General features: G+C 36.7%; 1 protein-coding gene, 2 non-coding genes and 4 pseudogenes across 16 annotated transcripts; 2 read left to right on the top strand and 5 right to left on the bottom strand.

The window, feature by feature from the left end:
- The first annotated feature begins 14,709 nt into the window (after positions 1-14,709).
- On the top strand, positions 14,710-123,111 carry LOC143666002 (60 kDa heat shock protein, mitochondrial pseudogene; annotated as a pseudogene).
- A 2,932-nt stretch (positions 123,112-126,043) lies between these two features.
- LOC143666001 (polypyrimidine tract-binding protein 3 pseudogene) lies at positions 126,044-127,522 on the bottom strand (annotated as a pseudogene).
- Positions 127,523-187,155: 59,633 nt separating this feature from the next.
- Positions 187,156-1,121,374, bottom strand: INPP4B (inositol polyphosphate-4-phosphatase type II B). Of its 14 annotated transcripts, none has more exons than XM_077139955.1 (29): positions 1,121,240-1,121,374; positions 1,003,361-1,003,455; positions 963,072-963,154; positions 897,815-897,934; positions 850,875-850,937; positions 638,972-639,038; positions 598,777-598,973; positions 596,839-596,883; positions 568,952-569,070; positions 566,754-566,870; positions 479,071-479,121; positions 470,198-470,277; positions 422,712-422,823; positions 410,765-410,837; positions 398,799-398,946; positions 373,124-373,254; positions 372,617-372,721; positions 360,692-360,800; positions 342,711-342,888; positions 330,651-330,854; positions 310,789-310,948; positions 292,913-293,085; positions 291,673-291,796; positions 290,119-290,236; positions 281,689-281,829; positions 277,887-277,984; positions 256,786-256,898; positions 253,208-253,362; positions 187,156-187,340 (listed from the first exon to the last, which is right to left on the bottom strand). In XM_077139955.1, the coding sequence occupies exons 7-29, from the start codon at positions 598,865-598,867 to the stop codon at positions 187,220-187,222; spliced, it is 2,766 nt and encodes a 921-aa protein (XP_076996070.1). In that variant the 5' UTR covers positions 598,868-598,973; positions 638,972-639,038; positions 850,875-850,937; positions 897,815-897,934; positions 963,072-963,154; positions 1,003,361-1,003,455; positions 1,121,240-1,121,374; the 3' UTR covers positions 187,156-187,219. The 14 variants fall into 14 exon arrangements, with proteins under 14 accessions (XP_076996070.1, XP_076996065.1, XP_076996056.1 ...); XM_077139941.1 differs by lacking the exon at positions 187,156-187,340 and adding an exon at positions 188,493-188,768; XM_077139945.1 differs by lacking the exons at positions 187,156-187,340; positions 897,815-897,934; positions 963,072-963,154 and adding an exon at positions 188,493-188,768.
- On the bottom strand, positions 664,282-664,472 carry LOC143666434 (U2 spliceosomal RNA). The gene has a single exon (XR_013167632.1). It is a non-coding gene; the product is annotated as a U2 spliceosomal RNA (small nuclear RNA).
- Positions 906,360-906,466, top strand: LOC143666396 (U6 spliceosomal RNA). Its single transcript, XR_013167597.1, has one exon. It is a non-coding gene; the product is annotated as a U6 spliceosomal RNA (small nuclear RNA).
- Positions 931,807-934,001, bottom strand: LOC143666000 (guanine nucleotide-binding protein-like 3-like protein pseudogene; annotated as a pseudogene).
- LOC143665999 (guanine nucleotide-binding protein-like 3-like protein) lies at positions 934,289-970,917 on the bottom strand (annotated as a pseudogene).
- Positions 1,121,375-1,153,433: the final 32,059 nt, after the last annotated feature.

The raw sequence follows: 1,153,433 nt of genomic DNA, 5'->3' as shown, positions 1-1,153,433 counted from the left end.
GGTGGGGGAGAGAAGGTTGAATATGTGAGGTACAAAGCATTTTATGACAGTGTAACGATTCTATAAGATACTATAATGGTGGATCAAAAACCCATAGAACTGATCACACAAAGAAAACATGAACCCTAATATAAACTATGAACTTTAGTTAATAAAAACATATATTGTTTCATCAATTGTAACAAATATATCACATTAATGTAATATATTGATAATAGGAAAACTAGGATAGACAGAGGGCACATATGGGACTGTGTGTTTTCAGTACAATGTATCTATAAGCCCAAAACTGCTCTAAAACTAAAAATTAGTAAATGGATAAAAAAATTACATGAAATTCACAAAAAATGGAAAATAAGAAAATATTACAAACCCTACAAATGTAAATTTTACCACATAGATGAAATAGACCAATTCTTTCAAAAACTCAAATTCCCACAATTCACCTACTATGAAACAAGATTATTTGAATAACCCTAAACTATTGAGAAAATCAAATTTATAATTTAAAAAACTCATAAGAAAGAAATCTTCAGATCTAGATGGTTTCAATAGAGATTTCTGCCAAGTGCTTAAAAAGAATTAACACCAATTTTGCACATGCCTTCTAGAAAATGAAAATCGTTTTATGAAGCTAATATCACCCTGACACTAAAACAAGACAAAGAGAGTACCATAAAAAAGAAAATTACAGATCAAATATTATTTATGAATTTAGATACAAAAAATACATAAATTATTAAAGAAAAGAATTCAGCAATATAAAAAATATACACCATAAATATGCTGGTTCAATATTTGCAGTTAATATAATCTATCAGGCTAAAGAAGAAAATCTCATGATCACACCAATGAGTGCAAAAAAAAAAAAAAGCATTTGACAGAGTAAACACTCATTCATGATAAAAAAAAAAACTCTCAGAAAAATAGGAATAAGAAGAATTTCCTCAACTTCATGATGTGTAGCTACAAAAAAAAGCGTACAGCTTACATTATACTTAGTGGTGAGAGAATGAATACTTACCCCTACAATGAGAACAAGGTCTGCTTTCACCACTCTTATTCAATATTTTCTTGAAAGTTCTAGGTAGTATAATATTACAAGTAAAGGAAAAAAAAAGACATTTAGATCAGCTTTGCAGATGGTATGATTTCATGTCTACAGAGAAAATTCCAAAGAATCTGCAGAATAAAATTGGAATTAATAAGTGATTTCAGCAAGATTGTAGTATATAAGATAAATAGGGACAATTCAATTATTTCTATAAACTAGAAATGAAAATTTTCAAGTCGCAAAATTAGAAATATAATACCACTAACAATTATCAGAAAAACTGAAATACTTAAGTATAAATTTAACAAAATGTATACCAGACCTGTATGCCCAAAACTATAAAATATTGATAACAGAAATCAAAGAAGGTAAAAGAAATTTAAGAAGAGAGGTATATTTTGTTCATGGGTTGAAAGACTCAGCACACTGAAGATGTCAATTCTCCCCAAATTGATAAACAGATTTAACGCAACTCCCTTCAAAATTGTAGCAAGAGTTCTTCTAAATATAGAAAAGATGACTCTAAAATTTGTATGGAAGAACAAAGGAACAAGAATAGCTAAAATCATTTTGAAAAAGATTTGATTTGAAAACATTATGTAGATGCAGTAATCAATAATGTGTATCAATGGGTGCGGGGTAGACCCATACAAATATGGCCAACTGATTTTGATAAAGGTGCAAAGTAATTCAACAAATTAGCAAATGCTGCTGGAGCAATTGAGTATACATACACCAAAAAAAAAAAAAAAAAGTTTTAACCTAAGTCTTGCACCTTAAACAAAAATTAATTCAGATAGACCATGGGCTTAAATGTAAAAGTATAAAAATGTTAAAAAAAAAAAAAACATAGGAGAAAATATTTGAGATCCAGAGGTAGGCAAAGAGCTCTTAGATGTGATATCAAAAGCATGATACACAACAGAAAAAAACTGATAAATTCCACTTTTCAAAACTAAAACATTTGTTCTGCAAGACTGCTAAAAAAATGAAAAGACAATTTATGGTCTGGAAGAAAATATCTGCAAATTATGTATCTGACAAAGGAATATTATCTAGATTATATATATTCTTAAAACTCTCAAAACTCAACAGTAAAATAAATCAAACCAATGAAAAAATAGGCAAAAGACATGAAGAAACATTTTACCAAAGAGCATAAATGTATAGTAAACAAGTAAATGTAGTTGTTCAACATCATTGGCTACTAGGAAAATGTAAATTAAAACTACAGTGCAATATCCAACATATCTATTAGCATGCTTAAAATAAAAAGGACTGACAACATCAAATGCCGGGATGGTATGGAAAAACTGAATCATTCATACATTGTTGGTGGGAATGTAAAATGGCACAATCACTCTGATTGTTTGGCAATTTCTTTAAAAAATCAACTTACAATTGCCATCTGTGCCAATCTGAACCTATTATGTACCCAAGAAAAGCTGTGTCCTTTGATCCTCATTCAATATTGCTGGATGGGATTTTTCTGATTGTTTCCATGGAAATGTGACCCACCCAATTGTAGGTGGTAACTTTTGATTAGATGGTTTCCATGCAGATATGTCTCCACCCATTCAAGGTGGGACTGCTCATTGGAGGCCTTTAAGAGGGAACCATTTTGGAAAAAGTTTTAGAGCCACCAGAACTGAGAGAGCCAACAGAACAGGCAGAGCCCCAGGGAAGCCACTGAAGAAGCCTGGCATGAAAGCTAGCAGATGTTGCCATGTGCCTTTCCAGCTGAGAGAGAAATTCCAAATGCAATTGGCCTTCTTGAACCAAGTTATTTTTCCCTGGATACTTCAGTTTGGACATTTTTGGACATTTTTATAGCCTTGCCATAATTTGGACATTTTCATGGCCTTAGAACTATTAACTTGCAACTTAATAAATGCCATTCCATTTCATGCCATTCCATTTCAGGTATATTTCATTCCAGCATTTAAGAAACTAATTTTTATTCCTGAGTGTTTATCCTAGAGGCATGAAAACTTACATTCACACAATAATCTGTATACAAATGCTCTATAGTAGTGTTCCAACCCAGCTCTTAAAGAGCTGGGGTCAGTGTAGCCCCAAAACCAAAGAACATTCTAGACAGAAAGTTAGGGATGGATTTTATTGGAACTAATGAAGAGAAGCTCTTTACAAAAGGAAAAGATCTTTCTGGGGGTGGGTAGCCATCCAGAAAATGGAAAACAAGAAAGCAATTAGTTTTGTTGGCATTTGCTGCATTTGCAGCATATGAAAACAGTGTACCTTATCAATTACAGCAGAAGGTATAGTTCATGTCTTACCAGACCATACAACATCCAAGAATTTGACAGAGTAGCCAGGGTCTCACAGCTTGTCCTGATTGACTGCCCATCTCCAACTTTTAAGGTGGGATGACAATGATCCTGAGGTTTCTTTTAATTCTGAAAGAGAGCTCCTGGTTAACATGGCATTATCAATATAGTGAAATAGAGTTAGACTTGCAGGATTTTTCCACTTAACCAAATCCTTTGCCACAAGACCACTGCAGATGGTCGAGCTATGAACATAACCTTGGAGAAAGCCTAGTAAAAGTCCACTGTTGGCCTTCCCAAGTGAAGATGAATCCAGGCTGGCTTGATTTTTCTAGGGAGATACTAAAGAAAGCATTAGCAAGATCCAATACAAAATGATATTGACACAATTGGAAACTAATCTCTTGTGGCAAACCAGTGAGGTTTGGGACTGTGATGTACAACATAACATCACTTTGTTTAACTCCCTATATCCTACTGTTTTAGGCCAATTCCATCCAGCTTTTGTACTGGCCCTTCAGGACTATTGAAAGGGTTATGGGTGGGTATTATTATCCCTCCTACTCCAACTCACTGATAGTGGCTTGCCCGATTAAGACTGTCATGCTCACACAGAGCGTTTCCCATGGCCCTTACTTCTGCCCTCTTTTTCTTTTTTCCACAGACTTTCTGACTCTTTGAGATTAGCTATAGCCTGAGCCACAAGGGAGATGGGCTGTCTTCTAGCAGAGTTAGGACAGACACAAGAGGAACATAATAATGGTTGGGAACAGTATGCAATACCCTGTGTCTTTCACTACTGCAGTAAAGCCTTCAGTGTCAGGACCTACAAAACCTGCAGCATAAATGGTGTGCGTCATTCCCAGCTCCCTTAAAATGTCTCGTAGCTCCTCCATATTTTGCCAATGGGGGTATTACATGGTCTATCCCCCTTTTTAGGCCACTGTAGCCTTACATGCATCAATCAGCCATACCAATGAAGAGATGGTTTTCACATCAGCTGAGGTAGCATAAAAGCATTGTTGTACTGAAGGGTGGATGGTGATAGATGCCTATTTACTCATCTCCACTCCAGAAAACATTACCCCCTCTGCTCTGGTGTCCCATAACCTCAGAAGTCAGTTGAGTAGGGACTCCCTAGTTTTTTGTTTATACCACCGCCCTAAATTGCCAACCTAGCAGCAGTATAATCTTTCATGGTAATGTGTAATTTCTGTCTGGGATGTTGGAGTTGTTGACTTTTGATGCCTTCCTTTTCTGTTGTATTATAGGGCACATCTCTCAGGGCCCTTCATCCTCCTCTACCTCCCATCCCTCCTCCCCTTCCCCTTCCAAGGAGGAGTCTATGGAATCCCATGCTTTGGAGTCCCATCTCAGAGTAGCTAAAATCCTCCAGACTCAAGCCCAAGGCGACTTATAGCCTCTGAATTGGGCATACCTGTATGCCAGAGTCTCTAACTGATTGTTGATCAGCACAGGTGATCAGTCAGAGTCCTTCATTTCCACCTGGGCAAGGTGCATGTCTCTTTCTAGTTTTAATTCCTCCTCTAGATGGTGGACTGTTGTTGTGACTACCTGTTCTGCCTCTGTGGCCATATGTAAGACTCCTAAAAGCAGCCAGGCTATGGCAACCACTACTTGGTGGTTTTTTTTTTTTTTTTTTTTTTTTTTGCTAAAATTCAGTTGTTCTGCTATCAGTTGCAAAACAGTTAGCAACCCCTTAGGTTTTCAGGGTCCTCATATTCTCACAGTGGTCCCCATTCATCCAAGAGGGCAGCCACCCCTCCCTACATGGATGACATAGGCCATGGGAGTTCCTTAATCGGATTCTCCCATCCCAGAACTCATGCCCATGATGGCCTCTGGCTCTTTGGTCTCCAGGCTGACTCAATTGTTCCAGCCCAGCTCTTGAAGAGCTGAGGTTGGTACAGCCCCAAGACCAAAGAACACACTAGGCAGATGTTTAGGCATGGATATCATTAGGACTTGCAAACATGAGAAGATCTCTATGAACAGAAGATCTTTCCTAGTGGCAGCCATCCAGAAAATGGAAGTCAGTGCACTGCAAAGGGCAAGGTGTGCAAGGGGTAGTTTGTAAGGTTTTAGCACAAAGACACCCCATAGCATATGAAAACACAGTTTTGGTGGGGTCTTGTGGCAGCGGGGTCTGGAGGTTTGTTATCAACAGTGATCAATGGAAGGGAGCTTAAATGCTTTGTTTACAATGCCATCAGTATATTTTTTCACCCCTGAGGAAGTCTGATGACCTTTAACTTCTGTCCCAGTCAATGTAGGCAGCTATGTGCAGTAACTTAATCTCCTTATGGAGGAGGGAGGTCCAGGCCCTTTGTTTCCACAAATAGTTTCATTTATAATAGCCTATCTTAGTTTCCTGGGACTGCTGAAACCAAGTACCACAAACAGAATGGCTTAAAATAACAGAAATTTAATGTCTCATAGTTCTGGAGCCTAGAAACCTGAAATCTGTAGGGAATAATCCTTCCTTGCCTCTTTCTAAGTTCTAGTAGTTTGCTGGCAATCACTGGGCTTCAACCTCTACATCAGTCATTACATGGAATTTTTCTCTGTGCCTGAGTCCTATTTTCTTCACCAGATCTATTAGATAAGAACCTTCCCTAATCCAGTTTGGATTACCTTACCTAGTTATACCTTCAAGTATTCTATTTCCAACTAAGGTTACAGTCATAAGACTGGGGATTAGTATTTGAACAGGTCCTTTGGGCAGTATAATTCAACTCTTAACATGACTAAGCCAAAAACTCAAAGCAAGTCAAAAGTGTTTCATTAGGTGAATGGTTTAAAAAAAAAGGCCATGGAATGGTACACAGCAATAAAAAGAATGAATTACTGAAACAGACAACAATCTGAATTAATCTCCTCAGAATTAGGTTAAGTGAAAAAGCCAATTTCCCAATGAATGATTCTGTTTATATAGCATTCTTTAAATGACAAAATTATAGAAATAGAAAAGAGATTAGTGGTAATCAGGGGTTAAGGAAGAAACAGGAATGAAGTGGGTGTGCTGTTAAAAAGGGAAACTTGAGGAATCCTCGTGTTGATGGAAATGCTCTGTATCTTATCTGTGTTGATATCACTACCCTGGTTGTGACACTGTGCTATAATTTTGCAAGAATATTAACATTAATGGAACTGAGCAAAGTGTACTTGGGATCTCTCTGTATTACATCTTCCAACTGCATATGAATCTCAAAATAGAAAATGTAATTAAAAAACTATGGAGAGAGATTCCATGGCACGGTCCAGGTTCTTACTAAAATATCAAACCAACAAGATGGCTGCTTTCTTCCCCAAGATCAATTCTTGAGCAACCATAGAGGCAAATATAAAAGGAATGCAGAAATCGATGGTTAAACTCTTAGTGGGACAGGGATTATTTTGAATCCTTGTGCAGAGATGTGACTTTTCCCTGAGGCAGTAAACAGCCAGGTAAATCTGAGGAATGACAAAATACAAAAGAACTGTCGGAGGTCTGGTTTTGCTTCTCCTGTGGCCTCACCTAGGGATAAATAGAGCCTGATATTCAAAGCTCTGATTCGGGTGTCATCATGTGAAGTCAGGTCACAGCAGAAGTCTGGTGGCTGAGGACCCCACTGAAAATAAGACAAAACAGAACTCCTTTCCGTCCCTTTATTGTACTTCTCCTTCCAAATTCTCCAAGAGCTGGTGAGTTACAAGTTAAGTGGTTCTCCTCCTAGTGTAACCAAGAAGTTAAGAATTAACAAATAATTATGATTATTGAATCATTATGCATCTGTTTTTTCTTTCTATATTACAAAATAGGTAGAAGTTAATACCTGAAATTACTGGAACTCTACTATTTACACTTACTATTGTAAAGGTTATTATAGACTAGTCTTAGCCCTACTTACAGCTACTATTGTCATGGTAACAACTCCATCCCACCTTGTTTGAATCCATAGAAACCCTGAGCTCCTTAAACTCCATGAGAAAGGTTTTGGGCTAAGAAGCCATCTGATCTCCTGCTTAACATGTAGCAATAAACTCTTTCTCTCTCTGAAACCCTGTTGTTATAGATTGGCTATTGTGTGCATCTGGGTAGAGAATCCTGCATTTGTTCAGTATTGCTAGTATGCGTCTCCCTGTATTTAAATAAAGGAATCATTTTGGTAGTAAAGGTGTTTTGTTTATTTGTCTGTCTGCTTAGTACCTGGAGCTCTCCACTTACCCCCACCTCCACCCAGAACTTATCGGGCTCACTATACTGAAAACAGCAACCCCCTACATGCACTGCCTAATGGAGCTGCCAAAACCTTCATGGGAAAATGAGCTCAAAGGCTAAAATAATAAGACTTTTGAAGAGCTTAAATATTTCAAAAGAATAACAACATGCTGCATTAAAGATTCACTACAGCAAAATTACTAAAACAAAAGAACCAATTGTTTAAAATGAGTCTAATAAATACCCAAAAAGAATTAAAGGAATATAATCAAGAAATTAGGATTCTAAGGGATAATTAAGATTACTGAATTATTATATGGGTATTCCTTTTTACTTTCAGGTGTATTGGAGGAGACAGAGGGAAATATTTGAAGTCTTTAAACTGTGATCCAGCTGTCTGGATGTCTGATAATAATTGTATAGCCTTTATCTGGTGCCCTTGTGATTTATAAAAATCTTGTAAATAATCTGCACTTGTATATCTAGTTTTTCAACTTTAGAGTCTTGTAATCACTAAAGACTTTAGAGTCTTGTAATCACTAAAGACAGTCCCTAATGTTTATTATTGAAGGGTCGTGGGTCAGCCCAGAACCAACCCACCTCAAGGTCAAAATTATCTTGACAACTGAAACTGGATTAACCAGAATGGGCCCATCTGACATGCACAGTAACTTAGCTTTAACCTGTAAGTCATCTGAACATAATACTAAAAATCATGCTCATCATCATCATAAGGCCTCCATTTTCTTACTGTCTTTCTTAGTTCTATGACTGAGCATGTAATCAATCTGCACATGCTCAGTAATTAAATCACCTCTAATTGCATCATCTGGGGTCACTGTGCTCATTATCTTCAAACATGTCCATCTTTTAATGTTACAAAACTATCAGAATTAGGGTGCATGGGTGGATGGTAGAATGTTCACCTTCCATGCAGAAGACTTGGGTTTGATTCCTGGACCATATACCCAAACATTAAAAAAAGAAAGAAGAAACAACACCTGAATTACGGCAGTTCAGGGAGACAGATTTTAGGTTGATAGATCATCTGATCTCCAGGTTCACACCTAGCAATAAACGTTTTCTCTTTGAAAGCCTAGTACCTTCGGAATTGGTCATTTGAGCACATGGGCAAAAGAATATACTGCCTTTGTCCAGGAACAAGAAGATATTAGCAGTTGCATTAGTTATGAAAAACAAAATAATTGAAATAGTCATAGAATTGAAAGCATATACAAGATCTCAGACAGAAAGGCCTATAAAAAGCCATAAGAAAGAGAATTAAGGAAGAGCCCATATCTAGACATACTGATATGATAGGATCAAATATCGAAGACAAAGACAAAACCTAAAGCTCCTACATAAAGAAATAAAAATTGAGTTGATAGTATTGTTCCAATAGCCCAACAAACTGAGAAGACAATAGAATATTCTTTCAAAGACAAAGAGGACATAGAGGCTAGAATGTTATATGTAGTCAACTCTTGATAGGTTTTTAATATCTAAGAAAATTCTATTTTATCCTGAAAGCAAACGTGAGGTCTCTGGACCAGAGATCAGAGTTGTTATTATTTAAAACAATTAAATCAAATTAAAAACAAAATCTAAGTTTTAGATTCCCATTCCACATGCCTAAAATCCCACAGGCTGTACAATGAAAGGTAGATGTCACCCTACACATAGAAGAGTTTGTGCTACAGGCAAGGAACCCTGAAATTATGAATTTGGGAGTTTGTATGGATCAACCTATCAGCTGCCACGTCACCTTCTTCAGAGAGGGAAGAAAACCAAATCTCCCAAGTATAAATAAATTCTCCTTGGAAAAATGAGGACAAGTCCCTGGGTTCTTACCCTTTGGAATGTAAATAAATCTCTCTAGGGGAAAGTATGTCAAGCATCTCATTTTGCAACCCTTGAAAGGTTTTTGTTGGGTTTTATCCCCCCTTTGAACTGTAAAGGAATATCTTTGGCAGGTAAATATCAACAGGGTTCTTTAGCACCAAGATTTGTCCTTTAACTTAGGTTTCTGTTTTCTTCACTCAGAAAATCATAACAGTTCAGAAACATAAAAATATTCACTACCTGACACTGTCATTCAAATATAGGGACATGATAAAAATATTCTCAGACATTCATTGACTCAAAAATTTGACATGCTAAAAAATCATTCTGAAAACACTTGTAGAAAAGTACGTGAAAAAGAAAAAAAGCAAATCCAGGCTATATGATGAAATATATGAAGAAAATATGATCAAACCTTGTTAAAATTTTATTGTCTTTAAGAATGCTAAAAACAAAGAAAAAGAGAAAATAGACTTGTAATAATCAAGAATTGAAAGACTGGAGAATACCAACAGAGTGAGGATGGGTAGAAGGTAGGACACAGGTCCCAAAGGATGTGAGTTTGGCAAAATTCTTACCAAATTAAAAAAGTAAAAGTCAAAAAGGAATAAAAATAAACTTAGAAAAATTGGAAAAGCTGGAATAAGAAATTTAAATAAAGGGAAAAAAATTAATAATTACAGTAAGTATAAATGGGTTAAACAATATATTGACAGAATGGATAAGGAAATAAAATTATAAATAAAGATGCATATAGTATAAGAACACTCAAAAAATGAGAGTAAAGATAAAAGTAAAAATACCAAAAAATATCAATCAAAGAAAGATTGTATATATTAAAATCAGATAAAATGTATTTTAAAATATAAAGTACTTGTAAAGGTGGAGTGTCCTTAATGTTAAAGAGTTCAATGTGCTAAGAAGATACATACATACATACAGAAAGAGAAACAACTTAAAGAGAAATAAAGGCTTCAATAATTATGTAATTATTAAAGAAATTTAAACAGTAGTTTAAAATCTTCACATATAAAACACCAAGCATGGATGGTTACTCATTGTTACCTGTATTTAAAGAAAGATGCCACACCTGTTTTATATGAATTCTTCCAGATAGTAGAAAATTAACTTATTTTATGAAGCCAGCATAACCTGATACCAAAATCAAAGATTTGATGAGAAGATAAAATGATAAAACCATTTTATTTTGAATATATAAGTAAAAATTCCAAACAAATTATTAGCAAATTGAATTCAACATTTTATTTAAAAAGATAATTGACTATAATCAAATACAATTATCTCAAGTATCAATGATGTTTTAATACTTAGGCAATCTATAAATGTAATTCATCTGCTTACAAGGTTAAAAGAGAAAAAAACATATGACACTTTTAGTAGATAAAGAAAAAGCATTTGACAAAACTATGTAATTCATGATAAAAACACTTAATAATTAGGAACTTCTTTAGAAAGAAAAGACTTTAAATTGATAAACAACATCTAGAAAATACCTAGAGCAAGCATCATCTTATGTGGGGAAATGTCAGTAGCATTCCATTTAAAACTGGGAAGGAGGCAAGGATCCTGACTCTTAGTACTTCTATACAGCATTGTATTAGAGGTCCTGTCTAATATGATAAAATAAGAAAAAGAAATCTGATGCATAGAAATAATGAAATGAAACTGTAATTTGGGATGATGGGATCATTTAAACAGAAAACCCAAAAATAACATGCAGTGAAGTTATTAGTAACTACAGGAAAGTTTACTTAGACAGCAGAATAAAGTTAATATATGAAGTTAAGCTGTATTTTTATGAACCTGCAGCAAACAAGTAGAGAGCATATAATTACAAAGATAACTGATTACCATAACATCAAATAATAAGAGTCAATGAATAAATCTATTAAATTGTATAGGATCTGTATGGAAAAGTTGAAAATTGCATGAATATGCATTAATCACTATATAAATGACTAAAGAGTATTGCATAAGTTGAAAGATATCTATGCTAATGAGTAAAAACTCACTATTATAAATTGTCACTCTCCTCTAAGTTTGTTCTACATAATCAATACATTTTCAATAAAAAAATTCCAACAGAGATTTTCATAGAATTTCATGATAAGGTTCTAATATTGATTCAGAATAGTAAAAAGTAAATTAAAAAAAATTCCATGAGACTTATTATAAAGTTATAATAATTATGAACATATAGTATTCATTCAGAAATAAACTGACCAACCTATTCTCTGTTCAGAGTTCTTAAATACCTTTCATCTTCCTTCAATGTGTGAGATAAAAACAATATTTTTTAAGCTAATAGATTTGTCTAAATGCATTCAATTCAATAAACTAACACTAAAATTACCTGAATGTATTCAAGTACTTACACCCTCAAACAAGTATCTTTATAGAGATCATAGCACAAACTTGCCCTCAATTTCCATAGGATCTCTCATATGCCCCTTTACAAATCATAGGCCCCTTTACAGATCAATTTACATACTCATGTTGGCCTTGCTGATAACACCTCTGAATCTCTGATCAACGGCCATTGTAAATAAGTCCAAAAATGCTATATGTTGGATACATGACATTAGAACATTCATCACAAAACCATAAAACTGTACACACACAGAGTGAACCCTAATGTAAATGATGGATGTAGGTACTGATATATCAGTATTGGTTTATCAGTTGCAATAAATATGTTACACTAATGCAAGATGCTAACAGGAGAAATGATATGTGGGGGGCTGGAGGTGTATATGGGAACTCTACTCTTTCTGTGTAATTTTTTTTTCTGTAAACCCAAATCTCTGCTAAAAATAAAATTGTTTTTGGAAAACCAAACCAAACAAAAACTTACCTAGGATTCAGTTTTCTCCTATATATAAAAAAAAAGATAAAAGTGAAATCTACCTCAAAGTGATGTTAGATAGGCACATAGAAACAAACAATAAATGCTATTTGGGTAAAATTCAGGGTTTAATTAGACTGTGATTATAAAGGAAATATATCAAATAGAAGGAAACAATCACCCAAAGACAGAAAAATGAAAGGGTTTTTCTCTCAGTCTTCTCTCACTCAGGAAAGCAACTCTATTTCCAAGGATCATATATACTCCCTCAACCCCCCACCCTTAGTGTCAGGAGACAAAGATCCAGACTCTTAGTACTTCTATACAGCATTGTATTAGAGGTCCTGTCTAATATGATAAAATAAGAAAAAGAAATTTGATGCGTAGAAATAATGACATGAAACTGTGATTTGGGATGATGGGATCATTTAAACAGAAAACCCAAAAATAACATGCAGGAAAGTTATTAGTAACAACAGAAAAGTTTAGTTAGATGGCAGAATAAAGTTAATATATGAAGTTAAGCTGCATTTTTATGAACCTGCAGCAAACAAGTAGAACATATAATTACAAAGATGACTAACTACCATAACATCAGATAATGAGTCAAATAATAAATCCATTAAATTGTATAGGATCTATATGGAAAAGTTAAACTTACATTAATATGTGTTGATAACAAGTTAAAGACCTTGCTTTAAACTGCAGGGTCTGCTGCTACATAGAAGGTGAGTGTGGTCCTGACAGAAAGGAAGTCATAGGTCAAAGGCACTCAACCACACAGCATCTGCAGGCATCCTGCTGGCAATCTCCCCTGGTGAGGGTGTTTTAATTTGCCCATGCAATTTGCTTCAGGCCAAGAAAAATGAAATTTGGAGAAATCAGAAGTTATTCAACAGAGGTACATACAAGAAAATGTGCTTGCGCTGAGCTGTCAAGGAAAGGAGATCAGACTGTACGTCATCCTTATGTGCTCAGCCAATATATTCTCATCAGACAAGTTTCTTAACCTACCTGAAGAGCAGACCATTTTTTGCAGCAAATGAAGAAAAGATTTTAGCTTGGATATCCAGTATCTGTAATTTCTGTTAAATCTAAACCTTAGCAGACTTCCTTATTTTCCACCCAATTAATGCATTATATGTTTCAGTAGCTCTTACTTCACCCTGAGTCCCTGACTATGGAAATGTGAATGTTGATTGTAACTGTTATGTTCTGTTTTGGATCCAAATGTCAGAAATGGTCTCAAATTGCTAGGAAGAAAACGCATATGTATATGTATATGTATATGTATATGTATATGTATATGTATATGTATATGTATATGTATATGTATACGTATATGTATATACATAATAAAAGGCAGCCCCTGACCCAGGAAGCATGGTGACTGGAGTACTAGGAGCTCAGCTGCATGTAAGTAGACCGTGGACACACTAGTGAAATCAGAGAGGGAAAATGTTTCCCTTTTTCAGACGGTCTGAGGCTATTTTGGATGGACACACTCTAGCTCGGTGTTTGCAAACTTGCTCTTCACAAAGAGATACCGACTTTCTAGTTAAAATACAGATTCCTGGATCTTTCTCTAGAGCTTCTAATTTGGAAGGTCTGGGGTAAGGTCAAGGTTTTCGTGTTTTTTGACTGTGCCCGAGGGTGACTTTATGATTAGACCATTTTGAAAATGCTGCTCTAGCTAATTCCAAGGTATAATAATCTTAAATGGTATGCACATACTGTATTTTGGAATTGTTTTGTTTTTTATAAGTCCTATCTGACTTCTCCAATCACTCCCACAGACGAAGGTAGTACTCATTATTCTTGCCTCTGTCGTATTCACTTAGTACACCTCTATTTCTTAAACTCTCTGAGCCTCAGTTTTTTCACCTGAAATATGAAGATAATTTTAATAATAATATCTACCTCAGAGGAAATCTTTAGAGAATGCAATAAGCTAATGTGTGCAAAAACATTTAGCATAAGTCTTAGGACAGAATAAGCCTACTCTGATGTTTACTACTTCGTGTAGCAAACAACTTCTGCCTATCTAATATGATGGATTATTTACAATTTACAAAAACATTGCAAGTATTCTCCCCTCCATTCCCCACCCTCCCATATCAGGCCTCCAGGCAATGTAGCTTATAACAACTTCCATTAGAGAATAGAGCATATTTCCTCTACACTAGAATCTGGCATGGTCTTATGAATTACTCTGATAAATAGAAAGCCAGGGCAGAAATGAAGTTGTGGTAGATATGAGCTTAGGCTTCAAGAAGACTTGAGCATCTACACTTTATTTCTTGGAACCAAACCCTATCTCTGTTCTATGAACAAAATCACTCTAGTTTTTCTGGGAGATGAGAGACCATGTGGACCAGCCAAGTTGTCCCAGAAATGTCCTTGGGCTTATGCAGTTGTCCCAGCCCAAGCCCCAGAGATGGAAGGAAGCCCAACCAAGATTAGCTCAAGAGCATTGGCTCCTCATCTCACTTGGGTTTATGCCAAAGATGTAAAATTCAGTGTAGATGCCAGAGTCTTAACGCTTCAAGGTATAGATGTTTTAGCCAATGCTGTAGCAGTCACTATGGGATGAAATTGAAGAACAGTGATTATTGAACAGAGTTTGGGAAGTCCCAAAGAGGAAAAAAAAAAAACAGATGATGTTACATTGCAAAGTCAATTGACTTGAAGGATAGATATAAAATTATTGGCCCTAAACTTGTCCAAGATGTTGCCAATAACACATATGAGGAGGCTGGGGATAGCACCACCATGGCTACTAAACTGGCACACTCTATTGCCAAGGAAGGCTTCCAGAAGATTAGCAAAGGTGATCATCCAGTGGAAATTGGGAGAGGTGTGATGTTAGCTGTTGATGCTGTAATTGCTGAAGTTAAGAAGCAATTGAAACCTGTGACAACCCCTGAAGAAATTGCTCAGGTTGCTACAATTTCTGCAAAAAGACAAAGAAATTGGCAACATCATTTCTGATGAAATGACAAAAAAGTTTGGAAAAAAGATGTCATCACGGCAAAGAGTAGAAAAACATTGAATGATGTAATAAAAATTATCAAAGAAATGGTTATATTTCTCCATTCTTTATTAATACATCAAAAAGTCAGAAATGTGAATTCCAGTATGCCTGTGTTCTTCTGAGTGAAAAGGAAATTTCTAGCATCCAATACATTCTACCTGCTCTTGAAATTACCAGTACTCACCATAAACTTTGGTCATAATTGCTGAAGATGTTGATGGAGAAGGTTTAAGTGCACTTGTTTTGAATAGGCTGAAAGTTGGTCTTCAGGTTGCAGCAGTCAAAGCTTCAAGTTTTGGTGACAATAGAAAGAGCTAGTTTAAAGACATGGCTAGTGCTAATGGTGCTGCAGTGTTTGGAGAAGAGGAGTTGACTTTAAATCTTTAAGATGCTTAGCCTCATGATTTGGGAAAAGTTGATGAGGTTACAGTGACCAAAAATGATGCCATACTCTTGAAAGGAAAAGGTGACAAGACTCAAATTGAAAAGCACATTCAAGAAATCATTAGACACCTGATGGTCTCTGTTACCAATGACATATTCCAAGCTTATTCTCTAATGTCGGTTCACATCAGTGGGACCATACAGTATGACAGTTAGATGTCACAACTAGTGAATATGAAAAGGAAAAACTAAATGAATATCTAGCAAAACTTTCAGATGGAACAAGGGAAGTGGAAGTGAATGAAAAGAAGAGAGTTTTGGATGCACTCAATGCCACACAAGCTGCTGTTGAACAAGGCACTGTTCTGGGAGGGTTGTCCTCTGCTTCAATGCATTTCAGCCTTGGACTCACTAACTCCAAATAATGAAGATGGAAAAATTGGTATAGAAATTATTAAAAAAGCACTCAAAATCCCTGCAATGACCATTGCTAAGAATGCAAGTGTTTAAGGATCATTGATGGTTGAGAAAATTTACAAAGTTCCTCAGAAGTTGGCCAGGATACTAGGATTGGGAATTTTGTGAATATGGTGTAAAAAGTAAGAATTGCTTTATCGGATGCTGTCAGGGTAGACTCTCTGTTATCCACAGCAGATGTTGTAGTCACAGAAATTCCTAAAGAAAGCAAGGACCAGGAGGGGCCAAGATGGCAGCTTAGCAATGTGTGTGTTTTAGTTCATCCTCCAGAACAACTACTAAATAACCAAAAACAGTACAGAACAGCTCCTGGAGCCATGTCAGTGAACAGGCACACAGCGTACCCCAGTCTGGACCAGCTGGACCGGCTGCGAGTCTCCAGAACAGTGAGTTCCCCAAGCCGTGGCGCCCGGCACCCAGCGCCCCTCCCCCACAGGTGGCTTCCCAGAGGGAAAGGAAAGACACTCTAACAGTAGCAGGGACTGAGTCCAACCAAACACCAATTGTGGCATTAATAAACAAATTCTGACTACTAAAAATAGGCCCCCAGCTCAGGTGAAACTGGTCAAGGCAGAGGTCACTTATTGGGCTAACTGAAAAAGAGGAAAGAGGATAAAGCAGGTTTTTGTGGCTGTTTCTATGGAGGCTTCGCTGCCTCTGGAGTCAACGGTGGGGCTACTCGGGCTGCAACTGCCCCAGGAATAGGCAGAAACAGACTGCTTTCAGGGCTATCTCCCATGTTTGCCTTCCCCAGGGGAGGGGTGAAGCCCAACTTCGGTGGAATCCCACTCTCAAGGAATTCAGATCCCAGGGCTTGGCAATTTGAAGCCATTAAAACCACCCTACAACCTCTCCTCTGTCTCCACCACACCCCCAGCAGGGAGAGCCTTCCAAAGTTAAAGGAGCCACAACATCTTTGGCTGGTGGGACCTGCAGACAGACAAGTGCCACATACTGGGCAGGATAAGAAAAACAGAGCCCAGAGACCTCACAGGAAAGTCTTTCAACCTGCTGGGTATCACCCTCAGGGAAAACTGATGCAGGTGACTCCTTTCCCCTGATAGGAGGCCAGTTTAGTCCGGGAAAAACCAGCTGGAGTCTGTAATACCTATGTAGACCCTCCCAAGGGTGGGGAGGGAAAAGGCACCTTACAAGCAGGACAAGAAACAAGAAAACAAGAACTGAAAAATTACCCTCTGTTAAATAAAACTTAAGATAGAGGCCCAGAAAAAGCTGAACTGAAGGTCAAAGAACAGATAGACAACAAACTCATCTAGCAAGAAAACCCTAGGTAAGATAAGTGAAAGCAATCTCCAGAATAAACTAATTAAGGTAATTAAATGTCTAGATGCCAGCAAAAAATAACAAATCACACCAGGAATATTGAAGATATGGCCCAGTCAAAGGAACAAACCAATAGTTCAAATGAGATACAGGAGCTGAAACAACTAATTCTGAATATATGAACAGAAATGGAAAACCTCATCAAAAACCAAATCAATGAATTGAGGGAGGACATGAAGCAGGCAAGGAATGAACAAAAAGAAGAAATGGAAAGTCTGAAAAAACAAATCACAGAACTTATGGGAATGAAAGATACAGTAGAAGAGATGAAAAAACAATGGAAACCTACAATGGTAGATTTCAAGAGACAGAGGTTAGAATTAGTGAACTGGAGGATGGAACATCTGAAATCCAAAAAGAAACAGAAACTATAGGGAAAAGAATGGAAAAATATGAGCAGAGACTCAGGGAATTGAATGATAATATGAAGCGCACAAAGATACATGCTGTGGGTGTCCCAGAAGGAGAAGAGAAAGGAAAAGGAGGAGAAAAACTAATGGAAGAAATTATCACTGGAAATTTCCCAAATCTTATGAAAGACCTAAAATTACAGATCCAAGAAGTTCAGCACACCCCAAAGAGAATAGATCCAAGTAGATGTTCTCCAAGATACTTACTAGTCAGAATGTCAGAGGTCAAAGAGAAAGAAAGGATCTTGAAAAGAGCAAGAGAAAAGCAACCCATCACATACAAGGGAAACCCAATAAGACTATGTGTAGATTTCTCAGCAGAAACCATGGAGGAGAGAAGACAGTGGGATGATATATTTAAATTACTAAAAGAGAGAACTGCCAACCAAGAATTCTATGTCCAGCAAACTTGTCCTTCAAAACTGAGGTGGAAATTAAAACATTTCCAGACAAAAAAAGTCACTGAGAGAATTTGTGACCAAGAGACCAGCTCTGCAAGAAATACTAAAGGGAGCACTAGAGACAGATACGAAAAGACAGAAGAGAGAAGTATGGAGAAGAGTGTAGAAAGAAGGAAAATTAGATATGACATATAAAATATAAAAGGCAAAATGTAGAGGAAAGTATTACCCAAACAGTAATAACACTAAATGTTAATGGATTGAACTCCCCAATCAAAAGACATAGACTGGCAGAATGGATTAAAAAACAGGATCCTTCAATATGCTGTCTACAGGAAACACATCTTAGACACAAAGATAAACATAGGTTGAAAGTGAAATGTTGGGAAAAGGTATTTCATGCAAATAACAACCAGAAAAGAGCAGAAGTAGCTATACTAATATCCAACAAATTAGACTTCAAATGTAAAACAGTTAAAAGAGACAAAGAAGGACACTATCTACTAATAAAAGGAACAATTCAACAAGAAGACATAACAATCATAAATATTTATGCACCGAACCAGAATGCCCCAAAATACGCGAGGCAAACACTGCAAATACTGAAAAGGGAAATAGATACATCTACCATAATAGTTGGAGACTTCAATTCCCCACTCTCATCAATGGACAGAACATCTAGACAGAGGATCAATAAAGAAACAGAGAATTTGAATATTACAATAAATGAGCTAGACTTAACAGACATTTATAGGACATTACACCCCACAACAGCAGGATACACCTTTTTCTCAAGTGCTCATGGATCATTCTCAAATATAGACCATATGCTGGGTCACAAAGCAAGTCTCAAAAAATTTAAAAAGATTGAAATCATAGAAAACACTTTCTCAGATCATAAGGGAATGAAGTTGGAAATCAATAATAGGCAGAGTGCCAGAAAATTCACAAATATGTGGAGGCTCAACAACACATTCTTAAACAGCCAGTGCGTCAAGGAAGAATTTACAAGAGAAATCAGTAAATATCTCAAGGCGAATGAAAATGAAAACACAACATATCAAAACTTATGGGATGCAGCAAAGGCAGTGCTAAGAGGGAAATTTATTGCTCTAAATGCCTATATCAAAAAAGAAGAAAGGGCAAAAATTCAGGAATTAACTGTCCATTTGGAAGAACTGGAGAAAGAACAGCAAACTAACCCCAAAGCATGCAAAAGGAAAGAAATAACAAAGATTAGAGCAGAAATAAATGAAATTGAGAACATGAAAACAATAGAGAAAATCAATAATACCAGAAGTTGGTTCTATGAGAAAATCAATAAGATTGATGGGCCCTTAGCAAGATTGACAAAAAGAAGAAGAGAGAGGATGCAAATAAATAAGATCAGAAATGGAAGAGGAGACATAACCACTGACCCCACAAAAATAAAGGAGGTAATAACAGGATATTATGAACAACTTTATGCTAATAAATACAACAATGTATATGAAATGGACAAGTTCCTAGAAAGGCATGAACAACCAACTTTGATTCAAGAAGAAATAGATGACCTCAACAAACCAATCACAAGTAAAGAAATTGAATCAGTCATTAAAAAGCTTCCCAAAAAGAAAAGTCCAGGACCAGATGACTTCACATGTGAATTCTACCAAACATTCCAGAAAGAATTAGTACCAACCGTTCTCAAACTCTTCAAAAAAATTGAAGTGGAGGGAAAGCTACCTAATTCATTCTATGAAGCCAACATCACCCTCATACCAAAACCAGGCAAAGATATTACAAAAAAAGAAAACTACAGACCAATCTCTCTAATGAATATAGATGCAAAAATCCTCAACAAAATTCTAGCAAATCGAATCCAGCAAAACATTAAAAGAATTATAATACATCATGACCAAGTAGGATTCATCCCAGGTATGCAAGGATGGTTCAACATAAGAAAATCAATTAATGTAATACACCATATCAACAAATCAAAAAGAAAAATCACATGATCATCTCAATTGATGCAGAGAAGGCATTTGACAAGATTCAACATCCTTTCCTGTTGAAAACACTTCAAAGGATAGGAATACAAGGGAACTTCCTTAAGATGATAAAGGGAATATATGAAAAAACCCACAGCTAATATCATCCTCAATAGGGAAAAATTGAAAGCTTTCCCCCTAAGATCAGGAACAAGACAAGGATGTCCACTATCACCACTGTTATTCAACATCATGTTGGAAGTTCTAGCCAGAGCAATTAGACAAGAAAAAGAAATACAAGGCATCAAAATTGGAAAAGAAGAAGTAAAACTCTCACTGTTTGCAGATGATATGATACTATACGTCGAAAACCTTGAAAAATCCACAGCAAAACTACTAGAGCTAATAAACAAGTACAGCAAAGTGGCAGGTTACAAGAGCAACATTCAAAAATCTGTAGTGTTTCTATACATTAGTAATGAACAAGCTGAGGGGGAAATCAAGAAATGAATTCCATTTACAATTGCAACTAAAAGAATAAAATATTTAGGAATAAATTTAACTAAAGAGACAAAAGACCTATACAAAGAAAACTACAAGAAACTGTTAAAAGAAATTACTGAAGACCTATATAGATGGAAGGGCATACCATGTTCATGGATTGGAAGACTAAATATAGTTAAGATGTCAATTCTACCTAAATTGATTTACAGATTCAACACAATACCAATCAAAATCCCAACAACTTGTTTTTCAGAAATAGAAAAACCAATAAGCAAATTTATCTGGAAGGGGAGGGTGCCCCGAATTGCTAAAAGTATCTTGAGGGGAAAAAATGAAGCTGGAAGTCTCATGCTGCCTAACTTTAAGACATATTATGAAACCACAGTGGTCAAAACACATGGTACTGGCATAAAGATAGATATATCGACCAATGGAATCGAATAGAGTGCTCAGATATAGACCCTCTCATCTATGGACATTTGATCTTTGATAAGGCAGTCAAGCCAACTCACCTGGGACAGAACAGTCTCTTCAATAAATGGTGCCTAGAGAACTGGATATCCTTATGCAAAAGAATGAAAGAGGACACGTATCTCACACCCTATACAAAAGTTAACTCCGAATGGATCAAAGATCTAAACGTTAGGTCTAAGACCATAAAACAGTTAGAGGAAAATGTAGGGAGGTATCTTATGAATCTTATAATTAGAGGCAGTTTTATGGACCTTACACCTAAAGCAAGAGCACTGAAGAAAGAAAGAAATAAATGGGAGCTCCTCAAAATTAAACACTTTTGTGTATCAAAGAACTTCATCAAGAAAGTAAAAAGACAGCCTACACAATGGGAGACAATATTTGGAAATGACATATCAGATAAGGGTCTAGTATCCCAGAATTTATACAGAGATTATTCAACTCAACAACAAAAAGACAGCCAATCCAATTACAAAATGGGAAAAAGACTTGAACAGACACTTCTCAGAAGAGGAAATACAAATGGCCAAAAGGCACACGAAGAGATGCTCAATGTCCCTGGCCATTAGAGAAATGCAAATCAAAACCACAATGAGATATCATCTCACACCCACCAGAATGGCCATTATCAACAAAACAGAAAATGACAAGTGCTGGAGAGGATGTGGAGAAAGATGCACACTTATTCACTGTTGGTGGTAATGTCAGATGGTGCAACCACTGTGGAAGGCAGTTTGGCGGTTCCTCAAAAAGCTGAACATAGAATTGCCATTTGACCCAGCAATACCATTGCTAGGTATCTACTCAGAGGACTTAAGGGCAAAGACACAAACGGGCACTTGCACACCAATGTTTATAGCAGAATTATTTACAATTGCAAGGAGATGGAAACAGCCAAAATGTCCATCAACAGACTAGTGGCTAAACAAATTGTGGTATATACATACGATGGAATATTATGCAGCTCTAAGACAGAATAAACTTATGAAGTATGTAACAACATGGATGGACCTTGAGACCATTATGCTGAGTGAGACTAGCCAAAAACTAAAGGACAAATACTGTATGGCACTGATATGAACTGACATTAGTGAATAAACTTGGAATATGTCGTTGGTAACAGAGATCATCAGGAGATAGAAATAGGGTAAGATAAGGGGTAATTGGAACTGAAGGGCTACAGACTGTGCTACAGGACTGGATAGCAAAACTCAGAAATGGACAGCACAATACTACCTAACTGTAATGTAATTATGTTAAAACACTGAATGAAGCTGCATGTGAGAATGATAGAGGGAGGAGGGCTGGGGACATAAATGAAATCAGAAAGAAAGATAGATGTAAAGATCAAGATGGTATAATCTAGGAATGCCTAGAGTATATAATAATAGTGAAATGTACAATGTACAAATTTTAAAAATGTTTTGGCATGAGGAAGAACAAAGGAATGTCATTATTGCAGGGTGCTGAAAATAGATGATAATTAATACTTTAAAATGTCAACATATGTATGAGACTAAAGGGAAAAATGTTTATTTGTTACAAAATTTAGATTTTGACTAGAGCATTTCCTAATATAACTCATGTAGATAGTTTGATTGAATGTCATAAGTATTTGAAATCTCAGGTAGCACATGAGATTTTGTTGGTTTGTCCAGAGTGATGCCCCATCGATGAATCCCAGAGTGATTTGCTCAGTGACTGGAAAAATGTTTGCATGTCCCCTTCGGGGAATGGTGAGAGCGGGGAGAAATTCAATTTCCCCAAGTTGAATTCTTGATATTCTCACAGGCAGTGTGGACAACCAAGGCTATGGGCTGAGCCCCTAGTCTTGGGGTTTGTTCATATGGAACTTGACCCCACAAAGGATAGGTCAAGTCTACTCAAAATTTCGGCCTGGGAGTCACCCCCAGGAGAGCCTCTTTTGTTGCTCAGATGTGGCCTCTCTCTCCAGCCAACACAGCGAGCAGTCTCACCACCCTCCCCCTCTCTCCATGGGACATGACTCCCAGGGGTGTGGACCTTCCTGGCAACATGGGACAGAGATCCTGGAATGAGCTGAGACTCAGCATCAAGGGACTAAGAAAAACCCTAGAATTAGCTGAGAATTAACATCAAGGGATTGAGAAAAACTTCTCGACCAAAAGGGGAAAGAGTAAAATGAGACAACGTGTCAATGGCTGAGAGATTCCAAACAGAGTCGAGAGGTTATCCTGGAGGTTATTCTTACACATTAAGTAGATATCACCTTGTTGTTCAAGATGTAGTGGAGAGGCTGGAGGGAACTGCCTGAAAATGTAGTGCCGTGTTCCAGTAGCCATGTTTCTTGATGATAATTGAACAATGATATAGCTTTCACAGTGAGACTCTGTGAATGTGAAAACCTTATGTCTGATGCTCCTTTTAGCTACTATATCAAGAGAAGACTAGAACATATGGAATAAAATAAATGATAGGGGGAACAAATGTTAAAATAAATTCAGTTTGAAATGCTAGTGGTAAATGAAAGTGAGGGGTAAGAGGTATGGTATGTATAGTCTTTTTTTGCTCTATTACCATTTTATTTCTTTTTCTGTTGTCTTTTTATTTCTTTTTCTAAATCGATGCAAATGTACTAAGAAATGATGAATATGCAACTATGTGATGCTATTATGAATTACTGATTGTATATGTAGAATGGAATGGCATCTTAATGTTTTGCTTGTTAATTTTTTTAATTAATAAAAAAAATTTTTTTTAATGAAAGCAAGGACCCTGCAATGAGCAGAATGGGTGGAGAGTGGAATGGGCAAAGTGAGCAGAATGGGGTATGGCAGGTGGCATGTTCTAATTCCTAGAACAATGCTCCACCATAATTACTGAACTGTGATGGGGAACTCAAGGCAATATTTCTCACCAATAACTTATGAAAGTCATTTGAAGAAAATGACAGAAGAAAAGGTTGGGTGATATAAGAAAATCACTATAACCATCAGTTACTGGTTTCAATTGACAATATATAATGGTTTACTGCTGCCTGTCATTGTCCATGCCTACAGGTAACTTATTTTATATTTTTGAATAAAAAGACATTTGTACATTCCTGATACTAGGTACAAGAACCGTGTAATGGTGTACTGCTTTCAACTTGATCACTGAAGCATTTTTACTGATTCTATTAAAATCAGGATTTTAGTGCTTGCCATCAGTAGATGAGAAGCTAAGAAGCAGCTTTTTTGCAGAGAGTAAGAATAACTGCATAATAAACTTTTGTTTAAAGTTTAAAAAAAGTTAAGGCATTTTTTAGCACGCTCTCTCTTTCTCTCTCTCCCTCTCTCTCTCTCTCTCTCTCACATGCACACACACACATGTCTTCATGAGGGAAACAGATGACTAAGCACAATGACAGGACACAATTATGTAAGGCTGAAATTACAGTCTTTTGTAGGCTTCATTCATTAAAAAGAAGTAATTTTGGGATGTCTTTTATGTGCCATGCACTGTTCCAGAATTTGAGATGTATCAATGAATAAAACAGACAAAATCCTTTCCCCAGAGACAATAATAAACAATAAGTCTAAATAAATATATTGAAAAGAGCTTTAGGAAATTATAAGCACTGTAAGATATTAAAAAAAAAAGGTAGCACTAGTAGGAAAGTCTAGAATATGGAGCAGAGTGGGTAGAAATCAGATTGCCCTAGTAGAGTGGTCTTATCGAGTCTCATTGAGAAGGAGAAGGGACATCAACAAGCTAGAGAAAGATCCTGAGTTGTGTAAGTATCTAGAATTTTTGAGTGAGAGAAGCTAGGCCAGTGTAGCTGATGCAGACTAAGAAAGAGGTTTGGAGTGCATTGCTACATGCTATGTTGTTGGGAACACAGGCTTAGGCACAACAGAAACTTTCATCCATTGACTACTTTATTACTCACACAGCATAAAGTATTCAAAAGAGCAGAGGAAGACATCCTTTCATTAGTCTCTTAGGGAATCCAAACTTCTCTGGTCAGTATTAGTGGATGGCAGCTCCACATACTCAACTTCACCTCAGAGAAGAGGAACCCTGTGCTGAGTGTTCAGTATTTATACAACCCAGGGGAGGGAGTCCCTGTCACTGAGAATTTCAGCCCTGTTAAGCATCTGAGGCTGTTTGTTCCCAGTTTAAAGGTTTAGTTGGACCTTTTCATAAGACCTGAGATCTCTCCAGGACTGTGGAATGGAAGCAGACTGAAACATGTGCACAATAGAAAGGGAAGCAGGGTAAGTAAAGGTTGAGTGATGGTTACTGAGCATGCATCTGTGACTCTCCCAAGAAGGGGAAGAGTAGTAGAAAAGAAGAGTAGATTTTTGAGTAAGTAGAATATAGGACAGATAAGTCCTCCTAAAAGGAAGTAAAAGCTTCCTAGCTTTTTCCTAGAGGAGGTGACATGATCTCAAGGTTAAAGCAAATATAGGAGTTAACCAGGATAGTGGACAGAGTCATTCAGAGTGTAAAGTGAGAGAGTTAGACACAAGGGAGTTAAGAAATGGTCCTGTTAAGAAATGGGGATAGAGAGGAGAGTGGGGATTCAAGCAATATACTTTTTAAAAAGTCACTGGATGTGGCAAATGAAGGACAGAAGGGATGGAGCAATTTCAGCATTTCAAATTTTAGATCATTGGAACAGCAGGACCATTGGGAAACTGGGAGGTTTTTTAATGGTTAATGCAAAGAATAACAGCATTCATTCATGCTTTAAATATTTAAATATTTAATGAACATCTAGGATATGCCCATGCACCACTTGGTCCTAGGAATATGAAGAAGAGTGAAGCAGTGTATGTCAGCAAAACTATACAGTCCGATAACCATTGACCACCATTCCCCAAATAACTAATACTTAGTGAGTGGTTAGCATGTGCTAAATAGGTTTTAAGTGCATTACAAGGATCATCTGAATAATTCTTTATAATGGCACTTTGAAGTAAGTTAGATTATTATCCCCATTTTACAGTTAAAAAAATGTGGACTTTGAGAAATTGACTTATCCAAAGTCAGACATATAATAAGTGGCATAACTTGGATCTGAACCCAAGACTCTGTGTCACAACCCCATACCACATTACACGGTCAGGTATACAAATCAGTAAGTATACAAAAAAGTATTTGTTTCTTCTTACTGAGTGGTACAAAAGGTTCCAGAGTGGTAAGTTTTAATTGAGCTTTGACAGGTGAGCAGGTTTTTTACAGGCGATCAGAGAGGAATAAGTCTAAGCAGTGCATCTGCACAAGAGCAACTGTGCTGTATGGGTTTTACTGTCCCTCAGATCCATGTCCTACCTTTCCCTACCTGGCTCTGTGCTCCAGGATACACTGTACCATCCCAGCTATTTCACCTTCTGGGAACAATTGAATTTACCAAGGGTGGACATGAGGAGATTGGGGTGTGGGAGGGGAGAGAATAAGGGTATGTTTTCTTCCGGCTCCCTCACTGTAGGGCCGTAGATTGACAATGGTTGCATTCATTCCTCTACCAAAGGCTGCATCTGTTGAGCAATCCTCTCTTCAATTTCAGTGTAAGTACATGTGCTAGTTTGAAGCTGTTCTGTACCCCAGAAAAGCCATGCTCTTTAATTCTCATTCGATGTTGTTGGGTGAGATCTTTTTCCATGAAGATGTGATACACCCAATTGTGAGTGGTAACTTTTGAATGGATGGTTTCCATGGAGACCCATTCAAGGTGTGGTTGCTTACTGGAGCCCTTTAAGAGGGAACCATTTTGGAAAAGGCTTTAGAGTCAACAGAGCCTACACAGTCAGAGACCTTTGGAGATGCAGAGGGAAAATGCCACAGGGGAAGCCTTATGAAATGGGGAGAGAAAGCTAAAAGATTTTGTCAATGCACCTTTCCAGCTGACAGAGGTGTTCTGGACATATTACCCTTTCTTGAATAAAGGTGTCTTTCCCTGAATGTCTTAGTTTGGACATTTTCAAGGCTTTAGAACAGCAAACTTGCAACTTAATAAAGTCCTCTTTTCAAAAGCTACTTCATTTCATTGAAATGGTATATTGCATTCTGGCAGCTTTTATAAACTAAAACAAGATAGTTCTCTCCCATAATTGCTGCATTCCGTGGGTGTAGTAAAGAATTTGGCTCTGCCTCTGTCCTTGATTCTGGGAGGTGATCTCAAGACCCATGGAGTGTTAAGCCTGATAGAAGTGCCTTTGTTGCTCAGGGGCCTTGGATCATACTGGATAGTCTAATAATATGATTTAGGGAAGGGGCTTGTCATACCCATATAGCTTTGTAGTTAGGGTTGGTCATGTAATAAGGGCCAACAGAGTGATGTAGGGCAGAGGCTTTGGGTCACATGGTATTAGTTGACCTGGAGACTGAGATCAGCCATGTGGACAACCAATCAATCAATCATGCCCATGTATTGAATACTCAATAAAGACTCTGAACATAGAGGCCTGTGTGAGCTTCCTCAGTTGGGAATACTCTGTGCATATAATCTCATATATATATATATCAGGAGAGTAAATATCCATGACTCCATGGGGATAGGACAACAGAAACTCTACATTTGGGCCCCTCCTGGATTTGGCCCTATGCACTTAGTCCCTGGGCTACTTTTCCTGCAATAACCTGTAATCATGAGTATAATAGCTCACTGGGGTTCTGTGAGTCCCTTCATGAATTACTGAAACTGACAGTGGTTTGGGGAATCCTCGAACTTGCAATTGGTGTCAGAAATAAGGACTGTCTTTGGGGACTGTTCCCTCTCACTGGGTTGTTCCTTCTCACCTAAAACTCTTCTCACTCTGCCCCTTAATAGCTGCTTAATGTTGCCAGTCCCTGTATGCTCAGCCATCCCTTGTTAGTTCCTTAACTCTGACCCCACATTTGAAAATAATGCTCTTCCCAATCTTTACCTTTTTTTAAAAAATAGCAGCTTTATTGAGATATAATTCACATGCTATACAATTCACCTATTTAAAGTACACAATTCAATGATTTTTAACATATGCAGAAGATGTGCAAACATCACCACAATCAATTTTAGAATATTTTCATCACTCTAAAATGAAACCCCATATACCCTTTAGCAATCATCTCTCCTATGAAATGCCCCACCCCCACCCCCAGCTCTAGGCAACTGCTAATATACTTTCTAGATTTATCTAATGTAGACATTTCATGTAAATGGAACCATACAATATATGGTCTTTTTATGGCTGGCTTCTTTCACTTAGTATAATGCATTTAATATACCCCACATTGTAGCATTTATTCATATCTTTTTACTTTTATTGCTGAAAAATGTTCTGTTTTATAGATATACTACATTTTAGTTATCCGTTCATTAGTTTATGAACATTTGGGTTGTTTCCACTTTTGATTATTGTGAATAATGTTGCTATGAAGATCTGTGTACAAGTTGTTATGTGGACATATATTTTTATTTCTCTTGAGTATTTATCTAGGAGTGTAATTTCTAGGTTATCTGGTAACTATAGATAACCTTTTGGGAAACTGTCATATTGTTTTACAAAGTGGCTGCACCATTGTACATTTCTACCAGCAATTTATGAGGGTTCAATTCCTACACACCTTTGCCAACACTTTTTATTGTCTGGCATTTTTATTTTAGCCATGTTAGTATGTGTGACACAGTATCATTTTGTGCCTTTGATTTGCATTTCCCTGATGACTAATGGGGTTGAACATCTTTTCATATGCTTATTGGCCATTTACATTGCTTCTTTGAAGAAATAGCTGTTAACGAATTTTGCTCATATTTTAACTTCTCACATACTTAAGAACACATCATTTGTGCCCTAAATTTCCAATAGAATTATTATGGACATGTATCACAAGGACCATCCAGATTTTTAGAACATGCCTTACTTTGAGATACATAAATTTAGTTAAAGATTAAGGGTGAACCACATGTTGTAGTTGTGCAAACAAAAAGAAAATAATTTCCATATTACTACATTGACCTCAGTGATTTCTTTTGAATTGAGTTCAGTATGGTCTCTTAACCACCTACTTTCATTTGAATCACAAGATAATAGGTACCTCTCAGTTCAGATTACAGGAAATGGAATTTTAGGGCTCTAACAGGGTCAGTACAACTTTCCCAGCAGTTGAAAACTTGAGTAAGAAAATGTAGAGATGATATTGATAATGGCCTCTCCTCCTTGTCAAAATAATTCAAACTGTGCTAAGACACTAGCTCCAATACAGTTGGGGTTTGTAGCCAAACAGCTCTGGGTTCTGAATTTGAATATGCACTCTACTATTTACTGCCTGCATGACTTTGGATAAGTTATTTGATCTCTTTTATCTTCAGTTTCCTTGTCTATAAAATTAGGATAAAAGTATTACTTTATAAAAAATAGTTGTGATATGTAAGTTTTTGCACTGCTTTCTCATATTAATTTGGTTCTGAAAGGCATCCTTTTCCTTCATAATGCATGACTTTACATAATGCTACGAGACACATTTTATCTTGGTGTAGGTGAATCAATTTAATTATATGTTTTATTGTAAAATAATTCTAAGACATATTGAATCACTCATTCCTTTTTTTTTTCAAAAGCAATATATCAGACAAAGTCTTAGCCATCATAGTTCTTACATGCTAGTTGTGACTACAGGCATTCTATCCGTAAAATCATAAACTTAAATACAAAATCATGCTTACTGATCTCTTTGCCAACCTGTGAGTCTTAAAAAATAGCCTTGTTATCTACGACTATGCATTAGATCATGATGGTGAGTGTGCCAGTTTGAAAAGATTTATGTACCTTAGAAAAAGCCATGTTTTAATCCTAATCCCATTTTGTAAAGGCAGCCATTTCTCTTAAACCCTGTTTAGCACTGTACCTTGGAAACTTGATTATATTATCTCCATGGAGATGTGACTCACTCAACAGTGGGTGTTAAACTGGATAAGGTGGAGATGTGTTCTAGTTTGCTAGCTGCCGGAATGCAACACACCAGAGATGGATTGGCTTTTAATAAAAGGGGATTTATTTTGTTGGTTCTTCAGAGGAAAGGCAGCTAACTTTCCACTGAAGGCACAGGGTGGTCTCTGCTGGTCTTCCTCCCAGGCCCCTGGGTTCCGACAACTTTCCCGGGGTGACTTCTTTCTGCATCTCCAAAGGCCTGGGCTGAGCTGCGAGTGCTGAGATGAGGAATGCCAAGCTGCTAGGCTGTGCTACATTGCACTCTCTCATTTAAGCACCAGCCAATTAAGTCAAACATCACTCATTGCAGCAGACACGCCTCCTAGCTAACTGCAGATGTAATTGGCAACAGATGAGGTTCACGTACCGTTGGCTTATGTCTGCAGCAACAAGATTAGGTATGCTCACCTGGCCAAGTTGACAACTGAATCTAACTAACACGAGATACATCTCCACCCATTCCAGGTGGGTCTTGATTGATTTTACTGGAATCTTTTAAGAGAAGAAGCACTTTGGGAAAAGCTAAAGAACAGCAAGAGAGAAAGTCAGAAGATTCGAAGAGAAGAGAATGTCACAGTACCACGAAGCAGAGTTCACCAGCCAGTGACTTTTGGAAATGAAGAAGGAAAACACCTCCTAGGGAGTTGGAGAGGAAGCTAGCAGATGATGCCATGTTCGCCATGTGTCCCTCCAGCTGAGAGAGAAACCCTGACTGTGATCACCATGTGCCTTTCTACTTGAGAGAGAAACCCTGAGTTTCATTGGCCTTCTTGAATCGAGGTATGTTTCCCTGGATGCCTTAGATTGGACATTTCTATAGACTTGCTTTAATTGGGACATTTTTCTCAGCCTTGGAACTGTGAACTAGCAACTTATTAAATTCCGCTTTTTAAAGCTATTCCATTTCTGGAGTTATTGCATTCCGGCAGCTAGCAAACTAGAACAGTGGGGAAAGTGGCATTATATTCTCTATTTCTTTATAATTTGGGCATGCTTGTATTTTTTGTATTGACAAAATGCTAAGTGAAACAATAATTCCCTTTTGAATTCATTGCAATGTGCTGATGAATTATGTATATGAAGGGAGGAGCCTTTCTCATGAAACTAAAGTATAACTCAAGAAAGCAAGAGAAAAAGTTCTGACTTTTTGGAACACAATGAATTTATAGAAAACCAGTCCTCCAAGCATCCACCCTGAAAAGTGCATGCTTATCTACAGAACACAGGGACAAATTATGCTCTTAACTCAAATGATTCATCCTGAAAATTGGGAAGCTATTCCCTGACTATAAAAGAACCCAATTGCAATAAGTGCTACAGATAGAGTTACAGAGGCATTTAGATTATACCTTGCAAATAGAGATTTATTTTTTTCTTAAGTACAAATGGTACATGAAACAAGGATATTTTTAGTATATAGAATGTTGGAAGTTATGGAATCTGGTTCTGGGTGCTCTTGTCCTTAAATTATATATGATCACTTTATTAAAGAGTGAGTTTGACCTCAAAAGGATACTTTAAGGATGCCTTATTCTTTCTTGCCAGTCCCCATTCAACTCACTCTGTGGACAAGTTTTTTCCTGAACCTGGGTTAAAATTTAAATAACGTTCCTCCTTTCCTGAACCTGGATTAAAAGTCAAGTTATTTCATAACTTTCTCAATCACTCTCAGATGATAAAGTAATGATCTCTTTCTTCTAGGTACTGAAAAGTTTAGTCTGGGTAACTACCACATCTGTCAAGTCTCTTCTCAAATGGTATCTTCTCATTGAGGACTTCGTTGACCATCTTGTTTGCAACTGCAAACCCCATTTCCATCTCAGCCTCCCCTAACCTCCATCCTACTGCATTCTTCTACCTGCCTTCCTTCTTCCTTCCTTCCTTTTTCCTCCCTTCCTTATTTCTTTCCTTCTTTCTTTTCCTCTCTCCCTCATCCCCTCCCTCTCTCTCCCTTCATCTTTTCCCTTTCTTTCCTTTTGACTAATTTATTCCTTGAACCTAAAAAGGTGGTCAGCACATTGTAGGCAGTCAGTAAATATTTGTTGAATGGAAGAGTGAATAAAAAAGTCTAAATTCTCATCTCCTTAAAAGCTTTGCTCCTCTTTCAGCTTAGGCTTACTTATGCAAAGCCGCTATAACGGAGAAGGAAGGTGTGCACGGCTCCCCTATTTTTCACTTCCTCTTCACTAATCAATTACAAGAGTCTGGTGCAGTGGCAGAATATGTGCTAAGATATACAAAAATATTTACGGCTGTAATCCAACATCAAGCCAATTTAATAAAATTGGGAAAGATGCACACTTTGCTTTGTGGTATGCCTTTGTGGGACTCCACATTGCTGAGATTTTCTCACTTCCTTGATGTAGGTCTTACCTTGACCTTATTTACAAGGCTGCTTATAAACGACTTACCTCCTACATTGAAAAGTTGTATTTACTAACTTTCAAATTAAAAGAATAATTTGAAATAATTTTCAAACATATTCGTTCTACCAAGGGAACTAGTTATATAACATAAACATTTATGAAGGTAAAACAAATCCCCTCCCTTTTCCCACATTCCAAATTCTGTCAGGAGTTAATGTAAATGAGATGTTCCCTTTCTTTCTGTTTGTATATATACTCGTAAGCATATTGTGGTAGTTAGGTTCAGGTGTCAGCTTGGCCAGCTGAAGGTGCCTAGTTCTGTTGCTGTGGACATGAGCCAATGGCATTTGATGTTCATCTGTTGCTGATTATACCTGCAGCCATTGTTTGTTTCTCATGTTTATATCTTTCCTTTTGCTTGGGATATCACTTCAAGTTCCTTTGTGTATCATGTATACTTTTATTGAAACCTGGATATTTTGATATTTTTGCTAATGGTAGAATTTAGATTCTGAAGTGTCTGTTCCCTAAGTGTGTATCTAGCTAATATTGTGACAGAGCTTTCCTTGAATGCCAAGACTTAATGAAACAAGTCTAATACTATGTTTTTACTATGTCCAATAGACTTTTGTTTAACCTTTCCTCCTTTTTATTGTTTTTTAGATAGTTTGTACTTAGGTTTAAATACCTCTTTAATTCATATACTAAATAAAAGTTAATTTGCTAATTTTTATGTAATGAAAGTGCCTCCCAAGCCTCATATATAGTTAAGATTAGAGAATTGGTTTGTAATAGTTATACCTTTTTGAATTTGACATATTTTTGAATCTCAGTTGGTTTTTTGGTTTGCTAATGCTTTCAGAATGCTATGTATCAGAAATAGAGTGCCTTTACAAAAGGGATTTATTAAGTCAAAAATTTACATTTCTAAAGCCATGGAAATATCCAGATTAAGGCATCAGCAAGAGGCTGGCTTCACTCAAGAAAGGCTGATCATGCTTGAGGTTTCTCTGTCACATAGTAAGGCACATGGCAATACCTGCTGGCTCTCTGCTCCCAGGTTTTGTTGCTTTCAGCTCCTGGATCCAGTGGGCTCCTTTCTGAGCTTTTCTGTCTATCTTCAAGCATCTCCAAACATCTGTCACTTGGTTTCATCTTTCTGCTCTGTGTTGGCTCTAGCTGTGTTTTCTACCTTTTATTCTCTTCATACAGAGCTCTAGTAAAAGGATTAAGACCCGTCTTGAATGGCTACTAGGGTCACATCTCCATGAAAACAACCTAATCAAAAAGTCTGAGCTAGCAATATGTCTGGCCCACCAAAATTGAAAAGCATGGCTTTTCTGGGGTATATAACAGTGCAAAACAGCACAGTTGATAAATAAAAGAAGCTCAATGAGCACACACAAAAATTTTTTTTCAAGTAATTTCAAGTTCTACATCTCATAAGAAAATTGAAATTTGTGTATCATCACTCATTTTTTATTCACAAAATTTCTTCTGTTTTTTACAGAAGTCTATTGAAATCTACTATGATTTCCAATAAATTCTCTTTGTTTCTAAAAGTTTTAATTTTATGCAGACAGAACACTCAGATTTATGATTTTTTTTCATTAATTATATGTGATGGTTCAAAGCTATATATATATCTCAGAAAAGTATGTTCTTAAACTTGTCACATTCCTGTGAATGTGGACCCATTATAAGTCAGCTCTTTTGGTGAGTAAGGTGTGAACTACTTCATTCAAGGTGGATTTTAATCCTTTTACTTGAGTCCTTTATAAGAAAATGAAATTCCGACAAAGAAAGAAAGTGACAGAAGCAGGAAGCTGAAAATAATAAATCCTGGGAGGGAAAGGAGAGACCAACAGACATCACTATGTGTCTTGCCATATGTTAGAGGAGCCCAGCAACCAGTCTTTGGGAAGACTGGAGGGAGGAATACTTGCAATGTTTTTGTAAATTGTAAATAATCAACCACATTAGACAAGCAAAAGTTGTTACATTAAGTAACAGGGCAGTACAACAGTGGCTCAGTGGCAGAACTTTCACCTGCCATTCCAGAGACCTGGGTTCGATTCCTGGTGCCTGTCCATACAGAAAGAAATAAAATAAAATAAAAACAGAACAGGCTTACTTTTCTAAGTCCTATGCTAAATGTTTTACCAACATTAATTTATTACATTCTCTAAAGATTTCCTTATTATTATTAATATTATCTTCATATTTCAGGTGAGAAAACTGAGACTCAGAGAATTTAAGGAACAGAGGTGTAATAAGTGAATACAGCAGAGGCAAGATTAGTGAATGAATACTATCTTCTCCTGTGGAAGTGACTGGAGAAGTCAGATAGGTTATACAGAAAACAACTCCAAAATATAGTGTGTGCATACCATTTATGATTATTAGACCTTAGAATTAGCTAAAGAAGCATTTTCAAAATTGTCTAATCATAAAGCCACCTTGAAGCACAGACAGAAATTCAAAAACTTGGACCTTCCCCCAGATCTCCTGAATTAGAAGCTCTAGAGAAAGATCCAGGATTCTGTACTTTTAACTAGAAAGTAGGTGACTCTTTGTGAAGAGAAGGTTTGCAAATACTTAGCTAGAGTATTTCCAACCTACATAGCCCCAGATTGCCTGAAAAAGGGAAGCATTTTCCCTGATGTTGCCTTGATTTGAACATTTTTCTCTGCCTTGAAACTGTTAAGTCTGTGAGCCAACAAATTCCCACTGTTAAATGCCAACCCATTTTATGGTATCTGCTTTTGGCAGCCTGGCAAACTAGAATATCACGCTTTCCTAATTACACAATGTTCCTCTTTATTCTGGTGGGTGATTTTTAAAAAATATTTTTACTGAGAAATCTTCACACACATACAGTCCACAAGTGGTATGCAGTCAAGGGTTTACCATATCATCACATAGCTGTGTGTTCATCACCATGATCATTTTTGGAAGATTTGCATAACTCCAGAAAAAGAAATAATAAGAAAAAAAAAGAGAGCCGAGCCGCCCGCCATCCTTCTCCCCTCTCTTTCTCCGCCGGCCCGCCGCGCGGCGCCCACGCCCCGCAGCAGCCGAGCCGCCCGCCATTCTTCTCCCCCCTCCTCCCCCTCCTGCTCCGGCTGCTCTCCAACCACCACTGTGCCCTCTTCCCCCGCCTTCACCATGCTCCTCCGCCACCAGCCTCCACAGCCTTGCCGCCCTCACCTTTCCTCCTCCAGAACAGCTACTGGGGGAGTGGAGATAATACAGAGCAGCTCCCGGAGCCATGAGGGAGATCAAAGGGACAGCGTACCCCATCCTGGAACGGCTGACTATCTGGGAGAACCAGCTCCAGTGAGATCACCAAGGGGCATGGGCTTTCCTGGGTGGGACGGCAAGCGACCGGAGTCCCTCCCTTCCACCTTCCCGGGCCAGCTGGTAGAATTGGACAGGCGGTCCCCTTAGGCCGCGGCGGCTGGTGCCCCCACCACACAAGGCCCCCCGGAACAACTGAGATAGTTGGGTCGGAAATCCCCAGACTGCGGAGAACAGTGACCAGGAGGATCCCTTCCAAACACGTGACTCCCCCGTCGGCTGGGAACAGTGCACTCTCCCGGGCTGCGACAGCTGGTGTCCTCCCACCACGCTTGGTGCCCCGGGCCGACTGGCTAATTTGGCCGGACGCTCTCCTGTGCTGCGACGGCCGGCGACCCTCCCCGCGTTTGGAACCCCGGGCCGGCTGGCATTCTTCCAAGACGCTTCGGCTGCCGAACCTCCCCTGCGGCGAGAGTTTTCCAGAGTTGAGGGACCCACAGCAACTTTCGCTGGTGGAACCCACAGACAGGCATGTGCCACGAGCGCCACCTACTGGGCAGGATAGGAAGAACAGAACCCAGAGATTGCACAGAAAAATCTTTCAACCTGTGGGGTCGAACACCCGGGGAAATCTGACTAAATGCCCAGACGCCAGCAGAAGATAATGGATCACGCTCAGAAAATTGAACATATGGCCCAGTCAAACGAAGAAACCAATAGTTCAAATGAGATACAGGAGCTGAAACAACTAATGCTGAATATACGAACAGAAATGGAAAACCTCTTCAAAAACGAAATCGATAAATTGAGGGAGGACATGAAGAAGACATGGGCTGAACATAAAGAAGAAATAGAAAAACTGAAAAAACAAATCACAGAACTTATGGAAGTGAAAGATAAAGTAGAAAAGATGGAAAAAACAATGGATACCTACAATGACAGATTTAAAGAAACAGAAGATAGAATTAGTGATTTGGAGGATGAAACATCTGAATTCCAAAAAGAAACAGAAACTATCCGGAAAAGAATGGAAAAATTTGAACAAGGTATCAGGGAACTCAAGGACAATGTGAACCGTACAAATATACGTGTAGTGGGTATCCCAGAAGGAGAAGAGAAGGGAAAAGGAGGAGAAAAACTAATGGAAGAAATTATCACTGAAAATTTCCCAACTCTTATGAAAGACCTAAAATTACAGATCCAAGAAGTGAAGCACACCCCAAAGAGATTAGACACGAATAGGCGTTCCCCAAGACACTTACTAGTTAGAATGTCAGAGGTCAAAGAGAAAGAGAGGATCTTGAAGGCAGTGAGAGAAAAACAATCCGTCACATACAAGGGAAACCCAATAAGACTATGTGTAGATTTCTCAGCAGAAACCATGGAAGCTAGAAGACAGTGGGATGATATATTTAAGTTACTAAAAGAGAAATACTGCCAGCCAAGACTCCTATATCCAGCAAAATTGTCCTTCAAAAATGAGGGAGAAATTAAAACATTCTCAGACAAAAAGTCACTAAGAGAATTTGTGACCAAGAGACCAGCTCTGAAAGAAATACTAAAGGAAGCACTAGAGTCAGATACAAAAAGACAGAAGAGAGAGACATGGAGAAAAGTGTAGAAAGAAGGAAAGTCAGATATGATATATATAATACAAAAGGCAAAATGGTAGAGGAAAATATTATCCAAACAGTAATAACTCTAAATGTCAATGGACTGAATTCCCCAATTAAAAGACATAGACTGGCAGAATGGATTAAAAAACAGGATCCTTCTATATGCTGTCTACAGGAAACACATCTTAGACCCAAAGATAAATATAGGTTGAAAGTGAAAGGTTGGGAAAAGATATTTCATGCAAACTACAACCAGAAAAGAGCAGGAGTGGCTATACTAATATCCAACAAATTAGACTTCAAATGTAAAACAGTTAAAAGAGACAAAGAAGGACACTATATACTATTAAAAGGAACAATTAAACAAGAAGACATAACAATCATAAATATTTACGCACCGAACCAGAATGCCCCAAAATACGTGAGGAATACACTGCAAACACTGAAGAGGGAAATAGACACATATACCATAATAGTTGGAGACTTCAATTCACCACTCTCATCAATGGACAGAACATCTACACAGAGGATCAATAAAGAAATAGAGAACCTGAATATTACTATAAATGAACTTGACTTAACAGACATTTATAGGACATTACATCCCACAACAGCAGGATACACCTTTTTTTCAAGTGCTCATGGATCATTCTCAAAGATAGACCATATGCTGGGTCACAAAGTAAGTCTTAACAAATTTAAAAATATTGAAATCATACACAACACTTTCTCGGATCATAAAGGAATGAAGTTGGAAATCAATAATAGGCGGAGTGCCAGAAAATTCATAAATACATGGAGGCTCAACAACACACTCTTAAACAACAAGTGGGTCAAAGAAGAAACTGCAAGAGAAATTAGTAAATACCTAGAGGCAAATGAAAATGAAGACACAACATATCAAAACTTATGGGACGCAGCAAAGGCAGTGTTAAGAGGGAAATTTATTGCCCTAAATGCCTTTATCAGAAAAGAAGAAAAGGCAAAAATGCAGGAATTAACTGTCCACTTGGAAGAACTGGAGAAAGAACAGCAAACTAATCCCAAAGCAAGCAAAAGGAAAGAAATAACAAAGATTAGAGCAGAAATAAATGAAATTGAAAACATGAAAACAATAGAGAAAATCAATAAGACCAGAAGTTGGTTCTATGAGAAAATCAACAAGATTGATGGGCCCTTAGCAAGATTGACAAAAAGAAGAAGAGAGAGGATGCAAATAAATAAGATTAGAAATGAAAGAGGAGACATAACTACTGACCTCACAGAAATAAAGGAGGTAATAACAGGATACTATGAACAACTTTACGCTAATAAATACAACAATTTAGAAGAAATGGACAGGTTCCTGGAAAGACATGAACAACCAACTTTGACTCAAGAAGAAATAGACGAACTCAACAAACCAATCACAAGTAAAGAGATTGAATTAGTTATTCAAAAGCTCCCTAAAAAGAAAACTCCAGGACCAGACGGCTTCACATGTGAATTCTATCAAACATTCCAGAAAGAATTACTACCTACTCTCCTCAAACTCTTCAACATAATCGAAGTGGAGGGAAAACTACCTAATTCATTCTATGAAGCCAACATCACCCTCATACCAAAACCAGGCAAAGATATTACAAAAAAAGAAAACTACAGACCAATCTCTCTAATGAATACAGATGCAAAAATCCTCAACAAAATTCTAGCAAATCGTATCCAACAACACATTAAAAGAATTATACATCATGACCAAGTAGTATTCATCCCAGGTATGCAAGGATGGTTCAACATAAGAAAATCAATTAATGTAATACACCAGATCAACAAATCAAAGCAGAAAAATCACATGATCATCTCAATTGATGCAGAGAAGGCATTTGACAAGATTCAACATCCTTTCCTGCTGAAAACACTTCAAAAGATAGGAATACAAGGGAACTTCCTTAAAATGATAGAGGGAATATATGAAAAACCCACAGCTAATATCATCCTCAATGGGGAAAAATTGAAAACTTTCCCCCTAAGATCAGGAACAAGACAAGGATGTCCACTATCACCACTATTATTCAACATTGTGTTGGAAGTTCTAGCCAGAGCAATTAGGCAAGAAAAAGAAATACAAGGCATCAAAATTGGATAGGAAGAAGTAAAACTATCACTGTTTGCAGACGATATGATACTATATGTAGAAAACCCAGAAAAATCCACAACAAAATTACTAGAGCTAATAAATGAGTACAGCAAAGTAGCAGGCTACAAGATCAACATTCAAAAATCTGTAGCTTTTCTATACACTAGTAATGAACAAGCTGAGGCGGAAATCAAGAAACGAATCCCATTTACAATTGCAACTAAAAGAATAAAATACCTAGGAATAAATTTAACCAAAGAGACAAAAAACCTATATAAAGAAAACTACAAAAAACTGTTAAAAGAAATCACAGAAGACCTAAATAGATGGAAGGGCATACCGTGTTCATGGATTGGAAGACTAAATATAGTTAAGATGTCAATCCTACCTAAATTGATTTACAGATTCAATGCAATACCAATCAAAATCCCAACAACTTATTTTTCAGAAATAGAAAAACCAATAAGCAAATTTATCTGGAAGGGCAGGGTACCCCGAATTGCTAAAAGCATCTTGGGGAAAAAAAACGAAGCTGGAGGTCTTGCGCTGCCTGACTTTAAGGCATATTATGAAGCCACAGTGGTCAAAACAGCATGGTATTGGCATAAAGATAGATATATCGACCAATGGAATCGAATAGAGTGCTCAGATATAGACCCTCTCATCTATGGACATCTGATCTTTGATAAGGCAGTCAAGCCAACTCACCTGGGACAGAACAGTCTCTTCAATAAATGGTGCCTAGAGAACTGGATATCCATATGCAAAAGAATGAAAGAAGACCCATCTCTCACACCCTATACAAAAATTAACTCAAAATGGATCAAAGATCTAAACATTAGGTCTAAGACCATAAAACAGTTAGAGGAAAATGTTGGGAGATATCTTATGGATCTTACAACTGGAGGTGGTTTTATGGACCTTAAACCTAAAGCAAGAACACTGAAGAAGGAAATAAATAAATGGGAGCTCCTCAAAATTAAACACTTTTGTGCATCAGAGAACTTCATCAAGAAAGTAGAAAGACAGCCTACACAATGGGAGACAATATTTGGAAACGACATATCAGATAAAGGTCTAGTATCCAGAATTTATAAAGAGATTATTCAACTCAACAACAAAAAGACAGCCAACCCAATTACAAAATGGGAAAAAGACTTAAACAGACACCTACCAGAAGAAGAAATACGGATGGCCAAGAGGCACATGAAGAGATGCTCAATGTCCCTGGCCATTAGAGAAATGCAAATCAAAACCACAATGAGATATCATCTCACACCCACCAGAATGGCCATTATCAACAAAACAGAAAATGACAAGTGCTGGAGAGGATGCGGAGAAAGAGGCACACTTATCCACTGTTGGTGGGAATGTCAAAGGGTGCAACCACTGTGGAAGGCAGTTTGGCGGTTCCTTAAAAGCTGAATGTAGAATTGTCATACGACCCAGCAATACCATTGCTAGGTATCTACTCAAAGGACTTAAGGGCAAAGACACAAACGGACATTTGCACACCAATGTTTATAGCAGCATTATTTACAATTGCAAAGAGATGGAAACAGCCAAAATCTCCATCAACAGAAGAGTGGCTAAACAAACTGTGGTATATACATACGATGGAATATTATGCAGCCTTAAGACAAGATAAACTTATGAACCATGTAATAACATGGATGGACCTAGAGAATATTATGCTGAGTGAATCCAGCCAAAAACTAAAGGACAAATACTGTATGGTCCCACTGATGTGAACGGACATTCGAGAATAAACTTGAAATATGTCATTGGTAACAGAGTTCAGCAGGAGTTAGAAACAGGGTAAGACAATGGGTAATTGAAGCTGAAGGGATACAGACTGTGCAACAGGACTAGATACAAAAACTCAAAAATGGACAGCACAATAATACCTAATTGTAAAGTAATCATGTTAAAATACTGAATGAAGCTGCATCTGAGCTATAGGGTTTTTTTTGTTTTTGTTTGCTTGTTGGTTTGTTTGTTGTTGTTGTTGTTTACTATTACTACTACTTTTATTTCTTTTCTTTATATTAACATTTTATATTTTTTTCTGTTGTGTTGCTAGTTCCTCTAAACCGATGCAAATGTGCTAAGAAACAATGATCATGCATCTATGTGATGATGTTAAGAATTACTGAGTGCATATGTAGAATGGTACGATTTCTAAATGTTGTGTTAATTTCTTTTTTTTTTTTCTTTTCTTTCCGTTAATAAAAAAAAAAAAAAAAAAAAAGAAAAGAAAAAAAGAAAAACTCATGCATCCCATACCCCTTATCCCTCCCTCTCATTGACCACTAGTATTTCAATCTACCCGATTTTTTACACTTTATCCATGTCTATTACTTATTTATTTTTATCCTTATGTTTTTGCTCATCAGTCCATACCCTGGATAAAAGGAGCATCAGGCACAAGGTTTTCACAATCACTGGTGGGTGATTTTAACCTTAAACTCTTTACTGTCTGATACTAGCTCCTACTTTTTGGTGGTTGCATCTGCATTTTAATAGAACCTGTTAATCATCTCTTTATTTTCAACACAGATTTAATACTTTGTTCTTTATGACAACATATAATTTTTTAAAATTCTTATTATTTCAGTCTATCTTTTAAGGGGAGAATTTAATTTAAGTACTTTCATTAATTTACTTGATTTTATTCCTCCCACTTTATTTTGTGTGTATTGTTCATTTTACTTTATTATTTTCTCTTATTTTTACTGGTTTCATCAATTTAATATTTCATTTAAACATCAATTACTCTTTATCTTTTTTTTCTCATTTATGTGAAAACTATACTGTTCTCTGTCATTCCATCAAAATTTGTTTCTTCATGTTCACAAAACTTTCTCTGTTATTATAGACAAAGAAAAACCTAATAATTGCGTATGGGATACTTTCAATTTCCTATTTTTCCTGTTCTCTCCTCCTTCTCCCATTTTCTTCTTTTCCTGCCCACTCTTTCCTCAACTTTAGGCTCTTGCTGAATTAGCTTTGTACTTTTAGATTCTGAATTTTGTTTTATTTTATTTTTTAAATCTTGTGCCAGTTTGAAAGGATTTATGTACCTTAGAAAAGCCATATTTTAATCTTAATCAGTCTTGAGGGAGCAACAGTTTCTTCTAATCCCTATTCAGTACTACATGTTGGAAACTCGATTACTTTATCTCCATGGAGATATGGCTCAATCAATTGTGGATATTAAACTTGAGTAGATGGAGACATGTCACCACCATTTTACATGGTTCTTGATTAGTTTACTGGGATCCTAAAAAAGGGGAAACATTTTAGTAAGAGTTCCTTTTGCGAATGACAAGAGAACCACAGAGTCTACCAGCCAGTGATTTTTGGAGATGAAGAAGGAGACCGCCTCCCAGGGAGCTTCATGAAGCAAAGAGCCTGGAGAGGAAGCTAGCAGACACTGTCATGTTCGCCACGTGCCTTTCCAGTGGAGAGAGAAACCCTGAACTTCATCAGTATTTCTTGAGTGAAGGTAACCTCTTGTGGGTGCCTTAATTTGGACTTTTTTATAGACTTGCTTTAATTGGGATATTTTCTCAGCCTTAGAACTGTTAACTAGCAACCGATTAAATTCCCCTTTTAAAAGCCATTCTGTTTCTGGTATATTACATCCTGGCAGATAGCAAACTAAAATAAATCTCTTGTAATTTCTCCCATCTATTTTAAGAATTGCTCTATAAACATTCATGTTTTGCATTTTATTGGGGAGATGTTTAAAGAGGAATGCACTATTTAATTTTTTTAAAGTCAAAGGCCAAAGTCTGAGGAAAGACATCAGTAAAAAAGTTAGGTCAAAAGCAGGTCAATCCTGGAGATTTCTCAGAATCTTTGAAGACCTGACTATGAAGCTAAGACAAAAGAGGTCCTCAAGTAAAGAAGTATGATAGAGTGAGTTGGAGCAGTCTTTAAGTAGAACACATTTTGTACATTTCAACTTTGCTCCTTAGGAATAGCTAGGTGGACTTTCTCACAAATCCTGACCATGAAGTAAAATTGTAGGAGCATTGGCTCTATAGCCACATTAACTAGGACTCAAATGACTCCTCCACCACTTTGTAGCTGGTGATATCACGAATCCACTAGATAGCAGAGCTTCAGTTTCCTGCCTGGGAAAAGGAAATAGTAATAACCATGCAGCAGGATTGCTATGAAGAATATATAAGATCACAGCCTTCTGAGGTGGGTAATATTAAGCACACAAGTAACTTTCAGGTCCCAGTCTTTTCCACTGGCCAGAGCTGTGCTGATATTTGCCTTAAGACAGTAAAACAAATTTGAAATTCAAACCTCACATCCCTCCTGCTGGGAAGAAGATCAAGTGGAAAATAACACCTGTCCTTGCCAGCCAAGCGTGTCTGTTCCATTTTTGTATTCACTGCCTGTCTCTGTCCAGACATAAATAGGTAGCTGGAAATATCTTAAACTGGCAGCTTTGTTTCTTACAAAAATATTCTTTTGGCTTTGATAGACAGATACTTTTGACTTACCTCTTCCTTAATGAGTGATACTTACAAATCACTTGAGTCTTTGATTTGACCCCAAGATTTAGTCAACTACAAAAGAAAAGATAAAAAGTCAAGATAGCTGAGGGACATAATTAAATTTTGATTAACCCAGTATCTTAGAGTGTTTCTAGGCAACTCTATCCTCCTTACAAAATGATTTATTGCCTAACATGTCGGCTTGAGAAATATATGTTATCAGCCAAAAGGGACTTTCATAGGGCAACAGGTCTACATTCTGCCTCCAGGCACAGAGCTTTCTAACATTGTCACCACAAAATCCCTCTACTTATTTCTCCTTCTTAGACCTGAGGTTTTGAATTTTTTTACTAAACATATTGTGCTGGTTTGAAATTGTTATGTACCCCAGAAAAGCCATCTTCTTTCCTAATCCAGTCTTGTGGGTGCAGATCTATTGTTTAGGGGGAAAACTTTGATTGGTTTGTTTCCATGGAGATTGGCCCACTCAATTATGGGTGTGACCTTTTGATTAGATGGAGATGAAACTCTGCTCATTCAAGGTGGTCTTGATTAGTTGCTAGAGTCCTTTAAAAGGGGGAACATTTCGGAAGAAGCTCAGATATCTATGGAACAGTTATTTGACAGCCAACATAAGACCCAGATATTCAGAGATGCAGAAAGAAAACACTCCCAGAGAAGCTGTTTGAAACTGGAAGCCAAAGACCCCAGCATATGACAGCTATGTGCCTTCCCAGGTGACAGAGGTGTTCTGGATCCATTCAGCCTTTCTTGAGTCAAGGCATCTTTCCCTGGATGGCTTAGTTCAGACATTTTTATAGCCTTAGAACTGCAAACTTGCAACTTAATAAATTCCCTTTTTAAAAGCCATTCTATTTCTGGTATATTGTATTCTGGCAGCTTTAACAAACAAAAATACATATATTAAATAAAAGCTTGTTTTCTCATTTGTAATTCATCAAACAACCTTTGATAAACATCATATAACCAGATATTGACTGAAAGACTCCCATTTTATTCTTATCAAAAGGAAAGAAATACAACATTCAAGAAATACTATATTGGGTAGCCCTAAATATAAATACTATATTGGGTAAACCTATAACATCTGAATTGTAGGTAAATATGCATTTTTTTTAAGCTTTGGGATCACACAGCCTTGAATTAGAATCACTTAACTCCAGTTATCAGCTGTGTGATCTTGGCCTAGGTATGTAATTTGGATAATTCTGTATAAAGATATAGTGGTCTACAAAGTATGGTCTGCAAAATGTGGTTCCCAGACAAGGATCATCAGCATTATCTGAAAGTTGTTAGAAATGTAGATTTTAGGGCTCCACCCAAACTGAGTTATAAACTATGAAAGGGGCCCAGAAGTCTATGTTTTGGAAAGCCCTCTAGATTATTCTAATGAAACTTGGATTAGAAGCCAAATTATCAAATTTCTTGGCTTTATCAAAGAGATTAAACAAGTATATATAAAACAACAAACACTTTACATGTCATGTGGTAGATAGTCCAAAATGTTAGATCGTGGCATTGTTATTGAAAATCACCTGGATACTCTTGTTTTTCCTTTTATCCATCACAGATTTGGAATCATTGTTCTGAGCCAGCAGGGTGGGAAACAGTGTTGGCCATCATTTCACAAATTAGATTTTTAAATGTCAATTGTACAGACTACAATAATTTGGGGATCTTTTCTCAGAAGAGAACAGGATCTGTGGTAGGAATTTCAATTGCTATCAGAATATTTTCAAATACTGACATCAAAGTCACCTGGCCTTTCTGTCTCAGTCATTTCTTTTGACAATCAGAATTCTGTCTCATTCCTTTCTTCTTAGGAAACTGCTGTTCCTACTGAAAATGTAGAAAATAATTAAAAAGTACATTTTGGTACAGTTCTGGAAATAAAAAAAACTCGTAGGGCTTTCTCAGATAGTGCTATATTTTGTTGAAGGCCAGAGAAGCATTAGTAAGTGGGCAGGAAATGCCTTTTTGTCACTGTACAGAGGGTGATTCATACTCCAGCACCTAGTTTAGAGGTTTGGAGAATTAACCATTATCTTCTAGATTCCTGAGCCTGGTGATTGGACAAAGTGTTGGCCCTTTGAACTCTTCACTTCCTGGCTTGCCTAATATCAGTAGCAGTGTGCCATTTAACTCTGTTTAGATCTTTTTTATGACATAGAATACCACATACAACATCAGATTTGACCAACAAAAGAAGCACACAGCCTGATAGACTTCATTAGTTTTCCTATCTCTGCTTCTTATTTTCATCTTCAAATGGGATATTTTTCCTTAGGAAACTATAAAGAAAAGGAAATTGAATGAATTGCTCTATTCTTAAAGTTTAGTCATCTTGAATAGTACTTGTGCTCTTATCTGTTTTTTCGCCATCTCTCTTCCACCTGTCTCCCTCTCTTCTCTCTCTCTCTTCTTCCTTCTTCTCTTTTTCTTTTTCATTCTCTCTTCTTTTCCTCATATTCTTTCTCCCAGAATGCCCTTGTCAGTTTTGAAGAGTTTGAGATATAGGAAGAAACTAGATAGTTTGTATCATTCAGAAATTCCTTCAATCTATAGAAGTATAAGAATGAGACTACTTTCATGACAAACCCCGGTAAGCAGGCAGCACAAATAAATGATAAGGAAAAAGAAAAGAAAAGGATGGGGGGGTGTCAGAAGCTTACCTTTTCTATAATTCAAAGTTAGACCATCTTTTCTTATGAAAATACCTCTGGAAAAGAAAGAAGTCCTTATTAACCAGCCTGTCTAGCATCAGAAGCCTCTTGCAGGAACCTCCCAGTGGGCCTTGCAGTCTTAGTAAGAATGATCTCTCAACTTTCTTATTGACTTTGAAGAGAAACCATGGGACCCATTCTTACATAAGCCTCTATAAGGGCTTAAAATAAGCAGGTCTTTTCGGAATCTTGCCATCATTTTTCTACTTGATGACTAGCCTTTATCACACCAAAATCTGAGACAAAACAAACAATTCACTAACACTGCCTGAGGCATCCCCTATAGCTTCAGACATAAAACTTGGTTGAGTTCAATTCTGATAACAGCAACTTGTTTCTTATGGAAATTAAAATCTTTGAGGCTCTACTATTTGTCAGGAGAGCTCAATTTCTCACATCTGAGCAGCTTCCCCCACCTAGCTGCATCTGACAGACTTCCAGGTAACAGGCAGGAGGCTCACCTGGTGGTGACCAGACTCTACTGGAGAAAAGGAGCAACTCTGAAGTGCTGCTGGGTTGGTGTGGTTCCTTTTTGGTATCATTTATGCTATTTTAGAAGTAAAGATATATATAGCTACTTCAGAAGTAGAGATATATATAGCCATAGTACTTCAAGCAACCCTATAGAGCTGGACATTTACTTTAATATAGACAGAGCTAAGAATTTGTTAATTCTTGGAGAGAACTCAGTATCTCTCCAATGTGATGTTTTCTCTACTTAGACATTGTTTTTATTCAGACTTCATCATTGCTTGCTTGGCTTAATGAACAGGTCTCCTACTGAATCTCAAGAACTCTTCCAGTGGTTCTCACACTCAAGTGCAGACAAAATCCATTTGGAAAGCAGATTCCTGGATCTTATTCCCTGAGACTGTGTTTTTAACAAACACCATGAGGATTGTGATATAGGGTTCCAAACCATACTTTGATAAACTCTACAAACTCGCTTCCCTCTATCCATGCTTTTTGTATTGCCAGAGCACTCATTCTATATGTAAGCTTGACCATGTCAGTCCCCACCAAAAAATTTTTGATAGCTTCCCAATTCCTTGAAGAATAAAGCCCAGACTTCTTAGCTAATAATAGTAAATGTCCATATATATATACATATATATATAAATGTATGTTCACCTTATTTTTTTTCCAGAAAGTACGGGAGGCAAATTGTAAAAGTCTACATACTGCAACAAAATAAAGAAAAAATAGATAGGGAAATCTTTACAAAGACAAATACAAATACGAAAAATAAGCTGAAGCAGAGTGAGTGCAATACCCAGAACGCGTGCAGCGAGACCCTGTCCTACTGCTTTGAGTGGGCCCCAACTTGCCCCTAAAGTGTCCAACAAAAAGAGACAGATGTGATTTACTAAGTAAATCACAGTTTCCAGATGAGAAACAAGTTGAGGAGTACCATGTTCCTAGACTAGAGAGAACATGCTCCTGCGGGACCTAAGTGAACACTTTGGAGCACAATGAACAATCACCTCATAATAGATGTAGCAATGGTCTTCCTGGGGCTTTATCTTATGTCCTTGTTTGTTGGTCAGTAGCATGACACCTGATGTGAACATTGTTCTGTAAATTCCTTGAAGGGATGGACTGTTAAAACAGTGGGGTACTGTAATGGAGAAATCAAGGTTTAAAGAATGATTTTGATTACTGAATAGTATATACATATCCCTTTCTGCTTTCTGGTATGTTGGAGTAGACAGAAGGAAATTCCTGAAGTCTTTAAATTGTAATCCAGCTGCTTTGATCTCTAATAATGATTGTACAGCCCTTATCTTCTGCCCCTATGATTGTAAAAACCACGTGAATAACCTTCATTTGTACCTAGTTATCCAGTTTTTCAACTTTAGAGTCTTGTCATCACTAGGGACAGCCCCTAATGTTTCTTAATGAAGGGTCTTGGGTCAGCCCAGAACTAACCCACTCCAAATGTAAAATTATCTTGATAATGGAGACTGGGACCTAGCCAAAGTGGACATGCCTGACACGTGCAGTAGCTTAAACTTTAACTTACAAGTCACCTATACCTCTCTTCCATTTTCTTTCATACATTCTGTGACTGAGTATATAATCAATCTGTACATGCTCAATAATCAGATCAGCTCTAATTACATCATCTGGGGCCACTGTGCTCATTATCCTAAACCCTGCCCATCTTTCCTCTAATAAAACTATCCAAATTACTGCACTAATTTCTTCTACCACATGCCTAGTAATAAATTCTTTTTCTCTGAAACGACAGTGTCTCAGGAACTGGTTATTGACTGTATCAGGCAATAGAATCCATGGCCTTTGTCTGGTAAGAGTAGGACCCTACAGCTCTCTGCTTCTCTAGCTCAATCCAGGGATAAATGTTAGTAAGTGCTTAAAGTAAGGCTGTACCCAATTTTCTAGGAGTGGGGAATGAGTTAAACCAAAATGTTATGAAATGCTAACCTAACAGCTATAAATGTCATCTTTTTTCACTGAGTTTTGTGTAAGTTATTGGGTAGTGAAATAATCAGGGTTCTCCAGAACCAATGGGTTATATAAATATCTATCTATCTATCTCTACATAAAAATCATGAGATATATTTTAGGAATGGGCTTACACGACTGTGGAAATTGGCAAATTTGAATTCCATAGGGCAGTCTGCAAGTTGGAAACTCCAGTGAGATTCTAATGAAATCCCCAGGAGATACAGAAATTCTTTTTTCTGATTGCTGAAATTGTCAATTCTCCCTTTAAGGCCTTCAACTGATTGGATGAGACTTTTCTCATTGCTGAAGGCAGTCTTCTATAGATGGCATCAACCACAAATGCAATCAAATGATTAATGACTTAAATCCACAAAATACCCTCATAGTAACAATCAGGCCAATGCTTACTTAACCAAACAATTAGACATCATAGCCTAGCCAAGTTGACACTGAACTTAACCATCACAGATAGCAATAAATTCCAGGTTGTACCCAGATAAATACCTAGAATACAAATCTAGTATGATGTTAATGAAATGTGTGTAGACATATTTTAATGACCCTGGTATGGGGTAGAGCTTGCTGTTCTATTATAAAAACTGAGGAGCATAACAACAAAGAAATGCAGTTGAAAGGCCCTCCCTGAGGGGGACCAAATCATTATCTCTGAGCATGGGAATAATTGTTTTTAAGAAGCAATATTTGTTCTTCCCCATTCTGTAGACCTGATAAGCCACCAGAACCATACAGTATTACCATAATTAACTTTGAACACTTGAAAAGTAAGGATGGTTTAACTCTCTGTAGAATATATAGTTAATCTCATACTATGATGACAAAATGAAGTTTAAGAAAAGTGAAGTAATTCAGCTGGTAAGAGACCAAATTGAAATTCAAACCCTGATCTAGTTGGCTGCCAAGCCCATCTTTTAAATTCAGACAATGTACTGCCTCATTTTCAAAAAGACCATTCCTACCAACCCCCATTCCCATAATTTGAAGGTACATCATTTTTTGATGCACCTTCAATAGGGGGGCTTCATATTGAACTTTTTTATCTAGTCTATAGGTAACTTCTCTCAGATACTTAGCACCATGTATGAATTCTTCACAGTTTAGTTAGTACACTCAATAATACCTCTTGTCAATGCCACACATTTACCTGGTCTCCAGATATACTTAACACTTGTTCCATGCTCTTCCTCTGCACTGTACCTCAGAGTGGTATTTACTCTCCAGAAAATGCTCTTTCCACCCTTGTGTTCCTGGCAGGTTCCTACTTATCATTTTAATCTCAACTCAAACATTTCTTCTACTTTGTTGCCTATGGAATAATATACTTTATATAAAAGTGAATTATATGTTTTTCCAAGTTGTCTTTAATAGGGATGGTTAGTTAGCATTGTTAAGTGTCCTACTAAATAAACTAGAGAGTAGTTATTTAATATTTCATGTATTGTTATTTGAATCTTTACCAGAGTGTTTAGGAAACAGCTTAAGTGGTAATAGAAATGTTTTATTGGTGAAATCAACACTATTCAAGATAGGTGATGAGTTAGTAAAATTTCTAAAGACCCCAAAAATGGTACACGTGTAGACTAAATCCCATTGGTGCAGCTCTCAAATTCTGAAGCCAAGTTGGTCTTATGTCCCTTTCAGCTGTTGGTTGATCCTGCCAACAGAATGTATTTGTATTTACCTTCAGAATGAAACTTCCCTGCAATAGTTTCATTGGAAATACCAAGAATAAAGTATGGGTCTTGCTGAAGCCCCAAGAACAAGCTATATCACTATTTTTGTCTACTTGCAAAAAATTGTTTCTATGTTGGACAGAATTTGATCTAAGATTTGCTTTTATCATAATATGCCACCTGGTAGGGAGGTGGTGGGAGAGGGGAGCTTGCACAGCAAGCAATACAGGAGACCCAGGTTCAATTCCTGGTCCAAGTACTTCTCAAACAAGCAAACAAAAAAAACAAACAAACAAACAAAAATTCAGTAAATGGTGCTGCAATAAGGGGATACTCGCATGAGAAAAGAAGGAAATATGACCCCCACCACACAACATACAAAAAAAGGCTATTTCTAGTCCATAGTCCTATAGTATTTTATTCCATTAATAACAATTAAATTATCTTTCATTGCATTTAAGTTACTTAGCTTTTTAATAACTATGACCTATCAATCTCATGCAGATTTTGCTGAACTTATTAAATTTTTAAATTTTTAAATTTTACACATATAATGCATTATAAAATTGCATGTTTTTACAAACCTCAACACATATTTGTTTTTCCTCCTACCATATTCTGTTATATACATTCTTTTAGATAGCATTTGTGTAACTTTAAAATCCCTGCTAAATTTACACACACATGCACATACACATACACGCCTCCATTTCCTGACAGATTTTGAGCTCATGCAGGAAATTTATTCATGCATGTCCAGCAAGTGGCTAGAAATGTGCCTCATATAGACAGTGTAAACAATAAATATCTTTTCAATGAATTAATGAAAAATGAATAAATTACAAAGAAAACACATGAAAATATATTTTGTGTCACTGAACTCTTCTAGCCATTATCAAGCCATAAAAAAATGATTCAAATCAGTGGCAATTTTGGAACTCAATGCATGAACTTGCCAGTGAGCAGTTTTTTTTTTCTTGGTTTGGTTTCCTTAGCAGCCAGTTGAGATCTTTGGCAAAATTGTTTCCATATTTCTTCTTAGCCATATTTCTGGTTGTGGGCATCTAGAATTTGCAATGATATTATTATGTGTTCTTTTTTTAAACTAAAACACTAGTTAGAGCTGAGTCTGAAATCCCATTGCAATTCTGTTCTACAGACTATTTATAAATAATAAATGCTTGCACAATCAGAAAGCAAACCTCATGACTTTCATTTAGGTCTAGTATAGACAATCAATAGGTAAGTATTATTGAATGTCACAGGCTTAGAATCTCTGGGGATGGTACCCAGACATTAGTATTTTTGTTTTTATTTATTTATTAGAGAACTTGTGGGTTTATAGAACAATCATGTATAAAATACAGTAGTCCTGTATACCACCCCACCACCAACACCTTGCATTGGTGGGGGATATTTGTTACAATACATGATAGCACATTTTTGTTAATTGTACTATTAATTGAAGTCCATAGTTTAACTTAGAGTTCATTGTTAGTGCAGTGTAGTTCCACGGATTTTTTTTTAATTTTATTCTGTTACTATATATATGATCTAACATTTCCCCTTTTAATTATATTGAGATATACATTACGACCAGCATGGTACTGGCACAAGGATATCATATATATCAATGGATTAGAATTGAGAGCTCAAAAATCAACCCTCACATTATGGCCAACTGATTTTTAACAAGGTGGCAAAGACCACTCAATTCGGAAAGAATTGTCTCTTTAACAAATGGTGTTGGGAAAATTGGATCTCTGTTTACAAAAAAAAAAAAAAAAAAAAGGACCCCTACCTCACACCTTACATACAAAAAAGTCAACTCAAAATGGACCAAGTGCTAGAGCTATCAACCTCCTAGAAGAAAAGATAGGGGCATATCTTCAGGACCTTGTGTTTGGCAATCATTTCTTAGACTTTGCACCAAGAGCACAAGCAATAAAAGAAAGCCAAATAAATAGATGTGACCTCATAAAATGGAAAAACTTTTGGTCCTGAAAGGACTTTATCATAAAAATAAAGTGGATGCATGAAGAACTCCAAAATTTCCTGGGGAGGGGATTAAGAAGGATACTAAGAGTCTCTCTGATGACTACCCAAAGGTGAGCTTTCCTGCCTATCTAGCAAAAAGAGCCCTTTATTTCATTGATCCATTGTTAGCTCTTCAGCTAACTGTACCCTATGGCCCTGAGGAAGCACCACCTCTTTAAGTGTCCTCTGCCACTGCCACTGCCCCTGCCCAAGGCAGGTTGAAACAATGGCTGCGGTCACCTTTGTCCAGCCCAGCTGAAACAATTGCTGCCCTTAGAGCAGGGCCCCTTGTGATCTGGATTTGCCAATCAAAGCTGTGTTCAGTTGATCAGAAATGCCCACCCCTGTCCTTGCAGAAGAGGATTTTTATGTCCCTTCCTGTAACCAGTGAGCTAGCTAGGAGCTGGGACCCCAAGGTGGTCTGCCATGAGAGTGGGGAGTGGGCCCCAGTAACCGGTGCCTAGAGACCTGTTTAGTGTTCTTTACTGTAACATATTAACCTCTTCCTCCTGCTCTTCCCTGCATGTTGTACAGTGTTCTTCTGGCCTCCATAGTTTCAAAACTGGTGTTTCATCAGCTCCTCCCTGTTTAATAATTTTTCTGGTGGAAGAGCTGAGTCCTGGATCCCCCTACTCTGACATCTTCCCACAGTCCTCTCCCAGGCATTAGCAAGTATAAACTCTCAAGATAACTCTGCTATAAGGAAACAAATCTAAATACAAAACCCTGGACTTGGAGAAAAGTACATAGGTGATGGGTAACAGCAATAGTATATAAGAGTGATTTTCATTTCTCATGATGGTGACATATCTCTTATAGTTCATTTAATGGGTATCACAGGAGGTATTTTTTTCTATGCTGCAAACATTTTAATGATCATTGTTGAGCATACATTTTGGAAATTTTTTACTTCAAATTATATCAGGTTGAATAAATGTTTATAATATACAAAAAAAATACAACCAAAAGTAAGACTTGCTTTAAGTATGTCTTGCACCTAGACCAGTGTTTTTTGTTTGTTTGCTTGTTTTGCTTTTTCTTAATACATATTTTTATTTTTGAGCTGTGCAAATACACTTAAAAATTTGGTGTTTCTATAGTTTGGCACTTAGATTTTAAAAATATATTCCTACCTCAAAGAAATAAAAAGGTTGTTGTTGATTATATGCCAAACAAAAGACAGAATGCTAGAATGCTCTGATAGTACAGGCATCATTAAAAAGGAAAAGAAAAAGCTTGAGATGCTCATTAATTCTCAATAGGTGAAGGAATCAAGATTTTTGGCCAAGTAGCTTAAAAATCAGCAAAACAGGGATCAGTGATGGCATCTGTAGTATATGAAATGTGAAATGACAAACTTTACACAAATACACTGTTAGAAATTTACCAGTGAACACTGGAGATCTGAGAAGCTGATAGGAACTAAATGTTTTAAACATCTTAATGGTAAACTCTCTAATAGAAATTTATCTAGTTTGGGATACAAAGAAGGAAAGCATAAAAGCAGAGTCAAACACAAAAAGGGCATGAGAACCCACTTACCTGGATGGTGGGGGCAGGGAGAATTTTCTTTCGGATAGCTAGGTTCAACAGAAAACACAACAGATGTACTTTGTATTGAATAAAGTTCACACGTCTTCCTTAATCACCACCTTTCCTTTCTATGGAGTAGGTGTGAATTATTGTCACTTTCACCATTTGTAATCAGAGGCTGAAACAGATGCTGAAGGTTTAGTTTAAAATGATATGTGTCTCTTATCACAACCTGCAATATGCTCTCCAAGGACTATTTACCTTCCACATGCCATAAACTCACTACAAGGGAGTTTTTTCTTAAAAGCATTTGAGGTAAATTAAGCACAATGAATGCAAATTGCTTTAGAGATAACATTTAGTGGAGTTATTATATGGTTTACCGTTTCCTTTGAGTGGGCATTTGCCTTAATGGTTTTGTTTGACAAGCTTTCATTTCCTTGCATATGTGATTTAACCTGCTCTTGCAACTATTTGTCCTTAGGAGTTTGGTATCAATGGGTGGCCAATACAATTAGACTTTTCTTTTTAACAAAATTAATATCCAAGAGAAAAATATTTATAGCTCCAAAATCAAGGGCCAGAGTAAAATTCTTGCTTGTAGTAGATGTTAATTTTTTTCTTTAGTTTAAAACTAGGAAGTACAGATAAGAAATAGGAAATCACAATGTGAAATCCCTCTGTCCACACACAGGTTGCTCACTTCAGGCAGGAGAACTGGGCAAGGTTTCCATATTGTAGGAGTTGATCCTCAAGAAACAGTGTAGAGTAAGTGAGGAAGACTACAAATGAAGCAGAGAAAAGCACATATTTGGAAAACTATATGGTGGGTCCCTTTAGTAAAAGGCAGCAAGTATAGAAATCAGGTTGGGAGATGAGAGAGGAATTTAGTATGATCCATAATGCTTTGGACTTTCATAAGAAGTCACTCATGTACTATCTGTGTAACTAAAAATGGGTTTTACAAGAAAGAAAAGGTTAGAGAGGAATAGCACAATAGAAATAAAAAAAGAGACAATACGAAACCACTAGAATCCACCTCTAAATGACAAATTTAAAGTCTTCAATAAAAGACCATGAGAATCAAGTGAATCTCAAGGACTAATTAACAAGAGGCAGAATTTAATAAAATAAACTAAAAGGAATTTTTAAAGGCCTAATTTAATTTTATTACAAAAAATTGAGCAAAATGCTCGATTCTGCTGTTATTTTAATTCAAATATCAACTTTATTTTTGTCTCTTTAATGCTGTACAATGGGGTGTACAATTCTGTACAGTGGGGAGAGTGTCTTCTAATCAGTCTGTGATACTTCAAGAATGGCTCATTGAGCTTCCAGTTCAAATGAAGTCCTAGTCTTAGGTTTTTTCCAGAAGCAGGGTAGAACTTTTCCTTATATTTTTTAATGTATGCTGCTCAGAATATTTGTTGAATTTTAAAATTAATTTCTCAAGTTCTATATATGCCTTTTTAGACATATATCATATATGTTCACCATATCTTTTGAGAAAATTGATTTCTGATGATCAAGAACAGATAACTATATCATTTAGTGTTGTGATTTTTTTCCTAAAGATATTTTATTCAAATGTATCCCATCATTAAAGAAAACAAGTGTTCTGTCTACTATCATAACAGATTTTATTTAATAAGGCAACATATATTGAGGAGAGATCACAATTCATTTATAGCAACTATGAAGGTTCTACTCTTTTTGCCACTAAGAAAAGGATTTATAAAATCTTTGTAATAACTCACCTCTCCCCTTGTGCTGGGTTGAATGGTGGTCCTCAAAAGTTATGTCCACATCTGAATTCCTGGAACTTGTGAATATTATCTTACCTAGCAAAAGAGTGACTATTACCTTAGGTTTAGCGGTTTGAATAGTATCTCCACAAATCTGCATTTATCCAGGAACACAGAGTGTGACCTTTTTTGGTAATAAGGTCTTTGCAGTTTAATTGGTTAAGATGGTGTTATACAGGATTAGGGTGTGTCTTAAATCCAATGAATGGTGTCTTTATAAAAAGGTCTTGTGAAGACACAGAGACACATACAGGGAAGCAGGCAGTATAATGATGGACACAGAAATTGGAGTGATGCAGCCACAGCCAAGAATGCCAAGCATTATTGTCAACCACAGAAGGTAGGAAAGGCTTAGAATGTATTTTCCTTCACAGTCTCCGGGAGGAACTGATTCTGCCTCCTATCCCTTAATTTCAAGCTTCTGACCTCAGAATTCTAAGACAGTAAACACATATCTGTTGTCCTAAGCTACCCTATTTATGCAATTTGTTACAGCAGGCAGAAGAAACCCATCATCAATTTGCTAATACATCTTTGGTGACCCACTGTCTCTCTTTATACGTGATATACAATTTCTTTAAGAATATTTTAAACTCTCAGGATAAATGATGTGTGTGTATGTGTGTATATGTGAGTGTGTATGTGAAGGGCACTGATACACATATATATAAAGAGAGATCTTAAAATATTCGTGACATCTTTGTCAAGTTTGCCTTCATTTAAAATTTAATCCTTACCAATCTAATGACATATTTTTGGAGATATTACCATTAAAATCAATAATAAGGCAAGGATTCCAGCCATAACCCCCTTATTTAATGTTATTCTACAAACCATCTGAAATATATGAAAATGAAATAAGAAACAGAAATAAGAAGCTTACATCTTAGGCAGGAGTGGGAAATATGTAAATGACACAATTTTCCACTTAGAAGTTGAAATAGAACTTACTGAAAATTATTGAATAGATACATTGAAAAAGTGATATTTAAGAATATATTGAAATGTAGCAACAGCTTTATATCAGCTGTAATAAATTAAAATAAAACAGCAAATCATAATAGAATGTTGACAAAATATGAAATACTCAGGATTAACCACTAAAACTTTATGGCATGCATATGAACATAAACTACAAAATTGTATTGAATAAATGAAGAAACAGATGCACCACATTTCTTGATGGCAAGACAGTATTTCAAATATATAAATTCCTCCCATGTAAATGTTTTAGCTTAATGCAATTCTAATCAAGATTTTCACTAAATTTAGAATTTAATGTGATGTCCAAGCACAAAAATAAATAAGCCAGAAATGCTAAGAAAATAAATGACTAATATTATAAAGACACCATAATCAAAACTGTGTAATACTCATTTAAAAAATTAACAAATCAATTGAATAAAATAGGTAGCCCTACCATTCACAATAATTTAGTTTATCATATGAGAAACAAACAAACGCTAGAAAATGATACTGCCCTTCCTCAAATGACTGAGGACAATTTGTACATTAGAAAATTTTGCTGAACAGAATGAAAAAGCAAACTTAGGACAATATTATGATAAATATGACAGATTATAATTTTAATCACTCATTTTATAATGAAGACTTCTCATCCTTCTTAATTTTTATTTCCAACTTATTACATTTCACCTGATGACTCATCCATGAATTTTGAAATCCTAGGAAGTAGAGGGGAGATATTCTATAGGGAAAAGATACTGCCCAAAGAATTATGTGGATGAAAAAGAAGAGACAAGTTGAGAAGAAAGGCAGACTTATGTATCATTGTTCTCCCATCCCATCCCTGTATCCCATAAGCCTATTTTCTGGAGAGTTGATTTAGAAATACGCAAAAAGTCATAAAGTAGCCCTTCTGGAGAGTATATTGTCTCCCCAAATACTGATAAGGGCAAGTTGCTGCAATACTTCAGAAGACTTAAAATCTGGCTGCTTCATCGTAATATTGGAATGATGGCTCAGAGACATCATTAGATGATGAGAGAGAGCCTCAGGAAGTGTTCCTGATCACTGCAAGCCTATTAACATCAAGCAAGGGACCCAGAAGTGCGTCTGTGCATGTTGAGGGAACAAGGAGGTACTTGGATCTGAGTGAGGAAACCACAGTGAACAAGGCTTTAGAAACCAGAGGCAAATGGCCAGGATCAGGGGCTCCAGTAAAGGGTGACAGCATATTACACTCAGACAGCTAAAGGGGACCCCATCACACTCAGCAATCACTGTTCCAGCAAATAAACAGTCCAACCGCTCCATAGTAGAGACTAGGGAAGATCCTGAGAAGTCAGCACCAAGGTGAATACTAGGTCCCTTTTGATGGAACTCACAGAAGGTAGAGGCCATAGAGAGTGTAAACGGGAAAGTGATTTCTGATGATCAGAGTATTTATAGATTAAATAAAAGGCTTACAATCTCTTCCTATATCTTTAATATGAACAAACTTCTGGTCTATTTAAATGTATTGCCTATTTATATATATCTAAAGACAGAAGCATTTTCCTCTTGGAAAGTGAACTACAGAGGGTTTGGCATGAAGGATATAATCCTTTGGATTACTTTTGTCCTTCTTTATTGGTCTGTCTCTCCTTCTCCAGAGATCCCTGGCCTTATAAAGGGCGGATTTTCCATCTTCCTATGCTATGGCTTCGAGCCTCCTGGATTAGCTCTCGTGTGTGTGTGGGTGGGGGGGTAAGCAGTTATCTCTCCAAACTCCGTGGACTAAACACTCGGCTCTGTCTCCTGCTGGAGCAGCTCTATCTGAGAGCTGTTGGATAACTCAGAACTGGATCTCTGAGAATGAAAATAATTCACTTTACAGGCCTCTAAATATTGTCTCCATTAAAAATACTATAAAGAGCTTATGCCAAGTGATAAGAATTCCCTCCTAAAGAAAAATCTGAAAGGGCATGAATAAGAAATCCTCAAAAGGAGAAATTTAAATAAGCTTATTAAATGATAGTTAATTTCACAGGTAATTAAAGACATGCCATTTAAAAACTAAAAGTCAATAAAATCGGTGATTAATAGAAGATAGTAAATGTCAGAGAGAGTACACTAAGAGTACCTTCATATAATGCTGATGACAATGTTAATTGGTTTAAAATTTCTATAAAGCACTTTTGCAAAATATTTTTGTATTCTCCAAATTATCTCCTTTGATCATGTATTATTTTATAATTAGAAGACAAAAATTTTTTTTTAAACAAAGATAAGCAACTCTTGTTGACCTCTCACTGTTGACTGCAGTTGCCCATGTGGGGTTGGTGACACTTCCACCTGACATTTCCCAGGGTCCTTATCTAGACCCACCAGAAATTTATATCAGTAACTGGTTGACAGATGATGAAGCTGACAGGAATATTGTGCTAGAAGTTGCAGTTTCTATTGCAATTCGATGAAGACTTTTTGCAAACATGTGCAAATAGTCAAATATAAATCAACCACCACATTAAAATAAGAATAGTAAAATTTTATTTCAAAAAAAGAAACTTAGCTGGTGACCAGCAACAAATTGGAAAATATTTTTTTTTTTTACACTAAACAATCTATTGCACACATCTAAAAGTTCGTGAAGCAAATTTAATGAAAGAACCTAACAATGAAAGCGACATGAAAAATTATCAAAGTGAAGATGAAATTCTAGGCTAAGGCGACAAATGTTCAAGTAAATCACTGTCTCCTCTGACAGGTGACTTCCTAGGGACTGCATTAGCATCTGAAAAAAGGAACCAGATATCACTTCCTTCTTTATTTCCATAATGATTTTTTCATGAGGGAATTGGTACAAAACTATCATCATTAGCATTATAAACACACACACACACACACACACACACACACACACACACAATGGTTCAGAGAGAGACTCAAAAGAGTCAGAAAGTACCATCATCATAGCTTTAAACTATTCCCTTTTATACATACCTAAACATTTTCAAATAGAATTGGAAAAAAGATATTTTCCCTGGGCTCCTATATGAAGTTGATGAAAGGAGCCCTCTGAAAAGAAGTTTAGGTTTATCTGCTTTATAAAATGTAACTAAGAAAATAGTTTCCAAAACTGCATTCCTCTAAAATGAATGAAGAACTACTCTTACTCTTTGATTCTATGTTTACCTTTAAACATTAAAATCTTTGATTCTCCAATATAAGTTTTTACTGAAATGGAGAGTGAGAATGAAAAATATACTGTATTGTCAAGCTTAGGAAATATTCTCCTTGAATTCCATAGAGGATTAGCCGCATAGAATGTTAGTGAGCATGTCAACATCTCCATTTCAAAGATGAGAACTCAGAGGTTCCAAAAACACAGGTCACTCTTTCGGGGTCACACTACTGTTCAGTACCAAGACAAGATCTTACCAGAACTTCCAACTTAAGCTCATTTAATTGCATATTCACCTAGTGATATCTACTGTGCAATACAATGGCTTTCCCTTTATTTTCCAGGTCATTGGGCAATGATGTGCAGGTTACACATGATGTTAAATTTAAGGTTGATCGAATGATGGGGAAGTTTAAAATGTAAATAAAGTGTTTCAGACCATGTGTGCATTGATGTTTTGTCCTCTGGGACTGCTGGAGTGCCAGTCCCACCCTTTTCAATCACTGGGACAGTTGTCACACTGTCCCCTATACACAGCAGCACAGGCCTCACCCTCTCTGAGCATCAGTGTGGTGGCTACCCTCTCCCTGAATGCTGAAGTGAAAATCCTACCCCCTCCAAACAAAAGGATCTTCCACAAATTCTGGATAATTGCATCTCCAATCCTGACTTCCTCTGAGATAATTGACTAGATTCTTGAGTCATAAACCTAATCTCCTTAGCAAAGGGTTATTTAGCTATACCCTTGCACAGGTCCCTATTCATCAATTATTAGTTCATTTGTCCTTACCAGTTCAATTCTCAGTTTATCTCTTTCTTCTTGCATTTTACTATAAGCAGCAAGGAGAAATCAAGCTGCATCTTCCACACTTTGCTTGGAACCAAGCTTGCCTTCCATCTTATATTGGAACACAATTTTTGCAAGTTCTCTGTCATCACCTTAAATCAAGGATCTCCTTTCTTCCAGTTTCCAGCAACACATTCATCATTTCCTTCTAAGCTCTCACTAGAAGCATCTCTAATGTCTATATTTCTATCAACATTCTATTCCTGATGATATATGTATCCTCTGAGATGACAGAAGTTTTCTTTACAGCTCTCTTCATAGCAATCTAGACTTTTTCTACCAAGTACCTCAAAATTCTTCCAGCCTCTAACAATTACCCAATTCCAAAGGCACTTTGACATTTTTAGGTATGTATAATAGCAACACTCCATTTTTGGTGCTGAAAACTGTTTTATTTTGCCAAGACTGCTATGATAAATAAACACCCATACTGGCTGGCTTAAACAACAGAATTTATTGACTTATAGTTTTGGATGCTAGGATTTCAAAATCAGAGTGTCAGCTATGCCATGTTTTCTCCCAGCATCCCACTGCAGTCTCTCTCTCTGGCTTCTCCTCATTCTGGCTTCTACTTCTGTGTTTGATTTCCTCTGCTTATAAGGACACCAGTCATATGAATTAAAATCCATGCTGATTCAATTTGGCTTCATCTAAATAGAACCTTTGAAGATCTTATTCACAAATGAGCCTACATGTTAACTGATCATGACATCTTCAAAGATTCTACTTACAAATGGGTTCACATCCACAAGACTGGGGGCTAGAAATTGAAAATATCCTTATTTAAACATGTAAAAAGGACTTATCTCGATAATACATGTAAACTCAGTGCTTGGCACACAGTAAACCATCAACAGATATAAATCCAGCTGATAATATTATCCATGTCTATGTATACGTTTTACAACTCTGATTCTTTTTCTAGTAGTCATGGCATTTTTGGAACCTTCCATTGTGTTTATAATCCTTACTATACAACTCTAAACATCAGAATAGTGGAGAGATTTTTGTTTTATTCTTTTACTTAGGTATCCTGAGATTCTTGACCAGCTCAAGGCACAGAAAAGGCACTCAAAACATAATTTTGAATAAACAAATATATACATGACAAAGGAATTATGTAATAACATTGGCAATGAGTCCAATTCTGGTCCTTGAAGATCAATCTCACAGATAAAGCAGCTGCCAAGTCTTAACGAAGAAACACAACTTGTGAAAGGTGTTTCCTTCCACAATGTTAGGGGAAGGTTGGAAGATGGAAAATGTCAGTAGGAACTTCTAGGATGTTCCTTCAATTATGGGAATTTTCAGATTAACTCCTATTTCAGTCAAGATGGATTGTCTTAATTTTAGGTTGAATTTTTCCATGGACACTATTCTAAGAAGAACTGAATAACATTGGCCTCAAGCCCATCACATTCAGTATGGGCTCACTGACATGAAACTTCTATGGAATTTGGAAAATTTCTCCATTGGCAGGCATTTTTTCTTTTCTTTTTTAGAGGAAATCCCCAAGTAACAGAGATAACATCTTTTTCAAATGGAATATAATTTACCAATGTGAATCGGATTATTTAGAAATGAACCTTAACGAGTAATAGTTCTTGATCCTGGTTTATGATAATTTAAAAAGTAATGACTAGATTTACATAATTAATTTGCATTTCCTGAGTTAATTAAAAGCCTGTTATTAACTGATATTACTCAGAGGACATTTCTAATTTCCATAAATGCTTTTAAGCACTAGTTTTGGTTTTTGGCCAAAACCTGAGTTTTTTATGGTGAGTTTATGATCTGTGTTATGGACCTTTATAAAAGGTAGTGTGGCATAGAGCAGTACTGCCCAAAGAAATATAATGGGAACCACAAATGAGAGTCACATATGCCTTTTGGAATTTTCTAGTAGTAATATTAAAACAAGGTGAAATTAATTTTAATAATATATTTTATTTAACCCAAATAAAATATTTATTATTTCAGCATGTAATCAACATGAAAATTATTAATGAGATATTTTGTATATTTTTTGGGACCAAAGCTTCAACTCTCACTTTGAACAAGTAACATTTCAGGTACTCAATAGCCATGTGTGGCTGGTGCCTACTGTTGTGGAAGTCTAAGGGTTGAAAGACTTTGGCGTTAGACAGCTCTGAATGTAAATTCTGGCTCAATCATTCACTAATTGTGAAACATTTAAGAAACTTAAGCAAAGTGCCAGTTCTAGTAACTGTGTGGGGAATAATTTATACCTTGAACTTTTTTGTGAAAATTAAAAATAATATATGCAGGGCTGGTGATGGCAGCGCAGTGGCAGAGTTCTTGCCTGCTGTGCTGGAGGCCCCGCTTCGATTCCCAGTGCCTGCCCATGCAAAAAAAAAAAAAAATACATAAATAATAAGATAATATATGCAAACTGTCCAATACAAGGTTGGGGACACAGAAGCTATCAGTTCCTGAGGAAACTCATTTCAGAGCTTGAATCATAATTTCCATTTAATGTAGCCACTTTTTTTTCTTTATTTTGGTTTGTTTAATGTAGCCACTTTTACCATCATCACTCTATACAGTTGAAACCACAGAAAACCTCCCTTGGCTTACCTTTCTGCACTGAGAAGCCAATATTTCATTAGCATGGGGAATGAAGCTCATGAGTATTGAACACCTAAAGGTGAACTCATTAGTGACCAAGAAAAATACTACTGTTTGTCATTGACCCTAAAATATGCATTTATCATGAGGCAACTCATCTTTTTTCATTATAGATCACAAGAAAAGTGTCAGGTGATGTATTCATTTTCTTGGGTAGGGGAATTATGATTATTAAAAGACACACAATGCCTTGGCAATAATATAATTCATTTGGGAATACATTGCAAACATATCTACGTACTCAAGAAATTCATTTCCTCTGGTTTCAATTCACATTCATTCCACAATCATTTCAGCCTAGATTTATAAGCTTGGTTTCTTCTGGGCACCGTTCCTGAGAATATCCTCAGTGAAACCAATTCTGGGTTCCTCTGGAAGAAAGGTTGTGTACTTAAACTTCTAGAAATGGTATAAACAGACCATGGAGGAAAAAAGACTGAAGATTTAGTTTGAAAACACAGTAACAAAAGAAATTACATTTTCTTTGTGTGCCTGAACACCAGTATTCCATTACTATAGAACTTAATAAATTCAACAACAACTGCAAATATTGCAGTAACTTCTGACAGCAACTGCAATACAATTCTGATTCTACACAGGGTTAGGCCAGACTCCACTTGTTAAGGGAAATCCTCCATAGAACTGCCTTTTGAACACCTGTCACAAACTAGGGGGCTGAGTCTGTCTGCACATCTGATCACATGTTACAAATTCCGGGGTTTCCACCACCCCCTTCAGTTTGATAATTCATTGAAGTCACTCACAGAATTCACCAAAATGCTGTACTTATGATTATTGTTTTATGATATTGGAAAGGATATAAATAACAGGAAATTGAAAGAGGAGATGCAAAGGGTAAAGTCTGAGGGGAGGAGATGTCTCAAATGTAAGCTTCTGTGTCTTCTCCACTTGGGGCCAGACCTCATCATCCTGCTGGCACACTGATGTACGCATCAATTATGGAAGGTCACTGGAGCTTCAATGCCCAAGTGTTACTATTGGGTTCTCATAACATAGACATGATTGATGGATTCAATGCCCACAGGTTTGAGCTCAACTCTCCAGCTTCTCTCCCTTCTCCTGAGTTCTGTGAGGTGGCAGTGATATGTCATGGCTCAAAGCCCCAACCCTGAGTCATCACATTAGCATAAACTATCCGGGTGTGCTCCAGGGCCCACTGTGAATAATAAGACACTCTTGTCATGAAAAATGCCAGATATTTAGGGGTTATCCCCAGGAGCAGGGGACAAAGGCCAGACCTCTTTGTGAAGGCCAAATTCACTACTATATTATGTTATAGAATGCTAAAACAGTGAATAAAAGTAAATATTCTATTATAGTATGGTGCTTTTTAAACCTTGCATGGTATAGTAATAATCTCGCTTAATCAGAAAAAAAAATATATAGGGATAAATATTACTGAATTATAGTAAAACTTGCTTGTCGTGGTCTGCATTACTTAGTCAACACTATACTGGCAAAAAATTCCTACAAATATGGAAAAACAGATGCCAGATTTTAGAAAAATCTGGAATTGTTAAATAATGATAATTCAAAGGAAAGTAGTTTTTCAAAAAATTAATTGTGATTCCGACTCTGCAGAAGGGCATTAAATATCAACAACCTGGGTATTAAAATGGAGACCTACATTCTGGATGTTTGCCTTGAACTTTATCCTGGGGAACTTTCTCTTTAATAAGATGAAACAGAATTATAGAAATCAGAATTAATAGGAAGGCCAGAATTTCCCCTCCTCTTCATTTCAGAGATGAGATCCAGAGAAATGGAGTGACTTTATCTATAAGCATAGTAATAGCTCAGGACAGAGCGACAGTGTGAACCTAAATATTTTTCTAAGGAAAAATATGCACAGGCTAGGGTAGGGGTGGTTGGATAGAACAAGGCAGGTATTTCTTGGCATTATTTGCTTTGGTTGAATGTAATCATACATTATGAAGTAAAGAAAAAAAAAGAAATTATACTCTATTCTCAAGTACTAGAAAGCTTCAAAACGAGCTATGAAAATTATAGATATATAGGAGAAGGAGAGGTGTGATTCATTTAAATAATTACTTCAAAGCAGTTTTTTACTTTGATTAAAGAAGCTGTTGTAATATTTTCAGGTTGACTTTCATTTTCAATTGTTTTGTTATTCATGGATCATGAGCAGAGGAAGACGAGTTGTTGCTACTGAAGCATCTCCAGGAAATTCTTCTGGGCGATTAAGCAACCATTTCCCCCTCATGGATTGCTGCAGAGCCTCAACGCCTAGGGAATGGATCAGAGGAACACTGGTTAAAAAAATAACCAGCTGGCATTTTGGATGTCTCATAAGGAATCTGTCCCCTCTGAATTGTTACTTCATTCTAGGGATTCACAGATTTATGAGGGCCTTGTAAAGGGTTGCAGAAGCAAGTTCTAATGCCCTGCCCTGAGATGTGAGGGTGACGCATGCTCCTGTTGACCGATTGCCTGTGGTCTCACTGCCCTTCCTTTACAGATGAGTCAGCATAAGTTTTCAATCCCTTTCTTGGCTGACACACCGCTCAGTGTTTTCTATCTTTTGTTATTTGGTTGCCTTGATGATTGTCTTAGTCGTATAAATAGTACAAGATTGAAAGATTGGCTCACAGCACTGTGGGGATTGGAAATTCTGAATTCCATAAGGCTAGCTGCAATTTGGAATCTCGATGAAGGTGACCTTGAATTCCCCTAGGAGAAGCTGGGGTCTGGAATAGAAACAGAGGCTCTTTTTTTTTTTTTTCTATTTCAAACATCTTTATTTGAAAGTGATATTGAGACAATACATTAAGATAAGCAGGATGTTAGAACAGCTAAGTTATTTCAATGTTTCTTAATTTACTTTATGGTAATAAGTGGAGTATTTAAAATAAACAGCCTATTTATTGAATTTGCTGTGTCTATTTCATCATCTTGCACCCTCTCTCATATGCATGCATAGGCCAGTAACAACACATTTTTACTCATGTTTCTCATGCTGTCACATACACATACTGTAACATGGTAAAAGTCCTGCAAAATAAGTTTTCTAAGGTAGAAAGGGATAATAACAGTAAAGGAATTTTTATCCAAATGATTATTTGTGAAAGGTTTAGGAGGCAAAAGGGTGAGAAAGAAGAAAGGCACACCAGGAAATTTAAAGTGTGGGGGGGTATTTCTGCGCTCCCGTGCAAAACTCACCAAACCCAAGATGGAGGGAGGTGAGTGTGCACGCGGGCTTCGTCTTGGGCAGCTTTTAAGGATGGAAGTCAGGTGATGTCTGGAAGGGCCAGTTCATTAGTTCCGGAAGTCAGGTTGGGAGGGGTGACACAGCCTCTGCAGCTCGAGTTGCAGTGCCCTTCCCCGTTCCCCCGACCTGACATTCCAGCCTTTTTGTGATATTAGGGCGCTGAGATCTTTCTGGCTACTTCCTGTTGTAACAGGGCAGCATGAGGTTATAGGCCGGAACCGTCATGGCCAGGGGAGTGGGGAGGCTGGCTGTAGGAATCTGGAGAGGAAGGCAGGTGATGATAATGATGCAGGAGCATTTGGTTGACTGCTACCCAGGATAGTTCCTTCATGCATCCCTGAAGGAAGTTGAGGAGGCAGGGAGCTAGGAGGAAAAAGAGACAGATTAGGATAACTGGTCCTGGGAGTGAGAGGAGCCATGTTGTCAGGGGAAAAGAAAACCAGTTTAAGGCAGAGTTGGTTCCTTGCTTTCTGTGGTAGAGTTCTTCCTTTAGTTTGTTTAAGCTTTGGATATTTTGTTTTACTAGACCCGACTTATTGACGTAATAGCAGCATTCCTCCTGAAGGAATATACACGTTCCTCTTTTTTCGGCTGTCAGCAGGTCTAAGGCCCGTCGATTTTGAAGAGTTACCTGGGTTAGTGAGGTGAGTTGGCATTGTAGAGAGGAGAGGGATTCTGATGTTGATTCCAGGGCTACATGTAGTCAAGTTTCAAAGTTTTGAGAGGTTAAAATATTGTGTCCCAGCACCCCTCCCGCTGTGGCTGAGGCTGTGACTGAAGCGGTCAGGCTGATGCCTACTAGGATAGGAAGAAAGGCGGCCCTTTTTGAGCGAGGAGAGGGCAGTAGCCAAGTTAGTTCAGACTCCCCATAGAGGGTCAGTTGAGGAACAACAGTTACCAGGAAGCATGGTCCTGGGGCAGTGGATAAGGCACTTGGTAAGAGTTCCATTACACCAGAAATATTGTCCTTTGGGGGCATGGGTGGTGTTGTGGGTAGTGACGTTAGTCTGGCACTTGCTATGAAGTTTTGTTTGAGGGTTTTTTATCCAGTGTAGTGAGGCTCCTAATTTGGCAGGAAGATCTTGCCCCATTGGCGGGCTTGGGCAAGAAGGCATTACTAAGAAAGAATGTATAATGCGGTACCCTTTTATTAAAGATGTAAGCTGCACAGTAGTTAAAGGGTGTGAAGGACAGCCATCTATGCCCATAACTGTGACCTGGGAAGGAAGGAGTTGACCTGAGTAAGAGGGGAGGACAGAAAAGGTAGCCCCTGTGTCCACTAAAAAGGAGGTGGACTTACCCATTACCTTGATTGTTACCCTGGGCTCGACGAGGGTGATTGGGTCGCTGAGGCCGGGCGTTGTCAGTTGTTGGTGGCCAGGCCCAGGACTGCCAGCGGTGGGTCAGGGGTTGGAAGGACGGCCCCTCCACGGCCAGGCACTGAGGGGCAGTCACTTTTCCAATGTCCCTTTGTACCACAGAGAGGGCAGGGTCCCTTCGGCAGTTGAGGATTGGGGCACTGACGGGACCAGTGTCCATCGAGGCCACATTTGAAGCACTTTCCTGGTGGTGGATTAGTCGTAGCCGGCTTCTTTTCCATTGAAGTGGGCCACAGAGACACAATCAGGGATTGGGTTTGTGAGTTTGCCTTTCAGTGGTCCTGGGTTTCCTTTTCTGCCCTCTCTATTTATCATGAGTATTAAAAATTTTAAAGGCCGTGTTTACCAGATCACGGATAGGGGTCTGAGGACCGTCCTCAATTTTTCTAAGTTAACGCCTTATATCTGGAGCCAATTGGGATATAAAGTGTGTGGCTACAACAGTTTTACCAGCCTCTGAGTTGGGGTCTAGGTGAGTATATTGGGAGAGGGCTTCTGTGAGCTGGTGTAGAAAAGCAGCCAGGTTTTCATCAGGACACTGGGTAATTTCCCTTAGCTTATGTAAGTTTACTACTTTACGTGAAGCTTTCTGCATGCCTACTATGAAGTATGTAAGCATTTTGTTCCATCTAGTCTGCCCATTCCACCCCGCTGAAGTATCAACCTGATATTCCCACCATGGCACTTGGTCTGGCACTGCCTCGGCCCCTAGTGGCATGGTGTGGTTGGTTATATGCACCTGGTTAGCATGAGCCCTGGCTCAGTGAAAATGTGGTCCATTTCATCTATAATGAGGGAAAAAGAGCAGATTACATGAATGTCATACCAGGTGAGGTCGTAAGCATTAGCTAGATACTGGAATTCTTTAGTATAGGTAGTTGGATAGTTGGAAAAGGAGGAAGAGAAAGGCAAGATGGCGGCTGGAGTGCCACCAGTGTGGAAGAGGAGAGAGGAGGGCAAGATGGCGGCTGGGACGCCATGGGAACAGGAGGAAGAGAAGGAGAAGATGGCGACTGAGATGTCGCCAAAGCAGAAATGGGGAGGGAAAGGCAAGATGGCAGCTGGAGCACCACTGGAGGGAGGGGAGGGTAGAGTGGGAGAGAGGAGGATACAAAGGGAGGGGCGGGAGCACAGAAAGAAAAAAGCCTGGACATAAGGAATTTCAGCCCATTTGTCGTTCCTCTGGCAAAAGTTGCGGAGGTTTGTAAGGATATTAAAATCGAAAGTCCCATCCTCAGGCCAATGAGAGAGGACCTATTGCCCATACTGATGGGCCTGAAAGGAGAAAGGACTGGTCCAGGGGGTGTCAGCATCCCAACACCCTGAGAGAGTCCTCAGAGCTCTTACAAGTGGGGGCTTGTCTCCTGAGGGGACGTCTCACCCTGATTTGAGGCCCTTTCAGGTCCTGGACCTTAATTTAGGAGGGAAACAAGAAGCGGGGCATCCCCACAACTTCTCAAATCCCAGAAAAGGGAGTAAGGCTTGCAGGCGTCCTCATTCACCTCAACCCTCGGAAGAGAATCTGACATGAATTCACGATTTTTGGAGAGTAATTAACGGACAGGCTCTCTCAGAACTGTGAGACTCGGCAGCAGGGCTAGGAGGGAAGGGACTTACCCAATCTGTGGTGGATGTAGCGGCGGGCTGAGGGATCCCTTGTCACTGGCTATGTGGATGAAGGAGGAGAGAGGAAACCTGGGGCACCTCTGGCCAGGAAGGCGGCACCCGTGCTCCTCTCCCAGGTTTCCAGCACCAGATGAAAGGTTTAGGAGGTGAAAGGGTGAGAAAGAAGAAAGGTACACCAGGAAATTTAAAGTTTGGGGGGGGTATTTCTGCATTCCTGGGCAGAACTCACCAAACCCAAGATGGAGGGAGGTGAGTCAGCCCAGAGGTTCTTTTTGACAGGTGAAGTCCTCAGCTCTCCCTTTGAAGACCTTAAAGTGATTGGATTAAGAAAACTTTCATATTGCTGAAGGCCATCTTCTTTATTGATTGCAGATGTAATCAGCTATAGATGCAAACAGCTAGAGGTTGAGGCTTATGTACCTCAGAAAACATATTGTTAAATCTAATCCATTCTGATGGACACAAACCCATTGCAAGTAGGACTTATTGATGAGGTTGCTTCAGTTGAGGTGTGTCCCAGTCCAATCAAGATTAATACTATTACTAGAGTCCTTTATAAGAGGAATGAAATTCAAACACAGAACAAAAGCCATACAAGCATGAAGCTGAAATTCAACAGAATCCAAAAGAGAGCAGAGAGGCTGGGAGAGGCTGTCATGTGCTCCTCCTGTGATGGAGAAGCCATGGATTGCTGGTGGCCCCAGAACACTAGTCTTCGGGAAGGAGCCATCACTTTGATGATGACTTGATTAGGATTTTCTTTTAGCCTCAAAACTATAGACAAATAAAATCCCACTGTTTAACCAGACGCACTTCATGATATTTGCCTTAGCCTCGTAAGAAACTAAAACACTGACTACTGATTTAAATCTATGGAATGCCCTCACCACTCCTTGGCAACCACTCCTTGTTTGACCAAACAACTGGACCCCATAACCTAGCCAAGTTGACACATGAAGTTAACCATCACAGCGATAAAAGCCCAGGATAGATATTTTCCTTTTAAGTTAGAAATATGAAGCATTTTGTGTGCTTCATTAGGTGTCTCTTTCAGTTCTGGCTACCAAGAATGCTGATTAATATTTAAAGCTTGAGTTCAGTAACCACTGCATCTTTTCATCTTGATAGAATCGTCTATCTTCTATTCTAATTTCCTTTTCTGAGCATATTTTTTCATCTTTTTCTATATTTGACTGTGTCATCAACATTTGTTTTTGTTTTTTTTTTTTCAAGTGCCTGTCTGTTGTTAGGTACTGGAAATGCACAGAAGTGAATAGGATATAATATTTGCCCTCAAAGAGCCCTTGTCCAGCAAACATATGTTTTATAGTAAGTCACTTAAAATTATTTTGGAACAGATCAGGAAATGAATGAGAAATAAATAGTGCTGAATTAATAAATTCTAAATCCCCTCCGTTGTTTTCAACTGGGCAATATTTCACATAGAATTATTTTATTCTAGCAACTGGGCAATATTTCACATAGAATTATTTTATTCTAGGCCATTTTAGAGCTTCTCTTTGTGAAGTAAAGTTTGCTGGGTTAGTTCTCAAGAGAATCCTGGTTATGCCCAATGTAAAGAGATGCTTATAATTAAGTAAAAATCTATAACAGTAAGAAAATGACTCATTTTCTAGTGGACTTATTTCCTTTTATGCTCAGAAGATATTTTAAATAATTACCTTTTGATTTATCTATAATGTTTTGAGTCTGTGCCTTTGTATAGCCTTTTACTGGTTGCTCTAGATATTTCTTTATGTATACATAATTTATCACAGCCTACTAGTGCTGACAATTTACCAGTTTGAGCAAAATATAGAAATCTTGTCCTCTTTTATAGCCATTTACCCCTCTTAATTTATAATATAATTGTCTTAAATATTTTCTCTACATATATTGAGGAAACCACTACACAGTGCTACAATTTTTATTTCAGTTGTCAAACCCAAATTAAAAAAAAAAAACATTTTTTGAGAAATCTTCACACATGCAGTTTTTACATGGTATACAATCAATGGCTCCCAATATCAACACATAGTTCTGTATTCATCACCGTGATCATTTTTAGAACATTTGCATCACTACAGAAAAAGAAATAAAAAGGAAAAAGAGAAGAACTCATACATCCCAAACCTCTTACCTCTCCCTCTCTTTGACTTCTGGTATTTCAATCTACCCATTTTTTTACACTTCATTTCACACTACTATTTGTTTATTTTTTTAACCTATTTTTAAACTCATATATCCATACCCTGGATAAAAGGAGCTACAGACATAAGATTTTAGCAATCACATGGTCACATTGTAAAAGGTCTATAGTTATATGATCATCTTCAAGAATCAAGGCTACTGGAACACCATTCAACAGTATCAGGTACTTCCCTCTAGTCATTCTACTATACCATAAACTAAAAACAGCATATTTATATAATGCATAAAAATAACCTCTAAGGTAACCTCTCAACTCCGTTTGAGATCTCTGAGCCACTGAAATGTTATTTTGTCTCATTTCTTTTTTCTCCTTTTGGTGAAGAAGGCTTTCTCAATCCCATGATGTGGGTCCTCATTCTTCCCAGGAGTCCTGTTCCGTGTTGCCAGGGAGATTTACACAGCTGGGAGTCATGGCCCACATAAGGGGATGTAAAACACAATTTTAAGAACACAAAGGAGAAATTAAGTCTGTTGTATTTACTCATATGTTTGCTCTTTCCATTGTTCTTTTTCCCCTATAATATTCCAACACTCCTTTTTTAATCACTTCTTTTTTGTTTAAAGAACTTCATTTAGCCATTTTTTTTAGGGTGGATACACTGGTGACAAATTCTTAGTTTTTCTTCATCTGAAAATGTTTATCCTTCGTTCCTGAAGAATATTTTGCCTGGATATAGGATTCTGGTTTAGTCCTTATCTTTCAGCACTGAAAAATCTTGTTAAACAATTGCCAAATTATGTAATCAGGTACTCATTCTTTGAGTAATTTGTAAGCCATATCTTCTTCTTCTGGGACTGTAATGATAAAAATATTAGATCTTTTGTCATAGTCCCACAGTTCCTGAGGTGCTGTTCATTTTTTTCTACAGTCTATTTTATACCTGCTTTTCAGATTTGGTAAGTTTTCTTGTTTTACCTCCAAGTTCACTGATTATTTGTTCTGTCCCTTGCATTGTGCTTTTAAGCCCATCCATTGAGATTTTATTTTAGTTATTGTACTTTTCAGTTGTAAAATTTCCATAGGGTTCTTCTTTATACCTTCTATTTCTTTACTGAGATTTGCTATTGTTTCTTTTGTTTCAAGTATGTTTGCAATTGCTTACTGAAATATTTTTATGATTACTGCTATAAAATCCTTGTTAGATAATTTTGAACATCTTTTTTATCTCAGTATTAGTATTTGTTGAATGTCTTTCTCATTCGTTGAGATTCTCCTGGTCCTTGGTAAGGAAGTGATTTCCAATTGAAATGTGACATTTTATATATTATATTATGAGACTCTTTATATTATTTATTTTTATTTTTTTATTTTTATTTTTTTAATTAATTAATGGAAAAAAAGAAATTAACCCAACATTTAGAAATCATACCATTCTACATATGCAATCAGTAATTCTCAACATCATCACATAGATGCATGATCATCGTTTCTTAGTACATTTGCATCAGTTTAGAAGAACTAGCAACACAACAGAAAAAGATATAGCACGTTAATATAGAGAAAAAAATAAAAGTAATAATAATATTTAAAAAAAAAACCTATAGCTCAGATGCAGCTTCATTCAGTGTTTTGACATGATTACTTTACAATTACCTATTATTGTGCTGTCCATTTTGAGTTTTTGTATCTAGTCCTGTTGCACAGTCTGTATCCCTTCAGCTCCAATTACCCATTATCTTACCCTGTTTCTAACTCCTGCTGGACTCTATTACCAATGACATATTCCAGGTTTATTCTCGAATGTTGGTTCACATCAGAGGGACCATACAGTATTTGTCCTTTAGTTTTTGGCTAGACTCACTCAGCATAATGTTCTCTAGGTCCATCCATGTTATCACATGCTTCATAAGTTTCTCCTGTCTTAAAGCTGCATAATATTGCATCGTATGTATATACCACAGTTTGTTTAGCCACTCGTCTGTTGATGGACATTTTGGCTGTTTCCATCTCTTTGCAATTGTAAATAACGCTGCTATAAACATTGCTGTGCAAATGTCCGTTTGTGTCTTTGCCCTTAAGTCCTTTGAGTAGATATCCAGCAATGGTATTGCTGGGTCATATGGCAATTCTATATTCAGCTTTTTGAGGAACTGCCAAGCTGCCTTCCACAGTGGTTGCATCATTTGACATTCCCACCAATAGTGGATAAGTGTGCCTCTTTCTCTGCATCCTCTCCAGCACTTGTCATTTTTTGTTTTGTTGATAATGGCCATTCTGGTGGGTGTGAGATGATATCTCATTGTGGTTTTGATTTGCATTTCTCTAATGGCCAGGGACATTGAGCATCTCTTCATGTGCCTTTTGGCCATTTGTATTTCCTCTTCTGAGAGGTGTCTGTTCAAGTCTTTTTCCCATTTTGTAATTGGGTTGGCTGTCTTTTTGTTGTTGTTGAGTTGAACAATCTCTTTATAAATTCTGGATACTAGACCTTTATCTGATATGTCATTTCCAAATATTGTCTCCCATTGTGTAGGCTGTCTTTCTACTTTCTTGATGAAGTTCTTTGATGCACAAAAGTGTTTAATTTTGAGAAGCTCCCATTTATTTATTTCCTTCTTCAGTGCTCTTGCTTTAGGTTTAAGGTCCATAAAACCGCCTCCAATTGTAAGTTTCATAAGATATCTCCCAACATTTTCCTCTAACTGTTTTATGGTCTTAGACCTGATGTTTAGATCTTTGATCCATTTTGAGTTAACTTTTCTACAGGGTGTGAGATATGGGTCTTCTTTCATTCTTTTGCATATGGATATCCAGTTCTCTAGGCACCATTTATTGAAGAGACTGTTCTGTCCCAGGTGAGTTGGCTTGACTGCCTTATCAAAGATCAAATGTCCATAGATGAGAGGGTCTATATCTGAGCACTCTATTCGATTCCATTGGTCGATATATCTATCTTTATGCTAATACCATGCTGTTTTGACCACTGTGGCTTCATAATGCGCCTTAAAGTCAGGCAGCGTGAGACCTCCAGCTTCATTTTTTTTCCTCAAGATGTTTTTAGCAATTTGGGGCACCCTGCCCTTCCAGATAAACTTGCTTATTGTTTTTTCTATTTCTGAAAAATAAGTTGTTGGGATTTTGATTGGTATTGCATTGAATCTGTAAATCAATTTAGGTAGGATTGACATCTTAACTATATTTAGTCTTCCAATCCATGAACATCATATGCCCTTCCATCTATTTAGGTCTTCTGTGATTTCTTTTAACAGTTTTCTGTAGTTTTCTTTGTATAGGTCTTTTGTCTCTTTAGTTAAATTTATTCCTAGGTATTTTATTCTTTTAGTTGCAATTGTAAATGGGATTCGTTTCTTGATTCCCCCCTCAGCTTGTTCATTGCTGGTGTATAGAAATGCTACAGATTTTTGAATGTTGATCTTGTAACCTGCTACTTTGCTGTACTCATTTATTAGCTCTAGCAGTTTTGTTGTGGATTTTTCCCGGTTTTCGACATATAGTATCATATCGTCTGCAAACAGTGATAGTTTTACTTCTTCCTTTCCAATTTTGATGCCTTGTATTTCTTTTTCTTGCGTAATTGCTCTGGCTAGAAACTCCAACACAATGTTGAATAATAGTGGTGATAATGGACATCCTTGTCTTTTTCCTGATCTTAGGGGGAAAGTTTTCAATTTTTCCCCATTGAGGATGATATTAGCTGTGGGTTTTTCATATATTCCCTCTATCATTTTAAGGAAGTTCCCTTGTATTCCTATCTTTTGAAGTGTTTTCAACAGGAAAGGATGTTGAATCTTGTCAAATGCCTTCTCTGCATCAATTGAGATGATCATGTGATTTTTCTGCTTTGATTTGTTGATATGGTGTATTACATTAATTGATTTTCTTATGTTGAACCATCCTTGCATACCTGGGATGAATCCTACTTGGTCATGATGTATAATTCTTTTAATGCATTGTTGGATACGATTTGCTAGAATTTTATTGAGGATTTTTGCATCTATATTCATTAGAGAGATTGGTCTGTAGTTTTCTTTTTTTGTAATATTTTTGCCTGGTTTTGGTATGAGGGTGATGGTGGCTTCATAGAATGAATTAGGTAGTTTTCCCTCCACTTCGATTTTTTTGAAGAGTTTGAGGAGAGTTGGTACTAATTCTTTCTGGAATGTTTGATAGAATTCACATGTGAAGCCGTCTGGTCCTGGACTTTTCTTTTTCGGAAGCGTTTTAATGACTAATTCAATCTCTTTACTTGTGATTGGTTTGTTGAGGTCATCTATTTCTTCTTGAGTCAAAGTTGGTTGTTCATGTCTTTCCAGGAACCCGTCCATTTCATCTAAATTGTTGTATTTATTAACGTAAAGTTGTTCATAGTATCCTGTTATTACCTCCTTTATTTCTGTGAGGTCAGTAGTTATGTCTCCTCTTCCATTTCTGATCTTATTTATTTGCATCCTCTCTCTTCTTCTTTTTGTCAATCTTGCTAAGGGCCCATCATCTTATTGATTTTCTCATAGAACCAACTTCTGGTCTTATTGATTTTCTCTATTGTTTTCATGTTTTCAATTTCATTTATTTGTGCTCTAATCTTTGTTATTTCTTTCCTTTTGCTTGCTTTGGGATTAATTTGCTGTTCTTTCTCCAGTTCTTCCAAGTGGACAGTTAATTCCTGCATTTTTGCCTTTTATTCTTTTCTGATATAGGCATTTAGGGCAATAAATTTCCCTCTTAGCACTGCCTTTGCTGTGTCCCATAAGTTTTGATATGTTGTGTTTTCATTTTCATTTGCCTCGAGGTATTTACTAATTTCTCTTGCAATTTCTTCTTTGACCCACTCATTGTTTAAGAGTGTGTTGTTGAGCCTCCATGTATTTGTGAATTTTCTGGCACTCTGCCTATTATTGATTTCCAACTTCATTCCTTTATGGTCCGAGAAAGTGTTGTGTATGATTTCAATCTTTTTAAATTTGTTAAGACTTGCTTTGTGACCCAGCATATGGTCTATCTTTGAGAATGATCCATGAGTACTTGAGAAAAAGGTGTATCCTGCTGTTGTGGGATGTAATGTCCTATAAATGTCTGTTAAGTCTAGCTCCTTTATAGTAATATTCAGATTCTCTATTTCTTTATTGATCCTCTGTCTAGATGTTCTGTCCATTGATGAGAGTGGGGAATTGAAGTCTCCAACTATTATGGTATATGTGTCTATTTCCCTTTTCAGTGTTTGCAGTGATTCCTCATGTATTTTGGGGCATTCTGGTTCGGTGCATAAATATTTATGATTGTGATGTCTTCTTGTTTAATTGTTCCTTTTATTAGTAGATAGTGTCCTTCTTTGTCTCTTTTAACTGTTTTACATTTGAAGTCTAATTTGTTGGATATTGTTATAGCTACTCCTGCTCTTTTGTGGTTGTTATTTGCATGAAATATCTTTTACCAACCTTTCACTTTCAACCTATGTTTATCTTTGTGTCTAAGAAGTGTTTCCTGTAGACAGCATATGGAAGGATCCTGTTTTTTAATCCATTCTGCCAGTCTATGTCTTTTGATTGGGGAATTCAGTCCATTAACATTTAGTGTTATTACTGTTTGGATAATATTTTCCTCTACCATTTTGCCTTTTGTATTTAATATATCATATCTGATTTTCCTTCTTTCTACACTCTTCTCCATACCTCTCTCTTCTCTCTTTTCGTATCTGACTCTAGTGCTCCCTTTAGTATTTCTTGCAGAGCTGGTCTCTTGGTCACAAATTCTCTCAGTCAGTTTTTGTCTGAGAATGTTTAATTTCTCCCTCATTTTTGAAGGACAGTTTTGCTGGATATAGAAGTCTTGGTTGGTAGTTTTTCTCTTTTAGTAATTTAAATATATTATCCCACTGTCTTCTAGCTTCCATGGTTTCTGCTGAGAAATCTACACATAGTCTTATTGGGTTTCCCTTGTATGTGATGGATTGTTTTTCTCTTGCTGCTTTCAAGATCCTCTCTTTCTCTTTGACCTCTGACATTCTAACTAGTAAGTGTCTTGGAGAACGCCTATTTGAGTCTAATCTCTTTGAGGTGTGCTGCACTTCTTGGATCTGTAATTTTAGGTCTTTCTAAGAGTTGGGAAATTTTCAGTGATAATTTCTTCCATTAGTTTTTCTCCTCCTTTTCCCTTCTCTTCTCCTTCTGCGACACCCACAACATGTGTATTTGTGCGGTTCATATTGTCCTTGAGTTCCCTGATACCCTGTTCAAATTTTTCCATTCTTTTCCCGATAGTTTCTGTTTGTTTTTGGAATTCAGATGTTCCATCCTCCAAATCACTAATTCTATCTTCTGTCTCTTTAAATCTATTATTGTAGGTATCCATTATTTTTTCTATGTTTGCTACTTTATCCTTCACTTCCATAAGTTCTGTGATTTGTTTTTTCAGTTTTTCTATTTCTTCTTTTTGTTCAGCCCATGTCTTCTTCATTTTCTCCCTCAATTTATCGATTTCGTTTTTGAAGAGGTTTTCCATTTCTGTTCGAATATTCAGCATTAGTTTCTCAGCTCCTGTATCTCATTTGAACTATTGGTTTGTTCCTTTGACTGGGCCATATTTTCAATTTTCCTAGCGTGATCCATTATCTTCTGCTGGCGTCTGGACATTTAGTCAGATTTCCCTGGGTGTTGGACCCCACAGGTTGAAAGATTTTTCTGTGAAATCTCTGGGTTCTGTTTTTCTTATCCTGCCCAGTAGGTGGCGCTCGTGGCACACATTTGTCTGCGGGTCCCACCAGTAAAAGGTGCTGTGGGTCCTTTAACTTTGGAAAACTCTCACTGTGGGGGAGATTCACCAGCCGAAGCGTCTTGGAAGAGTGTCAGCCGGCCCGGGGGTCCAAACGCGGGGAGGGTTGCCAACCGCTGCAGCCCGTGAGAGCACCCGTCCAAATTTCCTAGTCAGCCCGGGGTGCCAAGTGTGGCGGGAGGGCGCCAGCCGCCGCAGCCCGGGAGAGTGCACCGTTCCCAGCTAGACCAGGGAGTCACGTTTTGGAAGGGCCCCCCCGCCCCGGTCACCGTTCTCCGCGGCCTGGGGATTTCCGATCCAATTCTCTCAGTTGGTCCGGGGGGCCACGCATGGTGGTGCGCCAGTCACCGCGGCTTGAGGGGACCACCTGCCCAATTGTCCCAACTGGCCTGGGAAGGAGGAAGGGAGGGACTTCGGCCGCTTACTGCCCCGCCCGGGAAAGCCCGCGCCCCTCGGCGATCTCACCGGAGCGGGTTCTCTCAGCCAGTCAGCTGTTCCAGGATGGGGTACGCTGTCTTTTTGATCTCTGTCGTGGCTCTGGGAGCTGTTCTGTATCGTTTCTACTCCTCTGGTAGCTGTTCTGGAGGAGGAACTAAGATCCACGCGTTTTACTAAGCCACCATCCTCTCCAGAAGTCGAGACTCTTTATATTATTTAACACTTGTTTTCGCAGGCCTCCTCTATTTCCTCTGCCAATAGATAGGGGGCACTGTGTCTTCATTGCTAAGGGGTGAGAGGTGGAAGTCCAGGTTGCCCACTGGGCCTCCATTGACACACCTAAGGGGAAGGACCTTGTAACTGCTGGGCAGGGATGGAAGTTACAGCTCCCCACCAAGCCTCTGGTGGCACCAACCTGGTGGGATGCATCAGGTAAGTCTCATTCCTGTGTCTTAGTGGGGGGGGCGGTGTGGCTTTGTTACCACTGAGTTGTGATAAATGTTACTTAGCCTTCTATGGCACCAGCTGGGGAAGGGAAGTTGGGCACTTTGTTGCACCCTGTTGAGGCTGGAAGTCTAGCCTCCCTATGTGGCCTTTGCTGGCAGGCGTGGAATTGGGCTGCAATTTTTCCTGCAATGTTTGGCTGGAATAGAGTGGTTATTGTCTAATAGTTTTCTGTCTTTTTAGGCTACCCTTTTCTTATGCCTTTGAGTAAATAGAGCACCATTTGCTGGTGGGGACTTTTTTTTTTTTACTGTGCCAGTTGAAGTTTCTGGGTCATAAGCTTCTCTAGCACCCAGTCTGGGATAAATGAGGCAAAAAGAAAAACAATAAAACTCATCTACATGCCATTATTTTGGTCTTGAGTACTCTAGCTTGTCTTTTTCTCCCCCTTATCTTTCAGAGTTTTCTTACGTTTGTTTGATTTATAATATCCAGGATTTTTAGGTGTACTTGATGGCAGGAATGGAGAAAGGCATATCTATTCCATCTTTCCAGAAGTGGAACTCTCAAAAATCCCTTTTTAACAAAGTTGACCATGTTTTGGCTTCTAAAAAATTATTTTCCTGCTGTGTTCTCAGTTCTTTGAAACAAAGGAATTTTATAGTTTTCACCTTTGACACTTTGTCATAGCCATTGGTCTATAAGAATATAAAAATTATCTTCACTACATATATTTTTATGTATTTATATATATATACACACACATACAGAAAGTTAACTTCAGACACAACTCCACCTTCAGATCAAATATGGGGAAAAGATGTGACAAATTAGGGCATAAGAATAAAAAATCAGGAGAGGCAGGGAGTTTATTTTTCCAGACAAGTGGTGAGTGAATGTAGAAAAAGTTTCAGTGACTTAAAACTAAGAAATAGAGTAATTTTTAAACAAAAATTAAAAGGTGGACATGTTTAAAAGTACAAAAGGAGAAAAGCTATAGAGCAATTTATTTAACTATTAAGCTGACAAAATAAAATAGATTAAATCTGATATGAGTAGTGGATTTTTATTCTATTGATGGCAAAATCAAGACAGACATGAATACTCAAAGAAATAAATGCTCAGAAGTCTGTGAGAATTGTACATATTCAGTAGGAAATTAATGAAGTGAGAAATTTTTAGGTCTCAAAAGAAATTACTCCATAGTTTCCATAAGAGAGACAATACACACCAAATTACCATTTGTTTTAAATATGATACTGTCATTATAAACAACTATTTTATTTTAGTTGACGATATTTCTGAGTCTAAGCTCTCTATCATGCACTTCTTGTTATATGAAGCTTCAAAAGCAAGGTTATTTTGATCCCCTCTGTAGCTTCTCTACGTCAATGTCACTCACAACCATTTGATTAATATAGTTAGTTTTAATTAAAATAGATTTTGTAGATGCAACATCCTTTCATGGCCTATAAGCCTACTTAAAAATTATGCCTAAGAGTCATCCCCAGAGAACCTCTGTATATAGAACCCAACTATAAGGATGGGTCACTAAATTTCGTTGTTGACTTAGCCCTTCCTAAGATTTTGGGACTATTATTGTCTTGAGAGAAAGAGGGAACCTAAGGATCCAAAGTCAAGAAAAGTTCTTTAGAATCAGTATTGAACCTCTCTAATTCTTTTGCTAATTCTGGTTCCTGAGTTTCACGGAGACTGGCCAAACTCATGCTCACCTGGGCACATAACTGCACCACATTTCATATTATCTTTGGCAAATGTCTGATTTCCCAGTTACCCTTAGCCATGCCACTGAGTTCTGGCCAGTGGTCAAAGTTATCTGGGATACTTCCAGGCCTGGCCCATGCAAATCTTTCACTCAGGATCCCTCCATGCAATTTTACTTTCTCTTGGCTGTGTTGTGCAGATAAGTGTGGACCTTGTAATCCCTATGGTAAAATTGACAGAGTTTTAGGATGGAAAGAGTTTGGATCTCTGAATATTACTTGAAGGAGAGGTGCTCATAATCAGTAATGCTCATTTTAAATCTGAGTGAAGAACAAATCTATGACAAGCACAACTATTTGGTGCTTTATCTATGACAGTGGTTATAAATACCTTATGTAATATTGGGACCACAAACTCCTATAATAAATTCCAATTTTGATAACTAGGTCCCTGCCTTGTCCCTTATTCACTGACCCCAAAATCTCAGTTGCTTTATAGTTAGCTCTCTCAGTCTTTCTAGAAGTTTATCTACTCTGAAAACCTATTCTATCTAATGTAGTGTTTTAAACATTTTAGTGTTTGGACTATACTAGCGTTTGGTGTTGTTTTCTTTTCCAAAACTGCCTTCAAAGAGTTTATTCGCTTCCCTTCTCTCTAAAGATTCTACTATGCACTCTGTATTCCTGATTCTTTTCTCACATGCTTAACTCTAGAGAGTGTTATGCTTCCAGTTGCTACCATTTCCTTAGGGTCACACAAGCATTTTGAATTTTTAAGTTTTTCCTGCTGTAGAATAAGCAGCTTCTTTGTTGTGGTTTAAAATTAAACTGGTAGAAATTATTTGCAAAGTCCCCTTGGGAGGCTTGGGAGAAAGGAGGAACTATTAAATTTCTCCATCTGGCAAATTCTTGGTATTTTCACAGCCATCAATCTTGAGTTCCTATGAAACTTATTCCTGCAAAATAGAAGCTAAGCCTACTTATAATTATGCCTAAGAATCACCCCCAAAGAACCACTTTTGTTGCTTAGATGTGACCTCTCTCTCTAGGCCAACACACAGGTGAAATCACTACCCTCCCCCCTAAATGGAACATGACTCCCAGAGATGTAAATCTTCCAGGCAATATGGGACAGAACTCCTAGAATGAGCCAAATGTGGCATCATGGGATTTAGAAAACATTTTTCACTAAAAGGGAGGAAGAGAGAAGTGAGATGAAATTAAGTTTCAGTGGCTGAGAGATTTCAAACAGAGTCAAGAGGTTATCTTTGAGGTTATTCTTATGCTTTGTATAGATAATCTTTTTTTAGCTTATGGTATATTGGAATGGCTGCAGGGAAGTATCTGAAGATGTTGAACTGTGTTCCAGTAGCCTTGATTCTTGAAGATGAGTGTATAACTATATAGCTTTTATAACGTGGCCATGTGGTTGTGAAAACTTTGTGTTCTGGTGCTCCTTTTATCCAGGGTATGGATAGACAAATAAAAATAATAAGGATAATAAATAAATAAATAATAGGTGAGGATAAAGGGTAAGAAATTAGGTAGATTGAAATACTGGTGGCCAATGACAGAGAAGGGAAAAGGGTATGGGATATATGAGTTTTATCTTTTTTCTTTTTGTTTCTTTTTTTGGAGTGATGCAAATATTCTAAAAATGATCACGGTGATCAATACACAACTATAAGATGATATTGTGAGCTATTGATTGTATACCATAAATGGACTGTATGTGTGTGAAGATCTTTCAGTAAAAATACTTTAAAAAGTTAAACTGATAAAATTACTTTTTTTTTGGCAGGGGCAGGCACCAGGAAAATATCATGGTTCTCCGGCATGGCAGGTGCAAATTCTACCACTGAGCCACTGTCGCAGCACCCAGAATTACTTTTCTTTCATTTAAAAAAAAAAATGCAAAGAAGAAAGTGAGATACTTTTTAACATGAAGAAATCTAGTCTTTTAAACATGTTGAATTAAATATAAAAATTTCCATTAAATCATAATCAGCTTTTAAATATCAAAAGATTTGTGAGGAAATTTCACCTTCCCATGACAATAAAATTTCAGTGAATAAATACAATTCACTCAAATAAACATTCTAATAAAAATTTCTGTAAAAAAAATTGTTTTCTGTAGGCTGTGAAAAACCTCCTTTCTTCTCAATCTACCAAGACTTCTGGGACTTGTGTGCCCTTGCTAGTTCCTCCCACATTAAATATGAATTCACCCTTCATATTTAGTGTGCCAGTATGTATGAGGTTTCTCCAGAGAAGCAGAACTAACAGGGTATATACTTGTAAAGATTTATTATAAGGAACTGGGTCACACGACTATGGGTGTTGCCAAACTCAAACTCTATAAAGCATACTGCAAGCTGAAAACTCTAATAAAGGTATGGCTAACATCTTTAGTCTGAATTCTCCAGGGGAAGCTGACCGGTTGCAAATTCTGGCAAGAACTAGTGCTGAAGTTGAGTCCAACTTCTTCTTCTGACCTCTGAAATCCTCAGTTACAGCTTTTAAGACCTCAACTGGTTGACTGAGGAGATCCCCCACATTTCTGAGGGTGATCTCCTTTGTTGATCATAGATGCAATCAATTAACTGTTGATCCAAATCTCATTAATGAAATACGCTCACATCGACGAGCAGACCGGTGCTTGACCAATTAACTAGATACCATAATGTAGCTAAGTCAACACATGAGACTAACTGTTACAATACCTAAGAGAATATAGCAGATATGATGCTTCATGACTTCTAGGCCTAAATCAGAAGAAATTGTATAGCTTCTATCTTGCTCTCTTGGAACACATACACTGGGGAGGCTAGCCACCAGGGAGGAGTCCAACTACCATTTGTCCTTGATGGCAACATGTGATGTAATTTATGACACCAGTTCCTCTTGTGTGAGAAAGCCCTAGCCAATCATGTGGAAAGGCCGCATGGAGAAAGAAAGCTGTCTAACAAGTACCCAGCTATTCTAGCTATTCAAGCTGAGGTGCCAGACCTGTGAGTGAAGTAGTCATCTTAGATATTAGCCCCAAGCACAAGCAAACCAGTCCTAGCTATTCTGTCACTGCAACCCAATGAGATTTGCAAGGCAAGAACTGCCAAACTGAGCCCAAGCAATGCAAAGAATTATGACAGACAATAAATTGTTTTAAGCCATTCAATTGTGAGGTAGAATTTTATACAGAAATAGATAACTTGGTCATAGGCCAAGAGCTTTTTTAAAATATAAAATCAACCTATCTGTAACACAGAGTTCTTACCCCTTTCAGCAAATATTGGAGTGATTCCTTCTTTCTACCTGAGCTCTGAATTAATTGAAAAAATAAATGAGTAACAGATTGAGGTCAAAATGTCACCTTCATTATTAATAAAGATAAGTTGGAGGCTCTATAGGAGCCAAATGAGTTTTTATACTTAACAGCCAAATAGAATTATCCTCCCTGTCACAGGTGACTGGACCAGGGAAACCATCTCCTGGAGGGGATTTTCTGGCTAAGATTTAAGCTACAGGGGAACAGAAGAGAATTTGGGGGCCAATTTGCTTACAGTAGGAACAAAGAGCATTTTATTTTTCCCAAATTGCCAGTCAGAAAAGTCACTTACCTCATACACAGTGTGCGGGTTTGAAAGGATGTATGTCCCTTAGAAAAGCCATGTTTTAATCTAAATCCCATTTCATAAAGGCAGAATAATCCCTATTCAATACTGTATGCTTGAAACTTTAATCAGATCATCTCCCAGGAGATGTGATTTAATCATGGATGGTTGTTAAATTGGATTAGGTGATGACATGTCTCCACCCATTTGAGTGGGTCTTGATAAGTTTCTAAAGTCCTATAAAAGAGGAAACATTTTAGAGAGTAGAGATTTGGATAGAGCAGAGAATGCTGCAGCACCATGAAGCAGAGAGTTCATTAGCCAGCGCTTTGGAGATGAAGGAGGAAAATGCATGAGAGAGAAACCCTGAACTTCATCGGCCTTCTTGAACCAAGGTATCTTTCCCTGGTTGCATTTGATTGGACATTTCTATAGACTTGTTTTAATTGGGACATTTTCTTGACCTTAGAACTGTAAACTAGCAACTCATTAAATTCCTCTTTTTAAAAGCCATTCTGTTTCTGATATATTGCATTCTGGCAGCTAGCAAACGAGAACACACAGTGAGGTCAGTAAAAGGGCAAAGAGAACCCAGGAGTTACACCAAGTGATTTCCTCCACATGGAAGGAGATATTAGGCAGGAGGAAAAAGAGTTTTCCTCCAACAGTGAACAGACTTGACAATAACTGACTATGGTGACTTTCTAGATACAACAAATTTGGAAGAATATAAATATTTTCTAATTGTCTCCATTTTATTTTATGCAAAATTATGGCTATTCATTGCTTTACACTCTTGAAGTCACTTGTGACACTGTCTTAATTTTTTCATTAAATTCCATTGGAACTTGTGACCAAGGTTTCATTCATAATTTTATCCAATGCAATACCCAATATCTGGGATCCATTGCTAAACACCAAGTGCAAATGTGGTTTAACAAGAGCCAGGAATATTCTAAAATGATTACCTTCTTGGATTGTTTTATAATTCCTTATTCTATTTTGAAATAGTAACTAGAAATCCTCCAGATGTTTCAGTCCAATAAAAATGTACCCTCCCTCTGACATATATAAACTAAGGTCATGCTACCTTCACCAAGATCCCAGCTCTTCTGCCTTCTTATTGATTTTGTGCCTGGCTGATGCACCTCCTAATGCTAACTGTCTGCAAGTCCCCCAAGTGTATTTGAGAAAATATTTTCAAATATTCTGCAACAAGAAAGAGTGCCAATATAAGGTGAAGCTGCAATGATAGAGAGCAATACTGAGATATGGAGAGATTGATCTTTGATTACATTATCAGGCTGATGGAACAACGCAAGTTCAGTGTTCATCCTGCCTCTGTACTTTTCAGCTACATGAGATGATTTTTTTTCTGGGTTTTCTCTCTTTACAATGGCAAACATAGTGACAAATACAAATAGGTATAATTATTCCAATGCTTTATATTATAGATTTATATGTAGGTCCTCATTTAGTAAGTGATAAAAGAAGATGAAGCACATGTCTGCGTATCAGAAACACTATCTCAAAAAGTTCAGGGGAGAGGGTAAAATGGGAGATTCCAAAGCTGCATTTAAGCTAGAACAGAGACTACACCTTACTCTTTCCATAGTAATTGGAAAATAAAATAGCAGGAACAATTTTTATTGGAAAATGGGATTTTCTTAGAGCTAATGAGAATGTAAAATCGAACTGTATGGTCACTGGAAATGCTTGAGGTAGAGATGCTTTTCTGGGAACATTTAAGAAATTAAACCATGGTCTGTAATTGTTCCCTATACTATAACCTAAAAAAAGATAATAAAAATAGATGAAAATAAGAATTATATGTCATTAGGGTCATGATGCAAATTATACATTACTCAACCATAAGTACACATACTATGCTTGGAGAGAGAAAGTAAAGACAAGAAGGGCTGCAAGTATATATAGATATATAGGTTATGAAAATAGAACCAGGACAACTTCCATACTACATACGCCTATAATTAATATGTACTTAAAGGAAGGGTGCTGTATTTGCTTTCAAACCTTTCATATGCAACCCCGCCCTTGATTTTCTTCAGCTTCAGCATCATAGATTTGATTGGCCCATTGCACCAACAAGCAAACCTCCTTAAATCTATAACTTTATTTTACACACTCTGGGTTTGTGAATGTACTTCTAATAGCAGCATTTTACTCAACAATTGGACCTATTTCATCGCACAAATAACCGCTTTGATAGTTCTCTCATTCCTTTTTGTCCAACAGGAAATGTAACATTACTGACACAGTTTATAGTTAGAAAGGACAGTCAAGGCCCAACTATTTTCAGTTTGAGTATCACTTTTGCTGCTTCCAGACATAACATAAAAACTGATAAGTGAAGGGTTCTTCAGTAATACAAACAAACTAACTAAAACAAAACTAACATTGGGCGGTACAACAGTGGCTCAGTGGCAGAGTTCTTGCCTGACATGCCGGAGACCTGAGTTCAATTCCCGAAGACTGCCGATGCAAAAATTCAAAAGTATATATAAAAATAAATAAAAATAAAAAAATCCTCATGCTGTGGTGGCTTGGCTGAGTAGCTCTGGGATCTGGGGCTGTGATCAGGATGACCATCCAGCCCTTGCTACTGGGACCAGATTATATAATAATACATGATTTCCAAGTGGGGGAGATGGATAAATTAAACTTTAGTTCAGCCATGTGCTGGAGCCAAAGAACAATCACTCGAGTCTTAGGGCAAGAACCCCAGAAGATAGACAGAGTTGCTGGGATGGGTCAGTAAATTCTCATGTATGCCAAACATTTTTTATATGCTAAATAATTAGAACAGGGCATCCATGAGTTAGGTTTCCCAACAGATCTCATTGAGATTAATAAATACATTCACTCGGCAGTTTTTACAGTTTAAAAAATTAATGTTTTGATGTTATGCTCTTCCTCAATCGAGCAATTTTGAAATCCAGCTATTAAATGTGAGATATGAAACTGTTGGATATTAGAAAGGAAAAAAGGTGCCTCCATATTAAAAAACATATATTTTTTCTTACTAAACTTTTAGCCCATGGTTGTCCCCAGTCCTTTCCCAGCTATAGATCTGGTTAACACTCTGTAAGTAATAAAAAGCACACTTTTCTTGTGAGTAGTGATTTACAAAGTACCATTAAATTGGACTTAACTCTAGTTAACTTCTTAACACCTTAATACTCTGTGAAAAAGGATTTCCCTTTATAATTCCAAGCTGAGAAGGACCCAACCTGTGTGCACTGCTTCAGTCTCTACAGGATATAAGTATGACCATTTAGGACAACCCATAGTCAGAAAACAAGAATCCCCCAAAAGACCCTAAAGAAATGATTGCCAGCCTTAGCTGCTTATTAGAATCACCTCAAAAGTTTTTAAAACTAAACATGCCCAGGCTGCATATAGGCCAATTAAATCAGAATCATGGAGATGGAACTAGGCAGCAGGAGTTTGTAAAGCCTCCAGGTGATTCCAAAGTGCTCTGAAGGCTGAGGTCAGTTGTTCTGCGGGTCTTACACTGGGACAGCACATCACATTATGGAGTGCCTATGTGCTGCTCACTCTGAAATTTAGAGCTTTCACACTCATAACCTGTTACTCAAATAGTTTCTCAAGGGAAATGATAACAGAATTTTTTTGATTTGGCAAGAGGAGTTAAGGCTCTGAGGAAATGTTTCACATGCTTCACTTTATTTTAATAATTACATTGCCTAGCTTTGATTTCAGGCACCCTACTGTTATTTTTCCTTGAATCAGATATACCACACACCCCAGCTTGATCCTGCTCTAAATCTGCTGCTCTGTGGAAAACGGTCTTATTTTTAGGCTTTTGACAACAACTTATCGAATAGCCACATGACTATTGTGTGGCAAGAACTCACTGCATGTATCTGGGTGTGTTGTTTAGCAGTTTTGCAGTTTTCCAATGTGGTACGGCCCAGGTGGAGTGAACCTGGAAATAGGTTTTCATCTGGTAGAATCTTAATTTCAATCAATATTTAATCAGTGCCCACTATATGTAGGGCATGGTGTTATGTGTACACAGTAAAGAAAAACAAAAAACTGGAACTAAGCCGAATCTTTCAAGATACTCACACTGTCATGAGGATGATGAAGGGTAAAATAAATAAGTAAAATAAAATGAATTAAAACAAGTTCTCACTCGTTCTATGAAAGCATTCTGTGAAAGCAGAGAAAAGAGTAACACATGGGAAGAAGGAGGAGACAGGATGCAAGTAATGGGGACAACCAAACGTAATCTGCTTAACATGGTATATATTTTTTAAACTAATCAATATAAATAGTAAAAATTTTAGAAATATTTAAATATATGAAGATGATAAAAAAGATATCACCAGTAATCCCACCATCCAGAAAAAACAATGATATTACAGACAGATATAAATATATATATATATATATATATATATATATATATATGTTTCTATCTATTACTATGTTATATATATGTGTATATATCATAGATACAGGTATACGGATACACAGATTATCCATTCATATGTATATATATATGCATTTATATACCAAACACACACTTATTTGTTATCTATACACATATATACTCATTTGTTTATATAGGTACGTATATTAACACATTGCACATACACTATTGGGATAACTGAGAGGAGCTAAATTTTAATACCTCTTCTCTGTGCAGGGTCATAATCAACTAATAAGTAAAGCATAACAGATGGAGGCTCTAGCAATGGCTTTATTATTGATAAAGACTAAGTTGGAGAACACAGCTTGACATGGAAGCCCCATGGCCAGCTAACTGAACTACAGAATTATATAAACTCTGTCACCCAGCACAGGCAACTCTGAATGGGTGCAGCATGTTCCCCTAGGGTGTGCCTTGCTCCTGGAGGAGCAGAATGGACTTAAATTCTCTTTCAGTGGGCTGGCTCCCAAAGAGAAAAAGGTGTGTCTGTGAGTGTGTGTGTGCGAGAGAGAGAGAGAAAGAAAGAATCACTTTATTTCCTGGCACAACTGAGTAAAAGGAGAGGCCAAGAGATGCCAGAATTGTCTTATCAAGGGAGCTCACAGTACCAGGAAGGAAACATCAGGCATGGAAAAACCATCTTTAAAATCCTCCAAGTTTTTGCTTTTAACCCGTTGAGTTTAAAGCCTATGGTCAAACAAGGCCACAGAGTTGCCCAACTCCAGGGATCCCCATCCACCAACCCCCGAGATTGTGTGTGTGCAGGACACAACTAGTGCGACACACAGCAGCCTTGATGGCAAACCACAGTGTGGTTTTCTCCTCAAGAGAAGAGATCATCAGCTTAGGAGACCTTTCCCCAATACTGACCATGGCTTCCTTCCTTATTCCCCTGAGATTATGGAGGATAGTTTAATGTTTACCAATTTCATGATTCAGAGATCATGAAAATGGTCATAACTACATATGAATTAAAGCATGCCCAAGTACCTATTTACCTCTTTTTTTTTAGTTAGTTCATTATAGCTTGAAATTTAAGCCAGTTTTCTTGAATTCAAATACTGCCTCTATAGCTTTCCAGCTGTGTAAACTTGGGCAAATTACTCAACCCCTCTGTGACTGGTTTTCTTGTCTTTAGAAGGGGCACAACATATGAGACCAACTAATTGTACACCCCAAGGGTGCCAGTAATTTGTAGAATATAAATGGGACCCCTTGAAGTTACATAATGTCCTGTTAATATAGTTAATCTGGATCATGTTGAGGTTTTAGAAATTCAATTAGTTAATACATTGAGAATCTTGTATTAATCTAATACAGAATAAACTCATAATAAATTAGCCATTGTTATGCTAATTATCAACATAAATTTGTTCAGCCAGTTGCCCTATATGACATATGAAAGGTTTTGCAATGAGATTAAACAAAAAACAGTATCATACTTTGATAATAAAATGCATACACACTCTGTATTTGCAAAATTCTCACAAGAGGGATGCCTTAATTTAAAATAGAAACCCTCTCTCAGCATAAAATTTCTAGGGAGGAATTAAAGCTCAAAGAATAAAATAAATAGCCTTTCATGTTGAATACGAAGGGGAAAAGCCCCAAATCAAATCCTTGTAACATTTTCAAAGAAATTAGAGTCCCAAAGTCATCTTTCTCATGTTCTTTTTTTTCTGCTTAGCTCTAGTCAAGGGAATTTGTGACTGAATAGAGTCTCGGTTCCTTTACTTCTCTGGAATTGCAACCTATTGGCTTAATTGGTGGGACCTCCCAACAAATAATTTTGTCACTGTGATTTGACCATAGGATGTTGGAGGACATCCAGCAACCTCTGTCTTCTCCATTAGAGAGCAGCACTGAGATGATACTGTCATCTCATTGGCAAGGCAGCCGCCTGTTACTAGGCATTATTTGAGAATCCTTCCTTTCCCACCCAATTTATATTCCAAACCTCCCTTTGAGCACTTCCACCCTGTGTGTTCCTCGGTAGTACTGGCTCCACCTCAACCTGCGAGCAGGCACTTTTGCCTGTGCACAGGGGACCTTCCTTTGCCTGCTATTGAGGCTTTTGAGGCAGGTGCTTGTGAGGGTTTGGTAAGGGCCAGTGCCTCTACCCTCTGGTGCTCTAAAGTCTGGACAATCTCCTTCCTCTGGAACTTATTAGTCCCATAAACTCCTTGGACATAGTGATATCCACATGCCCAGCTGCAATAATCATGATTTTGATACTTGCACCCAACTTCTATAGCATTTTCTATTCTCAAACCTTTGGACCAGGCACATAATGTGAGGTCAAGTTCTCCACAGTTTCCACCTTGCTGAATGCAGATGGACTGCCACCCACTGCTGACCAAGGTGTGAGGGCTTCAGCCTTATCCACATGAGATACAGACATATTTTTGGCTTTAACAAATTTATCCCTTATCCCAAAATCTTTAATTTGAGGCCAAAATAAGACTCAAAACCATATTTTTGTCTATTAGATTCAGAAATCAAAGTACAGTTGAACCTTAAAAACCCTTTCTTATTGTTAAATGAATCGTATCACCAATGACCCTTTGTTTATTCTAAACAAGATTTTTTTTAATTAGAGAAGTTGTGGGTACAAGTAGAAATTAATTCTCCTTGTCACATCTTCTCATAAAATGCATATCGTACTGTTATGACCATAGAACATAAATCTGAAAAATATTGTCCATCTTTATCTACAGCTATTACGTTGAGCTGTATTATTCCTGATGCTTTATAAACCGTTTAATTACTTCTTATAGCAACACTGCAGGTGGGCATCAGCTCCATTTTACAGATAAACAGAATGAGGCACAGAAAGGTTAAAGTTAACTTTCCCACGGTTCTACAACGAACAAGATTAAAGCAAGAATTTAATTCCAGATTTGCTTTGCCTGAAACTATGCTTTCATCATTGTAGTATTGTCTGAAATTTTTAATCAGGAAGACATGAATTTACTTTCATTGAAGTATTTAAAAGTTTAACAGCGTGTCATTAGTCTCGCAAGGATTAAGTGTTAAGCTGCTTTATATGAGGGTGAGGTGGTAGGGTAGATATTGGGGAGAGAGGGAAGAAAACGTGATGACTTTCTAGAATCCCTTTAACACCTTGGTTTATCGCATTAAAATATGCCTCTGTTTAAACTGTTACTATCATGCAGCCAACCCTTATCCCAAAACAATGCACTTGAGTTTAATCTATCATAAAATGGATTAGAAATTCAAATCAAATATGTACAAATCAAGAAATATTCAGATTTTTTTATATAAAAGCAAAAATAGTATGTCAGACACCAAGCCACATGATATTTTAAAAATTTAAAGCTGAACGTTCCTGGTAGTCTGTGACTCACGTGTAATGTAGCTGTCTTGCTATGTACAAGCAGATGATAAGCCCACTTCAGCCTGGCTGGTGACACCATTCCAAGCTGTGCATTCACAGGGTAAGTAAGACACAGTAGCTACAGCCAGAAGCTTTAGCACCTGCCAAAGGCTCTGACCTTGCTGCAGTTCTTACTTTGCAAACACATTTTCTAGATGGATTTCAAGGTCAAACTGCAGCAATCTGCACGCAGATACTGCCTATGCTGGCCTTTGCCTTTGTCCCTGTGTCTACAGAAAGTCTCCTGGCAAAGTAAAATACACCAAGTGTCCTAAAAACTCTTGCTTAAACCCCAGCATTTAAAAGTTAGCTACACAAAGTAACACCTACCTGACCTAATATAATTTTTAAAAAATCACCAAATATCAAAATCCCATGTTCAGACTCTGAAGGCCAAGGTGGTACCAGAGGTTTCATTCATGAAATTTGCCTTCTAACACTTCTTGTCTCTCTTCTCAGTATTCTCAATCACTGCATTAACTATGGGAGTCAGTGAGGGGAAAATACATAGAAATAGATATAACTCATCTATAGATAGATGTGTCACGAATTATTTTAAATTGGGATCAAATATATGCAAAGTTTTGGATTCTGTGTTTTTAAATAAAATGTTAAAAATTCTCTATATCCTTATTGCAAATTTTTAAAAACATACATTTTAAATCAAAACAATGCTTGGCATTTCCAGAAATTGTCTAAAACAACCATTTGGAAACTCCAGAGGCCAGAGTAACACTGTATAGCATACAGTGAAGAGCTGGAGAAAGAAGCTGATTAATTACAGTCAAGAACAGTAAATTGCTCTCTCCACATAGTGGCAACCAATGTCCATTCCTCATTCTTGCAGTAGACTGCCTTGGGGTCCAGTTTTGCTAAGCACAGAAAAAGACACAAAAATCTTCTTCCCAAAGAACAAAGGTGGGCACAGCCGATCACTGATTATGGCTTTTGATTACTGAATTCAGATCACGGGGCATGGCTCTGAGGAAAGCTGTTATTTAACTCTCCACAAACAAAGGCAGAGGCAGCCATTGTTTCAATACTACTCAGACAAGGGCAGAGGTGTTGGAGATTTAAATGCACATTTTCTCAGGGCTATAGGAGACAGTTAGCTTTTGCTGGGCAGAGCAGGAAAACTCAGCTTTCAATAGCCATCAAAGAAGCTCTTGGAATTCTTTCTGAAGCCCTCTGCAGGGCACTTGGGGGCATCTGCTCCCTTTTTGTGAGTCACTGGCTGTGTTTTGGCTGGGAAAGACTGACTTGGAAAAGTCCTTCCATTGTGCCCTCCTCCCAGAATTTGCCCTCCATCCAGGTAGAAGCAGCCTGAGACAATAAAGGAGTGGGAAAAAACTATAGAGGTGAACAGCCTGGGACAAAGCCCTGCCATCTCAAACACCAAGAGATGGAGAATTGTCTTCAGGGAAAGAGAAGAATTAATGAAACTCCTGTAAACAACTAACAAGCAAAACCCAGGACAAGACAGAGATCCAGGATCCAGAAAGACAAGGAAAAATCTGCATGTTGCATTTGCCTTGGGCACTTTCCTGATAAGAAGGTTGAAGTCAAGAAAATCTGTCTTATCACCAGCTGGTTACAAAACCAAGAAACAAACATCTCAGCGATTAAACCCCAGAGTTAGCATTTTGAAATATTAAAATGCACAGTGTGTAACAAAAGAGTATCAGACAAACAGGAAATGATGGCCCATTCAAAGGAAGATAATAAAAATTCAGAAACACCACAAAAAAGAAAAGAATGTGCACATACTAAATAAAGCCTTTAAAATAATTTAAATGTTCAAGGAGATAAAGGAAAATACAGAGAATTAACAAAAGGATGGCAGTAAACAATGAAAGAGCAAGTTGAATATTTTAGTAAAGACATACAAATTTTAAACAGAACTACAGGAGCTGAAAACCACAGTAACTGAAGTACAAAATGTCCAGGAGGTTTTCAATAGCAGATTGAAGCTGGCAGGAGAAAGAATTAGTGAACTTGAAGATAAGACACTCAAAATGATTCAGTCTGAGGAACAGAAAGAAAAAAGAAATATTAAAAACTAAAATATTCTAAGATTTTTTTGGGACACATTCAAGCACACCAATATATGCATTATGGGAGTGTCAGATGGAGAAAAAAAAGACAGAAAGGGGCAGAAGAAATGGCCAAAGAAATAATGACAGAGAACTTCTCAGCTTTGTGAAAGATATGAATTTCCTCATCAAAAAAGCTCAGAGAACAGCATGAAGGATAAACATGAAGAAAAATATTCCCATTATATACTGGTCACTATTGAATGCAAAGAACAAAGAGAGGGTTTTGAAAGCAGCAAGAGAAAAGCAATGTATTGAATGCAAGGGAGGTCCAATTACAGTAAGTGCTGATTTCTCCTCAGAAATCATGGAGACTAAAAGCAGTGGGTTAATGTTCTAGTTTTCTAGCTGCTGGAATGCAATATACTAAAAACATAATGGCTTTTAAAAAGGGGAATTTAATCAGATGTTAGTTTACAGTTCTAAAGCCGAGAAAATGACCCAATTAAAATGTATCTATAGAACTGTCCAATCAAAGGTATCCAGGGAAAGATACTTTGGTTCAAGAAGGCCAATGAAGTTCAGAATTTCTCTCTCAAGTGAGAAGGCACATGGTGAACATGGTCAGGGTTCCTCTCTTATCTGGAAGGGCACATGGCAAACATGGTATCATCTGCTAGCTTCTTCTGGTTTCCTGTTCCATGAAGCTCCCTGGGAGACATTTTCCTTCTTCATCTTCAAAAGTTGCTGGCTAGTGCACTGTATTTCTTGTGGCTGTGTCATTCTGCTCTGCTCTCTGAATCTCTTTCATTCTCCAAAATGCTTCCTGTTTTATAGGACTCTAGAAACTTACCAAGACCGACCCAAATGGGTGGAGACATGTCATCACCTAATCCAGTTTAACAACCACTCTTGATTAAATCACATCTCCAGGGATCTGATCTGATTACAGTTTCAAACATACAGTATTGAATAGGGATTATTTTACCTTTATGAAATGGGATTTTGATTAAAACATGGCTTTTATACGATACATATGTCCTTGCAAACCAGCACAGTTGAAGTTCTTAAAGTGCTGAAGGAAAACAACTGCTAGCCAAGAATTTTATACTCAGTGAGACTATTTTTTCAAAAACAAGTGAGAGATTAAGACATTCTCAGATAAACAAAAGCTGAGGAAGATAAACACCAGTAGATCTGCTCTACAAATAACGCTAGAGGAAATGCTTATCAAACTACCTTCATACCTGGTAAAATGACTGCTATTAAAAAAATAAAGGAAAGTAGCAAGTATTAGAGATGATGTGGAGAAATAAGAACCATCATTAATTGCTGATAATAATATAAAATGATGCAGGCTCTGTAGAAGACATTTTGGTGACTCCTCTGAAAGCTAAGTGTGAAACTGCCATATGACCCAGAAATTCCACAAGTAGGAATATAGTCAAAAGAACTGAAAGCAGGGACTCAACAGATATCTGCACAACAATGTTCATAGTGGCATTATTCACAATTGCCAAAGACGGAAGCAACCCAAATGTCCATCAACCAATGAATGGATAGATAAAATGTGGTATATAGCAAAGATGGCTCATAATTTGTATTCTTCCATTTTAGTATTCCCAGTAGAAATATATTGTTTCTTACCAGGGGTTTCAGTAATAGACACTTGGCTAGAGGAAACAAAATTTGAAAGTTATTAACTTATTGCTGATGTAACAAGTTTCCACAAAATTAATGGCTTAAGACAACAAAGATTTAATATCTTAAAGTTCTGGAGGATTAAATCTGATGTATGTCTCACTGGACTAAAATCAAGCTATTAGCAAGGCTGAGTTCCTTCTGGAGGCTCTAGGAGAAGAAAAACTGTTTTTCCACCTTCTGTAAAATTCCTGAGTTCCTTGGCTCATGGCCCCTTCTTACATTTCCAAAGCCAGCATCATACCATCTTCAAATATCCCTCTGACTCCCTCATACACTTAAAAGAACTCTTAGGATTGCCTTGGGTCCAAGTGGATAGTCCAAGACAATCTCTTTCTCTTAAGGTCAGTTTAATTAGCAACCCTAATTATATTTGAAAACTTAATTCCTTCTTGCCATGTAATATATCTTATCCATGGCTTTTTTCATCAGGTACACTAAGTAAATAGATATGGAGACCTTTAGGGAGCCATTATTCTACATGCCACAAGAACTTTTAGAAAAATAATTATATTTTGTCAAAAGAGAAAATTAACATCTGAGAATAAAGGAACAGCCTGACAGAGAAAATGTAATGTTTATTTGAAATTCAGATTCCTAGATGTTTGTAGCACATATCTACTACCTTACATAAATGATTCAGAAATGCCCCAAAGTGCTCTCTGATAATTTTGGAACCCCCTTGCATGTTCCTGACCTGCATCATCTTTTATCCACTTTTTCTCCAGTTTCTAATTCATGATTTCTTACCTAATTTACAACACAGATATTGTCCTTTGGAGTTGCCCTGTCTAAATTCCATCTCTGGCCTGCTCCTTCGTACTTATCTTGGTTTCCCAATCCTTAATTTGGATCATCTTTGGGGGTATTTCTTATTTATACTGGTTCCTCAAGAAATAACACCCTTTCTAGAATAGGACCTAGTTGTTTTCATGACAAGTGGATTTGAAAAAAAATGGAGGAAATCCTAGAGTAGCTAAGCACAGTATATGAGAAGGAACTGGGGGGAAGATGAGGCAGGAAAGACAGTTTAAGATATGATTATGGAGGACATTGGAAGAAGGAGTCAAAAGTAAATATTTTGGATTTAAGGGTTTGCATTTTTTATTTTAAGTATAAAGCTGGAGATTTTAGAGAAGAAAGAAAAACAAAAATCATAATTTTAATTTTTTTCTTTTTTTGAAGTTTCATTGAAATATCATTTACATACCATAAAATTCAGTGCTTTTTAATAAATTTACAGATTTGTGCATCTATCACCCCAATGTTTCATAACATTTCCATCATCCTGAAAAGATCACTCATGTCCAATTGCTGTCATTCTCTCACTACCATTATCAACCTAGGCAACCATTCATCTACTTTTTTCTTTTTACATTTGTCTTTTCTGGACATTTAATATGAATGAAATCATATGCAACATATTCTGTTTCTGGATTCTTTCACTTTTCCACAGCTAATATTTAATAAAGGCTTACTATGTTTTGAGAATACAGATGATAGTTTACTCATATTAATTCATTTATTCCTCACAACAGCTTTGTGAAGTAGGTACTACAATTCATCCTCACTATCATGGATCCTGTATTTGCAAATTTGCCTACTCGATAAAATGTAATTGAAACCCCCAAATCAATACTTCTGGTACTTTCAGCTTCATTCACATTTATGCACAGAGTGGCAAAAATTTGAGTTGCTTGACACTCACCCTCCCAGCTGAAGTTGAACAAGCTGATATTCTGCCTCCTTGATTCAGCTCTCATATTGTAAACAATTGTCCTTTTCGTGGTATGTTTAGTGCCACATTTTTGCGTTCTTGTGCTGTTTGTCAGTGATTTAGCTATTTAAAATGGCCCCCAAGAGGAATGAAGTACTATATAGCGATGTTAAGCACAAGAAGACTGAGATGTGCCTTACAGAGAAAATGTGTGTTAGATAAGCTGAATTCAGGCAAGATAAATCATGCTGTAGGCTGTGAGTCCAATGTTAATGATCCAACATCCCATATTAAATAAGGTATTTTTAAACAGATGTACACATGAAACAAGGTTGTGCATTGATCAGTTGATGAAAATGTTGGGACCAGAGGCTCACAGGAAACTTGCCTTGTATTGCCTGTAGGAGAAATGCTTTGGTATAGGCAAATTCAGTATTCATGGCAACTTTATGGAATATAACTATGAATAATGAGACTCAACTGTCCTATTGTACCTATTTTATGGATGAGATGACTGGAGCTAAATGATTTATACAAGATCATAATACAACACAGCTCCATCTCCTTAGTGATTGAACCACAGTTTAAATCTAAGCTCTTCTACTACCTTACTGTCCTTCATTGCCTCTTGGTGTCATGATCCAATGTGTTTTAGAAAAATGATATGAAAAATGGATTGCAGATATGAAGGACTGATTGTGCAGAGAAGGATTGAAAGTCTATTTTAATTTTAAAAGAAAGAAATTTGGTATGGATTAGGTTATAGGCAATAGGAATGGACAGTAAAGTCAGATAAGCAGGCATCTAGAGTGTGGATTTATAGTAAGATAGATTTGAATTAGAAATCCAGTTCTTACATGGCATCTGATTGACCATCATCAAATAATGTAACCTCTCTATCTTCACTTCCTTCATCTCAAAATTGGAGATAATGCCTGCTTGATTTAAATGTTGTGAAATGAATGTACATAATATATTTAGTGCATTCCCCGAGGTGATCTTTTTTGTCTGCTATTGCCACTTACATCTAGAGTAAGTATTTGAAGGTAGAAGGAAGGGAAGAAACAAATATGATCTTCAGATTTGATTAAACAACTGATAATATACTGTTAACAAGGTAGGAAATGCAGTTTGAAGATTCGGATTAATGGGGTAGAGATGATAAGTCTGTTATAGGCCATACTGAAGATTTACTACTAAAAAGATCATCTTGACAAATAAAATTCTGGATGAAGACTTGAGAACAAAGTTAGAGTTTTGAAACCAAGCAATTGATTAAAAAATGTTGCATAGACTTGCAGCAAGAGTTGTAGCAAAGTCAAGTCATCCATTATATTTTGGTCTTCTGATGAATTTCTGTATCCAGTAACTAATCTTCTGAGGTGGGAAATGGCCATAGTCTGAAGCTTCCTGAAGAAGGGCACTGATGAGTTTGCTCAACCAGGATTCGGAATTACTGGGGATAGGAAAAGAGGAAGGTGGGAAGGAAGGGAGGATGGAAGAAAGGAAGAGAGGGCAGAAGAGAAGGAAAGGAGGGAGAGAGGGAGGGAAAAGATCTTTGAAAATTCATGAGAATAGTCAAAATAGTAACCCAAGTAACTTTGTCTCTTGGTCCAAAGCCTACTAAATAATAGCAATGTGGACCTGGGATCATATGATGTCAAAATTTTAATCTTATAAACCAATAGCAAAATAAGGTCCATTTAAGCAAGTGCCTTTTAGAGAGGCAATTAGGCTTCATTTAAAATATCCTTAGTGCAAGTATTAGACAGATTTTTAATTTATTTTTTCTTGAACATAATATAACAAAACCTCCCCCAGTTACACATTTGCTGTGTGATTTCTGTGACTATAAATTGCCTGGGTTGAATTACTACAAAAGATACATTAAAATAATGGACTTAAGGAATAATTTAGAACTAGTGAAAGAATCTAGGTCAATAAAAAAGAAACTGGAACTCATTATTAAACAAAATCCCTACTGTTTTTCAGAATGTGTGGATATTAGGGACAACAGGCAAGAAAGCACTTAGTGTTGCTATGATCACTTGGTGATTGTTGGAAGTCATTAAACAAGAGAGCAGAAAGAACTTTATCAGGTATGGCAAGGAAAGGGGCTTTCTAAAAAGGGTCCATGCAAACAAAAAGAAATTCAAAAGAATTTATTGTCAATTTATTTCTCATTATCCATCAAAAGTCAGATAAGTAAGGAAACAAAATTGTGTATGGAATTATCATTGACCTACAATATAATCGTTTTGGGGAATAAGATATCTTAAGGTAGAATAAAATTAATTTGTGACTGTTTAGAATACTATCTTTATCATATAAAACAAAGGAATAACAAGACTTTTACATTAATTCACTTCTCCCCAGAATTTTACATCACCAAATATTAAAAAAAAGTTTATATTTCAATATTCATTGGATACTCCCCAAAATACTTTTTTAAAGCTTCATAATATAAAAATTAGAATATGAAAATCTCTTTTTTCAAGACATTGGTTACCCAAGATATACTGGCCTACTATCAACAATTTGTAGGACCTAAGAAAATTTTAGTAAATACAGAAAGTGTAAAAATATTCTCTAAGAAATGAAGAGAATTTTCAGCCAGTTCATTCAGATGTAAATAAGTCACTGGGTATAAGGTGTTATAGACTGATTAATGTTCCCACAAAGACATGCTCAAGTCCTAACCCTCAGTGCTGTGGTACGAATTCACTTATAAATAATATCTTTGAAACTGTTTTTAGATAAGGTAAAGAAAACTGAATCGTATACTTCAATTCTTTATGAACAGTGTCTTTAGGAGCTGGGGAAATTTGGATATAGTTGTAGGAAAGAAGGACACAAGTGGCCACGAGACAGAGAATGAGTTACGGAATGCTGGCAAGCGTCACCAGAACCCTCCATGACTTCAGAGAAAGTATGACTCTGGTCATACCGTGATTCTGAACTGTCCAAACCATGAGATAAAAACATTACTATTGTCAAGCCAAATAGTCTTTGTGATAAGCAACCCTGGCAAACATAAGGTTTATGAGAAAATGCTAAAGTAGCACTTTTTTTAAAATTTTGTTTTTACAAACATCAAGATACTTGATTTTGAGTGAGTGTTTTCAAATTTAGGAGTGCTCACAATTTATTTTGTTAAGTGTGGTCCAAGAATATTCTATTTCTGCACGGAGTGTTCTTGTAATATTGTCAGAGTCTGCATAACATTGCCTTTTGGCTTCCATCTCAATGCAAATTATTCTATCCACTTAATGTTTGGAGGTACATAATAAAGACAAAGACAGTGATATTTGAAAGGATAAAGACATTTGTCTTGATCTCTGACATACTTTAATTTTCGTAAGTTACTTCTCAAAAATAGAAGCTAGTAAAATGAGCATTAGCATGCAAAATCAGGACAAATCTGAACATATAAAATTTCTTGTACTCATTGAGCATGGAACCTCATATTCTTTCCTTTCTAATAATAGCTTTAAGCAAGTAAATTCTATGCCACACCTATTTCATCTTTGAAATGAATAGAATTATTCTCAGAGACTTTCTAATTCTAAATGTCTAAAACAATGGATTATTTGTATACCTAAAATGTGTGACTTCATTTTACTATAATGAAAATTAAGTTTGTTTTCAAATTTTGGCTTCTTTTTTATAGATCAATAAGGCAGGAAGACTAGATTACCAAAAGCTCATTAATACAATTCTTTTTTAAAAAGAAATTTGAAACCCCAGAGCAAACTTATTTAGAAGATTTGTATTTGTTCAAGTAGCTATATAAAAATATTTTAAAGGCAAACATGATACGTTTACACATAAAACAAGTTTGTGTTTATGGGGGTGTTGATTATTTAAAATCTAATTTTTGATCAGGTACCAAGATAAAATAAAGTGACATTCCAAAGTGAGGTAACACATCACCATAAACAGATTTATGAAGAAAAATATTTTGAAGAACCAACTGTGTAATTCAGTATTTTTCAATCAAATCAAGGTCAGGAAAAGGGATCTGTGTTTAGGAAGGAAGAGGAATTTGTAATGTGCTAGTCTCTGGGGACTTTCAGGGGTTCCCATCCCTCCAGGTTTCTCTTTAACTTCAAATCTAACGATGAGGTTGAGGAGAGCTTCTGCAGAGCATTCTGGAATATGTAGAAGGATTGGGAATGACTTCAGCTGGGAAATCCTGAGGGTCAAGGACAGTAGGTAAAACCTCTTTGTCCCTTTGTTCTTTCTTTGTCCTTGCCAGGGCAAAGGACACAAACACATTTCCTATGGAGTGGACATGAGCCAAATAGGACAGAGAAAGAGAGCGAGAAAAAAAGAACACAAGAAGGCACTGGGTTAGAACCACTTTAAGTTCTTCTGTTCAAGAGGATTTCCTGGAAGACAGAAAGGATTCCAGGACTACTACACCTGAGTGACTATCAACGAGGCAGGGGCTGGAGAATCGAAAGCACCCAATCAAAACAAAATGGTTGCTTTGGAGGGTCCTTCAGGGAACTTCTAAGGAACTCACTAAAGTACATCAAAGAGCGAATGTCAGTTTTAAACATCTGCCAGACCCAGAGAGCTTGAAGCCAGCTTATTTGGATACCGGTCCGATTAAGGCTTTTCCTTATTTGTCCCTATGACGTTGAATATCAGAAACTGAGAAGTCATGGAAATTGGGAGAAGGGCAAGGTGAAAAAGCCAAGCTTAACCTCTTTTCTATCACAGGTTTTCAAAGAGTATGCCTTGAGCTTGGGAAGGTGAGAAGAATTTGACTTTAAATCAGTGTCTAGGACTGGACAATCTGCTTATTAGAATGAACTGTAGCTGTGATGTAAAATGACTGCAGACTGTCTATTATGTAATATGAGCAGACAAGCTTTGGCATCTGTTGCAGTTTTCATCTAAGGACAGAGATATATAAACGTGCTGAAGGAATTTTAAAGGGATGGTTGGAGATGAAAATGAAGGTGTGTTTAGATCCCATCCCACAGCTTCTGCATTCAACATACAGATTTTATTATTTAGTTTTTTAGCTTATTTAGAATTTTTTTTAACAACAATGGCAACAAAACCCTGAATTTATTCCATTCTTCATTATTACTGTCACTTCTCTCAAATGTGAAAATGATAGTCATTAAACTTCCATTTAAAAATGACATTTACATTTTCACATTTAAAAATTTTTTTCTTGGAGTTCTTTTTCTCTGACAACATTTTATTGCCAAGACAAATTTCAATTTATTTCCTCAAATATTAGCATGAGATACAAAAACAGCAGTAATAGCAAATTCTAACTTTCATTCATCGGGACAAAAAAGAAAAGAGAAAAAATGTCTGTGTACTGTTCACCATTTTTTACTTCATATCAAGTTAATTATATATTCTTCTGTTTTTTTATTTCATTATTCTTACAGTTTTGCTATATTTCTCTTATTTTTAAACCCGGAATTTTTTAGGTGTCCATGGCATTTCCTTATTTGAACTATTTATTCCAAACTGTATGTAGTTTCTTCATTTTATCCATTATGATAATAATAGCAATATAACATTTATTGAGTGCTATTGTATACAGGCTATTATATAAACATTAACTCATTTAGTGTTCAGAATGTCTGACTGAGATAGATATAATAAAGACTGTCTGACACTGGTTAGGACAGAGAGAGAAGTAGCTTGCCTGACATAGCAAGTAGGAATTTCAGGATTTAACTCCACATTTAACTCCAAAGCCAATCCACTTTCTATGATAAGACAGTAAGTTTACCTCCATCACAATTGCTGCTGCCAAAGTCTTAGACATAACTTCCTTTTAAGTAGCAATGGACAGACTAATGAAATATTTGAGCTTTGCATTTAACTGAAAATATGTGTGTGTGTGTATATATCATTCATTGAGCTTTGATTATTAATAAAAAAAACTGCAGTGTTTCTTTTAGAACAGAAAGTGGCATAACTATTTATATACCCACAGATTCTTACAATGTGAGGTTTAAATGAAAATACTTGGTTAATGAAGAAACTTAGGCTCACTTCATATATTTTTAAGGCCTCATACATAACCTATTCTACCATTATACTCTTATTTAAGGCCTATGCTTAAATTCAACACAATATCCATTCCTCCTAGCCAATGGGAACAGAGAATGAGAAATTAGAACTTTAACTGGGACATCATTTGGGACTCCCATTAAAATAAAAGACATGGAAATGCTTACATATGGTATAATTTCTACTAAACCCAGTTATTTTTACCTCCAACATAAGTCATGAGAATGTCAATACTTAGGACATTTTCAAAATTATCATGGTCTTTCATTTCCTTTTTTTTTTTAACTATCCCTTTATGAAAGACTGCCTTCCCAACTTTTAAATTCAAATGCTAACTTATGTAAGATAATTAAAATGTTCCCAAAGAGAAAGCCAGCTTGGTAGGTAAATCATGCTATTTTGCTTTTAAAATTCCAGAACAACATGCTTTGGAAATACCAGGTACAACATATTTATTCACTGAAGGGAAAGGGCATTTTCTGTCAAAAAAAGCTACAGTTCCCGGTTCCTACATGAATTCAGTTTCTTATCCTAAACTTTATCTGTGTGACTTAACATTTTGCCTTCTTAGCATATTTTGGAATGAACAGTAAAATATGATTTTTTCTAAAATGCTTTCATGAAAATGATTAAATCTAATTGGAAAGGAAAGGCACTGATCTATACTGTTGGGAAAAAAAAGGCTAAGGTTTCTTTTGTATGATCATATTATCTTAGCAGTTTAAATTGAGAGAACATTTGTCAAAAAGCCAACATTCAGCATGCTGAAATGTTTCTTATTGGGCATGGCAACGGTGGCTTAGTGGCAGAATTCTCACCTGTCATGCCGGAGACCCCGGTTCAATTCCTGGTGCCTGCCGATGCCAAAAAAAAAAACCCAAAACAACAAAAAAAAGCCCCACATTTCTTATTAACTCTGCCTAATCGTATTTACTACTTTAATAGAAATAAAAATAGGTATGCTTACATCAAGCCAGGAAAAATGAGACTTTGTTCTACATTGAAGGTCTTTCTAAGGCATTATTGTCTTAAACCTTTTCATATCACTGAAAATTAGGTCCATATGAAGTAGTCATTATCATAATAAAAATTTGAATGAAAATGAATGAAATAAAGTTGCGTAACTACTTGACATTTTTTATTTGATTAGTTGGTTCATCAAATTAATTGGAGATATAAAATTGACTTTAAAATTTTACTTTAACATACCTGGAACTTTTTCTTTAACAGTAAATTATGGTATTAAAGGAAAGATATGGTAAGTAGACAACTTATCCTTTAGAATATAGTTTGATTAGACAACAAAAACTTTGTGAACTAGAAATCAGTCAGTGATGAATAAATCCAGAGAGATTACCACATGGAAGACAATTCCCATTTCTAGATGGCTATTATTAAAAGCAAGCTGCAAGGATATATTTTAGCAAATAAATTATCTCATGCACTACATAGCAACTCCAGTGTGGGTGCTAAAGCTGAAAGCAGAATTGTCTTTAGTTTGAGCCCTAGAGCTGCCTAAAAAAAAAGAAATCGATGAATTGGAAGGTAAATTGAGGAAACTGGGCTAGAAATAGAGATGAAGGAACCAAAAACATCGTGGAGTGATTAGCTGAGCATAAGTACAATAAAGAAATCTTGGAGTCATTACAAGTTAAATCTCAGATATGCATAAGCAGTCTGATAATTTTAAAAGCAAGCAAAGCGCTAGACTGGATGTAGTGAAGTAAAGTCCATAGGAAGTTTTCCAGAATAATACAGAACAAGACCAACAAATAATGTAGAAGAAAGTATAGGATTGCATAATTGTCATTTTGGATAACTGATCCAAAGTCATCATTTTGGAACCCCTAAGGATATTACTGAACCCCTAATAACATTACAGTAAGGATTATGGCTGTTATGGTTTGCTAAAGCTGCCAGAATGCAATATACCAGAAATGGAATGATTTATTTAGAGAGAATTTATTAGGTTGCAAGTTTACATTCTAAGGTCATAAAATGTCCTAACTAAGGCATCCAAAGAAAGATACCTTGACTCAGGAAAGGGCTGTTGACATTTGGGGTTTTCTGTCAGCAGGGAAGGAACAGGGCTAGTTTTGTCTTCTAGCTTCTTCAAATGGCTTCCCAGGGGCATTTTCTTTCTGCATCTCCAAAGATCTCTGACTCTATGGGCTCTGAAGCTTTTTTCAATATGTTTCCCTCCAACAGACTCTGGTAAATCACCCACCTTGAATGGTTTCCATTTCCATGGAAACTACCTAATCAAAAGGGCCCACCCACAATTGGGTGGGTCACATCTTCATGGAAACAATTTAATCAAAAAGATCTCGCCCAGCAATTTTGAATCAGGATTAAAGAACATGGCTTTTCTGGTGTACACAGTAGTTTCAAACCAGCACAACCGCCTGAAACACTTAGGTTAATGGTTGATGGGTATTTGCAAATACTGCCTCTTTTTGAGTATCTTCTGACTGCAAAGGGGGAAAAATTACTCTACGGTGGAACAACCAGTTTATCTGCAGTTAGTTCAGTGTTTAATCTTTACAACATCAATGGCTGGTTAACCAGAAAATACTTTTCCTGATATGATGCAATGCAGTATCCAACATCACTTATCATGTATGTTCACAAAAAAGTAGGTTCAATTCTGGTTTATAGGAATAGCAGAAGATAGAGGAACAGACTAGATAACGAGAGAGTTTAAAAATCTCTCATTATTAAAGTTTGGGCAACTCACTGTGAAACTCTGGGTGAAGTGCCTTCACCTTTGCATCTGGGGAATGTAGACGGTGATGTTTTGAAGATAGTCAATACAACAGAATTATTTAAGTTGAAGTTGAAAGTTTCTTCACCATTCATCTTAACTCATCTCCTTCATTTTAGAGATAAAAAGGGAAAAGGAACATTCAAAGGCTACATAAGCTGGGAAGACCCAGTCTGTGTTTTGCACCTGATCTTTTGATTCTTAAGACCTAGTGCTCTTTGCAAGGCATTATGTCATTCTCCAGGGCATGATGTACCTCACCAAGTAGAATTTCCCTGTGACAAGAGGTATTCAGGAACAGTCTAGAGGATAATCTTAAAGGATGCTTGTGGCTATCCTAGGTGAATTTCTTTGAGGTCTTCCCTTGGCGCACAGACTCCTTTGAGAAATTCACAGCTGGAACTAGCAAGTTGTAGCTAAGCAATTTAGGAATCCCACCCCCACTGGTACAATCATCTTTGAGGATGTAATTATTGCACAGGCAGTAATTACCCAAAAAGACTGACAACTGTGGGCAATTTCATAAAGTAGCAAACTTTTTTTTAGCTCCCCAGGAAAGAATAATGAAAACATTATTGTTTATTTTTCATTACCTCCAAATAGCATTCTGCTGGTCAAATTCAATTGTGGAACCACTTTAGTTTTACTTCTTTTATGAAGTAAAATAAATATCACATACGAAACATTAGCAACCAATCTACAATACAGCAGCTTCATGGCCTGCTTAAGTAAAAGAGATTTTTTGTGAACTATAAATTGCAATACAGAGATAAGTAGTTATTCCATTTACTCTTACAATGGCATTCATAACTGTTTTGTACTTAAGTATGCTGGGTAGTTCTGATTTCCAAATGTGATTAAAACATTGGCCAGAATCAACACATTCCTCATTAAACTAACGAAAATCAGGAGCAAACGTGCTCTGCTTGGGGATACAAAAAAATTGTCTTAAAAATTAGGTCCTGAGCTTCCTCATGAGGTTATTATAGCCTTTTAAAGAAAACTGTTGTCATACATGGCCTTTTAAGCCCCGCTGGTAAATCAATAGCTAACAATTTTATTCTCTATCTTTCACTCCAAGTGAATTAAAGATCTGTCCTAAGGAAAGGACTCTCAGGGAGGTGGTTCTTCTACCCACAGAGCAAAAGAGTGTGATATTGATCTGTGTATTAAGAGAAGGAGTAGGACTTACACACCTTAAATATTAAGGTTTACATTTCATTTTCTATGCCCTGAGAAAAAAGGAACAAAACAGAATAAATGAAGCCATAGGTAACAACAACCAAGCCCTTGCTTTCTGTTAACTTTAGCCTCTCCTTTTTTGTTTGTTAATATAATCATATCACAGCTTTGATAGGTGAAATGTTAATGAAAAATTAGAGTAGTTTTAGACAGGTAGGGTTTGGGGTAAAAAGTCAAGAATGTGGATATTCTCCAGTTTGGGCTTGAATAGATTTTCTGTTTTCTTTTTACAAACCCAAGCCACTAAAACATTCTACACTCAGAATAAAGAACAGTATTGAAATGTTCAGCCTTTTGAACTGTCAGTAATATTCTACTGTGTATTTAAAATGAAAATATTAATTTTATGTTGATTTGCAAAATCCTTATGATAATAAAAATGGATAATTCCTATTTAATGAGTCTCTATATGCCAGACATATGTTTCATGTAATTCCATGATGCAAATACAGCAAATAGAGGTATTAATGTAAATATGATTATCCCCACTTAACAGATAAGAGAACTGAGACTTTGCTTCAGTAAGATCTTAAAATTCACACAGCAAGTAAATGGAAAAATTACAATTTAACTTCAAGTTCATATGATTCCAAAATCTATTTTCTTTTCTCTGTACCACAGTCTTATTCTCTAAGAAGTGAAATAAGATATAGAGAACAAATGCATTTGATTTTTACTCTATGTAACTGTTAAGAAGTATTAATATTGTTACTGAGAATATTAAAAATTCTTAGAGATATAATTAAGATGTTAGAGCATTTTAAAAATAAAACTAGAAAAAATTTACTGAACAGATTATATGGAATTTTGAATAAACAAAAAATTCTCCTCCAAATCATTGACATTCATTTATGCTATAAAAATATTTTCCCATTATGATAATGTTAGTTTAAATCTATCTGGTGCTCTAATCAGGAGTACATACTCCAGGAAAGGTTGGCTGGCATTTAATCCAAAAGGCAATTTTAGGAACTGAATCATGTTTCCCACATAACATGTTCACATCTTACCACTTCCCTGTAGCTGTGAATCATTCATAAATAAGACGAATTATCATCATGATTAGTTAAGGTGTAGCCAAACTGTGTCAAGGTGGGCCCTAACCTCTATGAATAGAGGCCTTACAAAGTAAGGAAATTCAAACACAGTCGGTCCAAAGAAGTCTAAGCTAGAAAAAGCCAGAAGTCAGTGAAAACCAGAAGAGCAGACACAGGGAGAAAGAGATCACCACAACGCAGAGAGTGCCCGAAGGCTCCAGCCTTTGGAGAAAGCAAGCCTGCCCCTATTTAGATGTTGGACTTCCAACCTCCAAAACTGTGAGACAATAAATCCATGTTGCTTAAGCCAACCCATTGTGTGGTATTGGTCATAGCAGGACAGACAAACTAACACAAGCATATTCCAGATTTGGCTATGAAAAGTTTCAGCTGTCATTGTCTATTCAACCCCAAAGGATTTTTTGTTGTTGTTTTAAATTTGTGTAGCAAATGTTAAAGATAATCTTTCTTTGGTCATATTAAAGGGGTTGAAAATGTGTGGGTGGGCTGAAACATGGCAGAGACTGTTGTATGAGCAGGGCTAAGAATCTAGACAGAGTTTTTCATCCCTAATGTTTAGGGTCGAGTGCATGGGCCTCTTTCCAAATGCCTTAGGTTTAGCCAATGACCCTCTCAGAGTTTTGGTCCCATAATTCAGATTAACATAGCTAGCAGAAATATTGTCACATTTGTCTTGAACTAAGACTTTCTTTTAAGGTTTTATTAGAGCACTTAAAAGACTGTTCCAGCATACAGTACCTGCTTTTTTACTAAATGCATGATGGAATTCAGTCTGAGAGGTGCTTTCATTTTACCTGGAGGGAGGGGGAGTGGTGTGGAGAGGCAGGTATATTTTTTCACTTATCTCTACAATTGGAGATCCCTAATATTTATCAAAAAGAATCTAACAGTTATATGTGGTCAAACTGGCTTAGAACAAACCAAAACAAATATTATTAATCTGCATACATTGTTCAAGCATCAACTCTACCATTACCTTGTGACAATTGTTTCTTCACTGTTACCGTCTTTCTACCACCTAAACAGATTGCTAGAGGCAGGGAAGTATGTGCACGTGTAGGTTTTGTTTTTTTTTTTGTATGCTGTATGACGGGGGTCACATTTCATTCTTTTCCCATGGAAGTATCCCGTTATTGCAGCACCATTTGTTTAATTTTTGTTTGTTTGTTTTGGGAAGTGCATGCACCAGGAATCGAATCAGGGTTTTCCACATGCTAGGCGAGAATTTTCTACCACTGAACCACCCTTGCACTACCATGGGTGGATCATTTTTGACACATTTGGACTTTCACTGGGTCACTGGAGAGATTGGCAGGCTACCAGGCTGCCTGAAGACACTTCCATGTGCATAACTAATTGAGCCAGGCTTCAAAAACATTGTCTTCTTAGACCAAGGGTCTGATCTAGATATATACACCAAAATAAATATACTAAAACTCAGGAGCTACCACTTCCAAGTATCCAACATAGGTGACCAGTATCTTAAAAGAGTTCACAGATATATCGTCTCAGCAAACCTTCGAACATGGCTCTTATGTTTTCCAAGAGAATGTCTGAGTAGTAAGTCCAGAAAAATATTCTCCCCATTCCCTCCCTCATGGTGATGGAGAAAGGACAAAAAGCACTGTGACCTCTTGTGACTGGAAAGAGCTTGGCCTCTGAGGCAGAGATTCTGGGCACCATGGAAATGTATAATGTGAGCAGTTTTATCATCATTAGGCTTCAAGCAGATCAAACCTAACCTTAAAGGAAATAGTATGTACACCAATTTTTTTCAGATGTGATGCTTATCTAAGATTTCCAGTCTGACTGATGCTTAAGGAAAAAACTAACCCAGGAGACATTTCTTTATTATAAGTAATACAAATTGTCTTTATTATTATTTTCAAATCTCTAAAATCAAATGCCTACTCTCCTAAAGGTAGATATTTCTTTAGTTGTGCAATGGTCAGGAAAGCACATTGTTCTTTCAAGTTAAGCCGTTTGTAATATTGAATTCCATGTTGAAGAAGAAATATATTTTAGTCCCTGCTTTAGAACTAACATAATCTCCTCTTATTAAATGTTGATCAAGAAATATTAGCTGATTCTCCCCATATAAAAATTACTTTTCTGGGTAGTAAGAAGGATGACATGTATTCCTTCTCATCTCTATGTAGCTCATTATTTTGCATACACTTGATATCTGTCAGCCAAGTCTTCAGAGACCTCATGTATAAAATATATTTCCAACTTTATTTGACGTGTAACCAACAAGCTGAGTCTGTGAGTTTACCTGATTGTTTTCTCACTGACATTTCTGAGATGCTATTCTGCACCTTACAAATTTGAAGATGGTAGTTTCTTTGTCAATGTCCAAGCAAATACAATGTTAAAAGCAAGTATCAGGAAAGTGAGGCAAGATAGCAGCATAGTGAGGAGGTGTGGAATTTAGTTTCTCCTCCAGGGAAGTTAGTAAGTAGCAAGGAACTATTTACTGTTGTAAATAATTCAACTGTTGGGGGACATCAGTGATGGGATACACATCATACACCAGTCTGAGATGAGAGGCACAGCTGAGATCCTACACAGTTTCCCAAGCTGTAGATGCTGTTGCCCACTCCTCACAAGCATGTCAGTTTGGTTCCCTGAGAAGTGAAGAGACAGACCCTACTAGGAGCAAGGACAGTAGCTCAACCAAGCTCCAATTGCAGAATTAATTAACAAATTCAGACTGAAAACAGGCCCTAAGCACAGATAAACCTGAATTAAGCACTAAAACCACTGGGAGATTTTGCCCCAGCAGAGAGGGGGCAGGGCTGAAAAGACAAAAAAAAAAAAAAAAAGAAAACAGAGACTTTTTGAGTTGGATAGCACAACATACTGGAAAAGGTCTGGGACCGGAGAACAGGGACACATAAATGCTGGGGACATGTAGAATGATGTACTGACTCTAGCACTTGATTGCAAACCCAGGGAGCTGGGGTTCAGCTGTGAAAATGCTTTTTATCTCTCTCTCTCTCCTTTCACTTCTTAACAGCTCATTAGATAAACATGCAAGCATTCTCAGGCTGAAGTGCTATCCCAGACAATGGCAGAATTAAGGCATACTTGAGAGGCAAAGTAACTAATCAGGTAAATGGGGATAGTTCCCTAAAGGGGGTATCTTTCCCAAGAAAAGGGGAGAAGGGCCCAGCTCAAGAGGTTGCCCTTCTTCAGGGACTTTAGGCTCCAGAGGCTGGAAAACAGAAGCAACCTAATCCTGCCTACTACCTCAGCCTCTGTCTCAGCATCACTGGCAGGGAGAAACAGCTGAGAATTAAAGGTACTGCATCAGGTTACATAGGTGGGAAGCTGTGGGTGAACAAGCACCATATGCTGGGCAGGATAGGAAAAGTACAGAATCCTTTTTCAAAGGGAAGTCTGACAAGCTTCTGGGACTCATCTTCAGGGAAACAATACTGCTTACACCCTCCTCCTGTCTGATCTGGGAAAAGCTGACTGGGGTCAATGTATCTGAAGACCCTCCTCAAAAATAGGCTCAGGTTAGGCAGGACAAGAACCAGAAAAACAAGATCTCAAAAATTCTTATCAAACAGAACCTAGGCTAGAGATCTAGAAAAGAACAAAGCCAACCAACAGGGAAACCCCAGGTAAAAGAGGAAAATGACCTACACATAATAAACTAATTAAGGAAATCAAGTGCCTAGACTTGAGCAAAAAATAATGAGTCATCTAGGAAAACCAAAGATATGGCCCAAAGGAACAAACCAACATTTCAAATGAGATACAGGAGTTGAAACAACTAATTTAGGATGTTCAAACAGACATGCAAAATCACGTGAAAAATCAGATCGATAAGTTGAGGGGTGATAGGGCAAAAGAGATGAAAGATATAAAGAAGACATTGGGCAACATAAAAAAGAACTCAAAAGTTTGAAGAAACAAAGGTCAGAACTTCTGGAAATGAAAGACACAATAGAAGAGATTTAAAAAAATGGAGACTTACAACAGCAGATTTGAAGAGGCAGAAGAAAAGATTGAAACTAGAGGACAGGACATCTGAAATCCAATATTCAAAAGAGATAGGGTAAAGAATGGAAAAATATGAGCAGAGTCCCCAAGCATTAAATAACAACATGAAGTGTACAAATATATGTGCTATGGGTGTCCCAGAAGAAGGAAAGAAGGAAAAGGGGACAGAAAGACCAATGGAGAAATAATCACTGAAAATTTGCCATCTCTTATGAAGTATAAATTTACAGATCCAAGAAGCACAGCATACCCCAAACAGAATAGATCCAAATAAAAATCCTCCAAGACACTTACTAAGCAGAATGTCAAATGTCAAAGACAAAGCAGAATTCTGAAAACAGTAAGAGAAACGCAATCCATCACATACAAGGGATGGAGCAATTATCAAGAAGATGTAATAATCATAAATATTTATGTATGAGCCAGAGTGCCCCAAAATACATGAGGCAAGCACTAACAACACTGAAAGAAGAAGTACACATTTGTATAATAATTGTTGCAGACTTAAATTCACCACTCTCTGATGCTCCGATAAATCCCAGAGTGATTTGAACAGTGAATAAAAAAGTATTTGCAAAGTTCCCTCCAGGGAATGGTGTGAAAGGGGGAAAATTCAACTTCCCCAAGTTGAATTCTTGATATTCTCACAAGCTGTGCAGACAATCAAAGCTATAGGCTAAGCCCCCAATCTTAGGGTTTGTTCATATGAAACTTAACCCCACAAAGGATAGGTCAAGCCTACTTAAAATTAGGCCTAAGATTCACCCCCAACAGAACCTCTTTGGTTGCTCAGATGTGGCCTCTGTCTCCAGCCAACACAACAAGCAAACTCATCACCCTCCCCTGTCTACATGGAGGTGTCGACTTTCCAGGCAACGTGGGAAAGAAATCCTGGAATAAGCTGAGACTCAGCATCAAGGGATTGAGAAAGCCTTCTTGACCAAAAGGGGGAAAAGTGAAATGAGACAAAATAAAGTGTCAATGGCTGAGAGATTCCAAACAGAGTCAAGAGGTTATCTTGGAGGTTATTCTTATGCATTAAATAGATATCACCTCTTTAGTCAAGATGTAGTGGAGAGGCTGGAGGGAACTGCCTGAAAATGTGGAGCTGTGTTCCAGTAGCCATGTTTATTGAAGATGATTGTATAATGATATAGCTTTCACAATGTAACTGTGTGATTGTGAAAACTTTGTCTGATGCTCCTTTTATCTGTCTTATCAACAGATGAGTAAAACATACGGAATAAAGGTGAATAATAGGGGGAACAAATGTTAAAATAAATTTAGAGTGAAATGCTGGTGATCGGTGAGGGTGAGGGGTGAGGGGTATGGTATGTATGAATTTTTTTTCTGTTTTCTTTTTATTTCTTTCTCTGAATAGATGCAAATGTTCCAAGAAATGGTCATGATGATGAATATGCAACTATGTGATGATATTGTGAATTACTGATTATATATGTAGAATGGAATGATCAAAAACTACGAATGTTTGCGTTTGTTTGGTGTTTTTTGGTATTAAAAAATAATTTAAAAATTAATAAAAAAATAAATTCACCACTCTCATCAATGGATAGAACATACATAGAGAGGATCAATAAGGAAACAGATTTGAATAATATGATAAAATAACTATATTTAATAGACATTTATAAAACATTACACCCCACAGCAGCAGAATGCATATTTTTCTCACGTGCTCATGAATCATTCTCAAGGATAGACCATATGTTGGGTCTCAGTAAATTTAAAAGGATTGAAGGTATGCAAAACACTGTCTCAGATCATAATCAAATGAAGCTGCAAATCAATAACAGTCAAAGAACCAGAAAATTCACAGAAATATGGAGACTAAACAACACACTCTTAAACAACCAGTGGGTCAAAGAAGAAATTATAAGAGAAATCAGTAAATATCTCAACAAAATGAAAATGAAAGCACAACATATCAATGCATATGGAATGCAGCAAAAGTGTGCTGAGAGGGAAATTTATTGCCTTAAATGCCTATATTAAAAAACAAGAAAGAGGGTGGTGCGATGGTGGCTCAGCAGGCAGAATTCTCGCCTCCTATGCTGGAGATGCAGGTTTGATTCTTGGTGACTGCCCATGTAAAAAAAAAAAAACACCAAGAAAGAGCAAACATCAAGAAATTAACTGTTCACTTGGAAGAACAGGAGAAAGAACAGCAAATCAACCCGAAAGCAAACAGAAGGAAAGAAATAACAAAAGGTAGAGCAGAAATAAATGAGACTGAGACTATGAAAACAATAAAGAAAAATCAACAAAACCAGAAATTGGTTAATTGAGAAAAAGCAGTAAAATTGATGTGCCCTTAGCTAGGCTGACAAAAAAAGAGGGAGGATGCAAATAGATAAAATCAGAAAAGGGAGAGAGGGATAATCACTGATCAGATAATCACTGATCCCACAGAAATAAAGGAGGTAATGACAGGGTACTGTGAGCAAATATATGCTAATAAAATAGAAAAAGTAGATGAAATTGACAGTTTCCTAGAAAAACATGAACAACTAACACGGACTCAAAACAAAATAGATGACCTCAACAAACTAATCACAGTAAAGAGATTGAATTGGCCATCAAGAAGCTCCCATAAAAGAAAAGTCCAAGACCAGATGACTTCACATATAAATTCTATAAGCATTCAAGAAAGAATTACTACCAATCCTGCTCAAGCTCATCAAAACAACTGAAGAGAAAGGAAGGCTACCTAACTCATTCTATTAAACCAACATCACCTTAATACCAAAGCCAGACAAACATACTACAAGAAAAGGAAATTACAGATTATCTCTTTAATGAATATAGATACAAAAATTTTCATCAAAATACTTGCAAATAAAATCCAGCAGCACACTAAAATAATTATACACCATAACCAAGTAGAATTTATTCCAGGTGTGTAAGGCAGGGTCAACACAAGAAAATCAAATAATGAAAAACATCATGTCAATAAATCAAAGCAGACAAAACATGTGATCCTCTCAATTGATGCAGAAAAGTCATTTGGCAAAATTCAATATCCTTTCTTGATGGAAACACTTCGAAGGGTCTAAATGAGTCAAAGGACATACTGTGTTCATAGACTGGAGACTAAATATAGTTAAGATGTCAATTCTACCCAAATTGATTCACAGATTCAATGCAATACCAATTAAAATCCCAACAACTTACTTTGGATAAATAAAAAAACAATAACCAAATTTATTTGGAAGGGTAGAGTGCCCCCAAATAGCTAAAAATATCCTGCAAAAAAAATGGATTTGGAGGTCTTGCACTACCTGACCCTAAAGCATATTATAAAGTCACAGTGGTCAAAATAGCATGGTACTAGTGTAATGCTATTACCATGTACTAGATTGACCAAAAGGAGTTGAACAGAGTGTTCAGAAATAGACTCGCTCATATTTGAACAATTGAACTTTGATAAGGCAATCAAGCTAACCCAACTGGGACAGAGAAGCCTCTTCAATAAATGGTGTTTGGGAACTGGATATCCATGTCCAAAAGAATGAAAGATGACCCCTATCTCACACTGTATACAAATTTAACTCACAATTGATCAAAGACCTAAATGTTAGTGCTAAGCCCATAAAATATTTAGGAGAAACTGTAGGGAGATATCTTAATAGATCTTTGATAGGAAGTGGTTTTCTAGACCTCATACCCACAACACAGCAATGAAAAATAAAATAGATAAATGGGATTCCTCAAAATTAAACACTTTTGTGCATCAAAGTACATTATCAGGAAAATAAAAAGGCAGCCTTCACAATCAGGGACCACATATTTGGAAACCACACATCAGATAAAGGTTTATTATCTAGAATATATAAAGAGATTTTACAACTCAAAACCAAAAAAACATACAATCCAATTAAAAAAATGGGCAAAGGACATGAACAGTCACTTTTCAGAAAAAGGAAAACAAATGGCTAAAAGGCATAGGAAAAGATGCTGAAGTTCACTGACTACTATGGAAATGCAACTCAAAGCCACAATGAGAGTTCACAAAATTGACCAAAAGAAGGAAGAGAGAAATGAGGCAAAATAAAGTTTCAGTGGCTGAGAGATTTCAAACAAAGTTGAAAGGGTATCCTGGAGGTTATTCCTATGCATTACATAGATATCCCTTTGTAGCTTTTAGTGATTGGAGTGGCTAGAGGGAAGTACCGAGACTGTTGAACTGTATTCCAGTAGCCTTGATTGTTGAAGATGGTTGTACAACTATATAGCTTTTGCAATGTGACCGTGTGATTGTGAAAACCTTGTGTCTGATACTTCCTTTATCCAGGGTATGGACAGATGAGTAAAAAAATAAGGACAATAAATAAATAAATAAATAATAGGTGGGATAAGGGGTTAAAAATGGAGGTATATTGCAATATTAATGGTCAATGAGAGGGAGGACTAAAGGGTATGGGATGTATAGATTCTTTCTTTTTTCCATTAATTTCTTTTTCTGAAATGATGTAAATGTTCTAAAAATGATCATGGTAATGAATGAATAACTATGTGATTAAAAAAGAAGAAGAAAATAACAATTCATGAGGATCATAAGAGTTAAAAAAAGTTCATGATTAAATAAATACAAATAGATTGTTTTCATTTTTTAAATCAGCTTTTTTTTCTGAAATGTAAATCCTAGCATAAACTAGCATATAAATGGGCAGATTTTTAAAATATGTCAAATTGGGGCATACCCAAAGACAGCTCATGATCACTATATTCTTCTCTGTAAAATAAGTATCTGATGTGGGATGTTTGTAGTCTGCTATCTGAAATGAAGTTTTTGGTTGTCTTTGGTGATGAAAAAGTCTGAATAATGAGAATATTTCAAAAGATTTCTTCAATAATCAGACAATTCTAGGACTGAATGATGTGGGATGTTTTTAGTGAGAATTGTCTGCTTAGTGTATTGTAAGAGACTTCATCTTGTTTACTTTTGTTAGCTTAAGAAACTCCATTTGTTACTAATCAATAGAACATTCAAACTCATAGTAAATCACTGAAGAGAGACCACCTGACCCCAGAAGGCCTTAGAAAGTAAGATAAAATAGATATTAACCAGGAATAATGAGTTCACATGATCTCTGCATAACTCCTCAGGGGAACTGGCCCCTTTCCCATGGCATCCTTGGAATGCATTATTTATTCACTTCTTGGGAGAACTGGCCCTTTTCCCAAGTACTAAAGTAAAATACCTGGCATTTTAAAATCATATTGTTCTAGTTTGCTAGCTGTCAGAATATGATATACCAAAAATGGAATGACTTTTAAAAAGGGAAATTTAATAAGTTGCAAGTTAACATTTTTTAGGCCATGTAAATGTCCCAATTAAAGCAAGTCTATAGAAATGTCCAATCTAAGGCATCCAGGAAAAGATATCTAGATTCAAGAAGGCTGATGAAGTTCAGGGTTTCTCTCTCATCTGGAAAGACATGTGGTGAGCACACATCATCTGCTAGCTTCCTCTCCGGCTCCCCAGGAGGCATTTTACTTCTCCAAAAGTTGCTGGCCCATGGACTCTCTGCTTCCTGGTTCTGCGGTGTTGTCTTCTCTCTCAGAATCTCCTCATTCTCCTGTCATTCTCAAAAGGAACTCTCTACTTCTTGGTTCTGGAGCAGTGTGCAATGGGTTGAGAAGTAGTAATGTAAAGTTACCTTCAGGCTACCGTTTGCCTGTGTCTGTGACTACTTTTGTAGGCATCTCCTGTTTTACAAAATAAAAATAATAACTACTACTTCCTTCTTCATAGTAAGGATCAAAACACTTACCCTGCCCAATCAGAAAGATAAAAGATGATTGATCAGAGCTCATTCTCTTCAAGACGGTACTTTCACTTTCTTAATGGTCTCAGTTATCAGCATAATAAATCTGCAATATAAAGATATAAATAATAGCTGATTATCTGAGCTGTGGTTTGATAAAAATTAGTGTAAAAGGGGTGGTTTAGAGAAGGGAGAAGAATGCTAGCATTGTGGAAAATACAATGGAAGTTCTGTATACAATAGGATTTTTTTTTTTTATTTAAGATGGTAGGCACTTAAAGACATTTTAATTACCTTGTAGAGCTAAGATAAGAAAATGCACTTTTATTGATTTCGTAAGAAGATTGAAAAATTAAAAAACAACTTTTTCTCACTCAAAGTGATATAGATATCATCTATCAAAAATGTCATGCAAAAAAAGAATTAGCCTTTCAACAAATAGAATTTTTATCCATAAGTAACATCCATGATCCAAGGTCTCCAGCTCTTTGAAAGTAATATATTGTTGTAAAGAAATTTATATATTTTTTCTGCGTGTTTTGGGTAGAAAGCACCATTTAAGTAAGGGGGAAATTAACCAAAAGAGACAGTACATTTTCTGACTTTGGAATCCTAGTAAGCAAATAGGGGAATTTAATCCATTTCAATTTGTACTACTTTTTTCTTCTGGTTTATGTCTTCTCTAACATGTTTATTTTTTAGTTATACTCTGAACAAAGAGCAGTTAAGGCAAGAAGGATTCTAAGGGACCATTAACATCTTCAGGAAACAATACTCGAATCATTTTAGGCAGATGATCATTCAAGACTTAAAAAAAAAAAAAAAAAGACCTAAAAGAAAATATTCTGTAAACTCCTTGTGATAGATGGAGTCATGTGCCCCTGTGGGTGTGAACCGCTGTAAATAGGACTTCTTGAAGATGTTAAGGTCTGGCCCAACCGAGTGAGATGGTTCTTAAGCCATATTACCTGAGGCCTTACAAAGAGCACTAATGCAAGAGGAGACCCGAATGAGGAGAAAACAACACCACATGAAGAGATGCAGTCATACAAGCTAAAGACCCCCCCGGGCTGCAGTAAGCCAGCACCACAATGCTGCAGACTTGGGACAAGTCTTGCTGAGATATCAAATTTTTTAAAAAACTCCTATTTTTAAACCAAAACCAGTTTTTGGTATTTCTGATAGCAACTCTGACAAACTAGGACATTCTTATATGGAAAATTATCTCACCATGGCAGACAATGGAAGTATTTATAAGGAAAAAAAAAATAGAAGCAATTTACCTTTTGTTCTCTTCTCCCTAATAATGATGAAGGCTACCCTGGTAAAGAAGAAGTATATTTTGGTCCCTGTTTTAGCATTAGCACAGCCTATTAGAATTAAAGGTCAATTCAACTCAAAAAGCCATCATTGAAAACCTATAATGTACTAAAAATTGCATTAAAGTTCACTTTGAACCTTCTAGTTGATTAAGATCATTTTACGTAAGTAAGTGGTCTGCCCCTGCTCATCGCCCTGCCTATGGGTTTTTTGAAAGTGGAAATCATCCTGCTATAGCAGCAAGTACCTTTTAGCTTTTTCTGTGATTTACTTTATCACCAGCAAATATGCTCTTCTAGTGCAGCATCTGTGAGCAAAGTCAATTGCACATTCTAGGAAGTTTCTTTACATCTTTCTTGAAAATTTGTTACACATCTTAATATCTTGAAAAGGTTTTTCCGTAGTCTTTTTGTAGGGCTCTGGTTCCAAGATATTAAGAGTCAGGTAACATGTTCACTTGCTTATATTTGTTTAAGTGTTTTCCACCCTTGTCCAGAATATTTTCAGTGTCTAGTCTAAGCTAATCTGAAGATTTTAAACTGTTAGACATGCACCATATGTGTAATTTGAATTAATTTATACAGAAATGCTTTTTAAAGTACTCTCAGTTATAAATCTTGAATGTTCACATTCTTCAAATGGAGAAAAATCAATGCTAAAAAAGATATTAGTGTAGGCACAATGTAAAGGCAGAGAAAAAATACACAATCTATGTCTGTGTATTTTAAACAAACAGAGTTTAAAAATAGTTTCCAGTGTCATCCCTCAGGTCTAGAGCCAAATTGTTTAATAGCAGTTTTCTTCCTTAGATGAATGTTATTAGAACTAATAATTTCAAGAAATGTCTGAAAATAAAAATGTTCCTCAGAAACCATATTGTTATTAGGATTTGAAAAGCATATTTAGGTATTTAAAATGCTAGCTAGCTTTCTCTAAGGTATTTGTATCTGCCCTCTTGCCTCAATCACTCTTTAAAGTAGCAAAGTTCAAAAATATGTTTGGACATTACTAAAGAGAGAAATAGTTCAAATTAAAATTTTATACGCAATCGAGCAGGCCATGGTGGCTCAGCAGGCAGAGTTTTCACCTGCCATGCCAGAGACCCAGGTTCTATTCCCGGTGCCTGCCCATGCAAAAAAAAAAAAAAAAATTTCATACACAATCTCTTAGCCTTTAATATACTCAAATTATTTAAATAAATCATGTATTTGGAAAACAATGTGTTATTCAGAATCATAAGCTCACCATATAAATAATAAAGGTGATGATTTGCAAAATGACTCTTCAGTTTAAAGTACAAAAAAAATTTCAAGATTTTAAAAGTAAATGGATAAGTTTAGGTGGACACTGAACTCCTACACCTCACTAAACAAAAGTTCTATTGGATAGATAATAAATAAAGTATCTATTTCAATTAATTAAAATTTTTAAAACAATAGTGCCAAGGGCAATTTTAAAAAGAGAGGTGATAAAGGTTCTAGAAAAATCAATTTAATTATCCATCATTACAACTAGTTTTAAACCAGTAAATCTTACATAATTATTTTTGGGGGGAGATTTTAGGGAATTAATCTACAGTATCTCCTTTTTCTGTCCAAATTCTGAACAAAGTAAGAGGTAGACAAGGAGTAAGGCTGTCAGATACAAAAATATGAACATTTAATTTTTTTGAGATAGTTTTTGACTTATGGAAGGGTTTTACAGATAGCATAGAGTCTGTAATACCTTCTATCTAACTTTGCTTAATCTTAGCATCTTACACAAACATGGTATAATTGATGCAGTATTATTTCATCTACAGAATTATTTGAATTTCCCCAGCTTTTCACTAAGGTTTTTGTTTTTTTCAGTATCAGGGTCCAATGCAGGATCTTATGTTGAAAATGTAGTTGCTGGGTCTCATTTGTGTCCTCCAATCTGTGACAGTTCCTCAGCCTTTGTTAGTCATGACATTGGCAATTATGAAAAGTATTGGTATTTTGTGAATTTCCTTCGATTTGATTTTGGCTGATTTTTTTTTTTTTCATTTTAGAGTGATATGATGGATTCGAGGGAACAACGCCAGAGAAGGAAGGTCCTGTCTCATTTCATTATAACTCAGGACACATGATAGCAAAATATTTTATTGCTAGTGCTTTCAACTTTTATCACTTGATAAAGGAAATTTCTGCCAGATTCCTCTACTGCAGTTTCTATTGTTCCTTTTCCATACTCTATTGATTAGAAGTGAGTCATTAAGTTCAGCCCAAGCTCAAGAGGAAGAGAATTAAGTTTCACCCTCTTCGAGGGAGGAGTACCAAATAATTAGCGGACATTCATTAAAACCACTATAGTAAATTTAAAAAATATTTGGGAGGATTATTCTGAGGGTATGCAAATATTGTGCTTCTCCTTAAAGTTCCACTTACTAACTTCAGTGTTCATCATTAGATATAGTCTACAGCTATTATTACCATAGTGTTTTAACAGTGGTTTTCTATATTTATTCCTTCTACATTTAACCGGAATTCTTCTGTAAGGGACTTTTCCAGGTGGGTTCTTGTGCTCTTTTCACATGTCCTTTCCTTTTAATTTTTTTTTGTATTTTGACTACTTTGATTTGAGTATGTATTTACTTTCTGAAACCTCAAGATGCTTCATATTCATCTTGTACTTTTCCTTCCCCTTCCATGGAATAAACCATTTATCAAAAGAACCTTGGTTCCTTTTATTGGAAGATGGTATGTAAACACCAGTATTTAGGTGCTAGGTTTGCTCATTGCTAATGGGGTGTCCCTGTTGCTAGGCCCTCTTAGCGGACACAACCAGTAAAGGTATGTATGCATGACACCCCCTTACTAACCTGTATTTTGCATCTATCTGCATGGGTACCGATATATTTTATATTATATTAACATAAATATGGGCTCACACTGTTATCTCTGACTCCAATCCAGAATTAGGGGGCTTATTCTAGTCTTCCCTTTTTCTTATCTGTAACTTCATTCTCTGAGAGTGAGAAATCTGCCTCTCATCATCTATAAAATAATTGCTTATTTGCAATTACTAACCTCTATTCATGTGAGAAACAATTTACACCATTTATGTACAGTTCTTTTCACTTTAGACTCACACTATCTAGTGTCTGTTTCTTTAAGTTACACAGGTTAGCACCTTTTTCCTGCCCTTTTCTATGTGATTATGTCATGCATTTGTAATACAAATAGATTCTTTGTCACAAGCTGCACTTCATCTTGGATTTTCCATACATTCTGGCTGATTTTTTAAAAATTTGCATATAATAAAATTTTCTTTTTGATGTTGAATAGAAATAATGAGAGAAGACATCCCGGACTATTCCCAGTCTTAGGGAGAAAGAGCTTGATCTCTCACGTTCAAGGATGATATCAAGTGTAGTTTTTAAATTTTAAAATTAAAATTATCTCTCCTTTTTCAGGGAAAGGACGTTTCTTTCTACCCCTAGTTCACTGACAGTTTATATCATAAATGGATGTTGAATTTTATCACATGCTTCTTCTGCATCTCTTCAGGTGATCATATCTTTGCTTGTTTGTTTTTAGACTATTATTATGCTGAATTAGATGGATTAATTTTTTAAACATTTTTTACCATGAAATATAATATAAATGTGGAAAAGTGATGAATTTCAAAATAGAATTAAACAAGAAGTAATACAGCAAATTTTGAAGTATAGTATGAGTTACAGTTCTACAGTTTCAGGTTTTTCCTTCTCACTTTTCTAGTACACTAGAAAAAGAAATGTCTATACAATGATTCAGTAGTCATAATCATTTGTTAAAACCTGTCTTCTCTGTTATAGCTACACCTTCTTGTTTGATCCTCACAATCTTCAGGGATATTTGGGCAGTGACCATTCCAACTTCTTCATGTTGAAAAGGGTTGTTGACATTATAGCGTAACGGGGTGCAACTGATTGATTTTCTTGGAGAAACTGACATCTCCGGGTTTCAGGGTTTTTCCAGCTTAGAATAAATCTGGAGGTTTCAAGCTTCTGAAAAATAAACCTGATAAGTGAAACTTTTATAAAGTCTCAGATAGAGCCCTGGGTATTCTTTTGGGTTTATGGAAAGACTGTTGGTTGGGGCTTGGCAGACCATGACAATTTACAATATCTTGCTGAAGCTTGCATAACAATAACCTCCAGAGTAACCTCTCAATGATATTTGAAATCTCTTAGCCACTTCGTTACTTTTCTTTTTCCCCTTTTGATCAGAAAGACACCATCAATCCCTTGATGCCAATGCCCTGGGAGTCATGTCCCACATAGTCAGGGAGACACGCTCCTGGAAGTCATGTCCCATTGGGGTAGGGGAGGGTAATAAGTTTATTTGTAGAGCTTTTTTGCCATTTATATTTGCTCTCCAGAAAAATATCTATTATATATATTTTGTCCATTTTGTAATTGGATTTTTTGTTTTTGAGTTGTATGATTTCTTTATGTATACTAGATATCAAACCCTTATCAGATATATAGTTTCCAAATATTTTTTCCCATTGAGTTGGCAGCTTTACCTTTTTTTACAAAGTCCTTTGAAGCACAGAAGCATTATTCATCCATTTGGTCTTTTCTTGCTTGTGCTTTGGGTGTAAAGTCTAAGAAGCTACCTACTATTACTAGTGAAGATGTTTCCCTATATTTTCTTCTAGGAGTTTTATGGTACTGGATCTTATATTTATTTTTTGATCCACTTTGAGTTAATTTTTGTATAGAGTGGGGTCCACTTTCATTTCTTTAAATATGTATGTCCAGTTCTTCCAGCCCCATTTGTTGAAGAGACCCAGATCAGTAGATTTCTGAGCCTTGTCAAAAATCAATTGACCATAGATTTGGGGGTCTATTTCCAAACTCTCAATTCAAGTCCAATGCCAAACTTTTTTTTTCCTTAAAGTTTATTTCCACAGAAACAATGGTGTAAATTCATAGTTTGCATTCATAATTTGTTAACCTACTAGCAAGGGGAAAACTGAAAAAGAACACCCTTTGATTTTTTGAATGTTTGAACATCAAATTCAGCAAGAGTTTAATAGTTATTTTTTGTGAAAGGGGAAGAATTAGTCTTGAGCTGTTTCAGGCTATGTCTGAAGGTTTTACTGAACTTAGGGTCCAGTCTTAGGAGAAAATTCCACAGAAAATTCAGATTATGGATTTTGAGATGGAGATTCAAGTGGTGATTTTCTCCAAGGAAATGATTATGAAGGGATCCTGGATTTCTTCTTCCATGGATCTCAATTGAATGTGTGCAATTTTGCAATCTTTCTGAAAGGATTTGAAAGCCTTCACTGGACAGACAATGTCTGTGAAGTAGTTCTTCAGATCATCCAGTTTAATGGAAAGGGAGACATTGGAAAGATGCATGGTGATTGATGGTTTCAAGATACTAAGGAAGATTTTTTAGAGGGTCTTCTTGTCCTTCTTGAGGAAGCTGAAATTTTTTATTCTTGGGCAGTGTATCAAAAAACAGTTTTTCCATAAAATTTCTGACCACTCAGAAGGTTCTTTGCTAATTGAGCTTGACTTGCATCTGCCACCTCAACCAAGGCATTTTCTTTCTAATTAAACATAATCTTCATACACTCCCTATGGGATAAAAAGTCCATGTGGTGTGATAAAATCAGGAATGAGACTGGTGATGAGGAGAACAAAACTTTCTGGCATCCCACTGGTCCCAGGAATGGTCATCCTTCCAGTGAGAGCAGAGGAGGTAACTGAAAGCACGAAGAGTTCCAGGAATAGCTGGGACCAAAGGACATGCAGCTTGAGGAAATACAATGGCTGGGCCAAATCCAGCAGCCCTTGCATATGGTGAGAAAACTATATTTTGTGCACAAAAAGCAGCAGTCATGGTGGATCAAGGGACGGCTGGCCATCAGCAGTAGGAACATCTAAGAAACTGAAGTCTGTACTTTTGTCCTTATTATATTTCACATTGGGGCTGGTGAGCTTGGAGATGTAACTGAGCAGAATACAGCATGCGGTATTGGTATTTTGGGCATCCAGAGTCATTTTGACATAGTTTGTATTCATTATCATCAGGATACTGAAGCAAAGCTTGAAAGTGATTATTTTTTGTAATGGTGATAAGCTTCCAGATTTATCTTCCAAATTTAGAAAATACCTGATGAAAAACTTCTAAAGTAAGAGGGCAAAAAAGGTTTTCAATAATTATTCAGAGCACAGGATTTTGCCCAAGCAGAACTGTCTTCATTTTCAGGAACTCCTGTAAGGGCCAGGCTTCCTAAGTGGACAGCACTGATCACCTGCAATGCAGGTTGGATTCTGGCTTGATTAGGCAAATTGTCAGTCTTGGGTTCTCTGTGATTGGAACAGTGAATATAAACAGTCTTGCTTCAAAGGTGAGGAGTAACAAGGTGTATCCTAATTCACCATGGTAATAACAGCTCCCTCAGAAGCCATTTCTAAAGCCTGAATATTTCAACAACAAAGGATTACTTACTCTGCATAATTGTAGATCTAATGATATGATTTATGCTTTTGTGTCATCACTGGTGCCAAGCTGTTTTAACCACCATCCTTTATAATAAGCTTTAAAGTCAGGAAGTGTAAGTCCTCCCACTTGTTTTTCTTCTTTAGGATTTTTGTTTTTTTGCAAGTCAAGGTTCTTTTCCCTTCCAAATGAATTTAAGAACTAGCTTTTTCAAGTCCACAAGTAGACTGTTGGAATTTTGACTAGTATTGCATTGAATTCGTAGATCAATTTGGATAGAATTGACATCTTAATGACATTTAGCCTTCCTATCGATGAACACAGAATGTCTTTCCACTTATTTAGATCTCTTTGATTTCTTTTAAAAAGTTTTGTAGTTTTCTGTGTGCAGGTCCTTTATATCCTTGGTTAAGTTTATTCCTATACATTTGATTATTTTAGTTGCTATTGTGAATGGGTTTTTTTTTTAATTGCCTCCTCTTTGGGTCATTACTGATGCCAAGACACATTACTGATTTTCGTACATTAATCTTGAAATCTTGTAACCTGCTACTTTGGTGAATTTGTTTATTAGCTCAGATAGATTTGTTGTAGATTTTTTCAAAAAAAGGATCATGTCATCTGCAAATAATGAGAGTTTTACTTTTTCCTTTCTGATTTGAATGCCTGATTGTTCTAGCTAGAAATTCTAGCACAATGTTGAATAATAGTAACGACAGTGGGCATGCTTGTCTCATTCCCAATCTTAGGGGGAAGGATTTCAGTCTCTCACCATTGAGCATGATGCTGCCTGTGGGTTTTTCATTTAGGTCCTTTGTCATATTGGAGAAGTTTCCTTCAATTCCTATCTTTTAAAGAGTTTTTATTGGAAAAGGGTGCTGAATTTTGTCAAATGCTTTTTCAGCATCAATCAAGACGATCATGTGATCTTTCCCTTTCTTTTGTTAGCATCTTGCCTTACAAGATATTAATAATTGATTTTCTTGTGTTAAACCACCCTTGCATGCATAGAATGAACCCCATTTGGTCATAATTTATAGTTCTTTTAATCTGCCTTTGGATTCAATTTGCAATTTTTTCTTGAGAATTTTTGTATCTATATTCATTGGGGAGATTGGCCTGTAGTTTTCCTTTCTTGTAGTATCTTTATCGGGTTTTCATTTTAGAGTGCTGTTGGCTTCAAAAAATGAGTTAGGTAGTGTTCCATTTTCTTCAAAATTTTTAAAGAGTTTGAGCAGAAATGGTGTTAGTTCCTTTTTTTGGAATGTTTGATAAAATTCCCCTGTGAAGTCATCTGGTCCTGGGCTTTATTTTCTAGGAAAGTTTTTGACAACAAATTGAATCTCCTTACTTATGATTGGCTTGTTGAAGTCTCCTGTTTCTTCTTGAATTAATATAGGCTGTTCATATGTTTCTAGGAAATTGACCAATTCCTCTAAGTTATCTAGTTTGTTGGCATACAGTTGTTCATAGTATCCTTTATGATTTTTTTTATTTCTTCAGAGTTCATGATAATGACCACCCCCCATTTCTGATTTTTGTTTATTTGCACCTTCTCTCTTTTTTACTTTATCAGTCTAGCTAAAGGTTTGTCAATCTTGTTGATATTCTCAAAGAATCAACTTTTGGTTTGAGAACTTTGAAAACCTTACCATATTATTTTGTTGTTGTTATTGCTCAATAGTTCATTTATTTCTGCTTTAATATTTGTTATTTTTTTTCTTTCACTTGCTTTGAGTTAGTTTGCTGTTCTTTCTCTAGCTTCCTTAGTTGTTCATTTAGGTCTTTGGTTTTAGCTCTTTCTTCCTTTTTCTTTCTTTCTTTCTTTTTTTGCATGGGCAGTCACCGGGAATCAAACTCGGTCTTCCTTTTAAATGTAGGCATTTAGAGCTACAAATTTCCCTCTCAGCACCACTTTTGTTACATTCCATATGTTTTGATATGTTGTGTTCTCATTTTCATTTGCCTCCAGATATTCACCAATTTATCTTATAATTTCTTCTTTTACCCACTGATTGTTTAAGAGTGTGTTGTTTATTCTCCATATATTTGGGAAAGTTCTGTTTCTTTGGTAGTTATTGATTTCCAGCTTCATCCCATTGTGTTCAGAGAAAGTGCTTTGAATAATTTCAATCTTTTTATATTTATCGAGACAGTTTTGTGCTCCAGCATATGATTGATCCTGGAGAATGTTCCATGAGTACTAGAGACATATGCATAGCCTGGTGTTTGGGGATGCAATGATCTATTTATGTCTGTTAGGTCTAATTCATTTTCACATTGTTTAGGTTCTCTAATTCCTTATCAGTCCTCTGTCTGGTTCTATCTATAGAAGAAAGTGTTATACTGAAGTCTCCCACTACTATTGTAGAAATGTCTATCGTCGCTTCAGTTTTGCCACTATTTGCCTCACATATTTTGGAGCTCCTTGATTGAGTGCATAAACATTAATGATTGTTATTTCTTCTTGATAAATTGTCCCTTTTGTTAATATATAGTACCCATCCTTGTCCCTTATGACACCTTTGCATTTAAAGTCTATTTTGTCTAATATTATTATAGCTATCCCTGCTTTATTTTGGTTACAGCTTACTAGAAATATTTTTTCCATCCTTTCACTTGCAATTTTATCCATAGGTCTAAAATGAGTCTGTTTTAAAGAGATTATATTTTAAATCATTCTGCCAATCTATATCTTTTAACTAGGAATTTAATCCATTAACATTCAAAGTTATTATTGTGGAGGCAGTTCTTGAATTAACCATCCTATTGATTGGTTTATTTGTCAGAACTATTTTTTTCCCTCTCTCCCTTTTTATCCTTTAAAGTTAGGGTAAAGTTACCCTTACTAATGCGCTTCAATTCTGTTCCCTCTTCCAGACCCTCTCTCTCCTGTCTTTACTTTTCAGCCAACAGTATTTCTTTCAGGGCAGATCTGTTAACAAAGTCTCTCAGTATTCATTTGTTTGTGAAAATTTTAGACTCTTCCTAACTTTTGACAGACAGCTTTTCTGGATAAATAATATTCTATTTTTCTATTTATTCTTTCAAATTTTTCTATATGCTTTTCCAGTGTCTTCTTGTTATCCTTTATGACTTTAGTCAACCCATTGAAGTTATTTGGGAGATTTGTATGCACATCTTTGATTATTTGTTCCAATTCTTTGTCTCCTCTAGTTTTTTTAATTTGCTCATTTGGTTTGGCGATATCTTCTTGCATCTTCATGTGCTTTGTATTTTTCTGTTGGTCTCTTAGCATTTCATTATCTTGATAAGATTATTTTGAAAGTTGATTTCTCTCATTTGCCTAACATTTTGCATTTGCTCGGGTTTGCATGGAAGGCTTCCTTTGGCACTTGGTTTATCAGTAATTCCCAGCCAGACCAACGTCAAGGACTCCCACGGGGGTACAAGTCTATTTGGAACTCTGTAGAAGACTTGGCAGAATAGCAGTTTGTCAGAATGCACTTCTCCTGTCTTCCCAACAGATGGCACTCTTGGGCACCTCTTCCCCTCAAGCATGCTGGAAACCACTAGCCCCAGGAGTAGGGGAGGGCACTGTTCACCTCTGATGAAAATCCACTTGAGAACACAGTAAGTCTGGTGATTCCCAGGCTTTTGAGTAGAGAAACCTCTGGCTGTGGGACTGAGATTTCATCTTCTCCAGCACTCAGTCAGCTCAGAAGTGCCCTATTTGCTGTCCCACAAGATTCTTTCCCACCATTTACCCACAGCCCTTTGGGTGGGGAGCAAGGAGGTCTTGATGCTGCTGTGTAGCTCCCTCTCTCGTCTTTGCCTCTCTACCCATGCATAATGTGTCTGCCACAGACCTCTGTGGAGAAAGGATTTAGGCAGAAGAACCCAGAGTGTCTCTCTTGCCAGCCAGTTGTGGGATCAGCTCTGTTCTGCCTACTTTGTCCTGCCGATGGGGGGTCTCCCCAGTCTTCCCCCAAACCACTCACCCACCGTGGCCTGTCTCAGGGATGGGGCGTAGGCACTGGGCACTGCAGCAAGGGCTTTGTGTGTGGATAAAACAAGCCTGTTGGTTCCCAGGTCCCCACATGGTAGCTCACATCTGTGGGATTGTGAGCAAGGATCCCCCCAGCTGCTTTCAAAACTGGGAGTGTGGGAGCACGCCACTCCTCCTGCCCTGCTCCAGCTTACACATGGCAGCCAGCCCCAGATGCATCATGATTCAATAAACTCACCTCATCCTTTCGGTCAGAGTTTCTCTACTTTTTCATCCCAGGTTGTTTTAGTTTGTTAAAGCTGTTGGAATGCAGTATACCAGAAATGGAACAGCTTTTAAAAAGGGGAATTTATTAAGTTGAAAGTTTACAGTTCTAAGGACATGAAAATCTCCAAACTAAGGGACCCAGAGAAAGTGGCCTTAATTCAAGAAAGACCGATAGTATCCACAATACCTCTGTATTGTGGAAAGGCACATGGCGATGTCTGCTAGCTTTCTTTCCTCATGTCAAAAGGCTTCCCCTGGTGTGTTTTCCTTCTGCATCTCCAAAGGTCTCTGGCTGCATGGGCTTCACTGATTCATGACCCCACCTTGAATGGGTGGAGACACATCTCCATGGAAACCAACTAATAAAAAATTACCGCTCACAATTGAGTCGGTCACATCTCCATGGAAAGAATAAAAAAGATCCCACCCAGAAATATTGAATGAGGATTAAAGAGCATGGCTTTTCTGGGGTGCATGACAGTTGCAAAGCAGCACACAGGTCATCCATTTAACATAGAAAGCCTTCTCTGGCTGCTTCTACCCTGGGACCACTGTCCTGGTCATTTTCTGCCTTTTCTGTTGTCTTTCCATGGTGGAGTAATTAACTTTGCCACTCTTATTCCATCTTCCCAGAAGTTCAATGGCTTGATTTTTGAATGCTGAAGCAGCCTATATTCCTCAGATGTTCCCCACTTGGTTGTGATACAGTGTCCTTTTTATATATTGTGGATCTGACTTGCTAAAATTTAGTTGAGTAATTTTGCTTATATGCTAATGAAGGAAATGAGTCTATAAGTTTATTTTTATGTAATGCCTTTTTATGGTTTCAATATCCAGGTAATGCTGCCTGCATTAAATTAGCTGGGAAGTGCCCCTTCCCCCATTTTATTTTCTGGGATAGGTTGAGTAGAATGGATATTATTTCTATATTAAATATTCAGAAGAATTAAGCAGTGAAACCATCTGGGCCTTGTTTCTTTGTTGGAAGCTTTTAACCTACAAATTAAAATTCTTTAATAGATACTGGAGTATCCAGGCTATTTCTTTTTGAGTGAGCTTTGGTAGTTTGTGTCTTTTAAGGAATCGGTCCATTTAACCTAAATTGTCAAATTAATGTTATTCATCGTATTCCCTTATTACTTTTCCACTTCTGCAGGATAAGCAGTGATGTTCCCTTTTATTATTACCAATGCTGGAAATGTACATTTTCTTTTCTTTTTGGTTAGCCTGGCTACTGGCTTGTCAATTTTATTGATATTTTCCAAAGACCACATTTTTAAAGTTGATTTATTTTATTGATCCTTGATGTTATTTATCTCTGCTTTAATCTGTATTATTTCCTTTTCTTCTACTTGTTCTGTGTTTAACTCTTTATTCATTATTTTCTTAAGCAAGTAGCTGATTTAAGACTTTTCTTCTTAAACCTGCAATAAATTTCCCACTAAACAGTGCTTTTAACTGCATCTTGCATACTTCGATATATTGAATTTTCATTCATTCTAAAATACATTCTCAAATTCCTTTGAGACTTCCTTTTCACCTACAGATTATTTAGAAAGCTGCTGATTATTCTTCAAATATTTCGGGTCTCCATAGATACTTTTTCTATTACTAATTTCCAGTTTAATTCCATTATTGTAAGATTATAATTGGTATGATTTTTTCCTTTTGCATTTTTAAAGTTTGGTTTATGGCCTAATGTAGAATGCAGTTGTCTGTGAATGCACCCCTTGCCCTTGCGTGCAGTGTGTGTGCTCTGATGTCAGGTGGCATCCTCTGTAAATGTCAATTAGGTCAATCAAACTGATAGTTCTTAGGTCATCTATAGTCTTACCAACTGTCTGCCTCCTCATTCTATCATGTACTAAAAGAGAAGTACTGCTGTCTCCAATTGTAATTGTGGATTTAATTTTCCTTTCTTTTTTATCCGTTGTTACCTCATATTGAAGCTCTGTTACATGCGTACACATTTAAGATTGTTCTGCATTTCAGAAGAATGGACCGTTCATCATTGAACAACATCCTTCTTTATTCTCGAAAATATTCCTTATTCTGATATATATATGTATATATCTTTTTGTATATATGTATATATATATTTATATATTTTTTGTATGTATGTATATATATATATATACAAAATATATATATATTATATTATATATAAAATATATATACATATATATATATATATATTTTTTTTTTTTTTTTGCATGGGCAGGCATCGGGAATCGAACCCGGGTCCTCTAGCATTGCAGGCAAGTGTTCTTGCCTGCTGAGCCACTGTGTGGTACCCTGAAATATATTTTTTATTAAATTAATATAACTGTTCCAGCTTTCTTTTCTTTACTGTTTATATGATATATATTCCTTATCCTTTTACTATTAATTTATCTATATCTTTATTTAAAGTTGTTTTATTTTACAGACAGTTTCTTTTTAGGTCTTGCTTTTTTATCCAATCTGACAATTTCTGTCTTTTAAATGGTTCCTTAGACCATTATCATTTAAAGTGACTGTTTATCATTTTGACTTGAAAAATCCCAGCTTGTTTGCTGATTTTTATTTACTCCATCCTTTCTTTGTTTCTCTATTCCCTCTTTCTCTACAATGTATTGCTTTATTTCCATTTTGTATAATTCAAATTTTTCTCCCTTAACTTCTGTTTATGCCTTTAAAAAAAAAACTCTATAGTGGTTTCCCTAGGATATACATTTTTAATTTGTATGCATGTACTTTCAAATAATATTACACTTCTGCATATGTTTTATAAAAATCTTATAAGCATATCCTCATAATCTCTCCCTCAACTTTTGTGCTATTGTTTTTCTATACTTTACTATTATATAGTCTATGGACACAAAATACATCGTTAAAATTTTTGCATTAGACAATTTTTATGAACAATTGAAAATAAGAAAATAATTGATTTTATTTTAAGTTCATGTTCCATTTCCAGTTGTTCTTCATTTCCTTGTTGTCATGGTTAGGGACACATGTCAACTTGGCCAAGTTGTGGTACCTGTTCATCTGATTGGGCAAGCGCTGGCCTGTCTGTTGCAATGAGGACATTTCATAGGATTAGGTCATGATCACGTCAGCTACATCCACAGCTGATTCCATTTGTAATCAGCCAAAGGGGACTGTCTTCTGCAATTAGTGATGCTAAATGCAATCATGGGAAGCCTTTTAAGGAGGACTCAGAGGAGACAGGTTCCATTCCTGCTTTGGCTGGTGAGCCTCTCCTGTGGAGTTCATCCAGGCCATCCATCGGAGTTGTCGGCTTCGCAGCCTGCCCTGTGGATTTTGGACTCTGTGTTCCTGCGGTCACGTGAGACACTTTTGTAAATTTTATATTTGCAAGTGTTCCCTGTTGATTCTGTTTATCTAGAGAACCCTAACTAATACACTTGTGTAGGTGCATGTTTCTGAGAATATCATATTTCATGTGTCAAAAGAATGGGCACTTTAGAGTCAGACTGTGTCCCCCTCATAGATCCTCAGCCCTGCTTTGGCTGGGAAAGACTGACTTTGTAAAGTCCTCTCTGGTGAATTCCCTTCCCTGAATTTGCACTCTAGGCAAAAAGCAGCTTGAAATAATGAAAATAAAGTAAAAGAAGAAAAATAAAAACTGTAGAGGTGGACAGTGTGGGTCAAATGCCTTCCAGCTTTCAACACTGGGGAGAGGAAGATCTTTCCCTGGGAAATAGAAGGGACAAACAAAATCCTATGAAGAGGATAATTCCAAAATAGCTAAGAAGCAAAAGTCCATTTTTTAGTCTGCCAGGCTGCTGAAAGCAATATACCACAAACGTGTTGGCTTTTAACAATGGGAATTTATTAGGTCACAAGTTTTTAGTTCTGAGGCCATGAAAACATCCAAAGTAAGGGATCATCAGGCTGTGCCTTCTCCCTGAAGACCAGCTGCCAATGATCCTGGATTCACCTGTCACATGGCATGGCACATGGAAACATCTGCTGATCTCTCCCTTTTTTTCTGGGTTTCAATGCTTTCTGTGCCTTTCTCTATCAGCTTCTGTCCTTCTATATTCAGCCCATTTATAAAAACTCCAGTAAGAAGATTAAGACCCACCCTATTCATGCCTTAATTAACAAAAAAAAACTGTGTTAATTAGGGTTCTCTAGAAAAACAGAACCAATTGGAAAGATGTGTAAATATGAGATTTATAGAGGTGTCTCATGCAACCATGGGAGTGGAAGAGTCCAAAAACCACAGGGCAGGCTGTGAAGCTGGTGGCTCAGATGAAGGGTCTGGAGGACTTCACAGAGGAGGCTTCCTGACTGAAGAAGCAATGAAAAAGTCTCTCTTCTTCCTGAAAAGCCTTCAACTGATTGAATTGTCTCATGTAGGAGCACGCCTTAGTTGATCACAGATGTAATCAGTCACCGATGCAATCAACTGACTGATGACTTAATGCACCAGCTTACAACAATGGCCAGGCCAGTACTTGCCTGGCCAGGCAACTGGGCTTAATCATTCAACCAAGTTGATATGAGAAACTAACAATCATAGTCCACCCCTTGTCAACTTGGCACCTATACATATCACCTAGGAACACACTTAATTTTCAAATAGAACCTAACAATACTCAACTGTCCCGCATACAACCAGAAATGTGCTAAATCTCTCCAGAATCAGGTGAAAGTCCTTAAGCAACATTCATTGTTTAACTTCACATCCTATGAGTGAAATACCATAACATGAACAATGCAACTTCTGTCATATGATAAGAAAACAAGATATTTGCTTATGTACAAATGCAAATATAGTCATAACAAAACAGGGAGGAAATATTCATACAATCACAGTTCTGTAACTGTGACCGTAGTTCACATGACCATAGTTCATAATTATCACTACCTTCTTAAACTACCTATTTCATGTTCTCTTTACCCTCAGCAAGCGCCTCAGCTGGCCATGGTTCTTTGCCAGGTGGGGTGACCCAGACATTCATTCCTGAAGTTTCTGGGTCAATGGTAGTCTTGCCTGGATAGGGTTGTTGCAGTTTTCCATTGACTTTAATCACAGGACATGGTAGTACTAAGAGTTGCCCAAGGAGTTCTCCTATATCCCAGGAAAACTCTTTATCTCCATTGCATAGTTACAGTCCTGTTTCCCCTTGACAGTCAGGCTCGATCACCCCAGACAGAACAGTAATCCCCTTTTGTACCAGCTGATTCAGTGGCATGAGAAGCCCAAAGTGGCCAGGTGACAGTCTTAATTTCCAGTTCAGTGGAATCATTGCTGTGCCTACTGGAATGAGCCTTCCTCCTTTTGGAACTAAGACCTGTAGACCAGTAGACCTTAAGGTTTCAGGGACAGGAGGCAAACATTTTCCCACTGGATCATTAGGATGATAAACAGTGGTGCCACTCACATTTCCATCTCTTGATTACTGGACCCGTGAATCCCAGCTATGGGAGAAACACAACCATACAGTGCATGCTAATTCAAAGCATGCACAGCTTCCTGGAGAATATTGCCCCAGTCCTACAAGGTATTGCCACTTAGCTGGCTCCATAACTGAGTCTTCAAAAGGCCATTCCATCATTCTATCATCCCACCTGCCTCTGCATGATGGGAAACAGGGTAAGACTAGAGAATTCCATGAGCATGTGCCTATTCCCATACTTCATTTGCTGTGAAGGGGTTTCCTTGATCAGAAGCAATGCTGTGTGGAATACCATGATGGTGGATAAGGCATTCTGTAAGTACATGGATGGTAGTTTTTGCAGAGGTATTGCATCCAGGAAATGCAAACCCATATCCAGAGTATGTGACTATTCCAGTTAGAACAAATTGCTGCCACTTTCAGGATGGAAGTGGCCCAATGTAATCAACCTGCCATCAAATATCAGGCTGATCACCTCAGGGAATGGTGCCATATCAAGCACTGAGTGTGGCTTTTTGCTGCTGGCTGATTGAGCACTCAGCGGTGGTCATAGCCGGGTCAGCCTAGAGAGTGGAAGTCCATGTTACTGAGCCCATGCATAACCTCCTCCTTCCCTACCACCATGCCCACTCTGTTCATGAGCCTATTGAGCAATGGCAGGAGTAGCTGAAGAAAGAGGATGACTTGTATCCACAGCATGGTATTTTTGTCCACTTGATTATTAAAACCTTTCTTTATTGAAATCACCTTCTGCTGAAGGTGAACATTTACACGGGACACAAATACTTTCAAGCTCTTTGCTCACTCAGAAACATGTATTAACATACCTCTTCTCCAGTTCACTTTGACACCAATTTTCCAATCATGTTCCTTCCAAGTCCCTGACCATCCAGTCAAACTATTAACTTGACTTGACGCCTAGAAATTTCACTGAGATAGAAGGTTGCTATATTTATCTTCCATCCCCTGACAAACAAATACCTATAAGTCTAGAATAGTTGCTACTTCTTGCTCACTAATTCCAAATATCAAATAGCCCATGAGTCAGTATACAAATACACTTCTGGCCAGTTCTTATTCTAAGCAAAATACATAACCAGGTACACTGCTTGAAGTTCTGCCCACTGGAAGGATTTTCCCTCACCGCTGTCATTTAAGGACATCCCGTAATGGGGTTGTAGTGTTGCAGCTGTCCACTTCTGTGTAGTCCCTAAATATCGTGCAGAACTATCTCTAAACCAGGCCTAAGTTTTCTCTTCCTCAGTCAACTGACTGTAAGGAACTCCCTAAGAGGACATATTTCTGGTCTGGGAAAGAGAATATAATGTGGCAGAAGTGTGGGCCATGGGCCTTTGGACCACTCCCTCATATAACTTACTTGTGCCTATCAGGAGCCACTTGAGCGCTATCTCTAATATACCATTTCCACTTTATGATAAGTGCTGCTGTGCACAGCCAACTTTATGACTTGGTGGGTCAGAAAACACCCAGCTCATGATAAGCAACTCAGGTCTCATGGTAACTTAGTGGCCCATGGTTAAGTGTTCAGTCTCTGCTAAGGCCCAGTAGCAGGCTAAAATCTATTTCTCAAAAGGAGATTATCTGATGTAGATGGTAAGGTTTTGTTCAAAAATCCTAAGGGACTGCATTGTGATTCTCCTATAGGAACCTGCCAAAGGCTCCAGACAGCATCCCTATTTGCTATTGTTACTTCCAGCACCATTGGATCTGCTGGATCATATGGCCCAAGTGGCAAAGCAGCTTGCACAACAGCCTGGACCTGTCACAGAGCCTCCTCTTGTTCTGGTCCCTGCTCAAAACTAGCAGGTTTTCTTGTCTCTCAGTAAATGGGCCAGAGTAACAAACCCAAATGAGGAATGTATTGTTTCCAAAATCCAAAGAGGCCAACTAGGCATTGTGCCTCTTTTTTGGTCATAGAAGGGGCCAGATGCAACAGCTTAGGCTACACCTTAGAAGGGTACCTCAACATGCCCCACACCACTTGATGCCTAGAGATTTCACTGAGATAGAAGGTTGCTATATTTATCTTCCATCCCCTGACAAACAAATACCAATAAGTCTAGAATAGTTGCTACTTCTTGCTCACTAATTCCAAACAGCAAAATGTCATCAATATAATGGATCTGTGTGATGTCTTGTGGAAGGGAAGCATGATGAAGTTTCCTGTGGACAAGATTATGACTTAGGGCTGCAGAGTTGATATACCCCTGAGGCAGGAAGTAAACTATACTGCTTCCCTTGCCAGGTCTAAATGAACTGTTTTCTGGTGGTCTTTACTGATAACTATGGTGAAAAAAGCATTTTCCAGATTAATAGCTGCTTACCGTGTCCCAGGGAATGTGTTGATTTGCTCAAACAAAGATACCACATCTGGGACAGTAGCTGCAATTGGAATCACCACTTGCTTAAGTTTATAATAATCCATTGTCATCCTCCAAGTTCCATCTATTTTCTGCACAGGCCAAATAGAAGAGTTGAATGGGGATGTTGTGGGAATCACCATGCTGCATCCTTCAATTCCTTCATAGTGGCACTAATCTCTGCCATCCCCCCAGGAATATGGTACTGCTTCTGATTCACAATTTTGCTAGGTATGGGCAGTTCTAGTGGCTTCCACTTGGCCTTTCCTACCTTAATAGCTCTCATTCCATTGGTCAGAAAACCAGTGTGGAAATTCTGCCAGTTGCTGAGTATGTTGATTCCAATAATGCATCCTGGAACTAGAGAAATTACCACAGAATAGGTCTGTGGACCCACTGGACCCATTGTGAGGTGGACCTGAGCTAAAACTCCATTGATCACCTGACCTCCATTAGGCCCGACTCTGACTGGTGGACCACGGTGACATTTTGGATCCCCTAGAATTAATGTCACTTCTGAGCCAGTGTCTAATAATCCCTGAAATATCTTATCATTTTCTTTTCCGCACTGCACAGCCACCTTGGCAAAAGGCTGTAGATATCCTTGGGAAAGGCTGGAAAGAAGGTTAACAATGTAAATTGTGGGCAGTGTAAAAGGGTCCTCCCCAGAATTACCTGGCCCTCACCTCATTCAAGGGGCTCTGGGTCTATAAACTATCTCAAGTCTGGGAATTGATTAATGGGCCATGATTCTCTGTTTTTGCAATTCAAGTTAGACTTCTGTTCATTCGACCTAGAATTCTTCTGCTTATATATCTCAAACAAGAATTAAGTAGACTGCCCATCCATTTTACTTCTGGGTATCCTATGTTCTACTAGCCAATACCATAAGTCTCTCTCAGTCAGATTATTATTTTTTCCTCATGCAAAAACATTTTTTAATTTGTGCATTTAGTCACTATCATTGTATACACTAGGCATTCCTAGATTGTACCATCTCAGTCTTTATCATCTATCTTTCCTTCTGATTTCATTTGTGCCCCAGCCCTTCTCCCTCTATCATTCTCACATTCAGCTTCATTCAGTGTAGTAACATTATTGTATTAGTTAGATAGTATTGTGCTATCCACTTCTGAATTTTTGCCATCAGTCTTGCTGCACAATCTTATCCCTTCAGCTCCATTTACCAAATACCTACCCTATTTCTATCAGTCAGATTATTTTGACAGCTGCTTTGAGTCTGCTGTCCATTGTAGTGGCCACTCCCACTTGTCTGTGGTGATTAATTGTTGTCACGTGGCTTCTGCCAACTCAGGATCTGATAATCCCCATTGTGCTAAAGGTTTCAGCTGAGTGACAGCAGTTCCCATAGTAATATCTGACTACAGAGAAGGGCAACTACAGAGCTCTTCAGGGATGATGGAGCCAGTCTCACAAATTTATTTCTTAGGTTCTTGTGAAAGACGTGTCCTCTGAACATTCATGAGGTATGTGAGCAGGTGTTCCATGATAAATCCACTGTGATAGTCCCATGTGTCTGATCCTCTGGATCTCTTGATTTCTGTCTATACATATTTGAACACTAATGCACTTCTTTTGGACTATAGCTTACCTCCTTTTGGCCCACACTTTGTACCTTACATTTCAGGGCCTGTTGTGACTTTAGTCTAGTAATAGGTCTTCAACAAAAGAGGGTGGTGGGGGTGGATCATGAAAAGTAATATAAGTGTCTTTCAAGCCAATTACCTTGAGGCATTCCATTGCAGTTTCATCTGGTGAAACAGGATTAGTCACTCCAGACAGAGAAGTGAGGGGGGTTTCCCTCGGAGAGGTTGTTACAGGGTAGCAGGCAATAAAAAGTTAATCTTGTTAGATGGAGGTTGGGTGGCAGACTCCTCTGAGGAGAGTAGAGGCTGGAATCTGTGTCCTCAAGGCAGGCTGGAGGTCAGGAAGCTCTTTCCTCAGGGCAATCCATTGCAGATCTATTCAACAAAGGCTCACTTGATTCCAGGGATTCCATCTCTCCATTGCCATTATTATCAAGCCACATAACACCATCCCACATTTCAGGATCCCATTCTTTCCCAATAAAAGCCCTTACTTTAACAGGGGACACTCTGCAACCTTAAGATTTTAGTTTATGTTGTAAATCTGCTGCTCACACAGTGAGGCTTTGTGTCTGGTTTTCAGAGATCTGGAGAATGCAACCACAGGAAATAAAATTTTCTTTCAGGGCACACGTGGAAATTTTCACAGCATTCATACAGTGATAAAGTTTCAAATTTGAAGTCTTCAGCTCATCCCTTTCCCTTATCACTGAATCCAGCCTATCTAACAACAACCAGCCAACATCTTTATACCTCTTAATTCCACAAAACTCCATAAAGGTGCAAAAACCCAGAGCCTTGCCTTGTATTCTTGCCTACAATTAGCAGAATCTGTTGGTGATATTTTTAGTATCTCTTTTGCCAAATCACTCCATGGACTGTCAGTGCCACCTTGATTATATGAAACAGAATCATTAGTCTTCTGAATCAAGTCAGAGTAGAAAACCAAATGTAAAAACCCATTTTTAAGATTCTGTTTCTCAGGAACCACTCCTCATACCAAGCTGTGTTAGTCAGGGTTCTGTACCAAAACAGAACCCAACAGGAGCTATCTGTAAATATTAGGTTTATCAAGGTGTCTCTTGCAACTGTGGGGATGGAGGAGTCCAAAATCGATCAGGCAGGCAGTGAAGCTGGCAGCACCAATAAAGGGTCTGGACAAACTCCACAAGAGAGGTTTGCTGGCTGAAGAAGCAGTGAAAGAATCTCTCCTCTTCCTTAAAATCCACCAACTGATTATCTCATTGTAGAGACATGCCTTGGTTGATTGCAGATGTACTCAGCCACAGAATACAATCAACTGGCTGATGACTTAATACACCAGCTTTATAGCTTATCAACAGCCAGGAAATATCCTTGCAGCAACAGGTCAGAGCTTGTCTGACCAGACAACTGGGTATAATCATTTCGCCAAGTTGACAGCAGAACCTAACCATCACAGTAACCCATCAAAAGATCTCATCCACAGTAGGTTCACAGCCACAGGAATGGGCCAGTTTTAAGAACATGATTTTCTGAGGCACACAGTCTCAGACCACCACAATCCAGAAAAAGACAGAGGCCCAGAAAGACAGGGAAATCTCTGCACATTGCACTCACCTTGGGAAGACCTTTTTCATAGGAAGAGTGTAGCTCGGGAAAATCTCTGTCTGAGTTGACTATAAGATCCAAGAAATAGACATCTCAGGGAATAAGTCCCAGAATTAACATAAAAAAATTTTTAAATGCACAGTGTGCACCAAAAGAGTACAAGAAAACAAACAATAAACAATTGCCCATCCCATGGAAGAAGATAAATATCTGGAAAGCACCAATGAAGAAGATGAGAATGTGAATATACTGAACAAAGTCTTTAAAAATATTATCTTAAAAATACTGAGTGAGATTAAGGAAAATATGGGGAAAAACTAAAGGATATCAGGATTACAATGAATGAGCAAAATAACCATTCTGGTAAAGAGAAATTTTAAAAAGGAACCAAATAAGTCTACTGGAGCTGAAGACCCCAATAACTGAAACAAACAAACAAAAGTGCCTAGGAAGGTTTCAAGTGCAGTTTGGGGCTGGCCAAAGAAATAATCAGTGAACTTGAAGTTAAGACACTTTAAATGAGTTAGGCTGAGGAGTGGGGAAAAGAAAAGACATATTAAAAGTGAAAATAGCCTAACACATCTCTGAGACACTAAAGGTACAGGGGGTGCAAGGGTGGTTCGATGGTAGAATTCTCACCTGCCATGCAGGAGACCTGGGCTCAATTTCTGGCCCATGTACTTCCCAAGCAAACAAAGAAACCAACAAAAACAAGCAAACAAACAAAAATTCAACAAATGGGGCTGCAATAACAGGATACTCAAATGGAAAAAGAATGAAATATGACCCTGCCAAACAGCATAGAAAAAGAAAAAAATTCAAAGGTGCAAGTAGGTTGAGGGTCAAAGGATGGAAAAATATAATCCATGTAAGTAAGTAAGCAAAAAAGAGCTGGGATGCCTATACTGTTCTATTTTATTTTACTTTACTAGTATATTTATTTTATTGGATAAAACAAACTTTAAGTCAAGAACAGTTACAAGGGACAAAGGTAGTACTTATATACTGATAAAGAAGACAATACAACAGGAAGATGTTGCAATTGTTTTTATATATGCACCTAAGAGCAGAGACATAAAATATATGAAGCAAAAACTGACAGACTGACAGGTTTTTGCTATTATATTAATATTATATTAATAGTAGGAGATTTTAATGCACAGCTCTCAATAATGGGTAGAACATCCTGTTAGAAGATCAATAAAGAAGTATAAGACTTGGATGATACTCTAAACCAACTAGATGTAACACACATATATAGAACACATCACCTGACGAAAATAGAATACACATTCTTCTCAAGTGCACACAGATCATTCTCCAGGACAGACCATATAACGGACCATAGAGCAAGTCTCAATAAATTCAAACATATTGAAATTATACTATATCTATTCTCCAACCACAAAGGAATCAAGCAAGAATATATTTGAGCAATAAGTTTTGGAAAAGCCTGAATCAGGGTCCATTTATTTTTTAAGAAAATTCGTTGAGATATAATTCACATACCATGCAATTCACCCGTTTCAAGCATACAATTCGGTGGTTTTTAGTATATTCATGTCATTGTGAAAACATCACCACAGTATAATTTTAGAACATTTTCAGCACCTTCAAAAGAAACCTCATGCCTATTAACAGTCATTCCAACAGCCCTCTTATTTTAGTTTGCTGAAGTTCCCAAAATGTGATATACCAGAAATGGATTGGTTTCTACAATGGCTTGCAAGCTTACATTTCTGAGGCAGTGAAAATATCCAAATCAAAGCTTATCAGTTCAATGCTTTTTCCCCAAAGATCCACTACCAGTGATCCTCAGAAACTCTTATCACATGGCAAGGCATATGGTGGCATCTGCTGATTTCTCCCTTCTTCCCCAGGTTTGGTTGCTTTCAGCTTCTGGCTTCTCCATCCATGGCTTTCTTTCTCAGCTTCTGTGTCTTTCTCAGCTTTTCTGTCCTCTCTCAGTTTTCATGTCTTTTTCTCTCTCAGCTTCTCTGCCTCATTCAGCTTTTCTGACTCCTCTCTCAGCTTTTATTTGTGTTTCTCTTATAAAGGGTTCCAGTAAGAGAATTATGACCCATCTGGGGTACACGTCCATTAGAAATAACCTAATTAAAAGGCCCCACCCACAACAGGTCTATGCCCCCAGGAATGGATTAGCTTTAAGAACATGATCTTTGCTGAGGTGTATACAGCTCCGTACTATCACACCCCTCATCTCCCAACCCCGGTCCTCTGCAATCACCAATCTTTATAGATTTGCCTATTATGAACATTACATATAAATGGAATAATATAACCAAGTTCTTTCATGACTGGCTTCTTTCATTTAGCATAATGTTTTCATTTTTGCCCACTTCATTCATTTGTTTTGTTTTGTTTTACTTTTTTTGTATGCCATATGGCTATGATGGGGGTCACGTTTCATTCTTTTTTCCATGTGAGCATCCCCTTTTTGCAGCACTATTTGCTGAATTTCTGTTTTTCTTTGGTTTTTCATTTGTTTGTTTGCTTGTTCATTTGTTTGGGGAGTGCATGGAACTGGACTTCATTCCTTTTTATTGCTGAATAACATTTTGATGCTTAGATATTGCACATATTATTTGTCCTTTTATCAATTGATGGACTATTTTGTTGTTCCACTTTTTGGCTATTATGGATAACTCTGTTATGTGCATTCATGTGAAGTTTTTGCAAGGATGCGTGTTTTCTTTTATCTTGGGTGTGCACAGGGGCAGAATTGCTGGGTTATATGGTAACTGATACGCATTTTGAAAAATTGCCAAACTATTTTTCAAAGTGACTGTGCCATGTTATATTCTCATTAGCAATGTTTAAGTGCTCCAATTTCAATAGTACTTGTTATTGTCTGTCTTTTTTACTATACCCATCCAAGTGGGTGTGTGGTATATCATTGTAGTTTTGATTTGTATTTCTCTAAAGCTAGTGCTGTTAACCATCTTTTCACGTGCTTGTTGGCTATTTATAGCTCTTTTTTGGAGAAATTTCTATTCATATAATTTCCATTTTTATCAAACTATTTTTCTTTTAGGTGGAGTTCTTTATATATACTGAATACTACACTCTGTTCCGATGCATAATTTGCAAACATTTTTTATTCTGTTCTATAGGGTTTGTTTCACTATCTTGATGACATAATTTGAAGCACAAAATTTTTTATTTTGATAAAATCTTGTCTATCTACTTTTCTCTTTTGTTGTTTGTGGTTTTGGTGTTGTATCTAAGAAAACATTGCCTAATCCACCATCATGAAGAATGCTCCTATGTTTCCTTTTAAAGTTTTATAGTTTCAGCTCTTACATTTAGATCTCTGAGACATTTTGAATTGACGTTTGTGTATAGTGTGGGGTGGAGTCCAACTTCATTCTTTTACATGTGGATGGCATGTTGTCCAAGAGTCATTTGTTGAAAAGATGACTCTTATCCTATTAATTGTTTTGACATCCTTGTTGAAAACTGATTGACCATAAATGTAAAGGAATAATTCTGGACTCTCAATTCTATACTATTAGCCTATATGTCTATCCTTATAAAAGTCCCACATCGTCATTATTATTGTAGCCTTGAAGTAAGTTTTGAAATCAGAAAGTGTAAATCCTCAAACTTTGTTCTTTTTAAAGACTGTTTTAGTAATTCTGAGTGTCTTGTACTTCCATATGAATTTTGAGATTAGCCAGTCATTTTTGCACAAAAATACAGCTGAGATTTTGAGAGGAGTGTGGTGAATTTGTAGAACAATTTGGAAATTATTTTCATCTTAACAATATTAAATCTTCCAATCCACATATATAGCATGTTTTTCCATTGACTTAGGTCTGCTTTAATTTCTTTTGACAATATTATTTGGTATTCAGTGTACAAGTTTTGCATTTACAGACAACTATTCCTAAGTTTTTAATTCTTTTTAATGGCATTAAAAAGAAAATTCTTTTTAATGGCATTAAAAAGAATAAAATTGTTGACTTAGTTTCTGTTCAAATTATTCATTGCCAGTGTATAGAAATATAATTGATTTTTGTATGCTGATATGTATCCTTAAAACTTGAAAAATGTATTTATTTTTTTAAAAAAAGTATTTGATGTGTGGACTCCTTGATATTTTTTGATACAAAATTATGCCATCTGTGAATAGAGATATTTCACTTCGTATTTTTCAATCTATCTGTGTTCTATTTCTTTTTCTTGCATAATTTCTACTAGTTTGAAACTTTAGTATAAATCTGAATGTTAGTGGCGTAAGGAGACGCCCTTGTCTTATTCCTGATCTTAGGGGGAAATCTTTCAGTCTTTCACCATTAAGTATAATATTAGTGGTGAGTTTTTTAAATGTCTTTTATTGGGTCAAGGAAATTCCCTTAAATTTCTAGTTTGTTGAGTATATTTGAGTGACAGCATGTTGAATTTTGTCCAATGCTTTTTCTGCTTCTGTTGTGATGATTATGTGCTTTTGCGCTTAACTCTTTTCTTTTAAATATTTGTACTGAGAAATCTTCACACACTTACAATTTATCCATAGTATACAATCAATGGTTCACAATATCATCACATAGTTGTGTATTCATCACCATGATCATTTCTAGAATATTTGCATCACTCCAGAAAAAGGAATAAAAAGAAAAAAAGAAGAAACTCATACATCCCATACCCCTTACCCCTTCCTCTCATTGACCGTTAGACTTTCAATCTACCCAATTATTTGCTCTCCCTCCCACATTATTTATTTTTATCCTATTTTTTCACTCATCTCTCCATACACTGGGGAAAAAAGAAGCATCAGACACAAAGTTTTACAATCACATGGTCACTTCATAAAAGCTCTATAATAATACAATCACCTTCAAGAGTCAAGGCTACTGGAACACAGCTCAACAGTTTTAGGTATTTCCCTCCAACCACTCCAATACACCATAAACTAGAAAGGGCTATCTATGTAATGCATAAGAATATCCTCCAGGATAACCTCTTGACTTTGTTTGAAATCTCTCAGCCACTGAAACTTTATTTTGTCTCATTTCTCTCTCTTTGCCCTTTTGGTCAAGAAGACCTTCTCAATCCCATGATTCTAGTTCACCTGCTGAGTTGGGTTAGAGAGAAAGGCCATATCTGAGCAACAAAAGAAGTTCTTGGGGTGACTCGTAGACATAATTATAGGTATTGCCCCAATTCTATTAATATGTTGTGCTGGTTTGACATTGTATCCAAGAAAAAACATGTTTTCCTTCCCACCCCAATCTAGTGAGGGTAGACCTATTACTTACGGTGGAAACTTTGGATTGTTTCCATGGAGCTATGGCACATCCAGTTGTGGTGTGACCTTTGGTTGGATTGTTTCAATGGAGATGCGACACACCTGATTGTGGGTGTGGCCTTTTGATTAGATGGAGTTGTGGCTCTGCCCATTCAAAGTGGGTCTTAATTAGTTTACTGGGGTCCTTTAAAAGAAGAAACATTTTGGTGGAAGCCAAATGCTTGAGGAACAGTTGCTTCAGAGCCAGCAGAAATGCAGATACTTGGAGATGCTTAGAGAACTGACAAAGAGAGCAGATGTCTAGACATGGGCAGAGCCCAGCACATATCACCATGTGCCTGCCTTCCCATGAGATGCTAAGCAATCCAGAACCCCAAGTTGGGTTCCAGTGGAGCTAAGTAAAGGCCCACAGGTGCTTAGAGGAAACCGCTGGCATCAGAAGCTAGAAGCAACATAATCATGAACAAGGACCAGCAGATGTCAGCCATATACCTTCCCATTTGACAGACATTGGCCTTTCTTGAGTCAAGGGATTTTTCTCTGGATGCCTTAGTCTGGATATTTTTATGACCTTAGAACTGTACACTTGTAACTTAATAAATGCCCTTTATAAAAGCTTTAAATTTCTGGTATATTGCATTCCAGCAGCATTTAACACACTAATACATATGGTGTACTGCATTTATTAATTTTCAGATATTAAACCAACTTTTCAATTCTGGAATAGATCCCATTTAGACATGGTATATAAGACTTTTTGTATGTTGCTTGATTCAGTTTTCTAATATTCTGTTGAGGATTTTCATAAGAGTTAGTTGTCTATATTTGTTTTGTTTTGTTTCTTCCCTTATGATGTCTTTGTTTTGTTTTGGTATAGGGGTAATGTAGGCTTCATAAAATGAGTTGGAATGTGTTCCCTCCTCAATTTTTTGCAAGAGTTTGCAAAGTCTTAGAATACTAAGATTAAAGAATTTAATCATTCTTTAAATTCATGGTAGAATTCACCGATGAGTTTATTTGGGGCTGGGATTATTTTTGTGGGAATTAAAAATTTGGTAAGCCAAGCTCTTTACTTGATATGGCTCTACTCAGATTTCATTTGTCATCTTGAGTTAGTTTTGGTAGTTTTTGTCTTTCTAGAAATTTTCCCATTTTCATTTAGGTTATCTAATTTGTTGGCATGCAATAGTTCAGAGTCTTTCCTTATTCTTTTTAATTTCTGTAAGGTCAGTATCGTTCTATTCTTTTTCTTTCCTTATTTTGGTAATTTGAGTCTTTTTTCTTTTTTCTTCTTTTCTGCCTCTATTGTTTTCAACAATGCCCTGGGGCATTGCTTCACAGTCTGAACCAATTAAATTTGAGTCCCTTTGCAGAAGCAGGTGATTGCCAATCCTTGAAGTATGCTTTGATCCCAAGAGAATTCTTTTTATCTATTTCTTCCCCTGGCTCACTGGGTTATATTTCCAGTTGATATTCCACTTCTCTTGCTCACCACCAAAATCTCCATTGTGTTTAGCAATGCCCTAGGCATGAACTTTCCATGCATTAGGTCTGGGGTAAAGATATAAGACCGATTTTCCAGGAGTGTCAACTCTGTTCTCTCACTGAGTCTCAGCTTCCATCTCCCAGCATGAAATATGCATTCTGTTTATGATTGGGGTCCTTCATTCGCAGTCTGATAATTTAGGTAGAACTTCTTTCCTATGGATGGGTGTGGGTGGGGAAGTGAACCCTTGTTGTCTTCTTTTCTTCTTGGAATAGTGCCTCAAGCAATATCATCTGTTGGGGATAAGAGATGCCAGCAGCTCACCCCTTACAGAATGAACTGTAGCTACAGAGTGGGAGCTGCACTAATTTGGATTAGAGCTTCCACAACTCAGAGCTGGGGTAAGGATGTGGGAGCAGTTTGTGGCTCAAATGTTGCAGAGACGTGCTGTTGTTACTGAGATATAATAGTTATTCTTCAATAGATGTTTCTTCCTTTTCTTGTGGCCTTAGAATAATTTTCAGAGGTTTCTAAATATTTTTAAAATAGTTTTACCAGTTAAATGGTGGTTTTATTGGTGAAATGATTCACTGAGCTGCTTATGCTATCATTCTGAAAGTCCCACGTCCTCCTTAATTTTTGACAGATATTTTCATTGGGTATAAAATTGTTTGATCTCTCCCCCCACCCCCTTCCTCCCTCCCTCTTTCTCTCTCTGTACCCAGCACAGTACTTTTAAAAAGCTGCTGCATTGTCTTCTTGTTTTAGTTGTTTTTGATGATAAGAGTTTTGTAATTTTTGTACATGTTCCATTTTACATGCTGTATTTTATTTCTCTAGCTATATTCAAAATGTATTCTTGATCATTGTTTTCAGCAGTTTGGATAGGATATGCCTGTGTTCACTTTTATTTTAATTGTTTATGTTATATAACCTTCTTGAATGTTTGGCTTTGTATTTACCATTAATTTTGGACAACTCTGTCATTATTTGTTCAACATTACTTCTCTTCTTTTTTCTTTTCATCCTCCTTTTAGGTTTCAAGTTATGCCTTATGCTAGTTTGAAACTGTTATGTGCCCCCAGAAAGTTATGCTCTTTATCCTAATCTAATCTTGTGTGGGAATTTTTTTTAACCTACCTTGCTTTTCTTTTCTTTTTGTTTTTTTACTTTTCAGATTGTGAAATAAAACATATATACAAAAAAGCAATACATTTCAAAGTGTATTGTAACAGGTAGTTATAAAACAAATTTCAGAGTTTGGTATGGGATACAGTTCCACAATTTTAAAATTTTCCTTCTAACTGAGGCAAGACACTGGAGACTGGAAGAAATATCACGATATTTGATTCAGCAGACATGCTTATTTGTTAAAACCTATCTTCCCTGTTATAACTCCTCTTTCTCCTTTGATCCTTCTCCTAATCATTAGTGGTTTATGCTCATTCTAACATTTCATAATGGAAAGGGCTATTGATACTATGGGGTAGGGGGATGGAGCTGGTTAATATTCTTGGAGAGCTTGACCCCTCTGATTTTCAGGACTCACTTAGCCTAGGAACCCATCTGTAGGTTGTAGGTATCTGGAAAGTAATCATAGGCATTAAACTTTTGTACAATCTCAGATAGAGCCCTAGTGGGTTCTTTAGGGTTGACAGGAATGGTTTGGTTGTAGCTTGGCAAACCACGGTAAATAGCAATATCTAGCTAAAGCTTGCATAAGAGTAACCTCCAGAATAACCTCTCGACTCTGTTTGAACTCTCTCAGCCACTAGATAGCTTATTTTGTTACATTTCTTTTCCCTGTTTTGGTCAGGAAGGCATTGTCAATCCCACAGTGCCAGGGAAGGCTCAGCCCTGGGATTTGTAACCCACATTGCCAGGGAGACTTTCACCTCTGGTTACCATGTTCTATGTAGGGAGGAGGGTAATGTTTTGACTTGCAGAGTTAGGCTTAGAGAGAGTGAAGCCACATATGAGAAACAAAAGAGGTCCTCCAGAAGTAACTTTTGGTCATAACTATAAGTAGTTCCAGCTTCTCCACTACATAAATAGGCGTCACAAGAGCAAGCCTCAAAATCAAGAGCTTGGCTTATTGGCTTGGGAGTACCTAATGTTTCAGACAATATCAGGGGGTTCCCTGGTGGTAAAGCTTAATAGTTCCATATTTTTTCTCCTGTCTCAAAGGACTTTGCCAATACTTTTCAATTATCTGCTCAACATAATTTTGGATGTATCCAGATATTACAGTAAGCTATACAGAATTGCAAACCCTCATTACCATTCTGGGCTCCATGTGTTTGGATTGTTTAAATGAGCTATCCAGACAGGTTGAGTTAGCTATTGTGCTGCAGAAAATTTAGGTTTTGGACAAAATAAACCTCTCTTCCTTCAGTCTCATACCTTAGGTGAAGTTCTAAAAGACAAAGACCTCCTTATCACTGTGCTCTAGTTTGCTAGCTGCTGGAATGGGCTATATCAGAATCAGAATGGCTTTTAAAAGAGGTAATTTATTAAATTCCAAGTTTACAGTTCTAAGGCCATGAAAATTTCCCAATTAAAAGAAGTCTATAAAAATGTCCAAATTAATGTACCACCAAGAGGTTACCTTCACTCAAGAAAGGCCAATGAGGTGCAGGGTTTCTCTCTCAACTGGAAAGGCACATGGTGAACATGGTGACATCTGCTGTCTTTCTCTCCAGGCTTTTTGTTTCATGAAACTCCCCTGAGGATGTTTTCCTTCTTTAGCTCCAAATGTCTCTGGCTGCATGGGCTCTCATCATTCTCATGGCTGTCCTGCCATCTGTAAGTTTTCTCCAAAATGCTCCCTCCTTTAAAGGATTCCAGCAAACTAATCAAGACACAACTGGAATGCACGGAGTCACATTTCCATCTAATCAGTGTTAATACCCACAATTGGGCGAGTCACTTCTCTGTGAAGATAATCTAATCAACTTTTCAACCTACATTGTTGAATAGGGATTAAAAGAAATGTTTGCTCCCACAAGATTGGTTAGGGTTAAAATATGCCTCTTCTAGGGTACATAAAGCCTTTCAAAGTGGCACAGTGTATTACATTAATTTTCTTGTGTTGAACTAGCCTTGTATACCTGGAATAAATTCCACTTGGTTATGGTGTATAATGCTTTTAATATGCTACTGGATTTGATTTACAAGTATTTTGTTGTGGATTTTGCATCTATATTCATTAAAGAGATTCTTCTGTAATTTTCTTTTCTTGTAGTGTCTTTGCCTGGCTTTGGTATTAGGGTGATTTTGACTTAATGGAATGAGTTAGGTAGCTTTCTGTCCTCTTCCCCTGTGAAGCTAACTGGTCCTGGGATTTTCTTTTATGGGAGCTTCTTGATGACTATTCATTCTCTTTATTTGTGATTGATTTGTTGAGGTCATCTCTCCTGGAGTCAATGTTGGTTGTTCATGCCTTTCTGGGATGAGCACATTTCATCTACACATTTAGTTTACTAGCATATAGGTGCTCATAATATCCAGTCATTACCTCCTATATTTTTGTGGGGTCAATTGTTATGTCCCCTCTTCCATTTCTGATTTTATTTATTTGCATCCTCCCTCTTTTTTTTTCAGCCTAGCTAAGGATCCATCAGTTGTATTTCTTTCTCAAAAGAACCAACTTCTGGTTTTGATGATTTTTCTCTATTGCTTTTATATTCTCAATTCTATTTATTTATGCTCTGACTTTTATTTCTTTCATCTTGTCTTCAGTTGGGGTTGGTTTGCTGTTTTTCCTCTGTTTCTTCCAAGTGAATAGTTAGTTCCTTGATTCTTACTCTTTCTTGTTTTTTAATATAGGCCTTTACCACAATAAATTTCCCTCTCAGCACCATCTTTGCTGTATCCCATGTTTTGATATGCTGTATTTTCATTTTCATTTGCCTTGAAGTGTTTGCTGATTTATCTTGAAATTTAAAGACCCACTGGCACTTTAAAAGTGTGTTGTTTAGCCTTCATATATTTGTGAATTTCCTGGCCCTCTGCTTATTATTGATTTCCAACTTCATTCCATTATGATCTGTAAAATTATTCTTTTATCATTACAATATTTTAAAAATTTGTTGAGACTTGCTCTGTGACCTAACATATAGTTTATCCTTGAGAATAATCTATGAGTGGTTGAGAAAAAAGTGCATCCTGTTGTTGAGGGGTGTAATGTTCCATAAATGTCTGCTAAGTCTAGTTTATTTATCATATTATTCAAAATCTCTATTTCCTCATTTATCTTCTGTCTAGATGTTCTTTCCATTAATGAAAGTGGAGAATTGACATCTCCAAGTATTATGGTAGAGTTTTCTACTTCTCCAATCAATGTTGTCAATGTTTGCCTCAGGTATGTTGGAGCACTCTGTCTCGGTGCATAAATATTTATGATTGTTATGTCTTCTTGTTGAATTGTTCTTTTTATTAATACATAGTGTCCTTTATCTTTTTTAATTGTTTTACATTTGAAGTCTAATTTGTCAGATATTCTTATAGAATGCTGTTGGATGTTGTTTGAATGAAATAACTTTTCTCAACCTTTCATTTTCAACTTATTGTTATCATTGGGTCTAAAGTGAATGTCTGGTAGGCAATATATGGATAGGTTCTGTTTTTTAATCCATTCTTCCAGTCTATGATTTTTTATTGTGAAGTTTAATCCATGAACATTTAATGTTATTATTGTAATGGAAGTACTTTCTTCTACCATTTTTTCTGTTTGATTTTATATGTCATATCTACTTCTTTTTCCCTTTTATAACTTTACTGATAGTCTTAATTTCTACACTCTTCTCCAGAGCTCTCTTCTGCCTTTTCTTATCTGCCTGTAGTGCTCCCTTTAGTACTTTTTGTAGTGCCAGTCTCTTAGTTACATATTATCTCAGCATTTGTCTGAAAATATTTTAATTTACTCCTGACTTTTGAAGGCAACTTGGCTGTGAGTATGGTTGCAGTTTTTCTCTTTCACAATCTTAAGTACATCATAACTCTGCCTTCTTAATTCCATGGCTTATGTTGAGAAATCTAATCAAAGTCTTATCAATCCTGCCTTGTATGTGATGGATTGCTTTTCTCTTGTTGCTTTCAAAATTCTCTCCTTGTCTTTGACATTTGACAATTTGATTAGTAAGTGTGTTGGAGTATGTCTGTTTGGATCTATTGTGTTTGGGGCACATTGCACTTCTTGGATCTATAATTTTATGTCTTCCTCAAGAGATGGAAAATTTTCAGTGATTATTTTCTCCATTAGACTTTTTGCTCCTTTTCCCTTCTCTTCCCCTTCTGGGACACCCACAAGATGTATATTCATGGGCTTCATATTGTCATTCAATTACTTGAGAACTTGATCATATTTTTCCATTCTTTTCCCTATATTTTCTTTTGTGCATCAGATTTCAGATTTTGCCCTCTAGTTCACTAATCCTTTCTTCTGCCTCTTAAAATCTATTGTTGTAGGTTTCCATTGTTTTTTCCTCATCTTTTCTACTGTTTTTCATTCCCATAGGTTCGTGATTTGCTTTTTCAGACTTTTGAGTTTTTTTTTTTATGTTTGCCCAATGTCTTCTTTATATCTTTCTTGAACTTGTTGCTTTGATATTTTATGAGATTTTGCATGACTGTTTGAACATCCTGGATTAGTTGTTTTGAGCTCCTGTGTCTCACTTGAAGTGTTGGTGTGTCTTTGATTGGGCCATATCTTCAATTTTTCTAGTATGACTGATTATTTTTTGCTGGCATCTAGGCATTTGATTTACTTAATTAGTTTATTCTGAAGGTTGTTTTCACTCTTTTATCTAGGGCTATCTTGCTAAATGGCTTAGTTCTGTCTGTTCTTTAACATTCAGTTCAACTTATTCTAAACCTCTAACATTGGTTCTGTTTAGCTGATTAGAATTTTTCAGCTCTTGTTTTTCTGTTTCTTCTCTTGTCTATATGGTATCTTTTTTTGAGGAGGGCCTCCTCAGATATATAGACCCCAGTCAGATTTTCCCAGATCAGACAGGCCCACATCTTAGAAGGATGGAGTAGTCAGCATTAGTTTTCCCTGATGGTGAGAACAAGCAGGTTGTCAGACTTTCCTATGCAGCCTCTAGACTCTGTGCTTTTCCTATCCTACCTAACATGTGGTGCTTGTCTGCCAGTGGTTTTAACCACTTAAAGTGAGGTAGTACCTTTAATTTCAGCATATTCTCCTTGCTAGTGGCATGGCTGAGACAGAGGTGAGGTAGTAGTTCAGCTCAGGTTGCTTCTCTTTTCCAGCCCTTGGGGCCTGAATTACTTGAAGGAAGGATTCCATCTGAGCTTGGCCCTACCTCCTTTTTCTTAAGGAAGATAAACCTTTTAGGGAATTAACACCTTTCACCTGAGTAGTTACTTTGTCTCTCAGACATGCCTTAGTTCCACCCTTGCCTGGGGCAGTGCTGGAGCCTGAGAGTGCTTGTAGTTCTATCTAATGAGCTATTAAGAAGTAAAATAAAAGGAAAAAGCCCTTTCAGAGACAGACTCCCTCTCCTCAGGTTTGCCAATCAGGAGTTTGTATAGGTAAGTGGCTGTATATGTTTCCAAGATCTCTATGCCCCCCTTTTCTTGGGGTCCAGCCCTTTTCCAGTATTTCATGCAGTCCAACTCATAAAACCTCTGGTTTTTGTTTTTCATTTTCTATAAGCCCTACCCCCTTTCTTCTAGGGCAAAACTCCTTGTTCCTACAGTATTTATTCCATGTTTATCTGTGCTGGGGGCCTATTTTCAGTAATCATAATTTGTTAATTAATTCCATGCCTGAAGCTTGGTAGAGCTAAACCATTGCTACTAGTAAAGTCTGTTTCCTTTCCTCTCAGGGAACCAGCCTACCATGCCTATGAAAGAGGGTTGCCAACTTCCATAGCTTAGGGAATTTATAGTTCCTTGTGAGATCTCTGCCATTCCACCATTTCCAGAATTGTGTATGCTGTTTCAGTCACTGATCTCACCCCAGTAGTTGTTCTGTTCTGTTTCTGGCTATTTATTAGCTGCTCTGGAGGATGATCTAAATTCCACTCCTCACTATGCCACCATCTTGACCAGTCTTCTAGTGTCTTCTTGATACCTTTTATGTGATTAGCCAACCCATTGAATTTATTTAGGAGAGTTTTATGAACATATTTGTGTAGTTGTTCCAAAGTCTGTATCTCCTCTGGTCTTTTAATTTGGTCATTTGGCTGGACTATATTTGCCTACATCTTCACTTCCCAACTGGAGTACAGATGGAGCCCACTCATCCAGTTCTCTGCATCTCAGTTCTTCAACTCTTTCATCCAGGACCTCCCTATATAATGTAGAAGACACTTTAAGGTCACTCACTGCCTGAAATTGCTATCCTGGTCATTTTTTTGTCACTTCTTTAGCTGTTATTTGGAGCAAGAGTGAACTCAGCCTATCCTATTCCTCCACTTTCCTGGAAGTTGTGTGGATCTTTCTAAAGTTGTTTCCATGGAGATGTGGTCCACTGAAGTGTGTGTGGGACCTTTTGATTAGATGGTTTCCATGGAGATGTACCTCCACCCTTTCAAGTTGAGCCTTAATTCGCTTCCTGAAGTCCTTAAGAGGACTTTTGGGAAATGCTCAGAGCTGACAAACAGAGACTTTGGAGATGCGAAAAGAAAACACCCTTGCAAAAGCTGTTTGAAATCAGAAGCCAAAGTGCCAGCAGACATTAGCCATGTGACTTCCTAGTTAGCAGAGGTGTTCCAGATGCCATTAGACTTTATTAAGTTGAGTCAAGGTATCTTTTTCTGGATGCCTTAATTTGGGCATTTTTATGATCTTAGCACTATAACGTTGTAACTTAAGATATTCCCTTTACAAATGCCAACCCATTTCTGCTGTATTGCATTCCAGCAGCATTAGCAAGCTAAAACACTCATGTATAGGCATTTTGATATTGTCCTGACACTATTGGGAAATATCTTCAAGTTCACCAATCATTTTGGCTATATCAAGTTTATCAATGAGACCTTTGGATATTTTTCCTATATTTCCTCTGTTTTTAATTTCAAAATTTCCCACTTGTTTCTCTCTTATAGTTTCCATATTGCTATTGTAATTACCATTCTGATGCTTCATTTAAGAATTATGCTTCATTTCACGTCACCCTTTGAGAGTTCTTGTATCCTTTTTGTATATGAATCTATTTCTGATTGCTTTGTCTTATGAAAATGTGTTTTATCTTGTCTTTTATATGCCTTGTAATTATTTATTAAATGCTGGGGTTTTTTTTCCAGACAGTATGTATTATGATTAATAAGTTATTCTTGGAACTAAGCAGTCATGTCCTCCTGCTAGGCTTTTGCATGGGAGTTGTGTTAAACCAATCCAGAGTAAGGCTAGATGTGACTGTTTGTTGTCACAGCTACCCCCCTCTGTATCCCACAGGCTTCAAATATCTTTAATGATTCCTTTGTTTATAGGGGGAGGTCTGCTTTGCCAGAGGTTATGTTCTGAATGTCTGCTTTATGCTAGCTCTGGGTCTTTTCTCTGTGCTGCATCTTTTCTGTTGCTTTTACCTTATGTTTCAGAGGCTGTGTTTGGGGTCAGGGTGTAGAGGGAGTGATTTGATGTTGTGATGAAGCTTCAGTCTTCAGCAGGCAGTGCCCTGGCTCTCAGGAAGTGACTTTAACAAGTGCTTCTGCCCCTCCTCCAGCAATAGGACTGGTCTTAGTATATATTCTTGACTCACCCTCAAATATAGAGTTTACTTTTTTCTTTCTTTCTCTTCCTTTTACCCAGTCACTGTGGGTTTCTACTGGTGCCCTAAAATGGCAATATTTCCTACACTTCTCCCTGCTGGTTAATGCTTTTGTTCCATATGAGAGGTGAGGGCTGAGGGTCTGGATGAAATTTCACTGCGGTTACCCACCCTGATCCAGCACCACGAGGAAAACTTTTTCCAGAATTGTCCTTAATCATCTAGGTGAGTCCCTGATGGGGTTCATGGAGGAAAATTTTGTAAAAGGTATGAATTCCTCTATATCTGTGGTCTACAAAGGCTTCCCACTCTTACACTAACCCTACAGCAATTCTTTGAAGTATTTTAGCTAATTCCTTTTTGGACTTTTAGGTCATGCTATGGGAACTGCTCCATCAAAGAATATACCAGAATACTCCCTCCCTGAAGGCCCCTGACCCTCTCTAGTTTTCAGATTAGTTCACTCTCCTACAAATTCAACTGTGTGATAGGGTAAAAAAATCATTAATTTTTCAGTTTGTCTAGTTTTAGCCCTGTTGTAAAGGTGAGAACAACATTCTTTCCAGCTCTCTACATCTCTGAGCCGAAACTGGAAGTCAATAAGAACATTTTTTTCCTAATAATTTTCAGATGCAATTGAAAATTATTACAGAAGTTGAAGGTTTACAGAAAAATCATGCATATTAGTACAGAGTTCCCATATACCACCCTATCATTAGCATCTTGCTTAGTGTGACACATTTGTTGTAATGAGAATTTGGCTCGGGTGTACGAAGACAATAGCCCCACTAATGGCAAATCTCAGGATTGAACAAACGTGCAAACCCTGTCCCTGGAAAACTGCAGTTCTCTTCAGTAAAGTCAGAGCCTTTACCAGTAAGCCTGTGTTATGGCTGGAAACAGACAGACCATGTTTTCTGCAGCTAGAAAACCCCAAAATAAAGATGAAAGGAGGAAAGAGTTTCCTGGTGAGTTTCATTAGTCAGTTGCATCACTCTTCCCGTCTGGGGTGGATAGGAAAGGAGAGTGGAGAGAGACCAGGACATGGTTCTAACGGGATCCCTCTATACCAACAGAAGAATAGATATGGGCCATCCACAGTAACGTTCCCAGCTCTTGTATTTGTCTACTCAGTTAATCAATACATCCATGGTCAACCTGGATGTGGAAATCTGCCACCTGTTTGAGTTATTCTGTTTCTCCCTTCCTGAGGCAGCTCCCCCTAAAATGACCAAAGCTGTTTTGTGAATACCTTAGGGACAATATATTCTCCTTGGCCATTCATGAGACAGCTCTTATATGAGTCAGGACAGTATATTAACCAATCGGAGATCCCTAAATTTCATTCTAAATTTTATTTCCCAAACCAAGTTAGGTCTATCCACGCTTTCCAAAATGGCATACTAAAGGTGCTGTCATTAAAAAAAAATGACGATGTAAAGGAGGTAATATAAAATGACAAAAAATACCCTAAATTTATTTCCATTGTTAAATTCCAGCAGAGCTTTAAAATTTTCAGAGTAAATCTCCTGGTAACTCATAGCCCTAAGTAGTCAAAATGCAAAATAATTTTAAAGTGTTCATTCGAATTATCTTCTCTTTATGAATTATGAGTCCAGGGGAATTTAAGACCTCACCAGTTACTTATTCTGTTTTGTTTTAGCCTGAGAGGTCCTCCATTTCTGGATAGAGTTGAGTTTTCTCCATTGATTGTAGCCTGAGCTGTCTCTGGGCAATGAGCATAGTTCTTTCATGCCCTGGACATTGTGGTACTTTAATGCCAAGTCTGTCATGTTCTCACTTTGAAAGCATCCAAAGAAAATGGGACATACATATAAAATTGTCAGTTGTCCACAACAGTTGGTGAAAACCAGCTACCTCCAGCCAACTAAATCAGAACCCAGTACTTAGAGTTGTCAAATACCACATCAGAAACTCAAATAACATTTAAAGGATGAAAGGATAGGAGGTAAAAATATTACTAATTTTAGTTCCACTAGGATGCCAGTCAGTGTCAGTTTTCTGAAGCTCAAGATCTGTAATGCCAGACACAATCAGTAGAAATCTTCTTTGAGAATTAATTACCATATCTGAAATCGCAATGATTAGATCAGAAAGGAAATTCACACTTTCTTCTCTCTCAGGGAGTGACACTGAGACAATAATATGTTTTTGCAAAGTGTAAAAATTGCAAGATTGGTAAGACTTATCATCCAGTCATATTTGAGAAGACCCCTTACCACATCAGCCTATTTTAAAGTTCTTTATTTCTCTTTTCTTTTCCTTTGGACATTGTGTTTTGTGTTTCTGACATGCTCTACAAACTGAGCCTGTTGTAGCCTCTACCCTGTTGCTCAGGTGTGCATTTTCAGTAGCACTCCAAGATGGTAGTCACTCCCCTTCTGCAGGTCCATTCCCCTGTCCTCTGTTTTAGATGAAAATCATCCCTAGAAGATCTCTTAACTGAAGCACCAGCAAATTATACTTAGAGAGGACATGCCTCTGCCATGAATTCCTGTTCAATTTCCCAGTGGAAGTCTTAATTGATGGTCACACCATACATAAAACCATCCAGACTTGAGACCACGTGATTGCGTATAACTTTTTTGTCCTTTCCTTTATAAAATAAATAACATATTTAAGAAAAGTACATAAATGATAAGGATAAAGTTTAATGAATCTTACCCCAAAGAGAATACATGGAAGTTATGACCATACAACACAAGAAATAGAATATTTTCACCTTACCAGAAGATTCATTTTTCCTCTGTTCAAATATGTATAAATTGAACTATGCACCAATGTGCATGTTTTGTATCTGGCTTCTTCCACACAAATTTATGCTTGAGAAAAATGGTATTATTTTAAAAGCAGTTTTATTTACATATATTCAAATACCATATATTCCATCCAAAGTGAACAAACCAGTGGCTTTTTGTGTAATCACAGATTTGTGCATTCATCACCACCATCAATTTTAGAACATTTTCATTGCTCTAAAAAGAAAAACCTCACACTCCTAAGCAATCACCCCTATATCTTTCCCCAGCCCAACACAACCCCTATTTTAATTATGTCTCTATAGATTTACTTATATTTATATTTTATATAAAAGGAATCATACAATATGTAGTACTTTGTGTCTGACTTCTTTTCTTTCACTTAGCATAATGTTTTTATTAATTATTACTATTTTTAATTAGAGAAGCTACAGGTTTACATAAAAGTCCTGTAAAAATACAATGTTCCCATATACCACCTTATTGTTGATACCTTCCATTAGTGTGGTACCTTTGTTGCAATTGATGAAAGAACATTAAAATATTACTGTTAACTATGGGCCATAGAACACATGAAGTACATTTTTCTCATACAACATCCTGTTATTAACATCTAGTAATAGTGTCGTACATTTGTTACAATTCATGAAAGAAAATTTTTATATTTGTATTATTATCCACAGTCCATCATCCACAATAGGTTTCCCTGTGTAATACAGACCCATGATTTATCTTCAAGCTTTCCTTCTAGTAACATACATGATCCCAAACTTCCCCTTTCAACCACATTTACAAACATAATTTAGCACTATTAATTATACTCGCGATAATATGTTACCATCACCACTACCCATTTCCAAACATTTATAATCAACCTAAATAAAAATTCTGTACAAACTAAGCACCAGCTCCCCAATGTCTATGCCCATCCTATCCTTTGGTAACCGTATTGGTTTACTAAACATGCTGGAATGCAATATACCAGAAATAGAATGGCTTTTCAAAAGGGAATTTATTAAGTCACAAATTTGCAGTTCTAAGGCCAGAAATGTCCACACTAAGTCCTCCAGAGAAAGATACCTTAACTCCAAAGAAGGTCAATGGCTGTTACATGGGAAGGAACATGGCTGGCATCTGCTGGTTCTTGTTACTGGATCCGTTGCATTCACCTTCTGATAACAATTGTTTCCTCTCTAAGCATCTACAGGACTTCTCTTAGCTCCTACAGGACACAACTCCGGGTTCTGGCTTTTGTTAGCATCTCTTGTGAAGACACCTGGTGATGTCTGCTGGACTCTGAAGCAACTGCTTTCCAAGAATCTCTTTCAGCTCCAAGCTTTCTCTGAAATGTTTCCTCTTTTAAAGGACTCCAGGAAACTAAACAAGACCCACCTGGAATGGGCAGAGTCACATCTCCATTTAATCAAAAGGCCACACCCACAGTTGGGTGTGTCCCATCTCTATGGATACAATCCAGTCAAAAGGTTTGTCCCTTAAACAATAGGTCTGGCCTCACCAGATTGGAACAAAATTAAAACATGGCTTTTCTGGGGTACATAATAATTTCAAACTGGTACAGTAACCTATATTCTAGATTCTAGCTCTATGAGCTTGCTTATTATAATTAGTTCATGACAGTGCAATCATAAGATATTTTTCCTTTTGTGCCTGGCTTATTTCACTCAGCATAATGTCCTCAAGGCTTATCTGTTTTGCTACATGCATCAGGACTTCATTCCTTCTTACTGCTGTATAATATTCCATCATATGTATATGCCACATTTGGTTTATCCATGTATCAGTTGGTGGACATTTGGATTGCTGCCATCTTTTGGCAAAGCTGAGTAATGCCACTATGAACATGAGTGTGCAAATGTCTGTCCAAGTCCCTGCTTTCAGGTCTCTTGGGTGTATACCTAGTAGCAGGATCATATGACTATTCTATATTTAACTTCCTGAAGAACTGCCAAATTGTCTTCCACCGTGGCTGTACCATTACATTCCCACCAACAGTAATGAGTCTCCTATTTCTCTCCATCATCTTCAGCACTTATAGATTTCTGTTTTTTAATAGTGGCCATTCTAGTAGGTATGAAATTGTATCTCATGGTGGTTTTGATTTGCATTTCTCTAATAGTGAGTGATGTTAAACATCTTTTCATGTGCTGTTTAGCTACTTTTTTGTATGCTGTATGGCAGGGTCACATCTCATTATTTTTCCATGTGAGTATTCTGTTATTGCAGGCCCATTTGTTGAATTTTTGTTTTGTTTTTTGTGCATTTGTTTTTTGTTTGTTTATTTGTTTTGGGGAAGTGCATGGTCCTGGAATTAACCTGGGTCTCCCACATGGCAGGTGATATCTACCACTGAACTACACTTGCACCCTTGTTTAGCTATTTTTATTTCCTATTTGGAAAAAATGTCTATTCAATTATTTTACCCAATTCTTAATTGGGTTGTTTATATTTTTACTGCTAAGTTGTAGGATTTCTTTATATGTTCTGGATACTAAACCTTTATTGGATATGTGGTTTTTGAATATTTTCTCCCATTGAGTAGGATGCTGTGCTGGTTTGAAAGTGTTTTGCACCTCAGAAAAGCCATGTCCTTTAACCCTGACTCAGTGTCATTTGGTTGATTAGACTATCACCACAGAGATGTAGCGCCCAGCTGTGGGTGTTGTCAATTGATGGGATTATCTCTAAGAGCATGTGGTGCGCCCAATTGGGGGCTTGGCCTTTTTTGTTAGATGGAGGTTTGGCACTGCCCGTTCAGGGTGGGTCTCAATTAGTTTACTGTGATCCTTTAAAAGAGGAACATTTTGGAGAAAAGTCCGAGCAGATGCAGAGGCCTGGAGAGCAGTTGCTTTAGAGCTGACAGAGCCATCACAAGCCCCAGACATTTGGAGATGCAGGGCCCAGCAGACCTCGCTATGTGCCTTCCCATGAGATGTTAAGCAAGCCAGAACCAGAGTTGTGCTCTGAAGGAGCTAAGACCCACAGACTCAAATAGAAACCAAGGCTGAAAAGCTATGTTTTAATCTTGATCCAATCTTGTGGGAGTGGCCATTTCTTTTAATCTCAATTCTGTTGGTTGGAAATTCTGATTAAATTATCTATCTCCATAGAGACGTGGCACACCCAATTGTAAATGTGACCTTTGATTTGATGGAGATGTAACTCCACCCATTTCAGATGGGGCTTGATTAGTTTACTGGAATCCTTTAAAAAGGGGAAACATTTTGGACACAGTCAGAAAAGATAGAAACCTAACAAAACAACAGAAGGCTCAGGGCTGACAGAAACTTCAGAGCAGAGCTGACAGGCAAAGAAAAGAGACACAGATGCTTAGAGATGCTCACAGCCCACAAGATGTTGACATAAGATATTAAGCAAGTCAGAACCTGAAAACAGTGGAGCCCAGAGCAAGGGATCAGCAGATGCCAGCCATGTGTCTACCCAGCAGACAGAGGTGTTCCTGACCCATTGGCCTTTCTTGAATTAGGGTAACCTCTTGTTGGTGCCTTAATTTTGACACTTTTGCTTCCTTAGAACTGTAAATTTGCAATTTATTAAATTCCCCTTTTTAAAAGCTGTTCTAGTTCTTGCGCATTGCATTCTGGCAGCTTACAAAGTAGAAGAAAGATTAAGGTGAGTCTCTTATAGACAGAAGGTAAATGGACCATACTTTTTTGTAGTTAACAGTAACAATGTAATATTCCTTTATTAATGTAACAAAGGCAGTATACCAAAGCCAAATGTCAATAAGAGGGGGATATAAGGGAGAGGTATGTGATTTTTGTTGTTTCTCCGTTTTTTCTTCGGTTTCTTTCCCTTTTTTTTTTTTGTCCTCTTCTTCTTTCTTTGCAGAAGAAATGGAAATGTTCTCACACAGATCATGGGGTTTGCATAACTATGTGATTGTTCCAGGAGCCATTGATTGTACACTTAGGATGGATTATTCGGTGTGCAAACAAACTTTTTAAAAAATGCAAAGACACAAGTGCCAGAGAAGATGTGGGGAGCAAGAGATACACCCACTCACTGTTGGCAGGGAATAGATTAGTGCAGTCCCTCTGGAGGACAGCATGATGGCTCCACAGGGGTCAAGTATAGGGTTGCCATTTGATCCTGCAACCCCCCCACCAGGTATACACTTGGAAGAACTGAGAGCAGGGACAAAAACACCCACACACTGGTGTTCATGGCAGCATTATTCATGATTGCCAATGGAAGGAGGCAGCTCAAGGACAGTTCGGTGAACAGAAGGGTGAACTATAGTAGACACACCTAATGGGATATTGAATGGCAACAAAAAGGAACTACATTGTGAGGCACGCCACTAGGTGAATGAATCCTGTGGACAGCATGATGAGTGAAAACAGTCAGAAACAAAAGGACAAATATGGTATGGTCTCACTAATATAAACTATAATGAGCAAACTCTGAGAGTTTAATTCAAGAACACAGGTCATCAGGGGATTAAAAAATGGGCAGAAATTGGGCAATCGATGATAAATGAGTATAGAATGTTCAATAATGCTCATTTAACAGCTCCTAAATGAGAAGCTCCCACAGCAGTCTCATCCATTCCTGAATTTTGACTGTCATTTCTACATTCTGAGATGCCGAACTCCCTGTGTACTACCTGGAAGCTTCCCAGAGCTTCCAGGACCTGTTTCGCACTTGAAACTCATAACCAGAGCCCTGAAGCTCTGAAAGACAGCATTACTCCATACGACAAGTGTCAAAAAAGCTATTTTCTGATTGAAAGTCTTGTCAAAGGACATATCTTTCCTGAAGATACTTCTGCATCACACTCCAGGTACTGGGCTCAGGAATGATGATCCTCTTGCTGGCTTGGGTGGCCAAGGTTGTCTTACTCTTCTCCATTGCCATTAGGTAGGTGACGTCAATCAGTATGGCCTACAGGTCTGCCATGTTGGACCATATGTTTTTATCCACTCTACCAATCTATGTCTTTTTACTGGGGAGTTTGATGCACTAACATTCAGTGTTTTTTCCTATAAAGCAGTACTTCTACCATTTTATCCTTTGGTTTTTATATGCTATAACTTATTTTTGTTTCTCTTATTAACCTTTTGGCTACCCTTACTGATAATCACCATTTCTAAATTGTGTTCCAAGCTTCTCTCTCCTGTCTTTTCCTTTCAGCCTGCATAACCCCTTTTAGTATTTCTTTTAGGGCATGCCTCTTTTTAATGAACTCTCTCAGTTTCTGTTCATAATGACTATTTTAGACTCTCCCTCATTTTGAAGGGTAGTTTTGCTGGATAAAGATTTTTTTGCCAGTCAGTTTTTCTTTTAAATATATCATATCACTGCCTCATGGCCTCCATGTTTTCTGTTTTTTTGTTTAATGAGACATCAGCTCTTAATCTTATTGCAATTCTCTTGTATGTGATGAATTTTGTTTTTCTCTTACAGCTTTCAGGATTCTCTCTTTATCTTTGGCATTTGACATTCTGATTAGTGTGTGTCCCAGAGTATGTGTATTTCGATTTATTCTGCTTGGAGTGTATCATGCTTCAAGTACATTTATGTCTTTCCTAAGAGTTGGGAAATTTTCAGCCATTATTTTCTCAAATATACTTTCTGCCCCTTTTCCCTTTTCTTCTGGGGCATGTGTGTTATGTATGTTTTGTGTACTTCTTGCTGGCATTCAAATTTCTGAGACTCTTTTCATTTTTTTCCATTCTTTTCTCTATATGTTCTTCTGTCAATGAGATTTTCATTGTTCTAGTTCACTGCTGTGCTTTTCTGCCTACTCAAATCTGTTGTTGTATGCCTCTAGTCTATTTTTAATCTCTTCTAGTGTGCATTTCATTCCCACAATTTCTGTTATGTTTCTTTTTATATTTTCATATTCTTCTTTATGCTCATTCAGTTTTTCTCAATATCCTTTAAATCTTTAACCATATTTTCCTTCATTTTCTTGAAGTGATTTAGGGGATTTGCTTGAACTTCTTTGATTAGTTATTCCAAATTCTGTGTCTTCCCCAAAGTTTTAGTTTGTTTCTTTGACTAGCGCATATTTTCCTATTTCTTAATATGGCTTGTAAACTTTTGCTGATGTCTAGTATCGGATTATCTTTTGATGTGTTTACTTTGAAGGTCAGTTTTTCTCTCTTGTCCAGGGTTTTATTGCTGATTAGATTTATGTTAAATCCATTTCTTATACTTGGTTCAACTTATTCTAGACCTTTAGAATTGCCCATCTTTAACTAATCTGATATTTTCAGCTCTTCATCTGTTTTTTCCTTAGGTACATGGTAAAATTTTAGATTCCACTATTTGTGTTATTGTTCCACCCTTGGGAGAAAACGTCCTTTCAACTGTTCCTTCACCAGGAAACTTGATTTATTTTTTTTGCTTTTCTTTACCTCTATAGGCTTCATTTGTGTGTTTGTTTTACACTCCTTTCTTTGCTTCTTGTTGCTTTTGCCTGGAGGAAAAATTATGGGGGAGGGTTCCCTTAGACAAGGTTTTCTAAGATCAGTATTTCCCCAGACAAAAAGGGCCAGGAACCCACGAAGAGGATGCAGACCAGTTCCAGGGGCTCTGGGGAGAGGGCCACGAAAGATACCTGAAGACTGCTTGATAGTTCCCTGAAGCTGCACTGTTCTGGCCTGCCCCACAGTTCCCTGCAGCCCTTGGGGACATTGCATCTTTAAATCTCCACCAGCATTGAACCTGTCATGGGTAGGTTTAAAACAATAGCTATAGTGTCCCTGTCTGGAGCAGGCTGAAACAGCAGCTCACAGCCAGGACCCAGATATCCAAATTCACTGATCAACAGATGTGATCAATGCTTTGCCATGACCCCACCACCCCCATCTCCTCATTCTTGGGAAGGAGGACTTCCACATCTTCTCTGTTTGCAGTGGGCAGTAGGGATTGCCTTGAGAGTGGGGTTTGGGTAAGCAGTTGCCAGGAAGCCAGCTACTCACAGTCCTTTACCATAGTTTCTTAGCCTCTTTCTCCTGCTCTTCCCTGGATGCTGACAAAGCTTTCCTGGCCTCCAGAGAACCAAACCAGTTTTATCAGGCAGCTTCTGCCTTTCCATAAGCTGGTATGGAGGAGGAATGAGTCCTGGGGCTCCCTTCTCTGCCATCTTCCCTGGGAGTTGATCCAAATATGCTTTTTATATGTAATATTAATTCATTCATTTTTATTGACTGAAATTTCACTAAATAAAATGTACCAATTCCACTTTTGTGGATATTTGGGTTGTTTATTGTTTTAAATGCTATGAATAAGGAATCTATATGCACTCTTAATAACTGTTTTGGGGCACATAATGTTGGAGTACGGTCACTTACCCCCAGCCATTAGCTAACCAGCCATCAGCTACCCAACACATAATGCATATATTATGCATTTCTATATGACACCCACACAACAAAATTAACTTTCAATCATAATCTGTGAATAATCAATAATACCTATTTTCTTTATTTACTCTTTAGTTCTAAAACTAGTAACAACTTAAAAACAGGAAATTTATATTTTAAAGATTTTTTTTAGTTTCATTAAAATATTTCATATGTGAAATAAAATTTATGCTTTTGAAACAAAATAGTATATCTCACAGTTTGCATTTTATTGTAAAATTTTACAAACAAAACTTAAAGTGGTTATATTGAATTATAGAATTGAGGTGACAAGTTTTATTTTGTCTTTATAATCACTGTGCAATCTTTGCTTATTTTGAATCTAAGGTTTATGCGCAGTAATACACAGTATCACAGGGATTGGAGAAATTAATTTTAGTGATTCTGAAATGTAAGGAATTTACTCTTAAAATGAATACATACGGCTGGGTCCACTTTGTTGGGGGCCAGTTATGTAATTGGGAGTTCTCTGAATGCTCTTCTGTGTGGAATACACAGTTTATTAAATACACAGTTTATTAAAAGACAAGTAATAAAAATATGCTTTAAGCTGACATAAATGTTATTAAAATTCAATATTAGCTGCATCAATTATTTAGAACACAGGCTCAGAAATGTTTAATGCAGACCCAGAAAAGACTTTTGTGTGGGAAAAGCATTTTTTCCAATGATGTTTAGAATTTCTGAGACCTGATGATAATAAAAATCGGAAGATCTTTCAGTCATTTTTAAAAAGTTGTTTTGTTTTAAAATTCTCTATAGACAATGCACATCCCAGTTCCTTTAATCCAAGCCAGATTGCTCTTACTAGCACCCCATAGTATGTTGCTGTTTAGGAGAATTGTAAGGTCATGGTTGATGTATGTGTTCAGTTTACTAGACACTGCTTGGTTTCAGTCATTTTATTTATTTATTTATGTACATTTATGCTAGCTGTACATGAGATTTCCAGTTGTGTGTGTGTGTTTGTTTGTGTGTGTGTGTGTGTGTGTGTGTGTGTGTGTGTTAACCAAACCGGGCCTCTTAGCTTTACAATGTTTGCTATTCTGGTAAAAGTATATAATGCTTCTTTCTCATTGTGGTTTGCATTTGCATTTGTGAGATGATAACAAGGCTCAACATGGTTTATATATTTGGATACTGCTTTTTGTGAAGTGCTGGCTCAAGTCTTTCAACCCCTAATTGGATTATCTCATTAAAATGTTTTTGAAGGAGTTACATATATATTCTGGATACTTTATTAGTTATATGCATTGCAATTACCAGCTTCCATTCAAATGTTGCTTTGTTTACGCTCTTTACATAATTGCAATTTATTGATGCTTTATTCTGTGCTTGTTTTGTATGTCAAAGTTTTATTTTGTGTTCTGTTATGAACAGAAGTTGTTGATTTTAATACAGACCAATTTATCATTTTTTTTTATTATGGTTAAAACTATTGTGCCTTGTTTGAGAAAACTTTGCTCACCTATGTCATAAAGGCAATCCTTATTATTCTGTAGCAGTGTAAACATTAACTTAACGTATATGGAATTAAAACCTACCTGGATATGTTTTCTCATATGGGGTAAGGCGGGAGTCAAGATTCATTTTTCCACCCATGGAAATTTCCCTAATACTACTTAATAAATATACCACCTTTCTCCACTGTTCCTCAGTGTCATCTTCGTCAAAAATCAGGTGACTGAATCTGTGTGGGCTGGCTTTTGGACTTTAAATTCTGTGCTGTTTTTCTCTCATTGTGCACTAATAACACAGTCTTAACTAACATACTTTTATATTAAATTTTTATATCTTGCTGTAGGACTGTGGCAGATTTGTTGGTCTTCAAGTTTGCTTTGATTTTTGGTACCTGGTTTGTAAGTTGTGAGCCCCAGGAAAGCCATGTTCATTAATCCTGATTCAGTATTGCTGAGTGGAAACATGTTTATCAAGTTGTTTCCATGGAGATGTGACCCATCCAATTGCGGGTAGGACCTTTTGATTAATGATTTCCATGAAGATGTGTCTCCACCCTTTCAAAGTGAGGTTGCTTACCGGAGCCCTTTAAGAAGGAGCCATTTTAGAAAAAGCTTTAGAGCCAACAGAGCCCACACAGCCAGAGACCTTTGGAGACACAGAAGGAATATGCCCCTGGGGAAGCTGTCTTGAAAAGAATAGCCCAAAGAGGAAGCAAGAAGACATCACCATGTGCTGCGCCACCTGACAGAGGTGTCAGAAGGTAAAAATCTAGCAGGTACCAGCCATGTGCCATGCCAACTGTCAGAGGTGTTCTGGATAGCATCAGCCACTCCTGAGTGATGTAACCTCCTTTTGATGCCTTAATTTGAACATTTTTATGGCCTTAGAACTGTAAATTGTAATGCCATAAGTTCCCTTTTTAAAAGTCATTCTGTTTCTTGTATACTGCATTCTGGAAGTTTTGTTTTTGTTTTTTTTTTTGGCATGGGCAGGCTCTGGGAATTGAACCCAGGTCTCTCGCATGGCAGGTAAGAATTCTGCCTCTGAGCCACCTTTGCACTGCCCCATTATGGCAATTTTAACAAACTAATACAGTACCTTTTTTCATTTCCACATAAATTTTAGAATCAGCTTGCTAATTTTCACCAAAGCACCTGCTGGAATTTTGCTTGGAATTACACTGATTCTATAAATCAATTTGGGATAATTGGTATCTTTAACAAATTGTTTCTTACAATTTATGATAATGGTATAGCCTCCTTTTTATTTAGTTATCTTTAATATTTCTCACTAATATTTTTTAACTTTCTACCTTGATGTTTTGAGCAATTTTTAAAAGATTTTTTTCTTATGCATTTGGTGGTTTTTATGCTACTTAAAATTAGATATATTTTAATAGTATTTTCTTATTTCTCAGCCTACTACTATATAGCAACCACTAATCTCTTCTATCCCATAGTTATCCTTTTCTGATATTTCATATAAATTGAATTTTATACAGTGTATAACCTTTTGGTTCTCACTTCTTTCACTTAGCAAATGCATTTGAGATTCATCACTATTTTTCTGCATATAAAGAGTTTCTTGTTGTTGTTGTTACGGAACAGTATTTCAGAGTTTGGACATACCATAGTTATTTATCCATTCAATGATTGAAGGACATTGAACTATCTCACAATTCTGGCAATTATGGATAAAGCTGTCATGAACATTCATGAACAAGTTTTTATGTGAACATAAATTTTTATGTTTCTTGGGTAAATATTTAAGAGTGAGATTATTGGGTGTGCCAGTTTGAATCTGTGGTATACTCCAGAAAACCCAAGTCTTTTAATCCTTATTTAATATTGCTGGATGGGACCTTTCTGATTTTTCCCATGGAGATGTGTCTCTACCCATTCAAGGTGGGATTGCTTACTGGAGCCCTTTAAGAGGGAACCATTTTTGAAAAAGCTTTAGAGCCCATGCAACCAGAGACCTTTGGAGATGAATAAGGAAAACACCCCTGGGGAAGCTTCATGAAACAAGAAGTCTGGAGAGAAAGCTAGTGGACACTATGTTCACCATGTGCCTTTCCAGTTCAGAGAGAAACCCTGACCATCATCGGTTTCTTGAACTAAGGCATCTTTCCCTGGATGCTTTAATTTGGACATTTTCACATCCTTAGAACTGTAAACTTGCAACTTATCAAATTCCCCTTTTTGAAAGCCATTCCTTTTCTGGTATATTGCATTCCAACAGCTTTTAAATTAGAACACTAGGCCATATGGTAAATATACGTTTAATTTTATAAAAGAAATTGTCAAGCTGTTTTTCAAAGACTGTTATTCTGTATTCCTCCCAGTAGTAATGTATGAGGACTCCAGATCTCATCAGCATCAACTATTTTAGTTTTTTATTGTTTACTTGCATTTTGTTTGTTTTTGCAGGTATGTAATGGTATCTCATTGTGGTTTTCATTTGCATTTCCTTAATAACTAATAATGTAGAGCATCTTTTCAAGTACTTATTTGCCAACTATATGTCTTCTTTAATAAATTTTCTATTCAAACTTTTGGCACATGAATTTTTGGGTAGTTTGTTTCTTATTGTTGAGTAATGAGAGTTACTTATATTTGTAGCCACAAGCCCTTTGTCAGATAATTTGAAAATATTTTCTTCTAGTCTTCACACTAGTTCTTCTAGTCTGTATGCTTTTCACTCTTTTAACAATATTAAACATAGAACAAAGGTTTCTAATTTCAATTACGTTGAATTTATTATTCTTTTATTAATAGGGTTCATGTTCCTGGTCTTATATCTAAGAACTCTTTGCTCAACACAAGGTCACAAATATGTTTTCATATGCTTTATGTGTTATGCTTCAACATTTATATTTTTGAGTCAGTTTTATATAGGGTTTGGATTATTGATGAAGGTTTACATTTTGCATTATTCTAGCACTGTTTGTCAAAAAGGCTACCTTTTTTCTGTGGACTTACCTTTGTACCTTTGTAAATGAACTTATTTAACTTTCAGTTGATTATAGTTAGTATATAGAAATACAATTGATTTTTGTATATTGATCTTGTATTCTGAAACCTTATTAGACTAATTTATTACTTATAGCTTGTATGTAGATTCCAATGTATTTTGACATAGTTGATCATGTCTATAAATACAGACACTTGAATATTTTCCTGTCCAATCTAGATATAAGTATTTTTCTTGCTTGGATAAACCCTTCATTGTAATTTTGAATGGAAGTAGTGAGAATGGGCATATTTGTCGTATTCCTGATCTGGAAAATAATTCTGTCTTTTACCATTAAGTAAAGTATTAGCTGTAGACATTTTGTAGATATCCCTTATCAGTTAAGGAAATTCCCTCTCACCCCTTGTTTTCTGATAGTTTTTATCAGGAATGAATTCTGAACTTTGTTAAGTGCTTTTTCTGCTTCTATAAAGATGATCGAATGTTTTTTCTTTTTTTTCTTTCCTTTTTTATATAGTGAATTACTTTGATTGATTTTCAAATGTTAAAAAATATTAATCATGTGATCAACCCTATTTATTGGGTTTGGTTTGCTAAAGTTTTGTTTTGAATGTTTGCCTGTCTTCAAGGACAATATTGGTCAGCAGTCTTCTTTCCTTTTAATGATGTTGTCCAGTTTTGATATCAGAATAATACTGGCCTCATGGAATGAGTTGGGAAATAGTCTCTTCTATTCAGTTTTCTAAAAGAAAATGTGCCTTTCATATCAGGCAAATCTCAGAAAGAAAGAAGAGAGGTCATGGCTAAACTATGCATGCCCAGTTTCTCTTCCTACATTTACCAGTTAGATAAGTTATTGAGTGAATAGCAGGATGGATAATGTGTAATGAAAGACTGTAAGTATTGCCCTAAATGATGCTTCTCATTTAAAAACATGAAACAATGGTGAAAGGATATTACACGTCTATTGTCTTTCTCTATAAATAAAATAAATTCGAGATCACGTTTCTCTCTGAGAGTGTCAAGGGTATCTAGAATCAAACATATTCCAGAGGCAAAGCATGTTTCATAGAATCCTTGCATCAAGTGAATTCACTGTTTGTTCATGAAGCTAGCAAGAGTCAGCCATCGAAAGGGTTATACCATCTTTAATTTTAATATGGGAAAATGGAAGATAACAGTGAAGCTGATTCAATTAGGGTTAATGCAAAACGAGATACGATTCAACCCTGTGCCTCTCACTGTGGTATGACAGTTGTTTCCTTAGTTACATATATTTCTCAGTGATTTTTCATGTTTACCATGCTAATAACTTTAAAATCTAACTCCAGGGTGGGCCACGGTGGCTCAGCAGGCAAGAATGCTTGCCTGCCATGACAGAGGACCTGGGTTTGATTCCTGGTGCCTGCTCATGTAAAAAAAAAAAAAAAAAAAAAAAAATCTAACTCCAAATAAAACACAATTTTGCAGTAAAGTATTTCCTACCAGAAGCAAGCTGTTTTTACTATAGAAACTTATTTTTTCCCAATTTCTTAATGTTTGAGCTCCTGAGGGCTTGATTTTGGGCTTTTTTTCTCCCTGCCTCAGTCCCCAAGTGAAGTGGATGTTTCTCATACCCCTTCCTTTTGGAAATTGCACCTTCCCAATATCATCTGATGTGGTGAAACTGTCAGTCAAGGTAGCCCATTTCACCTGCAGAGAGGTGTAGATGTGGCCCAAACTGATTCCTCAGAGTCTCCCTTTCCCAGGACATAGTATCTGAACAGTCTTGGGAGAGTGATGTGATTGCTGGTAGAGAAAAATATATATATCTTTTTTCTTGTTAGACATAAGCTGAAAGTACCATGAAGCCTGGAACTGGCAGGGACTTTCTGGAAAATCACACTAAGACAGAGGAAATCACAGCCAAGAAATATACATAAAGACGCAGAAAGAAAAATAACCGATATAATCATTTAAGCATTTGAGAACAGTTGTGACTAAAACTCAACCCTGCTCTTTTACAGTCTGTGAGTCAAGAAACTACCTATTTGTTTAAGGTAAGCTGCTTTTTATTTTTGTTTTGTTACTTTAAACTACCACATGCTGACTACTATTCTAAGAGTTCTTAGTCATTCATATATGCTGACAGCTTGCAATATTATATTCCCACTTTAGACTCTTTTCAGAATGTTAGACTCTTATCCATGAATGTACTTAACCTTTTGGCTTGGATGACTCAGAGGCAGCCGAATCCTACTATGTTCAAAAGCAAACACATGATTTTTTCCCCAAACCTATTTCTGCCTCAATCTTCTGCACCTCAGTAATTTGCAACACTTTTCAATTGCTCAAATGAGAGAGTTGAAACTCATCTTGATTTCTTGCTTTCCTCATTCTTCCCCATCTCCAATCCACCGGTAAGTCTTGACATTCTTATTCTCCAACTGTAACATGACTCTACTTCTCTTCATTTATATTGTTTCCACCCTGGGCCAAGATAATGCCATCTCCTCTCTATCACAATAACCTTGTAGTTGGCCTCATCACTTTTGGTCTTAATTCTCTGTAATCCATTCTTCACACAACAGTTGTCCTTCTAAAGATGGATCAAACCAGGTCACTTTAGTTCCGTACTGGGAACCTCTTAATTGATTCCAATCACTCATAAATAGCTAAAGTCTTTTAAGAGAACCTTAAAGAGAACTTTGTCAGACTCAATTCTCATCTCTTCTGCAGTTCCATGTTGCGTGTCATATGCCCTGACCCTGTGCACACTTCCCCTCTGTTTGGTCCTCCCTCTCTTTGGCTTGATGCCTCTTGCCCGTTACAGCACGGTATGAGTGACTTTCCTCAGAGAGATCCTTCCTGACCACTCTACCTTCCACCCATCCCCATGAGACGCCATCAAAATCCTTAGATTGGGCGGGCCACGGTGGCTTAGCAGGCAGAGTTCTCACCTGCCATGCTGGAGACCTGGGTTCAATTCCCAGTGCCTTATCATGCAAAAGAAAAAAAAAGAGAAAAAAATCCTTAGATCATTTCCTTCATATCCTGCATGATAATTAGTAATTGTTTGTTACTTAATGGTTGTTTTTTTTTTTTGTCTGTTTCCCTGACTAGACTGATTTGTAAACATCATGAAAGGGAGATCCATGCCTCTTTTCTACTACTAACCACCTTATGTCTAACTTTATGCCAGCTGCACAGACACTCATAATTATCTGCTGAATGAATGAAAGAATACAGATAGTGTACATGAATGGATGAATTAGAATATTAAAGAATCATTCCATTTAGAGTATATGGGAACATTAAGAGATATATGAGTTAAACTATGAGTTAAAGCATTGGGAATAGTTGGAAGAAAGGAGAAAATAGCCCCAGAGAAGAACTTGAAAAAAGAGTGTTTTGGGGAGCACATGTAGGGGAGATGCATGGTATGCGAAGACTCCTAATAAGTATGAGAGATAAAACTCCAGGAATGGAAAATAGGCCTTGATAGGGAAGATGAGGCTAAATCATGGATTTCATTGAATTCCAGACTTCCTTTAGTTTGGGTGGGACTATAGTTATGGGGATGACGATTATATTGCAATAATGCAAGTAAAGGGCACATGTTAAAGAAATAACTGTCAGTTGAAGGGAGAGGTAACAGGTATGTGGCAGTGGTAGAATTTATAGACTTTGGTAAAAAATGGAATAGTATATGTCAAAAAGAGGGAAGAGTCAAGGCTGATTCCGGTTTATGAGTCTGTATGACTAGGATACAGATTCCATTCACAGAGATAAGAAATATAGAAGGTTAGTGTGTGAATTGAGAAGAGGGCATGGAAATGATGAAGACCATAAAACATTCACAAATAGCTAACAGATGCTTAGAAAAATAATGCTGGAGCTCAGGTGAAAATTCGTTAGGTAGGTTAATTAGCAGCAACTACCAAAAAGGAATTTATTGAGCATGCATCACAGGCTGAGTATATGTCAGGCAGGGTTCAGCACAGGAAATTGAAATCAATCCAGTTATTTCAAGCAGACAATGATTTAGTATACTGAATACAGGAATTAGGTATTTATAAGCTCATTGGAAAAGTTGAGGGACCTGAATTCAGCAGGTGGGCTCAGAAGTGGGTGCCTATTAGGGTCCTGGCTTCAAGTCACTCCCATCCAGTTGTTAGGAATTCCTGTTGCCAGCCACAGGTCAGGAAAATGTTGCTGCTGTGGCTTAAATCACTGCTGACGTCACAGCCACCCCGTCCACAAGCTGGTGACGTGACAGTGGATATGGGAACCCAACCGCTGCTTACGTTCTGTCACAACAAGCTTGTCTGCCCACACTGGAATAGAAGAGACAAATGGCCTCTGCTTCCTTTCTGCCTTCCAAATATGATATAAATAGATCCCACTGGCAGAGCCTACAGAATGTCCTGGACTCTAATCAAAAGTGTGCTGAAGAAATGTAATTTTTAGTCTTCCACTCCTTATGGGTGGGAATGGGTGCTGAGTGCCAATAAATAGCATCCAGCACAATGGGCTTTGGGCAAAGGACTATTACATAACAGCTCATTTACTTTTTATTAAACAATATTGAGTATTGAGGATATTACTATCCTCATTTTACAGATAAGGATGTGGAGGCATATAGAAACACCAAATTGCTTGATGTAGTTCATCTAATAAGTAGGTGCAGAATGCATCCAGGTATCTGACTTGATAGCCAGAATTTCTGAACACTGTGCTGGGTTTCTCCACTTAGAAATCATAGTTGATGACCTCAAGGGGAAGCATGTCAAATGAGTAAAGAAGGATATTGAGGCTGGGTCTTTGGGCAATTTCTAAAGGTAGGAAATAAATAGAGAAAGCAGAAATGATAGTTGAGACCAAAGAATGTTCAGAAAGGCCCTGGAAGTGTGGAAGAATCCAACACACCCAAAGTCAACGAAAGTAAATGATCATGAAGGAGGTGGTGGTTTATGGTCAATTAGTTTAAGACACTGAGAAGTCATTAGACTGAGCAAAAGGCAGATGGTGATCATGGCTGCTGTTTAATTCTGAAACTAAGAGCTATAGTCAAAACGAATTTATATGGATTAGGAGATAGAAGATTGTTTTTAGATAGCTGATTATCAGATTCCTGGTAGTCTATTAAAGTGTGTTTTCCTCCACCTCTCCTCTTTCAGTTTAACGTTGATTAAAAGACTTGTGACATTTTTCATTTATTAGAAGTTTATTTGCAGACTTGTCACCTTTATTCATCAAGAGCATTGAGAGAACAGAGAAGGCAGATTTGTTATGTGATGGCTCCATGGAACCATGGCTAAGGATGGATGCTGGTGGCAGCCTTGCCATGGCAAATTCCAGCTATGTCCATGCATTTTCAGTTGTTCACAACCACAAATTATTAAAGCAGCCTTTGTGGCTGTATTTGCAGCAGGGTGATTTCAGTCATTAGAGCACATGGTCTATAATTGAAGTACTAACTAAATCACCCTCAGTAGCATCTTCTTCAACTCTGACAACATCTTCATCTGGTTTTATGGGGCCCAAAGCTGTGAATAGAAAGACAGTCATGCTGTCAGTATCTTGAGTTCACCTTTGTTTGGTGAAGGGAACAATCAGCTAATGTCATCATAGGCAAACCTAAGAAGACTTGCTTAGCAAAGTCTCATTACAAATGGTACCAAACAAATCATCTGGACATATTCTCCTTCACCTGATTCTGGGTTTGAGAGGACCAATTTTCAGGCTCAATAGAGCATGCTCGACACCCCAGTGAAAATTCTTGTTAAGGAACAAGCAATGACATGGCTTCCCAAGGCAGTGACTATGTGGAGGGTTCTCAATCAGGCACTTTGCCTCCATTTCTCTTTCTACAGGGGATAAACTGGCTTTTGACTGTGAGAAATTAGCCAAACACCCCAAATTAGTATGTGCTGGGCTTTTTTGAAGGAAACTATCATGATTTCAAGTCTCTGAACTTATATAATCACCTATTCTTCAACTCCATTGAGAACAAAAAGAGGAAGGACTTGTAAGGGATGTGAAACACAAAACAGATGCTCTTAGGAGGTTGCTTAATTTCCTTTTCTGAAAATCTTTCACTCTGTGTAGCTATTTTTTGAGAACATAACTCTTCTGTTCAACAGTATTCTAGTCCTGAAGCATCTAAAGGCAGACTGGTACATGGAAAAAGAAGGGCCCTGAAATTTGCAAAGATCTGGAAATCAAACTCAGATTTAAAAATAGTAGTGAACTGTACAGTTTCTATTGGGTTGACTGTAAAGTTTTGGTAATGGATGGTGGTAATGAAAGCACAACATTGTGAATGCAATTAACAGCACTGAATTATATATGTGAATATGATTAAAAGGAGAAACTTTAGGTCATATATGTTACTAGAATAAAAATTAAAAACAAAACAAAACATAGGACTGTACAGCACAGTGAACCCTATTAAACAATGGATTATAGTTAATAGTAAACTATAAAAATGTTCTTAAATTGTAACAAATGCACCACAATAATGCAAGGTGTTAGTAAGGTGGTATAGGGGAACTCTGTATTTTATGCATGATTTTTTTGTAAATCCACAACTTCCTTAATTAAAAAAAAGGCAGTGTAAAGAACCATTATTAAATTAGCCCTGCCCTATATTAGAGACAGATTCACAATAAACTACAATTTGAAGAGAAAGTGAGCAGAAAGGGCATGCAAATCCTGTTTATACTTGCTTCAGGGGCAGGCTGATTCAATTATGCCCAAATAGCTCTTGGTCAAGAGCTACCCTAATCTTAACAGCTGATCAGTTTCATATGAGTAGGGTTTCAGCTGGGTAGAGGATTGATGTTATTTTGTATTAATTAAAGCAAAAATAAAAAAAAAAAAACCTCACTTACATGAAAATAACATGATAGAATACATATAATAAAGAATGGATAGTCAAGAAATACATGAATATATGAACGTATGTAAATAAGAATGACATTTATGAGTGAGTCAAAGAGCTCTACTTAACTATTGCTTAATTTGGCTTTCTAAATTTGATGCAAAATATATCAGTTTTATGTAGGTTAATAAGTTCTACTGACTGTGGCCTAACCCTGTCTGGAATATTAATCAGATTATCAAGATCCCAGATGCTCATCCTTCATTTTCTGGGTTCTGTAAAGGGAAAAGCAGCAGCCTGATAAAGCAAAGAACTTGCAACACAGGAGATAGCATTGCAGAGGATTTCTGTCTAGAATTTCTGTCACAGCCATCACCCCTTGTTGAGAGAAGGAGATGAAAGTTTGCCATACTTCAATTAGGTGACCACGTTGCATAGCTTATAAATGATTGCTTCTGACTCCAAGAGAGCCAGACCTCCAAGGTGCTCTGATGTGGGATCTCAAGCAACAGAGGTGTTCCATGGAGATGTGCTCAATGAAAATATTTCATTTTTCAGTCAGATGCGATACTAGAAGAGTGCAGATGCAGAGGGTCATTAAACAGAATGCATTAAACAGCAGCTTTGGGGTAAATTCATAAATCATCAGAATCTGTGAACCTGAGAATCAGTTAGTTGAGAGCAACAGGGAAAAGGAAAAAGAAACAAGCATTCCCTGAATTCAACCCTGAGTTCTTACTGTTCATACTAAAGCAGCATTACTAAGATTTCCCTTGCAGAATATGTGAAGTAAGTTTTAAAACGCATTTCTGTGGCTAAATGATTTTATTATGAAAAACTATAAACATTAAATATGATTTGTAACCTCAAAGAAGTCCTTAAAATGTGGCAAAGCTCTAATTAGAAAAGCAAGTTATCTATTAGCAGTTTCCTGTCCAGAATTCTAACATTATCGGGAGAGATCTTTTCCACATATCTTCCTGCTGCTACCCTCTGGGAAAAAACAAAATAGAGCCCTTAAGCAAATTTTGAGTCTCTTGTTTTACTCTGACATACAGTGGAAGTGTCACTCCCTTGTAATGCTCAAAGAGCCTTTGTAGGGATGATTAATTTAACAGAGGACAACTATTTTGGCCAATCTACCCTTTTGGTAATTTGGTGGGCATCATCTTGCTGTGATTTACTAAGCGTTGTTTCAACCCTGGGCTACCTGTGGTCTCATTCCTGCTCAGAAGCAGAAAGGTTGTAAGAACATGGACTGATGATGTTGACATTACAGAAGAGGAATGGGTCTTGCTGCAGAACTGGGTAGGTTCTTGAAATCATCGAGGTGGCAAAACTCCATTCTTTCTTTACATTGCAAGCAGAGGCCTCGTTAGGATGAATTCCTTTCAAGGAGATCAAATCAAAACATGCTGAAACTTGCCATCTACTATAAACTGCCATGATGAATTATAAATGATCAACCCCCAAATAGGCTATCCGTAAGTTATGTGGGGTTTGCTAACAACTCTACATGTAATCTTGACAACAAAGATTAATGATTTACTCAATGTTGGAACATTGACACCTGGTTCTTTAAACTCTTTTTATTATTAAGGCAGAACTTGTCCTCATATGAAAGCAATCCTGAAAAGTGCACGCTGCTAGAGAAGATGAGACTAACCTAGTACCACAGTAAAATCTGCACTGTGATTTCGTTCCAGCAGAAAATTAACCTATCCTCTTTGAAATATTGTTGAGGCTACTATTTGGATGTTTAATTAATTTTTAGACATTGGTATGTTGATGAAAATGAAGAAAATGCATACAGAGAAAAAGATAGAAACATAAAAAATAAAAATCACATTTATTTAAACAAAAATATATACACAGTGTACAATGAATATGGTTTACACAGAACAATCAAACAAATATGATATTTTTTCAAATGTCAATATAAAATGATCTGATCTATGTATGCCTCATTTCCTAGGTATACACATTATTGGTTTTTCCATGATATATTTAACACAAAAAGAAAACAAATGTTAACCTTTCCAATAAGTACCACATGGATCTGAAAATTAGACCCTAGGTTGAAGAAAATGCTAAAATATCCACATCAGAACTAGTTATGTGCAAAGGATTGCACATGTGCTGCGAAATGACAGTGCCTATGAGGTTGTAGGCTTATGAATCCACCCTTGAAAAGTCTAAAAATTCCTTGACATCTAATATTTTAAAAAATTTAATAGTGATGAAAAAAGCATCACTTCATAAGTTTGGTATAAGAATTATGTAGATAATACAACAATTTTGCCAAAATCCAAGTTGATGCTGCATGCTAGTCAACAAAACTTCACAGGGTTACTGTGAAAGTGGTGCCGTTAGATCATGCTCTTTTATGGCCTCGGGGTAATTTAGATGCTTTTAGGCATACTAAGAATCTATTCAAAGTTTTATGAGTTTGAAAGGGCAAAAATTTCTTTCTATAAGAACTAGGAATAAGGGATACATTTTATTATCAAGTTGTGGTTTATCAGACAACATCACTTGTGTTAGGCCTTCTCTGCCTTGATTATTCACTCTCTCTAGGTTTAGTACTTAAATATGATCAAATTTTCTTTTTTAGTTTAAAATTCAAAATATGTATGCACTCTATGAAAATTCGAACTCACAAAGCTGATGGCGTCTGTATATGCTACCTTACAATTTTAGTCCAATTTCCTTTGTTACTAATAGCCACACATGATTTGTTTCTTTTAGAACAGAAGTGTCTTAAATTTTTTCTTACTTGTTCAGAAAGAAAATTCAAAGACAGCTAATGTGTATTATGACTCAAAGGGAAAAATACAATTTCCCATGCTCTAATTCAACAATTGATCTGCAATATTTTACCAAAACATTCATTTTATTTTGCATTCTTAAGGTTGCTTTTGCTGTTAGCAGCATCTGTTTGGATGCAAAATTTTAACTTAAAATTGCCAAAGAAACAGGAGTGTAATATATTGGGATTTTCTTTATAAAGCAAAGACAAATATGGAAAAAAAGGATAGCTTATGTAGATTGCAGCTGGGCTAAATGAATATGAATTTGCACTAAAATTGCCTATCAATTACACATCTCTGAACAAATCATTCTTTTCAATAGTGCATAATTTATAAGGCCTCCAGCTATTACAGATGCCTCTGTTCAATATGTTTGCTTCCCTCTGTAACTGCTGATCACAGTTTTCTCAGGCAAGTTCCTTAAATCTGTGATGAAAGTTAATTTATTTCCTAAGAAATTACAAAAGGTGCCCTGTATATTGAACTAAAAAATAATATACTACACTGCTTGGGAATCAAACACCTAAAACATCTGTGGTGATTTAGCAAACTGCCCCAGTTTAATTTGTTTAGTCTAACAGTTTGAGCTTCAATTGAGCTATATTTATAAGAATCTGGGCACAGTAATATGTTACTGTTTTTCCTACTTTTAGCTAATGCCAAAATCATAAACTTAAAAACTGATACAGACGCAGTTACAGTAATGCTCTAATTAGGCTTAAATTGCCCTGATTTTAACCTTGAGTTATTACTGCTTACACTAAAGCTGCATTACTAAGACTTCCTTTAGAAAACATCATAGAGAGATAGGCTTTTTAAACTCATCTCTATGGTTTAAGTAATTTAATTAGGTGTAAAATATCAACATAAAATACAATTTATAGCTTAACAGGAGTCTTTAAAAGAGGGCAAAAATGCAAACAATCTCTCTTTAAAGAGAGTTTGCATTTAATACCATTTTAGTAACATAATAATTTTATACTGCTTCAATAATTTACTGTTTTCTGGAGAAAATGTGATGGAGCCATACAGTATTATGCTGATAAGCAATTAACAACTGGCGCTCCAGGAATTATAAGCTGTCATTGGTAGCACTTCCTAAATTTTTTGGTGTAAATATTCCTACTGTGGCTAATTTCAAACTACGAAAGTGCAGCAAGTAAGAGATGCCCAGTAGCATACTCATATAATATTTTCACCTTGCATAGACAATAGACATAAATAATTTCAAGAGCGTAGATAACTGAACAATGTGTCAAGATAGGAAGTGGCATTTACCTTTGTTTTAAATACAATGTATTCAATTGTATTTTACAATGTAATATTTAATAATGGTTATGCTTAGCAACTGACTTACAAAATTCCTGGAAATTTAATGATTAACTCTTAGGTATCAACTGGAGCCAGTCCCAGCCCACCACCAATATCACTTCTCTTGGGACAGTATCAACCTTTATGTAGGGAGGGTTTAGATTTCCTTGGGAAGAAAAGCATTACTCTATACAAATCACTTTTTTCTTCTTTTCTACCTTGAGTCTTATTTTATGCAAAATACTATTCATAGTTGAGGATTAAAAGGTCAAATCCTCCATCCAAATGCTAGCTTTAAGGCTTCACAGTTTATCAGAAGAGGACTTAGCTTTATAATGTAAGGGCTAGCGGTTGGTTACATGGTGTACTGCTGTAAGTGGGTGATTGATCATTTTTTACAATTTGTCAATTAGATTAAACAGTTGTGCTGACCCATTGGATTATCAGACCAACTAAACTATTTGCATCCAAGGGTTGTTTTTCAGATTATGGGCAAAACCCAAAACAATATTTACAAGAAAAATATAACCCAAAATATTAATGAATGGGTGATTCTAAGTGTGAGTATGTTTCAACCAAATGCTTCAAGCTTTTTTGTTTAGCTTTCTTGTGAAACACATCCAGACTCTGGATCTTTTATTGTTGAGTCAAAGATATTCAAGTTTCCACCATCCGTTGCCTTTAAATATTTTTTCCTAGCGCCCTGTAAATAGCCAATCCAGAATTAATGTCTACATTTGATGATACTAGAGGGGAAACACATGCTTGAGCCCAAAATTTATGTTGTTTGAAATGTCATTTTCTTGTTCAGCTTTTTTTTTTTTTTTTTTTGCATGGGCAGGCACTGGGAATCGAACCCAGGTTTCCAGCATGGCAGACGGGAACTTTGCCTGCTGAACCACCGTGGCCCGTGCTCTTGGTTCAGTTTTTGGCTGAACATGATCCACTAAAATAAGTCTGCTGGTATAATTGACAAATGAAAATATAGATGGAAAAGCCTAATTGAGGCTGTGCTTATACAAAGCAGATTTTAGAAGTTATTGTTTAACATTTTCTCTTTGATCTCTTTGATTCTTACCAACTTAAGAATTAGTGAAGTAGTTTTCCAAGGGCGGTCTTAAAATATCTCTCAGCAAAGAAACAATATTGTTGTTGATATGAATCATGAATTTTCTTGATGAAATTCACTTTTAGGAGTATGCACAAATATAAGCTCCATAGAAGGAAATGCAAAAGACTAATAACAAAGAAAACTCATATAAATTTGTATTACAGTAAGTAATACAAATTATTATTCTGTTTCTTTTGCGACCTCTGAATTAGTATTTTAAAAAGGAAACAATTTTAAAATGGCTTCTAAAAATATAAAAACCTATAGCTGACTTTCTAGTTGATCAATATTTTTTCCATATTTGAATCAGGCTTAAAAAATACAAGCTGAATTATTGTTTGTAAGATTATTTACAGCATGATAAATCACTTAATGTCTCTTAGAGCTCAGACTACCTTTCAATATACTGAATGAAGCTACATGGGTGTTTAAGGAAATCCCTGTTGTCCCAATCTCTTTACCTTGAATCCAATGGGATAATGAAACTAAACTGAATCCTACCATGCTCAAATGGAATTAAACAATTCAAAGGTGATATTTAATTTCTAGAATGGAGAATGAGCTGTAAAGGAGAACACCAAGATAATTTTGCCCATGAATAGATTCAGAGGATGCAGCACTTTTTCATTAAAAGGCTGCAAGTAGTTTGGCAATTGCCTCAAGTATAATGGCCTCAGGTCGTTAAAGTAAAAAAATGACAAGTAATTCTAGTGTCAACACCCCCAAAGGTTTATCTAAAATCTGTAGCAAGTTAAAGACTTAGACACAGGACTAGAGGTCTGTTTGGAATCCATATTTTACCAGGCATCTTACACAAGAAGCTATAGCATTTGCTATAGAAAGTCCCAGAATAGTATCTATTAAATGTGTGACACCACCAAGAACGTCTATTAAGAAGTTTTTGCCATTTCCAAGGGATTCGGGCACTGGATACCATGCTCCTCTGATGAGAAAGGAAAATGAGTACATTCTTAACATTTAGAGAAAATAGGGTTTATTTGTTCAGACTTTTGAAAGCTAAGCTTCAATTCCAGCAATAAATTGAAATTTCTTTTTCACTAACTGGCATTCTCCCCTAAATTTCATGCCTAAATGTGGCAATTTGGAGAAGAGACAAGGCACAAACAAGGAAAGTAAGAGAAGCTCTAACAGTGGTTTTGCAATGATCTAGCTGGGTAATTGGGAGCATAGCGTCTTTCTGCCTTTATTTACCCAAGTTTTTAAATAATGGTGTTAGAACAGATGATTTCCAAAGCATCTTTTAATTCTGAATTCTGGGAAAACTAATGAATGGCATTATTTTACTAAGCAATGAAAAATCTGGAATTCAGGTTAACAGAAAATTGTTTTAGTTTATCATTAGTTATGACAGCATGTGTTTTCAAAGTTCAATGCACGTACACCAGCCTATGCCAGATGATGCATGCTCACATCACCCGTATTGCGTAACAGGGTGACTGCCAGAAAACATGTCAGAGATATCTTATAGATGGTCGTGTATCTAAGATAAATGAAAATCAGGCTGATGGGGATTTTCCTGTTGGGCACCCACATGCTGTCATCTCTAATTCCCTTGAAGTTTCAGGTTCTCACAGTGTTTTGCCTATCACACGGTTAAGCTTTTTATGCTGCCACTTCAACAGCTGGGGTCACACAACCCCAGAAAGAGTTTTGAAAAGATGCCATGGTTTTGAAAGGCATTTTACTGCTTTACTAATAAGCTAACATCAATCTACCTATTCAAAAAGAGCAACTACATCTTCACAGATGGCAAAGGTCTTTACCAACACATCTTTAAACCATTTCGGTAGTAAGGATCGTGAGTTAACTCTACCCAATTTCAACTCACTAGAAAAATATTCTTAAAAACCCTGACATAGGCTACAAGGTTAAATGTGAAAAAGGCTGGGAGATAATATCACACAGGTCTTTTCCCCCTTCACATTTTCCTTTCTTCATGTTGGAGGGAGAGCACTGCTCACTGGATCACTTCTAGGCTTTCACTGAAATGCTTCATGGCTTAACTGATCCCTTCCAGTGAGGGTCAACAGATAGAAGCTTAGAAGTAGAAATGGCAATATTATATAACATTTTCTAAAAATGTCTTCTTTCAAAGTAATAAGCTGATAGTGAATTCAAGTAATTCCTCGATTTGGGCACAACTTCCTTGAGTAACTCCTCCAACAAATTCATGACAGTGAACAAAACAAAAACAGAAACAAAACAAAACACCAAGGTGGGGATAATCCAACTGAAACATATTTGTGTTCCTGTTTATTTACATGTTGGTAAACTTAGGTGTCAGCTTTTCCGTAAGTCCCCTCTGGAGGTCTGTAGTACTTGGGGAAAGCCATCAGCTGTAGCATGTTGAAAGCGTACTTTCTGCATTTGATATTCTTCAGTACATTTTCTATGCGGCATCCTTCTCTGGTGAAAAGGGGAAAAAGGACAACTTCATGAAACACAGAATAAATAAATATGCTTTATTTGTTCAATGCAGAGTTGCAGCAACAGTCCAAGTAAAAATAACAAAGATTCAACTCTACATTTTTTTTTTTTTTCACAAGTGATGATACATCTTACAAAATTAAATCCTAGGCTAGGCCCAATACTGTTATTGCCCTCAGAAAGAGATGATTAAAGTCTCTTTGCTCTTAACAGATATTTAAGGTTTAATAAACTCTTTAAATAGAATTTGCTCCACAATACAGTTCACTTTAGCATCATAAATATATCTGCCTTTTGTATCTTTTCCATACATTAATTTCTCAGTTTCTTTAAAACACATTAAAATCTATATGTAGCCTTAAGGATACAGGGTCTAGGAATAAGGCATTTAATTTATGAAGTCTGGCCCTATAGATTTTTAAAGGAACATTTCATCTCTATGTTACTTCACTATTTTAGCTGTGCAATGAAGAGAGAAAATGGCTTTCTGAACAGCCTAGTTTAAGTCTCAGCTTTATAAAGGAAGAGGGCTTGTTCACAGACAGTACAAAAGTCACAGGTGCTGAAAATGGTGCATCAAGACACAGACAAGATCTGGTTAAAAAGAATAGAAAAGTGCTCTGAAAGCCAAATTAATCCAAACAATAGCTACAAACAGGTTAATTTAATTACAAAACATAATAGCTGTTCTCTCCATAAGTTTACTTGACAGAAAAGGGTTAATTGCAGCAAAGAAATAACATAACTAACAGGTTAAAAAAATAAAACAAGAGGCTCTATCAGCTGATGGCAACAATGATATTAGCACAGTGGAAATTAAATCTGCAACCTCCCACATCTCTAGGACTTTCTCTGGGGGTTTTAATGTGTTGTGCAAATTCAGTCTCAGTTTCGTTATTAAACATAATGAGAAGAGGAAAAGGAGGTTCAGACTTCAAGCTTTCAGGATTCTGTCCTTTGTCTTATTCCAAAGACAGTAATTTAAAAATTCTTGAAATAGTTAACAGTGGGAAACACTTTTCCATGAACCAAAAAGCAAAATAATTCACTTAATGCATAGTACTGTTTTTTTTTTTCTTTAGATTTTAGGAAAAACAAACAAAAACAGTTACAATTTAAACTTGTTTTTAATTCTTTGACTCTGAAAATGTAGAAATATTACAGCATTGTCCCCATAATTTAAAGTCCATTGCCATTTGTATAAAAGAAAGGAATACAACATAAAACTTATTGGTATTTGGCTAATAGTAATGCAAGACTTAAAATAAGCCACACAACTAGCAGGTGTGAGCTGACAAGCAGCAAGGCGACAGGATAGAAGTGTCGAGAAGTTGGCTTGTTATCTCTTAGACAGCCTGTTTCAGGATCATCGGAGTCATTCAGTGCTCCCTGGGTTTGTCTGCTGTTAAATGGAGGGGGTTGGGGGAGGGGAGTTAGGAGGGAGAAAAGAAAATAGTATAGCATTCACACAGTAATGAAATTCAACCTTAAATATTCTGAAATGCAAATAATCTTATAAATAATCTTGTACCATCCAGCAGTTTCAGATGAAGTTGAAATGCTAAATAGCTTCAAATGCATCCTATATACTCTTTTCTGACTGTATTACACTGATGAACATTTTTAAAAATTTTGCTTTTTGCTTTATGTATGAATAAGGAAGGGAGAATGCTATGATGATGTTTACATGGATTGAGTCTGTATGTACAAGGAAGACTCAAATAAGCATAATAACACTCATAAACAAGACTATATGAATAAAACAAAAATATGAATCAGCCTATAAAAATAATCTGATATACAGATCTGTGGAAATGGAAATGAGAAACACAGGATGTAGTGAAGCAAACGAATGTGTCTGGCACATTTAAGCACACCCTCTCCTGGTTTTGTACCTGTATATTGCATTTAAAGTTATAAAAAAGATTTATTGAAATGATTTGGTATTTAAAGTGAATGAAACATCGGACATGTCATACTTGCCAGCCAAAATACTAGTTTAACATATCCTGACTCAGTGCCCTTCTGTTAGTTCAGCTCATAAATTCTGTTGTCTCCTGCTCATCTAATGTGCATGGGGCCAAATGTATCTCCTATGGACCCCTTTTCTTAAAAGGAATCCCTATATGCAGAGCAACAATTTAGAAAATAAAATATTTTCAATTCTAAGATTGTGTATTTTCTGTGGAAGTAAAAATTAGGCACTTAGAATTCCGCTTAAAAGAAGTTCCAATTATAGCAAATCTGATGTACTTTGAAAGCAACAGTTCTTTCATATGGTGTATTTCATCAGTATTCAGAGCATTCAGAATTTCAACCATGCCCAGTATTCAAGAGATGGCTGGCTCCCCATCAGCTCCTTCACTTTTTGAGGCAGACACTGTCTGTTGCTTAGTCTTATAAAAAATGCCACGCAAAGCTGGCTTCTAAACAAGCCCCTTTAGCCACAACTTTCCTTCCAATCAGTTATAGCTCCCCAAAACCTCCGATAAAAAAATTCTTGACTAGGCATAGGCCAAACCAGTGTCCACAGCTGGACAAACAGTATTTAACATTATTTCAAACCAACTACATAGGAACCCTCATCAGTTTAAAAAACTTCACCAGCAATGCTACAATTTGGTGGTACCCTGTTGTTTGGTAACACCCGAGAACTATGCAGCCCGTAACAAGTGAAGTAAAAGCTTATCTGGAAAATAAATGGTTTATTAAGCAAAAGGAGGATTTTCTTTGGACCCGCACAATTTTCACTGACAATTGTATATGTAACTCGGTTACTTGTTCAACTTTTACTGCACATTAGACATTAAAGTATTGATACCTTTGAATATGACTAACTATAGCTCCCTTGCCTTGTATTATTTATCCTATCAACTTATCAGGGTATCTGAAATCACTACATCACTCATCTGAGAAAAATAGCTAGTTTATTTATTGTATCAACCAATTTTTATTGGGCCTACTAGGAGCCAGTCACTGCTGTAAGCATTGGAGATACAGGAGTGAATAGATCTGCCTTGAGGAAGTAAAACTTTTGAATGGGAAGAGGTAGGATAGATAAGAATACCAATACCTGATAAATACCATTTTATCAGAACTGCTATGGAGAAAAGTAAAGCAGAGGAGAATATGGGTGCCTGTGTGTGTGTGTGTGTGTGTGTGTGTGTGTGTGTGTACATGAATTTAAAATCAGGTAGTTAGGTACATTCTCACAAGAAAGTCTCTTTAGATCAAAGACCAATAATGAAAAGGGAAGGAATCATGTGAATACTCGAATTAATTTTTCTTTTGAGCTAGTGTATTATCTTGCAATTCCTTGCTGCAAGAATGATACTGGCAAATTTAGGCTGGAGGAAAAATGGATATAAGTGAATGCTAGGAGGAAAAGAACAGAAGCTGGGGCTTTCCCTAACCTGGCTGGGTGGCAATGGAAAGTCATTGCAGGTTCACAAGGACAGGAGGGAGGTGAGAGGGAAGTGGTCCAAACTAATGGATGGACAGACAAAACCCCACGGTCGTGGATCCCACCATCATCATTGACTCTTGAGATAGAAAAGTACAGGAAATCCATGTAAGGCAGTGCTCCAAAGGTGAGCACATGCATCTCGGAGGTGGTTCAAGACGATTCACTGGGGGCACAGGATGAAAATGAGGATAGCTGCTATTAATAATATGTATCTTCCTTTTAAAAATTCTATTTTTCATATATTCTACAATGTACATAACATATTAGGGAGCAGCACTTGTAGAAACAGCAGTGGTACAGTAGATAAAGGCATAAACTCAGAAGTCAGACACCTGGGTTCAAGCTCAGTGCCAACACTTGATAGTCATGTGACCTTAGACAAGTTATTTAACATTTCAGACCTTAATTTCCTTAATTATAAAATGCTGATGATAATAATACCTACATCAAGGAATTATAATGAAGTTACATCCATGAGTCAAAACTTAAAAAAAAACAGAGGGTGGCACAGGGCAAACAATCAATAACTATTATTATTATTATTATTATATATTCTGCATATTAATAAACATAATGGTTGTGTGGCTAGAACCACTTTAACCTGTAAAGATGTACAATCACAAAAGGTTGGTGCTACTTATCCACTGTAGGTGGGAATGTCAAATGGTGCAACCACTGTGGAAGGCAGTTTGGCGGTTCCTCAAAAAGCTGAATATAGAATTGCCATACGACCCAGCAATACCATTGCTAGGTATCTACTCAAAGGACTTAAGGGCAAAGACACAAACGGACATTTGCACACCAATGTTTATAGCAGTGTTATTTACAATTGCAAAGAGATGGAAACAGCCAAAATGTCCATCAACAGAAGAATGGCTAAACAAACTGTGGTATATACATACGATGGAATATTATGCAGCTTTATGACAGGATAAACTTATGAAGCATGTAATAACATGGATGGACCTAGAGAACATTATGCTGAGTGAGTCCAGCCAAAAACTAAAGGACAAAAACTGTATGGTCCCACTGATGTGAACGGACATTCGAGAATAAACTTGGAATATGTCATTGGTGACAGAGTCCAGCAGGAGTTAGAAACAGGGTAAGATAATGGGTAATTGGAGCTGAAGGGATACAGACTGTGCAACAGGACTAGATACAAAAACTCAAAAATGGACAGCACAATAACACCTAAGTGTAAAGTAATCATGTTAAAACACTGAATGAAGCTGCATCTGAGCTATAGGTTTTTCTTTGTTGCTTTGTTTTGTTTGTTTTTTTTACAATTATTATTACTTTTATTTCTTTTCTCTATATTTAACATTCTATATTTTTTTCTGTTGTGTTGCTAGTTCTTCTAAACCGATGCAAATGTACTAAGAAACGATGGTCATGCATCTATGTGATGATGTTAAGAATTACTGATTGCATATGTAGAATGGTATGATTTCTAAATGTTGGGTTAATTTCTTTTTTTCCGTTAATCAATTAAAAAAAAGAAAGTGAAAAAAAAAAAAAAGGTTGGTGCTCCCAAGCGACCCTGCTGTGGGGCAGCATGGGGTGGCACAGTGCCAATTAGGGCAGTTTGCTTTGATCAGAATAGTTTGCTATGCCTCTGCAGAATGATTTGTGCAAAAGGCTACACAAGTAAGAATAATTGAAAATTGCTGGCCTATCTCATGCTCAAATAATACTGGAGATGAGGGGAAAAACACTATTAAAAATAATTCATTCTACCCACAGACAGCTGTGGAGGGGGTTCAGCCATAGACGGTGCGTGCAGGCACGAGGAAGGTGGAGGCACTGGCATAAAGGGCCAAGGGAGGCTGGGAAGTCAACTTTCAGTCCTCTTGGATTTTCAGATGTGCAAAGTAAAGAGAGAGAGAGACTCTGAAAGAAATATTTACCTTGTTCAAAATTCAGCTCTAGCACCTACTAGATGCAAGAATTTTAGCAAATACTCAACCTCTTTACCTTCCGATTTTCCCACATACACAGGAATGGTAGTTTTGAAAAGAATTAATGAGATATGTGCAAATTACTCAGCACAGTACCACGCATCAAATAAGTTCTCTTATAATTATTATCACTAATATCACTTTCACTAACACTTCCTCATGGTCTTTACAGCTTTAAGGTGAGGTGTATCTGTAGAAAATCTTAACAACCTTATTGAAACCTTGGTTCCTCTCCAATGTTCCCTGTTAGGAGAGAAACACAGAGATATTTTTTCCATCTGTATAACATAGTGTAACTATTATGTGCTCACTACAAATTATGTTAAAATATCAGCCACAATTTATCAATATAAAATAGTGCAGAAATACTCCCTCTTTCTTAGTATACACATTCTGGCTGAGAAATAGACCACTCTGGCCAAAATATAAATTGAAAGTGTCTTGCAGCAGTCCTTATTTTAAGTACGCAGAACTAATTTTATACTGGGTTGCTTTTTCTTCACAACTGTCAGAGCACATTTAAAATTTTCCAGTCTGCATGTTATACATGCCTTCCAAGTGAGAGTTGCTAAATTAAAAGGATTATTTTGGAGGGGCAGTTTAATAATTGGATTAATTTGTTGTTTACTGATTTCTATCTCTGGAGATTAGAATAATACATTAAAATGCTTCAGATATAATCAACCTATAATTCAGTTGGAATTCAGAGCAGCATGACCTACACAGAACCAGTACTGGAAACACAGTAGTCATGGGTGCTCTTTGAACTCCTTTCTTGCCTCCTGCTAAGAATAGCACAAATGGTCATTTCCTCATCGCCACAAATGAGTTTTTAAGTACTCTGCAAGTGCAAAGTGCAAAGGATGTATTAAGTAATAATGTTAGTAATTTCCCCATCGGGAGACTATGACAAATAATTAATTAGTAGCGCTCTTGCATGGTACCCTGACAATTCAATGTCATTAGTTTTAACCATCACTGACTGGTAGATCACCATGGAAGCAAATCACAATGTTGCCTCCAACTGAAAGTATGACATGAGCAGATATTTAAGGGCAGCTACTAAATCTGCAGAATAAAAAAATGATCTTTTCTTCAAAGACCTGTCAAAGCAATCACTTAAAATAGACACAACTAAAAGAAAAAGTCTCACTTTTAAACACATCACTGCCCACATGAGGAGGCATTGCCTTAAATAAAACCCAGTGTGCTTAACTTGATATTTGCTTATTTTCCCCTCTTTTCTGTCAGTGATAATTGCTGTAACCTAGATAGCAAGTGACCCGCTGCAGATATCTTCTCAATTCATTCAGATCTCAAAAATAAAAGTTGCAGTCTTATCTTCCCCTGCTGGATGATTATTCATCAACAGTTTCGCTGTTTGCTATTTTATTCCTTTAACCATGGTAGTTCTTCAAGTTCCCCCCAAGGAAAATTACCGATTAAAATTGAATTGAAAATCTTCCCTTCTGACCAGCAAGCTGATTTCCTCCAATGTTAAAATGAGATCATTTCACATTTAATTATATGCTCCAAGTTTGGAACTGTGGCATACCATCTTGAAATTATAAGTCAAGATTTTGGGGCCAATGTCTTAAAGAGTTTTATTTGACTCAACATTCATCCGATGACTCAATGTTATTAAAGCATCATGGGTCAGTCACTGAGTAGTTGGATTATGTCAAATTTTAGCTTTGTGAAAATGAATGAATGAATGCAATTCAGCTCTAGTATCAATAGGAACTTTGAAAGTCATATAAGAAATCACGTAGATTCTGAGATGTGAAAATAACTCTCAAAGATCTTCAAGTTTAATGTATACATTCTATAGATGATGAAATAAGTGTAAAGGTCTTTCTTATGCTTCTCCAACAAGTGGCGGGGGAAGGGTGAGAATGCAGTTTCTCTGGTTCTCAGTACAACTTACATGATAATCTGATGAAATAAAGGGAAAAGGAATTTTATTTTTTCAGTCGAGATCAAAATTCATGGAAATTTAATGCATCAAGATACTTTGGTATGAAAAATTATCTATTAAAAATTCAAAACATTGAATTTATAATTAGAATATAAAATGTAGATTTCTAGGGCTTTACAGAAAGTCTGCAACTATGTAAACTTAGCAAAAGTGTAGTAAAAGAATATTAAGGGTGATATAATTTCCATTGGCCTAAGTGTAAGAATTGCCTCTGTAGCTACCACATCACCAGCCATATTAAAATGCCTTCTTTATTCTATCAGATTTCAGAATTTAATTAAGAATATATTATGTCAACCATGGGAAAAGCCTTAAAAAAAGAAATTACTCAAAAGGTATAAGACAATGCCGTTGTTTTGAAGGTCCAGGTCATAGAACATTTCCAATAATCACGGACAAAGTTGCAAGTGCAAAATGCAAGGGATGTATTAAGTAATAAGCGAAATACACACGCTTCCCACGGAGCACAGCCTGCATCTCTGGACCTGATATTCTAAGCAGAGGGGTTACTGTGACTTGGAGGAAAACAGAACAGTGTAGCCAGGAAGTTCATGCTGGTTTGGGAACTTTGTATTTTAAGAAAGATTGAAGATGCTGGATATGAGAAGAACTAATTGACTTGGAGAAGAGGCAAAGTTATGATTAAGTGGTGGTTGATTTCAAATATTCAAAGGCTGTTTAGTTTAAGGCCCATTGGAAAGCAGTGAAGTGTTTCAAACAGAGAAAGAGATCTCATATACTTTATATCCTAGCACATGATAGCTGCTTTATAGATAATATTGTATTTATTCCTTAGAAACTTTCAAACTGGTTGGTATTTTTATCTCTGCAGGTTCAAACTTGTTTAAAGCAACAAAGAAGGGATCCATTCCTAGTCTAATGAAAAAGTCATTTTCTGTTTTACTTTATGATTGGGATCCTAAAAGCACAGGCTTCCTGTTACCTTTCAGAAACAGGCAGATGTGATTATTTGCCAGTTGAGAGATTGGAATAAATGACCTCTAAAACTGCTTTCATCTTTATCTTCCTGTGATTCCTTGATTCAACTAAAACAGTATTCCAGAGGTGCATATTTTTTTCTACAAAAGAATAGGTGACAATTCAATAAGAAACAGTTGGGGGGTCAAAAATCAATGAATGGGTGCATGGGTGGTTCTGTGGTAGAATGCTTGCCTTCTGTGCAGGAGACCCTGGTTCAATTTCCAGACCATGCACCCCCACCACACACACAAAAACACAAATAAATAAATAAGAAAAGAAAAAAAAATCAATGAATACATAGCATGTCGTCAATGATTTAGTTTTTAAAGTTGTTCTGGTCCATTTTCATCTATTTTCATAGCTTATGTACAATCATTAAAAAAAAAAAGAAAAAAGATACTCCTCTGATGCATTTAACTGTTTTAATTTAATTTCTTCCTGGGTCACTTTTTTGCACTCTCTTCACATTTCAATGTTTTGGTTTATAAAGTACCTGGAAAATAGGAATATCTTCTTGTCAGAAGAAGCAAGGCTTTAAGTAGTGTCACCTTTAGATGGTATGTAAACACTGCTTTGAATGGAAAGAGAGTGCATTTTCCCAGAAAGGCAACTCAAGAATAGATAGGAAAGTGGCTTAGTATAAAATCTAAATGCACTAAAAAAAGAAAGAAAGGAAAAAAGAGAGAGACATAATGAGTTGAAAGTGTAATTGCTTCCATCAAATCATTATCAGAGAATTGATTCTGGGTTTGATGTTTGAATATTAAAGAGAAATATTATATTTGAAGCAGGTATGGAACGACATCATAAATGATTGAAGGACTGAAAAAATAGCTTAAAAGGAAGTGGTTAAAGATAGTTTTGCTTGGATGAAAAAAGGTTATTATGTGATATGATGACTATGGTTAAATATATGTAAGATATATTTATATGTCTTACATATATTTATGTCTTACATTTATATGTCTTAAATATATGTCTTACATTTATATGTCTTAAATATATGTCTTACATATATTTAATAACATATTAAGTCATGGCAAAATAATTTTTGAGACAGTAATTTGTGTTTTTCTTTCTGTTTCTTCCTTATTCCTCTTAGTTTTAGACTGTAGTTTAAATCTTATGCCCCAGGGATTTTAGCAGTGCTGAAAGCAAAAGCTGCCTGAACTAATTAGATTTACCCTTTAATCGCAGAGAAATTTTGAGATCCCCATGGTAGGGAAGAGAGAGAAAAAGGATATTTGAGGAGGGTAGGGGGAAGAGCAGAAAGAGAGAGTGAATGAGAGCAAGTGAGAGTGAGAGAGAGAACATGAATATATGTGTATATGTTCCCAATATTGTATACTCTCAAACATTCACATTGACTTATTATTTTCAATAGGTCCAGCCAATAGAATAAATTTAATATTTTCCCCTGGAACTTGCCTGTTAGAGTATTCATCTTTTCTAGAAAGAAAAGGTCTATTTCTCTTACCTTCTGATTTTTCCCATTTTCATCTAATTTCGCCCTTTAATCCCACTATCATGTACAAACAACAAGATGCTACAATTAGCTATCAACTCCTGGAAGTGAAGGCTGATACAAATGCTACGGAAAGATAGTAAGATGCTGTGGGACACTGAATCATGCCTCCCACAGAGCACATTCAATACCTAATGCCTGGCCGTGTGGATACAAAGTCATTTGTAAATGGGGCCTTTGAAAATCCTATTAAGATGAGGCCAAATTGAAGCAGGATAGGTCTTAATCCAATATGACTGGAATCCTTGTAAGCAAAGGAAATTTGGATATGGAAGCATCAGCCACAGGAGAAGCAGAAAGAGGCAGAGCCTGAGTGCCAGCAATCCAACGCCAGAACACTACCGACTTCGGAGAAGGCATGTCAGGTGCATTTGGGGAACCTTTGTTTTTGGATTTCTTCTAGCCTACATTATTCTGAGCCAATAAATTCCTATTCTTAAAGTCAACCACTTTGCAGTAATTTGTTATAAGAGCCCTGACAAACTAAGAGATATATTCAAGAATTTGAGAGTTTAAATGACTTAAAAAACCCAGTTCCACAATTGCAAAGAAGGTGGAATATAAAATGTAAAATACATCCGGGAGGAATAACTTCCAAGGTATATTTCAAAGTGGTTGATGAATATCACCACTGATCTCTGCTATAGGGATTCAGAGATCAGACAAGGCTCCTTAGGGAATTACACTTTTGTGAAAGACAGTGAATGCTGCCTGGAATCGCAAGAGTGAGAAATCTGGTGGGATTAGAGCACAATGCAAATAACATGGAAAGGCATGGAAACAGGAAAATGTCAGGTGTATTTGGGGAACAGCCCATCATCTGCTTTGGTTATAATAATGGAGCAACAAAGAAATCTATGATGGCAGGAAAATTAAATGCTAGAATTATTTTCTTCTTATTGCATATTATCTTATATGTTCCTAAAGTAAACAATAACATTTTTTCAAGTTTCAAAAATTTACTTAAAATTATTATCCTTTATGATTTTAAATCAATTAAAACATACACAAATAGAGAACAAGCACCTAATACCATTTGGCTGAAAGACAGAAAACGTTATCAGAATAGTTTAAATTCCCAAGGGACCCCTTTCCTATCAATGCTTTCTTTCTTCTCTCATCATTTGAAATAACTTCTATTCTATAAATTACATTTACAATTTTGCTACATATGTACAAGCTGTTAGTTTTATTAAATAAAGCATTTTCCTATTCTGTTCCTTTTTCGCATCTCCTTCTTGTCTCTCCTAAAGTTCCCCATTCCACTGGATCCCACCTGTGCCGATTTGAAAATGTTGTGTACCCCAGAAAAGCCACATTCCTAATCCTGATTCAATATAGTAGGGTAGGATCTTTTTGATTACGTTGTTTCTATGGAGATGTGACTCACCCAATTGCGGGTGGCACCTTTTGATTAGGCAGTTTCCATAGAGATTTGTCTCCATCCATTCAAGGTGGGGTTGCTTACTGGAGTCCTTTAAGAGGGAACCATTTTAGAGAAAGCTTCAGAGCCAGCAGGAGACCCAGAAATTTGCAGATGCAGAAAGAAAACACCCCCAGAGAAGCCTTTTGAATTGAGAAGCAGGGAGACAAAGCTAGCAGACATCACCATGTTCCTTCCCAGACCTTAAGATAAGGTCTCTGGATGCCTTAGTTTGGACATTTTTATAGCCTTAGAACTGTAAATGTGCGATTTAATAAATTCCCTTTTTAAAAGCTGTTCCATTTCTGGTATGCTACATTCCAGCAGCTTTAGCAAAGCAATACCCCACCTCTATGGCAAACCCCCATGATTCACATATAATTGTTCAATGACATTGTTGAAAATGATTGTGGTTGACAGCTAAAACTTTGACCTTATTCCAAAGATTATAGGTGGTAGGTGAGCAGTGGACTGATATGATAAGTTATGTCCTGTAGAACAGTACCTGACTTCAATAGATGGGATGGCATGAGCCAGAACCACAGTAAGGACAAGATTATCTAGAGAAATAGAGACAAATTAGGATGCTATTATAATATTCAGGCAAGATGTGATAAAATTTTGAACTCGGTATTGAAGCAAGATAAAATAGAACAACTGTAAGTCCCTAGCTTCCTGTTCAACTATGAAAGTGTTGACAACTGCAAGTATCTTGTTTCTTATCTAACTTCAAAGGAACTAATACAGAGCTGCAAACTTCAGTTGTAAATTTCCTAGGACAAAATTTCCCTAAAGCCCTAAACTTCCCCAAACCATTGCAACCTCCCCAAACCACATAAGTTTGTAAAATTCTGGGCCCAATGCAAACTCTTAGTTAATAATAGATTGTAAAGATTGTCACCATTTGCCCAAAGACAAATTTTAAGTATATGACACAAACCACCAATTCTGCTAGATATCTCTTGCTAGAAAAAAGACACTAGTATTCTCAGGTTACTATGGAAACCTGATACCAACAAAACTTTCTTACAGAACAAGTTGACCCACTCGCATGTACCTCCTTGGGCACATCTGCATTAACCTCTCTAAAATGCATTCTTTCTTTTTGATAAACTTCTCTTTTAATAAATTTTACTTCTTATTTGTACTGGCCCTCTCGTCTCTAAATTCTATTGGCTTCAAGACTATAAAACCTGCATCAGGGCTCAGCTGGCATCGTTGCCATCAGGGTACTGGTTACAATATGAAGGAGAAAAGTGGGGAATTTACAGATTATAAAGCAGAAATAAATTTAAAATTAGAGCATGTGTAAGAATTTAGATGGGGAAACAAGGAGAAAAAACGTCAAAAATTATTTTCAGGTTTTAGGGGAGAATACATTATATTTACCCATGCTAAGCTTGAGGCAGGACTTCAGGTAGAGATATATAGTAAAAGGTAGCTCTGGGACATTTCTATACCATAGATCTAAGCCTAAAATTTGGAAGTTACCTGCAAAGAGTGGGCTATTTAGATGAAATCACTCATGGAGAGAATATATGATGAAAAGAGATAAGGGCTAAGGACAAAACTTGGGAATGTCTGTATTTGTAAGGTGAGAGAAAAGAGAGGCATATGGTAAAAAGAGAGGTAGAAGAGAATGTCACAGATTCAAGGAAAGATGCTGTGAACTACATGTCAAAAGCTGTAGTTGAGGCAAGAAGAATGTAAATTAAGTAAAGATTACTGAACTTGATTACATTAATTGTTGGCTTTGATATTCAGTAGAATTTTAGGAGCTTAAGTTAGTTTACCAGCAGCTAATGATGGAAGAATGGGAGACAGCATTCTATCCTTTTCAAACTACTGTGTCAAGGGTATTGATGTAATAGAAAGAAGATAGCACCAAACCCCAAAGGGCTAATAAAATATATGTAACTGTTCTAGAATATGTGAGGTGAGTTTGCTTGTAAGCACAGGGAAAAGAGCAAATCAAGGGGAAAGAATCTAGAAGAATGTGGGATAGTTGGCCATCTTTTATTTTTTTCCTCCAAAATATATGATATTCATGGTTTAGAGATTAGTCATAAAAGAGGGAGCTTTCATAGTTTGCTGAAAAGTCCTTAGTAATTTGGACTCCAATACCCTACAAAGTATTTCCTGCTTCATCTGAATTTGAAACTGAAAATACAGGTGTTTAGGAGAGGGGAGGAAAAGATGTGGGAAACTAACCTCATTTACCTCTTTTCATTTTGTGACATAATCAGGAATTATTACTATATGTTCAGTAATTTAATTAGAAAATAAAGTGAATATTGAATTTTTTAAGCATCTAACCATTAATGTCAAAAATAAGCCAGAACATCTATGCTGTTAATAATGTGCTTGAAATAGCATTTTTGCATATAATTTTGAAGTCCAATGTTATGTAGGTCCCAAGAACTTACATTCGAATAAAATATCAGTACAATGTATATACTTCTGGAGTTTGTGCTCCTTGGACATTTGCACTGAAGCCTTCCAATGATCACATAAACATAAACATAATTAATTAGAAATGTTCTATTAATGCAAATGACCATCAAGACTGAAGCCGGACAGCCCCTGGAGCTCTTGGAGAAATCGAGACCTCAACCAAAGGCTGGTGTTGTGAGTTCTTGACTTAGTCTCTGGAAAGAATTCAAGGACTAGTAGATGTGTACAGACAAACAGTTAAATGAGCTCGATTCTGGACAGCCCCGGGAGTTCTAGGCTAGATGCTGGGGAGCTCCAGGAATTCTCTGCTGGATGTTGGAGAACCCCAGGAATTCTCGGAGAAGTCTAGACCCTAACCAGGGATTGACACTATGAAGGTTCTTGAATTAGCTGCAGGAAAGAACTCGAGGATTAGCCAGTTCCTACAGCTCAAAACTTTAATGTGTAGTGAAGGTACATGTTTGAAGATGAGCCTGGGCATTCTCCAAAGGAGGAGAAGCAGTCTGAGGCTTGGATTCTTGCATTATAAGGACTTGGAGGGGCCCTTCACCCCCTGGCTATGCTAACAAGGGATCCAAACCTGTACTTTGCATTGGTTCTTTTCAGGTGCTGACCTGAGTGAGGGCTAGGGGTGTAGGGTTTGGGTGTGTGTGCCCAAAGGCACTTTTTGTTATGTGGTTTAGGGTCACTTCCTCTTCCCTCCTTCCCTATCTAACCTGCCTCATTCCCCACTCAGAGGATTCAGGGGTGCTGAAGGAGGGAGTTCAGTCTTTTGTAACTGCTTCCTGCTGACAGAGGGGGCATTGAACCTACCTATACTGTGAGCAGAATTCATTGGCTATTATATCTACCAAGTCTTCTGGGAGGGTCTGGGGGCTTTGCATCTTTCTTGTTCTGGTGGGACCCCTTGGTTTTCTGCCAATGCCTTCAAGGGCACCTGATCTATACCATGACTCATGCTACTACTGTCAAGGAACAGCATTCTGAGAGAGAGAGAGAGAGAGAGAGAGAGAGAGAGAGTCAAATCAAACAGGAAGGAAGGAAGAGGAAGTGACCCTAAACCCCATAACAAAAAGTTCCTTTTGGGCACACACCCAGCACCCACACACCAAGCCGCACACACCTAGCCCTCACTCAGGTTAGCACCTGAAAAGAACCAATGAAAAGTACAGATCATCAATCCCTATTAGCATAGCCAGAGGGGGAAGAACTTGCCCCTTCAAGTCCTTATATGACCTCAGACTGCTTCTCCTCCTTTGGAGAATGCTTATGCTCATTTTCAAGCATCTACCTTCACTACACATTAAAGTTTTGAGCTGTACACACTGGATAGCCTTTGGATTCTTTGGCTGTATACACTGACTAGTTTTCCAGCTCTTACCTGCAGCTGAGTCAAGAACCTTCATGGTGTCAGCCCCTGGTCTAGACCTCTCTTAGAATTCCCAAGGCTCTGGGAATCTTTGTCAGCATATGACAAAGAACTCTCAGGGCTTTCCAGCACCTAGCTGAGAACTCCAAGGGCACTCCGGCATCCAGCCTAGAACTGGGACTCTCTGGATTTGAGTTTATTAAAATAAAGCTGGCTGTACACACTGACTGATCCTTGAATTCTTTCCTGAGACTTAGTCAAGAACCCTCACAACACCAGCGCTTGGTTGAGGTTTCGATTTCTCTGAGAACCCCCAGGGTTGTTCAGCTTCAAGATGACCATGCTATAATGTATTACTCTTCTTCCCTTTTAATTTCTAATAACTGATATGACCTTTAATTATTTTTATCCAACATAATGTTGTTGATCATGGGCACTCAGGAAGCCTTCCAACTAGCTTCTTAGATCTACAGCACCCACTCAGATGTCTATTTTCTACCAACTCAACTGCTACTTCTGCAGAGTTTACTGCTTAATATTCAGCATAATTTTCCCCTTTTTCAATTGGTACTTTAACACTATAAGTTACACTTGCTTGACCATAGCTCTTGATTAATTTTTTCCTCTTTTGTGATTTGCACTTGTCAGTCCTTTCAGAAGATACAGAATATAACCCCATCAAAATAACTTCCCAAGATAACTATGATTAAACAAGTTGAGGAATGCTGGGTCCAAAGCTCAAACAGGACTTTTTAAGTTACTCATTTATTCACAGAATATTTACTAAATACCTACTACTCTTTGTGCAGTTTTTTAAGTGGTATGAAAACAAAAGTAAAGAAGATAAATTTCCTCCCGTCATGAAACTTGTATTCTTGTCAAAGAGGCAGCAATAAGCAAATAATACTAAGTTTATTTGAGGGAATAATAGGAGCTCTGCAGAAAAATATCAAGGTCAAGGGCAAGAGAGCAGTGAGGGAAGAAGGGGTGTTTTAGGCAAAAGTGTCAGGGAAAGCCTGTTAGAGGAGGCGACCTTTGAGCAGACAAGAATGAGGTGAGGGAATGTGTTGAGAAGGCCTGGGGCAGAGCAAAGCAGGCAGAGGGAGTACAAATGCAAATGTCTCAAGATGAAAGAAGCTGGATGTGTTTGCTAAACATGGCTGGAGTAGGGGAAGCACAAGGAAGAGCTGGGTGGGAGAGGAAGGGAGGAGCATGCTCACATGGGTTCCCAAGTTAAAGATTCTCATAGACCCATTCACAGGTCAATACAGAAAAGGACACATTACAAAGGATTTCCAAAACTAACTTCATCCTACAACTTTTTTCCTTTTTTGGTAAAAAAAAAAAAATTCTATCAGAAAAATCACACTTTCAGGAGGCTTGAGCTGCTTACTGTGCTCCTCTTCCTTTCCAAACCTTGCTTCCAGTAAGAATTATTTTAAGAATAAAAAACGAGTGTTATGTTGTTTTGTAGAAACAAACTTTTAGCTGAAGCTTAAGAGCACAGTGCAAGATGACCTGGAATGTCATGATTTTTAAAGTTTAAAAATATTTGTTGAGCACATAGGATGATATAAGGCCTTATTAAAATTAACACAACTACAATTTGTGGTAGCTTGCAATGAGGGTACCACAGCCCTTAGAAGAAAGGGAATGCTTTAGCCCTGTGGATTCATGAACATCTGTATCGATTCTGTGGGATCCCAGCCGGGCCTGAAAGATATATGGAGATGGCAGAGTTCAAGGAGGGGGTTATTGAACTCGAAACAGGAAAAGAAGAAGATGGGAGAAGGCATTAAAAAAGGAAAATTAAAGGCATACACAAGTTTTGGGAATAGCCAATGAAATAAGGTGGGAAAAGTAGATCGAACCTAATCATACAGGCCCTGGAATACCAGGCTAAAGAATTTTAGCATGACATTGTCCGTAGAGGGGAATGACATCATCAGTGATGAACTTTAAGAAAATTTCTTTGGTTGGAATGTGTAAAAGAGAATTGAAGGCAAGGGACTAGAGAAAAGACAACAATCAAAAGACCACTATAATAATTCAGGTGAAAAGTAATAAAGGTCTGGAGTAGAACAAAATAAATAGGGATGAATAAGATTCTAAATATGAAAGATAGGGAGGGTGAATCAACAGCTTGGAGAATGTATCCTTTAAGACATACAGACAGAGGTAGCAATTATAAGCCATTGGACTCCAGAGAGTGTTTCATCTCAGATACACTTCTTTTTTCTTCTCTTTCCCCTCTTGTAACTATACTGAAACAGATAATCAGATTGAGAGTAACAGAGTCATCAGTTTTTACACTTATAACAATTCACTGTAATAATTCTTGAAATGACTATGCTCTCTGCCAGACAGATGGCTGTCAGGGAAGAGTACAAAGTGTCACTTGGAGCCAATCAGAGTAATTGCTTACTGTTAACTTTTTTGATTAAAATAAAAAGTGTTTCAGTAGCTTCATTCTAATAGAACCAAGAGAATTCTAAAGGCACTACAGTTTCTTTTTTCCATCCATCTGGTTTTTGCTTTGGCGCACATCAGTCAGAAATCACATTCCGTATCGACTCTTCCATTTACTTGAGTAAGACACAAAGACATAGAGCTTGAAAAAAGAAGTATTTTTTTTTCCAATTTTCTTCTTTATTTAGACTCCCCCTAAATTGCTTAAGAGCTTCTCTTCAAATTTAGACTGTTGGGAATAGATGGGACCCTTTTAGATGAGAAAACAGACATCCAGGGAGAGGCCAGGATCTCATTGGTTGTCCCTGGGGTGTAGAGTTAGGCTTGTGTGCAGAACAATTAGGTCAATGAAAAGTGATGCTCTCCTGTCACGTCCATCCTTAACAGAGAAGAAGGAGCCCCCTTCTCATTCCTCAGTCAAGGGAAACATACTCCAGCCCATTCTGGTGGGGGAACTGCTCAGGGGACTGGAAGGTAAAGGGCCTGGAGACCATGCTTGCATGACTCACCGTGATCTCTCTGTTCCTTAGCAATTCCCAGGACATTTGAGTGTTTATTCTGAGACAATTATGGGGTGAAATTAGTCTTTCTGAAACTGCCACTGTGGCTGCTGCTATAACAACTCATAAGCCACTGAGAATTTCAGGATATAGAATAAGTGAGCTAATGAATTCATACAGCACTCATGTATAAAGCATCAGCAAAGCTCAAATGAAGTGAATAATCAAAGTTACCATTTACTAAGCACTAGCTATGTCACAAAGGTTGACGACCTTACCCCAATAATCTCCTTAGCTTCCACTCCATATCTATGAAGAAGGTACAAAAGATCCATTTTGCAAATGGGAAAACTCAGAGAAAATAAGCAACATACCCATGCTTACATGGGTAGTATGAAACAGAGAATTTGAATTCAGTTACTTCTGACTTCAAAATCTGTGCTCTTAAAAATCAGGTTATACTTCCCTTTTGTACATTCAACATTGTGTAAGAATCTATATAGAATATGCACCTGCCCACATGGTCTTACAATCTACCTAGGACTTACAACATACCCAGAATGAACAGAAAAACATATGCAGTATTTGGCTTAAATGGAAAAAAAAAGTTTTGAATATAACGGGTTAGTGTAGACTTAGGTTTAAACTGATCACACATCTCAGCTTTCCTGGGAAGGCTCTGGTTTATGCCTTTTACCCCAGAAGGAGTTAGATGGAGGGAAGGGTGTAGCACATCTAAGTACAGCATTAAAACAGAAAGAAAAAAGGCAGAGACAGGTATTTATGGATTTTAGATGTTTGTGTGCATCATTGCTTATGATTCCATTGGCCCTGACCTATAGATGGGAAGTGAGAGAATAAGAGAAGTTGGCTTATTGCATTCATGAAGCTTTGGAGCCAAGTGACACCCAAATAAAATTATGGTATATGTTACCAAAAAGTTCTTATACTAGTTTAAAAAAAGTGATGAGAAATTTGTATCATCACATACCATAGAAAATATAGGCAAGCTCATCTGTTGTCAAATGCAATTTTTAATTTCAACAAAGCAAGATAACATCATATTAAGTGACTTTTTTAACTCAAATTTTGTTGGTTTTGGAATTTGGTTTTAAATAATTTGTACATTTGTTTTGGTTTTATAGTGGTATGAGAGTTAAAAACATAGGAAATTTATGCTTGATTTTATGTTTGGTCATATAAATAACACTATAATAAAATAGTTCAAATAAAAATGAAGGTCTGCAATCTTTTTTTCTTACAAGAGGTCTACAAATGACTCAAGTTTGATAAACAGTAATTTAATAAAAATAAGAATTTGGGGGCCATCACTGGCTTTCACAATGAGGCAGTTAGCTCTTCAACTGAACAGTTTAATTGAACCAGTGGATTGGAAATCAAGCTGCCAAACCATAGGAAGAAATTAAGGGATTAAAATGTTACAGAGGCAGCTGAAGCAGTATTAACAAGTGTGTATTGTGTATGCCAAGTTCTGAAGAAAGAATATAAAAAGAAGAAATAAAAATAATAAAACCAACCACATAAGCTATGATTGGCACTCAGGCCTTGGTACAAGAGCTGAATTAATCAAGATATGAGTTTGGGGGCGATATGGTGGACATTAACTACATTTCTTTTCCAAAAGGTAGATATATTACTAGGCAGGAGGTCACTTATGGCCAAATTAATAAATGGCACTTTTCAAGATACATTAAGACAAATGTCAAGATATATGAAAGACTATCCAGGCGCTTTACCCCAAGCCACACAAATCAATGAGCAAAAGCTACATGCGTCATGTGAAGTCCCACTGATATCAGAAGCTGAGTTTAAGACTTTCAGTCAGGTGATGGATTACACTGCTGAGCTCCAGAACCACATGGCTAAAATACTTCTTTTCATTCTTTCCCCTTTTGTAAATAAAACTGAACAATTCTTTGAAGTCTCACTGCCAAAAAACTGATTAAGGAGTCATGAATAATTGACTCTGTACAAGTAAGGCAGTGAAGTTAATCTAATCACGAACTATGACATCTTTATATATACATTTGAGGCTATAATTTATCAGGACTATTAACCTCTTGTTTGAAAGAAGTGTATCCTAATGGATGTCATTCCAGTGTAAGAGGAATTAGCTGTCTCTTACTTCATCTGAAAATACTTTCCACTGGAAAATGATTAATAAAAATGCAACAGCTGATCAAAACCCAAATATATTTTATTAGCCTATAGAAGTCCATGGTTCTAAAAATTAGGGTCTTTTCCTATTCCCAGTAGATAACACCAATACAGTACATAGCAAATGCTTTATACAACATGGTGTTCATATACTTGGGAGGCAAACCATCTTCTATCACTTGTTACCTGTGTTACCTGGTCAAGCTAAATAATTTCACTAAACTTTCATTTTGATATCTTTAAAATGGGGTTGATAATAGGATCATTTAACATATGTTAACATGAGAGTTAAATATGCACACATACACACACACATACAGACACACGCACAGTATGCTGAGCATGCCTACACAGTTAGTCTTGCTAAATAGTAGCTATAATTATTAGGCGCATTCTAAGCACTAATCATTTATTGAATGTGAGGCAATGAAATAATTTTCAAATTATCTTTGCTAATGTTCAAAAATATACAATGTAAATTAGAATTATCTTTATAAAAATGAAAGTTCAAGGTAATGATTTCAAGAAATATGACCTATACATAGGAACGATGCATACCACATCCTTTCTCTACATATTATTTTTGAATTTTATAAATCCAAATTTGATGCACTGTTGAATTGAGCTTGATCTTCTTCAGATAGGATTTTATTTGTCAAATATTTCTTATTTGCTTTTATTATTTCATATTATTCAATGCTTATTCCTCTTATGTGTCTCTTCCATGGCTAATTTAATCATATTTTTAGCAAAAAACTAAGTCATTCGATCTTAAAATTCATCTTTGTTTACGTGAAATAATCATGAAATTATGATTTTTGCTATAATACTTTAAATCAAACATCATCAAAATATTTATACCTTGAATAATTATAAGTATTAAATCTCTTATAACTGAGATAATAATTAGAGAAGTTGGATGCAGAATAAATTATTAATATACATAATGATTTCTAAAGAGAAATGATCTTGTTCTTTTATTTTTAAACTAGCTTCCTATTCCCTAGAAATTACTTATTTAAAATTTATTTACCTAGAAACTGCTAGCTGATTATTTAAGTGTAACCCATGTTTTACTATGTTGATAAACATAAACTAGAGCAATCATATGAAGGTATAAATTAAATCAAATACACAGGTTCTATCTCCTCCCTCTATTCTTCCATGAGTGGGAAAACATTTATATGTTTATAAAATAACATTAATCCTCAAAAAGATTCTGCAGCTCAAGAATTATTTTAAGTATTCTCATTAAACACTGTTTTAAACAGAAGGTATTTATTTTATCTATTGGCCAAAATGTATAGTGTTAAATTGCCTAGTTTCCTAAGAAGGAATTTCCCAAATTGGGTTCCCCAGATCACTACTATTCCATGAGGGCTAATGGGTGGGCAATGCTGGATTAATTGTTAGGCTGAGTTTTTTATGGTCAAGTTTTCCAAAGATGCTAATGTATAAATGTGTTGGGTGCTTTTGGGGGGAATATGCTATTTTTTTTACTTGGGTGGTCATTTCTCAGGTGTTTACTTTACAATTATCTGGTAAATGTGCATTTATATGTTTTATTCATTTTGATGCTAAAATTAATAACTTAAAAGTATTCTAATATATTGTGATGTTCTGAGGAGATACAGACTAGAGAATTTTTTCTCTTGGAGCCTTGTTCATCTCAGAAAGGTACCTTGCATTCAGAAGAACATGAATTCGGACATATCACCCTGTAAGAATTCAGAAAAAAAATTTAAAGCCACAGACTAATTACAAACCAAAATATTTACTTAAATTAGTATTCATATGCTAAGGTCATGATGGCTCAGAAAGGACAAACAATGCAATTACATAAATAATTTCTATCAGATTGCACTCTTCTCCTATACATATATTTAGGTTAGGTATCATTTTGTCTTGATTTTTAACCCAGATAAATATCAATTCTCTTGGTGTAGGATAAAATCAAGGACTGTCTTAAAACTGTGTAGGTCCGAGATTCTATAACTAAGGGAAAGCAATGTGGGTACTTTTTTATTACAAGTAAGTACTCTGGCTGTGCTGGTTTGGAGCTGTTACGTACTCCAGAAAAGGCTGTGTTCTGTCAACCCATCCCTGTAAGGACAGACCTATTGTGGGTGGGACCTTTTGGTTCAATTGTGATGTGACCCAGCCCTTTCAAGGTGGGTCTTAATCGTATACTGGAGCCCTTTATACAAAGCACAGAGGGAGAAACTCCCCGAGACATTTGGATAGAGCCACTGAAACCAGAACCCAGGAGAGAAGGACCAGCAGATGTTTCCATGCGCCCTTCCATGTGGCAGAGGCACACCAGATGCCTGCAGCCCTTCCTCAGACAGAGTATCTTCCTCATGATGCTTTAATTAGGACATTTTCATGGTCTTCAAACTATAATCCAAAAAAATCCCCATTGAAAAAGCCAGTCCATTTCTGGCATACGGCATTTTGGCAGCTTTAGCAAACTGAAACACTGGCAGATATTCATGAAAAGAGCAGTGTAAGAAGCATCATGAAAACAGGCTCTGGCTTCATGCTGTCACTAACCAGTGACAGACACTTAATTTCACAAAGTTTAACAACCATATTTGAAAGAATTGGCCTAGATATTCTCTAAGCCTAAAGCTTATTTTGCCTCAACATTTGTTTGACTTATCTATATATTTTTCACTGAATTTCTAACTCTCCATCATTCATCATGTACTAGGTACTGTGGCAGTTGCTGAAAACATGAAAAATTGGATTCCAGGGTTTCAGGATCAAAGACTAGATATTCAGAATCAAAGAAAAGATATCCAAATAAATGCTGATACCAAGATCTCAGGCTGATTGTCTATACAGTGACATTAAAGCACTGAAGAAGGAGCAAGGAACTATCACAGAAAAGTTTTTTATTTTTTTTAATCTAGGGTGGACTTCACAAATATGTGGTGTTTTATTTTAAGAAAACGGCAGGACACAGAAAAGACCAGTGGCTGGCCTGAAGGATCTGGAGGGTTGGTTGGGAGAAGTACTGTGGAGAGAGGGAAGGCCATGGGATGAGCATATGATAGGCCACTGACATGTTGTTAAGCAGGTGGAGAATTGATCAGATGATGGTGTTGAAACATCAGCTTGGGCAGCTCCCCCTAAGGTGGGCTCCAGGAAGAAGTAGTAAGGACAGGGGATCTGGTGAGAGATGCTAAGAGTCAGAACAGACACTAAGAGGATGCTGGCATTCTGTGTTATTAACAGGAGAGATCTGCATGTTTTTAGACACTAATGATATTGGTGCCAATGTTGGTATTTTATTGGGAAAAATTAGAGATCCTGACTTGTGTTCTTTGATACAGCAGCAGGTTGTCACATTCTCATACCAAGAGAAGTTAAAGTTGAACTTGTACGTATGGTCCAGCTTCTCAGAAATACTGCGGCTATGCTTGGGGGTTTAACTCAAGATCTACCTGAAGTCCCTAGCTTCTCTCTAAAGAAAGCATGGAAGAGAGCAGCCAGATTTCAAAAAGTGTGGGAGGGAAGCGAGTTACTAACTGCCAAGCTCTATCAAAGAACAAAAATGCTACAATAAGAACCCCAATTCATGCCTTTCCTGATGACTTGTGTTGACTTTTGCCTATGACAGAGACTCCAGAAGCCATCCTCGAATCCATTTGAGCCTTAAATTGTTTCCACTTGAATTCTGGTCTACAAAGTGTTTAAGTAAGTAGGCACAGTCATTCATTTATGTCCATGGAATATAATTTGATACTTCAGTAACAAATTACTAAACTATGCCTGGGAAAACCTAGGTGGTTTTAGGGAGTTGTTTGGACCCTGGGGAGATCTGCTCTGCTTCTTAGAAATTTTTTAAAATTCGAACAAACTCTTGCCTCCATGCATTTTGGGTAGATAGCATTGATGATGTTTTATGAATGCATTTAGAAACTCTGAAAGAAATGTTGTACAGATCATTTAAAAAATTCTTTGATAATATATGCTGGGTTGTCATTCTCTGTTAAACATAAAGTAAGATAAAACCTGGCTGGCTGCCCTACGCTCAGTATAGTAATATGCTGAGCCAAACCACTCTGTTATTCATCTGTTTCTGAAGAACTGGTTGCCTTTAGGTAGTGTCTGGGCACAGCACTACTGTATCTGGACACTTTTATATACACGTATGAAATAATTACTGCTGCATGTTCAAGTTGAGAATTAAACTTATACTGAGATCGAAATGGGTTTTGTTATCCCTATTGTGCTGCTTAGAGGAAGATGCTTCATGATAATAAGAAGAGTGATTGCCTCTAGGACTGAAAATAGACATTGAGATATTTCAGTAGACACACATCTCAAAATCACATAATTCCATAGATAGTCCAGAGAGTCCTTTTTTCCCCCCGTTTTCTTAATAACTGACATAATAGTGGGTGTCTATTTGCCTGGGTTGAAGATCTGCAACATTTATTTTAATATTTTATGATCTATTACCAAAATTAATGCTGCAATTATAAGAGGCTGGTTAGTCACAGAAGATTCCTAAATCATGCTTAAAAACATTTACGGACAGATAATGACATTATTAGGCCACAGGTATTTAGGAGATGTAGACAACAATGCATATAAGGGATATTTAATCTCTATTATGTACTGCCTGTAAAAGAGGAATAGAAGAAACTCTGTATACCTGTGATATCTTCTTCAGAATGATCTATCCTACTATGTCTGAATGGATACTTTAAAATTAGCCATTTTTAGCTACAATAATTAGCTGAAGATTACCTAATAAGGCATTTTATGATGCTAGTGATGGTTTGCATGTATGTGTATTTGTAAAAGACCTCATAAAGAAGTTTGAAACTTCTAGATTCTTAACTTCGGTTCATTAATTCAATACTTTTTTGTGGACCTAATTTGTGTATTTATAATTCCAGAGAACAAAAACTAGATTGCTAATTAATTACGCATGAAGGAGTAATCAAGAACACCATTTTCAGCAACTTAGTATGTTTAAGGTGGCTTGGTGGTGAAAGCACTATTTTCTTAATGCTGGCATCGCCAATTTCTAGAAACACCTAAAAAGGGATTCAACTTCTGCATTGGTTCTTGTTATTTATGAGGATACACATGATGCCGAGGTACAGAAGGATTCCAAACTTTTCATACAGAAATCACTGAAAATACAACCACTGACCCCAAAATTCATAAAGTAAGGTGCATCTTTGTCAAATAGGAACCATTTTCTATCCTTTACCTGCTTCTCATAGACACTTTCAGACTAGACAAGATAATGTCCATTAAATTCTTTAAAAATAACAAAAGGGAATCACAGTGATTTTTGAGTTAGCTCAAAGAATTTGTTCTACACATCATATCCTGAGCTATCAGGAGTAATAACCTTAAAGTGGTCATTTTATACCTTAAATGTTGTATATGCATTTGCTCAATATTGTATCAATCTTATTCAATTTCCTACAAGAAAATGTTTTCTTTCTTTTTTTTTAATGGAAAAGAATATGGGTCCTTAAACAAACCAACCATAGCAACAAAAATAAAGCGATTACTTCCGGAGAAGATGGCGGCTTAGTAAGACGCGCAGGTCTTAGTTCCTCCTCCAGAGCAGGTACTAAAGAAATAGAAACGGTACAGAACAGCTCCCGGAGCCATGACAGAGACCAAAAAGACAGCGTACCCCATTCTGGAATGGCTGAACTGGCTGGGAGAATCCGCTGTGGTGAGATCCCCAAGGGGCGCGTGCTTCCCCGGGCCAGGGCGGTTGGCGGCCGGAATCCCTCCCTCCCTCCTTCCCGGGCCAGCTGGGAGAATTGGACAGGCAGTCCCCTCAAGCCGCGGCAGCCAGCGCCCCCACCACGCGCGGCCTCCCAGGTCGGCTGAGAGAATTGGATTGGAGGTTCCCCAAGCCGATGAGGCCGGCGACCGGGGTCCCTTCCACACACGTGGCTTCCCGGTCTGGCTGGGAACATTGGATCGGCACTCCCCCAAGCCGTGGTGGCCGGTGCCCCCCGCCACGCTTGGCTTCCCAGGCCGCCTGGGAGATTTGCACCAGCACTTCCCCAAGCCGCGGAGGCTGGCACCCCCACCGATGCGCGGATTCCCGGGCCGGCTGGGAGATTTGGACCGGCACTCCCCCAAGCCGGGGCAGCTGGCGCCCCCCCACCCCCAACGCGCAGATTCCCGGGCCAGCTGGGAGATTGGGATCGGCACTCCCCTAAGCCGCTTCGGCTGGTGACCCTCCCCCACAGCGAGAGTTTTCCAAAGTTAAAGGGGCCACAGCATCTTTTACTGGTGGGACCCGCAGACAGACAAATGCCATGAGTGCCACATACTGGGCAGGATAAGAAAAACAGAGCCCAGAGATTTCACAGGAAAATCTTTCAACCTGCTGGGTCCCACACCCAGGGAAATCTGATTAAATGCCCAGACGCCAGCAGAAAATAACGGATCACGCTAGGAAAATTGAAGATATGGCCCAGTCAAAGGAACAAACCAATAGTTCAAATGAGATACAGGAGCGAAGACAACTAATTCTGCATATACGAACAGAAATGGAAAACCTCTTCAAAAACCAAATCAATAAATTGAGGGAGGACATGAAGAAGACATGGGCTGAACAAAAAGAAGAAATAGAAAGTCTGAAAAAGCAAATCACAGAACTTATGGGATTGAAGGACAAAGTAGAAAAGATGGAAAAAACAATGGATACCTACAATGGTAGATTTAAAGAGACAGAAGCTAGAATTAGTGAACTGGAGGATGGAACATCTGAATTCCAAAAAGAAACAGAAACTATAGGGAAAAGAATGGAAAAATTTGAGCAGGGGATCAGGGAACTGAATGATAATATGAAGCACACAAATATATGTGTTCTGGGTGTCTCAGAAGGAGAAGAGAAGGGAAAAGGAGGAGAAAAACTAATGGAAGAAATTATCACTGAAAATTTCCCAACTCTTATGAAAGACCTAAAATTACAGATCCAAGAAGTACAGCGCACCCCAAAGAAAATAGACCCAAATAGGCATTCTCCAAGACACTTACTAGTTAGAATGTCAGAGGTCAAAGAGAAAGAGAGGATCTTGAAAGCAGCAAGAGAAAAACAATCCATCACATACAAGAGAAACCCAATAAGATTATGTGTAGATTTCTCAGCAGAAACCATAGAAGCTAGAAGAGAGTGGGATGATATATTTAAGTTACTAAAAGAGAAAAACTGCCAACCAAGACTTCTTATCCAGCAAAATTGTCCTTCAAAAACGAGGGAGAAATTAAAATATTTTCAGACAAAAAGTCACTGAGAGAATTTGTGACCAAGAGACCAGCTCTGCAAGAAATACTAAAGGGAGCACTAGAGTCAGATACGAAAAGACAGAAGAGAGAGGTGTGGAGAAGAGTGTAGAAAGAAGGAAAATTAGATATGACATATAAAATATAAAAAGCAAAATGGTAGAGGAAAGTACTACCCAAACAGTAATAACAATAAATGTTAATGGACTGAACTCCCCAATCAAAAGACATAGACTGGTAGAATGGATTAAAAAACAGGATCCTTCTATATGCTGTCTATAGGAAACACATCTTATACACAAAGATGAACATAGGTTGAAAGTGAAAGGGTGGGAAAAGATATTCCATGCATATAACAACCAGAAAAGAGCAGGAGTAGCTATATTAATATCCAACAAATTAGACTTCAAATGTAAAACAGTTAAAAGAGACAAAAAAGGACACGATCTACTAATAAAAGGAACGATTAAACAAGAAGACATAACAATCATAAATATTTATGCACCGAACCAGAATGCCCCATAATATGTGAGGAATACACTGCAAACACTGAAAAGGGAAATAGACACATATACCATAATAGTTGCAGACTTCAATTCACCACTCTCATCAATGGACAGAACATCTAGACAGAGGATCAATAAAGATATAGAGAATTTGAATATTACAATAAATGACCTAGACTTAACAGACATTTATAGGACATTACATCCCACAACAGTAGGATCCCACTTTTTCTCAAGTGCTCATGGATCATTCTCAAAGATAGACCATATGCTGGGTCACAAAGCAAGTTTTAACAAATTTAAAAAGATTGAAATCATACACAACACTTTCTCGGCTCATAAAGGAATGAAGTTAGAAATCAATAATAGCGGAGTGCCAGAAAATACACAAATACGTGGAGGCTTAACAACACACTCTTAAACAACGAGTGGGTCAAGGAAGAAATTGCAAGAGAAATTAGTAAATATTTCGAGGTGAATGAAAACGAAAACACAACATATCAAAACCTATGGGACATAGCAAAGGCAGTGCTAAGAGGGAAATTTATTGCCCTAAATGCCTATATCAGAAAAGAAGAAAAGGCAAAAATTCAGGAATTCACTGTCCACTTGGAAGAACTGGAGAAAGAACAGAAAACTAACCCCAAAGCAAGCAAAAGGAAGGAAATAACAAAGATTAGAGCAGAAATAAATGAAATTGAAAACAATAGAGAAAATCAATGAGACCAGAAGTTGGTTCTATGAGAAAATCAATAAGATTGAAGGGCCCTTAGCAAGACCGACAAAAAGAAGAAGAGAGAGGACGCAAATAAATAAGATCAGAAATGGAAGAGGAGACATAACCACTGACCTCACAGAAATAAAGGAGGTAATAACAGGATACTATGAACAACTTTACGTTAATAAATACAACAATTTAGATGAAATGGACGGGTTTCTGGAAAGACATGAACAACCAACTTTGACTAAAGAAGAAATAGATGACCTCAACAAACCAATCACAAGTAAAGAAATTGAATCAGTCATTCAAAAGCTTCCTAAAAAGAAAAGTCCAGGACCAGACGGCTTCACATGTGAATTCTACCAAACATTCCAGAAAGAATTAGTACCAACTCTCCTCAAACTCTTCAAAAATTGAAGTGGAGGGAAAACTACCTAATTCATTCTATGAAGCCAACATCACCCTCATACCAAAACCAGGCAAAGATATTACAAAAAAAGAAAACTACAGACCAATCTCTCTAATGAATATAGATGCAAAAATCCTCAACAAAATTCTAGCAAATCGAATCCAGCAACACACTAAAAGAATTATACATCACAACCAAGTAGGACTCATCCCAGGTATGCAAGGATGGTTCAACATAAGAAAATCAATTAATGTAATACACCAGATCAACAAATCAAAGCAGAAAAATCACATGATCATCTCAATTGATGCAGAGAAAGCATTTGACAAGATTCAACATCCTTTCCTGCTGAAAACACTTCAAAAGATAGGAATACAAAGGAACTTCCTTAAAATGATAGAGGGAATATATGAAAAACCCACAGCTAATATCATCCTCAATGGGGAAAAATTGAAAACTTTCCCCCTAAGATCAGGAACAAGACAAGGATGTCCATTATCACCACTATTATTCAACATCGTGTTGGAGGTTCTAGCCAGAGCAATTAGACAAGAAAAAGAAATACAAGGCATCAAAATTAGAAAGGAAGAAGTAAAACTATCACTGTTTGCAGACGATATGATACTATACGTCAAAAACCCGGAAAAATCCACAACAAAACTACTAGAGCTAATAAATGAGTACAGCAAAGTAGCAGGTTACAAGATCAACATTCAAAAATCTGTAGCATTTCTATTCACCAGCAATGAACAAGCTGAGGGGGGAATCAAGAAACGAATCCCATTTACAATTGCAACTAAAAGAATAAAATACTTAGGAATAAATTTAACTAAAGATACAAAAAACCTATACAAAGAAAACTACAAAGAACTGCTAAAAGAAATCACAGAAGACCTAAATAGATGGAAGGGCATACCGTGTTCATGGATTGGAAGACTAAATATAGTTAAGATGTCAATCCTACCTAAATTGATTTACAGATTCAATGCAATACCAATCAAAATCCCAACAACTTATTTTTCAGAAATAGAAAAACCAATAAGCAAATTTATCTGGAAGGGCAGGGTGCCCCGAATTGCTAAAAGAATCTTGAGGAAAAAAAACAAAGCTGGAGGTCTCACACTGCCAGACTTTAAGGCATATTATGATGCCACAGTGGTCAAAACAGCCTGGTATTGGCATAAAGATAGATATATCGACCAATGGAATCGAATAGAGTGCTCAGATACAGACCCTCTCATCTATCGACATTTGATCTTTGATAAGGCAGTCAAGCCAACTCACCTGGGACAGAACAGTCTCTTCAATAAATGGTGCCTAGAGAACTGGATATTCACATGCAAAAGAATGAAAGAGGACATGTATCTCACACCCTATACTAAAGTTAACTCAAAATGGATCAAAGATTTAAACATTAGGTCTGAGACCATAAAACAGTTAGAGGAAAATGTAGGGAGATATCTTATGAAGCTTACAATTGGAGGTGGTTTTATGGACCTTAAAACTAAAGCAAGAGCACTGAAGAAATAAATAAATAAATGGGAGCTCCTCAAAATTAAACACTTTTGTGCATCAAAGAACTTCATCAAGAAAGTAGAAAGACAGCCTACACAATGGGAGACAATATTTGGAAGCAACATTTCAGATAAAGGTCTAGTATCCAGAATTTATAAAGAGATTGTCCAACTCAACAACAAAAAGACAGCCAACCCAATTACAAAATGGGAAAAAGACTTGAACAGACACCTCTCAGAAGAGGAAATACAAATGGCCAAAAGCACATGAAGAGATGCTCAATGTCCCTGGCCATCAGAGAAATTTAAATCAAAACCACAATGAGATATCATCTCACACCCACCAGAATGGCCATTATCAACAAAACAGAAAATGACAAGTGCTGGAGAGGATGTGGAGAAAGAGGCACACTTATCCACTGTTGGTGGGAATGTCAAAGGGTGCAACCACTGTGGAAGGCAGTTTGGCGGTTCCTCAAAAAGCTGAATATAGAATTGCCATACGACCCAGCAATACCATTGCTAGGTATCTACTCAAAGGACTTAAGGGCAAAGACACAAACGGACATTTGCACACCAATGTTTATAGCAGCGTTATTTACAATTGCAAAGAGATGGAAACAGCCAAAATGTCCATCAACAGACGAATGGCTAAACAAACTGTGGTATATACATACGATGGAATATTATGCAACTTTAAGACAGAATAAACTTATGAAGCATGTAATAACATGGATGGACCTAGAGAACATTATGCTGAGTGAGTCTAGCCAAAAACTAAAGGACAAATACTGTATGGTCCCACTGATGTGAACCGACATTCGAGAATAAACTTGGAATATTTCATTGGTAACAGAGACCAGCAGGAGTTTGAAACAGGGTAAGATAATGGGTAATTGAAGCTGAAGGAATACAGACTGTGCAACAGGACTAGATACAAAAACTCAAAAATGGACAGCACAATACTACCTAATTGTAATGTAATTATGTTAAAACACTGAATGAAGCTGCATCTGAGCTATAGTTTTTTGTTTGTTTGTTTGTGTTTTTTTTCTTCTTCCTTTTATATATATATATATTTATTTTTTATTATTATTATTATTTTTATTTTTTTCTCTATATTATCATTCTATATCTTTTTCTGTTGTTTTACTAGTTCTTTTCCTAAATCGATGCAAATGTACTAAGAAATGCTGATCATACATCTATGTGATGATATTAAGAATTACTGATTGCATATGTAGAATGGAATGATTTCTAAATGTTGTGTTAATTTTTTTAATTAAAAAATAATAATAAAGCGATTAGTATTTCAATGGTTTGTGAGTTGGAAATTCTTTCTTTTAAATAAGAGGGGTTTAAACAATAAATACTGTTACTATAAGTAAATTTGATATAAAAACAGTCAAGCTACAGAAGATAAAATGTTAAATGGTGTTTCACTTTTCCAAAATGGCAAACTTTCAAGGAAGCCTGTGTAATGAAAATTAGTCACAATGGTTTATGGAGCAAAGACTATAAAAACAAAACAAAACAAAGGAAGATGACGAAAGTCATATTTCAAGTACTTCTGATTCCCAGGACAATTTAAACTCTCTCATGGACCCAAGAAGTAGCCACTATTTGGGTGCTTTGGTCATTAACGAAGCACTGTCATGTCACTAGGAGCAACTTAACCTAAACTTGGACAAATATTTTACGGGGAAGTAGATAGCATCAAGTGTAAAACTGGTAAATCTAAATCTGCCAAGAAGTGATAACCTTAACATTTTATGTCTGTGTTTATAACAAGATATGTTGATAAAATTGGAAGTCTATTCTCCTCTAGCTACCTTTGGAAATCTTAACAACATTAGTGATAAGGAGAAGTTAAGGAGACAAGTCAAATTCTAGCTGCATTTTGCAACTCGAACACACTTTTTTCTTTTGCCTGGATCACTTGGGAATCCTGAAGGCTCTAAATTAGGGAATTTTTCACCCCTCACCCATGACCATGCCAATGATTGAGAGGTGAAAAATCCTAAGGAGACAAGTTTTTCTCTTAATTTGTATTATACACTTGATGATGGCAGGGTACCTATGGTTCAGCATCCCAGGCATGGAAATAGTAATTACATTGTGAGAAGATGGAAATCTATGAAAACATCATCATATATCAAGTCAACAACTGAGAAATGTGGCACATTTCACATGAGCCTTCATAATGATAAAAACATTACATTTTAACATGAGTATATTATAAAAATAATGAACTTTTTGCTCTGCATTATTTTATCTAACTTTTCCTAAAATGACAGAAACTTAGTCTATAATCAAATGCTTCATTAGCTGCTATTTATATAAAGATGAGCTAAGCAAAGTAGTTGAAACTGCTTTTTATAATCTATTTCTACTTAAGATCCAAAAAAGTTTTAATAGCCATTCCATGTGTAAAAGATAGTTTGACAGTTACATTTCTAGTGTTGGCCTTGAAATTAGGAGATCAGTTAGTACAGATATGAAAATTAGCAAAGACCCATAGGTGAACACCAGAAAAAAAATTGCCTTGCGTTTTATGATTATGGAAATTCTTATATAACCACAGGCAAATGATGAAGACATAAAATCCACAGCTGGCAGTGTTCTATTTCCTTTAGCTACTGATACTTAAATTATATTAAAACTTGCTTTCTATTTTCTAAAATTTTCTGCAAATCCACTCCTCTTTTTGTGGAATATTTTTTTTTCTTATAAAATATAATTAGAATCATCAGTGCCTAAGATTTAATAATTACTTTTACAAAAATCATTTAAATTTTATGAGCCCAATATTCTACTTTGGCCCAACTCAAATGCCCAGGCAGAGGGAGCCTCTCCTGTGAGCACTTTGAGAATTTTCTGGATATGACCAGATGGTCCTCACTATATGAAATGCCGCATGTTTTCGTGTTTCTTGTTTCTCCTACTGATTTAAGTTCTTTTAGGGTAAGGAATATATTTACCTAATGTGCTTATACCAAGAAATAGCATGAAAAAGCATTACTTGTATCAAGGTGTCTCAAGAATGCAGGAATAAAGCGCTGCTCTCTCCAGCACCTGTATATGCTAGCTGCTCAGTAAACAAACATATTTAATTAAAATTGATTGTGTCTTTGTAAATATCAGAAGCCCATTAGCACAATCCTGATATTTTAGAGTAATAGTTATTCGTATACTGACTTGATATTTTAATCAGTTTGTGCTGTTCAAAAGACTTGAAAATGAGGAATAATTCTGATTTTTTAGACCCACTCATATACAACAATCCCTCGTTTGCACAAATGCTTTTAAAATAAACAATGCTCTTTTACTGGGCTATTATTTTCAGATCATGCTTTTTGTCTGTTTGTTTCCTTAGAGCTTCTTTGAGGAAGCCATTTTAGGTTCAATTTCTTTTCTATTACAAAGCACATAACAATACAAGAGGTTAGATACTCTCCAGTTTAATATTATGTTTAAAACATTGCAAAATTTATATCACACTTTGGCTTGACAGTTATGAATGGAGTACTCAAAACCCTGAAAGTTTTGAGAATATTCAAAAACAAAATAGTTTTGTTTAAACAAAAAAATAAATTCTATCTATCCTGCAGTAGTATCTTTTTAAAAATTTAATACAATATCTAAACTGACAGGAGAGGGTTCTTAGTCAAAATACACTATGGTTATTTTGTATGACAAGGCAGATATCTTGTTCTAGCAAAGCTTTCCCTGATTCTAAGCATAAAGAGTTAAGATTAGTTTGAATTGAACAATAATCATGTTTACAAGTATTGAGAGAGCTCAACTAAAATTGAAACCAATAGGAAAGATAAGGATTTTTGCAGTTTTTTTCCCCACAGATTTCTAGCTTAAATGTGCTGTCTTAAAACCTCAGTCTGATGAAATCATTTATAAAGGAGAAAAATCATAAAGGGGCAGGTTGGAAATTACCTAGGAAACTGATTTATTTGTGGAGGGATAAGGGCTTTAAACCTGGCTAGTTATAGAATTCACTTTTCTTGTTTTTCTCTAAGGTCATTGTTTTCTGAGAGATCATAAATTGATAAAGCAATACAGTTTTATTATTTATTGCTAATATATTCCAATTTTAGGCCTCTAGCAAAACATGCTGAAACTTGTCAAGTATTCAATTGATTTTGCTTTTCATTAAGAAAAATCAAAGCTCTTGCAAGGAGGAATATAGCTTTTCTCAATGTACCCATCTGGTGGTAATACCAGCTGAAAGATCACCTTTTCTCTCTCTCTGGCTCCCCAAGAGTGTCCACACTTTTCTCACCTCCCCACTCTCTATGCTCAGGAAATGAATTGCTCCTAATCTCTGATCCCAAAAGCAGTTTATACATACTATCATTTAAGGCTTAACCTACTATTATTCATTTATATGGGTTTTGAGTTTCTTGGGGGCATCTTCAACATGAAGCCCAGTACACTCAAAAAGTCTTACTTCTTTGACATAAGGGAGTATTCACAACCATCTACTCCTTACAGTAAATGCCTTCAGCCATCCTGGAATAATGACAGACAATAAAAATAAGTACTTTATGTAGAAACAACTAAAAGGGTTGTGGCTGCCAGAGTCAAACTTATTTAAGCCCTATGTTTCAGAAAAACAATACAAAATTACATCACCATGGTACTACATAAGTTGTGCTATGTGATGGTAGGTAAACCCTTAGGATAGATATGGCTCCATGTCTACCAATGGCATAAAATAGAACTAGCTCAGGAGTCTGATTCTCTCTTCACTTTCCTACCCATCTAATCTGGGTAGACCTTCGTGAGAAACAGGCAGGTGGGGGGTAAATGCAACTATTCACTGACATCTTGTTCTTTTTGATGTCTTTGCACTACTTGTTTAGTGGGGAACTGAAATGAACCAAGTTCAAATCATCTATCTCACAAGGTTTTCAAACTAGGTCAAGACTTTGTGGTCTGGTTTAGCCCAATACTCAACCATGAATGGGTTTGGGAGTGGCTACCTGGCTAGGTACATATGAACAGTTTTTAGTTTTGCACCTTCTGTAATTTTCCATTGTAGGTATCCCTCCATGCCCAAAGAAACTATCCCACAGGATTTCTATTTTTAAATTCTTAGCCATTTATGTTTGTAAATGTTTGGTTGCAGAGTCATACCTATTAATTAAATGCCATCGAAGAGAAAGATGTTCTATCATGAAATTCATATTCATTTCTTAAAGCACAGAAAATATATAATGCTCATTCAAGCCACCATATTTATTTCAGGCCTAGAGCCTCTAGGAATAAAAAAAATATGTACATTTATATTTCATTGTAAAAACTAAAATACCACAGTAGAGCTTGGAAAAAACCTTTATAGATAGTAGTGTGTATGACGAAAGACTACATGTTTCAATTTATTTAGTCAGTGAGACAAAGTTCTTTTTAAAGGTCAAATGATTTATGAATCCAGGAATAACAAAGATAAACATAAATCAAGAGAGACTACCTAGGCATTTTGAAGCAAGAACTCAGTGTAAGACAGTCTAGATCCTATCATTTCCTAGTTGTGAGGTCTTCAGCAAGTTATTTCACCCCTCTGTGACTCAGTCTCCTCATTTTAAGATTAATCCATAGGGTTAAAATAGGTTTAGGGAAGACAATAATTGTAAAATGCTTACAAAATCACCTGGTACATAATAAACACTGTATGACTGGCAAAGAAGGAAAGCAGGAAGGAAAGAAAGAAGGAAGGAAGGAAAGAAAGGAGGAAGGGAGGAGACAGACCTTTTTTCCTATTTTACCTCGTGTTTGTTATATTTTATTTTGAGCTTGGTGTCCAATTTTGCTTGTCATTATTTATAAGGGGCATTTAAAATGAAGGCTACATTGAAAGATGGTGGCACTTTCTTCCAAGAAGAGAAGGAGGATTTGCACCTTAATTAAACAATTAAGCAGAACACAGCAATGTTCTCTAAATATTTGACAGGCTGACACAAGGAGAAGACTCTGACTTACTCTACATTGATCTAAGCAGATAAATGGACTAATTAGAAGTTATGGGGTGACACATTTCAGCTTATCATGAAGATAAGTTTTATAAAACATATAGCTGTCTAACCATGGAATGGGTTGATACACAAAGCAAGAAAAAAAAAAAAACCTGCCATTGGACATGTGCAAGTAAAGGTTAGCTGACAATCTGTCAGGGATGTTGTGTAAAGAAATGTCTTGGTGGCAGGGTCACTAAGTAATCTCTAAGGTCTTTTCCAAATGTTTCAGTCTTCAAGTACTGTTAGCATGAAAAGTTACAAATACATAGAAAAGGAAGCAGTTAGAAATCTGACTTTTAGGAGAATACCCATCAAGTTTTGAATAAATATTTTAATCTACTCTAAAAAGCTTAAAAATTCGTGAAAATAGTGATCAAATTACCTATTCGGCATATTTTGGGGACGTTCATGGGTCAATTAATGACTATTCTGCTTTTGTCAATTTATCTATTTTAATGAGATGCAAAGACATCATTATTTTTCAAATTAATAGTAGTGGCTAAAACAGTAGCATAAGGAAAAGTACCTATCTAAGAAATCATAATCATTGGTTCATTTTAACTAAATTGCAATTTGCGAACAAGACCAAGTTACGTCTAAGGAAAAGGACATCCAAAGAATGTTAATGCTTTTTTTCTCAATATCTACAACTTTGGCCTCTAAACGAAGTCAAAGAACAATATCAAAATAGGTTTATCACAATTCACTTTTCATTTTCAGTCTCTTTATTTGGATCATAAGTCTGGCAAGGCTGCCAAATTTATTTTGTCACAAAAATGCTTCTGCAAGAAAGTAGCTTTTGACTATTTCCTCAATTACAGAGCTCTAACCTTGTGCTAGTAATTCTGAGCAAATTCTCATTGTTGCTTAGAGAAGCATATCGTCTCACAGTGCAATCAGTTCAGACTCAAGCATGGAACATCCTATTCTACTCCAACATGCCTGTTTCTGCCCACCAAAACAATAGGGAGAACCACTGACCCTTTTACATCAGATTCAGGCTATGGAAGTTTCAATTGAAAAATCTACCAGGAAACATAATTTAAGGGCTAATGTGGATACAAGAACAATGTCCAGATATTTTTTTAATTACTTTATTAGACAACTATACTTGTTCACATAAGATGTTGTGAGGTATTGGACCAGAAGATAATTAGTTTTCCTTTCAACACTGATTCAACTGAAAAACACATTTATAGACCATGGGCACATATCGTGACAGAAATGGAAAATCTGGTCACTCCACTTGTTCAGATTCTTCACTAAAATCTTTCTCTTATATTGAAATAGTGTATCTTCCCTTTAGGTATCTTCATACTAATAGTGACACAGAATCATGCAGTGATAATGGAGCAATAGGCTTCTTTTTATGTGATAGGAGCACTGCTTTGCTAGTTTTTGCAGGGGCATGGAAGAGCATTAGAGTGCCAAGGATATCTCTTAGAGGAGAAATCAACATCTATAGGGAATGCTGACTACCTTCCCTGTAGCAACTCTGCCTTTTAACAGCTAGGGTATTTAGTAAGATGACCTGCCCAAGCAGAAGGTTTGTCTTTATAGGAAATAGAAAGCCTGCCTACCTGTAAGACCCACACCATCTACCTAAGGGGTCACAGCCATGAGAGTTAGAGATCACTGTTGATACATGTCTTTGCTTGTCAAACCCCAAATACATTAGACAGTTGCTTTTCTCCCTTATCGTCCATGCACATTGGTTGAAATTCTTCCAAGATTCTTTTACTTTTGTTTTTTCCCTGATCATGAAAAATTAGTTGAATTACAAAATTTGCCTTAATAACTAATCAAACTCCAGGAGGAAATTACTGGAGTTTACAGACATATTGCCAAAATGTGCTAACACCATTTTAACATTTAGTTGGACATAGGAGATTCAAAATGCAACTCCTAACTTTCAAATTAAGCTTGAAATTAAAAAAAAATACACAACATTCATTTTCATTCGCATTAATACACTAACATCCAAAAATGCTTAAAGTTTTTTAAACATTTGAATATTTTTCATTTTTCTTTTCATCCACAGCAACGAATCCAGGTTGTTAGTACATCCATCTTTTATTATTCAAGGAATGGTAGTCAAAGATGCATAATAAAGAAGCATAAGCAATTTATCACAGGACTATATCAACTAAACTGCAATGAGACATGACTTTATTAGGTCTTGACATAAATAGAAATGGAACGACAATGGTTTTCCATTATGATCTGAAACCATAATCTCTGTAATAAACAATTTTAACTTATAAAGAACATTAGCACTACATTTTGGGGTATACTCTAACTGAAACCCTTGATATTAGACTGTATTCTTTTCTGAAAATATATTTATTTAAGCCCTGTGACTTCAAATTAATTTCTAACTATGTATAGTATCTGTCTACTATAACAACGCAACTTTCAAAACTAAAGTCTTGCTACCAAGTTGTAAGGCACAGTTGTAAGGAATCTCAACATCTCTATTTCTAACACTTCACATATTTATTCATCACTAAGTTTATCAAAGAAAATCAGATCAATTCACCATTCTGAAAGCACGATGTATTAGCAACTTTTAAATTACTAACATGCACAATAAACTTGTATTTATGAAGTCAAACCACAGGTGAAAAAAATTAAGCTCAGCCAGCATTTGGTGGAGCTTGGGCTTTGCCTGGGCTCTCTCTTCCCACATTTCTCATGGAGGCCAGCAGAACCCATGGAAAGGCCCCACAGATGGCTTAGTTACATGTCACTTAGGATCATGTGCAATTTTAACTGTAGGAATCTTGCATGTATGCATGCAAGATTTTTATTCTTATGGGAAAAATGTTTTTCCTCTTTATATAGTGACTAGAGATACCAGGAGTTTTCAATAAATGTAACCATTTTAAGAGCAGCTGCTATAAAATCAGTTCATTCTTGTGAGAAGAAAGAAGGCATATTCCTCCTCTTTTTCTGGCAAAAATAATATCTCTTGACAGCTCTACTCTGCCTTTTTCTCACTTTCGTTCTAGTCTCTTCAAGAGAAAAAAATATCCTTATCACAAAATCAAATAAAACTATCTGCTATAAAGATTCTAACTTTGAATTTATGTTATAAAATTAAATTATGGAACAGAAACAGAACAAAAGATGGTATCTGGTATATTCCTATTTTCAAGAGCAAAAGAGCAGTCAAGGTGATTTGCAAACTCTAAAGCATATAAAAATACAGTGTCATTTTTTTCTCAAATAGTTGAGAAGACAGACATTTTGAAAACATCAATTCAGAGGTAAAAGACTAGATATTGTCTGCTGTAAGGAAAAAAATATAAATCAGTCTTGCTCAACTTGGACAGAAGAGTTCTGAGAAGATTTAGCAAGTCTTGAACGTAGGGTATAGGTAATGCTTTATGCGACTTTATTTTTATTTAAGTATTTACACCCCATCTTGTTCCAAAGAGAATTTAAGGCAGTTTAAAAAGATACATGAAATTTAATAAGATATCAAGAACGAAAAGTGAGAAATAGTAAATGCCAGGGTAACGTCATAAAATGGAAATAGTAATGAGGTCACTATATTAGAAAATAAAAGTCCATTAAATAACTCTATACATTTGAAGTAGATGGAACAAATTTGACTCTGAGTTTTTTAGTAGTCTCCATGAAAGGGAGCCTGCAAGCTTAAAACTCACATGCACACACAAACAATCCCACACAGACACACACACAACCCTCCTCCCCACACACAACATGAAAATGCCTATATAGCTCTTGAGAATCATAAATAAGCCTAATGTTAATGCTATAGAATGACTGCAAAAAATATTCGCAAAGATGGTGCTTTACCAGGTGATGGGAAATGCCTGATGACATAGATGACTCTTGAAAACACTATACTAAGTGAAAGATAGTCACAAAGGATCACATATTGTATGAGTCTTTTTATACGAAATGTCCAGAATAAGCAAAAGCAGACTAGTGGTTGCCTAGAGCTGGAGGTAGGGGCATATGGAGAGTGAATGCTAATGGTTATGGGGTTTCTCTTGGGGATGATAAAAAGGTTTTGAAGTTAGAACACTGGTGTCGGTTGTACAATTCTGTAAATATGCTAAAAGCCATTGCACTGCACACTTTAAATGGGTGATTTTTATGGTATGTAAATCATACCTCAATAAAAAAAGCTGTTTAAAAATGTCTGTAAATACATCCTTACAACAGACCAATAATTTCCAAACTTATTTCAGGGTTTGTTAAAATGCAGTTTGCTGGGCTGCACGCTCTTTGGTAAGGCTTGAGAATTTGCATTTCTAACTAGTTATTCGGTGGGCCCCCTATCAACTCTTTGAGAATCAGTGCGATAGGTGGTATGAATAGTTGAAAGAGCTGTTTCTGGTACTTTCCTCAAAATATTTTGAGGGCATAATTCCAATGCACGACTTATTAAAAGGAATCCTCTGGAAGCCAACATGACAGAGGAGGTGATAACAATCAGTAAAAAAACAACAATCACCACCATGAGAACGTCAACCACAGCTATAGTGACATTTAATATTTATTGATTCTTACCATGTAACAGATACTGTGCTAAGTGCTCCAATGATCATTATTTTCTTTAACCCTCACAATAATTCTATGAGATGATGGTGCTGGTGAAATTATGATAAGGATAGTAACAGTTGAACTTAACAAGTGCTTGCTATATACTAGATTTTCTTACCAATTCCTTTATATTGTTTCATTTTATAGGTGAAGAACTTAAGACCCTTAGAATTTCACTTCTAATGCTAATAAGTGGAGAAATCGGGTAGTCTAACTCCAAAGTCCTTCCCTTTAGTCACTGCCCTAAACCCACTTTATGCCATACTCAGGCATCCGCTGTCCACTGAGCTGGCTTAATTGTTAGATTTTAGAGTATTCAGAGCTGCATTTCCCCCAAAATCATGCTGTGATACTTGAGGAATATTATACATGACTTGTTACCAATAATAAACTACCAATTTTGCAAACGATATGCTTTATAAATTATACTTTTGATCCCTATAATAATGTCATTCACACCCATATGAATTCTGGTATGTTCAATGAATGGGAGAGAATGGGGTGTAATTATGCATAACACAGTTTGGCCAATAGGACGTTAGGACATTATCTCTTGGGCATAAATGTATTACGGTGGACATTTGAACTTCTCTGTCATCTGTGACCTTCAGTTGAGGAGAAATGTTCTGTCAATATTTTGACATAATCATGCTTCCCCCAGACCAGTTTTCATAGGGCATATCTTTCCTTTGCTAGACTTCATTTTTGTTCTCTTAGGCTGGAGCACTGTAACCAAAATTCAGGTTAGGGGCAGGGTTGAAATCCTTCTGTGAGTGTTTCCCAAAGTATAGTAGGCACTCTGATGGAAGGCAAGAATTTTTAGGCATTATACAACAATATATTAATTTTAATAATTTTGGATTATTCTCATGAGCATTAGTGAAAACTTATATATCAGGCACAACAAGTGCACGCTTTTGTGTATATTGCTGGTAGTAAATTATTGTCTAGAACAAGGCTAAAATAAATGGCATTTGCAGAAACAATTGTTACATGGTTAAATGAATGACTGAAATTTGGGAAACATTTCTATGAAGGAAATGAATGTCCTAATAAACTTTAAAACTTTAAAACTAAGCAAAGTCTGATATAGAACTAAGATCTTTGCTCCACATCCCATAAGTGTCTGATTTCATAGTATTTCCCTCTTTGAACATAACATTCAGTTTCTGCAAGATGAGGCTATATTCACTCACCTCCTTGCCACTTGTGTCTCAACATTCTAGGTTTTGCACAAATGCACTTAAAAATTATCCAGACCTGTTCTGCCTACATCTTGGGCTTCTTTCATGAGAGACAGCTCTTTCTGACTAGTTTCAGCTACACTTCATTCTGCAAGGGCAAGGGCCTATGGTTTTTTGTTTGCTTCTCAGCTGGAAGTATACTTCCCTTGTCTAAAATGACACTCTGGTATCTTCTCTGTTAAAAACCTTATATCAAGTGGCTGCTCCAGTCAAAAACCACCCAAACCCAAGGGACACATCTGTACCACTCCACAGTGCTTTCATTTAGAGCAAAACAAAACAAAAATATTTTTTAAAATGACCACTTCTGAAATCATATTTTCTAGAATATGCCTTAAACACAACACACCAGCTGCTTTTAAATGCTAAATATTTTCTTAACTTTCATATATATGAAAGCTTCCAGTATATGAAACATTAAAGAGGAGATACTGGAAACGGAAACCTGGATGGCCAATCAATGTTTAAACAGACATGTATTAGTTTGCTAACGTTGTTGGAAAGCAATATACCAGAAATGGAACAACTTTTAAAAAGGAAATACAATAAGTTGCAAGTTTACAGTTCTAAGGCCATAAATATGTCCTAACTAAGGCATCTGGAGAAAGATACCTTGACTCAAGTAAGGTTGATCCAGGAAGGCAAGTGGCTGGCATCTGCTGACCCTTGTTCCAGACTCTATCGCTTCTAGCTTCTGATGCCGCTGGTTTCCTCTCTAAGCATCTGCGGGCCTTCACTTATCTCCCCTTGGGACACAATTCTGGGTTCTGGCTTGCTTAGCATCTCATGGGAGGTACATGGCTGTGTCTACTGGGCTTTGCTTGCATCTGTGCTCTGTTCTCTCTGTTGGCACTCCAAACAAACATCTCCAAATATCTGTGTCTCTGTCAGCTCTGAAGCAGCTGTTCTCCGAGCTGCCGCATCTGGTGTTTCTTCAAAATGTTTCCCCTTTTAAAGGACTTCGGCAAACTAATCAAGACCCAGCTTGAATAGGTGGAGCCTCATCTCCATCTAATCAAAGGTCACACCCACAATTGGGCGTTCCACATCTCCATATTGAGATCCAATACTGAGCATTGGGGAACCTTCAGAGAAGATTTTGAAGCTCTTCAAAGCCCCTCCTAAAGGCACTTTGGAGCCAGCCAATATCCCCTTTTTGGATCTCTGGCTCTGTTTTGGCTAGGAAAGTCCTTCTCCAGGTTGACCCGCCTCCCTGAATTTGCCCACCAGGTAAAAGCAGTGTGAGGCCACGAAAGGCGTGTAAAATACTATAGAGGTGCACAGATTGGGACAAAGGCCTGCCAGCTTCAAATACCCAGGGGAGGGAGAGCTGTTCCTGGGAAGCAGAGGGGACAAGAAAAACCCTGTAAACAGGGGAACACCAAAGCAACTAACAAGCAAAAGCCTAGGACAAGACAGAGACCCAGAAAGGGAGAACCCTGCACACCGCGTTAGCCCAGGGCAGACCTTTCTGATAGGAGGGCTGGAGCTCAGGAAAAGCTCTGTCTTATTCACAGATGGCTTCAAAGTCAAGAAACAGACATCCCAGGGAGTGAATCCAAGTTAACATTTCAAAATATTAAAATTTACAGCGTGCAACAAGAGTAGACAAAGAAACAGGAAATGACGGTGTACTCAAAATGTATAAAGCAATCATAAAGAACACAAAAATGTGGACATGAAGAAATCCTTCAAAAATTATCTTAAAAATGCTGAATGAGATGAAGGAAAATACAGAAAAAGAACTAAAGGATATCAGGAAAGCAGTGAATGAACAATATGAGAGTCTTAGTAAAGAGAAATTTTAAAAAGGAACTAAACAGAAGTATAGGAGTTGAAAACCACAATAACTGATATGAAAAATGCCTAGGAGGGTTCCAAGAGCAGACTGGAGCCAGCAGAAGAAAGAACCAGCGAACCTGAAGACCCTTGAAATGAGTAAGGCTGAAAAACAAGAAAAGAAAAATTTTAAAACAAAAATAGCCTACGACACCTCTGGGACACCATTAAGCACATCAACATATACATTGTGGGGTCTTGGAAAGGCCAAAAGGGGAAGAAGGAATAGCTAAATAAATAATGATGGAAAACTTCCCAACTTAGCAAAGATGTGAATATGCATATCCAAGAGCCTGGAGAATAACAGACAAGATAAACATGAAGAAAAAAATATGCCCTGTCATATATAGATCACATTATGGAATACAAAAGACAAGGAAAGAGTTCTGAAAGCCTCAAGGAAAAGCAACATACTACATACAAGGAAGTCCCAGTTAGACTGAAGACCAGTTTTTCAACAGAAACCTTGGAGGAAAGACAGTGAGTTGAATTACTTAAAGTGTCTAAAGAAAACATCTGGGGCCAAAAAGTTTTCATCAGTGAGACTTTCTTTCAAAAATAAGGACAGATTGAAACAGTCTCAGATAAACAAAACCTAGGCATTTATCACTACTAGGTCTGCCTCACAAACAATGCTAAAGGGAGTCCAACCCTCACATTTCTGGCCAACTGATTTTTTACTAGGTGGGAAAGACCACTCAATTGGGAAAGAATAATCTCTTCAACAAATTGTGCCAGGAAAACTTGATATCCATTTGCAAAACAAAACAAAACAAAAACAGAGGACCCCTTCCTCACAACTTACACAAAAATCAACCCAAAATGGATTAAAAACCTAAATATAAGAGCTAGAACTATCAAACTCCTAGAAGAAAACATAGCATAGCAACTTCAGGACCTTTTGCTAGGCAATGATTTCTTAGATTTTACTACCAAAATATTAGCAACAGAATTGAAATTAGATAAATGGACCTCATCAAAATTAAAAACTTTTGCTCCTCAAAAGATTTTATCACGAATGTAAAATGACAACCTCTCCAATGGGAGAAAATATTTAGAAATCACATATGTGTAAGCAGTTTAATATGCAGAATATATAAAGAAATTCTTTAATTCAACAACAACAAAAAGCAGACAACCCAAGAAACAAATGGGCAAAAGATGTAAAGAGGCATCTCTCCAAAAAAGATATATAAATGGTCATAAAGCACATGGAAGGATGTGCACCATTACCTAATTGAGAAATTCAAATCAAAACCACATTTCTCACCCAATAAAATGGCTGCTATTAAAAAATAAAGTAACATGTGGTGGAGAGGTTGGAATAGGAACACGCATTCATTGTTGGCGGCAATTGTAAAATGATGGAGATGGTGTAGTAGATAGTTTTGTGGTTTCAGAAAGCTAAGAATAGAACTAACACATAACCTGGCAATCTCAATTCTAGGTATATACCCTAAACAATTGAAAGCAAGGACTCCAAAAGATATTGGAGTTCATAATGACATTATATACAATTTCCCTAAAATGAAAAGCAACCCGATGTCCATCAATCGATAGTTGGATAAATAAAATAAGGTATATACATATAATGGATTATTATTCAGCCTTAAAAAGGAATGAAGTGCAGATACCTGAATGACCCATGAAGACATTCAGTTGAACAAAATCAGACAGACAGAAAAGGACAAATATTGTATGATCTCACTGATTTGAAACAGAATAAGCAAATTCACTGAGTCAGAATTTAGAATATAAGTTACCAGGAGAAAAGCTGGGGATAGGGAAAGGGAAGTTAAGCCTTAAAATATATTACTCTCCTATTGGAATGATGGAAATGTTTTGGTAATGAATGGTTGTGACAGTAGTACAGTATTGTGGATGCAATTAACAGTGCTGAAATATATATCTAAAAAGATTAAAGTGGGACTTCCAGGAAGATGGTGGAATAGGATAGGTCAAGTTCACCCCTGTTCCAAAGAACAGGTAGAAAAGGGACAGAAAAAAGACTGGGAGAGTGATTGCAGGGTGTTAGTGACCTGGGAGGGTCTTCAATACCACACAGGGAGGCCCTGGTTGAAAAAGCAGAGAATTGAGATGCAGAGCTCTGGAGACCAGCCAGTTAGTGCAAACAGCCAAGTACACATCCATTTGTAGATGGAGGCCTGGAGCCCTCAGGAGTGCCCAAACAGGGAGACGGGGACTAGGAAGTAAGCCAAACTGCACTCTTTAAACATGCTGCCATCACGTGTGCTACTGCTACCCTGTGACCTGTGACTCCCCCAAACCCCCACACACCTGAACCTTATCACCCGCCCCTCTACCGTGCTCCAAGCACCTCCATCCAGGAACCCCTTCCCATGCATCCCCACCAGACACCCCTCTCCTGTGCATGTGCACAAGCCTGTCCCAGCCCAACCTACATCTTCTGCACAAGCACACAGATTAGTCCTGCCCCTCCTGAGACCTGCATACCTGGGGCCAGTCCCTCGACCCTCACCTCGACCCTCACCTGTACATCCTGGCTGCAGGCACACACCTTCATATACGGGCCACACCTGCACCCAGCCCATGCAGTCTCTCAACTTCACCTGAACCCCCTGAGCTCTGCACACATGCACATCAGGATCCAGCCCCGCAGAAGCATGCATGTTCATGCATCCATGAATTTGTCAATAAAAAGCAGCTCTACAAGAAATATTAAAGGGAATTCTGCCAGTTGAAAAAACAGAAAAAAAAAAAAAACACAGGAGAGGAAAGTCTGGAGGAGAGCACAGAACTGAAAAGTACCAGAAGGGTAGCCTAAAGGATAAAAAGAGAAACAGGGAAAAACATACAGATCTGACAAATAAACTCTAAAGGATAAGATGGTGGATTCAAGAAATGCCTTTAAGGTAATAACTTTGAATGTCCAAAGACTAAACTTACCAATTAAAAGATACAGATTGGAAGAATGGATTAAGAAATATAATCTGACTATATGATGCTTACAAGAGACTCATCTAAGACACAAGGATACAAATAGATTGAAAGTGAAAGGATGGAAAAAGATATCCCATGCAAGTTGTAACAAAAAAAAAAAAAAAAAAAAAAGCAAGAGTAGCTATACTAATATCAGCTAAAATAGATTTTAAATGTAAAGACATCATAAGAGACAAAGAAGGACACTATATATTAGTAAAAGCGACAACTAACCAAGAAGAAATAACAATCATAAAAGTCTGTGCTCCCAATCAAGGAGCTCCAAAGTACAAGAGACAGACATTGGCAAAACTGAAGGATTGGTAGACATTTCAACAATAATAGTAGGAGACTTCAATATACCACTCTCCTCTATAGAGAGAAACAGACAGAGGATCAACAAGGAAATGGAAAATTTAATTTGATAAATGAATTAGGCCTAACAGACATATACAGGTCATACACCTCAAAACACCAGAGTATACATTCATCTCTAGTGTTCATGGAACATTCTCTAGGATAGATCATATGCTTGAGCACAAAACATGTCTTTATAAATTTAAAAACGCTAAAATTATTCAAAGCACTTTCTCTGATCACAATGGAGTGAAGCTGGAGATCAATGACCACCAAAGAAAGAGAACTTTCACAAATATATGGAGATTAAATAACATCTTCCTAAACAAAGAGTGGGTCAAAGCAGAAATTGATAGAGAAATCAGTAACTATTTGGAGAAGTATGAAAACAAGAACACAACATATCAGAAGTTATGAGATGTAGCAAAGGCTGTGCTGAGAGAGAAATGTGTTGCCTTAAATGTCTATATTAAAAAAAGAAGAAAGAGCAAAAATTGAAGACTTAACTGCTCAGCTGAGGGAATTTGAGAAAGAATTTGAGACTAATCCCAAAGCAAGAGGAATAACAAAGACTAAAGCAGAATTAAATGAATGGGAGAACAAAAAGAACAACAGAAAGAATCAATAAAACCAAAAGTTGGTTCTTTGGAAAAGTCAACCAAATTGATGGGCCACCAGCAAGGCTGACAAAGAAAAAAAATGAGAAAGGATGCAAATAAACAGAATCAGAAATGAGATTGGTGTCATTACCACGGACTCTGAAAAAATAAAAAAAATCATAAGAGGATACTATAAATAACTATATGCCAACAAACTACACAACTTAGATGAGATAGACAAATTTCTGGAAACACATGAACAAGCTACACTGCCTCAAGAATAAATAGAAGATCTCAACAAACTAATCACAAGTAAAGAGATTCAAACAGTCAGCAACAATCTTTCTACAAAGAAAACCCCAGGGCCAGATGGCTTCACTGAGGAATTTTATCAAATATTTCAAAGAGAACTAGCACCAATCCTGCTCAAATTTTTCCAAAAAATTGAGGAAAAATGAATACCACCTAATTCATTTTATGAAGCTAACATCACTTTAGTAGCAAAACTGGGAAAAGATGCTACAAGAAAGGAAAACTACCAACAAAGCTCCCTGATGAACATAGAGGTAAAAATTCTCAACAAAATATTAGCAAATCAAAACCAACAGCACATTAAAAGAACTATACACCATGACCAAGTGGGGCTTATACTGGGAATGTAAGGACATTTCAACATAAGAAAATCAGTTAATGTGATATAGCACATTAACAAATCAAAAGGGAAAAGAAATCATACGATCATCTTGATCGATGCTTAAAAAGCATTCAATAAAATTCAACGTCCTTTTCTTATAAACACATTTCAAAAGGTAGAAATCAAAGGTAACTTTCTCAACAAGATCAAAGGCATATATGAAAAACCCATAACCAGCATCAAACTCAACGGTGAGAGGCTGAAAGTCTTTCCCCTAAAATTGGGAGTGAGACAAAGATGCCCTCTGTCACCACTATTATTCAACAATCTACTAGAAGTTCTAGCGAGAGCAACCAGGCAAGAAAAAGAAATAAATAAAAGGTATCCAAATTGGAAAGGAAGATGTAAACTTTCACTATTTGCAGTTTGGCATGATACAATACTTGGAAAATCCTGAGAAATCTACAACAAAGTTACTTGAGCTAATAAATTCAGCAAAGTGGCAGGTTATAAAATTAATGTGCAAAAATCAGTAATGTTTCTATATATAAGCAATAACCTAACCAAGGAATCAATTAAGGAAAAAAATACATTGAAAACAGCAACTAAAAGAATCAAGTATCTAGAACTGAATTTAATGAGGAATGTAAAGGACCTGCACACAGAAAACTACATAACATTGTTAAAAGAAATCAAAGAGGATCTAAATAGGTGGAAAGACATTTCATGCTCATGGATATGAAGGTTAAATGTAGTTACAATGTCAATTCTACCCAAGTAGTACTAATAAAAATTCCAACAACCTACTTGGAAGACTTGGAAAAGCTAGTTACGAAATTGATCTGGAAGGGAAAGAGACTCTGAATAGCTAAAAGTATCCTAAAAACGAAGAATGAAATGGGAGGATTAACATTCCCTGATTTTAAAACTTAATAATATAAGCCACAGAGCATACTACTGGCACAAAGATAGAAATATTGACCAATGGAACGAAATCGAGAGTGCAGAAATAGACGACTAATCTACAGTCAACTGATCTTTGATAAGGCCCCCAAATCCACTAAACTGGGGCAAAATAGTCCTTCCAATAAATGGTGTGGGAGAACTGGACATCAATAGCCAGGAGAATGAAAGAGGACCCTTACCTTACATCCTATACAAAAATTAACTCAAATTGGATCAGACACCTAAATTTAAGAACCAGTAACATAAAGCTTCCAGAAGAAAATGAAAGGAAACATCTTCAAGACCTAATAATAGGAAGTAGCTTCCTAAACTTTACATCCAAAACATGAGCAACAAAAGAAAAAAGACAATGGGAGCTCCTCAAAATTAAATGCTTTTGTGCCTCAAAAGATTTTGTCAAAAAGGTGAAGCAGCAGCCAACTCAATAGGAGAAAATATTTGGAAATCACACATTGGATAAAAGTTTGATATCCTAGATACATAAAGAAATCATATAACTCAACAACAAAAGAACAAACAATTCAATCATAAAATGGGCTAAAGATATGAACAGGCATTTTTCTGAAGAGCAAATACAGATGGCTAAAAAGCACATGAAGACATGCTAATTCTCATTAGCTATAAGGGAAATGCAGACCAAGACTATGGTGAGATACCACCTCACACCTATAAGAATGGCTGCTATCAAACAAACAGAAAAACCACAAATGTTGGAGAAGATGTGGAAAAACTGGGACACTTAGGCACTGCTGGTTGGAATGTATAATGGTACAGCCACTATGGAAGACAGTCTGGTGGTTCCTCAGAAAACTATCAAGTTGCCCTATAACCCAACAATATTCAGTATATACCCAGAAGAGCTGAAAGCAGTGACACAAACAGAGATTTGCATGCCAATGTTCATAGTAGCAGTATTCACAATTGCCAAAAGGTGGAAACAATCCAGGTATCCATCAACAGACAAGTGGATTAACAAAATGCGGTATATACATACGATGGAATATTATGCAGCAGTAAAGTGAAATGACGTCCTGAAGCACATGACAAGATGGATGAGCTTTGAGAACATAATACTGAGTGAAACAAGCCAGACACAAAAGTATAGATACTGTATAATTCCACTTTTATGACCATGGTAAAGGTAAAACCAGAGGCTTATAAACAGAATATAGGGGACCTAGAGACACACAGAAGCTTGAGATGAGAGAACAGTTTGCTAGTGACATTGAAATTAATTGTAAGGGGACAGAGCAAAGTGAAGGTGGTTCTCTAGTGGTTCTATAAGTAACATTACCATAGTGAAGGTGAATATGATTGAGAGAGGCTGTGTAGACTCGTATCCCACTGATTAACACTGTAAATATAAATAAGTTCTTGCATGAATTACTGCAACAGTACAAATTTTCTACAAAAAGTGTTCAATTTTGGGGTGTGGGGAGAAAAATGCTATTGCATACTATGGGTTATGTTTAACAGAAAACATCAACAGTACTGCAGCAATACCAGGGATGCATAATGGAGGAAGGGATAAGAGTTAAGGGGAAGTTTAGATTTTCTTTTTGGTGAGGATACGTTTATTGGCTAGCTTTCTCTTGGGTACTATGAAATAATCTAAAATTGAGAGTGCTGATGGACTGTTGACTTTGGACATTATACATGAGGCCCAGTAGATAGAGTTGGCTGAAATGTGCACCAGCCCTTACAGAACATCAACTAGTTCTATCCCCCATCCCATATTATTGGGAAACCCTTCCAACATGAAAAAATTAGAATGGACATAGCCCTAATACCCCCTAAGGAGTGAGAGACAGATCAAAGGTGATGGTGGAGTTATATAGAGAAGGTCAGGTTTAACAAATGAGTATGAGAGCTGAATCATTATACTGATATTTCTTTTAGCAACATTACAGCAGTTAGAAATAAAAGCCTAAAATTATGGAACTGTAAACCATTCTAAACTCTGAAATCTGACCTGCAAGTGATTGTTGTGACATACCTTGAAATGTATTGCTTATATGTATATATGTTATTTAAAGAGAAGGAGGAATATAATAGAGAAGATAGAATTTAACAAATGAATAAGACTGCTGAATCATTATATTGATATTTCCGTCAGTCTCTAGTGTCTTGGAGTAACTAGAAGAAAACACAATATATCGTGGAACTGTAAGCCATACTAAAATCTGCTCTATAACTACTTGATAAAATTTATGTGGAAATTTATTGCTTTTTTGCATATATGTTATATTTTACAATAAAAAAGTTATAAAAAGATTTAAATTGGAAATGTTAGATTGTATATATGGTAACAGAATAAAAAAATTTTTAAACCCCATGGAACTACACTATACTCAAACAGTGAACTCTAAATTAAGCCATGGACTTCAATTAATAGTACAATTATAAAAATGCACTATCATCACTTGTAACAAATTTTCCACATCAATGCAAGGCGTCGGTGGTGGGCTGGTATATGGGAATCCTATATTTTATGCTTGAATGTGCTATAAGCCCACAACTTTTCTAATAAAGAAAAAATGTTGACTGAAAAAAAAACATATTTGCAAGATAAGTAAAATTTATTTGTTTCAATTAGGTTCATCTGTATGTGTTTGATTTTATTAATTAAATGTTAAAACACTATATATTCCATACACTTATAGGTCTAGGCCATTAGTTAATACTTTTAAGATGTGAAAGAGGTGATTTATTTGTAAAGATGTTTGTCAATCTGGTAGCTGCTCTGGATGATTAGTGCCACACTCACAGGATTGCAAGTCATTAGTATCAGGAAACAAACATATTCAAAAAACAATTTAGTGATAAAAATAGACCTTTAAAGCCCTTAGTCTCCTAATAAAATAATATGACAATGAATCTTGCCATCAATGAATATACAAAGATATCTAACATTACCATACACATTTTGTTCAGGAAATTGAAAGTTCTTTGTAAGTCATTCTCTGATTTCTCTAGTAAGATTATTTTTCTATTGGTGGTTTATCTCAGATGTCTGGTTAAAAGATACTTCCTCTAACATGATTTCTAAGGAACTGAATTCTTTGCAGTTATCTTTTATCTTTCCCTGTATTGAAGACCTAATACCCTAAATAGAATCCGTTTGTATCTAATTATGGCAATCCTCAAATAAAGGTGACTCCACCCAGACTCATTAGTGTTATTTGTCACAGGAATAGATGGAAAAACTGTAGCAAATATAGCATGGGAATCCTCAAGGGAAGAGAGAACAGCCATAGTGGGAAAAAGAAAAAAAACTGTTTCACTTTATGCTGCTCTCCAGAAACAAACCCCTTTCAAGAAGTCAAGAGACAATGACCTATGTCTACACTGCTTATTTTTCTCTTTAATATTTGAAATAGGAGGTAATCTGAAATAATAGTGGCTTTTCTCTGACTAGCACAATCTAACAAAAGTAGAGAAAAATGAACCAAAGTGGGAAACAAGACTAAGGAACGAAGGATCTTTTTATCTCAACAACAAATGAACTAAATCCATCAAAAAGTGAACCCTACAAAGGAGTGGGCCATGCTAAATAAAACCTTTACTGTCACCAATTGCATAAGGTCACTTATTTACAAAGGGAAACATTTCCTAAGTTACATTGCCTCGACATATAAATTTCAGTTGCAACATGTTGAGCATATGACATTGAAGAAGATAATAAAATTCAATAATTTAATTTATTGGTGGACCTTTTAGTCTCTCTCCTATGAATGAAATATTTACTAAAATAGAATGACAGAATCTCATTATCAATAAGGATGATAAATAGGCTGTATACTGAAATTTGTCCTGACCTGTCTTACCAAAGGCATATCAACTATCTTAATTTTTAGGGGACATTATAGAATGACAGACTGACATAGTAATGCAGTATAAGGAAGATAAAAATTGCAAGCAACTAAGCAACATGGAATCACACTGTCACATTGTATATACACAAAAGCCAAGGGTCCTTATTAACAGAAAAACACTGCAACAGGGTTTTTGTTGCCATACAGTAGCATTTGAATTTTCCAACACAATTATTTCTTGCTAAAACATGATAATTTATAATCTAGCCAAATCTGTTGTGTTTTTTAGTTTAATTCTAATCATCGAGTAATCAAATATAAGTTTGAAAGTCCAGAGAAATACATTCTGCAAATGCATTGGGATAAGTTGGTTCTTAGGATTCAATGGAGAGTCTATAATGAAAAAAACTGAGAGCTGATTTTGCATGTTCCCTTTCTTAAAAAACAAATCCAGGCTGAGTTAGCCACCATTTTGTAAACTTCTCCTGCAGATGATCAAGGAGAATTTGGCAACACATACACATTTCAAAATTCAACCAATGGAAAAGATAGATTTACCCGACTTTAGCTTTATCATAAAGTCGTTAAAATAATTTATGGATATTGGTAGCTGGTTTTAATAAGGAAGACAAGTGGTTCCACACCCAGTTCCATCCATTCCCACAGGCTGATTTGGGATGGAAGTCCAACCATGTTTATTTTTTTCCCTAGGGTTTAAAATGGCCAGTAAGCTCTGAGAAACTATTGTTTTCATCTCATTGTCTTGGCCACCAGTTCAGTGTCCTTACAGGTTCAGATTTTTCCAGACTTCTTGCTAACTTTCTAATCTGGATGTGTTCTTTCGCGATGTTAATCAAACAAATTCTAACAAGAGGTACATGACATGAGGATGCAGTTGAAAACTCATCTTATATATGTAGGAAAGGAAGGATTATGAGATTTATGACAAGTGCACAAAAATGGGGACTCTGATTGTGGGCTAAGGCTATTTTGCTGGTTTGTTGTTTTGTTTATGATTTTAGATCATCGACTCTCAAAAAGTTTTAATTTTATCTTCTGGGAATTGCTTATAAAAATTTAAGCCACAACTGGGCCATAATTTCACATGCTTGTTTTTAAATATTTATGAATGTAGAGAATTGCATAATATGAAAGGTCTGGAAGTTTTAAAAACCTATATTATTCAGTCATTCAATGAATATTTACTGAAAACTAGCTATCAACAAACATTGTTCTAGGTACTAGGGATACAGTAGTGAACAAAACAAAACAAAATTCTCTACCCTCATGGGAGGCTTCTGAATAATCAGCTAGATGAAGCTTTATTTTTTTCATTGATAAGCTTCTGCTCATCCACAAATAATATTAAACTATTAAATATATAAGGACAACATAATAGATAAAATGTATGTAGATAGAGAAAAGAGAAAAGAAAAAACAGTACTGATATGATAACCTTGAACATTAGAAAACAACAGAGAAAATAGCCTGAAAGATGATTAGGAAAATGGAAAGGTAAAATAAATTTCAACTGCTGTTAACTAAAATTTAAAACTTAAAAAAATTCAAAAACATTAAAGTGAAATCCCTTTAAAACACTGATTTTTTTTGCCTAACTGAGCCCCAGAATATCTGCAAAGTTCTTAAAAATTTAGATCTCTGGATCCTCCTCAGATCTTCTCAATCAGAATCCACATGGGATCCAAAAGCATATGTAGTTTTAAAAAGATTCAGAAGTGGTTCAGATGTAGTTTAGACAGCACTGGCTGGAGGGCATGACTTCTGGGTTGGTAAAGGAAGGAGCTCAGTAAACACTCCCCTGCCCCCCCAAAAAAATAAAAAACACTATAAAACTGGAAAGTACTGTCAAAAACAACTATTTCAGGCCTTAGGTGGGTAATGCATCAAAGCAAGCAACAAGTAGAGAAGTGTTTATTCAGGAAAAACCATTGTATGTGGTGTTAGCATAGTGTCCCACCTCTGACCCTGTCAGTACATTTGGCCCTGTGTTCCACAAAATAAGGCAGGTGGTGGAAACCAGCAACTTTGCTAACAGAGGGCACTGACTTGATTTGAAGTGGAGAATGGAAAAGACCCATGCCCAGGCACTGGAAGAAACATTAACATTCTTAGTGGCAAACAAAGGGTGACCTCTACAGCTAGCTTTAGATTAAGGTCCCACCGGGGACATTCGCAGACCAATGGACTAGTCAGTAATTTAACAGCATATCCTGTAATTGAGATTGCTTCAGAGACGCTTAATAAACTGATGCATCCCTAACTGACCAGAAGGACTTGAGAAGGTCCGGCAGAAAATCAAAGCTAGGGAAACTTGCAAACTGTTGAATGAATGTGCTGCCCAACCCACACACATATAACTTCAACTGAGGAGGGGAGTCTAAAAGCTGGAATCATTGAGCGTAACACCTGTCCAATCATTGACTGACCACTAAGCTCTCCTGACACAGGGGTGACTCCAAAAGCAGGGTTTACACATACAGATAAAAACAAAAGCCACTGTTTCAGAACCTATTCAGAAAACATTTGTTTTAAAAAACAGATGAGGAAAATGGCAGAGCAGGGAGCTCCAAAACTCAATCCTCCCACCAAAACAACTATTAAAAAGGCAGAAACAGTCCAGAGGCCAGAAGAACTCTGTACAGAGTGGGAGCAAGAGGGATATAAATTACAGTAAAAAACTGTAAGCTGCTGTCTCTGTCCAGTGGTTAACTATGCCCATCTCCCACTCTTGCCCAGGGCTCCAGCCCCTGGCTAGCTTGTTGATGACAAAGTATGTAAAAATCCTCTTCCTTAAGAACAGGGGAGAGTGTAGATGACAGCTGATCATGGCTTTTGATTAGTGAATTCTGATCACTTGTTCTTGACTCTAAGGGCAGCTATTGTTTTGACCTGCCCTAGACCAAGACAAAGGCAGTCATTGTACCAACTCTCCCTGGACAGAGACAGAGGTGGTGGAGATTTAAAGATACAGTGCATCCTCAGGACTACAGGGGACAGTGACCTGAAGGCCTATATTTGCTAGGCAGGCCAGGAAATTCACCTTTGGGAAGGCTTTGGATCAGCCTTCCTGATCCAGCTTCAAAGGTATTTTGGAGTCGGTTATCACTTCCTACCCCTGTTTTGGCTGGGAAAATCTGACTTTGGAAAGTCCTCTCTGGTGTGACCACCCTCCCATAACATACCCTCCAGGCAAAAGCAATGTGATACCATAAAAGGAGTGTAAAAAAACATAAATATGGAGAGGCTGGGACAAAGTCTACCAGGGTCAAATATCTGGGATAAGGAGGTCTGTATACCGGGAAACAGAGAGAATAACCAAACTGCTGGAAACAACACCAAAACTACCAACAAGCAAAGGCCTGGGACAAGACAGAGGCCCTAGAGACAGAGAAAACCCTACACACAGCATTTGCCTTGGGCAGACTTCCCTGAAACTAAAAAAATCTCTGTCTAATCACCAGCTTGTTACAAAGTCAAGAAACAGACACCTCAGGAAACAAATCCCAGAGTTAACACTTTAAAATATTTAATTGTTCAATGTACAAAAAAAGAGTATAAGACAAAGAAAGAGGAAATGATGGCTCATCTAAAGGAGGAAAGGATAAAATGCAGAAAACACCAACGAAGAAGATGAGAATGAGGACATACCAAACAAGGCACTTATTAAATTATCTTAAAAATGCAGAATGAGATGAAGGAAAATACACAGAAAGAACTAAAGGATATCAGGAAAACAATGAACAAACAATATGAGAGTCTTAATAAAGAAGTAGAAATTTTAAGAAGGAACCAAAAAGTAATACAAACAACAGGAGCTAAAGACCACAATATCTGAAGTGAAAAATGCACAGGAGGGTTCCAAGAGTGGATTGGAGTTGGCAGAAGAAAGAACCAGTGAACCTGAAGACAAGATGCTTGAAATGAGTCAGGCTGAGGGGGAGAAAGCAAAAAGAAATATTAAAAGCACAAATAGCCTAAGACACCTGTGGGACACAGTTGAGTACATCAATATACGCATTGTGGGTGACCCAGAAATAGAAGAATGAAAGTAGCAGAAGGAATAGTCAAAGATATAATGACAGAGACCTGCTGAAACTTAGTAAAAGACATGAATATGAACATTTAAGAATCTCAGAGAACACGAAACAGGGAAAACATGAAGAAAAATACACCCCATCATATACTAATCACATTATCAAACACAAAGGACAAGGAGAGAGTTCTGAAAGCTAAAAGAAAAAAGTGATGTTACGTATAAGGAAGTCACAAGTAGATTGAGTGTCAATTTCTCACCAGAAACCTCGGAGGCAAGAAAGCACTGGGTTGAAAGAAAGTGCTGCAGGAAAACACTGCCTGCTAAGGATTTTATATCCAGCAAGACACTCTTTCAAAAATGAGGGAGAGATTAAAACATTATCAGATAAACAAATGCTGAGGGAGTTTATCACCATGAGACCTGCACTACACGCAATTAAAGAGAGTTCTTCAGACAGTAAGGAAAGGAGACAGTGGTTCAAAGGAGCCTAAAGAAATAAAGATCTGTGGTTAAGATGCCATTTGGATAATTGTAAATTCCAATATTATTGTCGTATATCGTTTGGTATGTAACTTTATTTCTTACTTCCTACAGATGCTAAAAGGAATTGCATTAAAAAGTAATGATAAACCTATGTTTCTAGAAATACAATGTACAAAGATATCAGGGGTAACAAGTACAAAGAAAAATGGTGGGAAAGAAGACAGATATAGGAGAAGTATATCTGTATGATACTGAAGTTGAATCATACCAACCCAGATATGATTTTTGTATATTTAGGATGTTCAATTTCAACCCCATAGGAATCACAAAGAAAATAGATAAAAAGTAAATTAAGATAGAAATAAGAAGGCACTCGATATGGTCTAACGCACACACACAAAAAAAGAACAAATAAATATAAAGTAGACTTTAAGGGAAGCAAGGGACAAAAAGGTACAAGATTTACAAAATCTAAAATAGCAAAATGGAGAAGAACATTCCGTATTATCAGTAGTAACTTTAAACATAAATGGATTAAACTACCCAGTAAAAAGGCAGACATTGGCAAAAAAAGAAAGCTGGGGAGGCTAAACTAATATAGACTAAATAGACCCTCAGTTAAAAACAGTTAAGAGGGAGAAAGATGGTCATTATATGTGGATAAAGGGAATAATTCAACAAAAAGATGTAACAACTGTAAATATATACGCACCTAACAGCAGAGACCTAAAATATATGGAGAAAATATTGACAGATTTGAAGGGAGAAATTGAGAGATTTACTTTAATAGTAGAAGGCTTAAATATATTACTCTCAAAAGTAGATAGGACATCTAGTTAGATGATCAATAAGAAAGTACTAAGCTTGCATAATACTCTAACAAACTAGACTAACCGACATATATAGAACACTGTACCAACAAAAACAGAATACACATCCTTCTCAAGAGCATGTGGATCATTCTACATAATAGAGCAAATATTGGGTCACCAAATGTCTCAATAAATTAAAAAATACTGAAACTATACAATTTTTATTCTTCAACAAATGAATTGAAGCTAAGAATCAATAACGGAGGGAGAAAAGGAACATTCATGAACATGTGGAAATTAAACAATATATTTTTAAACAATCAATGAGTTACAAAGGAAATCAGAACTAAACTTAGGAAATATCTTGAGGTGAATGAATATGAAAATTCAACATACCAAAATTTATGAGATGCAACAAAGGAAGAACTGAGGGAAACATAACTCTAAATGTTTACATCATAAAAGAACAAAGACTTCAAATCAAAGTCTATCCTCAAAACTGGAAGAATAAAAGAAGAAGAAACCAAACTCAAAGTGAGTAAAAGAAAGGAAATAACAAAGATTAAAGCAGAGATAGATGAAGCAAAAAAAAATTGAATTGTTGATTCTTTGAAAAGATCAATAAAACCAACAATTCATTACCTAGACTGATAAAGGAGAACAGAGAAGATACAAATAACAGAAACCAGAAATGATGAGGGAGACATTATTACTGACTTCACTGAAATAAAGAGGACTATAAGAGGATACCATAAACAACTGTATGCCAATAAATTACATAACCTAGGTGAAATGTACAAATTCTAAAAACAAACAAACTACATTGTCTCAAGAAGAAAGCTCTCAACAAAGCAATTACTAGGAAAGCGATTGAATGAGTAATCAAAAACCTTCCAACAAATCTTGCCTGCCATGCTGGATATACAGATTCGATTTCCTGTGCCTGCCCATGAAGAAAAATAAATACATAAATAAACCTCCTAACAAAGAAAATTTCAGGACTAGATGACTTCAGAGGGGAATTTTATGGACTATTTAAAGAGGACTTATCTCCACTGCTGCTCAAATTGTTCCAACAATTTGAAGAGGGAACATTCCCTAACTCATTCTATAACCCCAACATCATTGTCATAGCAAAGCCAGATGAAGATCCCATAACAAAAGAAAACTACAGGTCAATATCTCTTATGAATATAGAAGCAAAATTCCTCAACAGATTCAGCAAACTGAATCAAAAAGCATAGTAAAAGAATTATACAACACAATCAAGGGGGATTTTTCCCTGCCATACAAGGTTGGTTCAGCATAAGACAATCAATTAATGTAATACATCACATTAGCAAAATTAAGGGGGGGGGTAGTTACCATACAATTGTCTCAATTGATGTAGAAAAGACATTTAACAAAATATAGCACTTTTTCTTGATAAAAACACTAGGACTAAAAGGAACTTCCTTAATATGAAAAGTTCACAGCTAACATCCTACTTAATGGTGAAAGACTGATGCTTTCCATGGAGATGAGGAACAAGACAAGGACGTGCACTGGCACCACTGTTAGTCAACATTGACCTGGAAATTCTTGCCAGAGCAATTAGACAAAACCAAAAAAAATCAAAAATACAAAAAAATAAATAAATAAATGAAAGGCATCCAAGTTGGAAAGGAAGAAGTAAGCTTTTCTATTTGCAGATATGATCTTATGTACACGTAACCCTGAAAAATCCACAAGAAAACTCTTAGGGTTAGTTAGTGAATTCAACAAAGTAGCAGAGTATTAAATCAACACCTTCAAGTCCATAATGTTTCTATACACAAGCAACGAACAATTAGAAGACAAGTTCAAGAAAAAAATCCCTTTCACAATAGGAATGAAGAGAACCAGAGAATTTAAAGGATTTGTACATAGAAACTTATAAAACATTTCTAAAAGAAACTAAAGACTTTAGGAAGGGATGTTCTGCATTCATGAATTGGAAAACTAAATATCATTAAGATTTCAATAGTACCAAAGCAACTTATAGATTCAATGTAATTGCAATAAAATTCCTATATCCTCTTTGCAGAAATGGAAAAACCAATCATCAAATTTATATGGAAGGAAAAAGGGTCTCAGATAGCTAAAACCATCTTGAAAAAGAAGCATTAAGTTGGAGGACTCACATTTCCCAATTTTAAAGTCCATTACAAAGCCACAGTAATCAAAATAGCATGGTGCTGGCACAAGGGCAGAGATAATGGACAAATGGGATTGAACTGAGCTCAGAAATCAATCCTCTTATTTACGGCCAACTGATTTTTGACAAGGCAGCAAGGACACTCAATTGGGAAAGAATAGTCTTTTTAACAAGGGTGTTGAGAAAATTTGAAAATGGAGGACCCCTACTACACATCTTACACAAAGTCAACTCAAAATCATCAAGAACTAATTATAAGGGCTAGAAGTATCAAACTTTTAAAAACAATAAATGATAACATCTTTAGGACCTTGTGTTAGGCGATGATTTCCTAGACTTTACACGCAAAATATTAGCAACAAAACCTAAAATAGATAAATGGGGCCTCATCAAAATTTAAAACTTTTGTTTCCTCAAAGGACTTTATCATGAATGTAAAATGACAGCTTCTCCAATGGGCGAAAATATTTGAAAATCATATATTTGATAAGCATTTAATATCCAAAATATATAAAGAAATTCTTCTACTTAACAACAAAAAGACAAGAAAATCCAATTGAAAATGGGCAAAAGACTTGAAGAGACATCTCTCCAAAGAAGATACACAAAACACATGGAAAGATGTTCAACATCATTTACCATCAGGGAAATCCAAATAAAAAACACAACAAAATACCACTCCTCACCCATTAGAATGGTTGCCTTAAAAAAAAAAAAAACAGAAAATAAGTGTTGGAGAGGATACAGAAAAATAGGAACAATCATTCACTACTGATGGCAATGTAAAATGAAGGAGCTGCTGTGAAAGACAGTTTGGTGGCTCCTCAGAAAGCTAAGGCTAGAACTACCCCATAACCTACCAATCCAACTACATACCCAAAAGCCGCAAAAACAGGGACTCCAACAGATATTTGCACATTGAGACTCATAATGACATTATTGACAATTGCCATAAGATGGAAGCAACCCAAGTATCCATCAATATGACTGGATGAAGAAAACATGGTTTTCTTTCCATTCCATAATAAATGGAATATTATTCAGTCATAAAAAAGGAATGGAGTCCTGAAACATATGACAACTGGATCACCTTTGAAGACATCATATTGAGTGAAATTATCCAGATACAAAAGTACTAATATTTTATGATCTCACTGATTTAAAACAATTAAAATAAGCAAACGTAGAGTCAGAATCTAGGATATAGGTTACCAGGGAAAAGGGGGGGGGGGGTAGGAAATGGGAAGTTAAGGCTTAAAATTTACAGGGTTTCTATCTGGAATAATGGAAATTTTTGGTAATGGATGGTGGTGATGGTAGCACAATCTTGTGAATACAATTAAGAGGGCTGAAATAAGTATTTGAATATGATTAAATATGGAAATGTCTGATTGTATATGTGGTAACAGAATAACTATTTTTTTAAAAAAATCCATGGAACCACTACACAGTGAACCCTAAGTTAAAATATGGACTTCAATTAATAGTAGAATTATAAAAGTGTGCTATCACCAATTGTAACAAGTGTTCCACACCAGTGCAAGGTGCGGTGGTGAGGTGGTGTATGGGAATCTTATATCTTATGCATGGTTATTCTGTAAACCTATAACTTTACTAATTTAAAAAAGGATTAAAAGGACTAGATGAAAAAGTTGGTACCTTGTTCTGGAAAGCAGAAGGCAGCAGAATGAATTCTTATTTGGTCAGTTCTTGATTTATTCAATCAAAGTTTTCTTTATTTTACTGTGGACCAGACACTGCTAGATGCTTAGATACCATGGTGAACATGATAGCTATTGATGGACTTAATGACTTTATATTCCAGGCTAGAGTTTGCATTTCAGTGTCTCACGATATGGATATTCCACTCAGGTCTTACACACAGGCTCAAATTCCTAACACGTTTGAACTAGTCAAATGCACTGCCAAATAATCTAAGCACTAGCACTTTGTTTCATTTTGGGATAAAGAACATAATGTTAAACTATAACTGGGAGACCTAAGTTTTAGTACTGTCTTTAATAAGTTTCTATTTGAGCAGTTTTTGCCAAAATATTCTTGAGTGCTCAATTTCATTATTTATATGGTAAAAGGGGTTGACTAAATTTCTGCGGTGTCTTCTCTATCTCAAATTCTATGTGTATTTCTAAGTGCATGTAGAAACACATGTGCACATCTAAATAAATTTATAAGAAACCTGTTCAGGGTTACTTTAATGATCAAATAAAATCCATCCATAATTAGCTCAGATGTTCTCTAAAGAGCTTATTTTCTTAAATAGTAAATGTTGCATTTGAAACATTATTTACAAAAGTTGGCAGGAGCTTTTATTTAATAATTTCAATGTCTGGTATTAGGGTGAAAGCTCATGTCATAATATATTTACAAACATAAAATTACAGGGGTCATAATCAGCTAGATTTTATTGTACTTGGAAGGTTAGCATGTAAGCAGCATAACTCTCCAAATCGATTTTTTATTTGTTCAATGAAAATTATTTAGTGATTATTGTGTGCCAAATGGCACTCCTGTCACTTTATTCATATCAATTCATTTATATGAGAAACTCCTAAGAAACAGCTACTGTTACTATCATGTCTGTTTTTTAGATGAGGGCACTGAGGCACCAAGAGGTTAGCTAACTTGCCCCCCACATTAAGAGGCAATAAGAGATTAACTTGCTCACTGTTAATAAATGGCATAGAGTCTGGATTCAAATTCAGGTCCCCTGTTTCCCAAATCCATGCTCTTATCCACTGGTCAGTTTGCCTATGCTTATAAACCTGCAAGCTGGTATTGCAAGATGGAACACTCAAATTGGGAAACTAAACAAGTTATTAAGGAAAGAACACAATTTATTTTCTTTAAACACATATACAATTACACAGACAGACTCTCTCATTCTCGTGCAGCACTCACCCAAAACCCAAAGCACACATTTACAAATTTGAAATTTACCAAAAAAGAAGAATTTTACTGGAATAGGGAGACTATGGAAGTTGTTTTTAGCATTTTTAGATCAAATTTCTCATGATGTAACCTTAACAGTTTAAAAGTGAGTGCCTTAAATGTTATGCCATAAGCAAATATCTTGCACAAAGTGACATTGCTTCTGAATAACCTTTAGGCAACACTGAAGTATGCAATTTTATAGTTTAACAAGTATTTGACTCTTTATCTACAAGTTTATATGCATTATCTTTCTAATTTAAGGGTCCTCTCTTACCTCTACCTAAATATACAAGTAATAATTCCACCTTCCAGATCATTTATCATGACATAATTTTAGTCTCCTGGCTTCTATAATATGTGCTCCTGCTCTCCATCCCCGGCTCCTGTGCTCCATCCATAGTGACATTGGTATGCTTTCCATGCACATTAGAGGATTTCATACTTAGATTCTGAATTTTTCCTCTGTTCGTGCTGAGAGATTATTTTTGAAAGAACCTTTTTTATATCAACCAAATGTGTGTGATATGGCTGAGACATTCTTTTCAGGCCTCTAAAACATCCTCATACATTTATAAAAAAATTATGATCGAATTCCACTGAACAATGAAAATGTCAAGAGACGTGGGTATAATAGAGGACTATAGAAACCTCTCATTAGTGGGAAAAACAGACAGGGATAGAATGAGCGCAGGCAAGCATCAATGATTCTCCACTGAAAAACGGCAGCAGTTAAAAGAAATGTGGAGGCTAATGGCATGGTAGATAAGAAGCAGTGCTCTCCGTGCATCACCTGACATTTCTTCCTGGGAACAAGCTGCCTATCCAATGCCACCTGCTGAGCTTCTGACTCAGACTTTGCAGCAAAGAGACAGTTTCACTTAACTTTATAATTAACGTGTGTCCTTGCTGACAGACATTGTGAATGAGGCACTTTTTCCTTCCCATTATAGCTTATACTGTAGATTTAATTATTCTGGAAGTGAATCAAGAAGCATGACTTCAGGCATAGCACTTTAAATCTGCAGAGTAACAATATCAATTCTCTATTTCAAAGTATCAGTGTCATCCTGTCTTTATGATAAGGGATGTGTAAATAATTTTCCAAAGGAATTAAAGACTTTGCAGACCCTGCAGACCATTGTAAAATTGCCTAAAGTTTTGCTTTAATAACAACTTGGTTTTATTTTACACATATTCATAGTTACTTACATGTCAAGGAAATGTGCTTTTCAATTGCTATATAAAAAATGCTATCAAATCCTATTAAAAATTACTCAGTTTGTGCATGTGTATGTGTTCCTGTAGTATTGTTCCTGTATATATAGAAAATGCTGAGTCCTTTTTACTTAGGTCTAAATGAGCTAATGAAATACGTCTTCACGCATAAAGTCACAATACAGCCACATTTTCTTTTACTGCCTAAAATAAGTTAGGAGGAATACCTCCAATTATTTTATCTTTCATGTCATGAACTATTAGTCATGAAATCCAGTGAAGTTGCTAAATGTTTAGTCCTCCAGTAAAATATATATTTGAAAAATTTTTTAAAGAGACCTCAAAAATGGAAGTAAAAGTAAAAAAGTTGAAGACGTGTGGAATACCTTCTCATGCAATCCAGGGCCCGGATAAAGAAGTCCTTGTGCAACTGATGTTCATCTCTCAAGACTGAGCACTGTTCCAGGGTTACCGACATCGATGTCCTATCTTTGGCACTTTTACAACAGGTGAAACGCATACCGTTTAATTTGCGGCAAATCTGTAATGCACATGTAAAAAGTTAACTGTTCATCTGTAGATTACTGCTAAGTGTCAGCCTCCTCTACTAGTCGGCACCTGTGTGACTTTGGCTTTATGTGAATTCGTGAGTCAGTTACTCTAATTTGTCCTATGGAGGATAGAAACTTTACCTTCACCCTTAAAGCATCAGTGGAATAGGTTTCATTTATTTAGCTCTTTGTATGAGAGGTATGGGGATTATCAAAGGCAGATGAGATGTTCGGTATCCAGCAGAGGAGGCAATGCTACCCGAGTGGGTATCCAATCTGCAGTGGATGATGATAATGGTCACAGCTCAGGGGCAGCAGCATAATTATGAAGGGGGAAAAGTCTATGTTCCTGGGATTGGACACTTGATTTGGATTCTAGATAATAAATATCTCTTCTTATATTTGAGAACCCTTGGTTTTATGCTCCGATAATTTAAAGGTCCATATGGTGGCTGTGCTGCAGATAAGGAAACCCTCAACAATATCCAGGGTAAGAGAATATCCACTGTTCACTGTGTATTGCGGTAGCCCAGGTACAACGCTAGGAAATTTTTTAGAGATTTTTCTCTTAGACTTTATTTTGTATGAATCCTAGAGAAAGGTACACTTAATTTCATTTTGCCCCTGAGGAAACTGAGGTTTAGATAGGTTAAGTAACTTGCACACAACAAAGTGGAGCCAGGATTCAAATGTAAGTCTACCTAACTCCAATGACCAAGCCTTTAACTTCTGTTGCGTTTTACTTCTCTTTCTATTTTATTTTTGTTATTTTGATTTAAATCAGGAGAAGAATCTCTAAACATCAGCAATCTCTTGACTCCTTGTCTTATGGTTAATGGGTGAATAACACTACTCCTTTCTCCCATCTATCCTAAGTGGAGTTCTGATATGAGATATTAATAAGCAATTTTAGTATTAACAATGCTAATCAACATGCATTTGAAATAAAACTTGTACAATATAATAAAGCCCTGTTTTATTACCTGTCATCAAGGTCTTAGTAGTTGCCTGCTCGGAGGAAAGTATATAATAATAATATATTTTATCAAGGGTTTTTGCCATGTTTTAATTGCGGTTCTGATACTTAAACTATGATTAATAATTCCCTATTGGTTTAGTCCTTTGGTACTTTCTCATTATTTCCAATTTAAGTGACTAGAGAAATGTGAGAGCATTATTTTACCATATAATATTGTATCATCGAAAAAATTCTAATCCTTTAAAATAGTCTTTCAAATTTGCTAACATAAAATAAAAGCTTGCCTATATTCATAGAAGTAAGTTAGAGACTTCAATTGTTCTTTTGAGATGTGATTTAAAAAAATAAGTATTATCTTTAAAATTTATCTTCACTATTATATGCACCTATCCTAATAAAGTTATTTAATGTTTTAAATTTAAAAGAAGGGTCAGGGAGCAACTCCATTAAGATAAACAGTTTGGGTCTTGATTTCTGCAATTCTAGAACTATATAAACTTGAATATTGATTTAACATGGTCGATTGACATTTGCCACTTTAAATTCTCATTTTATTTTTTAAATGCAATCAAGATAAAACTAAATATCTTCATATTTTTCATTTAAAATGTAATAAATGGAAGCATATTTTATTAAATAAATTAAAAAGAGAGGAAAATGAAAGAGAATGAGATCAAAGCAAAGACTTTTGGGAAAATGTCAAAAGAAATCTCTTTATCTCTTCACTTAATGTTGTTAGGTCCTTGTATTTCAAAAAGGATATTGAAACTGAAGTATCAGCCTATTGAAACTTTTTTTATAATAAAATCAGTGTTCTACAGAATGCTGAATTTATACACCACGGGTGCATGTGTAAATAAAGGTAGGAAAATCATCCATTCAATGACTAAGTTGTGAGTAAGCGATAAATAGCTGGTATGTACATTTTAGAAAAAAAATATTTAAGAAATCAATGGGATTTATGGGGGACCTTTTTTTATGTGCTGAAATGGGGGAACTACACAGACTAAGAGAATACATGCATTTGTGCATGCACATGTGCACCCTTCATTTATCTACTTATATAGCTGAAAGATATTTGTATGCTCCTAACTTGTCAGACTTGATAAATGATCAAACTATTTTCATGCTATCACATTAGTAAAATAGCAAAAATAGCTTATGGCCTATCTTCGGGAATTTCTGTGAGAATTAACAACCATAGTCACCTGCGACGATGCAAAAACCAGCACACGTGTGGAAGAACTAGTAAAACAACCCCTGTACAATGTACTAAGGTGCTAAATGGGACTAGTGGGAAATTGTAAATGGAGAATTGTAAATCACAGTTTAAGCATTAAAATCACAATTAAAACATGTCAAAACCCTTGATAAAATATGTCATTATATGCTCTCTTCAAATCAGGCAACGGCTAAGGGTTTCATATTTTTTCCTTGGATAGCCTTCCCTTTAGGGGCTTTAAGAGGGCATGAAGGGAAAGTAAAGTAGATTTCTGCCTTCTTTTTGGTAAATTATTTTATGTAGTCTAATCATAAATTATCCATTTCTTGTCCTCAGAAGAGAGTACATTATTTTTGTTATTATAACTGAAGTGCTGGCAATAGGGGGAAGGTTCTGTTATGCTTTTGATAGAGTTGTTAACCTGGACTCTAAATTGTACAAGCCAAGCACTGTGCAGTAACTACAGACATGGCATCTATCATGGCCCTCATCTTCAATGTGTGCCTTTCCAATGAAAGGATTCTGGGGGCTGAGTGCTTAGCAAAATTCAAAGGTTTATGTGAGTTATGTCTGAACGGTTGCCAGACAAACGCTAAAGTCATGACAGATAAAATGCAATTGTCTCCCTCACTCTTGTGAAACCTGGGGTGGGAAAGCAGATGCTCCTTTACCTTGAGGACACAATAAAATGGGAAAGAACCATACAAAATATAGTTCATTTCTCCAAGAGCAATCCATGGGCAATAAATTCTATGTCAATATCTAACAAACTTATTCAAAAGTTCATCAATTGAACCATATGTCTAGGAGCTTTACTAGGGCTGTGAGTCAGAGATCTGATAACCAGATTCCGTTGAAACGATGACTCTAGAGTAGCAGTTCAAAGTCCTGTGTGATATGTGACATTGGCATAGTAACATGCAATTTCAAGAAGACCACAGACATCTCATTTTAATCTCACAGTGTCAAATCATCCATCTCACAAAAAGAGCCAGTGAGTAAGATTCTTTCTTGTTGATGGCATCTTCTTCCATGTCCTCTTCTAATGGATTGATAGAACTACCAAAGATAGTGAAAATGCCTAGTCTGCATAATGAAGGAAGATAACTAGTAACCTATAGGGTAGAAGTTGGACTCTGCATAGCACACACCTGATAATGTTTGCAGGTCATTGTGGTGATGGGGAATAAAATTTGACATTAGCATGCTTACCGTGGCAGCCAGCCACATGATTTCTACGTTCTTTCTTTTTTTGGCTTGGATACTTTGATGGAGATTTTCTAGTAATCCTTTTAAATCATTTTGTTCTTGAAAATGTGAAATGTCTGAAAAAGAAAAGAGAAAATACAAAGCCCACAGTGTTACTATTAAGCTGCCCATGGAGTCTTCCTCAATCCATTTGTAAATGCAACTTCGATAACAACAAATGCCACTTGTGGCAAAGAGTATCTGCAGATAATTATGCTCATTAATCCTCTGTTCTTTTCTTTACTTAAAAATATGCCTTTGTCTCCTTCATTCCTGACTCCTGCAACTGTGGTACTACCATCTGGTCACTTAATATTATTATATCAACAAGGGAAACACCTTTGATGAAACTAGTGGCTGCTATCTCACTTCAATCAAGGCAATACACATGGATGAGATATAAACAATCATCTTTCATTTCTGCTACTAAGAGGCTAGATTGAATCATGAAAATATAATAAATTGAACATTTCAGGGGTAGGAGAAAAGCTGAAATTCCAAATAAAAACATAGCAGGGTTCCTCAACCTGGGTTCAATTGACACTATGACAGGTAATCTTTTGTAGCAAATGTATATTTCAATATTTTAAAGTGTTCAGCCTGGGATTTCTCCCTGAGCAGTCTAGCCATTAAGTTTGTATTCAGCTAGTGATATGATAGAGATTTCCTTGAATGCTATGAACTGACAAAAACAAACAAACCAATGCAAAAAAACCTTTCACAGTCTTTGCAAATTGGTTCTGAACTGCCTGGTGTTCTCCTTCAGAGTTTAGCCTCCTACCAAGATCAGCCTGAGACAAACACAACGTGCAGGGTCCTCTCCATCTTTTCCGAGTCTGCATCTTGTTCTGGGCTTATGGCTGTTCTAGGCCTTCAAGAGTCCCCATTTATGGAAGGCAAACTCCCCCTCTACCCTCTATGAAACAGACTGTCTCCCCACCAGCGTGCTCTAGTGCATCACTTTGCCTTAAACCACTTGTCTTGTTTATTATACTGTTTTAGCTATCTGCAAGCTGCTTCTGCTTGCAGGGCAGGCAGACCAAGACAGTTTTTTTTTGGCCCAGTCTTTCAGGCTGAACCCCATAGATTGGCACCTTACAGGTACCCCAGTAGGCACATAGAGGTTACTCTGCTCCCTCGAAAACATGGCCAGGGACCCACAACAGGAGCACAGGCTGACTCCACACCAGTGCCAGGGTAAAATCTACTCTGGTGAGAACCACTACTATAAAAGAAAAAGGAACACTAGGTGGCAATAGTTCCTGATAATTGAGTAGGAAACAGAAAGTGATACTGAAGGTTCAGATCATTACAATACTAATAACCGGAATGTGGGTAATAAATGCCACAAATTTTATATTAAAACCTAAGGGAATACACATCATGGCAAATTATGCCTGAGATTTGGTGAGATGGAAGTCAAGGTTAGAATATGGTGATGGAAAAAAGTAGGCTTTCTAAGAGATTGGTTGGGTTAGTACTGTGTAGTATGAAAAAATATATTCTATTGTCAAGTCCACACGTTGAGAAACAAAGAGTTCCTGAGAGTTTTGACTGAGGCTAAAAGCAGAGGAGAAAATACATAACAATATGGTCTATACTCAGTTACATGATAAAAATAGATAACATATTTCTGAAAGATCACAAAAACTGATACAAATAACCTTTAATAGTAATGAGGCTTTGAATTTCCAAATTCCTTTAGATGTTTCATTTCAGAAAAAATAACACATCCGACTTTGGTTTCATATAATAGAGGAAGTTTCCTAATGAAGCACACTAGTGATCTATATCTATCCAAGAAATAGATATAGTGGTGGGAAAAGTAAAAATGTCCACTGAAATCAACTACGTATTAACTTGTATTCCATGACTGCAGAAGAGATAAAGATTGGGCACAATCCAGATGTTTTCCTTCATTTAAGGAAATGAGACTGAAAAGATTCATATAATATATATGCATGATTTCTCTTTATTAGTTTCATTTTCTAAAAGTGAAAGCTATCATAAGTCACATCTCTGCTTTGTAACGATATAGATGACTCATATAAGAAAGAGTAGGTTTGACTAAATGTATCATTGCTAGATAGAAGACTATCTGACATACAGGGATTTTAACAGGACATGCCCAAAGAGAAAGGAATAGAGGAGAATGTAGAGTGCCTTGAAGAGAGCTCCTGAGTCTTTGAGGAAGGATAATAATGGTGCTTTTAAATGAATACTTAATGAATAAAAGAAGTAAGAGGTCAGGTCTACCATCACTGCTTGTAATGTTGATAAATGGCAATCAAAATAAAAACCAGGGTTATCATAAATTAAAATTATAAGTAGCCTTTAAAAATGATGTATAGGTTTATTATTGATATAGAAAATGTCCATGCCACTGTTGAAAGGAAAAATTGGCTGGATTAATGTATGAATTTAATTGTGTAACATTTTGACTTGTGAGTATGTGTGTGTGTGTGTGATGTGTATGATCGTGTATGCACACACTTACCTCTTTATATATGCATAATAGGCTTAGAGAGGCATTCGTTTAGATACTAACAGTGAATATCTTTAAGTTGTAGTATTTAGGATGATTTTCAACTGCCCTCCTTTTCTATCCTTTGCAGTGACTATGTATTGTTTTAAAATAATAAAATTGTTTTCAGAGCAAGGGAGAACAAAAGTATATGCATAACTTCCGGAGAAGATGGCGGCTTAGTAAGACGCGCGGGTCTTAGTTCCTCCTCCAGAACAGCTACTAGGGAGGTAGAGGCGATACAGGGCAGCTCCTGGAGCCACGAGAGAGACCAAGAGCACAGCGTACCCCATTCTGGAGTGGCTGGCTGGCTGGGAGAACCCGCTCCGGTGAGATCGCCAAGGGGCACGGGCTTCCCTGGGCCGGGCGGAAGGCGGCCGGAGTCCCTCCCCTCCTCCTTCCCGGGCCAGCTGGGAGAATTGGACAGGCTGTCCCCTCAAGCCACGGCGGCTGGCGCCCCCCCCGCGCGCGACCCCCCGGACCAGCTGGGAGAATTGGATCGGAGATCCCCAAGCTGCAGAGAACGGTGACCAGGGTCCCTTCCAAACATGTGGCTTCCCGGTTCGGCTGGGAACGGTGGATAAGCACTCCCCCAAGTTGCGGCGGCTGGCGCCCCCCCGCCAAGCTTGGCACCCCGGGCCGGCTGGGAAATTTGGACAGGCGCTCCCCCAAGACATGGAGGCCGGTGCCCCCACACCACGCTTGGCGCCCCGGGCCGGCTGGGAAATTTGGACAGGCGCTCCCCCAAGCCGCGGAGGCCGCCGACCCTCCCCACGCACGGATCTCCAGGCCAGCTGGGAGATTCAGATTGGCACTCCTCCAAGCCGCTTCGGCTGGCGACCCCCCCCCGCTACAGCGAGAGTTTTCCAAAGTTAAAGGAGCCACAGCATCTTTTAATGGTGGGGCCCGCAGACAGATGAGCGCCACGAGCGCCACCTACTGGGCAGGATAAGAAAAACAGAGCCCAGAGATTTCACAGAAAAATCTTTCAACCTGCTGGGTTTCACACCCAGGGAAATCTGATTAAATGCCCAGACGCCAGCAGAAGATAACGGATCACGCTCAGAAAATTGAAGATATGGCCCAGTCAAAGGAACAAACCAATAGTTCTAATGAGATACAGGAGCTGAGACAACTAATGCTGAATATACGAACAGAAATGGAAAACCTCTTCAAAAACCAAATTGATAAATTGAGGGAGGACATGAAGAAGACATGGGCTGAACAAAAAGAAGAAATAGAAAACCTGAAAAAACAAATCAGAGAACTTATGGGAGTGAAGGACAAAGTAGAAAAGCTGGAAAAAACAATGGATACCTACAATGGTAGATTTAAAGAGACAGAAGCTAGAATTAGTGAATTGGAGGATGGAACATCTGAATTCCCAAAATAAACAGAAACTATAGGGAAAATAATGGAAAAATTTGAACAGGGGATCAGGGAACTGAATGACAATATGAAGCACACAAATATACGTGTTGTGGGTGTCCCAGAAGGAGAAGAGAAGGGAAAAGGAGGAGAAAAACTAATGGAAGAAATTATCACTGAAAATTTCCCAACTCTTATGAAAGACCTAAAATTACAGATACAAGAAGTACAGCGCACCCCAAAGAGAACAGATCCAAATAGGCATTCTCCAAGACACTTACTAGTTAGAATGTCAGAGGTCAAAGAGAAAGAGAGGATCTTGAAAGCAGCAAGAAAAAAACATTCCATCATATACAAGGGAAACCCAATAAGACTATGTGTAGATTTCTCAGTAGAAACCATAGAAGCTAGAAGACAGTGGGATGATATATTTAAATTAGTAGAAGAGAAAAACAGCCAACCAAGACTTCTATATCCAGCAAAATTGTCCTTCAAAAATGAGGGAGAAATTAAAACATTCTCAGACAAAAAGTCACTGAGAGAATTTGTGACCAAGAGACCAGCTCTACAAGAAATACTAAAGGGAGCACTAGAGTCAGATACGAAAAGAGAGAAGAGAGAGGTATGGAGAAGAGTGTAGAAAGAAGGAAAATCAGATATGATATATATAATACAAAAGGCAAAATGGTAGAGGAAAATATTATCCAAACAGTAATAACACTAAATGTTAATGGACTGAATTCCCCAATCAAAAGACATAGACTGGCAGAATGGATTAAAAAACAGGATTCTTCCATATGCTGTCTACAGGAAACACTTCTTAGACACAAAGATAAACATAGGTTGAAAGTGAAAGGTTGGGAAAAGGTATTTCATGCAAATAACAACCACAAAAGAGCAGGAGTAGCTATACTAATATCCAACAAATTAGACTTCAAATGTAAAACAGTTAAAAGAGACAAAGAAGGACACTATCTGCTAATAAAAGGAACAATTAAACAAGAAGACATAACAATCATAAATATTTATGCACCGAACCAGAATGCCCCAAATACATGAGGAATACACTGCAAACACTGAAAAGGGAAATAGACACATATATCATAATAGCTGGAGACTTCAATTCACCACTCTCATCAATGGACAGAACATCTAGACAGAGGATCAATAAAGAAACAGAGAATCTGAATATTACTATAAATGAGCTAGACTTAACAGACATTTATAGGACATTACATCCCACAACAGCAGGATACACCTTTTTCTCAAGTGCTCATGGATCATTCTCAAAGATAGACTACATGCTGGGTCACAAAGGAAGTCATAACAAATTTAAAAAGATTGAAATCATACACAACACTTTCTCAGGTCATAAAGGAATGAAGTTGGAAATCAATAATAGGCGGAGTGCCAGAAAATTCACAAATACGTGGAGGCTCAACAACACACTCTTAAACGAGTGGGTCAAAGAAGAAATTGCAAGAGAAATTAGTAAATACCTCGAGGAGAATGAAAATGAAAACACAGCATATCAAAACCTATGGGACGCAGCAAAGGCAGTGCTAAGAGGGAAATTTATTGCCCTAAATGCCTATATCAGAAAAGAAGAAAAGGCAAAAATGCAGGAATTAACTGTCTACTTGGAAGAACTGGAGAAAGAACAGCAAACTAACCCCAAAGCAAGCAAAAGGAAAGAAATAACAAAGATTAGAGCAGAAATAAATGAAATTGAAAACATGAAAACAATAGAGAAAATCAATAAGACCAGAAGTTGGTTCTATGAGAAAATCAATAAGATGATGGGCCCTTAGCAAGATTGAAAAAAGGAGAAGAGAGAGGATGCAAATAAATAAGATCAGAAATGGAAGAGGAGACATAACCACTGACCTCACAGAAATAAAGAAGGTAATAACAGGATACTATGAACAACTTTACGTTAATAAATACAACAATTTAGATGAAATGGACAGGTTCCTGGAAAGACATGAACAACCAACTTTGACTCAAGAAGAAATAGATGACCTCAACAAACCAATCACAAGTAAAGAAATTGAATCAGTCATTCAAAAGCTTCTTAAAAAGAAAAGTCCAGGACCAGACGGCTTCACATGTGAATTCTACCAAACATTCCAGAAAGAATTAGTACCAACTCTCCTCAAACTCTTCAAAAAAATCGAACTGGAGGGAAAGCTACCTAATTCATTCTATGAAGCAAACATCACCCTCATACCAAAACCAGGCAAAGATATTACAAAAAAGAAAACTACAGACCAATCTCTCTAATGAATATAGATGCAAAAATCCTCAACAAAATTCTAGCAAATCGAATCCAGCAACACACTAAAAGATTTATACATCACAACCAAGTAGGACTCATCCCAGGTATGCAAGGATGGTACAACATAAGAAAATCAATTAATGTAATACACCAGATCAACAAATCAAAGCAGAAAAATCACATGATCATCTCAATTGGTGCAGAGAAGGCATATGACAAGATTCAACATCCTTTCCTGTTGAAAACACTTCAAAAGATAGAAATACAAGGGAACTTCCTTAAAATGATAGAGGGAATATATGAAAAACCCACAGCTAATATCCTCCTCAATGGGGAAAAATTGAAAACTTTCCCCCTAAGATCAGGAACAAGACAAGGATGTCCATTATCACCACTATTATTCAACATCGTGTTGGAGGTTCTAGCCAGAGCGATTAGACAAGAAAAAGAAATATAAGGCATCAAAATTGGAAAGGAAGAAGTAAAACTATCACTGTTTGCAGACGATATGATACTATACGTCGAAAACCCGGAAAAATTCACAACAAAACTACTAGAGCAAATAAATGAGTACAGCAAAGTAGCAGGTTACAAGATCAACATTCAAAAATCTGTAGCATTTCTATACACTAGTAATGAACAAGCTGAGGGGGAAATCAAGAAACGAATTCCATTTACAATTGCAACTCAAAGAATAAAATACTTAGGAATAAATTTAACTAAAAAACAAAAGACCTATACAAAGAAAACTACAAAAAACTGTTAAAAGAAATCACAGAAGACCTAAATAGATGGAAGGGCATACCGTATTCATGGATTGGAAGACTAAATATAGTTAAGATGTCAATCCTACCTAAATTGATTTACAGATTCAATGCAATACCAATCAAAATCCCAAAAACCTATTTTTCAGAAATAGAAAAACCAATAAGCAAATTTATCTGGAAGGGCAGGGTACCCCGAATTGCTAAAAGTATCTTGAGGAAAAAAAACAAAGCTGGAGGTCTCACGCTGCCGGACTTTAAGGCATATTATGAAGCCACAGTGGTCAAAACAGCCTGGTATTGGCATAAAGATAGATATATCAACCAATGGAATCGAACAGAGTGCTCAGATATAGACCCTCTCATCTATGGACATTTGATCCTTGATAAGGCAGTCAAGCCAACTCACCTGGGACAGAACAGTCTCTTCAATAAATGGTGCCTAGAGAACTGGATATCCATATGCAAAAGAATGAAAGAGGACCCGTATCCCACACCCTATACAAAAGTTAACTCAAAATGGATCAAAGATCTAAACATTAGGTCTAAGACCATAAAACAGTTAGAGGAAAATGTAGGGATATATCTTATGAAACTTACAGTTGGAGGAGGTTTTATAGACCTTAAACCTAAAGCAAGAGCACTGAAGAAAGAAATAAATAAATGGGAGCTCCTCAAAATTAAACACTTTTGTGCATCAAAGAACTTCATCAAGAAAGTAGAAAGACAGCCTACACAATGGGAGACGATATTTGGAAATGACATATCAGATAAAGGTCTAGTATCCAGAATTTATAAAGAGATTGTCCAACTCAACAACAAAAAGACAGCCAACCCAATTACAAAATGGGAAAAAGACTTGAACAGACACCTATCAGAAGAGGAAATACAAATGACCAAAAGGCACATGAAGAGATGCTCAATGTCCCTGGCCATTAGAGAAATGCAAATCAAAACCACAATGAGATATCATCTCACACCCACCAGAATGGCCATTATCAACAAAACAGAAAATGACAAGTGCTGGAGAGGATGCAGAGAAAGAGGCACACTTATCCACTGTTGGTGGGAATGTCAAATGGTGCAACCACTGTGGAAGGCACTTTGGTGGTTCCTCAAAAAGCTGAATATAGAATTGCCATACGACCCAGCAATACCATTGCTAGGTATCTACTCAAAGGACTTAAGGGCAAAGACACAAATGGATATTTGCACACCAATGTTTATAGCAGCGTTATTTACAATTGCAAAGAGATGGAAACAGCCAAAATGTCCATCAACAGACGAGTGGCTAAACAAACTGCAGTATATACATATGATGGAATATTATGCAGCTTTAAGACAGAATAAACTTATGAGGCATGTATAGCATGCATGGACCTAGAGAACATTATGCTGAATGAGTCTAGCCAAAAACTAAAGGACAAATACTGTATGGTCCCACTGATGTGAACCGACATTCGAGAATAAACTTGGAATATGTCATTGGTAACAGAGACCAGCAGGAGTTAGAAACAGGGTAAGATAATGGGTAATTGGAGCTGAAGGGATACAGACTATGCAACAGGACTAGATACAAAAACTCAAAAATGGACAGCACAATAATACCTAATTGTAAAGTAATCATGTTAAAACACTGAATGAAGCTGCATCTGAGCTATAGGTTTTTTGTTTGTTTGTTCGTCTGTTTGTTTGTGTCTTTTTTTTCTTTTTCCTTTTTTGTTTTTTTTTTACCATTATTATTATTTTTATTTTTTTCTCTATATTAACATTCTATATCTTTTTCTCTTGTTTTGCTAGTTCTTTTCCTAAATCGATGCAAATGTACTAAGAAATGATGATCATGCATCTATGTGATGATGTTAAGAATTACTGATTGCATATGTAGAATGGAATGATTTCTAAATGTTGTGTTAATTTCTTTTTTTCTTTAATTAATAAAAAAATAAAAATAAATAAAAAAATAAAAAAAGTATATGCATAGGAAAAAGTATGAACCAAAATCTTATGATATGAAAACCTGACCTTAAAACCTGTGCAGGCTAGTAGAGTGAGAAAGATATTTAAACCACCATTAAAGTGTGGCAAAGTGTACTGTAGACTACGACATAAATCAGTTAAGGTAATAAGGATCCAAGAGAAGGAACAATCCACTCTATGAAGAATAGCTGAGCCTGGAAGAGTTTCCAGTGGAAGTAATGCTTGGTGGATATGGAAGGCGTTTAAAGCAGAGAGGAAAATGTCAAGCAGGGCACAGAAGGATGAATTAGTACTGAAGAAGCTGGAAATTAGCAGTCAACTGTGTTCCTGGAGCATGTGATACCAGGGCCAGGGACCATGAAGGGCCTGTTCAGCTATGTTGAGAAGTCTGGGTTTCATCCTAGATGATGGAAGGAACTGTAAGTTAAACTAGTTGCAGAACTACTTCTGAAAATTTCTTGAGATTCTTAACTGAAGACACCTGTATCATGGTTTTCACACATTTTTTAATGCAACTCATAATAATTCCATTTTACATAATGTCTCACAGTACTTCCACACACTCACTTCCCCCATATACACCCCTCTGTAAAAAAATTATGAAATATTTACCCTTAGTGCATACAATACACCCTGAGTATTTTTTATTCCATTCCATATCATTTAAAAAAATTGCTGTTCCCAACAAGTTGATCTAACCACCCATAAAGTCACTATACAAAATTTTCAAAACACTGATTAGGGCAACTCCATGTGTCCAGGATGATTAAGTTACTTGTTCATAAGGTTCATGCTCAAAGGAAGAGTCAAGCCTGAAACCTAGACCCCCAACTCCATTGCCAGTGATTTTCCCCACAGTCAGTGCCGGTGTTTTCACAATTTGCTGGTGGTACTGAAAAAAATAGCTCTAGTATTAGCACACTAGCCTAGCCTATCCTCTTCAGAGTGCTACCATTAATGCTGAAACAATTCTAGTATATGTGCCAGCAAGCAAACAAATGCACTTAGATGTAAGCCATTGAGATGTCTTAAAAATTGAAAATTAAGTTGTAAAATCTTGGAAACTATAAAAGACAAATTTCCTCTGAACCAGCTTTATTTAAATTGTATTTCCAATGTACAATTTATGAAAAAGGAAATAAAAGATATCAAATATCAAACTCCCAAACTGGTCAGACCTGAATAATGTTTTTGTCCTCTATTCTTTCATCTTTTCTGAACTAGAAGGCTGTATTACCCCTGGTGAAAGAAAATACAAACTTGAGAAGTAATTTTTAAATATATGGAAAAGCATGTATAAAAAATCTTTGAATTTCCTGAAAATATTGTACATTTGGTGTTATGGAGCTTGGTGTGTTGGAAGAAAAGAATTGTAAAATATTAATCTTTTTACCTATTTTTTCCATTCTTTTATAATTCATTCATGATTTGATTTTAGAATCTCCAAATAGTTTAAAGTCATATCAAAGGGTTGACAGATGGCTTATGGTTTTATGGCTCTCAAGCACCCCAATTCTGGTCTCCTCAAGATTCTTGAGATACTTTAAGCATAGAGAATAGAGATGAGTGAGTAAAGTAACCTTGAGTTCAAGAAGGAGCTTCGCAAAAATTCTTGGTTCATTCTTGTGAGTCAAATTGACCAGCATGGACAACTACTTTTGCTTTCTTCAAGTGGCCTGGGTTCTGAAATTGAAGAGACTGGGATGATCCCTTCTTTCTTCCCAAGCCATCTTATAAGTCACTGAACTTTATTTACCCTAACAATAGCAAGAAAAGACCTGTTGAAAGCACACTCTACATACATAAGTCTGATATCTAAAGCAGGAAGGGATTTCTCAAAGTTTGTCAGAGAAGGAAAGCAGCTTTTGAGGTGAGCTCAATGCCTCACCTCCCTGCCTGAGCAAGAACCAGCATGCCAGTGAAATATGCCAGTTCAAATGGTAGCCCAGAGAGGCAGATGCATAACAAGGCTTTAACCCAAAAGGGAAGACCTCTCTCCTCCCATTTACTCCCTCTTATTGACAGTGCGAAACAAATTGATTCAAAAACTTCCCAAATGATGGTCAAAGAAAAATGGAGATGGTTGATAAAACTGGAACTTTTCCCAGGAGTCATGACCTCAGCTCAGCTCTTTAGGCTCCTGGAGGCAAGAAAGAAGGAGATCCAGAATATTTCATGCTATATAGACTAAAAGAAGAACTCCTGACGTGTTAGGGAAGGCATAAACAAGGCAAAATAAGAGAAATTAGATGATAGAAATTAAGCTCCCCGGGAAGTCTTAATTCAAAATATTAAAGAAAGAGGCAATATGATTATAAGGCATTTATTTCATCCCTTTCACGTGGTTCCTTTTTTGGCCTGAAGTCATCTCTCCAGCCCACCCGATAAATTCATCTTTGAGTCTTCAATTTTATTTCCCCTTACTTAATTGCCATGGAGGGTTCTGCCTTCTTCTGGAGATTTGCCATATACAGTTATGAGAACAAAGAAATATAAGTGGAAGAAGAGGTTGAATGGAATGAAAAAAAAGAAGACCCTGAGGTTGCAGTTTTGGGAAAAACAGACTGATAAGTAAAGAGAAAATGTTTGGGAGAGTGATATGTTCAATAACTGGATGAATTGGAGTGAAAAAAAATAAAGGATTTAAAAAATGATACAGTAAGTTTTTAATTGTTACCTCTTTGATGCTTAATTAAAGGTTGGGACTTATTTTATTTGCCTTTAATTGTTGTTTTATTTATTGGATGTGATAATACTAAAACTGGGTCACCGGGAGCCCCAGTATTAATTCAGGTCATACACAGATATTAATTTCCAGGAGGGAAGATGACTCCTAAGATTTTTGCATCTACCTCACTCCTCACTGTGGGACCAACGGATTTGTCATTCTAATGGTGATGATTTCAGAAACTCATCTCTATTGAGATATTTTAAGAAGGAAATTATACTCTTTTGAAAGATTACCATACAAGCAATTCTTATATGGGAAAAATCCAGGAAAGTTAATAACAGATAGCTATTTACAGGATTATAGATAATACAGAAAAACAGAAAAAGCCATGGAGAAGAGAGACAGGTTGGTTGAAACTATAGTAAGAGCTCTGTGATCAAATTTAGTCAAATCAATAAGTTGACATGTTTGTACACAGAAGAAATATAACTCTCTTGAGAAACTCAAAGTGCACCACAATCAATTCTTCTATCCATCTCTCTAACATTTATAAATGCAATGTGACATCTTATTGTCACAGAAAGTGACACCAGAAACATTAACTTCCTTTCCCTGGTGAGATAATGGTAGAATATACTTTGAAGCACAAGGTATATATACAAACTAATTATTCTTATTAAGCTGACAATGAAATGGAAGCATTCAAAATGTTAAGTGACTCACTTAGGTGAGCTTTCAACTGAATTCACGTTTCTTGATTCCTTTCCATTATGTACTGACTCACCAGACTGGCATACTGGGAGGATAGCAAATCTTAGATGACTAGTGGAATTACCGACTGGCATACTGGGAGACCTTAGATGACTAGTGGAATTAGGAATGCAAGACATTCTAATTATAAGAGCATCTCAGTGAAAATGAAAGAATAGATAAAAATGAAAGGAAGACCAAAAGGCTCAGAGTCTAAGTTCACACCCACATATAATAGAGCAGAATAGAACTAACTAGAAGATTAGACGGATAATTTGTGAGAGCTCTCGTCAGTTGATTGCATCTCTAGTAGATTGCATCTACAATCATCAAAGGAGACCACCTCACAATGTGGGGAATCTCCTCATCCAATCAGTTGGAGGTCCTGAAAGCCAGAATTGAGGACTTCAGAAATCAGAAGAATTTATGCCTCAACCCCAGTCAGCTAGCTTCCCTTGCAGAATAAAGGCTTGCCAGACTTCAGCATCATCTTTATCAGAGTTTCCAGCTTTTCCTATGAAATTTGAACTTGCCAGCCTCCATGATCACATGAGGCTATTCCTCGTATCTTTTCTCTGTCTGTCTGTTTGTGTGTGTGTGTGTCTCTCTCTCTCTCTCTATCTCTGTTTCTCTTTCTCTCTTACCCTGTCCATTCTGTTTCTCTGGAGAATTCTGACTAATACAGAAGGCTTCACTGAGAAGGTGGTATTTGGGCAAAGGCTTAAAGGAGATGAGAGTTACCCATATGGAAGGGAAAGCATTTATAAAGCAGAGGGAACAGAACTGACAGAATGACAATAGCCCTGAGAAAGAGCAAGAGGTCAGTGTGGGAAGATTAAGCAAGTGAGACAGGCAGAGGTAGGAGGGAAAGTCAAAAAAGCAACAGGGGGCATATTGTGTGGGGTCTTACAGGTCATTATAAGAACTTAGGTTTTTACTTTGAAAAATGTATAGGACTATTAGAAGAGTTTGAGCAGAGGAGGTAATGACTAGACTTTCATTTAAAAATGGTCACTTTGACTATTGTGATAAGAATACCTGAATAAGGAGTGATAAAGGAAACCAGGAGACCTGGAGTAGTCATAATCTGGGAGATATAATGAGGGTTTCCACCAGGGTGGTAGCAATGTAGGTGGTGAGAACTTGGTGACATATGTTTTGAAATTAGAAGCAATGAGATTTACTGATGGACCAGAAGTGTGAAAGAGAAGAGTCAAGGGTGACTCCAATTTTTTTTTTTGTACAAAGCTACTAGAAATATGGGATCTATATAAACTGAGATGGAGAAGAGTATAAGAGGAGCAGGGTTTTAAGGACATATCAGGAACAAAGCTTTGGGAATGTTAATTTTGAAGTGCTGAGCATGGTATATGATGCCAGAAAAAAGGGATGGGCTGGAGATGTAGAAATAGGGTCAATCATTAATAGATGGTATTTGAAGCAATGAGACTGTGTTCAAAGAGGAAGCAGTAAATATCCATGGATTAAATCCTGTGACATTCCAACATTAAGAGGTCAGAAAGAAAGAGGAATTTTAATGGAGATTGAAAAGATAAAAACAGCCAGAGAGTAGATGCAAACACCAAAAAGCTCATGAGATGCCCTGCAAGCCAATGAGGGAAGAGGGGATAAATGACATGTCAAGTCTATCACTAAATCAAGTAAAATGAGGACAGGGAACTGACACTGGATTTGACAGTGTAGAAATCCTGACAAAAACAATTTTGGTGAAGTACTTTGGACTAAAGGTTGACTAGAGTGGACCTAGGAAATAAATGGATGGACAAAATTTGGAGACACCTAGTAATATTTGAATTCCCCTTATATCTGCTTCCTATAGGACATTTTCAACCTTACAACAGAATAACATTTTCTTCTCTACTACTATTCCCTTTTACTCATCTCTTGTCTGTCTATGCAATGCCAAACATATGGATACTATGTGAAAAATTCCCCAGCCATCTGAATGTTTCCAAATTTACATATGTTTGAAATAGAATAAGCAAAATATTGGAAGACTAACTGGATTTGTATTTGCATATTTTGATGGCTACACAGTAGCAAAGTTGAGATGTCTACTAAACAGACATGACATATACTATCAATTTATAGCTCTAGGTAGAGAGATAGTCATTATTTTAAGAATACCCTTATATCTTCAAGTGTCAGTATGTTAAAAATACAAAACAAAAAATCTGTGATACTCACTGTATTTAGGAAATCAAGCACATTAGTTTAGCTTGACAATCAACATTATCTCATATTGAACTGAATCATAATTACAGCTGAAGGTTTTATAATATATTTAACTTAGGTCACTCTACTATAAAGGCGTGTTAAACAGCAAATAAATAAAAGAGAAAGCAATTTTAATATATTAGACAACATATTACACTCATGTTTGGAGTAGAAATGAAATGCAAAAAAATAAAATTACAGTTTGATAGTTAACTCTGCAATATAGTACAAGCCTAAGCCAGTGGTTCTTAAAATTTACTGAGCATCAAAATTACCTACATATTGTTAAAATACAAATTGCTGATCCCTAGCCCCAGATTTGGATTTGCTTGAAATTACTCTAGTATGGATAAAAGTTAAGAACAGGTACTGAATAGCAAAGGGGTAAGACTGCATTGTTAACTATTAATTTGCTTCCCTATCTACATGCACCTTTCTTCACTCTTCTCCTTATCACAAGGAACCTCCTTTCCTGGGTACTTGACCTCTGGCTTAAAATTATGTTTGGGCAATGAGGAAACAAAAGTGAGTACATTTTCCTCATGTCTCTGTGTTTTACGGGTCTTTTGAAAGGACTGTGTCTACTCTACATTTTTAGCATTCATTGGATAACTTTTCCATCCATGGTCCCAGCTTCTGCTGGACAACACCCACCAAGATTCTAGATTCAGTGGGCGGGGGGGGAGGGGAGGCCCAGCTTTTATGCTCTGATCACATTCCCCCTAGCAGGAGAGTTGGTAGGAGTTACCTGCTATTGTAAAACTCTAGGTGGCTTTATCAACCCCTGTTTAATTTCTTTATTCTTCCTTCACTTCTATCACCAGTATTCTGTAGTAAATTCCTGAAACACTTGTTTTCCTGAACGGAGCTTGACTAATACTGTTACTGAGTATTGGTATGGTTTTCTTGATTTTGTCCCAGCTAGTTGTCTAGATTAGATACCCGTCTCTATTGGACCCTGTTTGCAGATTAATCCCTTCTTGCATAGCCTGACCTCATCCCAAAGTTTATAGATCGTTAAATGGAACCAGAGAAAAAAGAGATATTGGGAAAGAGACAAAAGTGATGAGGGGAAGTGTCTAATGCAGATGAATCCTCATTGACAAAACATGAGCCTCTGAGGCCACTGTTCTGTAAGTGTTGCTAGCTTTCCTAACATTCAGAATGGGTCTTTCTATATAAAGGTGAACTGTGTAAGGAAATCTAGTATTACCATGTGTGAGGGGGAAAGGAAAATAATTTAGAATTCTACTTTGGGACCTGGAAAATATTTACCTTGTTCAGACAACCTTTTGCCGATCAGAAACAGATTGTTACAAGACATTTTATGGTGTGTCTGTGTGTCTGTACACGTGTTTGTTCTTTTTCTTTGATATATTTGCTCACCTCATCTTCTCATTTGATACATTCAGGTCTGTTCCAGTGGCTGGTGGAGTCTGGAGGGCAAGGTTCAGGACAGATGGTAGTCTAAGGATAGAGGCTCTGAGAAGCAGGGTCAAGTAATACCCACCATAGTTTATTCTGAGAAACAGAACTTGTAGCAGCAGTGAGTCATGTTGTGAGTATCAACACAAGTGGGCTGCCAATTTGAGATAAATAGGCAGTAAGCGGATTGGTATTCAGGTGCAACCTATTTTGTTGATGGTGCACCATCCATCCATGCAGGACACAAAGCTGGAGCTGTGTCAGTATTGATTCCAATGTATATTTTCCAGTCTACAACAGAGCTCATAAAATAATTAACTGAATGAAACACTGATTTAAGTGGTTTTGATATTCAATGATAAATAGAGAAAATGCTATGGAACTCTTCTTTCTGATACGTGTACCAACTATATTCCAAGAGCTGATTTATACTCTGCTTCACAGTGATTTTATTAATTTGCCATGCAAGATATTTGCTGGCACAGGATAGTGACTGCTCTGCCAGGCTCTCTGGCAATGAACAGTATGAAAAGTGCAACAGCTAAAGAAGTTTTGCCAAGAGTTTATACTGATTGCTCCCAGGGCATATGATTTGTTAAAAATGTTGCAGCTAGTTTTCTGTTTCTTAGCAATAGTCTGACCTGTATTGATCTGTTTGTTTTACATAGAGGTCATTTCTGAAAGATACTTCTGTAGCTCTGTCCTCTTCATTGTTTTAGAAACAAATTCAATAATTTCATTCAGGAAAGTATCACTGCATACTTGTTATAGAGAAATTATCTTGATTTACTAGAGAGTTCTGTCTTATGTTTGAAAAGTTTGCTAAATTTTCAGGGGCCAAATGGCAATATTTTAAAAGATGAAGTAGTAGATATTCGGGATGAATGGATCCATTCTCTGATCTAACAAAATCTGATTTTAGATATTTAACATTATATTTCCAGTTAAGCTTTTCATTTTCTACTATTTCTGGGAATCTCTTTTGCAGATGTACTTATCCCAATGAAGCCTGCTACTTTTAATTCATGTGACATTATTTTGAGCTTTATTATTTATTATAACTTTCTCTCCAATTTTATCCTTAACTGAACCAACTTTACCTCATTGATCTATTTGGAAAATGACAGATAAGACAAAGCAAAACATTAAAAATTAAAAATGTTAACTGCACATATAAGTTAAATGACGCGCAAAAAAACTTAGATGTAAATTTTAGTGTTAATTAAATGTTACCTCAGTAAAATTAAACACCAGAATCCTTTATATACATGCACAATTTATAAGCATTGTATTTTAAAAGTTACATTTTTAAGATGTTAAAACAATTTAACAGGATATAAGGGAAAACCATGATTGACCTATCTTTTAAAATTAGTAAAGCAGATGGGAACAAAATCTTTTTCACAGCTCCTTCCTGCAGAGCCTCCAAAGGACTGTGGGAGACCTGACCCACAGAATTGGACTAGCAAGCTTGTCGGGACAAACCCTAACCTAGGCTTTGGATCTTTTTCAAGACCTGTAATCCTCAGGACATCAGTCTTAAAGATGAATTTTGTTGGAATTCTTCAGGTGTTAAAGGGACCTCAGCCAGAAGACAATTTTCTTCCTCTCAAGTAGGGTTCTATTTTTGCATCATATGGGAGTGCTAGTCTTTCTGGGTGAGGAGACAATTAGCTGCAGAGACTCTGCATTACTTCTTTCTCTAGAACTTCTCAACAGCACCACTAGTGCCGCCTGTAATTTCCATCTATCTTTAAACATATATCAACCTACCACCTTGGAAAACCAAACAAAGGAGAAAAAGAAGAAAAGCCATCTCACTAATTCTATTGCTTTCTGCCTAAGTTTTCATTTCTCTCTTTGGAGTTCACTGTTAATTTTCCTAGGGGGTGGCTTAGGAACATATGTCCTCTCCTGAACTGTCTACAATGTGCTCTCATTCTATATTTTTTAAACTACTCCATCAAGTGTCATTAATGACTCATAACCACCAAATTGAATAGCTTGTCTTTAATCCCATTCTACTTTCTTCATCAAAACATTTGATATCCATGCTCATCTTTCCATTGTTGATATTCTCATTTAGCTTCAATGATGCCTGATGACCTCCCAATTTCTAATCATTTTTCCCTTTTTGGGGGACAGGGAATGGCTCTTATTCATCCCTTGCTCCTACTTATGAATATTCTTCTCTGATAATATATGTTTTCTCATTTTTGATGTTTGGAAATACATAGGAAACTATTCAAATGATTCCTCTAAATTAATTATCCATCAGATAGTATTTCTTATTTTCCTACTTTTGTAAATGGAAAGAATGCATAGCATCTATTTTTTTCCTACAGTACAAGTGAAATCTGTGACATGGTATAACCACAAAATGAATGTTGAAAATGATCAAGTAGAAAGTAACACTTTGAGAACAACAACACTAAATTATTCACACATTTTAAAACATAACCTATTCTGGAAAGAGTTTGGTTACTGTAGATTATCCCTTGATTATGAACCATTAAATTGTAAGCTACTACAGGCATAAACAGTACTTCTTCATATTTCATCTGTAGTAATTGGCAGAATTTTACACATAATATGCTCTCCACCAATGTTTGCTAAATTTAATGTGAGGCTTCAAGCAAAAATTGTCAAAAAAATACAGGATGCAATATGATGATTTTCTACCCACTGCCATTACAAAACTAAGTTTTCATTCCCAAAAAGCATTTTATGTGCAATTCTTATTGCTGCTGTTGATGAAATACTACACATAACATAGGGCTATAAAATAATGAGGAGGTAGTTTATAGCAGCTTACAAATAAAAATAAAAATTAAAAAAAAACCCTGCTCATTTTTAGCTCCTGAGCTCCTAGTGCTAGCAACCCACCCTTATATTGCCAAGGTGGTGGTAACATTTCAATCGAACTGCATGGCAATATCCTTTTCCTTTGCTTTGGAAAAGGGGTAAGAAATATGGATATTATTATCATTAGTGTCTGAGAGAACAGAGTTTGTTGAAGTGATAGTTGGTATTTGGCCACTCCTTCACTGAATGGAAGAGAAAGACAGAAATGTTTCATCTGCTCCTTCCCTTGAAGTCAGGAGTCCTTGAATCATACATGAGATGTAGTTTTGACTATAAAACATAGAGTAATTTATGCTAGTGGTTTCAGAAGCATTTTGCTTTTTCTTTAACCATGCACAGATTTAAGTGTCTTGATGCTATAGATGGGTATGAAAGAGGACCTAAAAAGTTTTTGAGATTATCAAACCCAGTGGTTGGATACGAACTAAAGAACAGGGAGTTCTTGACCTACTGGCCCCCTTGGTTGATCAAAGGGGTTGGTGAATATCACAGGGAACTCCGAGGCAAAGTACCTTCTAAGATTTACTGTGCATTAGAGCCAGGGCAGGGAGAACAACTGCCTGAGAGCTGCATCATCTATACATAGAAAATCTCTACAAAGAAAAAGGAGGGAAAGTCTACAAATACTTTATCCAGATGGAGCAAACAGATCATCAACAGTTCTATCTATCTGATGACAGTTCCAGCTGTATATTACTAGCTTCAGATGAGCATTAGCAAAGATTTACTGGAAAGGAATTACCCACTCCTGGGGTTGGTATACTTGGCTTCCTTGTGTGTAACAAGTGGCCTCCCAGTCCCAACCCTGAAGAATCTTGCAGAAGAGAAAACGAGAGAAAGGTCAAAGCCCCACCAAGCTCTCGAAGGATCTTTCTGCAGCTACAAGGCAGACGGTGTTGGGGGATAACAATTCCCAAATTTGATTATTTATTTCAAAGGAAGTTGAGATTTACAAACAGAGCATTCTACAAACCACTAGACTTTGCCGAACATATTAAATGGGTACAGATGCTGTTAACTGCAACTTTAATTCCAGCCACTACTCTCCCCACTGACTAACTCTTAAGACGTGAGTGCTCAGTAAAGTTTAGAGCAGTTACTAAAATAAAACTAATCTATGTTTATATATTGCTGAATCTACTGATTGAATCTACTACTTTTGAGAACATTTTGGGAAGAATAAGTAAAATATCTTAGCCCATGAGGAGAGTAAACAAATGGGAACCATTTGATTTGGAGAGAATATATAGGCTGAAATGTAATTATTCATTAAATCCTAATAACCCAAAAGTCAGAGACACCCCTTAAGATTGGAGAAAAACCTGGGGGGGGGGGAAGGAAAATTTTTATTTCAAAAATATGTAGAATTCAACAATGTGAATCATAAATGCTTAAAAAATGGATTTAGGGAATTAGTGGACAGCACAACTGTAATGGATTAATAGGTGAAAGTGATATGTTTAGAGAAGTATTTTATTCCTTAATATGGGCACAAAGAATATCTTAATTTCACTGTGAAAAAATAATTAAAGATTGCTTGGATTAGTTGTAAAATTCATATGGTAATTCTCTCCTTCTTAGAAAATGACCTAACTTCTATTCATGCATGCAATTATGAAAGCTTTATAGTTTCTTACATGAATATCATGCAAACCAAATCATGCTTTGGAGTGAAATATTTTCACAGGAAAAGTAACCTCATATATATCAGTATAATTGCATATCAGGTTTGGAATTTTGTTAGGGAGAACAACTACAGTCATATCACAACTTTTTCTGTGCCTAAACTATGACAGTGCCATCTCAAAGATAGGTTGGCATAGTAGGAAATAAAATAACAGGAAAAATCCAGTATATTAAGACTACTATTGTAACTAATGAAATGCAATTGTTTTGATACAAAGGCCTACTTGAGATTTCCTACTCTAAATTTCTTATTTTAAAATTTTAGGCATGTTCCAGTGGCACTGAAATTAATATATTGGGCATGAACAGCAGGACCCATTCAAGAATGCAATCAAAATAATGATGCAGGTGTCTGCCAAACGCCCTTGGCAATCAGTCTTTTTTGGCTCAGATAATATCAAAATCATTCTCACATCCCTACTCCATGTATCTTTAGTCCATTGACCTCTAGGTCTGACCTCTCCTGAAGATTTTTAATCAAGAAACTTTGCTGTTTTCTGTAATTTGCCTACTTACAATCAGGAGGCATCTTTTCCATAAACATCTTATAATATTCTTTCAGAAGTTCATAATTTTCCTGATTAATACTTTCTTGCAAAGACACATCTCCAAACCTAAAAAAAGAAAATAGTTATGGGTTATAAGACAGCACTTGAAAACAATACCTTTTAACATTTTCCATTTAAATTGATGGGAGTAGTTTCCTAAGGAAGGACTCTCTCTCTTTCTTTTTCAAGATTTGTTGTACAATGGGAATTTCAAATATATTCCAGCCTCCACTGTCCTGTTATTCCCTACTGACACACCAAAATATGCTTCCAGTCATCAAATATGACTTTAAGTGAAATAGCATTTGTGAAACACCACCCCCCTGAGCATGCGCATAATTGAGACTCAGTTAAATTCACTTCTCCAACCCTTTCCTATGCCAGTCTCTGTAGGGATGCATCTATTTAAAGCAGCAACACTACCAACAAAATAAATGTCCCACTCTCTTTTCATTCTTCCAATCTGATGCTTAGCCTCTGACAGCTCCTTGAGCAGGGGTCCAAGAGACCAGAAATGAACACTGGGCTGCATGCAGTCTTGTATACACTGTCAAGTGATGCAGACACATGTGGGGTCCTACAACATGTCAGAGAGTAGTTGACCTTTGCTGATGTCTTTTCCTGTCCACACCATAAATGTAGGCAGCCTCTATACTGGTGCCTTTCTGACTTTTCTTAAAGACAAATCTGAGTGCTGTTGAACTTCATTTCTCCTTGAGTACTTCCCTAGGTTCAGAAAAAGTCCACCTTTTTTCTGTAAAATAATGCTAGGTAAATGGCTTCCAATATCTATCTCCACTTTTATCTCTTTTCCCAAGCTCCAAATCTGTATTTCTGGATGCCAACTGAAAATTTCAATGTGAATTGTCTCAACCCATTTCAAACGCAGCACAACTAAAACCTGAAACCACCTCCTCCTTTTGCCTATTTCAATATTCTGTCATTAACTCAGGTTCAAATTCTAGGCAGTATTTTGGATTTCCGCTTTTTCCCACCCTTATCCACTATTCTTTGATCTTTTCATATCTCTGGTCTCCATTTCTTCTTTTACTTTACCACTGTCATTATATCTTAGGCATTTAATTATACCCAGTCTGGAATTCAAAGTTTCCCAAATACCAGAGTGCTATTCCTCCAAGCTCCTTCCTGCCAATTTCTCCTTTATACCATAGACAGATCATTCTTTCATTTATTCAATCAACAAATATTTAACATCGACTATATGCCAGGTGTGCAATAAATGAAATACTTGATAAATTAATGTAACACCCATTTCACCATATCAGCTCTTGAAGCTTCAATGTTTCCCCTCTTTCTGTAAGGACAAACTTCAGTCTCCTTAGTTTAGCATCTAAACTTTCCAAAAGCCTTCCAAAGCCTCTTGTGGGAATGCACTTACATGCATCTCTTGTATCAGGACTACTTTAAAACCTTTGGGAATTTTTACATGCTATGCATCCTCTGGCTAGAAAGTGTTACCTCCCTTGTCAGCTTGATTAATTCCTTTTCATCCTTCAAAGCCTTGTGAGATGCTCACCTTCCCTGTAAGCCTTTCCTGATGAACTTCTTTTCAACCTGTGAAATACTTCCTTTCCTGTGTTATCTTGTACCTGTGTATACTTTAATTATGACTTCAACTATGATGTAATATTTGTTGACTTGACGTCCTTCCTGGATGATCAGTTCTTTCAGGATAGGAATCATATCCCATTTTCCTTGTTACCCCCTACTCTCTGTGTGTGCCACAACTTGGCAGATTAGTGCCTGGTACAAAGTCAATGTTCAATATCTATACCGAATTGGACTTGGAGGATATGAACATGAACCTAGGAAAATGTTCAGGAGAGTTTCCCTAGGCTTAGATGAAATGCACTCTTCTAAATTTTTTAGATTGGGATTTAAAAAAATAGCATTCTTGCTGGGGTAGCATTAGTATTTATTTATTTGAGAACAGCCACACACAACCCATTTGGGTTATGAGTAAATTTGTAGTAAAAAAAAATGCTATATCTAGATTATACAGCATACCTAATATTGATTGGTAAAGCTCAAAATGTAACCCTAGAAGAATGAGGTCTAGAGAACAAAGAGGACATGATTCGCTCAAATCATTAGTTAGAGCCAAAATACTATTAGAATCCAACCTTCCTGTTTCTCAGTGGTTTTCTCTATTTGGCCATTTTAGCTTCTTTTCAAATCTCGTGCATCTTATACAACTTCCAGATATGAAAAAAGTACACGTTTCATATGCAAGAGAGATGAGAGGAAGTGAAGGGGCACCTTTTTCAATAAAGTGATTGACAATTAAAACAGTAACAATAGCATGAAAGACTGAAATTTATCTAACCTGAAAGTTTTTTTTAAAAAGTGCTAACCCTTCTTTAAAAAGTCCTAAAAATTGAAAACCCTCACATCTCTCTCAAGATCAAACTCACAGGCTGTAATTTATTATGTCACACCCAAACCACTGTACTTTAGGGTTGAAAAGAAGAGAATATTGACATTGCTGGTTCCTTTTTTTGCAAGTTGTATAAATTCATGTTCAGGAATATCATTCATCTCAATGACTGAACTTGCTATAGATTAGATAGATAATTGGGATATAAACTGATCTTAGAGAAGGATATTTTTAAAAGTGCTTAATTATCGAAGAAAACTTCTTGTACAATATGCTGAATCAAATGATAATCTGATTTATGCACACTACAACAATGAAAAGAGATTAATATCTTCCATACAGTTTGAAATCAAAGAGCAATACCAAGTGTCAACTAATCTGTAGAAGGCAAGACAGAATTATGAAAACTTGTGTTGTCCAGGAAATATCTTTTGGGTCAGAGGAAGAGAAGGAGAAATAATTGGAAGATATAGATTAAAAACTGGTTTTTGATATCACTGAAATTCAAGAGGACTATAAATATAGTACTATTTTCAGTTTTGTAAATTATACCAGTAAAGTTTTAAAACTCACTTAAATCATGGCAGAGAACGTGTTAGGCACTTTTTTACTATTACCTATGGATGAAGGAGACAGCTGGAGAGTGAATTCTAGACAAGAAAATACTTTAATTACCAAAGACTATCAGAAACATTTCAAACGTTTTTCCTTTGGGGAACCTCTCCCACCAGGCCTTATAGCAAGATGGTAACTTCTTTCTCTAAAACCTTTGAAAAATGTTCTCTATGAACTTTAACTGTTCTCTACATTTTCTATAACTGTACATGAGAACCATGTGATACGCAAAAGTCTTTTGTGTTTTCAGAAAGCTCTTTTTGATTATAACTCAAAGGATCACATGACATTATTTGCTGTTTGAGTGAGCAAGTCATTTATGCAAAGATAGCTTAACATTACTCAATAACAACTATTTTAATAAATAGAAGGGAAAAATAGACTGCTTCAAATCCAGAAAATTTTCACCTAATTAATTAGCTTTATAAGGTCGACATTTATCTGCACATCGAAGATTATAAAATTTGATATATAATAAGTTTTTGGAAACCAAAAGCAACTTAATTCACATGAAAATTTTGGTATCGGCAGCAAGATATTCCCCAATGTTTTGTCACATTCAAACTTGGGGGGACAGGATTCCTTAAATATTAATATATGCCTTCTTAATTTGTCAAGTAAATTGATACTGTTAAAAGGGAAAATGCTATCCAGGATTCTATTTAAATTCTATTTGCAGCAATGTGTAGAATTGCTCAGCATATCCTAACAACTTAAGGAGAAACACCAAAGCACCAATCTTAGACCTGAAGCTTACCTCTCGGCAAGAGTTTGCTGTTCATTGATTCCAACATTGAAAAGTACTGGATGTACATGAAGCAACTGTCCTTCTTTAATCTGCAGAGGTAGTGATTCAAACATTCTAGATGGAAGCTTAACCTCCACCACATAATGTTCACTGAAGAAAGGGGAGGACAAAGAGAAGAAGCATTACTTATTTCATTTTTTAAATGTATTTCAGATTCATTGGAAAGAAACAAAGGAACTATTGGTGTACAGACTGATTTAGGTTTTTGGTTGTTATAAATTTATTTTCTATCATTCATTCACTAATACATTCAATAACTGCGGCACTTATTTTATTATCATATTAGCACAAAGAATTGTAAGGGTTCATTAACATATTTTATTTCTCTATGTGATGCTGAATTAAGAATGTTTTATTCATTTTTGTATATCCAGGACCATGGCAATAGAATGGCATGATATTTGTTTTCTTCATTTAGTTATTTTTATAACCAAACAAATCTCAAAAATAAGAAAAGTAATTTAATGTTTCAATATAGTGAAAACTAAGAAATCAAATAATTTAAAACATTTTTTGTCATGGCCCAATAGTTATTATTATTAATGAACCTCCCTGTATGCCATGGACTAATTGAAAAATAACAGTTCAATTATTCAAGAGGTAACCTTTGGAGGTTCCTGATCATTTTGCAGCATTAGCACATCAAAGAAGCATTGTTCATTGGAAATTTCCATTAAAAATTACCTTTAAAGTTCAGTTGCTGAAAATTTAAATTTAGGTTAATAAAATATAGTTAACAAATAATAGCTACTTGTGTAGTCTGAAACTTGACATCTTTTGATGTAATGTGCATTGAGTATAAAAGAGTAGAGTTTTACCCAAAATTTAGGAAAATCCATATGTTTCCAGAACTATATAGAATGGTAGTATTTTAATACATGTATTTCAGAAAAAAACCACAGGGCAAATAATGAATCTCTTTGTGAAAATCTTTTTAGTTTCTCCTAGTATAAGAATGTTGATAAATAGTCTATATCACATGATTCTGAGACTTGCTTCTTACCTGAGCTATGAACTAAAGGACTGGAAAACAGCAAAGGCAACTCATTTTAAATATACAATTCAAGGATCTTTAAGAAATGTATACAGATATGCAACTATGAACATAAGCCAGTTCTGGAACATTTCCTTCACCTTAAGACATCTCTCATGCTTGTTTGTAATCAATTCTCACTCCTTATCACCAGCCCCAGGTAACCACTGATCTATATTCTATCTCTACACATTTTAGTTCTCCGGATATTTCATACAAACAGAGTCATAAAACATGCAGTCTTTTGCGTATGGCTTTTTTCACTTAGCATAATGTTTTTGAAGTCTTCCATGTTATAGCATATATCGGTAGTTTTTTTTTTTTTGACAAATAGTATTCTATTGTATAGATATACCATATTTTGTTCATCCATTAACTAGTTGAGTACTTGGACTGTTCCAAATTTTGGCTATTATGAATAATGCCACTATGAATATTCATGTTCAAGAATTCATGTGAGTATTTTTTTCATTTTCTTTTGAGTAGATACGTAAGTCATATGGTAATTTTATATTTAATTTTTAAAGAAATTGCTCAACTCTTTATTTCCACAGAGTTGAATGGCTATGTCACTTTACATTCCTACCAGTAATGTGTAAGAGTTCCAAGTTTTTTACATCCTTGCCATTGCTTGTTAACTGTCTTACTAATTAGGATGATTCTAGTGGAAGTAAGGTGCTATGTTATTGTGGTTCTTAATAAGGAATGATGTTGAACACATTTTTATGTGCTTATTGGTCATTTCTATGTCTTATTTGGTTAAATATCAATTAAAGTATTTTGCCAATTTTGAATTAGGTTGTTTGTCTCATTATTATTGAGCTGTATGATTTCCCTATATAATCTGCAGGCAAGTCCTTTATCAGATATATATTTTACATATATTTCCTCCCAATTTGTGGCCTACCTTTTCACTTATTTATAATTTTGATATAATCCTATTTATCAATTTTTTCTTTTGTGGATAATGATTTTTGAGTCATATTTCAGAACTGCTCATCTCACCCAAGCTCACAAATATTTTTCCCTGATCTTTCATAGATTTAGCTCTCTGACTCACTGCAAATTAATGTCTACATATGCTATAAAGTGAGTGTTAAAATTCTTTTTGTATTTGGATACTGAATTGACCCATGATTATTTTTTGAAAGAATATCCATTCTCTATTGAATTTGCTTGGCATCTTTGTCAAAAATCAATTGACCATAAATGTAATATTTTTTTATTCTCAATTCTTTTGTATCAATCTATACATATACCTTTATGCCAGTTTTATATTGTATTGATTATTGTAGTTTTATAGTAAGACTTGAAATCAGAAAGTGTAAGTCATCCAACTTTATTCTTCTTTTACAAAATTGTTTGGATAGTCTAGATTTTTTGGATTTAGATATAAATTTTAGTATCACCTTGTCAATTTTTGTAAAATAACCTTCTTGGATTTGACTAGTGATGTATTGAGTTAATAGCTCAATTTGCAGATAATGGCCAGCTTTACAATATTAAGTTTTCCAATCGATGCATATAAACTGCCTCTCCATTTATGAGATCTTATTAATTTCTCTCAGCAACATTTTGTAGGTTCAATGCACAATTCTTTGGACTATTTTTGTTTCATTTACTGTATTTATTTATTTCAAATTTATTTAATTAATTTATTTGATGTTGCTGTGAATGCTCATTGCTAGTATACAGAATGTATTAATTTTTAAAATATTGATCTTGTTTCTTATTGGACTTGTTTTCTAATTTTTTAATTTTTCATTGCTAGCAGATAGAATTTTAATTGATTATTATATATTGATGTATCCTGCAATCTTGCTGAACTTGCTTATTTGTTATCATAGCTTTTTCTCGTGCATTTTCTTAAGAGTTTCCTACTCACAGAATCTTGTTATATGTGAATAAAGTAATTATACTCTACAATTTTCAATTTACATATCTTTAACTTTTTTACTATTATTAGTGCACTGTCTAGAACCTCTACCACAATGTAGAAAAGATTCATGATAGCCTTATCTTGTTCCCAACCAAAGGAAGAAAACATTCCTTTAATGGTTAAGATTTTAACGTTCAAGTATGATGTTAGCTGTAGGCTTTTATAGATGTTCTTTGTAGATAGAGGAAGTTTTCTTCTATCTATAGAGATTGTAGATAAGATTGTTGAAATTTTAATCAGGGACAAGTATGGATTTTATAAAATATTTTTTCTGACTTTTGAGATAAATGTGTTTTTCCCTTATATTCTATGCTGTATTCTCATCATTGCTTTTTAAATGTTTATCTAACTTGCTTTGTTGAGCTAAATTCTACTTGGTCATGATTCCACCAGATTCAGATGGTGATGTTTTGTTGGCAATTTTTGTGAATATATTCATGAGGAACATGGTCTGTAGTTTGTTTTAAGGTATTTTCTGGCTTTGGCATTTTTTGCCTCACAGAAGACGGTATGAGATATTCCCCCCCTTCTACTTTCTGGAAGGTTTAGTGAAGGACTGGTATTATTTCTTTAAGTGATAGATAGAATTCACCATCTTGGCCAGAGTTTTTCTTTATGGGAAGATACTAAGTTATTAATTAAATCTCTTTAGGTGTTAGAGGCCTAAAATGATCTTCTATTTCCTGGTCCACTTTTTGGTAATTTTTGTCTTTGTGGGACTTTGTCTATTTCATCTAACTTGTCTAATTTATTGGTTCATGGTATTCCCTTAGACTTATTCTAATTTCTGTAGGGTCAGGAATGATGAACTCTACTCCACGATTTGGGTAATTTGAGTCTTCTCTCTTATTGTCTTGATCAGTCTAGCTAAAGTTTGGTCAATTTTTATCATTTCAAATAATCAATTATGGTGTCATTGAATTTCTCATTTGTTTATGTTGTTTTTATTTAACTAATATATCTGCTAATCTTTATTATTTTCATCATTTTGTTTGCTTTGGTTTCATCCCTTCTGCTTTTTTCTAATCTTAAGGTGGTAACTGAAGTTATTAATTTGAGATCATTATTTCTAATATTGTTATTTAAGGTCATGAATTTCCCCCAAAAGCTCTGCTTTTAGTTGCATCCCATAAATGTGGATTTTGTTTTCATTTAGCTTAAAAAATTTCCCTTATAATTTAGTTTTGTTTTATTTGCGAACATTTGGGAATTTCCCAAAGTATGCCTGTTGATTTCTCATTTAATTCACTTGTGGCCAAAGAAAAAACTTTGCATAATTTCAATGTTTTCAAATTTATTGAGAGCTGTTTTATGGCCCATCATATACTTTATCCCAGAGAATATTATAGGTGTGCTTGAAAAGTGTGTATTCTGCTTTTATTTACTAAAATGTTTTATAGACTTCTGTTAGGGCAATTTGGTTGACAGTGTTTACCCAAATGCATTTGGTTAATACATTAATCAATGTATTTGCGTATTTTTTATATAATTATTTTGTAAATTATTGAGAGTAGGGTATTTAAATCTTTGACTATTATTGTTTGTCTTTTCTGTTTTTTAATTTCTGTCCGTTTTTGCTTCATGAATTTCAGAGATCTGGTATCAGATAGGTACACATTTATAATTGGTATACCTTTTATCATTAAGAGAAATATTTTTGGCTTAAACTTTGTTTCGTCTGATATTAGTTCTTTCATTGGTTCTGCTTGCATGTTATACCTTTTTCTGTCGTTTTGGTTTCAACCTATTTGTGTCGATGAATCTGAAGTATTTCTCTTATAGACAGCATAAAGTTGGATCTTTTATTATTATTAATTTTTGCTATCTACCAATCCTTTGATTTTGGATATTTAATCCATTCACATTTAAGGTAGTTGTTGATATGGTTAGATTTGCATGTGCTTTCTTAGATTTGCTTTCTATATGTCTGTGTCTTACTGTTTTTCTCCTCTCACCTTACTGCTTTTTATATCTTAAATAGATATTTTCTAGTGTACTATCATAAGCTTTTTGTTGATAATTTTTGTTCACTATTTTCAAAACTAGTTTCTTGGTCATTTGCTCTAAGGAATATAATATGCATCTTAATTATCACAGTCTACCTCAGATTAGTACTCACAATTCCTATATAATACAAAATCTCGGCTCCAATATATTGTTATGTATATTACATATTTTGTGTTTTAACTCTAATAACACAGTTTTAGAACAATTGTTTTAACCAAACTTATGTCTTTTAATGCAGTTAAGAAAAGAGAAGGTAAAAATATGTTCATACATTCTTTTTAATTTACATATATACTTACTTTTTCTGGCACTCTTTATTTATTTGGGTGGATTCAAGTAATCATCTGGTGTTATTTCCTTTCTGCCTAAAGACTTCCCTTAACCATTTCTTGTAAGGCAGGATTCTAGCAACAAATTCTTCCTATCTTGTTTACTTAGGAATATCTCAATTTCACTTTCACTTTTGAAAAGCAGTTTTGCTGTATATGATACTCTTGGTTGACAGTTTTTCTTTTAGCCCTTTGAATATAGAATCTTACTGCACTTTGGCCTCTGTTGTTTCTAATAAGAAGTTACTTAATAATTGTGGTGTTGCTTCCACGTTTCCTATTTTCTCCTGCAGCTCTCAAGATTTTCTCTCTGACTTTGATTTTTAGCAAAGCAGTTTGACTATCATGGGTTTTGACGTACAGCTCCTTCTGCTTTTCTCTTTTAATTCTATTTGAAATTTGTTGAATTTTTTTATTTTCAAAAATTGTTTTTCTTGAAATTTTGAACTTTTTGGCTATTATTTTCACCTTTTTATCTAAGTCCTTTTTCTATATCCTGTCCTTCTAGGTCTCACATTATGTTTATATACTTACTTAATAAGTAAGTAAGGCCTCTAAAGCTCTGTCCATTTTTTTCACATTTTTCCTTTCTCTTCCTCATATTAGATAATTTCTATTGATCTGTTTTCAAGTTCATGACTTTTCCTTCTGCTTTATCACTTCTGACTGTTAGTTAATTTCAGTTATTATACTTTCTACTTCTAAATTCTTGTGTAGTTCTTTTTATAATCTCTTTACTGAGATTCCCTATATGATCAGTCATTATTGTCATACTTTTTAAAATTCTTTAAATATGATCACCTTTATTTATTTTGAACATAATTCATATTACTTACTTTGAAGTCTTTGTTTTATAAGTTCAATGTCTGGACTCCTTTATAGAGTTTATATTGACTGATTTTTTTTCTCTTGAGTTTAGATCACAGTTTTCCTGTTTCTTTTCAACATTAAGCTTTATAGATAAAATACTGTGGTAAGAGTAGATTCTGATTCTCCCCCTCCCCTGGGAGATATTGTTAGTACTTGTTTACTTATTTAGTAACTTGCCTGAACAAATTTTCTGTAGATATTCTTCTGCATGTTGCACTGACACTGATGCTTCTGGTTAGTTTTTGTTTGTTTTTTTTTTAATTGTAAAACTTAGTTTCTTAGAGGTTGTCCTTGCATCAGCAGAGAGTAGCAGTCAGATAGTACAGCTGCCACCTTTTGCCATTGAACCTGTGTGTGGATTGGGAGTGCATCAAAGTTCAAGTATGATCCAGATTTTCTTTCTACTGGATCCTCTTTTATCACCTCTATATGAATTCAGTCTCACATTCAACCAGAGATGTGTGGATTTCCCAGACTCTTGCTGGACCATTCTGAGTATGTGAGCACCTCTGCACATGCACTCAACTTCTAAAACACTGCGGACATGTGGGAGCTTATTATAACTTAGTTCTCCTTGTTAAATATCTGGATAATCTCCCTGTACACTGCTTGACAGGATTGCAACCTCAGGCTACGCTGCAATGTTGGCTTACCCCATTTATCTGTTACCCAAATCACTACTGTTTTTGATAATTTTCAAGGGTATGGGTTTTCTCTGCTCCTCAATCCAAATCAAGTCAACATTCTTAGTAGTGGAACCATTGGTTTTCATGACTTGCTGTGCCCTAATAAAATTGTACTGACAGAGCTGGGGTTAACAGTACAGCCCCTGGCCAAAAAAAAAAAGCCATGGACTCCTCTCTAGTTTTTAATTAGTAAATACTTTCAAATTTGTTATTGGCAGTTTTTGATATTCTTAGTCCTTCAGTGGTCATTTTGGACAACTTTGTCTGGTTGCAAAGTTGCGTTTTGGACGAGGATTTGCCAAATTGCTCACTCCACCATTTTAGAAGTCCCATCCCACCTATATGATAACTTTCTGAATTTAGGTACATTCTGAAGAGCTCTCTCAGAAAAATCATCCTGTGCTCTTCCTCCACCAAATGTCACTGTCTAATAAAATATCAGTTTCTCACTTTTGATAACAATCTACCTAGTTAAATAGAGTTGTACTATGTTTGAATGAGTGTATGGTCAGTTTTATTTCTCTTTCTTCCAGCGAATGTCAAATTAAGCATTCGTTTCCAGATAAAATATTTAATTTTAAGAAGATGTGGTTTTCCTTTGAGTTGAAAGATTAGTCGCATTTCATTTAAACTTGCAGCTCCGGACATCCTTCTCACAAAAGTTAAAATATTCTGTTTACCATAGGAAAACAATTTCACCTTAACTTTTGTACTTATTCTCTTCTCCTACATAATAAGAGAAGGGCTCCTACATAACAACTCTTCTTCTCATACATTTGTATTTTTTTCCTTATTACCTGAGAATTTTCAAATTTTAAATATCTTCATGAAATATTTAAAAGAGCTACCACCAGAATGGCTGAAATTTGGAGGACTTATGATTGAAATGATTCACCATAGAATATAATTCTTCTGTTGAAGGTCTTTCTACATACCATCATTTTTCTTAATTATTTCTGATATTTTGCCCATCATGCACTGACCTTCAAAGCTATTTATTTAAAACCCTTCTCGGAAATCTTACAGTCTAAGAGTGAATTGTCAAAAATAATTAAGAAAAATGGTGGTATATGCCCTACCATAGAAATACATCTTTTCTAAAATGTTGCTGCTTTTAACTGAATTTAATTTAACCTCATCTCAAGAATTATGACACTATTAACCAAATGATTCCCGCAAAAGTAAGACCATCCAGAGCTTTAGACTGATAGTAATAAAGAGAAAAATGTTCTTTCTACAAAATCCATATTTTTTAATTCCTCATATTTTATGGGCGAACATCACCATTATTCACTTCACTACAGCATGATTTACAAACATTTATGAGAATTCTAGGATTTTTTCAGGATCGTCCCTGACTTGTTCCTTACATCTGTTTCTCACCAAAAGCAAATAGGAAAAAGAGAAAAAATGAAAAATTCCCAAACAAAATCTGAATTTCCCTTGGTTTCTTTGACAGGAGTTAATACAACATATCTAATATCACTTAGTCTTTGGTAAATGATCATTTCTTACCGCCTTCCTGTTATAACTGGCAAAACATCATTGGATTTGGCTTCAATTATTTTAAATGCCACTTTCCTCAAGTCTGAAATGCCAACAGCCATGTCCTCTAGCATTCCAATTTCATCACCTAAACAAGGGAAAAGGCACCTAGTTACAAATAAGTTATTTCAAGAAAATGTCACTAGCTACTACACCTCCATGCTGGAATAGGTTCTTGCATTTTAGTGAATGAGTTTCTGAATGCAATGAATCCATTCAGAAAGCTTTTCTTCAGAGCCCGAGGTTTTGATCTGTGAAATAAGAGCATTTCAATGGACTCCAGCAGTCAATGTACCCTTTGAGGGAAGGAAGGATGTACACATTATCTGGGAGACTAGAGAGTTTTAGCCAGGTTATGAAATAAAATGCCATGCAGATTCCTTTCCCTTGGGATAATTGATACTTGATTTCTAGAAATAATAGTGATAGTAGAATATATAATCAATGATTCAGGCTCATGTTGGTTTTGTATTCCAAAATGCTGACAAAGTCTGTAGAAGGAGGTAAGATTCTAGACCAGTGTTGTCCAATAATAATGCTGTATCATGAATTGTAGCAAATGTACCACACCAATGTAAGGGGTTAATAATAATAGGGTGGTACATGCTTTCTATTTTATTCTATTTTATGCATGCTTTCTCTGTAAACTTGCAACTTCCCTAATAAAAGCAAAGCAAAATATGGGTGGGAGGTGTTGCTAAGTAGAAGTATGAAAAGGGTCCTCAAGAAACCCAGGTGAACATATGCCTTGACTTTACTAGTATTTCAGATGACAGAAATTGAAAGCATTGTTCAGTATTAATATGTCTTTAAGTATCTTTAGTGAATCTTTGTTAAAGGAACTGAAAAATAAGTGAATTAAACAAGAAATATGCAAGCTGCAATATAATTTTAAATTTCCTAGCCACATTTTTAAAAGAGTAAAATAAAAAGGGTGAACTTAATTTAAATAATATATCTTAGTCCAGTATAATACATATTATATTAATATATATAATTATATATATTAATAATAATATAATATACAAACAATATACTTAGCCCAGCATAACTAAAATATCATTTCAACATGTAAATCGATATAAAAACCTTCATGAGATTTTTTTTTTTCACTAGTCATTGAAATATGGTTCATATGTATAGCACATCTTTTTGGCCTAGACACATTTCAGGTGTTCAATTGCCATTGCATAATGAACAGTGCAGTTTTAGACATGAGAAGGTTGGGACTTTAACAATCAAGTCATTAAAACTATGTTGGCAAAGAGCCTTTTATATTATAAAAGCCAGATGGCTCAGGACTCCACTATGAAATAATATGTAATTCCATTTTTAAAACATAATGGAGGTAAAAGAACAGTTACAAGGTGAATGAGTGCAAAGAACTGAAAGGATATATTATTTTTGTAATACTCGATGCAATAAAGGTTTACTTCTCATTTTCATTTTTAACTGAAAAATCTATAGATCAAATATCTCTGTGAATAGGAATATCATTTTAACATGTACTAAAGCAATACTCACTGTATGTGCTTAGCAATCCCTCATACTGCACTATCAACCCCACCGTGTGAAGCTGTTGCAGGAAGCCAGGGTCATGCAAACTTGTATGTAATTTGATGATAAAGCCACAAACCAATCCAGCAAGCTAAAAGAAAAAAAGAAAGAAAGAAAGAAAAATTTAAAAAATTTACTGGGGGTCAGCTAACACATTTGTTTAATTTTTAAATATTTTAAGGTTCTGAGGTATCACAGGTATTTGCAAATTTCAAGTACATAGAAAAAAACTACAATTGTTTACACACACATATTTAACATTTCTAACAGTGAGACCATAACACATTATTTAACCCTTCCAAATCATTTCCCCCCCCTAACATGTAGAACAGAGGTAACAGTGCTCATTTCACAGTCACTGAAAGGACACAAAGAAGAAATATGAATAAGATAGAGAAAGTAATGACTGACGCACTTTTGTGCACCAATGAAACGTACAAGGGAGAGTGAGGTGTGTGGGGTGGGGCCAGCAGAGACAATGTGGCTAAAATATTTCCTTTGCCTGGAAATGTTTAGAGAGGCTCTCCTTTTTCCTGCATGTCTCGTCTACAAAAATCAATCATAAGTGCAGAGGTGGGCAGGAAGAAGGGGAGCTGGCAGTGCAGCTGCTGCAACAGAGGTCAGCTTTGGCGTCACAAACGGAGTTGGGAGAAGGCAAGGGAAGCATTCCTGTCAAATTTCCAATTCAAGCCGTACTGCCCCGCCAACTTTTTTTATAATCAAGAGGCAAATATCATTGTTGAACTTTGTCCTGGGGTTCATAAGAGAACTGTGGAGAGGGCAAGGCAGCAGCTGTCTTCCTGACAATGTCTATAGACAAGAGGCCACAACACAAACACTCACTGGGTTAGACTTTCCTTCACAGACTCCAAGCCCTGTGATGGAGAACATACATTTCTGAGACTTAGCCATCGTTTCTCAGAAATGAATACTTAAAGTTTCATCTGGTTCCATGTGGTGTTCAACTCATATTCATTATGAACAAGAAAAATTGAGCACCAAAAGTTTAAACAAAGGACTCCATTACAAATAAAACTATCCAAAGAATTCTACTATCCTAAACCTGTCTTGGTTTCTCATTTCAGTATTTGTGCAGATGTTTCATCTTTTCTGAGAACATTCTTCCTCTACTTATTTTCATGACAAACATGTCATCCAGGGCCGTATGTGAACAAGTCAGCACATATTAATAGCAACAGGTACCTACTGCTTGACTGAAGACGATGTCTCTCCTTAGAGTCAGCATCAAACACTGGGGCAAGCTGTAGGCAAGTTCCTGAAGGAGCACAAACGTCAGAGACTGCTTGGCTCGGTTCACCACTTCTCCCATGCAGTCTTTCAGAGCAAGGATGAGGGGATACAACTGCTCATACCAGTCGTCTGGGGGAGGAGTGTAAGAATAGTGGTATAAATGAAGGGAGGTCTTGGAGTACAGAACCAAGTTATTTTCTTTTCACTGGAATCATATGTATTATCAGGCTTCACCAAGATTATATTTGAAGACCTCCAAACGGAATCCCTCTACTGAATTCCAGATGCCTATAACAGCCACCATTGGATCTCTCCACTTGGGTACATTTGACACATCCACAGTAGAACTCCTCAGCTCTCTGCTCACCTGTAATCTGAGCCATTGACTGGATTTTAGTGGATGATACCACAAGCTCTTAACATGCTGGTAACCTGAGTTTTCCTGGATTTCTTCTTATGTAGTAGTCATCATGTTTACTTGATCATAAAATTAGTTCTCTTACTGAAATACCTGATCAAATGGTCATCTTCCCCTTGCTTTCATTTGGATCCCGTACTAATCCCCTCCCTAACCGGCATTCCTTCCGCCAATCATTACCTACTCAAATGCCTTCTCAATAGTTTGGCTAGATTGAGCTTTCTAATGAATTTGAACCACATGACTCTCTCATGTCCTTATTTAAAGTACTTTAAAAATATACAAGGCATTGGGAATGAAGTTCAAACTCAAAAAAGAGCTTGCCATTATCCAATACTCACGTGCTCAGTCTCATCTCGCGGAACTTTCTCACTTGCAATGTTGAGTCCAAGATGAATTGAACAATGTATATTTTCCCAAACCTGCCCTGCTCGCTCATCTCAGTGCTTTTGCTAATCTTGTATCTTTTCCAAGAACACTCTTCCTCTACTTATTTTCATAACAAACCATGTCATCATTTCTGCACTCAGTTCAGGCTTTCTCTCTTCCAGGAAGCCTTCCCTGATTTTCCCCATTCTTCTCTCATCTATTCTTTGTACTTTGAGTCTACTTCCTGTTGTGCTTATTAACCTTGCTTTTATGGTTATGGCACCATCTACAAACTGCTTCCTTAACTAGCAAAGGAGTTCACCGAGGACAAGGAATTCATCATTTAATTACTGAATCTCCAGAACCTAGCACGGTGCCTAACATATAGCAGACACATATTAAATTTTAATTGAATGAGTAAAGTTACAATAATGATAATAAAAATCTTTTCAGATATAGACAAGAATGAGAAAATCCAGTTTTTGACAGTGTTTGGGATTCAAATAGCTTCGTCGTATCAGGATGCAAAACTGAAACCATCTGTGCAATTTATTTGTGTAGATTTTTAACACGCTTCAATTATATAATTATGACTTTAGCATACCATATAGGAACAAGTTATATTCTATTTTAGCTTATTTGGAAATCAAAAGCCCGATAAGTGTCAGATGTCATAAATTCTGAACTGTGTGACTTTCCATTAATAAACACAGACCTTAACAGTATGATGACAAATACAATTTAATGTGAATTAGTGTTTGCTGCAAAATTATGTATGAGGCAGGACCTGCAATGATAGGTGCTTGTCAGCCCAAAAGTGTAAGCATCAAAGTGGTTGATGTGAGTGATCAATAACCAAGTTAAGACCTTAAAAAGGTTATAGGGACTGAGTAAAAAGTATCATAATCAGTATTGTACCATGTCTACTGTCACTTACTTATTTTGCATTGTAGTGGAAAAGATTAAAGAAAATTAACCAAAATAGTTGAAAGGATAATTAATGACCCCGGCTGAATAAGAAGATATGCTCTTATTAAACCTCTGTGCAAATGTCTATGTGGTATTGTAATGTAAAATACATAGGAATATTCAGAGCTATTTTTTATAAAAACTATTGTAGAATTGAATGCTATGATAAGAATAAGAAACACTAGAGCAAGGAGAATTCAATGAAAAGCTAGTAAATCTGTAATCAGCTAATCACGGACCCACTTATAGGTATCATTGGATGAACTATGGGTAACGGTTCAATTCATACAAGCATTGGTTGATTACTGATTCTTAAGCAATGAATAAATGTAAAAATGAAATACGTTGGAGTTATTTTCAGAATATAAGACACACTAAAAGGCATCACAAAGAAATACCCCATATGCCTTTAATTCTTCATATTTACATTGTTTTCTCTCCTTTATCTTCCACTCTCTTTTGTACATTGCTCCTTTCCATATAACTATATAGACTCGTACACACTGGAAAAATAAATATTTCAATAAATAGATGCACATGTCGATCTTAAAGTATAACAGACTGTACACTGATTTTGTTTTTGCTAAGCACTACAGAGATCAGTTTCTGTTGAAAGATCCCCAAACAAAATGACACATGTGCACAGAAGGTGGCGCTGCTTTATCAGGCTGAAGTAGAACTAAGTCAGTCTCCATTCCATTCAGGTGGCTGATGTACATTTTTATACCATTGCAGTGTTCCCAAACCATGTGAATCATTGCTGAAGCATCTTGCATTGTGCTATCCTATGCCAGGTGGTCAATAACTTAGTCAGGAATAGGATATTGTCTTTCTCGTTGGAAAATGGAGAGTTAAGTGTCCACTTTTTTCCCTTAAAAGATGTCAAGTGACAGTTCAAATGAAATATTGGTTGTTTATTTCTGAGGACTTTTTTTTAAAAGAAAAGTCACAGATTTCTCCCATAAGCATGGGAATAATTTCCTTAATCACTTCTAAACATATCCTTAGCACTTATTTAACCAGTGGATTCTTAATAATAAATTGCAATCAGATAACTAACAACAACAAAGGAGAGAGAGAGAGAGAGAGAGAGAGAGAGAGAGAGAGAGAGAGAGAGAGAGAGAGAGAGAGAGAAAAGGGAATCTGATTTCCAGTCCTATTAGAATAGAAATGGGAATCTGGAAGAAATGGAACAGACACGGGCTAAGTTTTCCACTGATGCTTAAACCTAGCTCATTGTTAGAACACTTGTTTAATACTAACAATGTCCCAGTGTCTTCATTTACTATAATTACATGTACTTTTTGTTGTTAAAATTAAGGAAAATTACAATATAGGAAAACATTAATTACGAATGAGAAAATTACAAGTTTTGTGAACAAGGTAGTATGTCTTAAGGATAGTAGTAAACCTTTTATGAAGCAGCATAAATGAGAAAGACAAAAATAATTTTTTCTAGAAAAGAAACAATTAATTAAAGTTCAGAAGATAAAGGAAAATGGCACAGTACTGGCAAATGCAAATTGCAATGACTACAGTTTCTCTTCCCTGTTAATATTCACTCAGGGTAACTCTCAGGGCCTGAAATAAACACCGCAGGATGTGACAGCCCAAAGAAAGGTTGAAATCACTTCATAAATGGCCTTTTTGCTCCAATGAACAGTCCAAAATATTTTCACAAAGGAATAGCAAACGACTTTGATTTTTCCTTAAAAAGTGTTTTGGGAAAAAAAAAAAAAAGAGCTCCAGCGGGTAACAGTCTGGAGACCATTGTCATTTCTCTCTCACTGTGTTCCTGCATACCTCACCATTCACATGACATTTGTGTTGCCTCATGATAGAGTCATATCCTGGCAAGGGTGAAGATGGTGTTCTTTCTGCATTATCTAGGCTAAGAAATTATAAAACATACACACTTCCAAGTTTATTTTCTTCTTCAAATTTCTACCAGGAAATGTATGCATATTGTGGTGATACACCCACCGAAGCTGAGGCGGTAAGGACTTCCTGAAATGTAATCAGTGCACCAACATCTCTCACACAAGTTAACTGGCCTAGCAGGCACTTAAGTGCTCTGTGTGAATTCTATCCCCTGAGCTCTGTTCAGTGACAGAGGAAAATATGGAGAGGAGGCTTTAGTGTCTCTATCAAAACTCTCTGATACTCCTTAACCCTGAGACCAAAAAGCAGAGTCTTTCCTCAGGAAACATAAAATGTGTGTGGCTTAGCTGAGCTTTTCCTGAGCTTTGTGAAGTACGTTGGAAGCCATCCAAACAGAGGCTCTGTTTTCCAGCCCTTTACTTGCTTCTGTAAGGTATTCAAGTGAAGCTCTCTGAAAGATTCAAAGAACGACTGCCAGGTGCCCCCCTCACCTCCTCCACACACCATCTATTTCCTGTACAGGATGTTCAGGTTCTCTAAGCTTAGTGGCTCTTATGTTCCTCAGGAGAAAAATAAAAGAGCCAAATACCAACCAACTGTAGCAGAGCATAATGCTTTCTTTCCAATTTCTGAGCCATTTTCTTCTCAAGTGCTTGGTCTTGTTTGCTCATTTAAAATAACTAACTTCCATGGAAGCTTGTAGCCACTGTTATTTTTATCACAATTTTTCAGACATACAAAAAAAAAAAAGAAGACCTAAAAGGTTGCATGTCTGTTAAAATTTATGCAAAGAGATAAGAGAAGTAATGAGCCCAACTCTTAGGATTCATCTAAGTTAAACAGAAGATGAACTGTGGAGTCAAGAAATCAGAACGGCCTTAAAGAAGAATGATAAGATTCCCATGGTTATGAGGAGGGCATAGACTTTACGCCAGCCAACAGGGGATTTTATACCTAAACTTCAGGTAGCACAGAAGTGGCAACGGTTGGAAGAAGGGTACATGGCTGGGGAAGGTGTACTGTGGTCTGGATAGCCCTGGTCAAATAATGTCAGGCCTTAAAAAGAGCCTCAACTCAGAAATGACTACCTATGGGCTCTACTAAGTGAGGACCCTGTCTTTCAGGGATATTTTTATAATTGTAGCATCTTAACTCAGATGGGTTGAAACAAACAACCTATTAAGGATAAGGCTTCCTCTCCAAATATTTTCCAACTAAATTTCTTGGGATGAATATAATACATGTGATCAACATAGCTAGAAACACCTTTTGTGAACTTAGCACAAGCTCATGTAAGTCAGCAAGATATCTGGGCATATCAGGGATATGTGGCACAGAAACAAGCATAATTACACACAAAGAACGAGTAATTCAGGGAAAGAATGTCCCTACTGTAGCTTGGCTACCCAGAATGTCTTCCTTCCAGCCTTCCTGAGCCCATTCCTGTCCCTATGCTCCCTCTGCTGTTTCCAGTCCAGGAATTGAAAAATCACTCTGCATTTATTTTTCTTACTTTAACAAATGCTAACCTATTTCCCTTATTTTCTCCTTTTTCCACTGCCATCAGGAGCAATATACTCATTCTTTGGACAAACAGGACCTCTTGTATATCAGATCCTATGGGTGATGCCAATATCTACAATTCACTGCTCCTACCTTCAAGGAGCTTAAAATGTAGAGAAGAGAGGAAGAGGTATAAACAGTGGTTACAACATAAGGGGGTATATGAAAGTGCTATTGTGGTAGTGGTAAAACAAGTTTTAAAGAGTTAAGAGTCTAGAGGCAAGCAAGAGGTGAGTGGAAAGAGGATCACACTTGTTCATGGTTGTTGCATTTATTGACCATGGTAAGGAAGTCACATGTGGAAGGAATTCAGGAAAGGCCACATGGCAAGCAGGTAATGAGCACCCACAAAGTAAAATTTTTTCAGAATAAAGTTTGGGAGGAATGTCTGGTTTGGTAATGCGAAGACCCATACACAACGCCACACACTGTGTAAAACTGGAGAGAGTCAGAGGGGATACTGGAAGAGCAGAGGGAAAACACTGCACTGACTAAAGAGCTTAGAAAGAGCAGGAATAAAATGAAAGTGAATGTTGAGCTGGAAGTCATGGAATAAAACCAATAGAAAACTGGGGGAAGAGAGTCACCAGAATAGGGGGTAGAGAATGGGGGTAGGTAGGGGTAGGAAAATAGGCTGGTGCAGAGTCTGTGTGAACAGAGTCAGGAGCTAAGAAGAAGGACAAATCTAGAAACAATGGGGACTGGAAGGGCCAAGGGAAGCTGGTTTGTGGGAACCCTGGGAGGGAGGTAGCACATGAATGCTGTGCCTTCCATGGCCTACAATCACAGCAGACTTAAAGGCCCTGATGGGATTGAAACGAAAGACAAGTATGGATATGCATTTTAAAATATAATTATCCTAGTGTCCATGAACCTATGGCCAAGGTATGTGACCTGTCTGTACCCTCCAGCTGTACTAGAAATGAGGTACATTGCCAATTCAAGACAAACTTCCACGAGAACAAAAGCAGCCTTTCCTTAGGTCAAGGGAACCTTGTTTGTTTAAACCCTGCCAGCCTGAGAACACAGTGCCATAAAACTTTCCAGTCGTGCCCTTAGAAAAAGAGCAAAGGAAATGCATCAAAGATATCCTGGTTAAATTTCTCATTTCATAGCCCAAAGTTGAAAGCCTTAAGTAAATTCTGCTAAGACAGATTCCAGGAACTAAATCCATTAATCAAACAAGTCTTGTATTTATTGCCATGCAGAAATTTTGAATTTGGGTTATACTGAACTGGGAGGAGTTACACACTCACCAGTCATTGGACTTACTTTGTCTTTTGGCTTTAAATAAACTGTGGCTTCAGGATTCTGGGCCTACAAACAGGTTGGGTTTTTTAGAAGAAACTGAATAGGTAATTCAGCCCCCTGAAATTACCAGCATGAGTACATCAGAGAGTCCTTCTTATATAAACTTTGTCCCTCACCTAAAATTGAGCTTACTGGGTTATTTAAAGCCTGATTAGCATACAGGCGTCCAGAGGATGGAACTGGTGATATAGTTCTACCATGAACTGAACAAAGTGAGGTACTAGATTTCTGGTCATGTTCAAGGCCAGTGGAATACAGTTTGCTAGTTTTTGACTTCCACAAATGCAATAGAGCTTCATGTATGCAGATTAACTCAAAAGTGCTGAGTAAGCAGACAAGTAAACAAACATAATGTAAACTGTGTATTTCTCAGAAGGTTATGTCATTCAATAAAATCATATGTCCCAAAGTCTCTGGATAGGAGATTTGAATCTTCCTTTTCCTCTCTCTATCCTAGTTTTTCTGCAGTGTGGGTATCACCATATTTATAAGCAAGCTCAGCAAATTTGTAAGTGTAATTATGACTATGTGCAGTTCTTAAAGTTCTGCATAAGGTGGCACTTCACAGTAAACTTTCCATAGATGCAAATGGGATTGCTTCCATGAAGTTATCTCATACCATCACTAATTTGAACTTGAAAAAAATTTAACATTTTGCTAAATGGGTCATAGCAAAATGTTATCTGTACAGAGGAAGATTAGAGATGCTTTATCCTGGAAAGAACAGAGACTGTACAGCCTAGCTGGAAGGAGGACAGGCTCTGGAGCCAAATCACCATGGTGGCCAGTTTTAGCCACTGGAATATGCATGATAGCATTATTTCAATTCTATTTCTTCATCTACTAGCTCTGTACAATTACCTCCTATAAGCATTAGGAGAATTAAATGAGTTAATACAGACAATATGTTTAAAGCTGATTTTAGCACATATCAAGCAATCACTAACTGTGAGCTGCTACACCAAAGGAAAATTGAAACAATCGTAAAACAATTTCTACACGCCGCCACATCCATCCACCTACCGAGCATAATTTATGCCTTTACTTCTCTCCTATTTCCGGATATGAACTGTTGGTTATCTAGCTAAGGCCAGCTCCTCTATCTGCATATAAGGTCTCCCTCCCTGTTATATAAGAGGATCACTCCAGTAATCTTTCCCCCTTGCTCTTAAATTATCAGTATTTCCTTTTTATACTGGAGCATTCCCATCAGCTCATAGACATGCTGCTATCTCTCCATCTTTAACAAATAATCTCTCTTGACCCCATTTACCTCTACAGGTTCTATTTCTCTGCTTCCTTTTACAGTGACACTCCTCTAAAGAGTTGTTTATACAAGCTGTCTCCACTTCGAAACTTTTCTTCCTTTCCTCAACCCACTGTACTCACTTCTAACCTGCACCTACTTTAGTAAAGCTAAACTTGTCAGTGTCACCAATGACACTGACACTACTAAATCTAAAGTCACTTCTGGGTCCTCCTTTTACTTGATCAGTAGCATTAGGCAAGTGATTACTTCCTCCTTGAAACAGCCTCTAATCTTGGTTTTCAGGATATCATCTTGTCTTGGTATTCCCCCTACCCCAGTGACCACTCCTTATGCAACTTTGTTGCTGGTTCTTCCATTTCTTTTTGACCTACTAACATGGGAATGTGCCCACATATAATTTTGAGGCCATATTGTTTTCCCTGTACACTCAATCCCTTGCTGATGTTATTCAGTCTCATTGTTCTAAGTAACATCTATAGATGACAATTTCCAAATTGATGTCTTTAGTCTGACCACTCCTGAATCCCAGATTCTTATATACAAGTGCACACTTGACATTTTCATACTAAGCATATCAAACTTTGCATGTTTCAAATGTCTCCCATTCTTCTCCCCTAAACCCATTCGATCCAGAGTCTTCCTTGAATTAGTATATGGCCACCCCCATCCTTCCAGTTGCCTAGGCCAAAAATCTTTGAGTCATTCTTGCCTCTTCTTTTTCTCTCACTTTCCTATCCAAACCATCAGAAAACCCTGTTGGTACCACCTTCAAAATATAGCCAGAACCTGCCTACTTTCCATCACCTCCACTGTCACAGGTTGGCCCAAGCCACCATCACATCCTACCTACATAATTACATTGCCCTTCTAACTTGTCTGTTCCTGGCTATACCCTTTCCACCAACAGTCTAATGTCAACATAAGAACCCATGTATTAAAATCTAAGTCAAATTAGGTTAATCTTCTTCTCAAAACCCTCCAGTTGCACACCCATTTTGCTCAGAAGGAAAGTCAAAGTCACAAAAGAGCCCTATGTGATCCTTTCGCCAAATCCTCTCTCTAAATTCATCTTCTTCTCTCTTCCCTTCACATACCCTGAACCAAGCCAGGTGCCTGGCTATTTCCAGAACATGGCATGCATAATTCTATCTCAAACTCTTTGTACTAGTTGTTCTCTCTGCCTGGTATCTATTTAATATACATTAATTATTGAAATTCTATGTTTATAATTAAAATGCCTATGTATCTTTTCCATTATTTATTTGCCAGGTGTTAAAAACTAGTTAGCATGTATTAAAATTTGTTTCTCCTTCTGAACTGTTTGTTTTTGAAAGCCTGACTCATTGTTTTTCCAGTGAAATTCCAAACATTTATGAATAGAAATTAATGATTTCAGAAGTATTCGTATTTAAACCTTTTGCTGAAAACTGATGCTTTGTGCTTAAATCTTTGTATTTTAGAAAATAAAATGGCCTTGTTATATATTATAATACCACTGATAAGTATCTAATGTTGAGCATGTGTTCTGAGAACATTAGCGGCTTTATGTATGTGTATGTGAATTGCACACATGTTGAAGAAATTCACTGAATAATATGAAGAAAAACTGCCTAGGCGTTTCTTGTAGGGTGTTAGTTTTAGATCAGGTGATTAGGCATTTATCCCACTATATTAGACTCCTACTATTTGCCGAGAATTATGTTAGGCTCTGGTAACTCAAGTTTAAATCACAAAGCCTTGGTATATGTTTCTCACAGAGCCAAGTCTAGTAGGGGAGACAATATTTAAAGAACCATTTAAAATAATAGGAGAGATTAAATTGGTTTATGAAACTTACTGCCCAAATTCAGGTTTTATATTGATTATACGGATACTTTATTTAAATATGTCTACAGTTAAGCTAAGATATCCATGTTTTGGTGGTTCTAAGCATATTGTTTGTTTTCTTAAATAAAAATATTTTAAAATAATAATAATATGAAAGAGACATAGGATTCAAAATAGTGGGCATGGAGCAATCTTATTTGGCCTGCAAATGTTTTTTATTTAGCTTTCCTAGTGTTTTAACTATTTTTCAAAAGCTAATTTACCTTTAAAAATTGGAATATTTCATATAAAAATTTAGATTTATATGAAAAGCCAGAAGAATTGGTAACTTTAGGCCCATATTCCCTATGGAAATGATTGGCTGGAGCGCAAGTGGTGGCCCCTTTTGTTGGGAAATATGCCTCAGTTTCCATCCATTTCATCCTGTATAAGGGATGTGGGCCTTTGCATTGGCAATCTCTGCAAAAGTGTGATAATTCCAGGAGAGAGTTTGAATAGACTGTGGTAAGGACACACAAAGGACACAACTACTAGTGCATGGTAAGACCAGCTACATCATTTGATAATTGCAGAATTCTGTGAAAAATAAAAAGGAGGAGACCCATGTTTGAAAGGCAGTCAAATACTGTTTCCTTTCTTCTGTAGTATGTCTCTTGATCTGCAGTGGTGTATTTCATTCAGCATCTAATATCACACTCCCTTGGTCTCAGTAATACATGAAGGGAGACTTTCAAAAGCCACCCAGAATTCTGTCTTCCAACATGGTATGTGGGGTGCGGCACCTGATTGTCCCCACATAGGTGCCCAGGCCCCTGCGGGACAGAAGGAGAAAGGCAGTCACTGGGCTGGCAGTTCCAGAAAACGGTGGGGATAAGGGAGGTGGTGGAAGGCGCTCTGCTATCTGAATCTCTAAGATCAGGGCACATGCGTCAATGTCCCACTGGACTTAACTTACAAAATACAAACATAAAGGTAAAATAAAGAATTTCAAGATACAGGCTATTAGCCCAAGCCCCGGGGCCCTTCTGAGGGCAGGCCCCTGTGCACTGCACTAATCTCAGGTCCATATAGCAGTCTCTGGTCTGCGGGGTGAGGGAGAATTCAAGGATGTGAAGTTTGAGCAGGTGGAAGGCAGAGATGGGCAAACCTTTCAAGGCCCAGCAATGAAAAGCACAAGGTGAATTTTCAAATTCAAGTTCAAATGGCAGGATCACAAAGGAGTAACTTGGTAAGATGGGAGAAGATGTCAACAAGCAATGAAAAGGTAAGTGGAAATAGAGGAATTTAGGGCCTTGTAAAATAATGAGAAAATTTTCTAATTGTGAAGCATTAGATACACCTACCTGAGAAACTGCTAATTAAGATACTAGGGGCAAGTATAAGGCAAGTAAATCTATAAGCAAAACTTCTCTTAAAATTTAAGCATCCTAAGAGTCTACTCTGGAGGCCATTCCTATGCAAGCTTCAGTTAGACATTGTTACCTATCATAACTTGCCAAAAACCCAACCAAAACCATTCCGGTCAATCCTAAAGAACACATAGGGTAATATACAAGATTCTACAAAGATTCCATGCACTAGGGTAACTTTCCAGAAACCTATAACTTCAGGTAAGTCCTGAAATTTAGCCCAGCCTCTCCAGAACATCACTAGTTCCATCTCCCTACCCCATATTAGTGACAGATGCCTCCAACATGAAAAAATTAGAATGGGCATAGCCCAAAACTCCTAAAGAGAGGGATAGAAAGATCAAAGGTGAGGGTGGAGTTATACAGAGAAGGTAGGATTTAACAAAAATATGATTGCTGAATCATTAAATTGATATATTTTTTATTCTCCAGTATCTTAGGGCAGCTAGAAGTAAAAACCTAAAATTATGGAATTGTAACTCATACGAAACTCTAAAATCTGTTCTATAACAAATTGTCCTGAAACATACTTTTTTTTGTATATATGTCATTTTTCACAAAAAAGAAAAAAGTCGATTGTGATGATAAAAAAAATATTTCTTCCTTCTAGCCTCCTATATTCTGGAGCAGCTAGAAGGAAAAATCTGAGAGGATCTTTATGTAGCCCATGACAAACTCTGGAGTCTGTCCCGTAACTATTTGTTGAACAGTGCTCTGAAAATTACTGCTTTTTCCTTCCTTTGCTTTGTATATATGTTAATTATACAATAAAAAATTTAAGCATCCCTTTTTCCAACTGATATTCTAAGGACCACTGATTCTTTTCGACTAATTCAATGAGGAACTTCTCTGCCTGGATTCAAATCTGCTCAGCTGCTTAATAGTGCAGCTTCTTAGAGAAGTTGCTTAACTTCCTTGTCTATAAAATAGGGACAACAGAACTTCCCCCACAGGTTTGTTCTGAGAAGGAAGGGAGGCAACGCATGAACAGGCCTAGCAATTTGCTTGGCTCATGAGAGCATAGTAAGTGTTGGCTGTTGTGATTACTCCCTCTCTTTGGATACACGTCAGGTTTGTTTGATCTCACACTCTCCTTTCTTTTCTAAGATGTGATTTATTTCATCCGTTGATGCTTCCTATGCCTCTGCTAAGGACCATCCCTGTGTCTGAGTCTCTGTACTATGGATTTTGTTCATCTTTTCCTTTTCCTTCTCTCTAAATGTTATCTAGTTTTATCTATCCCTCTGCTGATGTCTACCAAACATATGCTTCCTTTCTAAGTCCTATCTATAACCTATATTGCCTTTGGAAAGTCTCTAACTGGATATCTCCTTTTGAATACAACATGCACACCTACCAGATTATAAGAACAAGACAGGAATGAATGTAATTCCAGATACAGTGCCTGGCATATGGTCAACACTCAACAAATATCTGCTGAATAAAAGAAAAGATCTTGCCTTTTTTCTTCCAGCCAACGCAAGTTTAGTGCTTTTCTTCCCTGGGGCTTAGTACCCAAACTATATTATATATAACTGCATTAATTAATTAATTAATGGTTCCAGTCCTTAATTCTTTCAATTGTATTCAGCAGAGAGCTAGTTTGGCAATAAAAAACAAAAGATGGGAAAGAGGAGAGATTTCCCAATACCTTAGATTTGTCCCTTTTGAGAGGTTGGGGTGAATTTTTCTTATACTAATCTTTGGCATTAGCAGGCTGTTGAGAACTGGTGAGAATTTGTTTGTATATCCCAGGTAATCATTAGATAATTGTATTAACTGGAGGCAGTTAGACATGAAGTAAAAGATGCCCTAAAAATAGTGAGTTCTCAAATCTTAGCAGGAAATTTGCCCTTCAAATTAAAGGGGAACTATAAAGGGGGAAATGACAGGAGTCCCAAGAAATTAGAAATAAATTCTAACCAATGTAAATGCTTAGAATTCCATGATTTGTGTGGATGTTTAACACTCGGAGGCTGTGATGACTTGAAGCCAGTGTGGGCTCATGAAGACAAATTATGTCACAGGAACTTCGTTTCCATTTTGACAGGGTTTATATAGAACAGGAACATAAATTCAGTGACATAGGATGTTTGACCTTTCATAGAGTAAGTGTATCATGATATGCTTGTGAAAGACGAAGAAATGCAGGACATGCAATAACATGAATGGGTGAATTGATAGTTGGTTAAACATATGTCCCAAAAGGGTAGTGATTAACAAATGTATTTCAAAGCATATAGTTCTATTTAGTGATGTGCCTTAAGCACTTACATTTAGCTCTGCTTTCCCATCATTTTTATTTGTATGCATGGGCAGGAAATGTTTATTAAATGTGAATGTAATAAACCTGTGCAGGACAGTAGATGTGATGGATGTAAGAAACAGGTATTTACTAGAGTGGACTCAAAAGTGCATTATAATGCAGTCATTGGTTTAAATATCCAGCTCCTCCTCTAGAATTGAGGTGAACTGTGCTTGAATCATCCTCATGCTCTTAATATTTTAAAATGTCTAGCATATAGCGGCACTTAAATGCATCTTAAATTTCTAGAAGTCTGATGCATAGGTTAAATTTAGCAAGGCTTACAGAGATCAATGGAGTTAATAAAATGTGGCTTTCAAAACAGCTAATGTGTTCCCGGTGCCTGCCCATGCAGAAAAAAAAAAAAAAAAAAAAAGTTAATGTGAGCTTAGACGTCATTAATAAAAGAATAGTGCCTAAAAGTAGGGAGGTGGTCCCCTTGTGTCACTCTGTCATTATGGAACTGCATTTGGATCAATGTGCCCAGTCCTGGGAGGCACCTAACAAAGAAGGTTCAAAGAAAAGCAACTGTTGGAATTGCTTGAAGTCATTCCTTGCAAAAATGACCAATAAGTGACAATTTCAAAAGAGCATGATGGTTGCTTTTCAGATATATAGTAAGATATAATGTGGGGGGAAAAGAAAGCTAACGGCTTCTGTTAGCTGCCAAGGATTAGACCTGGGCCAGTAGGTGAAATGAAAGACAATATATTTGGATCAACATCTGGAGTATGAAGCTCTAGAAAATTAAAATAGTTTTCTGTCACTGGAGATGTATCACAGGCTGGATGAAAACTGGCAGAGATGTTTTACACAGGGTTCCTAACATAATCTGGGAAGTTTAACTATGTAATCTTTAGTCACAGCAAAATTTAAGATTCTAAAATTCAGTGATTTTATTCTTAAAACCCAAATTTACTGTGAAATTAAAGGCTGGTGTTACTACACATACTATAGATATTACATAAATGTATTTAGCTATACTGAAAATGAAAGAACAGTCTGTTCATTAAAAAAACACATGAATATATGTATACGCTATAGAGGGTGGCATCATTATTCTATTTGTGTTTAGAACAGTTGAGAAAGTTTTGTTTCAGTTTTCTCAGAACTATTTGTATTATTCCTACAGAGAAATTTATAAAATCAACAAAAGATAGACTGTAAAACCCTGGATCTAAAAAAAAAAAAAAACCAACAAGGAAGCTTTCAAAATTGCAAATTAATAAATAATTACATGGTTAATTAAGATGGTGTAATTATCTGTAGATGATAGAGGAACCTAAAAGATTGGATAAGGTTAGTAACAATTCAAGTGATCATCTGTTTAACCATTAAAATATATACTAGTAAAATTAACATAAATTGTGGCTAAAATTTGAAAGTGAAGGACAGTGGTGAGGAAATAAAAACTGACTCTCCTAGGCTCGACTTAATCTATGAGATTTTAAAATGTGTCACAATATAAAACATAAATCAAAATCATGTGAAACAATAAAAATTCCAGAAACTTATTTAAAATATTTGTAGAACTTAATATATGAATATTAATGGAAATACTAGTGAAATCCAAATAAAGTCTGTAGTTTAGGATATCACTAGCACAGAGGTTAATTTCTTAGTTTTAATAATTGTTCTATGGTTATTTAAGATGATAACATTGGGGGAAACTGGATGAAGAATGTCTGAGAACTCTCTGTACTATCTTTGCAACTCTTCTGTAAGTCTAAAATTATTCAAAAATTAAAAATTAAAAAAATATATAAAATAAAGTATTCCTACCTCAGACCAAGCAATCCCGCTTTTAGCAATCTAACTTAGAAGAAAATAAATGACAGGTAGTTAAAAACATACATTCAAAGATGCTCATATATTAATTGCAGCATCACTTATAATAATTAGATATCTAAAATACTGTTTTCTCTTTGGATGGGTTAAATTATAGTAATATCTTACAATCTCAAAGGTCAAATATAAAAGGAGGATTTACAATATATATTGTATTTATAATATATGCTAATTTGGTTAAAATAAGTGTGTGCATGTGTATATGCATTAGAAATACTCAAAATGATTATGTCTGCTTGAAATAACAAATTAGAAATCATACACAATCCTATTTGCTTTATTCCACAAATTTTCTAAGTTATCATTTTGGTAAAAAAATCTATAAATACAGGTAAATTAGGTCACATATCATCAGTGAACTCATATCCCAAATCTCTTTATGAGAAATAGCTTAAGGAATATATAAATACACAGCTTTAGATGATTCATTTTCTTTAATATTAGTTCAAAAAGCCATTATGATTTCTTTACTGCATTGCTTTATAGGACAAAAGTCAACCTACAAACAGTGCTTTTTTCTAATCTTAAGAGGACTGTTATAAAAATAGTAAGTAGGACTAATCAATCTTCATCCAAACATGAGGCAACATCTATACTACATTTTAAGTATACCTGAGCACAGATTCATTTGCAAAACATCTATTTATGTTCTATGGTAAATATCTTCTTTCATGTACTAATATCCTTTTCAAAACATTTACTCAATACATAATTTTCTAACATGTAAAATTATAAAAGCCTTAACTTTAAATTACTTGGCAATATTTACCATATTAAATCATTTTCAGAACAAAGTAATATTTCATTTTATACATTTAAATAGTGTCTTATCTGCTAAAATAACTATAACACAAAAAACAATGGATGAAATAAAATGAACAATAAAATAAATAAAGTATAAAATTAACTTCAAAATTCAGTTAGAAGGCAATATGTTGCAATTTGACTCTAAGCATCCATGAAACTGACCCATTTGCAATAACTTCTATCTGGTTTTAAACTATGCCTAAACAATGTCTCATGTTCCTCTAATTTTACAGATGATTTATCTACCAAATATTTTTAGCTTTTAAAATGTATTTTTGATCATGCGGACACAATTTCCTGATAAAACACACCATATGAATAAAATATATAATTCTTCCAATAATTTTGGAATTTTATTCTCTTCAGTGAAAATTTTGGGGAGCATCAACACACAAATAATGTAATAAATTGTGGTATCTCTTAATCTTGTTTCTGCTAAAAAATATTGTATCTTCAAAACCCATCACCAGTCAGAATAAGTCATTAAAATGGATTCTGCTTACTTACCTCATTTTCCAAAGTCCATCACAGCTGATAGTTAAGAAATGTTCAATTATAGCAAATTGAAGTATATTATTTCTTTATGGCATAGTTACGATAGGCTTTCATTTTGATTTATGTAAAGTTATAGAACTGTACTCAATTCATTAACTAATAAAGCTGATAATATTAGGAAATAAAATCCCCATATACAATTAAACCAAGTTGGTGTGAGCATAAATATTAGTGTAAGCTTTTCACTTGTGTTTGTACTGTAAGGAAGATCTACAATGTCAGAAAACGTTAGAAAGCCATAGTTTAGAAATTTGATTTGGAACTTGTTCTACTGTTAATCAGGTGGTGAGAGATTGATGTTTCATATCATTAAAACTCTTGATGAAAATGTGAGTAATGAAAATCAGGAAAACAAATTGGGAAAACATAAATTTAATTTTATAAGTGTTCACATTTTCTTATGACACATTTGCGTAAAGTAAAAAGAAAGATTTCAGATGAAGAGGGTAGAACAAAACTCTCCAAACCCTTTTCAAATGCTTAAGATCCCTAGAAAAAGAGCTGAAGATCATACATCCATAAGGAAATACAGATACTTTTTGTGTTGTTTTTTTTTTAACATTAATTAAATTAACAACGACAAAATTATAACAAAAAAAGCCATTTTACTTTGGCACTTAGACAAAACTATGGTTAACATTTTATCTGTTTATCATATTTGCTCGCCAACCTCCTAATAAGTCATACATTCAAAAGTACCCAAAGTATCTATCTATAGACACACAAATAAACTCCCATGTGTATGTATGTGAACACGTCCATGAAAGCCTAACCTTATACACATCTTTAGAATAATGCATAAACATATTCCTTAGAATCAAGCCTTTCTATATGTGTTTGAGATAATTGACAAAACTATTTCTCAGAATAAGGCAAAAGCATTCTATTATATTGTAGTCTGTTCCGGAACCATTCTGAGATACAGCATTCCGATATATTGCAAGGTTGCTAAGAGTTAAAGGCAGATGCTTGTTTTTCTCTCTAACAAAGTTTTGGAGGAATGCGTAAATGTAGATTAAACACTGTCAGAGCCTTTAAAAGAAAACACTGTTCTTCCTTCAAGAAGGTTTTTATGGAGCAAGTGAAGAAGAAATATATAAAAGAGCATTGCAAGCTGTTCTGAAAGCGCAACTGAGAAGCAATTTGAAAAATAGCCCGCCATCATCTAAGCCAGAGCGGTGGAAAAGCAAGCTATCAGCACTTTCATCAAAGGCACTATTGACTCCCCTTTTTTCTCATTTTACCATGACTTTCTCATTTTGTTTACTCAGCCCATGATTGGGAAACAATGATTCCTTACCCCTTGGGTGAGATGTGATGGAGTCGTCTAGCGAAAGCTCTTTTTCTCCATCTTTGCTGCCGCCGCCACTGCATTCACTGCCACCATCTGTTTCAATCAGCCTGTCCACCATTGCGATAATGCAATTCAGACTCTTCCCCACATTGGCCCACACCCTGTCCTGAAAAGAGCATTAGTATCACTATACATTTTTATTGCAAACACAAAATAGGGAAAACTTGATCAATCCATTTTATAGAACCAGTAGAACACAGATTGAGTGACTAGCTATAGAATCCCATTAATTTGTTCAGACTGTGGATATAGAAGTCAAGTTTCTCTACGGCAAAAATTAAATGTTAATATCCTTTTATTTGGTACATTATTTTACTGTGACGTAAAAATGATGAACCATACAATATTAATTCATGATTAAGTACAAATTATGAACTTTTAAACTGGAGATACCTATTTTCTCTAGCAACACTCAACAAAAAAAGCAGAAGCATCAATGTTTTTAAAGCATGGCCAGCACATGCATTAGAAATTGTAAGCGTGGTCTTCAGATCACCTCTATCAGAATCACCTACGGTATTAACATGAGGTCCCTGAGTCCTCCCAGTTCATTCTCACTGCGGAGAACACTCTCTAAATTGAAATTTTGTCAGGCACTTCAGGTGCTTTTGACCATAAAAAGTCTGAAAACCTCTATCAATATTACATGCCACAGCTGACAGAAGAAGTCATGTTGGTTGATTTATTTCCTAGGAAGCAGCCCCTATCACCTAATGGTCTCTTTGTCACTAATATTCTCAGTTTGTTTTAGGGCAATGCATGGAACTGAATTCTTTGATTAATAAGAATTGCTAATAATTTTTTAAATAAACATTTGAAATATAGTTAGGATGGCAGTCTGGCATCTCTTGCTTTCCTTCTTGTTCCTCTGGCTTCCACCAATTATATGAAAGCACTGACAGCTCATCCCTTTCTCTATGCACAAGAACCAAAAGAATATATAGTGTTTTCTCTGCATCCTGCCATAAAGTAATCCTTCACCTGGTGTTTCCTCTTTAACAGAACTATTTCAGGCAGTTGAGTGCCACTTAGTGCAAAGATCATACTAAATTAGAATACTTTCTTAATGTTTTGTCTATTTTTCTCTGAAAGTTAATTTTGCTTGTTTCTAAATAGATATACTAATTAGTGGTAGGATAAAACTAAGGATTTTAGATTATTTCAAATTCAACTATAATTTGAATGATAAATTATATAATAATTTATATTATTATATAAATATTATTACTTATAATATAATATAATGGAGTAATTCTTTTGTAAAGACTTGGTTGAAATAATTCAGCCATATGAAAATGTAGCATGTACAGACATGGACATACTTTAGTTTCAGAGGTAACAGGGATTCGTAGAAAACCAATATATTCCAAATTAGAAAAGAAAGGGTGGAGGCAGGGCAAGATAGTGGCACAGTCGTGTGTGGAATTTAATTCGTCCTCCAGAGCAGCTGGAAAATAGCCAGGAGCAGTACAAAATAACTGTTGGGGGAACATCAGTGAGCAGACACACAGTGGACACCAGTCTGGACAAGCTGGACTGGCTGAGATCCCACATAGAACTGTAAGTCTCCTGAGCTGTGGATGCCAATGCCCAGCCCCACCATGGGCACTGCCGACTGCTTCTGCAAGGGGAAAGGAAACTGACCTTACTAGTAGCAAGGGCTTAGCTCAACCAAGCTCCAACTGTGGAATTAATTAACAAATGCTACTGAAAACAGGCACCCACCACAAATAAACCTGGAAGAAGCATTAAAGGAACCAGTAGTTTTTGCCCTGGCAGAAAGGGGGCAGAGCTGGCAGGAAAAAAATCAACAACCAGAGGCTTTTTCAATTGGACAACACAAAATACTGGAAAAGTGCCCCAAGAAAAGGGGGCACAGAGAACCTGAGGATACAGAGAGCCACCTACCAACTTAAGCTCTTGATTGGTAAACCCAGGGAGCGAGGGTCAGGCCCTAAGAAAGCTTTTGCTTTTTTATTTTATTATTATTACTGTTGTTGTTGTTGTTGTTACCTCTTAACAGCTCATTAGCTAGAACTGCAAGCACTCTCAGGTGCCAGCACTCTCCCAGGCAAGGGTGGACTAAAGCATGTCTGAGAGACAAAGTAACTAGACAAGTAAAAGCGTTAATTCCTCAAAGGGCTTATCTTCCCCCAAGAAAAGGAGAGTGGGGCCCAGCTCAAGTGGAAGCCTTCCTTCAGGGAATTCAGGCTCCAGGGGCTAGAAAACAGAAGCAATCAAAGTCCCCTTACTACTGCAGCCTCTATCCCAACCTTGTCCCTGGCAGGGAGAGTCTAATGAAATTTAAGGCACCATATTGCATCACTTTATGCTGGTGGGTAGCCACAGGCAGACAAGCACCACATGCTGGGCAGGATAGGAAAAGTTCAAAGCCTAGAGGCTTCATAGGAAAGTCTGACAACCTGCTGGTTCTCAAACTTAGGGAAAACTGATGCTGGCCGCTCTTTCCTCCTGAGACATGGGCCTGTCCAGTCTGAGAAAGGCTGACTGGCATTTATAATATCTGAGGAGACCCTCCTCAAAGAAAAAAAGACTCCTTATAGGTAGGGCAAGAAACAAAAAAATAGGAACTGAAAAATTTTGATCAGTTAAATATAATCTATGCTAGAAGTCTAGAATAAGTTCAAACAAATGTCAAGGAACAGATAGAGAACAAAGCCATCCAGCAAGAAAACCCTAGGTAAAAGAGTGAAAACAACCTCTAGAATAAACTAATTAAGGAAATCAAATGTCTAGAGACCAGGAAAAAATGAGTCATACTAGGAAAATCAAAGATATGTGCCAAAGGGACAAATCAACACTTCAAATGAGATACAGGAGTTGAAACAATTAGTTTGGGATGTTTGAACAGATATGCAAACTCTCACCAAAAATCAAATCAACAAGTTGAGGGAGGATATAAAGAAGACATTAGGTGAACATAAAGAGAAGCATGAAAGTCTGAAAAACCAAATCCCAGAACTTATGGAAATGAAAGTCACAATAAAAGAGATGAAAAAAACCAATGGAAACCTGCAACAATAGATTTGAAGAGGCAGAAGAAAGGATTAGTGAGCTACAGGACTGGGCATCTGAAATCTAGCACACAAAATAAAATATATGGAAAAATATGAGCAGGGTCTCAGGGACTTGAATGACAACATGAAGCACATGAAAATATATGTTGTGGGTGTCCCAGAAGGGGACGAGAAGGGAAAAGGAGCAGAAAGACTAATGGAGGAAATAATCACTGAAAATTTCCCATCTCTTATGAAAGACATAAAATTACAGATCCAAGAAGTGCAGTGTATCCCAAACAGAAAAGATCCAAGTAGACCTACTCCAAGACACTTACTAATCAGATTGCCACATGTCAAAGAGAAAGAGCCAATTTTGAAAGCAGCAAGAGAAAAGCAATCTATCACATACAGGGGAAGCCCAATAAGACTATGTGTGCATTTCCCAGCAGAAACCATGGAGACGAGAAAGCACTGGTATGACATATTTAAGAATCTGAAAGAGAACAACTGCCAAACAAGAATTCTGTATGTAGCAAAACTATCCTTCAAAAAATGAGGAGGAAATTAAATATTTTTACACTGACAATCACTGAGAGAATTTGTGACTAAGAGACGACCTCTACAAGAAATACTAAAGGGAGCACTACTAGGCAGATGGAAAAAGACAGGAGAGAGAGGTCCAAAGAAGAATGTAGAAATGAAGACCATTAGTAAAAGTAAAAAGAAAAAAAAATTAAATGTGACAAAATCAAAAAGACAAAATGGTAGAAGAGAGTACAGCCTTTACAGTAATAACAATAAGTGCTAACTTAGGAATGCCTAAAGTAGACAATGATGGTGATTAAGTGTACAAATATAAGAAACATTTTTACATAAGAGAGATCAAATAAATGTCAACATTACAAGGTGTTGAAAATGGGTGGTATACAGGAAAAAGTATAGTCAATCCAAGCTAGGGTCTATAGTCAACAGTAACATTGTATTATGCGTCCACAAAGCATTATGCCAAAACCGAATGTCAACAAATGGGAGGTATAGAGAAGGGGTATGGATTCTTTGTGAAAGAAATGGAGGAAATGTGATGTATACATACAACAGACTATTGAGCGGCCACTAGAAGAAATGAAGTTGTGAAGCATACAACTAGATACATTAACGTTAAGTACAGTATGTTGAATGAAATGTCAGAAGCAAAAAGACAAACATTATATGTCTCACTCATATAGACTACCTGTAATCTACAAACTTGGAGACTTGAAGTCGAGAGCATGGATTATCAGGTTGGGGCCTATTGTAAAGGGTCCTAGATTGTAAGCTCTTATAGCAGTCATATTCACTAGGTGTAACTATTATTTCTGAATTCTGAGATACTGAGATGTTTGTATATAACCTGGTCATTACCAGAAACTCTGAGTATTTATGTGACACCTGAAACTTAACAGTTAGGACTCTGAAGCTATAAAAGTCAGAATTACCTCATTCAGCAACTGTTAAAAAAAGTTGAAGTCTGAAGTGATCAGACTTCTACTTGAGATATGAATGAAGTTGATCTGGATAGGACTAAGGTAAATTAGAAGAACATAGGGTAAAGGATGATATGGTCTATATTTTAAAACTTCAACTTCTATGTGAGACCAAAGGGAGAGATGTTTATTTGGTGTAATATTTTTATTTTGGGGCAGCACATTACCTAATTTAACTTGTATGGTCAGTTTAGTTGAACACCATAAGTACATGAAGTCTTGAATAGGGCATGAGATCTTGTTGGTTTGTACAGGTTTGTGTGATGCCCCATTTTATCCCAGAGTAGTCTTGGCAGAGAATGAAAAAGTATTTGCAAAGTCCTCTTGGGGAATGGGGGAGAAAGAAGGAAATATTCAAATTCCCCATCTAGGGAATTCTTGATAATCTCACAACCAGTGGTGACAACCAATTCAATGGGCTGAGCCGTAAAACTTGGTATTTGTCCCTATGAAATTTATTCCTGCAAAGGAGAAGCTAAGCCCACTTATAACTATGCCTAAGAATCACCCCTAGAGAATCTCTTGTTGATCAGATTTGGCCAATCTCACTAAGCCAACTTGATTTAGACAGAGTGAATTCACTGCCCTCCCCCATACATGGGACATGACTCCTAGGGGTGTATATCTCCCTGATGATGTGGGACATGACTCCCAGCATGAGTCAAGACCTGGCATCACAAGATTGAGAAAGCCTTCTTGACCAAAAGGCAGAAGAGAGAAATGACACAAAATAAAGTTTCAGTGGGTGTGAGATTTCAAACAAAGTTGAGAGGTTATCCCAAAGATTATTCTTATGTATTATATAGATATCCATTTTTAGTTTAGAATGTTATGGAGTGGCTGGAGAGAAGTATCTGAAACTGCTGAGTTGTGTTCCAGTAGCCTTGATTCGTATAAATATACAGCTTTTACAACGTGACCATGTGATAGCAAAAACCTTGTGTCCGATGCTCCTTTTATCCAGAGTATGGACAAATGAGTAAAAAATAAATAAATAATAGGGGGGATAAAGAGTAAAAATTGCTTAAATTGAAATACTGTGGATCAATGAGCGGGAAGGGTAAGGGGTATAGGATGTATGATTTCTTAATTATTTTTCTTTTTATTTATTTTTCTGAAGTGATGCAAATGTTCTAAAAATGATCATGATGATGAATATACAACTATGGGATGATATTGTGAATGACTGGTTGTATAATATGGTTGAACTGTATGTCTGTGAAGATCTCACAATAAATATATATATTTTTAAATTGCAACTACCCCATGGTGCACACATATGAAAAAGTAAATAAATAAACATTGGATACAAAAATAAGAAAAGATAGCGTAGAGATCCAGTCGTGACATGCTACCTATGAGACCTTAGGAAAAGCATTTCATTTTGGGGATGGCACCATTGTTTCATACACAAATTGGAATGATACTCCTTGCCCTGCCTACCTTACCAAGCTGCAGTTAGAACCAAATGACATGATTTCTGTGAAAGGACTGGGTAAAATTATTACAATTTGGCCAAATCACATCCAATCCTTGCTAGCTTTCTAACGAATCAAGCTTACTTTTCATCACTCTATAATCTCAACATGAAGTATGCTATTAATCACAAATAGCCATCACAAGCTTTTCCTAAAGGCAGCTCTTTCCATCATGGTAGTACAAGCACTTCCCTTCTAAGGGAAATTAAGATACCAATTACATCCACAGATTGCATCATCCTCTGCCTTTTGCCTGAGAAAATGAGGTGGTGGCACCTCCAAGCCAGGACAGCTAAGGAAGCTCACATCTTCCAGATGGAAATGCTGGTCAATATCTTGACATCATTCATATTGAAATTCAGTGAGAAGCTTACATTTCAAACCACAATAACAGACTTAATGGCCTCCATTCTGAATATGCTTTAATTATCACCACCAACTGTGTCTTTAAGGCTATAAAATTGAAAAATGAAGGAACTCTCCAGCTACTACTGGCAATAAAAACTGCTACTGAGGATAAGAGGGAGGGAGTTCCTCTCAATTTCACAGATTAGCTGTGTTCATGATATGCCTTCAACTCTCTTCTGTTGCCCATGTTTAAGAGAACCTTTATATTTTGACCAAAGTTCAAGTAGTATTGCATGCTGCCTTTCCCATGTGAAGAACGATAAGGGATGAATGAACTGCTCTTAATCATGTGTCTGAAGAACCTGAACATAAGTGCATTTACAAGCATAATAAGATATTCACACACACACACACACACACACACACACACACATAACATTCTTCTTCCTTTTCCAATACCTCAGGTTACAGAATTCCACTGGTAGAAAAAGAACATTTTCAAGCCAACAGAGAGCTTTATTGGCTTGAGGAACACTGAGAAGTGAGTTCATTATCCAAGGCCAATGACCATATAGAAAACAGCCATGTGGTGAAGAGCAGAAAAACATCTAAGTGGCTAAATGTTTAAGGGGGACAAGAGCACATTGAGGATCTTTGTTAGGGATGGGTGGATGAGCAGAATTTCTGATGTAATAGTAATATTCTATTCATGGATGTTGTTCTAGTTTGCTAGCTGCTGGAATGCAATATACCAGAAATGGAATGGCTTTTGAAAGGGAGAATTTAATGAGTTGCTAATTTATAGTTCTAAGGCCGAGAAAATGCCCCAATTAAAACAAGTCTATAGAACTGTCCAATCAAAGGCATCCAGGGAAAGATACCTTGGTTCAAGAAGGCCGATGAAGTTCAGGGTTTCTCTTTCAAGTGAGAAGGCATGTGGTGAACACACTCAGGGCTTCTCTCTCAGCTGGAAGGGCACATGGCAAACATGGTGTCATCATCTGCTAGTTTTCTCTCCTGGCTTCTGGTTTCATGAAGCTCCCCAGGAGGCGTTTTCCTTCTTCATCTCCAAAGGTCACTGGCTGGTGGACTCTGCTTCATGGTGCTGCGCTCTCTGAATCTCTCATTCTCCAAAATATTTCCTTTTTTATAGGACTCCAATAAACCAATCAAGACCCACCCAAATGAGTGGAGACATGTCGTCCCTTAATCCAGTTTAACAACCACTCTTGACTAAATCACATCATCCAGGGAGATGATCTCATTACAGTTTCAAACATTAGCATTGAATAGAGATTATTCTACCTTTATGAAATGGGATTTATATTAAAACATGGCTTTTCTTAGGGGGCATACTTCCTTTCAAACCAGCACAGATATCAAATATTTTATTGAAGGCACACTCAGCAGCAGATGAGGAGCATTCTCGTGCTACTCTTTGTGATTTTGGAGAGGAGACCACGCTTAGCTTGCAGTGAGAGAACTCAATGCCTGGTCTCCTGACTCTTCTTAGCACTGCATAAGCATGTCTATTATGTCATTTATAGAGTCATGGTTTACACCTCTGTCTCCAGTACAAGATTGTAATTGCTTTGAGAGCTATATCCTTAGTACACAGCACAGGGACTGGCACTCAACAGCTTTTGTTAGGAGAAAGGGAGGAAGGAAGGCAGAGAGGGAGGGAAGGAGGAAGAGAGGGTAAATTCATCCAGAGATGGATTTGGGCTAGTATTTATATTCACCTTTAGCTCATTTATTCCTTTAAAAAAACATCATATCAGTTAATATTAGCGACCCAGTTTGTAGAGATGAGGCGACCTCATGTAAAAGTAGTCAAAATAACATTCAATACCAAAATAGTATAACTGGGCTAGATATTCAGGAGTGCTGACTTCAAAGGCTTGACCCTTCCTGTGACGTCCCATAGAATTGTGGTACACAGTAGGAATCACTGTTGGTGGCATTACTAGAACTCCAGAGACAAGCTAGACAGAAGGAGGAAGTTAGGAGAGGGAACTAAGGAAGGTTCAGGGAGAGGCCTATGACAACACAGAGGGGCAAGATTAGGTTTCAGTTATCTGAGATTTAAAAATGAGTACAAGGGCAGGTCCTAGACTAGAAGATGATTCTACAGGTCAATTGCAAATATTCCTAAGTCTGCGATCAGGAATGTCATCCACTGAGGGATGGAACAATCACTAGGCTAGCTGCTCAATCATCCTGGGACTAAGGACATAAGTGGACAATACTAATAACAGAGCATGCCAGGATAAAGACCCCAAATCCGTTCATGTGACCAGGATAAAAAGGAGTAAGTGAGTTACATGGAAGAAATATAAAAATCCAATTCTTAGTAGATTAGGGTGTAAGCAACTCAAATATTTTGAAACTGAGATGCTAAAGATGGGTAAGCAATACTCCTGAAGATGCTAGTTGACCCTTGATCAAATAGCATCTTGAACACCTGAGTTCCTAAACCAGCCACTTTCATTACATCTCTCTGAAAACATGCATGAGGAAAATGACCAGTAAAAAAACATTCTTATTTTCTGAGGTTTTTCATCCATCAGGCCCATTCAACTGGAAGTTCTTTTTGCTTAGATTGTCGGCATGGGTGGAGCCTACTCCACTTTCTTCTCTACGAAAATCCAGCAATTAGTTACAGACAGCTCTCATAATGAGGAGAGGCTCTTAGTGAGAAGACAATGGAAATACAAGGATGTGGTTGCAGGCATGGAACACCCTGTGCCTACCCTTCTTAGGTCAGGGAAATGTGAACAACTGAGAGACCCTATTTACCTTACCAGCCACATGCGGAGGATGGGTAAAAAAAAAAAAAAAAAGGAACCACCTATCAAAAAAACAAATTCACAACTGGTCCTTCTTCACAGAAACAGTTATTTTCTTGCTTTCTCTCCTGCTATATGAATAACACTTAATGAAAACTTTTTTGGTTAAAGCCTGGCCCTTATTAAATGGACACTAATTGATATCCTTGAACTTAATGGATCCTTAACAACCCCACTTCTTGGAGGGGAAGAGGCTTTGGACATTTTATGGTCAATGAGGGCACCAAGTCAGCAGGAAACTCAAAGCAATATTTCTTCCATAATTCCATCCTGAGTCAGGTGCTAATCTTGGGCATTATTTATTTCCAGGGTAGGACCCAAGCTAATGCAAAAGTCAGAGTCCGTGCCAGTCAATGCAAAGCTTTACTAGGGACAGCACTGAGTAGCCAGTAAGATATTCGACCTGACACTGTGAGCCATGAGAGTAGGGAAGCTGGTGCTTAGTCAGCATGCCACACATTTATGCGCTTGGTAGCATCGTACCCTGACTGATTTGAATGAACAGTTAGTATTTTTAAAAAATCAGCAAGTCTTAGCTGACCAACCTTTCTAAGGCCACCTTTTGATCAGTAAGAGCATGAAGACAAAACCAGAATGGTATGGGGGTCCAAACAGTCAGGACAGATCTATTTTCCTGTGTAAAATTTCTCATTGTCATTGCCATTACCAATTTCGGAAGACTTGGATTAGAATCAGTCAGTGAGTCCAATACTGTCATAAAAAGAAGCTTCAGTTTATCATTTTATCAATTGAAAGCAGTTCTCACTAGCCTGGCTGAGTTCCTCATCACTGTGAGTCTCTGGTCCTCCCATAGCTTGATAGCTCTCCTTCCTGAATCCTAACTTTCCTCAGGCTTCCTGGTGAAAGGAGTGGTTCTTCACATACTCTGCAACCCAAACCGACACGTTCATGGTTCCAGTTATATAACACCTGCACACATGTACACACTCACATGTCAGGCCCACTAAAAATAGCCAGGCATGTGATATCCATCAGAGCTAAGTGAGATTGACCAACCTGTGCTTCCCAGGGGCCCTCCTGCTTTAACTTCACCAACTCACCCATGAAAATATCCCCGACACTCATTTTCCAATAATTATATTCAATTTAAAGAATCGCCTAGTCCTGCAATTTGCCAAAGGCATACAAATGGACTCAGATTCTCAGACACTGCTTCTTTAGTATTGACCTCTTATCCCCTTGGTTTGGATCTTGCCCAGACCTATATATTAGTTATAACACAATCAGGTCTGCTCATAGTGCTACATTCATCTTCATTGACCACTGTGCTCATTTCATCACTCCTCTAATCAAAAGCAGACTTAGTACTACAGCAAGTATAAATTCTTCTCTGATACTGAAAGCACCTTCATAGTCAGGCCCATCTAGATAATTTTCCTTATTTCTCATTAGTTTTTCAAATGAAAGCTTCATCCAGGTCAGTCTTCTTGATATCTTAAAAACATGCTGTTAATTAGCTCAAAAAATATTTACTGCATGTCGATCACATGCCTGCTTAGTGCCAAGCAACCAAGATATGAAGGAAATCTTGGAGGAAGTGATATTTTTATCTTGACACATGCTGCATTTTATTCCTAAACCTCACCCTGCCAGTCTCAGCCTCTCCAAAAATGGTTCAAACTACTTCCTTTGCTTAACATATTTTTTATTTTTAATTGATAGTGGGTTCCATGAGGGAAATGACTATTATTTATTCATCCTCCTATTCTTGCATCCTAATACACACTAGGTGTTAGAAAGGGAGAGAAAAATATATGGCCCATAGAAAGGAGAGAGGGAGGAAGGAAGAGCAGGAGAAAGGAGGGGGTGGAATAAGGTTGATTCTCTTCTGTACTCTTCCGTATTGTACCTCCATACAATTCCTCTCTCTGAATCTTTTCAATCTCTTTGAAATTGTATCATACAACCTATACTCTGGGAATATCTTTCAATATGTCTGCTTGTTTCGTGAGTTCTAGTCATCTGTCTTGAACTAGATGATAAGGCTATTGGAGTCAGATTCCATATTTTATACTTAATTTATTTTTCCCCAAGTGGCTAAAACATTACTAAACACTCTTTGTGCAGTCAACATCTGCTGACTGACTTGTTGATTTGCTATTTAGGCGTCAAAAGAAATTATGATACCACTATTAGAAGTAACAATTACAGGTCTCTTCAAATTGAAGTTAGAACCAAGCTCATATTCTGAGTGGTTGAGTTCACTCCAATAAATGCTACATCATGCTAAATGAATGTATTAGATAAAGCATTTGCTTAATAACCAGCAGAAAAATCTCACTGATTGATTCAAGCTTTTAATTTGAAATTGGCTGACAGCATTTTATATATATACCATTACATAGTTGCACAACTGGTTGAACTATATGACAGTAGTAGCAGTTAGTGGACTGCATACAACCATTTTCAAGGATTCATAAGTTTTTCTTTTTTTTCTTTTCTTTTTTGCAGGGGCAGGCACTGGGAATCGAACCCGGGTCTCCGGCATGGCAGGCAAGAATTCTGCTGCTGAGCCATCATTGCACTGACCAGGATGGATTTTTTTTAACTGAGTGTATCCTGAAATGTCAAGTCAATAGTCTGCCTGTAATTGTCTCAGCACTTTCTTTAACTCTTCACTAAATAGTGGAGTTTCAAAAATTTCTACTAGGAAATAATGTCTCATTATTCACAATAGAATGTATTAAAGTTGGAGGATACCATTTGAATGTAATCTCCAACTTCTAAAGTGCATTGTACGCAGTTCATACATATACATACATAGGCATGCACATACATACATGGGCACATACATAGGCACATTCAAAATATCAATGCCTGGTTCAATGTCATTGAAGAGTCAGGAGAGTATCTGTGGGAGATGATAGTATCCCAATTCAACATCACAGGGAAATCATTGTTACACTAATAAACAAAAACAAAATGTCTCAGTTAAAAACACTGGTTTGAGTTAGAGGATGAACTACTGATTTAGCAAATTCATCCATAAACTTATTCCCACAGTGACTCTGAAAAATATTTTGAATATGCATATATGTGTTAGGAGCTTTAAAGCAAGGGAGAAAAGGTGAAAGTAGTAAATGCATGTGGGAAAATCTAGAAGATGGCAGGATTTCATGAATATGCATGTACATAAAAATCTCATTTGGGGTTCCTTTTCTTTCATATTACATTTATGCATTTTAATGGTCAGTCTTGAACTTTGCTTAATCACCTTTTGTGCACTTTAATACCAAATATTCAAAGCACAATTCTCCTGGGTAAAATGGGCTGGAGAAGTTCGGGAATGTTCCCCATCCATCAAGAAAACAGACGCTAGAAAGCTTTCGGTCAATGCATAAGGAACCAATGGGCCTAATTCTCCATCTTTGCCTGCTCTTTCTGTTGGGGAGAGGAAAGTTTTTGAATGTACCTCTATATTATACAATTAGCAAAACTAGACAATTTTATTATGTGCGGAGATGAAAATGAAAAATTTGGTACTACGTGAAAATAGTTGCTTCCAATTCATATTTTCCGGGAAACATCAAAAGAAATTATTTCTGTGTAACTAGGACACAAATCTCCCCCTTTATAATATGCCCATGAATAATCAAATCAAGTTAAAATGACCACCACTGGACTTCTGGAGGCTTCTGGAGGCCTTAACTTATTATATTCAGAGCTTTGGTCATCTCTAATATTCTGCATCCAATTTGAATTTTACCAGTTTCAATGTTTGAAAATATTGTGATGATTGAATAGTCACCTAAGAATTGATTATGTTGATTAAAATACTATCTAAGGAAAGGGGACATAAGTGAGTAATTTTGACTAGAAAAGAGAAAACAAAATCTTCACTTCATAAGATAGTGAAGGGGAAAGCACGGGAAATAGTGCAGAATTAATTAAATTTAAAAATTCTATGCTTCTATATAATAAAGCAAGGAATAACAAGTTGAGGTCAAATTGCAAAGTCACTAATTTATTCAGCAAATGCATATTGACTACCTCCTATGTATGGATGCTCTACTAAACAGTGAACGTGACATTTTCTTTGTCCTTTAGGAACTTATAGAGTTCATGAATACATGCAAGAAACAGACATATAAACCATTAATTTTAACTCGGTGTCCACCGAGCTGTGTGTTCATGAAAGGAAGTAGAATGCTGAAGTTGAATCTATCTTTTAGTACTATACAAATATACCAGAGTAAACTATAGGAATATGAGAAAAAAATGTTTAATATAATCTGGAGGGTAGTAGACTCACAAAAGGAAGTTACATGTCACTTTTGTCTTGTAGCAGGGGTTAGCAAGCTTTTTCTGTAATGGGCCATATAGTAATTATTTTAGGCTTTGTAAGCCATACAGTCTCTGTTTCAATGACTGAATTCTTCCTTTATAGAACAAAAGCAGTCTTTGATAATATACAAATGAAGGAGCATGGTTGTGTTCAATAAAACTTCATTTATACACAAAGTTGAATTTCTCATAATTTTTACATGATGAATTATTTTTCTTTTGGTCTTTTTAACCATTTCAATACATGAAAACCATTCGTAGCTTACAGGCTGTATAAGAAGAGGGGTGGTTTGGATTTGATCTGGGGCTGTGGTTTGCTGATGCCTGTCTTACTGTATCAGTAAGTATTTGCCAGATGTGCGAGGAATTGAGATTAACTCATGTTGTATACTGTAAACCTGAGAGGATGGAAATAAGTCGTTGAAAAAATAAAACAAGAAATAATGGATGTGTGGGGGAAAAAGCCAGGAGGAAAAGAGAGGAGATCAATGATTGAAGAAGAAGAATCTATTGGGCTTGGTGATGAGAGGATGAATCAATAGGATGCCTTAGAGGAGGAAATGTGTGTTGGGCCACTAGACAAATATTTGAAGGTGGAAATGAATTGTAAATTTATAAAGATATTAAGAACAGACAATATTGGAACATTCTTTCACGTAAACTTCGAAGAACATATCAGGGTTTGCTGGGTTTGTTTTCTTTTTTAAAGATATAATGTTTCACTGAAGCAGAAGTGATAAACTAGATAACCTCTGAAGATTCTGTCTAACCCTATCCTTGGGTAACTATTCAAAAGGTCTTTGCTTTCCACACACACACACACACACACACACACACACACACACACACACACAGTGTACATAAATCTTTCTACATGTAACTTACAAATATGAAAGAAAAATGGCCATATTTTAGGGGTCTTATTATTCATTTATGTAACTAAGTTATAAGGTGTTGCTTTGGAAAAGTTAAATGTCCAGCAGCCTATGAGAATTAATTAGCACCAAAGAATGAGAATGATTTATTTCTTTCTTTCGAAGAAGATGAGATCAGTGGTTTTACATAGCATGATCCTAGCCAGTTAGAGAATTGAACAACATTTCTTTTGAATGCCAATTTGCATATATATACCTCTCTGTTATGCATGGCACAAACCTCCCAACCTCTAAAATGTAGGATCTAAAATGGAGGCAAAATCTGGCAAAGAGAAGTTGAGAATTCAGATCACTTTACCATTTGCCTGTGTATGTACCTGATGACACATGCTTTGTCCTCAACAGTTAGCAATGTTTGCAACTCTTTATGCCCATTGCTACCAATTATGAACATATAAATACCTCTATCAATATTCCCATAAAGTTTAAGCATTTATATTAGACATAATTAGATAGAGATGTAGTACAAAATCAATTATGTGAGATTGGTAAAAATAAATATGAGAAAGTGGTCATGCAAACCTTATTTCAAAATGCAATTTTTGGTATTGAGGTACGGATAAAAGTAATATTCTTCTAGGTTATAAATGAACTACTAACAGGATGCCTGATATAAATATTACCATGAAAGTGCTATACTTTCTAAATCTTATGTAATTAATGTAAAATAATTACAGATTGATGCAGATCACTCATTGCATTTATGGGGCATAAATACATTTTACCATAATAAAGAACAGCAAATGTTTTCTTAACTTAAGAATAGAAACTAAAATTGAAAGTTTGATTTATGTTAGCAAAATGAGGAAGGGAATTAATTGGATAATTCATACATTGAAATGTTGCCTGAAATAGAAATTCAGTTCAATTTAAAAATGGGTTTGGAACATGGTTAAATAATCAGAAAAGTTTTCCTAGTTCTGCATTTTGCTGGAATGGATCAGAATTTAAAGGATCAGAAATTTCTCTTTTCTTTAAATGACTTTTTGAATAGGAGTAGGCAGATTTAGCCCAAATCCATCAGTACAGTAATGCTGAAATTAAACCACAGTGTTCTAGTGAATAATATAATTGCTGGAATCCACAAAACTGGGTCGACTTAATAGTTTGTTTTGGATTATATGCTTTCATATTTTGGACAAACTAATCTTGGAATCCCAGCTGCTGGAAGCATCTGCTGTAGAGATGAAGAGAATGAAAAGCAATATGTCATCTTTACCAGCTAAAAGCGAAGAATACTATAGTAGCTTATTTCTTGGCACAGATTGTCAAAAAAAATCTGAAATATTCTTTTGGGGTTTAACTTGGGGTTTACTAACTTTTCAGGAGAACAAACCTTAGAAGCATTCCCTCATTTAAAAAGTAAAATTCAGCAAATAAGAGGCATTTTATGATAAGAAATCACTTTCATTTCAATCTCTACCGTTTTGAGTAGGTAATTATGATATGTCCTCAATTTTGACAACAAAACAGGCTGAAAGAGAAAGAACAGTTTCACACTGATTTAGAATTAACAGGGATTCTCTCTCCTGACTTCAAAAAGAAAGGCAGTTACATGCATCACCAGAGTGGGACTAGGGAGTAATCTACTAATAAATTTTCCAAATACTTATTATAAGACACCAAATACAGTTGTTGAAGTTAGTTGATTGCTAAAATTACAATCACTATCAGAAATTAAGTAAAATGGGTTTTTTAAAATGGAGCTACTCATCTTAGGCAACGACTCAGTCAACCTAAAGTGATCAAGGATTATTTTCAAATCCTATCTCAGAAATCCAATTAAATTAGTTTAAAACGTTGAATTATTTCAGGAAGTTGAATAGACTTGTAATCAGTACTGAAACTTTTCTAACAACTAATTAACTAAGAAAAGCAGTTCAAAAACTTACGTTTCCAATTCATTTAATAGCAGAGTCTCCAAAGGCATTTTTAATTAGCTACGGTTTCCTTGGATTTGCTCAATTTTCAAGATTAGATAAAGCTTTGATAATAGTGTTACCATGTTATGATCCTGGTGAAAGTTCTTAAAATTATATTTAATGTTTAATTTTTTTCATAAGGGATTTTCATCCCTTGACCAAGATATTCTTAATAGAAAGCAGGTGCTAAAGAAAAATTTTCACAAATGTTGCATAAAACCAAACTTGGTTCTTGTTTGCAAATAAAATAAAATTATATTAGGAGGAGAGAGTTAGAGGTAACTGTTTTGAGTAGGAAGGGTTTTCCTTGGAGTTGTAATAATTTAGACCAAGCATTTATTATTTCTAGAAACAATGGGTTCCCAAGGAGACTATCAGAAATTATCTCAAAGGAGATGCTGAAAGAGATGCTGACCTTCATAATCGGCCTACTCTTTTGGCATTTTTAAAGAAAACCCCCAAAATAACATGGGTTATCAAAAAGGTGCCACTCTATCAACTGGAAAATAATCAAGTAGATTTTTTTCTGGTGTGGAAATCGCCAAAGCATTCCCAAAAGAATGATCAAGGGTGTGCCAACAACCATGTAGACTGATGCTGCAGCCTTGACTGGTCCTTCCCAAGATGGAATTCTTCCCAGCATCATCCAATGTCACCAGGAGACTCCTCTACCCATTTTCCTCAGTGCCTATTTGAAGCCTCGCCACAGTCTTTTCAGCCCCTCCTTTCCACCCTCTCTTAGGACAAGACCCTTTTCTATGGGTAAAGTCATTTCTTGGGAACTAGCTCCACTCAATGTGCAGCCCCACCCACCCTCTCAGAAGTCAAGTCCACCTTTACATCTTTCCCTGCAGTCTAGTAGAAAACGAGCACTTCTGTCTAGGACTCTCCTTCAACATGTGTATGAGACTTGATTTGCTTCCTTCTTGTAAGAGGACATGCCCCATTAGTTATCATCTCTGTTGCTTTTCAACTGGCTGCTCCCCTAGGATACATAAACATGCTTAATTGTTACCACTTTTCAAGCAAAACAAATAAACAAGAAATAATAATTCCACACATCAAACACTCTCTCCCTAAGTAACCTAGTGTGTTACTGTCCAAATGACCACTTCCTCTTCTTTTTGGACTGCTTAACTTGGACTACTACCATTGAAAACTCAAGAATTACTTCTGTAAGCTTCACTGAGGCCATCAGTCTTCTTCTGTAGCCTGTGCACACCTCCAAGGCAGCATTTCTAACATTGCACTGTAATTGCCATTGGTCTGAATAGGCTGTGGAGTCACTGAAGAACTGGGCTGTTTACCTCTCTATGCCCAGCAACTCAGCCCATGTACCAGGCACAACAGTTGATAGGTAACACCAATTAAACTGAATGCTTCACTCTATGCATCTTCAACTAAGGATACATTTCCCACAGTCTTCTTTCTCATTCTATCATAGGAAGGTTTAAAGATCTCATAAGAATTTGTGAGTTGAAGTTGTATTAGCAGAGGCCATCTCCCATACTCTTTGTCTCTCCAAAATCTTACCCCAACATGTTCTAACTACTGGCTAATCTATGTTCATCCACCTCTAGACTCTGAATTCCAAGAAGCAAGGATCTAATCTCACTTAAATTTTGCATTTGGAGCACCTACGACATAAATATCTCAGTAAATATCTAAATAAACAAATAGACAGGGATGGAGGGAGAGGGACAACTTTGAGGGGGAGAAAGAGGTGACGTATGGGGAAGGGTTTCTATAACACAATGAGGTAAAAATGATGAATATAAGACAGTGAATTCTAAAATTTTCACTTACTATAATATATAAATGGTAATAATTTATCAAAAAGTGATCACTGTATGTTTAATTAAATGAAATGTAACTTTTTTCCTATATCTACCCCCAAACTCTTTAAAATCTACAATCCACATTTTATGATATATCAGGGTCCCCTGCTTATCTCAAGGGGCATTATTGATGTACATAAGATTACACAAATTACATTTATTAAAAAAATATATAGGGCGGTGCAATGGTGACTCAGCAGGCAGAATTCTTGCCTGCCATGCCAGAGACTCAGGCTCAATTCTCAGTGCTTGCCTATGCAAAAAAAAAAAAAAAAGATCTATATAACAATAATACTAAAGTAAAACAATGCTTTTGCTTAGGCCTTTACAGGTAATGGAGCGTCATCACATGGGTAAATCATTTATCTCATGATGACTCCAAGAGCTAAGCAGAACAGGTGCTGTTATTTTCATTTTCCAGGTGAGAGAAATGAACGTCAGAGAGGCTAAGAGGTGTGCATGCCTTAGAGCCGTGAATAAATTGAGAAAGAAGTTAAAGGTAAAAGGGAGAAATATAAGACTTGCTCTTTTGAAAACGCTTCAGGGAATGCAGTCTTAATCAGCAACAAGAAACACTTATTCAGCATTTATCTCTAGGAGCTCAGGTCTGTCTTTCCTGACTTGGAAATTTTACCAAAAGAAAAAGCAGGCATCACTTCACGGTCCCTGAAGCAGCGATTTTTTATAGAGACCTGGGACGTTCAAATAATTTACTCTCTGATCATTTCAAATTAGAGGTGGCAAGAACTGGACTTATTAGCTAAGTGTTGAACATCCAGTACATTAGCATGCTGTTTTTTGGTTATACCTACCGACAACAGAATGAAGGGCTTCCTTTGGGGGTGGCTGATGTGCACATGCTTTGGAGGGTTCTTGGGTAATTAATATGCGTGGATTCGGTTTTAACACACTGCTCCCCCTCCACCTTCATGGTTCCCCCTTCTTATTCTGCCAAACTAGAGTTCCTATAACCATGTTTGCTTCTTTTTTTTTTGTTTAGTTGTCTCTACTAGCTATTTTTTTTCAGATGCTTTTATGTGGCCATCCTCCTGCAAATTTCTGAGTACCTGGAACAAGATCTTTTACTTGATCATACAACCATGAACAAGAGGGATTTTAAGAGATTTAAATGATTATTTTTTTAAGTGCACCGAGAAATAAAACCCTAGAAGAGAATACGCAGCAGTGAAAATATTTGTTTCATACAAGTAGTGGTATTATGGATATTTTTAATCCTTTTTTTTTTTTTTTACAAAATCACAATGTTAGTGCTTTATATTTTCTTGGTAATAAATAAGGAAAAGTACTACAGGGTCTTACAATTATGATGCTTCTGCTTTGATGATAGATTCTTGGTTTTACATATGATTTGTTTGATAGCAAAGAAATCTTCCTATCAAATAAATGTAATTGGGAATACAACTTCCAATTGTAATGTGCCCCTCAGGAAAAATGTAGTCTACTTAGCCACAATCAGCCCTATGACTGTTTTCCAAGTTACGATCTGATGACAAGCAGAGATTTCTTAGTATTCTTGCCATGTTTTTCAGGGCACAATTTTGGGAGGCTAGTGCCATGCACAAGACTTACCCACTCTTCTTCATCATAGTCCGAATGATGCGGGATGGAGTCCTGCCTTCTTATAGGTGGGGGTGGGTCCTGGGGACAGCTTTCCTCTGTGTTGCTTTTTGGAGAGGGTGTTGTTTTAGGGACACCACCTGGCCTGGCAGTATAGAGTGCTAAGAGAGCACTCCTGACAAGCTGATCCTTGAAGGTGTGTACAAAAAGCTCTGTCTGGAACGAAACCAAGAAGGATTAGAAATGGTAAGCATTGCAGCATAGAGCTATAACAAGGTCATTTGCAGATTTGTTGGTCCTTTAGTGGTATGTATGGTAGAAGAGGCACACACAGGAGGGAGAAATAACTTTTCATACCAATCAGTGGAAAATAGTTTGGTTTGGGGATGCTGCCAAGCCCTTGAATCATTTTGTTCCAAAAGTTAATGCTGAGGTTCTGTGTGCAATATAATCATCATCTGTCTCCTTGCCTGCCCCTCACTCCCCACACACTTTTAGCTCCAAGTCCTGTCTTTGAAGATGAATTTCACAAGGGATAATAGTTTCAACAACATCTACCTGGCACACCTTTCCAAGTAATTCCAAACACACCTTAAAAGCAAATGCAATCAGATTATTGTGTATATTTTAAATTTTAAACACATTTGAGGGTTAAAGAAACAAAGGCATAACTTAAAAAAAAAAAAGCAGGAGACTTTTCTTTTTAGCATCATGGACAGATCTTGAGAAAAGAAATGAAATAGGCAGGTGTCCATGTGAAAACATTTGGCTTTTATTCCTTATTATCACTCCCTAAACTGTTTCAGAGCTGCTCAGTGTTAACAAGGTTACTGTGAAATGTGGCATGGTAGATTTTACAAGCTGGTGGTAAATACTAGTAAGTACTACAGTAATGACTGGCTTCTCAACAATAAAGAACTTTACAGCTGTACTTTGCCATTTCCTGATGAAATGTTTAATAGCTTCACCCTATAATATACTGGAGGGTGCAGTAATTGATTTTCTGTATTACAATGTGCTTAACATGCATGTAGGCTAACAATCTGTTCAGTCAAAGAGTACAAAGAAGTAACTTAAGCGTTGACCCGTATTGCTAATATATTCATACTTTGCAATCTGTTAGAAAGGGGGCCTTTAATTCACCGGGTTATTTTGATAATGTCTCCATTTATTGAGACACCCTTGGATAGAATGCTGACTTTTGTTGCCCTGACTCAAGGTAATTCTTTTTCTGCATACTTTCAACATACAGTCCACATTGTCATGCCCTACTGGACACTCCTGCTGTGAGTGTCAGCAATAAAAGAAATCCAGTGAAACCATGTACAACACAAGTGCACTTATGTCAAATCTGCTTAGTTACTTCCTTGCACTAGATCAGAAAATTCTAGAACAAGAAAGAACATTAAAGCTCAACCTCTCCATTAACCAGATAAGGAAACTAAGAAAGAAGTACATCTACATCTTGGCTGATTGGTAGCACAAATGCAGCAGAACCCAACTTTTCTAGCACACAATTCAATGTCTTTTTTATGCCATCACCCTAGATGGTTTCTGCCTTTCTTCCTCACCTTCCCTGATGTTCAATTTTTTTGAACACCTACCAGCTCCATCACTAACTGTGGCCACAATTGCCGGTCTGACTATCTTCACTGCTAAATTTTATTGATTGCTTTAAACACTTTGTTATTAGTTGTGGTGAAGCCTTTTTTTTTTTTTTTGCATGGCAGGCTCCGGGAACTGAACCCGGGTCTCCGGATGTCAGGTGAGAACTCTGCCTGCTGAGCCACTGTGGCCCACCTGGTGAAGCCATTTTGCAGGTCAGAAAAACAAACAAAAAATTATGGATGAAAGAATATACAAGAGTAAAAGGTTGAAAAATGTTTTGGTGATAAATTAGAGAAACAAAATTGAAAGGCAGATTATATAAGAAAGGAACAGAAAGAAACATTAATTAATGTTCACAATGAAGTGTTAAAATGAAAACAGAAGATACTTTTTAAAATGATGAAAAAGTTGGCTAAACAAATCAGCACAGTTCTACCAAAATGGGGAAACGATATTTACATAATTTTCCATATGGCATGGATGTGTCCATCAATGTGAATTTAAATATTAAAACTGTGTAAATGGAAGTAAATTCACTGCCATTCAGCTTAAGTAAACTATTTCTCTGTTGGTGATTTCAATAAACTCTTTTGAATTATTTTTAGAGCAAAACAGCTTGCCTTCTTTCAATTCTTGCTACTACAGCTCTAGTCCCCACAATGCTCCTATAATTACTATGTAGCTGAGTATCTATTCACACCCAATGAAATTTTCTACAAGGCTTATAATTGCCATCATTTTCTTCCCATCGCATACACACACAGAGATTCCACTTCATTTATTCAAATCTCATTTAAGTTGATTTACCACCCAAGGCAAGGAACACAATGCAGTAGATTCTTGCAGTTACACAGCCCAGCATTTCCTTTGGCCAGCTGAATACAATGCACAAATTCTTAAACAAACACAACACAATAATAGATGATATTTTACTTTGCATACTGACACTTTTATCTGATTTTCTTGGAAACTCCTGATCACTAGAATTCTGCACATAGAATGGATTTTGCTAGAAAACTAGCTAAGTATTCTATAACGATGTCCATGTGATCTGAAACAAATATGAATTCTCTTGACCAGCACTTCTTAGTCAACATAGACAAGTGTGGACCCTGGATGTCTTACAATGAAAATAAATAAATTGAAGAGATCAATGTAGTGGCTCAATCCCACACACCTGTATGCGACATCACTGCTGAAACTAGGGAAGTTAAAAATCACGGGAAGGATGAGACCATGTCTCCAATTTGCCTTCTATTCTTCTGACTCAACTCTCATTAATGTAAGAAGAAAGATTCTAAATGTTATCATGGGGGCAAGAAAACCATTTGTTTAAAGTAGTTTAATAATATAGTGAAAAAGCATAAATTCTGAACACAAGGCAGATCTAGTTCATTTGTTTGATATAACGAGAGGAGGAATGCTATTTTAAAGATGAACTGTTTTCCAGACTTACTGAAATCCTTCCAATTTATAGTCCCACACAATGATTCTTCAAAGCAATACACAGAACTACCTGCAAGCATAAAACTCTAAAAATTACTTCTGCTGGGGATGGATGGTGAGAATTTCCTAATTCATTGAATATTAATGGCAGAGGAGTAGATAGGAAATGCTCATTTAAAATCACCCTTTTTCACTACAGATCTCCCCAAATTAAGCAAAGTCCTATTCTGTTGAGAATCTCCTTAATTGAAAAAAAAAAAAAATCAAAGCATTGCCTAAATATATCTGTAATACAGAAGTAGCCAAAGGTATCAACATGTGATTATTACCTTAGTAGATAAGTGAGTGGCAACAAAGAATTCTGTTCACTAATTTTTTATGTTTTTTTCATAGAGAAGTATGCATTTATATAACAATTATATGCATAAAATGCAAAATTCCCATATATCACCATATTATCAATACCTTGCATTGGTATAATCAAATTCTGTTTACTTTCTTTTTATTAATCTGATTCATTTTAATTATTTTATTGGGCAATAGTGCCAGACTCTGTCATTAGTGTATTAATATGTGTTCAACATGTACTGAAGGAAAGAACATTGGACTAGCATCCAAGAAAGTTAGTTGACATCTCGGCAGATCATATAATTTGTCCACTTGACTTTGAGCATATCATGTAACCACTATTTCACAGTTTTTACAAAATTATAATGTCCATACTATTATGGAAGTTCTTTGTAAACTGTAAACTCTTCTATTTATAGACTGCCCTTGTCAATTTCCTTTGCTGACTTATCCCCTGTTCACCTAGAATACAGTAGGCAGACAGCAAGGGACATTAGACTTTTTTCCCCAAAGCTTTTGTTTCATTAGTGATGTAAGCCATTCTTTAATACTTTCAACTACCATCTCTATGCAGAAGTTTCTAAAATCCATCTCTGCACCCCTTTCTCTCAATTCTTTCCACCTGAAGTTTCTCCAATTTCAGAAGCCTAGCCTGAACTCAACATTCTTTAACAAATGTGTTCTTCCCGGTAGTTTTATCTGAGTGATATCATTACTATTTGGAGTCCAAACTTTCAGACTTTCCTTAGCAATACCTAACTTCTGGACTAATTATCAATTTCTACTAGTTCTATTTTTTCAGGATTGAGCCTTACATTACATTCATTACATTCCATAGCTACTTAGTCATGAACATTTCTTTACATTTCACACAGATACTTTCCATAGTTTTCTTATTGGTTGATTTATTTTTCTTAGGCTAACTTATTTTTCAGGATATAATCCAAAGGCTAACAACATTAAAGTCTAGATTCCTGTTTCCTATCCCAGAACTACTGAATTTGTGTTTTTAACAAACTCCCCAGGTAACTGTGATGCCCAATAATGTTTCAAATCCACTGTCCTAACTCAGTCTATTTTTATGAGGATAATTTTCATAAAGCATGCATCTAGTCCCTCCTCACTCAAGAGCCTTCTCAATGGATACAGAAGAACTCTCTCTTGGCTTAATCACTAGGAATGGGCTGGCTAGATTATATGAAGTTTTTTAACTTTATGAGACACTGCTTAACTGTGTTCCAAGTTGTTCAAGCAATTTTGTACACATCAGTGATGATGGATAGATGCTAGTGGGAGTCTGAATTTGTATTTTCCTAATGAAATTATATTGAACATCTTTGCTTGTGCTTACTTTACATCCATATATCTTCTTTGATGAAGTGCCTGTTCAGTCCTTTTTCCAATTTCTAATGGGGCTCTTCATCTTGTTGTTGAGTTGTAAGAGTACTTTATATATTCTGATGCAAGTCCTTTGTCAGATACATATTTTATGAATATGTTCTCCTAGTCTATGGCTTGCTTCTTCATTTCCTTAACAGTGTCTTTTGAAGGATAAAAGTTTATCATTCTGATGAAGTCTAACATGTCTTCTTATTTTGGTTCATGTTTTCTTGTGTTCTAAGAAAATGTTACATAATCCCAAAATAACAAACATTTTCTTCTATTTTGTCATCTTAGTTTTCCTGGGCTGTTATAACATGTAACACAGCATGGATGGCCTAAACAACAGGCATTTATTGTCTCATTTGTTTTGGGTCTAGAAGTACCAACAAGCCATGCTTTCTTCAAATTCTGTACATTCTGGTGGTGGCTTGCCAACAGTCCATAACGCAATGTCTCCCTCTGTCTGATAGTGATCCGTCTCCTTCTGTCTCTCTACCACTGCATCCACATTTCTCTGCTTAGAAGGTCTCCAGATGTATTGGATTAAGGTCTACACTGATAAAGTTTGGCTACATCTTAACAAGAACTTCAAAGATCCTATTTATAAATGAGCTCATCTCCATAGGACCAGGGGGTAGGACTTGATCATACCTTTGTTGGGAACATGGTTCAATCCACAGCATGAAGTTTGTTTACTTTTTTAAATGCTTTATATTAAGTTTCATGATCCATTTTGAGTTAAGTTTTATATGTATGTGAGTTTTAGATAGAGGTCAGTTTTTACATGTGGATATCCAATTGTGCCAGTATCAATTTTTGAAAAGATATCCTTCCCCCAATGAATTTCCTTGGCACATTTGTCTGAAGTCCATTAAACACATATATGTGGCCTATTTCTAGAGTCTCTATTCTATTCCATTGATAAAAGTGTCTATGCTTTGCACTAATATTTTGTAAACCACAAAGTACATTGTGACTAGTTTTGTTTTACAGAGGCAGATATGATTGAGAAAATTAAACATTTGAATTTTTTATATTCATTCATATATTCACCATTTGGGGCATTCTTTATTTCTTTGTGTAGACCCAACTTTCCCCTGGTATCATTTCTTTCCTATTGAGGATTTTCCTGTATCATTTCCCATAGTGCAAGGCTTCTATGAAATATCAGGTTGTGTTTGTCCCAAATGCTTTTTATTTATTTTTGAGATATTTTCTCTAGGCATGGAATTGTAAGTTAATTTCTTTTTTTTTTTTTTTTTTTGGTCATTACTTAGTAGATGTTACACCATTGTTTTTTTGCTTCTATAGCATCTAATTTGAAATCCATTGTCATTTTCATCTTTGTTCCTCTTATATAATGTTTTTTGTGTGTTCTGACTGCCTTCAAGATTTTTTTCTTTATTTGTGTCTCACCAATTTGATTATGATACACTTGTTTTTTAACTTTATTCTGCTTAGAGTATGTTGGCCTTCTTGGATCTGTGGTTTCATAAGTTTTATCAAATTTTGAAGTAAAACTGGCCATGACTTTTTCTCTGCCCATCTCTCTTCTCTTCTTTTGGGACTCCAATTACACATATATTAGACTGCTTGGTATTGTCCTAGAAGTCACTAATATTCTCTTCATATTTTTCAGACTTTTTAAGTTTATGATTCCTTTGCATAGTTTCTAATGATTGTTTTAAAAATTGTTTGCAAACTCATTGTTTATTCTTCTGCAGTGGCCAATATGCTGTCAATTCAATCCAGTATATTTTTTTATTTCAGAAAATATATTTTACATTTCCCTAAGTTTTCTTTGAATATTTTTAAAAATCTTACATTTTTCTCCTTAACCTGTTCATGTGTTTCTCTACCTTCCTGACCACTTAGAGCATATTTATAATGGTTATTTTAAGGTTGTTATCTGCTAATTTCATCATCTCTGTCATTTCTTTCTTGATTTTGGTTGACTGATTTTTCTTGTGGTTATGATTCATATTTTCTTGCTTCACTGCTTGCTTGGTACATGTTTATTGCATTGTCAAGCATTTTTTAATTTTACCTTCTTGGTTGCTGATTGTTATTGTAATCTTCTAAATAACGTAGTTTTTTTTTTTTTTTTTCCTATTGTGTGTGCTGTTGAGTTTCTTGGAATCAATGGGATCCTGCCAAACCTTGTTTTTAATTCTTGTTAGGGTTGACCAACCACAGCCTTTAATCTACAGCTGATTTAGACCAACTATTGTGCTGCACTTTTCTGAGGGTTCCACTCTGTGTCTAGTATATTATAAGGTCTTCCTATTCTGCAGATAGAGATAAACTATTCTCAGTCCTATGTGAGCACCAGGAATAGCTTTGTATACTTTCTGGTATTTATCTCCCTGGATTTGTGTAGTTTATTCTTATGCATGTGCAGATCTTTTCTGAGCAAAGATTTAGAGGGACCCATCAGCAGATCTCTGAGGCTCTTTCAGGGAGTAGTTCACCTTCTGACACATTGCTGAGAATTCCAGCCGTCTTAGCTTTCCCAAACTCCAATTTCCGTCTCTTCCATTTGAGGAACTATTCTTTGAGTTCCTCCTCCCTGTACTCTAGCACCATTGTACGTTGGGCAATTGTAGGGATCATTTAATTTATTTCTTTCACAGTCCTGCACTGACTATTTTCCAATGTCTATAAACAGTTGTTTTATAATTTTGTTCAGTTCTCTTGCTGTTGAAAGTGGAAGGGTCCATTCAATTCCATCATTTCCAGAAACAGAAGTTCTGATTCTACACATTTTATTTACTAGTTTCCCCTAACATTATATTACTTTTATATTTGTATTTTCTCTATTCTTCAAATTTCTAATGGGCACAGATTTTGTTTTTCTATGGTATTAGTCACTCCACTACTTAAATATTTATCATTTGAAGGTGAGTGTGAAAAAAAGAATCCTAAATTCTAATCCTTAAATTTCATTTTCATCTGTACCAGTTATTCTCAGATTCCCCCTTAGACTCCTTATATAGACTTCCACCAAAGATGAAAAAACAAAATAAAACAAAACAAAACCAAAAACCTCTACTGATTAAGTTCTTCCCTTCAATTTGGGATTGAGATAAACTAAGAATGGTTGAAGTGAATAAGCCATAAGATACTCTTTCTCAGTACCTAAGTAATCAACACCATCAGCATTCTTCAGTGTATTTTGTGTGTCTTAAACATCTTAGCACACTAGCTTGCTGGCATGGCTCTTAAGGAAAACAGGGAGAACATTTCTTTAGAAAATTCTGAGTTATGTTTTACAATGATGTCCTTCTAATTTTCATTGGATATAATAGCATGGCTTTATATATTATGTTGGAGATGGAAAGAGGCAGAAAGTAGGAAGAAATAAAGCCTTCTCAAAAAATTTTGGGCATAGCTGCTAATATTTGAAAAATGGTACCATTTCCAAATCTTTAACAATTTAACAATTGTAATATTGTGAAACATCCTTATTTAAAAAAAATTCCTAGATAGTGAGAGTTAGGGCGATGTCTGTGCAGTTTTTTTTCATATAGTACCCAGTATAGTACCACAGACAATTAGGTGCTCAATAATGCTTTTTGATGAGCAGGATAATAATGACTTTCTAAACGAGGCTCATCAGTCCCTGTGGATGAGCATTTGAAAGCTACCATCACACATATTTCTGAGCTAGAAGGATATCTGTACAGTGCTTACCATTTAGGCCTTTATATATTCCATATGAATCTCTTCAAGTAACTATTTTTCTCTTATTTCTTTCATTGTAGTGCATGCTTTAACTCTTGGGAGAAGGAAAATGCATTTTTATTTCACTCTATTAATTATCTTTCATACCATATGTTAAAATTTCATCTATTCTTTCTCCTTTCTGTTCGAATTATTCAGTTAAACTTACACATTGACTTTTATTATAATCCCATATCATAAAAATGTTTCTTTAATATTTTTATGAACTATTATGCAGAAGACAAGCCCAACTATCCATTTGAAGTTATGTTGTGAATTTAAAAATTCGAATAAAGCTGAGTTGCTGCACATGAGGACATATAAAATTTGGGGGAAACATCCATGGTAAAAATCTCTGATATGCGTCTTCCCACAACGTACCTGCATGCTCCCACAGAGCCCTATACAAGCTGCATCAAAGCATTTATGGCATGTTTGGCACTGCAGTATGGCAGCTAAGCTCAAAGACTCTGGAGCCAGACCCAGAAGGCATATTATTTAAAAGTTCTATGCTTCAGTTTCCACAACTAGGTAAAATGAAGATATTAACAGTAACTTCCACATAAGATTATGAAGATTAAATGTGAAAAATAAAATTACCTACTCTGGGAATTGTGAAAATTGAACGTTTTTAAACGGTATCTCCCCATTATCAAGTCTCCAGTAAATGTGAGCTATTTTTGTCATCATTATGGCCATCACGACCATCACCATGGGGCATTATGAACTTCTTGGGAAGAACAGACCTGCAGAGTATTCAGTCCTTAGTCTCAGGACAATGTTTGCAAAATAAGATGAACTTGGTAAATGTTTTTAAGTTTTATAAATTGTTTTTGTTTATTAGTTGCACCAATGAATATTTAGAGGAGTGGAGTCTTGCTGGGGAGCTGAGCCCTGTGATTTGGTTCTCAGGAAAACTGGAGATAATTGTAAATTGCTTTTGAAATCTGCAAATACTGCCTGCTTTGAAACTTCCCGGATATGCCTCACTAGGAAGTTGGATTTCTCTATTGTCCCTGACTTTTCCCCCAAACTCTGGGTGTATATTGAACTGCCACTTGCTTCCATTACTATAATCTCCAGATCAATGCCTTACCTGAGAGGAGAAATGCCATCCCATAACAAAATAGCTGAATGTCTCCCTCCACCGTACCCATGGGCTACCCCCAGCCTTCTTCTACTTCCCCTTTCTACTGCAGTGAACTCTCCCATGCTCACCTGCTCAAAGGCTAGAGAACTTTCAGGGTTTTCTTATAAGTATGAATATAGACCACCTCTATTATGTCTTAAATATACCATCAGAATGAGTGCATAAAAAAGCAACTCACTTCCCAAACATGCAGCTCAGATTCAGTAAAAGAAATAAGGGAACTAACAATGAAGAGAGGATTTTTATTCTAATCTACAGATTGGATTTTATTAAAATCTTAATATTAAATTATATTACAATTTTAACATGCCACTAAAACTATTTTCTTGCATGCTAAATTCATGGATCATACTCTATTTTAAACCATGAACTATTAAAAGTCTTCATAGACTTTGCAAATGTCTATTATCTTAAATAATTCTTTAAAATTCCAGGCATGAATTCTTAAAAAACAAATGCATGATGTGCAAATCCAACTTTAAAAAGATCCTCCTAGCTTCAAGGGCTGACAGATTTATTAGTAGACAAAGCTTGTCTACTCAGTAGGAAAACATATGGGAAAAAGTTAGAGCAAAGCTGAATTAAAGGGGGAGAAAATAGCCACCCCCCAGCACATCACTGCAGCAAGTTGTAAATGATGTATGAAATGACAAATCCCTGCCCAATGCAGAGGAAGAATATAAATACTGTGCTGTAACCACTGCAGTGATATCCTATTTGTTAAAATTTTCAGCTTAGGTGAATCCAGAAAGGCTCCACGTCATTTACAAATCCAAAATGGAAAGTAGCCAAAAATAAATTACATTATTTTACTCTGCAACAATCTCCTTTTTTTTTCCTTTCTCTCTAGTCAGTAAGACATATTTATTGACTATTAGATATTAAAAAGTGTTCCTGAGGTGTTTGTCTACCAAAAATAAATTCTAAAGAACAAAATATGAGAAAAAAAGCCTACGTTATATAGGGAATACCAAACAGAACTTACACTCCAGTGTCAACTAGACTTGTGTTTGAATCCTGGTTATGTTTGATTCCTGGACTTGAATCCAGGTGCATGACCTTTTATGTTTATTTTTAACATCTCTGAGCTTCAGTCTTTTCCTTTGTGAAATTATGATAATATATACTCTGTGATTATGCAGATCAAATGAAATAACAAAAGACACGAAGCCCCTAACATTCCATTTGACACAAAGCAGGTACTCGTAAAATGACAGTCAATATTTTCCTCCCTTTTCATGATGGAGGCACCTGCCTGACAAGGAAGGAATGTCACATTTGAATAGGAAGATTTCAGTTTTGATTTTGTGCTTTTCAATTTATTAGACAATTTGCTTGACCTTTCCAGATAGACATTAGTTAATTTTCATGAGAAAAGATATTACTTTCCTTCCATGAGAAAAAACATGTGAAAGTATGCTTTAAATTAAAAATTAAATAAGTACAAGGTGATATTAGAAATTAATATATCTGAATCAAAATTATATACTGCATAATATTTAGGTTACTATGAATCTGTTCTTGGGGAGGTGAAAAACTATTTAAGGAGATTATTCTAGAATTATTGCAATTGCATGTGAAATTTCTTTGGTCAGTCTCTTCAAGGGCATATTCACTGGGTGTATCTTATAATAAATAGCAAGGCGTTCTCTGAAAGCAGAGGTGAAGGATGAGCACATGAGGTTCAGATTCCAGGATATCTGACTTCACACGTAAGATCAAGCTGTAATTTTTTTTTTTTTTTTTTTTTGCTATCTTGGTCTTCTCTATACCATACAGCTGCCCTAACTGGTTGTTGAGGTTGATGCTGAATAACTACTAAGGACCCCATGCAGGTGACTTTTTGCTTTGGCAAATGCAAATGTAAGACTCCATTGGAAAAACAAAGGTTTTGGCCCCATTATATTTTAAACAATAATTAGTACTCCTAGAAATGTTCATATAATGTCAAAAGCAAACTGAGGCAGAGGAATAACCCCCTGCCCACAAAATTCTGCTTTCAAATGGAGTGACATTCTTATTCAAATGTATTCAAATGTATAGCTTCATATGAGAAGTTAAGTAATCACTAGAGGAAAAGAGGAAACTAAATAATTTTCAAAATCTAATTGAATTCATTTAATAAGACCACAGACAAAAGAGAGTGAGAGATGTCAAGGAAAAGAGAAAAATCTTCTCCAACCACTAACATGTTTCATTTCCTAACAGGGAAAAAAAAAAGTAATACTCAGTAAGATTTGAAAAGAGAATGAAGCCAATTCATTTTGATCCAGTGGCAATACTTTGAAGCCTACTTTTTAACCTAGTCTATTTTACATTTCCAGATGCTATGAAAGGCAATGTATGCGGAAAGCAGCTCTGATGGGAATTTGACTATTTCATTTTCCCCACTGTAGCAATGATTTGGATCTTACTTTTTCTGAAAGCATCTTTAAAGAGTTCTTCAAGCTGTCTGGAGAATGCTGGCTTGCTGAATTAAGTAGTAGGTCTGCATGGGTTGCTATAAGAGGTTGTAGTTGATTGATGTTGCTGAGAACTTCTTTTGCTTTGGCTGTGTTTTCAGGTGAATAGTAAATAAACTGGTATCCAGTACTGCAACAACAAAGATAAAGGCAAATTACACAAAAGCAGAAAGAATTTGCAGCTCTTAATCCCAAAAGGCAAACGATAAAGAGAAACTCCAAACACTATCACTTCTTACTGAACAGATAAGACCTGTTTTAAGAGTTTTTTTTTTTTTTTTTTACAATATTCTAGAGTTTTTAAGAAATTTGACAAGGATACTTTTAAAACTCAGTAATGAAGCCTAGTCCTTGCTCAAACATGAAGAAAAGACTTTATGATTATGTATGTCAGGTATGAGTATTCAAATAAATTATAATTAACACTAAGTTCTAATTAATTTTAGGCCATGGAAAGGGAAAAGCAAGAAAGTTTTATATTCAGGCCAATCTGAATATACATCTTGGCTTATTAACTGGGTGACTTTGGGAAGCCTTCAGCTTCCTCATCTGGAAAGTGGGAATAATTATCCAAACAATTCTATGTGGTGGGTAAGACTGAAGCTCATTCAAGTTAAGTACCTAAAATAGAGGTTGGTGCTGACCAAGTATTCAATAAACACTGTTATATTTTTTCCCATAATACTTGGGGAGGGGAGGCTTGTTAAATTTTAAATAGTCAAGAAATGGGGTGAAATAAATTAATGCAAGTGGACATACGGAAAATTTTATTGGAAAGGAAAAGATTTTTGGCAAAAAAAAAATCCATTATACTATTTTATCACCACCCGTTTGTCCCTTGTGGTTTCCCATTTAATTTGCAAAAAGATTTAAAATTGATTATTAATTGATGGATTACTGGCTTTTATAATCATCACCTATGAACTGATCAAATAATGGTAGTAGGGAGTCTATGGAGTGAAGAAAACTGAACAATTTCATTAGAAAAGACAAAGGCAACATTCCAGAAGGGAAAAGAGTAAAACAAGGGAGGGAGAGGGAAGTCATGGCTAATGCCTTCACAGAACACTCACTTACATCCTTTACATCAGCTGTAAAAGCCTGGTCCACAATAGCTTGCAGCCTGTGTTGAGTAGTTATTGAATATTTCCCTACATTTACTAGGCAAATTATTTAAATTCTCATAAGTCCATTTCTCATTTTGAAAAATTAGAAGCCATTAAGAAAAATGAACATCTAGGACATACTCTCTCTCTTCCCTTTCTTTCACACTAATGATTTTCAGGGAAAATATCAGAATCTTCAAGGGGACGATGCTCTTTTGCAAAAGGATATTGAATATTCCTACTAATGTTTTTTGCAAAATTATTAAAAGAAATGTCCTTTGTTGCTTGGGCTATTCAAAGGATAGGACAAGAAATCAATGAAGGAATACAGGTTTATCAGGGCTAAGAAACACATTGCTGGTCTCTGATACTCTCAGAAGGAGTTTTGTTCCCAATGTCTGGCTCCTAGATTTTTAAATGCCGGAAGCAGGAGCTTAAAATAAAACATATTTTAACTACTTGTTATATATTTTTAATGAAAATTAAAGTAATTGACAATTGCCAGAAGGAGAAAGAAACAGTCTATCAATTACTTATATCTCTTTCTGGCTCGTTGCCTGGTTGAGACTGAAAATCTCATGCGGGCATATAAAAGACTTTTAAAAAAAACATGCAATGGGATATTTTCCTGGTCATTTGCACTCAGAGTGGATACAAAGTTTAATCCACCAAAGACTCTAGTAAGTCAAACAACCCGGTGTTATTTTTTGCAAAGAAATTATTGTCTAAAGATATTGTTGCAACATCAGGGTGGGAATGAGGTTTGATATCCAGCAGCTCTGACTGCAGAGTAGCATCTACTACAGACTGAGGTAGGTTGAATTATGTACTCCGGAAGAAAAATATATTCTTAATCTATTCCTGTGGTTGTTAACCCCCTGTAAATATGATCTTTTAAAGATGCTATTTTTTAGTTAAGTTGTGGCAAAGTGAATAAGGTTGGGCTTTAATCCAAATTACTGGAGTCTTTTATAAGCAGAATGAAATTCAGACATAGAGAAGACACGTTAGAAGTCAACTGAAGCCGGAAGTTGGAAGTCAATTGAACCCAGAAGGAAAAGGAGAGGACATGGCTATAGGACAGAAAATCCAAAGACCCAAGGCTCCCTGGCAGCCAGGTCCAGACCACCACAGTCTTCAGGAAGAAGACACTGCCTTGCTGATGCCTCAGTTTGGGGCTTTTCCTAGCCTCAAAACTATGGGCCCATAAATTTCTGTTGCTTAGGTTAGCCCATTTTGTGGTATTCATGATTGCAGCTGGGTTCTTCTGTTATTTGGGTTTGCTTTCCGGTGTCATCTTTTAGATGCTATATTAGTCAAGACACTCTAGAATAACAGTACCCATGGGAGACATCTGTAAATATAATACTCATAAAAGTGTCTCATGTGCCCACAGGAATGCAAGCATCCCCAATCTGTAGGGCAGGCTGCAAGCTGGCAACTCCAGTGAAGGGTCTTAACACACTGCACAGAAGAGGTTTGCTGGCTGAAGAAGCAGCAAAAATTCACTCTTCTCCCTTAAAAGTCTTCAATCAATTGGATCAAATCCAGCTGATTGGATTATATTGTTTGTGGGAGATGTGCCCTTAGTTGATTAAAGATGTTATCAGCTACAAATGCAATCAGCTGATGATCTAATAAAACAGCCTTTGATTTATCAAGCAGTCATGAATTATCCTTGCAGTAACAGTTAGGCCAGTGCTTGCCTGACCAGACAACTGGACACCATCTCCTGGCCAAATTGACACAGGAACCAAATTAACACAGATACTGTCAGGGCACCTACAGCTTAGCTCTTGGAAAGCCAGAGTGTCAACAACATCGTATGGCCCTCCCTCTTTCTCTTCTCATGGCTGTGCTCTTTTTGAGCATGTCGTATCTGGCCTCTCACACGCTCCCTCCCATGCATTGTTTTTGATTCCTGTCACCACTGCCTTCTTTCTTTCTTAATAGCATTCTTTCCTGGCAATTCCCTGTTACTTAACCCCTGAACCTTAATTACTGTCATTATTTTTTCTACACATGTTTTCCTCTTCAAATTCCCTTAGAGGGCGGGCCACGGTGGCTCAGCAGGCAAGAATGCTTGTCTGCCAGTCCAGAGGACCTGGGTTTGATTCCCAGTGCCTGCCCATGTAAAAAAAAAAAGTAATTCCCTTAGCGTTCCCTGTCTATTTCATTCCAACACACCCATGTTCAAGATTTATTTCTCACATGTTCGTTCTTTATATCCCATCCAGGTTGGCGCTCACATTTTAGCAGGCAAATGATTCATTTGGGGATGAAGACAGGCTTAGGGTGTTCGTAAAAAAAAAAAAAAAAAAAAAAAAAAAAAAAAAAAAAACCTGATTCCTTGGCAAACCCAAGAGATCCTGATTCAGTAGTTTGCAAGATCTGTAACAAACACATCAAGAAAGGCAGATGCAGGTAGACCGTGAGCGCCATTAGAGAAACCTGATCCCATTGCTTTGATTCTATGATATCCCTCCAAATCCTCAGTCTTCCTGTACAATGACTCTGCTAAAAGTTCTCCTTAACTTACTTAATTTTTTAGTAACTTTTACAAAACTGCTTTTACTCTCCATCCTTACATTCAGGTCAAACTGCTTTGGGTCCCTTCTCATATGTTGTCACTCCCTGTGCTCTTTTTTTCCCACAATCAAGAAGCTGTTTTATTTTAAAAATGGATGCATTTATTTGGTACAAAACAGCAACATTTCTTCCTCTCCTCTGCCCTCCTGTGAAGGCCACCACTCCAGAACCTCACATTCATATAAACACACTTTTCAACAGCAGTCATGAAAAGAGGCTGATGGATAGCACAATTCTGGTAACTCCACATAACAGAAATTGGAACAAAAACAGTCAGAGGTTGGCAGTTCTCTTGGTTAACTCTCTGCTGACAGGCCCTACTCCTGCTCGTCTTATCTTAACAAGAAACACTTTAAGAACAGAAGCTCTTCAGCATTTATTTAAGTCATATGCCCAACCGTCTTGGTAGTGCTTCTTTCAATTCCATCTAGTCTAATGGTGCAACTAGCTTATTTGTAACTTCTTCAAGAATTTGAGCCCTGGTTTACATCCCTGTTAACATATTAATTACCCATCTTCCAGTCCTTTCAATCATCCTTTCTTCCTTTCTCTCCCAATATGCTTTCCCTCCTCTCTCATTCCATGTCCCCATATCCACCCAACACAGTCTTTAATCATCATCATAGGACATCAGCTCAACTCTGGCCTCCTTCTGCTAAGTCAATCTCCTTTGGAGCTTGAGTTATGTATCAAACATTAGAGCTTCCGATGAAGTATTTTAATAATGAACATTTTACCTAGTGGGGCTGAAACAATAATTTTCCACAATAAAAAACAATTTTGGTGTCCAGGATGAAATAGTATGATATGGAAAAAATTGTCACCATCCAAAAAACAATTTTAGTATACATAAATTTCATCTACCTGTTCAGTGTCTTATTTTTCAAACATGTCATATAGTTTAATAGTTATAGCTTCTTAAATGGAAAATTATGAGTATAATTTAATTATCTACATAAAAGGAATATAGCTAAATTTTATTTTATAGTGGCCTGAAATTTAAACTGAATCCAAACACTTTAACCAACTATCAATCAGACATAACCAGAAGATAAAATATTTGCAGGATAAAAAATATTTTATAGGATATAAATAATACAGCAAATTATGGATAATGAAAATTGAAATTATTTCTATAACAAATTTTTTATTGATTTCATGGAGTCCATAAACATGTGTATATATGTATGTATGTTGTTACTGTGGGTATCAGATCATTTTGGAGATGGAAATAAACACATAGTGAAATAATATTCATATTCAAATATTCTGTTAGACAAACCACAATTAAAGCAAGGATCCATATATATTGGAGAGTATCTTCCATCTCAGTCCGTGTTGCTGATCCTCCTTATTTCCCCATCCTCTAATGTTGGCGTGTTTCAGGGCTTAGAAATCTTTCCTTTTTTTTTTTTATCTACATGTCCTTTCTAAGTGATCTCATTTAGTCTCGCAGCGAAAAGAACTCAGCTGTGCCAATGATTCTCAAATTTACAAGTTTAGACGAAAACTTTCCAGGAACCACAATTGAAAAAAAAAAATGATGTCCTCTTGACAGCTCCACTTCAAACTTAACATATCCCTAATTGAGCTCCTGATCTGCTACCCATGCTCAACAACCAGCTCCTTCTGCATTCATGTCTATCTTGGTTATAGCAACTCCGTTTCTCCAGTTGCTCAACAAAATCCTTGGTGTGGCCAATGACTTTTCTCTCTACCTTGCATCCAACTTTTCATGTAATTCTGCCTTTTCCTTCAAAATATATGTACAATCTGAGCACTTGACTGGTCTCAGACTCACAACCACCACCCTAGAATATGCCAGAATTACTGCAATAGTCTACAAACTCGTCCCCCACCTTGTCTTTATCATTACCATCTTTTTTGAGAGAAAAAGTACTCTAAGACAGTGAAATGCCTTTCTTATGCTTAGGATCTAAAGAACATAGAAAGACAAGGAAAGAGAACTAAAGTAGTTTCTCTGACCACAACTACCACATCCTGAACTCACTCTGTTTCTTATCTTACTATCTCCACTCCTTACCCCATTCACTCACCCAAGCTCTTGATTTAGCCGTGGGTTTATAACAAAAAGTAGATGAAAGAGAATAAGTAGGCAACAAAGAAAGAAGGAAATGAGAAAGAAGGGAGAAGAGGAAAGGGTCAACAAGGTTAGGAAAAATGCTTTCCTGGCAGTTGTGGAATCATGTGCTGCTGCACCTACAGCAGAATTAAATCTCCAGAGAACAATATAAGAAGGATTCCCAGGTATGTTTCCCATATCAAGCACTACTTGTAAAAACATCATCTTTTGACTTGAGATGGGAGAATAGACATGCTGTCAGTTCTAACTAGGAAGAAAACCATGTGGATAAGAAATAAAAATTTGCTCCTTAGTGCAAATATACTTTTCTAGTGTCTCAGGGTTTAACAATTTGCTACATGAAATTGTAGAAGAAAAACAAAACAAAACATATCTCAGCTTTACCCAATGCATTCTTTTCAAGAAAAAGAAGTAGAAACTAGATAACATTTGTTTTATTTACCACCTATGGATTTCACTTAGATAATTAAATGTGCTATGTAATCTAAGTTTAAATTGATGCTTATTTTTAAAGCAATTCTTGTTTTAAAAAGTCAGTCTTGGTTTCAAGGCAATTTTGGAATCAGGAGACTATTTTGATCAAATCTTGATTCTGCCATTTTTAGCTCTATGACAAGTGATATTAAGTAAGAGGGAAATAAACTAAAATTCATTTCTGCTCAAATGTCCCCTCAAAGGAAATTTGTCTATTGGCTTTGATTGCAGTGGCTCCTACTATACCAGCGTGCAAGTTTTTAACTGCAATTTCTTGGCCATTAAAACCCATCTTTTATATACATTCTTTCTTTACCCTCATTCTTGTCCTAATAAAAATTTTTCAGGCACTATTATACACCCTTTAAATAAACAATTATACTTAATTAAAATTATCTCATATAATCCTGTGAGATAGGAATTATTGTTGCCATTCAATTGATAGATCTTGTAACACAAGTCTGAAGCATTGGATTTGGGATTCCAATCTCGGATGATCCAAAGTCCAATGTATTTTTACTTCATTCCATGGCCTATTCCTACTTTTTCCTGAGTTCATTCATCCTGGATTTCCTTGCTCATTTTCAACTATCTGGTCAGTTTCGTTTCTTTCTAGTTCGACTTCTGGTATTTTTATGATTATTCCTCTACCAAGGTTTGATGGAGTGATGCTCAAACAAGGTCCCAGCCATGTGATTCCATCTGACACGAAAAACTTTCCAGTTCCATTCTGGACCTTATCCACTTATACACCTACAGAATGTACAGAGTAAGATAATGAACAAAAAACAAAAACCATTCCCAGGTACTCTACAAATGTAAGTGTTCCCTTGACTGCAAATGCACATGAGGGATCTTTTTTGGGTGACAATTTTTGGATTGTAATTTAGCAAAAATTACTGAACTGTACCCTCAACATGGGTAAATTTGATTGTATGCAAATTATAGCATAATAAAGCTCTTTTTTTAAAAAAGCAAATGATCCCAGCATATGATATTTATATTGTTGGTGGTTATGATTTTAAGTTAAGAATACAGGAAAACAGGAGGTACATTTATGAGGCCTTTCATTTTTTCCCTGTTAAAACTGATAATACATTTTCATAGAATCTCTAATAAAGCAATTAAGTTTTATTTTATAACTTATACTATATAATTTATATTAATAACCCAAATCACTCACTCTTTCTGACTATCTATCTACCTATCTATCTCCATCTCTTATTTATTGTTTTAATAAATAATAATTATTGGATGTACATTATGGCCCTAGCACTCTGCTAAATGGTTTTTAGGAATTATCTCATTTAATCCTGACAGCAACTCTTTGAAGAATAAATATAATTCCATTATACAGATGTGGAAACTGAAGGCTGGAAGTTAAATAACTTGGCCTGGATTACACAGTAGTAAGTGTACAGCCAGGGTTCAAATCCAGATCTTTTTTATTATACATTTTGAACTCTTAATTGTGTTTTATGACCTCTTGAACAATAAAGAGCATAGCTCTTTAAAACTTACTATAAAGCCACAGTGGTCAAAACAGCATGGTACTAGCACAGAGACAGAAGTATTTACTAATGGAATCAAATTGAAAGCACAGAAATAGACCACCAAATCCACGGTAATCTGATCTTCAACAAGGCTCCCAAATTCACTGAACTGGGACAAAACAGTCTTTTCAATAAATGGGCATGGGAGAACTGATATCAATAGCCAAATGAATGAAAGAGGACACATACTTTATACTTTATTCAAAAATTAAATTCAAAGTGGATCAGACACCTAAATATAAGAACTAGTATCATAAAGCTCCTTAAAGAGAATGTAGGGAAACACCCTCAAGACCTAGTAATAGGAGGTAGCTTCCTAAATTTTATACCCAAAGCACAAGAAAAAATAGATAAATGGGAACTCCTCAAAATCAGATGCTTCTATGCTTCAAAAGACTGTCAAAAAGATGAAGAATTAGTTCCACTCTAGAATAGGAAATGAGAAATTATTATCCTATACAAGTTAATGTAATACCTGGACATATTCCAGAGTATTTTGGGCAGAAAATTTAAGAAGTATCTGCAAAATTCTCTTGACAGCCTGGGGAAAAATGTGGAATTAATTAAATGTCCCCACCTTGGGAATTCCTGATAATTTCTCAGGCATTCGGGACTCCCAAAGTAACAAGTCAAGCCCTTGATCTTGAGGCTTGCCCTTAGGAAGCTTATTTCTGCAATGGCAAAGCTAGGCCTACAAGTAATTATATCTAAGAGTCACTCTCAGAGAGCCTTTTTTGTTGCTCAGATGTGGCCTCTCTCTTTAAGCCAACTCTGCAAATAAACACACTATCCTCCCCCATACATGGGACACTACTCCCAGGGATGAGCCTTGCCCTTGCTTTGTGGGATTGTGAATGTCTTCTTGACCAAAAAGGGGAAAAATAAATGTAAGAAAGTAAAGTTTCAGTGACTAAAAGATTTCAAATAGAGTCGAGAGGTCATTCTGGAAGTTATTCTTATGCAAGTTTTAGCCAGACGCTGCAGACTACCAGGGTATGCCAAACCCCAACCAACAATATTCTTGAAAACCCTAGGGAGTGCCCTCATCTCCACCTAGTCTTTATAAAAGTTCCTCTTAGTAAGTTTATTTTCTTAGTTTGATCCTACGCAAGTTAAGCCCTGAAACCAAGAGGTACCAGTCTCTCCAAGAACATCAACCAGATTTATTCCTCTATCTCATAAGGTCAACACTCCTTTCCAGCAGGAAGAAGTTAAACAGTCCTTGTCCAGATATTCCTGAAGACTGCAAGAAAGATTAAAAGAGAGGGAGAAGTGTAACTGAGAAATTAGGTTATAATAAATGACAGTGACTACTGATTCATAGAAATATTTCTTTTTAGTGTCTAGAATTTTACAAGAGCCAGGAGGAAATACCTGAAGTTGTTGAACTGTAAGTACTATTATGATCGTGTAAATATATTTTAAAAAATGGTTCTAGAGTTTGTATGGATCTATTTCTGGATGTTATGTTCTGTTCCACTGATATATATATATCTGACAATGCTACACAGTCTTACTCAACCTACCACTATTGTAAGCCTTAAAATTTCATAGAGTGTAACACTAGGGATAAGGGGTATGAGATGTTTGGGATTTTCTCTTCTCTTTTTATTTCCTTTTCTAGAGTAATGCATATGTTTTAAGATGATCATGGTGATGAACACACAACTATGTGCTGATAATGTGAATCACTAATCTGCTTGTATACTTTAGATGGATTGCAAGGTGTGTGAATATATCTGAAAGAAATTACATTAGAAACAATAACATCCCAAGGGCAATGAATGGCACCAGAATACTCCGGGTATGCTGCACAGAAACTTGATGTCTTCCTTGATACTGCTAGTTTCTTATTTCCCTTTCCAAACATATGCATGTAATCCAAGCAATTACCAAGTTCTGCTAAATCTCTCTAATCAATCTCCTTCTCTCTATCTATGCCTACACCATGCTAGCTCACACCACCTTTCTCCTCTGACTGGGTCACTGCAATCACTTCTTATGAGGCCAGCGTGATGTCAGGGAGGACAGCATTGGAATTATTCAGGCAAGATCCCATTTATTAAAGATTCTGCAATAATACTATCTTTATCATAATAGAAAAACCACTGTATGATTTTTCTATGATATAAATTCCAGGCGTACAATTTTTAAAACTTTTTTTTACTGTAAAATATAACATATGTACAAAGCAAAGAAAGAAAAAAGCAATAATTTCAAAGCATACTTCAACAAGAAGTTACAGAACAGACCTCAGAGTTTGTCATGGGCTACCATTCCACCATATTAGATTCTTCCTTCTAACTACTTCAAAACACTGGAGGTTAGAAGAAATATTAATATAGTGATTCAACAACCACATTCATTTTTCTTTGTTTGTTTTTGTTTGTTTTTCACATGCAGGCACCAGGAATCAAACCGGGTCTACAGCACAGCAGGCAAGAACTCTGCCACTGAGCCGACATGGCCCACCTCGTTTTTTTTTTTTTTTTTTTAAGTTAATAGTTTTACTATAATCTTGCAAAGAATGAGGTACTATATAGTATAGCTTTTAAATCTCTAGTAACACATTATTTTTCTTTTCTCTAGCAATTAATCTGCAGTCAACTTCCTTTTTGGTGGCTTTCTGCATTTGGGGTGAAGGATATTATATATCGATATATACACAGCTTATAAAAATTTTTGGAAATCACTGGGTTTAAAGATCTTCCTTTAATTAAATGCAAATGAACTGAGACAATATAACTGTTCCATGGTTTAAAATAAATACATATATATATATATATATATATTTAGTTTCTATTCTAGCGGAATACTACTCCTGATTTATAGAAATAAGTCTTCAAGCCATATTCTGTTTTTGTATTGCGTTTTTAGTTTGTCTGTAATTTGCTTATGAGATTTAACATTTTTAGTTCTTTTATGCCCTGATATTCCTATTGATTTACGTTTTAAATGCCAGAAATCATATCTTAATAGTTACATGAAATTAAAAAGTTCAATTGCAAAGCCAAATTATTTTCCTAAGAAATAGTGATAATTTACTTAGTAAGTTCTTCCTCAAATATCTCAATATTTTAACCCCTCTTTCCAACAATCTGGGAAATCAAGACAAATCAATCACATCGATAGTGCAAATAAGAAATCTGAAGGGTGAGAAATTTAATGGCTTTCTGAACTCCAACAATCAGGACTGTTGATGTTTCTTGTCATTCTCAGACACTGCTTTCTCCATCAAATTTATTGTCATTACATATTCTGGAATCAATACCAAGCATTTTTATTACAATTAAACAAGTCATTTTCTTTAAAGGAAAGATAAATTTAAAAAAATTCTTAACTGTTACATCATACATAGTACATTTTGCCTAAGCTTTAGTCTATAATTTGCTTCATAAGTTTTGTGTAGGTTATTGTTATGCCACCACTTATCAGATGTTAACGTTACTACTGCATTACTAATATTGAATCAGATTTTAAGTTGGTTAGTTTTATAACAGTTGTCACCTTTTCCCATCAGAACACATAAAAGTGTATTTTCCTTTTTTAGTGAGGTGTAAGCAAACCTTACATCTGACAATCGGCTGTTTGTAGAGTTCAAGACACTTCCCATAAGGAAACGTTCTTTGTTTTTCTTTTACCTAATTCAGTCATACTGATCTTTTTGAGCAGAGCAATTTGTGCTTTCTTATACTCCCATGACAAGAAATACTTTCATTTCACTCATTCTTTCAACAACATTTATCAACTTAGTTCCTGGGGATTCTATAGCAAACCACAAAAGTCCCTAGGGAAATTTTTACACTGGAGCCTTAAAGCAGACCTAGCTTAGCGAAAGAGTCAGAGAAAGCTTCCAGACACTTTAAGCTGAGATCTGTGGTTGCAACTGAGGAAACGTGCAACGGTTCACCATAAAGGGCAGTGTGTGAAAGTGTGTGTGTGTGTGTGGGGGGGGTGATGATGTGAGTGATGACAAATGAAGTTAGAGAAGAAAGTAAGGCCATCTTACAAGGAAATGCATTATATACCTTCAATTTTATCCCCCAGGCAAAAGGCAGCTCAGAAGAGTTTAAAATGATGAAATCAAAGGATTCTATTTGCCTTTTAGAAATGTTATTCCAACAAAGTGAGGAAAATGGACTGGATGAAAGCTCCTTAACTGTGACCCATTAAGGCTACAAGGGAAGTAAAAATAAAATATTAGGAGGAAGAATTCAGGAGAGTTTGGAAAGTTGGAAAGCATGATTAAGAGGCTTGGCAGAACATTCAGTCTCTATGGGTAGTATTATCCTAACCCCTAATTTGTTATTGAAATGAATAATTATAGAGAAATAAGAGGGCAAAATTGATAAAACTGATCACTTTTTTTTTTTAATGAAAGCAAGGAAGGGAAAGAAGTCAAGCATTTCCAGGCTTCCAAATTGAAAAGCAACTCCCAGATAGAAGAAGCTTGAGAGAGTGAGGGAATGAAAGATGATTTAATATGTCAACCTTGAGGTGTCTGGAAGAAAACATTAAAGTGGAGATATCTGCTGGAGGGTTGGAAATACATGCCCGGATCTCCCAAGACATAAGTGGGCTTAACTCAGAGATGGTGTCTGAAGACCAGTGTTCAAAATTGTGTAGGAAATCAGATTTTTATACATTTTGATAAAACTGTTCTGGAGGGCAGCATGGCAGTATCTCTAAAATCTAACCATCTTTTAACTGAGAAATTCCACTCAAGGAATTTAGCAAGAAGCAACACAAGTTTGCAGAAACATGAATAATAACGTGTTATAACCTTGGTGGCTATAACAAAATTTAGAAACAATATCAGTGGTCATCACTGTGGAAGAGGACTCCCAGGGATGAATCCAGACCTGGCACCATGGGATCAACATTTCCCCTGACCAAATGGCGGAAAAGAAGCATAATTAATAAAGTATCGGTGGCAGAGAGAGTTCAAATAGAGTCGAGAGGCTACTCTGCAGGTTGCTTTTTATGCAAGCTTCAAGTGGACCTTGCTACCTATCATAACCTGCCAACCCCCAACCAGGACCATTCCAGTCAATCCTAAAGAACACTTAGGGCAATATATAAGATTCTACATGGGTTCCAGACACTAGAATAACTTCCCCGAAACCTACAACCTCCAGATGGGTCCCTGGTCCAGATAAGTCCTGAAACCTAGCCCAGCCTCTCCAGAACATCAGATAGTTCCATCTCCCTACCCCATATTAGTGACAGAACCTTCTAATATCAAAAATTTAGAATTGCCATCACCCAAAGAACCCCAAAGAGAGGGATGGAAAGATCAAAGGTCTTGGTGGAATTATACATAGAAGATAGGACTTAACAAATGAACATGAACGCTGAATCATTAAATTTATGTCTTTTAGTCTCCAGTATTTTAGTGCAGCTAGAAGTAAACACTTAAAATTGTGAAACTGTAACCCATGTCAAAGTCTGAAATATGTTCTACAACTAATTGTGGTGCTGTGCTTGGAAATTTATAGCTTTATATATATATGTTATTGTTCACAAAAAAAGAAGAAAAAAAATTGATTGCGATGATAAAAAGGTATTTAAACCTGCTACCTCCTATATTCTGGAGCAGCTAGAAGGAAATATCTGAGAGGACTGTATGGTAGCCCATGAGAAACTCTGGAATCTATCCTGTAACCACTTTTTGAAGAGTGCTTTGAAAATTATTGCATTTTTATTCCTTTGATTTGTATATATGTTATGCCATACAACAAAAAACATACATATCAGTGGTCATCAAAAGAGTATTGGCCAGATAATCATGCCATGGTCAATCAATAAAATCCTATTTAACTTTTAGAAAGATATTATCTATATGTACTGAAATAGAAAGTTGTAAAACATTTTTTTTTTAGCAAAAGTACACTTGTTTATATATTTTACATAAATAACAGCTAATATCTGCCACACGCTCAGGATGAATACCACAGAAACATTGTGCCCCTTCCCCACCAAAAGGGTGATTCTAGAAGGGGGGTCAGTGAGCAGAGCTCAGACTTCCACCCTCCACTGCAATAATGACAAGACATCCTTTTCCAGTAAAGCCAGTGAGCAGAATCCTGTCTTTTACTCCCTCCTTTCCCCTACAGGCTACACATTATTCATAGCTAATATACTTTTTATTTTTTTATTGTAAAATATAACATACACACAAAGAAAAAGAGAAAAAAAACAATTTCCAAAGCATATCTCAAAAAAGTAGATACAGAACAAATCCCAGAATTTGTCATGGGCTACTATTCCACCATCTCAGAATTTTCCTTCCAGCTGCTCCAAAACACTGGAGGCTAGAAGGAATATTAACATAGTGATTCAGCAGGCATACTTGTTTGTTAAATCCTATTTTCTCTGTCATACCTCCTCCTTCTCTTTTGATCTTTCTTCCAGTCTATAGGGATGCTTAGGCAATGCCTATTCTGTTCTATAAATATATATATAGTTTTTCCCTCCTTGGACCCTCAAGGGACCCTACCAACACTCAATACTTTTTAATTATCAGCCCACCATAATCTGAGATATATTCTGGTATTACATTAAGCTATACAAAATTACAAGGCTTCATTCCCATTTCAGAGTCCAAGACTTTGTGTTGTTTAAATGAGCCATCAAGACTGGTTAATTTAACCTAAATAAAAATGCAGGTTCTAGACATAATAAACCACTCTGCCTTTGGTCTCATATAGCAGGTGAAGGTCTAGAGTACGTACACCATCATCTTTTACACTGTACTCTGATTACCTTAGAGGAAGCCAGATTGACTTCGTTTTTAACTGTAATTGAGGCCTGATGTATTTCTTCAGTGACTTTGACTGCTATTATACAGCTATGTTCACTTTCAGGGCTGTAGCACTCCATCTCTGGGTCTTAGGTGTCCCAGAGTTATTCAAAGTCCCAGGGATATATAAATTGCTCAATGTCTCAGAATCTAGAAATAGATTTACAACTTCAGACTAAGAATGGCTGCTTAAAAACGTACAAATCTAGGCTCCAATTTTCTTATGAGTATTTTCTGAAAGAGACCATAGTTTCTTTTGTTTCTGGCTTATTTTGCAGAACACATCGTCCCTGAGGTTCACTCAATTCATTGTATGCCTCCTAACAGCCTTCCTTTTTGTAGCCACATCATATTTTATCATTTATATGTATCACAGTTTGCCATTCAGCTTCTCAGTCATTTTGCCCTTTGGCTCCCTCAATCTATTGGGCATTATGGATAATGTCCAAAATAAACTATGTCTAACAGTATCCTTACTTGGCTGTACAACCAGCAGCACTCTCAATTTTAGACAATTTTCATTCGTTTATAGCAACAAAAAAGAACCTATAAACATGTCATAAACCATCAAATCAAAACTATCCTCCCATTTGTTCCTCCCCCCCAATTAGTTGTCACTGGTATCTCTATGGTACTGTTGATGCCTTCCTGTGAACATCGGCTAGAGCACAGATATTTAGTTTTCCCCCAAACTCTACTACTATTGACTCTTTGTCAACCATCGAAGCTTTGCAATAATTCATATGAAAATTTATTTATAATTGTATATTAATCAGCGCAATACATGGCACTATAATCCCCTTTCAATCATATTCACTTCAATATGCTAATATACATAGCTTATATTAAACTTAATGATGAAAGAATCAATGTTTTCTTCCCAAGATTAAAAAAAAAAGGCAATATCTTCTTTCTGATCCCTATTCCACATACTATCAGGAGTTTTAGTAAGGGTGATAAGGTTAAAAATGGAAATAAATGGAATATAGATGGGACGGGAAGAAACGACAATGTCCCTATATGCATGCTGATCATTAGCTGCATTGGAAATCCTAAGAAATTTACAAAAATCCTCTTAGAACTAATAAGTGAATTTAACAAGGTCAAAGAATAACAGCTCAGCACTTAAAATCAATAGCATTTCTTTATGCTAGGAATGAATAATTGCTGCTTTAGCCAGCTGACATGATGGATTATATTGATTTATTTTCAAATACTGAACTAGTTTTGAAAATAACTGCAAATCATTATATAAGGAAAGATTCATATTTAGAATATACAAAAACTCTCAAAACTCAACATTAAAAAAATACAATACCATTAGAAAAGGATAAAAGACATGAAATGATATTTAACCAAAGAGGATACACAGATGGCAAATAAACACATGAAAAGTTGTTTAATACACTAACCATCAGGGAAGGATAAATAAAAGCTATGATGAAATACTAGCTAAAATAAATAAATGAAAGAATACACATATTACCAAAAGCTGATGGGGATATAAAGTGAATAAACTCTTGTACATTGCTGGTGGTACAGCCATTTAGGAAAAGAGTTTGTCAGTCTCTTATGAAACTAAACATACACTTAACTATGTGTATGTTACTTATATAGGCACTTATATATGTCATTTGCTATATGATCCACCAACTACAGTTCTAGAGACTTACTCTAGAGAAAGGAAGACTTATATTTACATGAAAAACCTAGAAACCTTTATTGCAGCCCCAAAGTGGAAACAATCAAAAATTGGAAACAACCACAATGTGTTTTAATGGGTGTCTAGATAAATAAATTGTGGTGTTTCCATAGAATGGAATACTACTCAGCTATAAAAAGGAATACGCTACAGATAATGCAACAATTCGCATGAATCTCAAAGGCATTATGATGAGTGAAAAAAGCCAATCTCAAGTGGTTACTGCATGAGTCCATTTAAATAGCATGTTTGAAGAGATAAAATTATAGAAGTAGAGAGTAGATCATGGTTGCTAGGGGTTCAGTTTAGGGGATATGTACAAGTGATAAGGTGCAATCTGAGGGAGTTTTCTGGTGGTGATATTACAATTTTATATGATGACTGTGGTGATAGTTTCTCTTATCTATATATGTGATACAATCTCATAGAATTATATACCCTCTCTACCATCAGAAAAAAAAGTAAATGAAGAAATCTGAATAAAAGCTGTAGCTAAGTTAATATTGTACCAAAGTTTAATTGCTTAAAAAATAGATATAATTCACACACACATTTGCACCACATAATAAATTGCTAAAACTTAAAAAAAATTTTTTTTTGCTTTACCTCTCAGAGAGATTTTTCTATACTACTATGAAACCAAATGTGTCTAAAGAATAACTATTTTTCTCTAACTTTCAAAATTGGAGTTCTGATTCCAAGAAAAGTAACTACTTGAAAGGAAAGTTATCCTTCATGCTTTGACAATACATTTTTTATGGTTTGCAACCAGAAGATCATGGGATAATCTCAACTGAATGAGATGTGGGGAGATGAGATAAACTACCGATATAGAAATTTTTTTATAAGACAATGTTTGAAAGTAGCTCAAAAGAAAATGGAAAAATTAACTATCAAAATTATAAATAACAGGGTGGGCCACAGTGACTCAGCAGGCAGAGCTCTCGCCTGCCATGCCGGAGACCCAGGTTCGATTCCCAGTAACTGCCCATGCAAAAACAAACACACAAACAAACAAATATTATAAAGAACAATGTTGATGCTTAGGTTTTTGTGTCATGTCCTTTCTTACAAATAGAAAAGCTTCCCAAATTAATCTCATCACCGAACTGAGAGAATTTGTATTGCTGTCTCTTCATCAAATGGCACAGTTAGATAGTAGTGCAGTTATGTATCAGACCTCAGGACACACTGGAAATCACTAATAGGGTCAGTGTAATAGATTAGGAATCATGCTCTTAATTAAGTATCTTTGGTTCTTAATTACACTGGGTTTTCAGGTAAATCTTTGTTAGAACACCATTCCATTGAGGGAACAATGGTGATACTAGAACATCTTCTCTTTCTCAGTAGCATGGCTTTCAGATTTTTTTTCTGCCAGCACAGTGCTACTATATAAGCAACACACTCAAACATTTCAATTAATTTCTGCTCAAGTAGTTTTGGCCAATGCAACAATCTGAAGCTATGAGCGGGTTGCAGATGTCAAGAGCTATTTGTTTCAGTGGACCAAGCTTCTTTATCCTAATCTTACATGCAGATTTTCCCAAAGGGAAGATAATATCATTAATGTAATATGTATCTCCTCTCTGACATTACTTACTTTCTTCTCTCTGTTTCAAATCTATGAAGCAGTTTCCGAAGACCACCATTCTTGAATCCCTGAAAATGGGCAGCTGGAGCTCCCACAGTGATGACATCGTAGAGAGCATCTGGAACAGGAAAGGACAAGGAGCTGAACACTTGGCAAACATATATCTCGGGCACACTGTTTGCACTGAAGCATGCACACTGTGGGAAGTCTGAGAAACTATTCTGCTTACTTTTTCTGGAATACCTATGAGCTTTTATCTCAAGGGGGCAAAAGAAGCTAATCAATCTTTCTAAAAGCCACCTGTGCACCTAAATAAGTTCTAAAATTTCTCTGATTTATGACTACATCTTAATTATGTGCTACTGTGTAGAACAGTATGTTCTTTCATTCTTTTTATACTTATTGAGATAACATGTTAATTGGCCTTTTGTGTATTTTATTTTACCGAGGCTTGCATCATTTAGTTTGCAATCACATTGAAATTCAAAAATAATGAATAATCTTTCAACCAAAAGTCAGAGAATAAAGACCAAAACATTAATTTATTTCTGCTCAAGGGCAGAATAGTACTAGTATATTAAAAAATAATTCTACACAGTAGTTTCCTGCTTGTGTACATTAAATCATAGATAATTTTGAATGCCTGGTTATACAATTTCCTTATGTGACAGAGAGAATACATAAAATATCTCCATCTATTTTCTAGCGGAATACTTTGTTGTTATAATTTAAAAATCCATACATTTAGATTGAAACTAAATCCTTTGATCTTGAAAGCCATAAAGTTTGGTATGTATTAAGTTTATGGCTCTACAACATGCCATCATTTTTAAATTCTAATGTAAAAGCATCCTCATAAGGAGAAAGAATGAATGCCCCCTTGTCAAACTACACTCATTTGAGAAGCCTAATTTCACAGTAGATTCTTTCAAGTTGAGTTCGGTATTGAGCTATTGGTTGTATTTCTGATCTAATTTACTGGGAAGACATAAGTTATTTTATCAGCTTCAGGTAAATTCCACAACTTTCTCAAAGTCAATGAATCCACATGCACCTGAAATATTTTTTTAATAAAAAATATCATCAAGTGAAAGACTTCTGCAGCATGCAGAGGTTGCAGAAAGAGAATGCAAGTGAGACATACATTGAATCATCACTCAGTTGATGGCTATAGTTATAACCTCTTGCCCTTTTAAAATGTCCTGATACAAACTAGAAGTCAGCTTTTCTTAAAATAACAGAATACTAGGTATAAAGGAAACATAAAGATTTTCTAGTTGAAGGCATTTTAACCAAGGGCAGAGGTAATAAGAGCTTTAGGTTGTCCAAGGTGGTATGTAAATTGTATAAGTGCAGCTGTCTTATTTCAAGGAAAGGTGTCAAAGTTTTCAGCATCTTCTTAAAGATTATGCGGCCACCCAAAAGTTAAGAACACTGAATTCTAGTCCACCTTCGGTTTTGGATGAGAAAACAGCACAAAGAAGTTAACCGCTTTGTCTAAGCTTTCAATCCAAGCTCCCTTACTGCCAGGGTCTTCTGACTTTCCACCCAGGAAGGGGCAGCCAGTATTATTCCCTGGTGGTTTAGGCCACTGAGTCCCTGATTCTGGATCCCAGCTCCACTACTTAAGTGGCACTGCAAAAATCACTTAACTCTATGCTTCAGTTTCTTCAGCTATAAAATGGAGTTGAAAGTAGTTAAAAATGACAAATAATTAGTAAATATTATCAAGGAGTACTATTTTCCTTATAAAAAACAATTCTACCAATAAAGCAAAGAAAGGTAGAATTTTAAGTTCTGTTTATTTCTCCATAAAAATAGAGATTTCTGTCTGAAAAGGAAAAGTGACACTGAGGTTCAGTGTTCTGAATAGAACCAGTTCTGGTATTCACTTAAATTAAATTCAAAAATAAAAACAATCATAGTCCTGCAGTACAATATGAGGTATATCTGCTAAAACCTGGATGACCAGTAATCACAACATATGTAGAAGTGACTAAAAACCACATGTAAATATGTTCCACTAAGCCCAAACTCAATGCATCCTTAACTCAACTTCCAAAAATTAACAATAAAAAGCATGTAGCCTTTCCATTGGATCCAAAAAACAAAAAAAAAAGGAAAAAGCTCTGGCCTCTCTTATACCACCAAATACAAGGAGAAGAACAAAGGAAGGAAAATATGAGCAGGGACAGCAGTCTTTACTGACAAAGGTTAAAATTTTTAAAAATTTGCAAAAACATTTGACCATAAACATGTTGCTAGGGTTCCTTCTAGGGCCTTGAAAGGGGCCCATACAAATGGGGAGCCTGAAACTTATAGCTTCTTGTGAATCTGCTTCTTCAGTTCATCCACAGTTTTTGCCTTTTTCAGAGCTGCTTTCTAGGACCAGAAAATTGCTCTCTCTTTTTCAATCCACCCTAGTGCTCATGAGAATCTAGAGATCCACAGTGGAACCAAGAAAGTTTGAAGAAGTAAGGAAGAACAGCAAGTCACCTACATATTATCTGCTCCTCACAATAAAGAAGTAATAATTTGTAAAGCTAAATGGAGTTTGTGTTCCTTGAATGCATCTATAGTATAGAACTCCCAATATTATTACCAAGATGCTTCATTTCCATAGTTAACTTTCACCTCTTTCCCTACTACTTTCTATTAATGAATTCATCCCTTTCAGAGCTTTAACACTGTGTTTTTCCTGAGGCCTATAAAATCTCCACTGCGGGCTAGTTCTGACCTCTTCCAAGCTAAATAATTCAATTCCTATCTGCTTTCTTTGCAGCTCCAAGTAAGTGTCAATCAGTTTATTAAGCTTAATTTGTTCTAACTTCTGACCCCTGTTCCCTCCCCGTTTTCTTGCAACCACTATAGACACCACAACTCTTTCCCTTCAAACTTCTTGAGTCCTCAAGATCACTTTCAATTCAGGTCTTTCCCAGTTCTAATAATCCTACTGCAAAGTCTTAACTCTCTTTCCCATGTTAAGTATGTTTAGCTTAGCATGGACTTTCACAGCAGGGTTCCAACTGCCTCTTCGTGTAGCCCTCCCTGCATATACAGCACTGGAATTTGCTTCTCCATGTGTGTGGCCACTGAGTCAGTCTGCCTATAACATGGGCTCCCACGCTTCCATTCCTCTGCATATTTTTGCGTATTTTCAGAAGAACATCCATTTGCTTCAACATCGTTGATTTGGCTCTACTTTTTCTTTGGTCACGTCTCCCAAAGTTTTGTAACTCCATGAACGTGGAAATTGGTGTAGCAGTATGCAGGGGCCTATCCCTAGTGACTGACATGTAGGAGGAATCCATCATTTATGATATCATTTGCTGTTGTCCAGTCACAACAATAATTTTATGTTCCTTGGATACTGTATATATTTTGTAGTCTTTACATCTTTGTCCTTGTGTTCTCTAGCTTGGAAGCCTCTTTCCTTCCCCAACCCCATTTCTTTATAGGTCACTGAATTTTCACTCCTCTTTTTATAATAAATTCTATTACTACGTTCTCTGTGATATCTTCCTGATTCTATCAGTAAGAAATAACCGTATTTCCATACTTTTTATCTATATTTCCACATTGTTTTGCTTTTTATCTTTAAGATTTATTTTATTCTTTCTTATGATACTTAGTTCCTAAATGTAAATGAAATAATGAATAAGGCCAAAAATATCTGGGCCATAATTGTTTGAGACCTATTTTCTCCACATTCTTTGTGGCTAAAAGCTATGTTTCCTTAATAAAGGATAACAATGTTAATAAAATTGATGCCTGGCACATAGTAGGAGCACAGTAAAAATTATTAAATGGATGATAACTGTCAACATTTTTTCGAATGTCCTCATGTGCCATTATATCATATCAGGCACTCTGCATTCACAACCTCATTTAGTTTTCACAACCTTCCTATAAAGTCAATATTATTTCCCCCAATTTACAGATAATAAGAACATTCTCTATGAGATTAAAGTCACTTGTCTAAAGTTTTTGATTTGATATATATATTCCAAAGTTAGTTTCACTAAAAGGAAAACAAAGCAAAGCACAAAGACCTTTGATTAATTATATTAACACGCTCTTCAATGCCTTAGTCATGGTTTTAGTCTCCACGAGCTACAGCTCATCATATACTGGATGTTCCATGACTCGCTGGCATTGAAATTCTAGATAGTTGCTTCCAAAATAGAGGCTTTTGTTTCATGAAGACATCAAAAGGAAGGCTAAACACTTAGTGCTAATTGTGGTCTCAGAGATGAAACAAAGCTTGTAATCCACAAAACTCAAGAAGATGATTAAACTGGACTGACTGGTATTGTCCCAAGCTGCATCCATTCACAGAACAGACACCCATGGAACGTAGGTCATTTTCAGGGGCTACCCTAACTTCCAGGGCAGATTTAAAATTGAAGCAGACAATTGATATTAGAATTGCTCTAATTCTTATATGACAGGCCTAAAGATGCTTCAGTGTGATTTGCTGCAGCATCACTCAAAAAGGCACACACAACTGTAAATAATATTCATTTTGAATTATCATCTCAATTACGTTTTCTCCTTGGCATCACTTATATTTTTATGCAGTTATTTTTTCTTTTCTTTTATCCTTAAATTCTTTCTCTTTTCTTCCACTTTCCTTTTCCATCTTTCTTTTACCTTATTACTCTTTCATCTCTATCCCACAATACTCTTGTCACAGCCACAATTCCCATATCTTGCCATTCTACTCACAGTTTTTCCTGTCGATACCCTAGGCTCCTTTCTCTCTGTTCCTCTGATTCAGAGAACCAACATTCTTATTTATAATCCCTGCAAGTACTCTTTTCTTTTTTCCTTTTTTTACTTTTTCCTAAGTCTTCATATACTTCTTAATATGCCCACTGTTTTTCTACTATTAATTTATAATGTAGACAAACACAATATGTGGCAATAGGATGAAGAAATTTTAAACATCTGAGGGATAGGGAATGTTTCTCATCTCAGTCATGGTTACAATTCATATTCCTTGCTCAATTTAATTTGATAGATATTCTACGCAGTCTACCCAAGTATCAGAAAAGAAAAAAATATCATAACTAATTAAATGTCTGTTCTTTAATTCTGTTCTAATACTCAGAGTCTCCATAGGCTCCTCCCATTACCTAAATTGCCCTTTCCCCTTTCACTTTCCTCTTCTCAACACTTTGACAATTTTGCATTTAGACTCAGCTTATGAGGCATTTCCTACTTAGAGTCCCTTCTGCAATCTATCCAACAAAAACACTTTCTCTTTCTCGGCTATTGTAGCCCTAGATCTCTGGCTTTGTTATAGCATTAATGACTTTCTATATCACATAAAATAATTTTGCTAATTATTGTAGTTTCTCCTTTAGACTTATATTATGTATTTAATGCCTCTTTTTTCCCCAAAACACAAATCATAGTAATATGCATATTGTAGGCATTCAATAAATGTCAAAAAATATCTAAGTGGATAAATATTCTAAGGTTTAATTCATTTAATCTTAAGATCAACTGGTAATGTACAATTTTAAATTGAAGACTAAAAATTTCAATACATCATACAGATGAAGTATATTATGGTCTGACTTTAAAATACATATATTCTCCTGGATCCTATCGTTCTATAAAGAACAAAGAGCTTATGACTAAATTGTTCACACTGTTTCTGCAGGATTTAATTACATCTTACTATGCTGTATAAAATGGGAAGAAAGATCGAAAACTTGCTTTAAATTTTATTATTATTTTTTTAGGGCCAGTAGTCAAGGAGGAATGAGTTGCTGGAAGCTGCGGGAGCCACTGTGTACACAAGACACCCTCTGGGAAACATGGGGAATGGAAGAGGCTTCGGAGGTTTCCAGTCAAGTAACAGAACCAGGTCGGGACTCAGAGCCAGTTAACGTCATGGTCAACCCCCAAGGACAGCATGGCTTTGGTTCTCATAAAAACAGAGAGAGAAGCCCTGGATGCTGTCAGATTAGGCTTATGGCAACTGTGAGTGAGCAGCCTGCTGGTGTCCGCAGTCCTGTGTGCACCAGGGAGGCCGGGGAGGTGGAGAGAGAGCTGGGAGGGAGAGTAGCATGCTCATGAACTCACTGGAGACCGAGCACATGCTTAGCCTCCGGGGACTCCTTGTGACATACAGGCCGAGTGAGGGGCTGGCTGGGAGTGGCTTGGGCTGGCCTTGATTCTGGGAAGGACTTCAAAGGAGGGATTGGTGTCCCAGGAGGTGGTCCTTGGCTTTGCACTTCTCAGAACTAGATGAGAACGGGACATCTCTATTGTTGATTGAATATTGCATTTATTTTATTTTTCAGATAATTTTAGACTTCCAGAAGAATTGAAATATTAGAATCTCCAGCTTCCTTAATGTTAGTATCTAACATGACCATAGAATAATTACCAAAGTTTGGAAATTAACCTTGGTAAAATATTCTTAAATAAAATAGAGAATTTATAGGATTCAGTTTTCCACTCTGAAGAAAACCACTGGAAAATAGCTGCTGAATGCTATTCTCGGAATCGACATGGATTTAAGCCAAAGGAAAGAGCTTTGCTCTTCAGTCATAGGTATGTTTACTCTGTCATATGATCTGAAATAAGAACATATATGCAGTTGTGTAATCCCTACTTAGAGAGAGTTTCTGTTACACTTATAACTGATCAATTAAGTTTAAAATATGACTACTTTAATGAAAATCACAAATATATTTTCTTGGGGACTCTTAATATTTTGCAATTGTCATTTAGTAATTATCAATTATCAATATCCCAATGTTGGAACAGCTATGTTGATCTCTTTTTTGTCCCCTTAACCTTGAATTTCACTTACAATTACTGCAAAAATAAGCAACAGACCAATGTATACCAGAGTTCTCATTTCCTGTTCACAATTTAACTTATAAAGGATGATATACTTTTTAAAGTACAAAGTTCATTCCTAGCTGGTGCACATGTATTCCTAAATTTCAAAGTAACTTCAATTTATTTTTCCATCTAGGACAGAGCAAATATACAAAAAAGAGTTAATAAGAAGAAATTAAAAATCTAAGATAAAAATCTGATCAGCATTTTCTACTCATTTCTCTCATTTAAATTCTACTATTTAAATTATATATCTTCATCATTTGACTAGCCTTTAGTGGTCTATAATAAAAACCTCAGATTCTTGGCACTAAAAGACAATTATAAATATCCAGATGGGTATATTTTAAGAAAACAGGCAAAAAAAATAAAATTCTGGGTTTTCTTACTTTGACATTTTATAGTATGTCAAAAATTGGTTTTGGCTACTTGAAAACGGCATAGTATATGACATGATAGGAAAGAGGAATTTAAGCTGTTGAGTCTCATCAACCTAAAAATATCAGATTGGTTTGAGATTTAATAATTGGACTGCCCTTGTGGCTATTTAAAAGTCATTTAATAATAGAAATGACATAATAACTCTGATTTGTTGTTTGTTTCCCAGAAGATCTCTTTAAAACTCCTACAACTATAAAAATAGTGCTAATGAAAAAAAAAATGTAGCCATGCTGATCTCATTTCAAGAAACTATTTAAAACATAATCTCCGACTTCAAAATGACATGCAATATTATTCTGACATGAATTATGAGGCCTTAAGGAATTTTAAGGGAAATCTATTTCAAAATACTCCAAGCAATCTGGCAATTAAGCTTAAACATATCTAAAGGCAATTAAGATTTGTTAATGAGGGGAAACACCCCAGCTCTAGAGATACAGAAATCTGGGAGCTCTACTTGTTTGCTCCTTCCTTCAGGATAGATAGAAAACAAAAGAAAGGCCAAAGATGTCAGCTGGGTTCACCCACAGTTATACAGTAAATTCTGGCCAGTGTTGTACCTGATTCCAACTACAACTTTGCAATATAGATAGTAGTGCTTTTTTTTTTTTCTTGGCAATTACAGAAACTCAAAAATTAAGTCCTTTTTATGGCAATTTAAAGAAACCTATTTGAGACATCTGGAAAAAACTGGTGGGGGGTAGGGATGCGGCTGGCCGCTGTGCCTCACTCATGCAGGCCTGTCCCCTATGAGTGCAAATCAGAAACTGAAAAGACATCAGAGAGTCTCTTTGGTTCTCATCTTTTTTGTGGTTTCCTTCAATTATCGTATCTCTCTGATTTTCCCAGTCTAAGGGAAAAATGGCCAGTTTTTGATTCCCAGGAACACAAGCTATAATTAAATTCGTAAGTGGAGATTGTATCTGATTGCCAAACTGAATCCAGGAGAATTACTTGACAGCTTTGGTCAAGTGTCCACACTAATCTCTGTTTTTGAACACCTACTATGTGCCAAGCTCTGTGATGATTCAATCAGTTACATCTAATGGGAAGACTCACAGAGCACACTCAGGGAAAAATGTCTGTTATTTTAAAAGCACTCATATTTAAAGTCAGTCATATGTTAATAATGGCAACGAGCCCTATAAATTAAAACTGTTACAAAGTACAACTGGTCTGACAAAAAAAGAAATAATTGCTTTAATTTCAGTTTGTTACATTTCTAGCAAAATATAGTCATTAATGTATACAATAATGTGCAATTATATATCTATAACATATAAAATGATTACAGCATAGAGTACTATAAAGTACTATAATATCACAAGAATATATATTACAATGTGCACAACTGATGCTCTATGAAAAATAAAAAAAGTATTCAGGTATATTGGAGTGAGAACTTCTATTTTTCATTTGGGGGATCTCTGCTGTTTCAGATCTCTACTGTTGGTTGGTATTCTATTTGGTATATGTAACTAATGAACAAGAATAAAAAATTATCTTAATGGGTCTGGGGGCACTCGAAGTTAACTGGAAGTTACTTATTTGTCAGTGAGAGACATGATGACATTACTTCTACTCAATTATATGTTTCCAGAGATAGACAGTAGCGTTATATTTGTTGAATCTGTCTGCTATTGTTTGCAAAGCTGCCTCTCCAACTATAGCAGGTATATTAATCAAATGTGAATAGACATAATTTATTAATGGTAAACGTGAGAAAAAATAACTCAACAGTAAAATACCAAGGCTTGGCCAAACTTACTTGCATAATTACCTTGTAAAATGTTTTCTATAATTCAGTTAAACATTCAAGTCAGTAGCCACAGGTCTTAAATAAATGTAACTGCAATTCAAAATCTGCAAAAAATGGATTGACTAACATCTATTTCAACTTTTTAATCGTTTTACTTTTCAAATAAGAAAACAGGAGTTCAGAGAGATTAAATAACTTTGTCAAAGTCAGAGAAGTAAGGAGTAGGGTCTCCAAATCTCAGTTTAGTTTTCAATTTCTATTATACAATATAGCTGTGATCTTATCTATAAAGCACCTACTTCGTTTGAGCTCCAATTTCAAATAAATTTTAGTCATTATTAAAATGTAAAGATTTATTAAAATAGATAAAGTTGATATTTTAACATGTTATTCATACGCATATGAATAGCCTTGGGGGGGAATCTTATGGCATAAAATTTCATACCTTTTGCAATAATTCTTGCTCTTAGGATAGGTAGTTCTTTCCCACATTGTCTCTTCAAGTCTCTAAAAAAAGGAACCAGTCTTTCTGCTAACTGCTACGTCAAAATCCTTTGGTTAATGACTTGCTCTCTAGTTCTGCACTATAAAATTCTTACTTTTCTCTGTATTTCTTGATATTTGTCATCACAAACAAAAGATTCCTTTATATAACCCAAGCCAAAATGAATAGAAAGAACAATTTTGGTTGCTTTGTTTCTTTTTGTTGCCAGTTTCCTTTTTTTCAAATTGGTTAAACAGAAACCACATGTATTGTCTTCCTCCTAATTTGCTCTACAATTTATTTTAGATAGCACCTTGGAAAACAGCAGAGTGAAGATATTTCTTTGGTCTTCAAGAAACATGTATGAAGAAAAAGGCCACCTAGATACTAATTTCTCTTTGTTGGTCTCATGGAATTATTTTAAGGATCATAGCCAAATATTTGAATTCTTAATTAAATATGAATTCAGGTCAATTTGGCCTGAAAGAAACTTTCCAGTCTGATGATTCTGTCATGCAATCATGGCCAAAGCCTAAATCGTCCCTTTCTCCCATGTCCTCATTCCATCAGTATTAAATATTAGCATGTGATGTTATCTCCAGAATGGCTCCCTAAATTCTCTTCTCTCTAAACCAGGGTATTCCTTTAATTCAAGACTTCATAATCTCTTAATAGGCTCCTTACTAATTACCTTTCTTCATTTTTCAACAACCCTGATAAGGCAGAAAAATCCATTTCTTTCAGTGATAGCAAATGTCATGTGTATAACAAAACTATTATTATATAATTCTAAGTGTTCTATATACTTTAACTCACTTTGGAATGAGAACAGCATAGCCTAGACAGATTAAATAACAGACATACAAAATGTGGTAAGGCTGCAACTCAAACCCAGGTCTGTTTCACTCCAAAATATATACACTTTTTACAATATCATAAAAATCTTTTCATGTCGGCAATTAGAAAAATTTTATTTTGGGCATCAGATAGCTCCTAGTTATTTTAGCTTCTTTATAACTTATTGATACTTTTTTATGATTTTCAAACCATTACATATCATTATGATCAAACTACTGACAAGCACTTAGTATTGAAGGAAGGTGCCTTGGACAATCCATTCATATTTTTTTTCCTCCTCTTTCATTTGATATAATTTGTGGTGAAAGCACTTAAGCTAAATGTGAGATATTGAAAACAATTCCCAGAGATAATAAGATCATACATCAGCATGATTATAACCATACTTTCACTTGCACATCAGCTGATTGTACCTATATGAAGAGTAAGCACAAACAATTATAAATATTTATTAATTTTTCTCATTATGAAACTTCAGAACAGAGAGGTCCATTTAACTTTTCCAGTCCCATAACCACTATTTTATGACAATGGCTACAAAATTGTCAGAATTCATCTTTAGACGTATCTGTATATATATGTTTGTGGTGGGGGAGGTGTCTACACTTATGAAGTATTTGATGATCTAACATAATTTCGACCCCTTAGAAAAATGGGTATTAGTGGAGTGACTACAGTATTGGTCATTCAAACAGGGAGCTGTGGGGACTTCTGGAAGAAAAAGGGAGGGGGGTACTACTGACAATCATGCTGGGCCAATAGGCATGATATGGGACTTTTGCTGGCAAACCTGGGCTTATAGTCACCTTGGATATGCATAAGCTACTGTTATAGTGAGAAGTTGAAGAAAAAGGAAGATGAGGATACTATTTAATGATTTATTTTATAGGTAAATGACAAGGAATTATACAGAATGGTAAAAATAAATGCCATACCCTTAACTCTGGACCCTGTTCTGGTTTGTTTATGAAGATCTACACATTTTGCTTTGAAGACTGTTTCTCATAACTAAATGCATCAAAATACTCCGCAGCTCCTACTTGAAAAACTCATTGCTGTCACTTGTCATGGGGAAGGTGCTGACTCTGTTGCTACTCATCACTAAGCCAGAGAAACAACATATTAGCTCACCTCTAAGCTTTAGTTTTTAATAGGAAGAAAATGAACAAGTCTTTTCTTTTTTTTTTGTTTTTTCTATTTTTCTAATTCAAACAGAGCACAATTGTTAACTATTGACCGTCAGTGTGAGTACTTAAGGAGTGGATATTCATTTTGAATTTTCACCTGTACCCCAATTCAGGTGCCATATTCACACAGTTTGCACAGACACAGAGCAACAAAAATTTAACAGTCCCCTTTATAGTGTGCAGGGTTGTTACCAGCTTCAGTTGTTTAATCTTCATCTTTTTATAACACCTAAATTTTTTCAATACTGGCAGTAGTCAGGTTTTAAAAGGAAGTATATACTGTAGCCATTTCTCTTCTAAAAAAAAAAATATATATATATACATACATACATATAAATTACCTTTCAAGTGAGGACTGTATACATGCATTCTTTGCAAATGTAGATTTACTGGAACAAATTCTAATGTTTTCTCTCCTTTGCTACTGCTTGATTTGAAAGAGGACCCTGAGTGGAAAAAAAAATGCATTGTTATTAATAAATTAATAAATAATCAACATGTTGGTGTGTGTGTGTGTGTTGAAAGGTACACTTGACATAGAAAACGTTATAAGAACTTCAGAAAGATAAACAGATCCTGTATTTATGAGTTGCTTTTCTTTTCAGAAATTCAACATTGTAAAATCATCTCAATTGTGCTCATAATAATACCACGAGGCGGAGTAGCGCAGCTTTTCCTTTCTTGTTTTAGATGCCAAGATGGTAGGGTTAGAAATAGAAGGATGGTGACTGTTGTTACTTTCATCTTTGGCTCTCCCATTTCCATAACAACTTCTATTATTCTTTCCCTATGACATAATTATATGAAAGGCAATCCAGTCTGAATAAGTAAAAACGTTGCTTTCACACCTGTCTCCTTGCTAAGTTCTGTGAGCGCGTCTTGGTACATGTTCACCATCCGACCACAGTGAGTTAGGACATTTTTCCTCAGATTGTCCCAATGTGGAGAAAGCTCCCCCAGGTCTTTAAGCTCCTGGTTTCTGTTAAGAAGGGAAAAGAAGAGAAACTTACTTTGATAGCAAAACCCATGAACACAGAAGCTTTAATCATTATTGCCAAACTAATGAGACGGTAGTTCATTGTACTTCTCAGGAAGGTCCTGTGAGTTGATTGGGGTGGGGGAGGGCAGGAGTCCTTTTAACACAAAGGAAAAATATCAGGAGTTTAGAACAAGCATTTTTTTTTTAATTCTGTACATCCAAAGAACAAATAAAATTACAAGTAAATTCATGGATAAAGTTTTCACAAATATGACAAAGACTATCCTTAATATAGAGAGCAATCATTCAGTTACAAAGAAAAAACACCACCATAATAGAAAGAAGGCTACATTTTAGCCTTTGACCATCCAAAACCAACTGAAGTGGAAAAAGTGTGATTTCACTATGTCAAAGGTAACCTGAGACACTCAGGTAATCCAATTTATACTTAATATAGCCACAGAATTAAGAAATTAATAAGTATAATTAATTAATAAATAGTATTGTTAAACATGATTTTGTCAGCATCAATATCCCCTATAAGGACAATTTCAACAGATGCATACTTCATGAATCTGTCTTACCCCTTCTTTACAAAGATAAAAACTAATCATAACATTTAAGTTTTAATTATTATCTCTTATCTAAATCTCTATCCTTTAACCAAGTGAATTTAAATAATCAGAATGCCTTTTTAAATCAAAGTGATGAATGTTCTAATACGCTGCTTGGTTAGCTCTCTTATTCATTTTGTAACCTTTTACCAACAACACTTTCATGAGGCTAATTTAACCAGCAATAATGAAACATCTTTCCTGTTTCGGCCATGAAACATGTTAAATACCAAGCTAATAAATTCAGAAGATGTAGAATCTTTAACATTCTGCTAAATGCAAGAATAATGGATGGTGTGCAAGAATGTGACCTGCTTTTCAATGTTTGTCACTGTCTTTGTTTTGCTTCAACGGGAATGCAATGTAGTACAGCTGCATCTTTCATCTGAGCTCTTCACAATTTTCGTGAATATTAATCTCACTCTTATCTTTTCCACAAATTAGTTTTCATCACACAACATTGGATGAGAGAATAAATGATTAGCCAGTAGACAATAACAGTAAAGGGAGTTTATGATCAAAGGGCACGAGAGAGGTAAATTCGGGGAGCTGGGGTCTCTGTCTGCATTCAGATGGATGGGTATTCAATCTGAGAAACAACAACAGCAGGAACAGCCACCACCAAACAGATTCAACAAAAACAGAGATTCCCAATCCTAAAAGAACTTGGCAATTAGGTTAAATCCAGGATAGAGAGAGAATGTGATACATAAACTTAGGAAATGCAAGGTTTCAGTCTCTGCTTTCTATAAGCAATTGTAGTGAACCTATTCCTGAAATATTCCTGTTTAATACTAATAAACACACCATGGGTTTGCAATTTCTGAATCTTTGTCAGAAAGAGTAAAATGGAGAGGATGAGTGAAGAGAGGAAGGGTGGCAGTGAAGCCCCTGACTACAATGTGGAATAACGGGGTGACACACTTCTCCCCACCTAAATAAGCTTGACAGGATGTGGTCAGAAATGTTTGGTGTTCTGCAACAAGAGACTTGAGATTTAGGCAGAGCCCATGAACTGTTGTTTAAAATTTATTCCAGTTTGCCAAAATGTCACAATTTATATGGAAGAATATGCAAATGAAAACCTGGATTTCATTGTTTGGCTTCTTCTCATGGATGGCCCTGAAAAACTGCACGTTCCGAAAAGGAAAAATAACCAACATATGGTTTCTTTGGATTGAGAAAAGTTAAAATGTAAAAAAAAATAGGGGAACTACCAAAGACGTAATAAGCCAGAGCAGAGTCATGGAGAAGTTGTAAAAACCTTTATGGCTGAATAAGAGAGAAGCTAGAAGTTATCTTTGGTTGTTTCTTTTTTTCTAAAGAAATTAATTATATTAATAAATTCTAATGGTTAAAAGAGAAGATAAATAGGTGCAATAAAATTATTAAAATTTCTCAGTCAGGAAGCCATGGGCTTCATTGGCTCTTTTTTAAACCTATTTTAAACCTATTTTAATTTGTCTCACAGTTACTTTAAAAAGTACCTAGTTTAAAGTGGTACAAGGTGGCTTGGTGCCAGAATTCTCGCCTACCATGCCGGCGACCTGGGTTTGATTCCTGGAGACTGCCCATGCCAAAAAAAAAAAAAAAAAAGAGATTATGAAAAAAGCATTCAGTTTGAATCCTTGCTGGCATTTTTAATCCTGGTTCTCTAGAAAACAAGGCCTGAGATCAGTTTATACACAATTCCAGGTCAGCAAGAGGAAGATTAAAAGAGAAGTGATGTAGAAATGCTTAGTTCTGAATCATTTCATTAGAATGACAGAAGCCACCAGGTGTGCTGTGCATGGTGGCCGAAAGTCTCTAAAATGCGCTCAGAGTTCATGGTGTACAGCACTAGGAGATCCAGAGACCCCAGGGTCTTTATGGTCTGGATTCTGGGTGTTGACATATTTAAATAAACAACAACCTGGCACCAATGTTATAGTTAAATAGTTGCAGATCTTTACTACTAAGCCTTGGAGTGAATGGGGAAGTAGTCTTAGTTGTGTAAGTTCATTTTTAATTCATTAAAAAAAAAAGTTCTTAAAAAACCTTGCTACCTGTCTGTAAACATTTTCATTTTACTCCCACTGACAACAATTTCTGGTTTCAAAACTCTCTCAATCCCTTCCTTACAATAATAACAACAAAAACATTCTTCCTGGTAAAACTGCACCCTCTCTATCCACATATATCCCCTATGAATTCACTCCTTTCCTCTCTCCAGAGCTCTATCTCAAAAATAAATCTTTTAGCCTGCCTGCCTCCAACTCCTGTTAATTCTCCACGAATTCAACAAGTAGACACAAGAAGTGGGGAAGAAAAGATTGAATATTCAAATATTAATAAGCTTAGTATTCTTACACATTAAGTACTTCTCTCACTTACTGCCATCCATTCCATTTCCCTTTGCTACCAATGAAAATAAAAGGCAAATAACACAGAATAAATCTACAAAGGAGACAGATGATTGCTAAGGCCTAATTGAGAGACATTAATCTCTCTATGGATCTTGGCACTCCAAAACACAATATGGCACTCTGTAACTCATGCGCTCTTTATTCTGATCTCAGGAAATAACTTCCTCAAGCACTTTTTTTCCACATGGCTAGTTTTGGCTTTTCTTGTTTAAATATTTCAAAATGATGCGCTTTTTCTTTTTAGACAGATTGCAAAGTAGGTGATTATGATCTTCCATAACACAGAACATGGTCCTATGCATGTAGCATGTTGGAAACAAACTTCTGAATGAAGAGAAAATGGGATAAAGACATTCTATGGAGAATAAAGAGAGAGAGGTGGTGAACCCGAAACAAATCATCGAAGCAGTAAAGTAGCCAAACCTACTTTAAAGTTTTTAGGAACAAGGCATAAAATATTGGCAAGAGTATTAAACAGATAAATTGCATCTAAATTTTGTTTCTTTTACCCCTGGGATTGTCATGGCTAGATGAATGGGGAAAAGAGTTGGGCAAAAGACGTCGTGTAGGTGTCAAGCACCAAGCCTCTTCTCTTCGCTTCTGCCACCCCCCTCCAGAGCAGCTCCAAACGCATCTCTTTCATTTATATCAGAATTGTGTACACAATTTTGTTTGGAAAACATGTTTCTGCTGCACAAACAAACAAAGGTTTACCACCATAAAAGAAAATTGTAAAAACATGAGCTATTTAGTTCTATTTAAATCTGCCATTTAAAACATAGTTTTAAAGCCTATTAATGATGTGTTCAGGAGGGGACTCTGATCCTGTGAGTGCTAGAGACTTCCCTTATTCTTTTTTTTTTTTTAGTCTCATCACTATCACTAGCCCTTGAGAAGTGTTCCATATAAACTTGCTGACAAATTGAAAGATTTGCTTGCATACCATTATTCCTGGATTTTCCTGAAATTTGGAATAGAGTTATAATAGGCTTATCTCAAAATAGACTACTGAGCTCTGCCCTGGTTCAAATGGATTGATACTATGAATAAATGAGACAGTGTTGAATCCTCTGACCTTTTATGATCTAGGTCTGTAACCATGGATTGGGAGATTTTACCTTATGGATAGAGAAAGATCTGAAGAATTTATCATCATAGGACAATTGTTACTATGCACGCTTCCACCACAAATTTTTTTCTCTATTTGGTGCATAAGAAAGAAAGGGGCAATGCAAACAATGAACTCTACTTAAAATATTTTAATATTATTTCCAAACAATGAACTATACATAAAATATTTTAATATTATTTGATATTAATATTGATGTGGTAATCAAAATACTAATATTCAATGCTAAGTGTTAGTAATAGGTATGGGGTTTTTCTCTTTGGAGCAATGAAAATGTTCTAAAACTGACTGATTGTGGTGATGAATGCCCAACTCTGTGATTATACTGACAGACACTGATTATAAACTTTGGAGGGATTGTATGGTATGTGAATAAAATAATAAAAAAAAGAAGTAGGGGGAAAGTACCTGGCACATACTCAGCTTTTCCCTGGCCTTTTATACTTCCTACCCCATCTCACAAATAATCTCCTGCTACTTCAAAGGACAAATGGCTACAGAGGTGCTCAAATGTCTAAGGGACCTCAAAAAGAGATCTCTCTATCTCTGCAGGCAAAGCTCAAGGTGACAGCACATATTGTATTAGAAATAAGTGCAAACACACAAGTATAATCTTTGAAAATCTGGGTTTAAAAATTTTAAAGTTCCTGAAATTCTGAAAAACAATCATTGTAATAAGGAGCATCTGAGAAGAATAACTCGCTTATTTGCGAGAATGTAATATGATTAAATAACCAGGTAAAGTTTATATGGCAAAGGATATAGCCTAGTAAGAAAGACATTAAAATGTCACTCGAGATTATTTAAATAAATAGAAATTATTTTCCCTTAATGAGCTCCATAGCACAATTTTGTAGAATACGTATAGTTGTGCAATTTAAATAGATCCTTTTGGTGGTTACCAAACACTAAAATTGCACATGGATGTACACAGGTACAAACTTTAATAGCCAAGCTACTTTCATTCATTAAGCTAAAATAGACTTTAAATCAAACCCAAAAGAAAGCCTTAAACATTTACCCAGTAGGAAAAAAAATTAAATGCTCAATAGCCAATGAAGAATAGACTGCATAAATGACTGATGCATGGCTTCAATTTCATAAAGTGGTTGGGTGATACCATAAAACTGAGCAAAGTTCAACTGTTAGATGTCAAGTTGCACAAAATGTTTAACTCACACAATTCAAAATGTGCTTTAACCCATACGGGAAAAAAAATTTATGAATAACAGGCTTTTAAAAAAAATGTGTTTTGTAAATGACAATGTGGTTAATGTTGCAATCCACAAGCCACAATTTCACTGAAAAATGACTGATGTTCTGAGTGGTCATTCATTCAATTATCAGAATATGGTTTTATTTTCCCTTGATGCTAAAGTAAGTGGTTATTCTACTATAAACTGAATAAAGTTCCAAATTACATGCAAAGACTAAGAATTGGAGCACAGTATTCAGAGGATTTAGACAATCACAGAATCTGTATTTGATCAACAGCAAGATTCTATAATCTAATTTTAGGTAACAATTTTCAAAAAATGAGGAATAATAAACACTTCTAGCAACAGTCTGAGAGTCTATTTGCTATTCTGAATAGAGGTAAATTGGTGTGCATTTACTTCTAAGTAATGTTTCATGTATCCTTGAAAGTTATATATTTTTAAGTTATCAAACATGGCCAATATTTATTTTTTTAATCTCTTAAGGCTCAGACCTCCATTTATGTTTAAAGTAGTGGCATATTGTGTGAAGGTTTCTTCCAAGTGCACTTACATTAACTACTGCTTCTGCATTTCAGGTAGACATAAAAATTAACTGAAAGGCTGATCAAGTAAGAATGTTAGCAGTCTAATTACCTGTCTATTATTACTGCTCACACTTTCAGAAATTTCAAACATTTTTGGGTATTACTCCTTCAAATTCCCACCCCTGAACCTGGAGTACAGGTGGCACTAATTAAGTTCCTTCAGTAGATGGAATTCAGGGGGGTTGATCAGATGTTCTACATAACACTTGGCACTGGGGTTCACTGGTGGATACGATAAGACTTTCCAGGTGCCAATTCTTATCTCTTCCCTTTGATAATCAGACTTACTTAAAAGTTTTATAGAACTTATCTCTTCATCTGATTCTTACAACAGTTCTCAGAGATAATTGTTCCAGAGCTGCATCAAATACAATGAAACATTCAGTTCCTCAGTCACATTAGCTATATTTCCAGTGCTCAGTAGCCACATGTGGCTGGTACCTATCTCATTGAACACTGCAGTCCAATTTCCACCAACATAGCAAGCTCTATAGGACAATACCACTCTAGAGAGATATAAGGAATATGATTGAGAGGTGAAGTGACTTGTTCAAGAACACATTATTAGTAAGTGGCAGTCAGAACTTATACCCATGTTTTGTGATTAAAAATCCTATTCTATTTTTTAATTTTAATTCCCAATGAGTATAGTTTCATCTGAATTGGACAAGACTGAAATCTTCTTCATAAGGAATTCATCTGAATGGAACTACCAAATGAGCTCAACAGAGAGCTGGTTCAAATACTTTTCTCAAGTGTGCACTTACCAGACAGCCTTTCTTGTCTATAGAAAGTACTAGAATATCAAAGACTAAAAGAAAAAATGGTATTTTCTAGTCACATAACATGTTCATGCAGCATTTATTTTTTAATGTAATTTTATTGAGATTTAGTCACATACCATATAATCATCAAAAGCATATAATCAATGGGTCAAAGTATCATTATATAGTTGTGCATTCATCACCAGAACCAATTCTTGAACATTTTCATTACTCAGAAAAATACATATAAGAATAAAATTAAAATTAAAATTAAAAAGAACACCCAAAACATCCAATACCCCTTACCCCCATGCTCCATTATTTATTTAGCTTTTGTCCTTATTTTTTTATTTGCCTGTCCATACACTGGTTATAAGGAAGGTCAGCCCCAAGATTTTCACAATCACACAGTCACACTGTAAAAGCTGTATTGTTACATGATGGTCTTCAACAATCAAAGCTACTGGAATACAGTGCAACAATTTCAGGTATTTCCTTCTAGTTATTCGAACTCACTAAAAACTAAAAAGGGATATCTAAATAATGCATAAGAATAACTTCCAGAATGACCTCACGATTCTATTTGAAATCTCTCAGCCAGTGAAACTTTTACTTTGTTTCATTTCATTTTCCCCTTTTGGTTAAGAAGGCTTTCTCACTTCACTACCATGATGACGGCCCCAGCTCATCCCAAGAAGTCATGTCTCACATTGCCAGAGAGACTTACACCGCTGGGAGTTATGTCCCATGTCATGGGGAGGGCAGGGAGTTTACCTAATGCAGTGTCTATTATATGCAGGTACTGTTCTAAGACTCCACAAATATTAACTCATTGAATGCTCATAACAGCCCTTTAAGGAAACCATTATTATACTTATTTTACAAATGAAGAAATTGAGGCTCAGAGAAGTCAAATAATTTAGCGAAGATCACCCAACTAGTGTATGACTGAGCTGAGATTAAACCCAACTGGTTGGACTTTGCAACCCATGCTCTGAACTACTCTATTAGAAGCACAATGCAATCTCTTTCCCACTAGAAATCATAGCACAAAAGAGGTATCTCCATTCTACACACCTGGAAAAAAATAATTCCACCTTTTGCCTACAAAGGCATAGTAGAGTGCTTGATGGCAGCTTTCTTATTCTCCACATTAAATACCAATGGGCCAGAGCCCACACAGAGACCTTTGGAAAGGCAGAAAGAAAACACCACTGGGGAAGCCATTTGAGTTGAGCAGCCTGGGCAGAAAGCTAGCAGATGTTGCCATGTGCCTTTCCAGCTGACAGAGAAACTGGGAACGTCATCGGCCTTTCCTCAGTCAAGGTATCTTTCTTAATGTATGCTTTAATTATGACATTTTTATGGCCTTAGGACTGTAGACTTGTAACTTAATAAATCCTTTATAAAAGCCCCTTCCCCCCAAAAAATTCCAATGGGACAGAAGAAAGGGGGGGCTTTGTTATGACAACTCTACTCTATAAAATTATAGATACCATTACTGGTTATCCTAGATCAGTATTGCCCAATAGAAGGTTCTGTGTTGATGGAAATACGTTGTATCTGTATTAACCAATATGATATTCGTGCCACATGGAATTACTAAGTAATTGAAATGTGGCTAGTTTGATGGAGCATTTGAATTTTAATTAGATTTAAGTTTAATAATTTAGTTTAAATAACCACATGTGGCCTGTGTATACCATAGTGGATAGCACAGTCCCAGATGGTTCTGCTAAAAGCCAAGGAGGTCTCCCTTTTCCTTCTAAACCTGGTTCTCTCCCACTATTTCTCACACCAATGAATTACACTAATACATTCAGTTATGCAGGACAGATGCTTAACTCATCCTTGAAATGCAGATGAAATTCATCACCATGTACTCTTGATTTTAGCTCTTAAAATTTTTCAAAGGTATGCACATTTCTCCATTTCCCCTATGACCACTATCATCATTACTAGCCTAGGCAATCACAAGTTTCCTTACATTGTTTTTCCCCTTCATACTTCCTCCCTTTCTCTAAGTGTAATCATGTTACCCTCTGCAAACAACCTGCAGATGGTTTTTCCATTGGTCTTAGGAAAAAAAACTATACTTTTGAGCATTTATTATATGCTAAGGATTGTGCTATATTCCAGAAATAGTTCACACAACATAACTAACAAGTTCTTTCTTTAATGTGTCCCAGCAGGCACTACCTGGTTAGCATTCCAAGATCACTGTCTGAGTTCCAAACACATCAGCTTTGTGGGGAGAAGCCAAGCTCCATTTTATTCCTGTCCACAGTGAACATATCTAAGGGATGTTCTAGCTTAATAAGCCAAAAGAGACTACAGATTGGGTTTTGTGTCTGAAACACTACAACATTCACTGAAACACAGAACAATAACTTTCTTTGATATTTTGGATGTCTATCGTGTACATGGGTCTTTAAATAAATGGTAAGAGTAGTTACAATCATATTAAAGGCCATAATGCATGTTTGTACCAGTCATTTTTCATTATTAATTCATATGCAGTTTTATTTAATACTTTTTTTACAATTGAGGAAGCTGAAGATAAGAGCAGTTAGGTAAATTGCCACATGTTACATGGCTATTTAGTAGGGTTGGGGGAGCCAGGCTTCAAACTCAAGACCACCCCAATGCACACCCCAAAGAAAAAAACCAAACAAAACTCTATAGTCAGTCATAAGTGCTAGAATCTCCTGATTGCTCATTTATTTCAGTAGTCCTTTAAGTGAAATTTCAAAAGTTAAAAAATAAAACAGGAAATTAAGACATTAAATGATTTTCTACAAATTATAAGTAAGCATCAATGGCTGATATAATTCTTGAACTCAGTTGTATAAGAAATTGACTCAGGTCTAAAAGCAAATTCTGTGCTTTTATCATTACAACACACTCCCCTATATTCCATTCATTTAAAATAAAGTGTCTTGACACAATAGAAAAAAATGTGCTCCAAAAAGATTTTACTTTATTCTTTCCTGTGGTGATGTTGTATTGCCCAAACAAGAAAATAAAGCACATTTTTCTAACATCAGCTTGGTGGTACTAAGAGCTCTACAGGACCTCTCATTAAATGATACCAAGAATCCATAACGATGAACTTAATGGCACACAGCATCTGCCCTCAGTACTGGCAGTTGGTTGGGCAAATGCATCTTAAATGATAAATAACATATTGTATGGTAATCCAACTGTGCATCAACATTGTGTGGGAAAAAATGAGCAGAAGAAATAACACTAATCAGGTATGAGTCAATAGTGGAGTCCTGATGTGATTTTTTAATGCATCTTTTTAGATACTTAGGATGGAATGATTCTTATAGCAAGCAAGAAATAGAGAAAAAGAAATACAAAGAGAAACAAAGAAGGGAAGAGAACTATAAAAACATCCAGGAGATTAATCAGTTTGAGGTTCAATGATGCATATGAGATCTAAACAGAGTAGCTGGCTCCCTATTGCTTTTCCCACTAATCAATGTTTCTTTATGGTCAGTAAAGATTTTAATTGTGCTTCTATTTTGTCTAAGTATGCAAGTGTAGATATACTTCCCAAGAAGCATGTGCTCCAGCCATGGCAAAAGAAACAAAGCATAAGACAAGACTGGAGAAGTAGGGAGGCATGAGATTATGCTTGCTTTGTAGGCTGTATTAAGAGTAAATCTTGTCTCATGATAAATGCTTTTTTGAAAAAAGATACATACATTATATTACAGAATATTAAATTACATATTAAGTTAACAGGCTGGGTTACTCTGTAATGAAATCTCACTGTGTGTTTGTTTGTATAGTGACAATGATTTTGAATATATCAGGTTATAATTTATTATTTTAATATATATTTTAACATTTAAAAAAACATTCTTGCAGTGCTATCAGTTAGAAATAACATTAACCTTTTTTTCTTTGTTATGATAGTCACAAAATGCTTCAAGATATGGTACAAGATCAGAAATCTAAATATCTTCTAACAGAATAGATTTTCTGTTGAGAAAACCAATTCAATAGTATATGAAGATATTAAAATGTATTTATCATGGTTCTATAGCACTAAAATATAGAATCTATAATATTTGAAATATATGATGAACAAAGACATAAGTGGTTGTCCTTATTGATGCAAAACATTTTGTCACCATGAGCTTGGATGATGTATATTTACAGATTTTAATACCTTAGGGAAAGCATATACATTCTCTCAGAGAAGGTGAATTAAAACTTTTTATTTTTAAAGCTTATCCCAACTTGCTTTATCGCAGTTTTCCATGCTTAAGTATTTTGGTTCAATTTGTTTATGTTGTTCACACAAAATGTTTCTTCTGAATGATAAACATGATATCTGTTATACATAAACTTCAGAAATTAAGTTCATTGTTTGAACTACTCACCCTTTCCTTGAATCTCCCAATACTATATATCAGAAAGTAGCTTTCCCTTTCCATTCCTGAAATCACTGGAGCACATGTGTATAGAGATGAAGGGAGGCAGTACAAAAGAGAAAATATGTAATATAAATCAAAGTAATTTTTCGTGGGGAGTTTTATTGGCCATGAATTTTATTTTCACTGAACTGTATTGAGGTATTTCTTTAAAACCTTTTATATCATGAGAGGTTTTCTGAACACAGTCTTATGGTATAGGGATATATACTCTTTTCATATAAAGTCAGACATTGGATTGTCTGCAGAGCTTCTCATTTGAACATGCATGTGTGTACACCATGATTTAATGCTACATTTGTAGCTAGTATCACATTTCAGCTGTACAAGCACCTTCATTTTATCTGGTATCCTAACATATTTCAATGTACACTGAAGCACAGCAAACCTTTGAAGTAGTACAAAATCTCAAGAAAATACTCAACACAAACAAAATATGTGGCAGCACTAAAAACAAACTATAAAAATTTTATTGGTGGTAGTTTGACAAGACCTATATAACTTGTCTGTACTTAAGCCAAGTTTGAAGGACTGTGAAGTCTGAAGCACTATAAATACAGGCAATAACACACTCACACACACACACACACTTGTGTGCGGGTACATACACACACCCCAAGTGTATTTAGGATCCCTGAGATGCCTTCAATATGTTCACTCTCCTTTTCTTCTGTTATAGTAACTCCATAATGAATCAGTTTGCATTTTCTCAAACAGAGAAAATGCCAGGTCAAAGAAGTGGTCTCCTTTACAATGCCAAATCTTATATGTATCACAATTATGGAAAAAGTTACTCAACTTCACTAGAAGGAAGGTTTATACTGAGTACCTCATAAACAAAACTTAATCCCTTATCCCTTCTCTACCCATAATTCCTGTAAATTCTCAAGAGATAAAACAACAGAACTGTCTCCAGAAAACTCCTACTAGAAATTTGCATTTTATAACATTGTCAATCAGATAATGTGACCCTGCAACATAAGGCATGGGTTTTAAAGAGGTGAGGCTGCTATAAGAAAAGCCTGCAGTGGACTGTTGTACTACCATAAGCAAGAAATAATGGCGGTCAGCCTCAGAGTATGGGAAGTTAGAATGAAATAAAGTAAATGAGTTTGAGAGAAATTTTGAAATTAGAATGAACATAAACTGACACCTGAATGTAGATACTGTAGCAAGACAAGCGAACGGAAATCTTCCATGTTTCTGCATTGAGCCGTGGAGAAGAAGGTATAATCACTTACTGAGACAGGAATTCATTGATGGGGAGAAATTTGAAAGGGAAAGAGATGAGTTAAGTCTTAAACTGTTGCATTTGAAGTGACTATAAGACATCTAAATAGAAATGTCTAGCAGGCAACTGGGTAGAGGTGATGGTACTCAGGAGATAAGTGCCAGTTGAATGACTGAAAAAACGACATCATGTAGATGGTAATGAAACATCTGAGAGTGGACATAACTGACCATGAAGAGCATGTTGTCAGAGGGCTAAGAGACTTAGAACCAAGCATGAAGCAAAACCAAGCTTTAAGAGATAGAAGGAGAATAGTCCACTATGGATTCAGAGAGCACATGGTAGAGAGGTCACTTGAACATCAGTGGATGGAAGACTGTTTCAAGTAGTTGAATTCTGCCAAGGCATCAAAAAGATGTAGGCTAAAGAGAGTTCTTGGATTTAATGACACAGACGTTATAAGGAAATTTTAATGTATAACTTTAAAACTTCAGTGGGTCAAGTAGCAATAAAAGATGGAGGAACACTCATTGAACACTCATTTATAAATATATAAATATAATATTTATATTTATTATTAAACCAACTTAATATTGGTTTTGCTTCATGCTTGGTTCTAAGTCTCTTAGCCCTCTGACAACATGCTCTTCATGGTCAGTTATGTCCACTCTCAGATGTTTCATTACCATCTACATGATGTCGTTTTTTCAGTCATTCAACTGGCACTTATCTCCTGAGTACCATCACCTCTACCCAGTTGCCTGCTAGACATTTCTATTTAGATGTCTTATAGTCACTTCAAATGCAACAGTTTAAGACTTAACTCATCTCTTTCCCTTTCAAATTTCTCCCCATCAATGAATTCCTGTCTCAGTAAGTGATTATACCTTCTTCTCCACGGCTCAATGCAGAAACATGGAAGATTTCCGTTCGCTTGTCTTGCTACAGTATCTACATTCAGGTGTCAGTTTATGTTCATTCTAATTTCAAAATTTCTCTCAAACTCATTTACTTTATTTCATTCTAACTTCCCATACTCTGAGGCTGACCGCCATTATTTCTTGCTTATGGTAGTACAACAGTCCACTGCAGGCTTTTCTTATAGCAGCCTCACCTCTTTAAAATGATGATAACAAAAATTTTAAATAGAAATTATTGCAACTTCAACATCTCAGACAGGGAATGCAATTTCCTTTTAGGTTTTCCAGAATTTTTGAAAAGCAAAATTATATACTGGGTTTCAAGGAAACCTAAAACATAAAAGCAGAAATTAATATAAATGTTTAAAACAAGGGAAAAATAAAACCGCTAACATCTTCAAAATATAACCTTTAACAATTTCAGAAGGAAATGCAATTTTTAAAATAACATTTGGTTAAAATTACAGACTTTCAAAATGACTAAAAATGGAATCATAATGTGAGGGTTTAATCTATGCGTTCTAAAATCTACTCATGATAAATTCACAGTTTTTAGTAATTTCATTGTTCAAAGACAGAGGGGAAAAGAAAGCAGCATGCAGTCAATGCAAGAAGAAGTCTGCTCAGAAAAAGGAAGAAGATAAAGCTGAAAACAAAAATAATTGAGTGAGACACATGAAGACCAGAACTGAGAAATAAGACCCTAAGGATTCTCTTATAAAAGTGTACCTCAAATCAAAGATATTAATCCTTATGATAAATACACAAAAACAACATGAATAAAATATAAAATTCTATTTATGTATAAAAGAGGGCTTCAGCAGAACATTTTCCTGAAAGGAAATAATTAATATTCCAAAGATCTCAATTATTTTTTTTTTATTTTTCACTATTTGATTTTTTTTTCCTCCTTTATCAGAGAAGTTGTGTGTTTGCAGAAAAAGCATGCATAAATGCAGGATCCTCATATATCACTCCACCACCAACACCCTACACTGGCATTGAAAATTTGTTATAATTGATGACAGCACATTTTTATAATTGTAATATTAACTAATGTCCATTGCTTAATGTAGTTCCATGGATATATATTTTTCATTTCTTTACCATATATACAATCTAACATTTCCCCTTTAAATCATATCCAGATATTTATTTCAGTGGTGTTCATTGTGATTAACAATGTTGTGCTACCATCACCACTATCCATTACCAAAATATTCACATCATTCCAAATAGAAACACTATATATTTTAAGCTTAAACTTCCTATTTCTTATTCCCACTCTGTCCCCTGGTAACCTATATTCTAGATTCTGACTAAGAACTTATGCATTCTAATTGTTTCAAATCAATGAGATCATACACATTTTTTCCTTTTGTATATGACTTATTTCACCCAAAGTGATGTCTTGAAGTTTCATCCATAGCGCCTCATGTATCAGGATGTCATTACTTTTCACATCTGAATAATAACCCATTATACACATATACCACATTTACCATTCCCTGGTGATGGACATTTGGGTTGCTTCCCTGTTTTAGCAATTGTCAATAATGCTGCTATGAACATCAGTGTACAAATATTTGTTCAAACCCATTTTCAATTATTTTGGGTATATACTAGTGATGGGATTGCCGAGTCATATGGTGGTTCTATACTTAATTTCTAAGTAACCATCAAATGGTCTTCCACAATGAGTAAATCATTTTTCATTGCCACCAGCAATGAATGAAAAAGGTTCCTATTTCTACACGTCCTCTCCAAACTAGTTATTTTCAGTTTTTTTAACAGCAACCATTCTAATGGGTGTGAAATGGTATCTCATTTTGGTTTTGATTTGCAGGTGCCTGATGGCTAATTTTATTAAGCATCTTTTCATGTGCTTTGTGGTCATTTGTGTATCTTCTTTGGAGAGACGGATGCTCAAATCTTTTGTTCATTTTTAAATGGGGCTGTTATCTTTTTATTATTAAATTAAAGAATTCCTTTAAATATATACTGGATATTAATCCTTTATTGGATTCATGTTTTCCAAAAATTTTCTTCTCCTTGTATGGGTTGTCTTTCTACTTTCATAATAAAGCCTTTTGAGGAACAATTTTTTCTTTATGTTGATGAGATCACATTTATCCATTTTTTCTTTTGTTGCTTGTTCTTTGGGTATACAGTTTGAGAAACCATTGCCTAACACAGGCCTAGAAAATATTTCCCTGTGCTGTCTTCTAGGAGTTTGATAGTTCTGGCTTTCATAGTTAGTTCTCTGATCCATTTTAAGTGATTTTTCTATATTGTGTGAGGCAGGGATCGTAATGTTTTTGTTTTTGTTTTCATTTTGTAAATGGAGATTCAATTTTCCCAGCACCATTTGTTGAAGAGAATATCCTTTCCCAATTGACAATCTTTGCCACTTTTTCAAAGGTACATTGGCCATAAATGTGAAGGTTGATTTCAGAGTTTTCAATTATATTCCATTGCTCTATATGTCTATCCTTGTGCCAGTACCACGCAGTTTTGTTACTGTGGATTTGTAGTAAGCTTTAAAATGGGGAATTGTGAGTTCTTCAATGTCATTCTTCATTTCCAAGATGACTTTAGCTATTTGGGGCTCTTCCATAGAAATTTGATGATAGACTTTTCTATTTCTGCAAAGAAGATTGCTAGATGTTGATTGGGATTGCATTGAATCTACGTATTGCTTTGGATAGTATTGATGTCTTAATGATATTTAGTCTTCCAATCCAAGATATCCTTACATTTATCTAGGTCTTCTTTAATTTCCTTTAGGAATGTTTTGTAGTTTTCTGTGTACAAGTTCTTTACATCCTTGGTTAGCTTTATGCCTAGAAATTTTACTTTTTAAATTATTATTTTGAATAGAATTTTCTTCTTGATTTCTTTTTCCAATTGTTTAGTGCTTGTGCATAGAAACACTACTGATTTTGGGGTGTTGATGATGTTCCCTGGTACTTTGCTGAATTTATTCATGAGCTCTAGGAGCTCTGTTGCCTAATTTTCTGGATTTTTGTAGAGAGGATCATATCGTCTGCAAATAGGAAACATTTACTTCTTCTTTTCTAATTTGGATGTTTATTGTTTCTTTTTCTTGCCTAATTGTGCTGGCAAGAACTTCCAGTGTAATCTTGAATAACAGTGGGCATTTATAATTCTTGTATCTTCCTCTTGAATTGTGCATTTATTAGTATATAATGACCATCTTTGTCCCTCTTAAGTATTTTTTACCTAAAGTCTATTTTATCTGATATTAAGATAACTACCCCAGCTTCCTTTTGGTTACCACATGCATGGCAGAGTTTTTCCAACCTTTCAATGTCAACTTATTTGTATCTTTGAATTGAAGTTGAATCTCTTGCTGATTGCATATAGTTAGGTCATGATTTTTTATCCATTCTGTCAATCTCTACATTTACACTGGAGAGTTTAGTTCATTTACATTTAAAGCCATTACTAATAATACCAGTCTTTCTAGTTGTACCATACTGAATGCCTTCTCATTTCTATCTGGATGTACTTTTGTCTGTCTTCCTTTTGGTTACTGTAGGGTTAAAATTTAACATCTTAAATATATAACAAATATGCTTGGTTTGAAACCAGCTTAACTTCAGGAGCATGCACATATCTTTTCCCATACCACTCTGACCCCCACCATTTTTTGTACTTGTTATCGCTTATATCTTTGTATATTGTATGTCCAAAAACCTAGATTATCATCACTTCTTACCTATTTGCATTTTAACATGTGTAGAAAGGAAGATGTCTAGTTACATACCAAACAATATAATAAAATAGTCCTGCCATTTACATTTACCCAAATGGTTATCTTTACCGCCAGTCTTTATTTCTTTATGCTGCTTCAAACCACTGTGTAGAGTCATTTCATTTCAGTCTGAAGAACTCCCTTTAGCATAGCTTTTGTGGCAGGACTAGTAGTGATGTACTCTCTCAGCTTTTGTTTACCTGAGAATGTTTTAATGTCTCCCTCATTTTTCAAAATGAGTCTTGCCGGATTTCCTCGGCTGGCAGTTGTTTTCTTTCAGTACTTTAGGTATGCCAATTCACTACCTTCTGGCATTCATGGTTCTTGATGAGAAATTGACAATCAATCTTACTGGGATTCTCTTGTATGTAATATGCTGCTTTTCTCTTAAACCTTTCAAAACACTCTCCTTGTCTTTTGTACTTGATAATGCAATCAGTATACAATGGGGTGTATCTTTCTTTGTTATCCTGTATGGTGTTCTTTGAGCTTCTTGGATGTGCATATTCATGTATTTTGTTAAGTTTGGGACATTTCTCTCTCATTATTTCTCTGACTAGTATTTCTGCCTCCTTCTCTTTTTCTTCTCCTTCTGGGATTCCCATAACATGCATATTCGTGTGCTTGAAGGTGTCCCACAGGTGTCTTAGGCTATTTTCACTTTAAATATTTCTTTTTCCTTTCTGCTCCTCAGCCTGACTCATTTCAAGCGTCTTGTCTTCAAGTTCATTATTTCTCTCTTGCCAGCTCCATTAGGCTCTTGACTCCCTCCTTGACATTTTTCATTTCAGTTATTGTGGCCTTCACCACCAGTAATTCTGTTGGATTCCTTTTAAAAATTGCTACTTCTTTACTTAGACTCTCAACTTGCTCATTCATGAAGTTACGTTCCTTCATCTCCTTCATCATGTTTCAGATTTTTTTTTACAGGCTTCGTTCATTCTGTCCACATTCTTGTCCTGTTCATTGGTATATTCTGTATTTGTATCCTCTTCCTTTTGATGACCCATCATTTCCTGTTTCTTTATTAGTCTTGTACTCTTTTGTTGCATACTGTACATTTTAATATTTTAAAATGTTAACTCCATGATTTAGTCCCTAGGGCATCTGTCTCCCGGTTTTATAACCATCTGGTGATGTCAGAGATTTTCGGGAACTTTATCCCTGCTATCAGGAAAGTCTGCCCAAAGCAAATGCACTTTTCCCCTATCTTTCTGGGTCTCAGTCTTGTCTTTGGCTATTATTTGTAAGTGTTTTGGTGTTTCCCTATTTACCGAGGAGAAACCTCACTCTCTGGTATCTGAAATGAACAGGGCTTTGTTCCAGACTCTCCACCTCTAGAGGTTTTCACACTTCTTTTATTGCCTCAAGCTCTTTTGCCTGGAGGGCGAGTTCTGGGAGAGTGTCACCCTGGAGAAGACTTTCCCCAGCCAAAACAGGGCCAGGGACCCATGCAGGGGGCTTAGACTGGGTCACAAGTGACCTGTGGATGGGGCCAGGAAGACACCAAAATCTCTGATGGCTCCCTAAGCCTGAGCTTTCCCCGCCTGCCCAGCAAATGCAGCCTTTCAGCTGTCTCCTGCACCCCACTGCATGCTGCGTGCTTAAATCTCCACCACCTCCAGCCCTGACCAGGGAGGACTGAAGCAATGGCTGCTGCCACCTTCGTCCAGGGCTTGACACAATAGATGCCTCGGGGCTAGGACCAGGGATACAAATTCACTAATCAAAAGTTGTGCCCACCCCCATTCATGTCTTTTGTTAAGTTTGTACTTCCCTGTTCTTGGGGAAGAGAACTTTTATTTCCCTTTCTGTCAGCAGCAGCTAGCCAAGGACTAGACCCTGTGGCAGCCTGCTGTAAGAGCTGGGATGGGTGCCAGTAGCCAGCACATGGGGAGAGAGAAATTTACAGTTCTTTACCATAATTTATCAGCCTTCTCCTCCCACGCTTCCCTGGATGGTGGACAGTGTTCTAGCATTTGGAGTTTTACAGTAGTTGTTTTAGGCAGTTTCTGCTTGTTTAATAGATTTGGAGGGGAAAGGCTGAGTCCTAGAGCTCCCTACTCTGCCATCTTTCCCACAAGACCCCCTAAATCTCAGTTCTTTTACAAGTAATTTTTGTTGTAATTCTTATTGCTGTTTAATTTTCTTAGTTACTTTGGTGATGATGGAGGGAAGGCATGGAAACTTGGCAAGTATCAAAAGCAGGTGAGAAAGAAATGGCATATTTTTTAAAAGATATTGAAGAAATCAGCTACATTTTCAGAAATATGAATAATTTAGAATCTGATTTTACAACACGCTATTAAGTAAATTTCATATTAATTTTGAACTGATCTCATAGTAAAGATGAACATTAAAAATTTAATGAAAAAAATCACAAAATATATGTAAGCTACTACATTTGAAAATAATTCATTCTTATATTAAAATAACTAATAAAATTTATAATAACAAATTAGGAATGATATTTTCAAAATATGTATGACATAACAAGGGTCATTTACTGAAGATATTGATAGATCTTGTCAATCAAAAGGAAAACACGAATCTCTTTTTATGCAGACATTTATATGTATACATGAGGCTATTTTTAATAAACATATAAATGTTCAACCATGCAGGTGACCAAAGAAATCCAAAACTTAAGTTTTGCCTTTGTAATTAATGGAAGTGCAAACTGATCCAAACTTTTTGGAGGCAAATCAGAAGTACCAAATAAAGGTCTTAAAATAAACCTGCAGTTTGTTTCACCAATTTCACTTTTCAGTATTTAAAAAGAATACTGCAGATGTAAGTAAATATGTATTTTAATATATTATTTATATTATACTAAGTATTTATATCATATAACATACAAATATATTTACATTAACAAGTAAGCAATAATTCATATGTTCCTTAGTGAGTAGTTCCATGGCAGAATATAATGCAATCATTAAAATTCATACTTAAGGAAAGTATTTATGAAGTTCTATAGGGAAAAATGAAGTTTAAAAAAGGTGTGTGGGTATGGTATATTTTTCAATAAAGCAATACAGATTATAGACACATAGTTAGGAGGATCATGAACTGATTTGAGAATGGTCCCTACTCAACATGGTAGCTAAGCTGTGTTGCTGAACTGGGCATAGAAAGATAGCAGATAGAGAAATAGCCCTCCCTTCCCCATGGCCGATGTGTGATGTACAAGAAATATAAAAAGACCCCATACGTCCCATCAAGGATTTGTGGAAGTGCTGAAAATATCAGTTGTCTGGTAGAGGCATAAGGACAGGATCAAGACACTGTCAAGGGTATGTACCTCAAGACAGATACAAGGGGACATCACTAGCAGATGCTAAGACCTCACCCAGTAGGCCAGATGGAGCCCTCTGTATCTCAACCATCTAGTCATTACCTAGGATAAACCAGAAAGTATTTAGTGAATAATTCAGAGAATCAATAATCTCTTTGTTCCTGCTGCCATAAGGACACAGTAAACTCCCTTTCATTTACCTACATATTTTCTTGGGGTAGGGAAGGAGGAAGAGTTAAATTTTAAATAGCTGGCAATGTTCTTCAAATGACAGAGTCAACCAAAATTTTTGAACCAGCCTGGAGGGGGAGCTAAATTCTGAAGAGACTTTAATGTTTAAATTGAAAGCAAACTTTCAACTAGAAGAAACCAAGATACTCTAAACTGGCAAGTCCAAGTATTCTCTACAACTTGTAAAGGTTAGCATATTAGTTTTCTAATGCTGTGCAACAAATCATTACAAACTAGGTGGCTTTGAACAGCACCCATTGGCCATCTCCCAGCTCTGTAAGTCAGAAGTATGACTAGCATGGCTGAGAATGCCTCGGTGTCTCACAAAGCCCAAAATCAAGGTATTTCAACTAGCCTGGGCTCTTCCATGGAGACTCTGGAGGAGAATCTGCCTCCAGGTTCATTCTGGTTGTCAGAAAAAATTCACGTCCATGTGATTTTAGGACCACAATACCCAAACCCTTGCTGCCTGTTGACAGAGAGCATTTTCAGTTTGTAGAGGCTGCATGCTTTCTTTCGCTTGCAGACCCCTCCATCTTCAAAGTCAGCTCACTGAATTCTTCTTGTACCTTGAATTTCTCTGCCTTCCCTTTCCCCTTCTGTCACATCCCTCTGGCTTCCTTTTCTGTCTCAGGCAGGAGAAAGCTATACTTTTTTTTTTTAAGGGCTCACCTGATTACATTGGGTCAACTGATTAGTAACCTTAATTACATTTGCAAAGTCCTTTTAGCCATGCAATATAACACATTCATGGGTGTGATCCTAGGGAGAGAACTACACTGGACCAAAAATTTGCCTACCACAATGAAGCTTGTAAAGACCTGAGTAGACGTATAAAATGAGTACACATTTTCCTTGCACATCTGTGTTGTATTGAGAATACACCTGTGATTCTAACTGTATAGCATTAAATACAAATGTAGACTAACAATCAGTAAAAAATACATCATCCTAATTTTGATTGACTCATAAAAAAGACTAGAAGGAAGTATACTGACATGTACTAGCAATGGTTATTTGTGGTGGTGGATTTACAGTGATTTTAATCTTTTTAATATTTTGCTGTTTTTTTTTTTACTATTTTCCACAGTGAGCATGTATTACATCTATGGGAAAATTCAATACCTATTTTATACATTTTTAAAATGTAGTGCCAGGAGCAAAGAATCAGAAAATTACTAAGCACAAATTGAACACTTCTTTACAACAGTAAGCATAGCTTGAGTGATGGCTAAGATTAGGATTTTGTTGGACCTAAACCAAAACATAAAATTCAAAGTGCAGTGTTGTGAAAGCCCTTGACTACTAATTCAAAAACTGTCGTGTATCTGAACTTGAACTCAGAATATGCTAATACTTGGCTCAAGGGGAAAGAGCCCACAAAGGTTTTAAACCTAAGATTTTGTGCATGTACAACTCAAATTGTACATATTGTGCACTTCTGCACACTGAGTCTAAATGTCGCACAGACTGAGACTAAGAGACTAATAGGAAGTTTGTTTAGATGACAGCTTCAGACAAGGATATATATATGCAATTCATATACAAAACCACTAATAATGCCTTGTCTTTAAGGTACAGTTTTGACTATTTATACCCAATATGTCCTTATTCTACTCTTTAACACTGTTACTTTCCTTCCACAGTCACACCTATAGGAAATCTCTGTCACTGAGTTTATGAGATTGATACCAACCATAACATTTTTTTAATTGTCTATTTTCCATTCAGTTGGACTGTTGCTAAGATACTCCCATAAAGACACGGCAACACATCAAATCAGAACTGTTGACAGTGTTCGATCACTAGCATATACATAAAAGCTCAAATGTGGAGTGAAAAAGGTGATTGAAAGAGTCAATTATCATGAAAGAAGGCGTACAATTTTCAAAAAAGTCAAGGACTGTCCATGTTTGCAAATTCAGTGTCTTAGTGATTAGAAGGAAAGGGAAAGCCATCATCTGTTTTTGTGACTAGCTTTGTTGAAACATAGCCACACTTATTCATTTATATATTGTCTGTAACTGCTTTTGTGCTACAGCATCAGAGCTAAGTATTAGGGACAGAGTCTCTATGGCTGCATGGTCCGCAAAGCCTAAAATATTTATTATGTTACCCCTATGATAAAGTTTGCTGTCACCTACTATAGGGTATGGCTAAATTCATACTGTGTTTATTGTCTGTCTGTTTTTAAAATATGTATATCCGCAGATCCTATGAGGAATAAGGTAACAACACGGACGTAGTGACTGCTTTTATCTGCTACTGATTGGCTTATTATTGTTTACTAACTACAATTTAATGATACCATTTTGATAATATTTATTTTGGAGATTCAGAAAAATAATAATTTAGGTTCCCTAGCAATGTAAATGACCCTAATTTAATCTTGCTTCAACTTTTTTTTTCCAAGAAAAAAAAAAAACAAGCTTTTTGCTTTATATCTCTTATGATGGATTTCCAGGCATGTTAATAAAGTACTTTGCAAGTACCAAGAGATAACAACATTATGGTACCAGTCATTTTCATCAAACAAGGTAAGAGAGTCAATCTTAATTGGAGTGTGGGGGTGGGGAGAAATCAGTGTTAGGAAAACGCTCTCTGGGGTTTGAGTAAAAGTAGTGTTAGAGCAGCTGAAAAAAAGAACCTTAGAATCAATCATTGTGGCAGGCTGGAGTTTTTATCCAATCAAGAAAAACATTTCAAGTCCTTTTGTAGGACTTCCCAATTCTTACATTCTTAAGTATTTTCTCAGTTGGATGACACCAGTAGGTTTTTCAAGAAAAATTGTTGGATGTCATGTTCTGAGCTTCTTCATATTTAAGAATGTCATTTCCATTGCCTTCAATTCATAAAAAAGTAATAACTTCTCCTTTATATAATAATCTGAGGTCACAGCCTTTTCCTTTCAAAAACAGCTTCTCCCATTTGTCCTACAGAGAAGTGAAAGGCCAGCCTGAATTTAGTGTGAAAAAAGGAAATACAGAACCACAGACTCTTCAGCTATCTTTTCACTATATACATTTTCTTCAAGCTTTTGTAAGAACACTTAAAATTATTTAGCAGTTTGAAGTTCTCTGCCCTATACATCTAACATCTTCCTCATCATTTTGATCTTTTTTTCACCTTTGTTTAGCACACAGCAAGAGCTTCTCGTGTCTGTGTTCCGCATTAGTGATAAGATTTCTCTGCGCCAAATCTGTTCTTTTCTGCTGGCTCTGTAGATTTAATTTGGCTGCTGCATTTTAAAATTCCATTATTTCACCCATTAGCCTTTTCATCTTGGCCTTTTACCCTTAGATGGGTTCTTTCCTTATGAGTTTCTGATTCTCTTTCAGATTAACTATCTCTTCTTATACTACTGAGACTGCTAGTCAATTCTCCTACAAATTTCTTAAATTTCCTGTTTGAGTTTTCAGAATGATTTTTTTTCTCCCTTTCTTTATAGAATTTTAAGGCTTACTGTTGCACTTTTTGAATGCATTCTAATGATGGGAGATTTGTACAGAAAAGATGCTAGAGAAAGGAAGAGGTATACAGAACGAGCTGTTCCTCGTAGTCCCCAGCAATTTTCAAAATCTATGAGGCTTTTATTGAGTTTAGAGGACTGAAATGGGATTTTCTTTTCGGAACAATTACCAAAGTACACTGACAACAGTCCCTAGTCCTGTTCCTCACAAGGGAGCTTTACGATCGGAGGGTCCGTTCCTTTGCCTCCAGCATAACTGCCCACCAACCCCTTTCCATGTGTTTGCTTCTTTGCTTATGTTATATGCTGGCTACTCTTGAATCCTCCACAAATAGTGTTTAACTTCTTCCTCCAACTGTCCTATCTGACTTTCTGAAAATTCAGGTCCTCTTTCCTTTTTGTTCTTTTTTTCCTAACTTGGATTTATAGTATTTGTGCAGTCATTCCTATCCTAACCCATTCTGTCAATACCTGCCAGGGCTGCCCGCCCTGTCCATGATGTTTTCTCTGGCTTAGATCAATATGGCATCCCTGGGGTTCTCAGAGTCTACCAAATACTATTAAGTAACTGTTAGTACTAATGTGAACATAAGGCAGAAGTCCAAATTTTGGCTCTTTTCATGTTCTGCTATATATTTTCACTATTACAAAATGTTAACTATTTAAAAATTGTGATAGATTTTGAGATATTATTTAGTATAATACAGTATATAGCATTTTTAAAGTCACTAGAGATTTATAAGGCAGAGAAACAAATTGATTAGTCTTGGCTCAGAGAATATTCTTAACAACAAAGACACTCAGAAACCCTCCTGTTTTATTATAGCAATTGATCTAATTGTGTGTACAACACTATGCCCATTAGCCCATTAGCATAGCATACTGTATTAATCATCTTATAGAGTTGTTACACCAACAAATATCTGAAAACCTTGTTATAGGTGAATACTCTGAAGAAGAGTCAAATGGGAATTTTTTATAAAAATGATAACCATAAGCAGATGAGGTAGACACTGAGAATTATTAGCAAAGTCAAAGCTCAGGTTATTGTCTAGATTCCAAGCTGTCTAATAAAAATATGTGAGCCATAAACGCAAGTCAAATGTATATCTTAAAACTTTCAGGAGCCGTATTTTAAAAGACTTTTACAAGATGAAATTAACTTTAATACTGCATTTTATTTAACCCAAACATATTTAAAATATTAGCATTTCCATAAGAAATCAGTCTTTTTTTTTAAATTAAGAACTCAAAATTTGGTGTGCATCTTACACTTACACACATCGCAGTTTGGGATAGTGACATTTCAAGTGGTCAATAACCACTCATGGCATGGCCACTGTACTGGACAAAGGAATTCAGATACTATGTCATTTGATCATTTTTAAGAAAAAATGCTTTTATAGGAAAAATAAATATATATGAGAGATAATCATAAATTATTTTCTCTTACCTACATAAGTCTTCTTTTATGTGAAGGGAGATCAATTCCTTAGGAATATGAAAAGAAAGTATGCTTTCTGACATCTGCTCCCGGATTCGCATCCACTTATTATCAGATGTAGGAAACCTATATAGTTTACACACTGGGTTCTTTAACACTGGGAAGGAAGGAAAGTACAAGGATAACAGTTAAATTATAAGACAATTCACATCTGATGAAGACCAATTAGCAAAATCATTAACCATGGTACCACTTCAGTTATTTGATCAAAACTTTGTTTTCTCTAAATTATAATCTTTCAGTGTACTTAAGCTTCTAAGAACTGATTTTTGTACATCCTTATTTTTTCAGTAGTTTCTGCAACAGACAGATTTATTAAATTAAAAAAGATTCATCAAACTCTAATTCATAAAGGTGGTAATTAGTTCTCTAATTTACTACCTATTAATTCCTTTCTCTTCTAATGTTATTATAAGGAGCCAATGTATCTATAACTATGGATGAAAATATATGTAAATACATACAATCCACACTTTGAGCAAATGCATTCCTCAATTTCTTCCTCTTTTCTTTAGTCAATTTTACTTACTTATATGGTATTTTACGACATATATGATGTTATTTCAGAGGTTTCAAAAGATGCTACTACTGAAAATGATTTCTTTCTAAGATGTCAGAAAGGCTCATTCCTTTGACTTAAGATCTATTAAAATTCAAATTGTGTCCATACTTTGACGCCAATGAGTCAATAACATACTTTCCTGAAACCCCATATTATCAAGAGCAAGGCAGGGAGACCCTAAAGAAACTGTAATGTGGTGGGTAAGCAGTGATTTGGGGAAAAGTAATAGGTCATGCAACCCAGGTTTCAAACAATTTAGGAAAAGAAGGTAGGGCCAAATGTTAAGATAAACTTTAATTCTTAATAGTTATTCATAAAGCCAGTACTCCCATTACACTTCCAAGCTATATGTTTCAGGGCAGGATTTTATTTCCATTGCTGTTAGGCAATGAATGCCATTGTTATACTTATATACCAAAGATAATGGGCAATAAAATATTAGGTCAATCACCAGGCGAGATTATATGATTATTTGGCTTCAGTTTACCAATAAAGCTATTTAAAAATGGAACTTGATACTGAAGTGGATGTAAGAATTATAAATAATACTGAACATGGTGAGCCAGGTCTCTTCAATGTATAGAAATAAAATGTTTTTCAAACCCTTAGGGTTCTATAAGCCTATATTTCATTCACTACTCAGGTAAACATAGATCTTTTTGAACATTAAAATTGGAATCTATCTATCCATTCTTTTGCACCCATCCATTCCTAGAGTTATGCCCTAGATCTTATCAGAATTGGTACAAAAGCAGAAATCTTGATTTCAAACATCCCATTCTTTAATCACCAGATTCAAATGTTCTAATACTCCAGAACACTTACTCAAGTGTGAGTTGTATCTTACTACCCCCACCCTCCACCAGGAATTCGACAAACTGATCATGTTCCGACATCAACAATGGAAGCCCTAGGATAGCAGGAGATTTCCAGTATGTTGAAAGAAAATATTTAAAAATCTAGAGTTGTATGCCCAATGAGATCATCTTTTTAAGAGTGAGGACAAAATGAAGACATTTTCAAACAAATCAAAAGAGTCTATCATTGCTTCACTAAAGGAAATTATAAAAGATTAAGTTCAGAAAAAGAATGGAAGTCCTTAATGTAAGAAGAAATGGGGAGCAACTGACTGGGAGATATGAATGTCAAGAACTATAGCTGAACAAATACTAAATGTTTAGAACAATAATGTCTTATCTCTTGAATTAAATATCTAACTTGAACTAATATATGAGAGGACAATAGTATGTGAATCTAAAGAGGTAATTGGAATTAATGTGTTCTAATTTCTTCAAATTTTAGGCTTTGCTACATATGCATATATATTTTTAAAATCTAGAATAACCTCCAAAGGACTGGATACATACCAGAGGGAAAAAATAAATGAATTAAACAAAAGCAAAAATCTTGTTCATTCCAAAGGAAGACAAATAAATGAGAAGGGAAATGAAACAAAAATCTGGACAACAGGAAGCACTAAATAAGATTTATAAATCTAATAGTGTTAATGATCACATTCAATGCAAATTGGACAGCATTTTCCAATTAAAAGACAAAGATGATCTGACTAAATAACCATATAGTCATAACTAACTAAATGTATGTATATGTTCTTATGAGAGACACATCTGTAACATGAAGATGTAGAAATTTTGAAAGTAAAAATGAAGGGTAGTACCTGATGTGAGATATTAAGAACTGATAAACAGAATTGAATTCATAATGATGCTTTATAACTATATAGGATGAGTATATTATTTGTCTCAAATTCTAGAGGTATCATTGCATTTTTTTAAGCTGTTGAAATAATTACAAGCCCAAATAGTCAAACTATGGATCGTTCAAATGTACATATTAAAGAATGATACTCACTTTACCGTGAGTACATGGTCTTTAGAAAAGAGTTGAAATCATTGAACTCAAAACTGATTTCAAAAGACTTGAACTCAATTAGTAATCTAAATAATTGAAATGTTCTATCTTGATAGACTTCCAGGGTGGACGGAGTTAAAGTAATGGGTCTGCAATCATTTGCTCTCCTTTACGGGGCAGGTGACCTGGTTTCATCGCATTACAAATATGTTGAAAACTGGAACTCTTGGTAAAGAGACTACTGATATTTTTCCAGTAGGTGGATTTTACCTATGGAATGCTCTTAGCTGGGTGTCTTTGGTTAAGGATTGCTTAAAGAAATTTGGAATCAATGCATTTAAGAGGCTTGGCTTTCTGTAAAATGTCACATAGCTGTGGTATAAATTGCAGATGATTTATACACTCATTTGCTGCATGAAATTCCATCTATTATTCTGCACCAGAGATGGCATGTTGGATAAGAGCAGAAAGGAGCTGGGGATACATGCAGAGTTCCTCAGACCTCTCTACTTCACTGAGACTTCCTGAATGTTTGCATCCTTGAAATTATTAATAAAGCTTGATACTGGTGTAAATCCACTTTATGTAAATCTGATTATACCATCCAGTCCTTTGTGTTAACTCAACTTTCTATACCAGAACACAAATAGCCTCAAAACTTTTATCTTTAAGCTTTCTCAATTATACTGCATTACACATAATTATATGACGTTGATTATATTTTCTTTCATTTGAAATGTAAGAACTTGTAGACAGTCAATGAAAGAAACCAAAAGCTTTCACTCATTTTTAAGGTGACAGTGTTTCAAAGATATAAGAATTTCACTATTGCCTCTACTGTCTTCTCTCTAGTGTTTGAGAAGGAATAAAAATACTGTATATTGAATTCAATATAATGTCAGTCAGGTTAAGCCACTTATGGGATCTCATGAATTCTAATATTTCTAACGTGATCAGAAATAAAAATGCATCCTTTCATAAAGGTGAGACAAAAAGCCACAAGAAGTCAATCTCTGAAATGTCCAAATTTTTCTTTCAAGATCTATGCAAATACTCAATTATTTGGTTTATCTGCACTCAATATACGTGCTGCTATAAAACCTCTATCTTCTCCAAGATTACAAAGAATCTTTGTAGCTCGCCAAACACTGGTTAAAACCCTTGGATTATTCTTGTCTTTAATAAAACAAAATTTTTTTGTTTATTTTTTGGAAAATTTGTATTTTAAATTATGTCACAATATATAAAATATTTCATTTTCTCTGTTGATCCCAAACATGCTGTTCATTTTTTATTTTACTGTTTCATTCAATGCTTTTCACTGTGTTCTAAAACACAGACTCTCATGGAATTAGCTTAAGCAGAAATCAATAGCAGTTTGATAAATTAGCTTCAGAATACGCCTCTGACCACCCATTACACATCATTCAACCAAGGACTCTGTGGCAATGCTACTGATTTTAAAGGAAATATGTGGAGCAGATAATCAAATAATTGGGCAGCCTAACCACAAAGAAGCAAAACAAACAAAACCCAATGATGTTCCCTATCTAACTTTTATATGATGGTTTCTTATCTTTAGAAACTTGTAGCACTCCAAACATTAGTCCTAAAATGCAATTATGGTGGGCTCCACTTTACAACCCAGTTTGGTCCACCAAGCAGCAATCCTTATTGAACATCTACTCTATATGAAGTGAGAATACTGACTGTGTGCCATAAACTACGACAGAACGGAGTATGACCAAAAAATGAAGCAAAACAGAACAGAGTATGACCAAAAAATGAAGCAAACTGTTCTCATCTTTAACTACCATGAAACTTTGTTACACTGTCTACAAAAACGAAAACAAAAACCAAAAAAAAAAAAAAAATAGATAAGATGTTCTCAACTCAAAATTGTGGCTGGGTTGACGGTGGGGAGGTTTTGTAATCCTCACTTTAAAGAACGACATAACATTCATGCATCAAATACTGAACAACGGGGCACAAATGACAAATGCTTTGTCAACTTTGTTTTAAATGCTTTTTCCCTTATAGAAGAGACGCACTTTCTACAATTCTTCACACATACTCCAGCTGTGTAAATGAATCCACCACTTTCAGCCCTGGCTTTCCACTCGTGCCAAGTGTTTTTTCCTATAGGGGATGCTTTTCTGACCACACAGTAGACTCATGCCAGCAGCAATAACTCCATAATAACTATTTTTAAGTTATTTTACAGAGAGCCCGGTATGTGTTCTTATCTTCATTTTTTAAAAAACTACTTTCACCAAAACAGTTCTTTAAAACAGATATTTTGGGTCACATCAAGTGGTCCAAAATTAACTTAAGAAGAGTTAATAAGGGTAAAGTTCTAAAGTGGTCCAGATCTTGATAAATTTTTCTTTGTGATCCAGCCTGTGAGATGAACATAAGGACAGAAAGTAAATGATGGAATTATTTTTTTCCTACAAAATTGCAGCGAACTCCAATTTCCATATTGTTTCTTTCACACGCTGAACAGGAATGTTTTAACAAGGTAAAGCGCCACCTGCTTTTCCATGGCATTCAGTAATTGTGGAAGCCAAGCTAATGCAAATCTAAATTATCCAAAGCAAAGGTGCCAAAGAGCACCAACACACAAACAACACACACAAGACTGCTTCACAAATAACCTGGAGCAGAAAAAATAAACCAGAGAGATATTATAACGATGGTTTGCCCTTCTTGGCTTCTGTAAACAAAGACTTATTAGGGATGTCAGTGGATTACACAATGAATTTTGGAAATTTGGATTCAAGGCTGAGGGATCACCAAAGAAAAAACTGAGAGAAAAAAGAAAAATGCTCATTTTTATTCAGTTGTCTTGTATATTTATCTCCAAAGGAGTTCCATTTCTAATTATGTTCATACACTTTCTTGCTTTCAGGATGTGGTAGAGGTTGCATATTTAAATGGAATCTGACTTTATTTGCTTCTAGCCTCACAAAATAATTATTTTTATGTTCTGCAGATTCTTGTAGGGAATCCATTCATTCTGTAGCTTTTAATTATTTAGTTGTTTAATAGTTTAATTATTCAGCTGAATGTACATGCATTGCCTATTCTCCAAATGCTACAATATACTTACTAAAGATAAGTCTTTGTAATCCAATTACACACTGACACTCCCTCATTTGTACTTGAAAATATCTTAGATTTATATACATCTTAAATATAGGTTGGCTGTTTTCAAGATTGAACAAGAACCAAAAATCCTGACTAGAAACCACAAAATGCTATCCTGAGTATGGCTATTAAAAAGAAAGAGAATAAGAAAAAAAAAAGTAAGGAACTCAAAAAACTACATCAAAGAGATATCTCTTTACATATAATAAAGATGAAACAAATTGTTTTAAAAAAAACCTCCCATGAGATTTGTAGTTCCTTTCCTCTAGGTATGTTATAAATAACGAATGGTGTTGTTAGCCTTAAAGCAAAAAAGAAAAGAAATAAAATATAAGCTGAGTTGGACAAAGTACTGCTTCCCTAGTCCAGCCAAACCCTGGCTATTCAAATCCAATTCAAGGCCAATAATAAGAAAACTATTACAGATGCCAGAATAAAGCATACAAGTACTATTTCTGGGCAGTCTTCATTTGTTGAGTTTTGCCTATAGAATTTGGACTTTGCATCTTGATTTATCAGGAAAAGGATTTGCTTCTGCTCTGTTTATTCTGGTACAGAATTGGCATGTGAAGGCAGAGTGAGATGCAAGCCAAGGAACCCCAAGGATTGTGGCAAACCAGCACCAAATTCTCCTGACCCTAGGAGAAAGCAAAGCCTTGCTGAAGCTTTAATTTGGGACTTCTGGCCTCTCAAACCATGAGATAAATTCCCATTGTGTTAGCTAATCCATTGTGTGGTATTTGTCACATTAACCTGGCAAACTAAGACAAACTGCCCTACAGTGGACTGTCTACTGGTCAGTGTCACCCTTTAGAGTATGTGCTTGTGATGGGAGGGTAAGGGCTGTGTTGTTTCCCTCATTTCACTTCCCTTACCTAATACAGAGCCCCGGATTCCAAAGCATGGCTTTCCCCATGAAGAGAACAGTAAGAGCACCAATAGCTTTGTAAAGAAAAGGGGAAAATGCAGGTAGAAGGACATAAGTAAATGCCCCACTGGAAAGGAGAGCACAGGCAGGAGAATGAGGGAAAGATCAGCCATAAATGAAAGGTCTCCTCGCATTCTTTTCTTCCACAACACATTAAGCTTTTTGACTATATTATATCTTGCCTTTATTCTTTTTTTTCTCATTCACCTGAGGTGAAAAGGGGAGGAGATAGGAAGATTCATAACATGAAGATAGCTAAAGCATTTAAAGGTATCAAAGAGATGGTTCCATTGATTAAGTCAGATATGATTATATAGTGAAATTCACTCTCTCATTTGAAGCTATTGTTTATCCTAAATATATTAGCATACAACAATGAAAATATTTGGGAATTCCAAAAGAGTAAGGGGAATGAACTGCATCACATTTGTTAAAACAGCAAAGAGTAAAGAATCTGGTAAGCAAAAACGATCGCAGACCAATGCTATAAGCCAAAAGACCTAAGTTCAAAACACAAGGGCAAAATCTATTTAATATGCAGAAAATAAAACAGAGGTTTCTTTTATATCATCTGACATTTGACAAAGTAGTATATAGTAACTTTTTCAGAAAAGAATTTTCTGGCTAGAATTTATAAGGGCTTGAAATGAGTATAAAATGCAATATTTTTTGCAATCTCTTAAAATATTAGAACCTTCCTCTGCTCTGGCTGGAGATGATGGGGAGAATGATGTTATCCCAGCACTTAGCTCTTATTTGTAATATTGTGAAAGGCATTTAAAATCCACAATGATATATAAGGCAGAAACAGTTTTAAAATGAAAATTTGGTAGTAGTTTTAAAGTAAAATAACAAATTATTTTATTACATACCTAATATTAAATTTGAATATCCTTCTAGTGGGGAAAATAACAGTACAATTTGCTATTGCCTGAAGCATAAATTCAAATGATAAGAAACACCTGCTATCAGCCATTTGACAAGCATCTATTGAATTTCTACTGTATTCTGTAACTGGAGATTCAAAAAATAAATAAGCAACATTCCTTCTTCTTAAGTAATTTACAATCTAACCTCTGCCAAGAAACAGTAGTAGGTGGTTTACTCTTATTTTGAGAGAAAAAAAAATCAAAGATACAGTGGCCTACTTTGAGAAAAGGTGTGTTTCATCTATAAAACACCAATAAAATCTCCAACCAAGATGGGAAACCACGTATTTAGTTTTGAGATTCTAACTTACACAGCCACGGATATGACAGCTGTCAGATACACCCTCAGTGGGTATGAAGGAAAGTAAACAGTAAATACACAGCATGAAAGTGGTCTTTAAAGAACGTAAAGGATAATTTCATGACTCAAGAAGTATAGAATTCAACCAAGGCAGATGCTGTAGCAGCCCTAATGCTTGCTGGCAGGGGAAGTCCACTTAATATATGAAGATAATAGGAAACAAGGTGGGCCCATTAGCCCCTCAGAGTTGGCACAGTGACATAAGAGCCCATGAACTAAAGTACTCCACAGAATTGTACTTTTGCAACAAAATTTGGGGCAGGGAGGAGGTTAAGAAATCTAGAAAGAGATCTCATCTTGACAAAAATTTTTTTAAGGTATAACTATATCTGGTCAAGCTTATTAAATAACTGCTGAGAAAGTAACCTGTAAACCACAAACAGTTTATTTGTGTTGCCATGCGAAATTGATTAGGGCAAATATTTTGATGAAGGTGTTTCTAAAAAGAAAGAAAGCATTTGAGAGCCAAAAGAGAAGTTAAAGATGGTCCGGATTAAATTGGTCATTTTAAGAGAACTGAGATCCAAAAAGGCTGAACTGTCAGAATCGCACTATGGGTGAGACCAGTTCTGGTAAATGAGCCACTGCTCTTATGCTAATGCCCCAACAGGCTGTTTGTTATTGTTCACTTGTAGACAAGGTGCCTCAGTGCGGTGACAGCAGGAATATCCAACTCTGTGACCTGGGAAAGACTCAACCGTCTACAGAGACATGTTCAAAATCAACTTCCCCCATTTCCCAACCCCTCCCCACAACAAATAGTTTTAAACTCTCTTACTGATTTTCACAGTTTGCTTAAGTGAATAAGCAAATAATTGAAGAGGTAAATCCTACTGCTTTAACCACTTTATTTTATAATCCAAAAATTGAATGAAACAAAAATTTTTATTTCTAGACTGTGTCTTCTAGGTATGGCTTGTTTCTGATAACATACAATCCAATAGGTATAAGGTATTTATTTTCCCATATAGCTAATATGCTTCCCCGTCCTAGGAGGTTGTAAATCCTTCTCTCTGTTCCTGGCCAGCATCCTTTCTCTCCTTCAGCCCCCAATTTCTGTGACCCCCAACATATACATTCAACTTGTAAGGCATGAAGGCCATGAAAAAGGTGAAACTTTAGGGGGAAAAGTTTTTCCTTTTAGTATTATAATAGATAAGCAAATTCCCTGAATTATGAATGAAACCTCAGGTGATATAAATAGAATAGTGGAGCTGATATGAGATAGGACATTTTCTTCTACTCAATAAGTAACTCACTCCAGACTGGCAATTTCCATTTAACGCATTTATACAAAGACTTGAGAAGAATTTTAATACTCACCCATGCCTATAGATTGAAAATAAAATACCACATGGGAATATAAGAGATTGATTCCGTGGTGGGAGTTTAGATAGATATATAGAACAAATAACAAAGGTACACAGAGAGCAAAGTCATATATGTTCTATCCCAGCACAGTGCACATTTATATTTTCAGCAATAACAATTCATGTATGGTGCTTAGTTATATTTTTTATATTTTTAAAACTCTGGCCTTTATAACACTTGATTTGATTTAGTCTGACTTTCTCCTAATATGAGAGGGCCCAAGGGAAATATTTGTGGCAAACATCCTAGGTTCACAGAGCTACTCTGGGTGGCCTGGACTGAGGACAATCCAAAATACCCAAAATACGTTGAAAACATATCACCACTAAACCTGTCACTTCCATAAAGAAGAAATGTGCAATCATCATTCACTCCACTAAGTAAATATATATAAATTGCATAAGGCAGCTGCTCTCATCAATTCCATGTAAGTTGTCTTTGTCTTATTACAATTTACAAATAAGAAATAGCTCTCTAGTAATCTGGAAGAGTTAGTATGGTTGCCAAGACTCATACCGTATAGGTTTTCTGGCCCAGGTATTAGGAGGTATGGATTTATTCCTCTCTGCCTTTTCTCCATCTCTCGTTAGGTGATACACCACCTACTCAAAGAGTTATTTCACCCTTTCTTTTTGAAACTTATACTAAGCCAATCATTACCTTAAAATGGCATTTATTTGTGTATGTATATAAAATCACAGGTCTCGTGTGAGTGAATCATTAAGAAGTTATCTTGTAATTACCGTGTAGATGATTATGGTGATAACTTGATACATTCAAACTGAATCTAATCTGATCTCAATAGCGAATGGAGTCAGCTTTATTTCTCAAAATGACATTTAAAAATGAAATATATTACCTGGATTTGTCAAAGTAAATAAGTAAATGGCCAACTTTCAAGTGGAAAGATAAATGCAAGGAAGAATTTCTTAGAACACTAAAAATATTTTATCCCCATTGATTCCACATAAGGTACTTTTATGGTACTAGCTTGGAATCACTATTGAATATTAGTAGAGCGTGTTGCTTAAATAAAGAACAATGATCATATTCTTTGAATGTCAAACCAAGGTGTCATCCCATGAGTTTTACCATCCATGATCACAACTGCATTCTACTTGAAATCTTAGAGAAACTCACAATTTAAAGCTTCCTTAAAGATCACTTTGATCATGGATGTAATGGTGAATTCCCCATAGAAAACCTAAAAGAGTAGTTGTTCAGTTGGAAATCTAAAGGACTGATTTTGGATGGAATTTCTAGAAGCCTTTTTGAAAAAGGGGCTATGGGTTGAGGGTGAACTTCTGCTGCAGGACAAGCATTCCTTAGACCACTGCCTTCCTCTTAGCCAGCCTGAGCTTGAGAAGTTATATAGTTTTGTGCATTCTTGAAGCTCTGGAAATTTCAAAAAGGTCTCTTCCAACAGGTGTCATGAAAAATAACAAGGGAATCTTGCAGTTACTGGCTTCTGGAGAGGAAGAATGTGTTGTTTATTGCAGACGGATGATATAATTTCAGAGAAGTAACATTTCTGAGTCTCTTAGGGGAGGGTCTGCTTTTGAGACTCAGATATTAAATGTAGCTATGGCTTCTGCCAACTATTCTGAAGTCCATCACGTTCCCTCTGAGAACATATTGGATTAAATTCCCCATATATGTTGATGCTAGGAGACTCTATTTGCCTCATTCACTAGGATGTGAGGGAGAATTTGTTGCCACCTCTCTCATTCCATTCTAACAGCAAGAATTCATGTGGTTGATATAACTGTCCCTCCCAATATTACAACTTTAATTAAAAAATGACATTTGATCACAGGTCAAAATACAGCTGCACTACTTTGGTATAACCCCTCATTCTGCATAAGACAGTGATTTTTTTTTTTTTACATTTTTCTCTGTTAAATTTTAGATAGATAGTCCAATGGCTTCCTTGGTGCAATTTTTCCTTTTTCCATTTTCTATTAATAGTGGACTCCCTCACAGGGAAAAATTATGAATAAGTTAGGGGTTATACATTACTGAGCCTTTGAAGTTTTGTATCATATAATAACATCATCATGCTATTCATGCCATTGCTTAAATGTTCAATAAGACAGGGCAAAGAAAAATACTAAAGTGGATTCTACTATGAATAAACTTGTTAATTAATGTCTTCTTAGTATTATTAACAACCTAGTATTCAAGAGTAAAAGCCTTGGGATTAAAGCTGGGTTTGAATTCTGGACCTGCCATTTAATATGTAGGTGATTTTAAACAATTTCCTCATCTGATAATGAACTTCAGAGGATTGGGTAAGGCATTTAGCACAGTGCCTGTCACTATAGCAGTCATTACTTACAATAAGAAAAATAATTATTAATATTAATATAATTTAAATTGTCAGTCACAAAATAATTATATAATTTTACATACACATATATATGCATACTATCATGCATTTTTAGCTACAACCGCTTGTCCCAGCTTTATCCCTGAAGTCATCATTCAGTATACTGTTCAGTGCTTTGTTGAAATTCAAGTATATTACTCTAAGTAACACAATTTACACATGACATGCAGGAATGTGCAAATGAGTTTATGGTTTTTTCTTACTGATGGTTACTGAACCATTTGTTGTCTAAGTGTACGCAACTTATTCTATGAGAAGGAAGCCAATGAACCAGGTTTAGTGTTGGGTTCACAGGAAATTAAAATTTACGTTCATGTGAAAGTAATGTGAGTTTCTAAAATTGAGGTACATACCTGTATTCAAAAATGGTAAGTTATCTTTTCCATTCACACTTTCTGGGGCTGTACATTCACAAACCGTTGCATACTAGGAAAGAAAAAAAAGAACACATATTTTGAAAGAAGCAAAATGAAAAATGACATTCTTTGAGTTTGTTTGAAAAACTATGAGGCTACGTAAATAGTTTTCTAAAATTTCAATCAAAACATTTTATAACACTATCTCTAGCCTTATCTTTAAAATGAAGATGGTTTAAGTTAGAATTATTTAATTGCATTACTTAGAGATAACATAATTGTATTATACAATCATAGACTACATTTCAGTTCTATTGAAAGACGACTTAGGAAAGAAGGCAAAGAGCAGACTGGACTGTTTGCAACATTCTATACATATATTTTTGATGTGGAAAATTACACTTAACATGATGAATGTTTTTTGTATTTCTTTCACCTGGGCTGATTTCAGATCAATAGTAAGCAGTATTTTTCTAGATTTTTAGAAAGACAGTTTTAAATAAAAGACAAAATACATTGCAGTAGGTATTTACATATAGTAAAAGAATCTCTTTGTCTCTGGCAGAACAATGGAAACATTTCCTCATAAAGCATATGGATAATTTATAAGTCAACTGATGTCTGGGATCAGATTAATTGATTATACTCATGAGCCTTTACATAAACGATACTTCTCTGTCCAAAAAGAGAGAAAAGAGATATAGAAAAGTAAAGCAGGATAGAACAGGACAATTGAAAGTCCCTAATTTCCTATCCAGCTATGAAAGAGTTTAATGGGCAGCTGCAAGTCCCGAGTTTCTTATCTAGCTCCAAAGTTATTAATGCAAAGCTGCAAACTTCAAAGGCAAATTTCAAGGGACAAACATTTCTCCTAAAGCCGTGAAACCTCCCAAAACCATGGAAACCTCCCCAAACCATAAAAGCTTATAAAATCCTGGGTTCAGAGTGAACTCTTAGTTAATAACAAGAGGCCTCAGACTTGTGAAGATTGTTAACCATCTGCCCAAACACAATTTTGGATATGTGATGAGTTGGTCACAAGCATCAATAGTTATCTCTTCCTGAAACAATACAAGCCGCGTAAGCACCTGGTTAATGCAAACCATGCACACCTCTAGTATTTGCAGGTTACTATGGAAACCTGCTTCTTATAAAACAAGCTAACTCACTCCACTCAGTGCATGTTTCTTCCTTGAACACATCAGTGTTAACTGCTTTAATGTATGCTATTTTTCTTTCTTTAATAAACTTTACTATTTATTTCTACGAGCTCTCTTGTTTCTCTAAATTCTTTTAGCAATGAGACCACAGAACCTGGAACAGAACTCAGCTAGCACTACTGCCAGCAAGGCACAAGTTACAAAAGGACAGTGTCATGTTCCTAGTGAATGAACTGTGAGTGAGAGAAAATGTTCTATGCAATCCATCGTAAAACATGGAGCTCTTGCTTGGCTTCCAGTAAAAAGGTATCTGACAGAGGAAACAAAACCTTATTCTGGCACAGGAAGTTGACAAGAGACCCATTTCACCAACAGGAAGACTCCAGCATTTGTCTTTTTAAATGAGTTCCCTTTGGTCTCTGGCCAGAAAATGAGAAAGCAAATAAGCCAGACAGTAAAAGCAAATAAAATAGAAAAAGAAAAAAAAATAGACAATAAACCCAGAAAATAATTTTGGTGAGAAGTTCTAAGGAGACCAGACATCTTTCTACAGATCCTGCAAGACCAGCTCAAAAGACAAAATGTGGTGTGTGTGTATATATATATATATATATGTGTATTATATTATATATATATATAATGGAATATTATCTAGCTGTAAAAAGGAATGAAGTTGTGATTCATGCAATTGTATCAGTTATTTCATGTTGAGTGAAGGAAGCTGGACACAAAAGGACAAACATTGTTTGATCTCACTGATATAAAACAATTAGAATAAACAAACTCATGGAGTGAAAACCTAGAATACTAGTTACCAGGGGCTGGGGTAGGGGAAGGGAATTGGAGATTGATGCTTAAGTTGTACAGAGTTTCTATTTGGGGTGAAGGAAAAGTTTTGGTAATGGCTGGTGGTAATAGTAGCACAGCATTGTTAGCATAATTAACAGCATTGAATTATATATTTGAATGTGGCTAAAAGAGGGAAATTTTAGGATAAATATAGTGAACCCGAAAGTAAACCATGGGCTATAGTTAATAGTATAATTATAATAATATTCTTTCCTCAATTGTAACAAATGTACCACACACTAGTGCAAGGTGATAATAGGGTGTGTTATGTGAACTCTGACTTCTCTGAATGATTTTTCTGTAAACCTACAACTTTTCTAATAAAAAAAAAAAATAGAGAGACTCCAAGGGTTTAAATCAGACCACCCTCTCCAAGACCTTATATCAAAGTTTTACTTGGGGCTATTTCTTCACTGTCATTATTATCAGTTCCAAAAGCCTCAACTGGGCTATCACTCACTCCATCCTGCCTCTCCTGGACACAGACTCCCTTTGAGAATATCAGCCCCTGAATTCACTGCTAATTGTGGGTGGTATATTTTGAGGAGGAAGAAAAATATGTAAAACCACTACCTCATCGATTTAAATATTGCATTCTGTATTCTTATGGTCTACTGCCTATTACTCTATCAGAGCTATCATCATATTATTCAACAAATTTCTTGATGGGGGAAAACAAAAACAAAATACTGTGCTTTGATAATTCCCTTAGTGGCTATATTGAGGCTCTGGTTTACTGACAGAATAAGTGACTCCAAACAGCTCTTGACGTTTAATGTTCTCTCAATTATTTTCTTGACCAACCAGAAGTCAGAGGTGATTCTTTCCATGAATCCACAGTTATTTCAGAAATGCATTTCCCATATCACCAGAACAATGTTCAACGATGCTTGGATGTACTTAAAATTTTTTATTTCTCCTATTTCCAATATTTCCTCTACCCTTTCCAGCCTATGTAGGACTGTTAAAATAATCTTTCTCAAATATCATATCCATCATATCACTGTTCTGCATTAGAATGTATAATGGTTATTTCTTGTCCTATCAATCAAATATTCTCACACTGATTTTCAAATCCTTACATGATTTGTCTCTGATATCCTTCAACATAATAACTAGGAATATAGATGTGTGCCATCCTCCTTTTCCAAAAGAGGCTCATTATCTCCAATATAACCTACAGGAATGGTTTAGACTGAACCATTTTGGTGAAGGAGTTCATAATACATAGAGATCAGGCTATTATGCTGAGATACTTTTCTCTTTATTTTGAGACAGACTTACCTCCTTGTAATAAAAAATAACTTTACATTTCCTAACAGACAGGGCTGTATTATTTTACCAAATGCATATAGAAATGTGGCTTTCGAATAGTCATGCCCTCCACTGAAACTGGAAGGCAGATATTTAGCACAATTTCAACCTAACAGCTTTCTTATTTTACAATTTGTAATCACTTTCACATCGTGCTAGAAGCTACAAAGAACGCAAAGGTAAAAATGACAGGAATCTAGGCTTAAGGACGCCAAAGCTATGTATACTATTCATTACTATCATTATGATAGATATATTTTAGCATTACTCATACACTTAAGTGGTGTATGCTTTCAATATAATGACTTCACATTTGTGGTTTTGAGCAAGAAACAAATGTCATGCGCTTGTTGTACAATGCATAGCACCATAAGCCAAGTGATATGGATGAATCCTTTCAAAGTGTATTAGTCAGGGTTCTCTAGAAAAACAGAACCAACAGGAGGTATTTGAAAAATATGAGATTTATAAAAGTGTCTCATGCAACCATGGGAATACAAGAGTCCAAAATCCATAGGGCAGGCTGTGAAGCTGGCAGTTCCAATGAAGGGTCTCAATGGGCTCCATGGGAGAAGCTCACTGGCTGAAGAAGCAGTAAAAATTCTCTCTTTCCCCTTAAAAGTCTTCAGGCAACTGGATCAAATCCAATTAATTAGACTTATCTTGTTTGTGAGAGACTTGGACTTAGTTTATTGTGGTTGTAATCAGTAGCAGATGCAATTCTGGTTTATCAACCAGCCATGAAATATCTTTGCAGTAACAGTTAGGCCAATGCTTGCCTGACCAGACAACTGGGCATCATCATGAGACCAAGTTGACACCAGAGCCCAACCATCACAGTCCATTCCTTGTCAATTTGGCAGCTATACATATCACCTTAAATATGCTTAATTTCTAAATAGAACACAATAACAGATTTAACAATACTCAACTGTCCTGTGTATAATTGGAAATGCACTAAATCCCTCCAGAATAGGGTGCAAGTCCTTAGGTAACATTCATTCTCAAACTTGATATCCTATAATATGAACAACACAATTTATGTCATATGAAAAAAAAAACACAATATTTACTTCATGTACAAATACACACACACTCATAGCAAAACAAGGAGGAAATACTCATGTCATCACAAAAAGAGTCATTCGATAGCTGTGGCCAAGGATAAGAAACATAAAAAATAAAAAAATCTCTTAGAGCATAATAATTTTGAAAATCAAATAAAATGCCAATTTGCCATGAATTTTCTTGAACCGCAGAGCCAGCCAAATTATAAGAACAATGATCATAAATCTTGATATGAATCAATTGAAGATCAATTCTTCCCTGAAAACATATGTATTTTATATCATATAATTTCTTAAGTTGGACCAGAGTCCCTTGGAAGTTCCTGATTACTTTAGACTTCACATTATCCATTTTATAATGGAGTGGAGGCAAAATTGTCTTCATAATAATGCTAAAACATTATTATATAAATTTTTTTCATTTTATTTTTCTGACAAGCATATAGTGGAATTTTCTAGAGGCTAGATGTCATATGATGACAGCGTCATTTGATGACTAATAGAAATTGTGCTTAGTACTCTTCTGTTTTAAAAACTTCTTGCTGCTTTAATTTATAAATATGATGAATGCATATAGGTATAATCTAAATAAGTTAAATCTCTAATATGGTAAATATCAATAGGTAAAATCCATATAAGTATAATTTTTAAGAGTGGAAATTATGAGAAGTGCTGTGCTTTTGTGATCTGAGTCTCATGACTTTAAATCCTGTCAAAATACCTTCTGATGATTCACAAATACATAATTCCAGTTTAGACAGAACAGCTTCCCTGAATTCCAGACCCATTCCTCCAATTACTTAAATAACATCTGTACTTGGATGTCTAATAGGCATTTCAAACTTAACATCGTAAAACCAAACTAATGATTTTGCATCCCTGCTTTCCTTCACCTACTTCTAGTTTTTCTTTACATAATAAACTTAAAAATAAACTCTAGTTTTTGGTTACTTTTTGAATCCAGAGTGTGACTGCATTTCACTTTCGCCCATCATACCACCCTGATTCAATGCGTCTTTTTATTTCTAGCCTGACTTTGTGCAATAACCTTGAAACAGGCTCTATTCATCTATCTTTACCTCCATTTGAGCCATACTTAACACAGTAGTCAGAGTGATCCTCTAAAACATAACAGACCTTTTCATTCTTATGCTTAAACGTCCTACAAAGGAGTACCTGACCTGCCTTCCCTACCTCCAAACCTTCTGTCACAGCTCTAACCTTCTCCTCTTTGACTCCTCAGCACTAGTTATTCTTACCTCCTTGCTATTCTCTCAACAACACAGCAAGGATATTGCCACCTCAGGGCCTTTGCTCTTTCTACTTTGCTCTACCTAGAATTCTTGTTCCCCTCATATATCCACTTGTCCTGCTTCCATATTTCCTGCATGTTTCACTTCAAATATCGCCCTATCAGTGAGCCTCTCCTTGACAATCCGGTATAAAATGGCCACGGCCCAGCATTCACCTTTCCCTTTACCTTATTTTTTTTTTCTGTTCTGTACAGTACCATCAGATCAACATATTACTTGTTTATTATTTATTTCCCCTAAAAACAGCATCTTTATTTGGTTCACTGATGACTCTCTAGACCTAGTAGAATATTCAACACATAGTCGGCAGTATTGTTTGATGAATGAATGAAGAATATAATATGCTTACAAGTATCCTATAAGGTAAGTAGGGCCAGTTATATTATTTTTTATTTTATATTTGGGAAAAATAGAGATTAGAACTTGTGACACTGGTCCTCAGCTACACAAGGACTCCACCTCTTTCCTGACCACTGCAGAGTCCACTTAAAACACAGCACACTCTGTGCAAGAACAAAGGGAGAGATGTTTATTCGGTGCAAAATTTATATTTTGAGTAGAACATTATCTATTTAAACTAGTATGGTCAGTTTATCAGAATTACATGGAATCTTGAGCAGGGCATGATATCTTGTTGGTTTGTATAGGTTAGTGGATGCCCCGATACATCCCAGAGGAATTTGGGCAGAGAATAAAAAAGTATTTGCAAAGTCCCCTTGGAGAAACTGGGGAGAAAGGAAGAAATATTAAACTTCCCCATCTGGGAAATTGCTGATATTCTCACAAAGAGTATGGACAACCAGTTCAATAGGCTAAGAGCTCAATCTTGGGGTTCACCCCCATGGAACTTATTCCTGCAAAAGAGAAGCTAAACTTCCTGATGATTGTGCTGAAGAGTCACTCCCAAAGAACCTCTTTGGTTTCTGACTTGGAGGATGAACTCATGCCCTCCTTCCCATGTGGGAAGTGACATCCAGGGGTGTAAATCTCCCCGGCAATGTGGGACCTGACTCCTGGGGATGAGCTTGGACCCAGCATCACGGGAATGAGAAAGCCTTCTTGACCAAAAGGGGGAAAAGAGAAATTAAACTCAAAGGGAGGACTGTGGCTGTTTCAGTCAGTCCTGTCGACTGTTACTTATGTGAGTTTTCTCATCTCTCATCTGATTAGATGATTTTAATGCTTTACTAGTAGAACTTTTCTTGATCACATTAAAGAATTTTTTAATCCCTTTTTTCCTTCATAATCCTATGTTCCTCATTACACAGCTGCCCCATCATTTATTGATTGATTCATTTTTTTGTTTGTTTGTTTTTTGTTTTCTGTTTTTACATGGGCAGGCAGCAGGAATCGAACCCGGGTCTCCAGTATGGCAGGCGAGAATTCTGCTGCTGAGCTACCATTGTGCTGCCCTGACTGATTAGCTTTGATAACATTATTTAGAAAATGGAAGCCAAATAATTTCTTTTGTGAGAAAATTTTAGATTTCATTTCTTCAAAGTAAAATTGAATTCATTCATTCATGCATTGATTTTTTTTTCCTATGTACCGGGCTTTGCTGTAGGCACTGAGGATAAAGGAAAGAACAAAATAACAAATATTTTTCTCACGATCAATTCTAATGGGGGAAATAGACAATAAAAAAGATAAATAAAATATATATGATGCTGGATAAAGATAAGTACTAGGGACAAAAATTAAAAATAAAGATGTGTGATGGAAAGTTTTGCATTAGCCATTGCAAATGGCTAATTTAGGTTGGGTAGGAGGCAAGGCTTCCCTGAGAAGGGAACATTTTGCATAAAAATCAGAAGCAAGTGAGGGAATGAGGCACACAATTCCTGGGGAAAATGCTTCAAAGGTACATTGAATAGCATAGTGCTATTATCAAATATTTGCTAATGTTGAATGTCAAAAGAGCCCTAAATTGGGAGTGTGCTGGTATGTTCAAGGAATAGCAATAGTCTTCAAATGAAGACAACATGCTTGCATGTAGTGAGGAAAAAGATAACGGGCCAAATCCTGCAAGAGTATAAGTTAGGTCACTGAAAGGATTTTGTTTATAATTTCAGTGAGTTGAGAAGCCATTGGAGGAATGGTATTCTGAGCTACATTTTAATAGGACCATTTCAGCTGCTCTGCTGAGAACTGGTGAGGGTGAGAGGATTGGAAGAGAGGGGAGGAAAGAATCAGGGAGATCACTCGGGAAACAACTACAAAAATCTTGGTAACAGACAATAGTGTTAGCAAGAAATGGGTCACAAGTCATGTGATTCTAGATTTATTTTGACGATTGAATCAACAGCTTTTACCAGCATACCATCAGTGAGCATGACAAAAAAAAAGGAGTCAAAAGTGATCTCCCCCCCAAAAAAGAAAGTTTGAACATCTAATGCATCTGTATTTCATTTAATATATTAGCTTTGTAAAGAGGCTATTTTAGTATTTTTCTCGTGACTTTTTCTTTCTACTGTTATGGGATTCAAACATTTTATCTTCTATTTGCACGTATGCTATACACCACATACAGCTTTTGAAATAGTCCAACATGGTGAACAACCCTCTGGACAATCTTCCCTTGAAAAGAAGTATCTACGAATAATATAATTAGGGGGAATAAGTGGGTAAAAGTATATGAGAGAAAAGAGTGCGGACTCTCACATATATTTTACTCTATTCTCTGGAATCTACATAAGAGTAGAGGATGAAATGTAGTCTTTTATACAAAATTTATAAATCTTTTATCTGGTCAACGTAGTTGAGAGAATGCATGTGTCACTCTCACCATACACAACAATGGCACCAACGGATTCAAATAAATGGGAGGGATATTATTTTAGGGATAAGTTTTATTTTGATTATTTTCTCTTTCCATATGTGCCAGTCATTCACTAACTTCAGGACCTAAGGCATCATTAGTAACAGATTATGTTTAATATTCATCATAGGGACTTTGATTTATCAGATCTCTGGAAGGGATCATTTGTGTAACTGAGAAATCAGGATTTAAGGGATGATTTTGATTAGTGAATTGCTACATAAATGTTCCTTTTTGCTTTCTGGAGTATTGGAGTAGACAGGGAAATACCTGAAAATTCCTGGAATCCAACTGCTGCCTTGGTCTCTGATAATGAATGTACAGCCCTTATCTTCTATCCCTAAGTTGTAAAACCCTTGTGACTAACCTTCATCTGTATCTAGTTATCCAGGTTTTCAACTTTAGAGTCTTGTAATTACTAAAAATAGCCCCTATTGGCTGTTAATGAAGGGTCTTGGGTCCGCCCAGAACTAACCACCCCATGTCCCAAATTATCTTGATGACAAAAACTGGATTTAACCTAAGTGGGCCCGCCTGACATGCACAGTAGCTTAGACTTTAACTTATAAGTCACTTATACCCATTTCACCATTTTCTTTCATATACTCGGTGACTAAGCAGTCTGTGCATGCTCAATAATTAGATCACCTGTAATTACATCATCTGGGGTTAATGTGCTCATTATACTAAACCCTGCCCACCTTTTCTCTAATAAAACTACCCAAATTACTGCAGTTCAGAGAGACAGATTTTGGGCCATTAGACCATCTGCTCTCCTACTATGCACATAGTAACAAACTCTTTCTCTCTTGAAACCCTGGTGTCTCAGGAATTGGTTATTAGCTCATGGAGCAGAAGAATCCATGACTTTTATCTGGTAATATTTGCATTTCTAACAAACCCTCGGATGACTCTAACCCCACACTGAAGAACACTGAAATAAAGGTTTTCACATCACTCCTCTAGATATCATGCATACTGGACCTTACTGCACTTACTACATTCATTCATGAGTATTCTTTGGGATCACAAAGACTCTCTCTTTTTTAAGATTGGCAAAAAGCCAAGGTTTACCAAGACTCCAAGCAGGACAGAGATGATCTAGTAATGTATGATGTGCATACTCTTTTCATCAGCTTACGACTCTTACACAATGTGTATTGACACTGTCACCTCCTATTTCTAAAACAACTAAGTCTTTTTTGCATTTACATTACTAAGCCAGGAAAATTATGTAGGATCTCAGAGGAGAGGCAACGTTAGGAGAGTTGGGGGTTATTGGCAAATTCATTTCATATTCCCAGGTATCAAGTTCTCCATTCATCAAATGAGCATGATTCAATTTCCTCTACTTCATAATAGCGACATAGTAAAGAAGTCAAGGATGGGCAAGCTTTGAAGAAATTGGAGAGGTGGCGAGTAATAGATCAAAGGCAGGGAAAGGAACCCTCCCTACTTTAAAATGGCAAGTATTCCTGCCATTGTTTCCTGGTACAGTGTTACAGGTACGGACATGATTATCTGCTTATTTCTGCTCTAGGTCCCCAACTGACCTTCCAAAGCCTCCTGCTTTGATCAAATGCAAGCACTTACATGGTGATACCAGAGAAGATTGTTTTGCCCCAGAAAACAAATCATCTCAAAGACTGAGTGAAGGGGACTAGCCCCAAGATACATACCCACAGAGGATCTGCTGGGAAACTTCACTCTAGCCCTAATATTTTCAAGCGACTTGATTCAACTTTGTATCTCCTTAGAATATTCTCATGAGCTGGGATACTCTTGGTGGGAAGTATAGATAAACAGAGAACAAGGTTTAGGGTGGCAGATAAGACCCCATTCTATTCTGGGGCAAAACAATGTTTCTTATAAAAGTCAATCTTGGAAGAAGATAGGATTTAACAAATGAATATGAACGCTGAATCATTAAATTGATATTTCTTTTAATCTCCAGTATTTTAGAGTAGCTAGAAGTAAAAACCTAAAATTGTGAAATTGTAACCCATGTCAAAGTCTGAAATATGTTCTACAACTAATTGTGGTGCTGTGCTTGGAAATTTATAGCTTTTTTGTATATATGTTATTGTTCACAAAAAAAGAAGGAAAAAAAAGTTGTTATGATATAAAAGCATTTAAGTCCTCTGGCCTCCTATATTCTGAAGCAGCTAGGAGGAAAAATCTGAGAGGATTATTTGGTAGCCCATGACAAACTCTGAGATCTGTCCTGTAACTACTTGTTGAAGAGTGCTTTGAAAACTATTGATTTTTTATTTCTTTGCTTTGTATACATGTCATACCATACAATAAAAAAAGTTTTAAAAAACAGTCTTGGATTTTTTTGTAAAGTTAATAATTTGTTAAGAATTGGATAAACGCCACCTCCTATGTATATGTTTCTTATGTACCAAGAATCAAGCATGCCCCCAGATAAAGCCACAATAGATCTCAGCATTAAAAAGAAAATGCTCACTGATGAAAAGACAGGAATCATAGAGTGGTGCATAAAAAAACTCATCTTTCTGAATAAAAACCATCAGCATTTTTTAAGTCTGTCCCAGGTGGCTTAATAAAATGGCAATTCCATTCCTAAAATAGGAAGTTAGGCTAATAGTTATATCAAAAAATAATTGGGAGGGCATAGGCAGGCACCAGGAATCAAATGTATCAATTTCCTTTTTATTAGAATAAAGGGAGTCAAAAAAAAAAAAAAGACTAAAAGCCCTGGACATCCATGATATGCATCAGGGCCATTACCCTGGGTTTCAAGGAAGCCACCTGGTCTGAGCTGGCATTGCTTTCCCTCCAGAGCGCTCTCTCATCAGCACACTGTTTCTTCTTTCTCACTCTACAATTTCACAGAGCACAACATTCTCCTTAAATCTGTTCTTCCTCACATAATAATGGGATTCAAATTTAAATGGCATCTCATTCCAAAGAGGGCTTTAGGAGTAGTGAGCAGTCTACTTTTGGCAACAGACCTCCCAGAATCTTCTGTGCATTTCATCAGGGTTAATTACGGCAGAATGCAACAGTGATCAATACTTTTGTTCTAACTGAGAAGAGGCAGTGGAAACAAGGGAGCACCAGGACAAGGAAGGTGTTATTGAATGGATGGTGGCTACGCAGAGTTCACGCAAATAGCTCTCCGGTCCAGAGCACACAACATACATTGGACTCCATCCAATTCAGAGTTGATTTCTCGTTTAGCTTTTGCACACAACATACATTGGACTCCAATTCAGAGTTGATTTCTCATTTAGCTTTTGCACACAATATACATTGGACTCTAATTCAGAGTTGATTTCTCATTTAGCTTTTGAATAATGATCATTTAAACTCCACAGAGGTGTCTGGTGATCCGGGCATCTGGTAAAGCTGATTATTTTTAATTCGATTTGTGCAGTGGGCTGAAGGGAAGCCTACCTTTTGTCCCTGCACATCTGTGGTGACGTGGTCGCCTTCTGCCTCCTCTATCTCCCCCATCTTCACCACACCAATTTCTATGGTGCCCACAACTTTGCCACCATCTGAAGTTCTGAAACCAAAAATAAATGAAATGGGAAGGTAAGAATCTTCTCTCTCCTTAAAGCATGTCTGGAGCAGGTTTGTGAAAATCATTAACATTATCATATTTTAATTGAACAAATCTCCTCACAGCACAGCAAAATAGGCAAATAGCGTGGAGGTTGCTTTTCGTTTGCAAAGAACATTAATGTGGATTGTTAAGGCACGAGCACAGACTGTTCAAAACTACCTCATAAAAGAGAAACCTCCTCAACACTCTCTCTGGGGTAGCCTCAAGAAAAGAACACGGCTAATGGATTGATGCCCTATTTTGCAATCCTCCAAATCTTCACAACCCCTCCATACTACCGCATGAGAGAATATGCATGGCTAACACAGAAACCGCAATTGAGCAAAATAGAAGATAAACATCCCTATGTACCTCTATAACCATGCCAACAGCTGTGAAATCTTACTCTGTGCCTTTTCCTAACATCATTTCTCTTTCTAAGGGACCAGGTAAAGATTCTGTCCTAGGAAACATAAGAACGTTTGTTGCAGGTAGCTCCTGTTTGTTAAAGCCACTTCCTGTTCCAGCAGGCAGGCCCCTGTTTACTCCGGCCATTCCTTGTTTAAAAAACCTCCCAGGCCCCAAGGATGGTCAATAGGCAGGATAAGAGAAGTCCCTGGGACGCCCCCTTCCCTATAACCGCTCATCCACTTCTGTAAACTCAGCTTCGCAATCCTTCCGGGTCTGATCGCCAGCTCACAGCCAATCACCTTCCTCGAGCATCACCAGTTACCATATTGGGAAAAATCTTGTCCCAAACAAGCCATTTTTGTCTAGAAAATCTTGTGTCAGCCGTGGTTTGGGGCTCAGACTTTCAGAGTCTACTCGGCTGAGCCCTATGGCCATAGATGAATAAAACCCACTTTAAGAAACTTGGGAGTCTAGATACCAGTTTGTTCTGTTTCAGCCTAATGTTTCTGGAGGCTTGTAGCCTTGCTCCTGGTTTCACGCAACACGTTAAGGTATGTACAGCTGAGTCTAACCTTAAAGATCATTTAGTCGCACCCATTACTTTTCAGATTAAAAAAGCTGAGATCAAAAACGTGAAAGACTTGTCCGAGTAACAAAGTGGCAAAATCAGAAAGCAAAATGTTCATTTTCAAATCAGCTGGTCATTGGAATACTCTTCTATATTTAATAGTGATGATGGTTTATATTTTTAAGATTTTCTTTGGCATTATTTTCGTAACTGAGAAATCAGGATTTAAGGGATGATTCTGATTAGTGAATCATTATATAAATATTCCTTTTTGCTTTCTGGAATTTTAGAGTAGACAGGGAAATACCAGAAATCTCTGAATTGTTATCCAGCTGCCTTGATTTCCGACAATGGTTGCATAGCCCTTATCTTCTGCCCTGTGATTGTAAAACCTTGTGACTAACCTTCATCTGTACCTAGGTATCCAGTTTTTCAACTTGAGAGTTTTGTAATCACTAAAGATAGCCCCTAATGGCTGTTAATGAAGGGTCTTGGGTCCACCTGGAACTAACCCACCCCATGTTTCAAATTATCTTGATGACCAAAACTGGATTTGACCTAAGTGAGCCCACCCACCTGACATCCACTGTAGCTTAGACTTTAACCTGCAAGTCACCTATACCCCATTCCACCATTTTTCTTCCATATACTCAGCCACTAAGCATGTTATCAATGTGCACATGCTCAATAATTAGCTCACCTCTAATTGCATCATCTGGGACCACTGTACTCAGTATCCTAACCCCTGCCCACCTTTTCTCTAATAAAACTATCCAAATAACTGCAGTTTGGGGAGACAGATATTGGGCCATTAGGCCATCTGCTCTCCCACTACATGTGTAATAATAAACTCTTTCTTTCTTTGAAACCCTGGTGTCTCAGGAATTGATTATTGAGTGTGTCACGTAGAAGAATCCACAGCCTTTGTCTGGTAACATTTTCATCAAAAATTTAATATTTGACAGAAGGATAAAAGCTAAAAATAAAATTAACAACCACACTTTAAGATTTTCTAATATTTTGGGGGGAGGCAAAAAGATTTTCTGAATAAATGGTTCCATCATAATATTTTTTCCACAAACCTTATTGTGAAAATACCTACCAAGCTACCCCAGAGGTATATTATGTGTTGCCGTTACCTTCTATCCCATTCTGATTGACTGAATAATAGTGGTCATGTAACATTGTGTCTTCTTCATTTAGTTATGCTCTTTTCTGAAATTTATATTTAATTTCAGTCTGGATATCTTGTGGTCTCTTGTTGAGGATTGAATCGTGTTCCCCACAAAAGACATGCTCAAGTTTTAAAGCGCATTCCTGTTAGTATTAACCCATTTGTAAATAAGATCTTTGGATATAAGATCTTTGAAATAAGATTGTTAGTTAAGGTGTGGGCTCATTTATGGAAGTAGATCTTCAATGATCTTATACAGATAAAGCCAAACTGAATTAGGTTGGGCTTTAATCCACAGGGCTGCAGGAAATATTTGGAAAGGAGATCTAGACAGAGACACAGATAACTGAGCAGGAGATGTAGAAGCCAGAAGGAGAAGCCATGTGACGGAGGGAGAGATGCAAGCCAAGGAACCCCCAGGATCACTGCAAACCAGCAGGAGAAGGTCACAGACTCTGGGAGAAAGCATGGCCTCTCAGGGATTTGATTTTGTACTTCTAGTCTCCAAAACCATGAGACAATAAATTCCTGTTGTTAAAGTCACCCCACTTGGTGGTATTTCTTATAGCAGCCCTGATAAACTAAGATAAATCTCTTTCAGTCATTCTGTTCTACATGCCACTATTTTATTATTAGAGGTCTTAGAAAGGAGGAATAGGAACATTAGTATAAGTAGTTTACTGCCTAAAATGAGGAATAATTTAAGTGAAAAGAAAATTCAATTATGTTACTAGATCATGATAAGCTTTTCTAAAAATATAAAAGGTAAATATTAAAATACATCTTTGCAATGATGCTTTAAAAGAAGCTGAGCTAGGAAAACCCTGTTGATGTAGAAACAGTTAATGCCATAGTGCATAAAGACTACATAAATAAAAAAAAGAAAATTAATTTAATGCTAAGTAGTATATTACAATTTCTTACTAAAAACATAAAATGCTTCTTGATGAATTTAAAACAAGTGGAAATCACAGCACTGAACTTCCAATATTTGAAATTAGTATAGAAAATAAACACTCAACATGACAAAAATATGTACACAGATGACAGTATGATCTCTGATTTTGGTGAAGCTTATAACCCCAATTCTGGAGTTTTCACAAATAATTCATTACAGCATTTTCTCACTTGAATGTGACACAATAACTTGCCACAAATTATGGTGTGACATGTCTGTACAATTCTTTGGTACCTGATACAGTGTTTAATAAGAACTCTCATGGCACTATTGAGAATATTTCCTAGAGATTTGTAGACTTCTTTTCCCCGAAAACCAGTCATCAATATAAATTACAGATACTCTTTCCATCTCATAGAAATTCTAGCTTAATTTCTAGAAAGAAAAGCAAATGTATAATGTTCCAAATATTTTCACTGACTTGATCCAAATAATGCACCCATTGATTTCAAAAAGAAAGGTGGACTTTTCAACAGCCTCTGCCAGGGCTTTGTGATAAACTGTCAGACATCATGAGATTAAAGCATAAACTCAGCAGTTTATAATATCCTTAGCTGTGTGATTTTGGACAAGTCACTCAACCACATAAACCTTCATTTTCTTCATTAATGAAATGGAGGTAATAATAACTTTATTTTAAAGATTAAGTCAGATGATTTATGCAAAATTTTTAGGATAATACCTTCTACAAGATAAGGGCTTTTGCTCCCCTACCCCCACCCCCACCCCACCACTTCATCCTAATAGCAATGGCAGTAACAGAACTGCCATTCTCACTGATGTATTACATTACATTTAATTTTATTCTCTCCAGAAATTTTACTGAAATAGATATCCTTAAAGGATCTCATGGTATATGCATTTCAGCAATGACTAAGTGCTCACTGGAGATATAAAGACTTAGTAAGTAACAGATGACGTTTTATGAAGCTTACATTTCTAGTAATGCAGACGACACAAGTTCGCAATTAATTGCAATGTGAGTCAACCTTTCAAAAGTACTAAAGGTTGATAAATACCCAATGTACTATGGGAGTACAGTCCTAAAATACAGCTCTATCTATTCTCTTTTTAAAAGTACCCACCTACTTTTTCAAATGATTTCTTGCCTTTTGGGTTCCCAACTCTTCTTGATCTCCTATGGTGTTCCTCGCAGTACCAGAGTGGACACAAAGCAAGGAACTTGCTTCAACTAATGGCACTTCAGGGATCCTAGGAACAATTTTATTTTTCTCAAAACCATTTTGGATAGGCAGTTATGAGCATCCTAAGCATGCCTCTTCACCTGAGATTTGTAGGAGATAAAACACTGAATACAGGTTATAAACTAAAGTACTGAACCCAAGACATTCCAAAGTATGGTTTGCACTGTCAAGGAACTGGAATGTAAAATGCAAAAGCAGTTTCCTATTCATTCTGTAATAACTCACCATATAAACAGCACAGATATGCAACACTTCTCTTCCATCAGGAGTCAAGAATGAAATACCTATTTCATTTTTCCAAAGGCTGTTTAGAAGATGACTTCATAGAGATTTAGAAACAAAAGCATTCTTGAATGTATAATTATGTTTTTAATTTGTTATATATGCAGTTTGGGAGGTTAGTAATTATAGTTTGACCATTATCCATCATCAAAATTCTGCTGAATTTTATCTCATGGAGATGTGTCAGATTCACATGGAAGGTATACTGAAGAGATTTCTGAGCAAGGAATCAAGAATACAAGTTCTACTTCCAACTCAACTACTGACTGGCTGTGTGACCAAGAACATAACACTTTATTTCACTGGATTTCAGTTTCCTTCAGTACAACACTAAGAGTTGCTTTGTAACACTGCTTCATAATAATAGCTCTCAACCTCCATGTTGTAATCATTCTGATTCCATCACAGCCTGATACATACCTGAGACAATCTCAAGCACTTTCTAGCCTCTCCCTACATTCCCTCCCTTGCATTCCACCTCTTCCCAAACCAAACCAAATGCACATCATACTTGGTTAAGTAACTTAACACTTACAGTCAAATAAAAAAGGGCTAGATTTTCCTGTAACACATATTTGCCTAATAATAATAATAATATATTGGCCATCACAACATGGCATCCTGGTATTTTAATGAGGATAAAAATTTCACTGAACTAAGAGATAGAAGAGCTCTTCATCCTTTTCCAGCATTGCATGTGCCAGTCAGACCAGATGCAATGATAATTCTATCTCAATCTATGGGGAGAAAAACTATGTCATTTCTGACAGCATATTACCAGGCCATTACCATTGTTGAATGAAGAGTGCTTGCTCTAAGAGAGGTAAAAGATTGCAGTTACAGTTGCTATAGTACTTTTATGAAAACATTAAGACCCTTTTTCTCTCACAAAATAGACTTAAATATTTAACTATGTCAAAAAGATTACAGAAGACAAAGGGGAGAAATTCAGCAATACAAATTTACACTCTCTTCCCACCTAGGTTTTCAGCATACATAATACATTAATGCTTAAGGTTCTTTAAAATCTGTCTTTAAAATAGCTCCCCTAATTCCTCCTAATGAAATATTCAACCTGACATGCAGAAATATACAAATATTTTTAGAAGACTGAAGGAAAAGTAATGTAAAACAGTCCTCTGGCAAAGGACAATCTGATGATACCTCTCTAAACTTTTTCCCCAGCTATTCTGCTATCCTCAATAAAGAGGGGGAAGAACTCTGAAAATGTTAAACAACATGTTAAGAACTTCTCTGTTTGGGAAACTCCACAGGAATACAAACCAACAAATGACTCTGTAAACATTCAGGGTAAAAACCATCTTTAACACGGTCTGTTTTTGTGAACATAAAGTATTTCTGGTGCTATGTTCAGGAATTTTTTTGTGAGCCATGCTTTGCATTTAAAGCTAGCTACATGTGTAACTAGGAGAAGAAACTTTTAGCAGAACAGGGAATAAACAAGGGATATTAATCAATGAATGAATGGGTTTACCCTAAAGAACTTTCTTGTGAAAAACATTTGTATAGCAACTCTAAATTTACTTAGGATTCAGAGAAGTGAAACCTCTATTCCGTCTGAAATTCACAACTGTCAGATGCCATATATGAAGTCTAAGGTCAATTGTTAACTTGGCTAAGATATGGTGTCCAGTTGCTTGTTCAAGTAAGCACTGATCTGATTGCTACTGCAAAGGTATTTCATAAATTTAAGCCATTTGTTAGTTGATTGCATCTATGGCTGATATCATTACGATCAATAATGAGAGGAATCTCTTCATCTGATCAACTCGAGTGCTTAAAAGAAGAACTGAGGATTTCATCAATTAGAAAGAAGAATTTCTATCCTTACTTCAGCCACCCAGTTTCCAATGGGAAATTCATCAAAACTTTCCTCTGAGTTTCCAATTTGCAGTTTGCACGATAGAATTCACACTTGCAAAGAGGCACAGTTGCATGAAACAATTTCTATAATAACCCCCTTAATAATTTGTGTGTGTGCATGCATATGTGTGTATGTGTGTGTTTAGCATTTAAGAGCTGTTCACCCACCCTAAGAATGTCCAGAGGACATATCTTTCATCACTACTGTGAAGAAAAAAATTTGTGAAGCAACTTCATTATCTGAAGAGCTCTGTAGTTGCCTTCCTTTGTAAATCAGATATTACTATGGGAACTAGCTGCCTCCAAATTCAGATCCTTAAACACAGTAGAATTGATCAAAACCCAGGTTGGCAGAAGCCAAGTGATGGCACTTAATCACCAAACACAAGGTGGACATGGCTACCAAATGGACAATAGAGTCAAGTAGTAATTCGAATTTCCTGCCATTCAGAGATCTATGTATGGTACTGGTGAGTTTATTCGAGGAGTAACTAGAAGTGAAATAGATTGACAGTCTACCAAATTATTAGTTTATCTGTATAAGCATAAGACTTCCAGATTAAGTGAACACAATAATAAAAAACAGAGAGTCACAGCCCCTCAATCAATTCCCAAACCTGAGACAGTTTACACATCCAGAACCCCATGAATGAAGAAAAAGCTGAATCACCTTGGGAAGGACCATCCTGCACTGCCAGGGATGGGTTGTCTTAAACAGTTAGATTTTACTGGCTCATGGTTTGAGGCTAGGAGAATTCCAAAACTGTGGTATCATCGAAGTGATGCTTTCTTCCCAAAACTGGCATTCTGGAACTGGCTGCCAATGATCCCTGGTCCTCGGCTCCTCTGTCACATGGCAGTACACATGGTAGACTTTCCTGGTCTTTCCATTCACTGCCAGGTTCTATGTTCAGCTTCGAACTGTTCCCTGTGTGGCTTTCTGATTATTTGCCTGAATTTAATTCTACTTATAAAAGACTCCAGTAATAAGATTAAACCCATCCTGATTGAGTTGGGTCACTCTATGTGAAGTAGTCTCATCAAAGTTCCTACTTACAATAGGCTCACACCCACAGGAATAGATTAAGTTTAAGAATATGTTTTTTTCTTGGGTACATTGCTCTAAACCACCATATGGACTAAGGACTATTAAGGAAGGAAAGGTCAAGTGGAACTATCTCTGCCTGACAAAATAGTAAATCAAAAGCAATACAGGGCAGTGCAACAGTAGCTTAGCAGACAGAATTCTCGCCTGCCATGCCGGAAACCCGGGTTCGATTACCAGTGCCTGCCCCATGCAAAAAAGGAAAAAAAAAAGCAATACCACATTCCTCAAGGAATGACAGAGATTAGTGATAGTGCCACCATTAAAGACTTGAAGGATGCAGGGGTAGTGATTCCTACCACATCTCCACTCAAACCTCCTATCCAGCCTGTGTAGAAAACAGATGGAACTTAGAGGATGAGAGTGAGTTATTGTAAACTTAAGCAAGTGATGACTCCAACTGCAGCTGCTGTTTCAGATGTAGTATCTTTGCTTGAGCAAATGAACACATCCCCTGGCATCTGGTATGTAGCTGTTGATCAGGTAAATTATTTTCTTTCTCGATACCTATTGGAAAAGATCATCATCAGGAGTTCGCTTTCAACTGGCAAAGCCAGAAATACAACTTCGCTGTCCTATCTCAGGAGTGTATCACCTCTCTGGTCCTGTGTCATAATCTCATCCTCAGGCATACTGAAAGGTGATCACCTTTCCCTTACACAAAACATTACATTCAAACATTACATTGATGGCAGTATGCTGATTGAATCTAGAAAGCAAGAACTGATAACTATTCTAAACTTACTGGAAAGAATCTGTGTGTCAGAGGGTGGGAGGTATCCAATAAAAATTCAGGGGCTTTCCACCTTACTGAAATTTCTAGGTGTCCAGTGGTTTGGGGCATGTCAAAATGTTTTCCAATAGCCATGTTTCTTGATGATGATTGCATAATGATACAGCTTTCACAATGTGACTTTGTGATTGTGAAAACCTTGTGTCTTATGCTCCTTTTATCTACCTTGTCAACAGATGAGTAGAACATATGGAATAAAAATAAAAAACAGGGGGAACAAATGTTAAAATAAATTTAGATTGAAATGCTAGTGATCAATGAAAGGGAGGGGTAAGGGGTATGGTATGCATAATTTTTTTATTTATTTAGTTTTCTGTTTTTGTTTTATTTCTTTTTCTGTTGTCTTTTTATTTTTCTTTTTTCTGAATTGGCACAAATGTTCTAAGAAATGATCATATGCTAAATATACAACTATATGATGATATTGTGAATTACTGATTATGTATGTAGAATGGAATGATCATATGTCAAAAAAAATTTTAAAAAATACAACCTTAAAAAAAAAAAGATATCCTTTCTAAGGTGGAGGCTAAACTGTTGCATCTGGCCCCTCCTATGATCAACAAAGAGGCAAACTGTCTAGTTGGCTTCTTTGGATTGTGGAGGCCATATATTCCTCATTTAGATGTGCTACTCTGAAGAAATGCTAGTCTTGTGTATGACCAGAATAAGAGGAGGCTCTGTAATAGGTCCAGGCTGCCTTGCAAACTGCTCTGCTATTTGAGCCATTTGATCCAGAGATCCAGCAATGATAGATGTTTCAATGGCAAATAGAGTTACTATTTGGAGGCTTTGGCAGGTCCCTAAAGGTAAGAATTGTAATACCGACCCTCAGGATTTTGGAACAAAACTCCACCATCTAGCCTCTGCATATGCTACTCTCCTTTTGAGAAACAGTTTTTGACCTGCTATGGGGCCTTAGTAAAGACTGAACCCTTAGTGATAGGCCACCAAGTTACCATTAGAACCAAGTGGCCCATTAGAAAGTGGGAATCATCAGACCCACCAAGCCATATATTTGGGTGTGCACAGCAGCACTCCATCATCAAATAGAAGTGGCACATATAAGATGAAGCTTGGGTAGGATCTGAAGGCACAAGTAAGTAACATTAGGCAGTGCCCAAAAGGGGTCCCTACTCCTGCCACCTTATCTTCTTTCTCTCAGCTGTAGCTGTAGCCTCTTGGGGAATTCCCTATGAGCAGTTGACTGAGGAAGGAAAAACTAAAGACCAGTTTATAGATTGTTCTGCAAAAGATATAGGTACCATCCAAAAGTGGATAGTTGAAACAGTACAAACCCTTTCTGAGACATCCCTGAAGAACGGTGATGTAGAAGAATCCTCTCAGCAGGCAGAACTTTGAGCAGTGCACTTGGTTGTTCATTGTGCATGGAAGGAGAAATGGCCAGAGGTGTGTTTGTATACTGATTCATGGGCTTGTGCCAATGGGTTTGGCTAACAAACAGGGGCTTGGATGGAACACAATTGGAAAATTGGTGACAAAGAAATCTGGGGGAGAGGTCTGTGGATAGATCTTTCTGAATGGGCAGCAAATATGAAGATATATGCATCCCATGTGAATTCTCAGCAGAGGATGTCCTCAACAGAAGAGGATTTTAATAATCAAGTAGATAACATGACCAGTTCTGGGGATTCCAGTTGGTCTCTTTCTCAAGCCACTCCTCTCATTATACAACAGCTCATGAAGAAAGTGGCCATGCTTGTAATGACAGAGATTATGCATAGGCTCACAAACATTATAACCTGGCTACAGCCACTGCTGAGTGCCCAATCTACCATCAGTATTCCTTGAGGTAATTTGCTTGCTACCTGGTAGCAGGTTAATTGCAATGAACAGACCACTTCCATCATGGAACAGGCAACGCTTTGGGGGCCTCTTACTACTACCATGTCTTGTGATTAAAGTTCTTGGAAAACTGCAACCTCCCACTCCAGGCAGGACTACAAACAGCCCAGAACTTTGTGAAATTGAGGTTTAGGTCATCCCACCAGGCAAAGAATCGTGACCAGCTGAAGGTAAAGGGAGTATGGAATGTATAGTGGAAGAAGGTACCTATAAATATGAACTATGATCATGTGATCAGTTACAGAAATCAGTTAGGACTCTAATGGTTATAAGTACTTTTTCTTTGTTTTGCTATGAATATGCTTACATGTACACAAATTACATATCTTTGTTTTCTTCCCTGTTTTTTTTTAATTAGAGAAGCTGGGGTTTACAGAACAATCATGCATAAAATACAGGATTCCCATCTCCCACCCACTACCAATTCCCTATATTGGTGTAGAACATTCGTTACAATTGATGATAGCACATTTTTATAAAAGTACTATTAAAATCCATGGCTTAATTTAGGATTCACTCTTTGTGTAGTGTGGCTCTACAGATTTTTTTTAAGTTTATTCTGTTACCATATATATAATAAAGACTTCCCCTTTTAATCATATTCTGGTATATATTTCAGAGCTATTAATTTCATTACCAATGTTGTGCTATCATCACGACCATCAGCTACAAAAATATTTCCATCATCCCAAATAGGAACCTTGTACATTTTAAGCCTTAACTTCCCATTTTCTATTTGCACCCCCCCCCCACTCAATCCTATCCCCTGTTAATATATATTCTAGGTTCCGATTCTGTGAGCTTGCCTATTCTGTTTCAAATCACTGAGATCATACAATATTTGTCCTGTTATGTCTGGCTTATTTCACTTAACATGTTGTCAAGGTTCACCCATGTTGTTGCACATATCAGCTCTTCATTCCTTTTTACGGATGATAATATTTCATTGTACATATATATCACTTTGTTTATCCATTCATGGTTGATGGCCACTTGAGTTTCTTCCATCTTTTGTCAGTTTGAATAATGACACTATGAACTTTGGTGTGTAAATATCTATTTGAGCCCCTGCTTTCAATTCTTTGGGGTACAAACCTCATAATGATTGCTAGTTTTATACTTAGCTTGCTGAGCAACCACCAAACTGTCTTCAACAGCAGCTGCACCATCTTATATTTGCTACCAGCAATGAATGAATATTCCTATTTCTCCACATCCTCTCCAACATTTGTTATTGTCCACTTTTTTAAATAGCAGCCATTCTATTGTGAAATAGTATATTATTGTGAGTTTTGATTTGCATTTCCCTGATGGCTAATTATGTTGAGCATCTTTTCATGTACCCTCTGATATATCATCTTTGGATATATTTCTCTTGAAGACTTTTGCCCATTTTTAAATTGGGTTGTTTCTCTTTTTGTTAGGTTGAAGGATTTTTGGTATATTCTGGATATTAAACTTTTATTGGATATGTTGTTTTCAAATATTTTCTCTCAATGTTGAGGTTGTCATTTTACTTTCATGATAAAGTTTTTTGAGGAGCAAAAATGTTTTATTTTGATGAGGTTCCACTCATCTATTTTTTCTTTTGTTGCCTGAGCTTTGGGTATAAAGTCTAAGAAACCATTGCCTGACTCATGGTCCTGAAGATGCTTTCCTATGCTTTCTTCTAGTAATTTGATATTTCTAACACTTATGGGTAGGTCATTGATCTGTTTTGAGTTGATTTTTATATATGGTTTGAGGTAGGGGTCCTCTTTTTTGTTGTTGAAAACTGAAATCCAGTTTTTCCCAGAACAATTCATTTAAGAGACCATTCTTTCACAATTGAGTGGTCTTTGCCATCTTGTCAAAATCAGTTTGCCATAAATGTGAGAGTTGATTTATGAGCTCTCAATTCTATTCCATTGGTTTATATATCTGTCCGTATGCCAGTACCATACTGTTTAGATTACTGTGGCTATGCTGTAAACTTTGATAAGGAATTGTGAGTCCTCCAACTTTGTCCTTCTTTTTCAGGATAGCTTTGGTTATTCAGGGCCTCTTACCCTTCCTTAGAAATTTGATGATTGGTTTCCATTCCTGCAAGGGCACTGTTTGAATTCTGATTGGGATTACATTGAATCTAAACTGTTTTGGGTAATATTGACATCTTAACGATATTTAGTCTTCCAATTAATGAACACAGACTAACCTTCCATTTATTTAGGTCTTCTTTAATTTCTTTTAATAATGTTTTGTAGTTTTTTGTGTGCAAGTCCTTTACTTCCTTGGTTAGATGTATTCCTAGATATTTGATTATTTTAAATTCTATTGTGAATGGAATTTTTTTCTTTATTTCTTCTTCTAATTGTTCATTGCTTGTATGTAACACACTATTGCCCCCTTTCATATAAGTTGTATTAACTTTACTCTCAGTATTTAACTTACATATAATCAATTTTAAGAGTGGATATTAGGTAAGGACTTGTATCCTTTTCTAGGAAAAGGATTAGTGTGTTTCCCATTGTATGAAGAATGGTTGAATTACGTTAGGCAATTAATATTATTGTTTTTATTTAGAGATCAGGTATGGCTTAAGGAGATGTGTAGCATAACAAGGTGACAAAGGGTAAACTGTGATGGTTAAGTTCACATGATAACTTGACTAGTTTATGGTGTCCAGTTGTTTGGTCGAACTATGAAAGTACAGATACTGTAAGGGTGTCTTATCGATTTAAATCACTAGTCAGCTGATTTAGTTGATTGCATCTTTGCCTGTTTACATCTAAATACAACAAAGGAGACTGCCTTCAGCCATGAGAGACCTTTCATTTAATTGGCTGAAGGTCTTAAAGGGAGAACTGATTATTTTAGCAATCAGAAAAAAGAATTTCTATCTCCACTTCAGCCAGCCAACATCCCATGGGGACTCCCTTGAAACCTTCACTGGGGTTCCCAACTTGTGAATGGCCCTATGGAATTTAGACTTGCTAATCCATACAGTTGAATGTGCCAATTCCTATCATGAATCTCTTTATATTTCCATATATTTCTGTTTCTCTGGAAAAGCCTGACATACCATATAATACCTTCAAACTAATAATCAAATAAAACTATTCAGTAGTTGTTACTGAATAACAATAAACTTCAGTTTATCCAGTACTAAACTTCTAGGTTTAGTATTTGGCATCTCTTCTTTCATTATAGGCTCAACTTCAGAAATCCCCATTATTTTTATGGGATTCAATTTACTCTCCTACAAGGACCTATCACAATTCTATATTCCCAATTCTGCTCATTATACTGATTTCTTGATCTAGAAGTCCAAATTCCTTTTGTACTAATATCATAATCTCACATGCTATAAGCTTAAAATTTAATTCCACACTTCCACATCCACATCACTAGCATGCCATTCTCCAGAGATCCAAACCAAATAACATTCCATCTCGAGATTCATCTTGCCATTAGCCTGTAATCTATCACTGAGCCCTAAAGATTCTTCATTCATAATGTCTGTTATATGTGACCCTCCCAATAGCAACATTCTAATTAGATTCATCACCTAACTTATGTTATAATAGAAGAATCTACTTCTTCTCCAATCTCTTCTCTTCCATCACATTTGTCAGCTTTTCTTTCCAAAGCCTGATTTAACTATTTTATTTTCTTTGCTTTCTTAAAAGTCTTTAATCACTGCCCCATTGCCTATCCAGAAAGCCTGAACTATAGCCTGTCTTTCCAGGCCTTATATAAGAACCTGTCATGGTTTATGGACAGCTCAGTAATTTGGGTCCAAACTGATCCCCCTCACCACACATCATTAAATAAAGGAGCATGGTTTATTGGAAAGCACACTGAATTTTAAGTAACAAAGTCCTTGGTTATGCTCCTGGCTCTCTGAAGTAAGCAGCTGGGTGACCATGAGCAACTCATCCTCTATAAAGATGTCTCAAATATAAAATATGAAGATAGTAAACCATCCTGTTTATCTCACAAGATTTATGTGACAACAAAATGAAAGATCCTAGGTTTAGATATAAAAATGCTTTAGTACATGGAAATGAGTTTCACAGCTACACCACCTGGACCACAATACTTTAAGTATACATCAAAATCTTGACCAACACTTTTTTTCAGACAAATTGGCTTGCCAATTCCTCTTTACTGCTAAATGTAGCACTGTTTAAATATGAGGAAATCTCCAACTATAAATAAGCTAAGGCAAAAATTGCCCTCCTCATGGCTCTACTAAAAATATATAAAATAAGTTATATTTGGAAAATTGTTGTTTCAATGCTAAATGCGAAATATAAACCATTTCCTTGAATACAAGAAATGTCCTGTCAAAAAAGTGAGAAAATATAGTTGGCATCTTGTAAATATCTTTGTCGAGATTCAGAACTACCATGATATGTTAAAATTAATAGAGCTTTCTGTATCTATGAAGATGGAAGAATAAGACGTTTCAGGGCTCCAACTCCCACAGAAGCATTGAGCAACCAGCAAAAACTGGCAGAAGCATCTGTCTCAAAGCACCAGAAAATAGTTAGATGACTGCAGTAATAGGGTGAGCACCAAATCAAGAAACTGACTACTAAAAAGAGTTAGGGTCTTGTGGCTATATAAAAAGCAATAGGATCTCATGGCTGATCCTCCAACCCTCACTTTTTCATTGTAGGGCCACTCTGCATTTCCACTGCAGAATCCTGGGCCTGGTTCCAGAGAGAGCAAAGTGACCCTCATTACACTGGAATCATGTGTATCTGGCCCAATCTTTTGGATAGTGGACTAGGGATTTGCCATCTCAGAAGTTGTCCTTCAGTGGCAGAAGTCAGTTCAGAGAGCTCTCCTATGGGGTGCTGTGGGAGAGTAATCAAGTTGTGCTGCCTAGAGCAGGGTATTGCTAGTTGTAGGGTGTACAGTGTAGTGCCTGGGACTGTGAGGGAACTGTTTCCTGGAAAGTGGGGACATTCAGAATTGCATAAACAGGGAAATTCCTAGATCCACACCGAATACAAGAAGCATGCACAGAAAAGATCAGCGAGGCCTCCAAGCTTTCACCTTAGGCTATTCTCTAAACTTATTGTATGGATAAGCTCTGAAGGACAGCCCTTGCACAGGTCAATCTGAAAATACTAGGAAAGCTGTAGTCCTTTACTCCTTCTTCTTTTTCCTAGCATTCAAAGAAAGCTCTGTCATAATTCTAGCTGAACATGAGTTTAAATAACACATGCCTCAGAGCCTAAACTCCAGTAATAACATATCAAAATACAAAATGTCCAGGTTTCAAAAAAGTATACAAAATATACAAAGAAACATAAAGCAATAGTACATACAAAGTAAAAGATTAAAGCATTGGAAATTCATCTACAAGGACCAGACCTGGGACGTATCAAGCAAAGACTTCAAAAATATGGACCTAAATATGTCCAAAGAGCTAAAGGAACACATGAACAAAGAATTAATGGAAACCAGGAAAGTGACAGATGAACACAAAGAGACAAATAGAGAGATCAAAATTATTAAAAGGAAGCAAACAGCTTAAATCCAACCACAGTAACAGAAATGAAAAATCCGAGAACATGAAGATAAGGCAATTGAAAGTCATTCAGTTTTTGATTGTTAAGATTATGTTCAACTTAGCTAGGGTTTTGTTTCAGTTATTTGATCAAGCAAACACTGGCCTGATTGTTACTATGAAGATATTTTGTGGATTTAAGTCATCAGTAAGTTGAATCCATCTATCCTGATTACATCAACAATCAACAAAAGAGATTGCCTACAAGAGCAAGAGAAGTCTCATCCAATCAGTTGAAGCCCTTAAAAGGAGAAATGATGACTTCAGCAGAAAAAAAGGAAGGCTTTCCATCTCTACTTCAGACAGCCAATTTCTCCTGGGGAATTCATCAAAAACCTTCATCAGGGTTCCCAGCTTGTGGCCTGCCTAACAGAATTCAGACTTGGCCATCCCCATAGGTGCATGAGCCAATTTCTATAATACATCTCATAAGAAAATATAATATTTACATGTACTTTATGTCAGTTCTGTTTCCTGGCAGAATACTGACTGATACACAATCTGAAGGGCAGAAAGAAGAATGAACTAAAAGTAAGCAGAGCTCAAGAAACCTGTGGGATACCATCAAGCCTACCAATACATACATTGTGGGTAGTCCTAGAAAGGGAAGAAAGAGAGAAAGGGGCAGAGAGAATATTCAAAGAAATACTCACTGAAAATATCCCCAATTTAACAAAATACATGAATACAATATACATCTAAGACACACAATGAACTTCAAACAAGATAAATCCAATAGACTCCATATTATAATTAAACGTTCAGATGCCAAAGATAGAGAATACTGAAAATCAAATCACAAGACAGCAGCAATGTTTCATGTGCCAGGGAGTCTCAATAACATTAGATATGTTTTTTCATTGGAAATCATGAAGGTAAGAAGGCAGTGGAAGAATATATTTAAATTTCTGACAACAAAAAATTGCCAACCCCAAATTTTATATCTATCAAAACTGTCTTTCAAAAATGAATTAGAGATTAAGACACTTCCCATACATAAAAGCTGAGGGAGTTCATCACTACTAGCTTGCCCCTAGAAGATATGCCAAAGAGAGTTCTGCAAGCTGAATGGAAAGAACAACAGACTATGAATTAATACCACATGAAGAAATAAATACCTCTGGTAAGGGTAATGACATGGGTAAATATAAATGCTAGTTCCACATATTTTTGCTTTGTAACTCCACTTTTTACTTCCTACAGGATCTAAAAGTGAATGCCTAATGTAATCACAAATACATGGTTCTGGACTTATTATGTATAAACATGTTATTTGTGACAAGAACTGCATAAAGGCAAGGGGACAGAGGGGCAAAGGAACATAGCATGTATTGAGGATAAGTTTGCTTGAAAGCAAATGAGATCATTTCAATTTTACACTGTTAAATTTAAGCCCAATGGTAACTACAAAGAAAACATGGGAGGACATACAAGTTGATAGAGACAGAAAGTAGCATATAGGTTACCAGGGATGAGGGGCAATGGGAATGGGGGGTTAATGCATAATGGGTATGTATGGGGTTTCTGTTTGGGGAGATGGGAAAGTTTTAGTACAGTAGATGAGAGGATACCACAACATTGTAAATATCAGAAATCCCACTGAATTTGGATACATGAGTTTTTTGATTTGCTAATGCTGCAGAATCATTAATACCAGAAATGGGTTGGTCTTTATAAAGGGAATTCATTAAATTACAAGTTTACAGTCCTAAGGCCATAAAAATCTCCAAACTAAAGCATCCAGATAAAGATATCTTGACTCAAGAACGGATGATGGCATCTGGAATTTCTCTATCAGCTGGAAGGGCATGTGGCCAGCATTTGCTGGTCCTTTCTTTGCTTCTCTGGAGCAAACACTATATTTCTTCACTTAGCTTCCCTTGGTTATCTCCAGGTTCTAGCCTGCTTAGCATCTCATGGAAAGGCACATGGCAACATCTGCTAGACTCTGGTCCCCAACTAGGTTTTGTTGGCTCCCTCAGCTCCTGGGTCTCCCAGGGCTTCTGCATTTCCCAGCATCTGCATCTGAGATCCCTCTAAAATGCTCACCTCTTAAAGGACTCCAGTAAGCTAACTAAGATTGACCTTGAACGGGCAAGGTCACACCTTGATGGAAATAATCTAACCAAAAGGAACTACCCACAGTTGAGTGGGCCACATCTGCATGTAAACAACCTAATCTAGAGATCCCACCCAAACAATAGGCCTGCCCTTATAAATTTGGATTAGGATTAAAAGAACATGGCTTTTCTGGGGTATATAACAGTTTCAAACTAGCACAATAAGTGAATATACTAGTCCTTAGGAAATGAACATGGCAGTATTAAGTGTCCAAGGAGCATAATACATACAATCTACACTCAAGTGTTTAGCAAATGGATTGAAAAAAAAAAAAAACAAATATGTAGATAGATATTGATAGACTGGTGAACAAAAAGATACAATGATATGGGAAATGTGGCAAAATTTCAAAACTGATGGATTTGGGTATTTGAACTATTAGAGGTATAGTTGGAGTTCTCCGTGTGGGGCTTGTACAATTTTTGCATTTGTCCTGGAAGTTTGAAGTTTGCAAATTTCAAAACAAATAGTTAAAAAAAAACACCTATTAATAGGGAAGGCACCATGATTTGCCTATTGGGTTCTATTTGTAGGTAATGTCCAATAAGCACCCCCAACTCTGTCTCTCCCACTGAATGAAACTATAAAATCTGGATAGAGTATATGGAACAGCCATTTGAGATGCCTGAAAGGAAAGAGCACCAGGCAGATTGGGAAGAAGATCGAATCTGAAATGTCACTGAATCAATTTTCCCCCTGCTTGTATGTATCCTAGACCCAACACAGCATAAAATCCTAGGATGGGCATTGGTACAGACAGGCAATTCAGGAAAGGCCTTCTACTCAGAAAGAGATCTCCCAACATTTCAAAGAATGGGGTAAATCTCTTTTGTTTTCTCCGTTCTCTCATGTTCCAATCCCCAAGTAATCCTGAAGTGGTGTTGGTGACAGTAGCAAAAGTGGCAGCAATGAGGGTCTGCAGGAGCCTAAAGTGAAGGAGGAAAAGCTTCCTCCTCTGTAATTGAAGGAACTGCCATCCCAAGAGTGGGACAAAAGCCCTTTACTATTTTTTAAAATATTTTTATTGAGAAATATCCACACACATACAGTTCAATCATAAAATCAATGGCTCACAATATCATCACATAGATGTATAAGCTTCACCTTGATAATTTTTAAAACATTTGCATCACTCCAGAAAAAAAGATAAAAAGAAGAAAAAACAACTCATACTTCCCATACCCATTACCCCTCCTCTCACTGACCCACAGAATTTCAATCTGCCGAATTTTTAGCCTTTATATACCCCTATTTATTTATATTTTATCCTTACTTTTTTTTTTTTTTACTCATCTGTACATATCCTGGATAAAAGGAGCATCAGACACAAGGTTTTCACAATCTCACAGTAACACTGTAAAAGCAATATAGTTATACAGTCTTTGTCAAGTTTCAAGGCTACTGGAACACAGTTCAAAAGATTCCAACCTACAGTATCGAATCAAGATTAAATGAAACGGCTGCTCCCACAGATCAGATCAGGATTAAAACATGACTTTTCTGGGGGCACATAATACTTTCAAACTGGCACAGCTATTTTGCCCATTTCTTATTTTAAAAAAAAGTGTGGTAAATACAATTGTCTAATTGTATCTATATAAAGGTAACTGTGTCAGTATGCCCTTCTCCCACAAAATACTGCATAGCTAGTGTGTTTGTAGTAGTTAACCTTCACCATCTTTGTAAGCTAATGAAATCATGAATTACCCATTCATATCTTAATTTTCAACCATGTCAGTTCTTGAATGGGTATTTCCTGAGCCTGCTGATTTCTTTTTCTTTCAAAAAAAAAGTGGGTGGAAAAATTAATTTAGACATTTGTTTGCAATAAAATGAATTCATTAAGAAAAACTCAATTGTGAAAAAACAACCTAATTAATCAATGGACAAAAAATTTGAGCAGACATGTCCCAAAGTGGATATATGAATGGCAGAGAAGTAAATGACAATATGTTCAACACCACTGGCCATGAAGGAAGTAAAAATAAATTAAAATCAAAATGAGATGTCACTGGGCAACAGTGGCTCAGTGGTAGAGTTCTCGCCTGCCATGATGGAGACCCAGGTTCGATTCCCAGTGCCTGTCCATGTAAAAAAAAAGAGAGATGTTACTATATACCTTAGAATGGTTGGTAAGGTTTCAGAGTGACTGAAATTCTCATTTGTTGCAGTGGGGAATGCCACTCTGGAAAACAGCTCAGCAGTTTCTCACAAAGTTAAACACAAACTTACCATGTAACTCAGCAATCTCAATCCTAAATATTCACCTTAGAAAAATTAAAACTTGTGGTCACATGACAAGCTATACTTGAAAATTTTACCTCCTCCATTCATAATTGCTCCAAAGTGGAAACAACCAAAACATTCTTTAATGCAAATGGTTGAACAAACTGTGATAAATGCATACCATGGAACACCATTCAATAATGAAATGAAATAAACTGTTGATACACACAACTTCGATGAATTCCAAAGGCATCAGACTGAATGAATGAAGCCAGCCTCAGAAGGTTACATACTGTTTGATTCAATTTATATGATGTTCTCAAAAAGATAAAACTATGGTAATGGAGAACAGATCGATGGTTTCCAGGGGTTGGGTAGGTGGAATATGATCAAAGCAGAAGCAGAAGCTTTTTTGAAGTGATACAATAGTTCTATATCCTGCTTGTGGTGAAGGTAAGAACCTATACATGTGTTAACATTCATAGAAGTACGTAACAATAAAAAGTCAATTTTGTTGCATGCTATAAGTTTAAAAATTAAATGAAAAATAGCACAATCATTTCCTCTGATAAAAATTAATAGCAAGCAAAACTAGTCAGTCTGAGAAGTACAGAAACCATATTATTAAGAGTTTATCTTCTCTCTTGTCAACCAAATCTTCTAATTTCTGACAACATTTACTTAGGATGCCAGAGCTAAAGTGTGCAATTTTATCCCATATTCTATGCATTCAAAACATCTGCTGACATTAAAAAATGGCCATATATCAAAGGGAAAATTTCCACTCCTAAAATGAAAAGCATTTTATCAGAGGTTGGAGGGGGACAAGTCTTATTTTGGGGGTGCAATACATTTCCGAAGCCAGTGACTTCCGTCTGTGGTATAAATGAACTGGCCACCTCCCACCTAAAATTATTCACTTTTAGACTTACAAAAAAGAAACTGCTGCTAAGACTTTTCATTGGGTTTATTTTATTACATTTATTTTTTTCATTTTTTTTTTTATTTTGAATGAGAGAAAGATCGAGAGAAAAAGAGTGCCACGCGTATTAAGCAGAGACCACTGAGAGAAATAATAGGAATAGCAGCAAAAGAGAAATTATAGGAGATTACGTATAGATAGCTGTGGAAACCTGATTTAATGTAGGAAATATGTTTAAAGCAATAGATACAGGTAAAGAAATACAGACAATTAATATACAGATGAAGACATATAGATATGCATATTTTAAGCCAGGCAGATAGCTAAGCGACGGTAGAGACTCATCAGATGAATGGTTTGCAAATATCACAAAACCAATCAAAATGCTATTAGGCATTTTTGACAATATTTCATAGATAGTAGGCATGGAGAATTGGAAGATACAATTATTAAGTAATCAGTATTAAATACGAATGGTGGGGTAATATTTAATAACCAAATTTTGAATTATATATTTTTTATTAGACTTTGTTGCTATGGGCCTTTATGCCAGTTTTTTAATAGCGGGAGGTAATGAATGCATAGAGACATCTCAAAAATAGCTAACAATAAAAGACCTAAATTAGACAATGAGATAATGTAATTTTAGAATATAATGCATTTCAAATCTTTGCAATAAGAAATTCACTGAGCTTTAAATTGCACAATGAAGTGTGTACTCTGAAGCTGAGCAATTCTTCTTGCTTAATTGCATTTGGATTTGTTTTAAATTCCTCTGTTACTAAACTATAACATCTTGTGGTTTTTAAAATTTTCTATTTATTTCCTTTAATCTGACAATGATTCATGAAAAAATGTTTCCAAAATATATAAAGTCCCATATAAAAATAAGGCCAAAATAACAGAAAATATTAATTCATTTGCAGACACATAATTAAGCACCTACTATGTTCTAAGCACTATGCCAGGCACAAGAATACAATAGAGACCAAAGCAAAAATCCTTGCCCTTGTGGAGCTTTCCCTGAAGTAGTAAACAAATAAAGCCATTTCAGAATATGATAAATGCCATGGACAAAAATTAAGCAGGGTAAGAAGGTGGGAATGCTGGCTTGGAACTGCTATTTTAGATTCAGCGGTTCGGAGAGAACGCCATAATAAGATGACATTTGAAGAAACACATTTTTCATTTTTTTTAAAGGAAGTAATGACATGGACCATACATCTTTATCTTGAGGCAAGATCTTTTCAGGAAAAAGTAGCAGAGGATCTGAAGGCCTAGAAGTGGAACATGCTAACTGTGCTGGTTTGAAAGGATGCATGTCCCCTAGAGAAGCCATGTTTTAATCAAAATCCCATTTTGTAAAGGCAGAATAATCCCTATTCAATACTATATGTTTGAAACTATAATCAGATCATCTCCCTGGAGATGTGATTTAATCAAGTATGGTTGTTAAACTGGATGAGGTGATGACATGTCTCTGCCCATTTGGGTGGGTCTTGATAAGTTTCTGGAGTCCTATAAAAGAGGAAACATTTTGGAGAATCAGAGCGATTCAGAGAGAGCAGAGTAGAATGATATAGCCACGAGAAGCAGAGAGTCCATCAGCCAATGCTTTGGAGACGAAGAAGGAAAATGCTTCCTGGGGAGCTTCATGAAACAGGAAGCCAGGAGAGAAAGCTAGCAGATGACACTGTGTTCATCATGTGCCCCTCCAGCTGAGACAGAAACCCTGACTGGGTACACCATGTGCTTTCTCACTTGAGAGAGAAACCCTCAACTTCATGGGCCTTCTTGAACGAAGGTATCCTTCCCTGGATGCCTTAGATTGGACATTTCTATAGACTTATTCTAACTGGGACATTTTCTCAGCTTTAGAACTGTGCACTAGCAACTTATTAAATTCCCTTTTTTAAAAGCCATTTTGGTTTTTGGCATATTGCACTCTAGCAGCTAGCAAACTAGAACGCTTACTATGTTCAAGAAAAAGTAAGAATGCCAATGTGGTAAAAGTTAGTTGGGTAGGGAAGAAAGGAGTAGAAAACCAAATCAGAGATGCATTTTGTTTTCTATTGGTATATAAATTATTACAAACTCAGTAACTTAAAACAGCACTCATTTATTATCTTACAGCTTCTGTAGGTGAAAAGTCCAGGCTGGGTGCTCTGCCCAGAGTCTCTTAAGGTTGAAATGAAGGTTGGACTATTTTTGCATATAGAGGCTCTGGGAAAGAATAACTTCCTAGCTTATTCAGGTTGCTGGCAAAATTTATTTCTTTGTGTCTACATAACTGAGGTCCTCATTTTCTTGCTAGCTCTCAGCTAGGGATAACTCTTTCCACTTAGGTTCTTGCCATGTGGCCTTCTCCAGAGGCAGTTTACAATATCACAGTTTGCTTCTTCAAGACCAGCAGAATCTCTCCCTCCAGTCTGCTAAGATGGTTCCTCTCTTTCTTTTTTTTATTTTTTGTATGCTGATGGTGGGGGTTGCATTTCATTCTTTTTCCATGTGAGTATCCCCTTACTGAGGCATCATTTGTTGAATTGTTGTTTGTTCGGATTTTTCTTTGTTTTTTGTGGGAGTGCATGGGTTAACCCATCAAACCTGGGTTAATTCTGCCACATGAGAGCTCAGTTTTACCACTAAACTACCCTTGTACTCCTAAGATGGTTTCTTGTACAAGAGTTCCTCAGCTATCCATATATAATCACAGGTGTGACTGTCCCATCACCTTTGGCATATAAAGTAATCCAATTGAGGGAGTAATTATTCCTTCATATTCAAGGCCCCCTCTCACCTCCACCCAAAGAGAGGAGATTCTACAGGGTCCATACATCAGGAAACGAGAATCCTGGAGACCGTATTAGCATTTTATCTACCAAAAGCAAGACAAATGAGATAATCAAGAGCTTTACAGGCCTCTGTCCAAATTTTACCTTTTATATGAGTGAGGTGGAAAACCACTGGTAAGTTTTGAACTGACATTAATTTTAAAAGGAGAACTGGGGCTGTGGGGTAGAGAATAGCCTGTAAAGAAGCAAAGAAATGAGGAGACGAGATAGATGAATGAGGAGGAATTACAGTGACCCCGGTGAAGGATGAAGTTGATGAGTATCAAATTCTAGCCTTATTTTGAAGGGTACATCTAACAAGATAGTGCAATTGGTTGACTACAGAGAATAAAACAATGAAGAATAAAAATACTGGAAATTTTTGCCTGAAAAATGGGAAGTGTGGAATTATAATTTCCTGAGATGGGAAGATTGTGAGAATAAGCAGAATTTTAGGGAAATGGATGTACAGCAGGCAGGAATGAGTTTAGTTTTGGACATTTTAAATTTGAGATGCCCATTTGATGTTAAAGCTGAGATATAGTTGGATGGTTGGATGTGAAAGTCTGGAGATCAAGAGATAGGTCTAAAGATACAACTATAGGAATCTTTGGAATAGATGATATTAAGTAAAAATAGTATTAAGTAAAATAGAATTCTACTACTTCATATTAGTAAAGATGATATTAAACAAATAAAGTTGGTACTTAATACCATTAAAGATGGCATTAAGTAAAAATAGATGGTATTAAGTAAAAGTTTTGAGACTGTAAGAGAGAATAAAGAAAGAAAGAGAACAGGTCTTAGACTGAGGCACAGGACTCCTCAACATTTAGAGGTCAAGGTGATAAGGAATAGTCAACAAAAGAAATGGATAAGAAGGGTCCATAGTGATATAAAAGAAATTCTGGTTTCCTAAGCACCAAGTGAAGAATATAATTTAAGGGGGAAACAATCAACTATGTAACTATGTCAAATAAGAGAACTATTTAGCAACATTAAGGCTAAATGCTGACCCTGATAACATTTGTTCAAATGGGGTGATGGGGATAAAAGCCTGAAGAGAATGGATTCAAAAGAGAATCAGAGGAGGCAAAGTCAAGGCAGATCTTTAAATAGTTCTGGGATAAAGAGGAGCAAGGAAATGAAGCATAAGTTAGAGAGAGCTGTAGGAAACTCGACTGCATTTCTCCAGGCTAATGGAAATGATCTAGTAGAGTGGGAATGGTCTAATAGAGATGATGCATGGGAAAAGGAAATAATTGGTAGAGCAATTATCTTGGATAGTTGAGGAGAGATGAAATCTAAAATCTAAGTGGAACACCTGTTGAGACAAAAAGGGGGTAAGGTGGTCATCTCTAATGCCAGGAAGGAAGGAAGGCAGTGTTGATGTACATAGGCTGGTAAATACAGTGTGGGAAATTGTAAAATTTTCTTTTCAGTTAAACAAAAGTCAGACAAATCAGCTGAAATTAAGGAAGAGGAGAGATATTTTGGAGGTTTTAGGCATGAAGAGGTACTAAATAATGGTCCAGGAGAATGGGAGAGTGAATGGACTGGGGAAATACACTAGGACTACAGAGGGGCAGTGAAAGCATTTGAGAAGTTAAGCGCATGTATCCAAAACAAAATGTTTTGTATTTTTTTTTTTAATAGATATGAGTCTCCCCCACAGCCCATTCAGCTGCAGGGATGCAAGTATGGAGTAAGTGAGCTAAATGTTGGCTTTAACCAGTTTTGTTTCTATTGCTGTTGTTGATTTATTTCTTTTACTTACTTGTTGTTTATTTGTCTATTTATTTATGTAAAATTTATTTATCAGGAAGTATAGCAAACAGAGAGAGGGGCACTGGATTTGAGGGTGTAGGCAAGGGAATTGTTTTGTGATTTCTCAGTGGCAGACCATAAAGCCTCAAATAGGTAAGAAAAAAACAAATATGGTATGAGAGATTATGAAAGGCAGAGACAGGAAAGTAAAATCAGGCTCAGTAGGCCAAAGAGTAATTAAAGTTTGTGTACTTGCACAGATAAGAGATGGAAACCAGAAAACAGGATGCTTAAGATTGAGATTCTGGGGCAGGGGGTGGGGATTATTGGCAAGACCATGGGGGTAGACTGCTGAGAAAAGGTAGATAAGAACCCGAGAGGTCAATAAATTGAAAAGGTCATCTCTGTAGCTACTGGAAGCCAGATATGTGAGAGAAGTAGTGCTGGAGAGAGATGCAATGAGTCACAAATTAAAACCCATGAAATGAGGAGAGGTGACCTCTGCAGATGATTGCAGTAATGCAGGGAATCAGATGATATATCCTAGGCCAAGAGCCTCAATCAAGGGGATTTTTGGAGGGATGCCTACCCTACACCAGGTATGAAAGGAGCCACTTAGGAAGGCTGCGGATAGAGAACCAGCTTCCAAAGGAATTACGGAGGATGGGTGGCTGTATGGATGACGGACATTGGGTATCACAGTGCATAGCAGTAGGACTGGGTAGCAGAGGGTGCAAAGGCTGGGGTTGGGGGTAGGCAGAGAAGTAAAAGGATGTGCAGTCATGTGGATGACAGATTTCCTGGGAATCCAGGGCACCTACATGGTGACAAATCACCTGAGAATGAGTAAAAGTGATTGCCACAGTAAGGAAATTCTGTTTAGCTAAGCAAAATATGCAAGAGCAGACAAAGCAGCCCTAATTTAAAAATATTGTAATGGCCTAAAATTTCCCACTTTCTAATTTTAACTTGTTCTGCTACATAACCTTAACTCTTCAATACTAAATCATCAGGTAATCATTTTAGAGGTGAAAATATGACTGTTCCACGGTGAAAGCAGTCTATATAGAACACTAAAGATTCTTACAGAATTGGGTTTTTTGTTGTTGTTGTTAAAAGGAAGACAAGTAATGAAAGTAAAGTTCATGACACTCTAATACATGGAAACTGTACACTGATTTTATTCATACTAAATAGATTCTAAGAATTAGCAGGAATAAATGACCTGTACCAGTTGTCCAACATAAAGCAGCTAGAAAGCTATCTACTTTTTTATCTAAATATCTTTCTTTTAATCATTATCTCAAGATTTATGATTATAAAAGAATATATTTATTAGTAATTAAAAGGCCTTTAGCACGCAGTGTGTACAACCAAAGCTATAGGCTGAGCCCCCAGTCTTGGGGTTTGTTCATATGAAACTTAGCTCCACAAAGGATAGGTCAAGCCTACTTAAAATTTAGGCCTAAGAGTCACCCCCAAGAGAACCTCTTTTGTTGCTCAGATGTGACCTCTCTCTCCTGCCAACACAACAAGCAAACTCACCACCCTCCGCCTGTCTACGAGGGACATGACTCCCAGGGGTGTGGATCTTCCTGGCAATGTGGGACAGAAATCCTAGAATGAGCTGAGACACAGCATCGAGGGATTGAGAAAACCTTCTCGACCAAAAGGGGCAAGAGTGAAATGAGACAAAGTGTCAATGGCTGAGAGATTCCAAACAGAGTCGAGAGGTTATCCTGGAGGTTATTCTTATGCATTAAGTAGATATCACCTTGTTATTTAAGATGTAATGGAGAGGCTGGAGGGAAGTGCCTGAAAATGTAAAGCTGTGTTCCAATAGCCATGTTTCTTGAGGATGATTGAATAATCATATAGCTTTCATAATGTGACTGTGTGACTGTGAAAACCTTGTGTCTGATGCTTTTTTTATCTACCTTGTCAACAGACGAGTAGAACATATGGAATAAAAATAAATAATAGGGGGAACAAATGTTAAAATAAATTTAGTTTGAAATGCTAGTGATCGATGAAAGGAAGGGTAACGGTTATGGTAAGTATAATTTTTTTTTCTGTTTTTGCTTTATTTCTTTTTCTGAATAGATGCAAATGTTCAAGAAATGATTATGATGATGAATACTCAACTATGTGATAATATTGTGAATTACTGATTATATATGTAGAACGGAATGTTCAAAATAGGAACGTTTGCATTTGCTTTGTGTTTTTTGGTATTTAAAAAAATAAAAAGATTCAAAAAATAAAAAATAAAAATAAATAAAATGGTTTTATTATAAAACCATTATAAAATTTATTTTTTATAACTAAATAAATAAAATAAAAATAAATAAATAAATTTGGTTTATTTAAAAATAAACCAAATAAAATGTGGTTTCATTTTAGCACACCTCTAAAAATGAATCCACATAAGAAAGAGAATACATTTTGGTATTTGGTAGGCTGCAATCCTAACAGGAAGCAGAGATACACCAAATACTGGAAGCCAAAGGGATTAAAATTTTCAATTCAAGTAGAATTCCTATATATCCTGTGACAAATTTTTTAGACTTGAAATGAAATTTGGGTTCCAAATAAAAATTTCACCAGCTTTCAATAGTCTTAAATGCAGTCATTTTCTTCTATTATTATGAGATAAAATCCTCATAACTCTTAGAATTAAAATCAAGTAAAATCAGAGAATGCCTAAGCAGAAAATAACCCTAAGTATCATCCAATCCATTTTGTAGAAACTAAGGCCCAAAGAGGTTAAGTGAAATGCTCAAGGCCACACCTGAAGCCATCAGCAGGGCTGGAAATTTCTCCAAGAATGGAGTACTCCAGATCACTGAGCAAATTTTTTAAAATTTACTTCCGAACACCAAAAGATTAAATGGTGGTAAATTTTATACTTTAATTCTTACTGATGCCAATAAGAAAACACAGACTAAGTCAGAATCTAGTAATTCTTAAACCTCAACTTTTAAAAATTCCCAGAATGTAAATTAATATTAGTCATTATGCATTAATTTTGCTGCTCTGAACATAGAAAATCCACTTGAATTATGTTTGAAGACTGCTGGAAAGTTTTATCTTAATGTGCCTTTGATTACTGAATCTGGCCCATCTTCCTTGAACTAAGCCTAGCATTACAACTTTATAAAATGTGCTTATGAATTATCTTCTCTCTCATCTCGTCCATCTATTTTTTTTTTTTCATTTCCTCTGCAACTTACTAGCCACACAATATTTGGTAATCTATTTCATACCTTTAAACTTAGTTTCCTCATCTATAAAATGAGGATAATAACATTACTAATTTTATAAAAAGCCTAAATTAGATAATCTGTGCAAGCACTCAGTAAATTATTACTATTTTGTTGATTGTGGTACAGGTGGTGGAGCTAGTAGAAGATTTGAATTGGTACAAATAATAATAGTATTTTGAATTCTGTAAATTGCTTGTTTACGCTCTGCTTCACTGAGTCAATTTTCTACAGTATTAAAGTACTACTTCTTATTTTAAATGTTTCTCTTTAAATCTTTATGTTTTCAACTTTATCGTCCTCTCGACTCTCCATCCTGTTATAGTTTAATAAATTAGTTACAGGACTTTATTGAGAGCACTGAACAGATACTCACTAAAATGTTCTTTTATTAATGCAATAAAAAGTTAGTGGTGACTTTTCTCTATTTACATATTCAGAAATTTACTTCTGTTGATTTTAATTTAAAATATTTTTCTAGTCTTCACTGCTGCTGCTATTTTTTTATTAGTTCATTAATTTATTCTTACAAACTTATCTGCGCTTAATAATGTTCAAAACTGAACCCCAATCTTCTCTTTAAAACCTGCTTTGTTGCAGGCTTTCCCTACTCAGCTAGAGGCAACTCTGTCATTCCCAAATTCCAGCCCCAAATACTTGGGATCAATTTTGGTCTCCTACCTTTCTCTCATATCCCACATCCACATTGTCACTAAAGGATATGGGTTCCATCTTCAAAGGGAATTAATATTGCATTACTTGGAGGACCAGATTAGTGACTTAGACAAGAAAAAGGCATTGGTTTACTGGTTGCATTCAGAAGGCAACCACTGTCACCACCTCCATCACAGCCGCCCTGGTGAAGCCATCATCCCTCCCCACCTGGATGATGGCAGTAGCATCCTAACTGGTCTCCCTGCTTCCATACTTCCACTCTTGCCCTTCTGCATCTACTTAAAATGTTTCCCTGGCCCTTGACTTTACTCTGAGTAGAGGATGAAGCAAGAGACACACTAACAGTCATTCTACATCACCTGGACCCTTGTCATCTCATTGTCCTCAGCTGTTTTGTTTGTTTGTTTGGGGGTGCATGGTCCGGGAATCTCGCCTGCATGGAAGGCGAGCATTCTACCACTGAATCACCTGTGCACCCTGGCCTCATTTTTTTTTTTGCATAGGCAAGCAGTGGGACATGAGCCCGGGTCACCAGCATGGCAGGTGAGAACTCTCCCTGCTGAGCCACAATGGCCCGCCCTGGCCTCATTTGTTTTTACATTCCTTCTTGCTCACCAATATAACCTCACAGGTTTCTTTACTGTTCTTGAACAAACCAGGCAATCTCCTTCTTTAGGGCCTTTGTATTGGTTATTCTTTACTTGAAATAGTCCACCCCCTCCACCCCTGCCCTGCACCTGATATCTAAAAGGTTATTTTTTTCCTTCAGGAGGAAATTTTGCTCAAATGTCACTTTCCCAATGAAACTGACAATGACCCCCCATTGGACAGGTTTGTGCATAGGTGGGGGAAGAGTACAATCAAAGACAGATGATGGTAAAACAGCCTGGAGCTGCTGCAAACCGATTCACTTATAAAAAACTAAAAATTTATTTAGTCTCTGTTATGAGACAAACAGTTGGAGGAGGAGAATGATCATGATGATGATGATGGAATGATAACCAACATTTACTGGGTGCTGTGCACCAGACACAATTCCAAGCACACTGCACATATTGTTTTGTTTTTTTTTAATCTCAGTATCAACTTTATGAGGGAGATACTATCCTTAACCCCAATTAACTGACAAAGATGTGTGAAATGACTTCAGAACTCCACTCAGTGTCTCTGTTTTTAAAGATTCCTCTAAATACGATTCTGAAAGGACTGTCTTACAGGAACTTAGAAGTTACCCAGGAAAAAAACAATACCTTTTCTTGAATAATTCACTAATCACGTCCTCCAACTAACGCAATATTGCTTCTCTCTCCTTGCCCCACTAGCCCCCAAACAAGACATAGAAGGGGGCAATCCTCAGGACCCCCAAACCAAGGAGCTTAGAACTCATTTAATCCAAATTCCTCACACTAGGGCTAATAAACTTGAGGTGCAAAATATCTCTTTCCTAAAGATCATGTGGCTAGTTGGTGGCAGAACCAGGACTGTGATCTGAGGAGTGATGGTGCCTGATTTCCAATCCCAGCTGACCCAACAGGTCCTTTACAAGACCTTCCTACATTCTACAGAAAAACCTCACGAATCAGCTTATGTGCTGATTATTAAAATGCAAGGCACAAAACTAGAAGGAGACACTTTTTCCTAGAACGAATTATTCATGTCATGTTACAAAATGTTGCTTGCTCGACACTTGCAGCCTCTCCTCCAGCTTCATAGTTGCTCAGGACCTCTTCTTAAAATTAATTCCTAAAGGAGCCCCTCCTTATCACTTGATGTCCTATTCACATAGCTGTTAAAACAAACACGCACAATGGTGTGATGGTTGGAACCTGTATGCACCCCAGAAAAAACATTCTTAAACCTAATCTAACCATTCCTGTGAGTGTGAACCCACTGTAAATAGGAACTTTTGCTGAGGTTACTTCAGTTAAGGTGCGGCCCATCTCAATTGGGATGGGTCTTAATCATGTTTCTGGAGTCCTTTATAAGCAGAATGAAATTCATATTGATGGAGAGAAAGCCTCAGAGGAAGTAGCTAGAAGATAAACATCAACAGAACCCAGAAGAGAAAGGAGAGGCCAGGAGACACTGCATGTCCCTTGCCACATGACAAGCTAAGGAGCAAGGATTGCTAGCAGCCAGTCCCAAAATACCAGTCTTCTGGAAGAAAGCATAACTTTCATGACAGCCTTGATTTGGGACTTTTTTTCCAGTCTCAAACCATGAGCAGTTAAATTTTCATTGTTTAACCTGACCCATTTCATGGTATTAGCTTGAGCAGCCCAGGCAACTAAAATAAATGGGTTGCACTAACGATGCGAATTTATTAGCTCACTGTTTCAGAGGCTAGAAGATTTGCTTCCTCCTGGTTGATGGCCATCAATCTTTGGGGTTCCTTGGCTTCTCTGTCACATGGCAATGCACGTGATGGCATCTTCTTTCTCTTCTGGGTTCTGTTAACTTCCACCATCACTCCTCCTTCTAGGCCCTTTGCTGATAAGAACTTCATCTTCATTCAGTCTAGGCATACTGTAAGTAATAACATCTTCAAAGATCCTCTTTAGAAATGGTTCACACCCATAGGGCTAGGGGTTGGGATCTGAACATGCCTTTTCTGGAGAAATGATGTAATCCCCAACATTTAGACATTCATTAACCTTTCTGATTTCATCTCCCTGTAAGGAAGCATTAGGTAGAAAGTTCGTAAAGCTCTCATTGAGGAATGACCCCTTAAGATGGAAAATGGAAAATGTTCACCAGTTTTATTCACCTTAGCCCTGAATTTCAGAGAAATATTTATGGCATGATTTCATGTCCATGAATTGCATCTTGGAACTCAATGAAAGAATTTAAAGGTACTGCGAAAACATACTCTGAAAAAATGATAAAATTTCATGACAAATATTATAACATCAGTAATATGTGTTTTATCATTTCTCCCTCCTTGGAGCCTTTGTATATTGTTTATTTTCTCAATATGTTTTTCAAACAATCCTTGCAAGAAAGATAAGATAACTCAAATAGTACTTCTTTCAAAGACTAATGGGGGACAGGGGTAAGCAGAAATAGCATGAAAGGAAGAGCAGATAGAAAACTGGTTTGTTTATTTTTAAAATCTCAGTGGTATTATTTTCTTTACTACTTAGATGGGGAAATTTAAGCAAAGTAATTAACTCCTGTTGACAATATTGGGACCTTGAAGTTCTTTACACGTTATAATCATTGGACTATCCTTAAAGTGCTTTAAAGACTGTATCACTTGGTCACAGAAACAATTCATTTTACTGCTACTGGAGGCAAGTCTCCATAGCCAAGTTTAGTGCTGGTTGGCAGAATGCCCAAGAAACAAGCAAACCCAAAAACCCTTAGAGACCATCTTTCCTATTTATTGTCTGAGACCTGGGAAAATCTTCAATTTGATTCTAGATAAGAGAAAAATAATCTCCACTAAACACCACTTCTATGTATAGGATTGAAACTTTTAGACTTGCGTTGAATGAGAGAGACTGCATCAGAGAAGTATTGGGAAAGATTAAAATATATATATATATATTTATATATATATATATAATTCAAGTTTTCTGTTCTGGTCTGAGATGAATGGGGATTAGGCCAAGTTTACTATGGTACCTTAATTTTTTTTCTTCATCAATTTTTATACTACATTCCAAACAACCTGTTTGCTTACTCTTCTACTTACATGTATGAACATCAGAAAGAAGTGGCATTCAGCCCTTATCTGCAGGTGAGTATAGTCAGTTTGATTTGCTGGTTTAATGTGAGATATACCCAGCAACACTTAGGTCCGGTCCAATTAAACCTGCACTCAACATTCGGATTATTTTTTAAATCTTACCTTCTATGCAAGATGGTAAAATGTTCCATAATATGACAAACTCATCAGTGAAATATACCATTACAAAGATGTATCCTTCATTACTTAATTTTTTCCATCCATTCTAATAAGCTTAAGTAAAAGAAAATGTACCCCAGGTGGTTCAGTGGTAGAATGCTTGCTTTCCATGTCAGAGAACCGGGTTCGATTCCTAGACCATGCACACACACCCCCAAAAAAAATAAAAATAAAGAAAATGTACCCCCAAAATCCCAGCCCTTACAGAGGTGCAGAACTAATCACCTATCAAAACCATGAAGTTAAGTTCTCTGCCAGAAGTAACCATCCCCCATTGTGGCATATCTTTAAGCAAAACAATTAGGTTATATCGTGAAGCAAATATAAGTGAAGCAAAACAAACTTGCCTAGTCTATATTCTCTTTGTGTCTCTTTTGTCCTGCAACTTTCTACTTTTTTATTTGGTCTAACATTTTCTGCTTTCTTATACTCTTATATATATATATATTATTTTCAGTTTTCCCTTTCCTTCTTCAATAAAATGGCATTCTTTTTTCTTTCCTTGATTCAATTCTTTATTCCACTGAAACCTCACTGCAAATACTTTCTCTCAACCATAGTATTATTATGAGACAGCCATACTATGCCAAAGAGCAACAGACGTCATTAATTACGATAGGGTAGAAAATCCTGAGGTAGAGTGTACTATTAGGAAGAACACTTATCAAGCAGCAGGTGACTTTCCAAATTCACTCAGGGATGGTAGCTCCAGCACAACTCACGTGTATATGTTAAGTAGAACTGACAATGAATACATGGAAAAATGAAGTCAAACCTCACTGAAAATGCCATTAAGAAATGGAGACCTTTCAGTGATCATTTGGCCTCTGTTCATTGGAGCAGGAATCATAAGCTCTTACCTGCCTCTTCGAATGCCTACTTAAAAACCTGAGGATAAGAAAATTGTGGTCATAGGGCGTATGAAATTAAGGAGCCAATGGTAAGTTGTGGTGGGGGTGACCAGAACTAGCACTAAATGGCTTGGGGACTGCTACTCCTCGGTTCCTGATGAGCAGAAACTTGGAGAACTCCAGGGTCTTCTGGATGGGTATAACACATCCCTGGGGCAAGGGATAGAAAAAGTGAAGGATAAGACATTGAGTAGGAGAAGATTCTAAGCAATGCCAAGTGTATGCACCAGCATGGCTGTGCTGACTCTCTGGCTGGCAGGAGTTGAAACTGAGCTCTGAAGAACACGAGAAAGGTTTCCTGAGAAACACAGCAACCCTGACTCCTACTTTTATAAAGCGTGTAAGAACGTATAAGCTGATATGAATGAGGGAGGAAGTAGTGATCCATGACAAGGATAATGGCGCATGGCTACAGATGAGGTTGAAAAGAGAGATTTACACTAGGCTTTGAATGCAGAACATCATATACTTTGGCTGAGGTTTTTGTGTACACATGTTCAAGTTAATATTTTTTTAGAGGGCAGGAGGACATTTACAGTTCTAAGCAGGAAAAGAACACATTTAGAAAGAACAAGTCAAAGAGGATGCTGAGATTTCTGGCTCTGGTCACATATAGGGAACCCTATGGCTCTCAGTTTAACCAAGAAAGGAAAAGAAACAAAAAGTGGAGCTTTCAGGGGAATAGCTAAATTCAGTTTGGGGTAGTTATACTAATAGGTAATTGTGAAAATAAGTATGTGTCCATTGAACCAAGCTTAAAAAGACTTCTGTCAGTGAATATAAAAGAACCATCATCTCTATCCCCACTTCTTTCCTCTATGTTTTGTATAGATTTCACACATCTGTGTGTGTACAGGCCATGGGCATGAACATAAAATGCCAAGGGTGTGGCAGCTGCTGTGGACTGGGGGAAACATAGCGGGTGGTGTCTGCACACGGATGGAGCATAAAGTGCAAGAGGGGCAATGCGCATGGGCGCCAGTGTTTATCCGAATGAGGACCACAAGCCTGCTTGCAGATTCACGGTGGGAAAAATGGATAAATAAAAACAGTGACATGTATTTTGCGTGTGCTCTTTCTCGTTCCCTAGAAAATACCTTGGTTTCGGTCTAAATCAGTATTTTCTAAATTACGTAGTGGTGTTTCTTGGAAGACAGTGTCTAATAAGCTCTTACTAGGTGCTCCACATAGAAAGCTTCTTGTGTTCAAATTGGTTTGAGAAAAGCTGCAGACGACATGAGTCCTCTTAGAATCCCAAAGGGTGTAATAGGGCTGATGAAGGCTCTGAGAAATCCTACAGTATGGAAAGCCACCACTCTCTTTTATTTTAATATAATATTTTCAAACTTATATGATCATAAAATTCCTTTATTCAAAGAACAGATACTAAAAACTGAAGAAATATCGGTGTTCCAAAACAGCTTGGAAAGTGCCGATATAAATGTGTCTAGAACAGCAGAAACACAGGGTGATAATGATGAAAGGGGCATTGGTAAATATGAGCAAATCCAATACAAATTTTCCAGATCAAATATAATTCCCTGCTGGCTTAATCATTCCTGCAAATTATCTTCAAAGCCAAATTAGCTCTCAAACTTCTAAGCAGGTAGATATTAACCTTGTGTGATTTGCATTGTAAAAGAGGAAAGATTTCAGGCCTTTCTATACAAACTGAGGAGCTATTGAAGTGTGCTCTAAGTATGTACTGTCCCTTCAATGACTGAAAACCCTAAACCAATTTGCAGTCTGATGAACAGGACATTTTTTGAATAATGCAGACTAAGGAGGTGCTAATTGGTTTCCATGGTCATACCTACAGCCTCATGAAAAGGGATTAGGGACATAAAGAAAAAGAAAGAGGGAGGCTCTATAACTCCAGAGTCATTTAAATCATAAATGAAAGACAGTCTAGTCGAATGGAATGAAAAATAATACTAGTAATAATAATAACTTTAATAAGAGATTGCACAGTGAGTGTCTGATTTGCCTCAGATACTGTTGCAGGCCTAATTCTCTCCTGCAAAAATAAATAAATAAAAGTACAGGCTAGAGAAATGGAGAAGCTAGTCAGTAAAGAAAAAACAAAGCAGTAGCTAACATTCACTGAACCCATAGCACCTGTCTGGATGGTAGCAGTTAGTTAGCAACTCGCAGGGTCCTCACAACAGACCCGTGAGTGGTGCCACTTTCAGCCTCATTTAAAAACTAAGAAAACTGAAGCTCAGGGTAATCAGCAACCTTGCTAGGCAACAGAAAAGGACTTGGGCTCAGGCATGCCTCTAAAACACGGACTCTTTCTCCTTCTCTATTTTCCTAATAGCATGATAACTGTATACTTTTCATCTCCCATTTTATAATAAATTGAAATGTTTCACAGTAATTACATAGTGGCTTGTGTTAGACCCTTTGGTAATTTTAGGCAATAGTGTCCCTACAGGACACATAATATTGCTCCAGAAAAGGACATAGTTTCATAAGCAAACAACCCTATTTCTGTATTTGATATCTACCTTCATTCTCACAGTCCTGCCTTGAGAAATGTCACCTGAATTTATTTCAATGGCAGGTTTTGAACTATCCAGCAATAAAATGCCTCAGTAAACTCTAAAAGCAGTTGACACCTTGTGTTAAATTTACAGATTCATGTCTGTAAATGAGTTATTTCAATGCTCTTTTGCTGAAGTTTCTAGTCAAAACAAGTTTTACTTTTTTCCCAATTCTATTGGAATGCTGCTCTCTTCAATCCAATGAACTTTCTCCATATGCCTCTTTCTGATACCTGCTACCACGTAATAAGCCAAATATGATGTCAACATGAATACAGACAGAATTTAGTTTTCAAGTTGGTGTCCATTCCTTGGATTATAGAAATAAAATGTCCATTATCAAGGGTTTAATTAACCACTTCTGTAATTAATCTGACCAAATATAGAGAATTCAGGATGTCCCACTTTAAGAAAGAACTTAAATAAACTAATAAAGCCCAGAAAAGATTAAAGGATGGTTGATGGAATTAGGGAGCTTAATGCAAGAAGCAAAGAAAGGAATATGTATAGAGTGCTTTTCTCTAATCCAAGGCAGTGCTGGGAATTCACCTGCATTTATTAATTACCCAGAACTACCCTATGAGGAAGGTAATCATTACATCCATTAACATATGTCAAAGAGAATAGACAATTGCCTGGAGTGAAAATCTGGTTCTTCGTAGTACCTTATATTTCCTCTCAGAGAAAAAGGAGAGGTGATTTAAAGGTGGACAGAAGAGCTGCTTTCAAATTGGTCTTAGACAAAAGGTCAAGACTTATTCCACTTGATTCCAGGCAGGAAAACTGGGACCACCATAAGAAGATAAAACCTGGGAAAGAATAGGAATAATTTTCCAACACTAGATCTGACTAAAGTTGGAAAAATGAGTGGCCTCCTAGAGTTTAGTTTCCTCTCACAAAAGGGGTTCAAGAAGAAGTCAGATGGCCAGCTTCATGGAATCTTCTGGTCTCTAAAATTCTTTAACTCTACTATTCTTAACAAAACACAAATTCACCTGGAAGTTCTTTCTATCAAAAGCCTGTCTTCCCTATCAAGATCATCTATCCCTTCCCATCTGTGTGACATTAGGAAGACAAACTTCTGTTCCTTAATTTTCTTATTTGAATAAAAGGAAATGATAACCATTTTCCAGGCAAGGCTATTGAAAGATTAAATAAGATAATACATTTATATCAAAAGCCTCAACTGGTGTTGGTTACCTTGCCTACATTTATGAGATCCGAGTCAGTGCACGACAGAACAGCCCAGGAGGATTTTCCTGTAGCCTTCATATGAATCATGCCAAAAGCACAGGGAAGGAAGAAACCCAGGGAGGTGAGTCTCTCCCTATGTATGTATATCTGGGTCAGTCACAAGTATGTATTTGCTAATGACTTCCGTGTTTCTTTGCTTATTGACTCCTGAGAGAAAAACACAGTGTTCTTATGCATTGTTTTCAGAGTTCATGCAGTAGACTTTTAGTTATTTCTATGTAATAGCATCAATCAAGTTAGATTTTTACATGCCACCTTCATTTCTAATTTTTCCACCAGTGCATTCAATAAAGTATAATTAATCAGAAAAAATGCTACTTCTCCCAAAGAGGGGTTTATTGGCTTCCAGTCAAGGTCTACTGAACTTAATTAATACAAAAAAATATTTTAGACACTGGCATAAGAATCAGTCCTGTGGAGACCAATAGAATTTTCTGTTGTTACCCTAGTTTCTAGCACCTAAATACACTGACTGGCAAGAATTTTGAAAGAGAATAAAATATATGCAAAATTTATATGATTGTTAAGATTCTATGATGTGATATTTTAAAATTAACTCTGAAATTCCAGTAGATGTTGATATGAAAATATGCCGTTATAGAAAGAGGTAGGAAATTAAAACTCTAAGAAAGTTTAATTCCATTTGAAATTTCTACTTTCAATTGACAGCCTAGATTGGTCTCAGGTCACCGTGGACACAGACACTCTTGTAGGAGTCCAGGAACAATATTATTATGATTCTACAGTCTATAGAACATGCTTGGCCTTTCAATTGCAAGGCACTAGTGAGAAGTTAATATTTTTTATTACCTTCATATGCTTGTATAGAGAACTGTACAATAAAGCCTAAGGAGCCTCTCCTATGAGACAGCAAAATAAAAACAGACCAGGCTTTAGAATCAGACCAAAATGAATTCTAATCCTACTTGTACAATCACCAGCTGTGGGATTTTGGACAATATGCTATAAAATGAAGATGGCAATGCTATATGGATTAAATAAGATAATGCATGAAAATTTTTACCATATTCCTCACAGGATAGTAGTTAGTTGCTCAATAGATGATAGTTTGTATTAATAATGTTATTAGAATAGAAATTGCAAAATATTAACTCTGCTGCCATCTTCTATATTTGCTGAAGAACCTTCACTGTACTTGGCAAATGAAGAACTCTTAGTACATGGTATTTTAAAGAATGAGCATGAATGAAATCCAACCTGAGAAGAGACACACAACAAAGCTCAGACAAGCATGAAACACTTCCATCTATCTCAATTCTTCTTAGAAGGATTTCTTAGGAAACAAGTTTTATTTTATTTTATTTTTTTCTCTTATGGGTGAATATTGTAAGAGCAATATTATTTCCCCCTGCCCTCTAACACCATTCCAAGAGACAGAGCCAACTTTTCCATTGTTTTATTACACCGTCGAGTGGTGCTAACTAGGATGTTTCACATTTCTGCTTGTAGGTCCCAAGAGATTCAGGTCAGGTTAGTAGAGCAAATGAATGTCAGACTCTTGAGCAGTAGACAAGTACCAAAACCTGATAACACCAGGGTTCGGGTCTTAGGACAGACTTCATAGCTTTCCCACTGCCTCCACTCTCCCCAGAAACTATCAGGCTGGTACCCAGTTTCTCCAATCATGGACAATATTCTTAAGTTCCCCATGGTATGTCGACACTCATTAGTCACCACTTAACCATAAGACCAAGCACTGTGGCAAAATTAAACACAGAAGAAACAATGAACAACTGGTTCTGGACCTGAGTCCTTAACTCTGCCATTAACAACTTGTGTGATGTGTGAAATAACTTTTAACTGGTTCTCAGTTTTCTCCTTTGTTAAAGGAAGCAAGAAGTGAGTCATTAAGAGCACAGGCTTTGCAGACAAAAATGTGAGGCATCACACCCTGCTGGGTGTCACCATCAGCTGCCTGCCCCACGCTGGGATCAGGTGTCACACTGCATGCCAGGACCAACCACAAGGCATTTCCAGGCTGGCCGTGGGCAGGGGCAGCTGAAATACCCAGACCCATAGCCCAAGGTCACCTCAAGCAGGATTATGCAGGCCACCAGACCCATTGGACATAACAGGAGTCTCTACTGAGGCGCACACTGTTCTACCCCCAGCCCCGGGGTTGGCAGCTGTCAGCATGCTCTGAGATCAGCAGTCCTGGCTGAAATTACATCAGGTCCCCATCTTGCTCAGGCAGCCCAGCAGTCAGGGAGAGGAAGGCCTGAGGGGAAGAGGTGGCTCAAGAGCACCATCTATTAAGAAATCTCAAGAAGATTTGCATCTCCTCCATGAGATCTGGGCTTTGGTTTGGTGGGGAATTACTGACAAACCAACTCAGAAGGGAACCTTCAACACAAACCCAAGCAAATATGAATCCTTAGACAAATGTAGGAAATCACCTTACAAAACCACCTTAACAAAATAATCAAATGCCCCAAAAGCAATAGAAAATTATATAACATGAAGATTCAGACACATATGGCCCAGTCAAACATCCAGATTTAAAACACTGGAGGGGACATGGAATTTGGAACTAATCAGGGATGTTCATAAGGACTTAAAGGATATCAAGAAGACATTGGAAGAGCATAAAGAAGAATTTGAAAGAATAAATAGAAAAAAATAGCAGATTTCATAGAGATGAAAGACACTACATACCAAATTAAAAATATTCTAGAGACACATAACAGCAGATTTGAAAAGCCAGAAGAAAGAATAAGTCAGCTACAAGACAGGACAATTGAACTCGGGTGCACAAAAGAACAACTGGCAAGAGAGATGGAAAAAATGGAATGGGATTTCAGAGAAATGATTGACAACATGAAAAACACAAATATAAGAATCATTGGTATACCAGAAGGAGAAAGGAAGAGTAAAGTGCTAGGAAGATTAGTAGAAAAGATCATGGGAGAAAAGTCCCAACTATTATAAAAGATCAGTATGCAAATAAAAGGAGCCCAATGAACCTCAAATAGAATAAATCTAAATAGACCTGCTCCAGAACACATACTAAACAGATCGTCAAATGTCAAAATGATACATGTGAGAACCCGAATGAGAAAAACTTCCAGTCAAGAACTCTTTATCCAACCCAGCTGTCCTTCAAAATTGAGGGAGAGGTGAAAATATTCTCATACAAACAAAGACTAAGAGAATGTATCAGCAAGAGGCTTGCCCTACAAGAAATACTACAGGAAGTTCTGTCAGCTGAAAACAAGAGACAGGATGGAGTGGTCTGCAGGAGGGAACAACATTGAAGAATATCAGTAAGGGTAACTTAAAGGATAAAAAGAGGGAGAAGGAAAAGAATACATAGATCGGACATATCAAAAGTAAAGGATTAGAGGGCGGGCCATGGTGGCTCAGCAGGCAAAGTTCTTGCCTGCTATGCCAGAGACCCGGGTTCGATTCCTGGTACCTATCTGTGCAAAAAAATGTAAAGGATTAGATGGTAGACACAAGAATTGCCACTACAGAATAAATTTGAATGTTAACAGACTAAATTCACCAGTTAAAAGATACAGATTGGCAAAATGGAAGGGCAAAGACACAAACGGACATTTGCACACCAATGTTTATAGCAGCGTTATTTACAATTGCAAAGAGATGGAAACAGCCAAAATGTCCATCAACAGACGAGTGGCTAAACAAATTGTGGTATATACATACGATAGAATATTATGCAGCTTTAAGACAGAAATAAACTTATGAAGCATGTAATAACATGGATGGACCTAGAGAACATTATGCTGAGTGAGTCTAGCCAAAAACTAAAGGACAAATACTGTATGGTCCCACTGATGTGAACTGACATTCGAGAATAAACTTGGAATATGTCATTGGTAACAGAGTCCAGCAGGAGTTAGAAACAGGGTAAGATAATGGGTAATTGGAGCTGAAGGGATACAGACTATGCAACAGGACTAGATACAAAAACTCAAAAATGGACAGCACAATAATACCTAATTGTAAAGTAATCATGTTAAAACACTGAATGAAGCTGCATCTGAGCTATAGGTTTTTTTGTTTTTTTTTTTTTTGTCTGTCTGTTGGTTTGTCTGTCTTTTTTTTTTTTACTATTATTATTATTTTTATTTTTTTCTCTATATTAACATTCTATATCTTTTTCTGTTGTTTTGCTAGTTCTTTTCCTAAATCAATGCAAATGTACTAAGAAATGATGATCATGCATCTATGTGATGATGTTAAGAATTACTGATTGCATATGTAGAATGGAATGATTTCTAAATGTGTTAATTTCTTTTTTTTCTTTAATTAATAAAAAAAATCATGTTCATCTATACGCTGCTTACAAGAGACTCATCTTAGACTCAAGGATACAAATAGATTAAAAGTGAAAGGAGTGAAAAAGATCTTCTATGTAAGCTATAACTAAAATAAAGCAGAAGTAGCTAGACTAATATCAGACAAAATATACATATCATATGGTCTCTTTCAGAAAATAGTTATAGGAAAATCGGAGCCTAGATTGCAAGCTCTTTTATGCAGTCACACTTAGTCTAGAGTGTAAGTATATGTCTAAATTCTGAGATGCTGTGTGATATGTGTATAAACAAGCCAGTATTTCCCTGGAACTTTGGGTACTGCTGTGACACCTAAGACTCAGAGATGGAGTTCTGCAACTCTGAAAGTTGGCATCGCCACATATAAAAACTGTTAACGTAACTAAAAAAAGAGGTCAGGATTCGATTAGAGATACAAATGGAGTCGATTCAGTTGGGACTAAGGTAGATCAGGAAAGACAGAAAAGGATGATAGTGTCCAGATTCTAGAACTTCACCTACTGTAGGAGGCCAAAGGCAGAGAAGTTTATTGTGTCTAGAACCTAAATCTTCTGTAACACACCACCTAAATCAATCTACTTAGACAGCTTATTTCAACAACCCAAACACATGGAGTCCAGAATGGGAACAAGACCTTGTAATTTTATATAGCTTAATGTAATAACCATATGCATCCCAAATTCTGGTGGGGTGATAGTTAAGAAGTATTGGTAGTATTCCTTGAGGGACTAGAGAAAAAATACGGAACTACTTAACTTCCTCACCTGGAAAAGCCCTGGTGTACTCTCACCCATTAGGAACTCCCAAGTCAATAGGCTAAGTCCTTGATTTTGAGGCTTGCCCTTACAACACTCATTTTTGTAGTGGAGAAGTTAAGACTACTTACAATTGTGTCCAAGAGTTGCTTACAGGAAAACTCTTTTGTTGCTCAAATGAGGTCTCTCTCTTGCCCCCTAAGCTCAACTCTGCGAGGAAAATCATTATCCCTCCCCCCATGTGGGACTTGACATTTGGGGGTGAAAGTTTCCATGATAATGTGGGATATGACTTCCAGGGATGAGCCTGGCCCTGGCACTGTTAGATCAACATCTTCCGGACAAAAAGGGGGAAAATAAATGTAACAAAATAAGGTATCAGTGGCTAAGACAGTTCAAATGGAGTCAAGAGGCTATTCGGTAGGATATTCTTATGCAAGCTTCAGTTAGATGTTGCTAATTGCCACAGACTGGCCACCCCCAACCAACATCATTACTGTTAACCCTACAGAGTAGCCAGGGCTTTAGCTGAGATTCTATAGACGTTCCACTCACTAAGTTTACTTTCCAAAGTTAAAACTTTCAGATGGTTCCTAGGCCAGATAAGTGCTGAAACCCACAGGTGACAGTCTCTCCAAGCACATCAACCAGTCCCATCCTCCATGCCACATTGTTGAGACCCCTCTTCAACCTGAAAAACCTAGAATGGCCCAAGTATCCTTAAAGATTGGGAGAAGGATCAAAGAAGAAGGTGTTATAACAGAGAAGTCAGGATTCAGCAAATGAGTATGGCTGCTGAATCATTATATTAACATTTCTGTTTAGTCTCCAGTGTCTCAGAGCAGCTAGAAGGAAAAATCTGAAATTATGGAAGTATAATTCATACCAAGCTTTGATATCTGTTCCATAACTACTTGTTAAAATGTACTTTGAAATGTGTTGCTTTTTTTTGTATATGTATATATCTCACAATCAAAAATGTTAAAATAAATCAGTACAATGAAGCAAATTGTATATGGGTACCCCAAGTTTCTGAAATAATATTTGAATAGAAAGATTAATAGAAAGATTGAATAGAAAGAAAATGTGTGCTTTTGTATCTTGGCTCTCTCACTTATGAGACTTGTGACATTATATAAGTTACAGAACTATTTTATACCTCAGTTTCCAAATTTATACAATCAGGCAAATAATTACAACATCATATGCTAATTGATAAGGGTCAGTGGGTCAACATGTTTAATATACTTATCAAATCATAAAGCACATAGCATGTTGCTATTATTATTACTTTAAAATTATCCCATATTATTTCATGTCTACAATTATAAACCTCTTTATAAGGACCCCACTTTGTTTACAGTATAATATGGAAGACTGTGTTTTATATAACAATGAACTAGAGAACAAAAGAGAAAATACAAATGATCTAAACAAATTCAGAAGATATAGGAACTACCAAATGTAAAGTAATAAAACAAAAATGAAGAGGAAAAAAAAGATTAATGCCAAATAATGATATCAAGTCCATTGGGAAGTTAAAACATTCAAATAGAAACATAGTAAACTGCGTTTAAATGAAGAAGAGTTATATGAGTAGAAATCACTTATATGCCAGAGGCATTTTCACCAATATAGGCAAACACATTTTACCCTTCAACTTCAAAACTGTACAATGCCCTATTTTATGACATTTGAGTCTAAAGCTACAAATTAGACACACGCTTACTTCTTGTCCCTTTATATTTTCTGTGGAAAAAAAAAAAATTCCCATGTATCTAATCACCAATTCAAAGCACATATAACATAGTAGTCATACTAAACCATGGTTTCTGTGAAATAAGTTTGAATAGTTTAGAATACAAAATACATGATAAGTAGCAGAACAAAAGGGACAATAAACATAAGCTGAGCTATACAGATTTGAGGAAGCTGAAACACAGAAAATACACCCTGATTTCTGTGAATTTGTTTCACAAAAACTAAGAATTCTGTTGCTTTAAAAACAATGTCTGAAAAAAAAAATAAATATAATCCATGCAAAGAGTATCAAACACACACACACACATGCACAGAAGAATGCTTCTCACCCCGACCTAGTGTTCTTCCAACTTAAAACCGTAGCAACCACAGAGTCAGTAGAAAGAAGATAAATCACATGAGAAATAAAAAAACATCATGCCCCAGAAAGCAGAAGGCTATGATCCACTTTAATCTCTTTGGTTCATAGAGAAAAAAGTCCACAAATTTGACAAAGCAAACAAGGGAAAAATAACAACCTAGCCATTTCAAAATTGGTTTTCTAAAATTATCTTACCTAGAAAACTAGGTTCCTCATTGTGGAATTTATTTTCCTCTTATAAAATTATAATCAAATGAATAGGAACTAGAGACTTTAATTCAAAAGGGGAAGTTCATCTTGGTATTATCTATATCTGAAATTATTATATTCATTTTTTCTTCTAAGGGTAGTACAGTAAACTTGACCCTCTGCTACAATACTTCCTTTAAGGTATTGGATGTGTTCACCAATTGTCGTCTCACTGAGAAATTTCTGGTTCCTTGATTGCTGTTTCAAGATCAATGTATAAATGCAGCACCATTGTGCAGTGTGGTGCTGATGACAATGACAGTTAAGTACTTGGGACTGTGGCTTGCAATCAGGAAGATGAGGAAAAAAGTGCCATGTATCTAGATAACTAGGAAACAGGGGTCTGCTAGTACTAAGTTAGCTCAGTGTTTGACATCTCATATCACGAATCCAGGAGTATGCTGATCAGAGCCTAGCTGGTCACGCTAGGCTGGTAATAGGTATTTTTTAGGGTATCAGTGACATTGATAGCTAGCCCTTCTAACTACCCCTTTATATTTTCAAACTGGAAAATTTTATTGGGAATAACATGACAAAACTGCAAACATTTTTAAATGTCTTCCCAAACAAGACACAACAAGAAAGACAAAAACAGATGTTTAAGAGGAAGAACGTAAAGGAAGCTAGAGGGAGAGGATGACAGTCTCATCAGCGTCCTCCAGCACTCATTTTTCTGCTAGGAATATGGTTTACGTCTTTTATACTATCTTCTAGATCAAAAGCTGTAAGGATCAAGGACAATCATGAAAAGAGAAAGCTAGAAGTACAGATTCCTACATAAGTCACAACATCTTTATTCAAATAAATTGTTGGTTATGAGTGGGTCTTCAGAGAAATGGGGATGGCAAACAAATTTAAGGCATTGTCTCTTCCCTGAAAGTATTCTCTATTTCATCAGAACAAGAGCTTCTTAAGATTTACAGTGTTCTATATAATTTTTATATTCATTTGTGCTATAAAAATATTGCAAGGGAGTATTCTCCAAACAGAAACAATTTTAAAAGGTATAATATAGTCAGAAAACAACATATTGTTTTTAATTTATTATGAAGTTAAAAAGAAATATTTATTCTGTTTAATACTCTCTTCTTAGTACTAAAATATATAACTTTTTGTGGTTATCTCATGCTGTATATGAAAACAAATTGTACTCACTCTAAATTAGTTATGATCTATCATTTATTTCAATATGAGTTGTTCCAACTTGCAAATATTATATATTGAATAACACAGAAACAACATCAGCTAAAAAAAGAGAATAATCAGTTTACCCTCAGTCATAAAGCTACATTGTTGCCTCCAACAGATTTCAATCCTAGAAATTTACTTGATTTAACAACTAACATTTTGATAATTAATCAATCATTTGATAACATGATTAACATTTCTCATGTTCAAATAATTTCATCATTTTAATGATGATGTAATTTTTCTCCTCCGAGGTTGGTCCCTAAATCATGAACTTGAAAGCGAACTTGACTGATTGCCACTTCACTAAATCTTGTTGCAGTGGAGAGCGTAATATATTTGAGATGTCTAAACATCTGACATCTAAACATCTGCAAGAACTGTAGCTTTCAAGTCCTACCAGTCACCAATAAACATCACAGGTTATTAATTTGAACAGCATTTCTGGAGATGAAGAGACCCACCTCAGGCTCAGGGCCAGCAGTTGCTCCTTTGACTTCAGCAGCTCTCCCACTTTAAAAGTTGCATAGCCCAAGATGCTTCGCTAAAAATGAAAAGAGAATGAATGATTTTCACTAATTTCTGAAGTTCCAAATATTTTTGCTATCACACAAATTTAAAAAAATCTTTAACAGAATGAAATATTAAATCCATTAGCCAATACTTATTTCAAAGACAGAGATGCAATGATCAAATCCACCTTACTGGGAAGGCTTGAGAATTACAAACAAATTCTTTTCAATAAAAACAAAAAAAATCAATAGCCTGAAAAATAACAAGCTATATAATTTAGCAGCCAGGACTTTTCCACTAACTGTAATTTTCTCTTCATGTGAAAACTGGGGTTAGAAGAAAAGATGATAAATTTTAAATATTTACCAATGCTGTTGTTCTTATTAGAATTCCTCAAATCACTGGTAGCAACAAGTTTGTATTCCAGATATGAGAAAATCTGTTAGTTGAAGCTATTTTTATGTGGGACTCTGTACAAGTTATAAATAGAAATGCTATATTTCTACCCAATTATAGCAACGTTTAAAGCATTTGTTTCCTTTGTTATTTCTCTACTAGTATGGGACAGTTTCATTCCAGCACAAATAAAAGGAATGGTACTCATCTGCTACATTTTCTAAAATTGCCTTTTTAACCTGTCATGCTGCGTGTTGACTATCTATGAATATCTGCTTTCTATACACTTCAACTCATAATTTTAAAGAATAACTAAATTTTTTTTTTCTTTTCCAGGATAGAATCTTTTATCTCTTTGTAATATCCCTGACTGCTTCTGATTTGAAAGTTACAATATTATAGTATACAATAAATAAGATTTCTCATTCTTCCCTCAAGGTCAGTCCCATATTATTATCTGTGCTATGCTGCCTACTACATTCTAATACTGCTTGAAGGGGTCAATGTTACATCTTCTAGAATATTCTCTTTTTTAGGTCTGTTGTTGGACTGCACTGGAATATCAGCTGGACTTCAGTAGTATGAGGTCAATAAGTTTTTTTTCCAAGGAAAGCCTGCAGTGACTCCATACATGAAAGGATACATGTGTACTGGAAGTTAAAAGAAAATCTATAGATCAGAACTCTGTTTCCCTCTTTTTGAAGATCTAACTTAAAGGCCAATATTTCAAATATAATGTTGGAGATGCCTATATGTTGTTAATGATGAATCCAGTTAACTGGAAACTGAAAAAGCTGATTAGACACCAAACACCAAAACCAGAAGACTCTGAGATTAAATAATTACATAGAAAAGAACACTAGGTGAAAATAGAGGGTTTGTGGAAACAAGCTCTGATGACAGATCAATGAGGTAAGGGTGAACAGAGGCAGAGAAGGAACAAAGCAGGTAGAAATTAGGGCTTTTCAGCAAGAAGCATAGAGAGCCAAAGAGAGAGCCAACTGAACAAAAGCATTTGTCTTCTAATCAGACATGCCTTCTTGCCAATCCTATATAAAAGAGCACCCTCTCTTCCACATAAACACTCTGTCAGTCTCTATTCCTTACCCTGTTTTAATTTTTATCATTGGCACCTATCACCACTGAAATATTATATATTTTCTTTCTTATTGTGTTTTTTTTTTTTTATTTTATTTTTTTTTTTAAAGGAAAGACAGAGAGAAGGAAGGAAGGATAGAAGGAAGGAAGGAAGGAAGAAAGGGAAACATTTTTAAACATTTTCTTGTTTTATTGTATTCTGTTTCTCCGTTTTTTGTTACATGGGCTGGGGCCGGGAATCGAACCGAGGTTCTCCGGCATAGCAGGCAAGCACTTTGCCCGCTGAGCCACCGCGGCCCGCCTCTTATTGTGTTTTTTATTCTTCCATTCCCTCAAAAAAATTGAGATGTGAAGCTCCACAAGGAGCTTTATTTTGTTTTCTGTTGAATCCTCACTGCCTAGAACACAGTAGGCACTCAACAAATATTTCTGAAAATGAATGAAAGAATTACAGATACTAGCTTTCAAGGAAGTCTTTCTATGAGACATAGGAGAAATGCTCTTATGGCAGGTGTTTATTTGTAAACTACTGTAGCCCAGTGAAATTTGGGAAATCAAAATAGTTTTTAGAGTGTGTAGATTTTATAATGTGGTAGAGAGTTTCATTTTAGAATTTTATACTTTAATAAGATGTCTACCTCACCTCCTCTCTCATCGACATTCAGGTTGTGTTTCGTTTTTTTTTTTTAACCTTAAATTTCAACCCTTCGCTCATTATCCTCACTCAAAGAAAATTCTTAACCAATCCAAAAGCTCATGTTCCTCTCAAATTTCCAATTTTTTTCTCTTTGCCTTTTGAAAGTTTGAAGTCTGAATAGTTTTAGAATTAATAAAACACAACTACGCTATCATGATATTCTTGTGGTTTTTTGGGTAATAAACACAGCAAACACCCCAGATTGGAATGTAAGAACAACAGACAGATGGAGAAGCTATTTTGAGACATAAGTTACAGGCACACCATGAGGCACAGCTGCAAGTCGAGTGTGTGACCACAACCCATTGAGTGTCTTTCCTGTCCACCAACCAGGACCTCCTTTGGAAGTCGTGACCTTGACTTGTGCATCTTTGTGCCAAGCTCAGTATCTAGAACAAGGAGCTATGTGATAGACCCACTGCTGAACTGGGAGTGTATGCAGTGTGCCAAGAATACTGGCCACAAGTCAATCTTTTCCATCACCAATGTCAGCCACATGCTTGATGCCAAAGGATAATAAAATAACTTCCACCCATAACACAACCTCTCATAAATTAATGTTAGATGAAAGCATTCCCTTAAAACATTATGAAAACTGTCAAACTACAGGGGTTATTATTTGTGTATAAATATTACCTTATTTATTCTAAGGATAACTGTATTTTGGGGTTTTGTATTGCATAAAATGCACTGATTAAGTACAAAATTTTACAACATAAAATTGTTTCACACTACAAGACCAACAATGGAATTGTCTATAATTGACTTTCTAGAAGGAATTTTATTGCTTGCTTCACATTGATTAAATTAAAGTAGATCCACCGCCTTCCCCCAAAAAAAGCCACTTCTAACCCGAGGCCTTGCTAGGTCTTCTAACCCAAGGCATTGCTGGGTCTTATTTCCCTGTCTTCTCACAAACTCTTTCATCTTGGACAAGTTACTCAATCACACTAGGTCTTAGTTCCTGCAGAGGAAAATTGGATATGATAACTGTACCCTTTTCGTAGCTATTGTTGTGAAGATTAGATAAAATCATCTAAGCACAAAACTTAGTAGAGTGCCAGGCAAACAAGAATTGTCCCATAAGCATTAGCTTGTATTGCATGGAAACTAAGATAATTCACCCATAAGGCAGGTGACTTAAAAGTATTTAAGCCCATCTTAAATACTCTTTGGAAAAGGCAGGACATTTAAAAAGTCTGTAAGAAATGACAGAAATAAAAAAGAAAAGATACATATTTAAAAACAAAATAGGTTTCATGGGAAATATAAATTAGAAGAAATTCCAGATAAGAGAGATAAAAACAATTTTTTTTAAAGATAGGCAGATTATAAGGGCTTAGACAGTTCTTACTATTGACCAGATGTGGCTGATGTTTCTTTGTACCTCAATTTTTTTATTAGACCACGTGGAATGTTTATCAGAACCCAAAAAAGTTTATGTGGAATCAAAGAATGGTAACATTCAGAGGAAAGTTTGGTAATTTTGAGTCTGGAGATGAAGGAACTAGGAGACACAGGAGTTAACTGGCTTACACATGGGCACAGAAATAGTTAATATGCAGAGGCCGAGTTAGGACACAAGTTTCCTCTCTTCAATCGGATGTCCTTTCATCTGCATCACATTGCACCTCATTTACAGGGCAGGTGGCAATTCCCTTCCCTTGCAACAGGCTCTCTGCCTGCACAACACGTAGCTCTGACCTTTCCTGCCTGCTCATGACAGTGCAACACTCACAGCTATCATTCTGGTGTAAGGAGCCCAAAGCAGATGATCATTAAATTGCTTGATGCACGATTTCAATCACTCACCGGGCTGGAGAGTAATATCAAGCAGGGTGAAAAAGAGTAGGACATCTGTCTCAATCCCTGGCCTCTCTCTATGGGGAGTATACTAATAAACAGCTTTTAAGCCACTGCTAGGATTCTGAGCAAGCCACAGATATACGGACTGCTCACGAGGACGCAATGCTTCTGAGCAGTGGGTCCTCAGGGGTTCCCCGGCTGAGCAGGACCACACAGGAGCCTGAGGCTGTACAGCCGCATAAACATTGCCACAAACTGGCCAAACTACCATCACCGACTGTTAATCTCACAGAGCCTTAAACCAAAGCAGAGGCTTCCTTTGTGCTTTAAAATTTGAATGGACATGCACCAATTTTTCCAACTTCTATCCAGCCCTTAAAACCAGCTTTTCCCCCAAGTAGTGTCTATGTGTAGCCACTAGCTACAAGTGGTTTTTGAGCACTTAAAATATGGCTATTCCAAATGGAGAGGGTCTCTTCATGTAAAATACAACCATATCGGGTTTAGAAGACTTAGTTTGAAAAAAAGAATGTTAAATATATCAGTAATGATTTTTGCATCTATTCCGTTTTGGAATATTTTGCATATACTACATTGAGATTAAACTATAAATATATTAGTATATAATATATTATTATATTATAAAAGTAAAATATATTGTTAAAGCAATTTCACCTGTTTCTTTTCATTTTTCTTTAAACATGGCAACTCGAAAATTTTAAATCATGTGTATGGCATGTGTTTGTGGCTCACCTTACATTTACAGTGCTGAGGTTAAAGAATATATTGATAATATTTTGATTCATTCTCAGAAAATTATGTACAGGAAATGTAGCATAAACTTTGAAAGGCTTTGAAGAGTCAAAATTGGTATCACAATGCTGATACACAATATATCATATATGTAATTTACAGCACAGGCTCTTTTTCAAACCCCAAGTACATTTTCTTTACTATCAACCCTGACAAATATGGTTACATGGTTTCCTACTCCATAGGAAGGAAGAGAGGATAAATGAACTATTAAAACAAAAAAGATATCAAAAAGAAAGACGAATTGAGAGGAAATCTATTTAAAGTCAATAAACAGTGAAAAATTTGAAAAAAATAAATAAGAGACAGAGTAAAGCCATGTATTATACAATCTACATCTTTGCTATTAATGCACCTCAAAAGGTCTTAGAATACAGATCGTCATCTGCCTGACCAAGGCATAAAGAAAAGTCTGGGTGGATTCAATAGGTGCTGCTTGAGAATAAAAAGAAAGTGTACAACATATTTAAAATATTTACAATAAAAAAAAATCAGCTCCTTTTAAATTGCAGTACTTAATAGTTAGACTCTGTAGCATATTATAATGTCAGAGTTGTCAAAGGACATAGTAATACACGTCGTCAATGTCCCTGGACAAGAGTTTAAACTCTCAGACCTCTTTTTCACTATTCAAAGAAATACTTTGAGGTCCTCAGCCAATTATATATATGACTAGTGGCACTTTATAGGTGTTCAATGTGTGTGAATTCTTTTCTAACTAAATAACCTATTCTGAGGGTATCAGAAAGCAAAGCATGTTGACTTGTTCTTATTTAGTCTCAATCTTACCATGCTTAAGATTTAACTCTGCAATAATAATTACCATTTTATTGCCTTCTGATGTTTCATAAAAGACACCATTTTTATCATCTTATCACAATCATTTCTGGACCTCTTTTTGTTCTGGTGGTCCTCAAGATAGTTGCCAAAACGAAAATCATGGTATGTCCCTGATTCATTCAAAACATATCAAATATTTGCTAATGTCCAGGCACAAAGACAGGTTGGTATATTAGAGTGAACAAATGAGTGATGACTGTGCTATTAGGGATGAAGTTTAATATCTAGAATTGTCTACCTAATATCCATTTTGCCATCTTTCATTACTAATGGAACCTTAATTTTATTTAGCTGAGAATTGCACCAAGGTTCCCTTCTAGCGAGGGACTCAATTCTCCTTAGGGATTTGTATGTGGCAGTCTACCAATTCATAATTTTGGGAAAGTTCAGCTTTTTGCCATTTACTCTTCTGACCTGGAAAATGATACTGGAAATAAGTGGCAAGACTGGGCAATACTGTAAGAAAGGAAGAGCAGTAAGATGGATGGAGCCTCATTGCTTGCAGTCATTCTTGAGTAACTATACCACCTCTGAACACTGTCCCCAAGACTTCTTTTCCCCCCCTCAGGACTTATTATACGAGAAAAGTAAATCTGCTACTTTAAGATACTGTTAGTCAGAAAAACAAATCTGCTACTTTAAGATTGCCTTCTTAACTGATATAACACCCACATCACAAAATGTCAAGTGGGATTTCTCTTCTGGTCTAGGAATTATACCTGAGTCTTTGTCAAAGATGAGAACACAGATACCAAATGCACCACATTATAAGTTTAGAGAACCTCCAGCATTTGGGGCTAGGAAGCAACTCAAACACACGGTTTAATGAGAGGAGCCAACTCAGAGAAATAGGCCTATTAGTAACTACCACACACCCAAATAACATAAAGGTGGGGTTAGAAGAAAAGAGAGGTCAGCATTATGGGTCTACAATTTAGGAAATGAGACTAGCCCTTTCTCTACATCATTCCCAGGACACCTTTATTCCCAAAGCCAAGGGAATCCAGTTCCGAAGAATCTATTATAAGGTGATTCTTTGAAGTTGCCCATATCATCTTACATCCATCATATTAGGGACTGGTGATTGTCCTTTGAAAGCCCTTAGCTATCTGTACCTGATGTTTCTGGGGCTTGTAAGAAGGATCAGCAGAGAGATGAATGGACTGAGAGAGGAAATATTGGTGGGGCAGCCTACATTTCTTCTGTGTGGCATGGCAATGAGATACTATAGAAAAGGGCTGAGCTGGGACACCAGCTGGGAAAGTAGATCTCAGCAGTAAGAAGGTGTGGGGTAGTGGTGACTGTGTCAAGGATTGAGCCAGAACCAGATCTCCCATGTAGGAAAAATGGAGAAGAGAGAACTCAAAAAGCCCCCAGAAACACCTATATTTGGGCTCTACAGGAAAGCCAGAATTTCAACATCTGCCACATACAAAACTCTGACAGGTAGCATTAGCTTGAGAAGCATCAAGATCTAATACTGGGCAAGCCGAGAAGGAACCTTTGTCTCCATCTCCTTTCTGCCTGCCACAGAAGCTGAGCAGTAGAAGAGAGAAGGACAGGACCTGTATCAGCCCATCTTCCTCCTCTACAGCAAGTTGCTAGAGGCACAGGGTTTAGCCTGTAGGTGGGGACAGTACGAGGAAATGGTGGAAGAAAATAATTTATGGTAAGAGACAAGACTAAAGTTTCTAAATGAGTGAGATATTCCCAAGAACTTGAAAAAGGCAAAATACAGGGGAAATTTTACACAATCAAGTTAAGATTTCATTAAAAGATCAAGTAAGGGGAATTCAACGCAAGAGAAGTTAGGATGACTGGGGAGGAGATCAAGTTAGTGGGAGAGAAAGATTAAACCAGTTCCCGTATCTTGAACGTCAATAACTAAATGGAACTTCTTGATTAAATAAAGTACTAAGTCACCATAATAACAGTTATAAATTGTGGGAAGGTCTTATGGTTTATGAAGGAAATGTAAAGGTGTTATGTGAGCTTGCAAAAGGCTGTGGTGTGAAGGAGGACAGCTGGGGTGGAGGCAGTAAGCAAGGGGCATGTGAGCTGAGCTCTGTGTTGGGAGAGAGAGAGCTCTGTGGGCCAAGGCTGGGAAGGCCTGAGGCTGGGAAGAGCTTGCTAATCCTGTTTAAGGAGCCAAAAAAGGCCTATGGGATCTGAGCACAGATATTCAGATGGAGGCTGGAGTAGCTCAAGAAGAGATACAAGAGGCAGATAGAAAACAAGGCAGGAAGATTCACTTGAGTAAAAGAGAGTTATCCAACCTGTGTACCTGGTCCAACAGAGTAGAAACGAGCTCTCATGAAGCATGACAGAACAAATGACGTTTTCTTTCTCCTTTACTGCCAGGTGCAGGGAGTGACAACCAGTCGACTCAACTTAGACTTTGGTGCATATTTTTTGGAGAGCCCCTCTCTAAAATGAAATGAAATGAGCAGAGCGCCTCACACTTAATGGAAGAATGTTGTCAATTGCTTGTACGACTTCAGGACATTTCTAACGAACCTTTCAAGTGGCTCAGTCCAGTCTACTTCTAGATCCTTCCCTCCTCCCTGAATGCCCAGACTCCAGGGATTCGGCCTGCTGGGCTTCCTTTCCCAGAGTTGCCACTGCCTCCTGCCTGAGAAGAAGCCACCAATGACCCTCTTGCTCTCTCAGCTTCTGAAGGCTGTAAATGTGACAGTTGAGATGCAGCAGGAAAACTTTAGGACTTTGCAACACTGGTCTGAACCTTGGAGGTGGCCTTACTTTTGCCTTGCATCCCACTATTTAAGTGGCAGGAAGGAGAAAACATCACAATTGTGCAGCTCATTCTCTTGCCCCTTTCTGAAGGGGTAGAGCTCACATCTGCAATCTCCCCAGCCTCCTGCTGGGCCAGGAATGTTGGCTCCTAGTCCCATTTCAGCTACCTGCAGGGCAATTTCTAGGCCCATCTCTAGCCAGCTGTACTAAATCCAAATTCATCTGAGGAGGATTTTCAGGAGACAAGGAATGAATTGTGAGCAATTCAGCAAATATGTGATAACTCCTCCTGGGATAGTCACGCCTTGTTAATGTAACTCAATTTCATGTGTCAGCTCCCAGGCAAGAGGCTAAAGAAAATCCAAAAGATTAACGCAAAACTGATTTGTGAGTCTTTTTGGAAACATGAGAAACACTTACCCCAACCTCTGGTGGAGGGTCCTTACTTTCAGGTAGGACACTGGTTCGGATCTGCGGAGAAAAACACAATTTCTTTTTGACTTTGTAGCGACCGGTGCAGAAGCTGCACACAGAGACTGGGTTTCAATTTCCTTCATCTGGCATCTATTCAGACTCTGTGACTAATCATTAATGAAGCTACCCGTGCGAAACCCCCGGCAGGAGCACGATGAAGCTATGCTTTTATAGTTCCTAAACTTCCTGGTTTTCCTAAGGAGACAAAACTGGTAGATCTTCACCTCATCACCTCCTTGTCAAACACAGAGACATCTGGGCTTTGGGTGAATTGCCTTTTAATCTCCTCATAAAGCAGCCCTCATTCAATACTCAAGGGAAAGGATAGAGGTGGTGCAGAGAAAGTAATTCTATGTGTATTCAATAAATATTTGTTTTTTGAATAAGCACCAAAACCTATACTCTCTATAGGATATCCCACCCACTTGAGAATTCTGGGGTCAAACTGCCTTAATCTGAATTCATCTGAAAAGCAAGTCTCAACTGGGGAGGAGAGATAATGAAAAGCAGTCATCTGGGGAATTTGTTCATATGTTTGAAAAAGTATTCCAACTTATATACCAATTCCATAGATTATAAGTAGACATATATCTTATATTGAGCAGTGATTCTCAATCCTGCCTGTAGTTAGAATCACCCGGCCTTTTCAAAATATTGGTGTTCCTTCTTTCCCTTAGAAATTCTCATTCTAATGTACAGATACTGAGTCTATGATTCTCTACCGAAGAAAAAAATGTTTCAAGTGAAAAGAAATGACCAAGTCTCTTTTTCACTTTAGCAAAAGCTAGCAAAAGCAAAAAAAAAACAACTCTAGTATATCTTAATTTGAAGTAAGGATGGAGAAACAAGTAAAATGAAGACAGAGCAATATACAAGACACCCTTCTTTAATTGGGGAGCAGGGGTTTGAGGTGGGAGGAGGGATGGCAGAGTAGCGATCCAGAAGCACTGAATGAATCAACATTTTAGGGAGCCATTTTGACAAAATCCCTTTGGAGCAGTGCTAACAATCACACTTCTCATCAAATCCCTGAAGTCCTGACATACCTGACCATACCATCTCAATGTTCTCAGGTTGAAGGATGCTTTACAATCCCCCTAATAATGTCAAAATATTTGAACCAGCTCCTAACGGCCTGCTGATCTTTAGCACGGTTTCTGTTTCTTTCATAAGAGTCTCAAGCCATGGCAAAATGTGCATTTTAACTTACAGCTCAACACTCTTTGTTTTTTTATGGCAGATTCAGCACTATCACTTGCACAGTTTTGGTGGTCATTAGGACTCAAAAGTGTTCACCAGGGCACAAAATAAATGACAGGAGAGATCCCAACAGAGTAAACAACATAATTTGCACAACACACTCAACTCTAGACAGGACGACAGAGAACTCGCTGCCTAAGAAGAGCATTTGCAGTTCAGTAGCTGCTTTAGTATTTTTTTGGTCCCAGAATGTTCAGATGTACCATTCAGCCTCATTATCTCAGAGCCATGAGCTGACTTCAAAGTAAGAGAAAACCAAATGTTAAGCAAGAGCTGTAATGGGCTGTTACACACGTGTGTGTGCCTGTATACATTATTTTAAGAAAACATTTGAGCAACGAATAATGTTGCCCTAAGGAATATGATTGAATTAAGAAATAAAATGAAAGTTAGAAATTGGTGAGGGTCAATACATTTAGGCATAAAATATTGATTTAGATTTTTATATTTTAAAAACAATGTGATTTAATTTTGGTCAAAGAATAAGACTAATAATTCCTGCAATATGATCCATTTAATCCCTAAAATTATATTGATTTTTATTGGAATGCTAATCCTGCAGTTAGTAAACTATAGAGAAAATAAAAAGCATTCTTTATCCCAAAGTTGCATGCTATGCATAAAGTCAAAAGACATTCCCATATCCAGCATATGCATGTGTACTGAGAGAAAGATGGTGGGGTGGCAGAGAATAATTCTCACTTTACATAAAGAGAAGTATTTCTGTAAAGCACATGTATGTTAAATTTTTCTAAATATAGGCATGTTTTAAATCACTAGTGGAACTCCTAAATTAGAGGAACTGAGAAGCAAAACCTTTGTAAACCTGTTCCAAATTGTATAATATCAGCATTTCATATGAAACATTTGCTTAACTCAGAATTTATGTATAGTTCTAAAACTTTCAGATTTGAAGTCAATACTACTGATGTTATGGTATATATGTTACTTACACATGAATTATGTTTTTCTTGCATAAGATGTATCCCCTATAACATTGAATACAAGCTAGGTGTCCAGTACTGGATTTGCTAATGAATAAAGCCCCATTCTTTCTCTTTGGGGCTTCAGAGTTTAGGCAAACAATCCAGTAGCACGTTTTACGCAGTAAATAGATGGGCATTTTCCTGTGGGTATTCAGGGTGAGAAGGAACTACTTTGGTATACAAGTTACAAGGTAGAGGCTTCATAAAGGAGGTGGTGTGGGTTTTGAAGGGTAAATGCTAGTTTAAGGCAGGAAATGTATGATAAAACAGGGTGTTATGTAACAGACATGGAGAAGCACATGTTATGGAGTTGGAAAAGCCCAGTTGTGTTCAGGAAAAAGGTGAATTTTCTGACGATGCTAAAACACAGAGTCCTGTTGGGAAGTGGCTGGAGTTAAGTAATTTAGAGAAATAGGCTGGGACCATTTACTGAAGAAGGTTGTAGATCATGCTAAGAAATCTGGGCTTTATATAATTTCTAGCAATTGAAAATCAGGAAAGGCATTCAGGTAGAGGAGTGACATGCTCATACCCCCTTGAATCATCCCAACTCTTTGCATGGCCCTGGGAGAGTTATTTAACAATTCTTATCTTTAACACGGGGCTAATAATAAACTTCATAGACTGTTGTCAGGATCACGTGCTTTCCACCACTTATAGAACAGTACTATTATGGGGCTCCAAACAGATGTTATGGATTGTACTCCAAAAAGATACGCTCAGGTTCTAAGCCCTGGCCCTACGATTGTGGACGTATATGGAAATAGGGTTCTTAATGATGTGATTAGTTAAAATGAGACTAAACTGAATTAGATTGGGCCCTAAGCCAGTATGGCTGATGTCCTTGTAAGAAGAGAAAGAGTTGGACAATCAGACAGATACAGGGTAAAGGCCATGTGATGACAGAGATTGAAGTGCTGTAGCTTCAAACTAATGAACACCAAGGTATTTGTCCAATGCCAGAAGTTCCCTGTGCTCATTTGAAACTGCTGTGCACCCCAGAAAAGCCATGTCCTTTTAATCCTAATCCAATCTGTGGGCAGACTAATGTGGGTGAGATCTTCTGATTAGGTTGTTTCCACGGAGATGTGCCCCACCAGATGTGGGTGGAACCTTTTGATCAGATGGAGATGTGACCCTGCCCTGTATAAAGAGAACAAAAGGTAGAAAACATAGATAGATTTGAGAGCTGCCAAAGAGAACAGATGCGTAGACATGGATATTTGGAGATGTTTGGAGAGCCGACATGGAAAGCCATTGGAATCAGAGCTGAAAGCAATGCAACCCATTAGCAAAGGACCAGGAGATACCAGCTACATGGCTTCCCAGCTGACAAGTATCTGACAAAGAGAGGAAAAGGGGAAGGAAGGTAGAGAGAAACAGAGAAAGGGAGAAAAAGGGGAGGAAAGTGAAGAAGGGAAAGACAGAAAAAAAGAAGGGAGGGAGAGCCTGGGAAGTAATAGGAAAAGATAGAGGGATATGTCACTGAGAAAATAAACCCTAAAGGACTTTGATGAAACCTCTTGAAAACAAAGGGATGCAGCAATGGTTGCCACTGCAGCATTCAGAATATTCCAGGTCATAGGCAATGTCATGCCTCCTGAGAATTAGTAGCCTTCCTTAGGAATTCATTTTTCCTTTTTTGGTCTTATTAGCTGCTCTATCTCTGCTTTTCTTCACCACACCCCTCCTCTCCCTTCCTGAAACATAATAATGCCTGCCTCACTACACATTTAAAGTTCTTATAGCTTCCTTTTGTCTAGAACGTTAGGATATCAACTAAAGCAAGGCAGACCAATTAATAGGAGTAATCATGTAGAATATTAGATATTCCACTTTGACTATTTCTTAAGGTACATATAAAACACATTAAGATAAAAATTCTACATATTAAATTTACCTCAAAAAAGAAAATGAACACATAGCATACAGTGAGTTATAGTCACTCTTTCATCATGTCTCTACAGACTAGTCCACAAACCCTTATTGTTCCCAAGAAAGAGGCCATTTGTGCTACTATGATAGTTTAGCTAAATAGAGCATTTTGGCACCCAAATCTATGGAGAAAGGACTCCTTAAACATGTTGACCATGTTACAAAGACCACGGACACTGCTGTCCTGAGGGCGGAGGAAGGTACAGGGAAAGGATTGTCAGACTCTGCAAGGATGAGTAGCTGAGAATGAGGCAGCGTGGCTGCCTGCAATGCTAGTAGTTTTATGGGGATCCAGATCAAGAGAAGGGAAGGGCCTTGCTGCCAAGAGTCTGTCCGCAAGGTGGGACTGTCTGACCCCAGACAAGCGCATCTCCACATGGTTAGGTAAGGAAGGAGCAATCTCCTCTCGGGCAGGCTCAGGGGTAAGGCAGAGAGAAAAGGTTTTGGAAATATTGGAGTTTGTAGTAAGGCAGAGAAAGAGCCCAGATCCTCTTTCTAAACTATGGTCACATCTGGGGAAGTCTTTGATATTGTTATTGAAGCGCATACTTTTTACTAATAAAATTGTTACTCTAATTCTGGAGGGATATCAAACTAGGATATACAACACCACCTCATTTACATGTTCCACTTGGAATGGGACACACAACTGCCCTAATATTTAAACACATGAAAAGCAATGTCTCAACCCTTCCATGATATGGAATTGTCTGGAAGTCAGTATCATATTTCCAAACTCCCTGTGTATCCTGGTGTAATCAATGAAATCTCTATGTAAGTGATGTTTGTCACATCCACATTGGGCTTTTAGAAGTGGATGTAATGTGCTCTCTCCATTGTCTAGCTACCCTTTCAACAGCCAGAAGTAGAAATGTCCAGGTCTTAGGTGATCGCAGTGCTGTGTCTGGGTTCCAGAATCGTTACATTTTTAAAAAAAAACCCTCTAGGGCGGGCCACGGTGGTTCAGCAGGCAAGAATGCTTGCCTGCCATGCCAGAGGACCCGGGTTTGATTCCCGGTGCCTGCCCATGTAAAATAAATAAATAAATAAAAACCCTCTACCAATCATCACTACCAGTATTAGTTGAACTGTTGAACATTTGTATTAGCTTTCTACTATTTTGTAACAAATCACCACAAAGTCAGCTACATACACCAATAGCCATTTATTAGTTCCTGGTTCTGTAAATTAGAAGTCCACGGATGACGAAGCTGAGTTCTCTGCTCAGGTCTCACTAGGCTGAAATCAAGATGTGAGGCAGCCATGTCCTCAGCTGAAGGCTTGAGGAGGGAAATATCTACTTCCAAACTCCCTCACACTGTTGGCAGAATTCAGCTCCTTGTAGCTCTAGGATTGAGAGCCTGGTTTTCTTGATAGCTTTCAGCTGGGGACCACTCTGCACTTCCAGCGGCCACCTGCATCCCTTGCCACACGGTGTTCTCTACCTTAAGTTTAGCAACAAAGAATCTTTGCAACAAATCCCTCTCACATTTAGAATCTCTGAAATCAGGAAGAACCTCTTTTAAGAAGTCACTTGATTGGGTTAGGCTCTCCCCTGAAAAGTTCCCTTTCTAAAAGTCATTTAAGCCATAAAACATGGCCTCATCACAAGAGTAAACTCCATCATAACACCGTTCAGGGATTACACAGGGCATGTATACCACGGAGTGGTAATCTTGGGGTCCATCTTAAAATCCAGCCTACCACCATGCTCAATAAACAAATTTCCATAAGGTTGAGACACTGGAGTTTGGATGTCTACGTTTATTTCAAAAGCCAGCATAATTTAGACCTCCCATTTGTTTTAAATGAAAATTTAGATTCAGTTTATAGTTATGGAGAAATAAAGCAAGATAGCTAATATTAAATCCTAATTCACAAATTATTGTTACCATAGCAAACATGCATTAGGAACTTATTATGATTCAGCTACTATTATGAGCACTAGTGATCCCAGAGATTAAGAGATAAAGAAGATAATTTATTTCTTGCCCATAGGCAATGATGATTATGTTGTCAGAGTCAAAATGTCTCATAATAATTGCAAAGAATATTCAGCTGACTAAAACCTATCATCCAATTTCAGATATTGGTTTTACAATTGATTAACTTTTATTTTAGATGGAGAAAAGTATCCATGTGCAAACCCAATAATTTAGATCACAGAATCTTAGAGATGGAAAGGGTATCAGAGGCAACCTGTAAAAATTACCTAAGTAGTATAGAAATTTTACCTGAAATATCCCTGAGAGACACATCTAAAAATTTTCCTTGAACATGTTTATGCTCTAGTTAAACTAGCTCACAAAAAAGTATTATGGAAGTAATGCTTCAAACACATGCAAAAGCTTCTAGGCTGTTTAAGTCAATGAAAGAAACGAGCTGGCTATAAAAGACAACCAGGACTGGAGAACCAGTCCATAAGGAACAGCCACCAAGGCCAAGCAGCAAATGACTATGACCTTGCTAGAAAGTAGAAGTGTAACCAGATTTTCTCATATTTTTAAAGATAAGCCAAAAATCTGAATTACTCAGTGCCACCATATGATTTTAAAATGTTGACAACTAATATGGATCAAAAACACGTGAACCAACATTGTAAAGGGCAAAAAAAAAAAAAAAGCAACTCTGCAAGTAGGAAATAGCTCATGAGCCATTAGTTTATGGTTACATTATTGGAACTTCAGCATTATGGTTCCAGAACATGGACATAACATTGGACTTTCTTAATTCCTGTTGTCTATTTTAGTACCTATCAACTGTGTGGTCCTTGGGCACATTACCTACCATGTCTAAGCCATTTCCTTCTCTATAGAATGGCCTAATAATAGAGAATAATTTACTGGGAAGTCATTAGAAATAGGAGATGAGCTATATAGAATGCATATAAGTATATATTCAAAAGTGAATAAGCATATAATAGGAGCTAAAAGATTAACTAATAATATTATTAAGTCAAAGCAATCTGATCCAGGGCAAAAATGTTAACATTGAATGAAAATCTATATATTTGCACCTGTCAATTTCAGTGAGGTATCTAAGCTCTTTTGAGAACAAAAAGAAAAATTTTAATTACTCTCCTGAAATTGAAAACATATTATGAGAAAATTCTGTCAAATATCAACAGTGGTCAAATACTAATTCTTAGTGGGTTCTTATTAATATTATGTATTTTTACCAGACACATGCCTGGTAAATAAGGAGGGGGGTGTCAAAGTAGGCCCAGTACTATTTTAAGAACAAGTATTGTTTTTAACCTTGATAACACATGAGATTTACCTGGGACACGGTTTTATCAAAATGCAGATTCCCAGGTCACATTCCAGACTAATGACGTCAGAATCTCCCAGGGTGGCATCCAAGAATCAGTATTTCATAAGGCTCCTGACTTGATTCCAATGCACAGCTAAGTTTGAGAACTATTGCTCTTAAAATAAATGAGAATGTTCAGGTTTCTTATGAGCTTTGAAACCGCTCTAAATCTTTTGAGAAGTTTCAAAAATGCATTTCAGTTTTTCAACTACTAGAATTAGGTTCCTTTGAAAGAGAAAAAAAGAAAGTTTGCAGACATTTGGAGCTGGAAGAGATCTTTGATAGAATCAGACCATGATTCCTAAACTTTAGAGTGTACCCTAATCATCTACTAGTACGTCGCTGGTCAGGAGAATGGTCCTCAGATGACCATCCCCTAAAAGCTTGTTAGAAATGCAGATTCACAGGCTCACCCCAGACCAACTGAATCAGAATCTTCATTTCAACAGGGTCCCCAAGTAATTCCTATGCATATTAAAGTTTGAGAAGCTCTGGTCTAGAAGATTGCTTATGAATGAAATGGGTCACAGATAAAAATTAGATTTTCTCCTGCACACAAACATGCCTCAGATTAGGAATGGGGCTTAAACTTTTGGTTATGAAGCTATTTGGTAATTTTTTTTTAATCAGTTATGTCTAGAAATTTCAGATTCTATCTTCTGGCAGAGTTGCCCTCTTTTCTTTGTTAGACACATGAGGACAGGGGTTCCTCTCTTCACTTGTCAGGGATTGATCTTTGGTAAGACTCATTCTATCTGTGGATCATCTCTGATCTGGGGTGTGGCCCTCAGGGCTTTTAAAAGAGAGCCTGGCTAGGTTTTGCTTCTAAACATTGAAAGAATGCAGGAAATTCTCAGAGGTTTTCAGCATGCCCCATAGCTTCAAAATCCTCCAAATGTCTACAAAGAGATCCCATCCATGAGCTTAGTTCCCTTTGGTCTCATGTGAGAACCAAAATCTCTGCTAGTTCCCTGTCTGCCAGCTGTGACCTTTCATTCAGTAAAACCTTGATCCTGAGAATCAAGCTACAAGACATGTGAAGAAAGGCTTTTCAGATCCTCAGTTTCAGTTTGCCATTCCAAGTAGAGCCTTGTCTCTTGCCTGCTTTTCAGCCCCTCTCCGGTTGGCCTAAGCACTGTGAGACTATAAGATTTTACTCTACCTTTCACAAGGCTTTGATTTGGCTTTTTAATCTCCTGCAAAGCCTCAGAAATCAGCAAATGTCTTCTGACGAAAAATGGCCTCTGTAGTCTCAATTTCTCACTTCATACAACACAATTGCTCAAAGATTTTCTGGATTCTCTTTCTCCAAAGCAGCAGCAGCCCTGCATCTAGGCCAGTTCCTATTCCTCATCCCACAAAGGGAATCAGCAAATCCCCTTAGAGGAAAAAAATCACAGGCTTCCGTTTATCTCTGAATGACTCTCCTTCCTTTGGAATTTTAATTTTTCCAGATCTTATTGATTCCACAGCTTATTGATGCCTTAAAACATGTGATGCCTGTAACCTGCCTTGCTTTCTCCAAGTGATGTCACAAGGAGCATTGCATGCCCCACCTACCACATTCTGCCTAGTAATACAAATCCTAAAACTGAACTTTTTGATATCTTAAAGTGATTGGGAAGCTGAGGAGTCTTCCCAAGATTGGAATGAAAAATAGTATTCAACAGAGCATGGTCAAATGTGATTGGAAAGTGAAAAAGAAAAAAAGGAATTTTATGTTGGTCTCTCATACTAAATTAAGGTCTCTGATAAACCAGTTACAAATGCATAACCATAGTTGGTTCTTTTGATAAAAGCAGAGTTCAGCCTGATGCCTGAGCACCATCCAAACACGATCCAGTAATTATTACGTGTGAGAAACATCTTGGTCTTAACTAAGTAATGTGATAGACTTTCAAATGTCAAAGCACCCCATACCATAGTAGGCCCACAAGGACATTCTATCTATGTCTCTTTCAGCCTGGATGTGTCTAATCTTGGATGTGTCTAGATGTTTTCCATTTTTCCAAGGCCATGCTGCTCACGCTAGACCTCTCCAGTCAATGGGTCCCTCTGTGTTTAATTGGTGGCTCTTTAAGATTTTTAACCTCTCTATATGGGTGCGCCATTATATTAAATTCTACCAGACATCTTGGAGTCATGCAGTTTTTTACATTAATAATGACTGGAAATGTGGTTCCAGAGTCACATAACTCTGAGTATCTCTGCCATACCTACATTTTATTTTACTCCCTCTCCAACTATTTCAGAGATCTATTACAGGTAGGAGAAAGAATAGTGAACAGCAAAATATCTTTAGACATTCTTTTCCTTCAAAGGAGAGTCTCTGAAAGATACAAGCTCTGCTAAAAAAAAGAGATGACAAGTACCAAGGACTTGTTTTAATGGAAGAGTCAGAGGCTTTTCTACAGAAGTTCTGAGAGTATACCTTTCCACTTTCCATATTGTTTAATTGTTTCCATATTGTTAAAGCGAAAACTAGCCTGGGGAAGTGGCTTCAAGATCAAGATCTTTTCTTTCACTAAGTCTAAGAGCCATGTAGCGTTTTGTGTACTTACCTAAAGCAAAAAGGACAAACCTTGGTGTTATTATTTCTAAAGAGCTGTAAAATTTAATGAAAAGACTCTCTTTAAGTGTTAAGAGGTGCTCACCTATTTTTAAAATGGAAATAAAGAATAAAGGTACACTTTGCATCACACACACAAAAAAAAACTAAAAATGTGTTATACAGGCATTGAAGACAATAGCTGATAACTGCCTAACCAACTGTTCATTATAAGTTGCAAACTCCTTTTCTGACTATTTTCAAAGCTCCATATGAGAATATTATTAACATGTGAAAAACATGGATAGCTCAGTTCAAATGTCATATATTCTCTATATGACCAGCTTGTCAGGTCAAACCTCCATTACCCACTTCCATCTCCCTTCATCTCCTTCCCTACCATCCTAACACAAAAAAATTTTACCATCATTTTGAAAAGTGAAGAGAGAGCCATTAGGGTTGGTACGGATTGACTACATGCTAAAATATCTTTTTAACCTTGAAAGAAATGATATAAACCATGTCACTGATGAATAAAGATAATGTAAACAATGAATTCAGAGGCATGTGTATTTTTTAAACTTGTCATATCGCATTTAATTGTCACAGCTTTATGTCATAGGATTATTGCATTGCCCATTTTACAGATGAAGAAACTGGGTTTCAGAAAGTCTGGTAATTTGCACAGGGTCACTTCCATGCAAGTAGAAGATTTAGGATTAAATGATCTACTTCCAAAGTCTGTGATCCTTCTAGGACATAGCATGCCTCCTGAGCCCAGCCTGACGGTGAATTTAATTGTCCTCCCTCGAGCTGCCTAATGAGAGTTTAAAAAGCAAACTCTATTAGCCTCAGGGAATAGAAACAGACACAATTTATCGCATTGCCAGACTCAAAACATCATACTTTAGTATTAACAGCCCCAATTAAGACCACAATCATGAGTTACTGAGCAAGCTGTTAGACAGAGAACAGTAATATCAGCACTAGCGTATGTCTATTTATCTGAGGCCCGCTGAAAGTCATTAGTCCCAACACCATAAGGCTAAATAATTTCTAGGTAGCTTTAAAACAAAATTATTGTACTTGGTATTCTAAGAGATTGTTTATAACCCAGGCTTTTGTAACTTAACTGGTCAAAAGAAGAACAAACCCTAAGTAAAGATCAATTGATCTGTGTAATTGTTCTACAATGTATTATTATTATTATTATTATTTTCTACCAATTAAACATATAGAATGTGGGAATTTGAAATGGTGCAGCTGCTATGGAAAGCAGTAGGGTGCCATACAAAGTTAAATACAGAATCACCATAGGACCTGATAATTCCTCTTAGGTTTGTAACCAAAGAAATTGAAAATAGGACTCAAGTCCATACTTGTACACCAACATTCCTAGACACATTATTCACAATAGCCAAAAGGTGGAAAAAGCCTAAGTATTCAACAGATGAATGAATAAACAAAATATGCTACAATCACACAATGAAGTATTAGTCACTGCAAGGAGAAATGAAGATTCTGAGACTTCATGCTGTGACATGAATGAACCTTGACATTATTACGCTGGGTGAAGTTAGCATGGCACATAGGGACAACTACCATATGATTCTACTTATATGAGATACCTGGAAATAGCAAACTCATAGAGAAGATTAGGGGCTACCAGAGAAGGTGTTGCTTGGTGGGGTAAAGAATTTGTAAAGTTTGTAAATTTGTAAATAAAATCAATAAAAAAACAGAATGTTGTGCACGGGTTGGAGGAGAGGATCTCAATGTAGCTGTATAATGAAATGCTGCCTTGGTCTCCCGGCCAAGAGAAAAAAGGATAATTACCCTAACTTTATCCTACTCTCAAAATAATGTCTTCTCGATGGAATTCTACCAAGGGATCTACTAATGTGATCACTGGTTCTCAATAGCTTAATTGACTGCACATTAGAGTCACCTGGAGAAGATTTTTAAAATGCTGATGCCAGGATCCCCCACGGTTACATTCCTTTAATTAACCCATTATTTTTCTAATCACTCAGCATTTTTTTCACTTCTTTCCTCTTCCATTTAATCTTTAAAACCACCCTGTCCTAAAACTAAGCAAGCTGCAAATTATGAGACAGCAAAGTTCAAAAATCAGTAGCTTTCGCTGGAGAACCCCATTGTACACTCATTAAAGAAGCTGGAGAACCCCATTGTACACTCATTAAAGAATGAGAGTTAAAAAGGGAAATACCATGTTGGTATTACTATGAAAATAGCTTTGACCTTGCTAATCCCCAGATTGGACCACACTTGAGGACTGCTGATCTATGGTTTGAACAAGATGTAAACTTTAGGCATTTTGTGTCTAAGCTCCTCCTTACACAGACTCACCTGTTTCAGTATGAGCCTGGCTTATTTATTATATAAGGAGTTTAATGAAATTCCATCCCAACAGTTCCCTGAACTTGCCTTGCTTCTACTTCTTTCCATACTTCTGTATGAGCTGAATATCTATTGTTGTAATTTTATTTAAGGGATATAAAGCTGGGGAAAAGAAGTAGCTATGATCCTTATACAACTTGTGTTTAACATCAGAAAGAGATGGAAAATACTGAAATAGTTAAATTACTGACTAAGTAAAAGAGATTAATGAAATAGAGTGTAACTGGGTAGAGGCTACTTTACCTACAGTTGGGGCGGGGGTGCTTCTGTGAGCAGGTGACCAGTTAACAAATGCGCAATGAGAGCAAGCCATAAGGGAACAGTGTTCCAGGCCAAGGTGATACCAAGTGCAAAGGCCCTGAGGCCAGAGCTTGTTGAAAACTAGAACAGAGGGAAGGGGACAGAAGTGGAGGTCAGGCCAGAAAAGAGGCAGAAGTCTGGTAATGAGATCATTTTCACATCAGTAATGTGATCATTTTCCTGCTTTAAAATTATTACTCTGAGTCCATACAAAGAACTGATTGCAGGAGGTCAAGAGTGGGAACAGGATGTACAATTAAGAGTCATTTGCAAATTAGAAATTTATTACTATATTCTACTTTTTCTAGAGGCAGAATCAAGCTAGGTATTTAGGTTTTAGAGGGACAAGCCTTGGACAGCCTTGAGTCATTTACTTTAATATGTTTCCAAATATTTATTCAAAGTACTTTGATACTGATAGAGAAATAAAGGTAGCATGGAAATTTCCTATATGTACAATTACACTCATCTATGAAGCTAATAATGCTCAACTGGACACAGGCATATTTGTGAATTAATACTTATTTAAATGAACAGTGCTAAATAAATAAAGTTTGCACTATTTATGTCGTAAGTATTAAATAATAGCACAGCTCTCTAAATTATTCTGTGAAGAAGCATTCTACCTGAAAGAATAGGGATGCAATTTCCTGGGGAAAAATTCATAAACAAAGTGAATGACAGAATTATAATTACTAAAGAAATCTCTTTAAACAAGATTATTTATGGTTGGATTCAAAGTTCCTGGCTGGCACTTATGACAGTAACATATTTAGAAAATATCTTCATTGTTAAATCTTTGCATTTGAAGTATATCAGCAGACATTGATTCAGAGGCCCATGCATGGAAAACATCATCTATATATGGAAGAATATAAAAGAGGGAGAACAGCACCTTTATTTTTCAAACTAAACTCCTTTTTTCTAGCACCGAGAGAACTATTAACTGGAAATCTGAAAAGAATATTTCCACATGGGCTCACTTTTGCACATCATTGGACCTGAATTAAAATACATGTTGGAAATCTAACTTGGGTTTTTTAAGTTCAAGTTGTGAAATGTTTTTCATCTGCACTGGAGCAGGAGCTGCCAGCAAGACAGGCCTTTCATTTCCTAATCAAAGTTTTTCTAATTGTTTTGTGAAATTATCAGGCAGAAACCCACACATGCATCCAGTGAAGCAATTTAATTCCATTAAATAAAGCCAAAATATTCCTATTCCCTCAAACCATTCAAAAGCTCCTTGATGGATATATATCTCCATCACAGATATCTCCATGTGGACATTTATATGTCAAGAAACTACTTTTGAAACCTGGAATCTCAGCATTTAAAATTCCTAACAGTTGTATATCTTTGCCATTTGCAATGCATGTTTTGTGCTTAAAGTGAGTTATTACTGGATATTCTTGCAGTCTCAGTGCCTGAAGAAGCAGGCTAAATGGGAGCTAATGAGTTTAAGCATTTGAGAGGAAACTAAAAGGATAGCATTAAGCAAGTCCACTCAAAAGGAAAAGAGAAATGGGTATTTTCATATATTCTTCTCATCAAAAGATGTACTTTTATCTTTTGCACTTCTTCAAGTGAATTTTTCTTTGATGCTCTCAGGAAGAAACTTCAAAACACTCTCAGAGAAGGATGCTTCTTATTTGTCCACAGATTAGGTGAAAACAAGGATAAAGTAATTCAGGGGCTTTATTTTAATTATGCTGAATGGGATTCCACCTTCAAGGACAGTAGGGTGTAGACGAATGTTTAATAACTGGGTGTGGGAGGGTGACTGGGGGTGTAGGGCTGGGGCTTCTGATGCACCAATTTCCACGGTGTAGACTCCCATGCTGGCCCATTTCAAGCTATCAATTTGAGGTTTCTGCAGAGTTGGGGAGAGATGTGCACCACCAGTTCTCCAGAACTCTCTTGAGTCAGATTTCCAACATGTATTTTCATTCAGGTTCAATAATGTGCAAAAGTGAGCCCATGTGGAAAAATTCAAGTGGCTCCAGCACAAGGCTGTCACATCATTGGAAACTCAGCACAGCAGAGGCATCTGGGGCCCTGAGAGCCTGCCTCTCAGTTGGATGTGGTTAGGCTTCAACTTTATTCCCAACAATATTTTGAAAATAAAATCATCTTTCATCTTACATTCCAGGGGAGAAGGCCATGTCACAGAAATTAATGACTTTAATTAGGCTTAAACTCAGCAAAAATTAAATGTCTGCAGAGAGATGACCAGCACTCAATTCAATCCTATTCCCAGTAGCCACTGAGGAATTCATTTAAAATCAGTGGAAACTTTGGCCATGGGAAAGATGCGCCAGCACAGGAGGAGTCCAGCTTGGAAGAACTGGTCCCATGACACAGCTGGGTCCCAGGGTCAGTTTTAAGTGTCCTGGCAGCTAGTACTAGATGCTTCAAAATTTTCTCTGTCTTTTGGAGCATCTGATTACGATCTTCACAGGCCATAGACCATGCTATGTATCAATGTTTAGAAAAGTATTCTCACTGAATGTACCGCAAAGCTGGGGAAAAATCTCCAGGTCATCAGAACATCCCTTGGTCATAACAAAGCTTTCTGGATTAGAGTCTAAACTCTTTGGAAAATCTTCCATGTAAGGAATTTTTAAAATTTATTAAGCAAACCAATTTAAGCATTTTAACTCTGTAGCAAGTTTGCCTTCTTAAGAAAAGCATTTTTTTTTTTAAACATGGGCAGGCACCAGGAATTGAACCCGGGTCTCTGGCATAGCAGGCAAGAATTCTGCCACTTAGCCACTGTTGTACCACCTGAAAAGCAAATGTTTAATATAGCTGTCTTCTATTTCATAACTTATTCCTAACCAACTATATAATATAACAGTTTATGGTGTATTATCATGTTTCTGGGATCTCAGGTGAGTTTTCAATGAAAATGATTTATGACACTAGTCTTGGCCTTTTTTTTTTTTTCCTTTAAAAAAATGGTGAGTGGGTAAATATGACTGGACATTTAGTACAGATTCTGTATAAATAATCTGTTTAGTGCTCTTCTTGGAAATGTCAATTTCCAAGAAAAAGTTTATTTGCAAAACAAAAGGGAAATATTTCTCAATAACCTTGGGAAATGAGTAGGTAAATTTATCAAAAGGAAAGGAAGAAAAACATATATAGACAGGGTTTTTTTAAAGGATGTGATTACATTCATCATCATGAAGCTCCATATTGGAGTAGTTCTATCATTTATGAGCAAAGGGAGGGTTGGAATCAGAAAGACCTTAGAAATAATATACTCAAACAACTTTAGAGTGAAGAAATTTAAGACTGTTTAGAGGTCATGTGACTGGTCCCAGATAGCACAATCAGTTTGTAACAGAACTGGGCTTAGACTCCATGTTTCTTTCTTTTTCGAAAAACTGGTAAAATCACAGACATATACTTGCAATATGGAAGAAACCACCGAAAATGCATCCTGTTCACAAGGTGCCGAGGAGAGACCCTGTGGGTCTTGGGGGATCTGATTAGCCAGGACCATAGTTTTGCCCTCTATGTTCTTGCTCCTCAAAGAGAAATCCTTAGATCAGCAGCATGAGAATCACTTAGGAGCTTTCTAGAAATGCACATTCTTAGGTCCACTCCAGACTGCTGAATTCGAATCGTATTTCTCAAAATCGTCAAGTGGTCCCAAGGACTTTAAAGTTTGAGGAGCCCTGATGCAAAGGATTATCCCATTCAAAACGAAGGGGAGTTTGCTAAATGATCCAGTCTTTCCCTTCTATCCTTCATGTTTCAAGTTCTGTTTTGCAAAGACTGGGAAATATTAGTATACTTAGCTAAAAAATATTAAAATATACTTCATATGTTACATCATAGTAGGTTTTCATACATATGAAGAAAGAAGAACTTGTAAATAAACACTACATAAATCAACAAGTATAAGATAACTAGATGATCTTGTCCTTACTGCAGGTGCCAAATGCTGTTTTCTGCTTGTTTTTTGTACCTAATTCATTTGGGCTGTTACTGAACTGCCTTTAAATACCAAATGGATAAATCCTTTCAGGAGTAAATATACCATGGCACATACTCCTCTGAAACCCAGCTAGAATGTTGGCCTCCTAAATCTCTTAAAGGCAGTCTCTATAAGTCAATTCGGCAGGCTAATGTTCTGTCTGCTTCTTCCTGGGAAAAAGGCAGGAAAAAATAACATTCTCTTTAAGGATCTGTAAATTCCCAAAGCAGCTGGAGGAGTTATAAAAAGAAAGGCATTTGACCATTTCCATGGGACCCTCTTCACTTCTCCCATATATTTTATTAATAGTAACCCAGATAAAAACTTTTTAACAACAAAAACAAACTCCAGCAACTGGTTCCCAACATTTGCTTGGAGTACAGAATGCTTCTCTCTAGCTTAAGCTCTGGTCTTATTCTTTGCATGCCACTTTGCTCTGTGGAATTTAGCCATTAATACCAGCAGTGATTGTATTCTTCATGAGCTCACATTTCTGATGTATCCCTGAAGGATGTCTTTGTACTTCAAAAATAGAGGGAAAGAAATGGTGCAAATCCAATGGATATTTACATTTCTGTAAAATAATGCATGTTTAAATTCTAAAACTCAAAACTGCAATCTGATGTGATGAAGATTGAACAACTGGGTGGTTATACTGTGAGACAGTGATCATGTACTTCGGTTGTGTTATACGGTATGTGAATATAACTCGATAAAATTTGTAGCTTAATTAAAAAACAAAACAAAACTGTGATCTGAAATTTTAAATTATTGCCTTTAAATATTCTTGGGAGAAAGAGTCAATCATCAAACATCCACATATGGAAAAAGGAGTCTGTCAACTTTTCAAAGATGTCTGATGTAATTTTATCAGAAAGATAATTGCATAAAAAAAAAATATATATATATATATATATATGTTAACTGAATAAATACAGATAACATCAGTGTGGCCACCACCTAGAGAGGCAATACAACTTTGCAGACAATATAGAAAACACTTTTTTGTATGCTTCTCCAAATACAATTCTATCTTCCTACACTAGAAATAACTACTGTCCTATTGTAAATATTTCATTCTTTTTTCATGAAGTATTACCACCCAAGAACCACTAAGAAATATAGTTCGGGCTTTCTTTTTCTGCTTCTTAACTTTATACATAAATTCCTTTGTCTTGCTTTGTTGACTGCACAATTTTTTAAGATTTAAGTAGTTGCATACAGCTGCGGTCATTTATTTTCATTGCTAGATAGTAATTAATTGTATAACTATGCCACAATTTGCTTATCCCTATAACTTCTGGTTGTTCTCCCTCAGTTCATGACTTTTCACTTATTTAATACTGTTTCTCCCCTGACTGTATTAGACTTTTGTTACGTGTAAGCATTATAACAAGATAAGGAAAAAGGGAGTATGTAATCATATACTTCGAAAGTAGTCTTACTTCTCAAAAATGCACATAATTTCATTATCTCCCATTTTATATTCTAGAACTCATCTTTCAGCACTCATGTACCTGATTTCAATGATATCAACTTAAAATTTCTTATGTGTTACTTTGCAAAAGCTATTACGATTCCCCATAGGTATCTAAAACTTTCACTTCCACAGAACCCCACATCAAGATACTGACTAACATCTAGTAAGTACTCAAAAAATTCAGTTGATTAAATGTCACATGAGAGTTTAGATATTTCTTTAACCTAGCATTTTATAATTAAATGCAACTTTAAAAGAAATATTATAATCTGAATATAGAAATCTGCTCCTTTGCCTGGACATGGGCCCAACTAATGAATAAGCTGGCTTTTGTTTTCCTTGCCTTACAAATTCTACAAGCTGCAGATATCCTGCATTTCGATATTTCCCATTTCCAAATATTGGGATATTGGGATTTGTGCCAAATGGCCTCCTCTTTTATCTACTCCTCCAGCTTATACCCAATCCATTTCTATCTTGCCTTCTGCCCTGGAGACTGAGCTCTATGGATGACATCAGTGGGCTAACCTGTTTTCTGGCTTTCCATTTGGTTCTGAGGATGGGGTCCCTGGCTGAAGACTGGAGGATCCTGGGAAGCAGGGGAGATGAGGATATATGTCCCCCTTAGCTCTTTCTGTGAAGTAGAGTCTGGCCTGCTGTTTCCCCCGACCAAGTTGGCCTTCTCTATTCAATTTTCTCCCTCTGTTTTCTGGTAACTGCTTCTTCCCTTCTGTCCTTCAGGCCCAGGAGTGATAATAGCTCTAGCATTACTAAACCAGGTTACTGCACTACTCCCTGTGGTTCTTCTTTGCAAATAGTCCCTTTGTAAATAAACCTTCCTGGAATTATCCTAATTTGTGAGTGCCATCTGTTTCCTATTGGGACTCTTATTGATGCAGCCTTAATAGCCACGCTTGTGTGCAAAAAGAGAAGGAAAACAAAGCATTAAGGTAGATTACTGTAAGTGCTGTATTCCTAGCCTCATATACAAAGTGCACAGAAGCACAAATATCCTCTTCTATGGAGCTAACTTAATAATCAGAGAGCACAAAAATTATGTTGGTCCCTGAGAAAGAAATAATGAACAGCAAACTTATTCTTCCCCTTGGGAGTATGAATTCTTCTAACAAGGATGAAGCTGTAGACCTCAAATATTATCTGTCAGCTGAGTAGCATTCAGTGGTTTGGGGGAAAGTACTCTCTTCACACGATTTTTTGCACCCTCTTGTTTAACTCATCCATTCCCACTACCACATTTTGAAACTGAAAGAAGACATTACTTAGAGTAAGGAAGTGAATTATGTTTCAAGTGACCCAACGAATCCTGGGTCTGAATTTCATTCAGAATTTTTAATTTTTTTTTTTTAATTTCCTTCCTTAAAAAAAAAAAAACAGTTCAGTTGATGATTATTTATCCATGGATCCCCTTTGTTTTACATACGTCTCTTATGTTCTCGTGCTTACATGAAATCGTTAAAATTAAAAATATCTCTCGTTATTTGTACTTCATGTAAAATGAAAAAATAATTATTAAAACTGGAAAAAAGAACAACTCAATTAGCATATGAACTGACACCTCAGGATGCTACAAAGAAGACTGTCAGCAACAAGATGTTCTTAAGGAAAAGCCTTATTATTTACATGCTGCAGAAATGAAAGTCCTTCTAAACGAGTGTATATTTACTGCCACAAAAAGCACATCAATGGGAGAGATAGCTAATTGAAGTTACTAAATGGGAATACATAAGGCCTCTCTGGTGAGAAGAGCAGTGGGGACTTCTCCCCAGCTACTCAACCACAGGAGAGATAGCCTGATTTCCATATGAAACAGACAGAAAGGCACAGGTTGAGGTTCTCTTTGTCCCCAATACACCAGACAATGTGGCGAAAAAGAGGCAACAGTGGAGATGAGAGGCAGTCACTAGCTCCCTTCTGCATTACGATTTTCCCCTTTCTTAAAAACGTGGTCCCAGGGAGGGTCCTTCTGTTCAGCTTGGCCATGGGGAGGAACCCCTGGCTCTCTTCCTCTCTGTTAGAAATCATGATACAACTGAACAGAAGGTAATCCGAAGGCCCTAATGCAGGCATAAAATCAAGGAGGAGCTTTTTCTAATGGTTCTTCAAGTACCACTTAGAGAAAAACAGAACTTAGGCTCTTTTGTTTTATGCTCTCCAGACCTGAAAAAGGACCTATGAAGCCAAAATGTCATAGCTACAACATCATACTCCAGGAATTTAAAGTGCAGTCCATAATGCATTTACTACTCTTCTATTAGAGATTGTAGTGATAAAACTCAGTTATATTTTTTAAACAGAAAAATGCTACTCAGATTTCACTGCTCCTACTAATGGATTTACATAAATACATTTACTTGGTTGGAAAAAAACACTTTTCTCTTTCACTTGACCCGATTCATCATTTTATAGAAAGTAATATTGAGTCATTTTATATTGATACTATTTGGGGTCTAATTCAGCACTTCACTAGTATTACGTTTCTAAACAAGTGTAATAAGAAGATAACACTTATTTTTATTTTATTTTATTTTTTTATTAGAGAAGTTGTAAGTTTACAGAAAAACCACACATAAAATACAGAGTTCCCATATACCACCCCATTATTAATACCTTGCATTAGTGTGGTACATTTGCTGCAATGATGAGAGAACGTTTTCATAATTATGCTATTAACCATAGTCCATGGTTTACTTTAGGGTTCACTGCTTGTGTTGTATAGCTCTATGGCTTAACTTTTTTTTTTCCTGGTGATATACACACAACTAAGAATTTCCCCTTTTAACCATTTTCAAATATATATTTCACTGCTGTTAATTACATTCACAATCTTGTGCTACCATCAGCACCATCCATTCCTAAAACTTTTACATCACCTCAAATTCTGTACAATGTAACCTTTAACTTTCCATTCTCATATCCCTACCCCATTCCGTGGTAAACTATATTATAGTTTCTGACATGAATTTGTTAATTCTAATTATTTCATATCAGTGAGATAATTCAATATTTGCCCCATTGTGTCTGGCTTACTTCACTTAACATGTTACCTTTAAGGTTCATATGCATCATCAGCACTTCATTGCTTTTCATAGCTGAATAACATTCCATTGCATGTATATCCCACATTTTATTTATCCATTTTGTTTATCTACATTTTGTTGGTAACTTGGGTTGCTTTTATCTTCTGACAATTGTGAGTAGTGTTTCTATGGACATCACTGTGTAAATATCCATATGAGTCCTTGTTTTCAATTCTTCGGGGTACATACCTTGAAGTAAGATTGTTAGGTGATATGTTGATCCTATTCTTAACTTTCTGAGAAACTGCCAAACTGTCTTCTACAGTGGCTGAACCATTTTTGCATTCCCACTAACGATGAACAGGTGTTCCTATTTTGTACCTGTTTGAAAGGGTATGTACCCTGGAAAAGCCATGTTTTAATTCTAATCCCATTTTGTAAAGGCAGCCATTTCTTCTAATCCCTAGTCAGCACTGTATGTTTGAAACTTTAATTAGATCATCTCCCTGGAGATGTGACTCAATCAAGAGTGGTTATTTAGCTGGATTAGGTGGAGACATGTCTCCACCCATTCCAGGTGGGTCATGATTAGTTTACAGGAATCCTATAAAAGAATAAACATTTGGGAGAATGAGAGAGATTCAGAGAAAGCAGAGTACAACAAGAGAGAAAGCCACAAGATTCTGAGAGAGCAGAGAATACCGCAGAACCATGAAGCTGAGAGTCCACCAGCCAGCAACTTTTGGAGACGAAGAAGGAAAACACCTCCCCGGAAGCTGGAGAGGAAGCTAGCAGATGATGCCGTGTTTGCCATATTCCTTTCCAGATGAGAGAGAAACCCTGAACTTCAGCGGCCTTCTTGAATCAAGGTATCTTTTCTAATTTGCTAGCTGCCAGAATGCAATATACCAGAAATGGAATGGCTTTTAAAAAGGGGATTTAATAAATTGCTAGTTTACAGTTCTAAGGTCGAGAAAACGTCCCAATTAAAACCAGTCTATTGAAATGTTCAGTCAAAGGCATCCAGGGAAAGATACCTTGGTTCAAGAAGGCCAATGAAGTTCAGGGTTTCTCTCTCATCTGGAAAGGCATGTGGTAAACATCATCTGCTAGCTTTCTCTCCTGGCTTCCCTTCACGAAGCTACCCAGGAGGCATTTCCCTTCTTCATTTCCAAAGGTCACTGGCTGGTGGACTCTGCCTCTCATGGCTATGTCATTCTGCTGTGCTCTCTCTGAACTGCCCATTCTCCAAAATGTTTCCTCTTTTATAAGACTTCAGAAATTAATCAAGACCCACCCAAATGGGTGGAGACATGTCTCCCCTAATCCAGTTTAACAACCACTCTTGATTGGGTCATATCTCCAGGGAGATGATCTAATTACATACAGTATTGAATACGGATTATTCTGCCTTTATGAAATGGGATTTAGATTAAAACATGGCTTTTCAAGGGGACATACATCCTTTCAAACCAGCACAGTATCTTTCCCTTGACGCCATACATCCTTTCAAACCAGCACAGTATCTTTCCCTTGACGCCTTAGATTGGATATTTCTAGCGACATGTTTTAATTGGGACATTTTCTTGGCCTTAGAATTGTAATCTAGCAACTTACTAAATTCCCCTTTTTAAAAGCCATTCTGTTTCTGGTATATTGCATTCCAGCAGCTAGCAAACTAGAACATGTTTCTCCACACCTTCTACAACAGTTGTAATTTCCTGATTTTTTTTTTAGTTGTAGACATTCTAGTGGGTGTGAAATGGTATCTAATTGTGGTTTTGATTTGGATTTCCCTAATGGCTAATAATGTTGAGCATTATTATATGTGCTTTGTGATGATTTGTATATCTCCTTTGGAGAAAGTCTCTTCAAGTTTTTGCCCATTTTTAATCGGGTTGTCTTTTTGCAGTCAATTTGTAGGACTTCTTTATATAGTCTGGATATTTAACCCTATCAGATATGTGGTTTCCAAACACTTTCTCCCACTTTGTAGGTTATCATTTTACTTTCATGATAAAGTCTTCTGATTTGCAAAAGTTTTTTTAATTTTGACGAGGTTCCATTTATCTATTTTTTTTGTTTGTTGCTTGTGCTTTGTATTTAAAGTCTAAGAAATCATTGCCTAACAGAAGATCCTGAAAAAAAATATTTCTCTAAGTTTCTTCTAGGAGTTTTCTAGTTCTTTTCCTTACATTCATGTCTTTGATCCATTTTGAGTTGATTTTTGCATATGGTATGAGATACGGGTCCACCTTTACTCTTTTGAATATGGATATCCAGTTTTCCCAGCACCATTTGTTAAAAAGACTATTTTTTTTCCCAATTGGGTGCACTTGGCTGCCTTGTCAAAAATCAGTTCCCAGGGCAGACCGCAGTGGTGCAGTAGGCAGAGTTCTTGCCTGCCATACCAAAGACTCGGGTTCAATTCTTGGTGCCTGCCCATGCAAAAAAAAAAACAATTGGCCAAAGATGTGTAAGGTTCTATTTCCGAACTCTCAATTTAATTTAATTTGTGTATATGTCTGTCTTCGTGCCAGTGACAAATGGCAATGCCATTTTGATTACTGTGGCTTTGTAATAAGTTTTAAGAATGGGAAGGGTAAATTCTCCAACTTCATTGTTTTTTTTCAGGATGGTTTTGCTATTCAGGGCTCCTTACCCTTCCATATAAATTTGATGATTGACTTTTCCATTTTTGCAAAGAAGGCTGCGTGAATTTTGATTGGAATTATATTGAATGTGTAAATCACTTAGAGTAGGATTGTATTTAGTCTGCTAATCCAGGAGCACAGAATGTCGGTTCATTTATTTATGCCTTCTTTGCTTTGTTTTAGCAATGTTTTATAGTTTTCTGTGTAAAAGCCAAAGAAGTCCTTTCCATCTTTGACTATATTTATGCCTAGATATTTGATTATTTTTGTTGCTATCATAAATGGGTGGGTGTTTTTTCTTGTTTTCTTCTTCAGATTTTTTCATTACTAGTATATAGAAACATTATTGATTTTTGGTGTTGCTCACCAAGATAGAGCAACAATTTGGCTGCTGAATTCATTTATTAGCTCTATTAACTTTGTTGAAGACACATTTTATTTTTAGGAGCAAATTAAAATTAAGAAGATCCTCTTATGTAGGAATTATACCACTTATGTTATACTTTTAAAACCTATCAAAGTATAGGGAGATAAAAATCTTATATAGTTCTATTTAATTTTATTTTCATTCTATGGAAATGGAGATATATAGTAGCTAATGCATGACGATTTGAGTCATACAACAAGGTGTGGATCTCAGTAGCTGTGTGACTGTAGTTAATTTAGTTAATGTAGCAGGCAGGTCTTAGGGTAGCCCTCTGATCCCTGCCTTCTGACATTTCTGTCCTGGATCAGCCCCCTCACCTTGAGTATAGATAAGACGTGTGACTTGCTTTTAACCAACAGAATATGGTGAAGGTGGTAGGATGTCACTGTTGTGATTATTTTATATGGCAAAGGTGATGGGTTGTGATTAAATTACAATTTATAACATTCTGTCTTAACAAACTGGAACCAGGGACTCTCCTTATGGGTTTGATGGAGTAAATGGCTAAGTTGGAGAAACTCACAAGGCAAGGAAGAGCAAGCAGCCTTCAGAATCTAAGATGACTTCCAGTCGACAGCTAGTAAATATCTGGGCTCTTTGGTCATAGAGCTACAAGGAATGAACACTGTCAACAATCCAAGTAAACAAGGAAACAGATTATTTCCCTGTTGAGCCTTTGGATGAGTTTGCAGTCTGGCCAACACCTTAGCTGAAGTCTTGTGATACCCTGAACAGAGGACTCCTGAGCAGGAAAACGGTTACATAATTAACCATGTAACGTGTTAGTCTGCTAAATTTGTGGTAATTTGCTACATAGCAATTGAAAACTAAACATTTAATTTTTTTACTCCACATATTCCTTACATATAATGTAGAAATGATAGAACATCCACAGTAATCGGTGAGTACTGAATGAGATACTGACCTTCAATGCACACAAGACCAGAACCTAGTTTAAGGAAAGCTCTCTAAAATTGGTAATGACATTATTACTTCCATTGTACTAGAAAGTTTCATCTCAGAAGTGTGGACAGAAGACAGTTGCCTTAGGAAAGGCTGAATTCCATTAACGTTAATGGCAAAGAGTCACTCAAAGTGAAAATAGATTAACCAAGAACATGAGAAATGCAATTTTATTACATCTGGGTTTCGGAACAGTTCTAAATATAATCATGAAATGGAAGAAATTGGTCTTGATAATTCCCTGCTTATCCTTGCAAGTCCTCCCCACCTTTTTCCCACACTCTCCCCAGTCTTCAGGCACTCATTTTCTCTTGACAGCCATGTATGTGGGGCATCAGGAAAATCTACTTTAAGATAGAGAATCTTATGATGGCTTGAGCCACATCAGAAGCACAGCTGTCTCCTCTGCCAGTACATAAGGATGGCCGCATATTTGCACAATGAGTTAAATTAAAATTACAGGGTAATATTGAACAGGGTAATGTTTTCACAACATACATGAGTTTCAAAATAGGCTTCATACATTTTGTAAAAAGAAATTTTGCCAAAAGCACTTATGTTCCTCCATAGATATCTGAATTATCTTACCATCTTGATCTCTTTCAAGAGAGTTTTATTTATTACTTTCACTTTGATTTCAGATCATTTTAATTACCAACAGAAAGCAAGTACCAACACTGAACAGATTATTACTTATGAGGATGTTTTTAAAGCTGGAATAGTTATGGCCTCAGTTCAAAGATTCTGTAAACCATTTTTATAAGTGAATATTATCATAAAGTAACTTGGTTAAAAATTCTGTTATTAGTAGAGAAATATAATGCAAAAAATGACTATTATTTTAAATGTGTTAAGTCAAATCAGCATCGTTACTTTACAAGTGTAAAATCTCATTAAAAGGAAAACCATTAGTGAGAAGAGGTTTCATTTATATCCTTCCAATTCAAATGTATCTGAGAGAGAACAAAACTGGGTTGTTTTCCAATATAATTATTCAAATAGGAACTGCAGAAGTTTATATCATAACTGGTAAGTCAACCAGGGATCTTGAAAACTAAGCAGATTATTCAGCCAGTTCTATGGGCAGATTTCATATTTGCAGGTGATCAAGATATTAATATTCTAAAGATGAAAGAATAACCAAGTAGAAGCCAGTTATCTAATGGTTTATAAGAATATTCTTTGCTTCTGAGTTTACATGAATCATTAGTCCTATGAAGGTTTAAAAAACATCTCAAAAGTTTATAATAAATCAAATTAATATAAATTGACCTTTCACTGAACTGAGAAATTGGAATTTTGCTAATTAAAAAATATATATATATATGAATTCCAGAATCAAATTTCTTAGCCTATCTTGCAAAATGACTACCAATGGTTCCAAACCATCCCAGATGCCTTTTGTGAATTCTTGCTTTTATTTTCCCTATATCATGATTTATTAATCTCATCAACTGGAATGCTGATGTTCAATATGTAGTTATTAATGATAGTTTAGCTTCTAATTAATGGTAAATTCAGTAAAATCTCTTAAACTCTCTGACCCTTGTTTTTGTATTTTAATAAAAGAGAAGAAACATTGGCTTTATTCTTTGCATTTTTTGAGGGGTTAAGAGCTATGATATATTTGAAAACAGTAAGGTACAGACCAAAATTAACATAAAATTACTATAAATATTAATATTACCATTTCTGACCCATATGGCTCATTGAATATCACCTTTGCTAAGTAAAAAAAGCTTCACAATATTTAATAATAATGAGATTTCCTATGTGTTCCAGATAGCACCATTAGGCTACTTTCAATGGCCAGTGACTTTAGGTTATCTTTTAAGTAATGGTTATAAATTAGTGTTAGTTCATTCAGATTCTATAATCTAGCACCTCTCTCTTATGAAGAATAGCATGAATTTAAAGAGAAATAACCACCCAAATAAGTCAAATCTCTGATAAGGGAAAGACAGCCTAGTCTCCCTAGCAATCAGGCACTCTAGCCAGTCTGGGTTGTAAAACAAGAGAAACTGGGAAAAAATATATATATGTAGAGTGGAAACAAACATCATGTTTCATTTGCCTATTATTTCAATCTTTTCTTATCAATAACTACCATAGAAAAATAGAAAATTGCTTTGATGCCTAGCTAAAGAACATTTAATGTCCAGCTTATGAATTAACGGAAATTTAACTTACACCAAATGCAAACCCTATAGAAAGCCTAAAAATAAATATGAAGTGCCATATGGTCCTTTTACAAGTTACAAGGGTTAGTAACTCAGAGGAAGGCATCACAATGGGAAATGCGAATGTGAGTACATTTTCCATTTTCATTATGCCTTCTCTAAAAGCTTGGGACAATCATAGAACTTGCAATCATAGACCTTCTATAACTCACAAATTCACATGAATGGGAAAAGATATTAGCTCTAGCAAGAAAATCAACTTTTTTCCAGTTAAACTTCCAGCAGTCATCCAAGACAAACAAGGGCATACATAACTTTGGATGGCATTAAGACAAAGTCTCACATCACTCATAATGCTGATAGTTTACCTTTGGTATAAAAAATGTCAAAGAATCCTTAATTGTCTTAGTTTTTGGTTTTTTTTTTTTTTTTTTTGCTGCTGTTAGTACACAACAATGTTTTCTCTAGAGAGTACATTAAAATAAAACATTGTCCCTTTGGTTGTCTCATTTAATTTGATTTGTAAAGAAATACTTCATATGCTCTCCTCACATTCCTCAAAGCTAACTGCTTGTCTCTGCTTATTTGTGTGAAATCTTAAATTCACAATGAAAAACAGTGAAGTGCATGTAACTCACTCATATTTGGGGTAGCAGGGCACACTAAAAAGATCTTAATGGAGGTATCTATACTTTACAAGGGCATAATACGAGTATTCAGTGGAAGAAAAAAAATTGCATAACAGCAGATGCATTTATAACTAATCAAATTACAAGACAGATTAAAGATTGTTAGAAAGAGAATTCATTTCTTGATCAAGAGATTCTTTATTCACTATCAGATAATTGTTCCCTGATAAACAAAAGCCAGAGGACAGAAACATTGCAGAAGAAATGAAGCATTTGGAAGACAGTTACACAAAAATTATGTATAGAAGGATGTATACCGTGTGTTCAGAAAGGCATGACACAGGGTTTCAGGTGGGGAGAGGGATGTAAGGGCATCACTCAAACATGTGTGGCCTCAGAATGTGATTGACACACATGCACACAGTTGGTGGGACACCCAGAGATGGATCACGGGCTACATTCAGCACAAAATTTGGAATCTGAGCAGAGTAGACAATGTATTCATTTAATTCAAGTTAAACATAAATGCTTCGGTACTCATCAATTCCAGTGGTCTTTGTAATTAGAAAACAGAGACACAGAAATTCGTATTTGATTTAATTTAACAATGGTCCACGGAACCAGAATACCAAAAGAAAATAAAAGGGTTTATGCTTACATGGTTTAGGACTAATGTTTGTCTGTTTTCCCTAAGATTGCTAATATTTCACTCTGTTTTAGTATATTCCTTGTCTAGTACATGAACCTTTGGGAAAACGGCTTTTAGATCATTCTTTTTTTATTACGTCATAGTGGCAGTTTTTGCAAACAATTTTTCATCTCAGTTTGCTGATGTAAACACGCAGTGTTCCATTCCTTCTCATTACGTCGTGCGTCATACAGTCACAGCAATGAGGAAATGGCATTGTGAAAGGAGCACGGCAGTAGAAGTAGCTTTAATTTATTGCACATCATTATCATCATCTTATATGGTGTTGCACTGGGCACTTAATTTAAATAGACACAGTCTCTGCAGCCTAGGAATTTATGAACTAAAACATAAACAATACATTCTCATTGCTTTTCAAGAGAACAAAGATCTGCCCTATGGTCTTCCTAATTAAATCCAATCATTAGAACGCTAAGCTGAACTGGTCATTAGCTTCTTTATTCCATTTCACTTCTCTTCTTTTTGACTCTTGCCCTCTATCATGCCATAATTTAAGGAGACTTTTAGAACAAGAAGGCTTTCTAGGGAATAAAAAACCAATATTCTCAAACATGAGAGAGCATGAAAGAAAAGAGAAGTTGACATGGGATGGGACTAGGAAAAAAGCAATATATTGATGATGTGGAAAGGATTAAAGGTTCTTTCACAAGCCAAACTAGCATCAAAATAAACAAAAGAGGCAAGAGATATTATCTGGATGGGCAATGAATATCAAGAGGAGTAAACTAAGGTCAAGAATACTTTTAATTACAAAAGAGAATTTGGAAGCTGCTTAAATAAAATAAAATTTCCTAAATGGAATTATGGCTCTAGCAACCCACTAAAATAAACCAAGAGAAAACATGTGTTGCATAATTTAAGCCTACACTATCTAGATAGTTCAAATATTTTGTTTAAATTGTAGTCTTTTATGTAAAAAGGGTGCTATGTTGAGTATCTAAAAGTGCAGGGCAGCGGTTATTCCGAAGAGGGAGAGCAACTTCCAGAAATGGAGTCCTTCCCATCTGAAATGACATAGTAGTGCCAAGTACCCCATCATTTTCTGGATCCAGCTTTATGACTGATTTAGATTTAATATTAAAGATGCTAGGCTTACTTAGATACTATTAGTGCTTTAATTTCCCATTTCACTTTGAGAAGTTATAACCCAGTTGCCCCTTATAATTATGGTGAGGCAATGTGTCTGTTGACTAATGTGTGCTCTTGCAATCCCTGAATAAACAATCACATCTTTAAAATGATGAGAAAAAATAGAGTTTGGATATTTGATTTCATTTGGCTTCATCATATTTAATGTCATTCCATTGTTAAGTTCATGGGGTAAATTTTTTTTTCCAACTTAACCAAGCTAGGGTTGTAATTTAATTTCAACTTTAGTAGGTATTCAATAAATATCCTGATTGAATATATACTATGTGCCAGCCACCTGTGCCAAAATTCGTCTAACCACTTAATAGGGGTAGCATAAGGAGAATTTTAACAAGTCAGCACTGGTATGCATTGGTTTGTCAGACGTAAACCTGATCATTATTTGGCTGATATACTAAGGGAAAAGTACAGCCCTTATCATTAGGAAGTACTCTAAGTATTGTATTATGGCTAAAACATGCAAAGAAGTTTGGAGAAAGCTAATTAAATATTTATTTGAGAAACTGAGGGGTCCTTTTTTTGACCTAAGGAGGTCAAAAAATTCAAAATGAAATTAATTTATTCACCCTTAGCTGAATTAGCAAAGATGCTCTTATTTTTATTTAATTTCCAACTTGGAAAAATCAAAATTAAAAATATAACATTTCAATAAAGCATTTATTGAAAAATAATCCATTAATTAAAACACCTGAGCCAATAATTTCTATGTGAACCTTTCTCTTGCCACCTCTCTGCTCCCGTAACGCAGAAATCTGAAAGCACTTATGAGATGGGGAAAGATTCCACTAGTGAATATTTTCTCTTAGAATTAAGTGCATTTATGCCAGCAGAGGTAATTCAGGAAAGGGAGCGTGGGGGCACCCCCCCTTACAGGGCAGCACAAGAGTTATAGTGTTTCACTTTGGGGTTAAACATTCCTTTCCCAAATAGAACAACTTTCTGATACAATAACAGGGAACCATGGGGAGGGAGGGACTTGTAATTGTCAGAGACAAGACAGAACATGTAAACATGACAATTCATAAACTCTGTTAGGTAATTATAAAACGAAAATCATAGCTTCATTCTGTGATGGCATAAACAACAGGAAATTTTGACAAATGCACGAGCTCCAGCTCGTGGCTGATACCCTTCCATCCTGAACTCTCTGCTTTTGACCTAGGGGACAGCGGCATTAGGTCTAGGGCGGGGGTCCTGTAAAGAGCCTTCACCCACCCACTACAGCAAAGAGGTCACCGACGAGCTTGTGTTCACATCTGCCTCTAAATCAGTCATTCCACTATTAAGTTTTTGGTAGAGGATAAGAAAGGAATGGGTCTACTTTTATCATTTTAATGAAGTCAAGGCATTTACTACACAGTTATTTCAGTGCCTGGCCTGGTTTCAGGAAAATATCTTATTTCTGGCAAGCTTTATCCTCGACGGGGTATCAGGTTAATTCCCTTGTCCCCACACCAGCCAACCATTGCTGCCCTCTCCCAGTTCTTTTCCTATATGGATGATGGAGACATTGAAAATGTTCAGCATATGGGAGGCCCTTTCTCTTTCCTTCATCCTCACAACGGACAAGGTTGGGATACAGGGAAATAAAAACATCTCTTTCTCAACAAGAGCTTGGCAACACACTAATTTGAAGTAACACTGCTCCAGGGCTGCAAACTAGAAGTGGCTCAACTCAGGGCAATGATTGTCTAAAACATCCCCGATGAATAGTTTGAAGAAAGAGTCCTTGCCTGAATAGTCACAGAAGGTAACCAGAGAAAAGGCTTATCTGTCTCAAGAATCCCCAGATGTCAACTTCAGGGTATGCCTGCTCCCAGGAGCTGTTCCGCTAGAGGGAAGAGTGATTTCACTGTGCTTCACTGCCAGTTCAGAGTAGAGAGCTGGAGAATGCTGCTAGGGGAAGCTGTTATTTACAGCTCAGTCTCACCAGCATCAATGAGGAATGCAGAGCAGATGTTATTTTTTAGTGTTTTTACACTCCTTTGGAAAGTAAAAAATTTTGTTTCTCTTCCAAATTTCTACCACATTTGGCTGTTCATCAGCGTTTGCTGCATACTCTACCCAGTAGCCAAATTCGTTATGGTAATAGCTCTCTATTTACAATCTGAGTGGCAATAAATTAACTTGGGTCAATTGTCAACAATATATTTTAATTTAGATATAAATGCTGGTGTCACAGAAGATAGCCCAACTTTCAGCATAGCTGTTTTTATTTTTACCCAAAGAAGAAACATAATTGATATATAAGAGATAATAGAAATATCTGTGGATCACTTTCCAAATGAAGGGAAAATGAAAAAGAACAGAAAAATAATGTTATGTCCCATAGTGTGTGGTACTGTTTCCAGTTAGATTCTTAGGAAAAAGGATCTGCTTTCCCATGGTAGGCTAGCACTAAATGGTCCTTAAGAAGAATGAAAGTCAAGTACTCTCAGTGATTTGTACACAGGAAAAATGTCATTGATCATCTTTTCCATTTTCTTGGAATGATATAAGAATATTTCACTGAAAATCTAAAATAAAGGCCTTTTAGCATTATTAATTTATCAAAATAAAATATTATATAAACAGGGTGGTGTGACAATGGCTCAGTGGTAGAATTTTCGCCTGCCATGCAGGAGACCCGGGTTCAATTCCCGGTGCCTGCCTATGCAAAAAAAAAAAAAAAAAAAAGAAACTTATATAAACATTCCTGACATATCAACAAAGTAGTATTTGAAGTGGAAAATTCTGTGAGAAAAAAAAGGAAAAATATTAAGCACCCTATCCGAATATGATATCAAGAACTGTCTTCCATAAAAATCACATCTTTAGTTCTCCTCCCCAAGGGATCATGTATTTCACCACTTTTTCCCTGATAGTTTAAAATAGACAAACTAATAAAGAATTTTATGCTCAAAAAAATTCCAGAACTTCCTGAAATCAATAGTCAGAGAAGATGTAAAAATTTCCATCATCATCATCGCTATCTGAACACAGAGTATATTCTCTTCTATTATGCATGACAGAAATAAAGGGATTTTTTTTAAGATATTCAGTTTGCTGTAAAAATAATCAGGCTATAAGACACAGACTATTATCACCCCAATTAAAGCTCTCTCTATGGTCCTGGATGAAATAAGCTACCAAAAAAATTATCATGAGATGTAAGATTGAAGAACTTAGGTTGTGCGTTGTTTTCCACTATCAAGAAGAGCTGCTTTAGAAGCCTTGTAGATATAAGCATTCAGGGATATGATCTTTAATGTTACTTTGAGAACCTAAGTAGACCTTTGCTTCATTTAAGCAAAATAATCAAAGTGGAGCCATCGCTGCCCCTTTCTCTTGTCAATAATCAGTGTCCATGTTTCAATTGCTGTTTCTCTAAAATAAAGATAGATCCAAGCCCATAAAGCATAAACATTCAAAATTTCTCTTTTTGGTGATCTTTCTTCCAAAAAGTTTCTTTGGCAAAACAAACAAACACCAGAACCAACAGAACTAAACCAGTTTCTCTAACTCAGAATCACTATATAATTTCTTTCACCCCGCCTTCCCTAGATTTACTGTACAAAGGTCTTGGTGGAATAACTATTGATTAAGTACGTTGCTATTGGTAAGGTATTTGACAACACAAAAGATACCAAAGAACATATAATCCACTATTATTCTCCAAGATTTAAAAGATTAAAAAATGTTAATGATTATAAAATTCATTTCTGCATTCCAAAATGATGCTCTTTATTTGTATCTCACTTTGCAAACCAGTTTTACGTACAACTGTGCCAGCGATAACGTTTCAACTGCAAGCCCATCCTTCCACACATACACTGCTTTACGATGCTGGGGCTGAGAAACCAGAAACCCTATTTCTGCTTTTCCTGCTGGCCCTGTGAGGCTACTCTAATAGGGGGTCCTAAATGGGGACTGAAAGCTGGAAGAGGAAGAAGGAACTTATTTCTTCCTGTTGTCTGTTTGCTTCCCAAGGGCATCACCCTAGTTTTACTTGTTTACCTCAGTGACAGCTCTTCCTTCCTGCAGCAGAAGCTGAAACCAGTTTGCAATATTTCCAATATTTGCAGCTCTACCAACACCTTTAGGAGATACCCGCAGCAGGCCTGCCCCGGACTTGTCTGGAGAGTGGGTCTCAGGCCTACAGGACTCTCTGTCGAAGCTTAGAACCAGTGAGCTCAATTTTGGCTCTGCTGGTCCCCTCCTCCAAGCTCCCAAGTTTAAATAGTTCCAAACTCATCCCTTTGTTCCTCCAACTCTAGAGGTAGCTGCTTCCTCCAACTGCCACCTATGCAGTGTAACTTGGAGTTCTCTTTCTACCCTTTCAGTTACTTGTTTAACAATTTTATGCTTAGTTAACAATAACTCATATTCAATATCTATCTTCAAATAACTGGTGTAGTTTCTACATCTGCATCTGACTGATTCAATTACCCTATGAGGCAGTTAGAGCAAGCACTATTGCCCCCGTTTCATAAAGCATTAAGTAACCTTTTGTTAATCCTTTGATGGTAAGAGCCAGACTTGAATTTAGTTTTTAAAAGACAAGTCTAACGTTCCTTCTATAGAAACTTTTCCCCTGTGTAAATTAAATAAAATACAGCTGATAAATACTGTACATGTGCCATCAAAAACCATCATAGAAAGACTTAAAGTCAGATCTTTTGCACAAAGCATCAAGGTAACTTTCGTATCAAGGTTCTTAAAATTTCAATTAATTAGAATGGTTTTAAGAGGTGAGATTAAGGCGCCTCCTTATTCCTGTAGTATAATAAACAGAGATGATCAATTCCACTAACTTAAGAGCACTGAAGTATGTCAAAAAGGTATTTGTGAGCTTGTTATTTCCCATTCAGTCTTATGACTGGAATTTACAAAGTATAAGAAAAATACTAAATAAAACAACTCTCAGTATCATGTATGAGTTTTGCCAGTTATTTGACAAATACGAAAACCCACCTTAGAAGCTGCCATCTTAAATGAAAGGAATAAGTATTTCCTGATGGGATGTTTGACAAGATTTTCCAGACATGGGCTTCCTTACTCTGGCCAGCCAAATAGTGTGTTTTTTCCTTCTGTCTGGTTAGTGAGTATGTGTCTAAAGACGGCTTTGTGTTCCTAAAAATGATAGGAATTCCTTTACAGTACAACTGGAGGCTCTGGCAGCAGAGACTAATCAAATTGAAGAAAGCACTGCAAATACTTCCCAAATGACCTTCTTTTACATTTGGCAGCACCAAGAAAACAAAAGAAAGTGAAAACAGAGGCTGTGAAAACAGAGGGCAAGAAAAAAATACATCAACTATTGTTCCTTTTCCCTTATTTCTGTCTAGATATTCAGGATCAAAACACCTGAAAAAATAGATTCAAGTGCAATCACAATTATAGCATTTGTACTATATAAATACATTAATATACATACACTGTATAATATGAAAAAGAAGTTTTACTCAATGATATATAGATAAATAAAGATTTATATATCTAGATGTATGAAGCTTTTCTACATTAGAAAATATTTCCAAGCCATATGTCTACACGTCTGGCACCATGAATTTAAGAAAGTCACCTGCTACTTTAATAAGAACAGGTTTTAACTCCCTTTTTTGTGGCTTTTAGTTCATTACTACAAAGAACAAAGAAGTAAATGAGTAAATAAAGGGAAGGAACCCTTTTCACCTCTCAAAGTATTATCTGCTAATTAAATATCTGTGAAAGAGGAACTTGTCTCATCCCCATTTTTATAGTCCCAGTGACAGAATTTGCCACTGAGAGTCTAATGTTAAATGACAACATCTGAATTGACCCTGCATGAGAGGCAACATCCTATAACAGCCAAATTATCCCTGGAAGCTTTAACTGATGACAAGTGGCCTATTCAGCTATGAATAGAGTAGCTTAGAAATACAGGATGGGATTTTCCCAGCTCACTATCTAGACAGCTAAACCCCTATCACTTGACTTTGGGGTTTAATTGATACTTTGAATCAAAGAAGCCAAATGTACTAGCACAAACAAAAGTCACTTAAAAAAAAAGTGAAAATATATATATTTTTAACGCCCATCACAAAGAAACAGTATCTGTGTCTTCAAGTCTGCTACTAGTGACATACAACTGTTAACAATCTACCTTCATCATGAAGATAATGAATGGATATCATGCTAATATTTTCATCAGGAAATTGTAGAGCCTTTGAAAACACATACTACAGTGTGTTTATTAAGTTTTATGCATAAATATCAGCCTCTAGGGGGAACTCAAGGCTTTGAGTTAATTTTTCTAAATTTTAATTTGTCTAAAAGCTAAATCAGTACAAGAGGAGAAAACTCTGTCTTCTTAAGAGGGAACGATTTGACTGTCCTATTCCAGGACATGGACTGGACCACGCTTTGTAGGACTGGAGCTTTCAGAGTTTTTTGTTTTTTGTTTTCATTTTGTTTTGTTTTGTTTTAATATTTTTATTGAGAAATCTTTAGACACAGTCCATACATGGTGTACAATCAATGGCTCACAATATCATCACATAGTTGTGTATTCATCACCATGATCATTTTTAGAACATTTACATCCCCTCAGAAAAAGAAAGAAAAAAGAAGAGACTCATACATCCCATTCCCCATACCCCTCCCTCTCACTAACCACCTGCATTTCAATCTACCCATTTTTTTGCCCTTTATCCCTCCCTATTATTTTTTTTTATTTTTGTCCTTATTTTTACTCATCTGTCCATATTCTGGATAAAAAGAGCATCAGACACAAGGTTTTCACAATTACACAGTAACATTGTAAAAGCTATATCATTCTCATCTTCAAGAATCAAGGCTACTGGATTTCAGAGGATTTTAAAGTTCAGCATAAGAAATTACTTCTCTCCTCATGCTCTCTATTCCTTCCATGAAGCAACCAGACAAAAGACTGACCATTCCCCTGGCAAAGGGAGGTGAGTGACCTCAAGGGGAACATGTTTTCTCCCCCCTTTTCTCTTCTCTTCTCTTCTTTTCCCTTCATCTCTCTTTCAGTAGAGAGCAGCATTCCTTTAAATCATAGTGGTAAGAGCTGAGACTTTGGTTTTTGGCTTTGGGGTTTATTGGATAAAGCAGGCCTCATAATATTTGGATTTGAAATGAATTAATGCCTAAGAATCATAAGTGAAAAGGAGCTTTCCATGTTTCAGGCCATCTTTCTAGATTTCTGTGCTGGGACTTTGTAGCAAGGCCCCAGGTAATATTAAATGTTTTCATTTTTTTACCTCTCATTTGTTTTACTCTGCCATTGTTGTTCTCTCCCTCTCTCTCGCTTCATATATACAACACACACACATATGTGAATACATGCACACATATATACAAACATATGCATATTCAAGTGTACCCAGAAATATGATTATCACCTTGGCTCAGCCATCTGCTTCTGCGCCCTCGAGGGCAAATATTGAGCAAGGGAATATTTGGCATTCCTGGTGCACTGCTCACAATATCATAGAACCCCAGATCTCACAATGATTTATAATAGTATACAGGAATAGCATAGAGTTTTGCTTTATTTTAAAAACTGCACAAGATATCATTATAGCAAATGTGACTTTGAACATATACTCCTGCCTCTATGAGTCTCACTTTCATCAATAGATGATTTCTAAGGTGCCTTCCAGCTATAAAATTCGGCACATTTTATCTTCATCAATTTCTTAGCAACGCTAACAGAAATTTGTTTACCAAATCTCGGTAATCTAAGTCATTTCCTCATTTCTCCACTATGTGGTTTGAATCAACATAAGGTTGGTTCAAGTTTATGGAGCAAAGCCTAAAACATTTGACTCAAGTCAAATGCATATAACCAGTGAGCTACAGGGACCTGGGATGCAACAGCCACAAACAACCTAAGAAGACAAATCTCAATAGCAAAGTTACAATCTATCTTTAATCCAGCATATTGAATAACATGTGGGTTGAGCCTTCTAGAGCCTTGGCACATGGGCTCAACAAATGTGCATGCTTGTCTCTTATATCTAAACAGTCAGACGCCTTGAATAAATCACCCCGTGGGTGCCAGCAGCTTTTCATCCCATTCATGCACAGGTTTGGATGAATACAATCTGTCTATACAGACAAGGAATAGGATTTTCACAAGGAAAGCAGAGTAGGAGGATTCTTGTCTTGTAACCAAGAAGTGAGGATTTAAGGGATGATTAAAGCTGCTAAAGCTTTCTGGTATATTGGAGTAGACAGAGGGAAATAACTGAAATCTCTAAATTGTAATCCAGTTGCCTTGATCTCTGATGATGATTGTATGGTCTTCATCTTGTGCCTTTATGATTGTAAAAACCTTGTGTCTGAGCCTCCCTTGTACCCATTTTATTGATTTTGGAGTCTTGTGATCACTAAAGACAGCCCTTAATGTCTATTAATGGTAGTCGTGGGTCAGCCCCAAGTCCAAAGTTATCTTGAAAACCAAAACTGGATTTAACCAAAATGGACCCACCTGACATGCAGTAGTTTAGACTTGAACCTATAACTCACCTATACCTTAATATAATACTAAAAATCACACCCATCATCATATCAAGCATGCCATTTTCTTACATAGGCTCTGTGACTAGGCATGTAATCAGTCTGCACATGCTTGATAATTAGAGCACTTCTAATTATATCATCTGTAGCCACTGTGCTCATTATCCTAAAACCTGCCCAGCTTTTGACAGTATAAAACTATCAGAATTCCTGCAGTTCGGTGATACAGATTTTGGGGCTGATAGGCCATCTGATCTCCTGCTTCGTGCCTAGCAATAAACTCTATCTTCGAAACCCCGATGTCTCAGGAATTGGTCATTGAGTGCATTAGACAGAAAATCCCCAACATGGTATATAACAATTCCGCCACACTTAGAACTCTCACCCATTTTCAATTTGTGTCTTTTATCTATCTTGGATACTCAAGGAATAAACTGCCGGGAACAATTCTGGTTGAGGACAAAGAGAAAAACAAGAATCTGAATTTTAATTTTTCCAGAGACTTCGTCTCAAAACAAAACTGGTGTTATGGAAGATAGAGCAAAGAAATATCTTAAATTGCATTTTACTGATGCCCTTCACTTTTCAAATTAGAAAACTGAAACTTGGAGAGGTCTAATCCATCATAGGAATTATCTTTATTTAGGGCTTACCTTACATGCTTTTATGTACTTGTATTGATAGAGAAAGGAGGATGGGAAATTCTTCTCATGTATACTCCAGAATTTAGAGAAGCAAGCTAAATATAGCCAAGTAACTTAAACTCAGTGTATCAGTTGCCTACTTCTGTATAACAAACCATCAGAATACTTAGTGGCTTAAAACAATGATAGTTTATTATTTCTGATGACTCTGGAGGTTGAATGGGTTGTTTGTTGGTTTCATGACTCATGAGGTTGCATCTAATTAGCATGGTAAATGTGCTCAAAGAGCTAAAGGAAAACATGGATAAAGAACTAAAAAAAATTAGAAAAACAGATGAACACAAAGAATAGCAATTGAGAGATGGAAATTATGAAAAGGAACTAAGTGGAGCTGAATGATATTGTACCAGAAGTTTAAAATACTCTAGAGGACATCAACAGTATATTGGAGCTGGTGTTAGAAAGAAACACTGAATTTGAAAATAAGACAGTTGAAATTATTCAGTCTGAGGAGCAGAAAGTAGAAAGAATGAAGAAAAGTAAATAGAGCCTGATAGAACTGTGAGATATAATCAAGCATATGACTCGACGTGAGAGTCTCAGAAGCAGAAGAGAGAAAGGGGCAGAGAGAATATTCAAAGAAAAAATGGCTGAAAACCCAAATTTACTAAAAGACATGAAAATGCACATCCAAGATGCTCAACAAACTCCAAACAGCATGAACCCAATAGACTCATGTGGTGCATTATTATAATCAAACTGTCAAATATCAAAGATAAGAGGGAATTCTGAAAACTGCAAAAAAAATAGCAATATTTTATGTACAAGGAAGACTCGATTAAGTGCCTATTTTCTCATTGGAAACTATGGAGGCAAGAAGGCAGTGGGGTGACATATTTAAAGGTTAAGCAAAAATTGGCAACCAAGGATTCTATATTCATCAAAGTTGTCTTCCAAAACTAAGGGCAAGATTCAGACATTTCAGATAAACAAAAGCTGAAGGAGCTCATTACTACTAGACCAGCTCTACAAGAGATGGTAAAACAAGTTCTGCAGATTGAAAGGCAAGGATGATAGACAATAGATCAAAGCTGTATGAAAAAATAAAGATCACCCATAACGGTAAATGCCCATACTATTGTACCTTGGGTTTGCAAGTCCACATTTTACTTCTACAGATTCTAAAAAACAAATACATAAATGTAATGAGAAATCAGTGATTTGGGACTCAATTTTATAAATATTTAATTTGTAACAAGAACTACATGAAGATGGTGGGGATGGAAGGTTATAAGAATATAGTTTATATATACTATTGAAGCTAATTTGGTATTAACGCATTGAGATTTAATCTCCATGGTAACTACAAAGAAAATTTCAGGGAACATGCAAACTCATAGAGACAGAAATTAGAGTATAGATTGTCAGGGGGAAGGATGTGGGTAGGGAAATGAGGAGCTAATGCACAATGGGTGTAGAGTTTCTGTTTGAGGAGATGGGGAAGTTTTAGTAATGGAAGCTGTTAAGGGCACGGCAATATTATAAATGTGATTATCCTATTGAATTGTATGCTTCGCAGTGGTTGAGATGGGAAAGTTTATATTGTATCTATGCTCCCACAAATTAAAAAAAAAAAGAGCAACTAAAGAGACAATGACACCCTAAGTTAAACCATAGATTATAGTTAATAGTACAATTATAAAAATGTACTTCCATCAATTGTAACTAATATTCCACACCAATGAAAGATGTTAAGAAATGGGTGGATATGGAATCCTGTATTTTATGCATAATTGCTCTGTAAGCCTACAACGTCTCTAATTAAAAAATAAATCACTGTTTGCAGAGACGTCATCTGAAAATAAAATAAAACAAACCATGAAAAAAAAAGAGCAATAATGACAAATAAAGGCAATAGTCTTGATACTGGATGGGATATAACAAGAAAGAGAAAAAGCTCAAAAGGACATTATTGGGACATCACAAAAATTTCAATAAAGACCATAAGCTTTATATCAATGTTAAATTTCATGAACTTGGTGGTTACAAGTGAATAACTTTATTCTTAGAAAAAACACATATTAGTTTTAGGTGTTGAAGGAGGATGATGTATACAATCTTCACTCAAGTGTTCAGAAAATGGATAGATAGACAGACAGAAAGGATGATACAACAAACATGGGGAAATGTTAAAATTGGGTCTGTGTATTTGGAGGGTAGGGGTATGTTGGAGTAGTTTGTATGAGGTTTGTATTATTTTTGTAAGTAAGTTTGAACAAATTTAAAAATAAAAAAGTTAAAAAAATTTAGAGGAACTTTTATAACCTTGGATTTGGTGGTTATTTTTTAGACATGACACCCAAAGCTCCAACAACAGAAAAAACAGATAAAATGGACCACATCAAAGTTCAAATTTTTTGTACACCAAAGGACCTTATCAAGAAAATGAAAAGGCAACCTACAGAATGGGAAAGAATAATGGTGCACCATTCTATTTTTACATAATGGCATGCCATTTCTGTGTAGTAGGCCTTCCAGCCACTCCAAGGGTTGAGAAGAAGCAAATCTCAACAGTTTGAAAACTTCTCCCAATTTCCACAACAGAGTGTGCCCAGAACACTGGCTGGGAAGCTCTGCTCCAGAAGAGGGGTTCTCAATTTTGACTCTTATTATATCACCTGGGGAGCTTTTAAAACTTCATTAAGACAAGGCTGTACCCCAGACCAAACAAATTAAAATATCTGACAGGATAGCATACAGGCATCAGTGCCTGTTGAAGCCTCTAATGTAATGCCAACTTCTAGTCAAGGTTGAGAATCATGCTTAGCAGTATCTCCTTTCAAAATCACCTGGAGTATCTGTTAAAATGTACAGTTCCATGTGATGACATTGTGAGCCATTGATTGTATACCACGTATGGAATGCTTGTATGTCAAGAATGTTTGTATGTTAAGTTTTTACAATAAAAATATTAAAAAAAAAAAATATATATATATAGCCCCAGGTCCCAAACTTTTTAATGAAGGGTCTATGATGCTGTATACTTGAAACTGTCTCAGGTATATACTTAGAAGGAAAATTGCTTTATATGAACAAGGCAGTGGGTGAGAGAGATGCTTTACAGTTACTTGAAAGACACTGTTTGTTGGAGCAATTAACCCTAGCAAGTCATTTTGCTTTTCTTGATGACATCCACCTCTAAGGGTCCATTCACAGCTATTTTCTGCAATGATCTGTCTGGCTGGATTAAGAAAAGTCAGTTCAGATGCCTTAGAAAAGGATCCCAGCATGGAGTCTTCAACCTTCTGAGTAGCTTCCATATAATAGTTCTTTGCTGGTATTGCCATAACCACTCCACATGCATGAATCACATTGTTCATTGTTGCAGGAAAAAAATCTTTAGTTTCTAGGTATAGAACCTCTTTCCTTCAGAGGTTGCAAAGAACAATGATAAAGAACAGGTTCTAGAGCCAGACAGCCTAGGCAAATCTGGGCTCCACTAGCAACTAGTGATACAAACAAGTTATAAGCAAACTAAGTCAGGACACTTAATCCAACCAGGCCTTAGTTTCCTCATTTGTAAAAATAGTTGCAAATGATCCTATTTAACTTCATGTTGTTTCTAGGAAGATTAAATGCATGAATAACTATCAAATGCTAGATATTTGATAGTTATCCACGTATTTAATCATCAGTTTATATTTCTCAGTTCTCCACCCGTTCAGGTATTCTTGTAGTTAACAAAATTCCTATTTCTATATTCTCATTAATTGTAGCAATGGAAAACCAAAGTGGGAAAATTTCTTAAAATTTATCAAGTCTTTTATCAGGTACAAATTCTGCATATTTTCTAAAATATATTTAAGTACCTTTTCTCTCTATTTTTGTCACCATTTTCATAAATAATGTCAAGAAATACGGATTCAAAATTGATACCTTGACTGCATCTACTTTGGTTTAATGCTTTGTGCTATTCTGAGGCAATTTGTCCAAGGATCTCTAGGTTTGGGTTCCCCATAATCTACTTTAATAGCTTGCTGTAGAGTTAAAATAACCGTTTTGGACAGGAAATTATTTTTAATGTCAAAACTTATGCGGTCATGATGAACTTTAATCTCATTTTTCTTGGATTTGGCTGTTGTACCCACTTTAAACAAAAAAAAAAAAGGACCTGGGGTTACTATTATTCCCAGTATTTATTAAGAAATAAACATAGATGTTTTAAAATTTTAACACTAGAATGTTGCAATGTTCTTCTTAATATATTTTTATTAAAGAAGTTGCAGGTTTACAAAAAAATCATGCAAAAATGTTTCCTGAGTGAAAATTCATATATAAGATGGGCTTTTAAAGAAATACTGTGCTGGTCTGAAACTGTCATGTACCCCAAAAAAGCCATGCTCTTTTAATACTAATCCAATCTTGTGGGAGCAGTTTCATTAGAGAGTGAGATCTTTTGATTAGGTTGCTTCCTTGGAGATGTGACCAACCCAATTGTGGGTGTGACCTTTTGATATTAGATTATTTCCATGGGTTGTGACTCTGTCTATTTAAGGTAGGTCTTAATTAGCTTGCTGGAGTCCTTAAAAGAGCTGACACAGAGAGCAGAGAGACACAGAAGACAGAAGACAGACATTCCCTGAGAGATGTTAGCAAAGACTCACAGGAGCTAAGAGAACCAACCTGGATGGCAAAGAAATGAAACCAAGACCCAGATGTTTGGAGATGCTGAGCTAAGACATGAAGCCCAGAGCTTGCCCTGGAGAAGCTAAATGAGGGCCTACAGAGGCTTATGGTGAAAGACACTGCAATCAGAAGCTGAATCAATGAAGACCACACACAAAGGGCCAGCAGATGTCACCATGTGCCTTCACATGGGACAGAGGAACTCAGATGCTGCCTTTCCTGTGAGAAGGTGTCCTCTTGTTGGTGCCTTAATCTGGACATTTTCACGGCCTTAGAATTATAACTTGTAACTTAATAAACCCTCTGTGTAAAAGCCAATCTATTTCTGATATATTGCATTCTGCAGCACTAGAAAACTAAAATAAATATTAAAATAATTTTTAGGACTTTCAATACACAAACTTTCAAATGTTTTTTGAAGTAATAACATTCATAAGGTGACCCACACTAGAGACCAACAGACAGGGATTCTGGTAAATCCATTCTATAATAATTCTGACCCTAATATTAATATAAACATATTACAAACACATCAGTAATTAAATTAAAAAAAATTGTATGATTTAAGGCAGGGATCACATTTCATTCTTTTTCCTTGAAAGAGATGTGTTTTTTGGGGGGACGGTGGGTGGGGAGCTTCAGGGTCCAGGAATGGAACCCAGGTCTCCCGCGTGGCAGGTGAGAATTCTACTGCTCAACCACCCTTGCACCACCCTACATACACACCAGTAATTAAAATACTTTCAGAGGCCTCGTTCCAGGAGGGCATGAATGATCAGCCAATCTTAGAGGAAAATTTTTTAAAAAACAGGGAAAAATTTTAAAATCTGCCCACTTATGATTTTTAATAATACTTAGTACTTTTGTCTTGTCCCTGAAAAACAACTGGTCAACTAAAACCATCTGCTCTTTTGTCCTGGAAAAAGAGATATCAACAGTCAAGGTATGTTAAAGTGATCACTATAGAAGCAAAGCTATTTGAAAATTCACAGATAGGTAACCCCTAAATATACATTTCAAACATTTTTATTTTCAAAGGTTACTTCATATTACAAAGCCAAGTGCAGTTACTGAAACATTGAAAATAATTAATGCTAAAATCCCTCTCTAGGCTGTGAAAAATTTAGGTCATTTCAGGGATAGAATAATGACTACGTCAATTTTGAAAATCTCACAGGACTCAGGTCAGGGATCTCCACACTGCTGGAACAGGAATATAATTTTAGATAATGTTTAAAGAGTTTAATTATGGTGACTACAAAGATGAAACACCTTTTAATTATGTCAGTTCACAACAAAAAAAAGATTATCATTTATAAAATATTAGACAGAAAAAATTGATTCCAATAACTATGCAAATGGTTTGAAAAATCTACCCAAGTAACTCAAAATCTGTAAGAGCTGAGTTTACATAATGGGAAAGTCCTTATATATACATACCTATGTGCTTATTTTATATGGTGTGTGTGTGTGTGTGTACACATCATTTTTTGAGTACCTTCATTGGGTGTCCTCCTTGATTCTTCCTCTTTACCTCACCTACTTTATTCTAATGCTCACTAAGTCCAGTTGATTTTTCTTCCTAAGTATGCCTAAAATTCAACCACTTCTCTTCCTTTTACTGCCGATACACCAGTCTGGCGACAGTCATCTGGTCTACCTGCTTCCATGCCCCCACCCCCACACACACACCTTTCACCTTTAGTGGCTAGTATGATCATTAAACAACAAATAGGCTATGCTTCCTCCCTATTAAAGTCATCCTGCAGTTTCTTCTGTCAGATAAAAGCAAGTTAAAATGCCTTCAAGAACCCTGCATAAGCTGGCTGTGACTATACTCCCAGCCTAATGTCTGAGAAGAGACATGCGATAGCTTTGGTAGGTGGGATAGACACTGCTACTTGCAAACCATCTGCCAAGTCATCACTTCTTCCTTACTAACAGAACCTCAGCTTTTTAGGATTGGCAACTGTGCCAGCTTTTCTTGCAGTTAGAGGTGGTCATGTGACCAGATTTCAGTCAGTGAGCCAGAAGTAGAGACGTATGTTGAGGCATTTCCTTCACGTTTCCAGTGGAATATTACCAGCTCAGAGAGACTTTCCTTAATAATCCTGTATAAAATAAGACTTCTTATTTCTTTGTAGCACTGATTACCGTTTGTAATTACATTATGCCTTTGTTGTTTTGTTTGTAGCTCTCTCAGACTCCTCTGAAGTTCTCTGAGGGAAGTGACCATCTCTGCCTTGTTTACTGTTGTCCACTGCCACCTCTCACTGTAGCAGCACTAGGTAAATACTAACAGGCAAGGGAATGAATAAAATAATTCAGGTATTAATTTTTATCAAACCTTATGACCTATATTATAAATCCTTTACTGCAATAAATATTTACAAAATAAAATACTTTTGTTTTGCTTAAGGAATTGTGTTTGATGAAGTGGAAGATAAAAAAGTAAATATGACGAGTCATGCCCTTAAGAAGCACAGCAACTAATACAAAAGAAAACATTGTACAGATAACCTTAATAGGTGGCAGGCAGCATAAACATCGCAAAAAGTCTGTAGAAGTTCAGAGGAAAGAATAATCCTAACAAACTGGGGTGTTCACAGTTTTGACAGCTGATCAGATGGTATCTAAGTTAGTGCTTAATACTTAGAATTAAAGAACTTTGTTATCTGAATATGCAGATTTTTCCTTGTTGTCTTAATTTTAAATTGGTACTTGAAACTTACCGTGCAAGTACAGGCTTTACAACGATTATATGGATACTTTATTTAAGTATGGCTACGGTTAAGCTAAGTAGGATATTCATTATTAGTGGTTCCAAGTGTATTGTTTATTTTCTTTTTGGATGTGTGTGTGCATGGTACGGGAATCGAACCCAGGTCTTCCGCATGGAAGGCGGACATTCTAACCACTTAACTACCCGTGAATCCCTTATTTTCTTAATTAAAAAAAAATCATGGGGGAATTGGTATTTAACTTGAGTGGAAGATTAAGTATCATTTTAATGGGGGTGGGACATGAGGATGAGTGGATGAGAGCAATAGCAGCTCAGACTGAAGAAACTCAAAAGGCACTGAAGCCTGAAACTTCAGATTGTGTGCAAGTAACAGGGAATCATCCTTCCAAATAGAAAAGGAAAGAAAAGGAAAAAGAGTTATAAAGCAAATATATCATCCCTATTTGTTTGCTTCTTACAATCCTTTACCTTGTGGCATCACTTGATGATGACCCAGTTTAGTCTAAGGAATAAGGGCAACTGTGTTTTACAAGGCTGATTTGAGTAAACATACCATACAGACGGAAGTGGGGGGTAGGGTAGAAATAAGGGATTGTGCTCTGTACAAATCCTTTCAAAATCTTTACCTTGGAGAGGGGGAAGTGGAGAAGTTAACACAGCTAAAAATTATGTTTGTCCAAACAGGATCAGTAAATGGAGAAAACAAATGCATGAGTTAGAAGGTAGGTACACAAATGATGTGATTAACAGGAAGGTAAAACAAGGAAGAATTATAGCTTACACAATGTGTGATGGGTCAAAGTACTTTCTCTAAATGCAGATCAGTCTGTGAACACTCCATAGTTCTTTTCTCATCTAAATGACTTTTGGCTGTGTTGTAGCCCAAGTACCATTAACCAAAGGGAAGGTGTAGAAAGAGATAAAGTCTAGAGTCACATCATGCACACACATATAGAAACATGCGTGCATGCATAAATTTTCGAATTATTATAAAAAAATGAGTTGTGAGAACTCATTCCGATAATTTTGCCTAGCCAGTAACATAATTGAAAGGCATATATCTGTACATGTGCATATACATATGAAAAGCTATACACATTTATTATATATAATTATATAGACCTATAGTATTTTATAGTGTATATATAATCTACATACACAAACTACTCTTATTTCTTGCATTATTTGATCCTTACAGTGCCTCCGAGGAGGAACATGATTATTTTGTTTCACATTTTTAGATACGGAAGTAAACAAAAAGAAACAAAGAAATAATGTCAGTTGCCTAAAAAAATAGAGTCAGTTAGCGCCCAAAGTCAGGCAGGACCATGATTTCAAAACTCTCTGAGTTCAGGGGATCTTTCGATTACATTTATAACAGCACAACGACATATCCTTTTGTAGGAGGTGGAAGAATGATTAAGGTGGTGTCTCATATATAATGCTGCCCTAGATTTATACATCACATTTCTTTCAAGGGATTTTCAGATATTATCTCATTTGTCTTCCAACATCCCTGAAAGATAAGTAGGGGCAGGTAGGTTCATCTGCATTCCCCAAGATAGATAACCTGGGGCAGAGCCCAGTAAGTCTCAGTAGCAGCTGAGCTCAGCAGCAATCAGACTACACTCCAAGCTGGCAGCTTCCCTCCCTGGGCTCTTTCCTCCAATCTAGGCAATTGAATCATGTGAGCGGAGGGGTGAGAGAATGGCAGGATGTGGAGATTCCAGAAGAGGGCTATATGGTTACTCTTTTTAATATCTCACCCTGTGTTTTCTGCTTCCAGGACTATAGAACAGGTAACAAGATCATGAAGAGGATTTTCTGGCTGCCCCAAATTCATGATTAATGCTTTATGCTAGAACAGAAAGAATGTAAATCCCCATATTTTGAAAAGAACTGCCAACAATAGGGGCTTTTCATCTTTACAGTTTTCTGTGGTAGCTGAACTAGCCCTGCTACCCCCAAATGTTAGCCATTCCAGCCTCCTGAGTTCCCTGAACTATCTTTAAGAAAAAAAATGGTAAAAGGGAGAGAGATAAGAGGGTGTTCAGAACCATTAATGTTTGGCCTAACATAGAGTAAAGACTCCCTACTGCCTAACAAACCAAGTAAGAGAGATCTGAGAGTATCACTAATAAAAATCGGATTCTATAATCCCAGTGGTTTCCATTTATGCAAGGAATTCCTTATAGTCTCTGTGTCAGTCTAAGCAATGGGAAAAGAAATTTAACAAAGACAATAAGGTAGAAGGCAGTTATTTCAGTATAACAGCTTGCATTTCACTACTTGGGTCCCATAATCAAATGGGAAGTGATGGAAGAGGTCTCTTTGCTAGGTGAAGGAACCTTAAACAACAGGAGGTGATGGAATGTCTCAACAGCATCAGCTTCGGGAAACTGTACAGGAGGGAAGCCAACACAGAGCCCACCAAAAGGAAGGTGGAGAAAGAGATAAAATGCATGCCCCTGTGGGAGAGCCAGAAGTGCAATTAATGAGCAATAGCCTGGGAAGCAGCAACAATCTACAGAGGGTTACATCATCAGCCATATAGGACAACCCTTCTTTTTCCCTTCTCTTTCCTCTCAACTCCCACCCCCCCCCCACACACACACACACGCCCCACCTGAAACACACACAAGACAAAGGATGGGAAGGAAGTGCCAGGAGTCAATCAATCCCACCTTGGACTCCAAAGCGAGGAAGGGGAAGGAGGAGCAGACAAGCAAGCCTACCCCAGTCAAGGATCAAGGATCCACAAGCCTGACCCATGAATTTGGGAGAGAAAGCTTTGTAAAAGAAATGGGATTGGAATTTTCAACTTGACAGAATTTGAGTAACAGGAAGTGACGTGAAAGTTTTAGAATCTGCCTAGGGTGGTGTTAAGGAATCTGTTGCCCAGCTGTGAAGAAGAATTTGACATAACACAATAGAGGAGCAAGGGTTGGTGAAAAATAAAAGCATTTCATGTTTGTTCTGCCCCCACCCCACTCCCACCAGGAGCTGAGTCTTCTCAGTAAACCAGACACACGCACGCACGCAGAAGCGGAAAGCAACTGAGACCAGAGAGGAGGAAAGGCAAGCTTTAGCAGTGAAAGAAGATCATTTATGCTGCCCCACAGAGATGATTTACCATAATAAAAACAACCCATAATAACAGGCGGAAGCAATACAAAGAGACCAACGTTTGCAGCCCTGTCTTTTCAGCAGTACAGGCAGGTTTCAGATTCCTACCTTTATACTCAGATGTGGGCAGTGCACACTGAAGAATCTAGTGCAATTTACACTTGACACTACAAGTAACATTTATTTCAGACATGTGGCTACATCAATTAAATGCAATGCGTATTCACAACATTAGTCATTGCACACAGCAGCTCATTATAATGTGTGTGCCTTGCAAAAGCAGCCAAGATTCAGCGAGGCACAAAACCACAAAGCATCATTATAGGACATACATCACTATTTCAAACAAAAATATTCAATTTTTACAATGGTTTTCTTCTCCAAATTATTAATGCTGTCCCTCACTTTCTCAGAGTAGCTTCCATTTGACCTAATTTTCTGGTAATACAAATTGACCTCATAATTACCTTAATGCAGTAACAATTTTAAAAAGTTTTTCTCACATTTTAAAAAGAAAACCATAAATTTTGCATAAAACATTAAAGAATAAATGGTTCTAATAAAATATTAGTAGTATCAGCTCTGCTAATTTAAAAGACTCAGTAAGTTTCTGACCAAGATACCTAAGGTAAATCACATAAATGAAGAAGGAAAAATTAAGTGCAGCATGATTATATAAATAGGTATTTTAATATTACATAGGCAACTTGTCACTCAATAATCTAGGTGAAGCTTAGCCTTAGGATTTGGAATAATACAATGAAAATAAGAGAATCCAGTGTGAGTTTAATTCAGTTTCAACTGGACAAAGTTTTCCTAAAAGCCTTCTATGAGGCATACATTGTGCTGAGGGTGGTGCTAGACTGATATACAACAAGAATAGCGCCCAGTCAATAATGTCAAAAGAGCAGAACAAACATAAATGCCCAAAATTTGAAAGTAATGGTACCAGCAAACTGCTATGTAACAAACTAATACTTTGGCAACAAAGTAAGCCATGTTTGCTGTATCAGTCAGGCACCGTAAAGCTTCCAGAATGCAGTATACCAGAAATGGAATGGCTTCTATAAAGGGAATTTATGAAGCTGCAAGTTTACAGTTCTAAAGCAATAGAAATGTTCAAATTAAGGCATCAGGGGAAGTTTTGATTCAAGAAAGGTCAATGTCTGTCACATGGGAAGGCATGTGGTTGGTGTCTGCTGGTCTTTATTCCCAGTTCCATCGCTTCTAGGTTCTGTGCCAGTGGTTTCCTTTCTAAGCATCTGTGGGCCTTCATGTAGCTCCTTAGGAACACAATCTGGGTTTTGGCTTGCTTAGCAACACGTGGGAAGGTACATGGTGACATTTGCTGGGTACTGCCATGTCTAGGCATCTTTTCTCTCCATTGGCACTCCAAGTATCTCCAAACATATGTGCTTGTCAGCTCTTAAGCAACTGTTCTCCAAGCATCTGCATCTGAGTTTTCTCCAAAATGCTGCCTCTTTTTAAAGATCCTATTAAACTAATCAAGACCCACCTTGAAAGGATAGAGTCACATCTCTATCTAACCAAAAGATCACAGCCACAATTAGATGGGCCAAATCTTCATGGAAACAATCCAATCAAGTTTTCCTCCCTAAACAATATGTCTGGCCCCACAAGACTGGATCAAGATTAAAACATGGCTTTTCTAGGATACATAGAATACAATACAATCTGGCACAGTAAGGAACAAATGGCACACTCAAAATGATTTAACAGAAGAAGGTTAAAGGAAAGGATCATTCATTTATACTGATAAAGAAGGGCCAAGTGACCCAAGAAGGGCTGGTGAAGCACCAAGGAACATAGCCACAGAGGTCAGCCTTCACCACTCTCAGTGGAAAGGTCTACTGGAAGAGACAGGGACCACTCTTACTGGGACCAGTTGAGAGATAGAGCCAGAAGTAGAGTTGTAGGACAAGACAGGAACAGCGGCGGTAGAGGAAATCAGCCAATTCCAGCAAAGTTTCGGGATGGAAATATGAGTGCATAACTAGTTGGAACTTTCCTTCCTACCTCTGAATTCTGGTGGGGCTTCAAATTGGCTAGACACAATATAAAGCCAGAAGCAAAGTGGCTCAGGCGGTGAGATCAGAGGCCAGTGCAGGGGAGAGAAGTGTGGAGAATGGAGAGGGCTGTGTGTGTGTGTGTGTGTGTGTGTGTGTGTGTGTGTGTGTGGGCTGGGGGGTTAGCTTATTTGCTAAAATGGAATTCGGAATTTAGTAAAGGAAATTTCTCTTTATCGGGAGCTTGAGATTTCAAAAATCTGTTTTAATTTTGAAACAAAAAACAATATTGACTACAGCAAAACTTAGAACTATATTAAAATACTCTAGCCCTCATAGACTCTGATAACCTAATTTAATAATCCACATCACCAATCATCAGTGAAAGAAGTGCCATACAATATACAATATTCCTCCTGCCTGCTGCTACTTTGAACAAGATACATAGATCTCAACTTCTTTGGTACAAGGGGCATGTTCTCTTACCTAAGTTAGCTCTGAGACCCCTACCTCTATCTTTCTTTGTCCTATGAGCATGATTTTGTCACAGTAAATATTTAATGAATTGGTTTATCTCCCAGAAACACTATTCTACATACTGTGTTGCAAGTTAGGAAAGGTGGAGAAGAAAATACAGAGAACTAGAAAATATATAGTTAAAAGTGAAATGAAATATATTAAGGACAGGTAATGATTAAATGTACATTGGATTAGGGAAATGAAAGTGAATCATGAAATTTACACATATTAGGCTTGGAGGGTTATATACCAAATAATTATTTCACCACAGCTCAGGTGAGGAAGATTTTGCAGAGAAGATGAAATGTCAAAAGCTGTTTAATTGAAGGCCCAGGAGCTTTCTTCTTGATTATTAACACTTGGCTGTGAGCACGCCCTACTCAATAATTCTTGGCATTTGTAGTATCATTGAATTCCTTATAATTCATATTCATAGTTTTCTTCATTAGTCAAGTTCTTGTTCTCCTCATTTTTCATGGCTCCACTCAAGAAAGAAACTGCATTTTTACTTTGAAAGGGAAAATTCTGTGAGGGCTTTTGCAAGTGGGGAAAAGAGCAAGACCTTCAAAAATACATGCGTGGTTTTCTCATTCAGGAGTGGGCAGTGATAATGAAGAATGAATAATGACCTGAAGCTAATATAGGACTACACAATGAGGTGGCTCCTTCCACCTCTATCTAATATATGCAAGGGACACAGATTATTCTCCCACGAATCCTGTGAGGACTCTGGTGCAGCTGGCAGCTTTACTGTATTAGTTTAGGTAAAGAGACTTAATTGTAATATAGGTACACACACGATAAAGCAAAGCATCTATCTTTTACGCCATTCAATCTAAATATAAATCAGCATTGAAATACAAAATTAAAATGTTAACTGGCCAGATATATTGGCAGTCTTTATAATTAACGAAGTCTAATCAGTTCAACATGATTTCATAAATGAGCCACGAGTCAGCCAATATTTTGCATTTGTGCTAGGTATTATATAAGCAAACTTAGAAACAAACAAGATTAGATTACCACTTAGATAATCGAAGCACGTGAGGGGAACAAAAGGAGACCTATTGTTTCTTTTTCACCTGTGGATAGATAGTCCCATCAATCCTTGCAGTGTTGCTGTGATGTGAGGCACTGGCATTAAAAATCATGCTATATGAAAAGTATAGATGTACCATCTGAAATTCTAATTTAGAAACCTCAAAGAAATACTAGGGTATGGAAGAAGCTGGAAATTAAATTTTAAAAAAATAGAAAACAAAACTTTGGAGCAATCCTTAAATCAACATCATGCTTGTTAATACAAAGATTCATGTAGTTATGTTTTCTTTCTTTTCAGGGAAAATTCTGGCTAGACAACAGGCAACCTTTCTTTATGAACCTTTGAGTTTCTGTGGGAAAATTCTTTCGCACCATGCTTTTACCAAGGCCCTTGGTCTCAGCATCAATAGATGTTATTAATCGTTCTCGCATCACATGAGAACCCGAGGAAATAAGGGTGATTTTTTCCCTATGTTTTATATAAAAAATTGAATTACGGAATATTTGGAAAGTTTCTAATTTGCTTCTCTAGAGGGAATGCCCTACATATTTTTACTGATTAAGATTTTAGATTTTATACATATTTGGCAGTCATTAAAGGAAGTCTAATTTGACTCTCCTCCATTCTTTCATTTTCCAATGATTTCCTTCTTACAGAGACCACATTGCTGAAAACCTTTTGTATAATTAATAAACTGCATGATTTTTTCCTATCCTGGTTCCAAAGGTTGAAGAGAGAGGAGTGAACTTTCTTTAGAACGTAATTCCCTGGATTTATCCCTATTCTCAAACCCAGCCTTTATGTATGCTGTTTAACAGATATTACAAATATCTGATGTAGATCAATAGCAATAAAAACAACTAAATGTGTGGAATCCTTTGTGTGCCATGAGCCCTGCAAAGAACTTGATACACTCTTTTAAAATTCTTTTAACGGCTTATGAGGAGGGTGCTATTCCTATCTCCATTGAATGGAAGAGAAAAACTGAAGCTTTAGTTGTGCTAGTTAATTTTGCCTAACATCACAAGATCAGTAACTAGAAAAGCCTGGACTTAACCTCACACCTGTTGATCACCAGGGATTGTGTTCTTAACTTCACGCTCTCCTCCTTCCAATTAACACACACACACACACACAAATCAAATTGTTACACTAGGGGTACTCAACTTAAGTTTGAGGGTTTGTGCCAAGCATCACTACCTTAATAGGGTTAGAGACCTACTACTGCTATGTTGAGTAAATAGTTTATGTATTTGGTCTGCTCCCAATACATTCTCTAGGCTATGGGAATTACGGTTTGCATATTCCTTATGAATTTAACCTTGCTCTAAAGACAGTAAAGCAGGGCAACAGAAAACCAAGAGTTGGAACTATTTCATGCCAGGTCTGGTGACTGAACAAATAAGGAGAAGCCCATCACCTAAACATATTTTCCTCCTCTCTGTATTAAGATACCAACTGAACTACTATGCAAAATGCTTCTACTAAGCCATGCTGCCTTTGCATCCATGTAAGCCTCCAAGGCCAAACGATGGAAAACATTTTTCAAAGAACAAAATGACCCAGAAATCACAGGTCACTGCCCTTGCTCCTGGAATTAAGATAGTTACTTCTTTTCCCACACTTCTTCAAGCTAACATTGTAAACTGAAGTCACAATTATAATCACAAAAGGTTTTGTATCAACAGATGATTCTCCTCTAGTTCCAAACCTTGATTTGAGTTGCATTCCGGAATTTTCAATAGACTACTAACCAACTTCTCTATAGGTAGTACCAGTATCAGCTAAAATTCAGTGTCTCCTAAACCAAATAATTTCATTCCCTTCCAATATTCTACATTTCAGACAAAGGCATCCCCATTTCCTCAATTGCAAAATACTGGTAACTAATGCCTTTTCCCTTAAGGTTCTGTAATTAATAATTGATGCCTATATACTATGGAGATATTTACAAATAAAAAAAGGTTTACATATCCATTTGTTTAGTCATTCAAAAGTTATATAACGAGAGACCCTTTGCACCATTCCCAGTGCCCAGACATTGAGGTTGGTAGAAGATTATCGCCTGTGATTCAAAAAACATATATTATAGGTTTGATTGTGTTTTCCAAAAGATATGTTGAAGTCCTGATCCCAAGTACCTACTTATTTAGAAATAGGATCGATACAGATGGGATTAGGCAAGTTAAAATGAATTCACAGCAGAGCGAGTCTTTAACCCAACACTACTTGGGTCTTTATAAGAAGGGGAGAGGAGACAGCCAGACGCAGAGAGAGAAGATGGCCATGTAACAAGGGAGGCAAGACTGAGTTTTGCCACAAGCCAAGGATCACCAAGGATCACTGGCCACCACCAGAGGACAGGTAAGAGACATAGAACTGATTCTTCCCTATAGACTTCTGAGGGAGCATGAACGTTCTTAAACCTTGATTTCAGACTTCTAGCCCCCAGAACTGTGAGACAACCAATCCACGTTGTTTTTAGTGCCCTGGTTTGTGGTACTTTGATATGGCAGCCCAAGGAAACCAAAACAGCCTACATTTTTCTTAAGGAGGCATGAAAGGAAACAGAATGTTCAAACTACTCAGTAGTAACTGCTGAAATGTATGTTTGTTCAAACTGTTATGGGATCAGTGACAATGGTGACCTCACTTAACCAAGCAGATATCAAGGAATGCTTCCCAGAAGAGGTGTGCAGGAAACAATAGGAAGATGGGAGTAGGAAGAGAATTGGTGAAAGGGAAAACAGTGACTACAAAGCAATAGAGGCATGATAGAATGCCCAGTGATCTAGGCGCAAACAAGCATATTTTTCAAATACAGGACTCCAGGCATATGTAGGAGAGTGAAAGGAGACACGTGGGTGAGGTAAGCCTAGGTTGCTTCAAGAACAGCATTGTACGCTCAGCTAAGGACTCAAATATTTCTCCATAGGTGGTGGTGGTAAGCTGCTGAAGTATTTTAAGCTTGGAAATTATTATGCCTTTGTGGAATTTTAGAAAAATAAAATTACTCTGGCATTGATTTAAAGAGCAGAACCAAAGTAAGAAGGAATTTAGCAGGAGACTAGTTTAGAGGCTATTGCAATAGTTGGTATAAGGAACAGTAAGGACCTGAACTAAGGTATTAGTAATAAGCAGGCAGAAAAAAGGGAGGGGTACAAGAAATTTAGGAAGCAGAATTAAAAAGATTAATGGTTGCTGAGAGGCAAAGAAGAGAGGATATTTAGGAAGATGTAAGGGATTCAAGCTTGTAAAATTTAGCTGTTTATTGAGTTAAATTGTGGAGCAGAAACAGATATGAAAACAGGATGGGAGATGCCTGCAGTACTGTACACAGCATTCTGATATCCATGTAGGCATTTCCATTATGGGGATGCATTTTAGAAGAAATGCCAACGAAAGCACAGACATTGGGGTCTGAAACAAAAGTGATGCTAAAGATTAGTTTGAGAGGGTAAAACACCGAATCCTAGAGCAAATCAGTATTAAGAGTAGAGTTGAAAAATGAAGCTACATAATAGTCTGGGCAAAAGAAGCTGGAGTAAAACCAAAAGGCAATAGTATCAGGAATAACCAAGGAAAAAGAGTTTCAAAGAGGGGGTTATCTATGGTATAAATGCCACAGAGATTTCAAGTAATTAAATGTAGGCTTATTTCCTTTGTAATCTTGTACATTATTTACTCCACGGCAAAGAAGTATTAGTGACTTGTTAGCTATAGAAGCTAGACTGTAGTGGTAAGAAAAAATACATGATGATGAAGAAATTGTATTATATAACAATCATACTTGCTAAAATTCCAACAGTGAAGGGACAGAGAGTCATATGACAGCATTGGGAGGTGTATTAGTTAGGGTTCTCTAGAGAAACAGAACCAACAGGGAACAGTTGCAAATATAACATTTATGAAAGTGTCTCACGTGACCGTAGGAACGCAGAGTCCAAAATCCACAGGGCAGGCTGCAAAGCCGATGACTCCAATGGATGGCCTGGACGAACTCCACAGGAGAGGCTCACCAGCCAAAGCAGGAATGCAACCTGTCTCCTCTGAGTCCTCCTTAGAAGGCTTCCCACGATTGGATTTAGCATCACTAATTGCAGAAGACACTCCCCTTTGGCTGATTACAAATGGAATCAGCTGTGGATGTAGCTGACCTGCTCATGACCTAATCCTATGAAATGTCCTCATTGCAACAGACAGGCCAGCGCTTGCCCAATCAGAAGAACAGGTACCACAACTTGGCCAAGTTGACACCTGTCCCTAACCATGACAGTCCACCCCTTGTCAACTTGGCACCTATATATATATATATATATGTATATGTCACCTTAGACCATACTTAATTTCCAAATGAAAACAAATAAGCATACATTTTTTCTTTTACTCAACTGTCCTGCATATAACTGGAAACACATTAAATCTCTCCAGAATAGCGTGCAAATCCTTGGGCAACATTCATTCTTAAACTTGATATCTTACAACTTAAATAGTATAACACAAACAAAACAGCATTACAGTCCTCGTTTCTGTAACTGATCACGTGGTCGAAGTTCATATTTATCACTACCTTCTTCCACTACCCATTCCATGTTCCCTTTCCCCTCAGCAAGCACTTCAGCTGGCCGTGGTTCTTTGCCTGGTGGGGTGACCCAAACCTCATTCCTGAAGTCTCAGAGCCATTAGTGGTCCTGCCTGGATTGTGTTGTTGCAGTTTTCCATTGATTTTAATCACAGGACATGGTAGTACTAATAGACGCCCCAGGGGATCTCCTATATTCCAAGAAAACTCTTCTTTACCTCCATTATGTAGTTGCAGTCCTACTTCCTTCTGATAGTCAGGGTCAATTACCCCAGACAATAATGTAATCCCCTTCTTGGTGTGTTGATCCAGAGGCATAAGTAGCCCAAAGTGGCCAGGTGGCAATCTTAACTTCCAGTTCAGTGGTATCACTGTTGTTTCTCCTGGAGAAAGCACACCCCGTTTTGGAAATAAAACCTGTAGACCAGCAGAACTCAGGGTAGCAGGGACAGGAAGCAAAAATTCTCCTAGTGGATCACTAGGAGTAATAGTGAGTGGCACCACACCCATTTCCACCCCTTGGTTCCTGGACCCATGGATCCTGGCTATGGGAGAAACAGCACCATACAGTGGACGCTGATTCAGAGCATACACAGCTTCCTGGAGAACATTACCCCAGCCTTTCAAGTTTTTGCCACCTAGTTGGCACCGTAATTGAGTTTTCAAAAGGCCATTCCACCGTTCTATCAATCCAGCAGCTTCTGGATGATGGGGAACATGGTAAGACCAGAGAATTCCATGAGCATGTGCCCATTCCCGCACTTCATTTGCTGTGAGGTGTGTTCCTTGATCCGAAGCAATACTATGTGGAATACCATGACGATGGATAAGGCATTCTGTAAGCCCACGGATAGTAGTTTTGGCAGAAGCATTGCGTGCAGGGAAAGCAAACCCATATCCAGAATATGTGTCTATTCCAGTTAGAACAAATTGCTGCCCCTTCCATGAAGGGAATGGTCCAATGTAATCAACCTGCCACCATGTAGCTGGCTGGTCACCTCGCGGAATGGTGCCATATCGGGGGCTGAGTGTGGGTCTCTGCTGCTGGCAGATTGGGCACTCAGCAGTGGCTGTAGCCAGGTCAGCCTTGGTGAGTGGAAGTCCATGTTGCTGAGCCCATGCATAACCTCCATCCCTACCACCATGACCACTTTGTTCATGAGCCCATTGGGCAATAACAGGAGTTGCTGGGGAAAGAGGCTGACTGGTATCCATAGAACGGGTCATCTTATCCACTTGATTATTAAAATCTTCCTCTGCTGAAGTCACCCTCTGGTGTGCATTCACATGGGACACAAATATCTTCATGTTTTTAGCCCACTCAGAAAGGTCTATCCACATACTTCTTCCCCAGACCTCTTTGTCACCAATTTTCCAATTATGGTCTTTCCAAGTCCCTGACCATCCAGCCAAACCATTAGCAACAGCCCATGAGTCAGTATACAAACGCACCTCTGGCCAGTTTTCCTTCCAAGCAAAATGAACAACCAGGTGCACTGCTCGAAGTTCTGCCCACTGGGAGGATTTCCCCTCACCACTGTCCTTCAAGGACACCCCAGAAAGGGGTTGTAATGCTGCAGCTGTCCACTTTCGGGTGGTACCTGCATATCGTGCTGAACCATCTGTAAACCAGGCCCGAGTTTTCTCTTCCTCAGTCAATTCACTGTAAGGAACTCCCCAAGAGGCCATAGCTCTGGTCTGGGAAAGAGAAGGTAATGTGGCAGCAGAAGTGGAAACCATGGGCATTTGTGCCACTTCTTCATGTAACTTACTTGTGCCTTCAGGACCTGCTCTGGCTCTATCTCGTATATACCATTTTTTAACCTAGGCTACTTCATGTATTTGTTTTAGCAGCCAGGAAACTAAAACACCATCCATTTGTTAATTAAATACACATTATTCTTTTTTTTAATCAAGTGATTAATGAATTCTGCACCTGTAAACAAAAACATTTTAAAACTATAAGCTCTCCAACCTTTCTTACAATTTTCCATGAAAATTTAGCTCTATGAAAACCATACACAGATGCATAATAACCATATGTAACCACTTCCTCCCTGAATCTTCAGCTTTGTAAAGTTAATAGCAAGTGTTAGGCTATGAGAGTGCCATGACTCCAGAGAGAGCCCAGAAAAGTTGAAGCATACCTTGTCCCATTTCAGCTGATATCTTACCAGGCTTCAGGACCTTCAACCAATCTCAAAACTCTCAAAAGGTTCTGAAAGAGCAGGGAGACTACTCAATTCATGAATAGTTTTCCACTTATTGACCAGTGTGAACAGTGACAAGTCTGGTATAAAAATGTCTCATAGGATTGCTTTACAAATAACAAATCTTGCTTCGTAGACATCATCCTTCTGTTTTACTAAAAAGAATGAAATCTTCACTGGTAATTAAAGACATGGTCAGGAAATAAAGAGCAAGTTCTTTTAGTTTATCTTTAGGTTGTAATATATACCTGGCAGAGCTATCAGGAAATTTGTTTTGTTTATATTTTGGAATAAAATTCATATAGTTCATTGACTGATTTTTCATCTCATAGTACTAGCTTATTGTATCACACTTCTGCTTAGAGAAAGGCGTTCCAAGTAAAACCAGAGATGAAAACATTTTAATAAACAAATCACAGGACTGCACTAAATGTCCCTCTCCTCCATCAAATGATGTGCCTATTATTTATTTGTGATCTTAAAAACCAGCAATCAATAGCTTATAAAGTCTCCAGGAGGAATTAGTAGAAAAATCTTAACTTCAGAAAAATACTGCAAGACATCTTAGACGGTTAATATCTATTGTTTCCACCTGTGTGTTAAGTGATAAAATAATTTAACCCTGGTGTGCTCTGCAATATCCTTCCCCCTTTGTGGTGTGATCTCAGCTGCACCATGGAAAATGGAGCAGAGGGCAAGATTGGCCTTTTTCTCCTTTCCTCCCCAACTTCCCATCTCTTCTGAGGCATGAAGCTCTCACACAATTTGATCATCTAATTAGTTGTTAGTGTCAGCAACTTCTCAGACAGTTGTCCCAGAGGTTTGTTTGTTTTAAATGTGGCACCATGGAAAGACAATAGTACTTTCCTTGAATACTCTAAATTAATGAAAAAGTGAGGAAGGAGTCTGGAGACTGATTTAAGAAGGTGTTTTGGTGCTTGCCCCAGAATCTTCCTTTGGTCATAGTGTTATATATGCAAGAGATGGAGGAGCCTGTTGAGTAAAGATGTAAAACAATACCACCGAACAACGAACAAAATCGCTACCATCACCACCAATAACAACAAAAATAAGAAGCAGAAATGGGAGCTGCTCAACTATTCAGTGGAGCACATTATTTCCATTGTTCTATCTTCTGGTTACCCAGGACCTGATGTTAGTCAAGTTGGGGTGTTCTGAGTTCAGATATACCAAACAGCAGAATGGAGCTTTATTGTATTTGTGTGGCCAACGCACACTGCGATGGATGCTGTGGTGTGCCACTAAGTTTGCTTTTGATTACTGAGACATGTATTCCCACGGTGGCCAAGAGTATGGGTAGTTTATGGATCTCAGTTTGGGAGGCGGAATATAAAGTCCTGGTTCCTTTCCTCAAGGACTATAGCTGTGAAGGGTCATTACAGCTACACAGCTTGCTGAATCACGCACAGCTCCACCCATTGCCAAGGCATATTTCCTACCCTCTCCAGCAGAGGGTGATACCTCAATGAACTTCATGAACCTAAGTTTATAACTCAGAGTCTGTTTCCAGAAGAACCCAACCTACTTGTATTAGTTAGGGTTCTCTAGAGAAACAGAACCAACAGGGAACACTTGCAAATATAACATTTATGAAAGTGTCTCACGTGACCGTAGGAACGCAGAGTCCAAAATCCACAGGGCAGGCTGCAAAGCCGATGACTCCAATGGATGGCCTGGACGAACTCCACAGGAGAGGCTCACCAGCCAAAGCAGGAATGCAACCTGTCTCCTCTGAGTCCTCCTTAAAAGGCTTCCCATGATTGGATTTAGCATCACTAATTGCAGAAGACACTCCCCTTTGGCTGATTACAAATGGAATCAGCTATGGATGTAGCTGACGTGATCATGACCTAATCCTATGAAATGTCCTCATTGCAACAGACAGGCCAGCGCTTGCCCAATCAGATGAACAGGTACCACAACTTGGCCAAATTGACACCTGTCCCTAACCATGACAGGAGGACTTAAAAAATGGAAGGTATTTCTCAGTTTAGTAAAAATGAATAAAACTGAAGGTCAGGTATATGCTGAAAAAAAAATAACCACCAAGAAGAATTTGAAGAAACAAGTACAAGAAAGAGAAGAAATAATCTCATTTTGGTCACCTTTTTAAATAGGTGGTGTTATCTACATTTTACGAAAGATAAAACTGAATCTCATTGGCTTAAGTTAAGTATATATTACTTCACAGCTAGTAAGCAGAAACTACAGGACAAAATCCTATGTCTTCTTACTTCAAGCCTGCTGCTTTCTACTCCTTCAGTTTCATCTAATAATTAGCCATGTTATATCAATTCTTTTAAAGAAATATTCCAATGCCAGTATCCTAAGTCAGGGTGACTTCATTAATACATAACCTGATTATGATATCTTAGAGTGGTAGGATTCAAGACAAAGGACTTGAGTTCTAACTGTTGCCCATAAATTTCCTAGTTATTTTAGTTTGGGCAGTTATTTAAACTATGTCTGTTTCATAATTAATAAGTGGTTTTTAATCACAACTGACTAAATTACCTCTCTACTGACTTTATGGAAACAAATAAGAATATATAGAGAGCTATAGGATATAGATATACAGATGTAACAATAAGACATGACTATAAAAATTACAAATGCAATCAAATTGGTTTATTTGCCTCCAAATTTATTCTGCAGACCAACTGTAGATAAATATGCTGAATAATAATAATATCATTCTCTCATTCAAAGAAAGTTTTGTTACTATAGGATGAATCCCAAACTGTGCCACCTGGCAGGCTCTCGACAGTCTGGCCTCACCCTCCCTTTCCAGCCCTATTGCCATCACTTTGAAGGAAAGATGGTCACACTTGTCCCCCGAACAAGACCTGACCATACTGGGTTCTGTCCCTGCTCATTCTCCACCTATAATATTCTCCTCTCATTTCAGCACAAAGCATTTGTTGTCTTGCATTCTGGTACTACGCACTACAGTTTTATGTGTCTATGTCTCATTTTTCCCACTCCAAAGTATATTTTTTACTTAGAGAGAAAGTAAGAGTCTGAGCTCCTTAAGATATGGCAGAAGCACAATTCAAAATAATCTAAGCATAAAAGTAGGAAAGAAAGAGAAGGAGGAGGAGCAACTGAGTGGAGGGAAAAGAAGAAAATGAGCTAAAAGGAAGGAAAGAAGGAAAGGAAAGAGGGAGGGAGGGAAAGCGAGGAAGGAGGACAGAAAGGAAGAAGGAAAAGGAGAAAGAAAAAGTTAGGCAATGTTGGAATCTGTCAGCTCCATATTCTCAAACAGTTTCTTCCCAAGAGATAATAGAATTGCCACTGAGAGCCTTATTTGATATCCTAACAGTTTAGTAATTGCAGTAGAGAAGGGCTTCTTCCTCCAGTATTCCAGGGCAAACAAAATCCTAGTAGATGAGCTAGTGCCTGATTGGCTTGACTAAGATCACATGCCTAGGAAATTTATGATAGAATATATTGATAGACTAAGAGAAATTAACATTTTTAATCACTTCAACAATAAAGGTACAGATGCTCATTTTCTCATTTCTACCTTCCTCATAGATCAGAAAACTGACAACCAGAGGACTTAAGGTCATAGACAGCCAATACTCAAGCCCAAGTCTATTCGCCCTCAAGGCCCATATTCCAGATATAAATAAATGTCTTCATAATAGTCCATTCCTAGCCTGGGACAATGTCCAGCAGTACGCTTTGAAAAATTGCTCATTTTCATCAAGCACACTAACCATCGCACAACGAGTTCCCGTGGAATTTATTTAGAGTTATAAAACTCTTCTAGAGTTTCTTTTTAAATAAACTATTCTGAGAGAAGTAGTTAGATTCCAGATATATTCCATAAGTATTATATCTGCATAATAAAATGCTATGAATTGAGCAAAGGAAAGAGCAAGAGAGCAAGAGAATGAGACAGAGAGAGCAAGCAAGCAAGAAAGAAAGCTAGAAAGACAGTAAAAGGAAGGATATCAGTTGCAGTTGGTTCTTCCATGGATAAGGGGAGAGAAAGTTGGGAGGCATTTCAATGATGTACAGGTCCCCCCTTCCATGTTCCTTACTTCATTTCCAGTGTGACTTCTGACAGCTGATGGGGAGTTGTGTCTCTGACCTAGCACATTCTCCAGGATGAAAAATAAGGACAATGACATGCTTTCTATTCTTATCAAGAGCAGACACATTTCCTCTCTAGGAAGGAATGTCAGCTCAGACTTTTCGTATTGGAAGCAAGTACCCAAGTATCTTTACTGCACTGACTCCTGATACCTTGATATCACCACAAACATTATCACATTTGATGTCTTAACTAGATTTTACCTCTCTAGGACCTGAGCCTGCCTACAATAGAAAAAGAAAGAAAATTAGAAGGGCAAGCAGCACACTTCTCTTCTGGACTTGAAATATGAAGGCTTTTAAAATGGATTTTTTTTTCTTTGCCAAAACAGGGGTCAGTCTCCAAAGGCTGTAGGCTCTCACAATTACTATTTTGGAAATCTGACTCTGTGTTATGCAGTGTAGTGGAAACAGTTCTGATTGAACTGTCATGTCCTGTATGTGTCATCAATTCTATTTTTGCATCTATATCGAATAGATCAGTGCCCTTTTATAAAGTAGGGAGTATTTGAGAAGATGAATGGAAGTAATAGCATTTGATCTTTTAAGGTTCTGGAAACCTAAGATCATAAATCTCAAATACTTAGAGAAAAATATGTTATCAGTGAAATTGTTAGAATTAATGCCTTTGAGACTTAACATATGCAAGTAACAAAACACTGCCGTGGTAAAATATTATAGACATCTGGACAATAAATATTATTTATCATCTTATTATAGTCATTTGAGAGTGTGGTGACTAAGAAGAACTCGCTTTATCTGGAGATAATTTGCATGGTTCAAACCCAGATGCTTTTGCTTGCTAGTGCAGTTATGTTGCCTCTTTGTGACTCAATTTCCTCACCTAGTATATGGGGATGCTGCTAATAGCATCTATTCTTCAGTGTTCTTGTGAATCTAAGCAAAAATGTAAAGCCCAGAGAACAGTGTGTGAGCATAAATATGTAAGGTAAGGAGTCATTTGGGAAATACTATTTTTCATCGCATTCCCAGTTGAGACTCTTTCTGCAGTTATTGTTAAAACACACAAATATAAAATGAAACAAAAACTTATCCAAAGTTATTCATGGTAACTAAATGCAAAGTTATAATAATAATAATAATAATAATAGCAACTGGCATGCAATGGATAGTTACTATACGTCAGGCATTATACTAGAAGCTTTACAACAATTTCATTGTGTACTTACAACGACCCTATGTATTAGGCACTATTATTATACTCATTTTATTACTGAGTTAACTAAGGCCCAGAGAGGTTAAATAACTGGCCTAGGCTCATGGGGTTAATAAGTGTCAGAGCCTGGCTATAAACCGTGGTTCAGATGAGCCACAACCCAACTCTTTACCATAATTTGCTTAGATTGCTCTAAGCAAATTTCATTCTTCATGTTAACATTTTTCCTTATAACTTTTTCAATGTGCTTCTCAGCAAAATTCATTTGGGTAAACATTTTGGAAGATGTAGAAAATTAAATTAAATATATATATATATATATGAAAAGGGTTTCTATCTTTCATGATTTGAGACATGGGGAAAATGAGCACATAAGTCATAACTAAATATAACTTCCTACATATTCATTCTCTCATTCTTCCACATAGCTTTCTTTTGTCACATTTATTGTGGATTCCTGGATCTTGTTAAAATGTCAAAACAATATTTTCATTGATGTTGTTATAAATACTAAGAAATGACAAGACAGCACTAATTAATCTCTTTATGTGTATTTAGTAGGTCATTTCACTGATGATCATCACACAGACAATTCCCCCTCCCTCCCCACTGGAATCTCCCAACATATCACAAAAAAAAAAAAAAAAATTCTCATTTCCACTCGTTCCCCATATGTGGCAGGTCAAAGGAAGGCATTTTATTATTTCTCATTTGGTAAAATAGATACAAGGAAGATACTGTAATATAGATAATACTGTGGAAGGAAATAAAAGACAAGGCAATTGCTAAGAAATCTCCAGCTCTCTTCTCTGGAGCCCCCATCTGCCCCCTACTCCAGAATTCCCTGGAACTCACCACAGTTTGTCCAGGTGTCCAAACATGCTTAAAAATACCTAAACTAATACAGCCTTTTTACATGTTCATTTGCTATCCTTCTTCCTATTTTTCACTAACCAGTCTTTACTTTATCACCCACTCACATTTCTATCCCTGGGATTCCTCAGCACCTATCTATTTTCCAAAAAGTCAATGACTGCCTAATAACTAAATCTAAGACCTTTTTTTTTTTTTTTTTACCCATTTTGATAATTCAGTACAGCAAGGCAATATTGACCTTCTCTTCATCTTGAAATGTTTTATGATTTGGTTTCCAGAACATTGTACACTCTGGTTCCCTCCATTTTTTTTTTCCTTACTGCTCTTTATCTTTTCACTGAAACCTGATCACCAATCATTCTTTATATATGAGAATTTCCCAAACTTCTGAATTTGCCCATTTTCTTCTTTTTTTTCTTCATTCATTCTGTCATTTTCAAAGATCATGTCTGTAAGGATGCCTTCTAAATCCTAAAACCGTGGTACTTGTCTAATCAAAAAATCCGTTCCAACTTGCTTCTTTCTTGTATATTGCAATACAAGGAGTTTGAAAAGTCATTTATTTGCTTTGTCAGCTCCCTTTTTACCATTGGTGGCAATGGGACCCAGTTTTAGCTAATGAAATGCAAAAGAGAACCTGAAGCTATTGGAGGAGGCTAAGTTTACTTTCTTGAATAAAAAGGACAGAATCAGGTAGCACTGTTCCTTTTTCCCTTGCTTCCTGGATTACAAAAGCAAACATAATTCCTTGGAACTTCTACAATGATTTCACCCATGCATTGAGAGACAAGCTGTAAACTAAAGGGCAATATGATTAGAGTAGATAGGTTGAAAGATAGAAAAATCCTGGAGTTTTAATAACTTCATTAAGCATCTAAACCAATATCTGCAACTGCCCACATCTAAACTTTTTGCTAAACAGACCTAATTACTTAATCTGCTGAAAGACAGCTGTTGCTAGACAATGTAAATCTAGTCACTTCCCCCAATTCCATGCAACTATTTCCAAATGATTACTCAGATATTTCTACATGGATAGCAAATCTTCATGTCTAATTTATCATAATGAAAATTATATTGGTAAAAAGAAGCCAGTGCATTTGTCATCTCTCTATACTTCCTTAATACCCAGCATCATTTTACAGAGAACAAATATAAAAATATCTGCATGGATTAATAAATTGTGACATGACTAAACTGTGGATGGCAAACACAATCTATATGAACTTATACGTAGAGGAAATAGCATTAAGATATATATATAGTCCTCCTCCCCCATTTGAATATTTTTATAATGACATTATCATCAGCATCCTGGGATAAGATTTCACAATGACTTGACAACATGGCTTAAATCCTCCTGGACGTCAGTTCATCCACAGTGAAGTTTCATGCGCCATAACTGCTTGAAACAGGCACCAGATTATCCTGATTTATTATTATAATGGCTATGATGTGAAAGCCGAAGGTAGGGTTATCAAAATTGAAATGAATAAACAGAAAACCATCAGGACATTTTAGCACATGCACTCATATTCCTGTATCCTCTAAAGTATATGCTCTAGCCTTCCACAGAACCTTCAGAAAATCTCCCATCCAGGAGTCATTTTAAAGAGGATGCTCTAATCACTTCAGCAAGAGATTGACTAAAAGTCACCATCCAAAGACAAGTTATTGGAGAGCCCCACACCCTGACCAAGATGACAAAGTGAGATGCTTCCCAGCTCCATCCCCTCACAGAAGCTTTGAACAACCAGCAAGAACTAGCAGAAACATCCTCTTCAAAGTGCCAAGTAACAATTAAAGAAATAAAGTAACAGAGAGAGTGCTAAATCAATAAAAAGGCTCTTAGAAGCATTAGGATTTTATGGTGACTTGGCTGGCCCCTCCCCCATACCTCACACGCTCCAAGCAGAGCTGGCTTGCACTCCCAATACAGATCTCTAGTTCCAGTCTTGATGGGAGCAGAGTAACCCTTGGGAACATACCAAGAGCATTCTGTCTGACCTAATCTATTTGATAGTGACCAGAGGGACTCACCATCTCAGAACTTGCGTTGCATGTAGAAGTCAGCTCACCAGAGCTCTCCTACATTGTACTGTGGGAGAGCAGTCAAGTGCCTGCCTGGGGCAAGGGATTACTGGCTGTAAGGAATATAGTGCAGGGCCCAGAATGGTGAGGAAACTGTTTCCTAGAGAAGAAGGGATATTCTGAACAATGCAAAACTGGAGTATTACCAGGGTCACATGTGCATGCTCCTATGCTTTGGACTAGAACTATTCTCATAACTCATTGTTGGGGGACCACTTGCATAGATCAATCTGTTTAGACTGGGAAAGGTGTTTTCTTTTTCCTTTTTATTTTCTGTTTTTGTTAGCTCCTGGAAATCAAAGAAAGTTCTGTCATAAAACTCAAGGGATACAAGCTTTAGTAACAGATGCCTAAAAGTCTAAATTTCAGTGATAAATATTAAAATATCAAAATGTTCAACAAAAGTTTACAAAGCATACAAAGAAACAGGATGTGATTAGGAAAAAGAGAATTTTAAAGCCTTAGAATCAGCAAGGAGAAAGACCACACCAGACAATTTTTTTAATTGTCCAAAATAAGTTCAAAGAGCTGAAGGATATCAGGAAAACCAAAGATCAAAACAAGAAGAGTACCAAAATATGAATGGAAATTATGGCAAAAAGCAAACAAACAATGCTGAAGACAGCAGTGATAGGAAAAAAGAAAAAATACCTTAGAGAGGTTCAAAAGAAAATTAGAGCTGGTAAATGAAAGAATCAGTACACTTGAAGATAAAACAATTGAAAGCATCCAGTCTGAGGAACAGAAAAAAAGCAGAAAAAGAAGCAGCAGCAAAGTAAATTGAGGCTTAGGAATCTGTGGGACACCATGAAGTGTATCAATATACATATTATGGGAGTCCCAGAAGGAGAAGAAAAAGAGAAACAGGAAGAGATAATATTCAAATAAATAATGGCTGAAAACTTCCCAAGTGTAATTAAAGACGTAACACACTCCAAACAGAATAAACACAATAGATCACACCTTGGCATATTATAATTAAACTGTCCTATGCTAAGATAAAGATAATTCAGAAAATTCTTATCTTTAATATGACCTGAAGCAAATTATTTAAATTTTGTTTCAGCTCTCCGTTCCACATAGTGATGTAGCAGGGTCCCTATAAGGATCAAATGTGATATTGTATGTGCAAACTCCTTGAAATGATGAAGTTTTATATCACTTGTGTGTTGTTTATTATTTTTAAAATCACAATTGAATTAACACTGCTGTAAAACATGAAGTGATATGTGTAGCCACAAGGCAAGACTATCTCTTAATTTTCCATTCAGTTATTTCACTTACACTCTGCTCTGATGCTTAACGAATTAATGACATGTAAGCCTTTACTTCAGTTTTTTCTTTGTTTCAGAGAAGTCTAACTTGCTAAGCCATTTTCTCTATAGAAGAAAAATAAAATTTCTCCACAATTTCACTTAACTATAGTCCCAGAAGTTCCTTCAAACAATCATATTTCGCTAAGCATTCATAACTTTTATGAAGTCAGGAACAAGAAACATAATCTGATAACTTTTTTTCCTACCAAATATCTAGGGAAATAAACAGAAGTAAGATTGTGAAGAAGGAAGAAAAGAATTCTTTATGTATGGCTCTTACTTTTTGTCATACCCAAGGTCAAATAATCCCACAAGCACCTTTCATTTGAGGAAGTCTGAAAGATATCTCAACTATCAAACAAGATCATGACTCAGAGTAGGAACAGTAAAAAGGAGGGATAGGAAAATTTACTGGTCATCTGACATAGTATGAGCATAATTTGAGAAGTGAATCCAAAGGATGACTTCTTTCCTCTCTATATTTTCTCATGTAAAACTTCAGAAGACAGACCCACAGGTAGAGCCTTCAGGTCATATTAAAGATAAGAATTTTCTGAATTATCTTTATCTTAGCATAGGACAGTTTAATTATAATATGCCAAGGTGTGGTCTATTGTGTTTATTCGAAGTGTGTGTTATGTCTTTAATTAAATTTGGAATTTTTCAGCCTTTATTTCTTTGAATATTCTCTCTTCCTGTTTCTTTCTTTCTTCTCCTTCTGGGACTCTCATTTTGTTTGTTACCTAAGTCAAAAATGAGAACCAGATATCAGCATGACTCTATTTTAGTGGAAATGTGGCCATGCCTATGCAGTCATCATCTTTTGTAGTTTTTCTCCCCTTTTGGAGGAACATACTCACTCAAGAAGTGAATGCTGGAGCATCAGAATGCAAAGAATTGGCATGATAAAATATTAAAATGAAGACAGATAACGGGCTCTTATTCGTCTATGCTCAGGTGTTTCAAACTAAAACAGATCTGGTGCACCCTACAACAAATGACCTGACAAGAATAGAGCTGATAGATATCCAGACTGATCAATACACTGGGCACATGGCTAACCCAGTGGATGTTGATACTATCATCCCACCAAGGCTTCTCTTAGGAATACACAGTGTCTCTCAGGAAAGAAAGCCCTGAATGCAAGATAATATCCATAGTAAATGATGACGATACAAACATTTCTATTGCATTTCAATTTTTGAAGCATATTACATGTGTTAGCATATATTTTCCCCTAGTAGTCAGCAGAGTTGGTATTGTGATGCCTATTTCAGTGCTGGGGAAACTGAGATCCAAAAAGGTAACTTGTCCAAAGTCATGCAGCTAATACTAGTAGATCTGACACTAGAGCTTCTGGCTCTAAATCTTATGTTCTCTGTTCTTGATGTGGTATTATGATGGCAAAGGAATCTATAAGGGGGAAAAGAATTGTATCCTTAATCCCATGTTTGAAAATGCCCTTGCTACAGTTGTTTCCAATGTTAGGTGTACCTGATTTTCTCAAAAGGGTCGTTCAGAAACATTGTTTTCCATCCACTGGTGGCATTCCCAAATGTCTATTATAGCCAATCATAATAGTTTATCTCCAGTTTTGCAGTCTATTTTTTTTCAAACACTTATTTCAGTTGCAGGTTTAAAGCCAAAGAAACCAATGTCAGAAGAAGCAATTACTTATTCTACAAACTATACCTGTGTGCTGGGGAAAGCAGAATGGTATGGAGGCAGCAATGAAACGGAATCTGAAAGACATGCATCTTCCTTTAAGCCTACACTTACTAAAAAGGTTTGCCTTATGGAGGAAGTTTCTTTAAATACTAATATTGCACTAAGCACATTTTTGGCTTTATTTGGCTGCAAATGAATTTGAGACTGGGATTTAAAACTTTACCTATACATATATGCGAGTTTGGAAATACCATCCGATGTACCTGGCTCACATTTAAATTTGCCTGTATATTTAGATGGGCATACACAAGCATATGTTTGGAGTTTCTAATCTAAGGCCCAATTCCTTTGTTGTTCTGAAGTCAGAGTAAACTGCTATGCACATTTTCTTATGCTTCAACTAAAATTCAGGGCTGAAATGCAATGTGGTAACTATAGCATGTGTTTCAAATTACTGGGGCTGGAGGGATTGAGAGGCAGCTGAGGGGAGTGGAAAGCTGGGGAATGGGGAACGGGGAATGGGACTCTCGTTCATTCTTAAAACCTATCCATTTCATGTTTTCTTGGGAAACTGCTCTCACATATCCCAAAATGCTAATATTACTATCAGTACACTTAAAAAAAAGTTTTAAAACTATCGTTAAATTACATAAAATGTTAAATGTCACTATAGATTCAATATCTGATTAAACAAATAAAACACTTTAGTGCCTTCCAAAAGTTCCTCTCTCTATTATGATTAAAACCAATTATCCACGTTGGTACAAAAGATCAGTATCTATTGTGAATTCACACATTGAATTCCTTAGGACATGATATAAAGAACAGCTGCCACCTCAGCATTTAGTTCCATCTCCAATGAGCACATCTTAAAAGACAGCTTGACTTAATGCGATGAAACCTAAGTAACCTGGCTGATGGCAATATGAGGAGAATGCCTTTGCGCTGTGGAAACAGATGCCCCTTAACATTTTTCAGAATGTGACATCATCTTCTGCCTTGGTACGCATGACTTTTCTCAGTAAGTTTAAAAATAGCTTTGTCGTGAATTTAAATGCCAGAGCTAACCTAGCTGTAATTATCATTCCATTCAAATGACTCCAAGGAAAGCCCATGTTTCTTTAGAATTTCCTTTTATTCCCACTGTGCATGGTATATAAACTTATGGTAATTAAAAGCTATTCCTAGCCAAAGCAGATTATCCTTTTAAATAACTAGCTTCTGCTCCTTTCTAATCAGATGAAATGTTTGGGCAACACGTCACATTTCATTTCTGCAAAACGAGGAGGTAACGGGAAGACGGTGCAAGACACGTGTCCTCAGTGCCCACGCTGGTCTGTGATGGGGCTGTCACCATCAGCGAGCAAGTGTTCACTGAGCGCCCACCTGCATTCACAGCTGTGTCCAGACACAGCTGTGTAATGGGACTGAAGCAGCTCTGGTCAGCCAGGCGCTGAAGGCCTAAGCTACTGGGCAAATGGTAACAACCGCACAGTACAGGAAATTCTAAGAATGAGGTAAAAATCCCAGAGTCGAGGGAAATAACTTGAAGCAGAAATAAGCTCTCAGTTCAGTCTGAGTTTCACTCATAATTCTCCGTGGTCAGTTATCAGATCATTTGCTTGGTGTGAGCAGCTATTTAAGGGATAAATGCCCCTAGATGTACTTTGAAGCATAAATAAAACTATCCAGTGTACTGGCTATCACATATCACAAGGTTCTGCTTCCAATTGTTATTGCAGATATTAGGGGTGTCTAGGAAGTCCTCCCTAGTTATTTCAGGGAGTTCTCAGGGACTTGATCAGCTGTTGTGAGTGACGGGCCGTTTTGTTTGTCTTCTGCTGTGAGCTGCCTCAGTGATCCTCTCAGCAGCTGCTCCTTCCCTACAGCTGACCATGGACATCAGGTTCCTCACATCCCACTAGGCACTGGGGCTCCTGCCCAGCACACACCCCCGAGCATTCCTGCAGGCACCCATCGGGCAATACTGACCTCTGACAGGCTGAATCTTTGGGTGCAAATGGGACATTCCTCTCAGGACAGGCCAGCTGTTCAAACACCTGTGTATTTGCGTGGAAGTAGCGGAAATCACACTCATCTTTTTAAGCGACTCTTTAATTTGATCTTATTAATGCTTTCCTTCAGAAAAACATGACTGTTCTATTATGCTATTATATATTTTATGCTCTTTTTTCTTTTCTTTCTTTTTTTCTCCCCCATCCTTATTACCCTTTCTCCTCTCCCACTCCACCCAGTGCTCGGGGGTGTGTTTATAATTATATATTTTGTAAATAGAAACAGTCTACATATACACATATATGTTATTTTCATTACCAGGTTTTAAAAGGTGGAATTATATTACATGCCCTTTTCTGCCCCTTGTTTTTCTCAGTTATGCAATATCTTGGGGATTTCTTCCACATCTACTTTTAGAGCTCTAGTTCATTGCATTTTTCTTTTTTAAGGTTTCATAATACCCCCTGGTGTAGAAACACTAGAAGAGTCACACATTCCCTTACTGAAAGACAGTTACTCTACTTCCAATTTTTCACTATTATGAGCAATTCCCAAACAGCGTTTTTCCATATATCCTTAAGTAACTGATGTTTCACTTCTATGAGAATGATAGCTATGAATAATATTGCTGGATCAAAAAATACACTAACTTCTCATTTTAATAGATACTGGCAGACGTTTTTCTCAAAAAGCTGCACAAATTCATATTCACTTATCAATGCAGGAGAATACACTTATATCCACGTTCCTGCCAACAATAGTCTTTTCAGTTTTTGCTGATCTTTAAGTAAAAATTCATAATCACATTTTTATTTTAATTCTGTTTCCAAGAAAAGAAAGTTAGAGCTTTTTTTTTCATGTTTCTTGGTACTTTAGATTAGTTTTTCTTAGAACCGCCTCTTCATATCCTTTGCTCAATTTTTTGACATTTCTTATCACCTTGTAAGAGCTCTTGTGTAGCATCAATGTTAACTCACTAATCTCTAAATTGCAAATAAATTTCCAAGTCTACTTTTTCTATTTTGCTTATGTCATACACTTTGATATAAAATATTTAGATTTTCAATGGAGCCAAATGCCAGCTTTTCATGGGCTTCCCTTCTGAATCTCCCCTGCCCGCAGGCTGCACATTCTCGTAGACATTCTTACAGGAGTTTTAATTATTTAATTAACTTAATTATTTAATTAACATCAAATGCATTCTTATACATGGAATATGATGAGGTTGTAACATTGTTTTCTTCCAGATGGATAGCCAGTTTTACCAGCACTTTAATTAAATGATTCATTATTTAACTACTGAGTTTAAATCATTTAAATCATCTAATGTCATTTATATCATGGTGCATTCTTTACTACATTTCACTTCTCAATCTGTCCATTCCTTTGAATAAACCATACGGATCTGATTGTAGTGGTTTTACATTATGTTTTAATACCTGATCAGGCAAGTCCTTTCTAACTATTCCTTTAAAAAATGATCTTGCCTATTCTTGGATATTGGGTTTTATTTTCAATAAACATTACAATAACATTATTCAATTCTCAACATCCCTTTCCCACCAAAATATTTTGAGATTTTATTTTGAATTACATTAAATTTATAAATCGATTTTGGGAGAATTTATATTTTATGATATTTAAACTGTTATGCCAAAACAGGCATGATTTCCCATTTATACAGATCTTATTATATATTCTTCAGTAAGACAGTTATCAGGTGCTTAATATTATCAAAGAGAGCAGCTATTTTTTTAATAAAGTTTTTTTTATTAGAGAAGTCGTGAGTTTTCAGAAAAATCATGCATGAAATATAGCATTCCCATGTACCACTCTATTAACACCTTGCATTGGTGTTGCACATTTGTTACAACTGATGATAGCATATTAGTGTAACTGTACTATTAAATATAGTGTATGGTTAAACAGCATTCAGTGTTTAGAGTTTTACCAATTATTTAAAAATTTTTATTCAGTAACATATAAGCAACCTAAAATTTCCCCCTTTTAACTGAAAATATATATTTCAGTGCTGTTATTTCCATTCACAATTTTGTGCCACCATCACCTCCGGCCATGGCCCAAAGTTTTTCATGGTCCTAAATAGAAACTCTGTACACTTTAATCTATACATTTTAGGAATTGATGCCCTATTCCCTACCCTTAACCTATCCCCTGATAAATGATATTTGAGATTCTGAATCTGTAAGTTTGCTTATTACAATTATTCTATTTCAGTGAGATCATATAATATTTGCCCATTTGTGTCTGGTTTATCTCATTCAACATGTCTTCAAGGTTCATCCATGTTCTCATATATATCAGAACTTCATTCATTTTTGTGGTTGAATCATATTCTATTGCTTTTATATACCACGTTATTTGGCCTTTCATTCATTGATGTACACTTAGGTTGCTTCCATCTTTTGGCAGATATGAATACACTTGGGTTGCTTCCATCTTTTGGCAGATATGAATAATGCCACTATGAACATGAGTGTGCAAATATCAGTTTGAGTCCCTGCTTTCAATATTTTTGGATATATACCTACAAGTAGGGTAGTCGCATCATAGGGTAATTAGACACACAAGTTTCTGAGGAATTCCAAACTGTCTACCACACAGCAGCTGCACCATTTTACATTCCAGCCAAGAATGATTAAATATTCATGTTTTTGAGCAACTTCTCTAAGACTTGTAATTTTCTTTTCTTTTTTTGATAGTAATCATTCAAGTGGATGTGAAATGATATCTCATTGTGGTTTTGACATACATTTTCCTGATGGCATGATGTTGAACATCTTTTCATGTGATTTTTGGTCATTTATTTATCTTCTTTGGAGAAATGTCTATTCAAGTCATTTGCTCATTTTTTAATTTCTTTAACATTTTCAAACAATTTTATTCACAACTCATGTAATCCATCCTATATGCACAATCAATAATGCATTCACCACTGCAATCTATATGAAAATATTTCTATTTCTTCCGCAAAGAAAGAAGAAGAGGAGAAAAGAAAGAGGAAAAAAAAGAGAGAAATAGTAAGAATCCTATACCCCTCCCTTATACCCCCCTCTTATCAACGTATAGCTTTGGTATATTGCCTTTGTGACAATTAATCAAAAAATATTACACTGTTACTGTTAACCATAGACCCTAGTTTGCATTAATTGTATTTTTCCATATACTATCTCATTTTTCACACCTTGCAATAGTGGCCTTCAATTGTTTTCCCTCGAGCAAAAACTTTCTTATATTTGTACATTTAATCACCATCATTGTTTCGCTATGTTATAATATTCCATTTTATTCTCTATCTTTCGTTCTGGTGTCACTGCTATTATTCAATATTATGCTAGAAGTTGTAGCTAGTGCAGTTAGACAAGAAAAAGAAATAAAAGGCATCTCAATTGGAAAGGAAGAAGAAAAACTTTCACTGTTCGCAGACGACGTGATCCTATATGTAGAAAGTCCCAAAAAATCAAAAGCAAAGCTATTGGAGATAAAAAGCGAGTTCAGCAAAGTGACAGGATACAAGATCAACACGCAAAAATCAGCAGTGTTTCTTTGCACTAGTAATAAGCAATCTGAGGAGGAAATCAAGAAAAAAATTCCATTTATAGGAGAAATCAGAAGAATCAAATGTCTAGGAGTAAATTTAACCAAAGACATAAAGGACCTATACAAAGAAAACTACAGACAATTGTTAAAAGAATCAAGGAAGACCTAATAAATGGAAGGACATACTATGTTTGTGGACTGGATATAGTTAAGATATCAATTCTACCAAAATGATTTATAGATTCAATGCAATACTAATCAAGGTTCCAACAACTTACTTCGCAGAAATAGAAAAAAACAACAATAATCAAATATATTTGGAAGGACAGGGTGCCCCAAATAGCTGGAAACATCTTGAGAAAGAAAAAATGAAGTGGGGGTCTCACACTAACTGGCTTTAAAACATATTACAAAGCTACACTGGACAAAACAGCATGGTACTGGCAAACAGATAGATATACCAGCCAATGGAATTGAATTCAGAGTTCAGAAATAGACCCTCTCATCTTTGGACAATCGATTTTTGACAAGGAAGCCTAGCCCACTCAACTGGGACAGAAAAGCCTCTTCAACAAATGGTGCTTAGAAAACGGGATATCCATATTCAAAAGACTGAAAGAGGGCTCCCTATCTCACACCTAAACATTAGACCAAAATATTAGAGCTAACACAATGAAACTCTTAGAAGAAAACATAGGGAAGTGTCTTTAAGATTTTGTGGTAGGAGGTGGTTTCCTAGACCTTATACCCAATGCACAAGCAATGAAAGAAGAAATAGATAGATGGGTTCTTCTCAAAATTGAGTATGTTTATGACACAAATGACTTTGTCAAGAAAGTAAAAAGGCAGACTCCTCAATGGGAGACAATATTCGAAAGTGTATCTTCATAAGGGTTTAATATCCAGAATATATAAAGAGATTCTACAACTCAACAACAAAAATACAAACAACCCAATTTAAAAATGGCAAAAGACATGGATAGATAGACACCTTTCTAAAGAGGAAATGCAAATGACTGAAAAGCATATGAAAACATGCTCAATTTCACTAGCTATTAGGGAAAAGCAAATAAAAACTAGAATGAAATACCATCTCATACCTTCTAAAATGGCCATTATAAAAAAAAGAAAAGAAAAGAAAATCTCTTCTGCCTGCCTTTGTCCAGGGCAGGTTACAACAGTGGTGCCCTCAGAGCTGGACCCCTAATGATGAAAAGTAGCTAATCAAAAGCAGTGATCCATGATCAAAATGTACCTATCAATCACCCTGGATCTCAGGGACTAAGTTGTTAAGTCTCCTTTTGGCATCAGCAAGCTACCCCCAGGGTGGATCCACTCCTGCCGGCCTGGAGAATGGGGAATGGGCAGCGTGAATGCTGCACAGAGAATGTGATTCATCGGTATTCCCTGCAATTTACCAGCCTCTTCCTCTCGCTCTTCCCTGGGTACGGCAGTGTTCTACCAGGCTCTGGGGTTTTGAAATGGTTGATTCAGATAGATCATGCCCATTTAACAGCTGTTCTGGTGGAGGGAATAATTCCTGGAGCTTCCTACTCGACAATTTTCCCATAACTTTTGCCTCTAAGTCCAGCCTATTTCAGCCCACAAAAAGTTATTGATTTTTAAAATATATTTATCTTATCACCAACCAACTTATCAAATTATCTTATGAGGTATTTATTTACCAACACTTCTCAGGTTGTCTAGATATTTTAATAACATCAATAGTGTAATTTTTGTCTCCTGCCTCCCAATTTCATACAAGCAACATAATTTTCTCCATGTGTTTGCTATAGCTTCCAAGAAAATTTTGGATGATGTTACTGGTTAACCTCGTGCCTAGTTGAAATGATGGTAGTATTTCATTGTTTAGGGTATATTTATATATAAAATCTCATTAGAATATATTTTTATTATATATCTATAGTATGATCTATTTTTCTTTTTCTATTAGGTGCAACCGCTGGATTTTATAAAATGCCTCATCAGCATCTATTAATACAATCAAATGAATTTTCCTCTGCAGTTATTAACAAAATGGATTATACTGATAGAAGAACTGATATTAAGCAATTCTTGGCTTTCCTGAAATAAATGCTATTTCGTCTTTTGCCACATAATTGAATTCTATAGAATACTGTTTTATTTATAATTTTTGCATCTGTGTTCTTGAGATTTAATTATAATCATCTTGTAACATTCATCAGATTTTGCAATTAAATTTATCTAGCCTTCATAAAATGAACCCAAAAGACTTTCTATTTTCCCCCCTTATGGCTAGAGTTACATTGTGCATATAAGCACTGAAGAAATATTGTTTATGTACCATTGATTCGTAGAGATTTTTCGTTCAACACCCCTAAGGCCTGCCTGAATTCAGAGTAAGTGCTACTCTTCTTGGCTGTGTGGCTGGGTCAAACCTAACTGCCTAAATTTCTGTTCCCATATGATATGGGACCATAGAGACACCCATCAAATTAGGTTTATGCAGACATGACTAAACTCCAATCTGAGAATATGAAAGGCTCGAAGTGGAGTTACCCTGAAACGTTCCAAGCACTCTTCTCCATGGTACCTTATCCTTATAAAATAAAGTAATAATGCTCACTGCTCACATGGACAAGATTTATTTTTTTAAAAAAAGGGATTTTAAGAAAAAGCCATTCTTGAATATTAGACAGTGGTAGGGCCTCAGCAAAAATGTGGCACAGCATTCCAGTAGTAAAGCCAGGGTTGATTATGTTTCTCTATGTGTATGATTAACAATGACAAAGTTGCCCAGTTTTAAAAAAAGAAGAGGAAGTAGCTTTACCTAACCATTTCTATTTTAAGTGAGGAAAAAGGACAAATTAATCCCAGATATTGCTTTCTAAAATCAGACTGACAATTGTTCTATAACTTAAGCATTAGACAAAGGTGAAAATTCTGAAAATACAATCTTGTTGGTCCCCATGAAATAAGGATGTGGCTATTCATGGTCAAGTAGCCACTCTCCTGTGGCCAAATTAAAAAACTTGTTTTGCTCCATGAATTAATTCATTTCTTACTTCACTGTTAAGCAGCCAGTCTTTCTCCATTCAAACATCATTATTTTGCTGTGCAAAGTAATGTAGTGTTAGCAAATACTCTTTCCTCTAAGGAAGGAGTCCAAAACAAACAAGCAAACAAACAAAAAGATCCCCAAACATATGGTACAGTTCAAGTACCATGTGAGAGCAGGTAATAGTAGAACAAAGAGAGAACAGGGAGCATGAGAGAAAATGTATAGAGCAGTATGGAGTGTGGTTCACATGACATGCAAAGTACAGAGAAGGGGAAATAAAAGACAAACATGGAAATGTAGCTGTTCACAAAGTAGTAAATACTAAAGGGAAAAACCTAGATATGTGGCACTTCTGCTTCTGGTTAAGATGTAGAATGTTGCAAGAGATGTCACCCCCACTGCAATACTGAGAAGTCAGACACAATTCACAATCATAGCTTTTGTTAAACTCATCAGAGGACTGAGGATATAAATAAATCAAAATGAAACACAATCTAGAGGTTGACAGGCCTTCCTTGATAAAGAAAAGCCCACGGCTGAGATCCCCAGCCGAGCAGTAGAAACAGGAGGGCCCCTCTGTAGAAACCAGCAGAACTCGTAATTATCTATTTTCTTTGGCATGGGCAAGCTGTGGGAATCAAACCTCAGTCTCCGGCATGGTAGGCGAGAACTCTGCCACTGACCCACCATTGTACCACCTTGCAATGCTCTTTTAATGAGCAGATGTAGACTGGTTTGATGGATTTGAATCCTGAGAAGCCCAGCCATAGAGTGAGTCTCACCCACCCTCCAACTCTTTCCCATGGAATGTCACCTCATGCAGGAGAGTATTTCACACTGAAAGCTGAGTACAGGAGGGCAGGGTTGAGAGAGAACCCCTCCAGAGACACACGGGAGCTTCTGCAATGCATAGGCAGAATGGAGGCTGGTTCTCTCACTCCCACCTCCTCATCCCCCTTAAGTATAGACCGGCTACATCTTGAGGGAGAGGTGAGTGGATGACAAGTTGAAAAAATTGCTCCAGGAATCTAAGGTTGGTCTAAAATTCAAAAAACAAATTAATATATATTCACCTTATTAACACAAAAAAGAGGAAAAACAATCATCTCAATAGATACAGAAAAAAATCATTTGAGGAATGGTAAAATATTGAACATTTCCCCTCTAAGTCTGGGAACAAGATGAGGATTTCCATTGTCACCACTTCTGTCAATATTGTCCAGAAAGTCATACCTAGGCAGCACATTGGGAAAAGAAATAAAATGTATAAAGACCACAGAGGAAGGCAGAAATCTTTCATTGTTTGCAGGTGCCATAACTGTGTATTTACAAACCCCTATGGAAACTACACACACACACTCACACACACACAAAATCTAGAATTAATACGTGAATTTAGCAGGGTTGCAGAACACAAGATCAACATAAAAAATTAATTTCATTTCTATACATTAGCAAATGAGAAAAATGAAATTTAAAAATATTATTTGCTAGCAGCAAAAATATCAAATAATTAAGAATAAACCTAAAAAAATTATGACCTGTATACTGAATGCTAATATATTGCTGCAAAATACAAAGAAAACCTAAATAAATAGAATAATATATCTAAAATATTTCAGATTGATAAACTTAATATTGTTAAGATGTCTGTTCTCTCCAAAATGATCTATAAATTCAATACAATTCTAATCAAAATTCCAACAGACTTTTTTGAAGAAATTGATAAGCTGTTCTAAAATTGATACGGAAAGACAAAGACAAAGATATAGAATGCTAAAGTAATACTAAAGACTTTGATTAAAAAGAAGATGGAGGTCTGAAACTATATGAATTCAGGACTTACTATGAAGCTTCTGTAATAATATTATGAGGCTAGACAAACAGATCAATGGAATAAATATAGCATCCAGAAATAGGCCCACACATTTATAAACAACTGCTTTTCTAAAAAAGCACCAACAACATTCAGTGGAGAAAAAGGTATTTTTTACAAATGGTGCCGGAGTCATTAAATATCCATATAGGAGAAAATATACTTTGACCCCTACCTCATTCTTATCACAAAAATAAATTTCAGATGGGTACTAAACCTAAATGTAAAAGCTGGAAACTTTTTTAAAGGAAAACATCAGAGAATACCTTCAAGACTCCATGCATGAAGATTGCTTAGGACACGAATGCACTATGAATGAAAAAAAGTTGACAAAGATATTTTACAGAATCAAAGTTTTATGGTCATCAAAAAAATACCATTAAAAAAAAAGATTAGGCAAAGCAAAGACTAAGACAAAAGTCTCTGTAACACAGATATTGATGCAAATATTTTCATCTAAAAACTATGAAGAATTCTTAGAAATCAACAGCAAAAAGAGACTATGGGCAGATGGTAGAGTGGGAAGCTCCAGAATCCAGACCTTCCACCAGAACAACTATTAAACAGGCAAGAACTGCCTGAAATAACTAGTTTGAAACTCCAAAGACGTGTAGAATATTGTATAGCATCAAGGAAGAGCTGGGAGAAGAGGCTGTTAAATTATGGTAAAGACCATAATTTATGGTTACTGGTGCCCATCCCCTACTCTCAGGGCAGGCCGCTGTGGGGCCCAGCTCTAGGACAGTTCACAGTTGATGGACTGGGGTATCAAAACCCTCTTTACCATGTTCAGGTTGGGCACAGCAGGTTGCTGATCATGGCTATTGATTGGTGACTTAAGACTGCTGCCGGCCTGGCTCTGAGAGTGGCCATTTCAACCTGCTCCAGTCAAAGGTAGCAACAAAAGAGACTTAAAGACAGGAAATGTCCTCAGGGCTGTAGGGAACAGTCAGTGGAAGAGCTGCATTTGTCAGGCAGGGCGAGAAAGCTCAGCTCTGGGAAGCTGTGGAAGAAGCGTCTGCCGCCCTTTCTCATCCCTTGCCCAGGGTTGTTTGGAACCAGTTTATGTCCCCTTCGCAGGTCCCTGACCCTTTTCCATCTGTAACTTGCAAAACTCCTCTGTGGTGCACAACTCTCCTCAAATGTATCATCCATGCGAAACCATGCATACCATACTAAACTCAATTTCTCTTTCCTCACCCATTGTACCATATCTTCCAGATAAGAGTAGAAAGCAGCCTTACAGAATTTGCATCTCAAGACGTTTATTTAGGCTTAACTACTAAGAAGGCAATGCAGAAAATCAAGCCACGTCAAAGTACAAATGAATGCAAATATACTTTAATTTTCCATTAAAAATATGAGGAAAATTAACTGAACACTTCTGCCTAGAGAACTGGACTAGAACTAACTTGCCTTTAGCATATAACACACATAGTGAAATGTCTTGTGTGTCTCTTTTTCTAAAAAGTACAAATGGGAGCTTGCTAATAACTACTAGTAAAGCATCTTAGGATGTATATCTTCACCTGAAGAATGCTAAGGGCCTACCGAACACAGAACTCTGTCCTGTAAGTTGAGCATCCTGTAAGTTGCAATCAGTTGAGGATGGAACTAACATTTATTTATCCCTAGACCAAAATGAATGAGGTCAATATGCACTCCAGCAAAATAGAGCAGAAATTCAAATTTTTATCATGGGCAAAAGCAATTTTGTGGCTCACTCATATGTTTGCAGATCTGATGGCTGCCCTCCGCTAAGTGATGAACAACCTCTGTTTCGTATCTTTTAAAGCATCAGTTACAAAGGAGACAGAGGAAAAGGGAGTGAAAGTTTATGGGTAATTGCCTTAGATTCCTAGGGCTGCCGTAGCAAAGGACCACAGAATGGGGTGGCTTAAAACAGCAGGAATTTATTGCCTTACATTCTGGAGACCAGAAGTCCAAAATCAAGGTGTTGGCAGAGCCATTCATCCTCTGATGTCTGAAGGGCTCTGGAAGTAGCTGGTTATCCACCATGTTCTTTGGCACGTGGCATAACTCAGTCTCTGCCCCTGTCACATAGCTGTCTCTCTCCTCTTACCCTCTCTGTCTGCCTCCTACTGATTGCATGTGCATTTCCTCTCCTTATAAAGACACCAGTCATACTGGATTAAGGTCCACCCAAATTCAGTTTGGCCTCATTTTAACTAATAATATCTCCAAAACTTTTATTTCTGAATATGATCACATTCATGGGACCAGGGCTTAGAACTTGAACATGTACCTTTGGGAACACAGTTCCATCCGTGACAGTGACAATCCTTGCCTTTCTAAATGCCCTCTTGCTCTGAAGTTTCTGTTGTAACATATGAAAGACCCAGATTTCCAGCTTTACTCCCTAGGGTAGAACATTGTAAAAGATGTGCAGAAAGCAGTTTTGTCTATGTTGTTCAAATTGGCAGTCGTTTTTAAATGGAGCATATGACCAGTATATATCCAGAATACATCAACCTCACTGTGAGAACTTGGGTTTTCATATCCCTGCTAAGGTCTTCAGTTTCAAGCTTTAAAGTCCCCACTAAATAGCTGGATGTTAATCAGTTCGTTCTGAGAAAATAATTTCCTCATGATGAGGAATATAATAAAAAGGTCACTCTAATCCTAATCATGGCCCTCTCACACTCCCATACTCCATCTTCACACCTGCCAAGCATTATCTATCCATCTGCTAGAGATGGAAATTTACTGAAAGCAACAGTAGGGATGAAGGATGTGGTAGGAGGAAACAACAGTCATTCTGAGTCAACAGTCAGATTCTTCTCATTTGTTACAATGATCAATTGCGTTTCCGTTGGAGCGATTAAGTAAAGATAATCAATCTTAAGCCCAGTTGTTTAGAGGAGTACAAGAATAGCAGCTAGTTAGTAAGATACCAGCTGCATAATGAGCACAGATGAAAGGTCATCATCGCTCTTAAAAATCATCCAACACTAATAAACATGTAAATGAGTACGAAAAGACAAAGTAACAAATGCATTTGATTGGCTAAACCTAAATAATGAGGATTCAATAGGAAAAAACAAGCAACTTGGTCATTTGACTCAACTTATTAATATTCAACCAGTAAAGAAAATCTGATTGTCCTTTTTCAGCCTAACATGATCAATGATTTGGAAGGACAAAATATTTAAGCTACTTTTAAATGCATGTTCATAGTTCATTCAGATTCTGAAGCATATAAATATTCATAATATAATTTCTTACGACTTAAAAGTACCATGATCTTAAAATATACAGGTTGTCCAGTGCTCATAATTGCAAACTGTAATTTAAACCACTTGCCTCTTTCCCCTTGTCCCCTCAAAAATCAAGAAATGAGAGAAAAGTTGTCAGAATAAAGACTATATGTCCACGGGGGTCCATTAGCATATTAATGAACTGTGTTTCTTTTTACACTTCCATCACTAGAGCTGTTAGTTATTTTAAGAAAGAGGCTTTGTCTTAATTAACAGCACTTGGTAAATGAAAGCTGGTTGCATTTCTTAAATATGTCCAAATTTCACAAGTCTTATTTCACAGCAGGGATCCCAGCTTATCCAATACTTTTATGTGATAACACTTCTGATCAAAGAAGAAAGTCTTTAAAGACTCTCAATAAATTAGTTTCTGGAATAAAAGCAAACAAAAAACATAATTAATGAGTACGCTAATTGTTTTATTCTTAGAACATTAACATATATGCATATTTTAAATGACGGAGATTGAAGGGGATAGAAACTCCTATCGTATTTGGTATTTCCACCTTTGATATTTCTTAGTATTTAACAAACCCAAGAGTTTAGGGACAACATTTTCATTTCTGTAACATAGTCTTCCTTCTTCCCTATTCTCTGGCCTACCTATACTTTGGGACTGTTGTATCGAATTTAATCACATGCTTTGAATGAATATAGCTTCGGCTTTGCTTTATCTGTCATCCAGATCATTATTTCTGCATATTCCATTTCTGCACAGTAGTATTACTCTCTCTTATCTATTGACCATCGCCCTTCTCTCTAACTTTGATGATTTTTCCACACTTCCCTCCATTTCTCTCTCTTCTCTGGTGGGGTTGGAAAAGCAGTCGGTGGGTACTAGATCATGGAACTTTGTACGCAGTTTATGAAATTGGTCTGGATGTCCCCAGTCACAGCCCAATCCTTTCCAAAAATTACCTCAAACATCAAGGAAAAATAGAAGGTAAAAGGCAAAACTTCCAAATATTTTTTTAGTTCTCAGCTTAAACCCTAATTTTTGCCTGTTAATCAAAATGTTTTCATCTTCCTTTCTTCCTCAAAGAACTAAGAAATAAGAAATGTAGGGCAACTTGAGAAAAAAAAACAACAAATATTGTAAATACAAAAATACATTTTGGCCAATATTTCCTTTTTGATTTGTTTTCTTTAGGAGACATAGGCTATGGCCAAAACAATAATTTACAACAGCACAGCAATTTATACTTAATTGCTTTGTAGTAGTCTCCTAAATATTTTAATATGTTAACTAATTTAATCCTTGCAACAATTCCACAAGATAAATATTATAAATGACTAAACGTAGGCAAAGAGTTTAAGTAACTTGTCCAGCGTCACAGAGCTAGTAAGTGGAATAGAAGCTAGGTAGTCTGGTTCTAGACTTAATAATTTTACCGAATTGCCATAACTGTTTCTACTCCATGCAGATGCTGGCATTTCCTTGAATATTTGTTCTGCATTTTAAAGAAATGAACTTCACTGAGGCTAAGAAGAGTAGGATCCCTTCAACATCAAATTTTTTTCTCTATTAAATACCGACCCTCTCCCACCAGATTGGATATAGTTCCTTCTATGTATTATACATTTTGAGGGGGAAAACAAAAGAGAGTCACAAGCAACACAGCTACCTAAAAAATCCCTAAGTGAGAGTGGAGGGTAAAGCCACATTTCCCTTGGACATAGCACTAGACAATTCTCTGGGTCCAGCAGAGTCCCTTACCTCCAGTCATAACTCCCTTGGAATCTACAGATCCAGCAGCCACAGATTCCTTGCTACAGGCCCATAGCTACCCTGGCTTTGAAAACAGACAAAAAAAAATCATGCTCATAGGTAAGATTTAAAGGAGAGGGTTATCTCCTCCTTCTCTATTCCTCCCCAGTAGCATTCTCTTCTCTCCAAGAATAGTACAAGTGGCCACTGGAATACTTACTGGGCTCATAACTCTCTACTTCAGATGTGTAACTCAAGTGAAGGGCAATACAGCCCAGGTAGAAAGACCAAAGGAGCCACAACCAAGGATCACCAGGACTCAACCAGACCTTCATTTAAAGAGGCCAATTAAAGCTTCTGCCATGGTTTCACCTGTGTTTGTTTAGTGCCAATAACAAGGTCAGGAAGAATAAAGAAAGTTTCTCCCTATGCAATAGATGAAAGAGTAAATTGTGAGAGCAGAACACTCTTGCTCCGCAGTTTTAGAATAATTACAATATCTAGAAAGTTTTCAAACAGTATTTAATCTATTCCATTTGCTTACTGCCCACAACATTCGCCCTTCACCTTAAAGCAAAGTGAAATGCAAACCAAGAGATCAAGCCAGCCTTCCTGAAAAAGAGAAAAATCTGTTCTTAAAGGTTTGCTCCGGACCAGCTGCCAATTTGACACACAGCCAAGTGAATTTGAAAAAAATAGCAGACGATTAACATGAAATGAGCGTAAACACAGGACAAATATCCTCATTGAAAAATGTCAATTGCAACAAAAATCCAAGAGTTTGGAAAAGCATAACTCCTTCTTTTCCCAAAGAAAGAAATAAGGGCTAGTACTTACAGTGTCATGAGACTTATCCTTGACATCATAGACTGTTAGTTTTATTTTGGTCTCTTCATAGATAGGATATTCTGATGGGAATGTGACACCGGTCAAAAACAGTGGGTCTCTTGTTCCCTGTAAGAGCACAGGCAGACAGCTTTGATTCAGTAAGGCAGCAACTGCAGTCAGCAGCACGCAGGGACACTTGAGAATGCAGAAAGTGTGTCTAAGTTCCTAGTTTGTTTTTCTAGGAAACAGTTCTATTAGAAGAGAGCGTTGCATTGCCGAATGATGGTCCTGAACAGCAAACATGCCCCACGCCCCCCACAGTACTGATGTAGCTGTTGATAGTAAATGGCCCTGTATCTTTGTCAGAGCTGCTGATAGTGAGTCTTGAAACACAATTTATTTTCATTAGATAGTAGAATCCTTTTTAGGGTCAGTCATCAGTCCATTTAGGAGACATTTAATGGGTACAGCCTGTAATTTATGTGAATAATCTAAATTATTGGCTGATCGAATTAAAATGAAGTTATTTTCTCATAAAGATTCATTTGGTAAACTTATGCTGTCCATTTATTTGCCTTCTATAATGAGTCCGTTGAAAGCCATGCCCTGATAGTGTCCATGTGTTTTTAGATGTTCAGCTGTGATTTCTTCCCAGATCAACTTGAAAACTCTAAATATGATAGATTTGGGGATATCAAATTACTAGCTCAGGAGGCACTGCACAGGATATTTCAATACCTCAAGATTCATTTTTAGGGAGCTGGCATCCAATATTAAATTTTATCCACATCTAAGTATGTATATTACTGAATATCACAGAGGTGTCTGCTAGAATTCTGTAAATGAATAGCCCATGAAGGTTTCTGAACACTTAAGTTTTTCATTCATTTTTTCTTTCTTTTATTCAACAAATACTGTTTTTTACTAAACAATGCATTGAATTTTGGGAATAGGCAGCGAATAAAACGGCCTCAAATAGAAATCTGTATACAAATACAGTATATCTGTCAAGATAACTAATTTCCTTGAAATTTTTTGCAAGAGTTTAAAATACATTTAAGTTGGCATACTACTTGAAATTTTGCTCTGTGTAAAAAGAACAATTTTACAATTTGAGACAAGTTTCCTTCCTATGAATAAGACCATTTTGTTAAATCAACCCTAGCATTAAGTACGGATTATACAAGCATTGGAACCTAAAGTTTCCAATAGCAGATTCAGGATGACAGGCAGTATCTGGGTCTTTTCCATTATAGAAATGAGTCGAGTTCAGTCTGAATCATTTATTCCAGCAACTGGATTAAAGCAGGCAGTTGGCACGGAGCGAGCACCGTCTGGAGCTGGCTGCTTAGGTTCTTCCAGAATAACCTCTCATTCAAAACAGACGTGGCTCACAGGTCTAAGAAAAACAAGCAATCCTAAGGGGGTTAGAGAACACTCTCTTCAACCCCAGATACTAAATAAGCACTTCTCATTCACTAAGGCTGTGAAATAGAGGTGATCAGAGGGAAATAATCAAAAGGGAAACAAATGTTCTTTGGAATGTGACCCAATACAATAACAAGTTTCTTCCTAACACATCTGAATGTTATATTCGTAGCAAGAAATATAAATAGGAAACCTCTGATCTGATGAGTATATTTACACTTTTTGCCTAGAAACATTACAGTTTTTCAAATTAACTATGTACCTTTCTGTGAAAAGCATCGTAATTTAAAAAGACAAGCAAACATCAGAGGATATAAGGTCTCCAAAACAATTGACATATTCAAAACTTCTAAGCTTCTCTATGAACTTTACGACTTTCTTTTTCCTCAAAAATAAATATTTATACCACTTAATCTATAACCTGTATTTTCTTTTTCTCTGTTCAGGGATTCAAAGTGGCAACTTTGTTTCTATCTCCGGGACAAAAACAAGGTTTTTGTGAAAAAGGCAAATTCTTCCATATTTGTTTATTCTGCAAAATTGACAATGCAGCTTTATAACTTCAGGTATGCTTTCCTTAATGATAGAAGACAGTAACATAGCTTTGCTACAAACAATGAACTAACTTCTTTCAGCTATTTGTTGAAATTCAGAGAGATGAGAGAGAGAGAGAGAGAGACAGAGAGAGAGAGAGAGACAGAGAGACAGAGAGACAGAGAGAGAGAAAGAGCAAGAGAGAGTGAAGGTCAGTAAGGCAGGAACACAGCAGACGTGCTCACCTCCACAATTTCCGTGCTGGAGTATCTCGTCAGACTCTGCTCGGCTGGGTGTATTACTGAGATCTGCACCAGTGTGTTCAGCTTCCGATCACTGACAGGAGCCACCAGATCCTTGCATGCTGGCAATGGCAGAAAAACATAAAAGAAACTGAGAAACCAACACCGTATCTCAGGGAAAACTTCTGTCCCAGGTTGGAAATAAACTTAGCCACGGCTGAATGAAATCTCCTGGGACCGGAGAAGCTCATAACAGAGGAAGTCCCTTGGAAGTACCTTACAGAAATAGGAAGTCACGTGCTGCAGAGCTGAACTGAGAGTTCATTTCCACTGACCACATTTGCACATGCGAGTCTTGCCTGCCCGGGATCCCAGCTTCGATATGTAACTTTACGCACACCGCTCAGGGAAGTCGGAGACTGGGGCTCACTTTGCAGCTTCCACTTTGGTTCTCAGCTTATTAATCATTAAACCCTGGGCTTCAATTCATACCTGTTGATTAAGGAGGTTGATTTGGACCAGATCCAGTAAACTTTAAGCTGTTCCTTATGGACACTGATTGGATTAGTGTGAGTGTTCAAATGTCTGTTCGCTAGGGCTGGCCTCCTGCAGTCCTGCTCTCGGAAGGAAACTAGGAAGAGTTTACACCAGCACAGCAGCACCGGAGCAGGGGAAAGAGGAGACAGAGGAGGAGTAAAAAGTCTGCCTGTGATTCAAGCCAAGCCTGTGAGAAAGTAGTGTGGGATATGGATGGGTTAATTCTTGCCCAGGGGACACAAATGAAAGAACTTTCCCTGGAGACACTGGGCTCATATTACGAGCCCTCACAATACCATATTTACCTGAATATATTCTCCTCTTACATATCATTCCCTTAATTTTTGGAAGAAAAATAAAGAGAACTATTCCTTTTTAGCAACTCTAACATTTCCTCTGCTCACTACGTCTTTTTTTCTCGCTTTGAAATAGTCATTTCCCTACCAGCAAACAGGTCACTGATAAGTGTGATGTGCAGTGTCCTCATGAGAAGGGGGCTTAAATTAAGGTTCAGCCATGGGTTTACCCCAGGTTGGAGCTGTGGATGAGGGAACTGAGAAGTAGCCCTGGGCGCCCTGCATTCCTCTCCCTAACTCTGCCTTAGCCCTGCATTTCATGGCAAATGTGTGCAGAGGTTTCTACTGTCCTGACCTCCACACCTCTACCCACAGGAGGGGAGGGAAAGACGGGTGTATTTAAGCTTTCCTGAGTGACACTGCAGCAGTTTGTAGACCCTTCATCCACTGGGTCAAGAGCACTAAGTCTTAAATCTGAAACTTGAAGGCAAAGGAAATTATAAATGTGATTATCACCTTTTAATCACTTGCAACTCATCCCATTTACAGAAGGAGAAGGGGATGGAGGAAAAAGAAAAAACAGGAGCTTTAGAATGGAACAGACTTGGTTTATAATTCCAGTTCCAGCTGAGACTAACCAAAGATGGAAAATTTCACATTTCTCTTTGAATATTTCTAAATGCAAAGTGAAACCCTGTCAGAAGTATTTATAGATAACTTAAAGTTAAATCTAAAACCATTACTTGCCTTGAGGGAAAATCCATCCTTTGTGTACTACTCCATTCATACAGATGACTATTGCGTTAAAACCCCTTGCCTTTCTTCTCAATGATTCCAATTTTATCCTTCAAACCTTTCAAGTATACGGTGAGTCTGGGCTAAACCACTGCTAACAATGTTCATCTCTATTAACTATAATACTCAGAGTCCAAGACTGGATACTCTCTGGAGTATGACTGAGATGAGTTAGAATGGCAGAATTATCTCCTTGCACCAATATTCTCAATATCCACTCAGGAAAGAAAAGAGTCCAGGACTTAACAATTGGTAAAAAGCTAGAAGTTATCCTTTAACTTATTAGCCCAAAGTGAATTTCATTGTGAGAGATATATATTATCTCAAAATACGGTGTCTTCTTGCCAGACTTTGGGATCTCCTCTGTTCTATCTGGCATTATGTCCTCATTTTTCCTTATTCAAACTACATGCCTCCAGCAGTACAAGGAAGTTTAGGAAAGCATGTATGGAAAAAATAATATTAGCTATCATTTATTTAGTCTTTATTTTTTGACCTATGTGCTAATTATCTCTTTATTTCTCAAAATGGCTCTTCGAGGTGAGTATTATTATTTCAGTTTTACATATGAAGAACTGGATGTTTAGAAATATTATGTTCTTACATTTTCAATACTGGAGCTTTCTGATAACTTGCTTACATTGTACTCAAGCAGCTCTATTCCTTTTCTTGGGATACTGACTTGCTCTCCTGTAAAATGGCACCCCTTTAGAAGACCTATCACCATTATTCTTTGCTGCTCAACCCAAAAGATCTACAGTTTCAGAAAATACTGATATGACATTTCAATAATGTCAACATATCACCGGAAGGAAAGAAAAAGGAGGTAGATTTAGACTTTACTGTTTTTTGGTGGTTATTTTGATCATTTCCTTTACTCGCCTTATGAATGTATTTAATTTTATCGCTCATTCTCTTGTTTTCTGCTCACAGTAATCAGCTTTTTCTCCAGTTGCTGACAGTGACATTTATACGTCCTTTGATTTCAAAGTTGGGGCCACTGTGTTTTCTTGCATTTTGTATTCATTCTGCTTGTAGACTCATCTTTATGAGCTCATGACACCTTTTCTCAAAATAAGTCACTCTTTTTCTTATTTCCTATCAGGCTTGACTGTGGGCTATGGTTATTTCCCAGAAATGAGTAACTATTCTTCATTTCATCAGAGAAACTCTCAGACTCTCTCCCAGTAAAAACAGAGACAGTCTCTGTTAAACTGAAATGTTCTGTCCAACCCAATTTGCAAATCCCCCAATACAGATAAAGTAAAAACAAAAACAATGGTACTTAGGTACTTTGTATTTTATTACATCATATATGTAAAAACAAGTATAGAAAACACCACCAAAAAGTTATATCTTGGCCTGCATATATGCCTCTGCTTTCCAACAGCACAGAGCATTTACTGTTCACTACTGTTTATGCAGCAAGATGTCACAGAAAGACCATGCAATCCATTAGACCACTGAGTTGTGGTCCCAGGGTCCCTGTTTTCTAGTTATGAGGTGTTGAATAAATCACAAACTCTTAGGTACTGGATTTCCTCATCTGTTTACCCACCTTTTGAGTGGAAGTGAAGAAGAAATTAGGCTATTCACATGAATGGATTTTTCTATGCAAAAATAATGTCAAATAATATCAGTATTCTAGTATGTACCAAGGTTTTGGGTTTTATTTTTCTGTGAAATGTTTTTTTGCTGCCTCAGTCATATTCAGCTTCTTGAAGACTCAGAAGGTCCAAAGCCTCTCTGTAAATACCAGCTAGTTCATGACCCACTGCATTTCATCAAGTGAAACCTATGCACACCATGAATGCAGCATGCTGAAACTGTCCCACTAGAGAGGAGATAAATGATGAGTGAATGAATTGCTTCATGGAAATATTACTCATTTGATGACTTTTAAATCTAATCTACATTTACCTTTGCTCATTACACAAATAAGACTCTACTCCAGGTGCCATCTGCATAAATGCCATCCCTCAACTTAGAAGATAAACGCAGTGCTTCAAGGTTTTGTTTCTGTTTTGTTTCGTCAAGGACTCTAACCAATTGAATGGGATAGATAATAATAAATAAGTGCTGCTCTTCAATTTTCATTCCTCAAGAGGTTTCTACTTTTATTTCTGTCTTTTTACTGGCTTTGTTTTGGACTGGGCTATTTCAAAGTATTTCCAGAGCCCAAAGAGTTGTAGGTTGGGTTTCAAATGTGCTTTTGCCTACTTAATTGACTTTTATTTTTCACACAAAAGGAAAAAAAAAACACAATATAGAAGTGATAAGCAATTCTTGAGATATAATTTTGAAACTTCTCTTTAAAAAAAATGAAAGAGCTGTGAGTGACTGTTTTTCTTGTTAACTCTGATATACTGACTAGCCACATGATGGTTTGTTTACTTTCTATTGCTAATGTTTCTGAATAAGATGCCTGCAGACATATACAACTCAATTTGTACAAGGACCAGGCAGCTATCATTTTACTATAAGGGAATCTTCAGTAGAAATGAGAAGCAAAGGGCAAACTAGAAAGCCTATGCTCTGTACAAAGAGGGGACACCTATTCAAATTCATTGTCTTGAGTGTTGCCTGATCCTTGGGCCTTTCTAAAGTTTGAAATCTGTCACCATGTAGACTATTCTGCAGAAGCCCACAAAGTACACTTGTGGCTGAACTTGATGCAAGGGCCAGAAGTTGCATACTTCTGGTCTAAATGCTTAAATCGACTACAGAGAGTCTTAGGAAGAGAGAACAAATTCTCTTCTGCTCCTCCAGTTAGTTCTCCTAATATTTGAGGATCCAGATTCCAAAGGGTAGGGACTTCAGAGGATCCCTACGGTGTCAAAGATTCTTTCCAACCCACAAATATTGGCTTTATAAAATAGTTTTGTTTCACTCAGACAGAACTAAATCATGTCAAGTATATTTAGTCCACAGAGCCTTTCTGTCACTTCAGCCAGTTTTGGCTGGAAGCCTAAAACTATCTCTTGAATCTTCTATCAGTTCAGTCTCAGTAAAAATCCCTTCGAAAGATAAAATCAACTTTTGAATTCAGCAGAATTGGGCCAAACCTAGTAGGGGCTCACACCTACATTTGATATGGAGGTGCCTGTGCAAGCTTTCACAAAAGTAATGGAATGACCCATGTGGGCAAAGTGAGTTTACAGTTGAGTTCGAGTTACTGTCCCTTTCCACCTAAGATTCATCTCATGTGTGAAGTCTGATCACTTTTATTGCCTCCTCCCTACCCTATCATCCCTCTTGTTGCCAGTCAGCCTTCGTGGCATCTGATAAAATTTAACCTCTCTCCTTCAGAGCAAAGCAATAGCCAAAAGCAGAAGGAAGACTTACTAGTGTCAAATTTGGCCAAAAGAGAGAGAGGCTTAGAGAAGAAACCATACAGAATAGTATACAGTATAAAGGAATGGCTTTCCTTGACTTAACGATAAAACCATATTAAAATCTGAATCTAGCCCTGAGGAGTTATGTGACTTTGGATAAATTACTCTGTCTTTTTGAAGATGTTTTCTCATCTCTAAAATGGAAGTAAAAGAACAGACTTCATAGATTTGTGATGACAAGTAAAATCTAGTAGGCCCAACATGGAAACTTGGAGGTGCCCATGTCAGCAAAACAAAAAACTTAAGCTAGTCTCTATTTTCTATAAATGCCTGGCTTGCCCAGAAAAACAAATCTCAATACAGCTGATTGGTTATTGGCAGCTAAAATCTTCATTCTTATGCCAGTTAACGTCCTTGTTCCTAGGCAACCACCTGTACCCCACTTTGTGAGACCTCCTTACAGATAAAATGGAAACTCAGTGTCAGCCAGTCAGAACATTTCTCCACTTGCTTCCACATTCACCCTATATGAGGTTCCCCTTTCCACCCCTTTAATGGTGCCCAGTTCTGTAAGAGATGTTGCCCAGTTCATGAATCAAGATCCTAAATCATATGAAAAGCATTTATTTTATCAATTATAAAGATTATATGAGATAATACATGGAGACAACTAGATACTTGGTAGGTACTTTAAAATATTATTACTACCGACATGATTATGAACGCGCATTAACACAAAAATGTATTTTATCTATCCAATATTCTTATAGTAATCATATGCTCAAGGTATTCCAGGTTGGTCCCGATTTTATGTAATCTTATCCTTTTTCAATACAAGCATTTTATTAACTATGTACCTGTGAATGTTTTGTGCCATCTTTTTTTTTATATAGCTATATTAAAAAATTTCAAACCCATTTCTGAATGTTAATATGTGAAAGCGTAGTCAGCATTAATATAGCACCTACTTTATTAATTTCTTCTCAAATTCTTCATGTAGTCCGATGTGCACACTTACAATTAACTTCACCTTTGTCTAGGCGCTTTCATATGAGAAGTTCCAAACAGCAGAAAGCATCTGTGCTAAATGTGCGGGGTTAACTCACCCTCTAAGCAGCGACGTAAGGAGGAGGTTAGTGCACCTTTACTCAAAAGACAACTGGCCTACAGGGTGCCATTATTGCAACAGCTGAGATGTCCCAAGGGGTCAGGGGAAGACTCCCTCCTCTGCTCAGCACATTCCCTTCATTAAAAAGAAGCCTGTGAGTGCTAATATAGCTTCATTTTCTTGCAACTCAAGATAAAAATTACAGCTAGAACCCAACATAGCCTGATGAGCACCCCTTCCCCTCCAATGAAAACCTCAGCTCTTGGACTCTACAGACGCTGCACAGGGAAAAAGAGATGAATCCATGTTCCTTAAGGGCTAAAAAGGACAAGGGACAGAGGACAGAGGACATCCCAGAATAGAAATGTTGTCTTATACAAACATAGCTGTAGGGAAGGAACCATCTGGCTTGCAGGAACTCTAATAGCACCACTCTTATCTCGCCACTATTAAGAGAATCAGCCTCTTCCCTGAAGTGATGGGTAAGACTCTTGCAACCTACAGCACCATTTTTCAATTAGCTTCTCAAATTCTTCGTTTGGGCAGGTTTCTCAAAAATTTCACACACATATCCTTTCTTCTTGTACTCCAGAAAATTAAATGCTACTAATCAATTGATTGGGCAGATTTGGGTTATATTTCCTTTATTGGACTCCATTCTGTAGTTTCACTGTTACCATTCTATACCCGAGATTCCATCTGGATCGAATCAATTTATATCATACATTTAAAAATCCATGTAACATTTAAAAAGCATAATAGTCCCTTTCTCTAATTACTTTGCCAGTATAATATGCTTTCCTATTTTTTTTAGTTTCTTCTGCATTTCTTTTTCTTTCCTCTTCATTCCACTTAGGAATTTTAAGAAGATAAGCATTTTTCTGAAACCTAGAACACCAGCCTCCACAGTTCAGATGCTCTGAGCGGATTCAGGAGACAACACTGCCTAGCAACCAGAGCACGGCATTCATGATAATTCAGTGGTGTGTTAGGATGCACAGTGTTCCTGTCTCCTCTCTAACAGCCACACAAAAAGAATATCCAAGTACTCTGGAACATTCTCTTCACTTCAGAACATTTGCTTGAGGTAACTTCTTAGAAGAATGTTGTTTCATATCATCCTGAACTGATTCGTGGCCATTAATCCCCCCATGTGAATTCCCTAATCTCTGTAGAATCTCTGAGTCTCAAATTCCTTGAGTGTAGTTTCTTATCTCGCCTGCCTAATCATTTCAGCTTATTTTCAACCAAGGAAGCCTACTTTCTGTAATTTTCTCATTTGGAATTTTTCCTTCTCTTTTCTGCTATCTCACATGTCCCCTCTAACATATGGTTCTCACATCACTTTGAAAGACGAGGTCATAGAAGTGACTACTTGAATATTTATAAGACCTGGGACTACAGGGATCAGAAATACATCTCTTCTTTAATAAACCACAGCTTCTCCCCTCAGTTAACTGAGTTTTTTTTAACTCTTTATAGAAACTAAAACTCTTTATAGAAACTAAAACTAAAACATTCCGTTTCTTTATAGAAAGTAAAAGTAGTTATTTTCCTCTTAACTGTTGGGTAGGAGATTTTAATTAATACACACTTTCTTCTGGAGTAAGTTTACCATGCATAGCTGCCAACCAACATATGCAATATTTGTGGAAAAAATAAGGACAAATGTATAAATGCTGATGTGAAAAAAAAACTGATTCAAAAATTTAGAATTTCTCTCCCTCTCTCACTCTTTCTCTGGTTTGTTTCATTTTTTTAAGGCACTGTGTTATAAAATTTAATGTCTGAAATTAAAACACTGAGTCTTTCTTACAAGGATACCTACAAATTAGAATGAGCACCATTAAATTTAGGTTTCTAAAAGGTCAGGAAAAAAAAATGTAATTCACTACTCTATGCTGAAAGATAACAAATTAAACCAAAGAATCAACATATGTCCACCCATGTACATACATATATACATATAATGCAAGTCCCTTTCTAGAATGTAAACTGCTAGATATTTTTGCTCCTAGGCTATATCCATAAGCTGTCAATATATTAGAAATTTTAAAGTTGTTCCTTGTTCAATATGTGAAACACACAAGGAAGGCAGGAATGGGGCAAGAAGCAAAATTTATTGAGCACTTAATATGTGCCAGGTAGCACTGGACTTCGCTGTGTTAGCTCACATCCAGAATAGTATATGCCTATCATTGCTTCACAGCTCTATTAGTTCCATAGCCCTATTTTTTTACAATCAGTCAATATATTAGAGATTATAGTATATGGCTCAATGATGAAGACTACCTTTTTTTTTTTTACCAATAGCTCAACATTCAGCAGTCTGTTTTTTTTTTTTCAATAATATCTTTCTACTCAGTAGTGACTTAACATTGTAATGAGAACTTTAAAACTCTCAACACTGTAATAATTGAATCCAAATAAAACTTGAGGAAAGGATGAGGCTAATGCCATGGGGAGGAAGTAGTGAGTTATTGAGGAAAAGGGATAGTTTGCAAGAGGGAATTTAAGAGATTGTGTTATAGAAATGTCACTACATTTAGAATTCTTGCTGCATTGAGATTTGACCACCACTGCTCCCAAATTTGGTTACAGCTGATTCACTTAGAAATTAAACTGTTTTCCTTGATGTAAAAGGCTAGATTCAGATTGTTGGGAATTGGATCCTGAAATAAAAGTATTACTTCTTTTTTTCCATATAAGGACATATGTCACCATGGTTTATGTGTGCCTGTGTGTGTGTGTGTGTGTGTTAAGTAAAAAGATGCTGGACTCTTAGAAAAAATGGCAGAGAAGATGAAATTCAATTCTTTGGTTGGGAACATTATATATGCTAAGATCAGCTATACACCCAGCACTGATTTTCAGTTTAAGAATCATAGTGGAGTCTAGAGTTAGAGAAAAAAAAATGCAACCTCTGCCTGGAACAATGGTGCTCTGAGGAAATGTTATTTGATTGTCTGTTCTGGGGAGCAGTGAAGATGCCAGCTGTACAGCAGACAGCATATTTGCATATGAAAAGAACAAATTTGGTTCAAATTACCATTGTCAGTACCAGAAGACTTCCATTCTTGAGCTCCACCTCTGGTCCCACAGCTTCTCTCATGTTAATCCTCAGAAAATTCTATTTTGTACTGTTTTCATGAATATTACTTAGGTGGCTGAAACTCCATCTCGCAATTGAATTAAAAGCAAGCCTGTGCCTGTGTCTCTTCCGGTTTTGATCTCATGCTACATGCTGTAAACCCCAAAGTGGCCTGCATCTCCTCGTTGCATACAGACTTGGCTCTTTCCTACAAGCTCCAAATCTGCATTCCACTTAGGAAACAAGTGTTGCAGCTTTCGGCTGCTCTTTTCAGTAGGAACATATGTGCTGTTTAAGAAAGGATGGAAACGTTATTCCGAGAATGGCAGCAGAGCCTGCTGAATATTAAAAGAGAGACCATGAGTCAGTGAATGGAAACCTGTAGTGTTAGGAATGGGATCGCAGAAGTAAGAGGAAGAAGAAATCCAGAGAACAACTTTAAGTCTTTATTTGCACCCCCACCCCTACCCCCAGGGCCCAGCTGGCAAGTTTTCAAGAACAAATAACTGTTCAGGAGCCAATAGGTTCTGTCCAGGACAAGCATGAAAGCCCACCAGTGGACCCAGCACTGCATGTGGGTTAGTGGGCTGAGGCTGCCTCCTCAATCTACCTCTGAACCAAAAGACAAGGTCAAGCAGCTGATGAAGAGGGATATTTATAGGGGGAGAGGTAGCAAAGTCAGGACCAGAGTCCTGCAGAAGATGGATGACTTGAGGAAAGTGTGCTCAAGGTGGCTGAACTCCCACTGAGGACACAAAAAAAGATGTTTAGAAGGTATCTAGGAGTCTGAGGAAGAACAAAGGAAATAGCGGTCCTGGCATTGTCTTCTGGGGCTAACAGTGTTCAGAAGGAATCTGAAGTTCATATGTTTGGGCAGGAAGTAGTCTGGAAAGCAGTTCTGCAATCCAGATGATTTCATACACAATATATTGACTCATAGTCTGGGTCCCACCAAGTCCTAGATAAGGCAACTTGCAAACAAATTTTCCCAAATCAAGTCTTTGTAGAAGAATTGTATTGTATAGATTGCATCTAAGGGCTTGAATTTTAACAGATGGTGTTTCAAAATTAGGTAACTATTTTTTCAGTAATATATGGTTTTCTCAGTAAATATGATTAGGTTTAGCAATTGTGTGAAATTAATTGTTTATCATGAAATTGCTGGTCCTTTTATGGAAAATATTTTACAGTACAATTTAAGACAAAGCCATGCATAAAGATAGATTAGGAAATAAGATGGGATGGGGAGAAGTAGATGGCTCTTGGGGTATTTTATCCTATCATTTTATTTTCTCCATTATAGATCATTCCTTGGAGGGGGGCAAGTTTTGAGGAGTTTGGAGAAGATAACTTCCCATTTTCTATCATCTTCAATTATATGTGTGGTTGTGCTGTAAACACACACACATACACACCTCAAATAGTCATGTTGAATAATAGAGTTTTGATGATGCCAGTTCTTCCGTCATAAAACGGTTGACTCACAGGAAATAAAACAAGCTTGGTACAGATAAGCAAAAGCTAGAAATGACTGGGATCATTTCAAACATGAAACAAGAGGAGGAGGAGGAGTTGAGAAAGTAAATGTGGGCTAGCTTGAGGGCAGGAAGACTCTAATTTCTCAGGAGCGAAACCCACTACTTTAACAGTTTGTGGAAACAACCTAGATGAGAAGACTTATAAGTGAGAGAGAGTGGTTCTAAGAGAATTAAAGTTTGAAGGGAACAAAGAACATACTGCCCAGAATACTTAGGATCTACAAGGAGAGAATTTAAACTTGAAGCCCAGCAGAGCTGAGCCCCAGCTGGTTGTGGGATACGTCAGAACCTTTGGTATGCAGGAAGTTGCAGAACAAAGGACAGGTAGTTTGCCCAATTAAACAATTAAAAAGAAGAACAACCTTCTCAGGTCCTCCAGGAAAATAGGTAATATAAAAAAAAGGCATCTTTAGTTTGAATTTTTCTTTAGTAGTTCTTAGCGCAGTAAAGAGTTAGAGGTTCAAGGTTACATGGACTCCGGTACTGACTCTTTAAGTTTGGACTTATTATAGTGCCTCAGTATCTTCATTTGGAAACGAGAATATAAATTATATTTGTTCTCATTCAGTGCTTGTGAAAATTCAATTAAATAAAATATATTGAAAAATATTTATTAAGTTCCTAATAATGTAGCTCTCACTTTCATATATATTTTTTTTATTTTTATTTATTAATTAAAAATTAACAACAAAAACATTAACATATAATTCCATTCTACATATATAATCAGTAATTCTTAATATCATCATATAGTTGCATATTCATCATTTCTTAGAACATTTGCATCGATTTAGAAAAATAAAAAGACAACAGAAAAAGAAATAAAGCAATAACAGAAAAAAAAGATTATACATACCATACCCCTTACCCCTCGCTTTCATTTATCACTAGCATTTCAGACTAAATTTATTTTAACATTTGTTCCCCCTATTATTTATATTTATTCCATATGTTCTACTCATCTGTTGATATGGTAGATAAAAGGAGCACCAGACACAAGGTTTTCACAATCACAGAGTCACATTGTGAAAGCTATATCATTGTTCAATCATCATCAAGAAACATGGCTACTGGAACACAGTTCTACATTTTCAGGCAGTTCTCTCCAGCCTCTCCACTACATCTTGAACCACAAGGTGATATCTACTTAATGCGCAAGAATAACCTCCAGGATAACCTCTTGACTTTGTTTGGAATCTCTAAGCCATTGACACTTAATCTCATTTCACTCCTCCCCCTTTTGGTCGAGAAGGTTCTCTCAATCCCTTGATGTTAATTCTCAGCTCACTCTAGGGTTTTTCTCAATCCCTTGATGCTGAGTCTCAGCTCATTCCAGGATTTCTGTCCCACATTGCCAGGAAGGTCCACATCCCTGGGAGTCATGTCCCACGCAGAGAGGGGGAGGGTGGTGAGACTGCTCGTTGTGTTGGCTGGAGAGAGAGGCCACATCTGAGCAACAAAAGAGGCTCTCTTGGGGGTGACTCTTAGGCCTAGATTTTAATTAGACTTGACCTATCCTTTGTCGGGTTAAGTTTCATATGAACAAACCCCAAAACTGGGGGCTCAGCCTATAGCTTTGGTTGTCCACACTGCTTGTCTCACTTTCATATATTTTGGCTCAAACATCCTGTGAAGGAGAAATTATTATGCATAATTTACAGGTGAGGAAACAGTTTCAGAGCGGGTATGGGATTAACCCAAGTGTGGCGAGTCAGGGTCCAGGCTCGCCCTCCACATTGAAAGTGAGTTACTGCAAGTAGCCGCCTACATGACCAGGACAGAAGTTAACGGTCAACTTACCTCCTCAAGGAGGAAAAAATGTACATACAGTACCATACACCACATATCTTGTAAAACATTGAAACCCATCTCCCTGATCACCATTAATAACAAATCTCCAAACCCTTATGTCAAGAGACCCTGCTGAAACTCTGTTCTCATACCCATGAAATGTCTTTGTCCTTAATTCTTATAAGCTGCCCCCTTGCAGCCCCTGCCTGTAAGGGGCATTATTTCCATTTTTCTGGGTGGCCACCATCAGGAAAGACCCTCTCCTGTTTGTCAGTCTTATTAAAACTCATGTTTGATTCTGTGGCTGGCGTATTCTTTGGTCTTGGTGCTGCATTGACCCTAGTCCTTCAAGACCTATGTTGGAAATGATGGGTGAGCCAGCCAGGAGACCAAAGGGACACCTGTTATAGTGGGCATGAGTCCTGGGAAAGGAGAATCTTTAGGGGAAATCCAAAATTGGCCGACATCATCCATGTGGAGAGGGGTGGATGATCTTCTGGATGAATGGGGACTGCTGCAAGAGTATGGTGATGCCTTGACACTCCAGCAGGACTGCCAAGTGTTTTGCAACAGATAGCAGGACAAATAAATTTTAGCAAAAAGAAAAAAAGATGCCAAGTAACGGTGGCCATAGCCTGGTCCCTTTTAGGAGACTTATATATGGTCACAGAGGCAGAAGAGGTGGCAAAACAACAGCTCACCATCTAAAGGAGGAATTTAAATAAGAAAGAGAAACACGCTTGCCCAGGCAGAAATGAAGGACTCTCTGACTGATTGCCTGTGCCAAGTAGATGGTCAGTTAGAGACTCTGGCATGCAGATATGCCCGAGTCAGAGGCTGTAAGTTGCTTCAGGGTCAAGTTCAGAGGATTTTAGCTACTCCAGAATGGGACCCCAAAGCATGGGACCCCCATATAATCCTCCCAGAAGAGGAAGGGAAAGACGAATGGGAGGTGGAGGAGGATAGAGAGCCTTACAGATGTGCCCCATCAAACAACCGAAATGGAAGGCATCAAAAGAGCCACTCCTGGGGCTCAGCAACTCTAACCTCCTGAACAGAAATTGCACATTACTATGAAAGATTATACTACTGCTGAATTAGGTGATTTAGGGCAGCGATACAGACAAAAACCTAGGAAGTTCTACCCAACTGGCTTGAAGTTATAGGACACTGGAGCAGAGGGAAAGTACTTTCTGAAGTGGAAATAAGTAAATTGGTATCTAATACAATCCACCCTTTGCTACAATGTTTGTATGCTATCTCAGCTGATGTGAAAACTGCCACCTTACTGATGTGACTTACTGATGGGTGTAAGGCTGCAAGGCCTAATAAAGGGGATACATGGCACAATACCATCCATTGATAAAATGTGGAAGAACTTCAAGACATCCCATTTATGCCATGGCTTCCATAGGTCCTGACACTGAAGCTGTTTCTACAGGAATGAAAGACACAATATTTTGCACACTCCCCCCAAGCATTGCTAAAGACCTCTTGTGTCTATCCTAGGTCCACTAGTAGAACTAGCAGAACAGCCCATTTGTCTTACCACTCAGGCTTCAGCCAAGTTTGGAGAGTTGGAGAAACTGCGGAAAAGGAGGGCAGGAGTAAGGGAAAGGCTCCCTGTGAGCATGACGGCCCTAATCAGGTATTCCACACGCAAATGCAGGTGGAGCTCATTACTGCAGGCATAGAGAGGCAACAGATAAGCAACTTAATGCAGTCCTGGTAAAACTATGGACAAACTGCCTAAGGACCAAAGGTTTACTAAAGTGCGCTCCCAAGGGAGGAAGGAAGTCAGGAAACAAACCACTGTTCAGAACCCAAGTCTGGGAGCCCTCCACTCTCCCAGAAGAGGCTTAGCAAGCTTCCTTCCCTCTTCCATAGGGGGAGGTTCAGATCCCTAGGTGTGAACAATAGCCAGCAACCCCAGGGATCTGAAGCCACATGAAGAATTAAACAACTACTGATCCCTACTAATCAGCAGCAAGTGTTAGAATATATATATATATATTCAACCATGAAATCCCATTAATAAGCTAAATACAGAGTAAAATGCACTCCTTGGTGGTACTATTCTTTAGCCATTCTTGTACCTGGTAGAGCTGCAATAGAAACTAAAAAACATGTGGCAAAGTTAACCAATCACACTGCCCAAACACTTTAAAATAGCTATATCCTTGCGAAATGACAAAAACACACAGCTTAAAAAAGTGTTTTACAAAACAGAATGGCCTTTACTATCCTCACTGCAGTACAAGGCAGCACCTATGCCTTAATGTGCAGTGCTGTGTATATATCCGTGATCATTCACACAATATTTCACAAGTTCCAAATCACATGCAAAAGCACATCCATAATATCAATCAATTATCAGTAGACCCCCTGCCTAAATGGTTTAATTCCCTTGGCCATGGCAGTAGCTCTTTGTAAGGTTGTATCTTTGTATGGAAGACTCCCAGTGTTCTGTGTCTCTTACACTGTTGTAGACTGTGGATTCAGCGTGTGTCCTATAGTCCACATGGACTGTTGCATGGGGTGGATTGTGGAGACCCAGGGCCTGAGCTTCCCCTCTGTATTGAAAGTAAGTTACTGCACATAGCTGCCTATGTGACTTGGCAGAAGTTAAAGGTCAACAGACTTCCTCACAGAGGAAAAGAATCTACAGATGGTGTCATAAAGCACTTACCTTGTACAGCATGAAAACTCCTCTCCCCTAATATGTTGATAACAAATCTCCAAATTCCTGTGTCATGAGATCTTGCTAAAATTCTGTTCTCATTCCCTATAGAAAGTTCTACTCCCCAAACATTATAATCTCTTCCTTGCACCCTGTCCCCCCTTGTGGAATGCTGACCTTCACTTCCCCAGCAACTATCAATAGGAAGTTAATAATTAGAATAATGCCATTAAGTGATCACTTACTACACCTATCACCATTCCTAGTACTTAAGGTATACTACCTCATTTGGTCTGCAAACAACCCAGTGAAGATACATTTTCCAGGGCCACACAGCTAGCAGGGACAGGAATCAAAAGCTTTCCTCTCAGTTTGGTTTGGTGGCCCAGCTCATTCTCAAATACTCCCTTCTCGGGCGGGCCGCGGTGGCTCAGCGGGCAAAGTGCTTGCCTGCTATGCCGGAGGACCTCAGTTCGATTCCCGGCCCCAGCCCATGTAACAAAAAACGGAAAAACAAAATACAATAAAACAAGAAAATGTTTAAAGATGTTTCCCTTTCTTCCTTCCTTCCTTCCTTCTATCCTTCCTTCCTTCTCTCTGTCTTTCCTTTAAAAAAAAAAAAAAAAAAAAAAAAAAATACTCCCTTCTCTTGGTTATTCAGTGTTCAGGCTGATATTTAAGCTCTGGTCTCCTGACACTAGTCCATTTCTATTATTTTTGCTGTCTGTTATTCTTCTTGTTAATTGTATATGTCTGTTCTTAACAGCATCTCTAAAGGAAGATTGCTTGCTTCCTTAATGCTGTCACAACGCAGGAGGCTGGAAGTCACTTAGTGAAGAAATGTGGGCATCAAATTCTGTCAGGAAGAGACTATGCAGGTAGGCAATTGTCAGGTATAAGCAGGCTAGTTTTATAACTGTACTTTTCCAGTTTAGCCTGTGACTGGATTTTCAGTCAATTCCCTCTAGAAGAACCTCAAAGCTAGAATCCCTCCTAAATATAATGTGCTAACCAGGAAATACCAAGTTAAATAACTGTATTCACTTGGAATTTTCAAATGAGTTCTCTCTCTATATATATATATTATATATTACAAATAATTTTATTAGCAACAACTGTAAATTCCTTCAAAGTCATATCTAAATAGCAATTTATTGTTCGAAGAAATGTGTGAAGATAATGCAAAGGAATTCATGCATGCATTCAGTCCATGGATATTTACTGAATGTATGAACATGCCCGGCACAGTACTAGGTGACAGTCTCATAGACAGAAACAAGAAAGCAAGTTCCCTATTTTACGGTGCTTATAGTCTAGTGGGACAAGAGAAAAATTTTCTTTAATCATTTAGTGAGAATTCTAAATAGGGTGATAATGTTGAGTATGTCAGCAGAGGTAGAAAAACTTCTCTGATGAGGTGACATTTGAGGTTATAGCCTAGAATATGCTAAGAAGCCAGCAGAAAAGGGAAAAGCAAATGAAAGACCTAAATGACTGGCCTGTTTGAGAAGCAAAAGGAAGACCCATGAGGCTGATGCAGAGCAAGGGAGGGGGGGAAGCTGAGCAGGAGGTGAGGTCATAGTGGCCCACGCCTCGAGATCCCTGTAGAATGTGGTAAGATATTTTGATTTTATTCTTAGTGAAGTGGAAGCCATTGGAAGATTTTAACTAGGGGAGAGAAGACATCATGTTTATATTTTGAAAAGATCTATTTTCAAAAGGCTTGTGGATGTTCCATCAGGAACAGACCATGCAGGGGCAAGAGCAGATACCAGCAGACCAGTTTGGACTCTCACGCCCTGGCCCAAGTGAGAGTTGACAGTGGCATGGAATTGAACACTAGCAGTGGTGATAGAGAGACGTGGTCACAATCAGAACAGATTTTGAATAAGGACAATCAATAAATAATAGGAAGGATAAGAGGTATGGGATGTCTTGGGTGTTTTCTTTTTCATTTTTATTTTTATCCTTATATGTATTTTTCTTTGGAGTAATGAAAATGCTCAGAAATTGATAGTGGTAATCAATGCATTGCTATATGATAATTCTGGGAACCACTGATTGTATACTTCGGGTGATTATAGGGTATGTGAATATATCTTAATAAAATTGCATTTAGAAATAAATAAAATTTTTAAAAAGAAGGTTAATTTTTTTAAAATAATATATATTGAACCTAGAACTTACAAGATTTGATGATGGATTTTTTTTTAGGGTTAGGAAAAAAGAGAACTCAAGAAACAGCTGAAGTCTGAGGACCTGAGTAACTGAGTGGGTAGCGGTATTCCCCACCTTACAGAGATGGGAAATGGGGGAAGAGAAAGTGTTGGGAGACAGGAATGGAAATCAAGAAAGTAGATGATTGCCATTTGAAGTTTAAAATACCTCCTATATAAGCAAATGGAGATCTCTAGTAGCCAACTGAAAATGGGAGTAGGAGGATCTGCGGGAAAATGAGGGCTAGAGGTATACATTTTAGAAACAAAGACCCCTACATGTCATTAAAAGCCATGGATCTTGAAATTACTTAGAGAAAGAGGATTATTTTAGCTTTGTGAATATTAGACTACAGCTGGTATTCTGATTTTGAGCAAGTTTTGAGTTGGGAATATCTTTTTACTCAAACTGACTTCTGCTATCACATCACTGTAGCTACCAGTAGAGAGCTATTTCTTGGGCCTCAGGTGGAAGGGAATGTAGGGCTTAGGAATGGAGGATCGAAGAGCTTTGGGGTTTCCCTTACCAAATGTGTGACTGCAGGCAAGTCACTTCAACTCTGAGACAGTTTCTTCAGCGGTAAAATGGAGAGAGGAGCTGCATCTGAGCTATAAGTTTTTTTGTTTGTTTGTTTGTTTGTGTCTTTTTTTTTTTACTATTATTATTATTTTTATTTTTTTCTCTATATTAACATTCTATATCTTTTTCTGTTGTTTTGCTAGTTCTTTTCCTAAATCGATGCAAATGTACTAAGAAATGATGATCATGCATCTATGGGATGATGTTAAGAATTACTGATTGCATATGTAGAATGGAATGATTTCTAAATGTTGTGTTAATTTCTTTTTTTCTTTAATTAATAAAAAAAAAATTCAAAGCTCTGATAAGCATTTGGGAAAAAACCTTTTCTTTTATCTTGTGTTACATGCTAGTAGGTCTCTGCTCTTTCACCTGCAAGGTTCCCAGATGGCCTAGGGTAATTTGTAAGCCACCTGCTTGACAAGAAAGCTAACTGTTAGATTTCAACCACACAGATACCAGCATCAAGGGATCTTTCTCCCTCTCCACCTCCATGACATTTGACTGGACACAAAGCAAAAGCACCAAACGAACAAAGCTCTGAAGTAGTCCTGGTTCCTCAACTACCCAGAAGCAGCAACAGATGCTGCAAAGGTAGAACTGTTCCCAGTGACCAGTGTTCTTACTAATCAGACAATGGAAGAAAGGAGGTCATTAGGTAAATCACACAAAAAGAGAAATAAATTGGACAGGGCATGTTGCTCATGGATGAAAAACACACAAAAAATGTTGAAAATGAACATTGAAAAAATAGTTTCAACTCTTATTCAACAAACAATATTTAAACCCATGTGGAACAATCTATTTAAGCGTGTGGAATCAAACCTGGTCAAACACCTCCCTAATTACAAGATCCTATGGTACATTACTCAGAAAGGAATGTGACAAGAATAGATAAATTTAATAGCAACAAAATTTCTGTTTGACAAAATTTAGTCAAATGATACAGTCAAGGTAAGAGAAAGCAGGGAAGAGAAGTCTGATCTCTCACGTACTTCCTGTTTATTAACCAATTCCATATATCTGAACTTCCTGCAGAGAGTGTCGAGCTAGAATTAAGACCAGTGTCAATAAGAACAGCCTGCATTCCAACTGCAGCACTCATTACATCTTGGGTAGCCCTAAATCACCACCCACATAACAGTCCTGTAAGAAGCTCTAATTGGTTCATTTTCTCTTCTTTCAATTAAATCTCTAATTCTTTCAGCAGTACAGAAACATTAGGCAAGTCTTCGACAACCTTTATTGTTCCTCCCTTTCTCATTCTTCGGACTTTTTATAATGCACCACAAAGATCATGGCTTTTGTAGTTAAAATCTAGTCTCCTCCACTCTTTCAAGTGTGCTGGTTTGAATCTGCTATTCACCCCAGAGAAGCCTATGTTCTTTTAATCCATCCCTGTGGGTGCAAACCTATTGTGGGCAGGACCTTTTGCGTCCTGCGTAGGATGGTTCTGCGGAGATGTGACCCAACCCATTCAAGGTGGGTCTTTATCCCCTTACTGGGTTCCCTTATGACAGAATAAAAAGCAGAGAAATTTTGGAGAGAAGGACCAGAATACAGCATAACCTGCCTTCCCATGTGACAGAGGAACCCCAGATGCCATCAGCCTTTCCCCAGCGAAGGTACCTTCCTCTTGATGCCTTCATTTGGACATTTTCATGGCCTTAGGACTTTACATTTCAACCTAATAAAACCCCAATGAAAAAGCCAACCCATTGCTGGTGTATTGCATTCTAGCAGCTTTAGCAAACCAAAACAGCAAGAGATTGAATTCATTTGTGAAATATGAGTAGTAGAAAACACCCTGAAGGCCAGGTGTAGGAGTGGGGATAAATAGTGAAACATTCATGGCTGAATACATGGGGTTCAATAAGTGATAGCTATTATTGTGCACAGAGTTGCTATAGTGTGGTCACCTGCTCTAGGAAACACTCTTTTAGTGGGATAAAATGATTCACTCAAAGTCATGTTTATAATAATACATAATAATAAAGTTAAGCAATCATTTAGTATAGTTCAGGTACCAGTTTAAGTGTTTTACATAGATTAAGTCATTTAGACCCTCAAGGACCTTAAATGTAAATACAGACACCATGTCCAGTTTACAGAAGAGTTCATAGAGATTCAAGCTGAGTGGTTACAAAGATGGGGATTCAATGCTAAAGTTGGCCTCACACTAGCAGCTCTTAGTTTGCTTTTTAGGCTGAAGTCTGAACCTAAAATGCAAATCCTCTTCTATTAGTTGTATATTATTATTGTTGTGCTGTTGATAAAAGGCTGTTCTGAGAAATATCTCCTCAAAAGGACTGGTAGCTTACTCAATACTGTCAAAATTCAGGTCGCTCAAAGAAAGACAAATTATGAAGATCTTTGTGGATGCAAACTCCACCCAGGCAGGCAAATGTCAAGGGCACAACCTGACTATAGAGAGGGCTGTTTCAAGCTCAGTATGGCAGGAGTCCCCCAGCATTGTCCCAATTCTTCCTGATATCTACGTATTATTTTCTAACAATTCAGCAATGCTTAAGAAATTGTATTCATTTAGAATCATAAAATAAGCTCCTAATATACAAGCAACAATTTAACATTGCAAGAGCATTTCTAGACCCTTAATTTATTTTCCAGTAAGTAATAAGGAGAGAAATGTAAATGAGTATTAAATATTCACCTTGGAAAATGAGCTTTAGAGTTTTACATTTCACATATTTTGCTACTCCCTTTCTTTACTTGAATTGTTTCTAGTGATCCTTCTAAAAGCACTGATACTCCTAAAATCACCTGAAACCCTGCTCATCTTTAAAGGCTTCAGCCATTTCCTCTGAGACGCTGTTTCTGATGCAACACTTAGATTTAATCACAGCTTGCTCAGTATTTCCATAGTTCTCGGCTTAAGCCTGTGTTTTACCCTTCCAACCTGTCTGAGATTAAAGTTGTTTGTCTCCCCGCCTCCTAGAAACTCCTGAGAAGCAGTAATCAACAGGGATCTGGTGGTTAAAAGCAGGAGATTCAGAATCAGAAAAAACTTAATTTAGATCCTAACTCTGCCACTTGACTTCCATAAGGTCTTTGGAAAGTTGATCTTTGGGAATCTCAGATTCTTTATCTATCAAGAGAAGATAATATGGGAGACCATGCTCTGGACCCAAACTCTTGGGTTCAATTGTTGGACCCATTATTTTAAACAAGAAGGATAAAAGAGCAATTATCTCACAATGAATTGTGAGAATTAAATTAATTAATCTATGTAAATTATTTAGAACAGTGTGCAGCAAATAAATTAGTACTTAATAAATGTTGTTTATTTTTACTATTGCTATCTTGCAGAGTCGTGGTGAGGAATACACACCACCCTGTTTGGAAAGAACTTAGTACAATACTTGGCACATAGTAGATGCTCACAAAATGGTAGCTCTGTGATCTACATCCATTTACTGTAATCTTTCAGTGAATCCCTTGTACAGTGATTTCTCCATAGAAGGTACCCAGAAAAATGGTCATTCAGTGAAATGCAATATTTTACAAGGAATGTATCATACCTCCTCACCTCAGGAGTCAAGAAAATAGCAGTCAATTTGTAATGGGACACAAAATAAGGCAAGCACAGGAATTGTCTGATCCTTAGTAGTCGCTTCTTTTGTGTCTCTGAAGTTAATCTTGCAGCTTATATGAAGATGTAGCATTTTCATCAACAGTTAAAATATAAAAACATACCTCTGAGTTTGGTATTTCCTTCAGCTTGCCCAGCATGCCATGTAGAGGATGAAAATACTAAAGAAGATGTACTAAAAGTCTCTGTTCTCCCACTAGAGCATTAAAAATGTCAGCGCTTTATAATCATTTATGGAACACATACAAGCGGGAGACTAGAAGTGTGAACACAGCAGAGAACTGTTAAGTTTGGTCTCCTCAGAATTTTTCCCTTCAGGGAAACATAAAACAAGGACCTGATTTATAGCAAATCATAATGTATGAATGGACCTGACATGCAGGCTAATGAAGGCCCTTGCAAGCTATAAAAGTTGTGCCTATAAAGAGATGAGACTGTTTTTCTTGAGTGGCTTGTCAATTTGGGCCATATTTATATGCATTTTTATATTTTTTCAAACACTAAACACAGAAAAATGATCCCACTATTTCCATGATTCCCCCCCCCCCCACAACTGGCTATTAGAAAATCTGATTGAATTCTACAAATCAAATCCAAAATCTGTAGATATAATTGAACACATGCTCAAACAGAAGAATAAAGTATTTAAAATGAACACTGCTGGATAAAACATAAAAATAAATAAAACACTACTTAGCAATCAGGGGGATAATATTCCTTATTTAAAGCCACTATAATATTTAACTAACCAACCTATGGACATCTTGTCATTAAAGCATGACATAATGTTGTGATCAACTGAATTTTAATAATTGAAGTACAGGCTTGGTATATACCATTTACCTGGTTAAGTATATTGTGGATTGCATATCCACAGCTGTTCTAGTTTGAAAGCTGCCAGAATGCAATATACCAGAAACAGAATGGCTTTTAAAAAGGGAAATTTATTAAGTTGAAAGTTTACAATTCTAAGGCTGTGAAAATGTCCAAATTAAAGCAAGACTATAGAAATGCCTAATTTCCGGCATCCAGGGAAAGATACCTTGGTTCAAGAAGGCCGATGATGTTCAGAGTTTCTCTCTCAATCGGAAAGGTTCATGGTGAACATGGCAATGTCTACTAGCTTTCTCTACAGGCTTCTTGCTTCATGAAGCTCCATTAGGGGTGTTTTCCTACTGCATCTGAAAAGGTCTCTGGCTGTGTGGGCTCTCCAAAATAGTTCCCTCTTGAAGGGCTCCAGTAAACACCCCACCTTGAATGGGTGGAGACAACATATCTCCATGGAAACCATCTAATCAAAAGTTATCACCCACAATTGGATGGGCACCTCTCTATGGGAACAATCCATGGGAATAATCAAAAAGCTCTCAACCAGCAATACTGAATGAGGATTAAAGGACCTGGATTTTCTGGGGTCTACAAATTCAAACCAGCACAACAGCCTCTTAAAAAAAAAAACAAAAAACACCCGCATTTCCATAGGGAAAGTATAGTTTCTACAAGTGGTATGCATTACTTCATCTATTTAATCATATTATGTATGGCAGAAGTGACACTGCTTGTGCAGTTTATTTCCTATAAAGTAAATTGGTGTCACTAATATTTCTTTAAATACCACTAGTTCCAAGTTGCCAGGAAGTAGATGAATCAAGAATCTTATCTCAGAACACTGCTTTCATTGTCTTTTCTAAGAAGACAAGATTTCTGGCCTTTGTTACTCAGCTTGATGTAATAATAAATAAGTACTTATTGCATGTGTTTTTATGTTAAGAATTTGGAGTCTTCAATTCTTTTCAAATGTCAGGCATCTACTTATGTTCTCTTCTGATCTGGAATGGGATTCCTCCTTTCCTCTCCCTATTCGCATCCTGTATTTTTCTTTTAAAAACTGGTTTCCATCAGTTTTCCTTGGGACAATTGTCCCCGACACTAGTTGTATCATTTACAGATTCCTGATATTTCTAGAGACACAAAGAAATGGTTTAACCTTAGCAGTCTTTTAATCCTTTCAGGAATCTTAATTTGACCTCTCTAATTATATTGGACTAATTGAAGGCAAGGAGTAGAATTTTACTTATTTAGACATCCCTGTTTTGTTGTTCAGTAACATTAGCAGATTTAATTTATTGTTGGGTTAATTAAAAAAAAAACACCAGATTATAAAATAAATCTGAGCATATTGCATACATTTTGGAAGACACATAAAAGTATATCAAAGGAAATAAAATGCTAACAATTGGTGAGAACTATGATTAAAAACTGCCATACCTATTCTTCAATCTTGTTCTTTTGCATACTCAGACACTTATAGTTAAATAAGGGTCACATTGTAGATGTGGTTTGTTTTCCTGCTCTTTCAATCAGTTATATTTTTTTGTTTGATGAAATATCTTTTTGAAAGATGAACTTTAATGACAGTATAGTACTCCATCTTAAGGATATACATGCTATTATAAAAATTAAACAACAACCAAACGCTGATCGACTCTGAGCTGGGATAAATGACAGTAGTCTGGTCTTTATTTTATCCATCCTTAGCTGAATTCGAGGTATTAAGGGAAAGACCAAGAAGCAAGAAGGCAAAACAGAAATAGAGGGCTCACTATATCTGCAAATTTATGACAATATATGATTACATTCCAGAGATAGCTGTGATGTATTCCTGGAGTGTCTATGATTGACTTGATAAAGTCTCACTACATGAATATAAAAATTACAGTAATTACAGTAGATTGATAAAGTTTAGAGACCACTGAGAGACAAAGTAAGGCTCTGTTAAATAATCTAGGCCTCAGATTTTTCCTACTTTATACAATAATAAAACCTACAGGGGAGGAGGCAATACATTTTAAATTCTAGGGGGAAAAATAATTTCATAAGTTAAAACTCTGAATTTTAAAAGATAAGAAAGCTTCACCAAAAGCAAAGGATCTAATGATAAGTCAGCTCTCAGTTCCACGTCTCATTAGCCTTCACTTACTACCAGCTCAGCAGCGCTCCAATCATCAGGCCTGACCGTACTGCACAGACAGCTGCGGTATTAAGTGAATATGAGAGTGATGGAGAATAGAAGAGGCCACGGGAGCAGGTCTTGCTGGCTCACCATCTATTCTCTCTTACAATTCATTCTACTCAGACCTTGGCATTCCAGTAGCCCAGCAAATGGTCCTTCACTGTTCTGACATTTCCTCTGTGACTCCCCTTATCTTAAGATCAGATCAAGTAGTAACTTGGTTTCATGGCTGGTCAAACCAGTTACTTGATTTGTAACCATTCTGAATACCAGTATTTCCATTACCTACTATTTAAACATCTACTATAGCCTGCTTGTTCCTGCTTGGAGGTTCAGTATGGACACTTTCTTAACCAGTTGCCACACCCTTCATAAACCCCTTTGGGCATCTAGAATCCTTCTTTGGCCACCATATCTAAAAAATAGTGCTTCTGTCCCCACCTCCCTCTAAGCCCCTTCCTTTTTCCCATGCAATTCTATCACATTATCCTATGTTACTGTGTACATAAAACTTAATATCAGAAAGTATTATGTTTATTAGTTTTCTATACCTCTCCCAATTGGATTTACTCTAGTTTCATGTCCTCACATTCTAATCATAATCTTCCCCAATGCTTGTGGACATGTAAAAAATTTGTCTTTCAATGCACCCTTTGTGTCTGCTCATTTGAATTCCATTGAGTATCAGCCATTAAAGTATAAATTAATTTTAACAACTTAACTTCATAATATCAAACAAAGAACACAAAGAACATACATGCACATGTGCCTTTCTTTCCTTTTGTCTTGGATTTGTGATATATGTTCTGTGACAAACTTACAAAGAAATTAAGTTTTTTTAATTAAGTAGAGAGAAATTAACTGTATATCCTAGTCAACATTAGTCTTCTCTTCTCTTTGCAGTTTCCATAAGTTTTAAGAAAAAAAACCTGACTATATTTTAAGAAATGAGCCTCGGGTGGGCCACGGTGGCTCAGCAGGTAAAAGTGCTTGCCTGCCATGCCCAAGGACGCGGGTTCGATTCCTGGTGCCTGCCCATGTGAAAAAAAAAAAAAAAAAAAAAAGAAATGAGCCTCTTCTTAAATGCCAGCTTCATTGAATTGAAAACAATTTTACTAAACTATAAACAAAATCCGTGTTCTCTCAGGTTTTTAATTATTTTGTTCTTTATATACTTAAATGAATTAGTGAAAGAAATGTGGAAGCACAGTTGCAGTTGTAAGGATGAATTATTTAATTTAAATTCAATCAGACTAAAAAAATAGTTAACAATGGACATGAGGTACTCATCTTTTCAGTAAATGCTTATCTTGTGCCATCAGGGCATTTGTAGCCAATTGGCTTGCTCAATTGACTAAACATCTCTTACCTCATTTACTTGAATAAGGATGTAGCAGAGCACTTCAGCAAGATATAATGATTTTATCGAGACATACAACAGAGAAGAAAAAAAGCCTAGATGGACAATAAGTTACACAAAATAATATCACCCCAAACAAAATGATTAGTGTGGCTGTTTACCCAATTAAAAAAGCAAGAACATTGAAATTCTCAATTTATTTCAATAATTTGGTAAAAAATGAGAATAGAATGTCAAATATTTAGTTCCGGGTGGTTAAAAACCTCCCTTACTCAGTCTATTTTTTCCCCTAGAATTTGTTTTTGATTTAAGGTGCCTTGATTTTTTTCTGATTAAATGAATATGCATATTGCTAAATAATGACAAAAATATTTATGATGCTATCATTCTTTCATTGTTCATTATAAAATGAATAGAAGCAGGGCCGTGTAACAGTGGCTCAGTGGCAGAATTCTTGCCTGCCATGCTGGAGACCTGGGTTCAATTCCTGGAGCCTATCCATGCCAAAAGAACAAAAACAAAAAACAATAAAAAATGAATAGAAATTACCCATATAATAGGTGAAGACATAATTTGCAGGATTAAAAATATTGAAGTTTAAAAAGTTATGAAAAATACACAGTAAAATCTACAAGGTTTGAGCTGTAAGATCCTTGAAAGAGTACTTAAAAAATTTCTTCAAGAAATAGGACAGTTGAGGATCTTAAAGTGCTAATAAACATAAATAGCTTTGTTACTGGACAAAGGCTGTGGATTCATTTGCCCGACACCCTCAATAATCAATTCCTGATATAGCTGGGTTTCAAAGAGAGAAAGACTTTAATACTAGGTATGCAGTAGGACAACAGATGGCCTAGTGGCCCAAATCTGTCTCCACGATCTGCAGTAATTCTGATAGTTTTATTAGAGAAAAAGATGGGCAGCGTTTAGGGTAATGAGCACAGTGGCCCCAGATGATATAATTAGAGGTGATCTAAAATAATTGGAAATTCAAACCACCAAAGATAATCAATGTCTAGATATTTCAATATGCCCTCAAAATTTTAGAAAATATGTGCATTTATATGTAAAGATTTGGATACCAAAATGTATATGGTCTCTGGATATGAAATTAATATATGCACACATTCTCTTATAAAACTTAATACGCATAAAATGTAAAGCTATTACTCCCCCTTCTAAAAATTTCAGAACTATGGGAGAGAAACAAATTCCCTCTAATAGTTCTTATGAACCTTATTTTCACCCCATTTAAATGTCTCTTTGCAGGAGACTTCTAAGTGTAATTTTTGTGGTCACACTTGACTCAAATACTAAACTGGGCCCGCTCACTAGCTAAGTAGCAAACCAGACTCAGAGTGCACATTTTAAATTCACCCATGGACACATTTACATTTTTTTGTATGTGACAGATCTTTAGAGTTGCTTAAGCAAGTCACAGCTTTGAATTCAAGTTAAATTCTCAGATGTCAATGGTCTGTCCACAAAACTAAGACAGAAGAGTAAGGGGAGCTTTTTGAGTAAGAGAAGTGGAAAGGGGCAAGAATGCCATAGAAGAGCAGAGGAGACCTCTACATTGGGCCAGCCTCCCGCCCTAGAACTAGGTAATTCAACAAACGGATTTTCAGAAATAGTGGTTAGCAAGAAATTGAAGTTGCTGCATGAGAAATAGGACATGGGATTTGGGGTTCCTCAAATGCGGCTGAGAGATAGAACTTTATCAACACTGATCTCTATACCCTGGGCAGCTAATTAACCTACTCAATGGCTCAAATTCTTCATTTTTCAATTGGGAAAATAACATCGACCTCACCGAATGAAATGTTTCATAGAAAATGTTCACAAAAGTTTATAAAATATGTAATGACAACGAATTCACGCATTGTAAATTACTATACTATCATTTTATTTTGGGATATAAATGAGATAGAATCCCTTACCGAGGATGAATTCCAACTGTGGTTCATTTGGAGTCTTCTGAATACCTATAAATAACAGGTGCAAATTCAGCTTAAAAAATATTTAACTCATTATCAAGAATATTTCAACATATATAGCTATGCTTCATATTTATCACCTTTCAGAATGTAATATACTAATTGGCAAAATGAATAACTGAGGTAAATCAGGCCTGAAAGTAGTCAGCTGTTAGGGCACAACATCATATTTGCAGCAAAACTAGATGTGAGTATAGATTTGATTGGTCTATTTAGCTCCATGGTCATAAGAGAACTTAGACATACATGGTTTTCATAAATCATGACAAATATGCTGAACATATGTTTCAACTGTGCTTGTTTTGAATGCATTGAGAAAGTAGCAATTTCTTCAAAAAGAATCACTTCACTGAACTACCCTCTTATGTGTATCTTTCAAATCACTCTGAACTGCTGCAAATAATCACTACTGTTAAAGGGAAATCTCTGGCCAGGTTATGGCGGGCATGCCGGTGGTGGTTTTTCAAGCAACTTGCTGAGAGCTCACAGCAACATCCTGTTAAATGTTTCCATTTCTCTAGTCAATAATGTTTAAAAATCTATGTCAAGCTACTTGGCTAAGTAAATTAAGATGAGGTAGAAAGGAAAGTAAGTCTAAGGATGAAATTAAGTAAATGGGAACATTTAACATCTACTTGGGAGAAAGATAAGGTTGTAGTAAGTGAAAATGTGGTAGAGGAAGCCTGAAGGCTACCACTGTTCTAGGGCTTCCTGAACAAGAGAAGGTGAGACCTGTACACCTGCAGGAGATTCCTTTTGTTACAACTCATGGGTGACCAAACTGGCAAAAACAAAATTGATGGAAAGGTAAACTATTTGGCAATAAATATAAGAATGTTCTAAAAATCCTTTCCCGTTGATAAATTTTGCTGATGCATTCACCAGATACCATTTAAATTGTAACTAGTATTTGATCACTATCAGAGTCTCAGAACCACCTCCTTGCACAAAATGTTTTTACTTTGCAGAGCTAATGTATTTTTTGCACAGTGAATTTTAATTTTTTTAAACTCCTGCTGACATTTAACAATGCTATGGTTAACAACTTTAGACTTTCAGAAGAGGTTAGAGTGACAATCATTAGTTGGGTTTTTTGTGAACTTCAAATAGTGTGGATTTTTAAAAAGGTTATTAGCAATTAACTCTGCTGTAAGCTCTGACAACCAAATTTCTCAAAAATGAATCCAGCCAATACCATTTTCTAAAGAGTATTTTTATAATGTAAATTAAATGAAAAGGTTAGCCTATGTTTGCCAGTGTTAAATATCTGGGTAACAGAAATCTTCTGAAAAGAAAAGTAAAAGACACAATTCATGCCACACAATAAAACCCAAACCCTAGAATTTTAAGCATGAGAGAAAAACATAGAATTCTTCCAGCGATTTTAATTACTTATATGGCACAAAACCCAATTCTAAAGTTCAAATGTAAGTCCTGGCCAAATCTCCAGGCTTGCTCTGTTATGGGACTTAAAGCTCTCTGGTATGGCAGGCATAGTCTAAAGCTTCTTGTAACCACTGTTTTCCTAATGCTTTCAACTTAAATATCTTTTGGCCTTAAAGAGAAATTTTCTACTTGTAATTATGTAAGTATTAAGTAATGAGTGTACTTAAAAAGTATTTATTAGTGTCTTAATATACATTTAAGAACTTTGACTTTACTCTTTGATATTTAACTATTTCATGGATCATCACTGATCTTACCCAAGAAAAAGATGAGAAGCATATATCAAAGACACACACCAAAATAAATAGAGCAAAGGGGAAACAGTTAGCCTCATCCATTTGTGTGAACCCAAGTTGTGAATACACAAACATGTGTATGTAGCTGACCCAGTTTGCATTTTCTGAGTGTTATGGGAAGGGGCACATCTATACTTACTTGTGAACTGAAAATCCCCAGTGTCATTTGCCTGGGCTGTGGGAAGGAAGCGCTGGCCTTCTTCTGATGTTCCTTCCTCTTTGATGTCCATGATCAACCTTTGCAGTTGCTTAATCTTCGCAGTTGTCTCGCCAGAGATTACAGGTTTAATGTAGACGTGTCTTCACACTGAAGACCTGATAGCCCACTCTGAAATTCTGTATTTAGGAAACATAAACAGCGACGATCCCAGTTATTTCAAAGCTCAGTATAAAGCTAAAAATTACAACCACCTTCATATGTATATAACTTCCTTCCTGCCTATCTCATTCCTCATACTTTCAGGACCAATCCATCCAGCTAATGCACCATAAACTCTAAGTTAAATAGGTATTCTCTAAGCAATTGTTATATAGTCATATGAGAGAGTTCTAACATCTGAAAGGCATTTTCTTTCTTTTTTTCCTAATTTATTTTGTAAGATAGCAGATAGCTCATGGCTCTACTAACTAAATATTATTTAATTTAGCATCAAGAGCAGACAGTAGCTTATCAAGGCATTAGCATGTTTTTAGCAAGGCAAATATTACTATCATTCTTTGCATTAGGACTTCCCTTTAAGCTCATCCCTCCAACCACCTTTGTTAGAACATTATTCATGAGCACATAAAGATAATTTGGCACAATACTCTTCCTCCAGGATGAGCCAACAGGTTGCATAGAAGTGTTTCCAACTTCATTATTATCCATGGAGTCTTTTGCCTATCTGCCTAATAAAGGTTTAACTGTTTAATGATTAGGATATATGGTGAAAAGAATGATTAATAATTCTGACATGCTTTAAAGCTCAAGGCGAAGTGCAAGTAACAGCAAATAGATGAAAATTAGCATGGGGAAAGAAAGTCTCTCCAAGAATTTAATATGCCATTATACGGGCAGCCTCAAATAGTTACAAATTCATTTCAATATTTAGCATGATATACATGACTAAGAATTAATTAGGAAAAAAATCAATGCTGCCTTTAACAAGTTGCTAGCTGAATTAAAATGTATAAAAATCTTTAAATATCTATCTACTTCTGTCTAATGAGATAGCTGCAATTGTTGCGTTTGGAATACTGATATGGTCTCAGTCTTCACAAGTCAGCAGCCTCACTCACTGGTTTTTAAAAAAACAAAACAGTTTCATTTATAATTCGGCCCGAGTTTTCAAAGATCATCTGGCAAAAACTAAATCCAGAAAGCATCCAGATTCTTCAGAAGTATGTACTGAAGTATTACTGCATACAATAAAAACATATTGACTACTAAGGATACAACCAAGAATACTTTCTAGGTAACGTGCCATTGCACCATCAATTAAATCAAAGCCATTGATTTTTTTTTTTTAACATTTGTTCCCCATATTATTTTGTTTATTTTTAATCCATATTTTTTATTCATCTGTCAATATCGTAGATAAAAGGATCATCAGACACAAGGTTTTCACAATCACACAGACACATTGCAAAAGCTATATCATTATACAATCATCTTCAAGAAACAACTCTACAGTTTCAGGCACTTCCCTCTAGCCTTTCTAATACACCTTAAACTAAAACAGGGATGTCTATATAATGCGTAAGAATAACCTCCAGGATAACCTCTTGACTGAAATCTCTCAGCCACTGATAATTTATTTTGTCTCATTTCTCTCTTCCCCCTTTTGGTCGAGAAGTTATTCCCAATCCCTTGATAAAGCCATCGATTTTTAAATTATGCTCTTAATTAAGACTTAAATTTCTAATCAACTTTATGACTGTTAAATTTAGAAGTCTTCTCTGATAAGGACAGAACAGATGTTCAGCGTATCACATTCTCACAAGAACCTATGACAAATCCTAATAGTGGGGTATTATCTGCAGCAGTCCAGGAATGTATCATCAGTATTGGACATAAGGGCTTTGTTATCTCACTATATTTCTTGACCAAAGAGTCGAATCCTGACACATCATCTTATAAATTCTATTCTTGAAAAGGTGAACTAAATAAAGTGGTATGGATGAATCTCAGAAAAACAACTCAGCACACTAATAGTGAATAGCTAATAAAATTAATGTCTGCTCTCAGTGTCAGTATGTGCACATATATAATTTGAGGGGGGAGGAATCAAGTAAGATGTCAACAAGACTCATCAACACAGTCTCATTTTAAGCCTACCATCCATTCAATGCTCATCACTATCTGAAAATAATTTCAATTTTAGAAATAATGGTGCCAAATAGAGAAAACAATGATTATGTGATAACTTCTTATGAATCTATAAATTTTCATTCTACTTCTGTTGCATTTGAGGGTAAATTTCAGATTCAACATTTGTTACCAAAGCATGTACTTTTGAAGGAATCAGTTATATTGCTACAGGGCTCTAGAAAACTACAGTGTTTTTAGCTGGTAAATATTGTACTTACCTATGGTTATGCTTAGGTATAATAAATAGTTCCTTTTCTGCATCTGTTTGGAAATTTTTTGGTTTATGATCATGCAATAGAATAGACTGTGGTTATACATATTACAGATACATTTAAAGGAGACAGCTTTTAAGCAAGGTTGCTATCCAGATCAGCTCTCAAATCTTTGGTCTCACTCAGAAGAACTGTAAGTCAAATGTTAACAATATTCTGAAAACACACCACTTTTCTTCAGTCCTCTGGGTGACAAAGATGATTTGTAGGTATAGTTCAGCTATATATAATTAGATAATATTTCTCACTAGCTACTATTATACCAGATATTTGTTCATATTTCATACACCTCATGCTATAAACTCATACAAGAAGATTGTAGCTAATTGGGAAGAAAAAATTGAAACACTTGGAAAAATTAGAGACATTATATGATGAAGTGGCAAATTGAGGTATATTCACCCTTAGAAGCCTGTAGTTCCAGGCTGTTCACTCACTAGTGATATGAAAATCAAATAAAATCTTGATGCTCAGATAAAGAGTGTTCTGGTGGTGAATCGTGTGTACAAGAAATAATATTGAGAAGAATGCCTTATCTGATACTGTGCTTTTTAAATAGCACATTTCTGCTATCGTGTCATATATATAATATAGTTTTTGATCCAAATTTGAAAATTTTCTAAAGCAAGCCGAGGTAAAAGAAATAAGGAACAGGGAGTGCCAGGGTAGTTCAGTGGTAGAATTCTCGCCTGCCATGTGGGAGACCCAGGTTCGATTCCCGTCCCATGCACTTCCCAAACAAACAAAGAAACCAAACAACCAACCAACAAACAAAATTCAACAAATGGTGCTGAAATAAAGGGATACTTCCGTGGAAAAAGAATGAAATGTGACCCTGCAATACAGCATACTAAAAAATAAAAGGAAATAAGGAACAGGAAATGTAAGTAAAAGACAGAATATGAAAGAAAGGCAAAGGAGGATTAGAACTGTGTGAGTGATTACATATATAAAGTAGTAATGAGAGTAATCATTTTATAAACATTACATGATTTATAACTTAAGTTAGTTTTCCTCTTACAGCCCTCAGTAAAGACTGAACCATGATTTTCATCATCCCAGGGGAGGAAATGGCAAAACAATTAGGTTTGAGGTAACAGAATGTTCTAAATTCTTTCTCTTATTTAACATATTAAGGGCTATTCTTTCTTGAACAGATTCTTCAATTTTTACATAGTGAGCAGAACAAGGTAGAAAAAGAGGAACAGAGGGAATGAAACCTGGGGTTGGGCATGGGAGATTTGGGCTCCTCTCTATGACTTCAGAGCCCAAAAGGACTGGGGGAAACTCAATGGTGTATGGCAGGTAGACATCCTGTCCCCACTGTAAATCTGGAAGGGGGGCATCTTTCAAGTGTACCAACATGGGGCCAAGATCTAAACATGAAAGGAGTCCAGAGACTAAGCAGATAGACAGGACCTCAGTTTAAACTCTGGGTTTCCCTCTGTTCCTCTCTTATATGGATGGGACTGAGAAGAGTCTACCGGCTTTAGTGTGGTGATAGTAAAGGAGCTGAGTGGACATCTAGCAGGTCAGTCTTGGGATACCTGAAAAAATGTATATTGTGGCACTGCAGCAGAGGCAGTGGTGTTGGATTTCCAGGCCAAGAGATATTTGGAGGATATGGCTAAAACTTAACAGGTTTTCTTTGCCATCAAGAGCCAAATGAAGGAGGGGATTTGTAGGAAGCGCCATGATTTGGTCCTTCTAGCTAAACAACTATTGAACTAGCAGGAGCTGTCTGAATCAACTACTTTGCAACTCTGAAGTTAGTGGAGCACTGTGCATCTTCTAGGGAGGAGTGGGAAGAAGAGGCTGGTAAATTGCAATGAATACTCATCTCTACCTTTGATCACCTTCTACAGATTGCTGGAGACTGGCTTTGAGAGTCCTGGGGCAAAGACAGCAGAGGAATCTTAAAGACAGTAACTTTCTTAAAATGACAGAAAAGTTAAAGGGCTGCATTAACTGGGCAAGTGCTGAATCCAGAAACAGCTTCAAAAACCATAGAAGAATCTCGCAGTGCCCTTACTGGCCTCATCCCCACCCCCTCCACAGCACAGGGTGGAGCCACTCTGTGCTCCCATTGTGGGTCCCTGTTCCAGAGGAAGCAGAGTGGCCCCAATATGCATTCCATGGTGCATGGATGTCAGTGCCAATTCATTGAATAGAGGTCTGAGAGCCTGAGCCAGGGAACTTGTCCTGGGCTTGCAGTCCCAAAGTTGGTTCTGAGGAAAGAGAAGTGGTTTGCAGACAGCTGGGACAGTGTGAGAAACAGTTTAAGTTGAAGACGCCTGAGGCAAAGAAATATCTGCATTAACTCATTCAAAAGAGCACCCAGGAGAGGGAGAGAGTCTATTTCAAAAGGAGGAGAGGAGGCATTCACTCTAACTCCTGTAAAATATAAATGGGGGATTCATAATGGCTCTAGCAAGTACAAGCCCAGTAAAAGAAGAAAGATCCACAGCTCTGACTCCATACAGGCTCTGAAAAGGCAGAAAGGAAACTGCACTTCACATTTGCCTTGGGCTAAACTCTGAAGTAGACTATCAGCCAAAGTAAGGGCCAATTTGCAAAGGCAGTGAAAGGTGCTTCCTTATTTGGTTTGTTTGTTTTGATTAGCTCCTGGAATTGTGAAAGTTTCTGTCATATCACTATCTGGACACAAATTTAAGGAACATACAGCTCAGGAACTAAATTTTAACATTTTAAAATATTAAAATGTACAGTGTGCAACAAAAGACTAAAGGACAAACAAAGAAATAGAGAATGATGACCCATTCAAATGAACAAGATAAAAATCAAGAAAACATCAATGAAGAGGATGAGACTTTAGACTTATCAGACAGAGACTTTAAAAACGTAATCATATTAAGCTCAAGGAGAAAAAGAAAAGCACAGAGAAAGAAGTAAACGATATGAGGAAAACAATGAACAATATGGGTATCTCTCCAGAGAAATAATGGATTGAAGCACACAATAATTGAAATGAAAACTTCCCTAGATGGTTTCAACAGTAGATTGGAAGTGACAGAAGAAAGAATTAGTGACCTTGAACACATGAAAACTTTTAAATGATTCAGGCTGAGAAAAAGAAAGAGAAAAGAAGGAAAAAGAAGGAAGAGATTCCAAGAGACCTGTGGAAAACCATCATGTATACCAATGTATTCATTATGGGAGTCCCAGAAGGAGAACAAAGAGAGAAAGAGGCAAAAGGAATATTCAAAGAAATAATGGCAGAAAACTCCCATATTTAACAAAAGACATGAATATACATTTTCAAGAATCCCATGAACTCCGACAGGATATACTAAAAAAGAACCATGCCAAGATACATAGTAATCAAATTGTCCAATGCCAAAGTCAAGGAGAGATTTCCAAAAGTTGCAAGCCAAAAGAAATGTGCTAAGTATAAGGGAATCCCAAATAGACTGAGTTTTCATTTCTTATCTAAAAGCACAGGCACAAGAAAGCAATGGGAGAGTTTTCTGGACTTCCTGGAAGATGGCGGCTTAGTAAGACGCGCGGATCTTAGTTTCTTCTCCAGGACACCTACTAGGGGAGTAGAAACGATACAGAAAGCGCCCAAAGCCACAACAGAGATAAAAAAGACAGCGTACCCCATCCTGGAACGGCTGGCTGGCTGAGAGAAGCAGCTCGGGTGAGATTGCCGAGGCGCGCGGGCCTTACCGGGCGGGGTGGCAAGCGGCCGGAGTTACTCCCTTCCCCCTTCCCGGGCCGGCTGGGAGAATTGGAGAGGCGGTCCCCTGAAACAAAGACGGCTGGCGCCCACACCACGCGCAGCCCCCGGACCAACTGAGAGAATTGGATCGGAAACCCCCAGGCCGCGGAGAACGGTGACAGGTGGGGGAGGCCCCTTCCAAACCCGTGACTCCCGGGGAACGTGCACTCTCTCCGGCGGGCCGCTGCCGCAGGCGCCCTCCCGACACGCTTGTTGCCCAGGGCCGACTAGGAAATTCGGACGGGCTCTTTCCCTGGCTGCGGCGACCAGCAACCCTCCCTGCGTTCGGACCCCGGGCCGGCTCAAGCCGTTTCGGCTTGCGAACCCCCAGGACAGCGAGAGTTTTCCAAAGTTTAAGGTCCCACAGCACCTTTTACTGGTGGGACCCGCAGACAAACGTGTGCCACGAGCGCCACCTACTGGGCAGGATAAGAAAAACAGAACCCAGAGATTTCACAGAAAAATATTACAACCTTGCTGGGTCCAACACCAAGAGAAATCTGAATAAATGCCCAGACGCCAGCAGCAGAAGATAACTGTCCACGCTCAAAAGATTGAGAATATGGCCCAGTCAAAGGAACAAACCAATAGCTCAAATGAGACACAAGAGCTGAGACAACTAATCCTGAATATACGAACAGAAATGGAAAACCTCTTCAAAAATGAAATCGATAAATTGAGGGAGGACATGAAGAGGACATGGGCTGAACATAAAGAAGAAATAGAAAAACTGAAAAAACAAATCGCAGAACTTATGGAAGTGAAGGATAAAGTAGCAAACATAGAAAAAATAATGGATAGCTACAATGATAGATTTAAAGAGACAGAAGATAGAATTAGTGATTTGGAGGATGGAACATCTGAATTCCAAAAACAAACAGAAACTATAGGGAAAAGAATGGAGAAATTTGAACAGGGTATCAGGGAACTCAAGGACAATATGAACCGCACAAATATACGTGTTGTGGGTGTCCCAGAAGGAGAAGAGAAGGGAAAAGGAGGAGAAAAACTAATGGAAGAAATTTTCACTGAAAATTTCCCAACTCTTATGAAAGACCTAAAATTACAGATCCAAGAAGTGCAGCGCACCCCAAAGAGATTAGACCCAAATAGGCGTTCTCCAAGACACTTACTAGTTAGAATGTCAGAGGTCAAAGAGAAAGAGAAGATCTTGAAAGCAGCAAGAGAAAAACAATCCATTACATACAAGGGAAACCCAATAAGACTTTGTGTAGATTTCTCAGCAGAAACCATGGAAGCTAGAAGACAGTGGGATGATATATTTAAAATACTAAAAGAGAAAAACTGCCAACCAAGACTCCTATATCCAGCAAAATTGTCCTTCAAAAATGAGGGAGAAATTAAAACATTCTCAGACAAAAAGTCACTGAAAGAATTTGTGACCAAGAGACCAGCTCTGCAAGAAATACTAAAGGGAGCACTAGAGTCAGATACAAAAAGACAGAAGAGAGAGATATGGAAAAAAGTGTAGAAAGAAGGAAAGTCAGATATGATATATATAATACAAAAGGCAAAATGGTAGAGGAAAATATTATCCAAACAGTAATAACTCTAAATGTCAATGGACTGAATTCCCCAATCAAAAGACATAGATTGGCAGAATGGATTAAAAAACAGGATCCTTCTATATGCTGTCTACAGGAAACACATCTTAGACCCAAAGATAAGCATAGGTTGAAAGTGAAAGGTTGGGAAAAGATATTTCATGCAAATAACAACCAGAAAAGAGCAGGAGTGGCTATACTAATATCCAACAAATTAGACTTCAAATGTAAAACAGTTAAAAGAGACAAAGAAGGACACTATATACTATTAAAAGGAACAATTAAGCAAGAAGACATAACAATCATAAATATTTACGCACCGAACCAGAATGCCCCAAAATACGTGAGGAATACACTGCAAACACTGAAAAGGGAAATAGACTCATATACCATAATAGTTGGAGACTTCAACTCACCACTCTCATCAAGGGACAGAACATCTAGACAGAGGATCAACAAAGAAATAGAGAATCTGAATATTACTATAAATGAACTAGACTTAATAGACATTTATAGGACATTACATCCCACAACAGCAGGATACACCTTTTTCTCAAGTGCTCATGGATCATTCTCAAAGATAGACCATATGCTGGGTCACAAAGCAAGTCTTAACAAATTTAAAAAGATTGAAATCTTACACAACACTTTCTCGGACCATAAAGGAATGATGTTGGAAATCAATAATAGGCAGAGTGCCAGAAAATTCACAAATACGTGGAGGCTCAACAACACACTCCTAAACAACGACTGGGTCAAAGAAGAAATTGCAAGAGAAATTAGTAAATACCTCGAGGCGAATGAAAATGAAAACACAACATATCAAAACTTATGGGACGCAGCAAAGGCAGTGCTAAGAGGGAAATTTATTGCTCTAAATGCCTATATCAGAAAAGAAGAAAAGGCAAAAATTCAGGAATTAACTATCCATTTGGAAGAACTGGAGAAAGAACAGCAAACTAACCCCAAAGCAAGCAAAAGGAAAGAAATAACAAAGATTAGAGCACAAATAAATGAAATTGAAAACATGAAAACACTAGAGAAAATCAATAAGGCCAGAAGTTGGTTCTATGAGAAAATCAATAAGATTGATGGGCCCTTAGCAAGATTGACAAAAAGAAGAAGAGAGAGGATGCAAATAAATAAGATCAGAAATGGAAGAGGAGACATAACTACTGACCTCACAGAAATAAAGGAGGTAATAACAGGATACTATGAACAACTTTACGCTAATAAATACAACAATTTAGAGGAAATGGACGGGTTCCTGGAAAGACATGAACAACCAACTTTGACTCAAGAAGACATAGATGACCTCAACAAACCAATCACAAGTAAAGAAATTGAATTAGTCATTCAAAAGCTTCCTAAAAAGAAAAGTCCAGGACCAGATGGCTTCACATGTGAATTCTACCAAACGTTCCAGAAAGAATTAGTACCAATTCTCTTCAAACTCTTCAAAAAAATCGAAGTGGAGGGAAAACTACCTAATTCATTCTATGAAGCCAACATCACCCTCATACCAAAACCAGGCAAAGATAGTACAAAAAAAGAAAACTACAGACCAATCTCTCTAATGAATACAGATGCAAAAATCCTCAATAAAATTCTAGCAAATCGTATCCAACAACACATTAAAAGAATTATACATCATGACCAAGTAGGATTCATCCCAGGTATGCAAGGATGGTTCAACATAAGAAAATCAATTAATGTAATACACCATATCAACAAATCAAAGCAGAAAAATCACATGATCATCTCAATTGATGCAGAGAAGGCATTCGACAAGATTCAACATCCTTTCCTGTTGAAAACACTTCAAAAGATAGGAATACAAGGGAACTTCCTTAAAATGATAGAGGGAATATATGAAAAACCCACAGCTAATATCATCCTCAATGGGGAAAAATTGAAAACTTTCCCCCTAAGATCAGGAACAAGACAAGGATGTCCACTATCACCACTATTATTCAACATTGTGTTGGAGGTTCTAGCCAAAGCAATTAGACAAGAAAAAGAAATACAAGGCATCAAAATTGGAAAGGAAGAAGTAAAACTATCACTGTTTGCAGACGATATGATACTATACGTCGAAAACCCGGAAAAATCCACAACAAAACTACTCGAGCTAATAAATGAGTACAGCAAAGTAGCAGGCTACAAGATCAACATTCAAAAATCTGTAGCATTTCTATACACTAGTAAGGAACAAGCTGAGGGGGAAATCAAGAAACGAATCCCATTCACAATTGCAACTAAAAGAATAAAATACCTAGGAATAAATTTAACTAAAGAGACAAAAAACCTATATAAAGAAAACTACAAAAAACTGCTAAAAGAAATCACAGAAGACCTAAATAGATGGAAGGGCATACCGTGTTCATGGATTGGAAGACTAAATATAGTTAAGATGTCAATCCTACCTAAATTGATTTACAGATTCAATGCAATACCAATCAAAATCCCAACAACTTATTTTTCAGAAATAGAAAAACCAATAAGCAAATTTATCTGGAAGGGCAGGGTGCCCCGAATTGCTAAAAACATCTTGAGGAAATAAAACGAAGCTGGAGGTCTCGCGCTGCCTGACTTTAAGGCATATTATGAAGCCACAGTGGTCAAAACAGCATGGTATTGGCGTAAAGATAGATATATCGACCAATGGAATCGAATAGAGTGCTCAGATATAGACCCTCTCATCTATGGACATTTGATCTTTGATAAGGCAGTCAAGCCAACTCACCTGGGACAGAGCAGTCTCTTCAATAAATGGTGCCTAGAGAACTGGATATCCATATGCAAAAGAATGAAAGAAGACCCATCTCTCACACCCTATACAAAAGTTAACTCAAAATGGATCAAAGATCTAAACATTAGGTCTAAGACCATAAAACAGTTAGAGGAAAATGTAGGGAGATATCTTATGGATCTTACAACTGGAGGCGGTTTTATGGACCTTAAACCTAAAGCAAGAGCACTGAAGAAGGAAATAAATAAATGGGAACTCCTCAAAATAAAACACTTTTGTGCATCAAAGAACTTCATCAAGAAAGTAGAAAGACAGCCTTCACAATGGGAGACAATATTTGGAAATGAAATATCAGATAAAGGTCTAGTATCCAGAATTTATAAAGAGATTGTTCATCTCAACAACAAAAAGACAGCCAACCCAATTACAAAATGGGAAAAAGACTTGAACAGACACCTCTCAGAAGAGGAAATACGGATGGCCAAGAGGCACATGAAGAGATGCTCAATGTCCCTGGCCATTAGAGAAATGCAAATCAAAACCACAATGAGATATCATCTCACACCCACCAGAATGGCCATTATCAACAAAACAGAAAATGACAAGTGCTGGAGAGGATGCGGAGAAAGAGGCACACTTATCCACTGTTGGTGGGAATGTCAAAGGGTGCAACCACTGTGGAAGGCAGTTTGGCGGTTCCTCAAAAAGCTGAATATAGAATTGCCATACGACCCAGCAATACCATTGCTAGGTATCTACTCAAAGGACTTAAGGGCAAAGACACAAACGGACATTTGCACACCAATGTTTATAGCAGCATTATTTACAATTGCAAAGAGATGGAAACAGCCAAAATCTCCATCAACAGAAGAGTGGCTAAACAAACTGTGGTATATACATACGATGGAATATTATGCAGCTTTAAGACAAGATAAACTTATGAACCATGTAATAACATGGATGGACCTAGAGAATATTATGCTGAGTGAATCCAGCCAAAAACTAAAGGACAAATACTGTATGGTCCCACTGATGTGAACGGACATTCGAGAATAAACTTGAAATATGTCATTGGTAACAGAGTTCAGCAGGAGTTAGAAACAGGGTAAGACAATGGGTAATTGAAGCTGAAGGGATACAGACTGTGCAACAGGACTAGATACAAAAACTCAAAAATGGACAGCACAATAATACCTAATTGTAAAGTAATCATGTTAAAACACTGAATGAAGCTGCATCTGAGCTATAGGTTTTTGTTTTGTTTTGTGTTGTTTTGTTTTGATTTTACTATTATTACTTTTATTTTTTTCTCTATATTAACATTCTATATCTTTTTCGGTTATGTTGCTAGTTCTTCTAAACCAATGCAAACATACTAAGAAATGATGATCATGCAGCTATGTGATGATGTTAAGAATTAATGATTGCATGTGTAGAATGGTATGATCTCTAAATGTTGGGTTAATTTCTTTTTTTCCGTTAATTAAAAAAAAAAAAAAAAAAAAAAAAAAAAAAAGAGAAGGGATAATTGGAGCTGAAGGGATACAGACTGTACAACGGGACTGGATATAAAAACTCAGAAATGGACAGCACAATACTACCCAATTGTAATGCAATTATGTTAAAACACTGAATGAAGCTGCATGTGAGGTATAGGTTTTTTGTTTTTGTTTTTTTTGTTTTATTTTTCTTTCTATTATTGTTTTAATTCTTATTCTGTTGTCTTTTTATTTCTTTTTCTAAATCGATGCAAATGTACTAAGAAATGATGAATATGCAACTATGTGATGTTATTAAGAATTACTGAATGTACATGTAGATTGAAATGATTTCTAATTGTTTTGTTAATTCTTTTTTTAATTAATAAAAAAAAAAAGAAGAAAAAAAAAAAAAAAGAAGAAAAAAAAAAAAAAAAGAAAAAAAAAAAAAAAAAAAAGCAATGGGAGAAAATATTTAAAGTGCTAAAAAAAGAAAAACAAAAAACAATTTCCAACCAAGAAATTTATCTCCAGTGAGACTTTCTTTCAAAAATTAGAGCGATTAAGATGCTCCCAGATAAAAGTAGACCTGCCCAACAAGCAATGTTAAAGAGAGTTTATGGTGGTTTGAAGTTGTATGTACCCCAGGAAAACATGTTCTTAATCTAATCTATTCCTGTGGGTATAAACCCATTGTAAGCAGGATCTTTTGATGAGGCTACTTCACTTAAGGTGTAATCCACCTCATACAGGATGGGACTTAATCCTATTATTGGAGTCCTTTATAAATGGAATGAATATAGGGAGAAGGAGTCAGAGAGTCACACACCATAGAAGCAAGAAGTTGAAATAAATGAAAACCCAAAGAGAAGTGAGATTTGCAGATGCTGCAACATTCCTTGCCATACTGGCAAGAGGTAGAGGAGGCAAGAATTGCCAGGAGCCCGTCTTGAGAAGAAATCATTTCCTTAATGATGCCTTGATTTGGACATTTTTTTTGTCTCATAAGTGTAAGCCAATAAATTCTTATTGGTGGGAATGTAAAATGGTGTAGTTGCTGTGGAACAGTCTGGCTGTTATTCATAAAATTAAGCTTATAATTACTATATGTAATTATCTATAGTGTAAAACTCATCAAAAGATTTGAAAATGGGACCTTGAACAGAAATTTGCACACCCCATGTACTTAGTGGTATTATTCACAACTGCCAAAAGATGGAAGCAACCCAAGTGTCCATCAACCAGTGAATGGATAAACAAAATATGGTATATACACACAATAGCATATTTTTTGGCTGTAAAAAGGAATGAAGATACAATTCATGTGATAATATGGACGAGCCTTAAAGATATCATGTTGAATAAAATAGCTGGACATTAAAGGAGAAATATTGTATGATCTCACTGATATGAAATATTTATAACAAACTAGTTCACAGAGTCAGAAACTAGAATACAGATTACCAAGGGCTAGGGTAGGGGTATGAAACAGGGAGCCAACGCTTAAGTTGTACAGAGTTTCTATTTGGGTTGATGGAAAAGTTTTGGTATTGGATGATGGTGATGGTATCCCAACATTGTGAACATAAACAGTAGGACTGAATTATAAATTTGAATGTATTAAAGGGGGGGGGAATTTCAGGTTGTTTATGTTACTAGAATAAAAATTAAAAAAAAAAACATACATAGGACTGCACAACACAAAAATGAACCCTATTGTAAACAATGGATTATGGATAATAGTACAATTATAAAAATGTTCTTTCATCAATTTTTACAAATATACCACATTAAAACAAAGTGTTAATTCTACATGGTACATGGGAATTCTGTATTTTATGCGTGATTTTTTCATAAACCTACTTCTTTTAAACAAACAAACAAAAAGACCTAAGGTGAGGCATGGTCAGTTAGAAAGCACTGACCAGGTAAGAGAGCATATTCTATGGTTGATGCCTGGTCAATACATGAACAATGGTTGGTCCTGGTGTGCCATATCAGCAGACAATGTCAAAAGTCCACCTTGTAACAACATAAGACCAGTGACTGCCATTTATCCAATGCCATAGAATCATGGAAGACCTTTTCTCACATGTATCAGCATCTCAGAGAGAGAAGCAGGGGGAAAGGGAGGCTATCCGAGATACATTTAAAGAGAACAAACATTGGCTTAGGTTATTTTATCAAATGAAGATTGAAACCATAGTGGACTGTGACGGTTAGGTTCTGGTGTCAACTGGGCCAAATGATTATGCCCCATTGCCTGGTCAGGAAAGTGCTGGCCTGACCTTTGCTGCATGGATATTTCGTGCTGGTTGATAAACTGGAAGGCTGGTGTCTTAAATCATCAGTCAGTTGACTGCATCTGTGGCTGATTACATCTGCAATCAACTAAGGCACATCTCCCACAACAAGATAATCCAATTAGTTGAAGTCTTGTAAGGAAGATGGAGACTCTTTCACTGCTTCTTCAGCCAGTGAGTCTCTCCTGTGGAGTTCATCGAGACCCTTCATTGAAGCCACCAGTTTCACAGCCTACCCTACGGATTTTGGACCCTTCCATTCCCACAGTGCTTGAGACACCTTTATAAATCTCATATTTATAGATCTTTCCTGTTGGTTCTGTGTCTGTAGAGAACACTGACTAACTCATGGACCAAAATGTCAAAAGCTTTTATCATTTATTAATTTTGTTGTGTGATGTTTTCCAGCTCTTAGGAAGTAGGAGCTTCTAATAGACCAAGTTACTAAGAGGACAAAAAACAAAACAAACAAGCAGAAAAACTACATTTCTTTTCTGTACTGTCAATGAGAGTGAAACTTACCACTTCTACCAGAAATTGTAATGTTTTTACTGATTAAAATTATTTTTCTTTCATATGGAATGTTTCAAAAAAAAAAAAATCCCAAACTATATTTCCTTTTAAAATGAAGAAAAGGGGCGGGCCGCGGTGGCTCAGCGGGCAAAGTGCTTGCCTGCTATGCCGGAGGACCTCGGTTCGATTCCCGGCCCCAGCCCATGTACCAAAAACGGAGAAACAGAATACAATAAAACAAGAAAATGTTTAAAAGATGTTTCCCTTTCTTCCTTCCTTCCTTCCTTCTATCCTTCCTTCCTTCTCTCTGTCTTTCCTTTAAAAAAAAATAAAAATAAAAAAATAAAATGAAGAAAAAACAGAAATTTAGTTTTAAAATCTGGAAAATGTTTTTCAAAAAACACCCCAAAAAGATGGCTGGTAGAATTGAAAAAAGAAATAAATTAGCTTAAGACAAAGTAAAATGGCATTTCTTTAGTGAACAGTCTTCTCAATAGCCTCATTTTCTTCCATAAGAAGGAATGCAGGCTGAAGCTTTTATTTTTTGTTTGTTTTGTATTTTATTCAACATAACAACATACAAACACAAACATTCTTACCGTATGATCATTCCATTCTTGATATATAATCAATAACTCACAATATCATCACATAGTTGTACATTCATCATCATAATTAAAAAAAAATTGCATCAATTCAGAAAAACAAATAAAAAGAAAACAGAAAAAAATCATATATACCGTACTCCTTACCCCTTCCTTTCATTGATCACTAGCATTTCAATCTACTAAATTTATTTTAACATTTGTTCCCCCTATTATTTATTTATTTTAATCCATATGTTTTACTCGTTTGTTGGTAAGGTAGATAAAAGGAGCATCAGACACAAAGTTTTCACAATCACCCAGTCACACTGCGAAAGCTGTATCATTATACAATCATCTTCAAGAAACATGGCTACTGGAACACAGCTCTACATTTTCAGGCACTTACCTCCAGCTTCTGCATTACACCTTAACTAAAAAGGTGATGTCTATATAATGCATAAGAATAACCTCCAGGATAACCACTCGACTTGGTTGGAATCTCTCAGCCACTGACACTTTATTTTGTCTCATTTCACTTTTCCCCCTTTGGTCAAGAAAGTTTTCTCAATCCCTTGATGCTGAGTCCCAGCTCATTCCAAGATCTCTGTCCCACGTTGCCAGGAAGGGCCACACCGCTGGGAGTCAGGTCCCACATAGAGATGGGGAGGGCAGCGAGTTTGTTTGTCATGTTGGCTAGAGAGAGAGAGGCCACATCTGAGCAACAAAAGAGGCTCTCTTGGGGGTGATTCTTAGGCCTAATTTTAAGTAGGCTTAGCCTATCCTTTGTGGGGTTAAGTTTCATATGAACAAACCCCAAGATTGAGGGCTCCACCTATTGGTTTGTTTGTTCCCACTGCTTGTGAGAATGAGGCTTGTTGTTTTTTGATGATTATGTATTTCATAAAAATTCAATTATTCATCTAAATCCTAAGGTGGTTTACAATTTAGAGAAGTTGTACATATTCATATGGGAGTTGGGTATAGAATTTGGACTCCATATCACCAACAGAGTCAAGCATCTCTATTTGATCCATTATCAGTTGGGACTGCTCCACTTAGCTTGTGAAAAACAGAATAATCAAATGTTTTCTAGCTTTACAAAATTATAAAAACAGGGCATAAATGGCATATTATCTAAGAAATTAATGATTTTTTATACTACTTAGGAAAGAATCCTCAGAATACTAAGATAAATATAAGGCTTTTTTTTTTTTTCATACGCTCAAGCCAGACTCTATTTGGAAAAGTCTGTAATTCTTTTAGATCTAAGCAGCTCATCATCTGGAACTTTTAACCAGTCCAAAGAGCCACTTAACATCAAAGCAAGAAAACAATAAAATCTGTTTTCATTTCAAAAAGACAATAAATGCCTTCTTAGATAAGGCTATCCAGTAGCTTAAATGAGCACTGTAAATTTGCTGTCAATAAATAACAGAAAAAATATCTATACATGACCCAAATATTTATGATATGCATGCTACTAGGGCCAAAAGTGTGCACCCCTCAAATCTTGCTTTAAGAGACCTGTTATAAGAAATACAGGTGCTAGGCCTCCTGCTATGACATGTTCACCTCTGCTGCATGATTCACACCAGGATTGCCCCCAGTCAATGACAAAGCACAGCAGGGGTATTAGAGTGAGACAGTATCTGCCTGATGCAGGATTCTGCTAATGGGCAATCCTGGCAATGTGGCTCCCCATTGGCTTGGCCAGGTTCTTCTCAGAGCTGCACTGTAGTCTGGGGTTCTTTATATTCAATTCTCCTTATTTCTCTCTCCCTATTCACAAGTGTCATATTTGCATCATACTTTGAAGATTCTCCCCAACAACTCCACCTCTCTCTCCCCTTCAGCCTTCTCAAGAATTCCCTCTTAAGTGTCTTATTCTGTCTTGCCACCTGCTCCTAGAGGACCTAAACTGAAAACATTACTAAGGAAATACTTTCTCTCTGTTAGGTGTTCTTTTATTTCATTTATTCATTCACTTATTTATTTAGGCTGTTCATTGGCGGAACAGGAGTTCTCAGATATAAACAAAACCATTTACCAACTCAAAGCAGCTTAATCAATTTTTACTCCTATAAAGCAATATATAAGTAGAAACAAAAAAATTCCAATATTGGTATTCTCTACTACCTCCTTTTTGAAATGTGTTATTCTCTCTGGCCTAATTATAGCGTTGATGACAACCTTTGACATCAAATCCAATGAAAAAAGATATCACATGACTCATAGTGGTTTTCTATATTCCATTTTATCATCCTCATGTTTCCCCAATTTGACATGTCTTCAAATCTTACAGGCCAATTTAAATGACACCTCCTCCATGATGACTTCTCTTCTTCCTTCACCAGAAATCTACTCCACTACTAATTTATCTTTCTTACAGAATTTATTACTGCCTATTTTCTAATTTACATTGTGATTAATTAGATGCATATAGTCTTCTCTAATCTTTTGTAAAATAGCCTAAATCAGCATCCAAGTTTGTTTCTCCTCCTTTTTCCCCAAAGAACCAAAGCTAGATTGCATTGAACACTAGATAAATATCTATTTGTTCGTCTGTTTGAGCAACAAACATTTATTAAGCAGTTATTATGTGCCAGGCACTGAAGATCCAGAAATAAATGACTTTGTATCTGTATTTAAAGAGGTTCAGACTCTTAATGAGGAAGAAGACAAATGATCAATAACAACAGAATGTGTTAAGTGTTCTGAAAGGAGTAGCCAGAGTAAAGGAGCATCATGAAGACCACCCAAAATGAAAGCAGGGATAGCTACATGGGAGAGGTTCCAGGAAATTAACCAGGTAAAGAAGAGGGGTTATGGCATTCCAGGCCCACAGAGCAGCAGGAATGAAAAACATGGGGAAATTAGAACATGACAAGTCAAGAGAACAGTAAGTAATTCATAAAATATAATTGGTAATCTAACATATAAACCAAATAAAAGCTAACCTTCTCTAAATTTCAGATGAGAAATACAGGCACTACTCATTCACTGCCATTACTTTTTCTCCCATGGCTCTCCTAAAGTATGCTAGATCCTAATCTGAAAAGTTTATGACTCTCCTCTTTGGGGGATGTCATTCCCTGAATAAAATGGAAATAGTTTCTCAGAGAAGAATCTAGAAAGAAAAACAGAGAGAAGATAGGGGAGAATCTCTGAGATAGAATTTCAACAGAGAAATAGAGTTTATGAGAAAAAAGTAAATGAAATGCTAGGAAAATAGACACAATAGCAGACTTGTGGCAGGCTTATCAGGTGACTTGACACAGCCAAGAATATTATCAGTGAGCTTGCAGATAGGACAACAGAAATTTCTAAAACTGAAAAAGAACAAGGAAAGAGAGTGAAAAGACACAAGCATAAAAGAGCTGTGAGAAAATATCAAACAGCCTGATATGTATTATTCAAATCTGAAAGGAGAAAGAATGAGGCAAAATAAATATTTGAAGAAATAATGGCTGAAAATATTCTGAAATTATTAGATAGACAACATAATACAGAACCAAGAAAATCAGAAAGCACCAAGTAGAATAATCACACATAGACATACACACACACATGCACACACACCAATAAACAAACAAGCAAAAAATACCTACATTCATTATATTCAAATTATTGGAAACCAAAGATAAAGAGAAAATATTGACTGCAATCAGAGAAAAAAACCCAAATTACATATAGGGTAGCAAAGACAAAAATCTCAGTCTAGATGCCAGAAGCTAAACAAGTCAGAAGATTGGAGGGACACCTTTAAAGTGCTGAAGGACAAAACAGTCAACCCAGAATTCTATACAAACCAAAAACAACTTTCATAAATTAATCAGGAATACTTTATTTTTTCAGATCAACAAAAGCTAACAAAATTCACTATCAGCAGACCTGTACTGCAAGAAATGGTAATGAAATATTTTAAAGCATGAAATATCAGAGAAAAAACATGGATATATATAAATAAGGGAAAGTAAATGTTAAATACATTGTGTTTTGATTTTAATTACTATAAAAGAAATTGCCTAAGGTTGGCAATATACTTCTATCAAGTTAGTAAGATAGTAAATATTTTAGGCTTTGTGGACCATACAATTATTTGACTTTTGCTGTTTCCACCTAAGTACAGTCATAGATAATATATGAACAAAGGTTCATGGCTGTGTTGCCATAAAACTTTATTTATAAAAAGACCTGATAGGGGCGGGCCGCGGTGGCTCAGCGGGCAAAGTGCTTGCCTGCTATGCCGGAGGACCTCGGTTCGATTCCCGGCCCCAGCCCATGTAACAAAAACGGAGAAACAGAATACAATAAAACAAGAAAATGTTTAAAAAGTGTTTCCCTTTCTTCCTTCCTTCCTTCCTTCTATCCTTCCTTCCTTCTCTCTGTCTTTCCTTTAAAAAAAAAAAAAAAAAAAAAAAAAAAAAGACCTGATAGGCTGGATTTGATCCACAGACCAGAGGTAGCCAATCCCTAGCCTAAAACAAAAATAATAGTGAGACGTTTTGTGCTCATCGCATAAAAAAAGATAATACATGACAACAATAGTAAAAAAGATAAGAGGAATGGGGAGTATATTGTTGTGTGGTCCTTATGTTAAAACTGTGGTATACAATCATGCCATTGAAACTGTTATATTATTTGTAAGCAGACTGCAATCAGTTAAAATGCGTACGATAACCCCTAGGGTACCCACTAAAAATTTTTAAGAAAAGTTTAAATAACTAAGCCGATAGTGGAGATTAAATGAAATAACAAAAATAAACAATTCATCCAAATGCAGAGGAAAAAAGTACCAAAACAAAGGAAACAAATAGCAAGATGTTTATTTTTAATCCAATCATGTAAACAGTTATGTTAAGTGTAAATAGTATAAATACACCAATTAGAAGACAGAGGTCGGGTAAGAAATCAACACCTAACTGTATACTTTGTAGTTATATTTAAATATAGTGACATAGATAGGTTAAAAATAAAGGCATGGAAAAATATAACCATGCAAACTCTAATCAAAAGCTGGAGTAGCTATACTAATATCATGCAAAATGGATTTCATATCAAGGAATATTACCAGGGACATTATATAATAATATGGTTAATTCACCAAGAAGGCATAATAATTCTAATTATCCACCTAATTACAGGCCTTCATAATACATAAATAAAGATTGAAAGAAATTAAAGGGGAAATAAGCAAAACCACAGTAAAGCTTAGAGATATCAATACTTTTCTCTCAGGAATTGAGAGTAAATAGACAGAAAATTGGCGAGGATATATAAGAGAACACTACCAACAACTCACCTAATTGACATTTATAAAACAGTCCATCCTATGCTAACAGAATATACACATTTTTTTGCAAATGCACATGGGACATTCACTAAGATCATATCCTAGGTCATAAAACAAACCTTAACAAATTTAAAACAACTGAAATCATACCATGTTCCCTAATGAAATTAAACTAGAAATCAATAACTGAAAAAAACACCTGGGACCCCCCCTCCCAAATAGATGGGAATAAAATAATGCATTTCTTAATAATGTGTGATTCAGAAAGGAAAACACAGGGGAAATTAAAATTATATATAGAATTGAATAAAATGAAATCACTACATGAAAATGTGCTTGGGGAAATTTATAACTTTATGTGTTTATACTAGAAAAGAAGAAAGGACCTAAGCTTTGAAAAAATAGAAAATTAAACCTAAAACAAGCAGAAGAAAGGAAATAAACATAACTGATAGTGCACACACTTGATTTACTACACATCACTAATGAAAATTTAGCTTCCTGAAAATATTAAAAATATTGGCAAATCAATAAGGAAAGGCAAACTACCCCTACAAGCAGGTCATTCAAAAATATTAAACCCAAATGCCAAGAAACATATTAAGATTCTCAACTTCACTAGCAATCAGGGAACTGCTAATTAAAAATCAAATGAGGTATAATTATATAACCATCAATAAGTAAAAATTCTTAAGTCTACAAAACTCAAATATTGATGAGGATTTGCAGCAATATAAACTTTTATACACTGGTGGTGCTACAACCACAATAAAATGATTTGCTAAAAGCTAGTACAGTTGAAAAGGCATATGCTTTATGCTCAGCAATTCCACTTCCACATATATATATACTATAGAAAAACTCTCGTACATATATAACAGAAAAAAATTACAAGAATGCTCATAATTAATCCATTCTTGTAAAAAATTACAAGAATGCTCATAACTAATTTTAAAAATGTTGAAAACAGAGTATTGTTCATCAATAAGAAAGTAGAAATATACTGTAGTGTTTTGTTCTACACAGCAGTGACAATATATATTAGTTTCATTTACCGATATAGATACACTTCACAAAGTATTGAGAAAGAGTAAAAGTGGGAGGTGGGAAGGAGGAAAAGAGAGAGAAATTATTGATGACATTAATAGAAAATTTTAAAACATGAGAAACAATGCTCTATAGTTCCATATTGTTTGAGGTCTACACATATGAAGTACAATTCCAGAGAAATGAATGATAAACATTAAAATCAGAATAGTTGTGATGTCCAGTTAGGTAGGAGAAGCTGGTGGGTTAGTGATCAGGGATGGGAACAGAATATTTTATTTCTTAAAAACAATAATAGGTACAAAATGCCTACTGTGCTTTTCTCTAAACTTTTGGTACATCCTAAATATTTGAAATGAATTTAATTAACTAAAAGAGGCAAAGTCATGTGTTGAGAGGAAATATGATAAAGAGGGCAGGAGTTTTAGAGTTTTGGAGTTTTGAGCTGGATCTTTATGAGGACTTGGCGAGAGAACAGGTCAATGGAGGGGCAGCTGTATGAGTTCAGCTGCACATGGAGGCCACAGATTTAGGGGGTCTCAGTCTGGCTATGTGTGGTTTTCTCAAGCAGAGCTCAACAGCCTAATGACAAAAGGACAATTTAAATTATTCAATGTAGGGGATTTGGTCTAAGTTGAGGAGTGGAAGGTTCTATCAAGAATATAACACTAATAAAGTAGAAGAGGGCCTCTAGGCTGAACTGGATAGTCATTAAAGAGTGAAAGATGCAACAAATTGGGAGAGAATGATTTAGTTCTAAAGTGGTGGGGAATTCCATGATATAGCCACCCAGTGAATGGGTGGCTGAAATCTACTGGCATTGGGCTTACTAAAACCAATTAGGACAGATTATAAACCAAGAGTGTTAGATTGATTTTTCCTTGGAAATTGTAATTGCACCAAGGGGCTAGTAGGCAGGACCTGGGGACTAGTGAAAGATTATGTGCCTAGTGGAAAAGTCTGAAACAACCAGGAGTTTGATTAATGAGAGGGATCAAGAACAGACAGAGGTATCTGTGATCCCATCTGCAATCTCATCTGGAGTGAGCTCTTAACAGTTTAGCAGTGCCCTTGCAGCACTAGAAAGTATAGCCTTGCTCCAGGTTCTGTGCTATGTGGACAGTCTATAGCAGAGTAAGCAGCAGGGAAGCAATGTTCTCAGGAGAAAGTGAGGTTTACATCAAAGCAAAGAAATAGAGGAAACATTCTCTGAAGAAATGGAAGGTGGAAGAGATTTTTTTTTCATATAGACAGAAGCAAGGAGACACTATAAAAAATTTTAAAAGTGAGCAGAGGCGGTGCAAGGATAGTTCAGTGGCAGAATTCTCACCTGCCATGCAAGAGACCCAGGTTCAATTCCCAGTCCATGAACTTTCCAAAAACAAGCAAACAAGCAAAACAAACAAAAATTCAGCAAAATTTTGTTGCTGTGATAACAGGATACGCACATGGAAGAATAATGAAATGTGACCCCGCCATATTGCATACAGAAAAAGTGTGAGCAGAGGGGGAGACCAAAGTCACGCTCCTAGCTGGATACCAGGACGATGCTGAGCAATCCAATTGAAAAAGGATGACATGAGCTCCTGGTGACGATGGGGACAGGCTTCTTTCAGGGGCCAAGACAACACTCCAACTATTACATGGATATGGATGGCAACTGCAAAAATAATGGATGAGATGGTGCAAAAACAGGATTTGGAGTCTGCTGGGGTCCTGGCATTCTCTAAATATAAGCAAGAGGGTTTCTGTATGGCAGACAAACTAAAGAGCTGAACTGCAGGTAGCCTACACAGCAATTGAACAAGCAAAGAGCCAAAACCTAGACAACTCAGTATTGGAATAGACAACAAGTTTGTCTTCAAAGTCATGACAGAATGGATTGGTAACTGGAAAGAAAATAGACAGAAAATAGCCTCTGGAAGGGATCTTGCTAACAGAGGAGATTTTGAGAAGATTTAGCAAGCTTCCTAAGGAATGCATATTCAGTGGAAATATGTTCTTGGTCATTGTGGCATCAAGGCAATGAAGAGGTTGATAGACTGGCCACAGAAGGATCTAGAATAGAAGATAGGTTTTATCACAGGAATTACCTGTCCTCTTGGTGCTGTATCTGGTGATGCCCACCCATTTTCAAAGACTTTTTACAATCCTCCCATGAACACCTCCATATGTAGAACTTATCTTTTCACCATTACTTGTTTCCACCTTTTTTTTTTTTTTACCACTGATATTACTAACCTCTTTGTCAAGTACAATACAATAAAAACAGACTTCCTGGTTTAAAAAAAAAGTGAGTAGAGGGAAATTGAGTCATGGACAAGTAAATTCACAGCAAAACAGGAACTGCACCATGAGGAAGGACAGATGTCAGGAGGCACTTGTGGTTTAGATGGTGTCCCAGGATGACAAAGATTGGCACATATTCCAGGATGACCCAAGATGGCCTTGGGTTCTAATTGGACATCTGGTTAAAGCTGCTTCCCGGTTTGTGCAGGCTGAGGTCCAGGCACAGGGTATTGGGGGCTAGATGATGCTAGGTACCTGTGGGCTTTGTTTAGTTTTCTAATTGTGCTTTGATATGAAGTGTTGAAGGAATTATTATTTCCTCTGCATCTCAACATAGAAATGGAATAACAAGTCTCTGTTATGCTGGTGGTATAGTTAAGCTATGAAACATACTTCAGAGCAGTATTTCAAAACTTCTGAAGCCAGGACTTGATTCAGGTTAACTAGATATAATTCCTTATATCAAATCATTTAAAATCCTTGTAAACACCTGGAACTTAAAAGATGGAATGTGGATGGGCAGGGTTTCTCTAAATGCAACAAAGAGATTAAGTCAGGGATATGAGCCAGATGGAGATTTGCCTCCACCTTCTCTGCTACTTTCCCTTCCTGAGAAGAGTCAGGCTACTTTGAAGGTCACCATTCTCGAAGGACCATTATGGCCAGAGTTCTCTAACCAGGAAGTTATTCTCAGTAACAGTAGTTTATTCTGGCTTTACATAATCTAAAGGTATTAGGAAAAAAAAAAAAGATTTCAGGAACAGATAAGCATGGATTGGAAATTATAGTATTTTCACCTTAAAAGCAAGCAGGTACATATTAAAGGTCGAAGGCATTCCTGGCTTCCCTAGATGCACCCTGACTAACTCCCATCAAAGCAATAGATGAGCACATGTGGGTCAGGGTTTCTGTCCAGGATAAAGCAATTGTGTCACAAGATGAATTCTTCTAGCCATCAGTATGATTTTTCTACCAATATTTAATCAATCAGGACTGCCTCTGTCACTAGAAAAATAAAGATGAGAGTTGACAGGGCTCCATTTCAATCAAACTTCAGCTGCAGTGACTGAATTGAATTAGTCAGCAACGTTCCCCGCATCTGTACCACGAGGAAGCAGCACACTGACATGGACAGGACACCAAAGAACCACGAATTTAATAAGGGACTTCTAAGGCTCTGTGAGTCATAGTGTGATTCCTGGACCAGCAGTATCTGTACCAAATGGGAACTGTTAGAAATGCAGAACCTCGGGCCACACTCAGCTCTAATCTGCATTTTAGCATAGGTGATTCCTCTGCACATTAAAGCATGAGAAGCACCTTAATGCACTGTAGACCAACCGGATTCCAGGCTCATAAATTGGAAGATCTGAATATGGAGCTCTGCCACATAAAAAAGCTTCTACGGGATAAGCACACATATGTCTTAGCCAGACTGTCTAGAGTGATGCCAGATGGGGCTTTCATGGATCCGCACGTGGATATTCCTCATGTCTTACCCTCAAGCACTTGCGTCTGTCCACAGTTTCATTATCTGGGTTCTGTGCTTGGGGCCCTTGATGCTCTTGGACCCTCTGACCCATCTATAAGTGGACTCACTTATGATGGACTTTTGCCATTGATCAGCCCTGACCCAGCCTGGATTCTGTCTTCATATCTTAACCCCCTTTCGTCTTTTCCCTCCTCAGCTTCATCTGTGTTGTCTGACTCTTAGAAACAACTCTACCCCTGGCAGGGTCCAACCAAGGTACCTCAGGGGCTAAATAAAGCCAATTCATGGCATGCCAAACTTCAGAAGACATTGGGATTGGGAAGGACAGTTAGACGGCAGCATGCCATAATGACTAGTGTCATCAAAGCAGGATTGTCTAGAGTGCAGCACTTCACTGAAAATGTCTGGACTGTGGGTTTTTGGGAACATAGCATTTCATCTGTTATAATACGTGGGAACAGGGAAAGGGCAAGAGTGCAGAGACAAGAAAGGAGAATCATTCATTAACATACAGTTGATCAGCATTTCAAATTTCCCTTTCTTTCTAGTGAACACCAAACCCAAGGAGGGTCTACGAATATCCTATACAATCTCCTTGGAGTTTTGTCTCTACCACAGTTTTTGAAATTTGTTTTAATTAATAATAGCCACAATTATTTGAGTACTCATTATGTACCTTTTCTGGGTTCATGCCTGTGCCAGGCACTATGTACTATCACTTCATATACATTAACTAAGTTAATTGTTCATAACAAATGTATAAAGTAATTCCAGCTTTACAGATGAAGCACTGAAAACTAAAGAGTAATTTGTTTTTTCACTTAGTAATTGGAATTGCTCTGATTCCAGAGCCCTTTCTCTGTTCTATTTGCCACCTACTTTTCGGTTTCATTGTATGAACAATTTCAAACTTTTATTATCTCTTAATAAATAGGGCAGAAGGATAAAGAAAAAGGTAACGTCTAGGGGGCACTTACTTATTTATACTGTTCTTGTTTACATTATTCTCTTTCTTAAAATGAATGAATGAATAAATAAATAAATAAATAAAACCACCTAAAAAAACTATAACCTATCAATTGAGCAGTTAATGTCCATATATCCGAACCTACAGACAAGAAAGAGAAAACCAGGTCATGGAAGATATTTTTATAATCCTATTTATAATATCTTGTCAGATCAAGACACACCCATCTCTGACTCTTTTACTGGATCCTGGTGTGATGATACTTTCAGTGGACAAACCAGCATGAAAAATATCAAGAATGAAAATTCAAAGTCATTGAAGTTTGAAAATAGAATCTGGTGATTGAACGTATCCAGTTCTTCAGACCCACCATTCTGGTTGCTTAAGAAAGGGGTAATATTTTCTTCTTTTTCTTCTCTGAATCACAGGACTCCCTTTTGGAGATCACAATCCTAGTTGAAAAATTATCCCATGTCACAATGAGCTTTAAAGGACCACTAAACCTTGCAAAATCAGGATGTTCAAAAGGAGGGAGCATAAAGCAACAAGGCAGAGGTAGTTCAACCAGCAGAGGGTTCACTGTTAATCAGAGCTCGGTGTGCAGCTCACTTGTTTCACATTAGGATAAGAACAGTTGCTCACTACTCTGTAAAAAGTAAAAGGGGTGGGGGATGCTTTGCCACAGTATCAGGTCAGATTTGAACCAGAATTTAAGTAATTTCTAATAGTGACCTGTTATCCTGAGCAGGGCATTTGGACCAAATTGGGAATATAGCTAGCCAGCTATCTGACTGGTTAGATTTTATTCTGTGCCAGTCAGCAAAAATGAGAACATCCTGAAAAGTGGCAAAGTAAAGATGAGAAATCATGATTGATTTGCTTTCAGTTCCTCTGCAACAGTTTGGATGATATGGTCACCTATCATACTCTTTAAGATATTGGGACAAAATGTTTTAACAGAACATACATTTGAAAGATTATAAAAAATTGAGGGGGTACTCTAAGAAGAGCTGCGAACACTGAGTTCAAGAGAGGGGATGGCAGCGCTCCATGTTCCCAGCTGGTTCCTGACCTTTCTGGGATTAGAGATGCTCTTTTGGTCTATGTCCAGTTTTTAACTCTTCTCTTCAGTGGATGACACTCTTGGCTCCTCTTTACATGTCTTCAGAAGACACAGACTTTCTTTGGTTGTTGCAGAAAAGACTGAAGTTTCCTGATTAACTTTTATGAACACTTCGTGCTACACATTGGATTTTTTCTTTTTTCTTTTTTTTTTTTGTATACTGTATAGTGGGGCCACATCTCATTATTTTTCCATGTGGTATCATGTATTGCAGCACCATTTGTTGATTTTTTGTTTTTGTTTGCTTGGTTTTTGTTTGCTCGTTTTGCTTCTTTGTTTGTTTTTTGGGAAGTGCATGGACCGGTAATCAAACCTGGGTCTCCTTCATGGCAGGCAAGAATTCTATCACTGATTAGCCAGAAACAAAAGGACAAATACTATATGGTCTCACTGATACAAATTAACATTAGTGAATGAACTTAGAGAATTTCAGTTAAGAACAGAGACCATCAGGAGATAGAAATAGGGTAGATATTGGGTAATTGGAGCTGAAGGGATACAGATTGTGCAACAGGACTGATTGTAAAAATTCAGAAATGGATAGCACAATGCTACCTAACTGTAATACAATAATGTTAGTACACTGAATGAAGCTGAAGGTGAGAATAATAGAGGGAGGATGGCTGGGAGCACAAATGAAATCAGAAAGAAAGGCAATACAGACTGAGATGGTATAATCTAGGAATACCTTGAGTATATAATGATAGTGACTAGATGTACAAATTTTAAAATGTTTTTGCTTGAGGAAGAATAAAGGAATGTCAGTACTGCAGGGTGTTGAAGACAGATGGTACTTTATATTTTAAAACTTTAACTTATGTGTGAGACCAAGGCAAAAAATGTTTATTTGGTATAAAATTTATATTTTGACTAGTGTGTTTCCTAATATAACTTATGTGGACAGCTTAACTGAACACCATAAGTACATGGAACCTTGACTAGGGCATAAGATCTTGTAGGTTTGTCCAGAGTGATGTCCCAATAAATCCCAGAGTGATTTGAACAGTGAATAAAATAGTATTTGCAAAGTCCCCTTAGGGGAAGGGCGAGAAAGGAGAAAATTCAACTTCCCCAAGAGGAGAATTCCTGACATTCTCACAAGCAATGGGGACAACAAAGGTAATAGGTTAAGCCCTCAATCTTGGGGTTTGTTCATATGAAACTTATCCCTGCAAAGGATAGGCTCAGCCTACTTAGCATTAGGCCTTAAGAGTCACCCTCAGAGAACCTCTTTTGTTGCTCAGATGTGGTCTCTCTCTCTCTCAGCCAACATGACAAGCAAACTCACTGCCCTCCCTCTCTCTAAGTGGGACATGACTTCCAGGGCTGTAAACCTTCCTGGCAACATGGGACAGAAATTCTAGAATGAGCTGGGACTCAGCATCAAGGGACTGAGAAAACCTTCTTGACAAAAAGGGGGAAGAGCGAAATGAGACAAAATAAAGTGTCAAAGCTGAGAGATTGCAAACAGAGTCGAGCAGTTATCCTAAGGTTATTCCTAATCATTATTTGGATATCACCTTTTTAGTTAAGATATAACGGAGGGGCTGGAGGGAAGTGCCTGAAAATGTAGAGCTGTGTTCTAGTTGCCATGTATCTTGAAGATGATTGTTTAATGATAAAGCTTTCGCAGTGTGACTGTGTGATTGTGAAAACTTTGTGTCTGATGCTCTTTTCCTCTACCTTATGGACAGATGAGTAAAACACATGGGTTAAATATAAATAAATAATAGAAGCAGGAAAAAAAAAAAGAAGTCTACCACTGAACTATCCTTGCACCCCAACATTGGATTTTGCTTTGTTAATAAAAATTTGTTAAATCTGGGTTCAATCCCCAAGTACACTCTCTTAAAAAAATTGTTGCCACATTAAAAAAAAGCTTTTTAAAATGGTAAAAGAGGGTTATTACTAGATGCACAGGGGTTTTTAAATGCCCTTCTCTGCTGAGTCCTGAAAAACTAGAGGCATGAGATTATTGTTCATACTTAAGTTGACATTTTTTCTGATATTTTTATTCAAACAAGCTTTCTATGTCAAATATAACAACTCCAAACAGTTCCTCTCAAGCCTATCTCAAGAAGCAGAGATGTATAGAAATAACTTTAATTTGCTTGGCATTGATTCTTTTTTCCACATATACTAAAGAAGAGAACTTCTGAAGAAGTACAGTGTCAAACATTTCAAAATCTTTATAAATACCATGACATAAATACACCCCAAACCAGTCAAATACCATACGCTTTAGCAAAAATAAAACTGAAACTTTGATTATATCTGCAGGACATTTATAATATAGACATCAGAAGTTATTCATTCACAGAGCTGATTGAATTTTTTATGATGATTCATTTCAGGTTCAAATTAGGGTTGACTAAATTATCCATAGTTTCTGATGATGAATTGTTCATTTTCTTCTGAAATTTAAAATTTCAAAGTAAGATAGATAACTAATTTAATTAAAATTTTATCTCCAGCTTTTATTATGACAGGCCAGAATAAATGCATTTATGTGGTTTTTATAATTTCAATTTAGCTCTCCAGAAAAGTTTATAAAGAGTGCCTGGGGTTATTTACAATGAATATAATATGGCATAACTAAGTTTTCTCAATATTACTGCCTACTGCAAATAGATAATGTTCTTAATTCCTTTCACTACAAGCAATTTCCTTACTCACTAAAATGTATACAACTAGACATTCTACGTTAAAATATTTACTCAGTAAAACTTCAGTACTATGAGAGTAAAAGCAAGCAATATAAAATATAAAAAATAAAGACAATTCAATTACTAAACTTACATTGGGCAGGATATGTACCAAAATAACAGTGCCAGCAATGAAGATCATGGCCATTGCTTCACCTGCAAACTCACCTAGCATTTCTCTGGTGCATTTCATGGAACTACAGAAGATTATGGAATGATTTAACAAATCTCCCCTATATCATGGGTTAGTCTTCTATGATATGCTGGAGTATATGAAACATTGACACTGAGGCAATAGGGTGATACAAGTTCAAATTTTATGTGAAAATTGTACCATTAATTTATGCCTGAGTACTAAATGAAACAACACATACAGACCTTACTTTTTTCCTTCCCATCTTCTCAATCTCAGGGTGAAGCTCTGTAATAATTTTTCATTGCTTTGAGCAGCGTATAAGGAGAAGTGAGGAAAGGAAATACCATACCCATTAACTCATGTGGCATGTATTTATTGGGTACCTATCATATGAAGTATACTATCATAAAGAGAAAAGTATCTTTTTTACATTTGGTCCTAACCAGAGAGCTACTTTTCAATCGTTATTTAGCATGAACAGCTTAGCACCTACTTTCCACCCTTCCTTTTATTTTTTTTCTTTTTTTTTTAAGTGAAATGGTTTACTAATAATAGACCTGAAAAATCCAGTAGTCTATAAACCCTTAGAGAAGTCTATAACTACAGAAATTTCCAAAATCACAAAATACCAGTTTAAAAAAAATCCTGTAACTAAAAATTTAGGATTTTCCAAGGAATTCCTTAAGATAGATACTAAGAATTGTCTTTGACTTTCCTCTCCCTCACTTCCAACATACAATCACCAAGCTCAGTAATTTTATGACCTAAAAACTTTTTGAAGCTGAGTTTTCCCTCTGACTTTGATATCACTCCATAATTATTTCTTTCCAGAATATTTTCAATACCTCAAAATCACTGTCCATTGATCTGACCAAGTCATTATTCTGTTTAAAATTATTCTGTATCTTCTTGTTTCCTAAAAGATAAATCCAGTTCCTCAACATGTTGTGCGAGGTCTCCATAATCTAAAGCATACCTACCGTTTCACCCTCTTCCTCACACTCCATGCCTTGTCCTCTACATTCCAACAATATAGACCACATATGGAGTGTGCCAGTTTGAAACTAGTATGTACCACAGAAAAGACATGTTTTAATCCTGATCCAATCTTGGGGGCACAGTAGTTTCTTTTAATCCTGACCCAACATTGTAGGGTGGAAACTTTTGAGTAGATTATCTCCACGAGATATGTCAAAACCAATTGTGGATGTGACCTTTTAATTAGATAGAGATATGATTCTGCCCATGTAAGGGGGTCCTTGGTTAGTTTACTAGAGTCATTTAAAAGACGAATATTTTGAAGAGAGTGGAGCAGACACAGACACTTGGAGAACAGCTGCTTCAGAGCCAACATGTGACCCAGAGTCCAGCAGATGTCGCCATGTGCCTTCCCAGGAGATACTAAGCAGGCCAGAACCCAGAACTGTGTTCTGGAGGAGCCAAGTGAAGGCCCACAGATGTCAAATGAGGAACCCCCACAGGAAACAGAGGCTGAAAGCAACAGAACCCAGGAGCAAGAGACCAGCAGATGCCAGCCACATGCCTTCCCAGCTGACAGAGGTGTTCCAGATGGCATCACCCTTTCTTGAGTGAAAGTGACCTCTTTTTGGTGCCATAGTTGGGATATTTTCATGGCCTTCAAACTTTAAATTGCAACTTATTAAATTCCCTTGTTAAAAGCCTTTCCATTTCTGGTATGTTGCATTACGACAGCTTAACAGTCTAATACATAGTCCTTTGTATAGACTATGCAGTTACTTCACCTTCTGTATGCAAGGACCTTTCTATTCTCTTTAATCTAGCAATATATCATCATGTATATCTCAGTGCAGGCATTATTTTCCCCAGGAAGTAGTTTTCTCTGATTCCCCTCACCCTCACAATGTTAGAACATGTACTTCTCCTTATACCTACACTTTTGACTTTCTTAGGAGCTTTTATATATATTACTAACATTGCATTTTGTAATTCGTATTCTTTTGCAATGTTATTGAGATATATTTACACACCATACAAATCATCCAATGTATATCATCGATGACTCACAATATCACGACATATTTCTGCATATATCCTCATGATCAATTTTAGAATATTTTCAGTACTCCAGAAAAAATAAATAAAACCCATATCTTCCTATTACCCCTTATCCCCGCACCCCATTTTTGATCCTTAGAATTGGTGTGGTACATTTGCTACTGTCAACAAAAGAATATTAAGAAATTACTGTTAACTCCAGTGCATAGTTTGCAATAGGTACATGTTTCCCCATAAACCCTTCTATTATTAACTCCTTGTAATAGTGTAGTACATTTGTTCTAGTTCATAGAACTTCAACATTTTTTATACAGTACAGCTATTCACATTCATAGCCACCACACGATTCAGTGAGTTAATACTTTCCCATATTTTAACCTTCAACTTTCCTTCCAGTGACAAATATGACTTTAAACTTCCCCTTTCCACCACATTCACACATTATTCAGCACTATTAATTATTCTCACAATTACATGCTACCATTACCTCTGTCCATTTCCAAAAGTTTAGTTCAACCTAGTTAAATGTTCTAGTTTGCTAGCTGCCAGAATGCAATATACCAGAAACAGAATGGCTTTCAAAAAGTGGAATTTAATGAGTTGCTAGTTTACAGTTCTGAGGCTGAGAAAATGTCCCAATTAAAACAAGTCTATAGAAATGTCCAGTCAAAGGCATTCAGGGAAAGACACCTTCGTTCAAGAAGGCCAATGAAGTTCAGGGTTTCTCTCTCAAGTGGAAGGGCACATGTTGAACACAGTCAGAGTCTCTCTCTCATCTGGAAAGGCACATGGTGAATATGGTCAGGGTTCCTCTCTCATTTGGAAGGGCACATGGCAAATATGGCATCATCTGCTAGCTTCCTCTCCTGGCTTCCTGTTTCATGAAGCTCCCCAGGAGGCATTTTCCTTCTTCATCTCCAAAGGTTGCTGGTTGGTGGACTCTGCTTCTCGTGGCTATGTCATTATGCTCTGCTCTCTCTGAACTTCTCATTCTCCAAAATGTTTCCTCTTTTATAGGACTCCAGTAAACTAATCAATAACTCAATAACCACCAAAATGGGCGAAGACATATCGTAACCTAATTCAGTTTAACAACCATGCTTGATTAAATCACATCTCCGGGGAGATGATCTAATTACAGTTTCAAACATGCAGCATTGAATAGGGATTAGAAGAAACGGCTGCCTTTACAAAATGCGATTAGGATTAAAACATGGTTTTTCTAGGGTACATACATAATTTCAAACCAGCACATTAAACATTCTGTACATATTAACAACTGTTCCTCATTCTTTAGCCACATTCTATATCCTAGTAAACTATTGTGCTGTTTTGAAACTGTTGTGTACTCCAGAAAATCCTAATTCAAAATTGTTGGGTGGTAGATCTCTGATTGTTTCCATGGAGATGTGTTTCTACCCATTCAGGTGGGAATGCTTACTGGAGTTCTTTAAAAGGGAACCATTTTTGAAAAATCTTTAGAGCCCACACAGCCAGAGACCTTTGGAGATACATAGAAGGAAATCATCCCTGGAGAATCCTGATGAAATGAAAAGCCAGGAGAGAAAGCTAGCAGAAGTTGCCAGGTGACTTCCCAGCTGACAGAGGTGTTCCAGATGGCATCAGTCTTTCCTGAGTGAAGGTAACCTCTTTTTGGTGCCTTAGTTGGGACACTTTCATGTTCTTAGAACTGGAAACTTTCAATTTAATAAATTCCCTTCTTAAAAGCCATTATGTTCCTGGTATATTGCATTCTGGCAACTTTAGCAAACTAAAACACCTATATTCTATATTTTATGTCTAGAGTTCACATATTATTATTAGTTCATATCAATGAAATCATACAATGCTTATCCTTTTGTGTATGACTTATTTCACTTAGCACAATGTCATCAAGGTTCTCCCATGCTGTCATATGCTTCGGTATGTCATTCCTTCTTATTTCTTATTACTGACTAACATTCTATCATGTATGTATACCATATTTTGCTTATGCATTGATCTGCTGATGGACATTTGGGTTGTTTCAATCTTTCAGCAATTGTGAATAATGCTGCCATGAGCATCAGTGTGCAGATGTCTGTTCATGTCCCTGCTTTCAAATATTCTGGGTACATCCTGAGTAGCAGAACAGTCAGGTCATAAGGTAACTCTAGCACTTAGCTTCCTGAGTATCAAACTGCATCCTCCACAGTGGTTGTATGATTTTACAATCCCCCAAGCAGTGAATAAGTGTTCCTATTTCACCATATCCTCTCCAACACTCATAGTTTCCTGTTTGTTTAATAGTGGTCATTCTATAAAAAAAGTATTTGCCAAGTCTTCTTGTGGGAATGATGAGAAAGTAGGGAAATTCAACTTCCCCATGTGGAGAATTCCTGATATTCTCACAAGCGGTGGGGATAACCACTGAGTCCTCAGTCTTGGGGTTTGTTCATATGAAACATCCCCACAAAGGATAGGCTAAGCCTACTTAAAATTAAGCCAAGAGTCACCCCTAAGAGAACTTCTTTTGTTGCTCAGATGTGGCCTCTCTCAACCAACATGATAACCAAATTCACTGCCCTCCCCCTCTCTACATGGGACATGACTCCCAGGGTTATAAAACTTCCTGGTAACGTGGGACAGAAATCCTAGAATGAGCTGGCACTCAGCATCAAGGGATTGAGAAAACCTTCTAGACCAAAAGGGGGAAGAGGGAAATGAGACAAAGTTTCAGTGGCTGAGAGATTCCGAACAGAGTCGAGAGGTTATCCTGGAGGTTATTCTTATGCATTATATAGATACCACCTTTTTAGTTAAGGTATATTGCAGAGGTTGGAGGGAAGTGCCTGAAAATGTAGAGCTGTGTTCCAGTAGCAATGTTTCTTGAAAATGACTGTATACAGTCATTTTCACTGTGATACAGCTTTCACAGTATGACTGTGTGATTGTGAAAACCTTGTGTCTAATGGTCCTTTTGTCTCTTGGTTTAATCATATAGTTTTGCATTCACCACTACAGTCAATATGGGAACATTTCAATTCTTCTAAAGAAAAAGAATCCCAGATCCCTTATATCCCCCTGCTATTGACATTTAGCTTTGGTATAGTGCTTTTGTTATAGTTAATGAAAGAATATTACAATATTAACTATAGACCATAGTTTACATTAACTGAATTTTTTCCCCATGAAACACCCTATTAATACCTCATAATAGTATCATATTTTGGTTCTAGCTCATAAAAGAACTCTCATATTTCTACAATTAATATAGGAAGTGTTTGATGACTGAGTCAATCTCTTTCCTTGTGACTGGTTTATTGGGGTCTATTTCTTCTCAAGTCAGTGTACGTTGTTTGTGTGTTTCTAGGATAATGTCCATTTCATCAAGGCATATAGTTGCTCATAGTATTTCCTTATGATCTTTTTTATTTCTTTGGGGTCTGCAATAATGACCCCCTCTCATTTATGATCTTATTTATTTACTCCTCTTTTTTGTCTCTGTCAGTCTTGCTAAGGGTTTGTCAATTTTATTAATCTTCTCAAAGAACCAACTTTTGTTGTTTTTTTTTTTTATTCTCTCTATTGTTCTTTTGTTCTTAATTTCATTTATTTCTGCTCTGATCTTTGTCATCTGATCTGAATAGGTATCGATATATCAGGCCTCCTTTGTGGCTGGGGTGGGAGATAGGGAGGCATTAGAATGGGCTTCTGTGGAGGGGGCAGTTCTCAACATCATGAGTATCCAAGTTATAAATTATAAAAAGATATGTAAAGTAAGGTCAGTCCATGGAGAAAGGAATCAGGCAGGTGTTCTGGGAACTGGGGCACCTAGATCCCTGGGTTGCAATGCTAGTCTCCTGACACTGAAGGACACATGAGTAAGAACTAAGGACTCATACAAAAAATCCAAACCCAACATAGACCACTGATGTGGTGACTTCAGCTGGTGCTCATGGCCTGAATCTATCCTATCAATAAAGCAGATACTAGTGTGGAAGCAAGCAGCAAACTTCCAGAGATCCTCTTCCTTTTTTCCCTTTGTGGGTTTTGGTAACGGGTAACAGGATGGAGTAGAGAGAGGTAAGAAAAAGACATTAACATAGTGTGTGGCTGGGCTGCCACTTGCTCATTGTCAGACTCTCTTTCCACCAGTGGAGAGCAAAGGACAGTGCCTGAAAACAAACCAAAAAAATCAAGGGTGGTAAGACAATTATCTCAGGAGGTATGTGGGACCACTTCATGGCAAAAATGATATTTGAGCTGTCTTTAAGAGATTTGTATAACAAAAACGGGAGGGTAGACAAAAGAAGATAGAGGAAGAGAAGAGTGGGAGGGAAACGAAGGGGAGGAGAATGAGAAAAAGGGAATAGAGAAGAGAATATTGCAAATGGAGGGAAAAGTGCAAGCTAAGACAAAAACTAAGGATGAGATAATTCATAAGTAACAGCAAATCAGCTGCTCTGATGGGAGCAGAGTGCATGGAGAAACAGCAGGAGGTAGATATACTGTCATTGAATAAAATAACTCACAGGGAAGCACAACAGTTCCTGTTCTGCAGTTGGCTGTGCTGTTTGTAAACCAGGGGATAGGACAATTTGTGCTAGCTGCTCTTTGGAACTGTTTATAGCTTCACTCAATTAATCAAATATTAATTGAGCATCTTTCATGCCTAGCAGCATGCAAAATGCTTTGAGGAGTTCAGAAATAATAAGCAACTGTGTCTCTAATAGGGATTACAGTCTGGATAGCAGAATACAGAACATCCATGAGAAAAAAAAAATAGTGTGAATAAAAGGATTAATAAATATGCCTTTGAGCATTGGCCTGTAGTGGTCAGAATCAATATGCATATTCTGAATATTTATATTTCAATAGTCTATGCTAGTTATTATAATGTATGTTCTCTAATTGAAGTTTCTTTCCCTTTTACTTCCTTCTTCCCTTCTTTCCTTTCTTTCTAGAATTCTTATGTCTAGACCTGCAGTTACACACTAGTCAATGTGTAAGTCAAGAGAGAAGTAAAATAGAAACCATGTTGTGAGATGTGATTTTAAAAAGTCATTTTAGAAATAGGTAAACTGAGATTCAGAATAGTTAGAAAACATGTCCAGGGTCACACAGGAAACTAGTTAGGGAACTGGGATTGAACTAAGGCCTCAAAACTTTAAAACCAAAACTGTAAAACTTGTTTTACACAGAGCAAATAGTATCTCAGAAAATTAAATTTGTAAATATTAAAAGACTTTTCATCTGGTTGGGAAATATTTCTTGAATGAGGAAACAGTAAAGTTCAATATTGTTCATATAACCTGGTCCCCAGAGGTCAGTTCATTTTGAGATAAGCAATTATTCAATCTCAATGGTATATTGCCATTTCTGTTTTCCTCCCTACTTTTATGCTGCCACATCAATCCTTTTTCTTTCTTTTATTTAGTTGTTTTTAAGCATTTTCAATTAAGATTTCTAATTAGATTCCATATTTGAAGACATCTGCAAATAGCAAAAGTGGCAATTAAAGGGCAGCTTTCTCTGCTTTTCTGTGAATGAAACAAGGTGTTTCCTGTATATGTTATGAAATCCTAGAGAACTTTTCATGATATCTTCCCAACATCAATGAAAGATGCTGAATTGATCTAATAGAGTCAATGTGCTTTCCAACACAGATGTTGAGAATCCCCCTTCTGGAATAAGCCTAGGTTAAGCCTGGGTTCTTGAGCTTTTATTGCTGTGGATATAAAATCTCCACATTTTATATAAGATCAAATAATCCTTTAGATGACTTGGCTACTACCCCAAGCCATTTGTCTTTAAGAATTTTTGTAGGAGCCTAAATGATAAGAATTTTACATTTCGAGGAGAATAAGCATTTTCAGTGGAAAGGAATATGAGTCAGAACAATTGAAATGCAGGTAATCATTTTTGTGATTTTCCTCTGTCTATTTGACTTAAGAGAACACATTTACTAATGATGCTACTGAAAATTACTTACTAAACTCTTAATCCAGTGCTCGTTATTGGTACTAAAGCCTGTATTTTTTTTTTTTTTTTTTTTTTTTTTTTTTTTAAAGAGAGAGGGAGGAAGGGAAGGAAAGACAGAGAAGGAAGGAAGGATGGAAGGAAGGAAGGGAGGAAGAAAGGGAAACATCTTTTAAACATTTTCTTGTTTTATTATATTTTGTTTGTTTGTTTGTTTTTTACATGGGCTGGGGCCGGGAATCGAACCGGGGTCCTCCGGCATGGCAGGCAAGCACTCTTGCCCGCTGAGCCACCGCGGCCCGCCCTAAAGCCTGTATTTTTAAATGCAAAATATAATCCGTATTTAAATCAACCATATAGTTCAGGTCAAGAGAACTTCTCCCCGAAAAAGCTAAACCATTGGTGTAAACAGAAATTTTTCTTTTTGCTTCAATTATCAAGAGTCTAGAAAATTCTCTAATGTTATTTAAGGTGCATAGCCATAAAAGAGGTCAGGCAACAGAAAAGCTGCTCAGCCTCAAGAGTAAAAGGAATCTCTTAAAATGCATATTCCCAAGAGAGAGCTCATTGAAACGTTTTCCAGTGTAATCTGGGGAAATAATTTTGTGAAAAAATAAGTTAAACAAACATAAATATAAACATATAAATACGCATTTTTATGTAATTTTTTTTCATTTTAGAATTTCTAAGAGACTTTGATATGTTAATGTGCACGTAAAGTTCCTGAGAGCATTACAAAAGTCAGAATTTTTCTATCATTTCTGGCTCCAGTCTATTGCATGCAAAACATATCATGGGATCTGTGTTCAGACAAATGGACACACTGAGTACATCTCTGCCCAATTATAAGCCATTCACGCTATACTTTGTCAGGAGGTGATGGGGAGGTGGGGGTAAGATTTGAAAGCATCTATATTGGGGGGATCAGGAGAGAATACCGAATGGTATCATACAGAAATACCATGGGCAGAAAGGAATCAAGTAGAGGTGGTCAAAAGGCACCTGCCCATGGATATTAAAATTGCATGGAACTGGGCCAGTGCTCCTACTCGTTATCCCATATTCATACTGCTTCATCTTATACCTTTTCCCACTTCTGTGACTTGGCTCCAGCCACACTGTCCTTTTCTTGGGTCCCTTCTGTATCCAGTGCTGTTCCATATGCCTGATACTCTTTACCTCACATTTAAGGTCTTAGTTTCAGTAGATCTCTCCTTTGTCCTTCACTATTTTTGCCACAGAACCTTGCTCTTTTCATACATTTATCACAGCTTTTACTTATATATTGATAATTATTTATATAGTATTATTTCCCCCACTGGACTGTAAACACTTTGAGGTTAAGAATGGACCATACTTGTTTCGTTCAGTTCTGTAAAATCTCCAAATACCTCAAAGATGAGTGCCAGCCACATAATAGATTCTTAATGAATAGTTGCTGAATTAACAATAAATAATAATAATGAATTAGTTTATCTCTTCACATCTCTGTACTAATTATTCCTGTACTAATTGAATAAGCCCTCAAAATTGGTTGAATGCATATCTAGAAATTAATTTCTCTTTCAAATATGGTTAGTCATCTATAAAACAGTCACACAAACCTTAAGACACCAAATTGGCATTTTTATAAGCTGTTTTTCCAAAAATAGAGGATGAGCTTGAATTAATCATCAGCCTAAGCCAATACTAAGGGTTAATTAATGAGAATCACTTTTGTACCTGCTTCCTCGTTGTATTCCTCAAAACAGCTCTGCTCTTTGATTATTGCTTTGCTGGTTTCAGAGCACTGTAAAGGACAAAAAGACAAAATGTTGGGATTTAGTGTCTCACTGGGAACTTCTGTTTCTAAAGAATCCCTAGCTAAAATATTTAGTATGCCTATAATATTGAATATTTCATTGGAAACTTATGATCATCTCAAGATCTATTGAACATAACTATTTCTTTACTATGTCCCACATTTATCTACTTCTTTCAGCTCATGAGCTACAAGGAATTATAGCAGACTCTTATTTACTGCTTCCCCGTGCCAGACACTATTCTAAATTACATAAATTACCCCATTTTCCCCTCTCACCACCTGGAGGGAAAAGGTCACCTCTGCAGACCTGGGTTGCTCACAGAAAGGCATACCTTGAAGACTTCCAGCAAATAACCTCTGAGTTCTAGGAATATTCTGCCTGATAAGAGTGCTTCCATAGGCCTGACATTTAGGCCACAGAGTATTTGTGGTGAATGCCTATGACTGTAAGCTAAGGACTTAGGCTATGCCTTACCAGTGTGACCATTTAAGTTTATCCTAATAATGTGATTTCTTGGTGAACACTTCCTTTTTTTTTTTTTGCTCTGGGGGAAGGGGCTGGAGTTAGAGTAGCTGAGGTCAGCTGCAGGAGCCCAGCATGCCTATGTGACTGACAGTCAGCAAAAGCCCTGGACACCTGGATTCATTTTTTTTTTTTTTGGCTGACAAATTTCTTTATAGAAAATTATAAGCCATCACAAATGCAGAGTAAAACAGTGTTTTAAAATAATGATGCTGGCAGCAATATACAGAATGATTTTGAGTAGGAGTCACAAGTGTGAATGCTATAGGAGCTAAATGGGTAACTTAAATGAGTGAAATACTCCTGGTGTGAGGAGAACACAGTCATGGAAGGTTTGTGGATGGTAGGAGAAAAAACAGGTTCCATTCTGAAGAGGGCAGCTCAAGCCAAATGCTACCAAAGGCTGTCGACTCACTGGTGTCAGAACATCAGATTTTTCAAAAGCGCAAAATCAGGATTTTCTATCAGATTTTCTATGAGTATGTTTATTTTAAAGCTCAACCAAGGTTCAGTTGAGCTTCCCTGGTTGGCAACCCTTTGCACATGCTTTAACACATCATTGCTAGGAGAAGTAAGCACGTCCTGTGTGACTCCACTGGGAGGAGACAACTGGAAGCTCATGCTGGTTTCTCCTAGACTTTGCCCCATCCACCATTTCCCTTGGCTAAATTTAATCTACAAACCATGGATAATCACGAATATTACAGCTTTTGTGAGTCCTGTGAGTCCTTTGAGTGAATTATCAAGTCTGAGAGTGGACTTGAGGACCCCCAATACATCCACTCTATGAGGAAGGCACTATTACTATCCACATTTTATAGAAAAAAACTGGCAAAGAAAGGTGATTTTCTCAACCAGAGTCTCATAGCTAGTTGAAGAGTCAGTTTTTGAATTTAAACCCCAACCTATGGGTCTGATCTGTTGGCATTTTACCCCTGTGCTAGGGTGTTGGTCAAAAATTTACTGTTAGATATCATTAAATGTTTATCTAAAAAATGTTACATGGTTCTTTTTCTTATATTGTTATCAGGGACAATAATTTCCAAAATTGCAAATTCACCATCACCTACCAAGATTTCCTTTTACCTTTCAAAATAAGAGTAACTCATTCCCAGGAGTTAAAGTTTTTCTGTAACCACGGTACATTGTAAAAAAAAACAAAAACAAAAAACAAAAACAAAAACAAAACCCAAAAACCAAAATGCAACAACAAACAAACAGACTTTCTCCCAGTGAATTCCTTAATACAAATGTGATTTGAGATTTTCTCACCCACATTCTCATATATCTTTCTTCATTTTCATAGGAAGGTGAAACTACAATGCTTCAAATCATACCAGGCCTTATTTAATTTGGGGAAGACAAAATACCTAATCAAAAATTTAAAATTTCCCATCTTTTAAGTTCGATAAATTCAGAGTGTTGCAAAAAAAAGTTTCATAAGGAAAGCCTAAGACTCATCAGTTAGTTGCTTTTTAAGAAAATACAAACCATCTATTGGTTTCTAAATGCAAAAGAGAAAAATTATATACCAATTACATAGAAAAGTCATAAGATTTGCTATACAAAGCTGTTATTTAGGTAGGCTTTGCAAAAACACTTTGGTCTAATTGGTCATTGTGATTAGATGTCTGAGGCAGTAGCTTTATTCTAATATTTCAACAAAACCATAATTCATTCTCTTATCTTTTTCAAACCCACCCAAGCTAATCATTGTGCTCTGTTTTGCTTACAGTGGATGGCAGTGTCCTAGTCTTATCACCAGAACAGCTAACACATTGCCTCTTGGTATTTTGAAAGGGTCATTGCATCTGGTAAAGTAATGAGTCTACCTTACAAATACAGCCACTCTGTGGCTGCAGAGTCTCACATGGTTCATCATTTTCAAACAAGCCCTTGAAATAAATATAGTATACAAAGGAAGAGGAAAACATCACACAATGATATTCAAATACATCAACTGTAAAATGGCAATTGTGCAAGTCCAAAGAATAAACTCTGTAATGCAGAAGTATCAACAGTGTTATATAAACTGAGTTTTTCAGACTTCTTTTGTTCCTATTATATTCACCACGTAGCAATTGTTGTAAGAGCCAATATTTGCCCAAACTCACTATAATAGTTAGTCAGGTGTCAACATGGTCAGGTGATGGTGCCCCGGTTTTCTGGTGCTGTGAACATAAATGATCAGCATGTGAAATTCGTCTATGGCTTATTACATCTGCTGTCAGTTAAGGTGAGTGCCTTCTGCAATGAGTGACATTTTAATTTGATTAGCTGGAGGCTTAAAAGGAGAGTCAGAAGAGAGAGAAGTAGTCCAGCACAGCTCATTACAGCTCAGTACAATCCAGTACAACTCGGCTTAGAGCACTGAGCCAACACAGACCCAGACATTTGAAAATGCAGAAAGGAAACAACCCGGGGAAAGCTGTTTGAACTGAGAAGCCAGGAGAGAAGGCCAGCAGACATTGCTATGTGCCTTCCCAAATTAAACTTGTAACTAAATAAATCTCTTTCATAAAAGCTAATCTGTCTCTGGTGAATTGCATTCCAGCAGCCTTAGCAAACTAAAACACCCACCACCTGCATGGTAATCTTAAATAAACATCCCACAGAGCTAATGCAAACAGAAAGCCCCATTTAACACTTGTCATTACCCCCACAATAAATGATCTAATAGGGTATTTCCCTTAATTAGGACATAAACGTTTCCTTCAAGTAGAAAATGCAAAATTCTATTGGGAATATTTTCTGGATATTAAACTGAATTGAAGATTGTTGGTTAGGATTAAAATGTGGGCTATTAAAAAAAATGGAGTGACCTCTGTTGGGCTTCCACCTTATGCACAGAGGTTGGTGCTTGGTTCCTATTCCTACCCCATTTGTAACCCAGAATGTGGCTTTCATCACTTATCCCATCGCTTCTTCTACCCCAAAGTCCTGATGGGATGGGGTTATATTAAATCAGAGCTATTAGTCTTTTCCATGTTGACCCTTGGAAGAAAGCTGGACTTGAGAGGTCTTATTGGTGAGCCCAGACAACCCAGGTGACTCCAGCCCAAGGAACCCCAGCTGGGATATCATGCCAGAGGCAGCTGCTGAGTGAGGTAGAGTTTAGAAGAGATGAAGAGAGAGCAAGTCATGTATGTGAGGAAATTGAATAGTCAGGAGATCCTCATGGTGTCCTGAAAGACATGCATTTGCTCCTAAAAACTCCACCATTTAAATGCTTGTCTCACAGATGATTTCTGTACAGTTACTAGAACCTATTTTTATGAACTGTCTCTAAAATAACTGTAAACAAATCACTCCATAAAACAGGTTTTTAAAACCTTGGTTTTCTCAATTCCCATCCCTTATGGTAAGGGCAAATTAGAATTTGCTTGGCAATAAGATTATTCTCAACATGGTCTTCAGGTCAGCCAAAAGACCATAAAAACATTCTATTAGAATTAATAAAATGATTTTTTAAAAAGTCCCAGGATATACGGTGAATAGCTTTGCTATATAATAGCAATAAATAGAAAGTAAAGTTTTCAAAAAAGGATGCAATTCCCAAAAGCAAGAACAGCTTCCAAAATTATTACATCAGTGACAACAAAATCAATAAAATGCTTATGAATAGTTCAGGAAAGAAAAGTATAAAACATATAAAGAGAAATAAAGAACTAGAATATCTGTGTGAATGGGAAAGAATATATGGAACAAATAACAATTCCCAAAATATGTTATAGTCTCAGCATAAATCCATGAACAGGTTGCTTAGCTTCTCTAAGCTTGTTTTATCTTTTATAAAATGGGAAAATAGTAATAATATTGCCTATCTCAAAGTGCTGTGATAATTTTAAATTTATAATCTAGTTAGGTAATTCATAGACAATGTTCACATAGTGCCTGCTTAAAATAAATATCCAATAATTGCAGCTATATTTTATCTTATAATTACTTAAAATAAAAACTATACTTATCTAGAAGTTAATATCTCAGCATGTTTGCAGCAGATGTTTTGTGCAGTGGATTTGGCTACCCAGAATCTTTGGAATATATCTCCTATGTTTGGGATATGCCCACCTTACAACTTTAGATATCACCAGTACAGAAATCAGAAACTGACTTCTCAGTCTTCCTTAGAGCTATGGTGGAGGCATGTTAAGCTTTTCTAATAAGATACCATTGTACAAGGCTTCAATTCAGAAGCCTGTGCTGCACAGAATCCATCTGGCAATCCATTCTGATTGCTGCCATCTGCCACCTCTCAAAAACTATGGAGGCAGAAGTCCTACCATAACATTCAGTGGCAGCAAGGTGGGTGATGGTATTTGTGCCAGTAGGAGTCAAAGCAGATTTTCCCTGGAGCAGTGTTCATGAGTATTTGGTTGTGGCTGGAATTTGGGTGGGTGGTCCCCCCAAGCCTGAGTCTCTGTACATTTAGACTTTAATGAGTACAAGGCATTTTAGCCTTCATAGGCCCTTTCCTCCACTATGTATATGTGTGTGTAAATATATATAATATATGTATGCATGTCTGTATATATATGGGGATGTACAATTATATATTATGGCTGAGTTGGTAAAAAAACATATATTAACATCATAATAAAACATTTTCTTTAACTTGAAGTCTATTTTTTCTTCAAATTTTAAAAGAAATTTAAACATGTTTGTGGGCCCCTAAAAATTTTATGGGCTCTTGGCACTGTGCTCACTGAGCCTGATGGATAAATTTTTAAAATGAGTTCTTTTCTACTTAAACTAGCTAGAGTATATTCTATGTTTGCAGCTAAGGAACTTGATGGGACAATGAAATGACACTAAAACAGTCACTTTTTTCAACTTTCAGGATTTCTCAAATTCTTTGCATATGTATCACTTACAAAGGAAAAATCATACATTTACAAAGTAAAAGTCTGAGCAACCAATTTATCACAGTAACTTATAGGATGAAATGACTAACTTTACATACACATAGAGGAATCCCCAGCTAGAAAGGGACTGCAAGTAACATTGTGGAAAATATGTCATTTTGTCCTGTCGTCTGTCTGCTGTTTGAATGACCACTACCCAGTAGCCTGACCAAGTTGTCACCATTAGTGATAGTGAGCTCAGTAGCTCACTATCTCAGGAAGAAAATTATTCTATCTTTTGATGATTTTGACTGGTAGAAAGCTCTTTAATACCGAATGAAAATGTGTAATCCTGAAACTTCCTTTTTTCCTCTGAATGCATATCTGACATCTGAGTTATTCTTTACACTCTCCTTTTAGGTATGAAATTCCAGTGCTTAAAAACCATTGCATGGCTCCCTCACTAAAAATGCTTTCATGTCTACTTCACACACTTGTTACTTTGATTTTGTATCAGCCTATGATTTCCCTGGGTAACCTGTTGCTCCAAAGCACAGAAAAGAATTGCTAAATCAAAAGCCTTGTTTCTTCTTCAGATCCAAAAACTCATCACTTCTTTGGATCTCATCAGAAGAAAACAGGTTGCACTGGGCCATAGCTCAAAAAGAAATTGGAGTCCAATATACAATGCAGGTATTCATGTTTTGGAAAATAAAACTTTTTATTTTTCTTGAAGCAGCTAACCAAAATGCAATAGAGAAAACTTCACAAACCTGGGAATCTGGCAATATAAATTCCAAATCCTGGTTCTTCTACTAAATCTTATATGATCTAAAGTCATTTAACCTATAAAATCAAGGTCTCTCAATTTCTTTAAGGATAATTTACACTACTGACATTTGATGACTTGATTTAATATAAAGAATTAGACCCTTTAAGTCATTAGCCATATGAAGAAATAAAATTGTCAGTAAATCTCTTTTCATTTGTATTCAATATTTCCATTTAACCAACGATCAGAAGTGTTAAGTGGGCTTGAATCAAAAGTACACCATCACTAGTTATCCTTTCGATTGCCTTTTAGGTATGTATTTTTTCCCTGCTTTTGGAAACCGACAGATATATATGACTTATGCTTGCAGATAAGAGTTTACCCCACCTAAAATATATGTATATAATAAAGACAAACCTTTATGTGTCTTAACTAGAAATACTTTCCTTTGATTCACTCATTCAAACAATATTTATTGGGTTATTGTATTACTTATGGAAATACTAACTTCTGTAATAGTAAAATGTAATATCCCAGTGACTTACACTTATTTAACTTTCTAATTAAAGTCACTCAATGTAAGTTTATTTCTTTTTCATATAAATCCACTTTTGGGATTGGAAGGACAGGAGGGGGCTCTGGTTTATGAAGTCCTTCAGGAACCAGGCTAAAAGATCCCCCACTATCTTCCAAGCAGGACACTTACCCTGAATATGGGCATCCAACATGAAGGCTAAGGAAGAGAAAGAATGAGACTCGCAGGAGAGCATTGTACGGGCCATGTCTGTAAGTGTCACACAGTTTGCTTGGATGGGGCAGAGGCCTGACTGGGCAGCTGCTTTCCAGCAATAACTCTACACTCTGGAAGAGAACAAAGATCTGAGGTGGACAACTAGCTATTTCCATCACAGCCCACTACAGGTGAAGACTTGGTGAAGCTCAACTGGTTCAAAGCCAATTACATACATTGTCTACTCCAATGCTTGATACCTAAATATTGAGATAAGTAAAATGAATGACATGGTTATAAATAAAGCTTTGGTAAAACTGATTTCTGAAAGAGTTGAAGACAAGTGGACAACCAGAGGAATATAGTAAAAAGTTGCATGAAATCAGGAAGAATAGGCAACAGGGGTTCAGGAGGAATATAGTTTTGCATGGGAAGAAGCAAAACTATCCTCGGGGCATAAGTTATTAAATAGGGCAACTCCATGGGTGATACTTCATAGCTACATAATGAAAAATAAACATACTCCTTAGGCAGCCACTCAGGACATTATATAACCTGTCCCCTTCCAATTTCCCCTTTACTACTCCTCTACATAGGTTTTATGTCTCAGACATTTCCTAAATGCCTCTTGTTTTGTAACTTTTGCATATTTCCTCTGTCTAGAGGCACCTTTTCCTAAGGTTGCTGCCACTTGGGCAAAGGCTGTCCCACGTAGGCCAGAGCCTCTGCAAAGACTTTCGTATGAAAACGCATACCTGAAATAATAATTCCCATATGATTTGTGTTTTTGCTGGCTCGTTACATGGCTATTTATTTATATGTTGTTATATGAATCTACCTTTTTTTTTCACTCTTCACACTATTTGCTATATCTCCTTTTATACAGTAAGAGATTAAAATGTTTCTTGAGTGCTTGAAAAAGTAAACAGATTTATACATTAAACTTTTGTTTTGTTAAAATGCTGCATATCAGAACCACCTGGGAAATACAGATTCTAATTCATTATACTCAGGGTATAAACTCCTCAAGAAGGAAGCCTCTGGTATAGTTTGTGTGGTCTAATGCACAGAATACAGTAAAAGGCTGTGGCTGGGACACAAAGTAATAATCATCAGAATGACATTATCTTTAGTATCCTCACGAGGCCGAAAAAACAAAAGAAATACTTAAATATTAGAGAAAAAGACTCATGATGGCAATATGTGGGTATTAGTCGGGAAATTAAATAAAGTTGATTGCCCACAAGAATCCTGAATTGCTTACAAAAGCCCTCACTGCAAACTGGGGGAAAAAGCACTGTAAGAATCAAAACTACAGGCATGGCTAATAAAGGGAGACAAAAATATTTTTGGAAGGAAAAAATCATGTTTTTGTTTAAAGTTCAACCAATTTTATCAATTTTGAAAGAATGTAGCTTTGAAATTTTGCCCTTTCAGGTAGCTTCTTGCAAAAGTGGCAAATATTACCAACCAAATACCATAACCTGTCAACTGTACCTGTTAAGAATTACCTTTCAAAACATGGAAAGACAGTCAGCATGAGGATGACAGGAAAGACTTCTCAAAATAACCTTTAGATAGAGTTTCTTAGGAATAAAGTTTTTTCTCAAAATCAACCTGCAAGATCACCTTTCAAGGAATGTCAAAGCCGATAAAAACATTTTCCCAGCATAAAAATCAAAGAAAAGGAGCCAGCTAAACACTCAAGTGGCCCCATGAAGACTGTTGGTCAGAGAGAACACTTAGAATCTAAAAATAATAAATAAACAAATAACAGACCAACCCTGAGAGGTTGTTCTCTTAAGAGGAAGGGTTTTAGTAGAAACCACTTCACAAATTGTTTTCCTCTAACAGCAGGTTAGAAGAGCAGAATAAAATAATTCTACAAAAATTTAATCCTAGGAGCTAGCATTTGTAAGGATGTATTCTTTTCAGGCCTCTGAATATAATAGCTGTTGCCACATTAGAAAGGGTGAATGAGGTCCAAACTTTGAGGCTACAGGAAGAAAGTCAAGAGCCAAGAGATCAGATGCAAATGACTCTACTATCAGTTCCATACTATTGACCTGTGGAATGGAAGCAAAAGCACAGCATGAGTCCAATCACTATGATTGGTTCCTATCATTACAGTTATTATTAGTTTTGTGTTCCTGGCCTATTCCGCTTCTCAAAACAAGAGTTGTCCTCATGCAGGCCCTGATTTCTAGGGATTATGCATACAGGAAGAAGCAAAAAATTAATCTTGCATCATTATCTCTGTTCATACTGAAAACAGAAATTGTGTTATTCGTTTATTAAGTATTTTCTATGTACCAGACCTTATTCCAAGTGCTGGAAATAAAATGATTAAAAAATTCATATGGCCTTTTCCTCTGATGGAGCTTATGGTGTTTACAACCCAATGGGAATTGCAGATTCTTCCTTAATGAATCACACAAATAAATGTATGATGTGCCACCAAGAGAAGTGCTAGATGCTATGTGAGCAAATAATGGATGACTGAATCAAGTCAGAAAGGTCAAGAAAAGTTTAATATCAGTATAAAATACTTCCATCTGATTTATTCCTCTGGTTCATGCTGCCTTAATATAAACTGATACATAGCTTGCATATATGCCTAAAAGTATCAACTAGTCTCTCAGAACAAAGAAATCCCAACCAAAGACAAATTCTACCTTTTACTTTTAAGCCAATAAATGATAAGAAATATTGAGTGTGGAAGTTCCAGTGGAGAGAAGGCAGGTTGTCAATAAGTAATGATGGTTTTGCTTTTCCCTCTCAGTTTTGGAAGCACCTGATTTAGCAGGTATGGAGACAGGTAAATGAGATTCTGAACATCGGCTTTATTACTGATAAAAGCATGATTGGACAATGCATCACACTTGATGCCAGCTTGAGCGCCAAATATTTCACTCTGGAATTAAACTCACCAGATTTGGGAAGAGTTACACACAATCAGCTCACGGGTGGTATGAACTGGTGCCCGCACATCACTGCTTCAGGCAACTGCAGCATCAGCCTTTCCTTGTAACAGTTATGGAGGCACCTTGGAACTAGCCCAATTTCATTCAGGTTTTTTGTTGTTGTTGTGTTAATTAGGGATGATTTAATTAGCGAGCATGCAGAGAATGTTTACATGCATAGTCACAGCATGTATGTAAGAAAATGGCAGCCTTAATATGAAGTGAGCATGATTTTTAGTATTATACTGACGTATAGTTGAATTTTAGTTGAAGTTTTAGCTACTATGTACATCAGGTGGGATCATTTTGGTTAGATCCAGCTTTGGTTATTAAGATAACTTTGAACTTGGAGTGGATTAGCTCTGGGCTGACCCAAGACTCTTCATTAATAAGACAGGAGCTGTCTTCAGTGATCACAAGACTTTAAAGTTGAAAAACTGGATAAATGGGTACAAGTGAAGGTTAGTCACAGGTTTTTACAATCCCAAAGGCACAAGATAAAGGCTATATAATCATTATCAGTGATCAAAGCAGCTGGATTATAATTCAAAGATATCAGGTATTTACCACTGTCTACTCTAACACACCAGAAAGCAAAACGGAATATCTATACAATGATTCAACAACCATAATAATCCCTTAAATCTTATTTTCTTGGTAAAACTTTTTCTCATTTGACAATTTTTTCTGTCAATCTTGAGGGAGATCTGGGCAATGACTCTTCTAACTTCTTCATGGCTGAAAAGGGACATTGTCATTAAGGGGCAGAAGGATGAAACTGGTTGTTGTTCTTGGAGAGCCCATTATTTCTGGGTTTCAGAGCATATCTGGTATTGGAACAATCCAGAAGCTTTAAGTCTCTGAAAAACAAACTTAATAAGTAAAACTTTTATAGAGACCAAAGTATCCCTTAGGGTTTTAGGAACACTGTTGGTTGGGGCTTGTCATATTGTGGCAGTTTGTAATATCTGACTGAAATGTGCATAAAAGTAACTTCCAGAAAGACCTTTGGATTTGATTTGAAATTTCTTAGCTATTGAAACTTCATTTCTTTTCCACCTGTTGGACAACTAATCTCATGATGGGGCCAGGTTCATTCCTGGGAGTCATGATCCATGATGCCAGCACCAGGCTTATCCCTGAGAATCATATCCCATGATGCCAGGGCCAGGCTTATCCCAGGTCTTTGTTGCCAAACATAACCACAGCTTCTAAAATCCTTTTCTAGAGGTATCTGGATTTTCAAGGGATGCTTTTGTCCTATTTCCCACATTATGGTCTCTGCAAGGGCTTGCCTCTCAACAGCTGCCTAGATCATACCAACTCCCTTAAGAGAAATCATTTAAATCTCTTCTCTTGACTCTTGACTCTTTTCTTATAGCCTCAATGCTTTGGGTCTCAATCATCCTTAGTAATGTGGAAATAACTATTTTATTCAGGGACCTGAAAACAATAAATCCTTTAAAATGCTAGCTTCTATGATGAACTTTTTTGCATAATTTGTTACTCTTCTCTTCTAACCTGCTATTTCAGAACACTTAGGATCTAAAAATAATAAATAAACAACTAACTCACTGCTTTCTTTTTTTTTTTTTAACATGGGCAGGCACCGTGAATCGAACCCGGGTTCTCTGGCACCCACTGCTTTCTTAAGAGGAAGAATTTTAGGGGAAACCACTTCACAAATGAATATATCACTAGGCCATACCAAAAATATTTACTTAACAAGGAGTCAGTTTCCCAAAATCTTTCTCCTTCGCTTTCCTTTTGCCAAATGAAAGATACCAAGGAGTACAGATCCTCAAGATTAAAGGATCCTGGTTTCCTACAAGACCATATAAAAGGCCTTGAATCTATCAGGAATAGATAGAATACTGGAATTTATATGAGCAAAGAAATAAATTTCTATTGCAATAAGTTACCAAAATTTTGGAATTTCCAAAGTTATTGTACTGTTCCATACTCCTACCAGCAAAACATGAGAAGTCTAGTTGCTCTACATTCTCTACAATACTTGGCAATGTCAATCTTCTATTTTTTTTAAAGACTGAAATGTTCACTGTAATCTTTGAAAAAAGGTTCAGTTCATTTTGAAAGATCAATAATGAATGAAAAATAAAATCAGGAAAATAAGTGTTTCCCCAAAAATACATAAGAACCACTTGCTGGCATTTCTATTTTAAGTGACCGTAGTAAAAGGGGTCAAATTCTCAAAGGCAGTTAATAACAACTTGTACAAGAATGTGTTTCACTTGATTTAGCAGTAAGTAGAGTAAGAGCAAATATGCCATTTAAGATATGGTTGGGTTTCTCCTTTATATCTTGTATGGTCCCACTCCTCCCAAGCCATACAATACATAGTATGCATCCTCATTGTCCCACTAAAGAATCTAAAATAATGATTTTTAAATAATTGCTGCTCAGGTTATACTCACCAAGTAGAGTTCTTTACTCTTCAAATAGATGGCTATGAACGCTACTATATATCAACTACTTTGATGAGAAATAAAGAACTTCTGCTTCAGCAAACTAAATTACTTTCCTTTTTAGCCTGTCATACCTTTTTGTTGCTTCACCTGTTTACCTGATTATGATTAGTATGCCAAAGGAATATTATCCATGCATGCCTGATCTGTTTCTACATCTTAACAACAAAGTGTGCTTATTTTACATAGTATATAAGTTTTCTCTTTTTTTTCCCCTTGTACTTTAACTTGGTACTCATGAAGACATGTTGTACACTTGGATCAAAAAGAGAAACCAACAAGTAGATCCTAACACACACATTTATTAACCTGAGTGGCAACTGAAAACCTAAGACTTTAATTACATTTTCTACTGAAGAAAATTAATCAACTTTGAGGATTATCCAATAACCTAAAGAGTCAATTTCTAAATTTCTAACATACACTATATCCCTCAGTACACATGTATTTAGGTTTTGATTTTTTTATCTTGCTTAATAATCTCTGCATATAGGAGATTTTTTTTTTTTTTTGTATGGACAGGCACCAGAAAGTGAATACATTTACTCCTTTTTTTTTTTTTTTTTTTTTACATGGGCAGGCACCAGGAATCGAACCTGGGTCCTCTGGCATAGCAGGTGAGCAATCTGCCTGCTGAGCCACCGTGGCCCGCTAAAGACATTGACTTTTTTTTTTTTTTTTTTTTTTTTTTTTGCTGCTACTACTTTTTTTTTTTTATTAATTAAAAAAAGAATTAACAAAACAATTAGAAATCATTCCAATCTACATGTACAATCAGTAATTCTTAATAACATCACATAGTTGCATATTCATCATTTCTTAGTACATTTGCATCAATTTAAAAAAAGAAATAAAAAGACAACAGAATAAGAATTAAAACAATAATAGAAAGAAAAAAAAACACAAAAAAACAAAAACAAAAAACCTATACCTCACATGCAGCTTCATTCAGTGTTTTAACATAATTGCATTACAATTGGGTAGTATTGTGCTGTCCATTTCTGAGTTTTTATATCCAGTCCCGTTGTACAGTCTGTATCCCTTCATCTCCAATTATCCCTTCTCTTTTTTTTTTTTTTTTAATTAACGGAAAAAAAGAAATTAACCCAACATTTAGAGATCATACCATTCTACACATGCAATCATTAATTCTTAACATCATCACATAGATGCATGATCATCATTTCTTAGTACATTTGCATTGGTTTAGAAGAACTAGCAACATAACCGAAAAAGATATAGAATGTTAATATAGAGAAAAAAATAAAAGTAATAATAGTAAAATCAAAACAAAACAACACAAAACAAAACAAAAACCTATAGCTCAGATGCAGCTTCATTCAGTGTTTTAACATGATTACTTTACAATTAGGTATTATTGTGCTGTCCATTTTTGAGTTTTTGTATCTAGTCCTGTTGCACAGTCTGTATCCCTTCAGCTTCAATTACCCATTGTCTTACCCTGTTTCTAACTCCTGCTGAACTCTGTTACCAATGACATATTTCAAGTTTATTCTCGAATGTCCGTTCACATCAGTGGGACCATACAGTATTTGTCCTTTAGTTTTTGGCTGGATTCACTCAGCATAATATTCTCTAGGTCCATCCATGTTATTACATGGTTCATAAGTTTATCTTGTCTTAAAGCTGCATAATATTCCATCGTATGTATATACCACAGTTTGTTTAGCCACTCTTCTGTTGATGGAGATTTTGGCTGTTTCCATCTCTTTGCAATTGTAAATAATGCTGCTATAAACATTGGTGTGCAAATGTCCGTTTGTGTCTTTGCCCTTAAGTCCTTTGAGTAGATACCTAGCAATGGTATTGCTGGGTCGTATGGCAATTCTATATTCAGCTTTTTGAGGAACCGCCAAACTGCCTTCCACAGTGGTTGCACCCTTTGACATTCCCACCAACAGTGGGTAAGTGTGCCTCTTTCTCCGCATCCTCTCCAGCACTTGTCATTTTCTGTTTTGTTGATAATGGCCATTCTGGTGGGTGTGAGATGATATCTCATTGTGGTTTTGATTTGCATTTCTCTAATGGCCAGGGACATTGAGCATCTCTTCATGTGCCTCTTGGCCATCCGTATTTCCTCTTCTGAGAGGTGTCTGTTCAAGTCTTTTTCCCATTTTGTAATTGGGTTGGCTGTCTTTTTGTTGTTGAGATGAACAATCTCTTTATAAATTCTGGATACTAGACCTTTATCTGATATATCATTTCCAAATATTGTCTCCCATTGTGAAGGCTGTCTTTCTACTTTCTTGATGAAGATCTTTGATGCACAAAAGTGTTTAATTTTGAGGAGTTCCCATTTATTTATTTCCTTCTTCAGTGCTCTTGCTTTAGGTTTAAGGTCCATAAAACCGCCTCCAGTTGTAAGATCCATAAGATATCTCCCAACATTTTCCTCTAACTGTTTTATGGTCTTAGACCTAATGTTTAGATCTTTGATCCATTTTGAGTTAACTTTTGTATAGGGTGTGAGAGATGGGTCTTCTTTCATTCTTTTGCATATGGATATCAGGTTCTCTAGGCACCATTTATTGAAGAGACTGCTCTGTCCCAGGTGAGTTGGCTTGACTGCCTTATCAAAGATCAAATGTCCATAGATGAGAGGGTCTATATCTGAGCACTCTATTCGATTCCATTGGTCGATATATCTATCTTTATGCCAATACCATGCTGTTTTGACCACTGTGGCTTCATAATATGCCTTAAAGTCAGGCAGCGCGAGACCTCCAGCTTCGTTTTTTTTCCTCAAGATGTTTTTAGCAATTCGGGGCACCCTGCCCTTCCAGATAAATTTGCTTATTGGTTTTTCTATTTCTGAAAAATAAGTTGTTGGGATTTTGATTGTTATTGCATTGAATCTGTAAATCAATTTAGGTAGGATTGACATCTTAACTATATTTAGTCTTCCAATCCATGAACACGGTATGCCCTTCCATCTATTTAGGTCTTCTGTGATTTCTTTTAGCAGTTTTTTGTAGTTTTCTTTATATAGGTTTTTTGTCTCTTTAGTTAAATTTATTCCTAGGTATTTTATTCTTTTAGTTGCAATTGTAAATGGGATTCGTTTCTTGATTTCCCCCTCAGCTTGTTCATTACTAGTGTATAGAAATGCTACAGATTTTGGAATGTTGATCTTGTAACCTGCTACTTTGCTGTACTCATTTATTAGCTCTAGTAGTTTTGTTGTGGATTTTTCTGGGTTTTCGACGTATAGTATCATATCGTCTGCAAACAGTGATAGTTTTACTTCTTCCTTTCCAATTTTGATGCCTTGTATTTCTTTTTCTTGTCTAATTGCTCTGGCTAGAACCTCCAACACAATGTTGAATAATAGTGGTGATAGTGGACATCCTTGTCTTGTTCCTGATCTTAGGGGGAAAGTTTTCAATTTTTCCCCATTGAGGATGATATTAGCTGTGGGTTTTTCATATATTCCCTCTATCATTTTAAGGAAGTTCCCTTGTATTCCTATCTTTTGAAGTGTTTTCAACAGGAAAGGATGTTGAATCTTGTCGAATGCCTTCTCTGCATCAATTGAGATGATCATGTGATTTTTCTGCTTTGATTTGTTGATATGGTGTATTACATTAATTGATTTTCTTATGTTGAACCATCCTTGCATACCTGGGATGAATCCTACTTGGTCATGATGTATAATTCTTTTAATGTGTTGTTGGATACGATTTGCTAGAATTTTATTGAGGATTTTTGCATCTGTATTCATTAGAGAGATTGGTCTGTAGTTTTCTTTTTTTGTAATGTCTTTGCCTGGTTTTGGTATGAGGGTGATGTTGGCTTCATAGAATGAATTAGGTAGTTTTCCCTCCACTTTGATTTTTTTGAAGAGTTTGAAGAGAATTGGTACTAATTCTTTCTGGAACGTTTGGTAGAATTCACATGTGAAGCCATCTGGTCCTGGACTTTTCTTTTTAGGAAGCTTTTGAATGACTAATTCAATTTCTTTACTTGTGATTGGTTTGTTGAGGTCGTCTATGTCTTCTTGAGTCAAAGTTGGTTGTTCATGTCTTTCCAGGAACCCGTCCATTTCCTCTAAATTGTTGTATTTATTAGCATAAAGTTGTTCATAGTATCCTGTTATTACCTCCTTTATTTCTGTGAGGTCAGTAGTTATGTCTCCTCTTCCATTTCTGATCTTATTTATTTGCATCCTCTCTCTTCTTCTTTTTGTCAATCTTGCTAAGGGCCCATCAATCTTATTGATTTTCTCATAGAACCAACTTCTGGCCTTATTGATTTTCTCTATTGTTTTCATGTTTTCAATTTCATTTATTTGTGCTCTAATCTTTGTTATTTCTTTCCTTTTGCTTGCTTTGGGGTTAGCTTGCTGTTCTTTCTCCAGTTCTTCCAAATGGATAGTTAATTCCTGAATTTTTGCCTTTTCTTCTTTTCTGATATAGGCATTTAGAGCAATAAATTTCCCTCTTAGCACTGCCTTTGCTGCGTCCCATAAGTTTTGATATGTTGTGTTTTCATTTTCATTCGCCTCGAGGTATTTGCTAATTTCTCTTGCAATTTCTTCTTTGACCCAGTCATTGTTTAGGAGTGTGTTGTTGAGCCTCCACGTATTTGTGAATTTTCTGGTACTCTGCCTATTATTGATTTCCAACATCATTCCTTTATGGTCCGAGAAAGTGTTGTGTAAGATTTCAATCTTTTTAAATTTGTTGAGACTTGCTTTGTGACCCAGCATATGGTCTATCTTTGAGAATGATCCATGAGCACTTGAGAAAAAGGTGTATCCTGCTGTTGTGGGATGTAATGTCCTATAAATGTCTATTAAGTCTAGTTCATTTATAGTAATATTCAGATTCTCTATTTCTTTGTTGATCCTCTGTCTAGATGTTCTGTCCATTGATGAGAGTGGTGAGTTGAAGTCTCCAACTATTATGATATATGAGTCTATTTCCCTTTTCAGTGTTTGCAGTATATTCCTCACGTATTTTGGGGCATTCTGATTCGGTGCGTAAATATTTATGATTGTTATGTCTTCTTGTTTAATTGTTCCTTTTATTAGTATATAGTGTCCTTCTTTGTCTCTTTTAACTGTTTTACATTTGAAGTCTAATTTGTTGGATATTAGTATAGCCACTCCTGCTCTTTTCTGGTTGTTATTTGCATGAAATATCTTTTCCCAACCTTTCACTTTCAACCTATGTTTATCTTTGGGTCTAAGATGTGTTTCCTGTAGACAGCATATAGAAGGATCCTGTTTTTTAATCCATTCTGCCAATCTATGTCTTTTGATTGGGGAATTCAGTCCATTGACATTTAGTGTTATTACTGTTTGGATAATATTTTCCTCTAACATTTTGCCTTTTGTATTATATATATCATATCTGATTTTCCTTCTTTCTACACTCTTTTCCATATCTCTCTCTTCTGTCTTTTTGTATCTGACTCTAGTGCTCCCTTTAGTATTTCTTGCAGAGCTGGTCTCTTGGTCACAAATTCTTTCAGTGACTTTTTGTCTGAGAATGTTTTAATTTCTCCCTCATTTTTGAAGGATAATTTTGCTGGATATAGGAGTCTTGGTTGGCAGTTTTTCTCTTTTAGTATTTTAAATATATCATCCCACTGTCTTCTAGCTTCCATGGTTTCTGCTGAGAAATCTACGCAAAGTCTTATTGGGTTTCCCTTGTATGTAATGGATTGTTTTTCTCTTGCTGCTTTCAAGATCTTCTCTTTCTCTTTGACCTCTGACATTCTAACTAGTAAGTGTCTTGGAGAACGCCTATTTGGGTCTAATCTCTTTGGGGTGCGCTGCACTTCTTGGATCTGTAATTTTAGGTCTTTCATAAGAGTTGGGAAATTTTCAGTGATAATTTCTTCCATTAGTTTTTCTCCTCCTTTTCCCTTCTCTTCTCCTTCTGGGACACCCACAACACGTATATTTGTGCGGTTCATATTGTCCTTGAGTTCCCTGATACCCTGTTCAAATTTTTCCATTCTTTTCCCTATAGTTTCTGTTTCTTTTTGGAATTCAGATGTTCCATCCTCCAAATCACTAATTCTATCTTCTGTCTCTTTAAATCTATCATTGTAGCTATCCATTATTTTTTCTATGTTTGCTACTTTATCCTTCACTTCCATAAGTTCTGCGATTTGTTTTTTCAGTTTTTCTATTTCTTCTTTATGTTCAGCCCATGTCCTCTTCATGTCCTCCCTCAATTTATCGATTTCATTTTTGAAGAGGTTTTCCATTTCTGTTCGTATATTCAGCATTAGTTGTCTCAGCTCTTGTGTCTCATTTGAGCTATTGGTTTGTTCCTTTGACTGAGCCATATTCTCAATCTTTTGAGCGTGGACAGTTATCTTCTGCTGCTGGCGTCTGGGCATTTATTCAGATTTCTCTTGGTGTTGGACCCAACAAGGTTGTAATATTTTTCTGTGAAATCTCTGGGTTCTGTTTTTCTTATCCTGCCCAGTAGGTGGCGCTCGTGGCACACGTTTGTCTGCGGGTCCCACCAGTAAAAGGTGCTGTGGGACCTTAAACTTTGGAAAACTCTCGCCGTCCTGGGGGTTCGCTAGCCGAAGCGGCTTGAGCCGGCCCGGGGTCCGAACGCAGGGAGGGTTGCTGGTCGCCGCAGCCAGGGAAAGAGCCCGTCCGAATTTCCTAGTCGGCCCTGGGCAACAAGCGTGGCGGGAGGGCGCCAGCGGCAGCGGCCCACCCGAGAGAGTGCACGTTCCCCGGGAGTCACGGGGTCACCGTTCTCCGCGGCCTGGGGGTTTCCGATCCAATTCTCTCAGTTGGTCCGGGGGCTGCGCGTGGTGTGGGCGCCAGTCGCCTTGGTTTCAGGGGACCACCTCTCCAATTCTCCCAGCCGGCCCGGGAAGGGGGAAGGGAGTAACTCCGGCCGCTTGCCACCCCGCCCAATAAGGCCCGCGCGCCTCGGCGATCTCACCCGAGCTGCTTCTCTCAGCCAGCCAGCCGTTCCAGGATGGGGTACGCTATCTTTTTTATCTCTGTTGTGGCTTTGGGCGCTTTCTGTATCGTTTCTACTCCCCTAGTAGGTGTCCTGGAGAAGAAACTAAGATCCGCGCGTCTTACTAAGCCGCCATCTTCCAGGAAGTCTCACTAAGACATTGACTTTTAATGTGATTATTACTATGGTTGGCTTTAATCAATCTTTTTGCTATTTGTTTTCTTTGTGTCTTGTTATTTTGTTCCTTTGGAATTAATAAAACATTTTGAGTATTCTATTATCTTTCTTCTTTTTTTTTTTTACCAATTTTATGCCACTTTGACGTATATTTTTAATGGTAGCTCTAAAGCTTACAATTAGCATCACCTACTCATAAATTGCTTTTAATTAATAGTTTATCACTGTAGTTAAAATTTAAGTGTCTTAAATAGCAAAATCCCATTAATCTTCCTTCTTTGTGCTATTGTCATAGGTTATAAACTCTATAAGCAATATTATCATTTTTGCCACAAACAGGCAGTTTCCACTTAAAGAAAATAAAACTATGAAATATAGCCTTTCATATTTAACAGTATAGTTACCATTTCTAATGTTCTTCTTTCTTTCCTATTGATATCACTTCCTTTAGCTGGCAAAATCTCCTTCAGCTTTGCAATTACGCAGATGAAAAACTTCCCTAGTTTTGAAAATGCTCTCATTTCACACTCAGTTTCGTGGTATACATTTGAGTGATAGATTTTTCTTCTTTATGTTTTCTATATGCCCTTGTTTCTGATAAAAAGCCATCTGTCATTCTTATAATTTTTTTCCTACACATGCACTTTTTTCCAGCTGATATCAATAGTTTGAATATTATATGTCTGGGTGTGGTTTCTCTTCTATTCATCCTACTTGCAGTTTGCTGAGCTTCTTGGTTCTATAATTGTTGTTATGTTTTTTCCCCCAGCAAATTTGGAAGTTTTCAGCCATTACATTTAAATTTAATTTTATCATCCAATCTCTCTCTCCTCTTATTCTGGGACACTCTTTGCATCTATATTAGACGTTTTGGTATTAATTCATAGATGACTGACACTTTGCATATATTTTTTAATATTTTGTTATTTGCTCTTCAGAGTGAATCATTTCCATTCCCATGTCTTCATGTTCATTCATCCTTTCTTCTGCAGTTTCAATAGGTTGAAATTCCCATCTAGAGCATTCTTCAAACTTCAGCGAGTGTACTGATCACTCTAGATTTTCAGTATGGGTCTTTTTATAGTTTTTAATTTTGTGCTAAATATTCTCATTTGTTCACTTATTTTATCCATTTTGTTTAAAATTAAAACATATTTTTAATAGCTATTTTAAAAAAAAATACCAAAAAACACCAAGCAAATGCAAACATTCCTATTTTGATCATTCCATTCTACATATATAATCAGTAATTCACAATATCACCACATAATTGCATATTGATCATCATGATCATTTTTTGGAACATTTGCATCAAATTCAGAAAAATAAATGAAATGAAAACAGAAAAAAAATTTATACATACCATACCCCTTACCCCTCCCTTTCATTGATCACTAGCATTTCAAACTAAATTTATTTTAACATTTGTCCCCCCTATTATTTATTTTTATTCCATATGTTCTACTCATCTGTTGAGAAGGCAGATAAAAGGAACATCAGACACAAGGTTTTCACAAACACACAGTCACAGTGTGAAAGCTATATCATTATACAATCATCTTCAAGAAACAGGGCTACTGGAACACAGCTCTACATTTTCAGGCAGTTCCCTCCAGCATCTCCATTACATCTTGAATAACAAGGTGATATCTATTTAATGTGTAAGAATAACCTCCAGGATAACCTCTCCACTCTGTTTGGAATCTCTTAGCCATTGACACTGTCTCATTTCACTCTTCCCCCTTTTGGTCGAGAAGGTTTCTCAATCCCTTGATTATGAGTCTCAGCTCACTCTAGGATCTCTATCCCACATTGCCAGGAAGGTCCACACCCCTGGGAGTCATGTCCCATGTAGACAGGGGGAGGGTGGTGAGTTTGCTTGTTGTGTTGGCTGGAGAGAGAGGCCACATCTGAGCAACAAAAGAGGTTCTCCTGGGGGTGACTCTTAAGCCTAATGTTAAGTAGACTTGACTTATCCTTTGTGGGGTTAACTTTCATATGAACAAACCCCAAGACTGGGGGCTTAGCCTATAGCTTGTTATCCACACTGCTTGTGAGAATATCAAGAATTCAACTTTGGGAAGTTGAATTTTCCCCCGTTCTCACCATTCCCTGAAGGGGACTTTGTAAATACTTTTTTTATTCACTGTTCAAATCACTATGGGATTTATCAGGGCATCACTCTGGACAAACCAACAAAATCTCATGTCCTACTCAAGGTTCCATGTACTTATGGTGTTCAATTAAGCCGCCTACGTAAGTTATATTAGGAAATGCACTAGTCAAAAGATAAATTTTGTACCAAATAAACATTTTTTGCCTTAGTCTCACACATGAGCTGAAAATTTTAAATATTTAATAGCTATTTAAAGTTATATCATATTAGCTGTATAAAGTTTTCTCTAAACAACACCTGGATCATTTAGGTTTCTGTTTATGTTGAACACTTTGATTACGGGACATGTTTTGTGTTTTCTTTGACTTTTTTCCTTATTTTTAAAACTTTTTTTATTGTATAGTATAACATATATACAAAGCAAAGAAATAAAAAAGCAATAGTTTCCAAAGCACTCTTCAAAAAGTGGTTACAGGGTAGATCCCAGAGTTTCTCATGGGCTACCATGTGATCCTCTCAGATTTTTCCTTCTAGTGCTCCAGAGTATAAGAGGCTAGAGGGCTTAAATACTTTATCATCCCAATTGATTTTTATTTCCTTCTTTTTCTGTGAACAATGACACATATACAAAAAAAGCTACAAATTTCCAAGAACAACATCACAATTAGCTGTAGAACATATTTCAGATTTTGACATGGGTTACAATTTCACGATTTTAGGTTTTTACTTCTAGCTGCTCTAAAATACTTGAGACTAAAAGAGATATCAATTTAATAATTCAACATTCATATTCATTTGTTAAGTCTTATCTTCAATTATAATTCCACCATCACCTTTGACCTTTCCATACCTCTCATTGGGGTTGTTTGGGCTATGGCAATTCTAAATTATTGATATTGGAATGGTCTATCACTAATATGGGGTAGGAAGATGGAAATATCTGATGTTTTGGAGAGGTTGGGCTAGGTTTCAGGACTTATCTGGACCAGGGACCCATAAGGAGGTTGTAGGTTTCCTGCAAGTTACGCTAGTGCCTGGAACCCTTGTAGAATCTTATATGTTGCCCTAGGTGTTCTTTAGGATTGTCTGGAATGGTCCTGGTTGGGGATTGACAGGTTATGATAGGTGGAAAGGTCTACCTGAAGCTTGCATAAGAGCAACCTCCAGATTAGCCTCTTGACTCTATTTGAACTTTCTCTGCCACTGATTCTTTCTTTTCCCCTATTTGGTCAGGATGCAATTGCTGATCCCATGGTGCCAGGTTTGGATTCATCCCTGGAAGTCCTCCTCCATGTTGCCAGGGAGACTTTCACCCCTGGATGTGATGTCCCATGCAAGAGGGGAGGGAAATGATTTCACTTGCAGAGTTGCACTTAGAGAGACTGAGGCCACATCTGAGCAACAACAGAGGTCCTCAGAAGTAACTCTTAGGCATGCCTATAGGTAGTCTAAGCTTCTATGCTACCAACATTAGCTTCACAAGAGTAAGCCTCATGATGGAGAGCATGGCCTACCGATTTGGGTGTCCCTAAAGTTTGACACAGTATCAGGGGATTCCCTGATGGCAAGGTTGAATAGCTCCATAGTTTTTCTCCCCTCTGTCAGGGGACTTTGCCAATACTTTTTGATTATCTGGTTAATATACTCTAGATGTTTCCAGGCATTACAATAATCTATACAGGATTAAATGACCTCTTTCTCATTCTGTGCTCCCTGTGTTTTAGTTGTCAAATGAGTTATACAGATAGGTTGAATTAGAATATGCACTACAGAAAGTTTCATTCCCAGATCAAATAAACTTTTCTTCCATTGGTCTCGAAGAGTATGTGTGGTTCTAAAATATAAACACTGTCTTCCTTACCCCTGTGTTCTGAATTACTTTAACCCCAACCTGTTTGGCTTCATTCTTACCTCTAAATATCAGGTTATATATAGATATATAACAGCCTCTAAAAAATCCAGAAATAATAATCACCACTCTAGACTTAATGTGTCTGCTCTAAAACCTTACAGTCTAGGCCCCTGTTTTCTCATAAGCATTTTCTAAAGGTGACCATACCATTGCTGTATTTTTTTGTTTCTGGCTTATTTTGTCTCACCAAATGTCCTACATGTTCATTCACATCGTTGCATGCCTCACAACATTGTTCCTTTTTGTAGCAGCACAGTCTTTGTTCACAAGTATATACCATCATTTGCCATTCTACTTCTCTGTCAGTGCATCCTTCAGCCATCTGCATTCATCGGGCATCATGTAGAAGGCCCAAAGGGACACATGTTTTTGTCTGTTAACATGATCAGCATTTTCTTTGTTTGTTTTATGCTAAACATTATAGATCTTACATTTTAAGAAGTCTTCAGTGTGGTGTATTAACTTAGATAATATTGAGTTTAGTTCTGATAGACAGCTGAAATCCCGGAGGAGCCTCTCAATTGTGTCAGGCTCGTTTTTTATGCATGGCTAAGGAAAATCTACTTCAGCTTTTTTTTTTTTTTTCAGACCTACGCTGTCACCTTTTCTCTATGGTATGTTCCTTACTACCAAAGCATGACCTTTGTGAGGTCTCAACTGATTAACTGAAATGTTCAGTAGTGCTATTCTACCCACAATATGCCTGAACTCTAATATCTTCTAGCAATGCACAAATTTTTATTTCTCTATTCAACCCTTAGCCTCTCATAGAATTGCATCTACCATTTAGTCACTGAAGTAAACATTCATGCATTTTGGGCCATCCTCCATGCAAAAGCACCTCCTCTCCAGTAGCCTGTCTCCCAAATCCCAGCTATAGTAGCCCCCAGTTTAATCTATGTCTTCTCTTCTCAATGAGCTCTCCATTTTCTGTTCAGTATCTACTTTCCTTCTCCAAGTCAGAAACCTTGAGAGAATGTGAGTTTACTTAACATTTTTCCCAATTTTTCAAGGATCAAAGTCTTGTACTATCTGTTGGCCAGTGATACTACATGGTCACTTAGTATAGTGTGGCCAGTTTTCTATTGCTCATGGTAGGAGAATATGTTGTAAATCAGTTTTTCTCTCATGGGTGGAAGCAAAAATCTCATAGCATATGCATTTAAAAGACCAATATTCCTCAAAATGTAATGTTTTAATGAAAAAGTTTTCTATTAATGAATATATATATATTTGAAACAGCTTTACCCATTATAGGTAAATAAATAAAGGTAGTTCTTAAAAATTTACTAGGATTGATTGCCAGAGTGGTCAAAGGGTAGAGAAACCCATTTCTGGTACTTGAAAATACTGAAAACTAGTCTCCTCAAATCCACTTTAACAGTAAAATGAGGTAAACACAAAGATATGTGTGTATACTTAAATATATTTTGTATATGTGTTTTCCAGTGGTGTTAATGTACAATGCAATAGAAAGCCAGTTTCTCTATAAAATTTTATACATACGTATTTTATCTTGTTTTCTACTGAAGCAAATTAGGGACAATATGAGTTCAATATTAATCTTAGAAAAGGCAGAAGGATAAATGGCAAAAAAATTCTTCTGGTTTCTCTTTCTGCAGTAGCAGCTTTCTGCCTGTGGTTATCCTGTGTTCTCAGCCACAATCCTTAAGTATTCTTAGGAAAAAAGACAGGGATATCTCTTATTTTCAACTCATCATTTTATTTTATTTTATTTTATTTTTTTTGTGCACCGTTCCTGGAAGTACTGCAATACCAGGTCGATGCGTGGAGTGGACGGAGCAAGCTCCCACTCCATCTCCCTGCTCCAAAAATCCATTTAATATATTGTCCTCGGATAGAGGACGTATCAAATATTAAACTGATAAGAACAGATACTACACTTGATCTTAGCCAAAAGGCCGAGAAGCGATCAACTCATCATTTTAATTTACCACTAGGGTTTTCAACTGTTCTTAATCATCTCACAGGGGAGGTTAGTTTCACTCTGACTTTCAGATATTTGGGGCCTACCCTTTTAATTTCATGTAAAGCCTCAAAATGTATTGAATTATAAACCAGCTGTATTTTTGAAGCCCCTGATTTCTCTAATTTTGCCACTTCTATATGTGATTACTAAACTCTGTTGATCTCTTTTCTCAGGAGTGGTGCTTTCCAGCCCACGTTAGCAAATGCTTCATGGTAACCAACAGCTTCTGATCTTCAGTTTGATAAGAAAATGTTTTCTCCCCCCTGGCTTTTGCATGTGTGTATGACAGTTTTTTGATATCTTTAAAAATGATTGCATTTATCTAGCTTTTCTAGTTATGTTAGCAATTTTGTTGGCCTTTTATGACTTAACTGCTTTCTACTGTGAGAAGTACAGTTTTGCCTGTTTTTAACTTTATATGAGTAGAATTATATAGTATAGTCTTTTTTTTCTGACTAAACTTGCTCAATATTTTTAAAGAGATTCCACCATTTCCTTGCTTGTTCATTCTCACTGCTGTTGTATTATTACACCATAATATATTTATGCATTCTACTCTTAAGGGGTATTTGAGAAGTTTCTAGTTTCTGGCTGTAATGAATAGTGTTGCTTTGAGATTTCTTTAAATGTCTTTTCATGAATATATAAATACAGGCTTGTTCAGTGCATTCAGTAGTAGAGTTGCTTGATCATGGTGTACATATATACTCATCCTTACTAGGTACTGCCAAACAGATTTCCAAAATGGGTGCTCCTATTTACATCTCCATAATTAGTATATGAGCTTCTATGTGTATATTTTTAATTATTTGGGAAATGAATGTGTTTGTCATAGGCTCTATTTCTTCCAAGTCCCTTTGCCATTTCTTTATCAGGATATTTATTTTTCCTGTTGTTTATGGATAAACATTTTAGGTGTCTAAGATAATGTCTCTGTTATATTTGCAGCAAATACATTTCTATGATATTCTGTTTTTTGCATTGTGACTTTGGTTATGCCAAGACTATCATGTAGATGAATTTGCATAATCATATTTTGGATTATTCACATCTGTACTTCAGTCCATTAGATAGGCTTACCTTTATCACAACAATGAATTTTTATCAACAGATTTACCTATCAATATTCAATATAATGAAGTGAAATATGGCTTTAAGACTTGTATTTGTAAAGCAAATTATGGATCTTGCAGATTTATTGTCACTCTTTGGCAATGTTACACGGTAGAACAGAAAAGAAGAGGCAGAAGAGGAAGAGGCAGAAGAGGAGAAAGGTGAAGAGGTAGGACAGAGAGGAAGGAGAAGGTCCTATATAAGCAGTGTCTCCAGTCATGTAATCAGGGTTCATCAGATTTATATTTGATAGGGTGTGTTTCATTTGGGTTTGGGTTTCATTGCTTTCTTTTGCTTTGTTTTTTGCCTCACTTACTCCCTTATGAAAAGTCAAATCTAAATGTTGGTAGGAACCATATTTCTCTGATGACCATCCAAAACAGGCTTCCTAAACCTGATACTTTATTAGCAATGTAACATCACATTACTCCAATTGTGGCCAATATCAGATAAGAAGGGAATAATGTTGAGCTCCAGTCCTCCTAGCCTAATTGTAACTGTTAATATCCATAACAGCAAACAGACAAGCAGTACAATATGCCCAAATTATATTTATTTTGAATTCAGTAAAACCAATTTGAATCTAATATGTCTCCATAACATCAGCTTCTAGAGAATTTACAAAAAGAAAAAGGAGGAGGAAGAGGATAAGGATGAGGAAGAAAAAGTAGAAAAAAGAAGAAGAAGAACACAACAGAGAATCAAGGCTACATCTGTCATGATGAAAATCCCAAACTTGTACAGCAGAGACTCATAAACCCTAAAACTTTCAAGCAGACTCATAAAATCCACCAAATGTGGTATAGTGTTCAATCCCTGTCTCCCCTGAAGTATATTTCAGAAAAATGCTTCATTGACCAGAGCTCAAGTTGTAAATCATTAAATCTATGAACAGAGTTTCATGTACAGAAGCAAAACAACATCTAAATTCCTGGTTTGCATTCAATTTCTTTGATTTTTTCAATATTACCTTAAAACAACAATATTTTCCAATACTACTCTTCATTTCTTCAGTGTATTATCACTGATCTCAATTATTGCACTAAAAGTCAACAGCATTCCTGTCACATTGCCGAACAAAAGAATGCAATGCTTTAATCTCCATTAATTAGTGTCACCCACTACCATCTGAAAAACTTAAAGAAAATGGAAAAAAACTGCAATAAACTTAAGTAGATGGCTACTTGCAGTTGTGTGATTTGTGCCTTATTAGGTATAGAAAATGAAAAATATATTTACAAATGAAAGACTAAAGACCAAATGACACATTATGCTTCTATAATTTTAGTTAATTTTTTTGAGCAGTTGAAAATACCTGGAAAGGTGACCTTGAAATACAGCACAACAAACTCACTGAAATTTGATAACTGTTTTTGTCTTCCTATTAACCCTTCTTGGGTAATTTCATTGGGAAAATATCAGTGTCCAATTCAGGTAACATGTAACCACATGGATCTATGAGCCTCTACCAATTGAATCATTCTTTTAATGGATAAAAGTCCCTTCTTACAATGAAATGTGACAGAGAAATAAACTGAATGGATTGGAGATACTTTAAAAGTTGTAGATGACTGTGATTTTGTGATAGCCATCTGTCATTATAAAAGATCGAACTATTTACAAATCCTTATTGTGATTATTAATTTTATGTATCATCTTGACTAGGTTATGGTGACCAGTTGTTATAGTCAAGCAAGCACTGGCCTGATTGTCACTATGAAGATATTTTGTAGATGGATTTAAATCATTAATCAGTTGATTGTATCTATGGATGATTACATCTACAATCAACAAAGGATATTGTCTTTGGCAACGAGAAATATCTCCTCACCCAACCAGTTGGAGGCTTTAAAGGTAGAATTAAGGATTCTGCAGTCAAAAAGAAGAATTTCTATCTCTACTTCAGTGTGACAACTTCTCCTTATGAATTCAAAGTCACCTTTATTGGAATTTCCAACTTTGCCCAAGGGACTATAGATTTGCTGTTACAACAATATCATATCTTTACCCATATCTATGTCTTATTGGTTCTGTTCCTCTGAAGAATCCTAGCTAATACATTTAAATAAAGAAGAGTTCATTTGAAATGCTTTGGTTTAGATTAGAAGAGACTCTTTACAATATATCATTTGAATGCTTTAATGCTTGTAGACAAAGCTATGAATTAGAATTGTTAAATGTAGAAAGGGTACCAAAAGGCAAACTTGTATAACTCTGTAAATTTCTAGTCTTGGGTTTTAAAAGAGGAAAGCAATCTCCCAGAATGTACAAAGCATTTTGAAAAGTTACTTGAAAGGACTTTTCTCCTTATAAGTACTGGTAATAAGGATCTTTGTAGTCGGATAATACAGAAGGTGCTCCTTTATGCCTGTGATGTGCTTTGGATCTGAGAGGTTAAAGAAAAAAGATCTATTCCACAAAAACCATTCACTCTATATAGGGAGTTGGAACTAAGAGTATAATACCACTGAGAAACAGTTCTGATTGTTTACTTGACTTATCAAGAGGCAAACAATAAAAGCATACTAGGAAAAAAATTAAAGCATTTAATGGAAGCCTCACCTATACAAAATAACAATAACCCAATATCAGAGAATAAGGAATTAGTATTAGCATATACCACATGATTAAAGGGGAGTTTAGTGAAGAAAATCACAATGGTATAAAATAATGTAAAAGGAGATTTAGAATAGATTTTAATTGTGCTGAACTAAATGTATATATAATCTATAGCCTGTTTTATCAAATAAACTCATCAAGGCCAACTAAGATTTCATTGTTAGTCAGTTTATGAGATAGCATTGTTTTTTCCAGTGAGATTACTTATAAACTGTCTTTTGTCTAAAATGAACTGAGTAGGAATAAGAACTGCCTTATCAGGAATGTGTATATGTGACTGTTCAGGCATTCTATGAAATCAGTTATCCTGAAAGTACTATTGTCCATTGTCCCTCAAGGATCATTATTGTGAAAGATACCATTTACCAATCCAACAGCCCTATAAATATCCTTTCCTTTTAATGAATAAAAGATCAATTCAGCACATGCACACACACATACATACACACACACACACACACAAATAAACTTAATAAACTTGATTCCGCAAAAATAAAATGAAGTCATAGCTTATCACCACTAGGATTCAAAGTGATATTTTATAAGATTAACTGGAAAACAAAAATACACACATACATGCACACATGTATAAATGTGCATACAGTAGAGGAGAGTTTCTTGAGTTGAAGAAAAATATAAATTAACATTTGAAATGGCTCACTAAATTCTAGAATCTATTGATAAAAAAATACACAGTTTTAAATCTGTAAAATATGCATAAGCTTAAAAACACAATGAACAAGTTAAGAAAAAAAATATCAGATTGGTATGGGGTTTCTCATATGTGGTAGAAGCTCAAAAACACTAAAATTTAGAATTGAGAGACAAGGCTGGCAACATAGGATTCTTTACTCATCCAATATATCTATGGCCTGTTCAGGTGAGGGGACAGTTTTTTGAGAGCATGCAATAATATAGAGACTAGCACACATATACTGTATTTGAAGAAAGATACTCGAAAAAATATTCTAACTAAAAACCATAGACATAGGGACAACCAATTCAATAGGCTAAGCATTCGATTTTGGGGTTTGCCCCTATGAAAATTATTCCTGCAAAGGAGAAGCTAAACCTACTTATAACTTTGCATAAAAGTCATCCCCAGGGAACCTCTTTTGTTGCTCAGATGCGGCCTCTCTCTCCCAGCCAACCCAGCAGGTGAACTCACTGCCTCCCCCCTACAGGGACATGGCCACCAGGGGTATAAATCTCCTTGGCAATGTGAGACAAGACTCTCAGGGATGAGCCAGGACCCGGCATCACGGGATTGAGAAAGCCTTTTTGACCAAAAGAAGGAAGAGAGAAATGAGACAAAATAAAGATTCAATGTCTGAGAGATTTCAGACAGAGTTGAGAAGTTATCCTGGAGGTTATCCTTATGCATTATATAGATATCCCTTTTCAGTTTATGGTATATTGAGTGGCTGGAGGGAAGTACCTGAAACTATTGAACTGCATTTCAGTAACCTTGATGCATACCACTGTGAGTGTGAAAACCTTGTGTCTGATGCTCCCTTTATCCAGGGTATGGATAAATGAATAAAAAAATAAGGGCAAAAATAAATAAGTAACCGCGGTGGATGACAGTTAAAAAAAAATAGGTAGATTGAAATACTAGTGGTCAATGACGGGGAGGGGCAGGGCTATGAGATGGATGAAATTTTTCTTTTTTCTTTTTTCTTTCTTTTTCTGGAGTGATGCAAATGTTCTAAAAGTGATTATGGTGATGAATACCCAACTATGTGATGATATTGTGAGCCGCTGATTATATATTTTGGATGGACTGTACGTCCATGAAGATATCTCAGCAAAAATATATTTTAAAATAACCTAGAAGAAAAATTAAGTTGGGAGAAGATAAAGAGCCAAATTGTTGGTTCGTAAATATCAGATTATGAATGCTGGGAAAATGAGGGTAATAGTGTAATTGAAATATACAGTAGGTATCATGAAACAAGATAATTATAAAGACTGAGATATAAAAATCAATATGAATAAATTCTCTAATAAGAATCTTAAAAAGGAGATGTGAAAAGTATCATTTACAATATTGATAAAGAGTACAAACACTGAACAATTCAATAAAATGGCACAGGACATACGATAAATAAATAAAACCATAAAATTTTACTGAATGTCATTAAACAAGATTTGAACCAAGTAAGATGGTCCTTAAGTAGAAAGACATAATGTCATAAAATGATAATTCCCAAAATTAGCAAATACATCGAATGAAATTACCAGTGGGATTCCAACAGGACTTTAAATAGAATTGGATAAAATGATTTGGTATTTATAGGAGGAATAGGTGTCTTAGAATACCCAACAAAATTATGTAACAGAATAATAATGAGATACTTATGATAAAGTCATTGTATAATTACTGAATTGGTATTCACTGGTATAAAAATAAGCAGACAGAATTTGGGGGAACCTAGAGATGGATCCCAATGGAGAAATAATAGACTATTAAATATAAATATGCTTACATAACTAGCTATTTGAAAAACAAACATTTATTCCCTCCTTATACCATATCCAAAAATAAATACCAGATGATTTATAGAATTACTCATAAAAAAATAAATAAATAAGAGATCACATATATGGGCCAGTAGCAGAGAATCTTAAAATTGAAAATTTGAAATTTAAATATATATTGATTACATGAAAACTTTTCTGCAGCAAGCAAGTCAATAGGCAAACGATGGAATTAAAAAAAAATTGCCAAGGAAATGGCAGACCAAGAACTAAATCCTAAATCCTATAATATACCAGGAAGTCTTAAATTAATAAGAAGATGATAGTAAAAATATGGGCAAATGATTCTCAATGAATAGTTTACAGAAGAAAAGAGGTTTAAATTTACCAATAATCAGGGAAATGCAAATTAAGCACAAGGAAATATCACTTTACACCAAATAGGCAGCCAAAAATTTAAAAAAACAAAATAAAAAACATAGCTCTAATGTCACATACTGAGAGGGAAGAAAAGGTGGAAAGAAAGGGTGCTCCACCACCTTCCTGGGACTGTGAAGTATTGCAACCGTTTTGGAAATTCATCTAGCAACACTGATATTAATTATAAGTACATATACTATTCCACACAGAAATCATACTTCTAGGAATATGTCCCATAGAATAAAAGCCCCAGTATATAAATACTTATGAACAGAATGATTACTGCTCTACTGTTCTTTTTTTTTTGGGGGGGGGTGGGGAGTGCATGGTCCAGGAATTGAACCCAGGTCTCCCACATAGAGGGTGAGCATTGTACCACTCGGCCACCGTGAACCTTTCTACTGTTCATTTTAACCAAAAATTAAACACAAACACAAAAACAAAATCCTGTATAGAAAGTGAATAGCCATATGTAAGGGATGGGTAGATAAATGATGATACATTACACAATGGAATATTATTCAGTCACTAAAAAGAATGAATGAGAGCTTTACTGGTCAACCTTGGAAGTTTTTCATACCGTACTGTTGAATCAGAAGAGAAACAGAAAATTGCGTAAATATTTGTAACATATTGGTAATATTTTAATATATATATTTGTAATTTGTAAAATATTTGTAATACAGGTGCGCTGGTTTGAAAGGATGTATGTACCCTAGAAAAGCCATGTTTTAATCCTAATCCCATTTTGTAAAGGCAGCTGTTTCTTCTAATCCCTATTCAGTACTGTACGTTTGAAACTTTAATTAGATTATCTCCCTGGAGGTGTGACTCAGTCAAGAGTGGTTGTTAAACTGGGTTAGGTGGAGACATGTCTCTACCCATTCCAGGTGGGTCTTGATTAGTTTACCGGAATCCTAAAGAAGAGAAACATTTTGGAAAAAGAGAGAAAATTCAGAGAGAGCAGAGAAGGATGACAGAATGCCACAAAACCACAAAGCACAGAGTCCACTGGCCAGCAACTTTTGGAAAGGAAGAAGGAAAACACCTCTCAGGGAGCTGGAGAGGAAGCTAGCAGATAATGCAATGTTCACCATGTGCCCTTCCAGCTGAGAGAGAAACCCTGAAATTCACTGGCCATATTGAATCAATTTATCTTTCCCAGGATGCCTTAGATTGGATATTTCTATAGACTCGCTTTAATTGGGACATTTCCGTGGCCTAAAAATCTGTTAACTTCCAATTTATTAAATTTCCATTTTTAAAAGCTGCTCCATTTCTAGTATATTGCATTCTGGCAGCTAGCAAACTAGAACAATAAGCAATTACAAAAAAATCCTGTATTTACAAGTATACATATATATATGCATATATACATATTTATATAATTATAGTATCATATGAAAATGCAGAGAACATGGAAGGATAGATGGGACATCATTATGCATCACAATGCAGGGACAGAATGACGATATATCTTAAAGCAGGACTAGAAATGAGGGAGGAATCAAGCAAAAAGAGGAATAGCAAAAGAAAAACTCTTTAAAAATAAAACCTGTACATAAAACATATATGCAAATATGTAAAATTACATATTTTACTTTTTTAAAAAAGGTGATTGATTGATCCTTTGTCTTTAAAGCTCTTTTCCCAGTGACTAGAAAAGTTTTCCTGGGCATGTTTAGGAAATAACAGGAGGTAGTGATCACCTTGATTAAGTCTCTAGGCTTTGGCACCAGCCAACTAGTTGTGTCATTAATGGATGATGGGGCTTCCATCGCATTGCTTCACTTCCCCAAGCTACAAACTTCCTCATCCCTGAACTAGTATTGTGAAAATAAAATGCAATAATGTAATTAAACTGTTTAGCACAATGCTTGGGACATAGTAACTATTCAATACATTTTGACTATTAATGTTATTATTATAAACTGGTTATTTCAAATCTACCAGATTTGGGTCTGTATTAGAGAAGAGTAGAAGGAGAAGGGGAAAGAAAGATGATTTTGAGGTTCAAGTTTAAGTGATTTGGAATAATGCTGCTATATTTTAAGTTCTCTTTCCTAAGTGCAACTGGGTATCAAAGAAAGCTAAATATTCTCAGCTTGGCATCTGAGAGCCTCAACGATCTTATCTTTCAGTTAATTTCAACAATTCTTCTATGCCTAGACATTTGAAAGCATTTGTTTCCCAAACACTTTCTGCAATACCTACTCAAATAATTGCTATGTAGATCAAATATGAAGAGGTCGACTCATCTTCTTTGATAACCTACTACATGCCAGATGCTCTGCTACAGGCAGTAAAACTGAAAAGTAAAACATATATTCCCCATTTTTTCAGATAAGGAACTAATATCCCCATAATTAAATGAGAATCAGTGTTTGTTCTGAAGTGAGATAAATCTAGTTCCAAAACCCAGGCTCGTTCTATTAGCTTCTTGTCATCAATGTATATAAATCTTCTATAAACAGTAGATATTCTACAAAGTTAAATGCAGAAGGAGTTTTCAATTGTCTTGGAGTCTTGGCTGATATCCCAAGATTAAGGACAGCAGATGATAAATGCTCACACACTTCTACCTGGATTTGCTTAGATAAATCTAAACACATCCTTAGCTCTTTTCTTAATCACATATTGCCAATCTATACAATGAATATGGAGTTGATCAGATAATAAGAGGGGCTTTTTAGAAAAGCATAAGCCTAGAAGAGGGGAGTGTTGGGTTTTTCACTTCTTCCATCTCCAGGCTGTAACAAGAAGCATTTCTTTACAGAAAGAGCCAGTCTTTCAGTCATCTAAAACACAGGGTCAGAATACAAGGGCACCAATAAGAAGAGACCGTGTGCCTTAATTCTCATTCCCTACCCCCATCCCAACTCCAGAGGACCCAGAATCTGTAGCGCTATGGAGGAAAAAAGTGTAAGAGGAAAGCGAAGAAGAATGAAAAAGCAGACATTACTCTTCCATTGCCGTGCGGGGAATTCTTGTGTCAGGAATGGGCTGGAAAGATGAGAAGATGCCTTGAATTTGATTATTGGTGAAAGCTGTGACATGTGATTGTTCTTCACTTCTAATAACAGAAAATGACTTCTAATATTCAATTACTGTTATAATACCATTTCTGGAAAAGTTCTGGGATGTTTCTGAGATAATTGCCCAAGGGAATAGAAGGAAGATCCAACAGAGCACAATGGAAGGCAATGGTGGGAGATAGAAGAAAGCTATTTTGTGATTATACCTTACAGACTGGTGATAGAAGAAACCAGTACTTCTCTCCCTCCAGCTTTGACTGGCACTGTTCACATACATTGCTCTCTCTTGAAAGTCTACCCAGCATTCTAGTCTTGCTTCCATGACCCTGTCTCCATAACATCTTTCAAAATCTCTCTAGATGAATTAATCTTTGCTTCTGTGCACACAACACACAGTCCTTATACCCCCTCAATCGTAGAGTATGGCGGCCATGAATGTATTCAAACTCCTTTGAAACAGTAAGCTTCTTCAGGATGGACATGGCAACCTAAGTTCATCTTTTTATTCCCAGGGTTTAGTTTAGTATCTTGCTCATGATGAATGCTCAATACTAGCTGATTAAATTGCTGTGGAATGAACAGGTGATTGAAAGCAGTAATGGGATTCAGGGTCATTTCTGCTATGCCCCAATGCTTTTGAGGGGTAAATCCAGAAAACTTCCCCCAGGCAGCAGAATACTGTTTCTGCTTTCCTACAGACTTACAAGATATGAGTCAAGTTAACTGACACAGCTGATGACCCAGGAAAATGGGAAACCTGGGTATCATATGTGCATAGAGCAAACAACTATGTGCCAGGCCTTGGGAATGAAAGTTGAAGAAGACAGTACCTGCTCTATTCCTATAGTCTATAATGTCAGTATCTTGTTTAAATGGATCTCATTTTTGAATATGCATGGTCATCATTTGCTAAGAGCTGAGGCAGTTAAATTTGGAGTTGATGGAACTCTGATTATGACCTGCACCCCTACAAGATCAAGATATGCAAACTGAAGTAGACATCACCTGAGGGCAATAAAGTAGGGCTTGGCAAGAATACCAGGCTCTTCTCGAGACATCTTTTGAGGAGATTGATTATTAAATCCCAATTTCACATGCCGAAGACCTGGGTTCGATTCCTGATGCCTACCCATAAAAATCCCAATTCCACCACTGACTTCAGTAAGTACACAAGCATTATCAGCTATATTTATCCTAAGTACACAAATATTATGAACTATGGCATGGTGATGGTAATAGTTCTGATTAGCAAAAATTCATTCACTAAAATTTCTTGAGAAAGGATGATTTGCCCTTATCCCTCTTGCCTCATTCCTACGCCATCTGGCAATGTTTGGAAGCATTCTTGGTTGTCACCACTGGGGGAGTAGGGATTGTTATTGGCTTCTAGTGGGTGGGGGCCAGGGACATGACTAAACAGTCTACAATGTACAGGCATCTCCCACAGCAAAGAATTATCTGGTGCAAAATGTTTTAAGTCCTGAGGTTTAGAAACCCTGATATTAAAAAAGAGTATCTTAGGACCTTCCCTATATTTCAGTCTGGTCAAGGAAACTAGGTGGTGGCCAAACAGCTTGGGCCCAAAAAAGTTAGATTACAGTTCCTAAAAGACAATCAAAGCAGGAAGTAAGAAATAACAATAAATGGCTCTTGAGGAGGACAACATCGTGAAACACTCATAGAAACAATTTAAGTTATAGAATATTAAATTATTTTAACCCCAAAATGAGGCCAGGTTTTGCATTGATTCAGAACATGGTCTACCCACTGACCTTGTGTGGGCTCTGTCACTTCCTAACTATGGCAATGTGGACCAACCAGTTAACCCTCAGCTTTGGTGTTACCGATTTTAAGGAAGTGCAGCTGTGAAGATTCAACAATGATGCTCAGTGTCTGACTTACAGTAAGCACTTAATTCTGATAATGATGTTAAATACTGTAAAAAGAAAGGAAAATAGGGATCCTAGAATTAACTACTTAAATAAATGACAGCTAATTAAACTCTAACTTTTACATAATCATTTAATATTTTGAGAACAAAATAACTCTTCCAACACCATTATGTTTATGAGAATTTAAGACCTCGATAATCCAATTTATGGACTTGCTGAGTCATTTTGAACTCATAATCTACATGAAGGTATTTTCTAATAAGAGTCTAATTAGATGTTTAATTAGTCTGTATAGGTTAATGAACAGCTACTCTGCCATTATCTCCTTTAGAGGTCCATCTCAATTTACGTACATAATAAGAACTATGATTAATCTAACATAGAATCCCACCACCTACCCATATCTCACTGACAAATGAATGACTGTTCAGTTAGCCCATGTCCTCCCTAGAGGAATGAGTAAATTTGTAGATGTCTTATTAGTAGTTGGCAAGTTAACTAGAACAGGTTACCTAATTTCCTTTTCATTACTCAAAAAGCAGTTATAATGGTAATAATAAACAGGAAACAAGTTTAATTCACTTGGGACATGCCTTGATGCCATTTTATTTAGTAAACACAAAATAAAAAAAGTAAACTCTACCCCTACCCATCCACCCACCCACCCACACACAGGATAAACTAGTTTAAAGTAATCGTAGGTAGATACAAATGAATTTAGCTCACTTTGTAATACAGGGCTCTAGTTCATTATCATCAACTACAGCTTAAATAATAGACCCTAGAGATATTAAGCCTTATTTTTATTTGTTCCAAATATAGAGCTTCTACTATTTATATTCACCTTATGTCTCAGGCATTCCTGACAATATCCTCAAGATTACCTGTTTCCTCAAGAGCTATATTAAAAAAAAAAAAAAGCTTTAATATATGAGAAGTAAAAGCATGAAATCCCTTAAGTTCTGCTCAATAATTCATTACTAAATCAATATGTAAAGAATGTTTTTAAACCATCAAACTAGAGAAAACTTAAAGTTCAAAAATAATGGATTTCTTATCCTAAAATTTTCTAAACTCTTTTTTTCCTTCAGATTGAACTGTCAGTTCCAAATTGAATGTGACTTGGGTTTCTGAAATCCTGGGAAATGGAGGGTATCTGGCCCTATTTTCAATTTCCTTTATAAATGAGAGTTGTATTAAAATTTTCAGACTTCTTTTCCTCTTTATGAGTTCTAGAGAAGGCATTTTGGTTAATTCAATATGCTATTTCTATTTAAACTTTCTCATCAGGTCCTTTATCAATTTTACCTAAAATTTTGAGTCAAAGAACAATATCTTCTACATGTTGTTGCTCTCTGATGTACTCTTCTTGAAAAGGAAAAACTAAGTCTAACTTCCATGAGGTACATGTCAGAGCAGAATACTACAGAGAATTCATTTTTTTTTCTTTGAGGAGCAGGAAAGCCATTCTTCACAATTACCCTTCATAGTACTTCTAACATGGAGGCAGGTGATCTACATCATTGTCCACCCAAAAAGAGAAAAAACTTTTTATCATCTAGAAATCCGCTGTGAACACTATTTGAAAGGACACTATTTCTGTAAATCAGTACCATTTACAGATCCTGAGCTAACAAAAGTCAGCATGTTTGTTTGTAAAAACGATTATATAGATTAGGTAGATATGGGTGTTATCAGTTTAAATCAGTGGTTCTCAAACTAGAATTACCCATGGGGCTTTTAAACATTCCAAGCTCAGACTGCCCCTAGATCAATTAAATCAAGTATGTAGGATGGGACAGAGGTACCAGTAAGAAGGCTTTAATGCACTCATAGCTGATTCCAATGTGCAGCTCAGGTTGCCTACCAATACTTAAAAGAGGTATTAAGACTTCACAACTTCCTGTACAGAATAGAGTTAGGTTAACTCTCAATAAATGGAATTTGGGGACATATTTTCACAATTTATTATTAGAAGTACCCTAACTATAACATTTATAATGAGGTTTAAAGCTCATTGTACTTTTTCTTATAATACTCCAGCAATTGCTGAGATAATTTCTACATGTGCACATCGCAGTTAGGACAATAAGACTCTAAAATATGAAGGAAAACATTGGTGACTCATTCAACTGACTCTAGATTAAACAAAAGAATTAGTCATTGGTTATGCAACTTTTTTTCCTCAAAAGCAGGACATAATCTCAAATTTGGCATGAAAGTATCAAAATATAGAAGAAGAAATAACTTTTGGCTTCATTTATTAAATCCTTTACCAATATATCATGAACTTTTATTAACTTTCTATTAAAAAATAATTGAACATCTTTTAGGTATAAGCCACCATGTAGGCCCTGGGGATATAACAGTGAATAAAAAAACAGACACAGCTTCTGCCTTCAGCAGACTTAGAACTCAGCAGGGTGATTGGAGAGTCAGGTCAAAGAACGTGACCCCATCAGTCATCATAAACCTGAGTTATTATTAAAATTTCCAAATGAATCACCATTTATCCATATAACATAACATTTTCAGATCGCTTTGGTTGATTTCCTATGCCTTTTTCAATATTTAATCTTCCAAAAAGGCAAGAAAAGACTGAAATAATGTAAATAATTATCAGTTGAATTTGTGCTGGTTTATGCAAAAAAACCAGGGAAGAAGCCTCCCACATTTCCACCTCTCTCAAATGTTCTGTTCCTTTTTCACTCCTCATTTAAATCATCATCATCATCGCCACCATCAGCATCATTTTTATTGTCACAACTACCACTGCAAACTCTTTAATATATAATTCAAGAAAGAGGTCTGAAAGCAAATATTATGGCATTGGAAAATCATTGTTGCTGTATTTAGAATAATTTTCAGTTATTGATTATGTTATGTTTTCCTTATCAAAGTATTTTATGCTCATTACAGTATAATAAAAGTAAAGGGAAAATGACTCATAATCCACCATCACAGCAACCATAGGTAATATTGTAACAACTTCACAAGTGTTTATCAAGCTTCTACAAAATTAAAATAACACTGAATGTAAAATTCTATAAACAGCTTTTAAAAATTTTTCTTCTCATTGTATTTTAAGAAGTTCAGAATATCATTAAGAGCTCTTCATAAACATCATTTGAAATGATATATGGTGGAAATTCTTAATATTGCAGGGCACTTTGAGGACTTCAGAATATGAAGTTAGTCAACAAATATTTGTACATGTCTTCTATGTACCAGACATAGTCCTAGCTTCTTCTAGACACAGAGGGGAACAAAGCCAAGATTCATGCTCTATGCACTTTATACTCTAGTGGGGAGGATCTACCAGTAAACGAAATAAATCAAGATAATTTCAGATACCGATTTTTTTTTGGAAGAAATGAAAACAGAGTTATGGGGTTTGAGCACTGGAGAGGGGAGGTACTAGGGCAGAATTGCCTGCTCTAAGTAAGGCTTGATCTGAGATTTGAATGATAAGCAGGGAACAATTACACAAAATTTTCAAGCGCTGGTGTGAATGTAAGGAGAACAGACTAACACCACTGTTTTGGAAATCCTTAATTACCTGGGACAGGCACCTTAATGTAGGTACAAAGAAGTCAGCATAGCTTGAAATTGCCCTTCCCTCCCAGCTGTTCACGTAGTTCTCTGGATTCAGATCTCACTCTCAGTTTGTCCTTCCACTGGAAGCCACTGAGGGGCCAATGCTTTTGTTTGTCATTCACCAATCACAATGAGAACAGATGTGACCAATTTTCTCCCTAAACTTCTAACCAAAGATGCAGTTAGAATGTGTAAATTAGTCTGATTAAAATTTACACTGTCCTTTATTTTTACCATAAAATTTGCTTTCAACATACCAAATCTTTGTTGTTATCGCTGCTGCTGTTGTTGATTTGCGGAGCTGAAATAGTTTCAGCTTGTATAAGTGGTCTTGTCTTGTGGTTAAAAACATGGGCTATGGACAGATGCTAATGGTAAGACCTCACTAAGTATCTTGGTGCTACTTAGTCTACTTAATCTAGCCTCCTTTTCTTTATTTGTAAAGTCAGAATAATCATACTATGAATGTTAAAAGAGATAGTGTAAATCATGAGGTTGTATACACAATAATGTGAAGATACTATGAGCCAGTGATTGTATTATTTGGATGGTTTGTATGGTGTGTGAATATATCTCAAATAAAGCTGCTCTTAAAAAAAAACGGAGAGAGATAGTGTAGGGAACTCAGCTTAGAGCATGATAAACAATAAGCCTTCAATAATAAAGGTAGAGAGAGGACAGAGGGAGAGATAGAGAGAGAGGGACAGAGTGAGTAGAGAGAAAACGCACATATAGCCCACACACGATATTTTGAATTTTATGTACAAAAGCGTATGGTAATGAAAAGAAGGTTTTTGGTTACTCCAAGTTACTTTCGAATAGCCTCCTGAAGCTTTACTGCTTTAGAAGTCTACAAGTGGTCAGCTGACTAAGATGGTCATATCACCAATTTCTACTTGGATGAACGACAAAGTTCTGGAGTTAGAGAATGTGAAATCACAAATTCCATTAAATCTTGTTCCCAGACTTCACATTAAGTTTCAAACACAAGCATGGATAAGCATAAAAAGAGATGTTAATGGTCCTCTCTCAATTCTCCTGTGTTTCTTTCTGTTTTTAAAGTGCTCATGAGGTGACTTTCTCCACTAACACAAACATTTTCAAGGAAGATGATTTTAAGAGCCAGTATTCTGCATTGTAATAGAATCCTAAGAGGCTAACCCTACACCTACGGAAGGGGGAGAATCCAAAAGGAGACTAATACAGGAGCTTTCACACTGTCCTCCTCAGAGACTCATTAAGAGTGACCTCAGTGTGGAGAGAAAATGACCAATCAGAGGGGCCTTAACCAGACAGCTACATTTTCACCTGCTATACACATATATGAGGATATGGTGTCCAAAATGAAAATGAAGTTTGAAAACCACTGAGCCAATAAATGTGAAGGCATTTTGTAAACTGCAGTGTGATTTACAAATGCTAGTTTTAGTATCATTACTTCCGGTTCTTGGTTCTCGTGAAAATTTAAATGTTTGTTGTATTGGGAAATGCTTAATTAGGTAATAAATCTCAAGAAAGGGCAGTGTTCCCAGCCACAGATTCATTTTTGTCCCTACCATTTTGTGCAATAAGCACATTTAAAATGCTGATCCTAAGGGATTCATTTAGCAGAGGAAGAAGGAGCAGTTGACTATTTAAATTTTTCCATCACAAATTTAATTCATTAGAGGTCAATCTATCAATCTAGACAGTCAGTTTCTGCAGAAAATAAGTTCACCAGATTTCTTGGTTATTAAGAGGATATTCAAGGAAATGTTCCTTCCCTTCTTTTGTTAGAAGTGAGGGCCCTAAGGATTGCAATGCAATTATCGCAACCTGGATATTTAGTCCCAGGTTAGCACCAAGCATGAAGAGAATACTGAAAAATAATAACAATAGGAACCCAACTTAACCTGATGTGCGTTATTTGTCCTAAAAAAAGGTCAACACAGTTTTAGGGTACTGGATGAAACGTAAGTAAATAATAATAACTATGACGTATAGTGCTTACTATGTGCCAGACACTGGTCCAAATGCTTTACATACATTAGTTCATTTAGTCCTCACAACAACTATATGGGTATATCATTGTGATGACCTCCTTTTATAGACGAGGTTCAGAGAAGATACGTCATCTGCCCAAAGTCAGCATTGGAGCTTGGATTCAAACCCAGGCAATGAGGTTCCAGAGATCACTGCACAATGCTTTAGCTTCTTAGTTTCAATAAAATCAGGGAAAAGAGAATATATATATATATATATATTTTGGGGGGTGGGGGGTGGTGCATGGTCTGGAAAACTAATATATTTTGATCTAAATTCTGCCAACTACAAGTATGCTTTTGCCCTTCCAGATCTACCCCGACACTCTTTTATCTTGTTCTGTGCCCAGAGGCTGACCTCTACAAACAGCAGCAATGAGCTTCCATATCTTGGCTTCCTATTGTTTTTGGTATTAGCTGGAGATTAGAGAGCAAGGAGAAGTTTGATCTGGTTATTTACTTTCCTGTTTATACCCAACCAGGACACTACTGGTTGGCTGTATCCCTCTGTTGAAGCTACAGCTCCTGCCAAATGACCCACTCCACTCTATACTCTGGTCCCTCTCTCTCTCTCCCTGTCCCTATAGCCCTAGAGGTGATATTAGTTCTGTATGGTAATAATTTCCGGGGTACTGCACCATGTTTTTTTGTTTCCCACAAACCCTGACTCCATCTTTGTAAATAGTTCTTTATTAAACTCCTGTCAATTCACCATTACAAGAATCTAAGCCAAGCATTAATTTTGCCATCTTGTTTGTATATAACTAGAAAGGAAAATGCAACCCAATCTTCACTATTTACATTTTATACCTTCTATTTGCAAAACCCAAGAAATAAATTCTATTGCTGTCCCAAAGGACTTCCATAATGCCCAGTACAAGTCTATTTGAAAAATTTTCCAGTTTTCTCGCCTTTTGCAGAAGGCCAAGAATTGAGGCTAAAATAGAAGAGTATTTTTATTCTAATTACAGTCCTTGATCTTTTAAAGCATCATGGATGTCCAGAAGCAGGGCAATAAAGAAGAGGGCTATTCACATTGTGTACTGGTTTCTGAGTCGAATGACCGTACTGAAGCTTTGACTCAGGTGTCATAAATCAGACACTTAGACTAATTAAATACAAATATTTGATGGTAGGCAGCTGACAATATTGGACAGTTGGCTTCCTGGAACCAGATAATAAAATATATCCAGGAAATATGATCCCATGTTTCAAAGAGACACCAGGTGCATCATTGTTTTCTCTTCAATCTAATTAATCACTCAACAAAAACAATGCATGCTTATGAATATGTCATGGTCTCAAAAAAGAGAATGAGCATCTGACCTGACCTTAACATCTCTTCATCAAAACATCTCAAATTGTTCTTGGCACTTAATTTAGTAACCCATCCTGTGGTGAGAATGGAGGTTTTCTCTTCCATTGAGAGGGATGCAAGAGTACTCTGAACCGTAATTCAAAAAAACAATGAGCACCCATCCCCTTCTCTCTCCTAATCCACCTTAATGGGGCTGATATCTCTTCACTGTTCCACTCCTGGTTTCCATGTTGAAAGTCATAGCTACAATTCATCTGACTTAAAAGGGAAGGATGCATTTCCTTCTCCCATGACTTGATGTTTGCAGAGTTAATGGTATGTTGACATAAAGGGTTTACTGTCTTTGCTCACAGATCTCAGTGCTTCATCATCAGAATGTGTCACAAATGTCTTAAAACCTATGAGCAGGCACAATTCCCAGTGAAACAGATAAAACAAACTGGCACATTCTGAATTACAAGTTTGTAAAAAAAAATTTGCTGGAGATGACCGCAAGATAGCTTGATTTATTCAACTCTAAGCATGTAGGGAATCATTTGGGTTACTTCAGGACTGGCAGGAAGCAATGACCAAAGGTTAAAAGTCAGGAATCCTGGATAATTCTAGATCTGCCACCATCTTAATATGTGGCACCAGAGATCCCACCCTATAAAATGACAAATAACTCTATCTGTAGGACTGGGTGGCAGAGTCATTGCATCAACAATAATGATATATATACAAATGGTAGTATCAAAAAATCTTGTGCTACTTTTACTTAGCAGACTGATTTCTATGATCAGTCTTAAAATTATTTTAAGTGATCAAGATACTCAATGTCATAAAACAAAATCCATTTAACTTGTATGGTCAGTTTAGTTGAACACCATAAGTACATGGAATCTTGAATTGGACAGGGATTTTGTTGGTATGTCCAGGTTAGTGTGATGCTCTGATATAGCCCAGAGTAATCTGGGCAGTGAAAAAGGAATATTTTCAAAGTCTCCTTAGGGGACTGGGCAGAAAGGAGGAAATATTCACCTTTTCCATTTGGAGAATTTCTGACATTCTCACAAACAGTGGGGATAACCAAATCAATAGGCTCAGCCCTTGATCTTTGGGTTTGTCCCGACGAAAATTATTCCTACAAAGGATAGGCTAAGCATACTTAAAATTAGGCTTAACAGTTACCCCCAGAGAACCTCTTTTGTTGCTCAGATGTGACCTCTCTCTCCAAGTCAATTCAGCAGGTGAACTCACTGCCCTCCCTCCTACGTGGGACATGACTCCCAGGGGTGTAAATATCCCTGGAAGTGTGGGACAGAAGACCCAGGATAAGCTAGGACCTAGCATCAAGAGATAGAGAAAACCTTCTTGACTACAACGGGGAAGAGAGAAATGAGACAAAATAAAGTTTCAGTGGCTGAAAGATTTCAAACGGTTGAAAGGTTATCCTGGAGGTTTTTCTTATGCATTACATATATATCCCTTTTCAGTTTCTGGTGTATTGGAGTGGCTGGAGGGAAGTGCCTGAAACTGCTGAGCTTTGTTCTAATAGCCTAGATTCTTGAGGACAACTGTATAAAGACACAATGTTTACATTTGTGAATGTGTGATTGTGAAAACCTTGTGTCTGGCGGTCCTTATATCTAGGGTATGGACAGATGAGTAAAAATATGGATTACAATAAATAAATAAATAATAGGGAAGAAAAAGGTTAAAATAAATTGGGTACATGGAAACACTCATGGTCAATGAAAGGGAGGGGTTAGGTGTATGGTATGTATGAGTTTTTTTCTTTTTTCTTTTTATTTCTTTTTCTGGAGTGATGCAAATGTTCTAAAAAATGACCACGGCAATGAATACACAGTTATATGATGATATTATGAGCCATCGATCATACACCATGTATGGAAGGTATGTGTGTGAAGATTTCTCAATAAAGAAAAAATCCATATAACAGTGGTCCTTTTGAATTATACATGTTATTTCTTCCCCCTCCTCACCTGTAGTAGCCAGCCTCTAAGAGGGCTGCCAGTGAACATTTCTTGTGCTCATGCACGTAGGTAGCTTTCACTCATATTGCAGAAAAGATAGTATCTGACTTCCAAGGTTAGGTCAGAAAAGTGAGTGCCTTGCTCTCTCTTGCATCACTTATGCTAGGAGAAGCCAGTTGCAATCTCAAGTGAACACTAGATGGAAAGGCCCATGTAATGAGGAACTGAGGCTTCCTGCTAAGATCCAGCATCAACTGCCTGCCATGAGGTTAAGCCATCTGGGAAGAATCCTCCTGCCCCAGCCGGATGACTGAAGCCACGGCTGACATCTTGATTATAACCTCATGAGAGACCCTAAACCAGAATCATCCAGGTAAGCTACTCCTAATTTCAGATCCACAAAAACTGTATGGGATAATAAATGTATATTATTGTTGTACGCTCTAAAGTTTGGAGGTATGACTAAAACACTCTTCATTCTGATTTTTGCACCCTTCACAAAGTTTATGTTCTCTCTATTATAGATCCTTTCTCTGGGCCTTGACATAAACACCTATCCTTCAAGGAAGCCCTCCTTATAGAAGCATATAAAAATATTTAGGAGCAACAGGAAGACAGGTACACTTTGAAAATAACTCAGTTTTAAAAAAAATAAATGCTGTAAGTTATATATGTTCTCAGTTGCACAAATACGTACACATTGAGTGCCCACTTGTAAAATGTCTTCATCTGAGAAAGTGTTTACAAAAATATGTTCTATTCATCTGTTCTTCATTAATATATATAACTTTGTTTGTAACACAGTAGATTTTTGCTCCACTTCCTAATGGTATTTTAAGCTGAATATTGTTGAAATCACTTTATCACCTAGGCAGTTATGAATAATGAGGTAATGTCCGGCCATTTTTATTCCCGTTACCTGGAGGAATTGAGTCATAGTATCTCAGCTCATAATGAAATAAGTGAATTAGACAGTTAAGAGGACATCTGGCTAAAATAATGCAAAAGTCCAGTAGTGCATTTAGGCCAAGTATGAGTTTCCTCAAGCTGCAGATAATTTTGAAACAATTATGAATTGTAACTTTACTATGAGTCATGATGACACTATACAGAGTGCTAAAATACTAACATTATCACAAGCACCAAAATCAGAAAATATATAATTTTACCCACATGCCTTCTACCCCATATTAAGTCAATTGATCATACAGATTAATAATAAAATATGATAAGAGAAGATGAGTATTTTTGTTTTGCATCAGGACATTTCCAAAACTAAAATAACAAAGCAGATGAATAGTCACATGCTTAATTTTGGGTTCCTGTAGAAATTTGCTGTTAAACACACTTAACTGTTTTTAGTATTAGATTCCATTATAACAATTGGCCTCAAAACACAGATTGCTTCATTAGGATTGATGCAAACATCCTCTAGGAAAATCGCAAGGATCCTAAAATAACCTAAACAATATTAAAGGTATTGAAATGTATTTCAAATGATATTTTACTATGCACATACAGAAATTGAGTTTCTACAAAAGGCAGAAGGTTTATTTTACACAGCTCTCACAAATAATCCATTGACAATTGTAAGAACTATAGCAAAATGAAAAAGTCACAAAAAAATGAGATTCAATGTTTTCTCCTAAAACAACAGCAGCATTATTTTACCAAATGTAAAGTGGTATAAAAAGGTAATGATTATGGAATGCGAATCACAAAGTTCTTTTGTGAAACACTCAAATGGGCAATGGTTAAATCTTTAACTCTAATTACTAGATCTTTATATATCTATTTAAAAATTTTTTTTGATATTTCATTTAACATCTATAAGTTAATAAATTACCAAAGGTGTAGGAATGAGGAATATTCAGTTTGGATAATAACTTTGCTGAGAAAGCCTTAGTTGCAGAAGCAGGTAAGATAAACAAACACATACAAAAATAAAGTAGTAGCTCAAAATATTTTTTTACTCAGACAGTTTTATTTACTGTATCAAAATAATAACCTTGTGTATGAAGGAATTTCTAGTATTTAAAAAATATTTAAATCAATTAATTCATTAAATAAAATTGGGAATTGTATTAATGCTCAATAAAATTTCTGAGTTGAATCATTTTACTTTGAAGAATCAATGATTATTTAATTCTGAGGAAATCTGTGCATTGGATTCTATCCACTTCTGTACATTATCCAGTTGTCATTTCTCCTCCAGTTCATTTCATATCTTCATAGAAAGCACTGAGTTTCTTGAATTTCTCTAAACAAACATTTATGAAGCTTGATGCCACAAAATGTAGATATCACAAACAATGTTTCCAGACAACAATTTTCTGGAAAAGAAAACCAAAGCTAGAGGACTTAAATTCCTTTATTTCAAGACTTAGAGAACCACGCTGATGAAGACAGTGAGGTACTGGCATGAAAACAGACAAGCAGATCAACGGAAGAATGGAGATTCTACAAATAGACACGCACAAATAAAGGCCTGAAAATAATTCAGTGGAAAAAGAAAAGCCCTTTCAACTGGATAAATGTATGAAGAGGAAATGAATTAGAATCCTACCTCACTCCACACAGAAATAATAATTTGAGATGAAACAACGGCCCAATTGAAAGTCTAAAGGTTTTAGAAGAAAACACAGATGCGTATCTTTGCAACTCTGGGGCAGGCCAAGATTTCTTAGGCAGGTCAGGGTACAAAAAAAAAGGCTAAACCTAAAGGAAAGAAAATGAATACTTCATGAAAATTGTATTCCATAAAATTAGAATCAACTGCACTTGCAAAGATACTTTAATAAAAAGGCAAACCTCAAACTGGGAGAAAATATTCTCAGCATATATAACTTTAAACAATACTGGCATAGTATTCATATCAAACAGAATATATAAAGAATTCCTAACAATAAAATAACAAGAGAAACTTGATTTTTTATAAATGGGAAAAAGACTTGGCCTTCACAAAAAAAGAATATATGGATGGTTAATAAGGACATGAAAAGATGCTCAACATATTTAGTCACAAAGGAAATGAAAATTAAAACCATAATGAGATACCACTACATATCACTAGAACACCTAAGATTAAAAAGATGAACAAATACCAAATGTCGAAGGCATTGTGGAGTCAATGGATATCTCATACTATATTTCCCTGATACTTAATATGCCATTCAATATCCAGCTTCATACCCATCTCTTTCATGAATATATATATATACACACATATACGTATATATATATATACATATTCTTCCAAATTCACTATCATTTCTTGCCTGGATTTTTATAACAGTGTCACTGCTTCCAGTCTGGTGACCTTTCATCCTTTTTCCAAACTGTATCTATTCATAATATAAACATGATGATGTTGCTGTTTTAACACTCTTAACATTCTTGTTTTTTTTTTTTTTAACGTGGGCAGGCACTGGGAATCGAACCCAGGACCTCTGGCATGGCAGGCAAGCATTCTTGCCTGCTGAGCCACCATGGCTTGCCCACTCTTAACGTTCTTGAAAGATTCTCCATTGTTCTCAGACATACAAGGATTTTCATGAACTGGCTACTGATAACTGTTTCACACTTATCCCCATTACTCCCTCACTTTGCCTTAAAAACTTCATATACATTGAACTACTTGCTGTCCTTTATATCAGGCATATTCTCCTGCCCAAAAACCTTGACACATGTAGGCTTACTGTGAATTACATTTGTTAATTTATTTATCTTCATTAACTCCCACTCATTCTTCAGGTTTCAACATAGACACCACTTCTTTCCAACAAGCATTTCTGTGACCGTCCAGGACCAGATTAAGTGTCCTATTAAGGGTTTTCTCATGCTCATACAACTTACTGCATATTTCTACCCTACTCTCTTTCTCTAGGCAGGCTCCTTGAGGGTAGGGATTGTGTCTTGCTTTTCCTTGTTTCTCTAGCATCTAGGATATTGCCTGGCATTTTGAAAGATATCTCATAATATGTGTTGAATGAAATAAATGAAAAATGAAGGCATGAAGTCTTCAGTAATTAGTTCTGCCAATGTTTTAGCACCAAGGTACTCCATGTGCTTGAAAAATATTGTTATCCTCATGTTGGTCTTTGTGATCTTCAATTCTGGTTTTTATTCCCACATGAAACTGTGCAAGGACTACTTTTAATACTCTTCTCCAAAGCGTGCACTTGGTAGAATGAGTTGCACAATAATTGCTCAGAAAATTCAAACAAAGCATCAGAGTATTAATTGTATATCCATTACACACTCAGCTAAAATGAATAAGGCTTAGGTCCTGACCTCAAGGAGCTGGAAAATATAAATGGGAATCAAGCTAAATTACATGAAACAATTAGAGAAAATTAAGTGCTATGATGTACAACAGCATTTCCCAAAACATCTATGAGATGTTAATAGATTATCGTTAAAAAAAAAAATTAGACTGTCATGGTCAAATAAGTTTGGGAAATATTTCTTAAGACATTATCCTCCTGGCAATTCATGATGTCCATTAGCATATTAATGGCCATAAAAAGTTTTACAGCAAAAAAAACAGTTGTACTTTCAACAAAATTTCTTTGATTGTGGAAGACTCTGTTAAAATTTTTTATATTTTGATTATGAAAAATTTCAAAAGTGAAGAGAAAAAAATTAACGCACAATACCACTATGTTAATGTAACAAGCATTAACCTCTTGTCATATTTACTTTATATATTTTCTGTAAATAATCGTAATAAAATATCACATACAACTGAGGCCACCACCCTATCCTTTTTTTCTTCCCTTCCTCCCCAGAGGTCACCATCATCCTGAAATTGGTTTGCATTCTTCCAGTTTGTGTTTTTATACTTTTGCTTCATATAATTGTATTCATAAATATTACGTAGGCTTTTTGTATATTTTCCAGACTTTACCAAAATAGCCTCATTTCTGTACATTGTGATTGATTAATCAAACACTATGCTTATGGGCTATTTCTAGTTCCTTTGTTTAAGCTGAGCAATAGTATTCTTTGCATAACTTGATTATACAATTTAATTATCCAATAAGCTACTGAGGGCCTTTAGATTGCGTTCAATTTTTTTGTTTTTACATGGGCAGGCACTAGGAATCGAACCCGGGTCTCCACATGGCAGACGAGAACTCTGCCACTGAGCCACCATTACCCACCCAGACTGCTTTCAATTTTTACTTTCACAAACAATGTTGTGGTGAACATCTTTGTATATATCTCCTTATGTGCCTGTTGAAGAGATGTTCTGGAAAACATATTTAGAAGTGGAATTAGTCATAGGTATGTACATTAACTTGACTAGATAGCTCAAACTTTACTTCAGAGTAATTGAACTGTTATGCTCCAATGAGAAGATTCCAGGAATTCACAGGGACTCACATTTCCATGCAAACATTATTTGAACCAAATTGATGAATATGAACTTACATTGCGCTGATATACAGTATGAGTTTCTTTTGTTTATTTATTTTTTGAAATATAAACGTATTTTCATAAGTATATTGGGCATTTGGCTTTCTTCTTTTGTGAACTGTTAAGATTTGTAGATGCTGATTATATATTTTCTACACTAATTCTCTCTTGTTCATATTCACTGTAAATGTTTCCCTGGTCTATAACTCACCTTTAATTTTTTTTTTTGCATGGACAGGCTCCAGGAATTGAACCTGGGTCTCCAGCTCGGCAGGCAAGATTGCTTGCCCCTGAGTCACCATTGCACCACCCACCGATCATTTTAAAAATACTTTTTGTGTTTTTTTAAATGCATTTATCAATCTTCTACTTTACAGTTTGTACTTTAGTGTCTTATATTTTGTTCTAAAAATTTCAAAGTCTGATTTTCACATGTCATTTATTTTTGCATGTCAGGTAGGCATTCAGTTGTCCCAGACATTTCTTGATTAAGCAATTCATTCCATATTGATTTGCAATACCAACTTGCCATATACCAAGTCTGCGTAACACAGAGAAGAGCATTAATAATTGAGAGAAGGGAGACAGATCTTTATCACTGGCCTAACCACAGGACAGCAGCTGCATGGAAGAAGTGGCTTCAGGTGGAGCCTGATTACTGGATGTACATATTATGGACCTGAATTTTAGTGTCAGACAGACCTTCATTTATACCCGTTCTCTATTACCCAACAGGATGAGAATGCTGATGAATTAATCTTGCTGCAAATGAAATTCTTCATCTATCATATGAGGATAATATCAATATCTAATGGCATTGTTAAATGAGGTTATATGTTTTAAAGTGGTTACCGTAGCACCTTGCATATAGTAAGTGTTCAAAGGAGTCAGTAGTTGTAATAGTAGTTCCTGTTACTGCTCATATGTTTGATTAGATTAGTAGCTGTGACTGGGAAAGGAAAAGGTAAAAAAAAAAAAAAAATCTGAAAGAAATTCCTAGGGCAGGAAAGATGGAACTGGAATATTAACTAATTATAAAACTGAGAATTAGAGATGAGTCCAAGTTGGAGTTGGGAGACACGATATACGAGAAACTGGTTTGGAACAGAGGTACTCAAAGCATGGTTCTAGGATGAGCAAATCCTTAGAACTTATTAGAAATGCAAATTCTTGGGCTGGGCCTTGGACCTACTCTGACAGGTGGACCAGCCATCTGTGTTTTTCCTAGCCCCAGCTGATTCGGACATGCACTGAAGTTTGAGAACCACTAGTTTGGAACATGATTTATAAGAGACAATGCTGACACACCAGGTGAACATCATCATGGGGAAAATGAAGTGCTGAAGACGGAGATTTATCGCTTCAAGGGCTGATTTCCTTTTTCTGACTCCTTTATTTGCTTCTTGTTATTGGTTTTATTTTACTGAACAGCTTCCCAATCTCAGAGCAATTTCTCGGCTTTCAAAGTCCTGCAATCCACCTACTCGGTAAAGCAATACCAGGTTTGTAGCCCTCAGCCTCTGTCCTTCCCGCCCTCTCCCTCCTCATCGCTCTCCCCATGCCTTCAGCTGGGAGGCTCCTCAGGGAAGCCGGTCTGTCGGACACAATTTCATCTAACATCGAATATCATGTTCATAGTACAGAGCTTTATAAATAATAAATGAAAGTAGTAATGGCCTAGAACCCACTTTTAATAGTAGGAATCTCTGTCATTAAATATAAAACAGTTATCAATATATGTATCTCTGGTGACTCCCTTACTATCCCCCAAAAGACAGCAGTCTGCAAAAAACATGTTCTATCTGCACAATTTAAAAGCCCTTTAAAAAAAAAAACAAATTCCATCTTGTGTCCAATGTGTCTAAGTGTGTAAAAAGAGTAGAGCAGCAGGCAGCCACATAAAAATATTTAGTTCTTTACAGATTTATGTATTCAGTTTTTTTTTAGAGAGAGAGTTCTATTCATTCCGTGATAGAAACAGGTGGGGAAATAATGAGAGCACTTATTACAATAGTCTATTAGAGACCTGACTAGCATATTTATTTTGGCCACAAGAAGTGACAATTCCAGCTACAAAGGATCACCTCAGCCATGGCTTCAAGGATCAATTTTGTAGATTTCTAAGATAAATAACTCTACATGGCATGTTTGGAGCAGGATCCAAATGGTGATTCCACCTGCATTTTAAACTAGTGCTGACTGCCTTGTAATATCTCTGAATCCATGTTTAGCAAAGCAAAATCAATCTTTAGGAACTTGAAATATGTCACTCTCATTATTTACAAATGCATGATAATTCTGGAATGTTTCTTAGTGTGTGCTTGTTTATGATTTGTGTATCACATGCATACATAGAGGTAAACTTAGAATCTATAACATAATAAGGGTAGCATATAAAAAGTAGACCAATAAACTCAAATATCTTTCATTATCCTCTTATAATATGGTTAACAATATAGACTAAATTAACCTACAATAAAAAAAATTTTAATTTTTTTCAATATTTTGGATAGTTGGATACTCTTGCCTTTGCCAAGTGAAGTCATGATTCTTTGCAATAAAACCAATTTACGTGGGAGCTTAGTTTACCTACAATGGAAGCTAGAAGTTTTATAGCAAAGAATAGGGTTGAAATTGCTGGTTACTTCATTAAAAATGACTTAAAAATATTACACATACAAATTTCAAAAGCATGAAAAGAAAGAAAGCACACATAACTGTTAGCAATGATTTTATCCTGGTGGAAAGATAATATATAATCTTTTCATGTATGCACATATGAACTCTAAATTCTCTATATTAAACAAGTATTGCTTCTATGCATTACAATACCAAAGTTAGTAATAATGGCATACTAATGGAAATACTCACTTGGAAATATTTATCAATCTCAACCTTGTAACAGAATCCTATTGATAGAATTCATACAAAAACAAACACACACACACATCAAAGACATAGTTGCAGACCATTTCTTGCTAATTAATAAAGTTCAGATGTCAGCAGCAGCAACTAACAAGGAGAGGGTCAAAAACTGCTCTGTTGATGTGTATGATGTTGGACGAATGGACGGCGAATACTGAAGTTGAGCAATGTAGTACCACCTATGAATTGATAAATGTCATCAATCCTGTGTGTTTATTCTGTAGGAAGAATTTCAGAACTCTATAAAAACAATTCTTTTTTATTATTGAAGAGAATCGAGCACTACCTTCTCTTATGGTAACTGTACTATATTGTAGTCTATAGACTAGGGATAGCCAATTAGCAAGTCAGCTTCCATAATGATAGGGATAGACTAGATCCACAGTTCTGCAAGTATGATCTTCAGATCTCCAATGACCCTGGAAAACCTACCAGGAGGTCTGGAAAGTCAAAGCAACTCTCATTATGCTATCTTTTAAAATTATTCGTGGTATTTTATGGTGTTTATATTTATGCTTTTTGACTATGTTAGCATTTTCACTAATGATAAAATTGCTGGTGGCTTAGAACAAATCAAGACAGTAGAACCAAGTTGTACTGGTATTCATGGAATATTTTGCCCCCACATTCTCATGGTTAATAAATGCCAGTTCCACTTGAGAATATTCTTGAGGACATTGAAAAATTATTAATTTTATTAAGTTTTGAACCTTGGGTACACCTATTAAAATTCTGCATGGCAAAAATAGAAAATGTGCATAAAGAACTTCTGTGAATCATAGAATGAGCTGGGACTCAGCATCAAGGGATTGAGAAAACCCTCTTGATCAAAAGGGGGAAGAGAGAAATGAGATAAAATAAAGTGTCACTGGCTGAGAGATTTCAAACAGAGTCAAGAGGTTATCCTCAGGTTACTCTTATGTATTTTATAGAGAATCCCTTTTTAGTTTAAGGTGTATTAGAGAGGCTAGAGGGAAATACCTGAAACTGTAGAGCTGTGTTCCAGTAGCCATGTTTCTTGAAGACGAATGTATAATAATATAGCTTTTGCAATATGACTATGATTGTGAAAACCTTGTGTCTGATGCTTCTTTTATCTACTATATTGACAGATGAGTAAAAAATATGGATTAAAAATAAATAAATAATAGAGGGAGCAAATGTTAAAATAAATCGAGAAGATTGAAATACTAGTGAACAATGGAAGGGAGGGGTAAGGGGTATAGAAAAAAATAAGGGGAACAAAGGTTAAAAATCTATTGAGTAGATGGAAATACTAGCAGTCAATGAAAAGGAAGGGTAAGGGGTATGATATGCGTGGGTTTTTTCTTTTTCTTTTTATTTCTGTTTCTGAAGTGATGCAAATGTTCTAAAAATGATCACAGTGATGAATATACTACTATGTGATGACATTAGAGCCATTGATTGTACACCATACGTGGAACGTTTGCATATTAACAATGTTCATGTTTGCATGTTGTTTTGGTTTGATAATACAAAATAATTTTTTTTTAAAAAATACATAAAAAAAAGAACTACTGTGGCATAGCAAAGTAGATGATTGTATTAGTTACCTATTGCTATGTGAAAAATTACCTCCAAACCTAGCAGTTTAGGAAGACATTATCTCACTCTTTCTGGGGGTTATTAAGTCAGAATCTTCAACTGCTCTTGCTCAGGGCTCCTTAAGCAAGGCTGCAATTGAGGTGTCAACCCAGAGTTTCTCATAAGACTGTACCCAAAGTGTCATCTGGGGTCATAAGCATCTCAAGGTTTAAATAAGGAGGGAACCACTTCCAACTTCACTCATCGAGTCATTGGCAGGATTCAGTTCCTTGACAGTTTTTGAACTGAGGATCATGTTCCTTGCTAGCAGTTGGCTGGAGGCCACTCTCATTTCTTTGCCAGATTGTCCTCTCATCAGGGCAAGCATGAGATAAGAGCCAAAGAGCAAGATAGAAACCATAGTCTTTTATAACTTAATCACAGAAGTGACACCTCATCACATTTGCCATATTCTGTTTGTTAGAAGCTAATCATTTTGTGCAGCCCACACTCAAAGGGAGGCAATTACATAAAGGTATGAATTCCAGGAGGCGAGGGTCACTGAGAGCCACATCAGAAGATGGCTCCCACAATGGCTGTTTCCAGGAAAAGCCTTGTGTGACTGAGTAGTAAGTAGAACCAGCTGCTTTTTCATTAACAGCATTTTTCTCAAAAAGATAATTAATGAACTATGGTTGTTCAGATTTGAGTATTTTGCTCATGCTGCAGACTTGAATAGTTCTCAAAAATGAACAAAATGAGCATTGCCACTTCAAGGAAAACAACAGACATTTGTTGCCAGTGATTGAGTTTGAGCATTCAAATGAGTTAGAATTTTGGAAAACTTGTATCTTCAAACAGTGGCTTAACAGTTTCTTAAAACATAAACCTTTCTAGAAAGATTGGCAGTTATATTAAAGAATGCTTTCTTTCTTGATATTGTGTAATGAAATGTGTCATTTAAAATATATGCATAACTCAGTGAGTCATTGTTTCCAAATGGCCAATGAATTCTGTTACAGATGTATCCATTCAAAGTATAAGATAGATCAATAAATTTGATGTAGCATAGTATGAAAAGTTCATTGATAAGGTTTCAGATCCTACATTGCAACTACCCTCTAAGAAACTACCATTTGCAAAGCTCTACTGTAGTAAAGAACGATATCCACAATTATCTGAAAAGTACATTAAAATACTTCTCCTTTTTCAACTATGTAAGTGTATGAGGCTAGATCTTCTACACATACTTCAACCAAAATAAGAAACTACAAGCATTTAAATGTGGAAGCAGATTTGAGAATCCAGCTATCTGCTATTAAACCAGACATATTTACAAATATGTATAAAATGTCTTTCATTTCATGAAATTATTTTAGTCTTGGAAAATATAGTTATTTTCATAAAATATATAATTCAGGTGAATTATTTTTAAAATGTCTTTCTTAATTTTTAGCACAATAAATACTGATAGATATAATCCACATAAAAATTCTTTGGGGCCCTCAATATATTTTAAGTGTTATAGAATCCTGAGACTAAAAAATGAGAACTTCTGGGCTAGATGTGTTCTTGAAAGAAAACAACTCCAGAGTCTAAGCAGTCTAAAACAAATGGATTCATTTCTCATGCATAGTACATGTCCATCGATGTTGCCTGAGGTGAAGGAATATGCTGATTATCTGCTCAGAATATCTGAAAGAGTCATAGAGACTACATTTCATTGAAGTTCTACATTCACAAAAGCACAAAAAAACCAACAACAAAACAAACAGATACAGCAAATTTTACAAGAGCTTATAAACCTGATATAGAAGTTACCTAAGCTACTGCCACTTATAGGTCACTGTCCCAAAAAAGCTACTTAACCATCTCTTGGCTAAGTTCAAAGGGGACAGGCACAGGCAGTCCTGCCATATACCCAGAAAGAAAACCATAGATATTCCAATTTCAATCCATAGCCAGCTGGAGTGCTGAACCAAATAGGAATCCAAGGCCATATCTTAGCTCAGGAGTTTATTAGTTTCCTATTGTGCTGTAACAAGTTACCACAAATTTAATGTCTTAATAGAACATAAATTTACTATTTTACAGTTCTGGAGGTCAGGAGTCCTAAAATCAAGATATCAGCAGAGCTGCATTCCCTCTGGAGGCTCTAAGGGAGAAACTGTTCCTTGCCTTTTCCAGCTTTTAGAGGCAGCCCTTATTGCAAGGTGTGTGGCCTCCTTCCAGCAATAGCATCACTCTAACCTCTGCCAGAGTAGCTATTCAGAAAGGTCTATGGATAATGATGGGTGCATAAGACCTTCCTGCTCCAGAAAAGCCTTTGATGATTCAGAAATTAATGACCTCTTAAATCATAAATATATTCAGAAATGATTAGATATGACAGTTAAATAGTTACATCTTTTCTTAATTAAAAATGAAATTAAAATTTGGAAAAAAGATTAATGTAGCATTATATTGATCTCTAATTTTTTATTAATGCAAATATTAACTCCCTAGACACACCGTAAGTAGGTTTCTTGACAAGGGAACTGTGATTGAATGGATTATGTGCCCAGCAAAGGGATGATTTTTTGTTTTAATCCATGTTCCCGTACATATATAATCATGTAAACTGGACTTCTTGAAGATACTGTTTCTAGTTAAGGTATGTTCCAACTGAATGAAGGTGGATCTTTATCCATATTAATGGAGGCCTTTTAAAGAGAAGAAACTAGAAGCCAGAAGTCACAGAAGGCCACAAAGGAAGAAGCCAGAAATCTATGGAAACCAGAAAAATAGACACAAAGAGAAAGACTGCCATGTGATGGGTGGCAGAGATGCCAGCCTGGAGCACCAAAGATTATGGCAAGCCAACACCAAAATGCTACAGACATAGGGGAGAATACATAGCCATGCTGATGCCTTGAGTTTGAACTTGCAGTTGCTGAACCCAGGAGGCAATTAAAACCTGTTGTTTAAGCCAAACCATTGTGAGGTATTTGGCATAACAGCTTGGCAACTAAGACAAGAACACATCTTCTTCAATAAACCAAACAAATGAAAAGTTCTATGCCTCCAGAAGGAAAAAAATGGAAAATAAATAAATAAATAAAGGAAGGAAGGGAGAGAGGAAAGGGGGAAGGGGGGAGGGAAGGGAGGAAGGGGAGGGAGGAAGGATAGACGAAAGTTTTCAACTGTCTAGTTGAAAAAAATTTTCATCAGAATATAGCAGGCTTTTCTGGAAAATTAATTCTGTGACTTAGGGAAGTCTTTGGATATCATTCCGAAAATGATGAATCTTTTATAAGCAAAGCATACTTATCTAGCATCAAAACATGAAATTGTGTTGGATGAACTTGTTGCATGGATTGCTTGTGCACATTTGTGCAGTCTATGAGAAGTAATTTATCTTTTATGAGTCCAAGCTGATGATGTAGCTTTCAACACTATTACAACATAATTTATTGTTATCTAATCCGCACCTGAGGAAAATGGCACTGCCCTTCTCTGAATGGAATATAATTTCTTTTGAGCAGAATTTTTAACAAGCCTGTGTGAAGGTCACATTTGCTGTCAAATCCACAGTTAGACTAAGGTGAAATGCCCTGCCAAATAAACATTAGTCAGAGGTTTCTTGACAAAGGAGCCAAAATCCTCCATTGCAATTTACAAAGGCTAGTTCCAAGTTTCTTTTCAAAATAGTAATATTAATGCATTGATTATGCTGAACATAACTAAATAATATTTACATTATTATCTACTTTGTCAGGCCCTTTAATAAATAATATTTTTGTTTTAATTTATATTTATTTTAACAGTAGCATTAAATTCCGAGTCAGGCTGCACTGAGCACAGACATAAGAAAAGTTTCCTATAGATATTCAATTTCTATTTTCACCTTATCACCATGTTAATAAGGATATTCAATTTCTATTTTCACCTTATCACCATGTTAATATTATGTTCTAATTCATTATAAAATCTCTCCACTTGTCTCCTTCATCCCCACCAACACCCTGGTTTAGACTATAGTCAATTGTAACCCAGGATGCCCCAATGTGCTTCTAGCTGATCTCTGCAATCACTCTCAGTTCTGATCCTTCTCCACAAGACAGCAAATATTATCCTCTTAAAAATCCAGATCAGATTATTTTATTCTTCTGCCTAAAAACCCTCAAAAGCTGTCAATTGCTTATAAGATCAGGGAGAAACCCTTGAGCACATGTGTATTTCTGTTGGCCTCTCCATCCCCTGCAGCAGGGGGATCCTCTCGCTTTTGCTGCTGTTTACTCTGACTTTTCCAGGAACAGCTTTGCCCCCTCGCAATAAAAGGTGTGTGCAGGGCCTGTCCCCTCTGCTGCACTCTTTACTCCCATCCTTCTTTTACTAATATGTATAATTCTGCTTTACTTTTACAGAATAACTTCCCTGACCAATTTTTTCATCCCAGTGAGGTCATATAATCTCCCATCTATATGCTCCAATTATCCCATACTCCTCTAGTCCACAGCACTTGCGGAGGAAGTGACTTTAATGTGTGCAGTTACTTGATTAGCGACTAGCTCTGTCCCAAGACTATCAACTTCAAGGGGGAGGGTACCCCACTGGTTAAGGCTCACCAGTCTGGCTCTCAATAGGATACACAGTCAGTAAGCATTTGATAACTAGAAAATGCATGGTAAATTATTCACGAAAGAGAAGAAAAGCATTCAATAAAAAAGTAATATTAAAAATGAAATCTATTGAGAGTTAACCAAGACAGTCAAATAAGATACTCCAGAATACTGTTCTCCCACAGAATCTTTGAACCTAGTAAAAATTGGCAGAGTCATCTTCCTAATAATTCCAGAAAACAGTTGATGGATTGCAGTAATTTGGTGAGTGCCAAATCAAGGAAACACAATTTGAAAAACAGTAGGATAAATTCATGGCACACTTGTTGACCCCTCCTCTACCCCATCCTTGGAATTTTGTGAAGCCAGCCTATGCCTCAATTTTGGGTCCCTGACCCTGTTCCAGAGGGAGCAGAGTAACCCCACCTGCACACTGCAGTACCTGTACACTGGTGCCAATCCAGCTGGTGAAAGCCAGAAAGACTGAACCAGAAAACTAATCTCAGGCTCATCCTTCCATAACTTGTTCTTCAGGATACAGCAGCTTGCAGCAGCTAAAACAGTGCAAAAAATAATTAAATCAAACCAATTGAGTCAAAGGACTATATGCATTAAGTCATGCAAGAGAATAACAAAAGGGAAACTCTATTTTACAGAGAGTAGAGGGAACATTTGAGTTTCTGTCCAAGTGGGAATCACTAAGGCCATGATCAAGAACAAGCTGAGAACAAAAAGCAGGTTCCACAAAGGCTCAGGTTGAAGACAGAGGACACTACACTTTCCATTTTCCTCAGCTGATCTTCTTCATAAGAGGGCTAACTTCTGGAGGAGGTCAGCCAAAGCAGAGCCAATTTGCAAGACTGTGAAAGATGATTTTTCTGTTGGTTTGATTGTTTTTGTTATCACCTGGAAAATCTGTCATATCACCGGCTGGATATAAACTTAAGAAAGAGACAACTCAAGGACTAAAGAAAATGAACCATCCAAAGGAACAAAGAGAATGGTTTCTCTGCAGAAACCATTAATGAAGAGGACCAGACTTAGACTTACCAGACAGAGACTTTAAAGACAGAGACTTACCAGACAGAGACTTTAAACCATAATCTTCAAAATACTCAAGGATATAAAGGAAACTATAGGGAAAGAAGTAAAGAATATGAGAAAAACCATTAATGAAAAATATGGTGATTGTGAAAATATTTGGAAGAGGTGGGGCTGCCATTCTATCAGGCCTACAGGACAGAACATCGATCATAGATGTCTCTAAGGCCTTGAAATCTAACTGAGTTTGCCCTGCTGGGTTTTGGAATTGTTTGGGACCTGAAATCCCTGTTTGTCTTCCAATTTTCTACCTTCTGAAACGCCAATGTCTATCCTAGGCCTGAACCTCCATTGTATATTGGAAGCTGATAATTTGTTCTCTGGGTTTAACAGGTCCAGAGTCAGAGGAAAACTGTGTCCTAGGACAGACAATGCCCTTAATCTATTGTGACGCAACTTTGTACTTAGCATTGTTCCTGAAACAAAAGACTTTGGAGATGGCATCATAAAATCAATATATTTTGCATGTAAAAACAACATTTGGGGGGGGGGGGTCCAGAGGTGGACTGCTTTGGAGCTATATACCCCAGAAAAACATGTTCTTAAATTTAGGCTATTCCTGTGGTTGTGAACCCATTTCAAGTAGGACCTTTTGATGAGGTTATTTCAATTTAAATATGGCCCAGTTTAAATAGGATGGATTTTTATCTTATTAGTGAAGTCCTTTATAAGAAGAATGTGACAGGGGTCGCAGGTCCCAAACAATTCTGAAACTCAGCAGGGCAAACTCAGTTAGATTTCAAGGTCTTAGAGACATCTATGATCAAAGTTTTGTCCTGCAGGCCTGAAGGAGTGGCAGTCCCACTCCTTCCAAGTACTTTCACAATTGCCATGCCCTCTCCAAGCATTGGGATGGCAGACATCCTCTCCATTAATGCTGGGCCACACTTCTCTTAGCATTGGGCTGCCAGCACAATCCCTGAACAATGGACTGGAAGGCCTGAACTTCTGAACACCAGAGGGCATATAAGAAAAACCCACCACTAATATTGTACTCAGTATTGAAAGACTGAAAGCTTTTCCTCTAAGATCAGGAATAAGATATGGATGCTTAATATTACCACTCATTCAACATTGTAGTGGCAGTTCTAGCCAGAACAATTAGGCAAGAAAAGGAAATAAAAAGCATCAAATTGGAAAGGAAAAAGTAAAACTTTCCCTATTTGCAGATAATAAGATCCTGTATACAGAAAACCCTGAAAAATCCACAATGACACTACTGGTGCTAATAAACAAATTAAACAATGTAACATAGTACAAGATCAATATGCAAAAGTCAACAATTTTTTTATAGCCTGTTAGTGAACTATTTGAAGAGAAAATCAAGAAAATAATACCATTTGCAACAGCAACTAGGATAATCAAATATCTAGGAATAAATCAAACCAAGGATGAAAATGACCTATATACAGAAAGTTACAAAACAATGGTAAAAGAAATCAAAAACCTAAATAAATGGAAGGACAGCCTGTTGCCATGGATTAGAAGAATAAAAATATTGTTATGATGTCTAATCTTCACAAAATGGTATACAGATTGAATGCAATTCCAATCAAAATTCTAACCTCCTTCATTGCAGAAATGGAAAAAGCCAATCATCAAATTTATATGGAACTATAAGGGGCCATGCATAGTCAAAAGCCTCTTGGAAAGGAATGATTTTGTAGGACTCAAACTTTCCAATTTTATAACTCATTACAAAGCCACAACAATCAAAAGAGGACCGCACTGGCACAAGGATAGGACTAAGGTAAATCAGAATACTGGGCAAAGGATGATAAGGCCCATATTTTCAAACTTCAACCTCTGTGTGAGACCAAAATGAGAGATGTTTATTAGGTACAGAATTTACATTTTGGGTAGCATATTATGTAATTTAATTTGTATAGTTAGTTTACTTGAACACCATAATGACATGGATAGTGTGATGCCCTAATATACCCCAGAGGAATTTTGACAGATAATAAAAACATACTTGCAAAGTCCCCTTGGGGAACTGGGGGGAAAGGAGGAAATATTAAACTTCCCCATCTGGGGAATGCCTGATATTCTCGCAAACAGTGGAGACAACCAATTCAATAAGCTGAGCTCTCAGTCTTGGGGCTTGCCACCATGAAGCTTATTTTTGCAAAGGAGAAGCTAATACTGCTGACAATTATGTCTTAGTCACCCCCCAGAGAACCTCTTTCGTTGCTCAGATGTGGCTTATTTATCTAAGCGAACTTGGCAGGTAAACTCACTGCCCTCCCCCTACATGAAACATGGCTTCCAGGGGTGTAAATCTCCCCGGCAACATGGGACCTGACTCCTGGGGATGAGCCAGGACCTGGAATGATGGGACTTGACCAAAAGAGGGAAGAGAAAAATGAGACAAAATAAACTTTCAGTGGCTGAGAAATTTCAAACAGAGTAGAGAGGTTATCCTGGAGATTATTCTTAAGTATTATATAGGTATCCCTTTTTAGTCTATGGTGTATTACAGTGGCTAGAGGGAAGAAGCTGAAACTGTTGAACTGTATTCCAGCAGTCTTGATTCTTGAAGAAGACTGTATAACTACATAGCTTTTACAGTGTGAAACTGTGTAATTGTGAAAACCCTATGTCAGATGCTCCTTTTATCCAGGGTATGGACAGATGAATTAAAAAAAAAAAAAAAAGATAAAAAAAATAAATAATAGGGGGGGATTAATGGTAAAAATTGGGTAGATTGAAATACTGTGGGTCAATGAGAGGGAGGGCAAGGGGTATGAGATATAGGAGGTTTTTCTTTTTTCTTTTTCTAGAGTGATGCAAATGTTCTAAAAATGATCATGGTGAAGAATACACAACTATATGATGATATTGTGAGCCACTGATTGTATAATACGGTTAGACAGCATGTGTGTGGATATTACTCAGTTAAAAAATATATATATAAAGAGGATTGTTCTGGCACAAGGAAAGACGTATAGACCAATTGTATCAAATTGTGAATTCAGAAAAAAACCTCAGATGTATGGACAGTTGATTTTTGACAATGGTACCAAGTCCACTCAATTGGGAAAGAATAGTCGCTTCAATAAATGGTTCTGGGTAAACTGGATGTCCAAATACAAAAGAATGAAGGTGGACTCCTTTTAAATTACATATAAAAATCAATTCAAAATGCATCAAAGACCAAAATATATGAACCCAAACTACACAAATCCTGGAAGAAAACATAGGGAATATTGAAACAGCAATGAGATACCACTACATGTCTATTAGAGGGCTAAAATCCACATCACTGACACCAAATGCTGCGAGGACTGGAGAAATGGAACTCTCATTCTTTGCTGGTGGGAATGCACCAGGTACTTTGTAAAACAGAGCTACTTTGTAAAACAGTTTGATAGTTTCTAACAAAGCTAAGCATAGCCATAGTATATGTATTGTTTTGAAACTGTTATGTACCCCAGGAGAGCCATGTTTTGTTAATCCAATCTTGTGATAACAGATTTATTGTGGGTGGGATTTTCGATTATTCAGCACTAAGATTAAATGAGCTATCAAGCCACAAAAAGATATGCAAGAACCATAAATGCATATTGCTAAATGGAAGTAGCCAATCTGAAAAGGCTTATATATATTATAATTTCAACTATATGACATGCTGGAAAAGGCAGAACTGTAGAGACAGCAGAAAGATCAGTGATTGCCAGAGGTTCAGGAAAATGTGGGTGAGAGGGGAAGAAAAGGATGAATAGGTGAAATACAGAATATTTTTAGAGTGACAAAATTATTCTTATGACACTATGATGGTGGAAATATGGTATCATGCTTTTGTTAAAACCCATAAAGCTTTACAACACAAGAAGAGAACCTTAAAGTAAACTATGGAATATAGTTAAGAATACATAATGTATCAATATTGGCCCATCAATTGTAGAAAATGTGCCACACTAATGCAAGATGTTAAAAATATGATAAACCATTTGGGGTTGGAGAGGGGGAAGGGAGTATATGGGAACCCTCTCTACTTTCTGTGCAAATTTTCTATAAACCAAAATTGGCCTAAAAATAAAATCTATAATAGTTTTTGTAATGTGAAGATATAGTCACAGATTTAGAATTTTTAAATAACAACAAACTAAAATTGGGTAACAGATAACTGGGGGAAAGAGGCTTCTTGAGAACTAATTAAAATTTCTTGATTTTACTCAAAGGCCATTGCTCTGTTGACTTATTGCCTGGTGGACCTTCAGAAAATATTACAATTGGCTTTTGCTTTATGGCAACAGCTATAAACCACAGTGGCAAATATTGGATTTTTAAAATATTAGTGCTAAGAGATCTAGATACCACTGATTAATGCACATGGAAAGAAAATGAAACACATGTCAAAAACTTACCCTCAAGAAATAAGTGAATCAGAAAACGATTTCAGTACCAGAGCATTCAAATTTACAAGTCTGAAAAGTCATTATGCAAATTACCATTTTTATATTTGGGGTCAATTTCAAAATACATTATAAACATATCATCAGTCTCGCTATTTGGGTGGACTCAAGCTAAGTTCTTACTACTTTGTAGCAATTGTAATGCTCTGCTTAAAAGGCAGAATCTGCTTTCAAATAAGCATGGGATAAAATTGGTGGGATAAAATTAGAGGCTCTTTCATCTTTATATGGTTTAAAGATTCAAAACTATAAGCTCTCAACGATTTGTCCTGATTTTTTTTTGTATGCTGTATGGCAGGGTCACATTTCATTCTTTTCCCATGTGAATAGCCCGTTATTGAAGCACCACTTGTTGAATTCTGTTTGTTTATTTGTTTTTGTTGGTTTATTTGTTTGGAGAGTGCATGGGCTGGGAATCAAACCCAGGTCTCCCCCATGGTAGGCAGGAATTCTACCACTGAACTACCCTTGCATCCCCTTGTCTTGATTTTTAACAAGTACAAATCAATGTCGCCATGGGTTCTAAAATGTATGAAAATATTTCTTTTTAAAAAGTCAAATAGTAAGGATAACGCTGGGTTTTATGGTCCAAGTTCCCCAGGAACATTAAAAGAATTACTGTTGCCATTGTTAGTAAGGGGTAATGGATTTAACTGTTGCAATACCAATCACTCATCATAATTTTCATATAACACTTTCTAAAAGACTTGAGTGAGAAAAACAGTTGGAGTCTCAGGAACAAAGTTCAGTGCAGTAGGGCAAAAATGCAGTACAAAGTCTCACCTTGACGTCATTAACAAAATTTTAACAAATGAAATAAAGTGTTCATAGGAAGATGTAGGAACATGCCCACTTTTAGAAGTTGTGAAGGCAACTCATGAGCATCTAAATCACACGTTTGCCTTTTTGAACACTCAGTTATAACCTGCCCCATGCCATAGTCATTAGTGCTAGTCATCAAGTATTTCCCTTCTCCTCTGGGCACATGGTAGGATGGCATTTACCATCCTCTTAGGGTAGCATAGTCATGAAGACTCTTTAGCCAGTGGAGTGGAAGTAGAAGTGACTGGGTAGAAGCTATCACAGGTAGAACAAAATTCCCCAGGTTCCCTTTTCCCTGCCTTTAAACGGGTGTTGCTGCAGATGCTGCAGAAACTCTATTCTAAGTAAAGACATGGGTCTGAGTCCCCACTAATCCATCATGGACACGTATAATGAAGAAGAAATATGTCTTGGCCATTTCAAGCTTTTAAAAGTCAAATTTGTTCATTTTTCCAGCATAACCTAGCTCATCCTTAGTGAAATCTATTTGAAACATCAAGTCATCAAAAATAATTTCAAATTCTAAATATACGAGCATCATAAAATAAAAGAAACCCACAGGATGTAAAGAGCTTTGAATGTTATCTAATTACATTGGATTTAAATTCATTAGAATTCCTTACACTACCTTTCTCTTAATTTTCTTTTAAACTTTTTGATCTGGGAGAAGATGACTATATGTTTTTCTGTAATTATGGGAGTAAACTGAGAATTTGTTGCAGCCTTTTTCACAGGTACAGCACAATTTATTTGCTTTTGAAAACAATATCATTTGTTCTTTAAAAAATATTCGCTGGGGAATTAAGGGTTAATTGTGTAATGGGCTCCAGGTGAATGTTCCTATTAGCAATATTTAAAAGAACATGGATTATCAAACATTATCAAAAGGAGCACACATCATCTCCAGGAGTCAGAGTTTGTTCAGCAATGCCAAACAGTAGAAACTTCATGAGTCAGTTGATGATTCGACAAACGTCCCCAAGCACCTGGAAACACACTTTTATCAGTTGTCTGATGATGTCCCTTAAGTAAACACCTCAGAGAGAGAGAAAAACTAAGGGAGAGTTTAGTTACCCACTTACACAGATCTGGGTACATCTGTTTTTCTTGCTTTCAGATAAATGTCGACAATTTTTATGACCTTTAAACAACAACAAAACCCCAAGCAGAGACCTAACACTTCTTACATTTATAGCAATCTATAACCTCTCTCTGGGCCCACAAAGGAACTTCAGACTTTTTCAGGGAGGCTATGCACATAAATGAGAGCTAGCGGCATGGCAGTGTGGCGAAAGTGAGCAGTTTACTTTGCCACAGACACTATTCTTGATTTATAATGATGGAGAAATGCAAGAAAAGCAGTTGAGCTATAGCGGCTCTCTTATGTATAAAACAGAGATAATATCAATTACTTCAAAGGATTTTGAGGAAAATTAATTAATCCATACAAACTGCCTGGCATTTAGTAGGGATTTTCAATAAGTTGTAGCTACTGTTATGATACAATCATTACGTAAATCAATCAATTGTGTGTGGGTATTTTCCAAATTCTCAGCCATCCTCTTTTCTCTCCATAATCTCTTCCGTGGAAACCTCATCCAATCTCCAGGCTTCAATTACTAACCCTAAAATAAGATTTCTAAATTTATACCTTCATTCCTCCAGGTTGATATTTCCAGTCCTCTCTGGAACATTTCCAACCAGATATCCCATTGTTTTCTCAAACTCATTATGTTCTACATCAGGCATCATGTCCCTGAAGCAGAACAGGTCTCAGACTTGGCCCCAGGAGGGGTCTTGCATTGGGGCCTGAATTTAGTGGGCCATAGTTCTCATTACTATACAGTCATATCCCAAGTTCTCTATTTTATGAGGGCAAACAAAAATTATTATCGTTTAATAGTATAAAAATAAGTTTCTCAGCTCTCAGCAGAAGAATGAAAAGAAATATTCAATACTTGGTTCATGAAATCTAATCAAGTTTTATATTTAATACTTCCATAAATAATGCTGGTTGATTTGATAAATCTTTCTTTCTATATATGCCTTGATAATTAGCTCCCTTACCTCTCTCCATTTTCCACTTCAAAAACCATTTCTGATTTTAATTTCTAAAAATTGGAACTGAAAAATTTCTAAGCAGAGAAAAGATAAATGACCATTATGTCAACTGATAATTAACCACTTGAGAATTAACAAAAGACTCTATCATCAAAATTTTCTGCCTTGCTACAATTTAGGATTTTATTTCCCACTAAGTAGCAAAAAATGTTATCTTCTCAAAGAAAAACAGGTGATAGCTGTACATAGTGTGTGTCCTGGCATTTCTAGAGTTGAACTTGCGTTTTCCTGCACTTTATCAAATAGTTCCTTTCAGAACTTGGAGAATCTAGGCAAACTCATGTATGATGGGAAGGTATCATCTCTGTACTTAGAAGCTGGGGGCTTTTCTCTTGTCATCCATGAACTTGATTCCCAGAAGGCAAGATAACCAAGCAGGGATGGGAATGGTGTGCAGAGAGTCAGCTGTTTCTGGCAGTGCTCTGCTAAGTCACTTGGGCAGGTTATTTATACATTTTTTTACTTCATTTTCCTTGCCTCTTAAACACATGGGTTCAAGTCATGTCTAAAACTCTGCATCTATTATGTGAGCAACACTTTGTGCCAACTTTAAATATGCTACACATCTCTTTTATAGGAATAAGGGTTCATTATGCTTCTCTTCATTTGCATGTGTGTCATGATTCATGAGACAACCTAATTTTCAAAAACAAGGTCAAGAAAGGCAAAAACAAAAACAGCAGCTAACAAAGTATAGTTACTTGAATGAAAGTTAAGGCACCATTGACCCACTGGTTACAGAATCAGCTTTAATCAAGGAAGTAGAGATACATGGCATACCAGGCCTTGGTCATCTCCACTTACTTTCCTTAAAAGTTTACAGTGCTGCCATGCCAAAAACTGCAAAGTTTCCAGGACACTGCATATTCGTTTTCATCTACTAGTTCCCAAATATGCTCTTTTTCCTTCAATGTTACAGTGCTTATCTTTAAAAATCCCTGTTATCTACTTGGAGAAGCAGTTGCAATAGTTCCTTCCAGAAGCCCACCGTGAACACTCACCAGGAAGGGTTAAATATATATACATAAATGTAAAGTGTTTTGTTTTTGTAAATGCTTCCCTGCACTGTAAACTTTTAAGGAAACTAAGTGGAGATGACCAAGGCCTGGTATGCCATTTATCTCTACTTCCTTGATTAAAGCTGATATAGTTCTGCTATACTATAAGAATCTTTTTCCAGATCCAACAGTGCTGGGCATCCAGATGGAACTTAGTCCATTTTAATAAATAATGTACAATTACTGTTAATTAAAATGTTCAAAAACTAAGAACTGTTTTTTCTGCCTTTTCAGTGCTATTCCATGAAACATATAAAAGTTAACTTTATCTCATTTGTGTTCCTATTTGTTATTATGATCTGCCACTAGAAGTAGAGTGCCAACCAGTTCTTTTATTTGATGTGTTTGCTTTCATGTGTTGTCTGTGTTGGTCCAAGAACACAATTAAGGGTCTGGAATTTTACACAAAAACTCACATCCTCTCTTAAATCCTCTGCTGATGTTAAGAGACCAAATTGTGGTACACAATATAATTCTTAATCAGAATTCACAACTAACTGATGTGTATAGTGTGCAATCTTACAGATTATACTAGTCAATAGTTAAAATGTTCAACATAATTTCTACAGAAGTTGGGAGTACTAGACTATACTCACAATGTAGTACATGTATTGTGATTTTAATTTTGTAATTAAAAGAGACAGAGAGGATGGAAGTATCTTACTATATGAATTCCCAGAAATATTTAATAATTATTCCAAAATTCATCTAGAAATTTTAAAGTCTTCATTTCAAAGGAGATACAGTGAAAAACTGAAGAAAGCTAGAGTTCAGGATGTGCAAATTCTTATTTCAAGAAAAGTAATAATTCCTAATCTATTTGATTTTTTAAAATGTTGGAAAACATTCTATACCTTAAAAAATTAGCAACAACAGAAACCTCTCTACTAAACCTGGGGATTTAGGAAAATGCTTATCAAGCATGACCTTAATAACTTAAGTGCCAAATAGCACACACTGTTTTGTTTTGATTGCTAATCATCCACCCTAATCACTTACGGAAGTGGCTTCACATACTCCTTCTTCATAAGCATTATTTTTTAAACAGGGAACATATTTGACACCAACTGCTAACTTGGTTAAAGCCACATGGCGAGAAGGGCAGCCAACAACGTGGCGTGCATGAAAAAGGTAATACATTAAAAATAATGTCTCGTAAACATGGTGACATGGCAGAAATTTATAGCAATAATGTTTACATTCTAGTTATGGATCTAGCAAATTCATCAGATTTATATGTATATGTGTGTATATACAAAAGGGCAAATAACAGGAATTTACATACCCATGAAGCTAAATAATTGTGCTATAATCTTTCAAGCAAACATGTTTATTTTTCTAAATTCATGTCTCTGTTACTGAGGATCATAATTTATTCTGATATAAAAAATTATAACCTTGAAATATGCTAGTTGAAGAAAATATGGCATGCTAAATATTACAATCAAGAATTTGAATGGTTCTCTTACTATACACTTAGAAATATACCAATTGCCTTTAGTGAACAAAGTCACTTTTAAATTCTGTTTCCAAGATGAGTAATATATAGTCATACACCCGCATTGCAGGCATGGGCATGAGGGTTCAGGAAGTTAAGAATTATTTTAACAAAACAAGTTTCCTACTGAAATAAGACTTCTTATAACTTAGATATTGTGGAAAGACCTTTAGAATCCCATATGTTTCCTTGCCAATGAAGACTAAAAGAATCAGTTAGAGAGAGAAGGAGAATTACAGGCAAACTTGAAATTAGAAATCATGTGAACTTGATCTTTTCCCCGAAGGTCAGATCTCTTCTTTTTGGGAAATTTGGAGAAAAACAAGCTACAACCATTAAAAAAAACAAAGGAAAATCACTCTGAGGAGACATTCTTTAGTTAATCAGGTCTCCAAGATGGCAAAGATAGACCAAAATTTTTTTCTCCAGATTGAGCATACAAGGTCTGTTTCAGGACACTGATACCACCTGCTGAGGTGTCTGCTTGTCAACAAGATACCTGAGTGTCTGGGGGAGTCATAAGACAGCTGGATGACAATTTTTATTTTTGCATAACCACATGGCAATATAACTAGTATTTTGGCCAAAGATTTTTCCATTGTGAAGCAGAACACATTTTAGAGTATACGTTTTAATAGACAGCTTCATTTAATGGATTCTGTCTTTAAATATATCTCTAAGTCAACCAACCAGTAAATGACATCAGTTCTAATAGCTGATCATTGCAGTGGAAGTCACATTATTTGAGGTCAGTTGCTGGACTGACTGAACTGACCAGTCTGTTCAATCAAAATATTTGATCAGTAGTCTCATTAAGAACACAATTCAAGTTACTTATGCCCTTATCCCTCTGCCTTTATTCTTTCTCTTCCTGAGTTCTGTTGTTATGAGAACAAAGCTTAAACTATTTTCTATAGAATAAGTGAGGCTCAAACTTTCTTCCTTGTTCCTCCCTATAAGGTTCTCTATGAGAGTCTGGTGAGGGGGAGATTGACCAAATTGAATAAATTCCCAAGTCATTCCCCAGCTTCAACATTAAAAAATCCCTTTCAATCGGTTCTATATTTTGTGCTTCTGTTTAAGAGAGTATTTGGGCAGTTCAATCCTGACACTAACTACTCTGTGTTAGACCAAACTTCACAGGTTAGGAGCACAGCTTCCACTAGACTGCCTTCCCTTCAGACGTCAGCCACAAGCCCCACAGGGGCTTCCAGGGCTACTCTCACTTCTAACTAACTGGCTATAAATTCTGGGGTTCTCTCAGGTTCAAAAATTCACTAGAATGACTCCCAGAAATCAGGGAAACACTCTACTTATGCTTATAGTTGATTATAGCAAAAAAGGATATAAATCAGAACCACCAAAAGAGGATATGCATAGAATGCAGTCTGGGTGCAACCCCCCCCCCCCCAAAGTTTCTGTTGTCCTTTTCCCATAGAGGATGTATCACCTTCCTGACACACTGCTGTACATATTACCAACCAAACCAGAGCTTCAGTGTCCAGAGTTTTTGTTGGGGTTTAACTACTTAGGCATGAGTGGTTGGTCTAACTCAATCTGCGGTGCCCCGCCCCCCCTCACATGTTGGGCTAACACTTCCCGGCTCAAAGCCCCAAGCCTCTAATCCCACAGTTGGGCTTCTGGTCTCCCCCACCCTGAGTCATCTCATTAGCATAAACTATTAGGGGTGGGCCCACCACCCACCCTGAAAAGCAAAGACCCTCCCCACACTCTGGAAATTCCGAGGATGTAGAGGTTGCTCCCAATAGCCAGGACAAAGGACAGACCTTTTTTGGGGTAAAGTTAACTCTTCACTACACAATTTAATTAAAATGTTCCTTGGAGGAAGAGGGGAATGACAGAGATTGTACTTTTTGAAAAAATAAAATATTTTCTGTGAGATAGGAAAGCTATATATTTATGATAAAATGAATTAATACCTTTTTGATGACTTTTTAAAAACACCTAACATAATACTCAAAAGGGGAAAAAAAATCACTGAGTTTGAAATGAAATGACCCATTCCAGGCACAAAGCACTGAATATGAAAATAAAGTGTCTGTGCTAGATAACAGATCCACTTCGTCCTACAATTTACTCTTAGCCTGAATTGCTAGGTCTGGAAGGAAAAAATCTAACTTTCTCAACTTACTTCCTCTGGTGTGTTCTGGATGCTTATTTACTTTCCACCAGGGAGATGCCTCATCTTGAGATTCAGCAAGCCCAAGTGACAGCGTGACAGTGAGAAGGAAGATGGGCTCCAGCAGATGTGGGTGGTGGCAGCCACTGGCCTCCGTGCTCTTCACAGGCTTGGTGGGGAAGGGGCCAGTGGGGCTTTGGCATGAGTGCTGACTGTGGCAGCAGCAGTTTCTGCTCTCAGGGACAGGGGGATGGTGTGTAAGAATTCAATGCCAGAAGCCTGGTGGTGGCCTCCTGACTTCCACTCCTCCAGCCTATTCAAAGATTTTACAAGCTCTTTATTCTTGTATCAAAATCTTTTGCTTGAAATGTCTATAGTTCTTGCACTGAACTGTGACTTATAAAATTCCCCTATTTAAGAAAAGTCACGTGTATTATGTAAGCATTTTGTAACCCTGATGTTGTTCTCATTCTCTTGTCTTGCCCTGTGTCATCCCTGTGTCTGCCTTGTGTCAAATGCAAATCTAAAGACTGCTTCAGATTTTCTAAAAGAACTACTATCCCTTACCTTCTCTCTCTCACATACACATTCTAACAGTTTACCCTTCCAGTATTGCTCTTAGACTTTTCTAATTTCTGATAGTCTCCTGTAGAACATGTTCTCATGCAGAAGGTTTTTTCCTTATCCTTCCCTCACTCTTTGTCAGGACCTCTCATTCCACTGACTCCTCAAGATCTCCTTGGAACTTCAGTTTCCTTTCTTCTATATCATTCAAAATAATTCACCCTGTCCCAATAACTACCCCCAAACTTGAATGTATAAATTCATCTCTATAGTCAACAAGACCAAACAGCATCCTTAGAACTTTTGATAGTGGTTTTATTTATTTAGTATGTCTTTGGAATCTGACTCTCTGTCTTCAAATACCTTACCAAGAAAGTTCTTCTAAGTAAGTTTAGTTTTCTTCCCAACCAGAATTCTGTTAAATGATGATGATGATGATGATGATGATGATGATGATGATGATGATAATAATAATAATAAATCCTCTTTTGCGTAATAGCAGAAATGGTTAGCTGACCACGCAAGTCTTATTCTCCCCTTTCATATTACAGAATTGTTCATGGGAAGTAGTGTCTAGACAGAGTGACTGTTCCTGCTCCTCCTGTATTGCATGCAGCTAGTTTTGGCCAACAGATGCAAAAGGAAATGACTTGTGGGTAAGGTAGTTAAGTATGCAGTGTCCTTCCTTGTACTTTCTTCTCCTCTATCATGGCCTTAAGGGACATGTGTGGGGGACAGACTGATTCAAGACTGAGTGTGAGTCTATCCCTGAATGACCATGTAGAGCAGAGCCCATTTCCTCCACATTAACCTACTGCATTAGACTGTGACATGAACAAGCAACAAACATTTACTGTGTTCAACCACCAGCATTTTAGGAATTGCTAAAGCAGTTAGCCTAGGCATAACTAGTACAGTACAAGCAAACTTTTAAAACTCCCATATCTAATTAACATAAGAAATTGATTCTACCCTTGACTATATAGGCTAAAGTAAGCAAAGTGATGTGACTGTGAAAATGTTGAGGCAGAGAATATTGAATAAGTAGATGTTCTGAGGAAAATAGCAGCCCTCGTCAAAATAAACTTGTTTTCTTAATAGATAGAATTGAAAGGTTTCTTTTTTACTACTGGACTCCTCAAAGTTTTAAAAAGCTAAAATGTTGTATGAATCTACAACAAAGCAAATTATCTTGGAATTCCTACCTCTGAGAGTATCTTTTGAATTAGAACACAGCTTGGCATATGTGCTGGTTTGAAAGGATGTATGTCCCCTAGAAAAGCCATGTTTTAATTCTAATCCCATTTAGTAAAGGCAGAATAATCCCTATTCAATACTGTATGTTTGAAACTGTAATCAGATCATCTCCCTGGAGATGTGATTTAATCAAGAGTGGTTGTTAAACTGGATTAGATGACAACATGTCTCCACCCATTTTGGTGGGCCTTGATAAGTTTCTGGAGTCCTGTAAAAGAGGAAACATTTTGGAGAATGAAGGAGATTCAGAGAAAGCATAGAATGCTGCAGCACCATGAAGCAGAGAGTCCACAAGCCAGCGACCTTTGGAGATGTAGAAGGAAAACGCCTCCTGGGAGCTTCATGAAACCGGACGCCAGGAGAGAAGAAGCTAGCAGATGACGCCATGTTCACTATGTGCCCTTTCAGATAAGAGAGGAACCCTAACCATGTTCACCATGTGCCTTTCCAGATGAGAGAGAAACTTTGTGTTCGCCACGTGCCCTTCCAGAGGAAAGAGAAACCCTGAACTTCATCGGTCTTCTTGAACCAAGGTATCTTTCCCTGGATGCCTTTGATTGGACATTTCTATAGACTTGGTTTAATTGGGACATTTTTTCGACCTCAGAACTGTAAACTGGCAACTTATTAAATTTCCCATTTTAAAAGCCATTCCGTTTCTGGTATATTGCATCTGGTAGCTAGCAAACTAGAACAGCACATAATAAGCTTTGGGATTTGCTTGTCAATGTAACTGAAGGATAAACTAAAACCATGAATTTTCCAGATCCCTCTAAAATTAGGGGAAAATATCCATTAATCCACTTCTTTAAAACTAATAAGGATAAGCATTAAACAGTAATGTATACAATTAGTATATCTCAGCAGTGGCACTGTGGACATTTTGGAGGGTAGGTTTTTGTTGTGGGGCTGACCTGTGCACTGAAGGATGTTTTAGGAGCCTACAGGCCTTTATCCACAAATGCAGTAGCATCCCCCTCCAGGTTGTGACAATCAAAAACATCTCCAGATATTTGCCAAATGTCCTCTTGAAGAAAAATCATTTCTAGTTGAAAACTACTATTTACAGAGGAAGTTTGACGTTTATTTTAAATCAAACAAAAAATTAGCTTCTTCTCACTTTATCTCTCTTGATAAAAGCCTTGATAATAGAGTTTATTATAAAAGTAAGTCTTAATATCTTTGTGGACAAAATGATAAAAGTGACCTAAACTTTAATAGTTAGGTTGAATCAAAATATCTTCATCACCCTTACCTGATTCTGTTTATAACCTGAGGTATGCAACATCTGGCCCATAGGCCTTTTTAAAATTTTAATCATTCATTTGAATACAAACACAGATCGTAAGCATTTTAAATGTATAGATAGCACCAAGTTACAGGAAACAGAAAATTTATTAAATGTATTAAATCTTTTCCAAAAATCTCACAATATATCATCAGGCAACTTAGAAATTAATATTCTCTTCTATGCTTCAGTTCCAGTATTTAGTAGCATACATATGAGAAGGAGAGTAATTCCCATGGAAAAATGTATAGGTGTTAGTTCTTTGAAATTTTAATATGAGCCAATATTTGGTGTAGCTGCTGATGCTAATGAAGTGTTAGGCTATATTAAAAAAATGTGTGCTTTATAACTCATGGACTGTGTTAGCCTCATACTATTCTGAATCTGTCCAACTATATATAGATTATTTGGTTTACTTCAATGGGCCAGATCTTTTAGAATAATGCTGGCAAACTTGAATTTCTGATAAAAGAGAGTGATTAAAATTAAGCAGGATATAGGGATTATAATGTACTTAATTGGATGGCTTAGAGACATCTGTTGCCTCAGGGAGAAGCTGCCATGAGAAAACTAGAGGAAAAGCCATAAAACTCTTGGATTTGTGCTTTTTTTTTTTTAATTGCTGACCTCAGGATAGAAAACAAAGAGTTCTGAAACATAAGCAAGGGAGTCTAGGCTTCAGAAGCAATATTAATTGCTAAAAAGCCCTGGGCTCTGCCCACCCCCAGCCCAAGATGCATTTGGGGATAAGAAAATAAAGAGATCTTTGCTGAGAATCTTACCTGCAATGCTTTAGTTTGCAAATCCTTTGGGTAACATGCTTGAGGATATATATATTATATTGGCAAAAGCATCAAAGAGAGGAGAAGATTTTGATGAATATCAGAGCAAAGTTGTACCCCCAAGTTTCTCATTGCAGAGAATGATGTAGAAGGATAGCCAAATACTGCTGTATCCCAACAAGGTAAGGGCCTAAATGAGTAATAGATTTTCATGTTTTTCCACTCCCCCATTCCAGAATGTTACATTAGCTCTCCAGGACCTAAGTGCCACCAAGAGAGAAGGAGGAGATAATCATGGACCGACTGAGTTCAAACTGAAATACATAGCAGGCAACAATAATGTTTACTGTCATGGGGCAGATAGGGGGCTTGAAACAGATAAAGTATTGAAAGATAAAGTAGCATCTTTGCACCCATAAATTTGTAATCTATTCTTTACTTTCAGTTGGTTCCTTGGGCTAACATCCATTTAGTAGCTGAGGACAGAATTCTGGATAAACTTGGGATCAAAGCATAAACAGTTGGGTTCAACCTTTTCTAGAAGTACCCAGTTATTCTCCTATGATATTAAAATAATTTATAATCTGGCACATATGCCAAGTATACTATAAATTATAGCTATCATTAATAAAATTATTGACATTATTATATTTTCTTTTCAACTTTTCAACTTCGAGTTCCTTATTCTCTGTCCCTCTTAACTCCAAATAACTTTTTTTTTTAGGGAGAAATGTTTTCTCATGCAATTCTCCTGTCTATTGTTATTATCAGACAACTTTCAATAATTTTTTCATTAATACAACTGGAATGGAATTCAAAGAACTTCATAATAATTTTATCAGTTAGGAGTTAGAAAAGCACTACATGATCACATCACCATGTATCCTGAATGTCTCAGGTTGTGGAAGTAGAAACCCTAAATAACAAAAACCTAGCCAAAGAAAGGAGATTAAGTTCCAGGAATTGAGCCCAGGTCTCTGGTATGGCAGGTGAGAATTCTGCCACTGAGTCACCATGGTACTACCCGAGGAGATTTGTGTTTGAATTACTGAGGTCAGGTTCCTATTTTCTGAAGAGTGGGGTGAAGTTTGTGCAAAGAGGAGGCTCATGCATTGTCAGCTAGACTCAACAAAGTCTTCTGTGTGTAGACTTGATGGGAAGGTTCTGGAAACAACAATACTTCTCAGTGGCAAGTCCACCATAGCATCACAGCTGTGGAAATTCTATCACAAGTTTTATATTTATAATAAAAGTAGCTGATATGTTCTGAGCATCTTTGTTAGGCTAAGAATTATGCTCAGTACATGAAAGACATCTTATTTAATAGACTATAAATTTCTTACATGCGTGTATACATATGCATTTATATACATATGATATATTTTACTTTAGAGAAGAGAAACTTGAGGCTAAATAATTTGACAATGATTAGTAACATAGCTAATATATGAAAGAGCTCAGATTGGAAGCCAGGGGTTTTGAACATCAAAGCCAAGGATTTTTCCATTATGTGTTTTTCTAATTCTTCCCTATAATTCATTTAAATCAAGAAGAATGATTTACCAGTAGGTTGCACAACAAGGCACCATAGTAATAGGGTTTGGGAAGCTATAGCCTTCCATATCCTATGGAACTCTTGGGAGAGACTTTCTAAACTCAGCCTTTCTTTGGTCCAAGAGGATTAATAGTAATAATTAATATTTAATATTAACTAATATTAATGTAACAGCTAATAATTATAGGACATTTTATCAGTGTCAAGTATAGTGATAAATACATAGCAGAGATTATTTTATATAATCCTCAGAACAATAGGAAAATGAGAATGGTGCCTGATTTTTTTTTTTTTTTTTTTTTTTTTTACAAATAAGAAGACTGAAGCATAGAGGAATCATCACATAGCTTTAAGTCAGATTTAAATCCAGGGGGAGGAAAAAAGGAAACATCTCCCCAAAGATGGACATTAGGTTGGTCCAAATCATCTATAGGAGTTCTAGCTGGCTAGCACTCCTGGCTAAATCCCTTAATTTACTTTGAATTGAATAGTGGTCTGTAGGTGGGAATCCAGAAAAGACAGGGGCCAGTGCAACACACCTATAAAAAGCACACCCCTATAGAGTGGCAGAGGCAGTCTAATCCAAGGCGATAAGAATTCAGGCATATTTAGCTTTTGTTTTGTTTTGTTTTGATCTGTGCCACCTTTTAAGTGCCCTGCCGATCTGAATCTATCCTTCATTGTCTGCTCTGCAAAAATGGAGCTGAGCTCTTAAAACTATATTTTTTCTTTGCCAGGTGGCAAGATGTTAAACTTTGTCAGTAGAGGACGCTAGAGAGAAATTACCAGACAAGGTTTCCTTCCTGTGTGCCTGTGTACTTGCTTAGCAGGCTCCTTTGGTGCCTGGGGCTTTGCAGCCAGATTCCTGCAGCAGGCACTGCTTCCCAGCCTTCCATTCCTGCAGTGCATATGCCTTCCACAATGCTACCACCTGTGCTTCCACAGGACATCTATTTATATATATATATAGCGTGCTCTTGTTACCCCAACCCCCGTTATAGTTGATAATCTTTTATATTAAGCTTTCCCTACTTAAAATTACTATGTGATTTCTATCTCCTGATTGGAACCTGGCTGATATAAAGCTCAAAAATGTCCTCCTCCATTATAAAAGATGACGGCATCCTTCATCAGACAGTGAACCAATCATCTCATTGTCCGAATAAGAAAACTGTTTAATAGGAAAAAATAGCAATTTCTTTGAATTTCATCTCTGACACAAAATTTAAATTTCTGCTAATCTTTAAATAATCTTTCTTGTCTATACTTGATTGATATACATAAAGCAATTGCTTAAAATGCTATCTGAAACTTAATCCAGGATCTTGCAGTCAAATATTTAAGGGTAAAATTTTAGAAAATACTTTTCTCTTAGTGGGCTACAAAATAATTTTTTTTCTATGGCCACAGCTCTTTGATACTATGATACTTTTTTTTCCAGTAACTAATTTCAAATGAAGCTCATTTCTCTCTCAAATTAGTAATACTGTAAAACAATAAAACTCTTTTGTCAGATCAGTAATAACTAGATTGTCTTCTTCTAATACATATGTCAGTAGGATTAAATGAGATGCTTCTTACACCAACTAAAGCTCACTGGACAAATTAGTCTTCTATACAGTGTAAACACTGTAAATCTTCCTTATTCAAAATGACATGAATATTTGTGTAATTTAAAAAGATAGCAGGTATTCAGAAAAAGAAAAAATGCATATTTAGTTGCTCAAAGCAGCATCTATCTCATTTCATGAGAAGAACCTTAGGGAAATATATTTTCTGAGGCCTAAAAATTACCTTAATAGGAATTAGAAGTCCATTTCTCAAAGTATTGATGCATGTGTACAAAGTAAAGTGTATTTTGTTTATACTTGCAAATTAAAGTATAATATTCTTATGTTTATACTTGCAAATTAAAGTATAATATTCTTACATATAAGGCATTAATCCAAGGAAAAAAACCATTACATTATTATCATCCACATTCTCAATCTTTCTATTTCAATCACTAAGAAAGTGTTGCTTCTAATTAAGTTTAATTTTTTGTTTAACTCTGATGCTACCATACTTTTTAGCTAACTGAAAATTTGGTAAATATGAGTCCTTTTTTCAAGTAAGTGAATTTTACGCAAACTCATCTCTATCGTCACACAACTAATTCCCCTTTAGCCTCATAATCTATTTGTGGATGATAGGCAGAAAATGAAATGGAGCTTTTCTTTCTGATAGAGCTAAATCCATTAGTGAAACTTCAAACTGTGTAGCTAAAAGGTCATTTTACTTCATAATATGTAGGTTTTTTAATTTCCTAATCTTAGAATTCAATTGTACAGTCTGTATTAAAAAAAGAAACAACTAACGAGAAGAGTAATGTTTGCGTTCTTCATTGCATGTTGTTTTTCCCTCTTTAAATCTTCAACTATTACTCACATTTTAAATTGCATTAGATTTTGTATGGTCTTCACTGCTTTTAACCTGGAATCTTGCTAGGCCATACACTGCATAAAATCATTGAAACATTTATGAAATACTTTAAAACTATGTGAAAAACTCCTATCTGTTCCTTAAAAACAGACATTAAATCTGAATTTCTGACTGAGATGCCAAGATATTAAAGACAACAGGAAGGAAAGTAAATGCACAAAAGTTCATCCAGGTGGTGATGGCATGAAAGATCCCAAGAGCCTGCTGAATGGTTACTGGGGACTTCATGCAACATGAAGGTATAAAAAGAGAAAGAAATGGCCTTTTATGGAGAGAGGTTTGTGTGGAGCTTTTTCATGAAGAAAGTTATGCCTTTTAACTGAAACTTGGTGAAGGATTCTTTAAGGAGTTTGCTCTGTGTGTAATGTAAAACTGCTGCAGGGTGTGTGTGAGTGTGTGAAAACAGGCACTTATATAGGGTGAGTGGGCTTAGTTCTGACTTCTTCTTATAAAGTTTATAGAGTGAGCGATGGAAAGAATGCTTTGGCAGTACAATCAGAAGAGTTACTATAGTGCTGACATCAACCTGCCTGTCACAGTTCACCAGAACATACTTTTGAGTGTTTTCTGTGGATCAGATGTAGAAACCCCTGGGAGAGCTAGGAAAAGGATATGGAAAAGAAACATGAAGGAAACCCTCCATCAAAACACAGGCTGAGGTGGGGAGCCACATTTGGAGGGACAAAATGCTTGTCCGAAGTCATGAGAATTGCCAAATAATGAGTCCTTCCAAAGAATCCACAGAAGCACCCACAGGAGAAACTATCCTCTAAAAATGTCTGCTAGGAAAAGAAAAAACAAAGCACATTCTGATGCTAGCACTAAAGAAAGAAAGATTGTTAAAACCCTGTTTTGACTAGTAGAGTCGGAAGCAACAGCTTCTGAAAGGGACATTGGGAGGGAAGAGGTCAGTATGAACACAGGAGAGGCTGACTAAACTCAGTTCCCTACAGACAGGTGGCCTACTGAAACCCTGTTTCAACTGGAGGAGGGGAACTGAATGAAGATTGAGTGTTGACTAATATATTGGACTGGACAGCCAATTTTCTGAATTGAGGCTACATTTTGTGTATAATGTAACCTTAGGACTTCTTATTACCCAAGAGTAATGAGCTTTTTGAAATTTTCATCAAGAAATGGAGGGAAAACTTCTTTCACTGAATGTATTGTATAAGGATGCTGGAAAAGAAAATCAAGTGGATTTTATGGTTACATTGCAGGAGTTGTTCTTGTTCATTAACATACATTATTTATATAACCTATATTTGAATTTGAAGGACCCTGATTATAGGTGCACAGAACAAAAAAAAAAGCAGAACTTATTGGCTTACATAAATTTAAGTGCTTACTGCCCAAAGAGTGATGGGTATGCAATACTGGAATAAAATGTATCAAGAAAATAACACCTCCCCTACTGAAAGGCATAAAAAGGTAAAGATTCAATGTAGTTCCTGTGCATCAGTTTTACACTAAATGATAAATATAATGATAATGATAATAGGTAATACTTGCTTAGTGCTTACTCTATGCCAGACACTGTCCTGAGTATTTTATAGTATGAAATTATTTAATGCTTTCAACAACCCTATAAGGTAGGTAGTAGTATTATCCCCATTTTACAGAGAGGGTGGCTGAAGCCCAAAGAAGATAACTGAATAACTTACCCAAGGTCACTGAGCTAGTACTAAGTGATGGAGATGGAATTTGAGCCCAAAACTATGTAGCTCCAGAGATGAAAATCTTAGCCAATATCTATAACATAAAGAAGAAGGAGAAGGAGAAGGAGAAAAGGAGGAGCGAAGAAGAGAATGTAAGTCCATCTTAAAACTGTTACTCTGACCTAAAGGCAACCTCATGTTTGACAACGATTTATCCATCTTCTAGTGCTAGGAAAGCCTCACAATTACATTCAGTTTTCTCATTCTACTTTATCTTTACTATGAAAAGAGCAAGAAAGATTTGGTCTAATAAAATGTGCAACACAGTCTGTAATTCAAATATTTTCAGAAGTAAATTTCAGGAAAAATGACCAAGATATTCATCTTTCATAATCAGTTCATTATATTTTATCTAGAAATACTTATTTGATAGATTAAAATAATACCAATGGGGTCTTTTTGCCCAGAGTAGATTTTCTTTTCGTATGCCGTATGGCAGAGTCACATTTCATTCTTTTTCCATGTGAGTAGCCCATTGTCGCAGCACCATTTGCTGAAGTTTTGTTGGTTTGTTTGGCTTGTTTGTTTGTTTTTTGGGGAAGTGCATGGACCAGGAATTGAACCCAGGTCTCCCGCATAGCAGGCAAGAACTCTACCACTGACCTACCCTTGTGTATTAGTTAGGGTTCTCTAGAGAAACAGAATCAACAGGGAACACTTGCAAATATAAAATTTATGAAAGTGTCTCACGTGACCATAAGAACGCAGAGTCCAAAATTCACAGGGCAGGCTGCAAAGCCGATGACTCCGATGGATGGCCTGGATGAACTCCACAGGAGAGGCTCACCAGCCAAAGCAGGAATGGAACCTGTCTCCTCTGAGCCCTCCTTAAAAGGCTTCCCATGATTGCATTTAGCATCACTAATTGCAGAATACACTCCCCTTTGGCTGATTACAAATGGAATCAGCTGTGGATGTAGCTGACGTGATCATGACCTAATCCTATGAAATGTCCTCATTGCAACAGACAGGCCAGCGCTTGCCCAATCAGATGAACAGGTACCACAACTTGGCCAAGTTGACACCTGTCCCTAACCATGACACCTTGCATCCTTGCTCAGGGTAGATTGCAACTGAGATACCTAGAAGCCTTAGATACAGGAAAGGGTAGAAGTCAGAATCCTGGGATCTCTTCCCTCATATGCCACTACGCCTTAGGTGGATTTTAATATGTTGCTGCAGAGATGTTTCATGTGCCAAACTAGATAGTGAAAGCAGAGATGCTTTACACCCATGCAGTAAGACATTTGTAAGCTATTATTATTATTAACCAGAAATAGGGGAATTCTCAAAAAATATATATTTTCAATATTTTATGTTTTAATATAATTTTTAAACATTTTTTATTGTGAAATACACAAAAAAAACAATGAATTTCAAAATATATTTTAACAAGTAGTTATAGAACAGATTTCAAAGTTTGGTATGGGTTACAGTTTCATATTTCAAGTTTTTCCTTCTAGCTGCTCCAAGACACTGGAGATGAAAGGAAATATCAATAGACTGATTAAGCAGTCATACTAATTTGTTAAATCCTACCTTCTCTATTGCAACTCCTTCTCCCTTGACTCTTCTCCCAATTTTTAGGAATATTGGGGCTATGTGCATTCTAACTTTTCCATGTTGAAAGAGGTGTCAACAATAAAGAATAGGGGGATGAAACAAGTTGATGTTCTTGGAGAGACTAACTTATTTTAGTTTCAGGACTTATCAAGCCTAGGAACCATCTGGAAGTAATAGGTTTCTGGAAAGTAAACTTAGTGCATGAAACTTTTGTAGAATCTCATATAGATGCCTAAGTGTTCTTTAGGCTTAACAGGAATGATGTTGGTTAGGGTTTGGAAAACCATGGCAGTTAGCAGTATCTAGCTGAAACCTACATTAAATTTATCTCCAGAATAGCCTCTCAACTCCATTTAAACTCTCTTAGCCATTGATACCTTATTTTGTTAAATTATTTTTCCCTCTTTTTGTCAGGAAGGTGTTGTCAAATCCACAGTGCCAGAGCCAGGCTCATTTCCCACCTTGCCAGGGAGACTTTCACCTCTGGATATCATGTTCCATGTAGAGGGTAGGGTAATGACTGTCCTTGAAGAGTTGGGCGTAGAGAAAGAGAGGCCACATCTGAGCAACAAAAGAGGTTTTCTGGAAGTAACTCTTAGGCATAACTATAGGTAGACTTAGCTTTTCTGCTACAGAAATAAATTTCATAACAGCAAGCTTCAAGATCAAGGGCTTGACCTATTAATTTGGGAGTCCCTAGAGTTTGAGAGAGCATCAGGGGTTTCCCTGGTGGTAAAGCTTAATAATTCCATTTTTTTTCATCCATCCCTCAAGGGGCTTTGCCAATACTTTTTAGTTATCTGCCCAATGTACTCTGGGATGTATCTAGGTATTACATTAAGTTATATAGGATTACAAACCTTTGTTCCCATTCCAGCCTCTATGTGTTTGGGCTGTTTAAATGAGCTATCCAAGCAAGCTGAGATAGCTTATATGCCACAGAAAATTTAGGTTTGGGACTAAATAAACCTCTCTTCTTTTGATCTCATACAGTAGGTGAAGCTCTAAAATACAGGCAATATTTTCTTTGCCCTGTATTCTGACTTAACCTTAGTCCTAACTAGATTGGCTTCATTCTTATCTCTAATTGAAGCCTGGTCTCTTTTTCAGCTTAACAGTTGTTGTACATAGCAATGCTGACACTCAGAGCTTCAGAACTCCAATGCTCAGTCTTAGTATCACACAGATAGTCAAATTCCAGGGAAATGCCAAGTTATACACATATAGCATAGCATCTCAGAATCTAGAAATAAACGTACAACTCCAGACTAAACGTGACTGCTATATGAGTTTACAATCTAGGCCCCAGATTTCTAATATGCATTTTCTAAAACTGACCATACAGTATTGTCCTTTTGTTTCAACATAATGTCCCCAAGGTTCATTCACTCCATTGCATGCCTCATGACTTTGTTCCTTTCTGTAGCCACACAATATTCCATCATATGTATATACCACAGTTAGCCTTTCTGCTTCTCAGTCAATGTACTCTTCTGGCACCTCCACCTATTAGGCATCATGGATAATGTCCAAAATAAACAATCCCTGCCCTACAGTATCCTCACTTAGTTGTACAATCATCAACATTGACTTTTAGATGATTTCCACTGCTTCAAAGAGAAAAATAATAGATAAACACACCCTCCTCAAGTAAGAAATCTGAACCTCCCCATAACTCTTGTCCCTCCCCCTAATTATTTACCCCTGGTATTGCTGTGGTACTGCTGATGTTTTCCTGTTAAACACAGACCATAGGATGCAATAGTAGTTTTCTGCCTATACCCCACTATTACTGACTCTTTATACAAGATTCATACCTTTGAAATAGTTCATGTAAGAACCTATTTATATTAGTGGTGTTAATCGGTGAGATTCAGGGCTCTATACAACCTCTCCCTATCATACTTACCTTCAATATGGCAATATTTATTTATAATTCCACTAATGAATTTCCATCATTTCTATCTGTTCCCTTACATTTAAGTTCACTGTTCATCCATCTCTAGCATCTGTGTATCTCTAGGTCCCCTATATTCTACTTTATAGGCCTCTGAGTTTGCCTTTACCAGGGTTATAACAGCAAAATCAAAGAGCATTCAACCTTTGGTGTCGGGCTTATTTCACTCAGCATTTTATGTCCTCAAGATTTGTTCATGTTGTCCTATGTTACAGGATCTCATTTCATCTTACCACTGATTATATCCCATTGTATACAACATTTTGTTTATCCACTCATCTGTTGATAGGCATTGGGTTGTTTCCATCTTTTGATAATTGTGACTAATGCTGCTATGTACATTGGTGTGCAAATGTCTGTCTGTGTCACTGCTTTCAGCTCTTCAGGGTATATACCAAGTATATACCTCCAAACTGTCTTCCACAGCAGCTGCAACATTATATATTTCCATTAGCAGTGAATAAGTGTTCCAATTTTTCCACACACTCTCCAACATTTGTAGTTTTCTGTTTGTTTAATAGCAGCTTTTTTTTATAGGTGTGAGTGATATCTCATTATAGTCTTTTTTATTTTTGCGATACCAAGTTTGAATTTAACTAAGGAGGTAGTGAGTGAATATTATATGAATGGCATTTTGTATTCAGTGTTTTGAATGATTTTGTGATGCTGTGGAAACAGCACTATGTTTGGATTTAATTTTTGCGCCTGAGCTCCTTCACCTGGGAACTCTGAAGACTGTCCTTTAGCCAAGATTGAATGCTATGGAGAAAGCACTTACTTGTTTCTGGTTAAAACATTAAGTAAAGGCTTTCCCACAGAGATGATATTCCTAAGGTTTCACTATAGTGTGAGTTCTCTCATGTTGTCTAAGATTAGAATAATGGTGAAGACTTTCTGACATAAATGACATTCATATGTTTTCTCTCCAGCGTGAGTTCTCTCATGTTTTTTCAGGCTAGAACTTTGGTTGAAGGGTTTTCCACCAGATGGCATTCATAAAGTTTCTCTCCTGCATGAGTTCTTTCATATTTTCTCAGGTGAGCACATTCACTGAAGGCCTTACCACATAGAATACATTTATAGGGTTTCTCTCCAGTGTGAGCATTCTCATGTTGTCTAAGGTTAGAGTAATGGGCGAAAACTTTACCACAGAGATAACATTCATAAGGTTTCTATCCTGAGTGAATTCTCTCATGTCTTCTAAGATAAGAAACAAGAGTGAAGGCTTTCCCACATAGATGACAGTCATATGCTTTCTCTCCAGTGTGAATTCTCTTATGTTGTCTCAGGCTAGAATAAGTGAGAGCTTTCCCACCTAGATGATATGCATAGGGATTCCCTCCAGTGTGAGTGTTCTCATGTTTTCTAAGGTCAGAATATTGAGTGAAGGCTTTACCACATAGATGACATAAATAAGGTTTCTCTCCAGCATGAATTCTCTCCTGTCATCTCAGTTCAGAACCTTTAGTGAAGGCTTTCCCACAAAGATGACATTCATATAGTTTCTCCGCAGCATGAATTCTCTCACATTGTCTCAGTTCAGAATATTCAGTAAAGGCTTTCCCACATTGATGATATTCACAGAGTTTCTCTCCAATGTAGTTCCAGTGTAATGTGTATGGCCAGAGTTTTGAACAAAGGATTTCTCAATTAGATGACATTCATATGACTGACTTCTAGGGTGAAAAAGCTTTTGTTGATTAAAAGATGATTGGTCATTGAGGGCTTTTCCAAATAGATTGCCAAAGTAGGTTTTCCTTCTCTTGTGAGTTAATACATGCTGAGTCACTCTGGAACTGTGAGTACAATCTTCTGGCAAGTCACTACATATAATGCCATTTATCTGAGTATGAGACTTCTTCTTCAGTGACATGATGGTAGATATGTCTTTCTTGCAGATATGATGCATGGACAGCATTTCTTGTTTTTTAAGACTACTTTCCCTGCCTGAATTCTGGCTTTGGAACAATCCAATTCCTTCTTCCCACAGTTCCTCCCTCTGAATCAACTTTGAATCTACATCTGATTTATATACCCAGTACCCCTGAGAGCAGATGCCTGATATTCTCCAGCAACGCATCTCTGAAGAGCTTTCTCTAGGATGTATCCACAATGGCCCACTCATCCTGATCAAATTCTATAACTACATCTTTCAAGTTCACTAACTCCAGTGGCTCAGCTGACAACTGCCTACCTCAGGGTTTATACACCACAGCAAGATCTACACATTTTCATAGAAGGCTCTCTTTTAATGCAGTTGACAGTGTCATCAGTCGTGGATGTACTCCGAGTACTCCCCAAGCTATGGGTGCCTCCTGTGTGGGTCCCCAGTCTCGTGCAGTCTTGATTTGCATTTCCATTATAGCTAGTGAAGATGAGCATCTCTTCATGTGCTTTTTAGCCATATGTGTTTGGTCTTTGGAAAAATGTCTATTCATATCTTTTGTCCAGGTTATAATTGGGTTGTTTGTTTTTTTGTTGTTGAATGGTACGATTTCTTTATGTATACTTTATCCAATACTTGCTTTCCAAATATTTCTCCTTTTCAGTTGACTGCCTCTTCATCTTTTTGACAAAGTCCTTTGAGGCACAAAAACACTTGATTTTGAGGAGTTCCCATTTATCTGTTTTTTTTTTTTTTTTTATTTTGTTGCTTGTGCTTTGGGTGTAAAGTTTAAGAAGTTACCCCCTGTCTTAAAGATGTCAAACAATATTTTAACGTAGAGTCCTCAAATCCTTTGTTAATTTCAAAAAACAAAGAATTTTTTTTTGTATTATCTAACAATAATGATGCCACTTGGATAAAGTTAAACTTATAGATGCATAGTAAAAGTGATCTATGGGGGTGTTGAAATCCCAGTATATTTTTCCAATTTATAAAATAAATGCTTTTTGAATATTTAGACATACAAATAAATATAAAGAATATAGAGATCACCTATAGTTTTACCATCCTGATGTAAAACTATTAATATTTTTCTCAAGATTAAGGTCTTATTACAAATTGTTTTCTCTAGATTATTTCAGCTAACTGAATATTTTGAGCATTTGCTTGTTTCATTCAAGAATCCTTGAAATCTTAATTGTAACTCTCCTTATATTTCCCATTGTATAGCAGTACATATTTTTATGATTCACTCTTCCTGATTTCATTGTTTTTTCGTACTTTCCCAAGGGAACCAAGACAGTAAACACGCTCTCAAAAAAGCTGAGCAGTTACTTCATGCAAATTCAGAAAGCTGACCGTCAGTCAGAATTTTGTGGGCAAGTGGTATTTCTAGAGTCTCGGGGGTCTCTGAGAATGGCAGTCAGTCCCACTTTAATAATAAAACATCTGGCCAAATATGAGTTTACTGTAATCCTCTATCCCAGCTCTGGGGACCCTTCAGCTTCCCAACCCCCAGCTTTTACAAAGATTGTCTGGGCACTAGTAAACATTAATTGCTTAACAAGTGATTCCAAATCTCTGCACTAATTTTCTGCAGCCCAATTAGCATCATTTGGCAAAAGAAAAAAGACCCTCATCTTGTGAATCAATAGTGAAGCAACAAGGGAAGGAACAAAATGGGCCATCAGAGGTCATTAAGTTTATACCTCATTTTATATCTCAAGAAAACTGAAGGCCAAGAAGGTTAAGTGACTTTACTCAAATCCTGTCTTGCAGAAAAAAAAAAAAAAAAAAATTCCCATTTCCTCTCAGGAAATGGGAAAATCTCTAACAATTTACATTGCGAAATGACCCCTCACTTTCTATCATATCATATTTCCTTATCTGTGGAGAAGAATTTAGGGACTAATTTAGACCTTGCTGTGGATTACCTCGTCTGTTCTCAAGACTAAAATATTATGGGCACCCCTAAAACATCATCTACCTGATAATAGTCAGGTACTAACAACCAACCTCACACATTTATCACAACCATATTTTATGTGAAAGCCTGAACTCTTAAAGATTGAGAGAAAGGACGAAACATTCATCAGTGTTCCTGGACAGATATAAAGTAAGGATCATAGTGAACACAGCTCCCACTCAGGGGGAAATTCAGGCTGTGACTCTCTCCAGTCAGTGATAACCTCGGAGGGAAGCCCAAACGCACAATTTTGAAAGGTAACTATCCCTGTCAAACGCCTCTCTAATGGCTGCAGCTCCTTGGGGTGTCTAAATCAGTAGACAGACCACATCACCGGGTAACAGCCACCTACAGCAGTATCTCCAGCATGGGAGAATGTCAGGAGAGTCCTGGACTAAATGGCACAGGTATGGAATTCATAAGCAGTGACCAGAAGGTTTTAAGTTTTTCTGCCAGCAACAGACAAAAGCAATAGCAAAAGTATTTCAAAGAATGTAAATATCAAGACAGAAAACCAGCCAACAAAACACCATCAAAGGGAAAGTCTATTTTCTGAACTATACATAAGATCAATATATAAATTAGCAGAAGAGAGGTTAAACCCGTTGGCCCTGTTGGATAGAGGACAAACAATATAATATAAGGTTAAAATGTTAAACCTTAAAATACATACTAACGGGGAAGCTCACTTAATTGTCTCTATAGCAACCCATCTAAATTGTTTAATTTGGAAAATTTTTCTGGTATTTGTAAACACCATAATATGGAGCAGTTATTTTGATAAAAGATACACTAAAGCTTCACCTACAAAATACTTGACGGCTGAATCATTCAGATGGCACATTTTCAGAATAAAGGGGTTACCTTTTAAGTGCCAAACACAGTATATATATTTTTCGTTTAACATTCTAACAGAAAACTCATTCTAAAATGTATTAAACTTTATAAGGCCTTTCTTAAAAGTGCATTCGGCACAATGTAATTTTCCTTGATGACCCAGAGTCCTTACTGTGAATATTAATTATTATACTGGCTGTTATAAAATGATGTCTGTGAAGCCCTCATAAATGTACATTCTCTTCTGCCCTCAGAATTATAGGATGTCAGAATTAAACAAGACAAGACAGCTTGTCCAGTCTTCTCAGTGACAGGTAGGGACACAAACTTCTGTTTGGGTTGATGGTAATGGACAGTGGTGATGGTGGTACAACCTTGTGAGCACAATTAACAGCACAGATGTATATATTTGAATGTGGTTAAAAGGGGACATTTTAGCTTGTATACAAGTTACTAGAATTAAAATAAAAAAAAACATTGGACTGTACAACACAAACAAGGAACCCTAGTGTAAACTATGTATCATAATTAATAATAAGACAGTCATAATAATATTTCAGTTATAGCAAATGAACCACACTAATGCGAGGTGTTAATAACAGGGAGTATATGGGAACTCCGTATTTTCTGCGTGATTTTTCTATAGACCTACAACTTCCATACTAGGAAAGGGGGGCAAAAGAGGAGTGACATGACTTAATGAAGTCACTAAACAGTGACTTACCCCATGTCTCCCAATTTTTTATCCTGTCCTTTCAATTGCCCCACACTGCAGAGCATCACAAACTATGCTCTCAATTAGGCCTTCTGCCTGCTTTTAAATTTCCCTTTTTTGTTTTTTTTTGCATGGGCAGGCACTGGGACTCGAACCCGGGTCTCCAGCACGGCAGGCAAGAACTCTGCCACTGTGCCACTATCGCACCTCCCTGCCTTACGTTCTATGCTTTCCCTCTGCCCTGTTGTTGGAGATCCAGTGTCCTCTTCACCCGATAACTCTGCACCCAGATGATGGGTGGTACAGTTCAGGCATGGTGAGAGGGCACAGGAAACCCGTGATCAACAGAGGGTGATGGTAGAAGAGGCCCTGGGGAGTGCTGATGTCAGACTTAGGAAAGTAAATCTACATTGGGACACCAAACAAAGGGCTAACCAATAATCAGAAGCCAAAGTGCAGGGTCAATGACAGGAGGGCGTGCAGAAAGCAGAAGTCAAGAAGATGGTACTGGAAAGAACAAGCAAGCAAAGTTAGTCTGGATAAACTGTAATAACTAAGATGTCTGTGTGTTCTTTTAACCCCATTATACTATTAGGGTGGGTAATAGTGATCACACTATTCAAATTAAACAAAATGGGATGGAGTGAGGGTGCCTGATTTTTTTTTTTTTTAAGTGTCTCATCCATCCTAATTTGAACATGGTTTAGAAAAGAACTTGCCTGGATGGCTGGACATGGATATCATGGGGATTTGGATTAACTAAGGATAACAGGCATTGTTTCATACATGTGGTGGTTCAGAAGCCATATTTACCTACTTCGTGGTAAACAGCTTTCTCAGAAGCACACTGAGTTGTCCCAGAAAATTCCAGGTAGGTGAAGTGTTACTACATGCATTGGCTCCCATGTCAATAAACAAATAAGGCTATGGACTAGTGTAGAAGGAAGAGGGGAAAGCAGCATTTTAAAAGCAGGCTGCAACTGAAACCTGTTCTAGCAGGAACTAGAAAAGTGGCAAGTTTCCACTTTCAGAAAGAACTATTCTTTTGCCTAAAATGAAATGACTGAGGAGATGAATGATTTCTCCAGGGTGACACGATGGCCAGGCCATTACCTATGATTAAAACAAGCAAGTATGAGAGCCCCATGCTCTAAGTGGTGGGCATGGATCAGGTTATATTTTTTAGAGTGGAAAATGCTCCCTCTGTGGCAGCGTGCTTTCTTTCTAACTCTTTCTTGTAGCACCAGGAAGGTTTGCTCTGCTGCCTAGGTCTGGAAGACAAATTGATATTCTCTATAGGAACATACAGGATGATTCATGCTGTGTGATCCATAATTAAAGCTTGGGAACTCAAAATGAGCAAACCAGGATGTTAGCAATCTTCGTAGAGGGCAGCCATACTTTATTCTTTCTTTTAATCTCTTTGAGGCAAGAGCGTTATACTTCTCTGAGATAAGGGAACTTGCCCCCAATAGAAATTCTTTTCAAGTTTCTTTTTTTAATTCTACCTCATGATCTTTCATGTCCATCATGAAGATACATTTATATATGATTTTTTAATTTTACTGCCAAGAAGCTAGGTTTTCCTTTCATCCTTTCTGCTTTGAAGTTTTCATTCAATCCAAACAATTACTGAGACCCTAAAATGTACTAGAGGACTGAGCACTTCACAGCCATATATTAAGACAAGGTGAACTTTGCTTTCAATCCTATAGTCTACCTGGGGAGACAGAGACGTAAATAAGTTACAAAGGCACTTATCTGGTAGTGTCACCATGGATAAAACACTTCAATTTCACAATCCCAGTCTCTTCAAAGGTAAAATGATAATAATAATGTTTATCTTGCCAATGGTGTTATGAGTATGAAAGAGTTAATGTATGGAAATCACTGAGTAGTGTGCTTGGGAAATATCAGTTACTTAATACAAACTATTAAGTGTTAACCCAAACTAATAAGAGCTCTAACCAAGGAATGAACAGTATCCATGGAAACACAAAGGAAAAAGGAGGCCACTCTGGCCAGAGGAAGTGGACATTTGTCGGTTTTGGCTGCCGAGTAAGCACATCCTTTCCTTGGCAACACCATCCACCTTCCTCAGACAAACCCTGTGTCCCCCAGGCTCAGTTCATGAGTGTCTGAGAGTTCATATTTGGTCACATGACAAGTAGTGATTTCAAAACTTCCAATGAAAGACTACATACTAAATTGTACAGCTTTAAAAATGGAGAGAATAAGTGGGTCTTTATCCTTTCAGGGTTTTTCTTTCTAAGATTGCAGAAGTGAGAAGAGAGAGGGGAAGGCAGAGATTCAAGGCAGGAAGCTGGAACCAAAGCTGTAAAAATGTCCAAGGGGTATTAAGGCAAGGATTGGCTAATATTCTACCATAAATTGTTGGTATCTTCATCATGTATGTCTCTTCCATCTCCTCAAAACTGTGGTAATCTGTGAAGTACACAGAGGTCTTGGGTGAGTGCTTTTGTTTATTTGTATTTCTGGAAAGTGAGCACAGTTTTGAGCTCTGTGTCTGTGTTGACACAGAGCGGAACTGTAATAGCATGTGTCACTGGCAAACTGATCTAGAAACTAAACCAATCCCATTGAAGCAGAAGCTCAAAGTGACATAATGGCCAAGGAATGTACATCGCACCTAGGAAACTTGGTTGTATTGCTGGAGGGCATAGGACTTTCCCAGGTTATGGAATAGTGATTCAAACTGATTTTATCTATTTTTGAAGGAAGGGATAAACGAGCTGACACTGGGGTTTTATTTTAGGGGCTTGTTCAGGTTCATTTGAACTCCGACGCAATAGACAGTTGTGCCTTGTTCAAATTACTGCCCTGGTTGTGAGCCAGGAGCACATGATTGCCAAACGGTGGGGTGCCTGTTTCTGAGGAGTACCAACTGACTCAGCACCAACTGAGCAGGCCATGGGATTTCTACCACAAAGTCAGAGGAAAGTTGTGGAAAGTACTCTGAAATCACACTTACAGAATCTGAGAAGTGATCTCTTCAAGATTAATGCTTGAGGTAGAAAACCAGGCATATGCCATGCTATACAAACTCTCAAGGGCAGGGCTTCTTAAATTTTGATGTGTGTGTGAGTCACCTGAGGATCCTGTGACAGTGCAGATCCTGGATCAGTAGGTCTGGGATGGAACCTGACACCTGCATTTCCAACCAACTTCCAGATGCTGCTGCTGCTGCTGTTGTCCAGACTTTGAGTAGAAAAGTGAAATCCCCTCTTGAAATAGCAATAAAACCCCTGGAATTTTTTATGTAAATTAACCTCAAACTATGCAGATCAGCAACTTGGAATCCTTTAGGAAAGGAAAAGAAGGTGTTACTGGAAATCTGCACCATCTGTTGGAGCACAGTCCCAGAGAAACTAGATTCCTACAAGCTTTTGAGCCTTTGGTAGGAGATATATATGACCAAAAATCAAGGCTCTTCTTGGAAAGTCCAATGCCAAGGACTAGAGAGAAGTTTCAGAAGGAGACAACATTGATTCTCAGGGAAACAAATAGAACATAAATAATAAAATTAACAATTATTACCATTTGTTTAATGTTTACCATCTGCCAGGCACTGTTTAAAGTATTTTTACCATATGTTAATTTTTAACTATTATAACAACTCTATGAGGCAGGTACAATTGTTATCTCCATTTTAGAGATGAGGAAACTGAAACGTAGAGAGGGCATTTTGATTGGTCAGGGTCACATAATTAGCTGGACAGGGGCTTAAACACAGGCTATAGAGACTCAAGAATCCACACTCATAACACTACTCTCTCTACATCTCCTAACCTCTTTGGTCCACAAAAACAGCTTTTGCTTTGAAAACCAATAACCACCTTAATGCTAGATGCAGTGGACATTTTCAGTCCTCTAAGCAGCGTCAGATGCTACTGAACTCTCCTTCATTCTCAGTATTTTCTTCCCTTGATTTTCAGATTGCAGACTTTCCTAGTTTCCTTTCTACTTTTCTAGAGTTCCTTTTAGCTTTTTTTCTTTTTATAATTCCCTTTTTTCAACCCATACTCCCCTTCCTGGCCACTAAATGCTGGGATTCCCCAGAACTCAGTCTGAGGTTCTCCTGTTTACTTACTCTGTAGTTTATTCCACTGCTTTAATTACTACCTCTACTTCCTATGGCTTTGGATCCTGCTATATTCCAAAATCTGTATTCATGCATATCTAACCACCAGCTGCCAATTTGACATCTCTATCTGTATGTCTGAAAGTTAGATCAAACGCAATAAATCTAAAACAAGGCTCAAAATTGTCTCCATCTTCACCTTGCATAAAACACTCTGTAGCAGAGGGTGCTGACTGTGTCCCATTCACATGCCCTTGGTTTTATTTCAGTTTAGACTCCCAACTCCAACTGGGTCTATTTGTGTGAGGGTTTTCTCTGACTATTGGAGTCGGCTTTGCTGACCACACATGGCAGGTCAGAAGTGTTGAAGAAATGATGCCTATTAGTCTAGACCCCAAACAGTGACAAATACCTTTAGTCACTAATGACTAGGACCTCACCTTTCCCCTCAGGTGGAGATGCTCTGAGGCACCTGTTCCATCTGGCATCCATAGTTTAGCAACAATCATAAACTCCTATAGTCCACAAAGGTCAATTGCTTGCTTTTGCATCCTTTATTGCCGACCTTTCCTTTCTCTGTCCCACTTCCTCACTCCCCTATTGGTATTTTCTGGGATCAACTCCCAAATAAGCCACTTGCACTTAAATCTGTCTTGGGAGTCAGCTTCTGGAGAAAAACAAAGTTAAGATGCATCCTCCACTGAATTTTTTTTCCAGTGTTCCATTCTCAGTGAATGTGTTTACCATCCATTTAATTCCACTGCTAGTAACCCAGAGTTATCCTTGACTTATGACTTATCCCATTCACTTCTACTTCAGCTCTACTATCACTAAGTCCTACAATTTCATCCACTAAATAATGTAGAATTTTCCACTTCTCTGTCTCCTCCATCAGCTTTCTGGTCCAACTACTATAGCTCACCTGGAACAGCAAAATATGCCTTAGCTGGTTTCCCACGCTCAGTCTTCACCTACTCAAATCAGCTTATCAAGACCTTATGGATTTTCTAATATCAAGCTCCCAAATTATTACTATTTAAACCCCTAAGGGGCTTTCTGAGGTTCCCAGAAGAACGATAAATAACCTTAACCAGTCAATAAGGTGCTACAGGATTTGGCTTTTCTTTCCTTCCCAGTTTCATTTTGCATCAAACTACCCCCTTACACCCTGAGCTCCAGCCTCTCTGAACTTTAAACCAGTTTTTTTACCCCCTGCTTTTCAGCCTGACTAATGGATTTTAGTGAGGGATGAAAGCCATTTAATCGGTCAATTTTTGTTATAATGAAATAGGAGATGAGAAACACAACAGAGTGTTATTTGTTAGTATTTTTATATTATGTGTGTAATATAAAAATGATGAAAATCATATTTGTAACCAAATATTATGGTCAAAAACAATTTTTAAAATGATGCTTTAAATATATTATATTCTCTCCTACTGAGCCTTAGCATATAATCTCCACCTGGAACGCTCCTCCTCCACCTCTTTGCTTGATTTCCCCCTCCTGGTATCTATAACATCCTAAGTCCCTGGGGAGGGTGCTTCGGGTATGAAAGGCTGACCCCCAGGAAACACAACATAAAGCTGAGGATAAATCAGCATATCTAATTTAGGCAAGATTAAAACTAAAAGCCAGGTGCACGGGTGGTTCCGTGGTAGAATGCTCGCCTTCCCTGCGGGAGACCTGGGTTCGATTCCTGGATCATGCACCCAAAATTAAAAAAAAAAAGTATTTAGGCTGGAGGGTGGCTACCAATGATAGCAAGCCAAAAAGAGGAAGATTCTGAGAGATGGTGGGAGGAGATTCTGCAGTTTCCTCCAGCCATCAGAGTGCAGTGACAATTCTACAGGACACCTGGGCACACTGTGAAGGACAAATTGGAAGTTGACTAGGTGATAACAAAGAAAGCAAAGCTAATTCAGCAGCCCAGGGGCAAGGCAAGTAAGCATATTTATAAAGATAGCATCTGTGGGATTGGAGAGGATGGCAAAATCTGAAAGATGTCTGTAGGTAGAATCCATAAGATGACAACCCAGTCTTCCTCATGTATTTATTAGACAGTAAATAGTTGTCAATGGGCATCTTATAATTCATTCATATAGTCTCCAGAGGTAACTATATGAATATAATATATTTAAGGCATCATTTTAAAATGATCAGTGAGGACCTTGAGGCCAGTTGAAACAAATAAAAAGGCTTCCTGTATTTCCATCTTCTGGCAGTGCACAAACTTTTCTCCCCTATTCAGTGAGAAATGGGAGTTCTCAGCTGTTGGTGACATGTGGGGACACAGAAGCAGGACTGTGGAGCTGGAATGAATTTGACTCTCCTTTTTTGGTAGGTAAAGAAACTACAGGGAGCGTCATTGTCTTCCTAGCTAAGAGCCTGAGCTGCAGTCAGAACCCAGGTCTGCAGGCAGTAGGAAGGAGGGCTGCAAATTACATCATGTGTGGTCCACAGCGCCCACGTGGGCCTCCTCTTTGCATAAAGAGCAAGACCCAGAAGCATCTCTGGTCAAAGCAGCCTCTGTTCCCTCCACCAGCAACTGTGTGGAGGCCATACCACACCACCTCGTTCACAAAGGCTGTCCACTGCAGGGATCCCTGACTTCAGATGGGATTTCAATTTGCATGTAAGGGAGGGAGAAATCATGATTTTATTAAGGAGGACATAGATTGGGGTTATAATAACTGAAATAGCAAGAAAAGGCAAAGATTACAGACAATTTGGAGAAAAACTGAAAGAAATCACGTCTGATGAGGTACATGATATGAAGAGGAAGGAAGTTCTAAGGCAGCACTGGGACTTGGAGACTGGGAAGGAAGCCAGTTACCGTAAGGGGTCACTTGGGAAGGTGTGATCCCAGGGATAAAGACCACGAGTACAGTCTAGGCTAAGTCAAGTTTGCCAAGAGGGCAGGGTATGCACATGGAGATTTCCTGCTGATGTGTTATTTGGGAGAAATATTTTACATCATCTATGACAGTTTTATTTCCACTTTGAGTCAGAAGGATGAGCTTAGCGGTTATAGCAGGAGGGATAAGGGTCTGAAAAAGGTGCACAAATTGCAGGGAAAGTATTGATTGCAGCTTTTATCATCTACACTGATGCCTAGTAAGCCTGCGCTGTCTCCCCATACATTCAGGCAAGAGAGGAGAAGACAGAGGGCTTGAAAGGGGCTTTTTTTTCTCTCCCTTCTTCTGAGGCATCAAACCTAGTACAGCACAAAGCTGCCCCTCACAAATGCCCTGCTGGGACCTTTGGGGCCAGCAGTCCAGCCTCCAACATCACATCCCAGGTCAGGTTTTCACACAGCTGTTTGGCCTATCAGACACTTTCAAAGAGGCTGCCTGGAGAGGTTTTCTAGCACAAGGGTGAGTGTCTTTCAAAGTACTCACAACTGCTGACATAGCTGGAGGAAGGCTGGCAGTGTTTCAGGGTAGGCCTGCTGACAGGGAATTTTGTTAAGGGGTTGCGGAGAGGAGAAAATAAAGAGTGGATAAAAGTTTGAGTTGAATTAAGGTTAGATGTTAAGTTCAACATAGATGAGAGGCATAGAGAAGGAGTGTGTAAAAGCTCCCTTAATTCCCAGAAATGGAACGTCTCTGTAAGTCAGACTTACTGCAGAGAATTACTTCTGAGAATCTCGGGGAAACACAGGCCCTGAGAGTCATCTAGTCCACCATCCCCCACCTCTCACAAACAATGGACACAGAGCCTTCATAGAGGGAGAAACTGAGACCAGAGGGGTCACATGGCTTGTAGGACGTCACATGGTAGCTGTTCTAATTTGCTAGCTGCCAGATGCAATATACCAGAAACGGAATGGCTTTTAAAAAGGGGAATTTAATACGTTCCTGGTTTACAGTTCTAAGGCCAAGAAAATGTCCCAATTAAAACAGGTCTATAGAAATGTTCAATCTAAGGCATCCAGGGAAAGATACCCTGATTCAAGAAGGCCAATGAAGTTCAGGGTTTCTCTCTCAAGTGGAAAGGTACACAGCGAACACAATCAGGGTTTCTTTCTCATCTGGAAGGGCATATGGCAAACACCGGGTCATCTACTAGCTTTCTCTCCTGGCTTCCTGTTTCATGATGCTCCCTGGGAGGCGTTCTCCTTCTTCACCTCCAAAGGTTGCTGGCTGGTGGACTCTCTGCTTCTCATGGCTATGTCCTTCTCTGTTCTCTCTGAATCTCCAGCTTTCTCCAAAACGTTTCCTCTTTTATAGGATTCCAGTAAACTAATCAAGACCCACCCAAATGGATGGAGACACGTCTCCTACTAATCCAGTTTAACGAACCACTCTTGATTGAGTTACATCTCCAGGGAGATGATCTAATTACAGATTCAAACACACAGCACTGAATAGGGATTAGAAGAAATGGCTGCCTTCACAAAATGGGATTAGGATTAAAACATGGCTTTTTTAGGGTACACACATCTTTTCAAACCAGCATAGCCGGTGACTGGGGACAGAAGCTGGGTAGATGCTCCAGATTGCAGACACACTCTGGGTATCCTTCTTACTACTCTACACTACATCATGAAACCTGTCAAAGATATGGTCACAATAAGCATAAATCCAAAAGTTATAGGGAGTCATTATAGATGTCTGATAAATCATTGGATAGATTATAAAGGGAGGAATAGGGACTATCCAAGACAATGGAACTGAAGTAACTTGGCAACATAAACTGTAAGAACTGGTTCATCAGAAATGACAAATTTCCCCATGGCCATGATCTCTACTGTCTATGCTTGTGGACCTTCCAGTCTCATTTGGGAGCTAAATTCCCTATTTCTCCATCTAGGTTCTGGTCCTGGCCCTGGGGTCACAAAAAACTACTTCAAAAGAAGGTGTTTGACAACAGAGTCAATCCTGTTTCTAATCTCTGTATTTGAGGCATGGCTGCTCTAGGGCTGGGGTTTGACCTCCTTGCCCAATTCTTCTGCATCCCTGGCTCCACTTTCCTGCCTTTTGACCAGTATTGCTGGTGCCAATCAAGACAACTATGGCTGCCAATTTCAATCCTGGGACACTGGTCCCAATTTTTCATTTCAAATTCTATACCCTACCAGTGTCCAGGTTTTTAGTCAAAGCTCTAGAAGGGCCCATAGACTCTGATTATGGTGTCATTCCTCTGAGTTCTCTTTGAAACATTGACTTCCATCCCCAGTTTATGTACTCAGATCACTTGCTCTCAGTTTTGTCTGTTGTGGCTTGATATTCAGACTGAGCCTGGCATTTACTTGTCCTGCGCCCTCTTCCTTGACATTCATTATCTTCCAAATTTCAATGTGCAATCTCAAATCAGATACTGATCTGAATTGGGTGTGGGTAGCACAAAGTAACGAAAGAAGAAAGATGAAAACCAAAAGTTAAGTAAGAAATAAGGCTTTTAAAGGCAATTATTTATCTAAAGGCAAAGCCTAAAGGTGAGAAAATTCTACAATCCATATGTCTTAATCAAAGGATAAATTGTGCTGCTGTTAACAAATTCACCTGGAAATCTCTGCAGATTAGCACAAGAAAAGCTTGTTTCTTGTTCTCAGTATATATTCAATGGCTGTGATTGGGAGATGGGGAAGAATCTGCTTTATATAGGGACTAGGGAACCTGGGTTAAAAGAGCCCTCATCTTCTTGAAGCTTCTTTGTCAGGAACAAAAGCCTTTCTCAACTGCCTAGCAGGTAAAGAGAGACTGGAGAATCCAAAGGGGATGTCTTCACTGCTTCAGCCTGGGGCTAACGCATAACACTTCCTCTCCTATCTCACAAACTGGGAGTAGACACAGGGTCTGCCCATCTAAAACGATGCACAATTGCTCCATGTGACACAAAGGGGAGGAGAGCTGGATGTCGGGAACGGTAGTGATGTCTAGTGCACAAGGATTTCACCTGATGCAGCTCTTGAACGTTTGCAATTGTAATATGAAGTTATTTTAGCTAAAGGGCTAATGCACACTCAGTTATTACAAAACTTGCCAATTTTAGTTCATAAAGCAGATTGCAACACGTGAGATAAAAAGGAATGAATATGGACTAATAGGAAGACAAAATGACTGCATTTGTTAAAAGCTGAAAGAACCTAAGGTATCAGAGAGCAATTGTGCTGGTAAAATTTTATTTCACTCTTCCATTTTTGTTGGCTTATTTTTGTGGCTTGAGGAAAAAATTTTAATGTTAGATTCGAATGCATAACTTGTATCTAAGGAGCCAAGATTAAAACTGGAGCATTATCTTCTCATCGTTATGAGTCAGAGCCTATAATATTCAAAACTATAAACTAGCAAAAGTGTCTTGTTAAAAGAAACTTTTAATATTTCAATATGATAGCAAGTTTGTAAATAATGAAAAATCATATGCACCAGGTCTTATCAATATTATGATTTAATTCTACACTTCTACATACGTATAATCATAGCCCTTTACAGACAAACATACGAAATCTCAACAGATAAACTGAATGTAGTGCTAGTTCAACTATGCTAGTTTACCTGAGAGTTAAACTACTTTAAACTCTCAGAGGGTATAAACGGAATGTTCTGCCAAGAATACACTAAGAATAATGAGAAAATAAAGTTGTTCAAGATCCCTTGATTGTTGCTTGCTCTTCTTTCTGAGCTTAGACATTGAAACAGTTTTGCGTTATATATTTACATTCAATTCATGTGCTTGGCTTTTATACGCTTTAAGAGCCTACAACAGCTGATGTAATTCTGCCCACATGATTGACCTGGGGCCATTGGGTGGCATGCCGGGAATAATGTCTCTAGAACCTCTTCCCATCCCATGACATCACATTAGATAAGCAGCAGAAAGTAAAAATAAATGTCTCTCCTGTAACTTCACAAAACAGGGCTTAGCAAGCAAGATGTTTTCTCTATTGAGATCACTACAAAAGGCAAAGTGTTTTGGCAAGATCTAATCTTCAGCACCTATCTTTTGTGAAGACCTTCTCTGCTGCAGCTGTACACACCTCATGTAAGCTCGCCCAGGCCTGTGAGAGCGCCGGCCTTGACACTGCCTGTTCTTCTAGAGCTAGCAGAGTGAACACCACAAGCTGGGTCTGTGGAATTTAAGAAAATTCTTAATCCTGACGCTCATATGTACTACTATTGATTTTAAAATATCAGTCTCAGGCAGGTTGATAAAATCTTGGCTGTCACTTTGGTGAAAACCGAAGTGACTCTGAACAGCACCTGTTTTTCTTATGGTAACAAATTTCCAAATCAACATTATTAATTCCTAAAAATGTATTTAAGAAGACCACACTTAAATTTAACAAAATATATATGTTACAGCTAAACACAATAATTATATACTACATACATTTTCATGAGATCTGGACATTATTTTTTTAATCAGAAGTGGCAGATGACCAAAAAATGATATGAAATTCTCTACCTACTGATTTTCCTGAATATATTCTCTGGTGGGGAAGAATAAAATATAGTACTGTTGGAAAAGAGATTTAAGATGAAAAAATACTTCTAGAACAGATACCAATTCACAAAATTATTCCAGTTGAATAGATACCTGTTTTATAAATGGAAAAACTGAGGGAGAATGATTACTCAACTTGTTCAAGTTCTAAAAGTCGATTTGTGAATGAAGCAAAAAATAAAATGTTTTTTGTTAATTCAATTCCAATACCCAATTTTAGATTTTTTAAAGTCATCTTCTTCTATCGATCTGTACAGATTGAGAAATTTATATATGTGCATATTGTAAGGAAGGTTCTATCCAAAGTTTAAAAATGAACTTTTTTTGTAAAAAGTTTCTATGTACATTTCAAGCCTCCAGTATCATGTCAAGAATTTTTTTTCTTTCTCTCTCTCACTTGCTTTCCTTTTTCTTTTTTTTTTTTTCTGCTTAAGATTCTCACAGGAGGAGAAAAGAGACAAAGTGATATTTCATCAGAGGGTAGTTCTGATCTAGAAAGGGGGAAAGAGGAGCTTTAATGTAGAGAAAATCTGAGACAGGCCTTTAAAGAGGACAGGGGTTCGTTCACTGCATTATTTTGCTTTATGTGGATGTAAAGGAAAAGTTACCAACTTTTCTTTTGCTTGAACAAGAAGAGGGATTTTCTTGTGAAGCTCTGAAAGGTTTTATAGTTGAAGAATAATGGGAAAAACAATAACTTCTGCTACTGAATGACTGTTAGAAGGCTCAGACACCTTCAATAAAAAGATGCTGCTGTTCAATTTCCAGTCACATCAAATTCTCATCACAAATAGCGAAATCCCATTGCTCCATGAGACACACTGTACCAAAAGGACCAACTTTATGCATTACATTTTGCAAAACATGCTTATACTTCAAATAGCCCCAGTCCCAAAGCAAATTGTAGTACTTTCTCCCCTTGCTGAGCAGCAGGGTTGGATTCCAGGCTTCAGTGAGACCAATAGCAAGGAAGTACTCGCGTCAAGATGTCCTAGAGAAGAAGGACTCCTGCTGGCTTTTGGAAACACAATTGTCTGATTCCCAAGTACTGCACAAAATCCACTTTGTTTTAAAGAAAAAAAAAATGATTGCTGAGGTTTTGATACAGAATTGATGAAGAGGAGACAAAGAGAAGCAATATGACAAAAATAAAATAAATAAATAAATAGTCTCTAAGGCACAAAAATCTAATGTCTACTTAATTCCTATGCAATATTCTCTTCTTGTGCTATTTGCAAATATTAGACATTGCTGTGTTTCCTTCTAAAGTCTGGTGAAAAAAAAATGAAATTAAATGTCAATGTGATTAAAGCTCCCTGATTAACTGTGGAAATCAGGATAGGAAGGCGCAGGCACCAATAACGAATGCTAGGGTTCAAAAATGCAAGCTCTAAGTGGAAGCATCCCTCACCTTAGCAGTAAGGAAGCTAACATATATGACCTTAAGATGACACTGCCCTTTAGAAAAAGCTCTTGTTAGCAGTGAAGAGCTTCTCTAGCAGGCAGAAATACCGCTCTCAAAAAGAAAATAGGTCAACTGATATGACAGAACGAAAGCCGAGTCTTGTCAATTTTTTTAAGGAAGTAAAATTGAAAATGAAAGATAAAATTGAAGAACACAAGAATGGTGTGTTTTCCTAATGGCAACACTGTTCATTCTCCTACTTAGAGTCTGTAGTTCACTATGTCTGGGCAAGATGACCTTATTTTTAAGACTGTTAATGTAAGTAATTAACTAAGTGGTACAGCCTTATCCATCTTTCTCAAGAATGGATACAAAGAGTATTCTAGAATAGGCTAAATGAAGAGGAATTACGTGACAGAGCAGGGAGAGAAAAAACAACATTTGGCAATGGAATGGTTTAAAGATAAAATGAAATAAAGGCCATTGATAAAGTGGCCACTGTGACATAAAACTAGAATCCAGGTAACAATTATATTGTGAGGGACAATCATCAATTCATATACATTATACCCATAGGATCGACTGCAAAAATGGTCATAATACTTTGTAGCGCCTCCCATCAAGAAGTGGAGTGTATTTGTCCATCCTTGAATCTCGGCTGGTATCGTGAATTGCTTTAGCTAATTTTTTTTTCAGCCTAAGCTTCAAAAAGCCTTGCAGTTTCCACTCACTCTTCAAACCCGACACCACCTTGTGAAGGAGCCTGGGCTACCCTGTTCTACCCTGGCATAGCCCTTGCCTTCCCTTCCAGCCAAGCATCAGCCAACCTTCAGAAGCACAGCCGCTCGCTGACCACCAGCTGATCACAGACACATGAGTAAGCCCAGTTAGCTCACCAGAAGGACCACTAGCTGTTCCCAGCCCAACACTATAAGCTAAATAAGAAGTTAATTACTTTAAAGCACTAAGCTCTGTGGTAATTTGTGAAACAACAAAAGATAATTGGCAGAGCCCATATATTCTATCATACAAATTGAAATTACCATACAGGTAAGAGAAAAACATGGAGATGGTGACAACAGAGTCCAGGCAAACTACAATGTATGATCACCCAACTTAAATTTTAAAATGTGTCCACTGAAAGCCCCCATGCTCATTGGCAGTCTAGTTTCACTAAAGTTTTGGGTGAAGCAGGCTAAAGAGAGTGACTTGAGGAGCTACTTGGAAGTAAAAATATGAACACAGAATTTATAGACCATTTTAAGAAAATCTAAGATATGCAAAAAATTAAAAATAAGAATATTAAAAAACTATGTAACTACTCTTTCAGTCTCACTGTCCATATGTAATCTTAAATAACTAGCATCTTTGATTTAAATTATATATATATATATATATATCACTATATATAATGCTAATATAATACCATATATAATACTATTTTGTCTTTTTTCAGTCGACAATATTTCCATCCTGCATGTTAGTAATTTATATCAGGGTGATGAACTCTTTCTCTAAAAGGCCAGATAATAAATCTGTTAGGTTTGTGAGATATACAGTCTCTGTCAAAGCTACTCAACTTTGTAATATGAAAGTGGCCAAAGACAATATGCAAATGAATGGGATTGGACAGAGTTGGCCTGTGGGTTATAGTTTGACAAACCCTGATCTATATCATAATTTTTAAATAACCACATATTGCTTATGACTTTACAATAAATTATCCCACCAATCTCACTTCAAGGAACATATCCCAAGGAGATTTGTAAATCATTGAAAATATACATACAAATATATTTAATACAGCCTTATATTTAATTACGGAAAAATAGAAATAATCTAAATGCTCATCTAAAGAAGATTAATTAGATAATTTTCGGTATAATACTTTCTTTTGAAGATCCTAAGTGTAGAGTTTTACATTTCTTTAAGCAAGTATAATATGCAAGGACATGCTATTTTAACATGATCATGAGAGAGGATAAAAATGTATAAGATTATCACACAATATACAATATTATTTAAACTACAGAATTTACTTGAATATCTCCAGTTGCCCACTAATCTCTTTTCGAGGTCAGGTTCAAACTCAAATGAGCACTTTGCACTTAGTTGTCGTTTCTCCTCAGTCTCCTTTAATATAGAAACTTCTTCAGTCTCTTTTTGTTTTTCATGACCTTGACAATTTTCAAGAGGACAGGCCAGGTATTATGACCCCAGTACCAATGAGCATGCCTAGTCCTCAGATCTTGATTTCAAAATATCATTTTTCAATAAAAGAAAATGGCAGCTCCTTGGAGAAACAACTAATTCCAGGGCTGGGACAGGGAAAGTAGAAATAAGCTTGAAACATTTTGTGGTACCAGAAAATAAGGAAATACTTGAGATAAAAAGGAAAAAAAAAATGATGTGCACATCCCAAAAAGAAACAGAAGCCAACTTAAAAAGGGTTCCCAATGAACAAATCTGGGAAAATTTGAACAATTGTTATAATCGATTATAACCCACAGAATAAAATAAGAATCCATGTGTCTATACCAAGATACATGAATGAAGGAATGAATGAATGAATGGGTGAATAATGAATAAATACAAAGGAAACTTTTCCTTACTGTAAAATTCCAATCAGTATATGTTAGATAAACAAATGATCAAAATAAAAAAAATCACCATTTGATAAACATCACAAAAATAATTGTTTTGGGCAAGAGTCAACAGTGGATACTAAAATTCATTGTAAAATGTGAGAAGTAGAAGGATATTTACACACTCTTTATTATTTCCTCATAAGATACTTATTAAGGACAAATTTAAAAATGGTTACTTGACCCTAAGAAAGCTGGCAGACACCACCTTAACTGAGTGATCAACGTTAGTATTTTTAATAATGGAACAAATTGATGTCAAGGGTCCTCTGATGTGATGTTCTTAGAAGGCACACTTCCCTTGCCCAAAATGCCAAATTCTTAATTTAAATAAGAGGAAATATCAGAGAAAATGTCATTTGACATGTAGATAGAAGCCGTCTTAGGCAGGTATGAAAGGCATATGATGCACTCTACTAAGCATACTAAGGTATCCTCTTAAGTGTTAGATGCACTTTTGGTTTGGCCTACGTTCAATTGGCAAAAGAGAGCCACTTACAGGTTTTTAAGAAGAAAAATCACATGTGAGAGTTGGGTCTCAAGAATATTAAATTGGTATCAGCGGGCAGGACACAAAACAAACAGGGTGGAATTGAAAGCTATGGAAGATATCGACTCCTCATATTGTCATAATAGTCTCAACTAGAACAATGGCCATAAAGGTGGAGTAGAGGAGAGAGAGCAATGAAATAATATTTCCACTCGTTGAACGTGAAGGGGATGGGGAGGAGAGAGACAGGTGGTTCCCCCTTTACAAGACTGGGCACCTGGGTGTCTAGCAAGAAGATAATCAATAAAAGAAGAGGACAGGGAGTCCTGTCGTTGACAGATACCTGAGGAATTAACAGGACATCCTAAAGAGAATGTCTAGCAGGCAGCAGGAAAGGTCAGAATGTGGTGTGGGAAAGAGATAAAACACAAGGAATTACTCCATTTTACATGAAGAAACTAAGTTTGAGGAAGATAAGTAACTTGCCCACTGTTCAAAACCCAGTACGGAAAGGACTCAGTATTTAAACTCAGCTCTTCTAAGTTCAGAAGCTTTCTCTGGTCTAAATGAGTCTATGTATTGGGACTCTCCGAGAGGTGAAAAAGAACTGCAAACCTGTGAAACTACGAATTCTGTCTACAAACAATCAGACTTGATTCTGAAGGTGGGCAGAAGATCCATTGTTCAACTGGGTTCCAGGTCACAATTTGGCCTGGATAGGAACAAGGACCCAAGCTGAAACTGCTGCTAACTCACAACAATTGGTCAGTTTCCAGCTGTTTCCTCCTAGGTGGCAAGTTCCACCCAGAATTCCCCCCATCAGCGTTTCCTTAAAGGGAGATGCTGCTGCTGAAAGAAGCAGAGCAGCTCATCCTTTCTTCAGAAAGGCTAAAAGAAGTTAAGAAAAATTTCATTCATTTTAGGTAATACAGGCAAAGGTTAAATGAGCATATGCCAAAATACATTTATTCCTGTTAAATATTTTCTGTTTCTGAAACCTCTAATAACGTGAAATACCTGTACACATACAAAAAGGTGTATGCTTACATAAACGGCACTTGCCTTAAATTTCCACAGCTAAAGTAATCACATTCTTAAATCCTTCTCTAAAGACAGTTACACACACTAAGGAAGTGCTTTTCATTTTTGGTGTTTATTTATGTCCTTGAAAAGAAATAAAGAGCATTTCTAATTCAGGTCCTCTCAAATCATACACTACCTTCTTGCAATTAAAGCACAAATTTACTTAAGACACTGCTTGGAAATCAGCTACGTTTTCCAAATATACAGCCAGTGAGATCTGTTAGTAACAGAAGCACGCGTTGTAACAGAGAAAGGCTTCTATTAAAGGGTTTTGTTCCAGGTCTAAAACGAAACAGACTATAAGCACAGTGCTATATCTCACCCCCTGAATCCTTCCCTTCAGATACCGGTTTGGTTTTGCTTTGTTTATTTCCCCTTTTTCTTTCCTTTTCGTTCTACTTACTGTTGGATAGAATTTAAATAATAGAGAGAAAAGTCAGTCTGATCTTACCAGGGAAGTTGTTTTTTTTCAAGCTGTTTCTTTCACTTTGAAGTTAGTTGACAGTTCCAGCCTTAGTTTGTGATATCAGAGAAACCAACAAGAGTATGTTCTGAAATCTGAACCTTCATTACTTGTGATTCATCAAGGTCCAAAGTCTGCCACAGAACAACCTGAATAATTGAATCACCCAGAACTTGGTTTGCTTACATGGAACTTCTGCCCCACCCATGCACAAATAGGGTTTAGAAATATTTAAGTAATATCTAAAGAAATAAAGAGAGGATTTGAACTTTGGACTGTGTTGCTGTCATCACCATTTCTTTTTCTCTCTATTTGCTATTAACATAAATTGTTAAGTTTCACAAAGAAATTAATGAAAACTGGGCACATACTGTATTTTCAAAAAATATTCAATTTTAAAAGTGACCATTCTCAAAACAGAATGGTGTTTTTCCTATCACTGAAATATTAAAAGCAGAAGGACTACATTAATAATTCTGTTAGATAATTATAGATATACCAAAAAGCTCCTGAACATGATATATCTGAAGGTACAATGGAGCACTACTTGGGAATGAGGCAGAATTACTTACTTGGAAAAAATATCAAACAGTTATTTCTGAACTTCGCAGTAGGTGATAATCCAATAGCTCAGACAAAAATTTAATAGGCATATGAAACAAATTAGCAAAGTAACTGCAAAAGTATTATTAACTCTTATAAGTCAGAAGACTGGACCTTTTAAAATGTAACTGTTCTGCTGAAATTAAGTGAACTAAATGTTGTGATACTTGTCGAAAATTTTTTTTAGATGAATGAGATACCAAATTGATGAATTACTTTAAAATACCACCCAAATTTCCAGTTTGTATATGGACATGAATAGGAAAGTTTTTTGTATCTCATAGGTTTGCACACATATGCACACATTCTGTCCCTTGGTTTTACAAATTCTACATGGCAATTGGATGGTAGGAAGAAAGAGAAAACTACATAGCCTCCATTTATTTATTTCAATTTTGACTTTATATTTGGAAAAGGTGAAAGATAATTTTGGCCAGTGTTTGTTCAATTCTATAGCCTTCTGGAACAGACTGAATCAATTTCATAGCAATGCCATAATCATTTATTTCCATTACCGTGGGGCCGTTTTCCTGATAAAAACATAATTGGAAAAAGTCTTTCTTATGCGGCATTGTAAACATCTGCCATATTCACATTTTACAATATGCACCAAACTCAAACAGGAAAAAAAAAAATAGAAACAGAAATTTCTGGGGCAATATCTGCATCTAAGAACTATCAAAAGATCACTCTGAGGGCGGGCCGCGGTGGCTCAGCAGGCAAAGTGCTTGCCTGCTATGCCGGAGGACCTCGGTTCGATTCCCGGCCCCAGCCCATGTAACAAAAACGGAGAAACAGAATACAAGAAAATGTTTAAAAATGTTTCCCTTTCTTCCTTCCTTCCTTCCTTCTCTCTGTCTTTCCTTTAAAAAAAAAAAAAAAAAAAAGATCACTCTGAGTAATAGGGAAACATACATAAAAATAAACACCAAATGAACATGCAAATACCTACCACTACAATAAGCATGGATTATTGTTCCTTTACACATTTTCTTGTGTATGCTTAATCCCAACAAGAAGTGATTCACTTACTTTTGTTTCTTAAGTACCACATAGCCCTGTGTGCCAAATCTGCGCTACCTGCTTTATAAATCTTAATGTACTTAATTTGCATAGCAAACAACCTTATGAGGCAAGCACTGCTATCATACCTATTTTATAGAGGGGAGAAATTGAACGAAAGAACTCAGATTAAAAATCTGGCACTCTGAAATAGTATATGTACCTTTAACCACTACAGTATGCTGGTGATTGGTTCTTTTCCCAACTATATATTTATAAAAATCTCTTTAAACTATAGCTAACTTTTAAAAATGAGGTTTATATTTGATGAAGATTAATTTTAATGTCAAATGTATCACTAATATTCAAATTCACACTCTCATATTCTGTAGTTCATGGAATAAGATGCTTTCTTTTTCTGAAAAGCTTTTATATAAAATGTAGGTTGACATAAAAAGATGAAAAATGCTTCCATCCCACCACTGATAAAGAATATAGTGATTGGATCTATTAATATGTATATATATATTTAACAAATGGCACCTCTCTCATGCATAAATTTTCTATATATAGGAATTACATTATTTTTCCTCTCCCTCCAATGTGATTTATTGCTTTGGGTGAGTAGCTAAATGCAAGAATCAAAAAGACTCCTTCCCTCACCTCTCAAAAAAAGCAGGAAAAACTAGAAAATGAAAGTAATTAAGGGGAAAAATTAGTTTGTGACTTTCTATAGAGAATGACAATATGTACTAAAGTGTCCTTGAAAGAACTAAAAGAAACCAGTATTGCTTCTTTATGTATTTCATTTCACACCAAATAATGAACTGATTTTCAATGACATTAATATGTTCTCTAATGCTAAACAACCACCTCCCGGGAGCCCCAGACTTTTTTTCTTTCCTGAACACCCATTTAAAATTAACTTAGAAATCTTAATACACATTTCTATATGCATTGAATGCATTATAAGAATTAATTAATATTTTATTGTAATTTTTTTTCACTAGGAAGTAATAAAGTAACATTTATTGAATAGCTTTAATTTTAGGGTAAGGAACAAAATGGAAACTTATTTTTAGTAAATTTGTATTGAAGTTTCAGTACACAATAATTGACTATAGGCTGCATGAAGGCAGGATCTGACTTCATTCTGCATCTGATAGGAAAACTAATACCCAAATGCTCTATAATTAAGCTATTTTAAACTCCAAAGATGAAGAAAAGGAAATGCACTAGCAATTTTTTAAACAATCTGACATTTCCACATCTCTGCATATAACTAATTGCCTTTACAGACCAAGATGAATTTTTCAATTATTATTATTATTATTTAGAGCGATCCCATTAAAAATTCTCTTTTCACTAGATTTACCGCACCTACCCATAGAGTTCCACGAGTCCTCAATAAGCCCTTTTCTGTTTCTAAAAAATGGAGGAGTGTGGAGGAGGGCAGGAGGCCTTTGGCATTTCCCAGTTGGAGCCTGACAGTATCCATTCAGTAAAGCTTCCATCTCACCCAGCGTCCATCTTCATCATTTTCCTTCTCTTCCTCTGTCTGACTTTTTCATTCCATCCCACGTGGACTCCATACCCTGCCCATGACTGCCTGGGCAGTGTTTGGTTTGGTTATGGAAAAGAAGTTTGCTAACCATCATTCTTATACACTGATTAGTCTTTATGTTTAAAGTAGACCAATAGTGATTACATATAATCATAAATGCCTGATATTCTCTGTTGCAAGTTTCACTTAAAGGTATTCTAGGCTTATCACGTGTTCAATATTCTTAACTTCCTGTAATTAAAAAAAAATCAAAGAAAAGATTTTTCCTCACCTATTTAGAAAGTGAAACATTGACCTAACCAGTGGAAAAGTTATATTTTATTAACAGTCATGGGATTAAATAAAATGATACTTGAAGGGTTTTGGTGAAAGGATGGCAATGAGTTATTCCAACCAGGACTACTAAAATAAGTTTGAGAATATTTAACCATTTTCCACATTCTCCCATTACGCATTACAGATTCATAGTCAATGCAAAGATCAGTCCATAGCAGGTCACGTTAATTTTGTCTTCTCTCCAACGCCCTTCCTGTCCTTGAATATTGCCTGTCATACTGCCCTGTCGTTGGATTCATTTAGTTCTGAAAAGCTTTGCATCGTAGCACCTAGCACTATGGAATTCTGCTCCACAGCTGGAAGTATAAGGGAAAGATGCTGCCTCAAGTCTCGGTGAAGGGCATTGGCACATAGGTGCCTCCAGGGAAGGCCTGAGAGCAAGGTGCACCTGTGGAGATAAGCTGTGGGGCAGCTCCATTCCTAAGGGTTCCTGCCATAATAAGCTATACCGATGCTGGTGTATCTCTTAGGGATACAGAGGAGTTGGCGGGAAGTTAGAAAGACACCAAAATACATTACTTCTCACAGCCACAGCACTGCATTCTGGCAAAAGCACAAAACATTGAGAAATTTGCACGTGATTATTATTTACAGAGACAGGGTTTGATCTTCTGCTTACAGGACTAAAACAGAGGCAGAGAAATGAACAAGGAATTAGTGCTTTGAAACTCTTAAGTGTATGGACTTTTTTATCTGGATGAAAGTTCTCCTCCTCTTATTAACTCCCTGACCATAAACTAGATTCTTCCCTTCCTGTACTTCTTTTTCTGTTATAAAATAGAAGAAAATAATCCTCACCTTCTACATTTGTGAGAATTAGTACCTATGATTGGGACTCAGTAAACATTCAACTACTGGCTGCCAAACAGCAAGCATGCAGTCAATGAAAATAAATTAAGATATATATATTAAATTTTATTTATATATAATTGCAGTGGCAGGGTAGGCAGATTGGGGTGGGTGGGTTACACAATATGTGGACCTACACCCCCACAATTCTCTTGCACAAAGCCTCCCAGTTTCAAGAAATAGAAATACTAACCCCAGTATCATGCTCCTTATCATAGAAAGCGGAGGTGGGGGGTCAGCAAAACTACAAACAAAACCATTGTGCTGTCAGCTGGTTCACTTGCCTGTTTTACAGACCTCTGTACCCACCCTGCTTTCTATAGTGGAGAACAATTAATCGGTTCTTCTTTTAGGGGAAGTACTGTAAGCTAACCCTCAGGGAGCCTTCTGGAGGATGGGGATTCAGAAGTGACATCTTCAGCCCATCTAGTTGTCCTCCTGAGCAGCTTTCAGAGTGGTCTTGGTTCTCTGGGCACATGCCACCATCTTTGATGGCAGAAAGCATATCCTGATTAGCTACTTGCTAGAATCTGTTCATTTTTGTGCCGCACAGATCCTTTGTCTTGTAAACAAATCCATCCTTCTCCTCTGTACACAAGACCCTACATCTATTTATGCCTTGCTTCTGACAAAGAAGGGCAGCAATCTCTGCTACTCAAGGTTGTAAAGCAAGAAGTCGAGAATTTTGTTCCTGAGGCAGACCATCCTGCTATTCTTGTCTGAGGACGAAAACTCTAAAAATCAATCATACACCAGGAAGTGAGATTCATCTCCACTAACACGTTTCTAAACCTACTACTGGGCTAAAAACAGTATCTTTCATCTTCCCAGCTTCAAGACACATTTTTTGTCTGATTTTAATATTTTTATTGTAAAAACATAACATGCAAACATACAAACATTCCGTACATAGTGTACAATCAGTGGCTCACAATATTATCACGTAGTTGTGTATTCATCATCATGATCATTTTTTTGAACATTTGCATCATTACAGCAAAACAAATAAAAAGGAAAAAGGAAAAACTTATATATGCCATACCCCTTTCCCTCCCTTTCATTGACCACTAGTATTTCAATACACTCAATTTATTTTAACTTTTGTTCACCCTATTATTTATTTTTTATTCATATTTTTTACTCATCCATCCATACCCTAGATAAAAGGAACATCAGATACAAGATTTTCACAACCACACAGTCACATTGTAAAAGCTACATCATTATACAATCATCTTCATGAAACAAGGCTACCAGACATAGCTGTACAGTTTCAGCTACTATTCTCTAGCCACTCTAATGTACCATAGACTAAAAAGGGGATATCTACATAATGCATAAGAATAACCTCCAGGATAACCTCTTGACTCTCTCAGTCACTGAATCTTTATTTTGTCTCATTCCTTTCTTCCCCTTTTGGTCAAGATTTTCTCAATCAAGCCACCACAGACCGCTGATTTCAGGTCCTCTTTTTGAACCATTGCCACCTTGATTATAATCTCTTCCTGAACAAATCCACTTTGAATTCCACTGCCAAATTATGTTCCCCAAATATCTCATGTGTCTGCTTAAAAACCTTCTTGGCTATCCATGCATGTATTTATTTGCATTGAATTGTACCATTTACAAAATATTTTTATAACATTACCTTACATGGTTATCTTAAGCAAACTGATAGGAAAAATCACATTGTTTGTGTGTAAAATGAGCTTCAGGGAAATTAGAAGACATGACTGAGTTCATGCAAGTAAAAAATGCCTAGTCGAAATTCTAACCCAAAGCAATTAACTCTAGGATCAGTGCTTTTTACCAGTGTCAAATCAGTCTGTTATTCAAGATCACAGAAAATCTGGATCCATCTGTTGCCAATGTTACATCCAGTTTTTCACTCTAAACTTTCTACTCTAACAAAGCCAGTCACACTGGGACACAGCCTCATTAGGAGAAAAACCTCCTGCCCCTGTACTCTATATTTCCCAACCTGGAATGTTCTTCAGCCTCCTTAACTCTTTGCTTTCTGACCTGGAATCTCCAGTTCATACCCCACCTTTCTTCCAAGCCTTGCCACACTGTCAAACAGCCCAACATGGATTCTCCTCCTCTATTCCTCATGTGGGCACTATAAGCAGGTCTTCCTGACATTAAAGAAATTCTCTAGAGTCACTCTCAATCAGCCTTACCCTGGGTGGAGAAAGTCACATGAAGCTTAGAGAGTGAGAAGAATCTCCTGTGGAACCACAATTCTATGTCATATTCCATGGTGCTCTCACTGGGGACAAAAAGCCACCAATTTACCAATAGCATACTTTGCAAATTTGCCAGGATTCAACTCAAAAATCCTCTTCAAAAAAATGCTTCCCCTTTAAATTCAGAATTTAAGAAGTTTCTCATGACATCATCATAGTGCATGGCTCTTATATAGCACTTTGTAATGGCATATTATTAAATTTCTATTAGTTTCTATATATGGAGCCCCCTGCCTTCAGTTACATAGCAGCCTGTACATAAGGAAAGTGACATTCACTGTGACTCACTCTGTTGTTGCTTCCAGATAGGCAGGCTTCATTAAAGGTTTGTTATGTGGCTTGACAAATGAAAGAATGGAAACGTAGGTTCAGTGGAAGCCAGCATCCAGTTCCCCTAGCTAACATTTAGATCACACTCAGTCTCAACCTATCCAACAAAAACCCTGTTAATCCTTAATTTGGCTGAAACAAGTTTCAACTCTCATCAGGGTCAAATGAAGAGAAATTGACTGTGGAATGTGGTTTCCCTTAGGAAGTAGTTAGCCATACTATTTTGGCTCTCAGTCCAGCCCAGAAATCTCATTTGACCCATGGTTCAGCAGACTCGTGATGAGAGACCAAACAAGAGGAGAAAAAATGAAAGAAAAGTAGAAAGGCAGAGGAAAGAGTTTTCACTGGACAGGCACAACAGGTAAATCCACTCAAGGAGAAACTAAAAACAAGAATTACAGAAATACTTTTGTAAACTCCAGAAGATTTTGGAGACCTATTCTAATTTTATCCATGAGAATACTGACACCCACAGTGGATTGTGAGGTGCCCAAGGTTCATTAACTTTTCTCCCACCCATCTATTCTCTCCACCATACCACATGGATTGCTTCAATATCAGGATCTTAAAAGCCATTCAATTAAAAAGAAAGAAAAGAAAAGAAATAATATAAACATTTTGAAACCTCTATTTCCTCATCAATAAAATGGAATCCTTAGCATAGCTAAGGTACAGAGCCTATTTATGGGGTATGTACCCCTTAAAGGCATGTTCTTCAATTTAATCCATTCCTGTGGGTGTGGATTCATTGGACAAAGGATGCACATTTGATGAGGCTCCTTCAGGTAAGGTGTGACCCACCTCCTCAGGATGGATATTAATCCTGTTACTGGAGTCCCTTATGAATGGAATAAATGCAAAGAGAGAGAGAGCAAGCCACAGATGCAGAAGCTGAAGGAAAAAAACTTGGAAATGAGGGGAAAGACCAGCAGACACCACCATGTGCCTTACCACATGGCAAAAGAGTCAAAATATTGCCAGTAGCCAGTCTTAGGGAAGAAAGTACCACCTTGATGATAACTTTGATTTGAACATTTTTCTCAGATTCAGAACTTCAAGCTAAAAAATTCCAATTGTTAAGCCAAACTATTTCATGGTATCTATTTTCAGCAGCCTAACAAACAAGAATTGTATTACATTACATGATAAGTGCAAAAGTGTTTAGGACAGAGATGACATATTAGAAATATTCAGTAAATGTTACTGTTATTAGTTAATAATATCTGCCTCAAATTCATGCCTGGCTCAGTATAGATATTTCTGGAAAAGTTGTTGTGAAGCCAGAATTTATGCAAGCATGACATATTCAATGCCATGTCACAAAAATGAAGTTTATGATAACTATACTTATTATTATATCCTTAACCTGAGATTATTATAAATTATAATGTATATCACCTGGCTAGTTGCTCAAATAATTAAAGATACTGTGAGCAAAACTGAATATTGTCTTTGCCAGGTTACACTTTAGGAAATTGGATTCCTGCCTGTGTCCCTTCACAGCTGCTGCAATTACACTAAGTTCTAGGGTGGTAGCTCTAATGCTTTTTAACTAGGCTAGATCTCATTTATGATCTCCAACAGCCTGCATGTAACAGTCGCATTTATATCTGATATCAAGCTGGGGCTAATTTGTTTATTTAACAAATATTTATTGAGCTTGTAATATGTACCAGACATTTACTCGGTGCTGGGGATATAGCATTGAATAAGGCAGACAAAAACCCCTGACCTGTTAGAACATTCCAGAGGAGGAATGATCCAGATTGGTAAAAGGAAGAAATAAAAGTATGTCTTCTTTGGAAATACCATCTACTAAGCCCAAAGCATATGCTGCCCTTAAATTGAAGGAAAAGGATTTTTAGAAAAAGTTTTCTTTTACCTCGACATCATACAATCTATATGGTAGGATCTTACATATGGATTTTTACGTTACGGCCAATTGTTTTTCCTGATATGCTTTTTTTAATGTCCTTGTCTGCACAAGGATTAGAACTGTGAATGATATGTCAAAAGACATAAAATGAGAAAAATCCATTGGCAATGAGGGTATTAATCACAGATAAAGATAACTTAAAGTAAAAACTCCAAAGCTTAAAAAAGAAATGCATATAAATATGTCTCCAAAAGAAGGAAAGGAACAACTGGCATTTTTAGGGCCCATACACCTAATCTCTACCATTCCACATTTCCTCTCTCATTCAGTTATCTAAGCTTGAACGTTTTAAACAAAAAGCAGTAACTTACCTGCAGTTTGCAGTAACCTAAAGGTTTGCCTGGCAATTTTCCAACCCCTTCCTTCATACCCAATACAATAAAAATATTGACTATAAATCCAGATAAAAGGAACAATTCAAACATAAGATTATTTAACAGAACTACCTGAGTATTAGTAGAATGGGCTATATTTTCTGAAGTAAGGCTCCTGCTATTTGTAAACATTTTATTTAAAAAGATATAAAGAAAGTGGTGTTTGCAATAATAGTAATAATGATAAAAGCTATTGTGGATTAAATATGAGATACTATTCTAAGCTACATATACCCACAAACTCAGTTACAGAGATGGATACTGATATCATGCCCATTTTACAGATAAGGAAAGCTAACTTTGAGGACTTAAGTTTCCATAACTAGTAAGTGACAGAGTTGGGACTCACACCTAATCTGTCTCTGAGTCCTTGCTAGTAACCATCCCACTGTGCTTTCACATGCTAAACGAATGTCCTTCTCAGTATCATCAACCCATCTTAACCATGACTCTATGAACTGCTTTCCATTTTGTTTCCCATTCTTGTTTCTTCTAATAGACAGAAAACTCTTTCAGGACAGAATTGTGTCATTCAGTTTCACACTATCAACTGGGCTTCACACAGGGGTGTACATTAAAAACTACCTACAATAAATCATTTAATGTCCTCAAGCCTTGTCTTCTTTGTGTGTAAAAGAAGTTTATCACTTCAGCTCCTTAAATATCTGATTATAAATATGAAAGTGTTTCACAAAACAAATACTAAATTATAGGAAAAAAATAAAGTAATAGTATCTTTCCTTCTTCCCTCATATCTCCTATTCAGAATTAACTTTTCCCTTTTCTGGACTCCCAAACATAATTTCTGAAACAGTACTATAACACTTATCTCATTTGGTCTCAGTTAAAGCCAGCTCACAACAGTTGATTGGTTAATTGTTTAATTTTCAGGAATTTTGTGAGCCAGTTGCTGAGCACAGCTGTTATTTTTCTAAAAACTTTATTGTACAAATTTACAACAAAAATGTTTGCTTGTTAAAAAAAATTAAACATAGAATTATCATATGCCCAGCAATTCCACTTCTAACTGTACACCCTAGAGAACTGAAAACTTATGTCCACAAACAAATATGTGTACATGAATATTCATAGTGACACGATTCATAATAATCAAGAAGTGGAAAAAAATTATATTAAAATCAGGGGAGTGACATCAGCAAGATGGTGGAGTGAGAAACTTCCATGCTCTGTCTCCCCACAGTGACACTGAAAAATTAGCAGAAACTGTTGGAACCAACTTTCTCAGAGTTCTGAAGAATAGTTGAGGGGTCATAGTAACCTGGAGGGCACTGAATTTAAAAAAGGTAACTTAAAATGTAGGAGAGGGCAGTGCAACAGTGGCTCTGTAGCAGAATTCTCACCTGCCATGCTAGAGACCCGAGTTTGATTCCCAGAGACAGCCCACGTCAAAAAAAAAAAAGGTAGGAGAACATCTTGGTGCCTTCACTGCCCTTTCCCCACCACCTAGCCTGGGGGGTGTCAGTCCATCCTTCCAGGTGATCCCTGACTCAGGTTCCAGAGGGAGCAGAGGAACCCTTATGCAACTGTTGGGGCATAAGCATGTCTGTACCAATCCATACGGCAGCACCTGAGTTAGCACTGATAAAGGGACAAAAGCCAATGAATAGAATGTCTAGGGAACAACATGGGAAAAGACACAGATGAAATGAGAGATTGCATGGAACTATGAAAAACTAAGAGTCGTCTAGAATAGCTGTAGGGGTACACAGATAGAAGGGATAGTGAGATGTGAACCTCCTCCTTATACCTCTTTCTACCTTGTAACCAGGAGCCACATTCCACTTTTCTGGTATACCCCAGAATACTTATCACAACACTTTACTAATCAGACATATTCCATAAATGCTCCAGCAATTGAACAGTACATATTAAGTCAATATCAAGCAATAATAAAAAACACAAAAATCACATTTACTACCTAATTATTATATCACCTTCTATTTTCATTTCTCTTTGAAAAGAAACAGAGCACATAGGGAAAATAGAGGATGTATTCCTTCGCTCTGTTTGCCATTAACTAGAAAGTCCTGCTAGCTTTTGGAAAATAACGTGGCGACTTTACAAAAATGATCATTTGAATTACTAGTCAGTCCATAAAATATAAACAATTATTTTACTGCTGATTACAGGGACACTTAGCTCATCTAATAGCCCTGTTTGGGAGTCATTTTAACTTACCTTCTCAAGTTATAGTCAAGGATATCTAACATAGAGATCACCATAAAGACTTTTTGCTCTTGAAAGCTGGAACATCAGGGATGTAACACAAACATCTAGATTTAAAAATACCAAATTTGTAGATGGGAATAGAGAACTATCAATATTATAAAGGCCTGCCCAGTACTTGGTGGTACAGATGGAAGGTCTGCTCGGAAGGTCAGTGGCAATCCTCATGGAGGCCTCCCACGGAGGTATCTACTACCTGGATGATGTCATGCTCTGTCACTACTTGAAGAATGGATGCACCTCTGGGGAGCACACTCAATACTACTAAGCTCGTGGGACTGGCATAAACAAAAACAATAATCTATTAATTTACAGTGAGAGTTAGAGTGGATACAAAAACTGCATTAATAATGATAAAATGACTAACCCAATATTTTCCAGTAAATAAAGATACTTGCAAGCCAAATAATACTTTTTTGTTTATAATGACAATAGCTCTCTTATGAACTAGAATTCTTAACTTTGGTTCAACCAGTGAATTCTTTCCCTTTGGAGAAGCCTATTTGGGAAGCCAAATGTGTAAGTTATTTATCAGTGTGTAACAATATCACCCCAAAGTTAGTGGAGTAAAACACACACACACGCGCATGCTTATTATCTCATCGTTTCAGAGGGTCAGGAGTCTTGGCACAGCTCAGGTCCTCCGTTTAGGGCCACATGGGGATCCAGTCAAGGTGCTGGCCACGGCTGTGGAATTTGAGGCACAGCGGGGAGAGGATCCACTTCCAAGTTCATTCACGTTGTTGGCAGAACTCAGTTCCTTGTGATTGTCAGGCTGAGGACTTCAGTTTCTTCTTGGCTGTTGGCCAAAGGCTGTCTCAGCTCCTAGATGCCACCTGCAGCTCCTTGCCAAGGTGGGTTCCCCAATACAGCTGCTGACTTCCTCAAAGCTGGCAAAGGATAGAGCCTCCGGCAATATGGGTGCTGCAATCTTGCATAACATTATGCCATAATATTATGACAAAATGACTAACCCAATATTTTCCAGTAAATACAGATACGTGCAAGCCAAATAATACTTTTTTGTTTATAATGACAAAAGCTCTCTTATGAGCTAGAATTCTTAACTTTGGTTCAACCAGTGAATTCTTTCCCTTTGGAGAAGCCTATTTGGGAAGCCAAATGTGTAAGTTATTGTGTAAGTACAGTTACTTCTGCTGTATTCTATTGGTGAGAGGTAAGTCATGGATTCCACCCACATCCTAGCAGGAGGGATCACACAAGGGTATGAACCTCAGAAAATGGGAATCACAAAGGCAACCTTAAAAGTCTGTCTGTAATGCTCCATAAGTAACACTTGTTTGGTGAGTGATACAAGAGTCGGATGTAAGACAGCATCAGGACAAGACAGGGTAATGAATCCTCCTGCACAAGGCTTACCAACAAAATGGGAGTACAAAAAATCCATGAGCTTCTCTTCTTTGAGCAGTACTTAAAATAGGCAATGATAGGGTTTATCTCTGTGGCTATCTCATCTCTTTGCTCAGGGATGACCATCCTTCCTCTGATTCTTAGATATCATCTTTTATAAAAGTTACAATACAATTAGCTTTCAATAGGGTGTCTATTATCTGTAATCTCTTTAAAGTAACATTATCCATCTTGACTGCAATGCGTTATGTTTTCATGTGAAACTTTAATTGGGAGAGAGAAATCATATTCCCAGAGGATTTGTAACTGTGGCATCCTAAAACTAAGACATAAGCATACTTTGGTTTTGTGATATATTCTGACCCAAAAGATAAGCACACACACAAACAATGAATGCAATTTTGCTGAATTCCATACATTAGACATTGTGTCAAACATCTGTATTCATTCACCAACAAAATCTATTGCTTACCTAAAACAAAGCCAACATGGTTTCTGTTTTCATGGAGCCAGTATGTAAGCAGGAGAAGTGCGGGGGAGGTGGGGGGAAAACAATACAAAAGTGGTCAGATATACACATATCACATTCATAATGTGAATGACTAAAAGTGATAAATGCTGTGAAGAAGAGAATGCTGGTAAGCTGGAGGTGGAGAAACCTGCTATATATCAGATGTCCTCTCAGGGGTGGAGACATCTTACCAAGGCTGTAAGGATAAGAGAAAAACTACTGTGTAAAGGTTGAAGGAAGAGTTGTTCCAAACAAGACACCATTAAATGTAAAGACCCCCAAGGCAAGCCAGACTTTGGGGTGTTTGAGGAACTCTGAAAACAGAGTACAAGAAGCAGTGGGTGGAGGGAATGAAGAGGTTGAAGGAAGGGCCAACTCTTGCTGATGCTATTAGCTGACCCATGCAAGCACTAGCCATTATAGCATTATACTTAAGAAAGCAGACTCGGGTACTGGGGCTCTGGGTGTGGAGAGAAAGCATGGGGTTATATTTCATCTCTGCTACTTTCTAGCTGTGTTAACTAAGATTCAACATTCTAACTCAAAAAAGCAGCAAGAGTTGTGGCATTCACAGGTCACCACAAGAACCAGATGAGTTTATCAATGTAAAGCACAATCTATCTGGCACATGGTCTGTGCTCAGCAATTATTAACTATCATGAACTGAAACAAGCCCCACATACAATTTTCTCTCTTTATGTCACTTCCTGTTTTAAACATGCTTCTGAAGAGGCAATTTTAATTGTAAGTTTTTTTTTATTACAGCTCTCTAAGAGATATAATTTTTTGGAGGGGTGAGTCTTAAAGACTTCATGTGACAGCTATGGTCAAAATCTAATTCTGCCAAGAGAAATGATACCACTGCAGGTTTCTAAAAATATGTTATGTGGTCCATTTATGTGTTCAAATATTAAAAGAAGGCAAAAATGGAATTGAACATCCAATTTTCTCTCTCTAGCTATTTTTTTTTCCTTTCCAAAAAAATGCCTGAGAAATTTTGGAGGGTTTAGAGATGGCAGAATTGGTTCTGCTGAATGGGATAAAATTAAACCAGAGAGACAGAGAGAGAGAGAGACTTTAAATAAACTGGTTCAAGATCATTAATCCACTTCTCATGCAATTTCAGCTTCTGGGGAAGTAAATAAAATGACGGTCCAAACTTCAGCAGGCCTAATATATACATTGTTATAAGGAACTCTGTGTGATTATATGAAGTCTGTCCCAGGTTCAGGACATTTCTTAATGGGACAATAAACATAGGAATCATCTTTACATTGAAGAATAATCCAGAACTCTGTTTTCTCTAACTTCATCATTGTGAGATTTCTGGAAAAAATAGCTCTGAAATAAGTATATCATAGGGGCTAGAAATGGTACAAGGGTAGTACGATTGTATTACTTGGGGCATAAAGTACAGTATCCAAGGAAAAGAGAGAAAAAAAAACCCCATCAAGTTTAGAAAACATATTTGTGTTTACTCTTTGAAGAAGGGATATGAAATCTGGGAGGACAAAAATAAGGACATATTTTATATTCCTCAAAAAGTGTTAGGAACTTTTTCTCAAGTTTTCTTCTGCACAAAGAAAAGCACTCAAGTATTTCTACACCACACCTATCTCTCAGATCCGGCTTCCCAAATCCTACTGGAAATCAAAGGCAAGTAAGCAGACTAACCAAGGTAGATTAATAGGTTATTGATTGATAAGCTATTTTTCAAATCATCAAGGTCAGCATATAACAACTCTTCATGAACTCTAGGCTACAAATAAATAGATAGGAACTCTGTCCTTTCCATAACCATTATTCCCAACAATTTAAACCCCCTTCACTTTACCAGATAGGAAAACAGACTATGCAATTATTCTACAATGGGTATCAGTTTAGACATATTGTTCTTTGTATGAGTTTATCCAGGAGTCTTATGACTATAAACCTCCAGTACAAGCTGATCATGACTCTAAAGGAACAGGGCATGGTCCAATGGATGCTCCCTAGAAATTATTAGAGTTATTGGCTAGTATGAGAGAGGCTCACTGCCTTCTGCAATTGTGTTAAAATGAAAGAATATTAATCAAGTCAAGGGAAAAAAAAAAAAAAGCCTGCCTAAAAAAATAGATATGCTACCACTGTGCATTGTGGGAGCCAGCAACCACTGCATTATCTAGCAATTTGGTTTGTGCGTGCTGTCCATGCTGCTTCTCTTCCCAAACACATTACACCTGCTGCTGCCAATTTGCTCTTACTGTAAAAGCCCCAGTAGTCCTGAACACATCTCCAGTCATTTTCTTAATCAGCTGCAAACATAATTATCTAATGGTTAAGAAGTAACCATGGATAGCCACAGGTTACAGAAAAATCAAATGTCACAAAAATATAAATCAGTTTTTAAAGTCCTGAGACTGGACCTAGAATGTATACCCTACCTTCATCAAAGCTGTCAAATAAAGCCATAGAAATCGATGAGAAGAGAAGGGGCACATGCAATTTCATTTTCTTTGACATAAGCCTCAACATCTTGTTCTTGTGAGTAGAAAGAAACCCAGGTGACCAGCAGTCTATGAAGTTTTAAGTAATAAGCCAAAAAAAAAAAAAAATTGTCGTGTATGTAGGACAGGTTGGGCATAAGAGATGCAAATTGAAATATATGTCATCTAAAACCAGAGATTTTTTCCAAAAAGAATTCACTGACTCATTAAGGGGATGATTCTAGTTTTTAATAATACCATAATCAGTCTATAAACAATATGGTCTAACCAAATGGAAAAGGACTTCTTTTGTAACAGCCTTTTTGATAATGGGTTTGATGAATGTGCAATAAAACTATGCATAACATGGACATGGGCCAGGGTTCTTCCAAGAAGCATGGTACAGCTTCCCCAGCTGGCATTTTCCACATGGTGATCTGTGTCTACTAAGAAAAATCCAAAAAACCCCACAACTGCCTCCCATATGTTCTTGATGAAACCAAAATGAATAATAAAGCCTCCAAGTTCATGTCACAATACACTAAGAGCTTGGCATCTTGTTTACTGTACATTTTGCTATGGATGTTCGGCACATGTGTAACTTTTCCGAACCAGAGATTAATGACCAATTATACTGAGTTATACACATATGCTGCAGAAAATAAATTACTAAGACTGAGTCTCACTTTTACCAATTTATTAGATTTGTGACCTTAAGCAAATCTCTGAACTCATCTGAGTCTTATTTTCCCCACCTGAAAAAAATGGATATAAAAATATCGTACCTCTACCTCCAAGGATCAAATAAAATATATGTGAGTCTTCAATTAACAGCCTTGCCAAGCTTGACCCTGTATCATCTTTATCTTTAGCCCCAAATTATAATGACTCTGAGATCCTACCTGCCTTAGCAAGTCATCAGTGCCTCCCAAAGACTCCATCAATTACTTCCAAGAATGCTTTACTGACTGCAGTCATCCTCGCTCTGCTCTTCTGTTTCCGCTTACACACTCCTGCTGACCAAACCCTGCTAGGAAAAGGCCTCTTACCACCACCATGGCAGGGCAAGGTAGCCGTGAGAATGCTTATGTTCTGTGCCAAGTCTGCTGTCTCCAGATGCCTGTGAAGTTACAAATCTCCAAGTGGCTGAAGCAGTGCTTGATTTCTTGCAAAGTTGGGACAAAAGGTCTTCTTCTGAACTCTGTGATACCCTTCATACCTGGGCCATGAATGATTCTTTTCTAAAATCTCAGTCTTCCAAAGAGAGTTGTTTTCATTACAAGCCTTCCTTTTCCTTCCAGAGGAGATCAACCCAATCCATGGAACCAGACCAAGAAGAGATGCCAGTCTCCTCCCAGCCCCTACCCTCAACAAAACCCTTCTCTCCACTTCTGGTTTTCAGATTCAAGGTTCCAAACAGATATACGAATGTAAACAAACACTGGTCAACATTGTAAGGTGGATGAGGTGTACTGACAACACATCTGAACACTTATTTCAATCAATCAAATGAAATACCTGTTTGTGTGTGGATGTATTCATTTACCCAAGAAATATTCCATATAGCATGTTTATTGAGTTAGCTGAACTAAGTGAGTGAAATAATGAGACAACACGCTTTGTACCACAAAGTTCCTTTCAAATCTACTCTTTCAGATCTTTCTTTCTTTTTTTGAATAAAATTTCTCAGGTAAATCTCATACTCCTTTCTGATTGTTTTCAGAAACACTGTGAACTAGTAAACATTTCTATTCCAATCATTATTAAAACTCTAATCTCTCTGTCTATTTAAAGCATTCATATTCACCACTCCAGTTCTGGTCCAAACCTCAGAAATATAAAATGAGAAAAGAAGGATGTGGTCTGTCCTTCCCCTGTTTGTTCTATATTCTACATACTCTCCTTTTTCTGATAGGAAGAGGGAATGAAGAATTCAAAAAACAGTTACTTTTAGAATGGCTTCTAATACAGCTTCCTAATAATTTTGTGTTCATTATTTAGGATTGAAAATAATAACTGGCATTTAGTACATTAACACTCAGCCCATCTTCTTTCTTGTTTTCAAAGGCGAAAGAAACAATGCGATAGTAATTTTCAGATAGAAAACTCCTCTCATTTAGTAATAAGAAAGTTCTTTAAAGAAAATCTATAATGACCATCATTATCTGTGTTATTAATTCAAAAGACCTGAATTTCATATAATTATCATGCAAGAAATATATTTGAGTAAACGAATATATATTAAGCTTTTTCTATTTCTCTGGAAACAGTGTAAGTCTCTTTTCATCAGAACAGAAATGCTTCCTCTTCCTTGAATATTCTATAAGAGAGTTGAACTTAGGCATGTATATATATATATGTATATATAAGCATAGTGTAGAAAAGTGATTGAATTCCCCTTCAGAAAAGACCTTTCAACAAGACTGCTTTTATTACGATTGGGTTGGAGCAAAGCAATGATGAGTTGACAGGATAGAAGACTGTGATCGTGTGAATTGAAATATGGAAGGGGAATTTGAGAGAAAAATTAGTGTGCAACATTTTGACCATTTATTTAAGATGTGAGGAAGCTGAATGAGGGTTAATGAGACAGGGTAAGCAGAATCCTGAAAGATAATGTGTAAAGAAAGAGGGACGTTAGGAAGGATTAACCCAAAAGACTCACTAGACACCTAAAACCGACCTCTTAACCCTTGAGTTTCTCACTCAGTCACCTTCTCACAACTTTCAGGTCTGAATCTGCCCTCCTTCCTTTTTCTTTATCAGCCCCCACTTGTTCCTAATTCTTCCCATTCTTAGATTGGGCCATTTCTACTATTCTGTGGCTCAAATCTTCAATTTCCTCATCTCACCTTCCTGACAAATCCTCAACTCTGGGTCATTTAAGTATCTATCTTTATGCTGCTGAAATCCACGCCACTGTGTATGGCAGATTTCACACCTCAGGAGACTGGCTCCAATCAAAACTCACGGACTTCAGCCATCACTGGACCTAAAGCGTTACATGGCTTTCCATTCCTCATTCAGCTTTTCCTCTTTCTCCACAGTAGCCCTCTCCTTTTCTAAAAATGATCCTGACGATGATGGTAATGATGGTGACAGTAATGATGCAATTATTCCATGTTCATGTTCAAAACAATAACAGCATAGAAAATGAAAATTCTAAATGCTCTGTCATTCTGTTTCCCTTCCTACAGTTATTTATATGTTCTTCCATCATGTTCTCAGCATAAATACACACACACAAATGGATCATACTTTATACATTGTTGAACTATTTACTTTACTTGCTTATTATATCTTGGAGTTTTTCCATACTTCTACAACCATATTTTTCCTCATTCTTTTTCATTCCTTTTTATAACTAACAAAGAATCTGTTTTAATCCCTGATTGGGGGACATTCGGATCTTAACCAATCAAAATCTGAATCCCAGTTTTCTAATTTGCAACAGAGGAGAAAAATATTAGTAATCCTATGTACCTCAATCATTGTACACAATGTTGGAAAACAAAGCAATTGCCAGTGTTTGCTATGCAAGGTAGTAACAGTGCACCCGCTATTTTTCCATATAGATCTTTTTCCTCCTGTTGAATTATTTCATAAGATAAATTTTAAGACTGTGTTTATAGGGACAAAGTATCCATGCATCTTTATAGTGCCTGATACGAATTCCATTTTGTATTTTTAAAGATTTGTATCAATTTCCAATGCCAATAACAATAAAATATAGCTAATAGTTTTCAAATGTTTATTTTGTATTTGCTACCATCACAAGGACTTTATTCCTATTTAACTCATTTATTTCTCACAAAAATCCCTTAAGGTACAGTCTATTCCTATCATCAACCCCATTTATTCAATTGACAAAACTGATGAAACAGTTACACAGAGAGAGTAACTTGCCTAAAATTATATAGCTAGTAAGAAGCAGAAATGGATTTGAATCCAGACAGTCTGACTTCATATCCTGGACATTTAATTACTGCCTCACATTGACTAATAACACATTTGATATACTACATCAAACATCTGTCAGATTTAAATGCTATAATTCCCGGGGTTAAAAGAAGAGGGAGGCCACATAGCATAAAATGCCATCTCAAGATGGCTTCATTTTATACTAAGAGCTACAATGACTTTTCCAGTGTTTTCGTTGTCATAGTTTTGCTTTATTTGTATTTTTCTTTAAACAAAATGCCTGTTTAGGTATATTTTTCCCATTAATCAGTTGAAATGACATTTTCAGTTGGAGTATGTAAAGTTTGACACGTACCTAATTTTTAGTGGCTATTAAAAGTGTCCTCTCTTGGCAGTATCTTTTTCTGATCTGCCTATTTCTTTCTGATTTTTCCTGTCAGATGAAAGGGGCTCCTTGAGTAGTTCCCATAAAGAGCCTTCCCAACTGCTGCCACCTAGCAAACAGTTTCTACATACTCAAAATAAAATGTCAGTGACCAAAGGTCCTGGAATGGTAGACTTTTTCTAATTTCCTTTCTCAAAAGACATACCTCCTCCAAATTGTCTGCTGTGATGCAGGCAGATCAAAGTTTATCTCAACCAATTTTGACCACAGCATGATGGAATCTCAAGGCACAATTGTATATGATTGAACTATGCTTAATGTGAATGTAAAATTTATTAACCAAAATTGGATACTTTACAAGTAAAAGGATGGAGCTATTAATAATAGCACTGGGCCAACAGATATAAAACATAACCATCCTGAACAAACTGACCAGTTACTCTACTCGTGGTACACAGTCAACTTGGCATTGTAGAAGTGATTATACAGTCATTCTGGGGCACTGTTTGCTTTGACTTTTCACATCATCAGATTCCCTATATTCTGGACACACCTATGTTGTGTAAATCCACCTTACTTCTTCCCTAGGAGTTTTGTTTTTTTTTTTTTAATTTTGTCACAGCAATTTCTATCATGCTCCTTTGCCACGTGATTCTGCCAATTCTTCCAGTAAAAGGTAGAGTCTATTCTCTATCCCCTTGAACTTGGGCTGGTCTTATGACTTTTATTGTTCAATAACGAATGGGAGGATCGATGTTATGGGTTGTATGGAGCCTGGGCTTCAAAAGACTTTGTAGCTTCCTCTTTTGCCCTCTTGGAATGCTGCCCTGAGAAGAAGCTCATGATGAAAGACTCAGCAGCCAGACAAACTCTCCCTACTTAGGTCAAGCCCTGTAGACCTACCAGCTGACTGAAAGAGGCCAGGTAAGACCAGAACTGTTCAAGAAACCCACAGAATTGTGAGAAATAATAAACCATATTCTGTTACAAGCCACTAAATTGTGGGATAGTTGTTACACAAAAAAGGATAACTGAAAAATAAAAAAAAAAACTTAAGGGAAATTGTTTTTTTCCTCCACAGTTCTTTAGATATTTGGTAATTTAATAACTATAATAAAATCATCTGAGATTTATCTTTATCTGTGGCATCACATCTCAAAGGCTGTGCAGGTTCTAATGCCACCACAGTCCTTAGCAAATGGCCTCTCTGCTACCAGCTGAAGGGACACTCTTGCCGCTGGTCAACTCTTTGGCATCTAGTGGAAACAAATGAAGTGGGGGACTTATTTTTTCCTAAGACAGGGACCATTCTCATGTCCTATACCCTTCATAACTGCACAGATTAGAGGACACGTTTTTCTACCTCTGATTCTGGACTCCAAAATTAGTATCATCTCAATTTTCTACAAACAAGCAATATCCTTTTCTACTTGAGCTCGAGAGTCACTGCGCATTCATTAAAAGCTTCTTCTATTACCAGGTTCCAGGCATTGAGCTGGGGGATTTACTTGACGGCATTCAACCCTCACAGCCCCAAGAAGTAAGTGACACTGGAGATGATAAAATTTCTTGTTCAGGTGTCCCCAAATAGTCATTAAGAAAATCAAGGCTTCAACCCAAGGACTATCTTCAACCAAACTTTTGAGATTCCTTTTGTTTATTATTATTTAGCTCAATGTCCCGATGGAGAGGTTGCTGACTTCTTCAAAGGGCCTTTCTGTATGACCTGCAGATTCTGTGACTCCATTCATTGAGAACAATGAACAATGAACGATTAGAAGTTTTATAACTATGCAAATCAGTGTGCCACCATTTCCTGGTGTAAAGGCTTAGATGAAGTTAACTTCACAATGAGGTTAATGCTTTTAGGTAACATTCCAATAAATAATAATTGAGATATCCATGCACAGATTTAAATGACTGAGGCTTAGGTAAGTTTTCATTTGAATGACTCCTTGAACCACTGGGAACTCTCCTTTATCAGGAGCTACATAATCCTCTCAGAGATAGGATTAAATTCTGGAAGGCAGTTGTCCACAAGATTCAAAAGTCAATTTTCTGCCATATAAATCCCTTTATCTGTGAGCATCTTTTCATTTAGAGAGACTCAATGAATGTCATGATAAATATAATTTGAGAATCTGTGATAACTCATTAATAACTTTTTATTTGTTGTGTAAAATATTTGTTAACTGTCCATTAAGGCTACTTTGTCTTTTTCTGGGACACCATGAGCCATAACAGACAACAGTCACTAGAACACCACCAAGCTGGGAGTTAACTCCCTCTTCTAAACAAGAATTTACATTCTGAAAGTCAAATGCTCTAACTCCTCAGTAAATTTGTTCTGAAAATAGCACTATTGTAGTTAAGGAAAAAAAAAAATACCAAGAGAGCCTTCTTAGAGCAAGAAGAGGTAAAGGACTTAAAAATATCAGATTAAAACACAGCTGTTCAAATACATATTTTCAAATATTTTGAATCTTAAGAATGTTTGCCTAAAGGAGTCTTCTGATTTTTGCACATGCAATACTCTGGCCCTGAAAGTGCTAAAATTCCTTGAGGAAGCTGCTGGCAATATTTCTGTTTCATTAGAGAAAGAATGCTGGAATCAGTTTATTCTGGACTCTGATCAAACTATAAAATGAGAAGTACAGAAAATGACAAATTCAACTAGCTGTGACACATATAAATCTTCTCAGAACTTGAAAGTCAGAGGCAAATTATTTAAAGCACAAAAAAAGTAATGATTATAATAATTTTAATCAAATTTTGTTTTTTTCTTATTATACATCATCGAAGAACTGAAAAATATAAAAATTCAAATAAATAAATCTAAAATTAAAATAATCTACAATCTACTAAAATTATAACATACTAACATGACTATCAACTAGAAAACTCTTTAGTTGTTTTTTTCAGATCTGTATCTACAAAGCAAGTTTAAAAGTAAGTCTGTACAGACTTACCACTTTGTTTATTTGTAGATTGATGTTTGCCTTGTATACAGAATAATTATAGAGAAGACACAAATTTATAGAGAAGTGTGTGCTTATAAATATAAAAAATAAAAATATATTAAAAATTAAAAAGCATAATAAAATATATATATATATTTTTTTTAAGAATTCATATTAGTTTTAAGAACTACTGGGGATGGTGGGAAGAAAAGGCCACCTCCACTATAGTCCTAGCTCTTCGATAAACCTGTTTTTAATATAACTGGTTATGTTCCCGTGCTATGGTGCAAATGGCAGCAGTTCCTTCTGTGGACAAGGTCACCATGAAATACTCACAGGAGTCCGCATTGGACCTGGTTTTATTCTCCCCATGTGCTCCGCCAACGAAACAGCTTCCCATTATCTGACTTATTTACTACTGCATCTTCAGGACACAATGTCAACATTAACCCTGTTTCCTGTTTTTGTTTTTCACATGAATAAATGAATCATCAAAGGCCTGTAGCCATCTAACTCACAAATAGCTGCAGTGACTACTGCAATTGCCCATTTTTATTTCCTAAACCTGAATAGTGAAGTCACTTTTGTAGTTTCCTGCCAGAATTACTGACGCCTCTTTCTTTTGTTGGAGCTCTTGGGTAAGGCAAGAACCAATACGTAAAAGGTAAGTCGTTCCTCCCTCACCTCCATGGAAATATGATGTCTTCAACATTGTAATGGATTTGCAGTAAACAGTGAAGAAGACAAACATGATTATTATATATGACCAAAAAAGAAAAGACTCTCTTTTTTGAAGCCAATATTCTGAAATATGAGGGGTTTTTTAGGCCTCCTATACCTTCCAGTACTCCTTTTGTTTCTTAACAACCTGATCTTCCACCATTGCCCTTAAAACCAGCCTCTGGGTTGTTCTGCATCCCTATCGCCTAGAACAATATCTGGCATACAGTAGGTGCTCAATAAATATTTGTGGACTTCCTAGATTGCAGCAGTTATCCTTTAGTCTCCACTGCCTCACCCCTTCCTATCCACCACGTATAATACCATTCAGGACTTGCTGTCTTGAAATACCAATTTAGCGCTGCCCTCTCCAGCCAAGAGTCAACAGAGATTACCTTGATGTCACAAGACATCAATAGCCAACAATACATGCTTTCAGGATTCTCTCTGTCCTTGCCATATCCTACCTCTCCAGCCAATGCCCTCATCACTAACTTCAAACACACACTTCTGTTCCCATCAAGCCTCCTCATGGCCTGTTCCCTAGCTCCCACTCTTGCCAAATTCCACACTCATTCCCATCTTTAGGATTGCTCATCCCTGACTCAGAAGAGCCTATGCTCCTTCCTACCTCTCAAAATCCTATTTAAGCTTCAAGGATGTTCACATCTTGCTTCATGAAACGTTTTCTCTTCTTATTCTTTCTTTCAATTCATACTTATTGCTTTATTCTCTTACTATTGTTATATGGTTCACCTCTCTAATTAGATCCCTATAGAAAGCTCCCCAACAATTTTTCAGTTGCATCTTAAGATAATCAACATTATGACTCTGAGGCTGTGTACGGAATGGTCAGAACTCACTGAGGCTGCCTGCTAATAGATAAGCAGCTCATCTAATTGATCAGCCAGGTCCTGCCGAATGCACGATGTTGTCCTGTAAAAGTCATGAAAATGGATTTGAATGCTTCAACCCAACTGGAATGATAGTCTATGAGCATATGATTCATGTCCATAAGTAAATGTGCGTTTTTATCCTAAAAGAACTCAGCTATCTTCCCTATTCCCTCTCTCTGTACCTCTTTTCCCCTTTTCTGAAAAGATTATCATGCTCTACCTCATACTGTTCGATATCATATCAGTCCAATGTGTTTAAAACTTCACCGATAGGACCTTGGAATGAACACTTATGACACTGCCCCCAAAGAGATTTATCCCTGATAAAAAGATGATCCAAAATCTTTCTCCAAATAAAGCTTATCTGGGATAGCATCTATAAATATCCATGGTGCTGCTGACTTCCTAAAAACCATTTATCTACTTAGTTGTAACTTATTATCCCCATTTCATACATACTCATTTTCTCTTGAATAGGAAAAATCTTTCTTGATGAGGCAACTATTTTCTAAGCCCTTTTGATACTGCTAGTTTGCTTATTCACTTTTATACCAATCCCATGCACTAGATGAAACAAGAATATAATTATAATTCACCAAGAGGTAATAAATTTAATAGTCTTCTAATACAGCACAGTCCAACAGAACTTTCTATAATGATGGAAATATTGCACTGTCCAATGCTGTAGCCATAAACTACATGTGGCAATAGATCATTTGAAATGTAGCCAATTGGAATGAGGAACCGAATTTTTCATTTTAGTTAATGTTAGTTAATTTAAAATTAAATAGCCTCATGTGGCTTGTGTCTACCATACTGGACAATACCTTCCTAACATGGTTAGTACTTCATCATGTTCTAAAAATATAAAGGATAAATAAATAGCAGTCACGATAAAATGGCATCTATTTTTAATAGTAAATGCTTCTCATACTTGCAGTTAATATCTCTGAGTAAATAAAAATGGATATTTGGAAAGAATATTTCCCAGGAGTCAGAAGATGTTTATTTGCAGCTATATACCTAACTACTCATTTGGCCCCCTAGGAAAATAGCTTTCTTTCTAGGGGCTTCAACAGTTTAGAATATATGATCACCAACTTTGAAATTATTTGAATCTATAACTGTCTCATTAGTCTCAAACTTATTCTTACTACCTTGAAGATATTTTTAAGAATCAAATGAGAAAAAATATGTTTAAATGCTTTGCAAACTGGAAAGTGACACATCAATGTTAGCATAATTAAATTTTAAAAACGTGATTCAGGGTCATCAATTGTGAAATTCACTAGGATCACAGTTGCTGAAAACCTCATTCATAGGTTTTTCTGGACCATCACAGAATATATACTGGTAATTGTAAATAAGCATCTTTAACTTTTCAGACTTTTTTTTTTTTTGCTTCAAGGAAAAGCAAATAATGGCAAACATATAACATAACATACAAATAGATCAAATACTAAACATCTTTCATTTTTTTCATTTGTGTGCAAAACTAAACTGACTTCTCAAATGCTTGAATGACTGGTTTTTGCAACCCAGTGTATAGAACAAACAGGTTTATACACTCCGTTTGCACACACAGGTGTGGAGGCCAGCAGCTTTGCCCAGCTAACTACCCTGAAGAACGATAGGAGTAAGAAGATGTCTTCTAGTTTTGTCTCTCATGAATGAGTAGTGAGTTGGGTGCTGGTCTTGGTACCCAATGCTTTAGTCAAATACCAGACTAGTTGTTACTGCAGGTGGGATTAGACAGCAGTTGCCTTTAAGTAAAGAAAATATCCTCAGCAATGTGGATGGACCTCTTCCAATTAGCTGGAGGACTTCAAAGGGAGAACTGAAACTGAGAGGTCAGGAATCAGAAGGAATTCTGCTTGGAGACTAGACCTTCTAACCCTCCATAAGTCTCCCTAATAGACTTGGGACTACAGATTTCAATATCACTCCTCCTGGAATTTCCAGCCTTCCACCTGCCATATGGAATTTGAATTTGCCAGCCCCCACAACAGCACAAGCCAATTCCTTGTAATATGTGTGTGTGTGTGTGTGTGTGTGTGTACACTTATCTCCTATTGCTTCTGTCTCTCTGAAGAACCCTGACTAATACAGATTTTGGTTCCAAGAATGTTATTAAGAAACAGAATCCTGAGGATGGGTTTTCTTAATTGATTCCAGAGTTTTTGAAATTGATTCTGTAACCTGACTAGATTTGAAGGCATGAATAACTCTATTTAGTCCAGGTTGTGATGTGGCAATAGAGATGTGCAAAATATTGCCACTGGATATTCCTACTCAAATACCTACAAGTGGCAAGGTTCTGGGTGACCCTAAATGTGATACCTTAAAATATTTTTGTCAAGCTAGTAAACAATAAGATGTGCTGGCTGTTCCTAAATAGGCTGGGTAGCTGTTAAAGAAAAAGTTGAGTTCAGGTCTTCAGACTGCCAGCTCAAGTACTGCACGAATGACAGGAAAGTTTCTATGTGTGCCTGCAAGAAATTCTTAGCTCCTGTAGTCAAACAGCTGAGATTTCTGAAAACTAAATTCAAAGTCTCATCAAGTGAGTTGAATTACAATGCAAATTGAATTCTCAGCCTTGCAGGGTTCCTGCTATTAAAGTGGAGCCATTGATTGGGAAGGAACAGGATCCTGAAAATTGAAATAGGGACATATGGGAAGATCATAATGAAAGTGGGGGACATTGAACCCCTAAATTCTGCTGAGTCTTCTTTTCCACATAAACTTGTAATTTCCTTCTCTGAGGAAACAACTCCTCACTCCTCTGCGAGAAGATAAACCTTACTTTGCCAGTTGAATCTGTAATGGAATTCCCTGAGGTAGTTGATTTTGTAAGACATTGTTAATTCCTTTCACCACCCAATCCCACCACCCCTCTTTGCCTCTAGAACTATAAATAGACTGAAGTCCCATCAGGGTCCAAAAGGTAAGGTGTGAAGTATGACCCATGAGAAGGTACCTTTTGGACTCGAAAGAACTGCATAAAGACTGCTGTTTATTTTGTTGATTGGCTGAAACATGGACCAACAGTGGCACACACCAAATGAAACCGAAATGCCGCAGCTGCCTGGTATAATGTAGAAGAGGGTATCCAAAGTCTTTGGGAGAATGTAATATTAGAGTGGATTTATCATTTAAGACCTGTCTACCCATCCTGGGTGGGTCCAGAGGACACACCTTTCACCATGACTGTGGGAAATGCATTTATGAGGGGAGTCCCAGTATTCCTGAAGAGCTTTGTGGTTGCTCATCTCTGTAGGTCAAATATTACGATGGGAACTGAACTGGGAAACAGAAATGCAAGGGGGATACTTGGAACTTGGAGAAGCAGGAGTGAAATGGAGGCCCTAAATCACCAAAGACGAGGTGGGTGTGGTGATTGTAATGGAGAGCAATAATCAGAACAGTCTGACTGTCAGACACCGACCGTGTTGGACAGTTGATTGGGGGTAGGCACTCAGGAGCACTTTAGATTGCCCATGTACTAAATTCTTACTTGAGCTGCACAAGCAGAAGAGTGTAGGTCAAATGAACAAAAGTCTAACTTGAATCCCAAAAACAGAGCCATGGTCCCTCAATCAATCATTAGGCTTGAGACAGTTTCCAGACCCAGAACCCCAGGAGTGAAGAGAAGACGAGGTCCCCCTCGTGGAAGGACCCTGCTCCACTGCCAATAGTCTATACTTACTGCTCATCTTCCTCCCAACCTTCCCTAAAGGGACCAGTGGCTGTTTCCCAGGGTGACTGCGCATCGAGGGAAAGGAAATGATCAAGGATTGGAGGGATTACAGAACACTGACTCTAAACTGACATTAATTTCAGAAGCTCCAAAACCTCACTGTGGCCCACCAGTAGGGGGCATCAGTAGGAGCTTATGAACCAAGTGATCAATGAAGTTTAATGGAGGAAAATCTCACAGTGGGCCCCATGTATCCCCAAACCCATGTTGTGGTGATTTCCCCAGTCCTGGAATGCATAATTGGAATAGACATGGTCAGCAACTGGCAGAATCCCCACATTGGTTCCCTGACCTGTGGAGGTAGGGCTATTATGGTTACTTAGTGATTAAAGGAATAATTCTTTCTCAAATGTTAGGGATCAAGTGATTTGACACAGAATCATAGTCCTAGAATTTGAAATCAAGGAAGAGTACTTAAACTCATTTAGTCTGGTCTCCTTGTTTTAGTGATAAATCAAGGCCTGAAAAAGTCAAGGATGCCTACAAAATCACACAGCTAATTAACAACAGAATCAGAAGAACTCAAGTCTTCTTATTTGTTCAAAGTTTTTGTTTTTTTTTTTTGTTTTTTTATTTTTCTGTTACTTTTAGTCCATCCAGACTCAGATTAACTTTTCACAACCTTTTTTCCCAAAGATTCATTTAAAACATAACCTTCAAAGGAGTTTTGGGGGTGATAGAACTATTCTGTATCCTGATTGTCTTGATATTACACAAGTCTATAAAGGTGTTGAAATTCATAGAATTGTATAGTACAACAAGCAAATTAAAAACATAAAAAATAAACTTTGATATCTAGCAATCATAGACTGACTTTTTAATCTAGTGTATCTGAAATTTTATGCTGAATATTTCCAAGAGGTAACTGAGAGTAAGAGGCAGGGCTTTTCAACCCCTTTGTCCATTTTTCACTAATTCCATTTTATTGGTGGTCACTACTTTACCTTACACAGTATCTCTGTTGTAAGTTATAAGCATAACATAATGAACTAGGAGTAAAGTGTAAGTCCTGTTATTAAGCACATCTGCCAAAAAAGAGGAATATTGTGTGAGTGGGTGGGTGTGGATATGTGTGACAAACTTAGCATGGAGAGGTAAGCTATAGGGATCACAAAAGATTCAGAAAATTATATCTATTTAGGGCAGTCCTAAATAGCTTGTGGTTTAAAGATAATGATTAAGGCAAACATACCACTTATGGAGTTTCTGTGCACTAGAAAATATATTAGATGGGTGTCAGTTATAGCTAACCAAGAACAGTAATTCAAGAGAAAAAGAAATATGTCTGAGGTGCCAATTCTCTGTATCTAATACAATCATAAAGGGTAAACTCAGAAGATCATGGAAGAATTTTGGAAAGAAAATGATCACTAGAGTCACTTTACTGGATTCAAATTGCAACTCCACTTTCCAAGATATTTGACAAGTTTCTTAACATCTATAAGCCTCAGTTAACTCACTGATAAATGGGGAAATCTTCTTTGCTTGCTGGCTAGTTGTGTGGATTAAGTATGATGATGTACATAAATAATAACATTTAACGCATTTATTGTTTGCTGTGTTTGCCACACTATTCTAGTATTTTAAGTAGTATAAATTATTTGTCTGCTGAAAAAGTCTAGAGGAAAATATTATCCTCACTTTTATAGATAGGAAATCTGAGACACAGAGAGTTAAGTAACTTGCTGAAGGTCATACAGTTAATAAGTTGAAGCAATTGTCATCATTAATGAGGTGAATTCATTTCATGTATATACAACTTGGCACAGAGTAGATGCTCAATTAATGGTTTTTGCTATAACTGCAACCTTTTTTTTTTACTTTTTTATGTCAAACTAATCTCATTAGAACTCTAGAAGCTCAAAGTGGGTCAGGGCCACAAATGTTCATGCTGTAAATAAAATCATTTTGCTAACACTGTGATACTTTACATTACATTTTCTCTTCAACAACACAGCCGAGTCAGAGATTTCTTTTGAATGCTGATGTAGTCGAAAGTGAAGGCTTTCATTTAAAGTGTGTTTCTAGCTGTTGCCCACTCTCCTGAGCTCTGAACCCAGTTGCCCAAATGCTCCCAAACATCTTAATGTCCATGTCATAATTGTTCATGATGATTGAAACAATAGGGAATAGATAAAAGAGCTGGGCCATAAAATGGAAAGAAAAACGGGAATTTTTGCAGTTCAGCCCTGGGAAAGAGATTGCCTTACTGAGAGAAGAGGCAGGTGGTCTGGGTCTGTAATTTAAGTAACCTCTAAAGGTAAGAGCTGGAGAGTAGCTTGCATTGTCTCAACCATTCCAACAGCTGTTACAACATCGTACCTATACGTGTACCCTGTCTTCAACAACATATGTAGACTTTTAGTCCTTGGATATGGGTCTTTACTAGCCCAACCTAATGAAAGAATTGGAGAAATTCCCTGATGTGGGAAGGGTAAGTAAGAAATGGAACATCTCAAAACTTCTGCCTGCAGGCCATAAAGGAAAGAGGTGGTTCTGAAGTCAGTAACCTTGGAGGGGACCATGAGATTGTCTAAATGGAGAAGAAGAAAGGAACTCATTGGGGAAACTCCCTGGGCCAAGAAGAGAGGAAAAGGAAAGGACCAAGAAGAAAAACTTTCAATGAAGACCCATGGTGAAATGGAAGAGACTAAATTGACAAAACACATCATGGACTCTGCAGAAAAGGTAGGCTATCATGGAATCAGGGCAACATTTCAGATCTATATAGTTTTCATTCCTATGATTGTTACAGATTTTCATCGTTTACCTTACAGGAATTACTTTCTGTCAAAAGTAATGCCTTAGCACTCGAAGAACCCTCTGTGGGCTCCGAAATGTTCTCTTGTCTCAGAGGCTTTCACATTTCTGATTGCCTGAGGTAAGACATGAGAATCACCTAGATAGAAGGTTCTAGAGCAGAATCATCTTCTCTTTTCCCTCTGATTTCCTTGTCCAAGTTCTATCACAACCCCACAGTGTGTTTATTTGCTTCATCTTCTCTACTCCTTTTGTACCTGCTCCAATTTCCAGCTGAGACTATCTATTTTCAGGATTAGAGGGTACCCCCTTAAAGTCAAGGATGGTAAATATATTTGTTGCCACTCCCTCTCCTTTGCTTAATCATGGGATCTGTTTTGCTTGCTGAATTCTTAGCACTGTGCTCCAGGAACCTTCAGTCAAGTGGTTTGAATTGGCACACAAGATGACACCTAATGGCTATGCCTTCATACTTTTCTGACTTATCTTTCATATCTTTGCCAAAGTCACATTCTGTATTAGTTTGTCAGGCTGCTATGACAAATAGCACGTGGTGGGTTGGTCTAAATAATGGGAGTTTATTATCTCACAGTTTCAAATGCTAGAAGCTTTGCTTCCTCCTGGGGTCATTAGCAACCTGGTGCCGGCATGCCAGCATCCTTGGGTTTCCTTGGCTTTACCTCCAATTTCCATCACTTGGTGATTTCCTTTCCTTTCCTTTTCAGCAGGTGGGTTCCTGCTGACTTCTTGCTTCTACCTGCGGCCCTCTCTGACCATGGCTTTTTTTTTCTCATTATAAGGCCTCCAATTATCCAGATTAAAGACCATCCTGCTTCAATTGGCCTTACCTTAACTAAAAATAGCATCTTCAAAAGATTCTACTTACAATAAATTCAAACTCACAGATGTAGGTTAAGATTAAGATTATGTGTTAATAGGTATACATAAAATCTACCACACCTTCCTAAAACAGAATTTTAATGTGTTAAACATAATTCTAAGATGGTACCTGAGATTCTCACACTCTGGTATATATACCTTACGTAATTCCCTTTCACTGAATGTCACTTGCATGGGGGGGGGGGGGTGTTAATAATCAGCAAACTTTTAGTTGATTAATAGTAGGTCAGCTTTGAATTAATCAAAAGGAAGGCTGCCTTGGTGAGCCTGACTGAATCAAATGAGTACTTAAAAGGGACAGGGCCCTTACTGAGGTCAGACAGATTTGACATGAGAGAGATTCTCTAATGTTGATGTTTAAGATGGAGGGGGCCACATGGGATGGATTAGAGAGAAGCCTCTAAGAGCTGAAATCACCCCTCAGCTGACAGCAACCAAAAAAGTGGAAACCTCAGTTCTATAGCTGTAAGGAATTCGGCCAGCATCCATATTAGCTTAGAAGGTGACCCCGATGCAGTCTGGCCTACACCTTAACATCAGCCTTATGATATCCTGAGAGGGGACCACATTTGTGCTATGTCCAGACTTCTGTCCTACAGAACTGAGCAAATAAATGGATGTTATTTTAAGCAGAGTATATAGTAATTTGTTACATGGCAATAAACTAACATATCCCATGCTACCTTTCTCCATTTGAAAAATCTTAATGAGCTCCCATAATAACACTTGGTAAAAATTCCTCAAATGATGATTTTTTGGTGCTACAGGATGACTATTTCTTCCATTCTGTGCTACATATGGCCATCTAACAACACCATAAAGCTATGTTTCCTCAAAATGTGTCTCATCCAAATGAAAATCCTACATAACTGAGGTATGATTAAAGGACACTGATTGGAAGGCTTTTACAAGTGGCTATACATGCTACCAGTGAAGGTTTTGATTCATAGTCTTCAGTACAAGGATCCTTCACTCTGACATTAGAGCAAACCCTAAGATGACACTCTTCAGTCTGGGCACCTCTGTAGAATATCAGGGCACGTGAGTCCAATAGCACCATTCTAAAGACTTTTTCTTTGACTTTATCAGTTCTTATAACACCATCTCCTGCCATGAATATTCTTTGGGTACACAAATCTATATTTTTCTTTGATTTCTCTTTTTTTCAGGTTTTTCTTAGATATGGCCTCAGTCTATTATGGAATTCCTAATGCTTCCGTTTCTTTGCAGAAAAAAAATATATATATTCATTCCATATGGCAGGTTTATTATTTCAAAGGAGTTTCCCTAAATAAATGATAAACACAAATAAGTACCGAGGCTGCATCTCAAGGATGGGGTGCTGGGAGGGAGTATAAATAGAACATCAAAGAAATGACACAATACATTTATTTCCTAAGAAATAATCCCCTACTGTACAATCACAACACGTTCACAAGAGGCCAAAGAAAATCTACCTCCCTTACATTTTATTTATTCCTCTTTCTTCTCACCCATTTTTTATGGAACAGGATTTAACACACTTGCCTGCCATTAATAATCCAGCAAACAGAATATACTACTACCCAGATGATAGTGCAGTGCTCTCTTCCAGGGATAAGGAAGTGAACAAAAGTGATTAATGGGTAAAGAGCATGCCCAATGATTCCTTTCTCAGCCCAAGTCTGCTGGGAAAGTGAGGAGATTCTTACACACACATTAGAACTGCTTCCAAGAGAATGGACAGTCAATCAATATTGACTGATTATTGTACCAAACTCTCAAACTAGAGGATGTTGGTTTTCATTTCCTCTTTCAATAAATGTGGATGGGCTGCTTTTTTTTTTGTATGCTGTATGGCAGAGTTACATTTCATTCTTTTTCCACGTAAGTATCCCTTTATTGCAGCACCATTTATTGAATTGTTTGTTTGTTGCTGTTGGTTTCTTTGTTTGTTTTGGGAAGTGCATGGGCCAAGAAACAAACTCAGGTCTCCCACACAGCAGGTGAGACTTCTACGACTGAGCTACTCTTGCACACCCCGTGAGCTGCTTGTAATGCTTAGGCTACAACATATAAGATATGGAACTGAACTGGGCATGATCAAAGTTTGGTGGAACAGAATAAACATGAGATTGGTTTCAACAGAATAAATGTAGAGGGGCTGCTTCAGGAAGGAGAGATTATTTCTAGATGGGTTGAAGGAAACTCTATCGAGTGGGTGAGTGTATGCATGTTTGCGTGTTTTGTCTGTGAACATGTACGTTTGAGTGTGTGGGGGGTGGGGGATGGAGGAATATATGCAGTGGTGGGTCTTTAAAATTGAGTAGGCAATGCTAAGGGTAGTAGAGGTATTTCTAGACCAAAATCAACATTGAGGCACAAAAAGACAAGGCACATTTGGATGGAAGAGGAGTGTGATGGTCAGGTTCATGTATCAACTTGACCAGGTGGTGGTGCCCAATTGTTTGGTCAGGCAAGTGCTAGCCTGTCTGTTGCTGTGAGGACATTTCATGGACTTAAATCATGACCACGTTGGCTGCATCCACAGCTGATTGCATCAGCTAATTGGAGTGTCTTCTGCAATGAGCGAGGCTTAATCTAATCACTGGAAGGCTTTTAAGGAGGATTCAGAAGAGACAATCACTTTTCTCCTTCAGCCAGCCAGCTGTTCCTAAGAGTTCATTGAGGACCTTCACTGGAGCTGCCAGCTCGTGTCCTGCCCTACAGATCTTCAACTTTTATATTCCCACAGTTGCATGAGACATCTTCATAATTTCAAATTTACAGATACCTCCTGCTGATTCTCTTTTTCTAAAGAACCTTAGCTAATACAAGGAATAAAAAACTTACAATGACAAGAGTGAACATATAAGAAGGGTAATAGTAAAATATGATTGTGGAAAGCAGAATAAGACTGGTTTGTAGAAGATTTTATGCAGGGGCATTGTTTTTCTTTTCTTCCATATCCAGACCCTGATTCCATGGCTAGCATCTGCTGTAGTCCTACTAGAGAAACTACCTATAGTTATAAATCCAAGAAGAGGCATAGGACCTAAGCTAAGCTACAGAAACTGACCATGGTGGTGAGTCCAAGGACTGAGAACTTTCCAAAACTGATAGGGGACATTAAGACAACAGCTCCCACAAGCCTTACAGACTCCAAGCAAGATGAACAAAGAAACGCCTATATCTAAACACATCATGGTAAACCTATAGAAAATTAAAAGATAAAGAAAAATTTTTTTAAAAGAGGCATTAGAAAAGCAAAGGGTTGCATTCAAAGTAGCAACAATTATGTTACCAGGTGATTTGTCCACAAGAGAAAATAATAATAGGAAGCTGGAAGAAACAAAATATTTCTAAAATGATTAAAGAAAATAGATGCCAACCTAGAGTTCTATTCCAAAATGAAATACTCTTCAAGACTAAAGATAAAAGTATTTCAGACAGACAAAACTAAGAATTCACCAGCAGCAGACCTATATAAAAGGAAATGCTAAATGATGTCCTTCATGTACATCAATGAAAATAGAAGGTTAGAAATATAGGAAGAAATAAAGAACAATCCAAAATGATAAATACTGATAAATATGTATCTCTATGAAGGATGAAGTGATGAGATTAAAACATCAAGACCATTTTTTAAGTTTAAATATATATGAAAAATTAAAATATCTGAAAGCAATGGCATAAACTTGAAGAGGAGCATATATTGAATTAAAATGTTCAATAATTCTTGCTTTATCAGAGATAAGTTGAGAATTTCAATTAATATTAAATTTGATATGTAAAAATGCACGTTGTAAGTTTTAGTTTAACTGCTAAAAATGGTAAAAGAATATATAACCCCCAACTTTGTAAAAAAAATAAAATAAAATGATCAAGGATTAGAAAGAAAAGAGAGTAGATTTAAAATTTTTAAATATAGATTTAAAAGCAAAAGTTAAATGGATAAAGTGAATAAATGGATTGAGTTTTAGAATCTTAAAATGTAAAAAAAAAAAAAGATTGGATTAGAATATCTCAACAATAAAAGAATTGGATGCATCGTGGTTCAGTGGTAGAATGCTTGCCTTATATGCAGGAGACCCGGGTTCAATTCCTGGACCATGCACCCCAAAATAAACAAACAAATAAATAAATGAGGACATAGAAAGGTTGAAAATAAAAGAATGGGAAATATACAGGTGATTAATATAATACACAAAAGAATGCTGGTGTGATCACATTAATAGCAGACAAAGCAGTCTTTAAGGCAAAAAGGATTAGTAAAGATAAAGATGAGCACTTCATAATGATAAAGATTTAATTCACCAGGAGTTTATGAAAATTCTAAATTTGTAGAACTTCAAAGTACTCTTCCTTTAAGTGATATTTTAATTGGGAAAATATTCTATAAACATGGTTAAACTACATTTTTAAAATTCTGCTAAATGATCAGATTCTCAATGAAGATGAGCTCCCCAAATGGCAATATTTTCACAGCTATCTCTTTGCCTCATTTTAGAAACTTTCTTTGACAAATATTTTTACAAGATAAAATTTGTCAAATATACCACAGGCACACAAAGTGTCTAACCAAGACAGCCAAGTCAGACCTTGCTTTATGCATCTCTTGTTTTAATTTCTTCTCATTGTGTCATTTTACTAGAATAAAACTATAATCATGATTATAGCATGTTCAGTGAGTCCTGTGAGTCATTACAGTGAATCACTGAACCTGAGGGGGAGGTGGGAAGCCCCTCATTTGCAGCCAGTTGGGGGGCCTGGGACCCTGAACTTGTGTCTGGTGCCTGAAGGACAATCTTGTAGAGGATGTTGTTTGGGTTTGCTAATGATGCCAGAATGCACTATGCCAGAAATGGATTGGCTTTTAACAATGGGGATTTATTAGGTTACAAATTCACAGTTCCAAGGCCTTGAAAATGCCCAAATTAAGGCATCAGAGAAAGACACCTTGAGTCCGAAGAAAGGCCAATGGCATCCAGGGTTACTCTGGCACATGGGAAAGCACGTGGCTGGCGTCTGCTGGTTCCTCTGCACCTGGGTTGTGCTGCTTTCAGCTTCTGATCCAAGGGCCTTTCTTTCTCTCTGAGCTTCTGTGGGCCCTTGCTTCCTCTTCTGGGGTGACCCTCTAAGCTGTCTGTGTCCTGCGGGTACACTCATGGTGTCTCTGGAGTGTTTCTCTCTCTCTCTCTCTGGACTCCATATCAGCAATCTCTAAAATGTCTCTGGACATTTCTTTTAACCCTCTAAATGGTCCTTGGCTCTATCTGCTTTTACTGTCTTTATATCTTCTCACAGAGGACTCTAGTAAAGAGTAGTAAGACCCACCTTGATTAGGGTAGGTCACATCTCCATGGAAACAACCTAATCAAAAGACTCCACCCACAATAGGTCTGCACCCACAAGAACAGATTAGAAGAGCATGACTTCTCTGGGGTACCTAACGGTTTGAAATCAGAACAGTTGCCCTTAGCCTGTGAGGGCTGGCCTGGTTACAAGTAGAGTCAGAAGTGAATTGATTGAGTTACTGCAGTATTTGCAGTTGGAGTCAGGAGCTGTTGTAGAAGTTGCTACTGAAATTTCCAATAACCTTCTCAACATGGCCAATCTCACTCATTTTATCAGCAAACATGCTGTTTGATGTCTTTTGGGGGGAGAAGTATTTTGGCAGGAAAGCACTGAGAAAAAAGAGGCAGATTATTGCTGGTCATTTTTTCAGATTTAATCGCATTTGAAGTGAGTTCTTTGTTCACTGCACAAGTGTGTCACCCACTTCTAGATGAGGCATGACAGAAGCTGGAATTACAAAGTATCTCCCAAACTCTTCCCAGCTGTTTGTAATGCAGTGATAATAATGGTTAGTAAAAAGATGAAAAACCAAGGACAACTGTTGAACTAGATAGAACACCAGGCCAATAGATATAAACTGGGACTGTCCAAGGTGTAATGGGATAAAAGAATTAGATTTGGTACCTTGTTATCTTGGCCAACTTAGTCATAAATTCCCCTTTTGAACTACCACACTAGTTAGCCCTGTCTTGGGCAAACTGCAATTAGCAAAGTTGGCCTTGCCCTGTCTATGTCTCATGCCATAGAGTTTAAAGCTGTCAATCCCCAGCATCCACAGGAAAGCTCAACACCTCCCCTATGGGTCATAATAAAAATGAAAGCCTGGGACTCATTTTTTTTTTTTTTTTTGTCTTCCCTCTTCTCCCCTGTCCACTGACTTAGGCAGAAGCCTAGGTTAGATAAGCCCTAGACCCCTCCACCATCATTCCCCCTCTCCTCCAACAGGCCCATGGATCTCTTTCATCAGATCAAAGAGCTGTTCTGCTCATACATTCTTGGCTGTCTGCTATCTGTGTTTGTGTCCAAAAAACTAGGCAAGCCAGAGCCTAAGACCCTCCTTTTTATAATTCAAAGCACGTAATAAAAACCCAACAGGTTTCTAATGGTACCTAACAACAACTTAAAAAATGTATATGGAAATGCTAATGTCTAAGAAGAACCAATACATTCTTGAAGCATAAGGTGGAAAGACTTCCTGTATTGGAAATCAAGGCTTATTATAATGATATAGCAATCAAGAGTATGTAGTATTGGTACAGTTATGGACAGGCAGATACATGGAATGAAACAGAGACCCCAGAAAGAGAATAATTAATATATGGATAGCTGAATTATGAGACAGTTGGTACTGCAGAACTGGGAGGAAAGATGACTTTTCTCTAAATTGTGATAGGACAATTGGATATCTATATGGAAAAAAATAATGTAAAAACTGGGAGGTCAAACAACAAAACTCCTAATGGATACTATATGGATAAAATATCATCAAGAACTCAGCAAAGGGAAAAATTCTTAAGAGGAACAAAAAGTATTAAGCGAAAAACACAAGAAGGAGAAATTGGACTACATTGAAATTTAGAATTTCTCTTCATCAAAATTCAAAATAAGAGTACAAAGAGGTAACCCAGGAAGTGGGGAGATATTTATAATACATAAATTAAAAATTACTAACAATTAAAAAAATAAATGAAAGTGATCAACACAATAGGAAAGGGTCAAGAGTCTTTAAAAGGAACCAAATTGCTAATAATCATATGAAAAATTGCATAAACTCATCTTCATCAGGTAAATGCTAGTTAAAACCAGAATGAGACACCAGTAAACACCCAGTTAATTGACTAAAATTAAAAAAAGAAAACTGACAATAATAACTATCAGCAAGGATGTGAAGTAATGAGAACCCTCTTTTACTGTTGGTGGGAATATAAATTGTTAACACTTTGGAAAACAATTTTGGCACTATCTGTAAAAGCTGCAAATAGATATAACCTAAGGTACAATAATTGCACAAGGATATTTATAGCAGTCTTAACCATAATTATCTCAACCAGAAACAATTCAAATATCCATCAACAGTAGACTAGATGGCTAAAATGTGGCATATTCATACAGTGAAGTGCTATGCAGCACTGAAAATGAAAACAACTACAGTGTCTCACGACACCATACTGTATTTACAAATATAATGCTAAACAGAAGATACAATGCTGTATGTTCTAAACTGTTAACATAAGGAAAATTCAAAAACAGGAGAAGCTATACAAAATATTTAGGGAGAGGTAGTAGAATGATAAAACTATAAAGAAAAACAAGGAAGTGAGAAAATCAAAGTAAAGAGAGTTATTACATTTAGCAGTGAGCAATTCAATGGGTTCCCAAAAAAGAGCCCCAAGAGAGCTGGAACTATTTTACGCTTGACCTTGATCGTGGCTCAGGGTGTTCACTTTCTGATAAGTTGTTGAAGAATACGATTTTATGTTGTGTACTTTTATATATTTTTGATATATTTTAAATTGTAATAAAAAGATACACTCCAAATATCAGGTTTTTGCTCAATCCTCATCACACATTATTATTTGGAGTATAACAAAGCTTAGTCTTTTTGCCTGTATTCTTTTCAAGGGTTGCATAAAAATATAACTGTGTGGAAAATTGAATGAAGATCTCACAGAATTTCAAAGTTAAGTGTTTGGCAGCAAATTACAAACAGTACATGTAGTGCTAAAGAACATTTTTTTCCATTTGGAATTACATCTGAACAGAATATGATAAAAAAAAAAAAAAACATGACAATGGCAGGAAGTTACATCAGCTCCTGACTTAAAAGTATTTCCTTCTACTTATAGTGTCTCATGAATACTGCAGTAATGTTTCCTAACCAGAGACTCAAAAATGCAGTAGATGTTATTCTTTTAACTCAAAGTGTTGTAAATTATTAGCCAATTAGATCTGAAGCCACCTCACAGAATAATGCTTTTTGCTTATATTATTAAAGCTTTACTTAAGATATGCTTTTTGCCAATACTTTGGTGCTTAAAAGGATATTATTGCCAAGTAATGAGGCTCCAGGAAAGATTTTTATTTCTTCTGCAACTGCATTTGAAGATATAACAGAACCTTAGCTTTATATTATTAATTTACCCTACATATAAAAAAGTATAAGATCTATTATAAATGATTGCACGATATTATCACTGAAAATCAGCGGTAATACTTAAAACTTTGTTGACAGTGTATGCTACTAGTCAGCAATAAATAAAAATGCCCAGTAGTTACTTGATAATAGACTCATTATTCAATTTTTTTTCCTTATCCACAGTTATAGCAATACAAAAATATAAGGCCATTTGTAAATTTCGACCAAAATTTCAGGGAATTGGACAAAATTTCAGGGAAAGAAATGTCCTGTTGACTGAAAAGAGGTCATAGAATGTGATGATTAGGATGTAAAAGTGATTTGGGGTTATAATTTCAGTGCAGTAAGAGAAGTAAAAGTCAGAAAAAAAAATTGTTTTAAACAGAGTGGAAATCAGTGCAATGGAAATATTTATTGGTCTCCAAATACCCATTCTCCCTTCTTCCTCTAGTATAAAACCCCAATTACAGTGGTTGCCCCTGTAAGACTATCTTTTACCCTTTCTTGCAGTTATATGTGGCCCTGTGTCTAAGTCCTGGCCAATGGGGTGTGTAATATTTGCAACCTCTATATTTTCCTCATCCTCTTCTCCCTTTCCACTTTTAAAAAAGCTGACATGATAATGCAAACTAGAGAAGCTATTTTAGGCCACAAAACAGAAGCTAGGTCGCAAAACAGTAAAATGAAAGGAGTCTGGGCTCCTACCACCGAAATTGTCATGTCAGTTCTGGACAGGTTGCTCAGAGTGTTGCGTAAGACAGAAATAAACTCTATTTTATAAACAATCTGGTTTTTTCTTACAGTAGTGGAACCTATTCTAATTAGCACTACAAGTTCAGACTTCTCTTAAAAAGTTCTGTAGTGAGGAGGGTAAAGAAATAAAGAAGAAAAATGAAAGATTATATTTTTAGGATGAGAGAGCTTAAGCAAAACCATGGGTTGTGACTTAATGAAAAACAGTCCTTCATTGTTTAATCAGAAAGAAGGGGGAAGATGTAATTAATGAATCCATAATGACAGAAAGCTGGTCAGTCAGTATCTGCAGCCAGGGATGGGGTGAAGGATTGTCTATAAAGGGACATGAGGAAACGTTTTAGAGTTAGGAACTGTCTTCATACTTTGCTTAGAGTGAAGGTTACATAGGTGGATACATTTATCAAACTCATGGGAAATTGTTCATGAAATAAGTGCATTTCATTGTATGTAAATCATACCTAAATGGAGTTGTTTTTTAAAAAGTTAATAAAAAGCCAAAACAAAAAATCACAAAATTTCTCAAAACCCAAGGACCCCAAGGTTCCCCAACAGAGAATCATAACAAAACAAACTGTTATAACAATTTTAGACAATCAGGTACAAAGAAGATTCTAAAAATTTTAGAAAGGAAAACAAACACACAGAAAACCAGGTCATGGACAAAGGATTAGGAATCAGCATGGGATTAGATTTCTCTATAGCAACAGTGGAGATGTCAGAAGAAATGCCTGCAAATTCCATGAAGCAAAACTTTCAAATTTCTGAGAAAAATGTTCTATTCCTAGCCAAACTGTCAACTGATTATAAGAATAGAATAATGTCACTTTCAGACAAGATGGATTAAAAAATACTTACTTTCTAAACATCCTTTTGCTGGAGACTGTTCCACCAAATGAAGGCATAAATCCAAAAAGAGGATAACATCTGATCCTGGAAACCAGGACTTCAGCAAGGAGAAGAGCAAAGAAACCCACAAAACGATGAGGACAGTAAGTCCTAGGACCACTGTGTCTCAGGGGTAGAGGGCTACCAGACTGGAGCAGGAGGACACGGTATTCCAGGGTTAAGTGAAGACGACTGATGATTAATCAATGTCTGACCATATTGAAAAGAGTGTTATGATTCATTTGAGAAGATTGTGATGCATAAAGAACTAAACAAACAAAAACACAAACAGGGCAGTTATTAACTCCAAGGCAAATGAAAAAATTTGTAAGAAAAAAGAATGAAATTGTAATACCCTGGATGGTTCAGCTGCTAGTAACATGTAAAACTATAAATATAGTACATTAATTTCACTGAAGATTATGTTTATAACTTTATTCATGGCTAGAAAGAAAGGTTTGGGGGGCAAATACTTGACAGCTAAAACTTCATCTTCCATCGAGAGATGTTGATAGATAATACCTAAAATTAAAAACATAAATAAAGATACAGCTGTGCAGGACTGCTATTAAAAAATATGGACAAAAATACGAAAATACTACTGTTGACGATATTTGCCTCAAGATGTGAATTGAGGGGTGGCCAGGAGAGGGGCTGAGGTTTGCTATTTTTTGTTATATCTTGAAGTACATTTTAACTACGTACATGTATATATATTCTTAATACAAACAGTTTAAAAACAAATGGCAATTAATATTGGGACTGAAAACCTAAACATAAAAAAAATGGAAATGCCTGACATCCAACACTTTCCCTATCTATATTGGTACAATTAAGATAGACAGAAGAGCTGAAAGAAGAGGACACAAAAATATTAGGTGGAAAGTCCCATGAGAATAACTTGAGAGAGCCGCAGACTATAATCACCCACAGAACGATTTTGCCCAGAGCCTGCCCAATTGTGTGTGAAGAAATAGGAGCTGTCCTTGGAGATGCTTTATCTCTTGTATGGCCTCTGGTGCATGTAGCTCAATCGAAGTCCTGGAGAAAGCCTGTGTGAAATAACGAAATCCACACAAACCCATTCATGGCTAGGAGGGAACATATTTAATTGAGAGAGTACCAGCTTTGGAGTGAAACAGACCTGAATTCTAACCCTCTCTCTTCCCTTATCAGCCTGGTCACCTTAAGCAAACTACTTCATTAAACCTGTTTGTTCACAGGTGATGTGGAGGTAATGACATCTCCCACATCGGGTTGATGTGAGACTTAAATAAGACAGCAAGCATGAAGCATCAAACCCAGGGACTTGCCCAAAGCCCACTAATGTTACTTCCTTCTTCTCTTCCTATCCTTTTGTGTTCCATCATTTTGTAGCAGGTGATTTGCCCATTACTACACACATGCAAACACACACACACACACACACACTCACATTTATGAGCATCCATTCCAATTGGGTTCCAGCTCTAAATTTCCAAATGCCTCCACATTCCAAAAAGGATTTTCTTCGTTTCTTAAAAAGGAACTCACTGCTTCTCTGTATAATCTCCTCTACCAAAAGGTGCTTTCTTGGATAGATTCCTTAATACACATTATTAAATTGTAACATTTACCTACCCTGCAAAGATGAAACTGAACTTGCTCCAATTAGCAGAAAAAGACATAAAATAAGGTCAGTGTTCTCTCACAATCCAATGATAATGAATTAATCTTAAGGAGACCTACCAACTCAAAACATTGATACACTTTTACCATTTCAAGGGCATGTCAAAGTGTCGAGTCTGTACTTAACCTAGACTTGCTTAATTTGTTCTTTCTGTGTACTATTTCACACTTTTGTGGTTTTTTTTCCCTAAAGTTCTTGTTTGCAAAATTTGACTTTAAATCCTTCCTGAATAGCCTCCCCCACCTAATATTACTAAGGAGTAAACAAAGTTTGGTCCACAATTTCATTTTCATTTGAAACTACAATTACCCAAAGTCAAAAACTGTATTTGAGGACATTTTGGGGAAACTGTGGTCTACAATGAGGCAGGTAAAACAACGAGTAAAAGTTGAGACCCTCTCCTCAAAATAATCCAAAGTCCGAAATGAGATAAATACCCAAAGTACAATTCACAGCACATTAATCTGAGTGCCTCCTTCAGGCAATACAATGTTCTGCAGCTTTCATAAAGATAATTACCACAGGTAACCGAAACAATGCCTCAGTCTGAGGTGCGTGTCAGTTACTGTCAGATATATTACCTCTTTCAATTCTCAAAGCAATCACATATAGGATGAAAAATAACAAATTTTGGTCTAGAATTCAGGTTTCTTGTTTTCTAATTCACTGAATTTGAGCATGGCTGCAGAAGTTAATATTCTTGAACAACAACAGTAACAATAAATTTTTTTTTTTAAATCCCTCCTGTGAATAATTTGCCATTGCTGTACGATATCTATTTTCCTGGTTAAAATGATATTTGTGAAAATCACCTCACTTGGTGGTCCAACTCAGTAGGCAAGCTCTATCATTGCCACTTTTAGACAGTTCTCGTCATTTTATTTTCTAAACCTTCATTTACAGGAAACAGAAGATTAACATTTTCTGTCCTCAGGGCATTCTCTTCTTGCGATGGTGCACACCACGATTTCCGCAAAGCACACTCTTTCCTACTTGGCTTAATTCTAGGTGAGAGGATTCTTCAAGTACTCACTTTTTGGGGGAGAGGGTATAGCATTTTTATTAAGACCACTAACATTTTTTGAAATTAAAATTAAATACCATTCTTTTCTTTTCCTTTTTTTATTTTTTTAACAAACGTGCCTTCTTGTTTCTGTCTTCCCTTCTAAAATCTCTTGAAATAAATGAGCTACTATTATGATGGAGGATATGCATTTCTTTTAATTTTAAAAATTTTTTTAAACATATAAACACAAACATTCTTACCATATGATCATTCTATTATTGGTATATAATCAATAACTCACAATATCATCACATAGTTGTATATTCATCACCATGATCATTTCTTAGAATATTTGTATCAATTCAGAAAAAGAAATAAAAAGAAAAAAGCTCATACATACTATATCCCTTATCCCTCCCTCTCATTGACTGCTAATATTTTCATCTACCTAATATATTTTAGTCTTTGTTTCCCCTATTTTTTCTATACCCCTTATCACTCCCTTTCATTGATCACTAGCATTTCAATCTACTAAATTTATTTTAACATTTGTTCCCCCTGTTATTTATTTATTTTTAATCCATATGTTTGACTCATCTGTCCATAAGGTAGATAAAAGAAGCATCAGATACAAGGTTTTCACAATCACACAGTCACATTGAGAAAGCTATATCATTATACAGTCATCTTCAAGAAACATGGTTATTGGAACACAGCTCTACAGTTTCAGGCACTTCCCTCCCGCCTCTCCAACATACCTTCACTAAAAAGGTGACATCGATATAATGTGTAAGAATAGCCTCCAGGATAACCTCTCCACTCTGTTTAAAATCTTTCAGCCATTGACATTTTATTTTGTCTCATTTCTCTCTTCCCCCTTTTTGGTCCAGAAGGTTTTCTCATTTCCTTGATGCTGAGTCCCAGCTCATTCTAGGAGTTCTGTCCCACGTTGCCAGGAAAGTTTACACCCCCTGGGAGTCATGTTCCATGTAGAAAGGGGGAGGCAGTGAATTTGCTTGTTGTGTTGGCTGAGAGAGAGAGGCCACATTTGAGCAACAAAAGAGGTTCTCTAGGGGTGCAAGTGCTCACTTCTAATATTTTGTTTTGGGTGGGCCATGGTGGCTCAGCAGGCAGAGTTCTTGCCTGCCATGCCAGAGACCCGGGTTCATTTCCCGGTGCCTGCCCATGTTAAAAAAAAAAAATTGTTTAAAAATTACCTGACAATTGCAGCTAATTTTGTACACTCCGTATGTCAGGTGCTTTAAGGCAGCGTAAATGAATTACATTTCTAAAAAAAAATACAACTTTGCTTTTACATTTTCCATAATTAACTACCATGAGGCTATGGTTAAGTAATAAGACTTAAAAGAATTCCGTAAAGTTAATGAGTGGCACAGTTAATTATATGAGTATAAAAAATTGGAATCTGTGGCAACATACTACAAATTACAAACTTAATTTAATTGGGTTTTTCTCATTTTTGTGCATTATTCCTTTTAAAATCCACATGTAGGGCATAGGGAACTTTGCCCCACCCCAATCGATCTGCTATTTTTACTGGTCCACTTACTAGCTTCTTGCATAACACCTCTAACACACACATTTCTGTTAGTTTTCAAAAGTAAGAGTTATTATCAATTAAGAAGCTATTATTATCCCTTAAATATTGATAGTAATATAATAATAATACAATCAGAGATATTGGATTGATCATTGATGACTGACATGCAAGATTCAGGTCAAGCAAGTATTAAAGGATTAGGGTAAAATGAAATTATAACTCTGGGGAAGGTTTTTAATTTATCCACAAGAGAATAAAAAATAGACTGTGATAAAATAAGTTTAAATGAGCCAAATATCATAATCCACTATTGTCACTATCCTGAAGGAGAATACCATAAGAGGAAATGAGTTTAATTACTGCATGAACAATTTCAGTCAAAATCTATATGGATTCCAGATATTGAATCTTTAAAATGGTTATTCAGTTATCAACAAGGTGTGTAAGAATCTGAAAAATAGACTACATTCTCAATACAAGGTGGTATTTCAAAGTCTTACCACTTGCAATATTATATCAGTTATGATAGTTAAGCAATGAATGTTTTTCTTTTTTATATGTTGTTTGTCGGGGTCACATTTCATTATTTTTCCATGTGAGTATCCTGTTATTGCAGCACTACTTATTGAACTTTCGCTTGTTTGGTTGGGTTTTGTCTGTTTTCGCTTGTTTGTTTTTTGGGAAATGCATGGACCAGGAATCAAACCCGGGTCTCCCACATGGCAGGTGAGAATTCTACCACTGAATTACCCTGGCACTCTGTTGAATGCTTCTTATTTATCAATTCTTTCAGGTTGTTCACCACTTTAGAAATATAATTACATCTTCATTTCATGCTGCCAAATTTTTAAGGATGGTTATTTAAACAGCAAAACTTCAATCTCACTCAGCTACAGTACACCAGCTACTAACTGGGAATGAAAGAGATGGTTATTTTCTCCATCTGAAGTTATAGGTGAAGAAAGTATTTTCCTCAAAACAACAGACAGCCCAGCTGTAGCTATTAGTAGATGCGTAGTTGAGACATGCTAGTAGTAGATGGGGCTCAGGAAATGCTGCCTTGAGCCCATGTCTCCGAGATGATCACACAGGGGTTGAGGTGAGCAGGACCCTTAAACCTAACAAGTCAGGAGAATGGGGGAAGCTGAACACAGCATCCTCTGCACACACGTGGTCATGCTCTTGAAAACTTCTTTGCACCAGCCTGAAACCTCCTATTGCCTTGTTATTAAATAGCATCACACATGCTACCTTTTGGGTGTACAAAGTTTTAATCTTCTATATCATTGACAGTTAACTGTCTACCGAAACTTGGCCATCCTCATTCCTTAGCAAAATGCTAATGCTCCGAGCTGCCCACTCGGAGACTTCATTTGCCAGCTACCTTGGATTCAGGTTTCTCCATGTGACTGGTTTCCCCCAAAGGAATGTGAGAGAGTTTTGTATCACCTCTGTGATGGAGCTTTTAAGAAGCAGATGGACCTGATGTAGAGAACTCCAAAGTCACAGGAGATGTTGAAGTCCAAATGTGGAAAAAGTCTGAATGGTTTGAAGGAAGAAAAACTCCCACTCATCAGAAATTTCCACATTGGACTGTAACATGAGGGAGAAATTTTTTTCAAAGGTGTTATTTATCAGAATAAGTACAGTAACCCTATTCCCAAAACCTAGGATAAGATACAAGAAAAACTAATTTTTTTTTAAGTTCTGGCTATGGAAATATCAGATAAATGATTACAAACATTTTTGGACTGGTCTCATCAGTGAAAATTTATAACACTGAAGAAGAATTCCATTAATCCAAAACATTTAAGAAATGCCAGCAGCCACCTTTTAGTTAAGAATTGAAAAGGTGTTGAAACAGGTTAGGACCCCTTCTTGAGAAAAATGGTCAGGATGAAGGAAAAATTTAATTTGGTAACTGTAGAATTCAAACAGATTAAAACCATAGATGGAGGCAAGAGTAGGAGAAAGGTATAAAGAGCAAACACTACTTTTCTAGTCCAGAAGACATTAGGCAAGTTTTTCCATCTCAATTTTCTCCTCCATGAGATGTGTAATGTATGCTCTGTTTATTGGTTAAAGAATGCTGTCAGATTAAAAAACTTTAAAAGCTGTCAAGTTCTAAGAAAAATAAGGTAAAATAATTGCTAGCAAATTAAAATAATGAGAACTGTCTAGATTGAAGGATAATAAAATTAGATTAATGCTATTTTATCTTTTAAATTCCATTTGGAAATTTGTAATTACATATTTTAATTTAGGTAATAGAAGTTTAGAAATAAACTGAGAGGTGAGAATTAAATGGTTGCTATATTTAAGAATGGACTATGTGGATATTTTAAATCAAGGAGTATATATTTTTAGAGAGTCTGAATATTTGGGCAATTAGATTTTGTTTTTCAATATAGGGAGTAGGTCTTTTCAAAACATAGCTGTTTAATTATATACTTGGGAGGAAATCTATCCAATTTGCTGAAATAATTATATTTAATAATTTAAAATCGACCACTTATTTATCCATAAAGGAAAAAATGATGAGTTGAGATTTTTTAATTTACAAGTCGAAAGACTATTTAAGTTGTGTTTTGATCTGTTTCTAAGAATTTCTATAGCAACTGTCATCATAGTTTTTAGATTCTCAGAAAAAGTTATTACAACATTTGGGAAAACTTTCACTAAATTAAAGTTTTCACTCTGGTATAAGTATGGGATATGGAGGAAAGTGAGAAAAAAAGGATGTAATTTTTTTTGGTTAGGTGATTGCTATCTAATACTTGGTACTGCAAATTATACAAACTGGGGTATTAAAGATCAAAATTTCACCTTGGGAAAATATTTTTCAGATATTCCAGAAAGGTTACAAAATACTGAGACAGATCAGAGCAATAGCTTAGTTATATGTGTTCCTTGAGGCAACATATGTGAATTGATTTTACTACACAAGGTACATCAAGCATTGTCCTCTCTGGCCTGATAACTTCCCTCAGGTCTACCTGATGACTCAAAATTAGCTGACTTTTGGGTGTGAATCAGATGGCCATGAGGGACCTCTGCCTCAGAAGGCACTCAGCATCTTGTTGATTTCTCTATTTACCACCCTATATGGCATCTGTGCCAAGACTTTGCTGGCAGCAGATTAAGCTACATTCCACATACACACACACACACAATAATATATATATTATATATATTATATATATATTATTTTTATGGCTCCCAGAGGCTGCATTTTAACTTACCTTAATTTCATTATGCTTGAGGCCCCTTCTGTTTAGCCCTACTAAGTCTCCCTACTTCCTTCCACCTCCAGCTATTTGCCTGATGTCTTAGTTTCCGGCTGCTGAACCAAATACCATACAACGAATGGGTTTACCAGCAGGAATTTCCTGGCTCACAGTTTCAGAGGCTAGAAGGCAGCTTCCTCCCAGGGCGTGTAGGGTTCCGGCTGGCCTGCCATTGGCTTTCTTGGCTCCCCAGATGACCTCCTCTTTCCCTTCCAGGCTCTGCTGACTTTGGTCTCTATTCCTCTCTTCCTAAAGCCTCATGTAATTGCATCTAGGCCCCACCTCACTCTGTTGAGGCATACCTTTACTAAAAACAGCATCTTCAAAAGGCCCTATTTACAAAGGGTCAACACCTACAGGAATAGGTTATAAAACTAACATGTCTGTTTGCTTTTTCTCGTGTACGTAATTCAACCTGGCACACCCGGTAGGCTGTTGGTCTCAAGTTCTCTTTGCCACCTCTGCTGTCCACTGAGAACATTCTAGGCACCATGACAGTCAGGTCTCTGCATCTATGGTTCCACGAAGGTCTCACCCAACCCTGGGGCCATTCTTTCTAGGCTGTGGCTAGGTGGCTGCCATCTAATACCTTGTCCTGCAGCTTATACAAACTGGGGGATGTAAGGGATAGCTGACAGCGTCCGACATTTCTGAAACACCAAAATCAAAATAATCCACTTTTATTTAGAAATCTAAAGTCAGGCACTAAAAATAACAGCAAAATTATAACAGGCCATACCAATCTTACTATTTCTAATTAGAAAAGTGCAGTTTTAATTTTTTTTTTTTAATTTAAAGGGCAACATTAATAGAAATAGGATGCAAATATTTCAAATCACTAAAAAGAAAAGAAAGAGTCCTAAGAGCAAAGAAATAAACCTCAAAAGAGCATGGACAACAGAAATGCAGCAAGATAACCGAAGTATCAAATGATATTTTACTTTTTGAACTAAGATCCTTAATATATCCTATAGCTTTGGCTCACGAATTCCACTTCCAGTAATTTATTCTAAAGAAATAATGATTGATGGATCTAAGGCTTGGCAAAAAGGTTATTCACTGCAGTATTTTACTAACACAAAAATAAAAATAATATAAATGGCCAAAGCAACTGATTAAAAATTTATCACAGAGATATAGTAAAATATTGCCCGCCATTAAAAATGTTTCCAAAAACTATATGAAATGACACAAAAGTTTTAGAACATTTTATTAAGTATGCTAAAAAACAACCCATATTTAGAATACTTATTTTGCTTCATAAGCAAATATATATGTGTATATATATATATATATATATATATATATATATATATATATATATATATAAATGGAAAAGTATGCATATGGGATAGAAGGAAAGGAGATTGCTGATTTATAATGAACTAATCCATAATTCTTAGTCATTCCAGAAGAAACATACTTACTTTTGCAATAAAAGAGTAAACATATATAATCTCATATTAAGTTTTAATACTATTTACAAGAAAGGAAAATGAAAGAAAATATTTAAAATACCAAGATGAAGAAGTGTTTAGAGGTAAATTAAAAAGAGTAATCAAATATAAGCTATCACCTTCCTAAAAATTTAGATGAATTAAGAAACATTAAGCAATAATATAAAATCATTTCATTTTATTTTATTAATTAAAATTTTATGACACATTAAGTTAAAAAACAAGACACTTAATGGCATGTATATGATAAACACAATTAATCAATTATGCAATAGAAACGACATTAAACTAATATATTAAGTGCACATATAACATTTCATATGAATATTATGTGAATATATATATAGTATGCATATTCATGAGACATCCATGAAGAAAATGATTGGAAAAAATAAAGCAAATATTTATAAGAGTTTCTGGGTGATTCGATTATAGGTGACTTTTAAAAATTTCCATAGCATATTTTCATATTTACATGCAAACATTACTAACTAAAGTAACTAATAAAGTATCAGTGGCAGAGAGAGTTCAAATAGAGTCCAGAGGCTACTCCGGAGGTTGCTCTTATGCAAGCTTCAGGTAGACCTTACTATCTACCATAAGCTGCCAAACCCCAACCAGGACCATTCCAGCCAATCCTAAAAAAACACCAAGGGCAATATGTGAGATTTCACAAGGCTTCCATGCACTAGAGTAACTTTCCAGAAACCTACAACCTCCAGATTGGTCCCTGGTCCATATAAGTCCTGAAACCTAGAGGGCCCAGTCTCTTCAGAATATCAGATAGTTCCATCTCCCTACCCCATATTAGTGACAAAGCCTTCCAATACAGAAAATTTGCAATGGTCATAGCCAAACACCCCTTACAAGAGGGATAGATAGATCAAAGGTGATGGTAGAGTTATACAGTGAAGTTAGGATTTAACAAATGAGTTTAATTGCTGAATTATTAAATTGATATCTCTTTTAGTTTCTAGTCTAGAAGTAAAAACCTAAAATTATAGAAATGTAACCCATATCAAACTCAGAAATATGTTCTACAACTAATTGTTGTGTTGCTCTTTGAAATTTATTGCTTTTTTTGTATATGTTATTTTTCACATAAAAGAAGGAAAAAAAGTCCATTGCGATGATAAAAAATATTTAAACCTTCTAGCCATCTACATCCCAGAGCAGCTAGAAGGAAAAATTCTGAGAAGATCATACAGTAGCCCGTGACAGACTCCGGAATCAATCTGTCCTGTAATTACTTGTTCAAGAGTGCTTTGAAAACTATTGCTTTTTTTATTTCTTTGCTTTGCATATATGTTATACTATATAATTAAAAAGTTAAAAAAAAGTTATGCTTTTCTTCTATTTCTTTAACATTCTTTGCACAGAACCTAGAAACACAGAGAATGATAATACTGTTAACAAAAAATAATCAATCACTTATATTTCCTCTTTCTAACATTTGGGAGATTATTCTAAGATTCAGTTTATGGAGATAAAAAGTTTTAATATGGCATAAATGTTCTGTGTGTAAATGTGTGTGTGTGTGAGTGTATATGTGTGTTTCTTACTACTGAACACTTACAATTCATTAATGCCTAATGACATCACCAGCACTGGCCTTGGAAACAAAAGGGTAAAGACAAGTGCTATCTATCAACCTTTTAATTTGCTAAAATCCCTTAATGAGGACTAACTACTCTTATTATTCATTTGTTCAATAAACAAGCCCCTTCAAATGAATGGAAGGTCAACATAGCCCAAGGTTATTTTTGTACTGTTCTGTCAGGTTTTAATTGTTCCCAGAGTTGAATTGCTATAAATACACACACAAAGCACCCACTCAGATTTTTAAATATGGATTTTATAAATAAAGGAAATCACTGAACATGGCATGAATTTGGCAACATCTGTCTTCCTTGTGGTCTTCATTGTGGTTTGGCTTTTAGAAGCCTAAATTCTGCGGTGACGCTGACCATATTGACACATAATAGGCTCAGAACCAACAGCAGTTGGGGCCATCAGTAAGATCTGTTGCCTAAAATGGTACAATTGGGTAGAGCTCTTGGAGTCTTCCTTGGTCCCTGCTGTGTTTGTCTAATTTTCATGATTTGGCTTGTCTTTGTTTTCTACTTGTACGCCACTTTTCCCTCTGGAGTCTGACCAAAGCTCCAACCACTATGCCAGTAAACCGGCATCCATATATAGGAGGTTGCATCCATGTGTACTTCTTGATGCTGACAGAGTCTGGATCCACAAAATGTAAACCTCTGTCCAAGAACAAAATCTCAAAGTAAAGATATACATATAGGAGCAGAGTTCAGGCATTAACTGCAGTGTTTATGATCTAAGCTTAAATCTTTGTCATATAAAAGCTGGAAGATTAGCTAATTAGCCCTAAGGTCAGGGCCAGTGAAATAACAAGACTACCTTGTAGTAAACTTATCTGAAATGCTGATCTAAGCCTTCTTCAATTTTACCTAAGGAAGATTAACTTCAGAGCAGTAGCTGAGGAAGAGAATAAAAACGGAAGTGAAAGCACCAATGATCTAGGGGTTGAAAGCATGTCATAGGGACAGAAAGTCACAAGGTCATTATTGTCACCTTTTCTCTTGATCATATAAATCCATCTGAAGGACTGGCTGGCCCACCAAACTCCCTAAAGTGCAGTTATGATCATCAGCCAATTCCTCTTTCAAGGTTGGTGAATGGATTAAAGAATTCCTTTAATCTTTCACACATCATCATACAATCCAACTTCCTTTTACACTCTTTATCGCAATATTTTCCTACATGTACTCAAAGCTCCTTCAAAACAGACTCTGAAACATGCTATGCATTCTCCTCCCTTCAAGTTTTGCTCCTGCAATTTCTTCTTCCTGGAAATCCCTCCCAGTTCATAGGCCCATTGCATTGCCATCTATCCCTCAAGGTCTATATCAAATGAAGTCTCCTTGCACAGTGCTGCAACACTATTGGGTAGAATACGTGGTTCCAGGAACCCAGGGACAGAAGGATGAGTGTTTCTGCTTGCTATCCTTGTTAGGGACTCACCTGGGAAACTTGTACTCATCATCTTCCTTAAAAGTAGACTCTGTGGGTTTAGAGTTCCTAGTTCCCAGCGGGTAAGATTTCTACCAGGGGCCAGCATAAAAGTACAACTGAACTTTTTTAACATTTCATTTTATTGAGGTAAACTTTTCATATTATAAGGTGATGGTGGAGTTAAACAGAGAAGGCAGGGTTTAACAAACAAGTATGATTGCTGAATCATTATATTGATATTTCTTTTATTCTCCAGTATCTTAGAGCAGCTAGGAGTAAAAACCTAAAATCATGGAATTGTAGCACTTACCAAATTCTGAAATCTGTTTTACAACTAATTGTTGTGCTGTGCTTTGAAACTTATTGCCTTTTTGTATATATGTTATTTTTCCCAAAAAAGAAAAAACGTGGTAAAATTTTACATAACATAAAATTTACCTTATTTTGTTGCACAAGTCTATGAATTTTGACAAATGCATAAAATCAAGTAATTTTTTAACCATCACGAAATCAAAATATACAATAACTCCATCAACCCAAAATATTTCCTCATGCCAACTCATACTCATACCAATACCTAGTACTATTGATTTGTTTTCTGTCCTCACAGTTTTGCTTTTTCCAGAATGCAATCATAAGTCATGTGACTCTTTGAATTTGGCTTCTTTCACAAGGTACGTTTTGCATGTATCAATAGTTCATTCCTTTTCATTGCTGACTAATATTCTATTGTATGGTTGTACCACAATTTATTCATCACTCACCAATTAAAGTACGCTTGCAGAATTTCTATCTTTTGCTATCCCAAATAAAGTTGCCATGAACATTCCTGTATGTGTTTTTATGAATCTATGTGTATGCATAAATTTTTATTTCTCTTTTATTTTTATTCCTTCTAGGAGAGGGATTGCTAGGTCATATGTTAAGTATATGCTACTTTTACAAGTTTTGTACCTTAAAATGTACACAAAAGGGCTGTAGCTTTACAAGAAACTTCCAAACTGTTTTCCCAAGTGGCTATTCCATTTTGCACTCCCACTAGTTAGGTTTGAAAGTTCCAGTTGCTCTGGATTCTTGTTAGCTTGGTTCCCCCACCTCATCCTTTTTTTTTTTTTTTAATTTCAGGCATACTATTGTGGTATCTAATTCTATTCTATTAGTGGTATCTAATTGTTGTTTTAATTTGCTTTTCCTTAATTACTAATGATGCTGAGCACTTACTTTTTCATGTACTTATTTTCTATTTGATATCTCCTTTGATGAAGTATCTGCTCAAATCTTTTGCCTTTTATTGGCTTATTTTATTTCATATTGAGTTTTGAGAGTTCTTCATTTATTCTAGATCCAAGTCTTTTATCTGAAAAGACAAAAGTGCTTTGCAAATATTATCTCCAAGTCTTTGGCCTCTTTTCCTATCTCTTAATAATGTCTTTCAAAGAGCAAAAGTTGTTAATTTTGATAAAGTCTAATTTATAATGTTTTGTATGGATCATGCTTTTGGTGTTATCCTGAGGAAGTAGGGATGGCATTACTCAATGGAGGCAGCAAATAACACCTTCTCGCCCTGAGACCTTTGAACTCTCTTGCTCAACATTGATGGTAATGGGAAAATGCAATGGTGTACCTTGGCCTGAGAAAGTCAAGGTAATCTAGGGCTTAGACTTCTGGGATATGGGTTTCAATCTGTCCACTAGGTAAGCCACCCAGACTAACAGATTCTAGTCAAGAGCAAGTCTGATCTAGAATGGGCAGAAGATGAGGGATCCTAACCATCAATTTCAGCCTCAAGTCCTGTTTCAGTGGCAGGAGCTTAAGTTGGTTAGATTAAATTTCCTCTCATAGATTTCCCAAGGAAAATAGACCCACCATAACCCAGGAAGTGCTCTTCTTACGTGAGGTTGGTTACTATGTGAAACAAGTGAATCTGGGTGGAGCAAGAGGAGGACTATGGTGGATTTGGGGTACAGGCTTGAGATACTCCCAACCAAGGCACTCATTCCCCTAGCTTCCAGCAGTGTCAGCTGCTAACTGCTCACAGCTGAATCTCTCTCTGGGTCTGACCCTCAGGAGATGGGAGCTGTCTCACCCAAAGTTACACTTTTACCCATGGAAAGCCTCCTTCCAATGACTGGCCTTGCCTCCTCGTCTGGTTTTGGGACAATTCTGAAGAGTTACACCAATTCCAGATCTCTCGACGGGAAATTCTCAACCGTTTCCACTGATATCAGCATGGATGTATGTGTGTGTGTGTTTATTATATATATATATATATATGTATGTCATATATTATATATATATATGATATATATATATATATCACATATATATCCTATGTACAAATACATACACAACCCAATTCCCCATTTACAGTCTTCCATTGCAACCACATTTCTGTCTAAGTTCTCATTTTAGTCCAGCTTCTGCCATTCTGCTCCTCCCAATTTTGGACAGGTGCAAATTCCAAGAGTACTTGCAATGACTCCCCTACATATAAACCTCCTGAGAATCTATTCCCAGGGAAACCTGATCTAAGATGAATTTGTGTGCCCCATCCCCAGATTTCCTCTAAATCTGAGGTACAGCCCAGTTATATACAGTCTTAAAAGCTTCTCAGATTTTTCTGATTTTGATTTACATTCCTGATTGTAAACCACCAGTGTGGATTAATTGTTGAAATGTCATTTTACTCCTCTAGGCCTCAGTTCCTTATATTCAAAATGTAAATGTTGAAGACTTGAACAGACACCTTTCAGAAGAGGAAATACAAATGGCCAAAAGGCACATGAAGAGATGCTCAATGTCCCTGGCCATTAGAGAAATGCAAATCAAAACCACAATGAGATATCATCTCACACCCACCAGCATGGCCATTATCAACAAAACAAAAAATGACAAGTGCTGGAGAGGATGTGGAGAAAGAGGCACACTTATCCACTGTTGGTGGGAATGTCAAATGGTGCAACCACTGTGGAAGGCAGTTTGGCGGTTCCTCAAAAAGCTGAATATAGAATTGCCATAGAACCCAGCAATACCATGGCTAGGTATGTACTCAAAGGACTTAAGGGCAAAGACACAAACGGACATTTGCACACCAATGTTTATAGCAGCATTATTTACAATTGCAAAGAGATGGAAACAGCCAAAATGTCCATCAACAGACGAGTGGCTAAACAAACTGTGGTATGTACATATGATGGAATATTATGCAGCTTTAAGACAGAATAAACTTATGAAGCATGTAATAACATGGATGGACCTAGAGAACATTATGCTGAGTGAATCCAGCCAAAAACTAAAGGACAAATACTGTATGGTCCCACTGATGTGAACCAACATTAGAGAATAAACTTGGAATATGTCATTGGTAACAGAGACCATCAAGAGTTAGAAATAGGGTAAGATAATGGGTAATTGGAGCTGAAGGGATACAGACTGTGCAACAGGACTCGATACAAAAACTCAAAAATGGACAGCACAATACTACCTAATTGTAATGTAATTATGTTAAAACACTGAATGAAGCTGCATCTGAGCTATAGTTTTTTTTTATATATTTTTTTATTTTTTATTTTTATTTTTTTCTCTATATTATCATTTTATTTCTTTTTCTGTTGTCTTGCTATTTCTTTTTCTAAATCGATGATTTAGAAAATCAAATGATCATACATCTATGTGATGATATTAAGAATCAGTGATTGCATATGTAGAATGGAATGATTTCTAAATGTTGTGTTAGTTAATTTTTTTTTAATTAATAAAAAAAATGTAAATGTTGGACTAAGTTTTTCTTAGTTTTTTTCTGGTTCTAAAAGACTCTAATCCTAGAATGTACTGCTCCAAAACAGAAGACCAGTTAAAAGAGTGATCAACATACAATATAGGAATATAAAAAATGTGTTAGTGAGAGGAAAGGGACATGTCCTATATCCATTTATCAGGTAAATATATAATCTGAATTTAGATCTGGAAGGGATGTTAGAGCCTGTTCTCAAATGGCTATAGTTTACACCCTCTGAAGTTAGACCACGTTGGCGAATTTGGAAAGTTGAACATCTCAGCCACTCACACATTTGTTTTCTCCTTTAGTTGTTGTTCTAGTTTGCTAGCTGCTGCAATGCAACACACCAGAGACAGATTGGATTTTAATAAACAGGGATTTATTTTGTTAGTTCTTCAGAGGAAAGGCAGCTAACTTTCAAATGAGGTTCTTTCTTATGTGGGAAGGCTCAGGGTAATCTCTGCTGGCCTTCTCTCCAGGCCTCTGGGTTCCAACAACTTTCCCCGGGGTAATTTCTTTCTGCATCTCCAAAGGCCTGGGCTGAGCTGCGAGTGCTGAGATGAGGTATGCTGAGCTGCTTGGGCTGTGCTACGTTGTGTTCTCTTATTTAAGCACCAGCCAATTAAGTCAAACATCATTCATTGCAGAAGGCACACCTCCTAGCCGACTGCAGATGTAAATCAGCAACAGGTGAGGTTCACGTACCATTGGCTCATGTCCACAGCAACAGAACTAGGTGCCTTCACCTGGCCAAATTGACAACTGAATCTAACCACCACAGTTGTGATGTGAAGCATTGCATAAAAAGTTCCTGAGAAATCTTCCCAAGAGATATTGTTATCTTGTCTAATCCTAAACAATTGCTTTCAATATCGAGGCTGAGAAAACTGCCTTACTGTTCTAAGAGAGAGAGAGAGAGGCAGAGAGAAAAGAAACTTTAAAGAAGAAACCACTTCTGTAAAAACAGATTCCCTTTCATCTTTAACGTTTTTTAGCTTTCAAGATGCCACTGAAACAATCCGATAACCAGATCCCGAGACTAGAAATGCCTTAAAGCCAGTCACTGGGGTGGAAGACAGAAGTAAGGAAGAGCTTTTATCTGCTTTATATATGGCTTTTCTTTTATACTTCTATATAAGTTTTCCTCGAAAAAAGAAAAAAGTGTCCTGCTGCTTTAGCAAGCTGGAAAAACATCTAACTGGAACCCAAAGACTTGCCAAGATACCTAATATACTCTCTTTGAAGCAGAATCCTAATGTGGTTAGTACTAGCCCCTAAGGTTCTTGGAAAATTGTGGAGCTATATTTTGTCCACTGGTAAAGTCATGTGCAAGTATTTGCCTATTGGAACACATACTATTTTATAATAACTTACTTTTCTTTCCATTTCTATATTTATGACAGTATACTGATTTTTAAAAAACTTATGTGTGTAGGTCGGTTGCATTAGTTCTGCATTTTACTCCAGGATAGTAAAGGAAACACTGCAAAATAGTTGTTCTAGAAAGGTTAAGAAACACTAATTGAAATAAATATCATTAGTGTGGTTATGTGTAGTTGATATGTGTTTAAGCACAGACCATCCTTTCTGTAGCACCATTGCATTCCATATGGAGATTTGAAATCTAGAAGGTGAAGAATTGACAAACTGCCATTGAGCAGAAAGCACTACTCTTTGGGAGAACATCTCACTTGATCTATGTGGGATTCAATTCTTAGCTAGGGAAACATCAAGGACCATCATCAGTTTACCAAGAAAACACTCTCCTTGAGTCGATTAGGTGGCCAATGAAAGAGCTGTAGGCCCTTCAACAGTATTCCCAATGTAAATACATTCGAATACATGTATACCATGGTATTTTCCAGACATTAGAGACTTGAGCAATTACAGTTTAGAGACGGATGGTAACTCTTAATGAAGAGGTAGAAAAAGAATCCTCTTTTCATTTCAGCCACAGCCAAGCTGCCTGGCTTCAGCTAGCTACGCTGAGTACAGTTTAAGTTCTGGTTTGCAGTTGTAACATCAAAAAGCACAAGCCTAATTATAGGTCTTAGTTGGTGAATTCAATCTAGATTTCAGTATTTTTAGACTAATTTTAAAATGGCATTTGAACACAAAAAACGAAAACCACATATTCCTATTAATTTGATGTTCTCATTTGGGCCAAGAAACCCAGCCAAGAAACCAACAGGAAAGCAAATCAAAACATTCCCAAACTACCTAATCCATGCCAAACCCTATTGCCCATTCTTACCTATCATATCCCCCAAGGGAAGCACTTCAACTAACATGAACATTTGTTTTAAGTTTGGTTCCAAATTAAAAAGGCATTTAGTTCTCCCTGCAAAGCAGCTATTGCTAAACAACCCAAATCTTTATTTATAGCTGGCTAGCCATCTCTAAATAACCATAAAAAAAAAAAAAAAAAGAAAAAGTTGGAAAATTGTGGTGCCAAAGGTTCCTGGCTTGATATAAAACAGTTTCCAGTAAGTGTATACTTTAAGTCTCTTTTTTTTCAACAAGCTACCTGTATGCTATTTAGGAATAAGTCACATAAAAAAAAGACTTTTGGTACTAATTATTTTTACTAGAGTTGCGCTAGTGCATGAGAAACAGTTCTAGAATTGGGCTGCCAATGCCAGAAATGTCCTCTCAACCTTCTTCTATTCCTCTCCCAGGCATTGCATTAGAGTTTAGGTTTAGGACTTGGGGGAGTTTCTTGAACTCCCAGGGCAAACTAGAGATGATTGAGGTGACTGTGGTTCCCTTCCCTCACTCAGGTTTACTTTAGAACTCCAGGAGCTGTGATAGTGCCAGATGGGCGATGACACAGTCCCACAATGCAAAGTTGAGCCACACACTCCTTTCAGACATTTGCAAGTCAGAAAATTCAAGTATCATTTCCCCTTTAGCATATACTCCTGAGCAAATTCTTCCTGGGGAGCCAAGGAGAATAATCCTGTCCAGCTCCAGGGCTAGCCATGTAATACAGAAAGGCTCCCGGGCTGAACTATTTTTCATTCAGGTCTACATTCAATGTGTGCAATTATATCGTTTTGTTGGATGCATGCATAAAATCCTACTTTCTTGTAGCTCTACTTAGCATATGCTTTTATTGGTTGTGATTGCATGGTCCTCTGAACAGTCTAAAGCACACATTTACATTAGCATCTTTTTTTTTTTGGTAACCTCTGCAGTTCTTTAATGAGTCATGAATCTGAAGTCAATGTCCTTTCTTTATAGTCCCATTATAATGTGAAAAGGAGAAACATCCTGTTGAGAGCAACTGATTCAAGTTAACCTGGGAATGCCAGGATTGAGTGTCTGAACAAATATGGAAGAGGCTGAACCAAAGGTCACAAAATTGTAAATGCAAGTCAGTAGTGAGACAGAAAGCATTTCAGGCCAGACCAGCCCTTTCTCCTCCTCTGTTGCAGACCTAATTAACCAGCCGCCTTTGACTACTGGGTAAAGCTGAAGAAAAAAGATTTAAGAGGCAGGAAAGATCAGGTATCCAAAGCTTAAAAATGAAAGTGTTAATTTAAGTGTTGTTCATTTTGGCAGTAAAGCAAACATCTGGATCAAAGTTCAAGAAATCAAGAAAGAGAAGGGAAGAAAAAGTAAAAGTCCTTCAAGAGGTGGACATCAGCAAATGCCAAAGAAACGAAGGCTGTTGATAATGAAAGAACAAACTGCAGTATCAACAATGGGAAGATTTATAACAACAGGCAAAGACTGGCTTTTTTTTTTGTATGCCATTTTTTAATCTGCCTTGAAATTTCTTAAAACTCAACATAACAAATTGGATATTATGGCATTTTAATGTTCCATGTACGTTCGATCTTAATAAATAGGACTGGCAGATATTGTTGTCTGTGCTTTGTGATATTTCATCATTTATAATTATCTCAACTGTGGAAACAACTCAAAAATTCAGTTGAAAAGAGCACTATTTTTCCATTCAATGTGCAATTTAGCTTTAATATACGCCTTTAGGAGATGAAGTATTCTCCACTGTTCGAGACTTCTGTGAGTTTTTAGCCTTATCCTTGAAACAACATCTGCAGTAAAATTATTTCATCTGCTTCTGATTTTTGAAAACAAATGCTCTAATGATGTGCAAAATGATTTTATACAGGAACTTAATTTACTCTATCTATTTTCACAACTTCTCTAATTTCTGACATTCCCCCCCCACCTCCGAGAATATTTCATGTAATTACTTGGCAAACAATCTTTCTCTCCCTCTTTCTCTTTCTCTGTCTCTTTTCTCTCTCTCTCTCTTCCTCTCTCCCTCTCTCTCCCTCTCTCTCTTTCTCTCTCCCTCTCCTTCTCTATCTTTTCAGTTATAAAACAATTCCCATCAATCTAATCTCGACAGGGACAGTAAAAAAAAAATGACATACCTTTAAAAAAACAATGGTTTGATCTTTTTTTTGAAAAATCAGTCATTAATGTCGATGAAAAATAAAACATAACACTCTGGAAAAGAAGCACTATTTCTACAATATGTAGCAAATACAATAATGATCTAATACAATATGCAGCAAATACAATAATAATGATCTTCAAAAGTCATTAAGTTATATCATTGATAAAATACTTCTAATCTTCTATTTTTCATTAAAATATATCACTAGGTCATCTATTACAATTCCTACTGAAAACAGAATATGTCGCTTTCATGCACAACTGAGATGATTTGCAGAGCAATTCTCACAAGAAGAATTCATGCAACTAGATAAGTGAATTGCCCTGATAACTATACATACCCCACTTGCATAGAATAATAACCTCCTCATTTTACAAACCAAGACTTAATGATAGATCAATATTAAACATTGCAATCATTTACACAATAAAATCAGTACTACTTTGACTATTAAATAAAGCTAAATAAATATTACCAAGATATTACCACTTTGCTTAAGAAAAATGAATGCTAATTTTATGTTATATGAGAAATTTAAATGGGTACTACCAATTCAATATTTTTAGTTATCCTAATACACAAAGATGTAAAATTGTTTTTTATTTACTCTGTAACGGCCATATTCAGACAAAATAATCAAACTCCATATTTATCATATCATGGAGTTACTGTTTGTCATATCATGGTGTTACTATTTTGGTTATGTAGTTAAATAAACATGATTTGGAAGGATGAAATGAATTCTCGCTATATAGAAATACTGTACCAATTTACGCTAAAATACTGTTTTTAATCAATGCATAAAATATGGGGAAGTACAACTTGATGATAATTTTATGTTTAGTAGTTTTTATTTGAAGTAGAAATGCTCAGACATATTACATGAAAGTTAGTCTAAAATTTTTATTTACATCTAAAATATTTACTGTTTGTTTAAGAACAAAATGTATTGCCCTGCTTCTAGAAGAAATCTACCTTCATAGGTATGATTCTTTTGTGTATATTTATCAAATACAATATTAATTTCCCCCCAATAGCACTAATATTATGCTTTGAACAGAAATGGCAATAAATATTTGTTGGATGAAGTAAATTTTATGTGCAGATATTTTTATCAAGAAAATGTCAATACTTGTATTTCCTGGAGGTGCTCCATCTTACCTAGTTCATAGTCAGAAAAGATAGGTTACGCTCCAGCTATAACCCATTCCAAGGCAGAAGTTTAAAGATAAACTCAGATTCATCACATTGAATCAATAATTCATTATTCAATATGTTTACCTTTTCAGGAATAAAAAGCAGTGTGAGTATTAGTAAATTTTGTTTGTCCTTGCCGTTTTCTCAAAGGCATTTTGTAGATGACTTAAGATAAAAGTGTTAATTTTATACTTTTACCACTATCGTAAAGACATCTGCAAAGGTCTCTAATGAAAACACACACCAAAAAATTAACAATGTATTTGTGAATTATTCATGAGAATAATTTTGCTATAAGATTGAATTCTGACCACTTGGAGGTCAGGGTATCCTGAAGTTCAGCACAACATAATCCAAATAAATAACCTCTCAACTAATTCTTCAGTACTGCTCTACCCTTGACTTAATAAAATACAGATAACGTTTGGCTAAAAAGACATATGATTCCAAATCAGGGCACTGGCCCATAGCCAATATTAAATACATTGCATAGTATCATCTCTAGAGCAGCAATGCTAATTCTTCCCCCCAGTTTTAAGAATGCTAGGAGTATCCTTACTATGTGCAGGAAAAGGATTCCTTAAGACAGAAGTTGCATCCTCTTGTGTTCAGCAAAATATGTGCAGCAATGAGAATTACTCATCCAATTCATTTGCTGCCTGCTGTCAAATTCTCTGTCTGCCTTGGGGACAGGGTGGATGAGGAGTAAGGGCAGGTTGGTTACACTGCTGCCTGATGTTGGAGCGCAAGGTGGGATGAAGAGAAGATTCTCAACATCCCACTTTAAAATGCTGTTCATTTGTTTCCTTACATGTCTAACTTGGTATCTTTTGTTTGATATGAAAATCTGGAACCATATCTTTGAAGAAGATCACTGGTGTGGACTGGTATTGAAATGTGTTGGATGATGATTTTTGCAGCATGTCTATTCGTGATTGCTAAGAATTACTTGATCACTTCATATATATAAACATACATTACATCTTTGCTCTGTGCTTATGTTGTGCTTCATTTTACAGATAAAGGAATTTTAAGATAATTTAAAGCTCATTGGAAATCCTTTTAGCAGAAGAGATTGGGACAGGTTGTAAGGAAGCCAGTTAAAGTAGGGAATCCAAAATGATATATTCAGCTTTACACATTTTCTTTTAACTTAAAATATAGATGGGAACAACTATTTGCCAATCTTCTGAGGTTGATAAGAGGTCTTTTATTTGGGTACAGACCCTCTGATTGGTGGATAGCAGTATCTTTCTTCATAAAACACAACCTTGATGTACCATTTCCACTTGGGTGTCTCTAAAGCGAAGACAGAATTCAAAGATATTTACAAAACTATCTGATATAGAATAACTCTAGGTTGTCACAGTTATCCCTTGGTCCACTGAAGCTGTCTTGCCCACACCAATTTTGGCAGCATTTCTTTCCAAAGGTATCAAATTAATTTTCATAAAAAGATAAAGTCTCTTTATTTTTGAACTCATGTTTTATCTGTTTTTCAGGATCCTAATTTGATTGTTTAATGATTAAAACACCCAATTTCTAAGCAAAGAAAGTATAATCCCTTGGGGAGAAAAAATATTTTCCTTATTGTATGGGAGTAGAAAATATTCCCTTAGATTACCGGCATGTGAGCTAAAGAAATCTTCCTCCCAGGAATTTAGACCTGAAGGCTCTGGCAGTCAAGGAATTGAAATCTGGCATTTCATCCTTAAAAAGAAGAGGGTTCTGTTTTGGAAGTTCGACATTACAAAAAATACTTAATAGGAAGTGACTTTGATATACATAAGATATAAATGAGTAATGGGGTAGAAAAAAGCCTAAACAAAAGCACTATTTCTTTATGGAGAAAAAATTATACAATACATTGTAACTATTATATATCATGTTTATGTATACACATATACATATGTGATAAATAGAAAGCTTCTGCGAAGAATTTATCTGTTAAAATTTGAGATAAATGATTGTCTACTTAAGTGAAACTTAACTCAGCCAAAACTTGTCTTACTCAGTTTTCAGCTCTCTCCTGATACTGCCCTTGAAGTCCTAAGACCTGTTTAACAATGGGTATACATATTAGGTACACAAGTAGCCTCTTAAACTTAAATCTTGTAGCCCTGGGGGAAAAAAAGACATCTTTTCTCATGTACATTGTTTAAGTGTCCATACCGGAGGCGAGGGGTACTATTAGAGCTATCTTATGAAAACTTCTGTAAAGCAATGAAAGCACAAGACAGCACTGCTTGGTGCTTTCCATAGCCTCCCTAATGATTAAAACACCCAATTTCTAAGCAAAGAAAGTATAGTTCCACAGTTCCAGAGAGTATGAAAGGGCTTCCCCATTAGGGAGGCTATGGAAGGCACTAATGCACAGAATAAGCATGGTGATCTCAAGAGAGTGTCAAGACAGCCTGTATGTGCAAAATAAAAGATAAACATGACACTGAGCTTTGGTGGCTTCCAAAGGGCATCAGTAAAACACACGATAGAAGAAAAATGCTATCTACCACTTGGAAACTGACAGTACTACTCAACAGATTCACACAAGACAAACTCATGACTTCCAACTTTGGAAAAGATGTCAGATAAATGCCTTTCTCTTCAAGTTATTCTGACTCTAGGTTTTACTCTCCTGGCTGGGAGGACCTAGAGAAAGATGAATCACATATGTTCAACGAACCAACAAGTCTTATTACAATCTATTAAGTACTACAACAGGTTTAAGCATAGGGTGATACAAGAAGAATAGACAAATCAACCTTGTGTTGAGGGAGTGGAGGGCAAATCTGGGGATACGTCACAGAGGAACTGGTCTTGAGTTAAGTCAGGAAAAGTGAGTACACACTTACCAGATGACTCCAGGAAAGATGGGCATTCAGGCACACATACAGAAACACAAGAAAACACAGCATGTTCTAGGACTAGCTGTTATTTGGGGAGATTAAGCATAGGATGCATTATGAAGATAGAGTGGCAAGAAATAAATCTAGAAAGCGATAATGGATGTACTCATTGCAAAACTCCTTCCATGTGTAAATATAATAATTACTAATAAAATTTCCCCTGGGATCTTTGTGGTTAGCATGCTTGCATATGGAGGAATTGGTGCCAGCCAAAAAGGTTGTTCAGTCAATAGGTTTGCCCAAGAATCTAGGTGGTTTTGTGAAGCAATTCAGGCCAGACATTCTTAGAAGGCAGTTTAGGCCTTCATGAGTGTCTCTGCAGAACAGATTGCACAGAGCTCCCTGGTAATGTGAGACCCAGCATCAAGGGATTGAGAAAGCCTTCCTGACCAAAAGGGGGAAGAAAGAAATGAGACAAGGTAAAGTGTCAGTGGCTGAGAGATTTCAGAGTCAAGAGGGTATATTGGAGGTTGTCCTTATACACTATATAGTTATCCCCTTTTTAGTTCATGGTGTATTAGAGTGGCTGGAGGGAAGTACCTGAAACTGTAGAGCTGTGTTCTAGTAGTTTTGATTTTTGAAGATGATTGTATAAAGACATAACTTTTACAATGTGACTGTTTGATTGTGAAAACCTTGTGTCTGTTGCTCCTTTTATTCAGGATATGGACAGGTGAGTAAAAAATATGAATAAATAATAAATAAGTAATAGGGGGTACCAAAAGTAAAATAAATTGGGTAGATGGAAATACTAGTGGCAAATGAGATGGAGAGTTAAGAAGTATGGTAGTTATGAGATTTTCCTTTTTCCTTTTTATTTCTTATTCTGGAGTGACACAAATGTTCTAAAAAATGATCATGGTGATTGAATATACAACTATGTAATGATTGTACACCATGTATGGAATGGATGTGTGAGCAGATTTATCAGTAAAGTTATTTAAAAAATTATACAGGAGGAAAGTAGGAAGGGGTAGGGGAGTTTAATGTGGTAAAATATAAAAGAATCTAAAATATAAAAAAATATATAAAATATTTTATATAAAAATATTAAAAAAAAAAGTATTGCACAGATATGAACCTCTTTTGGGGACTCAAGGTTTTAAGGCCAAGGCAACTCATATAATTTATCTAAGAACATATATGATTGGTTGTTTGCAGAACAAAGAGTATAATAATATTCTCAGACCAAACGATTACTCTAGATTAATAATGTAAAGTCTACTATGAAAATCCTTTCCCCACATCCACAGATTTATAAGCAAAAAGAAATCCACTGCCAGTCATATATGTCAGCAATTCACAAATAACTCAACAGCCATAAACTGAGAAAAGCCTGAGAATTTAGGAGACTGATAGAAAGGGAGTTTGATAGTTTAGAAATAGAAAAATTGATCATTTAATTATGATTTAGTACATGCCATTAATATTTAATTGCATTTTCCCCTAGTGCTCAGGGAAATTATTTTTGAAAAGGTGTCCTTGGTATTTAACCATGGCCATTTCAGACTGAAATGAAAAGCCAAAAATGTATTTAACTAAACATGCCTTACTCACCCTTATTCCTATATGAGAAAAAAAATAAAAATAAAACCACTTCCACATTACTAATCACTTGGCAAAATTATAATTGAACTATTGTGGCATAGGACTGCAAAAAAATTAGCCACAGTGATAATTCAAACCTGAAAATGTCAGCGTGAAATTGCATGCCAATTACGTATAAATGAAAGGGAATAAATCAAAGAACAGATGTGAGCTTTGAACATTTCTAAAATTTAATATGTTTTAAACTGCTGCCCAAAAGTGGATATTTATTTTCCCTAACATTATTCCTTTATTCAGACTTAAGTATGTCTTCCATAATTCTGAAAGGAATAACAGTCAGTGATATATCAAAGGAATGCTGCAGCTTCAGATAGGGTGCTTTCCAATTTTACAAGCCATAGCAATATTACTTAATAAGCAGAAGCTGACTTCTGCCAACACACTCCTATACTTGCCTGAGACAGGAAAATATATAGTACTTCACAAGGAGAATATTTGAATATTTACCATTTTATAGCTCCTCCCTGACTGCAGAGAAGAGAAAAAAAAAAGCCAATTGCACTTCAGAACAATCCTTCATTAGGGAGACATTTTTAGTGAGTAGTATTTCAAAGACTGTTCAAGAATGAAAAAAAAATTTATAAACAATAAATATTTTAGTGACTTCCATGGAGCAAATTTCACAATATGGTTTTTTGATATGGTCTCCTTTCATTCTCCTGAAATACCACACTATCTGCAATCATTTCTGAAAATATAAGTGTCCAAGAGTTTCCCTACCAAGCTAAACTCATCTTTAAATTTACAAATCAGTTGCAGTTACTCTAGAATCAGATTGGTGTCTACAAGTAAATTTGTCCATAGCATTTTAAAAATACACATTTGTCAAGACAACTGACTTTAATAGGTAAGTCTATAAAAATTATCCACTGCTATGTACTAAATGACAAAAGATTCACTACATAGTACCTATGACCTATAAATAAATATTTTATGTTAAAAACTAGCTTTTTGAAGTTTGCAACAAATTAAAAGGCACAGGTCCACAAAACTCAGAAGGTTGGTCTTCAATACAAAATACACTTGAACCCCTAAACTGTTGATCAGATATTTGGAGAACCAGGTTGGAACTGGGACAGGAAATGCTTGCAAAACACTAGGACCGTGGTTTCCATTATCTAGTTGGTGCATAAGTTTTTTTGAAATCCTCTTGAATGCTGGAGTTCAAACGCTAGAAAGGCTGGTATTGGCATTCTCAATTAACAGATAAAGTTGAGACCAGCTTAGGGAGGGAAAGGCAGAAATCACCAACTCCTCAACTGTAGTTTAAAAACCCTGAATGGGGGGTGGAAGTGGGGTACAAGAGTAGTTCAGTGGTAGAATTCTCACCTGCCATGCCAGAGATCTGAGTTCGATTTCCGGTCCATGCCCCTCCTCCAATACAAAACAAATAAGTAAAAGACAAACAAAAATTTAACAAATGGTGCTGCAATAACGGGATACTCACATAGAAAAAAATAATGAAATGTGACCCCGCCATACAGCATACCAAAAAAAAAAAAAAAACCTTGAGTGGGGAGAAATGCTAATTCAACCTTACTGCCAATTCAGGTAAGCAATACATAGCTGTAACTTGGGTCAAAACCAGAAGATAAAGCCCAGGTTGAGGACCCCAGGCCAAGAACTGTTAATTCTCTCCACTACCCTAACACTCAGTATCAGGGTTCCTAAAGGAGGCCGGGGTAGGAGAAAGTCAAAGGATTATGGGGTTATTCTGAGTAAGAAAACACAGGCAACAATTTTATCAGACCAGAACCAGTCCATGGAAAGATCAGTAATCCCCAATGTATTGTTCATCTCTGGTATTTCCTAATGGTCATCTAAGGAATGATGACCACCCCTACTTAGTTTCATCCTCAATCCTGCTCTGGTTCTTCAGTATAAAGTGTGTGTCAAAGATTGGAGAACATGCTTGGAAATCAATTTCAATAACAAACAATCATCTTTGTTTATTCTTGGCTTTGCTACCCATTTATAACTTAGAAATATGAATCTTGGTTAAGTGCAAGTAACCCCAACCAAGACAAGATTTTGCGTTTCCTTTACCTCCACTCTCTAGAAATTAGAAACCAAGAAAACTTGAAGAGCAGAAAATGCCCATTTCACTGGAGATAGAGGATGACAACCAAGACATGTTATCAGGAGTAAAGTAGAATTGGGGAAGAAAATTCAGTTGTACGGCAAGGTTTTTTTTTTTCCCCAATTATTGGAAACAATGCTGTTTCAGGAGAAAAAAAAAAATCTGAGGAGTCTTGAAAACCCTGGAAAGCAACAAAGAGATTTACCACTAATAAGAGGAGGAGACATTTTCAATTGAAAGTTTATATGAGTGCTGAACATTACTAAGAAAGAACATCAAATAGGACTGATGAGGTATCAAGGATATTCTTAAAGTCAGAGAAAAGCTGGAAGGATTATGCAACAGGACACATAAGCTTAGAAAAGCTATTTGATTATTTTTATTTATTAATTTTCAACTGATTCCAAAAGGATTTCTGAGGGCTTTCTAAAATAGTTTCAATTCCAAAGCACAGAATCAATCAACGAGAAAAATGCGGGGGGGGGGGGGGGGGGGGGGTGGGGGGGAGAGAGAGAAAATAATCAGAGGAAATTAAATGAGGTTCTGGTTAGGATTTATACACAGAAATATGTAACCTAAGGTCTTTTAGATTGGCTCAAACTAGGAAACAAATTCAAGCTTTAATTTTTCCAAAATTCAAAGCCAAAGGGGATGCAGAAGGACAGTGAGCTGGCTAATTCTTTCTCTAGTGCAAGAGAAACTGTGCAAGGCAAAGGCTGGGATGGAGATGGCAACAGAATTAGCAAAGTCAAGCAAGAGGGAAGCGGGGAGAACATGAGGGCCTGTTGGTTGCCACATGTAAATTTCCAGGAATAGAAGACACAGCCCTGGAGACTCTAAATAATACAGATATTTACTGAGCCACTGCAAACAGTGTGGGATGCTGTGGGACTCTAGGACCACCACATGCATTCCCAAGCCCTCACACTGCTCATCTCCGTCAGTTCAGGCACCATTCACATTGCAGGGTCCCCCAGCTTCATTCCAATCTCCTCCATTTTGCTTCCTAATCCTTTATCTGTTCCTTTCTCTACCCTGTCCTTTCTCCTCTGTCATGTATAACCCATCTCCCATCATGAACAGACCTGACTAAACTTCACTCTGCCTCTTTGCCTTGAAGGGAACAAAAGTCTTGCCTGAATGCACTGCCTACCCTACTTATTCTCCCATGACCCCAAAGCCCATGGAGAGATACCAAAGTTGCACTCAGCCTTCTCTTGGAAGAGACCCCTTATAGTACTATTCTTTAAATTTTGTCTTCACAACATTTGTATTTTTTTAACCAGTTCCACTTGATCACCAGAATGAACCATGTCATCAATAGTCAGTCATCTTTTTTTAGCAGCTAACTGAAGGCTATTTCCTTGATTGAGTGTACACCTCCTGCAGGCAATACAATTTGTTTTCACTGTGAATACTGAAATGAGAGCAAGCTTTTTCATAAGAAATACATGACTAAGTACAGTTCCCTAGATATTACTAGGCTATTTCTTGCCTCCATGACTCTGCACATTTGATTTACTTTTTCTGGAATGCTTTCCCACAAAATTTTTATCTGGAAAATGTTCCTCCCTTTAAGAGCCAGCTGTTTTAGTTTGCTAGCTGCCAGAATGCAATATACCAGAAACGGAATGGCTTTTAAAAAGGGGGATTTAATAAGTTGCTAGTTTACAGTTCTAAGGCTGAGAAAATGTCCCAGTTAAAACAAGTCTATAGAAATGTCCAATGTAAGGCATCCAGGGAAAGATATCTTGGTTTAACAAGGCCGATGACGTTAGGGTTTCTCTGTCAAGTGGAAGGGCATGTGCTGAACACAGTCAGAGTTTCTCTCACATCTGGAAGGGCATATGGCAAACATGGCGTCATCTGCTAGCTTTGTCTCCTGGCTTCCTGTTTCATGAAGCTCCTTGGCAGACATTTTCCTTCTTTGTCTCCAAACGTCTCTGGCTGGTGGACCCTGCTTCTCATGGCTATGCCATTCTGCTCTGCTCTCTTGGAATCGCTTTTTCTCCAAAATGTTTCCTCTTTTATAGGACTCCAGAAATTTATCAAGATCCACCCAAATGGCTGGAGACATGTCATCACCTAATCCAGCTTAACAACCACTCTTGATTAAATCACATCTCCAGGGAGTTTATCTAATTACAGATTCAAACACACAGTATTGAATAGGGATTATTCTGCCTTTACGAAATGGGATGTAGATTAAAACATGGTTTTTCTAGGGGACATACATCCTTTCAAACCAGCACACCAGCTAAGGAGCCCCTCATGTCTAGTACACATCCTTTGCCATCTCAGGAAGCCTATGACCCTTTTTTTGTCACTGCCACACAAAATACAGACACCAGTACCACCCTAATCCCTTACAGTAATTAATTTATGTGTTTCTCTTTGTAATAGACTCCTTAGAAGCAGAACTAATACCCAGGACTAAGTGAAGGTCCCAGAACATTAGCAGACACTAATGTCACTTAATACATAATTGTGAAATGAATAATATTTTCTGAAATTGAAATTTCTCACTCAAAAAGAAAAGCATTGTCAATAGGTAGTGCCAAGCTGCGCATGATAATCTGTGTTTTAAGGTTGGAACCAAGGAATTACGATTCCTTCAATTCAATAAAGACATTGTGTCAGGATCATTTTGAAACAAAAAGGCCACAAAGAATATCTGAGAAGATATTACCATTTCTCTATTCATTACAGTTAATTCACAAGATTTGTGATACAAAACTTCTTCCAAAGTAGCCCAAGCTCAAGACCACAAAACAGTTCCCATTCTGAAACGTTAAAATGTCTCATCATTGCTAATGACAAAATTTTGCCAGTAAGTAAATTCTGCTTTACATAAATGCACATCATCATGCATAGCTGAGTAATCCTTTTAAAGGTAAGATTTCTCTTTCTTTTTTCCTACAGGACTAAGTTCATAACTAACTTACGATATAGTGCAACTTTAAAAATCAACCAAATTGATCCTACACAACGTGTGTGTGTGTGTGTGGCAACTACTGTCTGCCAAACAATGAATTGATATTTATGCATTTAAAAGCTTTTTGGTGATGCACTGTTCTTTGTCTTATCAGAGTCCTAAGAAAGTGGGTGGCATGCATAGCTATATTTTGCTGGCAAGAGGTTTAGGCACTGCCAACATCATGCCTTCAAAGTCAGGATTTGGTTCTTAATATCCTTGTAAGACACACTTGGGCATCTTTTATTGATCCATTAATATATGACTCAGGTGTGCTGCAAAACATGAAGATACTGGCTAACAGCTTGAGCCAACAAGGTGTGATGCAGTCAGATAAAAGATGACCTGGAGTGTTTTGGCCTGAGTATAACATGGAGAAAAATATTTCAAAGATAATGTTTGTTCTTTTGGACTAGAGAAACTTATTCACCATATAAAATAAATAATACCAGCTGATACATTGGGAAAAAGACAGACTGGGACAGAAAGATATATTTTAAGATAGAAAAACAAAAATAAAAGCCTTTTAATTTCAACTTCCTATTCTCTAGACTCTTCAGGGGGTTATCTGCTGTCTCCCCCACTTCTATGCCTGCTCCCCACAGGAGACCTGGCTGCCTTCAAAATTTTCTTCACTTAAAAACACCAGGTTGGGGACTCACTGTGCTCTTGATTTAGTGTCAATTTAACATTGAAACAATCTTGAAAGAAACCCTGGTTTCCCTGCAGGGAACTGATGGAGAACTGGCAAAGAGGACCCGAGAAGGAATTGTAAATGGTTGCCTCCCATTCCTCCAAGAGAGCCTCCCCTGGTGCCTTCAACTTCATTAGAAAAGCCAATTTAGACTTTTAAAATGGCTCCCAATCCCCACTTTTCTATCCTAGTGAATAGTGAAATTGACCTATTTATAAAGCACAGCAAGAGGGAAGAGAATTAGCCCAGAGGATTCCCAACACCTGCCTCCTTGCCCACCTCCAGAGATGCAAGAACCACAGAGCATAGGACCTTTACCTTCGAATTTATTTTTAGGAAATCATATGCAAAAACTGTGTATAGCTAGCAACTGGTCTCTCTCCTCTCTCTCTCTCTTTCTTCTTTTTCCACTACTGTTTCAAGTTCTGAATACAATTCTCAGTTACCAGAAAGTGTGTGATCCAGCATGCAATGACCTGCTGACAGTGGGACTTGACAGAACTCAGAACTCAGTGGAGACCATCTGCTTAAATCCACCTGGTGTTCTCTGCAGCCACAGGTGCATCTCAGTCCTCAACAGGTCTTATTTCCTTCTCATCTCAATGCTATTTTAACTGCGACTGTCACCACATCCTCTAACAAAGTCAAAAAGCCCAGTAAAACATCTCAGAAGGAATGCTATTCCCTCATACTCTAAGACTTGAATGTGATTTCAAACCAGTTTTTAAAAAAGCAATAAAAGACAATGACTCCAAAATCAAGATGTCTGAATAGTGCGTGCCTATTAAATTTTTTTTTAGTTTTAGTTTCTAAAGATCCACATAATACATCAGCTACAATTGGAAAACAGATGCTACTAGAAAACCTTCCCCTGACTGATGTTACAATACTCAGCTTGTACTTTGAATAAGGTCAAACCATGATGCAAATTTCTAAGAATCATGCAGAGGTAGGCAGATCACTGAAGAAAACGTGCAGGGCAGGTACCCTGTATCTCAAAATCATTAATAAGATCGAGTCTACTTATCCATCAACAATCCAGATTTAGATACAGAACAAAATCTCAGAATTCTAATTACCTGACTCAGATGAGTGCAGCTAATTCTATGATTACTGAGAAATTCGTGTTATTTCTCTTTGTACTTCCTTGGGCTAATTCAGGAAAGCGAGAATGTGGGGTGGATGCATCTCAACTACAAAATCCCCAAGCCATTTACCTTGGATTACAAAGACTTCTTCATACACATCTCTTTCGAGGTACTATATAGAAGCTCCTCAAAATGTAGGGAGAGGACAAAATAACCACCAAAAAATGTAGAGAGAGAAACAAGGCCTGAGTTCCTACTCTGATTCTGCCACTTCCTAGATTCAGGTGAGCCCCTCACTTTTTTGGGCCTCATTCTTTCTCCTGTGAAGTGAAAAGATGGAGTCAATAACCTGAGAAGCCCCTTTCAACTTAAAATCTACGAAAAATCATCTAGTGTGCTCTAAACAAATTAATGTTGGCGCTTCAAAGAGAATAGAAATATTACAGGTGAAATTATTTCTGTCACACTAAGACCAGAAGATCAGAAGTCGCAGATGGGACAAATAAGTCAAGGGTCTTACCTGCCTTATCATTACTTTAAATAGATTACTAGAAACAAAAATACTGGTAGAGAAGTAAATATTGAAAGTAATAAAGACATAATATTCTCGAGAAGTATCTCTTCTACCATTTTATAATTTACTTCCTTTCATTTGCTGACAAAATTTATGGTTAACCTGAAAAATGTTCTGGGATTAAATTTACCAAATTGTCTTACCTGTAACATTCTTGAAAAATATATCTATTTTTTACTATATGTACAGAGATATTAATTAAAGACCCTCAGGAAAATCTTTTTCTCTACCAGGAGCAAAAACTTAAGAAAAAAGTACTTTCCTGTTTAAAAACACTTTATTTCACTATTTGTCCAGTAATAAAAGTAGACTTTTCAGGGAAAAAAAGTATTATTTAGCATCTATAAACTCAAACATAATTGCCAAATTTGCAATACCTAGAATACCCTTTGAATCACATACCTTTTTGAGTATTAAACACCCATACCTGTGTGACAAAAATTATAAGATTAAATGTAAATTCAAAAAAGAGTTACCTGGAAAAATAATTTCCATTATGGAGACATCAAAATCACTGACTCTATTTTAGGACTGTACAAAGATATTGTTCTAGTTTGCTAGCTGCTGGAATGCAATATACCAGAAACGGAATGGCTTTTAAAAAGGGGAATTAAATAAGTTGCTAGTTTACAGTTTCTAAGGCCGAGAAAATGTCCCAATTAAAGCAAGTCTATAGAAATGTCCAATCAAAGGCATCCAGGGAAAGATACTTTGGTTCAAGAAGGCCGATGAAGTTCAGGGTTCCTCTCTCAAGTGAGAAGGCACATGGTGAAAACTGTCACAGTTTCTCTCTCATCTGGAAGGGCACACGGTGAACATGGCATCATCTGTTAGCTTTCTCTCCTGGCTTCCTGTTTCATGAAGCTCCTCGGGAGGTGTTTTCCTTCTTCATCTCCAAAGTGCTGGCTGGTGGACTCATTGCTTCGTGGTGCTGCAGCATTTTCTGCTCTCTCTGAATTTCCTTCATTCTCCAAAATGTTTCCTCTTTTATAGGACTCCAGAAACTTATCGAGATCCACCCAAATGGGTGGAGACACATCATCACCTAATCCAGTTCAACAACCACTCTTGGTTAAATCACATCTCCAGGGAGATGATCTGATTACACCGTCAAACATACAGTATTGCATGGGGATTATTCTATCTTTATGAAATGGGATTTTGATTGAAACATGGCTTTTCTAGGGTCCATACATCCTTGCAAACCAGCACAGATATAAAGTTCTGAAACAGAGGTCCAATGAACCAAGAACCTGAAGAAAACCAAACATGGAATTAATTCTCAAAGAGCCCTGATGAAGCTGGAGCATAGGTTTTGTTAGCCAGAGAGGCCAAAACAATCTGTTCTATCAGCCAACTGCACAGCTATTTTGTTCTCTATAAACAAAATTTTAAATTAATACATTGAAGTACATTTTAATGAAGCTGAAAACATTCTTCCCCATACAAAAGCTCTGAATGTCTCTTAGTTCTTAATGTTTTTTTTTAAGTAAAGGATCAAGTGTAGCATACCTGTCACTTTCTTCCTGAACTTATCTGTAAATCAGTTGTTTTTTTAAATTTTAAAATTAGGTTTTAAAAATACTATGCATGAGTCTATCTATGATTGGAAATAACTGGATGAAGTAAAAATAAAATGTTGTATGGTGTTGTTAGCAGCATGCCTCAAATGCAGGACTCTATCCAACATATATGATTCAATAAACTGTGCAATAGAATTTAAATCAATTACATAATGTTCATTAGGATAACTACAGTGCTCTATCCAGGAGAGCATTAAGTTATCTATCCACACAGCCAACTAGAACCAAATCTCAGTTGCTCACAAAAGTCTTGATGGTCACAGACATGCCATTTACACAAAGGCAATGCTCCTTATCAGGATGTTGGAAGTAATGGACAGGATGGGACTGGAAGACCCAAAATAAAGACACTATGAGACAAGTAAGAGGTCAAGTTCCAAAAGGAGCAGGCTGGGACTGTGAAAATTAGAACAGTAGCCCAGGTCAAGCAGGAATATGTTGCGTGTTGAAGGAATCAAGAGAGGATAAAGAGATCAACAAGATAGTAGAAGTCTAGAAAAGCAGTGTTCAGGGTTCAGGAAGTCAGATGCTGACAGCAGCATATTGGATGAACCGAAGTGCTCTCTTATCCTAAAACAGGTCATTTCCTCTCTGACCTACTCCATGTTCTCTAATAAGAAAGAGCATGTCCCTGGACCTAAGAGTATTTGTTCTAATTCTGAGGTGGATTAAACTTCACAAAAGATCCTTGTAATAGGAGTGCATGGTAGTTTGGTGGTCATAATGCCTGCCTTCCATGCAGGAGACCCAGGTTCGATTCCCTGATTATGCACCCCCCAAAATAATAATAATAATAAATAAAGTAAAATAAAGATCCTTGTAATAGTAGTTAGGTTCAGGTGTCACCTTGGCCAGGTGATGACGCCCATTGCTGTGGAGGGTTGAGCATGTGCCCTGGAAATGGCAATGAGTCTGGGTACTACACAGATGCTTGAGAAGGGTGGGGCGAGAAAAAAGGTGGTCTCTTTAATGTTCTTCAATGTTGCAACTCTCATCCCAGTGTTTGGAGAAAGCAGAGTCATTGCATAGGCCGTTGGGAAGGGTGGGGCTACAGTTTTCTAAAGCCTTGAGGATGAACGACTCTCAGATTTCAAAATCTAATGGAGTTTGTCATATTGGTTTTCAGGATTGTCTAGCTCTGATGGCCCCTGTTTTCCTTCCAGTTTCTCCCCATGGCAATGGGATCATTTATCCTATGACTGTTCCTTCTTAGTATATTAGAAGCAGATAATTCACTCTAAGTTCACAGGTCCACAGCCAGAGGAGTATTTTGCCTTCAAACAGATCACGTCTATAATGAAATTGTGTACTATTTATGAGTTGGCTTTGTATTTGCATTGTTGCTGAAATGATTTAAGGCTTTTGTGACATTCTGATGAATGGATGCATTTTGTATATGAAAAGATTTAGTATGTTGTATGCAGAACCGATGAGCATTGTTAGGCAAAAAAATGTCTGTTATTGTTTTCTATTTAGAGATTAAGCATGGTTTAAGGTGATGTGTATAGTTGTCAAGTTGATAAGTGTATAGTTGCCAAGTTGATAACTACTGTAGTAGTTAGGTTCAGGTGTCAACTTGGCCAGGGGATGGTGCCCAGTTGTTCTAGTGCCATGGACTTAAATCATCAGCATGTGAAATTCATCTGTGTCTGATTACATCTGAGGTCGGCTAAGGGGAGTGTCTTCTTCAATGAGTGATGTTTAATTTGATCAGCTGGGGGCTTAAAAGGAAGAGTCAGATGACAAAAATGTAGCTCCATACAGCTCAGCATCCCAGCATGACTCAACTCAGAGCTCAGAGTCAACACAGACCAAAATGTCTGGAGATGAAGAAAGGAAGCACCTCGGGGAAAGCCGTTTGAAGTTAGAAGAAGCTGGAAGAGGAAGCCAGCAGGCGTCATCATGTGCCTTCCCACATGACGGAGAAAGCCAGAGGAAAGCCAACTGCCTTTCCTCCGAAGAACTGTAAATTTGCAAATAAATAAATCCCCCTTTATAAAAGCCAGTCCATTTCAGGTGTATTGCATCCCAGCAGTGTTTGCAAACTAAAACAATCCTCATACAAAAATGACTTCTTAATAACTTGCCTTGTCCCAAAACTGTGCCCAGTAGCACAAGGAGACAATTATAAAATAAGGCTGCTCCCTTCATAGAACATAAAATATAACTGACGGGACAAAATGTACACACATATCAGTGCAAAGCACTAATTGGCCAAGTGTCTAAATTTTATGGGACAAATGCTCCCTTTCCCCACTCAAGACCTAACATCCACCTCCAACAAAAACTGTACCATCTGTGCCTCACCAACTATGCTGCCCCTTCACTCGTTATGCCCCCTTAGCCTGTCTTATCCTGGCTTCTGCAGCACCCACACAGTCTGTGTATTCCATCTTACTATCAGCCACTACTTGCGTAGTTCTACGATCATTTCAAAAGTGGGTGCTATCTATTCCTGCTTCTCTCAATTCACCAATCTCTTTGTCAGCCAGACAGTTGAAGTCTCTTAAGAAGGAGCAAATTGGATAACACCAAGAGCATCCAAGAAGAAGCAGGGTGACAGGGTCACTCTTTTGTTGTAAAATTATTTATTATTTTACTTCATATTGCATGTTTTCCTTGTTTTTATAAAAGTGCTTTCCTCCAGCAAGGAAGCAGATAAAACCACAGAGTGCAGCCCAGCATACTCCATTATATGCATTTATTCTTAGAATGATAAGTCTGAGAGGGTGAAACACAATAGGGGAGTTGGCAAGCTTTCAATTTCTTTTACTTTAAAAGTGTGTCTGTTATATTGTATTATTCCAGCGATGCATTGTTTAAAAAAACTTCTTGGAAACACAACTTGTGCATGTAATGTTGATGTCTGTTTTAAGCAGCCTAAGTTATGTTTTCATTAAATTACCTGTTGTACAATGTTTCATGATTTCCAGGAAAACAGGCATTCGACTTTGAATGAAAAGACATGTGTGAATGAATTTTAGGAGAGCAATCCCAAACTGCCCCTCTCTCTGTTACTACTAGGCTTTCCCAAATCCAATGTAATACCATCAGCCTTAGGCCTAGAAAAACTGCCAAAATAAAATAAAATAAAATAAAACTGCCATTAATAAAATAGAGTCTGGTATCAACTTTGAAAATGAATTATACGCATTAGCATTAATTTAAAATAGTATACTGTAACAAAATATGTAAGAGCCATGCCTTCAAAGATGGGATCAGTCAGTCGGATTTCCATAGAACTGCATTTTGTATTTCTATATTCTCATCATAGGATAGAGAATTTCTTCTCTTCTTCTAAATATCTATTCAAAATCATATTAACTCATTCTCATTCCTTCTTTTATTTATTTTTTTTTAAAGAACACTCTTCTTTAAGGAAATAACTAGTCATTGCATATTTGCCTAATTTATGACTTCTTCTTTGTTTTTGCTCTGGTTGATCTGCATGGCCCTAAAACCTTTGATTTTTGCAGCAGGAGCTTTTTCTTATTCCAGAGTATAATATTTTCTCAGAAATAGGTCACATGACCATTCTGTGAAATTGTGTTTCATTTCATCTTTAAGCATTAGGTAAAAAAGTCTTGAATGTATAATTTTATAAACAATTTACACTATAAAACTATCTAACTAAGAATAACTGATTAATATTGTACCTACAATATTAAAAATGTTGATACCCATATGGTTTAATCATCTATTATCTCAAAACAAAAGTTATAGATCACAACCAATAGAGACTGGTTCTATTTTTTTTAACTTTTTAATTGTATAATATAGCATATACACAAATCAAAGAAAGAAAGCAATAATTTTCATAGGACTCTTCAACAAGTAGTTACAGGACAGATCCCAGAGTTTGTCATGGGCTACCGTACGATCCACTTAGATTTTTCCTTCTAGCTGCTCCAGAATATAGGAGGCTAGAATGAATAAATATTTTTATCACAATTGACCTTTTTTCCTTTTTTTGTGAAAAATAACATATATACAAAAACCAAAAATTTCAAAGCACAGCACCACAGTTAGTTGTAGAACATGTTTCAGAGTTACAATTCCACAATTTTAGGTTTTTATTTCTGGTTGCTCTAAGATACTGGAGACTAAAAGAGAAATTAATTTAATGATTCAGCAATCATATTCATTATTAAATCTTATCTTCTCTGTATAACTCCACCATCACCTTTGATCTTTCTATCCCACTCTTTAGGGGTGAAACTAGTTCTATTTTAATGAATAAGGGGAATTTATTAGGAAGACATCAGGGCTCATGTGAAACCAGAGGCCCAATCTTGGAAAGCATGCGGGGATATGGGAGCCCCAGGGAGATCAGCAGATACTGCAGTAAGGGTCACACAGCAAGAACAATCTGGTCTGCACACCACTGCTGACACAGCCTCTGCATGAGGTTTCAGAAAGCACAGATGTCAGCCAAGCCAAGTCTCAATTACCTCTGACTGTTCCAAGGCAAAAGGAGAGGAAATCACGCCCACACAAGTTCCAAAGTGTTTAGTAGACCTCCCCTTCTAACCAGCATCTGCACAGTGGGAGATACTCTAAAAGGGAGAGGGTAACTGGATGTGATATTGCAAAGAAAACCTGGAGGTCAACTCTAGGCCATCCTTCAAGGAATACTATACAGATCCAATCCCATCTAGGGCTCTACCCTGATAGGCATAATCAGGCTGAAATGATCATCAGAAACACCCTGGAAGTGAAAAATGATCACAAGGAGCAAAGAATAGCCAAAAAAAAAAAGTACAGCCTTCATGGAAAGGGAGAGGGCTTTGTCTTGGTGATAGCAAGACCTTCCTTCTGGTTCACTGAATATATATGAATATATAGCAGATTATGGATCTTGTTTCGAACACCAGTTGAAAAGTTACCCTTTCTCTTATTAGATACCTTCCTGGATCACTGCTCATAGTAGAAAATCCCAAGGGTCAGGCCTGGTGCCCACATGCTGATCTGCAGACAACAGAGCCAATTACAGAAACCCTGAAAATCCTGGTATTAATAAATACTCCCAAACTCCTATCATAATAAACATGCAACAGATCAACAGTGAACTGTGGCAGTTCGTGAGACCTCAGTAAACACCGGGAGTAACTAGATGTCATGATAGTTCAGTATAAATTGACTAAACCCATCAGGTTACTGGAAAGAGCTAGTCTCCCACTCAACCTGAAAGACCATTCATATCAAGCATAAATTAGGAGTCTGAGAGCTTCATTAGCCATCTAAAAACAAGATTTTCTCAACTTGTAACTCCACATGACAAACCTGCATCCATTCTGTGCTTTCATAGCTCTGGCCTTTTTAACCTTTGTTCCTTAATAAAATTATCTTTTTAAATCCAAAATATTTGTTACCATTGGACATGGAAGACCACAAACAGGCATTGGATAAAGTATACTTCTTGTGTGGTTCACAGAATTATTGTTGAAGGATCCATTTTAAGAATTATCTATTCTGTCTTGTATGATATTTGCCCTATTCCAGAAAATTATTTATGCCAAACTGCATGAAAACAGTGTGTATTTTTAAATAGATGACTGTTTAGAGCACAGTACTTGGATTTACTTTGAATTGACAATATATAATTTTTTTTCAGATATTTGCAGGCAATTTTTCCCTAATTTGTGAACATTTCAAAGGCTTCAACATTCTTTAGTTAATGTATGTGAAGGCTTTCATAATGTCCTCAACTGCCAAAACCAGGTGCTGGAGGACTACACTAGCTCCGCAGTCTGGGAATATCATGGAAACTGAGATAATGAGTTTAAATTCAAGAGGTTTCTTGAAGGAGCCACCTGTGATAGCTGCCTTTCCAAACATTACATATAATTTGGTAACACTTTCTCACAAAACACAAATCCATATTATTAAAATTCTCACAGTTTTTAATAAGTGAGTGAAGTTTTCACATTTTAAAAAGATGAGTGAATATCTTACAATAATAATAATACTCTTCATGGCTAGGTGGATTAAGCACTACTATATACTACTTCAATACTATTACCATCAGATTTACGGTTAAGGGGACATTATTGGGGTAAACATTAAGGCATTAGCCTTAAAAAGATTCTTAAGAAGACTGGGGAGAACAAGAGCTTCAGGAGAACAAATGCATAATGTACTCCCAAATTTAGCAGTGGCTCCAGTGAGTCCCATTAGACAATGCAGCACAGGGGTTGGTGCATAAGGCTTGCGTTAATAGGTGTGGTAAATGCATGCCAGCATTCTCTGGGGCAGTTCAATTTCCAATATCAAGTCCTCTAATCCTGGAAAGAATGGATGCTGAAATTACCAATACTCTTCAGAAATAATCAGTCTTGGAAGGAAAGAGGTTTCTTTCTGAGAACAGAATGAACTGTTACCATACTCTGAAGCATAAAGGAAATTGGAGAAAATCTAGAGGTGGAATGGAGTCAAGCCAGGCTAGGAGCGAATGGAGCCACATAGTCTTTGCTTTTTGCCACCAGCACCATCAACAAAGGAACAAAGAAAGATAGAGTTCTTTCTTTCAGCAGCCCAATACGAGAGAATTTTCTTCATAAAGTCCTCAACTACCAAAACGTTGTGCAGTTGAGGGAGACGTATCCAATATCTGGTATTGAACTAGCCAGGAGCAGGAATGATGACTGCCTTGGGATGTGAGAAGACTAGTGTACCTCCTCAAAGCCACTGAGGGTTCAATGGGAATAACTAATGGAAGGAGTTACATTTCCCAAAGCAGAGACCTGTAGCCTTATTAGCAACATGGAATGCAACAGGGTGGCAAGGTAAAAAATGGACAAATCACAGGAACTCATTCCAGAGCACAGAGGAGGCAAATTCTTAAAAAAACAAAAACAAAAAATCAACTGAAGCATGTTTTAGGGGCATGGGATGGAAATATACAGAGTGTAGGTGATGAATAGCACATCCAAAATATTTTAAGAGGGCTTATTTTCAGCAATAAATCAGTGGGAGACTTCTACATAAGAATTTTACTACAAAAATGAAATTTTATTTAGTTGTATAATGTATACTTTAATCACACAAAATGCTCTTCTCACTATTACCCTGTCACTTAACTTCCTTGTCACTAAATCTAATGAATTCCTCCATTGTTGTCTTAATCAGCATTTCAGAAACATTTAACATTATTGATCATTATCTCCTTCTTGAAGCTCACCTCATTCTCCTGGTTTCTCAAGCTCCTTTACTGGCTTCATCCTCAGGCTATTCATGAACTACTACTTCTCCCAGGTCATCTGTCATTCTCACATGAATATATTTCCTGGGTAATGTTCTTCAACACTCTGGATTTGGTGGCTACCTTGGTTTTTAGGGCCATCAATTCTCTATTGCTACTCCAGATTGCTCTTCTGCCCTGGACATCTCTGATGGGCTTTTCTACAGCATCTTAAATCCAATATATTCAACTTAAATTTGTCATCATATCCCATGAATTAGTTTTTTTCCCTGCATTTCAGTGAATGTCAGAAGCCATCATATATTTAATTGCCCAAGTCAAACCATAGATACCCTTCTCTCCTTTTAACCCTTACCAAGCACCCCCACCCACCCAACCTCCAAACATAAGTTAATCATATTCTTCTCACCTTTGAAAGCAATCCAATTCTCTTCTCCCATACTACTTTCCTAGCTATCATCCCTGGATAAGAGCAACTGGAGGTGACAGTCTAGTGAGTGAGAGTATGAGTTTTCCAGGCAAGGACTGAATCCCATTTCCACCACTTACTTACTGTGCTACTTTGGACAATTTACTTAATCTATTTAAACTTCCATGTTCTCATCTTTGCAAGTGGGATAATTATAAAGCTCAGTCTCATAGAACTAGTATGAGGGTTAAATTAGCTAATTAGCACAAAGTCTTGTCCCAGTGCTGGCAAATAAACAGTGAAGCACTCAGTACACGTTGGGTAGTACTTTTGGGCCACCAGTATTACTCCATATACTTTCTGCAATGTAATCTTCTGAAGCAAAAGTTGAATCAAGCCACTTGACAAATTAACTGGTGACTCCTGTTGCAATTGGAATAAAATCCAAACCCACTAACATGGCTTACCAAATCCTTCACTACATGACCTTTGTCATACCCTCAGTCTTGTCTTTAAACCTCCATTCCTATCCTCTATGTTACAGACAGATAATTTCCTTCAGCTCCCCCAAACCTCATGATCTTGCATCTCCAAACTTTGCAGATGCATTTCTTCTCACTTGAACATCTTTTCCCATTCCTCTTGACTTACTTAACAAACCACTGCTCAGGGCCATTGCTCTGGCTATGAATACCTACAACACTGGAATTCCCACAGAAGGAGACTGTAATGGTATAGCTGTCTCTCTCCTCCACTGGACTGTAAGCTCTACAAAGGAAGGAAACATATGTATCTTGCTTATCTTTGGGACCCCAGGAATAGGCAGACTTCTTGGCTCATGGTAGATACTTAATGACAATTTTGAAAGGCTGTGTAAGTAAATGAATAAATAATTCAGGCTCCTAAACGGCCCTATGTACAGGAAAAGGGTGACCTATTTATTATTTAATTCAGTCAGGGATATGTATTTGTTTATAAATCCATCTCTTGTGAGTTTTATTGACATGAATCAATATCGCGGAGCTCAGCCATGAGGGCTGATGACCAGACTTTAAAAATCATTAAACCACTGAGGTGTAACCATCCCAGGCTGAGGCTAAATCAGTAAGTCTGCCTTTCCTGCTTATTTCAAGGACAAATCCCATCTATTAAGGTTTAAAGCAGGGACATCTCCTTCAGGGGCTAGACAAGCAATAGAAATGAGTGACATGGGCACCATAAAAGTGCATATTGTAGAACGGTGGAGACTGAGGTGAAACGAGAGTATAGATATGGTCTGAAGGGATGTAGCATGGCTCAATTCCAGTGAATTTTTCCCAGATCTTCTGACTGATTTTTCAAACCTCAAAACCTAAAATCTGCATATGAAGCTCCTCATTTTAAGTTTTGTTCATTAAAATAATGGGAAACAAAACAAAGCTAAGGGCCCTATCCAGCTGCTGTTGATTATCAATTAATGACGTTGGCTTTAAACCTATGAGAAGGAGGACAGAATTTGAGGTTGTGGATAGACAAAAAACTAATCAGTCACATCCGTTGATGCCATTATCTTGGAGCAGCTTCGTTTCCTATTCAGTGATGACTCCAAAGCTACAAAGTGATCCTTAAGTATCCATCTATCACATGACCCTTCACTCTCATCAGAGGAGGTTGATACCTAATTCATAAAGAAAAGTCCAAACACTAGTCAAGGACCTCTTTCACCTTCCCATTCCCAGTCTACGAACTTAACTGTAATTGGAACCATCCAGCCTCAAAGGAAAGGTGGCCTTTCTCCTTTCTAAGGGAAATCCTTTCTCCTTTTTAAGGGAAATCCTTCTATCTTGATACAGTCCCCCACACATTAATAATTGCCTCTTTCTCTAGGACCTACATTCACTGATAAAGCAGAAGAACAATACTTTTTATTGGCTTATAGTAAGCTTTCTAACTTTCAAAATATATTGCTAAATGCCATTTTAAAAATTGATATAAATTTATTAGCCCATACTAAATGCCACAAACTTCTCAAGAATGTTCCTTTCTAAGTCCCACATTGAGGTTAAAGCTCCTCAGCATAGTTAAACTACTCCACCCTGGGTCATGCATCTCCAGCAAAGAAGTCATGAGAGACAAAATTACAATCAAAATAAGGAAACTTGCCCATATTTTTTGTTGGCAGGAAACACTTATCTAGGAACACAGCCAATGCCTGTAACTGCACATCGAGGCTTAACGATATTAAAATATGTTTGGATTAGCTTTCCTATTGATTCCAGTTTGTGACAACAGATGGAAAGTAAAAATTCTATATGTAAGGGAGAGACCATGTTCTTGAAATTTTCAACCAAAAGGTCAGTATATGAATGACAGCAATGACCAGGGGCTGTCGCATGATTGAACAGATAATGCACATGTCTTATGCATGCTGCTCTTGGGTCCTTTTGTTTTCATCTGCTCCACTGGACACATGATGACTTCTATTGGCCTAAATGGTGGTAAAGATAGTTTCACTTTCTTCCTTTATTTTCCTGCCAATAACCAATACTTGAGCAATGAATGTAGAAAAATATTAATAAATTATTTTCCCATGGATTCTAATGAAATTACAACCTTGGCATGTTTTTTTGTTTGTTTGTTTTCTGTTTATTTGTTGTTGTTTTTTTTAAATTCACTACTGAAGCCTTTTTCAAGTTATTTGGTCCCATATTAACACCAAATAACCCATTACTTTTCACCACAGGAAGACTAACCAATCAACTTCACCGTCTTTCTGTTCTCCCAATTTATCCCCATTTAATTTTCATGATCTACAATAACTCTCCTGCTTAGGTATTGCTATTATCCATATCTCACAGATGTAGAAACTGAAGGAGATAGAGAAGAGAAAGCCTGTCCAAGGTCATTCAGATATCAGGTGGTAACAGTCATGATTTGACTGAGACCACTGGTGTGCTGGGCTTAAGGAAGGGAAGTAGATGAGATTGAGGAAGCAAAAGATAGACTCAAATTTGGTGAGTGGTTGTGAGTGGGGTAAGACAAAAGAGAAATGATTGTTAGGTTCCTGACTTGAGTGATGTGAAGGATGATCGTACTTCCAAGTGATCTTCAGAAGGACTAGATTTAGAGTAGAAATTTATGAGATCTATTTTTGAGATGCCTTTGGGAATGTAATTTTGAAGCTCAGGACTGTGGCCTGGGCTGGAGATATAAATGTGGAAGTCAAAAGGATTTAGGTAGAATCCAAAATCATAGATGGCAATGAGTTCATTCAAGAAGAACCACTGCACTCGTAAAATAGGAAACAATGAGAAAATGAATGGAAGATTGCGCTGGGTTAAGAAGTAAATAGTGCTAGTAAGTAGAAACAGTGAGAGTAATGTGCTTTTCTGAGAAAAGGGTAAATTAAGAAGGGAAAGACACACAACACTATTAAATTTTTCTTCTACCAATCATCACCCTCTTGAAGTGTTCTAATCCTGGTCTTCCCAGAAACAGCTCTGAAAAGTCTTACATTGGAGGAAAGACCTTGCCCAAGAAATAGTTGTCCACCCTATGTCTTCCAGAAGCACTCCTGAAACAGCCCTCTTTAGGAAATACTCTATATTCTGGCTTCTCTGACACCCTCAGGCTGTAAGAATCCTGCTCACTTATAAGTGAACTGTAAATTATCAATCAGGAAAATCAATATATGAATGGATGCTAATGGATTAAAGTGTTACCTTTCCCTGGTAACTTCCGTGCTGCAAAACTAGCCCTCTTGGGGACTGACATTTTATTCTGTTAAAAGAAATAAAACAAAGTGTTACTATGGCTAAGATTTAAAATGGAGTCAGAAGGTCATTCTGGAGGTTCCTCTTATGCAAGTCTTAACCAGATATCACAAACCGTCAAAGTATGCAAAACTTCAAGCAACTATGTTCCTTAAAAGGCAAAGGAACCACAAGATAAGGAGCCCAGTAAACAATTAAACTGAAGGACATTTGAAATACCCCAAATGTCCACCAACCACAAACAACTTATCTAATCTTCTTTCCTTTTAAAACTCCTTGCCTGGAAATACCAAGACAGGGCATGATTTGGATTATTACCTGAATCTAGTCTCCTGAACTGCAATTCTAAGACCCCAAATAAAATGCCTTTGTTCCTTGAAGCTTAATTTGTTATTTCTGAGTCGACAATTCTAAAGCAGCATATGATAAAGTGAGCTTGAATGAAACCTAGAACTTGTGGATGTAATGAGCATTACATGAAAATATGCTAAAATATAAAAAGGTTTCATGGTCCACTAATTTTAGGAAATGCTGGGTCAAACAAAGTTAAACAGGCTTCTTCATAGTAAGATTCCTCAGAGACTTTAATATTTTAATATGCCTCATAAAACTACAGGAGGGAGACATAAAGTTCAGCATTTTCCAAAATCGTCTGATTATATGACTTTTTAAAGGAGTCATTACATGGGTCAGAAATTTTGGAAAATGTCTCCCTAAAGGAACAGTGTTAGAGGATAGAATTTTGGGCAATGTGACAGATTGATTAGAGATCAAAATTGGCATCATTTTAAGTAAAATTTTAAATAAAATCTCATATATACCCATCAAGCAGTCACCTTCTATTCCTCTGTTCATCCTGCTATCAGCACTCCTAACATTATGACATAAATTTGGAAAAAAAATTTATGGTAATGGGCCTTTGCTTGAAAGTTTAAGTGTTTGTTTTCCCTTTTGTTCAACTAAATTCTATGGGCTCCACAATAAAAAATGGAATTGGGGTACCTTTTATTTCACAGCCCTATGTGACTGACTACACAAGAGATAAAGCTGATGGATAAACTTGTTGATCTAATATTATTTCCCTGCTTCCATTTGTTTTTGTTTTCTTTTTTCTCTTTTATAGCTTGCAAGCTCAGTTGTTACAAGAAAAATCAATAAACAAGCTTTCAAGGAAACTTATACCCAGGGAGAATAAAGGTCCTTTTGCCTTGAAGTTTTTCTTTTCCTTTTTTAAGGAAGTAATATCCATTCCACAGCCAGAGTTCACTTTCAAGTCAACAGGAGCCCAGTGTGCTCATCAGGACTCTGCTGGGAGAACAGGGCCCCCAAGTATTTTCAAAGGGATATCTTTTGTGACTAAGACAACTTCTGTGAATTGAATTGTTTTGAAAGTCAGGCAGGACTGAAGAAAGGGAACTAATGTAGCCAAGAAAATAAACCATTGTCCATACATCCAGGGTTAGGAAAGAATTAAGGTAAGGCTATATAAGATAGCCTTTTCATGTGAAAGTAAATGAAACATAACCACATTAAGTGTAGCAGAGTTTCTCAGCTCTGCTCTTCTCAGAGCTCATACCTAGGAAACAAAGACCAGATCTTTAGACATCTCTGCTCTTGGTCAAAATATTTTTGCAAATTGCTTTCCAGTATTCAAAGGGGTTAGTCTTAAAACACAAATGTGAGCTGCAAATCAGAGCAGTGCTGCCAGAAGAACTTGGCAAAATGATGGCAATGTCCTATAATTCTTCATTATCCAATATGTTAGCTACTTGCCACATGTAAATGTTGAGTACTTGATATGTGGTTAGTGTAGCTAAAGAACTAAATATTCAATTATATTTAATTTAAATTCAAATTTAAATAATCTTAAGTAACCAGTGGCTTCCACATTGGACAGCATGGCAACAGAGAGAGAGAGAGAGATAGTAGAATTCTTCAGGTCAGGATTTCCAACCTTTTTAGAAGAGTCATAAAGTCACACAAATATCTCTAACACCACTTCTAGTCAACCAAAGCGGCATCACAAAGCCAATGATAAAAAACAAAACTAAACAAAGATTGAGACAAAATGTTCATATCTACTTGGTAAATCAAAGTAAGTTTAAAGAAGCACATGGGTCAAAATTGGGTGGCAGTTTTTAGTTGGAAATAGGGTCTGATAACTGTCCTAGGAAGAAAAGAAAAGAGATTCAGATGAGCTAACAAAACATCCCCAAATTTAGTGACTTAAAACAATGACAACTTCTGTTTTGCTCACAAATCTGCAATTTGGGCAGGGTTCGGTGGGGAGAATCTCGGCTCCATTCATCATCACTGGAGCTTTCCCAAGGCTAGTGGCTAGAATTGTCTGAAGGCTTGTTCACCCACATAGTTGGCAGATAATACCAGTTAGTGGCTAAAACCTTAGTTGGGGCTATTGGCCAGAACATTTATATATGGATCCTCCTTGAAGCCTGGACTTTCGCATAACATGGCAACTGGGTTCCAAGGGCAGGTGTCCTGAAAGGGAGAGAGAGTCAGGTGGATGCCGTATCCTCTTTATAACCTACCTATGGAAGTCATTATAGTATCACTTCTGCAGTGCGCAGCTGGAGTAGTCACAATTCCACCCAGGTTTTCAAGGAAAGGGAAAATAGTCATCATGCATTGATGGGAGCACCAAGGTGGTTTTAAAAGAGCATGTGGGACTGGAAATATTTCTGTGGCCACTTTTGAAAATATAATCTGCCACTCTTAGCTAATAATATTTGGGCTGTATGTGTATATAGATATAATATATATATAATATTAAGAGATTTATTATGAGGAATTGACTCACATGACCATAGGAACTGGCAAGTTCAAACTCTGTAGGGTGGGCTGCAAACTAGAAACCCTGATAAAAGTGATTCTGAATTCTAACAAGTCCTTATTCCCCCGGGGAAGATGGCTGTCTGAACTTGAGGCAGAAATTCCTCTTTATGACTTCAGAAAACCTCAGTTCTGTCTTCTAAGACCTCCAACTGATTGGATAAAAGGAGACTCCTTATATTACTGAAGGCAATCTCCTTTGTTGATTGTAGATGCAATTAACCGATTATAGGCTCAAATTTGTATACAAAATACCCTTACTGTAACAATCAGGCCAGAGCTTGCTTGACTAAAGAACTGGAGACCATAACCTAGCCAAGCTGATAAGTGAAAAAAATCATAGGTTGCAAGTAAAGAAACCTTAGTCAGACAAGTTTGATTACAAGAAACTAATATACTTGAGGTTTCGAGGATGTCTGAATCCAGTGACTCCAATGATGCAAAGAGATCTTTCTTGGACTGTTCATTCATTCTGTTTCTTGTCTCTCCTATTTTTATAAGCTATCTTATCTTCTACAAATGTCAGAGAAAAAGGCTACTGGTAACTCCAAGTCAACACCCTGACTGTTGTGACCCAAAAGGAAGAGTCCTCTCTCTATTGTATAACAAGTCCCATGAAAGGGCTATGATCAATTCTGTTTATGTCATGTGCCCATTCTTTGTTCAGTCATTAGATCCAGGGAAATGAGGTTCCATAATGGGACAGGTAGGGGTCCCAAAGCCATCAAGTTATTTAAGCTCATTGTTTTTCAGTTTTCTCATATGTAAAATGGAGATTCTCCTAGATTGACTGTAAAAATGGTCCCAATTCTCTACTCTCTCTGTGCCCAACCCCTTGCAATGTGACTTTGCAGCTCTTCCCATCAAACCACGGAGTCTCACACTTTTATTCAAGGCTGTCCAGGTACCTTCCTTTAGCTGTTAGAATATGGTAGAAGTGGTGGCGTGTCATTTCTAAGCCTAGGCCTCAAGAACCCTTCAGCACTTCTGCTCTGTCTCTCAGAACTCTGGTACCATCATGAGACCAAGTGTGATTTTGACTGCTGGGGAGAGAGAGACCAGGCAAAGCAAAGCTGAGTCAGCCCAGTTGTCCCAGTAGAGTTCACAGATCTGTGAGATGTGAGAGAGCTAAGCCAAGATCAGCAAAACCAACCCACAGCTGACTTCCCAGGTGACTTCAGGCACGTGAGCAAGACCAGCTAAGACCAGCATAAACTACCTAGACAATCTGTAGACTTGTGCCTATCAGTTTTGTTGTGATAAGAGAAAACATAACAGTATTGTTATGACAAGAAAAAATGGAAACAGAGATAACAGTAGCCGTAATTCATATTGCTATTGTGAGATATAAAAGAGAAAATGCACATAAAGTGTTTAGAACAGCATTTGGCACCCAATAAATAGTTAATAAATACTTACTTTCATTATTCACGGTTTGCAAATACCATACAAATTGTAGGTGGGGTAGCTTCCTCAGGAAAAAAACTTTCCCAATTAAACTTCAAGACAACAAAATTAAAAATGAGATGTCTACCACAAGCTTTCTGATAGCTAATAGAGCATAGTGAAATATTAAATTTTAGCCATTCTAATAAGATCCTAAGGAAAGGTGTCTAATAATGGAAAGCAAGTCTCTTATTGTCAGAGAAGTAAATGTAGATGGTTTCAAAGCCCTTTATACATCCTGTATAGATTTCTAATATCTGATCTATGCTCAGCCATCATATTACCAACTACATCAAATGTCTAAACTTCCTCCTTGCAAAATGGCCAGTAATGCTTTTATTACATGGTTACTTACTGTTGTTAATGCTATTTTATATCAGGTCAAAACACAAGTTGGGAGTAGCTTCATTTGTCTTAATATTTTCATTTGCAATAATGTTATGTATGACAATATTTTCAACATGGACCTTTAAAAGGATAATTGTATCAGTTTCAATAACACATTACTATACACCCTACTTTACAAAACTGGAGAAGAGCAGGACTATGAGCCTCATCTGTCCATGGGAATGTGTGATTGTGTGTGTGTGTGCTTGTGTATGCAGGACTGAGTATGTGTGTTCTTTAATGGCTGCTCTTCTCCAACTACACTCTCAGAGAAGTCACCCATCCTCTCACACAGCTTCATTCAAATTCAGTATGAATTTTCCAAACCCCATGTCAAGTTGTAACTTCTCTTTTGAACACCAAATCTTTATTTCCCTTCCTGTTTGATTTTTGTACTTGGATGCTCTATGATCACTTTATTCAATAACTCTAAATGTCTAAACGTGAATTCATCAATTCCCTGTCCATCACTCCACCAAAGCAAATATATGTGTGTTCAGCAAGTGGATTAGCATAAGTAAAGCCCTTAGCCAAGTTTCTCACATGTAACAAAAGCAGGATAAATGGTAATTATTCCTATCTTCTAACTTTGTCTCAATAACCCTAGTTATAGCTAATATTATCATCCTGTTTTATTGATATGAAAAATAATATACCCAGAGGCTAAGATTTATATATCAATGAATGTAAAATACTGGCAGGGTAGGCAGGTAGAGTTGCAAAGAAACACTTATGAGATTAATAATGACTTCATGTGAGATTATAAATTTTGAAAATAAATTCTGTACAAGTGTATTTTGAAACTGACTTGATTAATAGTGGCTAATTTTATTAAGCGCCTACTAAATGCCAGGGACAATTCTAAGTTAATATTAAAATCAACTCAATTATTTAGTATTTTTCTTAGCCAGTTTGGTAGAAAAACTAAGACAGGGCCCAGAGAGATAAACAGTCTTCCTAAAATGATGCAGCAATAAACTATTAAGCAGCCAATCTAGGAATTGAACCCAAGCTTCCCTCTGTTATCTCTGAAATGAAGAACAAGAACCTGGAGGGGGGGGGGGAGGGTGCGTAGGAGAGAGAATGGAAAAAGTTAAATTCTCTGTAGAAAGAATGATAAATACTAAGTCATCAAGGTATAAATTCATATACAGGTGAGATCAAGCAGGTTGGACTACTGGGCAACATCTGCTTGAGGAACCAGGTAGAAATGAGGCTGAGAAGACTTAAGTTGTAGCATTGGAAAAGTGGTCTTTGGATGTCAGGCTGAGGTGTTTTGAATTTATGGGGCAGTCAAAAGGGAACCACATTTTCTCTATATTCTGGCTTAATACATGTTAATGCATGGATGAAAGAACATACCGAGTAGAAATGCAGTGGGTGTTTAAGGAACTGGGACTTAGTTTCTTAGTGTGAAGTTAGAACATTTTGTTTATAATTGGCAGCATCTCTCTTCAAAATAACCCCTGAATAGATGTCATTTACCTATTCGTAAATGATGAGGAAAGTGACAGATTAAAGACAGCTGTCCTGGTCAGATCCCAGCTCTGACCCCTATTAGGGAGTTAAGTATGACATACTTAGGATGGACTATTATAGATCAAGCAAGCTGTGCACATCCACACCAGGTTCAACGTTGAAAGCATCTTAATTGGACATCTGGCTATTAAGACACCTCCCATTTATCTATAGCACTTGCTCATTGCACCTACACCATGTGAGGAAATTACATAGGTCAAATAAATGCAGCACAACTCCAAATGTTTGTCTCATCACCTATAAACATAATTAAAGAATAACAACCATAGTGCTGGGAAATTTTTGGATAAGTTGTTCTTTTACTGGCAGTGTTCTAATAGAAATGCAAAATATAAGAAACTTAGCAATAGTCTTAGGAAGTTAACCAACAATTCTCCAATGCAACAACTTTAAAAGGAATTATTTCATAAGCCTATAGCCTAGTTGAAATTGCTCCCACATTCACTGCACCAAAGAGGTTTGTTTTTAATCTTGAAAAGCATAGGAATATAACATTTAAATTAGTATTTTACTTGGTAGAACCTGCTTCGAAAAGTTAAGTGTTTTCATAATTCTCTTTTGAACTTTAAGATATACTTTTAAAAATGACCTTCAGCAACAAGCCTATCCCTCTTATAATAATGTACAAATATACTCAGTATTTGAGTGACCACAACGAATCCCATAAAACTGAGTTTCATCTGATATGTGAAGTCCAACAGCTTGAACTGCACCTTTCTGCTAATGTGAATCGGATTTGACCAAAAATAACTGCATTACTAAAATACTATTATCAAAATCTATTGAACATTGGCCAACACTACAATTTTCTCTTCTTATACATTTTGGGGGAAAACATTTGAGATGTTTTTACTTATTTCAAGGATTAAACAACTATATGTATTATAATGCATGGAAAATATCACTTTTCTCATATTGCGGGGTTGTTTTCTTTGTCAGCAAGTAGACATCTGTAATATTCTTTGGCACCTGTCAAAATGTTCAGAGTATCTTATAACAACAGAGCACAGATCTAGGAAAGCTTAGATATCGCTAAGTAAACTGGGCACAGGTGTGGATGCTAAAAATTTTATATAACACAGCCTTCTGATGTGCTGTAGCACCATACAGGCTGCTACTAAAACAGAATGAAACAAACCCAAAGCGCAAATACTCATGAAATGAATCATAAAGTGTGAAAACAGAAGTTTAAAGCTATGGCATCAGGTACAATTTCTGACAAATTCCTTGGCCTGACCTATATTTCTTCATACACTCTCATTGGTTTAGAGAATGCTGAACATAAAAATAATGCATTATATGTGAACAGAAACCAATTTCAAAATATTTTATATTTTATAATGTTAATTCTTCTCACACTTTAAAACATACTTTCTAAACTTTCAAAGTAAGTACTTACTATTCCTCTCAGATAAGGAGTTCTAATAAAGTCCAATTTATTTTTTCAGTTCCAAAGTTAATGCCACATGAACCCTAGGAGGTTGCTGCTGACATCTAGTGGCAATATTTTTTTAAAGCCAAGTGCATTATAATAGAAAAGAAAAAGGACAAACATACAAATAAACATGTGTGCACTTGCAAATTCTAGTGGACAGCTCATGTTACAAATGATTTGTTACTGCCCAGACTGACTTGATTTTCCCTTCCAAAGACATGCTTGTACTGCAAAACTGAAGAAATGGAAACAAATGCATCTACCAAAGCCTTACAGGAACCAATTCCTGCAAAATACTTTGTCCTGTACTAGCAGACCCAATCCCCAAGGCCTTGCGCCAAGCACAATAGACATAATTCCACCTCAATCCCCCGAATCATAATACCCCTACCCAGACTTCAACACCGACCCTGTTGATACTTTTAGGATCATAGAATAGAGAGTCCACTGCAGACAGAAATAACATATTTCACAATAACATACACACACATACAAAATGGCCACAAAATCCCTAGGTATTAGATTGAACAACTATTGATGACATGAAATGGCGACCAGGAATGGCTTTAATAGCTTCTAACCACCCATGTGACTGATGATGTACAGAAGAACATGGAAGAAATAGAAATTTTTTATGAAAAATTATAGGGAACTACAGATACCTTCTACCAGCATGCAAAGGGATATTGTGGGCTTCTGTATATGTGTATATTTTAATTGTGTGTGTGTGTGTGTGTGTGTGTGTGTATGTGTAGAACAAGAGAGAGAATCTCCAGTTCTTCATGTACCTCATTTTCCCTAGAACATTTGTGAATATAGTAGTGAGGCAGGCTGGAACAGGAGAGAGGGGAGAGAAGATACCATGAAAGAGCTCTTGAGCAAGGACCTTTAATCAAACTCAAGAGGGTCTGGCTTAGGCTACTCACTTTGGCAAAATACCCAGTGGCAGCTGGACCTGACCAAATGTACTACATATCACCAGGCACCATCTTGGAGAGAAAGGAGGGTAGGAGGAAGAGTACTGAACAAGGAAGGTGGAAGAGAAGTAAGTAAAGCTAAGCAATAAAAGCAGATGGTCCCAACATCGAGGGGTCTCTCGTCTCTCATGCCTCTGTCTTTGCAAGAGTGCACACATCTACTCTCACATGTCCACTCATACGGAAGAAAAATCAATAAATTTTCTACCTCTTACTCTATACTATGCTGTGCCCTTGAATTCTTTCTCGTGGCATGACCAAGAACCAGCAACAATAGGCAAACATTGTATGGATGGGTAGATAAAGGAATGAATGAATGAGATGACAAATTATACCTTTATTTTTATTGATTCTGAGTTACGATAAGCAATCAGCAGTGTTTTAGTAGGCAATGTTTTGTTCTTAGGTAGAAATGCTTTTGTTGCAGAGTTCAGGTTAGATTTCTCTCCAGTGACATTTTGTGCTAAGTGGTATGAAGCCAATGGGTGATAGAATTAGGCAATATCCAGTAAGTAAAAAGAATGTGTTTCAACTGTGGCTTTAAAACTTAAATTATTTGAATTTGGATTTGATCCTCCTTGAAAAGATATGTTAAAGAGAGAGTGGGCTTTCAAGTTAATCCTAACATAGTTAAATCATAAGTCTGATAGTACAAAGATACTTTTTTAGTCTTTTAAATATTCTTTCTATAGGAATTTTGGGGGTTACAGGAGCTCATTCATTTAGTTTGTCTATTTTGCTCACCAGTGGGAGTGAAAATGGATGCAGAAAGGTCTTCCTGCTCTCAGGGAGTTTATAATCATATTGAAGAATAAAAATACTCTGTGTGTATCTTTATATGTAATAAAAATTAGATTATATATAATTATATATCTCTATACATATATAGACACATACGTATAAGATCTATCATACAGCAATATGATATAATTAATAACAGTGTGCCATTTACTATACCTATGTGCTTTTCTGAGAGAACATAGGCTAAGAGAAAGAGAAAGCTACAGTATGCCAAGGGTCTCAGAAGACTTCTAAAAGGAAAGTTTTAAGATTATAGGCTTTGAATAAGGTGGGTATTCACAGTGGAGGAATCAGCTTCAGCAGAGATAAAAATGTTTAGGCTAAGCAGTGAAGTAAGAGAGAAACAACTGAGGTAAGAGACATGGGTGGGGAATCCATGGAGAACTTGATTATTAGCAGGAGCCAATTTTAGACAATGCTATTTGTCTAAAAGCTATAGCCTTAGAAGCTTTTAAAAAAGTTTTAAAGAGACAAAGTATCCCACAGAATTTAATACTCAGAAGAGTAAAGAAGCCCAAGAACTTTTGCAAATGACAAAAATCATAAAAGCTGGAAAAGGTGATTTCTTAAAAAAATTAGCCTAATACCTCCTTCTCATGTAAATTCTCTTTAAAGATTACTATTTAATCACTTCTGCATGAAATTTATTGAATAATTTATTCTCTGACTTGCAGTTGAAATACTTTTTGACAGCATGTTCACCTGATGTTATAATTATAGTCTTTTAAAACATTAGTATTTATCAGAAGTGGAATCTAATTCAGGTATTGTGACCACTGCTGCTCACTTTTCATGTATGTCATCAAAGTATTTCTAACTCTTGCTTAAATTTATGGTCATTAAATTATTATTCTCTCAGGCTTTGATGCTTTGCTTTTCCTTGCTATTATTATAATTGGTATAGGATAAATAATATAAAATATTATTTATAGTAAGCTTTTAAAATATCACAAGACTGTTATCCTTTAAAATCTTACCATTTATTACATCTGCAGAATTATCTACAGCCAATGAGAGCTCACAGTGAAAGCACTCTCTAAACAACATATTTATAACCTATTTCTTAATGTGGTTGAACATAAGTAATAACACCATATACTAGCTTTATGTCCCAGTATATTTTCTGTTCTCAAAATTGTGCCTATAGTAAGTCTATATTTTTACCTAGAATATATAAAACAATTTCTGAGTCCTTAATACCCCATTTAATTTCCTACAGAAGTTAAATATGTGTGAGAATAAAATTTAATATTCTTTCATAAGTAAAAATAAATTATAACCATGAAATTTTCCCAACTGAAATTCAATCTATTTCTATAATATATAAACCTATGTAAAATTTAAACATACTCAGAGTCTGCAAGTAGTTTTGTACTCCATCCACAAACTTTTTGTGTCACAGAAGGATGTTTTGACCTGACAAGATAGATAGATAGATAGATAGATAGATAGATAGATAGATAGATAGATAGATAGATAGATAGATAGATAGATGGATGGATAGATAGATGGATAGATAGATAGAGTTGGCTCTATTTTTGATGATCAAGTGACAATATTAAGAATATTGTGACGAAAGAACCAGTAACCTCATGGAATAAAACACTACATGAAAAGGTATTTAAATTCCCTTTTTATAAGTCAGTGTAGAACTTATAAAAGTATCTATATCTGCACACACAATAGTGCCTGATAACCGAACAGATTGGTTTTTGAGCCCCATGCTATAGTTCATCCCATGAAAATGAGTGTGGTAGGTGTCAAGTACAATTGAGAAAAGCTGGAAAGTCCCATTTGTTTAAAAATAGCAGCTTCACTGGCATGTATTCAACTTCCACTATTTAAACATTGAATAAATGCACATACTCTATTTGAGATAGGAGAGGCAGAGCATCAATTAGCACTGTTTGTCTTACTAACAATTAATTGCAAACACTGCTACTTCAACAAGCTAAAGGACTATCCTAGAGAGATGATGAAATGGACATCGTTTCTTTTGGTCATATAAATTCTCTCTACATCCTGCTTTCACCCTCCCGGCAAATGCACCTATCATAGATCATAGCCCCTTTGAGAGTATTTATCAGACAAAAGTGCTTGGACTCTGGCAATATACAGGATGCTTCTTTCATTCTCATGTTAAGAAGAAAATTACTCTGGACACACAGACGCTGGACATTTTACCATGTTAATGGAAATTACGCTTCCCCACCCTAATTCTGTATTTATTACAGGCAGTTTAAAATAAGTTTATCCATATTTTAAATGAATAAAACGAAAGCCTAATAAATTGAATACGTATATGCATATGAATATCTCTGGGGAAAATCAACATACCGATATATCCCAGATATTCTTTGCTCCTTTAATTTTTTATTTTCATGCTAAAGGATTATTGGCACACCTCATTGGCTCCATTTCTTTCAAAGCTTCTCTCTTCCACTCTTTACTAAGTCATCTTCCACTGATTATTTTTCTTCTCAACCAGCACTTTTTTCCACTATTTTTTTTTGTATGGACAGGTACCGGAAATCAAACCCAGGTCTCTGGCATAGCAGGCAAGAACTCTGCCACTGTGCCACCATCACACTGCCCTCAACAAGCACTTTTCCACCCTTAATCTCCCTGTGTCTATAGCACATAGTTCAACTCCAACCTCTTCCTCATATTGTCTAGATATAAGCTCTCTTTTAACATCCCTCTTTTTGTAGTCACAACTAATAATTTCATGCAAAAGGCAACCCTCAATTGACTTCAGTAATCATTGAATATATTTTATGGTATAAACTAATATTTTCATACAGATAAACTTTGGATGGAGTTATTACAGTACAAAATCCCCTTTAGAGGAATGGAACTTGTTTCTTAATGGGTTAACACCTCTTTTGAAGAAATAACTAAAAGCCAGAAATAAACAGATAGACCACAATTTTTAATCCAATCTAACAATTTTACATTTTCACTCAGCTACAAATCAATATTCAGAAACAAATTTCCTGCTGATGTCCATTAAATTTAAATGCTAACTTTGTTCCAGCACTAAATTGTTTTCAGGAATTTCCACAATTAGTCAAAAATAAAGCCCAGTCATTTAAAATCAGTGTGCAGCCTAACATTAACACTTCAATATATGTATATATTGTACATGTACATGTACAGTGACATGTACAGCGACATCATATCTTCACAGCTACAAAGTAGACAGAACTCAATATCAGCTTTAGTTCCCTTGACAATTTTAACCTGTCAGAAACTTATTTTGTAAAAGTATCTTTTAATATAGTAGCTTTATTTAAAAAACACACATACATTGCATATCTGGATCTAAACTCACACTTTCTTTACATGCGTATTTCATTTGAATATTTGCATGAGTTTTTATATTCTTAGGACATTTGTAAGTAAATCACAAATGATTAGAAGTTTAACAACTAAATATGCAATCTTTTGAGAATAATCAGTCATGTTATTCAACAACTAGATGATATAATTTTATCTCTCCAGAGAAAATACATGGTGTCCTCACCATGTATTTGTATTCATGAAGGGTGTCTTCATAAAACCCTGGTGAAGTGTCTATAAATTCATTTTGAAAAATATTTCATATTGAAAACAATGTGCAAATCTATCTGAATAATGCTTAAATACAAGAAAAATCTCATTACTGTACCCTAACAGAGCCTAATTCTTTTATTGTCTATCATGTATAAATATGATACCCCAATTTAAGTTTTTTTCAGTCAAAAAGAATACAATCTTTTCTAGTCAAGATCCTGTTCACATATTAACATAAATTTAAAAAGCGGTATCAGAAAATTGGCCACAATCCACAATGCTTTGATAAACTATTATATATTAAAGCATTTATTATTGAATTCACAAATATGGTAATCATCATAAATCCTTCCCTTTATTTTTTAAAAACGGATTCGCTTTTTTGTTGGGTCATTCAATATCTAAAACCAGTTATCAAGAAAAGTCCCCTAATTCAATGTAGCAGAGTTAAACTGACTGAAAAAAAAAATCAATTCGGAACAAGCATTACCTTGGCCTGATTTTTCATAAAAGACAGACAATTTCTTGCCAGGTAACACCATTTCCTTGGGTTCTGTGGGTAAAGAGAAAAGATATTAATAGAAAGAAACCTTCTTTATATTCTTTAAATGCTTTTTAAGAAAAGAAGCATCATTAGTAATAAAGGTGAGAGAAGAAAATCATTTGACAAAATATTCCACTCCATTCAGCAACTGCATTGTGAACAAGTTGCTTTAAATGCCACATTCCCCAAAGGTTCTCTCTCCCCTGCAGCTGAGAACATGGCTGGCTGTGGCATTAACCCTGTTTTCTTTGTCTTTCCCTTTTCTTGCACAGGAACAAGAAAGACATTAGCTGCCATGATTCCAAAAGATAAGACGAAGGTTACGTTGAGATAGAACATTTACTTGGATTACAACTGACTACAATGGAATTGGCAATTATATAAATTTACTTTCCTCCCCCCACCAGTGACTATGGGTTTTAAAATATTCATGAAAATTTGGGTGTTTTTCTATCTTTCCAAAAAGTGATAAAATAAGATATTGTGGGATGACTTCTTGTAAATAATTGTAGATTACTCTCCTTATGAGATGCAATTTCAGAGCTTTTCTATGCTGCAAGGAGGAGGAAAGTACTTTACAGAAGTCAGACGTTATGAAAATATATCTTATGCCCTTCCTTAGCATATAACAATCCTGAGGAGTAGCCCATAAAAGATTTTATTGCATCATTATCTGAATGTTCAGATTGGGGGATAAGAAATTCAAGTCTGAACAGTAGCTTTCCAGAAAGGACTATCACATAGGTAAAAATCTTAAAGTCACCTCTTAAAAAAGTTATTTGACCAAAGAAGTGGTTACTGTTAGAAACATCAATTAATTGACTATAGCAGTTGCTAGGAGGATAGTCATATAACTGCAAACCCTCCATCTTACCACACTTTACTGCATCATTCCGGACAAATAAATTAAATTCTATAAGCCTTCATTTTTCATCTGCAGTATGGGAATGATAATTCCTTCTACTTCGCAGGGCTGATATGATAATTAAACTAGACACACACACACACACATATATATACATAAAATGGACAAAGCACAATACCAGCTAAGCACTAATGAATGTTAACTAGTATAACTATCAGTACTATTATTATTACCATTTTTAACATTGTTCTCCTGGTTAAAAAAAAAAATTTTTGCTCCCTCATTGACAATCACTGTCCTAGTGAGCCGCATGGTAAAATCATTACATCGTATCATATCGGACTTCGTCTATTTATCAGTCAAACTCTGCAATGACAAATAAATAAAATTATTTGAGGTTTATCAGCAGCTGGGGGAAGCAAGTGAATAGTATTTAAGGCAAGAGCAGTAAGCTATCAACCACTCTGCTCACTGGTTCCCCTTGATTTCGCTGAGGACTTTTAGCTTGAAGAAGCCCTCCAAGAAATTGTGACACACTTCAAGTTTCACTTAAAGGAATTGGTCCTTATCTATATTTGGGTATATGCAATCTAGTTCACTCAACATCTGTTGAGCCCCTTCTGCAAACCAGGGTCTGTGACAGATCTTAGAGAAACCAAAATGAATAACACTAACCCATGCAAAAAGAGCGGTTTAGTGTACGAAATAGATCTGCAAACAATTCTTTCACATTATGGGTGAAATGGTAAAAAATCATCATTAAACAATGCAAAGTATGTTGAAGTAAGAGAGTAGAAAAGCATATTCTGTAAGTAGAATGGATGAATTAAAAAATATATCAATCATAATAAGTGAACTTGCGCAGAGTAACTGACTATCAGTGTTGCGTGATCTAAGAAAATTTCACAAGAGAGAGCATTTTGAAAGATTAAAAAATTCTGGCAGGCAGGTATGTGAGGCATGTCTTTCTAGGGAGAGGACACAGAGCATACAAAGAATTGGAAGCAGGAAAAGGCACGGAGACCCAGATTAACCTAAGGGTTGGCCAGACTTAATCCTGGTGCCTCTTCTCAACCTCTCATTAACAGATGTCAGAGAAGATAAACACTGGTCACAGCACTGAGAAGAAAATCATAGAAAATAAAGAGACATTTCTAGGAGTTGCATCCCTGATAGGGATAGTTTGCCAAACACAGTTTTGGACTCATCTCTTCATACTGTCTATTTTGCAAGAGTACAGTATATATTACTACAAATAAAAAAGCTAGGAAAGGACTTTCACACACACCAACAACAGTCCCTAGCTTCAGGGTACAGACCCAAATCTGTAAGACATCTTTTATTATGGACCCAGACTCTGATCACTCAGACCTTTAAAAGAAAAGAAAAAAATCTTAGTTACTTTATATTACCAAAAACATTTTAAATTCAGAATTTAGAATACCCAGCTGCATTTAAAAAGCTGGGCTTTTCAAAAGGTAGTGAAGAGGAATATGCTGGTTCTGTATTTTGCCCTTACATCCTTCTTCCCCAGCTAGTTAACTTTGGTTCCTGATGCCTGTGGAATATGGGAGGGGAGTAATAGAGGGAAGGTAGGGGAAAGAAGTGGTAAAGGGAAAAGGAAAGTATTTACTCTCTGGGTGCTGAGCTAATTTGGTCCATTGTCTGGGGTTGGTATGTGTTTAAAACTCTGAACGCACTTCTCAGTTCTACAGCCATCCCTTCTCTTCAATCACTGGGGACTTTTCATCTATACTTTCATCTTTACTTCACTTGAGTGAGGCATACTGTCTCACTTTATCATTTACTACTTCCAACAATCTCAGGCGGTGGTGCTTCAGCTTCTATCTGTTGAGATCAGTTCATCCCGAAGCAGCCTTAAGGGATGGGACTTAAGACAACCTCACGACAGCTCTCTCACTGTCATGGCCCACATCTGTTCCATAGGAAACTCTCCAAAAAACCCTGGGAATGAAGGCTAATACCAATTCAGCACTTCTTCGTTGCTCAATATACGCTGCTCATGAGCTCATCTCTTGGTTTCATGGAAACTGGTTCACTGGATCCACCCTCACTCCTAAACTGCAGGGGACACATATTCAACTCTCCACTGAGTCTCCGTGGAGCCCATCTCAGTGTTGAGATAGGGAAGCACCTCAATGAACCCTTTCGAATTAAGAATGTAGGAGCTACCTAATCAGATCTCATGCTCCTTGAAAGAAATTCCTCCAAGGTGCTCTATTTCCCAAATTACTTTGGTGTCTGATGGCTTATTGGCTTAAAGGGCAAAATAGTTCTGATTTTACACTCTGTTACATTAGGTTTTCACAATTTGAGCTTTAAGAGATCCATGGAAGAAGTAGTTAAAAATTGCATAATTTGTTTATTGACTACACTATTCTTTTGTTTACATTTTCTGAACATTCCGTGGATTTACATTATTCTTCAACACAACTGCCTTAGTCAATCAGAAGTCTAATATCTTCCACATTACTTACCATTCTCCATATCTATTCCTTTTGGTTGTGGTTCAAGCCTTACTTTTCAGTACTTTCCAAAGTTATCACTCTGTCAAAGCTTTAATGCCAATGTCTCCATGAAGTGACCCCAAAGTACTTTGGACTCTGCTGGTTTTATCATTCACTGACCTTGAGCAGCAACTACAGTCAATGTCTATAATTTATGTGGCCTTCTAGAGTTGGCTTGTGCTGTCTTGTCTTCCCAACTATATTTCAAGTTCCTTAAGGACAATTTTTTAAATCTTGGGCTTCCCATTTTTTCCTTTCGGTGCTTAATTCAAGGCTGAACACATAGGATAGAAGTTCCTAGTAAGTAGCTACCCAATTGAAATCTATTGAGCATCTACTAACATTGATAAGATAGAACTGACTTACATGGCATAAATATCTTCCCATGCCTTATGACAAAATTTCATGACAATTTCTTATTGTAGTCATATAAAATTTAACAACATTTGAACAAATTCCTATGCCAGACAAGAAAAGGGTGGAAGACAAAAAAAATATGAGGGCGATGGTATGCTATCATCTAACATGGATGATATTTTTTGGAATATATCCAAATGCAACACTTTTATATTTCTGTGTTTGAACTTGCTTTTGTGCCATGGGTATCCACTTACCTCTAGGAGGATTAGGATTGTTATAGGACAAATAAAATAAGAAGGAGGGAGTCATGATTTTAGTAAGCAGAAAGAATTCTGAATCCATGGCAAGAAGGTTGTCTTGAATATCTGGCTTCATTTATAGAGGAAAGGCTTTTTAAAAATATAATCTTAGCTACCACTACCATAGTAGAAGCCAGACAAGAGAACTAGATCATATTTATGATGTCAAGAGTGGGAAAGACAAAACATCATGCAAAAGACATGAAAAACTACTCTCTAACCCAATGGATTGTTTGAAGAAGACAGGTGGACGAGGAAGAAGTCAAACATAAAGTCCTCATTTTCCTTCTAAATTAATCCCCACATTAAGTGGTAAGGAGGTTCTAGGAACATTAGGACTAGCCCTCTGTGTTTCAGAGCATAGAGTAAAGAGCATTCAAACTTCTCAGAGAAAACTACCATCCAGCATTTCACATGACATGGGAGCAATTAAGAGGTGTTAGAGGATGGAAGCATCTAAACAGGTGAACATGAGACAAAATTCCATTTTCCCCACAACCAAAGAGTGGTGTCCAGGAGAGTTAAAAGTTCTCAATTGCCCTCAGTAGGAGGCATGGAAATGCTAATTGGGTTTGGTCCCACCTACTATGCTCCATCTTCACCATGAGAATAATGAGGTCTACGCCCCCTCAATGCCATCCAGGAAAGAGTAGAAGAAAGGGAGAAAATTTTAAAGCATGTGTATTTACCCAAAAGTTGTCTGTTATCCACCCTGATGAAAGGAACTTAAAAACTTGCTAGTCCAATATTATATTTTTACAGACGAGAAAACTAAAGAACAGAGTAGTAAACCCTTTTACTTAAAGGGATCATGGAAATGAAGACAGAGAGGAGGAAATACTGTCAATTTTTCCAGCATCTACATAATTGCTAATGTACTACCCCACACTTTATCTACAGCCCAGTTTTTCTTTTTACTATAAATGTAAGTTAATATTATTTAAAATGCCAATTTAAGTTTTAAATAAAAATACCAATAAAGATAGCAATTTTAAATGCATTTCATTTAATGAATAATGAAACGCATTTAAAATTAAAATAATGATCCAGACATTCTTAGGTTTATGCTCTTAGAATTAATAAGAGAAATTATTATAACTAATAAGTAACTTTAGCAAGGTTATTGAATATGAGATCATTGTACAAAAATCAATTGTACTTTCATGTAACAACAAAAATAGACATTATAGCATTTAAAATAGGATCAAACATCAAATAGCCATCTAACAAAAGATGAATATGACCACTACACCAAAAATCTACAAAACATTATTTAGGGAAAATAAAATAAACAAATAAATGGTGAGAGATATATCACATTCATAAACTGGAAGATTCAAGGTTATGGGTGTCAATTGTTCCCAAATTGATCCATGTACTTAGTGCAATGACAATGGAAATCCCAGTAGTCTTTTTTATAAAAAATTGACAAGTTGAAATGCATGCAGAAATGCAAAAGGCTGAGATTAGCCAAGGCAATACTGAAGAACAGAGATGCTAAACTATCAGATATGAAAACTTATTCTACAACTTTTGTAATTGCCAGTATGGTATTGGTGCAAAGATAGATAAATAGATATAAGGTGAAAATAGAGGGTCCAGAACAAATGCACACAAATTATGACAACTAATTATACAAATAAATTATGGCAAGTTTGACAATGTAGAGCAACAGGGAAAGGCAATCCCTTTATGAAATGGTAGGAATGAATTGTATGTAAATCCACTTGGGAAAAAGTGAATTGTGACTCCTACATATACAAAAAGCAGTTCCAGAGGTGTATATCTAAATAAAATAATAAAGCTAAAATAATATAGCTGCTAGAAGAAAACATAACAGAATGTCTTTCCCTTTGGAGTAGACAATGCCTTCTTAAACAGCACATAAGAAGTGGAACCATAAAGGAAAAAATAAAAGATAAATTTGACTGCATTTAAATCAAGACATCTTTTCATTAGACATCAAGTACAGAAAGAAAGAGCAAGCTACAAAGCACAAGAAGATATTGCAATATATACATCAGATAATTAATTATATTTAAATTATATAAAATACTTTTCTATAAATAAGAAAAAAAGACAACTCAATAGAAAAATGGGCAAAAGACATAAATAGAAATGTCACAAAATAGGGCATCCAAATTTTCAATAAACATCTCAAAAGTTCCTCAACTTTAATAGTCCTTTGTAAATTCAAAATAAAGTCACAATTAAATACTTATATACAGACAAATAGAGCTAAAATTTAAAAAGACAGATAATGCCAAATATTGGCAACAATGTGGGGCAATGGTGCTATCATGATCTGCTGGTAGGGGTGGAAATCAGTGCAACTATTTTGGAAAACACTTTGGTAGTATCTAAGCTTTTAGAAGGTAAATACATGCATACTCTATGATTAGGCAATTCCACTCTCAGGTTTACAGCCATTAGAAAGGCATACTGCAATTGCCAAAAAGTATGCACAAAAATGTGCATATAGTCCTATTTACAGCGTTCGTAAACTGTAAACACTTCAAGTGTTCATTAACAGTGGAACTGATTAAGAAACTAAGATATGTTCATATAATGAAATGTTATGCCTCAATGAGAATGAATAAACTACAGTTAAATGAACAACATGGATGAATATCACAAACACTATTGAAGGAAAGAAACCAAATGCCACAGCAGTACATACTATATAATAGTATTTATGTAAAATTCAAGGGAAAAAAAGTAAAACTAATCTATGGTGTTAGAAGTCAGGATAGCACTCTTATGAGGTGCATAGTGACAGAAAGAGGACATGAGGAGAGCTACTAATCTTTTTTGATTTGGCTGCTGATACATTGGGTATGTTCACTTTGCAAAAATTTATCAAGTCACACCTTAAGCTGTGTTCACGTTTCCATATGCACGTTATTCTTTAAAAAAGTTAATTTCTTAAAAAGTGACATTGGGACCCCAACCCATCTGTCAGGACCCCCTGTTAAAAGGGGACAAATAAATTTTTCTCCCAAGTTTAAAGTTAGTCAAGAAGAAATAATAGGGCAGATTTCAATCTGCAGATGTTTCTCAGCAGCATCTGCAGATATGGTAATGGAAGAACTACCCTGTCAGAATACCATCCCAGAGACAGAACCTAAAGATCTTTCCTAAAACACAAGCCATTCTCCATATTTTAAAATTTGTTACATCCCTCTTAAATTACTTATTCATTGTTTTGCTTAATAAAAGAGGGTATCTAGCACAAAGTTTATGTCTATTCATTTTTTAAGCATATCTGTATATTTAAGACTCGGCATGTTTGAGGAAATTTTGAAATCTGGACAACTTTAGCCAGGGATCACCCAAAGTCAGATTTTAAATTCTATGTCTGCCCTCTGAAATCATTTCCTTTTACAAATGTTAACACTGTCACCAATTAGATCCTTTTCCAATTTTCCCCTGCTTATTATTTTTATAGAACATTTTCTCTAGGGTAAATACATAAACACGATGAAGGCTTAAAATTATAGGTATTTAGAAGCATCCTCATTTAAACTTCAGAAAGAAAATATAAGTAGAAAAAGAAATACAATAAACACCTATTTATCTCTTCTACAAGCAATATGTTTTTTCTCTCTGAACTAGAATTGTCCGTAGATCAACATCAATAATGAAAAATCACAAAGGGAACAATTGAGACCCAGGCATTTTGAAATGTATGCTTAACACATGCCAGAGGGAAGGCAGAAAGAAAATAATAACAAAAACAATAACAATAACAAAAAAAAGCCAAACCCTACATTTAAAAGCATAAAAAGAAGCTAAATACTAGGAACAAGTAAATTTTAGCCTTAATAATTTTTACTAATAATCAAACCCTTACTCAGCTGATATTTTCTTTCAAATGATATACTCCAATTTCCCTGAAAATTTCATTTACTCAATCATCAGTTTTTATTACCTGTTATTGTTAACTCAAATAACCAGTATATTTTTCCAAAGGCAGTTAAGAACAAGAAACCTTCTATCTCTTGGTAAGAATTTTAAAAATTTCTTAGTCTGCATTGTTTTTAGAAGTAACTTTTCATGATCATTACAGTAATTATTATTATATTACTGATTAAAAAATTAGCATATATTATCTGCCAAATATGACCCAGGCACATTTAATTCTCCTAACAACCCAAACATCTGGGTACACTTATCTCCATTTTATAGATGAGGAGACTGAGGCACAATTTGGTTAAAACAAATTATCTGAGCCCAAGAGTCAGTGAACAAAGGGAAGACTTGAAACCAGGTATCTGGTACCCAAGCCTGTTCTCTTGACCACTCCACTGAGCTATCTTGTTAATACCTCTGCTACTGGATTCCATGTGACTACAGGTGACTACCGCACATATTATGTCCATAGGTCTTCTCATTTAAAAATATTACTTCTGACAGCAGGTCTCCCATTTTATTTTAAGTATATATTCTCAAAAAAAAAAGGATTTCTATTCTGTATATATTCTCGCTATTTTCTGTATTTTTCATATATTCATTAGCATTTCAAATAGTTCTGTACTTTAGATTTAGAGCAGGTATCTCTTTCTCCTAAAACTTTAAAGCAAGTTATACACATCATCCAATTTACCTTTTATTTCCATGCATGCCTTTATTTTATTACTCATCAAACCATACACTGGATAAAGAGAGTGCCAGCCATAAGGTTTTCACAATCACACAGTCAGAAGATAAAATCTACACAGTTTGTACAATCATTATCAAAGATCAAGGCTATTGGATTGCAGTTCAACAATTTCAGGTATTTCCTTCTGGCTATTTGAATGCACTAGAAACAAAAGAAATATCTATATAATGAGTCAGTAGGCATGACCATTTGCTAAATCCTAATTTCTCAGATAACCCTCATGATCTCATTTGTTCATTCTCTCAGTCTTCAGGGACAGCTGGTCAATGACCATTCTAACTTCTTTGTGCTGTACAGGGGTGTCAACATTATGTGGCAGAGGAATGAAACTGGGTGTTCTTCTTAGAAAGGCTGGTACCTCTGGATGTCAGAGCTTATACAGCATAGGAGGTTTTAAGTTACTGAAAAAATAAAATTAGTAAGTAAAACTTTTGTAGAGTCTTATACAGAGCCCAGGGTATGCGTTAGGGCTTTCAGGAATGCTGTTTTTTGGGGCTTGGCATATGACGGCAATTTGCAATATCTGGCTGAAGCCTGCATAAGAGTAACATCCTGACTGACCTCTCAACTCTATTTGAAATCACTTAGCCAATGAAACTATTTTGTTTCATGTCTTTATCTCACCAATTCACCTTTAAACACAAATGAACGTCAACAAGTATCTTCTGTTTGATGTTTACAGATTTCATTGTATATTTTCTCATCTTCCACCTCATGCCACTGCCAAAGTCACATTCTCAGAGTCTAGACTCAAAAGGTGGCCCATGAACCAAGAGCATCAGATCATTATCATGCAAAGGTTGTTAGAAATACTGAGTTCCAGGCCTCACCCCAGACCTACTGAGATAGATTTTGCATTTTAATAAGAACCCCAGGTGATTTGTGGGCACATTAAAGTTTGAATATCCTGCTTTAGATGATATATTCCTTTAAACTAAGGACCTTCTTAATCCTTGTTCCACCTAATTTGTTTTTCTAAGTTCTCTGAATGATATTCTTATCAATTCTACCACTAAGTGTTTGAGTCTATTAAAATTATTACTAAGCACTTCATTATTCCTATCAGCTTTACTGCCTGTGCATTACTGAATTTCACTGAACTTATTAGTGACTTAGATTCCAAGGGCTGCTGAAAATTATTTGTTTGCAAGTCTGCTGTACCTTCCACAAGTGAATACACAAGCTTCAATTAGAAACAGGCAGAGCAGACCTGCTTTAGCCCTGTAAATGTCTATGAGCACTCTTACGTTAAAAGATCAGTAGCAGAGCAGCTACTCTTTTCTCAAAATCCTGTATTATTTAATGCCATATTATTGTCCAACGCTGATCTCAATTTCTTTGTAAAATCTTCTCAGATTTCCTTAGTTCTCAAGCAATCTTTTACATGTTGCTCTAGGGGTTTCTTGCATTTGTATAAGCTGACTTAAAGAAATTCCAGAAAAATAACTTAATAGATATACAAGATTCTTGCTTTTGGCTAAAACAAACACCATGAAAAACAACCAAGCCAAATATAATAACCAACAACCACTCCCCAAAAAAGAGAAATGCACATAGGGAAATCCATCAAGACAAGCTTCAAAAATAGTAAATAAATGCAAAGAGCACCAACTTTATCCTAACTTAAAAATATAAGACAGAATTCTGTGCCTATGTTTTTTACTATTTCAATAAAGTACCAGCAGCGTTAGAATCAAACTTTAAGTTCAGCTTTCACAAAAGTGATACAGGCAGGAAAAGGGGAGCGCCTCTGATATAAGCTTAGAACTGACACAAATCCTTAACGGCCAGGGTCATTAAAAATGCAAAGCATAATCATAGGGGGAAACTTCGGTGGGAAGTTCAAATTAGTTAGATTTCCCAGATAGGCTGTAACCTCTGGATTATTCAATCGGTGGAGAAACAGGGGAGGAACTGCAGGTCAGGCACAGGTATAACCATCTTGGGGTTCTACTGTTTGGCACACCAGCCACCACTTTGTGTTCGGCTAGGGGCCTGTTCTTGCAAAGTGGTAGAATAAATTCTTTTCTCCTCCGCAATCGGATGAGCATTTGTTCTCCTTCAGGTATGGTGTTCTTTCTAAGAACTTGTCATACCTTCAAAAAGTTATCAAATTTCTTTACCATCTCATCTCTTTGCATGGGCTCTTGAATGTGTTTCCAATAAATAAGCTAGTTGGGATAAGAATGTTAATTTACTTGAGTATGTAGTGTCAACGAAGGTCTTTCTTTAAAATTTTGTCAATAGGAAAACCAGGAATATTTGGATATGAGCTAGGTGCTAGATAGTAAAAAGGAATTAATTGTAATTGTGTTGGGTGTGATTAACCATATTGTAACTGTGTAAGAAAAATATACTTATTTTTCATATTCGGATAATTAAATTGGGCCGAAAAGTAAAAAAAAAAAAAATTGGCAATAAGGCATCCTGGTGTACGCTACTACCTCTAAAACCAAAATAAAAATACCACTAAGCAAAAGAGAGAAAAAAGGGACATTAGACATCATTAATAGAGAAATTTTAGTATTAATGTAGGAGACTCAAACTAACAGCTTTTGGGATTAAAAATGTTGAAAGAAAAAATGTTTTTTTTTCAAAGTATACACAATGCCACTGAAAAGAGACACTAAATGTGAAAATGCTATGGATACCTTTTACTGAACCTTTGCTCATGCTGGGCACTATGCTAATTCTTTTACATATATTATTGCTTTCTATACTTATAATAACCATTTAAAATAGGCATGAAGAACAGTTTTCCCACTTTCATGACATTTCTGGCACGAACCAAGGAGGAGAAAAGTTTTGCACCCATTAATCACCTCTCTCTTCTCTGTCATACTTACTCTGCTCCCTAGGATGAAGATTGAAGATAATTTGATTTGTCATATAGCTATAGTTTACTAGTAGGTGGTTTCTGTTCCTAAAGGTGTTATGGCAAGTATAAAACTCAGTCCACACATTTGGATGTGCAAAATGATCAATAAAATATTTTTAAAACCATTTTTAGACTAAATTAGTCCTTACTCTAAGCTTTCATCCTTCTAGGAACTAACAATGTTAGTGGAGGATATAAACAACAAAAGTAAGGCAGAAAACAATTTCCATAATGCTGATGGTAAACACACATAGAAAATCTAAATGCAAGAAAAAGAAACAGCCTAATAGAATGGAATTGTAATTGAATGGCTAAGTATTGCACTGTCAATGTACAACAGAACAAGGGGACAAAATAAAAATGACAAAGCGTTCAATAAGGTACTTTTGTCAATACCTACATTAGTAATTATAAAAACCTGTTTTGCTGCAAAAGATCTAGAAATGCCTAATGAAATACAACAAAGACCCTTTGCAGTGCTTCACTGAGCTCACAAGCAGTGCTGCTGATCCAAGAGGGGCTTCTGAAGACAAATTAGAAACTACAGCCGTGTCAAGTGAACAAATCATGGGTGCCTGTTGGTGTTGACTAACACTAGAGCCCTGAGCCTCGGATTTTAAAAGCCAGAAAGGAAATAGCAGACAGACCCTTAGACTTACAAAAGATGGGAAGTTAGAATTGGGGACACCCAAAAACCCACAAGAGTGGACAGTAATAATAACAAAAAAAAAAGCCTTCCAACAAGGGGAAGTGATAAGGAAAATTATCTGTGACATCCAGGGCATGGAACAGAGAAAAACAAAATCTTGTCTTCTAGAAAGATATAACCACAGGCCTTCTATCCCCCAACACTGCTCCCAGGCTTTTACGTTTGGTTTAACCTGAATGTAAGTGCTGGGACATTTCAAGTAAGGTATTTAAGCTAAAGAAGCAAATTAAATCCCTATAACCTCAGCTCGGACCTCTCAGACTTCCTAGAATTTTAAAAAAGCCAAAAATGAGCCCAGAATATAAAAATTCACAGTCTCCAAGAGCATGGGTCTTCAAAAGGAGAGTCCAAAGAAGCAATAAACAGCAGAATTACACAGCCAAGAACTACTTGTCACATATACAATATAAAATCAATATCTTTCTTAAATTCTTAAATAAAGAAGAAACTAAAATTATGAGAAAGGAGCAATAGAATGTAAAACCCAATCAGAATTTTAAAAGAACCAAAGATAACTTCTGGAAATAAAAAATAAAGACAAAAGTGATCATCTCAATAGATACATTGAAAGAAAATTAGGCACAACTTCAGAGTTAATGAACTAAAAGATATGCTTGAAATTACATAAAATACACCAAATAGAGGAAAGGTGATGAAAAATATGAATGATAGAGAAGAGAATTTGAAGTTCTGATATATGACCAATCCGAGTCCCTGAAGGAGAGATACAGAAGAAAGAATGGAAGCGAGGCCAGGGCTGGGATTAGGGTGAGGCAAGTGAGGTGCCTGTGATTCAACGTTAAGGAGGTTTACATTCTTCTTGAATTTTGCCACCTGAGCCTCTTGTTTGTCTCACCCTAGTCCCAGCATAGGACAGATAACACTTTCCAGATTTGAAACTTCAGATCCAGGAAGCACAGTGCTTTCTATGCCAGGTTAAAAAAAAAAGATATTTACACCTAGATACAACAGTAAAACTGTACAATACCAAAAGACAAAGAGATCTTAGAAACAGCCAGAAATCAAAGCTTGATTTCTTTAATAGATACTGTTGGAGGCCTGCCCAGGCCAATGAACCTACATCCCATCTTCTGTGAGCAGTGACCACTAACAGCTCACAAGCAGCCTTCTCTTGACAATTGCCTTCAGCCCCCTGGAAATGTCTTGGAGTTTCATATTCCCCATGAGTGCAACCCACAACCAATGAATGAGTAATAAAGGTACCAAAGGTCAACACCCTGGTTTCACTGCGGGAGAACTCTCTGGTACCACTGAGGTTGCAGAGCCTCTCGTGAGATCAGGTTGAGCTTCTGGTAGCCCCCCATTTTTGACTACCTGCTTCCTTTGTCCTATCGCACTTTCCTAGTTTTCTTTTCTGATTTCAGCTATGAGCACCAAAAATCCCAGTCATCGCGTTAGATTTTGGACATGCAAACGAAGACAATCACCAACAAATAAATGACAAAGACATCAGCATCAGACTTCTCAAAGCCACAGCAGATGCCAGAAGACTGTAGAATAATATACTCAAAACACTGAGAAAAATGACTGTCAGTTAAGACCCCCTATTCCAGGCACACTATAATTTGAGGTAAAACACGTGCATTTTCAAATATGTCAAACAGAGCTTGTCAGCAACAAGCCCACACCCAATAATATTTTAAGAAAGGATTTCAAACAGATGGAAAATGATCCCAGATAGGAAGTCTGAAATACCAGCGGGATGAGGGAGAGGGGACAGGGGAGAACAAAATAATTAGTATGCGGGTAAATTTAGCAAAAACTGCATCAAAAACCATATTAGTAGATGCAGGGGTAGTTCAGTGGTCGAATTCTGCCATGTGGAGACCCGGGTTCAATTCCCGGTCCATGCACTTCCCGAACACAAACAAAAAACAAGCAAACAAGCAAAAAAAAAAAAAAAAATCAACAAATGGTGCTGCAATAACGGGATATTCACATGGAAAAATAATGAAATGTGACTCTGCCACAGAGCATACAAAGAAATAGAAGTAATAATAATAATGCTTAATTCAGTGAGTAGCAAAACAAATTAGAATTCAAACACTGTACAAAAAAGGAGGAAGGTGATTGAATTTAAGTTGTAGCTTCTTGCATTGTTGGAGGGAAAAGAGAGAAATTAACTTGATATTTTAAATTTGCAAGCTGAGATTTTAAGGTTAATCCCCCCCCCAAAAAAAAACTTGAAACCAAGAGTATTCAGATCATCAGAAGAAGGGGAATAAAGAACAGAAAACCTCACTCAGAAAGAAAGCAGAGAGGAACTTCTATTTCTGCTATCATAATTTGTCCTGAATTAACCTATTCATTACAAAGCTGGACAAAATATGAGGTAAATATTTTCAGGCATTGCACAACAAGCAACACAAAATTTAAGTCTATTACTGAAGGGTATACTCCACAATTGCCCCACCTTTCTCCTTAGGGACAATTTTCCAGTCTCAGTATAGCAGAATAGGATCCAAGCAGAGCACAGTGTCTGAATACTCTTAGAAGGCAGAAATTGGAGTTCAAGGGAGCTAAAGTGGATGAAATATGTAGTGCAAGACACCCCACAAGAAGGAACTGTGCAGAAGGAAGCACTCAGATATCTGTGGGGTCCCCTGTGATTTCTTGACCGCGGACTCAGCTATATATATGCACAGTGCAGGAATAAGGAGGTACTTTAGAGAGAAATTTCTATAGGTTGTGAATAGAACAGAGATATCAGAAGTCAAATAGTGACAGCGGATATTGGAGTCCATCCTAGCAGAACTGAGACATGTCATTAACACTTCCTTACTACCCAGGTATCTAACTGAGACATCAGAAAGGTCATGCCTTATTAGAACAGTTAATGCCCTAGAGTAACGCCTATTCTAGATTCACCCTAACAAAGCCCAAAACTAAATCTCAAAATCAAATTAGAGTAGCTTCTGACATACCTTAATTTTTCCACAGATCTGCCCTAACAAAATGTAAAATCCAACATACACAAGTTCAAGGTGATCACCCAGTATTTTACAATGTCCATATACAATCAGACATTAATAGATAAATGAAGACAGAGAAAAATACAACCTGTACTAAAGAAAAAGCCATTAACAGAAACTGACCAGAGCTGGCACAAGTGATGGATGTAGTAGATAGTGGCTATGAAGCAACCAAATGCTTTATAAATATAATCAAAGAATCAAAGAGAAATATGTTTAGAGAATTAAAGTATAGCCATAATGAGAGAACATATAGTGAATCTCAGCGGAGTAATGACAGTTTTAAAAAGGGAAATAGAAATTCTAGCACTGAAAAGAAAAATATGAAATAAAAAATTCATTGGATGGGCTTCTAAGCAGGTTGGAGATGGTACAAAAGAATCATTAAAGTTGTAAAGAAACCAATAGAAATTATCCAGTCTGAAGAACAGAGAGGAAAAGTGACTGAATAAAAATGGAAAATCCCCCAGGAACCTACTGGACAAAATAAAACAATCTAACATGGTGTAACAGGAGTCTCAGAAAGAAAAGAGAATAGGACATAATTGTATTTAAAGAAATAACAGCTAAAAACCTACTAAATCTGATGGAAAAAGAAGTCAACTTATAGATTCAAGAATCTCTCAAACCCAAAAAAATAATGCAGCCAGAGAAAAAGGCAATGATAAAAATAACTATCAAGTCCTCATCCAAACAAGGGAGACCAGACAATAATTAAATAATATAATGAAAGGCTGAAAGAAAAAAAAAATACTGTTATTTCAAAATTCTAAATCTAATGAAAAATATCCTTCAAAAATAAGGCAAAATAAAGGCATTTTATTATAAACAAAGGGTAAAACAATACCTGCAGCACACATTAACAATAAGAACTGCTAAAAGAAGAAGGAAAATCATACCACATGAAAAAAGTCATTTCTATATGAAAAAAAGACAAGCACTGGAGATGCTAGATAAATAGGTAACATAAAATATTAGGTTATTCTCATTATTTCCTTAAAAGATAACTGCCTTTTAAAAGCAATACTATTAACATTGAAAAGCAGAGTTTATAGCATGGAAAAAGAAAAGATGTGAAAACTACAGCACAATGGGTGAAAACAAGTTAAAAGGATTTTTCTGTGCAAAGGTAATTACATTTGGGAGATGGGAAGTAAGAACTGGGGACTGAAAAGTATCAGGTTTGAAGCATTAAGTTGGAACTATTAAGGGTCAGGTGTGAAGCAGAATAATTATCGACTCTAAATGGACTTGGATAAGTTAAGGATGGATATTGTTAATACTACATAAATAATAAAAAATAGTATAGTTAAGAAGCCAAGATAAGCAATAAAACAATACTAAAACTATTAAATTAGCTCAAAGAAGTCAAGAAAACAGCAACAACAAACAACAACAAAACAGAATAAAGTAAAAGTAAAAAACAAATGGAAAGATGATAAACTTGAACACAATCATACCAATAATTATATAAAACATAAACACAGAAGAAATGGAAATAGGTTAAAACCAGTGATCAACAAACTATGACCTGCAGACTAAATCTTGGCTCACTTATTTTGTAAAGATTTATTTAACAATAACATTGTCTATTTGTTTGCATACTGTCTATGGTTGCTTTGGTGCTTAATGCAGAGTTCAATAGTTGAGTCAGAGATCATATGGCCCCTAAGTCTAAAATCTTTACTATCACACTTTTACAGAATAATTTTGCTGACACCTGGCCTAAATACACCAATTACCCAGCAGATTTTAGAGACTGAATTATTAAAAAGCCAGATCCAACTATATGTTCTTTACAAGAGACTCACTTTAAATTTAAAGACACAAAAGAGTTGAAAGTAAAAGGATGGGGAAGAGAGACAGTGTAAAGAAACTGACCTCTGAGACTTTTACAAACACTTGAATATGAATACTCAATGTTGACCAGCCATGTGGCCTTGAATATTTTAATCTCTCTGAGTTTTGGTAAAGCAACTAACACATATTGAACGCTTAATGCACAGCAGCTGCCATTATCTTATAGAAGTGTCACACAGCTAGAAATACACAGTAGGAGAAAGATTCTAGACATAGCCCAATATATTAAGCCTATGGGCATTCATTCTGTCTTAACACGAGTTATTAAAAAAAAAACATGAGGAAACAAAAACAAACAAAAATTCAACAAATGGTCCTGCAATAACAGAATATTCACATGGGAAAAGAATGACATGTAACCCCCACCATACAGCATACAAAAAGAAAACATGGGGAAAACCATAAATATAAAGGTTTCCATTCCCCTAGTTATAACAATTAACTTAAAATGTACATTGATCCCTAAGCAAACATTTAATGTAATACCACAAACAGTTCCCCCATAAAGAGTATTACAAACTGGCAATATGACTTATTTAGAAGAATAATCCAAGTAAAATTATGTAAGAATAACATTAAGGACCTGATGGACTTACGCTGTGAGATTTTAAACTCTATCACAAAGTGAAAATTACTGAAACCATAAGGTATTTAACACAGAAAACTTAATTAAATGTAATAGGATAGTCAAGAAAACGAACTACTCAGAAAAAAAAAAAAAAAGCCAACTGCCCAACAAAGGGAAATGATTAAGGAACCTACGATTTATTAAGTTAATGGAACATATTTTTTTTAAGGACAAACATCAGAAAGTACGAATCTTTCTCATGAACTCTTAAACCAAGCATAATTACCACTCTCGTGGTCTGCCATGATGTCACAACCAAAGTGTATTTTTTGAGCTGTCTAAACCAACATGTCTTAAACGTGGTCCCTTATCTCTTTCTGCCTCTAACCTTTTCCTAATTCTGTCTTTCTTCATATTTTCTTCTCTTTCTATTCTTCAAAACAAATGGTCTTTTCTTTATATGAAGTTATACATTTTTACTTCTTTCTTAAAACCTTGCTCACTCTACTCCATTCCCAGGTTGAGTCCTCAACCCCTTTATCATCAGGCTTTATCCATCACACAGCATTGTGGCTGGGTTTCAAGGGAAGCACACAAAGAAAGCAGGCAAAAGCCACATCCTTTCCTTGACCTAGCTTCAGAAGTCACAAAGTACCACTTCCATCACACTCTTTCATTTGGAGAAGTCACAAGCTCCTGCCCATGTTCAAGGGGGAGGAAACAAACTCCTCCATCTTCAATGGTAGATGTGCCAATCACGTAAGACAGCACATATACACACTACATACATAAATATATATATATATACATAAATATACATTTATTATATATGTATACACACAGACACACATATATATGTGTATATTTGACCATCTTTGGAAAATTAAAATCCACCACCATCCCTGATGGCAAAGATAGTATACATAATCTTCACATTAACTTAAAAACAATTACTAATGTTTTCAGCATGTAAATGATTAAATAAAGCTCTTTATTTTCTTGTAATAAAAATAGTAAAATGGTTAAAATTTTGGCTTTGGAGTCAGACACACTTAGGTGGTTAAAAATAAACTGCCTTATATGTAAAACAGGATAATAATATCTACCTTATATAACTGTTAGTTAAATGAAAGAACGCCTTTTAAGTCCTTTGTATGGTGCCTGTCACATAGTAAGGTCTTGTTCTTATTATAAATACTAACTGCAATATTTGTTAGTGAAGAATATTCGACAAATACAAAAATAGAGCGAGAAGAAAATTAGTCACTCACAATAGCACTACCCAGGAAAAATGAAACTCAATTTAAAATGACCTTGACAAAGCAGAGTAAAAGTCCAGTTTGAAAAAAAGCAATACAATTCAGTAGGAAAATGGTGGAAAACATGAAAGCCCTGCTGTGCCTCATTTTATGATCCTTACCAAATGGGTGTGGCTCTTTGGGACAGATGCAGAGTTAAAGAGACAAGAGAAGTGCATGAAGCTCCTGAGGGGTAGTCAGAGGAGGTTTCATCAAGATGGTGGTACCTAAGCTGGAACCCAAGCATGGGCAGGCATCAGATCCTCCGGAAGCAGAGGGAAGAGATCTCTGAGCAGATGTGATCATTTGAGCAGTAATGACACAGACACAGAAGAGAACTGAGGGGTGCACCAGACAGATGGATTTGATCAGATTGGAGGATTCCTTTAGGGAAAGTCATGAATGAAGAGAAAATATTAGGTCAGGTGGTGAGCAGTCTCAGACGACAAATTAAAGAATGTAAATATCCCATAGACAGTGAGAAGCCGTGGAAGTTTCTGAAGAGAGGAGGGTTGTGACAAATACTATCACAGTTTAGATAATTTAATGGGTAAAGGTGGGAGAGCCTAGAGACAGGGAGACTAAATGCAAAATATCTGATGAGGAAGCCATAAGCAAATTTTAAAACAGGTCCAGGAATTAGCACAGTATACAAAAAATAAGTACAAATAATGAAGAATGAGCTAGGGACTCTGTAGCTACTTGTCAAATTTGGAGCATAACTTTAAAAATAACATGAGGCTAAAAAATATCAAAAAGGAAGATGGCAACAATTGGCCAATATATACTACATAATCCAAACGTGACAGATAGTTTAACTCATCAAGTGTTAAAAATGAGATATAAGATTGATATAATTAAATAAAACAGAAAAAATAGAAGTTTTGTTTTTTTAAGAAGGCCAAGGTAATGGGGGAGTGAAAAAATAAATCTGATAAAGCAATTGCTCTCAAGTATAACAGAAGATCAGGGAAGAAGATTCTGATAGGCTGATCTCTACAATAAACATGCAGAAGACTGTGCAATTGAAAATGGGCTTAGATATAAAATCAAGATGTATTCCCCCTGGAGGTAATAAAATATTGCCCAACATATACCTTCTGTTGCCTTTCTCCCTTTCACTCCAATCCCCATGATAAATCTAACCAATATCCACCTCTGCTAATCTTCAAGAACCAGTAACTCTCTGAATGCTTTGTAAATTCACATTCCTCAGGGGCCTCCTCAAGATACTTCCAATCTCATAATTCTGTGATTCCATATCCTGCTCTGTCCAGTAAAAGTTCACTTCTTCTATGCACATGACTTCTGCTTGGAGTCTATGGAGCTGGGAGGAAAGACAGGACACCTTTGAACTCAACTGGAAAATAGAAATCAGTGACAGCGATCAATGGGGTAACAGATATGATGGTCCAATCACTCCATATCTGACTCTATGATTCTTTAAAATCATTTAGAACTATCACTAAAAGAGAGGAAACAGATGACCTTCACAAAACTATTCCCGAGGCACTGAGAGTTAAGTGGACCTTTGAGACAATTAGCTAAAACTTGGCACTTCAGTTTGCTAATCCTGCTGGCATGATACACCAGAAATGGATTAGCTTTTATCAAGAGGATTGTTACAAGTGTACAGTTCTAAGGCCATGAACATGTCTAAACTGAGACATCCAGAGAAAGATAGCTTGACTCAAGAGAGGCTGATGTCCGTCACATGGGAAGACATGTGGCTGGCAGCTGGTCCTTGTTCTCAGATCCATTGCTTTCAGCTTCTGATGCCAATGGTATTCTCTCTAAGTGCCTATGGGCCTTCAGTTAGCTCCTCCAGGACAAAACCCTGGGTTAAGGCTTACTTAGCTCCTCATAGGAAGGCACATAACATCTGCTGGGCTCTGCGTCTCCAAAAGTCCCTGTCCAGGCAGCTATTCTCTCTGTCAGCACTCCAAGCAGTTCCAAATGTCTGCATGTATGTTCTGAAGCAACTGTGCTTTCTCCAAAATGTCTCCCCTTTTAAACAAGTCTGTTAAACTAATCAAGACCCACCTTGAATGGGTGGAGCCACATCTCCATCCAATCAAAAGTCCACACCCACAATGTACATTGCACATCTCCATGGAAATAATCTAATCAAAGGTTCCCAATAAACAGTCAGCCTGCTGATTATTATCTTTAATCAGGATTACAGGACATGGGTTTTCTGGGGTACACAACACTTTCAAACCAGCATACTCAGGTTTTCTCATTCTTTATCTAGACCCCGCCTTACTCATCATATTTTCTATTTTCCAAATTTCCACTTTAGTATTTTTCATTTACTCTTGAAGTTATTTATTTCAGTCTCACCAAAAGCTTATCATATGTCATGTACATCTTCTTTTTTCTTTAAGTTCCCAATTTTAAGCTATTTCACTTTTTGAGAGTATAATTCTGTGCTTATCTGGGGACCTGGTCCATAATATAAGAGGCTAAAACACAACAGCACAAGCCCATCGTCATTGAAGTTGAGGTTTCTTACAAGACGTGCTTAAGAATCTAAACACTTTTCAGAACCATTTAAGGTAAGGATCAGTGACTCACATCAGCTGAAAAGGAAAATTAAATTGCTCCATGTTTTAATTTGCTCCGTGTGGAGAGCAGACATTTAGGAGGCACAAGTTGTCTAGTTGACAGGGGAATGCAAGCCTAGGGAGATGAAACACTGATGTGCAAGAAGGCTGTCCTTGTAATCTCCTCCTGAAGATCAGTGCTAAAACACACATAGAGAGAGTTCATGTGTGTCCTCAGTTTCCCCATCTATAAGATCTCTTCTAGCTCTAACTACTCGAGATTCAAGAATCACAGCCTGAATTTCCACTCCAGCCCCTGCCCCTGACGTTTGGAACTACCTGTTTTCATGTGTCAGAAGTGAACACCCTGCTGACTGTTGGAGAATTAGAAAGCTTCGTCCTTCTGCAACCTTACTGTTTGATTTTAAGCAGCTAGCTGGGGAAATTCTGGACTTAATGAGCCCTTCTTTTGTCCTTGGAAGAGCCACAGAATACAGCTTTCAAGCAGCAAGAGTTGTACAGGAGTCTTACTGATACTCTGTATTTCATCAGGTAACACTACATTTTACATTATCAGTTTCCAGCAACCTGACAAGTGAGACTCTACCTTCTCTGATAAATTTTCCAACAAAGGAGAACAAATGTGCCTCTTTATCAGCCACATTTACTTGCATATCCTAAGGGGTCTTTGAGGACAAGTAAAATTTCATTTTTTTCTGTGCACAAAGGAAGGAGCAAAGTGTATTAATTGATAGTTACTAGGGTTACATGGCCCAGGAAACGTTTCCTGATTATTTCTTTGAGCCAGGCACTGAGTCAGGATCTGGAGATGTGGTTTGGAAGAGTATAAATAATTCTTGGGCAACCTGTCAGCTGGAAACAGTCGTGTGCAGAGGAGAGCTCTCGGCATCAGGGCAGATAACAAAGAGCAGGGCAAAGTCTTTTTTCTGAGAGACCTGTAAATGTCTAAATCAGGATGTTTTAATAAGAACAAACGTTTGAGATGTAATGGTTGAAAATTTCTCAAGGCAGTAGCTTCATAAGGCCATATCTAATGATTTAACCTTATACCAGTTGGCTATATTTTGCTCTAAGAACATTTTATTTCAAATTCTTATTTTTTTAAGGTTAGACTCTTAACTATGCAGGGGAGCAACAATGATGTTGTAGTATATTCTTTGTCATTTAATTATCATACAATATTTAAGCACAGCCAACATTACTTGAAAACTATCTTTAGGTTGTTGGGTTGCTTATTCTATAGGCTTCAGTGCCCACTTTAAAGTCAAACAATCTGTTGTCAGCCTGCTGATTACTACCTTGTCATCAGCAATCCATACCTGTCATCAGCTGGTATGATAAAGACTGGATCAGCCCAGAAAAAGCTCATAAAACAAATTTACATGTTGCTTTCCCTCTCTTCCTGCCTCTTTCTGACCATCTTTAGATTAAGGCTTACTGTGATATAGAGGACGTTTGAAGCATGTCTTTCCTTTTTAACTTTTAAATGTAAAGTCCTTTTTTGACTAGCTTATTTCACTCAGCATAATGTTTGTTTGTTTGTTTGTTTGACTTTACACAAACAAATGTTTTTCCTTCTTCCCTCCCCTGATAGCCTCTAACCTACTTTTATCCCTGAGTTTGGTATTTCTAATCATTCTTTATAAACGATATCATACAATTTTTATCATTGTGTGTCTTACTTGTTTCACTGGGCATAATTGTAGGAGCCAAAGGGTTAATAGAAAACCTGTGGAGTTTACTGGGAGTGACTGGCTTCAGAGTGGCCTTGGTAGTAAACTGTGGAGACTGTTATCTGCTTACTTGGAGGACAGTCTGAGAGGGACAGAATGTTTGTATTTTCTTAAGCCCCAAGGTCTTTTTAGCTATCTCTTGTATGTAGGGAGTAATATACTGAAAAGCAGGCTTGGTCAGCAAAAAAGCTGTGAGAAATGATATAAAATAAAGCAGCTGAAGCTCTTTGGGGCTGCAGTCATCTTGTCTGTCTCGTACGTCTCGTGTGTCTGTGTGACCCATTCCGCAGGGGTTGCTGAAAGATTGCAACAAGTGTCCGCATCTTTGTGTCTCATTTCACAGGGCCACAACACATAATGTTTTCAAGGGTTTTCCACACTGCAGCATGTTTCATAACATCATTTTTTCTCATGGTCAAATAATATTCCATTGTATGTTTGTACCACATTTTGTTTAACCATTTGTTGGTAGACATTTGGGTTGTTTTCAGCTTTTGGCTATTGTGAATAAAGCTGCTGTAGACATTGATGTTACAAGTATCATCAGCTTGTAGCTTGCAGCTCTTTGGGTATATAACCAGAAGAGGGATTTCCAGGTCAAATGGTAATTCCATATATAACACTTTGAGGAATTGCCATTTTGCTTTCCACAATAGCTGTGTCATTTTACACTCCCACCAACAAGGCACAAGAGTTCCAATTTCTAACACATCCTCTCCATCATTGTTATTTTCAGTTTTTCTTAAGAATAGCCATATGTGTAGGTGTAAAGTGGCATCTCATTGTGGTTTTAATTTGCATTTCCACAATGGCTAATAATGTTGAGCATCTTTTCATGTATTTATTGGCCATTTGGAGAAATGTCCTTTGGAGAAATCTACTTAAGCACTTTGCCCATTTTTTTCATTATTAGAGATGTGGGTTTACAGAACAATCATGCATGAAATAGTGGATTCCCGTACAACACCCCACCACCTACATCCTGCGTTGGTGTGGAACATTTGTGACAATTGATGATACCATATTTCCATAATTGTACTATTAATTATAATCCATGGTTTAACTTAAGGTTCACTGTTTGTGCAGTGCAGTTCCATGTTGTTTGAAAAAAATGCTTACTCTTTTACCATACAGACACCCTGACATTTCCTCTTTTAATCACATTCGGATATATATTATGGATGTTAACTGTTTTGACGATGTTGCACTACCATCATTACCACCTACTACGAAACATTTCCATCATGCCAAATAGGAATACTGCACATTTTAAGCCTTAACTTCTTATTCCTTGTCTCCACTCCATCCCCTGGTAACCTCTAGTCTAGATTCTCACTCTATGTATTTGCTTACTCTAAATGTTTCAAATCAATGAGATCATACAATATTTGTCCTTTAGTGTCTGTCTTATTTCACTCAACACTACGTCTTCAAGGTTCATCCATGTTGTTGCATGTATCAGGACTTTATTCCTTTTTACAGCTGAATAATATTTCATGGCATGTGTATACTACATTTTACTTATCCATTCATTGATTGATGGACACTTCGGTGGCGTCCCTCTTTGGACAATTGTGAAAAATGTTGCTATGAACACTGGTGTGTAAATATTTGTTTGAGTCCCTGTTTTCTTCTTTTTGGTATATTGAGAGTAGTGGGATTGCTAGGTCATATGATAGTTCTATCCTTAGCTTTCTGAGGAACCACCAAACTCTCTTCCACAGTAGCTCTTAGCCTAGTTTAAAACTGAGTTCTTTGTATTTTTGTCGTTGAATTGTAGGATTTCTTTATATGTTTTGGATATTAAACCCTTATCTAACATATGGTCTGAAGCTATTTTCTCCCATTCTTTAGGCTGTTTTTTTTTTCACTTTTTTGATAATTTCCTTTGGTGCACAAAAGTTTTAAATTTTGATGAAATCAAATTTATCTATTGTTTCATTTGTTGTTCATGCTTTTGGGGTCACATCTAAGATTCCACTGCTGTATCATAGATTATAAAGATTTTCCCTTAAGTTATATTCCAAGAGTTTTATAGTAGTACCTCTTATATTTAGTATATTTAATCTACATTTCTATTTTTGTATATGACATAAAGGAAGGGTCTAACTCCTTTCTTCCGCAAATGGATATCCAGTTTTCCTAATCCTCTGTGAAAAAGGTTCTTCTTTCACCATTGCCTGTACTTAGCACCATTGTCAAAAATAAAATGGCTATATAATAATAATAAAATGGTCTACATCTGAACTTTGAATTTTATTCCACTGATCTATTTATCTATCTGTGTGCCAGTAACACACTTTTTGATTACTGTCTCTGGGTAACACATCCTGAAATTGGCAAGTGTGAATCCTACAACCCTGTCCTTTTTTAAATTTGTTTTGAATATTAGAGACCTCTTGCAGTTCTATATGAATTCAAGGATAAGTTTTTCCATTTCTCAATCCTGAACATAGAACACCTTGCCATTTATTTAGGTCTTCTTTAACTTCCTTCAGCAGTGTTTTACAGTTTTCAGTATACAAGTTTTTAGTATCCTTAGTTAAATTTATTCCTAGATATTTTATTCTTTTAGATGCTATTGTAAAAGGAATTGTTTTCTTAATTTTGTCTTTGGATTGTTCATTGCCATTATCTAGGAACACAATTTTTTTTTCTCTTTTATAAAATCTTTAGTATGATGGTCAATGTTAAATGTTAAAAATGTGAAACATATGGAAGACATTTCTCACTAAGCCATTTGCATACTCTAGCTGGAGAAAAGCAACATCTAGTTCATTGCAACAGATGAGTACAGATTTTCTTCCTGAGCTGTATGATTTGGAGTTTGTTCTCTTTACCAGAGGCATAATAATGAAATCATACTGTATCTATCCTTTTGTGTCTGGCTTATCTCACTCAGCATTATATCTTCTAGGCTCATCCGTGTTGTCATATGCTTCAGGATGTAATTTTGTCTTACTGCTGCATAATATTCCATTATATGTATATATCACATTTTGTTTATCCACTCATTGCTTGATTGACACTGGGATTGTTTCCAACTTTTGGAAATTTTAAACAGTGCTGCTATGAACATCAGTGTACAAATGTCCATTCATGTCACTACTTTCAACTTTTCTGGGTATGTACCTAGTATAGGTATTGCCGGGTCTTAGGGCGCCTCAATATTGAGTTTTCTAAGGAACCACCAAACTGTCTGCCAAAATGGTTCAACCATTTTACATTCCTACCAGCACTGTATAGGTGTTCAAATTTCCCCACATTCTCTCCAACATTTGTAGTTTCCTGTTTGTTTAATAGCAGCCATTCTTATAGGTGTGAGATGATATCTCATTATAGTTTTGATTGGCATTTCCCTTATAGCTAATGAAAATGAGCATCTCTTCATGTGCTTTTGAGCCATCTGTAATCGCTCTTCAGAAAAATGCCTATTCGTGTCTTTAACCCATTTTATAATTGGATTGTAAAATTTTTGTCATATTTTTCTCAGGATTTCAAAATTGTTTTCTTGTGTTGATCTTATATACTGCCACTTTGCTGAATTCATTTATCTTTAATACCCTTTGGATTTTCTATATATAAGATCACGTCATCTGCAAATAGAGACAGTTTTATGTCTTCCTTTCCAATTGGATACATTTATTTCTTTTTCTTGCCTAATTGCTTTGCCAAGAACTTCTAGTACAATATTGAATAACAATGGTAAAAGCAGGCATCATTGTTTCATTCTTAATTATTAGGAGAAACTTTAAGTCTTTCGCCATTTAATATGATGCCAGTTGTGCATTTTTCTTAAGAGGTGTATATTGTGTTGAGAAAGTTACCTTCTAATCTTATTTTCTGAGTGTTTTTATCAAGAGAGCTGAACTTTATCAAATGCCTTTTCTGCATCTATTGAGATAATCCTACATTTTCTTCCTTCACTCTGTTTATGTAGAGCACTATATTTTATTGAATTTCATATGTTGAACCACCTTTACAATCCTGGGATGAATGCCACTTGTCATAGCATTTAATCTTTTTAATATGTCTTTGGATTCAGTGGGCTTAGCATTTTGTTAAGTATCTTTGCATTTATATTCATATGGAAAATTGGTCTGTAATTTTTTTTTCTCGTGATATCATTACCAGGCTTTGGTATCAGAGTAATGCTGGCCTCATCACCTGAATTAAGGAGTGTCCCTTCTCCTGAACTCTTTGGAAGAGTTTGAGAAGGATTGGTATTAATTCTTCTTTAACTGTTGAAAGTTGTCAACAATGCATCCATCTGGTTTTGAACTTTTCTTTGTTGGAAGTTTTTTTCATTATTGATTCAATCTCTATACTTGTTAAACATTTCTTGATGTTTTCTATTTCTTCTTGGGTCAACTTGAGTAACTGATCTTTTTCTAAGAATGTTTCCATTTTTTCTAAATTATCTAATTTGTTGGTATACAACTCTTCATAATATACCCTTGTATAATCCTTTTCATTTCTTTAAGGGCAGTAGTGATAGCACCATTTTCCTTTCTGATTTTAATTATTTGCATCTTTTCTCTTCCTTCCTTTGTCAATCTAGCTAAAGGTTTGTCAATTTTATTGAGTTTTTCCAAGAACCAGCTTTTTATTTTCTTTATTCTCTCAATTGTTTTTCTAGCTCTATTTCATTTATCTCTGCTTCAATTATAATCATTTCCTTTCCTTTCTAACATTGGGTTTTACTTTGCTTTTCAAAGAGGAAAGAAAACATTATTTTAAATAAATTGCTTTCCCCCCTATGGAAAAAAGTAATGAACTTTATGTTTATTGTCTATAACAATAATATTTAAGAACCACATCAGCATCATTTTATTTATTCAAATTGCTATAAAAAATAGGATGCATATTCTGTGTTATTTTATTGACACATTTTGAAGATGGCCCGTTACTATCTTCCTGAAATCCCAAGTATAATTTTCCTTCTTCTTTCCTTTTTATTTTTTTCTTCCTTTTTTCACAAATGCCCAGTCTAGGTCTTACTGAGTGCTAAGAAAACCCTATGAGGCATTGCTTTGGTAGATGGTGTCACCTATAACAGCTAAAAAATAAAACTAATCACAACAATACTATTCCAAGTAAGGTCATATGTGATGGCATGTTGTGCTTATTTCCAAACTAGATGATTTGGGCTATGGAAGGATGTGAATTTTTCATTCTGAATTTCCCTTTTTGCTCTAATAATTCCTCTATTTCTTGTATTTACTCAAATAACTCCAAACTTCTATTAGCTAGGGGTTTCTTTTGCATTCTATTTCTCAAGTAAATGAGTCATGCTATGAGCTGACTTTAATTGGGCTGAAGCAATGGTGACCCTGAATGCTGGCAAGCAGCAAAAATAATGGTTTGGAACCAAAACAGGGGTTTGCATGTGAATAGGCCAAGTACACGTTGAGGTATGCCTATTTTTTCTTTTCTCCTATAACCTCTCCCTACCCACACCAATATTCACCATCATGCTTGCAGCAGCATTTTTAATGCAGCTCTATGCTACTCAGCATCAAGATGTATTTTGTTCCTAAAATTAAAAAATATATCTCTCAGGGTTTTAGGGGTTCTGGTACTATTTGTCAACTTAAAAATAAATGCATACTATGAAGATATGAAAACATGAAGGGCATTTGAATGTATATTGCTAAGTAAAATAACCATACATGCCATATGATTCCAACTATATGCCATTCTGGAAAATGAAAAACTATTGAGACAATAAAAAGAGCAGTCATTAGTGGTTGCTTGGGCTTTGCAGCAGGGGGTAAGGGATGAATAGGTGAAGAGAGGTGAAGCACAGGGCATATCTAGGGCAGTGAAACTGTTCTGTATGATACTGCAACGGTGTATGCATGATATTATGCATTTTGTCAAAATCCATAAAACAATACAATACAAAGAGTGAACCCTAATGTAAACTACAGACCTTAGGGAAAAATGTTTCAATATTGTTTCAACAATTTTAACAAATGTACCACGCCAGTGCAGGGTGTCAATAATAGTACAAACAGGGCAGGCAAGGGTGCTGCAACGGCAGAGTTCTCACCTGCCATGCCAGGAACCTGGGTTCAGTTCCCAGTGCCTGCCCATGTAAAATAATAATAATAAGACAAACGGTGTGTGTGTGTGTGCATGGAAGGGGGTATATGTGAACTATCTGTACTTTCTAGGCCATTTTTTTGTAACCTTAAAACTACTTTTAAAAAATGAAGTCTTTTAAAAATATATATATATATATCTGCAGTTTGAAAAGATTCCATCTTGAAGCTTTGTATTGCTTATAATTTTTTATTTTGTAACTCATTCCTGCTTCATTGAATTTATTAAATATGATGAGATTTTTAAGAGTATGTGTCAGGTAAAGTTGTTTAATGATTCTCATGTAGCTAAAATCTGAAACTTGAGCTTTTCTGCATTCATTTTATAATTCAAGAGAGTCAGTTTGCTCAGCAATGGACTGATATGCCTGCAGAAAAACACAGACTAAAAATATCCTACATTTGTATGGCGCATTATAATTTATAATTACATATTTCTTCGTGATCATGCCTGCCTCACATTGCACCTGTTTCAAAGGGTCATGTGAATTAAATGAAACAATGCAAGTAAATTTTTGACACTAAGTTAGGCCCCAATAAATGGAAACTCCTGTTCTTCTTGTTATTGATTCTATTTTCTTCTGTGTATGATATATTCCATCTATCCTCATAAATCTATTAGTCTTTTCTTCTAGTGAAACCAACAGCCACAGACTTTCATTCACATAAGGTTTTTTCTGAAGAGCATCGAGACAGATGAAGTGCCTGATTCCTCAGCCTGTAATCCATGTCCATAGCAATGCCTCTCAGTTTCTTGAATCTGGATTTCACTACGATTGATTAGAAATAGTACTACATTGACTTCTATGAAATTTATCAAATAAATTTTTCATCTGCTTAATTATCCACCTCTTTGAAAATTATAATATATTTTCCAGATATTTCATTGACCTCAAATCAGTGTTAATTTTCCTTTACTTCCCAACAAAAAGCTATAATTTTAACTCCTTTTAGAGGAGTTATTGTAAGACTTTCAGAGTGAAGGAAAAAATGAAAAATAAAAAAAAAAGCTGTTGCTTCTAGGAGCTGAAATCCCTCCCTTCTCATCAAGAAAGGAACACTTTTACATAACGTCAGCAACCACCAGGGCTGGGCAAACATTGCTTTTAAAAATTAGGCTTTAATTATTTTGCTTTAGAGAGAAATGAAAGATTGCTATGTGGTCAGCAGAATAGCTCATCCTGTTGCTTTGACCCTATAAAATGTTTGTTTGATCTTCAGCAATAAGCCTCTACCCACAGCAGCTTAACTGTTTAAATAAAAATTTTAGTGACATAATAACAATGTCTACTCTCTGAAGAAAGAAAATATGTCTGAGCTTCTGTCATCTAATGAATACTGGTAGTTGCTCACCCCAAATTAACCCCTTCCCCCAACTTCTTTGTTCTCAGAATCCCAATTCTCTTTGGTCCTTAAGCATCCCTTTATCAGGCATCAACTCCCACTTTGGCTTCAGGGGAGATGGCCCCAAACTTAGATCCAGATCCAGGCCCAGGGGAAGCAAGATGATTATCCAATTTCCTTTGTGAGTGATTGCTTTATGCTGGGACATGGGATAGGGTTCAGGTAAATCAGACAGGAGAGGAAGTCTGACTTGAAGATTCTAAAAACAAATGAAGAAGAAAGGCTCTGATCCTGGATGTTGTCACATCTGCATATTTTTCTGAAACTGCAGCAGCCGTCTTGGGACCACGAGGGAGGTCAGCCTGAATGGAAATGTTGAGATGGCAGAGTAGAAAGATGCAGTAAGATTTTCATGACATTAGAAACTGCTGAATTAACTCACCTAATGAGTTGGAACTGCTCTACCTGTAGACGTCTTGCTAATATAAGATAATGAATCTTCTCACTGAGTCACTTTAAATTAGGGTTTCTAATACTTGCAGACAAAATCATCCTAATTTGCATAGACTCAATTGTGCCCCCCAAAATGCATATTCAAACCCTAACTCTCCTGTCCTGTGAATGTGAACTTACTTGGAAATAGGATCTTTGAAGACATTATAGTTAAAATGAGGCCAAACTGCATTAGGGTGGGTCCTAGCCCAATATGCCTGATGTTCTTATAAGCAAAGGGAATTTGGACATAGTAAGGACAGACAGGCAGAGACACAGCTTGTTAAGGAGGCAAAGACTGATTTATGCTATAGACAAGGGAGCATCATGGATTGCCAGCCACTGCCAGAGCCTTGCAGAGTTATGAGGCAGCATGGCCCTACTGAAACCTTGATTTTGAACTTCTAGCATCAAAAACATGAGATAATTAAACTCTGTTGTTTAAACCAACTAGTTTGCGGTTCATTGTTACAGCAAACCCGGGAAGTTAAGATACTTAATCTACAGCAATATGAGATGCTTTCCAAGGTTAGAAGATCCAGCAGTTCAGTACCAGGATGGGAGGGGCCTTCCTTTACTTTACAGCACTCCAAAACCTGTTCTCTATCAGCTTCTCACTCTGTAGCTATGCATTACTACAACTTAGAAAGGAAAGGAGATTCAAAATGTTAGGCAAAATAATAGATATGTCAAATATGAAAAAGTAAGAGTAACACATAATGCTTTCTGGAGAAGAATAGTGATTTAAAAAAATAGCAGATGGGAATCTGTAGCTTTTGTTAAATTTATCATTCTAGGATTCCTACCCGCAAATCAAGAATCCTTATCGTTACCTGAAAGGAGCAGGATGAGATTAAAAGCAATATGAGTAGGATAAAACAATGGCCAGAAATAGACAAGATAAGATGTAATATGAATAAATGCAAAGTCTTAGATTTAGGTCCTAAAATTGCTATGAACAAATCTGGGAAAAAGTTAAATAGAAGTCCTAGTAGTTTCAGATGTTCCCAATTTTGGTACATATAATTAGTATTCTGTGGCCAGCATAAACATTATGTTATCATAATACTTATACTAGAATGTTATACTATAATATATATTTAGTGTTTAATATCTAGGTCAGTGGCTTTTAGCCTTACCTAGATATCAAAATCACATGTAGAGCTTTATAAAAATGCAAATATCTAGGTTCATCTCCAGATCTAATGAACCAAAATGTTTTGGGATTAGATCCAGCCTTGTGCATTTCTGTAAAATTTCATAGGCAACAGACAATGACTCTAATCTAGACTTTAGATCAAGTGAGATCTGTGAACTCAACTCTGAATTAATATTATCAGGGGAAAATTATTTGGTTTTGGGAACTGCCGTTTCAAAATAGACATTTAAAAACTGGAGTGCACTGAAGAGAAGCCAACTAAAAGACCCATGAAAGGAAGTCATATACACATACTGAGTATTTAAGATTTGGCATGTGGAAGAAGTGCTACTTCTTGATAACTCTGAAATAAAGGATTAGGGAACAAAAGAGTGAAAGTTAAAAGGTGACAGATTTCAGATTAATATACAGAAAACTTTTCAAGCTAAGCAGCAACAGAAAGGGTTGCTTTAAAAGACAGTAATTTTTTTCATGATTGCAAGTGTACCCAAGAAGACAGATGACTGCCTATATGGAAAGCTGTAAAAGGGACACTTGCCTTAAATAAATAAAGACTAGAACATCTCTCAGATTCCTTTGATAATGAGATTCTATGATACACCAAGCAAATATATCACATGGATATCACAGAAACCTAGCACAGAAAGCAATCTTGGAATTTACCTATTAAAAGTCCTTCATTCTAAAATAGATGGTAATTAATACTTTAAAATGTCACCTTATATGTGAGCCTAAAGCAAAAAATGTTTATTTGTTACAAAATTTATATTTTGACTAGGGCATTTCCTAATATAACTTATGTAGATAGTTTGATTGAACGTCATAGGTACTTGGAATCTCAGGTAGGACATGAGATTTTGTTGGTTTGTCCAGAGTGATGCCCTGATGAATCCCAGAGTGATTCGATCAGTGAGTGGAAAAGTATCTGCAAAGCCCCCTTCAGGGAATGGTGAGAACAGGGAGAAATTCAACTTCCCCAAGTTGAATTCTTGATATTCTCACAAGTAGTGTGGACAACCAAAGCTGTAGGCTAAGCCCCCAGTCTTGGGGTTTGTTCATATGAAACTTAACCCCACAAAGGATAGGTCAAGTCTACTTAAAATTTAGGCCTAAGAGGCCCCAAGAGAGCCTCTTTTGTTGCTCAGATATGGCCTCTCTCTCCAGCCAGCACGACGAGCAGTCTCACCACCCTCCCCCTCTCTATGTGGGACATGACTCCCAGGGGTGTGGACCTTCCTGGCAACATGGGACAGAGATCCTGGAATGAGCTGAGACTCAGCATCAAGGGATTGAGAAAAACCCTAGAATGAGCTGAGACTTAGGATCAAGGGATTGAGAGAACCTTCTCGACCAAAAGGGGGAAGAGTGAAATGAGACAAAGTGTCAATGGCTGAGAGATTCCAAACAGAGTCGAGAGGTTATCCTGGAGGTTATTCTTATGCATCAAGTAGATATCATCTTGTTATTCAAGATGTAATGGAGAGGCTGGAGGGAACTGCCTGAAAATGTAGAGCTGTGTTCCAGTAGCCATGTTTCTTGATGATGACTGATGATTTCACAATGTGACTGTGTGATTGTGAAAACCTTGTGTCTGATGCTCCTTTTATCTACCTTGTCAAAAGACGAGCAGAACATATGGAATAAAAATAAATAATAGGGGGAACAAATACTAAAATAAATTCAGTTTGAAATGCTAGTAATCAATGAAAGTGAGGGGTAAGAGGTATGGTAGGTATAATCTTTTTTTTTTCTTTCCTGTGTTCATTTTATTTCTTTTTCTATTGTCTTTTTATTTATTTTTCTGAATTAATGCAAATGTTCTAAGAAATGATGAATATGCAACCAAGTGATGATATTGTGAATTACTCATTATATATGTTGATGTTTTATTTGATTTCTTAATTTTTTAATTAATAAATAAATTTTTTTAAAGTCCTTCATTCTATGGATAATGACTTCTTACACTTAGTGAGCAACTATTATATTCCAGACATTCATGTATATTATATCTAATTTTTATAGCACCCCAGAAAGTTATATAATTTATTCTCATTTTATAGACAGAAAAACAAGTTTCTGAAAAATTATCTGCTTGTCTTAAGCATTTAATAGTAAGTAGAAGAAATAGAACTTGAATCAGTGTCTTACCAAAACCTCTTTTTTTCTAAGACAACCTCGAATGACTTCTTAATGTCTACAAAATAAACACAAAACTCCCTATTTTGTTTTCAAGATTGTCTGTGATCTGTCACCAACCTATGTTTTCATCATTAGCCTTAATTCACCTTCTGTTCCAGTTAAATTAAACAATCTGTTCCCTTCTAAGCCCAGGGATTCCCGACTCTAAGTCTTGCATTAAAGCTGTTTCTTCCAGTCCTAACGCTATTTCTTTTTTTTCACCATGTCTTCCTATATCCAAACTCTATTCAAGGATCAGTTCAAATGCTTCCTCCTCAAATCTTTGATGACTTCAACTCAAAGTAAATTCTCCAGCTTCAAAGGCCCCACTGCATTTTATACTAACTCTCTTGTTGCATTCAATCTTTGCTTTACATTTATTATGTGCTTGCATGTATGTGTGCATGTGATGTGCATTATATTATAACAATTTTTGACTCATTTCTTGTAGTAAATTCTAAAAACCCCACCCACTAAATCCCCCTCCAAATTGAATGTAACACCATGGGCATGGGCATGGCTAAAAGTCAATACATTTTTTTGCTAAGTAAAGTAATGAAAAAAAAACCCTGAGCCACAAAGAAGTTATGTGATTTGCCCAGCATCACAAATTTGATCGCATCTCATCTAGAAACCAAGAAATAAAGTTCTTTTAACTGTCCCATGAAGCCATAAACTAAGATAATAAGAAATGAGAAAAGAATATGTGGACTTTTTATTTGAAGGGAGAGAAAACAAAGGGGCAAAAATGCTCAACAAAATTCTGGCAAACAAGACCAAACAGTATATTAAAAGGACTATGTACCACGACAAAGTGGGATTTGTTCCAGGAATGCAAGGATGGCTCAATGAAAGCAAACCAGTCAATGCAATATAACCTATTGATAGAAAGCATAAAACCACATGATCATTTCAACTGATGCAGAAAATGCATTAGAAAAAATCCAACATTGTTTCATGATAAGAAACATCCAGAAAACTAAGATTAGAAGGGAACTTCCTTAACATGATAAAGGGTATTTCTAAAAAAAACCCACAGTAAATATAATACTCAGTGGTGAAAGACTGACACCTTTCCCCTAACATAAGGAACAAGACAAGAATGCTCATTATCACCACTGACATTAAATATTGGACTGAAAGTTCTAGCCACAGCAATCAGGCAAGAGAAAGAAATAAAAAGCATCTGAATTTTAAAGGAAGAAATAAAATTATCCCTCTTCACAGAGGGACATGATCTTACATATAGGAAATCCCAAAGAATCTATAATAAAGATACTGAAACTAATACATTAACTCAGCAAAGTTGCAGGATATGAGATAAACATGTAGAAATCAATTGGGTTTCCACATACAAGTATGGAATAACTTGAAATCAATATAAAATTCCATTTACAATAATACCTGAAAGAATAAAATACCCAGGAATAAATTTAAGCAAAACAGTGAAAGATTTGTACACTGAAAACTACAAAACATAGATTAAAGAAATTAAATGAGACTTAACTAAGTGAGAAGACAACATATGTTCACAGGTTGGAAGATTTAATATCGCTAAGATGTCAATACTGTCTAAGGTTATCTACAAAACCAATTCAATACCTATCAAAAGTCTAGCAGCTCTTTTTGAAAAAATGGAAAAGCTGGTCCTCAAATTCATATGGAATTGCCAGGGCCCCCAAATAGGCAGAACAATCTTGAAGAAGAAGAACAAAGTTGGATGACTCATACTTCCAGACTTCAAATTTACTACAAAGTTAGTAAGTAAAACATTATGATACTGGCATGAAGATAGACATATAGACCAATAGGATAAAACTGAGATTCCAGAGATAAAGCCACATATCTGTGGTCAACTGATTTTCAACAAGAATGCCAAATTCATTCAATGGAAATAATAGTCTTTCAACATATGGTGATGGGACAGATGGAAATCCAAACGTATAAACTGAAGTTGGACCCCTGCCTCTTACCATATACAAGAAGTAACTTAATAGAGCAATGACTTAAATACAGGAGTTTATACTCTAAAGTTTTTGCAGGAAAATTGATCTTCAGAATCTAGTAGTAGATAATGGACATTGATATTTGACACCAAAAGCACCAGCAGCAAGATAAATAAATAAATAAAATGGACTTCATTAAAATTTAAAAATTTGTGCATCAAAGTACATTATTAAGAAAATTGAAAGATAACTGCAGAATGGGACAAAACAGTGTTAAACCATATATTGGGAAAGGGTTTAGTATCCAGAACATATGAAGAATTCCTACAACTCAGCTACAAAAAGACAACCCAAAATTAAAATTATCTTAAGGATTTGAATAGGTATTTCTCCAGATGAGATATACAAATGGCCAATAAGCATATGAAAAGAGACTCAATATCATTAAAGTCATTAAAGAAATGCAAATTAAAACTACAATGAGATACCACTTCATACCCATTAGCATGGGTACTATTAACAAAACTGAAAATCACAAGTGTTGGTGAGGATGCTTGTTGCTGGGAGTGTACAATGGTACAGTTGCTATAGAAAACAATTTGGCAGTTCCTCAAAAAGTTAAACATAGAATTACCATACGTTCTAGCAATTACACTCCTTGGTATTACCTCAAAGAATTGACAGTAGAGACTCAGACAGTTATTTGTACACCAAGGTTAATAATAGGATTATTCACAATAGCTAGGAAGTGGAAGCCACCTAAATGTCTACCAACAGATAAACGGAGAGTGTGGTAAAATAATGGAATATCATTTAGCCTTTATGGAATGAAGTACTGATACATGCTACAACATAGACGAACCTTTAAAATATCATATTGAATAAAATAAGCCAGACATAAAAGGACAACTAATATATGATTTTTCTTATATGAAATATATAAAATAAGCAAATTCATAGAGAAAGAAAGCAGTATAGCGGGTACTAGGGGTGAGACAGGAGGAAATGGGGAATGATTGCTAAATGAGTATGAGCTTTGGTTTGGGATGATAGTGATTAACTGAAAATAATGGTAAAAGTTACACAGTATTATCAACGTACTTAATGTCAAAGAACTATCCACTCAAAATGTTTAAAGTGATTTTTATGCTATGTATATTTGACCACAATTGCAAATAAACAGAATGACTGAAAAAGAAGAAAACTGAAACAACCCCCCAAACCAGTGAAATTATTAAAAGATGAAAATTCTTTCAGCAAATTTAAATAACATTTAAAAAGTAAGATGCCATCAAAAACTAATTATTAAACTATATGCTAAATCAATTTAAAAAGAAAAGAGGATTTTCACTTTCAATCAAGGTGGAATAACAGCAACCAAACTTATCCTCCTCCCTGAAACAACTAAAAAAGACATTCAAAACATCATAAAAATAATTTCCATGTCACTGGATGTTAGGCAATCTCTGATGGGAAACAAAAGAGGTAAGCCTCACAGTTGCCCCAGCTTACTTCCTGGGGAGACTTTCTAGACCACCACACAGAGAGGGAAACCAGGTCGAGTCTGGCGCTCTCTCTAAGTTGAAGAAACTGAACTGGGAGCCCAGGGTGGACCAGACAGTTAAAATTTGCTAAGTATTGGAGAGGAGAAAGCTGCAAGGAGAAAGAACTCTATCTATAGGACAGCCTTCACATCTTCAACCAAGGACTGATAAGCACATGTATGTGAGGAAACCACCTCAGGTCAGGGAAGGAACAGCCCAAGAGGATTTAGATGGAAAAATCCTGTGATGGTCAGGTTCATGTGTTAATTTGACCAGGTGATGGTGTCAGGTTGCCTGGTCAGGCAAGTGCTGCCTTGTCTATTGCTAGGAGGATATTCGTGGATTATTAAATCATGACCCACAGCTGACTGCATTTGTAATCAGCTAAGGGAAGTGTCTTCTGCAATGAGTGATGCTTAATCTAATCAGTGGAAGGCTTTTAAGGAGGATTCAGAAGAGGTAGTCAGTCTTCCTGCTTCAGCCAGCAAGCCTTTCCTGAGAGTCTGTTGAGAACCACCATCAGAGGTGCCAGCTTGAGGTCTGCTGTACAGAACTTGCACTCTACATCCCCACGGTTATATGAGACACTTTTATAAATTCTATATTTATGGTTATCTCCGGCTGATTATGTTTCTCTAGAGGACACTACCTAATATAGCTTGGTACTGGGAGTGGTTCTTAAGAAACAGAATCTTAAAAATGGGTTTTTACAATTGGTTTTCTATTCTGACTGGGCTCAAGGGCACTAAAGACTGTTCCCTGTAATCAGAATGACACTGCCAATCCATGCAGTGAGATGGCAAAAGAGATAGTCAAAACATCATGATTGGATTCTGCTAATGATTCGCTTAAATGAAGCCAGGTTCTGGGGGATAATGTTTTTGACACCTTTGCAGAGTTTTGTGGAATTAGGAGGTATAGGGATGTTGCTAGCTGTTGTTAGATACACTGTATACATTGATGAGGGAAAGGGATGAGCTGAAGGCTTCAGATGAGATGCTTACACACCTTATAACAGATGTAAAAGTTTCTGATGAGTGCCCTAAAGGTAGATGTAATTTCCTGTAGCTACAGACTTGAGATCTCTGAAAATCAGACTCAGAGTTTCATTGTTAGGGTAGCAACTTTTCAATATAAACTGAAATAAAAAGCTTGCAAGGTGTCTGCCTTTAAAGTGAGGGCATTGATTGGAAAGGAGTGGGACCCTGAAAAATGGGATGGCAACATATGGATTGACAATGATGGCTGTGGATAGGTAGAAACCCCAGATCATTCTGAGTCTTTCATAGATAACTCTTTAATAGTCTGCCCTGAGGACAAAGTCATCCCACCTCCAGACTGCCCTGAGGAGTTGGCCACGCAACCTACAACCGAATGGATTAACCCTGAAGTGATGAATCCTATTTCACCAGATGAAACCGCAATAAATGTCCTGAAACAATTAGTTTGGAAGATATTTCTAATTCTTTTCATGACCCCACCACCACCACCCCTCATTTCTTCCAGACCTGTAACTAGGTTAAAGTCCCAAAAGGCCGCAAAATGTAAGGTACAAAGTGTCACCCATGAAGAAGTACAGTATACTCCAAAACACCTGCCTGAGTTTTCCAATTTATAAAGACAGAAATCAGGGGAATGTGTGTGGCACTGGATTTTAAGGGTGTGGGATAATGGTGGGAGGAATATAAAGCTGGATCAGGCTGAATTTATTGATACAGGCCCACTAAGCAGAGATTCTGCATTCAATGTTATAGCTTGAGGGGTTAGAAAAGGTATTAACAGTTTGTTTGGATGGTTGGCTGAAACATGGATCAAAAGGTGGCCAATATTACCTGAGGTTGAAATGCCAGAACTATCCTGGTGTAATGTAGATGAGGGGACTGAAAGGCTTACAGAGATTGAAATATTAGAGGGTATTTATCCTGGAAAGCCTGCTCTTATACCCCAGGAATGTCCGGAGGATGAACCTTTTTCCAGAACAGTGAGAAATAAATTTGTGAGACTAGCACCATTATCCTTGAAGAGCTCTGTAGTTGCACTTCTCTGTAGGTCAGATATTACTGTGGGAACTGCTGTCAGTGAACTGGAATCCTTAAACACAATGGGGATGACCAGATCCTGAGTTGGCAGAAGCCAGGTGGCAGCACTTAATCACCAAAAACAAGGTGGGCATGGCTATCATAATGGACAGCAGACTCAAAGCAGGAGTCAAAATAATCTGGCTTATAGAGACTTATGGCATTGGCTAGTAGATCATGGGGTACCTAGAAGTACAATAGAGGGGCAGTCTACTAAATTCTTGTTTGAGCTGTATAAGCAAAAGAGTTCTAGGTCGAGTGAACAGAAGTCTAACTTAAATTACAAAAACAAAGAATCATGGCCTCTTAAGCAATTTCCAGACTTGATACAGTTTACAGACCCAGAGCCCTTTGAATGAGGGGGAGGCCAGGTCTCTTTAGAGGAGGACCCTGTTACACTTTTTATACTGTTAATCTTCCTCCAAGCCTTCCCCAAGGAGACCAATGGCCATCTACCAGAGTAACTATACATTAGGGAAAAGGAAATGATCAGATATTTGGGGAATTATTAGACACTGGTTCAGAAGTGACACTAATTCCATGGGGACCCAAAGTGTCACTCTGGTCCATCAGTCAGAGTGGGGGCTTATGGAGGTCAAGTGATTGATGGATTTATAGCTCAGGTTCATCTAACAGTGGGTCCAGTGGGTCTGGGGGAAATAATAACAGTGGGAAATAATAGCAATTCTGTTGTCATTTCCTCAGTTCCAGAATGCATAACTGTAATAGACATACTGAACAACTGGCAGAATTCCCACATTGGCTCTCTAACTTATGGAGTCAGGGCTATTATGATAGGAAAGGCCAAGTGGAAGCCACTAGAACTGCCCCTATCTAGCAAAATAGCAAATCAGAAGTAATACCAGATTCCTGGAGGGATTGCAGAAATTACCGTAACTCTTAAGGACTTGAAGTTGCAGGAGTGGTGATTCCCACCACATCCCCATTCAACTCTCCTATTTGGCTTGTACAGAAAACAGATGGGTCTTGAAGGATGACAGTGGGTTATTACAAACTCAAGCAGACAGTGACTCCAATTGCAGCTGCTGTTCCAGATGTTGTATCATTGCTTGAGCAAATCAATACACCCCCTGGTACCTGGTATGCAGCTATAGTTCTGGCAAATGCTTTTTTTCTCAATATCTGTTAGTAAGGACCATCAGAAACAGTTTGCTTTCAGCTGGCAATGTCAGCAATATGCTTTCACTGTTGATATACCTCAGGGGTATATCAACTCTCCAGCCTTATGAAATAATCTTGTCCACAGAGACCATGATCATTTCTCGCTCCCACAAGACACCAAACTGGTCCATCATATTGATGATGTCATGTTGACTGGACTTAGTGAGCAAGAAGTAGCAACTACTCTAGACTTCTTGGTAAGGCATTTGTGTGCACAGGATGGGAGATAAATCCAACAAAAATACAGGGGCCTTCCACCTCAGTGAAATTTCTAGGTGTCCAGTGGTGTGGGGCATGTCGAGATATCCTTTCTAAGGGGAAAGATAAGTTGCTGCATCTGGCCCCTCCTACAACCAAAAAAGAGACACAATGCCTAGTTGGTCTCTTTGGATTTGGGCAACAACATATTCCTCATTTGGGTGTGCTACTCCAGCGCAATTATCAAGTGATCAGAAAAACAGATAATTTTGAGTGGGGACCTGAACAAGAGGAGGCTCTGCAACAGGTCCAGGCTGCTGTACAAGCTGCTATGCTGCTTGGACCACATGATCCAGCAGATTCAATGGTGCTGAAAGTGTCAGTGGCAAATAGAGATGCTGTCTGGAGCCTTTGGCAGGCCCCTATAGGAGAATCACAATGCAGACCCTTAGGATTCTGGAATAAAGCCTTACCATCTGCTGCAGATAATTACTCTCCTTTTGAGAAACAGTTTTTGGCCTGCTACTGGGCCTTAGTAGAGACTGAACACTTAACCATGGGTCACCAAGTTACCATGAGAGACTTGAGTTGCCTGTCATGAGATGGATGTTGTCTGACCCAGCAAGCCATAAGGTTGGCACAACAGCACTCCATCATAAAATGGAAATGGTATATACGAGGTAGGGCCAGAGCATGTCCTGAAGGCACAAGTAAGCTACATGAGGAAGTGGCCCAAATGTCCATGATCTGCACTCCAGCTGCATTACTTTCTCCTTCACAGACCATAGCTATTGTCTTTTGGGGAGTTCCTTACAGTGAGCTGACTGAGGAAGAGAAATCTATAGCCTGGTTTACAGATGGTTCTGCTTGATATGCAGGTATCACCTGAAAGTGAACAGTTGCACCACTGCAACCTTTTTCCAGGATGTCCATGAAGGATAGTGGTGAGGGAAAATCCTCCAGGTTGGAAGAACTTTGAGCAGTGCACCTGGCTGTTCATTTCGTTTGGAAGGAGAACTGGCCAGAGGTGCATTTGTATACTGATTCATGGGTTGTTGTTAAGGGTTTGGCTGGATGGTCAGGGACTTTGAAAGAGCATGATTGGAAAATTGGTGACCAAGACATCTGGGGAAGAGGTATGGGGATAGGTCTTTCTGAGTGGGCTAAAAACATGAAGATATTTGTGTCCCATGTGAATGTGCACCACAGGGTGACTTCAGCAGAGGAAGGGTTTAATAAGCAAGTGGATAAGATGACCCATTCTGTGGATACCAGTCAGCCTTTTTCCCAAGCAAGTCCTGTCATTGCCCTATGGTCTCATGAACAAAGTGATTATGGTGGTAGTAATGGAGGGTATGCATACTTCCACTCACCAAGGCTGACCTGTCTACAGCCACTGCTGAGTGCCCAATCTGCCATCAGCAGAGACCTACAATCACCCCCCGATATGGCACCATTCCCCAAGGTGATGAGCCAACTACATAGTGGCAGATTGATTACATTGGACCACTTCCATCATGGAAGGAGCAGCGATTTGTTCTAATTGGGGTAGACAATTTGCTTTCCTTCCATGCAATGCTTCTGCCAAAACTACCATCCATGGACTTACATAATGCTTTATCCATTGTCATGGTATTCCATACAGTATTACTTCTGATCAAGGAACCCACTTCATAGCAGATGAAGTGCAGGAATGGGAATATGCTCATGGAATTCTCTGGTCTTACCATGTTCCCCATCATTCAGAGGCAGCTGGATTGATAGAAGGGTGGAATTGCTTTTTGAAACTCAATTATTGTGCCAACTAGGTGGCAATACCTTGTAGGGCTGGGGTGATGTTCTCCAGGAGCCTGTATGTGCTCTGAATCAGTGTCCACTCTATGGTGTTGTTTCTCCCATAGCTAGGATCCATGGGTCCAGGAACCAAGGGGTGGAAATGGGAGTGGCGCTGCTCACATTACCCATAGTGATCCACTTGGAAAATATTTGTTTCCTGTCCCTGCAACCTTGAGCTCTGATGGTCTACAGGTTTTAGTTCCAAAAGGGGGTGTGCTTCCATCACGAGAAACAGCAATTCTATTGAACTAAGAGAATTGAATCTAAGATTGCCATCTGGTCACTTTGGGCTACTCATGCCCCTAGATCAACAAGCCAAGAAGGGGATTACTTTACTGGTTTGGGTGATTGACCCTGACTATCTGGGAGAAATAGGACTGCAATTACACAATGGAGATAAAGAAGAGTTTTCCTGGAATATAGGAGACTCCCTAGGGTGTCTCTTAGTACTACCATGCCCTGTGATTAAACTCAATGGAAAACTGCAACAACCCAATCCAGGCAGGACTACCAATGGCTCTGAAGCTTCAGGAAAGAAGGTTTGGGTCACCCTACCAGGCAAAGAACCATGATCACCTGAAGTGCTTCCTGAGGGTAAAAGGAACATGGGGGGAATAGGTAGTGGTAGAAAGTAGTGATAAATATGAAGTATGACCATGTGATCAGTTACAGAAATGAGGACTGTAATGCTATTTTGTTCCTGTTATACTATTTGAGTTGTAAGATATTCAGTTTAAAAGTGAATATTAAGGCCTTGCACCCTATTCTGGAGAGATTTAATGCATTTCCAGTTATACACGGGATAGTCGAGTATTGTTAGGCAAGGAAAAAATGTGTTAATTATTGTTTTCTCTTTAGAGATTAAATATTGTTTAAGGTGATGTGTATAGCTGCCAAGTTGACAAGGGGTGGACTGTCATGGTCAGGTTCATGTGTCAGCTTGGCCAAGTGGTGGTGCCCTGTTGTCTGATCAAGCAAGTGCTGGCCTGACTGTTGCTGTGAGGACATTTCATGGACTTAAATCATGATCACATTGGCTGTATCCACAGCTGATTGCATTCATAATCAGTTAAAGGGAGTGTCTTCTGCAAGGATTGACACTTAATCTAATCACCAGAAGGCTTTTAAGGAGGATTCAGAAGAGGCAGTCACTCTTTCTGCTTCAGCCAGTTAATCTCTCCTAAGAGTTCTTGAGGACCTTCATCAGAGCTGCCAGCTTGCAGCCTGCCCTACAGATCTTGAACATTACATCACCACAGTTACATGAGACAGTTTCATAAATTTTATATTGATGGATCTCTCCTGCCGATTCTGTTTCTCTCAAGAACCCTAGCTAATACAAATCCTTACAACTCACACAGAGCCAGGTATACTTCCTTTCATCATCATCCTCCAACATGGTAAACCTCATAATTCACAGGACATAGTGTAGAGTATTCAGAAGGGTTTGACTTAGTGTTGGGGAAAAAATAGCCCTAGAACAAATGCTGATTTAGGTCCCACTTAAGAAATCTTAAATGTAAGACCCAAAAACATTCTACTATTTCCATGAAACTTAACTGCAACCCAGAACAAAGCTCATTAATGGTTACAACAATGCAAAAATATTCAGCACACAACAACAGAAAAAAAGATGGTCAAATTCACAATGAATGGCATTCAATAAATGGGTGCACACAATACAATATGACATGTAATGAGGAGAAAAATTGTTTAATAGAAAGCCACTCAAATAATGGCACAGGTAATAGAATTACTACAGAAATACACTAAAATTGTCATAACTTTATCTCATATGTTCAAGAAGTTACAGGAAAGAAAAAGCATGTTAAATAGAGACATGGAAGATAAAAAGAAGCATATTTCAAGAAGGCAAGAATCTCACCTCCTATTCTCTCTAAGGGCATTCGGTATGGTGAAATGATAAAACCAACATTGAGCAAAGCAGATTCAGGACAAAAGCAGTATCAGGACAAAGAGAATTATGAACTTGCAAAAAAAAAACAAATAACAGATAAATATTGTTATACAACACTAAAGCAACCAAATATATATGCAAAAGTTCCTAGGAGAACCTGATTTTAAAAACAAAAATAGGAAACAAGTGGCAGATTTAAAAATACATGAGGGGTCAAGTTCAGCAAAAAATAAGACAGGATGAAATGGAACTGAACATTATAAGCAATACACTTGTTATAAACCTTTTTAGTTGTGAAATTTTTTAAAAATGCAGAAAAATTCCTTCGATGATCTATGCTCTGGGAAAAGAAAAGCAGGAAATCTACTTGTTTTCATATTTTGGAATGATATTTTGCCTCAGATAATTAAAGCCAAGCTCAAGTACCTGAAACCAAGGCCTATCAGTGCAGTACTAAACATACAACTGCCAAAGTTCACAAATATCTAAAGACCCACATTTCCAATTAAGTAGATAGTATCCTGGATTTGAGAACACATCCCCTGAACAAATAAATCTGGAAAATGCTGTACCTATGCCATCATATTAAGAAACAGCAATAAATCATTTTAACAGCTCCTCTGCTGTAATGTAGCACACAGACAACACAAAGAAAATGTTTTTCAAGTCACAAAAGAGGTATTCAAAGAAGAATGTCAAATCGGAGAGCTTGGTAGAAAAACATTGCAAAAATATATAAATTGTTATGAAAGGTTATTTTTATACAAACTGTCAATTGTAATGATGACCAGTGTAAATACTTGAAGTTAGAAGCAACATTTATAAAAGCTTTCATAGCCAATTCCACAGGTGAAATCAATTATGTTGAAGAGTAAAGACACTCTTAAAGAGCAATAAATTATCTAAAAACACTGTCAAAAATTGACTAAAAAAATAAGGCATTGCCAGTCCTTTTATAATGCAGCTAGTTGTAAAAATAAAAGTTAATCTGGTATTTTTATTTCCACTGTTCTTGCAATAAACTTTGTACAAACCCACTAAAATAAGATGTTTATGAAGATAAAATCATGTTAAAGAAATCATGCTCACTCTTTTATTTCTGGTTCTTAGCAATGCTGTTACACATCTAGGAACATTGTCAGCTATGCCTCTCCATCTCCAATGTCTCTTCTCTGCCTAAACTGCATTCATTCTTTAAGTCTCAGATGATAAACTGAGAATACGTCAGCCATCCTCCCCCCAAGACAGATTAATTAAGTGTACCCACAAAATATACATGGGCAGTAGCCCCCTCTGCTCACCCCTAATACAGTACAAAGCACACTGACTTGTCATTTATTGTTTATGCATTTGAGGTCCCCCCATTTTGCAACATACGCAGTGCACACACACAATTGTATCCTGAAACATTTCCTTTTCCTTTTTTTTTTTTTTTTTTACTGCCCAGACCAACAGGAGTGCTCAGTTTTTCTATTAGTTGGAATACTGGTTTAAGTTTTATGTTTGAATCCCTTTTGATGTTTTTCCGAATTGATTCTCACTTCGAGCACAGAAAAGGTGTGTAATTTAGTTTAAATAATTACCATGAAAAATATTTCTGGACAAAGCTTCACAACAGCATGGGATCAAAGCTGAGAAATGTGTCCATATTAGCCTTCTTTGTAATATTTGTCAGAGACTGGGTCATATTCTTCCATTATATTCTGAAAAAAAGTTCATTCACAGTGAGTCCCATTGTAATAATTGTTGGGAGAGATTTCTAAAGCCCATTCCACCTTAGGCAAATTTCCCTGAAAGTCACTGTCACGCTGACCAAGCACATGTAATAGTTTATTGTTTTCATTTTTTACATATTGACAAAGGTAGAGAGAGATTGCACCAGCCCTTTTTTTCGATTATACTAAGTGAATTGCATTGTAGATTCCCAGTTAAAATCGAATGTTGGGGCCATCCTGGCTTTTGGTCCATTCAGATATGAATCAGTAACATTTAGGGATATTTAAGACATGATAACACAGTCTTAACCAAAAGCAGAACATAAGCCATTTCAAAACCTCTCAGAACCAGTCGTGTAACCATGGGAACTAGCCAGATGCAGCTTGCTAGCCAAAATGACCAGTTTTGATTTTCTAGATCCAACATGAATTCATGAGACAATTGAATTTAAAGGAAAAATTTGATATATAACTTGAGACCATGGCTTAAGTACGGCTGCTCTTAATTGCCTTAGGCAGAGAGACAAGTTGTCTGTAGGAGTAGAGTGTCACCCTATGCTAAGTGCACACAGCACACCCACACTTTCCTCATTTGCCCATTTTGATGCACTGAATATAATTCTGTAGGTTCTATGGCCCTCATTCTGCAGGTCCTCAGCACTGGAAGTATTTTGGAGTCTGGAGGGCTCCTGGGAGCACTCTGGTTGATCTAAGGGAGGAGCACTAGAAAACCATGGCCACATCCACTTCATTTCCCCAACTGTATTCCCCTCTTCCTCCAATCTCTCACACAAACACACATACTCAAAGTATATAAAAGTTCAGAAGAAGAACCTTGATAAGGCAAATTATCTTACTGATACAGTTCTCAGTGTATCTCTGGGAGCCAACATCATCCTGTGAAGTGAGTTTATTGAAGGGGTAAAAAATAGCTGAGTTAACCTCTTCTGGTTAAAGCTGGTTTATGATATATTGCTGAGCTATAAAAAACAGTCCTACAGAAGCACTTTACAGCAAGCCAGCCTAAATATTCCCATGAATTCCCTCTCTGGTTAACCTAGATCTAACCCACTGTTCTAAGAGACAAGGAAAACAGCTATGTTATCTTTAGTCACTGCCGTAGAATGCCATGCACGTATGGTGAGGTGTGTGGGCCATACATCTGAATAGAAACAGAGAAAAAAAATACTGGAAAGTGAAATCTTGGCTTCTAACTGTGCCATCTTGGAGAGTCATTAAATTCCCTAAGCATTGGGAGTGCAAGGGTAGTTCAGTGGGAGAATTCTGACCTGCCATGCGGGAGACCTGGGTTCAATCTCTGGCCCATGCACTTCCCAAACAAAGTAATCAACAAAAACAAACAAAGAAAGAAAAAATTCAGCAAATGGTGCTGCAATTATGGGTACTCACATGGAAAAGAATGAAATGTGACCCTGCCATACAGCATACAAAAAAAAAAAATTCTCCTAGCACCAATTTCTACCCATCTGCAACTAATTATCTTACCTGAACCTCATATAAATACTCTGTAAATTGATTAAAAGTTTATAATTAAATATATCCTATCTTTCTTTCAAATATATTAAGTTGTCAGCACCAACAGATGCCTTTTATAATACTGTGAAAATCATTCACATATTTTACCCAAGAAATAAAACTGACATATTTAAGGAAACTATTTGAATATATATTAATTTCCTCTTGATTGGTGTGTAGTTTGCTAACTGCCAGAATGCAATACCAGAAACAGAATGGCTTTTAAAAGGGGGAATTTAATAAGTTGTTAATTTACAGTTCTAAGGCTGTGAAATTGTCCAATTAAAACAAGTCTATAGAAATGTTCAATCCAAGGCATCCAAGGAAAGATACCTTGGTTCTAGAAAGTCAATGATGTTCAGCATTTCTCTCTCAGCTGGAAGGGCACATGGTGAACATGGTGGTGCCTGCTAGCTTTCTCTCCAGGCCTCTTGAGTCATGACGCTCCCTGGGAGGCGTTTTTCTTCCTCATCTCCAGAGGTCTCTGGCTGGTGGAGTCTGTGGTTCTCTTGTCCTTCTGTAGTGGTCCTGCGGCTCTCTCCTCGTTCTCAAAAGGTTGCTGGCTGGTGGACTCTCTGCTTCGTGGTTCTGAGGTATTCTGTGCTCTCTCAGAATCTCCAACTGAGTCTCCAAAATATTTCCTCTTTTATAGGATTCCAATGAACTAATCAAGACCCACCTGAACGGATGGAGCCATGTCTCCTTCTAATCAAGTTTAATACCCACAATTGATTGAGTCACATCTCTGCAGAGATAATCTAACCAAGTTTCCAATATGTAGTACTGAATAAGGATCAGAAGAAACAGTTGCTCCCACAAGATTGATTAGGCTTAAAACATGGCTTTTCTAGGGTACACAAATCCTTTCAAACTGGCACAATTGGGTTTAAGCCTCAATAACAAGAAAGAAGCAAGAGAATACATCATAAAACACCAAGATACTGCTCAGGTGATCATGGAATGGAAGAGTTTGCCAGAAAAACTAAGGTGTGCTTGAGAAGGAACTCTGAGCTTCAAAATTACAGTATTATATCATACCATATAGAAGAACTCAGAAAACCATAAATATATTCAACTTGGGCTTGCTATTTTTCCAAAGAAAAATGAAAGAATATCACAAGAAAGTCAGAAACAAGTAATCACAAATCACTGTAGCTACACCACAGAGTGAAAGTGATGTCAGGACCAATTTTAACTAAGGTTTAATCATTATGCTTACATTTCTCTGCAACTAGGAAGCTGCCCCAAAACAAGAACACAAGTTTTGCTTAGAAAAAAAAGGAACTTTAAATGGAAAAAATCAGCAAAGAAGTAATGTAAATAAAGACAAAATGAAATTATTTCAGCACTTTTAAAAAGGAAAAAAGAGAAAATTCATGGGAAATTAAACATTAAACACATTCATTGACAGCTTGCTAAATGCTCTATCTGCTGCTTAAAATTCTTTGAGCTTATTCAATTTTAAGATGTTTTATTCTAGTTCAAAAAGTTATGATAAAATGTTAATTTTATTAATATAATTTATGAGAGCATAAATTTTTCTTACTTAAAAATTTTTATCACATTCTCAAGATAATTTCTATCCTTTTTTTAATGTGTCAGACAAAATTACTCATGCATATGCAATAAAAATATATAATTACATCCAAAATATTAAACTACACTTAATCTGTACTTTACAAGTAAAATTTCTCAAACAGACCAGAAGCAACAATGAAAACTCTCTTCTGACTAAAATCATTGTGTTTATTTCTTGACCCTTTTAAAATTGTTGTTATAAAAAGTGTATAAATGAACACATACATCAAACAGATACTGAAACCTCCAAAGGTCATTTCCTGCTTTGATTGGTAATAAAAAATTCAAGGCAACTGTCAGAAAATAGCTATCACAGCACCAAACCAGGCTGACATCAAAGAAACTGTTGATGCTATAGTTATTTTCAAAGAAAATAAAATAACTTAATTGGGGTTCTAATGCTACTGGGATCCCATATAACCATCTTATTTTGAGAAAGACAAAGAGGAACTAGTTGTTCTTCTAGTAGCACATCAGAATTCACAGTGGTCATTAATTTTCAAGTGCTGTTCCTCAGAAAAGACATAAATCTCTGGAGGTGTCTTTATGATGCAACATCCAAAGAGTTCTCTACTCCTACTCACTCCACAACTCCCCACCATCAGTGATAGCCAGTATCTACCCTGAGAGCAAAGGACCATTCAGGAATTTAAGAAACTGGAGACTCTCAGATATAAACAATAGAGTATGGAGGTTGAGGCAAGAGCATAGAGAGTCTGGAAGATAGGCTAAGACATTTGGTCTTGAATAGAGAGGGCCTGGGGAACTAGGGAGCTCGCTAAAGCAAGATGTGTGTGACCTTAGTAAAATAGGACATGTCATCTTTTCTGAGAGTGAGTGTGTAATCAGGGGTTTGAGAACAGTGAAAAAGATTTGGTGTAACTGCTCTCATCAATATTCTAGAGTCAAGAAAAGTTAAAATAGGAGATGGATTCACAGTGAGGACACAACCAAAGGGAAAGAAGATGATGCGGCATGAACCTTGGTCCAAAACATATCATTACTTTCTGTAACAAACCTTAGTTTACCTGTGTTCTGGTTTGAAATGTTATGTACCCTAGAAAAGCCATGTTTTTTTTTATCCTAAATGCAGTTTGTGAGGGTCAGCCATGGTTTTTTATCCTGATCCAATTTGGTAGAGTGGGACCTCTTGATTAGGCTGATTCCATGGAGATGAGACAACCCAATTATGGGTGTGACCTTTTGAGGAGATGGAGATGTGACTCTGCTCATTCAAGGTGAGTCTTAATTAGTTTTCTGGAGTCTTTAAGAGAGCTCAAGTACAGAGAAACAGCTCAGAACAGACACGGACACAGACATTTGGAGATGCTTGTAGATATACAGAAGCTCAGAAAGGAGGCCACCCAGAACCAGGAAAGGAAAGCAATGAAATCCTGGAGCAAAAAGCCAGCAGACACCACCACGTACCTTCCCATGAGATGTTAAGCAACCCAGATTTAAAAAATTGCATTACTTTCTACAACAAACCTTGGTTTAACTGGTAGTGGAGAAAGCTGATACTGGGGTTATCCAACATCAGAGATTAGCAAGGCAATTGAAATGTTGAAATGGCAAAATGACTAAGTATGGTCCAGAGAAACAAGAGAGGCCAATGAAGATTACAAAGTGCTGATGAATAAAGTTGACATGGGAGGAAAGTGTGAAGAGCTGGAGCTATAATACTGTGAAATAAAACACAAGAGTCATGGTCATCTGAGCATTTGCAAACCAAAAAGACTGCACCAAACTAAAGCAAACCAAGTGGCAGACTGCACCAAAACACCCTTTCCAAATACAGCACAGAAAATCAAACAGGAATAACCACTCTGAGCACATTTGAAGGAAAAGTTGTAATGGAACATCAGCAGACAGGTAGAAGGTGATTCTTTATAGTAGGAATAAACAGAAAACCTTACCCTCCTCTAATCAATCACCTGAGAACCACTTTGGTCCACAATAAATTAACAAAATAGAATTGATTTTAGATAGATCCATAAAACTGCACAAGATTTTCATTGTGCAATTCACAATTGCTATCATTCCCAAGGGAAACACCAGTTATTAAACCAGTAGGACAGTATAGCATTCCAACACCTTTCTTTCCTTTATGAACCTGAATTAAAATTAAGTGTTACTTTTCTGAATATCATTACCTTTCCTTTATAAGCTGATATTTTAACTAAGAAAAAATTATACAGCAAATGATCAGCAAAAACAGACTTCTTATCAAAATAAAGCATTAGGTGTGTTCTGGTTTGTAAAGTTATATGTACCCTAGAAAAATCATGTTTTAATCCTAATCCCATTTGGTAAAGGTAGCCATTTCTTCTAATCCCTATTCAGTAGTGTATGTTTGAAACTGTAATTACATCATCTCCATGGAGATGTGATTTAATCAACAGTGGTTGTTAAATTGGATTAGGTTGAGGTGTGTCTCCACTCATTTGGGTGGGTCTTGATTAGTTTCTGGAGTCCCATAAAACAGGAAACATTTTGGAGAATGATGGAGATTGAGAGAGAGCAGAACGACATAGCCACGAGAAGCAGCCAGTGACTCTTGGAGATGAAGAAGGAAAATGCCTCCCGGGGCACTTCATGAAACAGGAAGCCAGGAGAGAAAGCTAGCAGATGATGCTGTGCTCACCATGTGCCCTTCCAGCCAAGAGAGAAGCGCTGACTGTGTTCACCATGTGCCTTCTCACTTGAAAGAGAAACCCTGAACTTCATCGGCCTTCTTGAACCAAGGTATCTTTCCCTGGATACCTATGATTGGAGACTTGTTTTAATTGGACATTTTCTTAGCCTTAGAACTGTAAACTAGCAACTTATTAAATTCTTTTTAAAAGCCATTCTGATTCTGGTATATTGCATTCTGGCAGCTAGCAAACTAGAACAGTGTGAATCAAAGCTACCATCTTTTCCAGCTACTTACTTTTTTCAATATATAAATTAAGTCATCTGAGGTTAACCTATTGTTTTTTACCAGCCCATTACATTCTCACCTCATGAGATTTTACTAAGGAAAACAAGAGATATTGAATCAATATAGACTCCAATAGAAAAGTACATGCATCTATGAATAACAGTCTAGCATTTGCATAAATATTCTAATGATAGACATTGCAATCAGTGATAGAAATATCTGGGAATGCTTAACCATTTTAAATCTATCAAATTCTTATTGCTTATATTTTATTTATTTATACTGTACAGCAAACATTATTTGTAGAGCATATCCCATCAGCCAATCATTTACATGTCCAACTGCCATGGTTTAAAAAAATATTCAAATACATACAGAATAATGGCAGAATAAGATGCAAGAAAAATATAAATATGTTTCTTCTCACAAATATATATATATATATAAATCGCCTGTACTCTACAATTCATGATGAGTCTAGTAGTTAGCAACAGGTATAATGTCTTTTCTCATAGAAAAATCCAAGGCAGGATGAAATGAGTGCCTCCTTACCAAGACTAAGAAGGTGGTAAATGGAATGGAACTTAGAGATCATGTCCAGAGGTTTTTAAGCCTAGTAGGTCCACAAATGGACACCAGTCCCTGAAATTACACATAGAATGATATAAAGATTTATTCATGTGCCGTTGGTGGGGAAGGAAGAAGGAAAGTAAGAATGAGATACATAGTCTTCAGCAGGTTTTAAGGTAACCCATGGTTCTAAAAAAAAAAGGACCATCCAATTTAACTCAAAGTCTTCACAGTATCCAATAGAACTCTGAAACCCCGATTGGGGAATGGAGTAATTGCCTAAAGTCAGGCTACAAATTTGTGGTTCAGATGACATCACATTACTTGTCTCTAAGCTTATGGTCAAAATTTTCTTTCTACTTTCCATAATGCTTCTATTTAGAGGCCTCAACAATAAAATCTTAAAATTGGAGCTTTTAGTAATGGGAAGTTGCAGCACTTTAATGTCTCTTCTGTGGGTCTTTTGTACTGTTATTCCCCTGGAAAAAGTACTTTGGAGCCTAAAATCAGAAATTTATTTGGAAGAAAAAAAAGGTTCAAAGAAACAATATATCCTTGTACTGTAGACCAAAGTTTTGATATAACTTTTTCAAAATTATTTGAATATTTCATCTTACAACCAAGACAAGTTTTAAACACAGTTAGGTTAGGTGCCTTATTAAATCATGTAATCTGAGCTCTAATCTATATTCAGTTTGAAGTGGTGGTCAAGAACATTGGCTCTGGGCGGGCCGCGGTGGCTCAGCGGGCAAAGTGCTTGCCTGCTATGCCGGAGGACCTCGGTTCGATTCCCGGCCCCAGCCCATGTAACAAAAACAGAAAAACAAAATACAATAAAACAAGAAAATGTTTAAAGATGTTTCCCTTTCTTCCTTCCTTCCTTCCTTCTATCCTTCCTTCCTTCTCTCTGTCTTTCCTTTAAAAAAAAAAAAAAAGAACATTGGCTCTGCAGTCAAATTGAATTAAAATCGAGTCCCCATCATTGAAGCAACATACTTCGCTTCTCTGTACCTCTGTTTCCAATAAATAGGGATGACAGATGTATTTAATTTGGGTTCTCCAACTATAGAATCAGGAGCAAGTTCTTACGTACCAGTAGTTTATTTATTTAGGAGGTATCCCAAGCAAGAATGAGGAAGTGACAAGAGCAAGACAAAACTACATAAGGTGACACTATAGAGGTTGATTCTGTAAACATTTCAGGGGTTGATTTAGCTGGGACATCTGAGATTCTCCAGAATGCCTCTTGGAATTGTCCATCTGAAGGGTGGGAGGCAGGAACATCCACTCACCATATCTACAATCTTTTGGTTGAGGATTGCCTTGGGAATGTTAAATCTTGTTTATGTTTATGCTAAGCTCATGAACAGGATCTATGACCTCCTGGAGTTTTGGAGGACCTGAAATAGAAAGCACATTGACATACAGTGTGCTTGAGGTGAGACCCTCAGCATGAGTTTGAGCTTGGATGAAATTATTACCACAGTGATGCCTGACATGGAGGTGAGTCAAGGAGCAGCGACACAGGGCACCAAAAATGCTAGCTGTGTCCCTTACCTCAAAGGATTATTGTAGGGATTTAATAAAGTAATTAAGGTTAAGTTGTTAGAATATACATGGCACATAAAAAGGGACTAATAATAATTAGCAATAATTATTATTCTTTAATATTTATTGAGTGCCTGCCAGGTGCCAAGTACTCTCTACCAGGTGGTAAAAAAAACAATCAATCAATCAATTCCAGGACTCTGCTCTCAATTTGCCTTCATGATCTACTAAAAGAAGGAGACAAAGAATCAAGCATTTGTGCTTGCTTCGGCGGCACATATACTAAAATTGGAACGATACAGAGAAGATTAGCATGGCCCCTGCGCAAGGATGACACGCAAATTCGTGAAGCGTTCCATATTTTTAAAAGACTTGAACAGACACCTATCAGAAGAGGAAATACAAATGGCCAAAAGGCACATGAAGAGATGCTCAATGTCCCTGGCCATTAGAGAAATGCAAATCAAAACCACAATGAGATATCATCTCACACCCACCAGAATGGCCATTATCAACAAAACAGAAAATGACAAGTGCTGGAGAGGATGCGGAGAAAGAGGCACACTTATCCACTGTTGGTGGGAATGTCAAATGGTGCAACCACTGTGGAAGGCAGTTTGGCGGTTCCTCAAAAAGCTGAATATAGAATTGCCATACGACCCAGCAATACCATTGCTGGGAATATACTCAAAGGACTTAAGGGCAAAGACACAAACGGACATTTGCACACCAATGTTTATAGCAGCGTTATTTACAATTGCAAAGAGATGGAAACAGCCGAAATCTCCATCAACAGAAGAGTGGCTAAACAAACTGTGGTATATACATACGATGGAATACTATGCAGCTTTAAGACAAGATAAACTTATGAAGCATGTATTAACATGGATGGACCTAGAGAACATTATGCTGAGTGAGTCTAGCCAAAAACTAAAGGACAAATACTGTATGGTCCCACTGATGTGAACAGACATTCGAGAATAAATTTGGAATATGTCCTTGATAACAGAGTCCAGCAGGAGGTAGAAACAGGGTAAGACAATGGGTAATTGAAGCTGAAGGGATACAGATGGTGTAACAGGACTAGATACAAAAACTCAAAAATGGACAGCACAATAATACCTAATTGTAAAGTAATCATGTTAAAACACTGAATGAAGCTGCATCTGAGCTATAGGTTTTTGTTTTGTTTTGTTTTGTTTTGTTTTGATTTTACTATTATTACTTTTATTTTTTTCTCTATATTAACATTCTATATCTTTTTCGATTATGTTGCTAGTTCTTCTAAACCAATGCATATGTACTAAGAAATGATGATCATGCATCTATGTGATGATGTTAAGAATTAATGATTGCATATGTAGAATGGTATGCTCTCTAAATGTTGGGTTAATTTCTTTTTTCCGTTAATTAAAAAAAAAAAAAAAAAGAGAAGGGATAATTGGAGCTGAAGGGATACAGACTGTACAACGGGACTGGATATAAAAACTCAGAAATGGACAGCACAATACTACCCAATTGTAATGCAATTATGTTAAAACACTGAATGAAGCTGCATGTGAAGTATAGGTTTTTTTGTTTTTGTTTTTGTTTTTGTTTTTGTTTTTTCTATTATTGTTTTAATTCTTATTCTGTTGTCTTTTTATTTCTTTTTCTAAATCGATGCAAATGTACTAAGAAATGATGAATATGCAACTATGCGATGTTATTAAGAATTACTGATTGTACATGTAGATTGGAATGATTTCTAATTGTTTTGTTAATTCTTTTTTTAATTAATAAAAAAAAAAAGAATCAAGCATTTGCCAAGTGAAGTAATAAATATAATAGTGAAGATATACATTGGGTCCAATCATTATATAAGGTAGGGAGCAACATACTCTACCCAGGGATCACAAGAATCAGAAAGCTTTTCACAGAGTTTGTGGGTCTGTACAGAATCTTAACAGAGAAGTAGGGATGGCCTTGGACAGGTGGATCGCTTAAATAGTACAAGAAACATTTACAGATGAAATTCTGGGGAACAAGAAAGAACATGGAGTGTTTTAGAAAACAGTAAGAGGTTCAATGCGGTTGGAAGATAGGATTCAATGAGTGAAGGTCAGGAAATAAAAGCTGCAGCATGAAGAGGCAAAGGCACAACCTTAAAGGAATGAAGAACAGTGTGTGCTATTGTTTGGAATTAATTCTAAAGGCAGCAGGATACAAGGGAAGTATTTGCATTTTAGGAAATTGTTACAAGTATGGAGGACTGATTGGTGGGGAACAACCCTGGATGCAGAAAGAATCAAATAGGAGGTTACTGCAAAGTCCAAGAGAAATGTTATAAAGAGTTAAACTAATCTAGGAGAGAGACAAGAATATAACAGGTACACATTTATAACATTTGGTGACTGGCTGTATATGGAAGTTAAAGAAGTTTCTAGGATGACTTCCAGGTTTCTGGCTTAAGAGAATTTTTCATGACATTTTCAACCAAACAGGTAATAAAAAAGAGGCGTATGTCCAAGAGAAGAGAAGAAGAAAACAATGAGATCATTTTAGATATGCTGACTTGAAGGGCTCTACCAAACACACACTGCCAAAAATGCTGTGCTAGATGCCACTGTAAACTCAGCCAAAGGGACCACATGAGTGAGAAAGAGCGAAGAGATGTTTCCATGATGCTCTTCTGCAGGCAACTTGCAGTACAATTCTGGGCCCCAAACTGAAACTAGAGCTTAATAACCAACCCCAGAGCATTTTAGTGAACAAAAACTAAGTTAAAGTTTCCCATATCATCACTATATATTAGAGTAGATGCTAGGCACATTCTGCATGGGCATTTTAGAGTATGATGTGGATTAATTGTAAGGTTTAAAAGCTCAAAAATGATGATTTATTACTCTTGAGTTATTGTTCTCTTCGGCGATTTTTATTTTAGAACAGCCAATACCATTGGATCAACACAATGGAGTGTTATCACTCATTGAACAATTGATGGTTTTTTTTAATCATTAATCTAGTCGAAAGGAAGGCACTAAGGAAATGGGAACTTCAGTGTGGAGGTAGGAAAAGGGCCATTTAAAGCCCAGAGTAGGAGGAAAGGATTAAAAAGGAACTCTAATTTATTTTTTATAGAATCAGAAATCAGCAGCAGCTGCCCAGCACTTGACTAAAGAGAAAATAGACTGGAATGGGAGAAGGGGGAATTCAGAGAACATTGAAAATCCTTAAAGACCAACTTCATTATTTTGGCTCTTTAGTCTCAGTTTTCAAAATCTGGTCTGAAGTGACTGTATTGAAAACAGACTGATTCCTTCCTCAGAAAATACTGATAAGGATTTTTTTTTTTTAATTTTATTTGTTTTACAAAATCAAGTAGCTTCTTGGTCCTGAGAATTTGCCAAGGAGCCTGAAACATCCCTTTGGTTGGCCCAAAAACATAGGTCCAATATCAGTGTTCAGTTTAGAATATTTAGTAATCTAATATAAAAGTTTTTTTAATAAAGATAAATCTTTATTTAATAATGTTAATATAAGTAAAAGTGCTGCAATTTGTGAGAAGACCTATGCCAATCTCCTGGCCTGTAGAGAGGATGAACTTATTCAAAAGATCATTCTTTTCAGTGAGTTAATAACATTGGTTTTCTTTTCTAATAAATTGACAACATGAGCATCAAATCTTCATCTCTGCTATTACATGAAACTATTCCCGTTGCCCTCCTACCACATTCTTTCATTAGACAAGTACCTGAGGTTAGAGTTTCTTTTACCAATTATAGGCCTCATCAATTCCCCAATCTCAGTTTTAAAAGGCTCTAATAGGAATGTAAGTTTCCTATAACTAACAGGCAATTCCATTAGAAAAAGAATGAGGGAGGAGAGAGTGATTACAGAATTAAAGGGAAAACACATCTGCTCATCTATTCAGCACCCCCTCTGCGTCATGTTACTCTAAGAGGTATGGGTGATACAAGCATGGTATCTCCTTCTAACAGGCTCACAATCAAACATGAGAAACTGCTGTGATGTGCACACAGTGAGCAAAGACAGCGTAAAAATCCTTACCAGCAAGAAAAGAGCTGACTACCTGGAGAAGCAAGACAGGCTGCCAAAGAGATGGCACTAGTCTATCAGTCAGTGAACAAGTATATATTAAGACAGGCACTATTTTAGATGCCAGAGATCATATTTTAGTCAGGAGGAGGGGGAAATAAACATGTCCTGCACCTGGTAAGGGTTAGAAAGAAGATAAAATAGTGGAAGGGTGGCTGAAGATGTTGCATTAGCAAGGTTGTCAGGGAAGAGGGAAGGCTTTTCTGAAACTGGAAAGGAAGAGACAGTCATGCAAAGCTCTGAATAAAGAGCATTTCAAGCTGAAAGAACAGCAGCAATAAAAATCCCGAGAATCCATGGAACTCTACATGAAAGTTTGGAAATGAAGTGACAAGACCTATTGATGAATTTGGTGTAGAATATAAGAAAAAGTGAAACCCAGGGTTATTCCTAGGTTTGGCTTGAGCCCTTCTATAAATGATACTGACTTTTACTCAAATGAGGAAGCCTTGGTAAGGAAGAAAATTCAAGAGTTTTCTGGTCCATGTTAAGTTTGAAATTCTAATTAGAAATCCAACTAGAGATGTTAAGTAGATAACTGGATACATGATTATAAAGGATGTAGAGGGAAGGTCCAGGTTGGAGATGTAAACTTGTTAGTCATCAGGGAATAGATGCTTTTGAAACCATCTTAACAAGATGCTGAGACATGTCATTTAACTCACATTTACTGGGCATGTGCATTGCATAAAGCAGATACCAGTGCTTGTGCCGGGATTGACAGGGTTCCTATCCTCAAGAAGCTTATAAAAGGGCATGTGCATGTGCTGTGTCTGAGGTTGGAATTATACATAAACAAGTAAAATACATAGAAGAAGGGAATTTAAAAGACACCGGAAGCAAAGTGCCAAGGAAATACAGTGGAAGGTGCAATAAATGCCAACCGATCATTGTTTCCCAGGAGCTGTGGCATTTTATATGACCCTTACTTAAATAATAGGATATCAAGAGGTGGATGAAGGAGGAAAAAGCTCAAGGTGTAGGCAACAGCAGGGAAGTGCAAAAGCAAATACAAAACACCACCACGATGGAGAAAGGACTCAATTAAGAACCCTGACACAGTCCCAGCAGGAACAGAGCTTAAGCACTATGTATGGAGACCTACATGAACACAAGTAATGTGTGAGAGATTGAGTTATGTACTCCAGAAGAAACATGTTCTTAATCTTAATCCATGTCCCTGTCAGTGTGACCCATTGTAAATAGGACCTTTAGAAGATGTCACTTTTGGTTAAGGTATGGCCCTACTGATTGAGGGTGGGTCTTAATCCTTATTACTGCAAGTCTTATAAAAAGGACATAAACTCACAGAAGCCAGAAAGGAGGACAACACCTCGTGATAAGGGGCCAGGGATTTCCAGCAGCCAGTACCAGAATACTATATCTTTGAGTAGAAAGCAATCTTGCCAATATCTAGATTTTGGACTTCTAGCTCAAAACTATGAACCAGCAAACTAAGACATGATGCAAATGATTATCCAGAGAAATGAGAGAAGAGTGTGTATGAAGTGGAAAAGCAAACTGATGCTACAAAAGCATTCTAACAGGACAATTGCTCCTAGGGTCCAAATAAAGGAAATGGATCCCCTTAGAACCTCATGCTGGAGAGTGAAAATAAAGGACCTCCCCCTAGATAGGAAACATGAAAGAGACTAACCAGAGACACCAGGCTGTTATCACTGAGAATTCTTGTTTTAAAAAAGGCCTGTGTTATCACATGCACTTAGTCATACACCATGACATTATTTTGACCATAATTAATATCATCAAGCAAATTAGAGTTCTACTGAAATACCAGAGTAGATTTAAAATCCAAAGATCAGGATCCCCTACTTAAAAATTACCTATGTACCTTTACTTAGTCAATGTAAATTATTGCCAAAGAATACAGAGCCTGCAAATGATAGATTTTCTACTTACCATATACTTCAGTGTGCTTATATTTCAAAATGGCAGAGCTATCTAATTGAATACACATTGTTTATTATTAGAAAGCACATGAACTGTACACATATGCACACCTATATGTACCCACACTTATTGTTCTCTATTTCCTAGGTTCATGCTAGGTAGCCATGATATTTCTTTTTTATGAGATCTTCTGGCTAAACTATTTTGTACTGGTAGAGCTAATATTTAGGTGAGCATCGCCCAAGCTTTGATGGAATACATTTTTTAGAGGGCAGTCATGATAGAAGATACTTCAATTTTACATTCATTTCTATATTCCTGAAGTTCCATGATATTTTTGATCATGAATCTCAGCATAGAGTTGCATGAAGAGGAAATGCATAAACATGGCAACTTACAAGCAAGAAAACTCTTTTGCCAGTAGGAGCAAAAGGGTAGGGACCAAAACTTCTGCTGTCCCTGTTTCTCCAGAAGAGAATAAAATTGAGCTGGATTTCCAGAGTGTAAGAGCCATCTGCTCCCATGGAAAACTACAGTGGATGCCTGGTCCTCTAAAAGTTATTCCTCTTCACTGGAGTTGGCCTCAAGCATCACTGTGCCAAACACTATTTAAAACTGAGATGAGAATTGCTCAGGACCTTAAAGACACCTGTTAAGCAGTCCTGCCCAGACCCCACCTACCCCCACCTCCTTCTCCAGGAAAGTCATATGCTTAGTGAGCATCTTTCGGCCCTATCTTACCCACCCCACATCCCCATATCCACTGCTTCTATTGTGCTGTTTCCAATACACAACCTAGGGGAAATGTTAAGTCTCATTAGAAAGTCTGGCCAGAACTTAGGTCCACAAACTGGAAACAAACAGCCTCAGATGTTAATCAAGACAGGAATACTCAGTGGCAAATTTCTCAAGTGGATAAATAACCCTCAAACAGTACAGGCTTGTCTTTCTTCTCCTGTGCAAAGCGGGGCATGAGGAGCTGCCATCCATCGACCCCAACCTGGAGCAGTTTTCTGCCACCCTGGGAGAAAGACTGTGGTGTGACTCCTTCCCCTGCTATTTTGGACTATGTGCTATGTAAATAACAAAGAGGTCATTTGCCCTTTGGTACTCTATCCTGAGCACATAATAAAGAGGCCATTCGCCAAAAGTTTCTCTATTCCCTCCACACACCATCATAGCAACTTGCTCCACAATAATATCCAGTTTAACCTCACAGTGGGGCTTTGTTTTTTGTCTTAATTCTATTTTCTTTGTGTCAGTTTCCATTTAAAGAGAAAAAAGGGGTCAATGTGCATAAGTGTCACCTAAGAGTATTTCTTAAATTCATTCCTCACAGTGCTTAACAACTGTTTCTCCTTTTCGATCTAGAGCATGTAATCCAAGATGATCAGAGAAAAGCTTACCATCTGGACACCAAGGGAAACTACCTAGTTCCTGAGGCCTGCCTGCAGCCACCTGAACCAAGGTGATAACAGTAGAGCTGGCTCACACCCACAGTAGCACAGTATCGAGGTGGAGACGCCTTGGGACCGGTTCTCCCGTGGCTGATCTTCACTGCAACAGTCCTTCAGTCTCTACTTGAAGATTTCAGTTAGAGGAAGCACCCTACCTCCCGCCAAAGGTCAGTTAATCATATCTGGACAGCTTGAATCATCACAACATTCTTCCTTCAATCAGAGTTGAAATCTACCTCTATATAAGTTCTTGTTTTGCCACTGGGAACTACACTGAGTATGATCCTTATTCATTCAAAATCTCAAAATATTTGGGGGTAACAATTTTAAGTATTTCATTTACACATACTTATAAGTACTTATTCAGTTACGAGTACTTCATAAATTCTGTCTCTTATATTTTTTTAATTTTTGAAACAGCCATTCCATCTATAGCCTGGTTACCAGAATCGCTCCTGGAACTTTTTTTTCTTCTACTCATCCTATTTGCTTTTATTTATTTATTTATTTTAAATGAACTCTGTTTTATAATTAAGATTTACAACAAAACTGTGAAGATGGGACAGAGTTCCTATATATCCATACCCAAATTTCCCTACTATCAACATCTTACATTAGTATGGTATATTTGTTAATTAATGAACCTATATTGATACATTATCATTAAATAAAGACCATAGTTTATTCAGATTTCTTAGTTTTTACCTAATGTCGAGGATCCCATCTAGGATACCACGTTACAATAAGTTACTTACACTTACACTCCTCCTTACACTCTTCTTGGCTGTGATTGTTTCTCAGACTTTACTTGGTTTTGATGACTTGGACAGTCTTGAGTATTCATCAGGTATATGGTAGGATACCTCTCGATTTGAAATTGTCTGATGTTTTTCTCATGATTAGACTGGTGATAGGTTTGGGGAAGAAATTTACCACAGAGGTAAAGTGCCATTTTCATCACATCATATGAAGGATACATACCATCAACATGGCTTGCCCTGTTGATGCTGACCTTGATTACCAGTTGAGGTAGTGTCTGCTAGTTTTCACCACTGTGAAGTGACTCTTCTCTCTGTCCATTTCATACTGTGCTCTTTGGAAGAAAGTCACTTTGTACAGTATACACTTATGGGGTGGGGATTACAATCCACCTCTTTTGGAGCCAAGTATACACATGCATTATTTGGAATTCTTCTACACAGAAGTTTGTCTTTGCTGTCCCCCCTCCATTTATTTATTTATTAAATCATTTATTCATAGAAGCATGGACTAATGGATATTTATTTTATACATTGGGTTTAATCCATTACTAGTTTATTTTGTTGTTGAAGTTCTGGCTTTGGAGATCGGGAGCTCTTTCAGTTAGCTCTTGTGTTTCTTTAACATAACGCCATCATTGCGGATTTGTGTGTGTGCATGTGTGTTTGAGTATTTTCTCACTTTCAGACACTATAAGATACTCCAGGTTCAACTTGTATAGCTCTTGGCCCAATCATAGATGCTTCATTTTGTTAATGCTGCCAGAATGCAATATACCAGACATAGCTTGGCTTTTACAAAGGGGATTTATTAGGTTACAAATTTCCAGTTCTAGGGCCATGGAAATGTCTGAATTAAAGCAAAAACAAGAGAATACCTTCACTCAAGAAAGGCCGATTGTGTACGGGGTTTCTCTGTCACATGGGATGGCACATAGTGAAGTTTACTGCCCTTCTCTCCCAGTTTCTAGTTTCAAATAGTTCCCTCAGCTTCTGCGGTTTCTTCTGGTGACTCCTGGGGTGTTTTCCTTCTGCATCTACAGACATCTGTGTTCTCTTCAAAATGTTCCTCTCTTAAATGACTCCAGTTAGCAGATTAAGACCCATCCTGAATGGGCAGGGTCACAGGACTATGGAAACAACCTAATCAAAAGGCCCCACCCTACAACAGTTCTGCCCCCGCATGATTGAATTAAACAAGCATGGCATTTGTAGGATTCATAACAGTTTCAAACCAACACAAGAGAATCAACCATTTCTCTATGAAGCCCTTGGGGCTATGTATGTGGAGTTTTTTTTTCCCTGGAGAGGGGGGAAAATGGGGAGGAGTTAGAGAACGGTATGAGAATCAAGATTTGAAATCTATGTGTGCTCATTGCTTCTAAGCCCTCTCAACTGACAGAGCAAGGAAATATGTGTGTTTGCACTAACCTGTATATAAACCTATATGTACATTTTTTTCTATATGTAACTATATGTATCTATCTTAAGCAAAACGTGAGTTTATAATAATGTCGCCAAATCTAATCCATTATAACAAGAATCATTCTAGCCTCCTCCTCTTGTTTATCTTTAAATGCCCACTGCAACATCGAAAAACCTCACTTTCTACCATCTACCATTGTATAGCTGTTTGAGAATTGTTCATCTGTGCCCCTGTGAGAAACAACTTTATCAACTAGAGTACAGGACTTACGTGCATTTCTTTTTGACTCTAGTCTTACTGACTCTATTCTTTTCCAAAGTTACTTAAGTCAGCACCTTTTTCACCCACCCACTGCAGTGAGGTTAATACATTTATTTTGGAGTTAGATTGTTCTGTTACATTCTGCATTCCTTTCTGAAATCCCTTGATATCCCAGTGATTTTATTTTTAAATTACATATATTCGTTGTGTTGTACACTTACATGTGGTTTTGACAAATTCATAATGCCGTGTATTCACCTTTATATTTTCATGCAGAATTGCTTCATCACTATTAAATATCTTCTGTGTTTCACCTATTCAACCCTCTCCCATGCCTCCGAATAACTGGTAACTGTCAATCTTTTAACCACCTCTATAATTTTGTCTTTTCCAGAATGTCTTCATTGGAGTCATAGTGTATGCAGCCTCTTCAGACCACTGTTTCCACTTAGAAATATGCATTTAGGATCCAATCATGTATTTTTATGGCTTGATAGCTCATTTTTTTGCTGAATAATATTCATTGCATAGATGTACCAGATTGCTTACCCATTCACCCATTGAAGGATATGTTGATTGCTTCCAAAATTTGGCAATTATTAATAAAAAGCTTCTGTAAACACTCATATTCAGGTTTATATGTAGACACAAGTTTTTTACTCAATTGGGTTAATACCTAGGAGAATAATTGCTGGGTCATATCATAAGATTATATTTAGTTTTCTAAGAAACTCCCAAACTGTCAGAATGGCTGTACCATTTTGCATTCTCACCAGCAATGAAGGGGAGTTCTGGTTCTGCATCCTTGCCAGAAATTGGGATTGGCAGTTTTTGGATTTTATCAATTCTAATAGGTGTGTAGTGGTATCTCATTGTTGTTTTACTTTGCAATTACTTATGACATATCATGTTGAGCATTTTTTCATGTGCTTATTTGCCTCTGTATATATCTTTTTTTGGTAAGATGCTTTTCTAGATATTTTACTCATTTTAAATGGATTTATTTTTCTTTCTTGTTGAGTTTTAAGAGTTCTTTGTATATATTAGGTAAGTCCTTTATCAGATATGTGTCTTTAAAATGTTTTTTTTCCCCTGCATCTGCCTTATCTTTGGTTTTCTAACAGTGTCTTTTGAAAAGCAGAAGTTTATAATTTTAATAACGTCAAACCTAGACATTTTTTCTTCTATGTATCATGCTTTTGGTGTTGTATCTAAATACTCATCACCAAATAGAAGGTTACCTAAATCTCCTCCTACGTTTTCTCTACAAGTTCTCTAGTTTTGTATTTTACATTTCGATCTATGGCTCTACACACTTATTTTACATATTTTGTGAAATATGTAAACTATGTGTCTAAATTTGTTTATTTTTTGCTTGTAAATACTCAATTGTTCCAGCATCATTTGTTCAAAATACTGACCACTCTCCGTTGAATTGCATTTGCTCTTTTATCAAGAATAATTTGACTATATTGATGTAGGTCTATTTCTTTCTATTATAGCTCATTAATCTCTGTGTCTATTCTTTTACAAATACTGCACTGTCTTGAATACTGTAGCTTTATACTAAGTCTTGAAATCAGTTAGAATAAGTCTTCCACCTTTGTTCCTCATTTTTGTGCTGGCTATCCTTGCTCTATTGCCTTTCCATATAAACTTTAGAATCAGGTTTTCAATACCTACAAAATAGTTTACTTGATTTTGCTTGGGATTATTTTGACTCTGTACATGAAACTGGGAAGAGTTGCCATCCTATCTGTATTGAGTCTTACAACCCCAGAACATGGAATGGCTCTGCCTTTATTTAGCTCTTTAATATGTTTTTAATCAATTTTTTTTTACTTTTCCACATATAGTACTATACATATTTTGATAGACTTATGCCTACGTATTCTTTGCTGTTATTCTAAAGATATATATATATTTATATTTATTTTGGATTCCCATTGCTCATTGCTATTACATAATAAAGAATTGACTATTGTATATTAACCTTATATCTTGTGACTTTGCCATAATTGCCTTTTATTTCCAGGTCTCTTCTTTGTGATTTTACATACTCATGCTATATGTGAACAAATATTTCTTAATCTGCATACATTCTATTTCCTTTTCTTGTCTTCTTGTGCTAGCTCTGACTTATGGTTCAATGTTAAATAGTAGCAGTAATAATGAACATCCTTTCCTTGTTCTCAATATTAGCAGAATACATCCAGTTTTTCACTATTAAATATGATTAGTCACAGGTGTTTTGTAGATATTATTTACCAAGTTGAGGAATTCCTGTCTCTTCCTAGTTTGCTGAGGGTTTTTAATCATGGTAAAATATCACATATATGATCAAATGATTTTTCTGCATCAAGTGACATCAAGTAATTCTTCTTTAGAGTGTGGATATTGCTAAGGTATGGTATTCCTTGTCCTTCCATACAGGCCACAACGAGAATAATACCTCCTTTGTTTCCTCTAATGCAGCTAAAACATACATTAACTTTCAAATACCCTGACTTCCCATTTGCGTAATCATCAACATAAGCCACAAGTTTTTTTTTTTGTTCATCACTTATTCTTAATTACTCTTTCATTCTCTACCTCTGTGGTTGTTTTTTTTTTTTTAATTCTTTAAGGATGTTGCATTTACTCTTATTAATTTATAGATTATAGATTTATTCAATAACTATTTATTGAGGACCTTCTATGTGCCAGGGCCCATTCTAGGTGCTGAGGATAGAACCATGAGCAAATAGACAATGCCGTTGCTATCATAGATCATTCTGACGGGGTTGAAAAATCTTAAATAAATCAATAACTATATGAAACATCATACTGGGTGTTCTAGTTTGCTAAAGCTACCAGAATGCAACACACCAGAGATGGATTGGCTTTTAATAAAGGGTGATTTAGTTAAAAACTTACAGTTCTTCAGAGGAAAGGCAGCTAACTTTCATCTGAGGTTCTGTCTTACATGGGAAGGCACAGGGTGATGTCTGTCGGCCTTTTCTCCTGGCTTCTGGGTTCCACAGCTTTCCCTGGGGTGATTCCTTTTTACATCTCCGAAGGTCTTGGCTGAGCTGTGAGTGCTGAGATGAGGTATGCTGAACTGCCGGGACTACGCTGCATTGAGCTCTCTCTTCTAAGCTTCCCATGAATTAAATCAAACATCACTCATTGAGGAAGGCATTCCCCTTAGAGATGGCAGATGTAATCAGCCATAGATGAGTTTCAAAAGCCAATGATTCAAATCCACAGTAGCAGAACTAGGCACTATCACCTTGCCAAGTTGACACTTGAACCTAATGACCACAGTAGGTACTATAAAAAAGTATAGAAAAATTATGAATACATACAGGTAAAAGAGGTTGAGATGCTCGTTTTTGAGGTGGTCAAGAAGGGCCTGTCACGATTAATGTGACACTTGAAGGATAAGTCAGCATACTGAGATTTCCTTTAATTCTGCATATGTTATCGTTCACATCTTTGCACAATTAAAAACAATTCACAGGGCAGAGCCAAGGACAGAGCTCTGTGGCTATAGAAACTTTGAACTGCATCAACTCACATAACCCTGAAGTACATTTCCCAGAATTCCTTTCCTTAAGATTCTGAGCTAAGAAAATTTTGGATGAGGTTGGAAAGCAGAAGCTAAGCAGCAGCCATATATATATGCTGGCCAGGGGTGTAGCTGCTGGCTTACTTCATTGGAAGGCAAAGGCTCCTTCAGCTTGCTCAGGCTAAGTAAAATAAAATAGCTGCTTGCATTGGGCATTGTTGTGGGGGATTCCTTTCCAAGAAAGAATTTTCCAGAAGATGGAAACAATGGACTGGGCGTTGTGACGGTGGCTCAGTGGCAGAATTCTCGCCTGCCATGCCAGAGACCTGGGTTCAATTCCTGATCCCTGACCATGGAAATAAAAACAAAACAATTGACTTGCAGGAGCTTTCCAAGAAAAAGGAAGAATGGAATGCCCATATAGAATTGCAAATAAGCAATACCTGGTGACTAAGCTAGTTTCGGTCTAGGAGAGATAAGCATACCATAATAATCAATGTATATCTGCTTCCCACTCTGTAAGAACGGAGTGCAAAATGGAGACTTAAGAACCCCTCCAATCAGAACATTTTCTCACTTAGTTTCCCCTTTCCACTCCCTCGGTGGAACTCCTTTCCACACACAGTTTGGATGCTGCCTGATTTATGAATTTTAAACTGCTCTTATAAACTCCCACAAATGGTATTCTTGTCTAATATTTTCTTGTAACAACATGTAGCTTTTCCTGTTGGACACTTGCATCATCATTGAAACTGGAAACTTGGAGGAGGTGAGAGACTGAAGCAGGTTCCAAACCAACCTTGCAAGTTCCAGTTTGCCCTTGTTTTCCTCCGCTTCACATCCATCTTTCCTTCTTGAATGCCAACCCTGCTGACAGCAGGCCCAGCACCAAACACAAAAGCAGCAACCTTACAGAACCCTTTAACCAGTTCCCATAAGGAAATAAGATCAAATCTCTATAATAATACCATTATTCTACATTACTCTTAGGAGTTCTGCTTCTATAATAAAACCCTGACAGAAGAACTCGCTATCAATTTCTTTCCTCAAATTGGTTGTGATTCAACTCTTCAAGATAATCATTCAACCAGCCATGAATTCTTCTGCCTGAACTATTATCTGTGCCACACTTTAGCATATGGTCTATAAGGCTCTCTTAAGACACTTTGTAAACAGCTATGTGAAATCAACTATCACACCTATAGCATTCCCTGGGCTTACCAGTCTTAGAAACACATTATGAAAAAAACAAATGAGGTTAATTCGGCATGATTCCTGGTGATCACCAGTTCTAAGAATTAACAAGTTACCTGTTTAATAATTCTTTTTAGAATTTTGTAGGAAATTGCCATCAGGCTCACTACTCAGTAATTTCCAGAATTCATCTTTTTCTTTCTTTGAAAAAAATGGCACCTCTCCGGTTCCCTGTGATTTTTCACAAATTACTGGCAATGCTTCCTTAATCATAGCTATAAATTCTTTCTGTACCCCAAGGATGTAATTTGTCTTAACCTGGAGACTTATATTAATTTAAAGCAGTTTGATGTGCTCTTACTATTTCTTGTCAAGATTTGTTACCAGCTGTGAGCTAAGGCCTATTACCCACTTGCTCTGGCCAAGAAAAAACAAGTTGAGTGCAGCCCATTCAGGAAGTTGTGCTGCTCAGTACGTGGTATAATGTGGTGCTTCTCAAATGCTAATGTGCATGTAAATTATCCAGGACCTTGTTAAAGTGTGTTTGTTCAGTAGGTCTGAATGGAGCCTGAGATTCTGCATTTTAACAAGCTCCCAGGTAGTGATGAAGTTGGACTCTTTTTTGCATAATATTTTAGTTTCCTAGGCTGCTCAAGCAAATACAATGAAATGGGTCAGATTACATTATGGAAATTTATTTGCTCATGGTTTGAGGCTGGAAAAAAAGTCCAAATGAAGGCATCATCAGAGTAACACTTTGTTTCCAAAGACTGGTGTGCTGGTAATCTTTGCTTGTCACATGGCAAGGCACTTGGCAGTAGCTCCTGTTTTCTCTCTTCTTTTACTGGTTCTGTTGATGTTTGGTTTCTTGCTTCCTGTGGCTTCTTCACTCTGACTGAATTTTACTCTGTTTATAAAGGACCCCAGTAAAATAGGATTAAGACCCAACCTAAATGAGGTGGGCCATACCTTAACTGAAGTAATTTCAATAAAAGGTCCTACTTACAATGCATTCAAACCCACAAGAATGGATTAAACTTAGGAACATTTTTCCGGGGTATAAAACACTTCAAACTGCCACAAGTAAGAAGGATACAGCACAAAGCAATGTCTGATTCCTTGGGAAGCTAAGGAAGTTGGAAAACCCATCACTTGCACTAGCCCCTTTGAGTATGAGAAGTTGCCAAGAGTGAGTTATAGAATATACTAGGTGAATGAGGGAAACCCAGATTCCAATTAGGAAGGGTTTTTGCCAAACTGCATCAATAGAGAGCTCAGAAAAAAAGCAGAGAACTGAATTACCAAGTTTCCAGTAAAAGTGATTGCTTCTCTCATTCTAAAGACTCATTTTTATATCTAATCTATTCTTGAAATAATTAAAAAAAAATTAAAGAAATATATAAGATATTGGTTCAGTGGGGGGAGCATCTCCCTATGGTCTCCATATCGGCCCCTTTATCTATTTTGGATTAGTGTTAAAAGTTTGATGGCCTTAGCAGTATCTGTGAAAGGAAAGGCCCACCTAGGCAAAGTAATTTTCAACTGGGGACTTTATATGTGGCAAACAGACCTTAGGGTGATTTTCCATCATTTCCAACCTCCTGGTGTTAAGATCTTTCTCTAAACTTCTTCCCTTGAGTATGGGCAGAATGTCTGACTTGCTTCCAACCAAAAGAATATGGCAAAGGTGATGGGATGTCACTCCTAGGATTCTATTACCGTATATAAGACTCTGTCTTAGTAGACTGAGGAGAGAAACTCTTCCACTAGCCTTGAAGAAACAAATAGCCATATTTTGAACTACTTGTGATGAGGTTACATAGCTTGGAACTGCAGTTGGCCTCTAGGAGCTGATGGACTTAGTCCTATAGCCTTAGTCCTATAGCCACAAGAAACTCAACTCTGCCAACAAACACCTGAACTTAGAAAAGGACTCTGAGATCTAGAAAGAATGCAGCCCAGTCAAACGTTGCAGCTTGAAAAGAAGATCCCACTGAGCTGGATAAGACCCAAACTCTGAGCCATGAAACTGAGATAGTAAGTGTATGCTGTCATATGCCGCTAAGTTTGTGGTCATTTGTTACCCAGGAAAAGAAAACTAATGCGATAAATCGAACCACATCAGCATCAAGAAACTTATACTATCACAGGAGGCAACGATCTGCTTCTGAAGAGGCCTGTCCCCCAGGCTTAATATCCTAATTCCAGGATGCAAAGCTCTTGCTGTGCCAGCCCTGGAGCATCTCTCCTTTGCTGAGCCTGCCTTACATGGCTTAGGAGTTTTCAATGTTTTGTCCTTTAAGGAAGCTCTCTGAATAGCCCTAACATGGCCTTCCAGCAGGAGCAAATACATAATTTATGAGGCCCAGTGCATATGAAAACATGAGCTCCCTTGTTCAAACATTATTAATAAATTGAAGATGGTGACAGCTGCGCTATAAACCAAGTGCAGTACCTTTATAAGCAACAGGGCCCTATGTAACTTCCCAGGTCTCACACACATATCGAGGGCCATTACAATCATATTAAATATGATTTAGTCTAAATATTTTTAAATGAAGCTCAGTGTACTCACATGTAGAAAATGGGATGTTACAAATTCACAGAACAGTTGCAAGTTGAAAGGAGATGATGTGTGTGAAAGTCCCTGGCTGAGCATAAATACTCAGTAAATGTTTGCTCTCTTTTCTTCTTCTCAGTCTTTGCTTATTATTGAACCATCAGCTTCAAACATACATACCCTTTCTTCTTTATTCACAATTTTATTTTCTCCAAGTGCAGGTAATATAGTAACTTTAGCTGTCCAAAGACACACTGGTTACAAGTAAAGCCAAAAGATGAGGATTTCTTTGGAGGCTTGTTATTTCTCCTTTATTATTTGAAAAATTGACAAGTTACTTAACAGATTCTGAAATATCTCAACCTATTCCAACATAGGTCTCTGACCTCTTATCACCCATGTGCTTATAAGCCAATAGGTCGAGAACTTTCTCCCACTCCGTATGTGTGAGAACTCCCATCAGCCCCAGTGATGCACCACAGTAGAGATTTTCAGCTGAGTATGTGTTAGGGTTGGAGGAAGGAGCTCTAAGAATTAAAGCAGGTGGGAGGACTGAAAAATCTTCGTAGGTAATTCTGACCAGGGAAGGGGCTTACCACAACTACCTTGCTGGGAATCACTACTGTAGAAAGAGGTCTATGCAATTTGCCTTCCACGGTTGCGCAGGGTTATGTTCACTTGTTATGTCATTTTTTTTATAGGTCTAAGCTTATTTGGGACTTGCTGCCCACTGAATTCTCCATGATGTACCTTACGTGCGGTCGACATTTGACCTTTAATATTGGGCGTGATAGGGTTATATGTGCAAACAGATGACAGAGGATCTGCACTCAGAGCATTTATCCTTGCTCAGGCCCCATGAGCACCAGAATCTCTGTAGCTTCTGCGAGTTATTTGAATCACCAAATTACTTTCTTTATTATAAGCAGGAAGGCAACTTTCTGTGTGTAAAATACAGTTAATATGATTCTTAAGTGACCCATGGCCAAACCTCTTCCTAACTGAGTCATTCACAGGACCACAGCCAAATAGCCTTGGCATCCTTAGACAAAATCAAGAATTTTTCTCTAAGACAATTTTATAAATGCTGATTACCAGTACTGATAGTATTAAAATTATATCTTAGATACCTTACAATGGATTGAATAGTATTTTGTGGTTAATCTAGGAAATTACCAATGGTAACAGTGTTTTAATTACATAAGGTATGATGAATCCCAAATAAGTTATGTATAAATAAACTTGTGGACTACAACCTCCACATAATCTGAGCTTTACAAGAATCTACAACATCTAAAATCATCAATAACAGACCACAGAAATACATGAGAAAAGATAATGACATACTATCGATAAATGTTTACTGACAGAAAATTTTTGTTTCCAACCTTTCTAAAAATCTGTGATTCACAGCTATTATTATTATTTAGTATGTTTTGCCACCATAAGCAAATTTTACGTCAATATAGGCATGGTATTCTGCCTCTCCTTTCCTACATTCCATGTTCATAGACTACAAAAGAGTGATTGAAGGCATGAGAGTTTGGTCCATGTTCCCTCTAAAACATCAGAAGATTGCACTGGATTTTTAAAGAACCGGAATCTAGAGTCTTGATGGTAGTAAGACAAAAATGAACAGAGAGTAAGGGAATAAAAGGAGAGCAGGAAAGATGCAAACAAAACCAGAAACAGATATTTAAATTGAGCAGTGAATTTGGATCAGACTGGCAGAGAGAAGAAAAGGAAATCAAACAAAAGAAGAGACTAAACCTGGAGGAAACTAAACGAGAAAACAAGCCCAAACAGGTGTCCCAAACTTGCAACACAATTCAGAAAAATGTGCTTAAATTTATTAAATAAATATCATTAATTTTATAGTCACAAGAAAGAAAGAAAGAATAGGAAAATTTCTTGTACCTCAATGACAGCTTAATAAGCTCAGGTTCAGTTTAGACAGAATTACATCTTTTCTTTAAGGTAAACATCATTTGCACCATTTAGTATTCTCAATTCCATAGATCTAAGTATCTAAGTCTTCATGTGTGATAAAAGCAAGCAGGTTTTCTTATCTCTAACATTGAACAAAATTCCAGATAAGTAGCAAAGAGAGTTCGAACTAAGGTTGAGCAGTAGAGGGAATTAAGAGAAGAGGATAGATTTAGATGTACTTTCAGGGATAAAATCAAGAGAATTTAAGCAAAATACAAAACGGTAAGGGAAGAAGACAGACAGAAAAGCAAAGTTCTACTTGACTTGATATATGCCAAGGATACACACATTGAGCTCTATGCAGTTAAACCATTAATATATTCTAGAAGTTTCCATTCAAACCAAAATTTGATTCTGTCTAGACTGAATCTGAATTTAATATACTTCTCATAAAGATATCACAAACTGTGTAATTGTTTCATTTTTGGTTATGAATATAAAATTAATGAGAATATAGAAAGTGCCAGCAAGCTCATTTATCTTAAGATCTTAGACTGTTTAGAGAAATCAATCTCAGAACATTCACTGAATTTGGAAGCCACAAAATACTATGCCAAGAACAGTGTTACTGCTATTGTTCTTTCTGGGCATGTATGTTCTTCTCGAAACTTGGCAGATTTTTAAAAAGGTAGTGGTGGAGTTTGGCGTGAGTGTAAAAGAGTTTCAGGAGAGCAGGAGGAAGGAAGTGGTTCATTTAAAACTTCATCCTATGGGAATGACTATGCAAGCACCGCTCCCTCCACATTGTAAGGAGACTTGCACTCTGTCCCTCACCAGTTCACCTCTGTGGATAAGTCATCTTCTCAGTCTTAATCCCAAAGTCGAGGCTCATGCCCTTCACACAGGTTCTACTGTAGCCCCTCATTCCATCTTAATAGAAACAGGAGGCAACAGCTTTTGGCTCTACATGAAATAACCTCAGAACAGTCAGGGTGTTTCAATACTGGAGTGGGTCATTTTAGTAAGTGGTGGGATTCCAACCAACACAGATACCCAGGCCTTTTATTGACACAGACAAGACAAATACAAAGGGCATGGTTACGGTTGGATTAGACGATCATTTACCATCTGTAACTAAGTGAAATGAAAGAAGTACAGAACAACCAGAGGTGAAAACTCAGAGACTGGATGAAAGCCATTGCAATGCAAACCCATATATCCATTGGGAAAGAATCTCTACAAACTGGATGTAATTCTTCATTTAACAGCTGCACCATTGGTATTGCAGTATTAAGCATATTAACTATAAGAGTAAAATAGAAAGCTGCACTAAAATGAACTTTCCACAAGAAAGTAAAGCATTGAACAATAAGAATTCAATTACTGCCCTTGAAAGAAATACTACAGAAGGTCACCGCTTTACATGTTGGTCACTGGTTCAGCTATAATAGCTTATTCCCTCCTTTTGTCTTGCTAACCTTTTGTTAAGGCAACCTTATTTTAAATTAAATCCATATTGGTAGTATTTATGTTATGGAGAGCACTGAAGCACCATGCATAGACAATTTTTATTGACCTGGTTTCCTTTCTTCTCTTCTCTCGTAGTTTTAAGCTCTGATTTCACTTTTATGTATCTCTTGTGGAAGATGAATTTTTTAAAGACCATATTTTGCTACATTGGGGTTATGAGGAACAGAAATTTATAATCCTCTGTGTACTCTCCTAAACATTAAAATGGCAGAAACTATGCATTAGCGAAAAAAGAGAGTGCAATAACACTTCATGTACCACATCACCTGCTTTCTCCCAATCCTCCCCGCTTCTTTCTTACCAGTTACTAAGATAGGCTTGGCACCTAGTGTGCTAGATTCTGGGTGGCAAATTGTCAATGTGGAGTGAAGTGAGAGGAATGATAGAAAAGTGCAAAGCAGGTAAAGGTGCATCACTGGACTGCAAAGAAGATGAGACAAATAGTTTATAAGAAAAAGATATTATTTCAAGACTTTTAAGGCTAAAAAAAAGATGCTACGGGCTTTTGGTGCCAACTCCCACATGCAAAAAGCTGAAAGTCATCACCCCCATGCTTACAACAAGCAAAAAAGCAGAACCAACTGAAAATCAATTCTTTTCCTTAGATGAATCAAAGAGTTGAGGTTACAGGATAAACTGGCAGCCCCTGTTTGGGAAGATAAACAAATGCAGACAAATTACAGCCAAGGAGAGTTTACCTGAAGCAGAAGCTGCTGGATCATAATCGGCAGAAACATTACAGTACTAATTTCAGTGAATTGCTGGAGACTGTGCATGAATTAGGCTGACAGTGAGAAACTCCTGGAGGCTGAGTTTGAGGGGGAGGAGGGCTGCCACACATTCGTGAGTCCTATATCCAGGTATTCCAGCAGGTTCTCACTGTGAAGATCTGATTCAATTAAAAAAAAAAAAAAAGCAACAAAACAAACAAACAAAAAACTTGTGTTTCTGGCAAGGGAATAGAAAACTTACTCTTACGAAATGTATCCACCCACAAAAACTTGTCGAATTGAAAAAGAAAAAGCAATGCATCCAGAACATTCTTCACAGCAAAGACCCTACTTCATGATGGAATAGACCTTACCAGCGCTTTATCTGACCTGGGGTAAGGACAGTTAACCAACCCCATCCCTCTCTGGACTTCCTAGCACCTAAATTGAGAGCAAAAAAGGAACTAAGAAACACTTGTGACAGTCACAGACCAGGGACATAGGCCCACTAAAACGTGGATTTAACCATAAGATTATAAAATAACTCCTTCCCCAAATGCCACAACATTGACAGAACTCCAATATAAAAACAGTGGATTACACCTGAAGAGTGGCAAGACACAGATTCTACTTAAGAAGTAATGTTAAGAAGACATTCTTAAAGAAATCTAAAGACAATCCACTTATATAATATTCTGAAAAAGCCAAGGTTATAGAGATGTTAAAAAGATCAGCATTTTCCAATTGTTGAGATGGGGCAGAAAGCGATAATAGATGAAACACAGAGGATTTACAGTGTTGAAACTACTCAATATGATTATTTATTAGTGGCTACATGACATGATATATTTTTCAAAATCCATACAACTTTATATTTCAAAGAATAACTTTAATGCATTCGAATTTTTTTAAGAAACAAATACTCCAGAAGTTGGGGAATCCCAGAAAGTCATGCAGTCTATGCCAAAAGAATCTAAATATATTATAAATGTATCTAAGAACCTCAGTCAAATGGGAGGGGTGAAGAGGGGCTGGCCTAAGTAACTTTGGAAATCACCTGTAAAACTGAAGACAAAAGAAAATGCACATAAGCACTATATTCTAGTTGATAAAGCTGTTTCTCAGAGGGTCCAGGCTAAGAATTCTGATAAGCTATACATGTATATTAGAATTTTTAAAGATAAGTGAAGAAAGCTAGAGTTATTCATGTGGCAATGGATTAAGTTGGCGTCATAAGTAAGAACTCACGTTCCTTTTAGATAAAGATGGTTATAAGCAGAAATATTTATGTGTGTGTGTGTGCTTAGAAACTTAGAATTCAGACACATGTTTCTTTGCTTTGTTAGGCCTAAAAAATGACACACTCATAGAAACAAGCACAAACCTTGGTTTCTGGTCTAGTTTGCTGGCTGCTGGAATGCAACACACCAGAAACGGTTTGGCTTTTAATAAAAGGGGATTTATTTTGTTAGTTCTTCAGAGGAAAGGCAGCTAACTTTCCACTGAGGTTCTTTCTTACGTGGGAAGGCGCAGGATGGTCTCTGCTGGCCTTCTTTCCAGGCCCCTGGGTTCCAACAACTTTCCCCAGGGTGATTTCTTTCTGCATCTCCAAGGGCTGGGCTGGGCTGAGCTGCAAGTGCTGAGATGAGGAATGCCGAGCTGCTTAGGCTGTGCTACACTGTGGTCTCTCATTTAAGCACCAACCAATTAAGCCAAACGTCACTCATTGCAGCAGACACGCCTCCTAGCTGACTGCAGATGTAAATCAGCAACAGATGAGGTTCACATACCATCGGCTTATGTCCGCAGCAACAAAACTAGGTATGCTCACCTGGCCAAGTTGGCAACTGAATCTAACTAACACAGTTTCTAATACCATTATCCAATAAAAAGAATGTCAGACTAGAGATGAGCCTAGAGCACCTTGCAGTGCCAGAAAGTAAGGAACTGCTCAAAAACCCCAAATTGCTGGAACTATATATTTTAATGCAATTTTATTGAGACATATTATATATTTACATACCATAACATCACCCAAAGTATGTAATCAGTGGTTTACAGTATCATCATAGAGCTATGCATTCATCTTCGTAATTGACTTCTAAACATCTTCATTACCCCAAAAAAATAAAAAAATAAAAAAGTATAATAATGCCCCTATTATTTATTTATTTTTCTCTTTTTTTCTTACTCATCTGATCTTTATCCATACACTGGATAAAGAGACTGTCAGTTCCAAGCTTTTTGCAATCACACAGTCATACCTTAAAAGCTATATAATTGTTTTGTTTCCTGGTGCCTGCCCATGCCAAAAAAGAAAAAAAGGTGTATAGTTACACATTCATCTTCAAGAATCAAGGCTATTGGATTACAGTTCAACAGTTTCAGGTATTACCCTCTAGCTACTATAATACACAAAAAACTGAAAAAGGATATCTGTATACTGCATAAGAATAACCTCCATTTGAAATCTCTCAGTCACTGAAACGTATCTTGTCTCATTTCTCTTTCCCCTTTTGGTCAGGAAGGCTTTCTCAATCCCATGATGCCAGGTCCAGGCTCATCCCCAGGAGTCATGTCCCACGTTGGCAAGAAGATTTACCCCTCTGGGAGGCACGTCCCACATAGTGCAGGAGGGCAGGGAGCTCACTTGCCAGTTGGTTTAGAGAAAGAAGCCACATCTGAGCCACAAAAAAGGTTCTGGGGGTGACTCTTAGGCATTCTTGTAAATAGGCTTAGCTTCTCTTTTTCAGGACAGTTTCATAGGGACGAACCCCAAGACTGAGGATCTGGTTCATCAAATGTTCAGTCCCCAAAGCTTGTGAGAATACCAGGTCTTCCCCAGTTGGGGAAGTTTAATATTTCCACCTTTTTTCCCAGTCCCTCAAGGGGACTTTGCAAATACTTTTTTATCTTCTGCCAAGATTACTCTGGGGTATACTGGGAGATGGAACTATATCAAAGTGGCACAGGACCCAAGTGAAACAACTCCTCTTGGCCAAAGATAGAAGAATTCTGAGCAACAAAATAAAGTAACATTGGATTATAACCCAAAGTATAAAGTAAATATTCATGAGTCCATACTGATATAAATGATTGAATAAGTTAATAATTGGGAAATAAGAGACAAATTCTAACTAATATATATAGACACCCCACCCTAAAGGATGTGGAACATAATTTCCCACTCCATAAGTGTGGGCTATGCATAGTGACATCCTTCTAAGGATACAGTATGGAAAAGCAGAGAGAGAAAAAAGTAACTTTTCAGGAGAGAAACTTGACAAGCATTACTCCAACCCATTGATCAAGGTCAATATCAACAATGATAAATCAGGTTGCTTGTACATATCCTTGATATGACATGAGAAAAAAGGCACTTTATCTTTGTGATCTTCCTCCCCAAAACCCATAACTCACCTAATCATGAAAACATCAGATAAATTTCAATTGAGGGACATGCTACAAATGCTTGACCATTACTCCTCAAAACTGTTAAGGTCATCAAAACCAAGAAAAGTCTGAGAAATTGAAACAGTCAAGAGGAGCTTAGGGAAACATGAAGTCTAAATGTCATGTGGTATTCTGGATAGGATCTTGGAAAAGAAAAAGGGATGTTAGGTAAAAACTGAGGAAATTCGAAAATAAAGTATGCATTTCAGTTAATAACTAATGTACCAATATTGGTTCATTAATTGTATTACATGTACCATGTTAATGTTAGATGTTAATAATAGGGAAAACTAAGTGCAAGGAGGGTACATGGGAACCCTGTACTATCTCTTCAATTTGGCTGCAAATCTAAAGCTGTTCTGAAAATAAAATCTATTAAAATAAATTTCAGGTTCAGGATGACTAGCAATCCCATATTCTGGGTTCCATTCCTATGCACATTACCACCTTATTTTATGAAATTGAGCAATCAACTGTGCCTCAGTTTATGCAACAGTAGTTCAGAATTACAATTGCCAATGACAAATCTATATCCACACTCTGCTTAGGGTAAAATACCATGGTGGTGCTTAAGGGATTAAAAAAATCTATTAGAGATAGCAACTGCCCTCCAAAAAAAAATCTACTGTCAAGATGAAGGGGGAAAAAAAAGACACATACACATATAAAGGCAAATAGAAATATAAGAGAAAAATTGGTAAATATCAAGTAAATATAATTGCTGTACAAGCACTTGGCAAATTAAAAGCAAATATTAATAAGTTCAAGAATGTATCTTCATTTCAAGCCATTCAAGATATTGCTAAGATATTATTTCATTTAAATTTTTATAATTCTTGCGCTTAAAAGAAAGCTTAAAAATGCCAATATAAGAGAACAGAAAAAGGTCTTTCTAAGATACATATGAGACTAAACTTTGAGTTTTGAGTGTCCAGAGTTTTTTTCTTGGTTCTGCTGCTTCTCCTACTGGGTAACCCTTGAATGTTCTGTGGAAGGTTAGAGGGGCAGTGCTTCTGAAAAAGTTCTAATAGATATACTTTCAAAGTCAGTGGGCCTGTACCGAAAAAAGAAACACAAACTGGGAGAGAAAACTGATACAATTAACTTGATTGAATATTGATCTACTTTATTTTTTTAATTTTTCATTTATATAAATATTGACATCTATATGGTACAGAATATTCTCCTTTCTCATGTCAAACTTTGAATGGGAGAAATATTAGGCCCAATGTCCCAAACGAACTCCCTAGTGAAAGAGTATACTTCACCCACTCCCACTTTTCAATGCTTAATACAAAATTCCATCTTTCTTTTAGAAACCTGCCTACATTTGATAACACTAAACATTTATATAAAACTTTATCATTTACCAGGTACTTTCACATACATAATTATTTTTTGACTTTAGACTTCATAGTGTGGGCAAAATATATCTTGATTTTGTACAGAGGAAGTAGAGACTCAGAATATTGAAGTGATATATCCAAGATCAGATATATAAGAAAGGACATGCCTTACTAGTTTTATCACCAAAGCTTAATTTCAAATCATCAAAGACTTCATTTCGGCAATTTACCACTGTACAGAGAGGGATTTTTAAATACTGCTGTTCTTTAAGGGTTTTTGCTTAATTTAATTTGATTTTAGCAATTCATCGATACATTTTTCTATGGGTAATTCACCATATTAAGAAAATGGCTTCATACTAAAGGGTCAGGGATTATAACAGCAGCCATTAAAATGAGATTCTGCTTATAGCATTGGCACATTGTCCACTAATCAGACTCCAGGATGAATTTTACCCTAGTGTGTGTAAGGAGGGGCTGGCAAAGGCAGTAGATTATACAGGAATGAAAAAGACGATAGTGTGGTACTTCAGCATCAAGACATCTAATTAACCTATATCCATCCTTGCCAGTAACATGGCTCTTGATTTCTTCTCTCTTTTTTTTTTTCCTACTGATATTTCTTTTATTTCTTTCTTGTAAAGCAGAGAGTAGGCACTGAGGAAAGTGTACTCCAGCTTCTTCGAACTATTTTTACTGAAGGAATAGAGGGGACACGGAACACAATGGGGTGCTTTTCTTTTAATATGCAGAAGCTTCAGTAAGAGACAAACTAATTCATTTCATCCATATTGCTCCATCCCATTGGAGCTGCGGACAGTGAGATCAGTTACCAGCAGTGAAATGAATGTTGCCCTAGAGGTCGAGGACAGACATCACAGAATCAGACAGCTTGCACGCAATTTTACCTGTATGTTTCTGCATCTTATTATTCTTCAGGGCAGATACCAGAGCCTGGCCCTGCTGCAAGGGGTCTGTTTTCATGATCTCCTGTAGCACTGGGCACCAGTCCACTGCACAGATGTCCATAATGTTATAGTTTTTGGAGTGGTGGTCCACATTGTGTTTAGCCCACCCCACCTGATGATGGTTTGGACTGGTGCAATACCCAGTGAGATCTCCAATCTTATACATGGTGGTTTTGTTTTCAATGATGTCTGCTATTTTCAGCATCAGGGAATGGAGCCACTTGATCTTCATTTCGACTAAGTTCTTTTTACCCAACAGTTCATCAGATTCTCCAGTGGCCAAGCATTCCATGATATCTTCATTGGCCTGCTTGGTATCCTCAGTGTCAAAGACCTCAGTCATCTCCTTACTGAGATGGGCAGGCAAAGTATGGTGGACAGTAGTGGTGTATAGAAGCTGATCTTCCCGTACAAGCAGTCAGCTAAGACAGCTTTGGCTGCCTGCTCCTGATTGTATATGCCTCCCTTCTTCTCCTTCCCCATCTGATGGGCCATTGCAACCAGAAAGTGCTCAGGAGTCTGGAACCCAGATATATCATAATAGTGGGAAATCTGCTCTAGGTTGCAGCACTGTAGGATGGTCTCTACCAGGGTCACTGGGTCAGCCAATAGAAGCAGTTGTGAGATGATGAGTTAGGTCCTGGGACAATACCTGGAGCATCCAGCAGCCTGAAGAATCTGTCCATGTAGACCTTCTGCATGAACTTGATGATCCTAGGAATGGCTCTGTACCAGTTTGACTCTGTAATAAACCCCAGAAAAGCTAAGTTCTTTAATCCTCATTCAGTATTGTTGGGTGGGAGCTTTTTTATTATTTCCATGGAGATGTGCCCCACCCAATTATGAGTGGAAACTTTTGAGCAGATGGTTTCCACGGAGGGGTGTCTCCACCCAAGGTGTTTTGCTTACTGGAGCCCTTTAAGAGGAAACCATTTTGGAAAGAGCAGCGAGAGTCCATGCAGCCAGAGACCTTTGGAGATGAAGAAGGAAAACACCCCCAGGGGAACTTCATGAAACAAGAAACCTAGAGAGAAAGTTAACAGACATCACCATGTACCCTTCTAGCTGAGAGAGAAACTCTGAACTTCATCTACCTTTCTTGAATGAAGGTAACCTCTTGTTGTGCCTTAATTTGGACATTTTCATTACCTTGCTTTAATGTGGACATTTTTAAGGCCTTAGAACTGTAAACTTGCAACTTAATAAATTCCCCTTTTTAAAAGCCATTCTGTTTCTGGTATATCACATTCCAGCAGTTTGCAAACTAGAACGGGCTCCCATACTGCACACATGGCTGTGCTTCGTACTATCAATCAGGCTGCTCTTCCCAACAGTGGGAAGGCCCACGACCCCCACGCTGAGATGGGTACATGCTTCACCAAGGCAGTAATAGTTCCCCAGAACCTTCAGGAGGTTTTCAACTCCAAAACAGGCCTTGCTTTTCAGCAGTGATTTTTAGTGACTCAGAGACCTGTTCCACTGGCATACTGCAACAGTTTGGGTTTTTGACCTAATGCTGGGTGTTAGCTTTGAAAGCTACAGTTGGCAGTTCATTCTGAAGGTAATCCAGTCATTTCTCTACAACTTCCTTGGGGACCAGGTCAATCTTGTTCAAGACCAGGAGCTTGTTATCGCCTTCCACCCACAGGACAGCCTCATCCATTTGGAAGCAGTGGCAGCCCAATGGGTCTCTAGCATCCATGACTTCCAGAATCACATCAGAATATTCTACCACCTTACTAAACTCCTCGTAATAAGCCTTTCTTATGGCCTTATCATCCAGCTGAGAAGACATATTTAATTCCTGCAAAACTTCTTCCTTTTGCTCAAACTCCTTCAGGCATCTCAGGACATCTTGATGGTAGCTCTTAATGGTTCTATGCCTGTGTCTCTCTTGCTCCCAGGCAGTCTGCTGCTTCTACCTCATCTTCTTTATCCTCTTCTGCTTTAATACAACCTCCTGTTTGATATAATCATTGATGTGAATAAGCTCAAAATGGAGGGCATTTTGGAGGCTGCTTGCTTTCCATTCTGTTTTGCAGGCCTCTTGCTTAGAAGCCTTTACCTACCTTTTATTTTTGGGTCTAAGTTTCACCATGATGATCAGCTTGAAAAGCAGGTAGGTTGAAAGCTGCTGACTTTCTTTTTACACTTCTGGCAGGGATCTGAGAGGAGAGGGTGGTAGGGAAACACAGTTCGCTCTCCTGGGCTCCCCTTGATCTCTTCTTGATTATTCTGAACTAATTCAGTGACTAGATTCATTTCTTATCCATATCTTCCCATTGAAGAACTCCCTGATAGCGTGTTTCTCTGTGCTGTGTCCTTAGGAATTAAAAATAACCTTCCTTTCTTCTTCCTTCTCATTTATAATTGAGAGCCACAAACCTTCTTTCTAATATAGACTCACTCTCAATGATTTACTCATTCATCTGACTGCTATCTATACCAACAGCTACCAATATGAATCCCCCAAACACTGACATCTTCCCCAGATGCTCTCAGTTTGCCCGCCACTGAGTTCTTACTTTATACCAGTTCAACTCCCACCATGCCTGTCTGGTGCATGGGAAATTCCAAAAGGAACTTCACATGGCAGAGACCAAGGGAGAATCATTTAAGATTGATTTCAGGTTTATAAGGTTAATTATCCTATAATATCTCATACTTCACCTCACTGTATATTTGTGTGCATGTGTGCATTTCCTTTTTTAAATAAATTTGTATTATCTATTAGAAACACCTCTCCAATTACTGAAATAATACATAAAAATTTCAGAAAACTTAGGGAAAAACAGAAATATATGAAGAATATTAAAAATCACTCATATTTCCCAACCCAGAGTTAATAAATATTAACAATTTGGATAAACACAGTTTACCTTATTAATTTAACATTTTATCATGAGAATTTCCTCCTGACATTAATAATTCTTTCAAAATGCTTTCAAATGCTGCACAATTTTCCATCATATGAATGTATGATAATTTTCTTAATCATTTTCCTAAAGTCTTTTCTTTTTTTAGGTAGGGGAAACTGCTTTAAGTTGAGCTCACACAAAGATACAGTTTAAGAAATGAAAAGCATTACCATGGGCTCAGAAAAAGTTACAGATCCTTCAGCCATATTGTTATTGATGTTAGAATGGGAAATGTCTTGAGAGTCATCTAAGATGGAAAAATCACCACATGGCTAAGCATATCAGCCTTTTCAGGATACACAGAGCAAGAGGGGAAAGGATTTTCTCCTTATCTGAGGTAAAGAATTGACACGAAAACATTACCCAAACTGTTAAGTAAACACTGCTCTGACTTTCAAAACTGCAAATGAAGTGTCCAAGATATTTTCTGAAACACATGGTTTAAAAATTACCAAAAGTCAATCAATAGCTTTCTCTGTACTCAAATCATCTCTCCACTTCCATGTTCCCATAACTACATCTGTGACCAAACCCAAAACTAGAAGGCACAATGTCCGTTCTGGCAAAATACTGATCTAACTCTTCCACTATCCCAAGATGCCCCAAGAAGAAAAGATCATTGACAAAAAGCACCACAGAATCTGCTTAAATCCATAGATTAAAAATACAGAAACACCCACATTGAGTGTTTTGCTTCAGAAACAGAGCTTCCAGAAGAAAGCAGGTTATCCTTTATAACATATAAGACTTGATCAGGAAAAAATCTGCCCAAAAGTCCACCAGATGCTAAGTTACTGGAAGACAGGAGCAGTCTTCTGCAGCTATGTGTTTCTGGTGCTAACTGCACTGTTTGACTAGGCACCTATTCTCAATAGAAACTCAATAAATGTTTGTACTGACTGAACAAGAAAGCAGAAGTGTAAACAGGGTGCATATTTCAATGAATGACAGAGCAAAAGGATTAAAGACAAAACAAAGAAAATAATATGCTTGCAGCAGAAGCTAGGGTGTGGGCTCTGCAAGTAAGAAAATGTATCTATACGGATTTTCCTCAGAGGCTATAAGTCCTAATCATAAAATGTAAATAACACCAAGCAAGCACTCTAAATTAATTATGCATAGGAAACTGTGACTCCAAAAATCACACAGAAAAGACAAAATAAGAATATTAATTACCAATTATACGAGGTACAGTTCTAAGCACATATTATCACTAGGATTAACAAAATGTTTTAGCAGAGTTGCTGAAAATAAATCAATATACCAAACTCAATTGTCTTTCTATACACCAACAAGAAGAGTTATAAAATATAATAAAGATACTGCTTTAAAATAACATTTTTTAAAAACCACAATGTTCTTAGTGATAAATTTAACACAGTATATGCAACATCTTCCTGAAAAAAATGCAAAAGCTTCATTCAAAATATAAAAGAAGAACTAAATGAATGGATAGATATGCCACGTTCATGTACTGGAAGACTATATATCAAATATATGTCAATTCTACCCAAATTGATCTATAGAATCAATGCAATTTCTAGCAAAAAAATCAACAGGTTGCTTTTGTTTATATGTATCTTCTTTGTTAAGATTACCACATCAACTCTTGTCTGAGTTTACAGTCACTGTCCTGCCCTACAAATTGCAAGCATTTCAGACCATACAATCATGTGAGTCACTTTCTCAAAATAAAACTCTTTACACATGCACAAACACACATTTTGTTTCTTCTCTTTTTCTGGAAAACCCTCATTGATCTGACCCTAAAATATGTCTTTAAACAAAAGAACAAGGGTAACCAAGAAACTCCTAAAGAAAAAGGGGAACATGTATTACAAGTTATCAAAACTCATTGTGCTTAAACTGTATATATAAAATATTAGGAATATCAAGCTGTAGTATTTAAGATGACATGGACAGTAACGAATAAATAGGATAGAAGCAGAATAGAGGGCCTAGAATCAATGATACAGGGAAATTTGCTTTATTACATACTGGGAATTGAAGATCAGTAGAGAAAGGATGGACTTTTCATTAAAAGAGGCTGGGACAAAATGAAAATCATAATTACCAAATTGGATCCCTACTGAGACTGCGACAAAAAAATTCTGTGTGGATTAAAGACCTAAATATAAAAGACAAAGCCATACAACTTTCAGAAGACAAGAAAGAATAATATCTTTAATATATTAGTTTGGAGAATGAGTTCTTAAATAAAACATAAAAAGCCCAAATCATAAAGGAAAAAATTTATATAGTAATTATATTAAAGTTAAGAACTTCTTTTTATCAAAGTATATCATAAAGAAAGTGAAAATTCAAAACACAAATTGGAAAATGATATTTTTAATATTTTAAATTAGCATAAGACTATATAAAGCACATCGACAAATCACTTGGAAATTGACAAACAATCTAAGTAGAAAAATGGCAACACTTCATAGAAGCAATAAAAATGGCCAAAACTTTGAAGGAATATAATGTGGAATTACAGACTGGGAATTGGCATCATCTATTAGGCTGGAAGTATGTGCCTAAGCCAACAATTTCAGTCCTAGGTAGATATCACAGAGAAACTTTCATAAGAATATTCATTTGGCATTCTTTGCAATGGCAAAAACAATCCAACAGTAGAATGGATGAATAAATTACGTTTTTTTTTTTTTTTTCACATGGGCAAGCTCCAGGAATCAAACCCAGGTCTCTGTAAATTGTGGTATTTTAATTTTGTGGAATACTACATACACGTCAATGAAAATTAATGCATTACAACTGTATGCAAGAACACGGATGAATCTCAGAAATATAATGTTGGGGGGCAAGTTACTGAGCATATAAACATGGATAATTTTATCTGTCTAACTTCAAATCCATGAAAAACTGAACAATTCATTGTTTAAGGGTAAAAACACGTATGATAAAACTATAAAGAAAAAGCAACAGAATTGTTCTAGTTTGCTAGCTTCCAGAATACAGTATACCAGAAATGGAATGGCTTTTAAAAAGGGAAATTTTAACACATTGCTACAGCTTTAAGGCTGAGAAAATGTCCCAACTAAAAAGTCCATAAAAATGTCCAAATTAAGGAATCCAGGGGATAACACCTTGGTTCAAGAAGGTTAATGAAGTTTGGCATTTCTCTCTCAACTAGGAAGGCATGTGGCGAATATGGAGACAGTCTGTTAGCTTTCTCTCCTAGCTTCCTGCTTCATGAAGTTCCCCGGGGAGGCATTTTCCTTCTTCAGCTCCAAAGGTCGCTGGCTGGTAGACTCTCTGCTTCATGGTTCTGAGGTGTTCTGAAGCTTTCTCCAAAATACTTCTTCTTTGATAGGATTCCAGTAAACTAATCAAGATCCACTTAGAATGGGTGGAGACATGTCTCCATCTAATCAAGTTTAATACCCACAATTGATCGAGTCACATCTCTGTGGAGATAATCTACTCAAATTTCCAATTTATAGTACCGAATAGGAATTAGAAGAATTCTTATTGCGCCCACAAAATTGATTAGGATTAAAACATGGCTTTTCTAAGGTATACAGATCCTTTCAAACCGGAACAAGAATTATAACCACAAAATCCAGGATAGAGTTTACTTGTTAGGAAGCATAGACAGGAATGCTAATGGGGATGTTACGCAAGGAGCTTCAAAGGAAATGGTGTCATTTTCCTTCCTAACCTGAGTAGAAGATATGCAAGAGAATGCTGTTTTCATTCTTTATACTTTATGCATAGTTTACAAATAGTTTTGTTCTTCCACAATAGGAAACAAAAATAAAACTAAAAAGATAATGTGTGTTAAGTCCCTCTTAATTTCCTTGGTAACTTCTCCTTTTCAAATACAATTCCTCAGCTTGAAGATGAGAATTTTAACAGAATCTACCTCATCAGGGCTGTGTAAAAATATAATGTACTATATAGTTCCTGGCAAATAGAGGTGCTTGATAATTGTTAACTATCAGCATTATTAATATCATTATCCACATCATTTTTATTATTAAGGCTGCTCTGCAAAATAATCATCAATGTGGCCAAAACAACCTAAGGCTTCTCTGCTTACACAGTGTTCTAATTCTTTCTACAGCCAACAAAAAGGCACTCAACTGATGACTTATGCCTTTATCCAATTACTTTTTGAATTGCATATATCCTATTGTTCTCACTGCAGATCTTCTTTCCAAAACATCTGCAGTGCCAGCCTCCACTTAAAATGTATCTTAATTATTTGTTCCTAATTTAGGTCATCTTTGAACTTAAGAGTATTATCTTATGATGAGGGAGACTTACAGAGGATTCTACATCCACTTTCTTTTTCTAACCATTCCTCCTAAACTAATGGCCCCTCATCATTAAATACAGTCTCAACATTCATGTACAATAAGGGCAAGTATCTCAAAGGCAAGGACCACATCTTATAGGTACATAAATCCAACATTTGCCCCAAGTGAGGTATTTGTGTGTGCTCAAAAGATGCTTGTAAAATGAATGATGGGTTGTAAAAACAGCAAAGTAAGGATGAGTTAACTAACATAGAAGATTCTTGTATGAGTTAAAGGACAAGCAGATATGTTTGCCCCTCATTTGTTCCAAGACAACAGTGCCATTAAAATGATAAAATAACAAAAAGGAAACAATGCATAAAAGAAACCAGGGGTTCAGCAGTCAAAAGTTATCATCAAAATCCCGAGCGGTGGAAAACGACTGGGAAACGTGTTAAGAATGAAATAGAACGGAAGTTGCATCCAGGGAATGAGACCCTGGACATGCTCTGGGCTATGAGTCAGCAGGGATAGTGGCTGGGAGAGAAAAAATATGCTGAACTTGGAGGATAAGTGAAAATCTGCCTACAGAAAGGCTATACACCAAGGAGGGCCCCACTCCCCTGCCAGGGCATAGAAGCAGAGTCCCCAAAAGCTTAACTTTTACCCCTGGGCCAAACAAAGCAAGAAGTCTCCTTCTGAAGACTAGAATAATTGCTTCAGAACCAGACTGCTGATACTGAAGTTAGCAACTACTTATTCTGGCATTTATGATTCTTGACCAAAAAGTTAGCAAGACTCATTCATTTATAGAGCTTCCAATAAGACTTTCTATTTAAAGGAGAGACAGATGTGGAAAACAATTCTATAAACATAGTTGCAAAGAAAAAAACATACCACCTATCTAGAATGACAAGTCTAGTTCTATACTGTTAAATATGAACACATTTGAGAGTCCTCATACATATGTTGAAAACCAGCAGTAGCATAAAAGAGAAAGGTAATAGTAAAGAAAATTAAAAGATAATTTTAGTGGAAAATAAATAGCAAAACAGATTATCTTAATCAGAGAGATTCAGGAAAACAAAAAACTAGCATTTATTTAGGGCTTACTGTATGCCACGTTTGCCCTGAGAGTTTTACATAAACTAACTGAATCCTCCTAATATCTCTGTAAAAACGTAGTGATGTTTTTCCTTACTTATAGATGAAAAAACCTAAATTAAAAGAAATAAAAAACACCTCCAACATCACACAGTAAGTGGCCAAGCCTAGATATGTGCACCTGGGCCAGCCATCTGCCTTCAGAGCTTGTGTTCTTAGCCATAAGCTGTACTACCTTAAAATAAAATAGCCTGCGTAAAACAAGAAGAATCTGCTATAGTAATCAAAATAGGAAAAAAGCTTCTATAAATATCTACTATGATTACCAAAAGAAAATTTGGACAATTACATCAAGGAAGTTTCCCAAAAACAAACAGCAAAGAGGCAAAAAAGAAGAAAAAGTATAAGTTCAAAAGAAGACATAGAAACAATATACATGCAGATGATTGAAGTTCTACAAAGTGAAGATAGAAAAAATATGTGTTTTCAAATTAGGAGGACTTATCAAATTTCCTAGCCCAAACAATAACTTAAAAATCTACACATATTTTCATAGCATTTTATATCCCCTTGCAAAAAGGGGATTCTTCCTAAATGTTTCCAATTTCAAAGAGAAATTGAAGTCACTCCTAACAAAGCAGTGACACTTATTCTGCCATCCCCATCATTAAATTCTAGGAAACAAAACAGACCAATGCCTTCAAAGTTTGAAGTTTTGAACCTAGAATACCTATTTCAAGGGTGAGCCAAAATACGTGTATTTTTAGATAGTCAAGAATTCAGAAAATTTAGTCTCACACACCTCTTCTACAGATGTCACTTGAGTGAATGGAAATCTAGAAAGGGAAACACATGAGACATAAGAGCAACAACAAAGCGAAGCCAATGTACAGTGAAAAGAAATCTTAAAATAACACCCATGCAGCAAAACTAAACAACAGTTGGTTCCAATTAGGACAGGAAGACACCAGTAGAAAATCCTAAAGTTAAAAGAGTAAATAGAATCCAGTCAATAGAAAAAAATAAGTCAAGTGAAAAGGTATATATTCTTTACTTATTAAAGGAAGGGGGAAAGAGAAATACCAGGAAAAATAGAAAACTCTAAAGGAAAGCTATTTTTACATATATAAAGCAAACAAAATGTGGTATGATTTTGAATAGTTTACCAAAGCATAAGAAAACAATACTATGCATCTATGCCTCTGACCTTGATGGTAGATTCAAGGGACATGAGGGTTACATAATTGAAAACATGAAAAAGGAAAAGTAATATTAGCTCATCATCTCTAGAATAGAATCTACTTAGAGTTAAAGCATAAAGGAATTGCTTGTGGTTTCAGAATAGAATGTAAATGCCATCTACCTTGACGATGTACTAGTGAATTTATAGCTAGCAGAAGGTAGAAGATGAAGTTAGACTAGAGAACTTCAGGGAAGAATGGGGGTGCTGATAGCTTCCTCTTTCCTAGTGATAAATAAGGGAACCCTGTCTAAGAATTACAAAACAAGGAGCAGAAATTAAAATTCATTATTAAAAGTTATACAGATACACATTGGAAGAACGTCTCTAAAGAATATAGCTATTCAAAATTGAAAAGGGGAGGGGATTGTGTGAGGGAGAGTGTACAAATAAGTATAAATAAAAGAAATCAACATACTTCACAGAAAGAAGTAGAGATAATGTTTAAAATTGATAAATCAACAAATATTTAACTTTAAATACTTAAAGTTAAAGCATTAGCTACTAGAAGAACCAAAATCAGAAATGGTGTTACGTGTTTGTATCTGAGCAATGGGATGGGGACTCAGAGATTGATTGGTATTTTTCTTTTTCTTTTAATGCAATTTTATTGAGATATATTCACATACCACATAATCATTCATATACAATCAGTGGCTCACAGGATCATCATATGGTTGTACATTCATCACCACAATCAATTTTAGAACATTTTCATTTCTCAAAACAAATAAAAATTTAAAAACACCCAACACTTCCCAAACTCCCTATCCCTCCTATAATTTATTGATTTTTTTGTCTTTATTGTCTTATCTTCCCAAACACTGGATAAAGGGCGTGTTTCAGTCACAAGGTTTCTATAATCATGGTTGGTGCTTTTCTTTAAGAACCATTTGCACATTAACAGTTGGGTAACTAAAAAAAAAAATACAAAAAGATGAATGCAATTAACAAAAATACCCAAAAGCATTAGATTCAAAGATTTTAATGAATGTCCATGGAAATATCATTACAAGCTATAAAGGAATTTTCAAATGCAGCCACTATTAAATGCTTTACAACTAACACTGCTTACAAATATTCATACAAAATCTCTCAAATTTATTTTCCCCATGTATTTCTTAAGATTACTTTCTCCCCCTCACTTGCTGAAATGCATTTTTCTCAATGTATTTTGAATAGGTGTTTGAATTCCCCTTGATTTTCAAATTATACATATAAAAAGGTATATATATTACAGAAAAATTGAGCAGTTCTGAAAAAATATATAGAACAAACAATAATAATGCAGAAGCAACCACTGTCGCTATTTTGACAATTATATTCATTTTAACATGGCTGAAACACAATATTTTGAATTCTTTCAAAAATTAATATAACAAAAATAATTTCATTCTATTAAAAGCACTGTTCAAATATAATTTATAAATGAATTTTGAGGGATTATAAAAATAGTACATAACAAATGCAGAAAAATCAGAAAATAGAAAAAAAATAGAAGAAAAAGTTACTCTTTTCAATTCCACAATCCAGAGATATTTAGTTTTAACATTTTCACATACCTCCTCTGTCTCTGTTCTACATATACACAGACTGTTTTAACAGTTGATAATGTATCTGCAAGTTTGTTTCCTGACTGTCACTAAGCATTATATCAAAAGTATTTTCCCTACATATCATCGCTTCATAAATATCTTTTAGGTGTTTTATTTATTAAATTCTTACTGACGGTTGACCTACTATTAAATATGTAGTGTTGGTCCAATTTTTAATTATTCAAAGTATCAATAATCACAAAATGAACATATTTGTCTACTCTGTATTGTCATAGTTCAGAATTCCAGAAGTGGAACTACTGCACGCAGAAGGATTCCAATTAATTTAGACAGTAGGAAGATCATTCTGGATACAATAATAGGAAAAGCAACGCACTATAAGTAAAGGGAGGGTGATTCTTTGACTTATGTAAGATGTTATTACATAAATTTAACAAAAGAAAATAGATAAGAGCCTTTCCAAGTGTTTTATACATCAGTAGGAAAATATGACAGTTTTTAGGTTGAATATATACGCAGATACCTTAGAAATAACAATCTCCTTTCTCACAAAAGTGAGTAATAATTTACACCAGGAAACAAGCAACACTGCAAGTTTCATCCCCTTTATGGCCCATGCATCTTTATGGAAGCAGTAGAGCAGGTAAAGATTCTGAATCAACTATAAAGTATCAACGCTTATTTATGAGACCGGTAAAAGGTTTGATTTAGCAAAATCATGCTTCCTCTCTGATCCTAATGATTCTTCCATGGCACCAAGTTAAGGTAATGGTGTATTAATAATCAAATGGAAATTAGATCGCCATAAGTATTACAGAATCACTTTTCATAAGATAGTTAAGAATTGGAATTTTCTTGAGAATTATTTGCAGATCTCCCTGAAAGTAAGGGAAGAGACCCAATGCTTTCGATTGATCTCTTAGTGTTTTAAATTCTAAAGGCAAAGGACTAACTAACCTTATTATTTTGACTAGCTTATTACCCTGAAAACACCATAAGATGTTAATAGCATGATGCTTACTTCTGTCTCAAGGACGTGTGTAAATATTCGTGTGTTAAATGTCTCAGTGCCCTTTTAGTATTTCCTCTTTGGTAATATGCCTAGAACTTCTTAAGTTCTCATTATGTGATTAAAGGGCTGCCTGGTAGCCCTTATGACTCAAGATGTTGCAATAAAAACAAAACAGTTACTATTCCACATTGGAAGTAAGTTACAAAGATGGTATGTGAAGGTCTAGAGGCTGTAGAGCAACTTAGAGGATGTGAAAATAGATTCTTATGTCTGGAAAATGATTTTGAGGGAGGTTGTGGTGGAAAAGGAATTGTCCAGAGATAAAGATGGAGTGGTTGACCAGAGACAGATCACAAAGGCCAGGTTAAAGAGCCTCATACAAAAGTAGTAAGAGCAGTGTTAAAAAAAAAAAAAAAAAAAAAAAAAAAAAAGAGCATTAAAGAATTTTAAGGTGGTGACATACAGAACACTCCAGGTGGAGAAAAAGGAAAGAGTTGGGTATAAGGTCAAGAGAGGAAAGGAGAAGTGTGTGGCAGTTATCTAGGCAGGAGATAACTGTCAGAGTTAAGAAAGTGTAACTGGGTTGAAGATAAGTGAATGGAACCAGGAAATATTTAAGAGGCAAAAATCACAAAATGCAGTGACTAGATATAAGTGGTAATGGTTTAAGCTGTTAGGAAGCTATTGGTGCCATTTTCTGAGGTGAGAGAAGCAGGATGGACCGAAAGTTAACAAGTTCAGGGTTGGACCTGTTGAGCTTTTTGCAATTATGTAATCATGTATTCAGATCCATGTATTTGAGATAAATTTGAGATAACTACATGGATCTGAAACTCAGAAGAGAGTCTTAGCTGGAGAAATGGACCTAAATGCATTAGAATAGAGATTAATGAAGACTCTGCAGGAGAGCTAGAGAACATTGCCAGGATTGAATTGTGGATCTGAGACAACAGAAATGAAAGGATCACAGTTGAGTTCATTTTCCCTTGTAAAGGTCACTAGGATTTGGCTCCTGGGTATTGAAGGAGACACTTGAATGCCTACCCAGAAGACATTTCAGCTTTTCTCTTATTAACAGAAGCCTACCTTCATTCAGATTTGGGGCAGCAACATGTCAAGCACCAACACATGAATCATAAGTGCCTGACAGTCACTTCAATCCCACTTCTCTTTGCAAGAGAATGTTTAGTAGCTGTTTGAGTTATTAAGTCCAAAGGAGATACATCCAAGAAAGATTTTCTTCTTGATAAAACAAAAAAAATGTACAAAGTAAAGCTTATCTCCTTCTTATTACATTTGAGAACTGGTGAGAAGATATGATGCCTGAAAATTTGGGCAGCCACCTTGTTAGAATGAGGAACTATCAAGAGAATCACAAAGAAGCCTTCCTAGAGATTGGCTTTGGGAAGTTGCTAAACCATTTCTGGAACAACTTACCTCCTGACTCTCCTACAAGAAAAATAATTCTCTACTGTTTATTCAAAGTTGATTCAAGAATTCTGATTGTTGAAGGTGAAAGTATTCCAATAGGTACCAAGTTTTTCTTCAAAGAGTACACCTATTAAAAAGATATTGAAAGTATCTTAGAAGTGTGGACCAAGTAGATGTCAATTTGCTCAACTTATGTAAGATGAGAACCTCTCACTTGTAACCTGGGATCCCAGTCTCCTCTTTCAGATACTGATTGCAAAAATAACAAAAAATTAAAAGATAATATTAGCACCTCCTGCCACCCCTTCCTGGTGAAAATAAAATTGAAGAGAGTGATTGGTGGGATGTAAGATACAAAATATCAAGAACCACCTGTAAAGCACCTTACACAAAACATGAAAGTTTTAAAATGGGTTTTTGCAACAGTCATCAATTAGTTAACAGGTAATATATAATTTCAAGCATATATGTAATAATTAGGCAGCTGATGCTCAACGGGTACTTTTTAATGATTCAATTTGACATAATTCTTGAAAATGATCAATGATACCATTTCGGTCTTTATTTCCTTGTCAATTAAGAAAACTTTTCAAAGACTTTTCTTTATATTTTGCTTAAAAGAGAAAAAGCAACCATTTCTACTACTTTACATTTTTTACTTCATAAAATTCTTCAAATGACTTCCTTTCCGTAGTCTACTGCAGGAATAGAAATAGGAAGGATGTGCCTCTGGTTTCCAGGAGAATTCCACCAAACCTTAAACACACGCACAGAAATAATGTCAATTCTCTTTAAATGCTTGCAAAACAGAAAAATCAGGAAAGCCTCTCGATTCTTTTCTTGAAATGAGAAAGATGTTGATATTAATCTCCAGTAAAGATTGCCAAGTCACACACACTTACACACATGCAAAACTCCAGACCAGACTTACTTATGAATATCAGTATAAAAATCTGAAATACTAGCTAACAGAATCCACTTATTCCTTAAAAGAAAAAGTAGTACATCATGACCAAACATGATTTATTCTGAGATAGTTCAAAACTATATAATGTACTACTACTATTTATAATAAAGTAATCATTTAAAAATTTGCCAGATAACATTACTTCTCTGCTTTTAACACTCCAAAGGCTTCCCATGTCAGAGTAAAGACCAAGTAAGTATTCTCACACTGACCTAAAGAGCCTAAGAAGCTGATAACCGTTGTCTCTGTGGCCTGTCTCCTCTGCTCATTTGGCCCCAGCCAATTCAGCTGCTACTCGCACTGTTCAGTAACATTCCTGCCAGTGGCCTGTGGAGTGCTATGCCCTCTGTTTAGAATACTTCCTCCAAATAGCTGCAAGGTTAAATCCCTCACCTCTTTCAATGTTTTGTTTAAATGTCACCCTCATAAGGCAGCTTATCCCGAGCACCCTATTTAAAGTTACAACTATCCTATCCCAGCCTTTGGTACTTATGATCCCCTCACCCTGCTCCATTCTTTCTTTTTTCTATCAAATTCTAGAATTGAAGCAATATACCTATGTCTCATGATTTCCATTTATTGTCTCTCCTTCTGCCCTAACACAAAGCCCTGGGAAAACAGGGTTCTGTTTTGCTCACTGTTGTATTCCATGTTCTAGCTGAGCACCTGGCCCATAGTCAGCATTCAATCAATCAATTAAAAAAAATAAATGACTGAATGATCATATTCATATACCTGAAGAGTAAATGCATGGCCATCTCTACAGATACCGAGAAACTATTAGACGAATAGTATTCATTCTTGCTAAACAGAAAACTAAATAGAAACAGATGGCTAAATCCTTAGCAGGGTTTATGCCAAAAACCTTCTTAGTGGGGAGATGCTAAAAGCATTCCCATTCCAGTCAGGTAAAGGATGACCGTTACAATCACCAATACTTAGTGTTCTATGGGTTAGATTAGCTGATGCTAATAGCCAAAGAAAAAATTATATTTATTAAAAATTGGAAGGAAGAATTTGTAACTATTTGTAGACAAGAGGATTATATAACTAGAGTAAGAGAATCTAATGAAAAATTCCACCATGATAGACATGAGTTTTACTGAGGCAGCAGAATATAAAATTACCAAATAGAAATCAATAACTTTTATATATGCAAACAATACCCAGTTAAAAGAGATAATGAAATAGAATGTCCAGCACCACCAACAACAAAACAAGAGAAAAATATGTAGGGATTTTTGCTTAATAAATGTGCAAAACTTTATTAGGAAAACCTAAATGCAGTAGAAGTGACAATCGAAAGAATCACAGAAAAATGTCAATTCTCCCTAAAGTTTTTAATAATTAATTATAATTAATTTAATACAATATCAATAACCATGCCAACAGGTTATTTTGTTTTCCTGGAACTAAACAAGTTACTTTCAAAGGTATTATGGAAAAAAAGAAATAAGTATAAGAGGAAATCTCTTAAAAATTAAGAACAGTGGGAGACAATGATACCATCCAGAATTTAAAACATATGAAACCTCAATGCTAATAACATTGTGCTATTACCACATAAATCAATATAACAAATGGAGCAAAGTAGAAAGCCCAGTGGATTAATTTCCTGTCGATGCTGTGACAAATTTGGTGGTTTAAAACAATGCAAGCGCATTGTCTTATAGGTCCAGAGGTCAGAAGTCACACTGGGCTAAAATCACTGGTCTCAATGCACTGAAATCAAGGTGTCTACTAGGCTGCCCTCCTTTCTAGAGATTCCAGGGGAGAATCCTTCATCTTGTCTTTTTTCCAGCTCCTAGAAGCTGCTTTCCATCCTTGACCCATGCCCTCTTCCACATGTAAACGTGAAAATGGTCAGTGGATTCTTTCTCAAATTGCATCACTCTGACACTGATTCTTCAGCCTCTTGCTTTCACTTTTAAGGACACTGGTGATTACAATGGTCCACCCAGATTGAGCATCATCTTCCTATTTTACTGTTGGCTGACTAGCATTTTTAGTTCCTTCTGCTACCTTAGTTCTCCTTTGTCATGCTATATAGCATATTCTCAGGTTCTGGGGAATTATGACATGGATCTCTTTAGGAGGCCATTATTCTGTCACCACACCCAGAAATAGTTCTAGGTATTTAAATGATTTTATGTGTGATAAAGCTGGCATCTTAAACAAGTTGGGCAAAGTTGGGCTTTTTAATGAATAGTTTTGGAAAAACTGAGTATTCATTACAGAAAACACTAAATTAAATTCATGCATCACACAGTATAACAAGATAATGGACCAAAACTATTTAAATGTAAATAAAGCCTAGCAATATTTGAAGAAAGCATGGCAAACGTCTTTATAACCTCATGGAGAGGCCCGTCTTCTGATTAAGATGAGTGGCAGACAGTCCGTAAGGTGGCCACCATCCTCCTTGCCTCCTGGTGTACCCGTCTTTGTTTAATACCCTCGCCCTAAGTGTGAGTGTGAGTGGGACCTAAAACGTGCTTCTAACCAATGGACTGTGGCAAAAGTGATGAGATGTACGTGATAATGTGTATGTGACTACATAAAAATATAGGGCCCAGTTTGCTAAGCTGCCATGAGTCCTAACAATGCAAAGAAATGAATTCTGCCAACAACCTGAGTGAGCTTAGAAGGGGATTCTCCACAGCTGAGTCCCCAGATAAAAGTACACTCCAAACGACACACTGATTGAAGCTCTGTGGGAGCTTGAAAAAAGAGCCCCGTTGCATAGCCCCTGGACTCCTAACCCACAGAAACTGTGACTACTAAATGTACGCTTTCTTGACTGCTAAATTTGTGGGGTGATTTGTTACACACCATAGAAAGCCAATATAATGACCCAACATTTAGATCACATAGAAGAAAAATCAATAAAGTTTACTACATGAATTTTTTTAATTGCATTACAAAGCAAATTTAAAAAAAACAGGCAAACACCATAAGAGACAAAACTACATAAACAAAATCAAAAAAGAGATGACAAACTAAAAAAAGAGTAATGTTTATATTAAAGTGATAATCTCCTCAATAGATAAAGATGTCCTAGAAATCAGCAAGAAAAATATCAGTCAATTGAAAAAAAATAGTCAATGGATAATTCAGAAAAAGAAATAAAAAATGGCCCTTACATGTATTAAAACATAATTCACTTCATTTATATGAAACATTCAATTGAAACTGTAGTAGGATGTCATTTTCCCCTCACAGAAACTTGAATTCCAGAAAGTTTGATAACTTCAATGTCAGCAAATATTGTAAGGCAGACATGAAACATGTGATGAGGGAAAAAAAGACATAAACTTCCCAAAAATTTTGGGAATTTTTGAAGGCAGACAATGGGAGCAGAAAGAGGAATGTTGCAGAAGGAAGAAATTACAAACAGAAAAATGTGCAAAGTAGCATGAAGATGAATTTGAAGCAATTTTGTGTTACTAAAATGAAAAGTGTGTATTCAGAAGAAGAGGGGAAATTTAGGGACATGAGCAATGATGAAATTTTCAAAGACTGACAGCCTATGATAAAGAATTTAGACGTTCTTTTTGGGAGATATGTAGCCAGAAAAGCTTTCAACAGGGAGAACAAATAATAGGATTTTTGTGTTCACTTGGTAACAGTGTGGAAGATGCATTGGAAGGGGTAAGACAAAAAAATACAATTGTCCACTGAGATGTGATCAGCATGATGCCCCTTAGTGTTTGGCTTTGTATTGTACTCAACAGGAAGCACAAAAAATTGGCCACAGTAACATTCAATGCCACTTAATTTTTCTTGGCAACACCATAGCTCTAAGAATAAAATAGCATAGGATACCATCTACCTTGGACTACACTAGCATTTTGGAACAACATTTTGACAAAATATACTAACATTTATACTTTAATAAAAAAACAAGGTTTGTCTTATATGTCATTCAAAAATTCATTTGACTGTGTACATGTTCTAAAGGTATCAGAGGTAGTGTTTTGATTTTTCAACTTTGTTATAAATAACTAAACTGTCAACTTCCATCATTTCCCAGTAACACCTAAAATAAAAGAGTTTACCGGAGCCTTGCAGTTTCACCAATAAAGGAATCCCACTGGTCACCTTTATGAAAAAAAACAAGCTATCCACATACCAACTGGATACTTCCTTCAAGGAAACATTTTTTTTTTCCTGGTTTTATTTTTCAAAGTAGCAAATCTTGAAAAAAATCAACATATAGGATTCACAACAGGTGAGACTTCATGGGGCTCTTGCTTGAAGGTTTGTAAATGTAAAGAAAAAATGCAGACATTCATAAGACGTCTCACATTGAAAGTTAGGTAAAGATACATTAAAAAATGACAGAGAAAGTCTCTCAGGGGATTTATGATACTTGATATAAAGACTCAAAGAATCATGCAGTCAGGTGGAAAACAATACACAACTTTTAATTAGAGAGAGAGTTTAATTCCAACTGTACTCCAACTCTACCCATCTATTTTTAGTGCAATAAAACTATGCTAGATGAATGACACACTGAAATCATTAATAAGAATATAACTGAGTATACTTGGGGTCATTATCCTGGAGATAGGAGAATGTAACTCAGAGAGATTATTTGCTTTGGAATAGCCTTTGACAATACAAACATAGATTCCTATTATTCAATTATATTTATTCGACTCATTCATAGACAGGTAACAACAAGAGATATTACCATATTAGAAATTCTTTTTTCAGAATGCTTTACTTTTCAATGTTGCCTCACTATTTACCCATATAACCTCCTACCTAAAATAGTGAAGATTTTTAAAAGCCCAAAACTTTAGAGTAAAAATCATCTATATCATTTAATATGAGATGATATGGTCTAAAAATTGAATCTTGTCATCCTAAATATTCATGAACTTGCTAATATTAGAACAAAGTATTCAAAATATAGAATTGACAATTCAGATCAGCAAATGAGGAGAATGCAAACCTTTAAAAAATTTATTTTCAGAAACATTTGTTTTTATGCAGCGATTTTACCAATAGTCTCTGGTTAAAAACCCTAGAGCTAAAGGAGGAAAGTTTAGTCTTATCAGTGAATAGATTTTTATCAATGAATGGGGTTCTGCAACCCAGTGTATATGGAATGAATTTTAATGTTAAAAAAAGCATAAAAAAGAAAATAGTCAACATTTTTTTCATTTTAAAAAAGATGTAAAACTTTAGGGTGGCGCAGTGGTGGCTCGGCAGGCAGTACTCTCACCTGCCATGCCCGCAACCCGGGTTCCTTTCCCGAGCCTGCCCATGCAAAAAATAAAAAAGATGTAAAACTTTAAAGCTAAGATCCAAGGTCATCAACATATTCCTTCACATTTCATTTCCATTTATGTAATATATAAAAAAGCTATTTAATAGACAAAAAAATCAGTGCCACGTTTTAATCTGGACTTTGGATATGCTCTTCATACCTAATTATTAATGTTCAATTTACTCCCTGAAAAAGTAAAGTTCTTCTAAAAATGTGGCTGCACTAAGAAGCACTCCAACTTCTTTAGTCTCTAACACCTTTGATGTTATGTTCAGGACAGTCTTTTGATACATTTCGTTCCTAAACCATTTCCTGGTAGATCTGCAGTAATAAGTACTAAGCACTACGCATTTGGTTTTAAAATAGATTACTGAGGATGGATTCACAGACTGAATGTCCATTTATAAACTACTACTATTTTCTCTTTATGTGAAGAAGCATGAACTCAAATATGAAGAAAAACATATGGACATTCTAAAATATATACTAGGATTTATTTCAAAGTGACAAAGTCTGCACCAAGTAATCCATATTCTCTCCTAATAGCATCCTTAAAACCAGTAGCCCTGTAGTCTTTGACTCTGGAAAAGGTTTGGTTTCCTAATTTTTTTTATTTTAAAAAGGATCTACAGCATACAACGTGACCTTGGTCTTAATAAGAATTTATCACCAAAACATTTATTAACAATGCTGCCATTTATCATTCGATTTTGAAATTATAGATATATATCATTTTTAAACTATGCATATGGACAGAATATTTAGAATGTGCTTTTATTCTCATGGTATTAGCTTCTTTTACACATAACCCTAAGCTACGCTGTGTTGCATCAACATCATTTATTCATTGATTCAGAATATGAATATTTTGCTGCCATAAATATAGATAGTAATCTACTGAGATTAGCATCTCAGCTAATGGGGACACAGTTAACATATATAACTGCATTGTTAGTACTGTACCAGTGACTTCGTAAAATTGACTAAACTAACATTTCTTGAGTACTTATGGAGCACAAAGCACTCTCCTAGTCATTTTTTATTGTCATCTGGAAATATACTTGACTAACTCTAAGTTTTACACACACTATGGTAACGACATATTATTAGGCAATGGCTATTATTAAGCACACACTGTGATCCTAAAGTCACTGAAGTGATTTTCCAAGACAAAATCTTGTTGGCATTACATGTACCTTAGACTTATATCTGACCTCCAGTCCCCCTAGACCCAAAGAAAATTCTTGCACACAAATCATGAAAGATACATTTGTTTGAAAGGGTTTCTTCGTGATTTGACTAATTATACGTCCAGACAGAAGAAGCCTTTCTTACTAGCAATTAAAAAATTAAAAATATCACTTAAGTACCTGCATGCAAGGGTGACATTTTTCTGTACCAGTTGTTAAAACTAACTGATGCAAATGAACGAATTTATGAATTCTATATTCATTGCCTTATAAGTCACCTAATGGTATTACTGAGGAGCAACAGCAGAGGGCGCTGGGAACAGGGCTGGGTGCAGTGTTGGTGAAGATGTGGCCCCTGCCCCCACCCAAACATCTGCCGAGCACACCGTGGGGTGACCATGGCAACAGAGGCAGGGGCAGCAGCTGCCACTGCCTCAGAATAGCACAGCACATGCAGGGCAGGGTGTGCGTGGCTGGCCAGGCAGTACTGGTGGCAGCTTTGCCGGCCACGTCCCAGGTCATCCGGGAAGCGGGTCACCCAGGTGTGTACCTTGCCTCATGCAAAAGTGTCATACAACTGCAAGAAGTGTGGATTAGGAGGCCATTTAATAAAGCCACTGAAACAGTCTGATGTAATGATTCAGAAAGGCATGTCAGAGCTAGCGACAAACCCCTCAAATAAAATAACGCTGACATGATCTAAAACTCAACCAACGATTTGGAAATTATTGAAATGATTTGATAAAAAATTTGTATTACAACTTATATCACTTGATAAACAGTCATGTGATACCATAACTAAATTTAGTAAGACAATAAGAGGATTACTTTAAATCTTTTGTATGGACATTGATTTAAACATTAATTCTTCTGATCAGCTGATTTTTAAGATCTTAAATATTACTTTTTCATTTGTACTCTCATGATTCTCCATTTCACCAGCATGAGGGCCTATATCTACATTTACTTACCAATATATCCCCAGAGAAAAGGATGAGGCTGACCAATGGCAGGTATCAAAATATTATCTAATGAATAATTAAATAACTGAATAAATAAATACTCAAAATATCAATTCTAATTTCCTAAATTTTCCCTAAAATCCAAAATCAGTAATTCGATTTCACAAAAATTTATTGAGACCTACTAAGCGTAAGGCATCATGGAAATTGTATGGGGATGAACAATTACGCGGTTGCCTGCTATCAGGCAGCCTAAATTCTAATGAGAGATAGCTGCTTCTCAATAAAAAAGCAAAATAAAAGTTAAAAACAGGTGTTGGCTGTGACAGCAAGCTCTTGAAGAACCAATATACTTAAACAGCATGCACATGCCCACACCCGGGGCACATTACAGCCTCGACGATGGGTTAAGGGCTTTTTGATCTCAAGACTGTGCCTTTCCGCACCATCAGGACAGGGTGTTTTCCTCCTAATTATGGTTCTCAAGTGAAAGTATTCTGCACTCTTCTACTCTCTTTACCATGACAGCACTTCAAACTTGGTTTTTGTTTTGCCTTTCCCCCCTTAAAAGCTAGAAGATAGTGTTACAGGTTTTTAATAAGCAGAGATGTTTTATGAATTCCACAAAATTCTCTTCAATTCTATCCGGTCAAACGTTGGTTTCCTTGCCTAATGTGTGCTAATGGGTATGAGCACACGCTGCTTACTTTACAGAGGGAAACGACATGAATGCTTAAAGGATTAAATAACAAGGCTATCATGGAGGAAAAACTAGAAACAAGTATGTAACCTTCTCCATATCTTACTTAAGCTTTCTTAAAATAAGGTTTTAAAAAAGACATCCGAATGCTTGATTCTAGTGAAATATTTTAAAGCAATAAAGACTTCCATATTTCATAGACTATTTGTACCATCTTCAGCTATGTGGATTTGACAGACTGTATATGCAAAAGCCTGACAATCCTTTATAATTATTAGAAAAATGCAATTCTGGAACAGCTCACCAGTCACAGATGGGGAATTTTCATCTATCCTTCAGATGCCAAAAATTAAAAGGTTTAACTATGTATGATCAGCAACAAATTTACATCCATAACATAAGGTACACCAAGGTGCTACATGCCATGTGCCCTGCCTCAGTTTCTCCTCGTGTGTCTATGATCTAACTCCTAAAGGGTTGGGAGTGAAATTCAAAATCAGACTCACTGCAGGAGGGAGTTGCTTCCACTCCATGCTATGACATGCCTCCAAAATCCAGGAAGAAGATTCATACTCAGTTCATATCCCAAGCCAATAATAAGTAAAAATGACAGTATCTTGCAACCTTATAACCTTTCCAAAAGCATTACATCATTTCAGAAGGTAAACTAATATCTTATTCTGGATATTCTCATAGCACCCTGCTCTGTCATTCCTCACCATTCTTTTGATTAAAGATAAACAAAGAAATGCCAGTGGATCTTTTAGTAAAAACCTCTCCAGACAAATCACCACATGGAGTGAAAATTATTTCATTAAATCTCTGGATGAATGACACAGACTTTATGTATAGGAGTTGGCTGGGTTAATGCGCCAAATATATATAGTACACTGTTTTTCTAACATCAATTTTTTCATGTTTTTCCTTCACCCATGTGTTACCAAGTGAGGTAATGGTGGTTTGTGTTATTTAGTTGAGCTTTGCTCTATGCCTTGCCATGGACAATAAAAAGATAAAGAAAAATGCAATCCACATAAAAGAAGTTGACAGAGCTTTCTAGTGACGAGAGATTATGGATCAAAGCTAATAAAAAAGTCTTATTTTTTAAAAAATATCATGGTGTCGCCAACAAGATAAATGAATACTAAACCAATGAATTATAATATACTGGTATTCCATAATACCACAAAATAATAAAAGTAACTGAAGACTTTCACCCCTTATCTCTGACTTCCTTTCACTATACTGCATTTTGTGTCTTTGGACAGCATGTATATTCCGAACTGAAATCCTAGTAACAAAGCATAGTAGTAACCACTTTTAAAAATCATGATACCATTTTCTCTAAATCAAACATAAATACAGTATGCTACAAGTCATCAGACTACTCCCAATTTAGTGGTGCCCCAAGAGCAGAAAAAGCCATAGACAAAGTCACAACTTTCCCCCTAGTACGAACGGACTGGAAGTGCTTTCAGGAACAGGCAGAGGGAGTGCTGGGACTCTTCAATGGCTGGAGAATGGGACGTAATTTTCCCAACCATGGGGTGTTTCTCTTTCATTGCACAAAAGGCAAAAATGGAAGAAGAGTAAGAAAGCAGGCCAGAGGATAGAAAAGGATCATCTATCTTCCTTCTCTATGGAAAATATTGTGTTTGAAGTACAGCATTTTCAAGAGAAAGCCAAGTGTCAGTGGAAGGCTGGAGGGTAATGGTGGTGGGGGGAGGGGGTTGGAGGTGTTTCATTACTTCCATCCCCAGCTTTTCTCTAACACCCTGACATTAAAAAGAAAAACTATTTAAGGTATGATATAATTAGCAAATATGTATTAATGTGAGTTATGTACATAAGTATACTTTTCTTAAGAGAGTACAAATTAACAAAACATTAAGATAAAAGTGAAACCAAACAGAGAAAAGAGTGATTACCATCTGATTGAGCTACCTACTATTATCATAGACAAATAATCTGTCCTCTTCCTCAAAACTGTTTGATAGTCAATGTATAGAAAGATAAAAAGGCAACATGGCTATTAAAATTTGGCCAATATATAAACTATACACAGGACACAGGACCCAACTGAAAAATCTCCCAATGGCCAAAGCTGGAATAATTTGAACAACAAAATTAAGTAGCATTGGATTATAACTCAAAGGGTAAAATAAATATATATGAGTCTATAAAGACATAAATAATTGAGGGTGCACGGGTGGTTCAGTGGTAGAATGCTCACCTTCCATGCGGGAGACCTGGGTTTGATTCCCAGTCCATGCAACAACCCCCCCCACCACCACCAAAATAAAGATATAAATGATTGAATAAATCAATAAATGGAGAAAGGAAAGAAATCTTCCATGCAGAAGAATTCCAAATAACACGTGTAGATATTCCATCCTCAAGGAGGTGGGGCAAAACTCCCAACTCCTTAAGCTTAGGCTTGTCCATAGTGACTTTCTTCCAAAGAGTATAGTATGGAAAGGGGAAGGAAAAAATAACTGTGGAAAAACCTGGCAAACCCTATCCAGCCAGGTGATCAAGATCAACATCAACATTGATAAGTCATGTTGATAGAACGTACCCCTGATATAATGTGTTTCCAGTCTAATCATTCCAAAAGCACTAGTCAAATCCCAACTGAGAAACCTTCTACAATACACCTGACCACTGCACCTCAAAACTGTCAGGATCATCAAAACTGAAGAGCCCGAGATACTGTTACAAACAAGAGCCTGAAAATATGATGATTAAATGTAATGTGGTTTCCTGGATGGGGTCCTGGAGCAGAAAAAGGGCATTAGCTAAGAATTAAGGGAATTTTCATAAACTATGGACTTCAGTCAATGACAATGCATCAGTATTAACTATTAATTTTAACAGATTACCATATTAATGTAGGGTGTTAATAATATAGAAAACTGGGTGTGGGATACATGGGAGCTCTGTACAATCTTTGCAATTTTTCTGTAAGTTTGTAACTGTTCTAAAATTAAGTTTATTTTTAAAAACAGAAATAAAAATCTATTGTTCCACTCATGCTTCAGTTTAACAAAATACCTTTCATGCTGCCCATTCTACTAAATGTAAACTGTGATAAGGAAACCAAATCAGGTGTCCCCACAAAATTGTCTTTCTGCAGAGTTCCAGTCGTTAGATTTTTAATTTCATGAAGACAGAGTAATCTTGACAAGACGTTAGCTTAATTCCATATATATTTTTACATATATTAGCTTTATTCTCTCTATTTTTCTTTTTTTCAAATCGAGTGTATTATTCAGAGACATACTGCAAAAATTGAAATGTCCAGCTTTGAAGGGTAGAAGAAAACCTATACTGCAGAAATCCCATTTTTCTCTCTTAGGTAGTTGCTAATTTTTTCACCACTTTTGTAAATTGCTGGCTTTGTACTGAATCGAGATGCTTTTTTTTCCCCTTCTTAGTAGATCTTGACCACCTGTTGTGTCAAGTAAAAGAAAGTTAAAGCCTACTTTCTATCATGAAGTCATAATGCTAAATTTGTGTCACCACCAGTGTTTCTAAGGCAACAATTTGATGTCAGAAAAGTGATTATGACCCCTCCAGGATAGAAAGGAAATGTCTGTCTTCTATTTCTGTTTCTGCATAGGCCCTTTCTGGGAAGTTCCTCAGCTTTTGTAGCCTGATCGAGGCTAGATATCTTATTGAAGCAAAATTTCACTGTTTGCCATTCTTAGTATTGAAACCTTCAGATAAAGACATTTGTTTTTCAGAATAGATTAAAGCAGATTAAACACAAAGTTGCTACTTTCCATCTCATAAGAAATTATTTCATCAAGAATACCGTGACTATGCTCGTTGAAGATGTTTGCGTATTTTTTCATACTTTCCACACACTTATGTGGAATAATGCTGTTACAAGAAAAGCTAAGAATGAGTGGGAGAAGGCAGAGGGAGCTACTTAGTCATTTCCCCCAAGCAACAGGCTTAAACCATTCCCCATCTTGAAAAGATAAATAGTAACCACGTTCTATAGGACCTTAGTCTTTAGAAAATTATTTATAAATAAATATTTAAACACAGATCACACGTTTGTGTATGTGTACACACAATAATAAAGGACAATTGCTGAAATACCCTTACAGAAACGTTCACTGGTGCCGTTTGAAACTCTAGCTATTTTTTTCTTTACAGTGCATTTTAATGTTCAAGGAAAAGTTGCCATTTTATTTAATAACCATTTATTGAGAACCTTCTGTGTTCCACATGCTACTCTAAATATGCAGAAACCAACAAGGTATAGTCCCTGCTTATGGAGGAGAGGGAGACATATACACAGATAAGAATTTCTGTAAGAATGAGATTCAACTCCAATCCAGCCTTTGAAAATGTTGAAATACTATTAAATCTTCCTCATCAACATGATGGTAATTTGTAGGTGAAAAATTGTAGTGCACACAGCAATCAAGATGGAAATCGGGGAGGAAATGGGATTTCATTTGTTTCTCGGTTGTTTATGGGTTTCTTCCTCTACCTTGCACAGCACTCATTCATTCAACAAGGTGGCTGATCATTCCGACTATAAGACAAAAGTTTTTTAGCAAGGTTTCCAGCCATGGCTACAAAGCAACATAAAACTAAAGACGTGTGAAATGAAATTATCAGTCAAGGACCTGATGGGCTTCCAATATACAAGTGAGCCCTGCCTATTACAAGCCTCTTTATTCCCTTCACTTTCCCCTCAATTATTCAGTCTTTTCAAAGGCAAACCGCCCATGAAGTGCTTTAATCTTTTAACAAGCAGCTGCTTCAGGCTTTCCACAGCCCTTTCACACTTTTCATACATTCACCTCAGCTCCATTAAAAGGAGCATGTCCAGGGAAGTGACAGGCCTCTGGCCACAACAGACCCTTAGTAAAGAGTGGTGACGAACTGATTAAATGCTTACATGCGGATCCACATAAATGCCAGGGCTGGGGATTAAAACTCCCTTGCAGCACACCACCCAGAAAGCAGCTTTCAAACCGAACTAAATCTGTTCTAAATAACTAAATAATATTGGCACACTTTCATCATCGTATTTGTACCACTTTATATTCTGGATTTGGACTACTTTATGACTGCTATTTATTGGCATAAAAAGGAAACCAAAATAACAGAAAGCACCAGGAAATTGGGACTTCTCAGATAAACTTGTCTGGGTATTTTTTTTTGCTTCCTTTCATTAGAATTAGAAAAATAAACAGCCAGCTTTCCAGAAAGGAGGCTAGAGATGGTGAGAGAGGGAAGTGGAGGGAACTTAAATAAGAAGAAAGCAACAGGATAGAGAAAAATGAAGTCAAAATAGTAAAGAAATGGAACTCCAATCATGCTAAGCAATGAAAAGGAGATAAGAAGCCAGCTCTTCCTTGCATTATATGGAAAAGTGTGAAAGAAGGACTTTGAAATATGCAGCACCTACTATACAGAGTCTACTCTAATTCCCACCCTTGTAAACTTTTCATTTCCTCTGTGATAGCAACCAAATTTCAAGGACCATCATCATTCCTTCACTGAGAAATGCTTATAACTTTCCCAGAAACAGCATTAGGCCAGCTTTTGATTCTATTACCAGCATTTTTTTTTTAACCAAAGTAAAATTTCAGTGGTTTTTTCTTATTATAGGTGACTCCAGGTCCAGGTTTTTCTACAAGAAAAGAAAAAGTAAAAAAAAAAAAAGTAATTTTAAAAAGGATATCTATGTATCATATATATATATATATATAAACACATACATGTATACATATGTGTGTACACATTTCAATTCGCATCTAAATTACAATTTCTGTAAAAATCATTTGAAAAAATGTAATTGTATACCTCAAAAGTTTTCATGGTGAATACTGCATTGACTATTTTAAAAATAAAAATAAATGTAACATTAGAACTAAAAAGAATTTCTGGCTAGGGGAGCTCCTGGGCCAGCCTCACTGCACCTCATCGCTGCAGCCACATGACACTCTCAGCTCACTGCCTCTGTGCACTTGCACACGCGGTGCCGGCTTCTGGGAGCACGCTTTCTCTACACACACCCCTGTGTCTCTTTTCCATACTTCTTTCAGGTCACTGCTCAATTGTGTCTGTATCGAAGAACCCCCCGCCCCATTACTAGTCTATATAAAGCAGCAATCTTGAAACCACCTGACATTTTCTAATTCCGCTATTTTTAACCACAGTGTGTATCCCCAACTGATAGACCATGCATTTGTTTATGAGTTTCTGGCCCACTAGCATTAAATACCATGAAGACAGGGACTTGGCCAATTTGGTTTACCGCCATGTAGCCAGCACCCAGAAGAGCACCTGGCTCTCACAGACTGGTGATGGATCGTTGTTGAGGAGTGAATGGCTCTCAGTTCTGAGCGATGTGTTCTGATTAGCCAGTGGTGTTTATTCCCCAAGGAAAAGTGACCCGGACACGCATATGCCCAGCCTTCCTACACTCCAAGGCTTTGAGGCAGGAGAAAGGTCAAGAAGAGGTAGTACAGGCGATGAAAGTAACCAACAGCTTTAACAGGCTGAATAAAGAACTTCACCCAGGACCCAGGAGGCTAAAGGACTGCTCCCACGTTTTCCTAGTTCTTATTCTATCTTTATCACATGGCTTCAGGAAATGTGCCAAGATGTTGGAGCCATTTCTTTCAAATTAACATGCAAAGGCTTCTACAGCATGGACAACATAGCACTGGGTCTGGTTAACATTTGAGTTACTTGCCTAACAACAGGGGAAAGAAATAGAGCAAACAAAGTGCGAGGTCTCAAAACAGCAACCAAATCATCTAAAATGAGTCCTTAGGGAATTCATTTTCCATAATTCTAAATGAAGGTTTTTATCTACTTCCATCCTTATCTACAGCTCTCTATCAATCTGGGTGAAACACCAGGATAATTTTTAGCCTGCAAATTTTACCTTCTGTCCTCTTCCCTCTAACTATAGGTACAGGGGATTTTAGAAGTTGGTAAAATTAACATCCAAATGTATATGTGGTAAAAGCTGTGTCAGTGCCCTCCCTGTCCAGCTCCTCCGTTAACTACACACACACCCACAGCCAAGGACTGATGGAAAATCTTGGGTGACAACTCTTGCAGGGTAGTTAATGCCTCCCTAGTTCTTTCCCTCGACTCCACAGTGAATCAAGCCAAGGCTAAAATTTACCTGTAACCACGTCCTTGCTTAGACCCATTACCTTGCCTAATCTGCTTCATGTCCTCCCTGCCACTTCTGCTCAATAGGTCACAGGCAGCTGAATTCCCATCTCAGGCTCTGCTTCTAAACATAACAGAAAATAATATGCCTCCAGGTTAGGTTGTTGATTTAAAATCTGAAATTTAAATGGATTAATTTAGATTAAATTGGAATAAATCATACCACACTTTCAGGTCACTTGCATTTAATTGGTTCTGAGAAAGTTCCTAAAATTACAAAGATATTGTATGCAAATAAAGCAGGTTTCCTATTTCAGTTGACAAGCTCATTTCCATCCAGGCTTTGACAGTGTTGGGAGGGAAAATTAGCATATTTGATTCAAATGTAACACTTTCTCCTTTTGCTCCTTTCTTTGCCTGTGGTTGGTTGGTTTGCTTTTCTTTGTTTTATATTTTGATGTAGAAAAGTTGACTCTGGAAGTTTAAGGAAATAATTTATTTAGCCAAGTCAAGCCCTTTTATACTAATTTTAATTTTTGTTTGTGTGATGAAGTTGGTCTTCTGTACTGGATGGATTTTAAGAGGATTCTATCTCATGGTTTCTACTACAATTTTGAATTGGTTATAGTCGGTTAATAATTTAATCTGTCTCCTGCATTTTATTAGCAAACTGTGTGAATTATCTTCACAATAATTCAGGCTCACTCTGTCTGGTCAGTTATTTTTCTTAGGAATTGTATGCCTCTGAAGAACCTGTTCAATTGCTTTTTTATTTTTAGTTCATTTTTAGTAATAGCATTATAAAAATATTCAGTGAAGATATCACATTTATTATATTCTCTTGAGTCCAAATTCTCTTTAGTGTATTTATTTATTTGATTTATATGCTGCTTTCCCATGGAACAGTTAGATATAGATTTTAGTCAGTTTTCTATTCTCACATATTATGTTAAAATATCCACTGCCTTAATTAAAATGACACCACCAGTGCCTATACCATTTTCAGAGGACAATCCTCTTTCTCTGTTTCCTAGAAAAATCCAAAGAGTTACTCATAAGCTTTATAAAAATATATATATTTCCTATATCATATTATTGGTTATCTGATTCATTAATTAATACACTATGCTATTAGTATATTTTCTTTTACATTTTGCCATCAACAAGGTAGATATTTAACATAGCTTTCATTTTACTGTTTACACTGTGAATTGAATTTCCAGTCACAAATAAATATAAGAATATTTGCCTATGTATTCAACAATCTTATTAAGGAACAGATAGCATGATCCATTTTTACTTTTCTCAGTTTCTCAAATAAAAAGAAAGAGTCAAAGCAAAAATGTCCTCCTAGAATTGTGGAAAAGACACAGCCTTGCAGGTAGTGGGCACTCATTCAATGTCACCTGACTCAGGTGCACTGGTGTCACTGATGCAGCAGTCCCATGTTCATGGCTGGCCGCCAAGACACCTAAGTGAGTCTGAAGAAGTGAGGGCATCAGAGAGTCACATCCTGTGAAGAACAGCTAAAGCTACTGGCACCATTCTAGGGAAGAAGATGAGATACTTCTCTGTGAGTTCTTCAAGGCCAGAATGAGAACCAAAAGGTAGAAACTATGGCAAGATGGTCTTTTTGTTTCCACATATGGAAGACTTGCTAGCTGCCTCAGAAGGTAGTGAGGTCCTTGTCACTTTTAAACAAAAGCAGGACAACTACCTGCCAGAGATATTGCAAAAGTGGTTTGGGGAAGTAAGACGAGAAGTATTCAAGATTTCTTACAAATATAATAATGAAAAGCAATAAAAACAAAAGCTCACCTCATGTCAACCTTATGCCAGATGCTGTGTGACACACTTTTAAGTGCATTATCTAATTTAGTCATCACAACAACTTCAGGAGGTATGTGCTAAGATGATCACTTCCATTTTATAGATTGGGAAATAATGGCTTACTCTAAAATGAGAGGACCTGGGAGCCCTTAATTGTTGATTATACTGCCTTCCCGTACATGATAAAGTGGCTTAGATCCTTTCAGCAATAATAGTGGAGTTGGAAGTCTCCCTACCTGGTTCTACTGCTTAGAATCCCTTCTGGATCAGTCAGGATATGCTAGGTTATGTTATATTTACAAGCAATCCCAAAAGCTTCTTGGCTTCTTACAAAGGTTTCTTTCTCATTCACTAACAAGCATCCCCCAAATCTGCCTCAAAGGATTTCAATGACCACAGCAAAGGGAGAAATTCATCTCTGCAGGGTCGCACACTGGCAATTGAATGCTGTGGTCCAGAAATGACATAACTGCCACTTTTGCTTACAAGTCATTAGCCACAGATCATCACTTGGTCCAGCCAACTATTAAGGGGCAGGAAGTACAATCATGTGACAGTTCATAAAGTGGAAAGCCAGAAGTATTTGTGCTGAAACTAGTGACTACCACATTTTCACTACAAAGTTTTTCATTCACTCATTCAAAAGCTGCTGATATTTCACAGCTTTTCAAAATATCTTCCCTAGAACTTATGAAAGAAAGGGAAAGGGACTTTTGTGGTAGCATAATATAATGTTGGTATTATTTCTTTTTCACAGCATCTATACCCCTTTCAAAAGTAGGGTTTCTTCTCCCATGAATCAAAAACAATAAAGATGTTAAATACTATGAGAATGTGACAGTATCTAATCATTCCCAAAACAATCCACAGGATTAGTGATAATGGCACAATTTTAGAATGCAGCCTCATTAAAATAAAAGAACTGAATTTCTAGCAATCTCAATAATGTTAAATGATGAAGATTCATTTTTCATCAAAGTGGTTTCTTGTTGATAGGTTACATAAATCTCTAAACACAATGTGGTCATTTCTTCTGTTCCAAATGCTTTTTACTTTTAAAACTAATTTACGAGGGACTATTCTGCCTTTAGGAACAGAACGCAGTTGGGGTTGTTCCCATTAGACTGATTGTTCTTTAAGATAAAAAATGTCCCCCTACTCTAGGAGTCTTCAATGAGAAAGCAAAGGCTGCCCCATGAAGGAGCAGTCAGTTCTCTGGGCTCTTTTCCTACGTCATCCTTTCCTTCCTCTAAACCTTCCTGGCTTTAAAACAGCCTATAATATTCTAAGATTAGTAGTTAAGTGTTGGCTTGAACCCATTCAATTAAATAAGCCACTACTTTGAAATTTAAAGATAACCATAACTCTAACTCCAACTCCAAGAGGTAGAGCTTTTCTGATGTGAGTCATCTCCTGAGACACAATCTAAAGGCTTTCCCTGTGCAATATCGCAAGAGTCAACTTCTCTGGTTATGAGCTGTCATAGTAACCTCAATTCTGATTTATTCTCCCTAGTCCTTTATTCAGATGCAGGGTTTCAATGCCTCTTTCTCAAAGAGATAGTTTAATTACATCAACATTAGTCTACTTTATTCAAATGATTACTTTTTAAATAAACAGGACACTTTGTTTTTTTTTAAGTGGCAAACTAAAAAAAAAAAAGTCATACTTAATCTTAACTGAAAATATTTCAAAATGGAGACCTTTGCCTTTGGATTTGGAGATACTTTCCTTAACAAAGTATTGAAAGTATATATGTCATTTCTATTTTGACAACAGAGAATTTAAAGTTAGGAAATAGAGTGGAGGGGGAAAAACCATGGCAATTTTATATAGTCAAACTATAAGCTTGCATTTGTGTGCTACAGTCTCTTTGATGAACGATGCTCTTTTTGATATATCTTAAAGGGCAAGGTATTTGCATTTTGTAACTGTGAAGTTCTTTTGACTTCTATAAGTCTTAGTACTTTTAAAGAGTGGATGTGGTTACTGAGAACTACTTTAATGTGAGTACTCTCACTAGCATTAATCTCACTAATTATCATCCAGAAATATAGGTGTCAGAAAAGTTCCCACTCACTTGTTTTGTAATCTAGATCATAAAGTTGTATTATTTTCATTAAAGGTATCAAATAGATTAAAAATCTCACTGTAATTTTATCTGGTTGGCTTTTAACTAAAACACATTGTGTTCTTTAGTCACCTTTCAATTCAAGGTAAAAGCAGGAAGTGCCTATTATGTGCAAAGCATTGTGCTATCTATTAAGGATAATCCAACAACGGAATCCCTGACCCTAAGAGATTTATAATCTGATAGAGTTATTAAGGATTGGCATGCAAACAAATCGCCATGATCCAAAAAAGTATGTGAAAAGTATTCTAACATAACCACCCATGCTTAGGACATAGAGATTAGTCCATGCTGGATAACTTGGGGACAGTTTATGGAAGCACTGGAATATGGCACAGGTTGGACATTAAAGGATGGGGGAGAATTTTAAGGGACAGGGGTGGAAAAGAGGAGCACTCTGAAAGAAGAAAGTATCACTGAAGGAAGTGCTTTTAGGAAAAATCCAGACATCTTGTTTGGCTGTAGTATAAGATCATCAGAGAAGGACAGGAAATAAAATGGAAACTGTAAAGTATCAGAGTCATACAGTGTTCAAGCTAGAAAGCACTTCAGTGACCCTCTGTCCAGCCTCTTATTTTTACAGATGTGAGGGGGAAAAGCCCCTTTTCACATGCTTCTTTGCATTGTAGTCATCTGTTTACATGCCCAGACCCTAAGTTTCTTGGGGTCAGAGATTTCACTGTTGGATTCTCCATAATACACAGCACAGTACTTTATACATAATAGGAACTTTCTATTTATACACTGAATTACAGGTGACTAAAAAACACAATTTGCTGATAGATAAAAGCCAACCAGATAAGATTACTTCTTTTTTTTTTTTTTTAACATGGGCAGGCACTGGGAATCGAACCCAGGTCCTCTGGCATGGCAGGCAAGCATTCTTGCCTGCTGAGTCACCGTGGCCCGCCCCAGATAAGATTACTTTTAATGAAAATAATCAAATTTTATGATCTAGAGTACAAAACAAGCAAATGGGGACTTTTTCTGAAAACCTCTATTTCCATTTGATGTCTATTAGAGGCAGAATTAAGATTAGAACCCTGTCTTGAGACCAGCTCCATTTATTTTGCAGTAGATTATGGAGAATCTTGAATTCCAGGCTAAAACTCCTGTGTTTATTCTATGCGCAACTGAGAACCAGCAACAATTTTCAGCATCGTTAGTGAGTATTCCTATTGGGATTACAGGAGTACTAGTAAAAGCCCAAGGTCATGCACTAACTGAGAGAACCACGATTTCAGCCCTAACTTATGACTTCATGTCCAGTACTTTTTGCAGTACACGGTCATCCAAAACAAACTGCCACCAGCAAAATCCAAAGGGATGCTTTCAGTCTGATGGAAAAAAAAAGAGAACAAAAAATTTACAAAAGCAGAATTGAGTCCTCAAATACTGCCATTGCTGAGAGGCACTTGTCCTAGGTGCCTACTGCAGCCTTAGGCATCTTATTAACCCCAAGTATGATTGACTACACATTGGAGTTCACATCGCTAACAGTGAATCACATCAAGAATTATAAACTTTTATTCAAATTAATTTCAACAAAGAGAGCAAAAAAATGAGCAGTTTGCTGAAGGAAAATGTCCCTCTCTTAAACAAAAGCAACAGATTTCAGTACTTAAGAGTATGGTCCATCAAAGCTAAAGATGGCAAGTACTCTACCATAACATCTCTTTCACTACCTGGTTGTCTTTCTGGGTACTTCTCTTCTGTAGAGCGTCACCCCAAGGTATCCACTACATGATGATTAAAGTCTCTACTCTAGACACTTGCTTCTTTCTAATGTGATTGTGTTGCTCAATTTCCATTGACAGGCTCAAATGTAATTTGGATGCAAAATAGCTTGAGTGAAAGTTACTCAACAAATTCATCTATGAAATATACACACATATGAGAAACAATGATCACATCTTTCTTTTTTCAGTTCTGACAGCCTAAATTTGAGTTTGGGGAAGGCAAATGGTAAATCCTCTCCCTAAGCACTGGTTGGTTTAATTAAATTTGTATATTCATTTGGGTCCACAGGGAAATGAGGCTAATAGACACTTACATTTCATAAAACAAGTACTTTATTTTGAATATTCTTATATTTCAAAACAATATTACAAAAGAATCAGTAACTCCGCCTCTAACTTGAGAAGTAGGTATCCTTTATATTTGTTCCTAGAGATTTTGCCTGCTGTCCCCTAATTACTGAGTAATGATAGGCACTAAGCCATGCCCCCCTTTTCATTCTCCTAATGCTAAGTTGTGTTCTTAAATTCAAAAACGCAGAAACAAGCAAAACAAACAAAACAACATTTTCCATACTCACTCTTGATATTGCACAGTACCTGTCCCCCTGAACAGGCTTTGCCTATCTTATATTTTAGTTGCAGTGTCCTCACCCATGATGCTATTCTTTGCAACAGCTGTTTCTCGGTGAAACAACTGTCTTATTCTTTCTGTCAAGAACTCTCTCCGCTTTGATCTTCAGAAACACAATTCTCCAGGTTCCAACATATATGAAAAAGAAATGACCCAGCAAGTTCTTTAAAATAGCCACGATAAAGCAGAATAGCCATTCTCATTTCCTAAACACTCTTGGAAGCTTATCACTGTTATTGAAATAGTTTTTCCTTTGCAGTTACTGACATGTGTGGCAGCATCTTTTTGTCCATAGACTTACCAGTACAGTACCTATTACCTCCAAAGCATTGTTCTCATCATTGTTTTCAAGGCTTCCCCTTATAACACAAATCAGGTCCTGCCTTACTGCTTCTTATAGTTGTTTACAGTCAAGGTCAGTCACCTGTTGTTTGGAAAAAACAGCAGTTCTTTATTTTAAGGTTCAAGTCTGTGATATGTCTCCACACAGCAGTAGCTTGTTCTCTGTACTATCCTTTGTAGGAAGAAATTTACAGATGCCAGCCAGTCCCATGCTGCTATGATAAGAGCTGCACAATATTGATAAAGTCAGATTTCACCCTGGCCATCTGCCCCTAGGCAGAGGGCCCATTTCTCTCTCCTGTATCCATTTGCTGTTGCTAAAAAAATGCCCTTCCATATATTCAGGAGTTGCATGCTCTGAATATTAGCAGGAGTTACTTTTATTTTATCTTCTCAGCTTGAAGCTAGGTCTTCAAGCTCAACTGTTAAATTTAATACAGTTACATGCAAACTAGAACGTCCTCATATTAATTGGGAAAAAAAGACCAATAACAATTTGTTACCATTCACCAGGACAGGTAAACTAACATCCCACTCTGCAGAGAGAAAATCCCATTACTGCCTGGAATGATTTAAAATTTTGCATGCCTACATGCAAAACAGATATATATTTTTAAAGGAGGGTTCAAGGTAGTTAACATTACCTGTGGCAAGAAGCTAGAAACAAATCCAATGTTAAATATATATTTCTTGAAAGAAAATGCAAGTATAAAGAAACAGGAAAAAACTAACAGTTATTTATCCATTTAAGTACCATCAGAATCCTAATTCCTCTACACCTACAGCACAGCAAACTAATTATTCTCTACTGAGACACCTCAGCCATCCTTCCATCCATAAAAACTCTCAACAAATGTGAACTGGACAGTTCCTATGTGCCGGATGGCATGCTGAGCCTGAGAGAGATATTGGTTTCCTGGCCGCCAAAGCAGATATCATGCATCGGGTTGGCTTAAGCAATGTGAATTTAAGTGCTCATAGTCTTGAGGCTAGGAGAGGAAGTTTTCTCCCAGAAGAATGTGGCATTCTGGGGCTGGCTATGATGGGCCTCAATCCATGGCTTTTCCAACACATGGCAATGCATGCTGAGGCCTTGCTGGTTTCTCCCTTCTCTTCAGGGTTCCATTGGTGTTCAGGTTCTGACTGCTCACTCCAGGTTTCCCTCTCTCTGTGGCCTTTCCTAGTGAACCTTCAGTCACAGGATTCAGACCCATCCTGATTCAGTTGGGTCACACCTTAACTGAAATGCCCTCAGCAAATAGTCCTTAACTGAAATGACCACATCAGACAAGATTTCCTGGTCACTCCCAAGAAAGGACTAAGTTTAAAGAGCTGTTTTCCTGGGATAAAATTTGGTGCAAAATTTATATTTTCGGTAGTGCATTATCTAATTTAAGTTGTATGGACAGTTTACTTGAACACCATAATTGCCTGGAATGTTGAATAGGGTGTGAGATCTTGGTGTGTACACATTAGTGTGACGTCCCAATGTATCCTAGAGTAATTTGGGCAGAGTATTTGCAAGTCCCCTTGGGGGACCGAGGAGAAAGGAGGAAATATTCAAATTCCCCGTTTGGGGAATTCCTGATATTCTTATAAGTTGTAGAGACAACCAACTCAATAGGCTGAGCACTCAATCTTGCAGCTCACCTCTATGAAACTCATTCCTGAAAAGGATAGGCTAAGCCAACTTACAATGATGCCTAAGAGTCACTCCCGAGAACCTCTTTCGTTGCTCAGATGTGGCCTCTCTCTAAGCCAACCTGGCAGGTGAACTTACTGCCCTCCCCAAGGGGTGTAAATCTCCCTGGCAATGTGGAACAGAACTCCCAGGCATAAGCTTGGACCTAGTATCTTCTGGACCAAAAGGGGAAATAGAAAAATGAGACAAAATAAAGTTTTAGTGTCTGAGAGATTTGAAACAGAGTTGAGAAGTTATCCTAGAGGTTATTCTTATGCATTATGCAGATATTCCTTTTTAGTTTATAATGCACTGGAGTAGCTAACAGAAAATACCTGGAACTGTTGAACAGTGTTCCAGTAGCCTTGATTATCAAAGATGAGTATATAACTATAATACTTTTATAGTGTGACCATGTGATTGTGAAAACCTTGTGTCTGATGCTCCTTTTATCCAGGGTATGGACAGATGAGTATAAAAATAAATAATAGGGGGATAAAGGGTAAAAAATTGGGTAGATTGAAATACTGGTGGTCAATGAGAGGGAGGGGTAAGGGGTATGAGATGTATAAGTTTTTTTCTTTTTATTTCTTTCTCAAAATTGATGGAAATGTTCTTAAAATGATCATGGTGACAAATATACAACTATATGATGATGTTTTGAGCCACTGAATATATACTATGATTGGAGAGAATGAGTGTGAAGATTTCTCAATAAAAATATATTTTTTAAAAAAGGACATGTTTTTTCTGGCATAGCTTCACTACTACCCAAACAATCCCTGCCCACATAGAGATGATAATTGGTTGTGAATTAAAGAATTAACTTATAATGTAAAGTGATACAAAAAGAGGGAATTGGACAGACTTTGAAATATCACAAATTTAAAGGATAGGCAGGGAAATAAAATTGGGAAGGATGACAAGGAAATATAAAAGGAAAAAGAAAAAAAAAGAAGAAAAAAGCAAAAACAGGAGAACTGGTAATCTACTCCCACAGTGCTCAGACAGAGAAGGCTGGTGGCAGTCCATGGTATCTTGCAGAAACAAATGCACGTCCTCTTGGGATTCTCAAAGTTCCCATAGGTTAATTTTAGCCAAAAATGTGCTGACACTAAACAAAAAAAAAGAACTATAACTCAAGAAAACAACTGATCATGAGCAAGTCAGCAGAAAAAAAAAAATACAGAACCTCAAGACTTAAGATATCAGAACTAATAGATGCAATATAAAATAACCATGTAAGTGAGGTCTAAAGAAAAACAAGGTGGGATTAGAATTTGAGAAAAGAACAAGGACTATAAAAAATGACTAGAGAGATTTTAAAAGAAAAGAAAACTACATAGAATGGGCCGGTTATCTTATGCTGACCCCCTCTAGGTGTAATCTTCCACCATTTTCTACCCCACACTCTGCCCCTTTCATGACTCTTGGCTTCTGATGGGGTTTGGCCAAACAGGTGCACACCACTCTCTTTCTCCAGCAGGAGACTGGAGGAAGAGAGAGTGGATGTATATGCCCTTGTTCCTTTCCTGTGGTGTTGCCCAGAGCTGGCTGCGCCTCTGACCAGGGCTGCCTCTGACCAGGGCTGGCTGCACCTCTGACCAGGGCTGGCTGCGCCTCTGACCGACTCCTTCACTCAAAGTGGTCTGCTCTACACACCCTGCCTCCTTCCAGTTTCTGATAACCCCTTCCTCTCTGACAGTCCCATTGCTGCTATTCCTGGGCTTCTACATTCTCTTCTTAGAGTTCCCCTTCATCTAGCCAGAAAGAAAGGCTGTATCACGACAAGGAAATGGCAAATAGACTGACAGCAAAGTTCTCAGGGGCAACAATGGAAGCCAAAATGCTATGGGACAACAGCTTCAAAGCGATGAGAGAAAACCGTCTACTTGGAATTGTATAACACTGTCATTCAACAGCGAGCACAAAATAAAGGCAGTTCAAGATAAATAGAAACCAGGAATGTTTACCAGCAATAGACCCTCATTACAATAAATATTATACTCAAAAGTAGATGCAGAAAAAATATTAGGATAAGAATTTGGAAAAGTGGCTGATTATAATATCAATATATTAAAATCATTCATATTTCTAGACAACATTAATAAATAGAAAATATTATACAGTCAGAAAACTTTAAATAATAACAATAAAGATGCAGTGTCTCAGAATAAATCTAATAAAGAATGTTGAAGACCTGTGCCAGTTCGAAACTATTATGTACTCCAGAGAACACATATTTTAATTCTAGTCCAATCTTGTGGGGGCAGTGTTTCTCTTAATTCTGATTCAATATTGTAGGGCAGAAACTTTTGATTAGATTATCTCCATGGAGATGTGGTATGCCCAACTGTGGGTGTGGGCCTTTTGATTAGATGGAAATGTGACTCCACCCATTCAAGATGGGTCTTGTTTAGTTTACCAGAGTCCTTTAAAAGGGGAAATGTTCTGGAGAAAGCTCAGATGCAGACACTTGGAGAACAGTTGTTTCAGAACTGACAGACACCTGGATGTTTGGAGATGCTTGGAGTACAGACAGAGAGCAGACACCTAGACACGGGTAGAACCCAGCAGATGTCACCATGTGCCTTCCCATGAGATGCTAAGCAAGCCAGAACCCAGAGTTGTGTCCTGGAGGAGCTAAGTGAAGGCCCACAGGTGCTTAGAGAGGAAATTACTGGCATCAGAAGCTGGAAGCAGTGGAACTGGGAATAAGAACCAGCAGATGCCAGCCACATGACTTCCCAGATGACAGGTGCTCTGGATGGCATCAGCCTTACTTGTTTGAAGGTAGCCTCTCTTGCTGGTGCCTTAATTTACACATTTTCATGGCCTTAGAACTGTAAACTTGCAACTTAATAAGTTTCCTGTTCAAAAGCTTTTCCATTTCTGGTTTATTACATTCTGGCAGCTTAACAAATTCATATAGGACCTTTATACAAAAAATGTGTAAATTGTATTGAAAGACAGTAAAAAAGACAGTAGTGTTCATGGAGACAAAGATTATAATCGATAATACCAGAGATCAAATCTACCCAAATTGAGTTAAGGATTAAATGCAATTCCAATGGAAGGGAAAGATGTAGATGGGAGAGAAGGATACAGATTGATTATTTTTTTCTTATACAGATATTACATATGTGTGTGTACATATACACACAGTATTACCAAGATATTTCACATATAAAAATTAAACTAAAAGAAAGAGAACTTGTAATCAAGAAAAACAAAAGTAGAATTTTTAAGAAAATAGCTAACATAATCTGATATTGCTAAGTGGCCTAGTACAATGATTACAGAGAAATACATGTTGAAAGTAATACAAAGGGATTTTTTATAGGCTTGGCAAAAGCAGTGTCAGTGAGCTGTAGGAGTGGAGTGCAGACAGCAATGAAATGAGAAAGTGATAGGAAGTGTTAAACATCACTTCCAAAATGCTTGGCCTTCCCTAGGGAGAGGGATGAGAATAACTGGAAGGGAATGTGAAGTGGAGAGGGAGTTTTATTCTTTTTAAGGTATGAAAATCTTGGAGCATGTTCACTGCCCATTGGAAAAAGAGAGAGGAATGGAAAGGTGTAGCTACAGGAGACAAGGAATAATGGCTATGTAGAAATCTTTGAGACTTCAGGAGGAAACAGGATTGAGTGCAGAGATTCAAGGTTTAGCTTTGACGTGCAGAAAGGAGAGGATGATGACAAGATGCATTAGTGTAGTAGGTTAGGTAATGCATTATTAAAGAAATCTCCTTTATTGGCTTCTACTTTTTCTAGAAACTAAAGGAGAAGGCCTAAGGCACATCCTCTCCTAAAGCCATTTTCAGGTGCTCAATTTTGATGATGGTAAATTTCGTAAATAGAAACTTTGTTTTGTATTTATTTACAAACAAAAAAGAATTGTAAATACAAAAAGGCTGGGTAAGCAGGAAAATACCTTCTCAAAGATAGGCATTCCACCAGCTCTAGGTCACAAAGTGCGTGGTGGTTTCATGTAACAATCAGAGTCCTCAAATTTAGGCCAAAGATACGGCTTTACATTAGTGGCTCTATCTGATCCCACAAAGGTTTTTAGGAAGACAAGCTACAAGGGGAAAATAAAGCGGTAAGGCTATGCAGCTCAGAGTGCTGTTGAGCAAAGGAATTGTAAGTTGTCTGCTTTTGTATATTAAAACATTAATCTCCCCACGGGGAGCAGCTCCAGTAATTTCTCTGCAAATGTCTTCTATAAGGATTCACAAGGGTGAGGGAAGACTCCTCACTACCCATTAATTTAAAGAACGTGGTACGTACAGATCCCCTTGTACTTTCAATGAGTTATGATCAGGCTGAAAATATTCAATCCTCCAGTGTTTTTCAAAAAGAATTTTTACCTCTGCCCAGGATTAAGAGTCTATGTTTAGGTGATGTACAAATAGGCCTCACCAGAGAGACCAGCAAATAAATATCCAACGGTCATGCAATGCTAGTTTATAAGACTGTCTTCCATTAAAAGATAAAAAATCCTTTGCAAGATGATATTTAATGCTTATCCTAATGAAGAGTTGTCACCCAAGGTGTGCTCATTTTCTTCAAATACATTGCTCTTACAGTATACATAAAGTTCCACAATATCTGTACTATAAGTAGCTGTGGCACAAATAAACCTTAGCAGCATTGGTACCATACGGTGTAAACAAATCTTTCCTAAAAATAAAATATATTTTGGGTTCAAGATATATCTTCTAAGTCAGCAGGAGGGAAAAACAATCCAGCATGTACAGTGGTTTTAACACATTTAGCTGCCAACTTCTAGAGACAGCTTTAACCAGTGGATTTTACAGAGGTTAACATTTATTTCTACTTGTGTGAGATGTTATGTAGAAAATTCAGTGAGGAGTAAAATTTTTAAGTGTGTCCAATGTTCATAAAATGACCATATAAATGAAGAATATTAGATTCCACAGCTCTCATGAAAACCCAGCAGATGTTTCCTTCCACCTATGATATTTTTTAGGACAGAATGTCTGAAGTGCATGATTAAAAGATTCCAACTGCTTGGTAATTTTATGTTCATAAACATTCTAGGATCTCCAGATATTATATATATTCAACAGATTTAACCAGTCTGAGCTCACCAACCTTTTCCCCTTTTAAAGAGCTTAACGATAAAGGGAAAGATCCTACAGACATCTACTTTCTTTTTAGCCAGCATCCCCCCTGGTTTGGGGATGTCATTTTCACCTCTCAGGAACACAAAAGGGAGAGTTTCCTTTTCCCCTGGCACCACGGCTGCAAATCACCCCCAGATGACAACCATTTTCCATTTTCCTCAAATGAAGGGCAAATGAAGAACCTCCAGTACCAAGCTGGCAAGAACATGAAGGTTTCTCACTTCTGCTAAGATTCTAAGAGGCAGATTATAAGGGCTAAGTCCTGAATGAAGCTCAAGAATTTGCTCAGAATCCTGGACACACCGGTTCCTAAATGTGTTCCTAAATGTATTCCTAAATTGGAGCATGTTATCTTACTTCTCTGTCTCTGTTTCCTCATTTGTAATAAAATGGAGATAACGGCCGTACCTACTTCTCACAATTGTAAGGAGCAAAAGAGTTCATGTGAGTACAGAACTTAATAGCACTCAATAAATGTTAGCTATTGTTATTTTTATCAAAATAGAGCGGATATGTGAGTTCCTGTGTGAATACTTTTATTCTACATTTACTCCAACCTTTTATTTCTGGTTCTCGTGGATAAGACATGGGTGATAAAGTACTCTACAAATTACTCAGCTTCAGAAAGACAAAAGTTGGCCGCACAGTTATACAAATAGTATGTAATTTTCCCAAAGTACATCTGCCAAAGTGAGATAAACAGTTTACTGGGCATATTCCAACAGGCTCTGATGCAGCAAAAATCTTCAAGAAGAGTAGAGTTTATTCATGGCTAGGTGCTTAGCAAGTGTCTGACATTTATCTGGTCCTCCACAAATGCTAATTTCCTTACCATTTCTTTTCCTCTGTTACCAACTCTCCTACACCTAGAGGCACGTAGAAGCAAGCATAAGGACACTTGCATATACACTGACTTTTCAAAAGGCCAAATTCTTTCCGGCAACAGCAAGGTATAGATCACAGTTCTTCTATACCTTTATCAAAAAAAGGAACCAATTTCGATGAGCCCCTTTATTAAAGTATTTCCTGTGTTTTTCAAACTCTGACACATCAATCTATCAACTGCTCTTAAAAAGCAATAATGTTTTTCTCTGTGCTGGTTATTCATTTATTTATCTGAAAAACATTTTTGAGACCTCCTGTGCACAGGGCATTCTATTGGGCATTGGGTGCCATAGATAAATTAGTAATGCTCCCCATCCTCAAGGAGTTTGCAATCCAGAGAGAGAAAGCAAAAATTAAAGGTGCCATTGTTTCAAGGAACATTTTGCAAATGAGGCATTCACGTGGGAGTTATAAGGAGAGAAAAACTCTATTAGGCAAATAAAAAAAAGTGGGAAATCCAGGAACAGAGGCCAAGATAAAGCCATACAGCTATTCAAGGTCTATACAGTTGGGCACAGAAACCTTAGCCAAGGAGCAGAGGGACTTATCATTAGAACTCTATTTCAGAAGATCATGCGTACGACTGAGTGAAAGACACAGGAGAGGAAGACAGTGCTGCCAGCAGGGAAATCAGTGAGCAATGCCATAACCATAATTCCAGGGAAGAAAATCAGGCCAGATTATGAAAGGCTCAGGATCTTATTCTGGAGTCACTGAAGAGGTTCTAAGGTTTCTTGTGGAGACAAGCGATAGGATCAATTCTGTATTCTCAAAAGAATATTCTGAAAGGAGGTGATTATGGTAAAGAAAGAAGAGATTAAAAACGTTATGGAACAATTCTAAAAATTCTATAATCATTTATCATTTCTTGCTTATGTGAGTGTCAAGGTTTTCATAATCTTAAAAAATTTTTAAATTAAATTGAATGTAACTGCTATACAACTATTACCTATAAGTAGGATGTTATATTTTTGTGGTCAGCTATGGAATCTCTTTGTTCACACTGATTGACCTAGCCAGTAAGTTTTATTTTTAAATGTGAACTTATAAAATACATTAATGCTAATAAAATGGTACCTTTATATCTTCTTTACACTGAGAATTCATTTAAAAACCTTTTGTCAGAAGTTTAGAAAATACTATATCAAATAACTATTGTCTGAATTTCTCATTTTTTCTTCATAATAGTAAAAAGTGTTAATTATACTAATAAAAAAGTTTGAAGACTCACTGTTCAATGACATGTTGCTATAAGCTGACACTAGGATTTTGACATTCCTTATTGTGCTTGATCTTTATAACACCTTTGCAAGATGGGTGTTATTAAATCAGTATACAGACAAGGAAATTCCTTAAAATTTATTAGAGTGGACCCAATTATTTTCTAAAAAATTTCTTAACTCTCCCCACAGATAAGCCTTGACCCTCCCCCATGTGGTGGTAGAAAATGACTAACCTTTTGGATGAGAATTTCTATTAGGCTCTAAAATTTCATGAAAAAAATGTCAAGTCTATTACTCTTTTTTAAATCATGGTTTAGGCCTTAACGAACCATAGAGTATATCCTAATGTAAGCACTTTGCCAGATAACTTACCATTAAAACATATGCTGCTTACCTTTTATCGGAGTCTTGTTTGACCTGATACTATGCATAAAGGATAGTTTAAGGAATATGTAATTCCTTTGGCTTTCCTAATTCAGAAAATACAAACTCAAACATCAGCAAAGGCCAGGCAAATAACAAGGATAAGTGATGTGGGTCAGGTGTAAGACAAAAGAGAGTGGTAGAGTCTGTGACAATAAAAACAGCACACATTCTGTTTAAAAACAGAAAATCAGTTTCTTAAAATAAAAAGTTTGGGCAATCTGCTCTACCTGTGATGGCTAAACTCATTTTAGCAAATATACCTGGGTATGTGCCACCCAAAATGTGAGATGTGGTCCACTGCCAGCCCATGAACAACTTGATATCAGTCCACAGTAAGACAAGGAGCTTGAGCCGGAATGTAAATCATTATCATTAAGTACACTGTACAGTTCAACTGACCTTCTCTTTTTAGTCACAAGACTTTCTCAATGAAGGAAGCAGTATATTGATTTGCATTCTTCATGCAAGTTCTTTATCTCATGGTGGGCCGGTAACAAATAACTTCCAGATGAACTAATTTAGCTGGCATTGTACTGTGTCTTTGATTTTCAAGCTTTTTTTTTTTTGATAGACAACACTTTATTCAATTAAGATCTGAGCTATCTCTTTGGAACACAGTGTCTTATCCACACTGAGGAACTTCTTTCACCCACTCTGTTATGGCACTATGCTCTTGTCCTTTGTTGAACGATGCAATGAAAAAAAATTAACTATAATTCTTCAGAGTACATTACTCAGTATCCCTCATAGGAAAATTCAAGACACTCACAGGAAATTTCATTTTGATTTAAATTTTAAAGAGAAGTTCTTCTGCTGGACTGAGTGAATTTTGGAAGCAATTTGTTTGGGTTTTGGTCAACCAAAAGCTCAGAACCAAGTGTAGAGTCCAATTTACCAACTGTATAGGGTCGGATAGCCCATAAATACTTGTGCTTTCTTTTCCTCATATCATATACTACAGATGATTTTTCTTCTCTTAATTTTTGTATAGTTTTTTTATATTGTCTATATGATTCTAAACCATTCAAATCCTTTTGGAATAAGGTGGGAATAAATAAGCAGTCTAGGTGAAAGTTGCTAAGAGGTAATGGCTATGTATGTGAAGAGAACAGAAACACTGGAAGAGCAATTCAAAACATTTTTGTAGATGTCAATTTTATGGTTTAGCTCAGGGGATAGCAAAAGGTGTCCCATGGGCAAGAAAAAAAAAGGTGCACAGGTAGTTTAGTGGTTAGAATGCCCGCCTTACATGCGGGAGACCCAGGTCCGATTCCCGGAGCATGCACCCCCCCCCCCCAAAAAAAATGTGGCCCATGGGCCAAATCCAGCTGGTCATCTTTTTTATAAATAAACTTTTATTGGAACACAGCCCTACTCATTCAGTTATGCATCATCTCCAGCTGCTTTCAAATACAACAGCAGAGTTGAGTATTTGTTGAAGCCTAAAATATTTATTATCTGGCCCTTTCTGGAAAAATGTTTGTTGACCCCTGGTTTAGCTTATGACTAAACTCCAGGACTGGCCTTTTAGTCACTATATTCTCCCAAAAACAAAAGTCAGAATTCATCTATCCACATTAGACAGCCCATATACCTTTATAACCAACTTTATATACCATACCCATGAAGTCAATTGAATGTATTTGTAATACTAATTTTTAACTGACTGGGTAAATTAGACTAAGCATATCTCTTTATTAAATATACTCCCCTACCCCACCCCTGCCCAAGATGAAGCTATACAGTTTTCCTGGTTATACTTCAATGAGTGTAACAATCACTTAGATGAGTCCTATGTGATTGGTCTAAGTTTAGGGTATAACAGCATAATAAATATATTAATGGTTGTCGATACCACTATGATACTTTTATAGTATATTTTATGTCATTTTTGTGTACAGTCACAATTAATTTTCCCTACGAGTTTGTGAGATAGTTATTATTATCCCTATTTAATTTATGAGAAAACTGAAACTCAGGTAGATTGCAATGACTGTAGTCTACGTTTGGGAAAAAAAAGGACTCATGCCAAGTCCTTTAAATAAATTCAATGGCTTTTCAAATGTCCCACAACTGTATCTATAGATACAATGTGTGCAACTAGAAATCAAACACATGCACCTGAAGAAAAATAGCTATTCTTATGTGGAAGGGCCCAGAGCTCTTTTAGAATAGGCCCAATTTCAATATATAGCTCTCCCAGACTTCCCAGTGGAAACCTTATAACATCAAATAACTGCTACTATCTTATCCAACATCATGGATAGTCATTTTGAACATTCCAATACATTTTTCTAGCTAGAGTGCCACCAATCCTGCACTGCTTGTATTATCAAATTTAATTTTAAAGCGCTGCTCTACTTGTAGTCAAGCTCCAAAATATATGTTTTGCATTATTATTGAGCTGCTGTAAAGCTCAGTATCTTTAGATATGGGTTTACTGTAACCTCAAATCATTTCTGGACATATGCAAGGAATAAATTATGAATAAATAAGTGTAAGTATTTAAATTAAAAATATACAGTTTCTGTCAGCAAAGGACAACCTGAGCTCAGATTTTGTCAAATCTCTGGGGTGATTATTATTCGTAGAATTTTCAAGTAACTCATAAATCAAAAAGTATCTTTTCACTAACTGGAAAATATTACTTGAAAACAGCTATCTATTATCATCCCTACTCCATTCCAAGGTGTTTGTGGAGATAAAGTGACAAACCCTCTGTTTGCCTAGATACCTCTTGATTCTAGCACTGAAACTCCTCAATCTGGAGCAAATTGAAATGCTGGTCAACCTAAAATGGACAGTGGAAAGAGTTAAACCTGAGGTCCTTGAAGGTCCCTTCTCAAATTAAGACTACATTTTTCAGTAAAATTTTATCATTTTTTAATCATAACTAATGTTTATGTGGATCAATGTGTTGGAAGCAGGAAAACCTATAAAGATATGACCCTGTATGATATTATGTAATGTGATTTAGAATTTCATTGCAATTTCTTTGCTCCACACTATTTACACTGGTCTCTCTTTTTCTCTCTCAGACACTCTTTCTCAATAGCATATCACCCAAGAGAATTTGGGAGGGAAATTTAAACAAATGGGAGAAAACTCCCTTGAGGTCTTGAAAGGGTTTTATCACTGCTAGTGCATTATTGCTTCAAGCTTTCAACTGGAAAGAAACATAAACTTAAGCATGGATATTAGAAAATCTTAACAGAAGCAAATTATAAGCTTTTCATTATTTTCATTTGTTGTTAAATTATCTGGTCTATGAAATGGAAAGTGACTGTTAGTGGAATCTAACTTGGTGACCCATAACAGGAAGCCCTTGCAGCTTTAGGCAGGGTGAGAAACACGGTATTTCCCACCCTCACTGCCTCTGGCCAGTATATACTTTACACATCACAATTTCACTACACAGAAGAATTGCCCTTGACAAAGATACATCTGGAGTTAGATGTGCAGGTCCTGAAGATCCACTCACTCAAATCTCTCCCACTTAGCTATCTGCAGCTTCCTGAAACATTTGGCTCAAGGTATCAACAGACATGGGGTCCACTAGCCTGAGCTACTTCTGAGCTTCAAGAAACTCTGGAGGCCTCATGTTAATAAAGGTACAGCTTTCTCTCCTGTATGATCCCAGTGGGCAAAATTGTTTTGTAAACTAGGATCAAAGAAGAGAGTTGTAGTGTATGGTTATGTAGCACTTAAGAAAGACATAAATAAAATGTATGTATGACATAACCAAAGATGTCACATATTTCTTGATTATTTTCATCTATAAAAATTTCCATAACTGGAGTACAGGATTAAGTAAACAAGCTTCATCAGATTTGCCAACATGAAACTAAATAGCAAACTGAGCATATTTGCCAAATAAAATTGTACATAGTCTTTTGTGACAATTTTGTGACACCTCATTAATGAGCAGATTAAGAAGTTAAACTATTATTCAAATTTATGGTTGAAATATTTTACTGAATGTATCTTCTTAGGCTGATTTAAAACAAATAAAAGTTTAGGGCAATTTTGCAGCACAGTAATGGGAAAGAGAAGCTTCCAAGGCTCGTGTAATCCTTTCTGGAGGACCATGAGATGTCATTAGGTCAAATTGTGAACAAAAGCAAGCAACGGTAATGTGGGCCTGCGGTACTTAGAAAGCAGGGCATGCTGCATAATTCCGTGGTCAATCTGAAGAGAGAATCATGAGAACAGAAAATACTTAGGCAAAATGATTGATGTCTAAACTGGTCTAATAAATGGTATAAAAAACTCTTCAAGTTAAAATTTTGCTGAGAGACACATATTTCTTGGATAAGATGACAAAAACTTGTAAAGTTGCCAATTCATTTCAATTCCATTTACACACTCAATGAAAAGTCAATTAAAATTCAAAATGTTTCAGTAACGTAAAAATTTTCTAAAAATAATCTGAAAGAAATGTCAGTGAGAATGCCTTAAAACCCATACACACATGCACACACAGCCATATACAGAGAAAATAAATAAGAAAAGGAAATCAACCCTACAGGATATTATGCAAATAATTACAACATTTAAATCTGCATGGCACTTATAAAAGAACTGATAGACATTAAAACAAAATAAAATACCAGAACTAGAAAGCTATTATTGTGGGAATATTTGTACGTGTGTGCCTCCCTAATAAGTTAACGTCTGATATGACGTGACAGAATCAAATATAAGTGGGAAATGGTTGAATTGTGCAAAATTTTCTGCTGGGAAATGCTAAACTATGATTAGGGATAAAATCAATTAAATTTTTATCTCATACACACAACAACAAAACAAAATGTTGGGTAGACCAGAGAGAAGAATATCATTAAAGAATTAGATGTAAATTATATGCAGGAAAAATAAGTTGGTATCAAATCAAATGTGACTGTTATAGTTTTATGATGCCAAATTTTAACTCCCCAAAAACCACAAAGAAAATATATGAGCATATCTATAGGAAGGAATGATAAGGTACCATACAAAACACCAAATAAATAAGAGCATAGACATTAATGGAAGAAGTGAGGGAAAAAGAAGTTCTAAGACTTACAAAGCCAATAACAAAATGACAGGAGAAGGTCCTGCATTATCAGTAATCACTTTAAAGGTAAATGAATTAAGGTCTCTGGTCAAAAGGCAGAAATGGGCAGAATGGACGAAAAAAACATGACCTAATTATATGCTGTTACAAAGAAATTCACCTTAAATTCAAAGACTCAAGAAGGTTGAAAATGTAAAGATAGAAAAAATATACCATACAAGTAATATCCAAAAGAGAGTTGGGCCAATTATACCAATATCAGATAAAAAATAGACATTGTCAGAAACTGTTATGAGGGACGAAGAAGTCACTACATATTGATAAAAGGGTCAATTCAATAAGCTGACATAACAATTTAAATATATATGCACCTATCAGTAAAGCCCCCAAATACAGAAGCAAAACTGACAGAGTTGAATGGAGAAAAACAAAAAGATTCTACAAAGTAGCAGGAGACTTCAATATTTCACTTTCAATAGTGAGCAGAATATCTGAATAGAAGATCAATGGGAAAATAGAAGACTTGAACAGCACTATAAACCAACTAGACCTAAACAAACAAACAAAACAATGCATAGAACAGCACTCAAAAGCAGCAGAATGCACAGTCTTCTCTAGTGCACATAGATCATTCTCCAAGACAGACCATATATTGGGTCACAAAACAAGTCTCAATAAATTTTAAAATATTGAAATCATTCCATATATCTTCTCCAACAACATTGGAATGAAGCCAGAAGTCAAAAACAGAGGTAGAACTGGAAAATTCATAAATAATGTGGAATTTAAACAACACTCTCATATACAGTCAATGGATCAAAGAAGAAATCACAAGGAAAATTATGAAACACCTTGAGGCAAATGAAAATGAAATCAAAACATACCAAAACTATGAAGAATCAAAGAAAGGATTGAGATGGATATTTATAGCTCTAAATGCTTACTTTACAAAGAATAAAGATCTCAAATAAGAGTCCTAGCCTCACAAATGGAGGATACAAAAAGAGAGAAGCAAACTAAAACCAAAGCACGCAAAAGGAAGGAAATAGAGATTTGATTAGAGATAAATGAAATAGACAATGCAAAAACAATTATAAAGAATCAATGAAATCAATAGTTGGTTCTTTGAAAAGATCAATAAAATAAAAAACTTTTAGTAAGACTGACAGAGAAAAAGAGAGAGAGAGAGAGAATAAATGCAAATAAAATCAGAAATGAAAGGAAGAATATTACTATCATCTCCACAGAAATAAAAAGAATTATAAGAAGATACTATGAATAACTGTTCACCAACAAATTAGATAATCTAGATAATAATGACAAATTCCTAGAAATATACAACATCTTATAATGATTTAAAAACAAAGATGGAGCTCTTGCCCCATATGACAGAGACCCAGGTTCGATTCCTGGAGCCTGCTCATGTCAAAAAAATAAAATAAAAAATAAAAAAAGGGAAGATGATCTCAACAGATCAATAACAAGTAAAGAGATTGAGTCAGTAATCAAACAGCTCACAAAAAGAAAAGCCAAGGAGCAGATGGCTTCATTGGTGAATTTTACCAAATATTCCAGGAAGATTTAACACCAGTCCTGCTCAAACTCTTTCAAAGATTCAAGAGGAAGGAACACTTCCTAATTCATTCTATGAAGGTAATAACACCATAGGAGGAAAGTCAGAAAAAATAGATAACACAAGAAAAGAAAACGACAGAACAGTATCACTTATTTCTTCAATGAAATACTAGCAAACTGAGTCCAATGGTGCATTAAAATAATTACATGCTATGTTCAACTGGGATTTATTCCAGGTATGTAAGTGTTGCCTAACATAAGAAAATCAATTAATTCAAACAATGAAATAATAACAGAGAAGCAGCCATGTGCTTATCTCAAGTGATACAGAAAAGGCATTTCATAAAATGCAGCACCCCTTCTTGATAAAAACAGTAGGAAAACTAGGAATATATGGAAACTTCCTCAACATGATAAAGGGCACATATGAAAAACCCATTGGTAATGTACTCAATGATTTCAGACTGAAAGTTTTCTCTCTAAAAATCAGGAACATAAGAAGTATGCCTAGTGTCACCACTGCTATTCAATATAGAACTGGACTTCTAGCCAAAATAATAAGGCAAGAAAAAGAAATAAAAGACATCCAAATCGGAAAGGAAGATGTAAAATTTTTCCTCTTTATAGTCAACATAATCTTATGCATGAAAAATCCACAAATAGAACAAATAAGTGAATTCAGCAAAGTGGTGAGATATAACATCAACAAGCAAAAATCACTAGTGTTTCTATACATTAGCAGTGAACCAACTGAAGAGGAAATTAGAAAAAAATCAATGTACAATAGCAACTAAAAGAATCAAATATCTAGGAATAAATTTAATGAAGGATTTTAAAGGACTTGAAGGTGAAAACTATAAAATATTTAATTTATAGAAGATTTAAATAAATGGGAGGACATCTTGTGTCCATGGATTAGAAGACTAAAATTGTTAAAATGTCAATTCTATCCCAAGTGATTTTTCAGATTGAATGCAATCTTAACCAAAATTCCAACAGCCTTCTTTACAGAAATGCAAAGTCCAATCATCAAATCTGATTTGATGGACCCCAAATTGGCAAAACCCTTTTGAAAAAAAGAATGAATTTAGTGAAGTCACATTTCCTGATATTAAAACCTAGTATAAAGTCAAGCAAACAAAACAGCATGGTACAGGCACAAGGACAGACTAATAGACCAATGAAATTGAATTGAGAGTTATGGTCACATCTATCGCCAACTAATATTTGAAAAGGGTATCAAGTCTATTCAATGGGGACAGGATAGTCTTAAGCAAATGGTATTGGGAAAACTGGATATCCATATATCAAAAAATTCAAGATGGACCCCTGTCTAAAAACATATACAAAATATAATTTCAAAATGGATCAAAAATTCCTAGAAAAAAAAACATAGGGAAGCATTTTCAGGACCTTGTGTTAAGGAAATGGCTTCTCAGACTTTACACCAAAAGCATGAGCAACAAAGAAAAAAAATGGATAAATAGGACTTCAGCTAAATTAAAAACAATTGTGCATCAAAGCACTTCATCATGAAAGTAAAAAAGACAACCTACAAAACAGGAGAAAATATTCAGAAACCACATATCCAATCAGGATATCAGACCCAGAATATATACAGAAATCCTACAACTCAACAACAAAAGAGCAAACAACCCAATCAAATACTGGGCAAAAGACTTGAATACACATTTATCCAAAGAAGACATACAAATGGTCTCTATGCACATGAAAAGATGTTTAACATCATTAGCCATTAAGGAAATGGAAATCCTAACCACAATGAGATAACTATTTTAAATGAGCTATAATGGCTACTATTTAAAAAACAAAAATAACAAGTGTTGGAGAAGATGTGGAGAAACACTCATTTATTGTCGATGGGAATGCAAAATAGTGCAGTCACTGTGGAAAACAGCTTGGCAGTTCCTCAGAAAATTAAATATGGATTATCATATGACCTGATGATCCCATTTCTACCTTCATATCCAAAAGAATTGAAACCAGGGACTAGAATAGACATTTCCCACAGATGTTCACTGTAGCATTATTCCCAATTTTCCAAAGAGGAAAGCAACCCAGAGTTCATCATCAGATGAATGTATAAATAAAATGTGGCATATGCATATAGTGGAATATCATTCATCTGTATAAAAGATTAAGTTCTGATACATGTGACAACATGTACGAACCTTGATAACATCATGTTGAGTGAAATAAGCCAGACACAAAAGGACCAATGTTGTATGATCTCACTTATATGACATAATTAGAATAAGCAAATCATAGAGTCAGTAACTAGAATACAGGTTACCAGGAGCCAGGGTCAGGGTAGATGATGGGAAGTTAATGCTTAATTGGTATAGGAGTTCTGTTTGGGGTGATGGAAAAGTCTTGGTAATAGATGGTGGTGATGGGAGCACAACATTATGAATGCAATTAGCAGCATTGAATTATGCATTTAAATGTGACTAAAAATGGAAAATTTGTTTGCATATATGTCACTAGAATAAAAATTTCAAAAGAAAACCAAAGGACTGTATGATACAAAGAGTGAACCCTGATTAAACAGTGTTTACATTATAGTTAATAAAGTAATTATAATAATACTGTTTCAGCAGTTATAACAAAGTGCTAATAATGTAATGTGCTAATAATGTAACACAAAATGTTAATAATAGAGAAATCTGCATGTAGGGGATGGGGTATATGGGAATTTTTATTTTCTGCACGATTCTTTTGGTATACCTAAAATTTCTCTAATAAAAGAAAAAGAAAACAATAATAGAAGAATAATGTGGTACCCTAAACCCTAGACTTTAAGATGAAATAAATCTGGGTTCAAGATCCAATTCTAGCACTTACCAATCATGGTGACTTTGGTTAAAATTAAATAAATCTCTTAACCTCTCACAAAATCTGTTTCCAAATATTTAAAACTGGGTGAAATACTGCCTTCCTCTTAAAGTTGTTACAAGATTAATGAGATAACATAGTAAAGGTTTGGTAAGATGAATTGCCTATAAGGGGGGCTCAATACACGTTAGCTTTTGTTGTCGCCATCATTGCTTTGTTGTTAATACACACATCTTCACCTTTCCAATGAGCAAACTTTTGTTTTACATGTTATCGCTCGGTGCTGGCTGGGGTTAAGAAATGACTTAACTCAGGGAGAGTGAAAATGGGTGCAACCTTTCTGGAAAGCAATTTGGCAAGATGTAGAAGTAGCTTTTAAAAGGTTCATACCCTTTTATTCAGTAATACCACTTCTAGGATTCACTTCTAAGAAAACAGTAAAAATTGCACATGAGGATTATGAGAAAATGAGATCATACAGAAAATATTCATCGCAGTGGGATCACTGTAAAAAAATTCGCAAATAATCTTAAAGTCTCGGTTGAGAGGAATGGCTAAACAACTGACAATGATTCATATGTCTAGCTACCAGATGGTAAAAAGAAAAAAGTTAGGGAAAGGTTTACAGGTCTGCGATAAGTGGTTTACTTTTGTTTTCATTGCTGTGAATCACAGCAAAGCCTAATAGTGTCTGGCTCATAATAGCTGCTCAATCAATATTTGAACCGAATCGAGCAACACAATTCTTAGCGCAGAAAAACAGAGCATTCATTTCTATGCATACACACAGACAGACACAATAATTTCAACTTTTAGGAAAGAATCACTGGAAATGCTAGAAAGAAAGCTGATAAAATGTATGAAAAAATATTAACAATATTGTCTTTGGATGGTTTTTCTCTGCCTCATTATAGTTTTCTCTACTTGCCAAAGTTTCTTCAGTGGAGATTTAATACATTTATAATCAGGGAAAAAATGAGTAAGGGAAAAAAGCTCAGAAATCATCTGGGCTCAGTTATTTCTCATTACACTATTCTGAATATGTACCATTCTGTACACCCACCCAAAATACAAAATATGAAAGGGAATAAGAAACATTTGTATAAATCGAGAGGCAAACTTTTAAAACATATCCCAGAAAATAAAGCATTCCATAGTAAATTGTAAAAAGTCAAATGCATAGTGTATCTAATATTAAGAAAATTAGAGAGTGACTCTGTTCCCTATGTAATTTATATATGTGGAAATTATACCATGGCATAAGCCCTTAAATACAAATGACCTATTTTCTCTACAATGGAATTATATTTGCTCTTAGACACAGAATGTCACAAAGATTTATGCATGGTGGTTCCTGTCAAGTTTCTGAAATCTGAAATATTTCTCTTCATTTGAAACTTCAACTCTATTCAAAATCTAAGAGGTTTATTTCAGTAGGTCCTTGAAATTCTCAAAGGTAAAGCCAAACAGTTTCTCAGATGCTCAAATTCTCAAACACATTTGCAAAATGTAATTAGCCCCAGAAAATGACGCACCAGATGAAACAGAGCATAAAGTCACCTGGAGGTATGGATGTCAGGCCAATGACAGGACTTACTTACTAAAAGGCTTGCTCTCCCGTACCAGCCTCTAAGATTTGAAGATTTTAATTCACACCTCAGCAAAATTACAGATTACTACACATCCTGTACCTTTAAGATGAATGGTAAAATCTTGCATTATGCAATGCTAAATTCTTGTATGCGGAGGGTTTGCTATATGCATACTTTCTGCCTCTTCTGCCAGAGGTAAAATGCTATATAAGAAAACAGGATTAAAGGTATACAGACAATCTATATGTCTTTTTTTTTTTTTTTTTTTTTGCATTGGCGAGCAAAAAATTGAACCCCGGTCTCTGGCATGGCAGGCAAGAACTCTGTCACTGAGCCACCATTGCCCACCCAATATTTGTTTTAATCTAAGAAACGTAATTCATTCACTCATTTATCAAATATGTACCAACTATCTAATATGTTCTAGGCCCATTTCTGTGCACTTCTGGATATAAAAAGGTATGAAGTAGAACCTCCTTAATTATGTAGTCTATCACTATTTTCAATAATCAATTCAAGACCTTAATTTACCTAATGCCAAGATTTCTGCCATTTTTAAGTGGAATATGCAGCTCCTAATGTAGTCATTTCTATTTTTTTTTTAAAAGAACCTTCCTGTGATTCCTATATTTGTAAATAGCTTCAGAAGTATATTTTCTTTGCCGTGATTAAGAGGTTTGCTTCAAAATATTCTGGGGGTAAGGAATAAGTGAGATTGTAGATGAAGCAAGAAAGATCATGATTTGATAGTTATTGAAACCAGCTGATGAGTACATGGCAGCTCATTGTGCTACTTAACTGATTTTAAATTATGTTTGAAAGTTTACAGAATAAAATAAGTATGTTTCTTAATTATACCCATTTAGAGTGATTCTGCTTTTCCGTCAGTCTTCATTCCCACAATAACTAAATCTAGTGAACATTCCTGAAATGCCCCCAACATTGACTTGAGGATGTCCCAATCAGGTGGCTGGACAATGGAGAGGCCCTATTCTGGTGCAGAAATGACAGAATAAATTGATTATCTCTCCTATGACCCATTAATCAATCATTAAACCACAGACATGGGTGCCTAAGCAATTAACCATGAAATGACTTAGGTAACTTTCAATTTTCATATTAACCAGGCAGTTGTAGCACTAATGGCTGATGCAGTTGGATCATGGTGGTGGCCACAGGCCTCAGAATTACAAAGAACATTTGGCAATCTGCTGAAGTATCAGTGGGGGAATGTGTACTTTTTTTTTTTTTTTGCATTGTTCCAGGGGCAACGGGCTAGAGAAAAATTAATAATCACGGCCTTAGCTCCTTGAGAAATGAATTTACTCAGCCTGTTTTGTGAGATGATTAGAATTAAAGTGCAAATGATTAAGACAATGTCTATTATAGAATGGCCATGCATTCTCTTCCCCTATCATGTTCACTTAATTTTCCCAGAAATTTCCCTCTCGCTTACCAAGTTATATGTAGAATTTTGGCATATTTAATTCAATTCCTAACAATTTCTCACTCAAGCAGACCCCTCATACAAGCAGAGCGTGTTAAATGTTACAAATGAAATCATTAAAGTACCACAAACAAAAGATCTTCTAAATATACTACTAAGGATTTAGCAGTCTATTGACATTAATTTCATTAACTCACCCATGATATAAATAAATTCTGTTCAAAACAAAAGCTTTAATAATGAATATATTGCAAATGAATTGACCCAAGGCTACTGAGCATTGCACACTGCCACCTAGTGCCAAACGTCTCTTTAATTATGCAGCAGCCGTCTTCAGGAACAGGGAAATGCTGTATTTTTAAGCAAATTTACCCAGAAGTCTATTGAGAATATATGAAATTATACATACCATTAAACCACCCCCATTTCATAAGTTAAAATAAGAGAGATATGATTAGGATAGCACATATAAAAAGTTGCAGATTTTGGTCATGAAAGCATAAAACGTTTCCTTTTTTTTTCAAAATAAAAAAGTGATTTTAAAATATTGTACATCAAGTATGCAACATATTCTATATGAACTTCATGTATATTGATGCAATAAGTGGAACGTGTGATGATCTAACAAGTTTGGCATATGAAGATGTTCTGAAGGGATCACAGGATACGTAATAATCATTAATGATACCTTAAAGCTTTTTTGAAACATAGCTGTAATATCCACTCATCTACAAGTTATCATTTTAATTCAAGATGCCACTGATTTTTAGTTCTACTTTATTTTCTCTATGTTGAATAATTCTAGTGTCTTTGGTTATGCTCATCACTGGAAGTCATCTTGGGTCTTTGGGTTAGAAAAGCAAAGCATCATAAAAATTGAGAATAATTTGAAATATTGCATAAAATAAAAGGTTGCTGTAGATACTTCATTATACTCAGGGATTAATTTTATTTGCTTCACTGTATTCTAAAATGGGATTCACCACTCCAATATGCTTAATGGGTTGTAACTATTTATTTTAATAATGAAGGTAAAAGGTAGAAGACTCATACTTCTGACAATTTGGTTTTTCCTAGTGAAAAATACTGAGGATTCTTAAATCATTGTTACTTAACTTTTTTAAAACTATAGTCCCTCTTGCGAAACAGAACACTATGAGGTCCTCCTTTAAAATTATTTAAAATTTTCATATAGATGACATATTTTAAAATAATACACATATGGATATTTTTAAGAATTATATATTTATTTTTATCTTGGAATATACCTTTCATTGTTGTTTTTACTCCAGTCATTCAAAATTAGCATTAAAATTAAGTCTGCTTGTTATGTTCCACAAATTTTTCTATCTATGGAAAGTTGAAAGTTAAAGAGCAATGTTGAGTATTTGCACTGCTTCATTTTCATAGGCAGAAGGACATGCCAGAAAATAAAAATGGACAGATGATGGACAGACAGACAGACAGGCAGCTAAAGCCTCTCCTTTTAAGGGATGTAATACTTCCACCCTCCTTAAGAATTATTAATTTAGATAGTTTCCAAAGGAATTTCCAAAGCCATGTGACCTAGAAAACTTCTCAAGCTTCAGAAGGACTATTTCATTTAATCAGCTTAACCAAATTACTGCCTGGTCTGTTCCTGAGTCCTGCATAGAGCTATTTCAAGACCTTTGCCAAACTATTAGAACACTTTGTATGGTTGCCTAATACAGAAGACAGGGCCTACTCAAAATATTGCATGTCAAGAAACACAGTCTGGAAAACATGATTTAAGAATACATATAGTACTGAAACCCAACTCTTCACGTTATGTTGAGACTACATCTATCATGTTAGCTCAGTATTAGATAAAATTACACTGAAATTGAAAAAAAAAAAAACTTAAATAACAGCTTCTAGATAGTCCATTGGCCTTATGATATGCCAGCTATAACAAAATACTTCCAGGAAATGAATTAGATACTGGTTATAACTTCACCATAAAATAAGCAATGTTGTGGTTGCAAATATATATGCAATGTGCCTGTAGTCCATAAAACTTCATAAGCATTTTTAAAATGCCTCCATTAATTTACACAGTGGGGAAAATGTGTAGAGAATGAACTAACAAATGACCACGTGCCTGAGACCACAAGATTCCTTGAAAATTTCTCTTATATCTCAATGTATTTTCTATGCACATCCTGCAGTTAAAGATTTGGAGCACACATGCCACATGCTCCTTGCACACACACACAAATGCAATCATAGCAACAGCACTTGGATTTATGTAAAGATACATGTTTAAACTGAATTTTTTTGTTTAGTCACTTCATTTTTAAGCCTGAATATGAAAGTATTACATAGTTATGAGTATCCTAAGAGCTTTTATAATCAAGGATTTCTAATTCAACATTTAAGAAAGGGTAATACAAAATGGCCCTCTGAGCAGATTCCCTGTGGCTTTAGAAAGCTAGATAGGACATGTTGAAAAAGTAAGGGACAGAATACAAAAAAAGAAAGCTATGGCTTTCAACTGAACATTAATATTTAACTTGGGATTATTTAAAGCAGAACATTTCTATCTCCATGGTTGTGAAAGACAAGAATTTACTCCATATAGATTATTAAAACTATGATATCTTCATATCTAATATTAGTAGACTGCTCAGTTTGAATTAAGAAAATGTAATAGATATGCAGTAAGCACTTAACTCGCAAATTTTTTAACTTTATTCTCAGATGTCTCAGATGTTGGATACTTACCTAAACAATGGCATCCATTTGGTTGCTAAGAGACATGAGATCAGTTTGCAGTTCTTTTTCTACCTTTCAGCGAATTACCCTCTTGGATTTTGCCTCAAGGTAGTGAGAGTTAACTCTTCTACCATGTGGGGAATGCTATTACTTGTATTAGGAGATACTCAAAGATCTCATAAAAGAAATGAATTACTTTCAATTCCAACAATTTACAGTCAGTATCTGGCTTCTCCCTAAGCTTAGTGATTTTCCATTTTACACAAGTAAAACATAATAGCATTATTTTATAATTAAATCTAACTACCGAATTAGTCTATAATATGAGAGTCCTGCAGTATTTTGACAAAAATCTTATGAAGAAATGAAGTCATTCAATTTGCATTCCCAAATGAAGCTCAAACTCAACACTTAAAAAGTATTTTGTGCCTGCAACTTTGTTGCTTCTTTAAACAGCTAGACAAGACTAAACTTGGTACATACGGTTGTTCTAGCACTTCATCAAAGGGCCAAATATAGTTATGAATATGTACATCCTAACTGGGCATTAGCTTATCACAAACAAACACTGATCTTCCTAATCAAAGAGACTACTCTTCTAAACAGCAATATTTCAATCAGCAGTTATATTTCCTAATGAGACAGAGCATTAGCCTATTTCACAAGCATATTTCATAACCTTTCAAGGGCAATCTTCTAAATCATATTTTTAAAAATACTCTGAAAAACCATTCCATTGCAGCAGCATTTTATATTAGTACAGGTCTAAGAGGTTTAATTTTTTAATGTCCACATACTTACAACAAAGCCATTGGTCATTTACTATGCTTGCTTATCAATGCTTTACTTCAGCATATTGCAAAGGATCACAACATAATTCATTTCTTTGCATACTAAGTGAGCTGATACTGCCCACTTGTCCAGTCTTCTCCCTATTCAACTTCTTATACACCATCAGCCAGCTGCTCTCCTGGTGATTACTTGCACCTTCTATGCTGTTTTAGCATTAAGTGAGATTCCTAGCATTTCTAGTCTACAGCCCATTAAGAAAATTCCTGTTACAAGCAGGTCTTTGAAATGTACTTGGACATCTACAAAACGTTTATCTAATGCCCAGATTGAAGGGCAAAAGATGAATTTACCCCTGTCTTCCAGGCTTTCACTTATTTAGCCACACCTTTATTAATAAGTTTGGCCATAGGGAAAGGAAAAAGATATGCCAACTTTAACATTTGGGGTCGTAAAATGTAAGGACCTCAAATAACACGTCTCAGAAAGAAGAGAAACCTGGGGCAGGGGGTGGGGTTGAGGTAGTAGGGGAGGGAGGCAAACGAGTGAATTTGCATCATTAAAACAAGAGTAATAGAAAACCTATTGGGTTGTCTTACAAGTTTTGTGCAGCAATAACAACCTAATCAATAGGTGCATCCTCAGCCTTATGAAACCTCTCACCCTGAAACAAACTGCTGGGTCTTTCTCCGCCAGGTCCTCAGGGGCAGAAACCACAGCCCAAAAGGGAGAAGATTTTAGAGGCACAGGGAGGGGCAAAAACAGGTCTCTGCAGCTCCAGCATTCTCATCTTAGTAACCAGCTACAAGCCTGGAGGTCCATTCATAACCAGCTCTGGGCTCTTAGATATGCTCCTGCCCAGGGTCCTGCCAGAGAGGTGACAAGATCTTGTGGAGCCAGCAGAGCAGTTGCCAGGCAGACCCCAAAATGATCTGTCCCCAACCCACCACCACCACCACTGCCCGCCCCTCAAACCAAGGCCGTCCTTCCTAATCTCTTGGACAGCGTCTCGGGGGTGGGACAAGAAATGCGTGGTGGCCAAAAGGAGACAGGCAGAGCTGTTTTGCTGAAATGAGTTGCTGGGGGTGGAGGTGGGGGGATCGGTTATGGAGAGGGGTTGTTTAGGGAAAAAACAGAGAACAAAACATAAAATAGGACAACTGAGACCCAGCATCAGTCACCCCCTACTGCCTACGCCTTAAGGACCACTTCTTCCAAAGCCGGCCACCGCGGCGGCTTTGCGGCCGGGACGGGTGCGGGTAAGCCCCCGAGCCACCGCAGTGTCTCCAAAGGACCGCGCAGGTGGGCGGGAAGGTCAGCGGGGCGAGAGCTCCGAGTAAACCCGGGGACCCGGAGAGTGTGTATCGGGGTGAGCACAGGCGCGCGGCGCGCCGAGGGGCGCTCAAAGAGGGGGTACCGAGCGGCGACAGGGGTGCCCCAGCAGCCAAGGAGGGACAGCGCACCTCACTCCTTAGGTAGCAGGGCAGAAGAGGCGATGGAAGCTGAGAAGCTGAGAAACTTGATGCAAAACGGACGGGCCCTCCCCGCCAGAACCTGCCCCCGCGCTCTCAGACACACGCTCCAAAGCATTCCCAGTCACCCACCGTCGCCCACCCCATCCCTGCAAAAATCCCCTCCGAGCCCTCGGATCCGAGGCGAGTAATTACCTCTCCGGAGGCGGAGTAGGGGGGCGTCAGCAGCAGCAGACACTTTTAGCCTGACTTTCCTCCGTTCGAGTGCGAGCGGGTGTGCGCGGAGAAGGAGCTGTGACCTGCTATTTATAGACCAGAGCCTCAGCACCCGGGGCTGAGAACCCGGAGGCAACCAGCGGGCGAAGCGGCGGCTGCGGCTCAGGGAACCGGCCGCGGCTCCCCGAGGCTCCCGCTGCCCCAGGCGCCCGACTCCCGCTGCACTGGTCGCTCGTCCCCCGCCCGGCCGCGCGCGCCCCGGAGAAGTTGTCACCAGCGTGGCTGCCTCTCCGGCTGCTCACACGCCCCCTGGCACAGTTGCTACTTTCTCCCCCAACCCCCACCCCTTCCTGCTCCTCTTCCTTCTCCTCTACTCTCTCCAAGCGGTTTCCTCCCAATGTCACCAGGGCCGAATAGCGGCAGCAGTGGCAGCGACAGTCGCGCAACTGGCGCAGCTTGCTCCCCACTCCCAATATTAGGAGTGGAGTTGATGCCCTGGCCGCCCAGTCCAAAATGAACGAAACACGCTGGCTCTGTGTGCCTACCCTCTGCAACCCGATCCCTTTGCTGGACCACTGTGCGAGCGGGGACAGCCACCCAGCCCTGGCTGCGGGAGGCGCAGCTGCCCAGCCGTGGTTAGGGGTGACCCACGGGGACGCCACGCTGCGGCCGAGGCTGGAGAAGCCACGGGGAAGGAAACAGCGGGTGGAGGCTCCCCAGACACCAAGGCCACTGGCAGCACCTCCCCGTCCCGAGGGGGGAGGGAGGGAAATGGTGTTCCAGGTTCGCCCAGACTTCTGCCTGCCACCGCTCTGGGACCCCTTTCTCCTGTCACTCCACTACCTTGGCCTGGGTGGAGGTCTGGCGAGAGAGAACTGGGCACTGGCTCAGCTCCCAGCTTAGCGCAGCCCACGACCACCCACCGCCAGCCCCCACGTCTCGGAGGGTGGCTGAGGCCGAGCTGCTCTCAACAATCCTGTGGCATGCCTTTGGCAGCCCGAGTGCGTGGGGACAGAAACGCACGCGGCGTTTTTGAGGTGTCAGGAGGACCGGATATGTAATCGCGCAGTCTGAACCGAGGCTAAAACTCCCCCACTTCCTCGCCAACAAACCCACAGGGGAAGGCATGCAGACTGGTTATTCCGGGCTGTGGGGTGTGGGGCAAATGACTCTCCCCATCTGCGCCTTACAGGTGCCACCTGGTGGCTCTCCTGGAGAGGTTTTGACCAGGCCGCTTAAAGGTAATGGTATCCAGCGCCAGCCGGTCAAAGGAACACTCAGGCTTCCCCTCCTTAAGGGCTCTTTAAATTCACATTTTAAATTAAACACAATGTAGATGCTTGCAAGCGTGTTACCTGTGCCGTGTAAAGAGACTGGAATTCCAAACTCAGGATGGTGAAATCGAATGGGGTTAAGGCAATGCTTATAATTCCATCAAGTGAGGAGCTCTAGCTGCCCCCAGCTGTCACCCCTGCTGTCACTGACTGCATCCAGACATCCATTCCACAATATTTGAATGCCACTACGACGTAAGCTTTATTGATGAGTGCAGGGATATTGTTTTTGGTTTTTACCACTCTGTCCCCAGGGCTTAGAGGCATGCTAACATCCTAGAGTTTCAATAAATATTCATAGAGTGAATTAGTAAACACTCTGGGTCAGAGACTGTGCCTGGCCCTTTGTCTCCCTTAGTCTCTGCAGCCCTTCCCTTCAACTTATTTCTACTGCATTTAGCCACCATCTCAGGTGCCCTGGATGGAAACAAGTAGGAGAATGAGGGACAACAGCCTAAACAGGCCCTGCTGGGAAAGTGGCTCTCCCTTTAGGAGCCCACCACACGGGTACATTTCCCCACCAGGGGGCCATACTGCACATACCTATTTCCAAGCATATGCAAACTCTGTTCATAGAGATCTGCTGGAAAGATGATACAACCATCTTGCTGGACACAGTTACGGTCTTTTCTCAAAAATACAGAAAGAATGAAAGAGCATCAGCATGCCACAGCTTTAACAATAAATCGAAAAGATGGCTAACACATCCCTCGCTGTAATTTTAAATGGATGGGGTGTGTTTATGAAGACTGCCATAAACCATTCCTCCTAAAAGACGGAGTTGTAAAATAGATGCAGTAAAACAGATGCCTCTATGGAAGCGAACACTTAAAATGAGATACCCAGAAAACCCTACTATAATTAAATCCAGACACACACTGACCAAGTCCTCTTACAAGGCTGCTGAAGAAAATGCAACGTGTACTTGTCCACATCGTCTAGGAAATTTACAACCTAGAGAGAGAATGAAACAGGACTCTCTCAGATGCATGTACCACATGGCATTTTTAAAAATCCATCCTGATATTTACCTATTTTAGTTATTTAGTTATTTGGTAGAGCTTTACTTGAATCAGCCTGGAGGATTCAGATGCTTCCATGGTTTATTAAACTCAGTCAGCATCTTTTTTAACAAGCCGTGAACTTTCAGTCACTTGTACCCCCAAACATAACTCCATTTGCCAATGAAAGACAAAATATTTTTCATTTCCTTTAGAAATATCTTTGTATGCCCTGCAGTCAAAGGTGATTTCCAGGGATTAACTTGCTTTCTGAAACAATAAAACCAAGCCAGGGTGAGCAGGATTGGAGTACTACCCTTCTTTTCGGTAAGCAGCTCTCACTTTTTCCATAGATACATTTGATATTTATACATTAAGACCATCTGTGTGTGTTGTGTGCATTTAAATTAACAGGGGTTGTTGTTAGAAATAAAACCTTGACTAAGTAAAGGTTCTTGGCTGTCTTGTCAAAACCAAGACAGGAAAGCAGCTGGGCATCACTGATAACCAGAAAGAGGGACATACCCTTAGAACTTTATGTCTCCCCTTTCCCCCACTATACCACCTTCTCCATTCTCTCATTCTTTCTTTCCCCACTTTTTTCGCTACCCCTAAGACTGACTTTATCAGCTTCTCTGGTGTTTGTTAAGTTACATGCTTATTAACAACTTTTGAGCTTTTATAACTTATGGGCCAGTTTCAAAATTCCCAAGGATGTACCATGATTGGCCCAGCTAATGAACCTAAGCCCTGACTCAGAGGATGGTGGTCAGGTTACATTCTCATAACAACTACTATGATAATCACATGGGTAGTAGGTCTAGTTTCAGTCATCAAAGCAAGTCAAGAATTCAACCTAACTACATTTGCCTGTAGTAGTGGGTAGTAGTGATGGGTGAATTCAGAAGGAAAGGATGAAAATTCCCAGAACGTGAGTAAGAGGACTGGACGTTCCTGACCGCTGTGACCTCCTATTCCTCACTAATCCATGACCACTGGTACAGAAGGCAGAAGGTCGGGGGTACATAAGGAGCAGTAATACCTGTGTGTATGAATGCGTGTGCAGGTTTGAATATTGAGTGAGATAAAATGTCTCTTACCAGTGGTGATATTCTAGACGGTTTGTCCCAGTAGAAGCAGCAGCAGTATGATTTTACAATCTCTCAAAATAGGACAGAATGAATATGAAGAAGGAATCAAGTATTTCACAAGATTGTTTACTTTGGCTTCTTTTTTCATGGCAAATTAAGTAAGTGTTTTTTAAATGAAGGAAATCAGTGTGATACAATTTTACATTTATGGAAGAAAAACATTCTGCTCTCACTTTATATAATGGTTATAATCCTAAAATTGTATATAAATCATGTGTTTTGTACATTGAATTATATTTCAAATATAATAGGGTAGTGAATCTTAACATTTCCATGATCATAAACCCCTTTGAGGATTTGGAGACAGCTATGGGCTTTCTCCCAAGAAAAAATCAGCACACGCACACCTATTTATTACAGGATGCTATATGAGCTTTTTTTTTAATAGCTGAGATTTAATACTTCATGTTGCGTTGTCTTATCCCAATCATCCCCAACTTGATGATGAACAAAAGACTCCAGATTCTTGAACAACGTACTCAAATGTCCAGAAGGTATAAGGCAAAACACTGGGGGAGGCTGGCATAAACGAACCTAGGAAACTGCTTCCTCTCACCACCCACTCCTGCTCTGGATAAGAAAGAGATAATCTCTAGGTGGGAAAAAAAGACAGAGCTCTCAGAAGGAAGGAAGAGAAGGGCAACGTGGGAAAGGATGTGCATCATACTCCAGAACGAGCCTGGGGGTGGCATCGGGATACAGATTTCCCCATTATATTAAAAACACCAAGAGTAAAGAAATTTGTATCCAGCCTTTCAAGAGGAACTCATAACTCCCAAGTGTAAAGTAGCAACATAAATGGTAGTGTGTCTACTCTAGATTCTAAAGGACTAAAAATTACTGCCTACCTAGCTCCTAGGGGGGATCCCATGGTGCCTACACGATGTGGAAAGGGCCACAATGTTCCCACGGGCTTAGGAAAGCCTGGAAATGAGTCAAGAGGAAACTCAGGCAGGGGGGGAGCAAGGCCACCTGGAAGGCAACCAGATAAGAACCAAGGAGAGGGAGTGGCCCATCTATTGGGATGTGGAAATGTGACTACAATGGTGGCCATTCTCCATACTAGGCAGCTACCTGGGATTCAAAGCAATGACCTTAGAGTAGTCAGTTACTATGCGTTGGAGCAATGTTGTGCTTCACTCACATCTCAAGAACAGAAGCCAAGTCATCTCTTCAGAAAAAAATGACGCCAGAGAGGTCATATCCACCCAAATACATCCCCCGATGTCAATGAGTCTCCCCAGAAACAACATGCAACCCAGAGGTAAGGCAGAAGGAGGTAGGGAAGAAGCAGCAGCATCTTATACTAGAGGAGATTTAAACTAGTATAGACTTGGTTTAAATTATTAGATAGGATTAAGAAAACTAAATTAAGTTTTCTGCTTCTGAGTAGAAATGGGAATTTATGGGCTAAATTAATTTTACTGTAAAAAAAAAATATGTTCCACTTTTACACCTGAGATTAAAAGAATCAACTGACTGTAAAATATTATATCCTTTATGCTTAGCTTTTTTAATCCTTTTTTTTCAGGATGTCCATAGATCCTCAGGAAATCATCTATACACACAGATTAAGAATATTTCTCTAAGGGATCTGGTTCTTTAAACCTGGTAAGGTGAAAAATCGTCTTAACTGAAAAATATCTGCTAATATAAATAATTCTCTACTATGTATCGTTTGAAATTCTATTTCCTAAAACTGAGTCATGTCTATGCATTTCAGCATAATATTGACATGATTCTGTTTAGTAAATGCCAGAAAAAAATAAAATCATAAATGGGGAAATTATAGAAAATCACTGGATAAAGGTATCTATATTGAAAGAATGGAGGTCTAGAAGATGACAATATCATACTGCTTCAGTTCAAGAAGTATAAATTTTTTTAACAGAAATCCACAAAAGAGGGCACATCTGAATTAACTGTTTCTCTTCCTGTCACCACTTTCAACCGTATTATTTTTTATTCCCTAATGATGTCACTAGTGATATAAAATGGAGGAGAAAGTCATATATCAGACACATTTGTAGGAAATATTTTTAGTAATCAGGGAGACTGATTGATTGATTGATTGGAGCAACCAGTTCTTTCCAGAGGTAAGTAAGCACAAGCACACTATCTCAGAATATTTTGTTACATTTTGTTCATCAATGTCTCTATCTTGACTTCTATACTTAAACAACAAATATATTCTTCTTACCCTATTTCAACAATTTCTCTACATCCAAACTGCCTGTCAAGTTATCATTCTGAGTCTCTTTTTCTTGTTGTAATTCAGCTCTACCATTTCCTAGTGACATGATTTTTAGGCTGGAATAGACCAGTTTTGGACACAAAGCAAGTTAAGAACTCAGCCTAACTGAATCTCCCAGTTTAACCTGTATCTCCAGAAACTCCTTTCCACCAAGTGTACTTTGGAATCAGACAAGTTAGAGCTAAATCTGGAATTCCCATTCATCAGCCATGTGACCTTTGACAAATGCCTAAAAATTCCCGAGTCTCCATATTTCTATTGTGAAATGAGGAGAACAGAACTTATTTACCTCATAAGTAATTGTGAGAATCCTCTGCGATGCTGTCACAACATGACATGTAATCTTTCACTACTTTTCTAGCCAACATCCCCTTGCCAAGACATAAGAGATTAGGCATGGGAGGGGCAAAATCAGAGTTTCACCAGGAAATCATATTTATATGTTTTGGATTAGCTATTTTACCAATAGCTATGACTTCACATTTTTCAGAGAAATACTAGTCAGCACTTGTAAAAAAATTATGCAGTTCTGCAGAATCTGGCTAAGATCTGTACCATAAGAGAAGAGACCTTTAAAGAGTATTTGGAATAGAGACTCTGCAGAACCCTTTCTTGGATTCACAGTTTATCTTCAAAACTCTCTTCTATATCTTCAATTCAATTCAAACAAGCATTAACTGAACAACTACTTTTTGTCAGAAATTGTTCTCTCAGCACTTCTTTATTCCCTACAAGATCTGTATTCCCTACTTTAGACTCCTACATGACAGGTGAAGGCCATAGTGACCCACCACCCATTTATCTAGACACTTACCTCTGTCAATACACTCCAACAGGGTCCACCAAGATGGTGTATAAGACATCCCAGGATGCTGTTCCCCGACAGAATCTTCAAACAATGGGCAAAACCTGGCAGAGACATTTCCTCAAGTCAAAGGGTTGCAATAACTGGGGCAGTGTTGAACAAAAAAAGGTCAACTTTAAATTGCTTAAATGGTGCAGAATTTCTATTTGGGGTAATGCAAAAGTTTTGGGAATGGATGGTGGTGATGGTAGCACAATACTGTAAACTTAATTAACAACACTGGATTATGCATTTGAATGTGGTTTAAAGAGGAAATTTTAGGTTGCATATGTTATCAGAATAAAAATTTTAAAAAACCATAGGATTGCACAACACAAATAGAAGACAGTAATGTAAACTACGGATCATAGTTATAGTATAATTATAACAATGTTCTTTCACCAATTGTAACAAACGTAACACCGATATAAGGTATTATAATAGGGTGGCATATGGGAAGTCTGTATTTTATGAATGATTTTTTATAAGCTTACAACTTCTGTAATTAAAAAATATATATGGTAGAAGCAGTTCATGGAGCCCTTACTGGCCTCCTCCTGACGCCTTCCCCAGTACACTGGGGAGCCAAAGTGTATTCCCATCGTGGGTCCCGAGCCCTGTTGTCAGGAGCAGAATAACTCCTATATGCACACTGGGGTGACTCTACATCCCTGCTAATCAGTTGGGTGGCAGTATGAAAGACTGAACTAGAAAGTGGTTTCAGGTTCACCCTCCCAAAAACTGCCCTGTAGGCAGATACAGCTTTTAAGCCAAAGTGGCCTAAAGCAAAGGATGATAAGCTTTAAGCCATCAGTAAAGAACCTAGGAGGGAAAGAAGGTTTATTTCATAGGTAGTGAAAAAGGAATCAGAATTTCTGTAAATAGGGAATTCCTAAAGCCACAAGCACTCACAAGCCCAGGAAAAGATACAGGTAAAGAAAAGAGAAAGAGGACTCTCCCTTCACATTCACCATGGGCTGTTATTCTTGGTAGGAGGGCTAAACTATGAAGGAGAGCACAGCCATCACAAAAGCAGTTTGCAAAGACTGTGAAAGGTGTTTTTTGCATTGGGTTTGCTCCTTTTGTTAGCTCCTACAACTCAAAGAAATCTCTACCATATTATTAGATGGATACAAACTTAATGGACAGACATCTCAAGGATTAAATGCCAGAGTTAATACTTCAAAATATAAAAATATGCAGTGTACAAAAACAGATTACAAGATGAACAAAGAAACATGAAATGATGTCCCACACAAAAGAACAAGATAAAAAAAATCCAGAAACCAACAATGGAGATTACTAGCTTCAGAAAACTGGACAAAGAATTTTTGAAAATAATCCTCAAAATGCTCAAACAGATAAAGTAAAACACAGAGAAAGAAGCAAAGACATCAAGAAAACAAAGAATGAACACCATAACTACCTCAAAAAGGAGAAAGAAATTTTTGAAAGGAACCAAACCAAGATACTGGAGTTAACGACCACAACTTCCATTTCACAAACCTGAAATGAAAGATTCCCTAGAAAGTTTCAGCATCAGGTTCGACCTGGCAGGAGAAAGAATTAGTAAGCATATAGGTAAGACAATCGAAATGATGTAAACTGAGGAGTAGAAAGAAAAAACAATTTTAAAAAGCATCTGAGCTATAGGGTTTTTTTTTTTTTTACTATTATTATTTTTATTTTTTTCTCTATATTAACATTCTATATCTTTTTCTGTTGTGTTGCTAGTTCTTCTAAACCGATGCAAATGTACTAAGAAACGATGATCATGCATCTATGTGATGATGTTAAGAATTACTGATTGCATGTGTAGAATGGTATGATTTCTAAATGTTGGGTTAATTTCTTTTTTTCCGTTAATTAATAAAGACTTGAAAACAAAGTCACTTATAGTCAAAAAAAAAAAAAAAAGCAAACAGGGCTTAGTGGAATACCATCAGGTGTACTAAAACATGCATTCAGGGAGTCCCAGAAGTACAAGAAAGAGAGAGAGGGACAGAAGAAATATTTAAACAAATAATGGCAGAAAACTTCCCAAATTTAACAAATGGCATAAAGATGCACATTCAAGAAGCCCAAAGAAAGCCAAACAGGTTAAACTGAAAAAGAAATACGCCCAGACACCTGTAGTCAAACTGTCAAGTGCCAAGGACAAGGAAAGAGTTCAGAAAGCTGAGAGAAAAAAGCAACATGCTATGTATAAGGGAGCCCTAGTAAGATTAAGTTCGAACTTCTCAGAAGAAACCATGAAGGCATGAAACATTTAAAGTATTGAAAGAAAAAAAATGCCAATCAAGATTTTACATGTGGCAAGACTGACTTTCAGAAAGGAGTGAGAGATGAAGGCATTCCCAGATAAACAACAGCCAATGGAGTCTGTCACCACTAGCTCCATCCTGCAGGCAGTGCTAAAGGGTGTTCTTCAGGCTGACAGGATAGGACAATAGACAGTGGATCAAAGTAACATAAAGAAATAAAGATCTCTGATAAAGGTAACCATACGGGTAATTATAAATGCCAAAATGACTATTTGTTTCAAATCAAAGTTTGTTTCAAATCAAACATTATTTTTGTAGATTTAGGATGTTAAATTTTAGCCCCTTCATAAGCACCAAGAAAATATGTGAGATAAAGAATAGAAAGAAAGGACTCAAAATGATATAATATAGAAAATCAAATAAATATGAAAGTAGACATTAATGGAAGAATGAGGGACAGGAAAGTATAAGACTTACAAAGATTATGTAGCCAAATGGCAGAAGAAAGTACTGCATTATCAGTAGTTACTTCAAATGTAAATGGAATAAACATTCCAGTCAAAAGGCAGAGATTGGTAAAATGGTTAAAAATATATGACCCAGCTATATGCCATAGAGACTCACTTTAAATTCAAAGCTACAAGTAGGCTGAGAAGGAAAATTTAGAAACAATACACACACACACACACACACACACACACACACACACACACACACACACACAGTGCAAATAACCAAGAGAGCTGGAGTAGAAATATTAATATCAGATAAAATAGGCTTTAAGCTAAAAACTGTTATGGGAGACAAAAATGGTCACTACATATTCATAAATGGGTCAACTGAGTAAGAAGAAATAATGAGTATAAATATATATAAACTTAATGGCAGAGCCACAAAATATATAACAGTATATTGACATATATATTGACAAATGTGAAGGGAGAAATAGACATGCTAAATTAGTTAACAGGGATCATTTTCCAGGATAGATCATATGTTAGGACACAAAATAAAAAATTGAAATAATACAATGTATTTTTTCCAACCACAATGGATTAAAGCTAGAAATCAATAAGAGAGGGAGTACTGGAAAACTGACAATTTGGGGAAATTAAATAATGTACTCTTTAATAACCAGTGGTTCTAAGAAAAAAATCAAAAGGGAAACTGAGAAATATCTTGAGGTGAATGAAAATCTTAAGACATTATACCAAAATTTATGGGATGATAGCAAAGGTAGTGCTGAGAGAGAAATTTATAGTTCTAAATGCTTACATTAAAAAGCGCAAAGATCTCAAATCAGACTTAACATCACAACTGGAAGATCTAAAAAAGACAAACTAAGCTCATAGCAAGCATAAGGGAGGAAATAACAAAGATTAGAGCATAAATAAATGAAAGACAGAATAAAAATAGAGAGAATCAGTGAAACCAGAAGCTGCTTCTTTTAAAAAAACAATCAATAAAATCCACAAACCTTTACCTACACTGACAAAGAAAAGAAAAGAGAATACAAATAACTAAAATCAGAAATGAAAGGAGGGACATTGTTATCAATTCCAGAGAATTAAAAAGAGGAAGAGTTCCACAAGAAGATACTATAAAAAACTGTACACCAACAAATTAGACTATATAGGTGAAATGGACAAATCCCTAGAAACACACAAACAACCTACACTGACTCAAGAAGAAACAGAAGATCCCAATAGACTAATAACAAGTAGAGAAATGGAATCATGATCAAAAACCTCCCCCAAAATAAAAGCCCATGGCTGGATGGCTTCACACTTGAATGCTACCGAACATTCCAAGAAGAATTAGCACCAATCCTGCTCAACTGCTTCCAGTAAAAACTGAAAAAGATAGGACAATCCTTACCTCATGCAATGAGCCAACATCACATTAATACCAAAGCCACTTAAAAAAATACTACAAGTAAAGGGAATTACAGATGAATATCTCTTATTAATTTCAATGCAAAACTCTTCTAATAACATTAGCAAACTAAGTCCAATAGGACATTGGAAAGAATTACATACCATCATCAAATGGGATTTATTCAGGTATGCAGGTGTGGTTCAACATAGGAAATCAATTAATGTAAAACATTCCATTAATAGAACAAAAAGAAAAAACACGTGCTCATCTCAATTGAGGCAGAAAAAGTATTTGACAAAATCTAGCAACCCTTCTTGTTAAAATAAAAAAAAACAGAAAAATAGAAATAGAAGGAACCTCAACATGATAATGGACATAAATGAAAAACTCACAACTAACATCATACTCAGTGGCGAAATAATAGAAATTCTTTCTAATATTAGGAAGAAGACTTGGAGGTCCACCGTCACCATTTTTATTCAACTTTGTACTGGTAGCTCTAGCCAGACAAAATAGGCATAAAAGGAAATAAAAGGCATCCAAATTGGAATGGAAAGAGTAATACTTTCTCTGTTTGCAGATGACATGATCATAGATGTAGAAAATCCTGGCAAATTCACAACAAAGTTATTACAGCTTATAAATGAACTTAGTGGTGGGGTACAAGAATAACTCACAAAAATTGGTAGTATTTCTGTAAACTACTAGTGAACAATCTGAAGAAGAAACCAAGAAAAAATTCCACTTACAATAGCAACTAAAATAATCAAATATTTACAAATAAATCAAACCAAGAATATAAATGACTTTCATGTGGAAAATGACAAAGCACTCTCAAAATAAATGGAAAGATATTTATTGTTAATGGATGGAAGACTAAATATTGTTAAGATGCCATTACTACTCAAAGTGATTTAAAGATTCAATAATAATCTCAATCATAATTCCAGGGTCTTCTTTGCAGTAATGGAAAATTCAATCATCAAATTGATATAAAGGATAATATACCCCTGAATAGAACAAGCCACCAAGAAAAAGGACAATGTTACAGAACTCCTAGTTCTTGATTCTAAAACTTATTACTAAGCTATAACAGTCAAAGGAGCATGGCAATGGCAGAAAAAGAAGGCATACAGACCAATGGAATCAAATTAAGAGAGTTCAAATATAGACCCTCACATCTATGACCAACTGATTTTTGACAAGGCTGCTAAGTTCACTCAATTCGAAAAGAATAGTCTCTTCAATAAATGGTGCTGGGAAAACTGGATAATGAAATGCAAAAGAATGAAGGAGGACCCCCTACCTCACACCAAATTAAAAGATGAAATAAAAGAACTAGAACTACAAAACTCTGACAAGGAACTAAAGGGAGCATCTTCAGGACCATGTATAGGCAATGGTTTCTTAGACTTCACACCAAAAGCACAAGCAACAAAAGAAAAAAAATAGATAAACCAGACTTTATCAAAATTCAAATCTTTTGCACATCAAAGGACTTAATCATGAAAGAAAAATGACAACACAGTGAATGAGAGAAAATATTTGGAAAGCCCAAAGATGATAAGGATTGAATATTCAGAATATGTAAAGAAAGCTTATTGGTCAACAACAAGAAAACAAACCACTTAATTTAAAAACGGGCAAAAGACTTGAATACACATTTCCCCAAAGAAGATATATAAATGGTCAATTAAGCACATGGAAAGACGCTCAACACCATTAGCCATTAGGGAAATGGAAATCCAAACCACAATGAAATACCATTTCTTACCCACTACAATGGCTACTATTAAAAAAGGAAAAATAGCAAGTGTTAGAGAGGATGTGGAGAAATAGGCAGACTTGTTCATTATAATGAGAATGCAAAATGGTGCAGCCTCTGTGGAAAGGAGTTAAGTGGTTCCTCAGAAAAGTAAGTGTGGAATTGCCATATAACCTGGCACTCCCACTTATATACCCAAAAGAACTGAAAACACGGATTTGAACAGATATTTGCACACTGGTGTTCACAGCAGCATTGTTCACAATTCCCAAAAGATGGAAGCAACCCAAATGCCCATTAACAAGTAAATGGATAAATCATATGTGGTATATATACAATGGAATATTATTCAATCATGGCAAAAAATGAAGTTCTGATATCTGTGACAACATGGATAAACCTTGAGGGCATCAGGTTGAGTGAAATAAGCCAGACACATAAGAAAGAATTAAGATAAGCAAATCCACAGATTCATAAACTAGGATATAGGTTACCAGGGGCTGAGGTTGGGTAGGAAATGGGAAGTTAATGTTTACATAGTATAAGATCTGTTTAGAGAGATGGAAAAGTTTTAGTGGATGGTGGAGATAGGAGCACAAAATTGTGAATATAATGAACAGCACTGCATTATATATTTGAATATGGTTAAAAGGAGGAATTTTAGGTTGTGCATATGTTGCCAGAATAATTTAAATTAAAAAAACAAACACAGAACAATACAACATGAACAGTGAACCCTTATGTAAACTATCAGTTATAGTCAGTACAATTATAATAATATTCTTTCACTAATTGTAACAAAGTCACCACATTAATGCAAAATGCTAAAAATGAGGCTTATAAGAACTCTGTATTTTCTGCATGATTTTCCTGTAAACTTACAACTTCTCAATATCGAAAAAAAAATCACTGTAAAATGTTATTCCATGTTGAATATGAATACTGTGTTTTGAGGTTCTTGAAAATTTATTTCAGTGTAACCACTCTCTCCCCATGGTAGATAAACCTTAAAGGGGGAGTAAATAGACAGTTATGTCCATTTTCCTGCCATTTTCTCCTTCTCATTTCTTGCCTTTCTACCCTCCCAGCTTTTCACTTCTCTACCATGTTCACCAGGAACGTGTCACATCCTCCTATGTCACATCCTTGTCTTTCTCTGGTGGCAGTCCTGCTTCTCTTTCTCTGGTGGCAATGACATCAGGGAATCTACAGATAAAAGATTTGGGTAACCCAGAGGAAAAAATTCATTTCATGTTATTTCAAGAATTTATTCCATGCCACACAAATAGGTGTGTGCATGTGTGTGTGAGAGAGAGAGAGATTATGTATAATCACTAAATTTTTGAAGACTTTAGAAATTCCAGAGTAATTTTATACATACACTGGAGTATTTGTTTCATCAACATAGTCCAGAAAAAATATAAAGTTACAGTTATTTTTCTTGTAAATAGAATATAAGCTCCTCACTCACAGTACATTGCGATATTCTCTAAGGAAAAAGCTGAGAAACCATCATAGATAGTTCAAAAATGCTTTTCCTTTGAAATACAGTATTTCTGGGCAAACAGGATCATTTGAAACCTTAAGAAAATGTTGAGGGAATTCATCAATGTGAAAAGACGACCATTTTATTTGGTCTAAAATGAAGCAACATTTTATAGGACTGAATTTCAGTTTTATGAAAGTTATAATGAAAACAAATGTGTGATTCATTTTATGTTTGCTATAATATAAAAAATAAAACCCACCCTGTCTGAGTTAGGCTTTTCTAGTTTTCTAACCAAAAACTCTAGCTGACAGTATACACTGATACCTGTGAACACTTTGATAGATGGGGGCACAGGGGTGCACAGAAGCCTAGGCAGGTGAAATGAACATTGTATTAAGTTCCCGAAGTAGGTATTTGTTTTATCACATTCTCATACTGCTTTTTTATTTAGGGGGAAAGAAAAGAATACTTTGGTGGGTTTTTACAATGTTCAAGCCAAAAAAAAAGAAAAATACTTCTACAATAGAAAGTTTAAGATAGGGAGAAGGCAAACTGATCTACGTGATAAAGAAAAAAAGTTGTCTTCATTCCAGGTCCTGTTACATTTCTGAAGCCAATTATGTTCCGAATTCAAGGTCTTAAATTGGGCATTAAGGGTGGCAAATGAGAGAGAAACTGGATTTGTGTCTTTCACTGGATCACAAAAGATTTGGGGGAGGGCAGGCCACGGTGGCTCAGCAGGCAAGAGTGCTTGCCTGCCAGAGGACCCCGGTTCAATTCCTGGTGCCTGCCCATGTGAAAAAAAAAAAAAGATTTGGGGGAACTAAACTCAAGGCAGGGAGCCCACACTCAAAGGCACTTCCATTTCAAGAATGTAAAGGGTTCCGGGCATCATGTTGGCTGATCAATAGTGTCCCCTCTCCATCCCCATTCTGCTCCTTCCCCTACATCCCAAGGATGGAAGGGTGTGGCCTCTAGACTTTAGAAGTCCTGGGAGGCCACCCATTCTTTGTGTGGGTGTTCTCCCCTCACTGTAATTCCCTTCTCTTATTACCATTGATCTGTGAGTATGGTTAAACACAATGGCAGGTCTTAACTGAGCCTTGGTCACTTTGACCCCTCACAAAGTGAAGCAGGAAATCAGAAGCAGTCTGGAGAAGCCAGCCATGGGGCAGGAACAGAGGGTGATTGATTGAGGGGCTGTATAAACCACAAAAAAATTGGCAGGACATAAGAATTCTTTGCATAGAAGATAATACCAAGTATCTTAAAGTCAAACGGGATGCTGGCTCCAACCCTACGTAATTGTTGGTTAAATGGAGGCATGATCTTTGAAGGCTAGAGGAATAATCCAAATTTAGGTTATTAGTTACCAGGCACCAAAGAACACGTGCAAACGTGAAACAGGAGGAATCTGTGGTTCATGGCCTGCCTGGTGAGTCTCATCTCTCCGTATCTCTCATTTTTTCCCTGCCAAGGAAGCTGCTGGCATTTCAGCTACTGGGGTGTTGGTCATCTTAGACTGGACAGCTGTGGGTGGAGGGAAGAAGAAGACTGGGGTGTACTGCTACGCAGGATCGTAGCTTTGCTCTCTTCTGAAGCCGTCCCTTTGCTTATTAATCGTTCTCAGAAACTTCCATTGCCTGGGCTGCTTTTTCGAGATTCCCATTTCTCTTCCAACATTGAACTGAATGATCTTCTCCATTCCCTTAGGTCCAAATTGCAAAGGAGGCTATCAGATTGACTGCGGTAATAAATCTCTCTCCTATTAAGAAGAGAGCCTCTTGAATCAGGCTTCCTTGGTTGTTGCTGACCAGTGCAAGGACTAGCCTTAGATCAGATGCTGACACTTGTCAAAATAAATAAATAACTAAAAGGAAACCCAGCACTGCTTTAAAAAGCAGACAGCTGGGAGCTGGAACTTCAGCTTAAAGGGAATATTGGATACTAGGTTAGTAAAGGTCCTTAATAAAACAAATGCACATTCAGATGCATAAGAAAATAGTATTTGGTGAAAACACACACACATGCAATGAAATACATTTCTGCTAAAGGTCATGATATCAAACCAAGAGGGTCAAGTGCTTGTCACCAATATGGACTGCACTTATAGATGGGTTCAACCAACACGGCAAAAAGAAAGTTAAATCTCATGTTGTTCAGGTCAAATTCCTAATGTCATTTACTGCTGGGCTTTATCTTTCGAACACAAGAAAAACACTGCCTAGTTTTCAGTCTTCTTTTATAATAAAGCATGTAATTGTGGGTTTTATTAGTTCTGAAAGGGGAAGCATACTATGTGAAATAGTAAACCACAGCCTGATGGTCTCCTGATAATCCATATTACAGGGAGGCTGCAGTTTATTTACTCAAGTATTGATGAAAGACTAAATTTTTATTATGCAAAAACCAATTTAAACTGTTTTTAGAAAGAACAAAGAAGAAAAATCATCTCTGCTTGCACAATTACGTATTTTTCAGCAATCTGTGAATGTTTTTTTCCCCTTATATTCCCTTGGAACACAGCTATTTTTATATTACTTATAGGTAGGGTTTTTTTTCTTCTGGGGAATCTGAGGAATTGAGGAATAAAATTCATCAAAATTTGACTTGCTACTATTTCAGCGTCAGATAATATCCCTAGTCAAAAGGTTTCTAATGAAAGAGACTCAAAATTAATATGGCAGGGGCCTATTCAATCAAGCCCTCTTGGTTCCTGGATGTGGCATTCCTCCTTTCTGTGGAGCTGGAGCCACTTGACACCTTCTGCAGGCTGAGCCATCACTCAGTTCCAAAGCCCCACTTGCCCTTGGCAGGAAGGATTTGAGGACAATCGCACAACACAGAGCGGCCAGCTTCAAGCTTCACTTACCGTTAGACCCTTTCAGTGCCCCTGTCCAGCTCTCATGCTTCGTTTGTCCCTGTTTCTGAAACCCAACACTAAACCCAACTTTTTGAAAACTGGCTCTGTGTTTTGTGCAGGTCACTGAACTTTCATAGGATTTATCTTCCATCTTTAACACCCATGAATCTCATCAAGATATCCAAGGTCCATGCTGCTTTCTGCTCACAAGGTCCTGTAATTGCGGCATTGATGCAATGGTCAGCATCACATCCCGTAAAGCGGTGAATTGATCGAGGTCCCTGTGAGCTAAATCAGGATCAGCAAACAATGGCCTGTAGGTCAAATCTGGCCTGCAGCCTATTTTTGTAAGGTTTACAAGATTTGTTTTTACTTTATAAAGGTTATAAAAAAAGAAAGAAAAAGAGGAAAAATAATGTGCAACAGAGACCACATTTGGCCCACAAGGCCTGCAATATTTACAATTTGCTCCTTTGCACAAAATGTTTGCCGAATTTTCACACAGGATCAGAGAGTTGGTGCAACACTTCATCCATTGTTGCCCCTGCCAGTTGAAACACTGCTTCTGAGCTCTCCTCTTACAGGGGTGCTTATAAAAAGTATCTGCCAACTTGATAACTCTGAATCAGGCACAAGAGTCTGTATTGACTAGCTTCAAAACATAAACTACATATGGATCAACAGTTTCAATTGGTGTCACCTTCTCATTAATTCTGTGATACTCCACTGTTATTCTTCCTAAGGCTCAAGCATCTTCTCACTTTGAAGCAGGAGAGGTTAACAAGGATGTGAGGAAACATACAAATGTGAAAGGCATTATTATGCTTGGAATTATTTTTCAAATGTTTCTGGTAGTACTCATCTCTACAACCCTTCCAAGTGTGTGGTATTGTTTGGGGATTAATATTTGGATAGCACCCTTAGCACACAGGCTTCTTCTTGCCCTTTCAGCATCTCCATGGTTCAGAAGCCAAAGTGGACACGTCGCCAACTGACGAATATGTCAATTCCAGCTATATATGCAAAAACTGGAAAAGCAACCACAGAATGGTTCACCAATGGGTCCACACTGACCCATGACGAGGCTACCCCATGCCAAATGTGCATTTATACTACCTGTCCTCTATAAGCCCCCTCTGAGTGGTGGACCACAAGTGCCAAACTGGAGCTAAAGCTCATGTCAATAATCCCCTCCAAATTTGAGGGGTTCCTTTCTCCTGGGCATAGCCATTTTCCTGATAAATGACTGCAGGTCGTTCATACTGTGGCACTATCACAGAGTAATTCCTAGAGTTCCTAGCTTCACCCTCATTTAAGGGTAGTGAGTCTATGACTAATGCAATGTGCAGTTTAGGTAAAGAGTAGTAACTCAGGTTTCTTATAATTTTGCTTTGGTTTTGGCTTATACAGATCAAAGAGTACCATCATGGGCTGCTCATCTCATGCCGAGGCACTCCACGATCAGTTAGACTTTGCCCCAAATCCCTACCCATCAAGTTCTGTGGTCATCTCTCCAGCCCACTGCTCATTACAGTCATGACACCTACTTTGCCTCTATTTTTGGACTGTGCCATTATGCTATCCCTTGCAATACACCATCTAGAACTCCATCATTCCCAGAGAAATCAGAGGTCCTTGTCTTTGGCAGCATCTCCTACCTTTGTGTCTGGCCTACAGAATATAGCCATTCCAGCAGTTTTCAAGGAATTCCTCAGAGCTTCAATAAAGGAAGTGTGCCCTGAGCATTCATGAGGCATAATAAGGCATAAATGAATGATTTGCACATGATAAATATACCCCAAGATTTCCTTATCTTTAGATTCGTCTATCTATGTTATCTCAAGAAATACCTGGTAATATAACTTTTAAATGGGTTACCATTATACCTACATTTTTGTATAATACTCTTAGCTAGTATAGTTAGCATACTGAACCCAGAATCTCTGGCAAGTGTACCCATTGCAATAAATTCAGCCCTGTCTAAAATTATGCTTCTCCCTTCCTGGTCTAGCACCCTTAGATAGTCCCTTCCCACACATCTTCCAGGTTTTTGTCATTGCAAATGAGCAAATTCTTGTGATTCTTTTTGTTCTGTAAGCTTTTCCTCCCAGCTTGGAGTTTGTCTTTGCCATCCCTCCAGCCCTCTGGGATCCAATTCTAGCTACAGATACGAAGGCAGTGCTGGGACAGTAGCATGGGGAGGATGGGCAGCCCCTGGTGAGCTAACTTCCTCAGGTGAGGTCATCATGGGCCCTTGGGCAAAAAAGGAATATCCTCACAAAATAGGAAACAGGTTTGTTTCACTTTTGAGGCATACTCAGTGAGATTTAGACTCTTAAAGTACCAGGAAAAATATGAATAACCAAATGCCCCTATTTCAGTTTTCACGGGCTCATTACTTCCAATAAATGCCCTAATGTTTACATATGAGACTTTTAAGTCCATGAATCCACTCTACACTGGAGGTCAGCAACTTAAAGGATCAGACTCCAATCCTACTTTTTGGTTTTGTCAGTCCAGCAGCTACAAGACAGGAAAGAGTCCTGTAGAGCAGCCGTAGAAGTTCTCTGATCCTCTGACCATGCTTTAAGCAAAACGCTTGAAATCCAATTTTGTCATTTTTTTTCTCCAAGTCCTCTGGGGACAAATAGAAAACCTCAGTCCCCACCCACTCATGACCCTGACATTCCTCCTCATCCTCCCTGTAAAGACCAGCAAGTTTTTGCCCATCAGAAATCTGTCTTCAATAGGTTTCTTATTCCAAACAACTACAGGTGATGATTTAAGTTAATACTTTATTAGTATGTACCAGTGTCTATTTCATCAGCCAGCATAATATTAGCCACCTTCAGTATACACTGGTGAGATAACCCATCTCAGAATCTCATTTCCTTGAGTCTTTGGCTTCTAACTACTATACGCAGCAAATCCCCTATAGTCGAAATTTAGTTGTAGAGAACAAAACTACCCTAGTTAAATCAGCAGAAAGTAATTTTTTGGTGCATTAGTAAATGGTTTATAAAATTGTTTATAATCTAAAGAAACTTTAGACTGATCTTCCAAGAAAAATCTTTAAAGCCACTTTGCAGAAGAGGCCCACCCAGGGTGCTGTTTCCCCAGCCATAATTAGGAAGACACATGATGGATGAAGAAGCCACAGTGATAGCTGCTGGCTTAAGCATCAAAAACTTTCGTTCTGATCTTCACCAGAAAAAATACATACTTTATGCCCTGTTTCCCTCTACTCTTACGTCAGTTCTGGATTTAGGACTTAAGTGAGGGTATCTAGTTAACAGAATCTAAAACATCCAGAAATGTGGGAAATGGAGATTTTTATCTCACCACCTCCTTCAATATAAGAAATCACACTAGATAAACGAGGGAACAGGTCTTGAGCAAGCCAATCTGCAATATCGACAACAGTTCTCTTCCTGGGGACTACCTAGGGTTGAGCCCTGATATTGGCTGACAAGCTTTCCTCATGCTGACCTCCTCATATTACATCTCAGTACACTGACTACTCCTGGATTCTCCATCACCATCTGTTAACAAATATTGGGGAACTTCAATACTTGGTTTAATCCCTGGTGTAAATTACTTTCCTGGAGCATTGTTATCTGCTGCTCTTTGTCATACTCTCTGCATGTATTTTTCTGCTTACTGACTAGCGCTTTATCCTACCCCTGTTGTCTTCTTCACAGTGCCTACTCCATAAAAGGATCTGGAACTCTTCCAATCTGTCCAAGCCCAGTGCAGTTTACTTGGACATATTGAATCAAAGCCATGATATATTAATAAAGATTTTTAATGACATCAATTTAAATAGAAAACTATCTCAAATGCTCAAAGAGGCCCATATCACCTCTTAAAAACTTATTAACAATTTCAATATTTATCAAGTTTATGTCTAGGGACTAAATTTCTTGAACCTGCCTTTTAAATCAGGTAAGTATACAAGACAGTACACTTTTTCTGATTCAAATATTTCATCTCATTCCCAAAAGAATATTAATTGTGCTGATCAGTCATCCTTGGTTAAATAGATTTATCCTAATTAGCTGATCTCTTTTCCTCCAAACTTCTTGACACTGAAGGCTTTACGCTTGAACTTGAGATTTTTCTGTAGAAGTCTAGTACAAAGTGAATTATGTAGCTCCTTTCTGCACATAATTAGATCTCATAAAGATTTTTTTTCTTGCATTGAATCACATAGAGATTACATTTACCCTCACTACCCCATGACCTTTCTATGCAGGTTAAAAGGAGCTCATAGAAAATGGTAGCTTTGTCAAACTACATCAAATATTCCTAATAACTGGATCGTTACAGGATTTCATTCCTGTTTTTGTGCATAGTTTATATCAAGTTGAATACAGCATGGGCAAAAAGCTTACTTTAATTTTAAATTTGTGTTGAGCTATTACTTGTGCCAACAGAAAATATGCATTTTGTTCTAAAACAACGAATATATATTTTTTGGAGATTTTATTTCCAGCATATATAGCTCTAACGTTTCTATCTTTGATGAGTTAGGAAATCGGTTATGTGTAAATGTGTCTGACACGTTTGGTTCTAAAAATAAATGTTGGATAACTTCCATGTTAGCCTTCTGAAATTACATAATTTTCACAAGTTATTTATATCACTTAGAATTTCTCTTTCCATGCTGTTTTTAAAAAATCAACACATTGTCTCCCCAGCTTACAACACCACCCTTAATTTACTCTTTTTCCTTTGAAAGGAGGCCTAAGAAGAAGTGGTGTTAATTGGCTCTGTCTCTCTGACAAGAAGTAATAGGATATTTGGGCCCCTCACATACCTGCCTGCCAAAGCTCACCCCAGGTACTTTCAGACCTTTGAGAAAAGACACTTATATTTATCAGAATTCCCTTTCTAATTGTTGCCACACTGTTAGCCAATAAAGAAGCAAACCGTGTGGTGGACTCTATTTTCCCCAGTATTTAATACCAGCTCTATACCTGGTTGACAATGCGCCACAGCAGGCAGAATCGATGGCTCTAGCTCTCTGTAGCTTGTCTTTGTAATCAGTGGTTTATTGCAGCTGGGCTAATTATGCAGCAATTTATATCGATTGTTTACAGCAGTGGTGGTGAATCCTAGTGACTTAAACCTGTCATAGTCTGATTCCCTTCTTCTTGGTCTGTACTGACTCAGGATAATTCAGATACATTGTGAACTTGCATAATTTTTAGGTACCTATAATCTCACATGGTCCAAACACATCAGAGGAGGAACACAGCTTTCTAAGCACTTCTCCAATGCTTTCAAATGTGAATTAGAGACTAAGGTGGAAGTGATAAAATCTTTTACTGTTTTCCAACGATTATCCTGATTTTTCCTTTTAAAATAAAATTAGGAACAGAAATTATCCATTCAATTTATGTATGAATAAACTGGATCACACCACATCATTGTGCTTATAAAGTTGATATAACATCAAACAGGCCTGAAACTGTTTTCTTCACATTTTAAACTAACCTTAAATTGTATTTGGATGGAGCTCCAAGGCTCTGATTTTTCTGCATTTGAGAGTCAATTTTTGAATATGTTTCAAATTTAAAGAATACGTCCTTTCCATTGGAGGAGGAGGTAAGCTCTCACACATGAGGTGAATGCCCTTTATGACTACAGTTTAACCATAACTGTGGTCATATAGTGTGTTTGTGTAGGTGGGTTCAAATTGCTACCCAAGAGCCCCTGATGTTTTAAAGACAAATACAACAATAGATCTCCTAAATGGAAAACATTACAAAAGACCATTGACTGGCAAGTTGTAGGTGACTCCAGTTCCTCTTGAATTACTGAAAATAGGCAATGTTCCATTTGCTCTCTACCCAAAATAAATGAAGTCCTTCCGACTCACAAATGCTGCAACCAAAGGTCAATATATTTCATTCCCCTCTCAGAAGCAATGTCTCTAAAAGACATTGTGCCTGAAGCCTTTTCTGAGCAAAACAGCTGGAGGAGTGGCCATTTTTAATTATGGAATGCATGGCTTTCATAACAACCCTATGACTTTGGGACATTAAAGAGCCTGTTCACTAACAAGATGCAAAAACAGGAGGAACATGAATGAAAATGTCAAGTTAAATGTTACCCAGGAATTCACTTACCTGTATATGAAAGAAAGAAAATGAGTTGTATGTCCTTTTCAAAAATAACTTATTTTAAAATTGTGTTGTATTTATCTGAATATGTGAATGTGCACTTCATTTTTGTTCTGGTTTGAAAGGATGTATGGCCCCTAGAAAAGCTATGTTTTAATCAAAATCCTATTTTGTAAAGGTAGAATAATCCCTATTCAATACTGTATGTTTGAAACTGTAATCAGATCATCTCCCTGGAGTTGTGATTTAATCAAGAAGGGTTGTTAAATTGGATTAGGTAACGACATGTCTCCACCCATCTGGGTGGATCTTGATAAGTTTCTGGAGTCCTATAAAAAAGGAAACATTTTGGAGAATGAAGGAGATTCAGAGAGAGCAGAGAATGCTGCAGCACCATGAAGCAGAGAGTCTACAGCCAGTGACATTTGGAGATGAAGAAGGAAAACGCCTCCCGGGGAGCTTCATGAAACAGGAAGTCAGGAGAGAAAGCTAGCAGATGATGCCGTGTTCACCATGTGCCCTTCCAGCCAAGAGAGAAACTGACTGTGTTCACCATGTGCCTTCTCACTTAGAGAGAGAAACCCTGAACTTCATCGGCCTTCTAGAACCAAGGTATCTTTCCCTAGATGCCTTTGATTGGACATTTCTATAGACTTGTTGAAATTGGAACATTTTCTTGGCCTTAGAATTGTAAACTAGCAACTTATTAAATTCCCCTTTTTAAAAGCCATTCTGTTTCTGGTATATTACATTCTGGCAGCTAGCAAACTAGAACAATTTTCTACTCAATTGAAAATTGCTACCGGTGTAACCTACTATTTTAACAAAGTAAAATAAGATGTAAGTATGAAATATTAGATTACAATAATACAATAGATTTAATGTAAAGAGAGGTCATTTATATTCATTGCATCACAATTGATGACTATAAATTTCAGAATGATCTACAGATAAACAAAATTCTCTCATTCTTGTAGGGTCCACCGCTGAATTATTTTGTGGTAATTTCAAATATTTTTTTACAAATTAAAAAAGCATTAACATTCATTTAGAGAACTGAGAAAAATATTTAAACTTAAAAATATGCCAAAATTTATCCAGAGGTACACACTACACATACATTTTGACAGATTTTATTCCAAGATAAATGGTGGTTAATAGCATGGGATCTAGAATCAACTCAAATTGCTGCTCTAATATTTAATAACTGTGAGACTTTGGACAAATTACTTAATCTTTCTATGCATCTCTTATAACGTCTTTAATATGGGCATGATAATAGCACCTAATTCATAAAGTCATTGAAAGTATTAAATGAGGTAATATATGTGAAGTGCTTAGAAAAAAATCCTGGTACATAATATGACCTCAATATACAACAGCTTTAATTACTATTATGCTTTTTCTTGCATATGTTTTTTATATGGATGACTGAAGGTACACCAATTTATGTCATGAACATACAGGAAAATTTAGAAAATATAGACAAAAAATTAAAAAAATAAAATGACTCACCCATCTTCACACTACCAGACATAACTACTGTCAATATCTGGGTGCACAGTTTAAAAACCACCTCTGATCATGAAGGATCCAAAGATATGCTAAGATAAAAATACTGAAGAGTGCTTTTAATGAAAAAAGTGAAAGACTTGAACACCAAAAAGTACAAATAATATTGCAGGAATTAAAAGATTTCTAAATGATTGGAGAGATATTCCACGTTCCTGGATTAGAAGACTCAATATTGTTATAATGGCAATTCTCCCCAAATTATTCTATAGATTCAAGGCAATCCCTATTAAAATTCCAACAGGCTTGTGCATGCGTGTGTGTATGCAGAAATTGACAAGATTATCTCAAAATGTACATGAAATTGCAAAAGACCTAGAGTAGCCAAAACAATTTTCAAAAGAACCAAGTGGGAGGACTTTTACTTCCTGATTTCAAAATCAAAATTTTCTAAAAAAAGACATTTATTAGGACAGTGTGGTACTGCTATAAGGATAGATGTATAGATCAATGCAGCAGAATATAGATTCCAGAAATACATCTTTATTGTCAATTTTTTAACAAAAGTTGCAAAGGAAATTCACTGGGAGGAAAAGATAGCCTTTTTAACAAATGGTGCTTGGACAAGTAGATCCACATGCAAAAAAAAGATTAACTTAGACCCTTATCTCAAAATGTGCACAAAAATTAACTCAAGAAATAGATCAGAGACTTAAATGTAAGGGCTAAAACAAAATAAATTTTAAAAAAACTTTTGGAAGATAATATGGGGAAAATATCACAGAATTTGAGTTAGGTAAAGATTTCTTAAATAAGACACCAAACACATGGTTCCTAAAAGAAAAAAACTGATAAACTGGACCTTTTCAAATTTAAAACTTGCACTTCAAAAGATACCAGTTAGAGACCTCTTGCCTCTATCCCCTTGTGAGAGTGCCTGCATACTCCTTCACCACATGTGGACTCAATAAATTTTCTACCTACTTGTGCTTTACTGTGCTGTGCTCTTAAATTCTTTTCTCACATTGCAGCCAAGAACCTGGAAGCCAAAATCCAGCAACATATGTTGGCAAGCCAACCAGGAGTCACTTCTCTTCTCTGACTGTCTTGATTGGTGAGTACCGGAAAGCTTGGTCACATGCTTTCACTTTTTCTTCTCACCTGGCTTAATCTAGGGGCTCTGATGCAGCTCCTCTAGGACATAACCTTGGTTTACTCTGAACCTTCAGCTCCCTCCTTGGAGGTGGCAGGAGCCCCATCTCTGCACCATGTAGACCCAAGGAGGTTCAGGGTAACTGGTGATACCATCCTTTGGAATCACCCACTTTTTCCTGTGTCAAGCAGGAGTAGAATGAGAGCCAAAGCAAGTCCCCGTCTCTCTCTCTCCTCAACTCTTCACAACTTCCCCATACTCTCTCTTTTCCTCCCCTCTGAGGACCCAGTCCCTTCCTGCTGAATCTGTTTCTCTTTTCATTTTTTTTGACAAAGGTCCTCTTCCCTGCCTCCATGAGAATCTCCCTCTTTCTCCTCTGTTTGGCTTTCCATGCCTTGCAAGACATTCCATCTTTTAAAACAGAATTCTGAGCTAAGGAGTCTTGTACCAAATAAGATGCTGTCTTTGATATTCTGGGAAGTCACCTCTGGTTTAGGACCAGGGGAACTGGATCCATTCCAGTAAGAGTGTCTCCCCCAAGAAGGGAGGTTTGCAGGATAAGCAAGTCCCAGCTATCATGATTGAAGTGAATTAAGCCTGTGAAAGCTGGTAAGCACTCCTTCCCCCAGAGTTTGTCTTAAATTGAGCATGCAGGCCCTTTTGCTTTCTGCCTGCTTGTGGTATCAGCTCTCCAGGCCTCACCCACCCTAGGCAGGCCTGGACTGCTGCTTGTCCTTTGTACCACTGCTCTCCAGTGTAGCTGAAACCTTCGCAGGCCTTTCTCTTGGGAAACAACTAGTATTACAATTTTGCTTTCACTTTCTAAAATCTGCACTTTAAGGAACAGAAAGAGCCTCACTTCTGGCCCCATTTTATAATATGTCCATTCTCAGACCCTGTGGATTGCCTGAAAATTGTACTAAAGTACAATTCATTGTGTAACTGGCCTTTCCCAGGCCCACAAATGGAACAGTCATTTATTAACCCTATCCAATATTTTTTATAAAAAGGAAGGAACATGGCAAGAAAGTCCTTATGTGCAGCTTTTTATGAGCTTTTATCAGGATAAATTCATAAAGGGTTCTTGAAAATTATGTTATGGCCAGGAAGATCACTCAAAGTGTACAGAAGAATTACAATACCTGGCACTAATCTATGAATTTACCTGGGAGGGATGTGCAAGTCATTCTTTCTTGTTGCTGTACTCCTAAAGAAAAGTGTCAAATTAGAACTGATGTACAAGGCCAAACAGACCAATTTTCAGGCCAGCAGCCTGCCCAGTACGCAGTAAGAGCAGTAGCAGTTTCAAATGCTAATCCAATTGCAACTATTGGAGGGGTCAGGCAAACTTGAAACCCAGATTCCACATGTTAACTTGTCTAATAGAGAGAATAAAAAACGTATACCATCAATCCTGTAAATAACATGTTAGAGTATTACTCAAGAGGATAAGGAAAGCCCTGCTCTATTTCAGGGAATGCTGACGAAGACTATGAAAAAGTATATTCAAGTAGACCCTAACTCCCCAGAGGAGCAAATAATGCTTAAAACATATTTTGTGAGTCAGTCAGCTCCCAAAACAAGGAAGAAACTCCAGAAACTGGCCTCTGGGCCACAAACCCCTATGAATGATCTCGTGAATACTGCTTTTTCTGTTGTTAATAAGGGGGACAGGGCTGCAGGGGAGGGAAAAGGAAGGAAAGACAGGAACAGGGCTAGGCTACAGCACTTGCCATGAATGGCAAACAGCTACTGTGGGGTCAAACGGCAGAAGCCAGCTGGATCCTGCTATACGTGCAGAAAACGGAAATACGAGTGTACCCAGAGGTGCTGAAAGCTCCTGGGGCCTTGGCCTCGGTGCAGGAAAGCTGGACACTGGGCCCTGGAGTGCACCAAGTTCCAGAAGGGAGTCAAGGCCTCCCCAAGGCCTCAGTGACTGCTCCCAAGCAAGACTGAGGCAGCCTGGGGCTGCCAGTGGCTCCCTAGACATCGCTGAAGAAAACTGATTTCAACAAGCCCCAGCTCACTTCTGATGTGGCAAGTAAGACAATTTTAAAATTAAACCTGGAGCCACTGATTCTGTTTCAACCTGCCACTCACACCCATTATCCCTACAAACCCTCCCACGTTAGAGGTAAATAAAAAGCCTCAAGCCAGCAGTATCAGTGAGCCCCTCCTTTGTCAAACTGGCAACATACTTTTAAAATATTCATTCTTAGTAATACCAGAATGCCCCACCCCTCATAAAAATATTTTTTTTCACTCCCTGGGGGCTACCTTGAGACTAAAATCCCAGCTAGTGCTTACCCCCTTGGTTACCCTAAAGCCCTACTAGATCAAGGCTTCTTTGCATCCCAGAGAAAATCTTTAAGCAAAATAAACCTATCAGTATGGGATGAAAGCATCCCAGGGCTAGCCCACAAATAACCCCTGACTAGTATGCAAGTTTTTAGTTCTAACTCTTAAAAACACATTTTTCTGTCTCCCTTCATCCTAACTCTCAATATCTATCTGCTACTGAATGGAAAATACTTAAAAATAAGATTTCCACCCCACTCACTTAGAGAGTGCTGCCCCAAAGGTTTCAAAATAATCCCTGTAACTTTAAAAATACCTTAGGAGCAGATCTTACTTGTCTCCAACCCTCAAAATACAGTTGTGGAATATGTTAACTATATAAACTAACAAATTCCTAATACAGGTGAATTTTGTTCATGATAATCATTTCCAACTAAATGGAAACGAAAAGTCACAGAAAGGTGTAAGAAAGTGAAATATAAGTCATTATTAACTACAAGTCCTGAATGGATACAGATAGCTGCAAAAGGTTTAAGAAAGTACAATTCGTAGTTGTTACTGGCCAAAAGTCCTGAATACATCATGGAAAGTTGCAGAAGGTTTGAGAAAGTGAATTTTGTAGTCATTACTGATTACAAGTCCTGAATTATATGGAAAGTTGCAGAAGGTTTGAGAAAGTAAATTTTGTGGTCACTATTGACTACAACTCCTGAATGGATGTGGAAAGTTGTAGAGAATTTAAGAAAGTAAGTTTTGTTTATAGTCACTGCTAGTCACAAGAAGTTATAGAGAGTTTATAAAAATATATTGTCTGTCCTAATCAATGCTGCTCTCCATAAAATGCTCTTAATGCAAAGTTATAAAAAGTTTTTCTTATCCATTTTAGTACTGTCTAAAAGATAAAAATTTTAAAACATATCAGAATAATGATTTGTTTAAGTTTATGTTAACCTTATCATTCTTTATTTCAAAAGACAAGTATTCTCACTCTTAAAGGAAAACTGTTACAAAAGATTTGTTCTCTCTTCCGAACAAATAGTGCTAAAATAGTTTAACACATTACATAAAGAGGTGTTTAAGAAGTATTACAATAATTAAAAGAGATTTTCTATCCTTCTGTTAATAAATTTGCATATGAAAAATGTTATTCATATATTTAGAAATTGTTTCTATCCTAATACTGATCTGTATAATGTTAAAAGTTACAAATCATGGAAACAACCATATTTGCTTGCCAATTATACTACTTTACTAACTACTTTACTCTAAGGCTTTTTCTAAAAGCATAGGTAGTCAGCTGTAAGTCAAAATATTCTCTTCAACAAAAAGAACTTTAAAGGAGAAACAAGGCAAGTATACAAACTATGTTCTACCTGTTAATTAACCTAACCCTGGAAAGTGTGTAAAAAAAAAAAAAGATAAAACTTCTACTATAGTTTGTAATTAACAACCCCAACATAAAACTATCAAATGTTTTTATTTCTAAAAGTAAATTCATTTAAGATGCTTATAAAACTTAAAGCTTAAAGTGTAGACTCTTAGAGTAGTCACATTTACACCTAAGCTTTAGTTGTTATTTCTAAATTCCAAAATGCTCTGCTCTTTGTATAATCTAGTAGTTCCCTAGAACTTTAAGTATCTGTGTAACACCCAATACTCAGAGTTAAAGTTCTCCTGCCCTGAAAGTCAGCATTACTCCATACAGTAACATGTAAATGCTACTGATACTCTCTTACCAACAAAATATAGCAGTAATTCATTACCCTGGTCATCAAAATAATAATAATAATATCTCTTGAAGAAATAGCTGGGCTGACATGGCAGCCAACCTTCAGCCCAATCAATCTAGCCCCTTCCAAGCCTCTTTCCTGCACCCCTTAACTTAGCATGTGCACCCTCTTATTCCTCAAATCTCCTGGCTAGAATTCACTTTTAGACCTAAAGGATAGTCATTCCCTTCTCTCTTCCCCAGTCACTCTTGGCTAACACCTCTTTCAGGCCTGCTCACTTCTATCCTTTCCTTGCTGTTAATTAGTCCTTGCATTTCTAAACCTCTCACCAAGTTTATTTCTTCCAGACTAGAAACCTTTCACACCATTCTAACTACCCCTCTGGACTTCTCCCCTCTCAACTTAAATGAGATAGCCAGAAAGTTCTATGCCCCATTAGCCAGGGCCTACACACCCTGACAAGCTAGAAGCAGCTGCAGAAGACAGACCCTTGTCTCTCAGCACCCCTTAAGATTAAGGGGTGTGAACTCTCTGAGGGAAAATTTGAAGTAGGCTGAAACAGGGAGAGAGGGGAGAGGGAAAAAAAAGCATTCAAGAGCCCTTAAACAGGAATGGTTAATCAAAGTTAGGAGGGCCCATGCCCTGGACAGACAACATCCCCAGGGTTACCCACTTACAGAAAACAAGCAGTGACCGTTGACCTATCTGAGCCCAAACGATCACCACTGAGTGGGTCATTTACGGAGAATGTGTAGCCACACAATCCCCACCCGCGTGAGCCATCTACAGAGCAGGGTAGAGCCAAGTGACCCAGCCAAATGCACTATCTACCACCAGGCACTTCCCTGGAGAGAAGGGAGGGTAGAAGAGAAGGCCTTGAACAAGAAAGGGGGAGGGGGAATAAGTAAAGCTAATCGAGCAAATAGCCCCACACTGACTACTGCCTCCTGCCTCTGTCCTCTTGCAAGAGTGCTTGTATGCTCCTTCTCTGCATGGGTACTCAAGAAATTTTCTACTTACTTGCTCTAAAAAAAAAATTACCAGCAAGAAAACGAACAGACAAGCCATAGACTGGGAGAAAATACTTGTAAAATATTTGTAAAAGATGTGTATGCAGAATATACAAAGAACCTGCATGAGTTTGTTAAGCTGCCAGAATGCAGTATACCAGAAATGGAAAGGCTTTATAAAGGGAATTTACTAAGTTCCAAGTTTATAGTTCTAATGCTGTGAAAGTGTCCAAATTAAGGCACTAATAAGAGGTTTCCTTCACTCAAGAGTGGGGTTAATGCCATCTGGAACACCTCTGTCAGTTGGGAAGACACAAGGCTGGTATCTACTTGTCCGTTGTTCCTGGGCTCTGTTGTTTCAGTCTCTGTTTCCTGTGACATTTCCTCACTTGGCATCTGTAGGCTTTCACTTAGCTGTTCCAGGGAAAAGCTCTGGGTTTCATCTCCTAGCTTAGCATCTTCCAGGGCCAGAGATTTCTTCCCTTCAGGTTCTGACTATTTCTGTGAGTCTTTGCTTAGCACCTGGGCTATTTCTGTTTCAATCTCCAAATAGCCACATCAGCTCTTTCTGTCAGCTCTGAAGTTTCTGTCAGCTCTGGCTCTCTCCAAAGCACTTCCCTTTTAAAGACTCTAGTAAATGAATCAAGACCCACCTAGAACGGGTGGAGTCACATCTCCATCTAATCAAAAGGTCATATCCACAATTGGACATGTTACATCTCTGTGGAGGTAATCTAATCAAAAGTTTCTGCCCTACGGTACTGAATCAGGATTAAAAGAAACAGATGCCCCCACAAGATTGGATCAGGATTAAAATATGGCTTTTCTGGGGTACATAAAAGCTCCAAACTGGCATAGAATCCTTACAACTTAAAAAGACAAACACAGGTTTGTCAAAATCCATCAAAATATGGATAAAAGATTTGAAGAGACATTTTACCAAAAGACTTATAAGAATAGCTACCAAGTACATGAAAGAAATGTTCAATATCATTAGTCAGTAGGGAAATGTAAATCAAAACTACAAAGAGATGCCATTTCACACTCATTAAAATTACTGTGATCAAAAAAGACACAAAATAGTAAGTGTTGGTGATGACATGGAGAAATTGGAACTTTCCTACACTGCTGATGGGAATGTAAAATGGTACATACACGTTGAAAAACAGTTTGGCAGTTTCTTGTACTTGCCATACAATCCAACAATTACACACTTAAGTATCTAACCAAGAGAAATTAAAACAGATGTCCACCCAAAGTCATGTCTATGAATATTGAAGCAGCTTTATTCATAAAAGCCCAAAACTTGACACAACCTAAAAGTGCACCAACTAATGAATGGTGGACAAAAGTGGTATGTCCACACAACAGAACACTTTTGAGCAGCAGCATGTAATGAGCTACTGATAAATGTAATTCCATTTTTGTGAAATATCCAGAAAAGGAAAATCTACAGAAGTACAAAGTAGATGAATGGCTGCCTGGGGCAGGTTGGGTTGGGTGGAGATGAGGATTAACAGTAAATGAGCATGAGAGATTTTATCAGTATTACAGAAATGTTCTAAGACTGAGTTATGGTAATTGTTGCATGGCTTGATAAATTCACTAAAAAATCATTTGATTATAAGTTTGAAATGGTAAATTGCATGATAACTAAAATATGCCTTAGTAAAATTATATTTAAAAACATACTCTGATGCATTCCATCCTCAGAAATCTCTCTCTCTCTTTAAAACAGTATGTGATCTACAAATTATCCACATGGAATCATTTTTGGAGCTTACCAAAATTATGCACCTTTAAGCCAACCTTTAGGAGACTTACAGTTAAGATATAGAAACATACATTTTTAACAAGGCCCCACATAATTAATATTAAATTAATTCTCAATCACACTTAACTCAGAGAATCAGTGTGCTAGAAGCAAGTTAACAAGTGGAATCCCTGTTCAGAAGAAAGCAAAGATCTAAAAACCAGCAGAGGAAAAAAGGACCCATTTATGAATGTGAAGGCAAGCAAGGGTTATGTAATTCAGAAGGGAGAACTCCTTGAGGATCCATGGTTTGAGCTGAGATCTGAATGATGAATAGGAGAAAATTATGAGAAGAGAGCATTTCAGGCCCACTAGCTGGGAGAACATGATATTTAACTGTGTTTTCAAGGGTACTATTCAGTCTCTAGCTTCCAAGAGCATAATCTGCCCTGGGCCAATAGCATATCCCACAAATAAAGAGCTAGCGGGTTAGTGAATGCAGATGTGTTCTGATGGAGGTTGGGGACCAGCAGAAGCAGAGATACTAAGATGACATAAAAATTCTAACAACAAGAAACTCAAGTAGATATAAACATGGCTCATAGATCCAGATTGTATCTGTTTTAGTCAACCACTTTTCATTTTTTGACAAATTTTCGCTTTCTGAAAAATTTATGAGACTGTCATTTATATTATAATTCACCCATTTTGAATATACAATCAATGATTTTTAATAAATTATACAGTTGTGCAATAATCATTATAATCCAATTTTAGAATGCTTTCATTATGCTAATAAAATCCCTCATGCCCATTTACTGTTAATCCTTCTCTCCACCCCATGCTCCCTTCTTGAGGCAATCAATAACCTACTTTCTGTAGATCTGCCTCTCTGGACATTTCATATAAATACAATCATGCATTTCACAGTATGCCTTCTATCAGTTACTCTAATGTTTATGAAGTTCATCCATATGGTATCAGTATCTCCCTTCTTTTTATTGCTGAATAGTTTTCAATTTCATGGATCTACCACATTTTATCTATTCACTAGTTGATGGGCACTTGGGTTGATTCCACCTTCTGCTATTATGAACAATGATGCTACTAAGGATATTTTTATACAAATCTCTACATGGACATATATTTTTATTTCTCTTGATTAGATGCCTGAGAGTAGAATCACTGTATGGTATAGTAAATTTATAATTAACTTCATAAGAAATGTCAAACTTTTCCAAAGTGGCTGAACCATTCTACATTCTCATTGGCAATGTCTCCCAGTTCTCCACATTCTCACCAACATTTGTTGCCTGTCTTTTTATTATAGAAATTCTAGTGGGTGTGATATGTTATGATTTTAATTTGCACTCCCCTCCTGACTAATGATGCCAAATATCTTTTCATGTGCTTATTAGACAGCTGTATATCTTCTTTAGTGAAATGTTTTCAGCCAATTTTTAACCCAAGTTCTCAACATTTCTCTCCTAGGAGACTTTTTACTTCTTATATCTAGGTCTCTGATCTATTTTATTCATTGTTAATTTTTTGTATAGTGTGAGGTAAGGGTCAAATTTCATCTTTTTATTTGTGTATATCTAATTGTTCCAGCATTATTTGTTGAAAAGACTATCCTTTTTTTCCATTGAATTACTTGGGCTCTTTGTAGAAAATCAATTAACCATAAAAATAATGGTTTATTTCTAGACTTTCAATTTTGTTCTATTGTTCTCTATGTTTGTCCTTATGGCAATACCTTGTTGTCTTAATATCTGGATCTTTATAGTAAGTTTTGCAATTGGGAAGTAAGCATCGGTTCTAGTTTGCTAGCTGCTGGAATGCAATATACCAGAAATGGAATGGCTTTTAAAAGGGGGAATTTAATTAGTTGCTAGTTTACAGTTCTAAGGCCAAGAAAGTGTCCCAATTAAAACAAGTCTATAGAAATATCCAATCTAAGGTATCCATCCAGGGAAGGATACCTTGGTTCGAGAATGCCGATGAAGTTCAGGGTTTCTCTCTCAAGTGAGAAGGCATATGGTGATCACAGTCACAGTTTCTGTCTCAGCTGGAAGGGCACATGGCAAACACGGCGTCATCTGCTAGTTTTCTCTCCTGGCTTCCTGTTTCATGAAGCTCCCCAGGAGGCATTTTCCTTCTTCATCTCCAAAGGTCGCTGGCTGGTGGACTCTCTGCTTTGTAGTGCTACAACATTCTCTGCTCTTTATGAATCTCCGATTCTCCAAAATGTTTCTTTTATAGGACTCCAGTAAACCAATCAAGACCCACCCAAATGGGTGGAGACATGTCATCACCTAATCCAGTTTAAGAACCACTCTTGACTAAATCACATCATCCAGGGAGATGATCTGGTTACAGTTTCAAACATACAGTATTGAATAGGGATTATTCTACCTTTATGAAATGGGATTTTGATTAAAACATGGCTTTTCTAGAGAGTATACATCCTTTCAAACCAGTGCAGCTTCCTTCAACTTTGATATTTTTAAAACTTGTTTTGACTATGCACTCATATTCACATTTAGTTCTTTAAAAAAAAATACCTTTGAAGCTTCATTTAACCAGTAAATATTAACAAATGATAAGCATCACTGTTCATATAACAACAGAGATGAAAAAACACAAAATTTGCTTTTGAGCTACTGTGAGATACTGGTACTTTGGGGCAATGGTAAGGTACATAAAGGACTACATGTGAGCAGATTTAAAACTCATATATTTTAGAACTATGTCATTTTAAAAGACAGTTTAAATAGCCCAGGTTAACATTTGGATATGATGCTTTAGGGTAGAAATATTTCAATTCTGTCATTTCATCATTAATTCCTCATCTTTCTCATAGAAAAAAGATTTTTCTATATACTGTTCTTTATAACATTATAAAATAATCAAATATGCAAGAAACATTTGTCATAAGTACCAATTAATCCACCAAACAAGTTAAAATAGCTATGCAAGTTGCTTGTCATGATAGTTAAATAGATACAACAGTATCTACTGGGAAATGTTTCTCTTATATTTGATAAATTTTACAGGAAATATGCCAAGGAGGCAACAAATATTTGATAAAAATTGACATGTGTTTCCTCATTTGATAGATGATATGCAACATTTACCACTTATCTGTAAATATATTATCCAATAAATCTTTAATGCCTTTTTTTATCTGAAAGAAAAACAAAATGATTATAGCAATCTCAACAGGCAAGAAATACACAGCTACTAAGAACAAGATAGCACTTTCTGGTATTAAACTTAGCTTGATGTTTCTTGTGCAGAGTCTGCTCTTAAAAAGCTGTGGGCCACATTTACACACAACTATAACAGTATCTTGTACCAGCTCCTGTAACCAAACACATCCTAAAGTTGTAGGAAAATCTCTGGCTATTTCTCACATAGAAAGAAAATTACCCCATGGAACCCTGCACTAATATTTATTATGCTGAATTGTATTATTCATTGTGAAAGATGATGGGAGGTATCCTTCTACATTGAACTTCAAGGTGGGTCATAAAATTCTGGGTGCAATTTGTCATTTGATGGTTCCTGAAATAGAAACTTATAAGCAGCATCAAATCACTCCTTGACTAGAGTCTGCTGGTTCCTCTTGCTCCTCATTCATACGTGAACCAGTTGTGGCATGTCCCTTCTCAGTTTTGAAAAACTGCTGATATTAAGAGTCACTTTCAATTGTTCACATGAAAGATACTTTCGCGAGTAGTTTTAAAAAATGTTTTAAAAGACTTTACCCAGGACAAAGATTAATGTTTACTATATGGACACACATGAAGCCAAGCTGTCTGATTACTTTCTGAGGTCTATATAAAGTATTCTTTGTATACAAAACCTATACCAAGTCTTATAAAATGCAAAGTTAAGATCAGCTAATTTACAAAAGAAATAGTTCAATCTTCCTTGCCATAAAACCATCTGGCAGAAAACCAGCTATTACTCCAACAACTTCCTAACCTCCATTCTCTCAGGTATGCTTTTTGAGTTCAGTGAAAAAGAAATAAATAATCAATTAACACCAATTAAATTAACTGCCAAACCCCTTAACTTTTCAAATAAACATTTCTAAATCCATGGTTCTCCAACTCTTAAACATATTCTGCAAACAGTAGATCTATTAGCAGTGAATTTTATTCTTTAATAATAGATCATCTAGAAGGAAGAGAGTCCTCCCAAAACAACTTTAGGATAGCTGCATTCTCCGTCCCTAACTCATAACCTTGTGTGTGGAGAAGCACATGAGTTTATTCTAGAAACTTGACTCAGCTGTGATAGAACAATGCTTCTCAAATTTTAATATGCATATTAATCAACTGGGATCATGTTAAAATGCAGATTCTGATTCAGTGTCTGGGCTTGGGTTTCAAATTCTATTTCTAACAAGCTCCTGATTGATAGTCTGCAGATCACACTGAGTAGCAAAGTAGCTGAGCTCATGAGCAAGGAAAACATACCTGTAAGCATTAAAATATCCAGGTTAAGAAAGCTTCCATTGTTTCAATATGCTATATATAAGCAATTTAGGAGATGGAATCTCATCGAGGGGTGGAACCTTGTAAGACAGAAATAGGAGGCATTCTAACCCTGAACCTTATTTTCCAGAGGAGAGCTTTGAAACCACAAACTCATACCCTGGATCACTTATTCATTCATGCATGTGAAATATATTAAAGTGCTTACCACATGGCAGGATCTCTGCTAGATTCCAGAGTACATATTTAAACAGGCAAAATCCTAGTTTTAAGAAATTCAGAATTTAAACAAATGAAATTGTGAGATAAAGGAAATCATGGAAGTACGTACAAGGAAGGGTGGAAACATAGAGAAAAGGCAGGTAATTCAAAGAGGATTTCATAGAAATAATTGATAATGAATTTCCTGTGCCAGGCACTCAAAGCATTTTAATCCTCTTAATAACTCTTTTGAAAAAAATACACTATACCTATTTTGTAGCTGAGAAACCAAAGAAAGAGATTACATAATTTACCCAATAAATAACTTACTGATGATAATGAATAACAGCAGGATTTAAAGTAGTTTTCCTCTGGTGTCCTCATTAATATTATTTAGCGTACATCTTACAAGGTGGACAGTTATTACTGAGATCTTAATGATCTAAAATTTCTGCCTCTCCTCTCCTTCAGAGTACGTTCCTCTCTGAATGTATGAATGGTCACATGCCAAAGAAATATGATCAAAAGTGACATGTTCTACTTGCAATCTGAAGCATTTACCAGCGAGTGCACAATTTTCCATGTTTTCTTTATTTGCTTCATTGGTAAAACATTTGTGGTTATGGAGTTGCTACAAGATGGAAATATTCTGGAATGCTGAGCCTCTACAAGAAGGACAGCATCTCAGGTACCCTCCCAGACCCATGCAAGATCTTGCAAATGCAAGAAGTGAACTTCTGTCATAACAGTTCACTTAGATTTTGATCATATTTATTGTAGCATACCTTGGCCTAATTTGATAATATATTACTGTTGAGGTGTGTATTAGCTAGGGTTCTCTAGAGAAACAGAATCAGCAGGAAATATCTATAGGCATAAAATTAATAAAAGTGTCTCATGTAACCATGGGAACACAGAGTCCAAAATCTGTAGGGCAGGCTGTGAAGTGGATGAATCTGATGATGCATCTGTAAGAACTCCACAGGAGAAGTTCACCGGCTGAAGCAGGAAGAGAGCCTGTCTCTTCTGAATCCTCTTAAATATATCCAGTGATTAGATTAAGTATCACTCATTGCAGAAGACACTCCTCTTAGCTGATTATAAATGCAATCAACTGTGGATGCAGCCGATGTGATCATGATTTAATTCTATGAAATGTCCTCATAGCAACAGACAGACCAGCACTTGCCTAATCAGACAAATGGGGACCACCTGGCCAGCCAACACATGAACCTGACCATGACAAGGTGATATCCAAGTTATCTTGCAAAATAAGTATAAGGGGAGTGGAAGGTATATAGGAAAAAAAACTCAAGTTGCACATAAGAGATATTCAGAGATGTTATACAAGATGGCAAATTCAATAAATTTCTGATAGTTGAGATTTACTGGAGAATCAGGTTCTATGGAAGTTGTACAGGAGGAAAGAGGCAGGATGTGAGTCTCAGGCCCCTCTACAGTGAAGGGAATGATAAAGAAGGAATGAAAGGTCAAGCAGGGCCTCTCAGGGCTGCACATGGAGGAAGTTGAACATATTGGATTCAAGGTTAACTCAAAGAAGAGAGTTTCTGGTTAGGAAATAAGATAAAGTTCTCTGATGGAAAGAATGGTTCAGACCACAAATAAGGAGGTCAAGCAAAGGGAAGAGGGTAAAAGAAGCAAACCAAACCAGGATTTAAAAAGTTAGAACAAAGCTATAAGAGATAAGATGGACAGAGATGGGAGGTTAGTTTCATAGTTTCAAAAAAAGAAACCAGAGAGGAAATATGTGTCTATTTGTAAGATATGGTTTGCCATCGCCCACATATCTGGCACATGCTGGTCTGTAGTCTGCCTTTCCCATATGCCTTCACCTGGCCAATCCTCGCTAACTGGGCTCAAGGTCATAACCTCTGAGAAATCCTCACTTTCTCAAACTCCCATTGTCTACAACCCCAGGCCCAACCCAGGCTCTTTCTACATCTGTACAAAGCTCTCCCCTGCTATTTCTATCACTTCATTTATCTAGGGTCATTTCAATTGTCCATTCATTTGTCTGTCTTCCTAACTTTGACAAAATTCTTGAGGAGAGTGACTGCATTTATTTATTTATTTTTGTAATTCTTAGGCCAAGCTCAGAGTTCAATCCAAAGTAGTCACTTAATAATTGGTGGTGACTATGATAAATCCACAAATATCCACCTGAATTTTTAATATATGACAGGAATATAAAAGTAGATCTGGTTAAAAAAAAAAAAAAAGTAGGTCTGGTGATCAAGGTTAAAATGTGGTGGTCATCCTTAGTGAATTTGCTCATTCAATGAGTATTTACAAGTGCTTACTATGCTAGGCAAAGCATATACTGGTGAACAAAGAAAGTACATTCTTTTTGTGATGCTTAGATACTCATGGAAGAGAAGATGCTAATTAAAAATCACACACATTGATTATAAACAGCTCTTCTCAAGCTTTCCAAAGATCACCACATTGTTAAATCTAATCCTCAAAATTATCAGTCTTCATCTTGCATTTGACACAAGTAATAACGCCTCCTAGAAGAATTTTCTTCACTTGCTGACAGGATCCCATGTTCCCCTGGTTTTCCTTTTGCCTTTCTCCATCTCCTTAGTGTTTCTCCTTTACCTCCTTAGACTCTAAAGGTGGTTATGCCACAGGATTTCTTCTGTTTCTTCCCTGTTCATTTTCTAGCTGAGATTTCATCCAGACTTATTGCTTTGAAAGCCATCTATATCCTGAGACTGCAAAATTATATTTTCAGTACAAATTCCTCCACTGCACTCCAGACCTCTATGTCCCACTTGTCCAATGGACCTCTTTGCTTGGATGTCTAATAAACATCTCAGACAGAACTTGTCCAAAAGTGAGTTCCTGTTATTTTCCTCATAACCAGACCCTCCTACAGTCATCCCTACCTTAAGTAATAAGCACAATCTCTTTAACTCCTCTTTTTTCTTATATTCCACATTTTGGCCATGAGCAAATCATGCCTTCCACATATATTCCTAATTTTACTACTTCTTAACACCTGTTTTGGTTTGCAAGTGGCCAGAATGCAATATACCAGAACTGGAATGGCTTTTAAAGAGGGGAATTTAATAACTTACAGTTGTAAGGCCATGAAAATGTCCAAATTAAGGCAAGGCTATAAAAAAGTCCAATCTAAGGCACCCAGGGAAAGACGTCTTGGCTCAAAAAGGGCAATGACTTTCAGGATTTCTCTCAACTGGAAAGGCACATAGTAATGTCTGCTAGCTTTCTCTCCAGGCTTCTTCAGTGGCTTACCCAGGGCTCTGTCAATTCTGTTGGCTCTATTGGTTCTGGTGGCTCTTGTAGCTCTTTTCAAAATGGTTCCCTCTTAAAGGGCTCCAGTAAGCAAACCCACCTTGAATGGATAGAGACAAATCTCCATGGAAGCCATCTAATCAAAAGTTACCACCCACAACTAGGTGGGTCACATCTCCATGTACACAATTCAAAAGTTCCCACTCAGCAATATTGAATGAGTATTAAAGGACATGCCTTTTCTGGAGACACAAAAGGTTCATATTCACACACCACTCATACTATCATCACCCTGGTCCAACCAGCATCATTTCTTATCTGAATTCTTCAATAGCCTCTAATTGATCTCCTAGTTTCTTTTCCACACAGCAACCAGAGTGATCCTGTTAGATCAGATCATGTAAAAACCCTTCTCAAAGCCCTACCATTGCTCCCTATTTCATTCAGATTAAATGTCTAAATCCTTCCAATTATTTTACATTGCATATGACATGGATGAAATATGTTAGATCATGGAATGCATCCTATGATTTTAGAATTTAAGGTAATTTCCTAAAATTCATCTCATAAACAAGAAACCAAGAACCATGAAATTATTCAGCAAAGATCCAGGATATCACCTTTTTAATTTATATTTTATGAATGGCAATATCAGAGCAATTGATGGAAATAGATCTATTCCTTTCAGAATATCTTGAGAAATCACAGTTCAGTGCCTTTTAAAGTATACTGTGAGTCCATATCTACAGGCTCCGAGAAATATCAGAGTTGCAAGAAAAGGCAAAAATATACTTCAGTTGATGTAGTTCAAAAACAATCCTTAAGTGAATCTCAGCAAATTGTTTGTGCTATTTATTTCCTCTTATTCTGTTTTGCCACCTAACCAGAGTTCATTGCTAACCTACAAGTATTTGCTACTTACCTTACTCAATGAGTAACAGAGAGACAGAGTGAAAGAGAGAGAGAGAGAGAGAGAGAAATCCAGAGAAAAGAAGGTAGAAGTTGGGGCTAGTAGTAAGCTATACAGATATCTTTGTACAGAATGCACAGCAGCTACCAAAAGACCAACCAGGGGAACTTCTGGTTAAACAGAGGTATAATGGTGTTTCTCCCTTCACTCCACTCACTGAAACCAAGCAAAAACAACAAAGATTAAAAATAGAGAGAGAATCCTAGAATGAGTTGAGACTCAGCAAGGGATTAAGAAAAACACAAGAATGAGCTGAGACTCAGCATCAGGGGATTGAGAAAACTTTCCAAACCAAAAGGGGGAAGAGTGAAATGAAACAAAATAAAGTGTCAAAGGCTGAGAGATTTCAAACAGAGTCGAGAGGTTATCCTGGAGGTTATTCTTACGAATTAAGTAGATATCACCTTGTTATTCAAGATTTAATGGAGAGGCTGGAGAGAACTGCCTGAAAATGTTTCTTCCCGTAGCCATGTTTCTTGAAGATGATTGTATAATGATATAGCCTTCACAGTGTGACTGTGTGATTGTGAAAACCTTGTGTCTGATGCTCCTTTTATCTACCTTGTCAACAGACAAGTAGAACATGTGGAATAAAGATAAATAATAAGGGGAACAAATGTTAAAATAAATTTAGTTTGAAATGCTAGTGATCAATGAAAGGGAGGGGTAAGGGGTATAGTATGTATAAATTTTTTTTCTGTTTTCGTTTTATTTGTTTTTCTGAATAGATGCAAATGTTCCAAGAAACGATCATGATGATGAATATGCAACTATGTGATGATGTTGTGAATTACTGATTATATATGTAGAACAGAATGATCAAAATAGGAATGTTTGTGTTTGTTTTGGTGTTTTTTGGTATTTAAAAAAAAATTTTAAAAAATAGAGAGAGAGAAAAAAAACCTCCTTGGTGATAACAGAAAACATCACACCCCACACACAGAATTTATTCAAGACATAAGATAGGAATTTGAGAGGAGGCCTATTTCTTTGTAGATATCAGGTCTCCTAAGATCTTCAAAAGTAAGTGGCAAACTATGAGAAGTCAAACTAGTACTATATTCTTGGAACTAGGAAGATGAGAAGACTACACGAGATCCCTATGCCTGAATCAACAATCCAGAGTTGTATAAGAAGCGTAACTAAAAAGGAATCAACAGACATGTTTTTATTGCATGTTAAACACTTGCTTTTCAGGAAGCAAGTGCAATAGAATAGAGGGGAGAAAGGAGCTGGCAATCGGCAATGCAGCTGCTAATCCAGGTCTGCTGAAGGGAAGCAAATGCCACAGCATGACTTAAAACACCTGGGCCATTCAGGCTTTTCTTTGGGTTCTAGGAATCCCTGTTTTATGGGATCTCCATTCTCCCAGCAGAACCTCTACCCTTGTGCTGAGCCATGGACACAAAGACCTTTTCTTCCTGAGGCTATTCTGTGTACCTCAAAGGCAGTTGCACAGGCTGCCATATAGTCTGCTGGTATACCAAGCAGCCAGCCAAGGCAGCAGCAAAAGTGTATTTCATTCACATCAGAGACTCATGAAGTTAGCTATCCCTAACTAACATAACATAAAAAAACAAAACATGTTTGTGTTTGCATGTTACTTCAACAGCACATGAAGTACATGCCTTGCATACTGAACTGGAAAGGGAGGTGTTATTAGTTTGAGTCTGGAAAGGACTGAGATAAGTTAGATGAGTCATTGCTGGTCAACTTTCAGATTTTATTGCATGTTAAACTCTGCTCACTGTGCAAGCATAACACATACTTCACTAGTAGGTTTCAAGGTAGAAGGTGGAAGTACAAAGTGAAGGCCTATCAAATAGTATAGGCTTACTATACTGCAACTATTTATAAAATACTTTATTTAAAAAAATGGAAAATCTGAAGCAAGTGCAAAATCAGACAGGATGCCAGGATAGAAGACAGGAGTATCTCTGGCAAACTTCTAGGCATACATGCAAATAAAAAAAAAAATTTAAGCCTGGTCTCAGAATTATTCCTTGCAACTTTAATACCAGAATATAGGGAAGCACTCTACAAAATTCCCAGAGAAATAATGTATAATATCAAGAATGTTTAAAAAAATCAAACAACTTCAAACATAAAGAATTTGAGGAGTATAGCATCCAAGAACCATTCCTGAAAATACTACTTGATAATAAAACCCAACTTTTCAGAGATGGATGAAAGAGTCAACAAAAACAGGCTGACTGTGAGCAGTTTTGGATAATTATACAGTATTAAACAAGATATGGTAGAAAGTTTATAATAAGAATTATAATACACTATGAATTGTCATGAATTTGTGCATCAAGCATACATGCAGCACCAAAACTAAGCAAAAACTATAGGAAAAACAAGGAAAACGGTCAGAAACCAAAAGGATTTTAACTTTCCCATCCCATGACAGGTCAAGGAGACAAAAGAATAAAGATAAATAAATAAATAACAATAAAGATAAATCTAAATAACAACAAAAAGATAGCTCTAGTTTTGAGTACTTATATTGTACTTTCTGATCACAATAAACTAAGAATATAAATTAATATTTTGAAAGAAGAAAAAACAAGCACATGGAAATTCTCTCTTAAACCAGTATTTCTCAAACTTGAATGTGTTTACAGATCACCTGGGGATCTAGTCCAAGTGAAGGGGTAGATGAGATAGATGAGGATTGGGGTCTGAGATTCTGCATCAGTAACCAGATCTTCTGATAAGGCCAATGCTCTGAGTTTAAGGCCCATACATGGAGTAATAAGGTCTTAAACAACCTCAAGGAGAAAAACAAAACCAATATGTCAGAATATATCACAGAAGAATTATAAATCAAACCTTACTCAAATAGATTTGAAAACCTGGATGAAACAGCTGCTTTTCTTGGAAATACATAAGGAACTAAAATAGATTTTAAATGAAAGAGAAAATCTAAATAAAGCAATGAGGAAAAATATTTTTAAAGGCCTTTAAAAATATGTATCTTTTAAAGTGAATTGCCTCTAATGTCATTTGCAGATTTCATAATCTGTTTTTTTGGAGATTATTCCCCCCCCCCCATTCCTTTTTATACTCTATTGAGATATAATTCACATTACATAAAATCCACCTTTTTAAAGTACAAACTCAGTGGTTTTCAGTACATTCACAGCACTGGACAAGCATCACTGCTAATTCCAGATAATTACCAAATTACAGATTTTCATCATCCCTCCCCAAAAAACCCACACAATAGCAGTTTCTCCCCATCCTTACCCCCATTCCCCAGCTCTAGGAAGCCACAAAACTACTTTCTGTCTTCACAGATTTGCCTATTCTGGACATTTCATATAATTGGAATCATACAATATGTGGCCTTTTGTGCCTGGCTTCTTTCACTTAGCATGTTTTCAAGGTTCGTCCATATTGTAGTATTTATCAGTATCATTCCTTTTTATACCTATTCATTGTATAGATACACCAAACATTATTCAACAGTTGATTACATTTGGGTTGTTTCCACTTTGGGGCTATTATAAATAATACTGCTATTAATATTTGCATGCAAGTTTTTAGGTGGACAAATGCTTTCAGTTTTCTCGGCTATATACCTGGAAGGAATTGTAGAATTATATGGCAACTCAACTTTTAACTCTTTGAATACTTGCCAAAATGTTTTCCAAAGTGGCTATACCATTTTACCCACCAGCAATAAAGGAGGATTCCAATTTCTCTCCATTCTCGCCAATACTTTCTTTGTGTGTCTTTTTAATTGTAGGTATCCTACTATGTGTGAGGTGTCCATCTCATATTTTAAAAGTTCTAAATATTAGAGATCTCTGTTCTTTTTCTAAATATGCATGTCGTACATATTGTCTCCTATGAATAATTTGTGTTATGATTTTCCTAATGGTGTTTTTTTTTACCATGATAAAGTTCCTTTTACTTTTATGTAATGAAATTTGCCAATCTTTGCTTTATGCATCTCAGTTTTGAGCTATAATTAGAAAATCTTTCCCTAAACACAAATTGTAGAGGAATTCACCTTTTCTCCTGATGTTTGTATGGCTTCATTCTTTTTACACTTAGATCTCCCATTCATTTGGAATTTTTTTCTGGTGTTATGTATAAACTAGATTTTACCTTTTCTCAACGACTTTTCAATTGTTCCAACACCATTTATTAAAAAGCTCATCTTTGCTTCAATGAAATGAGATGACACCTTTATTACTTACTATATTTCCAGTTGTATTTGGACTTGTGTATTTAATTCTGCTAAGCTATTCATGCACGAGTAATAGACTGTTTTACTTATAGAGGCTTTATATCTCTATATTTCAATATCTGGAGGCTAGTCCCCCACCCCTACCTAACCTTTCTATTTCAACATTTTCCCAACTGTACTTTCACATTTACTTTTTCCACACAAACATTAGTATTAACTTGTTGAATTTCAGAAAAAAAAATGGCTGATACTTCTCATTGGAAATGTATTAAATTAATAAATTATATCGAGAAATGACATCCTACAACACTGAGTTATCCTATCCAAGAACAAGGAATGTTTTTTCTATTTATTCAGGTCTAATTCTGTGTCTTTTGAAGTGTTTTAGAGTTTTTCTCATATGAATTCTACATGTTCTTGTAAGTTTTATTCTTCACTATTTTTATCTTCTTTGCTACTATCATAAATAGGATTTCTCAACCATTTTATCTATACTGATTATAACTTATTTACAGGAAGAACAGTGATTTCTCAATGTTAATTTTATATCTTGTTATCTTAATGATTTCATTTATTGTTGGAGTAAGCTTTATCATTGTTTCTGTAGTATTTCAAGCATATTTTCATATTATATGCAAACAGAAATAGATTTACTTCTTTTTTACTTCTTATGCCACTAATTGATTTCTCTTGTGTAACTGCATTGGCTAATATGTACAGTACAGTATTAAAGAATATTGGAGATAATGGGCATTCTTGCCTTGCTGTTTTTAGTGAAAATGCCTCTTGTTTTTCGGCATTAAGTAAAATATTGCCTTTAGAACTAAGATATGAATAGCAATAGAGATAGGGAGAGAAAGAGATATATATATGTGTATACACATTTATATATACATTTTAATATGCTTTTTTCATAATATAAATTAATAAACATAATTAATTACATAGAAACAACTGAAGTAAGTATACAACTATTTCTACTTTTTATGTCATCTACATTGTGTGCTGAATTTTCTCAAAGACCTTTCCACATTTATGAAGATTATCATAATATCTTTCTCAAATCCTTATATGATATACTATATTGATGGGTTTCATAATTTTTAATCTACCTGACATTCCTAGAATGAATATCATTTGGTCATGGCATATTATCTTCCAAAAGAGTTGTTGGATTTGTTTTGCCAATAGATCACCTAGGGTTTTTGCAACAATATCGGTTATATTAGTCTAAGATTTTCTCATTTGTACTATTATTTTTGCTTTTGTTTCATTTTTTAAATTAAAACGCCATAGATTTGCAGAGAAAAAAATGCAGAAAGTTCCCATTTACACTTCCTCACATGTAAAAAAATTCCTTATTAACACTTTGCATAACAGCAATTTTTATTACAATTGATGAAACGATATTATTATATGATTAATAGTAGTCCATGGTTTACATTAGGATATGTGCCAGTTTGAAGCTATTATGTACCTCAGAAGAGCCATGTCCTTTAATTCTCTTTCAATATTCCTGGGTGAGATCTTTCTGATTGTTTCCATAGAGATGTGACCCAACCAGTTGTGGGTGGTAACTTTTAATTAGATGATTTCCATGGAGATGCATCTCCACTCATTCAAGGTGCAGTTGCTTACTAGAGTCCTTTAAGAAGGAACCATTTTGGAAAAAGCTAGAAAGCCGACAGAGCCCCCAGAACCAACAGAACCCATGTAGCCAGAGACCTTTGGAGATGAAGAAGGAAAATGTCTCCAGGGAAACATCATAAACAAGAAGCTATGAGTGAAAGCTAGCAAATGTTGTCATGTGCCCTTTGAGCTGAGAGAGAAACCCCAAACTTCATCGTCCTCTCTTGAGTGAAGGTAACCTCTTGTTGGTGCCTTAATTTGGACAGTTTCACACCTTAGAACTGTAAACTTGGCAACTTACTACATTCCCCTTTTTAAAAGCCATTCTGTTTTTGGTATATCACATTCCAGCAGCTTACTAACTAAAGCAGGGTACATGGTTTATGTTGTACAGTTTTATTCTGGTAACATATATACAACCCCAAATTAATCATTTTAACGAACTTTCAAGTATCAAGCCAATGGTTTTAAATACATTTGTAATGTGGTATTGACACCACAATCCATTATCAAAAATTTTCCATCACCCCAAATAGAAACTCTGTACCAATTAAGCATTTATTCTTCCTTTCCTAACACCACCCCAGCCCCTATTCTAATTTTTGACTAAAGGAATTTGTTCATGCTAATAATTTCATAACAGTAAGATCGTATAATATTTGCCCTTTTGTGTGAGGCTCATTTCACTCAATGATGAAATGTCTTCATAGTCCATCAATATTGCAGCATTTATCAGAAATTCATTTTTCTACAATAAAATAAAATTCCATTGTATGTATATACTACATTGTGTTTGTTCATTCATCTGTTGCTGAACATTTGGATTGCTTCCATCTTTTGGCAATTGCAGATAATACTGTGAGCATTGGGGTGAAAATATCTGCTCAAGTCCCTGCTTTCAATTCGTTCAAGTATATATTCAGAAGTGCAACTGCTGTATCATATGGTAACTCTATACTTATCTTTCTGAGGAACTGTCAAACTGTTTTTATGGCAGCTGCACTATTGACATTTCAACTAAAATGAGCAAGTATTCCTATTTCTCCACATTTTTTCTGACATTTGTTATTTTCCTTTTTTTTTTTTAACAGTATCCATTATAATGAGTGTGAAATGGTATCTCATTGTGGTTTTGATTTGCATTTCAATAATGGCTAATGATGTTGAGGGTTTTTTATATGCTTGTTGGCCATTTGTTTATCTTCTTTGAGGAAATGTCTTTTCAAGTCTTAGGGCCATTCTTAAATTGGGTTGTTTGTTCTTTTGTCATTGAGTTGAAAGTTTTCTTTATACATTCTGTATATAAATCCTCTATTTATGGGTTCCAAATATCTGCACGTTGTTTTTTACTTTCATAATGAAGTCCTTTGGTATACAACAGTTTAAATTTAGATGAAATCCCATTTATGTACTTTATAATTTGTTGCTATGCATTTGGTGAAAAGTCTAAAAACTACTGCCTAACAAAAGCCTAAAGATTTTTCTGTTTTCTCCTGGGAGTTGTTTAGTTTTGCATCTTATATTTTAGATCTTAGATCCATTTTGAGTTAATATTTGTATATGGTGTGAGGTTTTGGAAATGAATATCCAGTTTGCCCAGCACCATTTGTTGAAGAGACTATTCTCTCCCCATTAGAGAGAGAAAGGATTGTCACCCTTGTCAAAAGTCAATTGACCAAATATAAAAAAAAATTTTTTTAATTAAACAAACAAAATCAATTGGCCATAGATATAAGGGCCTATTTTTTAATTCACAATTTGATTCCTTTGATCTACATGGCTGTCCTTGTGCAATACTATACTGCTTTGATTGCTGTACTTTTGTAGTAAGTTTTAAAATCAAATGTATGGGTCCTCCAATTTGATCTTCTTTTTCAAAATGTGTCTGGCTCTTCAGGACTCCTTATCTTTCCATATAAATTTGATGTTAAGTTTTTCCATTTCTACAAAAAAAGGCTGTAGAAATTTTAATTGGAAATGCATTGAAACTGTAAATTGCTTTGGGTAGAATTGCTATTGGAACAGTATTTAGTTCTCTAATCCATGAACACACCGTTCATCGTTGTGTTCATCTTCATCATTGTGTTCAACTTCATTGTTGAAGGAATTCAAAGAAGATTAAATTTAATCCATTCCTATGAATGTGAACCCATTGTAAATAGGACCTTTTGATGAGGTTACTTCAGTTAGAATATGGTCCAACTGAATGAGGATGGAGTCGTAATCCTATTACTTGAGTCTTTTATAAGCAGAAAGAAATTCAGTCACATGAAATTCTTTTCATTGAGAGAAGTCGGTGGATCCAGAGAAACTGGGAGTGGACATCATGGTCATTGCTGTTTGACAGAAAAGCCAAAGACTAAGGATTGCCCAGCAGCCAGTCCAACACCACCACAGTATTGTGGGAGAAAGCACTGCCTTTATGACACCTTGATTTTTGACTGTGAGCCAATAAATTTCTGTCGTTTAAGCCAACCCATTGCAGGGTATTTTGTTTTAGCAGTCAAGAAATTTAAAAACATATAGCAATTACAAGTATCAAATAGCTAGGAATGAATTTATTCAAAGATTTGGTTAAATTTAGATTTAGTTTGCTGGTATTTTTTTAAGGATTTTGCATCCATATTCACAATGGATATCGGTCCGTAATGTTCTTTTTTTGTGTTATCTTTAACTGGTTTTGGTATTAGGATAATGTTGGCATCACTGAATGAGGTGGGAAATGTTCCCTTTTCAAATTTTTTGGACGAGTTTGAGTAGGATTGTTGTCAATTTTTCTTGGATTGTTTGGCAAAATTCACCAGTGAAACTATCCATTCCTAGACTTTTCTTTGTTGGGAGGTTTTTGATTACTGATTCAATCTCTTTATTTGTTACTGGTCTGTTGAGATCTTTTATTTCTTTCTAAATCAGTGTAGAAAGTTTGTGTGCTTCTAGGATTTTGTCCTGTACATCTAGTTACATAGTTGGTTGGTATGCAACTGTTCATAGTATCCTCTTAAAATCCTTTTTATTTCTGTGGGGTCAGTAGTAAAGTTCCCCCTTTCATTTTTGATTTTTCATATTTGAGGCTTCTCTCCTTTTTTAAAGTTAATCAATTTTATTGAGCTTTTCAAAGAACCAACTTTTGGTTTCATTTATTCTCCCTATTGCTTATTATTCTCTTTCATTTATCTCGGTTCTAATCTTTCTTTCTTCTCACTATGGGTTTAGTTTGCTCTTCTTTTTCTAGTTTCTCAAGGTGTAAGGTTTGGTCTCAGATTTGAGATCCATATATTTTTTTAAATGTAAGCATTTAGAACCTCAAGTTCTCAGCTCCCCATTGCCTTTCCTGCATCCCATAACATTGGTATGTTTTATTTTCATTTTAATTTGCTTAAGATATTTCCTAATTTCCCTTGTGACTTTTCCTTTGACTCATTGGTTGTTTACAGTGTGCTTTTTAATTTCCATATATTTCCAGTTCTCTATTATTGATTTCTAGCTTAACTGTATTGTGGTCAGAGAAGAGACATTGCATATTTTCAATGTTTTTAAATGTCATTGAGATTTTCTTTGTAACTTATCACATAGTTTATCTTGGAGAATAACACATGTGTACTAGAATAGAACACGTACTCTGTTTCTTTTGGATTAAGTATTCTATATTTGTCTGTTAGGGCTATTTGATTTGTATCATTCATGTCTTCTATTTCTTAATTGATCTCTGACTTGATATATATCCATTATTGACATAGATGTATTGGTGTCTCCTACTATTAATATAGATCCATCTACTTCTTCCAACAAATCTGTCAATATTTGTTTTATATATTATGGTGCTCTTCTCTTAGGTACATATATATTTATAGTTGGTATGTCTTCTTATTAAATTTGCCTCATTATCAGCATGTGGTGCCTTTCTTTGTTCCTCAAAACCATTTTTTACTTAAAGTTTACTGATATTAGTTTATCTACTCTAGCTGTCTTTTGGTTACCTTTTGCATGGAATATTTTTTACCATTCTTTCATTTTCTACCTACTTATGTCTTTGAATTTAAGTTAAGTCTCTTGTAAATAGTACATAGTTATGTCCTGTTTCTTTATTCAACCAATATCTGCCTTTTGACTGGAGAATTTAATTCTTTTATATCTAAAGTAACTACTGATAATGCAGGAGTTTTTCTGCCATTTTTCTACTTGATCTTTGTAAGACGTATGCCTTTTTTGTCCCCAAATTCTTCCATTAATGCTTATTTTAATAATCATATGATCTTTTGTACTGCACCATTTTGGGTCCTTTCTCATTTCTTTATATATAAATTTTTCAGTTAGTTCTTCTGTGGTTACCCTGGGGCATATATTTAACATCTTAAACCTATACCTATAACTTTGCTTTATCAGCTTTCAGAATTCCCTCCTTGTTTTTTTGGTATTTGACAGTTTGATTACAATGCATCTCTGCATTGTTCTCTTCATGTTTATCCTGTGTTGGGTTGGTTGAGCTTCTTGAATGCTTATATTCAACTCTTTTAATAAATTTGGAAAATTTTCTGGCATTATTTCTTCGAATATTTCTTCTTTTCCTTTTTTTCTTTGCCTTTGGGAGTCCCATAATGAGGAAATTGGTACACTTGATGGTGCCCCACAAATCTCTTAGGCTCTGCTTACTTTCTTCATTCTTTTCTTTCTGCTTCTTAGCCTGCTTACTGATTCTTTCTTCTGCCAGCCTTGATGTATTGCTGAAACCCTCTAGGGAATTAATTTTTACTTAGATTATCGTGGCTCTCAATTCCAGTATTCCTCTTTGGTTCCTTTTAAAATTTCTCTCTCTTTATTGAAATTTGTATTCTTGATATCTTTTAGTAATTTCTCTGTGTTTTATCTCCTTGAACATATTGAAGATTTTTTTTTTTAAGTTTTGTCAGGTGTGTTTAAAGTCTGGTCTTCCTTTTTTGGTTTATGAAGTTTTACTTCTTCTTTTGGGATAGCCCATCATTTACTTTTTCTTTCTTGGTGTTATACTCTTTTGTCATATACTGTGTGTGTATATATATATATATTTGGGGGGGGGGTGTGCATGGTCCAGGAATCCAACCTGGGTCTCCTGCGCGTAAGGTAAGCATTCTACCACTGAACCACCCGTGCACCCTTGCATACTGTATATTTTAATATTTGAAAGTGTTAACTCTGGGATTTAGTCCTTGAGCTGTCTGCTTCTTAATTTGTATCCAGCTGTTGATATGACAGAGTTTTATTTGGGTGCCAAGAGCTAACAGAAACAAACTAGCCAATGCAAAAACACCTCTTGCAGTCTTTGCAAATTGGCTCTGCCTTGGCTGATGATCTTGTCCAGTTTAGTTCTCCTATCAGTATTAGCCAGAGGTGAAAATGTAGGGTCCTTCATGCATTTCCTGGTTTACCTCCTTGTCCTGGGATTATACCTATGGCCTTAAAAATTCTCCCTAAATTTGAATGCCCCTATATTCCCTATGAAATAGATTTTGCCCCCCTCCCAGGCTGGCTTCAGTAATTCTTTGCCACAGTGGTTTGGATTTATTTGTTCCTCATACTGCTTTAGCTTTATTGGTTTCTCACACAAACTGTTTCTGCCTAGAGGGAAAGTTCTAGGAGGCAAGCCAGAGAGGGTTGCCCTAGTTCAATCCTTTTGGCTCCCACCTGATAAACTGACACCAACATATGGGCACCCCAGTATGCTCATAGGGATTACTCTGCTCCTTTCAGTGGAGGGCTATGGACCCACAACGGCAGCATGGATGGCTCCATACTGCACCAGGAAAGGGATGAGGAACCAGAAAGAACACCACAAGATTACCTCATGGCTTTAATGTGTGTTTTCTTGATTCAACATTTGCCTAATTACTGCAACCCTTTAATGATTTTCATAGTTTCGAGGAAAGTAAGTCTGTCAGTTTTCACTTGTTATCAACAATTCTACTGGGGAATGAAACCCTGGAGTGTCTTACGCCATAGTCTTTGTCAACTTGGAATCTCATACTATTTTTATCAGTGCTAGGTATCAATGTTACACTTATTTTAAGAAAGAATTTTGAAGTTTTTATTAATTGCTATCTTTGGGACAATTTATATAGCATTAGGACTATCTGGTCTCTTAGGTTTTGATATAATTTTCCTGTGAAACCATCTGGGCTAGATGGTTTTTAACAGAATAAATCCTTCACATTTAAGCATTCTAACAAAATTATAGTATGACTGGAAAAACTCTTTTCATAGAAAATTAACCATTTCATCTATGCTTCCAAATATATATCTTCAAAGATAAGGGTGAAAGTAATTCTTATCACTTTTTATTCTCTGCTCTTTCCAAAGTTTCCCCATCTTATTTATCTTGTACATTCATCTTTTTCATACTTTTCCTTGATCTAATTAGATAGTGGTTTATCTATTTTGATTTTTTTAAAATTTAGGACATTAACTTGTTATGCAGGTCTATGGCTTTTCTGTTCTCCACCTCATTCCTTTCTATTTTGAATTTATTTTCACTCTGGTGCTTACTTTTTAGTTACCTTGTTGTTCTTTTTTTTTTTAGCTTTTTTAATTAGAAATTTAGTTCACTTATTTTCATTCTTTTCTTCTGTATTGATGTGTTTAAAGACACAAATATTCTGCTAATCATTAATCTAAATATGACCCATAGATACTGATATAAAATGATTTTACTATCACAATTTCATAGAAATTATGTAATTTCAGATTGCATTTCTTCTTTTAACAAAAACACATTTCTATTGTATTAGTTGGAATGCAATATATCATAAATGGAACGGCTCTCAAAGACAGAATTTAATAAGTTACAAGTTTACAGTTCTAGGGCCATGAAAATGTCAAAATTAAGGCACCAACGAAAGGATACCTGTGCTCAAGAAAGACTGATGCCATCCGGAACACCTCTGTCTGCTGGGAAGGCACATGGCTGGTATCTGCAGATCCTTGTTTCTGGTTCCATTGCTTCCAACTTCTGATGCCAGTGGTTTCTTCTCTAATAATCTGTGGGCCTTCACTTAGTTCCTCTGGGACACAACTCTGGGGTCTGGCTTGCTTAGCATCTCATGGGAAGGAACATGGCGATGTCTCCTAGGCTCTGCCCATGTCTAAACATCTGCTTGGTCAGCACTCCAAGCATCTCCAAACATCTCCCAACATCCATCTCTGCCAACCCTGAAGCAACTGTTCTCCAGGCATCTCCATCTATATTTTCAAACATCTGTGTCTGCGTTTGCATCTGAGGTTTCTTCAAAATATTCCCCTTTTTAAATGGTCCCAGTACCTTACAGCCACTAGAAGTAAAAACCTAAAATTGTGGAATTGTAACCCATACCAAACTCTGAAATCAGTTCTTCAATTGTTGCAATGTACTTTGAAATTTATTGCTTTTTGGCATATATGTTATTTTTCACAAAAAAGGAAAAAAAAGAGGAGTATAACAGAGAAGATAGGATTTAACAAATAAGTATGACTGCTGAATCATTGTATTGATTTTTTTGTTGTTGTTCTCTAGTGTCTCTGAGCAGCTAGAAGCAAAAGTAAAAAATTGTGGAACTTAACCCACCATATCAAACTTTAAAATCTGTTCTATAACTACTCGTTAAAATGTACTTGTAAATTTATTGCTTTTTTGTATATATGTTTCATTTCACAATTTTAAAAGCTAAAAAAAGGGGGGCCCAGTAAACGAATCAAGATCTACCTTAAATGCATGGAATCACATCTCCATTTAACCTACAGGCCACACCCACAAGTTGACATGCCACATCTCCATGGAGATAAACTAATCAAAAATTTCCATTCTACAATACTGGATCAGGATTAAAAGAAATGGCTGCCCCCACAAGATTGCATCAAGATCAAAACATGGCTTCTTTGGGGTACATAATAATTTCAAATCGGCACAACTATGTTGAAGGTAATTTTTTTTAAGGTTTCTGTATTACTTTTATTGTTACTGTAAAAAATTACTGAAAATTGAGTAGCTTAAAACAACATAAATTTATTTTCTTACAGTTTTACAGGTCAGAAGTCTAAAATGGACCTCACAGGGCAAAATTCAAGATGTCAGCAGGGCCGCTTTCCTTTATTTTTTTAATTAGAGAAGTTGTATGTTTATAGAAAAACCATACATAAACATGATTATGCATATATTTACACCTTGCATTAGCATGATACAATTGTGAAAATTTTATAATTGTACTATTAACTATAGTCCATGGTTTATATTAGGGTCCACTGTTTGTATTGCATAGTCCTATTTTTCTAATTTTTATTCTAGTAACATATATTCAACCTATAATTTCTCTTTTATCCACATCCAAATATAAAATTCAGTGATGTTAATTACATTCACAATGTTGCTACCACTACCACTACCCATTACCAAAATCAAAAGTTTGTTCACAGAAGAGATCAACAAAATCAACAAACTTTTAGCTAGACTGACAAAACAAAAACAAAAAAACAGAAAGGGCACAAATAACCAAAATCAGAAATGAAAAAGGGGACATTACTATTGTACTGTTTGAAAGGATGTATGTCCCCTAGAAAAGCCATGTTTTAATCTACATCCCATTTCGTAAAGGCAGATTAATCCCTATTCAATATTGTATGCTTGAAACTGTAATCAGATCATCTCCCTGAAGATGTGATTTAATCAAGAGTGGTTGACAAACCGGATTAGGTGACGACATGGTCCCACCTATTTGGGTGGGTCTTGATAAGTTTCTGGAGTCCTATAAAAGAGGAAACATTTTGGGGAATAAGAGATTTGGAGAGAGCAGAGCAGAATGACAGAGCCACGAGAAGCAGAGTCCACCAGCCAGCAACCTTTGGAGATGAAGAAGGAAAATGTCTCCTGGGGAGCATAATGAAAAAGGAAGTCAGGAGAAGAAGCTAGCAGATGATGCTGTGTTCACCATGTGCCTTTCCAGATGAGAGAGAAACTCTGACTGTGTTCACCATGTGTCCTTTCACTTGAGAGAGAAACCCTAAACTTCATCGGCCTTCTTGAACCAAGGAATCTTTTCCTGGATGCCTTTGATTGGACAATTCTACAGACTAGCTTTAATTGGGACATTTTCTCTGCCTTGGAACTGTAAACCAGCAACTTATTAAATTCCCGTTTTTAAAATTCATTCCGTTTCTGGTATATTGCATTCCAGCAGCTCGCAAACTAGAACAACTACCAAACTCACTGAAATAAAAAAGGACTATAAGAGTTTATTATGAACAACTGTATGCCAAAAAATTAGATAACCTAGAGGAAATGGACAAATTCCTAGAAATACACAAACTGCTTACACTGATTCAAAAAGTAATAAAAGACCTTAACGACCATTAATTACTAAAGTGATTGAACCAGTAACCAAAAATCTCTCAATGAAGAAGAACCCAGAATCAGACAGCTTCACAGGTAAATTTTATCAAACATTCCATAAAGAATGAACACCAATCTTGCTCATGTACTTTCAGACAACTGAATAGGAGGGGACACTCTTTCAGTCATTATATGACATCAACATCATTCTCACACCAAAGCTAGTTAAAGGTACCACAAGAAAAGAAAAGTTCAGACCAATATCCCTTATTAATATAGGGACAAAAAAATCATACTTGCAGAACAAGTCAGCTTTTGTTTATCTGGAAAAGTTTTACTCTCTTTATTTTTGGAAGAAAGTCTTGCTAGATATAAAATTCTTGGTTGGCAATGGTTTTCTTTCTGTAGTTCTAATACTTCTCATGCTTTCTGATGAGAAATCAGTACTTAATTTTATTGTGATTCCCTTATACAGAATTCATTGCTTTTCTCTTGAAGCTTTCAGAACTCTCTCCTTGTCCTTGGGGTTAGGAAGTGTGGTGGTTTGCAACTGTGTGTATACCAGAAGAAAGACGTTCTTAAATTTAATGCAATCCTGTGGGTGTGAATCGGTCATAAATAGGAACTTTTGATTAGCTTACGCCAGTTAAGGTGTGGCCCACTTCAATCAGGATGAGTCTTAATCCTATTACTGGAGTCCTTTATAGGAAAAATGAAATTCAGACTGAAAGAGAGAAAGCCACAGAGAGAGCAGCCAGAGCTGAACTTGAACAGAACCTGGAAAAGACCAGAAGACACCCCTATGTGCCTTGGCATACAACAAGCTTAAAGACCAAGGATCACTGGCAACCAGCCCCAGAACACCAGTTTTCAAGGAGAAAGCATCACTTTGATGATGCCTTGATTTGGATTTTCTCTTAGCCTCAAAACTGCTAGCTAATAGATTACCAGTGCTTAAGCCAAACAAATCGAGGATCTGTGTGTGTGTGTGTGTGTGTGTGTGTGTGTGTGTGTCTTTGTCCAGTGTATGTAAAGTCTGGTCCTCTTCAGTAATGGTTTCTGGATTCTTACCTTGTTCTTTCAGATGGGTCATCATTTCCTCCTTCTTTGTCTAGAAATCTTTTGTTGCACTCTGTACATATTAACCTTTTTTTTTTTTTTTTTACATGGGCAGGCACTGGGAATCGAACCCGGGTCCTTGGGCATGGCGGGCAAGCACTCTTACCTGCTGAGCCACCATGGCCCGCCCTGTACATATTAATATTTTAAAGAGCTAACTGGATTTTAGTTTCTGAGCTGTCTCTTCTTTAAGTTTGTATCCAGATAGTGATATGACAGAAATTTTCATGAATGTCAGGATCTAACAAAAACAAACCAACCAAAGCAAAAAAGCACCTGTCTGTCATTGCAATCTGTCTCTGCTTTAATTGGCAGTCCTGCTGAAGATAATTTTTTAAATTTTGTTATTAATCTTTCATTTTACTGTGTAATGTTCAGGGAGTATTTTGCAATGCTTTCATTTTATAAGACTTAATGAAGTTTTCTTTTTATCCTAATCAATAAATAATTTTGTGAATATTCCATATGAATTTAACAGGTATAAATTTATATATAAATTCATAAAACTACTTTATTATCTAGTTTATGTATTCATGAATTGTTATGACTTTACTAAGCCTGAAATTCTTTAAAAAAAACTTTCAATCTCCAGTTTTCCTCCTTGATTTTGGTGTTTTCAACATGTTTTAAGAGCATGGTTTTGTCCATTCAGATAATAGGCAGTGTCCTCTGATATCCAGTCTGCTAGTCTACCTTCCTTTTAGAACCACTGATTTTTAGCTGAGCACATTGCTACCCTGAATAAAGACTCCATTTCCCAGCCTAAATTGTATTAGATATTACTAACTGACTAAATGTTGGCTAATACAATAATAGTGGGGGTGGTACTTGAAGTTTCCAGGAAGTATCCTTAAAGAGAAATATGTTTTGTTCTCCCTCTCTCCTCTTCCTTGCTGTCTTAAATGCAAATTAAGTATCTTCAGTGGCAGCAGCCATTTTTGGAGATGAATCAGTTTTGGTAGTGGAAATCAACATAGTAGTACAAGAGGATGAATGGAGTCTAACAAGGAGAAGTTACTACACACCTCTGCTGGGCTACCTTCCGAGTTTTATCCACAAGAGGAAAACACCGGTATCTTGCTTAAACAGCTGTTACTTTTGAACAGTCTAGCGAATGCAGCTAAAAGAAAATTCCTAACTGATTTAGACAGTACATAAATATATCCTTCCTTTCCTCAATTGTCATAGGACTATCTGGACAAATGTTCCCACAGTTGTCTGTGGCAGTTCAAGTCAACAATCTCGTTGTAAAATGTTCTTGGAAAAGTATTTGAAACTCTTCATTTGCCAGGAAAATAATTCCTTAAGCATTTGTTATTAAATAATCATTGCTTAATTAAAATTCAGTAGAAGTAGAAAGTATTGAAGCTAGATACCTTAGACTAGCAAATACATAGTTTCAATCAGCTGGAGTTCTTTTTGTTTTTTTGTTCCATTGTCATTTATTTTGTTTTCTATAGGAATGTATTAAATTATCTTTCAATATCTGATTATCTAGCTACCCAGAACAATATTATTTAAACCTTGGCTGAGTGGGTGGTCCCTCTGGAGGCACCCCTGATATGATATTGTAGTTTGTAGTGTCTCGTTATTCCAGGCCCATAGCATGTGGAAGAAAATTTATTCATTGAAGATTATCATGTTTATTTTGGTATATTGAACTGACATGGAAATTTAATATCAGTAGATATGGAACCAATGCTTTTATTACATTTAAATGTTTCTATATAGGCTTATCACCATCCAAAATCCATCTCACTCATGTTTCTGAAGTGCCACTGGCCAAAAGATAAACCCTACCATTGTTTCATAAAATATAGTTGACTAGGAAAGGTATTGACTGTAGATTTAGAGTAAAAGTTGAAGAATGTAGTAAAGAAAAAGTCTGAAGATCAGTGAGTTTAATATTTCCATTTTATAGAAAACAAAGTCCAGAAATGTATACAGCATACTTAAGATTACACAACTAAGCCGGGTTCACATGACTTCAAATTCACACTCTACTTATTCTCTACAGTGAAGTTGTGCTTCATACTGTAGGCCATTGGTCACATTCTGGATACTTAGGACTGAGAGTCCACACCTAAATAAAGACCTCAAGCCCAGCTTCCAGGTACTCCCTATGTATCATTCCACCCCAGCTAATGATACTGAATGCAGAGCTTGCCATTCCTTGTGGTTTATTTGTAGCCATATGCATTTCTGATACTGCTTCACACATCTCAAAAAGTGCAAATTCACACTTTTTTTTCTTTATATGAACTGAATTACAACATTTCACATTCGATGGTAGATTCAATTGTCCAATAATTAACCTTGGCACCTCCCACGTAGTCTTTCTTGCAATGAAATGTGCAGGGATTATTGCTTAATTAGATTCTATAATTGAAACAAATGAAAAATGAGCCAAGAATTCTAGAGTCAGCAAAGCTGTGATTTGTTTGCCTGTGCTTTTTTCCCAAAATATATCATTGTTTTTCAAAATACTGTTTAAGAAAAGCTTTTGAAAATAAGATTACGTTTTTGAAGTATAGACAGGTCATTCATCAAAAGACAGACAAATGATACATAAATGCATAAGCTGAAATACAAATTCAGATTGACTTCTTTATGAAAAGAAATTCCTATTAAAGATTTGAGTATGGTAATGATAGTCTCTAACAAAGGAAAATAGGAATTACTCTAATTGTCAAGGGTATGTTGTTTCTCATCTGGTTCTTTTCTTCTTTCTATACTCTTGATACTCTGATTATTATATGATGTTCTATTATGGTTCCATTTTATTCTCTAATATGCCTATACATTTATCTTGCCTCTCCTTCACTTAATTTTTTTTTCTCAAAGATGCTTATTTCATTCTGATTGTGCACATACATCAGAAACCTCATTTTATTCCTAACAAAGATACTGATTCATGTCCAACTTTCAAATGCAGCTACATATATATACACATCAAAGCCCTCTAGCTTGTCATATTTCCTACACTTATCTATTTCTTTTATAACTGCTCGAGCTCTGCTACCAATTTACATAAGAGTCTTAAAACCTACTAGCTAATTCCATGAAAATTTATTTTATTTCTATAAGAGAGTAAAGTAAGTAGCAGTCAGCATTTTGACGAAATTGAAATAAAGACTCTGCCTCAGCATTAAGCAACAAGAAGTGTGATTGGTTAATAAAGGTTCCAATTTTACTGTCATCATGTATACCTATATTAATTGGTGCTCACTAGTTCAGTATTAAAAATAAGGTAAAACAAAATAAATTAAATTCCTAGGGCTAAATTAAAAGTAAGTAAAATAAAATAAATTCCTGGGGCTATGAAAGCCCCAGGAATTGAGACAACATAAAAGCTACATTTCAGTAATTGATAAAGAATATTTATCTTTAAGCTTGAATCTTTTAATTAAAGAGCTTGAATATAGTTAAGTATTTATAAATTTAATGATGAGGCAGAATGATGATAGGTTTGTCTATTATAACAGGTCAGAAATGCTTGAGCAGAGTCTTATAAATCATCTGCTTTCAAAAACAGTCATCAATGGAGCACAAGCTTCCTTTTGGTCTAGTTCTAAGATAACAAAGTCAAGTGGGATTGTGAAACAGCAGGTTACATCAAGACGCAATTCTATCATGACAACAAAAGAGTTGAAATCCTAAACTTCCTACATAAATTTAGATTTTAAGCACAAACTATGTAATTTTTTTAGCCCTAACTTCTGAAGATGTTAGCAGTGAAATGATCTACTATCTGTCTGATTGTATGTTTCTTCAAAGCCCAGCTCTATGGGTGCTACACCTTTTTTAACCTAGGCTCTAGGTTAAAATGTTATTCCTATTTAAAAATAATTAAAAGATTCTATGTTAGTAACTAACCAACATAAAATCAAACTTACCTTTCCCTGAGTTTCTCACCAGATTGTAACTTTTGGGAACAGGGATTATGTCTGTCTGGTTCTGTCCTGATTGCTCTGCATCTAATATTTGGCATATTAGATGCTCAATGAATATTTACTGAATGAATAAAAATGAATTAATGATATATAGGGAGGTATAGAATTCAGATAGTCCTCTAGAGCAGCTAGTAAATAACCAAGAACTGTCTGGAACAATTGTTTGGGACATACATCATACACCAGACTAGAATGGGTGGAAAAACCGGGATCACAGTGCAGAATGGAACTGAAAATAAAGTCTCCAAACTGTGGAGGCTTGTGCCCCTCCCCCACTGGCATGGCAGGCTATGTTGGAAAACTTCCTGTAGGGAAAAAAAGAAATATCTACTAGAAGAAAGGATAGGTAGCTCAAACAAGCTCCAAATTTTAGTATTGGAGTATTAATTAACAAATCTGGACTGCTGACTACACACTTTGAGCACAGATAAACCCAGATGAGAAAGGAAGGAACCTTGAGGTCTCTCCTGGCAGTGAGGAGGTGGGGTTGATGGGGAAAAAATAGAGGCTTTTGGAGTAGGCTGGGCTCAAACTACTGGAAAAGGGCTGTGTCTCAAGCAAAGGGGCACACAGAGCCAGGCAACAACTCAGGCCCTTGGCTGATGAACCTTCAGAGATGGGGACTAGCTCTGAAAAGGGATTTCTTTTCTTTAAAAAAAAAATATTCTAGGTAGCTCATTAGAGAAGGCCTGAGGCATTTTCAGTTGTCAGCACTGACCCAGGCAAGGGCAGAGTTAAGACAGGTCAGAGAGACAAAGTAACCAGTAAAGTGACAGAGATAATTCCCTAAAGGGTATATCATCCCCAAGAAATGGAAGAGCAGGCCCAGCTGAAGGGGTGGTCCTCAGTCAGAGAATTCAGACCCTTGGGACTGGAAAACAGAAGCAGCTTAAGCTCACCTTTTACCTCAGCCTCTGTCTCAACCATGCCCCTGACAAGGACAGAGTCTGCTGAGAATTAAAGGCACCACATCACTTTATGCTGGTGGGAAGCTGTGGGCTGACAAGCATCACCTATTGAGCAGGACAGGAAAAGCATAGACTGTACAGGCTTTACAGGAAAGTCTGACAACCTGCTGGGTCTCATCCTCAGGGTAACATGATACCAATTATACCCCTCCTGAGACCTGGGCCTGTGTGGTCTGAAAAAAACCTGGTTGGGGTCAAGCATATATGGGGAGACACTCATCAAAAAAGGCTCTATATAGCTAGGGCAAGAATGTGAAAAATAAGAGATGAAAAATTCTGATCAGTTAATCAGAAGCTATGCTAGAGGTCTAGAATAAGTTTAACTGAATGCCAAAGAACAGACAGAGATCAAAGCCAATCAACAAGAAAACTCCAGGTAAAAGAGTGAAAACAACCTCTAGAATAAATTAATCAAGGAAATCAGATGCCTAGACACCAGTAAAAAGTTATGAGTCATACTAGGAAAAATGAAGATACAGCCCAAAGGAACAGCCTCACACTTCAAATGAGATACAGGAGTCGAAACAGCCAATTAAACATGTTCAAACAAACATACTAAATCAAATAAAAAATCAAATCAACCAGTTGAAAGAAGATATGGCAAAGGAGATGAAGGACATAAAGAAGACATTAGGTAGCTATAAAGAAGAACCTGAAAATTTGTAAACAAAAACAAATGGATTTGTAAACAAAAACAAATGGCAGAACTTATGGCAATGAAAGACACAACAGAAGAAATGAAAAACACAAATGACTTGGGCTTGAAGAAATAGAATAAAGAATTAGTGGAACAGAGGAAAGGACATCTGAAATCCTATGCCCAAAAGGACAGATAGGAAAGAGAATGGAAAAATATGAGAAGGGTCTCAGGTACTCAATGACAATATGAAGTGCATGAATTTATGTCATGGGTGTCCCAGAAGAAGAGAAGGGAAAAGGGGGAGAAAGACTAATGGAGGCAATTAATCACTAAAAATTTCCTATCCCATATGAAAGACATAAAATTACAGACCCAAGAACTGCAGTGTACCCAAAACAGAATAGATTCTAATAGACCTACTCCAAGACACTTATAAATCAGATTGAAAATGTCAAGGACAAATAGAAAAATATGAAAGCAGGAAGAAAAAAGTGATTCATCACATACAAAAGAAGCTCAATAAGACTGTGTGGATTTCTCCGCAGAAACCATGGAGTTGAGGTGGCACTGGTATAATATATTTAAGATTCTGAAAGAGAAAAAGAATTCTATACATACCCAGCAAAACTGTCCCTCAAAAACAAGGGTGAGTTTAAAATATTTCAGACAAAACAGCACTAAGAGAGTCTGTGAATAGGAGACTTGATCTACAAGAAATGCTATAGGAATTAATACAGGCAGATGGGAAATGACAGAAAAGAGAGGTTTTGAGAACATGGAGATATGAAGACTATCAGTAAGGTTATAGAATAAGAGTCATGATGCATGCAACAACATGGATGAAACTTGAGGACATTTTGTTGAGTGCAATTAGCCAGAAACAAAAGAACAAATACTGTATGATCTCACTAATATGAACTAAAATTAATTAGCAAACTTTAAGAGTTAAATTTGAGAATACAGGTCATCAGTAAACAGAAAGAGGGTAGAGTTTGGGTATTTGATGTTGAAGAAGTACAGAATGTTCAACACGATTGATTTTAGACATCCAGAAATAGATATCAAATACTATCTGCTGCTAGCACAATATGTAAATACACTGAACAAAACTGCGTGCATGTTTTAAAGAGGAAGGCTAGGAGCATGTATTACACCAGAAGGAAAGATAAAAGTTAAGACTGGGACTGTATAACTTAGAAAAACCTAGGGTGGACAATGATTGTGCTTGAATTTAGAAATATAAGAATGTTTTTACATGAGGGAGAACAAATGAATGTCAACATTGCAAGGTGTTGAAAATTGAGTGGTTTCAAGAAGGAATGAAGTTGTGAGGCATGCAACAAGTTGAATGAAACCTCAAGGCAATATGTTGAGTGAAATAAACCAGAAACAAAAGAAAATATTATAATGCCTCACTAATATGGACTAATTATAATGTGTAAACTCTGAGAATTGAATTTGAGAGCATAGGTTATCAGGGGAAGGCTTATTGTAAAGGTTGTATGTATACAGCACAGTTTGCCCTTCTTTTCATCAGTCAATATGCCCTTAGGCCACCTCCATTGACTGTAAAGTTTCCTAGATTGAAAGCTCTTACAGCAGTCACATCTATTCTGGAGTTATAATGGTTATTTCTAAATTCTGAAATGCTGAGCTCTTTGTGTATAACCTGTTCATTACCTGGAAATTTGGGTATCTGTGTGAAACCTGAGACTGAGAGCTAGATTCTGCAACTATGAAAGTCAGCATTACAAGCCATATCGAAATTGTTTTAAAAGCTGAAAAAGAAATCAAACTTCAATTATAGATATGAATGAAACTGATATGATTAAGACTAAAGTAAATAAGACTAAAGGTAAAAGTGGATATTGACTGTGTTTTAAAACAACTTCAACTTTTGTGTGAGACCAAAGGAAAAGATGTTTATTTGGTGCAGAATTTATATTTTCTATAGGACACTATCTAATTTAACTTGTATGGTCAGTTTATTTGAACTCCATAATTACATGGAACCTTGAATAGGGAGTGATATCTTGTTGGTTTGTATAAGTTAGTGGAATGCCCTGGTATATCCCAGAGTAATCTTGCACAGAAAATTTAAAAAGTTATTTGCAAAGTCCCCTTAAGGGCTGGGGAAAAATGTGGAATTATTCAACTTCCCCATTTGGGGAATTCCTGTTATTCTTGAAAGCACTGGGGATTGCCAATTTAATAGGCCAAGCCCTCAATCTTGGGGCTTGTTCTTATGAAACATTCCTGCAAAGGAGAAGTTAAGCCTACATATACTTATACCTAACAGTCACCCAAAAAGGACCTCTTTTTTTGCTCAGATGCAGCTTCTCTCTCAAAGCTAACTCTGCAGGTAAACTTACTGCCCTCTCCTCTACATAGGACATGGGTTCCAGGGGTATAAATTTCACAGGTTATGTGGGACACAACTGCCAGGGATGAACCTGGCCTCACATTATAGGATTTAAAAAGGTATCTTGGCCAAAATGGAACAAAATGAAACAAACAAAAGGAAACAAAATAAAGCTTTAGTGGTGGAAAGATTTCAAGTAGAGTTAAAAAGTCATTACAAAGGTTGTTCTTACCCATTATATAGCTATCCCTTTTTAGCTTTTAGTGTATTAGAATAGCTAGAAGGAAATACCTGAAACTGCTGAACCAGTATCCTTGATTCATTGTATGACTATATAACTTTCATGGCGTGACCGTGGGAAAGTGAAAACCTTGTGGCTGACACTTCTTTTGTCCAGTGTATGCACCGATGAGTAAGAAAATTAAGACAAAAAGTAAATAAATAAATAATAGGGTGATATAAGGGGTATGGAATGTTTTGGGTGTTCTTTTTATTATTTATTTATTTGCATGGGCAGGCACTGGGAATCGAACCCGGGTCTCCAGCATAGCAGGCAAGAACTCTGCCTGCTGAGCCACCATGGCCTGCCCCTTTTTATTTTTATTATTATTATTATTTTTGTTTTTTGGGGTAATGAAAATGTTCAAAAATTGACTAGACAACTATATGATGATACTGTGAGCCCCTGAATTACACTTTGGATGATTAAATGGTATGTGAATATATCTCAATGAATGTATGGGGCAGGCAATGGTGGCTCAGCAGCAGAGTTCTCACCTGTCATTCCGGAGACCCAGTTTTGATTCCTGGTGCCTGCCCATTTAAAAAAAAAAATGAATGTATTCAGTGTCCGAGTTGAACTTTTGGTACCAAGTACTCCTTGGAACTGAATTCCAGTTCATGAATCTTAATGTATTGACCAGTATTCTTGAGATCTTGCCTTAATCTTCAATGGTGTTAAAAATAAAAACTCTGCCCCTAAACCATCATCCTCATAACTGAGTAATTCTCCCATCTGCTTTCTTCTCTCCTTTGCCAAACAAATTCTGACTTTCCTCCTATCACCTTCTTTCAGTTCGAAGTCACCATGCTTCATACATCTATTAGAACACTCACATATTATAATTTTGTTTGCCTCCCTAAGCTGCATCCCCAGGTAGAACCACTAAACTACTCTTCTCAAATGATTATTTTTCAGAGCCAGAGACAAAAAAAATTAAAAGACAGAGAAGGTCTAGTATGTGCATAATCATGAACAATTTTGTGTTGAAATTTTTGAAAAGCTGAAATGTTACTGTAAGACAATACCTATACTTCATTGAATGATACAAATAATGAGCAGCTTGGTGTCTACCTTCTTCTTTTTCTATGCTATAAATATAAAAATACAGAAAAAATAATGGTTATTTGTAATTAGAAGAGCTTGACCAGTGATCAGGGAAATGGGTAGTGTAAGAGCAAGATCAATCTTGCCATTTTGCTGCAAACCGTGTTTATCTCCAGAGGTCCTTTGGGTTATGTTCACGTACCAACCCAAAGGACTATGTTGCAGCTCTTTGGCCAAACCTGGATGAGATGTACTAAATAGTGATTATCGTAGTGCTGAGCTAGAGTTCAAGAACTCCAAAGGCAAATTGTGCCAGCACAGCACTGTTTATAGCAAATACACAGATTGATGGTTTGCACTTGGTTTCTGTGTGTTCTCTTGGTTCATGTCATTAAGCATTTCCATAGTGTTATTCTGGCTACATGACCAGGTATACAAGACTCCTTCTCATATGGGATTCTGGCTTTTCTAAAATCAAGGCAACTTTCACATATATTAGTAGTTCATAATCCAAAGACAAACATGTCCTATGCAACTGAGAAAGGGATCTGGGAACTGTGCAAGCAAGAGTTGTACCTCTGATATTTGTATAAGCTTTCTTTCTCCTATTATACCACATTGTTTACCTTCATGTAAGTCTCATGCAAGTGTGCCATGGAGAGCCCCATGAATCCTTTTCATTACCCAACTCTGTGAAATCAATGCAGTTGACACAAATAAAAACTTCCTTTTGTATTACTTCTCTCAACATATTTATTTGGGATGGTGATCTCAATAGCAAAGCACGTTGACTAAGTTGTCATGTCACAGTGCATCTTAATGGAATAAATTCACTGGATATGCTAAAACATGTTCATTTTGTTTCTTTGTGAACAGTCACAATAGCTTCAGCATCTTAAAATAGAGTTCCAAAATCTGTGGAAAAAATTCAGTGAAACTTTATGTACCTCCACCCATCAGGCTATAGCTTCGTTTATTTTAAAAATAGATCTTAGAAAGGCAGAATAAGAATAGAAAGAGATAAGAAAACTAGGATTCTTAGATTTCATCTCCTAGTAATTGTATAACTTTCAAGCTCTCTGGAAAAATACTTTTGTCTTTAATAAGAAAGATAATTCCAAGTTCATAAAGCTGTTTGAGGATTAAAAATAAAGAAGTCTATTGAAAGTGTCTAGTACTAGTACTTATTAGTAAGTACTTGATAAATGTTAGGAGCTATTATTATCTTGCTTTGAAATCATCTAAACATCTCTTCTTTTGTTATGCTCCTGTCACCTATGGTCAGGATAATAAAAATTCACATGCACTTAGTTCTAGTATTATGACATTTTCATAGTTTTATACTAGCTACCTGACCAGAATAAGACTGGTCATGAGATAAGACTAGTAGCTACTGAAAAAGCTACCAGCTGATGCTGTTCCTTGCAAATGCTTCTACTCAGTCAAACAATGTGAAGACATATTAGGATAGATGGGCTAAGGTACTATAAAAAGAAAAAAAACAAAATACAATGGCTCAAACAAAATAGAAATTTGTTTTTCTTTCACATAACAGCCTACAAGTAACCCCTCTAACATTGACAGTGTGGCTCTCCCATATTCAGCAAGTAATTTCCATCACCACTTCTAGCTTGGTTGGATGCTCTGGTGTTGCCATTTGCAAGTCAATGAGAAGTTGAAAGGGGAAGTGCAGTACCAGAGACCTCCTTTCTAAGTCTATGATCCAGAAGTTGCACACATCACTTCTACCCACACCCACATGAGGTGGAAATATGCAGCTGCTAGCTGGACAGACTATATGTCCAGCTAAAAATCATGCTAAGTTCTATTAATAAAAATAAGATGAGAAGAGTGACAATTAATAATGGCTATTCTTTCCCACAATTTGTAAATGCATTGGCTACTAAGGACAGCTAAATTTCTAGTCCTAAATGGCTCCCAGAATGTAGCATATTCATAGATAAAGGAAGTTGTCTCAAAAGTGAATGTCTGAACACTCCAGGATGTTGGCAAAATGAAACATAATAGTGGAGGAAGAAAATATGAGACTCATTCTTTTATTTAACCAAAAAAGAAAAGAAATTAAGTTTTACTGATATTTCACATGCAGCTTGACAATGATTCCTCATTACATGAATTACTGAGACAAGAGTGGAGGAACTGTCCATTGTGCCTTCACTTGTACTTTCTATGTTCTCTGGCATATCATTAGGTATTGCAATTTATTAGTGGCTGGTTAAGTGGATGCACAGATTATATAGTTTAACTAAACTAACTTTCACAAAACAAATAGCTTTAAAAGATACCATAAAGTATAGATAATATTTAAAAAGTATTAACAAAGTATCAACAAATGCATTTTTTAACAAAACATCATTTGTACAATTAGCCAGTACCTGAAAAATTATAAAATATTTTAAGTATGCCCAATGATGTAATTCCACCCTTCAGATTTGTGTGTGTTTGTGAGGGTCATCTCTGAACAGTTAAAGCAAGCCATTAAAACCAAGTATAAAAACAAACCTAAATAAATAAATAATCGAAACAAGAACAATTCTTTTTTTTCTTTTTTCACATGGGCAGGCACCCGGAATCAAACCTGGGTCTCCAGCATGGCAGGCAAGAATTCTGCCTGCTGAGCCACCATGGCCCACCCAATAACATTCGTCTTTATATTTTTTAATTTCTATTTTTGTGTAGGCTTAAATGTTCATAAAATTTTGGAAGAGAAATTAATGTACATAATAGGTGAACATTTACTGGTGGGTAGATAGATTGATGTCATCAACATTGTGACATAATACATCCCATGAAAAAACATCCCCAGAGATTCAGCAAATAAAAGAACAAATCTGACTTGCTTAGAAATCTGGAGGATGGTAGAGACTGGAGAAGGCCTCCACAAACACTGATTCGTAAAAGATAAATGTCAGGTGGGAAATTTCTGTCCTGGACCCACTGGTCCTCTTCTCTCCCCTTCTCTTAGTCTCATGCAGTTCGGGAACTGCTCAGAGGCAGCAGCCTAGATCCCTCCCACTAGGGACACAGACTGTGAAGTCACTCAAAGCAGTGAATTAGAGCCCAAAAAATATACAGACACAAGGACCCAAGTCTACAGAACCTCAGAGCAGAACACAAGATGTGGAGGAGAGCTGCTTGGTGACATGAAGGGACAAAAGAGGAGCTGAATATTTGTGCAGTCTTTTCAGACCCTGTCCCAGGGCCCTTTGGATCTGGCCTGTGCACCCTGTATGGAAACCTGGCCCTGTTTGGCTAGGAAATACTGACAGACCAACTGTCAAAGAAGAGCCTTGTACACCATGTTCAAGTGGTTTTTATCCCATGGTTCCCAACTTTAAAGCACATTATAAAGCTACAGTAGTCAATAAAAAACATGGTACTGGTATCAAGGTAGACATATTGATCAATGGAATTGAATCAGATATAAACCCTCATATCTCTGGTCAGATTTTTGACAAGGCTCTCATAGTCACTCAACTAGCACAAAACAGTTTCTTCAATAAATGGTGCTGGGAGAGCTGGGCATCCATATCCAAAAGAATGAAAGAGGAACCCTATCTCACATCTTATGCAAAAATTAACTCAAAATAGATCAAAGACCTAAATATAAGAACAAGTACCATAAAACTCAGAGAAGAAAATGTAGGGAAACATCTTCAAGATCTAGCGATAGGCAGTAGTTTCTTAGACCTTCCACTCAAAGCACAAGGAATGAAAGAAAAAATAGAGGAGGCCTCAAAATTGAATACTTGTGTGCTTCCAAGGACATTACCAAAAGGATGAAAAGGAAGCTGACTCAAGAGAGAAAATATGTGGAAACCATATATCTGATAAGGGTTTGAAATCCAGAATGTATAAAGAAATCCTACAACTCAACAATAAGAAGACAATCAACCCAATTTGAAAAATAGGCAAAGGACATGAATAGACATTTATCCAAAGAGGAAATGCAAATGGCTATAAAGCACATGAAAAGATGCTCAACTTCACTAGCTATTAGGGAAATGCAAATCAAAACCACAATGAGATAATATTTCATACCTCCTAGAATGGTCACTATTAAAAAAACAGGAAACTACAAGTGTTGAAGAGGATCTAGAATAATAGCACTTGTTCACTGCTGGTGGGAATGTAAAATGGTACAGCTGCTGTGGAAGATAGTTTGGCAGTTCTTCCAGAAACTAAGTATAGAGCTGCCATATGGCCCAGCAATCCCACTACCAGGTATATACCCAGAAGAACTAAAAGCAGGGATGCCAATAGACATTTGCACACCAATGTCCATTGCGGCATTATTCACAATTGCCAAAAGATGGAAACAACCCAAGGGTCCAGATGAATGGATAAATAAAATATGGCATATACATATGATGGAATATTATTCAGGAGTAAGAAAGATGAAGTCTTGTAGTAATGACAACATAGATGAACCTTGAGGACATTACATTGAATGAAATACATCAGATGCAAAATGACAAATATTGTATGATCTCACTAATATGCACTAATTATAATATATAAAGTCATAGAAATCTAGAATATAGATAACCAGGAGATAGAATGAGACTAGAGAATGGGAGTGGATGCAGAATTTTTAAATAGATTGAATTTGGAAATGGATGGAGGTAATAGCACATTATGGTGAGTGTAATTAACAGCACTGAATTATGTGTGTGACTGTGGTTGAAAGAGAAAGCTTAGAGTGATGTATGTCACCAGAAGGAAAGCTGGAGATTAAAACACAGAACTGTATAACACAGTGAACCTTATGGTGGATGATGACTGTAGTTAACAGTATGAATATTAAAATTTTATTTCATGAATTAAACAAACATATGCCATTATTACAAGAAGTTAATCATAGAGAGGTATACAGGAAGAAATGTACCTATTGCAAACTATGGACTATAGTTAATAGTAATGTTTTACTATTCCTTCATGAACAATAACAAACATACCATCCCAATCCCAGGGTCAATAATAAGGGGTTTGGGGTTTTGGGGTTTGTTTTTGTTTGTTTGCTGATGCTGTTGCTGTTTGAGTAGCGCAAATGTTTTAAAATTTATTGTAGTGATGAATACACAGCCATGTGATTATTCTGTGAGCCACTTAATTGTATACTTTAGATGTATTGCATGGTGTTTGAATACATCTCAATAAAACTGAACTAAAAAAAGAAAATCTCATCAAACAATACAGTTGAAATCTGTATGTACGATTTCACTATGTGTATTACACCTCAATAAAGAGTCAATTTTTTTTTTTAGAGTCATGGATAGACAGAAAGAAAAACTGTGGTCACCAGGGTGGTAGGAATGGGGACTTATTGCTAAATGAGTATGAGCTTTTCTTTAGGATGATGAAAACACCCTGGAAAATTATGGCTCATTAATCCTGATTCAATACGTAGGGTGGGATCTTTTTGATTCAGTTGTCTCCATGGAGATGGAGATGGGACCAATTGTGGATGGGACCTATTGATTAGATGGTCTCTACCCATTCAAGGCAGGTCTTAATCCACTTACTGGATTCCTTTAAGAGGGAACCATTTTGGAAAATGCCTAGAGCCCACACAGACAAAGACGTTTGGAGATACAGAAAGAAAATGCCCCTGGGGAAGCTGTTTGAAACCAGAAGCCAAAGGACTAGCAGATGCGAGCCATATGCCTTCCCAGACTGGCCTTTCTTAAGTCAAGGTATCTTTTACTGAATGCCTTAGTTGAACATTTTTTTGGCCTTAGAACTGTAAACTTATAACTTGATAAATTCCCTTTATAAAAGCCAACCTATTTCTCGTGTATTGCATTTCCTATATATCCACACTAACGAACTAAAACAGCATAGTTTACCATAATTAATAATAAATTAATTTTTTAAAAAGAAGAGTATGAAGACTACCATCCTAATCCAATGCTACTTAACCTGTGGCCTTCAAAATGCCACTGTAGTTTGCCAAATAATCTGCAAGTGATTTGGTGATTTCAGACAAAATAAATCAGTAAAACATGTTTGCACAAATTTCTAAAATATTAACTGTAATACTGCCTATGAACTCTATGAGAATTTTTTTAAATCCTTGCTGGTTGTTACATACTTAATGTGTTTACATATGCTATAAGGATAATGCTGATTATTCATCAAGCTAAAATCCGGTTAACAGGTTAGAGTTCATCTCAACTAACATGTTTTCACATAAATTGTGTGCTTATTGCTTACATTTGTGGTACTGTTTTATTGTTTCCATTGCCCTTCATCACTGCTATTGTATTAGAGTCTCAAGAATAGAATTTATGGTTTAGGGTTGTTTATTGGAGCATAATATTATAAAAGAAAATATTAATCTTAATACTACAACTTAGAATAATCTTATGAGCATACAAAATGGACATGATTCCAGAGCAAATACAGAATAGGTTGGTACAATCACATCTTCAAGTGTGATTATTTTGCATAAGCTTTGAAACTGAATTTTATTGGACCTGCAATCCATTTATTTCTGGACCTCATGGCAGTTTCAATTATTAAACCTTGTCAAGGCTTCTGCTTCATTTCCAAACAAAACACAATGGTCTGTTTTATAAATCAATTGAGTTTTCCAGAGCAATTACAAAATAATGTTTCTAAGAAAAAAAACTTGGTGATGCTTACTGTGAAAAACGAAAAAGAGACAAACCCACAGCACACCTTCTAGCAAAAATACAGAAATCATATTATTTCCAAAGGGTTCCTACAGTTAATGAAAAATACTGTGCTAAAGAAGAAACAGAACACACAACTGGCAAAATTCCTTTTATTAAATGAACTTCTTAAATGTCACCTATCATCAACATCATAAAATGTGGAAGAGGAATTATAAATATCTATGAAGTCTACCAGACATACACCTTGCACTCAGGTGAAACCACTGTTCTATAGTGTGAGTCAGTTCCTGTAACATATACCCTAGACACATGAGGGAAAAGCGTCTGGTGATGTCCTATAGCATTCATCACTGATATTTTATAATACAGGAGAAAAGACTTTTCTTAAAAAAAATTAACTGCAATTGTTTGAGGCATATGTAGTCTGGAAGTGCCATGTTGGGAACAGTATTTAAGAAGAACTCACCAGCTGTGCAGCAAGAAAGGGTGTTACTAAGTAAAGTTTTTGCTCCTAACACCTTGAATTATTTATAGACAGCAATTTTTGATTGATTCAATGTTGGAAAAAACTGCAATAATTTTAAATTTGATCAGGTTAAAGTTATTTCGTTACAAACAAGCAAATTGATTTTTTGGTTGACTTCAACAAAAGGGAACTTATTGGAATAGTAATAGGTACTCAAAGAATTGCCAGCAAACCAGGCTTGGGAATGGGCAGGAAGGAAATCAGCTCCAGATGCTAAGAATTAGGAAGCCTGGCAATATGTATACACACACACACACACACACACACACACATATACAGTTTCTGTGTATACATATATATGTATGTATGCATGTATGTATATCAGGATTTGGCTGGTAGAAGGCTGCCACTTGGATGCAATAGAAGGCCAACTGTTTAACCCTCTTTTTCTCTCCTGCACGAGATTCAAATTGTGCAAAAGACTCAAATTACTCCACCTTTAACAGAAAGGGAAGAGCCTCTGATGGGAATCCCAACAGATAATATTTAGTAGTGCTGTAAAGATGGGGAAAAGTAGACGAAACATAACATATCCAATACACAAAGACTCTAAGAACTTAATTTTCAGTATGCTATGTAAGGAAATGGTTGGCAAGTACCAGAGATGATACTTAACACATGAAACGTACTCTATTGAGAAGGGAAATGTCACATTTTAAATGAGGGATTCTAGTTGTATAAAAGAAACCGTTTCTATTATTTCACAGTATTTCCACAATTAACATATTTTTTTACATATCTAGTATTAAGTTCTTCAGTTTGCCTCCTATAACTGCTGTTAGACTTAACCATGCTCATTGTCTCAGGACTTTTAAAAATAAAATTTCTATGTATTATGCTTTCCATTGTGTCTCCTCACTTCAATCTTGGACATGGTTGAATCGGTTGAATCTCTCACATCAAGTTCAAAACATCACTGACAAGATACCAAGGTTTTTTAGGAAAGGCAAACTTATACAAATGGCTGATATCCAAGAATATACTTTTATAACACCAGATGATTTTTCTTCATTCTCAGAGACAGAATTGACATAATTTACATTTTATAAAACATACTTTATGGCCATGTGTAAGTTATGAAACAGAGCAGAGTTAAACGAAACGCCAGAGTGGATTTAGTGGTCCACTGGCCACTATGTTCCAAAATGAAATATACATTAGATCTTCCAACTTCTAAAGTTGCTGTGCTTATATTTCTCAACTGATGGAGTGCTATATGTTGTCTTCAGAAGGAAATACCAGCAAAATCACTGGTCAAATATTTGTTCTAAAATATGAAAATTATTGATAGAGTCATCAAACCCCTGCAAATTGGGATTTTCTAAATAAAGAGTAAGAAAAGCACATAGAATCTGACCAATAGTTCAAACTAGCCATCACTGAACCAAAAAACTGTTATCCTGGGGAAAGTTGTAGTAATATAATCTCTTTACTGAGTTGAAACGATTATAAATTTAGGAATGCTATGTTTTATTTTTAACTGATTTTTAAATTTTTTATTATAATGGATCTTTTTTAACTTACCAAAATTGGTGGCTCCATCTTCTCATGTTGAATATTCATTAAATCAACAGAGATGATAATATCCTTTCAGTAGCTGCCTCAACTGTCCTTGTAAGTCTTGATTACACTAATTTTTGCCCAAGATTGAAATGAGGAGACACAATGGAAAGCGTAATATATAGAAATTTTATTTTTAAAAGTCCTGAGACAATGAGCATGGTTGAGTCTAACAGCAATTATAGGAGGCAAACTGAAGAACTTAATGCATTCCAAGCTTTCTTTTTAGAAACCCACAATAGAAAAATAAAGTGCTGAACTGAGTATTCTGTCAGATAATATATAGTATTTTGAAATATAAATGGTCATGATTATTTATTATAGTGAGAGTAGTGTGGTCTAGTAGAAAGTGAACAGGATTTGGAAACCAAAGTTGCTTTATTCTTGGATTTTCTACCAAGTGGATGCTTGCTGTTGAGTGAGTTACAATATTTATTATCTCTAAGCCTCACTACACTCCTCTTTAAAATGGAAACAATAATAAAATCCTGGTCATACTATGTGAAATGTAAATAAACTGGCACTCTGCCCATGGTAATCTAAAAATATTGCTGACTTTTCCAGAAAATTTCTCATCTGCACTCCACTTTGCCTACAGAAATAAGATTAAAAATGTATTTTAATCTTCTAAACAAGACTAACCTTTTATCTTTCCCTCCAGGGTTAAAATTAAGTGAGCTAGGCATCATCACCATTGATAATGTCAAGTAATGCAATTCATCATTTTAATAATATTTCAAGTGTCAAAGAGAATCTCTTTTTGGCACTAATCCTAATATCATCAAAAACTGGTAATGTCAAAATCACCATTGCATTTTTTATCATAGTGCACACTGTATTTTTAATAATGCCTTCATTTCAAAATCTGATCAAATTATTGTGAGTTACCATCAAGAACATTTAGATCTTCATGAATGAGATAAAATGCACTTCCCCGTGATTTGATTAAAGGAGAAAGATGATACCTTGAGACCTTTATAAGTACATAATACAGTTCTTTCAGAGTTTGAAAATATTACCCATGCTCAACGAAATAAAAGTCTAGCACCAGTAACTCTTTCAGATTTTTTGTCCTTTCACTGGGGTAAATTTATCTAATATAAAGATAAAATAAGCACACAAAAATAAATAATGACTGGACATGCAGTAAATTAAGAAAATGAATTATAAGCATCTCAAGGATTGTTGATAACAAAAGAATAGCACTTACATACAATTTCTCTCAGATCAATAAATGTACCCCAGGTTATCAAATATTCACATCAAAGTACTAAATTAAATAGATTCATGAACCAAGTTACAAATTCAGCCCAAAAATAAACTCCCCCAAGCATACAGGATTTCTAGGTCCCATATCATCATCTTAAGCCTTCCATTTATCCTGATAGATTCTGCCTCCTTGATGCTTATTGTCAACACCTCATTTGAGGCAGAGGCTGCTAATTATCACCCAGTGTATGTTCTCCCTTTCTTCCTTTTAGAAATAAAATCCATAGTATTTGTGTTCAGTATATAACCACCCAGATAGAAGATAGCATCCCTGGAGGTGTGATTAGTAAAATTCTAGCCAATGAGATAGGAACTAAGGTGACATATGCAACAAAGTTTCCTCCTGCAGTCAGTGCTGCTTGCCCTACGTTTTCTCTTTACTCCTACTTATTTCCTTGGAAACAGAGAGGACTTGGGCAACCTTGGAAGCCAGAGGTTAAAATAGTCAGAGCTTTCCTACTAGCAATGGACTGTACACTACTGGGCTGTAACATTAAAGGGAAATAAATTTCTCTTTTAATTGAGTTATTGTATTTTGAGGTCCCCTAGTTGTAGCACCTTAGCCTACTCCCCAATAACCTGCCCTGTCTTCAGCTGCATAGGATAGAATAAATGAGTCTGAAATTTATAAGCCAAGGATTCTCAAAGTGTCTTCCCAGGACCAGCAGCAACAATATTATCTTGGAATCTGTTAGATAAGCAAAGTCTTGGGCCTTATCTAATACTTACAAAATAAGAAATTCTAGGACTGAGACCCAGAATCTGTTTTAACAAGACTTTCAGGTTATTCTGATGTATTTAAGAACACAGGTCTGGGCTACAGCACATTATAAAGTTAAGAGCCTGCCATCTTTTCTCAGGTACCCAATACAACATGAGTGAAGAGTTTTTTTATTATGAGAAATGAATGACTAACCCTGAATCCAAGACGGCTGAATGAAGGAATTTTCTAAGTCTTGGAACACTTGGTTCTAAGCAATATTATTAGCATACCCTAGAAATTTAAAACACTGAAACATTTAAAACCTAAAGAACTAGAGTCTATCTGCAGTAGCAGGGAATGATCAGTCCCAGAAAGTACTTTTCAATCATCTCTCCATAGAATAAGATTTGTCAAGGATAATTTGAAAGCTTACATTGTTTACCCGGCACTTACTAAATGTTTGAAAAAGTAAGAGAAGGAAGGAAGAAAAGGATAAGAGAGCGATTCAAGAGTGCAACTGACCTGGGAGAGTCTTTTGCACCACATAGGGCAGCCCTGGTTGCAGAGGCCGAGAAATTGAGAAGCAGAAAGCTGGAGCCTGGCATGGAGGTGCAGAGCCCACAGGCATGCATGGACAGGAGCCAGGGACTAGGAAGTAAGCCTCACCAGCGCAGCCCTGTGACCAGCAATTCACCCGAACCCATCACCTGCTCCCATTCCCCACAATCCAAGCACCCCCACCCCACCAGGCCCCAGTGTGTGTACCTACCCCGCATGCCCACCCCAAGAACAGCCCAACCCACCTCTCCTGCACCCATCCCGAGCACTACTTCCCACTCCCTGTTCCCTGAATGCTGTTGCCATCGCATAAAGGCTACAGGCACTAACCTCCATGCTCAGTCAGTTATCATGCTCAGGTTAGTGTCACACAGCCTCACCCTGCCACCCCTGAGCTCTGTGCATCAGTTTGCTGGCACTCCTAGTCCCATGCATGCACACAGGCCCCCAATCATGTCTTTCAGCTCTGGGAACTTCAGTTTGCAACATTTCTACACCCATGCATGAAGCACGGCTTCCAATCATATCCTTCAGCTCTGGGAACTTCAGTTTACAACACTCCTAGACCTGTGCATGCACATGGATCCCCAATCATATTATTCAGCTCTGGGAACTTCAGTTTGCAACATTCCTACACCCATGCATAAGCACGGCTTCCAATCACATCCTTCAGCTCTGGGAACTTCAGTTTACGACACTACTAGACCCGTGCATGCATACGGAACCCCAATCACATCATTCAGCTCTGGGAACTTCAGTTTATGGTAGTTCTAGAACCGCACATGCACACAGCCCTCAGTCACACTTCCCAGCTCTGAGAAAGTACCGACCTGCGCAGCCGGATCACATCTGCCCCCAACAAACAAAGGCATAAAACTCACCTGCTGCCACAGCCGTACACATGCACACAAAGGGCCCCGTGCCCTAGACCAGCACACACCAGGGTGACGCCCCCCCAGACCAGTGCACCCACACAGCTACATCCTCCCTGGCCACAGGGCACCCACATTCACAAGCATCAGCATAACAGCCCCAATCTGCACCAGTACTTGCCCTGAAATGAGTCATCACACTGTCGTGCCCCACCCTGTATCCTGCCACCTGCTGCACATCCATCCTGCAAGCACAAGGCCTTAGACTACTAGAAGAAATCAATTCCCAAAGCAAATCAATCAACATATTTACATGAGATGAAAACAACATAAGATCACTAAGCATGTCACAATGCAGACAGATATAGCCCTGTGTAACTACCAAATTAAAACACCAGAGGAGACACAGGCATTGGAATAACTAATCAAAGATGTTCATACAACTCTACTTAATAAAATAAGTGGGATGGCAAATGGCATAAATGAGATCAAGAAGACAGTAAAAGAGCATAAAGAGAAACTTGAAAGAATAAATAGAAAAATAGTGGATATCACAGAGATTAAAGACTCTGTTGACCAAATAAAAAACATACTAGAGGCACACAACACCACATTTGAAGAAACAGAAGAAAGAATAAGTAATATAGAGGACAGGATAACTAACTTCTGAGGCAACTCAAACAAGACTGAGTTCAGACTACTCAACTAGTGCCATGGAGGCAAGAAGACAGTGGTATGTTACATTTAAGATCCTGAAAGAGAAAGACTTCCAGCCAAGAATTCTGTACACAACCAAACTGTCCTTCAAAACTGAGGGAGAGATTAAAGTTTTCACAGACAAACAAGTCCTGAAAGAATTTGTCAACAAGAGACTGACCCTACAAGATATACTAAAAGGAGTTCTGTCAGCTGAAAAAAAAGACAGGAAAGGGGGGACAGGAGGAGGGGACAGAATTGAAGAGTACCAGTAAGGGTAATTTAAAGGATAAAAATAGAAAGAGGGAAAAGAATATATAGATATGACAAAATTAAAAAATAAAATTGTGGACTTAAGAAACACCTTTTTAGTAATAATTTTGAATATCAATGGACTAAAATTACCAGTTAAAAGATACAGATTGCCAGAGTGGATTAAGAAACACAGTCTAGCTATATTCTGCTTATAAGAAACTCATCTTAGGCACAAGGATACAAATAGGTTGAAAGTGAAAGCATGGAAAAAGATTTCCCACTCACATTGTAGCCAAAAGAAATCAGGAGTAGCTATACTAGTACCAGACAAAATAGACTCTAAATGTAAAAACATCACAAGAGACAAAGGACACTATATACTAATTAAAGGGTCAATTCATCAAGAAGATATAACAATCATAAATGTTTATGATCCCAATCAAGGAACTCCAAAGTACATGAGACAGACACTGGCAAAACTGAAAGGAATGCTAGATCTTTCAACAATAATAGAAGGAGACTTCAATACATCACTCTCATCTATAGATAAAACAACAGACAAAAGATCAACAAGGAAATAAAGAAGTTAAATAACCTGATAAATGAATTAGATCTAATAGACATATATAGGTCATTGCACCCCAAAATACAAGGATATACATTCTTCTCTAGTGCTTATGGAATATTCTCCAGGAGAGATCACATGCTAGGACACAAACAGGTCTTTACAAATTTTAAAACATTGAAATTATTCAAAGCACTTTCTCTGATCACAATGGGATGAAGCTGGATCTCAATAACCACCAAAGAATGAGAATATTCACAAATACATGGAGATTAAATAACATGTTCTTAAACAACCAGTGGGTCAAAGAAGAAGTTGCTAGGCAAATCAGTAGCTATCTGAAGACGAATGAAAATGAGAATGAAACTTATCAGAACTTACGGGATGTGGCAAAGGCTGCGCTGAGAGGGAAATTTATTGCCCTAAATGCCTACATTAAAAAACAAGAGCAAAAACTGAAGACTTAACAGCACACCTGGAGGAACATAAGAGAGAACAACAAACTAAGCCCAAAGTAAAGAGAAGAAAAGAAATAACAAAGATGAAAGCAGAGATAAATGAATGCGAGAACAAAAGAACAACAGAAAGAATATATAAAACCAAAAGTTAAGGTTCTTTGAGAAAATCAATAAAATTGAGGGGCCACTGGATGGTGCAATGGTGGCTCAGTAGCAGAATTCTTGCCTGCCATGCTGGAGACTTGGTTTGATTCCCAGTTCCTGCCAATGCAAAAAAAAAAAAAAAGATGATGGGCCACTAGCAAGACTGACAAAGAAAAAAAGAGATAGGCTGCAAATAAACAAAATCAGAAATGAGAACAGGTGTGTTACCACAGACCCTGAAGAAACAGAAGAAATCATAAAAGGATACTATAAAAAACTATATGCCAATAAACTACACAACTTAGATGAAATGGACAAATTCCTGGAAACACACAAATAAGCTACACTGACTCAGCAAGAAAGAGAAGATCTCAACAAACCAATCACAATTAAAGAGATTCTACCAGTCATCAAAATCTTTCTACAAAGAAAAGCCCAGGGCCAGATGGTCTCACAGGGAAATTTTATCAAACATTCCAAAAAGAACTTACACCAATCCTACAAAACTTTTCCAAAAAATTGAGGAAAAAAGAACTCCACCTAAGTCATTTTATGAAGCTAAAATAATTTTAATACCAAAACCAGGTAAAGATGCTATAAGAAAGGAAAACTACAGGCTAATTTCCCTAATGAAAATAGATGCAAAAATTCTCAACAAAATATTAGCAAATCAAATCCAACAACACATTAAAAGAATTATACACCATGACCAAGTGGGGCTTATACCAGGAATACGAGGATGGTTCCACACAAGAAAATCAATTAATGTAATACAGTACATTAACAAATTGAAAGGGAAAAAATCACATGTTCATCTCAATTGATGCTGAAAAAGCATTCGACACAATTCAACATCCTTCTCTGATAAAAACATTCCAAAAGATAGGAATCAAAGGTAACTGCCTCAATATGATAAAGGGAATAAGTGAAAATGATGATGGCCAGCATTATACTCAATAGAGAGAGAGACTCAAAGCCTACCCCCTAAAATCAGGAATGAGACAAGGACATCCACTGTCACCACTGTTATTCAACATTCTGCTAGAAGTTCTAGCTGGAGTAGTCAAGCAGGACAAAAAAATAAAAGGCATCCAAACTGGGAAGGAAGAAGTAAAACTCTCATTATTTACAGATGACATAATACTATACTTGGAAGATCCTGAGAAATCTACAGCAAAGTTACTTGAGCTAATAAACAAATTCAGCAAGGTGGTGGGATATAAAATCAATGTGCAAAAATCAGTAATGTTTCTATACACAAGCAATGGCCTAATGGAGAGTCAGTTAAGGAAAAAATTCCATTCAAAACAACAACTAAAAGAATAAAGTACTTAGGAATGTACTAAACTAGGGACATAAAGGATTTGTACACAGAAAACTACATAATATTGCTAAAAGAAATCAAAAGAGATCTAAACAGGTGGAAAGACATTCCCTGCTCATGGACAGGAAGGCTAAATATAGTTAAGATGCCAATTGTCCCCAAATTGATCTACAGATTCAACACAGTACCAATCAAAATTCCAACAACCTACTTTGCAGACTTGGAAAAGCTAATTACCAAATTCATCTGGAAGGGAAAGAGACCCCAAATAGCTAAAAAGCATCCTAAAAAAGAAGAACAAAGTTGGAGGATCAATAGTCCCTAAATTTAAAACCTATTATAAAGCCACAGTGGTCAAAACAGCATGATATTGACACAAAGATAAAAGAATTGACCAATGGAATCGAACTGAGAGTGCAGAAACAGACCACCAAATCTATGATCAAAAGATTTTTGACAAGGCCCCCAAATCCTCTGAGTTGAGACAAAATAGTCTTTTCAATAATTGGGCATGGAAGGACTTGATATCAATAGCCAAGAGAATGAAAGAGGACCTCACAACCTACACAAAAATTAACTCAAAGTGGATCAAACACCTAAATATAAGAACTAGCACCATAAAGCTTCTAGAAGGAAATGTAGGGAAACACCTTTAAGACCTAGTAATAGGAGGTAGCTTCCTAAACTTTATACCCAAAGCACAAGCAACAAAAGGAAAAATTAAAAAATGGGAAACCCTCAAAATCAAATGCTTCTGTACCTCAAAAGTCTTTGTCAAAAAGATGAAGAGGCAGCCAACTCAATGGGAGAAAATGTTTGGAAATCACGTATCAGACAAAGTTTGACATCCTGTATATACAAAGAAATCATACAACTCAACAACAAAAGAACAAACAATCCAATTATAAAATGGGTTAAGAATATGAATAGGTATTTTTCTGAAGAGCAAATGCAGATGACTCAAAAGCACATGAAGAGATGCTCATTTTCACTGGCTACAAGGGAAATTCATATGAAGACGCCAATGAGATACCACCTCACACCTGTAGGAATGGCTGCTACTAAACAAGCAGGAAACTGTAAATGTTGGGGGAGAATGTGGAGAAATCGGGATACTTTTGCACTGCTGGTAGGACTGTATAATGTTGCAGCTGCCATGGAAGACTGTTTGGTGGCTCCATAGGAACTAAATATCAAGTTGCCTTATGTCCCACCAATAGCCCTCCTTGGTATATACCCTGAAGATTTGAAAAAAATGACACAATCAGACATTTGCACACCAATGTTCATAGCAGCATTATTCACTATCACCAAAAGATGGAAGCAAAACAAATGCCCATCAACAGACAAGTGGATCAATTAAATGTGGTGTATATATATATATATATATATATATATATATATGATGGACTAACATGCACATTAAGATGAAATGACATCCTGAAGCACATGACAAGATGGATGAACCTTGAGGACATAATGCTGAGTGAAATAAGCCAGACACAAAAGGATAGATATTGTATGATTCCACTTTTATGACCAGTATAAATACATGATCAGAGGCTTATAATACAGAATATAGGGGACTTAGAGATGCATAACAGGTGAACCATTAGCTAATGAGGTTGAACTCCAATATAAGGAAACTGATAGAAGTGAAGGCAGTTCTCTAGTGGGTCTACAAGTAATATTACCATATTGAAGATGAACAAGATTGAAAGAGGTTGTATAATCCTGTGTGTCCCCACTGATTAACTTTAGAAATATGAATTAGTTCTTGCAAGAATTACTTCAAAAATATGATTCTTGTACAAAGAGTGTTTAAATCCAGGTACAGGGGGAAAACAGCTATTGCATGCTATAGACTATATTCAAAAGGAAGACATCAGCACTACCACAGTAACAGCAGGGGTAAATAATGGGGGAAGGGACAAGAATTGAGAGGAGGTTTAGATTTCCTATTTGGCGAGGGTGTTTTTTATTGGTTTTCTTTTTCTTGAGAACAATGAAATTATCTAAAATTGATAATGTTGATGGACTGTGGACTTTGGGCACTATACATGATGGCTGATGAATGCAGGTAGCTGAAGAATGCGCTGACTGAGAAGTAGATTGGCGAACAATGGTGTATACTTATGAACAAAGGTTGTTCTGCTACAAAAAGGAGCAAAGTCATAAGGCATGCAACGATGTGAATGAACATGTGGGACATTCGGTGAGGCAAAATAAGCCAGAAACAAAAGAACAACAATGGTATGGTCTCCTTTAGAAAATGCTTATAAGAAAATAGGGGTGTAGATTGTAAGCTTTTAGAGCAGACCAGTACATCCACAGTAGTGATTATTATTTCTGGATTTCAAGAAGCTGTTTTATATATATATATATAAGCTGATACTTAGAGATAAGAATGAAGTTGATCAGGGTGGGGTTATAGCAGTTCAGAGCACAGGGGTAAGAAAGACAGTGTTTATATTTTAGAACCACACATACTCTTTAAGATTAAAGGAAGAAAAGTTTATTTGGTCTGGAACTGAAATTTTCTGTAGCACATAGTTTTACTCAACCTATCTGTATAGCTCATTCAAACAACTGAAACACAGGGAGCCCAGAATAAGAAAGAGGTCCTTTAATCCTGTATAGATTATTGTAATGCCTGGATATATCCTAGAGTATGTTAAGCAGATAATCAAAAAGTATTGTCAAAGTCCGTTGAGGGATGGGAGAAAGACTATGGAGCTATTAAACCTTACCATCAGGGAATCCCCTGATACTCTGTTAAACTTTAGGGACATCCAAATCAATAGGCCATATCCTCTGTCCTGAGGCTTACTCATGTGAAGCTTATCTAGAAAGCAGAGAAGCTTAGACTACCTATAGGCATGCCTCAGAGTTACTTCTGGAGGATCTCTTTTGTTGCGCAGATGTAGGCTCACTCTCCCTAAGCCCAACTCTGCAAGTGAAATCATTGCCCTTCCCCCTACGCAGCACATGACATCCAGGGGTGAAAGTCTCCCTGGCAATGTGGGAGATGACTCCCAGGGATGAACCCAGCCCTGGCACTGTGGGATCAACTATTCCAACCTGACCAAAAGGGGGAAAAGAAATGTAATTAAGAAGTAGCAGTGGCAGGGAGAGTTCAAATAGAGTCAAGAGGCTACTCTGGAGGTTGCTCTTATGCAAGCTTTTAGATCTTGCTACCTATCATAACCTGCCAACCCCCAACCAGAACCATTCCAGCCAATCCTAAAAAATACCTAGGGCAATATATAAGATTCTGCAAGGGTTCCATGCACTAGAATATCTTTCCAGAAACCTACAACTTCCAGATAGGTCCCTGGTCCAGATAAGTCCTGAAATCTAGAGGGCCCTTCAGAACATTAGATAGTTCCATCCCCCTACCCCATATTAGTGACAGACCCTTCCAATATGAAAAATTTAGAATGGCCATAACCCAAACACCCCTAAAGAGAGGGATTAGAAGATCAAAGGTGATGGTGGATTTATACAGTGAAGATGGGATTTAAGATATGAATATGAATGCTGAACCACTAAATTGATACCTCTTTCAGTCTCCAGTATCTTGGGGCAGCTAGAAGTAAAAACCTAAAATTACGGAATTGTAACCCATGTCAAACTCTGAAAGCACCATAATTGTGGTGCTGTGCTTTGAAATCTATTGCTTTTTTGTATATATGTTATTTTTCAGAAAAAAAGGAAGAAAAGTCAATTGTGATGATGAAAAAGTAAGCCCTCTAGCCTCCTAGCTAGAAAGAAAACTAGGACAGGATCATATGGTACCCCATGACAAACTCTGGGATCTGTCCTGTAACTACTTGTAGAAGAGTGCTTTGAAAACTTGCTTTTATATTTCTTTGCTTTGAATATATGTTATACTGCACAATAAAAAAAAGCTTAAAAAAAAGAACATAGCAAGCAAACTAGTAGAAATGTGTCACTATTACAAGGAGCTGATAATAGGGTGGTATGTGGGAAAAAAACAATTAATGTAAACTAAGGTCTATAGTAACAGTATCTTGTAATATTTTTTTATTAACGGTAACAAAGGCACTATACCAAAGCTAAATGTCCGTAATACAGGGATATATGAGGTATGGGATTTTTTTTCTTGGGAAGAAATGAGAATGTTCTCCTATTAACTATAGTGGTAAACGCATAACTAGGTGACTATACCAAGAGCCATCAATTGTGCACTTGGGATGATCCTTTCTAACATGACCAGAACAAGTCACAAATTCGAGCCCTCTACCAAGGGAAAAGGAATAGCAAGTCACCCTGCATAAAGTGGAGAAGCTCCACAAAAAGACATTATCAAAGAGTGTTGATAAGGAAGGCGGGTGAAGAATTCAGACCACCATTACAAACCACCACACTCAATAAATTACCCACTTTGAATGTGCCATCTTTTCCTAACAGGACCCTGTCTAACTCATCTAGAGAGGCTGAGAAAGTGCTTGAATTTATCTACTAACAAATCAGAGGTGGAAAGTAAAACCAGCCAGTCTAGCTCCAGTATACACAACATTAACCATTACATTCTCTAGGTTATTAATACAGACAGAAATGACTCAACCAAAGAACAAAGACAAGGTGATAAAAGTGAGCCAACATTCAGAAGTGAAGAAGCTGTCCTCCCAGTAGTCAAGTCTAATTGGTGCGTATGTGAACAAAAAGAGAAAATAAGATAGTATTCAGATAAAATCAGGACTAAGGCATGAGTGGAAGAGAGAAATTAGAGTTATCTAGAGGGGAAAATCTGGGATGTTGACTGAACAATGTAGTGAGCTCCAAAATGTATCTGCCTTACTTGTTAATTACTTGGTAGGACCAATATGTCTAAAAGTAAAGGCTCATGTTGGACAATAAGCAGTAACAAAATATATAAACAAGTAACATTAAAAAGGATTTAGATGTGATGGAAGCACAACATTGGAAACATAATTAACCACACTGGAATATGTATCTGAATGTGACTAAAAGGGGAAATGCTAGATTGTATATATTGCAACAATAAAATTTTTTTTAAATCCATGGAACTACACTACACAAACACTGAAGCCTAAATTAAACCATGGACTACAGTTAATAGCACAATTATACAAATGTGCTATCATCAATTGTAACAAAATTTCTACATGAATACAAGTTCATGTAGAATAATAGGGTGGTATATAAGAATCCTGTATTTTATGCATGATTGTTCTATAAAGCCACCATTCTACAATACAGAAAAAAAAAGGTTTCAGTCATTGCCCCTATAGTTTCTGACTTGCATCCTGGATAGCTCCTCCCCTGCTTCCTTTTGACAGTCCTCTGGTCTCTGTTTTATTGGCTTCTCTTCTTGATGGCCCTTCTTGTCCTCCTTCTCACCTAGAAACCTTAAAGATGCAACCAAAATAAAATAATGGGTGTGTCTTTTTTTCTCTAGTCGATAACTTATATCTCAGAAGCTGTCCTGATTGGCTGTCACCCATTTCAATGGGTTTTTCTCCTCCATTATCATATTAAATTGGAGGAATAGTTTAAAATTTCTTAACTTGATCACTAATGTCAAAATGATGCAAGGAAGCTCAGAACTCAAACTGAACATAAGGAAACCCTAGCTTAAAAAGCAAAGCATTGCCTTGATTTGTAGAAAATACTTAAATGCTTACTGAAATGTCTTTCACAATTTCATTACGATGAATTGAGGAAGAACTTAGTGTGCCTATGTTTAAAGGGTTAAGGTTCTCCCCACCCTTCTGAGTTAACAGTGGTGATAAACAGGGATGAAGCAAGAGAGAATATGGATGAGGAAGAGTAGCACTAAAACATTACAAAAATATAAGTTTACATGAAGCTTATTTTGGAGACAGCTTACACAAAGGTCTTCAAATTTCCCTTCATCATCATCAGAACACAATTTTGCAAACATAAGCAGCCACGATTTTCTCCAAGTTCTCAGTAATGTTTGAATTTTCACAGACTGTCTGGTACAAGCATAGTGAAAATGTCATCTTTAACTATATTATAAGATTTAAAATCCTGTAGAATGCATACATGATGGATCAAACTTCATCTAAAATCCCTTTGTAATGGCATTCTATATTCTTCATAATAGCACATATTTTGCTCTTTACAGTCAGTGTAACGAACAGCAGAACTGCCGAAAGGCAGAGAAATAGTAAAAATATTTCCAAACACAAAACTTTTCTGGACACAAATAACTTTCTTCGCTGATAAAATAAATTCCAGAAACTCTGAGTGTGGAATTGGAAGAAAATTCTCCAGCTCTGGAGAGTTGGGCAGGTAGATATCACAAGCCCAGCTCTGTTCTCCCTGAAATCACCATCACTTTTTCTTAATTCCAAAGCCACCACCGTCCTGGACTGTGGGAGAAAATACTACTGTTCCCCATTTAAGCTCTGGTCCAAACACTCTGATCAAAACACAACTGAAACTACAATAGAACAGTTAAATAAAAATTTAATGAAAGTTGAGGATCACAAAAGGGAAGTATACTAAAAAAGTAACATTAAACTAGATATATAGGGCGGGCCGCGGTGGCTCAGCGGGCAAAGTGCTTGCCTGCCATGCCGGAGGACCTCGGTTCGATTCCCGGCCCCAGCCCATGTAAAAAAAAAAAACAAACAAACAAACAAACAATAAAACAAGAAAATGTTTAAAGATGTTTCCCTTTCTTCCTTCCTTCCTTCCTTCTCTCTCTGTCTTTCCTTCCCTTCCTCCCTCTCTCTTTAAAAAAAAAAATAAATAAATAAATAAACTAGATATATAGGTAATGGACATAATATTTTGAAAATAATGCAACCATGTATTTTTAATCCCCGATGGGTCTCTCAGGCATTGCCTGGTTTTCTCTGCTTTAGCAGAAGAGCACATCACACCTAGAAAAAAAGGAACTGTTCAGCTTTTAATGTTAAATCATATTTTTTAATTTCATAGTAAGAAAATAGTACTGAAAGTCCAGTTTCCTTGTGTGAGACTTTTCTCCTTCTCTCCCCTAATTTCCAAAAGTTGATCTTCAGGTATCAAGAAGCACAGTTTAGAGGATTTTCTACCCAGGAGATCATCAAGAAGAGAGATCAAGAGATATACTAAGGAAAATTCCAACCTCACAACTGGACTTTCTTTGAAGATAAGAGATATGACTACAGGGTAAATAATACAGAAAGGACATCTTCTCCCCTCCCCTACCACCATGGCCAAACACATTCCCTGCAGATCAAGCACTTGGGTGGGAAGAAGCGTGGCTGAAGCACAAAAGAAAAGTGATATCTCTCAGAGCAGGAGGCATCATACTTTCCCAACTATGCACGCCTCTCAAAGAAAACTTGTTTTAACCATGCTGCTTCCAACATGGCTCCAAAGAAAGTGCAGAAATGGCTGAAGGAAGTTCCTATAGACCCCACTGAACAAACTGTGTATAGGGGATGCAGAAATTTCCACATTTCAAACGAAGAAAAATCAATGAGGCTGCGAACTGGCATGCATGCTCTGGGGTGGGGGTGGGGGTGGGGGAGTGAGAAATGGTCCTGTTTTGAGCCGATGCCCAGGGCAAATTGCCTAGAAATTGAATAGGATCTCTAATCATTTTTCAGAAGGTCAGCAATATCACGAAAAAAGTGAGGAAGTTCCAGCAGCATGGGAGGATACTGGCCTTGATCACAGCAAAATGAAGACCCCTGGATGGCCCAGCCTGAGATATTCAGAACAGGAAGCAGCCTGCTTCCTTACCACCCTGAAGATAACCAGGTTCCCCCTACCCCTTATGCCGTATAGGAAGGAGAAGGAGAGAGAATATTTTAATAAGAGAGAAGCAACCTTTATAGGAAGCATGAACTTTGAATCACGTGAATATTCACCTAAACAGGAAATAGAAGATACTAGACTTTCAGTTGACCAAGACACATTCCCGGGTTTCATTCCCCACAGAATCTTCAAAAACAAACTTTGGGAAGCCATTTCCCTCAATATTTCAGAAAACAGATAAAGGGTTGCAGTCACTGGGTGAGTGACAAATCAAGATAATGCAACATAAAAAATGTAGGGCAGTGTGATGGTGGCTCAGTAGCAGAATTCTTCACCTGCCATGCCGGAGACCCAAGTTGATTCCCGGTGCCTGCCCATGCAAAAACAAAAATGCAGAAAAGCTTGTTTCTGCTGCTCTCACTCGCCCATCCCCAGCACTGTGTGGAGCCAGCTTGTATGTCCACTGTGGGTCCCCCGTCCTATTCCAGAAAGAGCAAACTAATCCCTATGTGCACACTGGAGTGACTATATGCCAGAGCCAATGTATCTAAAGGTAGCCTGAAAGACTGAACCAGGAAACTCATCTCTGACTCTCCTTCCCAGAATGTACCCTATAGACAGAAGGCCTTCAAGACAGCAAAAGCAGGATAAGAAAAACTTTTTTAAAAGTGGCCAAGGGCAGAGAATTACTGGCAATAAGACATACAGTAGAACATCATGGATGGTGGCAAGGCTACCTCATAGGGAAGCAAGAGGACATTAAGATTCCTGTAAACACAGGAATTCCCAAGGCAAGGACAAGATGTAGGCTCAGAAAAAAACAGAAAGGAATCCACACTTTTGCCTCAGGATTATCTTCTGGATAGGATGGCTAAACTCTGAAGGAGAGTACCAGCCAATACACAGTCAGTTTATAATAACTATAAAAAGGGTTTTATGCGTCGGTTAGATTGTTTTTGTTAGCTCCTGTCACTCAAAAACAATCTCTGGTGTATCACTAACTGGATAGAGAAGGGAACAGTCCCTACTTTGTTCCATGAGGCCACCATCACCCTAATACCAAAGCCAGATGAAATTACAGACGAATATCCCTTATGAATATAGATGTAAAAATCCTCAACAAAATAATAGCAAACTGAATTCAGTAGCATATAAAAAATTTATATATTATGATCAAGAGGGATCTATCCCAGGCCTGCAAGTGTGGTGCAATTTTTAAAAATATCAATTAAATTAATATACCACTTTGACAGAATGAAAGAAAAATACCACATGATCATCTCAACTAACACAGAAAAGCTATTCGAAAAAATCGAGCACTGCTTCTTGATAATAACACTTAGAAAACTAGAAAAAGAAGGAAAGTTCTTCAACATGATAAAGGGCATCGATGAAAAATCCACAGCCAACATCATATACAATGGTGAAAGACTGCAAGCTTTCTCCTAAGGTTAATAATGAGGCAAGGATGCCAACTATCACAACTGCTATTCAACACTGTTCTGGAAGTTCTAGCCAGAGCAATTAGGAATAAAAGGAAATAAAAGCTATCCAAATTGGAAAGGAAGAAGAAAACTTTTTGTGTTTGCAGGTATTGTGATTCTATACACAGAAAAGCCTGAAAAATCCACAATATAGCTCCTAGAGCTAATAAGTGAATTCAGAAGAGTAGCAGGATACAAGATCAACAGGCAAAATTCAGTAACTGTTCTATACATTAGTAATAAACAATCTGAAGAAGAAATCAAGGGAAAATTCCATCACAATAACATCTAAAAGAATCAAATATCTAGGAACAGAGTTAACCAAGGATGTAAAGGACTTGTACACAGAAAACTACAAAACATTCCTAAAAGAAATCAAAGAAGGCCTAAATAAATAGGACATTCCCTGTACATGGATTTGAAGACTAAATATTGTTCAGATGTCAATTCTGATTTGCAGTGATTTGCAGATTTAACACAATCCCAATCAAAATCCCAACAGCCTTTTTTGTAGAATGGTGCTTTGATTTTCCTCAGCTGCTCAAGGAAATACCATACAATGGATTGGTTAAACAACTGGAATTTATTAGCTCACAGTTTTGAGGTTAAGAAAAAGTCCAAAGTAAGGCTTCATCAAGGTGATGGCTTCTTTCCAAGACAGGCATTCTGAGGCTGGCTGCCCATCATCCATGGCCCTGGACTCCACTGTCACATGGCAATGCATATGGGACCTCCTTGGCCTCCCCTTTATTTTCTGGGTTTTGTTGACCTTCAGCTTCTTGATTCCCAGGGATTTTCGCTTTCTGTCTGAACTTCATTTTACTTAGAAGAAACTCCAATATCATAGGATTAAGACCCATGCTGATTGAATTAGACAACACATCAACTGAAGTTACCATGAAAAAGTCTTAATTAAAATGGTTCACACCCACAGGAATAAATTAAGTTTAAGAACATGTTTTTATGTGGTATATGCAGCTCTGAAGCACCATAAATGGAAAAGCCAATCATCAAATTCATACGTAAAGATAAAAAGCACCACATAGTCAAAACCCTCTTGAAAAAAGAATAAAATTGGAAGACTCATATTTTTCAATTTTAAAATTTATTACAAAGTTATAGTAATCAAAATAGCATAAAGACTAATGAAATTGAATTGAAAGTTTAGAAATAAACCCTCACATATATATGGTCAATTGAGTTTTGACAAGGATGCCAAGTCCATTCAATGGGAAAAGAATAGTCTCTTCAATAAATGATGCTGGGGAAATTAGATACCCATATGCAAAAAATGATGGTGGACTCCTATCTCACACAATAAATAAAAATTAACTCAAAATGTGTCGAAGTCCTAAACATAAAGCAAAAACTATAAGCTCCTAAAATAAAACATAAGGAAGCATCTTCATGTTGAGTTGGGCAGTGGTTTCTTAGTCTTTACACGACAAGCCTGATCAACAAAAGAATAAACAGATAGTATATACTTCATTAAAATTAAAATCTTTGGGGCATAAAAGGAATTTATCATGAAAGTAAAAAGACAACCTATAGAATGGGGGGAAATATTTGGAAATAACATATCCCATAAGGGTTTAACATCCAGAATATATTTTTAAAAATCCTATAATTCAACAATAAAAAGACAAGCAACCCAATTTTAAAATGTGGCAAAGACTTGAATAGATATTTCTTCAAAGAATACACGCAAATGGCTAATAAGTACATGACAATATGATCAAAATCATTAGCCATTTGAGAAATGAAAATCAAAACTACCATGAGATACCATTTCACACGCACTAAAATGGCTATGAGAAAAAAAGAAAATGACAAGTGTTGGAGAGGATATGGAAAGATAGAAACACTCCTTCATTATCGATGGGAAGGTAAAATGCTGTAATTAGTTGGAAAGAAAGTCTGGTAGTTCCTCAGAAGCTAAGTATATAATTACCATATGACTTGTCAACCCTGATTCTAGGTATACACCCCAAAGAACTGCAATCAGGAATTTGAAATGATGTTTTCACAAGGATGTTCATAGTGGTATTATTCACAATCACCGAAAAATAGAAGCAACCCAAGTGTCTATCAACAATTGAATTGATAAACATAATGTGGCACATTCACACAAGGGAATATTATTCATCTGTAAACATGAATGAAGTTTTGATACATGCTACAACATGGAGGAATCTTGAAGACATCAAGTTGAGTGAAATAAGCCAGACACAAAGGACAATTACTATACTACTTCACTTATATAAAATAAGAACATGCAAATTCCTAGAGTCGGAAACTAGAATACAGATTGCAAGGGGCTGAGGTGGGAGTAGGAAAGGGGAATTAATGCTTAATTGGTACAGAATTTCTGCTCTGGGTGATGGAAATTTTTATTAATGGATAACAGTAATGTTATCATAACAATGTTAATGTAATTAACACAACTGAATTGTTTATCTGAATGTGGTTAAAAGGAGAAATTTTAGGTCATATATATGTTACCAGAATAAAAATTTTGTAAATCATAGAACTACACAAAGACAAAAATGAACGCTGATGTAAAATATGGACTATAGTTAATAGTATAACTTTAATATTGCTTCATCAATTGTGACAAATGTACCATACTAATGCAAAGTTTTATAATAGGTTAAGCTTTGTTTGTGAAAAGTTTATATGGGAATGCTATACTCTATGAATTATATTTCTCTAAAACTACAACTTCTCTACTTACAAAAAATGTTTACCAAAAAAAAAACTGAAACAAAAACAAAAAACCCAGGAGGTAGAGTTCCCTTTCCTTAGCAGATGAAAGGTGTTTATCATCCTCCATCATTAACAGTAATAAGTTCTGAAGAGAGATTGAGCTCAAATACAAGAAACAGTTCCATTGTTTGCACACCTTTATTTGTATCTATTAAATTTCAACTCTGTGACATAAAGAATGTGGCTAACTCACTTTCAACTTGGATATAACAAATGTGGTAATGTTATCAGAATGTGATGGCTGGTGCTTGGCTGCTCTTGACTTCCGTTTGACCATGTCCTATATTCCTTAATACAGCACAATGGATTACAACATTGGTTTTGGCATCAAGCAGACATGAGTCCAAACCCTGGCTAGACCACTTACAAGCTGTTTGAACCTGGGTGACCTGAATTCATCCAAACCTCAGATTCTGTATTATCTGAAATGAAGATAATATTTGGGTTTGCCTCACATAATTGTTATGAGTAGTGTATTAGCTAGGGTTCTCGAGAGAAACAGCATCAGCAGGAAATACCTATAAATATAAAATTTATAAAAATGTCTCACATAACCATGAGGATATATAGTCTAGGTCTATAAGGCAGGCTGTGAGTTAGCACCTCCAATGAAGATCCTCAAGAAACTCTCAGGAAAGGCTGGCTGAGGCAGGAAGAGTGATTTTCTCTTCTGAATCCTCCTTAAAAGACTTCTTGTGATTAGATTAAGCATCACTCATTTCAGAAGACACTCCCCTTAGCTGATTGTAAATTCAATCAGCTATGGATGCAGCCAATATGATCATGACTTAAGTCCATAAAATGTCCCCATAGCAACAGACAGACCAGTACTTGCCCAATCAGACAACAGGGCACTACCACCTGGCCAAGTTGACACATGAACCATGACAGTTCACCCCTTGTCAACTTGGAAGCTATTCCATGACCTTAAACCATACTTAATCTCTAAAAAGAAAACAATAACAGATGTATTTTTTTCTCACCTTAACAAAACTCAATTGTCCTGCTTACAATTGGAACACATTAAATCTCTACAGAATAGGGTGCAAGTACTTGGGTAATATCCACTCTTAAAATTGATATCTTACAACTTAAATACTATAACATGAACAAACAGCTTATGTCATATGATACAGGGGATAAAACAAAAAGGTAAACAAAGATATCTGGTTTATGCATGAATATACAAGATACTAATTACAAAGGAAGGAAGAAATATCTGCACCATTACAGTCCTTATTTCTGTAGCTGAACTGAGGACTGCATGGTCGTAGTTCATATTTATCACAACCTTCTTCCACTACCCATTCTATGTTCCCTTTACCCTCAGCAAGCACTTCATCTGGTCATGGTTCTTTGCCTGGTGGGGTAACCCAAACCTTCATTCCTGAAGTTTTAGAGCCATTGGTGGTCCTGCCAGGATTCGGTTGTTGCAGTTTTCTATTTATTTTAATCATAGGTCATGGTAGTACTGAGAGACACCCTAGGGGATCTCCTATATTCCAGGAAACCTCTTCTTTACCACCATTGCGTAGTTGCAGTCCTATTCACCCCTGATAGGGTCAATCACTGCAGGCAATAAAGTAGTCCCCTTCTTGGTTTGTTGATCCAGGGGCATGAGTAGTCCAAAGTGACCAGGCGGCAGTCTTAGATTCAAGCTCAATGGAATCACTGTTGTTTTTCTTGGTGGAAGCACTTACCCTTCTGGAACTAAAACCTGTAGAATAGCAGAGCTCAAGATCACAAGGACAGGAAGTCAAAATTTTCCTAGTGGATCACTAGGAATAATAGCAGATGGTGCCACTCCCATTTCCACCCCTTAGTTCCAGGACCCATGGATCCTGGCCATGGGAGAAAAAAACACCATATAGTGGATGGTGATTCAGAACATACAAACCCTCCTGGAGAACATTACCCCAGCTATGAAGGGAATTGCCAACTAGTTGGCACCATAATTGAGTTTTCAAAAGACCATTCCACTGTTCTATCAATCCAGCTGCCTCTGAATGATGGGGAACATGGTAAGACCAGGGAATTCCATAAGTATGTGCCCATTCCCACACTTCATTTTCTGTGAAGTGGGTTCCTTGATCAGAAGCAATGCTGTGTGGAATACCAAGATGATGGATAAGGCATTCTGTAAGTCCACAGATGGCAGTTTGGGCAGAAGGACTGTGTGAGGGAAAGCAAACCCATATTCAGAGTATGTGTCTATTCCAGTTAAAACAAATAGCTGCCCCTTCCATGATGGAAGTGGTCCAATTCAATCAACCTGCCACCATGCAGCTGACTGATCACTTCAGGGAATAGTTTCATATTGGGGGCTGAGTGTGGGTCTCTTTTGCTGGCAGATTAAGCACTCAGCAGTGGCTATAGCCAGGTCGACCTTGGTGAGTGTCCTTTTTGCTGAGTCCATACATAACCTCCTTTTCTACCACATGACCACCCTGCTCATGAGTCCAGTGGGCAATGACAGGAGTTGCCTGGGAAAGAGACTGATTGGTATCCACAGAATGGGTCATCTTATCTACTTGATTATTAAAGCCTTCCTCTGCTGAAGTCACACTATGGTGTGAATTCACATGAGACACAAATATCTTCATGTTTTTAGCCCACTCAGAAAGGGCTACCCACATACCCGTTCCCCAGACCTCTTTGTCACCAGTCTTCCAATCATGCTCTTTCCAAGACCCTGACCATCCAGCCAAACCATTAGTAACACAGCCCATGAGGCAGCATACAAACACACCTCTGGCCAGTTCTCCTTCCAAGTGAAATACACAACCAGGTACACTACTCAAAGTTCTGCCCACTGGGAGGATTTCCCCTCACCACTGTCCTTCAGGGACATTGAGGAAAGGGTATAGTGCAGCAGCTGTCCACTTTAAGGTGATACCTGCATATCATGCAGACCATGTGTAGACCACGCCCAAGTTTTCTCTTCCTCAGTCAATTCACTATAAGGAACTCCCCAAGAGGCCATAGCTCTTGTCTAAGAAGGAGAAGGTGACAGGAGTGCAGGCCATGGACCACTTCCTCATGTAACTTACTTGTGCCTTCAAGACCTGCTCTGGCCCTATCTTGTATATATCATTTCCATTTTATGATGGAGTGCTGCTGCACATGCCCAACTTTATGGCTTGCTGGGTCAGACAACATCCAGCTCATGATAGGCAACTCAGATCTCATGGTAACTTGGTGGTGCATGGTTAAGCATTCAGTCTCTACTCAGGCCCAGGAGCAGGCCAGAAGCTGTTTTTCAAAAGGAGAGTGGTTATCTGCAGTAGATGGTAAGGCTTTGCTCCAAATTCCTAAAGGTCTGCATTATGATTCTCCTTTAAGGGTCTACCAAAGGCTCCAGACAGCATCTCTATTTGCCACTGACTCCTCCAGCACCATTGGATCTGCTCGATCATATTGTCCAAGTGGCAGAGCAGTTTGTTCAGCAGCCTGGCCCTGTCACAGAGCCTCCTCTTGTTGAGGTTGCCACTCAAAATTAGCTGCTTTTCTGGTTGCTTGATAAATGGGCTGGAGTAGCACACTCAAAATAAAGAATACGTTGTCGCTAAAATACAAAGAGACCAACTAGGCATTGTGCCTCTTCTTTGGTTGTAGGAGGGGCCAGATGCAGCAACTTATCCTTCACCTTAGAAGGGATATCTCGACGTGCCCCATGCCACTGGACACCTAGAAATTTCACTGAGGTGGAAGGCTTCTGTATTTTTGCTGGATTTATCTCCCATCCTTTGACATGCCAATGTCTTACCAATAAATCTAGAGCAGTTTCTATTTCTTGTTCACTAGGCCCAATCAACGTGATACCATCAATATATTGGACCAGTGTGATGTCTTGTGGGAGGGGGAAATGCTCAAGTTCCCTGCAGACAGGATTATAACATAGGGCTGGAGAGTTGATAGACCCCTGAGAGAGGACAGTGAAAGTATACTATTGACCTTGAAAGCTGAAAGCAAACTGTTTCTGGTGGTCTTTATTAACAGCTATTGAGAAAAAAACATTTGCCAGATCAACAGCTGCATACCAGGTACCACGGGATGTACCGATTTGCTCAAGCAATGATACCACATCCAGAACAGCAGCTACAATTGGAGTCACCACCTGGGTGAGTTTATGATAGCGCACTGTCATCCTTCAAGATCCATCTGTTTTCCGCACAGGCCACACAAGAGGTGAATGGGATGTGATGGGAAACACCACCCCTGCATTCTTCAAGTCCTGAAGAGTGCCCCTAATCTCTGCAATCCCTCCAGGAATCCAGTATCAATTCTGGTTTACTATTTTGCTAGGTACGGGCAGTTCTAGCGGCTTCCACTCAGCCTTTTCTACCATAATAGTCCTCACTCCACAAGTCAGAGAGATGATGTGGGGATTATGCCAGCTGCTCAGTATGTTTATTCCAATTATGCATTCTGAAACTGGGGGAAATAATTACAGAATGGGTTCTGGGACCCATCTGACCCACTGTGAGATGGACCTTAGCTAAAACTCCATTAATCACCTGACCTTCATAAGCCCCTACTCTGACTGGTGGACCAGAGTGATGTTTTGGATCCACTGGAATTAATGTCACTTCTGAACCAGTGTCTAATAATTCCCCAAATATCTGATTATTTCCTTTTCCCCAATGCACAGTTACCCTGGTAAAAGGTTGTCGGTCTCCTTAGGGAAGGCTTGGAGGAAGATTAACAGTATAAATTTGTGGCAGTGTAACAGGGTCCTCCCCAAAGGGACCTGGCCTCCCCTCATGCAAGGGGCTTTGAGTCTGTAAACTGTCTCAAGTCTAGAAATTGATTAAGGGGCCATGACTCCCTGTTTCTGTAATTTAAGTTAGACTTCTGTTCACTTGACCTAGAACTCTTTTGCTTATACAGCTCAAACAGGAATTTAGTAGACTGCCCATCTATTGTACTTCTAGGTACCCCAAGATCTACTCGCCAATGCCACAAGTCTCTATGAGTCAGATTATTTTGACTCCTGCTTTGAGTTGGCTGTCCATTATAATAGCCATGCCCACCTTGTCTTTGGTGATTAAGTGCTGCCACCTGGCTTCTGCCAACTAGGGATCCTGTCATCCCCATTGTATTTAAGGATTATAGCTCAGTGACAGCAGTTCCCACAGCAATATCTGAACTACAGAGATGGTCAACTACAGAGCTCTTCAGGGATAATAGGGCTAGTCTCACAAATTTATTTCTCACAGTTTTCATAAAAGATGCATCCTCCATACATTCCTGGGGTGTATGAACAGGCTTTCCATGATAAATCCATTCTAACATTCTAAGCCATTGGATCCCCTCATCTACATTATACCAGGGCAGTTCTGGCATTTCAACCTCAGGTAATGCTGGCCACCTTTTAATCCATGTTTTAGCCAACCATCCAAACAAGTTTAATGTCTTTTCTAACCCCTCAAGCTATAAATAACACTGAGCGCAGAATCTCTGCTTAGTGGGCCCAAATTAATAAATTCAGCCCAATCCAGTTTTATCCTCCTCCCACCATTACCCCACACCCTTAAAACTCATTGTGGGGCGGGCCGCGGTGGCTCAGCGGGCAAGAGTGCTTGCCTGCCATGCCGGAGGACCCCGGTTCGATTCCCGGCCCCAGCCCATGTAACAAAAAACGGACAAACAAAAAAAAATATAATAAAAAAAAAAAAATAAGAAAATGTTTCCCTTTCTTCCTCCCTTCCTTCCTTCCATCCTTCCTTCCTTCTCTGTCTTTCTTTCCTTCCTTTCCTTCCTCTCTCTTTAAAAAAAAAAAAAAAAAAAAAAAACTCATTGTGATACATATCCCCTGACTTCTGTCTATATAAATTGGAAAACTCATGCAGTTCTTTTGGAGTATACTGTACCTCACCTTTTGGGGCCTATTGGGACCTTAGCCTAGGTATAGGTCTGGGAGAAATGAGGGGTGACAGGGGTGGGTCATGAAAAGAAGTAGAAGTATCTTCCAAGCCAATTGCTTCAGGGCATTTGTTTGCAGTTTCATCTGGTGAAACAGGATTAATCACTCCATGGTTTATCCCTTCAGATGGAAGTTGTGTGACCCACTCCTCTGGGCAGGCTGGAGGTGAGGCAGCTATGTCTTCAGGGAAGTCTACTACAGGGTTATCTAGAAAAGACTCAGCATGCTATAGGGTTTCAACCTCTCCACGGTTATCATTATTAATCCATATGTCACCATCCCATTTTTTAGGGACCCACTCCTTTCCAATCAATGCCCTCACTTTAATGGCAGCCACCATGCAAGATTGAGATTTCAGTTTATGTTGTAAAGTTACTACTCTAACAATGAGATTCTGAGTCTGATTTTCAGAGAACCCAAGTCCACAGTTACAGGAAATAAGATTTTCTTTCAGGGCACTCATAGAAATGTTTACATCTATCATACATCACCGAAGCTTCTCATTTGAAGTCTTTATCTCAGCCCTTTCCTCATCAACGTATATAACATATCTAACAACAACCAGCCAACATGTCTATACCTCCTAATTCCAAAGAACCCCATAAAGGTGTCAAAAGCATTATCACCCAGAGCCTGGATTCATATAAACAAAGAATTAGAAGAATCCAGCAGTGATATTTTCACTATCTCTTTTACCAGATTACCCCATGAACTGGCAATGTCATTCTGATTATGGGAACAGAGTCTTTAGTGCCTTTGAGTCCAGTCAGAGTAGAAAACCAATCATAACAACATATTTTAAGATTCTGTTTCTTAAGAACCACTCCTGGTACCAAGCTGCATTAGCTAGGATTCTCTAGAGAAACAGAACCAGTCAGAGATAGCTGCAAATATAAAATTTATAAAAGTGTCTTGCATAACCATGGGGATATAGAGTCCTAAGTCTGTTTGGCAGGCCAGAGCTAGTAGCTCCAATGAAGGTCCTCAACAAACTCTCAGGAGAGGCTGGCTGACTGAAGCAGGAAAAGTGAATGTCTCTTCTGAATCCTCCTTAAAAACCTTTGGTGATTAGATTAAACATCACTCATTGTAGAAGACACTCCTGCTGATTGCAAATGCAATCAGCTGTGGATGCAGTCAAAGTGATCATGATTTAAGTCCATGAAATGTCCTCATAGCAGGAGACAGGCCAGCAGTTGCTTGACCAGACAATCGGGCACCACCACCTAGCCAATTTGACACATGAACCTGACCATGACAAATAAGTGAATTTATGTACGTAAAGTACTTAACAAGAATGTGTGTCATAAATTGAGAGCCTACCATGTGTGTCTTTGTGTATGTGAGCATTTGCCATGAAAGTACCTGAAACTGTTACTGAAATGTGCAGGATTTATATAGTTCTTGATTTATTTAACCTTATTAAAATCCCCAATAGATTAATGTTCTCTAGGTAGTGATCTACTTTTAGTCAGGCAATTCCTCAAACAGAGAGATACACTCAAAGACTACTGCAGGGTACCAATAATCTGAACCTTAGGGCTTGTGTGCTATGTGGTTGCTGTTCCACATGATGCAATGATGAATTCAGACACTTGTGATGCAGTGATGAATTTAGGCACTATGTAAAAAGATTGGTCTCTTTATCACAATAATGACTAATAGTAGCTAAAACTTGCTGAGCAATTTTCCTGTGTGCCTCATCCTGTTCTATGTGCTCTATAAAATTTGACTCATTTGGGTGGGCCACAGTGGCTCAGCAGGCAAGAATGCTTGCCTGCCATGCCAGAGGACCTGGGTTCGATTCCCAGTGCCTGCCCATGCAAAAAAAAAAAAAAAAAAAAAAAAAAAAAAAAAAGATTTGATTCATTTAATCCCACAACTTTAATAGGTGATGACTCTGAATATTACCTTTTTATAATATGAGGAAGTTGAGGGAAAACAACTTCTCTAAGGTCTTGAGTGGAGTGGCAGAGCTAGAACTAAAACCAATATGTCTAGCTTAACATCCAAACTCATCATCACTTCACAACCCTGCTTCTAAAATGTTTTCCCTCTCTGTCCACATTGTAGCCTCCTAGAATTTCTATCTATGGCCACCGTGTGTTCTCTATCTATTCTAGGGTTGCTTCACTCTAGCTTTCTTCCTGCTACCTTCTTCTGCCTTTTGTTTCCTAGCCTTGTACCAGCAGCCACTGCCAGACAAATAAGAACAGCACTTACTACTCATGAGAAAATCCACCAATAACATTCCATTTGCTCTCATTGTCATGTCTGAGTCTGCTTAGTAACAAGCACATATGCTGTTTTCTTCTATTACAGATGAGTTCACAGCTGCTCCAAGTAGCTGAACTAGCCAAACATCTCTAAATCCTTTTCCTGTTGGTTTCACTCAACAGTGAATTCAGATGTTTCAGACAGATTTGACTCTTGTTCTCAAAAAGGACAGGGCATGTGCAAAAAATGGCCCCATGGCCTTGCCTCCAGCTCCTCACAGTCCCTTGGGTAGACTCTGTGCTGGTCTGTTGTACTGTACAAATGGAGCTGTCCAGATTACTATCTGTTTACAAGGCCACTGTGACCATGTGGCGCTAAAATAGACTTACTCACTGATTCTCAGGGGCCAAAACAGTTCTATTTTTCATACCTGTGCAATCCTTAGTGTTTATCTTATTTATTTATTTATTTATTTTAACTTAGAAAGATACTATAGATTGTGATTTGGATGTTTGAGACATCTTACACTTACAATGATGAAAACTCAGAATAGTTGACTTATGTCCTGGGCCTTGTCCACTGGCTTGTTTTCTATGTCCAGATTATCTGTAGGCACATTATCTCATATGGATGTGCATCCAGAGACAAGGAAACAAGCATGCAGTTCTCTTCTGGTATCTACACTTATGGCTAGCTCCTGAGGAAACACTTGCTTTCTTCATGAGCAAAGTGTGTGCCTACGTAAATGACTACATTTTTCTATGCACAAAAAGTGCTCTAAAAGTTTAATATCTATTAATTTTTATTTTATGCTTTAATTTTTGAGAAAAGATAATTTTTAAAAATGGTTCTATTAAATGTAAGTAAATAAATATTATCAATTAATATTTCCATGTTCCTCTCAGTGGCTTTTAATCCTTTCTTCAGTATTATTAGCTTTATTACCAATAAAATCTAAATGTGCACATTAAATACCTAACATATAATTATGACATAGATAACTACCAAAATTTTTATCATAAATTCAAGTAAAATGAAAGAAGTTTGAATAGCTAAAAACAGACCTAAGAAAATATTTGTTTCCCATTAAAATCTGAAAGTTATTGCAATTAAGTTAAAATATTTTTGAAGGAAAGACCATACATTGTACATCTTTTAAAATAAAATTCAGCAAACTCTGGTATTGTAAAAATATCTGGGGTGATAAAAGAAAAATGAGATTTCAGGGCTTTCTGGAGGCAGGTGAAGCCACCAGAATGGAGAAATACCCAAAGATAGTATAGCAATGATAAGAGAAGACTAAAGCCAGAACAGATAGATGAAAAGTATTCAAAGCAATATAAGGAACACCAGGAGAGGATGGTGCTATCAATAGATGAAAATAGCTGAGAAAACAGGGACCAGGACACACGATCAATGAGAAGGATCCTTGTGTAGCTTACAAGATAAAGTATGGTCAGGGTATGTGCCTGAATGCCATTTAGATGACATTGTTGGGTGGCTAAGAGGTAAATTCTGTTAGCCTATGCTGTGCTGTGCTTAAAATTCCTGCACAATTAGTGAAGTGAGAAGTGAGGGGGTGGGGGCTCTTCTATGAGTGTTAAAAGGTGCCACCATGTCATGGAGGGAATATCGGTTAAATGGGTTGTTTGAATGAACACCCAAGGGGAAAAAAAAAAGGTTGGTCACCTATCATTCATACTGTCACGTAAGGGTCATTAGAAAGCACAGGTGATAACTGAGGGCATTGGACTGAAACTCTAGTGGTCAAAACAGTATGCTAACAAAGACAGACATATAGGCCAATGAAATAAAACAGAGTTCAGAAATAAGCCCTCATATCTCTGGCCAATTGAGTTTTTTTAAATATTTTTATTGGCAAATCTTCACACACATACAGTCCATACATTATGTGCAAACAATGGCTCACAATATCATCACATAGTTATATATTCATCACCATGATCATTTTTGGAACATTTGTATCATTCCAGAAAAAAAAAGCAAAAGAAAATAGGAAAAACTCATACATCCAAAACCCCTTACCACTCCCTCTCACTGATCACTAGTAATTCCGTCTACCAATTTATTTTACTTATCACCCTTACTGTCTATTTATTTTTTATTAATATGTTTTTACTCATCTGTACATACCCTGGATAAAAGGAATGTAAGACACAACACAATCACACAGTCACATTGCAAAAGTTATACCTTCATAAAGTCATCTTCAAAAATCAAGGCTACTGGAACACAGCTTAACAGTTTTAGGTACTTTCCTCCAGCCACTCCAACATACTATAAACTTAAAAGAGAATATCTATATAATGCATAAGAACAACCTCCAGGATAACGTCTCAACTCTGAAATCTCTCAGCCACTGAAACTTAATTTTCTCTCATTTTTCTTTTCCCCCTCTTGGTCAGGAAGACTCTCACAATCCCATGATGCTGTGTCCCGGCCCATCCTGGGAACACCTGGGAGTCACAACCCACAAAGGGGGAGGACAGTGAGCTCACCTGCTGAGTTGGTTTAGAGAGACAGGCCACATTTGAGCAATAAAAGAGTTTCTCTGGGGGAGACTCTTATGCCTAATTTTAAGTAGGCTTAGACTATCCTTTGCAGGAATAATTTTCACGGGGGAGAGCCCCAAAGTAGAGGGCTCAGCCTATTGATTTGGTTGCCTTCACTGCTGGTGAGAATATTAAAAATTCTCCAAATGGTGAATTTGAATATTTCCTCCTTTCTCCCCAGTCCCCCAAGGGGACTTTGCAAATACTTCTTTACTCTCTGCCCAAATTACTCTGGCATTAATAGAGGCATCACACTAATCTGGACAAACCAAAAAAACTCATGCTTTTTTCAAAATTCCATGTACTTACGGTGTTCAACGAAATTGACCATACAAGTTAAATTAGATAACGCACTATCCAAAATATACATTTTGCACCAAATAAACATCTCTCCCTTTGGTCTCACAAAGAAGTTAAAGTTTTAAAATATGGACCATATCATCCTTAACCTTGTATTCTGTTCTACCTTAGTCCTATTTCAGATTAGCTTCATTCATATCTCTAAGTCAAAGTGTGATCCCTTTTTGAGCTTTTTTAACAGTTGCTGTATGAGGTACTGCCAACTTGCACAGCTTCAGTGCTCTAATTCTGAGACTTAGGTATCAAAAAAATCCTCAAAGTTTCTAGGAATGACCAGGTTATATACAAACAGCTCAGTATCTCAGAATCTAGAAATAACAGTTACAACTTCTGAACATATGTGACTGCTGTAAGATCTTACAATTTAGGACCCTTTACAATAGGCCTCAACCTGATAACCCATGCTCTTGACTTTAGTTCACCAAGTTTTTATATCATAGTTAGTCGATATAACTACAGTGAGACAACATTACATTTGCCTTTTTCTTTCTGACATTTCATTCAACATACTGTCTTTAAGGTTCATTGACAAATTGCATGCCTCAGAACTTCACTCCTTTTTTCAGCAGCTCAGTAATCCATTGTATGTATATACCATATTTCCCCCTTCCATTCCTCAGTCATTGTACCCTTAGGCCACCTCCATCCATTGTGAATCATGAACACTCCCACCATAAACACCACTGCACAAATGTCCATTTGTGTCCCCACACTCAGTTCTTCCAGCTATATACTGAGTAATGGTCATTTAGGTTTTGAAAAGGGTGCCATGTCCACTCAATGGGGAATGGATAGTCTTTTCAAAATTGGTGCTGAGAAAATTGAATATCCATATGTAAAAGAATGAAGGTAATCCCGTACTTCACATCATCTACATATATTAACTTAACATAGATCAAATTTCTAAATATAAGAAGCCAAAGTAATAAAATTCTTAGAAGAAAACAAGGAAGCATCCTCAGGATCTTGTCAGTCAAGGGTTTCTTAGATTTAAAATGTAAAGCAGGATAAAAAAGAAAACAACAGATAATTGGAACTCCATCTAATTTTAAAACTTTCTGCATCAAGGACTTCATGATGAAAGTAAAAGGACCACCTACAGAATGAGAGAAAAGAATTAGAAACCACAGAGCTGATAAGGGCTTAATATCCAGAATATATAAAGAAATCCTGCACCTCAATAATAAAGACAAACACCACAATTTTAAAATGGATCACAGACTTGAATAGACATTTCTTTGAAGAAGACTTACAAATGCTCAATAAGCACATAAAAAATATTCTCAACATCATTATCCGTAAGAGAAATACAAATGAAAACCACAAGGCAATACCATTTCATACCCACTACAATGGCTATTAAAGATGGAAAATAAATATTGGAGAGGATGTGGAAAAACAGGACTACTCATTAATTATTGGTGTAAAATAAAATTGTGCAGCTGCTGTGGAAAACGGTTTGGCAGTCACTCAGAAAGCTACATATAGATTAACCTTTGTCCCATCAATCTCACGTCTACGTATGTATTCTAAACAACTGAAAGCAGAGACTTGAACAAATACTTGCACACCAATGGTCACAGTGCCATTATTCACAATAGCCAAAAGACAGAAACAACTCAAGTGTCCATCAACAGACAGAAGTATAAACAAAATGTGGTATATACAGAAATGGAATATTATTCAGACATAAAAAGAAATGAAATTCTGATACATGTGACAACATGGATGAACCCTGAAGACACTGTGCTGAGTGGAATAAGCCAAACAAAAGAAGACAAATATTGCATGATCTCACTTGTATGACATAGTTAGAATAAGAAAATCCACAGAATCAGAAACTAAAATACAGAGGCTGGTGTGGGGATAGGGAATGGGAAGTTACAATGCTTTATCGGTACATAGTTTCTATTTGGGGTGATGGAAAAGTATGGGTAATGGATGGTGTGATGAGAGCACGCTTTTCTGAATGCAATTAGCACCACTGAATTAAATATTTGAATCTTGTTAAAAGGGGAAATTTTAGGTTGCATATGTCACTAGTATAACAATTTTTAAAAAATACATAGGACTATATAACACAGTGAATCTAATATAAACTATGGACTAGAATATATAGTACAATCATAATAATAAAATATTGTTTCACTAATTATAACAAAGTTACCAACCACACTAATTAAAAATTTTAATATTAGGGAAAACTGTGTGTGAGGGAGATATACGGGAACACTATTTTATGCCTATTTTCCTGTAAATCTAAAGCTTTTTGAATTTAAAAAAAAAAAAACAAAGAAAAGAAACTGCTATTCTCACTACTATCAGTGAGCCTCCTCTGAGGGCTACTCTGCTAGGTCATAAAGTCCTCCACTGGGGTCTGTGGTTTCACCATCACCCTGGGGCAGTGGACAGCCCTACCTAGTCCCCTTTACACTCACTCAGGAGATGGGAACTTCCCTTAAATTCCCACAGCTCAGATTAAGCTGTAACCTTTCACAAGGCTTCACCAAAAGTTGAGAGATAGCCAAAAGTCCAATGGAGAGATTAATATAACTTGCTTCCTGCTATGGCTGCTCTCAGGGCCCATAAAGCCACATTATGGTTAGAGTTTCTTGTAGGATTTCTCACTGTTTCCACATGACAGCATTACCTTATATATCTGGGCTGTGGAATCCAGGCCCAACTGTCACAGATCTAGAATAAGGGAGGACTCTACGTGCTGTCCAATACAAGGTTCACATTCTCAGTAAAATCTCTGCTACCCCTTGTGAAGATGGCTGCCCTTCTCCAGTGTTCCTTTTCTGAAAGGTAGAAAAGGAAGAGTCTTTTATCTGAGGCACTTGTGCACATCAAGGAAAGGTACCTCAAAGTGGTATGTCACAGTCAAAGCAGCCCAGGGAATGTGGGTCTCCAGTAAGTGTACATAAGGATCTGGGCAGAGGTCTCAGCTCTCAAATAGGAGAGGACTTTCTCTGAGGCTCCTCTTCACGGACCTTCTTCTGGCCCTTGCTTTAGGAGTTGGTTTTGAAGGTGGCATTCTGTAATCCTCACTTAGGTGTCACCAACACAGTTAGCCCTTCTCTTTGCCTTTCTTCAATCACCTAGTGATCACTCTGGCTTCCTCAACCTCTTTAGGTATCCCCAACACAGTTAGCCCCTCACCAAAGGGGCTCAATCTGTTCAAGAAATCTGTATGACTTACCTCACTAGTCCCCATGCAGTATCCCAAACTCTCTCAAGCAAGCCACCAATAAATTTCCAATGATCTATTTTATATAAATGGAAACACAGATACTAAAATATACAGAGAATTTCAAAGTATCCCAAATAGCCAAACAACCTTGGAATTGAAGAACAAAATTGGAGGATTCACGCTTTCCAATTTCAAATCTTAGTACAAAACGATCTTCTAAACCAGCAGAGGCAACTTCTGCACAGTGTCAGGAAAAGGCTATCTCTCCACAGCCGAGACAAAATGGTGCATGTTTTCACTTCATCAAGTTCTTAGGGACCCTCCTTTTTAGGTGTTGGACACTGTTTCTCTAGACTAGGAGAAATGTTGACAGTCCACTCTGAGCAATGCTGAGCTGTAATCACTGACTACAGTTCTGCTAGAGTCTCGTGGAGCTCTTCACTCTTGCTATCAAGCATGTCCTCGCCATCTTCCTCTGTCATTCAGGACACCCGAAATATAGCCTTGATAGTCCTGAAAATAAACCTGGGGCACCTCACTAAGGATACCCCCAGCTAAGGATTTGGAAGTGCTGTTGCAGCAGATGGAAGCTGAGGGATTAGGAACTGCCAATGAAAAACTAATATTCACAAATGTGATATTAAAAGGAAGGAAAGAAACAGGCACAGCTTCAAATACAGACTAATTACAGGGCTGATATATTTCACTCATTTCTTCATTCCTTCAACAAACTAAGTGTGTAATATGTTGAAAATGCTGAACAAGGCACTAGGAGAGAACCAGTAGGGAGGTAGCCATGAGTAACAGTAGGACTCCAGTGCTCACGTGGCTCAGAGTCAATCTGGAGTAAAGGAGAAGCAGACATGAATTAAGGAATCACACAAATACAAGATCACAATTGTAAGAAGTGGTATGATGGAAGGTCAAAAGGCACTATGAGAATATATAACAATTGTTCTTAAACTGAGCGGGGCATTCAGAGAAAAGTCCCCTGAAGAAGTGATGCCTGAACTAAGATATAAAGGATGTATAGGAATTACCTGTGCTAAGTGTAGAGAAAAGAAGCATTTCAAAGGGGAGGGAACAGTTTGTGCAGAGATCCCTGATAGAACAGAGCTTCCATCTTTGTAGCTGGAGGAAAGGGAATTAGCAGAGATGAAGACACTCAAAACATAGGAAAGTACTATGAAGAAATTTAACAGAGGAAATAGGAGAAGAGAAAAAAGGGAAAAGAAAAAACACAAAAGCCATGTATTTCTTGAAGCAAATCATTTCTAAAGCCTGAGATTGCAAAGATGTTTTAGTGCTATATATAAATATGTTAATTATGTTGGATATTATCATTGCGTACAAAAATATCTATTTGACATAGTACATAAGCAGAATTAAATTATTTTCAAAGACACCAATAGTGATCTTTTGTGCAGAGCTCAAAAGAATAATCAGAACCAACAGCTCTCACCGTGATGAGGACACATAAAAGCTATGTGTGGGTTTCTGAACTCCCAGGATTTACTATTGTCTTCCATGAATTAAATGGCCTCGAGCAAGTCTTTAAAACTTAGTCGTTTTGAGTCTCATTCCTCACATTTGAAAATTGAGAATATTGTAATAAATGTCCTTCCAGATTCTAAAATTCCATATTTTTGTAATTACTGTTGTAGTATCTGGAACCTTAAACTTAAGATAAGACAATTACCCAAGGGCTTCGGCAGTGTGAGTTATCTATGTAAGCGAACTGGGAAAAAAATTAGTTCAATCATACTGGGGTTCAGAACAGCTTGTACCTTAAATATGGCACTTTAAAGAAACAGAATATTTTAATAAATTCTTTCATGAAGATTTTTACTTAAAATTATCCATTTTGGGAAACCAGAATCCTTTTTGAAAGTCTGGCAGAAATATTTGCTGATGGAGTTAATGTAAAGGAACGAGAAACATCTTGCAGCGTTACAACTCATTAAAGTGGTTACTAGACCATACAGTACAGCATCTGAGAAGCAAATAGGACTCTGAACATTGTTCTCTTAATTAAAATTCTATATTTAATTCAGTTGATACAGAGTGAAAAAAATAAGAAAATTAAAAACAGAACAGTCATCAGGAATACTGCTATACGTCCTGGTTATTTGCTTTTCAACTTATCGAGAAGTTCAAGCTGCATAATCATGATGTAGTTAAAAATGTAATGAGGAATTGGCACTGGTAGTTTTATAGGTTTGAAGATTGGTTTTCATGCACCAAGCTTTTTTGTTATTTAAACTTTGTTACTGTCATCATTTTTCTACCTTTTGAATTTAACCTTTGAGCGCTGCCAATTGCAGGACCATAGAGCATGCTTACAAACAAGAAAACATCACGGGGCCTAGTGATCCATGGGGCAAGTCATTCCACAGAGAAGTTGGCATGAAATGAGGCCTCTTTATTTGTTCATGTTTTTAAGTGGTATATAAAGTCCCAATTTATAAAACACTGTCAACAATTTTAGTTATATTACTCCCATTACAAAAATAAATCATTTAAAGACAAAGTCTTCACACAGTTAAGGTAGAGAGGTATTTGAATAACTATACAATCTGTGAACTGGACTCAACCTCAAAGGTCTTCTACAGTAGTATTTCCCAAACATGCCTGAAAATAAGAATAAAAAAATTTTTTTCTTTAATTTTTTTTAGGTATCGGGACCCAACCCTGTACAACTTAATTAGAATTCCTAGTAGGCAAAATCATGACTAAAAAATTAACAAGTGCTCTCAGGTGATATGTGAGAAATACAGATGTGGTCCAACTTTCTATCTGATGTTTGAATCCCAACCTCATCCCAGCCTGACGCTTTATATTATAGTAATCTGTGGAGTTGTTTTGGTTTGCTTTGAGTATTGATTCCGTTGACAAACTAAATCAGAACCTCCAGAATGGGGTCTTGTAATCTGTTTTCAGAAAGTCTTGTTTGCTTGCTTAAAGACCCCCAGCTGCTGTTCCCACCCAGGCCAGTGCGAGAACACCTATCCACTTAGCTTGCCTGACGAAGTATTCCATCTCTGCTTGAACACCTCCAAGCCAAGACCCTAAGCCACTTCCACCTAAAGTAATTTTCTCTAACTAGAAAACAGATTTCTCCACTTCCCCTTTCGGACATAGATCTGACCAATTTATAAAGGAAGTAGATAATTAATTCAGTTTATGATATCAATGTACTGACGGCAAGTTAGAGGTGATGACTGTGCTGTGACAACATGCTCAACCTGGAGAGATGAGCAGAACGGGAAGGTGGGGAGGAAAATGTGGTGAATACCTGTTACTTGGCATCACAAACTCAAAACAACTTGTTGACTAACTAAATTTTTAATGCTAACTGATAAGCACAGCAGAAATATGGCAATATACAAGAAGGCATTATATATTTTAAATACTATAAAACAGCTATTTTGGAATGATTTTGTGAAATTTACTGTTCCCTAAACAAGCACATTTCTTATTCTAAACTGATGTTTTGAGCTTCTTTAACATGTTGATAGATCACTGGAAATAGAGCAAATCAAGTGTTTTACTTTGTAAAAAGCTGCTGGAAGGCAATATACCTGAAACAGAATGGCTTTTACAAAGGGGAACTTATTAAATTGCAAGTTTCAGTTCAAAGGCCATGAAAATGTCCAAACGAAGACATTTAGGGAAAGATACCTTGATTCAAGAAAGGCTGTTGGGTCCAGAACACTTCTGCCAGCTGGAAAGGAACATGGCGATGTCTGCTAGCTTTCTCTTCTCATTTCATAAGGCTTCCCAAGGGGCTTTTTTCTAAGGCATCTTCAAAGATCTCTGGCAGTATGGGCTCTGTCTGTTCTAAAGATTTTTCCAAAAAAAGTTCCCTCTTAAAAGACTCCAGTAAGTAACCCCACCTTGAATGGGTGGAGACATCTCTCCATAGAAACCATCTAATCAAAAGTTACCACCCACAGTTGGGTGGGTCACATCTCCATGGAAACAATAAAAGAGATCCCACCCAACAATACTGAATGAAGATTAAGGACACAGCTTTTCTGAGGTACATAATAGCTTTAAACAGGCACAACGAGTTTTTACATTTTTTCCAATATATATCGAGAACCTAGTATATGTGGCAAAGTTCTTAGCGCTGGGGATACAGCAGGAAACAAGACCATTCAAAGTCCCTACCCTCTGTGCCAGGAAGAAAGCAATCTATAAATGAATAAATATATATAATAAAATATCTGGCAAAGATAGGCTATGAAGAAGGTAACTTAGGATAAATGAATAGAGAATGACTGGAAGACCTTTATAATATACAGCCCCCCCCATGCATCCCCATTAGATGGAATTCTTTAGTATAATTTATGGATGTGCATCAACTTCCTTCACATGTGATTACAATGATGTTGGCAATGTTACTTTCCACATTTATGAATATAGCTTAAACAAACAAACAAAACAAGATCTGTAAACTGCTTCAGAGAGCACACCAATGCAGGACCAGTCTCTATTTGCTGATTTTCTTAGCCTCAAAAGCTGCTCAATACCTTGAATCAAAATAAGCCATCTCATCACACTACCGCGTGTGTGACTACCCCCAATTCATCATCAGCGGCAGCTTCCTTGCTGGCATGTCAACATTTCCGAATGGGCCACTCAGTGAATGCCTCACTGGAGGTTTCTGCATCCTCTTGCTGTAAAGCAGCTGCTCTGGGGTCCTGCCGCCATCCATCCTCAACCAGTATGCAGCCAGGCAGGGCGGCACAAACGGCTTCACCATTTGAAGACTGGCTGCTTTCCAGAGCAGCTGGTAAAGGCAATGCTGACGCTGTGTTCCTATTTATTTTTATGCTGATTATCACCTTTGTGTCATGGCCACAGGCTGATCAAACAGTATGTCTAAACTAAAATCAGGGCAAATTCACTACCTCCTCTACCTCTTTTTAAAGAAGGAAACAAAATAAGTGAGCTATGAATGGCATTAGCAAATGACTAGTTCATAAAAATAGAGAATTAGCAAGTGTTTTGTTTTGCTAAAGCTGACAAAAATGCAGTATGTCAGAAATGGCTTGGCTTTTACAATGGAGATTTATTAGCTTACAAGTTTACAGTTCTGAGGCCATGAAAATGTCAAAAACAAGGCATCAACAAGACAATATCTTCCCCTCTAAAGTTGACTATCTGCGATCCTCAACTCCTCTATCACACGGCCAGGCTCATGGCAATGTCTGCTGGTCTCTCTCTTCTCTCCGGGGTTTCACTGAACCACCTTCTGGCTTCATCTCTAAGCTTCTGTGTGTGTCCTTGTCTCTCAGCTTCTCTGAGCCTGATTAAGACCCACCCTGAATGAGGTGGGTTACATCTCAAATTAAGATCCTACTCACCAAAAGATTCTATTTACAATGGATCCTCACTCACAGGGATGGATTAGCCTTAAGAACAGGTTTTCTGGGGTACGTACAGCTACAAACCATCACAGCATGCTTAAAATGTCTTGTATACTATTACTGTGTATGCTGACAAGCAAAGTGATGCTAAGAGGCTCTAAGCACAGCTGTAGAAAACACCTGACCAAGTATGCACTATCTTTTAACCAAATGATAATAAATAGCCACCACATGGTACATATACAAATCAAATCTTTTCTTTTTAAGGTTGTTTGTTTGAAATCTCTTTCATATACATTATCTCAATGTATGCTCATTGGGTTTTCATTGAAAACATTTTTTGATTGTATCATTTAAACAAGCATTTAGTAAAGCATCATTTTAAAATGCATTGCTTAAAAAGTTTCTCTTTTGTGCCAGGTAGTTCAGTGGTTAGATTGCCCGCCTTCCATGCGAGAGACCCAGGTTCTAGTCCCAGACTATGCACCCAAAAAAAAAAAAAAAAGTTTCTCTATACTACTAATATTCAGACTACATCTACAGTTAACTCATAATTAGCTATGTCCATGGATGGAAACCATAGAATAAATTAGTAGAAAAGCCAGTTATGCCACAATTGTACTACAGAATTCAATTACTACAAAACTGCTGTATCAAAAGTTTTGTTTCATAGATTCCACAACACAGTCTTTCTTCCATGACTGCTGACCGCTCCTCACCTTGAAACCCCCTAACCCATAACTTACATGACTCTTCTCCTACTAGGTACTTGGATATCGCCTTTCCTTTCTTCCTCCCTCTAAAGGTGGACATAACCCAGGCTTCAATATACCACACTTTGTCCTTTCCCATATTTACTCTTTTCCCCCAAGCTCTCATCTACCTTCACATCTTCAACTTTCACCTTTTTGTAGATGATTCAAATCTTTACCGTCTACCTTCAGATGGGCATATATAGACCCCTTTTGGATTGCTTCAGAAAGAGTATTTCAACAACTGACCATCCATTGGAAAAAAATCATTGTAGAGTCTATCTTTACATCACACATATAATTCAATTTTAGATGAATTAAAGTTAACAATTTTAAAAATAAAAAAATTTTTCAATAAAAGGACAGTGGTCATAAAGTCTAGAAATACAGATTATATTTTATTTACTTATTTTTTTTAACAAATTGAATCTTTTGATGATTTCTGAGTTATGCTAAAGACAAAAGTTTATCCAGTGAAAATCAGAAACAGAAATCAATACATCATAGATACACCTGCAGGGACTGATGGAAATACCATGTCAGCGTACCACATTTGTTGAAACTATGGAGTGCATTGAAATGTGCAACATTAATGAGGGGCAACACATTGAACATACTGCATAATGTTCACTGAACAAATTTATTATAATACAACATCAAAAAAACACTTGTTATGTATATTTATCTATGCTTCTAGACTTTCTGGTCACACTGTATTAGAAAAAAATATTATTTTATTTAAAAACATGGAGTAAGAAAGGCCTTCCTACCTATGATGTAAAATTCAAACTCCATTAAGTAAATATTTTTAAATGCATTTCTAAACAGACCTCCAAAGAATGCCAACTGGTACAAGAGATTACTTTTAGGGAGTGTGAAATTTTTATTTTCTTCTAAAATTTTATGACTTTTTAAAAAACAATGAGCATATTATAATAGATCATTTGCATAAGCTTTAAAACCACAAATATTAAAAGTACTTGCATTGTATTTAACTATACCACTAATAATCAATGTATTTACTGGAATGATAGATTTCTTTGTTTAATCACTTAAGAGCAGCTTAAAGACTGCTGACAAAGATGCAAAATATAACTTGCCTCTAATGTCTTCAACTAAGCAAGAACAAACATGCAGAAAAGATTAACTTTCTCTGTGCAATGCTATTCAGGTAAAAAACTAGCTCTAGAAGTCCAGAAGAAAGAACAGGAATATGCACAACTATTTTGATTGAAAATGTTCAGGGGCAAGAAGTGATAGTTCTGAAACACAACGGGATAATAATTCATGGGTTAAAACAGTTTCCCTCCAAACTTTGGTCCTTGGAACACTAGCACTTCAAGGTATGTGTATATACAGAGCATATACATGGTAAACTAATTGTTATACAGGGTAAACAGATTGCTTCATCATCCAAAAAGTTTAGAATAAGGCTAGACTAAATATAAACATATTTTTTAACTTATGAACTTCTTGAAACCGTTTATATGTTCACATTGAATCTGCAACAGAGGGAAACAGATTCGAAAGTATCCCATAAGTGATTTGACCACAGATTCTTTCCTCCATGGAGGCTATTAACAGTTCAAGTTCTGCAAAATGCTTATCAACATGTCAAGAAAAGGTTCTAAATTTAAAATACTTAGTTCCAAAAATATAAATTACAAATTATACCCTTGATTCCAAATAAACCTAAACCATATATAGGATGAAACATGCATTCTCTCACACTAAAAAATGGCAGTAAAGAGTTTTAGAAATTCTTGGGAACAGCCTATCTAGTCACCCTAAATGGACTCCAGTTATTCAAATTCACATTCTATTTCCCAAGGCTGCATCTGAGCTTTAAGCAGTTTTCCCAACCATAATCATCCCCATTTATGACCTGTAATTAAAACATACATAATGTTTTAAATTATTAATAAAGTTGTCTCCCTCAGGTTTAAAAGCTTCAGATCAACAAATAGCTTTTGAGTTCAGAACTTTGTATCTTCAGGATATAATTATAAAACATTGCAGTTATGTTTTATAATTATAGTAAAAAAATGTGTAGCAAAATTCCTATAATTCCTATAATTTATATTGATTAATAGTGTCAATAAACACAAATAAGACAAATTAAATATAAGTGCATTTAAAGTTACATCCAAAGAGAAGAGAAGAACTAACTCTGGGGGAGTTTACACAAATTAAATAACAAAGTATATATGATATGTAGGATAATCTTTATTGTATATCAACGCAAGCACATATACATATATATTTACATATGGAAATGCATATACATTAGGAATCTGACTTTCCTTTCCCTCCTCATTAAAACCTTGGTAAAAATCCTTAGTATTACATGGAAAACCTGCAGTGCAATATCTCTTGTTCTTACTGGGATTTTTTTTTTCTCTTTCAGACTAGACTACAAATTCTATGAAGTCAGGAATCAAATTAACAAATAGGGCACAGACATGGTATATCATGCTTTCTGAATAACCTTAACTCTCTCTGGTTGCACTAACTCATAAGGTTTACCATTTAACTATAAAAATCCATGAACTACACTCATATTCAACAATTTCTAAACAATTCCCTTAAAATAGGAGGTCAGCAAACAATGATCCTTAAGCCAAATCCAGTTAATACCTGTTTTGAATTTAACATTTTAATGAAAAAAATCCATGTCCATTAATTTACATATTACCTGATTGTTTTCATGCTACATATACAAAGTTAAGTACTTGCAACAAAAACAGTATGGCCCAAAAAGACTAGGTCTTTTCTCAACCCTGCCTCTTGGTTCAACAATATTTACTTTTCTGAGATTGATGAAAAACTACATCCTCATATTGTACTAATGGTTCACTTCCTAGAGAAATAAACATAATGAAATTTATGCAAGATTTCTACAAACAAAAGTATAAAACACTAATGGGATAAATTGTAAAGGATCAAAAAAGGAGTAATATAGCATTTTTATGAATTGGAAGCTCAACTTTGAAAGTTATCAATTTCTCCAAATTGATCTATACATTTAATGGAACACCAACAAAATTTCCAGTAGGGGTTTTGGAAGACATTGGCAGACTGATTCTATGATTCTATATATGGGAATACACAAAGCAAACACCACTCAAAACAAACTTAAAGAACGAAATAGGATTACTTAAACTACGCAGTTAGCAGTTTGTATAATAAACCTAAGTAATAAAACATTGTGCCTTGGGGACAGGAGAGATAAATAAGTCAATGAACAGAAAACATAGTCTAGAAAAGCTGTCAACAAAGAATTCTATATCCAGCAAAACTGTAATTCAAAAATGAGGGAGAAATCAATATATGTCCAGATAAATAAAAGTTGATGGGAGTTCGTTATCACTGGATCTGCCACACAAGAAGTGCTAAAAAGAGTCCCCCAGAAGGAAAGGAAACAACACTAGACATTAACTAGACTTCATATAAAGAAATAAAAATCTACACTAAAGTGTATTTACCCTGGTAACTACAAATGCCAGTATCATTTTTTTAAAATATTTTTATTGAGAAAACTTAACATACAAACGTACCAACATTCTAAATATACAAACATCTCATACATGATATACAATCAGTGGCTCATGATATCATCACATAGTTGTAGATTTATCACCATGATCATTTTTTGAACATATGCATTATTTCAGAAAAAGAAATTAAAAAAGAAAAAGGAAAAAACTCGTACATACCACACCCTTTACCCCTCTGTCTCTTGACCACTAGTATTTCCTCTACTCAATTTATTTTAACCTTTGTTTCCCCTATTATTTGTTTATATCTTATCCATATTTTTTACTCATCTGTCCATATCCTAGCTAAAAGGAGCAGCAGACACAAAGTTTTCACAATCACACAGTCATATTGTAAAAGCTATATCTAAATGCAAATATTATTGTATTCACAGTTCATCACTCTACTTTTTTATTTTTACACGATGTAAAATACACATGCACAAAGAATAATTATATTTCTATCTTATTAGGAATACAAAGTATAAAGATGCAATTTGCAACAAGAATAACATAAGGGGGAAGTGATGGAGGGATGTAAGAGAATATGCATGCTACTGAATTTAGGTTAGTATCAATTCAAACCAGATTGCTATAGATTTAGGATATTAAATGCAAAGCGCATGATAACCAGAACAAAAACATCAAAACACTATATATAAAAGGAAATGAGAAGGATATCAAAGTTCATCTTTACTATAAGAGATCAACTATACCCACAAGAAGACAGCAATGAGGAAATGAGAGACAAAAGAGGTATAAGACTTATAAAAGATAAATGGCAAAATAGCTGAGGTGAGTCCGGTCTGATGAGTAATCACTTCAAATATATATGGATTAACCTCTACAATCAAAAGACAGAGACTGGCAGTATGATCCAATTATATGCCATTTACAAGAAATTCATCTTAGACCCAAAGACACAAACAGGCTGAAAGTGAAAAGATGGGGAAAAAAAATCCCCTGCAAACAGTAATCGAAAGAAAGCAGGAGGGGTTATACTAATATCAAATAAACTTAAGTAAGGAGGTGAAAGACTTGACAAAAGAAAAATACAAATCACTGATGAAAGAAATTAAAGAAGATAGAAATAAAAGGCAACATATTCCATGTTCACAGATTAGAAGACTTAATATTGTTAAGATGCAAATACTACCCAAAGCAATCTACTCAATTCAATACCTTTAAAAATGCCAATGGCCTTTTTGCAGAAATGGAAAAGCCAATGATCAAATTCAAATGGAATCACAAGGGGTCACAAATATCCAAATCAATCTTTAAAAGAAAGAGAAAAGTTGGAGACCCCATATATCCTGATTTCAAAACTTATTACAAAGTCATAGTAATAAAAACAGTATGGTTCTGACATAAAGACAGATATACAGATCAATGGAATATAATTGAGAGTACAGAAATGAACTTACTTATCTTGGATAGCTAATTTTTGGCAAGGTTGCCAACTACATTAAATGGAGAAAAAATAACCTTTCTGATAAACAGTGCTGAGAAAACTGAATATTCACATGCAAAAAAGATAAAGTGGAGCCAGTACCTCCATATACAAAAATCAACCCAGACAATAAGAGCTAAAATCTTAAAACTCTTAAGAAAAAACACAGGGGAAAGCCTTCATGACCTTGGGTTTGGCAGTGACTTCTTCGATATAATACCAAAAGTGTGAGCAACAAAAGAAAACTATATAAAATGGACTTCATAGAATTATAAACTTTGGCCATCAAAAGACATTATCAAGAAATCGAAAAGACAACCTAGAGAATGGGAGCAAAACACTGCAAATCATAAATCTGACAATGGTTTTGTAGACATTTCTTGAAAGAAGATATATAAATGGTCAAAAAGCATATGAAAAGGTGGTAAACATCGTTAGTCATAAGGGAAATGAAAATCAAAACCACAATGAGATACTATATGCTAGGATGGCTATTATCTAAAAAAAAAAATCAGAATGTGACAAATGCTGGTGAGAAGGCAGAGAAAGTGGAACCCCTATACATTGTTGGTGGGATTGTAAAATGGTCAGTCTCTATGGAAAACAGTTTGACGTTTCCTCAATTAGTTAAATACAGAATCTCTACTATGAGATTCAGCAATTTTATTTCTAATTATATACCCTAAACAAGTGAAAGCTGGGAGTCAAAGAGATACTAGTACACCAATGTTCATAGCAGCATTATTCACAGGAATCAAAATGTATAAGCAACCCAAGCGTCCATCAACAGATAAATGGATAAACAATATGTGGAGTGTGTATATGTACACTACAGAATACTATTCAGCCATGACAGGAATGGCATTCTGATGCACACTATAATATAGATGAACCTTGAAAGCATTACACTGAGTGAAATAAGCCAGATGCAAAATGGGAAATAGTACATGATTCCACTTACATAAAATATCTAAATAAGCATATTAATAGAGACATAAAGTAGATTTGAGGTTGCCAGGGTCCAGGGGAGGGGATATTGGGGAATTACTGTTTAATAAGTGCAGAGCTTCTGTTTGGGATCATGAAAAATCTTGGTAATGGATAGTGGTGATGATAGCACAAAACTGTAATTCTAATTAATTCCACTAAAATGGACACGTAAAAATGGTTAAGATGGGAAATTCTGTAGTAAATATATGTTACCACAAATGATCCAGGGAAACTGAGAGGGAAGTGAAAAGCACAGAGAATGAATAGGCATGTAAGAAAGAACTGTGGTGAAAGACAGCCCTAAGCAAGTTTCCTGGAAAGTCCATGGATGATGACACAGAACAGCAACAAACAATGATAAGCACAGAGTCATGGAGCAGACCCAGTTTGGAGGGGGAAAGAGCATTTCTCTGATATTGGGTAACAATGTTCACAAGAATGCAAGATCAGTGCTATATTATCAACTTGAGTGTGTTGACTAGGTAGTAGGTTAAAAATCTGAGATATTAATGTGTTGCCCCACTCCAATTCTGGCTCTGTTTTGTAGCATAGCAAATGTCTCCAAAACTTAGTGGCATAAAACAACAACTAATTTATTATATTGCGATGTTATAGGTCAGGAATTTGGGCAGGGCTCAGCTGGGCATTTCTTACGCTACATATTGTGCCAACAGATGTCACTTGGTGGTATTCTGCTCATCAGGGGTGTTCAAGACAGCTTTGCTTTCATGTCTACTGCCTTGGCTAGAATAGCTTAAAAACTGGTGGCTCAGCTGAAATTTCCTCAGCATGCCCACATCTGGCCCCTCCAGAATGGCAGTCTCAGAGTAGATGGACTTCTGACACTGCAGTTCAGGGCTTCCAAAGACAGGTCCAGAAGCAAAGATTCCAAAGGTCCAGGAGGAAGTTGCAAGGCTTCCTATGATCTAGCTTTGGTAGTCTCAGAACATCACTACTGCCACATTCTATTGGTCAAGCAATTCAACTGAGCCAGTTCAGATTTGAAGAAGGGAGTGCAGAATAAATTGTTGCATAATGAGATATCATATATGTACAAGGAAAGAAGGCATTGATGGCAGCCATATTACAGATATGCTACCATACTTCTTCATTTCCCTGTTATACCAAGACATGCTTCTTATTAAGTCAATGGCATGCCTGCCATAGGAGAGGAATTACAAAGTATACAAAGAACAAGAGTCAATTCCCTAGCTTATGCATGAGGATGGATATCAGCAAATGGAAATCAGCTGCTAGAGGGTGGCAACAGATGACATCATGGGCAGTTGATGGCTAAGAAGTAGATTCCTGCCTCTCTGAGCACTGAAGGAAGCCTCCCTAAATATATACACACTCTCAAGGAAAAGGGAAAAATCCTGAATGGACTGAGAAAATCTTGAATTGATTAATTTTACCTTAATCATGCCACTAGTCAGAATGAGGCAAGAGGCATAAAGTAATTTCAAATGTAAGAAAATAAAATATTTTTGAACTCCTAAATTCGTGACCAATTAAAGTCATATCATTCATCTGCTTTACATTTTTGTTCCTATTAGCTTGATCATCTTAAGTATATATATATATATATACCACAAGTCAGGAATAGCTTAATTCTGATTGGGCAGCTTTTCCTATTTCATTTTTCCTGAAATCAAAACCTTAATATTCTTCTTATACCCTTATAGAAAAGAATAAAAGGTCTTACTTGCTTCAATTTCATAGCCTTGATGAATTTTTAAATCCAGTCTGTCTTAAACATAAAATACTTATTATTTTAAACACTTAGTTAATTTTTATTGACTTTAACTCTTCTAAACATTACACTCCTGAGATTGCCTAGCCCTTTACTCCTGGAGGAGTCCCTAACATAAAACCTTCCCAGGTTCATTATTATTTGTTTTCTAGGAAGCTTTTGTCCTTGGGAAGAGCTAAAATATTTCTTCAGAGACAACTGGGCAAATATCCACCTAGATAAGCCACCAGAGAAAACTGAAGGAGACAGCTTTGACATACAGAAAACTTCAATGACTAGAAATTCAAAACACAAAGAAAAATTCACAATTGCAGATTTATTCACCAGAAAAATGCATGAATGTTTACAGACTCACCAAACACTTATCTACAACCCAAGTAGACCCAAACACATTAGTCTTTCCACAAAGGAATTTTAATTCAATTACAGTTTCCTTATTGACCTATTTCACCTAACTATATCCAAAATATGTGTGCCTTCCAACCATACAGAAGGTTTTATCCATCCCCACATTTAGATTCAAAGCCCTTAGCGAAAAGTTAACCTCAGTGCTTCCTTGCTTAAAACCCTTCACTGGATCCCTGTAAAATACAACATAAAAATCACATCTTACCACCTCACTCCCTATTTTTCCTGCCACACTCTTGGCAATCTCTGAAGCTCTCCACCACAGCAATTTTAAGTAATTTCCTTCCCTCCCAACAGGCTGCTAAACCTCTGCCCATGCTGCGTCCTCCAATTGGACAACCTCTTCCACCTGTCAGATACCCACCCTTCTTCCAGCACCCAGCCTAAGTGTTTCGTCCATCAATTCCTTTTCTGGACCACCTCTCCCTTCCAAACAGAGCGGATTTTATTGCTCTCTGTGCCCCAAGTAGACACCCACTCCAGCCCTGGCCTATTTTACTGCATTGCCATTCACATGTCTGTATTCCAGTACACTGTGGAACCCTGTGGACCACAAACAGGTCTGACTTGTCTTTGATGCCTGAGGCAAAGGCCCAGAGAGTAGGTGCTGGATAAATGCTTAAGTAATTGAGGAGGTGCATGATAAGTGGATCTCACCAGAGTCTCTGTGCATTGGAAAGACACCAGCCCAGATCAAACCCTAAGAACAATAGAAAGGAAAGTGAATAAATGAACCTGAAAACAATGAGAAGTAAGGAAGCTGGGTGGTGGAACGCAGGCAAATTCTAGCTAGGGGCACCTCCACATAGGAAAAAGGATCAAAGAGAACCCCAACGGAGTGCCAATGTCTTTGTCCCAGGGACGGGCAAGGTTGGAGGCTAAGGATTGAGACCCCAAGGTCCTCCCCATGCTGGGTGAGGCACCTTTCCATACTCCCTGCCCATACTGTTGAATAGCAGCTGCCAAAACAGACGGTTCCTTTGCCTTACTCTCTGCTCTATGATCTGACACGGATCATAATTAAAATAATTATCAATAATTAAAATACAAGGAATATCACAAAGTGGATTGATAATAACGTTTGCTCCTATAAAGCTTTGCCATCTGGAAAGAAAGTAAGGAACAATCCCTGATGTTCTCAGCCTAAGGGCTTCACATCCAAAAGATCAGACTTAGGTTCTTTATCTCTAAAAAGGGTATAACAGCCACTTTCTCACAATCTTAGGAATATTAAATAAAAAGACCCCTCGAAAGTTCTCAGGGCTGTGCCTGGGATGCACAAAGCACTGAAACCCAATCATGCTACTATTACTAAATGCAGCTACCCTGAGTTGCCATTTTACAGAAGGGAAACTGAAGCTCATGGAGCCATGACTCACCCAGTCTCTCCCAGGCAGGGCGGCAGCGGCAGCAGCAGGGGAAAGAGGGAGATCCGGGGCCAAAGGACACCGTCCATCTTGCCGGGGCCTAAGAACTGCGCAGCACCGTGGAGATCCCACAGCTGCGGAGATGCGACTCAAGACGCAGCAGCCGCGCTTCCGGCCAAAACCGGAAGTGAGCAATTTGCTTTTCAATGAATGAAAAAGATAAGCTGGATGAATGGATAGACAGAGGTAAATGGATATGTGATATCACACCTATAGGATAATGTAAATGATAGAATTTGGGCCATGGTTATTAGTTTTCCACCTTAAAATTCTTTCGTTTACCCCCACCCTGCCCGATAAACTCTTCTAGATTAAAGACTCCAACTATCAATTGCATTTCTCTGATGGATAGCTGTTGTAGATTCGGTTGTCAACTTGGCCAGGTGAGTGTACCTAGTTCTGTTCTGTGGACCAGCCAATGGTACATAAACCTCATCTGTTGCTAATTACACCTGCAGTGGGCTAGAAGGCGTGCCTGCTGCAATGAATGACCTCTGACTTAATTGGCAGGTGCTTAAATGAGAGTGCTCAATGTAGCACAGCCCAGGCAGCTCAGCATACCTCATCTCAACGCTCGCAGCTCAGCCCAGGTCCTTGGGGATGAAGAAAGGAATCACCCCAGGGAACGCTGTTGGAACCCAGAGACCTGGAGAGAAGGCCAGCAGAGACCACCCTGTGCCTTTCCATGTAAGAAAGAACCTCAGTTGAAAGTTAGGTGCCTTTCCTCTGAAGAACTAACAAAATAAATCCCCTTTTATTATAAGCCAATCCATCTCTGGTGTGTTGCATTCCGGCAGCTAGCAAACTAGAACAATACCTGAAGAGAAACCTCAGGGTCCCGAGAGCTTGTGGCCAGGCAGCTTCTTACCTGGTACCTCTTACTTGATTAAGAGCTAAACTGCAGCCTTGGTCATAGGAAACCTGGCATTCAACCTTGACAAGAATAGAAATGTTTTCCTCCCGAAAGAATGGGATATAAATAAATCTTTAGACTTGGTGATTTTGTGCTCACAAGGTTTTACGTAAAAGCATACACATAAATGTTTAAATATAAAAAGAAAGAATTATTTCAGTCCCATTCAATTTTATCTTTGTTCTCCCTGTAAAAAAAAAAAGTGAAATTTATTACAAGGATTCTTATGAAAGTAATAAAATAATGTAAAATGATCATAAAACTAATCACATATTTTATAGAAAATAGCAGTATAAAAATCATTTTTGTGAGATGTTGGATGCAAAGAAAATTTATCACTTAAGATAAAAACAACTTTCTGCTGTCTTTAAGCATTTAATCTGTTCAACTTCTGTACCCTTGCTGGACTGGAAATTTTATTATTATCAATTTGAAAAGACTGTACTATCACTATCATGCTTACAGTTGTGAGTTCTGTTAACTGAACAAACTTTTTAATATTTCTTGTCTTCTCCATTATATTTATGCAAACCTTAACACACCTCTCCCCCAGCCAAAACAACATAGCAACTCCTGTTTCCTGGAATAATTCTTGTTGCATTACTGGTTTGTTTGGTGTTTTGTTTTGTTTTGTTTTGTTTTGTATATACTAAGACTTACAGATTTGGGTCTATGCAGGAATTTAAAGAAAAGAAATCCAGAGGTCAGGAAGCCCCAAAAGATGAATGACCCAGGAATTGAGCATACTTCCAAAAAAGCAAGTACTATTTAGGGAGGAATTGATAAAAGCGTAGTGAGATCAAATGGAGCATTAAATTGACTCATCTAGTGGGATTCTGTCAAGATGAAAGACCAATAGGTACTTTAGAGAAATAAAAACTATAATATGTTTCTAAGGAGGTTCACAAAATACTTACTTAAGGAATGGAACTTAATGGGAAACACAGACAATAAAAGTGAGAAAGACAATCTGCCCTTTATCTATACTAGAGTTGGGACAAGAAAGAGCAATCTATGACAATTGGATAAATAAGTTATAAGATTTACTCAATGTCTCCTTTTCAGTCTTTGGTGAACTTAATGTTTCTGAGACAATGTATACTTTGATTTTCCTTTCCTTAGGAAAATCCTCCTCTCCTAAAATACTACTCTCTGTTCTTGTACATTGTTGACTGTTCTTTTTGCATTTCTTTTACTGGCTCTGCTGTAAAATGTGTTATTCAAGATTACATTTTTTTATTTTTTTAGCAGGAAAGGGGATGCTTTTTTCTTTTCATAATACCTTTTCCATCCTAGGCAATATCATGTACTCATATATTCGTGACCCCCCCCAAAATTATATTTTAGCGCTAATCTCTTTCCTGAGCTCCAAAATGAATTTCCTACTTCTCATGTATTTCTCAGGTATATAAAACTTAATCATATTGCAAACCAAAATAATTTCTGTGTGAAGCCTCCTTCTTCTCTAGTATTTCCTATTAATGGCATTTCCATCAAAGCAACTCTTCAGGCCAGCAATCATGAAATGAACTTTTGCTCCTCTCTCTCTCCCTTTCTACCTCCAAGATTGCATATTTTTGTCTACACTTCTATAATGATGTGTCTTGAAAATAATGACATGTCTTATTCATTCTCTTTATTTCAGCGCCTAGAAGAATATCTGGTATATATTGGGTGTACAAGAAATGAAGGAATAAAGAAAAGAAGAGAGGGAGGGAGAGAAGGAGAGAGGGGGAAGATACAATGAAGGAAAAAGGAGAGATGAGAATAGGGAAAGGGAGACATATGGCAGAAATAAATTGATAAATTACTGAGCTATTACCCATACTAGGATGGCCAAAGCATATAAGAGCTGACCCCGGAATTCTTCTGACAGAAAGAGTTCTCTTTGCTGAGCTTCTCTTGAGAAGTCCTTAGAGTAAAAATTAAGACCCCTCAAAACCTAGATATCAATCAATTAAAGCTTGGAGGGAGTGAGGGAATACCTAACATGATGGAGGGACAGTATTTGGAGGAAGAAGTGAAGTGCAGAAAGAAATAGAAAATAAGGTAATGCACTCATCCCATGGCTTTCAATCTTTAGTCAGCTCTATGAACCTCATTAAATCTCAGTGTGAATGGATTTGTTGTTCTTGATGCAGAATGACTGAATTTAGAATCTAGGTTTACATGGGGTTAAAACTGGAAAAATCAAGGGACACAAAAGCCAGAAGGCAAGGCAACAGCCACAGCCAGCCAGCATCTGGGTTTAGATTCACATAATGAAAGTACATCGCCTTCCCATAAAGGAAAGTGGCAGCTGAATCACATCATTCTCTGCCAGGTAATCTGATCCAGACAACCAGATCAGAGGAACAATGATCCTATCCAAAAGATCAAACCAAAGTTACACAGTTAAGTGCTCAAGATTTTACAAGACATTGCTCTATTCCAAATTCAAAAGGGATAAGGCTAAATAAACCAGCTTATAATTCTAATAGAAGCCCAGAGAATTCAACATTGATCTTGGAGAATCGCTTCCCATATAATCTCTAAAGAGTCTTTTAAATCTTTAAACCTTGCACAGCCTTGAAAATAGACACTGCCCTATATTGTTTGAATTTAAGAAAATCAGTATAAGCTTAAAAAAAAAAAAATTTGCCAGTAGGCCAGCAACTAACTTCAATGTACTTTAAAAAGAATGTTTTCAAAGGACTCTCTGTTGCTTGAAGTGCACGTGTACTCTCATAGATTAAGATGGGGAGCAGCAGAAAGAGATGGCAATGTCTAACGATAGCTGGTTTGAAGTTGAAGTCTTTATATATTCCAATATTAAATTCTAGAAATAAAAAAAAAATGTTAACTGCTAAGCCACTCGACTTTACGTACTCATTCTGATCCTGTATAGGCTAGTTTATTTCCTTTATAGACTTCAGCCTGAGTTTTAAAACTTGTAATTATGTGTTGTTATATAAGAAATGAATGTAACTGTTCATTTTGACGGATTAATGAGATGCAGGGGTGCAAAATGCTAGAAGTCTGATTTTTAGAAAATTCTATGATCATACTTGTTTTGTATAAACTAAATTGTGAAACTCTAAAATATGCTGGTGTTTTATTTTACAAAAAAAAATTCAAAACAATAACTTAGAGAAGAGAATTCTTGATTTTCAATCAGTTACCTCTACTCTAAAGAAAATGTTTTTGAAGCAGAAAAATAGGCAAACACTCAAGAAACTCCAAAAACTGATACTCACCTTCAAAATAATCTAGCAAAGTTTCAAAGTCATTTAACATACCAGTACTATGAGGATTATAACTTACTCCATCATCACAATATACAGAATATTTTTTTTTGCTTTACTAGTTTTTTGGTTTTTTTTTTTTTTTTTACTAGTTTTCTTTGTTTTTGGCATTGTTCCTGGGTAGTATCTACTCTTTAACATGCTCTATGACACACATATTTTAAACTAAAAATATTGCCCAGATATTATATGTTGCATTTTTCCCATGCAAATTTCCTTCCAAGCTACAACTTTCCACTTGTCCACTGCTTGACAAACAGACAATCTTTTTTTTCCTTTAAATCAGTGATGTTTGGCACTAACTCGGTGTTATAGCAGCAAAGAAAAATTCTGGAGACTTTCTCTAGTCTTTTCATTTCTTCTCTTGAAACTTTCCCTCTGACATCCTGATGACATGAAGAGTCACCATGGGAAACAGCAGTCTTGAATGTATTCCAAATCAGTCCACATCGCGCATGCTACTGTTTGGCCACTCTAAGAAAAAAGTAAATTGGCTTCCAATTAACAGTGACGCCAAATGTAGGAGAGAAAAAAACACTTCATTTCTCATCTGCAGCCTTGCTTTGTAACTGTTCTACTTTGTACAGTATAGAATAAGTTCTCTCACAACTTTCTGACAACTGCCCCACAATTTTGCCATAACACCTAACTTTGTGGAATCCATCTATCCTTGTGATTCAATCTGTGTGTAATAGGGAAAGGAGAGAATGCTCTGAAAAGTAAAAAAAAAAAATGCTATTCATAGGAAAGCCTCTATCACTTTCTTTCAGAATCTATTTATCCTTAGCTTGAACAGAGTACAAAGAATCTTTAAGGCAATGCAGTATAATTATTAAGAGTGCAGACCTGGAGTTAGTCCATCTGAGTTAAATTCTGGCTCTGCCATTTGAAACTTTGGGCCAGGTACTTAACCTGAATGCTCAGTTGAATATCCCAGAAAATAAGATTGTTATAACGATGAAAGGAGTCAAAATGTGTAAAACACTGAGAACTGTATGAGGCACACAGTTTTCATTTAATTTCCAAGCCAGTGAAAAATTATAAACTGCAAAAAACTAGGGCTTCTACAGACAATCACACTGACATCAGCAAGCAGCATCAACTGGGAAACTCTAATAGCATGGAGAAGGCATATTATTTCAAATTAGATGCAAGAACTAGAGATATTGTATACTTTTGTGCATATAAGCACAAAAACCTCTGCATACCCAAGGGCATCACTCTATTACATCACAATCTAGTAATGAAAGTATATAAAGAGGAGTCTGAACCACCATATCCAAGGACATCAGTCTATTTCAGCTCAGAAAAATAGTTAATATTTATGAAGACGACAGAGCCTTCAAAAAATGATTAAAATAGATTCAATAATTTGATTAAAAATGCAACACATTTTGAAAGACTTCTTTTTTGGTGTTTAATATTTTTCTTGAGAAATACTCATACACATACAGTCCAACCATGAATGCATGAATGGCTCACAATATCACCACACTGTTTCCTCACCCTGATCATTTTTATAACATTTGCAGCACTTCAGAAAAAGAAAAGAAAAAAGAACTTGTACATCACATACCCTTTATCCCTCTCTCACATTGACCCACAGTATTTCAATATACATAATTTTTATACTTTGTCTCCCCTTATGGTTCATTTTTTTAACTTTTTTATGGTATAATGTAAGGTATATATATATATATATATATATATATATATATATATATACAAAGCCTTAAAAAGGAAAAAAGCAATAGTTTTCAAGGCGCTCTTCAACAAGTAATTACAGGACCGATCCCAGAGTTTGTCATGGGCTACCATACCATCATCTCAGATTTTTCCTTCTAGCTGCTCCAGAACATAGAAGGCTAGAAGAAATAAATATTTTTTATCATCACAATAGGCTTTTTTTCTTTTTTTTTGTGAAAAACAAAATATATACAAAAAAAACAATAAATTTCGAGGCACAGCACCACAATTAGTTGTAGAACAGATTTCAGAGTTTAGTATGGGTTACAATTCCACAATTTTAGGTTTTACTTCTAGCTGCTCTCAGATACTGGAGACTAAAAGAAATATCAATTTAATGATTCAGCAATCATATTCATTATTAAACTCTACCTTCTCTGTATAACTCCATCATCATCTTTGATCTTTCTATCCCACTCTTTAGGGGTAGTTGGGCTATGGCATTCTAACTTTTTCATGTTTGAAGGGGCTGCCAATAATATGGGGTAGGGAGATGGAACTAGCTGATGTTCTGAAGAGGCTGGGCCTTCTAGGTTTCAGGACTTATCTGGTCCAGGGACCCATCTGGAGGTTGTAGGTTTCTGGAAAGTTAGCCTAGTGCATGGGACCTTTGTAGAATCTTATATATTGCCCTAGGTATTCTTTAGGATTGGATAGAATTGTTTTAGTTGGATGGAATTGTTATGAATGGTAGCAATGTCTAACTGAAGCTTGCATAAGAGTGACCTTCAAAGCAACCTCTCAACTCTGTTTGAACTCTCTCAGCCAGAAAGATTTCTTTTTAAACAACCAAGTGCAAAGTTTTAGTGCCCAACTAGATACTCAGCTATCCAAAACACTCAACTCTTCAGAATCATTGAACCTCTAAGTTTTCCTATTGTCATGGTTAGGGACAGGTGTCAACTTGGCCAAGTTGTGGTACCTGTTCATCTGATTGGGCAAGCACTGGCCTGACTGTTGCAATGAGGACATTTCATAGGATTAGGTCATGATCGCGTCAGCTACATCCACAGCTGATTCCATTTGTAATCAGCCAAAGGGGAGTGTCTTCTGCAATTAGTGATGTTAAATGCAATCATGGGAAGCCTTTTAAGGAGGACTCAGAGGAGACAGGCCCCATTCCTGCTTTGGCTGGTGAGCCTCTCCTGCGGAGTTCATCCAGGCCATCCATTGGAGTTTCATCGGCTTCGCAGCATGCCCTGTGGATTTTGGACTCTGCGTTCCTACGGTCACATAGACACTTCCATAAATTTTATATTTGCAAGTGTTCCCTGTTGATTCTGTTTCTCTAGAGAACCCTAACTAATACATCTTGGTACCAGGAATGGTTCTTAAGGAACAGAATCTTAAAAATGGGTTTTTATGAATGGTTTTCTACTCTAACTGGACTCAGAGACACTAAGGACTCTGATTCCCATAATCAGAATAACACTCCCAATCCATGGACTGAGTTGGCAAAGGAGATAGTCAAAATATCATCATTCGATTCTCCTAATGCTTTACTTGTATGAAGCCAGGCTCTGGGGGATAATGTTTTTGACACCTTTACAGAGTTTTGTAGAAATAAGAGTTATAGAGATGTTGGTTGGTTGTTGTTAGATACACTGTCTACATTAAAGGGTGAAAGGGATGGGCTTAAGGCTTCAAATGAGAAGCTTAAGCGCCATCTGAAAGATGTAGAGGTTTCTATGAGTATCCTGAAGGAAAATCTTATTTCCTATAGCCGTATACTTGAGATCTCTGAAAATCAGACTCAGAATCTTATTGTTAGAGTAGCAACTTTACAACGTAAACTGAAATCTCAGTCTTGCATGGTGTCTGCCGTTAAAGTGAGGGCATTGATTGGAAAGGAGTGGGACCCTAAAAAATGGGATGGGGACATATGGATTGATAATGATGTTGGGGGTGAGGTTGAAAGCCTAGACCATGCTGAGCCTTCTTTAGATAACCCTGTAATAGTCTACCCTGAGGACATAGCCGCCCCACCTCCAGCCTGCCTTGAGGAATTGGCCACCCAACCTCCTCCTGAAGGGATTAGCCCTAGAGTTATTAACCCTGTTTCACCAGATGAAACTGCAAATGAAAGCCCTGAAGCAAATGGCTTGGAAGATATTTCTAATTCTTTTCATGACCCACCCCCACCACCCCTCATTTCTTCTAGACCTATAACTAGACTAAAGTCCCAACAGGCCCCTAAAGGTGAGGTACAAAGTATCACACATGAGGAGGTACGTTATACTTCAAAAGAACTGTGTGAGTTTTCCAATTTATATAGACAGAAATCAGGGGAATATGTGTGGCAATGGATTTTAAGAGTGTGGGATAATGGTGGGAGGAATATAAGGCTGGATCAGGCTGAATTTATTGATATGGGCCCACTAAGCAGAGATTCTGCATTCAATGTTATAGCTAGAGCAGTTAGAAAAGGTGTTAACAGCTTGTTTGGGTGGTTGGTTGAAACATGGATCAAAAGGTGGCCAACATTACCTGAGGTTGAAATGCCAGAACTGCCCTGGTATAATGTAGATGATGGGATCCAGAGGCTTAGAGAGATTGAGATGTTAGAGTGGATTTATCATGCAAAGCCTGCTCTTACACCCCAGGAATGTCCAGAGGATGCACCTTTTACCAGAACAGTGAGAAATAAGTTTGTGAGACTAGCACCATCATCCCTCAAGAGCTCTGTGGTTGCACTTCTCTGTAGGTCAGATACTACTGTAGGAACTGCTGTCACTGAGCTGGAATCCTTAAACACAATGGGGATGACAGGATCCCGAGTTGGCAGAAGCCAGGTGGCAGCACTTAATCACCAAAGACAGGGTAGACACGGCTATTATAATAGACAACAAACTCAAAGGAGGCATCAAAATTATATGACACGCAGAGATTTGTGGCATTGGCTAGTAAATCATGGGGTGCCTAGAAATACAATAGAAGGGCAGTCTACTAAATTCTTGTTGGAGCTGTATAAACAAAAGAGTTCTAGGTCAAGGGAACAGAAGTCTAACCTGAATTACAAAAACACAGAGTCACGGCCCCTTAATCAATTTCCAGACTTGAAACAGTTTACAGACCCTGAGCCCCTTGAATGAAGGGGAGGCCAGGTCCCTATGGGGGAGAAACCTGTTACACTGCCACAAATTTATACTGTTAACCTTCCTCTAAGTCTTCCCCAAGGAGACCGATGGCCTTTTACCAGGGTAACTGTGCACTGGGGAAAAGGAAATGATCAGATATTTCGGGGATTATTAGACACTGGTTCAGAAGTGACATTAATTCCAGGGGACCCAAAACGTCACTCTGGACCACCAGTCAGAGTGGGGGCTTATGGAGGCCAGGTGATCAATGGAGTTCTAGCTCAGGTCCGTCTCACAGTGGGTCCAGTGGGCCCCCAGACCCATCCTGTAGTTATTTCCCCAGTTCCAGAATGTATAATTGGCATAGACATACTAAGCAACTGGCAGAATCCCCATGTTGGTTCTCTAACTCGTGCAGTGAGGGCTATTATGGTGGGAAAGGCCAAGTGGAAGCCACTAGAACTGCCCCTACCAAGCAAAATAGTAAATCAAAAGCAATACCATATTCCTGGAGGGATTGCAGAGATTACTGCCACTCTTAAGGACTTGAAAGATGCAGGGGTGGTGATTCCAACCACATCCCTGTTCAACTCTCCTATTTGGCCTGTGCAGAAAACAGATGGGTCTTGGAGAATGACAGTGGATTATCGTAAACTCAACCAGGTGGTAACTCCAATTGCAGCTGCTGTTCCAGATGTAGTATCATTGCTTGAGCAAATCAATACATCCCCTAGTACCTGGTATGCAGCTATTGATCTGGCAAATGCTTTTTTCTCAATAGCTATTAATAAGGACCACCAGAAACAGTTTGCTTTCAGCTGGCAAGGTCAGCAATATACTTTCACTGTCCTACCTCAAGGGTATATCAACTCTCCAGCCCTATGTCATAATCTTGTTCGCAGAGAACTTGATCGTTTCTTCCTCCCACAAGACATCACACTGGTCCATTATATCGATGATATCATGTTGATTGGACCTAGTGAGCAAGAAGTAGCAACTACTCTAGATTTACTGGTAAGGCATTTGCGTGTCAGAGGATGAGAGATAAATCCAACAAAAATACAGCGGCCTTCCACCTCAGTAAAATTTCTAGGTGTCCAGTGGTGTGGGGCATGTTGAGATATCCCTTCTAAGGTGAAGGGTAAATTGCTGCATCTGGCCCCTCCCACAACCAAAAAAGAGGCACAACGCCTAGTTGGTCTTTTTTGGATTTTGGCGACAACATATTCCTCATTTGGGTGTGCTACTCCGGCCCATTTATTGAGTGACCAGAAAAGCTGCTAATTTTGAGTGGGGACTGAACAAGAGGAGGCTCTGCGACAGGTACAGGCTGCTGTGCAAGCTGCTCTGCCACTTGGGCCGTATGATCCAGCAGATCCAATGGTGCTGGAAGTGTCAGTGGCAAATAGAGATGCTATCTGGAGCCTTTGGCAGGCCCCTATAGGAGAATCACAATGCAGACCCTTAGGATTTTGGAGCAAAGCCTTACCATCTGCTGCAGATAACTACTCTCCTTTTGAGAAACAGCTTTTGGCCTGCTACTGGGCCTTAGCAGAGATTGAACGCTTAACCATGGGCCACCAAGTTACCATGAGACCTGAGTTGCCTATCATGAGTTGGGTGTTGTCTGACCCACCAAGCCATAAAGTTGGGCGTGCACACCAGCACTCTATTGCAAAGTGGAAATGGTATATACGAGATAGAGCCAGAGCAGGTCCTGAAGGCACAAGTAAGTTACATGAAGAAGTGGCACAAATGCCCATGGTTTCCACTCCTGCTGCCACATTACATTCTCTTTCCCAGACCAGAGCTATGGCCTCTTGGGGAGTTCCTTACAGTGAATTGACTGAGGAAGAAAAAACTCGGGCCTGGTTTACAGATGGTTCAGCACGATATGCAGGTACCACCCGAAAGTGGACAGCTGCAGCATTACAACCCCTTTCTGGGGTGTCCTTGAAGGACAGTGGTGAGGGGAAATCCTCCCAGTGGGCAGAACTTCGAGCAGTGCACCTGGTTGTTCATTTTGCTTGGAAGGAAAACTGGCCAGAGGTGCGTTTGTATACTGACTCATGGGCTGTTGCTAATGGTTTGGCTGGATGGTCAGGGACTTGGAAAGACCATAATTGGAAAATTGGTGACAAAGAGGTCTGGGGAAGAAGTATGTGGATAGACCTTTCTGAGTGGGCTAAAAACATGAAGATATTTGTGTCCCATGTGAATGCACACCAGAGGGTGACTTCAGCAGAGGAAGATTTTAATAATCAAGTGGATAAGATGACCCGTTCTATGGATACCAGTCAGCCTCTTTCCCCAGCAACTCCTGTTATTGCCCAATGGGCTCATGAACAAAGTGGTCATGGTGGTAGGGATGGAGGTTATGCATGGGCTCAGCAACATGGACTTCCACTCACCAAGGCTGACCTGGCTACAGCCACTGCTGAGTGCCCAATCTGCCAGCAGCAGAGACCCAAACTCAGCCCCCGATATGGCACCATTCCCCGAGGTGACCAGCCAGCTACATGGTGGCAAGTTGATTACATTGGACCATTCCCTTCATGGAAGGGGCAGCGATTTGTTCTAATTGGAATAGACACATACTCTGGATATGGGTTTGCTTTCCCTGCATACAATGCTTCTGCCAAAACTACTATCTATGGGCTTACAGAATGCCTTATCCATCGTCATGGTATCCCACATAGCATTGTTTCTGATCAAGGAACACACTTCACAGCAAATGAAGTGCGGGAATGGGCACATGCTCATGGAATTCTCTGGTCTTACCATGTTCCCCATCATCCAGAAGCAGCTGGATTGATAGAACGGTGGAATGGCCTTTTGAAAACTCAATTACGGTGCCAACTAGGTGGCAAAACTTGAAAGGCTGAGGTAATGTTCTCCAGGAAGCTGTGTATGCTCTGAATCAGCATCCGCTGTATGGTGCTGTTTCTCCCATAGCCAGGATCCATGGGTCCAGGAACCAAGGGGTGGAAATGGGTGTGGTGCCACTCACTATTACTCCTAGTGATTCACTAGGAAAATTTTTGCTTCCTGTCCCTGCTACCCTGAGTTCTGCTGGTCTACAGGTTTTAGTTCCAAAATGGGGTGTGCTTTCTCCAGGAGAAACAACAGTGATACCACTGAACTGGAAATTAAGATTGCCACCTGGCCACTTTGGGCTACTTATGCCTCTGGATCAACACACCAAGAAGGGGATTACATTATTGTCTGGGGTAATTGACCCTGACTATCAGAAGGAAGTAGGACTGCAACTACATAATGGAGGTAAAGAAGAGTTTTCTTGGAATATAGGAGATCCCCTGGGGCGTCTATTAGTACTACCATGCCCTGTGATTAAAATCAATGGAAAACTGCAACAACACAATCCAGGCAGGACCACTAATGGCTCTGAGACTTCAGGAATGAAGGTTTGGGTCACCCCACCAGGCAAAGAACCACGGCCAGCTGAAGTGCTTGCTGAGGGGAAAGGGAACATGGAATGGGTAGTGGAAGAAGGTAGTGATAAATATGAACTTCAACCACATGATCAGTTACAGAAACGAGGACTGTAATGCTGTTTTGTTCGTGTTATACTATTTAAGTTGTAAGATATCAAGTTTAAGAATGAATGTTGCCCAAGGATTTGCACCCTATTCTGGAGAGATTTAATGTGTTTCCAGTTATATGCAGGACAGTTGAGTATTGTCAGGTAAAAGAAAAAATGTGTGCTTATTTGTTTTCATTTGAAAATTAAGTATGGTCTAAGGTGATATATATCTATATATATAGATATATATATATATAGGTGCCAAGTTGACAAGGGGTGGACTGTCATGGTTAGGGACAGGTGTCAACTTGGCCAAGTTGTGGTACCTGTTCATCTGATTGGGCAAGCACTGGCCTGTCTGTTGCAATGAGGACATTTCATAAGATTAGGTCATGATCGTGTCAGCTACATCCACAGCTGATTCCATTTGTAATCAGCCAAAGGGGAGTGTCTTCTGCAATTAGTGATGTTAAATGCAATCATGGGAAGCCTTTTAAGGAGGACTCAGAGGAGACAGGCCTCATTCCTGCTTTGGCTGGTGAGTCTCTCCTGTGGAGTTCATCCAGGCCATCCATCGGAGTCATCGGCTTCGCAGCGTGCCCTGTGGATTTTGGACTCTGCATTCCTACGGTCACGTGAGACACTTTCATAAATTTTATATTTGCAAGTGTTCCCTGTTGATTCTGTTTCTCTAGAGAACCCTAACTAATACACCTATTATAAGAACATGCAGATAGTAAAAGCAAAATATAGCATAGCTTATCATTCATGAAGGGGTATGAAAAAGACTGCTATTGTTCTCTACTTTTTATTCTCCAAGTCTTTTTGGGAATAGAAATGCTTGAGTGTTAACAAGGCACAGGACTGCTTCTAAAGGCTACATGTCCCAGCCTCCCCTACCACTCAGTGTGGCCATGTAACTGAACTATCACTGGAATGTCATTGGGAACCTATGCATAAACTTCTGTGGCACTTTCTTAAAAGAAAATCCCCTGCTTTCCGCTTCCTCTTCCCACTAGCTGTATTGAGAATATGAAGGCAGTATGTCAGTTTCTGTCATTCAGATGAGGCAATTATCAGGAGACAGTTAAACAAGAAGGTAGAGGGAACTGGACACTCAAGTCAGTTTAAGCAGAGCAGAGCACACAACCTGCCTTGGACCCATGCCTTCCTCCAGGCAATTAACTGCTATCTTAACTGAGCCTGAGCAATTTGGGGTCTTTTCATTACAGCAGCTTGGTATTGTCTTAATAAATTCAGAGACTGATAATAGAAAATAAATTCAAAACTATATTGACTGCAAGTTACTGTTGGTCCCTACAAAGATGCAGAAGTAACCAGATACAAGCTTTTTCCTCTTTGTAACTCAGAAAAATGAGACAGGTTCCCAAACAATTACAGTATCACGTACTCCATGTTTCTTGTTATATGAACCAATTCTGTCAACTTGGACTAGAAAATTCTGAATTTGGGAAATCTTCAAGAGGAAGACAGCCTTTGAGAAGGACCTGCATAATAGGATTTCAATGGTAGAGGTAGGTAATAGCAGGAAAGGGGCCATTTCAGGAAAGAAAAATTGTTTTAATAAAGGCACCACAGAAAAGGTGAGACATGTTAAGTTATTCAGTTAGAATAGGGAGCAGGATAGGCAGACTTGGAATATGTAAGCTGGAGGAGTAAGTTCAGACCACATTGTGAAGAGCATAAAATTGTTATTATGAAATACGTATTAAACTATTTATATATGCAAACACTGTACTAAGTGTTAATGTATATTTTCTCAGTTTATCCTCAAAATAAGCTCTAATCTTCAATATACATCCTCTAGCCTGAGGAGTCTGTTCTTAATTCAGCAGGAAATGGAAATTCAGAACTATGAGAAAATGAATGACATTCTCTAACTGGGATTCAGGAAGATTAATCATGTAGGACTGTACAAAGACAGGATGCAAAGGGGACTAGTTAAGATAATTTTTATAATTGACAAGGCAAGAGATGGGAGCTTGATTTAGCCTGGCAGCATTGAAACTGGAATAAAAAGACTGGATTCAAAATTGTTATAAAGAATTTGGCAAGCAATTATGTGATTATGTGAAGAGATCTATGACAAAGGAGATAGGAAGATCACCCAAAGGTTTAGAACCTGAGCCTTAACATTAACAAATAAGAAGTGAGGTGTTGTTATTAACAAAAAGTGTAAGATAAGGAAGATGCACTGGGCTTATTGAGATCTGTTTCCTTCTTGGAAAAATGGTAATGGTAATATCCAGTTCATATATATGATTTGAAGATTAAATAAGATAATATAAAAAATGAAAGAAAAAGCATGTAGCCTTGGGTCTAGCACATAGTAGGCACTTACTAAACAGTAGCTAATACCATCATTGTTTCATTGTTTCTCTTAAGCATTAGCAACTATTGGGAGAAAGAATTATAGATCTGAAAGATTTCTGTACATGTACATTTATATGTCATAAATATATACATGTTTATATATGTAAATATGTTAATTAAAGATGTGAGAGATGATGAGACTAGCAAGGAAAATGTAGTTTTGCTGAGAGAATGTTGGACTATACCACCAATTTAAAAATGTAGGAGAGAGCAAACAGTGAAAGAAAGAATAATGAGGTAAGGAGAATGGAAAGACAGGAAAAAAAATGAATTCAAAGAGAGGACGGTTAACATGTTAATATGTCAAATACTTCTTAAAGGAGAAAAAGAGTTGGGAATCTGAGAAAAATAATATTGATTTTAGTGACTGAGGCAAGAAAATGGTGTTTGTCTGGACCCCCAAAAGACATGTTCTTTTCATATACAAAATATATTCATTACATCACAATATCACAAGAGCTTTAAACTGTTTCAACAACAATTCAAATGTAATACAAAGTCAGAAACAGTACAAAATCTCATCAAAGTTATCTACAGGTACGGTCTGTTCTAAGGAAAAATTAATCTTCTGGTTCTGGATCTTTGAAACTCAGAATAAGTTATCTGCTTCCAATATACCCAGGAAGGACAGTCATAAAATAGATATTTCCATTGCCATAGGGAGAAATCAAAAGGTAAACAGGGGCCACCAGACCCAAACAGTTCCAAAAACCTGTCGGGCAAATTCTATTGAATTTCAAAGTTGAGAGTCATTTATCCTCAGGTTTGAGAAAGTGGCAGTCCCACCCTTTCCAAGGGCAAATGCAGCAGCCTTGCTCTCTCTCCAAATGCTAAGGTGAGTTGCAATGCTGGTGTGCTTTGGGGGAAGCACACTCTCCAAGCTTTGGGGTAGCAGCTGGAATCTCTTCCATCTCTGGGACACATGCTCAACCCCTCCAGAAAATGGGGTGCAGCCAGGATTCCCCAAACCCTGGTTTATGTTCTCTCTAAAGAGAACATACCCCTCTCTGAAGCCTGGGGTAGCAGGACTCTTCCTGACAATCAAGGTGAAAGGCCTGCCCTCTGCTTCTGGGGTACATGTATGGGGTACTCTCATGGCCTGAGATTTCCTGGCTCCAGACCTTAGTTTCCATGGGCCTACATCTGAACTAATTTTTCCTTCAATTTGTCTCTTTTCTGACCCTTTTAGTCCAGACTGGCAGTGGTTTCATTTATACAAGATCCTGCAACAGTTATGTTGGTTTTCTGTGCAGTAAGCAGGGATCTTAACTATCAGAGCATAGGATAAATCCTTTCTGGATAACTCCATCTCCAAACATCACTTGTCCTGTAATGGTTGACTGCTTCCATGTCTGGTTAAATTCTCACGTGGTACCCTATTCACTTTCTGGAAGCCCAGAATTTTCCAGACCACTAATTTCTGTTTGTATGCAACTGTTCAGCTATCAACTGATCTTTTCCTGACATATTTTACTACAAGCTGCAAGGAGCAGCCAGATGCATTTTCCACATTTAGTTTGGAAATTTCTTCCGCTAAGTATCCATATTCATCACTCTCAAATGCCACCTTCCATCCACAAAGAATCTCTTCCTTCCAGTTTGCAACAATACATTCATCATTTCTGTCTAAAGCCTCATTACAGGTATCTTTAGAGTCCAGATTTCTGGTAACAGTCTCTTCAAAACATTCTAGGCCTTTCATATTGAACTCCTCACATTTCTTACAGAATCTTCCCCTTACCCATTTAAAATGCCATTCTAACATATCTGGTATTTGCAATCCATAGTGCCCACTTCTCTGGTACCAAAATCTGTATTAGTTTGTTAATGCTGCCAGAAAGCAGTATACCATAAATGAAATGACTTTTAAAAAGGGAATTTAAAAAGTTACAAGTCTATAGTTCTAGTGCCAAGAAAACATCCAAACTAAGGCACCAACAAGAGGTTACCTTCACTCAAGAAAAGCTGATGCCACCTAAAATACCTCTATCAGCAGGCTCCATTGCTTTCAGCCTCTGTTTCCTGTGGGAGTTCCTCATTAAGTATCTGTTGGCCTTCACTTAACACCTCTGGACACAGCTCTGGGTTCTGGCTTGCTTAACATCTCATCAGAAGTTATATGGTGATATCTGCTGGGTCCTGCATCTCCAAATGTCTGGGTCTCATGTTGGCTATGTCAGATCTGAAGCAACTGTTCTCCAAGTGTCTACATCTGCTGGTTCTGTTTGGACACCAACATCTGATGTTTCTATAAAATGTTTCCCCTTTTGAACTACTTTAGTAAACTAATCAAGACCCACCCTGAATGGGCAGAGTCACATCTCTGTCTAATCAAGAGGCCACACCCACAATCGGGTGTGCTACATCTTCCTGGAGATAATCTAATCAAAAGGGTTTCCACCCTACAATATTGAATCAAGATTAAAGGACATGGCTTTTCTGGGATACACAACACTTTCAAACTAGCACAATGTGTTTATCAACCTATGGGAAACAGCTGGTAGATAAAAAGATTAAATTCAGAAAGGAAAATGGAAAATTAAAGGCATAAAATCTCAGAGGAATAAAAAGGGGCTGGATGAAGCACAGAAGTAGAATAATCAGCCTCAAATAGGAAGAAAGATATGTATTCCTCATGGAGGAAAATGAGAGAAATGAGGGAAGATGAAGTAATGAAGAGACTGAAAGAACCTCTGCATAAAGGGAGAGAGAGCTCATTTCAGCTTATTTTTTTGTAAAGTACATACTTTTTTAGTAAGGTAAGAGGTTAGGTCATCTACAGAGGGAAAGTAAAATGGATAAAATTAAAGGTTTGAAGAGTTGCTCATGGTTTACTTTTTCTCTCACAGGTTCAGAGTATTTAAGCAGTTAAGGACATTATTGATATTTCCACTTTAATAATATTTTATTAGATCTATCTTTCTCTACAACACATTTATTTCTACAGCATTTGGAGTAAGATTTCAGAGAAAAACATCCTTAATGATTGCAGTGAATGCCTCCCAGTCATTTCCACTCATCAGTGTCAACTCTATGAGTAAGGGAATAAGTGGTGGTGGCAGCAGTGGAGGATGGGATTCTAATTTGCACAACAGCATTCTGAAACATTTATCTTCCTATGGAATGATTACAATACATTTTTATAGATCTCTTTTCTAATAACACCAAATAGAAATAAAGGAGCTAAGTCTAGTGACTAATGGATGCTTTTCTATATTAGGCCTTAAGAGGATCATCCAAAAACCAGAAGTAACATTTTCTACAAGGTATCATCTTGGTTCAGCACACACCACCCTCAAGAACACCAGGAAAAAAATATTTCTTAAACTGTTATTGTAAGCACAGTATTGGTTTATCTGAAAGCCCTAAAAAAAATTATAGGGAGTGGATATGAGAAAAAAAATCATTGTCATGAAGTGTAGCTTGAAAAATTACCTAAGCATTATTAGTCCCAAGGTTCTAGAGAAAAAGTAGGTTAAAAAAAGAATAGCCTAAAACCTAATATATGTCCCTTTGAAAAGAACAACATCCAATTGAACCTAGAGCAAAGTACAGTGATGAAAGCAAGCAAAATGCTAGGGTTCCACCTGGAATTCCTTGGTAACAGACCAAAGGAAATCATGTGCGCAGACTGCCAGAGGGAAGGGGGAAGACAAAAGACCTCTATATATTTGAAAACTATGTTGCTAAATCTTCTCACATTTTTTAATTTAAAAAAATCTGGCTCTCACTGTCTTAAGCCTACAACATATCACAGGAGGAAATAAAAATTTAGAGCTCAAGGTCTGGGATTGTGTTGCAATTACTCTGGAAAGATGGTTAAAACATACAACAAAGAGCAAAAGAATAGCTAAATAAACTCAAATAATAAGCTTCTGTTTTTCCTTGAGATAAGGAAATCAGTGGAGAGATAAAAGGAGAAAACTATTTTGTTTCAGTTTGCTAAAGCTGCCAGAATGCAATATGCCAGAAATTGATTGGCTTTTACAAAAGGGATTTATTAAGTGGCAAGTTACAATTCTATGGCTATTGAAACATTTAAATTAAGGCATCAGTAAATGATACCTTCATATAGAAAGGCCAATGGCATCAGGTCCCTCTGTCACATGGGAAGGTACATGGTAACATCTGCTGGCCCTAATCTCCTGGATTAGTTTCAAGAAGGTGCTCTCAGCTCCTGTGGGTCCTTTTGCTTTTGCTGGCATTTTCGTTCTCCAAACATCCATGTGTTTTCCAAAATGTTTCTCTTTTAAAGGACTCCAGTAATTGGGTTAAGACCCATTTCGAATGGATGGGGGGTCACATCTCCATGAAAACAAACTAATCAAAGGGTCCTACCAAACAATGTGTCTGCACCAACAAGACTGGATTAAAGACGTGACATTTCTTGGGGGTACATAACAGTTTTGAACCAACACATTTCACCCTCTGGACCCCCAAAAGACATGTTTTTTCCATATACAATATATTTTCATTCCATCACAATATCACAAAAGTCTTAAACCATTTTAGTGACAATACAAATACAATACAAAGTCAAAAACAGTACTAAGTCTCATCAAAATCAGCTACAGGCATGACCTGTCCCAAGACAAAATGCTCTCCTGGCTGTGGACCTACTAAAGTCAGAACAAGTTCTCTGCTTCCAATATACAAATGAAGGATAGTCATAGGATAAATGTTCCCATTTCCATAAGGAGAAATTGAAAGGAAAACAGGGGTGACCAGACTCAAGCAGCTCCAAAGACCTACACAGCAATCTCCATTAGATTTTAAAGTGTGAGAATCATTCATAGAACGATGTTTTATCCTCAGTGCTTGAAGGAGCAGTCCCACCCTTTCCAAGGGCTTATGCAGTGCTGCTGCTTTCTCTAAACACTGTGTTGAGGGTTTTAACATTTATGAGTACTGGGGAGATCATCTTGCTCTTGGCTTCACCTTCTCAAGCATCTGGGTGGCACCTGGATTCTCTGCCATTGTCAGGGCACATACTCAACTCATTCAGAACAATGGAGTGGGGGCCAGGCTCACTCCAATTCCCAGAGAATATACTCCATCCACTCAGAGACCTGAAAAAAATGGCAGTATTCTTCCAGGAAAATGGGGTGGAATGCTCACCCTCAATACACTCCCTGGCAACTTCACCCTTTCCAAATATATGGTTTGGTCTACTGTCCTGGCCCAAGGTGTCTTAGCTACAGACCTTGGCTTCCACGGTTCTACATTTGAAGTCATTTTTCCTTCAATTTGTCTCTCTTCTGTCCTTTTTAGTCCAGACTAGAAGTGGTTCCATTTATATAGATCTTGCAAAAAAAAAAAAAATCGTTAGCTTGGCATGCAGCATTAGGAGTAACAACCATGAGGCAATAGGACTTTCCACAAATTCCTTCTGAATGACTGCATTTCCATACCTGACGTTTTCTGAAATGGCTGACTGGTTCCATGTTTTGTTAAGTCCTCACATGGGACACTTTTCTCTGGGGTCTAACTTTCTGGAAGCCCAGAATTTTTCATACCATCAGTTTCTGGTTTCTTTGTACCCAAGAGTTCAGTTCTGAGCTTATCCTTTTCCTGTCACATTTTACTATAAAGCTGCAAAGAGAAGCCAGGCTGCATTTTCCACATTTAGTTTGGAGATTTTCTCAATTAGATATTCCAGCTTGTCACTTTCAGATTCTCCCTTCCATCCAGTACCAGGACTCAAGCTTGCCAAATTCTGTGTCACCTTAAAACAAGAGTCACCTGTCTTCACATTCATCATTTCTGTCTAAGCCCTCTTCATAAGCATCTTTAAAGTCCACATTTCTACCAACAGTATTTTCAAAGCAATTCAGGTCTTTTCCATCAAGCATATCACAATTCTTACAGGATCTTTCCCTTATCCATTAATAAAGCTGTTTCAGCATTTTTGGTATTTGTAAATTGTAGCACCCTATTTTCTTGGTACTAAATCTGTTTGGTTTGCGAAAGCTGAAATATACCAGAAAGGATTGGTGTTTACAAAGGGGATTTATTAAGTTACAATTCTAAGGCCATAGAAATGTCCATATTAAGGCATCAACCATAGGATACAGTCAGTGAAGAAAAGCCAATGGTGTCCAGGTTTCTCTGCTACATGGGAAGGCATACAGCTATGTCTGCTGGCCCTTCTCTCTTGGGTTAGTTTCAAGATGGCTCTCTCAGCTCCTGTGGGTGCTTCTGGTTTCTGCTGGGGCATTTTCTTTTTCCAAGCATCCATGCTTCTTCCAGAATGGTTCCTCTTAAAATACCCCAGTAAGAAGATCAAGACCCACCTTGAATGAGTGTGGTCACATCTCTATGGAAACAACCCCAAAAAGGGTCCCACCCAACAATATTGGATTAAATCTTGGTCCCACAAGATTGGATTAAAAGAACATGGCTTTTCTGGGGTGCAGAACAGTTTCAAACCAATACATATTTATATAGAACTCCTAGGAAATATGCTGTGCTTATACTTGAAAATAATATATATGGAGTAGAAGGGACCGCAGTAAGAAGTTATAGGGGTTATTATTTGTAAATGACATTAAAATTTGATTTGAAAATGGGCCAGAGTCATTACTCTAAGAATGTGAGTAGCAAGATCAAAATGACCTTCAGAAAAAAGCTTCTTAGTGCTTTGTGAGGAGTAAAATTTACAGAACAGAGAAGGCAATAAAAAGAACTGGGCATGAGGCAGTAGCATATTCAGATTGAATTATGGATACAAAAAGGCCAAGATACAGAATTTGAATGGATTAAATGAAATAGACCTCACTCAGATCTAATTCCTTCCATAAACTCTTCAACTACAACTTCCAACCTTTTAGTTTCCCACCCTCAAATATGTATTGCATCAATCTTTTGCCGACAAGCCATTGATCCCAACAACTTTTTCATTCCCCTTTATCTCCATCATGTTCCCTTTACTAACTATGCAAATTATATTCCATAGTTCATATTTATAATCATTCTCTTTCACATATCACAGACCCTACCACTCTACCTCCATTATGCTTTTCTGGCTAAATCCCAGTGTTCATCAAGCCTCTCCACTCCTATTACATCTGTACCTGTACTACTAAGTGGGACTGAAGAAAAACATGCAACCATGCAAACCATTCTCCCCTTTATTTCATAATCCCTCACCTCAAGCAGATCTTTTCCCATCAATAATTCTTTTTCCTGGTCTATTTATTCTCCTACTCACCTAGATAATTATATCATGCCTTTTCTGTTCTCAAATCTCCAGCTCCATCTCCCCTTAGTTAATGATCATGTTTCTGATTTTAAAAAACAAAATCAGATGAGATCAAAAGGGAAAATTTTGAAATTCCTGCCACCATTTCTACTATTATATCTACATTTCCTCTAAAACCAGAAATAAATGACTCACGCTCTTCTCCAAGTCTAAAGCCTTCTCTTGTGTTCTAGATCAAATTTTACCCACTGGAGGACATCATTCTAAAATTTAACCCTCCTCTCTCTTCATTATCATTTTTACTTTCATCTGAAATATTTCCATTAGTATACAAAATCACATTGTATTAAAAAAAAAAAACTCACCTTAATATGTCCCTATACCCTTCTCCATTTTTTGCCTTATTTCTGTTTCACTTTAGAGACAACTCTATGTCCTGTCCTGAATTTCATTTTTTCTTTAACCCACTTGTTTTTGTTTGCCAAAGCTGACAGAGTACAATATACCAGAAATGGATTTGCTTTTACAGTGGGGATTTATTAGCTTACAAATTTACAGTTCTATGCCATGAAATTGTTGCAATCAAGATAGCAACACAACAATACCTTCTCTGAAGATTGGTTACCAGTGCGCTTGGGCTCCTCTACCTGATAGCAAGGCATATGGCGACATCTGCTGGTCCTTCTCTCCCAAGTTTTATTGCTTCAGCTTCTGGTTTCTCTATCTGTGTGCCTTTTGCTCTAAACTTCTCTGGGGTTTTTTCTGTGAGCTTCTCTTAATTTCATCTCTTAGCTTCTGTATGTGTTCTACCCTCTTATAAAGGACTTCAGTAAGAGGATTACGATTTACCTTGAATGAGTTGGATGACATCTCAATGGAAATAACCTAATCAAAAGTTCCCACCTACAATTGGTCTGTACCCACCGGAATGGATTTTAAAAACAGCTTCAAACTACTATACCACTCCATGCAAGCTTTGTCTGTATCACCTACCTGGGGATCCACAATAGTCTTACCTTTAAAGGATATCAAGCATTTCTCAAATATGAGAAATATTGCTCTAAACCAGTTCCTCAAATTAACTACACATCAGAATAACCTGGGTGCCATATTTTCTCACAGGCCCATATTTTATACTCTGTTGTCTCCTGCATCCTTGCTGTCCTATGTCTTCTGTTCAGGAATATTTCTGTTAACCTAGGGCAACTGGACTATATGATATTAATTAGCTGAAACAAACATGAGCCTTTCCTTAATGTCTTCATTTTTGAGCCTCTAACTTAACCCAGACTATGAAAGTTCTACACATCAGTGCTCTCATAATCATTAAATGTTTCAAGATCTGAAGTACTAACCTCACTATCAAAATAACAATTGAATTTATTCAGAGGAGTTCTTCTATCCCACTACTTTCAGTAAACAGTGGTTGTATAACACTCAAAGGCCAGTTTTGGCTTCAGCTTTAGCAATGAGAATTGGTATGAGAAGATGACTGGAGCCTCCTCCAGAATAGAACCCAGGAGATCCGTTTAACTTCTGGCCAGCCCTTAATATGAAGGACATCAAGGAGATAAAATCTCAGTTTTTTTCCAGGCAGATGGAGGTGATTTAGGTCACTCACTTCCTACCTTCAAACCTGGTTCAATCAATTGTCTCTAGGGTCCTATTGACTGGGCTAATAAGGACTGTTTTCATTCAATTTCTCAGAAATACCTAAAATCAAATGGACTCCCTAGAGGCAGGGCAAGATGGTGGCATAGTGAAGTGTAGAATTTAGTTCATCCTCAGGGCAGCTAGTAAATAGCCATGAACTTCTGGAACAGCTGTTGGATGGACATCAGTGACCAGAAACACAATGTACACCAGTCTGGAATGGGTGGAACAGCTGAGTTCCCACACAGAACTGTAAGTCTCCCAAGATTCAGGGACCAGTGCCCCTCCCTCACAGGCATGGCAGTCTGGGTCCCCAAGGGAAAAAGAAGCAGAACTTACTAGAAGCAAGGAAGATACTTCAATCAAGCTCCAACTGCAAAATTAGTTAACAAGTGCAGACTGCTGAAAACAGGCCCTGAAGCACAGATAAACCTGGGCAAGTACTAAAAGAACTGGGAGTTCTTGCCCTGGCAGAGAGGGAAAGGGGCTGATGGAAAAAACAAACAAACCAGCGGCTTTTTGAGTTGTACAGCACTAAATACTGGAAAAGTGTGGAGTCCCAGAAAAAGGGGGCTCATAGAGCCTGCAGACACATAGAGCAGTATACCAACTACAGCTCTTCATGGACAAATCCCAGAAGCTAGGGTCCAGCTCTGAAAAGGCTTTCCTTCCCTCCCTCCCTCCCCCTCCCTCTCTCTCTCTTTTATATATCTTATATATTATATGTATAATTACTTCTTAACAGCTCATTAGATAGAACTGCAAGCATTTTCAAGCTTCAGCACTGCCCCAGGCAAGGGGAGAATTAAGGCATGTCTGAGAAACAAAGTAAACAGTCAAGTTAATGGGGATAATTCCCTAAAGGATGTATCTTCCCCAAGAAAAAGGGGATGGTGCCCAGCTCAAGTGGAGGCCCTCCTTCAGGGAACTCACACCACAGGGATTGGAAAACAGAAGCAACCTAAGCCTGCCTCCTACCTCAACCTCTGTCTCAACCACACCTCTGGCAGGCAGAGGCTATTGAGAATTAAAGGCACCACATCACATTACGTTGGTGGGAAGCTTCAGGCTGACAAGCACCACCTGCTGGGCAGGACAGGAAAACTACAGAGTCTAGAGGCTTCATAAGAAAGTTTGACAACCTGTGGTTCTCACCTTCAGGGAAACTGGATACAGGTTACACCCTCCTCCTGGGATGTCAGGCTGTCTGGTCTGGGAAAATCTGACTAGGGTTGATCACATCTAAGGAGAACTTCCTCAAAAAATTGTCCATATAGGCAGGGCAAGAACTAGAAAAACAACAGCTGAAAAATTCTGATAAGTTAAACCGAGGCTATGCTAGAGATCTAGAATAAATTGAACTAAATGCCAAAGAACAAACAGAGAATAAAGCCAAATAAGAAAACCCTAGGTAAGAGTGAAAACAACCTCCAGAATAAACTAAATAAGGAAATCAAATCCAACAAGACTGACTATAAAGATCCAGAAATGGATTGCAAAATACTATCTGATAGTAGCACAATAATATCAGTACGCTGTATGAAGCTAAGTGTCTACATGGTGAGGGAGAAGGGCTGGGAGCATGCATGACACCAGCAGGGAAGATAGAGGGCAAAGACCAAGAAGGTATAACTTAGAAATGGCCTAGAGTGGACAGTGATGGTGATTAAATGTACAAATATAAGAATATCTTTGTTTGAGGAAAATAAAAATGAATGTCAACATTGCAAGGTACTGAAAATGGGGTGGTATACAGGAAAAAATACGGTCAATGCAAGTTAGGATCTATAGTTAACAGTAACATGTACTTCCATTGAATGTAACAAAGGCAATATGCCAAAACTAAATGTCAATAAGTGGGGGATATGTGGGAGGGGTATGGGATTCTTTGCAGAAAAAAAGGAAATGTCCTCTAGATTGTAGTGGTGAAGGCATGGTTATGTGATGATACTGGGAATCACTGATTTTTACTTAGGTTGGATTGTATAATATGCAAATAAAACTGTTTAAAAATGAACAGAGAGAGGGCAGGCCATGGTGACTCAGCAGGCAAAGTTCTTGCCTGCCAAGCCAGAGACCCACGTTCGATTCCTGGTGCCTGGCCATGTGGAATTAAAAAAAAAAAGAACAGAGAGAAGCAAGGGCTGAAGGTTACGTGGAGAAAGAGATGTACCTATTCACTGTTAGTAGTAGTAGGGAAGCAAAATTGTGCAGCCTCTCTGGAGGGCAGTGTGGTGGTTCCATGGGAGGTTAGGGGTAGGGTTGCCATATGATCCTGTAACCCAGGTATATACTTGGAGGAACTGACAGTGGAGACATGAATGAACCTTTGCACATTGATGTTTATGGTGGCAGTATTTTCGATTTGCAATGGATGGAGGTGGCCTAAGAGTACATCAACTGAGGAATAGAAAGGGGAACTGTGGTGTATACATACAGTGACTGGAAGAAGGAATGAAGTTGTGAGGCATGCAACTAGGTGAATGAACCTTGAGGACAGTGATAAAAAAAAAATTTATCATGTCTCATTCATACAGATGAACTATAATATAAATATTCAGGGAATTGAAGTCAATACGTGGGTTATCGGTTTGGAGTCTATTGTAAAGTTTTCTAGATTGTAAGCTGTTATAGCAGTCACAACTACTCCAGAGTTGTAACTGCTACTTCTAAATTCTTAGATGCTGACTGTTTGTGTATACCTGGTCATGCTTTGGAACTTCAGGTATTTGTGTGACATCTGAGACTCAGACTTAGAGCTCTGAAGTTATAAAAGTCAGCATTACCTCATACAGAAACCATTAAAAAAGTAGAAAAAGTGATCAGACTTCAACTAGAGATATAAATGAAGCTGATCTGGATAGGACTATGGTAAATCAGAATACAGGGTAAAGGATGATATGATATATGGTCTATATTTTAAAACTTCACCTCCTGTGTAACACCAAAGGAGGGGATATTTATTTGGTAGAATATCTACCGTAACTTGTAAGGTCAGTTTATTCAAACATCATAATTACATGGAATTTTGAATAGGGAGTGAGATGTTTTTGGTTTATACAGTTTAGTGTGATGCCCCAATACATCTCAGAGTAATATGGGCAGAGAACAAAAAAGTATTTGCAAAGTCCTCCTGGGGGAGTGGGGAGAAAGGAGGAAATACTCATCTTCCCCATCTGGGGAATTCCTGGTATGCTCACAAGTAATAGGGACAACCAATTCAATAGGCTGAGCCCTCAAACTTGAGGCTCACCCCTATGAAACGTATTCCTGCAAAGGAGAAGCTAAGCCTACTCATGATCATACCTAAGAATCACCCCCCAGAACCTCCTTTGTTGCTCAGATATGGCCTCTCTCTCTCTAAGCCAACTCAGCAGGTGAACACACTGCCCTTCCCCATACATGGGACATGACTCCAGGGGTATAAAACTTCCTGACAGTATGGGACAGGACTCCCAGGGATAAGCCAGGACTCTGCATCATGGGATTGAGAAAGCTTTCTTGACCAAAAGGGGGAACAGAGGTATGAGACAAATAGTTTCAATGGCTAAGAGATTTCAGAGTTGAAAAATTATCCTGGAAGTATTCTTATACATTATATAGATATTCCTTCTTAGTTTATGGTGTTCGGAGTGGCTAGAGGGAAGCATCTAAAACTGTTGAACTGTATTCCTGTAACCTTGATTCTTGAAGATAACTGTGTAACTATATAGGTTTTACAATGTGACCTTATGATTGTAAAAACCTTGTAGATAGCATTCCTTTTATCCAATGTATGGACAAATGAGTAAAAACTAAGCACAAAAATAAATAAATAATGGAGGTGGGGAATAAAGGGCAAAAAAAAATTGGGTAGATTGAAATACTAGTGGTCAATGAGAGGGAGGGGTAAGGGGTGTGAAATATGTGGGGTTTTTTCTTTTTTCATTTTATTTCTATTTCTAGAGTGATGCAAATGTTCTAAAAATGATCATGGTGGTGAATATACAACTATGTGATAATATTGTAGAGCCACTGATTGTACACCATATATGGAATGTATGGGTGTGAAGATTTTTCAATAAAAATATATTTAAAAATAAAAGATCTTGGTGATGAATATACAACTATCTGATGAAAAAAATGGACTCCCTAAAAGTTTCACCTAAGATTAGTAGCTTCAAGCTCAATAGGGATATGTGTTTTCCACTCCTAGGGTTTAAAAGATTTTTGGTCCTTCATAGTCCCCTTACTATTTTTCAAACTACTCAGTGGTTTCCTTTCTGTTCTGGAAGACTGTCAATGCATAGCCCTGAAGCACACCATATCTGTCAGTTATCAGAATTGTGCTACATGTTATCAGGATATAAAACAGAGTAGATAAAGGGTGTATTAGTCAGAATTCTCTAGGGAAACAGAACCAACAGGAGATTTCTGTAAATATGAGATTTCAGGAAAGTATCTCATGCAACTGTGGGGATGCATGGGTCCAATTTCTATAGTGAAGGCTGCAAGCTAGTAATACTGAAGGTCTTCAATGAATTCTCCAGGAGAGGCTGACTGACTAAAGTAGAGATTAAAGTTCTTTTCTAACTGCTGAAGTTATCACCTCTCTCTTAAAAGTCTTTGGCTGATTGGGTTAAACCCAGCTGATTAGATTTCCTTATTGCAGAAGATGCTCCCTTAGTTGATCATATATTTAATCAGTCATTGATGCCATCAACTGACTGATGATTTAAGTCCATAAAATGTCCTCACAGTAACAGGCTAGTATTTGCTTGTCCAGACAATTGGGCACCATGACCTGGCCAAGTTGGCACATGAAATTTACCATGATAGTCCACTGCTTGTCAACTTGGAAGTTATACACATCACCTTAAACCATACTTAATCTCTAAATAGAACACAATAACAGACATATTTTTCACCTAAAAATACTCAACTGTCCTGCATACAATCAGAAATGCACTAAATCTCTCAGAATAAACAAGTCCTTGAGTAACATGTACTCTTAAGCTTGATATCTGTGCTAGTTTGAAATGGTTATGTACCCCCAAAAAAGCCGTATTATTTAAATCTTGAGCCAATCTCATGGGGATCTCTTGTTTATGCTGAAACCTTTGATTAGATTGTTTCCACGGAGATGTGACACACCAATTGTGGGTGTGACCTTTTGATTAGATGGAGATGTGACTTTACCCATTCAAGGTGGGTCTTGATTAATTTACTGTAGTCCTTTAAAAGGGGAGACATTCTGATGAAAGCAGAGTTGCTTCAGAGCTGACACAGACACAGACACAAATGTAGGTACAGATGCAGACGTTTAGAAATGTGGAAGTCCCAGGAGATGCCAGGAGCTGAGAGAACCAACAGAAGCTAGACAGGAATGAGAACCAACAGAAATGCAGATGTTTGAAGATGCAGAAGGAAAATGCCCCTGGAGGAGCTGTTGAAACCAGAAGCCAGATGTTCTGGTTTGAATCTGTGGTGGACCCCAGAAAAGCTATGCCCTTCAATCCTCATTCAGTATTGCTGGGTGGGAGCATTTTGATTGTTTCCATGAAGATGTGACCCACCCAATTGTGGACGGTAACTGCTGATTAGATGATGTCCATGGAGGTGTGTCTCCACCCACTGAAGGTGGAGTTGCTTGCTGGAATCCTTTAAAAGAGGAAACATTTTGGAGAGAGTCCCTTTTTGGTAGAGTCATGTGAAAGCCAGAAGATGCCACTATGTTCGCCATGTGCCCTTCCAGCTGAGAGAGAAACATTGAACGTTGTCGGCCTTCTTAAACCAAAGTATCTTTCCCCGATGCCTTAAATTGGACACTTCCATAGACTTGTTTTAATTGGGACATTTTCTCGACCTTAGAACTGTAAACTAGCAATTTATTAAATTCCCCTTTTAAAAACCATTCCATTTCTGGTATATTGCATTCCAGAAGCTACCAAACTAGAATACCAGAAGACTGGAAGATGCCAGCCACATGCTTTCTCAGCTGACAGAGGTGTTCCAGATGCCATCAGCCTTTCTTAAGTCAGGTTATCTTTCACTGGATGCTTTAGTTTTGACATTTTTATGGTCTTAGAACTGTAAGCTTGTAACTTGAATAAATCCTTTTTATATTCTTTTTGCTATGTAATTAGATGTTCTATAGTGCAACAGGGAATTGCCCTTCCAAAAGGGAGTTCTTGTATAATACTCATCTACAATTCAATATAAAGTTAATTATGCAAATAATTTTAAAATATAATCAATAGTATTGTCTGTGGATGGTAGTGCTTAATACATTTTATATTTTGTATAGTGATTTCAGGTCTTTTGTTTTCTTAAAATCAGTAGCTATTTAGCCTAATTCTCAGCATTATTTTGTCCTTCATGCCAATACTATTTTTTTGCATGCTTTTTGTAATCTTGTTAAAATCTGCATTGCCAACCTTGCGGCTTAAACTTATTATTCAAATAAATATTTAATTTTTTATTAATCTTGTATAATCAGATGCCCTTTTTAGTATTATTTTAGAAGCATTGGGAGGGTTTTGCCTAAAGTAAAATTTATTGGAGGAAAACTAGATTTTAGTTTCATAGAACTTGTAAATCTTTCATGGGATGTATATTTTTTCTTGAATTAAATTTTGTAGTTCTAGAACAAGTAGGTGATCGACAAAGGTGTTTACTGATGTTACTTAAAAGAGGCTTTCTTGGGCGGGCCGCGGTGGCTCAGTGGGCGGGGTGCTTGCCTGCTATGCCGGAGGACCTCGGTTCGGTTCCCGGCCCCAGCCCATGTAACAAAAAACGGAAAGGCAGGGTACAATAAAACAAGAAAATGTTTAAAGATGTTTCCCTTTCTTCCTTCCTTCCTTCCTTCTATCCTTCCTTCCTTCTCTCTGTCTTTCCTTTAAAAAAAAAAAAAAAAAAAGAGGCTTTCTTATATTTTGGCCTACTCGACAATTATAGGTTGCCCATTATCAAGCACCAATGCATTGGGTCCTCAAGGATCTTTGTGAGAAAAAGTGCCCTGTCTCACAAAGTTTCCTAATGCTTCCTGTTTCCAGGCACTACAGTCACCTAAACCAATCAACTTCTTGCTAAAAGAAACTGCCGCCCGAAGGATGATGATCCTTTGAGCTGGGGATCTTGGAACGATTGGCAAACAGCCTTTATACTGGATGAAACCACACGCTTGGTGTAAGGGACTTGGACTGCTATAGACCTGAAACTGATTGGACATTTTATAGGAATTGATGCAGATGTTGGTCCTCACAAGCTACAAACCAGTGATCAGCAAAATAAAATGTGTTGGAAACCTCTGAAAAAGAAAAAATTTCCCTTTATGAAAGCTATTCCATTTCTGGCATATTGCATTCTGGCAGCATTAGCAAACAAAAATAATATCCTATAACTTAAATATTACCACACGATGATTATGTCACATGATAAAGGGGTAAGGTAGAGAAGAAAAACTTATTTGCTTTATGTACAAATGCCAACATGCTCATAGCAAAGCAAGGAAGAACTGTTCCTACCATCACAGCCCTTGCTGACTTGACCGGACAACTGGGCACCACCACCCGGCCAAGTTGACACATGAACCTGATCATCACAGAGGGGAAGGTGAAAATGATGAATATTTGAAACAGAAGCTGCATTCTTTTGGTTACCAATGTTTTGTAAATGTAATTCTAACTGGATTTCTCAGAACTGTTTTTTTTTTTAATTTTCATTACATTGCAGTATATAAGGATTCTCTAATCAGAAGAACAGTGAAAATGGCTAAAAATTACAAATCAGAATTTGCTTTAAAATGCTCACTGACCTGATAAACAACTCAGTAGCAAAACAATTACAATCTTCTTCCTAATACTTACTCAAGAATACTTATCTCCCTCAAAGAGTTGTCTTTATCATATACAGGCCAAAGATATTTGTGAAAAGATGATTAGTGTCACTAGTAAGTAAAAAATAAAACTAAAGTGACATGCTATTTTGTATATTAAGTTAACATAGATTTTTATAAATAATGACATCCAGAGTCTGTAAAACAATGGTGGGAGCGTAAACTGGAGTAAACTTTCTGCATAGAGAGTTGGTAATAAATATCAAAGGCCTTAAAAGGGGCTCTTAACTCATCAATTCCAATAACTCAATGTAGCCTAACAAAATAAACCTGCACACAAAGATTTAGCACTGAGATTCTTTTGATCCATTGTGTATCATTTTGAACATTTAAAAATAACCTAAAAATCCAATAATATGGAATTGGTTAAATAAATATGGTACAGGTGAATGATAAAATACCATGAATGTTTCATATGAACATGCAAACACATGGAAAGACATCCCTAGCCTATTGTT

Source organism: Tamandua tetradactyla, chromosome 22 (genome assembly GCF_023851605.1).
Source record: "Tamandua tetradactyla isolate mTamTet1 chromosome 22, mTamTet1.pri, whole genome shotgun sequence".
In the NCBI taxonomy this organism is placed as follows: domain Eukaryota; kingdom Metazoa; phylum Chordata; class Mammalia; order Pilosa; family Myrmecophagidae; genus Tamandua; species Tamandua tetradactyla.
This window is presented reverse-complemented; position numbering and strand designations above follow the sequence as displayed.

Bases quoted from the DNA above. Each gene is read 5' to 3' on its own strand.
- INPP4B (XM_077139941.1), bottom strand. From the start codon at position 598,867: ATGGACATCAAAGAGGAAGGAACATCAGAAGAAGGCCAGCGCTTCCTT. The intron at 410,838-422,711 runs GTAGGCTTCCCT...TTTCTTTCCTAG, and splicing joins CAGATGTGCAGGGACAAAAG to TATGCAACGGTTTGTGAATG. The intron at 398,947-410,764 runs GTATGTACCTCA...CTTCCTTCCCAG, and splicing joins CTTACCATTTTTGAATACAG to TGTTAAAGAACCCAGTGTGT.